This window comes from Schistocerca americana, chromosome 4 (assembly GCF_021461395.2).
Source record: "Schistocerca americana isolate TAMUIC-IGC-003095 chromosome 4, iqSchAmer2.1, whole genome shotgun sequence".
Taxonomy (NCBI): Eukaryota; Metazoa; Arthropoda; class Insecta; order Orthoptera; family Acrididae; genus Schistocerca; species Schistocerca americana.
The window spans coordinates 399869566-400745100 of NC_060122.1; the positions used below are offsets into that span (position 1 = coordinate 399869566).

Here is an 875535-nt window from a genome sequence, read left to right on the forward strand (position 1 = left end):
TTTGACGATTGTGCATGATTATATCATACAACATATTGTATAGTCAAACAAAATTGAGTTCTTTCCCTTGTCCATCTACTATACATTAACTTGCAATAATCTATCATTATTACATTGCCACAATTTGTGCTGCATCCAGAGTGACATAGCAGTTAGCATTGCTGGATGGCATGCTTCGGTTTACCAGTTCAAATCCAACCATTGGCAATTATTTAATGCTCAGTATGTACTATTTCTGGAAGATTTTCGAAATTTCTTGTGTTTGTAATGTTTAAGTACCACACTCCATCCAAGAGTTGAGTACTCTTCTATCTGTATATTGCTGTTCATGATCAACATGCTTTGAGTGCTAAGAGTTATAATTCGTTGATGACCCTTTTGGATTTGCACTTGATTGTGGTTACAATGTAATACAAATCAGGATACAGGGTTCCCAGGGTCTGTATATTCAGGAAACAAGAAGTCAGCTGAACTTAAGGAATCCATCAGTGTTTTCAGGAGATGCTGGTCAGGACCCAATGAAATGGTTGAAAAGATTCAATCAGGTCAGGAAATAAAACAGTTGGGGTGACATTATTTGTTTGGCAAATGAGTACTTTTACTTGGATGACAAAGCTCATCAGTGATTCAAGAATGGCAAATGCATACTTTTACTGCAGGACAATTGCCAGCAGAGATTAGGAACCAACGAAGAGAAGCTCATTAGCTGAGACAAATTTCAGGTAAAACTGATGAAAATGATTGGTGATAGTGAGCAACAAGTCTGTTTAGTGGAAGAAGAATTGAAGAGCAGAGCCCAATGTTGTGGAAAAATGACTGTCTTATATACAAGATGTTTGGGCCCTACGCCATATTGTTAATCTAAATACTGACAGAAGCTGGCAAAATCGCATCCTTGATGGAAGCAGCTGCAGAAGAAACTGCCAAGTTCTTCTGATAAAGGATGTCATAACAACTGAAGAATTCATTGGATGGTAACAGTTCTTCTAGGAAATGCAACAGAAAAGAGTCACACATTGCCCCTCTCATACACCAGATAGTAAGAGAAGAAATAAAGCAGTTTATGGCAGCCAGATGTCAGACCAAGTACACAAGAGATAGTAGCCATGAATGTCAGGAGGTAATATAGAATGTTGAAGTAGTTGTGTATTGACCCACAGCATCACTCACCATCAGCTACACACACCAGGAAGAATGGACTTGGCCAACTCAGACTTATGCCACAGATGTCAAATGACAACCCAGCATCCACCCAACATAGGTGCAATCAAGTATTTGACAAGGACTACGCTGCAAGAAATCAACCATCACATTTAACCTACTCATGCCAGTTAGCTGCAGATGATTAAAGTTGACTTGAGGGACAAAGTTCATTGCTGTATCCTAGACAATATCACTCTTCAACACACCATAGCTATTCTTCATCACTGTGCAGAAGTACCAGCCACTCATTTGCCTAGTCACTGAATTGACGAACACTAGATGAGGTTTGACTGCTGGAGGTGAAAATCCATTGGCCAGCCGGAGTGGCCGAGTGGTTCTAGGCGCTACAGTCTGGAACCGCACAACCGCTACGGTCGCAGGTTCGAATCCTGCCTTGGCCGTGGATGTGTTTGATGTCCTTAGGTTAGTTAGGTTTAAGTAGTTCTAGGTTCTACGGGACTGATGACCACAGCAGTTAAGTCCCATAGTGCTCAGCCATTTGAACCATTTTGAAAATCCTTTGAGCAACAGATACAAAGTTCAGTCAAGCATGAGAACTAAAAGATCCTGAAACTTTGACCATATAGAAGAAATAGGACAGGGCCTAACAACCTAAATCACCATACCTTAAATCACAATTGTCACAAAAGCATGCACACACATAATTATCAAGATGTCAGGAAATTTCACCCATGTCATCATTGATGGCCAAGCCATCTGAGCACTAGTTAGCTCAGGGGCTTCTTTTTTTGAGATGTGAAAAGCTTGTTATTATCAGCTCAGGAAGACTTTTTTTTCTGTGAAACGAAAGCATTTGTGTAGGTCACAAATGGGAAATATACTTGCAATAAATACATGTTCCTAGCTGCTGGATATAATTATCAGTGGCAGTTCGCAGCCTTTCATATGTCATTTTAGCAGAATGTAGTGATAATGTTCTCCTTGGGTGGCACTTCTTGCAATTGTCCCAAGCAGTTATAGCCGGTGGATGGTCAGAGCTGCAGATTGATGAAGCTAGTCCAACAAGCTCATATTAGCAAAGACCACTTTGCATGGTTGTTTGCTGTTGGGGATGTTGTTATCATGTAGTCATCAATGAGAAGAAATCCAGTTGTCAATATAGATGCTCAGTTAAACTATGAAGCTCTTGTCAATTAAAAGGAAAAAAGAACTACTTAGGCTCACAAATAAAATCTATGTCCTAGTGATGATCATAAATAGAAAAAGTGGTCAATGAAAACTTTGGATCACTAATTTTTATCAGGAGCCACAACTTATCCCTAAAGGTATATGCTTAGGAGCTAGTGAACCAGTCCAGGATAGGCAGCTCGGTGCCATCAATGAACACTCTTGCTCCACTGCTGCTACAGACAATGCAATGGAGGAAGCTACTACAGAAATGCTAATAGGGTCTGGCCTGACTGAGGAACAACATTGAGTTTCAGCCATTCTGTGCCAATTTTCAGATGCTTTCAAACTGGAGAGAAGGCAGACCAATGGGTCCATGGTAAAAAACTGCATCAACACTGGAGATCGTCCATGAATCAGTTAGCACCTTTGATGTGTGTCACCAGCTAAGCTACATATAATTCAGGAGGAAGTGGAAATGATGTTGCAGGATGACATCATTGAGAGTCCTTGGTCCTCTTTTGTGGCCCTTGTGAGGAAGAAAGATGGCAGATAACATTTCTATGTCAACTGCCAGTGACTAAACAAAATCCTGAAAAAAGGTGTTTATCCGCTGCTCCGCATTGATGACACCCTAGACTGCTTGAAAGGAGCAAAGTATTTCTTAACTATTGACATGCAGAAAGGCCACTGGCAAATAGAGGTTGATTGGGAAAAAGACTGTGTTCACAACTCCTGATGGCCTCTGATTCAAATTTACGCTTTTTGGCCAATGTAACACTCTAGTTACCTTCAAATGTGTAATGGAGAGTGTCCTTTGATGCCTTAAATGGGTGACATGTCTTTGCTATGTAGACACATTACTGTTCTTTCGAAGACATCCAAGCAGCCTGACAACTGTGCTTAAGTGTGTTCTGACTGCAAGTCTCTGCCGGAATGTGAAAGAGTGCCTCTGCATCGATGACATAAACACACACACACACACACACACACACACACACACACACACACACACACACACACACACACACACGCACGCACACACACACACCATGGAGCATTTAGCATTTAGTTATAGCAATGAAGTTCATTCCAACCCAGAGGAAATTAGAGCAGTCACTGATTGTAGAAGTCCTGGGACATTTGCAATATGTGAAGTTTTCTCATCATGTGCTCATACTACAAGTGATTCATAATACTGTATCAAGGCACTTTTCTTATAAGAACTACTGTAGGGAGATGCAAAATTTTCTTAGAATGAGGTGGAAGAAAGAGCTTTCCTTGTCCTTATTGGGGTACTAACATCATCTACAGTCATAGTATTGTATGACAAGAATGCAGAGACAAAGCTTCACACTAACACTAGTGGTTTGAAATAGATGCAGTTCAGGTACAAATTCAGGAAGAAGTGAAAAAGTAATAGCTTTTGCTCTGGGAGTTCTCTCCATTTCTAAGATGAACTACTGCCCAGCCAAGAAAGAATGCTTTGCAGTTGTCGGGTTCCCAGTTCGAGCTGTATTTATTTGACAAACCATTCACTATTGTGACACACCATCATTCTCTTTGCTGGGCATGAGGCTTCACACTGGTATACAAAGGCAGACACAAACACAAGAACATTCATTGCCATTCCAGGAGTCCTTTGGCACTTGACAGAACATGATAGAATAGACAAAATCTCAGTCATCATTGCTATGTTGCTGCTAAACAGTAGGAAGATCCAGCATTGCTGAAAACCATAGAAACCTTAGAGGAGGAGTAGGAACCAACCAAAGGAGGATTCCAGTCACTAAACGGAATGTTCTTTCAGAGGAACTATGATCTGCTGCTGTGGAAATGACTGCTTGCCATCCTAGCTCATCTATAACAAACAATCCTGAAGTGTTTCCTCAACCCTTCAACATCTTGTCATCTGGGACTTGGGAAGACTCTAGACAGTATCAGATGTAGGTATAACTAGCCAGGTCTCTGGTGACCCATTAGACCCCATGTGGGCTGCTGTAAAGAATGCCAATGACAGAAGCATGTGCTACAGTTACCCCCAAGGCATCTGGTGCCAATTTTACCTCTAACAGTACCATTCCACTGAACTGAAATTGAGGTCTTGGGAAGTTCTTGTCAACAAATGGGTATCAGTGGACAATAGTCGGCACTGAGAAACTAGCAAGACACTACAGGATTTACATTATTATGTCTGTTCTAGCAGGCATATGAGGCCAGAACAACAATGGATACACTGTTTCCATTCAAACTGTTTCAGTGTGATGATACTCAGATTGACCCTGTGAAACATCTCATTGTGAGGATAGAAGCAGCAAGACAGCTGGCTTGCATACAGACCCTGAATACACAGGGATGGACAGAGAGAGCTGTAACACGATACACCAGCCAGTAAGATAAAGCCCGAGAGACTTAGTATGGATAGAAAGACATTCGAAGCAGCTCTGCAACAGTCTTGAGCCACAAATCAATAATGGAGACTTCACATTTGAAGAAACTGAAAACCTGCTTGACAACTGTGAAACTTCAATAGGAGGGGATGATTTGATGCTCTTCATAGTGAAAAGGATGGAAGAGCAAGACCAGAATGTGCTATACAGATGACCATTGACAAGCGCTCTATCAAGGGTGCTGTAGTGGGCTCTGATGAGAACTGCTAAAACAGCAGGTCGCTGTTTCTCCAGGAGATGGAGCAGTGCTGTGACCTGTGCTGTATGCAATGTGGCTTAACAATTACCGTTGGCAGATGGGGTACTACAGGTTGCCATTGAAAACCCAACTACCAGAAATTCTTTGATATTTAGTATCTGTCATTTGCAATTTTTGGAATACTTAATGTTTGAATAAATAGTAGCACACACTGCCCAGGAATTGAATACACTGATATTGGTAATAAATGTACTATAAGTGCATAGTGTTGTACTTCATTTATGGACCTGCTTTTGGATTTGGATGTGATCATTGTCAAGGCATGACAGTATTGTGGTTAGAAATTGCATACTAAGTGCCTGATAAGTATTTTGCTTACCGAATATTTCCACACAGGACAATATACTGGATTCTGCCTGCTAGGAAATATCCAGTCTAATAGCATATTTGTCCAGTGACATGAAGCAATAAGTTTTAATTACTAAGTGACAGTATAGAATCTAGTAAATGTTTTCTGAAAGTCAAAAAACATGGGTGTTTTTATTCAATAGATCCTGACTGTTGTGGCTGGATGGCTGAGTTTCACTCAGTCACAACTAGGAAAATTTCCACTAGTTTGTAGAGTAGTGGTGTTCAGTCTCTCCATGTCGTCATATGTCATCCCCAAACATTTTGAATAAGTGTACAACAATTTTACAATGACTGTCATCCATTTTGTTGAGTGTTCCTAGTATGATGATTTACATTAATAGCATATATATGCATTATTAAGCAAACATTTGTCACTGTACATATTACAAAATTCAGACAAGGGATTTTTTGAGAGAGTCCCATCTAGAAACAATGTGCATTTTTGCAGTATGTCACATTTGATTAGCTTTTAAACTATAGTTATTTTGAATTTCATTATGAAAGGGCTTCATATTTTTAAAAAGAAAATTTGTCTTGTTTCTCAGTTCTGTTCGTTGATCCCCCTTCCCCTGACATTGTGGTGGATCCACTTAACAGAAGGAACAGCCAACCAGAGGGTGAGTCTTGGGAACAGTATATTTCAGAATTCAACAGCAGCTAGTACTGATCATTTAATTCATTCTTGGTCATAACAGACTGAAGTGTGCAGGAAACATTTGTTCAGATTAAAAAATGAACAAATAAGTATAAGTTTTGTTATGGTAAATGCATTCCACACCATAGATATATTACAGAAATTCCTTCCTAAAGCTGCTAAAATATTAACATCAGTTGCTCTTAACAGTCATTCAGAGTGTGCATAATCTAAAAGTAATTTTTGTATTAAATAATGAGAAACCATATTTATGAAGGGTTAATGTGGAAGAAAAGTTGTAACTCTCTGAGGAACAAGGTGGAGACATTAGGTACCCAAGAGACCCAATAAATGTATTTTCCTAACTATTTGAATCCAATTTACTATTGGTTTTCATTTATTTATTAGTTTTCATTTATTTGTCTCATACACCTTGTGTGCTTCACTTGGTATTTGGTCTTAAGTTTCTTATGATTCCATCTTCTCATTTCACATGGCCTGAATTTTCTGAAATTTCTCTTTCATAGTAATGTTTTCACATTCACCTTTCTTGTTTATATTTTACAAAACTGCTTCATCAGTAAATACTCATGTCTTTAAGGAGATAAAATTTGTTTGCAACAATGTAATTAACTGAAATAAAGATTTCATGATATGCTGCCTTCTTCTATGCTGTGAATCTAATTTTTCTTCATATGAACACCTGAAGCTTTATTCCCCAATGTGATACACCTTACTTTTTTCATGCTTGTTTTAGAAGAGGACATTGCTGTCAACACATGATACATTATTTTTGTTTATTATTATTATTATTATTATTATTATTATTATTATTGTTGTTGTTATTTGCATGATATTTGTCTATGTATCTGTCTACCCTCTAAAAAAATGGAAAATCCAGGATGGCTCTTAGCACCCGAATATGTGTGTGTGTGTGTGTGTGTGTGTGTGTGTGTGTGTGTGTGTGTGTGTGTGTGTGTGTGTGTGTGTGTGTTATGCTGGTATGAATGTGTGTGTTTCTTCTACATCTGATGGAGGAGTTGGCCTGATAGCCAAATATATCTAGCATTCATTTCCAGTGTGCCTGTCAGCAACTCAACACCACCAGTACATTGTTATCTGTATCTTCTGACATCAATTAAGTTCTGGGATCATATGCCAGTTCTTGGTAGTCCACTGTGATTTTTAATCAAGAAAATATTGCAATTAACATAAATTACATGGCAGCTAGAAATATTAATAGGAAAAGGATAAAGTGCTACTCATCCTAAACATGACCAGATGAGTTGCAGAGAGGCACAACAGAAAGACTGTTACATATTATAGCTTTCAGCAAAACTTTCCTTCAGCAATGAAAATAAACACACATTCACACAAGCAAGCACATTTCATGCACACATCCGCTACCACTGGGAGTTCGTATCAGAATGGGACTGTCATGTGAATAGCAATCTGGAGTGGGGCTGGGAGGGGGAAGGGATAGCAGGGTCCAGATGAGGGAGAAGAGCACTGTTCCCTACTAGTCACTGTTGGTGCCACTTCCCTATACACCGGCATTGCTCATGCCGATGGTCTTGCTGCAATTGAACACTACTGTTCCTAATGTCCTTCAGACTCCAAACCCTCTACCTCATTTGTCTACCCAACTTTATCCTAACACATAACTACTTCTCCTTTGAAGAAAAGGTACACTGACAAACTTGCAGCATAGCCATGGGCACCCGTGTGGCATCCTCCTATACCAAACTGTTTATGGGGAATCTAGCAGAAACCTTCCTTGCCTTCTAAAACCCCCAAACAACTGGTATGATTCAGGTTCATTGACAGTATCTTCATGATCATTACTCAGGGCCAAGACACCATGCCCTCATTCCTTCATAATCTCAACACCTTCTCTTCCATCCGCTTCATCTTATTCTCCTCCAACCCACATCTCTGTCCACATCAAACCTGCTAACCACCAACAGTACCTACATTTTGACTGCTGCCACCCCTTCCATATCAAAAAAATCCCTCCCATACAGTCTTACCAGATGGAGACAACATATCTGCTGTGAGAACAATTCCCTTTCCCAGTGTGCTAAAGGTATCACTAAGGCCTTCACAGAGAGGCACTACTCCCTGGACCTAGTCCACAAACGGATTTCCTATGCAATTTCCCCCCCCCCCCCCCCAATCCTCCCACCACCCAAGAGCCAGCTACAAAAGGCTGCCCCCCCTTTGTCACCTCAGACTGAAACAACTGAACCATATCCTTTGTCAAGGCTTTGATTATCTATCATCATGACCTGAAATGAGGAACATCCTACCCAAGATCTATACCACCCCTCCAAAGCCCTTCCCACCTCGCCTAAATTGGTGTTCCGTTGCCCACACATCATTGTCCATCCCTATGCCACTCACAATCCCCTGTCACACGAATCATATCCCCGTGAAAGGCTCAGGTGCAAGGCCTGCCCAATCCACCCACCCAGCACTTCCTATTACAGTCTTTTCACAGGCTTACCTTACCCCATCAAAGACTGGGCCATATATGGAAGCAGCTGTGTTGTACACTAGCTCTGCTGCAACCGTTGAACAGTTTTTTATATTGACATGACTACCAACCACCTGTCAACCAGGATGTACGGCCACATCCAAACTGTGGTAAAGAGTGAAGTAGACCACCCTGTGGCACAGCAGTGCAGCTGAACATAAGATGCTTGATTTCAGTGGCTGCTTTACAACACAGGCCATCTTAATCCTCTCCTCCACCACCACCAGATTTACTGAATTACGCAGATGTGAGTCATCCTTACAACTTGTTCTCTGTTCCCAAAATTATCCCAGCCTCAACGTAGTAACTTACTGTCCTCACACCCTCCGTCCAACAGAGAAGAGAAATAGAAGAGAGAAAGTACTATGTAGGTGTGTGGGGAGGGTAGGAAGGCATGTGTAGTACTAGATACTACCCACCCTAGCTAGACTGCTCCTCACATCAGATGCAGATGCAGTTGGGCCTTAGCCTCTGGGGACAGTGGCCAGGTATGTGCAAATTGTTTGTATGTGGATATCTGAGTTTTCTGCTTCTGAAGGAGGGCTTAGTCCAGAAGTTGAAATATTTCAAATATTTCTAGCATTCTTTTTCATTGTGCCTGTCTGTGACTCAGTGTTCCCTCAATCTGGGGAGTAGCACTGTCTCCTTTCTATATTGTTGCTATTCTATCATGGGCTTTCCATTTTTTGTGTAACAAACTAGCAAAACTGAATAGTTTTTTTAGTAAATGATGCATTTTTGGAAACAGAAAAAGCAGTTCTGTAACCATATCTGAATAAAAAAGTTTTTGGAAAAGTAGAGCATTTGTGAAAAAGAGCAGAATGAAGGATTTCAGTGGGCTGTACCAGTTTATTAACAGACAGCTTTCAGTTCATCAAAAATTTCACTTTCTTCTAATTTAAATGTACACTAGATCACTAATAATTCTTCAAATAAAATATTCACAGGTGAACTAATGATACTATTGTCTTCATTAATTGGAAAACTTCATGTGAAGAATAAAGTTTTGTGAACCCCAGTGTGAGAAAGAAATTTAATATTTTGATTAACTACTGTACTATTAACAAAAAGAAAAAGACAAGGAAAAAGTGGTATTAATGTCGGGAGTGATATTCCTTGGTATGTTAATATACATCGTAGCATCCTGCCCCCTGTTCTTGTCAATGTTTGACATGTTCCTCTTCTTTCTCCTTCTGTGGAGAGCATCCACATTATCAGTCCACTAAATTATCAACATTCGTCTTTAGTACCACATCTCAAATGCCTCACTTGTCTTCTTTTCCAGTTTTCTCAAAGTCCATGATTCACTTTCATACAATGCTGTGCTCCAAACATAGATTCTCAGAATTTTCTTTCTCAGATTGAGGATGATGTCAGATATTCGCAGATTTCTTTAGACCATGAATGCTAACTTTTTCTGTGCTAGTCTACTGTTTTTGTTCTCCTTGTTCATGTGTTACGTATTATTTTGCTTCCAAGGCAGCAGCATTCCTTCACTCTGTCTACTTTGTGGCCCTAAATTTTGGTGTTGATCTCATTTCTGCTAGGACTCATTACCTAAGTCTGTCTTCTGTTTAGAGTCAGTCCATAGTGTGTGCTCATTAGATTGTTCATTCCATTGCACGTCCTGCAGTTCTTCCATATGTACATTGAGGCTAGCAGTGTCATCAAGGAATCTTATCATTAATATCCTTTCACTCTGAATTTTAATCTCACTCTTGAACTTTCTTTTATTTCTATTCTTCTTCAATGTATAGATTGAACAGTAGGGTTTAAAAGGCTACATCCCTGTCTTACACCCTTCCTAGTCCAAACACTTCATTCTTGGTGTTCAATTCTTTTTTCCCCTCTTGGTTTTTACCTTTCATTCCCCGCACCTAATGCCTGTTTTTCTGAGAATTTTGAAGATCAGGGATTTTTACATCGGTGAATGCTTTTTCTAGAGTCAGATCCTATAAAGGTGTCTTGCTTTCTTTTCACTCTGCTTTCCATAATAAAACACATCATCAGAACTGCTTCAGTGGAGCCTTTGCCTTTACTAAAGTCAAACTGATCACCACCTAACAGTACTCAATTTCTTTTGCACTCTTCTGTATGTTATTTTCGTGAGAAATTTGGATTCAGAAGCTGTTTAGCTGACAGTGTGATAGTTGTCACACTTATCCACCTTTGCTATCTTCAAAATTATGTGGATGATATTTTTCTGATGTTGGTATGTCCTCTTGAGCATCTAGTTCGACAGCCCACACAGTGGAAATATTTTAGGTCTTGTAGTTACAAACAGGCCTGGCCTTTTGACGACATTTGTATAGAGATATGGTTAGTGACCACGATTTCATCATTAGCAACTTTTATTACTAAAGTTATTAAATCAGTCAAGAAGGCTAGGAGAGTATTTCTGTTAGAAAGAGCAGTAGACAGTGTTAGCATCCCACTTACACAATGAACTGACACCATTTAGTTCCAGTACGATGGATGTAGAGGAATTATGGGCAAAGTTTAAATGGATTGTAAATCCATACTGTGGAGAAGTATGTGCCAAATAAGTGAATTAAAGATGGAATTGATGCGCCATGGTTTAACAACAAAATTTTAAAAAATGCTGAGGAAGCAAGGGCTGTCGCACTCTGAGTTCAAAAAAGGACATGCAAATGATGACAGGCAAACGGTAATAGGAAATTCATGTCTGTAAAAAGATTGATGCACAGAGCTTACAACTACTAGCACAGTCACACCTTAGCAATAAATTTTGCTGAGAACACAAGAAAAATCTGGTCCTACATAAAATTGCTAGGTGGGACTACAGGCTTCTGTCTAGTCACTCGTTGACCAGTCTGGTGTGCCAGAGAAGACAGAAAAAGTAAAGCCAAAGTCATAAATTTTGCATTTAAGAAATTGTTCACACAGGAGAATAATATAAACATACCGCTATTTGACCATCGTATGAAGTCCTGTATGGATGACACAGTAATAAGCATCTCTGGTGTGGAGAAACAATGAAAGAGTTGGAAGCAAATAAGTTGCCAGGTCCTGATGGAATTGCAGTTTGGTTTCACAAAGAGTACTCTACACCATTGGCTCCTCACTTAGCTTGCATTTATCATGAATCTCATGGCCACTGCAAAGTCCCAAGCAGCTGGAAAAAAGTGTAAGTGACTCTTGTACACAAGAAGGGTAAAAGAATAGACCTGCAAAATTTAAGGCCAATATCTTTAACATTGATTTGCTGCAGAATCCTTGAACATACTCACAGTTTAAATATATTAAATTTCCTTGGCATGGCTTTAGAAGGCATTGCCCATGCAAAATTCAGTTTGCCGTTTTCTCACAAGAGATCCTGTGAACTGTGGATGAAGGGAAACAGGCAGATTCCATATTTATAGATTTACGTAAAGCATTTGACATGGTGCCGCACTGCCGACTGTTAATGAACGCACAAGCATACAGAATATATTACCAGGTATGTGAGTGACTCAAAGACTTAAGTAACAGAACTCAGTATGTTGTCCTCTATGGCATGTGTTCATCAAAGACATCATCAGGAATGCTCCAGGCAAGGATGATAGAACTGCTGCTATTTTATTTATATATAAATGACTTGGCAGACTGGGTAAGTACCAGTCGGCACCTTTTGTTGTTGATGCTGTGGTGCATGGCAAGCTGTCATCACTGAGTGACAGTAAGAGGATACAAGATCACTTAGAGAAAATTCCATTTGCTTTGATAAATGGCAACTAGCACTAAATGTAGAAAAATGTAAATTAATTCAGTTGAGTAGAAAAACAAACCCATAATGCTTGAATACAGTATTAGTAGTATGCTGCTTGACACAGTCAAGTCAATTAAATATCTAAGACATAACATTGCAAAGCAATATGAAAGTGAATGTGCATGTAAGGAATGTAGTAGAGGAGGCAAATGATTGACTTGGGTTTATTGGGAAAATTTTAGGAAAGTGTGGTTAATCTGTAAAGGAGATTGCTGATAGGGCACTAATGTGGCCCATTGTTGAATTCTGTTTGAGTATTTGGATCCACACCAGGCTGGATTAAAGGAAGACATCTAAGCAATTCAGAGGTGGGCTGCTAGATTTGTTACCAGTAGGTTTGAACAATACACAGGTATTATGGAGATGCTTCAGGAACTGAAATGGAAATCACTGGAGGGAAGGCGACATTCTTTTCAAGGAGCACTATTGAGAAAATATACAAAACCAACATTTGAGGCTGACTGCAGAGTGATTCTACTGCCACCAACATACATTTCACATAAGGACAATGAAGGTAAGATTAGATAGATTACGGCTCGTACACACACACACACACACACACACACACACACACACACACACACACACACACACACAGTCATTTTTCTCTCACTCTGTATGTGATTGGAACGATATCGGGTACCCTCTACCATGCTCCATACAGTCACTAGTGGAGGATGTATGTAGCTGTAGATGTCTCTCTCTCTCTCTCTCTCTCTCTCTCTCTCTCTCTCTCCAGATCCATAGATTCTACAAACTAACTTGATTCGGAGGAGCCTTAATTGTACTTTTTCCATCTACCTATTCTCTCTGCCTTTGACAGTGGAATTCCCATTGTACTCTTAAAGTTGATGCCTTAAGTTTTAATTTCACAGAAGACTGTTTTGACTTTTCTATATGCTGAATCAGACCTTCTGATAACCATTGTTCAGAGTTTCTGGTCATTTGTTGACACCTTGAGGCATCAGCTATACTGCGGTAGATGAGCATCATTCTTGCACAGTATTTCAGTGAGAGTCTTCATCTTCATCAGGTGCTAGTTGAGACAAGTCATTGAGTGGAACAGGTTCAGTCTTGGGTAGCAACTGAAGACAATGAGTCACATGTTGAAATATTGTGCAAGAATGACACAGGTATTCTGCAGAATAACCAACACCTCAAATTGTCAGTTCTTTTTTGATTTCTTCCCCTTTTTCTGCAGCCATTTTGTTTTGTCATCTCTACAGTTATTATTTATTTCTGAACATTTCTTTCATCAATCACTTGATGTATTTCTTCTGTTACCCAAATTTCTTCACAGTTGCGCTCCTTATACCTAAATTTATCTGTCCAACTTATGTGATTGCCCTTTTTAGAGATGTCCATCCTCTTCAGCTGAACTGTCTATTATGCTATCCGTTATTGCAAAATATATATACCCTTAAAGAACTTTGAACACCCGCCACCACTCCTCAGTACTTCAGTGTCCCACTTCTTTACACATTGATTCTTCTAGACGATTCTCTCAAACCTGTCTACTTGTCACATTACTAAATTGTGATGTGGATTTGCATCTGCTTCTGCATACGCCTTACAATAAAAATCTGATTTCAGAATGTCATGATTTAATTCTTGGTTACTATTTACCTGTGATGGTGATGATTGCACAAATGATTGTGAATTAAACTACTTGAAGGAAGAGGATAACCATCCTCTTTTTTGGGCTTTATTTATTTATGTCAAAATGCATTTTGAATTTGCACCCATCTTCAGTTGGCTTAATGTAGTTTTTATTTATTTGTTTTTTATATGTAATATGATACATATTCCATACATTCATTATTGTGTGATAGCACTTAGATATGAAACAAGTCAAAACATTTAACACATTATGATATTCAGGTCATTAACAGTCACACAGAGAGGTGGAAAATACGAATTCCAGGTGTTACCTAAACACAGAGTTGTATATATAAAATACAAAGACCATTCAGGTAACACAAAAAATGTGAATTATAAGGCTTAATTAATTTTTCAATCAGGAAGTCCTTTAGCTTACTTTTAAATAATCAGCTTTTTCACTTAGGCCATTAATCACTTGGAAGTGAGTTGACAATTTTTGTGCTAGTGTATTTTATACCTTTTTGCACCAGAGGCAAATCTTCTGGTCACATGTATGTCACGTTTCCTCCTGTTATAGTTGTGACTCCTTTGTTTCATACAGAGTAATACTGTGAAGCATGACCGAATGGAGGCACTCTAAAAACTTCTTTTGATAAATGGTGAATTGACCCAAAAGATTATTCCATAACACTTCAGGAAATTAAATCAGGCAGATTTCAAGACACTGATGTCTCCCATTTTGATATTATTCTGGTAGGAAATGTAAGTGAGCTAAGCCTTTTCAAGGTTTGAAGGATGCAATGTTCCCTGTTACACCTATTGTGTAACTGGACGCCTAAGAGTTTTGAACGATGTACCCTCTTATTTGCTGGGTTTTATGTGCAATAACAATCTCCTGCTGGCTTTCTTTATGAGCGTGGAAGTGAATATAATACATTTTTTTGAGTTTTTTTGCTAGAGAATGTACTGTGAACCAGTTCAGAACATCTGCAAGTAACTGGTTACCAATAAATTCTGAAGCCATATTTTATTGTCTGTCACAATGCTTGACATCTGCCAACATTTTGAAGTTGCTTGCTTTGTTGGAGGTCAGAAGTAGGCCATTGGTGTAGGTAAGAAACAGCAGGAGATCAAGGAGAGAATCTCGTGGAACTCCGTAATCCACATCTCCCCAGTCAGACTGTACTTCTCCTACCTGCACGTTGTTTCCTTCTAATGCTATTTTCTGTTGCCTGTCCTGTAGACAGGATTTCAGCAAGTTTCCTAATTATCCTTGGATCCATTAGTGGCAGCCTTTCTCTATACATATTCTATGACTGGCACAGTCAAAAGCCTTAGACAGGTCACAAAATATGCCAACAGGCTGTCTCTTCTTGTCAAAACATTCCAAAACATTATTTGTTAATGAAAATATGGCTTTAGTTGTAGTGGACCATATTCTGAATCCACTTTCATTTTTGCTAGTTATTTCAAATTTTTCAAGGTGATAGGCAATCTTGCCAAAATTTAATTTTTCAGCGACTTTGTAAAATGCAGTCAGAAAGGGGATAAAATTATAATTTGTAGCATCTGTGGCAACATGTCTGTCAAAAAGCACTCTTGTGGAATCGTGCACCAGCTTCTGTGCTGGTTGTGATTCCACACAAAATCCAATATTGTGAATTTTGTAATGCAGAAGTTATTCTCTCTCTCTCTCTCTCTCTCTCTCTCTCTCTCTCTCTCTCTCTCTCTCTCTCTCTCTCTCTCTCTACCAGTGAATGTCTGAAAGTGTTCATCCTGCAGCAGCCAAGAAAAGAATAACAACATGTTTGCCTCATGTGGACACATTTTCGTAATAACATCACTATAATTTTCATTTCCATATTTACTGGATGCATATCAGAAAGACATGAATGCTACACTAATCCCTTGCCTACATGCTGGTGCACTCCCCCTTATAGTAATTATTATTAAATTGTATTCACTATAATGTAGTGTTAATGTTAGGGCCATATGTTGTCTACCTTGAGGGTCTATGAGCTCTCACGGTCCTGTTTTGCTTGTATGTCTCACCTACTTTCTAAGTTTGCCCTAAGCAAAGCTAGCCATATCATAGTTGTGAACACCAAATAATTTTACGGGCATGATTATAATTTCATTACCTTCCTGGGACCTTCAAATTGGCTTATGCACCCAGCTATAGGGGGATTGATAGTTCAGCACAATCTTCTTACTGTTGTGCAATGTGGCATTTTTCAAGGTAACAAATGATTTTTGTAGGTAAAAGAAGTGACAGGTTCAGAGCAATCTATTGCCTCTGTGGTGGAAAACTGCTCCTGAAGGTGAAGAATCAGCAGTGATCAATGGAATGAGGATGCAGATGGTGATAGAAGCCACAGCATTAAAGATGCATAATGCGTATTCACAAGACAAATGGCAAATGGCCTGTAATTGAAAAGTGTGGTGGTGATGTCTCCAGTGGCAAAAGGTTCTGGACTAGATCCCCCATTCTGATCTCCAGAAGGGGGCTGCCAAGGGGGAGGCAAACAGCAGAAAAAGATTGAGTAACCAACAAAAGGATAATGTTCTAAGTATCGGGGCACTGAATGTCAGAAGTTTGAATGTGGTAGGGAAGCTAGAAAATACAAAAAGGAAAATTATAAGGCTCAATCTAAATAAAGTGGGAGCACGTGAAGTGAAGTGGAAAGAAGGCAAGCATTCCGGTCAGATGAATATAGGGTAATATCAACAGCAGCAGAAAATAATGGAAGTAAGATTCGTTGTGAATAGGCAGGTAGAGCAGTGTGTGTGTGTTACTGTAACCAGTTCAGTCATAGGGTTGTTCTTATCAGAATCAACAGCAAACCATCACCTACAACAATGGTTCAGGCATACATGATGATGATGTCACATGCAGCAGATGAAGAGATGAGAAAGTATGTGAGGATATCGAGTGGATAAATCAGTGCATAAAGTGAGATTGAAAATCTAGTAGTCACGGGCGATTGGAGTGCGATTATAGAGGAAAGTGTAAAAGAAAGGGTTAAGGGAGAATATAGGCTTGGTAGCAGGGATGAGGCAGGAGAAAGACTAAGTTCTGAAATAAATTTCAGACAGTAATGGTGAATAATCTGATAAAGAATAATATGAGGTAGAGGTCTACTTGGAAAAGGCCAGGATGCACAGGAAGATTTTATTTAATGCAAAATCAGATATTGGATTGTAGGACACACCCAGGAGCAGATATGGATTTGGATCACAATTTAGTAATGAAGTTTAAGAGACGAGTGAGGAAAAATCAATGCACAAAGAAATGGGATATGGAAATACTGAGGAATAAAGAGATAAACTTGAAGTTTTCTGAGGCTATAGATACAGCAGTAATTAATAATTCAGTAGGCACTGCAGTTGAAGAGGAAAGGACATCTCTAAAAGGGCTTCTCACAGAAGTTGAAAACAAAAGCGTAAGTACAAGGAAGGTAACAGTGAAGGAACCATGGGTAACTGAAAGAAATGCTTCAACTGATTGACTAAACAAGTAAGTACAAAAAGGGTCAAGCGAATTCAAGAATAAAGAAATATGTCACTTAGTAACGAAATAAGTGGGAAGTGCAGGGAAGCTAAGATCAAATGGCTGCATGAAAAATGTGATGAAATTGAGAAATAAAAGATTGTTGGAAGGACTGATTCAGTGTATAAGAAATTAAAGACATCCTCTGGGGCAATTAAAAGCAAGTGTGGTATTATTAAGTGTGTAATGGGAATTCCACTGTTAAATGTTGAGGAGGGAGTGAATAGGTGGAAAGAGTACGTTGCAGGCCTCTATGAGAGGGAGGACTTGCATGATGATATGATATAAGAAGAAGTGGGAGTAAATAGGGAAAAAAAGGGGATCCAGTATTACAATCAAAATGTTAAAGAGCTGTGGAAGAGTTAAGATCAAATGAGACAGAAGGATGGATAACATTCCATTGGAATTTCTAAGATCATTGGGGGAAGTGGTAACAGAACAACTCATCACGTTGACTTATAGAATGTATGACACCTTCAGAAAAACACCATCAACACAGTTCAGAAGATAGCAACAGCCAATAAGATCAAGAATTACTGCACAATCAGCATAACTGCTCATGCATTCAGGTTGCCAACAAAAATAATATACAGGGAATGGAAAATAAAATTGAGTATCTGTTAGGTGGCAATCAGTTTGGCTTTATTAAAGATAAGGCACAATTCTGACATTTTGATTGATAAAGGAAGCTAACTGAAGAAAAATCAAGGCATTTTCTTAGTAATTGTCAACCTGAAATAAGCATTTGACAATGTAAAATGGTGCAAAATGTTAGAAATTCTGAGAAAAATAGGGGCAAGCATGGGGAAAGACAGGTAATATACAATATGTACAAAAACCAAGAGGAAACAATAACAGTGGAAGCCAAGAAAAAAGTGCCCAGACTAAGAAGAGTGCAAGATAGGAATGTAACCTTTTGCTTCCACTGTTCAAGCTATACATCGAAGAAACAATGATGGAAATAAAAGTAAGGTTAAAGAGTTGGATTACCATACAAGGTGAAAGGATATCAGTGGTAAGACTGGCTGATAACATTGCTATCCTCAGTGAAAGTGAAGAATTATTACAGGATTTGTTGAATGGAATGAACATTCTGATGTGTATAGAATATGGTTGATAATAAATCTAAGAAAGATAAAACTAATGAGAAGTAGCATAAATGAGAACTGTGAGAAACTTAACAACAGAATTGGGGATTACAAAATAGATGAAGTTAGGGAATTCTGTTGCCTAGGCAGCAAAATAATGTGGGGTGGATGGAGCAAGGAGGACATAGAAAGCAGACTAGCTCTGGCAAAAAGGGCATTCCTGGCCAAGAGAATTCTTTTGGTATCAAACATAGGTCTTAGTTTGATACGTAAGTTTCAGAGAATGCACATTTGGAGCTTTAGATGACAGGAAAACTGGAAGAAATGAGAAGTATTTGAGATGTGGTGCTACAGAAGAATGCTGAAAATTAAGTGGACTGGTAAGGTAAGGAATGAGGTGGTTATACTCAAAATCAGCAAAGAAAAAAATGTATGGAAAACACTGCCGAGGAGAACGGACGGGGTGATAGGACATCAGGGAATGACTTCCATGGTAGTAGAAGGAACAGTAGAGGGTAAAAACTGTAGAGGACAGAGATTCGAATACATTCAGCAAATAATTGAGGATGTAGGTTGCAAGTGCTACTCTGAGATGAAAAGGTCGGCACAGGAGAGGAATTTGTGGTGGGTGTGGGGCATGTCATACCAGTCGGAAGACAGAGGTCTTAAAAAAACAACACCTGCCTTGTTGCGTATAGCACTCCCTTTCATCCTCAAGATGGTAATAACACATTGTGGTGTTGACTCCTAAACTCCAAAACCATTCTGATGAATGACCTCTTGGCTGCCTAGATACGAGGCATGTTCTTGAAGTAAGTACCGTTTTGAAATTAAAAAAAGAGATGAAAAGATATCTCAAAAATTTTATTTTTACATGAAAGCCTGTACCTTAAACTATGCACTGACACCATTGCAGTCTGATACTTCCTTGTTTACGTTGTGTCCTGAGTGTTTAAGGTGCCTCTGATAATCGTGAGTCCCGTCGACTGAAGTACGGGCTGTTATAAGATTTCTTAGTGCTAACGGTCTAAAAGAGTTCGATATTCATCGTGAGATCTCTGCAGTTTACGGAAAAAACATTGAGTGATGTAATGGTAAGAAAGTGAGTGAGAGCATTTAAAGATGGCCACACAAATGTGCATGATGAACAAGGGAGTGGGCGTCCTTTGGTCATTAATGAAGGTTTGGTGCAGGAAGTGGACAATAAGGTGAGAGAAAACAGACGCTCTATGATTTCCTCCTTGCGAGATGACTTTCCTAATGTTTCTCGTAGTATTTTGTATGGCATTGTGACCGAGCACTTGAATTACCGAAAACTGTCCACACGTTGGTTACCGAAAATGTTGACAGATGTGCACAAAACAAAACGTCTAGACAGTGCATTGACTTTCCTTGAGCGGTACCAAAATGGCGGCGATGATTTCTTAAGCCAAATTGTTACGGGCGATGAAACATGGATGGCCTAAGTCACACTAGAATCAAAGCAATGGTCCATAGTTGAGCAAGGGCATCGTTTTGCTGCGAGACAATGCCCGTCTGCATGTGGCAAATCAGACCAAAGATCTCATTACATCTTTTCGATGGGAAACTCTAGATCATCCTCAATACAGCCCCGATCTTACGCCCAGTGACTACCATCTGTTCCTGCACTTGAAGAAACACATGGAAGGTCAGCGTCTTCAAGACGATGGCGAAGTCAAAACATTGGTGATGCAGTAGTTAACAAGTCAGGCGGCAGACTTCTGTGAGGAGGGTATTCAAAAACTGGCACAACGTTATGACAAGTGTCTCAATATTGATGGAAATTATGCAGAAAAGTAGAATAAGGTACAGGCTTTCTTGTGAAAATAAAATTATTGAGATATCTTACCACGTCTTTTTTAAATTTCAAAACGGTACTTACTTAAAAAACACGCCTCATAAGTGTGGTGATTGGTCAGACACGGGTACAAAGAAAACACATCATGATCAAAGGCACACCAGATGTGTTAAACAGGAATGAAATCAGATACCATATCTGTGGAGTATTTTTCAAACCATTTAGAAATTGGTGAATTATCTTGTTGAAGGTGCAGGTCACCACAGTGTAATGTAAGCAAAACAAATATATTGGGCACTAGATTTCTGTATCACCTGATGGTGAGAAATAATGACAAGCATAGGTGAGATATAATTTCATTCCTAATGAAAATACCTTCTGACTAAACAGTAGTCTATTGGCACATGGAAGACACAATCTCATATTGGTTTTCATTTATTCATACCATGATACTGACATGCACCACAATTCATCAGTCCAGGCATCCTTTTTCTATGCTTTGAGTATCCAGTAGTGGGGTTACTGCGTGAATGTCAATCTGTGCACTGCACATTGTCAAGTGAGAAGAATTAGTGGTGAAGTCTTTATCCCATAGGAAAAAAAAAATTTTCCAGTTGGCATAGCTACTCACCAGTTATCATCAGGCATTGAACTGGTGAGTAGATGTAATCTGACACATATCATTGCTATAACAATCTACAATAGGTATGGTGACCCTCCCCTCCCCTCCCCTCCTGCACACCATTGGTATAGTTGCATGTGAAAACTGCAGTGCCTATGTGAATTCGGAGATAGATTTCCCACAAGTAAGGTACCCTCCATCTGGCCTCAGTCAAATGAACTGATACCCTAGGTGTTGCCCCTTACCACAATAGCCTGTACCAGGTTTGACAACATTCTAGTCACATGATATGATGAACTGTTCCATTCACTGTGCCAACAGGCACACTCTCTAATCCACTTGTTCATCAGCTTGAAATGACAATTGCAATGTGTCAGTTAAAATAAATGACAGTGAAATGTTAAGCTCCAAATAGAGGGAGAAATTTACTTTAGTATAGGCCATGACTTTACAAAAACTGCTTATCTGTACAACATCATCATTATGGGAAACTAACCCAATTCCCATGGTTTTACCCACGTGTATGTTCAACACATATGTTGTACTCATCTCCTCCTCCCCCTCTCTTGGTCCATTTATTTCTCCACCCTCATCTCCTCCTCCCCCTCATCTGTTCCCCCCCCCCTCACAATGACCAACTACTTTCCCCATCTCTCTGTCCATCACTCCCTTCTACCCACTCTGCCCCTATCCTCCTGCGCCCTCTTCCCCTCTCTGTCCATCTCCTCCTGCGCCCTCTTCCCCTCTCTGTCCATCTCCTCCTGCGCCCTCTTCCCCTCTCTGTCCATCTCCTCCTGCGCCCTCTTCCCCTCTCTGTCCATCTCCTCCTGCGCCCTCTTCCCCTCTCTGTCCATCTCCTCCTGCGCCCTCTTCCCCTCTCTGTCCATCTCCTCCTGCGCCCTCTTCCCCTCTCTGTCCATCTCCTCCTGCACGCTCTTCCCCCTCTCTGTCCATCTCCTCCTGCACGCTCTTCCCCCTCTCTGTCCATCTCCTCCTGCACGCTCTTCCCCCTCTCTGTCCATCTCCTCCTGCACGCTCTTCCCCCTCTCTGTCCATCTCCTCCTGCACGCTCTTCCCCCTCTCTGTCCATCTCCTCCTGCACGCTCTTCCCCCTCTCTGTCCATCTCCTCCTGCACGCTCTTCCCCCTCTCTGTCCATCTCCTCCTGCACGCTCTTCCCCCTCTCTGTCCATCTCCTCCTGCACGCTCTTCCCCCTCTCTGTCCATCTCCTCCTGCACGCTCTTCCCCCTCTCTGTCCATCTCCTCCTGCACGCTCTTCCCCCTCTCTGTCCATCTCCTCCTGCACGCTCTTCCCCCTCTCTGTCCATCTCCTCCTGCACGCTCTCCTGTTCATTCCCTCCCCCCTCCACCCTCTCCCCCTCCACCCTCTCCCCCTCCACCCTCTCCCCCTCCACCCTCTCCCCCTCCACCCTCTCCCCCTCCACCCTCTCCCCCTCCACCCTCTCCCCCTCCACCCTCTCCCCCTCCACCCTCTCCCCCTCCACCCTCTCCCCCTCCACCCTCTCCCCCTCCACCCTCTCCCCCTCCACCCTCTCCCCCTCCACCCTCTCCCCCTCCACCCTCTCCCCCTCCACCCTCTCCCCCTCCACCCTCTCCCCCTCCACCCTCTCCCCCTCCACCCTCTCCCCCTCCACCCTCTCCCCCTCCACCCTCTCCCCCTCCACCCTCTCCCCCTCCACCCTCTCCCCCTCCACCCTCTCCCCCTCCACCCTCTCCCCCTCCACCCTCTCCCCCTCCACCCTCTCCCCCTCCACCCTCTCCCCCTCCACCCTCTCCCCCTCCACCCTCTCCCCCTCCACCCTCTCCCCCTCCACCCTCTCCCCCTCCACCCTCTCCCCCTCCACCCTCTCCCCCTCCACCCTCTCCCCCTCCCCCTCTCCCCCTCCACCCTCCACCCTCTCCCCCTCCACCCTCTCCCCCTCCCCCTCCACCCTCTCCCCCTCCCCCTCCACCCTCTCCCCCTCCACCCTCTCCCCCTCCCCCCTCTCCCCCTCCACCCTCTCCCCCTCCCCCTCCACCCTCTCCCCCTCCCCCTCCACCCTCTCCCCCTCCCCCTCCACCCTCTCCCCCTCCCCCTCCCCCTCCACCCTCTCCCCCTCCCCCTCCACCCTCTCCCCCTCCCCCTCCACCCTCTCCCCCTCCCCCTCCACCCTCTCCCCCTCCCCCTCCACCCTCTCCCCCTCCCCCTCCACCCTCTCCCCCTCCACCCTCCACCCTCTCCCCCTCCACCCTCCACCCTCTCCCCCTCCACCCTCCACCCTCTCCCCCTCCACCCTCCACCCTCTCCCCCTCCACCCTCCACCCTCTCCCCCTCCACCCTCTCCCCCTCCCCCTCCACCCTCTCCCCCTCCCCCTCCACCCTCTCCCCCTCCCCCTCCACCCTCTCCCCCTCCCCCTCCACCCTCTCCCCCTCCCCCTCCACCCTCTCCCCCTCCACCCTCTCCCCCTCCACCCTCTCCCCCTCCACCCTCTCCCCCTCCCCCTCCACCCTCTCCCCCTCCCCCTCCACCCTCTCCCCCTCCCCCTCCACCCTCTCCCCCTCCACCCTCTCCCCCCTCCCCCCCAATGTAGAGTTTCCCTTGTAAACATAAATTTCTGCACTCCTTTAATTAAGGGGACCATCAATCCCATAAAAACTCAGTTTAACAAGGAGACTGTGATTCACACAGTCAAATGCCTTAGACAGGTCTCATAAAATTACAACTTACACTATTTTGTTATTCAACAGTTGTAAAATTTGGTTGGATATAATCTGAAGTCCACCACTTCTGAATTAGTCCTGTATGCTAACCAGTTCAACAATTCACTCCCTCTGAAAGTGATCCAGTAATCGCTGCACCACTTCACCCAGTCTGCCATCTCACAAGGACGGTAAATGCTGCTGTGCTCATGGTTTACAGTATTCTTGATATTACTTGCCCCTTTGGGGTGTAGGCTACAAGAAAAGTCAAAGCAATTACTTAGAAACTGTCTTGTATAGATTGAGAAAAACTTCACTACATATACATGTATAAACCACTGTAAAGTGCATGGCAGAAAGTACATCCCATTGTACCACTTATTAGGATTTCTTACTATTCCATTCACATATGTAGAGTGGGAAACGTTTTAGTAGTCTTTCTTGGGATAGTTTACATCTATCTTAAAGGGTCTAAGAGCTCAGTTTCTTCAGCATCTCTGTGACACTCTTCTGTTGGTCAAACAAGTCTGTTAACATGCATTTTATACACTGAAAAGCCAAATAAACTGGTACACCTTGTATGACCCCCAGGAATGTGCAGAAGTGCCGCAAGATGATGTGACATGGACTCGAATAATGTCTGAAGTAGTGCTGCAGGAAATTGACAGCATGAATCCTACAGGTCTGTCCATAAATCTGTAAGAGTACAACAGGGGTGGAGATCTCTTCTGAACAGCACATTGAAAGGCATCCAAAATACACTCAATAATGTTCCTGTCTGGTGAGTTTGGTGGCCAGAGGAAATGTTTCAACTCAGAAGTGTGTTCCTGGAGCCACTCTGTAGCAATGCTGCGCATGTGGAGTGTTACACTCTCCTGCTGGAATTGCCCAAGTCCGTCGGAATGCACAATGGACATGAGTGGATGCAGGTAATCAGACAGAATGCTTACGTACGTGCACCTGTCAGTCATATCTAGATGTATCAGGGGTCCCACATCACTCCAACCGCACATGCCCCACACCATTACAGAGCCCCTGCCAGCTTGAACAGTCCCCTGCTGACATGTGGGTCCATGGATTCACGAGGTTATCTCTATAGCCGTACACGTCCTGCCATTCGATACAATTTGAAACGAGACTCGCCTTACCAGGCAACATGTTTCTAGTCCTCAACAGCCAAATGTCTGGTGTTCACGAGCCCAGGTGAGGTGCAAAGCTTTGTGTTGTGCAGTCAAAGGGTACACGAGTGAGCTTTTGGCTCTGAAATCCCATATCGATGATGTTTCATTGACTGTTTTGTATGCTGACACTTGCTGATGGCCCAGCATTGAAATTTGCAGCAATTTGTGGATGGGTTGCACTTCCATCAATTTGAATGATTTCTTCCATTGTCATTGACCATGTTCTTGCAGGATCTTTCTCTGGCTGCAGCAATGTTGGAGATTTGATGTTTCACTGGAATCCTGATAATCACAGTACACTAGTGAAATGGTCGTATGGGAAAATCCCTACTTCATTGCCACCTCAGAGATGCTGTGTCCCATTGCTCATGTGCCAACTATAGCACCATGTTCACACTCAGTTAAATCCAAATAACCTGCCATTGTATCAACAGTAACTGATCTAACAACTGCGCCAGACACTTGTTGTCTTAATAGGCATTGCCAACTGCAGTGCTGTATTCTGCCTGTCTACATATCTCTAAATTTGAATAAGCATGCCTATACCTGTTTCTTTGGTGCTTCAGTGTATATTCAATAACCAATGTTATTACTATTTGGTACAGAATCCACATACTTGAGCAGTATTCTAGAACGGATTGCATGATTGATTTGTAAGCAATCTCCCTTGTAAACCGATTGCACTTACCCAATATTCTATCAATAAACCGAAATCTACCACCTGCTTTACCCATTACTGGGCCTATGTGATGATTCCATTTCATAATGTTACAGTGTATTACATACAAAGGTTTGTATGAGCTGGCCAATTCCAGCAGTGACTCATTGAAGTTATAGTCCTAGGGTACTATACTTTTTTGTTTCGTGAAGTGTACAATTTTACATTTCTGAACACTTAACACAAGTTGTCAATCCTTGCACTGCTCTGAAATATTCTCAAGGTTTGACTGAACAGTTCTGAATCTTCTTTTAGTCAGTACTTCATTGCAGATAACTGCATCATCTGCAAAAAGTCTGAGGTTACTATTAATATTGTTTGCAAGCTCGTTGACACACATCATGAGCAGCAAGGGTCCCAACACACTTCCCTGGGGCACATCTGAAGTTAATCTACATCTGATGACTGTCTATGCAAGGTAACATGCTACATCCTCCCCACCAAAAAGTCATCAAATTTCACTTGAAATCCCATATGATTGTACTTTAGACAATAAACATAGGTGTCAAACTCTTTCCAGAATTCAAGAAATACTGCAGCTACTTGACTGCCTTGTCTCACATGATTGATATTTCTGGAATCAATGCTGGTTGACATGGAGAAGATCATTATGTTTGAGATAGTTCATTATGTTTGAGCTTAGAATATGTTCGAAGATTCTACAAGAAAACGATGTCAAAGATATGGGATGGTAGTTTGTAAATCACTTCTGTTAACCTTTCCGTAGACCCTGGGCTTTCTTCGAACTGCTGGGCATGAGTTTTTGTTAAATGGATCTATGATACACTATAGTTCAAAGAAGGGATACATCTGCTGCAAATTCAGTATAGAATCTGAAAACAATTCCTTTGTGCACTGGAACTTTCTTCAGTTTCAAAAAAATGCAGCTGTACCTTGACATTACAGAAACCAACATTTATTTCACTCATCTTTTCAGTGGTAGAGGGGTTAAACTGGGGCAATTTTCTTGAGTTTTCCTTTTTAAAAGAACATTTGAAAACAGAGTAAAGCATTTCAGCTTTTGGTTGGAATCGCAGACACTGATTTACTATGAAATAACTTATCCAAAACACTCTTACCACTAACTTATGAAAATATAGTCCCCAAAATATTGACATTCATTACAATAGGTGAAAGTATCATCTGTTCAGTTTATTTTTAAATTAACCATAATGCGGGGAAAAACACACAAATATTGATACAATAGAAATGAGTTCTTCTGAACAGGTATTTGACAGATAGACTACATAAGCCAAATATAGTTTCATTCAGTGACCCCAGCATTCAACATACTAAGCCTAGAGTATCTGATAGGCAATCTGGATCATAAATTTGACAATATTAGAGAAGGAAAGTTGCTACTCACCATATAACGGAGATGGTGAGTCACGATAGGCACAACAAAAAGATTCACACAATTACAGCTTTCGGCCATTACGGCCTTTGTCAGCAACACACCACACACACACACACACACACACACACACACACACACACACACACACACACACACGTCTGCAGTCTCAGACACTGAAACAACACTGCAAGCAGCAGCACCAGTGGATGATGAGAGTGGCGACTGGGTGGTGGTAAGGAGGAGGCTGGGGTGTGGTGGGGGGCAGTGCCTATCACGACTCAGCATCTCCACTATATGGTGAATAGCAACTTTCCTTCTCTAATACTGTTGCATTCCATCCTGGATTTTCCATTGTTGGATCATAAATTTAATTGTTACAGACTAATTTTTTGTATCAATTTTATGTTGGTAATATTTGCCTCTTTTTCAGCTAATGATTGTCTGTCTGACAGGCGGTCAGTATTGGAAGAACAGAAAGCTGGCAGTGATAAACTGTATGTGCCAGAGTGCACTCCTGATGGGCGCTTTCAGAAAATACAATGCTACAATTCAACAGGTTTGCTTATATTCATATTTTTCTCGATGCTTTAAAATGTGGAGATAAGAATTAATTTTGTATAATATTTATTTTCTAATTAAATAAGTCTGCTGAAAAGTCTGTAAATAATAAAGGCATTATTCTTCAGCTTACGTAGGGTATTCCTGTTATTATAAAGTCACTTCAGTACTTTTTTAAACTTCCCTTTAGCCACCAAACAATTATTGTGGGTAAAACTTAATTGTGGCCATCACAGACAACAGACAAAATTAGAAAGGAACAGTTCGTCAGCAAAGACACAAGTTGGAAAACGATGAGGAAATGTACTGCATGATGAGGGCCATTAAAACCTAACAAAGCAACTGGAACATGACATCACAGGAATACAGAACCATTTTCAGGAATAATCATAAATAAAAATAATACAATATTGTATCCTACCCAATATGAATATACATTTGTAGATGGTGAAAATAAAAGTTCTGATTGATAGGTAGTGTTGTATTGTCATATTCAATTAACTATTTCACACAGAATGTGACATCTTTCATGTTGTTAATTATGATACCATACGCAGGTTATTGTTGGTGTGTTCATGAAGACAGCGGCAAGCCAATACCAGGAACACCTGTGAAAGATCAGATACCAAAATGCGATGCAGTTCCTGCTCCAAGAAGGCCAATGAATGGTAATGATGTTAGAGTAAGGCATAAATAGAATAAGTTCAATGTGTTTCACAAGTAATTTTAAAATTGGTGTACGTCGATTTAGGTTGTTCTGAGCCCCGTAAGCAGTTGTTCCTTAAAGAGCTTATGGACATGATGTCAAAGAAAATGATATCTGCAAGGAACAGGACCAGTCAGGAAAGGTAATAAACAACACATCTTATTATATTACCTGACTATGTTCAGCAGTGTGTGTGTGTGTGTGTGTGTGTGTGTGTGTGTGTGTGTGTGTGTGTGTGTTTTTCCTAATGCATCCCCCAGTTTTTTACTCTTTTTGTAAGGGTTAGAAAATTAAATAACAAAGGAAATAATTTGTTGTCCTGTCAGTATATTTTAAATGAAAAATGACCTGTGTAAAGCCTAAGGCAGCCACACTCTAATGATTTATAAAGATTATTTTTGGATCAATTATGAATGTAAGTAGTTATCTGTAGAATCTAGCATTTACAGAAGTTAAAGAGCATTTAAATAACAAAGTAAAGTTAAAGTGTAAGTACCCTTGACTGAAAACTTTAAGTACCATCTCAATTATGTATGTCCTCATAATCAAAGAATAATGAATTGTCTAAAGTTTCCCACTACACAACTGACACAAAGTATTGGAACAAGATAACTGGCGTTCTACGAATTGGGGCATGGAATGTCAGATCCCTTAATCGGGCAGGTAGGTTAGAAAATTTAAAAAGAGAAATGGATAGGTTAATGTTAGATATAGTGGGAATTAGTGAAGTTCGGTGGCAGGAGGAACAAGACTTCTGGTCAGGTGGATACAGGGTTATAAATACAAAATCGAATAGGGGTAATGCAGGAGTAGGTTTAATAATGAATAAAAAATAGGAGTGTGGGTAAGCTACTAAAAACAGCATAGTGAACGCATTATTGCGGCCAAGATAGATACGAAGCCCATGCCTACCACAGTAGTACAAGTTTATATGCCAACTAGCTCCGCAGATGAAGAGATTGATGAAATGTATGATGAGATAAAAGAAATTATTCAGATAGTGAAGGGAGATGAAAAGTTGATAGTCATGTGGGATTGGAATTCGACAGTAGGAAAAGGAAGAGAAGGAAATGTAGTAGGTGAATATGGAATGGGGGGTAAGAAATGAAAGAGGAAGCTGCCTGATAGAATTTTGCACAGAGCACAACTTAATCATAACTAACACTTGGTTCAAGAATCGTGAAAGAAGGTTGTATACATGGAAGAGGCCTGGAGATAATGGAAGTTTTCAGATAGATTATATAATGTTAAGACAGAGATTTAGGAATCAGGTTTTAAATTGTAAGACATTTCCGGGGGCAGATGTGGACTCTGACCTCAATCTACTGGTTATGAACTGTAGATTAGAACTGAAGAAACTGCAAAAAGGTGGGAATTCAAGGAGATGTGACGGGCAAAATACCCTCAGACTTCAAAAAGAATATAATAATTCCAGTCCCAAAGAAAGCAGGTGTTGACAGATGTAAAAATTACCGAACTATCAGTTTAATAAGCCACAGCTGCAAAATACTAATATGAATTCTTTACAGACCAATGGAAAATCTGGTAGAGGCTGACCTCGGGGAAGATCAGTTTGGATTCTGTAGAAATGTTGGAACACATGAGGCAATACTGACCTTATGACTTATCTTAGAAAATAGATCAAGGAAAAGCAAACCTACATTTCTAACATTTGTAGACTTACAGAAAGCTTTTGATAATGTTGACTGGAATACTCTCTTTCAGATTCTAAAGGTGGCAGGGGTAAAATACAGGGAGCAAAAGGCTATCTACAATTAAAGGGAAGCAGTGGTTTGGAAGGGAGTGAGACAGGCTTGTAGCCTATCCCCAATGTTATTCAATCTGTATATTGAACAAGCATTAAAGGAAACAAAAGAAAAATTCAGAATAGGAATTAAAATCCATGGAGAAGAAATAAAAACTTTGAGGTTTGCTGATGACATCGTAATTCTGTCAGAAACAGCAAAGGACTTGGAAGAGCAGTTGAACGGAATGGACAGTGTCTTGAAAGGAGGATATAAGATGAACATCAACAACAGCAAAATGAGGATAATGGGATGTAGTCAAATTAAATCGGGCAATGCTGCAGGAATTAGATTAGGAAATGAGACACTTAAAGTAGTAGATTAGTTTTGCTATTTGTGGAGCAAAATAACTGTTGGTTGAAGTAGAGAGGATGTAAAATGTAGACTGGTAATGGCAAAGAAGGCATTTCTGAAGAAGAGAAATTTGTTAACATAGAGTATAGATTTAAGTGTCAGGAAGTCGTTTCTGAAAGTATTTGTATGGAGTGTAGCCATGTGTGGAAGTGAAATGCAGACGATAAATAGCTTGGACAAGAAGAGAATAGAAGTTTTCAAAATGTGGTGCTACAGAAGAGTGCTGAAGGTTAGACGGGTAGGTCACATAACTAATGAAGAGGTATTAAATAAAATTGGGGAGAAGAGAGGTTTGTGGCACAACTTGACTAGAAGAAGGGATTGGTTGGAAGGACACGTTCTGAGGCATCAAGGGATCACAAATTTAGTATTGGATGCCAGTGTGGAAGTAAAAATTGCAGAGGGAGACCAAGGGATGAATACACTAAGCAGTTTCAGGAGGATGTAGGTTGCAGTAGGTACTGGGAGATGAAGAAGCTTGCACAGGATAGAGTAGCATGGAGAGCTGCATCAAAGCAGTCTCTGGACTGAAGACCACAACAACATCCTCTCAGGTTCAGTAGGTGGAGAGATCTCTCTCATACCCTGTATACCAATGGTCACAACAAATTTAGCCATTCATTTTAAGTGACTTCAGTTCCCAATGAAGGTTTCATTTGTAGTAACAATAAATAAGACTCAAGGTCAGAGGAGGGGGAGGGAGTTTAGGGTAGATATATATCCAATTCCCTTACACACATCCAATTCCCTTACATACATCCAATTCCCGTACACGCTCCCAATTCCCGTACACGCTCCCAATTCCCGTACACGCTCCCAATTCCCGTACACGCTCCCAATTCCCGTACATATTTAGTAATGGCAAAGTATTGCCAGGTTCACTAGTACTTCATATTACAATAATACCATAGTTTAAAAATGTGTCTTACTACAACTTTTAGATACAGAAGGTAGATTGTACTTTTATATGTAAACTATACGTGGAGGGTGTATATGAAAGCCTGTTAGTTACCTAAATGTGTGGAGTAGATGCATGGTTTATATCAAGGCTTATTTACTTACCTAGATGTCTGGAGTCTTATCAGTTTGATATATATATATATGGAAGGAAACATTCCACATGGGAAAAATTATATATAAAAACAAAGATGAGGTGACTTACCGAACAAAAGCGCTGGCAGGTCGATAGACACACAAACATACACACAAAATTCAAGCTTTCGCAACAAACTGTTGCCTCATCAGGAAAGAGGGAAGGAGAGGGGAAGACGAAAGGAAGTGGGTTTTAAAGGAGAGGGTAAGGAGTCATTCCAATCCCGGGAGCGGAAAGACTTACCTTAGGGGGAAAAAAGGACAGGTATACACTCGCACACACACACACACACACATCCATCCACACATGTGGACATGTGTGTGTGTGTGTGTGTGTGTGTGAGTGTATACCTGTCCTTTTTTCCCCCTAAGGTAAGTCTTTCCGCTCCCGGGATTGGAATGACTCCTTACCCTCTCCTTTAAAACCCACTTCCTTTCGTCTTCCCCTCTCCTTCCCTCTTTCCTGATGAGGCAACAGTTTGTTGCGAAAGCTTGAATTTTGTGTGTATGTTTGTGTGTCTATCGACCTGCCAGCGCTTTTGTTCGGTAAGTCACCTCATCTTTGTTTTTATATGAAATATTCGTGAGTATGTGTTCAGAAGGATTTGAGCTGAAACATAATAGTATAAAAGAGAAGATTAGGATTTTAATGTCCCATCAGTGTCAAGTCATAATGTGCAGAGCACATGCTCAGATAGAGGAAGGACAAGAAAAAAAATCTGGTTTTTCCATTTCAAAACAATTATCTTGACATGTGCTTTATTTTGGGAAATCATGGAAGAGCTAAATCTGGGTGGTCATGCAAGAATTTAAACACCGTCTTCGATAATGCAACTTTGGAGTCTTACCATAAAGAATTTGGTAGAACTATTCTTTAATATCTTTCATCAATTAAGGATCTTAGAATTGTGCACTCGATCACAAGTTTATTAATTCAGATGGACAGTTTTGTGAGAATGTTACTTGAAATACAGTGGAAAACATGTTATGCATCATGGAGGATTTCCTTGGAATTCCAAGAGTGCACATTCAAATTTCAGTATTACGCCAAACTTGCTCAGTGAAATAGCCATCAAACCAAGGGTAAAAATGAAACCAAGTGTCAGTATGCAACAATGATATCAAAGGGTGTAATATTAGATGATGTGTAAATTCAAGAGACAATGAACAGTCTCCAAGAAATGAGTACACAAATGCACAAATGTGACCACAAGATGGGATGGCTGCCATCTTATCTACAGGGCTGTACTGACTCTCACAGCTTGATTAAGAATGTTACCTCAACTTGGAATACTGTGATTGGTATTGACCTGTCTGTGCCAACAGTTTGGCAACCTCTGGTGTTGACTTGTTTGATGATGACATGAACTACAAAGCATTGGCTTCTGTTGTCCAGAAGCTATGAAGGCCTCTGACTGCAGTAGGTACTTGAGTACCATCACTAGCACACTGAGTGATGAAATGTAATGTTTTCAGATGAACCCTGTTTTAACCTGCATTACAGCAATCGCTACACACAATTTAAATTCAATAATGGTGATCACAATCTGCCAACATGTAATCTGAACAGCAAGTAATAAATGAGGGAGATTTTAAAGGCCTAGGAAGTTGCACTCCTTCTGGAAACATCATATTCCACATTTCAGCAGAACCATACCCTCCCACATTTCAGCAGAACCATACCCTCCCACATTTTGCAAGGGATATGTCAACCATCTTGAGAGAATGTGTGCCACTACCCGCGGGTCTACACATTCAGTATGATGTGTGCCATACAAAACATGTATGGTGTACGGTTGGTCAGAAAGATATAGCTTGTCATCCAGCAACCACTATTGATGTTTTGTTGGCTTGTAAACAAACCATATAAAAAGAGTGCTCTAAGGACATGTTCATATCCTCTGTGATTCCATTCCATGATGTTTAGAGGCTCTAATTGCAGTAGGTAATGACTTCACACCATACGGAATTAATACCAATCATCAATGCATTGCCATGTACACATCGTGGTACAAAGTTTAATTGCATGGTATTTCAAACACATATTGTGTTACTTCCTTCCATACATATGTCTTTGAATGAGCATGATGGTAAAATTGAGCATTTGACAGGTTTACTGCCAGTCATTTATGGTGATACACTATTTACAAATCAACCAGAAAAGGTTAGGGGTGAGTAGTGGCTTGACTTTGGTACACAATGTATCCTCCATCCACACACTCCAAGGTGTATTACAGTGCATAAATGTAAATAAGGGTTTTCAAAAATGGTGAGTTTGAACTAATAAAGCATGTATAGGTAAACTGGTCCCTTCCTGAAAAATACATCCAAATCATTATTTCCTAGAAACATGAATATGCAGATCTTTAGGAAATGGGGGCTTATAAAGTTCCCTCTTTAAAAACTCCATTGGATTAATCTGAACTTCAAACCTTTACAAACACATTTTAAATTGAGTCACTTAAGACTGGGCTTTCTCACAAATACCCCTGTTTATCTACATATGTCTCATTAACCAATCACTCTGCACCTGCTGTAGATAACTCTTTGAGTTGTAAGCTTACAAGGCATACTGCCTTTTAAAAAAAGTAGGGTATACTTATCCATGAGAGTTAAATAATGTATCAATGTTCTTAAAAGCTTGTAACGGAACATATTAAAGGCTTTACTTTACCGAAGTATGCGATACCCTCCAAATTCAACCAGTTTAACGAGTATTTATGATTATAGAAAAGTTATTGTGTATGTTAACAATGATTGCATAACATGTCTCCATAAACAGTCAACCCATTAAATTATACTGAATAACTGACCCACACAAAAGTTAATATCACTTGATCACTGATACAGCAAATGTCATCATGTAAAAACACTAAGTTCATCTTAAATAATTAATATGAAGTACGAAAAATTGTGGCCAACTTAGGTATTTTGGATCTCCTTAAATAAAAATCACCCAGTGAAACCTATTTGTTCACTAGGAGCGTTTTCACTCAGTATTTACGTAATCAATCCTATTTTAGACGAAAACCAATGTAATTCTTAATAATTCATGTTATTTACTTATTTATGCAAATTAGAGAAGTCAATTGACAAACTTCTAAAAAACGGCCTTTTTGTAACAAAGAATTATTCTGTCAAGTCAAAAAATCTGTCTGTCATTTTAATAACATGTTAAATTATGTCACTTGATGCAAATTAATAACTTTTCTGCACAAATTATGATAACAGATGTACATGTGACTTATAAACTATATCTCTTTTTAGTAGTTCTTTGACAATGTTATAAATACAAGCAGCAATAAGGGTCGGTGCGCAGTCAGAATGTCACTTTGGTAAAGTGTGTTTGTGTGTTATTGTTTGAGGTGGATAAACAATGCCAAGAACATGTAAAGGAAGTACTACTTTGTGTTGTGTCATGGTCTTTGGTGGACAGTGGAATTAAGATGGCCACCAGAGTAATAAATATTTGAAGTTTACATATTTGTTGGTTTCGCTCGTTCTTTATCATCAAAAGCACATAAAAAACACGGGACCTCATCTTTTTACCCCTATACAACCAGATTTAGAGCCAGCATCAACATTGAGACACAGCAGCAATCCAGCAAGCAGCAGCGATTACTACAATGCATTTTAATGGTACCAACCTAACATCAAGTGCTAACAAGCTCCGTAAATGGGAGTGAATAGTGCGATTATAGCAATTAGCAATATCTACGACTAGGCATACATTACAAGCTCCAGAAAGAAATACTTTCTAAATTGTTTCTAGAACAAGCTACCAATTTTACCTTTGATTTTGTGCCTATTATAAATCAGTTTTATACTTTTTATGGCACCTATGACTACTGAGCAATTAAATAGAAAATATTCAAGTAATCAAACCAGAAAAACATCATATGTGGATAACATGGCTCAACTAATAAAGTGGTAGTAAGAGTATAGGGGGATAAAATTTAAGTGGGGTGATAAGTCTGAAGATTTATTTTTGTTCTGCAGCCAATCTCGACCCTTGCTACCATCATCACCAGAAGAGGAAATTGCCGTGTGGAATTTCAACGCACTTGATAAGAATAAAAGCAAGGTATGTATACATTTAAATCATTACAAACTCATAATTCATACATCTGGCTTTTTTTCCCTTTTCCCTTTTCCCTTTTCTCTTACAGGTCAACTAAGAACTAGGTGTAAGCTGCTTATTGAACTTTGTTTCCTCCAATACTAATCTGCCTTCTCTTCTGCTACTCATTTTCTTCTTGTTGGTGTTCTTGATACATTTTCTCTTGAAACCTTCTCACTTCGTAATTATGTTTCTATATTTTGATCTATCTTCAATTTTTGGTTATTTGTTCCACAACGAGCTTTTATCGGCAATTGTTATTTATACCAGTTTGCATCAAATAGTCATGCACTTTGAATGAAAAGGAAAGTATTTCTTAGTCTGGAATAGAGATGAAAACAGTATTAACGAAGTTTATTTTCTATAGTGATGGTACATGTCACACAATAATGTGTGTCATTTTTAGTGCTATCTGCAAAATATTTGGTGTACAGCTTTCCAAAGTACTGTTGTTTGTTTCACTTTAATTGATGAACTAGATATTGTGTAGCATCATAAAATTGTGTCAAACATTTTACTGTCGATGGAAACTTATTAAGCCATTTAAGGTTCATAAGGTGTATAACAGACTAGTGTGTCAAGAACCAAAAGCATATCCAACTGAAAACAGAATAACCAAATATTGCAACACCTGGTATTAACATGTACGAAGAATGGACATTAACAACTTCCCAATCTAGCCTCAGCTTACAAACTGGCAGCAGTAAGAGACAATCCATGAAGGTGGACAGTATGAGACACTTCCATGAAGGTGGAAGAGGCTTAGTGCCTAAACCATGAAATGTAGGTGAAGATCAAGAATAAGTAGTCTGATCCTTCAAACATGATTATCTTGAATGACATTCCAAAACTGCAACCAGAGATGAAAACAGCCAGAAAGTCCACAATATGATCTGGATGGTCAATAATTAAAAATATATGAAATAGCTGACACCATATCAGAAAAGTGTCAACAGACTATGAGGTCATTCTGAGCAAGATAGGCTCTCATTTTGTGTGCTGACCAACGACAAATACTAAGATAAATTACTTGGTACTGTTCCAACATTTTAAAAAGAATCGTAAGTATTTTGTACAGCAATCTGTTACAGTGGGCACCACTTAGGTCCACTGTTGCATTTTAAAATGAAACAGTAATCAAAGCAGTGGGAAGGATTAAGTCTAGCAATGAGGAACATACTAATCAGTCATCCTCAACCCTCTCAAAGTGGCATTCTGGTGCTAACCCAAGGTGTGAAATACACTCTTTTAACTTTCAGCCACACCTACACCCAACCACTTGTAACATGAAAGATCCAGGTACCTCCCCTATGCACTCTCACAGCATGTCGTCCTCCAGACCCATTCAGGAGCAGGGCCTTCAGGGAAAACAATCGTATCATATACCAGCTCTGCTGTAATTTCTGCACAGTCTTGTACATGAGCATGCCCACCAATCAGCTGTTCACCAGGAGGAATGGTCACCAGCAAATTGAGACCAGGAGCAGAGTTGACCATCCATTGGCTGAACATGCTCCTGAACCCAACAGCTCAACTTCAACGGCTGCTTCACAAACTATGCCATCGGTATCCCAAACACTCTCCTCCATATCAGCTTCTCTGAACTACATAAATGGGATTTTCCTTACAACACATACTTCTACCCAGTAATCCTCCTAGCCTCAACCTTTGCCAGCTACCACTCCACACTCATCTCCAACACTGTCCCCATTATACCCACTCACTCATTCTACACTCATATCTTCATTTCTGCTTTCTCATTCTTCCTCTATTCTATCTTCCCTTTCCAGTTCACTCGTTCACGCCATTGTACATCCCACAGAAATCCCTTTGCCTTCACCAGACAAAGCTCACCAGTGCGATATCCCTAGTCAGTGGGATTACTGGTTTCACCTCTCACCAGTTAGCCTTCATTCATTCATTCCTCCATTCATTCATTCATTTCTTTCACCCTCCATAATCATTTCTGCCTCCATTTTCCCTTGCTCAGTCCACTTACTACAAACCTTCACACCAGTCAACCTGCAGTGCCAGTACAATGTTATCAACCTGTACTAGTTATATTTGAAGGAGGACGTTGAATGCTTAACAGTGTTTCCAGTCTTGTGCATTAGTTTATCAACCTCTTAATGCTTCGAGTATATGGTGAGTTGTCACCTTTACTCATTTATTATCTATAGTCTCTCAAAGACTTCCCATTAACAAATTTTTATAATCTTCAATTGGACTTGAATAATGTTCACAGATTTAAGAATGCTGATGCAGAAGTATATTTATCTATAATAATTTGCTGTGAAAATACTAATTATCCAAAGTATACATGTAGATGAAAATTATTTTTCCAGAAGAGGTCAATGCTTAGTGAACAAGCTTCAATCTCGAGTTCACAGTATCTGAATTTTCTAAGTGTCCTTGAAAGGTCACTGGAAGGGATGCCCCCCTCCCCCTCCCCCCCCCCCCCCCCCCTCTCTCTCTCTCTCTCTCTCTCTCTCTCTCTCTCTCTCTATAAAAATTTCTGTAGCACATGGGTCATATTCTTGTAGAGTTCTTAGAAGCAAGACTTTGAAGAAGTATAGAGTTGCCTTTAATGGCCAATTACTTCACATGAATGAATTGAAAATTGGTCAGCATTTCACTTTCTTGTTAAATGGCAGCAATAAGTAGGGTACAAAATAAATTTAAAAGGAGTTAGTAAAATACTCAAGCACACTTATTTACACAGATGTCTTCACCTAAGTAATTACAACATTACTTCAGATAAATTTTTTGGTTTCCTAATGTTGAAGGCTAGATCTAGAAAAAATAAATTTTGAAATGGCATAATTTAATAGTGTTCTTTTTTCCTTTTTAATACAGGTCCTAGAGAGAAAGGAGTGGAAACACTTCCGAACAATGGTAACTGCCAACAAGCTGTTGCGGAAATGTGGTAAAAGATTTCCACGATACTGCGACATCAATCTTGATAGGAAAATCAGTCTGACAGAGTGGCTTAACTGTTTAAGCAGCAGTGAAGAAAGCATTTGTAAGTTATTTCTTCCTTTATAGTATCAATTTTTCAAATCCAACAATCCAGTTCAGTTAAGAGATGGTGAGTCATAAAGTAGCAGTAAATTGGCAACATTACATGATGTGAACAATCAAACATCCCGTGAGGGGATACTACAATGTTAGAGTGTGCATTTACACATCAGCAAACTAAGATGTGGAACAGGATAAAGAGAGACAAAAATTGATATGACATTCATTGATGCACTGCATTCCAGTTTTCCCATTACAGCTCTTTCTGGTATAAATATTGAACACAGTAGCACCACAGTTTTTGAAAATCTGTGTATTTCAGTGGCAACTTGGGCTGGAAAATAGAATGCCAGTATCAGATTTATCCAATCACGGATTCAGATGTTCTCAAGGACCACCAATTGTGTACACAATGGGCATTTAGTGACAGACTCAAGGTCAAGTGTCAAGACATTCATATCCATTTTGGCTCAATATAATCATTCTTGGTATGTATTGTTACTGGTTGTGAAACATGGATCCAGCATCATACTCCAGAAATAGAAAAGTAGTAGTCACAATTTGTTGCATACTTTTTCTACAGTCAAGAGCTAGTTCTACCTGAAATCCGGTGTCAGTAGTATCCTTTTCACTCTTCTGGCATTTGAATGGGCTCATTTTTTTTAACATTATTGGGAGTGGTGTGAATAATCCAATGTAGCTAAAGAAAATAGTTAAAGCCAGACTGCAGTAGAGAATTTCTGTCCTCAAGAGGACTTGATGATTTATGAAAGTTATTGACTGGTTTTGCACAAACAAGATAGCTTTAACTAGCCATGGGCAACCTTTGGTGGCTTGTGGGCTTGATTCACATACTTACATAAGCTAGCAGGCCACTTTGTCATGTGACCCAACAGTGGCACTCCTAGCACATAAAGAAAAAACATTTGTGTCCATGGCTTGGTGCTAAGCTGTCCAGCTTGCCAACACAATAAATTATACTCTGAATACATTTTTTCAAGAGAACAAGAATTTATTATACAAAGAAAATCTCAAACTTTTTATCCAAACTGAAAATTGTTGTTTTAATTTTGTCTTCCCACAGTTGTTTTTTAGGCTGTTTTTGAGCAGTGTGTTTCGTAGAACAATGCCTTTTTATACTATATTCCTTCAAAAGAGATATTCACTACACATCATCTTTGTACATGATAAAGAAATAATGCTCTGTCCATTTCACCTGGAACTGGTGACATTCGGAATCTGTTTTTCTCTTCTTAACTCAAAGTAATTTTGTGAATAAAATCAGTAAAGGTGCGTGGAAAGACTTGTAAAACTAACAAACAAGTAACATAGAACTTTACAAGTGAATTGACAGCAAATAACTAGTTTGTTCGTGAAGTTATGACCCCTTGTTCAAATTGCCATATTTCACAACTACTCAGTAATTTTCATGCCAGCTTTGTCTACAACCAAAGTTTGCAATCTACACTCCTGGAAATTGAAATAAGAACACCGTGAATTCATTGTCCCAGGAAGGGGAAACTTTATTGACACATTCCTGGGGTCAGATACATCACATGATCACACTGACAGAACCACAGGCACATAGACACAGGCAACAGAGCATGCACAATGTCGGCACTAGTACAGTGTATATCCACCTTTCGCAGCAATGCAGGCTGCTATTCTCCCATGGAGACGATCGTAGAGATGCTGGATGTAGTCCTGTGGAACGGCTTGCCATGCCATTTCCACCTGGCGCCTCAGTTGGACCAGCGTTCGTGCTGGACGTGCAGACCGCGTGAGACGACGCTTCATCCAGTCCCAAACATGCTCAATGGGGGACAGATCCGGAGATCTTGCTGGCCAGGGTAGTTGACTTACACCTTCTAGAGCATGTTGGGTGGCATGGGATACATGCGGACGTGCATTGTCCTGTTGGAACAGCAAGTTCCCTTGCCGGTCTAGGAATGGTAGAACGATGGGTTCGATGACGGTTTGGATGTACCGTGCACTATTCAGTGTCCCCTCGACGATCACCAGTGGTGTACGGCCAATGTAGGAGATCGCTCCCCACACCATGATGCCGGGTGTTGGCCCTGTGTGCCTCGGTCATATGCAGTCCTGATTGTGGAGCTCACCTGCACGGCGCCAAACACGCATACGACCATCATTGGCACCAAGGCAGAAGCGACTCTCATCGCTGAAGACGACACGTCTCCATTCGTCCCTCCATTCACGCCTGTCGCGACACCACTGGAGGCGAGCTGCACGATGTTGGGGCGTGAGCGGAAGACGGCCTAACGGTGTGCGGGACCATAGCCCAGCTTCATGGAGACGGTTGCGAATGGTCCTCGCCGATACCCCAGGAGCAACAGTGTCCCTAATTTGCTGGGAAGTGGCGGTGCGGTCCCCTACGGCACTGCATAGTATCCTACGGTCTTGGCGTGCATCCGTGCGTAGCTGCGGTCTGGTCCCAGGTCGACGGGCACATGCACCTTCCGCCGACCACTGGCGACAACATCGATGTACTGTGGAGACCTCACGCCCCACGTGGTGAGCAATTCGGCGGTACGTCCACCCGGCCTCCCGCATGCCCACTATACGCCCTCGCTCAAAGTCCGTCAACTGCACATACGGTTCACGTCCACGCTGTCGCGGCATGCTACCAGTGTTAAAGACTGCGATGGAGCTCCGTATGCCACGGCAAACTGGCTGACACTGATGGCGGCGGTGCACAAATGCTGCGCAGCTAGCACCATTCGACGGCCATCACCGCGGTTCCTGGTGTGTCCGCTGTGCCATGCGTGTGATCATTGCTTGTACAGCCCTCTCGCAGTGTCCGGAGCAAGTATGGTGGGTCTGACACACCGGTGTCAATGTGTTCTTTTTTCCATTTCCAGGAGTGTATCAATGTGTAGTGCAGATGAAGACAGTAATCACTAAATTACACGTGTTTGTTGACGGCATTGACCCAGAGACCAAAATACTTCCCACACCTCTTCAAGGTAGTGAGCTGTTTCTCATAGTCTTCACATGCACATAACTTCGCTCTCTGACTAGGAGCATATTTCTCTTTGCTGTTCAGATGCAGTGGGGGCAAAATGGCATTGCACACAAGAGAGAAACCCAAAATTCATTGGTATGCATCATGAGCTGCTAAATCAAAGAGAGCTGAGTGTCCGCAGCAATATCCAAAAATTCATTCTGGGCGGAGTGCAATATGTGCACCTCTCTCCCTTGCCCACAGATTTCTTCTGCAGGCCCTAATGAAACCAATTGAGGGCCACATCTGGCCTGCCAGTGCTTTAAATTTTAAGAAAACATAGATCATCTAGTTTAGCACAGTGAAAAATATTCCACTACCTGTTAACCTGGTACACTAACAGGAAGTGATGAACAGGGTAGGAAATTCTGAGTTTTGGGTATGCATAAAATCTTGTGGGTTTTTGGGTCACATCATTTCGAATAAAACACTCAAGCTTCCGATGGCTCTCTGTGCCATCGTTGCCAGGAGTAAATGACTTCTGAATGCCAGGCCTGGCACTGTTTCCCACTTATCTAGGCATGATCACAGCAACTGTCATCAACTTAAATCTACATAGATATTCCACAAACCACTGTATGGTGCATAGTGAAGGATACACTGCAACACTACTAAGCATTTCCTTTTCTGTTCCGCTCGCAAATAGAGTGAGGAAAAGAAGACTGTCTGTATGCCTCCACATGAGCCCTAATTTCTCGTATCTTATCTTCATGGTCCTTGCGCACAATTTATGTTTGCGGCAGTAGACTCATTTGGCAGTCAGCTTCAAATGCCAGTTCTCTAAATTTTCTCAAGAGTGTATCTGAAAAAGAACATTACCTTCCCTCTAGGGATTCTTATTTGTGTTCATGAAGCATCTCTGTAACACTTACATGTTGTTCAAACTTACCGGTAACAAATTTAGCAGCCTTGCCTCTGAACTGATTCAAAGTCATCCTTCAGTCCAACCTGGTATGGATCCCAAACATTCGAACAGTACTCAAAAATAGGTCACACCAGTTTCCTATATGCGATCTCCTTTACAGGTGAACCACTCTCACCTAAAATTTTCCCACAAAACTGAAGTCGACCATTTGCCTTCCCTACCAAAGTTCTCACATACTAGTTCTATTCCTTATAGAGAGTGAAAATGATGCATGCACATAAGGCAAGTTGCACAGCTCACAGCAGCTCCAGTCTGTTGCATACATGTTAATGAAAACTTAAAGTAGAAAATCCAAATAGTAGACCAGCTAAAACATTAGGTTTAGCTACTTTAGCTGCAAGAATAATTGTTGACTTTGGGGATACAGGAGTCAGTAAGATCTTTTTATTCACTGATGTCTTGCCAGATAACACCTTGATTAGGCAAAAACTATTCGTTGCACAAAAGAAAGTAATTAGAATTATATGTGGGGTTCACTCACTTAAAATTTGTAGGCATCTCTTTTAACACCATAATGCCCAGCTTAGATCTGTCCAAAAGAACACCCATGGAAGGTCAACTGACCGCTAAGGTTTTTATCACATTTTTAAAAAGCTTTATTTTAGAAAATGTAATGATATTTCATATTTGCCATTAATAATGATTTTACTGTTTTTTCATAAATAATAATAATAATAATGTGGGCAATTCTTACTTGAACTTGATAAATTTTATTTTTATGTTACATAATACAAAAATAAGTGACACCATATAAGAGATACATAGAATTGCTTATATTTTCAATGTTTGTGTTTTACATGATATAACATAGATGTCAAATGTTATCAGAGGATTTCTTAGCTATATACTTTTATCCAGAACAAGTAAGTACTGTTTTACTAAGCTACTCCAGTGTGCTTTTTACACATCTGTTTAATTAGACATGAACCACGTGCTATTTTTTCACACATAAAACACACACATCTAGCTTTTTATGTTGCACAATCCAACCTGGCAAGGTTTTCATTTAGTTTGCTTAGATGTTCCTCTTCCTCCTCCTCCTCCTCCTCCTCCATCAGCTATCAAAGTAGATGAAGTCTAGAGTGAGAATTTCTGTCTTGTACCACTAATTCTTCTACAGCCTTCATTATAAAAGACAATCAAGAGATGATAGAATCTGTTGTCAACTTGTGAAGGGTGTGAGCATTTGTCACAGTGTGATGTACTTCTCGCAAGTGAGAGACTGTTTGTTTACTCTTAGGACAATGTATCTTTGACTTGTTATATTGTATGTTCTGTGATATGTAATAAAGTGTTGTTAGACTGCTAATTGCTGCTCTACTGTGATTCACGACATAAGACTTTGGTGCCGAAACCCGGGATAGACTTTGCCCGAGACAATGCCACGATTGTCGTAGTGAACCGAATTCTGGAAGCACGTCACGCGGCAATACTACGACGGGGTTTACTGCAGCGATTTGTTACACCACGCAAGCTCTTCGACGACAACCGCCATCATACACAGCTAAGTTCAATTGAATTATCACGCAACATGTTTTGTAGTGCCATTTGTAAAGGCAACTGATTACATTATTGCCGCTGTGTACTGCTATTGTAGCTGTTCGATTAGCGCTTTAACGAATTATCAGATCCTACGCTACGTCTGTAGATTGTTTATGACTAGTGCTGCCATCTAGCGACCATCAATTGAACTACTTCGACTAGCGATCCAAAGATAACGTCTTACTAGGACCAGCTGATCGCTAGCCGACACTGCTTTAAACTTTCGAGTAATCGGACGGAATGGATGTGCCAGACCACAAACCAGAAGCGCAATTACACTCTCTAAAGAGAAAACGTATGAGAGAAAGAGCAAACATTACGCGACTCGTGGCGGAAGTTGCAAGGTTGCCCGACGCATCGGAAATCGCGGATTATAAATATTACAATGACAGATTGGGAAGCGTTCTGGACCGCCTCGTTAAATTAGATGAGGATATTCACGAGTTGTTAGACGATGGCGAATACGAAGATGATGTTCCTAAATGCGAAGATTATATAGACACCGCGAAACTCATAATTTCCCGATTGTCTCACGAAATAGAAAAACAGCTTGCGAAATCGGTAGCAGACATAAAGATTCCCGACAATCCGCTGGCACAATCTGTAACAATGAGTGTTCCCACAGCTTCAGTAAAACTTCCGCCGATCAAACTTGAGCCTTTTTCAGGCGATATTGAGACATGGGCGCGATTCTGGGAGCAGTTTGAGCAGTCGATTGACAAAGATCCGACGGTAACTACAATCAATAAACACATTTTTCTTCGCGGCTATCTCTCGGGAGAACCAAAGTATTTAGTGGACGGTATTGCGGTGACGGCCGAGACGTACGCAGAAACAAAGAGGATTCTCCGAGCGCGTTATGGCAACAAGGATCGAATAATTCAAGCCCACTTAGATTATCTCGAAGCCATAAAACCAATTAAGCTGTCCACCCCAGAGGAACTTAATTCAACATTCATTGAAAGCCAGTGACGTATTCAAGCTCTCCGGGCACTTGGGGAAGACGTGAACGGATACGGTTGAGTCCTCGCGCTGAAAATTTTACGCGCTTTTCCGGATGATATATGCCGCCGCTGGATAATTCACGCCAAGCATACAGGAATATCCGAAGGGGACATTTTGTAACTGATGGAGTTTCTGAACGAGGAAGTCGACGGGGCGCTTACCACGCAGAAGATACGTGGTGAATTTTCAAGCACTTCTAGTAACCTTCCCACAGCGTCCACACTTCACGTACACACGAAATCTAAAAGATCGACTCCGAAGGATACCAGCGTAAAGGAACCATTCTGCGTCTTTTGTGAATCTGACAGTCATTGGGCGCAAGACTGTAAGAAGATCGTACGCGTTAATGATCGAATAGATAAATTGAAACTAGCAAACAGATGCTTTCTTGGTCTTCAACGTGGCCACAAAGTGTCAAATTGCAAAAAGAAAGAAAAGGCTCGGTGTGTTAACTGTAAAAGACTGCATCATAAGTCCATTTGTGAGGAACGAAAGGATATTAGGGGTCCTGCGGGTCAGACAAACGTTACTTCCGTGGGAAAGGTATCTGTCGCTCCCCACGGATACACGTACCTTCAGACAGCTCAAGTATGCGTCTCAGGACCTACAGGATTGAGCAGGACAACGCGATGTCTACTGGACGCAGGTAGTCAGTCCAGGTTCATAGCAAAATCGCTGATTGATGATCTCAAACTGCAAACGATAGACCGACAAGAACTGTCTGTTTGTTCCTTTGAATCAAACCCTACATGCCCACGCCACCGCAGGCTTGTTTAGTTTAATATGAAGGGGCTTCGGCTGAATTCTTCAGTGCCACTTACTGCCTTCAAAAGTACTCACGTTATTTCTCACCAGTCTTCCGTTCCACAACACATAAAGAGTTTACCAGATGCCCGTAAGATTACGCTAGCAGATCCGAAAACCGATTCAACAGAAGATCTTCCCGTGGAGATTCTTGTAGGAGGCGATTTTTATTGGAAGATAGTGAAGCACAATTCGCCCATACGCATCTCTGAAACCTTAGTATTAGTTCCTTCTCTGTTTGGCTGGATACTTAGTGGTAACAAGTCACAAGCCTGTGTGCATGCAACCGTGGTAAATTTTGCTCAGACTGACGGATCTCCTCTGCACTCTGACAATGATTTCAGACGCTTTTGGGACTTGGAAACTATAGGGATTAATGCCGATCAGGATCTACCTGTGAACAACAAGGATACGAGACTTCTTGAAGAGTTTAGAGCATCTTTCTCTATAAAGGATCATCGAGCAGTCGTTACACTTCCCAAAATACAACATAAAGTGCTTTCGAGTAACAGACCTATCGCGGGAAAACGATTCAAGGACCTCGGGGAAAGATTTCAACGTCAAGAGACATTTAAGCAAATGTATTTCGATCTTATGCTAGACTACATTACGAAGGGGCAAGTAGAGGTCGCTCCCACCCCACTCTCATCATGCAGTGAGGAAGGAGAAATACGGAACCACTAAGTGGAGAATAGTCTTTGACGCCTCATCTCACGAAAACAATGCACCTTCTCTGAATGAGGTATTAGAAGTAGGACCGAACCTATTACCAGAGATTCAGGAAATTTTACTGCATTTCAGATTATATTCTACGGCTATCGTCGCGGACATCACATAAGCTTTCCTTCAATTAACCTTGAACGAAAAGGACAAAGAGTTGACCAGATTTTTCTGGTTCAAGATTAGCCAGGATCAAACAGGAAATCTTCAAACGATGGACGAACTAACAGAATACCGTTTTAACAGACTCCCATTTGGCCTGACCTGCAGCCCATTTTTACTTTCTGCAACACTAAGAGAACTTGCCGACAAGTGTATGACAGCATTTCCCACCGTAGCACCACTTATAAACAAGACTGCATACATGGACGATTTTGTGATCTCAGTAGAAGGTGATAATTTGGTGATAACTATATACTATGAACTTGTAACCCTAATGAAATTGATCAGTCTCCCCTTATCAAAATGGGCTACCAACTGTGAACAACTCCACACTATCTGGACGGCAGAAGGGCGAGAACTCCACACCCAGACTCAAGTTTTAGGTGTAGACTGGAACACCGCAGGTGACTACTTCTGTATCGATCCTAGAGAAATCATCAGAAGGTCGTCAGAAGAGCCAGCCACCAAACGACTCCTTTTACAATGTATGGCTAAATTCTATGACCCACTCGGACTGTTTTCCCCAGTTTCTCTTGTTGGGAAATTGCTATTCCAGCACACATGGTGCCGAGGAATTGGCTGGGATGAACTTATGCCCTGGGACTTAAGGGCACGATGGCGCACTTGGATATCTAGCTTACCTTCATTGTCACATATACGTGTCCCTAGATGGATAGCTACAGCTCATGGAAGAGACTCTCAGCTGCACGTATTTTGTGACGCCTCGGAAAAGGCATATGGAGCAGCTTTGTACATTCGTACTGTCTTAGATAATGACGTCGCAACCCATTTAGTCTGTAGCAAGAACAGACTTGCTCCTATTAAGAAGGTGACATTGCCTCGACTCGAACTTTTAGCAGCAGTAGTTGGGACCAGACTATTGCGTTACTTTTGCCGCACAACAGACTTTAAAATTGCCCGTGCGATACTGTGGACGGATTCTACAATAACACTAAGTTGGATTCGCTGTGATCCTAACAGATGGAAGACCTTCGTTTGTAATCGTGTAACTGAGGTACAAACACACACGACTCCCACGCAATGGAAACACTCCCCAGGACCAGACAATCCTGCTGACCACCTCTCACGTGGACTCCTCGGCTACCAAATGAATTCTTTGGACATTTGGTGGCATGGGCTGCCTTGGCTTACACGCCCCCCTGAATGCTGGCCAAACAACGATACTCCAACGATGGTACGACTTCCTCCCGAAGAAAAGAGGAAGAAAACGCAGAGCCAAGTTTTGTCGATATCTACGCCAACCAGCCTTTTGAACTTACTTAAATTCAGCTCATACTGGAAGCTCATTCGTATCACAGCATGGACTCTCCGTTTCCTACACAACATTCGTCAGAAGAATAAATCTTCAGGAGAACTTACAGCCACCGAATTATCAGCTGCCAAAATGTATTGGATTCGAGTGGGCCAGAGAGATTCCTTCCCCAATGAACTACATGCAGTTCAGAATAACTTACCACTGCCAAGAGAGTCAAAAATCGCACGATACAATCCTTTCCTAGAAGATGGACTGATACATCTAGGAGGTCGACCGCAGTGCACTAGCCTAAACAGGGCACAAAAACATCCTGTACTCCTTGACGGTTCCCACCACTTCACACAATTGGTTATTCCGCCTTCATCACTTTGGTGTTCGTTCTGTACTATCCGAACTGCGAACCGAATTTTGGATCCTTAGAGCTCGTCAGGCCATCAAAAGAATCCTATACTCATGCCTCACATGCAAGATCTTGAAGAATCCACGAGGGCAACAGATCGAAGCACCGCTGCCACCTGAACAAGTTTCACCTGCCAAACCATTTGCTGTAACCGGAATAGACTTTGCTGGCCCACTGTTCATCAAAGTGGGGACGGAAACGCACAAGTCATATATCACTCTTTTCACATGTGCTACCACACGAGCTGTACACCTCGAACTCTATACAGACTTGTCAACGGACAAGTTTCTTATGGCACTTCAGCGATTCGCCGGAAGACACGGACTACCCCACACGATATATACAGATAACGCGAAAACATTCCACGCCACGAATATGAAACTAGCCCAACTTTGGAAGGCATTAACCACCACAAAATCTTATCAGTTCCTCACCCACCATGGTATTACTTGGAAATTCATTGTCTCCCGTGTGGCTTGGTGGGGAGGATGGTGGAAAAGAATGGTGGGCACTATAAAGCGTTGCCTATGGAACGTACTGGGACTCGCAAAGCTCACTGAGGAACAACTGAACACCACATTGATCAGTATTGAAGTCGCGGTGAACTCCAGGCCCATCACACCAGGAGATAATTGTGATGCACTCTCACCATCCCATTTTATGGCGGGAGAAAAACTTACGACTATTCCGACGGGACCAGAGGCTTCAGCGAGCACGAATTTAACAAGGGAATTCCGACTGAGACAGCAACTCTGTGACAGTTTTTGGAACCGTTGCGTTAAAGAATACCTATTGGAGCTCCGGAACTACCATGAAGTTAAACGCCCATCGGGACGAGTCATCCTCTTTCGCCCTGGCGACATCGTGCTGATCCAAGAGGACCTTCGTCCGCGACATATGTGGAAGAAGGCCAGGATAGAAAAGGTACTACCAGGAAGAGACGGCAGGGTAAGGACGATAATACTCCGGACCTCAGAAGGTCACATCATTAGTCGTCCTGTGCAGCTGGCCGTACCTTTGGAGGTCGACCAGGGTGGGGAGGATGTCACAGAGTGATGTACTTCTCGCAAGTGAGAGACTGTTTGTTTACTCTTAGGACAATGTATCTTTGACTTGTTATATTGTATGTTCTGTGACTATGTAATAAAGTGTTGTTAGACTGCTAATCGCTGCTCTACTGTGATTCACGACATAAGAGCATTAATCATAGCCAGATTCAGAGTGATATAGAAATGTCCTGGCCATCACCTCATCATACCTCTTTATGCTGAATTCAGTGCTATTATACAAACTGACTGACTGTGGAGTGTTTGTTACGCTGGAGTGCACAGAAATAAGAATAACTACATTTTCTAACTCTTTCCTTGGTAAGATATTACAGAAATGTCATCAGCCTTATAAACAACACTTAAATAAAGTACGCCTTGTCCTTTACTCACAGACGGTGGCACTTCCCTTGTACTCTTGTTCAAATTGCCCTCAATGCTTGTAGCCCTCTGTTCCAGACTTTTTACCAGCTTGAGAGAAGTGAGGAAGCTGTCTGTTGTAAAATTTCTCACCTTTCATAAGTAAGGTTCCATGAGATGTAGTGTTCTGTTCTCCCAGGCTAGTATTCACAGGTCTTGCCTTTTCCCAAATAAGGAAAACCATTTAGAACATACTTAACTTTAGTGTCTGTGAGCAACCAATACTTTATGCCATACTTTGCTCCTCATTTATTGAGTGAATGGACATCAGCATTTCATCAAATATAACTGCATCCACAGGTAAGAATTCAGTGGGTTTGTAACATGCAATGCAGTAAACTTCAAACATGTGCTAGATTTCAGATGCCAAACAAAATTTGTCTGCTTCTTTACATTGTTAAAAAACTATTTTGCCGTTGTTTGAGTAAAAACGGCAGGACCCACTCATGGCTCCACAAATTTCTCACACAAAGAACCCATGTACCATACATACCTCGAGCATACAGTATGGCTAATAAATGCTTCCAACTCCTCTGAATTCAAGTTCCACAAATTATCGTTGCGTACAATGCATACTTCTGTTTCAGTGAATTTTTTTCACCATGCACAACATATTTTCAATAATAAATAGATGAAGGGCACTAGCTGAGGTGTCTCCCCTAACAGTATGCTTTGCATACTGTATAGGTCCAGCAATCTCTCGAATAACATTTTGCTGACTGTTCCTTCCTGCAGAGTTTGTAGGAGAAATGCGTGTCTGTGCTGGTCCATCAGTCCCAAACTCTTGTTGACCAATATCGGCCCTCATTCCAATATTTTTTACCGTAGCACTTCTAAAAATTTTAACATTAAGAGATAAAATCAACACATACTCCATCATCATCATCATCATCATCTCAGCCTTTTCCCACACCATGTGGGGTGGATGTTGCTTCGCTGGATCTTGTCTATCCAATGCTTCTTCTGAGCCATCCATTCTCCCGTAGGTCCCCTGCTACCTTGTCCTTCCATCTCAGTTTCGGTCTTCCTTTTCTCCTTGGTCCTTTAATTTCTAGGTCTTCAATTCTTCTCCTTACATAGTACTCCCCTCTTCTCTGTATATGCCCATACCATCTTGGCCTACTTTCTTTGATCTTCTTCCCTGTGGGCCCTACTTTCACTGTTGCCCCGATGTACTCATTCCTTAGTCTATCCTTTTGTGTCACACCACTCCTCCACCTTAACATACTCATTTCTGCCACTTCCATCTTTTTCTTTTGGGCTTTCGTACTTGGCCACATTTCTGCACTATACAGCATCACAGGTCTCACCACAGACTTGTAAAGCTTTCCTTTCATTCTGATGCTAACCTTATCATCACACAGTACTCCCTCTGAAAGAGTACCAATACTTGCATAGAAATGAAGCATCCAGAAGACGTAGTTGGATGTCAATTTTCAGTGTAACATCATTCATGTATGCGCCCTTGGCAAATATGTAAGTGATTAGAGATGTTATCCTCTGTGACAAATATAACAGCCACCAGAGAATGCTACTGTTATCAGGCTTGATGCTATATATAAGGGCCATAAGCGGCATAAGATGCCGAGTGGTCACTGTGAAGGACACAAAGATGCCATGTACATATGTGGGACAGCATTATCAGCATCTGACATTTTGGAAGGGACATCATTGTAAGTCTCCATTTGACCATCTGTTCAAATTGTGTAATATCCAGATTTGTGGGGCATTCAGAAGTGACAGTGGGGCTGTATGGAAAAGGGAAAAGTGAGGGCAGGCATACTCGTTGTGAAGGTTCCCAGCAATCGTGTCTGACCACCACAATGGAGGATCACTTTATTGTGCACCAAGCACATCGTAATTCCTTCACAGCTGTGCCAACCATCTGAAAACAAGCAATGGACTCACTGAAACACTCTGTGTCACCCCACATCATTGATTGGAGACTAGCAACAGTTGTACTAGTGAAATACTGGCTCATGCTGAGGCTGCTGTTAACATCACAAGACAAACAGCTGTATTTGGGCTGGTGTCATGGCTGGGAACCATGGACTGTTGATGAACAATGTCACTTTGTGTTTAGCAAAGAATTACATTTCGATAATAACTCAGGTGACCATCAGCAGGCATGGCACTGATCTGGGGAGAGGTCCAGATATTCAAATGTTTTGGAGACACTGCATTGTTACTTCTGATGTCGTGGTGTGGGGAGCCATCAGGTATGACTTCAGGTCACAGCTGGTAGTGATTAGGGGAACTCAGATGGCACAATGGCACATCAGACTTCCTGTGTCCTATCATTTTACCTTTCACGCAGTTGTATGGTGGTGCCATTTTTCAGGGCAATGCTCATCCACTTTTTCCTGGAATATTTCTTTATTCTGGTAAAGCCTTTGATGTTACTGATTGTGACATTCTGTTGCATAAGTTCAGTAATTATGGAATTGTACTTCAACAATTGTAAAATGCAATGATAGTGAAACACACACAAATTCTAGTTTTTTCAGTAATAACCAAACAATCCAGTATGGACTTCCACAAGATACAATTTTGGGATAACCTCCTACATGGTGTCAGCTAGACTAACTGTGCTAATTCTATTTTTCAGCAGGTGAAATGATTATTGAGGGGGGGGGGGGGGGCTAGTGTTGCATGGGTTGGGTGGAGGGAGATGAGGTGATAGGCAGGGGCCGACACAGGGGATGAGTGGCTAGCAGCTCAGAGAGGTGGCCGGTTTGCTGGCTAGGAATCCGGGAGGGCGGGCTGGCAGATACATGGGCTAGCATGGTTGTAGGAGCTGGTGGTAAGCAGCACATGCTAAAGGTGACATTGGTACAGGTACTAGGAGGAGGTGACAGGATGGAGGAAGTGGAAACTGTTGGGTGGAGGGTGCAGGGACAGTGTGTTACCTTAGATTGAGACCAGAATGATTACAGGAGTGGAGAATGTGTTGCAAGGATAACTCCCATGTGTGTAGTTCAGAGACACTGATGGTGGAGGGAAGGATCCACTTGGCTTGGGTTGTAAAGCAGTCATTGTAATTAAGCATGTTGTACTCAGCTGAATGTGGTGCCACTGGGTTGACATTTTGGTTTTGGCAGCAGTTTGTCTGTCTTGGCAGCAGTTTGGCATTGGCCATTTATCGTGGTGGATGGCTAGTTGGTTGTCATATCAACATAAAAGCCTGTACAGTGTTTGCAGCAGAATTGGTATATGACATGGCTGCTTTCACAGGTGACCTGGCCTCTGATGGGGTACAGTAAGCCTGTGAAAGGAGTGGAGTAGGAAGTCCTGGATGAGTGGATTGGGCAGGTGCCTGTGACAAGGGGGTTGGGAATGGAAATAGGAGTGGCATAGAGATGGACTAGGATGTTGTGTAGGTTGGGAGGGTGATGGAACACCACTTTAGGAAGGTTAGGAAGGATATTGGATAGGATGCTCCTCATTTCAGTGCAAAATGAGACAATCAATGGCAAAGAATATGGTTCAGTGGTACTAGTCCCAGGTGATATTGGATCACAGAGGGCCAATCCTTTCTAGCTGTGATAGGGTTGTGGGAGGAGTCTGAGTATGTAAGGATATGGTACAGGAAATCCATTTTTGGACTAGGTTTGAGTGGCATTGCCTGTTTGGAGGCCTTTGTTAGACCTTCCACATGCTGGGCAAGAGTGTTATCAGCATTGCTAATGCATCATCCACAGGTGGTTAGGCTGTATGGGAAGGATTTTTTGGTGTGGAAGGGATAGCAGCTGTCGAAAAGCAGGTACTGTTGATGGTTAGTGGGTTTAATGTGGGCAGATGTGTGCTCCATCAGAGGAGGAGGTAAACGTTCAGCAAGGTGACTTGTTGGGTGGAGGAAGACAGGGTGAAGCAGATGGGAGAAAAGATGTTCAGGTTGTGAAGGATTGTGGATAGGGTGTCTAGGCCCAGAGTCCAGATCATGAAGATATCATCAATAAACCTGAACCAGACTAGGGGGTTAGGAGTTCTGGAAGGAGTTCTGGAAGGCTAAGGGAGTTTCCTCTAGATGGCCTATAAACAGGTTGGTGGCCATGGCTGTGCCACATATTTGTGTGTAAACCTTCCCTTCTTAGAAAGAATAGATGTGGGTCAGGGTACAGTTGATAAGGTGTATAAAGAATAAGGTGGTGCGTTCGGCATCTGAAGGATATTGGGAGAGGTAGTGTTTGATAGTGGCAAGGCCTTGGGCAGGAGGGATTTTGGTGTATAGGGAGGTGGCATCAACATTATCTCTTTTAATTGTAAAGTACTTACATTCCACAAGAGCTTTGCTACAACATTTAAAAAATGGAATATACTTATGTATGCTATTAGGTTTCTCACTCCAACTACAAATGCTTATCAGTGATGACAGTTTACCATGGCAATATAGATTCACTACTGACATGCAGAATAATTTCTGGGGGAATTCCACAACTAATTAAAATACAGAAAAAGATTATTACAGTGATAAAGAAAGTTAAAGGCAGTGATTCCTGTAGACCCATTTTGATACAAAAGTGAGCATCTTAAACAAAAATCTTTAAACATAACTATGATATACATGCATATGACACTAGGCAGAATCAACCTACACATAAACACAGTACGTACAAACTTAAGCAAAAGAGGAGTGTACCATACTAGAGTTACAAAATATAACCATGTGCCTTAGTACTTAAAATGCTACTGACATTAAATACATTAAACAGTTCTTGTTTGACACTGCTTCTATCATCTCTGAATTTCTGGGCCATCATAATAAGTAAACATCATTTACCAAACATGGTTAATTATATGTTATGTCACTTCATACTATAATTTACTTTGTGTTGATCATGTAGTTTCCTTAAGAACTACTGCTGTCATATGTAGAAGCAATGAAGTATGTCAATTTATATTACCACATGCTTTTGATTGTGTTCACCACATAGTCACAATGACTACTGTAATCATAACTTAATTATGTTTACCCTTGCCCTGTATCATGTGTACAAACAGTGTACTAAAAATGATTCTTGGACCAAATAAATGCATAAATAAAACTGTGAGAGCAGGTTAGATTTGATCAGATTAGATTTACTCTCATTCCAATTGCTCCGTTTTGAGGTGGTCCTCCAGGATGTAGAACATGTCAGAAAAACAACAATACTTGACAAATATTTACAACTAAAACAAATAAGCTAATGTACCATTCCACAGGTCCCAAGTGGAATGATCATCATTTTTCAATGAACACTATATGAAAGTCATTTTACAAATACTAATGCACTGAATTTAAAATAGTTTATTTATAAGGTAATAAATGTGTAATACAACTACTATAATACTTATTTACAGTGAACACATTACTGCACTGAAATGGTGCTGAAGTTTAATCAGTTGGTTTTACTGAGAAATTCATGAATGGAGTAGGAGTTGGCCACCAATAAATCCTTTAGGCTTCTCTTAAACTGAATTTCATTGGTTAAGCTTTTTATGACTGCTGGCAAGTTATTGAAAATGTGTGTTCCTGAATAATGCGCACCTTTTTGTACAAGACTAAGTGACTTTAAATCCTTGTGGAGATTATTCTTATTTCTAGTACTGATTCCATAAATTGAGCTGTTGGTTTGAAAAAGTGATATATTTTTGATGACAAATTTCATTAAGGCATAAATATATTGGGAAGCAGTAGTTAGTATCCCTAGTTTGCTAAACAGGCTTCTGCAGGATGTTCTTGAGTTCACACCACATATAACTCTTACTGCACGTTTTTGTGCCCAGAAAACTTTAGCTTGGCTTGATGAATTACCCCAAAAAATAATCCCAGGTGACATTATGGAATGAAAGTAAGCATAGTATGCCAGCTTTTTCATTTTATATCCCCTATGTCTGACACAATTCACATTGCAAATAGAGATTTGTTAAGACACTTCAGCAGTCCTGTGGTGTGCTGCTCCCAGTTGAATTTATTATCAAGCTGTAATCACAAGAATTTAACACCGTCCACTTCTTCTATCTGCTTGTCATCGTATGTTAGGCATATACTTGTGGGACACCCCTTACAAGTTCTGAACAGCATGTAGTGTCTTTTTTCAAAGTTTAGTGACAAAGAATTGGCTAGGAACCAGTGATTAATGTCTACAAATATTTTATTAGCTGATCTTTCTAAGACTGCACTTAATTTGATATTTATTGCAATATTTGTATCATTGGCAAACAAAACGAGCTTGGCATCTGGTAAGTTTGAGTCATTCTTGGATAGCACAGCCAGTTGAGCACTTGTCCATGAAAAGCAAAGGTTCCAGGTTCAAGTTCTGGTCTGACATAATGTTTTAATTTGCCAGGAAGTTTTAAACTGATACACAATTTGCTGCGGAGCGAAAAAAATTATTTGGGGAATAACAAAGGTTATATAATGATATGACAAATATGTTGGAACTGATTTTCATTATATAGAGAAATTATATACCTTTAGTATTTTGTCTTCTTCTTCATCTCCTCCTCCTCCTCCTGCTCCTCCTGCCTTTTTATGCTGTTTACCACTTGCAACAGCTCGCATGTTTTCCATTTGGTTTTTAATTATTTATTTTTACTGGTACTCTTTCAGGATACATTCTTTGTAGGTGTTTCTTTATCATCTTATTTTCATCTAACTTTTTTATGTTGTATATATTTAGTCCATTACAGATTCTGTTTGTTCTTTTAGATCCATTGGCACTTCTTAGGAATTTTATCTGTATACTCTGTATATGTATTACTTGTTTTCTAATTCAGTAATATACCTTAGAAAAATTCAGTGTGGTGTTACTCTCTAAAACAGTGTCATAAATTAAGATAATGACAGAGAGAAAAATGGATTATACATGTATTAGAGATGCCAGAGATCCACATACAACATTTAACACAATGGAAGTTTGAAAGTTTTTGAATGTGTAAAAGAGCTTTACAAATCTTATGCAAGGAAAACAGAGATAGGACTATGTAAACAACATAGTTGAAAATTGTGTTTCATTTATAACTGAAGAATGGGTGTTGACAATTCCAAGAAAAATACAGTTGCAATATTTTGTAGACTGAAATGTTTGCTTTATTTACTCCAGCTGTACACCACACCCCCATTGTAAGCTGTTACTGTATTCTCATGACCTACCATTAGCATGGCTGTGAAATCAATTAGTTGGCTGCAAGGTGTTTTTTCCATGCCTGCTGCAGTAAAAGGAAGCAAAAGCCAAATCTGTCCATTATTTGCACTGTTACCTTTAAATGATTATTTTGTTATTGATGTTTGTAGCAGGATTATGATTATCTTCATTTTGTTCCATAGATTCTATCATTAATAAGACACTAAAGCTACACATTGTTACACTAAAGCTGAATGAGAGTGCAAATTTAACAACCGAAACATGTAATTCATTATTTTCCACTTCTACTCTCCATTTGCGTTTACACAATTTTTCTTATTTTTTCAGCAAGGACTTCGCAGACATCAAGTTTCAGAAGAGTAAAAGGAGAAAACCCTTTACAGATGTTACTTAAGCAAGAATAATGACCATTAGTGAGAAAAAGGAAATTGCTAATATTGTGTTTAAAATCTGATGCTAACCTGATTATTCGGTTCATCAGGCGTCAGCATCATTTACTAGAGCAGAGAGATGCTCATCAATATGAAAAGACTAAGAACTGCGCAGGAAACACTCAAAAATTGCTGCAACAGTTTGGTGCTCTGACTGTGCAACAGAGACTTGGAGCTCTCTTGCCATATTCCATGATATTTTTTTTTTTTATAATGTGTGTACATAAGACTGTTTAATGTGAAGATTTGAAGAGTGGATGAAAGAAACTCAGGATGCCTGTTTTTTAGCAGTGTATTAAAGTGAGATGTTGATTATTTATTTTCTATGCATTCAGTCTAATATAGACTTATACTTATGAAATATGAACAATGCTGTGATTCTTTGTTTAACAGCAATTATTTATAATAGCTAAATTTCTTTCTTCCATTGTGTACATTAGCTCATCAGATTCTGACATACACTTTCAACATTTGTAAGTGTAATGAAGTATGTATTACATCTGGTGTCTTTAAGTATAATTATGTCCACTCTGTGAAAGATTAGATCTCATTTCTGTATTTTTTCTCCTATTTCCTTCAGATTCACAATGAACCACACAAATATGATCAGCTTTAATATTTTAAGATGTAAATGTGATGTAATATGCAAAAGTTTTAACATATTGTGACAGTTAAGATGATTATGAAGTCATTCATGTAAAAGTGACAAAAACATTATCTGTCCCTACATTTTAGATGTAAATAAATAAAAACTTTTTGATATTTTTAAACAGTACAGATTATAACAAGAATTATTTACTCTGTAATCATGATTCCTTCAATATCCAGAAATCATAAATTTCATAAAAAGGACAGAAAACAGTTTGACTTGACTGGTGTTAACTTCCCCAACCTATAACTCTCTTCTACATGAGGAAGGAACCAATAATTCTGGAAGACAGGATACTGTCATCACTTTCATATGTTTTGTCATCAGTAATGAAATGTGCAGCCTGAATTACCTTCAAGGTAACACTTCTGTCTCAAGGTTTCATTGTTAATGCTGTAGATATTCAATAGACATGAAAAATGTGATCAGTATGCTTATTTTATTCTGCACTTCAATTATTTATTTGCATTAGTTGCAGTGGAATTCTTAGATTCTTAGCCCTTCAGTCCCCCCCCCCCCCCCCCCTCTCTCTCTCTCTCTCTCTCTCTCTCTCTCTCTCTCTCTCTCTCTCTCTCTCTCTCTCTCTCCCCCCCCCCCTTTCCCATGTATGTCATTACTTTGCAAAGAACTGTGAGGCGCATGGCAGAGGCATGTAGTAACTATTCTAATCTTATTGTCACAATCCCCATGTGAGGGGATTGTACTATAATCCTAGAGTCACAATTTCAAGCTGGTTCTTGGAACTTTGTTAATGGACTTCCCTGGAATACTTTACATCTGTCTTTAAGAGTCTTCCAGTTCAGTTCCTTCAATATCTCTGTGACACTCTCCCATGGATTAAACAAACCTGTGACCATTTGTGATGTCCCTTTTCTGTATATGTTCAAAATCCCTTGTTAGTACTATTTGGTACAGGTTTCACATACTTGACCAGTATTCTAGAATTGATTGCTGGAGTGATTTGTAAGCAATCTCCTTTATAGACTGACTGCACTTCTCCAGTATTCTACCAATAAAATGAAGCCTATAACCTGCTTTACCCATGACTGAGCATATGTGATCATTCCATTTCATATCTGTACAGTGTGTTACACCCATGTATTTATGAGTTGGCCGATTCGAACAGTGACTCAATGATGTTACAATCATAGGTAACTATGTTTTTCATTTTGTCAAGTGCCAATTTTATGTTTCTGAACACTAAAAGTAGGTTGCCAATCTTTGCGTCACTGTGAAATCTTATCAAGATCTGACTCAATATTTTTGCAACTTCTTTCAGATAGTACCTCATTATAGAGCTCTGCATCACCTGCAAACAGTCTCAGGTTACAATTGATATTCTCCTCTAGGTCATTAATATATCGGGTGATCAAAAAGTCAGTATAAATCTGAAAACTGAATAAATCGCAGAATAATGTAGATAGAGAGGTACAAATTGACACACATGCTTGGAATGACATGGGGTTTTATTAGAACCAAAAAAAAAAATACAAAAGTTCAAAAAATGTCCGATAGATGGCACTTCATCTGATCAGAATAGCAATAATTAGCATAACAAAGTAAGACAAAGCAAAGATGATGTTCTTTACAGGAAATGCTCAATATCTCCACCATCATTCCTCAACAATAGCTGTAGTCGAGGAATAATGTTGTGAACAGCACCGTAAAGCATGTCCGGAGTTACGGTGAGGCACTGGCGTTGGGTGTTGTCTTTCAGCATCCCTAGAGATGTCGGTCGATCATGATACACTTGCGACTTCAGGTAACCCCAAAGCCAATAATCGCACGGACTGAAGTCTGGGGACCTGGGAGGCCAAGCATGACGAAAGTGGCGGCTGAGCACACGATCATCACCAAACGACGCGCGCAAGAGATCTATCATGCTTCTAGCAATATGGGGTGGAACGCCATCCTGCATAAACATCGTACATTCCAGCAGGTGTTTATCAGCCAGGCTGGGGATGATGTGATTCTGTAACATGTGGCGTACCTCTCACCCGTCACGGTAGCAGTTACAAAACCAGAATCACGTATTTCCTCGAAGAAAAAATGCCCGATAACGGTAGATGAGGTAAATCCAACCCATACCATGACTTTCTCGTTGTGCAATCGAGTTTCCACGACAGTTCTAAGATTTTCAGTAGCCCAAATTCTGCAGTTGTGGGCGTTGACAGACCCTCGGAGCGTGAAATGAGTTTCGTCGCTCCACAACACATTACTCAACCAATCGGCGTCATCTTCCATCTTTTGAAACCCCCACACCGCAAATGCCCTCCACTTCACTAAATCGCCAGGTAACAGTTCATGATGCTGATGGATTTTGTACAGATAGCATCGGAGGGTACGCCTCAGTGCCAACCAAACAGTAGTGTATGGAATGCTGGTGTGAAGTGCGACTGCACGAGCGCCAACTTTGCTGTGCATAGACGAACCCGCTACAGTCTCCATTTCTTCCTGAACTGTCTCATCAGCATTACGCCTTGTGCTCGGTCGGCCACTACGGGCTCTATCGTCTAAACAACTCGAGGCTTTCGAACTTCGAAATCATTCTCACCACAGCTGCATGTGTCAACAGACCTTTACCTGTTCGAATCCCCTTCCTATGGCGATAGGATCTTAACGCTGACCTAGCACATTCCCCATTCTGATAACACAGCTTCACTAAAAGCACCTTTTCAGGTAACGTCAACATGCTGCGACTGCTGGCGCATCTAATTCTCTCTCTCTCATTACAGCTCCTTTTATACAGGATTGTCATGTGCAGTCACTGATGTTTTGCTGTCCAGTGCCATCTGTCGGATATATATATATATATATATATATATATATATATATATATATATATATATATATATATATATATATTGGTTATAATAGAGGGAAACATTCCACGTAGGAAAAATATATCTAAAAACAAAGATGTAGTGACTTACCTAATGAAAGTGCTGGCAGGTCGACAGACACACAAACATACACACAAAATTCAAGCTTTCGCAACAAACTGTTGCCTCAATATGAGGCAACAGTTTGTTGCGAAAGCTTGAATTTTGTGTGTTTGTTTGTGTGTCTGTCGACCTGCCAGCACTTTCATTAGATAAGTCACTACATCTTTGTTTATATATATATATATATATATATATATATATATATATATATATATATATTTTCCTAGTAAAACCCCATGTCATTCCACGCACTGTGTCAATTTTTACATCTCTCTCTACATTATTCCGTGGTTTATTAAGTTTTCAAAATTATACTGACTTTTTGATCACCCAGTACATCATGAACAGCAAGGGTCTGAAGAGCTTCCCCTGGGGTACAACTGAAGTTACATTTACATCTCACGGTGGCTCTCCATCCAAGACAACATGTTGCATCCTCCCTACCAAAAAGTCCTCAATCAGGTCACGGATTTCACTTGATACCCCATATGATCGTACTTTTGACAATAAGTATAGGTGTGATACTAAGTCAAATGCTTTTTGTAACTCAAGAAATACAGCCTATAACTGACTGCCTTGATCCAAGGCTTTCAGTACATCGTGTGCAACAAGTGCAAGTTGGGTTTCATATGACTGGTGTTTTCAGAATCCATGCTGGTTGGCACTTGATAGTGTATGCACAAGTGTCCTGAAAGCATTCACAGTGCAATGCAATTTCCTTAATCACCACTGTGCTTGTTTACAGTAAAATCACTGTATGTTTCCAATAACAGGCACAGGAGGCCAAGTGCTACAATATTGAGGTTGAGTAATACAGATCATGGAAGAAACGTATTGTATCATAGAATCATAAACAATGACATCATAATGGTGTCTAGAGAGAAATTGTGAAAAGAACTCTGGGGAACAAGTCATTAAGCAGATGGTACAGATGGAAATTTCTTCCTTAAACATATTTCTACAGTACTTTGAGTCTTCGTTTTCCTCTAAAACAAACAAGAATAAAATTGAGCAGAACCACAAGGGTAAGAATGGAAAACTAATGGGATTAAAGTATCTTGTGCTAGGGAGAAAGAGCTTTATCTAATGTGGACAACAAGTTGTAAGCAACAGCTGAAACTCTACTGTCATCAGTAATGTAAAATCCTCCAAATTTTTTACTAAAAGGAAATGAAGAGAAGTGAACTGGCAGATACAGCAGCCAAGAGGCATGTTGTTTGCCATTCCACCTGCAAACTATATCACCTCTGCTGAAGAGACGTCATAGATTCACCATGTTTCCTGTAACTTTGCAAGTAGGCTTTCTCAGTATAATTTGCATCTGTCTTCAAGCATCTACAAATTCAGCTTTTCAGCATCTCTGTGACACTCTCCCATGGGTCAGACAAATACATGACCATCTGAGCTGCCCTTTTCTGTATATGTTCTTTATCAACTGTTGGTCTGGTTTGGTATGCGTCCCTTACATTTGAGCAATATTTTATGATGGCTCACACAAGTGTTTGGTAAGCAATCCCATCTGTAAACTCATTGGATTTCCCTAGTATTCTACCAATGAATTTAAGTCTGGAATCTGATTTACGTGAGCCTATGTGATCATTCCATTTCATATCTCTACAAACTGTTACACCCCGGTATTTCTATGTGTTGACCATTTCCACTGTAAAAGTTTCCATTGTTAAGTCATGGGAGAGTCCATTTTCTTTGTTTAATGAATCTCCCAATTTCACATTTCTATTCTATTCTGAACATTAAAAGCAAATGCTAGACTTTCCACCACACTGAAATCCTGTCAAGGCCTGACTGAACAGCTGCACAACTTTTTTCAGATAGTACTTGTAGATAACTGCACCAGCTAAGATAGGCTTGAGGTTACTGTTAATATTGTCTGCAAAGTTGGTAGCATACAACATGAACAAGGAACGTCCCAACATACTTCCCCAGGAGAACACTTGGAGTTATTTCCAAAGTTTTTTGCTGCTAAAAATACAGCTGAACTTTGAGACAACTTGTGGCTGGACTGAAAATTTATTGGTAAGGATGGCACAATGTTATCTTGGATAAAGTGCCATCAACTGATATGCCCCAGGGAAATGTGCTGGGATCCTCATTTCTCATGTTGTCTATTAGACCAATGCTTCTATTCAGTGACAGAATTCTTAAATCATGAGAGTACAACAGACTTGAAGCAAGAATATGCAAAAACTACTACTGCTGCTAAAGCAAGATCAAATATAATGAATTTATCCTCTCAACCTATTTGCACTGGCAATGCTGAAATTGTGTGAAACAATGCAGTACTGTCTGGAATCATTACCTAGCACCAATTCTGACTGGCCTGCCCCAGATATCATTTCCTATGCACAAAATTGACAGTTATATCCAGTACAGAATACATTTCCAGTGCCAGAATTCCTTAAAGGAGGGCCCAATTAAATGTGTATCGAAATTAGGTATGTAGTAGCTTTCAGTAAGAATTAGCTTAGTGACTGATTGTGCACTCATACATTAGGCAGATAAGGAAGTCATTTGGGTTGGCCTTTCAAAACTGCAACATTTCCACTGATGCCTCATTTTGATAGGCTTTTTGAATGGGAATGATCATTCACAGAATCCAGTAGGCAGTGCACTATGTCATGCTCAACATGGTGTAGAAGTTACTGAAAACCGATCCATGATTGATTTTCATTTTTTCCCCTATTGCCTTGATAGTGATATGCCAGTCTTTGACCACAAGGGCTGCCACTTCTTTCGTAATATCCAATTCTTCACAAAGAAATGGTCTGCCACTTCATTTGTCATTCAGTTTTGTTTAATGACACAGTGTGTCTGCACCATTTAAAAACTGTCACACTCTGACATAAGAGCCATGGGATACCTCCTAAAATCATAGCGGACCACCTTTTGCCTGGCATAGTGCAACAACTCGACAGGGCATGGACTCAATAAGTCGTTGGACTCCTCTGCATAAATACTGAAACATGCTGCCTCTATAGCCATTCATAATAGTGAAAATGTTGCTGGTGCAGAATTTCGTACACAAACTGACCTCTCGATTATGTGCCACAAATGTTTGATGGAAATGAGGTTGGGTGATACGGGTGGCCAACTTATTCATTCGAATACTCCAGAAGCTCTTCAAACCAGTCACTAAATACTGTGGGCTGGTGCTATGGTGCACTGTCATCCAAAAAATTCCATGATTCTTTGGGCATATGAAGTCCATGAATGGCTGCAAGTGGTCTCCAAGTAACTGATCATAACCATTTCCAGTCAATGATCAGTTCAGTTGGACAAGAGGATCCAGTCCAATCCATGTATACACAACCCACACCTTTAACACTTTCGCTGCGGCTGACGCTTATAAGTGTCACAACAAGCCATGAGCCAGTGCGGCTGATGCTTAAAAGCGTCCGCGCTCACTATCGGATTACTCAGTCTAGTTGCAGTGTCTAAGCTAGCATCAAAGCGTTTAAACTTTTGTTTTATGTGGTCAATTATTGAACGTATATTATTTGTAATCTTGGCTAACGAACATTTGAATGACGCCTGTGTGACCCCTATAGGTGTCAGACAGCAAACAGACTTCAAAACATGACCACAATACACTCGAAGCTTATTTGAAGTAATGCATCTAAGGTGTCATAATTAAGTCGGTATAGAACATGATCCTATAGATCTTACAAGGTCTTGACGTCATCCTGTAGCTCAGGTGTGCTTAGGAGCATCGGTTACGAGCGGTACATGCCATTTCGGAGAGTTACTGGCCCGCACTCGCATGTTGCCAGGCCGCACTGGAGAGTTGCGCGCCTGCCTCAATGCCACAGTGAAAGTGTTAAGGAGGCACCACCAGCTTCCACAGTACATCGTTGGCAATTTTTGTCCATAAGTTCAAGAGGTCTGTGCAACACTCAAACCCTACCATCAACTCTTACCAACTGAAATCGGGGCTCATTTGACCAGGTCATGGTTTTCCATTTGTGTATGGTCCAACTGATATGATCACTAGCCCAGGAGAGGTGCTGCAGGCCATGTTGTGCAATTAACAAAGGCACTTGTATCAATCCTCTGCTGGCATAGCCCATTAACACCCAATTTTACCACATGGTCCTAATGGATATGTCCGTCGTACATCCCACATTGATTTCTGCAATTATTTCACACAGTGCTGTTTGTCTGTTAATGCTCACAACTCAATGCAAACACCACTGTTCTCGGTCATTAAGGGAGACCATCAGCCACAGAATTGCCCATGGTGAGAGGTAATGCCTAAAATCTGGTATTCTTGGCAGCCTCTCGACACTGCGGATCTTGGAACAGTGAATTCCATAACAATTTCCAAAATGGAATGCTCCATTCATCTAGCTTCAACTATCATTCCATATTCAAAGTCTCCTAATTCCTGTTGTGTGGCCATAATACTACAAATGACAGCTCTGCCAGTGCACTGCCTTTTTACACCTTACGTACACAATACTACTGCCATCTGCATATGTGCTTATCACTAGCCCAAGACTTTTGTCACCTAAGTGTATAATGGAGCATTGTTGCCATACATGTCCATCAACTTTGCATGTTGCAGTTTTGGTCCCATTCAGATATGGAAAATGAATTACTGCACAAAACTCCACTTTTTCACTGCGCTGTGCAGTTTTGTTTTGGATCCTCGGATAGTTAGCTTTGGTACTGTGGTGTGGGGTTTCAATGTATACCAGGTCTGTACACATGTACATAGAAACAAACAAAAAAATTAATTGTGCAATATAATTAAAACTTCATGACAAACCATCATGGCTGGTATTGGGAGTGGGGGCAGGGTGGTCTACAGGCAATATGAATTCTGAAGCAGCAATTTATGTTCAGTATTTTGTGCTCATCCATGTGTTCTACCACAGGGTGGACTGGCCAAGGGATTGCTTGTTATTATGGATAAATTGTCTGCATGTGACTAGACTTCATGTGAAAGACTTTTTAGTGTGATGGGGAGGGCAGCTATCAAAATGGAAATACTGTTAGTGTTTGGTGAATTTGATATGGATGGAGAGTATTATGGAGGAGTTGGAAAGGAGGTGCTATTATATAGGATCATGCGAATCATATGGGAGAGAATGCGTTCAGGCTGTAGAGGAATGAGAATAGTGTGCCTTGATTCTAGAGTAAAGGATGGGTTCTCAAGTGGACATTTGGGACAGTTGCATCACTGAATGAAAACCAGGAAAATCTGGTAAAAACTCTTAGGGCATTTATTCATCACAAGGGAATACAGATGGCACACACAGGGAACCTGTCATCCATTCAGAGGTGGCCATTACAGCCAAAGTTGCAAACGGAAGATAGGAGAACAGGAGAGGAACATGTTAATGGACTGGAAGCCAGCAGCCGAGAGGGTGAGCCATCTCTGCCGTGGCTATCCACAACTGAGACCTCGCATAATAGTTTCCTACCCTTCTATTGGTCAAAGGTTGTAACTCATGCTCTGCCGAGACCTCCATTGGTCAGCACTAACCACAGACGTGAACCATGTTTAGCCCAGCATTAAAATCAAAGTTATAAAGTTACTGGATAATTTTCAGCAGCCTGTAGTCTTATGCATAGTGTTGCTGATCCTCATTCATGCAGCCCCAGGTTTGATTCCTGGCTGGGTCAGGGATTTTCTGCACTCAAAAGTGGGTATATGCATTGTTCTCATCACTGTTTCATCATCATTGATGTCCAAGTTGCTGAAGTGACATCAAATAAGAAAAAAGGCAAGGTGCAAGTAACACTTATACTGAGGGTTCCATACAAATATAATTATGTATAAAGACAGTTCATCCATGAATGGAGAATCTTGACAGTTTTTGTCTGTTATCAACATTGATACTGATGAGACATTTGTCCCAAGAATTTCAAGATTTTTGAGAATGTCTTAATATTAAGTTTCAAGTTGGATAAAAAAAATGACAAAAGAAATATCTTTTGTATGACATAATTCCAAATATAAAAATAACAGGGAGCGAAAGGCTATTTACAATTTGTACAGAAACCAGATGGCAGTTATAAGAGTCGAGGGGCATGAAAGGGAAGCAGCAGTTGGGAAGGTAGTGAGACAGGGTTGTAGCCTGTCCCCGATGTTATTCAATCTGTATATTGAGCAAGCAGTAAAGGAAACAAAAGAAAAATTGGGAGTGGGTATTAAAATCCATGGAGAAGAAATAAAAACTTTGAGGTTCGCCAATTACATTGTAACTCTGTCAGAGACAGCAAAGGACTTGGAAGAGCAGTTGAACGGAATGGACAGTGTATTGAAAGGAGGATATAAGATGAACATCAACAATAGCAAAACGAGGATAATGGAATGTAGTCGAATTAAATCAGGTGATGCTGAGGGAATTAGATTAGGAAATGAGACACTTAAGGTGGTAAAGGAGTTTTGCTATTTGGGGAGCAAAATAACTGATGATGGTCGAAGTAGAGAAGATATAAAATGTAGACTGGAAATGGCAAGGAAAGCGTTTTTGAAGAAGAGAAATTTGTTAACATCGAGTATAGATTTAAGTGTCAGGAAGTCGTTTCTGAAAGTATTTGTATGGAGTGTAGCCATGTATGGAAGTGAAACATGGATGATAAATAGTTTAGACAAGAAGAGAATAAAAGCTTTTGAAATGTGGTGCTACAGAAGAATGCTGAAGATTAGATGGGTAGATCACATAACTAATGAGGAGGTATCGAACAGAACTGGGGATAAGAGGAGTTTGTGGCACAACTTGACAAGAAGAAGAGACCGGTTGTTAGGACATCTTCTGAGGCATCAAGGGATCACAAATTTAGCATTGGAGGGCAGTTTGGAAGGTAAAAATCGTAGATGGAGACCAAGAGATGAATACACCAAGCAGATTCAGAAGGATGTAGGTTGCAGTAAGTACTGGGAGATGAAGAAGCTTGCACAGGATAGAGTAGCATGGAGAGCTGCATCAAACCAGTCTCAGGACTGAAGACAACAACAACAATTCCAAATTTACAATTTTCTGATTTTTTTTTCCTTTACTTGTACTGTGAGACCTTGCTTTGTTCCAAATTTCATGATTCTAGGTCAATACGAAGCATACTACAGCTTTTGATGAGTGAGTTAGCAGGTATCAAAATATGTGACACAAATGGCCTTATCTTTTGGTTCCATTGACATAGAAACTTAACTTTTTTACACCACCAATGGACAACAGACCATAGTATGTGACATAAATACCAACTTGATACATCTGACCGGTGTCTTAACAGGTGGATAGACAGGGAGACAGTCATATAGTCATAGTAGTAATAATAATAGGGATAGTAATAATAATACAGCAGAGATGCTGAGTCACAGATAGGCACAACAAAAAGACTGTTGTATCATAAGCTTTTGACTAACGAAGGCTGAGGCCAGGAGGGTTACATGAACATAGGATATATTAAAGGGATAGTTCCCACCTGCACAATTCAGAAAATCTGGTGGTGGTGGGAAGGATCCATGCTGTGAAGCAGTCATTGAAATGAAGAGCGTTATACTAGGTGGCATGCTCCGCAACAGGGCGGTCCACTTGTTTCTTGGCTACAGTTTGTTGGTGGCAATTCATGCAGACAGACAGCTTGTTGGTTGTCATGCCCACATAGAATGCAGCACAGTGTTTGCAGCTTAGCTTGTAGATCACATGACTGGTTTTACAGGTAGCCCTGCCTTTGATGGGATAGGTGATATTTGTGACCAGATTGGGGAAGGTGGTGATGAGAGGACATATGGAACAGGTCTTTCATTTAGATTTACTACAGAGACATGAGCCATGAGGTAAGGGGTTGGGAGTGGGTCTTGTGTAGGGATGGATGAGTATCTTGCTTAGGTTTGGTGGACCAGTGGAATACCTTTGTGGGACAGGTGGGAAAGATAATGGGCAGGACATTTCTCATTTTAGGGCATGGCGAGAGGTGAAAACCCTGGCGGAGAATGTAATTCAGTTGCTCCAGTCCTGTGTGCTACTGAGCTACGAGAGGAATACTCCTTTGTGGCCAGATGGTGAGTCTTTGGGAGATGGTGGGTGACTGAAAGATAAGGCACAGGAGATTTGTTTTTGTACAAAGTTGGGAGGATAATTATGATCTGTAAAGGCATATTTCGAGAGAGACCACTTGTCACTGCAGATGTGACAGACACGGCTTGCTAGGCTGTATGGAAGGGACTTCTTGGTATGGTATGTGTAGCAGCTGGTGAAATGGAGTTATTGCTGGTGGTTAGTAGGTTTGATATAGACAGAGGTACTGATGTAGCCATCTTTGAAGTGGAGGTCAACATCTAGGGAGATAGCTTGTTGGGTTGAGTAGGACCAGGTGAAGCGAATGGAGGAGAAGCTATTGAGATTTGGAGGAATGTGGATAGGGCGTCCTCATCCTTGATCCAGTTTGCAAAGATGTCATCAGTGAATCTGAATCAGGTGAGAGGTTTAGGATTCTGGGTGTTTAGGAAGGATTCCTCTAGACGGCTCATGAATAGGTTGGCATAGGATGGTGCCATGCATGTGCCCATACCCGTACCCTGGATTTGTTGGTAGTTAATGCTTTCAAAGGAGAAGTAATTGCAGGTGGATATGTAGTTGGTTATGGCGACTAGAAAGGTGGTGGATTGCTTGGAATCCATCAGATGTTGGAAAAGGAAGCGCTCAAAAGTGGTAAGGCCATGGGCATTAGGTATTTTAGTGTAAAGGGAGGTGCCATCAATAGTGACCAGCAGGTCACCGTGCGGTAAAGGAACAGGAATTGTGGAGATTCGGTGGAGGAAATGGTTGGTATCTTTTATATAGTTGGATAGGTTCCGGATTGTTATATTCCAGCCTGGATTTTCCATTGGTTAACAACAACAACAACAACGACGACAACAATAAATTCATGGGATATAATTATGAATTAACAGTTTGATATTTTCTTTACTTGTACTGTTGTACTGTGAACCTTGCTTCTTGCAAGATATCATGACTCTATGCCAACAGGAAGTACTCTAAGATTCTGATGAGTGAGTTTATGAGTTTCAAAATATCTAACTCTTCATCTATACACTGCAAACCACCGTGAGATACATGGCAGAGGGTATGTTCCATTGTACCAGTTATTAGGGTTTCTTCCTGTTCCATTCACATTTGGAGTGCAGGAAAAATAATCATGTGAATGCAACTGCATATGCAGCAATTACTGTAATATTATCCTCAGGACCCATATGTGAGTAATACATAGGGGATTTTACTACATTCCTAGAGTAATCATTTAAAGCTGCTTCTTGAAATTTTGTTAATAGAGTTTCTCAGGATAGTTTACATCTATCTTCAAGAGTTTTCCAGTTCAGTTCCTTCAGAATCTCTGTGACACTTTCTCATGGATTAAACAAACCAGCAAAAAGACTGATTTTAATATTAATATTGTCCTCAAGGTCATTAATATAGAATACAAGCAGCAGGCGTTCCAACACACTTCCCTGGAGCATACCTGAAGTTACTTATACACCTGACGATGACTCTCCAGCCAAGATAACATGCTGTATCCTCCCTACCAAAAAGTCCTCAGACCAGTCACAAATTTCACTTGTTATCCCATATGATCATACTTTTGACAATAAGCGTAGGTGTGGCAGAGTCAAATACTTTTCAGAAATCAAGAAATACTGCCTTGATCCAAAGCTTTCAGTGTGTCATGGGATAATAGTGTGAGTTGGGTTCCACATGATCAATGTGTTTGAAATCTATGCTGGTTGGCCTTGAAGAGCTAATTCTGTTCAAGGTACCTATTATGTTTGAGCTCTGAATATGTTCTAAGATTCTACAACAAATCAATGTCAAGGATATCGGACGGTAGTTTTGTAGATCACTTCTACTACTCTTCTTGTGCCTTTTTCCAAGAACTGGGCATGGTTTTTTGTTCAAGGGATCCATGATAGATTATAGTTAGAAGAGGGCTAACTCAGTCGCAAATTCAGTATAGGGCCTTTGAGCTTTGCTCAGTTTTAACAATTTCAATTGTTTCTCAACACCACTGACACTAATATTTGTTTCATTCATCTTTTCAGTGGTACGAAGATTAAATTGAGGTAATACTCTTGGGTTTTCCTTTGCAACGGAACATTTGAAAATGCAGTTAAAGTCAGATTTTGCTTTGCTATCCTCAGTTTCAGTTCTTGTCTCATTCACTAACGATTGGACACTAACTTTGATGTCACTGACAGCATTTACATATGATCAGAATGCCTTTGAGTTCTGCGAAAGATCACTTGCCAGTATTCTGCTACTGAAGGCATCATGCATTGCTCTCTTGCAGCCAAACACGTTTCATTCAGCACCTCTCTATGTATAGCCCTGCACTTTATTTTACACCTATTATGCAATAATATCTGTTTCTTTAGAAGTTTCTTTACAGTGACTGTATAACATGGAGGCTCCCTCTCATTGTGCACTGTTCTACTGGGTACATAACTATCCAGTGCACGGTCAACTATTCTTTTCAACTTGAACCAAATTCTGCACCTAGGAGATTCCGCTACCTAGATTTCGTAGCACAGTTCACAACTGATGAGTGATATATTAAAGGTGTCAAAATATTGGGGCAGATTATCCTTCCTGTATAGCAACTACACCCAGCTGGACTTTGAGAGGATCGCAACTGCACAAGTGACAAATTCCAATCTCTGCAGTTTGTTTAACAAACTAGACACTGGGCTCCAATCGCAACAATGTACGCTGCCCAGCACCACCAAACAAGCTTGGTGTGACATTTCAAATGGACTGGTCCAACCAGTCATCCCAGAGCTGTATGGCAGGACAATTTTGGCCTTCTCCACAACCTTGCAAATTCGGGCGTGCAACCTACTATACGCCTCATCACAGAATAGTTTGTCTGGTCAAGCATTAAAGAGGATTGTGGCACATGGACCAGGACCTGTATTCTGTGTCAGCAAGCAAAAACTGGCCACCACACACAGCACACCTTTGGTAAATTCCTGATTCCAAAGGGGTTGTTCCAGGACATTCACACTGGCGTAACAGGGCCACTCCCTGAATTCCAAGGTTACTTTTACATCCTGTCAGTGATAGATCCCATGACACGATGGGTGGAGGCCACATCCTTCACTGACATACCAGTAGAGACAGCCATTTCCCGACATATCAGCATAGACAGTAGCAAAAACTTTCATCAACAGTTGGATTGCCAGAATCAGCTGCCTTGCTCTTTTAACATCAGACCAGGGTCGGCATTTTGAATCCTAACTGTTCAATGACTTATGCCACCTATGTTGATGTTACCAGTTCCACACAACCACCGACCACCACCAATCCAAAGGCCTCATGGAATGGTGGTGCCAGATAATGAAAGCTGCTATCATGTGTTGCTCAAAATCGTGGGTGGATCTTCCATGGGTTCTACTGGGCACAGCACATAAAGGTGACCTCAACGCATTGTTTGCCAAAACACTATATGGTGATTCCCTCATTCTATCTGCTGAATTTGTAGTGCATGAAATAGTCCCCTCCGACCACAACTTACCAGACTTAGTCATATGTGTCTGCACGCATTCACAAACATCCACGAGCCACCCGTTCCAATCATGTGTCACAAGGAATTTTTATTCATAGAGACCTGGTCACATGTTCTCCTGTGATCCTACATACAGACACAGTGCAACGCCATTACAATGACCATTTACAGGGCCATACCAAGTGTTGAAATGTGATACAAACACTTTTGATATTGTAATGAATAACAGCGTGGGCTTTAGCAGACTTGCCACAACATACATGCCCCATTCCTCCACCTCCTATGCACCTGTTAGTCAATTTCCAAGTACATGTAAATCTCCACGATTTTCTGCCTGATGACATATCTGTCACATTAGGTGATATCGACTTCATGATTACCACTACCTACATGGACAGGCAGTCGGATGCAAACACTGCCACACATAGTTTCATGCACATCACTCCCATTCCACCAAAAATTGACATGGCAGGACTCACCTTATGTTTTTTGGCAGACGGTACACTTACCATCACTGCTCTGACTTACATGGACCTGTAATGCCTCCTGTGGATGCAAAAATGCAACGCAATGCTGCCAACATATCTCCTTCTTCAAATGCCACTGCTGAGCCAGCAACAACTAAAGACACCATTGAGACTACTTCCTTATCTCCTAACACCGCCAGCAGGAATCCATTAGTTGCACCACCAACATCATGCTTTGGACGTGCCCTGCATCCCCCCAGTGAACATTGCTGACTTCAACTTGTCTTCCATCACATTCACCTTCACACAGTCACCCATATCACTTAAGACAGATGACACCCTGCTGCAGCTTCTCATGTGTCCCACTCTTGAGGGGTGTGGGGGAGGGGGTAGGAGGGAGGTGTGGCAAGCTCTGGGGTGGCAGTGAAATATCACTAACTCTGTAAATGAGGATTGCTGCCCCATGAGGCATTAGGAGTTAGTATGCTCTGTACACTCATAATGCTTATGTCTGTTACATATATGGGCTTACTAATAAATAGTGTGGAAATTGTATTTCTATGCTGTGTCACTATTCTGCTGTCACACTGCTCGTAACTCCATTTCCCACAGCTCCAACAAGGACGAAGTTCATACTGATCTCTCTAAATGTCAGTTAGTACAACAGGTAAATTTTATAGCCATGGTACAAATTATGAGTCAGTGCAACACAGGCATCTCTCACCTACTACACAGAAATCTATTTCCATTTTCAAGTTCAGCATAATGTCATTACTAGGGACATTTGTTCATCTTATGTGCTCAGATTGTATCACCACTTGAGCCACAAATCTATAACAGTTACCTAAAAACCTTAACTTCCTCATGCCTTGAAGCATGATATCTATGGATCTCCCTTCATGATGAATGACGGTAGTACCCCTATCTACTGGGATGACAAACAGCCATTCATTATTACTCAATGGTGTCCTTCTGCATGCAGTCCTTCTGGAGTTGTTGCACTGGTTGCAGCATCTTAGCCTCACATCCCTCAGGTTCAAATGTGAACAAAGTATAAGTCTTATTTGCATGTTCTGGAGCTCTGCTCTACTTTTTTACATTGTAGCTGCTCAATAATTAACTTTGCACACTGCTCTTTCACATCAGTTAGCAGCAGCTCCTTTTTGGGGGAAATATACATAAATAAATGCCTCATTCCACCCTGTTCTGAGGGCAATGGTAATATTCTATACAGGTTGTGCACATTGTCTTCCACTAGTGGGATATTGAACACATAACTTAAGATGTTCCCACCAATAAAAATATCCAGATCAATAATTCTGCTCAATTGGTAACCATTGTCTGTCATAAGGATGATAGGGGACTGCTTGTCCTCGAAGTCATCTTTTATCAGTTCTAAATACTTTAGAATCTGAGTTAGATTGATTATATACTGCTCCAAAATACCCTTCTGGGTACTGACAATTGCTGATATCAACATATTGTATACCTATTCTAACTGACAGAAAATGCCTATGAGTTAGATTTGTTTTTTGTTAACATTGATCAAAATTGCTGCCCTTTACAATCATCAGACTGTGCTGTTCTCATAGTCTCCTATGTGCCAGCTCTAATGTTCCATTCTCTGTGTGATAATCTCTTAATTTTTTGCTATTGAACTTGCTGTTTGATTAAAACTAGTCAAGCTTACTTTAACTATGGTCACTTGTTCCTTCAAAAGCCTGAGTAGCTGTTTCTGTTCTCCTTCTAAGACAGCTATCTTTGGCTCGGAGTATGTGGCACCATCATGTTCCAATAAAATCTTAATGATTCTTTCAGAAAATTTAACATCCCTTGCTCTTTTATATGAATACAAGTCATACCAATTGTCCAATTAGACCCTGCAGTTTTTCAGTTTTACCTACATGCCAATGTCACACAAGTTCTTCACTTATACTGTCTGCTGCAGTCATAATCAATAATGCTGACCTACCTTTACAATATCCAATTGCTCGTCCCACAACCTCAGTGTTGTCAAATTTCTCTTTTAATTCCATCAAATTGAAATAACTCACAGCTCTCAATGTTATACAGTAAATTTTCACTTTTGTATAATACACAGTAAAAGTCATGCATGGTTGTTAAGCATACAGGACAACTTTGACTAGAAAAATTCTTTCAGTCTGTTGGCATGAACCATAAGGTATTTGTTTCTTTTCAGAGTACAACACTCAGCCCTTTGTTCATACTATTGTATATTGACCTCATCACTGTGCAGCAAACTTAACAGTCTGCCTCGTTGTATGCTCTGATCGTACAACAGAACCTTATCCCCATAAAGTAACCGTTTTTGATTCTGTGTTCTATCATAGTATTATTTATTTTATATTGTGCATTCTGTTCTCTTGCACACAGGTAAATTTCTTCCATGTGCTCTTTTGCTATGCCACATAATCATCAGAATTATATCTCAGTCCAGCTGGATCTTTCTGAAATATCCCTGGAATGTTGCATGTTCTTCCAAAGGAAAATTCATCTGGTGTATGCCCTGTTACATTGTGAGGTGTCATATTATACACGAAAACCACAAATGGGACTCAACTTTCCCAGTCTGTTTGTGGTCTGTTTAGATAGTATTGCAACTTCTCTGTTGAATGCAACTTCTCTGATGCTCCGTTTGTTTGAGAGTGGTAGCTGGTAATCTGTGTCTTCTCAATATGCAACAGTTTACACACTATTTTCATGGTTTGACTCATGAAATTACTTCCCATGTCACTTAACAATACTGATGGTATTCCATACCTCAGTATAATTTCCTTAGTTAACATCTGTATTGCTGTGTCGGCATCTTACCATTCAGTACATCAGTGCATCATGAAACGTAAGTATATACTTCTTGCCTTAATCTGTCTGGTTCAACTGACATGCTACATCACTTTTCCTTGTGAGTTTGTTCTATTGGTAGCTCTTACATTTCTGAATTTATTTTTCCATATCCTTCTTCATACATTTCCATACTCAGTATTTTTTATTTAATCATACGTTCTTCCTATATCCTAGTTTCCTCCATCTTATTCAGCATCCTGAAGCCTCAAAACTGCCCCAATAGATGTCTGGCTAGTGCCTGTGGTGATTATGAAGTCCTTTTCAGAATCTGGATACTGCAGTTTCAGTGAGCTGATCAGCTTCTCTTTTAAATACTAAGAAGCATTTTCCTGCTCAACACTCCAGGTGTAAGGCACTCCCTTTTTTTTAATAATTCATGTAGCAGCTTTGTGATTTTGCTGAAGTTACTTATAAAACACCTGGAGTATCCCACAAGACCTAGATATGCTATTAGCTGCTTTGTTGTTTTGGGCTGTGGACAGTCCTTTTTCACTTTGAACTTCTACAGGTCTGGCTTCAAGCCCTTTGCCGACAGGATGTGACTCAAAAACACACCCCATTTTCACAGAAAATTGCAGTTGTCCACCTATAGCTTTAAAGTCTTTCAAATACTTCCATCAGTGTACACTGTGTTTCTCTAAGGAAGAGCCAAATATCACTATGTCATCCAAGTAAATAACAACTTTTCAACTTCGTAACCAATATAATCTGTATAATTCATCTCCTGGCAAATGGTAAATATCACTGTACATGCTGCATAGCTCTATTACTGTTGCTTTATCTTCCACATTCAAATGACTCACCCAGATATTCTCTTTTAGCGTACTTAGTCTCACTTTCAACAGTGATTTGTTTTTACTGGCACAATTCACTCTGAACGATTTCCAAAACAATGCCTGCTCCGGGGATGCTTCTGCTACTAACTGGGGGCATTCTACAGACACACTCTCATCCGTAGTGTTCAGCATACTTGTTAGGGCATTCTCTCAATTCTACCTTTACTAACACCTCAGGTAGATACATGCCCTTGCCCTTGGTGATCTGTTTTGGAACGATAGCCTCTCTCATTCTGTTTGCTTCTGTTTTTATTCAACATAACCATTCATATTGTTAGCCTTATTTTATTTTGTTTGCTTCTCTCCAGCAATCCCTGTTGCTTGCCTCCGCCTTACTTTCACTTGTTTTTCCAAGCATTTCTCACTTCGTGCTTAAGCCTTTCTTAACAAAGCCTTCTCTTTCCTTTGAATGTACTGTGCAGAATTCATCCTCACTCTGTCTGCATTTCTCTATGCACTTTTTGCTCTGCATCTGAGCTTTTCCTGAAAGGGCCTTCTCTTTCCTGTACTTGTGCATCTGTACTAGCAAGCTTCTGACTTCCGATACCTAACTGCACTGTATATAACTCATTCTCTTGCTCTGTCTTCATTTTGACCCATTCCCTTTGGATCCATAGGTGTCTTGTGCCCTAATAAATTACAACTCCATTTTCCTTGAAGAAGTCTTGGCCCACCAGCCTATCAAATGGAAAATCCGTATCTTCCCCAATTACATGGAAGCAGCGCCTCACTTGCATTCTGCTTCCCATTTGTAAGCCCATGGTTACATTTATCCCTGTCCTTGATTTCCCAAAATGGCAAGTGCTCTCTAGGTAGTCCCTCACTTAGTGACTGGTACAGTTACATTTAAAACACATCATTGCCATCATCTGTACATGTAGACCTCTGTGATTTGGCCAGTTACACTGTGAGCATCTCACTAATCACTATGGTCCATTTCCCTATAATTTCCAGCTACAAATGACACTGACCACCTTATTATTTTATCTATGTGACAATGTTGGTCATGTGAACTGGTTTCGCACATGTGAAGCACTTCATGGGCTTCCCTTCATTCTGTGGCACCACACCACCACTTTGGATGATCATCTTTTCTTGATCACGGCTATTATTGTCTCCTCTGTCTGAGTGATCTCTGTCATCACTGCTAATGTTAACTACTCAATGAGTGCACATGCTATGGCCTTTATCCTGTCATCATAAATCTATTGGATGTACACTACCCTGCTTAACTTCTGAATGAGAGCAAGGCTACCTTCTGAGCCTGATTCTTGCTCAGTACCTGTGATGGCTTTCCTGAAGTGGTGCTGCATTGCATTCAACCTTGAGTCCCACTGTTCTATGCTTTCCCCACATTCTTGGTGACTTTCAAACCTCTGAAATGCATAGAAACAAGTATCCTTTTGCTGGCACTGTTTCCAGTTAGTGTGAAGACACATCTCAACAAGTGGTGCTTAGGTCTCTAACAACCTGTATGTGCTGACATAACTATTTTAGTTTTTACAAGTTTTAACAGAGTATATGATACTCTGGTTCAATAACTTCAAAACAGCCATATTTAATGCTTGTCTGAGCAGAAAGTGAATGAAAGACTCAAAGAAATTGTACTATTCTGACTATCAGCATCTCCTGGATGGAGGTACCTGGCTAAGTATGAATGTGAGCAGAGCCAGAGTGAATATTACCCAAGTTCAGGCCCTAGTCCTGACCTATATGGGTGTCCCTCTGGGACTACTGTCTGAACTGGAATTCTGTTTTGAGCACCGCTTCCTCTGCCTTTATACTGTACATAGCTCCTTCCATGTTGGTGTTTCTGGCCACTGCTGTGCAAGGCCTCTTGTGTGACCATATATGGTCTCTGCTAAAGCCTTGTAATGTCTCAAGGCTTCTTCACTTGAGCTCATGTGAGCTATACATTGATTTCCTGCTATGCCCAACTGTGCTCTACTGGTAGTTTTTTCTTTGTACTCTCTAGCAAACTTATTCATTCTGGCTTCTGTTCTTTGCCTTGCGGTGTCCCATTTTCTAAATATGAGACAACTGATTAAATCATTAAGAACAACTTTCTGCATTCTTTTGATAAGATGTGAAATTATGCATTGGTTGTCTACACCATCAGTTACATAAAACCTCAGTTTATCTAGGAGAATATAGTGATCTACACAGTCAAATGTCTTAGATGGGCCACAGAAAATACTGACTGGTGCTGTTTTGTTATTTAGAGCTTGTAAAATTCACTGAATGGATGTGTAAATGGCATTCTCAGTTGAGAATTATTCTGAATTGTGGAGGATATTACTGTAGCCCATATGTCTCCATAGCTCAGTGGTAAGCATGTCTTCCTGCTATGTGGAGAATACAGGTTCAATTCCCAGTACGGTGAAGGATTTTCCATTTGTTGGGAGGATTGGAAGGGCCAAACTTAGCCTCACGATGCCAGTTGAGTAGCTAGTTGAATGGGAAGTAGTGGCTCCAACATCAAGAAAGCTGACAACGGCAGGGAGAGCGGTGTGATGACCTCATGCCCCTCCATGTGACATCAGAGTTATGCCGTTGGCAGAGGCTGACATGTCTGTTGGTCAGTCCTGATTGACCTGTCTGGACCAGAATATGAAGTTAATTGTTGTTCAGGTGGGATATTATTCTAGGATACCTCATGTCATCAAAAATTTTGGAAAATGATGTCAGTAGAGAAAACCAGTCGGTTGTTATTGGCATTTCTCTTACCACCTTTCTTATATAGGGATTTAACAAAGGCATATTTCAATCTCTCTGGAAAAATGCTCTGAGTTAATGATGCATTACATATTTCAGTAAAGACTGTATTTATTATGTGGAAACAAGTCTTTTGTACTCTGTCAGAAACAATGTCAAATCCAGAGAGCTTTTATTTTTGAGAGAATGTATAATTTTCTTAATTTCAGGAGACATGAGTGAGACATCCATATGACTGAATTTTATGCGAGTTGTTTTTTCAGAATTCGGCTTTGATTCTTATATTGAACAGTTTGTCCCTATATTTTATACTTCATTTAATAAAGGATTATTACGCATACCTGCCACTTGTTATTGATCATTTATTGCCCTTCCAGTTGAAGAGTGTCTGCAGATGACAGCTGTTACATTCAAGTGGGATGGTGTTGAGTTCTATGGCAAAAAGTATTGATTGAAAAACATATAAAATGGTAAACATTTAACATAACTGTGTACTTAACTTGGTTAAATGAGTCCACTGAATGTCCTGATAGAAATCCAGATGAAGTATGTACAGGTATTGCTCCTAACAAGAAGTTCTACTTGTACTTTAATCAGTGTCTGATAACAGGCAGATACCTGAGTCTGTTGCACTTGTACTCATAACTTCATGTCAATTAAGCTGACTTTCTGACGTACACCGAAAACTGAAAAGCCTGGGGACTTGAACACTGTAGCCAGAATGCTGGAGCCCAAACACTGGAGACTCCTTGTGGCAACCTTTTATCAGTGTGGTGTGTAGTGTTGGTGGCACCAATCCAAGAGGGCAAGTCCCTCATACAGCCAGCAGTTGGAGAAAGCCATTGGTCATGTCTACCTCTCTGCGCAACCACTACTGCCAAATTCCTGTAGCAGAATGTTGTCCTCTGTGGTATCGATTACTGATGATACCACAGCGACCACTCGGGCACCACTCCGGAGAGTGCAGTTGCACTTGGGAGGACTGAGTGGTGGTGGGAAGGGCCCAGTGGAAATACTGTTGGCAGTAAGGAATGACTTTATGCAACTACAATACACGATTTGTCACGACCCAGAAAGACAAATATGCCTCTTTTTATTGTCCCTGGCTGGCACTACATATGAGCCATGGATGCTGAGCTGGTGCCCTGTGATACTGGTGGCAGGCCAGTGGCAGACCAGCAGCCTCTAGAAGCCATGGTCATCATGTCAGTGGCAACCTATTTCCGTCAGCTGTGCGGAGCCCTGGTGGCCCCTCAGCTCTTCATGCATCACCGCAGCAGTACGTGTAGATGGCTGTGCACGGGATTCGACTCACTGCCCTCTAGCAGGAGCCAGATGGTGGCTGGCACTGAGGCACTGAGCCCCATTAGGAAATCATTGTCGGCACCTATAGGCACGGGTGGCAGGTTAGTGGTGCTGCAGCACCAAGTCCTGTGAAAAACTTAGTGCCGATGGTGGATGGTGCAGCGCAGCCTTGAACCCATGGCTGCTGCTGGTGATGCCCAGTTGTCTCACTGTTTGGCATAGCCCTGGCATTTTGGTAGTGGTGCTGGACTGCAGTGAAAAAAATTACCCCCTTTCTCAAAATTCAGACTGGTTTATATACCTCTGGCATGCATTTGTTTCAATGAAACAGGGTACCTAGTTACATACCCTTAAGAAGGGACTTACCCTGGATTGGTGACATCGACCTGCCCATTAGGGTCAATACTGTTGTGGGGTGCAGTTTTTCGCTGAGTGCAGCTAGCCTCGTCTTGCAATCTCCTTACTTGTATGCTATTCTGACCCACATATTGCTGCCTGCTTGCAGATGCTAATACAATACTTCATAGCAACCTCCTCACTACTTCTCATTATTTTTGCTAAAGACTTTTTACTTTAGATCAAGGACTGGGTAGTGACATTACACTGCACCCCTCTACAGAGAAGACCTGACCCCTGGGTCTTGCTAAGACCTGATTCTCTATTGCAATTACATTTTCACTTACTCTGTAAAACAAGTACATACTACTAAATCGGCTACTTTCTACTGTGCAATTACTATTTTAATCTCCAACTTCATAAATCTGTTTTTCATCCCTTGCTCAGGGAATCCAGTCTATGGGAACTTGAAATACCCCTGAATTGGGTTTCTGCACAGCTCCTTGTTTCAAATACATAAGAGCTTAAAAGCTAGGCAGAGCAAGATTGGAGTCACTATGCACTATGAATTTGTGACACTCAATGTCATTATTATCTGATGTCTACCATCCGATTACTGTTCCACAATTGCTCTGTAGTAATCTACCCCTCCTGTGCTGCTATTGCCTCACTTAGTGAACATTTAAAAAGGGAAATGGATAGGTTAAAGTTAGATATAGTGGGAATTAGTGAAGTTCGGTGGCAGGAGGAACAAGACTTTTGGTCAGGTGAATACAGGGTTATAAATACAAAATCAAATAGAGGTAATGCAGGAGTAGGTTTAATAATGAATAAAAAAAAAAAAAAATAGGCGTGCAGGTAAGCTACTACAAACAGCATAGTGAACGCATTATTGTGGCCAAGGTAGACACGAAGCCCACACTTACTACAGTAGTACAAGTTTATATGCCAACTAGCTCTGTAGATGATGAAGAAATTGATGAAATGTATGATGAGATAAAAGAAATTATTCAGATAGTGAAGGGAGACGAAAATTTAATAGTCATGGGTGACTGGAATTAGAGTGTAGGAAAAGGGAGAGAAGGAAACATAGTAGGTGGGCATGGATTGGGGCTAAGAAATGAAAGAGGAAGCTGTCTGGTAGAATTTTGCACAGAGCACAACTTAATCATAGCTAACACTTGGTTCAAGAATCATAAAAGAAGGTTGTATACATGGAAGGATCCCGGAGATACTAAAAGGTATCAGATAGATTATATAATGGTGAGACAGAGATTTAGGAACCAGGTTTTAAATTTTAAGACATTTCCAGGGGCAGATGTGGACTGTGACCACAATCTATTGGTTATGAACTGCAGGTTAAAACTGAAGAAACTGCAAAAAGGTGGGAATTTAAGGAGATGGGATCTGGATAAACTGACTAAACCAGAGGTTGTACAGAGTTTCAGGAAGAGCTTAAGGGAACAATTGATAGCAGTGGGGGAAAGAAGTACAGTAGAAGAAGAATGGGTAGCTCTGAGGGATGAAGTAGTGAAGGCAGCAGAGGATCAAGTAGGTAAAAAGACGAGGGCTAGTAGAAATCATTGGGTAACAGAAGAAATAATGAATTTAATTGATGAAAAGAGAAAATATAAAAATGCAGTAAATGAAGCAGGCAAAAAGGAATACAAACGTCTCAAAAATGAGATTGACAGGAAGTGCATAATGGCTAAGCAGGGATGGCTAGAGGACAAATGTAAGGATGTAGAGGCTTATCTCACTAGGGGTAAGATAGATACTGCCTACAGGAAAATTAAAGAGACCTTTGGAGAAAAGATAACCACTTGTATGAATATCAAGAGCTCAGATGGAATCCCAGATCTAACCAAAGAAGGGAAAGCAGAAAGATGGAAGGAGTATATAGAGGGTCTATACAAGGGCGATGTACTTGAGGACAATATTATGGAAATGGAAGAGAATGTAGATGAAGATGAAATGGGAGATACGATACTGCGTGAAGAGTTTGACAGAGCACTGAAAGACCTGAGCCGAAACAAGGCCCCCGGAGTAGACAACATTCCATTAGAACTACTGACGGCCGTGGTAGAGCCAGTCCTGACAAAACTCTACCATCTGGTGAGGAAGATGTATGAGACAGGTAAAGTACCCTCAGACTTCAAGAAAAATAAAATAATTCCAATCCCAAAGAAAGCAGGTGTTGACAGATGTGAAAATTACCGAACTATCAGTTTAATAACCCACAGCTGCAAAATACTAACGCGAATTCTTTAAAGACGAATGGAAAAACTGGTAGAAGCTGACATCGGGGAAGATCAGTTTGGATTCCGTAGAAATATTGGAACACGTGAGGCAATACTGACCTTACGATTTATCTTAGAAGAAAGATTAAGGAAAGGCAAATCTACGTTTCTAGCATTTGTAAACTTAGAGAAAGCTTTTGACAATGTTGACTGGAATACTCTCTTTCAAATTCTAAAGGTGGCAGGGGTAAAATACAGGGAGCGAAAGGCTATTTACAATTTGTACAGAAACCAGATGGCAGTTAAAAGAGTCGAGGGGCATGAAAGGGAAGCAGTGGTTGGGAAGGGAGTGAGACAGGGTTGTAGCTTCTCCCCAATGTTATTCAATCTGTATATTGAGCAAGCAGTAAAGGAAACAAAAGAAAAATTCGGAGTAGGTATTAAAATTCATGGAGAGGAAATAAAAACTTTGAGGTTCGCCAATTACACTGTAATGCTGTCAGAGACAGCAAAGGACTTGGAAGAGCAGTTGAACGGAATGGACAGTGTCTTGAAAGGAGGATATAAGATGAACATCAACAATAGCAAAACGAGGATAATGGAATGTAGTCGAATTAAATCGGGTGATGCTGAGGGAATTACATTAGGAAATGAGACACTTAAAGTAGTAAAGGAGTTTCGCTATTTGGGGAGCAAAATAACTGATGATGGTCGAAGTAGAGAAGATATAAAATGTAGACTGGCAATGGCAAGGAAAGCGTTTCTGAAGAAGAGAAATTTGTTAACATTGAGTATAGATTTAAGTGTGAGGAACTTGTTTCTGAAAGTATTTGTATGGAGTGTAGCCATGTATGGAAGTGAAACGTGGACGATAAATAGTTTGGACAGGAAGAGAATAGAAGCTTTTGAAATGTGGTGCTACAGAAGAATGCTGAAGATTAGATGGGTAGATCACATAACTAATGAGGAGGTATTGAACAGAATTGGGGAGAAGAAGAATTTGTGGCACAACTTGACGAGAAGAAGGGACCAGTTGGTAGTACATGTTCTGAGGCATCAAGGGATCACAAATTTGGCATTGGAGGGCAGCATGGAGGGTAAAAATCGTAGAGGGAGACCAAGAGATGAATACACTAAGCAGAGTCAGAAGGATGTAGGTTGCAGTAGGTACTGGGAGATGAAGAAACTTGCACAGTATAGGGTAGCATGGAGAGCTGCATCAAACCAGTCTCAGGAGTGAAGACCACGACCACAACAACAACAACAACAACAACAACAACAAGTGAACATTCCAGGCCTAGTTCCCAGGTGCCATTAAGGAGGGTAAGGCATTGTTTGGACAACACCTCTGGAGGTTTGTCTGTCCAGTACAGGCATGGCTGTGTCAAATTCATCAGAATTCCTCTTGTCACAGTAGCTGGTAAAAGGAAGGTGAGTCCGGTAATATCATACATATGCCCATTAACAGTTCACTACCTCACAACTCTAAATGTCTTGCCCCCATGAGATTCCCTTTCTCATAGTAACTAGCAACTGCTACTATGTTACTGTATGCTGAGTATATCCAATGTAAATCTGCTCTCTGAAAATACTGTTTTTGGCAAGAATGTCCCTCTGTTTTACCTCTGAAAAATTGTATGATGCACATGCTCTCATCTATTGCAGTCTTGAAAGTTGTGGATATAATGACTGACCCACTCGACACTTCTGAAGCTCACCCTCAGTCAGCACCACATGTTGATACCAATCTTATGCCAATAGTAACACACCTTCTTCTCTCACTTACACAAACTTTCCTACTGCTGCTAACTTCACCAGGTAAGTGAGCACCATATAAAATCCAAACACTGCAGGCTTGCTTGCTGCCAATATCCTTACTGATGTGTACAACCGTTCATTATCCATTGTTACACCCACCATAGCACCTTGGTAGTAGAGCAGCACGTTCTGACTGCTCGGTTCCACTACAAACTGTAATTCTGGTGGTAATTCTCCTTGTACCTTTCTTGTTCCTCCTGGATACTGCTCAGGTGACAGCAAGACTGCATTTAACTGTCCATATAATGCTTGACGAACAGCTTCCTGTAAGTTCGTTAACTCCACTCATGTGTCCCAGACACTATCCCCTAATGACTGCAATAGTGTTGTCATCATTAGTCTTGCATCTTGTACTTGCATCCATATTTTTGCTGCTTCCAAATACCAGTTTAGATTGCTAGGCGAGGCTCTGGCACAGTCCATGACTTCCTTAGTACGCTGTTGAAGCATCAGTGTGTTGTTCAAAACACTGCTCACTGGGTCCACAATCTATGTGGAATGCCACCCCTAGTTGCTTTATTTGCCTCTGGCAACCCCTTTATGTCCTTCACTGTTTTGTTCAATTTGCTAACACAGTTTGTGTCTGCTGCCCCGAAGATGGTCTTTAGTATCCTAAGCCCAGCACTTATCCCCCCCTGTTTGTACACTCCTGCACTAGTGTGGCACCACTCCAATCACTTCCTGCATCTGCTCCTTTAATCACAATATGCCCTAAGCAATTTCATGTGCTCCTTTGAGACCTCACTGCCTTCTGCTACTACCTTATACTGGCAGAGAAGGTTGAGAAGACCAGCCTTGCACATGGCGTTTCAACGAAGCTCACAATTTGAACTATTGTTCTCAGAATTGATTGTGGGTCTTTTGTTCTGAGTCGAGTGGAAGGATTAAACCAGGGACTTCAAAAGTTCTGTGACAAGCTAGGCTGCTACTTCCTGGACTTGTGCCATAGGGCTAAAAACTATAGGGTCCCCATAAATAGGTCAGGTGTACACTAACATCAGAGGCAGCTACTCAGGTAGCTGACTGTGTCTGGGGTGCACACAAGGGTTTTTCAGATTAGGCAACTCTCCATCCGATCCAGATAATGGCTGCTGTAGGAAACGCAAAAGCATTGGTGTATGATCGAAAGAAATATCTCCCACAGGTGAGAGTATGGAAATCCTGATGGTAAACTACCTAAGCAACAAATTGCCAGAGTTTGAATGTTCACGAAAAGCAGTGAAGCTCATATAATACTAGGTACAGAAAGCTGGTTGAAACCTGAAATTGATAGTAGTGAGGTTTTAGGGAAAATTTATGTGTGTATTGAAAGGACAGGCAAATGGTAAATGGAAGTGGTGTATTTATTGCAGTAGATAAGAAACTCAAATCCATCAAGATAGGATTGAAGCTGCATGTGAGATTGTTTGGGCAAGAGTCAGTATCTGTGGTGGGTATAAAATGATAATTGGATCCTTTTATCACCCACCAGACCCATCTCCTGATGTAACCAGATATGTTAGACAAAACCTCAGTTCACTTATAAGTAAGTATATACATATGAATATAATTGAGGGAAACATTCCATGTGGGAAAAATATATCTAAAAACAAAGATGATGGAACTTACCAAACGAAAGCATTGGTATGTTGATAGAGACACTAACAAGCACAAATACACACACAAAATTGAAGCTTTCACAACCCTCGGTTGCTTCATCAGGAAAGACTTTAAAAACAGTTATTTGGCATGGTATTAGAAGGTGGAAAGTGTAACACGAGGCTGAAATGACTTTAAAAACAGTTATTTGACATGGTATTATACATGTTTGCTATTCATATATACTATAATTAGTGGTGGAGACTTATCATCCAACAATTAACTGGGAAAATTACAGTTTTGTTAGTGGTGGGTGTGACAAGACATCCTTCAAAACTTTACTAAATAACTTCTCTAAAAACTGCCTAGAATAGATAGTTAGGAACCCTACTCATTATGGAAATATATTGGATCTAATGGCAACAAATAGATCCGACATCTGTGAGGATGTCCACATCAAAACTGGTATCAGTGAGTTAAAATAAGCAGAAAGATACATGTGTTTAGTAAAACCAGATAAAAAATCAGTAGTGTCATATCTCATTGAGGAACCTGAAACTTTCAGCACAGGTAAGAAACACGTAGAGGCACTCTGGCTCAAGTTTAAAAGAATAGTTGACCACACACTGGATAGATAGGTACCCAGTAGAACAATTCATAGTACACAGTCATTGTAAAGAAACTTCTAAAGAAACAGAGATTTTTGCATAACAGATATAAAACAAATTGTAGAGCTACAGATAGAGAGATGTTGAATGAAACACATTTAGCTGTCAAGAGAGCAATGCATGATGGCTTCAGTGACTAAAGTAGTAGAATATTAGCAAGTGATCTTTTGCAGATCCCAAAGAAATTCTGAACATATGTGCAGGCTGTTAGTAGCGCCAGAGTTAGTGTCCAGTTCCTAGCGAATGAAACAGGAACTGAAACTGAGGGTAGCAAACAAAAGCTTAAACGCTTAACTGCATTTTCAAATGTTCTTTTACTAAGGAAAACCAAAGAGAATTACCCCAATTTAATCCTCATACCACTGAAAAGATGAATGAAACAAGTATTAGTGTCAGTGGTGTTGAGAAACAGCTGAAATTGTTAAAATTGAACAAAGGTCCAGGGCCCAAAAGAATCTCTGAGAGATTCTATACTGAATTTGCACCTGAGTTAGCCCCTCATCTGACTATAATCTATCGTAGATCCCTTGAACAAAAAACCATCCTCAGTTCTTGAAATAAGGCATGGTCATGCCCATTTACAAGAAGAGTAGTAGAAGTGATCTACAAAACTACCGTCCAATATCCTTGACATCGATTTGTTGTAGAATCTTAGAACATATTCGGAGCACAAACATAATGAGCTATCTTGGACAGAATGACCTCCTACATGCCAACCAGCATGAATTTCAGAAATATCGATCACATGAAACCCAACTTGCACTTTTCTCACATGACATACTGAAAACTTTGGATCAAGGCAACCAGTCAGATGCAATGTTTTTTTGATTTCCGATAAGCATTCGACTCAGTACCACACCTACATTTACTGTCAAAAGTATGACCATATGTGGTGTCAAGAGAAATTTGTGACTGGATTGAGGACTTCTTGGTAGGGAGAATACAGCATGTTGTCTTGGATGGAGAGTCATCATCAGATGCAGAAGTATTATGGGTGTGGCCCAGGGAAGTGTGTTGGGATCCTTCCTGTTCATGTTGCGTATTAATGACCTTGCAGACAATATTAATAAGAAAATCAGGCTTTTTACAGATGATACAATTACCTGTAATGAAGCGCTGTATGAAAGAAGTTGTGTAAATATTCATTCAGATCTTGATAAGATTTCAATGTGGTGCAGAGATTGGCAACTTGCTCTAAATGTTCAGAAATGTAAAATTTTGAACTTCACAAAACTAAAAAAAAAAAAAACATAGTATCCTATGACTACAATACCAATGAGTCACTGTTGGGATTGGCCAACTCGCACAAGTACCTGGGTGTATCAACAATGTAGGAAAAGACAGATTGCAACTTACTATAAAGAAACATGTCGGGTTGCACACAGGCACAATTAAAAGACACATATGTAAAGCTTTCGGCCACAGCCCTAATCAGTAAAAGAGAAACACACACCATTCACACACAAAAGCAAGCACACCTCATGCACACGACCGCCAACTCCAGCATCTCAGGCCAGAATATGTGTGTGTGTGTGTTTGGGGCTGGTTGGTTGGTTTGGGGGAAGGAGACCAGACAGCGTGGTCATTGGTCTCATCGGATTAGGGAAGGATGGGGAAGGAAGTCGGCCGTGCCCTTTCAGAGGAATCATCCCGGCATTTGCCTGGACTGATTTAGGGAAATCACGGAAAACCTAAATCAGGATTGGTCTCATCGGATTAGGGAAGGATGGGGAAGGAAGTCGGCCGTGCCCTTTCAGAGGAATCATCCCGGCATTTGCCTGGACTGATTTAGGGAAATCATGGAAAACCTAAATCAGGATGGCCGGACAAGGGATTGAACCGTCGTCCTCCCGAATGCGAGTCCAGTGTCTAACAACTGCGCCACATCGCTCGGTGTGTGTGTGTGTGTGTGTGTGTGTGTGTGTGTGTGTGTGTGTGTGTGTGTGTGTCTTTTGCTGATGAAGGCTGTGGCTGAAAGTTTTACATAAGTGTCTTTTAATTGTGCTTGTTGTAATGGATCGTAAATAGTGAAAAACTTTGACTCAGGTGCGGTGAATTATTAATGCCGAGAGTAGTATAAACTGCCTGTGAGAATTGGATGTTCCTTGCTATGGACACATCTCTCTGGAATAAATAACCAAAGGTGTATATTTGAGTACTGAGTGTGAAGCGATTACAGATACCAGACGTGTTTTATGTTAGAGAGATTTTTCTATTGTTGTGCTACATTATTAAGCTCCATTGTGAATGTTTAGTTAGTCCATGGCACAATAAACATTTTCAAGAAAATAATATGCATTCAAGGTGTGTATTTATCAATTTATAAAAGATTTGACAAACATTTTTCAGGTATCACATGACGTAGATCGGTCGGAGGTGCGAGTCTGCATCTTTTCATGGTCAATATTCTTCGAGAGAATATCTCAGAAGCAATAAACTTTTTGTTGATAAAAAAGTTAGACACATCATACAAAATAGCACCTAGTTGTGCTGAATGAACTTCATAGCAAAATAAACATTTTAGAGATTTCAGGTGGAGCAGTTCCAACAAGGAGTATCGTCGAGATCGACGCTGCTGGACACATATCTAGCCCTCCTGTAGTATTTAAAACCAAAGACTTACATTCTTTCGCTTTTAAAAGACTGAAGCTTAATCCTAAATAAAACCACTGGAAATCATAACTAAAAGTACCAAAAATAAATAAGAAGTACAGGATTTGGTACAGAATTTTCTTAAACAAAATTTCTTAAATAAATAAATAAATAAATTAAAATATGATAAACTGTCTATAACTTGATGTGTCTTTGGAGTTTCCATTGTTTGAAATACCTGGGTGTAATACTTTGTAGGGATATGAAATTGAATGATTGAGTTGTGAGTAAAGCAGATGGTGGGCTTTGGTTTATTGGTAAAATAGTGAAGAGTGCAAACAGTCTACAGTAAAATACTGAGGAGTGCAAACAGTCTACAAAAGAGGTTGCTTACAAATCTTTTTAGCAACCAGGTCCAGAATACTGTTAAAGTGTGTGGGGCCCTTACCAGATAGGACTAAAGGGGGATATTGAACATATACAGAGAAGGGCAGCACAAATGATCACAGGTTTGTTTAATATGTGAGAGAGCGTCACAGAGATACTGAAGGAACTGAACTGGCAGACTCTTAAAGACAGATGTAAAGTATTCCAGGAAAGTCTATTACCAAAGTTCCAAGAACTGGCTTTAAATGATGACTCTAGGGATATACTACAGCCCCCTACATATCGCTGACATAGGGATTATGAGGATAAGATTAGAAAATTATTGCATGCATGGAAACATTCAAACAATCATTCTTCCTTTGCTCCATAAGTGAAACCCTAATAACCGTTACAATGGGACGTACCCTCAACATGCACCTCACAGTGGTTTTCAGATCTGCTAATTGTTGTACCTCTGAAAACAGTTTCTCCAGTCTCAAGTTTGTTCTGCAATTCCCACGCATTAAAATTTAATGACCATCTGTGACTGGATAACACTACATCTGGTTGCCTGAAAAAAGAAAACTCCTCCATCAGGTGAGGATCTCGCAGTGCCACCACTCCACTCCTCAGTGAAGAGGTTCAGCACTTCCAAATCTGCTCTATGGTAACCTGAAGACATTGATCAATATCACATCACATCACCTCCCCTCCCTTCAAATGCCTACTGTCTCTGAGCAGCACATCTTAACATACTAATGATAAACCCTATTAACACAAACATACAACCTTATCTTCAACAGCATAAATGCCCTACACTATACACAAATAAAAAATTCTGAAAAATTAGAAAACACAATACATATTACTGTAATTATCCTCTGGTATCAGTGGATACTGAGCACGAGGTGTTTGGACCTCCTCCTCTTCTTGCTCATCCTTCTGCTTCTTCTTCTTTGCCTCCTTCCTTGCTTTCATTAATACCTCTCATGAAACTGCTTCCAGTGCACTCTTGAATGGTCATAGATGCTCAACATGCCCTATTGTGACCTTCTTGGCAGCTGCAGCTTTACATTTTCTGGCGATATGGTTTCATTTACTTGGTACAAGCCCCATACCATGTTACTAACTTCTTCATTTTTCCCTCGCAAATATATGGGCTTGATAACATTGCTCATTGGCCTATTTTATACTGAAGTAATGTTCCCACTCACTTTACTGCCTCTCCCGCTTTCTCCAATGCCTTAGTATTTGCTCACCGGGTCTCCCTGCACACTTTCTTTGATGTTCCTGCAAATTTTCAGACAAGTCTTCATTCCTGCCTCATTTCTGTGTAATCATGTCATATAGCAACAGCATCTTCTCTCCATAACCACCTTGAATGGCAACAACCAACGCTAGTGTGCACTTTAGAAATGTTCGCATCCACTATGAAGGGTAAATATGTGTTCCAATACAAATGGTTTGCATTAACATCATAACTAAGCATTCTTCCAGTCATCCAATGAACTTTCTCGGTCCTTCCATTAGCTGGCAGATGAAGTGGACTAGTTCTCAGTTTTTTTCTGTTTAATAAGTAACATAACTCTTTCATCAGGTCTGATATGAAGTTTGTCCCTTGATCCGTAATTATAGTCTCCATCATTCCAAACTTCAATATTCATCCATTAACCAATGCTTGCATGGCTGTGACTGCCTGCTGGTCTAGCATCAGTGCCATCTCGTTGTAACAAGAAAAATGATATATTATGGTCAGTACAAAATGATTACCTGCTGGGTTTGGTTAAATGGTCCTAGCAAGTCTACCGCAATCAAACTAAATGTTCCCATTGCATCTAGCAATCTCTGCAAAAGTACTGCTTCAGATTCCAATCCACATGCTGTGCACACCCCACACATTTTCTCATTTACTGACAGACAACATCCCCCCCCCCCCCCTTCTGCCAGTACTTATCCACCCCTCTCTGATTCATTGCCCTGCATCCCCCATGATTGCTAAGACATGATAGTACATTTAATGTACTACTTCTTGTTTCAACTCTGTGGCACAAACACACATGGTCCTAATTTCATTTCTCTACACAATAATCCATCATTCACGCTAAACCACTGTTGCCTGCTGTACTGTCTACACTCCTGATCAGTGCTCTGAGCTGTTTACCACTCTCCAAGGTTATGACCTAGTGCTTGTACTACTGTTATTTTTCTGATTTGCCCGTACACATTTCTGTGCTTCTTCCCAGTTTTGTGGTTTACTTCATACTCAGATTCACCGAGTTTTAATGGCCATCTCATCAGTCTACTGGATGAGTACTTCAAACCTAGCAGCTACTTCAGAGAAACATGGTCTGTCACTACCCTGAACTTCCTTCCATCTAGACAACACCGGAAATACATTACTCTGTACAAAAGCCAAGCATTTCCCCCTCCATTGTAGAACAATTCCTCTCTGCTGAGTTAAGCTGTCTTTATGCAAAAGCAAAACAGTCCTCTCGACCATTAGCAAACGCATCCAAGAGCATGATTCAATGCATTACATGACAATACGAACTCCTGAAAGTCTGGAAACACCAACACCAGACTCAACGTTAACACTTTTTTTAATTCAATAAATACTCCTTGATATTCTTATGACCACACAAACTTAACACCCTTCAGCAACTATGTAAGTGGTCATGCTTTATCCACAAATCCTACATGAACTTACTGTAATAATTAGTGAGACCCAGAAAAGATTGCATTTCCTTGGTAGTTCCTTACTGGTAAATCTTTAACTGCTTGCACCAATCTAGGATTAGTTCTTACACCATCCTTACTGATCAAATGACCTAAACAGTTAACTTCTTCTAGTGTGCTTCTCTGTACTTATGGTCAAATGAGCTGCTTGTAACCTCTTGAAACTTCCCTCAGCCATTGCATATGCTCATGCATATACCTTGAAGAAAAGCGAATTATGTCATCAGGATACACCAAACACTGATGCGGTTTTAATCCCTTCAGCACTCCATCCAATAAATACTGGAATGTTGCTGGTGTATTTTTTACACCAAATGACTCTCTTCTACATTAATAGTGTCACCAAGGTGCTGAAACTCCATTTTCAGTCTATCCTCCAGCGCAGCTTCTAATTGATGGTATCCACTCTTCATGTCCACTGTCAAGGCGTACTGGCATTTCCCTACATAATTTATACTCTCTGTGATGTTGGGAATTGGGTGGCATCTGTAGCAGCCTTACTGTGCAAATGGTGGTAATTTCAACAAGAGTGATACTTCTTTGAGCCATCCGTAGTCTTGCTGGGCACGATTACAATTCCCATCCCATTGCACTGAAATACCTGAGTCGAAACAAGGCCCCCGGAGTAGACAACATTCCATTAGAACTACTGACAACCTTGGGAGAGCCAGTCCTGACAAAACTCTACCATTTGGTAAGCAAGATGTACGAGACTGGCGAAATACCCTCAGACGTCAAGAAGAATATAATAATTCCAATCCCAAAGAGAGCAGGCGTTGACAGATGTGAAAATTACCGAACTATGAGTTTAATAAGTCACAGCTGCAAAATACTAACGTGAATTCTTTACAGACGAATGGAAAAACTGATAGAAGCCGACCTCGGGGAAGATCAGTTTGGATTCCACAGAAATGTTGGAACACGTGAGGCAATACTGACCTTACAACTTATCTTAGAAGAAAGATTAAGGAAAGGCAAACCTACGTTTCTAGCATTTGTAGACTTAGAGAAAGCTTTTGACAATTTTGACTGGAATACTCTCTTTCAAATTCTGAAGGTGTCAGGGGTAAAATACAGGGAGCGAAAGGCTATTTACAATTTGTAAAGAAAGCAGATGGCAGTTATAAGTGTCGAGGGGCATGAAAGGGAAGCAGTGGTTGGGAAGGGAGTGAGACAGGGTTGTAGCTTCTCCCCAATGTTATTCAATCTGTATATTGAGCAATCAATAAAGGAAACAAAAGAAAAGATAGGAGCAGGTATTAAAATCCTTGGAGAAGAAATAAAAACTTTGAGGTTCACCGATGACATTGTAATTCTGTCGGAGACAGCAAAGGACTTGGAAGAGCAGTTGAACGGAATGGACAGTGTCTTGAAAGGAGGGTATAAGATGAACATCAACAAAAGCAAAACAAGGATAATGGAATGTAGTCGAATTAAGTCGGGTGACGCTGAGGGAATTAGATTAGGAAATGAGACACTTAAGGTGGTAAAGGAGTTTCGCTATTTGGGGAGCAAAATAACTGATGATGGTCGAAGTAGAGAGGATATAAAATGTAGACTGGCAATGGCAAGGAAAGTGTTTTTGAAGAAGAGAAATTTGTTAACATCGAGTACAGATTTAAGTGTCAGGAAGTCGTTTTTGAAAGTATTTGTATGGAGTTTAGCCATGTATGGAAGTGAAACATGGACGATAAATAGTTCAGACAAGAAGAGAATAAAAGCTTTTGAAATGTGGTGCTGAAGATTAGATGGGTAGATCACATAACTAATGAGGAGGTATTGAACAGAATTGGGAGAAGAGGAATTTGTGGCACAACTTGACAAGAAGAAGGGACTGGTTGTTAGGACATGTTCTGAGACATCGAGGGATCACCAATTTAGTATTGGAGGGCAGCGTGGAGGGTAAAAATCGTAGAGGGAGACTAAGAGATGAATACACTAAGCAGAGTCAGAAGGATGTAGGTTGCAGTAGGTACTGGGAGATGAAGCCTGCACAGGATAGAGTAGCATGGAGAGCTGCATCAAACCAGTCTCAGGACTGAAGACCACCACCACCACCACCACCACCACCACCACAACAACAACAACAACAACAACAACAACAACAACAGGGATTACTAATTTCTTCTATTATCCCATCAACCAATTGTTGATTTATAAATTCCTCTAAAACTAGTTTGCAGTGATCATGGTATTCTGTACAGTCTTCGATACACTGGTTCTTTGTTCCCTGTCGGAGCCCTGTGTTGTGTTGCTGGTGTAGCAGTCAAAGGCCCTTGTGGGGGGAGGGGGGGGGGGAATCCCCTTTACATGCTTCAAATTCTCATGAAATGCAGTCCTAGCTGCATCCTGTGCCTTCTTACAGCCTACACTCCCTGTGTGGCAATCTTTCTCATCTGGAATCTCCGATGTAGCCAACAATGTTCCCTTCAACAACTTCATCTCCTTGGTGCCAAGATTATCCACATTGATGGGTACTACCTCACCTCTGCCCTTCTTTTGTACGTATAAAACACTATGTTTTGCCCAATTGCAAGCTGCATCCAATACCTCATTATCCTCCAGTAGTTCAACTACACAAAACATATAACTTGGTAAGACAGGCCTCACATTCAACTATAGCGACTTTCCGGTGCCACTCAACATAAAATCATGCAAATTAAGACTTAATGTCATTGCTCACAGTCTAGCTGGATTGCTCCTCACGACAGATCAACAGCTTTCTGTAGCCAGAATGTGTTCCCACTAAGCTGCACTATATGCCGCCGAAGGTCAGTTGTGACATAGTGTTGATACAGAAGGTCTAACCCTGGGATCATGCTATAACCTTTGCACACACTACTTGCACAAGTTGTCTAGACTTGCTTGACTCCAATGAAAACTTCAGCAGTACCAGCCCCAATGGCAATATATTATTATCCCCTACTCCATGCAACTTGTAACACGATGGGCTCCAATGCCTCCAGTGCACTAACTCTCATGGGGCCACTGAAAAATGTGCCTCCCTGAACAACAAAACTTTATATTCTCTACCACCTACAACACCCACCATAGCACATTCTGCCTCTGCATTCTTTTTAATGCATTTATTTTTTTGGGAACTCCTTATGGAGGCTCTGCGGTTCCCTGTGGAGTTTAATGGGTATTTCTTACCCCCCCCCCCACCAACCACCTCTCCCTTTACCCCTATATCGCTGCTGTGATTCGTACTACCCCTACCGCTGTTTGCATTAAATCATTGGGAGACCACGTCATACCTGTTACCTTTCTGTGGCTGGTAGCATTGCCTCTGCACTTGGCCCACATGCCCACAATTAAAACATTTTACATTTGATACAAATACACTTCTTCGATCCCTTGACACATCAATTTCCTCATACCCTAGTGTTAATCTAATTGCTGCATGAAGATCTTTAGATGCTTCCCCTAAATATCTCTGGTGCCAGACCTCTCAGAAAAGCCTAAGCCCGTGATGCTCAGCTTCCTGTGACAATACTTTATTCACCTCTACACTCTTTATTATCTCATAAGTATGTACATTCAACTTCCTAATCCTATCCACAAAATTGTCAACTGCTTTATTATATCTTTTGGAAATCACACTCAACTGCCCATGGAAAAACCATGCACTGTTCTGTTTCCTACACTTTAGCTCTAATCCTGGCCTGAGTTGATCAAATGTCTCTGCATTGCGCAGCACCTACTTTGTACCATACACATGACTTTGCTTCTCCTGTTAAACATAACACATTCTCAGGGGACCAACTAGAAATGGTAGAAACAAGGTTAGCAATAGCTGGGTACACTCTTAGACCCTGTGACCTTAACACCTCCATTTCCTCATTTTCCACCACTAGTTTATTGTCTGAAACCATTTCACCGGCCTGAGCTACCTGATTCACCAATGACTGTATAGCCTCCTCACTGGTGACACCTTGTGTCTCTGATTTTTCCAGTGCCTCACTGTTACTTCTCTTCATGAGTCAGAATTAATACACCAAAACAACACATTAATTATAATCCACGAATAACCCAGGTAGAACAGCTACCTTACCTACTTCTTTTGTCTAATCATGAGCCACCTGGACTCTCTACACTATCTAGCCATGTGGCCAAAACAATAACAGGTAAAGCAAACAACTGCTACAGACCTGTGGCAAGGGGCAGAATGCCCAGCAAATTGCACTGTGTGCAATGCACAGGTACTAACCATTCATCTCTAGAGTTCCCCTTAAACCATGATTAGTCAGCTGATTCCTCTGGTTTTACAAAAGTAACCCAACTATCATCATGCCTTTTAATATTTGACCCCATGATTGTCGCCACAAAAGAAGAAAATAGTCTTGCTCTTCCTGAATGACAATACTGTTGGCTGTGGTGTAGATGTCAGGCTGTTGGAGGTGCCACATCCTCTGCTGCTGATTATGGGGACGTCAGCACACCTGACGAGTGCCCAGTGGTGATGAGCACTTGGACACCACTCTGGAGTGTGCAGTTGCATTCAGAGAGGTGCGTGGTGATGGTGATGGGTTGGAGGGCCCAGTGGACACACTGTTGACAGTAAAGAATGACTTCATTTAACTCCAATACATGGTGCGTGAGGTTGCACACATGATGTGTGATATGCACCCATGGTCTAGGGATAGTATCTCTGATTAGTAATCAAAATGTCTTTGGTCCTGGTTTTCAAAACCCACCACTGCTTAAATTTTGATTAATAATCAGCATTGGCGGCAGAAGACTTCTGGCATATGAAGTCACCGTCACGGCCTTATCAAAGAGAGTGGAGGAGTGGGCAGATGTACAGGGCACTCTCTTCTCCTAGGGGTGGGAAACTGCCCCAAAAGGCAGAAGAATCAATGATGATCATTGGCTTGAGAATGCAGAAGGCAATGGAAACCACTGCATTAGAGGTACGTAATGTGTATCCACTGGACATGTGGCATGTAATTGAAAAATGATCTCTCCATTGGCAAAAGATTCTGGAATAGTCCCTCATTCAGATCTCTGGGAGGGGACTGCCAAGCGGTGGACAACCATGAGAAAAAGATTGAATAATCAACAAAAGGATAACGTTCTACGAGTCAGGTTGGGGAATGTCAGAAGCTTGAATGTATTAGCGAAGCTAGAGAATCCGAAAAGGGAAATGCAAAGGCTCAATCTAGATATAGTAGGTGTCAAAGAAGTGAAATGGAAAGAAGACAAGGATTTATGGTCAGATGAGTATAGGGTAGTACCAAAACCAGCAGAAAATGGTATAATGAGAGAAGGATTCGTTATGAATAGGAAGATAGGGCAGAGACTGTGTTACCGTGAACAGTTCAGTGATAGGGTTGTTCTTATCAGAATCAACAGCAGACCAACACTGACAACAACAATTGAGGTATACATGCCGACGTCACAAGCCGAAGATGAAGAGAGAGAAAAAGTACATGACGATATTGAAAGATTAATATAGTATGTAAAGGGAGATGAAAATCTAATAGTTATGGGGGACTGGAATGTAGTTGTAGGGAAAGGAGGAGAAGAAAAGGTTACAGGAGAATATGGGCTTGGGACAAGGAATGAGAGAGGAGAAAGACTAAATGAGTTCTGTAATAAATTTCAGCTAGTAATAGTGAATACTCTTTCAAGAATCACAAGAGGAGGAGGTATACTTAGAAAAGGACAGATGACACACAAAGATTTTAGTTAGATTATATCATGGTCAGACAGAGATTTTGAAATCAGATACTGGATTGTAAGGCATACCCTGGAGCAGATATAGACTCAGATCACAATATAGTAGTGATGAAGAGTAGGCTGAAGTTTAAGACATTAGTCAGGAAGAATCAATATGCCAAGAAGTGGGATACGGAAGTACTAAGGAAAGATAAGATACTCTTAAAGTTCTCTAAGTCTATAGATACGGCAATAAGGAATAGCTCAATAGGCAACAAAGTTGAAGAGGAATGGACATCTCTAAAAAGGGCCATCACATTAGTTAGAAAGAAAAACATAGGTACAAAGAAAGTAACTGCAAAGAAACTATGGGTAACAGGCGAAATATTTCACTTGACTGATAAAAGGAGGAAGTACAAAAATATTCCAGGAAACTTAGGAATACAGATATACAAGTCGCTGAGGAATGATATAAATAGAAAGTGCAAGGAAGCTAAGACAAAATGGCTGCATGGAAAACGTGAAAAACTGAAAGAGAAATATTTGTTAGAAGTACAATGTGAAAAATTGAAACAAAATTGTCAGAAGTACAGACTCGGCATACAGGAAAGTCAAAACAACCAGTGGCTTAAAAGCTAGGGTGGTAACATTAAGAGTGCAATGGGAATTCCACAGTTAAATGCAGAGATGAGAGTGGATACCCTCTACGAGGGGGAAGATCTGTCCGATGTGATAGAAGATGAAACAGGAGTTGATTTAGAAGATATAGGGGATCCAGTATTAAACCAGAGTTTAAAAGAGCTTTGGATGGTTTAAGATCAAATTAGGCAGAAGGGATCAATAACATTCCATCAGAATTTCTAAAATAAATGTATGAATCTGGTGACATACCATCTGACTTTAGGAAAAATATAATCCACACAATTCTGAGAACTGCAAGAGCTGACAAGTGTGAGAATTATCACACAGTCAGTCTAACAGCTCATACATTGAAGTTGTTGACAAGAATAATATACAGAAGAATGGAAAAGAAAATTGAGGATGTGCTAGATGATGATCAGTTTGGTTTTAGAAAAGATAAATGCATGAGTGAGGCAATTCTGATATTGATAATGGAAGCAAGACTAAAGAAAAATCAAGACACATTCAAAGAATTTGTCAATGTGGAAAATGCGTATGACAGTTTCACATGGTGTACGATATTCAAAATTCTTAGGAAAATAGGGGTAAGCTGTAGGGAGAGATGGGTAATATGCAATATGTACAAGAGCCAAGAGGGAATAATAAGAGTGGATGACCAAAAATGAAGTGCACGGATTAATAAGAGTGTAAGACAGGGATGTAGTCTTTCGCCACTACTGTTCAATCTGTACATCAAAGAAGCAACGGTGGAAATAAAAGAAAGGTCCAGGAATGGAATTAAAATTCAAGGTGAAACGATATCAGTGATACGATTTGCTGATGACATTGTTATGCTTAGTGAAAGTGAAGAAGAATTACACGATCTGATGAATGAAATGACCAACCTAATGAGTACAGAATGTGGATTGAGAGTAAATTGAAGAAAGATGGAAGTAATGAGAAGTAGTAGAAATGAGAACAGCAAAAAACTTAACATTAGGATTGATGGCCAAGAAGTAGATGAAGTTGAGGAATTCTGCTACCTAGACGGTAAAATTATCAATGCCAGATGGAGCAAGGAGGACATCAAAAGCAGACTAGCAATGGCAAAAAGGGCATTCCTGGCCAAGAGAAATCTTCTAGTATCAAACATAGACATTAATTTGAGGAAGAAATTTCTGAGAATGTACGTATGGCAGCGTACAGCATTGTTTGGTAGTGAAACATGGACATTGAGAAAACTGGAACAGAAGAGAATCGAAGCATTTGAGAAGTGGTGCTAAAAGAAAGAAAGGAAAAAAAAAAAAAAAAAAAAAAAAAGAAGTATGTGTCATAGGTCAGGAAGGCAAACATGCCTCCCTCCATTGTCCCTGGCCAGCCCTGATATACGAGTGGTGACTTCCACCATGGATGGTGAGCAGGCACCCTGCGGTGCTGATGGTGGGCCCTTTGTAGCTTAGCAGCGTCTGGAGGACACGATCGTTGATGTCAGTGGCATCCTACTTCCCTCGGAGGCATGGAACTGTTGTGGCCCCCTGGTTCCTTATGCATCACTGCAGTGGTGCATGGAGACAGCTGTGAGGAGGACTCAACTCACTGTACTCTGGCAGGAATTGGATGGCGGCTCATGCTGAAGCACCAAATCCCTTTGGCACCAAGTCCTATGAAGAACTTAGCGCTGATGGCAGCTGGCACAGCCCAGTATCGAATCCATGGCTGCTGCTGGCAATACCCAATCGTCTTACTTCTGGTGTAGCCCTGGCGTTGTAGTGCTGTTGCTGCACCTCAGTGATAAGGATTGTACTCTTCCTCAAAATGTAGACTTATTTATATGCCTCTGGCATACATTTGTTTGAGTGAAACTTGGCACCTAGTTACATTGCCCATAACAAGAAACTTGCCCCGGTGTGGTGACATTGACTCAATCGCTACGGTCATAAACGCCGTGCAGCACACTTTTCCGCCGAGTGCAGCTAGCCTCGTCTTGCAGTCTCCTTGTATGTATGTTATTCTGATCCATTACTGTGGCTGCCTTCCTGCGGCTGCTAATGCCATACTTCACAGCAGCCTTCTCACTACTTCTTATTACTTTTGCTAATTACTTTTGCTCAGAGACTGGGTAGCAACATAATACATTTAAATCAATAGTGATGTTATCCTGTTCTGTGGTGTGTTGTTCTGTCTTCATCCATATAGACTTTAGTCTGTTGTCAGAATTATTTATTTCTGACATAATGTGCCCATTCCTTGATTTTTAAGTAACTATTCTTAGCAATTTTGAGAAATTTTTGTAGTTTGCAGCTACTGCGGGATCTTTATTTACTTGTTCTTGCCAACAGATACAGTCCCTTTTCCTTTCACAAAATAATGTAAACCCTCTAATGATCCACATTTCAGCAGTATGATAACTGCTTGAGCATATCCGTATTTTCTCTTCTTCCATAGTCGTATTTAGATTGCGTCCTTCCATGATTTGGGAAAGTGTCATGTATCTCAGGAGGAGGAGGAGGATATTAGTGTTTAACGTCCCGTCAACGAGGTCATTAGAGACGGAGCGCAAGCTCGGGTGAGGGAAGGATGGGGAAGGAAATCGGCCGTGCCCTTTCACAGGAACCATACCGGCATTTGCCTGAAGCGATTTAGGGAAATCACGGAAAACCTAAATCAGGATGGCCGGAGACCATGTATCTCAGGTCAGACTGAATAGTGTGAGAATAATTTCTTCAGTTGCCTAGGTGACACGATTATCTAAGTATAAACTGTTCTGTGTTCCACACAGCTACAGGTTTGTTTAGTGATAGTGATACATTTACAACTGCAAAGTTTGTACCAACAGCATTTCATGCCCTCTATGTGCTAGCAGTCATCCTCAAAATGGTTGCTATGTTAACTACAAGCATTTGCGAGGACTGTATTGCTTTAAGTGTCTTCTTTGCTTCAATTTACAGTACTTGTTGATGGTTGCGTAATATTTATGTCCCAGAGTTATTTATTTGAACACTCCGTGGATCACAATTGTGGCCTCTTGTTACGATGCTGAACGAGTCAGTTTTATAATACAACCTCTGACAATAAAGCACAATGAATGAAGTCGGAACAGTCGATTGGGCAACACTGACGACTCACAATGCTGCACCTGTATAGCGGCCGGTGTTGACAACCTGCCCCCATCGTAGTTCAGTTGAGCATCGTGTGTTCAGTGTTAGACCTGTTGGACAAATAGCTTTTTAGGGCATTGGTTCTAAACTGAGAACAGGACAACGAACGAGCAAAGGATCAATCTGAAGTTTTGTTTAAAGCTTGGCAAGGCACCGAAAGAAACACATGCAATGCTGGTATGTGTTTATGAGGATCAAGCACTATTCATAAAGTGTATGTACAAGTGGTTCGCCCGTTTTCGAGGAGGCCGGGAAAGTGTTTCCAACAATCCCCACAGCAGCAGAGCAGCAACTTCTGTTAGTGACGAAAACATTGAGAATGTGAGGAAATTATTTATGAACAATTGTCGATTAACTGTGCACATGATAGCAGATGAACCATGAATCCGTGCAACAAATCTTTACCCAAGAGTTAGAGAAGAGGGAAACGTGTTGTCATCTTATGCCACATCACGTGACTGACAATCAGAAGCAGGCACATTTAGGGGCTTCACAGGATTTTGTAGAAATGGTGGATGCAACGCCCAATTTATTAAACTGTATTGTCACTGAGGATGAAACCTGGTGTCTCCAGTACGACCCTGAAAGAAACAGCAAAGCATGGAATGGCATTCTCCGTCACCTCGTTGGAAAAAGATCAGAGCCGAAAAATCACACATCAAAACGATGCTCATCATCTTTTTCGATATTCGAGGCATTAACCACAAAGAATTTCTACCTGAGGGAACGACGCTGAACGCTGCATGGTACATTGAAATTTTGACCCATTTCACACAACATCTATGCAGGGTATGACCCCAGTATGCACAACAAGTTCCTCGCTTTTTATTCACAACACCACTTGCTCACACACAGTCAATATCATCAAACAGTTCCTGGAAAAAAAGGGGGTGGTGCAACTTCGACATCCACCATACTCACCATATCTCAATCCTCCAGAATTCTTCCTAATCCCTTCACTAAAACTCACTTTGAAAGGAAAGAGATATGTCAATATTCCTGACATCCAACAAAATGCGATGCGGCTTTTGAAAACCATCCCAAAGGAAGACTTCATGCAAAGTTTCCAGGACATGTATCACAGAGCTCAGCAGTGTATAGTTATGGGAGATGACTATTTCAGAGGACAGTAAGGTAATTGTACTTCATAGTTCATCCACGTTAATGTTACACAACTATTCGCCGAACTTTATTGTCAGAGGTTGTATAGTACACTTTCTCAGTGAAATATGGCAACATGCTGACCATTTACATATTTTCTTAAGTTGTGTACTTTTTTCATGCATACAGTAATTTAGGTTTAACTATGTTCACTCTGTATGTCTCTCCCTCTCTGGATGTAAAGGCAGTCAGTGGCACAAGCTGAAATCCAGACACTCATGGATGACACAGGAGCTTAACATTCATTTGACCCTTCCTAGAATATTGCTCAAATGTATGAGACGCATGCCATATAGGGTCTAACAGATGATACTGAACACACACAAAGCACAACATGAATGGTGATAGGTTTACTTAACTCAAAGGAAAGTGCCATGGATATGCTGAGGAACCTGAACGGGTAGATTCTTGAAGATGGACACCAATAATATTGTGAAAATCTACTTAATAAGTGTCAAGAACCAATATGAAACGATGAGTCTGGAAATACACTATTGCCTTCCATATGTCACTCCTGCAGGAACAACAAATACGCGGTTAGATTAATTACCGCATACAGAGATGCACTGAAGCAATCATTCTTCCAACACCCCATGTTCGAAATGGACAGGAGTCGGCGATGCCAACGAATTTGTAAGAAAAAACGGTTGTGGTGACACACGGATCTGCAGTTGGCCCAAGGTATAGATCAGGTTGCAAGCGAGAAATTTGGTTGTGAGTTGGCGAAGCCAAAGAATGTGATGCTAAAAAACCGTTCGAAAAAAGTCGCCAACAACATCACATTATCCTCGCTAGTCACCATATAGTCTACGGCATTTGTCATATGTATCCTACGTCACTAGACAAAGCCTTATCGAACATTCCGATTATTGCAATAAGGAATCAGCTGCAGACCATATACTACCAGGCAGTATTTGTCTGGAGGATACTCAGTGGCAGATGATAAGTTCCTGGAGGTCATCATCATGCAGAAATATTCCAAATTGCTCTAATACTTTGACTTCGTGCAAGACATCCACCTCTCAATAATCATTAATCAATTCTCTTGTCTTGTTTCATTACCGACCAAAGATTATGATTAATGGCTGAAAGGAGAACTTTTTAAAAATATTTACCACATGAAAATTCCATGCACAGGCATCCATTTAAAACTTCAGTGGAACGTTATTTCTGATGAAACTCATATTTATCGTACAAATACAAAAGAAGCAACAAAACATTGTAACTTTACGCAGTGCTCTGTATTATCATTGACAATAAATTCGACATGCTGCAGCCTACGCTTCTGTACGATATACGAATTAGATGAAACCACATTCTCCAGAAAACTGTGGAACATAAAAAGTTCAGATTGTCCTGGGGCTACTATTGTATTGCGGGGAAGAGTTTAAAATTTCAGTTATGAGGACAGAAAATATTTACAATCATTTGCTCCACGATGAAATCATATCAGGTCTGACTTATTGACACAATATTATTATTTACATTAAATTCTAGGAAACATCTACAGCCATAATCTGTAGCCTGTTAATATGCATTGTTCACCTTTGCTGTTGGACTGCTATTTTGTGAGCGTTTTAGTGATGGCAATTTGATGTTAGCACATTAGAAATTCTATTCCTTTTCGTAGATTGTAGAAAGACATTTGTAAAGATCAGTTGTAAGAATTGATGGCGGTAATAAATCGGTCAGGGACCCATGCTATGGTCGTAAAACACTTTTTGCAGAAGAGATTGAGGCTGATAGAGAACGTTAATAAGTTTTGTGTAGGGTAGAGAAAAGTAAAATTTAAGTTATGTAATCACGCATTGGAAAATTATTATTCCAGTAACATCAGAATTTTGAAGTCGGATAACGCGTAGAGAAGACCAGCAAATAACGAGCAACGTGGGAGGTAGGTAGGTAGGTCTAAATAAACAAGCCACAACTGGGTTAGTGCCGGTGGCAGTGTAATTATTCGTCATTGGTTTATCTACATCAAGGTGGGTTTTGCGGGAAGGATTTGTCACTGTAATGCAACATTATCCAACACTCCCTTTTGTGTTTCTACATTATTTGTGAAGCGCCAGGAGGATTGTGTTGTACCATGTTTTTATATCTTCGTTTTCCGCTGTAATATAGCAGCCGAAGATCTCCATGGCGAGCGTCATATGTTCTGCTAGTGAGGACCAATCAGCGATTGGGTTAGCTGTGGTACGCAGGTTTGGGTAGCGTGCATGGAAGTTTGAAAACGGTTAACTGAACGATAAGTGCAATGTGGATATCTGAGTATTTCAAGAATTCTGTATATCTCCGAATCAGTTCAGATCTAGTAGTACTATGCCGACGAACTTCATAATCATGCTATATAAGGGAGTATTGTGATCGTAGCTGAGGTGAGAAAATGAATTGAGTACGTAGACCGCAGCAAGCAGCAACTGGAGGTAATTTTCGGAATTAAGACCTACTAGTGGTTTAGAAGTAAATTTTTGGTTGTGCATTTTAATTAACTATTGTCTTAGGCAGCGACAAATGTAATGTCAGGCGTTGCTTTGTACGCGCTCGTGTAAACAATTGAGCCGCATTTGCTAAATGCCCTTATAATCAAGCGGTTTTAAATGTATGGAAGTTCACCTTAAAATTGCTCAGATACCAGCGTGCCCGTAGAATTAGGCTCAAAATTACAAACAGATTTTAAGCTTGAAAGTTGTATCGTGCGTCTGACAGCATCTCGCAGCCCGTGAAGTTATTTTGTAGGCGTGTATCACAACAGATGATGATTTGTAAAAATTTCTTTATGTCTGCTTATCAGACTGACTGTTGGACTTCAAAGGTATATTTGAATACCCAGTTTCACACCACAACCAATGAAATTTTTCACTATTTATCCGTGCTTTGCGATATTCTAGTCAGTAGGTATTTTATCGTTGACAACCATTAGCCTACCAAATTTTAAACTACGGAGAAGTAATGTGAAAACCATGATATCCTTAACTAACAGGTTACAGTATGAAAGCTTTTTTAATGTCTCTCTCTCTCTCTCTCTGTGTGTGTGTGTGTGTGTGTGTGTGTGTGTGTGTGTGTGTGAGAGAGAGAGAGAGATAGAGGGGGGGGGGGGAGGAGAAGCTGCAGTGTAGATACTTAACTAATATTAAAGAGAAGCTGCGTTCAGTGCTTCCCATGGCTGTACTGTTGTGGGGTTTTCTTGATTCATTTTGTGTAACTGCTAGAACAATTTCTTCAGCAAGGTCTCGGTGGACTTCCTACAGTCTTCATCAGACAAGTTGTTATGATCTCAGAGTCAAAGTATGAAACAATGGTGTTCTTCCTTCCATTTTATTTAACTAGCACTGTGTTAATGTTCTCATGCTGCAAACCTTATCCAAGTGTCTTGATATATTTTTTGCCATTTCTAGATTTGTTTCCATAATTTATAAGATTTTTGTGGTTACATGTCCTACCTGTCAGTCTTATTACACTATCTGTTCAAAAATATCTGGACACCAATTGGCAGACATTAATGTGGCGTGTGCCCATCCATAACATTTGTGACTGCTTGAACTCTGTCAGGATCACTTTCAATGAGGTATCTGAATGTCTGTGATGAGGAATGGCAACTCATTATTTCTCAAGAGCTGTAACCAGAGAAGGTAGGATGTTTGGGATCTGGAGTGAAGTATGTGTTCAAACTATCCCAAAGCTGTTTCAGTGGGCTCAGCTTGGGAGATTTTATTGTCCTCACAGAAAGTGTTTTATGACAGTGCACTGTTGTGCTGATGCAGTTGTCTCCGAACTGTTCCTCTGCTATAAGCAGTACACAGTGTTGTAATGCTGTAGAAAATGTGTTCTTATCCTCCCACATTGAATGTTTCTTTGACTCCAATAAAGGGACTGCACCCGAACCAAGAAAAACACTTGCATAAAGTAACAACACAGCCTCTGTACTCCACTGCTTGCACTGCATATGATGGCAGGTAACGTTCTCCAGGGATTTGCCAAACCCAAACCCTTGCATCGGATTGACACAGGGTACAGTTAGATTCATCTCACCAAATCATCATTACCATTGTCATTGGTGTTGTTCTGTACGCCACCTTAAGTGTTGCTTACTATTGGCTACAGAAATGTGTGGTTTATGAGGAGCTGCTCGACTGTCGTAACCTACCCCATTCTTTCTAACTCCATACACAGTCATTGTGGTAGAAATGTCTTCACTTACACCCATGGTCTCCTTCAACTGACTGTTTCATTTCAGAACACCTTGTCTGAAAAGATCATGTGTCTGTTTACATGTATGTTTTTGCCCTCTTTAGTCCAGGTGATAAATTCTATTGCTCTCTTCGCATTTATAAGAATTTGGAGTCAAGAGGAATGTTCAGTAGGTCTTCAGCTTTGGTCAGTGATGAATGTTAATGGCAGCTGTCATGTCACCTTTTGGTGTATACGTGTATTCAGTTTTCTCGTTAGTTGGTGAATACAACAAAAGTGAAAGCAGACCTGATTGTGGTGAGAGATTGATCTGTATCATAGCCCGAAGTATATGTTAGGTTTAAGGGTAACAGTTTGGTTGTGAGTTGGCAAATCCAATCAATTGTGTTACTAAAAAAATAGTACTTTTGGTTACAGACTGATCTATAGTTTAGTCCATTTGAAAAAATCGCCAGTAGCATCATGTTATAGTTATTGTTTAGGGCATTAATTGCATGTGTGCTATGTTGCTATTAAAGTTGACACTCATACTGAACATTTCTCTACATCTGAATTATACTGCCTGTACGTACAGTTGCTAAAGATGATTCTCACTGTGGACTTATTTATTTGTTTCTGTTTTGTGAATTGCTTAAGAAAATATTTGTAACGCTTAATCCACATTTATTCTGTGGCCTTTAATTTACTTTATTGAATGTGCCTAGATATGCCTGTAGGTATCTTGTAGAAACCTCATACGGGCAGGAAGGAATTTTAAACTTACAAGTCCGTGGGTATATCTCCTACTGGTATTTGTTGTTAATAACAAGAGTACACTTGGGGTGAAGTAGGCAATTGACTACCACAGTATTACAAGTAGAAATAATTTACAGATTGGTTGTGCATTCCTTTCCCGGGTTCAAAATGGGGTTTTGTATTGTGGCCCAGAAGTCTGTAAACAGGTCGTTAGTGGAAATGAGATCAGGCAGCTTTTTCAGAATGCCCAAATATTTAAAAACAAATTAAAAGAACACCTCATTAGCCACTCCTACTATTTATCAGACTGCTTGGACGTAAGAACAAAAATTCCGCATACATCTGGTATTTGTATAAGATAGAGCCTTACTTTGATAGCTGATACAGGTTTGTGTATAGTTTTATAAATGTTTTGCTTGACTTATTGGATAAAAATAACCAGCTGGATAGTACAGGGTGAGGAGCAGTGGTGTGTTTCAGAGTTGACTTTGGATGTAATTGATGTAACACACAATAATTCACACTGTAAGCAACATAACTAATGTGAAAAAAAATGGGCAAAGATGATCAATGCGCCCAGTTAGTTGATGAATAATTTGCTCACGTTTGTCCTGTAGTCTTCTTGTGGAAACCAATATATTTGCAAAGATCTCACTATGTTAACACAGTTAGTGGATTACTACTTTCGACAACATGTATTACCGTCTTCAGATCTATAAAAAGAAAATGTGCAGAGGTTACAAGCTTACAGACATATAAAAATGTGGTAGGGGATACACAACAGCTAGCGGAAATACGGAAGCGTCCGATCCCACCCGTCTGCTTTGACCCATGACGTCACAAATATGGCGGAAACAAAAACAAACACACACACTTTCCACAAGAAGCCTAATGACACTAACGGGACAAGCGCGGGAAATGGGGTGTTTTGGGTGGGGGGCAAACTAAATATAAACAAATTTGGATGCCTTGCGTAGCTACAACGTGTAAGTGAAAACAGCCATGCGTGAATACCCACCCACCTCCCCAGGGGTCGTAACCCCTGCAACCCATAGAAGATAAAGATGCTTCAGTAGCTGATTAGTGTTTTTTGTCTTTTTAAAAAAAAAAAATCTTACGGGATAGAACGAACAGATCAGAAAGATAAATATAATAAACTAAAACAGAAATTCGAGGAAACAGATAATTAAAATAAGTAATAAGTGTTTTTAAATAAAAAAAAAAAAAAAATCTCACGAGATAGAACGAACAGATCAGAAAAGTAAATAAAATAAGATAAAACAGAACTGGAGACAGCCACACTCAAACCAAACTCCGTGCCGTCATGACGTCACTCATGACAACACCCTTAAGTCACGGGTCAAAGCCGACGCGTGGGATCGGACGCTTCTGTCGACCCCAGCTAGCTAACAAAAATTACATACCCATAAAATCATGTAGAGATAGTTACATCATACAATCCTAACACCACTCTGCACATTAGGCCTGTACAGTATGCTGTAAAATAACAACTCACAAAATCCCAATCCAAAGTCAAAATATAATTATGAATACCACTTCTCTAACGTATATAATGGAAGCTAGTGCTGAGAGGTACTGCCATCTGCACTACATGTCAATTACAACTGATGTAAGAGACACACACATTTGTTTAAACTTAGATTTAGCAGAAGAGATGTATCATCAAAGTGGTATTCACCAAGTAATCATAATGGTAAGGGTTACACAAAAAAGAGATGCACCATACAATTAGATAAAAATGGGAAACATTTTGTAATGTAACAATGACATAACACATAACATAGATTAACAAATTTATGCCGTATAATATATGCAATAGAATTTGCTTTAGGGGAAAGATACATAGTTGACATTTACAGAATTATGAAATAGTATTTGAGCTTATTAGTCCGTTTCGCCACAAGCAGAGGATGACAATTAACAATTATGTTAAAGGGAACTGTAAAACAAGCCCTACATAATGCAGGATACCAAGATAAAATGCAATTCATGTATAAAACATTTTTAATAAAAGTACATATAAAATACTCCTTTTATTTTCTTTTTTATCAATTGTAATCTTTACATCAATGTGCCATCACTGTAGGAGTAGACACCATTTCTGCGAATATATAACTGGACTATTTCTGAAGGAAGTTGACATAAATTACACTAAGACTGCAGTGATACCTTATTTCCACACCCTGATTCATTTGACATCAACAGCAAAATACTTCTTTTAATTATTATTCATTTTTGTATTTGTGATGTACTCATGAGTTTATGAATTATGTGTGTATCATAGTACCCTGCATTGTAAGCATTACATTACTCTTAATTTCATAAGATCTTTGATGCATGCTACGCCTAAGTATATATAAAAGGTTCTTATGTTGTATATGTCATATATCCCCAGGAAAGCGTGGTAGAACCACTATTATTTTCTATATAGAGGGTGAGTCAGGAGGGGTGATAGTATTAGTGATTCTAAACAAAAAAACTTCATATGGACATACGCATTGTTCCGAATGGTTTACAAGACGGAACACGTTTAATATCTCTTTTGTACATTTTTCTTGAATAACTCAAAAACCGCACCCTCCAGTAAAAAGTGTCGCAGTACAAAATTAAATTTACAAAAAAAAGGTGCTATTCATTTTTTTTTCTCTAGAACTAATGGTTTGTGCAAAGAGAGCGCGAGAATGTTGAAAAACTATCTCGCTGCACATGTGCTGTGACATACTTAGTTTTTGTAGGCCAATTTGTGGTAGCATATTGAGGTAGCAAGTTGAGACAAGCAGTTTGATACAGGATACTTGCGGTCTATCAAGTTGGGAAACTACCTCAAATTGGCTTACAAAAACTACGTAAGCTACAGTGCACGTGCGTTGAGTGAGTTTTTCAACATTCTCGTGCTCTCCTCGCAAAAACTATTAGGTCTAGAGAAAAAATGAGTGACCTTTTTTGTAGGAAATTTAATATAGTTTAATTTTGTACTGTGACACATGCGGAAGGTGCAGTTTTTGAGTTATTCAAGAAAAATGTCCAAAAGTGATATTAAATGTGTTCTATCTTGGAAACCACTCGGAATACATCCATATTAAGTTTTTTGTTCAGAATCACTAATACCCCTCAAAGCATGTACCTTTCCTCTTGACTCTCCCTGCATATTGGAACTCGCCACTGTGTGTTCCTCAGAGCACTCCATCACATTCCTGGCTTTGTGACAAGGTGCATTATCTTGTTGAAAAATGCATCTGCCATCAGGAAACATGATTGTTATGAAGTGGTGTGTGTGTCTGCAGCTAGTGTATGATACTCCCTAGCTATTGTGTTGCCTTGTACAAACTCCACTAGACCCATGGATGCCCACGTAAATGTTCCCCAGTGATTGTCCCTGTCCTGCAGTACAGGGATACCCATTTCAGTCATAGTTGCCAATGTTGTTGTGTTAGCATTGGCACATGCATGGGTTGATGGCTGCAGAGGCCCATCATGAAGAATGTTTGGTGCACAGTGTTGTTCAGACACTCTGTACTCTGTCCAGTATTAAAGTCTGGTGTTAGTTCTGCCACAGTTTGCCGCCTGTCCTGTTTTACCAGTCTGCCCAACCTATGACTTCCCACACTCCACATGGACATCACGCTTACTGACATTAAAAGCCCTGTGCATGCGTGTGACTAGCAGTCATTCCTCTCCAGGTGATGCTGCTATTGTCTGGACTGTTTTATGTTGATAATAGGTCGGTGGCCATAGCATTCTGGCTTATCAGTCTACATAATGATTTGGTGGACAGGGTGAGCAGCAATCTGTGGCTGTTTACTGATGATGCTGTAGTGTATGGGGAAGTGTTGTTAGGCGATGTTAGGTGGGTGCAAGATGACTTAGACAAAATTTCTAGTTGTGTGATGAATGGTAACTGACTAAATGAAGAAAAATGTAAGTTAATGCAGATGAGTAGGAAAAACAAACGTGTAATGTTCAAATACATCATTAGTGTGTGCTGCTTGACAGTAATGTCACTTGAACATCTAGGCATATTGTTGCAAAACACACTTGCAAGATATCAGCCCTGGTTGTTAATACTGCTCAAAAATTTTTGCCATAATTTTGATAGTAGGCAGGTATGACCTTTAGAATGTACAGCTTTTAAACCTCGCATATACTTCTATTTCACTCGCTGTGCCTCCGGGCAGCCGCTAAATGCCTGAGTATGAAGTACTGTACAGCATGATGACAACCAGATCAGTCTTATTCACGGGATGTTTATGATGAGGGAAATGCATGGGTGAGAGAGTTACTTCTGCTGAACATGTTTCGAAATCTTGTTAGAGATGGAAAGACTACCTGATATGTCAACCTCATGCACATACATGGCCTGGGATTCCAGCCATTTACACCATTTTTTAAAAGTGTCACTGGCACGTATGTTGTTGATATATCTTCAAGAGCAATAGTACTAAAATGGCCAACCTTAAAGATTTGTTTTTTGTATTTTCTTTAGTTCTATGATAGATTCCAAATTTTGAAATGATGATGGTAGAAAGTGCACATATCCTCCCAAGAAAAAAGTGTGAGCTGAATTATTGAGCAATTTCTTCCTCTTAAACTCCCTAAATTTCATGCTCACTCAAGGATGTTGTTGTAGAATTAGAGCAACTTTGAAACCTAAAGATTACACACGTGAAATTATGTCAGTACTATCAGCCATTCACAACAGCAGCTGTTACGTTTGCTAATGTTTCTTTCGAAATAATTCTGGAAATTGACAACAGAAGGCAGCACCAATCAAGGGGCACATCATGAGATGTTCATATGTTGTTCTCGTATGAAATGAACCCTGTTTCTGGGTGGTGCATTGCAAAAATCTTGACCTGACCTATACACAGGCATGGACCTTTTAACATAAAGTTGTGGCTCAAGCTATGCTCAGGCTTGGTGTTAATAGTGTCAACTTTCCAGTCTAAAGAAAATAATGCACAACAGCGATGTTAATAATTAAATAACTGCGCACTATTTCTGTAATGACACATTCATTCGTTTCACTAATTTACATTGCATTGTGACTCACAACGTGAAAGTGTTCAAAGCAGAGAGATCTCTGGTCCTGACTACAGGTTAGAAATTGCACAGCTTGACACTAGGAGAAAAGCACAGTTCCTTTTTTTCATCGATATTGTGACCACTAACCTCTTACTCATTCCACTGTACAGTACTTCGTGCTTCAGCGTTAGGCGGCTGTGGTGGGGTGGAGGTAGTGCCAAACAGTAGGCATGTGTGATGTTTAAAAGCTGTGCATTCAGAAGGTTATAACTGTGTACTTTCAGAATTATGGCCCAAATTTTTGTACACGATCGATCGTTGGAGCTAATATGTTGCAAGTGCGCTTTCTTTCTCCTTAAAATATGAGACTGGGTTGTTGGCGTTTTCTTGTCGGCCCCATAACATTTCCAAACCAAGAAGTTCTTCCAGCTTGGGTATGGACACAACTAAATCTTTTGTCATACCTTGCATGAAGAATTTCAATCGTTTGTTTTCGTCTCCCTTTTTCTCCCAAGATTTCTGATATCTTTTTGTCTGTGGCACAATTTTATGCCTTTCAAGAACTGTCATTACTACATCTTTCTCATACTCTGTGCCTTTCAATCAACTGTCCCACACCAAAGATTGGGTTGTTCTACCGTGATGAAAGCCATCCTGCTCATCTTTGAACTGAATGTCCACTTTTTCCCTCAGTCTTGTTTCGTGAATCCTCTACATTATTTACATTACTTCGAAAATAATAGCACCAGTCATAAATACAGGGTTTAGGGTGTCCCTGCTTTTGCTGCATGGCAAACATGAAAGTGGTAGTCAAACTTGTTCCACACATGAAGCACGTCTTTTGTTACGGTGTTCACAGCAGCAGCGACGTGATTCAGCAGGTTAACCACAGTTATTGGTAGAGATGGGACATTAACAGCCTCCTTAACAGAGCCTGAGAAGAAATAGTCATAGGATATGAGATCAGGAGATCTTGATGGCCAGAAGTGTAGAGCCAGATCTTGATTTCCCATGTGACCTATCCATTGCTGAGGAACAAATTGATTTAAAAATCTTCTGTCATGATGGTGTCAGTGGGGCAGAGGGCCATCCTGCTGGAAAATCAAATCTTTGAATCTTTGGTAAGTTTAGGAAAAAACATTGTGCCAATGTGTCCAAGTACATTATTCCACTTACAGTGCTGTCTGTGAAAAAGAACAGTCCATAAACTTTTGTCCATGATAAGGCACCAACACTTTTAGCTTTGCTGCGTCTCTCTTTCATGCTGCAATGTTGTGTGGGGATTCTGCTGGCTCCATATTCAAACACTGTGTCTATTCACTTTTCCACTAACAAGGGGAAGGCCTCAGACACGGCCAACCGATTCGGCTCAGATTTGGCAGATCGCTTGTGTACAACCTAAAACGAAGGACTCTTAAGATATTTTGGGTCAACACCCCTGCGTTTTTGAGAAAATCACCCCAAAAGGTTATGATGAACGATCGACTCAAAGTTGGCGGAATCGACAGATAACTGTAAATAGAGCATTTTTCGTCACCAGGTATGGGGTCTTAAAACGTATACTTTTCCAGAAATTGAGGTAAGAAACTTTTTCAACTGCCGCGTCTCTACCCACATGGTTAACGCCTATTGCCGATAGCGCAACGGCCAAGGTAACTGGCTGGGAATCTCGAAGAAACGTAGTGGATGTTATTCTTTTGGTTTGTATTTTTCCATATCTCAATTGATAGGGATAGGAGGTTTAATAAAGTAAGTAAATCAACAAAGAATGATAATAAGGTAGGCAAATAAATTTCTCAAACCTCTTGGGATAGTAAACAACTAAAATGTTACTCCAGATCACTTTACAATGCCTCTTCCAGTCACTGTTACGTGTCCTCACTTTTCTTCGAACAACTAGATGGATAGTACTTGTCATATAAACATTCGAAACAAATGTACTCACGGCACCAAGAGCATCTAATGAATGCAATCTTTCGGAAGCTACACTGTTCCTTCCCTATGATATGACGAAGAGGCAACCGGGACAACATAACTCTCCCCGCGTTCATTCTACCCGTGCCTCACTGTAAACAAGCGTCGCACAGTTGGCTATCTGTGATCCCTCGTGAGGAAGTCACAGCCCTTTTACTCGGAGTTGTTTTCATGTAACAAGGCTTAAAAGTTTAATACTTTCCTAACTCACGGCGTTTGGGAAATTAGTTTGCCTACCTTGTTATTATCATTCCTTATTGATTTACTTACCTTATTAACCCTCCTATCCCTATCAACTGAGATATGGAAAAATACAAACGAGAGGAATAACATTCGCTAGGTATGTAGACTGTTCATGTTCCATTTACGTATTGTGCATTGAAAATTAATTAAATTGGGTCCATCTGTTTGAAAGACCTTGTATAATACTAGGAGGAGAAATGATTTAAATTATCCATCATTCACTACTAATGTAGCCTGCATTATATACATCATAAACCTAAGAATATTTGTGTAGTAGCTAAATTTTTTAGTACATGAAACACAGCATTTCTAAAATGTTTTACTGTTTCAATAGACAAAGTCCAATTAATAAATTTTCATTCCATCTAAGTTCTCTGTCCTGTAAGGAAGGTAAGCCTCTGCTTTTTTTTGGTTATCAGAAAGGGCTCTCCTGTCAGGTAGGAGGAATTGTAACGTTTGCATAGCTCGGCATTTGCCTTCAGGGTCTCAGCATTGATTTACTGGATACAGGCTTGCCGACCCAGGGGTTCCAGAGTTGGGTTCTGGTAAGCACTGCCAGTCCCCTGTGTCTGTAATCTCTGGGCATGCTTCAGCAATCACCGTGCGGAGCGGCGGTGGAATGTTGTGTATCTCAGGGAACAGGGATATTGACTTGACCGTCCACATTGTGAGGACAAGATAACCCTCTGTAAAAATAACCCTTGATCTCAAGGTGTGCTGTGCGCTGATGGGATGCCTGGCTGTTGAGGTGGAACAGTCATTAGTGGGCAATGTCTTGGGAATCTGCCACACCTCTGCGGTGATCGTTGAATCTCCACCACATGGGAACATCAATGTGATGGTTGAGCAGGTGACTATAACAATCGTTTCTGTGACAGAAAAGGTGGTCCCTCACTCTTTAGGGTGGCCCCGGTGAAAGACAGTCCTTCGGTGGTTGCCGGAAGTCGCTGAAGCAATTAAGGAGCGTCGGCGAGCTCTACAGTGGCATAAGCGGTACCCTTCCCTGGACGACCTCATAGTCTTTAAATGGTCTGTGCTTGCGTTTGCCAACATGTCAAACAACGGAAGCAGGAGTGTTTGGAGAGATATGTCTCGTCCATTGGGTGCCAGACATCACCTTCCCAAGTCTGGGCGAATATCAAACGTGTTTTCAGGGTCCAGACTTTGCTGAGCACTATGCTCGAGCCTCTGCGTCGTAGACTTACCTCCCAGCCTTTTGTACTCACACAGCAGCTAGAAGGGAAAATCCTCTCATTTACTACACGCCACAGTGAATCTTGTAACACCCCATTTACAGAGTAGGAGATCTTCAGTGTCCTTGCACGTTACCCTGACACAGCTCCTGGACCAGATCGGATCCACAGCCAGATGATTAAACATCTCTCGTCTGACTACAAGTAACATCTTCTCGTCATCTTCAACCGGATCTGGTGCGATGGCGTCGTTCCATCACAATGGCAGGAGAGCACCATCATTCCGGTACTCAAACCCGGTAAAAACCTACTTGATGTGGATAGCTCTCGGCCCATCAGCCTCACCAACGTTCTTTGTAAGCTGCTGAAATGTGTGGTGTGTCAGCGGTTGGGATGGGTCCTGGAGTCACGTGGCCTACTGGCTCCATGTCAGGGTGGCTTTCACCAGGTGCGCTTTACCACTGATAATCTTGTGCCCCTAGAGTCTGCCATCCAAACAGCCTTTTCCAGATGCCAACACCTAGTTGCCGTCTTTCTTGATTTGCGTAAAGCATATGCCACGACCTGGCGACGTAATATCCTTGCCACATTAGACGAGTAGGGTCTCCGAGGCCCACCGCTGATTTTTATTCAGAATTTCCTGTCACTTCGTACTTTCCATGTCCAAGTTGGTGCCTCCTATACCCAGAAGAATGGGGTCCCACTGGGCTCTGCAGTGAGTGTCTCTGTTTTTAGTGGCCATTAATGGTCTAGCAGCAGCTGTAGGGCCATCCATCTCACCTTCTCTGTATGCAGACGACTTCTGCATTTCATGCTGCTCCACCATTACTGGTGTTGCTGAGCGGCGCCTACAGGGAGCCACACACAAGGCACAGTCATCGACTCCAGCCCACGGTTTCCAGTTTTCTGCTGCAAAGTCGTGTGTTATGCACTTTTGTCGGCACGTACCGTTCATCCAGAACCTGAACTTTACCTTAATGATGATCCACTCACTGTAGTGAGGATTATCGATTCTTAGAACTGGTTTTCGACACCCGATTGACTTGGCTATCTCACCTTTCTCAGCTTAAGGTGAGATCAGACCCCAAATTTAAAAAAAAAAAGCCCAATTTAGTTTTTTTCTGCTATATAAATATTTGGACTTTCCTGGAGATGTTGGAACATAATTTTTTGAAAAAATTGCATTTAAATGTATTTTTAATGTCTTTTAACTTTTAATTGGCACGTGGTGATGTCTACATTGATTTTGTCATCCTCTCACATTTATATTCAAATCTCAGAAATACATGCTGTAGAAGGCTGTGGTTTTCTTCTCTCTCTTTTTCATTGTTTACACCATGGGTTGGCTGTGCTGATTATTTAATATTCCTTGCCCATACACTTGCATATCTTTGAAAACAAGGGAAATGTTTACATGTTCAGTAGTTCGCTGTGTTTATAGTGAAAATGTGAGTAGTTGTTCTTATTAAAATGATAAAACCAAAATGTATCTTCGAGAGATGCCAAAACAAAGGAAATAGGTACTGTAGAACTTCACCAATTGTGGATAATGTGAATTGAATCAAAATAATAGCTGTAAAGGCTAGAAGACTGTTGGCACTCTTCCCAGTGCAGCGTAAAGAAAATTGCAAGCTCAGTGTGAAGGAGATGCATTATCTTTCCACGAATGCAATGGTGTGAATATAATTAGAGATTTGAATATTTTAACAGCAGTGTTGAAAGAGACTTAAGCATGCAAGTTACATGGTGGAGATATAGTGCTTTCAGAAAATGTCATTGCTAGGGACGGAATAGTGTGTAAACTTAAAATTATATGCAAGAATTGTGGTGTTGAACAATCATTTCTAACTTCTGCCGAATTTCAGGAATACAATGGCAAAGCCATAAGAGAAAACCCACATGAAAAGAGCGGTGTGGGCAACATGCTTTCACAGGCTATCCACAGACACTAACCCTGTACATAGCTTGTGCTTGCCTGCACCAGATACATGATGCAAGTATAGAAAAGCAGTGACAGCAGGAAAATTAAATGTATTTAAACATAAACATTCAATACCTGAAGCAGTAATGGAGGCCTTTAAGCCTATATTCAGAGAGTTAGCACATCCAGCCTTGCTAAAGAAATGCCTCCATGGGAAGACACAGAATGCTAATGAGGCATTTAACAATATTGTGTGGACACAGAATCCAAAAAAATGTGTTTATAAGAATAAAAACTTGAAGACTAGGTGTGTGAGATGCAGTTATTTCTTTCAATAATGGGAATTATGGGAGATTGAAAGTCCTGGATCAGCTGGGAATAAGTATAGGGCAGAGTATGGCAACTACATTGGAAGCTATGGACTGATTAGGAGTGCGTAAAGTTGAAATTTCTGCTCAGCAAATGACCAAGAAGGCAAGAAAGAAGAGAAGAATGAAGAATCAGATTATGGAGCAGGCTGCTTTTAGCCTGTTTTTTAAGAAGAAACGTGTGTTTCTATAGTCTTCTTATTTAAACTTTAATTTTATGAAAGCTGTAAATTTTCATGCAAAAGACCCATTTTCTCATGAACCAATTAACATAAAACATAAAATGTATGGGGATTGTTTATATAGAGGAGGTGATTATATGAGTCTCCAATCAGTGTTTTGAGAGTTATATAATTGATGCTGTGTTGTATAAAACACAATAATTTATTCAAATAAAGAGGCATATTTATAAAAAATTGTATCTCTATTTCCACTAAGTGTACTTTTTCCATTCTTATCGGTGAACTAAATACATTCAGATAATCAATTGGTAAAAAATTTGGTGGTCATATCTTCAATAGTTTTAGAAATAATGGGTTAAAAGTTGAAAGAATTTAGCATTGACAGCATAGGGGGTCTGATCTCACATTAAGCGGAAGTGCTGGCAGCACCTCAATACTCTCCACTGCCTGAGCAACACCAACTGGGGGCAGATCGCTCTATGCTGCTGCAGCTCTACAGAGCCCTTGTTCAAACCCGCCTTGACTATGGGCGTCTGGTTTATGGTTCGATGGTGCCCTCAGGGTTGCATTTACTGACCCAGTGCATCACTGTGGTGTTCGCCTAGCGACAGGAGCTTTTAGGATGAGTGTGCCTCCATTGCAGGTTAGGCGTGCACAACAGCTGGCCAGTTACGTAGCACACATTTATAGTTCCTCTTCGCATTTGTAGTTGTCCTCCTGCGTAGGTGGCCTAGGTCAAGGCTTCCAATTGTAGTTCATGTCTGATCCCTTGTTTCTGGGAGTCCTTGCTTTTACCACCTATACTTGAGGTCCATTCATGTACACCTCCGTGTTGTACACCTAGGCCGCAGCTTTGCCTGGACCAAAACCTGCGGCTCTCCGCTGACACTTCCTCTCGATTCTTGACAAGTACCGAGGCCACGGAGTGGTTTACACAGATGGCTCATGCTCATGTCGACTTCGCGTATTTCCATGGAGGACATATTGAACAGCATTCCTTGCCCAATGGCTGCAGTGTTTTCACTGCCGAGCTGGTGGCTATATCTCATGCTCTTGAGCACATCCGTTCATGCCCTGGGGAGGTGTTTCCTCTGTGTACTGACTCTTTGAGCAGCCTACAAGCTCTTGACCAGTGCTACCATCTACATCCTTTGATAGCAACCATCCAGGAGTCCATCTATGCCCTGGAACAGTCTAGTTGTTCAGTGGTGTTTTTCTGGACCCCAGGTCATGCCGGAATACCAGGCAACGAACTTGCCGACAGGCTGGTCAAAAAGGCCACGCGTAAACTACTTATGGAGATCGGCTTCTCTGCAAGTGACCTATGTTCAGTACTAAGCCACAAGGTTTTGCGGCTTTGGGAGACGAAATGGCATAACCTCAGCACGCACATCTGTGTTCCATTAAGGAGACTATGAATGTATGGCAGTCCTCCATGTGGGCCTCTCGCGGGGACTCTGTGGCTCTCTGCCAGCTCCGCATTGGCCACGCTTGGTGACACATGGCTACCTCCTGTGCTGTGATACCCACCTCAGTGTCGGTGCAGTGCCCGGCTGATAGTGGCCCATATCTTGGTGAGCTGTCCTCCTTTGATTGCCCTGCGACGGACTCTTCAGTTACTGGACTTGTTGCCATTAATTTTACCTGACAACGCCTCATCGCCTAATTTAGTTTTACGTTTTATACGCGACGTTGGGTTTTGTTATATTATATAAGTTTTAGCGCATGTCCTTTGTCCATTTGTGTTTTTCACTCTAATGCTTTTAGGGTGATGTTTTAATGTGTCGCAGAGTGACTGGCTTTTCCTTTTTAATCTCGTGGTCGTCCAGCCACGGTCATCAGTTCTCTTGTTTTTACCCCTTGTACCTGTTTCTTGCTTCTCTCTATGGTTTTTTTTCCTGTTTTTGTCTATAGTAGTGTTGGTTGTCCTTCTGTCGTTCTTTTAGTTCTTCCTATCTCTTGTTGTTGTGCTGTACGTCTCCTTTCTTTTCTTCTTTCCGTTGTGTAATTATTTTACTGGGAACAAGGGACCGATGACCTCGCAGTTTGGTGCATCCCGCCCCCCCCCCCCCCCCCGCCCCCCCCCTTTAAACCAACCAACATTTTATGACAGGGTTCCTTTCCAAACCCTATGCGGTGCTATAAATACCAGTGTTTCGGTCATACAACCATGAGTTGTGGAGGTGAAGCGATCTGTGGGAACTGCAGAAAAGCAACTCGTGATGCTGGGACTGGCTGCCCGTCTCCAGTGATCTGCATCAATTGCTCTGGGAACCATCCAGTCTGGAGCTGAGACTGCCCTGTTTCTGCTGAAGAATGCTGAATACAGGAGATAAAGTGACCAAGCGGATCCACTATGCTGAAGCTGTAAAAGAATATATGGTGACGAAATACCCTGTCTTTGCCACCTCGTTTTCTTCCATGGTGCAGAAACCTATTACCGACGCAGACACTTCGACACAGATGACACCGAGTGTTCTTGTATCCACAACAAACACGTGTACTTGCGCATGTACATATCAAGGGAAAAAGATTAAGGACACAGCAGTTTCGGCAGCTGCACCAGGAAAGACCAACATCAGTTCCGCAACGAGCATCCAGAAGATACAAGAAAAGCAGAGTGCCTCTCAATGCCTCCTTTCTCCCTCATCCTCAAAGGGACAGAGTGCAGGGAAAGGCTCACGATTTTTGAGTCAGAAGCTGTCCCAAGCGCCATCAGATGTCATTCTTTACCGTCTGACTGGTGAGGAGGATATCATGGAGTTCGATGCCTTGGATCTAGGCAGCCCCTCCACTCCCCCTCACTCTTCAAGTGCTTTACCTCCGCGGTTCAGAGATAGGGGTAAATTAAACTGCACCGATGACATGGCTTCCATATAACATTGGAACATAAATGGGTTCAGGACTCGTGTGGAGGAACTGAAACTTCTAGCACAGGCATGTCTAATGTGCTTCCGTTTACAAAAAATGCATTTTAAAGATGCAGATGTCCCTGTGCAACAGGGATATATGCTATACCGCAAGGATGATCTATCGGAGGGAAAGGGACAAGGGAGGTGTCGCAGTGTTTGTCACTATTGCGCATCACTCTTCTGCTCTCCTCTTGGCTACTGACCTGCAAGCAGTTACAGTTCAAATTCATGTGTGTCGAAGGATCACTGTTTGTTCACTGTATTTACCTCTGCAAGATGCACTAGGCTCTGAAGCTCTCAGGGATATTATCGCACAACTCCTGCGACCATTCCTTCTCCTGGGAGACTTCAGTGCCCATCACGTCCTGTGGGGCTTGACCAATACTTGTCCTCAGGCTCTGGTTTTGGAGGGCCTCATGATGTTTCACGAGCTGTGCATCCTCAACACAGATACTCGCACACATTTCTCTACTGCTACAGGGTCATTCTAAGCCATCGACCTCTCTTTCTGTTCTGCCCTCACCGACTCTGTTCAGTGGGAGGTCATTGGCGACCTTCATTCCAGTGACCACTTCCCGATCTGCTTTCACCTACCACCTGAGGTTAAGCCCCCAAAATGGATGGTCAGCAGGGTTAACTAGATGCATTTTGGCCAGCTGGCTGTGTTCTAACACTGCGACAGTGTCCAAGGACGGGTTGACCACATCACATGAGAGATCCATTGTGCCGCTGACTTCTCCATCCCACAGTCGTCAGGTCATCTTAGGAGGCGACCAGTACCTTGGTGAACAGATGAGTGCCGTTCCACGATCTGGGAAAGGCGTGCGGCAATTCTACATTTTAAATGCCGACCAACAGCAGACCACCTTTAGGGCCTTTCAAGTCGTGAAGACCAAGGCTCGACCTGTCATTAGGGAGAGTAAGAAAAGGTCATGGCAAGCATTCCTGGACTCTATCAATTTTTATGTAAGTATGGGAAGCCATCCAGAGGATTTCCGGCAAACACAGCTGTTTACTAATAGCAGCAGTGCTGAAACAGGGGTGTCTCCAAACAACACCCAGAGACATTGCTCAGGCACTGGCTGAACATTTTGCACAAACTACTGTCAATGCAAGCCAGGATCCGGCGTTTCGTCGCTATCATGCAACTATAGAGAGGGACATCAGGTCCAACAGTTCTGAGGCCTACAACTCATCTTTCTCCATGTGGGACCTCGAATCAGCACTGACTGAGACTTGTGACACTGCACCCAGTCGCGACCAAATCCGGTACTGCAAGCTTTGACATTTGCCAGCGGCATCAAAGGAAATCCTCCTCGAATGTTTTAATCTAATATGGCACACAGGCAACTTCCCCAACTCATGCAGGGAGGCAATTCTGATCCCTCTCCTCAAACCAGGAAAGGACTGCACATGTCCCAATAGTTATCGGAGTATCACCTTAACGAGCTGTGCAGGAAAGACCCTGGAGCAAATGGTTAACTGTTGTCTGGTCTGGTTGCTAGAGACCAGGCATCTCCTTAGCTGCTCTCAGTGTGGGTTCTGAAGATTTTGGTCCACTGTCGACAGTCTGACCATCCTAGAGGCGGCTATTCATTAGCTTTCCTGCGTAAGCATTACTTTATCGGCATATTCTTAGATATTAGTAAGGCATACAATACTACTTGAAGACATTGTATTCTCACACAACTGCATCAATGGGGGTTTCGTGGCCATCTCCCCACCTTCTTACGGTCTTTCCAGTCCCAGTGGTTTTTTAGGACCCGAGTTAGTTATACGCTGTCCAATCGATTTGATCAGGAGAAGTGTGTTGCTCAGGGCAGTGTTTAAGTGTTACCCTGTTTGCCAACAGTATCACACCTGTGGTAAGTAGTCCTGCACAGTGCGCCTTATTCATAGATGATTTTGCTGTTTTCTGTTCCTCCTCTACTGTTGCAACGCGAGCCGTCAATTGCAACTTACAGTGCGGTGGTTAGAGGAGTGGGCTGCAAAGACAATGGGTTTTCAGTTTTCTGCAGATAAGTGTGTGTGTGTGTGTGTGTGTGTGTGTGTGTGTGTGTGTGTGTGTTCATTTTAATCATTCTTGTCGTCTTTTTAATTTGCCTCCTTGAATATGGGAGGGACACCATCCGACATTTTAGATACACAGTGCGATTTCTGGGCCTCATTTTTGACTCCCGATCGTCATGGTTGCCACACCTGCAAGACAGAACCCTGAAGGCACTGAACATTATCAAGTGCCTCAGCCACAGGTCTCGGGGAGCGGACATGGCTTGTCTCCTTCAGTTTTATAGAGCTTTTTTGTGTTTGCGGCTGGGCTATGGTTGCACTGTGTATGGGTCAGTGAGGTCCTCTTACTTGGTATCATTGACACTGTCCATCATGAGAGGATTCGGCTGGCCACAGGTGCTCATCAGACCAGTCCCATACCTAGCGTCTGTGCTGATGCGGGGGGAACCGCCACTTGCCATCCGGAGCCAGCTCCACGTGGTGCATCAGGCGTGTTAAGTTCCTTGCAGCTCCAACTTCACCCATACACCACACTGTTGCTCATCCATCTCTGGAATGCCTTTTCTCCAACTGTACATGAGCCACGATGCCTTTGGGATCCACATGCAGCATTTGCTGGAGTCACTCGGTGTGGAGCCAGTACGACCCCAAGTCCAGGGTTTTAACCGCCTGCCACCCTGGTTACTGGGGAAGCCCAGAGAGATTTTAGATTTGGTGCGGTACAGAGAGATAGCACTCCTTCTGTTTTTAATGCAATATTCTCTGATATTTCATCTGAGTACCGCGACCATATAGCTGTTTTACAGATGAGGTCCAAGCAGGGGAACTCCGTTGGTTGCTCAGTCTTTTTCCGGGAATTTGTCCTCAAGGTCAGACTGCCTACAGAATTTACCATCTTCGACATAGAATTATATGCGATCTTGTGAGCACTGGAGCAGATGAGACATTCTCCCGATGTTAGATTTCTTGCTGGCTCAGATTCTCTGAGTGCCCTTTCCTCTCTCCAACGTTTGTAGCCAGCGGATACAGTAACCCAGAATATCCAGGATGCCCTCCTACAATTACGACGACTGGGGAAGGAGGTGTCTTTCTGCTGGGTACCTGTACACACTGGAATTGCAGGGAATGAAAGGGCGGATTGAGCAGCCAAGGAAGCATGTCGTGATCCTCTGGTATTTAGATGTACTACCCCTCTGCATGCTATCACCTCACTGTTGAGGTACTAAGTCATAAGTCGATGGAATACGAGTGGCTGGCAGTGACCGATAACAAGCTGTGGAGTACTTCCTTCCAGCCACGTCTGCGGGACGAGGTCCTTCTTAAATCATCTTCACATAGGCCACAGCCCTATGACCAGGATTTTAACTTTGGCGAGAGGACCCTCCAATGTGTGGTGCTTGTAGTGTGCAGATCACAGTGCGCCACATTTTATTGGACTGCATTTTATTCGCCGACCAGCAGACTGTGGTGGATTTGCCAGCGGATCTGTCGTCTATTTTGTGGAATGATCAAACAAATGTAGTTAGGGCTTTAAAGTTTTGTGAATTGTCCAACATTTTTAGCAACATTTTAGGGAGATGTTCTTAATTTGTTGAAGGGTGGCTGGCTCACCCTAAATTTTTGTAAGTGGTCAGCTAGTCACATTTCCCTGTAGTTCTTGTGTGTTTTTTTTTTTTCTCTGTGTTTTAATTTCTTGATTAGCTCTCTTCCCTCCTAATTGGTTTTAATGCATGTGATACAGAGTGATTGTGTGGTCATTTCTAGTGCATGCATGTACAATACTTTTAGTTCCATCTCCACATTCATTTGTTTTTATAAGTGTAAAGGCACTGATGACCTCGCTGTTGGGTGCCCATCAAATCCAAACGCATGCATGCATGCATGCCCACACACACACACACACACACACACACACACACACACACACACACACACACACACACACACACACACAAAGGGTTGTAGTGAGCGTAATATCAGGGGAGTTGCGGAAGGGGAGAGGGAGGCAGGAGAGGTAGCTGGTTTGCCATCTGGGAGAGAGAGTGTGTGTGTGTGTGTGTGTGTGTGTGTGTGTGTGTGTGTGTGTGTGAGAGAGAGAGAGAGAGAGAGAGAGAGAGAGAGAGAGAGAGCAGGGTGGGGGGGTGGTGGTAGGTATAATGGGCTGGCAAGATTGTAGTGGGAAGTGGTACACGAGAAAGGTGATGTGAACGGGGAGGGGGTGACAGGATGGAGGAAGGAGAAATTGTTGGGCGGAGAGTGCGGAGGTAGTGGGTTACCTGAGATTGAGGCCAGGACTATTAAAGGTGCAGAGGATGTGTTGTGAGGAAAGTCCCATCTGCATAGTTAGAGAAGCTGGTGGTGGGCGGAAGGATACAGACTGCTAGAGTTTTGAAGCTGCCATTGAAATAGAGCATGTAGTGCCCAGCTGCATGTTGAGCCACTGGGTATTCAACTTCGTTCTTGACAACAGTTTGACAGTGGTCATTCATTCTGGTGAACAGCTGGTTGGTAGTCATACCAGCCCAAAAGGTTGTGCAGTGTTTGCAGCAGTGTTGGTATATGACATGGCTACTTTCACATGTGGTCCGGGCTCTGATGGAGTAGGATAAGCCTTTGACAGGACTGGAGTAGGAAATGCTGGGTGGGTGGATAGGACAGCTGTTGCACCCTGATGGGTCACAGCGATAAGTCCCCTGTGGCAAGGGGTTGGGAGTGGAATGGTTTAGGGATGGACTGGGATGTTACGTAGGTTGAGTAGGCAATAGAACCACTCCTAGGGTGGCATTCTGTCACCCAGTAAACCTACACAACATCTTAGTCCATCCCTATGCCACTCCCACTCCCATCCACCTGCCACTGGGATCAAATCCCTATGGCAGACCAAGGTGCAAGACCTGCACATTCCACCCACCCAGCACCCCCTACTCCTATCCTGTCGCAGGCTTATCGTATCTCATCAGAGGTCAGGCCACCAGTGAAAGCACCCATGTCATATATCGACTCTACTGCAAACATTGCACAGCCTTTTGATGTTGGAATGACTACCAACCAGCCGTTCACCAGATTGAATGGCCACCATCAAACTGTTGTCAAGAAACAAAGCTGACCACACAGTGGCATAACATGCAGATGAGCACAACATGCTCAGTTTCAGTGGCTGCTTCACACCAAGCCACCTTCCTAACACCAGCTTCTCTGAACTACGCAAATGGCAGTTATCCTTACAACACATCCTCTCCTCTTGTAATCATCTTAGCCTCAATCTCAGGTTACCCACTGTCCCTTCACCCTCCACCCAACAGCTTCCTCTTCCTCCATCCTATCACCTCCCCCCCCCCCCCCCCCCCCCAAATTCATGTTCCTGCACTGGCTTCAGTGTGTGCCACTTCCCACTGGCAGCTACAGTTGTGCTAGCCTGTTATACCTGCCAGCCCACCCTAAATCTACATACTAAGCCACTGTGTGGTTCATAGTGGAGAGTACTTTGTACCATTTAAAGTTGTTTCATTTCCTGTTCCATTTGCAAATAGATGGAGGTAAAAACAACTTTATCGTATCATTCATATATTATTTCCTTGTGTGAGTGGACAATTTTTTCTTCTAAAGAAGCTTGCCTTTCTTGCTGTATTGCATTTGTACTTCACACACAGGTACAACTTTCTCTTGATATGAACAACAGTGCAATGAGATGGTTTGTCTGTGAGTGAGGGAGCATCTTTTGGTGACACTACAAAACAAACATATCCATAACATTACAAAATCAGCACATGTCAAGTCCTTGTGGCACAGAAATTATACAAAACACAGTAATTATATATGCACGTGAAATAATTCATATATTCAAAATTTTAAATGAATGATTTGTCCTTGATCATAACATTCACTCACTAGATTATCTCAGATGTAAAGAAATTGTACAATGTATGGACAGCTGGAGCCAAACCAGTTACCAACAGCAAAGGAAAGAAAGTTCAACATCAAATTGTCGAATAAATAGGTATCCTACTCTGAAAAATGAGAATCATAAATGAAACATCAAGCACAACTTACATACTGCAAGGCTTTGGCTTGAACATGTGATGTTGAAGTTAAATTAATATCAACCTCACAGAAACACTCAGAACATTTTGTGCTATGTACTATTGGTATGCTATATTTTTCAACAATTCCTTGATCCACACCCTCTTCCTTGTGCTGTCCTTCATGAAGTTGCATTTGTAAACATAAAAATTTGAAGCCAGTACTTGCAAACATCGAAATGAATAGTCCGTATCTAAACAAAAAGTATTAGTTCAGCTAAAGAATTTATCCGTAGATGGTCACAACTGACTTTCCACTTCCGTTTATGCAACCATAGACAGCATAAGGCATCATTTTTACACAAATTTGCATTTTTGTCTTGGTGAATAACACTACTGCACAAACACTTCTCTGACAGTGTTTTGACCTCACTACTATGGTGGAATGTAAAAGTCTCTTTGTTTTCTGCCTTAGAGCACCTCCATAGATTCTAACCTCCTTGGTAGTTTCAGCAGATTCTGTTGTTCAGTGAGTAAAATTTTTTATTACAATTAATAAAAAAGCCCTGACACCACTCTGCATTATTGAAACAACTATTTAACTCCTGTCACATCGCGACCACAATTAAGCCCAAGTCTGAAATCAGGGTTATCGGTGAAGTAAGGCAGTTAGCACCAAAAGCATGTTTATCTACATAACAGTGCATGCAGCTCAGCTTATGGCATTGCTCCCTCTCCTTCAGAAATTCTCACTGGAACCATCTACACTATCCAAGGTCTAGATTGTCAGTGGTGCTTTGCATGGCAGCACTTGAGGATCCTCTTGTTAGATTCATGTTGTCACATCCTCTTCTCTGTGATGACCTTTGAAGATAGGTCCCACCACCCCTTTGAAGCTTTGCGGCCATCAAGTGGGTCATTAATTTCCTAGAATAAGAAGCCTCCATTGTCTATCTGTGCCCCAGTACTGCAGTAAGGCTTCATACAGAGGATATGGACAATATCTCCACACTTAATTGTTTTCTTGATGAAGTGTCATAATCCTCAACATTTAATGTGATGACCAGCAAACAATGAAGTATAAGACGCAATCCAAAGTAGCATTTTAGACTATTCCAGTAGTCTCAACTTTTGCGCAGGCATGAAAGTCGTTACTGAGTATCCTGGGTTGTATATCATTCACCGGTACTTGACGTATCAGTGCGCTCAGCTTTTCTCGTGGGTGTCCATATGCAGGCCAGCTGTCTTGCTCTTTGGTCCTAGTGATGCAGTGTTTCACATAGTCATCCTGAGTATCATCTGCTTGAAATGGGAACATTGTATTCATTGTTGTTTCAGCTATGCAACTGCGGTGCAGAAAGACCAGTCTCGAGCATGTAGTGTCTTGCTTTGTTGTCTTACGTGTGTATGTCACCATGGGCCGGCCACTGTGGCTGAGTGGTTCTAGGCGCTTCAGTCCGAAACCACACTGCTGCTACGGTTGCAGGTTCGAATCCTGCCTCGGGCATGAATGTGTGTGATGTCCTTAGGTTAGTTAGATTTAAGTAGTTCTAAGTTTAGGGGACTCATGACCTCATATGTTAAGTCCCATAGTGCTTAGAGCCATTTGAACCATTTGTCACTGTGGATAGTATTGTATCCTACTAATCATTCTGTCCATCATTGAGGAACATCGAGAGCACATCTGCCAACATTTTATTAAAGCTTTCTGTGATACCGTTCACCTGTTGATGATTGGTAGTAGTCATCTTCTGGTTTATGTCATGTGAAATTACCTCTAATTCTGGTCGCCACTGGAAAACTTTTCTGTGATCCGAGATTATCACTCGGGGTGCTCCGTGCTTCAAAATGATGTTTTCTATAAACACCTTGCAGTTTCTGGAAATGGCACAGCTTTGATGAAAGCGTAGCAGATGAGGTGCTCAGTGCTGACTATTATTCATAAAGTCCCATTTGCAGACCTCGGGAACCTGCACAAGATGTTGATTTTACTAGGGTAGAATGAAGCTGCTGAAAGCAGAATTGGTATCGGATGCCATGAAGGTATTTGCTGCATGTGTTTTGCATATGGAAAAGTTGAACAAAGTTGACAAAACAAAATTAATGCTCAAGTAACTGTCAAGTCCTAGCTTTTAATACCTCAGAAAGTAATGGGCAATGCACCTGAAACCTTGCATGTAATATCTTACCAATACAAGGTCTTAGAATATAAAATTTCATTCTCCTACTACTTTCCATTAGTTTATAAATAGAGGGTGAAGTTGACAGTTCTAAAAACTCCAGAAATAGCTATTTTTGGCCCACTTTTACAGAAAATGTTCTGCAAACTCTTTTCAATTGTTTTGTTTAGAAAGACCTTGTTCTAAACCACCGAGAAAACTATATTTGGTTTTGCAATACAAGCACACAAGGCCCTTAAAAAGAACAGGTTAGAGATGCATTGAAAATGGGGCCCATATTCCGCTGATACATTAAATCTGACATCTATTATTATGTCTGCAGTGTTTAGCACTCTCTGTGGAATATATCAGAAGTCCTGATTACTAGAAACTGAGCTTGAATAAAAAAAGCTGCAAGTAAGTAGTAGTATTTTCCTTTTTATATATCTTTACCGCATTCAGCTCTATAAAATCCTTTTTATAAAAAGTGAAGCAGAATAAGGAATCCAATAAAATGAAAGCTTTCCATTACTTGTGGCTCTAATAATCTGAGGTAATCACGTTTGAAAAATGTAATTTTTTGGGTTCAGTCTCGTCAAAATTTTTTCCCAAACAATCCCATCAGTGACATCATCTGGCCAGCAGTATAATTTCTCTCATGGTACTCTACAGAACATTAGTGAAGCCTATAAAAAATTCAGGTAACTTGAATTAAACATAAGCTTAGGATCCTAAAAGAGACCTCTTCTAGCTTTGGCCTCTGACACTTAAAGTGTATCTTCAACTTGTGATCCTGTGTAAAGAAAAACTTAACTGCAAACTTTGCCAACACATCATGCACTGTACGTTAAACCAGAATTGAACTAGCATATCAGTAGCATTGCTTAAGAAAAAGACATACTAATAGTCCTATACAACTTGAATACGTTCCAAAAAAGTCTGGAAAACTGCAATGAACTACACCATAATATACACACGGGGACAATGGTCTTAAACCTGAAGGCCATTTGCCCAATGTGTGCTGCAGCTGTTATGCATCAGTTTTACTAAAATGATCTCCAGTGCCTTGGTAATGCACAGTTAAACTGTGATGTTTATAATTACTTTCGCTCTGTAGTTCTAGCAGAAAAACAGACTGAAATATGTCATGATGAGTCGTACAAGACGTCACCTTTTTGAAGTTTTTCGCATTATTCAGACTTTCGCACTTCCTAGTCATCAAGACTTTTGATATTGCTCTCCTCATAGAGTACTAAACAACTGTAAAATATAATAAAATATGTCAGATTTAATTTAAGTACTATTGGAATATTGGCCCAATTTCAATGTGCCTCCACCTTGTCGTTTTTTAGTCTTATATTATCACAATGCAAAATCAGAGATATACCTGCTGCAGGACTGGGGGTTAGAATAGGCCCAAGGTATTCCTGTCTGCCGTAAGAGGTGACTAAATGGAGTCTCACACCTTTCGGCCTTTATGTGATGGTCCCTTGTAGGGTTTGACCTGCATTTTTCAAAATTTTCCTGAAGAGCGAGCCAATTGGGGAAGGGTGCCTTACATCGTGCATCGTGTCCATCGTGCATTGAGATATTTAGCCCACTTTCTCGTTGTGGCATTGCAGTCCCGCTTATAATCCATCTCTTGGGCGAGGACACCTTCCCAGGTGCGTTTTCCTCCATCCACTATGCAGTGTCATTTTCTGCGCCGACGATGACCGTGGAATTCTTTGCACTTCATATCCAGCACGGTAGCCAGTCCGTTGTGGTGGGGCCACCATGTACCCTGTTGGTTGGAGCCCCCTGACTACACAGGGATCGCTCTACTGATGCCTGTGGCATTAACTCCCCATGTATGCTAAGGAGTAGATGCCCATCATCCTGGGGCATCAGGACTCCCGTCAATGGCCATTCTGCCAGGTGGCCTTTGCTGTGGCTGGGTGGCGCCCGTTGGGAGGGCCGCTGGTCGGAGTGGGTGGCATTAGGGCAGATGACAAGCCATGAAGTGTAGTATGTCATCTCTTGCTGGTGGTCAAACACCAGCAGTCTCTAAATGGTCAAGGTCTTAACTTCAGTGCTAAGAAATACAACCCCCAAATCTTCCCCCTCCCTAGCCACTCCACGGGATGAATGCCAGGCCAAGGATGGCAGCAAAGCTTATTCACCCTGGCACCTCGTATGTATGAGAGTTGATGCAGAATCTTTATTGTCAATGAAACTTCAGTTTTTTGTGAAGCATTAAGAGGACAAGTTTGGGGAAGTGGAGGGCTTGTCCAAAGTGCGGTCAGGGTGAGTCTTGATAAAAACGACATCCTCTGCCCAGTCATGGGCATTACTCACTTGTGACAAGCTGGGGGATGTTTCTGTTACAATCATGCCTCATAAGAGCTTAAATGTGGTCCAGGGTATTACATTCCACAGGGACCTTCTTTTGCAGTCTGACGATGAGCTGCACACCAACTTAGAGCGACGAGGAGTTCATTTCGTCCAGCACGTCCATCAGGGTCCGAGGGACAATCAGGTTCCCACCGGTGCCTTTATCTTGGCCTTCGAGGGTGACACATTACCTGAGAAGATCAAGGTGATGCTCTACTGCTGTGATGTCAAGGATGTATGTGATGTCAGGGATATATATCCCTCCCCCAATGCGGTGTTTTATGTGCTGGAAGTTCGGCCATATGTCTTCCCGCTGTACTTTCAGCATCACATGTCGAGATTGTGGATGTCGATCCCATTGCAGTACTCCATGTGCCCTGCCTCCCATCTGTGTCAACTGCGGAGAGCAATATTCCCCTTGTTCACCAGACTGCAGGATTTTACAGCGAGAAAGGAAAATCGTGGAATACAAGACCCAGGACTGGCTGACCTACACTGAGGTTTCATTGACATTAAAGATTCCTCATCAACTCTCGTACATATGAAGTACCGGGGTGAATAAGGTTCACTGACATCCTTAGCCTGGCGTTCTTCCCATGGCGTGGTAAGGGAGGGGAACAAATTAGGATCATACTTCTTTGCATTGTGCTGAGACTTGGAACGCTTAGAGACTGCTGGCATTTGATCATCAGCAAGTGATGATGTCATACGCTTCATCACGCGTCATCCACCCTGATGCCACCCACTCTGCCAGTCGCTGAAGTGCCCAAAAGCTGCTGGTCGTAGGGCTTCATGATCATCCTCAGTCACAGAGACTGAATCAGTGAATCCCCCCCCCAGCCAGAGAAACCCAAGAATCTGCAAGAGAAATCAAGAACGTAGACCCCCCAAGACAAAGGGGCACCAACACCACCTCTGAGTACAAGCTCTGCGTCTGAGGATGAGGTGAAGATTCTGGCGTCTGCTGAGGACCTAGATCTCGCCGGACCCTCAGACACTATGGATATAGCCTGTTCAGGAAATAAGTGTGTGGCAGCAGGTGACCCTGAGGCGTAGACTGCCTCATTGAGTGTTTCATGACTTCCCAGTCTCACAATCACATCATCCTCCTGTGGAATTGTGGCGGTTTTTTCCGCCACCTGGCTGAGCTACAGCAACTGTTTGTACACATGCTTTCTGCATTGCCTTCCAGGAAACCTGGTTCCCGGCAACGCAGACCTCTGCCCTTTGCGGCTACAGGGGATATTACAAGAACCGTAGCACGTATAATAGTGTGTCAGGTGGAGTTTGCATTTATGTCCTGAACTCGGTATGTAGTGAACCTGTGCCCCTTCGATCTCCTCTTGAAGCTGTGGCTGTCTGCAATGTGTATCTTCCTCCAGATGGTGCAGTACCCCTGAATGTATTGGCTGCACTGATTGGTCAACTCCCTAAACCTTTCCTACTTCTGGGAGATTTTAACACCCATAACCCCTTGTGAGGTAGCACCATGCTTACTCTCCGTGGCAGAGATGTCGAAAATTTACTGTCCCAACTCGACCTCTGCCTCTTAAATACTGGGGCTGCCACACATTTCAGTGTGACTCATGGTAGTTACTCAGCCATTGATTTATCAGTTTCCAGCGGAGGACTTCTCCCACCTATCCACAGGAGAGCACATGATGACCTTTGTTGTAGTGACCACTTCCCCATCTTCCTGTCACTCCTGTGGCACATGCCCACAGACACCTACCCGATGGGCTTTAAACAAGGCAGAATGGGTAGCCTTCACCTCTGCTGTCATCGTTGAATCTCCCCCACGTGGTGCCATTGATGTTGTGATTGAGCAGATCACTACAACGATAATTTATGCGGTGGAAAATGGGATCCCTCGTTATCTAGGATGCCTCTGGCAAAAAAAAAAAAAAAAAAAAAAAAAAAAAAAAAAAAAAAAAAAAACACAAGAAGTCACTTGGTGGTCGCCGGAAGTCGCTGAAGCAATTAAAGAGCATCGGCGAGCTCTACAGTGACATTAGTGGCACCCTTCCCTAGAGCACCTAATAGTCTTTAAGTGGCTCCGTGCCAGTGTTCACCTGCTTATAAAACAACAGAAGCAGGAGTGTTGGGACAGGCATGTGTCGCCCATTGGGTGCCATATGTCACTTTCCTAAGTCTGGATAAAGATCAAAAGATCAGACGTCTTTTTGGGTACCAGACCCCAACAGGTGTCACTGGCGTTAACATCAAATAGCGTGCTCTCTACAGATGCAAGATGCCAACGCGATTGCCGAACACTTTAGTAAGCACTAAGCTCGAGCCTCTGCGTTTGAGAACTACCCCCCCCCCCCCCCCCCCTCAAACGGCGCATGGAGGGGAAAGTCCTTTCGTTCCCTACACGCCACAAATGACCCCTGTAATGCCCCATTTGCAGAGTGGGAGCTCCTCAGCACCCTTGCACATTGCCCAGTCAGATGATTAAACATCTCTCGTCTGACTACAAGCGATATTTCCTCATCGTCTTCAACCGGATCTGGTGCGATGGCATCTTTCCATCACAACGGCAGGAGAACACCATCATTCCAGTGCTAAAACCTGGTAAAAATCCGCTTGATGTGGATAGCTATCGGCCCATCAGCCTCACCAACATCCTCTGTAAGCTGCTGGAACATAGGATATGTTGGCGGTTGGGTTGGGTCGGTTCCTGGAGTCACGTGGCCTGCTGGCTCCGTGTCAGGGCGGCTTCTGCCAGGGGTGTTCTACCACTGATAATCTTGTGTCCTAAGAGTCTGCCATCCAAACAACCTTTCCCAGATGCCACCACTTGGTTGCAATCTTTTTTGACGTAAAGTGTACAACACGACCTGGCGACATCATATCCTTGCCACATTGTATGAGTGAGGTCCCTGGGGCCCGCTCCCGATTTTTATCCAAAACTCCTTGTCGCTCCGTACTTTGTGTCCAAGCTTGTGACTCCCATAGCCCCCCCTCCATATTCAGCAGAATGGCATTCCGCAGGGCTCCGTATTGAGTGTATATTTATTTTTAGTGGCCATTAACGGCCTAGCAGCAACAGAAGGGCCATTGGTCTCCTCCCCTTCTCAGTATGCAAATGACTTCTGCATTTCGAATTGCTCCTCCAGTACTGGAGTTGCTGAGAGGCACCCACAGGGAGCCGTTCACAAGGCCCAGTCATGGGCTCTAGCCCACGGTTTCCAGTTTTCAGTCGCGAAGTCGTGTGTCGTGCACTTCAGTCTGTATTGTACCATTCATTTGGTACCTGAACTTAATCTTAATGACGATCTACTCACTGTAGTGGTGACATATCGATTCTTAGGACTGGTTTCCAATGCCTGATTGACTTGACTCTCTCACGCTCATCAGATTAAGTGGGAGTGCTGGCAGCACCTCAGTGCTCTCCGCTGCCTAAGTAACACTAACTGGGGTGCAGATCGCTCTACGTTGCTGCAGCTCTACAGAGCCCCTGTTCAATCCCGCCTTAACTATGGGAGTCTGGTTTACAGTTCGGCGGAGCCCTCAGGGTTGCGTTTAACATTGCACCACTGTGGCATTCACCTTGCGACAGGAACTTTTAGAATGAGTCCGGTGACCGGTGTTCTGGTGGAGGCCAGAGTCCCTCCCTTGCAGATCTGATGTTGCACACATTTGTAGTTCTCCTGGGCATCTGAATTACCATCTCCTTTTCCCACATGTGGCAGTTCAACTCCCGCATCAGTGGCCCAGGTCAGGGCTCACGATTGTGGTTCGCGTGCGATCCATTCTCTCCTAACTGGAGTCCTTCCCTTTACCACTTCTACTTGAGGTCTATTCACGTACACCTCCATGATGTACACCTTGGCCGAAGCTTTGTCTGGACCTTTTGTATGGCCCTAAGGACTCCGTTAGCCGTGCTGCTCTCCACTGTCACTTCCTCTTGATTGTTGACGTGTTCCAGGGCTCAATGGCTGATGGTAATGTTGGCTTTGCCGAAGTCCACAGAGGCCATATTGCACAGCATTCCTTGCCTGCTGGCTGCAGTGTATTCACTGCAGAGCTTGTGGCCATATCTCGTACATTTCAGTACATCTGTTCCTATTCTGGTGATTCGTTTTTCTGTTCTGTCTCTCTGAGCACCTTACAAACTGTCTACCAGTGCTAGCCTCGCCACCCTTTGGTAGCGAACATCCAGGAGTCCATCTCTGCCCTTGAACGGTCCAGTCGTTCAGTGGTCTTTGTGTGGACTTCAGGACACGTCGGAATCCCAGGCAATGAACTTACTGACAGGCTGGTCAAACAGGCTACGCGGAAACCGCTCCTGGAGATGGGCATCTCTGAAACTGACCTGCGTTCTGTCTTATGCTGCAAGGTTTTTTCGGCTTTGGGAGATGGAGTGGCATAACAGTACGCACAACAAACTGCATGTCTTTAAGGAGATTGTGAATGTGTGGAAGTTTTCTCTGCGGGCTTCTCGCAGGGAATCAGTTGTCCTTTGTCGACTCTGCTTTGCCCACACATGGTTACCTCCTCCGTCGCGAGGAGCCACTTCAGTGTCGCTGTGTCTCCCAACTGACAGTTGTCCACCTTTTGCTAGACTGCCCATTTTAGCTGCTCTGTGGCGGACTTTTAACTTTCCCAACACCCTACCTTTGGCATTGGGTGACAATGCCTAAACAGCAGCTTTAGTTTTACTTTTTAATCGTAAGGGTGGGGTTTATCATTTGATCTGAGTTTAAGTGCATGTCCTTTGTCCCTCTGTGTCCTCCAGCCTAGGGCTTTTAGGGTGGAGGTTTTAATGTGTTGCAGAGTGGCTGGCTTCTCCTTTTTTATTCTCATGGTCAGCCAGCCTTCGTCATCTGCTTTCTTGTTTTTAATCTCTTCTCCCTGTTTCTTGCATCTCTCTGTGGTTTTCTTGTCCTGTTTTGTCCATTGTAGTGTCCTTCTGTCGTTCTTCTGGTTCTTCCATTCTCCTGTTATTGGGCCATACGTCATCTTTTTCTTCTTTCCCTTGGTTAATTGTTCTATACTGGGAACAAGGGACCGATGACCTCACTGTTTGGCCCCCCCCCCCCTCCCCCTCCCCGCCTCTTTAGGTGATTTAGAACATTGTCTTTCTAATGAAAATGTTTTGAGTTTGTGGGAGACAATTTTTTTTTTAAAGTCATCAAAAATAGCCATTTTTGGCATTTTTTAGAAAAATAGTCATCTTTGCCCCCAATTTGTAAACTATTGAAAACAGTGGGAGAATGAAATATTATATGCCAAGACTTTATATTGGTAAGTCATTACATGCAAAGTTTGAACTCTTTATCCCATAATTACTTCAGGATCTACTAATAGCTAAACTGCACTTCTGTTTTAGAATCTATTTTTCTGCTGTCTATGCTTCAAATTATCCATATGTGAACTGCTCAGGAATTTTTTTTGTCATTTCACTCAAGAAAATGCAACAAGCTGTGCAAGATGACGTAGCTTTGTTTCTTTCAAGAAAATATTGCTGAAGGTATTATGTCTCAAAGTTGCCGAAAACCCGCAAGTGCACTGTTGATAGCTGTGCTAAGGGTTCAAACAAATGACTCTATCTCCAGAAGTATTGAATTAATGGTCTTGAAACTTTACTGATATTCATTGGGAACACGTGCGGTGGTTCATACGAAATTTCGTCAAAATTCGTGTAGTCATACAGGAACCTCCAGACCACTTGGCATGGAATGACCCATCATTATAAGTACATTCTGTTAAAACAGCAAATCCGAAGTGCTATATTCTATCATTGATAATTATTCTTAAAATTTGTGTTTGTGTTAACTGTACAAACTTCCCATTCACAAACTTCATTTCAGTTGGTTTTGTATCACTGAAGATATTCTTCTTGAGCCAGCGAGAATAAGCATCTGACATTATAGCAAATGAAGAACAATTTTGTGTGACGGTGATGACATCGAAGATGTTTCCTGACATGTTGGTGATTGTCTTCCAATGAAGATTTTCATTTATGATGACCTCACCTACATATATGGTCATCTCATCATTTAGTTTTCCTGAATTTGACAGCTAGACAAGTGGTTGGTACCTTAGTATAGTGGCAGGGAATGTCTATGACATGTTGGGGAGTGATCTTGTGCAGGTACAGTGATGGACTTTGCCTGGCAGGTTCACTTGATCTGCATTTGATTGGCATGAATGGGACTGTTGTGGTAGATGTCTTGGAGCTCAATAGTAGTCAAACACTTGTCAACTTTCTTTGCAGTAGAAGATAGTGTGCCCAGGGCATCCACAGTGGAAACATACTGGTACATTGTCCTCCATCCTCCGAACGTCTCTCTTTCTGCAGGGCATTGTGCTTGGCAGAGAAGTTGATTGCACCTGCATTGGTTGTTTGCTGGGCTTGTGGCATAATACCGAGATGGCAGAGTCCATTCTCTCTGCTTCGTATATTACCTTCTGACACATGGGGTTGACATTTATGGCTACTATGTCTTGTTTACTTGGTCCAACATTGCAGGCTGCTCTTCTCTTACTACCTTGCATATGAGAGAAGCAAGGTCATGGTGGTCTTCCACAACTGCCATACAGAATATAGTCAGGAGTCGATCATACCTCTTTTAACAGACTCTTTTTCTCTCACATTTCCTTGATGTGCGGGTACCACTTGATGAATTGCTCCTATACTAGACAAGCTAGGTACGTGACTTCTGCGACTCCTTTCATCAAGTACGAGATATTGTTGGTTTCTGTTGTATTTGGATTCTTGATGTGATATAGAGCCAAGACAGTCTGTATGTAAGACAGTGCCTTTCCTTGTTTTTCTGCTCAGTGGCTTTTATGCTGATTGCCACCAAATGATTTCTTCAGTTCAGCTGGAATTTAGCTCCAACTATTGATAGTTCTCAAACCACCACAGGGGCTGTGCTGTCCAAGTGAAAGTACATCTCATGTCAGCCCACCTGTCGTATTTGGGGGACTCATTGGAATTCTTTCAGCAGTTCTGTTGGGGCCAGACCATTGTCTCCAGTAAACACTGATGGCTGTCCAATGTGCAAGTTTTGGAATCTATTAGTCTTCTGAATAAACAGACCTCATTGGGAACAATGCACTGCTTGCGTTCTGGTTCTTGTCCATGTAGGTATGCCTTTTACACTAACTAATTGGAGCCATGGTGATGCAGATGTATTGAACTATCTGGCATCTCCACCAAACAGTATCATGTTATAACCTCAGTAATGTAAATTCCAAAGAAGGATTGGCAGTGAAGTACAACGTAGCACTGAAAATGCATTTGTTGCAGATACAAATGTATAGACGGAACAGAACTGCGCCTAGGAGAGTGTGTGCTGCTATTTACATAAATATAAAATATTACGAAGTATGGAAAGTTACAAACATTAGAAACTGCAAGAATGTTCTAGAAATAACTGCAATATGAAAATGGTAGAATGCTGCTCACCACATAGGGAAGACATTGAGTTGTAGACAGGCACAATGAAACAGACTGGAAAATATTTAAGCCTAGGAACAAAATCCTTCTTCTGTAATAGAAAAACACACAAATTTGCATGGGCACAACTCTCTAGGATCTGAGGCCTGACTGCTGATTTACTGGTGATTGTATCTGAACTGGTGACCCACAGCATGCCAGCCAGTGACACTAACTGCTACTCCACAGAACATCTTTTGTTTTCTAGAAGTTTGTTTCGAAGTTTAACTCTCATGTGGAAAGTAACTTTTTGACACACAGAAATGTTGATTTGGGTAAAATGTAAGTTTCTGATTTGTCTAACGTAGTGATAACGAGTATCACAATTTCTTTTTTGAAAGATACTGCTCTCCCCTGTTATGTTTATTTTAAATTATTGTAGTTTCCTATACTGCTCAACAAAAGTTTGGACTACTATTGTAAAGTATAGTCCATGTTACTAGAGGTGTCATTGACCTGAGCACATTATACATTATCCACTTAGAGTTCATATACTGGATCTTGTTTACTAATGGCATGCTTTGTGCCCATTTCCCAGTCATGTCAACATACCGCTGCCGCAGTGGCACACTGCGAGCAGTCCACTATCAACAACAGCTTCATTCAGTTTCTGTTCAGCACTGCAGTAATTTGCCACGTAGAGCCATACAACACTTTTACAGTCAGGAAAGTGACTTACTTTCAGCAAGTCATACACAGCAAGATGTTCCTGATTGGTTACTTATCACGCACAGTGGTGTGCCTAAGGTTTGGAGAAAGTACAGAGAGAAGGGAAGTGCGAACAGTAGATCTCACAGTGGTCATCCTCGTACGAAAACACCAAAGCAGGATCATTTTCTCCAACTGTGTAGGCTTCAGGCGCCCAACATCAACTGCCAGAAATATAAGAAGTGACTTTTCTCGAACAACAAGGATTCGTATCTCAGCCGAAACATTGCATAGAAGTTTACATGAAGGTGGTCTTCACTTTAGAAGACCTATGAAAAGTTTTGCAGTGACCCAGTGGAACCAATGCAATCAAAGGACGTAGGTTCTTGCACTTTAACATTGGACCACTGCAGAATGGAGTAATGTCATGTTTGCTGCTGATACCAGGATTGGTAGTGTTAGACGACAACAGGAATGCCGATATGTTCAGGAAGACCGACTATTTACAGGGGGAACTGTAATATTCTGGGTGGCAATAATGATGGGATAGCAAACCTCTCTGATTCTTGTGTATGGCAATTTGACTGGTCCCCGATGCCTTCAAGAGATCCTACAAACAATTTTAAGGCCCTACAGATGTGAAGTCGGTGACAAATTCATATTCATCCTATTAGATGTCAATGGAGGGCTGGACAGTGCTCTAGCAGTGTCTCAGTATCTTCAGAGCTGCAACGTCAACTGAATGCATTGGCCAGTACAGTCCCTAGACATGAATGTAATTGAACATGCATGATACCTGTTGAAGATGGTCTTTGCATAGTGTCTCAATCCACAGGACCTCACTGAAGCTGCCATTGAGGAGTGGGACCTCGTCCCCCCAGATAGACTTGGTGGTCTCATCCGGAGCATGGTGTGCAGCGAGGACATACTCACTACTAAAGACTGATAATCATCATCATGAGATAAAAATTTTCACTGTTTTTGTTTTCAAGAAGTACACTTTGGAGAGAGCCTGCTTTGTTCTGTAATGATTTTTTGTAACCAACCCAAATTATTCTTATTTCCAGAAGGAATTATGTTTATTTTGTTAATAAAGTATTCTACAAACCTCAATGGGTGTATTACAAGAACTCATTGTAGTAAACTCTTTTATATTCCAAACATTTGTTGAGGTGTGTAGATACTTCCTACCCACCTCCCCTATGAACTATGTACCTTGCTGAGAAGGGATGGCTAGACTACCACAACAATACAGGTACCTAACATATTTGCACACAATGGAGGGTTATCTGTGAAAAGACCAGAGAAACATGGGGGTCCTGATGAGGGACTGCAGCCTTTTCAGTAGTTGCAGTTGAGTAAAAATCTGTATGATTGCTGGATCTGGCCTTGTGACATTAGCCAACATGGTCTTGTTGTGCTGTGGCTGAATGGCTGAAAGCAAGGGGAAATTTTTCCTGAGGGCTTGGAGCTCTTCTGTGTGGTTAAATGATGGTGGCACCCTGTTGAGTAACGTGTTGTGGAAGTAAAGTAGTCCCCCATTCGGGTCTGCAGTTGGAGACTACTCAGGAGGACATGTCAACAGGAAAAGCAAAACTGGCATTCTGTGGATTGGAGTGTGGAATGTTAGATCCCTAATTGGGTAGAAAGGTTAAAAAATTTTAAAAGGGAAATATGTAGGTTGAAGTTAGATATAGTGGGTATTAGTGGCAGGAGGAATAGAAATTCTGGTCAGATAAATACAGGTTTGTAAATACATAATGAAATCGGTAATGGAGTAGTAGTCTAATAGTAAACAAGGAAGTAGGACTGTGGGAGTGTTACAATGAACTGCATAGTGAATGCTTTGTTGTAGCTAAGATAGACAGTAGTACAAGCTTGAATGCCAACTAGCTCCAGAGATGATGGTTTTGAAAAAATGTGTGACAATGAGATACAAGAAATTATTCATATAGTTAAGAGAGAAAAACATAATATTGATGGGAGACTGGAGTTAAGAAAAGAAAGAGAAGGAAAAATAGGAGACCATGGACTGGTGGAAGAATGGAAGAGGAAGCCACCTGGTAGAATTTTGCACAGAGCATAATTTAATCATTGCTAACCCTTGGTTTAAGAACCACATAAAAAAGTTGTATATGTGGAAGAGACCTGGAAACACTGGAAGGTTTCAGATTGATTATATGATGGTAAGACTGAGCTTTTGAACCAGGTTTAACTGTAACCTACTTTACTAGCAGTTATAGAATTTGACCATCTTTATTGGTTATGAACTGTAAGTTAAAATTAAACAAATTGCAAAAAGGGAGTAAATTAAGGAGCTGGGACCCAGATAAGTTGAAAGAACCAGAGGCTGTTGAGTTTCTTGGGGAGCATTAGACAATATTTGATGCGGGGAAGGGGGAAGGGAATACAGTAGAAGGCAAATGAATAACTGTGAAGAGATGAAATTGGAAAGACAGCAGAGAATCAAGTAGGTAAAAAGACAAGGCCTTGCAGAAATAATTGGATAACATGAGAGTTATTGAATTTAATTGATGAAAGAAGAAAATATAAAAATGCAGCTGGCAAAAGGGAAGTAGATAAAATGGAGATGAGAGATATGGTACTGAAAGACCTAAGTCGAAACAAGACCCATGGAATTAATGACACTCCCTCAGTATTATTGAGATTCTTGGCAGAGCAAGCAGTGACAAAACTATTCCACTTGACGTGCAAGATCTATGCGATGGGCAAAATACCTCCGGGCTACATGTAGAATGTAACAATTCCAGCTCAAAAGAAGGCAGGTGCCAAAGGGAGTTAAAACTACTGAACCATCAGTTCAATAAGGCATTGTTGCAAAATAGTGACACAAATTATTTACAAAAGGGTGGGAAAACTGGTAGAAGCTGACCTTGTGGAAGATGTTTGGATTCCGTAGAAACATGAGAACACGCTAGACAATACTTAATATTGTGACTTATCTTAGGTAAATCAGACTAAGAACAGCCGACCAGTTGCAAAGGATAAAGTAATCTTTACCTAGGTTTCAATAGATATAAATCTATCTTCTTCAGAAGACGGCCTGGGGACAATGAACATCGTAATATATATTAAGGTATGAAACTTGAGTCAAGAATAAAGTTTAACATATGTTAGGAAAATATTGTATTACAAGATGTGAGAAAGATTCTTGGTACTTACAGTATTATAACATGAAGTGATATGTCCTTATCGTTTAGGCAAACATCCGCATAGTTACATTAATCATATAAAATATAGCCCTGAAAACAGGGTTTGTCAAACAAATAAAATAGGTACATAGAAGTTGCAGAGCGCCTAAGCGACTGAGTAAAATCGGCCAGCGTAGTAGCACAGCGGCCACGGCAGGTGGCGCTCATGTCGCGAACTATGTGCCGATAGGCGTACTGAAGTAACATTTGAAACATCAATATTAAATGCGTTCTTAAATAGAGACATATTCCGATAATGTCATTCCTGCTGACTCAACCCATCCAAAAGCTCATAAATTGGCATTTTTTCGTTCCGCCATCCACCGAATGGTAACCACTCCTTTATCACCTGCGGATCAAAAAAAGGAATTGAATGTCATCAAAGCGATTGCGGTTAATAATGGGTATAACCAGAATATGATCGATTACCTGCTCAATAAGAAAATCTCCCAAAAATGTTCGACTTTGAGAAATATTCTCCCCACGGATACCACAGAAACTAAAAAATTTATTTCCATCCCTTTCCTGGGTAACTTATCGTATAGGATTAAACGTCTTCTAAATAAAAAATATAACTGTAACGTCTCCTTTTCTACAGATAACAGTTTAAAAAGAAATCTTGTACAGTCAGTAGAGATTGCCAGGGACTGGTTTTCTAATTCAGGTATTTACAAGCTAACCTGTAATAACTGCCCCTCTTATTATATTGGTCAAACCGGCAGAGCTGTGAAAACACGATATAAAGAACATCTGTTGGGTAAAAAAGGAACGAATATTCGCAACTCTACCTTTGCTGAACACCTCTTGATAACCGGCCATACGCCTAAACAGTTAGAAGACACGGTTATCCTACATAGACAGGTCAAAGGACGGAGACTAGATCTGTGGGAAGAGCTATTTATTTTTAAACATCTAGAGCTCAAAGACGGCAATATTCTGAATGATCAGTTGAACCTTGCCTGTAAACAATTTTTCGAAGGCTTTAAACCCGTACTGTGTAATATATAACATTAATGCTAGTAACCTCAGTAGTCTATTTCCTCAGGAAGCTATAATGCACTTTCAAATCTTCCAGTTTACTACCGTTTATATAATGTGTTCTTTTCACGATGTACGGCTGCTACTACAGCGGCCCTCATGTAATTTTCTCTTATTCTATATTACGTAGTAACTGGATTGTAGACCAGGTCTCGTAATTTTCTTAAAAGCCATTACTGATTGTTCTTGATGTTTTGACTTATATACGTTCTATGGGCTTCACTAATATGGTAATATAACTTTATATTTGGCTATATAGACCACTGCATGTAACTCACGGCGGAAGCGCCACCTGTCTTTTTGATGTATGTATCTACGTTATTGTTCCTATACCTCCCACAATGTCATAACGGGAATGTTAAATGCTTGCCAATTTATTTATTATCTCTATTTAAGAACGCATTTAATATTGATGTTTCAAATGTTACTTCAGTACGCCTATCGGCACATAGTTCGCGACATGAGCGCCACCTGCCGTGGCCGCTGTGCTACTACGCTGGCCGATTTTACTCAGTCGCTTAGGCGCTCTGCAACTTCTATGTACCTATTTTATTTGTTTGACAAACCCTGTTTTCAGGGCTATATTTTATATGATTAATGTAACTATGCGGATGTTTGCCTAAACGATAAGGACATATCACTTCATGTTATAATACTGTAAGTACCAAGAATCTTTCTCACATCTTGTAATACAATATTTTCCTAACATATGTTAAACTTTATTCTTGACTCAAGTTTCATACCTTAATATATATTACGATGTTCATTGTCCCCAGGCCGTCTTCTGAAGAAGATAGATTTATATCTATTGAAACCTAGGTAAAGATTACTTTATCCTTTGCAACTGGTCGGCTGTTCTTAGTCTGATTTACGTGGAACCGTTGCTGTAGCGCAGCTATGTTTAAAGTACTTATCTTAGGTAGGTTGAAGAAAGGTAGACTTACATTTATAGCATTTGTAGTCTGGAAGAAAGCTTTTGACAATGTTAACTGGAATACAATTTTTGAAATTCTGAAGACAGCTGGGGTAAAATGCAGGGAAGAAAAGGTTATATACAGTTTGTACAGAAACCAGGCAACAAATTCAAGAGTTGAAAGAACATGAAAGGGAAGCAGTAGTTAAGAGAGTGAGGCAAGGTGGTATACTATCTCTGTGCTATTCACTCTATACGTTAAGGAAGTAGTAAAGGAAACTGAAGGAAAATTGAGATGTGGATTTAAAGTTCAGAGAGAAGAAGTAAAAAGTTTGAGGTTTGCTGATAACAGTGTAATTATTTCAGAGACAGCAAAGGATTTGGAAGAGCAGTTGAATGTAATGGGCTGCATATTGAAAGGAGAATGTAGCTGTAAGATGAGCAACAGCAGAAGCAAAACAAGGGTAATGGAAAGTAGTTAAATCAGGCTTGCTGTGAGAGAATTAGTAAAGTAGCTGATGCGTTTTGCTATTTGGGCCGTGTGTGCTGAGTGCAGCCTTGTCAGACAAGAACAGAATAGAAGCTTTTGAAATGTCCTGTAGAGAAATGCTGAAGATCAGATGTGTAGATCATGTAATTACTGAGAATGTACTGAACTGAATCAGATAGAAAAGAAATTTATGGCAGAACTTGACTAAAAGAAGAAATTTGTTGACAGGACGTATTCTGAGACATGGAGAAATTGTTGTGATATTTGAAGGAGGTGTGGAGGTAAAATTTGTCAAAGGAGACCAAGGGATAACTATAGTAAGCAGTTTCATATGGCTATAGTTTGCAGTAGTTATTTGGAGAGAGGAGGCTTGCACAGGATAGTCAAGCATGGAGAGCTTCATCAAACCAGTCGTCAGACTGAAGGCAACAACAGTGATGATGACAACATGGAAATTCCATGTGGCTAGGGCCTCCAGTCAGGTAGACTGTTGCCTGGTGCAAGTCTTTAGAGTTGACACCACTTTGGCGACTTGAGTGTCAATGGGGATGAAATGATGATGATGATGATGATGATGATGATAAGGACAACACAACACCCAGTCCCTGAGCCGAGAGAATCTCCGACCATGTTGGGGATCGAACCCGGGCCGTTAGGTATGACATTCCATCACACTGACCACTCAGCTACCAGGGGCGGACATAACAGTGTAGATACATGTTAAATGAGAAATACCAGAGAGCTTAAACAGTAATTTACATGAGTTTGCATCCAGATATGATTCTAACGGCTCATTTTTCTCATTTGAATGTGCTGGTAGCAGCTTTCAGATTTTCTCGAAATATGTCTCCATATTTCAGATTAGAAATATGTCTGCATATTTCAGATCAGAATGAAATTAGTCAAGATTTTCCCCATTGACTTTTTTTTTATTCCCCCCCACCCACCCACCCCCTAAAGTAGGGTGTTATGGAGCAAAGAAGGTAGCAGGTTTTGCTCTAGTTTGCATTTAAATATTTTATAGACATATCTTTATTCCATTTTACTTTGCTTTGCAGCCATAATCGTAAATATTGGTTTCCATGCTGTTGCCAACTGTTTTCTCATTGATATAGATAAATCAGATGTACCTATCCATTTTTCAAACATGGAGAAAATGGTAGTTCCTTCACAAATTTGTTAAGTTCTTAACACCTTGGTAACTTGTGCTTTATGTTGCTGGTATAATTACAGTAATGATGAAACAAGCTTACATTTTTGAATAATGTGGTGAAGATGATTTAGTCTGTATCCCTAACATTACGCTTGTGTCAGCAGTGACTGCACCAGATGGTATACCTATTTGATTATTATATATTGAGTATGCAAAAGAACTGCTAGTCCTGTAGCAACAGTGTCTCATAGTTTGCTGGAGGAACAAAAGTGTTCAAAGTGAGGTGAAAAATACAAATAATCTCTCTCTCTTCTCTCTTTTTTGCTCACAGTCTGGACTGGTGACATCTAACTCTGTAGAATTTTGGAACATGTTTATTCTTGTATGTCATGACAAGCAGATACTGGTGCCCAGGTCACTGCTCTGTTGCATGATTACCGGAAGGTGTTTGACAACATTTTGCAGTGTTACCTAATGAACAAAATATGAGTGAATGATTTGGGTTGAAGTGTATAGAATTAGCATAGAAAAATCTTACGATGCATTAGTAGCTTTAGGCATACCACAAAGGAGTATTTAGGATCATTACAGTCCACACTAATATTCTAATGAAAAATTCCAGAGGCACCATGAGGCTGTTTGCGGATAATGCTATAGTATACAAAGTTATATTGCTAGAAGGTTTAGTGAAATGCAAGAGCAGCAGAGGAGATTAACATTTGGTGCAGTGACTGCCAGCTGACACACACAACAGACAAATATGTAATATGCTGTTCATAAATGGCTGGAAAGTCTTTTTAATTGACCACACAATTGCTGAACAATCACTGGAAACAGTTCAATCCATTAAATACCTGGGAGTGTGGGAATGGAGCAATCAAAGTGGAATAACCACTTAAAACTAATCTTACGAAAGATAGATACCAGAAAAAGGCTCATCAGAAGAATCCCCATGAAATGTAGTCCACTCAGGAAAGAGATAGTTTAGAAAATCGTGAGCTGATTCATATTTGAAAACTGCCCCTCAGACCTTTACTATTTAGAACTGATAGGGAACATAGCGAAGAATGGAAGGAGAGTGATGCATTTCATAACAGGTTCTTTTAGTAAATGTGAAAACCTTACGGGAGTGCTTAGCCAATTCCTATAGCAAGCACTGTAAGAGAGGCATATAGTAATCATAGTGTGAATTACTAAAGTTCCTAAAGTAAACATTCCCAGAAGACTGTGAAGTTAATTTCAGCCAGTGCGTACAGAATATGTAGTGGCTGTAGGCTTATGCTATAAAGTAATCTGAATAGCCCATAAATTTAGCTTGCCCCCCAGGGGGTCCACAACTCTTTCGGGGATACGTGCGTAGCGAGCACGGGACCCCAAGCTAATGTGGCCCTCCTTCCTTTCCGGGCTGCATACCTTCCTTTTCCGCATCCTTCCCTATCCCCGATCTTCGCCCCCCCCCCCCCCCCCCCCTCTCACCTCTGGCTCTTTCCTTCCCTTTCTCCCCCTCTGGGAGTATGGTTTGTGCCTACGTCCGGAGACGGACGCTCATAAATGTAATGCATTCTTCGCCTTCTCTACATCTACATCTATAATACATCTACATTTATACTCCGCAAGCCACCCAACGGTGTGTGGTGGAGGGCACTTCACGTGCCACTGTCATTACCTCCCTTTCCTGTTCCAGCCGCGTATGGTTCGCGGGAAGAACGACTGTCTGAAAGCCTCCATCTCTAATTTTACATTCGTGATCTCCTTGGGAGGTATAAGTAGGGGGAAGCAATATATTCGATACCTCATCCAGAAACGCACCCTCTCGAAACCTGGCGAGCAAGCTACACCGCGATGCAGAGTGCCTCTCTTGCAGAGTCTGCCAGTTGGGTTTGCCAAACATCTCCGTAACGCTATCACGGTTACCAAATAACCCTGTGATGAAACGCGCCACTCTTCTTTGGATCTTCTCTATCTCCTCCGTCAACCCGATCTGGTACGGATCCCACACCGATGAGCAATACTCAAGTACAGGTCGAACGAGTGTTCTGAAAGCCACCTCCTTTGTTGATGGACTACATTTTCTAAGGACTCTCCCAATGAATCTCAACCTGGTACCCGCCTTACCAACAATTAATTTTATATGATCATTCCACTTCAAATCGTTCCGCACACATACTCCCAGATATTTTACAGAAGTAACTGTTACCAGTGTTTGTTCCGCTATCCTATAATCATACAATAAAGGATCCTTCTTTCTATGTATCCGCAATACATTACATTTGTCTATGTTAAGGGTCAGTTGCCACTCCCTGCACCAAGTGCCTATCCGCTGCAGATCTTACTGCATTTCGCTACAATTTTCTAATGCTGCAACGTCTCTGTATACTACAGCATCATCCGCGAAAAGCCGCATGGAACTTCCGACACTATCTACTAGGTCATTCATATATAGTGTGAAAAGCAATGGTCCCATAACACTCCCCTGTGGCACGCCAGAGGTTACTTTAACGTCTGTAGACGTCTCTCCATTGATAACAACATGCTGTGTTCTGTTTGCTAAAAACTCTTCAATCCAGTCACACAGCTGGTCTGACACTCCGTAGGCTCTTACTTTGTTTATCAGGCGACAGTGCAGAACTGTATCGAATGCCTTCCGGAAGTCAAGAAAAATAGCATCTACCTGGGAGCCTGTATCTAATATTTTCTGGGTCTCATGAACAAATAAAGCGAGTTGGGTCTCACACGATCGCTGTTTCCGGAATCCATGTTGATTCCTACATAGTAGATTCTGGGTTTCCAAAAACGACATGATACTTGAGCAAAAAACGTGATCTAAAATTCTACAACAGATCGACGTCAGAGATACAGGTCTGTAGTTTTGCACATCTGCTCGACGACCCTTCTTGAAGACGGGGACTACCTGTGCTCGTTTCCAATCATTTGGAACCTTCCGTTCCTCTAGAGACTTGCGGTACACGGCTGTTAGAAGGGGGGCAAGTTCTTTCGCTTGTATGTCTTCATCCTTCCTTTGTCCTTCTCTTTTCCTTACCTCTTCTCTTTACCCTTTTTCTCCGCTGCGGCGTTTGAGACCTCTCTTCTTTCCTTTCCCTTTCTTTGTTTTTCCCTTTCTCTTTCTTCCTCCCTGTGCGTGTCTGAAGGCCGACCCACGCATTTTCGTGCGTAGCCGGTGATGGGGTAACGTGTAATTCCCCGCCCCAGGTAGACAAGTAGGACACGTACGTACCCCCTGGTAGCGGCCAGGCCCAGGGAGGGGTTATTACCCGAGCTGATACCTTCCGAAAGTGCCGATTGGTCCCTCCGTCCGTTTGTCGGGAGGTGTGACCTGAGGTGTGAACAATCACCTAAGGTGGGAGTGCCCTCAGAGAGGGCCCCCACAAGGGAGGAGCGCGCCATCAGAGACGCCGGTAATCATGGGGATTCTTCCGCAATGGTTTCCTCACCTTCCACTATGTCTGCTCACAAGCGTAATTTCACTGAGTCTCAGCCTCAGACAGTTCTTCCATCGTTGCAACAGTTCCTTGTTGTTTCTCGGTCTGATGAAGGTCACGGCTTCTCCACGGTCAACCCTTTCATTATTCAGAAAGGTGTCGACGCAGTTGCAGGTCCTGTAAAGTCTTGTTCCAGATTACGGAATGGCACTTTGTTGATTGAAACAGTCAGTGCCCTCCAGGCACAAAAATTGCTGCGTACTTCTCTGCTCCACACCTTCCCTGTCCGGGTGGAACCGCACCGTACTTTAAATTCCTCGCATGGAGTCGTTTATACATGCTTCCTCGATCGATTGTCTGACGACGAAATTCAGCACTACCTGTCCGACCAGGGCGTAACGGCTGTTCATAGAGTTATGAAAAGGGTTGACACGAACATCATTCCAACCCGCACTGTCTTCTTGACATTTGACAAAGTTCAACTCCCATCCAAAATCAAAGCAGGCTATGAGATAATTTCCGTTTGCCCTTATGTCCCAAACCCTGCGCGTTGCTATCGGTGTCAGCGGTTCAATCACACCAGCCAGTCCTGTTCCAATCCGGCCAAATATGTTACGCGTGGCAAGGATGCCCATGAGGGTGCTTGTCCACCTCCATCCCCTCGCTGCATCAACTCTATGGGTGACCACGCTGCTTCCTCTCGAAATTGCCCCATTTTTAAATACGAAAAGCTCATCCAGGAAATCAGAGTGAAGGAAAAGGTGTCGACCTTTGCTGCTCAAAAATTATTCGCCAGTCGACAGCCCACCGTGCCTCAGACAGGAAAATACAGCACTGTCCTTGCTTCTCCTCGGCCAACAAAGGAGGCGGCCACGCAGACTTGCGACCTCACCTATAGTGCCACAGTCGTCAGATCGGACAGCACAAAGATCGCCCGTTCAACCTCACCACTTTCGCCTGCCCACTCTACGGCTCACCCTTCATTAGGTTCTGCTAAATCTCGAGCCCAAAAGTCAGACACCAAGACTTCGAAAAAAGACCATACTCGTGAAGATTTTTTACGTACCCCAACTTCACAACCATCGGCTCCTCCTTCATCTAAACATCATATTTCCAAGAAGGCTAATAAGAAACCCAGTTCATCTCCTTCTCCGCCAAGGCGTGTCTCATCTACAGCACAACCTGGCGGAAATCGCCCTCGGCTGTCTTCTGTGTCGCTGAGGCGCACTGCTGGTGGCTGATCGACTGGCCGATTGCTGGTGGCAGGAGCTGCTCCTGAACAACCTATGGATCAGGATCTTCTGCCTTCGGCTGAATGCCATTCCATGCTGTCGGTCGCAAGCTCTGAGCAGTTGTTGAGTTGACGGCAACCTTGGTCACATTCCTCCATTTTCTGTTCACCCTATGTCCATTATCCACTGGAATATCCGCGGCATTCGAGCCGATTGGGATGAATTGTCGATCCTCTTAAGATCCTACTCACCGGTCATCTTCTGTCTTCAGGAAACAAAGCTGCGTCCCCATGACCGCTTTGTTCTCCCCCATTTTCAGTCCGTCCGATTTGATCTCCCCTCTGTTGAAGGCACTCCAGCGCATGGAGGACTCATGATTCTTCTCCATGATACTCTCCATTATCACCCAATCCACTTAAACACTTCCTTCCAAGCTGTCGCTGTCCGTCTTTCCGTTTCTGGATATACCTTTTCTCTTTGTACTGTATACATTCCATCGTCCACACCAATGGCACGAGCTGATCTCCTTCATCTTCTTGGTCAGCTTCCACCCCCCTATTTGCTGGTTGGGGACTTCAATGCCCACCACCCGCTTTGGGGATCTCCACATCCTTGTCCACGTGGCTCACTATTGCTAGACGTCTTCCACCAAGTGGATCTAGTTTGCCTCAACACTGGGGTCCCTACATTTTTGTCTGCCTCCACGACAAATTTCTCTCATTTGGACCTTTCGGTCGGTACTGTTCCGCTAGCTCGGCGCTTTGAATGGTTCGCCCTTGATGATACACGCTCGAGTGATCACTTTCCATGTGTCCTTAGACTGTAGCCTCAACTGCCATATATGCGCCCGCGACGCTGGAAGTTTGCCCAAGCTGATTGGACACTTTTTTCGTCTCTAGCGCCATTCGAAGACAGTCACTTTCCTAGCGTCGACGATGAGGTCACACATATTACCGACGTTATTCTTACAGCTGCGGAACGTTCAATACCACGCACCTCCGAATTGCCCCAGCGCCCCACAGTTCCTTGGTGGAACGAGGCATGCCGTGACGCAATATGTGAGCGCCGACGTGCTCTTCGCGTTTTCCGCCACCATCCTACTTTGGCCAACTGTATCCGCTATAAGCAGTTCCATGCGCGATGCCGTCGCGTCATCCGCGATAACAAGAAGGCAAGCTGGAAATTCTTTATTAGCTCATTTAACACCTTCACTCCCTCCTCGGACGTTTGGAGTCGGATTCGACGGTTATCAGGCGCGCCTAGTTTCTCCCTGGTCTCTGGGCTCACTGTTGCGCATGATACCTTAGTGGACCACGTCGCAATTTCTAACTCCTTGGGTAAACACTTTGCTGAGATTTCGAGCTCTTCAAATTACCCGCCAGCGTTTCTCCCGAAGAAACGTGCAGCGGAATTGCAACCTCTTGCTTTCTTCTCTCAAAATCGCGAAAGCTATAATACTGTTTTCTCCATGCGGGAACTCCAACATGCACTCTATTCTTCTCGCTCCTCTGCCCCAGGACCGGATGGTATCCACATCCAAATGTTGCTGCATTTATCAACCCATAGTCTGCGTTACTTCCTTCGCATTTATAATCGAATTTGGACTGACAGTACTTTTCCCAGACTATGGCGGGAAGCTATCGTCGTTCCTATTCCGAAACCTGGAAAGGACAAACATCTCCCCTCTAGCTATCGCCCCATTTCTCTCACGAGTAGTGTATGTAAGGTTTTGGAGCGTATGGTCAATTGCCGTTTAGCTTGGTGGCTGGAGTCCCGTGGTCTTTTAACACCTGCCCAATGCGGTTTCCGTAAGGATCATTCTGTAGTTGACCATCTTGTTTCTCTCTCCACTTATATCATGAACAACTTTCTCCGGAAACGCCAAACAGTAGCAATATTTTTTGATCTGGAGAGAGCATACGATACCTGTTGGAGGACAGGTATCCTCCGCACACTGTTCTCTTGGGGCTTTCGAGGTCGGCTGCCCCTTTTTCTTCGCGAATTTATGGCAGAGCGCACATTTAGAGTGCGGGTGAAAACTACTCTCTCCCGTACTTTCTCCCAGGAAAATGGGGTACCCCAGGGCTCCGTGCTGAGTGTTGTACTGTTTGCCATTGCCATTAATCCTATTATGGATTGTCTCCTTCCTGATGTCTCGGGCTCCCTCTTTGTGGACGATTTTGCGATCTACTACAGCTCTCAACGGACCAGCCTTCTTGAACGACGTCTTCAGGGATGTCTCGATCGCCTCTATTCTTGGAGCACGGAAACCGGCTTCCGTTTTTCTCCCAGTAAGACCGTTTGTGTTAATTTTTGGTGACGTAAGGAGTTTCTTCCACCCTCCTTACATCAAGGACCTGTCAACCTTCCATTTTCGGACGTCGCTAAATTCTTGGGTCTTATGTTTGACAGAAAACTGTGCTGGTCCTCCCACGTTTCCAATCTTTCGGCTCGCTGTCTGCGATCGTTCAACACCCTCCGTGTCCTGAATGGTACCTCCTGGGGAGCGAACAGAGTGGTCCTTCTCCGCCTCTATCGCGCCTTAGTGCGCTCGAAATTGGACTTTGGAAGCATAGTTTACTCCTCTGCTCGGCCGTCTATTCTTCGTCGTCTCGACTCTATCCACCACCGTGGATTACGTTTAGTGTCTGGAGCTTTTTACACCAGCCCGCTTCCGTTAACTGCTCCATTCTCTTTCCTTCCGCTTTCCTAAAACCTTCATGACAACTTGGGGTACAGCACCGCCTTGGCTCCGTCCCCGGATCTGCCTGCTTCGTGACCTTCGTCAGTTTCCCAAGGATGGTACCCCTTCACTTGTTTATCGTCGGGCATTTGCTGCTCTATGTGCACAAATGAAGGAAGCCACATTTATTTACACTGATGGCTCGAAAACATCGTTAGGTGTAGGGAGTGCCTATATTGTTGGCGACACCCCAAATCAATTTCCGGTTCCCGACCAGTGTTCGGTTTATAATGCGGAGCTTTACACTGTTCTCCAGGCTGTCCACTACATCCGCCACCATCAGCGGATATAGTATGTTATCTGCTCAGATTCTCTCAGCACTGTCCTCAGTCTCCAAGCTCTTTACCCTGTGCACCCTCTGGTCCACCGGATTCAGGACTGTCTGCGCTTGCTCCACCTGGGGGTCGTCTCGGTGGCGTTCCTCTGGCTCCCGGGACACGTTGGTATCTGTGGAAATGAGGCGGCTGATATTGCGACCAAGGCTGCAGTCTCTCTTCTTCAGCCAGCTATTCAATCGATTCCCTTCGCCGATCTACGGAGCATTTTATGTTGTCGTGTTGTTCTTTTATGGCACGCACATTGGTCGACACTTCCCCATAATAAGTTGCGCGACGTGAAAGCTCTTCCTTGTGCTTGGACCTCTTCCTCCCGAACGCGTCGTTGGGAGGAGGTAATTTTAACTAGACTCCGGATAGGGCACTGTCTTTTTAGCCATCGACATCTTTTAAGCGGCGATCCTCCCCCACTCTGTCCCCACTGCTCTCAGCTGTGGACGGTAAGACACCTTTTAATTGAGTGCCCCTGTTTTACTCCGTTACGCGCCTGTCTACAGCTGTCGCCTGATACATCGTCAATTTTAGCAGATGACACGCGCTCGGCCGATCGCGTTCTCGAGTTTATTAGTGCCAGTGAAATGACGTCAGTCATTTGAAGCTTTTTTTTTTTGGGGACAACCAACCCCTTTCTGTAGTGGATTTTTAAGCCTTCCTTCTGCTTTTAGTTTCTCCAATTTTTTGAGTTTCGTTCCCATTGCTGCTGGTTTCCATTTTCGGTTTTTACTGTTTCCTAAGTCACGGACCGGGCGTTAATGACCATTGCAGTTTTTCGCCCTAAAAAAAAAAAAAAATTGGCTTGGTTGATGATGGCATCAATACATCCTATTCGAGGACTAGAATAAGAATTTCAATGAAATGTTGACTCCATGCATGCTTTGACACAGCCATTGACCTAGCAATATTTATGTCATATTGATAATGACCGATACATTTTTAATTGGCATAACCACTGAATTTTGTGATCATTGACTGAAGTAATCTTCATAGCGAGAAAGTAATATGCTCACTGATGTTCTTGGCCAATAACATGGCAAATATGAACAAAATTTGGATAAGACTTTACCAAAATTTTGCTTGCTCTTATACACTCTTGGGGAAACACAATAAAGTTAAAATTAGAGATATTTGGACCTGCATGGCAGCTACCAACAATCATCTTCATGAAACTTCCTGGCAGATTAAACTGTGTGTCGAACCAAGACTCTAACTCGGGACCTTTGCCTTTAGCAGTCAAGAGCTCTACCAATCTCGGTGCAACACACAGTCTTAATCTGCCAGGAAGTTTCATATCGGTGCACACTCCACTGCAGAGTGAAAATCTCATTCTGAAATCATCTTCATGTCCATCATTCGCAACTTGTCATTCTCAGTTAGAGCAGGTAAAGGTGGAGGGGGAAGCAGCTGAGGTGTGGGAATGACTGACACGTGAACTACATTGTGCCAAACACTGAAAGTTGACTTGCAGAGTATAGACGTGGGTGTGAGCAGTCTGCATAGTTGAATAATTGCTACCTTCCATCAATGGTGTGGATGGCAACTATTCAATTATGTATAGTGTTATGAAAACGCAACTCTCACTACTTATGATCTACATTCTTCAATTACTTTCTTGTAATGTATTATACATTCTTCTTCTTATTATTTTTATTGTTGTTATTATTGTTATTGTTGTTATTATTGTTGTTGTTATTATTATTATTATTATTATTTTCTTTCTCAGACGTTATGTCAGGTTAAAAATGGAAAGTGACGTGGACCTTGATAAAGTGCGACTTCGTTTTAACTGTACGGTATATGTTACATTGCATTTAGGAACTTTCGGGTAATTGAACATGTATCAATAATTACAGATTTCTGTAGTTGTATATATAAGTTTGGATGTAGCTGTATTGCGTTGATGTACTGGTGGATATTGTGTGGTATGACTCCTGTAGTTGATAGTATAATTGGTATAATGTCAACTTTATCCTGATGCCACATGTCCTTGACTTCCTCAGCCAGTTGGATGTATTTTTCAATTTTTTCTCCTGTTTTCTTCTGTATATTTGTTGTATTGGGTATGGATATTTCGATTAGTTGTGTTAATTTCTTATTTTTATTGGTGAGTATGATGTCAGGTTTGTTATGTGGTGTTGTTTTATCTGTTATAATTTGTATTCATCATTCTCCAGTACATTTTGTGGTGCATACTTGTATGTGGGAACGTGTTGTTTTATTAGTTTATGTTGTATGGGAAGTTGTTGATGTATTATTTTTGCTACATTGTCATGTCTTCTGAGGTATTCTGTATTTGCTAGTATTGTACATCCGCTTGTGATGTGATCTACTGTTTCTATTTGTTGTTTGCAAAGTCTACATTTATCTGTTGTGGTATTGGGATCTTTAATAATATGCTTGCTGTAATATCTGGTGTTTATTGTTTGATCTTGTATTGCAATCATGAATCCTTCCGGCTCACTGTATATATTGCCTCTTCTTAGCCATGTGTTGGATGCGTCTTGATCGATGTGTGGCTGTGTTAGATGATACGGGTGCTTGCCATGTAGTGTTTTCTTTTTCCAATTTACTTTCTTCGTATCTGTTGATGTTATGTGATCTAAAGGGTTGTAGAAATGGTTATGAAATTGCAGTGGTGTAGCAGATGTATTTATATGAGTGATTGCTTTGTGTATTTTGCTAGGTTCTGCTCGTTCTATAAAGAATTTTCTCAAATTGTCTACCTGTCCATAATGTAGGTTTTTTGTATGTCAATAAATCCCCTTCCTCCTTCCTTTCTGCTTAATGTGAATCTTTCTGTTGCTGAATGTATGTGATGTATTATATTTGTGGCATTGTGATCGTGTAAATGTATTGAGTGCTTCTAGGTCTGTGTTACTCCATTTCACTACTCCAAATGAGTAGGTCAATATTGGTATAGCATAGGTATTTATAGCTTTTGTCTTGTTTCTTGCTGTCAATTCTGTTTTCAGTATTTTTGTTAGTCTTTGTCTATATTTTTATTTTAGTTCTTCTTTAATATTTGTATTATCTATCCCTATTTTTTGTCTGTATCCTAGATATTTATAGACATCTGTTTTTTCCATCGCTTCTATGCAGTCGCTGTGGTTATCCAACATATAATCTTCTTGTTTAGTGTGTTTTCCCTTGACTATGCTATTTTTCTTACATTTGTCTGTTCCAAAAGCCATATTTATATCATTGCTGAATACCTCTGTTATCTTTAGTAATTGGTTGAGTTGTTGATTTGTTGCTTCCAGTAATTTTAGATCATCCATGTATAGCAGATGTGTGATTTTGTGTGGATATGTTCCAGTAATATTATAGCCATAATTTGTAGTATTTAGCATGTTGGAATAGTGGGTTCAGAGCAAGGCAGAACCAGAAAGGACTTAATGAGTCTCCTTGGTATATTCCATGCTTAATCTGTATTGCCTGTGATGTGATATTATTTGAATTTGTTTGGATATTGAGTGTGGTTTTCCAATTTTTCATTACTATGTTTAGGAACTGTATCAACTTAGGATCTACTTTGTATATTTCCAATATTTGTAGTAACCATGAGTGCGGTACACTATCCAAAGCTTTTTGGTAATCAATGTATGCGTAGTGTAGTGACCTTCGTTTGGTTTTAGCTTGATATGTCAACTCTGCATCTATTATCAGTTGCTCTTTACATCCTCGTGCCCCTTTGCAACAGCCTTTTTGTTCTTCATTTATAATTTTGTTGTGTGTTGTATGTGTCATTAATTTCTGTGTAATGACTGAAGTTAATATTATGTATATTGTTGGTAGGCATGTTATGGGGCGATATTTAGCTGGGTTTGCTGTGTCTGCTTGATCTTTAGGTTTCAGATAAGTTATTCCATGTGTAAGTGTATCAGGGAATGTGTATGGGTCTGCAGTGGAACTGTTAAATAATTTAGTTAGATGTGAATGTGTAGAGGTGAACTTCTTTAGCCAGAAATTTGCTATTTTATCTTTTCCAGGGGCTTTCCAATTGTGAGTAGAATTAATTGCTTGGGTGACTTCATGTTGCAAAATTATCACTTCAAGCATTTGTGGTATCATCTTGTATGTGTCTGTTTCTGCTTGTATCCACCGTGCATGCTTGTTATGTTGTACCGGGTTTGACCATATGTTGCTCCAGAAGTGTTCCGTGTCTGTTATGTTTGGTGGATTGTCTATTTTAATGTGTGTGTTATCTATCGTCTGGTAAAATTTCTTTTGGTTTGTATTGAATGTTTGGTTTTGTTTCCTTCTATTTTCACTTTTTTTTGTATCTTCTAAGTCGTTTGGCCAATGCTTGTAATTTCTGCTTCTTTTCATCTAATTGCTCTATCGCTTCTTGTTGTGAAATTTTACCTAACCTTTTTCGTTTTTTGTCTGATATTTCATTTCTTATGAATTGTGTTAGCTGTCCGATGTCTTTTCTCAGTTTTTCTATTCTGATCTGTAGCCTGTGTTGCCATGCTGGTTTTGTGGGTTTCTTCTGTGTGTTGGTTGGTTCTGATCTCTGCCTAGTGTGTATATTTAGTGTAGTGAGTGCTCCTATATAAATCAGTAGTTGTAACTCTTCCATAGTTGTATATTCATTTATTTTGTTGTGTATGATTGCGTTGATAGTTGTTATTGTGGTTTCGACTTGTGGGTTATTTGGTGGCCTATGCAAGAATGGTCTAACGTCTGTATTTGTGTTTTTTGTATTCTATATATGTCAGCTGAAATTTTTCTTCTATATCTAACATGTGTGTCACTTCGTGTTCTATTTGTGCTTGTTCTGGTGGCTGTCTTAAGATTTCGTTTTCCTCTGATTGTTTAATTGATGCGTGTTGTTCTTTGTTTGTTTGCTCTGGGATGTGTGAGTCCATTACTGTATTTTCTTCTTCTTCTTCTTCTTCTGATTGCACATTATTTTGTTCTAGTATTTGTTGTACTTGTTGTTTGATGTTTTCTAATTCTGACTGGGGTATCCTGTTAGTTTTTATTATTACACGGATCTGATCAGCTAGTCGTTGTTCTGTTAAAAATTTTAATTCTGGGTATCTGGTAATAAATGTTGTGTATACTTGTTATCTGTATCCAGTTGTGTTGGTTCCTAGGTTTGTTGCTTGGTAATAACAGAACATGAGGTGTCAATTAACTTCATCTGACCATCTCATCCTCTGTCTTTGTTTTCCTTCTAGAGTGGTTGCAGGAAGCATATCCTGCAAAACACCTCTATTTGGATTTAAATCATTTTCCGTGTGGCTAGCAGTGTCGTTACCATTGTGGACGGGCATAGGGTTCAAGCGTCTTCCCCGACCATGACAGCGCTTGTCCGAGGATTCACTAGTTCTGTCCTGAACCAACTAATCACACTAAAAGGGGGGTTAGCCCTATTAGTGGTTTGTTCTTTTCATCGCCTTTTACGACTGGCAGAACATTTCTTTTCCCGGGCCTCCACGGGGTTATTATTATTATTATTATTATTATTATTACTTCCAATTTAGCACTGTATAATTTCACGTTTTATTACTCAATCTTTGTCATCTCTTTCAATAATTTGTATTTTAAGACATTGTCATTTACATAACATCCAGGAACAAAAATATTGTTATCTTATAATAAAGAATAATGGTATTTCTTTCAGAACAGCAATGGACCATTCTGATATTAAGCTGGTGGAGAAATTAAGAAGGGAATATCCAGAACAGTTTTATACACTAGTGAGGATGCATCTGTCATTCATTCTGGATCTTAATACAGATGAGTAAGTTTTCATTAAAATAAAATGTGTTATACCAACTACAACAGTAACATCATTTGAGTGGGATTGTTGAAATCAGGTATATTTATGATATGATGCCATCACATATTGACCACTGACTTGTGCACATTTCACAGTTGTTGTTGCCCCCCCCCCCCCCCCCCCCTTATTGTTGAACTTGAGATATTTCACTATGTTTTAGACCTTCTATGTTGTAGATCATGACCAATAAAGAATTTGTAATAGGTTAAAAATTGGTTGCTTTTATTGGTTTCATGCAGGAACACAGTTTCTAGCTACTGATTTACTTTAGTAGTATCAGCCATCCGTAATTAATAAATGTGCTTGTCTGCCTTCATACATTTTTGCTTTTACCTAAAACGTGTCCTGTAGGAGCAAAACTTTTGAAATGTCTCCTTTTCTGTTCTAGTAATTTGACAGCACAGTTTTCATCCATTTTCTTTGTGGTTAGTAATGGAATGCTTTGATGGAACACTGTGTTGCTGTAGTGGGCAATATTTACAAATCTGGTTAATGTTGTGCAGATACTGTTCGCAATTTCTGTGGAACATTTGGTCAAAAAAAATACGCTAAGTAAATTGAGTGTAATGACGCTCTTGTGGTAGTCATTCTTTGCAACAAATCGCTGTTGTGGATGAGTGATAGTGTTGCTGTAAGTCCAATGAAATATGTTTGCTAATCTTGACAACAAGTGGATATTCCCAGAATCAGCATGCAGTGAATTCTGAAAGTTCTGCACCTTTGGGCTTGCCTAAAAAATTCCAACTTAAACAAGAACTGAAGCTAAACAATCGTGAAACAAAGAAGACACAACAGTTTCATCAAGAAAATAATGCGTATTGGTGGGGCACTTTTTGTAGAATAGCTTTGTGAACACGCAAAATTGCAGGAATAGGGGCACAGGAAACCCTCAAGTTGTTATGGAGAAACAATTACATCCACACCGTCTGCATCAACAGTGGACAGAAAGTGCTACTGCAATATGTTAAGAGCTTTTGTGGTTTCAACTGGATCATGTGAATGCCGAAGAGGTTTAATTTCAAGAAGATGGTGCAACATGTCACACTTTGATTGCAACAATGGACTTTTTAGAGAGGTTCCCTGGCTGATGATTACTTTCAACGGTGACTTTACCACTCAGATCTTGTGATTTGACACCAAGTGATTTCTTCCTGCAGAGGTACTTGAAATCTAGTGTATACATACACCAACATACCACGATCACTTGCAGAGCTCAAGGCCAACATTTAGCGTGTGATTTCAGAATCGAGGTGCAGGTATGCTAGAAAGATGTGGGCAATTTCATCGAAAGTAGTAGTTGTGCGTGCAGAATCGTGAAGGGCATTTGAATAATACCATATTTAATACATAATTACAGATAACATACACTGAAGTAATTTACATATTATTCAGTTCGATCAAGTAACTTGCATGTTATTATGCACTGAAAAGTTGGCACTCTTTATGGGACACCCTTTTCTTTAAATATTTTATTCCTAACTTTCTTTAGTTCAGCAACTTCTGTAGTGTAACATTTAAGTTAGGTGTTGGGAGGTACAAGAAAGCAACAATCACTCTCACACACTTTGACGATCAGGTACAGGTCTGATCTTGATTAAGGGATGGAAATAAGAATCTTTTTAAGTGTAAGTTACAATATTACAAAATTAAAGTAACACTAATCTGATAAATGTTCAGATACTAGCTCCATGCTGCAGTATCACCCACTGATAACCCAGTATGTATTTTTATAAATCTTCCATTAGTCCACCACCTCCAGCCTCCTTTCTCTTCCCATTCCTTCCCCCCATTGCTCTTTCCACCTCCTTTCCCCCTGCGGGTCCGGGGTAAGAATAGGCCCGAGGTATTCCTGCCTGTCGTAAGAGGCGACTAAAAGGAGTTTCAACCGTTTCGGCCTTCAATGTGATGGTCCCCCTTGGGGTTTGACCTCCATTTTTCAAAATTCTACAGAAGTACGAGCCTTTTGGGGAAGGACACCTTACATGGTGTACCACTGGTCCACAGTGCACTAAGACCTTGGCACTCAGCATTGCACCGGCGTTGTAACCATACCCATTATTCCTCAAATTGGGCCTAAACGCCTGATGGGTTGTCCAAGTTACGCCCATAGTGCATCTCCATCTGCACCAGCGATCATGATGGGCTTTCCATGGCACCAGAAATCCAGCACGGTAGCCAGCCCGTTGTGGTGGGGTCGTCATGTACCCTCTAGGTTGTAGCCCCCTGACAACACAGGGATCGTACTGCCGATACCTGAGCTGCACCCTCCCCACGTTGGCCAAGGAGTAGATGCCCGTCTCCTTGGGGCATCAGGACTCCCGGCAATGGTCATCCTGCCAGGTGGCCCTTGCTGCGGCTGGGTGGCGCCCATGGGGAGAGCCCCTGGTCGGAGTGGGTGGTATCGGGGCGGACGTTTCGCAGATGAAACGTCAACACGTATCAGGTCGCTCTGCGGCCGAGTCTTTCAAAAGAAAAGGTACCGTTTCTAGTTCTGGTTCTCCTGCCCTTTCCCCCTTGGCCACTCCATGGGAGGAGGGACAGGCCCGCCGGCTTGGGGCGAAGTACTTCCCCCGCTATTTGGTCTGTTCTCGAACCGATGGGGGGACGTTCGCCACCTCCAAGCCCATGTTCTTTGTTCAGCACATTGAGGACGTCTTCGGGGAAATCGAGGCTCTCAGCAAGATGCGATCAGGGTCCGTTCTTATCAAGACCACCTCTGCCACACAGTCGGCGGCACTCCAGGCGTGCGACCGCCTAGGGGACATCCCAGTATCCATTGTCCCACATCCGGCACTAAATAGGACGCAGGGGGTTATTTTTCATCGTGACCTCCTGCTACAATCTGATGAGGAGCTCAGGGCCAACCTGGAGCGCCGCGGCGTGCATTTCGTCCGGCGAGTCCAGCGCGGCCCCAAAGACCGTCGCATCGACACCGGGGCCTTTATCCTCGCCTTCGAGGGGGACGTTCTCCCAGAGAAGGTAAAGGTGATGTGCTACCGGTGCGACGTGCGACCTTACGTCCCGCCTCCTATGCGCTGTTTTAGGTGTTTGCGCTTTGGGCACATGTCGTCCCGGTGTGAGGCTGAGCCCCTTTGTGGCGATTGTGGACGTCCTCTTCGTGAGGAACATACTTGCACCCCACCACCTCGGTGCATTAATTGTCCTGGCGTCCACTCGCCTAGATCCTCAGACTGCCCCGCCTATCAGAAGGAGAAAAAGATACAAGAAATCAAAACTTTGGATCGGCTCTCTTATTCTGAGGCCAGGAAGAAGTATGACCGCCTTCATCCCGTGTCACTGACCAGTTCGTTTGACTCAGTTGTGTCCACTCCTTCCGCGGTATCCTCACCCCTATCCTGTCCCCCCTCCACCTCCTCTGCCCATCAGGGGGCTCTGCCTCCGCCTCCCAAATCCCTCCCTTCCAAATCCTCCTCCCCCGTGGCCCCCACCCCCTCTGCCCCAGGGGCCACCCTTCCTCCTCCTCCTCCTCCCCCCACGCCACCTGAGAAGCGATCCTCTTCTCAGGCGTCCATTGGGGAAACGTTCCGGACCCCAGCTTCCGAGGTCCGGCGTTCCAAAACGGACCCCGCGCGTGAGGACCTTCTTCGGGTCCAGCCCACCATCCCTGTGCCTCCTCGGCCTTCCAAGAAGGCCTCCAAGAAAAAGTCTCTATCCCCCTCTCCACCCCGGCGCATTTCGTCTGACGCTTCATCCGTGAGTCGCTGCTCCCGGCCGTCCTCAGTTTCGCCGGGACGCTCTGCTGCCAGGCGCTCCGCCGGACTTTTGTCGGCAAATGATGCGCCCCCTCCTATACAATCAGGGACAGCGGCCGCAGCTGGCGACGAGTCGATGGAACCGGATTCGCCTCCCGTCGGTTGTAGCGTTGTTCCCTCGCAACCTGGCCCTCCGCGGCCATCGAGGTGACCAGCTCTTCCCCGTCTCGTTCCCCCGACTTTTTGACTAGCAATGGCGGTGTTTCATTGGAACATAAGAGGTATTCGATCTAATCGGGAGGAATTACAACTGCTCCTCCGCCTGCACTGTCCGCTCGTCCTTGGTCTCCAGGAAACCAAGTTGCGCCCGACTGACCGTATTGCCTTTACCCACTATACCTCGGAGCGGTATGACCTCACCCCTGTGGACGGTATCCCAGCTCATGGTGGGGTCATGTTGCTCGTTCGGGACGATGTCTATTACCATCCCATCCAATTGACCACCCCACTCCAAGCAATAGCTATCCGCATTACTCTTTCTGCTTTTACTTTTTCAGTTTGTACCATCTACACTCCACCGTCATCTGCTGTTAGTCGGGCTGACATGATGCACCTGATCGATCAGCTTCCCCCGCCGTTCTTATTGTTTGGCGACTTCAATGCCCATCATCCCCTTTGGGGCTCTCCTGCATCCTGTCAAAGAGGCTCACTCTTGGCGGATGTCTTCAACCATCTCAATCTTGTCTGCCTCAATACCGGCGCCCCGACTTTCCTCTCGGACTCTACTCATACCTACTCCCACTTGGACCTCTCGATCTGTTCTACCACTCTTGCCCGTCGGTTCGAGTGGTATGTCCTTTCTGACACCTATTCGAGCGACCACTTCCCCTGTGTCGTTCGTCTCCTGCACCACACCCCATCCCCACGTCCTTCGAGCTGGAACATACTGAAAGCTGACTGGGGACTTTACTCCTCCCTGGCGACCTTTCCGGACCACGATTTTCCCAGTTGTGACAGTCAGGTCGAATACCTCACGGCTGTTATTATCAATGCTGCCGAACGTTCCATACCTCGTACTACTTCTTCTTCACGTTGCGTTTCCGTGCTCGACGAAGTGCTTTACGCACCTTTCGCCGCCATCCTACGTTGGCGAATTGTATTGAATACAAACGACTCCGAGCGCAATGCCGTAGAGTCATCAAAGACAGCAAAAAAGCTTCTTGGGCCTCTTTCACGAGCTCCTTTACCAGTTTTACTCCCTCTTCTGTCGTTTGGGGTAGCCTGCGCCGGCTGTCGGGCATTAAAGCCCACTCCTCAGTACCTGGCCTGACCTCAGGTAATGAGGTCCTTGTTGATCCTGTGGCTGTCTCCAACGCCTTTGGCCGCTTTTTCGCGGAGGTTTCAAGCTCCGCCCATTACCATCCTGCCTTCCTTCCCAGGAAAGAGGCAGACGAGGCTCGGCGACCTTCCTTCCACTCGCTGAATCTGGAAACTTACAATGCCCCCTTTACTATGCGGGAACTCGAACGTGCGCTTGCACTGTCCCGGTCCTCTGCTCCGGGGCCAGATGCCATTCACGTTCAGATGCTGGCACACCTTTCTCCGGCGGGCAAAAGCTTCCTTCTTCGTACCTACAATCGCGTCTGGACCGAAGGTCAAGTCCCCATGCGTTGGCGTGACGCCGTTGTTGTTCCTATACCCAAACCCGGGAAGGATAGACACCTTCCTTCTAGTTACCGCCCCATTTCTCTTACAAGCTGTGTCTGTAAGGTGATGGAGCGCATGGTTAATGCTCGGTTAGTTTGGATTCTTGAATCTCGACGACTACTTACTAATGTCCAATGCGGCTTTCGTCGCCGCCGCTCCGCTGTTGACCACCTTGTGACCTTGTCGACATTCATCATGAACAACTTTTTGCGAAGGCGCCAAACGGTAGCCGTGTTCTTCGACTTGGAGAAGGCTTATGATACCTGTTGGAGAGGAGGTATCCTCCGCACTATGCACAAGTGGGGCCTACGCGGTCGTCTGCCCCTTTTTATTGATTCCTTTTTAACGGATCGAAAGTTTAGGGTACGTGTGGGTTCCGTATTGTCCGACGTCTTCCTCCAGGAGAACGGAGTGCCTCAGGGCTCCGTCTTGAGCGTAGCCCTTTTTGCCATCGCGATCAATCCAATTATGGATTGCATTCCACCTAATGTCTCAGGCTCTCTCTTTGTCGATGACTTCGCGATCTACTGCAGTGCCCAGAGAACATGCCTCCTGGAGCGCTGCCTTCAGCGTTGTCTAGACAGCCTCTACTCATGGAGCGTGGCAAATGGCTTCCGGTTCTCTTAAGAGAAGACGGTTTGTATCAACTTTTGGCGATATAAAGCGTTCCTTCCGCCATCCTTACATCTCGGTCCCGTTGTTCTCCCATTCGTGGACACAACTAAGTTTCTAGGGCTCATGTTGGACCGGAAACTGTGTTGGTCTCCACATGTCTCTTATTTGGCGGCCCGTTGTACACGTTCCCTTAATGTCCTCAGAGTTCTTAGCGGTTCATCTTGGGGAGCGGATCGCACTGTCCTGCTTCGCTTGTATTGGTCCATAGTCCGATCGAAGCTGGATTATGGGAGCTTCGTCTACTCGTCCGCTCGGCCATCCCTTTTACGCCGGCTCAACTCCATCCACCATCGGGGGATACGTCTTGCGACCGGAGCCTTCTACACTAGTCCTGTCGAGAGTCTTTATGCTGAAGCTGCCGAGTTACCATTGACCTACCAGCGCGACATACTGCTGTGTCGGTATGCCTGCCGGCTGTTGTCTATGCCCGAACACCCCTCTTACAAGTCCTTCTTCACCGATTCTCTCGACCGTCAGTACGGGTTGTATGTGTCTGCCCTGCTGCCCCCCGGAGTCCGCTTCCGTCGCCTGCTTCGACAATTGGATTTTGCCCTCCCTACCACCTTCAGAGAGGGTGAGAGCCCGACACCACCTTGGCTCCAGGCTCCGGTTCGTATTTATCTCGACCTCAGCTCACTCCCGAAGGAGGATACTCCGGCTGCAGTGTATTGCTCACGGTTTGTCGAACTTCGTGCTCGACTTGCCGGTCACACCTTTATTTACACCGATGGCTCCAAAACTGACGATGGTGTCGGCTGTGCATTTGTCGTCGGGACCGCTACCTTTAAATACCAGCTCCTTGACCAATGTTCCAGCTTTACGGCCGAGCTTTTGGCTCTCCTTCAGGCCATTCAGTATGCCCGCCGCCACCGCCATTCATCGTATGTACTCTGCTCTGACTCACTCAGTGCTCTTCAGAGCCTTGGAGCTCCCTATCCGGTCCATCCCTTGATTCAACGGATACAGCAGTCCCTCCATTCTTTCGCTGATAATGGCGTTTCTGTCAGCTTTCTGTGGGTTCCCGGACATGTAGGAGTGCCTGGGAATGAGGCTGCGGATGCTGCAGCCAAGGCTGCAGTCCTCCAGCCTCGGCCAGCCTCCCATTGTGTCCCGTCATCTGACGTTCGTGGGGATGTATGTAAGAGGCTTGTGTCCTTGTGGTGGGATGCTTGGTCATCCCTCCCAGGAAACAAGCTCCGGGCAGTAAAACCGCTCCCAACTGCTTGGACAACTTCCTCCCGACCATCTTGGTGCGAGGAGGTCCTTCTGACCAGGTTGCGGATTGGGCATTGCCGGTTTAGCCACCGCTACCTGCTCTCCGGTGACCCAGCCCCGCAGTGCCCTTGTGGTCAGGCATTAACGGTGCGCCATGTTTTATTGTCGTGTCCCCGTTTTAGTCAATTTCATGTTGTCCTGTCCCTGCCATCTACCTTACCGGATGTTTTAGCTGATGACGCTCGAGCAGCTGCTCGTATTCTGCGTTTTATAACTTTAACTGGCTTGACCAAAGACATTTAACGTTTTTACTTATTTAATCTGCATCTTTGTCAGGTCCTTCTGATGTCCCCCCATCCCCTTGAGTTTTAGCAGATTCCTTGTGCTCTAACACCAGTGACTGGGCGCTAATGACCTCAGCAGTTGAGCGCCCTTAAACCCTACCAAAAAAAAAATATTCCACCTCCTTCTCCCCCTACCTGCGTCCATCGCCTCCTCCCCCCTTGCCTGTCCATATTATTACCCTCACTCCAGTAGGGGGCTGGTGGTTCTTACACCCACAATATGTCTTTCCAGATCATAATTAATGTGTGTACCAGATTTGGTTGAAATAGATATAGGGGTGTGGGATGAGCTTTCTATCTGTATTCCTATTGTACCTGTATCTCTAGTGAATTCCACCCTGCAGTTTAGTTTCCACACAGCTCGATGATGATGATGATGATGATGATGATGATGATGATGATGATGATGTCATATGACATAATTTTGCTGGCGCATCCTGCGGTATATGTGAATACTGTGTGCAGAATGTCGTGAATACAGCCACTAGTGAAGAAGTAATGAATTAGAACGTGCATCTGCGATAGTTTTACTGTGTGAACAGCGAAATACAGTCAGTTATAAACTTTTTTTTCTTGTCATCAATTTGTGGGGGTTGAAGAGAGAAAACGTTTCTTAAATGTTTGGTTTGTATGTAGAGTTTGTTGAAAGTCAAAAAGTGTCGTCAGTCTTAAATACTGGGTGAATAAAGTAAGATTATTGGTGTGTTGTGGGCTGCACTTATTTTTTACCCCCAGGTAGGGGTTTAAAAGATTGCCTGTGTGCTAGTTCAGAGTGTAAGCTATCTCCATTCCAGATCTCATCCAAATCTGCCAAAGCGTTACAGTATGAATCAAAATACTCTCACGTATGTTGGGTCCCCTGCATCACCCATCAGAACATGTTGACCACTTAGCTGAGCAGGCAGATTAGAGAAATGATAATTCTGTAAAAATACAGTCAGATTGGGTTGCTACCCAGTGCTTGCCTACAGAAGACAAAATACTGCTGTTGTCGCAAAGTATATTATTTTAAAACAGAAATAATTATTCCTAGCTTTTGGAACTGTTGCTCCTTCCACAAGGAGGAAAGTGAGGTGGGTTAGAAAGGATGATGAAGGAGGGCCAAGTGATACAGACTCTAGGTTGAGGAGGACCTACTGTATAGCCGTTTGTACTTTTTGTATTAAATGTCCTGAGATGTCCTTTTTTTCAGATCTGAAGTTGCTCATGAAAAGAACAAGTTCAAGCCGTCAAAATGGGTGTCTGTTGCTTTCTCCAGAAAAGCAAAGTGTCCATCAAAAGGTGTCATGGAAGGTGCTCCTTTAACACAAGAAGGAATTTGTCAAGTGTATCAGCTTATTGAATTTCTAGGAAAAGAACAGAGTAAGTTATATGTAAAACCAATAGTTAAACCTTGATTCTTTAAACGTCGAGAAATGGAATGAGGAAATTTAGAAAGCAGCAGTTATAATTAAGGAGTACATGTAACATTGTTGCTTGCTCTTGTTGTTATATTATTGGAAACTGTCAGTAGAAGTAAGTAAATAAAAAATAGGGGCTCAAACCATGATTCTGGTAGTAATAATGTAAACTGCAGTTATGCAAAAGGAAATGGTTGGCAGCCTAATTAGCAAAGTTGTGCTGAGTAATAGAGAAAGTTAACAATTGGTATCTACTTTACTTGATACTGAAATACTATTTTTGCTTACAGAACATGAGACAGTAGTACACTTAAGCAAGCAGTATACCAATGGTTTGTTATGAATAACACAGGAGTATTAAAACTGGCTTTCAGTTACACTTAGTATCTGTACATTAAATCAGAAAGCTAAAGATCATTACAGGTAATTGATTATTAATGTTAGAGCACTAGTAATTGGGACTTGAGGATCTTTTTATCAGTTTAATTATTGGGAAATACTGTCATTGAAATAGTATCCAAATCTTTATTTATGCAGGTTATTGTTTGTTTTGTCTGTGTGCTAAATAAAGCTAACATAAGACATGTGGTTCCTGAATCTGTAGTTGTTTGATGAGTGGTAGCCAATTATTTATTATAGCAAGCAAATGTTATAAAATTGGTAGCTGCACTTAATTAGTATAGTAACTGTAGTTTGGAAAGCAAAAGTGACTCAAGAGTTCATGTGGGAGGAGTCAGAAACGTATCTATCAGTGACTAAGTTCAAGGCTGATTAGTTTCATTAAAAAAAAGTACGAAAAACACTATTAATTGCAAACACATGAAATATATACATAATTACAAACCTAAACATTAATTATTCCTTAAGCCTATTTTTCAAGTTTACTAGACAGTAACTACTCTCATTGCAGTTGTAGGCAAGTAACTTTGTACTGTACTGATATTTCAATAAGAATGACATTTAATAAAGCACTTTAGATCTTTTGTTGGCAGTTACACTTTAGTGAAACTTTATCTTTCTATAAAAAAAAACATGAGGAGTCCTTCAGAAACAAGACTCACTGATGGTAAAGAAATCTACTACTCTACGAAAGTTATTAAATGTTGTTGTAGAAATATTTTACTTTTCAGTTCAGTAAAATAAGATACTTGGGAATATCACAGCACTTAGAATGGGACCCTGTCTAGGTAAATGACTAAGGATAAAATATGGGTCTTCACTACAAAGTTTAAATGAAACAGCATTATTATTTGAATAAGAAATCAAATAACTGGTGCATGAAATTTTGCAGTACTCAACTGGTTATTAGAGAAAAGGTGGTGGCTGTGGTGATCACTGGTGGCTACTAAGAAAGGCGGCAAAAGTATGCATGTCTCTTGCTATGTCACAAGCTCTGAAAATACTCTTCTTAACATCAGATTTTCGTAATACAGAGATAACCAATGTATGCTATGAATAATGCGTGAAATTTCTTCAACAGCAGAGGATATATTAAATAATTTTGCTGCTCTTCCTACCGTGTTCAGCACATGAGGTGCTAACATTTTGCATGCTGGCCATCAACTAAGTCTTAAAGGAGCTTTGTAGTTCAACTGTAAAATCCATCAACTAACTCTGAAAGGAGCTTTGCAGTTCAACTGCCAAATCCACTTTTTTTTTATTCCCACCATGTGGGTTTTGTTGCAGAGGGTCTTTGCTCCACGTTTTACATAATTACAAACCTAAATACCCTATGCATGAACCATTGTTACTAGTAAAGTTGTACATTTTCATTCTTTTGCAGAACATTACTTTTAAGATTACATCCATAGATTAATTATGTTGACATGAATAAAACATTTACATAGATGTTACATCAGAGTATGGTCGCATTAAGTAAAAGCTGATGAAGTTTTATGAGCTAAGTATAGATAGTATTGATATTGGTCTTGCAAATGGTAGTCCTAGTTAAACAGTGGTGTTAGAAAGTTCCATTGAAATCAGAGAGAACTTCAGTACTGATTTAAGTGAATGCAAAGCCTAATTGATAATATCGAAATGAAGCCAACGGAGTGCGAGGAGAGCAATGCAATAAACATTTAATGAATTCAGGAGTAAAATTTTGCCAACAATCTGACTTATGCACACTGTATTTACTGGAATCTAAGCCGCACTTTTTTCCCGGTTTTTGTAATCCAAAAAACCGCCTGCGGCTTAGAATCGAGTGCAAAGTAAGTGGAAGTTCTGAAAAATGTTGGTAGGTGGCACCACAACTAACTTCTGCCGTCGAATATATGTAGCGCTACACAGGCATGCTTTGCAGGCACAAAGATAAATACTGGTGCAAAAACCAAGGCGAGCTCTTTTTTCTCCGCCCCGAGTTTCGACCACTGCATTTTAATACATTATCCAACGAAGTAAATACAAATTCTGTATTGTTCATCTTCGAATGTAGCAGCATTTCAATGTACTACGAAAATCCGACTGGCAAGACTGTTTGGGATTTGTGTCAATATGGCCAACTCTTGTGTTCTGAATTTTTTCCTACCTGCGAGAAGAGATGGTTGCTAATAGGAACTTTTATGAATTGTGAATCACATGCAGTATTCTCTTCACCATAAGGATAATACAAATATAAACATTTTGCCATGTATTCTTTCATGTTTGCTGCTATCTCATTTAAATCCTGTCTGCCTAATAAACTACGAAACTAGAGTGAGACAACAGCAAACACGGAAGAATATACATATCATGTCATGTTTATATTCATATTATTCTTATGCCTAATAGTGATACAGTCAGAAATGAAGCACGGCAGTTGACTAGATTTTTAAATCTAAGGTGACTCTAATTTCTGTGCAGAATGTAATGTACTAAAGAGGTGTCTGCAAAGATTTTCAAATGGAGAAAAATTTTCGCTGAACTCTCATTCAGAACATCTTCTATCATACGCAGTATAGTATTTGGCTCTTGTTGATCATTATCAAAGAAAGCAGCAGTATAAGTAACAACAAATAGCAGTCTCTTGCCATTGTTTCGCTTATGAGGCAAGCCATGCCGCGAGCGGTGACAGTCGCAAACGCTCATCAGAATGCCACAAACAATGCATGACACAGTACAGTAATGCATTTTCAGCTTAGAGTGGCGTAAACATCTAAAACAAAGAGAAAAGCACTTATCAGATCAAAGAAAAATAAGCAATCAATTCAAACTAGACGAAGCACGTGAAAAAGGAAGGGTACCTGTATAAATACAGACAGAGCGCCTGACGCGTAGCAATGGCTACCTGGTAAAGCTTAACTGCTAGGCTTACGACTCGAACCAAACTACTGTAGCTGTATCATCATTCATTTGACCTAAATTGTGTCTCATATTACAGTGGACCAACGTTGTTTCCATTTGGAGGTGCGGCCTAAAACTTTTCTCTCCCCTTGAATTTCGAGTCTCAAATTTCAGGTGTGGCTTAGATTCAGGAAAAATTTTTATTCCTTGATTTCGAGTCTCATTTTTCATGTGCGGCTTAGATTCAAGTGTGGCTTAGATTTGAGTAAATACGGTAGTCAGTAAATGGTTCAAAATCATCTATCAGTCGCCCAGTGACCATACTAGGGGCTCTAATCTTAAGGGACATATGTGGACATGGCACAGAAAAACTTTTTGCTGATCGACTGTGGAGAGTGAAGCCCAAGGGTTCACTTGTCATTGCAGGTAACAGCTTCTTCGAGTTGGTCAGCATTTCTCTCTCATGTTATCCAATTCTAAAATTTACAGTCTTGGTATGCATGAGTAGCAGATCTAAGCTGCAGATGTGTGTGCCAATTTCTCTCCCACACATTATAATTTGTCATTAACTATAATGATAGTGAGAAACTCTTTCTGGGCAATGTCTTGACATTTGTGGAAAGTACTGCATTTGATTTAATGTCTGCACTTTTAAATGGTCGCTTCTGTTAGCGATCGACAAATTCCTCTGGCCCCACACAGGAAACCGCCGCCACGTATCAAGTTGCAACGACTTGACAATGCTTTGCATGTCATGCAAAAATTGGGCAAATATTAATGAATGAATTCTTAAAAAACATAGAAAATCCAACTTTATCTTAGAGTGAAAGTAACATTTCTGTATTAGAGATAGTGTGAATATTATTTCAGGACATTCCTATGTTTTGGAGTGTTACACTCATCTGTATGATGCAAACAACACAAATAAGAGGATACCAGAAAACACAGAGGCAAACACAAACAGTCTGATGTAAGTTAGCTCTGCATCATTATTAGGCACTTAACAAAAGTCATGACATGCCAGATTTTTAATAGCCATGTGCAGTTATTATAATAAACATTCTCATAAAGATTGTCGCTTAGCAAGTGTTTCCAGTAGTAAGTGAAGCAGTAAGTGTACAACGAATGTTGAACATGACTGGAAAAAACTCAGTCTTTGGCACAAGCCCACATCCAGACCATTGGCCTGAATGCAGACTTAAAGTACACTTTGTTGAGATTGCAAGTTTTCCATAATGAATTCATGTATTTTAGGCAGTAGCTTAGCAATTCTGGCATTGCAGCAACTGAACAATATTCGGCAATTGTTGCCCTTCCTCACTCTTCTAAACATTAAATCATCACAAGCATTCTTTGATAAAAATTAATTTATATACAGTGTTTATATCAGGAACAACACACACATCTAGGCTCCTGAATTTATTAAGATTCAAAAGTATATTATTCAAATGGTTTCAGCATACAAGCAAGTTTTCCAAATACTGAAGATCATGTCATGCTCGGAACTCTTTTTAGCAAACTACACACTCCTTGAAAACCTTTGGTAGTGGCAGCAGACGCATAACGAAGTGGAATGTCTTGCTTCTTTCACACAGTAGTCTGAATAGTTCCAATTGACCAGAGGAATTTGCTTTTAAGATGCTCAAGACATTTCATGTAATTACTCTAAAAAAAAAAGTATAAGCAATCACAAGGTTTATATGTACTTATACTAAAATAGGATTTTTCCCCCTTGTAACAGGCTACAAGCTGTTAATAGATAGTTTTGCACCATGGGTGGAGACACTGGAAAAGGCAGCTCAGAGTGCAAATATGCGCCTTATTTGTGTTGTGACATGATTTATTCTGTGTATTGTAAATGTTGGACATTATTAGATATGGTTTATTGTTTTTACATACAATTTTTAGAATAATTCCAAATTGAATCAGTTCTTTGTAATTTTTATGACTTAACAAAAACTATGAAATTTCAGATATTATTCAAGAAGGTATATTTCGCCGAAGTGGAAAAATGACTCGTCAGAATGAGCTGAAGATGTTGATGAACCAGGGAGTGCCTCTAAAGTTGGGAGAAGGGAACTTCTCTGTGCATGACTGTGCTTCAGTATTGAAGAACTTCCTGGCAGAATTACCAGAGCCATTGTTAACTGATGCACATTTTCCAGCGTACTACCAAATATCAGGTACAGTCAGCTAAAATATGATTTGTTTAGTAGTTGTTCACTGTTTGAAAATTGGCCTTGCTACTATCTTTGGACACTTCCTCTCTCTGAAAGCTTATGTTACTTATATTTGTTGTTACTAATGATTAATAATACCATGAAGAGTAAATCTTTGAATTAATCTATGTGTACTTCATTTTTGTAGTACGCAACCTGTGTGATATAATTTTTATCTGAGTTTGCCAGAAATTGTTGAGAATAGATTTTTCTTGCTGACTGAAATTATGAAATAATCAAAAATTCACTTTGCATGTTAATCACATGTAATATATTTTTCTTAATTGTGTTGCGTTGAGTATCTAAGTCCTTTATTTTGAAATAAATAGATTTTGTGATGCATCATCCAACAGTGATACAGAAGTTGACTCTCACAGCAACTGTTGCAGATGTTAAAAGGGTTACATGCTTTTTCAAGGCACCACCAGTTTTATACCGACCATAAAGCGTGAGTTATGGATGATTCCCATACTTTTACAATGAAAGAGCTGAGACACCACTATTATGGTTGTACTGAAGAAAAATTGAACAAACATATACATGTAGTATTTTTAGTTGTACAAAATATTTTCTTACATTAGTATAATGTGTATTACAATGAAGGGAGGAGTAAAATTAACCACTTACCATATAGTTAAGCTGTTAAGCAGTCTCACAGACAAGATTGAAATTTTTGCAGAGCTTTCAGACAGATGCCTTTCCTCGAAACTAACTAACTTACAAATGTACACGCACACTGCTGGTGGATGATAAAGTTAATGACCACCATGTCTCAGACATGTTCGAGGTACATTATATTAGAAGACGGAGCAAATTCGGGATGCGGTGACGCCAAAGCCAGCTTTGCACATTCATCGTCCAGTGTAACTGAACATTCTGTTGCTGAAATAAGACATTTGGAGTTGCGTAAAGGAGAAGCAGTGCATCAGACTCTGGAGACTTCCCTGGTGCTACATATGCTGTTGAGATGTGACCACTGTATTGGAGTAAACATCACACAGTTTAGTTAAAGTCCTCCTAAAATGTCTCACTTCACATTTGTCCACTACGCCTAGCAGTAATACGGGCTACTATATAGCAATCAACACATGTTAGTGTCGTAACATACATGCATAGCTACAGGAAGGCAGTTGAAGCAACATTTGACTGCAGGCATTCTGTTTTGTCACTAAGAATGCCAGTAATAACATACAAGGTCTGTTCAAAAAACTCCAGAACATTCATAATTTCATACTAACAGTGTGTTGGAGCAAAATGATGTTGGCATCCCTACACACACCTGTATTTAATGTATAGCTGCCAGAAGTTTCATTGTTGTATGTCTGTTAATTACTATTCAGTGCTGTATTGCATAGAATGTTGTCACACACAGTTTGCAAGTTTTGAGATGGCAGAGTTAGATGAACAATGTGTGTGCATTAAATTTTGCATGAAACTCAAGAAAACTCTACAGACACACATCAAATGATGCGAGAAACCTACTGTGATGAGGATGCGAGAAACCTACTGTGATGAGTGCTTCAGCCACACTTGGAGCTATGAATGAATGGTTCACGTGGTTTAAAAATGGCCAGGTGAAAGTTAAAGATGACCCTTGTTCAGGACACCCTTTGATGTCTGCCGACAATGCTCATGTCAGCAACGTCAACGAAATTGTGTGTACCAATCGAAGACTGACTGTCCGAGAGATTGCTGAAGAACGTAACACTTCAGTTAGATAAAGTCATGAAATTCTAACACAGCAAGTTCATCCCATGGCTCATCAATTAAGAGCATGTGGATCGCACAAATGAGAATGAGATGTTCCCTAAGGGAATCGAAACTGGTGATGAGATGTGGGTCGATGGTTATGATCTCGAGACCAAAGTTCAATTTTCAAACTGGGTCGGGAAAGGTTCTTAAGCACCAAAAAAACCTCATTAGGTCAGTGAAATGGCAAAACCATACTGATAGTTTTCTTTGACTTGGAACAATTAGTTCATCAAGAATTCGTGCCACGGGGATAAACCGTTAATCAATGGTACTTTCAGGATGTGTTGAGACGCTTGGGAGAAAATGTGAAAAGGAAACGGCCAGAAATGTGGTGACACAATTCACGGCTCTTGCATCACAATAATGCACCCATTCATCCCTGTTGGTGCGTAATTATTGCACAGAAAATGAAATCACTGTGCTCCCTCATCCTCCGTACTCTGCAGACCTGGCCACTGAGGACCTTTTTTGTTAATTTCCAAAGATGAAAAACCTGTTGAAAGGATGAAGATTTGCAGTGGTAGACGAGATGAAAGAAAATTCGCTGAGTGCGCTTCACACGATCCAGCAAAAGGCGTACCAAGACCACTTCCAGAAGTGGTATCAGTGTTGGGAGCGGTGTATGAGTTGTGGAGGAGAGTACAGAGGAGACCATGCCCAATAAGTAAAAGGTAAGCATGGAAAAATTTTGTGGACAAAGTTCTGGAACTTTATGAACAGACTCATACATGTGTTCATTTCAGTGTGAAGAATTTGGTACACATAGACAATGTAAGTTGCCACAAGTGTACTGCAGATCTTTCCTGCATCTGTTGGCATATATTGGTCCACAACTGCAGCAGTGTCAAGCCAACAGTGTTGACGAATCTGCATATTCAAATATGGTCATGCAGACAATATGAGGGATGTACCATGCAGTGGTCACATTGTCAGGACAGTTGCGCATGAACGCGCGCGCAAGCCCACACACACCCACTCCAAAAATCGTCACATAGCAGGATGCATTGTACGCTGTGAATCTCTGTATTACAAACCATGTTTCCTCGAGACTGGCTGTGAGTGATTTTTCTGCGCATTTCGGTCATTGACATGCTGATATGGTACACATTGATGTCAGTGAGGTGTACTGGTACTTTATTATGTTTCCTCATTGGTTCTGCTGCACTGACATACTTTGGCAATCAGTGACTTTTTCTGATCATTCAAATTAATGCATCAATGGGCCTAAAACAGTGCCATCTCTGGTAGTCTTAGTCAGTTACTATTGCTACACAGTCCTACTCATCCTTTGAGTTTTGACTCATTCACAGAATCCCTTCTGAGATGTTGTAATTTTCACAAACATTTCCGTGATTGATCTGTGTGTTCCTCCCAAGGAAATTGCTGCATTTTATGACAAACTACATGTTTGTTTCAAGCAAATTATTTTTTGCAGCAAAAGAACTCTTTTGTTCATGCCATTTACTCAACATAATTATGCAATGATCCTATATGTGAGTAAGTATTTGCGCAGCCAAAAATCTAACTTGCTTGAAACAAAGTTGAAGGTAAATGTTGTAGGATAGTTCTTGTAGAATGTAAATACTTTATGATTAAAGGAGACCATTCACTGAAAAGAAAGAGCATTGAGTTATTGATAGGTACATAGGAAAGAAGGAAAACTTGCTAGCTTTTGGAAACATCCTTTGATGAACTAGAGTAAAACACACACATGCATACGCATGCGTGTGTGCCCTCCTCTGCCCCTATATCGTGGCAGCTACACTGACAGTGTCAATGCTATTTACGGCAGGTGGACAGGTTATGGTGAGAGTAGTGCTGGGTGGGGTGGGCGGAGGGAGAGGGAAACAGGAGGCAGGGAGAGGGACCATGAGTGGTTGGCTAGCACCTAGTAGGAAGGCCGCTGGTTTGCCGGCTATGAATGTGGAAGGAAGGGGTGGCCGGTGTATTTGGTGGCAAGTTTGTAGCAGCCAGTGGGAAGTGGCACACACTGAAGGTGATGTGGGGACATTAATTGGGAGGTAGGAGAAACTGTTGGGTGGAGGTTGCAGGGACAGTGGGTTACCTGAGATTGAGGCCAGGAGATGTATGGGAGCGTAGGATGTGTTGTAAGGATAACTCCCATCTGTGTAGTCCAGAGAAGCTGGTGTTAGAGGGAAGGATCCAGATGACTCAGATTGTGAAGGAGCCACTGAAATTGAGCATGTTGTGCTCAGCTGCATGTTGTGCATGGCACCATCAGCTTCTCTGAACTCCACAGATGGAAGTTATCCTTACAACTCGTCGTCTGCTCCCATCGTCCTGGCCTCAATCTCCGATAACCCTCTGTCCCCACACCCACCACCTGTCAATTTCCCCTTCCTCCATCCTGTCACCCCCTTGTAATTCATGTCCCTACATTGACTTCGGCGTGTATCATTTCCCACTGGCCGCAATTGTGCCAGTCCATATACTTGCCACCCCTCCCTCTCGCATTCGCAGCCAACAGACTTCATTTATAGTTAATAATGCATTCTGCCAATTGTGACAGTGCACATTGTTTTCGTATTTATCATATTTAACAGACTGCAAGGTGCACCTTAATTTTTAAGTAATTGATTAAAAAATAACGTCGTCGTCGTCATCATTACTGTCCTCTTTATATATCATTTCACACCAGCCTCGTTCATCCAGCCTTTCTTGAAAATGGTCATTGGATTAAGTTTAGTACCATCAGCATGACATGAAAGGAAAACAGTGTAGCACAGTTTGTCCATGTCCATTATTTTTATAGTTTTGGCACCTTTTGTGGCAACAGTTCTGTTACTCGAGACATCAAATGTGGGAGGAGTTTCGTCCATATTAGCTATTTGGCTTAGTTCCACACTGGTTTTCTTTTGATGTTGAATAATAAAGCAATGGAAAGATAATATTTTCTTTTCATACTCCTGTGGCATTTTCAGAGAGATTTTGGTTTTCGTTAGCATGTCAAGTCCATGATGCTTCATAAACCTGTACCACCAACCAATTTCACCCTTAATGTCTGTTAAGTTCTACAGTAGCGCAAGCTATGAGTGTGTACTTGAATCATTTTTGTATTAATTCCAATGCCATTTTGACAGTGTCCTTGAATCCATTTCAGTATGCCATCTAGTTTTGGCCATTTTTCCATTCAGTCCTCTATTTACACAATTAGTCTTTCTCATCTTTTTCAGTTCTTCTTTACTAGCCCGCCAGTCGCGAATGGTTTTCCCTGTTGGTGGAGGGCCGAAATGCTGTTCAGATGCTCTGTTTCCAAGTTCCTCTGCATATGCTATTACTGTCAATTTATAGACTGTCTCATATCTTGTTTTTTGTTTTTATATCTTACAAAATTAGCTACTAACAAAAATATTTTACTGTCACCAGTAACACAAATCTCTTTCAATTCAAGTTAACTGGTACCACAGACTGCAATGTTGCGTCATAGGCATCATAGGCTAGACAGTGTTCTGGGTTTGTGATGGCAGGGTGGGAGGCAAGCTTGTGGATCCCTGGAACACATGTTTGTCATGTCAGGGCACTGCTGCTACCAGTTGAACCCAATGTTGCCAAATAGAGATAGGCTTCCTGCAGCATTGAATATATGGCCATTTTTAAGACTGGTGGGAATATTAAATCAAACACTGGACATTTTTATATTAATTTCAAGTATAAGACACACAAATTTTGGAGGCAATTTTTTGAAGAAAAAAGTGTGTCTTGTAGTCTGTAAAATATGCTATATGACTGTTAATTTTAAGGACAAAGTTTTAAGAATTTCTTACAACCGCAAATTAATTTTAGTGAACAATTACAGCTGTGTTAAATTCTTGCACTCGAACAATAACAATATGGGACATCACCAGCGTGTAATCTGTGCGTAAATGGTAATAAATGACACACTATCTGACTATACACGCTAGGTTATTTAATGTCTAAGTGCCATTAAAGTGTGTGAGCTCACACTGGTATAGAACTCATCATTTGAAATAGCCTTCTTTCAACGACCACAAGCCAGATTTGAAGACGCACTGCTACTGAGGGCACATTTGCACAGATGAAAACAGTATACTACACACTATTAGTCTAGCTGGCACCATGTAGGTGTGTGTGTGTGTGTGTGTGTGTGTGTGTGTGTGTGTGTGTGTGTGTGTGGGGGGGGGGTGCCGCACGCGCGAGCGTGCCTGCATGCGCGCATGTGCGTGTGTGTACTCAACGCTAGTGCCCCCTTTAATCCTAAAGTATTTACAAATTAGATAAGCATTAAATGCTCCATCTTGATCCAGAGAAGTGCACACACTGCCAATTAAATCTCTCTACCCCCCCCTCTCTCCCCCCCTCTCTCTCTCCCCCCTCTCTCTCCCCCTCTCTCTCTCCCCCTCTCTCTCCCACCCCTCTCTCCCTCCCCACCTCTCTCTCCCCCCCTCTCTCTCCTCCCCCCCCTCTCTCTCTCCTCCCCCCCTCTCTCTCTCCTCCGCCCTCTCTCTCTCCTCCCCCCCTCTCTCTCCCCCTCCACCCCCTCTCTCTCCCCCTCCACCCCCTCTCTCTCCCCCTCCACCCCCTCTCTCTCCCCCTCCACCCCCTCTCTCTCCCCCTCCACCCCCTCTCTCTCCCCCTCCACCCCCTCTCTCTCCCCCTCCACCCCCTCTCTCTCCCCCTCCACCCCCTCTCTCTCCCCCTCCACCCCCTCTCTCTCCCCCTCCACCCCCTCTCTCTCCCCCTCCACCCCCTCTCTCTCCCCCTCCACCCCCTCTCTCTCCCCCTCCACCCCCTCTCTCTCCCCCCCCACCCCCTCTCTCTCCCCCCCTACCCCCTCTCTCTCCCCCTCCACCCCCTCTCTCTCCCCCTCCACCCCCTCTCTCTCCCCCTCCACCCCCTCTCTCTCCCCCTCCACCCCCTCTCTCTCCCCCTCCACCCCCTCTCTCTCCCCCTCCACCCCCTCTCTCTCCCCCTCCAGCCCCTCTCTCTCCCCCTCCACCCCCTCTCTCTCCCCCTCCACCCCCTCTCTCCCCCCCTCCATTTTTAACCAGACATCACGTCTGAAAAAAGAAAGATAATAATAATAATACTAATACTATAAATGGGGAATTGTGTTGTTGTTTTGTGGAGCCTGATGGAGCATAGAGGTTTATCTCTCTCCTCTTGACGGTACATGAGATGGCTTGACTCGTAAGAAGACAGTGGTCATTATTGAAGGGAATGCCACCACGCATCATGAGTGCGGTGACAGTAGAATATTCATAACTCAAGTTAAAAATTGCAGTATAACCTACAACAATAGTATCGATACTGGTAACTTCCTGAAGAATAGCAATATACACCCCAGTTCCATAAACAAAGTCCACAAGAGCATGGATCTTATGGCCGCAAGTCGTTTGGTTAATATGATTTTAGTGATGTTATTGGTTTGGCCCTGCTTCAGGTAGTTGTAGCTGCATTATAGCTGAAGATGGCATTCCCATCTCCACTTCTAACCCCCTGGGCAATGTTTCGGGCATCGTGGGTAGGTCTACTTCCATCATTGTAGTTTCAGCAGTGACATTAGGTTTAGATTCCAAAGCTGTTGCAGATCCATTAATGGACGTGACCATTTCCTGTGGAGTAGAATTTATTTGTTCAGCTTTCTTTTGGTCCCTGGAACATGCAGTGCAAATTTTTTCTACTTGGGTTATAGAAATATTTAGTCTCCTTTTCTCTTTGCAATTCATGTCCTTGTTATGCCACTCTTTAGGTTGTGTTTCATCCCTGGAATGTCGAATGGAGCTTCTGGTGGTAAGGACAGTGTTGCCATTATTTACAACTGAAGTTATACTGCGAGTTTTGCCAGAAATTGCATTGAGGGTGCTTTCAGTGGGTCCAGGAGTGTCAACCACTTCTTTCACATCCTCCCTCGCCGTATTTTTTTCTGACCTGTGATTACGGTCTTCAATAGGGCTAAGTCCTCAATAGGGCTAAGTCCAACTGCCAGCACAGGCAGCAGAGCAACAGCAATAGGGTTCGTGTTAGCTGGCACGCAAGTCATGCCAGGTAAAACATGGTGCAAGAATGCAGCAGCATAGCTTTTCATCTGCTGGGGGTAGTGACTGGCCCAGTTACACTGTGGAAGTTATAACTTTTTCGCATAATTCAGAATTTTTCAGTCTAATAAAAAGTGTTAAAATGAAATCCAGTTGGAAACCAATATCATCATCATCATCATCATCATCATCATCATGCGCCATCTTAAGTTCCTCAAGATCCTGTTTTTGAATGTCAGAAGCATGAGAACACTGAGAGATCTGTTCAATGATGCACTGAATACAATCTCTCCAATTTAAGTTCCACATTACTTACAGAACATTGTTAGGGCAGCTTTTGAAATAATGACTCTCATGTTTTGTGTACACATAGCGGCCACGCCACTGGATGAGAAACTGCTGCTGCACATCTGCTCGTTACTATGGTTGCCTGCAGCTGATGGTTTTCAGGTTGGGTTAGATTAGATTAGATTAGTACTTGTTCCATAGATCATGAATACGACGCCTCGTAATGATGTGGAATGTGTCAGGTTAATAAAAGGTGTCCATATAAGATATTACATTACACAAAATATTACATGACACTTAATAATTTTTTTGTGGGCGTTGGGGAAATTAACCCACTTACTATATCCAAAAATTTGACTAATGAGTAGGAGGAGTTGCCATTAAGAAATTCTTTTAATTTTCTTTTAAATGGTATATGGCAATCTGTCAGACTTTTGATGCTATTAGGTAAGTGACCAAAGACTTCTGTGGCAGCCTAATTTACCCATTCTGAGCCAAAGTTAGATTAACAGGTTGCCAAGTAGTGCTAACCTGAAGAAGTTCTAAGAACAAAGCCAAACAAACACAATAAATTAGTAGTAATACAGCTAAAGTGGTTTTCATTAATCGTTAAAATTAGTGTCAACTCAGCTGTAGTGCTAAACATGATCAAGAAGAGTATGGGAGTAATTGACTAATTATCAATGTTATAAGATCTAATGGGAATATTACAGACATTAGGTCATTTTGAGGACTGTGGCAACAATTTTACTGTGTCGTGCATATTTCAGGTGTTACATATTGCAACAGCAAGACAATGGAGCTCAAAATAGACATTTTTTAAACTGTTTGTGATACTACAGATGTTATTATGTCAGCATGTGGTACATATTACAGTAACCTTGATTGAAGTTCATATTTATTATTTCAGTAATTAATGTTTATTTTTATTTTTATAGATTTATGTAAAGAGGTAGCATCAGGACGTGGAAATGAGAAACGTTTACTCAGAGCACTTCAGCTACTTCTTCTTCTGTTACCAGTTGAAAACCGTTTGCTTCTGAGAGATCTGCTGCAGCTACTGCATAAAACAGCTTGTCATGAGGGTAAAAATAAGATGTCGGCAGACAACCTTGCAACACTGTTCACACCACATCTTATCTGCCCAAGAAAGGTTGTGACATGGTGGTGATTTCACTTTACTGAGAGCATGCAACTAATATATGAATGTTAATTAGCAGATGATGTAAGACAAATGAGCCATCTGCTTAATAAACATTAAATTCGAAGTAAAACCATGACTTATATTTATAGTGTTTCTATCTTTTGGTTATATTGTAATATCTCTCTTTAAATATTATCATTGTAAATGCAGATGATGATAGCTTATTGAGATTTGTCACCATTAATATAAAAAAAGTTTTAGTCTGTATATGTAAGATAAGGAGACAACCACTTATCTATAGAGGTCTGGTACGTGGCTTACAGAAACACGTAATAGAAGATAATTAACACTAGCTTTCAAACTCTTGCTCTTCTAGTCAGAGTACACACACATACACAAACACAACCAGCAGCTATTGAGTGTGCTGATTGTGTGTACTCTTACAAGAGAAAGAGCACGAACTTGAAAAGCTAGTGTTAAATGATTTCTATTATGTGTTTCTGTGTGCCACACCACAGACCTCTATAGGTTAGTGGTTCCCTTTGACTTATATTACGTATTTTACCAACCAGGAATTTCCATTATTTTTATTCTGTGTAGATTAGTGTGTGTGTGTGTGTGTGTGTGTGTGTGTGTGTGTGTGTGTGTGTGTGTTTAAATAAGATGACGTGTTGTAAATAGTAATTGTTTATACCCTGTATATTAAAAATCTTTTTGTGTTTAGGAGGGAGGGGAGCTATTATGAGAACTGCAGCCAGGAAGTTTACAGTTATGTTTTTAAGTTTAATTTTGACTGGTAATGTCTAGATGGTTAGGTAATTATAGCACTTAAAATTTTCAGCTGAAAAGAGGAAATTAATACTGCTGCAAGAGTCCTTTTTAGTTAAACATGTTTAAGAAATATTTGTCTTTAAAGTGTATTTGAGTTCTCAAATTCAGTTGTTTGTTGAAGTATGTTATGAAGTAATCGTATATCTGCTGTGGGAAAATTAACGGTGAAGTTTTACATTGAAATGTAAAGAATTGTAGCAACAATAATGTGTAGTTCTCGCTCTAAGTACTATAAATTCCTTTGATGTCTGAAGAAATGCAATAAGCAGTGCTCTCCAAATATACATTTGATGAAGAAGAAGAAGTGGGACATTATCTCTAATGCAGAATTAGTGGGAGAGAGAAAGGAGTGTAAGGAGTGGGGTATTCAGCAATAAAATCTTTTAGACACTTGCTGAAGCCTGTGAAAAATCAAATATATTCTTCTAGCCTGAAGTGCTTCAGTTTGCAGAGGAAAGAACAGCAGAACCTACCTTGTACACAGTAATTAGTATAGTCTTTTCTTAAGTGCTTCTGTGAGGAGGAAGTAAAGACACTATCTATTTATCTGTTGAGCAGCGTTTATTAATTTTTTTATGAGTGTTTGTGTATTAGATGACCTTAAATGTCATTTGAGATGATTAACTGGGGTAGTAGTAGCCAGAGTGTGTAGTGGCAGTACCTAAATGGTATTTTCTATTGCCTGAGTTAGTAATATATTTCATGTACTGTTCACATCTGCATTATTATTTTCCCTTATTCAGACTGTGCTAGCCTCTAAATGATGTTGTGGGCATTAATGGAAATAAACTTTATAGCAACTAAACAGTATTATGAAAAGGATAGTTGCTGCTCATCATTAGCGGAGATGCTAAGTTGGAGATAGGCACAACAGAAAGATTGTCAGAAAGTGAACTTTCGACAACAAGGCCTTGGTTGAAAGTGGACCCCCCCCCCCCCCCCCCCCCCCCACACACACACACACACACACACACACACACACACACACACACACACACACACACACACACACACACAATAACCACAGTATCTGGCAGCTGAAGCAAGACTTAAAATATCTTGTATTGTATAATGGAACACAGGTAAAAGATGGGTACGGGCGTGCCTCTAGTGAAGAGATGCTTGAGGAAGTGAGACCTGTTGGAACCTGCATTGACCATAGCCAACAGGTTTCAGACTGCTGCAGTGGACTGAGGTGGCACTCAAGTACCTGCAACACTAGATGTATCACCTATGATGCCCCTAGTCTTGTCTTCAAAACCTTAATGTCCCTACTCTTTGTGATACAGCTGATATGAGTGGTTCATACTCATCTGCAGGTGAATGGGGAACAATGGCAGGGTCACAGTTTTTGATGAAAGGCAAAAGTGGGTCCCAGCTTCGTGTCTGTCCCTTTATGCCTTAAAATCAGACACAAGGTCTTGCTCGTTGCTAAGACTACATATTTGCCAGTACAGAATCCATGGTCTGTCTGGACTGCAGCTGAACTCCATAAAGGTTCAGACAATCGCATTGAGTCTGTGGTGCTCATTGGGAACTCCAGCGTTAGGTGGTTTATGGAGTCTACTCAGGTTACAAAGAAAGGTCAGTGTCCACTCCATATGCTTGCCACAAAGTCTCGGCCCAGGTGTGGAGGCAGCTCTGCAAGCAGCTCTTAAGTGCACTGGTTGTAGCGAATTGTAAACTGAAAGGAATGATCCCTGCTGCCTACATGTAACCTGTTGATTTGTTGAAGACTGGATTTTTGCAGCAATGTTTCCTGGACCTATTGGAATGCTCTGGTTTCAAGCTAAATGCAAGGATTGCAGTTCCACTCGCAATCACTTTCCCAGAAGAGCAAACTCAATTCCAGTGTGCTAAGTCTTTTGCATTGCTTGCTGAACTATACAGGGGGTGACCATGCACTGTCACTTTCAAGTCCAAATCCTGACACAGCTAAGATTCCTCAAACCTTCTATTAATACAGACAAACTTATAAAAAACAATGAAATATCTAACAAATAGATAATTGAAATGAGAATGGAATATTTAAATCAGATCTTGTAGAATAATTACATTGCCTAAACCAAGTTGTTTAGAACTCGACCAAAGGTTTATTTCAAATAAGTACATAAATGGTAGTCACACATAAAATTCGTAAGTCAGGTGAATAATGTTTAAACTAGTAGTGCAAATACTAGTTATGTAGTGCAAGCAGGGAATTTACAAATGGTAGCCTGTGCAAAATAAGCGCTTAATGTCGTGCATTTGTTACATATTCATACTGTATTTTAAGCACTATAAGACACACATTTTTCTTCAAAAAATTGCCTCCAAAATTCAAGTGCATCTTATCCTCGACATTAATATAAAAAAATCCAGTGTTTGATTTAAGATTCCTGCCAGTCTTAAAAATGGCCATATATTCGATGCCAGGGGGAAACCTGTCTCTATCGGGTAACATTGGATTCAACTGGCAGCAGCTGTGCACTGATACGAAAAATTAGAGTTGCGAGGATCCACAGACTTGCTAACACTGTTTACCTCCTGCTCTGCCATCAAAAACCCATAACACTGTCTAACCTATGATGCATCATTACAGTCTACAGTGCTAGTGAACTTGAATTGAAAGCGATTTATGTTATTGGTGACAGTAAAATATTTCTGTTAGTAGCTAGTTTTGTAATGTATAAAAATAAAAGGTATTCATATTATGTGGGCTATAAACTGAAAGTAATAGCATATGCAAAAGGACATGGAAACAGAGCAGCTGAGCGGCTTTTCAGCCCTCCATCCAACAGAAAAAAACCATTTGCGATTGCGCAGGCTTACTATGAAGAACTGAAAAAGTTGAGGAAGACTAAATATGTAAATATAGTACCGAATGCAAAAATGGCCAAAACTAGAAGATGACATATTGAAATGGAGTCAAGGACACCATAACAATGGCATTGGAGTTAATACAAAAATTATTCAAATGCAGGTTCATGAAGCATCATGGACTTGGCATACGAACGAAAACCAAAATCTCTCAGAAAATGCCACAAGAGTATTCTCTCTTCATACTATCTTTCCATCACTTTATTATTCAACATTGAAAGAAAACCAGTGTGGAACTAAGCGAAATAGCGAACGTGGATGAAACTCCTCCCACATTTGATATGCTGAGTAACAGAACTATTGCCATGAAAGGTGCTAAAACTGTAACTAGAAAAACAAGTGGACATGAAAAAATGCACTACACTGTTTTCCTTTCATGTCATGCTGATGGAACTAAACTTAATCCAATGATCATTTTAAAGTGCTAAACAGTGCCAGAACCTTCTGAAATATACCAAGGTGGTGGTGTTTGCATACATGACAAGTGTTGGATGGATGAAGCTGGTGTGAAATTATGGATTAACAGGGTGGGAGAGAAGGAATGGTGCTTTCTTAAAGAAGAGTTATCTTCTGGTGCTACATCAGCTTAGTACACATTTGAAAAATTCTCTGAAAGAGTAATTGAGACTGGGAAATACAGATTTTGCCGTTATTCCGAGAGGACTTAACTTCACAATTGCAGCCTCTTGATGTCTCGATAAATAAACCGTTTAAAGTGTATGTGAGGGAGTAATGGAACAAATGGATCATGGATGAAGCCCAACATGAATTCACCCCAAACGGAGCTTTTAAACAACCTGCACTCAAACAAGTGTCAATGGATAAGAGTCATAGTCTAGGGTGAGGTAAGACGTTATTGTTAAGTTTTTCGAAAATTGCGGCATAAGTAACGCTGTAGATTCCAGTGAAAAACATCTTATATATAAAGAGGACAGTGATGAAGAAGAAGAAGAAGAAGAAGTTCAGATGATGATTTTCAAGAATTTTAAACATCAATTAGGTTTTGTAAACTAAGAATTTTTTTAGCCTGGCTGTGCAAACTAATAATAAAAATGGTAAAAGTGTTCTTTTTTTAAAAATTGCCTAAAAATGAAGGTGCAGTTCACAGTTTGTAGTGTCTAATAAGCTGTAAAGTACGGTACATCATTTGAACAGTTGTCTTATCGAAATGATCAGTAGTGAGTTGATTCATAGGATATGTGTATGTGATTAATGTTAATGAACACATTATTTTTTAGTCCCACCCATGTAACTACACTTAAAAACAACTAGTTTTCAGATAAAAATTTGTCCATTGAGTCGTATACAGGTTCCAGAGTCCATGGGCCTCATTACAGAGTTATAGCATTTTCTTTGGTCTCGTGCCCCAATTATATTTGTTTCCGTATTTCACTGAAAATGGTGCACAACAGTGCAGATGTTGACAGTATGTGCGTCTAGTTTGTATTCGCTCACAGTACGTGCTATTGTCAACAGTAGTATACATTTTACTCTCTGCTTTCAAGCTTGCTTTAAGTACTGCTCTTTTCTCTCGTGGGTTTGTTTTCATGGCAATATTAGTTGTAAATTAACAGTGTTACACAGCTCTATGGATAGGTTTACTGATGAAAAGTTGGTTGTTAATTACTTTGTGTATGGTTTCATGTAATGTTACGGAAGAACAGCACAACAACAGTATTCTGAGCTTTTCTTGCAGTGATGGCAACCCCGTTCACAGTACAATAGACATGAAGCACCCAACATAAGTGCAAAGAGGAACTAGTCCATTATGGCCAATAGGAGACGCTAATTCCAGTCATGTGATTTCCATTCCGGTCATGGGAAGACGTTCCCATGCTGAGCAGCTGTTAGCATTAGTTTGTCATAATAATATTGCGTAGGGCTAATACAGGGCTATTACAAATGATTGAAGCGATTTCATAAATTCACTGTAGCTCCATTCATTGACATATGGTCACGACACACTACAGATACGTAGAAAAACTCATAAAGTTTTGTTCGGCTGAAGCCGCACTTCAGGTTTCTGCCACCAGAGCGCTCGAGAGCGCAGTGAGACAAAATGGCGACGGGAGCCGAGAAAGCGTATGTCGTGCTTGAAATGCACTCACATCAGTCAGTCATAACAGTGCAACGACACTTCAGGACGAAGTTCAACAAAGATCCACCAACTGCTAACTCCATTCGGCGATGGTATGCGCAGTTTAAAGCTTCTGGATGCCTCTGTAAGGGGAAATCAACAGGTCGGCCTGCAGTGAGCGAAGAAACGGTTGAACGCGTGCGGGCAAGTTTCACGCGTAGCCCGCGGAAGTCGACGAATAAAGCAAGCAGGGAGCTGTTTTCATCTTTCAACAGGATGATGCTCCACCGCACTTCCATCATGATGTTCGGCACTTCTTAAACAGGAGATTGGAAAACCGATGGATCGGTCGTGGTGGAGATCATGATCAGCAATTCATTTCATGGCCTCCACGCTCTCCCGACTTAACCCCATGCGGTTTCTTTCTGTGGGGTTATGTGAAAGATTCAGTGTTTAAACCTCCTCTACCAAGAAACGTGCCAGAACTGCGAGCTCGCATCAACGATGCTTTTGAACTCATTGATGGGGACATGCTGCGCCGAGTGTGGGAGGAACTTGATTATCGGCTTGATGTCTGCCGAATCACTAAAGGGGCACATATCGAACATTTGTGAATGCCTAAAAAAACTTTTTGAGTTTTTGTATGTGTGTGCAAAGCATTGTGAAAATATCTCAAATAATAAAGTTATTGTAGAGCTGTGAAATCGCTTCAATCATTTGTAATAACCCTGTATTAATAATTATTACTATGAGTACACAGTTACTTACCTGCTGGCTAAGTTTTCATTAAAGAAACTTCTATAAGAAAGGCCAACAAATGTAATACAAGAGGAATATAAAGAGGTGTACTAGTAGGTCGGTGAAGTAAGAAACCATGATAAAGATTGGAGAGTGATAAGACGTGACATCTCGATCTGAAGGCCTGTAAAATTTAGATCGTGTAAGTTAAATTAAACAAATTTTCATGTACAAGTACAAAGCTGTGGGAAACAATCATATTGACATGGAGGCAGCTGCATTCTGCAGGTCACAGCAAGATGTAAATGATGCAAAACAATTGATGAATAAAACAGTGGAAAATCCAAGATTGAATGTAACGTTGTTGTGAAAAGGATAATTGCTACTCACCATATAATGGAGATGCTGAGTTGCAGATAGGCACAAGAAGAAGACTGTCATAAAATGAGCTTTTGGCCAACAGAGCCTTTGTCACACACACACACACACACACACACACACACACACACACACACACACACACAGAGACAGACAGTGAGTGAGTGAGTGAGTGAGTGAGTGTATTTTTGGCGAAGGCCTTGTTGGCCTAAAGCTCACTTTCAGACAGTCTTTATTTGTTGTGCCTATTTGTGACTCGACACCTCCGCTGTTTGGTGAGTAGCAACTATCCTTTTCATATTCATTGTGAATAAGTATTCATAGTTTAAATAATAAATCATCTAGAATGCTGGTGTTCTTGTTTGCTTCTTGTACAGAATTATAGAACTGCTGTTCATTCTCCTGGCTCAGTGCAGTTTCTGTTTCATAACTAATTTATCTATGATTTTTACAGAAATATGGCTCAGTGGGTTACGTTCCAGGCTACAAAACTAAAAGTTTGGGGTTCAATCCCCTGTTGGTCCTACAATTTTATCTGTTACTTATCACTTCTTCCATCCCTAACAATGACATAAATTCCAATTCAAGTTGCACTATGTTTCGGAGTGCATGATGAAATGTAGGTCCGACTCCAGCTGGCTATATTAGTCAGTTCATACGTGGGAGAACATAAAGGGCACACCACTATGCCTAGTAGAGCACTACAGTGTTAAGGTCAACCTTCAGGCTGAGCTTTACTTGCTTTACAAGTGCAACATGAAAATATTAATGGGCGGATGACCTTAGCAGTTACATTACTTACAGAGTCCAATTCAACTGTCTCTGCACCTGTTGGTACCTTCTCCCTTCCTCTACTAATGTGCATGAATACGCTAATTAAGGCCCCAAAGGTGAGTATGCAGCTGACAAAAACTCTTAATCTGCAGCATCTTCCTTAGGTTGTTAATACTATTGGTTGTGGGTGTCTGCTTGATATGATTATGTAATTCGTTCATGTTTATGATGCTACAAAATGAGCAAACCAAGCAAGAACTTGGTGTTTACTAATGACTAGCATTGACAAACATTTAATGTAAAGTCTCCTTATACTTTTGTGGAATGCTGCTGAACATCCTGGGTTATTCGAAAATATTTTAGGATTAACTCTGAGTAAGCTTTCCTTTAGAATAGGAACAGTTTTTTGGTCCACTATGTGTTCATAATATTGCAGCACACTGGCAATGTTTCTGATTGAGAAAGTGCCAAGAGACAGTGGAAATACTTTTTCCAACTATCTACACAAACTGCAGTAATTGCTTATCATCCATGATTTAAAAATAAATAGTTCACCTGCATTGCTACCTGTGACCAAGGGAGGCCTACGACAGACCACATACATATAAAAAAAAAAAAAAAGAATTAGGCCACTAGTTTCAAATGATGATGCATCATAAAAAGATAATTTTATTTTAAACTTGTTGTGCATGGAGGAGCTAAGATTGAATTACAACTAATTTTGCAAAAAGATTACAGCAGAATTGATGATTTCTCAGTTTTTGATGAAGGTATTGTGATTTGAAAGTCTTGTACCGCTGTCCTGAAATAAAGAAAATTTCAGGAAATGTATCATACTGATATCCTCTTTACATGAGTAAAACATATTTTCTGTAGTGCGTCGTAATGACAAATCTTTGAAAATGAAATAAACTTTCTGGTGAGATGTTTGAAAAAGAGAGTTGTTTTGAAAACTCATTTAAAAGCAACATAAAGTACATCTAATAAATGGCAAAGAATTGGAACAATAAATCTCATTTGATTTCAAATTTATTTAATTTTCACAATGTTTTACATTCACAGATGGCATGTAAGTGAATAATGTTTTCAGTAAATATTTTTATTCGTTATTCGTGAGTAACAAATATTGATTTTGAACCTGTATGTGTCATTCATCATTTGAAGAAATGTTGTCCAACTCTGGTGGTGAACAAAATGCATTGCACACTGCAAATGCATGGCCGATGTGGAAGTTACTGTGAGCCCGTGGTATTCACGTGGTTGTGGAGAAGTGTGTGACATCCGCATGGCTGCATCCAAATGCTCACTCGCTTATGTTGTTAGGCAAGGAAGCATCAGTCATATTCGTCAAGTTCCGCCAACATTCTCGAAGTGTATTTGTGCTCTCTCAAACAGCAGGCATGTGCAGACCATGTGGATAAACCACATGTTTGCAGGGCTCTATTTCCTTGACTTGTGGAAAGCACTCAATACAGGTTTACTCTGTAACCCGATGAGCCAAATGCAGGTGTACAGGATATCAGACTAGCTTTGTAGTTGGATTGAAGAGTTTGTTGCAAACAGAACACAGTACGCCATTCTTAACTGATAGAAATCTTCAGATACAAAAATGGGAAAGACAGAGGCCAGACAGATTCATTGCAGGAATCCTCAATAAGTATAGTCCACCTGTGAGAGAACTTACAAAACTCATTCAACTGACACTTGAATATTGTTTCTGAGTACGTTGCCCTTACCAGGTAAAATTAATAGAGAGAATAAAGAAGCTTTATTCAAATAGAGCATTGCTTTTCATTTCTGGTTTGCTTAGTAAGTCCAGTGCCAGTTGCGACAAGAGAGGTGTCGTACATTGTGGAGAAGTTTGTCACAATTCCGAGAGTGCACATTCCTGAAAGAGTTGCCCAGTCTTTTGCTTTCTCCCACAAAAAGATTATGAGGATAAAATACAGGAGATTGAAGCTCATGCTGAGGATTAACAAAAGTCATTCTTTCTGCATGCTACTCATGCCTGGTGTTGGAACTGAGGAAGTGACGATGGTACATGATGACTTTCTCTACATTCCATAAGATGCTTTGGAGAATATCGATGCGTATGTAGATACTCCAAGGAATAATTTTTGAAAATGTAATGTGTGTGTGTGTGTGTGTGTGTGTGTGTGTGTGTGTGTTATTGAACATACTTGTTTATAAATCACTGTACACAAAACTCAAAATAATAATAATAATAATAATAATAATAATAATGGATTAGGGTTAATGTAAGACAATCATGTAAATGATCAGCCTGTTGTCATTGTGAAAATATCTAACTCCATGTTGTTTGTTGTTATAGCTGACACCAGAAGCTTTGCATGACAATTCTCAGAAAATGTGTGGTGTAATTGCTTTCATGATCAAGCAGGAAAAGAACTTGTTCAATATTCCACCAAAATTGGCTACAGATGTTCGTGCTTTCTGGATTGAGCATAATAAATCAAGAATAACACCGAAGGTTCGACAAATATCATTTTCCTTAATCTTTTTTCACAGTTGTATCAAAGTGCTCCAATGTCTGAATGAACAAATTTTGTACATAATTTATCAAAAACTTTTATTATTACTGTTTCAGTTTTATTATTTTAGTAAATATGTACTAAAGAAGAGAACTCAAGACCGGCCGGAGTGGCCGAGCGGTTCTAGGCACTACAGTCTGGAACCGCGCGACCCCTACGGTCGCAGGTTCAAATCCTGCCTCGGGCATGGATGTGTGTGATGTCCATAGGTTAGTTAGGTTTAAGTAGTTCTAAGTTGTAGGGAACTGATGACCTCAGAAGTTAAGTCCCATAGTGCTCAGAGCCATTTGAACCATTTTTCGAGAACTCAAGGCTCTCAACTTTTGGGAGTTATGTACATTATTTCTGTTGGCTTATTAAGTACAGTAGAGAATTGATTGTCTAAATAGGGTTAGCTGGAATTGTGGTTAAGTGAAAATGTTCCAGTCAGCAAATTCAAATCTGTGCACATCCTTTTTTGAAGTTCCATTGATGCAGCATTTATTGATTTCTGGAAAGCATTTGACTCAGTACCACACCTACACTTTTGAATGTTGGGCTCCATAAGGTTCCCTTTCTGTGCAGCGGCCGTGGAATATAAAATTATAAAGAATGTAGCGACCAGTCGCGGAAACGTAATTTATCTATCTTGTTGCAAGTATATTTCGACTGATATCAGCCATCATTGGTACATTATTCTAAATGATACATGCCATAAGTAGAAGTACTGTCCTTGGCTTAATGATAGAAATCTTCCAAGGATAGTACTTCTACTTATGGCATGTATCGGTTAGAAAAATGCACTGATGATGACTGATATCAGTCAAAATTGATTTGTAACAAGATAAATAAATTATGTTTCTGCGACTGGTTGCTATATTCTTTATAATTTTACACCTACACTTGTAAAAATTTTGATCATATGGTGTATCAACTGAAATCTGTGACTGGATTGACTACTTTATGGCAGAGAAGTCACAGTGTGTTACCTTGGATGGAGAGTCATCATTAGATGTAAAAGTAACTTCAGGTGTGCCCCAGGGAAGCGTGTTGGGACTCTTGTTCATGTTCTATATTAATGACTTTGCAGATAATATTAATAGTAACCTCAGACTGTTTGCAGATGATGCAGTTGTCTGTAATGAAGTGCTGAATCAATGAGACTGCATAAATATTCAGTCAGATCTTTATAAGATTTCAAAGTGGTGCAGAGATTGGCAACTTGCTCTAAATGTTTAGAAATGTAAAATTGTGCATGTCGCAAAAAAATATTCTATGACTATAATATCAGTGAGTCAGTTGGAATCAGCCAACTTGTACAAATATCTGGATGTAACCCTTTGTAGGGAGATGAAACGGAATAACAACATAGGCTTGGTCATGGGTAAGGCAGGTGGTAGCCTTGGTTGATTACTAGAATATTGAGGAAGTGCACTCAATCTCCAAAGGAATTTACTTAAAAATCAGTTGTGCATCTCATTCTAGAATATCACTCAAGTGTGTGAGACCTGTACCAAATAGGACTAACAGGGGATATTGAACATATACAGAAAAGGGCAGCACGAATGGTGACAGGCTTGTCTGACACATGGGAGAGTGTTGCAGTGATGCTGAATAAACTGAACTGGTAGTCTCTTGAAAATACACGTAAACTCTCCTGAGAAAGTCTGCTAATGCAGTTTCAAGGAGCAGTTTTAAATGTTGGCTCCATGAACCTACAACAACCTCATACATATCATGAGAACAATATTAGAATACCTACAGCATACACAGAGGCATTCAATCAATCATTCTTCCTTTGTGCCATATACAAACAGAACGAGAAGAAACCATAATGACTGGTACTATGGGATGTACCCTCTGCCGTGCACTTCACGGTTATTTGCAGTGTTAATATAGATGCAGTTGTTGGCAAAAGACTGGACAATTTGGCAGTTTCTGCCTATCGACCTATAGCAACCTGTAGTGACTGGTGGAGGTGAAGTGCTGGCTGCTGCAGAAGCTGCATACGAAGCATGGTCAGCAGCAGACGGAAAAGGGAAAGCATGCTTGAATTTTATCCATCAGTCCCATTGAGCTGAAGCAAGTAGGGAACTGCGTATCACATCAGGTGTGGCTTAAATCTAGGAGTCCAAAGGACTTGCTTGCGAAGCAACACCGCTCAAATGCCTCACTCTTTACAAAATGCAACATAGCTATGATGTGACACAATATAGCACTGAATTCTTCAGTGTTCTTGACAAGTTACAAGCAAAGGGTGATCAGTTGTCAATAATTCTGCACTACAATCTTCAAGATGTCTACACCTTTTGAAGCCCATGACAGTCTACCAGATGTCGAGATTTTAAAAGTAAAAATGTTGGAAGAAAAACGCAAAAATTCAGAAAGGCAGTGAAAATGAGTGTGCCATAATGTTTATTAAATTGGATCAATGTTTCATGAACAAGTCAAGAAGTGCTATGAGTGACAGTGAGACATTGGAACAAAAATCAAAACTAAAACAAGAAAGGAAAAAATCATCATACAAATGCAGCTTTTGTAATAAGAGGGGACACAAAGAAGATAAGAGTTTTTCAAGAAGAAACTAAGTGTGCAAGTTGCAAAGACTCAACAAACTCAGTGTTGTTCCTCTGTGAATGAGCCCTCTCTCTAGTTTGGTGGTTTCAATATTAGTTAGTGCATAGTCAGTGGTTGCACATCACACATGTGCAATTAACGAAAATTCACACAACAGAAACGCATGCGAATTTAATGCTTGCAGACAAATGCCACGCTAGTAATAGCTAAAGGTAACATATGTATCATAAGCGAAGGTAGCGGCACCAACTGCATAATGCTGAAAAACTCTTTATATGTGCCAGAACTCGGAACCAATCACATTTCATTGGCAAAGATTGTGGACGACAGTCGCACCACGACATTTGAAAAACAGCACTTGCAGTTACACAAGATACTAACGGTAAAACCAAAGTGACTGCAAACAGAGTTGAAACTTGTTTTATTTACAAGAAAATGGGCCAAGGAAGTGTGTCGTTGCCAAGCTGAAAGTTACAAAAATATGATATGTTAACGTGGCATGGTTGATTAGGCCCCTTGAACTTGCACGATATGATCAAAATGACCAAAAAAAGAGAATATGGCAGGTTTGAAAATCAGTGATGTCAATCTCTATAGATCACTAAGGGTCTTGAAGGAAAAAGTGTGTCCATTCCTGTTACCAAACGAGAAGGTAACTCAAACTTCTGGAGTTTATCTACTCTGATGTCTGTGGGTCAAGGAGACAGACACTTCAAGGTGGCACAACATTTTTTTGTGATTTTTATAGATGACCACTCTAGATGGTGTCAAGTCTATTTCCTTCAACATAATGAGGGAAGTTCTCAACAGATTTGTTGATTTCAAAAACCTATCTGAAAATCAGAGTAGTCATAATATTAAATTCTTTGAGTCAGACAAAGGAGTACTGCAATAAAAGACTGGACTCCTTCCCCAGGATGGCAGGAATACACTAACAGTTCCATACACCATTAAAATGGCGTTGCTGAAGAAAAGGGCTGCTCATTGGTCAAAGCAGCCCATTATATGCTGCTTGAGTCAGGGTCGAAACCACCAACACAACTAACTACATCCAAAATTGTTGCTTTACATCTACATCTACACCCATACTCTACAAACCACTATGAAATGCATGGCAAGGGTATGTCTGATTGTACCTGTTATTAGGGCTTCTTCCTGAACCATTCACATACAGGGTGGGAAAGAATGATGGTTAGAGAGACTCTGTGAATGCTGTAATTGTTCTAATCTTGTTCTCAAGATCCCTATGCGAACAAAACATAAGGGGTTGTAGCATATTCGTAGAATCGTCATTTGAACCTGGTTCTTAAAACTTTGTTAGTAGACATTTTCGGGATAGTTAATGTCTATCTTCAAGAGTCTGCCAGTCCATTTTATTCAGCGTCGCTTTAACAGTTTCCCATGGGCCAAACAAACCTAAGGCCATTCATGCCGCCCCCCTCTGTATATGTTCGTATTCTAAAATGGGTTGTACAAGTGATTCTTAAGCAATCTTCCTTGTAGACTGATTGCACTTCCCCAGTATTTTACCAGTCAACCAAAGTCTACCATCTGCTTTACCCACAACTGCGCCTAGTGATCGTTTCATTTCATATCCCTACAAAGTGCTATATCCAGGCATTTGTATGAGTTGGCTGATTCTCACCGTGACTCATTGATATTATAGTCATGAAATACTAGATTTTTCATTTTGTTACGTATACAATTTTACATTTCTGAACATTTAAAGCAAGTTGCCAGTCTCTGCACCATGTTGAAATCTTATTAAAATCTGACTGAATATTTGTACAGACTCTTTCAGACAGTACTTCATTGTAGATAACTGCATCATCTGCAAACTGTCTGTCCACAGAGTCACTGATACACAACATGAACAGCAAGGGTCTTAACACACCTGGGCCACACCAAAAGTTACTTCATCTAATGCTGACTCTCCATCCAAGATAACATGCTGTGTCCTCCCTACCAAAAAGTCTTCCATCCAGTCACTAATTTCACGTGATACCCGATATGATCAAATTTTTGTCAACAAATGAAGGTGTGGTACCGAGTCAAATGCTTTTCAGAAATCAAGAAATACTGCATCTACCTGATTGCCTTGCTCCAAAGCTTTCAGCATGTCATGTGATAAAAGTGAGAGTTGTTTCACATTGCCAACATTTTTGGAATCCATGCTGGTTGGTGTGGACGTGGTTATCTGTTCATTATGTTAGAGCTCAGAATATGTTCTAAGATTCAACGGAAAATTGATTGTCAAGGATATTGGAAGTAGTTTTGTGGATCACTTCTACTAGCCATCTTGTAGACTGTTGTGACCTGTGCTTTCTTCCAACTACTGGGCACAGTTTTCTGTACGAGCAATCTATGATAGATTATAGACTGAAGAGGGGCTATCTCAGCTGAAATACTGGTTTAGAATATATAGAGTTTTGATCGGGTCTTGGAGCTTTGTTTAGATTTAACGATTTCATCTGGTTTTCAACACTGCTGTCACTAATACTGATTTCAGTCATCTTTTCAATGGTAGGAGGATGAAACTGGGGCAGTTCTCCTGGGTTTCCCTTTGTAAAGGAGCATTTGAAAATGGAGTTAAGTATTTCAGCATTTGCTTTACTACCCTCAATTTCAGTTCCTGTCTCATTTGCGACATACTGGACACTAACTTTGGTGCCAATAACAGTCTGTACACATGACCAGAATTTCTTTATTTCTTTGGCCTTTGGGGGAGATCATTTGACAATATTGTGCTACAGTAGTCATTAAAGGGTTCACCATTGCTCTCTTTACAGGGAAATGTGTTTCATTCAACATCTCTCTCTCTCTATAGCCATATGCATTATTTTTATGTCAAATATGCAGTTATCACTGTTTCTTGAGAACTGTCTTTAAAGTGACTGTATACTATTGAAGTTCCCTCCCTTTATGAACTGCTCTACTGGGCTTATCTATCCACTGCATGGTCAACTGTCCTCTTAAACTGGAGCCATAATTCCTCCACATGCTCCTGCAATGTGCTAAAGGTTTCATGTTCCTCATTCAGATACGATGCTACTGATTTTTTATATAGTTCACTGAAAATATTTATCTTTGTGCTTGTTTTAGTTGCTTGTTGTACTTCGGTAATCATTGTTGTTACAACCACATCATGGTCACTTAGTACCAATTTCACTGTGGACATCCTCAAAGAGATCAGGTCTGTCATTAGATCTAATATATTTCCATCATGAATGGGGTTCTGAACTATCTGTTCCAGATAGTTTCCAGAGAAGACATTTAGTACTGTTTCATAGCATATCTTATCATGCCCAGCACTAACAAAAATGTAATTTTCTCAATTAATTGGATGATTAAATTCTTCATCTATGATTACAAAACAATTGGAGAACTTGCGTACAAGTGAATTGAGATTCTCTCTCTAAGTTTTTGATTACATCAGGATATGAGTCTGGTGTACAGTAGAAGGATCTAATTACCAATTTATGCCCACCCTTGATACTGTGGATACAAAGATTGTCTGATGGATTTCCATCATTCTGATTCATACATTTGGTCAAAAGGACGTTGTACTGGGGAAAAAAAGGTGTGATTGGTGCTGAAGGGATTTTTGTTGGCTATTCATACTGTGCATAGGTATCAAGAGATAACAGGATTCACATGTTGAAATGTGATGTCCTTCGATCAGTTTCTAGCCCAAACAAGCTGATGAGAAATTTAATGAAGCTGAATGACATCACCACCAAAGACAAGGCATCAGCGTGAATTCCATTGGAGGAGATTTCAATAATGATACAAACGCTGAATCAGAGACATCATCAGGCAATGAACCTCTGAAGGAGACTGACTTCCAATCAATACAGGCCAAGAATTCAGTCCCTACAATGACTTGTTAAATTGTGAAGACAATCATTCTTCAAGCATCACACCTGCTCAAGAGTTTGTGCCAAAGACTTATCTGATATTTCCATCATGATACTGACTTTATTGCAAATGCGACAAAGGTCAGTGACAGTGATGCATTGTGTGGACCAGATCATCGAGAGTGTTATGAAGCTATATATGATTATATCAGGTCGTTATTGAAAAGTGATATCTGGGGCCATTGTAGACAAATCAACAAATTAAAGGGTAATTGACTGTAGGACTGTTTTGAGGAATAAATTCAGAAGTGATATATCTTCACTGAAAAGATAACCGAGAATGGTTGCATGAGGATTCAATCATTGGCCTGGAGTTGACTTTGTGGAAATATTTGCAATAATTGACAAATCATTTAGGCTACCCAAGGCTCTGTTAGTCAAATCTGAATTGCTTGTCTTGCAGCTGGAAATCACCACTGCATTTCACAGTGGTGTAATTAACACAGTAAAAATTCACTGGTCATATTCTTGGTCTAAGGATGAAAGATGAAGAGAAAGATAATCATATAGTCAAGAAGGCAAATGACATGCTCCAAACACCGAAATTCTGTGATAAAGTTCACAAACTTAGAAGAGCCATTTTAAGTTGAATGCAACCTTAAAATCAATTATATTGCAGTCTACAGATTCAAATCTGTGTGTTTATAAACAATGTAAGAAACTTCCAGTTTTCCTACTCATTTATGTAGATGACACTACAATTGCTTCAGCAGACAAAGAAAGGACAAAACAAATCAAGAATGGTTTATCGATGAGATCTCGCATCGAGGCTCATGGTGCTGTAAGATGTTATCTGGCCATTGAATTAAATCAATCTATTGACGTAATTACATTATATCAGAGTGGTTATATCAGAGAAGTTTTTACATGACTGAATGCAAGCCAGTAAGGACTCCATTGCCAGTTCGGAGCAAGTTGCATACAACAGCTATGAACACACAAGGTGGTATTCATTGTTCAGTCTGAGAACTTATTGTATTATTGATGTACATTGTTTTCAGTACTTGACCTGTCATACACTGTACAGTCAACAAGCTAAGCCACTACAATAACAGTCATAATTCTGTTCACTGGCAAGAGGCTAAGACAAGAAACTGACAAACTTCAAGGAGAAGGAAGGACATCGTCTCAAAAGGTGGTTACATTACATTTTATCGGAAAGTTGAGTGCAGCTGTGTGTTTATGCATCAGTTGTTGTGAGAAGCTCATATTTGTTGAGTTGTTACAGAAACAGGGGAGTTTGCATTAAAACAAAAATTTACATTGTCGAGTGTTACATAAAAACACATTGTCGAGAGTTACATAAAGACACACTTCATCAAGAAATGTAAAGAAATGTTTCAAGCAAAGTCTCCTGCTAGGAAATTCCCCGTGACCAACACTATTTGAGATCTGTAAAAGAAATGGACGCTGTGATAAGATGCGTTGTCCATTTCAAGAATGCTGGAGGGCTCTAATTTGGACAGAACATCTCTAAACTACTTAAGAAGTACTTCACCATTAATTTCTTTGTGATAGTCTCCTGTTTTCTTAAATTCAAAAATTAAATCACCACCTTCCACAAAACCACAGTTGTTACCTATATGCATAATAATTCCTTTTCCCGTCGGGTTTTTTATCATTTGTAACAGACCTGCAACAAAAGATTACCTCTTATCAGTAACTGTTTCCAGCCCATACTTTTTGTCTGACATGTCCCACATTAACCCAAGTCTCATCAAGGTGATAAATATTATGTTTCTCACATCTGAATTCATGAATCTCATGAAGATAATGCCTCCTCCACAAAGAAATATCATCTCTGTCTGGTACTATACTAATTTTTTTTCAAACTGGGAACCAATGACTCGCATTAGTTTTTAAAAAGTTGTCCTTTTAAAACTGGGCAAGTCATAATTGTCATTTACCAGTTTAAGTGCTTTATCTATTGTGGGTGCTTCGTGCCTAGTTTCTGAGGAAAAATGCGTGCACCTTTGATTGCACAGCACTTTTCACAAAATCATCACTCTTTTGCAAGACATATGATTGATGTTTCCACATCTTCCCTGGTGTGGAAAGTTTGCCGGTATTCTGTTTTTCTTTCCACACGCTCAGAACACTTGACATAGAGATACCAGTAAATTCAGAAGTCACTTCTGCAATCTGCCATATCACTAGCGACAGATACTTTTCTGTAAACTTGTTAAAAACATTCAGAACAATCTGTTTCTCACCACTTTTTAATCGTGTTCCATGCATGTTTCACGACGGAGGCAGAAGCAGCCTTGGTCATTTTCACACTATGTATTAACAGCACGACAATCAGTGCACGTCAGTACACACACTGCGACTGTACACGATTTTGGAAATACAAAATACATAGCTAGTGCATGACTAAGAAAAACGTAGATGATTGTTAATACAGTAGATGATGATAAATTATCTTTTACAGTAACACAGCAGTAAGATATATATAATAAGGACCTACTTTCAGGAGCGTAACAACACTGGTGTATGTGTGCTACGGCTGCTGACCAATCACCGCATTTTTGTTTGTTTACATCAGGTTTATCTTTGTGATGAACGGAGTGTAGAGGTGATTAACCAGTACATGAGGTGTACCAGTTTTACTTGGGACATCCTCTATATCTGGTCTGATGCTAAACTTCCTTTTTTAAATTTATTCCTTACTGTTTGATCCATGACACAAAGCATTAGAGTAGTCAATAACGCGTGGGGTAAAAAAGGAAACATCCAAGATACGATGTATTCTTTTGTAGAAGTTCGATTTTTAGTGGAGTTCTTACTGTCAAGAATAGATTGCCAGTGGGATAGTGATAATCATATTCCATATTTAAACTGGGAACAATTTGCGTTAAATCACATACTGTGTTCAGAAATGGGCACATGCATGACATTTCCCAGTTGTGCGAAGGTATACTGACTGTGCTTTGTGTGTTTTCACAAAACCTGTACAGTTACATTGTGCCGGCTGTTGTGACTGACAATTCGCAATGTTTCACAAACACTTTTATTGATGTAAGTTCACAGCTGTTGTGACTGAACATACAAACGAAAGGTAACAATAATGAAAAAACTTTACTAATTGAGGCAAACAAAAGTTCACTTCTAAGTTTCCACAAAGGTTCTTGGTAACACACTCACACACGAGTAACAGTCCAATTCAGAGACGAAGACATAATCTTCAGTGGTCGCAGTACACGAGGTCGGCATCCGGCGTAAGCTGAACTTCGGGCCTGGTTCTAGCCCCTAAATAGCTGTCTCCAGCCAATGAGATTTTGGCGTAGTGATACTTCCTGCAGGCCATGGCTCGAGCTCCCCCTGCAGGAAGTAGTGCTTGGCATGTCTTTTTCCATTATCTTGTATGTAAATAGCCGGTGTTTACCATGGTGCTTTTGGGTACGCCTTGGGTATAGACAACCTCGTCCTCTGTGGTATTATATAGGTTATCGGCCCTCAGGGGCTACCTTGGCTCCAGTATAACACTGTCTGAATGTACAATGCTGGGACTGCAGTTCTCCAGCTTGAATGGGGTCAGGTTTTGACTGGTAGAATGGAAGAGGGGAAGAAAGGTGGTGTGGAGGGTAAGGGTGGGAAGGTTGAGGAAAGTGTCACTAATGGCTTGAAAGGAGGAAACAGGTGCACAGAATAGGAATACAACAGGCACCGGCACCAGTAAATTCGTAGTGTGTCCAGTCATGAGAGTGATATGGGGGCGATGATTGGGATGGGATGCCAGAACACAGGAAGGGTAGACGTGAGGAACATGGTGTGAGTGCAAGATGAGTTAAGTAGATGTGCGTGGGACAGGGGACAGGAGTTGTTTGTTAATAAAAATAGAAGATTCACTTTGAGCTGTAGCTATGCACATAACTGACAGGGGTAAATGCAAAAGGTTATTTCCTTCATTAAGATCATGCCTTAGAAAGTTCTGTGCTGTTAAAACCAAAAATTGGTGGTTCTGACACAACTTGTTTTCTCTTGTTACACACCACAAGCTAAAAATCTAATACATCACACACTATTTAAAAAGTTAAATGAGACGTTCCACGTATCCTGTGTGTTCTTAGGTCATCATCTCATTTATCTTGACTGAAAAGTAAGGTTCCTTAAATAGTTATCTTTATCTATTTACAGGTATGTAGAGTAAGCACTGATGGTTTAACAGCAAGTACAGTGTTCTCATTTGTTGATCGTGAACGCTCGGCAGAAGTTCATAAACAGGTGGGAGATCCTACTGAGGTAGCTCTGGCCCAACTCTATGCCCACATTCAGACACTGCCAGAGTCTCAACACAAACGACGTCTTGTGAAACAGTTTAATCGAGAAAATGGTCATGGTACACCGTTACGTTTCAAACCACACGGCCGAAGCCGTAGTTTGGGTGATTCTATTAAGGTATGTCATTTTTAATCAAATTGGTTTTGTTGTAACAGTAACTCTGAGATCATATTTTTGCACATAAATTGTTCTCTCTCTCTCTCTCTCTCTCTCTCTCTCTCTCTCTCTCTCTCTCTCTCTCTCCCCCCTCCCCCCCTTCCTCCCCTCTTGACATCCTGCATTCCATGTTTACTTTTGTGATGATTACCCAATAATGATTGGTGGTACCCCAAGTGCTTCACTGTTGTATGTTGTATAAATAGACTGCTGTTCATTACTACATTTTTGTCATTATTTGAAGGCTAACACTAAATACCTAGCAGTAACATTTCCACTGTTTTAACAAGTTTTGGCAAATATTGAAACAAAATGTCCTCTTGAGAAGCTTAAACAGGCATTGCCACTGTTGGGATAAGTGTGTTGTGTTTATCCTCGTGAGACCTGCTGAGTTTCTAATAGAATAGACAGGGTGCTTCTGTGATTAAATGCCTATGTGGTGACATTGTAATAGGGGTGATGGTGATGTGATGCTATGCATATACGACAGTTGGCAGCAACAGCAGCTTGTCATTTTTACAAGAAGAATTTTGTATTTAGCCATTTTTGTTGACCACCTTTAGCTGAATGCTTAGTGTCCCTGTCTTCAGCATGGAAGAACCTGGGTATGATTGCCAGTACCTCTTCAGACTTTTCCTGAGGTAGTGAGGTCTGGTATGGGGACATCTCAGCCCTTGTGGTACCAAATGAGGAGCTGCATAGATAAGAAGTGGCATAATCAGGACTTATCTGGTGGCAATAATGGCTGGAGGGGTTGACAAGATGCTGATTACAAGTCCCACGATTGTAGATCGCATCTCACTCTGCCCTGTAAGGCAGCAGCCAGCCAGCCAGAGCAGGCCTAAGACCTAATCTGTGAGTGGTGTTTACTTTTCTTGCTTTGCCATATTATTTAGATTAATAGAGGCATTTTTCAGTAGCGTTCTGATCAAAACATGTCAGTCTGTGTTGAAGGATGTTCACCAATAGAAGTCCAGGGTATGTTCTAGGGAATCTTTCTCCATGCTGTTTGAGTAAGAGTGCCTAGAATATTGACATTGCTTGCTGGAGAATTGCAAGAACCAAACAAGTTGCTAACCAACACTATCATAAACATGTTTGATGGTGAAGATGATGATCGAATGTGAAAGCACTGTAAGAGAGGGCTTGGTTACTCTTCAAGAGGATTATATTTATCATCATACATGATTGTGCAGTGTCCTGCTAAGGAATGACATGTGAACTTATCTGAAGGAAGTTAAACACCTAGTGCTCTAACTGCCCTCCCTTCCCCTCCCCTTTTCCAATTGCAACGTGCGTCCTGTTCAGAGTCTTTCCTGTATGTGGAAGTGAAGATTTTATGTTTGCATTCATTGGTGACAATGAATTGGCATTTGTGCTCTGTATCACTCAACAGTAGAGTGACATTGTAATGTGTATAAGGGCAGTGCTGTAGGGGAGGATAACTAACTAAAACCTGCAAACTTCCAATCAGCACATGAATTTTTTTCATGTAGACGGTGCAATCTAAGATATTTGCGGTTTCTGGGTAAAGGGAGCCAATGCAATATCATAGATGCTTCAGTCCATTCCAGTACGTAGTGACAAAATTGTGCCAGCATATTGTGACAAACTGTGGACACAGGCACATTCATACCTATTGTAGTGCTACAGCTCTGGCCAACACTCACTGCTGATAACTTTGTTACGGCTATATGTACAAAGTGGCAGTCATTTTATCCTGTGGTCACATAATGGGTTATATGAATAAACCTAAGAATATACTTCATACTCAAAAGTTTGGAGAAAGTTCTCTGGTTTGCATGAGTAAAGTGAGTCTGAGAATATACTTCACCCAAGTATGTTCTCAACGTGAATTGAAGGATGGGGGAAGTTGCTCAAAACAAAGAATATTCTCTGATTTCATACAAATAAAACCAGAGAAGTTTCTCACAAGGGGAGAACATTCTCTGTTTCTGTGAGTTAGCTCCGTAGCATACGTTGAGCTGTGTTGTGGTAAAGTGTTACCGAGTGTTTTTAGTGAAAATGGCAGGATTTATGGTTCTCCAAAGGCAAAAAAGATATATGTAGTATGAAGGAACATAGAAGAAATAAACTGTAGAAGTTTATATAGATTTAACAGTGGAAACATTATTTGGCGGGTGGATCACGTTCTTCCCGAAAAATTGCAAAAGAAAAGGAGGCACCCTTTCCAACGAATGAAATTAAAGTAAGGCTTGCCCAATCAAAAGCCTACCGTGTGATAACTGTTTGTGTTTTGTTTTGCACAATGTGGCAAAAGATACAGGGGATGAGGATTTTGAGGCACCTAGTGACGATGACAACAATCTTCCATTATTGGGAGAAGAGGAAGCAGCAAACGTGTATGTGCAACATATAGAAGACGGGAAATTATTAATGTAATACGCAAACTGTAGTGTAAGGGAGTCTGTCAAAACATTACATAATGAAACCTAATTCATGTATTTTTTGTAATTAAAATAATTTCTTCTTCAGGTACAACGAAATAATATTTTGAAGAATATAAAAAAAAGTGCTCTGATGTCACACAATAAAATACAGTTTAGTGTTTTTCTTCCTTCTCTCTCATTGATTGTAGTTTCATCAAAAATTGTTTAACAATTGTTTAACAATTCAATCTGGAACAGAATTTTCGAATACTCAAGAAAATAAGTGCACAAACTGTCTAACCTGTAACATTTACAATAGAAACAAGTTACTGTTTTTGTTCCATTTTCCCAAAAATTGTTAAAAGGATGTGATGAAGGTATTTGCCTGACAATACAGTAAATAAGTGCACACATTTATTAACATTCCAAATTGGATTATGTTACTCTTATTGTTGCACTGAAAAGAAATTTTTACTGAATTATTTCTTTAAGAGGATATGGAATTTGGTAAATGAAGAATTAAACGAACTTTCACTTAAAAAACGTGTTTTTATTAATAAAAAATGGTGTTGTACTGTGACATTATACAATTCATTCTATTGCTTTTCTTGTTCTTGACGCATAAATTTCTGCTGCTTCCTCTTCAGGGTATATCTAATTGGTACAATAACGCTAGTCGTTGCAGCTCTGAATAAGACAAATTCATCGTCTCATCCATTCCCACACTTAGTCTGCGTCGTTTCGGCACACTCTCAGTTCCCAAAACAGGCGATTGTGAAGGTATAACTATTTCTGGACCCATCAGATCTGTAGTGTCTGCTGTGACACTTTGCAGTGGCTGCAAAACTGATTTTGGTTCTGATATTGTGTGTCATGATTCAGTTTCTAGTTAGTCCATATAGCAGCAGGTTTATGCAGAACTGTGGGGTGAGTTTGTCCGATTTCATGCATAGTACATTGTGATAATTTTACAGAAAAGTGCTCAAATATCAGATGAATTTCACCAAATATTGTTTCATTTTCACATGTTAAAAATAAATATTTTGCTGATTCACAATTTCAAAGCATTAAGCCCATAATAAAAAGATATGAAAAGAATAGGACTTACCAGGGATTCTGTTGATAGTTGGGTTGTAATCATCTCCGTCTAAAAACTTCAGAAACATTTGTTTCCAGTTTTTAGTGAGATCTTAATATTGCTTATCTTATTTGCATCCATCGTAGACTTGATGCGTGACTTCATATTGTGCAGTTTTTTCATAATCTGCCCAACTGAAATGTCTTTTCCTAAACTAGCCCTGTAATGATGTTGTATTTCCTTTATACTCTCTGCCTTCTCCTTTCTTGCGGCCAGAGTTTGTAATTTGCTGATAATAGCAGGATAATCTTTTATAATTATCATCCAGGTTAATTCAAAATCTTCCATTTCAGCACAGAAATAACGTAAGAAAAACTTTTGGTAAAACACACACACAAATGAAAACATACTGAGAATCAAAGTTGTTGGATTTTAATCCTGACAGCTTACTCAATAAGGGGGAGGGGGGGGGGCGTAGTGAGAAATTACTCCCAGATCGTAGGTTATGGTTCGTAGTTTTCATTCATACAGAAATTGTGAACTTTCTGTGAGAATGTGCTTTTGCTCAGAGTATATACTCTGGAGAATGTTCTTATTTTTATTTATACGACTCAATGTGGTCCAGCAGCCAGTCAGTATAGCTAAGTGTTACGGAGGACAAATGCCATTTCATGACCACGAAGAATGCAATATAATATTTATTTCTACAGACAGAAATCACTCATGCACACTGCCATCAGAAGGGGGGAGGGGGGGGGGGGGTGAGAGCACTAGGTACTAAAAGCTGCAAGTCATGTTTCAGCAGGACGTTATCCAGCCACTTCTTCATGATTCCGTTCTGTTCATTAGTTCCTTCTGTCTCCTATTGACCTTGCTGTCAGTGGGACATTAAAACTTAACGTCCTTCCTTTTTGTTCATACGTTCCATTCCTGTATCACTCATGTTCACTACTTTGTTCCTGAATTTGGTTTTTGTGGCTGTATATTTTGTCATAAATTTGTGTGCCTTGCTGACCTTGTCACTCCTACAGTGGTTTTGCGCTTACTCTCCTGATTTATGTTTTCATTATTTGTGGTTGATGTGGTTGTTAATACATCATCACACGTCATATCAATGAGGGTTATTGGGGTTGATCGTTCATCACACAGCACATCTTTGGGAATTGGTAGTGATACCCCTATTTCGTCACAAGTCACATCTTCAGGGATTGGTGGAGGTTTCCCTCGTTCTCACATGCCACGTTATTGGGATTAAAGGTGGTATCCATTCACAATCATTCACTACGTTTTTCTTTTCTTACCCAATACACTATTGTTATTGATCTGTTTTGTGGGCATTGCTATGGGTGGATGCGAAGGCCTCTCATTGATAGCAAAAGGGGTTTCCCCTGGGTTGTAGTATCCTCCTGAGATAAACTTAACAGCTTTTATCTATTGTTTACAGTTTGTTGTGTCATATCTATCTGCATATTCAGGATTTGTTTGAGATATAATTGATACTTTTATGTTTTATATAAAAACAAAGATGAGGTGACTTACCGAACAAAAGCGCTGGCAGGTCGATAGACACACAAACAAACACAAACATACACACAAAATTCAAGCTTTCGCAACAAACTGTTGCCTCATCAGGATGATGAGGCAACAGTTTGTTGCGAAAGCTTGAATTTTGTGTGTATGTTTGTGTTTGTTTGTGTGTCTATCGACCTGCCAGCGCTTTTGTTCGGTAAGTCACCTCATCTTTGTTTTTATATATAATTTTTCCCACGTGGAATGTTTCCTTCCATTATATTGATGTCATACTTTTATGTTTTGTAGATGTCGTTGTGAGATGCATTTTGACACCCTCTATTTTGTGACTGAACTGCGTATGTGTAACGTTTTGAGCCTCTTTCAATTAGTTCATGTTCCAGTTCTTCCACCATTAAAATCAATGCAGTCTGAAACATAGTCCATTGCAAGAGTTCAGGTTTTACTGTATGTGTAACTATTGGACCTACCTTACCTACAGCACGCATTTTGTCCAGATAATCTGTATTATCGATATATGTGTCTTGGGTGGCTTACATGAATATTACCGACTCTTTTAAAAAATATTAGATAAAAAAAATCTACTCACCAAGCAGCAGCAGAACACACACATAATACTGTTGTATTTGGCAAGATGTCGGAGTTAGTCGCTCCTCCTTCAGGTATGAGGGTTGAAGGGGAAGGAAGAAGGATGAAAGAAAAGAACTGTAGAGGTCTAGGAAAAGGGGTAAATCTTGGGAAAGTCTCACAGAACCGTGGGTTAGGGGAGACGTACCTTAGGAAAGACTGATTGTTGGGGACTGCATCAGACGAGATTTGAAAACCTGAGAGCTGGAAGGTGGAAGACAGGGTGATATGCAAGACAGAGATTACTACTAAAACATCATGCACTGACTGGTTTGATGTGGCCCTCCACAAATTCCTCTCCTGTGCCAACCTCTTCATCTGAGAGTAACACCTGCAACCTATGTCTTCACTTATTTCCAGGATGTATTCCAATCTGTCTTCAGTCTTCCTCTACATTTTTTACCCTCTACAGCTCCCTCTAGTGCCATGGCTGTTACTTCCTGAGGCCTCAACCCATGTCCTATAATCCTGTCCCTTCACATTGTCAGTGTTTCCCACATATTCCTTTCATCCACGATTTTGCGCAAAACCACCTCATTTCTTACCATATCAGTCCACGTAATTTTCAAAATTCGTCTGTAATACCACATCTCAAATGCTTTGTTACTCTTCTGTTTCAGCTTCCCAGTGTCCATGTTTCATTAACATACGATGATGTCCTCCAAACGTATATTCTCGTGGCCAGGAATGCCCCTTTTGCCAGCACTAGCCTGCTTTTGATGTCATCCTTGCTGTGTCTTGTCATTGGTTATTTTGCTTTCTCTGATTTACTCTCAAACCATACTGTGTACTCATTAGACTGTTCATTCCATTCAGCAGATCATGTAATTCTTCACTTTCAGTCAGCATAGCAATGTCATCAGTGAATTATATCACTGATATTCTTTCACTTTGAATTTTAATTCCACTCCTAAACCTTTCTTTTATTTCCATCATTGCTTTTTCATTGTACAGATTGAACAGTGGGGGTGAAAGACATCGTCTCTGTCCTACACCCTTTTTAATCTGTTCACTTCATTCTTAGTTGTCCACTCTTATTATTCCCTCTTGGCTCTTGTGTATTACCCATCTCTCCTGGTATCTTACTCCTATTTTTCTCAGAATTTTGAGCATCTGACACCATTGTACATTGTCGAATGCTTTTTCCAGGTTAACAAATCCTATGAATGTATCTTGATTTTTCTTTAGTCGTGCTTCCATTATCAACTGCAATGGCAGAATTGCCTCTCTTATGCCTTTACCTTTCTTAAAGCCAAACTGATCGTAATCCAATGCATCCTCAATTTTCTTTTCCATTCTTCTGTGTATTATTCTTGTAAGGAACTTGGATGCAGTAGCTGTTAAGCTGACTATGTGATAATTCTCACACTTATCAGCTCTTGCAGTTCTTGGAATTGCGTGGATGATATTTTTCTGAAAGTCAGATGATATGTCACCAGACTTGTAAATTTTGCATAACAATGTGAATAGACGTTTTGTTGCCACTTCCCCCAATAATTTTAGAAATTCTGATGGAATGTTACCTAGCCCTACTGCCGTATTTGCCCTTAATCTTACAAAGCTCTTTTAAATTCTGATTCTAATACTGGATCCCCTAAATCTTCTAAATCGACTCCTGTTTCTTTTTCTATCACATCAGACAGATCTTCCCCCTATTAGAGGCCTTCAGTGTACTCTTCCCACCTATCCGCTCTTTCTTCTGCATTTCACAGTGGATTCCTGTTGAATTCTTAATGTTACCACCCTTGTTTTTTTATTTCACTGAAAGTTGTTTTGACTTTCTACATGGTGAGTCAGAATCAGTCCTTCTGCCAATCCTTTCTTTTTCAATTTCTTGACATTTTCCAAGCTGCCATTTTGTTTTAGCTTTCATGGACTTCCTATTTATGTCATTCCTCAGCGACTTGTATTTCTGTATTCCCAAATTTACCCGCGTATTTTTGTACTTCGTTCTTTCATCGATCAACTGAAGTATTTCTTCTGTTACTCATGGTTTCTTGACAGTTACCTTCTTTGTCCTTATATTTTTCTTTCCATCTTCTCTGATTGCCCTTTTTTGAGTTGTTCATTCCTCTTCAATTGTACTGCCTACTGAGCTATTCCGTATTGCTGTCTCTATAGCCTTAGAGAACTTAAAGTGTGTCTCGTCATTCCTTAGTACTTTCGTGTCCCATTTCCTGACTAATCTCTTAGTTCAGCCTACTCTTCGTCACTACTACATTGTGATCTGAGTTGTATCTGCTCCTGGTTGTGCCTTACAATCCAGTATCTTATTCCGGAATCTTCCTGCATCAGCCCGCATTTTCCAAGTATACCACCTCCTCTTGTGGTTCTTGAACAGAGTATTCACTATTACTAGCTAAAATTTATCACAGAATTCAGTTAGTCTTTCTCCTCTCTCATTCCTTGTCCCAACCCCATATTCTCCTGTAACCTTTTCTTAACTCCTTCCCCTAGACGACATTCCAGTCCCCCATGACTATTAGATTTTCGTCTCCCTTTATGTACTGTATTACACTTCCAATATCCTCACATATTTTTTCTCTCTGTTCATCTTCAGCTTGCGATGTTGACATGTATACCTGAACTACCATTGTCAGTGTTGGTTTGCTGTCAATTCTGATAAGAACAACTCACTCTCTACCCTACCTTCCTATTCATAACAAATCCTACTCCCGTTACTCCATTTTCTGCTGCTGTTGATGTTACCCTATACTCACCTGACCAGAAATCCTTGTCTTCTTCACTTCACTCACCCTTCTATATCTAAATTGAGCCTTTGCATTTCCCTTTTCAGATTTTCTAGCTTCCCTGTCATATATTCAAGCTTTTGACATTCCATGCCCCAACTTGTAGAACATTATCCTTTTGTTGGCTATTCAGTCTTTTTCCTCATGGTGGTTTCCATTGCCTTCTGCATCCTTATGCCCTTGATAATTGCTAATACCCTCCCCCCCATGAACCATGGACCTTGCCGTTGGTGGGGAGACTTGTGTGCCTCAGCGATACAGATAGCCGTACCGTAGGTGCAACCACAACGGAGGGGTATCTGTTGAAAGGCCAGACAAACGTGTGGTTCCTGAAGAGGGGCAGCAGCCTTCTCAGTAGTTGCAAGGGCAACAGTCTGGATGATTGACTGATCTGGCCTTGTAACAATAACCAAAACGGCCTTGCTGTGCTGGTACTGCGAACGGCTGAAAGCAAGGGGAAACTACAGCCGTAATTTTTCCCGAGGGCATGCAGCTTTACTGTATGGTTAAATGATGATGGCGTCCTGTTGGGTAAAATATTCCGGAGGTAAAATAGTCCCCCATTCGGATCTCCGGGCGGGGACTACTCAAGAGGATGTCGTTAGCAGGAGAAAGAAAACTGGCGTTCTACAGATCGGAGCGTGGAATGTCAGATCCCTTAATCGGGCAGGTAGGTTAGAAAATTTAAAAAGGGAAATGGATAGGTTGAAGTTAGATATAGTGGGAATTAGTGAAGTTCGGTGGCAGGAGGAACAAGACTTTTGGTCAGGTGACTACAGGGTTATAAACACAAAATCAAATAGGGGTAATGCAGGAGTAGGTTTAATAATGAATAGGAAAATAGGAATGCAGGTAAGCTACTACAAACAGCACAGTGAACGCATTATTGTGGCCAAGATAGATACGAAGCCCACACCTACTACAGTAGTACAAGTTTATATGCCAACTAGCTCTGCAGATGACGAAGAAATTGAAGAAATGTATGATGAAATAAAAGAAATTATTCAGATAGTGAAGGGAGACGAAAATTTAATTGTCATGGGTGACTGGAATTCGACAGTAGGAATACGAAGAGAAGGAAACGTAGCAGGTGAATATGGATTGGGGGTAAGAAATGAGAGAGGAAGCTGCCTGGTAGAATTTTGCACAGAGCACAACTTAATCATAGCTAACACTTCGTTCAAGAATCATAAAAGGAGACTGTATACATGGAAGAAGCCTGGAGATACTGAAAGGTATCAGATAGATTATATAATGGTGAGACAGAGATTTAGGAACCAGGTTTTAAATTGTAAGACATTTCCAGGGGCAGATGTGGACTCGGACCACAATCTATTGGTTATGACCTGTAGATTAAAACTGAAGAAACTGCAAAAAGGTGGGAATTTAAGGAGATGGGACCTGGAAAAACTGAAAGAACCAGAGGTTGTACAGAGTTTCAGGGAGAGCATAAGGGAGCAATTGACGGGAATGGGGGAAAGAAATACAGTAGAAGAAGAATGGGTAGCTTTGAGGGATGAAGTAGTGAAGGCAGCAGAGGATCAAGTAGGTAAAAAGACGAGGGTTAGTAGAAATCCTTGGGTAACAGAAGAAATATTGAATTTAATTGATGAAAGGAGAAAATATAAAAATGCAGTAAATGAAGCAGGCAAAAAGGAATACAAACGTCTCAAAAATGAGATCGAAAGGAAGTGCAAAATGGCTAAGCAGGGATGGCTAGAGGACAAATGTAAGGATGTAGAGGCTTATCTCACTAGGGGTAAGATAGATACTGCCTACAGGAAAATTAAAGAGACCTTTGGAGAGAAGAGAACCACTTGTATGACTATCAAGAGCTCAGATGGAAACCCAGTTCTAAGCAAAGAAGGGAAAGCAGAAAGGTGGAAGGAGTATATAGAGGGTCTATACAAGGGCGATGTGCTTGAGGACAATATTATGGAAATGGAAGAGGATGCAGATGAAGATGAAATGGGAGATACGATACTGCGTGAAGAGTTTGACAGAGCACTGAAAGACCTGAGTCGAAACAAGGCCCCTGGAGTAGACAACATTCCATTGGAACTACGGACGGCCTTGGGAGAGCCAGTCCTGACAAAACTCTACCATCTGCTGAGCAAGATGTATGAAACAGGCGAAATACCCTCAGACTTCAAGAAGAATATAATAATTCCAATCCCAAAGAAAGCAGGTGTTGACAGATGTGAAAATTACCGAACTATCAGTTTAATAAGTCACAGCTGCAAAATACTAACACGAATTCTTTACAGACGAATGGAAAAACTAGTAGAAACCAACCTCGGGGAAGATCAGTTTGGATTCCGTAGAAACACTGGAACACGTGAGGCAATACTGACCTTACGACTTATCTTAGAAGAAAGATTAAGGAAAGGCAAACCCACGTTTCTAGCATTTGTAGACTTAGAGAAAGCTTTTGACAATGTTGACTGGAATACTCTCTTTCAAATTCTAAAGGTGGCAGGGGTAAAGTACAGGGAGCGAAAGGCTATTTACAATTTGTACAGAAACCAGATGGCAGTTATAGGAGTCGAGGGACATGAAAGGGAAGCAGTGGTTGGGAAGGGAGTAAGACAGGGTTGTAGCCTCTCCCCGATGTTGTTCAATCTGTATATTGAGCAAGGAGTAAAGGAAACAAAAGAAAAATTCAGTGTAGGAATTAAAATCCATGGAGAAGAAATAAAAACTTTGAGGTTCGCCGATAACCTTGTAATTCTGTCAGAGACAGCATAGGACTTGGAAGAGCAGTTGAACGCAATGGACAGTGTATTGAAAGGAGGGTATAAGATGAACATCAACAATAGCAAAACAAGGGTAATGGAATGTAGTTGAATTAAGTCGGGTGATGTTGAGGGAATTAGATTAGGAAATGAGACACTTAAAGTAGTAAAGGAGTTTTGCTATTTGGGGAGCAAAATAACTGATGTTGGTCGAAGTAGAGAGGATATAAAATGTAGACTGGCAATGGCAAGGAAAGCTTTTCTGAAGAAGAAAAATTTGTTAACATCGAGTATAGATTTAAGTGTCAGGAAGTCATTTCTGAAAGCATTTGTATGGAGTGTAGCCATGTATGGAAGTGAAACATGGACGATAAATAGTTTGGACAAGAAGAGAATAGAAGCATTTGAAATGTGGTGCTACAGAAGAATGCTGAAGATTAGATGGGTAGATCACATAACTAATGAGGAAGTACTGAATAGGATTGGGGAGAAGAGAAGTTTGTGGCACAACTTGACCAGAAGACGGGATCGGTTGGTAGGACATGTTCTGAGGCATCAAGGGATCACCAATTTAGTAGTGGAGGGTAAAATCGTAGAGGGAGACCAAGAGAGGAATACACTAAGCAGATTCAGAAGGATGTAGATTGCAGTAGGTACTGGGAGATGATGAAGCTTGCACAGGATAGAGTAGCATGGAGAGCTGCATCAAACCAGTCTCAGGACTGAAGACCACAACAACAACAACAACAACAACAATTGCTAATACTTCCATCTTTAGGGGCAGTTTCCCACCCCAAGGACAAGAGAGTGCACTGAACCTCCGTCCGTTCCTCCGCCATATTTCACAAGGCTTTTATGCCAGAAGTCTTCGGTCACCTTTCGAACCTGCAACTGGTATCTTTTTGATTACTAGAGTGGGCGTCACGTATCATGGCGGGTGGTGGGGGAGTTTTGTGCAGCCAGCAGTTAATGGTGGGGGGAGCCAGCTGCCAGCCGTGGCAGTCAGTGTAGCCACACTATGTGTTTCTGCTCCATTCGAATGTCGGCTACTGACCGCCGCGCATTGCAGTACGCGCACTTGCAGGAAAGGAGACGAGCGCAGTAATACCTACTGTATACGTCTTCGTGAGAAAGACGTTGTCATCGAATCGTCTGCCTTTAAAATATGGAGTTGTATAAAATGTGGGGGGGGAGCTATGAACATTGGCAAGAATAATAGACAAACTTGCATTGTTTATTGTGTCGGTTTATCAACACAAGAATACCATGCTGAGTAACTGGGAAAACTGCTGCACATTTATTTATCTTTCCTACTCTAACTCAGAAAATACAATCTTCTTGTGCTGCCTTGAAAAATAAAATTTGAAAAGTAGAAGAAACCTCGTGAAAAAATGATTTTTATTGATACTCAAACGATTTTTATAATACACATAAAATGTTTTGCAATACGTATGAGTACTGGGAAAAATCATGGCACATACAGGGGTATTTCTGTCTCCCTTTCAAACCCAGAGAATATGTTCATTCTGTGATGGCTTACCATCTGTAATCAAAATTATTTATTTGGATTGCAGGTGAAATATTTGCACATGTGAAATTTTTACATACCAGTTTTTTAAGTGACCTGAGCAAACGTCTGAGCAGTCTACATGCAGAGCATCTTTTCGGCACATAGCTGAAAGAATCATATTTCAGAAAATATAAAAAGAGCCTGTCATACATTAAAAATCGTTATTAAGTTGTTGTTATTAAAAGAACCAAAGGCACTTCCTGTTTCTAGACACCTCACTTACAACAAATAATCTATAGTTGTTGATGTTGTCTCTATTGTACACAGTTATTGTCATACACAATATAAAACAAGTTTCCACGTGCTGTTTGTTGGGACTAATTTTCGGGAAAGCAAGAACAATTACTTTTTCAGAAATGAACACAGCAGTCCGACTAGCATAAACACAAATGAAATTTTGCATATTTTGACGGATAATTCAGTAAGGAAATCAAAGAGTGTAATCACTGAAGACAAGCTTTAAACAAAGTCCACAACGAAATTGTGTAAGAAACTAAAATATTTTTATAATTACTTTACCAGCCAGGCAAACCTAGACTCAAGTTATATAATATAGGCTTGTGATTTACAATATATGTTTAAATCCTTACTGCATCATTGCAATACTGTCACAGGTATCCCAAAACATAGTGAAGATTAATTATGAAGGGCTCCATCACCGAGTCTCTGTCAATTTCCTTTTTAAAATCTTCTTCCTGTAGTGTTTCCGAATGTCTGACACAGTTTGCCCATGCAAATATGCTTACGTTGTCCACTGCTTCATGTGTGAGTCTTTCCACGTCAACAATTCGGAACGTGCTGTTTCTTTCTGAGATATGGGCTTTAACTTACGCCCATACCAGCTCAATAGGATTGTAGTGGCAGTGATATGGTGGCAACCTGATCACTCGGTGACTATGCTGTCTTGCCAGTTCATCTATCTCCAAAGTGCGGTATTTAGGCTTGTATGCATTTACGAGCGTGAGTAACTCTGCCCTGGTCTGTGACACTGAGTGAGGAATTCCATTAGACGACAACCATGAAATAATTTCATCCTTCTTGGTATTTGAAGTAGGAGCCTTATTCACTTGTACAGAGTGCACGCTTGCGTTGTCCATGACAATAACAGAATTCTCTGCCATGTACGGAAGTAGCTGTTGCACAAACCACCGCTTGAAGGCAGCATAGGTCATTTCAGAGTTATAGTCATCCGATTCCTTCATCTTTGATGCTTTAAATATTAATTTACTCTCTGGTATGAAGCCTGTCTCTGCAGAACCAGCGTGAAGCACAATAAGGCGTCTCCCTTTTCCCACAGGAACCTTCAGTCCACCAACATCGTCACTTGTCTTCCAGCACATTGGTCTTCAATGGTTCTGGTGAACGTAATGTTTCATCGAGATAATAAATACGTGCTTTTCCTGCTTGTTTTATCTCGTGCATTTCTCTCAAGAACACAGTTCTTGCTGCTACAATGTCACTTCTCTCTAAGAGCAGTTTTCTTCCATCATTGCTCTTTCTGCATTTAAATCTCATCTCCCTTAATATTCTGAGCATGGTAGATTTGCTGCCGTTGAATCTTTCAGCTTCTTTCATGTAGGAACATAATTTAGCTGCTGTAGGATATTCACCTTGGCTATACATGTTGAATATTTTGATCCGTAACACATTCTTGCTGAAATCGTTGAGCTCACTTACGAATTTCTTTAGATTTCGGCACTTACCAGGTGACTTAAAAATAGGTGATCCGTTCTCTTCAGTAGATGCTTTGGCTTCACTGGTGATCCGTTTTACAGTTCTCAAACCGATACCACACAACTCAGCTGTTCATTCTTGGCACTTGGCAAGACTGGGCGACACTTTTTTGTCAGCTGTGGCTGCCGCTTCCAGCTCCCGTCTGAAGAACTGATCCATGCGAAATATTATTTCTCTCGCCTGCCTGTGTAATACTGGGTGAGATTTGCTGTTGCCACTCATATTACCACAATACCTTGCAATAACTTCCGAAAAAGCACGACACACAATGCTAAAACCAGCTGTAAACTTGCTACGCACAGAATGACATTAAATCGGGCGCTCACTACGGCTGACTGACTCCTATTGGTCGGCAGGTCACGTGACTTCCGTGCTACTGTGCATCCAGTCCTCACCCGCCAAGTTATATGACGCCCGCTCTAATCAAAGACGCTGCCCCTAGACCATGGGCATGATGTCATTTCATTTTTACTGTTTAATGTGTCCTACTGCAGTAAACATGCTGCCATCGCCATGCCACAGTGTGGCTCCGGCTTCTGCTTCTTGTGTATGTAGATCGTTTTTTCATCTTTTGTAAAATTGTCCGATTCTGGATTTAGAACTACTGTGTATGGAGGCTGGAATTCGTATTCCAGTTAGAGGCTATAGTCAGTCTTCTCAATTTGTCTGTTGTACAAGAGTTTGTAAGTTAAGACGCTCAGTTTTTCTGCCCTTGGTGCAGGTCTTGCCTCATTTCTTACAGGCATTGGATCCTATTTTATGCTCCAGTCGTAGACATTTAGCTTTTTTGTGCCCTTCTTCACCGCATGTGCCAGAAATTATTTGAGGGGCTCTGCAACCCTTCAGTGTCTCCCAGATCACAAAACTTGAAACATTTTGCGCCTGGAAACCTTAATCTTGTGGCCTGGATTTAAATCTGTTTCACTTCATTTGTAAATTCCTCTCTGGATATGTGTTCTGATAAATTTAATTTGCATAGTTCATCCAGAAACTAATCTTCCTAGTAAGTTGTTGGCACCTGATAATTACCACTAGCAGTCTTCTCTCTCTCTCTCTCTCTCTCTCTCTCTCTCTCTCTCTCTCTCTCTCTCTGTCTCTCTCTCTATTCACACAACATTTCTGAAATGCTAAGACTTTTCTCCAAAAATCTTTCACAGTCTTCATGTGTCTGTGTTTCCACAATAACAACAGATTGTGTATTCCTGATTGATCTTATCCTCAGCATTTCTTTTCTTGGATCTGTGCATGTCATCAGTTTATTTAATACTTTATTTGTGTCTCTGTTTTTGGATAATTTAATGAAGACAGTTGTATTCTATTTTGCTTTGGTCTCTTCTGCTTTTAACACTAAAACTTGCCTTCTCTGTTGCAATGGCTACAACTGCAGCATAAATCAGGGGTGGTAGTTTATTCCCCCCTATCTTTTTCGGATGTTCATTTTCTAACCTCAACCTAATGTTCTCTTCTTGCAGCTTCTCTATCTTTTCCCTCGCACTGAGGGTATTATTAACTTCTAGAACTGTGATCTGGTCCTTAAGTTTGGTGTTTCTGTTTCTAGGATGTCCATATGTCCCTGTAGATTTTCTCGACTTAATGCATCCAAAGGACTGTACCTCCTGTTGTGCTCTGCCCCAATGTGTACCTCTAAAAGTGCACGCAGTCCGGCATTCTCATTATTTAGTGCCTGGACTTTCCCTTCCAGTTGTGACTGGGTGAGAGTGAATGTGATTAATCTGCATTTCAGTTTTTGCACACAGGCCAGGGGCAGTTTCTTAGCCCCAATTCCTGGGCAAGTTCATTGACTATATTATCTGTTGCAGGTAGTTTAACCTCTGGGGTAGCAACCTCTGTGCTTAGAAATTGCTCCCCCTCCATTTCCTGAGCAGCTTTTTGTGATGCAGAGCATGTACATCTTGCTACTTCCCTCAGTGGTTGTGTTGATGGTAGTACAGTTGCAGACTCTTTACAAAGGCCAAACTGAGAGGTGATTAATGAGTTCTGCTTAGTTACACGAGTCAGTATTCTATTGTAGGCCACTTTCTCAAACACTTTCAAAAAGATTGGAAAGAATGATGTAGGTATGTAATTGGAAGTGGCTTGCTTATCTCAAATTTTGTAGTATTGTATTACTACAACATATTGATATCCAAAGTCATTGATTTATTACAAAAATAGCTTAAGCATAACCCTACCAATTCAGCACAAGATTTTAATAATCTGCTAGAAACAGTCATGGCCAGCAGAATGACTCTTTAGTGCCCTGATGGGGAGAGAGAGAGAGAGAGAGAGAGAGAGAGAGAGAGAGAGAGAGAGAGAGAGAGAGTGAGTGTTTCTCTTTGGTCTTCATTGTAGCTTTAATGAAGAATATCTAAATGTAGCATTGAACCCTAACCCATCTCTATTTTAAGATCACTCACATTTTCTGTGAAAATTTACAGTATCCAGTATCCATCATTATTGATTGATTTGATTTTAACAGGAGAGCTAAAACGCCTTAGGTCTTACCCGCCACTGCCCACACCGAAACTAGGTTCATTTTGCGGTATCACTCCCTGTATATCTACTAAAGCCAACCAGTGCCCTTATATAGTGCAAGGAGTCCCTCAACCGGTTTTTTGTTAGGCACAATTTCTTCAGGTCTGGTTGTCCGGAAGATTCTGTATCTTTTCCTCTCCAATGCCATGCATTCGAAGATTAGGTGTGATGCAGTTTCTTCACCCTCATCACAGATCCTACATTTAGGGTCCTCTTCCGTTACACCCATTGTGTGTAGGTGTTTTTTGAAGTTCCCATGGCCGGTCATCAGTCCAGTTATGAGTTTGATCTCTTTCCTGTTCAATCCCAGGATTACAGAGCTTCTTTTAAAACATGGCTTGGGCATCATTACCTTACCATGTTTTTGTTTATGGACCTTGGTCCAATATCCTACGTGCTGTTTCCTAAGCCAGTTCTGTAGTTCTAATTTGATCATAGCCTTGGTGATTGTCAAGACAGGTTCCCGTCCAATAAATGGGGTTGTTGCCCCCATCCTAGCCAATCTATCGACTTGTTCATTGCCACAGATCTCCAAGTGGCCAGGGACCCACACTAGGTTCACCCTATTGCTTCCCCCCAGCTCCACCAGAGCCCTGTGGCAATCTGCAACAATCTTAGATCTTGTTGCCGGAGCTGCCAATGATTTCAGGGCTGTCTGAATAGATGTAGATGCTATGGTCATTGTAGCACCTATGCATATTCTCCTCCACACATGCCCTAATTGCAGTAATTTCGGCTTAGAATGCAGAGGTCAGTTTCCCTAGAGAGATGATGCTCTCCAGTCTTGGCTGAACCCCATACAGCCCTGTCCCAACGCCTTGGTCTGTTTTTGATTCATCAGTGAACCAAATGATGTCCCCCGTATGATGTTGAACTGTTTTCTCCCACTGCTCCCTGCTTCCAATTATTATGTTGTAAGGCTTGTCGAAGCAGTTGGGAGTTGTTATATAGTCGGCAGGCATTTCCCCAGCCATACCTATATTTACCACTCTCACTATGTTAGTGTGTGATTCTGGATATCCAAATGAGACGCAGTTTTGGCCAGTTTTAAGTCTGTATACCCCAGCTACTGCCTCCATCTTAACCCAAAGGTGAAGTGGAGGCATATCCAGCATGGCTTCCATTCCAGCAGTTGGTGTGCTGCTAATTCTGTCCGTTATGGCTAAACAGGCCAATCTGTGCACCTTAGCAAGCTCTTTAGCAGCAACCCGCTGTACTACCTTCTTCCACCACACTATGGCCCCATAGGAAATCCTAGGTCTAACCACTGTGGTGTATATCCAGTGCATACCCCTGGGGCTTAGGGCCCAGTTTTTGCCACAATCCCCCCCCCAGTACTCACTAAAGTACTTTTTGCCTTGGAGCAGATACTCTTAATATGAGGGGTCCAAGTTAGCTTCTCATCCAAGGTTACCCCTAAATATTTCACTGTCCCCTTCACAGGTAGAGTTTCATCGAAGAGCTTTAGATTTCAACTTGCATGCTGAATATGTCTCTTCGTAAATGGCACCACAACAGTCTTCTTAGAATTAACTCTCAGATCCTGTTTAATGCACCATTTTTGCACAATATCCAACCCTCCTTGTGCCATATTCCTGACTGTGTCAGTGAATATGCCAAGTATTACTATGACAAGGTCATCTGCATATCCTTGGCAGAAGCATTGTCTGGAATTTAGTTCCTCAATGAGTTCGTTAACCACTAGATTCCACAATAGAGGAGACAAAACTCCTCCTTGTGGGCAGCCTCTAGTGGTCTTAATTACCATCTTTTTATTCATCATGATACCTCCTACCTTCCTTCTACTAAGCATGGCCCTGGTCCACCTACATATAGTGGTCCCTAGGTCATGCACCTCTGCTGCCCTTGCCACGGAATCGAAGGTCGTGTTACTGAAGGCCCCCTCGATATCCAGGAAGATTCAGAGGGCTATTTCTTGGAAGTGAAGTGCTTTTTCCACCTTCCCAACGAGTGGGTGGAGAGCTGTCTCACATGACTTACCTGGTTGGTATGCGTGTTGGTTCAGGTGTAGAGCGACTCTCCTTAACCCCCTCTCCCCAACGTAAACATTAACCAGTTTTCCAATGTTTTGAGAATGGAGGAGAACAGACTGATTGGTCTCATATCATTGGCCTTGGTATGATCAATTCTCCCTGGCTTTGGGATGAAGACAACCTTCACTGTCCTCCAAGCATTGGGAATGATTCCTACTGCTAAACTAACCCTGAATAGCCTGCATAGGACTCTTATAAGCTTTCCTCCTGCCTGTTGCAGGAGAGCTGGAAAAATTCCACCTGGGCCAGGTGACTTGAATGGTTGGAATGTTCCCACCGCCCACTAGATTTTTTTGAAGTTCACACACTCCTTGTCCGATTCCCAGTCCTCTCTTTGAGTGCCTGAGAACCGTTGTCTTTCTGGGGTCACATACTGGTCTGTGTTATTCGGCAGAGCATATTGAGGAAACTGAGTTTTGAGGAGCAATTCCACAGTCTCATGTACTGTCTTTGTAAATTCCCCATCCTCCTTCCTCAACGTACCTCCTGGATTGGTTGGTACTCTAGTGAGAATCTTGTGAAGTCTTGCTTGTGCGGCCGTGCCCTCCACTTCCTCACAGAATGCCTTCCAGGATGCTACCTTTGCTTGTCTTATTGCAAGATTGTAATTGACAAGGGCCTCACGATATTTAGCCCATTGTCCTTTACGTCTCGCAATGTTAAACAGTCTCTGTACCCGTTTTCTTTGCGTTTCCAGTTTGTTATTCCGCCAAGGAACACTCCTATTTGTGCACTTTCTGGTGATTGTGCAGTTGTCCTGATATGAGGTCACTATGGCAGAGGTAACAGCCTCTGCTACTTCCTCAAATTCTACTGGCTTCCTTATCGTGGTTTTAATTTCTGATAAACCTAAGTCAAGGTCCCTCCTATATGTCTCCCAGTCTGTTTTCCTGGGATTCCTGTAAGTCATGGTCTGTCTAATTCCCATTTCAATCTTGAATTTAATGTACATGTGGTCTGATGAGGATGGCTCCAACACCACATGCCATTGTTTGACATACTTACCCATCGTCATGGAACCAAGTGTTATGTCAATTACTTCTTCCCTTCTGCTATTCCTGAATGTAGGTTCATTGCCCCTATTGAGGACCTCTAAGTTGTTAGCTAAGAGAAATTCAAGAAGGTACTCACCTCTACTGTTGGTATCCTTGCTTCTCCACACTAGGTTGTGGGCATTGGCATCGCATCCCACCAGCAGTTGGTCACCTTGCCGATGGCAAATTTCTACCAGCCTCCTCACCTCCAAGGGAGGGGGAGAACTGTCTTCATAAGGAAGGTATGCTGAGGCCAAAATAATTTCCTTCTTGATACCTTCCTCACATTGCTGCATTTTGATGGTCGCTAAGTCCCTAGAGCAGAAATCCATCATTAGCATGAAAGAAATGCCATTTCTAACATATATGCATGTTCTTGAGAGTTTCTTAGATTCCTAGTGTAGATCAGCTTACCTCCAGTGCCTCTGAGGCCCGATACACCCTCTTTGTATAAATAGGGTTCTTGTATCAAGTCCATGTCCATTTCCTGTCTCCCCAGGCAGCAGCTCAGGGCAGCAGAGGCCCCTTTACTGTGCTGCAGATTAATCTGTAGCACCTACAGGCTCCGTCTTAACTGCCATTTTTGAGTTCTTTGAGAATCCTGATGGTGACCTGCGAGAACCCTAAAAACAGTTCAGGTCCTGCTCCTGCATCGCTTTCATGGACTTCTCACCAACCTCCACCACCAGGGTTCGTCCTTCCAGAGCAACCTTCTGGTTAATCACTCTCCAGTCTTCTGTCGGGACTTTTGGGTTCTGGGCCCCTATTTTCCTGAACAGAGTCCTGGGAGAGACTTCCTCAAGGATCTTCGGTACCCATAATGATATCTTTGCGGTCTTAAGAAGCTCCGCTACCGTCTTGACCAGCAGCTTCTCATCTTCCCACGGGGATACCATGGGCACCTTGTCCTTGAGCCATTCTACTGTGTGCACCCCCTCACAGACAAAAATGAGTGCACCACGATCTAGGTAGACCCTGCTGAAGTTGGGACCTGGGCCAGCATCCCCACCAATCTTTTCAAAGTGGGCCATCTGTACTAGTTCCTCCAGCTGTGAGGTGATGGCCACCAGTGGATAACCTTCCTGGATAACTGCCATCCTAAAAACTGAGACTGCAGTACTATAGGTCTGTTTCCCTATTTCTTGCCTCGGTTTTTTCTGGACTCGCTTATCCAGGGAGAAGGGAGTCTTTGATTCCTCCCTTATCCGCTCACTACCTGTCTTTGACGTTGTTGGGGTCTGTGTGTCCCCTTCAACCTGAGACAGTTTTTTCCTGGGGATTTCGGGTTCTAGTACCTTTACTTCCCTCCACTTGTTTTTAGGAAGCGATTCTTTTCCTTCCTTTTTCCTCTGTTCCTTGAGTAGCTTCCTCCTCTGGGCCCCAGACAAGCCTTTGATCTTAATCTGGTCTAGCTTCTCGGTTACAGTTCCCAGGTCTAGACCCTGATTCAGTAGTGGAAATGCCTTTCATCGGCCCTGTCTCTGATGTTTGAGTATCTGAGGTCTCAATTTGCCCCTCAGTTTCTTTTTCTTTATTTTCTATAGTCATGCCCATGTTGGTCCCACAAGATTTGGGGATCTAGAAGGTCCACACCACAAATACCCTGCGCGGTGTAAAGCTAATTACTCAGGGAGGTCGCCCACTATCCCTGAGGCTCCGTTTGTGACACATCTTCCCATGTGCCACGCACTCCTCAGCACGGATCACATCACACCTTGGGTTAGGTCAGGGAATAGGGTAGGACTAGGAGTGGATAGGGAAGATGGGATGTTGTGGGACACTATTAGTCTGATCCATTGGCTGAGGCCTTCCCGGCAGTAGGTCCTCTACCTTCGGCATAGCCCTCAGCTTCCCGCAGATATGCAAGCCTCTCCACCCGCACGGACAGTGCTTCGTCAAGGTGGTGTCCTCCGGAGAGGATCCATCATTATTAGTTGATATCAGATACATCTACTTGTGTTTCTAATTGGTGCTGCAATTGCTGAATGCAATCATTGCATGATAGACTTACGTATATCGTATGATTATTTGCTTTATTATGAAAGTATTCAGTGGAGTGATTTCATTGCAATAATGGTGTAACCTTATATAAGAAAACTAGCTACAAATAGTGCTCCGCAGAAATAGGTAAGTTCTAGGTAATGTAGAGAAAACAGTTACTGTACATCTGTTGAGTTTGATTATTAGCATGTGGTTGATTGATTGACACTTGTATGTTTTTACATACTATTTAGACCACAGTTGCACAGTCTTGACTGTACTACAACTTTGTATAATGTCAAATATATTTAAATGGTGTACATAATTTGTAGCAGTTAATTTAGGATGTAAAGAGAAAATCACAGTTATAATGTCTCATTACAAAATGTAGACATAGAAAAACTGCAAGAATTTACAGAGGAGAAACAACATTGAGGAAAGGACTGCATGGGGCACATGTAAAAATTTCTTGGACTAGTTACCTAAATGTAATAGAGATTTACTGTAAAATTAACAAAGTTGGAAATAATTAGAGAAATGAGTGAAATAAGTATAGTACAGATTGAAAGCTTGATAAAACCACTTGACTGTTGGTACACAAGTGTCATCATTTATACTTCTTGGCTGCGCTGTTAGGGGTGCCATGTCACAGATTGCTCGGGCCTTCCCGTCGGAGGTTTGAGTCATCCTTTGGGCATGGGTGTGCATAAGTTAGTTTAAGTAGTGTGTAAGTCTAGGGACTGATGACCTCAGCAGTTTGGTCCCTTAGGATGTCACACACATTTGAACATTTTTTTTATACTTCTTGCAGTAATTAAGAATATTTTCCCAGTAATCGCACACCCATTCAATAAGTGTGCATATTAATTGTTTTCAGAGACATATTTTCAAAGGTGGAACAAAGATGGACAAGTGTGAGGATTCTTTGGGGCGGCGGTGCAGTGTGGTTAGGTCTTTGAGTCAAGAAGACATAAGTGTAAGTAATTATTTTAATACATTTACTCATTGCATAACAAGAAGTTACATAATTTTCCTATTGTATTCCACAGTTTATATTTACAATCTGTTGCTGTTGCCACACTTTGTTTCGGATTCCTTTGCTCCACAGCATTATCATTTTATCATACCCTGTTGTGTTGATATATTTTATCTACCATCTTTGAGCGAGTCTGATTTGCAATTAGAAAGTGCTTTGAAATTTGAATTCCACTATTTTTGTGCTACGTAAGCCTTAAAAATAATTGTACTGCAAACTGACTAGGTTGCTCTGTTCTAATTTATAGTTTTCGTTAGTTTGGCAAATTTAGTGCAAAGGTTGAGAAGAGGCTATCCATACATTTGTCATTGGTACTTGTAAGCTTGTTAATTTGTTTTTGATCAATGGTATCATGTTTCACAGTGTGTGAACGTAATTGATATTCCTTTGTCAGAATCTCTCAGTAAGGCTATGGCCCTTTATTTAAAAGAAAAGATAGTATAGCAGTGATTGCTAGGTACTTGTTTCTTACGTCAATACTCCAGTAGCTACACAACTGCTGGTCACTTATCTTAACCAGTTAGTTTCTGTACTGGTGTCATTGAAGCAGATACTTAGTTAACATTGTAATTTAAGGAATTGAAAGTAATTGCAACTTGGCAGAATATCAGTATTATGAGAGCATGTTTTTTTCTGTTTGATAATCAGTGATCATATTTTTTGCCCTTTTACTATATCTTCAGATAAACACTAATGTGAGAAGAAAGTCTTGTACATGTGGTGCTGTGCCCCTTCCAGATATTGAAAATATTAATATTGTTGACATAATCTTCCCAGTAGAGTTTCATTTTATTTCATTGCTGAACTGGTGTTAGGCACATGCCAGTCAGCCGCAGCATGTTATATACAATGTTTTTTCAGAACATACCAAAGAAATTTGCTAGTAACATTCCTGTAATTATTCAATTATATGACTGGTATGGTAATTAGCATACAAATTCTGATGATTTGCAGGACAGGGACATTTGCTTAGTTGCTTGTTTCATAACCTTTGAAAAGTACTGTATTTCTCCGCAGACTTTTCAACACTGTAAAGGGTCATAGGCAGAAGTAAGAACCTGCATGGTATATGAAATAAATTACATGCAAATGATCATATCACATATGTTACTTATGTGACACAAATTTCTTAATTGTTTGAACTTGAACCTTGTGCATCATTTTTTGCACTGTCTTCACTTCATGAGCATGACTTTTAGTTGCATCTGCTTCTGTCAATTTGCTCATTTGATTCTGATATACATTTAATTTCCGTGTTTATTCCAGCAATTGCCCCCCCCCCCCCCCCCCCAACCCCCTCCATGCTTATCTCTTACACAGTTAAACCTACTATTCATGTATCTGCTCATCCAATCAAAGTGTTACCTTCTAGATTTAATTATTCATGGACAGAACAATAACAGTATTTCAGTTTGTGATATCAAGCATACATGCTGTAGCTTGAAAATTGAAACGTTTCAATTTTACCTGTAGATATTGTTTTATTGTGGAATACTATCCAAGGTGCAAATCATTATGTAAAGCTATTATCAGGCAATGAATCTGAGGAGGAGAGGCCAGACTCAGACACTGTGACCCACAGATTTTGATGAGTTTCAGCATAGTAATTATCAGCCACTCAGAAGTAATTCCTGTGAAAGAGTGGCACATGTCGTAACACTTCTCCAAATTCAAAACTGTGTACATGGGTTCATATTACACTTTTTGCAGTATCTCTTACTGTTTTATTCTTCATTGTGATAATGCAGAGTGTCGTACTCCTTATTTACAATGTATTAGCTGATGGAGAGGAACACTGGATTAATGTCTCATTGCCCATATTCACTTGGTCTGTTGGCTAACAACTCTGACATCAAAGTAAAAATTCACGGACTCCTATTTTCATCACTTCAATAAGCCTTTCAGTCCTTCTAAAACCATGTTTTTGAGATACCAACATCAAAATGGAGGGGAAAAATATTTCTGGATTGATGCAAAGGTGTATAAAAGTTAATTAATTGCAAAGGCAAATGTGTGAGAAACAATAAAATGTTTCATCTCAAAACATGTTTTTATTTATTTTTGTTTGTAAAAAAGGCAACCCTGTATATAGATTTCACATAAACTTGCATTCTCTGTGAAAGAGTAAAAAATATTGCAAAAAGTAAGATTCAATCACGTCTACCCAGTGTTGAATGCAGGCCTTATTTTTCTTCATGACATTCACATTTGACCAGGACTTTCCTTCTGACATATATCTCCAACTAATCAAAATCAAATATTTTTAAATTTCTTGGAAACTATTAGTATGCAGGCCTGATAAGTAGTAATAAGATTTCCTTGGTTTTGAGTGGTCTGATGAATCCACCAGTTCTGGAATTGACCTATCATGACATTTGACATTGTTTCCCCCCCTCCCCCCCCCCCCCCCCCCCCCCCCCCCCCCCAGTCGTATGTGTAAATCAGTTGGTTTCAGTGTCTGGTCATACTTCATAAGGCTCAATGAAATAGTTATTTTTGAATTTTCAGTTGTTTCATTTTGGTCTCTGCCTAGAGCATTCAGTTTCAAGGTAAGAAGAGCTGAATTTAGCGAACTTCCTAATTTTAATAATTTCTGCATACAAAGGGGCCACCTAAAACATGTAGTCCCTCTTCCTTTTATAGTTTGTGAACAAAAAATTAACCTCTTTGTGTCTCCTGTATGAAAGTAGTCTTAAAAATGTAGAAAACAGGAAATGAATCTTTCCATTTGTATGTCTAGATTCGAATTTACTTCCAGTTGTTTATGTGTAAAATGAAGTATTTACCATAACAATATACACACTTTGAAGAAAAAAAAAGGGATTTGACTAACTTAATATTGTTCTTGTTAGTACGTGATTAACACTTTGAGTTGGGTCCCACAGAATGGACTTATTTGGACACTTCTTTCGTCCTTTTTCTTTCTGTATGTGTGTTTTTTCTGTCTTTTCAATTTCTGTGGCTATTTGGAATTTCCTTCATTTTCAGACACCAACAAGAACAGGCGATCGTATTAAATTATTCCAGGAACATGGGAGTGGTGGATTCACTCCCCTCTGTGAATTCCCTACTTTGAGAAAATCATTGTGTGACTCTAATTCAACCGTAGTACGCCTAAGATACTCAAGGAAAACTGCCAAACCACTGTTGTTGAGACGGCGGCTGATTTGTGTTGATTCTGAGAATAGCATGTGTGAAGAAAACAGTGTTATGCTGAAGTCACTTAGGCATAATAACTGTGACTCTAGTAGTGGATCCCATTCCAGCAAATGGGATGGCTTACATAAAAATTCAGTGAGCAATAAGTCTCAAATGAATATTGCTTTTAGTTCAGTGCAGTGCCAACAATCTACTGTTGATACTCATAATGAATTATTAGTAAATGATTACTGTGACAGACATCTTATAAGTGGTAACATTCCCCTTACAGTTAGAAATATGAAATTAATTGGTGTACCTGAAAGCCTGAGTAATGGGAGATTGTTTCATGCAAAGTCTGTGACTTTTGAAGCAGAAGGTGATCACAGTAATTCCCCTGCCTTCCATGTCAACCTTCATTCAGCCTATCCAGTGGCAACACCTTTACATAACTCAAGTGATAGAAATTGCAGTGTATGGTTAAGTGAATTGGACACAGAACGTACACAAGCTTTACAAAGAGACCAGTCTCCTTCTGTTCTTCCATCTACCCCAATCTGGGCTGCAAGTACACCTGCCCTGCAGGTCATCAGCTTAAACCAAAGCAGCTCCATATCACCCATCACCCGGTCTACTCAGAAAATGCCTAAAGCTATGCAGGTAAGCAATAAATCTTAAATGCGTAGACTCGTCCTTGCATGGAGGGCATAGGGTTGATGAGCATTATGGACTGACTAGCAAGCACTGGTGAACTGGTTAAGTTTTATGATTGGTGCAAATATTAAGTTCTCTTATGTGTAGCTTCAGTTTTGCACATTGTGTGCAACTGAATAGTTGAAGAAGTAGAATTGAAATATTTAAGTGCACAGTGTTTTGTTTCAACAACAAAGATTATTGTGTCTTCAAATAAGACAGTACATCTGGGTATATATAACACAGATAACTATCAATTATTGCACTCATTTTAGTGGGAAGCTTTCTTGGTGACTGGTTGCTGCAATTAGTCAGTTTGTGTGAATTTTTAGTAAAATAATGATACATTTCTTGACACACACATCTGAAATATACTCTCCTCACAGTTTGTTGAGCACTGCAGATAATTTTTAGCTCTTCACACATATTGCAACCTGGACAGTGTGTATTGCTTTTGTTATTTGTCATAAATTTTTGCAACACTTTGCAGACTCAGTTCAAGAACATTAGATCTTGGTATTGTATGAGGTTAGTCATTAAGTGGCAGTTGGTGGTACTAAGTTGCAGTTTGATTTCACATGTCATATAATATGCATGTATCTTGATCAGAATGGAGAAGTGCAGCATGTTGCGGATGGGGGGGGGGGGGGGGGGCTACAAAGTTGAAGCATGGCTCATTGTTTGGGTCTTAAATTAACTTGAGAATTGTTCCTTTGGCATCTAATGCAAAAAATAGTAAAACATTTCTTTAAGGATTTCCAATTCACACCAAGGCATTCAGGATAATTGTTGGGCTGGGATGGTGAAATTACCACAATTTTGACTTAAAATAAGTCATTTTTATTGAAATAACTCATTCAAGTAGTATCGAAGCTCAGTATTTGCACAATACAAATAGAATTGTATCGAAAATTGACTACTAAACAGTGGCCATTGAAGAGAGCCTAGCATATGGTACTAGATGCTGTAGTCAGACTAATTTTGCCAGTAGTTACAGCCACAAGTTGCTGTGTTTGTGAATTGTTCAAAATACTGGCATATTCAGTGACAACCTGAAATTACATGAGTGTGAAACAGTTTTTGCTCAGTGAAGTATAGTTTGCGCAATATTTGGACAATAAAATTAAATTCTCTGTTATTCATTTAGTGTAGAAAATATAACATTTCTAAAACATAGCATTTGACTTGTTTTTTTAAATATAGTCGAGGTGGCAATGACAAAATAATATGTTACGCGTCCAAGTATGGACAAGCACCATCCTGATCAGACTTGGGCCCTACTGCTTATTCTAGTCCCATAATTTTATTGTTCGCACTATACTGCTATTAAGTTAAACAGTGGTTACCAATCCTCATTCAGTCTTTGCCTGTGTAGTGTTCTAGACTCTTCCTTTATATTGCAGCATACCAAAATTTTGGTAGTTGCCAAAGATGAAAGTGAACTTCACGAACCGTTTAAGTGAATGCAGTGTGTCACTTTGAGTTTAAGCTCTCATCTCCACAAGTGATCAATTCTTTATACCTCTTTGAGAAATGTAGATCAGATTTGGAATGACATAATTATTTGCCTTAAGATGAAAGCATTATACCTTTAAAGCCCTTACTCTAGACTAGAGAGGAAGCTTCCCATTCTTGAAATGGGAAGACAGGATGTTACATAGGTAGACCTACTTTTGTTCCATTCAGATTATTAAGAATTATTTTGTAAATTGTTTTTTTAGTGTACTGACGAAGTACACCAAACCTAAGATAGAAGTATTTGTTGTATCTGTTGTGTTTTCCAAAATGAATCACTTCTGGCCCTTTGTCATCTTTCCTTTTCTGTTATTTTGGAGTATTTCATTCTTAACGTATATATAAGCTAAAATTCTAATGTTGTATTTAGTAAATGTTGCAGTGCAACATAGGTCATTTTTGTTGTATCAGCAGATTACAATGAAATGAAAATAATAGCTTTCCATGATAAATGTACATGCACGTATGGGCAGTGTGGGTGGAATGTAGTTATTCATTAGTGAACATCAGTACATGTGTGTGTATTTTTAAATCGGTAGTAGTTGTGAATTATGTTTTGATTTTTGTTATGAATATTGTTTTTTAGTGTTTTTGTGTTTTTGTTTTCAGTCTTCCAGAACTATTTTGTTGTTTTAGTGATAGTATTTTCTATGTGGGAGCTACATGATTACTTGTAAGTACTTACAGTACATTTAAAACATTTGAGTAACGTTTTGAACTGCGGTTTGCTCTTCTGAGAGTATTCAGTGATCTGTATAATTACGTTGTACCGCGTTGACAAAAATATACAAATAATAGTTCTCTCAGTGCTCTGAAATTAATCCATTTCTGCAGTCAGTAGTGGAGTAAACAGCAAAACAATAATAAAAATTGGGCACTAATGAGCACACTGCTACATGCCTTGTCACATAGAGAATGGTGAAAATATTGGAATAGTAAATTTGAAACAACCAGAGAATATGTATATCACCCCCCCCCCCCCCCCCTCCCAATTCTTTAAAAGCCACAAGCTAGATACTGACTGGAAACAAATGTGCCCAGAACCATTTGTGAAATGTCAAAAGTATTTCTCCATTGACTGTGAAATTAATAAGTTTCCTCCACTCTTCCAGAGCTCATATCCTGGGTATGCTCTTGCACCTCAGGTGCAGGTGAAATGCTGTGCCACATCTAGAGCATCCCTGTATGTGAGTGTGTGTGTGTGTGTGTGTGTGTGTGTGTGTGTGTGTGTGTGTGTGTGTGTGTGAGAGAGAGAGAGAGAGAGAGAGAGAGAGAGAGAGAGAGAGAGAGAGAGAGATGATAACTAATTACTTATATAACATATAGGCAGATAAGAGACAGAGCCTGGGTGGGTAGCAAGTAACATTTGTAAACATGAAAAGTTATTTTGTTTTGTAAATGAACACCGTTTTGCAGAGATGAGGGACATTTAATATTACATTCATTGAAAATCAAGCGTATGATTTAGAAGTGTACATTGCTAAACTGAAAAGTGTAGAAGTGGATTTGGATTTGGGGAAGAGCAGTGTGGAGGAAAAGTTTAAACTTTATCTATTGCGTAAGTAATAACAAGTGTCACTTTAACTTCACTCAGTTAAAAGGTGTACAGCTTTGCTTCCGCCGTTTGCTGATAGGTGGCGACAACAGTAAGTAGCGGTCGAAAGAAACAGATCGCAGATGTCAGGCAGTTAGTTTGGACATCGGTCAGCATAACCTCATTCAAACATTAGTCATTTTGTGTCTGCATCATAAAGTTGTTCTTGATTGAAGATGTCAATTTACGAGCCTAATTCTCGTCTTTTGCGGGAAGTGTTACTGTTTTGTTTCAGTATGAAGGAAACAGTGGCTGAGTCTCATCAAATGCTCTCAAGTACGTTTGGTAAGGATGCTATTAGTGAAAGAATGTGTCACGAGTGGTTTCAATGCTTCGAGAACGGTGATTTTAACGTCGTAGACTGGCTTGGTGGTGGAAGAGAGAAAGTTTTCGAAGGTGCAGAATTGGAGACATTGCTGAGTGAAGACTCAAGTGAAACTTGAGAAGAATTGGCACAATTAGTGGGAGCAAGCCATTTCAAAACATCTCAAGGCTATGGGCATGATTCAAAAGAAGGAACTTGGATCCCATGTGAGCTGAAACCAAGAGACGTTGAACGGCGTTTGTGTGTTTGTGAACAGTTGCTTCAGAGGCAAAAACTGAAGGGATTTCTGCATAGCATTGTGACTGGGGACAAAAAATGGATTCATTACAATAACCCTAAGCGCAGAAAATCATGGGGATATCCCGGCCATGCTTCCACGTCAATAGCCAAACTGAATATTCACAGCTCCAAGATAATGCTCTGCATTTGGTGGGACCAGCTCGTCGTGTACTATAAGGTGTTAAAACCAAGTGAAACAATCGCAGGTGCTGCTTATTGAATGCAATTAATGTGTTTGAGCAAAGCATTAAAAGACAATGGCCGCAATACATGAGAGGCATGATAAGATGGTTTTGCAGCACAACGCTTGGCCCCACGTTGCAAAAGAGGTCAAAACGTACTTGGAAACGTTAAAATGGGAAGTACTATCCCACCCGCCGTATTCTCCAGACATTGCTCCCTCTGACTATTACCTGTTTAGATCACTGGCACTTGGCCTGGCTGACCAACACTTCCGATCTCATGAAGAAGTCACAAATTGGATCGATTTGTGGATCACTTCAAAAGATGAACAATTTTTGCGACGCGGGATTCATACACTGCCCAAAAGATGGGAGAAAGTAGTGGCCAGCAATGGAAAAGACTTTGAATGATACATGTGTAACCACTTTGTTACATTAAAGCCTCAAATGTTGGGGGGAAAAGGCGAAAGCGAAGTTGTACACCCTGTAGTACACAGGTTACTTCATTTCTCCAAAAGAAGAAGAAAAAAAGAAGTTATATACTATAACTTTCCAAAGATTGCAACTGCTGTTACAGCTAATAAACTACTTGATGAGGCGTGTTATAGTGGTGTGCACATAAAAAGGTAGTTGGTGGACATGCATGTGGCAAGGAGCAGTATACCATGTAATGCTCCAGCCAGTAGCTTCATTCTGCCATGTCTGCCTGCAGCAAGCAAGCGCTTTGGGGGATGCATAGATCATTTTGCCTTGATTTTCATGTTACTTTAGATATGATGAGGTTACTTAGCCACTTTAGTGTTCATTGCACTGGTCAACAACAACAGTACAATTCAGCATGAAATTTTCACTCTGCAGCGAAGTGTGCGCTGATATGAAACTTCCTGGCTGATTAAAACTGTGTGCCCGACCGAGACTCGAACTCGGGACCTTTGCCTTTCACGGGCAAGTGCTCTACCACCTGAGCTACCGAAGCACGACTCACACCCGGTCCTCACAGCTTTACTTCTGCCAGTATCATATCGGTGCACACTCCGCTGCAGAGTGAAAATTTCATTCTGGAAACAATCCCCAGGCTGTGGCTAAGCCATGTCTCCGCAGTATCCTTTCTTTCAGGAGTGCTAGTTCTGCAAAGTTCGCAGGAGAGCTTCTGTATAGTTTGGAAGGTAGGAGACGAGATACTGGCAGAAGTAAAGCTGTGAGGACCGGGCGTGAGTCGTGCTTCGGTAGCTCAAATGGTAGAGCACTGGCCCGCGAAAGGCAAAGGTCCCGAGTTCGAGTCTCGGTCGGGCACACAGTTTTAATCTGCCAGGAAGTTTCAGTACAATTCAGGTTCAGAGAGAAAATGTGGTGGATGTAACTAATTTGAACCTGCTGATCTGAAAATGAAGTTGCTGTTAGGTTTTTGTCATCAGTCTGCAGTTTGATGTTATTGAAGTTTTAAAATACCAGTGTCTAAAAACAGAGGCTGCAGTGGTCTGTGTATCTACTACATTAAATTTGTGCAATTATAACATAGTTTGTCATAAAATTAAGTTACTCTGCTGCCCTAGGCCTAATGTAGATTTTTACAGTCAAACATGCAACATTCATATCCTGGATGATTATGATGATGATGATGATGATGATTGGTTGAATCCTCTTGTTGATAACTTCCTTCTGTGGGATGTAGATCCTTTATATTTTAGAAACCAACGGTAATCACCTTCAGGCCTGTACTTGTCTCCGTCTGCAATTTGTCCTGATGGAACCTTCCCCCATGCTCGTTACTGTTGCCAAATAGGCAAGAAAGAAATTAAATGAAGGAAGAGCATTTTTAGAGACATTCGGCATCCAAAGTTTTTATAGTTCTCTACAAGATTCCTATTAACATGTCACTGTTTTCTGCTCTGTTAGGAAACTGACATTTTAAAATAAAACCAGGCTGCAAGCTCTGATTGAATTAATTTTTCTTCAAAGTTCTTACAGCATATTTATTAACTTTCTAATCTTTGGCTCTATAAAAATCCCTTCTTTCAGTTTCACATAACTTAACTGAGAGATCACTCCTACATGAAACCGTTACCACTTTTGTCTGTCCGCTTCACCAAATTCTTGACATATGGCAGGTGAATGAAACAGTTTGAGAATCCACCAAAGGATTCACATTTTCTTTCCATGGAGCGAATTCCTTTTGCGGTGTCCACAGTATAATTGTATAATGTTTCTGTTGCATGGCTGCCCCAAAGACAAAAAAAACAACAGTACTTTGTAAAACCATTCTGGAGACCAGTTAATAAACCAGTTATCTTCAGATTGCCACATATTTTCAGATTTCTTTTGTATAGTTAATATCTTCAGTTAGCTCTGACAAATTTATGTAATTCTCTTTCATCACTCAACACCCTACAGGTACAGGTGGAAAAGTATTGCAATTATGTAATAGTTCAGCCTTCAGGCTTGTCTATAAACAAGTGCCACTCAGTAGCATGGTACAGTGTGTTTAGGTATTTTATTAAACCTACTGCATAAATAGAAGCACAAATGTTGTCCACCATGCAGTAATATGACATCAGACATTTGTTATGTTGTCCAAAGTGTATAATTTTTGTTTCTTCATGAAGTTAGTTCCATTCCTTTGGATGTGAAGACAAAAATTCTGCAAACTTCTTGGATAAGCATAATTCACGAACAAAACTATTCAGGTCTACTTGGGTTATTAAATGTGGCCTTTGTTCTGGAAAGTGACACTGTGCTTCCACTGAGTTTGTAGATGCATGGTCAGGATCAGGAACATTTTCCCATAAGGATGAAGGAGCTGGTGCTGTTAAGTCTTCACCATGGGGGACAAGTCTCCAAGTGTAGCTTAGGATACTCAGTTTACTTCTTATTCTTCGATGGAAAGTTTGTTATATTTGTCAAGCATGAGTAGCAATTGGCATGGTTTCAAGGTACGTGTCAGATAATTGATATGCCAAATGGTAAGTGCTCTTTTTTTTACATTTTAGCCAATGTGTTAGTTTAGAATTACATCTTGAGCGTGTTATGTGAGGTGCCCAATTTTTATCTGGATCATCCAATTGCCATTTGAAATGCAAATGATACAGTGCCATCAGTGAGCTAGAAATTAGTCATCTTTATTTCCTAGTTATGAATTCATCATATGTAACAAAAGGTTTCTGGGTGGTTTTTACAAGCAAGTTTTGATTCCTTCAAGGTATGTTCTATGCATACAAACCAATTGTCACTATTACTAAATTGCATGACAACCAAATTAATTCTCAAAAAACAAAACAAAAGTTATTAGACTGCAGGTAATAAATTAAGTAAATGAACATATAATACTTCTTGGCTGATGTGAACAAGTACATGATAGGGAGTACAGAAGTGGTATACGTTACATTCAGATCCATGCAGGGGGCTCGCCACTCTTTGGCGGGTTGGTGCTTGGCTACCACTGTGCCCCAGCCTTTGCAGCATTTTTTCCCTTCCATGCTGCATGTCTGTCCAACTGCTATTCTTTTTCCCCTCCCTTAGGGAACATATCTGGGGTATTATTGGAAATGTTCTGCATTCTGTCGCTGACATAACAGTCTCACCTTTGTTTTTTGCTCCCTTTTCCTTCCTTTCTTTGTTTCCCTTCTCCTCTCATTCCTCCGCTTCGGTGTTTGAGGATCCTCTTTTTGTCTTCTTCCTCTCTGTGCGCACCTGAAGGCCGGCACATGCGTCTGATGTGTAACGGGTGACTGGCTAACGCGTAATTCCCAGCCCCGGGTCGACAGGTAGGGTTCACACATATCTCTGGTACGGGTCAGGCCCAGGGAGGGGTGATTGCCTGAGCTGCAACCTTCCCAAATTGCCGATTGGTCCCTCTGTCATATGTTCTCCCTCTGTACCATATATGTATCTCCATCATTCGCTGTCACCAGGGCAGACTTCCTTCAACTTATTGGGCAGCTACTTGCCCCCTTTTTGCTACTCGCTGACTTTAATGCACATCATCCCCTTTGGGGTTCTCCCAGGATCTGTCAGAGAGGTGCCTTCTTGTCTGACATTCTTAACCAACTTAACCTCCTCTACCTTAACACTGGGGCACCCACTTTCCCTTCAGACTCCTCACACACGTACTCACATCTGGACCTATCCTTCTGCACCACCCATTGTCTTGAGTGGTCCGTTTTTTATGACACCTACTCGAGCAACCATTTCCCCTGTGCTATCCGTTTTCCGACTCCTGCCCCATCTGCATGCACGCCTAAATGGCAGCTTCCTAAGGCTGGCTGTCAGCTTTACTCCTCCCTGATGACCTTTGAAGAAAGAGATTTCCCAGTTCTGATGATCAGGTGGAATATCTCACAAACTTTATCCTTACTGCTGCAGAATGTTCCCTCTCCCGCATTATCTCTTTATCACGTTGAGTCCCAGTCCCTTGGTGGACTGAGGCGTGCCGCGGCGTGATTCGCGCTCGGAGACATGCTCTCCACGGTTTTAACTGCCACCCTACACAAGCAAACTGCATTCGTTATAAACAGATGCATACACCTTCCTCTGTCATGTGGGTCAACCTCCGACAGCTCTCTGGAACCAAGATCAATTCCCCAATTTCCGGCCTGACAGTAGCTGACAATGTCAGTGTGGGGCCTATTGCTATTTCCAACACTTGGGGCCACCATTTTGCATAAGTTTCGAGCTCTTCCCACTATCACCCTGCCTTCCTCCATCGGAAACGAGCGGAGGAGGCTCAGGCGATACCCTTCTCTTCTCAGAATTGGGATTGCTACAATGCTGCCTTTACTATGAGGGAGCTAGAGCATGCTCTCAGTTCATCCCGATCTTCCGTCCCAGGGCCAGATGCCATCCATATTCAGATGTTGCAGCACCTTTTTCTTGTGTCAAGTGCTTTCTGCTTAACACGTACAACTGCATCTAGGCAGAGGACACACGTCCTGGACGCTGGCATGAAGCCACCGTCATACACATACCTAAGCCTGGTAAGGGCAAAAACTTTCCTTCTAGCTGCCACCCAATCTCTCTTATCAGCTGCGTCTTCAAGGTGATGGAACGTATGATTCATGCCCGGCTGGTGTGGTGGCTCGAGTCTTGCCATTTACTAACTAATCTAACCAATGCACAGTGTGGATTTAGAGCGCGGTTTTCTGCAGTTGACCATCTCGTTACTTTGTCCACCCGTGTCATGAATGGTTTTCTGCGGAAATCCCAGACTGTTGCTGTGTTTTTTGATTTGGAGAAGGCCTACGACACCTGCTGGAGAACTGGTACCCTCTGTACTCTATATACGTGGGGCTTCCAATGGAGCCTGCCCTGTTTTCTTCGGGCATTTTTACATGACTGAGTTTTTGAGGTGCATGTGGGTCCTGCTTTGTTGGACACCTCTATCCAGGAAAATTGTGCGCCTCAGGGTTCTGTCCTGAGCATCGACCTCTCTGCTATCGCCATTAACCCTATAATGGCCTGTCTCCCACTGGGCGTCTCCGGCTCTCTTTTTGTTGACAATTTTTACATTTATTGCAGTTCTCCATGGACCTGTCTCACTGAGCGGCGGCTTCACCGATGTCTTGCTTTCACTTTTCCACTAAGAAAACCATCTGTATGAATTTCTGGTGGTGCAAATGGTTTCTCCCACCATCTTTACATCTTGGGCCTGTTGCCTTTCTGTTTCTTGAAACTGCAAAATTTCTGGGGCTCATGCTTGATAGGCAACGCTCTTGGTCCTCCCATGTGTCTTACCTGGCAGCCCGCTCAATGCGGTCCCTCAATGTCCTACGTTCCGTTTGTACCGGTCTTTTGTCGGTTCGAAAATTGACTATGGTTGCTTTATTTATGCGTCTGCACGTCCATACCTCTTACACTGTCTCAACACTATCCACGGGTGCCTTTTACACTAACCTGGTTGAGAGTCTGTATGCTGAAGCTGCTGAACTACCACTGTCCTATTGCCGTAACTTTCTCCTCAGCAAGTATGCATCCCATTTGTCTGCCATGTGGGGCCACCCTTCCTATGCCTCCTTCTTTGATGATTCCTTTGATCATGAGTACGGGGCTTGTCCCTCTTCTCTGTTACCTCCTGGAGTCCACTCTTGGCACTTCTTATTGTGGCTTAACTTCAAACTACCTGCAACTTTCCTGGTGGGTGGGGAACCCTTCACCACCTGTGTTAATTTTGGCCTTCATTCGCTTCCTAAAGAGACTACTCCAGCCTCGGTCTATCGTCTTCAGTTTCACAACCTTCGCATGGAACTTTGCGATAGTACTTTTGTATACACTGATGGCTCTTGGACTGAGTGGGGCCGGGTTTGCGTTTGTCATTGGCACCCGTGCCTTTTAATATTGGCTTCCGGCACACTCCTCAGTATTTACAGCCTAGCTCTTCACCCTGTATCAGGCCACAGCGTACATCCAGCGGCACAGGCTTTTCAATAGTGTCCTCTGCTCAGACTCGCTCATTGCCCTTCAAAGTCTATGTGCGCTGTACACTGTCCATCCCGTAGTGCAGCAGGTCCAGGAGAACTGTCACTTGCTCACTCTCGGTGGAGCCAGTGTCATGTTTATGTGGGTTCCCGTTCATGTTGGTCTGCCAGGAAACAAGACTGATGACACTGCTGCCAAGGCTGCAGTCCTCGTACTTCAGCCCTCGAGTACCTGTATTCCCTCCGATGATCTCTGCGTTGCCGTCTGCCAGGAGGTGGTGTCCCTTTGGCATTGCCAATGGTCCTCCCTTCAAGGGAATAAGCTTCGGCTTACTAAGCCTTTCCCAGTGCCGAGGACGACCTCCTCTTGGCCCTCCCACCGGGAGGAGATTGTTTTAACTCGGCTGCGTATTGGGCACTGCCTTTTTAGCCATCGTCATTTGCTAAGTGGTGCTACCCCACCACTTTGTACATATTGCGCCCAAATTTTAACTGTGCACCAGTTCCTGATGGACTGTCCTTTTTTTAACCATTTATGTTCCAGCTTGGGTTTGCCGTCTGATTTTATCAGGCATTTTAGCAAATGATGCTTGGGCTGTCGACCACGTTTTACTTTTTATCCGCTGAATCAATATGGCGAAGGCCGTTTAATTTTTAGTTTCAGACCTCCATTTCTGTATGGTGTCTTTTTTTAGCCCCTTTACGGCATGCCTGCTTTTAGCTATCTTCTCTTCTGTCAGTTGGGAATGACGTATAGTTGCTTAACTCCTCTCTGTGTTCATGTTCTATAGTTCTGACTTGGGCGCATATACCCCAGTTGTTTTTTGCATCCTAAAGCACAACAAAACAATGTTACATTCAAACAATAATTCACAGTAAAGTTAATAACAGAAAAGTCACTGTCCTTATTCTTTCTGTACTGCTTTCGAACAAAAATCACTTAAAAATTACACAGTAAATCTCTCAACTATTACCACTTAGAGCTCCTAACTTTTAAACCTGACATGATGTACACTTTCTGATTTCACGTTTCATGTCACATTATGATATAGAATTAAGTTTAATATGTACTTTTTGTACCAAAATCCCTGTTGACCAGAGTGACAGATGGCATAAAGCAAACATGATAAGTTTTACCTTAAGAACTGACAGTAATAGTTTTCTGAACATGAAAATTCTGCTAGAGAGATTCAGAAGAAGCTGAACCAGTGGTCTGGTGTAGCAGTCACCTCATCATTGCCAGTTACCAGGGTAGGAAGTGGCTGGAGGGTGAGGTGTGGGACAGACACAGAGCACACTGGTGATGCTGCAAAGTATTCTCTTTCTCTAGGTGCACAAAACACATTGTACTGCCACCTGCTTACACGCACACTGCTGTAGTACGTAGCTAATTTCAACCTTGGAAATGTGTCCTTATGCTGAAGCAAGTATTATCTCTCTCTGTCAACTCAGACTGAACATTTTACTACACATGTATTCTTGTGCTCTACCAGAAGGCAAAAGTTCCTGCACAGCATTATAGAAAATTATGTATAGAAATATTTTTAGCAGTTGAAGGACAAAAATTAAATGTTTGTGATCTCAAATGGTTTGTGTTCACCCATATCTAATTCAACATATTTGGTAAGTACACAATGTTTTTTGATGGAGTGCATGTGTATGCCTGTTGCAAACTGTTTGTCCACTGCCACTGAGTTGATTGATTGTGGCAGAACTTCTCGTAGCAAATAAAAACTCTTTCAAAGTTGACAGATAGTACCTTAGCACTACAATAAGCCTTGTTTTATTTTATGTCAAGATAGTATGCTGCTTTTGCAGGCAGTACCTTTCACTTGTTTGCTTGGCAACTGTAAAGTAACTAGGTATTGAAAAAGGCAAATAAATTCTACATTTACAATGCTAATTTATTGAAATTAATGTCATGCATACGTTGTTGTAAAAGAATGTGGATGCATACTTTAAAATTCACTGTAGGTGCCAATGACATCCACTTATCTCAAATGGCTGGGTATCAGCCCCACAGTCCTCTGGAGGAAGTCGCATGCGATGTTGCTGATAATGTCCTGAATATGTACTTCCAGTGTGCGAGGTTTTGTCCTTTACACCTCGTATTTTTCCCATCCCCATAAAAAGTCACATGGTATCTGGTATAGACTTCTTGAAGGCCACTCATGTGGTCTGTGTTTTCGTAGCCAGTGTCCTGGAAACTTCTCATCCAATCACACAGACATAACATTTACAAAGTGAGGTGGTGCACCATCTTGCATAAAAGACTCGTCACTATTATCCCATGCAGATACTGTGGGCCAGACATAATTTTGAGCCTCCATAGGTAGCTTTCTGCGTTCATTGTGTTGCACAGGATAAATGGAGTGATAAAATTTGTGGCTGACATTCCATACCGCACAGTATCTTTTGAGTGAGCCAACATCATCTTCATTGTAATACCAGGCTCCTATTCTGCCCAATAATTGTAACTGTGCCAATTGATAAAACATCCCACATGGAATACAGGTTCATCACTCTAGAGGATGTTATTGAACAATTGAGGCCAATCATCATGCCAACCAAACATGGGCTCCCCACATTCTATGATCATGGTCTCCTGGTGATGGGGTTTCCACATTCAAGAATTCGATTCCTTATGCTGATTTGACATACCACATACCTTGTGAGCCCACTTTCATGTGCTGCCATATGTGTTGATTTCGAAGGGCTGAATACAAAAATTTCCTGCACAGTCACCACTTTTATCAACAGATCAAGACATGGATGGACGGCCAGTTTGTCTTGCATCTTTTACTGAGCCTGTGGCCATTAACTGTTTGTTACAATTATTTATTGTTTCGGGACAAATTGTGGAATTCACTCCACTCACAATATGCTACAGTCTCTGCACCAGGATGATGGAATTCCACACCTCATAATCTGTGCTCACTGTTGAATAGTCAGGCAATCAGCCATCTTTTCAGTTATTGTATGCATCATCATTCATGGCCACCATATTTACTTAAGAAAACAAGCTCTCACCACGGGGAGTGGCAGGGGGTGGGGGGGAAGTGTTGTGTACGAGGAAGATGGAACAAACGCAGAATGTGGAACACAAGTCTGGCATGGGAGCCATATGTTTGCAACTGTATCAGTGCCAATATAGATTAAGATTCCATTAATATCAAAACTTGTACAGCCATTTTATACCTAGTTACTTTCCAGAAACCCTGTGTATCACTATGTGTTTCTTGTCTAGTCTTGCTATGTACTTAAAGAAAGCTTAACTTATTTTATCATCATAGGAAACAATGATGACTCCAAGAAGCAGAAAACCAGTTGTTGTTCTATCTGGATCTAATCTCTGCCATCTTACAAGTATTAATAATATGGACACTCCAGATGATGCTAATAGGATGCCTTCACCCATTGGTGGGAGCCGTGCCATTAAAGCATTTGTGAACGGTGACTGTGTGGGCACAGAAATACACACACCTATAAAACCTGCTGGTGCTTTTTGCACTATAAGTGATTGTGATAAAGAAAATAGCTGTTCAAGAAAAATAGTCCTGGAAAATGAAAACAGTATTTTCAACATGTACACCGATGGCCATGAAGCTGATAGTTGCAATGGCGGTTCCCTGAGCAGCCCGTTTAAATCATATCTGTCAAGTCGTAGTGTCCTTACTGCTTCTCCAATTGACTTGAGTTTTATAAGCCGTGGGAGTGATTTGGACTCTTCTGTAGAAGAACATAGGATTCTGCAAAGTGTTGAGAACAATCTGAGTGAATCATTATTGTTTTGCCTAAATGGAGGTCAACCATCTTCTCTTGATGATGATAGTGTGGAAAATAGCAGGTTTGCAGCAGACAAACTGTGTGCTGTTCAAGTAGCTACCTCTGTACCTGTTAAAGATGTGGGGACTGAGTCTTCTACATTTTGCAAGAACTTTCTGCAAGAAACATCATTATGATGTTGATCAGGTATTTTTACGTAATCATCATAAATACGTACTGAGGCCAGTATTGACATAATGTTGATAGTTCAACATTAACTGTATTTGTCCTAAATGTGATATGGAATACCAAAAACCTGTAACAATAGTATTTACAACCAAGTACAAGAACTAACTTGTAATGTTTCTATGACACTGTAGAAAAAGTTCGCTGGAATCAGGCCAAAGTAAGACTGTTACTTCAAAAGTTGTCAAACAGAAGCTTCAAACTGTCTTGCAGCTTTCATAGTGACATTAAATATTTAAGCATTCTTAGATGTTTTCATATACCTTCTAAATGTCACATTATTTCAAATGTTTGGAAAAAACTTACTTTTCTTAGGTTCTTTAAAGAACTTTGTGCTTATCAAAAATTAAGATTGTAAATTTTAAAACAGATGTAAACATATTGTAATATAGATTCTCACGTTAATTTATATTTCATTCAAACTGAAATGTTCATCTAGTTATAATGAGTTAATGCTCCTTTCTGTTTTGTTTATTGCATTCTACTTTCATGATGTATAGTACAAGAAACTGTAAGTGCCATGTACAAAAAGAAATATATTAACTTTCACCTATTTTGGTGCTGTTACGGCTTACATAATTAAATTATTTTGAACAAAATATTGTGAGTACATTACTGTTTTTGTATAACTCCAGTTTATATTGCCTTCTATATACATTATGTTGTGCACTTGTGTGGTAATAATTTTGTATGCATTTTGACCGTCCTGTGATATCCAGCAGCAATATGTTACTGCAGCGATAGGCATTCAACTTCAATTATTTCAGTTTCATTCTTTAGAATGAAATTGCACCTGGCGGCCTATGAATCTTGTTGTGAATTTAAGCATGCATAATTCCAGCTGAAATACATGCAGTTGCTAAATATACAGAAGCCAGCAAACGTGGACATTGCCACTAAATAGTGCAGAAGCCAGTGTACATAGCGTTTGAAAGACACATGAACTTCCACAATGCAAGGGAAACTTGTGATGACTCTTCCGTCATTGTCATTTAACATATCAGTACTCAACATAAATTTCATTTTGCCATTTGAATTGGCAGTATGTATTTGGACAGACTTGTATTTACCAAGATTATTTTGGGAACAGTATGGGTCACAATTGACAGTTCAGAAATGAGTCAGTGTCAGTGGAATATATGCATTGTTGGGTAATAGCAATACCTTGAATAATTTGTAGAGAATAACTACTCAAAAGCAGGAATTAGTGCATTAAATACTTTGGGGAATGTTTATGTTTGTGAAATGGGAAGATGGTCTTTTGAGAAATTACCACACTATGGGATTCAAAAAGTTTTGTCGAGTGCCAGGAGGATGTGGATGCCATCAAAAAAGTATATTGCAATTAGGATATTTTCAGTGGAGCAACCTTTGCAGATTGCAAATTAGCTGCTGTCTACACAGTTATATGTGAGCTTCAGAATGTCCTGAATCCCTTTCAGGAAGCTGCCTGGAAGGTAAAAGAATTGTATGAAGTAGTAAGTTCAGCAGATGTTAAGAGTACAATGAAGTAGTTAAATGGTAAATTGGAAAAAAGTCTGGCTTTATACTTGTATTGTGTGCCCTACCTGTTGCCAGAAGTGAAGTCTTGTACTCACAGTCCAGTAAGGTACTTTAACCAGGTATTAGCAGCACACAGCTGAAACTGCCATCCCAACAGGCCGATAGAGGGAAAAGTAGTGCAAAGCCAAATGGAAAGTGAGCTACTGTACCCAATTAGAGGAAATGGACAACCAGAAACCAAGCCACACTTCATTCATATCTATTGTGCCAGAAGGTTACTCACTGAGAATGTGTAAATTTCTCTCTTCCTCTCATTGCCGTTTGGGGGGAGGGGGGGGGGGGGGATGTGAGTGTGCACGCAGTTTCTCCAGTATGTTTCCGTAAATGCACCTGATGAAGGAACTATTCAAAAATAATCAAGGCATGAAAGATGACAATAATTCCCAAGGTGGCCTATTGGTGATGAATAAAAAGTGGATTGATGTGAAATAAAAGTAACCAAAATGCACATGTATGAGGCATGTTCAGAAAGTAAGTGTATTAGGCTTTTATTTTATTTTTAGATACAATTGTTGACTTTTTTCCTCACATAATCGCCATCCTGTTCAGTACATTGGAGAGCTGAGACACAAGCTTCTTTATGTCCTCCTCAAAGATCTCTCTCCAGCTCCTTCCCCCACTTCAGAATCTCCTTCTGCACCTACTCATTAGTTGAAAATTTAATTCCACTTGGGTGCCTTCGAGGAGTTCAAAAGATCATCTGAAGACACCAAATGAGGGAATACTGGGGGGGGGGGGTTGAAACATCTGAAACATCTGAGCCAAATTAATCCAAGAGCACATTGGCCAAGGCTGGGAGAGAACGGGCAGTGTCAAGCAACTATCACACTCCTCTTGTCAACATTCGCATCCTTTTCTTTTGAATGCTCGTTTTGAGTTTTTCTAGTCTCACAATATCATTGTGCATTGATGATATCCCTCTGAGGCAGAAATTTGATGAAAATGATGCCTTTTCAGTCCCAGAACGTTCAGGCCATGATTTCTGATTCTGAAATTGTGATTTTGAATTCAGATGGGGGAATTGGTGTGACAACTGTCTTTTTGTTCCAGACTCGTTGTGAATCACCCACGTTTCTGCTCTAGTCACAGTAGAGCTCAGAAAATCCTCACCTTCTAATTCAAGTCAGTCATGAAACTTGGAGGTGCCGTTGACCTGATTTTTCTTATGCTTCTCTGTTGGCTGTGGTGGAACCCATCCTTTGCACAATTTCTGGTGTCCCAGTGTTTCTGTGTGTGTCCCATGTAAGAGAGTTCTGGAGAGTTGTAGAAAAACTGCAAAAATTTCATCCACTGTCAATAGATGGTCTTCACAAAGGTTCTTGCATTTTTTTGCAGCAACTCATCAGTCAAATTGGAAGGACTACCACTACTCTGTTTGTCATGAACATTCGTTCTGCCTCCACTAAACTCCCTTCACCAATTAAATGTACTTGTTCTGTTCATGAAACCTTCACCGTAAACCATTGTGATTAATGAAAAATTTCGGTAAGTGTTATTCTTATCACAAGTAGGAAGTGGATCACAGCATGTAGCTCACTTCTGACGGAATTTTGTACCTAAATCTTTCATGCTACTGAACACTACAATTTGAGTTTACATGCTGTGACGCTCACTCTGTTCTGGGAGTCCCCCTCTACCACTCAATGTTGCCAGCCCTCAAAAGAAAACACAGCTCATTAGGGTTCCAAAACATGTAGTTTTGAACATGCCTCATATTAGTGCTAAAAGGCCAAAAATATGTGCTAAAATATATTGATCACTTAGTGTAACTTACACACTATTAGCAATTTGTAACATCAGCAATAACAGTTTCACCTTGGTGATGTCTGTTACAACATAGATCTGAAAAGTTACCAAAATCTCTGAAACAAATACCTATCTGTCAAATTATTTAGCAAATTTAAAAAAACCGATAATAGTGGGCAGAAGTTATTGCAGCGATGTCACTAGGACAGTGGTCCTAAAATTTCTTCGCTGGTTCTGAGCCGACATCATGAATAAAACATGGAACTCCAGCTTTCTTATTTTAACAGAAATTGACTCCAACATCACAACACTGGTATCAGATACACACATCTTTGAAGCAGACAGCAAAGGAAGTTCTACTCCCTCCAGATGTTAGCTGATACCAGGATGCTGAAAGGTATACAAGTGGGCCCAGAGTTCTTGCTCCACGATGCACGTTAAAGCAACCTTGGTGCTGTATGTTTCCTTGGCTCGGGTCAAGTAAAAAATATAAAACTATGAATTATTTAAAGGAATAAACATATCAACTTGTCATGTAATTGAAGCCTGAGTTGTCAATAAGCACGTAAATGAGATGACCGAGAACGGTACTAGGCCTACGGTGCTGGGCCTATAGTTCAACTGAAGTGAAGTGTGCAGCATAGCAGGTGAGGTGAGGATTAGGGAAGTGTGGCTTGTATCTGGGAGAGAGAGGCAGCAGTTGTATAGGATGGGAGTGTACCTCCAGTGAGCTCATTCTGGCTACAGGCCAGGGAGAGCTGTGTGCAGTGCACAATGAAGTGGAGTGGATTGGGAGGAGGAGAGAACCAAAGAGGAAGATGTGACTGCAGGTTGGCTGAAGGTAGGATACTTGGACATTGGTAGAGGTGATTTTGAATGGGGGCTAGTGAAGATAGACGTCAGCAGGATTATGAGAGTGAAGGATCTAGTGTAAGAACAACTCTCAGCTATGTAAGTTGGAGAAACGATGTTAAGGAGGAGGATCCAGATGGCACAGGATGTGAAGCAGCAATTAAAAGTTGAGAGAGAGAGAGAGAGAGAGAGAGAGAGAGAGAGAGAGTGTGTGTGAGAGAGTGTGTGTGTGTGTGTGTGTGTGTGTGTGTGTGTGTGTGTGTGTGTGTGTGTGTGTACGCGCGCGCAACATGTTCTGTCACAGTGTGTTCACCTGCAGTCTTGGTCACAGTTTGGCGGTGGCCATTCAGTTGGGTGTAAACCTTGTCGGTGTTCATGCACAGATCATTTTCCCAATGTCATGGACAGGTAGTCATAAGGACAAAAGGAGTTTTAGCAGAGCTGGCATATGAAATGAATGTTTTCATGGGTGGCTCTGCCTATTGGCCCTTTCATAGATAAACTCAAAATGGTAGCCCTGTATGACCAAGGTGCGTGTCTCCTTGTGTCAGATGTGAGTGCAAAAGCCCCTCTGTGATAAAGTGGACAAACTAATGATCGAGGGAGGATACTAGAGGACTCAGTACAGGAACTGGACTTCATCATTTAAAATTAGGGAGCAAATGTCGTCGAAGGGGCAAGTGGCAACAATAGAGAGAGAAAAGCAGAGGAAATCATGATTGGGTTAGATTTTAAGAAAATGGATTTGGATGGTTTAACTGCCTACCTTGCAGCATTTCCAACTGACTTGCTTCCAGTACATGTAGACCTAGGTTTGCAGCTATTAACTGAGCTGCTGCGAAGATCACAGGACACTTTTATCCCTATGAAAAAGATAAATAGCCATGGTGCAGTCCTGCAGAGCACAGAACATTCCATGTTGAGCCAAAGGGTAAGATTAAAAAGAGCAGCTTACGAACACGCTAAAGGTCAATCAGAGCACACTGCGAGGCTCCATGAATACAGACCAATTAAGATGTACAAAACATTGCTTCAGGAAACTAAAAGAATACACTGGCAGAAATTTCTTCTAAGGCAACTGGAATCTGACATATGAGGAAAAGAAGTTGTTGACTGAAAAAGTTAAGAACCTACTGCTGTGCCACAATTCATGGAGAGATGGCTTAGTGACAGCTGGATGGAGGGACTCAGCAGAATATCTTTCCTGATGGTGACTCAAACACAGGTACTGAAATAATTCACATCCTTTAAGCAAATTAGATAACGAACATGACAATCAGATGTTTGTGTTACGTTTAGCTCGAGATGAAGTTGCTATTGCAATTTGTAAACTCAAAATATGAAAGGAACTAGGTCCAGATGGCATCCACTCTGAGACTGTGCAGATGTTAGGTACATTGATAATGCCATGTTAGACAGTATTAGTAAAGAAGGGATTGTGAATAGGTAGGATACTAGTGAATTGGAAAACATTGAGGGTAGTAGAAAGAATGAAGACATGGCATCTCAAAAAGCACATATCCATTTCCTTTATCAAATGTTTAGGTCAAGGTTCAGGAGAGACTGCTTTGTGATTGGTTACGGGCAGGCAGGGAGCAATTGGAACTGAGCCAATGCCAGTAACTCTGAATTCAGAAAAGGAAAATCAAATCTGTAGATGATGCGGTTTATAGGGCTCTTCAGAATGGAGCAAATATGACTCCAAAGTATCATTTGCACTTGTGATTGACATTGCATGTGGATTCAGTACTCTTTGGTGGCCTGCGATGCCCAAAAGCCTCCAAGATCCTGAATTCTCCAAATGTACTTGATGTATGGAGCCTGTATTAACAGGTTCTTATCCTAAACACATACATCAAGTTGAATGTAGGAGCACACCAATCTATGAAGGTTGAGAGGAAGGTTCCACTGATCATTTTGTTTTCAGTTGTTCCTGTTTTTAGGTAGGCAGAGAACACAAATGATTAGGTTGCCATCTGCAAATAATTGTAAGTGACTGAAAGTTATGGACAACGGTTAATATGATTGCACATCAAATATCTAAAATTTAACTGCTCAATTTTTGGTCTTTAAGGTTAAGTGGCCACCCAGAATATCAAAATTATGATAACAGATGAGGTGAACAAAATAGTAGACTAACAAGAAGTGTTTCCCACATAATAGGGAATGTTAGGCACAAATAAAATGTAACTAAGAGAAACTGTAAAAAATTAAAATAAATAAAATATGCAGTGGCCACCCATATGGACTTGAGGAATTTGAGACATGCTCATACCAGTGGGGGCAATGTAGAACAATGCAGTCACAGTAAGTATACTTATAGTCAGTTGGCAGGAACACACATTTTCAGTAAATTGCCAGCAACCATTAAAAACTGGTTTTAGATTAAGCTCAGCTTAAACAGAGTTTGAAAGACTTTTTGATAAGCAACTCCTCCTCTGTAGATGAATATCTTAACAGGGACTGTTGGACGAACTTAAATAAAAATGTGTATTAGATTTCAGTTGTGGCAGCACTTGGTCACAACAGAGATTATTAAAAGTGCATAACTGTGCTTCATTTTGACAGTGTATTAATTCTGTAAATAAGTTCCAGTTCACTGTATTCACATATTTTGACAGACTCCTGATAAACAATCAGGGTAATGAATTTTATATTCAAATTTTTTTATGTTATACTTTCTGACTTGTTCCACACCCAAGAGAATCATCTCATTTTTGGGTCTGTGGAACAAAAACTGAATCCAACCCAATCTAATCTAAACTAATCATCCAAATCTTAAGAGGCTGCCAGTAGCAGATCTAGAAATGTAATCTGGAACTTGTTCACGTAGAACTTTAATTAAGTTCATTTTATTTATGTTTTTTTTTTAATTTATTTATTTTTTATTTGGCTGGATTTTCAACATTGTTTTATTCCTGGGTGAGTGATGGATTTTTCACTTTAGGAGGGATAGGAAGGATTGTGGGTAGCACATTTCTATATAAGTTGTTATGGGTACTGAGTATGTATGACATATTTAGAGTTTGGATGGAAACAAACTGAATTGCCTCTGATAGTATAGGATAAGATAAGCCTATAAGGGACTGGAGTAGGATGTGCTGGATGGGTGTATCAGACAGGTCTTGCACCTGTGTCTTCCACAGCTGTATGGCTCGTGTTCGAAGCCCTGATGAAGGGTATGGCTAAGTTATTCCAGTTCAGGATGATACAATACTGGTGATGAGGATGGTGCTCTTTGCAGTTGGTTCCTGGAGATAGTCAGAGGATTAGGAGTGTGTGTGGATAAGGCATGTGAAATCTGTGAGCTAAGTTTGGGGTGTACCGTGTGTCTGAAGATCTTAGTAAGATTTTCAGCATTCTGTGGGCTCAGGATAAATTGGTACATGGCGGCTGGTACATTCACTTTAGTTATCACATATGGATCATTATTTTAGCTTAACTGTTACTGTTTACCTGTAGTTCACACAGTGTGTAAAAATATATACTGATGATTTTAAGGATTTGTAGAGGATGTCTTCAGGATTGGAACCTGTGCTCGAAAATATCACCCAAGGATGCTACAGAGCTTTGAAGTTAGGGGTTAAAGCACTTGCTGCTAGGCGAATGTGAGGTGTAATGCTGATGCCTATGCATAGTGCCTTGTAATAATATTTTGATAGGTATGGATGTGTCATTTACCATTTTATGCCCTGATTTCTGTCAAGTCCGTTGTAAGTAGCTTGGGCAGCCAAGTAGCAGGCATTTTCCTCTGTAACTTTGGCAGTCTTTATTGTCAATGGATGTTATTTGCAGACATGGATTCCTATCCTCATCATGTTTCTCAAGGCATTCTCTACAACCTTCAAAAGGTTTTTCCGTATATTTTTGTCACACACTGAATATTTACACCCAGAGGCTTCTGATTGTCATATGATGCAGCCTTATGGACTAGTGTTCCTAGCAAGTTGGTAATTACTTCTGGAAATTGTATTTGCAGCTGTGCTCCACCAAGCAGCCATTGATTTGTGACAGAGGGTATGTGATGACCAGAATAATTTTCTCCCTAGCTGGTTCTATTTGCAGGTGGTATGTGGGAAGAAAGATTGATAGTCCCATCTGTATAAACCCATACTTCTCTTAAATTTACCCCTGTGACCATTAAATGAGACTTAAGGAGGTTGTACACTGGTTAAGAATCTGGACTAAAATTCAGGTGGACTGGTGTTTTAATTCTCTATCCAGACTTCAGATCTTTCCTTAAATTGCTTAACATGAAAGTCAGAATGTTTATTTGAATTTGGACATGACCAGTTGCCTTCCCACTTGTTTCCCAATACGAGTAATTGACATTGATAGGACAGTCAACTGTAATGTTCCCTTATTATTTGAAGGGTATGTTTAAAAAGAAAGCAAACCTCACAATCAGGCCCTGAAGACCATACAATAGTCAACTGACTGCCGTATCATCATCAGCCATTCACCATCGGATGCAGTATGGAAGAGCATGGGCTCAGGTTGTTCTTGTTTGGACCCTCTCAGTTAGATAGCTCCTCAGTTGGCTTGGCATTACAAGTGCATCCCAGTCCAGTCCTCTCACAAAGAAAAATCCCTGGCAGTACTGGGAATCAAATCCGGTCTCCCCCCCCCCTCCCCCACCTGCCTCTCTCGTGGGGTCTGTCACATGACCACGCAGTTATGGAGGCAGAAGAGGACAAGCCCCCCCCCCCCCCTCCCCTTACACACACACACACACACACACACACACACACACACACACACACACACTAATATCCCAGACTGCTCAAAAATACTGTGTAGGTGGTTAATGGTGTTTTTATTATTGCTCTTCTTTGTAGGTGAATTACATTTGCTTAGGAATGTCTACCCAGCATGTACCTTGTTCACAGCTATATGGTCATTTCACCTTTAGTTGCTCAGGAGAGATAATGTTAGATGCAGCTTGTCCATGATAAGTTGACGATTCGCGGCACAGTTGTAGTGAATGGCAGAAGGTGTCCCTTGCCCCTTCATTAGGACTGTTGGAAGGGAGAGGAGTGATGAGGGCAATGAGATGCTGCAGTGCTGGCACCATTACTCGTAACAATGTATAAGGAAGTACTTATCTGATTTTCGCAGCTCCAATAAAATCATCAAGTTATTGTGGACAAGCCATACTTGATAATTGCCTAATTTGAATACTGTCACCAATTATGCTGTCAAACAATATCAGTATTTTTCCTCTATTTAGACAACATAAGTGATATACGAGGGCAGTTCAATAAGTAATGCAACACATTTTTTTCTGAAACAGGGGTTGTTTTATTCAGCATTGAAATACACCAGGTTATTCCCCAATCTTTTAGCTACACAACACTATTTTTCAAAGTAATCTCCATTCAATGCTACGGCCTTACGCCACCTTGAAATGAGGGCCTGTATGCCTGGACGGTACCATTCCACTGGTCGATGTCGGGGCCAACGTCGTACTGCATCAATAGCTTCTTCATCATCTGCGTAGTGCCTCCCACGGATTGCGTCCTTCATTGGGCCAAACATATGGAAATCCGACGGTGCGAGATCGGGGCTCTAGGGTGCATGAGGAAGAACAGTCCACTGAAGTTTTGTGAGCTGCTCTCGGGTGCGAAGACTTGTGTGAGGTCTTGCGTTGTCATGAAGAAGGAGAAGTTCGTTCAGATTTTTGTGCCTACGAACACGCTGAAGTCGTTTCTTCAATTTCTGAAGAGTTGCACAATACACTTCAGAGTTGATCGTTTGACCATGGGGAAGGACATCGAACAGAATAACCCCTTCAGCGTCCCAGAAGACTGTAACCATGACTTTACCGGCTGAGGGTGTGGCTTTAAAATTTTCTTGGTAGGGGAGTGGGTGTGGCACCACTCCATTGATTGCCGTTTTGTTTCAGGTTCGAAGTGATGAACCCATGTTTCATCGCCTGTAACAATCTTTGACAAGAAATTGTCACCCTCAGCCACATGACGAGCAAGCAATTCCGCACAGATGGTTCTCCTTTGCTCTTTATGGTGTTCGGTTAGACAACGAGGGACCCAGCGGGAACAAACCTTTGAATATCCCAACTGGTGAACAATTGTGACAGCACTACCAACAGAGATGTCAAGTTGAGCACTGAGTTGTTTGATGGTGATCCGTCGATCATCTCGAACGAGTGTGTTCGCATGCTCCGCCATTGCAGGAGTCACAGCTGTGCACGGCCGGCCCGCACTCGGGAGATCAGACAGTCTTGCTTGACCTTGCGGCGATGATGACACACGCTTTGCCCAACGACTCACCGTGCTTTTGTCCACTGCCAGATCACCGTAGACATTCTGCAAGCGCCTATGAATATCTGAGATGCCCTGGTTTTCCGCCAAAAGAAACTCGATCACTGCCCGTTGTTTGCAACGCACATCCGTTACAGACGCCATTTTAACAGCTCCGTACAGCGCTGCCACCTGTCGGAAGTCAATGAAACTATACGAGACGAAGCGGGAATGTTTGAAAATATTCCACAAGAAATTTCCGGTTTTTTCAACCAAAATTGGCCGAGAAAAAAAATGTGTTGCATTACTTATTGAACTGCCCTCGTAGATATTATTGTCACTGAGAAACAGCTGTGCTTATTCAGATCAAACAAGGGCCCAGTGTAATCAACAATAATGTATTGTACATGCCTCGAACAAAATACTGTACCTAGTAGCTGGAAGAAAGCATGGGTCACACTGTTCTGCAAGAAAGATGACAGAAGTGATTTACAAAACTAGCAACGAATACCATTGTCATCAGTCTGTTGTAGAATCTTAGGACGTATTTCGATCTCAAACGTAATGAGGCGAGAAGCGTCCTGGCGAATTAAAATTGTGTACAGGACTGGGACTCGAACTGGGAACATCTGCCGTCATTGGCAAGTGCTCCACTGATATGTATCTAGGCGCAACTCTCAATTGCTGTTACAGCTTTACTACTACTGAGCCTGCAAGGTATGCAGGAGAACTGTGAAGTATGGAAAGTGGGCAGAAGTACTGGTCCAAGTAAAACTGTAAGTTGTGTCTGGGCAGCTAAGTCAGTACTGTTTTCTCACAAAAGGCAAAGGTTCCAGATTGGAGTACCAGTTCAGGAAACAGTTTTAGCCTGCCGCAAAGTTTCAAATTCGTGCGCACTCTTTCTGTAAAGTAAAAATTCATTCACATAATGAAGCTTCTCAAACTTTAAAATACCTTCCATGCCAACCAGCATGGGTTCTGAAACCATCAGCTCTGTGCAAACCAAGTTGCGCTTTTGTTGTATAACCTACTGGAAGCTGTTCTTCTAGGCAGTCTGGTGGACGCAGTATTTACTGTCTTCCGACAAACAGTAGACTCAGTACCACCTCAATGTTGAATAATGAAAATATGATCATATGGGATATCATTTGTGACTGGACTGAGGATTTCTTTGTGTGGAGGACACAGTAGACTCTCTTGAATCTAGGGTCCTTGACAGAGGTGTAACTAACTTCAAATGATCGCCATGGAAAGGTACTGAGATCATTACTTCTCCTCTTGTTTTTTAATGACATGGCAGACAATATTAATAGTAAACTCTGAGTCTTGTTTTTCCCCAGATGATAAAGTTGCTTGCAATAAAGTGGCCAACTATTCTCAAAAAGACGACATAAACATCAAGTGAAATTTTAACCAGATCTGAAAGTACGAAGACATGTCCGAAAGAACAGATGCCATCTTCATATCATTAAGGCTAACCATCTGATGACCTCCAGTGCGGATGCACACGAATTGCCTGAACTCTTACGGGACCTGGTGGATTGTCTGCCTTGAGTAATGGGTGTAATGGCAGGGGCACTACGAACATAGTGTGTAGACTATTCAGTCAAGAATGTGGGTCTCACAGGGAGTGTGCCGGTGATAAGTCCCTGCAGTCGCACTATCCTCTGTGTCTTCGGTGGCTCAGATGGATAGAGTGTCTGCCATGTAAGCAGGAGATCTCGGGTTCGAATCCCGGTCGTGGCACAGATTTTCAACTGTTCCCATTGATGTATTTCAAAGCCTGTCAGCAGCTAATGGTATTGATTTAATTGTAAGTTCAGATCTGAAAGTGGTGCAAAGATTGGTAACTTGTTTTAAATGTTCAGGAATTAAGTACTTCATAAAACACAAAATCAGAGTATCTCATGACTATAATATCAAAATTAGGGTCAGTCAACTAATACAAAATCTGGGTGTAGCAATTTGTGGGGAAATGAAAGTTCCATATTTGTGTGGTGCTGAGACCGTGTGTTGAATGTATCAACTGTTTTGAGCCAACAGGCTCATTGTTTGGCACCTAATGCTTGAGATATCGCGTGATAATTTCAGTTGTGCACTGTGTACCTTGTTTTTTGGCGATTTTATGGATTTTTTTCCTGGTTGTAACAGTTAAGCTCAGTAAAGATAATTGCTTTCTTCTTTATGTTGTTAGCGAGGAATATGTAGATTTGCGCACTTATTTACAGATATCACACTTTTAAATTAATTTGATAGATTTGCCTTGTGTCCAGTGTGTGTAGAGAATTTGTGTTCATACCTTTTGTTCATATTTGTGGCTTAATTTTTACATTTATATATTTTATTCAGAGCTGTAATCTTATCTTGTGTTATTTCCCTTCATTTAATATCAAACAGAAATCTCCGCAAACTCCTAGTTTGTTTTTTGTGATGAATGCTTGCCTTTCCCTTCTCGTTATGTTCCACCCAGTTGGAAGCTGTGTTACAAGAACAAGGTGCAAAGAACATTTTCTTCCATTATTTCTGTTTATTGTTGCAACAGCCAAAAGAAACTAAAAAAGATTATTCTACCATTTGAGTGACCTGCTGCAACTCTTTCTCTCTGCCTGTCAAATCAGTGTACAGCCCCCATTGCATCTGTGTGCTCTGTGTGGATGCAGGCAGGGAGGTAGCTGAGGATGTCCCGTATTTATTTTTCTCTTGTGACAAATCATTTCTGTCGGGTGGTGAGGAGTTGACTAAACTGTAACTGGCTTATTATCTTGGCATTTTACTGCAGATACACACTGTTATGTACAGGTGAGGTGTACTTATATGCAGCTGGGAAATATTTTCCAGCAAGGAACACAAGGTGGTGATGCAGTTCATCAGTAGCATGCTGGAAAAGTGCAGCCTACAAATGACACTGCTTACAAAACACTTTTGTGTCTCGTTGGGAAGAACACTCTTGTCATGCACTTCACAATGTTTGCAGCGTATGAATGAAGATACGACTGTAGAATTGGTCAATGGAAGCAGAGATTAAGGTGAGGAGATGGAGACATTAGTTGGAGAAACTTCATAAACGTGACATCCAGGGATGTCAAATTAATATCATGAAACACCACCTCTACCCTTGATAATTATTGACATAAATTTGACAAGGAAGGGTCCCCACAGCTTGCTTCAGATCAATATTCAGATGAAGCCACTCATCACTGATTGTTGTTGTTGTTGTTATTGTCTTCAGTCCGGAGACTGGTTTGATGCAGCTCTCCATGCTACTCTATCCTGTGCAAGCTTCTTCATCTCCCAGTACCTACTGCAGCCTACATCCTTCTGAATCTGATTAGTGTATTCATCTCTTGGTCTCCCTCTACGTGTTTTACCCTCCATGCTGCCCTCCAGTACTAAATTGGTGATCCCTTGATTTCTCAGAACATGTCCTACCAACCGATCCCTTCTTCTAGTCAAGTTGTGCCACAAACTCCTCTTCTCCCCAATTCTATTCAATACCTCCTCATTAGTTATGTGATCTACCCATCTAATTTTCAGCATTCTTCTGTAGCACCACATTTCGAAAGCTTCTATTCTCTTCTTGTCCAAACTATTTATCGTCCAGGTTTCACTTCCATACATGGCTACACTGCATACAAATACTTTCAGATACGACTTCCTGACACTACTCGATGTTAACAAATTTCTCTTCTTCAGAAACGCTTTCCTCACCATTGCCAGTCTACATTTTATATCCCCTCTACTTCGACCATCATCAGTTATTTTGCTCCCCAAATAGCAATACCCCTTTATTACTTTAAGTGTCTCATTTCCTAATCTAATTCCCTCAGCATCACCCGACTTAATTTGACTACATTCCATTATCCTCGTTTTGCTTTTGTTGATGTTCATCTTATACCCTCCTTTCAAGACACTGTCCATTCTGTTCAACTGCTCTTCCAAGTCCTTTGCTGTCTCTGACAGAATTACAATGTGATCGGCAAACCTCAAAGTTTTTATTTCTTCCCCATGGATTTTAATAGCTACTCCAAACTTTTCTTTTGTTTCCTTTAGTGCTTGCTCAATATACAGATTGAATAACAACAGGAATAGGCTATAACGCTGTCTCACTCCCTTCCCAACCGCTGCTTCCCTTTCATTTCCCTCAACTCTTATAACTGCCATCTGGTTTCTGTACAAATTGTAAATAGCCTTTCGCTCCCTGTATTTTACCCCTGCCACCTTCAGAATTTGAAAGAGAGTATTCCAGTCAACATGGTCAAAAGCTTTCTCTAAGTCTACAAATGCTAGAAATGTAGGTTTGCCTTTCCTTAACCTTTATTCTAAGATAAGTCATATGGTCAGTATCACCTCACGTGTTCAACATTTCCACGGAATCCAAACTGATCTTCCCCGAGGTCGGCTTCTACCAGTGTTTCCATTCATCTGTAAAGAATTCGCATTAGTATTTTGCAGCTGTGACTTATTAGACTGATAGTTCGGTAATTTTCACATCTGTCTAGACCTGCTTTCTTTGGGATTGGAATTATTATATTCTTCTTGAAGTCTGAGGGAATTTCGTCTGTCTCATACGTTTTGCTCACCAGATGGTAGAGTTTTGTCGGGACTGACTCTCCCAAGGCCGTCTGTAGTTCTAATGGAATGTTGTCCACTCCCGGGGCCTTGTTTCGACTTAGGTCTTTCAGTGCCCTGTCAAACTCTTCACGCAGTATCATATCTCCCATTTCATCTTCATCTACATCCTCTTCCATTTCCGTAATATTGTCCTCAAGAATATCGCCCCTGTATAGACCCTCTATATACTCCTTCCATCTTTCTGCTTTCCCTTCTTTGCTTAAAACTGCGTTTCCATCTGAGCTCTTGATATTCATGCAAGTGGTTCTCTTTTCTCCAAAGATCTCTTTAATTTTCCTGTAGACAGTATTTATCTTACCCCTCGTGAGATAAGCCTCTACATCCTTACATTTGTCCTCTAGCCATCCCTGCTTAGCCATTTTGCACTTCCTGTCGATCTCATTTTTGAGACGTTTGTATTCCTTTTTGCCTGCTTCACTTACTACATTTTTGTTTTGGCTCCTTTCATCAATTAAATTCCTTATCTCTTCTGTTACCCAAGGATTTCTACTAGCCCTTGTCTTTTTACCTACTTGATCCTCTGCTGCCTTCACTATTTCATCCCTCAAAGCTACCCATTCTTCTTCTACTGTATTTCTTTCCCCCATTCCTGTCAATTGTTCCTTATGCTCTCCCTAAAACTCTGTATAACCTCTGGTTCTTTCAGTTTATCCAGATCCCATCTCCTTAAATTCCCACCTTTTTGCAGTTTCTTCAGTTTTAATCTACAATTCATAACCAATAGATTGTGGTCAGAGTCCTCATCTGGCCCTGGAAATGTCTTACAATTTAAAACCTGGTTCCTAAATCTTTGTCTTACCATTATATAATCTATCTGACACCTTCCAGTATCTCCAGGCTTCTTCCATGTATACAGTCTCCTTTTATGATTCTTGAACGAAGTGTTAGCTATGATTAAGTTGTGCTCTGTGCAAAATTCTACCAGGCAGCTTCCTCTCTCATTTCTTACCCCCAATCCATATTCACCTGCTACGTTTCCTTCTCTTCGTTTTCCTACTGTCGAATTCCAGTCACCCATGACTATTAAATTTTCGTCTCCCTTCACTATCTGAATAATTTCTTTTATTTCATCATCTCATTTCTTCAATTTATTCGTCATCTGCAGAGCTAGTTGGCATATAAACTTGTACTACTGTAGTAGGTGTGGGCTTCATGTCTATCTTGGCCACAATAATGCGTTCATTATGCTGTTTGTAGTAGCTTACCTGCACTCCTATTTTCCTATTCATTATTAAAGCTACTCCTGCATTATCCCTATTTGATTTTGTATTTATAACCTTGTATTCACCTGACCAAAAACCTTGTTCCTCCTGCCACCGAACTTCACTAATTCCCGCTATATCTAACTTTAACCTATCCATTTCCCTTTTTAAATTTTCTAACCTACCTGCCCGATTAATGGATCTGACATTCCATGCTCCAATCCATAGAACGCCAGTTTTCTTTCTCCTGATAACGACGTCCTCTTGATTAGTCCCCGTCCGTAGATCTGAATGGGGGACTATTTTACCCAAGAGGACGCCATCATCATTTAATCGTACAGTAAAGCTGCATGCCCTTGGGAAAAATGACAACTGTAGTTTCCCCTTGCTTTCAGCCACTCGCAGTACCACAACAGCAAGGCCATTTTGGTTAGTGTTACAAGGCCAGATCAGTCAATCATCCAGACTGTTGCCCCTGCAACTACGGAAAAGGCTGCTGCCCCTCTTCAGGAACCACATGTTTGTCTGGCCTCTCAACAGATACCCCTCTGTTGTGGTTGCACCTACGGTACGGCTATCTGTATCGTTGAGGCACACAAGCCTCCCCACCAACGGCAAGGTCAATGGTTCATGGGGGGGCATCGCTGATTAGATGCCCTAAAGCTAACAAATTGCAGTCATGTTGATTGCTGTGTTTCACCTGCTTTTCCATATAGTCTGTCTGTCGCAAACTAATAGAGAATATTTTCAATGATAAATGCTATGTGTAACAATGATTTAACATAATCTGTGCATCATTAGGTTTTTTATATAAATGTAAATGAATTCCATTTATTCTGTACATATGTAAAGTTCTATGTAACTTTGTGTGTAGTTTATATATGAAAAAGAATGCTTTGGTCCAATAGCAGGTATGTAATATGTGCAAACTTTTATTGAGAGGAACGTGATAAAAAAAAAGAAGTGTTGAAGCAGGGATGTGGCATTTTATCAGTGGTAAGGAAGCATTTTTTGTACTAATAGTTCCAATTTAAAAGACTTATAGTGTGGAGACAGTGGAAGCAGTTAGTATGCCCACAGAGGGATGAGATGAAGCAGTAGCCACCAGATTATCATAGCAGCTTTGTTGCAGTAAAATACCAAAATTTAGGAGAAGACCACAATTTTTTTCAAAATTGTAGATGATGCAGCGAAGACGTAAGAGAAAGGAATTGAATGAGACAAGATTCACAAACTAAACATTTAGCAGAAGATGGATACAGAAGATTATCGAGACATCGAAAGTTCATAAAAAAAACAAGTATAGACCTACTCTGTGAGTCCGTGTATGAAATAGGTAAAGGGGTTATTTTGATTAGGAAAAGATGAGAGACTGTGAATTACAGCCAAAGTCCAAGCTCTGTTCACAAAAAGTGACTATTTTATTTCCATGTTTGAGGATGTTGTCTGTGAACAGGATAACTACTGTAAAATTTACTGTGAGGACCAGTGCACGTGTTAAAGCTGACAGTAAAATATTAATAAATAGATGCCTCATTGCTATATCCATTGTCACATGGGTGTCCACTGCTGTGCTTGAAACTGAGTCCATGTATCAACCATATGGATCCCACTCCAATTTCCCTTCTGAAGAGTTTTTAAAAGGTTTTATCAGTGATGTTTACACAATAAGACAGCTCCCTATGGACTGTGGAACATTTGACATACAACAGCTCCTGCAATAGTTAGCTGCTGAGATACATATTAGTTGTTACACTTCTCTGGTGGTAGCCATTATTTCTGACACATTAGTGTATTTACACTGGAAACAAACATTACATAGCAGACTTCATGTAAAGATTGATGAGGGTAAAGAATGTGGAAACTGAAATCAGTTATCTTAGAGCAATTACAAAAACCCAATGTAACCTAGTTTACACTGTAATGCAGAACTTCCTCGAAGTCAACTGTTATGTCCCACTGTTTAATTTGAACAGTGAAACCCTAATTACTTAACAGCAAAATATGAACTAGAATGTTGTTATTTGCTTCAAATTGCATTATTTACATTGTAACTTAAATTTGTTTTATAAAAAGTTGTGTATTACATCAAGTCAAATTATATTAATGGAACTGAACTTGATTGGTACAATTTCATGCACTGTGGTTGTAATTGTCTGATAGTCGTCTACTGGTACACTTTCTGTCCAACCTCCTCTCTTAGGTATAGTTAACTCAATAGATATAATACGTTCAAAACAGTTCATATAGTATTAATTTTATACAAGAAAATCCATTATACTGACATTGGTGCACAACCATTCATTCAAAACAAAGACGTAACAGCTATTTAAATAGTTACGCAAATATTATCATCTTATGGTGTTAATGTGTGTGTGTGTGTGTGTGTGTGTGTGTGTGTGTGGGTGGGTGGGTGCGCGCGGGTGCGCGCACGCGCATGCCACTGATGGGAAAAAATGCAACACCAAAAAAATAATGTTGTGGAGTAATGAAATTTTTGGAATACTTTTGTATCAATAATACATTTAAGTGATGAGCATTGGTAGATCACAGGTTAACGTAAGTGCAAGCTAATCCATTGGAAATGTGAAATGCTGGTACATTAATAATTAGTGTAACTATCAGAATGTTGACTGCAAGCATGCAAATGTGCATGGCTTATGTTGTACAGATGCCGGATGTCAGTTTGTCGGATGGAGTTCCATGCATGTTGCACTTGGTCAGTCAATAAAGGCACAACTCATGCTGTTTGTGGATCACGCTGGAGTTGTCATTCGATGATGTCCCATATGTGCTAAATTGGTGACAGGTCTGCTGATCGAACAGGTGAAGGCAACATTTCGACACGCTGTAGACCATGTTAGGTTGCAGCAGCGGTTTGTTATCCTGTTGGAAAACACATGCTGTTCAATTTTGGTAGAAGAGTAGGTCGAATCTCTGGACTGATGTACAAGTTTGCAGTCAGGGTGCATGAGATAACCATGAGAGTGTTCCTGCTGTCATATGAAACTGCACCCGGACTCTATCTCCATGCATAGGTCCAGTGTGTCTAGCATGCAGACAGTTTGGATGCAGGTCCTCAAGTGGCCTCCTAACCAATAAACGGCCTTGACTGTCACAGAGGCAGAACTAGCTTTCACCAGAAAAAACATCTTGCCCTCCAACGAGCTCTCACTTTACACCACTGAAGTCGCAATGGTGATTGCTTGGGGTCAATGGAGTGTAGTCTACAGGGTATCTGACATTGAGGTGTTCTTGAAGTAACAATTTGTAACAGTTTGTTGTCACTGTGGTTCCAACTGCTGCTCAAATTGCTGCTGCATATGCAGCATGATGTGCCAGAGCCATAAGCCAAACACAATGGAGTTCCCTCTTGGCAGTGCCACATGGTTGTTTGACCTCCGGTCTTCTTGTGTCCGTACATTCTTGTGACCACTGCAGCCAGCAGTCATGTACAGTGGCTACATTCCTGCCAAGTCTCTCTGGAGTACCACACTAGGAACATTCAGCTTCTCAAAGCCCTATTACACAACCTCATTCAAATTCATTGAGGTGTCGATAATGGTGTCTTTGTCACCTTAAAGGCATTTTAGACTAACACCAAGTTACTTCACCCGATCCCAAAACTAAGTCTCACTCACAAACATTAGCGCATGTGTTTAAAGCAAACCTGATTTGCATCCTCCTGTTATGAGACTGACACAAAATTTTAATAGACATAACATTTCAGATGTAGAAATGCATCTACCAACTTTATGTTGCACAACTACTCCGTGGTGGTCCAATATTTTTTTCCATGAGTGTGGGTAGATAGATATTAAGTCACCTGTTGTAGGCGAGAGTAGGTGCAAGATTAGCCATATGTAGGATAAGTGAAAGTATTTATCTAGCACAGTTATTTTGACAAAACAGTAGCAAGCTTGGTGAAAACAGAGACTTCATTGACAGTGGCCTCTGTCCAATGATATCCAGGAAGTCTGTCAGTAGTATTCATGTTATCACAGTCATTTACTTAGATGGACATATTATTATTGTTTTAGTATGATTGTTGTTGTCTTTGAACGGGATAGTGTACACAGCATACTTGCGAAGATGCAGAACAAAGAGAAACTGAGAAATTTGGGGGGAAAAAATCCTGGTTCATGTTCACAGTAACCTGAAAATGTGAGCATAAGTCAAGATATGAAAAACATCCCAAAAATACTGCAAATCACCTGTGGCCTGAACTACGCCCTCCACACAATACGGGTTAAATACTGCACTCAACGAAACTAGTGCGTGCTACACCTAGCATAATTTGAAATGAGGCAAAAATCGCAAATTTGGAGTGTACTACACATCTCCCTCCAATTAGCTTTTGTAAACTGATAGAGATGAACCTACATTCACAGATACCAGTGATTCCTGTAGGGTTTCAAACCAGTTATCATTGACAAAGTGCAACACTAATTTCCAGTTCCTGTCGCGTTAGGATCTGTCTATGATCACTGTTCTTACTCCGCGTTACATGGCTACAGATGGTAGCCATTCCTTGTAGACATGTTCAACAGTCCACACTGAGTGAAAAAAAAAAAAAAAAAAACACGTCATGCAACTTCATTCATGTCCAAACAAAATAGCTCCTTTCTGTCAAGTCGCCCCGTTTGACTATGCTGATACCAAACAACCGACAGACAGAAATCATCATTTCACTGTCAGAGCAAAGGGTTGCATGAGTGCCTAATACCAGTTCTGCACCATCGACAGCACTCCAAAGTGACCTATTTGCTCTTATAACAGAGTGAATAACATCTGGTGAGCCTAGTTGCTCAAGAGAGATTAGCCTAATTGAAAATGGGGACACAATGCGAGAAGTGGATAGAGGAGATTCAATATTCATTTCTGAATTTCAGGAAGTTATGCATAAACTGGGAAGGGTCAGATACTCAGGTATTATTGAAAAACCACTGGAGTTGGAGTGCTTACAGGCATATCAAGAACTATACAATGTCGTAATTGAAATTTGTTGTGAAGGGAATATAATTATAATTTTCCAAAGAAAGCAAGACTGGATATAAGTGAAAATTACTCCACAATCAGTCTAATATTTGGCATGCTTAAAAATATTATGAGAGTGCTATGTAGAAGAATGGAAGGAAAAATCTGAAAGTAGATTTAGGGAGAGCCACTTTGGATTTAGGAGGAGCAGGAGCAGAGTAGTAGAAAAGCAGTTTCAATGCTGCACTTAACAGTGGCGGGAAGATGGAGAAACAACAAATCATACATTGCATTCATATATTTGAAAAATGAACATTTCCATTCTCTTTGTGGGAAGCAGAACTGAAGTAGTCAACACCGATGGAATGGTACGAGAGGCCAAAATCAGAAAAGCTCTAAAACCAAATTGCTCTGTTTCCCCTCTAATAGTAATCTGTTAACCGATTGCTGCAGTGTGCTTACAAAATGAAACTAAGGTGACTGTATGTGCAGCACATGAACATTTGGAATGGCTAAATGTTGGGCAAGAGACTCTCAATGAGCTGGACAAATGCTGCTATTGAGGAAGTAACATGTAAAGAAAGAAGAGGTTCAGAAATAGATTCATGAAATAATTGAGACAGTGCTCTATATTGATGTGAAACATAGACAACACGTGATCTGGGAATTGGAGGGGGCGGGGGGGTGGAGGATGAACAATTAGAAGCAATTTGAACTGTGTCGTTACAAGAGATTGTTTAAGGTCAGACAGTGTGAGACAGTAATGAGAATGGCCTGTGATGAGGAAGAATGCCTAATAAAGAACATGATGCAAGAGAGAGAATGGTAGAGCACATGTTACGACAAGTTGTTGCTGAAAACTGTAGTTGAAGAAATGGTGGGAAGAAAGAATCAGGAGCAGACCTTAAAAAGAGTATTAAACAATGTTGGTGATAAAGAATGCCCCATTTACGCTTAAATAAAGAGCATAGCTAGAAAATGAGAGGAATGTTGAAGAAAACAACTGGTATGTAGAACTGCAACAAAGCAACCTTACTATTGAATAATCAAAAAACACTAAGGAGTTTCATTCACACGTTGTTGGGTGCTTGTGAGGCCACAAGAATATCTAATACACAATTGTGAATATGTGTGTGTGTGTGTGTGTGTGTGTGTGTGTGTGTGTGTGTGTGTGTGTGTGTGTTTGTGGTTGCATCACACTGAAATGACCGTATGGATTTGGATGAAATTTGGAGTGGAAATCGCTTATATTCTGAACAGACACAAAGGCTACCTAATACAAGGATGGAAAAAAGTTCAAAAATTTGTGTGATAGAGTTGGTAAGTGACAGTAGTGTTCCTTGAGGTCCAGAATGTGACTGACAGGTGACAATATTGTGCCACAATGCAGCAGTGTCCATAACAAGATGGCCTCCCCACTGTCAACATGCACCGTGATTGAGCAGCGATCTGTGATGCAATTTTTGTGTAATGAAGGTGTCAGACCAATCGAAATTTATTGCAGAAAGGTGGTATAGTGTGGTGATTCGTGTCTGTCATCTCAGCAAGTGTTCGAATGGTGTAGGAAGTCTGGAGGATGCCCAAAGACCATGGCTGGCTCACCATTTAGTGACTGATGAGAACGTTGCTTTAGTGGAGGGCCTTGTAAAGGAGAATAGTTGTGTAACTCTGAATGAAATAGCCACGTGTTTGAAGGTTAGTATTGGTTCAATGCAGAATATTGATCACAGTATACTTCACTTCACTAAGGTGTCTACAAAAGGGTGCCACATTAGTTGACTGCTGAATTGAAAGACTGTCAGGTTGATGCCTGTGAAGAACTTTTATATCATTTCCACATTGAAGGTGATGCATTCTGGGAAAAACTGTTAAGGCTATGAGACTGGGATCCGTTATCACCAACCAGAAACAAAAAAGGCCAACCGAGGAATGGCGCCACAGCTCATCACTGAAACCAAAAAAATTCTGCACTCAGCTGTCTGCTGGGAAAGTCACGCTCATTCTCTTGTGGGATGCAAATAAGTAATACTGGAGCATTACATGGATAGGGGAAATACAATAACGAGTACTTCTCATTCAGACATGCTAAAAAATCATCTTTTCCATGCAATCAGGAATAAATGACGAGGTCTTCAGACTTCCAGAGTATTGTTACAACATGACAATGCCTAACTGTATAGAGCCCATAAGACAGTTGAGAGTATTTAGGAAATTCAATTTGAATGTATATTACATCCACTTTATTCACCAGACCTCACTCCTAGTGAGTCATTTATTTGGTACACTCAGAGAATCAGTGGGAGGCAGGCAGTTAAGAGGTGAAAACTTGCGGTCTGTTACTGGCTACACATGTGACCAAAGAATTTTTCATTGTGGCATCTATGCACTTCCAAAGTGGCGGAATACAAGCATTCAACTTCAGAGAGACTGCATTGAAAAATGACATGTAAGTTTATTGTTCATTGTTACAATTACAAGTATTGTAGTTCTTTTAAGGTTTTCGTTTGAATCACCCTTGTGTATACAGTAGTGGACATCAGTATCAAAATAGGATTCTTCCAAAATAATAGAACTACAATGTCAAAAGCATATATGTATCAAATTTATTATGTGAGTAGTAGAACGTACACTCCTGGAAATTGAAATAAGAACACCGTGAATTCATTGTCCCAGGAAGGGGAAATTTTATTGACACATTCCTGGGGTCAGATACATCACATGATCACACTGACAGAACCACAGGCACATAGACACAGGCAACAGAGCATGCACAATGTCGGCACTAGTACAGTGTATATCCACCTTTCGCAGCAATGCAGGCTGCTATTCTCCCATGGAGACGATCGTAGAGATGCTGGATGTAGTCCTGTGGAACGGCTTGCCATGCCATTTCCACCTGGCGCCTCAGTTGGACCAGCGTTCGTGCTGGACGTGCAGACCGCGTGAGACGACGCTTCATCCAGTCCCAAACATGCTCAATGGGGGACAGATCCGGAGATCTTGCTGGCCAGGGTAGTTGACTTACACCTTCTAGAGCACGTTGGGTGGCACGGGATACATGCGGACGTGCATTGTCCTGTTGGAACAGCAAGTTCCCTTGCCGGTCTAGGAATGGTAGAACGATGGGTTCGATGACGGTTTGGATGTACCGTGCACTATTCAGTGTCCCCTCGATGATCACCAGTGGTGTACGGCCAGTGTAGGAGATCGCTCCCCACACCATGATGCCGGGTGTTGGCCCTGTGTGGCTCGGTCATATGCAGTCCTGATTGTTGCACTCACCTGCACGGCGCCAAACACGCATACGACCATCATTGGCACCAAGGCAGAAGCGACTCTCATCGCTGAAGACGACACATTCGTCCCTCCATTCACGCCTGTCGCGACACCAGTGGAGGCGGGCTGCACGATGTTGGGGCGTGAGCGGAAGACGGCCTAACGGTGTGCGGGACCGTAGCCCAGCTTCATGGAGACGGTTGCGAATGGTCCTCGCCGATACCCCAGGAGCAACAGTGTCCCTAATTTGCTGGGAAGTGGCGGTGCGGTCCCCTACGGCACTGCGTAGGATCCTACGGTCTTGGCGTGCATCCGTGCGTCGCTGCGGTCCGGTCCCAGGTCGACGGGCACATGCACCTTCCGCAGACCACTGGCGACAACACACGTGTTGAGCAATTCGGCGGTACGTCCACCCGTCCTCCCGCATGCCCACTATAAGCCCTCGCTCAAAGTCCGTCAACTGCACATACGGTTCACGTCCACGCTGTCGCGGCATGCTACCAGTGTTAAAGACTGCGATGGAGCTCCGTATGCCACGGCAAACTGGCTGACACTGACGGCGGCGGTGCACAAATGCTGCGCAGCTAGCGCCATTCGACGGCGAACACCGCGGTTCCTGGTGTGTCCGCTGTGCCGTGCGTGTGATCATTGCTTGTACAGCCCTCTCGCAGTGTCCGGAGCAAGTATGGTGGGTCTGACACACCGGTGTCAATGTGTTCTTTTTTCCATTTCCAGAAGTGTATATAAGACATAAACAATCATGATGGATGTACAGAGTTTCTTTCACAAGATGAGTAACAAAATAAGGTGTTGGCATTTCCTGGGTGGAAATTGGTATATTGGTACTCATTGTTCTGTTGTGTTACTGCATTGTTAGTGTTTTGTTCAACCTCCATTCTTCCTAATTACGTCAAAAATTCTCTTGGCCATTGATTTTGTTTTGAGTTGTAAAAGAACCGTTTCGATGCCTCAGATAATTTTCTACTTTTCCAATATTTTCCATCCTGGCCACATTGTCTGTCCAGTCTAACAAAATATCAATCACTGTACTTGAACGGTTCGCTTCTTGGCGATTTGACGATTAGAGTGTTCATTTTCCTTGTACTCACCAATTTTTACTTTTTCTTCATATAATGACTGTTCGTGTGGCACTGTCACAATCGTGGTTTATGTACACAACACGTACTCTCACTAATTGTACATGTTTCCTATCTGCAGTAAAGGCACATACACACAGTCACAGCTTTTATACAAAGTTCCACCCTCTACCAACTGAATGGTCAGTGTCTTGTAACACACTGTAGAACTGACATCAAATCCGATACCCTTTGACTACATTTGTCGATGTACTGGATCTCATGCTGTTGCGTATCTTGGTGCACAACTATTCGAATCAACAATGTTAATTTTCTTACAAATATCCATGCCTTTACACTGATTTCCACTGCTGTAGCTACATCTATATCTATACTATACAAACCACCGTGAGGCGCATGGCAGCGGGTATGTCCCATATCAAAGGGGTGGAACCGAAAACGAAATGTAGCCTATGATGTGTGAGCACCCATACTTTATTCATCCAGTATTTCAGAATGACAGCACTTAGTGAGTTGCGACAAACTTTATACTAAATATCAAACACGTATGGTACCAAACTTTTTCTCGCTGTCAACCCCCACAAAATGATGAAAGGAAAAAGTTTATTGCTTGCTCCACAGTCCAGTCACCTTAATGTGACCACCACCTACGTTTGACATCAACGTGTAATAACCACTGACAGGTGGCAGTGACAGCACAAGCAGTGGAGGGTATATAAAGCGTACCGTGCAGAAATGCGGAAACAGAACGATTTATCTGATGTCCAAAAGAACATGACCAGTGGCTTTCAGACCAAGGGTGGAAGCATTTCAGAAAGAGCTAAGATTGTATACTGTCTGTATGCTGCCTTGATTAAAGTATGCTGTGCACAGCAAAATGACATTATCCGAAACTGGCGCAGAGCCAACTGTGGTGCACCACAGGCCATAGATGACAGTGGTGAACGACGGCTGTGGAAATGTGTACAGGCAAATAGATGAGCAACTGTTGAGCAGCTTACTGCCCAGATGAACGTAGGGGCTTCCAATAATGTATCCTTAGTGACCGTTTACCAAACATTTCTGCTTGTGGGCCTCTGCAGCAGCCGCCTGGTTCATGCACCCATGCTGACTCCCATTATCAGCGACAAAGGCTGGAATTTCCATACCAATACCGCAACAGGATGTCCATTGAGTGGCCTCTTCAGATGAATCACGTTTTATGCTCCATCGGATAGATGGCCCTTTGAAGTGTATCATATAAAAAAAGTTATTTTTTATTACTTTTATGCAGAAAGCATTAACCTGTAATGAACTCTTATGTCACAAAATGTACATGTAATATCAAGGATTGAAGAACCAATGTTGGTTATGACTCAGACAGTATGCGTAAGGCGTTTTTTAAAGAATGGCGATTTAGGAATCGAAGACTTCCTCTTATGGCTTCAGATCTCCAAGTATTAGGAGTTACGCGCTGTTATCTCTGTACATATCTGATTTATTGAGTAATAATCATTTTATCCATAATTACTGGTGTGTGCAGTAATTGTAGAAATCTTTGTGATTACCATATTAATTTTATTTAAAGTTCTCATATGTTTCAGGTAGACTTACCAGGAAATTGTGTCCACATTGTTTGAGGCACAAAGACTGATTGATTATCACGTAGTGTCGTTTAAGCTTTATATTCTCCACAAGTCGACCTGTAGACCTATTTTTATGAAGTCTGTGTTAATATCTATTAAGGTAAAGGTGCCAAATTTCGTGTCCGTGTCCAATTTCGTCCCCCTAAGGTTCTCAGTTCTGCCGGTAGGGGCGCCATCAGTAATATTTTTCATTAGTTGTGCTCATCGTCACGAGTTAGATGTGAAAGTTTCATGCATTCAGTCCTGTGAGTGGCTGTTTGAGAAAATGTATTCTAATTTGTCAAAAGGTGAGTTGTCGAAATACTATTTGTAAATGCTCTTTTCTAATTATTATATGGTGTTTGTTTAGTTGTGCTTGACATATCTGTTTAGGGTAAGCTATAAAGTGAGTTATCTCAGCATTTCGCAGTGTTTGGTTTACTTCACTTTGTGTAGGAAGCCGCCATATTGGCAAGTAGGATGTTCCTATTTTCGTCCCCCCATCAGTTACTAAATTCATCCAGGGGACGAAATTTAGAACATTTTTTTTCATTTTGTTTCAGATGCCGCTTAGGAAGAAGTGGGACGGAGAGGCGATGAAATCGGCAATAACTGCGGTGAGAAACAAGGAAATACATAAAGCTGTGAGTAAAACATTTAGTGTGCCTAGGGCAACTCTCAAGGATTATATAAAGAAAGGAGAAGGTAAAAGTGCTGACGAGTTAATTGAAAAAGCTACTGGTAGCAAACCAGTTTTTTCACATGAGTTAGAAGATGACATAGTGTCTTATTGCAAGGACATGGATAAAAATTTCTATGGTCTTACACCGAATAATCTTGAGCGAATAGCCTTTCAGCTTGCTATACGCAATAATGTTGCTCACCCATTTTCAGTCAGGCAAAAAACAACTGGACTGAAGTGGTTGCGTCTGTTTCTTCAGAGACGTCCGACATTTTCTACACGAACGCCGCAATCCTTGTCAGTAGCTAGGGTACAAGGTTTCAACGAAGAAAATGTTAAGTTCTTTTTCTCTATTTTGAAGCCCGAGCAGGAGAAAATACAATTTAATCCACTTGAAGTGTCCAACATAGATGAAACCGGCATCACAGTGGTACAACACAAAGTAAGAAAGATTGTTGCTACGAAAGGGAAGAAGTCTGTTCACAAACTGTCGTCTGCAGAGAGAGAGAGGTGCACTAGTGGTTGTTTTGTGCATGTCAGCATCAGGTACATTTGTGCCTCCTCTTATGATTTTTCCCATGATGAAGAATGAACTCATGGATGGAGCTCTACCTGGGTCAATAGGAGCAGCGAATGAGTCTGGTTGGATTACACGTGATTTTTTTGAAAAATGGTTTCGACATTTCATTTCAATTGTAAATCCATCAATGGAAGATCCCATTGTGTTGATATTGGACAGACACTATTCACATTCTCGCAATGTGAATGTTATTAACATTGCTCGTGGTAATGGTGGTGCCATAGTCTGCTTGCCTCCTCACTCCACTTCAAAACTGCAGCCTCTCGATGTGTTGTTCATGTCTGCTTTTAAAACATTTTATGGACAGGCAATAGAACATTGTCTGTCTAACCACCCTGGCAGAATTGTTGGTAACCTTCAGATTGCACAGCTATTCAATGAAGCCTATGAAAAGGCAGCAGTTGTACAAACTGCCGTAAATGGTTTTAGGAAAACTGGGACTCTGCCTTACAATCCAAATGTGTTTAGCTCAGAAAACTTTTCGGCGATTGCTGACGCCTCCCCAGCTGCTGACCCACATGCAAAACGTCAACCCTCAACAAGCACAACTATACAGCCTGCCTTTCCAGCCACTCAACCTTAAAGCAGTACACAGGTGCCACAGTTAACAGCAGTTAGACCAAGAGATATCGTAGGGGTGCCTGTTATCCATTCATCTTCATCTAAGCGACGAGGCAGTGCTTCTCTTATTACAGGCTAACCTTACAAGATGAAACTACAACAGTCTCTACAGAAAGCCAATCGTAATGTGAGAAAGCCGGCCGCTGTGACCGAGCGGATCTAGGCGCTACAGTCTGGAACCGCGCGACCGCTACGGTCGCAGCTTCGAATCCTGCCTCGGGCATGGATGTGTGTGATGTCCTTAGGTTAGTTAGGCTTAAGTAGTTCGAAGTTCTAGGGGATTGATGACCTCAGAAGTTAAGTCCCATAGTGCTCAGAGCCATTTGAACCATTTGTAATGTGAGAAAACGGTTAGATCTAATTCCGAAGACATTGCCAGGAAAGGTAAAAAAACCGCGAAAAAAGAAAACTCTGATGATGGCTGTGATGTCCCATACCAAGATTCTAGTGGAAGCGTTGATAATGAAGATGATGTGGAGTGTCCCATTTGCCTAAAACGTTTTTCTCAAGACAATCATGGGGGAACATGGGTGCATTGCACTCAATATCCCGTGTGGCAACATGAAATGTGCTCAGGAGGGGGAAAAAAAAAATGCGGCTCTTGTTTGGAAGGGTAAAAAATAATGAATATTTTTTGTACCAAAAATGAATGTTTGTAACCTGTATGTAATATAAATAAATATTGCAACATGTCTTTATTATTATTATTATTACCTTGTTTTTAAACTGTTAACACCTCTTTTACAAGATGTATAAGTAGGGGACGAAAATAGGACCAGTTTGGTAAAAGTACATTGTTTCTGAAGTTTTTCCTGTAAAGATAACAAATCGTTTCTGATATATTTTGAGCTAAATACCATGTGTAAGCTTAGTTGGTGGTGTTACATAAATTTTTGGGAATAATTGGTTAAAGATATGGAATTCAGAGGCCAAAAACAGACTGGGGGACGAAATTTGGCGCCTTTACGTTACTACGTTTTATGTGGGAGTCAATATAGTATTTTTAGTCTATGAGCCTTTGAACATTGATGATGTTCAGTAGCCGCCAGGGCCTGATACATCAAGAGATCACAATGCAGGATAGGATAGGTATTTGGATGACGGCGATTCAATCCAGTAGTTTCATTGTATTTCAATCGCGCAATGTTATTAATAACATCGTGGCATTGCGTTTGTAGCGTGTCTTTCACGAGGGTAACATTGAGTAGACATAAGTCATGGGATACCTGCTAATATCGTGTCGGACATCCTTTTTCCTGCCGTAGTGCAGCAGTTCGGCGTGGCATGTACTAAACAAGTCGGAATACTGAGCCATGTCTGTATCCGTCCATAATTGCAAAAGTGTTGCCGGTGCAGAATTTTGTGTGCAAACTGAATTCTCGATTATATTCCATAAATGCTCGATGAGATTCATGTCAAGCGGTCTGTGTGGCCAAATCATTCGCTCGAATGGTCCAGAACGTTCTTCAAACCAACTGCGAACAATTGTGGCTTGATGATATAGCGCTTTGTCTTCCATAAAAATTCCATGAATGGCTGCGAACGGTCTACAACTAGCCGAACACAGTCATTTACAGTCAATGATCGGTTCTAGGACCAGAGGTCACAATCAATTACATGTAAACACAGCCCACATTATGGAACCACCATCAGATTGCACAGGGCCTTGTTGACTACTTGGGTCCATGGCTTCGTGGCGTCTGCGCCGTACTCGAACCCTACCATCAGTCGAAATCGGGACTCATCTGACCAGGCCACGGTTTTCAGTCGTTTAGGGTTCAACCGATATGGTCTTGAGCCCAAGAGAGGCGCTTCAGGCGATGTCGTGCTGCTAGCAATGGTACTCGCGTCGGTTGTCTGCTGGCATAGCCCATTAACGACAAATTTCGCCACACTGTGCGAACGGATACGTTCGTCGTATGTCCCATATTGTTTTCTGCAGTTATTTCACACAGCGTTACTTGTCTGTTAACACTGACACCTCTACGCAAATCACGCTACTTTCGATCGTTACGCGAAGGCCGTAGATCACTCTTTTGTCCGTGGTAAGAGGTAAAGCCTGGAATTCGGTATTCTCGTCTCACTCTTGACACAGTAGATCTCAGAATATTGAATTCCGTCGCGATTTCCGAAATGGAATGTCCCATGTCTGTTAATCCCTGTTGGCGGCCATAATCAAGTCGGAAGCTTTTTCACATGAATCACCTGAGTATAAACGACAACTCCGCCAACCCACCGTCTTTTTATACTTTGTGTACTCGATACTACCGTCATCTGTATACGTGCACATCGCTATCCCACGACTTTTGTCACCTCAGTGTAATGTGGGGAGTAAGAACCACCAGTCTTCTGTTGGAGTGGGGGTGAGAGTGTGGAGAGAGAAAGAGAGGAGGAGGAGATGGACAGACAGAGAGAGAGAAGGAGGAGATGTACAGAGAGAGGGTTAGGGGGTAATAAAGGGAAGAGGAGAAGATGGATAGGGAGTGGAGGAGATCGACAGAGAATCCTAAGAAATTTTGGTCTTATGTCAAAGCGGTAGGTGGATCAAAACAAAATGTCCAGACACTCTGTGACCAAAATGGTACTGAAACAGAGGATGACAGACTAAAGGCCGAAATACTAAATGTCTTTTTCCAAAGCTGTTTCACAAAGGAAGGCTGCACTGTGGTTCCTTCTCTAGATTATTGCACAGATGACAAAATGGTAAATATCGAAATAGACGACAGAGGGATAGATAAACAATTAAAATCGCTCAATAGAGAAAAGGCCGCTGGGCCTGATGAGATACCAGTTCCATTTTACACAGAGTACGCGAAGGAACTTGCCCCCCTTCTTGCAGCGGTGTACCGTAGATCTCTAGATGAGCGTAGCGTTCCAAAGGATTGGAAATGGGCACAGTCATCCCCGTTTTCAAGAAGGGGCCTCGAACAGATGTGCGGAACTATAGACCTAGATCTCTAACGTCGATCAGTTGTAGAATTTTGGAACACGTATTATGTTCAATGGCGTTTCTGGAGACTAGAAATCTACTCTGTAGGAATCAGTATGGGTTTCGAAAACGACGATCGTGTGAAACCCAGCTCGCGCTATTCGTCCACGAGACTCAGAGGGCCAAAGACACGAGTTCCGAGGTAGATGCCGTGTTTCTTGCCTTCCGCAAGGCGTTTGATACAGTTCCCCACAGTCGTTTAATGAACAAAGTAAGAGCATATGGACTATCAGACCGATTGTGTGATTGGATTGAAGAGTTCCTAGATAACAGAGCGCTGCATGTCATTCTCAATGGAGAGAAGTCTTCCGAAGTAAGAGTGATTTCAGGTGTGCCGCAGGGGAGTGTCGTAGGACCGTGGCTATTCACAATATATGTAAATGACCTTGTGGATAACATCGGAAGTTCACTGACGCTTTTTGCGGATGATGCTGTAGTATATCGAGAGGTTGTAATAATGGAAAATTGTACTGAAATGCAGGAGGATGTGCAACGAATTGACGCTTGGTACAGGGAATGGCAATTGAATCTCAATGTAGACAAGTGTAATGTGCTGCGAATACACAGAAAGAAAGATCCTTTATCATTTAGCTACAATATAGCAGGTAAGCAACTGGAAGCAGTTAATTCCATAAATTATCTGGAAGCAGACATTAGGAGTGATTTAAAATGGAATGATCATATAATGCTGGTCGTCGGTAAAGCAGATGCCAGACTGAGATTCATTGGAATAATCCCAAGGAAATGCAATCCGAAAACAAAGGAAGAAGGTTACAGTACACTTGTTCGCCCACTGCTTGAATATTGCTCACCAGTGTGGGATCCGTACCAGATAGGGTTTATAGAAGAGATAGAGAAGATGCAACGGAGAGCAGCGCGCTTAGTTACAGGATCATTTAGTAATCACGAAAGCGTTACGGAGATGATAGATAAACTCCAGTGAAAGACTCTGCAGGAGAGACGCTCAGTATCTCGGTACGGGTTTTTGTTGAAGTTTCGACGATATACCTTCACCGAGGAGTCAAGCAGTATATTGCTCCCTCCTACGTATATCTCGCGAAGAGACCATGAGGATGAAATCAGAGAGATTAGAGCCCACACAGAGGCATACCGACAATCTTTCTTTCCACGAACAATACGAGACTGGAATAGAAGGGAGAACCGATAGAGGTACTCAAAGTACCCTCCGCCACACACCGTCAGGTGGCTTGCGGAGTATGGATATAGATGTAGATGTAGAAAGGAGGGAAGAGGAAATGGGACGAGTGGGGGAGAAGAAGATGGCAGAGAGTGGTGAGTGGAGGTGATGGACAGAGAGGGGGAGGGGGGTGGAGGAGATCGACAAAGAGAAGTAGAAGGAGGAAATGGACTAATAGAAGCTTGGAATAAATGCACACTCGGACTTTTTTTTATAAGTAACTAAATGCGGGGTGCAGCTAATGCTTGTCTATTGTCTTGATAAGGAGGCAAAGGATCAGTTAATAGGAAACATCCTGAGATCTCAAAGACTCACAAGTTTAGTATGGTATGGGAGGGAAAAGTTGGGTGATTAAAATTTTAGAGGGACACATTCAACAGATGTAGGTTGCAGTAGTTATTCGAAGATGATGAGGCTTCCTTAGGATAGAGAGTAACATGGAGGTTAACATCAAACCAACCTTCGTACTGAAGACCACAACAACAAAGGAGGTAATTTATGTATTGAAGATGCAATGACGGAAATACTCTGGAAATTGGTACGGAATTTGGCGTCTCCTAAAGTTCTGCACCCTAAGCGATTGCGGAATTCTCCTGCGCAATAGAACCATTCTGAAACTAATGTTAACTTAAGAATTGAAGAATTAATGATTAGTCAACACACTTCGTAAAATAGAATAACAAAATTACTTATGTAAGAAAGATTAAAGTTTGGAGTCTCATTTTGTATCGTAATCATTAGAGAAAGAGTACAGTCAGTGGAAGAATAAATCTGCTGTGACCCATGTGGAGGCAGCACCCCTGTATTAACGTGGAGTGATTTAGAGGAATTATAGATAAACAACAGGGCTTTGTTAGTGCGCCGTCATAAACAGTGCGACACCTGTCTCGATACTACGATCGCAATTAACAGTCGCTTGCGATAAAACGACCATAGCTCGGAAGTTCACGTGAGCCGTAAGGTGGGTAAAAGATTTAATATTGGAACCAAATTTCACCACAATTCTGCCCAACGCCACCGTCGATGTCTCACGCGACTGGAAGGTCGTCACACGCCTTCTTATCCACATTTCACCCATTCTTTAGACGACCCTGTGGTGAAGATCGGAACCACGACGCCAAACCCTTTCCTCAGAAGTGACCAAGGAAAACACACCACCACGTAGAACTGACAGGAAAATCTCCTAGGGGCGGCATTAAGGCCGTCAATGAAACCACCGGTTTCCTTGGGGCATCGATTGCTACACAGTTCGCGGTCGGAAACGAAAGTTCACAGTGCGAAAAGAAACAGGACGACGTTCTTGACACCTGAGGCACAGGATTTCCCCCAATGCGTCTAATGCTGTGGAGCCTCGGCAATAGTGACTATCTAAGAAGGGGAAACTAAGCTGAAGATGTTAATTGAAGTTTTGGTGGGGAGGGCGTCAGACTTGGGTGGTCCGTGGAGCTATGCTGCGGCGGTGTAATGGCTAGTACTCCTTCCCAGTACGCAAGGAGCCATGGGTTCGAGTCCTGGCTGCAGCAGAAATTTTAATTCATTTTTTTATCAGGTTCCGTCATTATCTTAGATAATGATGAGACTCAAATGTCTTGAGGAAAAATTTAATTAAAAGAGTCTGTAAGGACATTATGGGCTGCAAACCTATTGAATGTGATCGTACCCCTTTGGACTGGGATGCGATCGCTATTTTTTGCTCTGGTGTATATGATGGAAACTGTAGGAAGCATTCAAAACAATTCGACGTAATTTGAACGTGATCCGAATCAACATAGGGTGCTTGTGCTTTCTCATCCCTCCTGTTTCGCGCCGTCCTATGGCGTCATCATGGAGTGTTAGACTTTGACACATGCATGAATAAAATTGGGTTGGGTCCCTCTTAGATGCACGGTTTCACTCGTGCATGTTTGTTGACCACTTTAAAAACACACCTGTACAGAGACAACCCATGACGGAGTCCTGGGCGAATGCAGGATGTCAAACCTTTGTCACACCTCTGATTCCGTATGCTCGCCAGCAGGGGCTACAGCAGCAGCGTAACCTGCCTGCGGGCACTTAGGAGTCCGTCACAGGTTGTCTTTGTGGAGGTACATTTATTAAGAGCTCCACAAAGGTGGGCGTGTGGCACCGAGGGCGTTGCTGAACTAGGTAGCCTTAGAGATATCCTTTGCTGTTTTATTCATGCATGTATCGATGTTGCACTCACTAGTGATCACGCCACATGAGGCTGTGAAATAGGGAGACTGAAGAAGCATAAGCACCCTTTGCTGCTTCGGATCGCTTTCAAATTTCGTCGAATAATTTTAAGCCGTCTCTAGGGGTTCCGCTGTAAATTACGGTAAGATTTAAACAAACAGGTGCGATCATGTTGAATAGGGTTGCCGCCTACAATGTCCTTAGATAATTGCTGAATCGTTCAGAGGGTGTCATCGGTGTCAAGAACGCAGTGCGATATGCCGTTTTCCACCGCAAAATGAGTGGGAATCAACGCCCTAAGGAAAGAGGTGGTGTTATTGAAGGCCTTTATACCACTGCCTGCGGGCTTGTCGTGTGGCGTGTGGCAGTGTTGTTCAGATGTGTGTGAAATCTTATGGGACTTAACTGCTAAGGTCATCAAATGGTTCAAATGGCTCTGAGCACTATGGGACTTAACTTCTGAGGTCATCAGTCCCCTAGAACTCAGAACTACTTAAACCTAACTAACCTAAGGACATCACACACATCCATGCCCGAGGCAGGATTCGAATCTGCGACTGTATCGGTCGCGCGGTTCCAGACTCTAGCGCCTAGAACCGCTCGGCCACCGAGGCCGGCTAAGGTCATCAGTCCCTAAACTTACACACTATTTAACCTAAATTATCCTAAGGACAAACAAACACACACACCCATGCCCGAGGGAGGACTCGAAACTCCGCCAGGACCAGCCGCACAGTCCACTGTGGCAGTGTGTCTGAAACGTTTTCCTGGGCCATCCATAAGAAAACTGCGTTATTTCTATGTTGAGCGTCGTGGTTCTGACCTCCATCGCAGAGACGTCAAAAGAAGGGGTAAAATGTGGGTAAAAATGGGTGCGAGGACCTTCCTGTCCTGTGACACGTCGATGGGGGTGTTGGGCAGAATTGTGGTGAAATCTGGTGCCAATGTGACGTCATTAGCCCATTTTAAAGGTGACATGGACTTCAGAGCTGTGGCCATTGTTGCGCAAGCGTAGACACCTTGCTGTTTAAAGCTTGGTCGAGCCCGAGTGTGACGTAACAGCGAGCCTCGCTTTTGCACCATTGCAGGGGAAGGTTGTAAGCACCTTTGAGCCAAATTTCAAACTTCTACGTTACAATGACAGGCAATTACAGCGTTTCGAATTAGTGACTCTTTAATTGTGTTGCACAGTGTACAAAGCATAATATACACGTCGATTGAGGAGAGGAACCTCGAGCTGCAAGCGCATTACTCGATTATAGCGACGCCAGTACTTAACTCATTTTCTTAGGTTCTGTGTTAGTATTTCTATGCTGACGAGATTCTTTCAACAGTAACCTAACAAGTTGAAAAGTTACAGAAATTCATCTAGATAACTTACAGGATTGTGAATGGTATCATTTCGTAGTAAATCTCTGAAATTCTTTTGTCAAGTAGTCACTTTTGGTACACATGATTACTTTAGAGATCATACCAAGCTGCCAAACGTGTCCAATGCAATGGTTGTCATTCCTGCATATGCAGAGTCCAATAACTAGCCAACAGATCATATTTGAAATTTTTTACTAACGTACGATAGCCTTATCGTAGTCAAGGAGAGCGTAAAGGTGGTCGTCGTCCTCGATTTGTACAATGACAGTACAGTAGAACCCCTCTAATCCGTCACCTTCGGGACAGGGACCATGGTCGGAACGAAAAAAAGATCGGATTATCCGAAAAATCTAATATTTATTGCAAAAAAATAAAAAGACCTTTAGTACAAAAAATTAAACGATTTAAGAACTAAAAGACGTCTACAGTAATATAAAAGATGTTTTTTACACAGTGTTAAACAATATATTAACTAAAAAGCGTCTACACACACTATAATATGTATTGGTTTTAAAAGGAAAAACGAAAAACAAGTTACAGTACTGTACTGCAGTTAATAACGTATAAACGATATATACTGTGAACTAAAAATGTTTATAGCACTGTATATAAAAGAATTTTTTTTACAAAGAAATAAACTACTGTATGTATAAAATAAGGAACGATTATACTGTGTGCATTGTTTTTACAGTAAAAACGAAAGCAAATTACTTGGAAAAAAAGTCAGTAATACATTTTTGTTTCGCAGATGTTATTCGAGATTTAGCTGTAGTATTCCTCCATTTCTTTATCCACAAAACGTCCGTTGAAGTTGAAGTTGGATTCTGCTCGATGTATTGAAGGGCGATGTCGAAAGCGTTTTTTGCATCGACGTGTGAAATCCGGGTTGGGGGTTCGTCTTCGCCGTCCGAGACCTCATTCACAGTTTCCTGGCTAACAGCGGCAACAATCTGATCGTCATTGAGCTCTTCAAAAGTGTCACAGTCTTTGTTACATTTGTTGATCCACTCTTCAGCTTCATTGGCAGGGACGTTCGGCTCCAGAGGTAGTAGATCTTTAACAATTTCCAGTGCGTCGTTGTTTTGCTCATCTTCAGTATGCTCATTTTCAGTCATAACTTGTGGCCAAAGCTTACGTCACGATTTCTGCAGCGTGTCAGGTTTCGGTTCATCCCATGCTGCAGCATCTTTGATGTTCAGGGATTTCATTGCCTCAAATAAGTTATGACCTCCTTCAGAGCTTTCCAAGATTGAGCTGATACACTTTCTGAGATATCGCCATTTTAACCATTCGATAACGCCCTGGTCCATTGCTTGGATGAGTAAGGTCACATTAGGAGGCAGAAAGAGAGCTTTTATGTCCCCTTTCACCAAATCTTCCTTAGAGGGATGTGATGGTGCGTTATCCAACAGCAGTAGAGCACGAACAGGCAGATTTTTTTTGCTTCAAGTCTTTTTCGACCGGTGGCACAACCTCGTAGAAAAGCCATGATTTAAAAAGGTTGCAGTCCATCCAAGCAGATTTTTGATTGCGGTAACAAACCGGCAAGGAAGGTAAGTTTATATTTTTGAATGCCACTGGCTTCTTAAATTTGCCAATGACGAACAAGGGGAGCTTGTGGGTACCATCTGCGTTGCTACGAGAAATGACTGTTATTCCATCTTTTTATACGTTTCGTTCCTACCACAGATTCATTTGAAGCTGCGAGCGTTTTTGTTGGCAACATTTTAAAGTTCAGCCCTGTCTCATCGATGTTATACACTTGGCAGGGTAACAGTTCATTTTCTTCCACAATTTCTTGAAACTTAACAGAAAACTCCTTAGCAGCTGCGGCATCGGCAGATAGTTTTCACCGGAAAAAGAAACAAATCGGACACCATGACGAGTTTCCCAACGTTCAATCCAGCCTTCACTGGCAGCAAATTTAATTTCTGCTTCCAGTTTTTTGTGCAAAACTATCGCTTTTTCTTTGAGAAGTAGCCCGGATATTGGAGTTACTTTCCTTCTTTCTTGACAAAATCACACCCACAATGCGTTACCAACCAGTTTAAGTTTAGGCTTTTCTAATGTTTTGCGATTCTTCAGAGTGTTTTCACCATCAATTGTAACTGTATAGGATTCAATGTTTTTTCCGATTCTTCCTCCAATTCTTAATTGTCGTAACACCTACATTCAGTTCCTTTCCAATTTTTTGGATCGATTCTTCTTCGTCCAGTCTTTGTAGAACTGCTAATTTTTCATTTACTGAAAGAGTTACGTGTTACGTTTGAATCCAGACATGCTGAAAAACAGACAACTATACACACAATGAATCTTCAGTAATAAGTGCTGTAAAGAACACGGAATAAAGCAAACAAAGACGTTTTTTTAGATCCCAACAAAGGATAAAATTGCACAATGACGGACAGATGACCTCAGAAGTTAAGTCCCATTGTGCTCAGAGCCATTTTTTGCACAATAACGTACAGTATAACAATATGCACAGCGATAGACACGCAACAGTGGCCCGACAGGCGTCCAGTCAGTGACAAGTCGGCACAGGCTCGCGAGCCTGAGCATGGTCGGACTAACCGGAGTGACGGACCATCCAAGGTCGGATTAGAGGGGTTCTACTGTAGTTTTGCACCTATTCAGGAACACAGTGCCATCTACCTTTCCGATGGATCAAAGATATTTTCTTGTGGGCTACCGTAAAATTGTTGCAAAAAATGCTCATCGAATTTGCTACCTCAGTGGCCTCTGTATAACTTCCTACTGATATAAAAATGTCCACTGACTGCTGAAGATGATTTACAGGAAGGTATTTTCGTTCGGCACTAGATGCAGTAATTTCGCACATTATTATTATTGTTTTTATTATGAGTGGGGTTCAATAAGTAATGCAACATATTGTTTTCCGGGACAATTTAGGTTGAAAAATAACGGAATTTGATGTGGGGCATAGTGAAATTTCCCGCTTCAGTACCTGTAGTTTCATGGAGCTCCGGTAAGTGGCGGGGCTATATTTAGCCTTCAAAATGGCATCTGTAACGCAGTTGCGTTCCAAGCAGAGAAATGTCATTGTTTTTCTTTTGGCGGAAAACCAGAGCTTAGCAGATACTGATAGTCGCTTGCACATAGAGTATAAATATCTGTGGAGTGAGCATTCGGATGCGCAAAACGAGAATTCTGTCCGCAACATCTCCTGCAGCTCAAGTCACGTGATTTTGGGACGGCACTTTTTAGCCCGTATAGCGCTTAGCGTTATTTTGCTTTTTATTACTTCGTTGCTACAGATAGAAACTTCGTACACACATCTTAAAATTTGATACCAGGAACTGAAGTTGGCTTGAATATTTCAGGAGCAATCGTGTTGTGCTTCTTCGCCACTTGTCATAGCTCAGATTCCACTTCATTTGCATTTTTTTCGGTAACGGGATAAGAAACGACAGCCAACAATATCTTTTACGTTTTCTGTTACACTTATCTGTATTTTCGAATCTCTGCATTAATTAATCATGTTAAAATGACACTGTAGACAGTACTGAAGTGTAATGACAGACCAAAGCAACTGTTACAGTAAATACGGTAAGCTATTTGCACCACTTGCTTATCCATTATTATGCTCACTTTTTCTTTATTTACCCTTCTACTTTTTATAGAAAAGTAATGTATCTATAGCACTTTGTCGGCATCTCATCAGAAAAGTAAAAACATAAACTATGCACAAAAAAATAAAAAATACAAAATCAATCTCGAATTTTGGAGTAATAAAAGAATATAAAGCCGATAATATATACTTTTTTGGTTTTCCGAGGCACTGATTCATATTGTCGAAACTGGTCTAATTAATTAATTACTTTACAGTGACACTGTATAGGAAAATGCCTCCTGCAGAAATACTTAGATATACTCGTACACAAGGGTTTGGGAAACTGCATAAATTGGAGGAAATTAATCAGACTAACATGTATAAATCTTATCAGCATAGGAACTTAGCACCAATATAGGGTAAACATTAATAAAACCGACTGGAGACGGAGGAAAAAAGGTACTATGAACAAGTGTCCGGAAATGCATCACCGCCACAGTAGATGGCGCTGACAGATGGCAGTTCCTCTGACTTTGTGCCGTGTGTTCAAATCAAGTGGCTCCAAGCGCTATGGGACTTAACATCTAAGGTCATCAGTCCCCTAGACTTAGAACTACTTAAACCTAACTAACCTAAGGACATCACACACATCCATGCCCGAGGCAGGATTCGAACCTGCGACCGTAGCATCAGCGCGGTTCCGGACTGAAGCGCCTAGAACCGCTCTGCCATAGCGGCCGGCGCCGTGTGTTCTTTGTGCGTCTCAGGCGCAGCGTACTGTAAGCAGCAGAATGGTCCGATATTCATGTCGGGAACAAGCCGAGATGGTGTTTGTCTACGGCCATGCAGATGGAAACGGCCGAGAGGCAGCATGGCTACACCAAAACACGTACCCTCACAAACATCAACCACATCACACAACATTTCAAGCCCATTTTGGACTTCTGTGTGATGATGGATTCTTTCAGATAGATGAATGTGCATGGAGGCGCGGACTGTGAGTACACCATATTTGGAGAACCAGGTTCTACAGGATATTGAGACGAACACCACCACAAGCTCCAGGTAAATGACTCGCCAACATGGTGTGACCCAAAGTACGATTATGTGTGTGTCCTGCATGACAGACGCTGCTGTCCGTATCACCTGTAGCCCCATGGACGTACTGTCTTCCGGGACGATTTGTTGTCGTTCCACGTACACTGTCCATTTCCGGACACATGTTCTTAGGACCTTTTTTCCTCCATTTCTAGTCAGAAATCTGTTCCTTATGCTTGGCGATTTTATTAATAATGAATTCTTCTCGGGTTAGCAGCCGATTGGTGGCGTCGTCTTGTCGCGTTTCGATGAGTTTCGTACCCATCATCAGCGCAACAAGGTCGCGCAAACCTGTACGATCTCACGCGTGCCGGTCGGTCGCACACAGCTGTGACTCCTGTGTTGGAGTGTGCGGACACACTCGCTGATGTGATCGACGAATCACCATCAAACAACTCGCTGCACAACTGGACGTCTCTGTTGGTAGTGCTGACACAATCGTCCACCAGTTGGAGTACACAAAGGTGTGTGCCCGCTGTCTTCCTCGCCTCCTAAAAGAAGACCGTAAAGAGCAATGAAGGACTACCTGTGCAGAATTGCTTGCACGTTACGAGGGAGGCTACTGATGCAACAACACACTGGCTCCGACGTCGCCCAGTAGAGTGGTACCATGCGGGCATACAGCCCTCCCTGTAACGTGGCATAAGGCCGTCGCATTGAACGAGGGTTAGATTTAAAAATAGGGTATTATAGCCAAAAGAGTGGAGAATAAAACGGTGTACCGAAATCCTGAATAAAACCAACTTGCTTTCAAAAATAAAAAAAATTGTTGCATTATTTATTGAACGCCCCTCGTGTTAGTAGTTTCCAGCGACTTCACATGAGAATGATTACGCTAAGCAAACCAGACTAAAACTTGTATTCTAGGCGAAAACGAAGAATTAATAATTTGATGCAATGATCCCACAGGGAGATGTACACTGTATCTGCTAGCCTTATCAGTACTTATGTTTCATCTCTAATGACCTCGTCGTCGTTGGGACTTTAAACATTGATTTCCACTTTTAATTTTTTGAGTTCTGTAGTGATTCGATTCGGAGGCCACTAGAGCACAAGAATGATAAGGATTTAATGACATTCCAGAAACGAAGGAACAGCCTTGAATCAGGATCGTTAGTCATCTACTAACAAGATTATATTAGGTTGGTACATAAGTTGTAGTTTTTTCCATAAATTTCGTAAACAAGACAGATGCACGCAATAGAGACGTTATTCGTCAATAATACAGTGTGTCAATGAAAGTTTACCCCATTTTCAAGATTAATTATTAATTATATTTATGTTGTAACGTTTGTTTTTTGTTATAGGTCTGCTAGGGAACCCAAGGAGTTTCTGTATATCTGTCTCTGCCACAAGGAGCGCTGTGTGAGCTCTATCGTAAAAATGGCTTCCTTCCAGTAGAAAGCTCAATGTGTTGCGTGGATATTAGAAACCAAATCATCGATTACTGTGCAACGAAAGTTTGTGTCCCGTACTGGGAAGAAAGCATCTGACCTCAAGTTAAACAGAACATGGATGGAACCTTTTTTAGTAAGAGGGTCGACTCAGAAACGGACAAGCAGAGGCAGACCATCTGTTTCCGAAGAGACTGTGCAGGCAGTTTAGACTGCTTTCATGTCACCACAGAAATAGGTTACAGAAGTTTCGAGGGAGCGGCAAGTGCCAAAGTGTACAGTGCGTATTACGTGGTTAGCAAACGTCTTAAATTGTATGCGTACAACGTCCAAATTATTCGGACAATACAATCAGATGATCCCCCAAAACGAGAACAATTTACAATGGACATTATGAACAGATTGAAGGGGACAATGATTTCTTGAAGCGCGTGTGCTTTTCTGGCGAGGCTACATTTCATGTTTGTGGCTCTGTTAAGCGCCATAATGTCCGGATCTGGGGATCAGAAAATCCTCGTGTCGTACGAGAACACATTCGGTACAGTCCAAAAGTTAATGTGTGGTGTGGATTAATGTGTGATGGAGTGATTGTGCCATTTTTCGTCCTTGTAAGCAAAATAAGTGGATATGTTTACCATACATGTTGGTGAATTATGCTATTCTCCAGGTGGTGTGGATTAATGTGTGATAGAGTGATTGTGCCATTTTTCGTCCTTGAAAGTAAAATAAGTGGTTATGTTTACCATACATGTTTGTGAATTATGCTTTTCCCCAGCTATAGGATATGCAAGACAGTATCATCTTTCAGCAAGATGGCATCCACCTCATTGGGCTCTAGAAGTCCACGACTTTCTTAGAGAAACGTTCCCCAACAGGCGGACTAGCAGAGACGAAACATTTCCATGGTCGCCGAGATCACCTGACATTATAGCCTTAGACTTCTTTCTTTGAGGGTATGTGAAAGATACTGTGTACAAAACAGCAGTTCCTGATACTGCGACGTTGCAACGACGTATCAGAGATGCCACTTGCGCGATCACACTAGACATGTTGCAGATTGTGTGGCAAGAGATTGATACCGCCTTGATATTTTGAGTTTTACCAGGGCTGCACATGCTGAAGTGATTTAAATGTTGAAGTGTATTAGCTGTATTAAATGTTTATGCAAAGTTCAAAACTTAATGAGTTAGGCATATGTAGTATAACGCACGTTTCATTTACTGTATCCAAAAGAGTTACATTGCTTCGTTATTAGGGAACACGTTTTTGGACACTCTGTACATTCTCCTTCACTGTTTACAACAGTCTGCCAACGCTTGGGTAACTTTTGGTTCTGCAGTTGTAGAAAGCACGTTGCTTTGAGGCAAAGAACTTGTCGAGCCATATTTCGAGCGCATTTTCATCCGGGAAGGAAATTGCTTGAAAGCTGTTCATTCTCTAGATCCTCGCACAAACGAAAAAATGGCTGACATCGCAATAAGTGTCCAAGGAATAGAAAAGCAAGTGGAATCACTCAACAAAGTCTACTGGACCTGACGGGATACCAATTCGATTCTACACAGAGTACGCGAAAGAACTTGCCCCCCTTCTAACAGCCGTGTACCGCAAGTCTCTAGAGGAACGGAAGGTTCCAAATTATTGGAAAAGAGCACAGGTAGTCCCAGTCTTCAAGAAGGGTCGTCGAGCAGATGCGCAAAACTATAGACCTATATCTCTGACGTCGATCTGTTGTAGAATTTTAGAACATGTTTTTTGCTCGCGTTTCATGTCGGTTCTGGAAACCCAGAATCTACTCTGTAGGAATCAACATGGATTCCGGAAACAGCGATCGTGTGAGACCCAACTCGCTTTATTTGTTCATGAGACCCAGAAAATATTAGATACAGGCTCCCAGGTAGATACTATTTTCCTTGATTTCCGGAAGGCGTTCGATACAGTTCCGCACTGTCGCCTGATAAACAAAGTAAGAGCCTACGGAATATCAGACCAGCTGTGTGGCTGGATTGAAGAGTTGTTAGCAAACAGAACACAGCATGTTGTTCTCAATGGAGAGACGTCTACAGACGTTAAAGTAACCTCTGGCGTGCCACTGGGGAGTGTTATGGGACCATTGCTTTTCACAATATATATAAATGACCTAGTAGATAGCGTCGGAAGTTCCATGCGGCTTTTCGCGGATGATGCTGTAGTATACAGAGAAGTTGCAGCATTAGAAAATTGTAGCGAAATGCAGGAAGATCTGCAGCGGATAGGCACTTGGTGCAGGGAGTGGCAACTGACCCTTAACATAGACAAATGTAATGTATTGCGAATACATAGAAAGGAGGATCCTTTATTGTATGATTATATGATAGCGGAACAAACACTGGTAGCAGTTACTTCTGTAAAATATCTGGGAGCATGCGTACGGAACGATTTGAAGTGGAATGATCATACAAAATTAATTGTTGGTAAGGCGGATGCCAGGTTGAGGTTCATTGGGAGAGTCCTTAGAAAATGTAGTCCATCAACAAAGGAGGTGGCTTACAAAACACTCGTTCGACCTATACTTGAGCATTGCTCATCAGTGTGGGATCCGTACCAGATCGGGTTGACAGAGGAGATAGCGAAGATCCAAAGAAGAGCGGCGCGCTTCGTCACAGGGTTATTTGGTAAGCGTGATAGCGTTACGGAGATGTTTGGCAAACTCAAGTGGCAGACTCTGCAAGACAGGCGCTCTGCATCGCGGTGTAGCTTGCTGTCCAGGTTTCGAGAGGGTGCGTTTCTGGATGAGGTATCGAATATATTGCTTCCCCCTACTTATACCTCCCGAGGAGATCACGAATGTAAAATTAGAGAGATTAGAGCGCGCACGGAGGCTTTCAGACAGTCGTTCTTCCCGCGAACCATACGCGAGTGGAACAGAAAAGTGAGGTAATGACAGTGGCACGTAAAGTGCCCTCCGCCACACATCGTTGGGTGGCTTGCGGAGTATAAATGTAGATGTAGATGTAGAGATCGGAAAAGGTGAAAATATGAGGGCGCAAGATCAGATGAATAAGGCGGGTGCAGAATGAACTCGCAAATCCAACTCCTCTATAGCGTTTTTTGTCAGTCTAGCGGAATGCCACCCCGAATGCCAGCGGGCGTTATCGCGGAGCAGCATCACTTCATGTGCAGTTTTCCTGCTCGTTGTTCTTGGATTGCTTCTGTAAGACGTCTCAGTCGTTGACAATTAATGTCAGTGGTGATAGTTACACCTCGGGGAAGCAATTCGTAGCTCACCACACCGTCGCTGTTCCACATTTCCACGAGATGCGTAACATTATCTTTTATGGATGCGCGCAGGTCTTTGTACTGAGAGTTGCTGCTTTGTTTGAGTTCAGTCATTCCTTTCTTTCTTTTCCTTAAGTTAACACAAAGAATCTATTTCTCGTCACCAGTAACGATACAGGACAGGAATGGTGGGTATTGTTCACGAGCCAGTCGATGACGAGCAAGCAGAGATGCGCAAACGATCACCCGCTGATTTTTGTGATTATAGCTTAGAGCATGCGGCACCAATACATCTGATTTTTGATCGTCCCCCTTTGCATGCAAACGTCGCACGATTGTGGAACGATCACAGTTCATCACATTCGCCAATTGTCCAGTACATTGACCTGGATCATTATGGATTAATACGTTTAAATACTCTTCATCAAAACATGAAGGTCTTCCTGAACGTGGAGAGTCAGTAATGTCAAAACGATCCTCCTTAAAACGAGAAACCATTTTCTTGCCGTGCGCTGTTCAGTGGCATTATCCCCAAACAGGGAGAAAATGTTTCTGGCTGCCTACCCCGGGTGACACCCCTCTATTGAACTGCAACGCAAGCATTTGTCGGAAATATTCCGATTTCTCCACTTAGGACTCAGATCGGATCAAAGGAAGACACCGAAGCAATTCACAGGCGAGCCGCTAGATTTGTTACCGGTAAGTTCGATCAACACACGAGTAATATGGTCATGCTTCGTGATCTCAAATGGCAATTGCTGGAGCGGAAACGACGTTCTTTTCGTAAAACACGACTGAGAAAATTTCGAAAGTCGGCATTTGAAAGTGATTGCAGAACGTTTCTACTGCTGCAAGGACCATGAAGATAAGATAAGAGAAATTAAGGCTGGTACGAAGACATGAATATTTTCCGTTGCTCTGTTTGCGAGTGGACCAGGAAAGAAAATAACTACGAGGGCAGTTCAATAAGTAATGCTACACATTTTTTTTTCTGAAACAGGGGTTGTTTTATTCAGCATTGAAATACACCAGGTTATTCCCCAATCTTTTGGCTACACAACACTATTTTTTAACGTAATCTCCATTCAATGCTACGGCCTTACGCCACCTTGAAATGAGGGCCTGTATGCCTGCACGGTACCATTCCACTGGTCGATGTCGGAGCCAACGTCGTACTGCATCAATAACTTCTTCATCATCCGCGTAGTGCCTCCCACGGATTGCGTCCTTCATTGGGCCAAACATATGGAAATCCGACGGTGCGAGATCGGGGCTGTAGGGTGCATGAGGAAGAACAGTCCACTGAAGTTTTGTGAGCTCCTCTTGGGTGCGAAGACTTGTGTGCGGTCTTGCGTTGTCATGAAGAAGGAGAAGTTCGATCAGATTTTTGTGCCTACGAACACGCTGAAGTCGTTTCTTCAATTTCTGAAGAGTAGCACAATACACTTCAGAGTTGATCGTTTGACCATGGGGAAGGACATCGAACAGAATAACCCCTTCAGCGTCCCAGAAGACTGTAACCATGACTTTACCGGCTGAGGGTATGGCTTCAAACTTTTTCTTGGTAGGGGAGTGGGTGTGGCGCCACTCCATTGATTGCCGTTTTGTTTCAAGTTCGAAGTGATGAACCCATGGTTCATCGCCTGTAACAATCTTTGACAAGAAATTGTCACCCTCAGCCTCATGACGAGCAAGCAATTCCGCACAGATGGTTCTCCTTTGCTCTTTATGGTGTTCGGTTAGACAACGAGGGACCCAGCGGGAACAAACCTTTGAATATCCCAACTGGTGAACAATTGTGACAGCACTACCAACAGAGATGTCAAGTTGAGCACTGAGTTGTTTGACGGTGATCCGTCGATCATCTCGAACGAGTGTGTTCGCACGCTCCGCCATTGCAGGAGTCACAGCTCTGCACGGCCGGCGCGCACGCGGGAGATCAGACAGTCTTGCTTGACCTTGCGGCGATGATGACACACGCTTTGCCCAACGACTCACCGTGCTTTTGTCCACTGCCAGATCACCATAGACATTCTGCAAGCGCCTATGAATATCTGAGATGCCCTGGTTTTCCGCCAAAAGAAACTCGATCACTGCCCGTTGTTTGCAACGCACATCCGTTACAGACGCCATTTTAACAGCTCCGTACAGCGCTGCCACCTGTCGGAAGTCAATGAAACTATACGAGGCGAAGCGGGAATGTTTGAAAATGTTCCACAAGAAATTTCCGGTTTTTTCAACCAAAATTGGCCGAGAAAAAAAATGTGTTGCATTACTTATTGAACTGCCCTCGTAGTAGTGGTACAAGTTATCCTCCGCCATCCACCATACGGTGGCTTGCAAAATATGTATGTAGATGTAGTTTCTAGAACAAAAAGGAATTATCATTACGAGCCAGACACCCTGCGTACTGTTCTCAAAAGCCAACACCTTCTGTGATAATTCAGTTTTGAATCTGTAAGGGATGGGCTTTCAAAATGGTTCAAATGGCTCTGAGCACTATGGGGCTTAACTTCTGAGGTCATCAGTCCCCTAGAACTTAGAACTACTTAAACCTAACCAACCTAAGGACATCACACACATCCATGCCCAAGGCAGGATTCGAACCAGCGACCGTAGCGGTCGCTTGCGGATGGGCTTTCTAACTGGCGATTGTTCTACCAGGATATTAATTAGAGAAATGGCTTCACCCAGAGCAACTGTGGCGCTTGGAACTGCCACAACACTGATGCAGAAATTTGTCTTTTAGACAACAGCTGGCTGTGGACATGAAGAATGCTTCAAGTCACTTATAACAATGAGGTGCTTCCTTTGTCGAGAATCATTAGTGGATGGATTGGTTTTCCCAGCTGACTTACAGACTATCCAGATAAGAATTTCGGGACTGTCCAAATAGCCAGACTGTTTTCGATTATGCCAGTGGAGCTTAAAACGTATGAGAGGTGGCGCCTAACGGAGGTTTATTAGTAGCAGTAGAGACGTCAGAACCGATAAGAGTCCCCATTACTGAGACCATTGTCAGTCAGTGTATAACGGCAGTGCGTATATGGCCAAAATCACAAAAGATTTTGGCTTAGAGCATGTGGTGCCCATACAGCCGATATTTAAGCCTTCCCCAATGCATGCAAATGCCACATGATGGTGGAATAGTCACAGTTCATCACATCTGCCAGTTTTCGAGTACACTGACGTGAATAATTGTGGATTAATGCGTTAAAGTTCTGGAGTTGCTCTGAGCACGAAAATCAGGGAGTGGTTCTTGGACATTTTGGAGGACTGATGGCGTGTTCTTGATGTCCAGAGGCATGTAGAAAAGAAGTAAACATTTTCGGAAGCTTAACAGTTCCCCAATTCGACGGATCCATTGACAATCAGCAATAAGTCCGGGAAACTGCAATGACGTTCCATTTCAAGAGCGCGCAGCTTTATTTGCTGTTATGGTTTTCGAAGAGTGTGTCGTGATTTGAATGATGCACGTGTGACTTCTTAGCGGCAATTTTAGGTTATGTGACAAAGGTAGTAGTTGGATGGAGGAGTGGGTGTCGATAAATCGGACTTGATGAGGTTTGTGAAAGTGGAATTAAACCTTATTGCTTCCACGGAAATTAAAGCGTTTGATACTGCGCGGGTATTTCGAATCTTTTACTTTCAAATTGTTATCTTGAAACCTAATTTGTCGCAGATACCGAGGTATCAGTGGCAGGTACAGCTGAAATTCCGCGAGCTTATGTTCATTGAATTGTCGATCCAGTGATAATGGTAGCGGAAGTGTCCTTTGCCACATACCGTAAGGCGGCTCATGGGATACAGACGTAGGTGAACAGTAGAAGAGCGAACATCTGGCGACCTCATTCTGACCGTTACTTGCGTCCTATCTGCCAAAGTCCGTAAGTCGCTCTTGCATTTCTTCCACAAAATGTTGCCTCGGCGTCAGTCGCACAAGTTGGTTTGTCCAGAGTTTTCTCTCGCACTCACAGCTATCGCCATCCTACTGCAGGAATTGCTGTTGTCTGCTACGTAGGCCTACACTTGACGCAAGCGAGATGCAGCGCCACTAATTTGCTTGTGATAGTTTCGTGCATCGCTATTTCAGTAACAATAAACAATTTCTTTCGTGTCGATCGGTTCATGTTTTTTCGCGTTATTTGCAGTTTTGTGATTTGTCTGTAATTTATGCAAACTACTCAGTCTCTCTCTCTCTCTCTCTCTCTCTCTCTCTCTCTCTCTCTCTCTCTCTCACACACACACACACACACACACACACACGTGAGAGAGAGAGAGAGAGGGGGGGAGGGAGGGAAGATGTTAAACGTCGTGGATAATGCTTGCAACAGATGAATCGTGATAGGGAACGTGTGACAGGTTGTGGAACGGAAAAGATGCATACGTAATGGTAAAATTCTGTAAGTGCACAGTACCCAGCGTAGAACCACTATGGCGATGGCCCAGGCTGCGACGCTTATCATTGAGTGAGATCTTTACAAGGCATAAATAACACAGTGCGCCACTTCACTGCGTATGAATGAGCAAGCTAACGTCACTAACAGAAAATTACTCCTTCTAGGAGAAAGCAAAGAGTGCCGTAGCCACGCCAAAGTTCTCTCTTACACCGTTTCGTTTCAAATATATTAGCTTTGACTTTCCTTCGCTTCTTTGAACAGAATGCTCGATTGCTATAGATTCCAACAGGTTGGAGGCACAAAAGCCATAAAAACAGTGCTGGCCCTGGGGACATTGCAGCCTCTTCGTAATGCACACCAGATCTAGAAGCTAAATTAGAAACGGTGTAACATGTAACGTGAAACTTTCTTACGTTACAATGTTTACAAGTATCCAGAGTGCATTATGGCATATATCTATCATTTTTTTAAAACTGTGGCGTTCTTCTATGAATGCTATAACGTGTGCTCTTGGTATGTGTGTTAATGATAAGTCATAGGGAAATAATATGTATTTTTACTCCCTCATTTGTTTCATTTTTACTTTGTTCAAAGTAAGCCATGTAGAGGCTGTTCAAACAGAGGTGAACAGCTGCTCTGTGAGGAGCACCCAAATTGCTTTCTACGACTTACCCCCCTGTCTATTTCTTCTTCGCGGATGGATCACTTAGGACCACGCGTAATCAACATTTGTTGGCCTTCCTTTTTGCCCAGTACTCCTTCATAAGCAACGAATGGGCTAGCTTTCGTTGCGCAGACCATGTATATCGGTTAGTTTTTCTCTCTTCTTCCTCAAAACCCTGTGTGTTTGTGATTTTTCTGATTTCATTTCTTTCATGTAGATTTGGAGACCCTAATTCTCTCAGGTCTTTTTCCGTCTGTTTGTACCAGTTCGGTCTTGTAGATTTGTTCTTTAAAAATGTATGGATTTTGTGCGTTAACCTGTTTGAGTCCATTCTTTCTAAATGCCCCATGAATTGCATTCTTCTCATGCGCATTGTGTCTGTTATTTTGGAGATATTTTTACATATTTCTGCATTGGGTTTTGGATAATGCACACCATCTTTAGTTCTTGGTCCTAGGATTTCCCTCATTATTTTACGTTCTTTCACTTCTAATTCCCCTTTTAGTGTTCTTTGTTGAAGGTTTAGTGTCTCAGATGCGTAGAGGGCTTCGGGTTTAATTATTGTTGTGTAGTGTCGTGTTTTGCAGTTCCACGAGAGACTCTTTTTGTTGTAAACGTTTTTTGTTAACTGAAACGCCGTCTCCATTTTCTGGACTCTTGATCTGACAGATTTCTTTTCATTGCAATTTTCTGCAATCAGTTCACCTAAATATTTAAATTCTTTTACTCGAGAGATGTAGTTATTACCAATTTTGAGATCAGAAGGTGCATCTTTGATGTCACTCATAATTTTTTTTTTTTTCAAATGAAATTTGTAATCCTATTTTTGGTGCCTGCTCTTGTAATAATTCTAGCAGTTTCTGTGTATCGATAATGTCTTGGGCGATCAGTGCCATGTCGTAAGCAAACGCTAAACAGAGTAATTCTATGCCTTTACCTTTTGGTCCCAGTCTGTTTGCTGGTACACCTGCTTTTCTCCATTCTCGAACAACTTTTGCAAGAGCAAAATTGAAGAGCACTGGGGACAGTACATCCCCTTGCTGTACTCCTGTGTCCCCCCTTTATAGATACCAATAAACGTAATAAATTGTGTAACGATGGTACAAAAATTCGCATATTAAAATCTCCTAGTAATTCCTATAAGTGAGTGCAGCTGAATGAGGCATGCTCCTGTATGATGCCAAATGTTTCGTCGTTGATAATCTACAGTGTGTATCATAATTGATAATGAAACCTGACACAAGTGAAGGTATATGACGACAGAAGCAAAAACTTTCCAATAAACATGTACCCACAAATGGGCCACTTGTGAAATAACTCCAAATGTGTGCTTACGAGTCGCCACCGACTTCAGTATGAAATATTGCCGTAGTTAACAAAAATGTATTTGAAACATAAACTTTTCGATCAAGTTCCCATCTATCTACGCAAAAATTTAATCCATGGCCCATGGTTCAAGAAAGTAGTACATTAATGACAGGGTACCAGTAAGATTTGCTGCTGTCAGTATAACACTTCAATATGGTCCAATATGGATATACCTAGTAGGATCTATACCTTCATCTCAGAGATCATAAGACCTGAAGGCTCTGAATTTTTATGTCTGTGGTCCTCTCAAAAGTGAAATGTATGGCACAGCAACTGGAACAGGGGCAATGAGACAGTGTTACACAAAGTACCTTCTGCCTTTCCATGCAGAGTATAGATACGGATGTAGATGTCTAAGTGCTGTATCCCTTATTAAATTTAGATCATCTGTAACAGTGGTTTCATAATGGAACATGGTGTTAAATATGTGAATGGTTAGATGGAAGAGAAGACCTGATGGAATACATAAAGCAGATTATACATATGTATGTCTGAGATCTCCTCCCAAACCCCTGGATCAATTTCAACCAAATTTGGCATAGAAACAGCAGATGTAATGAGTATCTGCACTGTGGGGTTCATAACCTCCTAGCTCCAATAGGAGCAGAGATACAGGCAACAATGTTTTTTTGCCCCTGGTGTGTAGGCAACTCTGAGCAACAGGCATGTTATATGGGAACAGTATTAGTCCGCCAAATCAACCTGCTTTGCAGGGCAGCCAACACATAAGGGGAAAGAAATGGTTTTCTGAGTCCAAACATGTAGACTGACCTATGTGACAGGTGTGTTGTGTTTGAGCATTATTGGTCTGTTTTATCGACCTGATCTGCATGATGGCCTGTACTACAGGGACAAATAAATGACTTTAAAGCCCCTGACATGTTAGTATGGGATGGACAAGATGATGAGGAGGAGGAAATCGACAGAGGAAGGTAAGCAGAGGGAGCTGCATTAAACAGGTGGAAGGTGTAGAGGAGTAGTGGGCAGGTGAAAAAGGAAGATGGGTAGACAGTGATCGAAAGAAAGAGGGGGAAGACGATAATGTCAGAGGAAGAGAGGAGGAAGATACAGGAAGAGCGAGGGGGATGAAGGAAATAGACAAAGAGAGGATGAGGAGGAGATGAAGAGACAGAGTGGGGAGGAGGAGATAGATAGAAGTGCGAGAATGAGGTGGACAAACAGAAGGAGGAAGAAGTGGGCTCAGAGAGGGTGAGGAGGAGGTGTGTTCAATACATGTGTCAAATGCATGTGGGGGCAAAGCTGTGGGGAAAGGGTAGTCTTGTCAGTATGCATAAATCAATATTTAGAACATAGGATTTATCTCTTTTGAACACTAAAGTGACCTCTTTCTTATATGAAAGTTCATTATTTCATTCTCAAATAAAGAAATATGTCCATTCAGATAGTTAGGAAACAGAATGTTGCAAACCCTGCCAGGCCCGTACAAAAAAGATACACCATAACTTTGCATTTTGTGTGAGCAATTCACCTGTAGCACGTACAGATTGCCGACAGCGAGGTCGACAAGAGGATTATTGAGATGTATGCAGAAAAGTCTTCTGATACTGTCTAATAAGAATAACAAGTCTACGAATGTGTGAAATATTGGTAGTACCTCTGGAATAAATCAAAGCCATGGTGTTCGCATTTTCTGCACAAAGAGCTTCGATCGGTCTCATGTGTCACTTCACCAGTAAATTAACCAGTGGCCTTGCAGAAGACACATAAAATATTATATCGCCTGGTTCAAATCAAGGCTTGATTGTCCACAGAAATTTTGCCAAGAGGGGGCAATATTGTGAAATTATCACTTCTGATACAACTGGTTCGGTGAAGAACTAACTTCAGTAAAAAGAACAGAAAACTTGTTGTCTCTTTAACAATTGAAACCCATTTAGTATTTTCAAGGTAGATTACTTTGATATCCAATCAATGTCCTTAGACCATAATTAACAGTACTTAAAAAGTAAGTTTTTTTGTAATACGAATGTGAATGACATCCTTTTGACTCAACAATCTTGAATTACAACCCACAGTATTTACCGACTTATGAAGTGAATCTAATGATTCACGAAAATATTCATTCATATTACTATGGTGTTAGATTGGACTTGTACATTAAAAATCTGAAATAGAAAGAAAATCAGAACGAGTGAGAAAATCCTGTTGGGTATCGAAAGAAGTAACCAACAAAGTGGAGAAACAGGGGATGAATCTTAATGAGAACTTATTTAACTTAGGTGTCACTTTCAACACTTTGTTGTCTTACACATCTTCACATTGAATGGCGTTGCTGGATTTATTGCATTGTTTTCATTGTCTCTAATTTTGTTCCGTAAGGGAATTGCGGATGATGACCGGGACGTACACTATTGCCATGTTTGTGTTGTGCTGGCAATGCGCGCGTCAGCGTGTCGGATCGGTACCTTTCTGCAACTCGATATGAGCGTCACAAATGCCAGAGAAAAGGCTGAGGACGCCATTTCGGTGTTTTTCTGTAAAGGTTAGGATACATCTTGACTGCAGAACAGTGCCAAAACCGAGGATGCAACAAGGAATCGTCTGATTTCCTGTGAACTGCATGACAACCAGAAAAAAATCCAAGACACACAGTTATACAGATCCTTTCACTCTGTGGCCATGATCCAACAACCGTGCTACATTTTCACTGGGAAAAAAAGCCTAGGTTGCCTCAAAAAGACGAAATGTGTCAATGAAGCTTCTGCTGTCTGCAACCTAGACCGTTTTCTCCTACTAACAAGATATACAGGGTGAACCAGAACTCCACCGACAAATTTTCGGAGGTGGTAGTATGTGCCACAAGAAGAAAAAACTCACGAAAACCCATACCTTAACAGACATGAGCACTTGAACACCTTCGATATTGTGAAACACATCTCCTCTACTGCATGTAATTTGCTTTCCATATTTTGGGAGGTAATAGTATGGACCAAAAGAAGTTCTCTTAGCTCTTAAGATACGCACTTTAGAGCCCATGTTTACTGGAAATTTGTTTCTTGTGTTGGTCCGTACTACCTCCTCTTAAAGTATGGAAGGCAAAAAGCTTTTAGTGGAAGGTGCGACTCATTGTAGCGAAGATGAACAAGTGCTCACAACTCTTAATGTATGCTTTTTAGAACCCATGTTTAGTTTTTGTTTTCGTCCACAGTTTTTTGGTGGGGCTCTGGTTCATCCTGTATAGTGACTGCTACTAAAATTATTTCACCTGGCGATCGGCAATTATAAATATTCGTTTGACAGAGTCGTAGATAATCATTGGTAGACATTAGCGAGAATTCTGCATTTAAAAATTCCTGCAGCGGTATCCAGACACCAGGAGGGAGCCAGTCAGTGCCTCCTCTTGCCTCCCCCCTCCCTCATTTCGGACGCCTGTGCATAAGGAAAATAGGTTCGTTGTTCTAAGAATTCTGTTTACCAATGGAGTAATTTTTACATTTTGTGGAAAGCTGAATGTAAGAAATATTTATTATCGGAGACTTTTGAACTGATCCTTACTTCATTGACGGACGGGTGATTAACAAAATTTCTTACCGGTTGCCGGTTCTTCTAGAGGAAATATATAGTCGAGTAGGATGGGTACCTGGCTCAGTTCACGTTCATGGCTAGGAAAGCGCCCAACCAGCTCTTTCATATTCGTTTGATAGGCTCTAAAAGCCTTACCATCTGGCCTTGTGCGGTCTCCTATTTTTTCGCCACTGGAATTTTTTCTGTGATGTATGCTCAAAGGCGAAATCCATGCTCAAGTTCCGACGATCCGAAAGGATTTAAAACACCTTCCTGTTGGTGCGTCTGCAGATGATACCGAAGGAATCTCTCCAGTATGTTCAGAAGACGTTGCACCATAACTGCAAACGTGTACTGCAGTTGACGTTGAGCATTTCGAACACTTCATTGCAAAAATTGAATTTTATGGAAGTGTTTCTAATCATTTTATTTTATAATTTGATTTTCGTTTCTGTTGCTGATGTTGTGATCTTAAAATACACACTACTTGACAATTGCTACGAACAACTGACGTTTGCTAAGAAACAACTGCCAATTGCTACGGAACAACCGACCAGTAGTAGTAAAAGGAAACTTAGAGGGCGGAGTATATTAACCCCAGCGAAGCCTGTGCACGAACGTCCTGTATGCATTCGACAGTTCATAATTTACGGTCTCTATCGAACATTGTTGTGCAACCGATTAGTGAAACATTGCGAGTGGTACCGCAGTATCTCTGCAAGACATAATTTGAGTGCTTACGATCTTGGATGGGCAGTTGGACGGTTCTAAACCACTCAGAAAGTGGCCACAGTAATGGGTGTGTCCAAAAAGGTCATCACGCGATTTGAAAAGGCCGCTGAAGGTGGGAATGCTTTACGAAAGCACACCTGTAATTGTAGTCGGACCACCACACTGCAAGAGGACCCATACGTAGCCCTATAGGCGAAAAGGAGCTGACAACTCACTTCTAGGCAGATCGCTGCAGAGCTTGCAACGGCTACCGGTATGCCAGAAGAACCATTTCGCGGGGATTAAATCAGGATGGTTGACGTACACGGAAGCCTGTTCACTTTAATCCTTTCATCGACAGGAAAGAATTTGTTGGCGTAGGGAGCACGTTGGTTGGGCTCAACAACAATGGTCCTTAGTGAAGTTCTCCGAGAATCCCGCTTCACTGTGGCAAATGATTCTGGCCACCAGTTAGCGTGGAGATGGAGGGGAACGCGTTGCACACTGTTAATGAACGTCATCGATATAGTGTAGGCGTTATGGCGTGGACATTGCATTTTGCACAATGGCCCAACACCGCTGCGTATCTTTGCGCGAGGTACCGTTACGGCACAGCGGGCCCAGTGTCCACCCGCAGAAGATCGCTGAGGTGTCGAACGCACTGGAAAGTCACTGTTGCACGTACGGCATGGCCTACGTACTCCCCGGCTCTAAATCGCATAGAGCACGCCTGGGATGCTCTTGGCAGCCGTGTTTCTCAACGAAGACGCCCTCCCCGAACCGTGCAAGAACTGAAAATCGCCTTACGAGGGGAGTGGGACAATATCCCTCAAGAACTCCTCAACAGTTTGGTAGCCAGATTGAATGACAGGTGCAAAATAAGCGTTAGTGCCCGAGGAGTGCGTATTCCTAACTGAGAGTCCGATATCGACCTTTATGTTGGGTGCCCGACCTGTGTCAAAAATGATGTCTGTTATCCTGCTATCTCATGTCTAGAAATCTGTCCGTTTTTCGTTCTAAATATACCACCTCATCATGTATGTACTGTGTTTTGGGTCGTCCATCATTGCCTGTAATTATTCTTGTCCAAATATATCTCTGTTCCTTAGCAATTGTCAAGCAGTACGTGTCTTGAGATGAAACTCGTGTTTTCATTATTCATATGAGGACATTTTTTAACAATCGTTATACCTCTTATTTTCTGCTGTACAAATCGTTTCACTCTGTAACATTCATCTTTCCTTCAGTTCTGTCAGAAATAAGTTCAGAACTGTTACCGCAGTTAAATCCCAGTTCGTGCACCAAACTAACCGTATCTGTGAATAGAATGAGTTATAAATTTTACTGTTCTCAGATATTCAGAATTTAATTTTAATTAGACTCTCTCAAATGTGTCAAGTTGCATCGTCCCTACATCGGACGCCACTGTTTCACACGATAACTCGAAAATTTGCATGAGGCAGCAATTGGTTTGATATTGCTAACAATTAGCTCGAAGGATTTCGGAGTGTAAAATGCGGCTGAATCCGGATTGAATCTACGACACTAGCGGCAGAAATTACTGTTGTTCAACTTAAAAAAAGAAAAGCTGATACCGATATTTCTCTGACCAACATAGCATTTTCAAAGGAATATTCGACATTTAGTGAGGGCCTTTTTGCAATTCACCTGGACGAAAATAAAGTTATTATTTCGAACGCTTTTGGAATAATGTTGGACGTGAACTGAATACATATAAGCGGTTTGCTTGCAATTATTTTCCATACTGTTCTATGAAGAGGATCATCAGTTCAATAAAATCTCGTTATGTGTGGTTAAAATGAAATAAAATGTGCACTTCAATGAGTGAACTGTATCAATGATGGAATTCTTGAAATCTGTAACTGTATGTTAAAATTTTTGACTTGGATGATAGGTTCTCGATGCCATGAAGACATCAATGCAGCAGATAGAAAGTAAGAGTAGCAGCTACATGTTAATTTCAATAATAATATTTCGTATATGAAAAGTCCATATATTCTGTTCTGGGATTGTTCGTACGTGAGCTATGGTCTGTCAACGGCAATGCAACAGTCTGATGCGTAAAGTGTAGTCTTTCTTCAGATCTGTGTCTTTACTGTAGTATCAACACGATCGAGACCGGTGGCTCAAAGTTCAGCCTTGAAGTTAGTGCTTCCCTTGGATCACTTCTCTGTCTGTTGTCGACGGAAAGCTTTTAGCGTGAACCAACCAGCTTACCTACGCTTCACAAAAGACATCATACGCGAGACGAAAGAGGCTTCCTGAGAAGATAAACTACAGCTACCCGCAGTTACTTGAGGATAATGCAGGAACTACGGGCTATAATGTTTGCAGCCATGAAGATAAAAACATTACGTCAAGCTGTCTAAAAGATTTTCTTGTTATTCGATAAAACAGATCACCAGGGATGGTGATTTAGCTGTTTGGCAAATGAACCTACAGAGAATTAAAGAGTTCCTCAAATGATGCACTACACGACGAAAGAGGCAGCGTTTGCGATGTGCGATGAAATGATTGCGAGAGTAGGCGAAACTTTTGGATAAAGAATATGTTTATTGGTGGTGATATGGAAAAGAAATTAAGGGTATGTTCTGAACGTACATAAAATTAACACGAAACTCTACGGCTTCATATATGTTTCCGTAACTTTAAACTTTTTTGTCGATAAACTTCGCAGAATGTGATATAAACTCATGGGAAGCCCAAACACGCAAGAAATGAGAACATCACTGTAGTGATCAGGTTCTACATGCTCGGATAGTTCTCTATGTTATATGCTGTTTTTTAGGTGTACTGTTGTGGTATGCTCGTATTTTCAATTAATGAGACTGCAAATTTATAAAGTTTACAAGTTGCCTTTTAGATGTAGCTGAGATCCTTATGTCTGAACAGCAAAATAAATTTGCTGTTTCAACATCCTCCTACTTTCGTTAGCATTTGCCCCGTCTCGGTAGAGGCTCCGCTGTATTAAGTTCTGCCAATTTTTTTTGTTGCCACAGTCATCAGTCACCTAAGAGACAGAAGCCGTGTATGCCACTTGTCTGTGAATTGTGTAAACTTTTCTCCCTGTGTGACCCTGTTTTAACTATTGTGTATCGTATTTTTGACCTGGAAAATGAGGACAGCCACGCATTTGCGTAAACGAGCTCTTAAAAATCACTCTCAGGCTGGCTGGTGCTGCAGCTGTGAGGTGTCAGTCGAGTATTTAGCATATCCCTGAGGTGCCGCGAGAACAGAACCTGGTGACCTACACAGTAAACATATCGCTCCCCACAAGATCACCTGGAATGAAAAAGCGAACTCGCACAATGGATAACTAATTAAATATCTGAAATGAATTGTGGTGACCCAGTTGAACATCAAATATGGGTACCACAACTTGCAAAGGTATACTGATAAAGATTACCATCAAACTACTGAATGAAATGACAGGTCACTATTCTGGTCCGATTTATTGCTAGATGCATCAGCAGTAGGGAGGTGGGGAGGCATGAGAACACTTTTGATATCAAATTGGTATGCAAATTAATTAAATTGATCAATTAGTTCCACCCTCCCACCTGACGATGCCCACCTCCACACCCAACAACGCCCACCCCCCACCTCCGGATGACGTCATGTAATTTTCTCAGCCTGCATGTGGACCCCACACTCCCACTCACCCTCTTCTCCCCCGCATACCCTATTGGCTGGAATTTCGAATTTTGCCTGGAATTTCGAATTTTGGCGAGAATTTCTTTGTCTGAGGGCTGTGCTGACATCCCATCACACCCTCCCCCCCTGTCCAGGAATTAATGGGAAATTAAAATTGGATGAAGTAAAGATATGTCCTAATTACGTAATTAATCATAAAGATTGGGCCTAATTCACAACTATATGCATAGTGCTACACAAGGATGGCTTAAAGTCGCTATACAACTCAAAAACTGACGATGCCATTCAACTGATTCTATCCTGCTGGGAAAAAATATTGCAATACCATTCGAAATTAGCGACAGACACATTCAAACTTTACCCTTCACCTACAAATGGACGGGAAAAAGGCAGGGGTGTAAAGTACTATCTTTATTCTTTTAGGCTGGAAATACGTTCAACTGACGAGATGCTGGTGTTGGACAGAGTGGAGCTTGAAAAGAGTATTGCCTGGAAGCATACAGATGAGGACAGTATCTATTGTTGTTTGACATCAGAATTTGCTACAGGCACCTGCTCAGCCAACACCCTGCAGTTCAGGTGACTGAAGCCAATATATGCTACCACAACCGATGGAAAAAAAGGATCACAGTTCTAAGTCCACTTCAAAATTATCGTGAAAAAACCAGCACTCACAATGTACAGGTCGTAATGCAACACATGTACGGGCGAAAATCGTCGTCCGAAAAGACTGCAGAGGGGGCAGTAGTTGAACGTGCATTCTCCTCAAGAGGTGTCCACAAACTGCCGAAAATCGACGCCCTCTTACGTCCCCTCAGCCATCCCCTCACCCCTCCCTCAATCCATTCACCTACAGGGAGGACACAGGCGTTTTCAAATGGCCAGCTGCTCCACCATGCTTTGCGCTCTACCTCCCTTCTTCCCTTCTGGCATCGCCATGGTCGCTAACCACTCCTTCACCAACACAATAGCATGTATAATCAACTATACAATAGGAGGTAAAAGGACAGACGCCCCAAGTGCAACTTGTTCGTCTAAAATATAGCGACGCGGCCCCCACACTCGGCTCCCTGGTCAGAGTGCCGCTGTGACCAGCAACCACCAACAGTAGACACGCCCCCCCCCCCCCCCCCTCACCACCAGCAGCACAGCTCACCGTTCTGTGATGCAGAGCAATTTATTTATTGTCAACGCAACTCTTTGTTGCAATCTGTTAAATGTATTTCTCGGAAAAACTGGACCCCTCTGGAACAACAGCGAAATTCCGGAGAATGCTCCAAATAGCTTTTTCAAATGGCTAGCTGCTCCGCCAAGTGCTTTTTAAGTGGTCAGTTGTAGTCACTGGTCTCACGAGGCCTTCCGCTACCCTCTGCGGTCACTCGCGCTACGCAGCATGCCTTGAGGCAACGACCCTTCACCAACACAAAAGCGAAAATATAGCAGCACCGCCCCACCCCTTGTCAAATCACAGCTGTGAGCCGTGTCCGGCAACTGCCAGAGTAGACCTCCCCCCCCCCCCCGCCACCCCACCGTCCCGCTGTTCTGCGGTGGAGAACAAATGTATTTGATGTCAATGCATCTCCAATAATAAAGCATCTATTAAAAAAGCAAGACACTATTGCGACGATAATAAATGTCCTCTTCCCACGAAAATAGGCGCAGTCCATTTTCTTTTAGATTTACAAGCAAAATCGGTCTTGATTTTATATTCAACGGCAGGATACATTTCGCATCTTATTATTCTGCGACATCCAGCGATGTGTACCGTCGCCGATTACAGATGATCCGGAGAGACATGTCCGCCCTGCATAAAACCAGAAATTTTTTTTGACTGTTTTACTGCGAAAGATACCAATCATCCCAAGAATTTTATAATTATTTCGAAACCGGCATTGGAGTAAAAAAAGCGAGAATTTAAACTTTGAAGAAAAAGCGTCTGTATTAAGCAATTTCTTTCAGCCTGATGGGCAAATTACACGACCTGAGAGCATCTCTGCATTCAGTGTCTGTAAATAAATTGTCATGGACATATGTATTGCAACCATTCCAGACCTGTGAAATAACATTATAGAACACAATCTTTCACGTCACTGGCTCACATATCGTAAAAAACACAATGATTTTACATTCGACAACAACATGATATAATTCAAGAGGACGTAGCTGTTTCGTACACTTTGGCAGGCGTCAAGAATCATTACGCGGTGCCCTAGCATCTCTTCCACCCATCAGGCGGCACGTTATTGTTAATGAACTGATAGGCTAATTAATTAAATTGATCATGAGCGTCACTTTGCATGGCGAGTAATTTTTTTTTTTTTCACCAGTCGGTTTACACTCACCAGATAGGTCAAATGGAAATCCATGGAGGGAAGACGATGTTATTTTTTAGGATCACTGTTGAGAAACGACATCTGAAGCTCACCAAAGAGGGATTCTACAGCCCACAACATACATTTTGCATAAGGACACTGCTATTATAAACACAATCATAACGACTATGTTACTGTCACCCTGCATAAAAAGTGGTCTTGAGTCTACAGGCACACACGCGCTGTGCATTTCGTGGAGAAACAGAAAGAGCTGAGTTAATGCGACAGGACCGCGTTTTAACCCCTCGGTGGAAATGGGAACGTGTTGTTGTAGTTCTGCCAATCATATACAGAGTGTAAGGCCAGTGGCAAATGAAGCTTTCACCTCCAACAAGAGGTAGTAGAAAAGATAGAACAAGCAGTTACGGTGGTGTTTCTTGTTGGGGAAATTAGGAAGACTCCACATCATACAGGGCGAGGAGAAAGGACGATGATTTAACCACTGCATTGCTATACATCTCCAAACTACACACAGGTACTGCAGTCCGAAGGAGATCTACGTCTCTCAAGGTACAGTACAGTACTATACAGTCCAAATAATGTATCATTCTGTGCTGTACACTGCCGGCCGGTGTGGCCGTGCGATTCTAGGCGCTTCAGTCTGGAACCGCGTGACCGCTACGGTCACAGGTTCGAATCCTGTCTCGGGCATGGATGTGTGTGATGTCCTTAGGTTGGTTAGGTTTAAGTAGTTCTAAGTTCTAGGGGACTGATGACCACAGATTGTTAAGTCCCATAGTGCTCAGAGCCATTTGAGCCAGCCTGTGCTGTACCTAACAGTAATACTCACGAAGGACTGTCGCCATCCATCCAATGGACATCTGGCACACAAAATAGTGGAGTCGGGATGATTATGTTCCATCATCATGGATCCTTAACAGTATAAAAGTAGGCGTGATAGGCGCAGCAGGTTGTCACGGTTTGTTGTTATTACTGGCGAATGTCGGCAATATTCTTACGTAATGTCGGTAGTGTAACATGCATCAAAGATGTTATGCTCTTTAGCAGAATGTTTAAATATGGTTACATCCCCTACAGAACTGCTTTTCGAAGAATTTTTCTCTATTTGCAGGGCTGTAGTACCGTCAAAAATAACGTACAAGCGATTGAAATCGAGACTTGGCGATTAGTAATATGTATGCATTGTCTCTATATGTACGTGAGTAGTGCTGTCGGTGGTTGGCAGTTGCGGTTCGAATGTATAACTTGATAACTGTCCGTCTATAAATTACACTGTTGGGGGTGCGCCCTCTCTAGGTACAGGAAGGGGAAGCTCTCACGGTCCAGGATGCTATATGTAGTCAGCACACTGTTAACTAACGAATAACTTATTACTAGGATAAAAAATGCCTGAAACCTACAGTTTTCAGGTGTCCTGTTGTGGCTGTGGAGGCGTATCAGAGTTGGATGTTGAAAACAAAAGTAGCGGAGCTCATTTGGTAAACAATAAGAGCATTTACTTACGGGGAAAAAGAATATCAGAGCATCGTAGAAATCACCCCTCTATACATATCAACTCTCTGTTGCGGATCCCTACATGGTAGAGTGGAATCAGATGAACGTGTAGAACTGTGTCAGACTTAGTTTCCATCAAGTGCATCAGTTCATGAGACTGCAGACATGCTCTCTGATGTGCCATATCAGTACATGAATTTGTTTGGGCTACGAGTTTCGAATCTGCACTACTCGCTGAATCTCATCGAGGTGTGAGGCGACTGTTACTATCTTTTCTATGACCTTTCTATCCAAAATCCGTTCGCGTAGATCACTGGGAAGACGGGAATTGTTATCAGTTTTTAAAAGGCAGGTGTATAGAACACACATATATCTTCGTATAAAATCAAACAACGTATGGGCATGCCTGTAATATGACCATATACATACGAAAAATATAAAAACATATGAAAAAGACATAAAATCCCCAAAACTCAAAGAAGACCTTGTATAATTACGACAGATTGATGGGAAATACGTAAAATTGTGGGAAATACGACGAAATATGTAAAACTGCGAAAAAAACTTCCAAAACTACTTAAATTGACTGAGAATACATAAAATTAGAGAAAATGACCACGAAATGCCGGGAATTAAGGAGGGTAGGGGGGTACCCTGTCACTCAAGACTGGGAAAAGCTTAAAAATTATGCTCTGGCTCCTTTAACTTTTAACCCTACCCCTCCCCATGTAAATTACGTGGGTTTTCGTAATTCGCACTCCAACATTGGTGACAAATGTATTACACAGAGGCGCCATATTAAACCAGGTAAAACATATGCCTCCCGATCCAAACTGTGCTCTCACACATGCGGTCGAATATATAAATATATTTCCGAATTACGGCTGGTTCTCACAAACAGTGTTATTCCTTAAGTATTAAAGAGAATAATCATTACGTTTATCAGACTTAAGTCGTTCTTTAAGTGTTCTGTAGGGAAGTAGATAGATGTCATATGTATCACCTTTAATAGTGTGATGGGGGTGTACTCGAGGGATGACGTGTTAGGATGAAACTGCTATATTAGCCTGCACATGATCAAAACTATCTTACACGAGACCAGGACTTCTTTGTGCGAGATAAATGCTACCACAGCTGTGGTGATGCTACTGTAAACAGCAATAAGACTGTTACATCTCCTTTGTCTACTGATCATGGCGCTAACTCCCTTGTAAGAAGCCGGCCGCTGTGACCGAGCGACTCCAGGCGCTTCAGTCCGGGACCGCGCTGCTACTACGGACGCAGGCTCGAATCCTGCCTCGGGCATGGTTGTGTGTGATGTCCTTAGGTTAGTTAGGTTTAATTAGTTCTAAGTCTAGGGCAGGCTCGTCCAAACTGTGCCCCTGGGGCGCTAGCGCCCGCGATCGCCCGCGGCCAGCGCCCCGGGTGAATTCGTATGTTGCTGCAGTGGCCGAGTCGTGTCGCTTAGCTGGCCCTGCAGACCGCCCGCCGAGCCTCGCCATGCCGCTGTACGCAAATATTGCAATAGATAAAAATTTATTTTGCGACCACACATCGCTGTACTTTTCAGCGGAACTGGGGGAAAACGCATCTAAAACCAATATTTTTTGTTAGTTTTTTATTTGAGTTTCACTGCTTGCAACAATTACTTGTTAAAGTGATAAAGGTGTTTTAAAAACAGAATTGTACAAAGTTAATTGTATGTTCTTGTTTGGCATGGTACGAGCAGGAAACAGGTGGGCATAGTGTGTGCGCAGGTTACAAATGATCGCTGAGAATTGGGAAAGCAGGCGCTCAGTCCGGAACCGCGCGACTGCTACGGTCGCAGGTTCGAATCCTGCCTCGGGCATGGATGTGTGTGATGTCCTTAGGTTAGTTAGGTTTAAGTAGTTCTAAGTTATAGGGGACTGATGACCACAGATGTTAAGTCCCATAGTGCTCAGAGCCATTTGAACCACTTTTTGAATTGGGAAAGCAGGGAAACCCTTTTCTGCTGGGAATCTCATCAAGGATTGCCTGGTCGACTCGGCGGCTTGTATTTGTCCACCGGACCTCACGGAAAAATTTGAAAAAATAGCTCTTTCGCCTCAAACTGTTGCTCACAGAGTCGAAGATATGGTCTCAGATATGGAGCAGCAATTAATGGAGAGAGCGGCAAACTTCATTTCACTTTCTATCGCTCTTGGAGAGACCGCGGCCGTTGCGGACATACCTCAGCTCGTCATGTTCATTCGAGGTGTCGACGACAATTTGCGTGTCACCGAAGAATTTCTCGATCTTATACCGTTAAAAGACACAACCACAGGTTTGGATATTTTTCTAGCCGTGGAAAACGTGTTTGAGTCAATGGGTTTAAAATGGGAACGCCTGACCAGTGTAACAAGGGATGGAGCCCCTGCGCTACGAGGGATACGCACTGGATTTCTGAGTTACGTGAGGTCAAAAATGGCTGAAGTTGGCTGTTCCTTATTCGCGTCAGTCCATTGTCTGATACACCAGGAGGGGCACTTTGTTCGAAGATTGTCAACATAAAAAATGTTATGGACACAGTTCTTCGAATGGTTAATTATCTTCGCTCGCATGGAATCACACAACGCCAATTTAAAGAATTTCTGGCTGATATCGAAGCGGAATACCCGGACATCCCCTACCACACCGAAGTAAGATGGCTAAGCAGAGGAAAGGTGCTTCATCGGTTTTTCTCCTTGAGGGGCGAAATAAATATCTTTTTGGAAGTGAAAGGACGTCCAGAAGAATTACTTTGTGATCCTAAGTGGGTGGTGAATTTGGCTTTTTTGAGTGGCCTTACTTGTCATTTAAATACTTTGAACATTTCACTCCAACGCGAAAATCACTATGTCGTTGATTTAGTGCAGACGATTCAAGCATTCAAAAAAAAAAAATTATTTTGTGGGAAAAACAATTGCGCAAGAAGAATTGTGCACACTTTCCTGCACTAGACAGCGTTAAAGAAGACATGGATTTTTCAGATTATGTTGCAATTACGAGGTGCATTCAAGTTCTAAGGCCTCCGATTTTTTTTCTCCGGACTGGAAAGAGATAGAAACATGCGCATTGTTTTAAAATGAGGCCGTGTTCATTGTCAATATGTCCCAGAGATGGCAGCACCGTATGGCAGATGGAATTTTACCGCCAGCGGTGAGAATGAGAACTGTTTTAAATACTTAAAATGGCGACGTTTTCCTTACTTGAACAGCGTGCAATCATCCGTTTTCTGAATTTGCATGATGTGAAACCAATTGAAATTCATCGACAGTTGAAGGAGACATGTGGTGATGGAGTTATGGATGGTTCAAATGGTTCAAATGGCTCTGAGCGCTATGGGACTTAACATCTATGGTCATCAGTCCCCTAGAACTTAGAACTACTTAAACCTAACTAACCTAAGGACAGCACACAACACCCAGCCATCACGAGGCAGAGAAAATCCCTGACCCCGCCGGGAATCGAACCCGGGAGCCCGGGCGTGGGAAGCGAGAACGCTACCGCACGACCAGTTATGGATGTGTCGAAAGTGTGTTCGTGGGTGCGACAGTTTAATGAATGCAGAACATCGTGTGACAACAAACCGAAACAACTTCGGGCTCGCACAAGCCGGTCTGACGACATGATCGAGAAAGTGGGGAGAATTGTTTTGGGGGATCGCCGAATGACTGTTGAACAGATCGCCTCCAGAGTTGGCATTTCTGTGAGTTCTGTGCACACAATCCTGCATGACGACCTGAAAATGCGAAAAGTGTCATCCAGGTGGGTGCCACGAATGCTGACGGACGACCACATGGCTGCCCGTGTGGCATCTTGCCAAGCAATGTTGACGTGCAACGACAGCATGAATGGGACTTTCTTTTCGTCGGTTGTGACAATGGATGAGACATGGATGCCATTTTTCAATCCAGAAAGAAAGCGCCAGTCAGCTGAATGGAAGCACACAGATTCACCGCCACCAAAAAAATTTCGGGTAACCGCCAGTGCTGAAAAAATGATGGTCTCCATGTTCTGGGACAGCGAGGGCGTAATCCTTACCCATTGCGTTCCAAAGGGCATTACGGTAACAGGTGCATCCTACGAAAATGTTTTGAAGAACAAATTCCTTCCTGCACTGCAACAAAAACGTCCGGGAAGGGCTGCGCGTGTGCTGTTTCACCAAGACAACGCACCCGCACATCGAGCTAACGTTACGCAACAGTTTCTTCGTGATAACAACTTTGAAGTGATTCCTCATGCTCCCTACTCACCTGACCTGGCTCCTAGTGACTTTTGGCTTTTTCCAACAATGAAAGACACTCTCCGTGGCCGCACATTCACCAGCCGTGCTGCTATTGCCTCAGCGATTTTCCAGTGGTCAAAACAGACTCCTAAAGAAGCCTTCGCCGCTGCCATGGAATCATGGCGTCAGCATTGTGAAAAATGTGTACGTCTGCAGGGCGATTACGTCGAGAAGTAACGCCAGTTTCATCGATTTCGGGTGAGTAGTTAATTAGAAAAAAAATCGGAGGCCTTAGAACTTGAATGCACCTCGTATTTGCAATTATTTTTGGAGATAAGTGAGCTTCAATCGGCCTTAGATATATTTGTTCGCCCGTTTTCCCTTCGGCAGAGGACGTCTCACAAGTGCTTCAACTAGAGCTGATTGACCTGCAGTGCGATATCCGCCTGAAGGACCGCTTTCTCATGTGTAAAACTTTGGGTGACTTTTACAGCTGTCTTCCAGAAGAGAAATATCCTCTTTTGCACAAGCAAGCGGCCTAAGTTCTCTCAATGTTTGGTTCCACGTATATCTGTGAGCTCTTTTTCTCTCTTTTAAAACTTGCTAAAACTAAGAACCGTTCATTACTTGGCGATAAAAATTTGACTAATTCTTTCAGGTTATCAGTTTCAGGGAATATTGTACCAAACATTGACGAAACCGTTTCCTCGAAAAAGAAAAAAAGTGTAAAATGTTAATTGTCTTCTTTAACAATGTTGACTGTAAGAATTAAAGAGCTTTATAACCTTAATTCAATTTTTTTAATAAGCTTTCAAACTTGGTCGGTTAAAATTATTACGTACAAAACAGCAAACTAAGGATTCGATTTCTAAACTCTGAAAATGGATACAAAGAGATGTAGCCCGAAGTATAACAAAAAAATGTTTACTTGTAACTGCTAACAGTAAGAATGAGACTCTATATCCCTTACATAAAGGTATTTCTAAAATAGAATATTTATGACTCTAGTTCATTTAAGAAACTGAAATATTTTTCAGAAGACTCCTATTGTACATATGACGAGTGTACATGTGCAGTGCTAAAGGAATGAACCTGTGAGTCAGTAAACAACTAAGATGTTCTTCGATTCTTGTTTTGGTTATTGTTGTCTAAAGCTTTACGTAGTAATTCTGCCACATGAACTCTAGTTGTTACCTAAACGGTAAATGGTTTGCTTGTTTTACCGCTCATCGGCCTCTTTTACAGAGGTGCACTTCCTCTGTTCTTTTATTTGCGTTGGATCTGACTGCGGGACAGTCCATCGCAGAGCAGTGCTGTGCGGTCTCACTCGCTCCGCAGCTCTCTCTCTCTCTCTCTCTCTCTCTCGCTCCTATGGCGACACTAGCGACACACGGTCGCGGACGGGGCGCTGAACTACACTGCCTGGTGCCCGTGGGCGCGGGCGCGCCCGCCAGGCGCAATTCTTGGATGAGCCTGGTCTAGGGGACTGATGACCTAAGATGTTAAGTCCCATAGTGCTTAGAGCCATTTGAACCATTTTTTGAACCTTTTAAGAAGTTGCTGCGTCTTCATGTGCATTTTCTTACAGCAGTGTGTGTGTGGTATCTCCATGTATCAGCAATCTAAAATATTCAAGTCGGTTTTTCTTCGCTCTATTTCCTACTGGGACATAGCCACATCCATCAAAACCTATACTACTACCACTATTACTAATGATATACACGACTGACATGGGAAGTGTGATTGAGGGTACGTCGATTTCCGATTTAAAAACATGTATAAAATCAATTAATTCCCAAAGAAAGAGAAAAATAGTCTTCACACTTCGTTCTAGTTGGTTTTTAAGCAGCTTGAGCTGTGGATACACGCTGATGATGCCTTCCCAGGATACGGGAATGGTGTAGAAGGAAGTAGTTTTATCATTTTAAAATTTGTCACCGTAGTGAATAATGGGGTAGCATACTTGCGGAGTGGTTGTATGCCTCATGTTGGACAAATACCGGTATATCCTCCATTAGAGTATTAAGAGTGGCTCTGAGCACTATGGGACTTAACAGCTGTGGTCATCAGTCCCCTAGAACTTAGAACTACTTAAACCTAACTAACCTAAGGACATCACACACATCCATGCCCGAGGCAGGATTCGAACCTGCGACCGTAGCAGTGGCACGGTTCCGGACTGCGCACCTAGAACCGCGAGACCACCGCGGCCGGCAGAGTATTAAGAGTATTGCATTCCGCACGACTAATACTTCAGAAACCATACGGCTTTAACAGTATTGCATTTCTAGGTGCAGAACCGTGTAATCATCGTAGTGTGTGTTTATCCTCTACGCTCATTTCTCTCAAGCCGGTACCTTCCTGGTACTTGACTGCGGACACTGGAATAATGCTTCAGAATTAATTGCATGGTTGATTTACGTCAAATGTTTCAAACTCCTTACGTTTGAACCTCCTTCATGTATAAACTATCTGTTATAGCAAAGCAAGACTTTCATGTCTGCTCGACACGCACGCATCAGGGGAAATCTTGTACTTCTGGACAGGTGCCGTGGGTAAGGTTAGTGCTGCAGGAAGGATTGGTCAAGGACAATGTGGGAGAGATCCACACAGGGAAAAATGGTCAGTCCTAATCGTAACTTCTGCACTATGATCGATGTACTGGAAATATGTAGGTAACCTCTTTGCATTGATATAGGACGCTGTCTGGTATACTTTGGTGTATACGGTAGACTGGATGTTCTGCACAGTCATCTAGCAGCATTCGCAATCTAATAAAGTCTTGCTTTTTCTGTACTCTGATGACAGTTTCGAAATAATGAGGAAATTCCGCAGTGATTGGTGTTGTTTTAGCAGCAGAAGAGACGGAAGTTTTTTTTTCCTGATTTTACGAAGGGTGGACATGTCTCTGCTGATAATCTGTAATTGGCGACGGTACGCTTCAGTGGATGTCACAAAATAATGAAATGTGAATTGTATCATGCAGTTGAACGTAAAAGCTATACCGGATTTGCTCATAAATCTAAAAGGAAATATACTGCGCCTATTTTCGTGCAAAGAGGACATTTATTATCGTCGCAATAGTGTTTTCCTTTTTTAATAGATGCTTGATTATAGGAGATCCATTGACGTCAAATACAATTCTTCTCCGCCGCAGAACAGTGGGTGCAGGGGGATGAGTCTACTGTGGGTGGTTGCCAGACACAGCTGTGATTTGACGAGTGATGGGGCGGTGCTGCTATATTTCCCTTTTGTGTTGGTGAAGGGTCGTTGCCTTAAGGTTGGCCGCGGACGACCGTAGAGGATAGTGGAGGGCCTGGTGAGAATAGTGACCACAGAGAGGTAGCAGTGGGCCGCAGAAAAAGTGCTTGGCAGAGCAGCTAGCCTCTTTGAAAAAGCTGTATGGGATATTTTCCGGAATTTTGTTGTTGTACCAGAGGGTTCCAGTCTTTCTGAGAAATACATTTAACAAATTGCTTGAAAGAGTTGCATTGATGATAAATACAACTGTTCTCCATCGCAGAACGGCAGGCTGCAGGTGGCGGAGGGGTCATGTCTACTGTGGGGTTCACCGGACACATCCGCACTCTATACAGAGGGCAGTGTCTGGGGGCTGTGTCATTACATTTCAGACGAACAAGTTGCACTTGGGACGCCTGTCCATTCATCTCCTATTGTTTAGTTAACTATACATTCTATTGAGTTGGTGAAGGAGCGTTGCCTCTCAGTGGTTAGCGACCACGGCGATGGCGGAAAGCCACTAGAGTGCAAAACACAGCAAAACAACTGGTCATTGGAAAAACCTGTGTCCTCCCCATAGGTGGGTGGATGGAGGGAAGGGAAAGGGGAGGGATGAGGGGAGGTAAAAGGGCCTTGATTTTTGGCAGTTTGTGGACGCCTTTTGAGGAGAATGCGCATCCAACAAATGCCCCGTGTGTAGTCTTTTGGGACGACGATTTTCGGCAGTACAATTGTTGCATCATGACCTGTTCATTATGAGTGCTGGTTTATTCATGACAATTTTGAAGTTTACTTAGAACTGTGATCCATTTTTTTCATCGGTTGTGGTAGCGTGTATTGGTTTCAGTTACCTCGGCTGCAGGGTGTTTACTGAGCAGGCTTCTGTAGTAAACTCTGATATCAAACACAATAGATACTGTCCTCAGCTGTACGCTTCCAGGTAATACGCTTTTTAAGCTCATTTATGTCCAGCACCAGCATCTTGTAAGTTGCACATATTTATAGCCTAAAAGAATAAAGGTAGTACCTTACACCCCTGCCTTTCTCCTGCCAACTTGTAGGTGAATGGCAAAATTTGAGTGTGTCTGTCACTAATTTCGAATGGTATTGCGAAATTTTTTCCTAGTAGAGTAACTCCAGTTGTATGATATCATCAGTTTTTGAGCTGTATTGCGATTTGAGGCCATCCATCTGTAACGCTAGGTGTATAGTTGTGTAATAAGGCCCAATCTTTATGATTAATTATGTAATTAGGATCTATCTTTATGTCATTTTCCCGACCAAAATAAATCAAATACGCTAACCTAACCTTCCTCTTGGGCATCTGTGGAGTTTCCTTTTTTTTTTTGAATTCGAAATTCCAGCGGATAGGGTACGATGGGGAGGGGAGGGGGAGGGTGGGAAAGGGGCTACGGCCAACTTTCTGGCTGAGCAAAAACACATCACATGATGTTGGGCGTGACGTGGGCTGGGTGTGGTGGTAGGAATTATCGGGGGTGAAACTAATTGATCAGTTTTATTAATTTGCTTATCAATTTGATATCAAAAGTGTCCTCATGCCCCATCTCCCTACTACATGTATCAATGTGATTATGACAACTGAAAGAACAACATAAATAATTGCAAAAGGGTACAAGGGCGCAAAAACTGGTACAAAACATTTTGTCACAGTTGGGCAGATATGAAGTAGGAATGATACGAAAGCTATGTCCAAGAAATCGCCGATTATCGGTGAATAAATTGAAGCGTACAGAAAAGACCCAGAAAATTGGGTACAAGTACCAGTTCTCTCACCTAATTTCACATTTAATGCAGGCAGATGACTGTTGGAATAATGCAGAAAACGAAACTTTGGCGTGAAGCAAATAACTTTGCAGTCCCTTAGTCAAGACGCATATACAAATGAGATCCGTGCTTACCACTCTCCTGATATTCAGGGGCAGGGGATGGCTGCAGTAGAGGCTGAGAATTCTAAGTTCAGTCCTGGCATCTGTGATCAGATCTAAAGCGAAGACATCTCCCTCTGCAGTACTAAAATATTCTCTGTCTGCAGTCACAAGGTGAAGTCTTTTTCCCTATGGAGATATGAGATGAAGTGTGTATCATGCAAGAGACAAAGTGTCTTTCCTCTCTTCTCCATAAAGACTATCTGGTTCTTCTAGCTCCAGAATCTCGGTAGGCAATAGCAGAATACTTCCCTTGTTCCGACTACTGAAAAGTGTATGTCAATAGGACGAATTTCCGTTTTCCTAACGAAACTGGCGTTTTAGCCAATATAGGTCCGTTCTCTCTTTAGGCGGGGCAGATGACAGAAATTCTCTCCTACTATATGTGCGTTTTTGAGTTTCGTCCACAGAAATGGCTGCACGTCTGCACTCCCAAGTCTCTACCACCACTACGATATTAATTGTCCTAACAAAATTTAAACATCTACGCGTGCAGCTTTCTTCGGCCCCCAATGTCTATGTCTGACATTGAGTGCACCATGCTTTCCTTCTCCCTCTGCAGGTCTATCTTGTCTACAGCGGATTCCTTATATTCTTCAATCACTGAAATTTTGCAATGTGATGGGCACTCTTGCTTTGCTGTCCTCATGGCGAACATCTGAGATTTTGCATCTGTCGAAAAACTATGCTCGGTTCCCAATGCTTACCTGACTGAGGGCTTTCAACAGAAACATTTTTATTGTCTGCACGCTGTCCTTCCCCTCATATCTCTTGTTCATTTTCATAATTGGCTAGCCATTCCAAGTTGTCGAGAAACATTACATGGACCTGTCACCATACAGAATTAAAGGAAACAGTACTACTCCAATTAGCAATGTTTGTATAAGATTTAATTGTATGCATAGTTTCAATCAGCATTAATAGTTTAAATGGATCAGGTATCCTCATGTGAATGACGATTTATTAATAAGCTTATGGAGTAGTCTTTGCAAAACTTTCCCCTTAACACAGCCACTGCCTTTAATCCGCTGTACAGATTCGATGCTGGTCTGTTTTATGTTCCTGTGTCACAAGCTAGCAAGCTGAGTATTATGGTAGACGAGTAGGCAAATGAAGAGTAAACACCATCGATGACTTACCACAGATAGCTGTCTGAGCACATATTTTTGGACAAGGAGCCTCACATATGGTGCAGTATTTGAATGGGCAAGTGTTGGATTACAAATTTAAAGTTCTAGAGTTTCATCCTCAATTGGTCCAAGGACTTTTATCTTGCGCTTACCTTTCACCTCTAGCAATGATTTGTGAATGTAGAAAATTCCGGGTTGCACATTTATGGATAAATAGCCTGGTGCAAACTGTAATGCTGTGCAGTATGGGTTAGCCTGCTGCATTGTGATGAGGAGTTAAGCCGTGGCTGTTCACGTAATTACTGTTGATCGCCTTGTATTGGGTGACAGTAGCATGGTCTTACATGGTTGAGTTGCCTTTTCTGGCCTCTGATTGGTCATAATTAAGGGACAGAGGCTCCACTGCAGCCTGCCAAGTTCGGTAGCGTCTGTTGCTGAGAGCGGTCGTTAGACATAGGTCATGGAGTGAGGAAGTTCATGGGCGAAGCAGAAGTGTAATTTTGAGCCGGCCAGAGTGGCCGAGCGGTTCTAGGCGCTACAGTCTGGAACCGCGCGACCGCTACGGTCGCAGGTTCGAATCCTGCCTCGGGCATGGATGTGTGTGATGTCCTTGGGTTAGTTAGGTTTAAGTAGTTCTAAGTTCTAGATGAGTGATGATCTCAGAAGTTAAGTCCCATAGCCCTCAGAGCCATTTGAACCATTTTGTAATTTTAATACAATGTCATTCAACTGTAAACGCATTGCTGGAATATTCTGCTGGAAGAGTGTAGCGGAACATAATTGTGATTGTAACAGCAACTGTGATAAGTATTGTGTCCGAGAGTTGCAACCGTGGAATAAATTCCTGGCATCCCTTAATCCCTTATAAATTACGTACTCATTACTGGGAGATGACCTGCACATTCCTATAACAGATTCACAGAGCCAAATTAACGGAACCGTGACGGTGCGTGATCTTCTGCGAGAGGAACGCAACTTTGGAAAACGCCAGGTGAGGAATCAGAGCTGTGGTGACGTGTGCGTCATGTGTACATATCCAGCTGCAGCTCCCATGTGAACTTTGAGGTTGTTACAACCAGCGACATCTCTATATCCATTGAGATATCATACACCATGGTTTGCAGATCAGGTTAAACTATGGTCTTTCTATAACTGGTTGGGTAATTCCGCTTGATGGTAGAAGGAAGGGTAGAGAATAGCACCTCTAATAGACTTATGGGCAGATAAAACACTATGATGTTCAAACCAACCTCTTGAGAGGGGAAGTTTTACCCTAAATTCCTTGTTTGAGCCAATGGACGGACAATGAATGAGACAACTTTTCTGTTGGTGGTACACCACGTTTATTAATTCAGAAACAAAGATACAGTTCGTAGCAAAAACACAAGTTCAGTCGTTATGTTCAGAGCAGGTTATGATTCTGGCCAATTAGGTACTGGCCATTGAGAAAGTCAAAGTCTGCAACCAATAAGAAATAAGAACAAGCGCCATCATGACTGTGCAACATATGGGCGACATCACAAGCAGATTGGAGACTGTCCGAAGCACAATATCTGGGAGAAATAGTGAAGAACCTAGAAGACATGATTGGATGACAATGTAACTTTGTATACACAGGTACTATCGGTCGGTGTGTAAATGTTTAGAACTGAAATTCTCTGTGCGAAATAGAGTGGCCACCAGAGTTTATTAGTGGTTTATGTGTTTAGTATTGTAGGTCTGGTAAGGTCTATAAGAAGCATCAACAGCCTCAGTTGTTGAGTGATCGCCGTGAAGGACATGGAGACCTCACATACTCATGTGACACAGTGTTATCAACAACCGAAAGAGGTAGTAAGCGGCCTCATTGTGGGCCTCCACTCGGCCAGCTGGTCGAATTGTGAAATATACGTATTTGTGGGGCATTTAGATGTACAGAGGACCAACGATGGGCTGTGTTGGTACCTAAAGATAGGCGTACTCTTCATCAGTGTTCCAGTAGATCAAGTCTGGCCACCACAAGGAAGGATTGCCATGTTTTACACCAAGCGCAGTGGAATTCCTTCACACCTGCACCTGCCATCTGTGAACAAGTAATTCCCTACAACATTCTGTGTCATCCTGTATCATAGGTTGGAGACAAGCAGCACCTGGGCTAAGAAAGTACCATCCCATGCTTAGGTTGCCGTTAAAGCAACAACATAAATGGCTGCATTTGGACTGGTGCTGTAACCAAGAAGCATGGACTGCTGATAAATGACGTCGCAATTTGTTCGGCGCTAAGTCGTGATTCTGCACTACTCCAAATGACCGTCATCGGCGAGTATGGTGGCGACCCCGGAGAGAGGTCCCATTCTTCTAAAGTTTTAGAGAGGCACATCGATGTTACTCCCAGCATCACGGTGGGGGGAGCCATCGAGTAGAACTTCAGAAAGGGATTGAGGTAACTATGGCGGCACAACAGTACACCATCGATATCCTGTGTCCTCATGTGTTACATCTAATGTGACAATATTGTGGAGTCATTCTTCAACAGGACAATGCTTGTCCTCGCGTGGCAAGTGTCTATAAACTGTCTGCATAGTGTTGAGGAACTGCTGTGGTCAGCTGTATCTCCAACTGTGTCCACATTAGGACAAGTGTGGCACCAGCTTGGGCGTAAATTCTGTCCCAGTGCCAGTACCCAAGATATCAAGGACCAGTTCCAACAGCTGTCGACCAGCAAGCCTTACGAGGGTATACAACAGCTTTATGACACCCTTCCCAACTGAATCAGAATCCGAATCGTCTGACGTCCAAAAGGGCATGAACATTGGCTCTCGGGTTGGGGTGGAAGCATTTCTGTAATGCTTAAGTCTGTAAATTGTATGCGCCCTAGCATGGTTAAAGTATACTGTGCATGGAAAAATGGCGCTATTCACAATCAGCGCCGATGCAACAGTTTTGCTGTACGGGCCATAGGTGACATGGGTTAACGAAAGCTGTGGAAATGTGTACGTGAATTTGTTGAGAAACTGACCGCCCAGATGGAACCAAGTGTCTCAACAACTGTACAGTGAATGTTGCTCAATATGGGCTTCTGCATCAGGCGCCTGGTTCATGCACCCATGTTGACAACAGTGCATTGGCGACGAAGGCTGAAATTTTCATGCCAGTATCGCAACTGTATTTCTACTGAGTGGCGACAGGTGACCTTTTCAGGTGAATCACATATTAAGCTCCATCGGACAGTTGGCCATTGACTTGTATGGCATGAAACGTCTAAAAGCAAATACCTCTCAATGAGGTCTACTGTCATTTCTTGTTAACAACATTATCTTACTCCCAAGAACTAGCAGCCTTCACTCAGTTAATACTCGGCATGAAATTCAATCTGCATATGGATTGCACTTCCTTAACTCTTGTGCAGAAAGGTGTTATTACTTTTATTTTGTAATTTCATCTACTGACACGTTTCATGACCTTTAAGATTTGCTCCGCAGTTTGGTCCTAAGGAACTAGAAGCGTAAAATAACAAAAAAAAGGAGCTTTACGGTCTGGGGAATTTTGTGGCATTCCTTGTGTGATCTTGTCATTCTGGAAGGCTCAGTGGATCAACACAAGTATGTATCTATCATTGGGAACCATGTCCACCCCTGAATGCAGTCTGTTTTTTCTGGACATGGTGGCATTTACTGGCAGGACAATGCGACGTGTCACATAGGTCACAGTTTATCAACGTGGTTCACAGAGCACCAGGATGAGGTTACTGTACTCCCTGGATTTACATTCAGTTGGTCTGTTCGCTCCATGGAGCATTAACTGAGCAACCTAGCGCAGCTGGCCACGGCAGTGGAGTCAGCAAGGCTCCTTATTCCTGTCGGTACCATCCAGATCCTCATTGACTCTCTCCTCCGCGTCCCGCGCTGCAAACTCATGCTTCTGACCAGTGGTTACATTAATGTGTCTTGACAGTGTAGTTCTACTATGAAATTCGTCGTCAGTAGAGTGGGAGATATTGACCAGAAATGAAATTCCTTAGACTCAGTTTAAACTGAACCTTATTGGCAGCTAGCCATCTTGTCGGTGCCGGAAAGTTATTTAAAAAGTGTTCCAGTGAGTAATAGGTTACTTTCTGGACCAAAGTTACTGACTTTAAATCTTTATGTAGGTTATTCTAATTCCTAGTATTGATCACACGAAAAGAGGTATCGTTTTTAAAATGAGCTATATTAGTTAGGTTAGTGTTGTTTTAACGTCCCGTCGACAACGAGGTCATTAGAGACGGAGCGCAAGCTCGGGTTAGGGAAGGATGGGGAAGGAAATCGGCCGTGCCCTTTCAAAGGAACCATCCCGGAATTTGCCTGAAACGATTTAGGGAAATCACGGAAAACCTAAATCAGGATGGCTGGAGACGGGATTGAACCGTCGTCCTCCCGAATGCGAGTCCAGTGTGCTAACCACTGCGCCACCTCGCTCGGTTATTAGTTATGAGAAATTTTGTTAAGGAATAAATATATTCGAAAGAAGTAGTTAATATCGTAGTTCCTTGATCAAGCTTTTGCAGGACATTCCTGAGTTCATACCACAAATAACTCGTATGAAACGCTTTCAGATTTGGGAAACTATTGCTTTGTTTCATGAGTTACATCCTATAAATGATTCGCTATGGCATTACTAAATGAAAGTAAGCGAAGTTTATACCAACATTTTTGTTTTACTTGGGGCGTTTGAAAAGTCCGTGCAAAAGTAAGAACTACTTACGTGTTTGGGGTAAACCGTTTTCATTTACCGACGTAGTCTCCTTTTAGACTTATACACTTCGTCCAATGCTGTTCTAATTTGTTAGGCCTTCCGAATAATAGGAATTGTCCAAGTCTGCAAAACAGCTGTTAGTTGCTGCAATCGCCTTCTCGTTTGAATAAAATATTTGTCCCGCCAGCCATTTCTTCAAACTGGGGAACAAACAGTAGTCTGAGGGAGCAAAGTCTGGAGAATAGTGGGGATGTGAAACGAGTTGTAATCCTATTTCCATTAATTTTGCTACCACAACTGCTGAGATGTGTGCTGGTGCGTTGTCGTGATGGAAAAGGACTTCTTTGCTGTCCAATCGTCGACGTTTTTCTTGCGGCTTGGTTTTCAAACGGTCCAGTAACGATGAATAATATTCACCTGTAATAGTTTTACCCTTTTCCAGATAGTCGATGAGCATTATCGCTTGCGAATCCCAAAAGACAGTCGCCATGACCTGTCTGGCCGAAGGAATGGTCCTCGTCTTTTGGTGCAGATTCTTCCTTCGTAACCCATTGTTTGGATTGTTGATTGGTCTCAGGAGTATAGTAATGTATCCATGTTTCATCCACAGTGACCAAACGACGCGGATTCTTCATGAACAACTGCAAACCATCCTTGCAAGACTACACACGATTCCGTTTCCCGTCAAGCGTGAGCAATCACGGAACCCGTCTTGCGGATAGCTTTCTCATGTCCAAATGTTTATCCAAAATATTATGCATCCGTTCATTCAAGATGCCCACAGCACTAGCAATCTCACACACCTTAACTCTTCTGTCATCCATCACCATATCATGGATTTTATCAATGATTTCTGGAGTCGTAACCTCCACAGGGCGTCCAGAACGTTCAGCATCACTTGTGCCCATATAGCCACTCCGAAAATTTTGAAACCACTTATAAACTGTTCTAATCGAAGGTGCAGAGTCACTGTAATGCTGATCAAGCTTCTCTTTAGTCTCCCGAGGCGTTTTGCCTTTCTCAAAGTATTGTTTAATCACCACAAGAAATTCTTTTTCGTCTATTTTTTGGCAATCACTCGACTTCCTTGATTCACACGAATGCCAAACACATAGGCCAATATGGCTGAAACTTGGTATGTGTTCTTCCCAAAGATGCTACTAACTAAACATGACCTCGATAGGCGCTAGTGGTGCCATCTCTCGGACTTTGCACAGACTTTTCAAACGCCCCTCGTAAGATCACCTGTGCTTGACAACATCCACATGCCGTTATGCGAAGTCTGCATCATTCCGATTGATTAGCATCTCGGCTGCATTGTAAAACACATCATCTCCCCATGTACATACAACAGAATGAGAAGTAACATTATCGAAACGTTCACACGACGCGAAGTTATGAGCGTCAATAATAAAACCTGCAGCGAGATACTTTTACTGCCTCACGCAAGTAACAGTAGTTACTGGAGAAAACATTGTCTATTGGTGTAAGGCCATTCATTCAACAGTAAAACTGTTTTATGGCTTTTCTCACAATTCGATTAACAGGGTTTCCAGGGATGATTACTTTGCTGTTTCCCAATGACTTTTCCCAAGTGTCCGAGTAGAGAAGCTTGTCGGACAGAATCAATTAGCGAAGGTCGCGTGGCCAGCAGACAAATGGTCACTCTTGTCTGGACACTCTGTTCTCCTACTTATCGCTGAGTGGACGTTATAACACGACATTTTTCTTTGCTTAAAAAATTATAAACATGTGTGGAGTACTCACCATGTACTACTCCGTTTCGTAATGTCAAGAAATTGTACTGCAGAGATTAGGTTCCGCGTTCTAAGATGTTGTTTCATACCTTTGCCATTTATCATTTAGAACAAAAGAAAAACACTACTGTGCGTCTTCTGTCACCGACAAGATCGGTGTTACTTGATTCCCTATTTTGGATGGTAGTATTTGTAAGGGTCGCTTAGGTAAAAACATTGTTTGAATAATTAATTCACTGTGTAGAGGTGTTTTATTTAGTAGACATATTTGAAGCACACATTTTTATATATCTTCAGCTAATCAAACCCGTAGGCTATTATTTCACTGGAGGCCGGTTTCAACAGGATTGCAGTCGTCATTGTCCAATATCGAAACGATAAGAGCTTCATGTTGGCTCTTCCTAAAACATTTTGCATTAAAGAAAGAACCTATCTTTGTAGAAACTAAGTTCCATAATTTAATTTTCTTTCTTTTCATAAATTTTCGCGGTGTGGGAATTTTATCAAAATCTCACGGTCAAAAAGACAATGAACAATGACGGAAGCCATCCACAAAGCGTTGGCCTGGACACCCAGCGGTGAAAGAAAAAGAATGCAGATATTTAAGACCTCAATAATTATAAAGAGAATCAATCCCATTGCTGTTGGAATGAGCTTTCGTGAAACGGCAAAATGTGCATGCAAAACTTTCGAAATATTCGCATTGTTAAATGTTGCCTAAATGGAGGATTTTTGCTTTTGTGCAGTTTACAATAACTTGAAGACAAATTTCAACGGGCTGATCTGTTTAGTATAAACGCTTTGTAGTGTAATAATGAAGTGAGCATACTGAATTAGGGTCAGATTTTTTAAAGCTTACTTTATTAAATCGGAACTGTACAATTTCCCAACAGTATACATACATATTCACATAAACTAACATATAAAAATGATTTTTTTTATTCAGCACACGAAAAACGTGTCAGGTCATTTTCCTCAAGTTCGTCTTGTATCTATGGCGTGGTTGGTGCCTCAAACGCTGCACTGCATTTACGTGATTTTACATTTCGATCTTTTTCAGATTATAAAACAACTTTATATTTCTTTACGAGAGATACTTTGCAGTCATGTTCAATGTGGGCAATTTTAAGTCTTCGTTTGATTTGACAACTGCGTTAGAACATGTCGGAATCAACAACCAATTTTTATTCAGTCATGCTTGCTTCAAGCTGTTTTTCTCGTTTCTCTTCAGGCTCTTTTAGGCGGTAATGCTAATATTTGGCGATATTCTTTGTGTATTGTATGTGGATGGTCGTGTAAGACACATGTCCATTAAATGGGATTTCTGTGTGAAACATTTGTGAACAACGTATTAAGTGTGTATATAAACCGGCATTCTTACAACTTATTTTTCACTTCTCTGATCTTTATTGAGGTTAACGTTTCACGTATTCCATGTCTCTGCATGTGTTCACTTAAGCCTTTCAAACCTTCTGACTACAATTGTGTACATTAACGTTTATCGTGTCTTCGCTGCACAGAATATTTTTTCCGAATGGAAACCTGAGGTATCCATTTGTGAATGTTCTACCTTTTCATTATGTACAAATGCTGCCAACTGTCTGTCATCGCTATGAAAATATCAGCAAGTCAATGAGCGGTGCGCAGCAGAACGTGACCACCAGAATACACGAATGTGGTTGGTTCGCTATATTCCACTGTCTAATTGACTATTGTTATTGCTATTTTGCTTGATAATTATTCAATGATCATTTTACTATTTATTACCGTAGAGAATATTCCGTAATTAGTTATTTTAGCCCATAAAATGAAGCCAAGTGAGCGAAGTATGTTTTGGAAATGGGTACATATTTTTGTATAAATCTTGCATTTACAATCATTAAAAAATCACCTAAGAGCATTAACATATAGATAAAAAATTTTTTCATCCAAAAAAATTCAAGTCCGAAAAGGTTAGGAACTATGTTCTCGAACGTTCTACGTTCGCTTTAACTATAATTAAAGGCGCAAGGGAAGAAACTGCCTTCAGTAGTGATGATATTTTTATTTTAAACGATATTTTCAGTTTTGTAGGTAAGTGCGTTTTTCTGTGGAATTTCAAGACATGTGCTTGTGCAGAAGGAGACGTCGAGATAATATTCTACTATCAAACTAGCTCACATCTTTTCCATTTACTAGGTGATGTATGATAAAGGGTGCAAACACATTCGCGTCGCACAATTTACATCTATTAAGATGTAATTTATACACGCATATAGCGACTAGCTTCATGAGATTTGTTCTAAGGATTACTGTTTCAGTTTTTTCTTAGTTTACTTCTATTAAATCCCTCTTTAATTATTCCGTTTACTCCATGAAATTTAAGAACACATACGAGTCAGTTTCTACATTAAGGGGTAATATTTCAGGGCATTAGGAACGGTGGTTGTACTCCCTAATGAAGTCACAGTTTAAAGTATAAAATAATGCAACGCTTTCAAAAACAACTTGAAACAGTACCACACACGCTACGAAAGTGGAAATGGAAACGCAGGATCAGCGAAAACATGGCAACCAGAGGCGATGTCACTGACTACACTCTGCCGATATAGGCGCTCTATTTGTGACAGAGTTGAGGGAACCTTTTATTCACGTGAGTTACGGATACCGCCGTCTGGACACCTGGAGAGAGTGGTAGACACAACGGGCACGATGGTCACACTCTCCAAATGATGTAAGTTTCCATGTTTTCCTTCGAGCTATTCAAAATTTTTATTTTTGCCTGGTATTCCAAGAGAATGGTTCTGGAATCGTGGCTTCCAACTGAATCTACAGGGTGAAAAGTATTTAAACCGACAAACTCTGAGACGTCGTAGGAGACATCAAAACAAATATTTTCCCCTAATGTCATTTTTTCCTATGAGGAGTATTTAAACCGGTAGAGGAAGATTTCTCTGGCGGCAAATTAATTAAACCAACAAACACTTTTCCATTTTTCTATGACCAAGAGACGACACATTAACACAACACAATTTCAATTACAGTAGACTTTCAAAAATGCTTCCATTGACACGTAAACAAAGGTTACACCGTCGGATCATGTCCTGTCTGACACGGGCAAAAACCCCAGTAGTATCTTGAATTGTTCCTGCTGCTGCTGCTACTATCTGGGCAACCAGATACTCTTCTGATGCAACAGGAGCTGCGTAAACTTGCGCGTCTCTCCACACACAAAAAAAATGTCCAGAGGGGACATATCCGGGGATCGAGCAGGCCATGGTACAGGACCACCTCTGCCAATCCACGTTTATGGGAACCGTCGGTCCAGGAATCGACGCACACGACGACTGAAATGTGCCGGCGCCCCGTCATGTTGGAACCACATGCGTTGTCTTGTAGGGAACGGGACGTCTTCCAGCAATTCTGGCAATGCTCTGGCGAGAAAATTGTAATAGTGCCTGGCATTTAACGGCCTAGGTAGCAGATACGGCCCAATTAAACAGTTCCCAACAACACCGACCCACACATTAACGAAGAACCGCACTTGATGAGCGCTAGTAACTGTGGCATGTGGGTTATCCTCACTCCAAAGATGCGAATTGTGCATGTTGAAGACACCATCACTCCCTAACGTTGCTTCATCGGTAAACAACACAGAGGATGGAAATTTAGGATGCATTTCACACTGTTCCAGGTACCACTGCGAAAACTGTGCTCTGGGTGGATAATCAACTGGTTCCAGGTTGTGAACACGCAGTAAGTGTAATGGACGTAACAATTGCTCTGGAAGGGCTGTTCTTACATTCGTCTGATTCATCCCCATGTTACATGCAATTGCACGAGTGCTGATTGAAGGATCCCGCTCCACATGCTGCGAGACAGCTTCCTCAAATTGCAGCATTCTTACCGTGCGACAGCGTCCCTGTCCAGGTAATCTGCTAAATGACCCGGTCTCACGCAGACGTTGGTACACAGCAGCAAAGGTCGTATGCTGCGGGATAGGGCGATTACGATATTGTTGTTGATAAACCCGCTTGGCAGCTCGTCCACTGTGGTGCACTACATAGTACGCACCAACCATTTCAGTGTACTCACTCCAGGTGTGTCGCTCCATTAGTAAACAGAGACAATGCACTACTACACTGGTGGACAGCAGTTGCCTACAACTGAAGAGCGTAATAGGCCTCTAACAACTGAAGAGCGTAATACGGTCTCCACCGGTGTAAATAATCCTCATAGGAAAAAAATGACATTAGGGAAAAATATTTGTTTTGATATCCCCTGAAACCTCCCAGAGCTTGTCGGTTTAAATACTTTTCACCCTGTATACTCACATTGTTATTGAAGTTAATTGATTAGGAATATGCTGTAACAACTGAAAGTTTGTGCCGGGCCAGGACTGAAACCCACACCTCCTGCTTCTTTTCTAGCAGCCACACTAATCACTGCGCTGCCTGAGCGAGCCTCTGGGCCCGATTCACAATTTCTTTCATTGCGCTGATGTTCACTTCTTTTAAATGGAAGTTTGAGTCAGGCCTGCTAAGAGCGTTGGTTTACCATTCAGGATTGTGATCATCAGGGAAACGGATATGGTGAAGGACAGTGAATCACCAACACACATGGGATATTTACCAAGTGGAATGAATTCACTAAAATGAATCGCTGATTATGAACTGAAGAGCAATACGCTTAGAAAATATTCTGGCGTAGCCACAAGCGGCGGAACGAAGATGAAGAACGCAAGAGAAGAGAAGACGGTGAGACAACGTCAGCCTATAGCGCACTGACCAGGGCGTCACCAAGATAGGAGCGTCATATAGCCGAAGTGAACACAAGCGCCGCTCCTGCCACTGTTGGACGGACGTTTGTGAACAGCATTCGCAGAGTATCAGCACGGCCTAGCAGAGTGCTGCGATAGCAGTTATTAGTGATCCACAAACTGTGTGTCAAACTTGTATGAACATTATCTGTAGCAAAGGGCTCGGATTTATGTTGCGTGTCACCCATCGCTTGCGACATCATTGTTATTTCAAAGTATTATCAATCTGCTTTATTGAAATGAAACTACTATGTTATTTGCTTGAATTGTTGTTTAGCATTCCGTGAACGCAGCATCCCTTAGGCACCCTATACGACATGAGTGGACAAGACCCCAAAGGATGGGGTCGAGACGAGGGGGTCGAGACGAGGATGGGATCGCCCGTCAACTTGACGCTAGCACGTATCTTCTTTCGGGTCCAGATGGCTTGCAGCGCCGCCATCAAAATCAACTTCGTCTCTGTCTTGTGCACGATGATCTTTCACTGTCTCTTTCCCCAGATTCACGGATCCAGAGGACAGCGCGGCCACAGCAGCAGCCGGAGGGTGTCCTCACGTCACCGCGGGACGACCCCATGGAGATGGAGCCTTCGTCTCCTCCGCCTCCTCTCGTCATACCGATGGAGCTGGACTTGCCCACACCGCAGCAGTCGCCGCCTTCTTCATGTGGTTTTGTCAGCAGGAGGTGGATGCGTGCCCTTCTGGTCGTTTTCCGGGGGACGTTTCCGCCAATCCAGTAGTCGAGTGCATGTGTCCCACTTAGTTATTCTTTTTCGTATGGAGCCTCCTTTTCCACCTATCAACACTGCCTTTCACTCGTTGCAACCGCCTTCTTCGGCGTTAGTCTAAACTAAAGGAATATTCTTCTCTACAAACGCTTCCTATTGATCGATAATGCTGATGAAATCCCCTCGCGTTAAGGATTTTCTTGAAGATTAAATGCTTGAAAAACTAATTTGTTTTTGAGTAACAGAAACACCTCTGTAAAAATAAAGTCTTCTCTAAAGTTAAGGAAATCATAGTGCTATCTACTTTGATGACGAAAGAAATGTAGACACGAAAATCTTTAGTACTGCTGGAAACAACGGAGTAATAAATATGACAAAATTTAACAGAACAACGATTGTGGATTTCACTGAACTAAGATAAAGAAATAAAAGAAGTTAACTTCTTTCTTGCCTATGTTAATCATACGTAGAATTCCCAGGAGATATGCTCACTGAATGTTGCTTCTCCCCAAAGGAGAGATACCATTTCACACGAATGAAGCAAATGTCGATATCAGGGTTTTTCGTAGCTTTCCTGTATTCTAAGTATGTAGCCCAATATATCATCAAGCGTCTCCGCTGCTTATATAAAGACTATGTGGCTTTCGATTGGTCTGCAGAATACCTTTTACATCTTTCTAAGATTGAATTATTCTAGTGAATCCGGCACAAAATGTTGTTTTAGGGCCAATAAAATCTAATAAATGTGATATCGATGGTCTATTGACATCGTCAAGAAAAAAATGTACAGATGCACTCAGACCACAGCTCCCACGTCTCTACCCTTACGAAGGATGCTGCAACACAGCCATAACGTCGACACATTCTAATTTTGGAATTACTTTATAAGCTTACGCACCAATATAACGAGAAAGCTTTTGATGGGATTAACACCAGCCATGAAAGCCTACACACATTTATGAATAGACTCTGACCTTCCTTTTTGACATACCTCTTATTTCCGTAAAGGGATCCATTGCCCGGTGGAACCTCTGATGACAAGCATTTTCACACTCTGAGGTTGCCCAGACCTTTTAGAAATACATTGCGCTGGCTTAGATGTACTTACAGCAGTGGGTAATACCTCTTACCTGTTTTTGAGGCTTAAGGGGACAGACATGTGGTCAACTCTGATGTTCACCTTCACAAGGCATGACAGTCGTCTGCGGGCCCTGTCGGATAGCATTTTTTTACGACTACTGTTCTTATACAGTGTTACATGGGTGAGAGAGGGACACGGTGCGTGTTGATACTCCAACAAATCGGGCAACTTCATTCATGGGCACATCCGAAAAAGATAACTCCTTTCTTGCATGCCGAAAATGCTTGGAAAATACGTATATGTCGCTTTATCCACGAGTATCTTCATTTGAAACGTGCTGTGGCGAACGTTTAGTTATTTAGTTTCTATGTTCTCTGTCGCACTATCTTATTTACTGTTAACCCCTTGGGATTTTCTGGTACATACTAATTTACAAACAAGTTTTTTATCCTCAGTGTCTTCTCGCTACCTGCTCTCTATTGAGATCTTGTAAGGACTGTGTGCGTGGGATGTTTTGTTCACGGAGGAGCGGTATCCTCTCGATAGACAAACAAGGTGATTTTATTGCTATCGGAATTCCCTGATTGGCTCAGAAAATGTAATTTTTCCTTCCTCTTCTGAAGTTTCTTCCACCGGTGGTTCGCATTTTTCTGTACCATTGCGGAAACAGACCGCATGGAAGTCTGGAGCGCATTTTTTGTTTCATCCACCAGTCGCGATTTTCCGCTCAGTGGATTATCGCTTTCCTGCAGGAAGATTCTCAAAGGTGCTCCTGCATGACCGTACAGCGAGGAGATGTCATATGAAGGTGGTTACTTTGTTCCGATATTATTTGTACAGAATTTGGAGAGCCCATTAGCGTTTGCATATTATATTCTGTCTGACCACTTATGTACCTGGTGCATCAACGCTACCTGTCGGACGGTGTGGCCGAGCGGTTCTAGGTACTTCAGTCTGGAACTTCGCGACCGCTACGGTCGCAGGTTCGAATCCTGCCTCGGGCATAGATGTGTGTGATGTCCTTAGGTTAATTAGGTTTAAGTAGTTCTAAGTTCTAGAGGACTAATGACCTCAGACGTTAAGTCCCATAGTGCACAGAGCCATTTGAACCAATCAACGCTATCTGTGGACACTGGACTTGCAGATGTGCCGTTTGTCCACAAATCGCGCGTATGAGCATCGTATAGACTCTGAGGGGAAAAAAAGAATGACACGCTATGAAGGAAATTCCTGAACAGACCGGTTATCGGTAGATGTTATGCACAAGCAAATTATTAAATTATTACGGTTTCAGAAAAATTGGATGATTTATTTAAAAAAACCAGCTTCACAAATGGGGCAAGTCAATAACGCGTTGGTCCGTCTCTGCCACATATGCAAGCAGTTATTCGACTTGGAACCGATTGATAGAGTTGTTGGATCACCACCTAAGGGATATGGTGTCAAATTCTGTCCAACTGGAGCATTAGATAGCCAAAATACCGAGCTGGTTGAAGGGTCCTGCCCGCAATGCTCCAAACGTTCTCAGTTGGGGAGAAATGCCGCTACGTCGCTGGCCAAGATAGGGTTTGGCAAGCACGAAGACAACCCGCCGAAACTCTAGCACTGTGCTGGTGGGCGTTATCTTGCTGAAATGTAGGCCCAGAATGGCTGACCACGAAGGGAAACAAAAGAGGCATAGAATACCGTTGACTTACCGCTGTGCCGTAAGGGTGTCGCGAATGACAACCTGGTACGTAATGAAATTGCATCCCAGACCATTACTCCAGATTTTTAGGCCGTATGGCGGACGACAGTCGAGCTCGTATCCGGCCACTGTCTGGGGCGTCTCCAGACATGTCTTCGCTGGTCATTGGGGCTCAATTCGCAGCGGGACTCATCACTGAAGACAAATCTACTCCAGACAATGAGATTCCATTCTGAATGTGCCCGATAGCCCTGCAAACGGGCTTGTTGTTGTGCAGAAGTCAATGGTTATCGGCGAAAGGGGCGTCGTGAACTCAGTCCCTTTTCTGTGAGCCTCCTATCAACGGTCCTTGTTGTCACTGAAGCGCCAGTTACATCGGGTCAATGATAAGGATGAGTCTGGGGCAATGAGTGCCTCTCTTACTATAGTTCGGTCCTCACGTTCTGCCTTTTCTTAGGTCGATCGCTTTTTTCTTGATGCTGTGTTCGACCATGGTTCACTCATTCCTGCCAACCTCGTCGAATAGGGGCACCGCTCCTATACAAATGTCGAGCTATTCCCCGATTACTCCTGCCGGCTCCTTACAGTCCACCTACACCTCCTCTCTTAAACGCTGACGTATGCGTATATTGTTCATGCGTCTGTCTGCGAGGCATGGTTACTGTCCAACTGAGTACACGGAATAAAATTCGCAAAGATTTTATGCGCTGGTATTGACATGTCACCTGTTCCCTATACTTGGCAGCCGCGCGGTGAAGTTGCGCTGCAACGTGACACGTTCATCCATCGCGCCCCGGATGTCCAAATATATGAAGTAATGTGCTTGTATATATCCATACGAATTACGCACACACCATTGTCTACGTTAAAGTATCTGTGTTTGCTATATGCGACAATAATGCTTGAATAAAACCGTTATTTATCTCAAATGGGAAATTATGTACACGCACATAACGCTACGCTAGATCCTCTCGGGAAACTGAAACTTTGTTGGTATCTCTGGAGGTGGTTTTAAAATCTGCAACACCGTTGCGTTCTGTGACAAGAGGCTGTCGTATTTCTTCAGATGCTATTTTGAAGCAAACTACATTGGCTAGGAAAATATATTGAACGTCGATCACCTCATTACAAGCGTTCGGCGTCACTTTTTTTTTTCCTTTGGTCGTCAGTCTTCTGACTGGTTTGATGCGGCCCGCCACGAATTCCTGTCCTTTGCTAACCTCTTCATCTCAGAGTAGCACTTGAAACCTACGTCCTCAATTATTTGCTTCACGTATTCCAATCTCTGTCTCCCTTTACCGTTTTTTCCCTCTACAGCTCCCTCTAGTACCGTGGAAGTCATTCCCTCAAGTCTTAACAGATGGTCTATCATCATGTCCCTTCTCCTTATCAGTGTTTTCCGCATATTCCTTTCCTCTCCGATTCTGCGCAGAACATCCTCATTCCTTACCTTATCAGTCCACCTAATATTCAACATTCGTTTGTAGCACCACATCTCAAATGCTTCGATTCTGTTCTGTTCCGGTTTTCCCACAGTCCATGTTCCGCTACCATAAATGCTGTACTCCAGACGTACATTCTCAAAAATTTCTTCCTCAAATTAAGGCCGATATTTGATATTAGAAGACTTCTCTTGGCCAGGAATGCCCTTTTTTCCAGTGCTAGTCTGCTTTTGATGTCCTCCTTGCTCCGTCCGTCATTGGTTATTTTACTGCCTATGAAGCAGAATTCCGTAACTTCATCTACTTCGTGACCACCAATCCTGATGTTGAGTTTCTCGCTGTTCTCATATCTGCTACTTCTCATTACCTTCGTCTTTCTTCTATTTACTCTCAATCCATACTCTCAGTAGACTGTTCATTCCGTTCAGCAGATCATGTAATTCCTCTTCACTTTCACTGAGGATAGCAATGTCATCAGCAAATCGTATCATTGATATCCTTTCACCTTGTATTTTAATTCCACTCCTGAACCTTTCTTTTATTTCCATCATTGCTTCCTCGATATAAAGATTGAACAGTAGGAGCGAAAGGCTACATCTTTGCCTCACACCTTTTTTAACACGAACACTTCGTTCTTGGTCGTCCACTCTTATTATTCCCTCTTGGCTCTTGTACATATTGTATGTGACCCGTCTCTCCCAATAGCTTACCCCTACTTTTTTCAGAATTTAGAACATCTTGCACCATTTTACACTGTCGAACGCTTTTTCCAGGTCGACATATCCTATGTACGCGTCTTGAGTTTTCTTTAGTCTTGCTTCCATTATTCGCCTCAACTTCAGAATTGCCTCTCTCGTGCCTTTAACTTTCCTAAAGCCAAACTGATCGTCTGTATATTATTCTTGTAAGCAACTTGGATGCATGAGCTTTGAAGCTGATGGTGCGGTAATTCTCGCACTTATTAGCTCATGCCGTCTCCGGAATTGTGTAGGTGACGCTTTTCCGAAAGTCGGATAGTATGTCACCAGATTCAAACATTCTACACACCAACGTGAACAGTCGTTTTGTTGCCACTTCCCCCACTTGTTTTAGAAATTCTGATGGAATGTTATCTATCCCTTCTGCCTTATTTGATCTTTAATCCTCCATAGTTCTTTTAAATTCTGATTCTAATACTGGATCCCCTATCTCTTCTAAATCGACTCGTGTTTCTTCTTCTGTCCCATCAAACAAATCTTCCCCCTCATAGAGGCTTTCAATGTATTCTTTCCACCCATCCGCTCTCTCCTCTGCATTTAACAGTGGAATTCCCGTTGCACTCTTAATGTTATCACTCTTGCTTTTAATGTCACTGACTTTCCTGTATGCCGAGTCTGTCCTTCCTACAATCATTTCTTTTTCGATGTCCTCACATTTTTCTGCTGCCATTTCGTCTTATCTTCCCTTAACTTCCATTTTATTTAATTCCTCAGCGACTTGTATTTCTCTATTCCTGAGTTTACCGGAACATTTTTGTACTTCCTCCTTTCATCGATCAATTGAAGTATTTCTTCCGTTACCCATGGTTTCTTCGCAGTTACCTTCTTTGTACCTATGTTTTCCTTCCTAACTTCAGTGATGGCCCTTTTTAGAGATGTCCATTCCTCTTCAACTGTACTGCCTACTGAGCTATTTCTTATTGCTGTATCTATAGCCTCAGAGAATTTCAACCGTATCTCGTCGTTCCTTAGTACTTCCGTATCCCACTTCTTGGCGTTTTGATTCTTCCCAGCTAATGTCTTAAACTTCAGCCTACTCTTCATAACTACTGTAGTGTGATCTGAGTCTATTTCTGCTCCTGGCACGCCTTACGGTCTGGTATCTGATTTCGGAATCTCTGTCTGACCATGATGTAATCTAACTGAAATCTTCCCGTATCACTCGGCCTTTACCAAATATACCTCCTCCTCTTGTGATTCTTGAAAAGAGTATTAGCTATTATTAGCTGAAACTTGTTACAGAACTCAATTAGTCTTTCTCCTCTCTCATTCCTTGTCCGAAACTTGTTACAGAACTCAATTAGTCTTTCTCCTCTCTCATTCCTTGTCCCAAGCCCATATTCTCCTTAACCTTTTCTTCTAGTCCTTCCCCTACAACTGCATTCCAGTCTCCCATGACTATTAGATTGTATTACCCTTTCAATACCCAAACATTTTCTGTATCTCTTCATCTTCAGCTTGCGATGTCGGCATGTATACCTGAAGTATCGTTGTCGGTGTTGGTTTGCTTATAAAAGCCTTTAAATAATAAAATGTACTGACGTATCATGGGAAACCCAGTGGGCAAGAAGATCTGGTTTGGAAAGGAATGTGCAGATGCCCTGGAAAGGAGAAAGGAAGCCAGGAGCAAGTGGCTGAAGGGGACAAATCTGGCACAGGGCAAAGCACAAATTGAGGAGGTCCGAAAGACTACACAAGTAATCCTGAGAAGAGCAAAGAGGAAATATATAAGGGATATCATCATTGAAGCAGAAACAGACTTCAGAGGACAAAAGACTAGGGAAATGTTTCTGAAGATGAAGTACCTCTGCAAAGGTCACCAGGCCAAGCAGAAATTTGTCAGAGATTCCCATGATAAGATCCTGACGAACGATATGGACATAGCTGCTAGATGGAAAGAGTACTTTCGACAGCTGCTAAATTGTGATGAACCCGAACTGCAGTTTGATTTCCAGTACCCAATTACAGCCGATGCAGACTATCCTCCACCTACCCTGGATGAGATAAAAACCAGAATCAGACACCTTAAACAGAATAAGAGTCCAGGTGAAGATTGAATACAGGTTGAAATGATCCTGGCAGGAGGAGAGAAACTTTCAAAAAAAAATACACCGACTGATACAGGCAATATGGACCAAAGAAGAACTACCAGGAGAATGGAAAATACCTCTGATTTGTCCAATACATAAGAAGGGCGACAAACTGAAATGTGGCAACTATCGAGGAATCGCCCTGCTTAACGTCTGCTATAAGATCCTGTACAATTGCCTCATACATAGAATTCAGCCAGTGGCAGAATCGGTGACTGGGGAGTACTAGGGAGGTTTCCAGCCAGGACGGTCAACAGTAGATCACATCTTCAGCCTCCGACAGCTCACTGAGAAACTGGGTGAATATGGTATGTTGTTGTTGTGGTCTTCAGTCCTGAGACTGGTTTGATGCAGCTCTCCATGCTACTCTATCCTGTGCAAGCTTCTTCATCTCCCAGTACCTACTGCAACCTACATGCTTCTGAATCTGCTTAGTGTATTCATCTCTTGGTCTCCCCCTACGATTTTTACCCTCCACGCTGCCCTCCAATACTAAATTGGTGATCCCTTGATGCCTCAGAACATGTCCTACCAACCGATCCCTTCTTCTGGTCAACTTGTCCCACAAACTTCTCTTCTCCCCAATCCTATTTTCTAATCTAATACCCTCAGCATCACCTGACTTATTTTACCCCTGCCACCTTTAGAATTTGAAATAGAGTATTCCAGTCAACATTGTCAAAAGCTTTCTCTAAGTCTACAAATGCTAGAAACGTAGATTTGCCTTTCCTTAATTTTTCTTCTAAGATAAGTCGTAAGGTCAGTATTGCCTCACGTGTTCCAGTATTTCTACGGAATCCAAACTGATCTTCCCCGAGCTCGGCTTCTACTAGTTTTTCCATTCGTCTGTAAAGAATTCGTGTTAGTATTTTGCAGCTGTGGCTTATTAAACTGATAGTTCGGTAATTTTCACATCTGTCAACACCTGCTTTCTTTGGGATTGGAATTATTATATTCTTCTTGAAGTCTGAGGGTATTTCGCCTGTTTCATACATCTTGCTCACCAGATGATAGAGTTTTGTCAGGACTGGCTCTCCCACGGCCGTCAGTAGTTCCAATGGAATGTTGTCTACTCCAGGGGCCTTGTTTCGACTCAGGTCTTTCAGTGCTCTGTCAAACTCTTCACGCAGTATCATATCTCCCATTTTATCTTCATCTACATCCTCTTCCATTTCCATAATATTGTCCTCAAGTACATCGCCCTTGTATAGACCCTCTATATACTCCTTCCACCTTTCTGCTTTCCCTTCTTTGCTTAGAACTGGGTTTCCATCTGAGCTCTTGATGTTCATAAATGTGGTTCTCTTATCTCCAAAGGTCTCTTTAATTTTCCTGTATGCAGTATCTATCTTACCCCTAGTGAGATAAGCCTCTACATCCTTACATTTGTCCTCTAGCCATCCCTGCTTAGCCATTTTGCACTTCCTGTCGATCTCATTTTTGAGACGTTTGTATTCCTTTTTGCCTGCTTCATTTACTGCATTTTTATATTTTCTCCTTTCATCAGTTAAATTCAATATTTCTTCTGTTACCCAAAGATTTCTGCTAGCCCTCGTCTTTTTACCTACTTGATCCTCTGCTGCCTTCACTACTTCATCCCTCAAAGCTACCCATTCTTCTTCTACTGTATTTCTTTCCCCCATTCCTGTCAATTGTTCCCTTATGCTCTCCCTGAAACTCTGTACAACCTCTGGTTTAGTCAGTTTATCCAGGTCCCATCTCCTTAAATTCCCACCTTTTTGCAGTTTCTTCAGTTTTAATCTACAGGTCATAACTAATAGATTGTGGTCAGAGTCCACATCTGCCCCTGGAAATGTCTTACAATTTAAAACCTGGTTCCTAAATCTCTGTCTTACCATTATATAATCTATCTGGTACCTTTTAGTATCTCCAGGGTTCTTCCATGTATACAACCTTCTATCATGATTCTTAAACCAAGTGTTAGCTATGATTAAGTTGTGCTCTGTGCAAAATTCTACCAGGCGGCTTCCTCTTTCATTTCTTAGCTCCAATCCATATTCACCTACTACGTTTCCTTCTCTCCCTTTTCCTACACTCGAATTCCGGTCACCCATGACTATTAAATTTTCGTCTCCCTTCACTATCTGAATAATTTCTTTTATTTCATCATACATTTCTTCAATTTCTTCGTCATCTGCAGAGCTAGTTGGCATATAAACTTGTACTACTGTGGTAGGTGTGGGCTTCGTATCTATCTTGGTCACAATAATGCGTTCACTATGCTGTGTGTAGTAGCTTACCCGCATTCCTATTTTATACGTTGATTTTAAGAAGGCCTATAATTGCATACATCGCAAGAGCCTGCTCAACTGTTTAAGGGAGTTTGGCATAGCAGAGAAACTCATCCATCTGATAAAGATCTGTCTGAACGAAACACGTGCAATGGTGAAGATGGGAAATCGCGTACGAAACATGTGCAAAGGTGAAGATGGGAAATCGCGTAACTGAGGAGTTTGAAATTGTGACAGGACTCAGGTAAGGAGATGGGTTGTCCCCTATCCTGTTCAACTTTGGCCTCGAGAAGATCGTACGCCAGACCTTCCAAGAGAACGAAGGGATTGAAATCAAAGGAAAGAGACTGGCATACTTAGCCTATGCAGACAACATCTGTTTACTCTCTAGGTCGGAAGAGGAGCTGGAGCAAATGACCAAAGCATTGAAGGAGACTGCCAGCAAATTTGGGCTAAACATAAATGAAGCCAAGGCAGAGTACCTCGTTATGACGTGTGGTCATTGTCAGACTTCTGATCATCTACAATCACTGCACGTTGGGGACCAGTCCTACAAGAGAGTGCAAGAAATCAAATACCTAGGGACACTTTTCACTGAGAACTCGTCATGTGAAGCAGGAAACCGATCATACCACAGCCTAGCACAATTGCTTCGGTCCAGATATCTCTTCAGACAGTTCAAGATTCGACTGTACAAAACCCTGATCCAGCCTGTTGTTCTATAGGGCTGTGAGACATGGAGTATCCGGAAACAGGACTTCCATAAGCTCCTTGTTTTTGAGAGAAAAGTGCTTCGGAGGATCTTCGGTTCAGTTCTGGATGCATATACAGGGGAATGGAGTATCAGATACAACCAAGAGCTTGAGAAACTATACCAGCAGCCCAACATAGCAGGAATTGTCAAAGCCAAACGAATGCAGTGGGCCGGCCATATGGCCCGGATGGAGGATCACAGATGGCCTCGGAAGCTCCTGGTTTTCACACCTACAGGAAAGAGACCGCCAGGGAGACCCAAGAAGCGTTTGGAGGGACGGACTCCATGAAGATTTAAACCAAGTGTCAATAGATGTGAACGGATGGCGGATAGCAGCAATGAACAGAATACAGTGGAGGAGGAAACGTGTAGATGCGTGCGGTCCACTGGGCCTGATCACGTAGTAGTAGTAGTAGTGCTGACGTATCAGCTGTAACGCAACGGCCTTCCATAGGGTAGAGAGAGGAAGGTCGTTGCAGGTCGTACGAAACGTCTATACGTTTTAGTATTTGAAGTATTTTATAACACAGCACTCCGTCTTCAGGCCACAAGTGGCCCATCGGGACCATCCGACCGCCGTGTCAGCCTCAGTTGAGGATTCGGATAGGAGGGGCGTGTGGTCAGCACACCGCTCTCCCGATGGTTTTCTTTGACCGGAGCCGCTACTATTCGGTCGAGTAGCTCCTCAGTTGGCATCACGAGACTGAGTGCACCCCGAAAAATGGCAACAGCGCATGGCGGCTGGATGGTCACCCATCCAAGTGCCAGCCACGGCCGACAGCGCTTAACTTCGGTGATCCCTGCGGCAAGGCCGTTGCCCCATTTTATAACATGATGTGGCAATAAACCCAGAACGGTTGTAATAAGACTGACAATGGCCGCGGAAGCTTACGCCTTTATACCGCTCACTTCGTTTTCCGCTACACACTGACATCTCTACTTCTAAAATTATGTGCTGAAAGGGCACTTCTGGTACCATAATCATTTCCAGTCGCGAATAGTGGGTGGGAAGGCGTGAACATCCGTATGAGGCCTAACTTCTCTGAATTCCTAATTGTGGTCATTTGCGTGAGACATAAGGAAGAATTAGTAATATACTCTTGAACTCGCTTTGGAAAGTACGCTTTGTGAATTTAACCAAGATTTTATTGATTATAGTGCCATCTACAACGAATGGAAAATAAGAGTTTTGGTAAACAGTACTATTTTTTTGGTGTAGACTCTAAATATGCAATAAAAATAGGGGATTCCCATTTGAAATCACAAAGTTGACCCCACCTAACAGAAGGGTTAGTTGGGTGCTGGCAGTTGTAACACAGACAGATGTCCCCTTTACTAATACTAACTTTTCACTTAGAACAATTTTTTTCCCGTATGATATGACATTATCAAGATCTTAGTTATCTCAAGTTAAAAACAACACCTTGTGTTCAAATGGTTCAAATGGCTCTGAGCACTATGGGACTTAACTTCTGAGGTCATCAGTCCCCTAGAACTTAGAACTACTTAAACCTAACAAACCTAAGGACATCACACACATCCATGCCCGAACCAGGATTCGAACCTACGACCGTAGCGGTCGCGCGGTTCCAGACTGTAGCGCCTAGAACCGGTCGGCCACCCCAGCCGACGTGACCTTGTGTATTTTAAGCAATAATGTCCTATAACACTGCCTTCATGTTGTGAATTCAGTAACTGAATTGTACTATTAATGCATCCCAAACATCCACACTAGCAGAAAACTGTTTTCCTGCTAACAGTCATGAATGGAGGCTGATTTGTATGCTTGAAAATAAATATTAGTGTGCTAGGATGACACTATAACAGAGATGTAGAACCATAATCAGAAATAACAAACGCCCTTTGTTAAGAATATGTTACAAAATGATACTTAACTTTGGTACAGTTTGATATGTGGCACTCGATGTCCTAAACATATATTGTCACTATAACTGTAATTGTACAGACTCTCTGGGCTGGTTCAAATTCTTCGTAAACAGCGACTGCTAGGTCGGAAGGTAGTCTTCAAAGTACCGCACTGAGCTGTACACAGGCGCTGAACGGTACTGTATGATTGTCAGAACAGAACTGTGTCCAAGGGGTGTCGTGTTTTGATGCATGGCGACGGAAGAATGTTCCTCTTCCCCAGTATGAGCAAGCAAAGTAGTCCGTGGTTGTCACTTTCCTTACTGGCTGTCCAAACTATCAGCGGAAGTGCTCTGGCCTTCTCCACCAGACATCTCGCCTCCTAGAGTATCAGCAACCAAACTGACGGCCTGCAGCCGCGGGTTGCCCACCTCGCAGGCACACTGAAGCACTACACAACCGACAGGCAATATTGATGAACGTCCACAGCAACAACCACAACAACAACACCACAGCAAGACACCAGCGGCCACCGGAGGCCACTACCGGCCCACATAAACATAGGGAAGAGGTCGCTGCGGATCCCGGAACTATTTTCACACGTCAAACCACGTGATGGAAAATAGTTCCGAGGTACTGATCCGCCGAAGCGCTATAAAGGCCGGCGCTCGGTCGTACATCGGCAGTTCATCGACCGCTAGAAGACGTGGATAGCTGCCGCCCCGGCAGCCCGGCTTGGATCTTCTCGCTGATCTCTGGATTAGGCTTGGTATATCGGAGAAGTCTCTGGCGGAGACTGGTAGGAAATTATTTCAGTTGTTTTCTATATTATTCTTGTATGTAGTTGTGATTCGAAGACAGATCACTGTTTTGTGTTGGTGTTATACTAGGAATTTTTTTTTTTTTTTATTGAACAGTCCAATAAATTGTTTTCGGACTTTGATCGTTAGTTTCTTCTGCTTACGCAGACATATCAGTGGCGACGAGTTGGTTCGTAGTTTAGTTGCTTGTTCTCCTCCATGGCAGAGGATATTCCGGGAATCGATCAGCACCTCCGGCATTCGCCCCACACTAAAATACACTCCTGGAAATGGAAAAAAGAACACATTGACACCGGTGTGCCAGACCCACCATACTTGCTCCTGACACTGCGAGAGGGCTGTACAAGCAATGATCACACGCACGGCACAGCGGACACACCAGGAACCGCGGTGTTGGCCGTCGAATGGCGCTAGCTGCGCAGCATTTGTGCACCGCCGCCGTCAGTGTCAGCCAGTTTGCCGTGGCATACGGAGCTCCATCGCAGTCTTGAACACTGGTAGCATGCCGCGACAGCGTGGACGTGAACCGTATGTGCAGTTGACGGACTTTGAGCGAGGGCGTATAGTGGGCATGCGGGAGGCCGGGTGGACGTACCGCCGAATTGCTCAACACGTGGGGCGTGAGGTCTCCACAGTACATCGATGTTGTCGCCAGTGGTCGGCGGAAGGTGCACGTGCCCGTCGACCTGGGACCGGACCGCAGCGACGCACGGATGCACGCCAAGACCGTAGGATCCTACGCAGTGCCGTAGGGGACCGCACCGCCACTTCCCAGCAAATTAGGGACACTGTTGCTCCTGGGGTATCGGCGAGGACCATTCGCAACCGTCTCCATGAAGCTGGGCTACGGTCCCGCACACCGTTAGGCCGTCTTCCGCTCACGCCCCAACATCGTGCAGCCCGCCTCCAGTGGTGTCGCGACAGGCGTGAATGGAGGGACGAATGGAGACGTGTCGTCTTCAGCGATGAGAGTCGCTTCTGCCTTGGTGCCAATGATGGTCGTATGCGTGTTTGGCGCCATGCAGGTGAGCGCCACAATCAGAACTGCATACGACCGAGGCACACAGGGCCAACACCCGGCATCATGGTGTGGGGAGCGATCTCCTACACTGGCCGTACACCACTGGTGATCGTCGAGGGGACACTGAATAGTGCACGGTACATCCAAACCGTCATCGAATCCATCGTTCTACCATTCCTAGACCGGCAAGGGAACTTGCTGTTCCAACAGGACAATGCACGTCCGCATGTGTCCCGTGCCACCCAACGTGCTCTAGAAGGTGTAAGTCAACTACCCTGGCCAGCAAGATCTCCGGATCTGTCCCCCATTGAGCATGTTTGGGACTGGATGAAGCGTCGTCTCACGCGGTCTGCACGTCCAGCACGAACGCTGGTCCAACTGAGGCGCCAGGTGGAAATGGCATGGCAAGCCGTTCCACAGGACTACATCCAGCATCTCTACGATCGTCTCCATGGGAGAATAGCAGCCTGCATTGCTGCGAAAGGTGGATATACACTGTACTAGTGCCGACATTGTGCATGCTCTGTTGCCTGTGTCTATGTGCCTGTGGTTCTGTCAGTGTGATCATGTGATGTATCTGACCCCAGGAATGTGTCAATAAAGTTTCCCCTTCCTGGGACAATGAATTCACGGTGTTCTTATTTCAATTTCCAGGAGTGTATATCGAGGCCATCCAAAAGCCGCCGCCGCGGGACGTCTCCCAGCTCAAGTCCGTCTTGGGCCAGCTTAACTACTACCGCCATTTTATTCCGCACGCCGCGGCCTTGGCGGAACCTCTCCACCGTCTCCTTCGGAAGAACGTTGTCTGAGACTGGTCTCCGGCTTGTGATATGGCGTTTCGCCGTCTGAAGGAGGCTCTCCTGACGCCGGCTGCCTGATTCCGTACGATCTCGCATTGCCTCTCACATTGGCTGCTGATGCGTCTGATTACGGCATCGGGGCGGTGCTTTCTTACATCATCTACGGGCTGGAGCGCTTAGTGGCTTTCATCTCGAAGGCGCTCTCTCTGGTTCAGCGGAACTACAGCCAGATCGAGGAGGAAGCGTTGGCGATCATATTTGGCTTCAAGAAGTTCCACGATTTCATATATGGTCGTCGGTTCACCTTGTACACCGACCAGCTCGTTGTTCAGCTCTACGTCCGCCCTCCCCACCCGGTACACGATGCGCTGGAGGAAGTGGCACGGAACCAGGATGAGTGGCACGGAACCAGGATGAGGTCCGGGTTTGTGACCACCATCTGGAGGCTGCTGCACGGACCTGAAAGACGCGAGGTGAGTGGTTGGACCTGTGTTGTGGCGGCCTCTCGCTGTAATTGTTGCGAGCCTCTTGCTTGGTACACAGAATTTTACATTTGTCGATTCCATTCCACTGAGAACAACATGTTTAGTTCTACCTGCTACAAATCCTGAATCGAGTCACAGATGTGGTCTGGTGATAAGCGAGCTTCTATTTTGTTCACTAAACTGTATCGACTGCCTTCCTCAAGTGAAGAAACATTGCATCAACGTGGGTGCCATTTCTTCTCCAAAAAATTTCATCGCAGTGGCCATAAAATATGTCCTTTAAAACTACAGCAGATTGACAACAGTGATGACCTATAATTAGGTACATTATACGGCGACCTTCTTGAAAACGAGAATGGTCTTCGGTTTCTTACAACCGCTTGGTACCCTTTGTTTATCCTACGACAAGCTCTCAAAAATTCTCGACAAAATCGACTTTGAGATTTTCCGAGCGTCTTGAATACCGTAAAGCGAATTCATTTTTCCGTCAGGTGACATGATTCTGCCACTGGTGTGGCCCAGATTCGATTCCCAGTTACAGTGAACTTTTAAACGGAGGTGCATATTCCATATGTATTTCGTGAAGTGGGGAAATGTGTAAGGCTAAAAAATTAATTTTTAATGTTTTTTCAAGTTTAAACATTTATTTTTTTATAAAAGATCGGTAACTAAAAATTTATATTCCCGATGAAAACGGAATTTTTTGTGCAATTTGTAATTAGAAATAAGATGAGCATTTTTCACAAAAACGAGTTCTATTTGTAAGGTATTCTTTTTATTATTTTTGACTCAATCACTTCTTTAGGTCACAATCTCAATCGTATTCGGCCATAAAAAGCCCTCTTTAAATGCTATGGACGGCGTAGCATCTGAAGATGGACTCTGAAGAACGAAACCGAATGTGATTGGAAAATAAAGTGACTGAGTAAAAAAATAAAAAAATATTAACTTACCGTAAGTCAATCACCGTCTCTGCTAGCGGAATGTTGTTTTTTCCAAAATTACATATGTGTTAATTAGCATATATTTAATGAATTTGCATTTAAATGATGTCGCTATCCAAACCGAACGAAAATTAAAAAAAAGAAATAATGACCGAAACGTAACTGGGAACAGCAATACAGCCTCGAGCGCTACTGACTTTTCCATCTTTATGTAGTTTACGCTTCACTGAAATGTTCGTAGAATATGCATCTTTATTTAAAAATTTGCATCGATCAGGAACCGAACACAAACACCTACGTGGATCTTGAGCGGTGTACCACAGACATATTACATGTCGAAAAAATTGACGTTGGTTTAGGATATTAAAGAGGGTCGGAAAATTTCAGAGTCGATTAGCTCTAAAAGTTTTGACAGCTGCATCGAACTGCTTTGCAGTTTGATATTTGAGTTCCGAACTTCACGAACTATAAACGTAAAAAGTTTCAGAAATTCAACTGCCGTGTGTTTTCCATGTAAGTGACGGAGCAGAATCAGTGCTGGCTCTAGGAATATGGCCGGCCCGTGTCGAATTTGAAGTGCTGTGCCTCCCCCTCACTCCACCCCACCCTCCCCGCTTCCCTCTCCCTGAATTTTCAAAACCGCCTTTTTCACCACGTCATTCATTCATGAAGTATTACTCTCACATACCGCAGTTACTCATACACATTTTTGACGTGAGTACGTGTTTAAAGCCAGGAGCCAGGTATGAGCCAACGGTCAGTGAAATAGAAGTGAAACGTTTATAGTGTACCGGTAACACGGTAACACATTTTGAGTTACTACTCCGAAGTTAATTATGCAAGCAAAATAAAGATATGTCACTGGCAGAGTATATAACTAAAATCTGTTCTCTTTTTCTCGTTCCCTAACCAGAGCAAAGCGTGTAGTGCGAGGCCTGTAGCCATCAGCACAGCTGAGTACAACGTTGTCGGCGCTTCGTCGTCGCTTCTGCTGTACCAAGTTGAAGATCACAGGACAGCGAGTGACCTACATATAAATGCTCTATTCATTGAAAAATAACTGTATAAATCGGCAGTACCTATTTACCGGTAATGTGTCTGTAGTACATAACAGACCAACAGCTATGGTTGAATATCGAGAAGACTTTTCCGACATTCCACGACCATGACTTATGGCTCGAAACAAGCGCTTTTGAGCGCACTTTCATTCATTCTAGCGAAAAGTAACAGTTATTTCATAAATGAAGTTGTTCGAACGCAAATAGTTTGAAACAGGACGAAACTGGATAAACAGTTCGTGCAACGCATTTTAGTTGCTTCATTAAATATTTAATATACAGGGTGTAAATTTTAAGTTGACAAATCAGAATAATTCGAAAAATAAGCTTCACACGAAAAATATGTAGAATCCAAAGTTGATTATTTTCGAGGGGACATCTGTTGGTGCTAAAATTAGCCCGCCACCCCTGGAGGTGGGGCGGGAACCCCAATTTTTTATTTCAGAATCAGTTTTTTTATGTAGAATCGATGTACATTTTGCCTTAAACATTTGTTTTGATTCTTGGTAGTTGGCGATGTAATTCAAGAGAACCTATGTTCTCATTTTTGAGTGGAAAATGGTTACGGATAAATAAAAAATACTTATTTACTTCGTAAGTTTTGATTCACTAAAACTAGTTGGTTAGCTAGTCAGATAATTTGTTTGATAATTAAAAGTTGTGTGGCTTCATGACCACGAAACAAACAAAACTTATCCGAAAAAATTAGTATTTGGGTCAACATTTGTAAAACTCTAATTCCTCTCTCTCAAACCCCACCCTATGGGGTGAGAGGGAGAGTTTTAGTTTATGATGCACCCAGTGGATTCAACCGCCACCCCACACTGTCAATATTGGCTCCTGAGCAAGAAGTTTTGACGACCACTGCCTTGGGCCTATAAAACAGATTGCAGGGATTGCCTGCTGCTTGAAGTATTACTGTTTCAGCAAATATTTTTGTTTCTTATTGAGCAGGAAAGCTAAACTACACTCTTCAGAAGCTCTTAATGTTAGTTGACGTTTCTCTGTGCCACAACAATGGAAATACTATCGACGACAGCGCTGCCAAAGCAGAGTTACTAAACACAGCCTTCCGAAATTCCTTCACCGAAGAAGACGAAGTAAATATTGAAGAACACCTGCCAACATGAGTAACGTAGAAACAGATATCCTCGGAGTAGCGAAGCAACTTAAATCACTTAACAAAATCAAGTCTTCCGGTCCAAACTGTGTAACAGTTAGGTTCATTTCAGAGTATGCTGATACAATAGCTCCGTACTTAACAATCATATACAGCCGTTCGCTCGACGAAAGATCCGTAACCAAAGAATGGAAAGTTGCACAGGTCACACCAGTATTCAACAAAGGTAGTAGGAATAATACGCTAAATTACACGCCCGTATCATTAGCGTCGATATGAAGCAGTATTTTAGAACACATATTGTATTCGAACATTATGCATTGCTTTTAGAGAACGGTCTACTGACACACTGTCAGCACGGGTTTAGGAAACATCGTTATTGCGAAACGCAACTAGTTCTTTATTCACACGAAGTCTTGAGTGCTATTGACGATGGATTTCAAATTGATTCCGCATTTCTAGGGCTTTTGACACTGTACCACACAAGCGGCTTGAAGTGAAATTGCATTGTTATGGAATATAGTCTGTTATGCGACTGGATTCGTAATTTCCTGTCAGGGAGGTCACAGCTCGTAGTAACTGACAGAAAGTCATCAAGTAAAACAGATGTGATTTCTGACGTTTCCCAAGGTTGTGTTAAAGGCCTTTGCTGTTCCTTACCTACAGGGGGAGTCACTAACTATTGCCACCTAGAATAACTCCGAAAGTAGGGTTGTAGCTGAAATGTTTGTGGGACAAATGTTGCATGGGACAACGCGGGCCATAATATGACGTTGGTTTTTTGTTGCTAGGTGGGGTCACGTCAGAAATACGAAGGCCAACTTTGTTTTTTAAATGGGATGCTATAGTTTGGTACTTATTTTTTGATAGCGGCTATCGAGACGGATCCAATGATGGGTAACAGTAAGGTCTTTGAAGGTCAATGAAGGTCAAAAAGGTGGCATGAACCTCCATTTACAGAAGATGTTCGAAGTGATGACCATTGGTATCAATGCAGTGCTGCAATCTTCTTATCATGGATTGAGTGGTATTCCTTATCACTTCGTCACTTATCGAAGCACATGCTCTGATAATTCTCTCTCGTCTATCGTGCAAACAGTAAATATTCGCCGAATACGGCGTATCCATCTAACGTGCCATTGACATGTAAACTCCATCCGAGAGTTTTGTAGTACAACACTAATAGGAATGGTAAGACCAGTATCGTCGAATCAAGCGATTGTGAATGATGTATTTCTTCGACGAACAAGTCGATATGCTTCTCATTTACGGAGAATGCAACGAAATTCAGTGAGAGCTGGAGACTTATATGCTGAAAGATATCCACAACGTACTCGTCCTACAAGTCGTACGTTTAAATTTGTGTATGATAAATTGAGAACAACTGGATCTTTAAGGCATCGGAAACGTATCCAGCAAAGGAAAGTTACTAAGGAGGAAACGGAAATTGGTACTCTTGCCACTGTGCTTCGAGGTCCTTGTGTTAGTTCGCTTGGCATCGCAAGGGAATCTGGCATGAGCCAGAGTAGTGTTGCTCGTGTTCTGCATCGCTATAAACATCATCCTTACCCTATCAGTCTCCACCAAGAATTAACTGGTACGGATTGTACGCGTCGCATTGAATTCTGCCGATGGGCTCAACTTCAGATTCAGAGGTATGACACATTTATTAATCTGATTTTATTTACTGACGAAGCTACATTCACGAACCATGGAAATGTTAATTTGCATAACATGCATTATTCGGTAACTGAAAATCCATGTTTGCTGAGGCAAGTTGTACATCAAAAACCGTGGTCGGTGAATGCATGGTGTGGGATTCTCAGTCTTCAGGCCACGAGTGGCCAACCGGGACCATCCGACCGCCGTGTCATCCCCAGTGGAGGATGCGGATAGGAGCAGCGTGGGGTCAGCACACGGCTCTCCAGGACGTTATTATGGTATATGGTGTGGGATTCTGGAGGACAGAATTATAAGCCCCTGTTTCATCGAAGAAAATCTTAACGGTAGGAAGTACACCACATTCATGCAAGAAACATTAGGTCTCTTACTGAATTAAATACCTTTAGGAACAAGAAACAGAATGCAGTATCAACACGATGGGTATCGGGCACATTTTTCGCTGATGGCTAGGAATGAGTTGCAGAGACAATTCCCAAATCGTTGGATTGGACGTGGAGGAGATACGTCGTGGTTGGCTCGTTCGCCAGACTTGACGCCTCCGGATTGTTTCTTGTGGGGATTCGTAAATGACATTGTTTATAAAGACGTTCCAACTACACCTGAAGCTATGCGAGAGAGTATAGCCTGAGCATGTCCTTCGATAAGTACCGATGTGATAAGAAATACCACTCAGTCCATGATACCAATGGTCATCACTTCTACCACCTTCTGTAAATGGGTGTTCATGCCACCTATGTGACCTTCGTTGACCTTCAATGACCTTACTGTTACACACCATCGGATTCATCTCAATAGCCGCTATCAGAAAAAAAAAAAAAAATGTTGACCTTCATATCATTGAAGCGACCCCACCTAGCAACAAAAGACCAACATCATGTTATGGTCCCCGTTGTCCCATGCAACGTTTGTCCCACAAACTTTTCAGCTCCTATCATACTTTCGGACATATTCTTGGTGGCAATAATTAGTGACTCACAATGTATATAAACTATTTTGGAGGCAATCTCAACAGCCGTCTTTCGTTGTTTGCAGATGATGCTGTCGTTTGTCGACTAGAAAATCATGAGAAGATCAAAATAAATTGCAAAACGATTTAGAAGAGATATCTGTATGTGCACAAATTGGCAATTGACCCTAAATAACGAAAAATTTGAGGTCATCCACATGACTGCTAAAAGGAATCCATTAAACTTCGATTACACGATAAATCAGTCAAATCTAATGGTAGTAAATTTAACAAAATACCTCAGAATTACAATTACGAACTACTTAAATTGGAAAGAACACACAGAAAATGTTGTGGGGAAGGCCAAACAAAAACTGCGTTTTAATAGCAGGGCACTGAGAATAGGAAACAGATCTACTAAAGAGGCTGCCGTCACTACGGTTGTCCGCACTCTTTTAGAATACTGCTGTGCGGTGTGAGATCCTTACCAGATAGGACTGACGGAGTACATCGAAGAAGCTCAAAGAATGGCAGCACGTTTTGTGTTATCACGAAATAGGGGAGAGAGTGCCACTGAAATGATACAGGATTTGGGGTGGACATTGTTGAAACAAAGGAATATTTCGCTGTAGCCGAATCTTCTCGCGAAATTTCAACCATCAACTGTCTCGTGCGAATGGGAAAATATTTTGTTGACGCCGACCTACATAGGGAAAAACGATTATCAAAATAAAATAAGGGAAATCAGAGCTCGCACGGGAAATATGATTTGCAGAGTATCCATGTAGATGTAGATGGATTCGGCTGTTAATTGCTAGATGCATATTAAACTTCCTGGCAGATTAAAATCGTGTGCCGGACCGAGACTCGAACTCGGGACATTTGCCTTTTGCGGACAATTGCTCTACCAGGCTTTGACTAAGCCATGTCTCCGCAATATCCTTTCTTTAAGGAGTGCTAGTTCTGCAATGTTCGCAGCATAGCTTCTGTAAAGTTTGGAAGGTAGGAGACGAGATACTGGCAGAAGTAAAGCTGTGAGAGCGGGGTGTGAGTCGTGCTTGGGTAGCTCAGATGGTAGAACACTTGCCCGAAAACGGCAAAGGCCCCAAGTTCGAGTCTTGGTCCGGCACACAGTTTTAATCTGCCAGGATGTTTCATATCAGCGCACATTCCGCTGCAGGGTGAAAATCCCATTCTAGATGCATATTATCTTAAAATACGATTGATAATCGCCCGTCTGCACGACTACTTGATTATGGCCAATTGCGGGTCGCGGTTTGAGGACCACTGCTGTATAGGAACTGTAATACGCAGACATTTACCTCTACTACTTTATTATAAGGTTTTTCGCTTCTTTACGGGATTTCGAGCTGACGTAGATACATTTCAAGTATTATGTAGGCGCGTGGTAGAAACAGAGCTGCCAACGCTGCCAGTAGGCATCTTTGCTATTTTGAAAGATGCAACCAAGGTGAACGACTCCAGCGCTTCCGTTGTCATCTGTTTCCCAATACAGTGGACAATTTCCAGAAAGTCACTAAATTTTACGATTGGTTTTTGTATTTCCAACTTATTCTCACAGTTGTCCACTTGTGTAAAACTTTCATTGGCTCCTTTAATTCGTGCTTTTGGAATCATATTGAAATTGAAGATTTTGCTACCTCCCAAAAACCTGCCGCCCTGGGCCGTGGCATAGTTCGCCCGCTTGTCCTCCCGCTCCCGACCCCCCCCCCCCCCCCCTACCCAATCCCTAGAGCCTAGAGCCAGATCTTTCCACCATTATCATCATATCATCAAGTTCTTTGCAGACGAAGAAAAGGTGTTTTAGGCCATTACGGACACTTGAGGCAGAGTTACGCTGTCTTAGCGACATGTGTCCTGGGGGTGTGCGGTCCCGGTACTCCGCTAATTCAGCAAAACAAGAAAACGAACTGGTGTAGACATTCGGAGGTCGAGCAATTTTCTCTCGGTCCTGCATCTGGCCTTCGCGTGACGGAAGCGGTTCGAGAACCAGAAATTCAGCAGCGTTGGTCCCGGTGATGACTGCGCAGTCGGACCCGCCGTGGAGGCGGCACGCAAATACCGGCCGCGAGTACCGTTGGAGGAGTCGCAGGGCACGCAAAGGGAGCCTAGAGGTCCGCGCGCCCCCTCCGCTGGTGCAGAGAGTCCCCACTACGGCGCCCGCTGGAAGCGCGGCGAGGTGCCGGTCAGCCAGTCAGCCGAAGGCGCTCTGCCGCGACGCACAGTAGTTCTCCACCTACCAGCGCCGCTGCGAGGACGACACCGGCCGACCCACAAGTACGTACCGGCGCTCCGCACCTCCCCTGGCGAAGGGACCGCTGCTGTCGCCTCTCGCGCCGCCTCACCCAGCTGGGGGACGTACACCATCCCGCCGTGACTTCTACATCTACACGGATACTCTGCAAATCACATTTAAGTGCCTGGCAGAGGGTTCATCGAACCACCTTCACAATTCTCTATTATTCCAATTTCGTGTAGCGCCCGGAAAGAATGAACACCTATACAGGGTGTTACAAAAAGGTACGGCCAAACTTTCAGGAAACATTCCTCACACACAAATAAAGAAAAGATGTTATGTGGACATGTGTCCGGAAACGCTTTATTTCCATGTTGGAGCTCATTTTAGTTTCGTCAGTATGTACTGTACTTCCTCGATTCACCGCCAGTTGGCCCAATTGAAGGAAGGTTATGTTCACTTCGGTGCTTGTGTTGACATGCGACTCATTGCTCTACAGTACTAGCATCAAGCACATCAGTACGTAGCATCAATAGGTTTGTGTTCATCACGAACCTGGTTTTGCAGTCAGTGCCATGTTTAGCACGGGGCAATAGCCGTGACGCGGTACGTTTGTATCGAGACAGATTTCCAGAACGAAGGTGTCCCGACAGGAAGACGATCGAAGCAATTGATTGGGGTCTTAGGGAGCACGGATCATTCCAGCCTATGACTCGCGACTGGGGAAGACCTAGAACGACGAGGACACCTGCAATGGACGAGGCAATTCTTCGTGCAGTTCACGATAACCCTAATGTCGGCGTCAGAGAAGTTGCTGCTGTACAAGGTAACGTTGACCATGTCACTGTATCGAGAGTGCTACGGGAGAACCAGTTGTTTCCGTACCATGTACAGCGTGTGCAGGCACTATCAGCAGCTGATTGGCCTCCACGGGTACACTTCTGCGAATGTTTCATCCGACAATGTGTCAATCCTCATTTCAGTGCAAATATTCTCTTTACGGATGAAGCTTCATTCCAACGTGATCAAATTGTAATTTTTCACAATCAACATGTGTGGGCTGACGAGAATCCGCACACAATTGTGCAATCACGTCATCAACACAGATTTTCTGTGAACGTTTGGGCAGGCATTGTTGGTGATGTCTTGATTGGGCCCCATGTTCTTCCACCTACGCTCAATGGAGCACGTTATCATGATTTCATACGGGATACTCTACCTGTGCTGCTAGAACATGTGCCTTTACAAGTATGACACAACATGTGGTTCATGCACGATGGAACTCCTGCACATTTCAGTCGAAGTGTTCGTACGCTTCTCAACAACAGATTCGGTGACCGATGCATTGGTAGAGGCGGACCAATTCTGTGGTCTCCACGCTCTCCTGACCGGTCCGCAGCTCGTGGTCGTGCGGTAGCGTTCTCGCTTCCCGCGCCCGGATTCCCGGGTTCCCGGGTTCGATTCCCGGCGGGGCCATGGATTTTCTCTGCCTCGTGGTGACTGGGTGTTGTGTGATGTCCTTAGGTTAGTTAGACTTAAGTAGTTCTAAGTTCTAGGGGACTGATGACCATAGATGTTAAGTCCCATAGTGCTCAGAGCCAGCCTCTCCTGACCTCAACAACACATGTTGTGTCGTACTTGTAAAGGCACATGTTCTAGCAGCACAGGTAGTGATACAATACGCCATTCTCCAGGGCTGCATCAGCGCATCAGGGATTCCATGCGACGGAGGGTGGATGCGTGTATCCTCGCTAACGGAGGACATTTTGAACATTTCCTGTAACAAAGTGTTTGAAGTCACGCTGGTACGTTCTGTTGCTGTGTGTTTCCATTCCATGATTAATGTGATTTGAAGAGAAGTAATAAAATGAGCTCTAACATGGAAAGTAAGCGTTTCCGGACACATGTCCACATAACACATTTTCTTCCTTTGTGTGTGAGGAATGTTTCCTGAAATTTTGGTTGTACCTTTTTGTAACATCCTGTATCTTTCCGTACGAGCTCTTATTTCCCTTATTTTATCGTGGTGATCGTTCCGCCCTATGTAGGTCGGTGTCAACAAAATATTTTCGCATTCGGAGGAGAAAGTTGGTGATTGGAATTCCGTGAGAAGAATCCGTCGCAACGAAAAACGCCTTTCTTTTAATGATTTCCAGCCCAAATACTGTATCATTTCTGTGACACTCTGTCCCATATTTCGCAATAATACAAAACGTGCTGCCTTTCTTTGAACTTTTTCGATGTACTCCGTCAGTCCTACCTGGTAAGGATCCCACACCGCGCAGCAGTATTCTAAAAGAGGACGGACAAGCGTAGTGTAGACAGTCTCCTTAGTAGGTCTGTTGCATTTTCTAAGTGTCCTGCCAATAAAACGCAGCCTTTGGTTAGCCTTCCCCACAACATTTTCTGTGTGTTCTTTCCAATTTAAGTTGTTCGTAATTGTAATACCTAGGTATTTAGCTCAATTTACGGCTTTTAGATTAGACTGATTTATCGTGTAACCGAAGTTTATCGAGTTCCTTTTCGCACTCATGTGGATGACCTCACACATTTCGTTATTTAGGGTCAAATGCCTCTTTTTCGCACCATTCAGATATTTTTTCTAAATCGTTTTGCAGTTTGCTTTGATCTTCTGATGACTTTATTAGTCGATAAACGACAGCGTCATCTGCAAACAACAGAAGACGGCTGCTCAGATTGTCTCCCAAATCGTTTATGTAGATAAGTAACAGCAAAGGGCCTATAACACTACCTTGGGGAACGCCAGAAATCACATCTGTTTTACTCGATGACTTTCCGTCAATTACTACGAACTGTGACCTCTCTGACAGGAAATCGCAAATCCAGTCACATAACTGAGCACGCAATTTTACTGCGAGCCGCTTGTGTGGTACACTGTCAAAAGACTTCCGGAAATCCATAAATACGGAATCGATCTGAAATCCCTTGTCAATATCACTCAGTACTTCATGTGAATAAAAAGAGCTAGTTGTGTTTCACAGGAACGATGTTTTCTAAACCGATGTTGACTGTGTGTCAATAGACAGTTTCCTTCGAGGTAATTCATAATGTTCGAACACAATATATGTTCTAAAATCCTGCTGCATATCGACGATAACGATATGGGCCTGTAATTTAGTGGATTACGCCTACTACCTTTCTTGAATATTGGTGTGTCCTGTGGAACTTTCCAGTCTTTTGGTACTGATCTTTCGTCGAGCGAACGGTTGTATATGATTGTTAAGTATGGAGCTAACGCATCAGCATACTCCGAAAGGAAACTTTTGCGTTTCACTAGTGGCACCGATCGCCTATTCAAAATCGGCCAAAGTTTATGCACCTCAGTGAGAGCGTTGGAACGGTGTAGTCCGTAAGGTATTTGCGTCTGGGAGTCTAGTGAAAAGTGGTGGAGGACCAATCAGCATTGTGATTTCCTTGTAGTTTACGAATTGATCCCGTCAGTCCATAAAGTTTCAAGGATGGATTAATAAGAAGGAGCCCTAAAAAAATAAAATTAAGTTCACAATCAATCCTTTGGCTCGTGCAGCCGGCTCACAGTTGGCAGCAGGTCTCAAGTGCGATTTATAATTGCCAGCAGTGGAATGGACCGAGCAGCTATAGCTTCACCTTAGTGTTTCTTCATCCCTGTTAATAGACGGCATGACTTGTTGTATACAATTAGAAATCTGAGAAATCGATTTGTTTAGCGGTGTGTAACACACTTGTATAACTTACTATATTTTGATATTTTGCGAATTATAAGCAATCGTTTTCAGATCTTGTTAGGTTTATCCCCCCACCCTCCCAGTTCAATCCAGAAAACACCCTCCAGAAACAGCGTAGTGTGAAAAGCGAGGAAGAAGGAAAGTGATACACGATATGAGTGTGTGACATGTCTAGCGGCGTCGCACGTACCTGTATTTTTTCGGGTCTACCAAGCCAACAAAAACTTCTGAAACAATATTATCTTAGCTTCTCATCACTTCAATAAATAGTAATGATAGATTTATAAGGAATTCATATCAAAAAAATTACATAAGTTTGAGAAAAGTGTGTAAGACAAAATATGCTGATTTTCAGAAATTTGAATAGTATATATAGGGTCGACTATGGGGAAAAATATTAGTAAATCGATGGGTTAGTTAAATTCGGAGAAGTGCGATTACGACTTGCACTCTGTCGGTTCCATACAAACTTTGATTATGTACAGAGTGGCAATAATTAAACTTTTTTAAAAGAAATTTTCACCATTTGATTGTTAATTGCTCATTTATTTTACACAGTAAAGTTTTCGACTTTATAGCCATGCTCAAGTGCATGTTCAAATGCTAAAATATGTGACCACTCTGCAACATGTCATCGTCGAAAGAAAAATATTTATAGTCAACTGAGATAGTTGATGAAGAAGCGTGAAAAATGCAGGGCACAGAGGTATTTTAGCTGTTAAATACGAGTTATTGTGTGTTAATGGTTTTTCACTGTTCACAGTGTCAGCCATATTATGGCTTTTCGACATATACTCGTATCCTGTAATACGACAATTGATGTATAAGACGATGACATGCCACAGACAGGTCATACATTACCCACTGTGTTTATTAACTTTGTGTACTTTTTTTAACTGTTCCACATGAAAGACTCCATGTACGTCTACATTTTACCTCCCTGTGTCACCCCTAACTATGTTCTCATGCCCCCCTTTAACGCCTTTTACATGTCCCGTTTTCTTCTCTTTTCCTTTTAATATATCACTCGGATGAAGAGCGGTGGATTGTGCCACTGTCAGCACTCCGCTGTCCATATGGGGCAGGCGAATGAAACCAGAAGGGGGAAAAAAGGCCAGGTCAGACATATTTTAACATTTGAACATGCACTTGAGAATGACTTTAAAGCCGAAATAATGATTGTGTAAAACAAATGAACAATTAACATTAAAATGGCGGAAAAAAACTTCTATAAGACTGTGGTTCCCCACGCAGGAAAGATAAACTTCCGCTACCTGAGCCAGCATAGATGGAAAACTGTTTACCGTGTGAGCACCCAACTTTTTGGAATGATGCTCAGACTGGGCGCTGGAGGACTTGCTTTTTAGTAGTGTTACTTTTATGACGTACCGTTAGGCGCCCGTACTGGTACAACGACGTAGGGTTAAAACCAAGCATCGGTGTACGTTACAGTTGCAGACAGTCAGCATGGGTCCGGGAAAAGTGAGCGAGGCCCCGCTTTACTCGTAAAGTTGTTTTGTCAAAACAACAGCAGTAATGAAACATGCTGGCGGAGTGAAAATTTCCTCCTGGAAACATCCGCCAGGCTGTGGCTTAGCCATGTCTCCAAAGTATCGTTCTCCCAGGTAGTTTGTATGCAGTCTCGATGGAGAATTTCTGTGAAGTTCGGAAAGTAGGAGACGAGGTACTGGCGGAAGCGGAGTTGTGAGAACGGGTTATGAGTCGTGTTTGGTTAGCTTAGTTGGTACAGCACTTTCCCACGAAAGGGAAAGTCCAGAGTTCGAGCCTCGGTACGGTACACAGTTTTAATCCGCGAGGACGTTTCATACCAGCGCACCCTCCACTGCAGCACTAGTGCTGCTGCTCTTCGCAAGTATCGACGCATTAAAGGAATACGGAGAGGTCCTCTTTCCGCAACGGGCTGAAGAACATGATTCGGAAGTCCGAACTAAACTGGCGACAATTGCGTCTCACATTGTTGAGGTAGTTACTGTTACCACGGCTGAGAATACTGGACGCAATGCGCGACCTTCAAGCAGTGCAGGAGGTGTGTCACACAGCTGAATATTCTGTCGGCCACCGTTCGACAAGTGCTGCGAACAAGTCTGAAATGCCATCCTTACAAACTTCCAGGCAGTCGTGGATGTAGATGGTCCTTACACTGAGTAACGTTTGCGTACCTTGTTTCTGCTCCAGATTACAATGAACAATGTTACCCGCTCATGTAGAAATTAAAGTGTGTGGGTTTCAATGGTTTATTCGTTATTTCTCTTCCACATGTCCTTAAAAAATGTTTCCACAAAGTTTCATTGTCCTACAATCACTCATTTTTCGTGGGGAGCATCACAAGTAGCGAAAGTTTGATCAAAACCATCCTGTATGTAGATAGCTCATCTACAGTGAGTTTGCGCGTGTCAAAATATGTGACATAATGGCCGCATCTTTTGATTGCATTGACTTGTTTATAGCGCCAAGGGACTGTAAACCTTAGTATCCGACACGAATTTCAACTTCATACCTCTACCCGTTGCTGAGAAAAAGTGATCTTAACAGACGAACAACAAGTGGCAAAGAAAAAGTATGCAGTATAACTACAAATTAACATTTTTCGGGTTTTCTCCTTTATTTGTACTGTGAAAACTTGCTTCTTGCCAAATTTTATAATTCCTGGTCAAAGAGAAGTACCTCATAGATTTCGATGAGTGATTTTGCGGGGCCGGCCGGTGTGACCGAGCGGTTCTAGGCGCTTCAGTCCAGAACCGCGATGCTGCTACTGTCGCAGGTTCGAATCCTGCCTCGGGCATGGATGTGTGTGGTGTCCTTAATTTAGTTAGGTTTAAGTAGTTCTAAGTCTAAGGGACTGATGACCTTGGATGTTAAGTTCCATAGTGCTTAGAGCCATTTTTTGACTTTGCGGGCATGTGGCATAAATGGCCTTATCTCTTGATTACATTGACTTAGGAACTTAAATTTTTTACACAAACGGTCCATAGACCTTAATATTTTACATATATTTCAATTCGATACCTCCACCCGTTCCTGAGAATAAGTGCACTTAACAGACGGACACCAAAGTAATACTATAAAAGATCCGGTTTTACGAATTGAGGTAGGGAACCATAAAAATGGGGAAAAGTTCAGAGGTCGTTTTAATACTTCAGGTATCCAACATAGTCTCTCCCACTAGAGGACAACGCACAGATCGTTCATACCACCCTTTGAAACTGTCAGAAAAATCCTTCTGTGGGATGTTGTTCAACTTGGCGAACCATCAGAGACCCATTCTGCAGTTTGTCGTGTTGTGGTAGGTTCGTTTTGATAATCCCACGTTTCTTCATCCATGATTGTTTTTTGCAGTAAAGAATTGTCTGCTTCAATCTAGTCGCGGCAGGCATCCACACGCGTTGTTTTTATTAGGATGTCAAGATACGCGTGACAAACTGTGCACACTCTTTTCCTTTCTTCAAGACGCTCTGGAGAATGTCCTGCACACTTTATGTAGAGGTTCAGCTCGTTTCTCAGTTGAGATTTTCGACACATCAACATAGACACACTACGGCTGCACGTCCACTGCTTAGCATTGCATGCTCATAATACAAAAATCGTAGGATTACCGGTAGTATTGGCAGTAGTTGCAGGGAAAGAAACATAAATGAATGTGTAAGAGAGAAACTTGGAGCCGACGATTTCACTCTCTTTTTTTTTTTTCTTTTTTGCATGTAGTGAGAATCACACATCATTCAGTGTTAGTCCATTGTGTATTTTATATCCTTACAGCGTATAAGTTGCGTTTTACAAATAATACAAATTAGTTGATCACGTAAGTTCTGTACTTTTATATAAGCAAAGCAATTACTTTTGATGCAAGTACAGTTTACATGCACAAACATAAAGTAACATATATAATTATTGTTGTTACTTTGTACTCAGTAGAATGTTCTTCATCAAGACCAAAGGCAAGAATTTCCTGTTATTATAGACAAATCCGGAAATTGTTTATAAATGACAGAAATACGTTTTAAATAAGTTCGATGAAGTGCTGAAGTGATGTTTGATATATTTTTATTTTGCGGTTCCTCTTTATTTGACCTTCTTGTTAAGGAAATTGCGTTTTCTAGGATATATGATAAATCTCTATTGTTTCTTTATTTTTACTACAACATCCCTCTGTTTGACAACACAGATCAACAATTTTCGAACAAACCCTGAAACAAATATTGACAAGTTCAGTTTTGCTACTAATGCTGTGTATTTTTAAGTAATAGATGGGATGATAACTAAGTAGAACAAAAATGTTGCATTGGTTTACCAACCATTTATTTATCTTCACTCAGTTTGTAGACAATATACCACTTCTAGTTCTTAGGGGAGGTCGCGTATGTAAGGAAAGGAATCGTTATGAGGTAACGCCCGATAAGTATGCAACACACCTAACACACAGGTAATGCAGCACATCTTAACTGACCAAAGCTACTAGGAAAACTACCGTACTCTACTTTTACTTATGGCAATTTACAGTACCCTATGGTAATTTTACAACTCTACTCACAAGAAACTGGTCGAATGCACACCTGTTGTTTGCAGTTGCTAGTTCAAACTGCCACAGTAGTTACTGCACTGATGTCACTTATCTGCCTGGAACATGATGAACCTAGGAGCTTTTTGGATGGATGGTGTGTAGATGGATCTAGCTTATTCCAGGCGCTGAATATGTCTCGAGACCTTTATGAAAAGCGTGTATCTTGCATTTGTGCTACCTTAGTCAATTTGCCACTGCAGCTCTTGCATCTTGCAAGCGGCTTTGACGTTGCCAAATCTAAACATCTAAAGTTAACGCATCTCACAGATAGCAGTTAATTTTGTAGCGCGGAAGCTATTTTGGTCAGGGTCTGTATCACAGATCACCCCACACTGTGTTTCCCATGCAGTTTGGATATGCACACTGGTGTGCATTAAAATGACAACAACAAGGAGGATAGCAAATAACGAAATTTTACTTATTGTGCATGTACTGTATAGCAGGATGGATACTTAATTTAAGCTGCAGGTGATATAGAGGTTTAGTAGGTACAAAATTTATCAAAGCAATCTACCACCTCCAGCAGAAACAATGGCTCTAACACAGCTGGGCATCACGTTGAACTGAGCTTGAATGACAGATATGGGTATGTCATTTGATGCTGCTTCAGTTCCATGCCTGCTTTCATCAATAATAGTGTCTGGAGAGTTGTGAAGTGCCAGTCTCTTGGCAACATGAATAAATGTTTGCAGTGGCTCGGAGATTTCCAGAAGGAGTGCTCACCTGGCAACAGCCGAACACCTACGTCAAAGTAGGTCAGGATGGTCTTGCCAAATCTTGTTGGAAGATAATATCACAGAGTCGAAAAATAGGCACAGCAGCTGGCCTTAACACACGAGAAAAGTAAGAGCTGTTGTCCAAATTACCAACAGTGCAAACTGGAGATGATCGTGTCGTGTCGTGTGTCAGATGGCACCTAATACCATCACACCTGGTGCTGTGCTTGTATGATGATGACGAGTGGAATCTCTCAAAGCTCGCTCTCCTCGGTGTCTCCCCATGGCTACGTGCATTACGATGCTTTGCTTAGAAGGGGCATTGTAAGGACGACCTGACGTCCCTCCAGTAGTGTAGTTGGGCTCACCATTGTCAGTGCGCCCTTCTCTGTACACTCGTGAAGCGAAACCGCCTTAGTGCTGACACTCCATGTTGCTCGAGAAGCTATCGCACTGCTCGTCTTGCTGTAAACAGTCCTACCCACATTCTGCAGTTTTGCTAGAATGCAAACCATTTGCATATCCAAGTGTACCAATCTGACGTTTGTTGCATTCCGTATCCACGGTGCTTCGACGTGTGTTCAGTAAGTAATGAAACAGTTTTTTCTCAGCCAATTTCAGTTCGAAAATGCAGAATTTGTTGTGGGACATCGCTGAATATTTGACTCAGCCCCTGTGGTTTCACGAAGCTCCGATAGGTGGCGGTGCTATACGTAGCCCTCAAAACGGCGTCTACAATGGAGGTGCATTCCAAGCAGAGAGCTGTCATTCAGTTGCTTTTGGCGGAAAACCAAAGCCCCGCAGATATTCATAGGCGCTTGCAGAATATCTACAGGGACCTGGCAGTCAACAAAAGCACGGTGAGTCGTTGGGCGAGGCATCTGTCATAATCGCAACAAGGTCGCACAAACCTGTTCGATTTCCAGCGTGCCGGCTGGCTGGATACAGCTGCGACTCCTGCAGTGTTAGAAAGTGCGGACACTCTCATTCGAGGTGATCGATGGATCACAATCAAACACCTCAGTGCTCCACTAGACATCTCTGGCGGTACAGCAGACACACTTGTCTATCATTTGGGATACTCAAATGTGTGTACCCGCTGGGTTCCTCACTTCCTAACAGAAGACTTAGAGGATTTGTTTGGCTCTTTTATCTGTTAGGCCTGTTAGGTCTTAGCAGTTATTGTATATTGCCCCCCACTGATGTGTCGAAGGAATAACAGTATTGTCTGGATGATAACGCCGAGTCAATGGAATACTCGGCTCTAACGGGACTCAAGTGGGTCACGCGACTAGCTACATCCACATTCCAGTCCAGAGTGATGTTTGTTGTATAGTTGCCTCGCAGGAATAACATATAAAGTGATCGTATGACAGTCAGTTACATGTTCGAAAATTTTTGAACGATTTTTTATCGAAATAATAAGGAACGAATCAGTTTTCAGGATACGTATACATGATAAAAGTTAAAATTTGCGAACATATTATTTTTTAATCATACTCCTATAACTACACTTAAAACTAGTTTTTTTACAGGCTACCAGACTTTAAATACAAATTCATCTATGGAATAGGAGGAGTTGTTCAGGATTAATTATTTTGGATTAGATTTAAAATTTGCTCTGCTCCTCTCAGACATTTTATGTTATTGCGAAAATGATCAAAAAGTTTTGTTGCTGTATATTGAATTGGTTTCTGAACCACCGACAGCTTTAATAGTGGGCAATAAAGGTCATTTTCTCCTCTTGTGTTGTAGGTACAGGTATCACATTACTGCCAGCCGTTGTGGTGAAGCGGTTCTAGGCGCTTCAGTCCGGAACCACGCGACTGTTACGGTCACAGGTTCGAATCCTGCCTCGGGCATGGATGTGTGTGATGTCCTTAGGTTAGTTTGGTTTAATTAGTTCTAAGTTCTAGGGGACTGATGACCTCATATGTTAAGTCCCATAGTGCTCAGAGCCATTTGAATCATTTTTTGTATCACATTATTATTAATTTCACAGAACCTTTTGAGGATGAGAAGAATAAGAGATCTTCTGAGACTGAATATTCATACGAAACGTTGAAGTTCAGATCAATAACGGAATGACGGACACAACGGTGAGGGGAATGAAAGCTGAATTTCTACTCGAAGTAAGGAGAAGCAACGCGCTCACTTGTGACGCTTTCTGTGACACTGTGAAGTATAGATGATGGTAACAAAACAGTTTTTGTCGGTTGGAACCTAATTGAAGGTTAGCGAAGAAATTGTCATGAAAAATTTTCTGTATTTAGGAATAGATTTTAAAATGTTCTGGATTCAGCAGTTTTAAGACATGCATCAACAGCAAACTACAGATTCTAAGAGAATTGAACAGGGAAAAAATGTAGCATTAGATTAAAACGACCATTAACTTTTAGAGGTGAAGTAGTTCCATATACAGGGTTATTACAAATGATTGAAGCGATTTTACAGCTCTACAATAACTTTATTATTTGAGATATTTTCGCAATGCTTTGCACATACATACAAAAACTCAAAACGTTTTTTTAGGCATTCACAAATGTTCGATATGTGCCCCTTTAATGATTCGGCAGACATCAAGCCGATAATCAAGTTCCTCCCGCACTCGGCGCAGCATGTCCCCATCAATGAGTTCGAAAGCATCGTTGATGCGAGCTCGCAGTTCTGGCACGTTTCTTGGTAGAGGAGGTTCAAACACTGAATCTTTCACATAACCCCACAGAAAGAAATCGCATGGGGTTAAGTCGGGAGAGCGTGGAGGCCATGACATGATTTGCTGATCATGATCTCCACCACGACCGATCCACCGGTTTTCCAATCTCCTGTTTAAGAAATGCCGAACATCATGATGGAAGTGCGGTGGAGCACCATCCTGTTGAAAGATGAAATCGGCGCTGTCGGTCTCCAGTTGTGGCACGAGCTAATTTTCCAGCATGTCCAGATACACATGTCCTGTAACGTTTTTTTCGCAGAAGAAAAAGGGGCCGTAAACTTTAAACCGTGAGATTGCACAAAACACGTTAACTTCCGGTGAATTGCGAATTTGCTGCACGAATGCGTGAGGATTCTCTACCGCCCAGATTCGCTCATTGTGTCTGTTCACTTCACCATTAAGAAAAAATGTTGCTTCATCACTGAAAACAAGTTTCGCACTGAACGCATCCTCTTCCATGAGCTGTTGCAACCGCGCCGAAAATACAAAGCGTTTGATTTTGTCATCGGGTGTCAGGGCTTGTAGCAATTGTAAACGGTAAGGCTTCTGCTTTAGCCTTTTCCGTAAGATTTTCCAAACCGTCGGCTGTGGTACGTTTAGCTCACTGCTTGCTTTATTCGTCGACTTTCGCGGGCTGCGCGTGAAACTTGCTCTCACGCGTTCAACCGTTTCTTCGCTCACTGCAGGCCGACCCGTTGATTTCCCCTTACAGAGGCATCCCGAAGCTTTAAATGCGCATACCATCGCCGAATGGAGTTGGCTGTTGGTGGATCTTTGTTGAACTTCGTCCTGAAGTGTCGTTGCACTGTTATGACTGACTGATGTGAGTGCATTTCAAGCACGACATACGCTTTCTCGGCTCCTGTCACCATTTTGTCTAACTGCGCTCTCGAGCGCTCTGGCGGCAGAAACCTGAAGTGCGGCTTCAGCCGAACAAAACTTTATGAGTTTTTCTACGTATGTGTAGTGTGTCGTGACCATATGTCAATGAATGGAGCTACAGCGAATTTATGAAATCGCTTCAATCGTTTGTAAAAGCCCTGTATTTTATACTGAGAATAACTACTGGACAACTGACAGTGTGCGAGGAGTGATGTCGATCAAAAGACACGATCAACGTTCAGCTATTACTGAGCGCTTAGCGCCTGACAGTGCTCTACTTGAAACAGTACCGAAATACACTTTCTCTGTCTCTCTACACGTTAACAGAACGATACTGCAACTCTTACAAAGGGCTTTAGTTCACCTTTTCCAAGCAATTGAACATGATATTATGTCTGTGTGTCGTGGATGAGATAAAGAGAGGCCGAAACACGGAACACACAGTCTAAACCCGTCAAACCCCACAAGTGAAGTTGGTTAGTGATAAATACTGGACTAACCTTCAGGAGGGCATTGGTTCAAATCCTCATCAAGAGATTCGTACTAAAGTTTTCCTTGATTTCCCTAAATTACTTAAGGTAAGTACTGGGATGTTTCCTTCCAAACTGTTTGGCTGGTTTCTTTACTATCTTCATACAGGGTACCCTCCGCCACGCATCGTAAATAGTAGGGCAAAGAGAGAATCAGAACAATTTGTTAGTGCAGTTTGCCTACATCAAGGGTAAGTTTGCACTCAGGGGTATACCTATTGTTTCTTTTGACTGACAGGAATATAAGATGCTAAGATGATTAAGACCCCTTGAGGATAATCCTTCCTTTTCATTAACAGGATCTTAACTTATTGTTCCCGAACCCATCCCCCTCCCCTTCACAACCTCTCAGGAAACCTCCAACCCTCCCCGCTTCCCTCGTTGCTACAGGCACACTTTCAGGCCTGAGTTATTCTAATAGCCCCCTCTCACTCTAACAATTGTCTGCCCCTGGTGGCTGGGTGGTCAGCGCGACGGAATGTCATACCTAACGGTCCGGGTTCGATTCCCAATAGGGTCGGAGATTTTCTCCGCTCAGGGTCTGGGTGTTGTTGTTATCATCATCATTTCATCCCCATCGACACGCAAGTCGCCGAAGTGGCGTCAACTCGAAAGACTTGCACCAGGTGAATGGTCTACCCAACGTCTACCCAACGGGAGGCCCTAGCCACACGGCATTTACAATTCGATTGATGGCTTAATTAAAATGCTCAATTAATTAACCCCTCCCTCTCTGGTAAATCCCCCAACCCCCCACCTTTCACCACTACCCCCTATGTGGAAACTGGCAGCTCTGTGCTGGAGAGGAAAGGTCTAACAACAGAAAGTTGAATGACATAGCAGAAGGTATATTGTTTATTTATTAAAAAATTCAGTTTGCAGCGATTGGATCTCTCTTGCTCATCATTCTATAATGTTTGGGAAGATGCAGGTCTTGTAAAATAAATCGAAAAGAAGTAATCAAATCAATCGCTTTTTTTTATCCCGTTACGCAAGGGATACCGTCATGAAACAGCCACACACGTAATTACACTGTTAAAAAATCTTTCGATCGCGAAGCATGCAATGTCCGCCATGCTGTCATGCCACAGCACAGGCAGCTCGCTCGGGATCCTGCAAAGCGACGCGTCCTTCAACAGCTGTGCCAAGTGCCATTGTCTATGAGGTGTCCCCTTGGGCCTGAGACTGACAGACTGGACGCTAATCCTCGGGCAAAAACACCTGAGAAATTCCTGCCGAAACGCGTGCTCGCTCTCTACATTGGCCACATCCTGTCATAGCCACTGCTGGGCCCGCACACACTGTCGGTCATGATTGGATCGAACCGTAAACTAAGCACTTCAAAATGGTTCAAATGGCTCTGAGCACTATGGGACTTAACTGCTGTGGTCATCAGTCCCCCTAGAACTTAGAACTACTTAAACCTAATTAACCTAAGGATATCACACACACCCATGCCCGAGGCAGGATTCGAACCTGCGACCGTAGCGGTCACGCGGTTCCAGACTGTAGCGCCGAGAACCGCACGGCCACTCCGGCCGGCAACTAAGCAGTGTTTCCCCAGTAAACCCCTGTGCAATGGCGACGCACATCAGAACTCCTTCCAAGGCACGGACTCTACGCTGCCCCTGCCTCCCTGGTGCATTTTCTTGTGTTGCATTCCATGAATTGCTTCGGGAGTTATTACACCTGGTGTTGCGGAATATTGCCACATACATAACTTAAAGATGTCGCAGGAACTAAATGTCCCACTGCATAAAGAGAGAGCTCTCCAGATGATGCGAGAATATTTAAACAATCCTGCGGAATGCCCCTACTGGTACACTTCAACACATACCCTAAAGAAAAGATCGCGACACTCATGTGAAACCATCCCTGAAACACTTCGTGACCTTTTGTGGAAAATACCCTTGTCTTTGGGTACAGGCTGCCTCAGGAGTTACTAAATCCAATTGAATATGCCTCTAAACACACTTCCAAAAAGATCGCTGTACAGTAGATTACCCCAATTTTGCGATGTATACCACTTCTGACTCTGAAACAAGATTTTAGCACATTTGTGAAACCTCTGTCTTCCTCCACTTCTCTGAAATATTTCTGTGCATAAACAAATTAGGTAAAGTGTTTAACGCTCCAATACATTTGCAAATTTGCTTCACAAAATTCAAATCAAAGTTAATAATTGATACATATTTTTTATTTAATCAATTTGCGGGAGATGGAGTTCTCCCATTTGGGTAGACATCATGACAGCACGCCTCACCTCTGCACCACATGGCACAATAATGGAATGTAGTGCGGTGTAGCTGCCTCTATTTGGGGTCTTCCAAGTATGTGTCTGTCGTCAGGGCGCCGCCACGAAGGTCAAAACAGCCCATTGTCCTAGTTACAGGTCGCGTTACTAAATACCACCAACCACAACCCGGATATCGGCCTCCTTTAATCTAGCGGTCCCCAAACAAAGCACAAAATGTCGGCATTCTGTTCATTGGCAACCCAGTCTCGCTTCCTGTCTCTGTCGCTCTCAAGAGGCCACTTCCTGCTTGCCTGTGTGAACCAACGTCTCCAAACATGAAGATGGAGGTTTTCATCTTTTCCCAGAATACTGTGTTCCTATTGGCTAATGCTGGAGACAAAGGGAAAGCTGTTGCAATTTCGATATGAAAAATAGAGTGAAGTAACTCATTTACACTACCCTGTCCAATTAATTGTCTTACGAGAATACATCTTCATAATAAAACAACGTTTGAGTATCATACACAAACATTATGCGAATCAAGCAATGAAATTACCGTCACAAATAGATCATAGCGCTAAATGTATCCGAGCTCTTGTACGCGCCCTCCTGCACCACAAGGTTTCTACTGTACATATTTGGTGCGCACCCGTACCGAACGCATCAGGCACGCAATACAACTATCGGAAACAATAAACTGATCAGTCAGGAATCCGCGTCGCTATTGGATTTTTAAAAGAACTATATTCCTAAATTCGTTCTCTCCGCTACATTCCGACGGAGGGAGGATGGTTCCACTGCGTCATAAAATAGAGACAAGAGCAAATACCACTGCAAAACAGAGTCCACTGCAATGTCTTGAGAAGCACTAAACACGACTCACTTAAACCACGATCCGGCCCTTAGCAATAAGCTGTCTTGGCTAGATGTCAGAGACAGCTTAAAACACTCGCACATCCCAGGTGCTCATGTTCCGAGGTCCACATGCAGCGAGGCCAGCCCCTCGTACACCGCTAGCGCCGACGTAGAGAGGTCAGTGAAAGAGGACATCTGGGGATGACTGGAGTGGTAGGAATTCGGATGTGTTATCAATACGTCCAGCGCGAACGTCCATCATTTCGAATCTTCTCTGACACAACACACACTTCCACTTCTGGCGCGCTCACCCAGACCACTGTCACTTCGACAGCCCTCGCTGCCGAGGGCAAGATCAGACAGGTAGGAGCATTCTTTGTACACGATTCAGGTTGAGCTAATCCGTTACTTCTGGTTGCCGACTCCTCGTATCCGCCCTTTCAGGCAGCCGCGGTGCACTGCAAAACAAGCGTCTTCAGCTTGGACGTATACCGTAGTTCTAAACAATTCTACCGCGTCATAGACCCATCAGTTTAAAAAGTCTACTTTACCCAATTCCAGGCAACGATGTTGTTTACCATATGAAATGTAAATTCCTCCCGTTTATACGAGTTACTTTGAAGATAGAAGAAATCGGACAATTCACGTGTTTTCCCGTCGCTGAAGTATCGTTACTTGTGAAAATCCTGTACAGAACTATGGCATAGGCTATAGTCACTCTAAGTATTCTTTTATCAGATAGAAAAATATCTTTCCTTATCTGTCACATAATGCATCACAAGCTAGAATATTAAATTCATTTTTGGCTCATGACGGAGTGTTAAGATCTATCACAGTCAAAGGACGCCTCCTCGCTTTCGGACTCTCTCTTAAGGTAACCTACCTTCTCGCCACATTTAAGAGAAAGAGCATCACAAATTGAGCAAGTCAATAACACAATGGTCTACCTATGGTCCTTAAGCAAACAGTTGTACTGCCTGATTTTGATTGATGGAGTTGTTGTATGTCCTCCTGAGTCATATTGTGCCAAATACTGTCCAACTCGCGGGTTAGTTCATCAAACTCTTTGGAGGGCCCTGTCCATAATGCTCCAAACGTTCACACTTGGGGAGTGATCCAGCGACTTTCCTGGCCAAGGTAGGGTTTGGCAGGCACAAAGCCAAAAATTGAAACTCTCGCCATGTGCGGGCCCGTATTAACTTGCTGAAAAGTAAGCCCAGGATGGTTCGCTATGAAGGGCAACAATACGGGGCGTAGAATATCGTCGACATAGCGCTGTGCTGCAAGGGTGCGGCGGACGACAACCAAAGGGGTCCTTCTATGAAAAGAAACGGCATCCAAGATCACCACTATATAGAGATGGGGCCCCTCCACGCCCGCGCCAACGTGGTGACCAAACCAAAAGTTCTACTGTCACCTCCGTCAACATGTTAGTTATCTAGTAAGTGGATCACAGGATGCTGGGCTGTGATGTTATCCGTGCGTCTGGGTAAGACTACGCATTAACACGGTCCATCAGGTGATAGATAGTGGACGAAACGCGAGTGAGGGTAGCGATTTGAAGAGCAGAGGGAAAAAAGTGCCAAGGCTCGTGCCGTGGGAAAAAAATCTCTACGACAGTGGGATGGGTAGTAAGAGCAGTAGTGGCTTACTAGCTGCGATAGATCACCACTCCTGGTTGTCAGCCGTACGGGGAGTGACAGTGAGGTTGGCCTCCCACTGCCGTGCCAGGCATCTGCAGACAGTTCTTCGCTCAATTCTAAGCGGGGCTCGCCACTGAAGACAATTCTACTCCAGTCAATGAGATTCCAGGCCGAAGACGTGTCTGGAGACGCCCTGCACAGTGGTGGAAGGCCAGCCGGACTGTCACCCGTCATTTCATAGCAGAGCACCCTTGGTTGTCATCAACAGCACCTTTACAGGACAGCGGTACGTCGACGATGTTCTACGCCCCCTGTTGCTGCCATTCGTGGGGAGTCATCCTGGGCTTACATTTCAGCAATATAAAGCCCACCCGCACCCGCCGTGAGTTTTTACTGCTCGTCTTCGTGCTTGCCAAATCTTACCTTGGCCAACATGGTCGCCTAATCTCTCCTCAATTGTGGCCGGGGACCTCCAAAACCAGCTTAGGATCTTTGACGATCTAACGCGCCAATTGGACAGGATTTGGCACGATATCCCTCAGGAGGACACCCGGCAACTTTATCAATCAATGCTAACTCGAATAACAGCTTAGTTAAGGGGCAGAGATGGACCAACGCGGTACTGACTTGCTCAATTTGTGAATCCAATTTTTCTGAAATTGTAATCATTGGTCCATCTGTACATGTACATTGCATCTACCAATTTCTGTCCCATTCAGATAATTCCTTGGTGTTGTGTTGTTTTTTTTTTTTTTTTTTTTTTGTCTTAAAGTGTATTTTAGTTAGATAAAATACGTGACGCTTTAAATAGTGAACCATATGACAAATTACAACAACGGTTCTGAACGAGGGATAACCTGAACAGTATATAGTAAACTTGGGTGACATGTTCCAAGGAAGGTGACTGAAGAAGATAATCTTGTCCTTTAAAGTCCAATATTGCAAATAGGTGCAATATTGCAAATGGAACTGCAGAGATAGTGAGTACGAGGGCTAATTTGCAAAGCGGTCTGGAGTAGATTATTATGAATATCTGTTGTTAGAGGTAGTGAGTAAGGGAACTTTAATCATTCAATACCAAGCTTGGACGACTGGTCACATGTTTAGTAATTTACGTTTCCTTCCTTAGTGGACATTAGCACTCAGACTTCAGGCCACAAGTGGCCGATTGGGACCATCCGACCGCCGTGTCATCCTCAGCTAAGGATGTGGATAGGAGGGGCGTGTGGTCAGCACACCGCTCTCCCGGTCGTTACGATGGTTTTCTTTGACCGGAGCCGCTACTGTTCGGTCGAGTAGCTCCTCAATTGGCATCACGAGGCTGAGTGCACCCCGAAAAATGGCAACAGCGCATGGAGGCCCGGATGGTTACCCATCTAAGTGCCGGCCACGTTCGACAGCGCTTAACTTTGGTGATCTGACGGGGACTGGTGTCTCCACTGCGGCAAGGCCGTTGCCTTTGTGGTCATTACGCAAGACTTATACTGCATCTTGTTACTGTCGCCTTCTTTAAGCATGTGCTCTGCAAAAATATAGTCGCCTTTTCTAACGCTCCAACTTCTATGTTGTTCCTTCAAGTGGGTTGATATTGCCTCGTTTGCTAATCTAAAGTGGTATCTTTAACACTGGACAAAAATTCTCCATTATTGTTGTGCACTTCAAATGAAATTCTATAGTTCCTGGATTTCAGCTTTCAGGGAGACTTTTTGTTAATATGGAACAGTGCAAAAGTTATTGGTACACTCGATAATGCATAAAAAAAAGTCCTGGCCACCTCTCTACTGTACCCGTGCTCAACCCACCACCTGAAGACGTTAATAAATCACTCATTTCCAGTCATTCGTTATCCAGTTGAATCACAATGTACACCACCTCAAATATCGCTTATCACTGAGTACAGAAATTTGTGGTTTATGAGGAGCTGCTTCACCACTGTACCCCAGTTTTTAACTCCCTACGCCCAGTCACTGAGCTAGCTGGACTATTGGTAACGACTTAGAACTTACGAATGATAGCTTCCACTGATTTCATCCGATTTTTTATGACGACCCTCCGCAGTGCTCGATGATCCCTGTCCGTCAATACTTGAGGTCTGCCTGGTCATAGTTTAGGTGTTGCTGTTCCTTCGCGATTTCACTTCACATTCACATCACCAGTAATCGACATGGGGGGGGGGGGGGGGTTAGATGTTGAAATCTGCCTGATAGGTTTGTTACTCAGGTGAGATCCAGTGACTAACCCACGTTCGAAGTCACTGAACTCTCTTGACAAAACCATTCTCTTGTTACTGCTTCTCTACTAACAACTGACAACAAAATACCCCCCGCGTCCTTTTATACTTGTGGGTCCTCCTCTAGTGACATCTGGTGTTTAATACCATCACCATTTTACCTTAACACCTGTATTTAAGCCGAGCGGTTCTAGGCACTTCAGTCCGGAACCGCGCTGCTGCTACGGTCGCAGGTTCGAATCCTGCCTCGGGTATGGATGTGTGTGATGTCTTTAGGTTAGTTAGCTTTAAGTAGTTCTAAGTTCTAGGGGACTGATGACCTCAGAAGTAAAGTCCCATAGTGCTCAGAGCCATTTGAACCTGTATTTAAAAACCTCGACAACATGAGGTGTGTGTGTGTGTGTGGGGGGGGGGGGGGGGGGGAGGGGAGGGGGGAACTAGTTCTAGAATGAGATTTTCACTCTGCAGTGGAGTGTGCGTTGATATGAAACTTCCTGGCAGATTAAAACTGTGTGCCGGACCGAGACTCGAACCCGGGACCTTTACCTTTTGCGGGCAAATGCTCTCAAACTAGTTCTATTTATTTATCGGGTTCCGCAGCCTCATGCTAGCTGAAATTGCACATTACGGGGAAATGTTCTTAATTACTGTTACAGAACTCTAGCACAGAAGTAGTGTACCACAACACAGATTTGAAGATTTGGGGTTTCAGTTTTTTCAAGTCTGCTGGAATGCTAGTAAAAATGAAACTTTGTGAATAGCGCTCACCTCTCTGCACAATGCTTAAGGAAGTGTTATCCAAGGTACAAACTGTTTGCCCGCATCTCGTGGTCGCGCGGTAGCGTTCTCGCTTCCCACACCCGGGTTCCCGGGTTCGATTCCCGGCGGGGTCAGTGACTTTCTCTGCCTCGTGATGGCTGGGTGTTGTGTGCTGTCCTTAGGTTAGTTAGGTTTAAGTAGTTCTAAGTTCTAGGGGACTGATGACCATAGATGTTAAGTCCCATAGTGCTCAGAGCCATTTGAACCATTTTTGAACAAACTGTTTTGTCGCCTAGTATTCGCTCTGTGATTATTGAACCTTCATTTCTATGACTCAATATGGTGAACAAAAAATCTTACGATGGAATATAAGTGCAGGGATTCCGAGACACCTGAGAAACTGTCTACACAAAGTTCGCAAACTGACACCCCAGGTCTGTTTGAGCGCCCTTCTCTGAGTTAAGAATATTCCTGATGAGTTCACTATAGAAGATAACAGAACGTTATGCCTATTCCTCACTCATGACAAACACGAGTATTACGAAAATTCAGTGATCTATTTGTCATACGATGTCGATGGCCTGCGATACTAGTTTGTAGATCCGTGAGGTTAAGCCCTTCAAATAACATTTTGATTGTGCTTTTCCAATTTACAGCCACGAGCTCACAAACAAGCTAGTGGATCAAAAAATATGTGAAAAATATGTTATTCGTAAATATGATCACACTGAATTATGCGGGACATTTCCCTTAGAAACAGCTTGAAAGAGTTCGAGCAAAGCCTATTAACTAAAAAGAAAAACAGATTTAAAAATATCTAGTGGACTGGTACGTCTTTCACTGTTGTATTATCTGCGTAAGGCAGCTTTTGGCTGCGCCGTATGCACGTCACCATATTAACTGCAAAATAAATGAGTTTTCCTTGTCTGTGCACTTTTCAGGTTCCATTTACTTAAATTATTTCAATATGTTCGAAATTTAAAAATTCCTCCACGTTATCCATTTCATGGTGGGCAAAGACAATTTATTCATGTTTAAATGATCAGTATACCAACACGTGATGAAACATTGCAAATAAACTGCCCATTTGAAGATGAACGAGACCTTTAAACCAACAACGGATTAATAATTAGAAATGGGTAACGTAACGGCCTGGAGTTATTCCATGGAAGAAATGATTTTTCTTCATATGTTACTCTTTACATTTGTCATTAATTATGACTTATAGGTAATGTGTGTTTGCATATCTTCGAGAGCGTTAGTGGTGGGAGAATATTTGTGACTTCGCTTGCAATTGATAGATCCATATGAGATGCTTCGTACATTGTTTGAGTGCACATTCACAGTTTATGATCTATCTGACCTCGTTGAGAAAGCGGAATGTAATGACAAGAGTTAAGCCTCACGTTAGTATTTTCTACCTCTAGTATTTTTCGCACACGTATAGGAAGAGCCAATCGCGTTTTTCCAAAGTTCTGTTTGCAAAACGTTAGCATATTGATCCACATCTGCAACACAAAACAGCAGAGCTCCTTCGTGGGGGACTGATGACCTTAGCTGTTTAGTCCCCCTTAAACATCCCAACAACCACCACCACCACCACCACCACCACCACCACCACCACCAGCTCCATCGTGGTATGGATTCGAAAAGTCTTTGGTAGGTTTCCGGAGGTATGCCTCACCAGACTTCTATACACGGGCCACACAATTCCCGTAAATTACGGGTAAGTGGTTGTGGGCACAGAGCTAGCGAACGATAGCGTCCCAGAAGTGTTCCAAGGGTTTCAGATCAGATGAATTTCATGGCAAAGATACCAACGTGAGTTCACTATCATGGTGCCAAGAGTCACTTTAGCTCTGTTCTGGCCTTGTGACAAGTACATTTATCGTGCTAGAAGATGCAATCGCCGTCAGCGAACACATCAAACACGAAGGCATGATTTTCACATTGTCCATAACTAGCTGTCACGGTGCCTTCGATATCTACCACAGATCCCTTGGAATCGCTGGTGATGTTCCCCATAGCATATTGCTTCCCCTGCCCCCTATCCACTGGCCCTTGTTCGGGGTGTAGTGCATATTTCGAGCAGCTGTTTGCCTACGTGACGGCGTATCTGGACATGGCCATCGACCTGGCGTAACTTGATTCATCCTACCAGGCAACATGTTCCCATACATCCAGGGTCCAATCCCAATTAAAGATGTCGTTGGATCAGCGTTGGTGCACGGTGGTGTCGTCTGCCGCAGGGTCTGATATTCAACAATATGTGCTGAATGGTGTGTTTCTAAACACGAATGGTTTCTCTGTCGTAGATCTGCTACGACTTGCCACCTGTCCTTCCTTATAGAGTGGGCAAGCCTCCGAACTCCACGCGAACAGTCGACCAGCTTCAGCATTTCCGAGACGATTGTTGCAGGAGGCGGGTTCTAAAAATCTGGTCTTTTTCGAAGTCGCTTACGTCAGTGGACTTCCCCATTCCCGGCGCGTATCGTTGTTAGAACGATTCATCACTTGTCTCTGCGCGCGACTGCTACGGTCGCAGGTTCGAATCCTGCCTCGGGCATGGATGTGTGTGATGTCCTTAGGTTAGTTAGGTTTAAGTAGTTCTAAGTTCTAGTGGACTGATGACCACAGATGCTAAGTCCCATAGTGCTCAGAGCCATTTGTACCATTTGAACCAACTTGTCTCTGCGCCACTTATAGATGTTGATTCAGCTGCCCCTACCGATGTCGTTTTATGCAAGCCGCACTACGTCTGTATCAGGAACGGTATCCAGACAGGCGACAGCCACATAGTCGATTATCAGTCCCCTCTTTAGACGACTGTTAGCAAACGGAAAAATATGAGTGACACGATATTTTTGGACAATGGTAAACCTAATTTATGCTACACTTATCCAAGTGTCTCCAATCTTTCTTTATGTAATTAACGGTATAGTGATGCAGGTTATGGCTATCTCTATAAGTTTATTCCGAAAGATTAATATACACTGCGCTTTCCTTACAGCGTAGCATGCCTGCAACAACGTCTGGCGGCATTCACTACAGCTTTGGGCAGTGGTCATAATGTTGTGGCTAATCAGTGTAAAATCCACTGATTTGTGTCAAACATAACATTTAACTTTTAATTGGTCAGTTACTGCACAGCATATTTTCCAGTAAAAAAGTTCTTTATAAAATTATGGAACCTATCGATAACTCTCCAAGCCAATTGAACTGCCAAAGTCTAAACCAAGTCCTTTCAGTGATTTGCTCGTGCGAGCTGGGTTGTGCTCATGACTCGGCCGGCTCAGAATGGTTTGTTCAGAATGTGACCATCTTCAGAACATTTATACCACACCAGGAGTTGACATTCGTGGAGTCCCAACACCTGCTCTGTTCATCTCCACCACCTACCATCATGATATAAATGGTATGAAGGTGTTCACTTACTGGCCGGAACTGGTCAACATCTGAAATAAATATTTTAATGTAATCAAGACAGTTTTTTGTCCATTTTTGAACTGCTGCATTGATGAGAAATGGCAGTGAAATGAAACTTCTCTTTTAATTGCTGAGGCAAAGAACGTGGGGTGGCTACTATTAACTATGATATTCGTTTCGATTGATGCAGCCTTAAGATGAATGTCGTTCCGGGCAACTTTTAAACTGATATCAACATTTATTTCGTGACTATTTTATTCACAAGTTAAACTTAGAAACACTGCAGGTCAAAGAATACTACTTATTTTGCTTTCCACTAAAGCATTATTGTCTGGTATCAGTTTCTGAGCACCGCTAATTCGAAGATAAGTTTTTAAATTGAAATACGTCAGTAAGGTTCTCTGAGTAGATTTCGCTCTCATCACTGCGGAAAAAAGATGCTCGCGCAAATACGTAGATCCAAACATCGACATAATCGTAGCTGTAAAATTGTGGAGTTGTGGAAATTTATGTTGCAGAGAATTTTTATACGTACCTAAGACGTATTTTGTTACGAAACTTATCACTCAACTGGCTGACACACTGCTAGTCTATGAGCTGTAACTACAGCTAGGAATCCTGCTCTGTCATATAAATTGATATTGCTGTGTCTGAACTTTGCTTTAAAGATCCTAATCCGGCCATAATGCTACATTTTTATAGGTTTTAAAAGAGCTACTCACTACTTCAAGCACTGCGCCATTAAGTACATACGTTTGCGTTTAAAACTATGGTGAATTTAACGCATGGTCATTCCTCTGAAGACAGCACACAACTTGCACTTCCCCTGCGCTGCGCAATGACGTCAGGCAGCCGTGTTTTACTGAGAGCGCTCACTACTCAGACGGAGAGCGAGCGTGAGCGATCGTGCTCACCTAGCCGTCTGCCGAGCAGGACTGATCCAACTTATATACGTGAAACTGTGACAATATGAGCAGTTACTAAACAATTTAAAGATGAGAAACAACAGAGGAGAAAACAACATAGGATGTAGCTCGGGATTACGAATAGTAAGAAAACTGCTGTGTCTCACGGTCACAAACACTTCAACCAGAGCGTGCTAACAACTAGTGACTTCGCGCTTGCTAATTTCGCTTCATTTTCCATATAGAACGAAACTCTCCGCTAAAAGCGGAAAAGGCAGAATTCTAGACTAGCTAATGAGCTGTGGGGAGTGTCAGAGTACACGTTTCCTTACCGCTAAGTTATTAGTGCAGTAATTACCGGCTGGTAGGTGTGTCGAACGTGTGACCTTGTTGTAAGGGGGACTTCAAAGAGTGTCTGAACAACGTAATGCTTCGGATTTATTTTTACTACGGAGTATGTTCTAATCTGTAGTAATGCTCCCTACTTTGTGACAGTCGATGCGCACTCAGCCAGTATTTCTATCACCAGTATGTGACAGGCAAGGTGAGATCAGCTGGTAGAGGAAAGTTTTTTTGTCACCAGATATTGTGCCAGTGCTCTGGGCTAAATCCCAAATCTCGTGGAGTGAGTGTTTGTAACAAAGTTGATGGGTAGCTATCTGTTAATCTCGCCGCCCCTGATGCTACAAGAGGGAAATGACCTATGTTCCTCTCCCTTCCTGTCACTTCGATACTGATCCACAGCAGCGCAAATTGAACATTGCAATACAGAAGCGCTTGTCACAGTCATCCACACGATACACACACATAGCTATCACTCCATAACACGATCGGAAAAGGTCAACGGTGAGCCACGTTCACGAGGACCTTGCCCAGGACAGAAGTGCACAGTTCCCACATTGTTCTGAACGCTCGTTGCATGAATATGAAGTATAACATATCATATAAAGAGAGAGTTCACATCGAATATAAAAAATAAGCTAGTAATCTTATAAACTGTTCGAAACCATCATGGAGCACTTGGAAAGGTGCGACAGCCGATGCACATTTTGAAGCAAGAAGAGGACATTTCGACGTTTATTATGAGCTCCACTCACCTAAATTGAAAACTTTAATTAATAACTAAAAAATGAAAGATTTTCAGACATATGTTTACATGACCTCTTTCCTTGTTTAATCGTAAGCAACCTACCCCAAAGTTTGTAAAATTATTTTTTAATCACCCTGTATGTATACCATACAGTATATCGCACACTGTTGGAAAAAATTAGTACACTCTTTTAAAGGTTTCCAAACCATTCAAGATTTATTATTGCAACAATGAATATGGAGTTCATGAAATGATTACATTTACAGACCAATAGAACAAGTGATTCAGACGTACCAGGAATCGACCCATGCTGAAACACCGATGCTAGTGCATAGTGGAGCCTCCACGGGCGCCAAGGCAGACGCTGACTCTGGCATCCAGGCGTTCGTACAGATGGCAAATACTGTCCTGGGATACGTTATTCCACGCCTGCTCGAGCTGTTAACGTAGTTATGCAAGAATTGTTGATTGACAAGTTGCACTGGTCACTTCTCATTCCATCGTATCCCAAGCGTGCTTGACTGGAGACAAATCCAGAGATCGTGCTGACCAAGGAAGTCGCTGCAACTCTTGAAGAGCACGTTGAGTCTCACGGGCAGTGTGTGGGCTTCTTCCACTTCTTCAGGCTGAGGACAGCTATTGAATGAAGGGTCTACCGTTAGGCATTTTCTTCCTCTTAAGAATTGAGGGGGGGGGGGGATTTGTTATTCTTTATTTTTTTGTGTAATACGGGGCAGTGTGTGGGACGATTTTAGGGTCTTAATTTATTTGGGTTTCTTGTTTCTCCAGTGCATTGCCTTCTTAAGGTTGCGTGCTTTAACGGTCAAGCAGCGCAACGGTCATCGGTGACGTTCTCGAGGGCGATGTGGTGTTCCCAGGTTCCGGATGAGGAGGTTGGTGGACGCGCGTGTCTTCTCGTAGAAGCGTCGTGCTATCTTCTGGTGTCGTTGGAGAACTTCCAGTTCTTCACCCGCGGCATGGAGGTATTCATGCGGAACTGGCAGTGGACATGATATACCCGGCGTAGAATTTTATTTTGGAGCGACTGCAGGCGCTGAATATGTGTCTTCGCAGCTACTCCCCACACTTCGCAAGCATAATCGAAGAGTGGGCGAAGGTACATACGATAGATAAGAAGACCATTTGCGATGGACAGTTCTGACCGCTCGTTGAGGATAGGATACAGGGCTCCCAGTCGTTGATGAATCTTCTTGCGAACGTCGGCGATGTGCTGGTTCCAGGTGAGCTTTTTGTCCATAAGGACTCCCAGGTATCGAACAGATGATAGCCAAGGGAGCTGCACTCCATAAAGGAGCAGCTGACGTGGCGTGGTACGCTTTCAAGTGGAGACAATGGTCTGCGCTTTGGTGGGATTGAAACCGATTCTCCAGCGGGCTGCCCAGTCTTCCAGTCGATTAAGGGGCAGTGTGTGGGCGAGCATTATCCTCTTTGGAACAACACGTCACCTTCCTGTTGCAAGTTCGGCAAAAGGGCGGGTCTAACAACATTCTGCATGTACCAATCGCTGGTTGGTGTCCCCTCCAAAACTACGACAGGTGGAGGAGAGTTGTAGGTTATCACTCCTCAGACCATAAGTCCTGGGACAGGGCCAGTGTGTCATGGACGAATGCACTCTACGAGACAGAGCTCACAAGGTTTACGCTGTACGCGCAAACGACCATTTCTTGCGTTCATGCAGAATCCGCTTTCATCGCTGAAGACCACGGCCTGCCATTCCATCTTTCAACTGATCCTCTGAGGGCAGTAGCTCGGTCTTGCACATCGATGCTGTGACTGAGTGGAAGACGAGCTAGAGGTGTGCGTGTCGCTATTATAAAAACCAGTTGGCAACAGTTTGCGTTGACAGGGCTCACAAGTCGTCTTGCCGGTGCTGCGGTAGCTGTACGATCTGCCACTGCTGCCCTTACAGTACTACGGTCCTAGCGGGCGTCTGTGCTTTGTGGACGTCTACTTCTACATCTACATTCATACTCCGCAAGCCACCTGACGGTGTGTGGCGGAGGGTACCCTGAGTACCTCTATCGGTCTCGTATTGTTCGCGGAAAGAAGGATTGTCGGTATGCTTCTGTGTGCGCTCTGATCTCTCTGATCCTCATGGTCTCTTCGCGAGATATACGTAGGAGGGAGCAATATACTGCTTGACTCTTCGGAGAAGGTATGTTCTCGAAACTTTAACAAAAGCCCGTACCGAGCTACTGAGCGTCTCTCCTGCAGAGTCTTCCACTGGAGTTTATCTATCATCTGCGTAACGCTTTCGCGATTACTAAACGGTCCTGTAACGAAGCGCGCTGCTCTCCGTTGGATCTTCTCTATCTCTTCTATCAACCCTATCTGGTACGGATCCCACACTGCTGAGCAGTATTCAAGCAGTGGGCGAACAAGCTTACTGTAACCTACTTCCTTTGTTTTCGGATTGCATTTCCTTAGGATTCTTCCAATGAATCTCAGTCTGGCATCTGCTTTACCGACGATCAGCTTTATATGATCATTCCATTTTAAATCACTCCTAATGCGTACTCCCAGATAATTTATGGAATTAACTGCTTCCATTTGCTGACCTGCTATTTTGTAGCTAAATGATAAGGGATCTATCTTTCTATGTATTCGCAGCACATTACACTTGTCTACATAGAGATTCAATTGCCATTCCCTGCACCATGCATCAATTCGCTGCAGATCCCCCTGCATTTCAGTACAATTTTCCATTGTTACAACCTCTCGATACACCACAGTATCTTCTGCAAAAAGCCTCAGTGAACTTCCGATGTCATCCACCAGGTCATTTATGTATATTGTGAATAGCAACGGTCCTATGACACTCCCCTGCGGCACACCTGAAATCACTCTTACTTCGGAAGACTTCTCTCCATTGAGAATGACATGCTGCGTTCTGTTATCTAGGAACTCCTCAATCCAATCACACAATTGGTCTGATAGTCCATACGCTCTTACTTTGTTCATTAAACGACTGTGGGGAACTGTATCGAACGCCTTGCGGAAGTCAAGAAACACAGCATCTACCTGTGAACCCGTGTCTATGGCCCTCTGAGTCTCGTGGACGAATAGCGCGAGCTGGGTTTCACACGTCCTACAGAGTAGATTTCTAGTCTCCAGAAAAGTCATTATACTCGAACATAATACGTGTTCCAAAATTCTACAACTGATCGACGTTAGAGATATAGGTCTATAGTTCTGCACATCTGTTCGACGTCCCTTCTTGAAATTGAGGATGACTGTGCCCTTTTCCAATCCTTTGGAACGCTACGCTCATCTAGAGACCTACGGTACACCGCTGCAAGAAGGGGGGCAAGTTCCTTCGCGTTCCTCTCGAACCTTGTCTGCAAATGTGAGACATTCACGCGACCACTGATACCAGCAACGTTGTTCAACTGACGCAGCACATCCAACGTATGTGTAAATTCTCCGAAAGTACCATCCCGCCACTCAACAGGCCTCAATTTGACCCCTTCAATACTCGCTCAGTTGGCTGTAGAAAGCAAGAGTGCGTCTCCGTGGCGTGGTTTCCTGCTTGCTTCACACGTCTGCACCACACTGACAATGAGCCTTCTGGCTGTGAGCATTCCCTATTAAAGGGTAGACAAAGACGGTGTTCTGGTAGCTATGTCACTACGCTGTCTGTTGGTGGGCGACGTTGATATCATAATCAGAATATCTGCTACCCGCAGGTGGCGTATGCCATCATCGGATGAAAATAGACGCCGTCTTTCCAAGTTTACTATTTTTCCCCGGCAGCGTATTTAATGACAAAATGCGGCGCAGATGGAAGTATATGACAGTGGAAGCAAAAGCCTTACGATGAAAATGGGCTGACAAATGAGCCGTTTGCGAGATAACTGCGAATGTGTGGTTACGAGCCGCCGCTTACTTTAGTGTGACATATTGCCCTAGTTCGTATAAATGTATTCGAATTGTAAATTTTTTCCGTTAAGTACTTATCCGGCTGGGATCAAACGTCACCCACGCCTACCGTTTGAGCGACATTGAGAAGTGTTGTAGATGCATCATGAGACACCGACACATTGTGCTACTGATGACATCTGACGAGCCAGTGTGGTACAAGAAGGATAGGTCCAACACAGCCTGCATCCTGGCCTCCAAGGTCACCCGACCTTAGTACTCTGGAAGTGGAAATCAGGAAGTCTTTGTAGAAGTCTGCGACTCATACAAAACATTTTTCTGTCTAGGTCGCACTTTGTGTTCTAATTACGTGTTTCGGCAGACTGCCATCATCAGACCAATAACTCAAAGAATCAATACGGCGTATTACTTTTAACAGTGCATGATCGTACTGAGTGTTGTTGTTGTTGTTGTGGTCTTCAGTCCGGAGACTGGTTTGATGCAGCTCTCCATGCTACTCTATCCTGCGCAAGCTTCTTCATCTCCCAATACCTACTGCAACCTACATCCTTCTGTATCTGTTTAGTGTATTCATCTCTATACTGAGTATAAGCGCATAATTTTTTTAAATATGCGATTTTACTCAGCACGATAATTTACTATTTGAAATAATATTTGTATTGGTTCTTTAGCCTTAGCTTGTATGTATATTGCTTAATCTCATTCATGCTCCAAGCTTTCACTGTTGCAGCACTGTCGCTAAAAAATGGTTCAAATGGTTCAAATGGCTATGAGCACTATCGGACTTAACATCTGAGGTCATCAGTCCCCTAGAAGGCACAATCTAGATATAGTAGGGGTCAGTGAAGTGAAATGGAAGGAAGACAAGGATTTATGGTCAGATGAGTATCGGGTAATATCAACAGCAGCAGAAAATGGTATAACAGGTGTAGGATTCGTTATGAATAGGAAGGTAGGGCAGAGGGTGTGTTACTGTGAACAGTTCAGTGACCGGGTTGTTCTAATCAGAATCGACAGCAGACCAACACCGACAACGATAGTTCAGGTATACATGCCGACGTCGCAAGCTGAAGATGAACAGATAGAGAAAGTGTATGAGGATATTGAAAGGGTAATGCAGTATGTAAAGGGGGACGAAAATCTAATAGTCATGGGAGACTGGAATGCAGTTGTAGGGGAAGGATTAGAAGAAAAGGTTACAGGAGAATATGGGCTTGGAACAAGGAATGAAAGAGGAGAAAGACTAATTGAGTTCTGTAACAAGTTTCAGCTAGTAATAGCGAATACCCTGTTCACGAATCACAAGAGGAGGAGGTATACTTGGAAAAGACCGGGAGATACGGGAAGATTTCAATTAGATTACATCATGGTCAGACAGAGATTCCGAAATCAGATACTGGATTGTAAGGCGTACCCAGGAGGAGATATAGACTCAGATCACAATATAGTAGCGATGAAGAGTAGGCTGAAGTTCAAGACATTAGTCAGGATGAATCAATACGCAAAGAAGTGGGATACGGAAGTACTAAGGAATGACGAGATACGTTTGAAGTTCTCTAACGCTATAGATACAGCAATAAGGAATAACGCAGTAGGCAGTACAGTTGAGGAGGAATGGACATCTCTAAAAAGGGCCATCACAGACGTTGGGAAGGAAAACATAGGTACAAAGAAGGTAGCTGCGAAGAAACCATGGGTAACAGAAGAAATACTTCAGTTGATTGATGAAAGGAGGAAGTACAAACATGTTCCGGGAAAATCAGGAATACAGAAATACAAGTCGCTGAGGAATGAAATAAATAGGAAGTGCAGGGAAGCTAAGACGAAATGGCTGCAGGAAAAATGTGAAGACATCGAAAAAGATACGATTGTCAGAAGGACAGACTCAGCATACAGGAAAGTCAAAACAACCTTTGGTGACATTAAAAGCAACGGTGGTAACATTAAGAGTGCAACGGGAATTCCACTGTTAAATGCAGAGGAGAGAGCGGATGGGTGGAAAGAATACATTGAAAGCCTCTATGAGGGTGAAGATTTGTCTGATGTGATAGAAGAAGAAACAGGAGTCGATTTAGAAGAGATAGGGGATCCAGTATTAGAATCGGAATTTAAAAGAGCTTTGGAGGACTTACGGTCAAATAAGGCAGAAGGGATAGATAACATTCCATCAGAATTTCTAAAATCATTGGGGAAAGTGGCAACAAAACGACTATTCACGTTGGTGTGTAGAATATATGAGTCTGGCGATATACCATCTGACTTTCGGAAAAGCATCATCCACACAATTCCGAAGACGGCAAGAGCTGACAAGTGCGAGAATTATCGCACAATCAGCTTAACAGCTCATGCATCGAAGCTGCTTACAAGAATAATATACAGAAGAATGGAAAAGAAAGTTGAGAATGCGCTAGGTGACGATCAGTTTGGCTTTAGGAAAAGTAAAGGGACGAGAGGGGCAATTCTGACGTTACGGCTAATAATGGAAGCAAGGCTAAAGAAAAATCAAAACACTTTCATAGGATTTGTCGTCCTGGAAAAAGCGTTCGACAATATAAAATGGTGCAAGCTGTTCGAGATTCTGTAAAAAGTAGGGGTAAGCTATAGGGAGAGACGGGTCATATACAATATGTACAACAACCAAGAGGGAATAATCAGAGTGGACGATCAAGAACGAAGTGCTCGTATTAAGAAGGGTGTAAGACAAGGCTGTAGCCTTTCGCCCCTACTCTTCAATCTGTACATCGAGGAAGCAATGAAGGAAATAAAAGAAAGGTTCAGGAGTGGAATTAAAATACAAGGTGAAAGGATATCAATGATAAGATTCGCTGATGACATTGCTATCCTGAGTGAAAGTGAAGAAGAATTAAATGATCTGCTGAACGGAATGAACAGTTTAATGAGTACACAATATGGTTTGAGAGTAAATCGGAGAAAGACGAAGGTAATGAGAAGTAGTAGAAATGAGAACAGCGAGAAACTTAACATCAGGATTGATGGTCACGAAGTCAATGGCGTTGAGGAATTCTGCTACCTAGGCAGTAAAATAACCAATGACGGACGGAGCAAGGAGGACATCAAAAGCAGACTCGCTATGGCAAAGAAGACATTTCTGGCCAAGAGAAGTCTACTAATATCAAATACCGGCCTTAAATTGAGGAAGAAATTTCTGAGGATGTACGTCTGGAGTACAGCATTGTATGGTAGTGAAACATGGACTGTGGGAAAACCGGAACAGAGGAGAATCGAAGCATTTGAGATGTGGTGCTATAGACGAATGTTGTAAATTAGGTGGACTGATAAGGTAAGGAATGAGGAGGTTCTACGCAGAATCGGAGAGGAGAGGAATATGTGGAAAACACTGATAAGGAGAAGGGATAGGATGACAGGACATCTGCTAAGACATGAGGGAATGACTTCCATGGTACTAGAGGGATCTGTAGAGGGCAAAAACTGTAGAGGAAGACAGAGATTGGAATACGTCAAGCAAATAATTAAGGACGTAGGTTGCAAGTGCTACTCTGAGATGGAGGTTAGCACAGGAAAGGAATTCGTGGCGGGCTGCATCAAACCAGTCAGTAGACTGATGACCAAAAAAAAAGAACTTAGAACTACTTAAACCTAACTAACCTAAGGACATCACACACATCCATGCCCGAGGCAGGATTCGAACCTGCGACCGTAGCGGTCGCACGGTTCCAGACTGAAGCGCCTAGAACCTTTCGGCCACACCGGCCGGCACTGTCGCTAAAATTACGGGTAGTAGCCTATGATCTGGACGATCAACAACAATTAAATAAGCACCAACGTGAAACACTGCAGCAATCTGCAGAGATTTTTCGAATAGCTGACACCATTCACGAGATGATGACAGTACGCTCTTAACGCCGTATCGCATATTTTCGATAATTACCACTGGTATCTGACACCCTTGGGACAAATGCACTACAACGCGTTGACTGTCGTAAACATTCAGCTTGTGCACTGTAACAACCAGCAGCAACGCATTAGTTGTCTTGCACTTACACCAAACAATTGGTTTGAACCTAACACCTCCGCAAGCTTAATACTTTCAACTCAACAGCAATGTTTGTGGTGGTCAGGTTTGTGTTTACAGATATTTAAATCAGTTATTTGTATAATAATCGAAATAAGCATGTTGAGGACTCGAACCAGCTACTGTGAGATACGTGCTTCCCATAACCTTCTGGGTGTAGGGTGCACATTACCGTACCTCAAGTAAAATCTTGTTTTTAAAGCGTCTAACGTGTGTAAGTGCAGGTGTTTTAATATGTGGTACCCTAACAAGTACGCACACTAGCGTGCTGGTTGCTTTTTCTGTGCGTGGATCAGTCTTCCCACAATTACGCCACAAACTTTGACCTGATGTTTTCTGCAGAGTCGCAACGGCACCACCATGTGGACTGTGCCTCTCAGTGCAGGCTAACCATTTTGCGGCCATACGTCCGCACTTCAGCACGTGACTTGCTGCCCAGGGGAAGATAAGCATTAATGGCTTGCTTGGAGGTATTAGCTAACGTAGAAAAAGTGACTTGTAATCTATAACCAGTTCTTGTTTTGCAAAAGAAGAGGTTCCGGTACGGTGACCTTCTGGGAGATGTTTTTTTGTAATTTGGTCGTCTTGAAACGTTATTGTAACGCCTTTTTTTCGTCAGAGGTACCGGTATGACGTACCGTCGCGTTTCTCACGCTCCGACATGGCTGCTTTACACACTGCCATGCTACACGCTACAATTTGGAGCCCTAAAGTGGCAGAGGGCTCCAGATATGGAGGCATGAAGAATGCAGATGTAGAATGTTAATAACATTTGTTTTATTTAAGCCGGCCGGTGTCACCGAGCGGTTCTAGGCGCCTCAGTCTGGAACCGCGCGACCGCTACGGTCGCAGGTTCGAATCCTGCCTTGGGCATGAATGTGTGTGATGTCCTTAGGTCAGTTAGGTTTCAGTAGTTCTAAGTTCTAGGGGACTGATGACCACCGATGTTAAGTCCCATAGTGCTCGCAGCCATTTGAATTTCTTTTTTTTTTTTTTAATTTAAAAGGCTGTAAGAGAGTTTTCACATAAGAAATTAGGAGGCTTTACTTTTCAGCACTACCTCATATACATAATTTTAATTCTACTCCACAAATTATACATACAGGGTGTTTCACCTAACTCTGCCACCTCAGATATCTCTGGAACAGCAATAGATATTCAAAAACTGTTTTCACCAGCGTGAACGTACGACAGGGGCTTAGGAAACCAAATACTATGCGAAATTTTAAAACGTAAAAGATAATACTATTTGCAACACAAACTTGTGTATTTTTAAATGGATACCCCATATTATTTCGTATGCAATCAATAGCATGAAAATTCACAAAAATAATGGCATTGGTTTCATCACAATACGTCAATTACACCCCCAAAATTGCGAAGCGAAGTTGACGCTTAAAATAAATGAAGCGCACAGCTAGCGCACGTCCTGAGACTCAAGTGTTCACCTCACGCTGCCGGTAATCGTGATGCGATTGACGTACTACGTCAGTAGCGTGTGAATGTATGGTATGGTATTGTGTGACAACACATCATTGGCCCATATTTCATTGATGGCACTCCTAAAGGGGTATGGTTTAGCCCCTTCTTGAGCTGTACCTTACTTGAAACGGTCCACCTCTTATAATGTGTCAAATAATGCCGTATCAGAATGATGGATGTCTTGCGCATAATGCTTATTGTTGTGAAATGACAACCAGAGGTATAATCAGTGGTAACACACTTGGTTTCAAGTTTCTGAACCTCATAATTTCTGAAATATGTGGCATGTAAATGATAGCAACGGCGTCACAGTTTCTGACGTAATGCATCGTATGTAGTACTGTGCTCAGAGCAGGTGTTGCCTGCACTGGCGCGTGAAGCCAGTGCAGGCATACCGATATCACCACGGCACGCTCTACCTTCAGTGTACAAGTGTCTCCTAATCTGGTCTGCTGAACTGCTCTGATACTGTAACGTAATTAACATACGTTGCCACATTAAAACCTGTTTTCTTGTGGCTTGTTACATTTGCCGTCATCTAGTCGATATGCCGGCATTCAGTAATGAAGAAAAACTAGATATTATTTTAATTTATGGCGAATGTCACAGAAATGCAGTCGCAGTTGTGACAGTGTATGCTGAACGCTTCCCAGATCGGTGGTGTCCGTCACGTCGAACCATTGGCAACATCTGCAAGACACTTACGGAAACAGGAAGGTGGGCTCCCACAAAACGTCGACGTACAACTCCAGCGATTGCCAATGGAAACGAAATTGCTGTTCTGGCTGCTGTAGCGCACAGTCCTCAGGTGGCTGTACGAGAAATTGCACGAGGTGTAGGAATAAGCCACTGTAGTGGGTGCACAATCTTGCATCGGCATCGGTTTCATCCATTGCATGTCTCACTGCACCAAAAACTGTACGGGAATGACTTTGAATCCCCCATTGGATTCTGTCGTTTTGCACTTCAGCAGTTGCAAGGTAATCCAGTATTCCTAAGAAATACGTTGCTTACGGACGAGGCTTCATTTACAAATGATGGTAATGTGAATCTGCGGAACATGCACTAGTGGTCCGTGCAAAATCCCTACTGCATTCGCCAAGTTGCTCATCAACGACAGTGCAGTGTCAATGTTTGGTGCGGTCTCATTGCGAACTGCATTGTAGGTCCCTGTTTTTACCGTGGAACACTGGGGGTCGAATCGCACAATAACCCTGGATTCGGTGTGGGGCGGCGGTGGGGTGATTGCTGTAACCTGTTGTGGGGTTCTGTACCACTGAGGGCTACGGCGGGGACGAAGCCTCTCCGTCATCTCTAGGTGCCTAGTTCAATCATGCACAGCCTGTAAATTGCATCGAGCACCCTTGAAACACGCAAACTTCCGTTTTTGTAACAAGCGCGCCTTGTCGACCCTTGAATATCCGTGGTTTTTATTATTTTCATATGTTCAGCACGTATCGTCATATCTGTACTCATGTACATTGCCCGGGCAGTCGAGCGTATACGACACCACACATTCCACTGACTGTTCCTTCAGAAACGACAATATTTCATCTGCCACTTCGTTCTCACTCTGCGAGATTCCTTAGGTTCCTTTCTGACGGCAACTGTTATTGTAGATATAATGCAATGTTTGCTTTCTTTATTGTTGCCATTGCTCTGCTTTGTATGAACAGCATTTGCGCTGCTGTGTTATTAGTCGACCAAGCCGTTCAGCTACTATCCGTGGCCTCATGCTTTGCTCACCATCGGATACCTCCATTTCGGCCCCATGTTGCCGTTAACAGCGAATATTGTGGTTGCATGGTAGATAATATGTGGGGCGTCGAACGCCGTAAGCATCATTGGCTTTTGCGACCTCACACTCTAGGAATTTCCTTGTGAGTGACCGTACGAGTCTCGAGTCTTCCCTCCAAATAAAAATCCCTGGGATTACCGGGAATCGCAACAGGGTCCTCCGCATGGTAGTCATCTATGCTTGCCACTCATCCACGGAAAGGGTGGCAGACACTTCACTTAGGTGAATAATACACCAGTGTCTTGGGGCCGTTAGAACATTACGAGTATTTACAATAAGAAAAAAATTCTCATTTTCCGAAAATCTTGCCGAAAACCTTGATACCGTTGAAAATAATACTGTCGTTTTTTTTACATTGGACCAGCTGTACGAGCACCGATTATTTATCGTCTTGAATGCGTAGGCTACTTTTCTTAAGCAACTCTAAGGGCATAATATCACGTATTGCGTGTGCAGCACTGATGTAAACCAACGCAGAACTGACAAGCGTTCCGAAAACAAAGATTGTGTGAAACCCAGGTCGCTCTCTTCGCTTAGGAGACCCAGAAAGCTGCAGATACAGGAACCCATGTAGATGCGGTATTCCTTAACTTCCGCGAGGCATCGGATACCACGTCCGCTTTGCTGCCTAATGAACAAAAAGCGAGCGTATGGAATATCAGACCAAGTGTGTGAGTGGATCAAAGATTTTCTGGCAAAGAAAACACAGCATATCATTATGAACAAAGGGAAGTCTTCAGACGTAACAGTAACTTCGATTATGCCCCATAGGAGTGTTGGAGGTCTATTATTTATCGCAATATATATATAAATGACCTAGTTCATAACGTTGGAAGTTCCATGGATGAGCTATTGTTTACTGAGAAGTCGCGGCGCTAAAAAATTAAAGGGAAATACTAGAAGGCCTGTAGAGGATCGACGATTGGTGCAGGGCGTGGCAACATAAACTAATGTAATGTATTGTGAATACATATACAGAAAGACCCTTTATTGTATGATTACACAATTGAAAGACAATCACTGGATGCAAGTACTTCCATAAAACATCTAGGAGTATACCTACGGAACCATTTGAAATGGAACGACCACATAAAATTAATCGCGAGACAGATGTCATTCAGATTCATTGGAAGAATTTTCAGAAAATGCAGTACGTCATTTAAGGAAGTAGTTTACAAAACACTCGTTCGACCAATACTATAATGTAGTTCGTTGGTATGGGAGACCAGGGCACGTTTACGCACGGTGCTAGTTTACGCAGAGCACTTTTGTCGGGAAACACTCTTCCCAAAGCGCTACCGATCTACTGAGGGTTCCCACGCACTTCGCGGCACCATTTGAGCGAACGTCTTAGCGCGAAGAAAGTATTTATTTTCGCGCAAGGTGTGTAAAGTTTGATACTCAAATGGTGACGCGCCTATGGAGCATGCCTTTTAAAATAGAGAATAGGTAAATATACGCTCGTTTACAGGAGATTATTCTACTTTACAACGTTGGTTTGTATTATTCGGAAGTCCGAAAGTTACTACTGTAATTTCGAAGTTAATTCAAACATGCTGATGGGGCACGTTTACGCAGTTCTGTTGGGACACGTTTACGCAGTAAATTCCATTACCATACTAAGTGATAACCCAGCCAAGGAAATATTTAGGAACGTCAGCTACAATAGCAATCTAAAAAAATGAAAGCACAGCAGAATAAAATGTAGAAATTGTTAATTGCAAAACGTACAAATTGTAAAATTCTTAATGAGTCTCAAGCAGAAAGAAACAGTTGTATGAGAGCAAGGATAGATAAGGGCAAGAAATTGCCGAAAGCAAGAACGAGGATAAACCAGATATGTTCACTTCTGATGTCACCATTATTGTTCTGACCGAACGCAGGTTTTCACATGGTAACAATCCATGCTCTCCTGTCTCCTGCCGTCTTCTTCAGGTCTGCGTTATTTCCGTTTCCCTTTATGTCGTCATCATCTCGTGTCTCCTCCTTACTCTCAATCTCCTCTCGCAAACTAGTCCTTCCAAATGTTTGCTAGTAAGCACTCCTGTCTCAAAGAATGTCCAGTCCACTTCTTCTTCCTTCTCTTATAACCTGCAGCATTCTGATGCAGAGGATAGAAATTGCCTTTGTGTTTGCTGCTTGAAACGATACAACCAATCAAAAAGAAATCAAGAATGCATCTATTGCCTTAGATGAAAAATATAGGCTCACGATGATTGTGCGTCCACAGTTTACTTTATTTTTTATGTACATAAATTCCAATCGGACAATGATGATAAACATGCCTTTAATTAACATTCAAATTTCTATGAAGGCCATATAATGCTAACAGGTGGAAGTTCGCAAAAAAATGTATTTGCTGTCAGTAAAATTGTTGTGTATTTATGATGTTATTGGTGTAAGTAATACTGTAATTTTGTTTACTGCCGGCAAAAAATGGTTCAAATGGCTCTGAGCACTATGGGACTTAACATCTTAGGTCATCAGTCCCCTAGAACTTAGAACTACTTAAGCCTAACGAACCTAAGGACATCACACACATCCATGCCCGAGGCAGGATTCGAACCTGCAACTGTAGCAGTCCCGCGGTTCCGGACTGCAGCGCCTAGAACCGCATGACCACCACGGTACTGCCGGCAAAAGATATTTTGAAAAGATTAGTAGTGTGCCTTGTTTACTCATTGTTGTGTTCTGTGATATGCGTAAAAGTGCCTCCAAGCTGCGTAAACCTTCTCCATACCCAGGCCATACCCATTTTCACAACCGACTGGAGCCTGTGCAAAATTATTTTGCACTGTTAAACGAAATGAAGCGTGTATACCATGTTATACCTTAATAACCATGTTATAAGACTAAACTATTTTAAATACGACTCGTCGTAGCAAAACAATTTAAAAATTCCGAATCAGAGATACAGAGAAGAGTAGCGCTTTTCGTGAAAAGTTCAGTTAGTAAACATGAAAGCGTCACCGGAATGATCAACCAGTTCCAGTGGCAGACGCCGCAAGAGATGCGCTCTGCGTCACAGTATGGTTTATTGTTAAAGTTTCCAGGGCATACGTTCCTGAAGGAGTCAACAAATATATTGCTTCCTCCTACATATGTCTCGCGAAAAACTCATGAAGATAAAATTAGACACATTCGAGCCCATGCCCAGGATTACCGTCAATCGTTCTTCCGGCAAAGTATTCGCGACTGGAACAGAAAAAGGGGGGGAAGTGCCATTGGTAAACAAAGTACCCTCCACCACGCTGCAAGGTGGCTTGCAGGGTAAAGATGTACAGAGTTTTCAAAAATGAACGGTATATTTGAAACGGCAATAAAAACTAAACGAGCAGCGATAGAAATACACCGTTTGTTGCAATATGCTTGGGACAACAGTACATTTTCAGGCGGACAAACTTTCGAAATTACAGTAGTTACAATTTTCAACAACAGATGGCGCTGCAAGTGATGTGAAAGATATAGAAGACAACGCAGTCTGTGGGTGCGCCATTCTGTACGTCGTCTCTCTGCTGTACGCGTTTCTCTGCCTCGTGATGGCTGGGTGTTGTGTGCTGTCCTTAGGTTAGTTAGGTTTAAGTAGTTTTAAGTTCTAGGGGACTTATGACCACAGCAGTTGAGTCCCATAGTGCTCAGAGCCATTTGAACCATTTTTTTGCTGTAAGCGTGTGCTGTTCACAACGTGCAAGTGTGCTGTAGACAACATGGTTTATTCCTTAGAACAGAGGATTTTTCTGGTGTTGGAATTCCACCACCTAGAACACAGTGTTGTTGCAACAAGACGACGTTTTCAACGGGGGTTTAATGTAACCAAAGGACCGAAAAGCGATACAATAAAGGATCAGTTTGAAAAATTTCAACGGACTGGGAATGTGACGGATGAATGTGCTGGAAAGGTAGGGCGACCGCGTATGGCAACCACAGAGGGCAACGCGCAGCTAGTGCAGCAGGTGATCCAACAGCGGCCTCGGGTTTCCGTTCGCCGTGTTGCAGCTGCGGTCCAAATGACGCCAACGTCCACGTATCGTCTCATGCGCCAGAGTTTACACCTCTATCCATACAAAATTCAAACGCGCCAACCCCTCAGCGCCGCTACCATTGCTGCACGAGAGACATTCGCTAACGATATAGTGCACAGGATTGATGACGGCGATATGCATGTGGGCAGCATTTGGTTTACTGACGAAGCTTATTTTTACCTGGACGGCTTCGTCAATAAACAGAACTGGCGCATATGGGGAACCGAAAAGCCCCATGTTGCAGTCCCATCGTCCCTGCGTCTTCAAAAAGTACTGGTCTGGGCCGCCATTTCTTCCAAAGGAATCATTGGCCCATTTTTCAGATCCGAAACGATTACTGCATCACGCTATCTGGACGTTCTTCGTGAATTTGTGGCGGTAGAAACTGCCTTAGACGACACTGCGAACACCTCGTGGTTTATGCAAGATGGTGCCCGGCCACATCGCACGGCCGACGTCTTTAATTTCCCGAATGAATATTTCGATGATCGTGTGATTGCTTTGGGCTACCCGAAACATACAGGAGGCGGCGTGGATTGGCCTCCCTATTCGCCAGACATGAACCCCTGTGACTTCTTCCTGTAGGGACACTTGAAAGACCAGGTGTACCGCCAGGATCCAGAAACAATTGAACAGCTGAAGCAGTACATCTCATCTGCATGTGAAGCCATTCCGCCAGACACGTTGTCAAAGGTTTCGGGTAATTTCATTCAGAGACTACGCCATATTATTGCTACGCATGGTGGATATGTGGAAAATATCGTACTATAGAGTTTCCCAGACCGCAGCGCCATCTGTTGTTGACAATTGTAACTACTGTAATTTCGAAAGTTTGTCTGCCTGAAAATGTACTGTTGTCCCAAGCATATTGCAACAAATGGTGTATTTCTATCGCTGCTCGTCTAGTTTTTATTGCCGTTTCAAATATACCAGTCTTTTTTAAACACCCTGTAGATATAGACTGCACTTTCTGTGTCTCAGGCCTCACTTTATTGCGAATGCCCTCGGCATTTGCGGAGGCGTTGAATACTCTCACAGTGAATGATATTCGCCAGCATGAGGAAACTAACGCCATAAGTGAGGTAGACAAGTGTCATTTTCCTGTGTCATAGTAATTATCCAACAACTCACAATTAGATAAAAGTATCCCTGGTGATCCGCTGCATCCATTTCCTGTCCTCACCCCCTAGCCCCCTGGACCGCTGCCCCTCCCCCCTCACCCTCACCATCACCCACCTCACCTTCCCTCATCCACCCCCTCACCTCCCATCACCCCCTACCCTCGCCCCCCCTCATCCACCCTTGCACACCTTGCCCACCTCCCAACCCCTCCCCCCTTGCTCCCCTGGCCCCCCTGCCCTGCCCCACTCCCCCTCGACTACCTCAACCCCCCCGCTCCTCCTCGCACCACACTCGCCCCCTCCCCCCCCTCCCGCCCCCATCCATCCCCCACTCCTGCGTGGTAAGGTTTTCCCTTAAAGCAAAACTCCAAGGCAGAGAGATTTCACTAGCTCACAGCCCTATCTACTATTTAAGCAACTGTCTGCTTGCTGGTGTCACATCACATGCCAGATCTGGCTGTGTTATACGCAGTTTGTTTAGTTTCGAGGGTAAGAGTGGTGCTGTACGTTATTTATACAGATTTATTCATACCTATCTCCAAGGGTTTCAAAAGATTAGTGCACGAGAAGTACAAGACATACAAAAAAATGACACATTTCAACGACTAGAGCATCTGATTTGTAAATGCGCCATGGCGCAGTTGCAGGGCGCATCGCTGGTGGGCAGGGGTGTCAGAACATGGCTTATACTAGAGTGATTTGTGCCCTTGACTTTGCTAAATCTGTGACGGTTCAGCGATGATTCCCTACAAAAGCTTTAGGAACAAAACAATCCGATGGTGATACGACACTGGCTGGTTATGAGATGCTAAGAAATCATGCCGACCGGGATCGTCAGCAAAGAAGGTGGAGAGTGTGGGGGCTATAAATTGAGAGGCTGTAATTGTACAGACTACTTTGGCACGTACAACCTGAACCCATCATCTCCAAGGAATATTTTTTGTGTGAGCATGGTTACTCTATGACACATAATCTTCTGCATTTGATGGCGAAAGCTTTTGATCCAACAGAGTACCGGGTATTCCTCAGAGCTGTCTCCGTGGGCCGGCCGAAGTGGCCGAGCGGTTCTAGGCGCTACAGTCTGGAACCGCGCGACCGCTACGGTCTCAGGTTCTAATCCTGCCTCAGGCATGGATGTGGGCGATGTCCTTAGGTTAGTTAGGTTTAAGTAGTTCTAAGTTCTAGGGGGGCTGATGACCTATGAAGTTAAGTCCCGTAGTGCTCAGAGCCATTTGAACCATTTTGTCTTCGTGGACACAGTCGGTGTTTTCCTTTGGAATATGATATATAGGTCTCCTCCTCAGACTTTTTAATCAGGTGGCCCCTTTGTCACATGAATATCTCCTCTGAACATATCTCCGTGGAATAACGTTCCATGTCCAGTGTGGAATATCTTCGGATCGCAATTCCAATGCTGACCACAAGGGTCTTATAAAAGTTTTGCATCAAACATGTCGACTACAGACCGCATGCAGCTACTTCTACATGCAGACAACACAGCAGTCTATTGACAGAGTACAAGTGCCTGGTACATTTATCGACATCTTCAAGATGCGACTGATCTAAACCACATGGGTTTGAAGTTTCATTGCAGACAAAAGTCAAGGAAGTGAGCACAATCAATCATCCAAAAGTTCTGGTTAACCTGAAACCTGTCCTTCTTCATGGAAACCACAATTTATTGAAGAAGAACTGGATGTTACCTCAGTGTAACGTTGGACATAAGGTCAACGTGGCGCCAGATTGCCTCAAGCACCCATACCTGCGGCTGACCTCTACATCAACGTTATTGGGACACCTCTGTTTCATCCTATACAAGTCGCTGCTACGACTGGTCCTGAAGTAGAGCGCTGTACAGGTTTGGGGGGGGGGGGGGGGGGGGGGGGAAGGAAGGCAGGGGATTCACATATCTAGTGAATACAGGGCATCCAGTATTTTCCACTGCGAAAGCCATACCACTTGCCAAAGGACTTCCCCACAGCACGACTGCAGCAAGTCAGGTGTACTCCTTTCTCGTCGTAGCTACCACATGGCTCTCCAAGGACAACACGATCGCCAGCAGAATTTGCAAATTACACCTTTTATGAGATGCAGGCTATCCCCTTAAAGGTTACTGTTCTTCCCAACAGGAAATGTGAACCGTTGACGCAACACACACACACACACACACACACACACACACACACACACACACACATACACACACCAAGGTGGGAGGGGGGAGGGAGGTAGAGAGAGAGAGAGAGAGAGAGAGAGAGTGAGTTTCTGCAGTCCTTAAGGCTGTCTGCCCGCTGGTCTCCGCAGGCTGTACTGTTCTCTTTGCATGACAGTCGTGTCATAAAGAAGAATATTCATCTCCAGAACGAAAGCGAAACTTGGGCCTTTGCCTTTCACGGGCAACTGCTTTACCTACTGAGCATCTAAATACGACTTGCGATTCTCCCATATAGCTTCACTTCACTCAGTAAGCGAAACCCATGCCCACAAAAGACAGGTCCCAGGTTCGAGGCCCAGTCCGTCACACATTGTTAAATTGCCAGGAAGTTTTAAATTTTTCTCTGTGTCGCTTGTAGCTTTCGACTCAGTCTTTTTCCGGACGTGGGTTCTTCATTTCCCCTTGGTCTCATCCCTGAAATTTCGTATTATCATCAAGGTAACATAATGTGAAATCTGTAGCACTTAGCCTTGTACCATTCTATATAACTATAAGCTCTCTTAAAATGAAGTTTTTATTTACTTGTCAGTCATGCTGCTATCATTTCTTTACGTAATACGCTAAGGATGACGAGTTAGTAGGCTTCTTTACCCCCCAATATTAAATAACTGCGAAAATAAAATTCAATGTGTCGGTTTCTTTGATTGGCTGTGTATTCTTCTAGTTAACTATTTATCTATCAATATTTCGTCCGTAGAGGAAGGGCCATAAAGGACGGCATTTTGAGGACTGTGACTGTAGCTTAATAAAGTCAGTCACATAATTATTTTTGCCACTACGTGTGTCGATGATTCGCACTATCGCGTCTACTTGAAAATAATGGTGTGCACCATCGAAACGAGTAAATATATAAGTGACTGAACTGAAGACTATTTTATGGGTAATTATTATTTTGGTTGTACCGTATAAGGTTTTGTTTGGTGTTTAGTTATGGTTACAGATGATTTCGATTGAACCTGAGCCCATAGTTGTTATAAGTTTTCTGAATAATTTCATGCTGTCCGCAGTTATTAATTTTTAATTCATTTTCGGACTGTTGGAGAATTTCGATCTTAGGCCATTTTCAAGCTAAAAAAAATTACTCTTGAAGACAGAATAATTAAAAAACATTGTTACTGGCTTGTGAACAAACGGAGAGAAGCGGCAACGCCATCATATTTTTCGGGGTCGGAACACTATTAGGACAGCTTACTTTTGTGCCCCCTAGCAGCAATTTTTCGTTACAGCGTAACTGCCTGTGAAATGAGTACAGGGTGTTTCTTAATTAGTTACACAAAAGTAAACTTTAAATGTGAAAATAGTAAATAAATTACAGAATTGTTTTATACAGCAATCTTCAAGTATCGTTCCCGCCCAACGCTGTTAGTTCCCGACGTTCCCGCCAGGTGGCATGCGCGAATGAGTTATTCCAAGAGTTCCTTGGAGTCGCATAAAGGTACTGAACGTGTGCAATGTTTATTTATCCATATCCGCTAGTACAGTTCAGATGGAATTCAAGACTAAATGTCACAGGCTACCGCCTTAGTGACAAACTGATGTTAATAGGTACAATTATCTAAGTTCGGTGTGTATCAAATAGGACGCCGGGTCAGGGTCAGTCAACAGCATCTGAACAATGTCAGCAATCTTACATTCGAATCCGGATAAATCAACGAGAAGGGCCAGCTCAGAATCGAATATTCTTAGTGTTACAGTGTGGAAGGTATTACGGGAGCGCCTGTCATTCAAACCCCTCAAACTGGAACTGTTGCAGCCTTTAAGAGAAAGTGACAAAGAGAAACGAGCTTAGTTTTGAGTAGAAATGTTTAACAAAATGCAGATCGAGGATGATTTTCTTAATAAAATTACGTTCAGCGACGAAACAATTTTTCATACCTGCGGTAAAGTGAATCGTGATAATGTTCAGATATGTGGTGAGCAGAAAACGCGTCACGTAATCGAAAATGTACGGGACTCTCCTGAGGTAAAGTTTTGCGCTGTCAACTGTAACAAGATTTACCGCCGTTTCTTCTTCGCCGAGTCAACTGTAACCAATATATCGTACCTGGACATGCTTCAGCATTATCTAATGACTGAATTACAACAAGATATGGACAAAATTTATTTTACAGCCAGATGCCGCGCCACTGCGTTATCATCGTAAAGGTTTTGCATATCTCCGTTCCGTGGAAATGTACCAGCTTGGATTCGACATGGTGGAACAACATCCTGGTCACTTGTTTATCCGCAATGGACTTTTGTGTAGGGGCTTCATTAAAGACACAGTGTTTGTACCTCCGCTTCCGGGAAACGCTGACAAGCTGCGACAACGGACAACACAAGCAGTTGCCACCACACATCAACACTTGCTTCATAGGATTCGGCAGGAAAATGATTACAGGTGGGACATTTGTCATGTTTAAAAGGTAGCCACAATAACATTTTGAGATATACTGCATTCAGTGCTGTATCAGACATTTCTGTAAGTTATTTACCCTTTTCAGAATCACATTTACTTTTATGTAACTAATTTGTAAACACCTTACATATTGCTACATATTCTCCGGAAAGGCATTTCACTGCAATAAACAAATCGTTTTTGAGGCAAAACAATAAAAGAATCCCATTGTACAGAATGACGTCAGACCATCAAGTATTCATTCGATAAGAGCCAGGGTTCAGAGTTTCGAGTCTCCGTTTGGCAGACTGTCCTGCCAGGAAGTTCAGAGACAAAGCACACTCCGCTGCAGAGTGGAACATATATCCTGAAAACAGCCCCCCAGGCGATGGCTGAATCTTTTCGCCATTACGCCTTGTAAGCGAACTGTTCGATCTTCCTTTCATTAGTGCTTCACCTGTTGGGTTTTCATGATAGGTTCTGTGAACTTTGGAAAGTAGTAGAGAGATGCTGGCAGATCTAAAGCTGCAAGTGCTAGTCGAGAGTCGTGCTTGGATAACTCGGTGCGTCGCCTGCACGGTAGCTGAGCCTGTTCGGTCAGAGGGTTACCCTCTGTATGCTCTGTACCAAAAAACTGAGTGAACAGATCAACGAAGAACCTAAATAGCTGTCAGCGGACGTCCGCCCCGAACAAATTCAATGAACAATATAGAACAGAATGAGATAAAAAAAACAGTTGGTGAGAACATTTCCCGAAAAAGGCAAAGTTCTGGGTTCGAGTGCCAGTCAAACGTACATTTTTAAATTGTCAGGAAGCGTCAGAATCAGCCCACATTCCGCTGCAGACTGAAGTATTTTCTTTTTCTTTTTCTAAGCGGTTCTCCATCGAACAGTGTGTTAGGTGTTAGTTTCACAGACCCATATACAAATACAAGACGACAAAAATTATCTACTAGTTTCAATGATTGTGTTGGTACGGCGATGGTGATAACTACAAGAACTGATTTCCTTTCTTAGAAAAACTAATTTGTGTATTCCTGTAGTTTATTCGTGTAGCTCGTTATTTCACAATCACTGTTCAGTTTTGCAATATCAACGCGCAATTATACTGGCGACACACTGGGGAATTCCTGCCTCCTCTGCTCTCTGCGGTTTTCACCTCACATTATACGAGAAACCCGCAAGATTGTGGGACCTTCCAGAAAAAGGTAGCTCTCAGTTTGTTGCTTCAGTAGATACGCAATACATATAACCGATGTTATTTTCTCTCCATCCGTGAGCATCAAAGAGCTCCTCGTAACATCTATGTTGTATGGTCAGTTAGCCTCTGGATGTGAAACTGGCAATACGTAACTCCTAAACAGCATTAGCTACGCCTAAAATGCCTCAAGGGGCAATAATTATTGTGTGGACGTTACTTAGATGAAAGAGATAAAATTAACTACTTCCAAAAACTCAGTTTTTTGGAAGGTGTGTTCTGAGAAAACCAGCCATTTGAGATCATTTCAGTTTCTGTTTCAAGTCAGGAAGTGTGTCAAAAAGTATGCCCAGTTTTAAAACAACATCAACGGAGTATTTTCGACCTAATATTGTTCAATGAGACACAGAAACGAAAACTGAAAAACAAAATTCTGTTATTCATCGTTGGTTTATCTTGAAAAGTAGAAATGGAGATTGAGAGGCACGCCGAAATCAATAACAATTTCTAAGCAGGGAACTTAAAATATAGTTGAATGAGAAAATGTGCTTTCGTATTACTTCATTCTATCGGTATAATAACAGCTTTTAAACACTTTTAGATTTCGAGACAGCTTGCGAGAACGTACATTAAATGTAGAGAATGCTTTGTCAGTATTTACTGGAATACACTCTTTGATGCTCCGAAGGTCGCAAGATAAAATACAGGGAGTGAAATGTTGCCTACAACTTGAGAAACCAGACTGCAGTCACCAGAGTTAAAGTACGTGAAAGGTAAGCCTAAAAAAGAAGGGAGTGGGACAAGGTTGTCATTCAGTCTGTACTTTGAGCAAACAGTAAAGGAAGACAAGGAGAAAATAGGAAATGGCAATTAAAGTTCAACTTCAGGGAGCTGAAATGAAAACTTCATAATTTGCCGGTGACATTGTAATTCTGTCAGAGACGGCAAATGACTTGGAAGGTTAGCTGAACGTGTCTTGAAAGGAGGTCACGAGATGAATGTTAACAAAGTGTAACAAGGGTAACACAAAGCAGTTGAATTGAACGAGACGATGTCGAGGGAATTCGCTAAGGAAATGAGACACTAGAAGTAGTAATTGAATTTTGCGATTTGGGCAGTAGAATAGCTGACCATGGCCGAAATGGAGAGGATATAAAATGCAGATTGCCAACAGCAAGGAAATCAAAGAGAAATGTATTGAGAGGGCATTTATATCGAAGTGCTAGAAAGCATTCCCTATGGGTAATTATCTAGAGTATAACTTTATATGGAAGTGAAAAATGGACGATAAACAATTTAGACAAGAAAAGAATAGAACATTTTGAAATATGGTGATACTGCAGACCGTTGAAATGTCAAACAATCGACAACTTGGTAAATCTTAGAACACGTATGACTACAGCATGCAGGTTCAAATGACTGTATATCCCAGGAATTACGCAGAAACTAATCTTCGGACTGAAGACCACAACAACGACGACAGCAGCAACAGAAATACAAGTCATTAACTTTCCAGAGCGTTTGTATCAAACTCCACCATAGCAATTTTCGTAGAACTGCAGAGTCGCACAGATTGCATGAACAGGCTTTGATCTTAAATTGCGCACTTCAGTACATTTTACTTGTTTCTTCACTTCGATGCAACTTTTGATGGAATGCCACGAACACAGATTTCATGCCGTAACTAAACAGAGCGGCGAGTCCCGCCTTGAACGAATCAGCGCTTTGCCTATTTACGCATTCCTTAAACGGCGCAACAAAGCGCACGATAAAGCGAATGGAAAAAGTAGTTTGTAGTTAGCCGCGTCACAAAGCCATGTCACTACTGCACGCATAGGGAGCAAACTATCGTGGCATCGAGTGTGAAAAGGAAATAAGGAGTTGTTTCTTTCGAGTCACTCTATTATAATCCGTGGCAGTGGAACAACATGAGAAAAAGAAAACGGTAATTATAAGTGAGAAATGAGATGAGATGAGGGGGGGTGGGGGGGGGGGGGGGGTGAAGGGGAAAATTGAGACTTTTTCGAAAGTAACTTCTTTTAGAAGTCGGAGACTGGTTTCGAAATTGAGGATGAGAGAGTATAATACACTCCTGGAAATTGAAATAAGAACACCGTGAATTCATTGTCCCAGGAAGGGGAAACTTTATTGACACATTCCTGGGGTCAGATACATCACATGATCACACTGACAGAACCACAGGCACATAGACACAGGCAACAGAGCATGCACAATGTCGGCACTAGTACAGTGTATATCCACCTTTCGCAGCAATGCAGGCTGCTATTCTCCCATGGAGACGATCGTAGAGATGCTGGATGTAGTCCTGTGGAACGGCTTGCCATGCCATTTCCACATGGCGCCTCAGTTGGACCAGCGTTCGTGCTGGACGTGCAGACCACGTGAGACGACGCTTCATCCAGTCCCAAACATGCTCAATGGGGGACAGATCCGGAGATTTTGCTGGCCAGGGTAGTTGACTTACACCTTCTAGAGCACGTTGGGTGGCACGGGATACATGCGGACGTGCATTGTCCTGTTGGAACAGCAAGTTCCCTTGCCGGTCTAGGAATGGTAGAACGATGGGTTCGATGACGGTTTGGATGTACCGTGCACTATTCAGTGTCCCCTCGACGATCACCAGTGGTGTACGGCCAGTGTAGGAGATCGCTCCCCACACCATGATGCCGGGTGTTGGCCCTGTGTGCCGCGGTCGTATGGAGTCCTGATTGTGGCGCTCACCTGCACGGCGCCAAACACGCATGCGACCATCATTGGCACCAAGGCAGAAGCGACTCTCATCGCTGAAGACGACACGTCTCCATTCGTCCCTCCATTCACGCCTGTCGCGACACCACTGGAGGCGGGCTGCACGATGTTGGGGCGTGAGCGGAAGACGGCCTAACGGTGTGCGGGACCGTAGCCCAGCTTCATGGAGACGGTTGCGAATGGTCCTCGGCGATACCCCAGGAGCAACAGTGTCCCTAATTTGCTGGGAAGTGGCGGTGCGGTCCCCTACGGCACTGCGTAGGATCCTACGGTCTTGGCGTGCATCCGTGCGTCGCTGCGGTCCGGTCCCAGGTCGACGGGCACGTGCACCTTCCGCCGACCACTGGCGACAACATCGATGTACTGTGGAGACCTCACGCCCCACGTGTTGAGCAATTCGGCGGTACGTCCACCCGGCCTCCCGCATGCCCACTATACGCCCTCGCTCAAAGTCCGTCAACTGCACATACGGTTCACGTCCACGCTGTCGCGGCATGCTACCAGTGTTAAAGACTGCGATGGAGCTCCGTATGCCACGGCAAACTGGCTGACACTGACGGCGGCGGTGCACAAATGCTGCGCAGCTAGCGCCATTCGACGGCCAACACCGCGGTTCCTGGTGTGTCCGCTGTGCCGTGCGTATGATCATTGCTTGTACAGCCCTCTCGCAGTGTCCGGAGCAAGTATGGTGGGTCTGACACACCGGTGTCAATGTGTTCTTTTTTCCATTTCCAGGAGTGTATTACCAATTCATACTGGAAGTTGCGCAACAGAAATTAACGCAGCAGCACGCTGTGAAGAGAAACGCAATAACTTTTTCCGTGAAGTATCGGCTACTCTAAGAATCCACTTCACTGGTGAACCAAAGTTTGTCAAAAAAAAAAAAAAAAAGAAACTGTAGTTTTGATACATATACGTCCTCACCGCCAGCAACACTTCTCTTCCAGGTCTCAACGACCTGTCTTTCTCGGCAGTGCCGTGACCGTAGATTTCCTGTTTTCTTTTCAATTCCGTCCACTGTCTCACACCCTATTTCGTTTAATACTGTATCACATTTAATCCTGCTGTGACAAGTTTTACTTAGAATGTCAAAATACACGATTTCATTTTCTACTGTCAAAAAGTCATATCCTACCACCATCCCTTTTCGAAACCACTTTGTCAGAGGGCCGCTAGAGCTATGAAGCGTGCAGCTGCAGACGTCTTCGTCGCTCGAAGGCACACCCCCCTCGGGGGCTAAACCTTTATACGCAGCCACGAGTCCGTAGATGGTGACATAGGAGCTCCACACTTAAACTGAGCTTTCCCTTCACCTGAGATTGCAAGGGGAACATAACCAGTTCTTGGATTAATTTTCGAAACGACGCATAAGACGTACTGTGTGTTCTGTGTAAGGCTCTTTCCGATGTCGTCCCTTGCAGCAAATAAAGTTGCGCTTCTGGAAACGTTATACTTGTGTGGCTATAGTTGGATGCACGGATAGCAAAACTACGTTAAACAGTAGTTCGTGATGTCACTGCAGTGCGATTATTGATAAGTACCGTAAAAAAATACACAATCACTCACATAATTCCTTATAATATTGAAAACCGAGAGTGCGACTGACACGAAATCCAAACCACGAGTACGTTCTTACGCCAACTGACTTTCTTGGCGCCCAGCGAGAATCACTGGCAGAGTTCATAAGACATCGGAAGGATTCGTACTTCGTCTGTACCATCTTCACGGTCATTTGTTTCAATTCTAGTCAGTTTACTGCATGGCTTCTTGGCTTCACTGGCGGATTGGCCGCCGTTGGATCCCCACACTGTGCGTTGCAATACTACTGCTCACGATAGAAACTTATGTCGCTTACATGTAGCTTTCATATATAATGCAAAAAAGAGAAGTGAATGAGCTCGTAACGAGAGGAACCTCACAACATACGTGCGTAAATGTTTTGGCTTGTATCGGCAGCATTCATTTTACATCGAATGCGCATTCATGTACGGATGTAGAACTTCTCTTCGGTTACGTACATTCAGCAACGAGGCTGGGGTAGTGAATTTAGGCAACCTGCACAACTCCGCGAACTCTTGCAGGCAAAAAGGCCTTGTACGCAGACACTTATCTCAGTCTAAAATGTACTATTAGATCACCCGAGGGGACTCCAGCATTCACGAAAGTCCCCGGTTTTCTAGGGTCACCCATCACGGCTATTGAACATCAATGTTTAAATATGTTGCGCTTTTAGCTACACTAAAACATATCATTTGTTCGTATTTTCTTTAGCTCAGGACCCCTTACTATTGTCTGTGTAGCGGGAAATATTAGGCCGAAATATGTACGTTCTTGTGTTGCCTACATTTGCGATGAACTAGCGAGATGGTGATTGTTGAACGTTGCCTCTAGACAGCGACAGTAGATGAGGTCGCTAACACACGCCTGTACGTTAGTGCTTGACTCGACGGTAAGCTGGTTCGAATCCTGTTGGTGGATGAAATTTTCACTGCTCTTATTGGGCCGGGAAGGGAAAGAGAGTTGGTAGCGTAAAGTTTCTGATCACCAGTCTTAGCGCCAGAGTCCTGGAGTAAATTCCAGACCTCTTCGCAGTGTCTCATGAAGCGAGGGCATACGAAACTGTTGATGGCGATCCGTCCGCGGGTTAGGGACGTTAAGCTCGGCGACTCCATTTGTGCTACTGGACAGGAGTAGGCTGTGTGCGGGCACCGTGTTTGACCCTCTCCCTTCCCTTCATCCACAACAACACAAACCCAACACTACACTGTACAAGCAATCGTCACAATCACCCACACGACACAGATAAACACTTGACACTTCATAACCGATCACAGGAACGCAACGGCAAAGCATCTCCACTAGGACTTTGTCATGAGTGGCGGTGCAGGACTGCTGTATCTGCTCCCGCAAGGCGATTTCCGTGAACACGGGACTGTTTATTATTATTAGGCAATGCCGAGGGAATTCGATTAGGAAATGACACTAGAAGTTTGCTGGCCATGGCCGAAATGGAGAGTATACGAGGGTCACTCCAAAAGAAATGCACACTATTTTTTAAAAATTCATCTTTTATTCTACATGTTTGAAAGTTTTGCAGTGTATAGATACATCCTTTAGGAACAATATTTTCATTTCTCCACATAATTTCCATCCCTCTCAACTGGCTTACGCCATCTTGGAACCAGCGCCTGTATACCCGCACGGTAAAATTCTGGACCAACCAGTTGGGGCCTCTGTTTGGCAGCGTGAACAAGGGAGTCATCATCTTCAAACCTTGATCCACTAAGAGAGTCTTTCAGTTTCCCAAAGAAATGATAGTCACATGGAGCCAGATCATGACTGTAAGGCGGGTGTTTTAGTGTTGTCCATTCGAGTTTTGTGATCGCTTCCATGGTTTTTTGACTGACATGTGGCCGTGCATTGTCGTGCAACAGCAAAACATCCTGCTTTTGCCGATGTGGTCGAACACGACTCAGTCGAGCTTTAAGTTTCTTCAGTGTCGTCACATATGCATCAAAATTTATGGTGGTTCCACTTGGCATGATATCCACAACCAAGAGTCCATCGGAATCGAAAAACACCGTAGCCATAAATTTTCCAGCAGAAGGTGTGGTTTTGAATTTTTTTCTTGGGTGAATTTGTATGATGCCACTCCATTGATTGCCTCTTCGTCTCTGGTGAAAAATGATGGAGTCATGTTTCATCACCTGTCACAGTTCTTCCAAGAAATTCATCTCCACCATTCTCGTACTGTTCCAAAAGTTCGCTGCATACCATTTTTCTTGTTTCTTTGTGAGCCACTGTCAACATCCTGGGAACCCACCTGGCACAAACCTTTTTTAACGCCAACACTTTCAGTATTCTGCAAACACTTCCTTCCCCTATCCCAACTTAGCGTTACAATTCGTTCACTGTGATGCATCTGTCAGCAGTCACCAATTCGTTAACACTCTGCACATTGCCTGGAGTGTGTGTAGTACGAGGCCTGCTGCTCCGAGGACAATCCTCAATATTGCCGTGTCCGCTTTTATCACGTAACCTGCTTGCCCACCGACTAACTGTACTGCGATCGACAGCAGCATCTCCATACACCTTTTTCAACCTCTTTTGGATGTTTCCCACTGTCTGATTTTCACAGCACAGGTATTCTATGACAGCACTTTGCTTCTGACGAACGTCAAGTGTAGCAGCCATCTTAAAGATATGCTGTGACGGCGCCACTCACGGGAACAGGTTGAACTAAGTTTGAAAACAAGCGGGAAGGGTGTATCTACACACTGTAAAACTTTCACACATGCACAATGAAAACTGTATTTTTACAAAAATAGTGTGCATTTCTTTTGGAGTGACCCTTGTATAAAATGCAAACCGCTAACTGCAAGAATAGCGTTTTCGAGAAAGATAAATTTATTTACAGCGAATTTATACCGAAGTGTTAGAAAGTATTTTCTGTAGGCGATTATCTAGAATATAATTTTGTATGGAAGTGAAAAGCGGACAATAAACACTTCAGATAAGAAGAGCATAGAAGATTTTCTAAGTTGGTGATACTGAAAAGCGTCGAAAATATCAAACAATCGTCAATTGAGTAAATCTTGGTACACATCTGACTATAGCGTGCAGGTTCAAATAACTATAGGTCCCAGGAATTATGCAGAAATGATGGCGGTTGCACAGGATAGACTAATGTGGGAAGTTGCATCAAACAGACCACAGCAACAACAACATTGACAACAGCAGTAACAGAAAAAGAAGTCAGTGAGTTTCTAGAGCATTTGAGTCTAACTCCACCATAGTATTTGAAATTTACCGATAACATTCAAATGATCGTAATATTTGCTGGCGACTTTTAAAGTGATTACTCCGAACGAAGACACAAAGAATTTCAATTGGCGCTTACTTTGTCCCTGTCTCCTCCCCACAGTCCTCCAGCTGAAGCAGGCTAGTGATTCTTCTGCTTCCCGCATCTACTGACAGGGTTGAATAAAGTGTGAGTGAGGATTAAGGTGACTGGGGTGTGTGCATCTTATGATAAAGGGTATTAGCCCCTGTTACCTTACTGGTTTGCTCCAACTAGGGAAGGCTACCCAAGAAACACTTACCGAAATGCGATGCATTCATTACTAAACGGCTCAAGGTGGTGGGTAAATGGTAAAGAAATACAATTTATGGATATTAAAACGATAACTGGAACTATTCTCTTATACCTCACAAGTCACCTCCGGATGGGTATTTCACCTAACTATCACTTGTCGCACTATCGTCTCCACAGTGAGATTTGTCAACGAAAGCATTGCGATCCTTGCTTCTGTTTATTATCGTTGTTTGCTGGAAGGATAAATGCCGAAAGCTCTTACACAGTACCAGAACTTCAACGTGGAAGCGTCTAACCCCGACGCTCTTCATTTTCATCGCCAGTGTCACTGCTTATAAAGAGAAGTCCATTATTAGCATTAGTGACGATTGAAACAAATGATGCACTCGTAATTCGGAGCTCAAGGTAGCTAGACCTTTCCGGAATCAGTTACAGCGAATGTCATAAACCAGAACCGACCTTCTTAAGACGATTGTAAAATGGACCCACATATTGAATGAGTAATGGGAACAAATAGCTGTTGCTAACGACCACTAACTACTTGACCACAAACTGCTGGCAAGACTTCTGAAATAAGCAGTCCACGAAAGCAGAGTAGGTCAGGCCACATCATTTAAATGTTTTTTGTCGTCAGTCTTCTGACTTGTTTGCAGCCCGTCACGACATCCTCTCTTCATCGCAGAGTAACACTTGCATCTTAGATCCTCAATTATTTGATGGGTATATTGCAATCTCTGTCTTCCTCTAGGGTTTTGCCCTCTACAGCTCTCTCTTTCCTTATTTTTAAGACGTGCCCTGTCTTTCTCTCTTCTTATTGTCAGTTTTTTCCATAGATTCCTTTCCACATCGATTCAGAGAAGAAGCTCCTCACTCTAATCAGTCTACCTAACCTAGAGCATCCTTATGTAGCATTACGTACCAAACGCTTCGGTCCTCTTCGTTTTTGGTCTTCCCACAGTCCACGTTTCAGTTCTATTGAATGCTCTACTCCAAATCTACATACTTAGAAATTTGTTACTCAAATTAAGGTATATGTATGACACTAGCCCTTTTGGCCGGGAATGCCTTCTTTGTATATGCTAGTCACTTTTCATGTCTTTCTTGCTTCATCCGTCTAAAATTGTATTGCTTCCAAGATAGCAGAATTTCTTAACTTTACCTACATCGTGGTCTCAAGTTTCGATATTATCACTAATTGCATTTCCGCTACTTCTCAATACTTTCGTCTTTTTTCGGTATACTGTCAATCCATATTCTGTGCTCAATAGGTTACATTCCGTTCAATATGTCCTGTAATACTTCCTCGGTTTCACTGAGGATAGCACTGTGATCGGTGAATCTTATCACTGATACTCCTTCACTCTAGAATGTAATCTGACCCTTGAACTTATTTATTTCCGTCATTACGTGTTCATTGCACAGATTCAACTATAGGGGAGAAAGACTGGCATCCCTGTGTTACATCGCTTCCTAATCCGAGCACTTTGCCCTTGTTCTTACATCTTATTTTTCCCTCTTGTGTCTTGTGCATATTGAATATTACCTGTTTTCCCTTTAGCTTACGAATGTTTCAATGACAATTTCGAAAATCTTTCAACACTTTACAATTTTACGAACGCTTTTTCTAGGTCGAAAAATCGTACGAACGTATCTTGATTTTTCTCAAATCAGCCCAACGTTAGAAATGCCTCTTTGGAGTCTTTACTTTCCGAAAGTCGAACCGATCGTCACGCTAGAGATTCTTAATTTTCTTTGCCGGTGTTCTGCTCAAGATCAACACACACAAAATTTGTCACTCCCAAGAAATCGATACAAGCATAATTTAATACCGTGTAATTCCGCCCCTGCACTTACTGTCTGGGATCGGTTAGGAAGTGAGTCCAGAAGGATGTGCAGGTACGTCACATCCAGGTTAAACCAGGATGATTTGATCGCACAAGTCCACCAAATTGCGGGGATGCTGAAGTCAGGTTTTGTCCGCTGTACCAAAGTTCCAATATCCCGCCCCCCCCCCCCCCCCCCCTCCTCCCCACTGATTTTCTGTGGGTTTCAAGGTAAGAAATTTTGCAGATCAGTCGAGATGTAATAGTGTCCAGAAAACCAGTCACATATTCTTCCAGAGTGATGCTGTCGGTTTTATGTGCATGTGTGAGCAATACCCTCTTGCGAGGTGACAGACTCAAAATGTTTATTGCAAGCAGTTCCCGTCGCAATGTTCTCTCGTTTACAGTGGGGATGGATCTTCTTTCATTGCCTACAGCATTCCTGTCGGTTTGGAAGCGATTTTGATCCACAAGCCACGAAACGCGTCTCCGGTCCATATCAGTCAGAATCTTTTTCCGACCACAACTCTGACGTCGTGTTTCGTGATCACATGTGCTACACCACTTACTGTAGACACTTTGAACAGTCAGATGTGAAACACCAGTGAATCCGGCAACGTCACATACCATGTGGCAATGGGCACTGAAAATTTTATTGTTATATTTCTAAAGTCGTGTTTGTAAGTGTCACGTTGATATCTGAGAAATGTCTAAAACTTATTTTGATATCTAAATGTGTAAATCTCGGTGCACAGCCACAGAAATTTGTGAAAATTTAATTCTGAACGGCAACAATTTGGAGATCACGCTACACAATGCGAAATCCAGACTAGATGGTATACAAGTAATTCGCCTGTGAAAAAGCAGTCCATTTTCTATGAAATTCACACATGCTACCTGACTGCAAAACAAATAACTCAGATTAAAATGTTCGCCTTGTATAACGCTAATCTATAACTTTAGCCTTGCAAACAATCACTGTATCAGAACAATTACTGCATTTACACAGCAAACGAACATAAAGATTCAGCGCATCTATGTCATAAAACTGCTTGAAAATTTAAAAGATAGCGCTCTACTGAAATCTTCTATTGGTATTAAGCCTGAGAACTGATACTGATATTTTCGCAAAAACACTCTGACAATAGCTGTGCCTTAAGATGGACATAAACTTTGACGCTAATTAAATTTGTTAGTATACCTGTGCGCACGGAACGCTTGTTTGCTCTGCAACTTTTCACTATTAGGATTATTGATCTGACTGTCCAAAATCAAATTTCATTTGTCGTACTTGCGATGTGCAGTGCGAGATGATATCATATCAATTTACATAAAAATGCTTCTCAGTACGCAACTCGCAATGTGCATTGCGTGTATGCAAACACACTCATGAAAGTAAATGAAAACAGGGAACTAATCTTGACGACTGATAAATGAGAACAAGACTCCAAATTTCACTATGCTTCATTAAGTCATGACAACAATACATCTTTTTCATGAAGTTCCCACACCTATACAAGTTAGCATTAATTTCATAATGACTTTCTCGTGTACAATTAAATTTCCTTGGCGTTTGTTTCAACTATAAGACAAAACCATATGTTGCATTATAAGATTTCTAGAGCAAACTTTAACCATACACAATGTTCTAACAATAAGAAACTACACAGTTACAAATATATATAAAAGTCTGGATTACCTTAATAGTTGGTTTTATCATTCTTCCACTAATATAAATTCATCAATGTCTTTCATCAAAATATACCATTACAAAACCCCTTTTTAAATAATTCTGCCTCCACTACACGGCAGGCCAGCTTCTATCTTTTCAAATCAAGTACATAGCCAGACTGACTAACACACACTGCTATTACTCTCGAGATGAAGTATCATCTCTGACCAACATCTCTGGTCTCTTGCAAAGAACATAATACAAAAGAGGTTGAGTACATTATGAAATTCGCAACTTCATTCACATTTATGGTCAAAACCATCTGTAAATTGTCATGGTAAACTTGACAGTCCCCTTTCAGCTTCACTTGAATTTGAAACATGAAAAAGGATAACCTTACAGGAAAACAGATCCGATCTGTACGAATACGATACTATTGCGCTCACGGTAGTTGAACGTATCCGTACAAAATGGCGTATGTTTTAGGGAGCATCGTAGCATTCATTCGAGTTAGGAAAATACATTGGAAACCTAAATCAGGATGGTCAGACAGAAAACTGAGTCCCCTTCATTTCATTTTATTCGATAGCAATTTCCGCTGGGGGCCGTTTATAACAGAATGAGACGACTAAGCCAGATAGGCACATCTCACCACTCTGCTCAATCAGCACGTCTGCAAGAAAGAATATTGTGGGGAACTGGCTCAGCCACAGCTTAAGGTTTCTTTTCTAGAACGAATCTTCACTCTGCAACAGGATGTGGACTGTTACTGGTTTCGAATCCCTGTCCGGCGCACGGATTTAATTAGCCAGGAAGCTCCAAAACTATGCTCACTTCGCTGCAGAATGACAGACTCATTCCGGAAGCTATCCTCGGTTGGGCAACCGGCGGTCCGTGACTGGTTTCAACCCGACCCGCGAAAGACATTCCTAGTGCAGAGAGCCAGGCGCCGCAGAATTTTGCAGCGGAAGTTTTTTAGACAGCTGCTGCAAAACGTCATAGATATACAAACAATGTTCACGACTCGTAAAAAAGTAAACATTTGAAGATGGAGTGGACAAAAATTGATTGTACTTTCAAAAACGCGTGTTTTGAGGTATAATTTGTTGGCAGGGTGCGTCGAGAAATGTATGCCAGTGTAAGAAGTGTGTCAAAATTGTCCACTACTTTGATTAAATATTACATTGAGTATCGAAAATAATATAGCCAACTTAGGGCTATTCTTTGCATTGTGCGATTCTGTGTGGAAATAAATAAGCACTCAGATATCGATAGTAACAATCTGAGAATGAAACATGGGAGCGCGATTCTGAGCATTGTTGTGAGACGAGGTCTGTCTGCGAGAGAAAAATGTCAGTGGAGTTGGTCGAGAGCTCGGAGGCAGAAGATGTGTCACACAGCCCTCACGTCGTTGATGGCAGATGTTATCTCACTCAAGGCCTGATTTCATTTATAAGACCAGGAGAGATTTAGATGGCTTAACTATGCTTGAAGATGAATTTCAAGGTAAAATTCGCAAGCATAACGTAAAGGGCAATTGCAGGGTTAGGCTCGTGATTGTTAGTTCGAGTTTGCAATAATCCCATGTTTTGCTTGTCAATTAAAGAAGCCTCCTTATCGTCCAAATAAAAAAAAATATTCGCCACATTGATTCATAAATATGCTGTGGTTATTGAAATTGAAATAATATTTTAATCTGGCACTCAGCCATTATTGATACTTATAAGGTCATTGTCAGGCATTTCGCCATTATTAATACTAGTCAAACTATTATTGGTCATGATGATTTCTGAAATTTTTAAATAGACTTAATTTGTGAAGTCCCTTCTTACAAGTTATTTAGTAGGACCCAAGCAAACTCCTTTTTATTAAATTCATTCTTAGTAACAATAAGCTTTAGCCGCTGTTGCTGCATGCTGCTGCGAATTTCTGTAAACCACTTGTAAAAAGGCAGTCATATAAAGAGGAGAGTGAAAAACGTGGGCCAAAACGGAGACACTGACTCACCACAACACGTCATGTACTCTAATCCAGTAAATTCCGTTGCAGAAGCAAGATGCTTTATCACTTGTAAATTCTTATTCAAATACGCAGTCAGATTGCTTATCCAAATGTTAGTTTTAAGTTCTTTTTATTTAACCATCTGTTGAGGACTTAAATGGCAATGAAACTAGCACTCGTACAACAAGTACGCAGTTTTATTCAGGTTAGATTCCGATTATTGATAGCTGAGATTGCTTATCGAGTCCAGTTCCACAGACAAAAATAGACTTTATTTGTTGTAACTACGTTACACCAATCGCATCAGTGTAAGACGTTATGGTCGAATTTGACTTTAACAATGATTTACTAATAAAACCCACAATTTCGCATTCAGCCGCGTAGTCATTTTGAAGTGTTACGGAACTTGTGCGCCGGCCGGAGGGGCCGAGCGGTTCTAGGCGCTTCAGTCTGGAACCGCGCGACGGCTACGGTCGCAGGTTCGAATCCTGCCTCGGGCATGGATGTGTGTGATGTCCTTAGGTTAATTAGGTTTAATTAGTTTAAAGTTCTAGGCGACTGATGACCTGAGAAGTTAAGTCGCATAGTGCTCAGCGCCATATGAACCATTTTTGTTAAGTCCCATAGTGCTCAGAGCCATATGAACCATTTGAAACTTGTGCTTCAGCACAAAACTTTTAAAAATATCTGACATATATGTACAATGCCCGACAAAAAAATAGTGCACCTAGAAGGGAAAGAAGAAACGAAATTAAACCTTAGTAATGAGAAGGTACGTGATGTTACTGCAGTGATTACAAACTCGTGTCAAACTTACAAAGGACCCGGTATTAGAAGGCCACTTGTATTGTATTGTATGTTAACCGGGGACCTAGAAACGACGAAGAGGCTCCGGCTCCGTCTCCGCCGCAGCCGCAGTGGTCCACAACCCCACGACGACTACCACAGTCCACTTCACCCCACCGCCGCCCCACTCCGAACCCAGGGTTATTGTGCGGTTTGGCCCCCGCTGCCCCCCCCCCCCCCCCGGGGAACGTCTCACACCAGACGAGTGTAACCCCTATGTTTGCGTGGTAGAGTAATGGTGGTGTACGCGTACTTTGAGAACTTGTTTGCACAGCAATCGTCGACATAGTGTAACTGAGGCGGAATAAGGGGAACCAGCCCGCATTCGCCGAGGCAGATGGAAAACCGCCTAAAAACCATCCACAGACTGGCCTGTTCACCGGACCTCGACACAAATCCGCCGGGCGGATTCGTGCCGGGGACCAGGCGCTCCTTCCCGCCCGGAAAGCCATGCATTAGACCGCACGGACAACCGGGCGGAGAAGGCCACTTAGCAGTACGACGTTGCAATTCCTCTGCACTAGAACCATGCAGTGATTCGGTTGGGAATGGTGTCATAAAGCCATTCTGTCCTCTCCTGACGCAAACTGTTGTTACTGTGCTGCGTATCCTAGATAATGAGACTGAGTTGACGTCTGAACCGGTTCCACCCATGTCCTATGGGGAAAGATCCGGGATCTTGCAGGCCACGGAAGAACCTCAAAGTTGAACAGATACTTCATGGAGAATCGTACCATGTGTGGAAAAAGATTGTTCCATTGAAAAACGGCTGCGCGATACTGTCGCTTGAGTGGCGGCTCATGTGGACGCACGATGTCTGTGACGTACCGTTGTGCCATCAGACTCCCCTCAACCACAACCAGCCGTGACCTGAAGCCGCTCCCAACACTGTGGCGCCAGAAGAACAACCGCTGCGCCTCTCCAAACCCCTGGAAGAATGGGGCCTCTAACCATATCACCGCCATACTCACCGATGATGGTCATCTAATGTAGTGCAGAACCGCGATTCACCTCTGAATACAATGCGACGCTCTTCGTCAGCAGCCCACGCTCCCCGGCCGCGGCACCGGTCGAAAGACAGCCGTTTGTGTTGTGGTGTTAACGGCAGCCTGCGCATGTGGTGTTAATATCCTAGTCCAGCTGCTGCTAGGGTCCGACCAATGGTGTGAGATGACACAGAATATTGTAGGGAGGTCATTACTTGGTCTCGGATGGAACACAAATGAGAAGGGGTTACGATGTGCCTGGCGCACAATACGGCGATTCTCCCTTGTAGTGGTCAGCTTGTCCTCATGTTCCCATATAGTCTAAAATGATATGTGAATGCCATACAAGTCCGAATTCTGCGTGATTCGATCACCGGCCAAATGTATATCTGCGATGGGGTCCCTTTCAAACTCTGTCAAGCGCTGATTACGGTCTCATTCATCTGACGCTATTCACGCCTCTTATATACCCTACCAGGCCTGGTAACGACACTAAACATGGACAACAATAATGCACTCTGGTGGTCGTCCGCTTCTCACAGACAACTGCGACTCAAATCATTTACATACCCTCCGATGCTGTGTATTATTGACACTGACATCTTGTCAGGCAATGCATGTCATCATCACGTCCATAAGCTAAATGATTAACATAGTTGTCGTCTTTTACGTAAGTAATATTAAACCATTCGTTAATGTCTACACTGCCGAAATTGCAGTAGTGAATTCTATGTGTAAATAGGTTTTTATCCTGTGATGGGTGACCATGTCTTTTAAAAAAAGGAAGTTCCGGATCTGGCACCGAAAGTTTCAAAAACGTCCACACTCCGCTCAAAATACGCTGACGGGGAAGAACATCACAACATCATGAAGGAGCTGTGCGGCATGAACAAAAGGTCGTGGGCCTGTTTCTACATCTGGAAGGATGATGTCTATTAAGATATCGCGTTTCTCGCCTAAGAGTGGCGCTAATAGCGCCACTATGAGGATGCAAATTAGGTTTGCTTCAAATACACACTGTAACGGTCGTGAGTGTTAGTTAACTTTGAGATTGGACGTGGAGAGCTGACGTTAGTCAAGAACGCCTTCAGGGCGACAAAGACGTCGTTACCAACACCACACTGCGTCTTAACTAGGTCATGTAATAGGGTCACGTGAAGATGGATGTTCCTTCAGCGATACTCCAATAAGACTTGGCAGGAAAACTCCCACTGTACGTGGTACGTGGTTACTGGCAGCAGTGGCCACGAGAACGCACACTCGCAAGAAGACCGGGCTCCGGACGGCCACGTGGCATTACTGAGAGGGAAGACCACTGTGTTCGATGTATATTTCTGGCGCATCGTGTTACGTCTGCAGCAGCAATTTGAGCAGCAGTTGGCATCACAGTGACTCAACAAACTGTTACCAATCGGTTACTTCGGACAGCTCCGAGCCGGATGCTCTGTAGCTTGCATTCTACTACCGCCATCTGTTACTTCAGTGGTATCAAGCGAGAGCTCTTTGGAGGGCAGAGTGGAGGTCTGTTCTGTTTTCTGATGAAAGCAGGTTCTGCATCGGTACCAATGATGGCCGTGCGTTGATTAGAACGAGGCTAGTTAAGGGCCTGCAACCAAACTACCTGCGTGCTAGACACACTGGTTCAAATGGCTTTGAGCACTATGGGACTTAACATCGGAGATTATCAGTCCCCTAGAACTTAGAACTATTTATACCTAACTAACCTAAGGACATCACACACATCCATGCCCGAGGCAGGATTCGAACCTGCGACAGTAGCGGTCGCGCGGCGTAGACACACTGGACCTGCACTTGGTGACATGGTGCGGGGTGCAATTTTATGTGACAGCAGAAGCCCTCTCGTAGTTATCCCACACAGCCTCACTGTAAATTTGTGCATTAGCCTGGTGATTCGACCTGTGGTGCTGCCATTTATGAGTAGCGTTCCGGCGGGTATTTTCGAACAGGATAACGCTCGTTCACATACCGCTGTCGTAACCCAACATGCTCTACAGACTGTCCATGTCTATCCTTGGCCTGCTCGATCACCAGACCTGTTTCAAGTGAGCACATGTGGGATAATGTCGGACAATGACTCCAGTGTCATCCACAAATAGCATTCACCGTCCCTGTACTGACCGACCAAGTGCAACAGGCATGGAACTCCATCCCACAAACTGACGTCCGGTACCTGTACAACAAAATGCATGCACTTTTACATGCTTACATTCAACATTCTGGCAGTTACATCCCCGATTAATGTACCATTTGAAAAATGGCTAATCTGGCGGTTACATTAACCTGTGATCTTGCATTGTTAATCACTTGCATATGTTACCTTGACAAATGTACTGAAGAAATATAGCTACTCTAATTATTTTTTGGCAACGGCCTTACCGCAGTGGATACATCGGTTCCCGTCAAATCACCGAAGTTAAGCGCTGTCGGGCGTGGCCGGCACTTGGATGGGTGACCCTCCGGGCCGCCATGCGCTGTTGCTATTTTTCGGGGTGCACTCAGCCTCGTGATGCCAACTGAGGAGCTACTCGACCGAATAGTAGCGGCTCCGGTCAAATAAAACCATCATAACGACCGGGAGTGCGGTGTGCTGACCACACGCCCCTCTATCCGCATCCTCAGTGAGGATGACACGGCGGTCGGACGGTCCTGATGGGCCACTTGTAGCCTGAAGACGGAGTGCTTTAATTATTTTTTGATGTTGTGAGTTGTTTTCGTAAGTATATGATGTAAGTCATTTTTCATTTCAGATGTTCAGTATGTCAAGTTTCTCTACGTCACAACTTGACGCAAATGGAAATGGTTCCAATAAATCTGATATGTATTGTCCAAGGAAGCACTACCGATCACTCAACGATGTTATTTTGATACTGTGTCAGCTGCGGGAGATATCAGAAAAGAACTATTGAACTGATGAAAAATGTAGCGTTTGCACTGCAGTAGTCACGAAATGCGTAACTGCCAGCAGTCCATAGGTCGTGGGTGGAAGACTGGAAGCACGCGTAGAGGGAGCCGTGGCCAGGGCAGGGCGGCAGCGGCGTTTTTTCCCACGACAAGGACGTTTACTGCGACAATAGCGGCCGCAGCGGCGATTCCATCGTCTAAAAGCGCGCCCACCAGATTGCCGCGCACACAATGGACACAGGATGTGAACAGCGCGGCACGAGGCCGGCTCGCACGCTCACTGCGGGTCTGCGGGATGCCGGCAGAGGCCAGCGGCCCCGCAGGGAGGAACACGGAAGAGGCTCGGGCCTCGCTAAAGCCCGTCTCACACGGAGCAAGATTCGCTGGAAGTTTCCTTGCTGGCTCGCGCGGCGGCTACCTTGCGGGCTCCGTCGTCTGGTAGCGGGCTACCTTGCTGGGAACCTTGTAAGATTTCCAGGATAGGTCCAGTGCTATTTTTCTTGCAAGGTTCCCTGCGTGCTACCTGCGTTGGCCAATCATGAGGCGTTTCGTTTGTGACGTCAGACGCGGAAAGCTTGGGCGGGAAGCCTTTGTTGATAGTTGCTTTTCTGCTGTTGTGAGGTGCGGTAGGAAGTTCTTATAATTATTAAATAATGGCACCGCAGTGGTCCAAGGAAGCGATTGAAACACTGATATGTACTTATAGGGAAGAACAGTGTCTGTACGTCGTGAAAAGCGCAAACTATTATAATAAACACTTGCGTGCAGAGACACGCGAAAGAGTTGCAAATACTAATACATCCATTCGTATGAAATTTGCAAAGGATGTACGATCTTCTATCCTATAAAATAAAGTCGTATATAACAGTCATTATTGGTATATTTATAAAATTAAACAGTAATGAAATGGTGATACTTTTCAAACAAAAGTAGGTGTTATGTGAATTAACCTCAACTCTTTATGAAGCGTGGAGAGCACACCTATTTCCAGCGTTTCTCCTCTTAATACAGTTTTTCGTCCATTCTTTCTTTCTTCTTCTCTCATTAGCATGCATTTCTGCATCGTTTAGCACCAAAGCAGCTAATAACGCCAGTTTGCTCTGAACATCTGTACCCGAAGCAGCCATCTTCGTTCGATACAACATGCAGCCGATCACAACACAACTAGCTGCCGATCTTGCACCATGGGAGAGCTTCGGCATGGAAGATAGCCGGATCCTTCCCTGCAAGCCGGCAGGCATGCACGCCATCTCGCCAACTTGCGGCGAACCTTGCTCCGTGTGAGACGGGCTTAAGAACTGGAGGCTGTGCACCGAGAGCTGTCTTGCCGGAGAAAACCTCGGGTTCCCTGTCGATCTGGTCCCTACTACCTGCAGGACTAGAGATGTGCAGCCACACACACATTCTGAGCGTCATGAAAAGTTCTATTACACTTTAATGTAGAGAAACGACGCACCACGAAGGAATTACCCGAGTGGGACAGAAATCGGACATGACGTACATGTGCAGACAAACTGTTACAGCTTCAGGAAATCTGGATGATTTATTCAAGAGAAAGAGCTTCACAAATTTGAGCAAATCAATAACGCGATTGTCTACTTCTGGTCCTTACGCAAGCAGTTATTCAGCTTGCCACTGATTTATAAAGTTGTTGGAAGTCCTCCTGAGCGATAACGTGCAAAATTCTGTCCAACTGGGGCATCAGGTCAGACATAGGAGATACAAATATAAAAAAACTGGCATATTTTGCTTATTCCCATTCCATTATGTCATATGGTATATTTTGGGGTAACTCCACAAACCGAGAAAATTTTTTTGGAGTACAGAAGCGTATAATAAGAGTAATGTGTAGTGTAAATCCAAATCATGTCGATACCTATTCAAAGAATTGGGCATACTAACCACAGATTCTCAGTATATTTATCCTGAATGAAGTTTGTTGTAAATAATACCTCTCTTTTTGCAACTAACTGCTTAGTACACAGTGTCAATACTAGGAATAAGAACAATATACATAAAGATTTAAAATCACTTACTCTTTGCCCAGAAAGGAGTCCTGTATTCAGCAACACATACTTTCAATAAGTTACCAACAACCATTAAGAGTTTAGTTTCAGAAAAGGCACAATTTAAACATAATTTAAAAGAATTTTTGGTGGCCAACTCCTTCTATTCCATCGCATTTCTCAACAAGTGCAGTAGACCATTTTAATGAAAATTTGGTATACACTACTGGCCATTAAAATTGCTACACCAAGAAGAAATGCAGATGATAAACGGGTGTTCATTGGACAAATATATTATACTGGAACTGACATGTGACTACATTTTCACGAAATTTGGGTGCATAGATCCTGAGAAATCAGTACCCAGGACAACCACCTCTCGCCGTAATAAGGCCTTATACGCATGAGCATTAAGTCAAACAGAGCTTGGATGGCGCGTACAGGTACAGCTGCCCACGCAGCTTCAACACGATACCACAGTTCATCAAGAGTAGTGACTGGTGTATTGTTACGAGCCAGTAGCTCGGCCACCATTGACCAGACGTTTTCAGTTGGTGAGAGATCTGGAGAATGTGCTGGCCAGGGCTGCAGTCGAACGTTTTCTGTATCCAGGAAGGCCTGTACAGGACCTGCAACATGCGGTCGTGCATTATCCTCCTGAAATGTAGGGTTTCGCAGGGATCGAATGAAGGGTAGAGCCACGGGTCGTAACACACATGAAATGTAACGTCCACTGTTCAAAACACCGTCAATGTGAACAAGAGGTGACCGAGACGCGTAACCAATGGCACCCCATACCATCACGCCGGCTGATACGCCAGTATGGCGATGACGAATACACGCTTCCAATGTGCGTTCACCGCGATGTCGCCAAACACGGATGCGACCATCATGATGCTGTAAACAGAACTTGGATTCATCCGAAACATGACGTTTTGCCATTCGTGCACCCAGGTTCGTCGTGGAGTACACCTTCGCAGGCGCTCCTGTCTGTGATGCAGCGTCAAGAGTAATCGCAACCATGGTCTCCGAGCTGATAGTCCATGCTGCTGCAAACGTCGTCAAACTGTTCGTGCAGATGGTTGTTGTCTTGCAAACGTCCCGATCTATTGACTCTGGGATCGAGACGTGGCTGCACGATCCGTTACAGCCATGCGGATAAGGTGCCTGTCATCTCGACTGCTAGTGATACGATGCCGTTGGGATCCAGCACGGCGTTCCGTATTACCCTCCTGAACCCACCGATTCCATATTCTGCTAACAGTCATTGGATCTCGACCAACGCGAGCAGCAATGTCGCGATGCGATAAACCGCAATCCCGATAGGCTATAATCCGACATGTATCAAAGTCGGAAACATGATAGTAAGCATTTGTCCTCCTTACACGAGGCATCAAGCAACGTTTCACCAGGTAACCCCGGTCAACTGCTGTTTGTGTATGCTCTGAATGCTCTGGAAAGCTAATCATTTGCATATCACAGCATCTTCTTCCTGCCGGTTAAATTTCGCTTCTGTAGCACGTCATCTTCGTGGTGTAGGAATTTTAATGGCCAGTAGTGTACTTTAATTTTTGACAATACTTGGTTGTAACAGCCTAGTAACTACCTACTGTGTGAATGATGGATTTTAGTCTGTAAATAGTGGAAGTTTAATTTTAAATCTTGTAAATAATTTGACTTTTCCCAACTGAGGATCACTGAAATGAATAATTTACTTTAATTTTTGACAATACTTTGTTGTAATAGCCAAGTAACTAGCTACTGTGTGAATGATGGCTTTAATGAGAGCAGATGTAAGTATTAAACCTGTATATGTTAGAAGTTTAATTTTGATTCATGCACATAGTTTTACTGTTTATTGACTGAGGATCATTAATATTAATGAAACTCAGGTTTTTCTAATTACATTTTTGTAATGTGTTTATCTGACATGTTCCACATCCAGGAGGGTCCCATCTTTTGTGGGTCTATGGAATGAATAATTAATCTAATCTAATCTAAAAATCCCGAGCTCGTTGGATATTCCTGACTATAATGCTCCAAACGTTCTCAGTTGGGGAGGGATGCGGTGACCTTACTGGCCAAAATAGTTTTTGGCAAGCAGGAAGACAAACAGTAGAAACTCTTGCCGTGTGTGGGAAGGCATTATTTTGCTGAAATGTAAGCCCAGGATGACTTGCCATGATGGGCGTAGAATATCGTCGGCTACCATTGTGCTGTAAGGACGCTGCCGATTATAACCAAAGAGATTCTGCTATGAAATGACCATAACTCCTGGTTGTCGGGACACATGGCTGGCGAAAGTCAGGTTGGTATCCCACCGCCATCTGGGGCGTCTCCAGACATGTCATCGCTGCTCATCGAGGCTAAATTCGAAGCGGGACTCATCACTGGAGACAATTCTACTTCATGCAACGAGATTCCAGGCCGAAGACGTGTCTGAAGACGCTTCGGACACAGGTGGATACCAACCCGACGTTTGTCCGCCATACGGCCCGACAACTAGGAATAACTAATGTTTTGGAGTGCCATATCATTTTATACCTGTACTCCTTTGGTCGTCATCCGGTGCATCGGTGATATTCTAGGCCCCATTTTGTTGCCCTTCATGGACAAGTTATGACAAGCTTACCTCTCAGCAAGATAATTCCCGGCCGCATACGGCAAGATTTTTTACAGCTTGTCTTCGTGCTTGTCAAACGCTACCTTGTCCTGCAAGGTCGGCGAATCTCTCCCCATCTAGAAGGTTTGGAGCATTATGGGCAGGCCCCTCCGACCATCTTGGGATTTTGACGATGTAACGCGCCAGTTAGACAGAATTTGGCATGACATCCCTCAGGAGGACATTTAAAACCTGTATCAAGCAATGCCAAGCCTAATAATTACTTGCATGAAGGCAAGAGGTGGCCCACTGCGTTATTGACTTGTTCAATTTGTAAAGCTCTTTCTCTTGAATAAATCATCAATTTTTTTCTGAAATGGTGATCATTTGTTTGCCTGTACATACAAATCATAACAACCGATTTCCGTCCCGTTAGGATAATTCCTTTATGGTGCGTAGTCCTCTTGTCTTAGCGTTTATTAGCTGGACACATACAAGGGGATTTTAGCGACGGGCCACGAATCTTTCCGACGGCTTCTGCAAAATCCACAGGCAAATTGCTAATACGTCCCCTGCAGACACGCATATGTCTGAAGGACATTACGCGGTACTATGCAGACACTGTAAAATACACACATTGAAAAACTGTATTACGTGCCTAGACAGGCTGCAGCAACGCTAGTAAATTCTCTCCCGGTGCGGGAATCGCAGAAAATATGGAGGTTTGGATTAGTCCTGGAGGCGTGAGCGGATAGCCGAAGTCGTTAAGGCGAGCGCTCACGTTAAGCGGGAAATCCAGGTTCGAGTCCCGGGGCGACAGAAATTTTCATGTGTCACCAATACACTGTGCAACAGAGTTAAAGAGTCACTTTTTCGAAACCCACTAATTGCCTCGCGTCGCGACGCTCAAGCCTGAAACGTGGCTTCCTATGTAATGGGCAAAAACTTGGTGCCCTCCGACGTCACTCTCTTTTGTGTGTCCATCCTTTTAGCAGGAGGTCTCTGGGACGACGGCCGTTTGCTATCGTGACAAAAAATAAAAACACCTACAGCCGTCCTTATGATTTTATTTTATTTTGTCGCTACCAGTTGGCAGTTGATGGTTGGAGTGCTGACACATTACCTGCGTATTCAGTAATGCTGGCATAGTGATGGGCTATGCATGGGGATCATATCACCCCGTATCGCATCAAAACAGCCTGAAAATGACGCAATGAAGCGTTGAAACTGGTAGCGACAAAATGAAATAAAATCAAATCATAAGCGCGGCTATAGGTGTTTTTATTTTTTGTCACGACGTCACTCTCGGCTCCGCGACGCTAAAAACAGCAAGTTGTGGACACATGCATAAAGAAAAGGCCACAGCCTAGAAGTTGACGTGAGATGGAGGGTGCGTTAGTGATGTCACATTGACACCAAATTTCACCGCAGTAGTGTTGAATGCCAGTGTGGCATTCTTTTGGCGTCTCTGCGATGGATGTCAGAACTGCGACATTCAGCGTTGAAAGTACGCGGCTTTCTTATGGGCGACCGAGAAAAACATTTCAAACAGATCGACGCTCGGAAGCGACAAGAAAAGGCCTCAGGGGGTATCATAAATAGTGTCACTCAAACCATCCCTTACCTAGGGGCGTAGGTTCCGACACATTTCTAGGTCGAAAACGACAGTTCACACTGCGTTAATTAACAGGAAGATGTACTTGACAACCTTTGATACTGCCGACAGTCTTGGACGTTTCAACCCGTCTCTAAGACCATTATAGGACTGCATCACGATTGAACGTGATCGCACCTCTCTGGAGTGCAGCGAGACCGCAAATTTTGCTCCCACGCACAGGTTGTAATCATTAGGGACCGTTTCAAAACAATTCGACGGAATTTGAAGATGATCCGAAGTATCAAAGGACACTTATACTTTTTTCAACGCTTCACGTTCAATGTGGATGTAGCCCTAGAGTGTACTTAGAGAAGGGTTGAAATGTCCGAGGGTGTCAGCTGTGTCAAAGGTTGTCAAGAACATCTTTCTGTTGCTCATCGCGTAGCGGATTGTCGTTTTCGACCGCGAAATGTGTGGGAATCAACGCCCAAAGGGAATATGTCGTTTGATTGACGCCCTTAATGCCACCAGCTGCAGCCTTTCCGTGTAAATTCTGGGCATTACCCTGTCTGAATTGGTTTCTTCGGCCACCCATAGAGAACCCGCGATTTCAGTGCTGGCTGTCACGGCTCTAACCTCCATTGCAGGGACGTCAAAAGACGGATTTAAATGTGGGTAAGACCTTCTCATCGTGCTACACGTCCACGGTGGCTTTGGGCAGAACTGTGTTGAAATTTGGTACCCATCATCACTGGCCCATCATACTTCTCACATAAACTCTGAGCTGTGGCCTTTTTTTCGCATATGTCCACACTTTGTAGTTTGAAACGTCGCCGAACCAAAGGGTGGCGTCGCCGGGCGCCACGCTTTCGTGTCATTAAAGATGAAGCCAAATTTTAAACTTATGCGTCGCAAAAGGAGACAATCGCGGGGCATAGAAAAAGTGATCCTTTAATTTTGTTGCGCAGTGTAAATTGTACAGATGATGTCTTATCGTATTCGCAAATTGCGAGTACATTTCTTCTATTTCAAACAGCCCTAGATAGTTTGCAGTGTCTGCATGGTACTATACAGACACTGAAAAATACAGACATTGCGAGACTGTAAAATAAATCTGGCCCAGAAACAATTTCATGAACCTTAAGATACGCAACCCAACTTACATTATCCATACGCAGGTTAGGTGACGTAAGTTAGGTTGCCTGTCTTAAAGTTCATACTTTCTGGAACTAGTTTCTCAATTCCGTATATGGACGATAAACAGTACAGACAAGAAGAGAACTGAAACTTTCGAAGTGTGGTTCCACAGAAGAATGCTGAAGATTCGCTGGGTAGATCGAATACTTAAAGAATTTATGGCACAACTGAAAGAAAGGATCAGTTGATGGGACACAGCTGGGGGTCAAGGAATAGTTTATTTCGTTAAGGAGGAAGTGTGTGGGTAAAAAATTGTAGAGGGAAATGAAGACTTGATAGCAGCAAACAGGTTCGAAAACACATACGTTGCAAAGGAGATGAAGGGTCTTACACAGGATCAAATGGTTCAAATGGCTCTGGGCGCTATGGGACTTAACATCTGAGGTCATCAGTCCCCTAGACCTAGACCTACTTAAACCTAACTAACCTAAGGACATCACACACATCCATGCCCGAGGCAGGATTCGAACCTGAGACTGTAGCAGCAGCTCGGTTCCGGACTGAAGCGCCTAGAACCGCTCGGCCACAACGGCCGGCCCTTGCATAGGAAAGATTGTTGTGGATAGGTGCGTAAATCAAGTCTTCAGACTCAAGAGAATGACAAAAACATTCTGATATCAGTCGACATTTGTTTTTGAAGAAAGCTTTCTTCGTCTGTTCTATTCTACTTCTCATATCTTCCTTTGTTCCGCCGTATTGCGTGATCTTGCCTCCTAGATAGAACTGTTTCATTTTGTTTTAGAGTGACGTTTTCATTACTTCCGTCTTTGCTTTGTTGAAGAGGAATGGACATATCTCAAAAGGACAATCACAGAAGTTGGAAAGAAAAACACAGGTATGAAAAAGGTAACTGCGAAGAAACCATAGGCAACAGAAGAAATACTTCAGTTGATCCATGAAAGAAGGAAGCACACAAATGTTCAGGGAAATTCAGGAGTACAAAAAATGGCTCTGAGCACTATGGGACTTAACATCTGAGGTCGTAAGTCCCCTAGAAATTAGAACTACTTAAACCTATCTAACCTACGGACATCACACACATCCACGCCCCAGGCAGGATTCTAACCTGCGACCGTAGCGGTCGCGCGGTTCCGGACTGAAACGCCTAGAACCGCTGGGCAACAACGGCCGGCTCGGGAAACAGAAATACAAGTAACTGAGGAATGAAAAAAATGGAAGTGCAGGAAAGCTAAGACGAAATATCTGCATGAAAAAGTGAAGAAATCGAAAAAGAAATGATTGCCGGAAGGACTGACTCAGCTTGTAGGAAAGTCAATACAACCTTCGGTGAAATTAAAAGCAAGGGTGGTAACATGAAGGGTGCAACGGGAATCTCACTTTTAAATGCAGAGCAGACAGCGGATAGGTGGAAAGAGAACACTGAAGGCCACTATGAAGGGGAAGCTTTGTCTGACGTGATAGAAGAAGAAACAGTAGTCGATTTCGAAGAGATGGGGGATCCAGTATCAGAACAAGAATTTAAAAGAGCTTTGGAGGACTTAAGATCAAATAAGGCAGAATGGATCGGTAACATTCCAACAGAATTTCTAAAATCGTAAGGGGAAGTGGTAACAAAACGACTATCCACGTTGGTGTGTAGAATGTATGAGTCTGGCAATATACCTGAGTTTAGGAAAAATATCATCCACACAACTCCGAAGACTGGAAGAGCTGAAAAGTGCGATAATTATCGTGCAATCAGCTTAACAGCTCATGCATCCGACTTGATGACAAGAATGATATGCAGAAGAATGGAAAAGAAAACTGAGGATGTGTTGGATGACGATAAGTTTGGCTTTAGGAAAGGTAAAGGCACCAGAGAGGCAATTCTGACGTTGCGGTTGGTAATGGAAGCAAGACTAAAGAAAATTCAAGACACGTTCATAGTTTTTGTCAACCTGTAAAAAGAGTTCGACAATGTAAAACGATGCGAGATGTTCGGAATTCTGAGAAAATTAGGGGTAACCTATAGGGAGAGACGGGTAATATAAAGTATGTACAAGAGCTAAGAAGGAATAATAAGAGCGGAAGACCAAGAACCAAGAGCTCGGATTAAAAAGGGTATGAGGCAGTAATGTAGTCTTTCGCCCCTGTTCAATCCGTATTTCGAAGAAGCACTGATGGAAATAAAAGAAAGATTCTGGAGTGGTAAAATCCAAGATGAAAGGATGTCATCCCCGACCACATTGCTACCCTGAGTGAAAGTGAAGAGGAATTACAGGATCTGCTGAAAGGAATGAACAGTCTAACGAGTACAGAATATGCATTGAGAGTAAATCGAAGAAAGACAAAGTAACGAGAAGTAGCAAAAATGAGAAGAGCGAGAAACATAACATCAGGATTGATGGTAACGCAGTAGATGAAATTGAGGAATTCTGCTACCTAGGCAGCAAAATAACTAATGACGAACGGAGCAAGGAGGACATCGAAAGCAGACTATCCCTGGCAAAAAGGGCATTCCCGGTCAAGTTAAGTCTACCAGTATCAAACATAGGCCATGATTTGAGGACGAAATTTCTGAAAATGTACGTTTGGAGCACAGCACTGTATGGTAGTGAGACATGGGCTATGGGGAAACCGGCAGACAAGAGAGTCGAAGCATTTGAGATTTAGTGTTACAGACGAATGTTGAAAATTAGGTGGACTAATAAGGTAAGGGATGAGGAGGTTCTGCGCAGAATCAGAGAGAAAGGAATACGTTTAGAACACTGACAAGAAGAAGGGACAGTATGATAGGACATCTGTCAAGACATCATTGTACTGGAGGGAACTGTATAGGGTCAAAACTCTACAGGAAGACAGAGAAATACATCCAGAAAATAACTGAGGACGTAGGTTGCAAGTGTTACTCTGAGATGAAGAGGTTAGCACAGAGAGGAATTCGTGGCGGGCCGCATCAAACAAAAAGACTGATGACTAAATTAAGTAAAATTTAAACAAAACTGAACTCTGTGGAATGTGTGCAGGCCATTTCTTTCAACGGGTCGTGTAAGTGCACCTTACCCCAGGCCACATGGGTTATGTCACCTGCGGACCTCAGTATCCTGGAACTTGGTCGGTGTGGCGTTCGACGCCACTGCCGCGGCTGTTACTGGGAACCTTGAAGTCACGTCTGTAGCGGACCATATCACAGTAGACTGATAACACATACTCAGTCCGGGAGTTTTTGTACTAATACAGGGTGTTTCAAAAATGACCGGTATATTTGAAACGGCAATAAAAACTAAACGAGCAGCGATAGAAAAACACCGTTTGTTGCAATAGGCTTGGGACAACAGTACATTTTCAGGCGGACAAGCTTTCGAAATTACAGTAGTTACAATTTTCAACAACAGATGGCGCTGCAAGTGATGTGAAAGATATAGAAGACAACACAGTCTGTGGGTGCGCCATTCTATACGTCGTCTTTCTGCTGTAAGCGTGTGCTGTTCACAACGTGCAAGTGTGCTGTAGACAATATGGTTTATTCCTTAGAACAGAGGATTTTTCTGGTGTTGGAATTCCACCGCCTAGAACACAGTGTTGTTGCAACAAGACGAAGTTTTCGATGGAGGGTTAATGTAACCAAAGGACCGAAAAGCGATACAATAAAGGATCTGTTTGAAAAATTTCAACGGACTGGGAATGTGACGGATGAACGTGCTGGAAAGGTAGGGCGACCGCGTACGGCAACCACAGAGGGCAACGCGCAGCTAGTGCAGCAGGTGATCCAACAGCGGCCTCGGGTTTCCGTTCGCCGTGTTGCAGCTGCGGTCCAAATGACGCCAACGTCCACGAATCGTCTCATGCGCCAGAGTTTAGACCTCTATCCATACAAAATTCAAACGCGGCAACCCCTCAGCGCCGCTACCATTGCTGCACGAGAGACATTCGCTAACGATATAGTGCACAGGATTGATGACGGCGATATGCATGTGGGCAGCATTTGGTTTACTGACGAAGCTTATTTATACCTGGACGGCTTCGTCAATAAACAGAACTGGGGCATATGGGGAACCGAAAAGCCCCATGTTGCAGTCCCATCGTCCCTGCATCTTCAAAAAGTACTGGTCTGGGCCGCCATTTCTTCCAAAGGAATCATTGGCCCATTTTTCAGATCCGAAACGATTACTGCATCACGCTATCTGGACATTCTTCGTGAATTTGTGGCGGTACAAACTGCCTTAGACGACACTGCGAACACCTCGTGGTTTATGCAAGATGGTGCCCGGCCACATCGCACGGCCGACGTCTTTAATTTCCTGAATGAATATTTCGATGATCGTGTGATTGCTTTGGGCTATCCGAAACATACAGGAGGCGGCGTGGATTGGCCTCCCTATTTGCCAGACATGAACCCCTGTGACTTCTTTCTGTGGGGACACTTGAAAGACCAGGTGTACCACCAGAATCCAGAAACAATTGAACAGCTGAAGCAGTACATCTCATCTGCATGTGAAGCCATTCCGCCAGACACGTTGTCAAAGGTTTCGGGTAATTTCATTCAGAGACTACGCTATATTATTGCTACGCATGGTGGATATGTGGAAAATATCGTACTATAGAGTTTCCCAGACCGCAGCGCCATCTGTTGTTGACAATTGTAACTACTGTAATTTCGAAAGTTTGTCTGCCTGAAAATGTACTGTTGTCCCAAGCATATTGCAACAAACGGTGTATTTCTATCGCTGCTCGTTTAGTTTGTATTGCCGTTTCAAATATACCGGTCATTTTTGAAACACCCTGTACTATGTGTTTAAACACAAATGAATATCGGGGTTTTAAGGCATTGTAGCATTTATTACATTCATCTCACAATTACAAATAACTCATCGAATGAAAGAGCAACTTAAATAGTTTTGTATATGTATCTGTACTAATGCGTTTGCGCTGTTTCCTGTGTCTTCGGTTAGAAAGCGCTAATATACACTTTTCAAACGAAATGTTGTTGCATAGTGATGAAGATTTTCTGGATCGTGTCATCTTTAGTGATGAATCGACATACCAAAGTGGAAATGTGAGCACAGATAACGCGCGCATGTGGAGGTCAGCAAAACCCCACAAGACGGCACAGCTGGGACGAGATTTCCCTGAATTGAATGTTTTGTGGTGTAATATCCAGACTGAAGATTTATGGAACTTTCTTTTTCGGTGAAGCAACAGTAGCGGTGTTCTTTACCTTGATGTGCTATAACTGTGGCACTGTTTAATGTTGGAAGAAGCTGAACTAGAGAACTTTATTTGGCAGCAAGATGGTGCGTCGCTTCACTGGCATAACTCAGTACGCGATTGGTTGTACCCGACCGCTGGACTGGCCACAAGGGACCTGATGGTAGAGTTTGTTTCGCGTGGCCTCCACGTTCATCCTACCTGAAGCTAAGGGATTTTTACCTTTGGGGTTCATAAAGTATCATGTGAATGTGCATCTCCTACCATCTGATACACCCGACTTAAGAAATAGGATTGAAGCAGTTGTTGCGATAATTACTCCAGGCATACTGACCAAGGTTCGGTAAAAAGTCGTCTTTCGACACTGTGTGTGCAGAGTGACGAACGGCGCTCACATTGAACGCTTGTAAGAAAAACTGTTTGAGTTGCTTTGCTATTTCATTTGATGCATTATTTGTAATTGTAAGCCGGCCGCGGTGGCCGTGCGGCTCTAGGCGCTCCAGTCTGGAGCCGCGCTGCTGCTACGGTCGCAGGTTCGAATCCTGCCTCGGGCATGGGTGTGTGTGATGTCCTTGGGTTGGTTAGGTTTAAGTAGTTCTAGGGGACTGATGACCACAGCAGTTGAGTCCCATAGTGCTCAGAGCCATTTGAACCATTTGTAATTGTAAGATGAATCTAATAAATGCTACAAAGCCTTAAAACCCCATATTCCATATTAATTTTGAGAAACCCGATATTTCCGATGATGCAGCTCGTCTGATGACCCACTACCGGATATTCTATAGTAATTAACTATCCTAGCTGTGTATGGTATGTAAGGGAGGAAGAAAATGAGGTCATTCTCAAAGAGCGGTAAGCATGGTCTGCATGTAATGCAAGACTTGGTATGGCGCACCAGAACTGTTACTTATTACAGAGTTACTATTTGCTGCAGACTAAGGCTGCCCGATTAGGTCCACGGTGAGTAACGGATTACTGCTGGTTACAAGTGGTACACATGTACGCTGATAACTCAACAATACTTCTAAACTAGGTGTGCCTGCAGACTTCTCTACTACAAAGATCGCGCTGTACGTGCGTCAACTAAAGAGAGTAAGATTAATGTTTCATGTCAGGTCATCAACTAGGTCTTCATATTGATCGCATGCTAGACTTAGGTAAGCATATTGTAGGAAACCCTGTCGTGGTCTGTTGAAAGAATCTTTTCCAGTGTTCAGCTGAACTGCTTTAAGAAAATCACAGTGCTGTCCTGCTGCTTCTATCATAAACTATTGCGTCCTACATGGTCAACGATCTGCCTAGTGTACTGATATCCATGAATACCCCTAAGATTCTTTTCTTCCACAATTTTTCAGAGAAGACTTGCAATATGTACCTAGCCAGTCTATCTCTTCGATTCAATATGATTAATATAGATTTTTTTCTCACTGTAGGACGCGTTAATTCCTTAACCAATAATGCATTTGATATCCCAGTCTCACACAAAAACAGTTTTCAAAGGCTTCAAACCGTTTCACATCTGCTGCGCTGGAGAATTATGTTTCCATAAAGAGCGGTGCTTCGACCATGGCTTCTCATGGTATACAGTTTCTTTTACAGTGAAGTGTCAAAAAAACTGGTATAGTCATGCATATTCAAATGCAGATATATGTAAACAGGCAGAATACGGAACTGCGGTCCGCAACGTCTATATAAGACAAGTGTCTGGCGCAGTTGTTAAATCAGTTACTGCTGCTAAAATGGCAGGTTATCAAGATTTAAGTGAGTTTGAACGCGATGTTATAGTCGGGGCACGAGGAATGGGACACAGCATCTCCGAGGTAGCGATGAAGTGGGGACTTTCCCGTACGACCATTTCACGAGTGAACCGCGACAAACAGGAATCCGCTAAAACATAAAATCTCCGACATCGCTGGGCTTGGAAGAGATCCCCCAATAACGGGACCAACAACGCGACAACTGAGGAGAACCGTTAAAAGTGACAGAAGTACAGCCCTTTCGCAAATTGCTGCAGATTTCAATGCTAGACCATCAACAAGTGTCAGCGTGCGAACCATTCAACGAAACATCACCAATATGGGTTTAGGCAGCCGAAGGCCCACTCGTGTACCCTCGATGACTGCACGACACAAAGCTTGACGCCTCGCCTGGGCTCGTCAACATCGACATTGAACTGTTAATAAGCATGTTGCTTGGTCGGACTGGTCTCGTTTCAAATTGTATACGGGTGTGGAGACAACCTCATGAATCCACGGACCCCGCATGTCAGCAATGGACTCTTCAGGCTAGTGGATTCTCTGTAAAAGAGTGGGGCGTGTGGAGCTGGAGTGATATGGGAGCCCTGATAGTCTAGATACGACTCTGATAGGTGGCACGTACGTAAGCATCCTGTCTGATCACCCGCATCCATTCATGTCCATTGTGCATTGTGCAGTGATATGGGACCCTTATACGTCTAGATACGACTGTGATATGTGACCTGTACGTAAGCATCCTGTCTGATCACCCGCATCCATTCATGTCCACTGTACATTACGACGGACTTGGGTAGTTCCAGCAGGACAATGCGACAACCCATACGTCCAGAATTGCTCCAGAGTTGCTCCAGGAACACTCTTCTGTGTTTAAACAATTCCACTGGCCACCATTTTCCCCGGACATGAACATTATTGAGTATATCTGGGATGCCTTACAACGTGCAGTTCACAAAGGATCTCCACCCCTTCGCACTTTATGGACAGCTCTTCAAAATTCAAGGTGTCAGTTCCCTCCAGCACTAATTCATATATTAGTTTAATCCATGCCTCGTCATGTTGCTGCACTTCTGCGTGCTCGTGCTCTACACGATATTAGGCAGGTGTACTAGTTTTTTTGGCTCTTCAGTGTAGAAAGCCCTTCTGCATTGTACAATCCTTGCTATAATGTCTTTCTCACCTCTTTCTTCATTATCTACTTCCGAGATAGTAAAATTCATCTACCTCTACAAAACGCTTGCCTCTTTTTTTATCAGTCATTGCCCGTCTATGTAATATGAACAGTACGAGATTCGATCTGTTGTAAGGCTCGGTTCTTTTCATCAATACACCAGGCGAAGTGGCACTATGACAGAAGGGAGCCCAGTACGTCATAATTGGGCGGGAATTTCCAGTTCCAGAATTTGCCTTGCGATCAAAAGCAACCTCTCACAAAACTGGGAGACTGCCGCTATTTTTATTTTTATTCTAAATCGTTGTGTTAGAGATAAGAGACTAAAGGATGTAGGTTTAGTGAGAATGGTGTGGAAGGATTCCCAGTTGGAAATATTTGGAAGAGGGTGGGAAATATATGGGAGAGAATTTCTAGTTCTGTCATTTGTGTTAGGATCAAAGAAACCTTAACCGGAGCTTGTGAATTGGAGCTGTTCTTGCGATATCAACTCCTAGACACAATTATGAACGTTCGATGTATGTAGGCAATGTCTGAGACCTGTCCAACTTGTATAGTATCAAGAGTTTCTTCTATACTTTCCGTCCTCTACTCTAATGTGGCTGTTTGAGATCCGATAGAGGTTCTTTTCAGCCAATTACCAGGAAAATTGGTAGCGGGGCAGATGTGTTCCCATTTGGGACAGATGGGAGGATAACCAGTTCCCTTTAGCACAGAGCCATCCAGATTGGCCACTTGCAGGTTAAGCGTCTTAATCATTGCCTTAGCTCGATATCAGTGTTCATCAGGTGTGTTACACTAAGTGATGCAGACTGAAGCGAAATTTTAATTCTGCAGTGACGTTGAGATGCCGGATGACGTCAGGGGTTTTAACAGTGATCTACGTTTCCGCAGAGCGGCCCTCAAATAGTATCCTTGACCTGAACGTCCAGGAACTGGGCCTCGCTTGTCCAGGTCAGCGACCCCACACCTGTGTTGCGTTGCCCAACTTCCTGCGCCGCAGCGGCAGCCCAACCGAACGACACAGCAGACTATCCTAGTCGGCTGATGCAGACGCTGCAGCAATGTTTATCAGTTTATCTGATTCACTTATCACAAAGATCTTCGAACGTCGTTGGATTTTGCACAGTATGTTTGTCAGGACAGCAATTTTTTTCAGATCGTCTAAGCGAAAAGTGCAGCTGGAGAGAAACTGGTGCAGTTTTGGCAAGCCCACTTGTTGCCAAGATTCTTCGACTACGATGACGAACTTTCACTGGGAAGCCCTAACACATCCTTCTTATAGTCCCGATCTTTCCCCGTGCGATTATCATATTTTTGGATCCCTAAAGAAAGACATTCTTGGCCCTTGATTCACTTGCTTTTTTCTATGTGTCTTGTTTTCATTTTACTGTCCCTTACGCGATGAGTCGCATCTGACGACTCAGTATGTGGCAAACAGGATTGCAATTTGTCTTAGCAGACGTTCCGTTACGTTCCGTGGGATATGCTAGAACCTGTCACTGCTCTGTGACCGCCAGTAACCCGGAACCAGCAAACAGCACGATAATGAACTAGCAACATCGACTACCTTGTTCTCCTTGAGACAGCAACTGATCATTCTACGACCGTCACTAATTAGCGGTAAGTCACGCATTTATCTGCAACACTGTAGCACTACTATGCAACAGAAAATTCGCAGCTATACTAAACAGAAACATTCATATTAGTTTATTTTCTCTGGTATTCCCTTTACGACATATTTCAGTATGAACGGTATGTTGTTTAGAAACTTCGCAGTTCCGTTATTAATGTACTAAGAAGCTGCAAACTTTATTTCGGGCTCGTCGGTCGTGATAAAGTTTTTTTTCTCTGTTGTTTCTTTGAACTGCACCGGCCTGCTTTGCTATGGTTTCTCTCAATCGTTTTTTGTCCTGAGTAGAAGAAAAAGTTTTGCCTCTGAGATCCAGACACGGTAATTTAGACTTTTAACGTGACCATTGGTTGCTCTAAATTACTGGCCAACAACTAGCGGTCTGCAGACCACAGCTGGTCCGAAAGAGCTAAAATATGACCGGCGAAAATCTTAAAATTTCAACCTTTAATTCGTTGTACGAACTCAGAGGAGAGGTTGAGTAGTTTCCAGGTGAATAAAAATAAACGAGTTACTAGAGCAGTTTTCTGGTCTGACATCTAATAAACATTTGGCTTATCTTGTGGATATTAAGTTGCACTTACAGCTGCCATGTTTACAGACGTTTAGAAAGTGCTGCAAATACATTTATCTTTGAAGATAAGCCGCATGCCTTCATTTGCAAACTTCAGTTATGGATAGGTAAAACTGGCGAAAATAATTATTCTGCATTTGCTTCATTAAAAGCATTTGGTGATAAAAAGTATGACACGATTAGATCTAACACACAAGGAAACATCACGAGTCATCTGTAAAAGTTGGGTGACGAATTCAATCATTACTATCCGGAAAATAACAAAACAGAAGCGAAAGATGACCAAAATCTGATTTGCGACCCTTTTAGCACTAATGCGTGAGAATTAACGAAGAAATCCAGGAAGAGTTCATTGAATTCAAAATGATAGAAACTGTAAGGACACATTTGACTCTGATTGTTTTGGGCAGTTTTGATGTAAAAAAGCAGTTTCATACATCAAAATACGAAAAATCGCCTTGTGCTGTCTTCTGCTTCTCTCCAAAACTTATTCGCAAACAAGGGTTTTCTGGTTTGCTGGTAATTAAAAACAAGTCCAGTACTCTGTTGGAAATTACTGATCATATAAGTGTATCTTTGAACAGTAATACCTGTATTAGCCCCAGGATTATCAAACTTGTAAACAAGATGCGACTTCAAGAATCACATCAATGCAAACAGAATTTTATTTTCTACTAAAATGTTGTGTTTTCTGTTATAATAGTACTGTTGATGCATGTTAGTTTTGAGTTTAATGCTTATGTTAAAAGTTTTGATTAAAGTTTATTTTTAAGTTGGCACAGTTTATTTCTTGAACCTTGTGGTCCCTGCTAACAATAAATAAACCAAAGTGGTCCCTATTCAAAAAAAGGTTGGGAATCACTGCTCTAAATAGCCAGTTTGAAACTTATCATTTCGTGACTGGACGTGTGTACCCGTCCTGTAGCTACTGTGCAAGCCAGGACTCGATTTCCGGGATCCGGGAAAAGGAAGCTGTTGGCCTGGCTATAGAGAATGGGCCGGTCTTCTCCCCTTAATCCTTCTAAATGGTTGGCGGCCTGTGGAAAATAAAAGGAAAAAGCTTTGGCAGGAAGCAGCTCTTTGACGAGTTCTGTTAGCGAGAACTGGAAACGGCCAGTTGAATTTCGTTCCTGAGGCTGATTGATCCAAAGGCCTGAATGTTAAAATACTTTCGTGCAGAGGTTTTGGAGATCGCGAATTCGGAAGTCGGCCGGCACACCTCTCTTGGTACAGGATGGCAGGTTTTTTGCCCTCTGGGGCGGAGGTGGTGTTGCAGGCTACGTGGACATTCTGAGCCCTATTTTAGGTTTCTCAGATACCCGTGGTACTTGCGAGCAACCAGTTTTGCGCAGTGGTTTTTTCGACTACAGCCTCCCGCGCTTCTGATTTACGCCGGTCGTTTGTCAGCAGCGGTTTTGTCACCATCAGTCAGGCAGTACGCTCGACGACAGCTTTCGTTTCCCTATTGTTTCGTACTCTCTGAGTAACTGAAATAACGACTGAAACGAGAAAGAAGCAGCAGTCTTGCCCACCAAAAGAAACATATGTGCAGATTAAAAAACGAATGCATTAACAGCAGATCCCGTAACGAAATGCGCCGCTCTTCGTTGGATCTTCTCTATCAGTCCTACCTAATAGGGATCCCAGATAGATGAACAATACTCAAGAATCGGGCAAAAAAGCGCATTATAAGCCACTTCCTTCATGGACATCTTACGTTTCTTTAAGATTCTTCCGATGAATCTGAGTCTGGTGCCTGCTTTTCTCACTATCTGTTTTCTGTGGTCACTTCACTTAAGGTCGCTCTAGATAGTTACGCCTAGATATTTTACGGCAGACGCTGTCTCCAGCTGTTTGTCACCAATAGTGTAGCTGTACAGTAGTGGATTTCTTTTCATATGTATGCGCCATATGTTACATTTATTTACCTTCAGGGTCAACTGCCAGAGCCTGCTGGTTCAAATGGCTCTGAGCACTATGGGACTTAACTGCTGAGGTCATCAGTCCCCTAGAACTTAGAACTACTTAAACCTAACTAACCTAAGGACAACACACACATCCATGCCCGAGGCAGGATTCGAACCTGCGACCGTAGCGGTCGCGCGGTTCCAGACTGTAGCGCCTAGAACCGCTCGGCCACTCCGGCCGGCAGAGCCTGCACCATTCATCAATTCTCTGCAGATCGTTCTACAAATTCTTACTATCTTCTGGCGTTGCCACTTTCGTATAGACAACTGAAGGCAAATAGCCTTAAAGAACATCCGACACTTTCTATTAGATCATTTATATACATTGCAAACAGCAACTCTCCTATCACACTTCCCTGTGGTACACCGGATATTACCTTTACATCTGTCAATTTTGTTCCATAGAGCGATGTGTTGAGTTCCATCTGCAAGAAAGTCTTGAATCCAATCGGAAGTCAGCTCCGATACTCAGTAAGCTCGTATTTTTCTCATTAAATGGCAATGCGGTACACAACTTCGTCCTCATCACCAAATATTTGATACTGACTGCTGAAATATTCTGAAATTTGTATCCTGTTACCATTGCTGAGCAAATATATCTTCCTACCTTTCTTAACATCCCTCTTCGGGCCCGATTCATTGATGCATTCACAGCCTTATGATCACTGATGCCTTCCTCTGATTCGATAAGTTCAGGTCTGTTTGTTGCCAGGAGGTCTAAGAGGTTACACTTACGAGTTGGTTCTCTACCTGTTCAAGGTAATTTTCCTACAAGACATTCAGAAAAATGCCACACGAATCCCTGTATCTGGCACCAGTTTTGATGGCATAACACTCCCAATCTATACCTGACAAGTTGAAGTCAACCCCTATTACAACGGTATGATCAGGAAAATTACTAATGATATTCTGCAAGTTCTGTCTGAAGAGCTCTACAACTACAGATCCTGACCCAGGTGGTCTATGAAAGCATCCGATCACTTTTTACCCTTCTTTGATACTCAATTTCATCCAGATTAATTCACATTCGGAATCCGGGATAATCTCGCTATATTTTATCGAATTTTTTGCTGCAATCTACACGCCGCCAACATTGGCGACTAACGTATCCTTACGGTAAACGTTCCAATCTGAACTTAGGATTTCGTTATCATTGTATGTTTTCAACCAGCTTTCTGTTCCCCAATACTATCTGTGCATTATAACCTTCAGTAAGCGATACTAATTCTGAGACCTCTCCTTGGATGCTCCTGCAGTTTACTAAAATCATATTAATCTTTTCTGGCTCTGATCTGCGAGGACCAAGATTCTCTGAGGTCACTTTGGCTGATTTAAAAGGCAAATCGTCTTTGATCCCAAGGGCGGGGTTCTCAAACCCGAAAAAGCCCCATGTGCACACCATACGTACTCCGCTAGTACATATATATACACTTCTACTAAAATGCTTTTGATGATGTCATGACGCCCATGACCCCCTCCGCTGGATCCGCCCATGAGCAAAAATTGTCTCTGGTGTCGCTCTTCGCGAAGTCTGCGTGGATTGTTGCTGTACCGTTAGTGGGTTTTTGCCAGATGTTACGATAGCTCCGTGGAAGGGTTTCTACAGCAAGGATGATCTGCGTACTGATCGCTAATACAAGCTACTCTGGTATGAAACTAGCTCGATTATACAGGCTGGTCCATTGATCGTGACCGGGCATAATATCTCACGAAATAAGCGTCAAACGAAAAAACTGCAAAGAACGAAACTTGTCTAGCTTGAAGGGGGAAACCAGATGGCGCTATTGTTGGCCCGCTAGATGGCGCTGCCATAGGTCAAACGGATATCAACTGCGTTTTTTAAAATAGGAGCTCTCATATTTTATTACATATTCGTGTAGTACGTAAAGAAATATGAATGTTTTAGTTGGACCACTTTTTTCGCTTTGTGATAGATAGCGCTGTAGTAGTCACAAACGTATGGGTGACAATTTTAGACGAACAGTTGGTAACAGTTAGGTTTTTAAAATGTAAATACAGAACGTAGGTACGTTTGAACATTTTATTTCTGTTGTTCCAATGTGATACATGAACCTTTGTGAACTTATCATTTCTGAGAACGCATGCTGTTACAGCACCTGTAAATACCACATTAATGCAATAAATGTTCAAAATGATGTCCGTCAACCTCAATGCATTTGGCAATACGTGTAAAGACATTCCTGTCAACAGCGAGTAGTTCACCTTCCGTAATGTTCGCACATGCACTGACAATGCGCTGACGCATGTTGTCAGCTTTGTCGGTGGATCACGATAGCAAATATCCTTCAACATTCCCCACAGAAAGAAATCCGGGGACGTCGGATCCGGTAAACGTGCGGGCCATGGTATGGTGCTTCGATGACCAATCTACCTGTCATGAAACATGCTATTCAATACCGCTTCAACCGCACGCGAGTTATGTGCCGGATATCCATCACGTTGGAAGTACATCGCCATTCTGTCATGCAGTGAAATATTTTGTAGTAACATCTGTAAAACATTACGTAGGAAATCAGCATACATTGCACCATTTAGATTGCCATCGATAAAATGGGGGCCAATTATCCTTCCTCCCATATTGCCGCACCATACATTAACCCGCCAAGGTCGCTGATGTTCCACTTGTCGCAACCATCGCGGATTTTCCGTTGCCCAATAGTGCATAATAGGCCGGTTTACGTTCCCGCTGTTGGTGAATCACCCTTCTTCGCTAAACAGAACGCGTTCAAAAAATCTGTCATCGCCCCGTAATTTCTCTTGTGCCCAGTGGCAGAACTGTAGACGACGTTCAAAGTCGTCGCCATGCAATTCCTGGTGCATAGAAATATGGTACGGGTGCAATCGATGTTGATGTAGCACTTTCGACGCCGACATTTTTGAGATTCCCGATTCTTGCGCAATTTTTTTGCTACTGATGTGCGGATTAGTTGCGGCAGCAGCTAAAACATGTACTTGAGCATCATCATTTGTTGCAGGTCGTTGTTGACGTTTCACATGTGGCTGAACACTTCCTGTTTCCTTAAATAACGTAACTATCCGGCGAACGGTGCGGACACTTGGATGATGTCGTCCAGGATACCGAGCCATTTTGATCACAATAGCCATGCATCAACACGATATCGACCTTCTCCGCAATTGTTAAACTGTCCATTTTAACACAGGTAATGTATCACGAAGCAAATACCGTCCGCACTGGCAGCATGTTACGTGATACCACGTACTTATACGTTTGGTTCAAATGGCTCTGAGCACTATGGGACTCAACATCTTAGGTCATAAGTCCCCTAGAACTTAGAACTACTTAAACCTAACTAACCTAAGGACATCACACACACCCATGCCCGAGGCAGGATTCGAACCTGCGACCGCAGCAACCTCGCGGTTCCGGACTGCAGCGCCAGAACCGCACGGCCACCGCGGCCGGCCTTATACGTTTGTGACTATTACAGCGCCATCTATCACAAAGCGAAAAAAGTAGTCCAACTAAACCATTCATATTTCTTTACGTGCTACACGAATATGTAATAAAAAATGGGTATTCCTACTTTAAAAAACGCAGTTGATATCCGTTTGACCTATGGCAGCGCCATCTAGCGGGCCAACCATAGCGCCATCTGGTTTCCCCCTTCAAGTTAGACAAGTTTCGTTCTTTGTAGTTTCTTCGTTTGACGCTTATTTCGTGAGATATTTGGCGCGGTCACGATCAATGGACCACCCTGAATAAGTTGTGGCCGTGGGAATATTGCTCTCCTTGCCACTGCAGCTGCCAAACAGCAAACGCGGAATTTGAGCGGCGGCTGCAGGTTGCCACTGAGAGGCTTTGTTGCGGACGCCGTGTTGCGAGGTGCGGGGCGTGGACGCCCTGAAACCAGATCCCAGTGCGTGCGGCGTCAGCAAGGTCGACGCTCGACCCTGATCGCCATGTGGCACGCCGCTTCCGTCCAGAACACGACCCCGGCGACGCAGCCGGTCGACTGCACCTTTGGCTGCGCTCACATTCCTGATATGTGATTTTAACCGAAACGGTACGGTCAGCGAGCTTACTTGAGATAGTTACTTACAAAGAAACTGACCGGTTTTGGCACATACAGCAGACCATCTTCAGACTGATACAAGGTTCGCTGGAACTGGCGACGTGCCGAGCAGCTGCGTGTTGTCAAGACGACGCCAGCTTCAGCAAATGGTGCAATCAGTCTGTAGACGGCCTCCTACATGTGCCGAAACCTGTCATTTTAAATAAACGATATTTTGCGATCGTGACTGTTTCTTCATAAGTAATAGCCTGATAAGGACTACCACAGGGCAGATGTTGGAGCACCAGAGCGTTTAAATATCCACTCTAGTTTTTCATTACAGTAGGGCCGGTTTAGGCACAAGCGACACAAAGCCGCCGCTTGTGGCGCCAAGTTGACAGGGGCGCCAGAGGCACAACAACTGTGACATTACTACGCAGTACGTGCCACAGTTAAAAGCGGCTTCTTGTAACGCCACAGTGAGAGAGGCACGAGAGTGTGAAGTTTGTACACAGAGCTTTACACAATTAGTAGCGAAGACTATCACGGCTGAAAGTGTACGTGGGAAAATGAGGGAGGCGGAAGGCGTCAAATACACTACTGGCCATTAAAATTGCTACACCAAGAAGAAATGCAGATGATAAACGGGTATTCATTGGACAAATATATTATACTAGAACTGACATGTGATTACATTTTCACGAAATTTGGGTGCAAAGGTCCTGAGAAATCAGTACCCAGAACAACCACCTCTGGCCGTAATAACGGCCTTGATACGCCTGGGCATTGAGTCAAACAGAGCTTGGATGGCATGTACAGGTACAGCTGCCCATGCAGCTTCAACACGATACCACAGTTCATCAAGAGTAGTGACTGGCCTATTGTGACGAACCAGTTGCTCGGCCGCCATTGACCAGACGTTTTCAGTTGGTGAGAGATCTGGAGAATGTGCTGGCCAGGGCAGCAGTCGTACATTTTCTGTATTCAGAAAGGCCCGTACAGGACCTGCAACATGCGGTCGTGCATTATCCTGCTGAAATGTAGGGTTTCACAGGGATCGAATGAAGGATACAGCCACGGGTCGTAACACACCTGAAATGTAACGTCCACTGTTCAAAGTGCCGTCACTGCGAACAAGAGGTGACCGAGACGTGTAACCAATGGCACCCCATACCATCACGCCAGGTGATACGCCAGTACGGCGATGACGAATACACGCTTCCAATGTGCGTTCACTGCGATGTCGCCAAACAAAGATGCGACCATCATGAAGCTGTAAACAGAACCTGCATTCATCCAAAAAAATGACGTTTTGCCATTCGTGCACCCAGGTTCGTCGTTGAGTACACCATCGAAGGCGCTCCTGTCTGTGATGCAGCGTCAAGGGTAACCGCAGCTATGGTCTCCGAGCTGAGAGTCCATGCTGCTGCAAACGTCGTCGAACTGTTCGTGCAGATGGTTGTTGTCTTGCAAACGTCCCGATCTGTTGACTCAGGGATCGAGACGTGGCTGCACGATCCGTTACAGCCATGCGGATAAGATGCCTGTCATCTCGACTGCTAGTGATACGAGGCCGTTGGGATCCAGTACGGGGTTCCTTATTACCCTCCTCAATCCGCCGATTCCATATTCTACTAACAGTCATTGGATCTCGACCAACGCGAGCAGCAGTGTCGCGATACGATGAACCGCAATCGCGATAGGCTACAATCCGACCTTTATCAAAGTCGGAAACGTGATGGTACGCATTTCTCCTCCTTACACGAGGCATCACAACAACGTTTCACCAGGTAACGCCGGTCAACTGCTTTTTGTGTTTGAGAAATCGGCTGGAAACTTTCCTCATGTCAGCACGTTGTAGGCGTCGCCACCGGCGCCAACCTTGTGTGAATGCTCTGAGAAGCTAATCATTTGTATATCACAGCATCTTCTTCCTGTCGGTTAAATTTCGCGACTGTAGCACGTCATCTTCGTGGTGTAGCAGTTTTAATGGCCAGTAGTGTAATAAGTCGCTTGTGTGGAAAAAAATTCTCAAAACTGGCTTTGCATTAAGGCCACGTTACCACGTATGGTGCTAGAGTAAAACATCGAGTGTATGTCAACAGTTGTACATAGTGATCTGTGTCGTATTCTGTTACAGTGGCGTTCGACCCGAAACTAGCCTGTACTGACTGTAGTGATTCATTAAATTTTAATTTTCTAGCAACCGGGGAAGAGATGGTAATTCATAGTTTCCTGATTGATCACTCGACGGTGTGCTAATGTCTTGGGTTAAGCGCCGTGGTGATGGTTATTCGCCCACGAATGGATACATCACATTCAGTTGACCCTTCGGGGTTAAAAGAGAGTAGTAAGTTAGACAGTGGCATCAAATTTCATTCCCTCGCTTTCCTTCTTTTCCACATTCTCCTGTACACTGCATAAGTTGTTATTGTGGTCACCTGTAGAATGCAGCTAAAAGTGTGACTGAGTCTAAAGCGACTGTGTTTCTTTGTTTTGGTATGCACAATGAAAAATCCAAGAAAATGAGTCTCATGTGATCTCAGTGAAAACGATAAACAAAGGTTATAAAAGCACTCCGTCTTCAGGCCACGAGTGGCCTACCGGGACCATCCGACCGCCGTGTCATCCTCAGTGGAGGATGCGGATAGGAGGGGCATGGGGTCAGCACACCGCTCTCCTGGTCGTTATGATGGTATTCTTGACCGAAGCCGCTACTAATCGGTCGAGTAGCTCCTCAGCTGGCATCACGAGGCTGAGTGCACCCAGAAAAATGGCAACAGAGCATGGCGGCCTGGATGGTCACCCATCCAAGTGCCGACCACGTCAGACAGCGCTTAACTTCGGTGATCTGACGGGAACCGGTGTATCTACTGCGGCAAGGCCGTTGCCACACAAAGGTTATAAGAATTCTTTTTTTAATACGTATTAAGTTTGTTGTACCTTGTGTAGACAGTAGCTTACGACTATTTTCAAATGTAGTTCCATCAACATATACCGCGGATCACTGCAAATGTTACGGATGAAGATAACCTTCATTTTACCATGCATTATGGTTCATGCCCTTGCCCTCTCCGCACAAATTACCCTTAGGAAGCAATTTTCTTCGAATATCTGCCAATTTAGAATTTTCAGCATGTCTTAATCTCCTCTGAACCAGACAGTCTTTTAATCTTTTGTACTGCTTTTCGCTAAAGCAGTATACCAGTATTTGCTGCACAGATGTAATGTCTTTCGATTAGCTAGATACACGTTCCATAGATCCTTGGAACGATATTTTATTGGAATAACTTGTAACGAGTCAATTTATACTTTACAAGCTGTGTATGCATAACACAGAACTATAAATTCATATTTCGAAATTTTTCCTTGACCTTTTTAGTGATTCTGATGTTTTTTGATATGCTAAGTTCACATGTACTGTTTCTTAACATATTAGACTCCTGTTAGCTCTATTCCATCAAATTTTTTGCCACGTCAGGCTTTGGACTAACTTTCCTTGTTATATGTGCTGTAGGTGACTATTTAATAGATGAAATCTAGATATGTTGTTATAAAACGACGGATTTCACGATCGGCCGCTGTTCTTTTCTCCATTGTCCAACCAATTAATAATTCTTTGAAAAATATCATTAACAATTTTCTCTGTTGCTCTCTCTCTAATGAGAGTTATTATAATACTAGAATAGTATGTAAAAAGTACCAATTCAGGCTGCTGAATGTTACGTGGAAGGTCATTCACATATATAAGTAAGAGGAATGAATCCAAAATTGAATCATCTGTGGGACTCCCTTTATGATTTCTCCGCAGTCACTAAAATTTTCTACGTTTCCAAAATTGTGTGAATTATTAAGCCCAATTTTTGAGATCTTTTGTTAAGTGTGATTCGTGCTAGCTGTGTGTAAAAATCAACATTTCCATAAAACTTAAGTTTTTCTAAGAGCGTAACATGATCAACAGAATGAAACGCCTTGGAAATATCACGAAAAATACTAGCTGGCGATATTTCACTATTTAAGGATTGTAATATTTCGTGGATGAATGTACAAATAGCATCTCAATGGAAAAACCATTCTGGAATCAAAACTGTGATATGCTAAGTAAATTGTTCCTACTTAAAAGTGAGACTATCCTTAAGTACACTGCTTCTTCGCATGTTGGAAACAGATGTCAGTAAGGAGACTAGATGACAATCAAGTCTTTCTTGTCACATTTCTTGTAAAGAGGCTCCACAATTGAGTATTTTAACCTGTCTGATGAAATTTCCTGTGCCGGTGATGCGTTACATAACATATCACTGAAAATATTAATCATTAAGTTAGAACATGTTTCAAATTCCATCAACACAATGAGCTTTCATTTTTTACAATTTTTACGTTTCTATCAATTTCAGTGAAGGATGTTGGTGCTAATTCTAGCTGCTTAATGTTTTGTGGAATGCCTTTTTTAGAATATTCTGTTACTTCAACAACATAATTAATCCATTTTTTGCTGCTGTATTTAGAAACTGATTGTTAAAATCACTCGTAACTTATGAATTGTCAGTCATAACATTGTCATTTAGTTTAATTACTTACTCTTAAAACATTATATCCTGTTCTCATTAACTAGTGTCACCGCTTTGTATGAATCCGCCACAGGGCTATAAAGTGCTATATGGTTTATTTCCGTTATTTATGCATCATCATCATCATCATCATCATCATCAGATAGTCAATTTACGATTGGGTGCATGTGAACTGTTTCAGTCTGAGCAGTGTCTTTGAAAATGTTATCAATGAGGGCTCTACCATGATGCCTCACATGAGTTGGAAAATCAACTACTGAAATTAAATTGAAACGGCCAAATAATGATTGTGGTTCATTATTTCCTGTCGTATCGTTTAAGAAATCTACTATGAAATCTCCACAGTTTCTTCTTGTCTGACAAGCAGTTCAGTAACACATCCAGATTTCTCATGAACAGCTGAAAGAGGTAATCTGTGGACTGTTATAATTACCAGAGAAATATTCGGAAGCGACAACCCACAAGGACGTGCTATTAGGTTCTGGCCTGCACAAAAACTATTGATTTCAAAATTTTCGACTTCGTGCTCAACTTTTACAGATGCTGCAATTTCTCCTTTTTCCATGGTAACTACACGAAAGTGACGCTAATATATAATCTCTGATACTTAACTCCTGCACCCCTGGTGTTCAGAGAGGCACAGAACGTCTATCATTTCAAAATTTTCCACATCTTCTAAACATACAAGAAGTTCATCTGTCTAATGTTTGAGCCCCTTAATGTTGTGACGAAAAAAATAAATTATAGTCCAGTTCGTCTCTAATTTATTTCAAGACTGTCTGTTTGTAACCTGACTGTAATCGAAAAAAATGTGTCCCTTTGACTCCAGTAATCACACAGATTTTGCCTTGTGTGTACGTGGCCCTCATTATACTTTCTAGAGAATGCTCAGCTAATCTGTTATTCTGTGTCCTATTCAGGCGCAGGTTATGTTTTAAAGTTATCATTATTCTACTAAGGAAGTGCAGAACGATGCTTGCTTTCCTCACGGCAGATAATTTGTTTAATATCATCGCGCATTGTTATACCCAGGCAATTACTCTCATGACTGACCGCAACTGTGTCTCACGTGTGCAGTTTTCAAAAGAGGCTATATTTTTCTCGTTCAGGCAAATAACTTTTAGAATCAGTTACAAATAATTGCGAAAGTTTCAACTGATAATGCCTCTTTTATTCACAAATGTCTCGATCGCATTTTTAGATTTATGAAAGTTAATCGGTTTTGACACAAATAAGTTATAAGAAATAACTTGTCAAATTGTCGTCTGTACTGTGTTCTTCTTAAGAAGAGACCTCATGTAAACATTTCACTATATGTTCTTCCAAACTTGCTGGATCCTCAGCTGATTTCGTTTCACGTGGAGTGGAAGCCAAGCTGTGTCGAGTACAGTCAAGAACGATAAATGGGACACATTTTATGACGCGCGTTATGCGCACATCAACTGAACTATAATACGGAACAAAAGGTTAAGCGACGCACTTAACTCGGCAGCACAGGCCAGGCATCTGATCCAACTAACCTGCAGCGATGTGAATAGTTGCAGCTAATACGTAAAAAGAGATTAGCAGAGCAACAATACCGCTTCGAATTTCTCTTTATTTTCAGACAGAGTGAAATACTATTGGGCAAAATTCCAGCAACACCGCACGCTTCTCAGGGGACCACACTGAAACCATAACACGCTTTCGCTCTTACCTAAAATAGTATTGCAATTAAAAACAAGAGTAATGAAAATTCCTAACTTAAACACAGAGTATTTTTTTCTGCGGGAGCTGAGTGTAACTCAAAAGTGTACTGCAGGGATTTCACCGTATAGTTTACTGAAGCTATTGAAGGCGTTATCCATAGTCAGTCGTCTGATGATTCTGAACTCCTTCCATATCCGAATCCGGTACTGGAACTGACATCTGCTACATTGATAACGAGTCGAGCAACAAAAAGAAGGTTCAAATGGCTCTGAGCACCACGGGACTTAACATCTGTGGTCATCAGTCCCCTAGAACTTAGAACTACTTAAACCTAACTAACCTAAGGACATCACACACATCCATGCCCGAGGCAGGAATCGAACCTGCGACTGTAGCGAGTCGAGCAACAACAGTATCCACAAAGCCACCCAAGCGCCACAATTTCTCCTTTGCTTTTATTACGTGGAGCAGACGTGTGACAAGGCTTCGTATAATAGTTTCAGTACATCTGGCAGCTTAAATTTCTTGTTATTTCTCGTCACAAAGCCCTTAACTTGCCTCCAGAGCAGTTCTGTTGGGTTTATGTTGCAATGATACGGTGGCAATTGTAAAAATGCACCATTCGTATGGTGAGCTCGATGCTTTGTTTTCCACGTTTCTACAACGATTATGACTTTGGCTCAGGTGAGGCCACGTCTATGTTATAAAACGATGGATCTAGTGTAAATAAAATCTGATGTCTCATTTTTGTCCTAAAAATTTAATTTATTATGTTTTCTTAATTTAAACAATATTGGATAATCAAAAATTTATACTTGCATTGGAAACTGAATATTTGAGTGCAATATGTAATTATAAACGGGAATATGTGCATTTTTCGTAAAAATGATAATTAGACAAGTGTTAATTATCGTATATTTGGTGAACTTTATATTTAAAAAATGGGGATATTCCACAGTGAACGAAAAAACCGAAAACCAAACTGAGAGTTGAACCAGTGATTCACAGACTATCCCATATTATCATTCTACTACACCACCTATTTTTTTTCATCTATCCATCCACTTTACTAAAACGGCAAAAATTTCATGAATAAAGTCCTCGGAAAAATTCAGTGCAGATTTTTCGTGTGAACTTGTGAAAAACTTTAAGAACGATCCGTTACTCGCCACTTTTAAACGGTGCTCCACGCGTGTGTTTCACTACAGGGCAAGAAGCAGCTTGAGCCATTTCACCGACTGAGAAACACTTTGATTGCTGTTAATACATTAGAACATCTTAAAGTTTTATTTACTGTAACATTGTAACAAATATCAAATACATAAAAAGGACCTACTCCAAGAGCGTAACAACACCAGTGTACGTGTGCTATGGCTGTTGACTAGTCATTTTGTTTGTGTTTGTTCAGATCAGGTTTATTCTTATGATGAACAAAGTATAGTGCTCATCGTGTGCTCCAGTTTGAAAAGACGATTTTTATTTCAGTGTTAAAAATATTAGAGTGCGTCTGCATGGACTTTTCCGGATAATATTCTACTATATAAGGCCAACGGCCTTGCCAAAGTGGTACATCTACATCTACATCTAAATGTATACTCCGCAAGCCACCCGACGGTGTGTGGCGGAGGGCACTTTACGTGCCACTGTCCTTACCTCCCTTTCCTGTTCCACTCGCGTATGGTTTGCGGGAAGAACGACTGCCGGAAAGCCTCCGTGCGCGTTCGGATCGCTCTAATTTTACATTCGTAATCTCCTCGGGAGGTATAAGTAGGGGGAAGCAATATATTCGATACCTCATCCAGAAACGCACCCTCCCGAAACCTGGACAGCAAGCTACACTGCGATGCAGAGCGCCTCTCTTGCAGAGTCTGCTACTTGAGTTTGCTAAACATCTCCGTAACGGTTATCACGCTTACCAAATAACCCTGTGACGAAACGCGCCGCTCCTCTTTGGATCTTCTCTATCTCCTCTGTCAACCCGACCTGTTGCGGATCCCACACTGATGAGCAATACTCAAGTATAGGTCGAACGAGTGTTTTGCAAGCCACTTCCTTTGTTGATGGACTACATTTTTTAAGGACTCTCCCAATGAGTCTCAACCTGGAACCCGCCTTACCAACAATTAATTTTATATGATCATTCCACTTCAAATCGTTCCGCACGCATACTACCAGATATTTTACAGAAGTAACTGTTACCAGTGTTTGTTCCGCTATCCTATAATCATACAATAAAGGATCCTTCTTTCTATGTATCCGCAATACATTACATTTGTCTATGTTAAGGGCCAGTTGCCACTCCCTGCACCAAGTGCCTATCCGCTGCAGATCTTCCTGCATTTTGCTGCAATTTTCTAGTGCTCCAACTTCTCTGTATACTACAGCATCATCCGCGAAAAGCCACTTGGAACATCCGACACTATCTACTAGATCATTTACATATATTGTGAAAAGCAATGGTCCCATAACACTCCCCTGTGGCACGCCAGAGGTTACTTTAACGTCTGTAGACGTCTCTCCATTGAGAACAACATGCTGTGTTCTGTTTGCTAAAAACTCCTCAATCCAGCCACACAGCTGGTCTGATATTCCGTAGGCTCTTACTTTGTTTATCAGGCGACAGTGCGGAACTGTATCGAACGCCTTCCGGAAGTCAAGGAAAATGGCATCTACCTGGTAGCCTGTATCTAATATTTTCTGGGTCTCATGAACAAATAAAGTGAGTTGGGTCTTACACGATCGCTGTTTCCGGAATCCATGTAATACCAGACCCCGTCAGATAACCGAAGTTAAGCGCTGTTGGGATTAACTAGCACTTGGATGGGTCACCGTCCGGGTATGCCGAATGCCGTTGGCAAGTGGAGTGCACTCAGCCCTTGTGAGGCAAATTGAGGAGCTACTTGATTGCGTAGCGACATCGGTCACATAAGCTGACAATGTCCGGGAGAGTGGTGTGCTGACCACATGCCCCTCTGTATCCGTATTTGGTGACGCCAAAGGGCAAAGGATGACACGGCGGCCGGTCGGTACTCTTGGGCGTTCAAGGCCTGTTCGGACGGTATTTGTTTTCGTTCCACTATTTCACAGACGACGACATCATCTGCAAAATTTTGGGACTGGAATTCATCTTATCTAGCAAGATATTAATACAGCGTGAACCATAGCACGAGGGGTGTTTTTTAAGTAAGTACCGTTTTGAAATTTAAAACAAAAAGACGTGCTAAGATATCTCAATAATCTTTACATGAAAGCTTGTACCTTAAAATGCGCACTGACGCCATTACAGGCTGATTCTTCCTTGTTTACGTTGTGTACTGAGTGTTTAAGATGCCTCCGATAATCGTGAGTCCCGCCGACTGTGAAGCACGGTCTGTTATAAGATTTCTTAGTTCTAAAAGCCTAAAAGCGATCGATATTCATCGTGGGATCTGTACAGTTTACGGAGAAAACATTATGAGTGATGGAATGGTAAGAAAGTGGGTGAGAGCATTTAAAGATAGTCGCACAAATGTGCATAATGAGCAACCGAGTGGGCGTCCTTCGGTCGTCAATGAAAGTTTGGTGCAGGAAGTGGACAATAGGTGAAAGAAAACAGACGCTTTACGATTTCCTCCTTGCGGGTTGACTTTTCTAATGTTTCTCGTAGTGTTTTGTATGGCATTGTGATCGAGCACTTGAATTACCGAAACTTGTGCGCACGTTAGGTACCGAAAATGTTGATGGATGTGCACAAAACCAAACGTTTGGACAGTGTATTGATTTTCCTTGAGCGGTACGACGGAGATGATTTCTTAAGCCAAATTGTTACGGGCGATGAAACGTTGGTGGCATACGTCACACGAGAATCAAAGCAACAGTCCACGGAAGTTGAGCAAGGGCATCGTTTTGCTGCAAGACAAGGCCCGTCCGCATGTGGCGAATCAGACCAATGATTTCATCACATCTTTACGATGGGAAACTCTAGATCATCGTCCGTACAGCCCCGATCTTGCGCCCAGTGACTACCATCTGTTCCTGCACTTGAAGAAACACCTGGGCGTCAGCGTCTTCAAGACGATGACGAAGTCAAAACAGTGGTAATGCAGTGGTTAACAAGTCAGGCGGCACACTTCTATGAGGAGGGTTCAAAATGGTTCAAATGGCTCTGAGCACTATGGGACTCAACTGCTGTGGTCATCAGTCCCCTAGAACTTAGAACTACTTAAACCTAACTAACCTAAGGACATCACACACATCCATGCCCGAGGCAGGATTCGAACCTGCGACCGTAGCAGTCGCACGGTTCCGGACTGCGCGCCTAGAACCGCGAGACCACCGCGGCCGGCTATGAGGAGGGTATTCAAAAAATTGGTACAACGTCATGACAAGTGCCTCAGTATTGACGGAAATTATGTAGAAAATTAGATTAAGGTACAGGGTTTCATGCAAAAATAAATTATTGAGATGCCTTAGCACGTCTTTTTTTAATATCAAAACGTTACTTACTTAAAAAACACGCCTCGTAATTACGTCAGACTGAGACACAAACGATTATTAAAAAAAACACGCTTCGTAATTACGTCAGACTGAGGCACATACGATTATTCTTCCATGGCTCGTTTGGTGTTACGAGCTGGATTTTCGTGTTAATTTTCCTTTAATAACTCATTTCTAGGTAGCTTATGCTATCTGAACTTAGAATATTTTTCAATTCTCCAGCTAGCGATTTCAGAAGTATGACAACAGAAGCCTCCCAACGTCCTGCGGGCGAATACGCATTTTCAATCTACGTTGCACCACTTGCTGCATATTCGTCAGCGTCGCTTTGAAAATGGCTGAAACGGCACCATGCGTGTTGGGCCACTGTGTTCCATCGATCTGCCTACAGGCATCCCCGGGCCAGTGTTGTGGCGGGAACGGCGGGTTTTTCGGAGGGGGGAAGACCCGCAGTCTCACTGGAACCGGAACCACAGTGCAGTCCGTGTCTCGTTCGTCAAAGGCGCGACCGCTGCGGTGAAGGTATTTTGAAAACTCAGCAGCGCCAGTAGTTTATGTGTCAACCCTCACCCTTCTTAATAATCACCTTGCCAATGACTCTATAAGGTGTTCTCGCAGATTTTTAACGCTTTTCGTTACTTCTCGTCTTGCACATCAAACTTCAATTACGTGAAGCTTCTCTGTGTCAACGGTCCCGACCTCAAGCGCCAGGTTACAAGAAGATGGCAAATGTACAGCAGAAGGAAAGGCAACTGGTTTGTAGCGTCACATCCGCGCCGTGTTCATACAAACAAGAATGGGGCTGAAGAATCTACTGTAGCTTTATTGAAACAACGATCCCAACATTTGCCTGCAATTGTTCAAGGGAACTGAAGATAAGATACATCAGGATAGCTGAACTCTGTATTCCAGAATAAAAATGCTACACTACGTACCTCGGCGTCCATAAAGTTGATTATTATTAAAGTAATTGGTGACATTTATAGGAGGTTCGATGATGGATATAAGACGGGAATTGATACAGTTGCAGTGTAAAAGTGTGTCCATGGGTCAGCAGCTCCATCTGAGTGACTATGCTAGGTTTGATGTTTAAAACCTTCCCGGGGTATAGACTGGTCTGTGAAATTTCAGGAGAACTGCACGGTATCAGTAACTTCATGACACGATATTTCGCGAATGTATACCGAGCCCCTCTATTTAAGACCGCGCCGGTGTATGCGCATTACTTTTTATTAATGTAGCTGCCAGGGGATGTAATGTCTCTTTCTGCTATAACTTATATGAGGATTCTATTAAGTTCGTGAAGTTAAAGTTCGTAAAGCTATCTTTCATAAAACCTCGTAAGAAACAATTACAAATAAGCAATATTATATTTGCAGGTTGCCAAATTTAACTTTAAATTCTGATTGAAAACGAGCGCCAGGCTCCCTACAAATAATATCAGATGCGTTAGCGTAATAAAATTTATGCAAAGACGCACCTGACCTATAATAAATTGTATCACTGAAAAGAGTCACTTTATGATAAAATAATCTTGTGATTTGATGCTTATTAATTTTGATAGTATTTTTAAATAAGTTCTTCTGCTCCGGCTTCGTTGTATTTCCTGTGGAAATAAAAAGTTTAAAAGCGCCGCTTAACGGCGGCCAACTTTCTCAGTCAAAGATGATAGCAACTAGCTCCGCAGCAGCTGCAAAAAATGCTACACAAACTCTTGCGTTAAAACTAATATGGGGTGGGCTCCTTAAATGATTACTCTGCACTCCAGATTAGCTTATTATATTTTCGTAACTCTTTTACACATCAATTATGTTCTAGTAATTAAATGAGAGCAAGACAAAAGCTATCGCAATACAAACGTACCTTCTCACTCAAACAATAGCTAAGACACAAGAAAACATCAGAAGGCGACTAAGTTGATTGTCTTCCAGTCCTTTTATAATATAACAAACATTATGGTGTTCAGTTCTTTAGTTTACACATATGATCTTATATCACGGAGAATAATGTGTTTTTTTACCGAGCGAGGTGGCGCAGTGGTTAGACACTGGACTCGCATTCGGAAGGACGACGGTTCAATCCCGCGTCCGGCCATCCTGATTTAGGTTTTCCGTGATTTCCCTAAATCACTCCAGGCAAATGCCGGGATGGTTCCTCTGAAAGGGCACGGCCGCCTTCCTTCCCCATCCTTCCCTAATCCGATGAGACCGATGACCACGCTGTCTGGTCTCCTTCCCCAAACCAACCAAACCAATAATGTGTTTTTTCTATCGATAAATTGTCTTTAAAGTGATTTCGTCACTTTGTCTGTATCACAATTAGGCATTGAAGTTCACACAACATTACGCATGTATAGTTCTTTTGTCGTTATTTATATTGTTCATGTCAAATATATGGAAAGGGGCACTATAGGGAGAAGGTTGCAGGAGACATCACTTTCTCTCGTGGATGTCAAATAACAATCTGGCGTATGAACGGTAATGAAGGATCGAATACGTAAGCTTCCGCGGCTGGTGTCAATCTTATTAAAATCCTTCTGGGTACAGGCCTTCTTAAAATAGTAAAATAAACCATAATAAAATAAACTCACGTTTCGCGTGTGTTGGGTCGGCCTTCCTCAGGGCCGCTCCAACACGACCGAAACATGGGTTTATTTTAGTATTTTAAGTATCTTATTTGAAATCGCAGCAGTACGCCCAAAAGGATTTTAATGAGGTGATGAAGGTTATCCTTCGTGAGTGTGGTGTGTCATATCGTGAAATTGAAGTCAGTTTGTGGCATGGGCTCTTGGTAGTCTTACAGTGACGCTAGTGTGGAGATGGATAGATCAGTGGGCTACGAAATTTGACACCTCGTTCAGTGATCGTCACTATCTCGAAACTTTTGATACGATGTACAGGAAATAGTGTGTCATTATGTCACCACAGTTCTGCTACATCTGTAAGCCCCGGGCCACCATGCGCTGCGGTTGGAGGGTAGATAGTACATCACAAATATTTCTCCCATTGTTTTTCCATCCCTGGACAGTACGTGGCAAGAAAGATTCTCATCACTTCTCTGAAAATGTTTAATTACCCCAGCTTTTGCGACGTAATCGTTACCTGGGGGTGTATAATGAAGAAACTTGTTTCTGAACTTGTTATATCACTACGAGGCGTGTTCAATAAGTAACGCAACACATCTTTTTTTCTGGGAACGGGTCAGTTCGTGTTATGATTCCAATACACCATATTATCCCAACTCTTTGGGTACAAAGCTGTGTTTTTCAACATAACCTCCCTTCACTGCAACGGCCCTACGCCGCCTTACTGTGAGACCCTATATGTCTCTAATGGTCGACGTCGGAGCCAAAGTATTGCCGCATCAATAATTTCCCCATGATCCTGCTGAGTGAATCCTTCAATGGGCGGATCAAACAGATGGGAAGTGCGAAATCCTAGTTGTAGGATGGATCAGAAGAACAGTCCAACGAAGTTTTGTGAGCTCCTGCCGGGTGCGCAGACTTGCGCCAAGGCCTTACGTTGTCATGGAGAAGGAGAAGTTGGTTTGCATTTTTTGGCGACAAACACGCTGAAGTAGTTTCTCCCACACTACTGGCCATTAAAATTGCTACACCACGAAGATGTGCTACAGACGCGAAATTTAACCGACAGGAAGAAGATGCTGTGATATGCAAATGATTAGCTTTTCAGAGCATTCACACAAGGTTGGCACCGGTGGCGACACCTACATCATGCTGACATGAGGAAACTTTGCAACCGATTTCTCATACACAAACAGCAGTTGACCGGCGTTGCCTGGTGAAACGTTGTTGTGATGCCTCGTGTAAGGAGGAGACATGCGTACCATCACGTTTGCGACTTTGATAAAGGTCGGATTATAGCCTATCGCGATTGCTGTTTATCGTATCGCGACATTGCTGCTCGCGTTGGTCGAGATCCAATGACTGTTAGCAGAATATGGAATCGATGGGTTCAGGAGGGTAATACGGAACGCCGTGCTGGATCCCAACGGCCTCGTATCACTAGCAGTCGAGATGACAGGCGTCTTATCCGCATGGCTGTAACGGATCGTGCAGCCACGTCTCGATCCCTGAGTCAACAGATGGGGCCGCAAGACAACAACCATCGGCACCAACAGTTCGACGACGTTTGCAGCACCATGGACTATCTGCTCGGAGACCGTGGCTGCGGTTACCTTGACGCTGCATCACAGACAGGAGCGCCTGCGAAGGTGTACTCAACGCCGAACCTGGGTGCAACGACGAACCTGGGTGCACGAATGGCAAAACGTCATTTTTTTCGGATGAATCCAGGTTCTGTTTACAGCATCATGATGGTCGCATCCGTGTTTGGTGACATCGCGGTGAACGCACAATGGAAGCGTGTATTCGTCACCTGGCGTGATGGTATGGGTTGCAATTGGTTACACGTCTCGGTCACCTCTAGTTGGGATTGACGGCACTTTGAACAGTGGACGTTACATTTAAGATGTGTTGCGACCTGTGGCTCTACCCTTCATTCGATCCCTGCGAAACCCTACATTTCAGCAGGATAATGCACGACCGCATGTTGCAGGTCCTGTACGGGCCTTTCTGGATACAGAAGCCGTCCGACTGCTGCCCTGGCCAGCACATTCTCCAGATCTCTCACCAACTGAAAACGTCTGGACAATGGTGGCCGAGCAACTGGCTCGTCACAATACGCCAGTTACTACTCTTGATGAACTGTGGTATCCTGCTGAAGCTGCATGGGCAGCTGTACCTGTACACGCCATCCAAGCTCTGTTTGACTCAATGCCCAGGCGTATCAAAAAATGGCTCAAATGGCTCTGAGCACTATGGGACTTAACTTCTGTGGTCATCAGTCCCCTAGAACTTAGAACTACTTAAACCTAACTAACCTAAGGACATCACACACATCCATACCCATACCCATAGCAGTCGCGCAGTTCCAGACTGTAGCGCCTAGCCACTCCGGCCGGCCAGGCGTATCAAGGCCGTTATTACGGCCAGCGGTGGTTGTTCTTGGTACTGATTTCTCAGGATCTATGCACCCACATTACGTGAAAATGTAATCACATGTCATTTCTAGTATAATATACATATTTGTCCAATGAATACCCGTTTATCATCTGCATTTCTTCTTGGTGTAGCAATTTTAATAGCCAGTAGTGTATTTCCTGAGGGTAGCACAATACACTTTAGAGATGACTGCTGCAGCATGGAGGAGGACATAAAGCATAATAACCACTTAAGAGTCCCAGAAGACCGTCGCCAGTACTTTACCGGCTGAGGGTGCGGCTTTTATCTTTTTCTTCAAAGGCGAGGTGTTGTGGCGCCCCTCCATGAATTGCCATTCTATTTCCTGCACGAAGTGGTGAACGCTTGTTTCATCACGTGTAGTGATTTCGGTAAAAAATTATCATAATCAGTCTCGTGAAGCTCAAGCTATTCCGCATAATGGTCCTTCGTTGATCTTGACGGTCTTCCGTTAGCGGCGGGGAAGACAGCGGGCACACACTTTTGAGTGCACCAACTGGTGGACGAGTGTATTAGCACTGCCAACAGAGAGGCAGCGCGGTGTTTGATATTGATCTGTCGATCACCTCGAATGAGTGTGTCCGCACGTTGCAACATAGCAAGAGTCACAGTTGTGTGCGGCCGGCCGGCATGCGGGATATCGGCCAGATTTGCGCGACTGTGTTGTGATGATGATAGACGCCTCCTCCAACGACTCAAAGTGCGTTTGTTCACTGCCAAGTCTCTGTAGGCCTTCTGGAAGCACCTACAAATATCTGTGATGCTCTTGTTTTCCGCCAAAACGAAACTCAATGACAGCTTTCTGCTTGGGACGTACCTCCGTTACCGATGCCATTTTGAAGGCTTCGTATAAGGCTAAAAGGTTACGTACAATGCTGCCACCTACTGAAACTTCATGAAAGTATAGAGACTGAGGCAGGAATATTCCAAGACGTCCCACAGCCAATTCCGCATTTTTCCAAGCGGAAATGGCCGATAGAAATATGTGTTGCATTACTTACCGAACGCCCCCGATAGGTCTCTCGGCTATTATGAGCGAGGCTCTTCGTGATGACAACGCCTTTGTTACAACGTCCCGCACTGCAGTTTATTGGGAATTTCTGGGGCATTTTCACATTGACCAAACAAATTTGTGTCGTAGGCACAGCTCTTCTTTGATTATCTCTTCTGCTATTTATGCTTCGGAAGAGTCCCAGACAGTCGAACAGAGTTCAGGTAATGGCCTAACGACGCTTCTGTTAAGGACAGCTTTCGTGTTAGAGTTTTACTTCCTTAGAATTCTTCCTATAACTTCAGCCTGGCATCTGCATTCTCCATTGCTAGATTTATGCGGCCGTTTCACCTTGCATGCTCGGAAGTTACTCTTAGTTACTTCTAGAAACTGATTGGCATCCATGTGGTCAAACGATATTGATTCTTTTCTTCTACTTACGTGCATTGTTTTACCTTTGTGTATCAGGGTAATCAGAAAGTTTCCATTCGAAGGTCACACCTAACCCTTGCGTACACGTCGGTGCTTATAAACAAAAAAATGCTTCAAATGGCTCTGAGCACTATGGGACTCAACTTCTGAGGTCATTAGTCCCCTAGAACTTAGAACTAGTTAAACCTAACTAACCTAAGGACATCACACACATCCATGCCCGAGGCAGGATTCGAACCTGCGACCGTAGCGGTCTCGCGGTTCCAGACTGCAGCGCCTAGAACCGCAGCTTATAAACAGTGTAACGGGTACAAGTGCAGATATTTTTATATATGGTACCGCAATATGTACACACATCAATGTTTTGATTGTTTTTTCTCTATACTGAAGGTCACATAATTTGCTACCTCACGATCTGCATGGTCGCAACTGCACCGCTAAGTGTATTACCGCTAAGTGTCAGTATAGGCCAACAGTTTTGCGTCCATACATCCGTACTTCAACACGTGACCTGCTGCCCAGGAGAAAATAAGCATTAGTGGCTTCCTCTTGCCACACGTACTTGCAGTTACTTGGTCTGCAGATAAAGCAAATACTGATGTAATGTTGTTCAGTACACTGTTCTCCGTCGACAATAAAAATATCTGCACTTATATCTTTACACACTCTATACCCACATCGGAGTCGCGCTGGGTTCCACATACGCTGCAGTAACACCCTCAAACGGAAACTCTTTGATCGCCCCTTATATCTTGACGATAAGCTGTCAATCTTTGCATCAGGTATCTGCGTTTCATAATAATGTTGTCCTCTCACTGTACTAAACTGCGTCTTCTGGCGAAGCTAGTCAGCTGTTCGCATAGTACTTTCATGAGTATCTGCCCAAAAATAGTTGAAGGGCGGTAAAACTATCTGTGGGCGACAGGTATTGGGGTCCACTTCTCATAACAAAACGTGGCTTGCCCGCTCTGTACAGCAAGATAGGCGGCAGTAATCTGTGGCAGATAGGACAACAAAGTACAGCGATGGTGCAAGGACAAGTGTTTCGGGGCACACCGTTCAGCGCACATTGTTGAACATGTCACTTTGTAGCCGACGATACCTGCGTGTTCCCACGTTGACCCAACGACATCAGTTACAATTGGCATGCGATCGTCAGATTAAGACCAGGGGTTCCCAGGTGGTGGTACACGTACCACTGGCGGTGTGCAAGGACATTTCAGCCGGCCGTTGTGGCCGAGCAGTTCTAGGCGCTTCAGTCCGGAACCGCGCTGCTGCTACGGTCGCAAGTTCGAATCCTGCCTCAGTCATGGATGTGTGTGTTGTCCTTAGGTTAGTTAGGTTTAAATAGTTCTAAGTCTAGGGGACTGATGGCCTCAGATGTTAAGTCCCATGGTGCTCAGAACCATTTAAACATATTTATTTATTTTTTTTTTTTTTTTTTTGCAAGGACATTTCAGATGGTACACATGCAAGTAAACAAAAGTTTCTTCGGCATGGCTAGTGACAGTTCAGTGGAAGATGCCTTCAAAACGAACACTGCTTTCTTTCTTTATGGGAATAAAAACAGATTACCCTTCTCTTTACAAACAAGGATTCCGATTTTTGGTCCCGTTTGTTACTACTTACACCTGTGAAAGTGGCTTTTCTGAGTTGTACGTTCAAAATAAATACCGAAACAGACATAGTGTTGAAGAAGTCTTAAGTTGAGCTCAGTTGAACCAGGCTTTGAATCTCTGGTTAAAGATAAACAGCATCATGCTTCCAACTGAAACATATAGATGTTCTTTCATCAGAATCTAAATTTGAAAACTGACTAATTGTTGATTTTGAAGTGTGATTTACCATCAAAACTTGATTTTATTCTGATTTTTTTTTTTTTTTTGCTTTTTGGACTCTAATTTATTATACTCAATGTTTAGTTTATTATTCTCTTGCACAATTGGTTTATATTATTTTTGATGTAAAATATTAATAAATACGAGGGTTGGAACGTAAGTAGTGGCAACTACTTATTCACAACCGATACAAAAGAGTTACATGTTTGCAACTGTTTCTGTCCTTCAAAGTAGTCACCAGCGTTGTGTAGAACCCGTTGCCAGCGATGTGGAAGGCGTAGCTGCTATAGCACAGCCTGTTCTGTTGATGGTGTGAATGGAGCAGTCAAAAGTTACGGTGATTCTCGTGTACGACTGTGATGGTGTTATCCTAACGCATTACGTTCCTCCACGGTAGACCGCCAATGCACAGTATTACTGTTCGTTTTTCCAGCATCACCTGCGACCAGCTTTGCGAAAGAAGCGGCTACTCATCATTTTGCACGACAATACGCGGGCGCATACAGCGCAAGCTGTGGCTGCTCTGTTCGGTCGATGGTACTGGGAAGTACTGTACCATCCACCATACTCCCCCGACTTAAGTCCTTGTGACTTTGATTTGATTCAGAAGATGAAGGAACCACCCCGTGGCATTCTCTTCAGAACTGTTCCAGAGATTCGACAGGCAGTAGACCGCTCCATTCGCACCTTCAACAGAACAGGCTCTGCTAACGGTACACTACGCATTCCACATCGCTGGCAACGGGTTCTACACAACGCTGGTGACTACTGTGAAGGACAGTAACAGGTGCAAACATGTAACTCTTTTGTATCGGTTGTGAACAAATAATTGCCACTATTCAAGTTCCAACCTTCGTATTTTAAATGTCGCTCCTGTCTTACTCATTGAAATGGCTTCATTTAATTCGATATTGTTTACTACAAGAAAGTACTCCTTGTGAACATAAACGTCTCTGTAAAATACTGCTCCCACGAAACCTTATTACTTATGCGTTGCGTGTCCTATTACTACCAGTATAGTAGTTGATCGGCACGACGCAAAAACTACATCTGTGTTGTCAGCACTGAGGAAGATGGCGGAAGTTTTTCTTCCCCCACACCTCCCAGGTTCCGTTGATTACTCATACGGCAGTTGTCGCTCAACTTTTCGCACCCCCACTTCCTCCCATTCTAAAAGTGAGCAAGCTATGATGGTACAGCCAATTTCTAAAATTGTCAAATGGTACGCAGTGACAAACAGTCTGGGGACACGTGGATTAGGCGATCAATGGGAGCATGTCACCCGATCAGATGAATTACGTTTCTTCTTACACAGGGTCAATGGTAGTGTTCGGGTACCCCCTTACGGCTCGAAACGTGTACCGCGCTACCGATGCGAGCCGGTGGTGGCAGTTTTATGGTATGGTGTACATTCATCTCGGATTCCATGGGAACTATGATCGTAATCGAAGGTTGTGGCCAACGTGATCACTATTGCGGACCACCTTCATGTTTGTTGTCGTACCCGAAGGCGATGGCATCTTTAGGCAGGATAACTGTCACAAGGCCAGAATCGTGCTACATTTGTGTAAAGAGCATTTTAGTGAGTTTATGTCGAAGTCTTGGTTACCAGTGCGCCTGATCTGAAGCCGATGGAGCACATGCGGGTTGCTATCGGGCGCCGGGTCCGCGCTCATAAACCACCGACCCGTAGTTTAAGGGAATAGAGTGACCCGTGCGTAGACATTTGATACCACGTAGCTCTGGCAACCTACCAAAGACTCTTCCGTCCCATGCCATGCAGAACAGCTACTATAATGCGTTCTAAAGGGGGGCCTAGTACCTTATTCCGTGCTTGGTGACAACGTTTTGGCTTGTCAGTGAGTGTCGTGTCAGTGAGTTTCCCGGTTTCACGACCTTGAGGTACAGAGCGCGCTAATTTCACTTCTCATGATGTCTTCACATAATGAACGACGGACTTGCTTTGCTCGCAAATCTGATCCGACATATTTTATTTCCTAGGCGACAATGTGGCCGGCCGAAGTGGCCGTGCGGTTAAAGGCGCTGCAATCTGGAACCGCAAGACCGCTACGGTCGCAGGTTCGAATCCTGCCTCGGCCATGGATGTTTGTGATGTCCTTAGGTTAGTTAGGTTTAACTAGTTCTAAGTTCTAGGGGACTAATGACCTCAGCAGTTGAGTCCCATAGTGTTCAGAGCCATTTCGACAATGTGGAAATATACCAAACGATTTTTGGAAGTCAAGAAACAGGGCTTCAACCAGTGATCTATCTACTGCTTTCTGGACCGCAGAAGTCTGCTACGCTGTGTACTAAGTGCGTCTATTCCCTCATGAAGAACACTCCTAATGTGAAACGATCCATCCAGTTCGGACGACCATCGCTTTGTTGAGAACTGTAACGATGGACTAAATACTACTATGACTCTCTCAGAGAGCATACGGAAATTATTTCGTTAGAGCTCGGAGCGCTGCTGTATTCATGTGTGGCCCCAGGTACTATTAAAATGAGTATATTTCAAAGTTATGCCAAATACGGGTACTCTAACTTGCACTGTGGTCGTTGCATTATTGCAAGTGTTAATCTTCTTTCTGTGTGTCCCAGGAGCTGCAGTCAAATATGGTAAGGAATGTACGAATGTCTGAAATAAGCGACATTTTTCCACATGAGCTATATTGTTTCTTTCGTGTCACGTCACTTCCGGAAATCTCGCACATTGATTTCTTCTGTCATCTCGTCGTGTGCCAGTTTCTGGTGAATCATACTACAACACACCACTTATTTAGTAAACAGTGCTTTTGGCAAGATGTGGTGGAAACGACAATCTTGCAGGATTGATTTTACTGTCTTATTTATTCATGACTCGCATTTCGCGTAATGCAGGGCATCTTCAGATTGACCATAGTGGTACTGGTAAGTGAGTTTTGGGTGTACCATACCGTAGAACGAAGAATGTGCCTCCGGCGTATTAGCACGTGAGGGACTACCCACAGACCTGATCCTGCCTTATATCCACTGGTCTATGACGCAAAGAGCTCAAAGGTTATCGGGTGTTACGCCTTTAATATATGACGTGAGCACTTACTTGCTTCGATTTATTTTACCATATATGCTAATGCCTTAATCGTGGCACCTAAAACCCACTTACCACACTATATTAGTCACGCTGAGGATGCACTGTGTTAGGCGAAACGCGCATCGTGAATAAATAAAACAGTAAAATCAGTTAGTTCTGCATACTGGTTACTGTACTAACATGCTATGAAGTGGAAATTTTTTCGGCAAATAATATTGTTTTGTCGCTGCGAATATTATTTGAATACTAGAAGTTTCCACGATTGCATTATTTCGAACAATTTCTTCGTAGTGTTGCATTTCTCACTAAGAGTTATGTGGAAGAATGAATCTTCCACTGCACTGTTTTTAGAATCCCTCGTAAGTTAAAACTCTTTGTCGTACCGAACGTCAAATCAAAAAGCTTACCGATCTTGGGCAGTACTCCATATAAATATCCAGGCTCTCGCGGACGTGGGCACTGACGATAAAATCTTCAGTTTTGCTATACTGCGTCATACTCGTCTTAGAATTTCTTCATTGTTCGACGTTTCGATCAGTGTGTTGGGATCTTTTTCAGGATTCCAATGGTGTCCCTGGGTGGCTGAGCAGTCATAACGTACGTGCCTGAAGCACGAAACATCCACACGAGATTGTGGATCACATTCACGATTCACCTAAAATTAACGTCTCTTGTGCCATGTCCTCTTCAAAAGTTTCTAGCCCGTTTTTCTTTGCGGGACAAACTGTGGGTGGTTTCGTGCATTGGGACATGCCGCAACAACGGGTTTTGCTACAATTACAAGACGGTAAAGACTTCATTTCGCTACAAGAAGGCGATCCACCACACTTTCTTTCAGACGTTCGTGAGTATCTCAATGCCGAACTGCCACTGCGTTCGTCTGGACGCTCTACTTCATCAAGACTCCCATCTTCTCAGTGGACGGTCAACTGCCTTAACTCCATATGATTTCTTCTTACGGGATTATGTGAAAGACTGTGTGTCACTGCCTCCGTTGCTATTTATTTTGGAAGACTCACAAGGAAGGATAATAACTGCTTATCGGTGATGACATACTGGGACTTGTATGGCAAAAGTCTAACTATCATATTGATGTTTGCCGCATCACAGACGGTGCTCATCTGGAGCTCCTCTAGAGTGAGTTAGAAACTTAGAGAGAAGCTCTATGAAATGAAGTGTGCCGTATTTATGTATGTCTTGCAGTTTTCGCCCAGTCCTCTCTTGGAACGGCAGAAGTAGTTATGAATAATTTCGTATTTCTGTTTTTTTCTTTGAGTAATCAGTCTTCCGACTGGCAGCGCACCACAAGTTCCTCTCCTGTGCCAACCTCTTCATCTCAAAGTAGCACTTGTTGCAACCCAAGTCCTCAATTAGTTGCTGGATGTATTCTAATCTCTGTCTTCCTCTAAAGTTTTACCCTCTACAGTTCCTTCCAGTTCTATGGAAGTTATTCCTTGTTGTCTTATCAGAAGACCTGTCATTAAGTCCCTTCTTCTGTCAGTGTTTCCCATTTATTCCTTTTGTCGCTGATTCTGCGGAGAACCTCCTCATTTCTTACTTTATCAGTCCAACTGATTTCCACCATTCTTCTGTAGCACCACATCTGAAGTGCTTCGACTCTCTTCTGTTCTGTATTATTTCTTTAGCTGCCGCTTTCTATGCCTAACGAAATTACATGCGATGGGAACAGAGTTTTTGTATCAATAAAACATGCTAATAACACAGAAGCGGATCAGTTTTTCAGAACGATATGTTGAGATTATCAGTGTTGTGATTTCTAACTACTTCATCAGTTACAGTTGTCTTCTTCGTCCACTGTTTGGGATCCTTTTTTCTCTAGCGTCCAGAACATGATACAAGTAGCTGGCGCGTAGGACAGAGCTCCTTGTATCGCTGTACAGACTCTGACATAATTTCTTCATGATTCACCACACGCAAGTAGCAGATCTATGGCCCGATTAAAGACACTTTGACGTTTCAGTGAGTCGAGTGGTAGGAGCCAGCCGCCAGCCAATCACTTCTTCTGGAGCGCTAAGTCATCGGTGTGTGGCCTGTTCTGAAGGTACGCACCGAGCACTGTCTAGCGTGGCTGACCGCACGTCGGCAACCGTCGCCCGCAGATCTACAGTCTCTCAGTAATTTTAATCGAACTTCCCCTCCTAGCTTTACTCGTGCGCATGCAGGAAATAATGTCTCTCAAAAAAAGCTGTTGTTTGGTAGTTATGCACCCCGTACGTGTAATATGCCCTATTAGCATCACAGGTAGGAGAATGAAACTGCTGAATTCTCCACTTCGGTGTCAATGAAAGCTACTGCTTGTCAATACGAGGACATACAAAGATTAACTCCCAAAACGCTAATTTTTGGAAATTTGTGGTAAGGTCTTATGGGACCAAACTGCTGAGGTCATCGGTCCCTAAGCTTACGCACTACTTAATCTAACTTAAACTAACTTACCCTATGGACAACATAAACACCTACGCCCGAGGGGTTACCCGAACGTATGACGCGGGGAACCGCGCGGCAAAACGCTAATTGATACGAGCATATAATTCCCCTATATGTGCCAGATCTGGCCTTGTACTCAGATCAGTGCCTTTGGCGAGCATTGCTTTTATGGACTGAGTTATACAGGTATGACCTATGATCCAACTTTCTTTCTGCTCGGGGGGTAGGACATCAAAATTTAAAAAAATCGATTTTTCAAATATATGCTTATTTTGTAGTGTACGTCTTCCTGAATAATTTGATGTATAAAATATATATATTTGAGGAGTTACAAGGTACGTAATTTGGTCTTAAGTGTATGAAGGTGCAGCGCCACGCCCCTCTGCACAGCATTCTTCTGTCATACCTAAGTGTATTTCGCTCTGTAGAATTCGAATGTAATATTTGTGCCAAAGATAGTCATACGTGAAACAAAGGACTATCGATATCGATACTTTCTCTGCTGCTATCGACATGCATTGTTTTGATCGCTGGTTTTGTTTCTTCTATGTTCTGAAAGGCGTGCAGTGTGGTGCTGTGATCTTCGACACAATTTTCATTTTGCTGTGTTGTTTTGTGTTCGTTTGTGGCATTCTATCGCACAGGATGCCTAGAATTCGTTGCTTCAACCGTAAACAACGTCACCACGGCAACTGATACACAGTAAATGGTGTTACAACAAATGTTACACCAGTGGCCCAAGACTGCAACCTGTCAGAGCCACTAAACAATTCACCACCGAGTGCTTCTAGAAGGAAACTTGTTTTTGGTGCTAATGAAAATGGGGGCTGTGAATTTGAAGGTTCATGTAATATTATCGTTGATGTTAACATACTATCACAATTAGTATTGGACAATGTTATGTGCAAGCATTGCTTTGGTGTTGAGTGTGTTTCTTTGGTGGGACATAAGAGTGCCAGGAAAGGCCTAGCTACGAGCTTATCTGTGATATGCTGCAAATGCAACGCTGGTGCGTCTTGCATGACATCTAAAATCGCAAAGAAAGGTTATGATGTGAATTTGAGGGTAGCATATGGCATGCACTGTATTGGTAGGGGACAGAAGGCAGCAAGAACACTTTGTGCAGTGATGAATTTTCCTCCTCCTCTAGCAAAGTTTGAGAGGTATTATGGCTTACTGATTGAGGCTGTAAAAGAAGTTGCAGAATCTTCAATGAAAAGTGCTGCAGAAGAATCTATTGTCGAAAATGATGGTGACAGGGACATAATGGCTGCTTTTGATGGCACGTGGCGAAAAAGAGGGCACACTTCATTGAATGATTTTGTAACAGCAACATCTGTTGACACTGGTAAGGTACTAGATGTTGAAGTGCTGAGTAAATTTTGTCATAGTTGTGTGAAAGGGATTGCAGATCATGTATGTAATATGAACTATAAAGGCTCAAGTGGAGGTATAGAAGTGCAGGGAGTTGTTAGCTTGTTTACCAGATTTGTTGCCTCCCGTGGCCTGCGTTACGTGAAGTACCTTGGTGATGGTGACAGTAAAGCTTTCCTTGAGGTTCAAAAGTGTGCACCATATGGAGCTGAGACTATTGTGGAGAAGTTAGAATGTGTGGGACATGTACAGAAAAGACTTGGCACTAGACTAGGCTGAGATAAGATTTGTCAGGAAAAAAATTATCTGATGGGAAGGGAATAAAAGGGACAGGGCGACTGACAGATGCAGAAATTGACAAACTACAGTCATATTATGGTTTGGCAATAAGAAGGACCACAGGGGACTTGAAAATATGAAGCAAGCAGTTTGGGCCTTGTACTTCCACAAAATGTCCACAGACAATAACCCTATCCACAACTTATGCCCAAAAGGAAGTGAATCATGGTGTGGCTACCTAAGGTCAATTGCTGGTGGTGAAGAATATCATCATAGGAATTCTCTACCAACTGCTGTAATGGAAGCCATCAAACCTATATTCAGGGACCCTGCAAATGAAAACTTACTGAAGAAATACCTTCATGATGGTGCCCAAACCCAAATGAAAGTTTTAACAAATGTGTATGGGAAAAATTGCCAAAAACCGTTTTTGTGGTAAGAAATGCACTTGCTAGGGTGTTTATAATGCAGTTTCATGTTTTAATGACGGTGTGCAAAGCATGAAATATGTATTAGAGAAAATGGGAATTAAGCCCGGAGTGAACTGTATCAAAGCTTTGTGTGCGATAGACAGAGAGCGTGTAGTGAAAGCAGATAAATCATTTTTGGAGGTCATAAAATCAAGAAGAGTGCATCATAGGAATGTGAAGAGGAAGGAAACTGATATTGAAAACGAAAAAGAACCTGCTTATGGTGCTGGACAGTTCTAAATTTATGCCAAATACAAGTAGAAACTTTAACGGCCACTTTCCGCAAAACACAATTTTCTGTACTTAGGTACATGTAGCATCCAAAATAAATATACTGTTACTATCAAACTTGGTATGCTTATTAAACACAAACTCCATAACGCAAAACTCTAGAATTTTCTAAATATATTAAAAATTGTGGTAAAAATTGGGATAATTAACTATAAAATTTGAGTTTTTCTAAACATGAAGTTTAAAATGTAGTAACTCAGTCATTTTTTCATAAATTAAATAAATTCTAGAGTTTCATACTCCTTTAAGTATGATTTGTATGCTGTGGAAAATTCATTGAAGAATCTCTCTTACTTATGAAGAAAAGTGTACCTAATGCAATTAATGCAGCCAATGGTAACGGCAAAAATGGTCGAATTTCACATATAAAACAAATTGCTTTTGTTATGTTTTTCAACGTCCAGTGCATCCTGAATACTTCTTGGTCATGCTGACAAATTTTTATGAATTTATTTGTAAAAGTATAGACAGTGGAAATTAAAATGTCCTGTGGTGCCTCTCCTGCTATAAGTCGGCCCGTTTGACGTCCTACTTTTCTCCCACTCTGCAAACTTCATAGTGGCCCTTTTGCATACGTTGTTGGACTGGGACTCCTTTTGTCATTCCAACAAGGAATGCAGTAGGGCTTCGTAATGTTTGGGACTGGCAGAACTGAAGCTGCGAGGACGGATCGTGCACCGTGTCTTGATAGCTTGTCTTGATAGCTGTCGATTAGAACATTAGCCACGATACATACTATTCCCGGCCGAGTCACGGTGCGGCACACAATTCTAAGCTGCTAGGAGATCTTACTTTTAAACTGTCACAAAATGCCATTAGAGTGCACATTCCTCTGCAGAGAGAAAGATTCCTTCAGTTCCGGTTACTACCAAATCTTCAGTTCTCAACATTTTCGAGTAGCAGTTCAGTAAATATCGACTACTGTACTACTCGTGTCTGGCAAGAAATAATTTCAGTTTAAGTCAACCGTATTATATAAAGGGAAGTCACAAAAGGTTCCGTTCGAAGGCCGTACAATGCAGTGCCGTGAACAGTGACGCAATCGTTGCACCGACATACCAGGTTGAAGAAACCTGTTTGGTAATACATTGAATCCCGCTGCGTGAAGAAGTCCTTAATTGTCTGCTGCACATTCTCGTTAGACGGAATCGTCGACCCTTCAACGGTTTTTTTTTTTTTTTTTTTTTTTTTTTTTTTTTTTTTTTTTTTTTTTTAACGGACCGAAGGCGTGATAATCGTATGGGGAGAGATAAGAACTACCGGGTGGGTGCTCGAGTGTCTTGAGTTGGCGTAATTTCTACGTTATGACTTTTGCGACATGGTGATGTACGTTTTCATGAAGTAGCAACAACCCCTGGCGCAGAACCGTGGTTGTCGACAGCTGTACTGCCCCATACATATTCTTCGTTCTCCAATGGATGTCTGCCGGTGTTTGTCCTTCGGGAGCCAAGAAAAGAATAACAGCACTTTGTTCCTGTTTGGACGCATTTGGTGGTAACGTCGCCATAGTTCAGGGTTCCGCACTTACCGATCGCACGTCGGAAAGACATGAATGCCACGCTGATGCCTTGCCTACATGTCGATGCTTACATACCCGCATCGGAGTCGCGCTACGTTGCACATTCGCTGCAGCAACGCCCTCAAACAGAAACTTTTTTATTACCCTTATAATTCCATATGTTGTTGTTATTGTGGTCTTCAGTCCTGAGACTGGTTTGATGCAGCTCCCCATGCTACTCTATCCTGTGCAAGCTTCTTCATCTCCCAGTACTTACTGCAGCCTACATCCTTCTGAATCTGCTTAGTGTATTCATCTCTTGGTCTCCCTCTACGATTTTTACCCTCCACGCTGCCCTACAATGCTAAATTTGTGATCCCTTGATGCCACAAAACATGTCCTACCAACCGATCCCTTCTTCTAGTCAAGTTGTGCCACAAACTTCTCTTCTCCCCAATCCTATTCAATACCTCCTCATTAGTTACGTGATCTACCCACCCTATCTGCAGCATTCTTCTGTAGCACCACATTTCGAAAGCTTCTATTCTCTTCTTGTCGAAATTAGTTATCGTCCATGTTTCACTTCCATACATGGCTACACTCCATACAAATACTTTCAGAAACGACTTCCTGACGCTTAAATCTATACTCGATATTAACAAATTTCTCTTCTTCAGAAACGATTTCCTTGCCATTGCCAGTCTACATTTTATATCCTCTCTACTTCGACCATCATCAGTTATTTTACTCCATAAATAGCAAAACTCCTTTACTACTTTAAGTGTCTCATTTCCTAATCTAATTCCCTCAGCATCACCCGACTTAATTTGACTACATTCCATTATCCTCGTTTTGCTTTTGTTGATGTTCATCTTATATCCTCCTTTCAAGACACTGTCCATTCCGTTCAACTGCTCTTCCAAGTCCTTTGCTGTCTCTGACAGAATTACAATGTCATCGTCGAACCTCAAAGTTTTTACTTCTTCTCCATGGATTTTAATACCTACTCCGAATTTTTCTTTTGTTTCCTTTACTGCTTGCTCAATATACAGATTGAATAACATCGGGGAGAGGCTACAACCCTGTCTCACTCCTTTACCAACCACTGCTTCCCTTTCACGCCCCTCGACTCTTATAACTGCCATCTGATTTCTGTACAAATTGTAAATAGCCTTTCGATCCCTGTATTTTATACCTGCCACCTTCAGAATTTGAAAGAGAGTATTCCAGTTAACATTGTCAAAAGCTTTCTCTAAGTCTACAAATGCTAGAAACGTATGTTTGCCTTTTCTTCATCTGTCTTCTAAGATAAGTCGTAAGGTTAGTATTGCCTCACGTGTTCCAACATTTCTACGAAATCCAAACTGATCTTCCCCGAGGTCCGCTTCTACCAGCTTAGCCATTCGTCTGTAAAGAATTCGCGTTAGTATTTTGCAGCTGTGACTTATTAAACTGATAGTTCGGTAATTTTCACATCTGTTAACACCTGCTTTCTTCGGGATTGGAATTATTATACTCTTATTGAAGTCTGAGGGTATTTCGCCTGTCTCATACATCTTGCTCACCAGATGGTGGAGTTTTGTCATGACTAGCTCTCCCAAGGCCATCAGTAGTTCTAATGGAATGTTGTCTACTCCCGGGGACTTGTTTCGACTCAGGTCTTTCAGTGCTCTGTCAAACTCTTCACGCAGTATCTTATCTCCCATTTCGTCTTCATCTACATCCTCTTCCATTTCCATAATATTGTCCTCAAGTACATCGCCCTTGTATAAACCCTCTATATACTCCTTCCACCTTTCTGCCTTCCCTTCTTTGCTTAGAACTGGGTTGCCATCTGAGCTCTTGATATTCATACAAGTCGTTCTCTTATCTCCAAAGGTCTCTTTAATTTTCCTGTAGGCAGTATCTATCTTACCCCTAGTGAGACAAGCCTCTACATCCTTACATTTGTCCTCTAGCCATCCCTGCTTAGCCATTTTGCACTTCCTGTCGAACTCATTTTTGAGATGTTTGTATTCCTTTTTGCCTGCTTCATTTACTGCATTTTTATATTTTCTCCTTTCATCAATTAAATTCAATATTTCTTCTGTTACCCAAGGATTTCTATTAGCCCTCGTCTTTTTACCTACTTGATCGTCTGCTTCCTTCACTACTTCATCTCTCAGAGCTACCCATTCTTCTTCTACTGTATTTCTTTCCCCCATTCCTGTCAATTGTTCCCTTATGCTCACCCTGAAACTCTCTACAACCTCTGGTTCTTTCAGTTTATCCAGGTCCCATCTCCTTAGATCCCACCTTTTTGCAGTTTCTTCAGTTTCAATCTGCAGTTCATAACCAATAGATTGTGGTCAGAATCCACATCTTCCCCTGGAAATTTCTTACAATTTAAAACCTGGTTCCTAAATCTCTGTCTTACCATTACATAATATATCTGATACCTTTTAGTATCTCCAGGATTCTTCCAGGTATACAACCTTCTTTTATGATTCTTGAACCAAGTGTTAGCTATGATTAAGTTATGCTCTGTGCAAAATTCTACAAGGCGGCTTCCTCTTTCATTTCTTCCCCCCAACCCATATTCACCTACTATGTTTCCTTCTCTCCCTTTTTCTGCTGACGAATTCCAGTCACCAATGACTATTAAATTTTCGTCTCCCTTCACTACCTGAATAATTTCTTTTATCTCGTCATACATTTCATCTATTTCTTCATCATCTGCAGAGATATTTGGCATATAAACTTGTACTACTGTAGTAGGCATGGGCTTTGTGTCTATCTTGGCCACAATAATGCGTTCACTATGCTGTTTGTAGTAGCTAACCCGCACTCCTACTTTTTTATTCATTATTAAACCTACTCCTGCATTACCCCTATTTGATTTTGTATTTATAACCCTGTAATCATCTGACCAAAAGTCTTGTTCCTCCTTCCACCGAACTTCACTAATTCCCACTATATCTAACTTTAATTTATCCATTTCCCTTTTTAAATTTTCTAACCTACCTGCCCGATTAAGGGATCTGACATTCCACGCTCCGATCCGTAGAACGCCAGTTTTCTTTCTCCTGATAACGACGTCCTCTTGAGTAGTCCCCGCCCGGAGATCCGAATGGGGGACTATTTTACCTCCGGAATATTTTACCCAAGAGGACGCCATCATCATTTAATCATACAGTAAAGCTGCATGTCCTCGGTAAAAATTACGGCTGTAGTTTCCCCTTGCTTTCAGCCGTTCGCAGTACCAGCACAGCAAGGCCGTTTTGGTTAATGTTACAAGGCCAGATCAGTCAATCATCCAGACTGTTGCCCCTGCAACTACCGAAAAGGCTGCTGCCCCTCTTCAGGAACCACATGTTTGTCTGGCCTCTCAACAGATACCCCTCCGTTGTGGTTGCACCTACGGTACGGCCATCTGTATCGCTGAGGCACGCAAGCCTCCCCACCAACGGCATGGTCCATGGTTCATTGGGGGATTTCCATATAAGGTAATGTTTTCTTCACTGACGATATTTTTTGCTAAAAAAAAGAGGGACAAAGGTCGCTATTATCGGTTACTGAACAACTTTTTATCGATTTTCAAGCGCACGAGTTCTTATTGAAAACGACTCAATTAATACTGTTTCAAGAGCTATAGGACTTCATTACCTTTATTGGTAGCAGTTTCCTTTAAAATTCAATTACTGTTCATAGCAGCTTAAGGATCTTCTTACTTATGTCGCCCTAATGGGTCGTATTTGATCTTTATGATGCGAAGCAGTCGTTGTGAGCCGATGAGAAGTCTGCAAGTTAGCTAGCTGTTTTCCTCGTTGTTATCTTCCCTTCGTGCCGTACGCCAGCGTTGCAGTCTTACGTGACAAGCAGATCCCATTGTTCGGCATTCTATGCCACTACATAGCTTCGTAGCTTTCAAGAACAGCAGCCAGCCAGCGAGGTCACTGAAACGAGCAGTTTTGGTGCTGAGTGTTTCGTTGTTTCGTAATCGGATGAACTAGTCTGGTGTAGTTATTCATTTAGGGGTAGATCACGTTGTGTTAGTATACGTGGTAGGGGTCTTGAGAGATTATTGTTTAAAAAAACAGTTATGTGAATTAGTAACAAATAACTCTTAAATTACACTCCAAAACAACAAAAGGAAAAACGGAAAACAAAAAATGAAGCACCACGAGGATTTAGCGGAATGGAACGGAAATCGGTAGATGTGATGTACATGTACAGACAAACAGTTGATTATAATTTCAGAGTAATTGTGTTCAAATGTGTGTGAAATCGTATGGGACTTAACTGCTAAGATCATCAGTCCCTAAGCTTACACACTACTTAACCTAAATTACTCTAAGGACAAACACACACACCCATGTCCGAGGGAGGACTCGAACCTCCGCCGGGACCAGCCGAACAGTTCAGAGTAATTCAGTGATGGTCCACCTCTGATCCTTATGCAAGCAATTATTCAGCTTGGCAACGATTGACAGAGTTGTGGGGTGTCCTCCTGAGTGATATCGTGCCGCATTCTGTCCATATAACACGTTAGATCGTCGAAATCCCGAGATGGTTGGAGGGCACTGCCCATAATGCCCCAAACATTCTCGATTGGGGAGGGATCCGGCGACCTTGTTGGCCAAGTTAGAATTTGGCATGCACGAAGACGTACAGTAAAAATTCTGGCCCTTTTTGGGCAGGCTTTATCTTGCTGAAATGTAAGCGCAGGATGGCTTGCCGTGAAGGAAAACAAAACACGACGCAGAATATCGTCGACGTACCGCTGTACTTTTAGTGCGCTGTGGATGACAACCACAAGTGGTCCAGCTGTGAAATGGAATGGCACCCCAGACCATCTCTCCTAGTTGTCCGGCTGTATGGCTGGTGATAGTCAGGTTGGGATCCCACCGTTGTCAGGAGTGTCTCCAGACACGTTTTCGGCCTGGAATGTCATTGACTGGAGTAGAGTTGTCTTCAGTGATGAGCCGCGCTTTGAAATGATTCCCGATTACCAGCGAAGACGTGTCTGGGGACTCCATGGACAGCGTTGGATACCAACCACACTACCGCCAGCCATACGGCCCGACAACCAGGAGATATGGTCTGGGTTGCCTTTTTATAACAGGACCCCCAGCACAGCAGTATGTCGATGATATTCTACGCCCCCATTTAGTTGGGCCCTTGCCAAACCCTACCTTGGCCAGCAAGGTCGCCGGATTTCACCCCAGCTGAGAACGTCTGGAGCATTATGGGCGGGGGACTCCAACCAGTTGGGGATTTTTACGATCTAAAGCACCAATTGGACAGAATTTGGCACATCTCTCAGACGACATCCAACAATGCTATCAGCCAGTGTCAAACCGAACAAATGCTCGCTCGGTTTGTGCGACCCTTTCTTTGGAATAAATCACCCAGTTTTCTGAAATTTTAATCATTTATTTGTCTGTGCATGAACATCACAGCTACCAGTTTCCCTCCCATTCGGACAGTTCCTTTGTGGTGCGTCGTTTCTTTCTTCTTAGAGTGTATTTGGCACTGGATATCAGGGTGTATTTCGCCATTTAAAATCAGTTCAGAAAGGGAGAGTACGATTTATTGATACCAAACACCATCGCGTCCACACTTTAGCCTGCGTAGAAGAGCAATTTTGATATTCGACTCATCAGTGAAGGACGGGCGAAATGATCTGCAGTTGTCAAAATTAAGAAACCGTACGGAAATTCGCCTCTTGCGATTGAAGTAAATATCGGAAAACTTAAATTAGGACGACGGTACAGGGATCTGAACTGGTCACCTCCCGAAGGCGAGTCTCGTTAAAAGGCTTCTACTGTATCTAATTTTTAGCTATTTCTTGTAGTGTAGGAAGAGACCTTTGCACCAAAGCTCGGCCGAAATGCATGCATATATGTCTTGAGAATGAAAGCATGCCCAGGTATGCTGTATTATTTTTTTATTATCAATGAGATTGGCCCATTTCGACCTTTGCTCATTTTCAGGCAGTATCTTAAGCTATCAGCTTCAGTTTATATTATAATGTATCGCTGGTAGATGTGGACAGGAATACATCTTACGTTATGTTATGTTATGTTAACTGGGGACCTAGAAACGACAGAGAGGCTCCGTCCCCGCCGCAGCCACAGTGGTACGCAACCCCACGACGACTACCGCAGTCCACTTCACCCCTCCGCCGCCCGACACCGAACCCTGTGAACGTCTCACACCAGACGAGTGTAACCCCTATGTCTGCGTGGTAGAGTAATGGTGGTGTACGCGTACGTGGAGAACTTGGTTGCGCCGACATAGTGTAGTTGAGGCGGAATAAGGCGAACCAGCCCGCATTTGCCGAGGCAAATGGAAAACCGCCTAAAAACCATCCACAGACTGGCCGGCTCACCGGACCTCGACAGCAATCCGCCGGGCGGATTCGTGCCGGGGACCAGGCGCTCCTTCCCGCCTGGAAAGCCGTGCGTTAGACCGCACGGCCAACCGGCCGGGCGGAATACATCTTACTTCTCTGTATATGGCACAAAAACAATATACTATCGCACATGGTTACGTCTATTAGCCAACACCTGTACCAATGATATATTACACTGAAGCGCCAAAGAAACTAGTACAGGCATGCGTATTCAAATCAGAGATACGTAAACAGTCAGAATACGGCGCTGCGGTCGGCAACGCCTACGTAAAACACAAAGTGTCTGGTGCAGTTGTTAGATCGGTTGCTGCTGCTACAATGGCAAGTTATCAAGATTTAATTGAGCTTTAACGTGGTATTATAATCTGCGAACGAGCGATGGGACACAGCATCTCCGACGTAGCGATGAAGTGGGGATCTTGCCCTACGACCATTTCACGAGGGTACCGTGAATATGAGGAATCCGGTAAAACATCAAGGAGCCATATGGGGTCCGCGATACGTCTAGATACGACTCTGGCAGGTGACACGTTCGTAAGCATCCTGCCTGATCACTTGCATCCGTGCATGTCTATTGTGCATTCCAACGGACTTTGGCAATTCCACCAGCACAATGCGACACCCCATACGTCCAGAATTACCATAGAGTGGCTCCAGAAACACTCACCTGAGTTTAAACACTTCCGCTGGCCACCAAACTCCCCACACATGAACATTATTGAGCATATCTGGGATGCTTTGCAAGGTGCTGTTCAGAAGAGATCTCCACTGCATCGTATTCGTATGGATTTATGGACAGCCCTGCAAGATTCACCGTGTCATTTCCCTCTAGTATAAATTCAGACATTAGTCGAGTTCATGCCACGTCGTGCTGCGGCACTTCTGCGAGCTCGCGGGAGCCGTACACGATATTAGACAGGTGTATCAGTTTCTTTGGCCCTTCAGCGTATAATGTAAAATGAATCTGGAGGTTTAAGATACGTGCTTGAAAATGATTGAACGTTGAAATTGACTAATCAGTTAGATAACAAAAAAATAATACAGCCTACCTGGACCATGTTTTCATTCTCAAAACACGTTGAGGCTGTGGACCCCACAACAATAAAATTTTAACAAGCATATATAGCTAGAGTTATATTGCACTAGATATGTCACTTGGAAGTGATGGGTAGTTGGGTAAGGAAGCCCCCCCCCCCCCCCCCCCCCACACACACACAAGGTATTGGACAGTCTTTGAACCACCGTTATATTTGTGAGCAGTCCTCTGAGAAGCTTCTGACACAAGTCTGGTGTGCTACGTGACGCTACGATTTTTTGGAGCTATTTCTAAACCAGTTCTACGGCTTTGGCTAAAACCGATACGTTTCCTACGAGAGTCCGAGGTACAGGCAAGAGCGTCAGCGACAATTGAAACCTCCATCCCCCGATACCGTTTACCCCATAACGCCGGAGACAGCACTTACTTCATACTTATAACACCCCGCGTATTTCTCAATTACAAGAACAGTGTCATTTCTTATGTGTACAAGTAGTAGGTATACAAGAGAAATATTTATAACATTTTCTCTTAAGATCTGTTGCCGCAGAGTGTGATAATGTCACGAAAGAACAGAGCACATTCGCCTTGAGTTTGATCTCTCGCTGCCCACTTGTTGCTCCCTCTCTGCGCATTGCTCCGCCTTTCATTCATCTCGGAGGGTTGCGCAACGATGCGTAACAGCGGGAGCTACGGTTTAGGATTACCCAGTCAAGCAAGTTAGCGCGGAGACGTGCCGTTCTGCCGGATGCTGCTGTGGCGTGACGTATTTTCCGGAACTGTCACCTGTCAAAGGCCAAGGTGGCTTTCGGTGTAGAGGCGGCGTCGCGTGACCCACGCAGCTTTGAAGGTGACCCGCGCACGCGCCCGCGGTGCTTAATTGCCGTAGTAACGGCGAGCGAGCTACCTCTTACACGATAATATGGCTCCATGTCGCGTTGAAATTAATTTTGTCTGAAGCGAAGACATACTTCACCGTCCAGTGACATTAATGACCACCTGTCAAAAGCCAGAATAAACACCTTTTGCAGTGTGGGTGGATCGCTGCGATACGTGCAGAATTACGTTCTGGAATTTACCGACAGGAATATGGAGCCATATTCCTGCCATAGGCTGCGCTAGGTCTCTCGGTTGAGGATCCATAGCGCGAACAGCCGGTCGAGATGGTCCCACAGATTCTCGATTGGGTTCTAATACGGAGAGTTTGGTGGCCGGGGAAATACGGTAGGCTCATCCTTGTACTCATACACGCACACTGCGGGCTGTGTGACACTTTGCATTATCCTGCTGGTAGGTGCTATCTTGGTAAGGGAAAACAAACTGCGTATGGGCTTCAATATGGTCCCCAAGGATAGATACATACTTGTGTTGATCCATTGTGCCTTCCAGAATGACGAGGTCACCCAAGGAATACCACGAAAACATTCCCCAAACTATAACATTCCCTCCATGTTTGCTTTCAGACGTTTCACGCAACACACGCCAACGACCACCTGTCCGATGGAGCATAAAACTTTATAAAAAGTTATTCTGTTAACAACTTAAAAACTGATCAAGTGCGAGTGGAACTCGCTGAGGGTTCCGTACAAACTGAATTATGTACACAGACAGTTCATCCATTCCGTGAATCGAGAATCTCGACGATTCTTGCCAGTTTCCCGAGGACATGCAGCTTTACTGTATGATTAAATTATGATGGCGTCCTCTTGGGTAAAATATTCCGGAGGTAAAATAGTCCCCCATTCGGATCTCCGGGCGGGGACTACTCAAGAGGACGTCGTTATCAGGAGAAAGAAAACTGGCGTTCTACGGATCGGAGCGTGGAATGTCAGATCCCTTAATCGGGCAGGCAGGCTAGAAAATTTAAAAAGGGAAATGGATAAATTAAAGTTAGATATAGTGGGAATTAGTGAAGTTCGGTGGAAGGAGGAACAAGACTTTTGGTCAGATGATTACAGGGTTATAAATACAAAATCAAATAGGGGTAATGCAGGAGTAAGTTTAATAATGAATAAAAAAGTAGGAGTGCGGGTTAGCTACTACAAACAGCATAGTGAACGCATTATTGTGGCCAAGATAGACACAAAGCCCATGCCTACTACAGTAGTACAAGTTTATATGCCAACTATCTCTGCAGATGATGAAGAAATAGATGAAATGTATGACGAGATAAAAGAAATTATTCAGGTAGTGAAGGGAGACGAAAATTTAATAGTCATGGGTGACTGGAATTCGTCAGTAGGAAAAGGGAGAGAAGGAAACATAGTAGGTGAATATGGAATGGGGGGAAGAAATGAAAGAGGAAGCCGCCTTGTAGAATTTTGCACAGAGTATAACTTAATCATAGCTAACACTTGGTTCAAGAATCTTAAAAGAAGGTTGTATACCTGGAAGAATCCTGGAGATACTAAAAGGTATCAGATATATTATGTAATGGTAAGACAGAGATTTAGGAACCAGGTTTAAAATTGTAAGAAATTTCCAGGGGCAGATGTGGATTCTGACCACAATCTATTGGTTATGAACTGCAGATTGAAACTGAAGAAACTGCAAAAAGGTGGGAATTTAAGGAGATGGGACCTGGATAAACTGAAAGAACTAGAGGTTGTAGAGAGTTTCAGGGTGAGCATAAGGGAACAATTGACAGGAATGGGGAAAAGAAATACAGTAGAAGAAGAATGGGTAGCTCTGAGGGATGAAGTAGTGAAGGCAGCAGACGATCAAGTAGGTAAAAAGACGAGGGCTAATAGAAATCCTTGGGTAACAGAAGAAATATTGAATTTAATTGATGAAAGGAGAAAATATAAAAATGCAGTAAATGAAGTAGGCAAAAAGGAATAAAAACGTCTCAAAAATGATATCGACAGGAAGTGCAAAATGGCTAAGCAGGGATGGCTAGAGGACAAATGTAAGGATGTAGAGGCTTGTCTCACTAGGGGTAAGATAGATACTGCCAACAGGAAAATTAAAGAGACCTTTGGAGAGAAGAGAACCACTTTTATGAATATCAAGAGCTCAGATGGCAACCCAGTTCTAAGCAAAGAAGGGAAGGCAGAAAGGTGGAAGGAGTATATAGAGGATTTATACAAGGGTGATGTACTTGAGGACAATATTATGGAAATGGAAGAGGATGTAGATGAAGACGAAATGGGAGATAAGATACTGCGTGAAGAGTTTGACAGAGCACTGAAAGACCTTAGTCGAAACAAGGCCCCGAGAGTAGACAACATTCCATTAGAACTACTGATGGCCTTGGGAGAGCTAGTCATGACAGAACTCTACCATCTGGTGAGCAAGATGTATGAGACAGGCGAAATACCCTCAGACTTCAAGAAGAATATAATAATTCCAATCCCAAAGAAAGCAGGTGTTGACAGATGTGAAAATTACCGAACTATCAGTTTAATAAGTCACAGCTGCAAAATACTAACGCGAATTCTTTACAGACGAATGGAAAAGCTGGTAGAAGCGGACCTCGGGGAAGATCAGTTTGGATTTCGTAGAAATGTTGGAACACGTGAGGCAATACTAACCTTACGACTTATCTTAGAAGAAAGATTAAGAAAAGGCAAACGTACGTTTCTAGCATTTGTAGATTTAGAGAAAAGCTTTTGACTATGATAACTGGAATACTCTCTTTCAAATTCTAAAGGTGGCAGGTATAAAATACAGGGATCGAAAGGCTATTTACAATTTGTACAGAAATCAGATGGCAGTTATAAGAGTCGAGGGGCATGAAAGGGAAGCAGTGGTTGGGAAAGGAGTGAGACAGGGTTGTAGCCTCTCCCCGATGTTATTCAATCTGTATATTGAGCAAGCAGTAAAGGAAACAAAAGAAAAATTCGGAGTAGGTATTAAAATTCATGGAGAAGAAGTAAAAACTTTGAGGTTCGCCGATGACATTGTAATTCTGTCAGAGACAGCAAAGGACTTGGAAGAGCAGTTGAACGGAATGGACAGTGTCTTGAAAGGAGGATACAAGATGAACATCAACAAAAGCAAAACGAGGATAATGGAATGTAGTCAAATTAAATCGGGTGATGCTGAGGGAATTAGATTAGGAAATGAGACACTTAAAGTAGTAAAGGAGTTTCGCTATTTAGGGAGTAAAATAACTGATGATGGTCGAAGTAGAGAGAATATAAAATGTAGACTGGCAATCGCAAGGAAAGTGTTTCTGAAGAAGAGAAATTTGTTAACATCGAGTATAGATTTAAGTGTCAGGAAGTCGTTTCTGAAAGTATTTGTATGGAGTGTAGCCATGTATGGAAGTGAAACATGGACGATAACTAGTTTGGACAAGAAGAGAATAGAAGCTTTCGAAATGTGGTGCTGCAGAAGAATGCTGAAGATAGGGTGGGTAGATCACGTAACTAATGAGGAGGTATTGAATAGGATTGGGGAGAAGAGAAGTTTGTGGCACAACTTGACTAGAAGAAGGGATCGTTTGGTAGGATATGTTCTGAGGCATCAAGGGATCACCAACTTAGTATTGGAGGGCAGCGTGGAGGGCAAAAATCGTAGAGGGAGACCGAGAGATGAATACACTAAACAGATTCAGAAAGATGTAGGTTGCAGTAAGTACTGGGAGATGAAGAAGCTTGCACAGGATAGAGTAGCATGGAGAGCTGCATCAAACCAGTCTCAGGACTGAAGACCACAACAACAACAACATCGACCGGCAAGATATCGGTCCTGGGATTTAAAAGACTTTAGAGAACGTTTTGCTTTCAATTTTGAAGCAGGATAACAAATGACTGAAGGAACTTTTTTCGAGTGATATAACTATCGATTAACAATTTTCTGATTTTTTTCTCTTTACTTATACTGTGAAACCTTGCTTCTTGCCGAACTTCATAGTTCTGGGTAAATGGGCAGCACCCTATAGGTCCTAATGAGAGAGTTTGCGAGTATCAATATATGTGACATAAATGGTCAGATGTTTCGATTTCATGGACTTAGAACACCAACGGACCTCAGACCTAAAGATGTGACAAAAATTTCAACTTTAATCGTAAACGTGTACTCGTTTTAATACGCTGATAGACAATCAGATAACAAACGATAAAAATTTTTCCTTTGTGTGATATAATTACAAATAACAGTTATAGGAATTTTCCCTTTAGTTGAACTTTGAAATCTTGCTTCTTGCCCAATTTCATTATTCTAGGCCGACTAGAAGTTCACGGGTATTAACACTTTGCCATCCAGCCGTTGCCGCCGAGCCGTTCTTTCCCAGTCTAGGGGATTGATGACCTCAGATATTAAGTCCCATAATGCTCAGAGCCATTTGAACCATTTTTTAACACTTTGCCGTCCGGCGACACCACAGAGGTGTCGTGCGCGAAATAGCGGTCAACGGCCGGCGACACAACAGTGGTGTTTGCATAGTATCGCTTAGTGGCCATAGTGGTGTCGTGAGCATAGTATCGTGCAATGGCCGGTGACAGCACTTTAGTATCTTTTTCATTCTGTTAGATAACAATAAGTTACACACGTCAACAAGTTCTTTGTTTTTATAAGTACTTGTGCACTTTCATCATGGCAGACGAAAGAGACGATACGATTATTTACGATGAATGTGCGGACGTCTTGTCTGACGTTCCAGACGCCTTGGCCGATTGGGAAAAAGAAAGTGGATGCAAAAAAAAAAAAAAAGTGAAGCAGAATCGACGTAAGATAGTGAAATACGTCCACGAAGAATTCGGCGAACGCTACGGTGGCCAACTGATTTGGATGAATCAGGCGAAGAAGACAGACTATGATTTACTGAGGACCAATAATAAATTTGAAGGATCTCCGGGTCCAAACATATTTCCCAAAGATACACAGAGAGTCTTGGATATCGTAGAATTATATATTGGGAACGATCTATTTGAATATATTAGCAACGAAAACGAAACCACCAAGTATTACAGTCAACATTGCAATAGAAGGAAAATTGATTTAAAAAAATGTCCGGCCGGTGTGGCCGAGCTGTTCTAGGCGCTTCAGTCTGGAACCGTGCGACCGCTACGGTCGCAGGTTCGAATCCTGCCTCGGGCATGGATGTGTGTGATGTCCTTAGGTTAGTTAGGTTTAATTAGTTCTAAGTTCTGGGCGACTGATGACCTCAGAAGTTAAGTCGCATAGTGCTCAGAACCATTTGAGCCTTTTTTTTTATGAGTTCGACTGAATTTATCATAGCATAGTAATACGCTACTATATCATCAATCTCCTTCCTTTTCTGCCGCGATAGTCTGTCTTTGCAAGTAGAATATGTGTGTAAGCCCAGGCCTACGGCGCTGGAACAGATGCTATTTGATGTCCTAGAAAAAGAATCTTGTTGAGCCTTTGTGATGATACAGCATCAATTATCGCAGCAACGATATATGACAATTAACGGCCTGAAATTATTCGTGGTCTAGCGGTCCTAGGCGCTCAGTCCGGAACCGCGCGACTGCTACGGTCGCAGGTTCGAATCCTGCCTCGGGCATGGATGTGTGTGATGTCCTTAGGTTAGTTAGGTTTAGGTAGTTCTAAGTTCTAGGGGACTGATGACCACAGATGTTAAGTCCCATAGTGCTCAGAGCCATTTGAACCAACCATTATTCATGTTAAGTATAGTGTAACACAGACAATGGTGTTACAAATTATACTAATTTCCGTTTCGAAACCTGCAAATTACGTGTCTGTTGTTACTTACACTTCATGAACGGCCCAGCAGCCAAGCAGCGACGAAAGGAATCTTCCACCTAGGCCGGAATCGCCGGACTCAGACGCCACAGAGCTGACGGCCGTGCGCAGGAAGATGGCGGAAGCTTCCCTTAGACGCTGTGGCCTATGTTTTTAACAACGACATGTTTCATAAACGAAAATGTAATGTTGCAACTTCAGTTCTATGTCAGAGTTAGATGTTAGCTGTTATGAAAGAGCCACACTTGAAGGGAAAATGTACACTGAAATAATTATGTAGCAGTCATCTGTGTGTGGTTTTACTAAGTAAAACGTTTCACGTCTTCTAAAAAGAAAAGTGTTAAAGAACTGATTATTTTGGAAATTGGTGACAACAGTTTATTTATACTGAGATATGTGTGAAGGTCAGATAGAGCGGTGATTTTTACTGAATGTAAATTTATATGCGTTATGACGCCGAAAGAGAGTGATGTTTAATCTCTGACTTATCGAGTTTTATTACCATAGAGTAAATATCTCTGGAGTGAGCATTCACATGCGCAGAACAGATTTTGTGTTGTCAACATACATTGCCCGCCTGGTCACGTGATCTCGGGACTTCGTGTGTTTGTCCTTATAGCGCCCTGTATATTTAGAATGTCACTACATCCCTAGTACAGACGGATTCTTTTCGTAAGTGTCGTGGATTATTTATAAATGTTGCGCAGACATTTTAACAGTACCCATTTGATACTGGGAATAAACCAGCTACGTAACTTTTAAGGGCAAGTGATATTACACCCTGCTTCTTTGCGATAGGTGTCACAGTTCAGATGTGCTTGATTTTTGGAAGTTTTCGGTATGATACGGCACTTTATAGTATTACAGAGCCTGACGCACATTTTTGCAGCGATAGTCTTGCAAAGCGACTTGACAGTACGCCAGTACTTTTGCAAGTGTCCGAAAAACACCGAATTTGCCACACATTATATCCCTGCTAATTCGTCCTTTTCTCTGCTATTTCTGCGTATTTATTTTCTCGTTTTTGCGACCTAAAGCACAATTTTTCTTACCTGTGACACTTTTCAGTATTTATTTAACGCAGTTTACGTACTTGCTCCCAGTTTATTAAATAAAGAGTAGATTGAGTAATCTATATCCATAATCGACAAGTCACTGATAAATGCATGGAGGATAGTATTTGCTGAAACAACTAACCATTCCCTTTCCTGTTCCACTAGCAAATTTACGAGAGGAAGCGATTGTTTGTAAGCTTTTGTACGAGCCGTAATATCTATTATACAGTCATAAAATTATATAGTCATAAAATCGTGGAAAAATAGGTCTACAGAATCAAGCCTTAATTATAATGCGTCTCGAAATTTTTGAACATATACAGTGTCTCTTACTAATATGATAACTATAATTGGAGCTACATCGTATGTACCCACGAAAAATTACTATCCCTCCATTCACATATTTTTCTTCGCATCCGTAGCAACAACAGTAATTCACCATCGCTATTACACTATCAACAAACGGTGAAACACGACAAAAACTCTTGATATTATAAACTTCAAACGCTGTAGAAAGCACACACGCAGAGCGAAGTCCCGAAAACAAGTGACAGTCCTGGTTTAATGTTGACAACACAATGCTCACTCCAGAGATATTTACCCTATGGTTTTAACTCACATAATTACGCTAAAAGATAATTTTTCTGAAGCGTTTATTTTATTCAGTGACCACAATTCCACCGCTAAAGCGAAGTGAACCTGTCTAAATACTCGTAATAATTTTACGTATCTTCGGAAGTATAGAGATGCGGTTAGGCGCGATCTCTGTGAAGAAGATAGTGGAACTTACTTTGCCTATGAACTACGTAAGGTACTCTCAGCCAGAAGAGTCTATAAGCTTCTGATTACTAATATATCTGTATGGAGATTGAACTTGATCCATCCTGAGATAGTAATATCTCACCGTTCGATACATTTTCCGTTTCCATAGTAATTTCGCTTACTGACACAGCCGTACACCTGAGATTTGTGTTGTGTTGTGCAGGCTTCTCAGAACACTCCCGTCTGGAAAGTGAAACCAGTTCCACAGACGTTTTTGCTACTGTCACTGGCAGGATTTCTCCAGTTCGGTCTTTGTCGTCTTCCCACCACGGCCGGTGGCGTTTGACATGCAAAATGCTTAAACGCAATAGCAAACGACAGGAACTTGACAGGAATTTCTAACCACGGCCTTGTAATAACCACGTTAAAAACCGGCTACAAGTAACGTAATATGATGCTTGTCGGATGTCACAAATATTTGAACCCGTCGGTATCCGTGAGCTCGAGGTCAGGGCATTGCCAGTTAAAGGGAAAAGTCTACTGTTGCTCTGCGGGTTCTTTATAATTGAGACGGGCCTAGCGACAAAAAATATGGTAATACTTTGAATATAAGAAAACAGGGCGATATAATGTACAAATAGACACAAATAAATAATTGCATTTTCAGAAAAAAATGGATGATTTATTCAAGGAGAAGTGCTTCACAAATTGTACAAGTCAATTGCACGTTGGTCCACCTCTGGCCCTTATGCAAGCAGATATTCCGGTTGGCATTAATTGAGAGAGTTGTTGGATGTCCTCCTGAGGGAAATCGTGCCAAATCTGTCCAATTAATGTATTAGATCGTCAAAATAATGACCTGGTTGGAGTACCCTACCATAATGATCCAAAATTTCTCAGTTGGGGAGACCCGGCGGCTTTGTTGTCCAAAACAGGGTTTTGAAAGCAGGAAGACAAGTAGCAGAAACTCTAGCCGTGGGTGAGCAGGCATTATCTTACTGAAATGTAAGCCCAGAATGGCTTGCCTTGAAGGGCAATAAAACAGGGCGTAGAATATCGTTGGCGTACCGATGGGCTGTAAGGGTCCCCTGAATGAAAACCAAAGGGGTCCTGCTATGAAAAAAAAACGGCAGCCCACACCATCACTCCTGGTTGTTGAGCCGGTAGTCAGCATGGTGTCCCACCGCTCTCCACTCGGAGAAGCCCCAGATGGCGATGGGATGCCAACGTCACTGTCACCAGCCATAAGGCAGGACAACCAAGAGTGATGGTCTTTGGGTCCCATTTGTTTTCATAGCAGAAACCCTCTGGTTGCCATCCACAGCACAGTGGTACGTCGACGATATTCTACACCATGGAGCATTATGGGAAGGCCCCTCCAACAAGCTCTGGATTTGGATGATCAAACGTGACACCTGGACAGAATTTGGCGAGATATCCCTCAGGAGAACATCCAATAGCTCTATCAATTAATGCCAAGCAGAATAACTGCTTGCATAAGGCCAGAGGTGGAGTAATACGTTACTGACTTTCTCAGTTTGTGAAGCTCTTTCTATTCAATAAATCATCCAGTTTTTCTGAAACTGTAAGCATTTGCTTGTTTGTATATGCGTATTTTCTATGGGGTCGACGTCTGACGATTTAGCTGGTTAATCAAAGCGCAACAAGATACCTCAGTGTTTGTGAAACCAAAAAGCATGCCTACAGTCAACAAAACTATTTTTATTTTGGGAGTGTCTATAGCATGTTCATCACGAAGAAGTAGAAGAAATGGCAAAATTAATTTCCGCCAATGCTGAAATAAACATCGTGGTTCACGTTAGCGATTACATGAAGGAATGGGCACAAGCTGCGGTACGAGAAACATTCAAATGGTTCAAATGGCTCTAAGCACTATGGGACTTAACATCTGAGGTCATCAGTTAAACCTAAGTAACCTAAGGACATCACACACATCCATGCCCGTGGCAGGATTCGAACCTGATACCGTAGCAGCAGCGCGGTTCCGGACTGAAGCGCCTAGAACTGCTCGGGCACAGTAGCCGGCGAGAAACATTCCGAAAACATCACAGAACCAACTACGGCGTGAACGAAACCTTCAACGTACTGCGGGTTAAACGACACCTTACCTTGTTCAGATGTTGGAAAGCCCACGTTGATGCGCGAACCAATTGGACAACGTAATTCAGGTGTGCTTATGGATACACCGAACACAATAGCTCCTTTCTGTCATTCTGTTACTCCTCCACGACCTTCGATCTTACAGCACTGGTTCTGTAAAACGGACTGGCGCGCACCTACCCACCCACCCACACACACACACACACACACACACACACACATAACTTCACTTCCATTATTTACGTCAGTGGTGGAGGGCCACATGAGCCTGAAACTATTTACTCTGCTTGGGACGTTAGTAAAAGAACATTAATCCTAAATAGATGATATGGTGATCCTATGCGTTCTTAGCTTACAGAGAGCCATTCTCTTCGAGGGAGGGACCTGAAGGGAGCGTGGGGAAAGTTCTATTGGGCAAAAACGACAACCGAGGTAATCGTACATGTGCTTAGTTCGACAACAGTTCATAGTGTTGAGGTGTAGGGTCATTAAAAACAATGTAGCAATTACAAAATCGTATTATTCAAAATAATAAAAACATACGAACACGATTTTTTGTTTGATACTCATCATGGAACAAAGTTTTGTATCCACTTCTGTGCGCAAAGTATGCGCACCGATAGTTGCTCTTCAGACTTGAAAACGGTATTAAGTTTCAGCACATGTCTTGTGCAGAATCTCCTCAGTTACAGATTTAATGGCAGATGTGTTTCATGTCTTAATAGGATGATATTGGCAATGCTTTCCTGTTTCCCGTCCTCTTAATACAGCCTCGGAAGAAGTGCTTTGCCGGCCGAATTTGCTACCCTTCCAGATTATTTTGAACTATTTCAGATATGGTTCCGAAGACTTAACCGAGAGACTTTCTTTTTGGGGAGGGGAAAGGGGCTGTACCACTGCTACTGTTGATTTCGTTCTGTGTATAACACGACAAATTGCGTCCTTTGTTGCAGGATCCACAGTTGTCGAAGCTACAATCCAGACTGAACCTGCAGTGAGGAAACTGGATCTTTGCTATTCGACTTGTACTTCCAACGGCACCTACTGAAAGGTGAGTAAAAGTACGCTTCATAACTCAAAAGATTTTTTTTCCGTTAATTTAAGATAGTGGATTGTTTGTCGATAACCCTGGATTAGTAAGCTTTGTTCACTTTCCTTCAGCAACTGATGGCCAATAATAGCAGTCAGTGTCTTGCTAGAAAATACTCCCCACAGGGAAAACAAATACTGCGCACATCCTTACAAAATGTCTGCAGATGATCCTGCACCAACTCCAGCTCTTATATCAACAATATAACAAGCGCTGACGTTCCCTCTTTCAATCGTAAGACACTGAAAACGCCTACTACCGAGTATAACCTTCAGACTTAAAACCGGTATGAGCTCCAAACGACACAAACTGAACGCATAATTTCAAACTAAACGCCCGTTCTATATAACAAAAAAGAAAAAAAAACTGTATTTTCTACTGGACTGCAGGCGTGTTCCAACACTTCTTCAGACTGTCACTCGCTTTTCTCCTATACAAGATGATGTCCCGAACTCCCCTCCCCCCCCCCCCCTCTCCTACCTTCTGTGTATTTACTCCAATATGCTAAAGACACCATTTTCCTCGCCGTCAGTGCCATCCTCAATTCATCCAAGCGATCCATTTATACCGTCAACACTGTAAAAATCCAGACAATAATTGCAGCTCATACCACACGAGCTATCGACCTCCGTGGTCTAAGTGCCCACAACGGCACTAAAACACCACAATAAACGTAGGACTAACACTCGAAGAGAAAATGGCTTAAAATCATCGCCTACTACTAATCAAAAAGAAGTCGCAAAGCAGATATAACTGCTGAATGATAGAATCCCACGACCATTTTCTACACACATACACGTACAAGACTTTCCCCCATCTAACCTTCACCGCTGGAAAAGTTGCTGGAACCTTCTTAAACGACGTGCAATTTGTTTCGCATTCCGTATTCGATAGTTTCCGTCCACATCCTGTATCAGTCCGTGAAGTTCCCATACCATTTCAGACACGCAGAACACTCTACCGGCCTCATACCTCCCCTAATCGTTACAAACACTGGCCTGCTGCCGCCCGCGTACAAAGACATCCCACCTTTTCTTCATCTCCTTTTCCAGTGTAATTTTAGTTGCCTTCCCTGAAATTTATCCATCCCATCAACCGTAATCTACCCTACATGACCATTTGATTATGAAGACTCCAGTCATCTGCCTCTTGCCTAATTAGAATCGTATACATCTTCCGACAACCATGTCTCATCTGTTAGATCCCGTCTGTCTAACATATTTCCTGGAGTCGTTTGGTGTAAAACAGCAAAGAATCAGACGCACAGGGTATCCAGGGAGCAAATGTCAATATTTAGGGATATGACAGGAACGATCATTCTAAGCAAAAAGTCTAATAAACATTGGCTACAAAATACATACCTTAAGAGATATGGGCATTTATTCAGAAGAAGAGATGTGATTCGCAGTAGCGGAGATGAACAAGTGCTCAGCGCTCTTAAGGTGTGTACTTTAGAGCCGATGATAACTGGACTTTATTTTTCTTGTTTTGGTCCGTACTGCCACCTCTAGAAATGTGAAAAGTAGAAAGCTTGCAGCAGAAGAGTTGTGTTTCATAGTATCGAAGATGAAGAAGTGCTCATAGCTCTTAACGTACGCATTTTAGAGCCCATATTTATTAGACATTTTTTGCTTCGAATGATCATTCCTGTCGTATCCCTGAATACATGGTATTTATAATTTCTCCTGGGACAGACTGTACATGTGTAGGATGCAGGGTATCCCGAGACTTTTGGTTCAAATTAGTACAGGAGGTACAGAAAATAAAAACAAATACGTTTAGATAAGAAACATACGATCTCTGAAGTCAACTTGCAATGTTGGGGAACATTTTGTTAGTGGTGCTGACCTAAGCTGTTGTGTGCGTGTCGCTGACTGTGAATGCGTGCTGATATTCAAAACGGCTGTGTGAACGGATGACTGGCTGTACTTGTTGGATTTACCCCTGAGTGCTACACAAAGGACGTACTTCCAGCGCAATGGGACACCAACCCATTTGCAGCATTGAACATCTGAGAGCCACCTTATCTCATCGATGGATTTGGATTGATCGAGGTGGCCCTGTAAACTTGACCACCCAGGTCATCTGAACTAACCTGTCTGGATTTCTTCCTCTGGGGGCATGTAAAGCATCTGGTGTATGAAACCGCTTTGGAAATAGAAGTCTTAGTCGCTGGAATAGCCGTCGCTGCTGTTACCATTGCGGACATTCCTGGGATCTTCGAACGGGCACAACAATCAATGGTTCGACGTTGTACTGCGAGCACACAAAAATGGTTCAAATGGCTCTGAGCACTATGGGACTTAACTGCTAAGGTCATCAGTCCCCTAGAACTTAGAACTACTTAAACCTAACTAAGGACGTCACACACATCCATGCCCGAGGCAGGATTCGAACCTGCGACAGTAGCAGTCGCGCGGTTCCAGACTGTAGCGCCTAGAACCGCTCGGTCACCCCGGCCGGCCGAGCACTCAGGACAATGGGCGCGCGTTCGAGCAGTTCCTGTGAATACCGCTGCTGTATCTGTGTAAATCGTCCCTAGCATCAGAAATTGCATTTAGGGACCATACGAACCACATTTAAATATATTTGGTTTGATGTTCTCTACCTCCTGTATTAATTTGAACGAATAGTTTCGGAACATTCTGTATACGTTGTTACACGTGTACGCCAGTGAAGCTACGGGTGAATAGCTAGCAGCCAATAAACTTCTTGAAGCCGAAGTTTTAGTTTCGAAACCTTACACGCAGCAGGACTCGCCGAATCTCTGGTTTATTTGGAGCGAGAACTGATCCGCTACAGTTTGGACCTACGCTCTTCGTGGACTAAGTTTACTCCCAATCTGTTATTGTACATGGTGGTGTACTGTTTCTTCGAGGGTAAATTGTCCACTTACTTTGCACTTTCAACACAGTGTGTGATCAGTTTATTGCATTGTAGCTGCCTTGCCGTGAAAAATATTAAGTAATTTCTTTTTGCAGTTAGCTTTAATATGACAGTTTCATCTACGAGTGCCATCAGTAACATGTGGAAGAGGCCTAAGAGACACACACCACGCAAGCTAGATACTCATGATGTAATTCTTAAGCTACCAACTTCCGATGGCAAATTTAGGAGATGACCATTATACTGTGACTCTGTTGAGCACATAGCTTGCAGCGGAAGGTCATAAAATGGCAGCGGAAGACAGCAACTTGTCACACTACATCGTTACGGACGATACGCCTAATAGCGGCTGGCATTTGTTCTGAACTACTACCTTGTGGTTACAGATAACTCATTCCGCAAAACTCGGGTAATTTCTGACAATCCATTCCCGGGTGGTAAGTGTTGGCTAATGGCAAATTGCCGTGGTTATCCCAGCTCTTCGACAAGAGAGAACAAACACGCACTACTACCGCGAACCGCAACACGTGCGGGTATGCAGTGCAGAGGAACGCCGACCTCGGACACGCGATCATATGTCCTACTTTGCTGCAACATGGAATTTTCCGTAAAGAGAAACATCTGTTTTAACAAGAGGCTGAATTTCGCCTAGTTATTTCCATTCTTTAGTGTATAACTGGTGTGAAATATTTTAAAAAATACACTCCTGGAAATTGAAATAAGAACACCGTGAATTCATTGTCCCAGGAAGGGGAAACTTTATTGACACATTCCTGGGGTCAGATACATCACATGATCACACTGACAGAACCACAGGCACATAGACACAGGCAACAGAGTATGCACAATGTCGGCACTAGTACAGTGTATATCCACCTTTCGCAGCAATGCAGGCTGCTATTCTCCCATGGAGACGATCGTAGAGATGCTGGATGTAGTCCTGTGGAACGGCTTGCCATGCCATTTCCACCTGGCGCCTCAGTTGGACCAGCGTTCGTGCTGGACGTGCAGACCGCGTGAGACGACGCTTCATCCAGTCCCAAACATGTTCAATGGGGGACAGATCCGGAGATCTTGCTGGCCAGGGTAGTTGACTTACACCTTCTAGAGCACGTTGGGTGGCACGGGCTACATGCGGACGTGCATTGTCCTGTTGGAACAGCAAGTTCCCTTGCCGGTCTAGGAATGGTAGAACGATGGGTTCGATGACGGTTTGGATGTACCGTGCACTATTCAGTGTCCCCTCGACGATCACCAGTGGTGTACGGCCAGTGTAGGAGATCGCTCCCCACACCATGATGCCGGGTGTTGGCCCTGTGTGCCTCGGTCGTATGCAGTCCTGATTGTGGCGCTCACCTGCACGGCGCCAAACACGCCTACGACCATCATTGGCACCAAGGCAGAAGCGACTCTCATCGCGGAAGACGACACGTCTCCATTCGTCCCTCCATTCACGCCTGTCGCGACACCACTGGAGGCGGGCTGCACGATGTTGGGGCGTGAGCGGAAGACGGCCTAACGGTGTGCGGGACCGTAGCCCAGCTTCATGGAGACGGTTGCGAATGGTCCTCGCCGATACCCCAGGAGCAACAGTGTCCCTAATTTGCTGGGAAGTGGCGGTGCGGTCCCCTACGGCACTGCGTAGGATCCTACGGTCTTGGCGTGCATCCGTGCGTCGCTGCGGCCTGGTCCCAGGTCGACGGGCACGTGCACCTTCCGCCGACCACTGGCGACAACATCGATGTACTGTGGAGACCTCACGCCCCACGTGTTGAGCAATTCGGCGGTACGTCCACCCGGCCTCCCGCATGCCCACTATACGCCCTCGCTCAGAGTCCGTCAACTGCACATACGGTTCACGTCCACGCTGTCGCGGCATGCTACCAGTGTTAAAGACTGCGATGGAGTTCCGTATGCCACGGCAAACTGGCTGACACTGACGGCAGCGGTGCACAAATGCTGCGCAGCTAGCGCCATTCAACGGCCAACACCGCGGTTCCTGGTGTGTCCGCTGTGCCGTGCGTGTGATCATTGCTTGTACAGCCCTCTCGCAGTGTCCGGAGCAAGTATGGTGGGTCTGACACACCGGTGTCAATGTGTTCTTTTTTCCATTTCCAGGAGTGTATATATTTTGTGATATTTCGGCAACCTAACTAGTTACCATCTTTAGTAGTGTTGTTTGTCGGATAATAGACACGCAAAAGAAAACTTTGTCAGTTGGAGGGCACAAAATTTATCGCTTATTTGTTTCTATTAGCTAGGGTCGACTGTGAAGTCATTATCAAGCATATACAAAAACATACAAATGATAGCAGAGAATCTAAAATATTAAAAACGTAATAGCCCGCCGGGTGGCTGTGCGGTTCTAGGCGCTACAGTCTGAAACCGCGTGACCGTTACGGTCGCAGGTTCGAATCCTGCCTCGGGGGTAGATGTGTGTGATGTCTTTAGGTTAGTTAGGTTTAAGTAGTTCTAAGTTCTAGGGGACTGATGACCACAGATGTTAAGTCCCATAGTGCTCAGACCCATTTGAACCTTTTTTTTTTAACGTAATAAATGACAGTGACGCAGATTCGACGCAAGGAACCTTCCAGCACACTGGTACATAGTATCACTCTGCATGATGTCGCACGAGATGTGACACGTAAATCAATTTACCAGTCCACATGTGGAACCACATATCAGCACTGGCATGTGTGTCGAATATAATACATGGAAGAATCACATACAAGATAGATTGAGGACAAACTTAAGAACCGTGCACGGAAGAAACATTTTATCATAAGTGAAGGTCAAAGTGTATACTCATTACACCAACATGCAGACTTAAGTTCAATCAGCTGTTTTAATTTAATCCAAAGATACACTCAAAGATATTATACATCTAAATCGTTGCTGAATGTCCATGCATGATACATAGTTCATTATGTGATAGTTAAATATTACATTTCTAAAATATACTGACCGTAACGTTAGTTACATCTTCAAAGCAATATAAACTAATAACAGGAGTGTAAACTATATCAACTTAGAGTGAGGAAATTGCAATTTAAGTATAAATCTTTTAAACAACGTAATATTGGACAGTTCCAAGAAGGACATATGTTGTAAACTACGAATCCACACTAAATTAGCCAAGGAGAAGATGGTAATAAGATGAATTAGTTTAGATGTTTTACAATCCATGAAACAATCCCTGAGTTACAATCCACGAAATATTAATTATAAAGTTATAGCTAAATAAGACAATAATATAAAAGTCTAATACAGAACTCGCGTTGTGTAATAATACCAATTACACAAGACATACACAACGGAGCACTCACAATCGAGTATGTTCAGCTTACTTTCAAAATTAATTTATAAGGAATACAACATATTTGAGAAAGCTTTTCTGAATATATATAAATGTAGTGAATGTTGTGAGCTATAACTGTACTGGAGTGAACTGATTTCCTATCTTTGTGTCTGTGCTGTAATGTTGAACAATGCAAGTGATGTGCTTATGGAAACGCTATCTGGCAGAAATGAGTCGCCAAAACTACCTGCAATTATATGGCTGTATTTGAAGGAAACATTTACCAAAATAATCAGAAAACGGAAAGCTGTATAGTAAGGAAACTGTCCTGCGAAACTGTGTGTTGTGCAGTGCAATGAACAGTGCTACAATGCGTGACGTCACAGTACTTGACTTGCTGTTTCAATACACAAAGCTAACACAATAAAATGCTTCCAAAAATAACAAAACGAATTCTGAAAGAAAAAATAACCCAAAACGTTTCTCCAAAAATTATCTGTGAGTCTACGTAAGTAGCTGACTAAATGAAATTGTGAACACTGTTATACATAAGAGAATGTAACACTACTCTGTAAGGAAGAGACTGTCTGACAAGAAATGTTATTAAAACTCAATTTTACCTTAGCTGAACCTTATATTAATTTTGAAATGCAACACCTAACTGTGAATGGTGTTACTGTCTTGACCATAATGCAACTACCCCTTACAAATTTTCATGGCTTACCTGTGGCAACGGTAACTTGGTACTGCTCGAAGTGATGAACATAAAAAATGCAGCGCAGCAGCAAACTAACTAAAAGGAATGTTAGCCTTACGCAATGTAATGCAAGGACGTGTACCTGTTCCAAGCAGATCGTGCTTCAGTTTTAACCTGTGTGTTCCGCGAAGTGCAATGCGGCGACACAAATATTTACAAAATCATATTTTCGTGAGGAGGCAGTGCGTCTACTAAATGATGGAAAAGAGACTAGCGTTGAATCACTATACTGTCGACAATGAAACTCATTCTTTGACTATTACAATCATCTTTACAAAAATTACTTCTTACTAAAAATATGCACTGCCATGAATTTAGTCATTGAAACAGTAAAGGAGTGTTAAATCTATAGTGTCTGAGAGCAAGCCATGTGAAGAGAGGATTTTACTTACGTCAGAACAATAAAGCTAACTAATGAAGAAAAATGCCACTCAGACTTTCTGTTTTTCAAACACATTCTAAATTACGTGCAGGTAAGAAATGCATTAACAACATTACCTGTAAATCTTCACGCTTCTCAAATTAATCTTCACCAAATTATATGTCCAAAATTCAACGTCCTTTGTAGCTTTATGTTCTGGAAGTTATTTCCACCTGACTCATTCACTTCCTTCTCACAGTATGCTACTGCAACGGCCATGCTACTGTGAACCAATGAGTACAGTGGATGTGCTCAGAACCTCTGTGCCGTAACATACGGATTATTGAAGAGTACTGTTTGAAAAATGTGCAGAGTACGGATATGAAGTATGACGCATCGAATGAAAATATAGAGCTCACGTCACATTCCTTGAACACCAAAAATAAACTAGAAACCTTAAATGATTCAGATTTTCAGAAGACATCTATAACATTCGGATTACAAGTATTTAGTAACAGTTTCTATTAACACCGAGCGAAATAACAAAAAAAGTATTCTCGACGTTCAACATGATAAATTATGAATTTAGATTTTTGAATCACTAAAATGGCTATGGAAATACCTGAAACCGGTAAGGATACTAAAATCGGTACAACTTAATCCATTAAGATGAAAGCCATGAGAGTAATGATGTAATATTGTTCCCAACAACAGATCGAAAACAATTTGGCGTGTTCTTTAAAAATGTTACGTTCATAACTGCCTACTACGTGAAATAGGACCAGCGACAGAACAGGTCGCAGTTTCGTGGTATTTTCCTCCTGCCACAGCAAGACTTACAGTCTATGATTATGATGACATTTTAAGTGACGATGTCTCCTTATAGAAATGTCTTGATATCCTAGTTCGCACTGTGTGATCTGTTCTTTTGCGTTTTGACACACACACACACACACACACACACACACACACACACACACACACACACACACACATGCAGATGAAATTCGTCTCTTTAATTTTTCTTATTCATTATTCTGATTTTAGAGTGGAGTATAATGTAGGGCTTTCCTCATCCGTCATCTCCGTTGAACGAAGTGCAGCATTCTTTAAGGCAACGAACTTACAGACTGGAGGACTGATATCCTATGATCTTCTCCATTATTTTATTTGTGGTTTCTTAACTGATAAAGTAAATTTTCTAAGAAAGGCAGTTCGTTTGGTTTTTCTATTTTAGTTATTTAGCCATTATTTACGACTCGTTTCTCGAGTCGCATCCCTTTTGTCAAGGCTCTTAGTATGGCACAGTTTTCATGATCTTCCCCATTACTTTCGAAGGAGAATTTATTTCCTAAATCACTTGAGGCGTAATAACGGAACTGTTTCTTACACAAGGCCAATGCCGATTCGTTCTCCTGTTCTTGTTCAACTCAACAGGTGCTCCGTCTTTAATGACTGAGTCCACAGCGCCAATTACATTCCTTGTAGGCATCGTCAACGACGGATATCAGTGCCGAACTTCAGGATAAGTGGTACATAATGCCTCTCGATACAAGTTTTATATTTCTTCACGAACTGAAACGTTGTGGTGAGGGCTCAAGGCCTGTTCAAATGGCTCTGATCACTATGGGACTTAACTTCTGAGGTCATCAGTCCCCTAGAACTTAGAACTACTTAAACCTAACTAACCTAAGGACATCACACACATCCATGCCCGAAGCAGGATTCGAACCTGCGACCGTAGCGGTCGCGTGGTTCCAGCTCAAGGCCTGTTCCAACCTTTCGAGATACACAATATTGGTGACATGGGTGTCTGGTGTGTTGATTGTAAATGTGTAGTTATGTTACTGGAAAGAGGTTCGTGCAACTGTTTAGTACAGATGACCGTAGACTTAGTGTAATGTATCTATTTAGTTTAGCTGCAGCTGTCCAGTGTACGAGTCTGGGATGATAGTGGGTAGAATTGAGAAATAGCCTCTCCAATTGCTTTATTGTAGTCCACGACCGGTTTAGGCTATTATATTGAAGTGATTTTATAGTGGATCTGAAACTGACATTGGAAATACATGTTATATTGAATATTTAAATGTTTACATTACAGAATACGAAAAGCTTTAAGTTTAAGAAGAAGAAAACAGAGGAATATACAGTTTGCGGTACTTAATAAACTGGTTACAAAAGTAAATGTTAGATAGATTACAGACGATGTGTCCAACAATATAGTAGGAAAAATGAGCTTATCGTAATTATAAAACTGGCATTTTAATATATTAAAAGTATTTGCTTGCTTTAGGTTTAAAAGGAATTATATTTTGATATGTTAGAAAATTTGAAATGCATTCTTTACCAATGAAAAGCTGAAGGTAATTTTTTAGATTTGATGAAAATCTTACATAGTTGCAATGGACGGTAGTCCAGGTCAAGCGTAAAGTTACGTCCTGTAGTTTGAACGAGTAGAAGTAAGAGCACAGGGAATTGTAGAGGGTGCTAGCCTGTCTGACGCAACGTGGACTGTTTGCAAGATACGGGCATGTTTGCAACACTTGAATGGATTTCTGAAATTGCGGAGTGTCTTCAAAGGAAGCTTCCAGCAACGGGGCGGCATATGTCCGGGTTATTTAGGGTGCACTACTAGTTGACCGTTTTTCCCTAGATTTTTTCAGGTGGGCACAAACTTCTGTTTTTTCTGTATGTCCCTAACATGTCCCTTCTTCATTGTATGCAGAATTACGAGGCTGATTTAGATCCATGGAAGGTGTGACTATTTTGTATGAGATGAGTTGCAAAGATGGATATAGTACCTATGTTTTTCCGTTATAATTCAGTGTGTTACTTGTGTGACAATCTAAGATTTCCAACAGTTTTCCGATGTAACTAGCCTTACAGTCAGAGCAGGAAATGCTGTACATGCCACCGCTTTGGTATAAATCTTGCTTGTGCTAATGTTACGTATTAAAATGATGTAGCAGTGACGGTTGCGATTTATACGTAATGTGTACGTTATTTGGAAAAAAAATTATTGCTGAGTTTATATGAGACATGACCATACAAAGGAATTAGTACCCTGTTGCAGAACAGCAGCCCTCTCTGAACGTGGAGAAAGTAATAAGTGGATAAAGTGCATGGAAGGTGTTTAATGTAGGTGACCACAACTACAGTGGGTAGAGTGTAGTGAGGCTGTTTAATGCAGTTGACCGTGATGAGTGACCGTGATGACAGTGGGTAGAGTGTAGTATAGCTGTTTAATGTGTATGACTGTGATGACAGTGGGCAGAGTATACTGAAGTGTGTAGTGTAGTGTGTGTGACATTGATGACAGTGGATAGAGTGTATTAAAGCTATTTAATGCAGGTGGCTGTGACGGCAGTGGGTAAGGTGTAGTGTAGCAGTTTAATGTGGATGACTGTGATGACATTGGGTAGAGTGTAGCTAAGCTGTTTAATATATGTTGTTGATGATGATGATGATGATGATGATGATGATGAGAGTGCGTAGCTTGCATGTGGCTCTTATATGTTAAGTGACTGATGATTGTATGGTGTAGCTGTTTAGTGTAGGTGACTATTCTGACTATGGATGGATTTTAGTGTAGCTGTTTAGTGCACGTGTCTGTAAATCTTATATGTAGAGTGTCATTGGTGGTGATGAGAGAGGATGGATGGGGGCGAAACTCGGCGCCAGCTCCCTAACAGCATTAGGGAGTGTAACGTCCACAATTGACAATCAGGTAGCCATCGACAGTGGTGCTCTCATGCGTAAGACGCTATGAAGAACTTAGAAATGTATTCTAGGAACTTACGTGGGAATAGTTGGAAGAAAGAAAGCCTAGTTCTTGTGAAACAGCATTGATAAATGTAGAGAACCTGTATTCGAAGACTGTACGACCATTAACCTGCCACCGGCATATGTCGCTTCAGAAATAATGAGAACATCAGAGATTATCGCTGATGCAGACGCATATTTGTACGTCGCTCATTACGTGAAACGGACAGGAACGAAAATCGATAATACTGGTATGATGCAACCTGCACTGTAAAGCGGCTTGCCGACTGTATAGCCAATTCCTATTACAAGCCTCTAGGAGTTAGGAGTTGTAGAGGGGAGTTCGAAGATGAAATTTTGATACGGAACTAATGGATTGTGGGAAAACCGGAACAGAAGAAAATAGAAGCATTTGAGATGTAGCGCTACAGAAGAATGCTGATAATCAGCGGGACTGACAAGGTAAGGAATGAGGAGGTTCAGCGCAGAATCGGCGAAGGGAGGGTCATATGGGAAACACTGACAAGAGAAAGTGATAGGCTGACAGGACATCTGTTAAGACATTGTCTGTGACGATGTCCGGTAGAAAATTGTCGAGAATATCCTCGTAACGCACAAGCAATCCCGCGCAAGTGGTCCTTCGTTGCTCTTTACGGTCTTGAATTAGGCGACGAGGAATCCAGCCATACCTTTGAATACCGCAAATAGTGCGTAAGTCTGTCAGCGTTACCAACAGAGACTTCCAGTTGGGCAGCGATGTGTCTGATTCTGATCCATCGACCACCTCGACTGAGAGTGTCCGCACGTTCCAGCATTGCAGGAGTCAGAGCTGTGTGGGGTCGGCCAATATGCGGCAGATCGGACAGGTTTGCGTGACCTTGTTGCGATGATGACAGACGCCTCGCCCAACGGCTCACTGTGACTTTTGTTCACTACTAGATCTCCCTATGACATCCTGCAACCACCTACGAATATCTGTGATGCTCTGGTTTCCCGCCGAAAGAAACTCAATGACATCACGTCCTAATAGGAGCTGTAGAGCGTAAAAACTGAAGGGGAAGAAAGGGATTGGAATACAAGCAGCAAATAATTGAGGAAATAGGTTGCAATTGCTACTCTAAGATGAAAAAGTTGGCACAGGAGAGGAATACGTGGCGGACCCCATCAAACCAATCAGACGACTGTTGAAGGGGAGGGGGGAAGGGAAAACTAATGTCTGAAAATTGCCTGTTTGGATGTACAATAGGTTTCAAGATCGGATCGCATTCAAATCTCCCGCTTCACGTACACAGCGCAGACAATGAGCTCTGACCTGTGTGCTCTACGCTAGTTCTTCCAGCTTGCGGTTCTAGGCGCTTCAGTTTGCAACCGTGTGACCGCTACGGTCGCAGGTTCGAATCCTGCCTCGGGCATGAATGTGTGTGATGTCCTTAGGTTAGTTAGGTTTAAGTAGTTCTAAGTTCTAGGGGACTGATGACCACAGATGTTAAGTCCCATAGTGCTCAGAGCCATTTTGTTCCAGTTGGCTCCCGTTCTGTTGATTGCACAAGGTGTATATGCGACGCATTCTTTCATATAAATGGTCCAAAAATCTTGGTGTGCGTCCGCGGAACCCCACAACTAGCCCTCCTAGTTGAGAACGTACCGAATTTTCGCAGCTGTTGTTGTAGTCGGACGAAAATGGTGTGTGATGGACTTAAGCGATTGGCAAAACTATTTCGATGTATGCGTTGTGCAGCTCTAGCATGGCTCGACGAACTGTGAAGCGGAAGGTTTTAAAGTGATCCTATTTTGGAAATTATTTTCCATCCAAACGTTTCATTTCCGGACATGGGTTCCATGTTGTTTATGTACAAAATCTCCGCTACAACCCCTCGAAACCTGTAATAGGAATTTGGAAACAACCTGTATATATACACTATCCTGTCAAAAGTATCCGAACACTAGTTGACGGACATTACTGTGGGTTGTAACCAAACTTCACCTTTCTGACGGATTGAGCTCTCCGGGGGACACTTTCAGTGATGCGTCTGTACGTCTGTGGGGGAATGGGAGCTCATTATTCCTCAAGAGCCGAACCAGACAAGGTGGACACTGCGGTCTGTGGCGAAGGCGACGTTGTAACTAATCCCAGGTGTGGTCCACTGGGTTCAGATTGGTACTCTGAGTTGGTCAGCCCATTGCAGGAATGTAGCTGTCCACAAACTATTGGCTCGTAGATGCTGCTTTTTGACTGGCTGCATTATCATGCTGATACAGTGATTGTCTACAAAATGTTCCCCCACTTTAGACATTACACAATGCTGTAAAAGATTTGTATCAAACCACATTTAGAGATTCCTCAAGCACACTAAGGGGCCCACACACTAACCACGAAAATCACCCCTACAAAATAACGGTACCTCCTCCGTACTTCACTTTTGACGCTACACATGATACCAGGTAAACATTCTGCAGGCTTTCGACAGACGGAAATACTTTCTTTTTGGAAGGAATACACAGCCATTTGACTTTATATTTCTGCATATTTCCTGTGTACAATCTAGATTTCGGATTTCTCGCCATTATCAAGAACAACGATCTAGCCCAGGGGTTCCCAACAAAATTGTCTCGAGGACCCCCTCATCGAGCATGATTGGTACCTTGTCATATCACAGTATCAAGTACCTAAAAAAGCCAAATGAAGTCTTTTTATGCGTTTTCTATTTTTGGTGCTTAGAAAAAACGTTGACATATTCATTATTGAAAAAATATTGAGCTTAAAACTTTTTCAATTTAGCCATCATTGGTTTTGTTACATTTTTGATAGAGTCTATCTAATTCTAGTTTTGCGCTAGAATGTGCTAATGTCAGTTGGCTCTAGGAAGACGCTAGACGCAGAAGTTAGCGTTCCCTAAAGCTCTGCTCATGCAGGAAGCGGCCAAAACAAAAAATCTGTACGCAATATATTTAAAATATTTTTTATTCTAATAGCATCTTGAGGACCTCTGGCATAGCTCGCGGACCCCTGGGGTCCGCGGACCACCTGCTGGGAACCACTGATCTAGACCATTGCCGTACTTGTTGTGTACTGTGCAGGATGACATATACACAGCACACAGTATTACTCGATAATGGCGCGAAAAAAAAAATTTGATCCTTCACAGTACACAACAAAATATGTTAATGACCTATATCATTGTACTCCATAATGGCGTGAAAGCCGAAATCTAGACTGTACACAGGAAATCTACAGAAACACACAAATGACGGTGCATTCCTTCAAAAAATACTGTAGAACTGTCGCTCAGCACCGAAAACTTTTTACGAAACCCTTTCATCGGATTGGCACAGGCTGTATCGTGATTCATCACCAAGTCACTCGTTTCTAGGATCGTCACTCTTTGTACCACCCCAAGCGCCGCTTAGTGCTGACTACAGAAACCTCTGGCTTATGAGGAATTGCTCTACAACTCTACACGCAATTAGATCGCGAGTGTGGACCTTCATGTTCTTAGTTTTGAAACCTGAGCACAGCACCTTACAAAGAACAATTCGTGTGTCAGTTTACAGCTGATCGCACACAGAAAATTATTTCTTCTAGAACTCGAGAAGGTACGTAAATAATTATTATGCCTAAGTATTAGATTGAGAATCTGTGTTCTTTACTTAAGGTTCGCTAGCTATTCTAGATATTTATATGGATATGGTGTCTGTTCTTTCGGACATGGCCGAAATAACAGACACCATGACGACCTACAGCCGTCTAGAATAGAAATTAGAGTTATATATTAATACCTTCAGCCGCTGACGGCGTTGATATATATCAACGGTGACAGGTGAAAATGTGTGCCGCGACAGGGACTAGAACCCTCGATCTCATGCTTACATGGCAGACGCTCTGTCCATCTGAGCCACCGAGGGCACAAAGGATTGTGCGACTGCAGGGACTATCTCGCGCACGCCTCCCGCGAGACCCACATTCTCATCTTATATGTCCACACACTACATTCGCCGGCCGATGTGGCCGTGCGGTTAAAGGCGCTTCAGTCTGGAACCGCGTGACCGCTACGGTCGCAGGTTCGAATCCTGCCTCGGGCATGGATGTGTGTGATGTCCTTAGGTTAGTTAGGTTTAATTAGTTCTAAGTTCTAGGCGACTGATGACCTCAGAAGTTAAGTCGCATAGTGCTCAGAGCCATTTGAACCACACTACATTCGTAGTGTCCCTACCCAACACACTCATTACTCGTGGAAGACATTCTTACCAAGTCCCGTAAGAGTTCGGGTAATATGAGTGCATCCGCACAGAAGAAGAAAGTCGAAGTTCTGGCAGTACCGGCCATGGCCTTCTTCTTCTGTGCGGATGCACTCATATTACCCGAACTCTTACGGGACTTGGTAAGAATTTCTTCCACGAGTAATGAGTGTGTTGGATAGGGACACTACGAATGTAGTGTGTGGACATATAAGGTGAGAATGTGAGTCTCGCGGGAGATAGTCCCTGCAGTCGCACTATCCTCTGTGCCCTCGCTGGCTGAGATGCATAGAGCGTCTGCCATGTAAGCAGGAGATCCCGGGTTCAAGTCCCGGTCGGCGCATACATTTTCACCTGTCCCCGTTGATATATATCAACGCCCGTCAGCAGCTGAAGGTATTAATAAATAATTATAATTTAGCTAATCTAGATGTTGGGAATTAGTTCAGATTTGTATCAGTTTTGTTCGTTACTACAATACGACCCATTTTCTGAGTTTCTTCGTAAGTGGACCTCAGGTCGTAATGCATTTTTACTAATTTCAATGTGATCTTCGGTAATGGAATGCTGAAATAACAGTTATTTCTACAATCTGCAGCAACGAATGAAAATTAACTGATGAGCAATTAGCAGCTCTTCTCAGTGACAATAATGAGGAATTATCCGATTGGGAAGATGACGAAGCCATGGACCAAATTTATCAACAAGGTACTATGCAAGCCGGTGGTAGCTCCATAATGGTGTGCGCTATGTTCACCTCGAATGGACTGCGTCCTTTGGTCCAACTGAGTCCATCATTGATTGGCGTCGGTTATGATCGGCTGCTTGGAGACCATCTACAGCCATTTACGGGCTTCATGTCTCCAAACAACGATGTAAATTTTCATGGATGACAATGCACCATGTCAGAGTGCCACAAGTGTTCCCAATTGGTTTGAAGAACAATCTGTACAGTTTGAGCGGATGGTTTGGCCACGCAGATCGCCCGAATACCATCGAACATTTACAGGACATAATCGAAAGGCCATTTCGTGCACAAAATTCTGCCCCAGTAACACTTTTGCAATTATGGATGGCTACAGAGGCAGCAGGGCTCAGTATTCCTGCAGGGAACTTCGAACGAATTCTTGAGTCCCTGCCACGTCGAGTTGGCGCACGACACAGGGCAAAAGGACGCCCGACAGATGTTAGAAGGTATCCCATGGCATACGTCACCTCAGTATATGTATTGCTGAAAAAAAAAATTCTTAATGAAGAAAGGTGAAATAAAATACAAAGAAAAGAATAGTACATTTTCACGATGAGACTGGAAGTCCACATACGTGGAACTCCATTTAAGCCTTAGTGAACCACCAAAAAAATTCATTTGCATTTGTGTCATGCTTGTTTATTAGTTTGCTGAAAAATATAAAAAGAAAGATTTCCTGCGCATTTTTTATACCAAAAGTGAAGAGGTTATACTGGCGGATCCGCCTCTCTCGACCTTTAATGATAAATTCAGCATTTCACGGGGGCGTGTCCAGATACTTTTGACCAGACAGCGTACATTCGAACCGATTTCGTACGACTCGAGCACCTCCGCACAAGTGAAGCTAATAGCCTCAGGTATAGAGGTCGTTTTTTTACCCTGTCCCTCCTCATGTCAGTATCCTCATATATTCCTTTTATCACCGATTCTCCTCATTCCTTATCGGTTCACCTAGTTTTTAACGTTCTTTTGTAGCAGCACATCTCAAACGCTTCGATTTTCTTCTATTCCAATTTTCCCACAGTCCATGTTTCACAACCACACAATGCAGATCTCCAAACGTACATTCTCAGAAATTTCTTTCTCAAATTAAGGCCTATTTTTTATACGAGTAGCCTTCTCTTGACCAGGAATGGCCTTTTTGCCAGTGCACGTCTGCTTTTTACGTCCTCCTTGCTCCATCCGTCATGGAAAATTTTGGTACCTAGGTAGCAGAATTCCTTAATTTCAAATCTGTATCGTGATCTCCAATTCTGGTGTCAAGTTTCTCGCAGTCCTCATTTCTGCTACTTCCCATTACTTTCGTCTTTCTTCGATTTACCCTTACACACTTTTTAATTCGAGCACTTTGTTCTTGGTCTTCCACTCTTATTGTTCCCTCTTGTCTCTTGTACATATTGTATATTACGCATCTTTCTTTATATACACTGAAGAAGCAAAGAAACTGGTATAGACATGCGTATTCAAATACAGAGATATGTAAACAGGTAGAATACGGTGCTGCGGTCGGCAACGCCTATATAAGACAACAAGTGTCTGGCGCGGTTGTCCCCGGTTACTGCTGCTACAACGGCAGGTTATCAAGACGTGAGTTTGAACGTGGTGTTATAGTCGGCGCACGAGCGATGGGACACAGCATCTCCGAGGTAGCGACAAAGTGGGGATTTTCCCGCATGATCATTTCAAGAGAGGACCGTGAATATCTAGAATCCGGCAAAGCATAAAATCTCCGACATCTTTGCTGCCGGAAAAAGGTCCTGCAAAAAGGGCGCTAACAACGACTGAAGAGAATTGTTCAGCGTCACAGAACTGCAACCCTTCCCCAAGTCGCTGCAGATTTCAGTACTGGGCCATCAACAAGTGTCAGCGTGCAAACCATTCAACGAAACTCCATCAACATGGGCTTTCGGAGCCCAAGACCCACTCGTGTACCCTTGATGACTGCATGACAGGAAGCTTTACGCCTCCTCGCCTGAGCCCGTCAACACCAACATTGGCCGGCCGAAGTGGCCGAGCGGTCAAAGGCGCTACAGTCCGGAACCGCACGACCGCTACGGTCGCAGGTTCGAATCCTGCCTCGGGCATGGATGTGTGTGATGTTCTTAGGTTAGTTAGGTTTAAGTAGTTCTAAGTTCTAGGGGACTTATGACCACAGCAGTTGAGTCCCATAGTGCTCAGAGCCATATGAACACCAACATTGGGTCTTGATGACTGTAAACATTTTGCAAAAACAGACATAATGTCTGATGGGATAACCGCAATGACTGGTTTTTCCAATGTTATTTATAAGCCGTCTTGATTGCAAAAAATGTTTATTCACATGACCGGTCTCGGTTCCTCTAGAACCATCTTCAGATCTGCAATTTCGATTACAGGAGTAACCCGTCCATACACAACAACCTTAACATACGTGATGTGACGCAACATGTGAAGGTTGCTGTGTATGGACGGGTTACTCCTGTAACCGATATTGCAGATCTGAAGATTGTTCTAGAGGAACCAAAACCGGTCATGTGAATAAACATTTTTTGCAGTCAAGACGGATTATAAATAACATTGGACTGTAAACATGTTGCCTGGTCGGACGAGTCTCGTTTGAAATTGTATCGAGCGGATGGACGTGTATGGGTATGGAGACAACCTCATGAATGCATAAACCTTGCATGTCAGCAGGCGACTGTTAAAGCTGGTGGAGGCTCTGTAATGATGTGGGTCGTGTGCAGTCGGAGTGATATGGGACCCCTGATACGTCTAAATACGACTCTGACAGGTGACAGGTACGTAAGCATCCTGTCTGATCAGCAGCAACCATTCATGTCCATTGTGAATTCCGGCGGACTTGGGCAGTTTCACCAGGACAATGCGGCACCCTACACGTCCAGAATTGCTACGGAGTGGCTCCATGAACACTCTCCTGAGTTCAAACTCTTCCGCTGGCCACCAAACTGTCCAGACATGAACGCTATTGAGCATATCTGGGATGCCTTGCAACGTGCTGTTCATAAGAGGTCTCAACTACCTCGTACCCTTACGGGCTTATGGACAGCCTTGCAGAATTCATGGTGTCAGTTCTTTCCAGCACTGCTTTAGACATTGGTGTAGTCCATGCCATGTCGTGTTGCGGCATTTCTGCGTGCTCGCGAGGGCCCTACACGATATTAGGCAAGTGTACCAATTTCTTTGGTGCTTCAGTGTAGATTCGTTGTATGAAGCTAAAGGTGATGCGACCTATCTTGTTCTGTGAAGGCAGAGCGGGGTAGCAGCGCGGTCACGGGGGCCTTGTCACGGCCCGAGCGGCTCCCCCAGTCAGAGGTTCGACTCCTCCCTCGGTCATGGGTGTGTGTGTGTTGTTGTTTTTGTTGTTGTGGACTTCAGTCCTGAGACTGGTTTGATGCAGCTCTACATGCTACTCTATCCTGTGCAAGCTTCTTCATCTCCCTGTACCTACTGCAGCCTACATCCTTCTGAATCTGCTTAGTGTATTCATCTTTTGGTCTCCCTCTACGTTTTTTACCCTCCACACTGCCCTCCAATACTAAATTGGTGATCCGTCGATGTCTCGGAACATGTCCTACCAACCGATCCCTTCTTCTAGTCAAGTTGTGCCACAAACTCCTCTTCTCCCCAATTCTATTCAGTACCTCCTCATTAGTTATGTGATTTACCCATATAATCTTCAGCATTCTTCTGTAGCACCACATTTCGAAAGCTTCTATTCTCTTTTTGTCTAAACTATTTATCGTCCACGTTTCACTTCCATACATGGCTACGCTCCATATAAATACTTTCAGAAATGACTTCCTGACATTTAAATCTATACTCGATGTTAACAAATTTCTCTTCTTCAGAAACGCTTTCCTTGCCATTGCCAGTCTACATTTTATATCCTCTCTACTTCGACCATCATCAGTTATTTTGCTCGCCAAATAGCAAAACTCCTTAACTACTTCAAGTGTCTCATTTCCTAATCTAATTCCCTCAGCATCACCCGACTTAATTCAACTACATTCCATTACCCTCGTTTTGCTATTGTTGATGTTCATCTTATACCCTCCTTTCAAGACACTGTCCATTCCGTTCAACTGCTCTTGCAAGTCCTTTGCTGTCTCTGACATAATTACAATGTCATCGGCGAACCTCGAAGTTTTTATTTCTTCTCCATGGATTTTAATACCTACTCCGAACTTTTCTTTTGTTTCCTTTATTGCTCGCTCAATATACAGATTGAATAACATCGGGGATAGGCTACAACCCTGTCTCACTCCCTTCCCAACCACTGCTTCGCTTTCATACCCCTAGACTCTAATAACTGCCATCTGCTTTCTGTACAAATTGTAAATAGCCTTTCGCTCCAGGTATTTTACCACTGCCACCTTCAGAATTTGAAAAAGAGTATTCCAGTCAACATTGTCAAAAGCTTTATCTACGTCTACAAATGCTAGAAACGTAGGTTTGCCTTTCCTTAATCTTTCTTATAAGATAAGTCGTAGGGTCAGTATTGCCTCACGTGTTCCAACATTTTTACGGAATCCAAACTGATCTTCCCCGAGGTCGACTTCTACCAGTTTTTCCATTCGTCTGTAAAGAATTCGCGTTAGTATTTTGCAGCTGTGACTTATTAAACTGATAGTTCGGTAATTTTCACATCTGTCAACGCCTGCTTTCTTTGGGATTGGAATTATTATATTCTTCTTGAAGTCTGAGGGTATTTCGCCTGTTTCATAAATCTTGCTCACCAGATGGTAGAGTTTTGTCAGGACTGGCTCTCACAAGGCCGTCAGTAGTTCCAATGGAATGTTGTCTACTCCGGGGGCCTTGTTTCGACTCAGGTCCTTCAGTGCTCTGTCAAACTCTTCACGCCGGTGTTTGTGTTGTCAAAAAAAATGGTTCAAATGGCTCTGAGCACTATGGGACTTAACGTCTAAGCTCATCAGCCCCCTAGAACTTAGAACTACTTAAACCTAACTAACTTAAGGACATCACACACATCCATGCCCGAGGCAGGATTCGAACCTGCGAACGTAGCGGTCGCGCGGTTCCAGACTGTTTCGCGTTTTTTATTATCGCATATACGAAAAGAGCCGCGAAATATCTGTTAATAATGCTGTGCTTTGCTTTTCTTTATCATCATTACCCTTTAGCGGAATAAAATGTATATATGGAAGTCTTATTGTTCTGTATCTGGCCTACAATTTAAGGAACGATTTTTCGTAACTGCAACTCATGCTAAGAATCAATATATCTTCCCTACTTCATAGTGATTAAAAGTTGAAATTACTTTGTTATGAGCACTGATGTTACAGTCCACGTGATCGTTCAAAAACACAAGTTCGCAGTGGATTTTATTTCTCGTTAAAATGCTATTTCATACCACGACTAGCCCAAGAACATGAGACTCTCATTAAAAAATACGTTGTCACTATAAAGTTTGCCAGATCAGAACGGAGCACAGCAAGATTCCTATCAGATTCTGAAGGTACATTAAATTATTTGCACTGTAAATTATATCCTACCAGCAGCCCGCGTCAATCTGCAACACATCATAAAATCTGCTGATCTTCACTGCCAGTCTGGGAGCTAAAAGAAATAATATTATTTTACTATTATTTTACCGCTTCCTTGCGGTATGCTCGACTATATTGTAAGTCGTTTAAATACGCCGCGGCAGCGGCTCTTCGTTCTCCACGCAGCTCAGCACCACAGATAATATTTATATAACTGAAAAATGTCTCAACAGGATGGGATAATATGCAAGCAAGCTTAACAATAAATAATACAAGTTTTCATTTAAACAACTCTATTAAAACCTTTAAATATCTCAGTGATTACAGACCTTTGTGAATTCACACGTAATGGCGTACATTGCTTAGTCTCGACAAAAGAATGCTACACTAGCGTTCGTTACTACGACACAGGATATCTTACTCGTTCGACTCCCAGATGAAGAAGACAAAGAAATTGCTATTCGTCACGTATTATATACTAGTTACTTATTTTAATCTTTGTTCGACATTTATCGTCTGTGGCGGTTTCATTACTCGCCGACGCAGATATTCTCAAAAATAAATAATAAAAAAAATACATAATTTTATACAATAACACAATATGATACATATAATTTTCTCGTTATTACATAATATGTTGTTTTTGTTTCTTACTAGACGTTACAACTGTAGCGCCTAGAACCACTCGGCCACCCGGCCGGAGTATGTGTTGTCGTTAGTTTGTGTTAGATTAAGTAGTGCACAAGCTTAGGGACCGATGACCTCAGCAGTTTGGTCCCGTAAGACCTTACTACAAATTAAAAAATCAATTCTGTGAAGTGTGCAAGGCTGTACACAGAGGAGAGCTGTCGTTGCGTGTCTGCAACTCCAGCGACGGGGGCTCTTTGCACAAGCAGTTGGCGGCAGGTGTCGGGCGCAGTGGCTGCTTTCTCCCTTGTCAGTAACTCCCCCGCCTCGGGCTGCTTTCTCTGAACGGTGTCCCGTGCCACCGGCAGCGGCAGTGTCGGCGGCGGCAAACTCGCGAATCGACGGCGCCATGCGGATGCGAACGAGGCCGCCTCTCACCGCCAGACAGCGAGCGGCTCGTACCTACTGCAGAGCCAGCACCGCCCCGGAAGCTTGGCGCAGCACAGCAACTGGGTCACTCAGAGGCGTTTGCCGACACTCGTCGTTTTCACGGTACATTTAACCCGCAGTGACTGACCCGAGAGGAAGTGCGGCCTGAAAGTCAATTGCTGGTTGAAGGTAACGGCGTTCAGGTGTTGTGCCAACTGACTGTAGACTGACACCGGTGAAACAGACTGCATGGAACTCTCTCTGCACGGCGGAGAACGTGCTCCGATGAACTTCCTGGCACGTTGTTAATGAGCGTCGGATCCGTAATTCGGCCTAGCCGGCAGAGTCCAGCCAATGTACGAGGCCTGTTCAAAAAATTCCGAATGACCAGTAATTTCGCGCCAACTGTGTGTCGGAGCGAAATGCGGTTGGCATCCCTGCACACACCTGTTTTTAACGTGTTGCTGTCTGAAGTTTCATTTTTGTTCAAATCAAATGGTTCAAATGGCTCTGAGCACTATGGGACTTGACTTCTGAGGTCATCAGTCCCCTAGAACTTAGAACTACTTTAACGTAACTAACGTAAGAACATCACACACATCCATGCCGGAGGCAGGATTCGAACCTGCAACCGTAGCAGTCGCGCGGTTCCAGACTGTAGCGCCTAAAACCGCTCGGCCACATCGACCGGCTTTCATTGTTGTATTACTGTTAGTTTTTGTTCAGTGCTGTATTGAGTAGAACGTAGCGTTGCACAGATTGCGAATTTCGAGATGGTAGAGTTAGAGGAGCGACGCGTCTGCACTAAATTTTGCCGGAAACTGAAGAAAATCTTTACAGAGACACACCAAATGGTGCAGGAAGCCTATGGTGATGAGTGCTTAAACCGTACTCGGTGTTTCGGATGTTTTAGACGGTTTAAAACTGGCCTGACGGAAGTTAAAGTTGACCCCCGTTCAGGACGCGCTTCGACGTCTGCAGAAGACGCTTTATGTCAGAAAGGTCAAGGAAACTGTGAGTGCCAATCGAAGGCTGACTGTCCCAGAGATTGCAGATGAACGTAAAATTTCAGTTGGATCATGTGATGAAATCCTGTCACAGCATTTTGGGATGCATAGTGTTGCCGCCAAGTTCGTCTCACGGCTCGTGAGGCAAGACCACAAAGACATTCGCCTCGCAATCTGTGAAGAGCTTTTGGATAGCGCAAAAGAGAACGAGATGTTTCTTAAGAGAATCATAACTGTGATGAGACTTGGATCTAGGTTTTGATGTTGAGACCAAGGTTCAGTCTCACGATGCGTTGGGAAAGATACCCCAAGACCATAAAAGCTCGTCAGGTCAGGTAAAATGTCAAAGCCATGCTGTTAGTTACTTTGAAGGATTAGTTCATCATGAATTCGTGCCACAGGAACAAACTGTTAATCAATGGTACTACTGGGACTTGTTACGACAGCGAGAAAATGCGAAATGGAAACGGCTTGAAACGTGGCGAGACAATTCGTTGCTTATCCGTCACGATAACACACCCGCACATTCTTCCCTCTTGGTGCGTGACTATTGCACAAAAACGAAATCGTCGGAACCGCGTGACTGCTACGATCGCAGGTTCGAATCCTGCCTCGGGCATGGATGTGTGTGATGTCCTTAGGTTAGTTAGGTTTAAGTAGTTGTAAGTCTAGGGGACTGATGACCTCAGATGTTAAGTCTCATAGTACTCAGAGCCATTTGAACCAAAAAATGAAATCACAGAGCTGCGTCATCCTCCGTACTCTCCAGGCCTGCCCCTGAACACTTTTTATTATTTTCAAAGTTAAAAACTCCGTCGAAAGAAAGAAAATTTGAAACTATTGACGAGAGAAAAGAAAATTTGCAGACGGCCCTTCGTGCGATCCACCAGATGCGTACCAAGCCTGCTTCCGGAATTGGAAACGGCATTGGGAGCAGTGTATAACTTGTGGAGGAGAGTATTTCAAAGGAGACCATCCACAATATGTGAAGGGTAGGCGTAGAAAAATTTTGTGGGCAAAGTTTCGGAATTTTTGAACAGCCCTCGTATGGCAGTCTTTTTCAGTCTGATTTTGCAAAAGACGTAAGGTCAATGGATAACGTATTTGTTGGGACCACACATAACTACAGTGTAGCCACAACTGGGGTTCTTCGAGTGCTGCGATAGGTAGTTTATTTCTAGCTACAGCAGATGAAATATTAGTTCACTTTATTACATAAATGAATAAACGATTTACTTAACTGTGACACACTTATTTGCCATAGATGTACTGGATAATTTACAACTGGCACTGACTAACAAAACATGCAATAATTAACAAATTGTTCTCTTGAAGTACAATGTTGAACCCTGACAATAGTAAACATCCATCCGAAACTCAAGAACACCATCCCGCTCGATGTCGTTGACTGCTGAGACTCAGGGCACGAACTGAGGCTGAACTCACGCATGTTCGCCACTATATTGAGCTCAGCATGAGGGCGCTGCTGTTGTTGAGAGGGAGGCGTGTGTCTCTGGCGTGCCTCCCATACGACTTTGCAATGAGCTCTCGTTCATGTCTGCGATATCAATTTTCGTTGCCGACCTTGGTGTGACCCCGCAATCTCTGGATTCTACCACAATATTATCTACTCATTAAAGACAGAGCACAATCTCGGTTGAAGGATCGAAAAAGAATGAGACCGAATCATCGTTAAACAACCATTCCATTTACAGATCACAGCATGTAATTCTCAACGACAGAAATCTCCAGACGTAGAAGTGACTTCGGGCGTAGCCCAGTGGAGTATTATAGGACCACTGCTTTTCACGATTCGCGCAACACGTTAAAAAAGTGTCGGATGTTTTGAGAGATGGTAGTATCCCGTCTAATAAACACGAGTTCGAAAATGTATACTTTTGCGATCTGTACACTTCTTCATAGCAGAGGTTCAACCTGACGTACATCCATGACACTTGTAGGAGGCGCGTGACGCCCATGGCAATCCATCCTTCTGCCCTAGGGGTAAGGAATCACGCATTATCTGAAGTGTACCTGGGTTTTTTAAGTGCTATCATGCATTGAAGACGCTATCCTGTAGTGTGTGGACGTCGTTGACTGGGGTGCTGCAGACTAATACCTTGAAGTGTCCTCGTAATCAAAAAATTACGGTATTTAATTGTTCGGAACGGGGAGGACAAGGTGTGGGGCCTCCCCGACTAATCCAGAGTCTCTGAAACGCCAGTGTCAGATATTCACACACATTACTGAGGAAATTTGCTGGTGCACCATCGTGCATAAACCACATCTGTACTCTTTGCTGAAATGCCACGTCCTCCAACAAGTTAGGCAATACGCTAGCAAGAAATCGATGATAAAAGGCCCCATTGTGGAAGAATGTGACCCTAGTAATCTATCACCACGAACGCCTGCCCATGCGCTGATGAAGAAACTATTTTGAAGCCCTCTTCCTGCAACTGCACAGAAATTTTCATCAGGCCACACACGCGGTTTATGAAAGTTCGAAAAATTCAAATGGCTCTGAGTACTACGGGACTCAACATCTGAGGTCATCAGTCCCCTAGAACTTAGAACTACTTAAACCTAACTAACCTAAGGACATCACACACATCCATGCCCGAGGCAGGATTCTAACCTCCGACCGTAGCGGTCGCATGGTTCCAGACTGAAGCGCCTAGAACGCTCGGCCATAGAAGGCCGGCTATGAAAGTTCGCTACGCCATCTCATGTGTAACACGCCTGTAGGTAAATAAAATCTTCGACGAAGACGGAAGATCTGCAGCACATTTCTGAGCCATTGATACGGTGGTTTTCTGGCCTTATTGCCCGGACCCGCTGAAGATGGTATGAATACAGAAACTGTTCATGTACTACCATCTAGACAAGAGCATGACTCACGCATTCTGCTGCTGCCAATCGCCGCACACAGGTTCCAGATCTTTAGTCCAGTAAATGTAACACATGTTCCATCTGAGCTCTGCGGACTGACGCAGGCCGTCCACTGTTCACATTGTGGGGTGCTAGATAACCTTTATCCTTAAGACACTGAAAGATATATGTTGTTACTCTGCGACGACGATATTTTTCCCGTAGCAGTAAATCATATCCACCGTGTCACTTGTGGTAAAAGATTATCACTGTTAAGATTCGCTGATGACCCTGATATCCTCAATAAAAACGAAGAATAATTATAGGATGTGAATAGAATGAACAGTCTAATGAGTAAAAAACATGGATTTTGACTATGTCTAAGAAAGACGTTAGCAATAAGAAATATCAGAAATGAGAATAGCGAAAAACTTCAGGATTGATGGTCATGACGGATTGAGCAAGGAGGACGTAAAAAGTACGTCAATTCGTGCAAAAAGGAGATTCCTGGCCAAGAGGAGTCTGCTAGTGTCAAACAAAGGTCGCAAACTGAAGAAGAAATTTGTGAGAATGGACGTGTGGAGCACAGAATTATATGGTAGTGAAACATGTATTGGAGGAGAATCGAACCATTTTGAGATGTGGTGCTACAGAAGAATGTTGAAAATTAGGTGGAGTGATAAGATATGGAATGATACTCCGTGGAATCGTCGAGGAAAGGAATATATGGAAAAAGCTGACAAGAAGAAAGGACAGGCTGATAAGACATCCGTTAAGACATCAGAGAATAACGTAGATAGTAGTAGAGGGAGGTGTAGAGGGTAAAAATTGTAGAGGAAGACAGGACGTACATTACAAGTGCTGCTCTGAGACGAAGAGGTTGGCGCAGGAGAGAAATTCGTCGTGGCTGCATCAAACCACTCAGAAGACTGATCACACACAAAAAAAGACATGGTTAGTAGAATGACGCGGAAGAGAAAAGAAAATGTACTGAACTATTCGTGTACACGACAGGACAAACATCACAATAGAAGTAAGTATAACAATACGACACTATTTTTCCGTAGTATGTATTTGACCGGCCGCTGTGCCGTATCCACGATGGATCAACAGAGACTCACGCATCTGGTGTGACACTCGTTAAGTTCGTATTTTGTTCACTAAACGACAGAGTGGAACTGTATCGAATGTGTTCCTCAAGTCAAGAAACACGGCATCAACCTACCTGGGGCGCTCTAAACCTCGTGGATAAACAGAGCGAGTCGAGTTTTGCAAGATATCTGTTCATGCTGAAAACAGGACGGATTCCATACTTTTCCAACAGGCTGACGCAATGATATAAGCCTGTGTTTATCTTCATCTGTCCGACGAACCTGTCTGTAAACGTGAATGACTTGCGCTTTCATTAAATCACTTGACAACCCTCGTTTCTCTAGCGTCTTACGACAAATTGCTACTCGAAGGGGAGCAAGTTCATTCGCGTAATGTCCGTAGGCTCTTACAGGTATTTCATACGGTCAGACACCTCTCCAGCGTTAAGCGATTTAAGTTGATTTTCTATTCCGCGATCACTTATCTCAAAGTCTACCGCTTCGGCGTTCTTCTGATGATTGAAGGAAGAACTGTATTACAAACTCCTGTAGTGAAACAATTTCGTAAGACCGAATTCGGTATTTCGTCGTTCTTACTGTCACCTACAGTGCCTGTGCCAGAATATTCACTGAGCGACTGTACACGTGGTTTTGATGCACGTACTGAGTTTATGTAATACCAATAATCTTTAGGATTCTTAGATCCTTTGGCAAAATTTACTTACGAATTAAGTGAACGCTTCTAGCATCGCGGTCATTTTCGTCTCCTTCAGCTTTTTATTGTCAACTAGACCTTGCTTAAATCAGTGATGAAGCTCTCTTCCGCTTGTTAGCATCTTTCTAACACGGTGGTCCTTCCCCGTCCCTCTTAATCATTCTCGGCACATATTGACCTGAGGCGTACTACAGAAAGCTTTTGAATTGTATCTGTTTGTGCTCCACGTCTTCGTCTTAAGAGCCGAAGAATACTCAAACATTTTGCAATTTAACTCGACCTCTCGTTTCCTCCTCTAGCTATGTGCAGCTCAGAAGTACTGTCTACTGTCTTTTGGATTAACACTACCCAAACAAAAGATGTCCTAGAGTTGTTTCATTTCGTAATTATTGTACACAATTGTTTTACATAACTAAAATGAGCCATACACTGTAACTTTCCATATTTGTATTTAAACTCACACGTCTTGATTTCGAATGCAGACTGCAGTAATTAATGTCAACGTATCGTGATATGTCATGCCTTGGATTCCAATTAGACAAAACACAAATTGGAACGTGATGTGTCGTATTTTCCAACCAAGCCCTGCAGGAGAGTTGTTAAGCAGGTTTTCAGTACTGAAATATGACAGTCAATACCGTTTAAAATTACTGGAAGTATCAGTGAAGAGCCATTCGGAATTGGTCTTAGAGGCATCTAGTTAGTAAGCAAATGACCATTGCTTAGAGTCCCAGTATGACCGGTAAGAAAATTTTAAATTCTATATAATTCGTCGTTTCGATAACCTGCTTTATCTCAGGAAGCTTCATTATACAATACTAACCACATTATCCTTCAGATCATAGGACCGTGTAGTCTGGTGGTACCTCGCGTGCCTGAAAACCGAAAAGTGACGGTATTGAATACCGAATTTTTCAGTCTGCATTTTAATGTAGCCTTCACCTCTCAACGATGGGAGCGGTCGTTAGAAACACATGTTTTGGATTCCACGTTAGGTTCGCTTTGCCCGGTTGGATAATGAGGATAGGTTAGGAACATGCGAGTCGCCGAAGTGGCGTCCAAATGAAAGACTCGAACACGAAATTGAAATTAATATTATTGTTATTATCATACACGCAAACATTTATGTCAGTGATTGGTTTAGTACGGGAAAGTGTAGGACAAAAGTAGCGGCCGCGGTGGCCGAGCGGTTCTAGGCGCTTCAGTCCGGAACCGACCGACTGCTACGGTCGCAGGTTCGAATCCTGCCTCGGGCATGGATGTGTCTGATGTCCTTAGGTTGGTTAGGTTTAAGTAGTTCTCAGTTCTAGGGAACTGATGACCTCAATGTTAAGTCCCATAGTGCTCAGAGCCATTCTTTTAAAGACAAAAGTATTTATTTATACTGGATTATAGAAAATTTCCGTTACAAAAGTTCTGGGGCTTTTGGAGGGTATAAGTACATAATATCCTGAACAGCAACCCATGTGCGAAAACGTACCGTTTCAGTTCTACGACAGTTTTAATTCAGATGTTTAACTTACCCACTTCTGCTTGAGGAACTGAATCAGTCGTGACGCAGTACCATTATTAGAAATTGAAATACTTGCACCAGGCCTTTGAGCCACACGGAATTGAAACTCATTATTATTATTATTATTATTATTATTATTATTATTATTATTATCATACAGGCCAGTATTTATGTCAATGCTTTGTCTCGTATGGGTAAATGTAACAACAACAACAAAAAAATGGTTCTAATGGCTCTGAGCACTATGGGACTTAACATCTGAGGTCATCAGTCCCCTAGAACTTAGAACTACTTAAACCTAACTAACCTAAGGACTTCACACACCCATCGATGCCCGAGGCAGGATTCGAACCTGCGACCGTGGCGGTCGTGCGGTTCCAGACTGAAGCGCCTAGAACCGCTCGGCCACATGGGCCGGCTAAGTGTAACACAAAAGTATTAATTTATACAGGGTATTAGGAAATTATCGTTACAGACTTCTAGGACTTTTAGATGGGTTGTTGTTGTGGTCTTCAGTCCTGAGACTGGTTTGATGCAGCTCTCCATGCTACTCTATCTTCACCTCCCAATACGTACTGCAGCCTACATCCTTCTGTATCTGTTTAGTGTATTCATCTCTTGGTCTCCCTCTACGATTTTTACCCTCCACGCTGCCCTCCAATACTAAACTGGTGATCCATTGATGCCTCAGAACATGTCCTACCAACCGATCCCTTCTTCTTTTCAAATTGTGCCACAAACTCCTCTTCTCCCCAATCCTATTCAATACCTCCTCATTAGTTATGTGATCTACCCATCTAATCTTCAGCATTCTTCTGTAGCACCACATTTCGAAAGCTTCTATTCTCTTCTTGTCCCAACTATTTATCGTCCACGTCTCACTTCCATACATGGTTACACTCCATACAAATACTTTCAGAAACGACTTCCTGACACTTAAATCTATACTCGATGTTAACAAATTTCTCTTCTTCAGAAACGCTTTCCTTGCCATTGCCAGTCTACATTTTATATCCTCTCTACTTCGACCATCATCAGTTATTTTGCTCCCCAAATAGCAAAACTCCTTTACTCCTTCAAGTGTCTCATTTCCTAATCTAATTCCCTCAGCATCACCCGACTTAATTCAACTACATTCCATTACCCTCGTTTTGCTTTTGTTGATGTTCATCTTATACCCTCCTTTCAAGACACTGCCCATTCCGTTCAACTGCTCTTGCAAGTCCTTTGCTGTCTCTGACAGAATTACAATGTCATCGGCGAACCTCAAAGTTTTTATTTCTTCTCCATGGATTTTAATTCCTACACTGAATTTTTCTTTCTTTTCCTTTACTGCTTGCTCAATATACAGATTGAATAACATCGGGGATAGGCTACAACCCTGTCTCACTCCCTTCCAAACCACTGCTTCCCTTTCATGTCCCTCGACTCTTTTAACTGCCATCTGGTTCGTGTACAAGTTGTAAATAGCCTTTCGCTCCCTGTATTTTAGCCTTGCCACCTTCAGAATTTGAAAAAGAGTATTCCAGTCAACATTGTCAAAAGCTTTCTCCAATTTTACAAATGCTAGAAAAGTAGGTTTGCCTTTTCTTAATCTAGCTTCTAAGATAAGTCGTAGGGTCAGTATTGCCTCCCGTGTTCCCATATTTCTACGGAATTCAAACTGATCTTCCCCGAGGTCGGCTTCTACCAGTTTTTCCATTCGTCCGTAAAAAATTCGCGTTAGTATTTTGCAGCCGTGACTTATTAAACTGATAGTTCGGTAATTTTCACATCTGTCAACGCCTGCTTTCTTTGGGTTTGGGTGGGTATGAGTACATAATATTTGACAGGAACCCATATCCAGAAATGTGCCGTTTGCATTCTACGACGATTTCAATTCAGATTTTTAACTCATCCAACGGAAACAGAACGGTACGTTTACGGATATGGTTCCTATCAAAATATTTTGTGTTATTATTATGTATTATTAAGTAACAGTTCGAAAAGTAACATAATAAAACATCTATTTATCCTGTGAGCACATTTATTTGTATTATCCATTAGGTAACAATTAGGTAAGGCCTAATTCAATTCCTAAGGCAGAAGTGGTTGAGTTGAACATTTGAATCGAAACCGTCATAGAACGGAAACGATACTTTTCCGGACATGGGTTCCTGTTCAAAATATTACGCACTCGCTCCCCTCTACAAGTCCTAGAAGTTTTAGCGGAAATTTCTAAACGTCCTATATATCCCAGGACGCATAATACATCACGTGAGACTATCCACACTAAAATAAAGAACGTATAAAAAGGACATACAAATAATACCGAATAAAGGCATATCAGATTTAAGGTCTATAACTCGCGATCACCTTTTGTGCTCGTTTGTTGCGAAAATACTCAATACGGTTATTCCAGGAAGTGTTGTTACGGAATTCTGTTCTTCTAAGAAACGTTGTATAATTTATACGAACTAAGGCCGTGAGAACGTTCCCTGTATTCGAGCAGCTGTTTGATTTCTACGTCCTTGCGGCAGTTTCTACCGCTGCAACTGCTGTAATAAGAAATCAAACGGCGTGGCGAAACCTGTTGAGAAGTTGAGGATTGTGGGTCGACATGTAGCTGCGTTACAGAAACCAGTTCTCTGCCGGCCACGTTCGGGACCTTCGCGCCTGTCCCTCCTTTCTGGATGGAATCTCGCCTATGAGCTCACAAGAATTCGCGACTGCTCTAGCAATCTACAGATTTTACTAACTGACACGACATCTGAGGAAATACACGCCAGACAGAGAAAGAGAAGCACCAGGAAGACATCGTCGGATGTCAGCGTAACTTACTACACTATCGGCGCGTATGTAAATGATTAAGTAGCAATATTCTATGAGAGGTAGAACTGCTATCAAAATGTGTTAACGTTGTTTGTATTTAGCGTTGTTACCACACCTCAGAAGTTGAGCTATCAAGGTGCCATCCAGCAGAGTTTGAATGGGGGCCTCACTGTTGAAAGCGGCTACTTAGTTTTTGTTTTATGGTGATGTATAGTTATATATACTGGTATTTTGATGTTCCGTTAAATTTGAGAACTGTGCTGTTAGCAATAATATAAGGAAACTGACTGCTAGAAAAATATGAAGTATAAGTACTACCAAAAATGCCTGTTTGAAAAGTATTTCACTGCTAAAATTTTAATTGTATCACACATAAATTATAAATGACCTACCTGTTTGGCAGTGAGTAAATGCTGCGACTGCTACTGCTATGTTAGCTAAAAAAAAATAAAAGTTAAACTAGTAGCAATGCAATGTGCAGTGCATGCTTTAAACTATAGAGACATCCACAAAACTCATTGGTGGAATTATCATTACTAATTAAATTTCTGTTACTGAAAAACTCGGGAAAGCAAAATTGAAACTTGAAATAAAGAGACGAATGCTGGTTAATGGAAAAAGAATAACGTCCCGTATTAACAAAACTTTACATCACTAAGACAAAATATTTTAACACTTGAAATATTAAAAATTCACTTTACATTAATAGTGGAAAAACCGGAACAAATTCTCTTTACTTTCATACAAACACGTAAACTGCCCATTTTTGAAGAAAAATCTGTAAATCACACATTGTTACGTTATCATAAAAATCTCCAATTCTAAATCCCTGACAAAATTAGTTACTACGCTTGAATGTCTCGGCAATTGTGCTATTACAATACCTCTTGACGTCTTGTGAATGAATTTACAAGATATCTCTCCATAAATGACAAATAATATAAGAAAATTATATGCACATAGCACAGCCTAAACACAGCTTACTCAATCACAAGATACAAGTACTCCCCTCCCCTCCCCCCTCTCTCCCTCTCCACCGTCATCTCCCCCTTCCCCCCCCCCCCCCCCCCCCCACACACACACACACCCAACGACTGCACTCCTCTCACAAGCTTCTACTAGCAGTCTCTCACAGTGCAACCTCTTTGGCAGAGATGTTGCCCGCTATTACTCAGATGCCATTGAAACTTTACCTTTCCACTTGGCGTCCAAAATAAAGACATCAAAAAGTTTTTCATTACCCTGGTTCCCAGAACTCATGAAGATAGACGTTGACTGTGCATGTTGTATCACAGACACAGTCCTTTTGACTGTTCAGAGATGTCACTAAACCCGCCCAACGATGTAAACAACCATGCTTGAGCAGCACCCATTAGACGGAAGGGGTCTGACAAACGATCAGTTCCAGTCATTTCACCAGGAAGGAGATACACAGCTCGTGTTTCTGTAGTTCAACCATGCCTAGACGGTTAATACCGACGTTCGATGACGTCCGCACTGTTACATTGTCCCAGAGAGGGCTCTCAGTAATGGAAGTGTCCAGGCGTTTGGGAGTGAACCAAAGCGATGTTGGTCGGACATGGAGGAGATAGAGAGCGACAGGAACTGTCGATGCCATGCCTCACTCAGGCCGCCTAATGACTACTACTGCAGTGGATGACCGCTACCTATGGATCATAGCTCGGAGGAACCCTGACAGCAACGGTCCCATGTTCAATAATGCTTTTCGCGCACCCACAAGACGTCGTGTTACGACTCAAACTGTGCGCATTAGACTTCATGATGCGCAACTTCACTCCCGACGTCCATGGCGAGGTCCATCTTTGCAACTACGACACCATGCAGTGCGGTAGAAATGGGCCCAACAATATGCCAAATGGACAGCTCAGGGTTGACGTAATGAGTGCCGCATATGCCTTTAATTAATGAAAGGAGAAAATATAAAAATGCAGTAAATGAAGCAGGCAAAAAGGAATACAAACGTCTCAAAAATGAGATCGACAGGAAGTGCAAAATGGCTAAGCAGGGATGGCTAGAGGACAAATGTAAGGATGTAGGGGCTTATCTCATTAGGGGTAAGACAGATACTGCCTACAGGAAAATTAGAGAGACCTTTGGAGAAAAGAGAGCCACTTGTATGAATATGAAGAGCTCAGATGGAAAACCAGTCCTAAGCAAAGAAGGGAAAGCAGAAAGGTGGAAGGAGTATGCAGAGGGTCTATACAAGGGCGATGTACTTGGGGACAACATTATGGAAATGGAAGAGTATGTAGATGAAGATGAAATGGGAGGTACGATACTGCGTGAAGAGTTTGACAGGGCACTGAAAGACCTGAGTCGAAACAAGGCCCCCGGAGTAGACAACATTCCATTAGAACTACTGACAGCCTTGTGAGAGCCAGTCCTTACAAAACTCTACCATCTGGTGAGCAAGATGTATGAGACAGGCGAAATACCATCAGACTTCAAGAAGAATATAATAATTCCAATCCCAAAGAAAGCAGGTGTTGACAGATGTGAAAATTACCGAACTATCAGTTTAATAAGTCACAGCTGCAAAATACTAACGCAAATTCTTTACAGACGAATGGAAAAAATGGTAGAAGCCGACCTCGGGGAAGATCAGTTTGGATTCCATAGAAATGTTGGAACACCTGAGGCAATACTGACCTTACGACTTATCTTAGAAGAAAGATTAAGGAAAGGCAAACCTACATTTCTAGCGTTTGTAGACAAAGCTTTTGACAATGTTGACTGGAATACTCTCTTTCAAATTCTAAAGCTGTCAGGGGGTAAACTACTGGGAGCGAAAAGCTATTTACAATTTGTACGGGAACCAGATGGCAGTTATTAGAGTCGAGGGGCATGAAAGGGAAGCAGTGGTTGGGAAGGGAATGAGACAGGGTTGTAGCCTCTCCCCGATGTTATTCAATCTGTATATTGAGCAAGCAGTAAAGGAAAAGAAAGAAAAATTCAGTGTAGGAATTAAAATCCATGGAGAAGAAATAAAAACGTTGAGGTTCGCCGATGGCATTGTAATTCTGTCAGAGACAGCAAAGGACTTGAAAGAGCAGATGAACGGAATGGACAGTGTCTTGAAAGGAGGATATAAGATGAACATCAACAAAAGCAAAACGAGGATAATGGAATGTAGTCGAATTAAGTCGGGTAATGCCGAGGGAATTAGATTAGGAAATGAGACACTTGAAGTAGTTAAGGAGTTTTACTATTTGGGGAGCAAAATAACTGATGATGGTCGAAGTAAAGAGGATATAAAACGTGGACTGGCAATGGCAAGGAATGTGTTTCTGAGGAAGAGAAATTTGTTAACATCAAGTATAGATTTAAGTGTCAGGAAGTTGTTTCTGAAAGTATTTGTATGGAGTGTAACCATGTATGGAAGTGAAACGTGGACGATAAATAGTTGGGACAAGAAGAGAATAGAAGCTTTCGAAATGTGGTGCTACAGAAGAATGCTGAAGATTAGATGGGTAGATCACATAACTAATGAGGAAGTACTGAATAGGAGAGAAGAGGAGTTTGTGGCACAACTTGACAAGAAGAAGGGACTGGTTGGTAGGACTTGTTCTGAGGCATCAAGGGATCACCAGTATAGTATTGGAGGGCAGCGTGGAGGGTAAAAATCGTAGAGGGAGACCAAGAGATGAATACACTAAACAGATTCAGAAGCATGTAGGCTGCAGTAAGTACTGGGAGATGAAGAAGCTTGCACAGGATAGAGTAGCATGGAGAGCTGCATCAAACCAGTCTCAGGACCGAAGACCACAACAACAACAACAACAACAACATATGCCATCAACCAGACATTCGTCGGAGACGTGTTTGGAGGCAACCCAGTCGGGCTGAACACATTAGACACATTGTCTAGCGAGTGCAGCCAGGCGGAGATTCCCTGCTTAGGGTGGACGTACGCCGCTGGTGGTCATGGATGGCGCCGTAACGGCTGTACGACACGTGAATGTCTTCCTCCGATCGATATGGCAACCATATTGGCAGCATATTAGTGAGGCATTTGCCTTCATGGACGACAATTCGCATCCCCATCGTGCACATCTTGGAAATGACTTCCTTCAGGATAACGACATTGCTCGACTAGAGTGGCCAACATGTTCTCCAGACATAAACCCTTTCGAACATGCCTGGGATAGATCGAAAAGGGCTGTTTATGTACGACATGACCCACCAACCACTCTGAGGGAACTACGCCGAATCGCCATTGTGGAGCGGGACAACCAACAGAGCCTTATTGAACTTGTGGATAGTATGCAACGACGAATACAGGCATGCATCAATGGAAGAGGACTTACTACTGCATATAAGAGGTACCGGTGTCTGCAGCAATGTGGACCACCACCTCTGAAGGTATCGCTGTATTTTGGTACAACATGCAATGTGTGGTTTTCATGGGCAATAAAAAGGGCGGGAATGATGTTTCTGTTGATCTCTGTTCCAATTTTCTGAACAGGTTCCGCAACTCTCGGAACCGAGATGACGCAAAACTTTTTTTGATGTGTGTATTACCTCAATTTTTCTGTATAAAACGAACCTCTAGCACTGTGCTTTCGAACTTGGTTGGTTGTCATGCCGAGATTTGTAGGGAGTTCAGATGTGACAGAGGCCTGTTCTTGGACCACATGGGAACGTGAGGGCAGACATACTCAAGTGAGGATTGTCATAATGGGCACCAATCTCATCGTAACCTCTTCACATCTGCGCCTCCCATCTGGGAACAAGAAATGGACACCCAGCTACATTCTGTGTTATCCAGCATCATCGTCAAAGACTAACGGCAGTCAGACTAGGGAACTATCATCCCGTGCTAGGCTGCTATCAATGCAGCAGCACAAACGGCTGCGTTTGGAGTGTGCCGTAAACTAGAAGCGTGGACAGCTAATGAATAGTGTCTCACATGTTCAGCAGCGAAACGCAATTCTGCACTACCCTGGACGGTCGTCGTCAGAGAGTTTGGCGGTGACCTAAGGAGAAGTCCCAATCTTCCAAAGTTTTGGGGAGTCACAGCGGTGTTACTTCTTGGATTACGGCGTGGGGAACCATCAGGTATGACTGCAGCTTGCGGCTAGTAGTGATGAGGGAACTGACGGCACAGCCATATGTCACGTCTCAGACGACAGTATCATGATGCGATTTTTAACAGGGCAACGTTCATGCACACACAGCATGGGACTGTACCAAGGTATGCGTGATGCTGAAGTACTACTGTGGCCTGCAAGATCCACAGATCTCTCCCAGATAGAACTTGTGTGGGACCAGCTCAGATGTCAAGTTGTCAACTCCATCACTATGCCAGTATCCACTACATCAAGGATCACTCTGACACTCCACTCCTTTTCACATTCATCAGACACCAGCAAAAACACACTGTGAGTGCATTGGCGTCATTAGAATAAATTACTAGGGTTAGGAGTGGACCCTTATTCTATAACAGAGCACATTGGTGTTTAGCTGTAAAATTTCTTTAGTTTCTCTGTTGTTGTCAAGGAAGTGCAGGGGTTTACATAGACTGTGACATGACAATTTCAGAACTGTTGTCAAGATAACGTATTATGTCGTGTTTAGCAGAAATAACGATGAACACAACAATATCAGATTTAAAGAGAAGGTTCTCTTCAAGATTTCTCTTAATTCTAGAACGTGAAGCCTAGTCTGTGTTGGTCAATATTACGACAAATCATCCGGTTCCGGTTCCAAGTTCGGTACTATTTAGGATGACAATCAAGTCTATGGCGGATGATTGGTTTTTGTGACAAGATGAGCAAAAGATTACTCAAGGTTGCTCATTGCCACAGTGAACGCAAGTTGATAATCCAACAATTTTATGCCTGTGCCAGCGGCTACCTTTAGCTGCGACGTCCTGTCGGCTGCATGGCTGCTCTCACCCTCTGAAAATCCTATAAAAAGCTAATCAAAATCTTTACTGATTTTATCAACAGAAACTGTCCTATGTTCTCGTTAGGCGAGAAAACGTACACTCTTCCCAGACTGGAAAGTATGGCGATATACACGTGCGTACATGGAGCAGCTGTATACTTCAACGCCCTCTCAGTTCTCACAAGAACAGTTAACTACATGGCTGTTTCGTTTCTCCACTATCAGAGCTCAACGGCTCTTCAGCTAATTTCTAGCTGAATGTCAGCCAATGCAAACTCAGAGTTCACACAAAAATTCCTCTTTTGGCGTCATACAGAGCGTGATGCGCCCTGTTCTACACTGGACGCTGGTTCAGAGGAGAGTCCCCGAAGTTTTCGGTATTGTGTCTTTCGTAACAAACTATCACCCACGTGTGTCCTTTCATGCTTCATGTCACGGCTTTTTCAGACCAATGGGAGCGTTCCTTTCATCTTGTGGAAACTACTCCGCCAATCGGAAAGGGCCTACCTTTAAACTGCTTCGAAATATTGCCACTTGTACTCCTTGTGAGTTTATTTCAGCCAATCGGACAATTTTTTGCCCGATCCTGACGCGTCTCTGGTCTGTTTGTATCCATCTGGAAATTCCCCAATGCAGTTTTCTAAAGAATTTCTCCGTCGCTAGCAACACTTGGCCGCTACCTGCCCCCCTCAACATATCGCCCGGCGCGTTCGTTGTCCCCATCGCCGCTGGTCACCAACACCTGTTAGAAGCCTTTCATTGTATGTGGGCTATGACGGTGCAACTCATGTCCATCCTCAAACTAAAACGTTATTCCAGCAGCTTTTTTCATCTTTTGCTCATGGACGTGCAGGATTTGGGTTCGGTGTGTTAATACTGTCTAATCGAGTGTCATCCCTTTGCATTACGTACTGTATGTTTTGATAGGCTCACTACCGCCGAAGTATGTCAGGTGACATATTCGTCTACTTGTTACGACATATAAAATCTCATGTAAGGTGCGAAATTAACATTCATTCAAGCTGACACCTTACATCGCGTACAAAATTTGTTGGCCAGCTTGACTCAGGAGAGGATAGAATGGCTTTATGATACCCTTGCAAACCGGATCAGCTTCCAGCCAAAGGGGGTACTACGTCATTATGGTAAGTGGGATTGTACTGCCAAGTATGCAAATTTGACTCGATTTTGTTATCACTTAAATAAATCACTTACCCTCTCAGCTCATGAAGTTTCGTTTCATCCCTCCCACCCTTCCCACTTCTGAGTGTTTGACTTCTTTTGTCATGCAGCTTATACTACACGAGCCATTGCTGAAAACTGATGTTGAATTGATAGTGGAGAGAAAGAATAGTAAAGAAGATCGACATTGGTGTGGGGTGCGGCAGTTACAGAGAACAGCATCACACCTGTCCCAAGGTTTATGAACGAAACAACAACAAAAAACCAACAACTGCGAAAATAATTTACAAATTAGCTGACAACAGCTCTGAATTTAATTAGAAACGAAAGCAAGTTACAAGTATCGTTTGAAAGAGCAGATTGCAAAAGGAAATGCTAAGAATAAAAATGCTAGGTAGGTGGGGCAGCAGTTAAGAAATTCGACTCGTTTGCAGGACGAGAGAGTTAAAATCTCCAACAGTCCTATGTTGCCAAAGTACAGAGGGAACGTACCCCCAGAAGCTCGTCTAAGGTGGAGTCCGAACCCTGAAAATTCTAACCATTGGAGCGGCGGCTGCTTATGGAAAATACTGGAAGCCATGAGGTTGTATTGGAAGTATATATGAACAGTTCTGGTGATGGACTGGCTGTACAGTTCTGTTCTGCTCCACTTATACCGTGGGATAAAATAGTTGCTAGTTGGCCATGGCCGTAATTCTCCGTTTTGTTAATACGCAGTTAGGGAATGTAATTTTAAGAGTTTCAGTGAGTATAAACTGCCAGATTTTTAGATTTTGATGAAGCTTTTGAGTTCGTTTCAATGAAAACCATACTGCCAGCCCTAGCAAAACCGGGGAACAATTAAATAGGGCAAAATACTGGCTAAATATCTTGTTGTCCTCTCCTGTAACTCCCATGGCATTTTCTAAGCCATGTGTGTAGGATTGCTCCTAAATACAGTTTAAAGTGGGCTGTGACAGCCCACATCCCTGTCGCAGATCCTTATTAACCTTGAATTCTTCTGTTCAACTACTCCCAATTCTTACTCTCGCTGGGTTATTTTCATATAATTTCATAACAACCTTCAGCAGTCTTCGATCTAACTACATCTTTCAATTTTTCGCGCAGTTTGTTGCTGCGTACATTATCGTATGCCCTCTGTAGGTCAATCAATGCAACATGCGTCTCCAGGCCAACCTTTGTGCGTTTTTCACATATTGGTTTCATTGTGAAGATGTTGTCCAATAGCGATCTTCCAGGTCGGGATCCTACTTGCTCTTCCCGCTGCTTGTGGCTTGTTTCTTTTTCTGCCAGATCTTTCAGTTCCTTCGAACAGATTATTCCAATGAAAGGGATCACTGCCAATCCCCTATAATTGTTTGGATAATTACGTGACCCTTTCTCATGCACCGGTCTTATGTAACATGTTTCCATCCCGAAGGAACATCTACTCTATTTGATACTGTTTCAAACAGCTTCCTTAAATCTCTAACGATTTCGATGGCCTAAACTCTACCAGCTCTGATTATATTGATCCGTATGCTGGTGGTTTCTTCATCTTACAGTTTCTCAGGCCCTGTTGAACTTTTGCATCTAAACGCCACAATTCCTCCTGTTGGATCCTAACCTCACATTTATATGAAAATTCAGGCCTGGAAAAATCATGTAACGAAATACGAGACAAGTATAGGGGCGCAAACGCCACGTTGCTGAGACTCCGTTTAAGGACTCCATAGCAATAAGTATGTCGGATAATGTGGTGAAAACAAGTTTTGGTTGCAGGATTGATTTTATTGCTTTATTTATTCATGACACGCGATTCGCGTGATACAAGGCATTTTCAGACTGACCAGTGTAGTGTTGGTAAGCATGTGCAGTATAGCATATAAAACGGGAGAACGAGAAACAGTCCGCCAGCGTATTTACCACGTGAGGGACTTCCCACAGGCCTGATGCTGCCTTGTATCCACTGGTTTGTGCTACAGAAATCGGCAATGTTATTGGATATTACGCCTTTAACATAAGTGAGTAAATACTTGCTTCGAATTATTTTACTTGTATAATGAGAATACTCTATTGTTGCCGAATCCCTAATCGTTGCACCTAAAACCTTAAAAACTTCAAACCTTCTTAGCAACACACTACTGGGCAGTCCGCCTGCTTATCTGGGTGGTAAAGCGCTTGCCTCCCATGCAAGCGGGCCCGGGTTCGATTTCCGGCCGGGTTGGAGATTTTCTCCACTCGTGGACTGGCTGTCGTGTTGTCCTCCTCATTATTTCATCCTCATAACCGGCGCGCAAGTCGCCCAATGGGGCGTCGAATGAAATAAGACTTGCACTTGGCGGCCGAACTTCCCCCAATGAGGCCTCCAGGCCAACGATGCTATACGCTCACTTCATTTCATTTCTACTGGGCAGCCTGAAAATGCCTTGGGGCTAGGCGAAAAGCTCGTCACGAGTAAATAAAGCAATGTAATCAACTTCGCAACAAATACAACTGCAATGTTGCCTTCTCTACTAATAGTAATCTAAAGATAAATTTCATTCATAATTTGAAATCCATTCGCTCCCCTACAGAAAGTTCTGGCGTTTATAAGATCATCTGCGATACCTGCTCCTCCTATTATATAGGGCAACCGGACGTGCTTTCACCGTCAGATATAAAGAACATCTTTTGAGAAAGAACGGCATCCTTTGCCGATCATCTCTTAATTACTGGACACGTGCCTAAAGCCATAGGCAATAACAATATTCTGCATACCGAAAAGAAGGGGCGTAGCTTTGATGTCTTAGAGGAATTGGAGATTTTCAAACATCTCACTCGTCATGATGGCCTCATTCTCAACGAACAGCTGCAGCTGCGCCGGCCGAAGTGGCCGTGCGGTTAAAGGCGCTGCAGTCTGGAACCGCAAGACCGCTACGGTCGCAGGTTCGAATCCTGCCTCGGGCATGGATGTTTGTGATGTCCTTAGGTTAGTTAGGTTTAACTAGTTCTAAGTTCTAGGGGACTAATGACCTCAGCAGTTGAGTCCCATAGTGCTCAGAGCCAGTGTGTGCCAGCTGCAGCTGCGAATTAAAAACTTTTTTGACTGTATAAAGCCATTGCTTGATCTTTGATTCAGATTTCCTCATGCAGTTTACCGAAATGTTGTTTTCCTGTCACATCTTTGCTGTTTTCTTGTATGTCATAACTAACGTTTTTACGTTACAAAATGTATCTCTATTTAAAACAGATAAATATGTAACTTCATCCTGTTATTATTCATGCTTACGTTATGCCTGAATCAGCTGCATCACAATTTCATGTGTCTAATTTTGAATGTACAGTAGCCTAGTTGTTTCTGCGGCTACTAGATGACGCTCGTAGCAACACCATGTTTACTTGCCCACACTTTCTAAAGTGGGCACCTTAGTCTTGTTGCAACCCTTGTCCACAGAACGAGCAGCCCTTAGCGGCTCGCCATCTGTCAAGTGTTCATGACGTCGCCTTTCCGGCTGAGATCTTTTTTAATATGTGACTTGTAAGTACTGCATCTTTTCGAGTCAGTACAAACTTTAATTTTATTAATGTACTATATACCTAATGTTTTAGTACAGTTAGTCTAATTCTGAAGACGACGCTCATAGTAGCGTCGATATCAGGTCAATTTTTGACTTAATATTTGTGACCGAGGGCTTATTTGTTACAACAATATAATCAAGTCTGCAGTCAAGACTTTTTCACTGCATTCTGCATACTGGTTCCTGTACCGACGCGCCATGACGTGGAAATCCTTTTAAGATGTCTTATAACGTTGTCAACAGGGATGAAGTTTTCAGTTTCAGTAAGTCTTGGGATCCGGCACTCAATTTATTAAGATCTCGCCGGCCGTTATATCCAACAAAACTGGCAAAATGGGGGAGAAAGTGCGTTAGACGGAATATCAGCGCCTGTTACGAAAAACAAAAGGGTGTAGTGTACGTCGTCGGTTGAACTCAACTACAAATAGCGGCGCAATAGTTACACAGCCTGGTTGGAGTCCACCCAACGAGTACGCATTGCAGTACAACTCGCAGCACCTGAAGGAGACGCATGGGTCCGTCGTCCAAGTATCGTCCATAAAAATGGAAACAACTGGGCTGGACATCAAGAAGCGTATTGTTTGAGTCTACTGCAGGTAGACAGTATTAATGGAAGAAGTGGAGCAAGTGTGGTAGTAGAAAATCAATTATAGTGAGACAAAAATAATGTACAATCATCTCACGGTAAATAAAATAGTACAAATTAACAATAAAGTCATAGAACCGGTTGATGAGTTTTAATATTTAGGGTAGTTGAGGTCAATGAATGAGTGGGTAGAAAAAAAAAGGCAAAAGAGAATGGCCAGGAGGTTTTCTATACAATGGATAGAGTTTACACAAATTAAGATCCTTATGTAATTATCTGAAACGGAATCTTTACAATCATTGATAGGTATGGAAGCATGGAAAAGCTGCAAGAGGGATTTATCCAGCACAGATAGTTAATCGTCTGATGATGGTGACGTAGATGAATAAAGATGATTTTCTGAACTCAGTGTTTTGAGGGTGTCTTACTGTAATATGAGCCGATTGCCGGCCTCCAATCAAGGCGTGGGTCTCCTCTTAGTACGGGTGCCCCACCGGATATAGGGTGCCCTGTGGTTTTTCCACTTCGCATCACTTTCATGCTAAGACAGATGTTCAAAAAGCACACGGCCGCGTCATTTCACCCATCTCTGTCAATACAGAAATGTGTCTCATGGATGCGACGGGTACGAGAGGCTAAACTCGATCCGTGAAGAGTAAGTTACCATTTTGCGAAAAACCATTCTCCAGCTGATCCTAGGTACGCCAAAATTTGCGGAGCTTTCGTCACGGTAGAGAACGTACATAGTCTGCAATCATACGCAACAACTAAGGTACGAACGATATTAACCTATAGTTTCTCTGCGTCTATCGAGGTTTCATACGAATAATCGCACTGATCTGACAAAAGAATTAAGGCTACACCTTCGCACTTCGACGCGCATTTTACACGAGACATCCAGCTTCAGCATACCAGTAATATGAAGAAACAGACAGATTGAGTGATATTTTACCTGTAGTCCCAGTAAATTCTTATTCTGTACTGTTATTAGTGTTGATGTTATTGTTCTCAGTCCCACGATTTATTTTTCTGTTTTGTTTTATTCTAACGTGAATTTCTGTCACTGAACCGATATCTAATTGAATAAACGTAAAATGAATAAAAAGTAAATAAATTTTCCGATTGTTTTATAGTTTTCGGAATGAAATTTTCACTCTGAAGCGGATTAAAACTATTCCGAGTCGTCGCTCAGTAAGCACCATTGTCTTTCGTTCTGCAGTAATGCATAACTGGCAACAAAATGACCTCGACTTGCACGCAAACAAGATAACGTCCGCACTTCCTTCAATGAAGATAAAATAATTGACGTTTTCAGTGATACGTTCGAAATTTGCTGTCACAGTTCTGTTAAATTTTTTGCGATAGCAGCTTGTTAAACAATAGAATGGTGTTAAGAGTGACGACTACTGCTAATTACATAAATAGTTATACAGAGCTTATTGTCTGAAGCTCCCAAATTAGTTAATTTATTTTTCTGCTCGCTTTGCTAATGAGAGAGGTGTAAGATTTTCTTTTTCCTGTCGAGCAATTACAGAATGGCTAAAATACACCTTCTCTGAGTACAGTTTAGATAAAGGATTATTTATTATCCGACGAGACGGCTATTTTCTCGCCTCTTTACTTCTCCTGCGAAGAAATGTCCGTATGTTGTAAAAGGAGTTTCACTGTGGGTAACTTTTCAAGTATCGGCCTCCTGTTTTAAGAGCAGGTACTTCTATTTTAGATAAGAAGCTAAAGAAATATTTACTTACTTTTTCGGTGTTGACCTTCCTTACGGTGAGATCTAAAATGTGAAAATAAATTTGTCTGTCAATGGGAATTACATTACATTCGTTCGACCACACCAGGAGTATTGCTGAAGTGGGTTGGTGAGGAGGGGAGGGGAGGGGAGGAAGAGTAAGATAAAATTTCCGTAAATTATATTTGGCATAAGACAGGTTTATTTCTCCAAATCTTGATAGATTATATGAATTTCACATTTAACTGGATAAGCGGAGAGCCAGTGTTACAGACCACTCTTAATAATTCTTGAGTTCACTCACCTGTTCAGGGAACGGCTACTGCCTTGTCGGTGTTATATCTACTCCATCCATGCTGCTGCTCACATCATCGTACAAAAAGAAGACGAACTGCGTTGCGAAACACTGCAAGGAGATAATTAAACACAATAGGGGCCTACAGACAAGATGTGAACTGTTAATCAGCTCTCAATACGCCTGACACGTTATTAACATCGGCTGGGGCAATCTTCTGCGCCCGCTTTCTTCTGCAGTGTTCCGTTACATCAATTTGGCATTATTACTGCTCTGGTTTTGGGAAGCTGTCATTCTAATGAGTCGTAACAAGCTATCTTTTCGTATAACAGCGTCGAGATAGAAGAAGCGATATGCTGACGTAAGCACTAACGCTAACGTCCGAATTTATTTAGTGGACCACGGAAAATATTTATATCATCCCGGTGTTTTGTCTTAGGCGCAACGTCTATATTCTAAACGAGAGCCCGCCATTTAAACTCCCGTCGACATCGGTATAGAGGCGGAAACTTAGCTCAGTTTGATAAATGGAAGAGGCAACCGAACATCTCATAATTCGTCTAATGTGGTTTATAGAAACATCGGAAATGAGAACTTCAATCTCACTCCTCACAGGATTCGTGAGCCACCTCGCTCGATTAATATTCGAGAATTAGCGTACCGAATAGCGCTACGAACTCACTTTTATTCCTTAGAAACCGCTTACATATTTATTCAATGTATTTGAAAGACAGTTACATATCTGCACAAATAAACACATGAAACAAACGTAAGAGAAAAAAAAGGTTTTCAGCTAAAGGAGGAACTTAAAATGATTAGAAGAATTTGGATAGGAAAACAAAGGTGCAAGCCAGCTAATGTATAGGCAGAAGGGGAGCCAGAAACCCCAGACAAATCAAAAATAAACAGCATCGTAGTGCGTAGCGGGTAGCCGACTAGTAAAACCACTTTAGAAGGGCTGAGACGTACACTGATCAGACAGGACATTACGACCACCTATCTAATAGCCGGTACGTCAACTTTTGGCACAGATAAGAGCGGCGATGCGTCGCGGCATGGAAGCAATTAGGCCTAGGTAGGTTGCTGGAGGAAGCTGGCACACATCTGCACACAAAAGTCACATAATTCCCGTAAATTCTGCGGAGGAAGCGATGAGCTCTGACGCCGCGTTCAACCACATCTTAATGTGTTCGATCGGGTTCATATCTGCCAAGTTAGGGGGCCAGCACATCAATACGAACTCGCCACTGTGTTCCTCGAACCGCTCCATCACACTCATGGCCTTGTGACATGGCGTACTATCTTGCTGAAAAATATCAGTGCTGTCGGGAAAGATGATCGCTATGAAGGGACGTTTCTTAGCCGTCATTGTCCCTTGCACGAGCTCCATTGTGCCCATGGATATCCACGTGAATGTTCCCCAGAGCATAATGGAGCCGCCGCAAGTCTGCCTCCGTCCCGCAGTACGGGTGTCAAGAAGCTGTTCCCCTGGAAGACGACGGATTCGCGCCCTCGCATCGGCATGGTGAAGAAGGTGTCGGGATTCAACAGACCGTGCAACGCTCTGGCACTGCGGTAACCTCCAGTGCCGATGGACACGTGCCATTTTCAGTCGTAGTTGCCGATATCGCCGTATTAACATTGGAACACGCATGTGCCGTCGGCTGTGTTCGATGCACGGTGTGTTTAGACAAACTTGTAGCCTGCCCAGCATTAAAATCTGATGTTATTTCCGCAGCAGTTGGCTGCCTGTCCTGTTTTACCGGTCTGCCCAGCCTACGGCGTCCATCTGTAGTGAGGGGTGGCCGCCCAAGCGCACGACGCCTGGACGTGGTCTAACCTTAGTTTCGCCACGTGTTGAAGACACTCACCACAACACTCCTCGAACACCTGACAAGTCGTGACGTTTCCGAACTGCTCGTGCCCTAGCCTCCGAGCCATCGCAATCTGCCCTCGGTCAGATTCAGGCAGACCGCGCGCCTTTTCCATTCTATACGCACAGTACGCTCACTGATACTACGTGCACCTTGCGTGTGCCTGACTAGCAGTCGTTCCTCGCCAGGTCACGCTGCTATCACCTGGGCGAGATTATATCGATAGTAGGTCGATTATCGTAATGTTCTGGTTGATTAAAACAAAACAATAGAAAAAACAACTAGAAGAAAGGTACAGATATAATTTTGAAAAAGGGAGAATACATCAAGATCGTCAGAGACGGAGCTAGCTCAAATACATCAGATAAGAAAATCAACTGCAGAGGAACCAGCATGGCATTCATATGAAATGATTTATGGGAACTACAAATAAACCTGACGACACATGTTTCTTTTTAGTTCTGTTGTTTAGATTATGAACATATACAGAATAAAGTACTTTCCTAAGACGTATTATCTCCGTTGTCTCCCGCGTGAGACAACATGATTGTGTGGGTCAACACGATTGAAGTGGGAGTGAGTGAATAGGTGTCATTTTGTAGGTTTCCTCGTAGCTGTGTGACAACAATGTAAGCCATTTTATCGACATTCGTTTCTTTTAATGCGTGTAAGGGTGCCGATAAATTCGCCGTTGAGTGCCCTTAAGCTCCACACACACACACACACACACACACACACACACACACACACACGCACACACACGCACTTAGGCTTATCACCCAATTACGACTGGCTGCAATCGAAAATGGTCTAAGAAGGGCAGCTCGTTTTGTATTCTCGCGGAATAGGGGGGAGAGTGTCACGGATATGATGCGCGAGTTGGTGTGGCAGCCATTAAAACAAAGGTGTTTTCGTTGCGGCGAAATATTCACGAAATTTCAATCACCTACTTTATCCTCCCCTTCCCAAAGTGTTTTGTTGACTTCCACCAACAGAGAGGGAAGTGACTATCGTAGTAAAAAGAAAGAAACCCGAGATCAGATGTAAAGATATTCTTGTTAATCTTTCCTGTACGCTGTTCGAGAGTGGAACGGTCGAGTAATATTCTGAATGTGGTCCTATGAACCCTCTGCAAAAGCTCTTAAAAGTTAATTGCAGAAAAGTCATGTGGATGTAGTTCGTTCTTCAGTACCTCGCAAAGTTGAAATCGTAGGTTCGATTTTAGTCCCGGACAAGAGTGTGAATCTTAAATGTGTCGTTACTGAATTTATACTTCATATATGCAAGATTGGAATGTATGCGTGAGGACTATTTACAATATGACACACAAAACACGTGAGAACAATTCAAATTAATGTTTAGGGGACACTTTCAGAAAATGGTCGAAACTTCTATATCATCCATGTTTCCAAATGTCGATTAGGAAACAATGAAAAGGAAAAAACCTCGTGCTATTATCATTCCACAACATATTTTTCTTTATTATTTTTCTCGCTGCACTGCTGCAAAATCGTGACTGCGCTTCTATAGCAGACATTGTAACCAAGTAGTTTACTGATAACTTGTACACATAACCGATACTGTCTGTTCGTGCTCCTTAATTGCTCATAACTATCTGGAAATAAGGTGCTTAAGACGCCGTTTACATTTGTTCTAGAAGCTGCTAATGCTAATCGATATCGTAACATCACCTGAAGGTTAAACAAAGAGTAACTGCGACCTTCAGGAAACAATGGTAGCGTAAATGCTGCGTCAAACGCATTGCTGAATGATCCTATGAGAGTGAACAAATGCAAATACGAAAATTCTAGCTGGGAACATGAATGTGGCACGTGAGGTTTAGAATAATGTTGTTTATTAATAGTTTGTATTACGGCGCTCTACATCAGAGCCATGAACATAAAAATCGAGGCAAGGGTGATTAGAAATTCAATATAAAATATAATCACATAAGACAACACACTTTTTTGCTTCTGTTTCACATCAAGGCTTCAAGTTCCAAGACAAAATTTCACTGTCGTGTGAAATTGCAGAAAAGTCATGTGGATGTAGTTCGTCTTTCAGTACCTCGCAAAACTGAAAACGTAGGTTCGATTTTAGTCTCGGACGAGGGTGTGAATCTTAAATGTGTCGTTACTGAATTTACACTTCTCATATGCAAGATTCTAATGTATGCGTGAGGACTATTTATAATAAAGATACACAAAACACATTAGGCAGGCAAGGCAGGCAAAATATCTCCGTGTTTCGGCAGATATTTGCAGTTTAGTTTTTGCCAAGTGTATCTGGAGTCAGCTCAGACAATACTGCTCGTCACGACTTTTGGTGCGGCGCCAGTTATTGTCGAGAAGTTTGGGTTTGTTTCCTGTAACGGAAAATGATTTTCAAAGCGGAATTTTAAGTTGCCCTTTCGATAGAGCGGTCCCAAATTAGTCTAGTGCGATATTCGGTTTATCGTTAACAATTAACAGGAACGGTAATACACGAAGAATAGCCAGTACTCTAGTAGCGACTGAATAGCGCTGCTGCATGGTGGTAGCAGTCACAGTAGGCCAGGGAGGACGCGAGTCGCACTAATTTTTGTGTGTGCGTGTGCACGTGTGAGCGTCTGCGAGTGCGCGTAGTATATGTGTGTAATATATAAAGTTTAAACGTTATTGCCAAAAATCCAAAGACGTTCTTGACCAATTTACTTCATATTTTTACACGTTACTGTAAAATATGTATGCATACAAGTAGGCTATATATTTGTAATAGATACAATATACCCATATATATAGGGTGTCTCACCTATCTCTGCTACCTCAAATATCTCTGGAACAACAATAGATATTCAAAAACGGTTATCACTAGCATGAACGTACGGCAGGGGCTTAGGAAACCAAATACTATGCGAAATTTTAAAACGTAAACAAATACTATTTTCAACACAAACCTGTTTATTTTTAGATGGACACCCCCTGTTATTTCGTATGCAATCAATAGTATGAAAAATAACAAAAACAATGGCGTTGACTGCATCGTAATACGTCGATTACATCCCGATAAATTGCGAAGTGAAGTTGACGCTTGAAATAAATGAAATGCACAGCTAGCGCACGTCTTGAGACTCAAGTGTGCACCTCACGCTGCCTGTGTCAGGAGCTCACACAATGGGAGGGTATGAACAATCCACAAAAATAAACAAGTAACACGTCCAATGAAAATTTACGTTTTTCAAATTGTAAATCTATGTTTATTCTAGCGAAATGTCAACTAGAGCTACAATCAGAGATAACACACTTAAATTCCCTTTGCTAAACACATTTACTAGTGCCCTGTCGCCCACAGAAGCTGTATTGTTGTGTATTACATCCAGCATAGAAAATACATACACATCTTAACCATTGAAGCTGTGTCACGTCAACATATGTTCGAAATGCCCTCAGTTTGCATCAATACACGTTTGAAGACGGGTAACGAGAGAGTGTTGCGCAGATTGTATAGTTTCTACAGAAATATGAGGTGGCAGAGTTAGGTGAGACACATATATGACAAATGTGGAACGACGGAGATAGAAAGCGGAAAGGAAGTGATGGACAGACAGGGGGGCAGCATGTTGTGGACAGAGAGAGGAGTAAGGAGGATAAGATTAACAAAGAGAGGGAAAGGAAGTGGAGAGGAAAGGGGAGGAGATTAGTCTTTAACGTCCCAGAGCAACTTCCTTACAATAAAACATACATATCAATCAGGATCACGAAGAGTTAACAGCATCAAAACGGCTCTTGTCTTTAGAGAAAACATTCTCACGCCCAGCGAGCCATCACACAACATTCAAAACACATTATAACCACTGACTTTCTGTGTGCATGATATTACTAGTTAACCAATACGTTCCATGCGCTACTTGTGCTCTGCACTTTACACTACATTGGGTCACATAATCACTGAGATGCAGCCTTTGACAACTAAAGCACGTAGGTGAAATGCAGAAGCCACTTTCTCCACCTCCACTGGAATTGCTGTCCTGTGGCCCGAGGAAAGTAAACAACCACCACATCAGGTTGTTTGTGTCCACCCTGCGCTGACCACTAGCGACGTCCCATAGACAGCTCGCTGGAGTACCAGCTTGGAGAATGCTTCCCGCTCTTGGCGGTGCAACAACTGACCGTCACTAGTCCGTCAACTTAGCAGCTGCATCTGCGGCCACTGCAACAGTTTCGGCCTGCTACGCCCGAACAGCGGCCCAGTAGCTCACCATGACTCGTCGGCTGCAGGAAACACGGCTCCCGGCGGCAGCCTGTATTGTTGCCGCCGGCACTTCTGCCCCAATGTCCACACTAGGGCTGTTGATAAAATATCGATGGACCGACGTATCGATACTTTTTCAAATAATCGAAACACTTCGCAGAATTATTTTCTCCTGATATATCGATATCTAAATTGCAATATCGAGTGCCGATAATTTTAGTTTATATTTTTTTTTCGCAATTTTCGGTAAATATTTGAAACTGTAGTAAAACATATTTTATTTTCACTCTGTGAAGGAGTCCTATTACCTTTTGAGCTTTCATCGTATGGTGTCACCGCCAGACACCACACTTGCTAGGTGGTAGCCTTTAAATCGGCCGCGGTCCGTTAGTATACGTCGGACCCGCGTGTCGCCACTATCAGTGATTGTAGACCGAGCGCCGCCACACGGCAGGTCTAGAGAGACTTCCTAGCACTCGCCCCAGTTGTACAACCGACTTTGCTAGCGATGGTTCACTGACAAAATACGCTCTCATTTGCCGAGACGATAGTTACTATTGATATTTTGAATAATGTACCGTCAAGAGCGACGTTCACAATTTTTGGATTAAAGTTAAGTATTCCACCAGCTACGTCCGTTTTTCTAAATTCTAATTTCCTTGTCCTGTTCCAGACCTCACGCCAGCCTGCGTGAGCTAAAACGCGTGCCTTTCGGCTTCCTCTAGTAACCCGGTGTTGGCTCTCCTGCCAATCCACAACATTGGCGACGAGGATGGGATCTTGTGAGCCGAATAGCTAGTTAGCTATGTCATTTGCTACAACCTAGCAAGGCGCCATGTTCAGTTACTATTGATATTATGAATAATGTACCGTCAAGAGCGACGTTCACCATTTATGGATTAAAGTTAAGTATTCCACCAGCTACGTCCGTTTTTTCTAAAGTCCAATTTCCTTGTCCTGTTCCAGACCTCACGCCAGCCTGCGTAAGCTAAAACGCGTGCCTTTCGGCTTCCTCTAGTAACCCGGTGTTGGCTCTCCTGCCAACCCACAACACATCAAGTCCAGTCTTCCTCTCTGACTGTGTGAAGCAAGTAGGTGGCACGAAGAATTCCAGTTGCCCTAACGAATACCGGCCGCGGTGGCCGAGCGGTTCTAGGCGCTACAGTCCGGAACCGCGGGACTGCTACGGTCGCAGTTTCGAATCCTGCCTCGGGCATGGATGTGTGTGATGTCCTTAGGTTAGTTAGGTGTAAGTAGTTCTAAGTTCTAGGGCACTGATGACCTCCGAAGTTAAGTCCCATAGTGCTCAGAGCCATTTGAACCATTTTTTGTACTAACGAATGGCGGTGTAAATGGAATAACAAGACTCCCGATGTGAAGAAATAGCACACCAGCTGCGTTAATTGTAACGCAACTAATGTGCTATTTATTCACACTGACATTCTTCAAATGTTCAAATGTGTGTGAACACTAAGGGACCAAACTGCTGAGGTCATCTGTCCGCAGACTTCCACACTACTTAAACTAACTTATACTAAGAACAACACACACACACACACACACACACACACACACACACACACACACACACACACACACACATGCCCGGGGGAGGAGTCGAACCTCCGGCGGGATGGGCCGCGCAATCCGTGACATGGCGCCTCAAAACACGCGGCCACTCCGCGAGGCGACATTCTTCAAAAATAGTTGCTGCAAATGATGAACACAAATCTAAGTGACAAGATTGGTCTTTGCAGTTGGTGGAGACGTGTGAGGGCTACTAACAGAAACTGCAGCATTTAACTTCACGAAATTTTGACACTACAACTGCTAGGTTGTTGACATTTCCAGACGTGCAAAACAGGGAAGTCGACACGAAGTGTTTCAGAAAAATCCGATATGTGACGAAACCGAATGACTGACCCATCAGACACCTTTCATTGTGCCACTTACATGCAATTACCATTATCAGCAAAGTGGCTATTGCCAAAGGTGATCGTGCATCTTTATCCTTTCAGTTCTTGCTCTTAGGGGGATGAACAGGCTGCTACCTTGTTGATGAACAGAATATCTACCAATACTTTAATATACAGCTCTAAAACCGGTAGTGTATTTACAATTGCAGCCGATATTTTTTATAGGACAGTTAGTCGATATTTCCCCATCGATATATCGTTGCTTTGCTAAATTTTTCGATATATCGACGGCCTCTAGTGTGTTTTTCTCAGATATCGATATATCGGATACCCGATAGTTTTAAAACTATCAACAGTTCTAGTGACTGAGGATAGTTGGTCTGACATACAATTATTTTCCAACCTTTGCTTATTCCAACAAAAATTTCATTAAAAAAACAATCGTCAGAACCGACGTCAGTTTGGAACACCTCCTTGGAGTGAGGTGGGCACAAGATGTGAAACCCGCCTATCTCGAACAGCGCGGCTGCTGAGAGTGCAGGACGAACGGGAAACGGAGAGCAAGCAACTTTATCTTACTCGACGGAACCATTTTAACTACCATAGGGAACGTGTGAACGTGTCTGTCCCGACATGACACGAAAAAAAAAACGTTTTCAATGTGACACACACATCATCAATATCATGCATTTGATAATGGCCAAACCCAAAACTGGCCAGTAATTTAATTTATGTGCATGGTGCATTAAAGGAGTAATACTGACAGCCTATGATGGGTAGGCTGTGGACCCGTACGTGAAAAAATTATCTCACCTCACGCAACACTACCACTGGTTGACGACACTTAAAATCACATTAAAACATTCAGTTGAGAGTGGTCCTAGCATTTAATAAGAATTGCTTTCAGTAAACATTAAACGTGATAGTAATGTGCACAACGGTTAAAAAACTACAATTCACAATCAAGGAGTTTCTTCCATGTGCCCGCTCAGTAAGGAAAGTTACTAGATGTTACAAGACAGCAGTGGCCGTTCTGTAACCTTCACCCACAGGTACTTAGACTAAAGCACTCACTTATTAACTTTACTGAGTTTAAAGTCACTTAAAACTATTGCTGTAGATACTTACGGTAAAACGTGACTGAAGCAATCGGTAAGAGCAGCAGTTTAAACTAGGTTCTCCGTTTAGAGACCGAGCGAGGTGGCGCAGTGGTTAGCACACTGGACTCGCATTCGGGAGGACGGCGGTTCGATCCCGCGTCCGTCCATCCTGATTTAGGTTTTCAGTGATTTCCCTAAAACGCTCCAGGCAAATGCCGGGATGGTTCCTTTGAAAGGGCACGGCCGACTTACTTCCCCGTCCTTTCCTAAAGACCGATGACCTCGCATTTTGGTCTCTTCCCCCAAAACAACTCAACACAGTTTAGAAATGAACTGAGTGTGAGAAATCTTATGAGACTTAACTGCTAAGGTTATCAGTCCCTAAGCTTTCACACTACTTAACCTAAATTATCCTAAGGACAAACACACACACCCATGCCCGAGGGAAGACTCGAACCTCCGCCGAGACCAGCCGCACAGTCCATAACTGCAGCGCCTCAGGCCGCTCGGCTAATCCCCCGCGGCAACCCACTTTAGAGCGGGGATTTAAGTCCTAGGCATTAGGACAGAAAGATGGTCAGCATCGTTCATAATATCACCTATCTTTATTATTGCACTGCAGATCTAGATTTCAACTGGCAGTTCAGCTATTATCAGTACTATATAAGTAGTCGTGTAGACTGAACGTAATTATAACGACACACGACTAATGCTTGTACAAGCCTGAGAGAGTGGAATGTACGTCGCTATAATTACGTTCGGTTTACATGACTGCTTATAACGTACTGATGATAGCTGCACTGTCAGTTGAGATCTAGATCTGCAATGAAATAAAGAAGACAGATGGGACCGGTGCTGACCTTATTTCTGTCCTGGATTACATCACGGTCGTGGGGCCCAGCCATTCCCGCGGAATCAAACAGGATGAAAACAGGCGCTAGCCTGAGCAACACTAACGGTAAATCCCAGCAGGCGGCAGTAGCTTTAGTAGTAAGCAGCGTCCTAGATTAATTTATCACTAAAGAATTAGACCAGTTCTCGCTCTAGGAGGACTACAAAAAAGTGAACGACCACGACGACAAATACACGTCGTTCCTAAAGCAACACAAGAGCACAGCCTAATAAATATGCACGCGCCCGTAAAATATGCGGCTTGGACAAGTGCGTCAAATGTTCTCAAAGTACAACCAACAAGGAACTCGTTACTTAGAACCAGCTGGAACACACGACGGAATCCACAAGTCACCGTCTGATCAGGACACGTCGACGACCTACATAAATGCGTGAACGTGTGTTCACCGGCCAGTGTGGCCGCGCGGCTCTAGGCGCTTCAGTCTGGAACCTCGCGACCGCTACGGTCGAAGGTTCGAATCCTGCCTCGGGCATGGATGTGTGTGACGTCCTTAGGTTAGTTAGGTTTAAGTAGTTCTAAGTTCTAGGGGACTGATGACCTCAGATGTTAAGTCCCATAGTGCTCAGAGCCATTTGAACCACATCCATGCCCTAGGCAGGATTCGAACCTGCGACCGCAGCAGTCGCGCGGTTCCAGACTGAAGCGCCTAGACCCGCTCGGCCATCGGGGCTGGCTGGACCATTTGAACAACCGCCTAAGGTGGCCCATTGTATTGTATTGAACTTGGGACCTAGAAACGACGGAGAGGCTTCGTCCCCGCAGTACCCCACAGTGGTACACAACACCACAACCGGCTACAGATGTCTGCTCACCCACAACGAACCCAGAGTTATTGTGCGGTACGGAAGGCGGCCCATACTGCTAGCTAGTTCCCCGCTGCTCCAAATCACTCCAGAGAAGACCCGGTCTATGGCCGCCACCGAAGGGTAGGATCACACGGCACACACATATGTCAGCAACCATTGTTTATTTCAAACGCAAAGAAATAGAGTGAAATATACTGTCTCATAAAAAGTATCCGGACACGTCTATGTAATGCGGAATGAACCAAAAGAGGTGATGAGGGCAGATCCAACAGAATATAGGCGAGGAGTATTGTGTTGTTAGCAGAGAAGCAGTAACAGCAGAATGGATCGGTGACTTGGAACGTGGAGTAGCCACTGGATATCACCTGAGTAGCAGATACATCAGGGGTAGTTCAACCCCCGTAAAGCTGTCCAAGTCGACTGCTGACCATGTGACTGTGAAGGGGAAACGCGAAGAACAACCGCAACACCAGACAGACCTCATGTACTGGCGAACAGGGACCGTCGATCTTTGCGGAGGGTTCTTCTAAAAATTGCATGAGAGCAGCGGAAGGATTTACTTTTTTGTATCAGCATGATAATGCACTCCATTATAATGCAAGAACTGTGAGATAATGGTTGAGGACAGTAACACCCTGAAATGGACTGGCCTATCTAGATTCCCTATCCGACCCCAATGAAACACCTTTGGCATGATTTAGAACGCTGACTTCGCTCCAGATCACGGAGTCCAAACCTTCTCTAGTTTCGGCTTTTGAGTAAGAATGGTCTGCCATAGACATTGGGACACCTCACTGAAGCTATCCACAACGGAGGTCAAGCCGCAATAAAGGCGAACTGTGGACACACTCCATATTAAGGCTCACTAATGGGAGTCCGTGTATTTTTGATCAGTTTATGTCACAAGGATAAGACAAGATAAGGCGAGAGACGTATGGTTTGAAGCGCGTGGAAAGTTGTTTGCGGGTTTTTCTGCGAAACCAGGCCAGAAGAGAAATGGTATGGAGAAGTATCGTTGTTGTCTTCTGTTTGCTTTTTAGTGGTGGCGTTTTTGCTCAAATGTGGCCATTCAAAACTTGCAGAAGCTCAAACCAGCAAATGTTTTGCTCCCCGCCTAGAGCCCTTTTCATATGACTGTACAAATTGTTAGTCAATAATAATCTTTTAAAATATATTCAGTTATTTAAGCGGGTTCAGCGTAATTACTACTTTGTCTGTTATTCAATCTGTATATTGAGCAAGCAGTAAAGGAAACAAAAGGAAAATTCGGAGTAGGAATTAAAATCCATGGAGAAGAAATTAAAACTTTGAGGTTCGCCGATGACATTGTAATTCTGTCAGAGACAGCAAAGGACCTGGAAGAGCAGCTTGAACGGAATGGACAGTGTCTTGAAAGGAGGATATAAGATGAACGTCAACAGAAGCAAAACGAGGATAGTGGAATGTAGTCGAATTAAATCGGGTGATGCTGAGGGAATTAGATTAAAAAATGAGATGCTTAAAGTAGTAAATAACTCACGATGGTCGAAGTAGAGAGGATATAAAATGTTGACTGGCACTGGCAAGCAAAGCGTTTCTGAAGAAGAGAAATTTGTTGACATCGAGTATAGATTTAAGAGTCAGGAAGTCTTTTCTGAAGGTATTTGTATGGAGTGTAGTCATGTATGGAAGTGAAACGTGGACGATAAATAGTTTAGGCAAGAAGAGTATAGAAGCTTTCGAAATGTGGTGCTACAGAAGAATGCTGAAGATTAGATGGGTAGATTACATAACTAATGAGGAGGTATTGAACAGAATTGGGAGAAGAGAAATTTGTGGCACAACTTGACTAGAAGAAGGGATCGGTTGGTAGGACATATTCTGAGGCATCAAGGGATCACCAATTTAGTATTGGAGGGTAGAGTGGAGGGCAAAAATCCTAGACGGAGACAAAGAGATGAATACACTAAATAGATACAGAAGGATGTAGGTTGCAGTAGGTACTGGGAGTTGAAGAAGCTTGCACAGGATAGAGTAGCATGGAGAGCTGCGTCAAACCAGTCTCTGGACTGAAGTCCACAACAACAACAAGTCCGTACCGGTTGCCTTACAGTCTCGTATTGCTGCGGGCCATAGCTGTGATATCGCAGTGTGTGTGCACTGAAATGATTTCTGACATCACGATCTCGCCGCTAACAGACGCATCTGTTATTCGCATGTGTAGACCGCGTGATGGCGCTGTGGCGACTGCACCCTCAGTCTGCTGAGCGGCATAACGGACAAACGCTCTGCGTGGCGATTTAGGGCGTCATTGGATACAACGTGCGTTTCGACGTGTATTGAGGATAATTTGAACTGAGTCGCTTGTAAAAATCACTGAATCTCTGCTGCAAAGGAGAGCGTTCTATGTCACACCGGAGGGCAGAAAGAGCCGGTGGTAACGGCTGAAGAATGGGCTCGCCCAACGGGTTGCGTCCTTGCCCTGCTCCTATTCAACCTGTAAACCAACCAACACTAAATTACGCGACCCACTTCCTGTACGCCGACGATCTGGCCATCACAGCTCAAGGAAAGAAGTTTGGGAAACTAGAGCAAAACGTGGAACGCGATCTAAGTACAATATAAGAATATTGTTGTTGTTGCTCTGGCCTTCAGTCAGAGGACTGGTTTGATACATATCTCCATGCTATTCTATCCAGTGAAAGCCTCATCTCCGAATAATTACTGCAACTTACATGCTTCTGAACCTGCCTGTATTCATCTCCTGGTCTCCCTCTACGATTTTTACCCCTCCCCCCCCCCCCCACACACACACAAACACTCACACTTCCCTCCAGTACCGAACTGGGGTCTCGGAACGTCTCAGAATGTGTCCTATCAATTGATACCTTCTTTTACTCAAGTTGTGCCACACATGTCTTGTCTCCTCAGGATTTACGGACCCCAGCTCCCGAACAGCTAGTCACAAACACACTGAGAAGCTTAAGCATATCTTCGGTGAACGCCACTTCTTATTTCAAGCTTCCTGTGGACCTCGGTGACTTCAGTCCCGCAAGAGATTTTTGAACAAAGAGCCGATCGAAGCTCCAAACGGCTACCTTCCACTACGGGAGACGCCCAGCGGCGCAACCAGCGACGGATGGTTTGGAGGAGCCTGAAGCACATTATAACGGGTGTAGTACTAGTGAACGCAAACCTGATGAAGTGGGGCCTTGTAGATGAATATGACGTTAGATGTTAGTGTGGCGAATTACGTGATATGGAGCATCTCGGTTTCGTAGTTTAAAATGCATCATCCGTGCCTCCCTGAATACAAATAAGAAAAAGACCGTAAACGACATTAGGCAAAGAACATATCACAGTGATGAAAAGTGTCCGCAAGACTGAATACTTACATTACAGTGGTCAAGCCACTTCTACAGTGCGATACCAACCCTTTCTTTGAAATTTGGTAAATTTCGAAAAAAATCGATAATCATCAATTAAAAGGTGGCATTGAAATTGGAACCTATGAACAAATAGAACGAGAGAAAAAAAGATAGCACCGGAAAGAGGGAGGGGGGTGAGGGCGGGAAAAGGTGAAGTGTAGAGTAAACAGTACTTCAGCTGGTGCCGCTCCTGGACGGAGCGATGCGACTGCCGTACACAGTTGATAAAACATCAAAGCATAGACCGCGAGGGAAGCGGCGTATGCGCGGAAGCGTAAATACTTGGATAAATCTTAAGGAGGTGATTGGGAACCGGACGTACAAAACTAAACATATTAATAAAGATCTCCATGCCTTAAGTAAACTTTCGTATTAAACACTTAATTCTCAAACTGAATTAAGACACAAAGCCGTTTTAGATAACTTTGATTACTTAAATGAATAGCATGATTCATTCGCACTGTCTTCCTTACTTCCTCTTCCGTGGTGCCTTTAAGATTTTATAAAAATTGTAAGAATTTTTAAGAGTTTTAAATTTTAAAAGTTATGTTTATAAATGCCCCCCCCCCCCCCCCCCCACCACCACCACCACAGATTCTAGGCTGTCATCCCTAAGTTTTTCAATGATTCGTTTGACATTTGATATCTTTATTAATAAGTTTATACTTTTACGCCCCGTTTCCAACCGTTTCCTTACTGTTCGTCAGATGTTACCGACGCTTCCGGACATGCGCACATTCCCAAGGGGCCTATGTTTTAATATCCTGTCAGTTCGAGTATGGCAGTCGCAGCTTCGTCCCGGTGCAGCCTCATGTGAGGTACTGTTTACTCTACACTCCATCTTTTTTTCCCCTCTCGCCCCCCCCCCCCCCCCCCCCCTCCTCCTCCTGTTTCCGGTGCAGTTTATAATCTTTTTTCTCTCGTTCCATTCGTTCATAGGTTCCAGTTACATTACCGTGTTTGAATCGACGGTTATCGTCTTTTGCGAAATTTCCCAAATTTTAAAGAAGGGTTTGGGATCAGACTGTAGAGTTGACTTGACCACTATAATTCAAGTTTTCACTTTTGCGGACGCTTTTTTCACTGTGACATGCTCTTTTGCGAGATATTGTTTACGGTCTCATTCTTCTTTATATTAAGAATTGCATCTGAAGATGTATTTTAAATTACAAAATGTTGCTGTAGCTTTTATTCATTGCTGTGCACAATAGCAGACTCATGGGCTACACTCGTCACACTTAGGCCTTCTTCCTGTTTCTCGATGGTTCTTCCCAGCGTGAGGTCATTCAGATGTGGTCTCCGGTCATGTTGTAATGAAGTTTACCACCACAGTGCATCCTAACTCCTCGTTGATCGACATACCGCCTTTTCCCGTTCCTTAAACTATGTCGCATTGCTATGCCACCACCATTTGGCCCTATATTCACGCTGACCACACACTACGTGACCTACAGCTTTCTGTGCACGACTGGGAGACTCTGGCAACATGCTCCGTATTTTCATTCCTTTCCACAGAGTAGTTAATATGTTATGTTTCTTTATATAGCTCTTCCTTAAGTTTTGTAGAGCGTTGTAATAACGAAGTATCACTTTGCCACGGAGATTTCTCAAAGAATTCACAGATGTTCTGTAACGAGTTTATGCTGTATTACATTGCATGTTACTTACATGTGTTTGCGTACTGAAACTGATAACGCATGCTAGCTTCCCTACACCAGTCGCAAATAAACTTTAATGTGCAAGTGAAACTGTACTAAGTAGTATAGTTGTTCCGTGGCATTATAGCAAAAATTACCAAAAAGTGAAGGTCTGGAGTTCGATTCTCACTCGGTCCTAGGACTTTCTCTCTCTCACTCATCGCTTTCTTTGCTTCTGGTAATGAAGAATACCGTGTTGCAGCGGGGTTTGGAGTCTACTTTAAACTGAAGAACATCCGTCTTCTCCTCCCCCCCCCCCCCTCTCCACAACTGGATGGGTAAGTCAGTTACCTCTCTTACAATTGGTCAGATAAGTTAGTTAAAAGTCAATGAAGTTAAAAATGACTTTCCTTTGAAACACTGCAGTGTTCCGACTAACCTTCGTGTTGGGGACAGCTTCAGAGTTTAAAATGATTTTAGTTATAGTATCCTTCTTAGCGACGTCGGATATTAGTGAAGACGTAGACAGCAGCCATTCGAGCAGTTCCTATCGCTTACGAATTTATCTGTCTTGGGAAACCTTATATGGCGTCTAATAATAGCTTAGAGTGCTGCAGTGCATAATTGTTACTCATTGATGAGAAAAGTGTTTCACACGTTCAGAAAAAATAATTCAATTATTTCCCTATTTTAGAAGGGTCTCAATGACTTGACCCAAAGACAGGATGGAAGCTAAGTCCTACAGCCAGTTATCTGAGTTACAATCTCCGGAGAATACTGGTAGTGAGGTAATACCATGACAAGTTCTTTGAGAGCCTGTTTCTTTTTTTTCCTAGCAGCCACGTGGTGGAATGTAAATTGGCCACGCTTTCATCTTTTTTGTGATTTGTAGCTCAACTGCGACTTGCAATTAGATTGTAAGGACAATGGAAGTTGCGTAATAAACTTAATTAATGTGTGCAACCATTCACCGTTCGCTCTTTCATCAACTACGTCGTCCTTCCTTGGGGGCAGACGCTTCTCTGCAATGGACACCAAACATCGAGGAGATGCAGATGTCTCTATTATGAACAACTACGAAACAAGATCTTCCCTGTATTAGTAGTTGTAATTCTTTCATATGTATCCTGAACCTATTAATGTTCTGCTGGATCATGGAAATCATTATCACTACATTCTTCTTTTTCTTCATTAAAAGATTTCTTCGAGTGACAGAAATATCAGTAGCCCAGCGGAGCTGGCTGTTATTGCCATTCTTTGCTAAGAGCCACGACATCATATTCATTACATTGCGGGCTCAGCATTTATAACTCGTTTCGGTTTATACTGTTTCATGACAGTCCGTCTTCATTGATTCCATCCTCATAATCTATTTATTTCCTTCCAACGAATTTAAAATCTTCGTACTGACCAACCAGGATCACGTCACAGTTTCCGTTCCTCTTCATTCTTCTTTGTAGCTTCCTATTTTTTCAGATATCCTTCATCTTTTCCTCATATTGCGTTTTCCTTTCTCCTGTCCATGTTGTTCCCGATTTCTTATTCCTTCTGTCTTGAAAGTATTCTAAATTTAGTATTTCATTCTTAAAAAGGCTTCTTTATGAAATTTCCGGCTGTTTCCTCGTGTTTCCTTCTAGTTCTTTTCTTATTTCCGTAATCCATTACACTGTTAGTTTCTTTTTTCAGAAACAGAGGAGTAGGTGTCTTGCTAGCCTCTTCTCATACATTCGGGAGAGCTGTCCAAAGATCACTTTGCCATAAATTCTGACGTTTTCTGTATATTTTCGTAGATCATGTTACTACTCATTTCCTAACCACCTGCAGTCTATGTTGGCCCATTATTTTTCTAAAAATCCGTCTTTCAACTCAAGTCTGTTTGCATGATATATTTGTTCACGTGTCTCAAGTATTCCTACAGCTAATAGTTCATCTTTAAAAATTCACATGCAGGTAAACATTCTGGTCTTCCTACTGCAGAACAGTATGTTAGTTTTGTTTTTATAGATATTCATTTCTAGTTGTAGATACACTCCAAGACTAAAAAAACGACGCACCACGGAGGAATTATCCGGTGGGACGGTAAAAGATAAACGTGGTATATTTCGTTGCTGCAGAAGTTCGTAGCGTTTTTGTTCAGCATGTAGGTATTCCGATTGCTATGGGTTTATTTATCGATTGTCATCTTTTACTTGTAGTTTATTATTGCTATTTGTGATTGCATATTATCATTTTGTCATTTGGAAATAGTGGGTGGAGCTGTGGACGGTAGAAAATTGAGTACCATATGGAGAAATCGGAACATTTCCGGCATATTCTTCTGTTTGAGTTCAATAGGGGGTTGACAGTAGCGCAGGCAGCCAGAAACATTTGCACCGGGCATGAGGATAATGCCACTGGAAGAGCACGGTAAGAAAATGATTTCCTCGTTTTAAGGAGTATCGTTTTGATATTAGTGACTCTTCACGTACAGGAAGACCTTCGGGGTTTGATGAAGATTGTTTAAACTCATTAGTCCACAACGATCCACTTCGCTGTACTCGAGAACTGGCAAATGTGATGAACTGTGATCATTCCACCACCGTGCGACATTTGCATGCAATGGGAAAGGTTCAAAAACTGGGTGTATGGGTACCGCATGCTCTAAGCAAAAATCTCAAAAATCTGCGGGCGACCATTTGCGCATCTCTGCTTGCTCGTCATCAGTTGTCTCGTGAACAACGCCCACTGTTCCTATCCCGTACCTAATGACGACAGATGGTGTCTTTATGCTTGTATAAGGATAGGAATGGATTGCTTGAGCCCAAACAAAGTAGAAATTCATCCTACAAAGACCTGCGCGCATCCACGAAGGGTTGTGTTATGCATCTGGTCGAACAACGACGGTGTGTTGTACTACGATTTGCTTCCCCGAGGTGTAACCATCACTGCTGACGTTTATTGCCAACAACTGAGGTGTCTTGCTGACGCAATCCAAGAACAACAACCTGTAAGTCTGCATGAAGTGATGCTACTCCACGATAACTGCTAGTCTGACAAAAAGCGCTATACGTGAGTTGGGTTGAGAAGTCGTTCAGTACCATCCTTATTCACCTGACCTTGCGCCCTGAGGCTTACACCTTTGCCAATCTCTATGGAACAACCGTCAAGGAATTTCAAAAAATGGTTCAAATGGCTCTGAGCACTGTGGGACTTAACTTCTAAGGTCATCAGTCCCTAGTACTTAGAACTACTTAAACCTAACTAACCTATGGACATCACACACATCCATGCCCGAAGCAGGATTCGAACCTGCGACTGTAGCGGTCGCGCGGTTCCAGACTGTAGCGCCTAGAACCGCTCGGCCACCCCGGCCGGCCAAGGAACTTCCTTTTCGGCTGAAAATACGCTCCGTACATGACAAGTTCTTAGCCTCAAAATCTCTCGATTTCTACCGTTGCAGGATCAAAAAGTTACCACAGCTTTGGCAGTGTGTTGTAAATAGTGAAGGAGAATACATTATTGAAGACTTAAGTCTCAGTAAAGTTTATCATTTGTGTTTATTAAACTTATGGAAAAACGCTACGAATTATGTACCAATCAAATAGAAGTAAAGACAAACAAATCATTACAACTGGAGAAAAATTGGATGACTTCTTCAAGAGAAAGAGCTTCACAAATTGAGGAAATCAGAACGTGTTGGTCCACCTCTAGCTCATATGCTAACAGTTATTCGAAGTGTCATTGAATGACAGATTTGTTGGATGTCCACCTGATGAATATTGTGCGGATTTCTGTTCAAATGACGCTTTAGATCGAAAAAATCCTAAGCTAGTAGGAGGATCCTGCCCACAATGCTCCAAACGATCTCAATTGGGGAGAGACCTTGCTGGCCAAGGTAGTAGCTGGCTAGCATGAAGGAAAGGGGTAGAAACTCTCACCATGTGGGGGCGGGCATTATCTTGCTGCAATGTAAGCCCCGAATGGCTTCGGCCGGAGTGGCCGAGCGGTTAAAGGCGCTACAGTGGGGAACCGCACGACCGCTACGGTCGCAGGTTCGAATCCTACCTCGGGCATGGATGTGTGTGATGTCCTTAGGTTAGTTAGGTTTAAGTAGTTCTAAGTTCTAGGGGACTTATGACCACAGCAGTTGAGTCCCATAGTGCTCAGAGCCATTTGAACCATTTTTTGAATGGCTTCCTGCGAAAGGAAACAAAACTGGAGGTAGAATATCGTCGACATACCGCTACGGTGCAAGGGAGCAACGAATGACAACCCCAACAGTGTCCTGTTATTAAAAGAATGGCACCCCAGACCAACAGTCCTGGTGTCTCGAGTGGTGTGGCGGGTGACAGTCAAGTTAGTATCCCACCACTGTCACGGGCATCTCCTGGAATCCCATTGATTGTACTAGCACTGTCTTCACGAATGGGTACTGTTTGGAACTGGGCCCCGATGGCCAGCGAATATGTGTCTGGAGATGCCCAGACAGCAGTGGGATACCAAGCTGGATGTCGCCCGCCATACGACCGACAGCCAGGAGTGATGCTCCAGGCTACCATTTTATTGCATAGCAGGACCCTTTGGTTTTCATCCACAGCACCCTTACAGCACACTGGTACATCGACCATATTCTACACCCCGTTTTGTTACGCATCACGGCAGGCGATCCTGTGCTTACATTTCTGCAAGATAATACCCGCCTGCAAACTGCGAGAGTCCTAATGCTTCCCAAACCCTACCTTGGCTATTAAGGCCTCCGATTCTCTCCCCTGTTGAAAACATTTAGAGTATTATTGCAGGGCTCTCCGATCAGCTTGCGATTTTGACGATCTAACGCACCAACTGGACAGAATACTAGCACGATATCCCTCAGGAAAACATCCAAAACTCTATCAATCAGTGCCAACGCATATAACTGCTTGCATAAGAGCCAGAGGTGGCCCAATGCAAAGCTGAGTCTGTTGTAGCTTTTTCTCTAGAATAAATCAACCAATTTTTCAGAAACTGACGTCATTTGTTTGTCTGTACACGTACACTACATCTACAGATTTGCATCTCATTCAGGTAATTCCTTCGTGGTGTGTCGTCTTTTTTTGTCTTAAAGTGTATTTTTTGTCGAACATGCGCACTTACCGTTTTATTATCTCTTAAATCTAGTGCCAGTTTTTCTTGTCCATTCTGCTCTATAGCTTCTGCAAGAATTTAAGTTCACTGACACACATTATTCTGTCTATTTGAGTTTCTATGTATTTTGGTGCATTTTTTCAACTACATTAGGAGACCAGTTCTATGCACCATTCATTCCGGAAGATCTGAATAACTATTTCCCTCAAATTTTGTGAAAGTGTTTGCAAAATCCTGGCAGTTTCAATTTGATTACTTTCCAAAAACTGTTAGTTAAATTTTGTGATGTTTTGCCTACAAATTCCAGATACACACATTTTTTTTCGAAAACCTGTTAAGCTAATAAGCCGTTTGATAGGCTAACACCAGTTTTTATTTCGGTTTGTATAGATACCTAACAAATTACGCTTAGATATCGTATTTGTTAGAGTTTCACGAATTATATTGGCTAGTTTTGCTTTAACATCTAATTCTCTAACGCTTTTATCTATTTTTCTCTACCTAAGAATCAAATGCTTTCTTGGAAATCGTAACTGTTGTAGGTATGCCCATTCACATTCCAATCCCGCGTCCGGCCATCCTGATTTAGGTTTCCCGTCATTTCCCTAAATCGGCCCAGGCTAATGCCGGGATGGTTCCTTTGAAAGGGCACGGCCGACTTCCTTCCCCATCTTTCCCTAATCCTATGAGACCGATAACCGCGCTGTTTGGTCTCTTCCCCCAAACAACCAACCAACCACATTCCAATGTGAATGACTGATTTTAAGGTAAAAGTCTGTTACGTGCAGAACATGTCCTTTCGAAAACCACCGTGATATTCTCCCAGTTGTTTGTCTAATGCTTCTTCAATTCTATTCACGAGAATTTTCGATAATATTTTGTATGTTACTGGCAAAAGTGAGACTCCTCTGTAACTGTTCAGTTTTTGTTTGTCTTCCCTTTTATGTAGCAGGTGGGTTAATGTTATTTTCCAGGCTTCTGGAATCTTTCCTGCTTTCCTAATTTTCACCACCAACTCCCTCCCCCCAGTGGTGCAATTCTCGCTTATTCCTTGGAATTACGCGGGAACAGTTCAGTGTAGCGGTATTGTGCCGCTCTTCCAATGCGTTCAATGAACTCACTGCAAGTCTTCATCAGTAAGCATTTCTAAACTGCTGTGTATCAGTATTAGTGGACAACAACACCAGAAAAACAAACCCGAGACAGAATCGACCAGTACTGCATGCTTGAGAGTGAGGAGTGATGTGGGCATTAGTTGTCAACAGCAAACTTGAACACAGGTTCAGTGCTAACTGGGCAGATGTGCTAACCACCCAATGCGCCCCCCCCCCCCCCCCCCAAAAACACAAAACTCGATTCATGCCTTCAGCTCATCTTCCGCTTTATGAGCGGTTGGATAAATGTTATTTTCCACTCTTTTCGAATCTTTTCTGTTTTCCATATCTTCTCCACCGACTGAAGTTTGTGTTAGGGATTTAGTGGTTAGCACAACTGCCTACTAACCAGGAGATCAAGCTTTAACTCCGTGCCTTGGTGAACAGAGTTGCAATTTTGAAGTCGTGTGTTCTGTAATTACTCACTATCTATATGTGTACACCATGTGTTAGCTGCGAAGGGAATAGAAGCTTCTATACTTGTCGAAGAAATTGTGATTCCACCAGATCAACAGAAATGCAGTTACTCTTAGTGGGCTACTGGATGCAATGGATCCCTCATACCAAAATATTCAGAAAATATCCCCAAACAATCCTTGAAATTTTGTTAGCAGAGTTCATGTTTTCTTGTAAACAAGAGCGTTTCTTAAAATTATGTGGTGGAGGGAGAATCAGCCTACAGTTATGTCTGATCGTAAGTGATGCCTGCTCTAAATCCCCTCAGGAAAATAGCAGCGTGGTTCCTTAAACGTGGCCATAATCTGTTCCCTCCCAACCGTTGGAACATCTCAACGAGTGCTCTATCCGTAATGACTAGGAATCGACGAACTTTAAATTTTTTCGACATTTTCATTTGAGACTTTAAAGCACAATGACATACTTATTCGCACACGGCAGGCGCCGGATCACTTCTGTTTCCCAAAGAAGCTGACTTGTTGATGGGCGTCTGGTTTTCGAAAACGCACGTCCTTGCCGCGCCCTGTCGGTACCGCAACGGTTGCCGGTTTCGTTTGTTTGTTTCCTTTTGTGTTGTCCTCGTCAGCTGGCTATAGCTGTGGGAGTTTACTCAGCCGCCGTGTTAACTAACAACAGCATGCAGTCGCGTAGCCCGATACCTGTTGCTGCTTGCGCGTGTTACCCACCAGTCAGTCTTTGCATCAGTTCCATTACTGGTAGAGCAACTTCTTACGATTGTGCTTGTATCTAAGGCAGTTGCAATGACATCAGCAGCTGTAGTTCCCGAATTGCTGGTGAGTATCTGATGGAGAACAGAGCTGCACTTTCGAAGTCAAGTGTTTTGTAATTACTATCTATATGTGTGCGGCATGTGTTAGCTGCGGAGGGAATAGAATCTTCTCTGAAAGTTACATCGCGATTTTGTTTTAGTTTGCGTTCGTATTCGCATAAGTCAATACTTCAATAAGTCACACTCCTTAGCTTTGTTCGTAACTCTTGATTGAATCAGTTTATTCGAGGACTGAATTGTTGAGACCTATAAGTGCAACATAATAGTAAACTAGGAAATTTATGCTGCGAAATGGACTGTAAGCGGGAATTGGTGCTCGATGTCAGCTGTCATGATCTCGGCACATACAACATTTTTCATACATTTTGACAACTCCAGTTCTACTGATATCCTATATGATTATTATTTGCGAGTACTAGCTATGGGGTATTTTGCCAACGGCTTTACCACAGTGGTAACACCGGTTCCCGTCAGATCACCGAAGTTAAGCGCTGTTGGGTTGGGCTAGCACTTGAATAGATGACCATCCGGTCTGTCGAGCGCTGTTGGGAAGCGGGGTGCACTCAGCCCCTGTGAGGCAAACTGAGGAGCTACTTGACTGAGTAGTGGCGGCTCCGGTCTCGAAAACTGACATACGGCTGGGAGAACGGTGTGCTGACTACATGCACCGCCATATCCGCTTCCAGTGACGCCTGTGGGTGAGGAAGACACGGCGGCCGGTCGGTACCGTTGGGCCATCATGGCCTGTCCGGGTGGGATAGCTACAAGTATTTTGTTAGTAACTAGCTATTACACGACGCTGCGCTCGCATATTAGCAAAATGAAATGAAATGTGCTAATGGCTTTGTTAGACAGGACGACCCGTTCTGGATGTTCGGCCGCTTGGTTCAAGTCTTGGTTTGACGCCACTTCGGCGACTTGCGGGTCGATGACGATAAAATGATGATAAGGACAACACATACGCTCAGTCCAGAGCGGAGAAAATTTGACCCGCCCGGGAATCAAACCGTGAACTCGGTGATCAATGGTCAGCAACGCTAACCAAAAAACCGCTACCTGTTGAAGCTTAACACTACTTTTGTCATGATGAGTGATGGTAGCGTTACTGAAATAAAATACGGACTTTCTAAATTTGTTAAACAGCGTTAAATTGACGAAGAAAGAAAACAAATAATTTGCAGATGGGTGCATCGCAAATTTTGTAACATTTGTACGTGTATTAATGTCAGATGCCCTCACGTTTCTGTCTGTTACCCGCTGCTGCGCTCGCATATCCTAATCAAACGCAGCCTCAGCTCACTAAAAGTCTCCCACGTTCTAAACTTAAAGGCACGACGTCTCTTTGTTTGTCATACACCTCTTAAAGTCGTCGTTGTTGCGAGTCTTCAAGCGTCTCTGAAGCTATAACAGACGCGTGACGTTAAGCAGCTAAAATGCGACTGGCTTGTGACTGATAATACTATAGAACTATGTATTAAACACGTTGAGGATTGTACAAGTTATGTTTTCATTACGTTGTCTCGTATTATATAGATACATCAAGCAATAAAATTATACTCACAAACAATAAAAGTTCAGAAGTCAGAGTAAATAGCTTTTTAAAGAGTAATTATTGTTCCTTATTTTGCGTTACATTCTTCAAATTAATATATATGTTGTACTAAACATTTTCCGAAGTAGCCTATGTTCTTCCTCAGCGTTAAATCTATCTCCACAACATATTTCATCAAAATCGGTTCAGAGGTTTAGTCGTGGATGCGTAGCAGAAAGACTTATTTTCGCATTTACAATTTTCGTATGGATTGCTTCGGAGGATGAACTGCTTCGATACTGTGCCCCGACAGTGAACTTAACTATGATAATTACTAACAATACTGATGTTCGTAATCCGTGCTGCAGACGTTTTTGACTTTTGAAAAATGTTAGTACTTGAAAATATTAACATATGACATCAGCCAACATAAAAGTCTGTCATATGAACAGATAACATCAGCCAATATAAAAGTCTGTGACTGTAGAGTGACTGGTAAATACAATTATTGTGAAGTAATAATTCACCTACGGAATTTTGCCTAGAACCTTGATAACTAATTGTAAATATTACTTCTGTTGAAAACACAGTATTCTGTTCTTTGTTTACACTCTGTCCTTAGTCTGTATCGAAAGATTTCGTAAGTCTCTCGCGGTCACTGCTGAAAAGCGCAACATAATACGAAACCCATCTGTCTCCACGTGTACCATAGTCAAAAGTCCCAAACAACCAGAAGATATTCGTGTACGATACTTACAATTTAATGACAAACCACTTACGAATTTAGAAAGAAATGTGCAGTTCTCCAGTACTGTAAACGAAATTTTCTGTTCCAAAATGTTTTTGAGTTCTGTTGCATTTCGGATAAGGTGACCTCCATGATCGTCATCGACCGCTGCCATGGTCTGTGGAGAAAACTACAGCAGTTCACACACCCCAGAGAGGGCACTGAAGATACCTTCTGTCTGATACTTACATATACTGAGGTGACAATGGTCACAAGATAGCGATATGCACATATACAGATGGCGTTATTATTGAGTACATAAACTATAAAAGAGCAGTGGTTTGGCGGAGTTGTCATTCGTAACCAGGTGATTCACGTGAAAAGGTCTTCGTCGTGATTGTCGCCGCACGACGGGAATTAACAGTCTGTGAAGGAGGAATGGCAGTTCGAGCCACATCCATGGGACATTCAATTTCGGATTTCGTTTGGGAATTCGATATTCCGAGACTCACAGTGTCAAGACGTGTCGAGAATACCACATTTCAGGCTAACCTCTCACCACGGACAAAGTTGTGGCCAACGGCCTTCACTGAACGACCGATAGCAGAGGCGTTTGCGTGAAACAACTGCAGAAATCAATGTGAGATGTACGACAAACGTATCCGTTAGGAGAGTGCGGCGAAATTTGGCGTAAATGCACTATGGCAGCAGACGACTGACGCGAGTGTCGTTGCCAACAACACGACGTCGCCTGCAGTGCCTGTCCTGGGATCGTGACGATACAGGTTGGACCCTAGATGACTGGCCTCGTCAAATGAGTCCCGATTTCATTTGATAAGAGCTGATGGTTGGTATTGATTGTGACGTAGACGCCACGAGACCGTAGACCCAAGTGTTCAACACGGCACTGTGCAAGCTGGTGGTGGCTCCGTAATGGTGTGGGCTGTGTTTACGTGGAACAGAGCACGCGAAGGAACTTGCCCCCCTTCTTGCAGCGGTGTACCGTAGGTCTCTAGAAGAGCGTAGCGTTCCAAAAGATTGGAAAAGGGCACAGGTCATCCCCGTTTTCAAGAAGGGACGTCGAATAGATGGGCAGAACTATAGACCTATATCTCTAACGTCGATCAGTTGTAGAATTTTGGAACACGTATTATGTTCGAGTATAATGACTTTTCTGGAGACTAGAAGTCTACTCTGCATGAATCAGCATGGGTTTAAGAAAAGACGATCGTGTGAAACCGAGCTTGCGTTATTCGTCCACGAGACTCAGAGGGCCATAGACACGGGTTCCGTGTTTCTTGACTTCCGCAAGGCGTTTGATACAGTTCCCCACAGTCGTTTAATGAACAAAGTAAGAGCATATGGACTATCAGACCAATTGTGTGATTGGATTGAAGAGTTCCTGGATAACAGAACGCAGCATGTCATTCTCAATGGAGAGAAGTCTTCCGAAGTAAGAGTGATTTCAGGTCTGCCGCAGGGGAGTGTCGTAGGGCCGTTGCTATTCACAATATATATAAATGACCGTGTGGATAACATCGGAAGTTCACTGAGGCTTTTTGCGGATGATACGGTAGTATACCGAGAGGTTGTAACAATGTAAAACTGTAATGAAATGCAGGAGGATCTGCAACGAATTGACGTATGGTGCAGGGAATTACAAGTGTAATGTGCTGCGAATACACAGAAAGAAATATCTTTTATAATTTAGCCACAATATAGCAGGTCAGCAACTGGAAGCAGCTAATTCCATAAATTATCTGGGCGTAAGCATTAGGAGTTATTTAAAATGGAATGACCATATAAAAATAATCGTCGGTAAAGCAGATGCCAGACTGAGATTCATGGGAAGAATCCTAAGTAAATGCAGTCCAAAAACAAAGGAAGTAGGTACAGTACACTTGTTCGCCCACTGCTTGAATACTGCTCACCGGTGTGGGATCCGTATCAGATGGAGTTGACAGAAGAGATAGAGAAGGTCCAACGGAGAGCAGCGCGCTTCGTTACAGGATCATTTAGTAATCGCGAAAGCGTTACTGAGATGATAAATAAACTCCAGTGGAAGACTCTGCAAGAGAGACGCTCAGTACCTCGGTACGGGCTTTTGTTGAAGTTTCGAGAATATACCTTCACCGAGGAGTCAAGCAGTATATTGCTCCCTCCTATGTATATCACACGAAGAGACCATGAGGATAAAATCAGAGAGAAATGATAATTAAATGGACACCCTAGCTGCAAACAGTCGTTGATATACTTCATTGGGGACATGTCGAAAATGTGTGGCCCGACCGGGACTCGAACGTGGGATCTCCCGCTTACATGGCAGACGTTCTATCCATCTGAGCCACCGAGGGCACAGAGGATAGTGCGCCTGCAGGGACTTATCCCTTGCACGCTCCCCGTGAGACCCACATCCACAATATGTCCACACCACTACATTCGTAGTGCGCCTAATAGATGTTTGCCCATCATACTCATTACTCGTGGCAGATTAATCTACCAAGTCCTGTACAAGTTCGGGCATAGCGTGTGCGTTCACACAAGAATGTCAATGGCCGGAGAACCAATAGAGGTACTCAAGGTGCCCTCCGCGACACACCGTCAGGTGGCTTGCGGAGTATGGATGTAGATGTAGAATGGATTGGGTTCTCCGGTCTAACTGAACCGATCATGGACTGGAAATGAAAACGTTCAGCTATCTGGAGACCATTTGCGATGGAATTTTTATGGATGACAACGCGCCATGTTACCGGGCCACAATTGTTTGCAATTGGGTTGAAGAACATTCTGGACAGTAAGAGTGAATAAAATGGCCACCCATATCGCCCGACATGAATTTCATGGAGCATTTATGGGACGTATTCTAGAGGTCAGTTCGTACACAAAACGCTGCACCGGCAATACTTTCACAATTATGGATATTTATAAAGGCAGCATGTCTCAATATCTCTGCAGTGGACATCCAACGACTTGTTGAGTTCATGCCACGTCGAGTTACTGCACTACGTCGGGCAGGAGGAGGCCCGACACGATATTAGAGGGTATCGCATTACTTTAGCCACCTCAGTGTATGTCACGTTTTTGCAGGGCGGGCAAAATAAAACACCAGAAAATATATCACGAACCTTAAGATAGGCAACCCAACTTACATCATCTTCCCCTGTGGGAGATGATGTAAAATCATATCTTAAGGTTCATGGAAATAATTTCCGGGTCAGTATGTTGTTATTTGGCGCTTATAGGGAGAACCGTTTTATTTTCGCTTAATAAATGCTGAATAATGCCAAAAGAACACTCATTGACTTACCCCTTTCTTTAGTCTGTTGCACAGTTCTGTTGTGAATGTGACTCAGTTCCATTCTCTGAAGCAACAAAATGGTTCAAATGGCTCTGAGCACTATGGGACTTAACATCTAGGGTCATCAGTCCCCTAGAACTTAGAACTACTTAAACCTAACTAACCTAAGGACAGCACACAACACCCAGTCATCACGAGGCAGAGAAAATCCCTGACCCCGCCGGGAATCGACCCCGGAAACCCGGGCGTGGGAAGCGAAAACGCTACCGCACGACCACGAGCTGCGGACTCTCTGAAGCAAACTGCTGAGATTGAGGCTTGGCTGATTTCATGTTGAGCTTAATCACTATTTCTAAACTGAATTTTGAGATCCATGTGATACTTTGAAATACTGAAGTAGGCCGTCTGTTCCTTCGTCATCACATGTGACGAGAACGGATGTGTAGTACGTGGATGTTCCTAATTTTTTTATCTTTAAAAATTTAGATTTGATTAATCGGCCAGGCAGTCAATGCGTCAGTATTCAAAGCTCGGTCATTGTTAGGTGTGCACACTACCATACATTGTATTTTCTTATCGTAATTGTTATGCTTATTTCAATCTGTATTCTAGATGTTACGTGAAACTCGAAGCCATCATAGAGTGTGATACATATTCTAATATGTTTACAAGGCATACTCAGTAACGGCACATTTAAAGAACAGACGGATGTCTGAAGTGGGTCACGAACACATGACATCCGCTATAAGAGGAAGCAGAGCCGATGGCATGGCAGAGTGATAGGTTCTCGTACAGAGCAGTGTAACATTTGTGTTGTAATGGGCGACTATGGATCTGAAAGATAGGAAGAGGGGAAAGCGCTATGGCGGCACGTAACTTTTCTTTTTAAAACCATCGAGCTTGTGACTGATATGATGGTCCCTTCATCTTTTCCTATCTCGTGCTAACCTTTTCACCTCTACGTTACTATTACCGCGAACTCCCCCTCTTATCCATTTTCCCAAGCTGTAGTCATCGTATATCTCTACAACGTTCTTCACACACTGCGACTTCAAGTTCCATAGCACACGACCCGCTAAACTGTTTCTTCTTCTGGCGAGGATTTACCACAGACTGCTTTTCTCGACTATTCTGTTCACCAACCGTTTAATTGGCACGTATCCGTGAGACTGAGTTTTCACTTTCAGCGGCACGACATTTCAAATTTTACTACTTTGCTTTGTCCTTATTTTCCATGGACTACGTTTTAAATCCATTCACTGTTCTGTATCAGACGTATATTTCCAGAAAGCTGGATACGAGATCCCCCGATTGGACGACATTCTCTCACAATTTCTGAGATCCTCAGAAGAGCCAGCCACGACAAAAATATTCCACCTAGTGTGAAACGTCCCCTTTTGATCATTTATACATGACTGTGCTTAACCTGACACACAATATTTTTAGCGCAACGCAATCTGACTTTCAAAATTCCCTACAAAAGAATGGCCCTGACTAACATTAAACTATACCTTTCACAAATCACTTACCTCACAAAAATCTTCGCTGCTCAAGCTACTGCAATACAGCGAGTGCCACTACTGCCAGCTAAATAAAAGATTCAAACTACGGAAGGCACTAACTACTGATAGGGATAGTTAGCAAATGAAAGATATTAATAGAGAACAAACAATGTATTTACCTTGATATCATCATATATAAATATAGCAGTTCATGACAAATTTCAAAACTCCGCCATCTCTCTCCCCACATCCACCACTGCTGGCGGCTCACCTCCAACTGCGTAACGCTACGCGCTGTTAACATCCAGCTGCCGCTGCCCAACACTACAATGGCAGACAACAATTGAAACTACCCACAGACTACACACAGCACAGCCAGTGATTTTTCATACAGAGGTGGCGTTACCAATAAAAAAAAACCTAAACAGCCTACTTACATAGCCCCCATGCTCCCCACAAAAAATTTTACAAATTGGATTGGGCAGTGGCCAATACAGATTTGAAAAAAAATTTTTCATAATTACAATAACAAAGAAATCAAATGCACACACTTACTGATACAATGTTGGTCAAAAGCTAAAATTTTCTCACAGTCTATAAAGACAGTCCTGATTCATCACAGTAAAATTACAGTGTTTTTCCTTTTTTTTCAAAGTCTGAACAGTAAAAGAGAATGCACACAGAAGTAGTGGATTTCCATGCAGTCTTGAAGAAGTAGTGTCCTTCCATCAGAAAGACAGTGCTGACTCTTGACATGCTGACAGGTAATGGGCCAAAACATAGCAAACCCACAGCAGAGTCATTCGACGTTTTGAAGAACATTGGTAGGTAGGTCATCACAGAGTAGACCTACTGCAGTCCTGGTAGAGATTACGGTATAGGTGGGCCACCAGAGGTGCAGACCCACTGCAGTCCTTGTAGAAATAATGGTATTGATGGATCATCAAAGATGTAGACCCACTGTAGTCCTTGTAGAGATGGCCAGCAGCCATCTGTTGCGATTGTGCAGGTGCACATTCACCATCGAAGAGTCTTGCGGAGAATATAGCAAGTCCATAAACCACCACTTGTGCACTCACAAAGTTTTTGGAATTGTCCTTAGAACCAGCAATGCTGTTATCCAGTCCCTTGCTGAATTAGTAACACACGTGCAAACACTAACAGTCCCAACTTCTCACATATTGTCCATATACTATGACCAACAGAAATGTGTGCAGTGAAATGTAACTAACAAGTTAATAATATCATGAACTGGTGACAATTACAATTTTATAACATAAGAATACAATAACAAAGGTACAAAATACATCATTAAAGAACATAACAATACAGATAACATTTGTAGTAAAACAGGCATTACAAAAGAATAGAAATAGACATATACGTCAGTGTTACAGGAATTATGACATGAGCACATACATAAAAGATCAGAATAACTTTCGAAACATCAACTTCACACATGAGCATTAACACAAAACAGAATAAATAATGTCTAAACATCTTTACAAAGTAAATAACACATTATTAATGCCAATTGTATTTGAGGATAACAGTATTCCTCATCATAGTGAATGTAACTTAGTATTAGAAGAGAAAAAGTTCTATGAAACAGTACACAGAGACAGGAAGAAAACAAATACACAAGGGTACACAAACATATAGTGGGATAACACAAAAGGGAAAGGACAGGGTTTGTTTTACTGCAGTATTTTGCATGGACATCTCCCTTTGTTCATCATTATTCCCAAAAAGTCCTAGCTAAGCCTGCCTTCTGTATTTTGTTCACATCCTCTGTCAAAAATAGTTTTTCTCTCTGCTTTCTGTATTCTGTTCACATCCTCTGTCAATAATAGTTTTTCTCCACTGTACAGTATCCTTTTTATTTTGCCAGACCGTTTTCTGATAGCTTCTCAATGCATTTCTTATAAATTTATAATAGTTAGTTTCTTATATAGTCTACTCCTCTTAAGCTAACTTAAATCTACTGAGCTCAGATGCTAAACTAAGGGACGAGGCAATGCAGCAGCACAAAACAATTAACACAAACAGCAATGACAATAAAATGGAAAATTGCAAAGCAAGCTACAGTAAATCTAAATTACCAAGCAATTCAACATTACAACTAATATGAGGCAATGCGCAGCAAACAAAAAAATAAATCTGGCTTAGCAGAGTAACACAAATTAAAGTTCAGTAGCACTATGCCTGGCAAACAGCAGCTTATATCTAAACATGACATAGCTCAAGCAGAAAAAATAGTACACTAAAGATAACAATGCAGATAAGGGAAATGTATAATCACATCTTAATGTCTAAGTAATTAAAGTGGTGCACCACAACAACTTATTATAAAAGAAATATTACCATGTACTTGAAAAGAATATTATGTATGCAGTTACTGTTACTAGTCCCTTCTTATTGTTATTTCCTTTCCAAGTGCTCCTTTTTTTTTTTTTTAAAGAATGTGGATTACAAAATTATCATTTAATAGATCTGTTGACAGAAAGTGTTCACATTAGCAAATGCATTTAATTTTATTTTATGAAACCAATGCTGCAATACAGCTGGAAAACAGGTATCAAATGAAATAAGCAATTACGCAAACCAAAGCATACAAATATCATTCAATAGTCATGTGACATTTCATAAGTTAGTAGCTCTCAACTCTCGTAGAAAGACACTTGTCATAATCAGGTGTGCAGATGTACGAATATTTCCAATCAATTCATAAGCATTTCAGTAATTAGCACAAAGTACGAGTAACCATATGTTTTCAGGTAATGAGCGTGTAATATTTGCGATGCTTTCTACAAAGGAACGTCAATAGCCAGGATAATGGCCTCCCTTTTTTTTTTCCACCTGTGCCGCTGAAAGGCTAATGGCTTTTTTTCGGGCGGCTGTCGCCCAGGTGGGTGCCCGCGACGCATTACGTGCAGGTGGTCACTTAACTTTCTTACGGAAATATTTACGACAGCAGTTTCCGCTACAGTGACAGTCTCACATAAAAATATTTCACAGGTCAAGAATTAGCGTTGCAAATCTGTAGAAAGAAAATCCCATAAATATAAGTGTCCAAATAAAATATTCGTCAGCATTGTGATACAGTCACGCATTTACGCACATTTCATAACTCTTAAAGTACGATTCTTGGTTTCCAACATACTTCTTATTCCTCATATACGGTAGCATCATCTTATTGATCATAAACATATCTCAACAGCATAGTACACATCGTCGTCGTAATAATATCATAACATCTCAGTCAATTCTCAAAATCGTCGTAGCTTCCTCCAATAATTAAAAAAATTCTCTGCTCATGTCAAAAGTGTCATCTGCCTCAAACGTACTTTAAAAATCATGAATCCATACCAAATATATGATTCAAAGCTCTCATAGTATCACAATGGTTCCGAAAAAATATGAAGAGTTCACACAGTACAGACAAAATACAATTTCGTAAGTGTGAAGTTATCCAACGGTGTAATTGCGTAAACATGTGTCACTGATGTAGTAAAAAAATGTTTATCTCTCAGTTAAATGATCAGATAGCTGTGTAATTTGTGTGTTAGAGAAATATGGTACCGATGTGTAAAGTTGTATAAGCAAATACCATATTAGCTAGGGTTCCTTGTGGTTGCCACACGCATGGTACACAAAGTAAGCGTGTACCCCCCTGAGGATTAATGTAATTATACCCTCAGGTGTTACAGATTACAGCAATGGAATGAAATGTATCACGGAAAACTTTCTTCGTAATTCAAAAAATCTTTAAAAATAAATGTTTTAAGTACAAAATTAATCACTCAAATACGTGTACTGTAGCGCTAAATGTGCGTCTTGTTGCAACATAATCTGTGTGGAAGTGTCGTAGTTATCGTCCTCCGAAAGCTAAGTTCTGCAGAAGTCAATGTACTTACCTCATAATACACAAAAGTGAAATGCTTTGCGTATAAATATCGTAGTTATTACGCTTATTGCCGTGATGAAGAAAGTACTGTACTGTAACGTATTGTTGTGCTACGGAAAAGGCAGTCTCATTGTAGCTATACCACAAAAATTACTATTAAAACATGTTTTACTTTCCAGAATAATACAGAAAAACTGTGCAGATATAAAACAGATACTCCGTAAGAGCAACAATGTAAATTGTCACACATTAGTTACGTCGTGATATAGTCGTGTAGCTGTCAAATAAACTAACCACTGTGTCACCTGGTATCTCACAGAAAGTACTTTAAATCCAGAATATATTTTCAAGTAAACCAAAATGTTGCATTAAAATCTCATTAGCAGTACTGGTAAATGTTCTAAGTATGTGAGCCTTATAGTCGTTACGTAATCGTGCAACTAACAAGCAAGAATGTACACACACAATAACACTGTGACGTCTGTTCACTATAACAATGCATTCGTCATTTCTGTTTCAATAAGTTCTCTTGGTTCTTTACTGGATATTTAACTTCAAACATTGTTGCATGTTAACAGTTTCTTAAGTCTGACAAAGCATACTAGAAATGTGAAGTGAAAAGTTTTATGGCAAAGAAGAAGTTAAAAAGCAGATTATCTCTCAATAAATGGTTTTACATGTGAAATGTGGTGTAAACCTTTACTCTTCCTAGTACTCAGAGTTTGAACTTGAATGCAATTGTCATTTGGTATACGTCGGTAAAGAATACTGAAATTTTTTTCTCAAGGTTAGCGTCTATGTTATTTTTCCCTGAGCCAGCCGGCGCTGGTGGCTGCCTGCGGTGCGAGTCATTGTCTGTTTCTTTGTTGGCGCGCGCCGTTATTGGGATTTGGAGACCTAACTTCTACAAATTCACCTTGCCGAGAGGGCCCAGCCCTGTTTAAATCCCGCCAGTTCTGATGCAATTCAGGTCTGTCGTTATGAATATATCGTCTGTCGTCATGTCGGTAGTTCCTGTAGTTTCTTTCTTGTCGGTTAAGTGGTGGAGAATTTCTCCCTGAATCGTAACTGCGCGCTGGACCGTTGCATCTGAAGTTATTCTGTCTCCCTTGATAATAATTATTTTGGTTCCCATATTACCTGTTTCTCTGATAGTCTCTGTGATAGTCATTACCGCAGAGAGGTGATCTTTCCCTGTAATTATTACTGCTCTGCCAACGGTAGTCATACGGGTGGTGTCTGTTTTGGTCACGATTTACGTTGTAAGAATAGGCTTGTCGGGTCCAGTTATTATTTCTGTCGTCACGGAATTGTGACGGATGTGACCTGTAGTGATTGTTTTCCTGTTTTTGCTTCCCGCGACTGTCTGTGTCAATTTCTAATTCTTGTAACAGTCCCTGAAAAGCTTCAATGTCGTCCTTGCAACGTTCTGCTAAAATAATATGTCGTAAATGTTCAGGCAGTTTGATTAAGCAAATGCGGATGAGTTCTGAGGGGCTGTATGGGTTTGAAAGATATTGATTCTTGTGCAACATGTCTTCAAAATATTTCACAAGACTGGAAACCTCAGATTGTTCGAAATGTTTCATCATTATGATGCCATGTTTTACTTGGTCTTGTGTGGCTTGAGACCAATATGCTGAGAGGAAGGCATGGTAAAACTCTCCTTCACTGTGGCAATCGTGAATTACCGATCGCATTCTTACAGCTGGTTCATTCTCCAAGTAGCCACACATAAATTCTAATCTGTGTTCTAACGACCAGTTGGGAGGAAAACAATGCGAGAATTGATGGAGCCATGCTTGTGGATGAATGTCGTTGCCAGAATTCTTAAATGTTTTGAATTTACGTGTAGTAATGAACAGCTTATAGACAAAATCGTCATGTCGGCGAGTCGCATGTCGGTCATTGTTACTTCGTTTCGGCGGTTCCATCTCAAAATCCAATGCGCATTGCCAATTTCTTTCATAATTTCCGAAGTGTCCTGTGTTATTATTTTGTGGTTGTTCCGTATTTCTATGTCCCTCTTCCCGTATTGGAGCGCGAGTGTCCTCTGAAATACGTAATTCTTGTATTACCTGCGTCAACTGATCTTGTACTTCCCGGATTTCTCTTTTGTACTGTGTATTGATTTGATTTTGATTTTGTTTGAATTTTCTTATTTGTTCATACTCTTCTGTGTCAGTGAAGGCTACGGGTCTTGTGTCATTCAGATCATCATCTACCTTTGTAGATAAGTTAGTGACCTGATCCGAAAGTTCGGCTACTTTCTCCGATAGTGTACTTATTTCCTCCATGTGTCTTTCTGAACCAATTTTCAGGGTATCTACTGTGTCCTTTAAGTTTTCCTGAGTTCTTGCAAGTTGCGTAACCGAATCAGTAGATGCAACTGAGTCAATTTTAGCTTGCAAAGTCTCATGATTTTCATGAACAATAGTTTGCAGTTCTTTTATGGCTGCTTCGTGATTCTGTAATACATTTTCATGACGCGAAAAAATAGGTTGGAAATGCTCACAAATTTGTGTTTTTACGTCATTACAGACCTTTTGACATTTCGATTCGATGTTATGTAACTCAGTGGTTAAATCTTCACGTGTTTGTTCAAGTGTAGTGTCTAACTTTTGAAGATTTTGTTCCATTGTGTCTAACGTTTTGAGATTTTGTTCCACTGTGTCTAACTTTTTGAGATTTTGTTCCACTGTGTCTAACTTTTTAAGATTTTGTCCCATTTGTCTCTGATTTTGTTCCATTTGTTGCATTAATTGCAATAATAATGTATTAGTGTCTGGAATCTGTTTCTCTACGTTTTTCGGCAGTGCATTTGCACCGGCAACATTCACATTTTGACAAGCAGAAAATGCGTCTTGACTTATTTGAGAAAACGGTGATAACCCAAAACCTGAATCTACAGTATTTGCGAAATTGTGTCCTGTCATTTCGGATTCCTGAGGCGAGCTGTTGCCGACCGATCGATCGATAATGCTTCCCTGTTCACTACCTGTTTCACTGTCTACACCATTGTTTGCAGCCCGCTCCATTTCCCTATGCACAATTACCAAATTACTACTTTGAACATCAGTTAATTCATTACTCGGTGGCGCTAACACACTGCTTTCATTTTCACTGTCATTTCTCAGTTTACTTTGGAGCCTAGTATTACGTTTTTCACACGCCATTATTGTCACAATATTTCACACGACAACACAGAAAAGCACAATTTGAAGAGCAAAAATAAGAGAACACATTAACATAACACTGAAAATAATATCTAGTTAATTGCAGCTGCGAAATACATGGTGCAAATCTACATGCATGCCACAACTGTTTTACTGTACAACAATGAAAGACTGCAACTGCAAAGAAGATTTTCTCTACAATTACGCGCTAGCAATAAACAATAGCTACACTAATTACACAAACTACAAGAGAAAAAAAAAATCAGAAGATTCCAGTGAGGTATCCTAGGCTAAGGGTCGACATATGAAACGTCCCCTTTTGATCATTTATACATGACTGTGCTTAACCTGACACACAATATTTTTAGCGCAACGCAATCTGACTTTCAAAATTCCCTACAAAAGAATGGCCCTGACTAACATTAAACTATACCTTTCACAAATCACTTACCTCACAAAAATCTTCGCTGCTCAAGCTACTGCAATACAGCGAGTGCCACTACTGCCAGCTAAATAAAAGATTCAAACTACGGAAGGCACTAACTACTGATAGGGATAGTTAGCAAATGAAAGATATTAATAGAGAACAAACAATGTATTTACCTTGATATCATCATATATAAATATAGCAGTTCATGACAAATTTCAAAACTCCGCCATCTCTCTCCCCACATCCACCACTGCTGGCGGCTCACCTCCAACTGCGTAACGCTACGCGCTGTTAACATCCAGCTGCCGCTGCCCAACACTACAATGGCAGACAACAATTGAAACTACCCACAGACTGCACACAGCACAGCCAGTGATTTTTCATACAGAGGTGGCGTTACCAATTAAAAAAAAAACCTAAACAGCCTACTTACAAGTGTACAAGATACATCAAACAGACGAAATACGCTAGAATTCAAGGCAAATGTAATTATTCCAGTTTCAAAAAATCAGGTGCTGACAGGTGTGAAAACTAATGAATTATCTATTCAATAAGTCTTGGTTCCAAAATATTGACGCTAATTATAAATATAGGAACGGAAAAACTGGTAGAAACAGACACTGGGGAAGATCAGTTTGCGTTCCAGAGAAATGTAGGGACACATAAGGCAGAAGTGACCCTACAACTTTCCAGGGAACATAAGTTCAAGAAAGGCAAGCCTATTGTTACAGCAGTCGTAGATTTAGAGAAAGCTTTTGACAATACTGGCTCGACTATATTATTTAAATCTGTGATGGGAGCTGGAGTAAAATACAGAGAGCGGAAGGTTATACACTCTTTAAAGCTGTGAACGTAGCAGATATAAGATACAGGAAGTGGAAGGTTATCTACAACTTGTAGAGAAACCAGATTGCAGCTGCAAGAGTCGAAGGACATGAAAGGGAAGCAGAGGTTGAGAAGGGAATGAGACAGGGTTGTAGCCAGTCCCCAATGCTTTTTTTTGTTTTTCACTCTGTTCGTTGAGGAAGCAGTATAAGATCCAAGAAGCAATTTGGAAAAAGGGAATTAAAGTTCAGGTAGAATAAATAATAACTTTCAGATAGTGCTGACGACACTGAAATTCTGTCGGAGGCGGCAAAGCACTTGGAAAAGCAGTTGAACGAAATGAATAGTGTCTCCAAAAGAGATTATACGGTGAACATTAACAAAAAGTGAAACAAGAATACTGGAACGTAATCGAATTAAATGAGGCAATGCTGGGGACTTACATTAAGAAATGTGCCACTAAAAGTAATCGATGAGTTGTGCTTTTTGGACTCGTGTAGAGAGGATATAAAATGCAGACTAGCAACAGCAAGAAAAGTATTTTTGAAAAAGAGGAGTTTGTTAACATCTTATATAAATTATAGCGTTAGCTTTTTCTGCAGGTGTTTGTCAGGAGTGTAGCCCTTTACGGAAGTGAAACGTGGATAATAAACAGTTCAGGCAAGAAGAGAATAGAGACTTTTGATATGTGATGCTATAGAAGAATACTGAAGATTACATGAGTAGATCGCATGACTAACGAGAGGTACTGAACCGAATTGGCTAAAAAAAGAAATTTATGGCGCAACTTGATTAGATTCAGGATTTCCTAGAAGAAAGAACACAACATGTCATTCTTAACGGTTCAAAATCTGCAGATGTAGAGGTAATTTCGGGAGTACCGCAGGGAAGCGTGGTAGGACCTTTATTGTTTACAATATACATAAATGACTTAGTTGACAACATCGGTAGCTCCGTGAGGCTATTTGCAGATGACACGGTTGTCTACAAGAAAGTAGCAACATCAGAAGACTCGTACGTACTCCAGGAGGACCTGCAGAGGATTAATGCATGGTGCGACAGCTGGCAGCTTTCCCTAAACGTAGATAAATGTAATATAATGCGCATACATAGGGGCAGAAATCCATTCCAGTACGATTATGCCATAGGTGGTAAATCATTGGAAGCGGTAACGACCGTAAAATACTTAGGAGTTACTATCCGGAGCGATCTGAAGTGGAATGATCACATAAAACAAATAGTGGGAAAAGCAGGCTCCAGGTTGAGATTCATAGGAAGAATTCTAAGAAAATGTGACTCATCGACGAAAGAAGTAGCTTACAAAACGCTTGTTCGTCCGATTCTTGAGTATTGCTCATCAGTATGGGACCCTTACCAGGTTGGATTAATAGAAGAGATAGACATGATCCAGCGAAAAGCAGCGCGATTCGTCATGGGGACATTTAGTCAGCGCGAGAGCGTTACGGAGATGCTGAACAAGCTCCAGTGGCGGACACTTCAAGAAAGGCGTTACGCAATACGGAGAGGTTTATTATCGAAATTACGAGAGAGCACATTCCGGGAAGAGATGGGCAACATATTACTACCGCCCACATATATCTCGCGTAATGATCACAACGAAAAGATCCGAGAAATTAGAGCAAATACGGAGACTTACAAGCAGTCGTTCTTCCCACGCACAATTCGTGAATGGAACAGGGAAGGGGGGATCAGATAGTGGTACAATAAGTACCCTCCGCCACACACCGTAAGGTGGCTTGCGGAGTATAGATGTAGATGTAGATGTAGAAGTAGAGACCTATTGATAGGACGCACCCTGAGACGTTGAGGGAAAGTTCGAAGATGAAGAGGCTTGCACGGGGGAGACAGCATGAAGAGCTGCATCGAAGTCTTCTGGCTGAAGACCACAAGAAAAGCAACAGTTATAGTTCATCAGTTCCTTCTACTGCTGTACTTTTCCAAATTTCTCTTCTTCGGAGAGAATGTTCTGCCTTCTACAACTGAACATCACCTTCGTGTATTGCTAGGATAGACTGGGATATATCAGGAGACTGGCTGTGATGGAAAACTTAACTATAGCCGTCAATTAAATTAATGGATTAAGGAAACTCATTGCTGAATCCATACGAAAAGTCTGGGAAGATACCCTAATGGAACGTAGGTGGAATACATCTGAAAATACTCAGGAACAATATGCATGTGTATAGATCGGAACCGTAATGCACTGTAAAGTCTAGAGTAGGTAGAGGAGGTCTTATCCAGCGTTAGATATGAAGTAGCTGATGATAGTGATCATGATGACGATGCAGCTGAAAAACTTTGTGGTTGTTTGGCTTGCCTTATGTATAAGCACAAACTATTCTGCTACGATCCCCATGAACGAAAATTTCCCTGTTTACTTGCCGCGATCAAGTTCGACACAACTTCCAACTGTCTATAAAGGCCGTAATAATCTTCATAAAAAATACAAGTGACTGAAATGGATGTAGAGGTATCTCCTTTGAAGTTAGAAGTCCTTATTAAACGCTAGACGACATCACGACAACACAAGGTAGAAAGCGAGAATCGAGAGGTCTGCATGCCAGAGAGGCACCCTCAGCGATCAGCGGCGGATGCTACAGCGCCCGTGGCTCTACCGAGAATGCTTCTGTGTAGTCTCCATGTGTCATCTTTCGTATAGTCCTCCCTTTCGCCTGTGTGTCTTTGCCTTGTTTCAGCGAGTGAAGTTCTCGTAGCTAATACAGCGAATATACACTCGTCTCCCTCCAAACCGGCTATTCCTTGCACAACTGGGTCCGGATTAGCGGAAGCGCCAGATTATTGAGAGTTTCTGAAATTTAGTTTAAACACGTAGGGAGGACTATGTTTCATGAATTCCAAAGCTACATTCATTTTCATACGAAACTTAGTTCTTCAGTGCGTACATACTCCCCGAATTTTTAGTTATCGCAATGATGAGCTGCAGCGCTATCACGTAATCGCGTTACAACCATCACATCAGTACTGCATGTATCTGGTTGTTGCGTAATGTACTCCAAGAGGGTTGCCTGCGACTTCAGAGGAATCTCCGCGCTCTCTCTCTTATGTCGACTCTTCCAACACTTTCGTCATTATTTTTCTGTACGCTTTTGATTAGAGCTTCATGAGGTCAATATCACAGTTTCCTTCGTTCAGCCACTTAGAAATATTTATTCATTAATTTGTTCTCCTTCTGGAATGTACAACATTGTATAAGAATGTAATTAATTGAGAACATTATTGTCCCCGATAGTTCATTGTTATGCGCGTCATTTGTGCTTGATCGACTAGCGTCCAAATGTGGGTCCGTTTGTTGAGAGGCCGGACTACCGAGGGCCGCATTAGCGAGAGTTTAGTAAATTTATAGATGTGGCACAGTAAACGCAGCTATCAACGTAGTGAGTCGTCGCGAAGAAAGGAGTGGAGCATGGCGAGTGGTGCAAGATAGCTTGAAGATAAATAAAATGGATGGCATTGGATAACTTACCTATTAATGTAAGAGCGTAACCTTACACGGCCATAGTGGTCTCTCGGCAACACAGTTTCTCCTCCGTTGGTAGACTCGCAGCCACCGTGGTTTAACAACAGTTTTATCCATTTAGGGACAATTATTGTACAACATATCGCAGCTCCACAACATACAACTTTTGTGATAAGTCACACTCGCAGTTATTTTAGAAAGTGTCTCAGAAAACAGTCTTCCTGAATCGCAGGAAATATCTTTCTCCTTTCTCCCATAACGCCACATTGTAATTGCTTCAGGTTTCTATGTATCCGGATTTCCAATGCTCAGAGTAATTTGAAATACTCAAACGGCCGCGTTACACTAGCGTAGTTTCCTCCTCAAGGGTAATACTGATTAGAGTTTTAACAACACGGAGAACGTTTAACGGCAGTGCCTACTGTACCTCAGCTGCGTCGGCGCAGCAGGCGAATTGGTTCAGGAGTTCAACGTCGAACATAAACTTTTAAGCAGCTATGAACACAGAATAGGAATGTAATTCTTGGCGATAACCTGCGGCGGCTCTTAATCATGTGATTAGTATGGCACGCAGACAGTGACGAGAAGGAGAGAAAACTCAGCTGCCGTCGTCCAAGGGCAGTGCCGCTTTTAAAGTTCCTGGAAACTGCTGCGTTCCTTCAGTCATCTCGGTACCATATAAGTTACCTCGTTATAACTTTGCGTAAGCCATTACTTATTGGTTTCCCAACCTGGACTTTGTGATGTCTGGAATGGTCTTGAGAAATTTCCATCATGTTCAGCTACTTGTAGCAGGTGAGTAGAAAATGGGCGACATTCAGAACGGACTGTAAGCGGTAAGCAGTATAACTATCCCACCATATTTAACTCTTCATAATGACTGAAGAATATTAAATCCGAGGATTATCTGCATGAGCCCGCATCTCGTGGTCGTGCGGTAGCGTTCTCGCTTCCCACGCCCGGGTTCCCGAGTTCGATTCCCGGCGGGGTCAGGGATTTTCTCTGCCTCGTGATGGCTGGGTGTTGTGTGCTGTCCTTAGGTTAGTTAGGTTTAAGTAGTTCTAAGTTCTAGGGGACTGATGACCATAGATGTTAAGTCCCATAGTGCTCAGAGCCATTTGAACCATTATCTGCATGTGTGACTAGCCAACCTCGAGTGTACAACAGAACCTTATTTTGCGGCACGATAGAGCAGACTCTGTAGCTGAGATGCCAAGAGCATCATCTGCGGCGGCATTCTTTCTGTGGGATTTCTCCTGAAGGCCATCTGAGCATTAATACAATCACTGCCATAGCAGAATATATTTACTATTACAATGGGATTACAAAACAGATCAACGTTAGAGGGCGCCGGCCGCTGTGGCCGACCGGTTCTAGGTGCTTCAGTCCGGAACCATGCGGCTGCTACGATGGCAGGTACGAATCCTGCCTCGGGCATGGATGAGTGTTATGTCCTTAGGTTAGTTATTTTAGGTAGTTCTAAGTCTAGGGGACTGATGACCTCAGATGGTAAGTCCCATAGTGCTCAGAGCCATTTGAATCATTTGAACCAAATTGTAAGTACAAAAACAACTTGTTCATTATGGGACTTAAATGTTTACAAAACATGAAAATTATCCATTTCCTTGCTTATTGTAAATTGCTTAAGATTATTTACAAAAGCTGTTCGCTACAGCTGCACTCCCATATCGATAGCTTTGTTATGGTGCGTGGTGGTGGGTAAGTAGGCAATGACATCAGCTGCCCTCACGCGTCTGCCTATCCGGACAAGCGTAGCCCGTGAGTGTGGCCCACTCTCTCTCCTCCCAAACTGTCCCAACGCACGCTGCGTCGGCACCTTCGGCACTGCTGCCAAGCAATGCGTACAGAGCGGCATGGTAGGAGCGCGTTATGCATCGTGCTATTGAAGTAGCTATACGTTATACTATGTGTATGTATTACCACAAATAACATGGAAGTATGGACTGAAGACATATAAAATTGTATAAGCATTGTATTCGTTACTATCAACCAATAAAAGCATTTCCACTAATATGATGAAGATCAAAATTCAAAGAATAAATAGCGTTTTCGAAGAGTGCATATTTTCCCAAAATTTGCTAAATATTCTTCAAATCAGTAAGTATCTGATGCTCCATACTTTCTTCGCGAGGTTCACTTCAACCCAATACCAAATTTCATAGAAATCAGTTCAGTGGGCCAGTAGTGGAAACATAACAGAGTTACTTTCGCATTTACAATATTAGTATGCATAAAACTATCAGTTACGGTGTCTTTTTCTTCGTGATCCGATTTTGATTAACTGTAGCCTCCACGGAGCCCCAATTCATGCTCAAGTTACCTGCGAAAACATCATGAAAATCCGACTAGTAGTTTCGCAGAACCCTGTGAAAGCCACAGGTATATTATTAGTATAGAACAGCTTCTGAAAGTAGTAATAAACCACTCACATGGTAGTGAAGAGAACACATCACTGATGTGGTAGTGTAGGATAGTAGTCTTGAGCTTACAGAGGTCAATAGCATTAAAATCGTTCATTATCTGTGACGTTTCTTCTGCATGAATGAGTCAAAGCATGTCAGATTGTCGCAGCAAGACATAACTCACTCATGTGAATGCACAAGAAACCTCTTGTGTGCATTGTTTAACGTTCCATGTGAGCTACCTCTTTAGTACGATGTGTGTATGTAACTATGTCAGCATTGCCATCGATCAGAGATAGAATGAGACAGAAAAAAGAAATAAAAGGAAAATCTACTGCCAGTCACTGAGAAGAAAACATCACCAACTCGACGACATATTTTCAGGGAAGGGAAAAACACGATATTAGTCCCAGCAGTCAAACCCAAGCAAAAATTTGGGCCATAATTCTGATAGCAAGCACTTGACGTTCCAAATATACAGCTTTCAAATATCGCTCGCAACATTTGTCTCTCGCTCCCACCCACTGCAGCTGCCTGAGCGCGAAGTACTGTACATCGGAGGGAGTAAGAGGTTTGCGACATGGTGACATGCTTTTTGCATTATGTCAAAGCTCGCGGTTTCTAACATGTAGCTTATGCCAGAGATGTCTTTGATCATTTTTACGTTGCGATTCGAAATGCAGTGTAAATGAATGAAACGAATCAGTGTGTCATTAAAGAAGCAGCGGAGCGCTATTTCATCATTGGCACCGCTGCTGAGCCTTCTTTTCTTTATATTTTATAACTGACAATACTGAAGGAAGTACATAACCAGGAGATGCGTTATTCTTCAGCGTGATTTGGTGTAATTAAACTGTAAAACGAGAATAATTAACTCCATTTTATAATAATTCTTCAGATGCTTTGGTTTACTCATTTTGCTTTTGTGGCATGTGTTCTAGAACAGGATTTCATAACACGTTTGGCAGATGTGCCACAACTCTCCACCCCTCTTCCCTCGCCTTCAACAACCCGCAAATAGTAGTGTCCATTGTAAAAAGCAAGGTCGTGCTGAAAAGTAATGCCTCCAATTTTATTTGTAAACACTTAAAGCTTTTTAAACAAAACAAACGTTATTAACGTTCTAAATCTTTATTATTTATGTCTACAAATTTATTTCTCAAAATAACCACTCTGGCGGCGAATACATTTCTTCTTTGTTGATACCGTCACTGTAGAATGTTAAACTTTGGTGACGGTGTCGAAACATCACCTCTGCTTACACCGCCTCGTCACCATCAAAGTGAAGGTGGTGTTTAAGTTTCGGAAACAGATGAAAGTCGGATGGGGCCAAAGGGGCTGTGTGGAGGATGCTGGGTGGCAGTGAACCCAAGGCGTTGGATTGTTGCAGATATCGCGGCGCTTGTGTGTGGTCTGGCATTCTAATGCTCAAGGAGAACGTGCTCCATATCTGGATGAACTCTTCGATTTCTAAACTCAATTACAGCATGCTGTTTCTCACGCACCGATACAGTTATGTTACGCAGCGCTATATTTCTTCTCATAAAAAATTCGAAGGCCTTACTTTTCAGCACGCCTTCGTATTTCGCGCCCGGGCGTTAAGGCGACTGCAGTGGGCTGGAGCGAGTGACAATAACCTGTGCGCGCCAAATTTAAAAACTGTACAGTCAGAAATTCACAAGTGCGTAGTTTCAGACATCAGAATTACGGCCCAAAATTTCGAGCGTGCTCGATTGCAGGGACATATATATTGCAGGTGGACTTTATTCTTCTTAAAATATGAGATCGAATTGGTGATTTTTCCATGTGAAACTCGCTAATAATACATTAACAACACGTAATACTGCGCTAAGAAACACATTGCTTCTAAAATAAACTGTGAGTGTGGTTAATATTACGATAGAAGTGGAGAACGAAAGAACTGCTTGTTTGTCCAAATGCAGATTGGTCAACTCAAAATTTAAAACATCCAGCTTTAGTGTCAGACAGTGCGACATTTATGCCCAGTAGGCGCTGGACTTGCCTCCTTGCTCCCTTGTACAGTCAATAATTTTGTTTCTAACCTCTTCCTGCCACAGAGAATTGGTCGGTGTAATACGCTGCACGAACGGATAATAAAATAATTTCGATAAAAAAGTCGACTTACCACGTTTCTCCTCCTCTGATCTTCACATACACTTAAGAGCCATTGAATTAGAGATATATGATGTGTTGGAGAGATACCACTACGGCCGCCGGGGTTAATGTGATAGTGCAGCTTGCACGTGACCGGGATGTTAACAGACTTTGCACTGATCGTTGGTGTGACAGTCGGATACAGGACGAGCATCTGATGCGGTATGTCCACTTACAATCATGGCCCAATCGGGGGTGCCTGACGCAGGGGATACTCAATGAAGAGTGCAAAAAATTACAGCCAGAAGGGTAACAACCGAGTCCTAACTGCCTAACTGGAAGGTGAATGCATAACAGAACTGCAACAGCGCTGAAACAGACTGTAGAATCCGCAAACTTTTCCCGAGCATTCTCCGAATCCTTGGTCATGTAAACTTCATTCAAGGCCAGAATTAAATTTTCACTCTGCAGCGGAGTGTGCGCTGATATGGAAACTCCTGACAGAGTAAAACTGTGTGCCGGGCAGAGACCCGAACTCAAGACTTTTGCCTTTCGCTGGGAAGTGCTCTACCGAAGTAGCTACCAAAGCACGTCCTCGCAGCTTTACTTCCGCCAGTACCTCGTCTCCTACTTCACAATTCACAGAAGCTTTCCTACGAAACTTGCAGCACTAGCACTCCTGGAAGAAAGGGTATTGCGGAGCCATGGCTTAGCCGCAACCTGGGGCACGTTTCCAAAATGAAATTTTCACTTTGCAGCGGAGTGTACGCTGATATGAAATTTCTTGGCAAATTATAACTATGTGCCAGACCGCGACTAGAACTCGTAGCCTTTTCCTTTCGCGGGCGAGTGATCTACCGACTGAAAGGCAAAGGTCCCGAGTACAAGTCTCGGTCCGATACACAGTTTTAATGAGCCAAGAATTTTCAATCAGGGCATGGTACATTACTTAACGCTACACGTTCTATATCCAGTTTACCTGTACAGTTTCACCAGGAAAGGCAATGATATCTGTCAGTGTGAACATACTGGAACACCAGAGCACATAATCATTAACTGTGACCTCTATAATAGAATTAGAGAACCAATGGTGACGAACATCTGTAGGTTTAGCGATTTCTTAATGGCGGATGACAATAGCCAATGTCATATCATTTTCCAGCATAAAAAAAATGCCAGGTTAGGACCATTACAAAACTTCTCTCATCCAGCACAGCATCATCACTGTGGCGTGAATGTGAATAACGACGTGTTAGGGAGTGTGTCTGGCGTTATGGAAGATGTGGATGTGAGTGTTGTGTTGGAAAATGTCCCTCACAATCAAGGTCATAGCGGCACAGCAGGCAGAACCGGCAATATCACATCAGCCCAACTACGATGCAACATCGATTTCGTCGGACGCTTTGCTGCTGCGAGGATGTGCATAAAACCCTATCGATATCGAGTGTTTTCAGTATTGTAAAACGTACCAGAACGTCAACATTGCAGGTATCGAATGGTGTGGGAGAAAATAACGTGTCACACTATGTAGTATCTATCCAGTATACAGGAAAGATAAGCGCAGCAGTAAAACTGTTTATCATTCGCAATCTGTTATTAACATATCACACTCAAGCAACATTTACCTTTAATATTACATAAGTGTCCATTACGTTTATCATTCGCAGTCTGTTATTAACATATCAGACTCTTGCAACATTTACCTTTAATATTACATACGTGTCCATTACACAGGAAAAGTGGTTTGCGGATTCAGATGAATGTGAACTAAATGTACTTGTGAGTAACGGCAGCAGCTGTATGTTTCATGAATATTTTCCTGCTATGAGTTGGTGAAGGACTGGGAATTTGGGGACCCCTTTCTGTGTACAGTATTGTCCACTACCGGGCATACAGCAACGCAGCTGGAGGGATGTCTCACACTATTACGCGTTTCCCGTAAGCTGACGACCCGAGGTACAGACTGGACTGAACATATTGAACCAGGCAAAGATCTGAACCACCGTCTTTCCGAATACGAGTTCGGTGTCACAACCACTGGGACACCTCGATCTCAGGTACACTGTAGGTTGTGGGCATCTATTATAAGATGGCAGCAGTAGTACCGGATGGTTATAAGTAAAGAGCAGCTACTCTTAAAAGTCCAGTGTGGGCTGTAATTACTTTATGACAGCAAAACTTGGTAGATATGCTAATGCGTCAATGCGGAAATGGCTTACGCTGGAAAATCTGACGCTGAGCAAACTGTGTAAGTTGCAGTCAACAATAAAATAAACATTATGACTTTCTCAATTGTTTGGCCTTTTCTACCCTTGTCCCGTACCTAATCCATTACATATGGAAACATATCTAAACGTCTTTCTTGCATTCAAAGTGCCACGTTTGCTCCTGGTGGCCAAAATTGGAACCATTTTTTTCCAACGTAAATCGGTTCCACAGTTGTTGTTGTTGTTGTTGTGGTCTTCAGTCCTGAGACTGGTTTGATGCAGCTCTCCATGCTACTCTATCCTGTGCAAGCTTCTTCATCTCCCAGTACCTACAACAGCCTACATCCTTCTGAATCTGCTTAGTGTATTCATCTCTTGATCTTCCACTACGATTTTTACCCTCCACACTGCCCTCCAATACTAAATTGGTGATTCCTCGATGTCTCAGAACATGTCCTACCAACCGATCCCTTCTTCTAGTCAAGTTGTGCCACAAGCTCCTCTTCTCCCCAGTCCTATTCAATACCTCCTCATTAATTATGTGATCTACCCATCTAATCTTCAGCATTCTTCTGTAGCACCACATTTCGAAAGCATCTATTCTCTTCTTGTCTAAACTATTTATCGTCTACGTTTCACTTCCACACATGGCTACACTCCATACAAATACTTTCAGAAACAACTTCCTGACATTTAAATCTATACTCGATGTTAACAAATTTTTCTTCTTCAGAAACGCTTTCCTTGCCATTGCCAGTCTACATTTTATATCCTCTCTACTTCGATCATCGTCAGTTATTTTGCTCCCCAAACAGCAAAACTCCTTTACTAGTTTAAGCGTCCCATTTCCTAATCTAATTCCCTCAGCATCACCCGACTTAATTCGACTACATTCCATTATCCTCGTTTTGCTTTTGTTGATGTTCATCTTATACCCTCCTTTCAAGACACTGTCCATTCCGTTCAACTGCTCTTCCAAGTCCTTTGCTGTCTCTGACAGAATTACAATGTGATCGGCAAACCTCAAAGTTTTTATTTCTTCTCCATGGATTTTAATACCTACTCTCCACAGTAACGCATTAAAATATCTACCAAGCTTCGTTGCCATACGATAATTGCACACCAAACTGGACCACTGTGAGTAGCTGCACTTAAATTATAAATTATAACCACCCTGTATGTTTGGAGATACAGAAAAAGAGTTTTCCAATAGTTTTGGGTTTTATTTTGTAATAAATTGTGCGTCGTAACTGCATCCCTCCAACTTTCACGAAACTAAAATGAATCATGCCCCTCTCCGTGCTCCGTGCCCCCTCCCCCACCGACAAGAGCTTAGATCATGAGTGCGTTCTTGTCCGCAGACGTGGTGTTTCATTGTCGCGACAGTCGGTTCGATTCCACTACGAGCCTACTGTATCTTTTGAAGAAGTCCGCTTTTTAATTGATGCTGGGGGAAGGACAGGTCTTTGATCGCTTGACGGCAGACCGTTGGCGAGGGGAAGAACTGTGGTGTGGCAACACCACTTACCCATTTCGTTATTCCAGGATACGGAGAAAGTCTGGAAGGGGAATAACCTGCGTAACGCGAGCCGAGCGGTGTGGTGCAACTACCGAACACGACACCTCGGCCTCATCAGGGGATGTGTTCCGGCTTGTGGACAGGCTGGCTACACGGAGACCACAGGCTCACACCGCCATTCGACTTTTCCTCTTCCTTCGTGTAATAACAAAACCGCTCGGTATGATAGTATTCAGTCTCGTTTCACGCGTTTATTAGTCACCTTTTCAAGCTAATATCTGTTTAACGACGTATTCCATTTACTATGCTCGTTTATACAAATTTTTAATAGACGACTCATTACAACTGGGAAGGACTATCTCTAAAGCTATATAGACTTCAGTCACTCGGTATTGTCCAATTGACACGTCACGTTTCGGCAGTATGCTGTCGTCTTCGGGCACAGTTATCTATTTCTGTCATTCTTTAGATTACTAAACGCTAATGCACAGCCTCACAGCCTACGCACTACGGGAAACGATAATATCGCAGCAACAATCTTCAATGCCAAGAAGTAAGAACGGTACTGCCAAGTCCTCTTACGATTTCCCACACCTTTGAGTATAGGAAGAGCATTTACTGTTAAATAGGGCAGATTATAAGATTTTATCGACTCTGCTCTAAAGTAAGAAGACAATGTACGGAGTCTGTAGGGCTTGTAAATGTACCGGTGATATCCGTAGTATACATCTGTAGATGCTTTTGTAAGACGATAGTGGACGAACGTCAAAGATACAGATGATGTGTGGAGGACCACAAGTAGTAGCATGAGTTTCCTTCACTAGCTCATTATTCATATTGCGCCGCGAGTGTTGCTTCTGCGTAAATAAGACGCAACCTGTAGCACAGGTTCGTGGGGGGGGGGGGGGGGGGGGGAGCGAGCTATAGAGGGGGAGACTTTCGAATCCTGCCTCGGGAATGGATGTGTGTGATATCCTTAGGTTAGTTAGGTTTAAGTAGTTCTAAGTTCTAGGGGACTGATGACCTCAGATGCTAAGTCCCATAGTGCTCAGAGCCATTTGAACCAATCTACATTCTCAATTACCTGCTGGAATACTCCAGTCTCTGTCTTCCCCTACAGCTTTTATACTCTACAGCTCCCTCTAGAGCAAGGAAGTTATTCCCTGGTATCTTAACAGGTGTCCTAGCATCCTATCCCTTCTTCTCGTCAGTGTTATCCTTATATTCCTTTCCTCGCCGATTTTGAGGAGAAGATATATATGGCTATTTCGAAGATTCATTCGAGTGCTTTCGCCTGAATGAAAAGATGTTTCCGTACTTTCTCTTACCATGAGACTTCTTCTTAGATTCACTGTAACGGAGAAAAAGTTTTGCCGAGAAAATGTCGTTAATACCAGAGCAATTTTGTTTTTGTTGAACTGTCAGATGCAGAACAATACTGCAAATCAAGTCTGAAATTGATCTACGGTTCAGTTTACTTTACAAAAAAAGAAATGGAAATGAGCGTTTGGCGTCATTGGCCAAGAGGCCCCTTGCCGGGCAGGTCCGGCCGCCTTGGTGTAGGTCTTATTACATTCGACGCCACATTGGAGAACGTGCGCGCCGGAGGCGGATGAAATGATGATGAAGACAGCACAACACCCAGTCCCTGAAGTCCCTGAGCGGAGAAAGTCCAGACCCAGTAGGGAATCGAACCCGGGCCCGTAGGACGGCAATCCGTCACGCTAACCACTTTTTTTTTCGTTGATCTTATTTTGTTCTATTTTGTTCGTTGAATTTGTTCGTGGCGGACGTCCGCGGACACTCGTGTTCAGGTTGTTCGTTGATCCGTTCACTCAGTTTTTTTTTTATTACTGAGGGTAGCTAAACCCTCTGGCCGAACACGCTGAGCTACCGTGCCGGCATACCACTCAGCTATCGGGGCGGATTTTACTTTACATTTCTACCTTAATACAATCGTGTTGCCCGTGTTTTGTGCAAAGGGAGAGCAAGGAATACGGCATCACAGAAAATATTATTTTGCCCCATTTATCCCCAAAATAAATTCATACACGGTCGGTGAGAGTATGTAAGAATCTTGCTCATCTTTTTTTAGCAGAAAGAGGTAGAGCGCGCCCAAACGCCTTTTTAAGATGATCCCTGTGAGAGATGTGCCAAAACTGCAAGCACAGATGAAACATCAAGAAGGTCTGTAACATGATACTGGACGGTCGGCTGTTACAGGTGTGTGTTTTAGTTAACGCTATAGATGTATTATAATATAACGGATGGATTGTTTTAGGTATACGAAGGGACTTCAGAAAGTAAGTTACACATGACGTCTCACACTAAGACCACTGGGCAACAAGAGCAGCGCATTGTCACAATAGAGTATACGTTCCGGGTTTCGTGTACGGACAGTTCTGCAGCGGTGCGTATAACTGTGTTGATAAATAGTGTCATGTATCTGTGTCACTTTGAACTGTAGCACAGCTTTCAAGAAAATCTGCTTGATCTGCAGTGATAATGGGTAACTTACATTTTGAAGTCCCTTCGTACAATTAACTAGGAAATAGTTTTGTGCAGGATGGGGACTGTCTTTTTGATAGCTGAGCAAAAGCAAATGTGAAACCGAAATTCTTCGCAACATTTGAACAATTCTGTAAAGAAGCTAATTTTGTGCTCTTGAGTGATAAGGAAGAGTGTTGCAGCGAGAGGAAAGTGTATCTAGGAATAAATATATGATGTTTCCTGGCAGGTGTTTCAGTCTAGAGAGTAATTTTAGAATGACATGAACGAAGGCATACTAGAGACCCCCATAAGCAGTCTCCGGCACTTTCTACTGTTTTTGTTGTCATTCGGTGCAGCATTTATAAATGTTACATATTATATAACGCCTGAGGGTTATGCAACTCCTTCGACACCACTGAGTGCGTTTTGCCTACCTTCAGGCCCTAGAGCAGCCGACAGACTGAATTGGTGTCGACGTTTCTGACAGATATAGTTCTAACGTGCTCAACAAAGTTGTGTGGGTGGCACCGCGTGTGTTGCCAGACTGCGGGATCTTAAACGGACTCTTTGTCGTTTTATTGACTCACACGTTAGTGTTGCACTCTCACGTGATCATGACACAGGAAGGCGAAAAACAGAAGGGCTGAAAAAGCATAAGTACCCTCTACTGCCTCGGATCACTTTAAAATTCGTCGAATAGTTTTGAACGGTCCCTAGTGGTTCTAACCTGCACACGAAGACAAAATCTGCGGTCTTGCTGCACTCCGAAGGCTTGCGACCAAGTTCAATGACGATACAGTCCTACAATTTCCTAAAAGAACTGTTAAAATGGCCGATGGTGTCAGCAGTGTTAAGAAAATCTTCCCGTTGCTCATCGCTCTACGAACTAGCGTTTTCGACCGCGAAATGTGATCAAAGGCTCAGGAAAGGGGTGGGTTCACGGACCCGTGTCGTGTCGATTCTGAGCGGCGGTGAGTCTCAAATGTTTTCTTTGCAGCCCCGCTTCGCCTCCCCCTCCCTCCTTAATAAATCATGTGATTTCAACGGTGGATGTCGTTGTTCTGACCTCTTTAGCAGAGACTTCAAAAGAAGGGGGTAAATTTGGTCTCTTAGGGACTATGGCGACTCAACTCATTCTGTGACGCGTCCACGGTGGCGTTGGCAAAATTGTATTTGGTGCCGATGCAACCCACATTGCAGTTTACATGAACTTCTGAGCTGTGACCTTTCTGTCACAAGTGCCGACACACTGCTGTTTGAAGCGTCGCTAAGCCAGAGGGTGACGTCGCAAGGCGCCACGGTTTTGCAGCGTTACAGAGGAAGATTGTAGGTACCTTTGAGCGAAATTTCAACTTACACATCGCAGCAATGGGAGACAATTATGGGGTGATCCTTTAGTTCTGTTCTGCATTGTAGTTACATAACGTGTGGACGATTAATCCTTACTTCGTCAGTCGAACACTATCTTGTGCTTTGACGCGGAAGGTCTTCTAACATGGAACACAAGATATTTGCACAAATGAACTGAGTTGCTCTAACTCTTTAACATTTTCCGCCGGCCGCTGTGGCCGAGCGGTTCTAGGTGCTTCACTCCGGAACCGCGCTGTTGCTACGGTCGCAGGTTCGAATCCTTCCTCGGGCATGGATGTGTATGATGTCCTTAGGTTAGTTAGGTTTAAGTAGTTCTAAGTCTAGAGAACTGATGAGCTCCGATGTTAAGTCCCATAGTGCTTACAGCCATTCGAACCATTTGAACAATTTTCCGTTTTTTGGAAATTTGTGTCAGTTACCAGTAGTTTCTATTTCGAAACGTTTTTAACCCGTAACTGGTGTTTCATCACACGTCTTAATTTGATTTCCCTTTTTGATTATTGGTGTGAAGTAGAGTAATGATGTAACATTTATACTATTGAATACATTACTGTCAATAATGTCGAGATTGAGATAGAGTAATGGTGTAACATATAGACTATTAAATACAGTACTGTCAAGATTTTCTCGATTGCAACACTTCTAAATTTGAATAGAATATTTGTTCCTAGGTACATGACCCTGTTGTATCTTGGAACAGTTTCTTATATTTGTAAAAATCTTGCTTTTCCAGAGAATTTTTTTGGAACTTCAGAAAAAGAATGCACCACGTTTAAAGGGGTGCTATCATTTCAAAACTGTAAGAAAATATGTTACACGGTTCCCTAAATGCGAAAATCTGGGAAGTATCCGAGGATATTCTCCACTACTGTAGATACGACATTTGTTGATTTCAACGTGAAAGAAAGCAACGACGTGAGTGGAAACTAGTGGGCCTGCACGAATTATGCAGAAGTAATTCCCTCTGGCGAAAAGGTCAAGCCCAAAGTTTTCAGGTTTTGCAAATGGAGCTGTTCTTATTTTAAAGGGTGACACAATGAGTGTCGAATACTGTGTAATTCTTCTGGAGCAAAGAAGAAGAAGGGAAAAATTTATTTAAGAATGGAAAAATTAAGGGATTTGAAGCATGAATTTTCACCAAATCTGGCACCTTCTGCTTGTCACCCGTTTCTACTTCTAAATAATATTGTGACTGGTAAATTTCGGTTCAGTGAAGAGGCTGTAACAGTGGAAGATGGGTATTTCGCACATCTTTCCACACTTCAGCGGTGAAGAGACTGCAACGTTTTTGGGAAAAGTGTATTGACCTAAAGCGGGTTGCGTTATAAAACACTGTTTTACGCAGCTATATTAGCAAATTTTCAACCTTCTCACGTATGTTTCACTACTTTTGATAGTGTGCTCATCAGATACGTACCATAATACTTTACAGCAACACAGAATAGTTCCACTCGAGTCTGAAGGACTATCAGCGGACGCAGCTGTGACTGTACTTTTACCTGCTTACATATCCGATGCGCATCACGTGCACTTCTTTCCTTCCAACGCACCGTGTATCCGCATGCTGAACGCTATCCAATGTCTCAAACCACTAATGAGGGATTTGTTCTTTGCAGAAACAGATGAAACCAGACATGTGAAGAGTTTCCACTCATCCGCCATTGTGGTTCAAATTCTGCTGACGAAAGCCTCCAAAGATGCCACCAGAAATGGAACCTTCCGTGCTTAACGGGTAAGTGAGAGCCTGCCTTAAGCCTTCACGGACCGCGAGAATAAATCGTCTACGGGATCTTGTACTGCACATGATCTCAAAATTTAGTACTCGGTGCAGCTCTGAGGACACCGAGGATAATGCTGCTTAACTGCATGTTGTGTAAATTTATGACCAGACTAAATATGCAACGCAGCTTTCGATTGCAAATGTGTTTAGCTTCAAAGGCATTTTTAAAAGAATCCTCCAGCTGAGGCTGGAACACTTACTGATGGACTAAAGCAGCATTGTTATACCGGGTGTCCTCCTTTAAGATTCGTCAGAAGCATTTTCTCTGGTGTTTCGGCAGAGATTTGCAATTTAGTTCTTGCACTGTGTAGCTGGATTCAGCCTAGACAACCACGGCTCGCCACGTCTTTCACGTAACGCATGGTGTAAACAAAAAGCGTCGGTTTTTTTTCATTTACAATCAAAATTATTTTAAATCGGACTTTAACATGCTCATAAGGCGCTCCTAAATTAGTGTAGGTAGATATTCGTTTCATCGATGTGTATTAACTGGAAGTGTAAAACGACAATCCAGCAGTGTGTCAAGTAGCTCTATATGCTTGACAGTAGCAGTTAGCCCGGGCCAAGACACTGCTGTCCCTGCTGAACTAAAGGTTATTCTTCGAGTTTTACTATCCCTGTTAATATACAGGGTGTTACAGAAAGGTACGGCCAAACTTTCAGGAAAAATTCCTCACACACAAATGAAGAAAAGATGTTATGTGGACATGTGTCCGGAAACGCTTAATTTCCATGTTAGAGCTCATTTTAGTTTGTTCTTCCACCTACGCTCAATGGAGCACGTTATCATGATTTCATACGGGATACTCTACCTGTGGTGCTAGAACATGTGCCTTTACAAGTACGGCACAACATGTGGTTTATGCACGATGGAGCTCCTGCACATTTCAGTCAAAGTGTTCGTACGCTTCTCAACAACAGATTCGGTGAACGATGGATTGGTAGATGCGGACCAATTCCATGGCCTCCACGCTCTCCTGGCCTCAACCCTCTTGACTTTCATCTATGGGGGCATTTGAAAGCTCTTGTCTACGCAACCCCGGTACCAAATATAGAGACTCTTCGTGCTCGTATTGTGGACGGCTATGATACAGTACGCCATTCTCCAGGGCTGCATCAGCACATCAGGGATCCATGCGACGGAGGGTGGACGCATGTATCCTCGCTAACGGAGGACTTTTGAACATTTCCTGTAACAAAGTGTTTGAAGTCACGCTGGTACGTTCTGTTGCTGTGTGTTTCCATTCCATGATTAATGTGATTTGAAGAGAAGTAATAAAATGAGCTCTAACATGGAAAGTAAGCTTCTCCGGACACATGTCCACATAACATATTTTCTTTCTTTGTGTGTGAGAAATGTTTCCTGAAAGTTTGGCCGTACCTTTTTGTAACACCCTGTATATCTATAAAAGAAATGTCGCACTAGACTAATCTGGGACCGCTCTATGGAATGGGCACTTAAAACTCCGCTTTAAAAATAATTTTGTTTGTAACGGGATTCAAATCGACGCCTTCCGTCGATACCAGGCGTCTCGTGGAAAACGTGATGAACAATATTTGTTTGAGTTGCCTCCAGCTACATATTGTGAAAACGAAGTTGCAAATATCTGATGGAACAGCAGAGAAAATGCGTGTGACAATTCTTGGGAGAGACATCATTTATTGGCACCCTACGAAAGAACGAAAATCAAATGGTTCAAATGGCTCTGAGCACTATGGTTAGTTAGGTTTAAGTAGTTCTAAGTTCTGGAGGACTGATGACCTCAGATGTTAAGTCCCATAGTGCTCAGAGCCATTTGAACCATTGAAATTGAGCCCTGATGCCCAGCGAAGACGAAGACAACAAGGAGTGATGCGGCAATGTTACAGCTCACCGTAGGTCGACGATATTCTACACCCTGTTTTGTTGACCTTCATGGCAAACCATCCTGGGCTTACATTTCACCAAGGTAGTGCCGGGCAGCAGAAGACGAGAGTTTTTATTGCATGTCTTCGTGTTTGCCCCACCCTACCTTTGCCATCAAGGTCGCCAGATCTTCCCCCCCCCCTCCCCTCCTCCCCTCCCCCCTCCCCCCCCCCCCCCCCTCCAGTGGAGACCATCCGGAGCATTATGGGCTGGGTCCGCCTGCCATCTTGTGATTTTGACCATCTAATGCCCAAATTGGACAGAATTTGGCACGATATTCCTCAGGATGACATTAAACAACTTCGTCAATCAAAGCGGAGTAACTGCCTAAGTGCCAGAGGTGGACCAACGCGTTATTGACTTGCGCAATTTTTGAAGCTCTTTCTTTTGAATAAATCATTCAAGTTCTCTGAAATTGTAATTATTTGTTTGTCTGTACACGTCCATCATATCTACCGATTTCCGTCCTATTCGGATAATTCCTTCGTGGTGCGTCATTGCTTTTCTTCTCTTAGAGTGTATTAAAACTGGCCGTTCTTCTTCAGTTTAGTATGTGTGTTTAACATCGCCACATTGATAGGTTTTTTAGTTATTTCTCTCTTATAACAGATAATTTATTTTTGCTTGGTTATTACTCTTCGTGAATGTTCCTGATACGTCTGTCCAATAATTATTTACAACGTCAAAAAACTGTGGTTGTAATACATATTGCGTTTACTAAAAGCCAGCCGCGGTGGTCTACCGGTTCTAGGCGCGCAGTCCGGAACCGCGCGACTGCTACGGTCGCAGGTTCGAATCCTGCCTCGGGCATGGATGTGTGTGATGTCCTTAGGTTAGTTAGGTTTAAGTAGTTCTAAGTTCTAGGAGACTGATGACCACAGATGTTAAGTCCCATAGTGCTCAGAACCATTTGAACCATTTTTTGTTTACTAAAAAGCGTTTGTTGCAGACTACTGGACATATCAAAATTAGGAAACAAAAAAGTTATACCTAGGCTTTGAATGCAACTCTCCAACTGAAATCTTCTAGCGCAAAACTCTACCCAGTGCAGCAAATTAAACAGCACTGAATGAAGATACTCGTCCTACGTCTAATTACAGCGTTGCCTAATTACCTTTCTTTGTGTCCGTTCCCTACCGAAGATATGTGCGGGACGAAGGTGTGCTACAGACATTTTTTCTACTGCTAATATGCAAGAAATCGCGCCTTGTGCGTCCGAGAGCGTGAATTTTGCTTCACACATTATATACCAATGGGCAAAAGATGTTGAGGGAGGCGCATTATACGCCGGTTGGGTTTTCCAACTGTAAATGACCAATTCGAATAAATAGTTAGTTAATTTTACCGCTCAGCCCTTGAATATTCTGACAGAATAATTTCCGAGTGTTGACGAAAATTTTCAACAAATGTAGTTTGTATGGATGCAGAACTTTAGAATTATGTTGGTCTTCACTAGAAATATTGTAACAAAAATTATATCCAGTTTCTTTCTCAGGCTGAATGTTTTCTTCAGTTCTAACCTCTCTTAAAACTTTGTTTCTCTTTGTTGTCCTCCCCTAGAAAAGGTGCTGCATTGACGTTTGTACATTTGTATATTGAGCTAAGACGGGCTATTGAGCTGTAGCCTATAGAGTACCTATGACACAGTATGGAGACACGGTCTCACATGCACAAAAACAGTCCACTTTATTAATAGTATGCTTGCTGGAAGGTCATTTCGGGTATAAATAGGATAAACACTTCAGAGATGCTAAATTATGGACTACCTCAGACATCGGGCTTCACCCCACTCCTGTTTAATTTATACATGTCCGATACGCCTGAAACTAGATCTCTTAAGTTTCGATACGCCGATGACTGAGTGCTGGCAATGGGACATCGAAATTTTGAAGAAACGGAAGCAATCTTAACATTTGATCTGGCGATAATGGGAACATACTTTCGGAGATGGAGAATGAAATCAAACCACCGCAAGGCAGAGATGGCTTGCTTTTATTTGTGCAATAGAGCGACGAACAGACAGCTCTAGGCCTATTTTGGTGACAGATTGCTACACGACAATCAGCAGCCAAAATACCTAGGGATTACATTGGACCGGACACTGTCCTACAAGAAGCATCTAGGGACAACCTGAAACTAAGCGCATTTCGTCACTTGGGCTAGTCTACTCTAGCGCAGAATATGATACTTCTCTAGGGCTCAATACTGCACACACACACACACACACTCGCGACACGCACAGCTGAATAACACGACGAAAATTTCAGTAGTACACTAAGATCAATCCCCGTCGAATGGCTATCCATACTGAGGCACATTCCACCTCCTGGACTGCGATGAAAAGCAGCTCTACTCGTTCAGTTTAAACGCATACGAGGGAATCATCAAATAACAGTCTTGCCAATATGTAGCAGCCATTAACAAAATACTGTACGAGTACGATAGTTATAATATTGAACTTACAGCACTTTTTCCATGTTATATTGGTTTATATACATGTACATTGTTAAGAACAGCAATTCAATATATTGGTTTTACTGTTCTTATAATTAAAAATCTGTTTGAAGTGGCACAGAGATCGCACCCTCTACATCCGTTACGGAATGGCGAATCACACGAACTATCTGTCATGCTGGCATCTGGCCCCATCTATGAACTATTCAGTAAGTAAGAGGACCATATACCTCGCCGCGATGATTAAATAAAGAGAAAAATAGTACTAAAGATAGAATATTTAAATCTAATCAGCCGGCCGGAGTGTCCGTGCGGTTCTAGGTGCTATATTCCGGAACCGCGAGACCGCTACGGTCGCAGGTTCGGATCCTGCATCGGGCATGGATGTGTGTGATGTCCTTAGGTTAGTTAGGTTTAAGTAGTTCTAAGTTCCCAACGCCTTCTCCAATCCCATCTTGACCGGTTCACCGCTTGGTGCAACCAGTGGTTGCTCAAGGTCAATCCCTCAAAAACCCAGGCGATCATTGTAGGCAAAACCACCCCTTCCTTCCGCCTCCTTGATTTCTATCTCACCGTCTATGGCCGTCTTATCGCCCTCACTCCCACCCTTAAGTACCTTGGCGTCACCCTCGACCGTCGCCTCTCCTGGACTCCCCATCTCCAGACGATCCAAGCCAAGGCACGTTCCCGACTCCTTCTCCTCAAGCTCCTTTCCGGCCGCACGTGGGGTCTGGACCCCTCCACAATCCTCCACACCTATAAATCCCTCATCCGCCCTATCCTTTGTTACGCCCATCCAGCCTGGATCTCCGCCCCCCCTACCTTCTATAAATCCCTCCAAATCCTTGAACGCCATGCTCTCCGCCTTGCCTATCGCATCCGTCTCCCCTCCCCCACGCGGATCCTGTATGATCTCATCCCCTTCCCCCACCTCCTCCTTTTCCTTGAAAGGATACGGATCCTGTACACCTCCCGTAAACTTGATCCTCCTCACCCGCTCGTGTCCCCGATCCTCTCCCACCCCCGCCCGCTGCCGCACCTGTATTCCCACGTCCCACCCGGTCTCCATCTCTCCACCCTCCTTACCCTCTCCCAAGGTGGCTTCCGCCAGCTCCCCCTCCCTGATGATGTCCTCATCCCCTCCATCTACCCCTCTTATCAACTTTGATCCTCCCCCCCACCTCCTGTGTCCTCTCCTTTAGGCACCCTCCCTCCCTCCGTTCCCTTCCCTCCTCTTTCCTTTCCCCCCTCCCTCCTCCCCTCTCCACCGGGCTTCCTCTCCCCCTTCCTCCCTCACCCTCTCTCCTTTGCCCGTGGCATCTCTGCTCCCCCCTCTCCCATTCCCCTTCCCATTCCTCCTCCTCCACCTCCTCTCTTGGCAGGTCCCCGGACTCGTACACGCTCAGTGAACATTCGCGCGCCGGAGATCATCGCCGTCAGTGTTTCGTGTGTGTGCCTTCGTTTGTGTGTAGTGTTGTTCGCCGTCACGCCCCCACCGTTCACGTTCCGTCGCCATCATCCATGTTCTGTGCATCGTGTCGCCCAGTGTTCGTGATGTTTCTCGTCCAGCGTGAACGGCTACATGTTTTTTCGATTTTTAGTGTCTACATTTTTTTGCCCACCGTTTTTACTGTCTACTCTGTGCCACCTTTATGTACTACTTGTTGTAACACTCAAGGCTGAAGAGCGGCGTATTGTGCTGCTGCCAGCCCGCCTTTGTATAAGGTGTTAAAATCACAATAAAGAAAGGAAAAAAAAAGTTCTAAGTTCTAGGGGACTGATGACCTCAGAAATTGAGTCCCATAGTGCTCAGAGCCATTTCAACCATTTGAAATCCAATCAGTTCTAATAGTCGCAGCATTTATCACATGCCTGCTAGTGTTTAGTAAATATTTTTTTTAAACTTTTTTTACCGATCTGACGTTATCTATGTGTTTCAAAGAAAAACAAAATAATTGGCTCACAAGGAGGGAATCTAGTATTTATTACTTCTACTAATGTTTACCATTAAATGTGGCAGTAAGTCAGACAGCAACGTAAATAATTTTAGTCGAATTTTAGTTTGTGTTATTCATATGCAAATTCTAAGTTTTTTAGTAGAGACCATAACTGCTTTACAGTGAATGTTACCTATTACGTAGTTCATAAAGAGCACGACATACACCTTACCGACTTGTTCTTCGCGAAGGCTACCTTCATTATACAGTAATCTTGAGTGAACTATAATAGGAGCCCGAACAACAGGGAACTGATGTGCTAGGACATGTATTAAAACTCTGAGATACTGGTATCTATTGTATAAGGGATATGGGTTACGCCACGAATTGTAAAATTTTCATACTATCGCCTAACTATATACTTCCTGTATTTTTAGCACTGGTAATGGCTAGTTACTAGACGAAATCTAGATTTGCTTTAATAAAGTCTGAAAGGAAAGGACGACTGATTGCTGTGCTCCATCATTTTGAAAGTCATATCACCGTCGTTGAGTGCATTCCACATTCCTAAGGGAAGGTAAGTTGAATTCCTTATCCATCAAGATGCGGTTGTTCTAGAAAGAAACCGGTTTCGATCAAGAAAACCATCGCGAAACCGCCATGGAACTGCATATACCTCAGTTCGACCTAACAGACTCTTATGAAACAGGCTGGACACAGGCTTACCCTCCACACTGCCAGAAATTGCTCTGCGTAAGGAAGAAACCCCCTGCCTTTGACCAATCGCGCAGTACCTACTCCCCCCGAGCAGGCATCGGAAGACCGATCGCCATGTCATCCTCAGACGGTAAGCGTCACTGGATGTAGATACGAAGGAGCATGTTGTCATCTTTCGCTGCTGGAGCCTCTACTTCTGAATCAAGTAGCTCCTGAAGCTCAGAGCAGCTCGCTTCCCAGCAGCACTCGGCAGACCCAAACAGTCGGCTAGCCAAGCCCGATAGCGCTTAACTTCGGTGATCTAAAGGGAACCGTTACTACCACAGGGGCAAAGCAGAACGTGGACGTAGTTTAACAGAATACGCAGCAATCATGACAGAAGCACGGACTCTCTTCATATATGGGGTAACGCTCCATCTCTAAATTGCAACTGTGGAGGAGCCAGGCAAATCGTTCCTACTTAATTGCAGAACGTCCCAACACGGCCTATGGTGGTACTTGCGACGTTTTCCTGGCGGCAACGAATGACGCGCAATTGATTATAATAAAACTTTAGATGTCAATCTATAAATTATATGTATTATTGTCTTTATTATACACTACTCGCCATTAAAATTGCTACATCAAGAAGAAATGTAGATGATAAACGGGTATTCATTGGACTAATATATTATACTAGAACTGACATGTGATTACATCTTCACGTAATTTGGGTGCATAGATCCTGAGAAATCAGTACCCAGAACAACCACCTCTGGCCGTAATAACTGCCTTGATACGCCTGGGCATTGAGTCAAACAGAGCTTGGATGGCGTGTACAGGTACAGCTGTCCATGCAGCTTCAACACAATACCACAGTTCATCAAGAATAGTGACTGGCGTATTGTGACGAGCCAGTTGCTCGGCCACCATTGACCAGACGTTTCCAATCGGTGATAGATCTGGAGAATGTGCTGGCCAGGGCAGCAGTCGAACATTTTCTGTATCCAGAAAGGCCAGTACAGGACCTGCAACTTGCGGTCGTGCATTATCCTGCTAAAATGTAGGGTTTCGCAGGGATCGAATGAAGGGTAGAGCCACGGGTCGTAACACATCTGAAATGTAACGTCCACTGCTCAAAGTGCCGTCAATGTGAACAAGAGGTGACCGAGACCTGTAACCAATGGCACCCCATTCTATCAGTCCGGGTGATACGCCAGTATGGCAATTACGAATACACGCTTCCAATGTGCGTTCACCGCGATGTCGCCAAGGACGGATGCGACCATCATGATGCTGTAAACAAAACCTGCATTCATCCGAAAAAATTACGTTTTGCCATTCGTGCACCCAGGTTCGTCCTTGAGTACATCATCGCAGGCGCTCCTATCTATGACGCAGCGTCAAGGGTAACTGCAGCCATGGTCTCCGAGCTGATAGTCCATGCTGCTGCAAACGTCGTCGAACTGTTGGTGCAGATGGTTGTTGTCTTGCAAACATCCCCATCTGTTGACTCAGGGATCGAGACGTGGCTGCACGATCCGTTAGAGCCATGCGGATATGATGTCTGTCATCTCGACTGCTAGTGATACGAGGCCGTTGGGATCCAGCACTGCGTTCCGTATTACCCTCCTGAACCCATCGATTCCACATTCTGCTAACAGTCATTGGATCTCGACCAACGCGAGCAGCAATGTCGCGATACGATAAACCGCAATAGCGATAGGCTACAATCCGACCTTTATCAAAGTCGGGAACGTGATGGTACGCATTTCTCCTCCTTAGACGAGGCATCACAAGTACGTTTCACCAGGCAATGGCGGTCAACTGCTGTTTGTGTATGAGAAGTCGGTTGGAAACTTTCCTCATGTCAGCACGTTATAAGTGTCGCCACCGGCGCCAACCTTGTGTGAATGCTCTGAAAAGCTAATCATTTGTATATCACAGCATCTTCTTCCTGTCGGTTAAATTTCGCGTCTGTAGCACGTCATCTTTGTGGTTTAGCAATTTTAATGGCTAGTAATGTATTTGCTATACATGCAATAAACATGCAATAGATAAAATATATCTGGCATTTTCAGCCACTGGTGTTTACTAACCGTCACAATCCCCCCCCCCCCTTCCCCCTTGTAGGTTTTCTGTGATTAGGCAAGCTAGTTTACCGTTCCCTCCGCTCTTCAGATGAAGACTATAGTTAGTACTTTCTCATCTATCGATAGAATCAACAGCAACTACATTAGTGTGTGAACCTGCACCTTACATAAGCAGCCTTTTCAATTCCAAAGAAAAGTTCAAATAAGATAGACAACGGTGTCCCAGAACAGACTCATGACTAGTATATCTCGCTGCTTACGGTTTCTTTCTTTAGTTGAGGCCTGATGTACGAGTACGTGACTCACAGAACATGCGTCATTATATATCAGAGAATCCTCGTTACTACGTTGAACAACTGTTGCATAACGTTGGCGCTCAGTTTGTTTTATTTCGGCCATCCTGTGTTTGACCTCTTCCAGAGTAAGAATTAAAAGTAAATGAGGAGGAAAGACGCTCTCATCCCACTGTACCTGCAGCTGCACTTCTGTCCTTGTAGGCACATTTTTCGCTTGGTGAGACTGTGCGAACCACCGTTCACTTCGGATGCCAGTGAAGGTCGCTGCGCCGTAAGTGAAAGTTGCGACCGTTTTGCTGTTGACATGAAAACCTTCGGAAGTCCGCGTTTATTGCGAGCTTTAAAAGGCTTTTCGACTATTCACATGTAATTCTTTTGTACTCATTACAGATCTGTTTGTGCTAGGCAACAGCGGTAACAACTCTCATTTCAGTCTGTCTCTAAGTTTTAAACGCTGAACACCTATACAGTTAATATCAGCTATTGACCATGACAGTTGGAACTACAGCTGAAACAATTTGTATCTCTGCAGTTAACTCGTAGCGATACGTTTTTATGGTCACTCTCGAATGTGCACCGTAAGTCATATAAGAATTACATAACCTCCCTACGTTTTTCAACAGCCCTACGTAGGTGTAATGTGACACGGACGCATCCTCAGTGCCTTATTAAGTCTTCCTGAGAAGTAACTAAGGCCTAGTTTAGATGACGACACTGGGTTGCACGCAACTGCGCTACCGGCGACTCCGCATGCGCGATGCGCCTTTGCGCAACTCCTTGGCGAAACTAAACATTTTAGGCTTGTTCCAACTTTAGCGACACCAGCTGCGTGTGTACTGAGGTTAGGTGTGTCCGTAGAGAGTAAACGAACTGAAATATTAAGTGGGGAACGGAGGAAGTTGTTCGCTTTCTGGGTGTCAATGCTACGCAAAGGTATTTGTAGGGTTTTAATGACTTTGACTACAAAAACAAGCAGCTAGTTGTTGCTGCACCTGAGATTGTCATATACGATCTGAACATAAATTTGTAGACAATACCCGAGTGCAGAGCAAAATCATTTGAAATCATAGGCGTACATACACAAATGAATTAAGAAACATAGAGGCAAGCAGAACATCTAGCTGCGGAATAGCCCGCGTCTACAAGGTTAAAATTCCAGGGTTCGAGTTGGCAGATTCTTTTATAAGGATAGTAGTTGACAGAAGAAAATGCTACAGAGATCTGGGAGGCTGAATTCTTTATTCAATATTAATATATTTAAAACGTCCCATAAGTGCTTCCCATTCACAGATTGTAGTACAAATGATTAAAATAACTTATGGTTTTTCAGTACAATTTCCTTCAGCAAGGTCGGTGAACAACCAGGCAGACGTCTTTTCTTCATGCAGTCACAAACCCAAAGATGTTTCTTACTTTTTTTATCTTTTGTCTCGTGCAGTAATTTCATGCAAACAAGATTAGCTCCGCCACAACTCGTAAAGCTTTTTTCCGACGTTTCATTCTCCTCTCTGAGGAGCGGACTGTTGTAAGGCGTGTTATATGCCCTCTTCAGCCACTGGGTTCTAGGGAGTCTTATTTGGTTATTTATTTATTCATTATTTCTTGCAAAAGGGGGGAGGGCTTATTTCTCCCATTTGGGTACAATCTGCCGAGGCGCGCGAGCTCCACACGTCCGTCCTCTCTGCTCTCCTAGACAGAACTGCCAAAACTTTCATTTTAGCACAACTACGGCACTCACGAACCTAACTGAAGTGTACACTGGCGGCACCGTGTCTACACACACATACGAAAGTACCTGCGTGAAACTAGTTGCACGCAACGAGTGGCGCAAGCCAGTGTGATCCTGTAAACTAGGCTTAAGGCTGAAGCATCACCGTAAATTACGGGTAGTATATGCTTTAAGAAAATGATATGCTGATTCCAAAGTTACTTTTCAATCGTTGTGCATATTTCTACCATGTTCCATTAGTGTCTTCTTGCCATTATCTCCTTGTGGAGTCGCAGAAACGAAAGTACGATGAGATATTTAAACTAATAATAGTGTCTATCTGATCATCTTAGAAAACACGAAAATTTTTTTTGCAATTGAACTTTCAGCTACACGACCATATAATTAATTAATTAAAAGGTACAGAGTTTTGTGTGTCTATGAACAGCGCTCATAAACGACTGAATAGAGATACCTACCTACACTACCGGCCATTAAAATTGCTACACCAAGACGAAATGTAGATGATAAACAAGTATTCATTGGACAAATATATCACACATGTGATTACGTTTTCACGCAATTTGGGTGCATAGATCCTGAGAAATCAGTACCCAGAACAACAACCTCTGGCCGTAATAACGGCCTTGATACGCCTGGGTATTGAGTCAAACAGAGCTCGGATGGCGTGTACAGGTACAGCTGCCCATGCAGCTTCAACACGTTACCACACTTCATCAAGAGTAGTGACTGGCGTATTGTTACGAGCCAGTTGCTCGGTCACCATTAACCAAACGTTTTCAGTTGGTGAGGGATCTGGAGAATGTGGTGGTCAGGGCAGCAGTCGAACATTTCCTGTATCCAGAAAGGCCCGTACAGGACCTGCAACATGCGGTCGTGCATTATCCTACTGAAATGTAGGGTTTCGCAGGGATCGAATGAAGGGTAGAGCCACGGGTCGTAACACATCTGAAATGTAACGTCCACTGTTCAAAGTCCCGTCAATGCGAACAAGAGGTGACCGAGACGTGTAACCAATGACAACCCATACCATCACGCCGGCTGATACGCCAGTATGGCGATGACGAATACACGCTTCCAATGTGCGTTCACCGCAAGAATAGCCCGACGGATGCGACCATCATGATTCTGTAAACAGAAATTCGTGCAGCCAGGTTCGTCGTTGAGTACACCATCGCAGGCGCTCATGTCTGTGATGCAGCGTCAAGGGTAATCGCAGCCATGGTCTCCGAGCTGATAGTTCATGCTGCTGCAAACGTCGTCGAACTGTTCGTGTAGATGGCTGTTGTCTTGCAAACGTCCCCATCTGTTGACAGGGATCGACACGAGGCTGCACGATCCGTGGCCGTTGGGATCCAGCACTGCGTTCCGTGTTACCCTCCTGAACTCACCGATTCCATATTCTGCTAACAGCCATTGGATCTCGACCAACGCGAGCAGCAATGTCGGATACGATAAACCACAATAGCGATGGGCTACACACCGACCTTTATGAAAGTGGGAAACGTGATGGTACGCATTTCTCCTCCTTACACGAGGCATTACAACAACTTTTCACCAGGCAACGCCGGTCAACTGCTGTTTGCGTTTGAGAAATCGGTTGGAAACTTTCCTCATGTCAGCACATTGTAGGTGTCGCCACGGGCGCCAACATTGTGTGAATGTTCCGAAAAGCTAATCATTTGCATATCACAGCATCTTCTTTCTGTCGGTTAAATTTCCCGTCTGTAGCACGTCATCTTCGTGATACAGCAATTTTAATGGCCAGTAGTGTAGCAACATGTAAATTCCCTTTGCACTGTAACGGAAACGGCGACACTCATCTACACTCCTGGAAATTGAAATAAGAACACCGTGAATTCATTGTCCCAGGAAGGGGAAACTTTATTGGCACATTCCTGGGGTCAGATACATCACATGATCACACTGACAGAACCACAGACATATAGACACAGGCAACAGAGCATGCACAATGTCGGCACTAGTACAGTGTATATCCACCTTTCGCAGCAATGCAGGCTGCTATTCTCCCATGGAGACGATCGTAGAGATGCTGGATGTAGTCCTGTGGAACGGCTTGCCATGCCATTTCCACCTGGCGCCTCAGTTGGACCAGCGTTCGTGCTGGACGTGCAGACCGCGTGAGACGACGCTTCATCCAGTCCCAAACATGCTCAATGGGGGACAGATCCGGAGATCTTGCTGGCCAGGGTAGTTGACTTACACCTTCTAGAGCACGTTGGGTGGCACGGGATACATGCGGACGTGCATTGTCCTGTTGGAACAGCAAGTTCCCTTGCCGGTCTAGGAATGGTAGAACGATGGGTTCGATGACGGTTTCGATGTACCGTGCACTATTCAGTGTCCCCTCGACGATCACCAGTGGTGTACGGCCAGTGTAGGAGATCGCTCCCCACACCATGATGCCGGGTGTTGGCCCTGTGTGCCTCGGTCGTATGCAGTCCTGATTGTGGCGCTCACCTGCACGGCGCCAAACACGCATACGACCATCATTGGCACCAAGGCAGAAGCGACTCTCATCGCTGAAGACGACACGTCTCCATTCGTCCCTCCATTCACGCCTGTCGCGACACCACTGGAGGCGGGCTGCACGATGTTGGGGCGTGAGCGGAAGACGGCCTAACGGTGTGCGGGACCGTAGCCCAGCTTCATGGAGACGGTTGCGAATGGTCCTCGCCGATACCCCAGGAGCAACAGTGTCCCTAATTTGCTGGGAAGTGGCGGTGCGGTCCCCTACGGCACTGCGTAGGATCCTACGGTCTTGGCGTGCATCCGTGCGTCGCTGCGGTCCGGTCCCAGGTCGACGGGCACGTGCACCTTCCGCCGACCACTGGCGACAACATCGATGTACTGTGGCGACCTCACGCCCCACGTGTTGAGCAATTCGGCGGTACGTCGGCCTCCCGCATGCCCACTATACGCTCAAAGTCCGTCAACTGCACATACGGTTCACGTCCACGCTGTCGCGGGATGCTACCAGTGTTAAAGACTGCGATGGAGCTCCGTATGCCACGGCAAACTGGCTGACACTGACGGCGGCGGTGCACAAATGCTGCGCAGCTAGCGCCATTCGACGGCCAACACCGCGGTTCCTGGTGTGTCCGCTGTGCCGTGCGTGTGATCATTGCTTGTACAGCCCTCTCGCAGTGTCCGGAGCAAGTATGGTGGGTCTGACACACCGGTGTCAATGTGTTCTTTTTTCCATTTCCAGTAGTGTATTGTCGTCCATCGACTCTTTGGCTAGCAATTTCGGGGACATACCTCTTAATACTGTGTACGACAAACACTGTGTCCAGAAGCATAAACCGAAAAACCAGTGGACACACACAGAATGTAGGGGAGATAAAAATAAGTGCGCAGTGTATATACATTGCTACTAACTAATGAACATTATGAATAAAATCAAAAGTACCGGTGTGAAATTTTACATAGGTATACAAAACAAAACAAAATATTTATTTTAAGCAAATAATTACTGTAACTATAATTTGCTTTGTAGGTCACTAAAGATGACAATCAATCAGGTGAAAATGGTTCAAATGGCTCTGAGCACTATGGGACTCAACTGCTGAGGTCATTAGTCCCCAAGAACTTAGAACTAGTTAAACCTAACTAACCTAAGGACATCACAAACATCCATGCCCGAGGCAGGATTCGAACCTGCGACCGTAGCGGTCTTGCGGTTCCAGACTGCAGCGCCTTTAACCGCACGGCCACTTCGGCCGGCCTCAATCAGGTGAAACATGTATGATTAATAAAATAGTGTTGGTAGATTACGAAATGTATTCACAAATTGCGAATACAATATTACACCAGCTACATGGTTTACTACAGACACATGAAAATTTGTGCCGGACCGGGACTCGAACTCAAATTTCCCCCTTATGGCGAGTGGTCGTCTTAACAACTTCGGCTATCCGTACACGCTTCCTGGACTGAGCCATACTTTCTTATGTGATAGTGTTTACGTCCTGCAATGCTTAAACACCGTTCGTGTGATCCCCGTGTAGCGAGAGACAATGTTTTCTCGTCAGTTTTTTTTTTTTTTTTTTTTTTTTTGACATGAAATGAAATACAGTCATTGAGGGTATGTGTTTGACAGACAAGTAGAATACAAACTTGGATAGGATAAGGATTTGAAAGGAAATCCGTCGTTTCCTTTCCAAGGCAAGCGTGCTGGTATCCATCTTAAGTTATATAGTGTAACTACTCCAGTATGTATCCCTTGTCCTAACAGGCGTCGTTTGATACAAGCGCTCTGAGGTTCACCTTCCCTATCCATTGGACCCAATCTGAAGACCTTATTGTTTACATAATGTACCACTATAGCAAAGAAAAATTGCCAACACACGGAGAAAAAGAATGATGCGTATACCTCGTGGTAAAATGGGTATCTACTACTATACGCAAAAGATGATTGAAGTACCTAGGGTTGTATCTGTACTTATTATACAGGAGCTGGCGAGAACGGCTTTGGATTTTTTCGGTGGTGGTGAATCTATACACACCTATCTGTGTTACCAACGTCTGAGCCAACCTCGTCTGTCTGGTTTTCGTTTGACCGTACCTCATACACTGAAGTCACAAAAGTCATGGGATAGCGATATGCACATGCAGAGATCGCCGTAGTATCGCGTACGCAAGGTATAAAAGGGTTGTGCGTTGGCGGTGCTGTCATCTGTACTCAAGCGACTCACGTGAGAAGGTTTCCAACGTGATTATGGTCGCACAACGGGAATCAACAGACTTTGAAGGAGGAATGGCAGTTGGAGCTAGACGCATGGGACATTTCATTTCGGAAATTGTTAGAGAATTCCATATTCCGAGATTCACAGTGTCAAGAGTATTCCGAGAGTACCAAATTTCAGGCATTACCTCTCACCATGAACAACGCAGAGGCCGACGGCTTTCACTCAACGAGCGAGAGCAACGGCTTTCGCGTAGAGTTGTCAGTCCTAACAAACAAGCAGCACTGCATGAAATAACCGCAGAAATCACCGTGGCATGTACGACGAACGTATCTATTAGGACAGGGTGGCGAAATTTGGCGTTAATGGGCTACAGCAGTAGATGACCGATGCGACTACCTCTGCTAACAGCGTGACATCGCCTGCAGCGCCTCTCCTGGGCTCGTCACCATACTGGTTGGACCTTAGATGACTGGAAAACCGTGGTCTGTTCAGATGAGTCCCGTCGATAAGAGACCCCACGAAGTTATGGACCCAAGTTGTCAACAAGGCACTGTGCAAGCTGGTAGTGGCTCCATAATGGAGTGGGATATGTTCACATGGACTGTACTGGGTTCTCTGGTCCAACTGAACTGATCATTGACTGAAAATGGTTATGTTCGGCTACTTGGAGACCATTTGAAGCAATTCATGGCCTTTTACGTACCGAAACAACGATGGAATGTGTGAGGATGACAATGCGGCATGCCTCCGAACCAAGATTGTTCGTGATTGTTTTGAAGAACATTCTGGACAGATCGAGCGAATGGTTTGGCCGCCCAGTTCGCCCGACATGAATCCCATCGAACATTTGTGGGACATAATCAAGAGGTCAGCTTGTGTACGAAATACTGCACTGGTAACATTTCCGCAATTATGGGCTGCTATAGAGGCAGTATGTCTCTGCAATTCTGCAGGGAACTTTCAAAGACTTGTTGAATTCATGCTGCATCAAGTTGTACTACGCCGGGTAGAAGGAAGTCCGACACGATATTAGGAGCTATCCCATGACTTTTGTCACCTCAGGCTCTACAGTTGAGATTTAGGGAGGGGCAGCTAATTTTGAACAGGGAAAACCCAAACGAATTGTGCCTAGGGCCCCAGAGAAGGAAGAAGAGTAAGATTTTGCTAGAATGCAGTCACGTCGCCAGTCCCTTGTCATGCAGGATTCTACTTTCATCTGGAGCACTAGCCCAATTTAACCACTTCGCCCCCGCACTCGGTAAGCTCAAATGGCTCTGAGCACTATGGGACTAAACATCTGAGGTCATCAGTCCCCTAGAACTTAGAACTACTTATACCTAACTAACCTAAGGACATCACAGACATCCATGCTCTTGGCAGAATTCGAACCTGCGACCGTAGCAGTCGCGCGGTTCCAGACTGAAGCGCATAGAACCGCTCGACCACGGCGGCCGGCCACTCGGTAAGGTAGATTACAGAAACCCTGAGCAAGTCTGGGTCCCGACAGTTTCGACTACACGCATGTGCAGGCGACCTTGGACAGTAGCCGGAACACCCAGCGAGAACTGTTGGGCGCGGCGTTTCCAGCGAGGTGACCTCGGCAAGGCTGAGGCTCTTCCAGGCAGCGCCACAGCGCAGCCCGGTCGCTGCCTGACGTCACACATTCCGCGCACCAACGGTCAATTAGCGCATGCTGTTTGTATCACGTCTGAGCACCGCAAATATCAGTTCCACCTCATTTCAGAGAATCGTATACTTCCCCAGCAGGCGAAGTCGTTAACGGAGACCCGACCCTGTGGTGGCCCTCGAATCAAAGCTAGCCGCTTAGAATCTTGTCAGTGAAATAAATTTTAACCACAAGTATTTAAACTTACTGGCGGATTAAAACGGTGTGCCGGACTGAGACTCTAACTCGGGACCTCGTCGTGTAATATTCCTGATCACCAGACTTTCCACCAATGTTGTTGTTATTGTGGTCTTCAGTCCAGAGACTGGCTTGATGCAGCTCTCCATGCTACTCCATCCTGTCAAAGCTTCTTCATCTCCCAGTACTTACTGCAACCTACATCCTTCTGAATCTGTTTAGCGTATTCATTTCTTGGTCTCCCTCTATGATTTTTACCCTCCACGCTGCCCTCCAATACTAAATTGGTAATCCCTTGATGCCTCAGAATATGCCCTGCCAACCGATCCTTTCTTCTAGCCAAGTTGTGCCACAAATTTCTCTTCTCTCCAATTCTTTTCAATACCTCCTCATTAGTTATATGATCTACCCATCTAATCTTCAGCATTATTCTGTAGCATCACATTTCGAAAGCTTCTATTCTCTTCTTGTCCAAACTATTTATCGTTCACGTTTCACTTCCATACATGGCTACACTCCATACAAATACTTTCAGAAACGACTTCCTGACACTTAAATCTATACTCGATGTTAACAAATTTCTCTTCTTCAGAAAGGCTTTCCTTGCCATTGCCCGTCACATTATGAAACGTCCCCTTTGAACAATTTATACAAGAATTTGATATCTTTGTTATTGCAATTATGAAAAAAAATTTTTCAAATCATTTTTGGCCACTGCCCAAAATAATTTGTAAATTTTTTTGTGGGGAGCATGGGGGCTATGTAAGTAGGCTGTTTAGGTTTTTTTATTGGTAACGCCACCTCTGTATGAAAATCACTGGCTGTGCTGTGGGCAGTCTGTGTCTGCTTTGCATTGTTGTAATACTCGCCATTGTAGTGTTAGGCAGCTGGCTGTGAACAGTGCGTAGCATTGCGCAGTTGGAGGTGAGCCGCCAGCAGTGGTGGATGTGGGGAGAGAGATGGCGGAGATTTGTAATTTGTCATGAACTGCTATATTTATATATGATGATATCAAGGTAAATACATTGTTTGTTCTCTACTAATATCTTTCATTTGCTAACTATCCCTATCAGTAGTTAGTGCCTTCCATAGTTTGAATCTTTTATTTAGCTGGCAGTAGTGGCGCTCGCTGTATTGCAGTAGCTTGAGTAGCGAAGATATTTGTGAGGTAAGTGATTTGTGAAAGGTATAGTTTAATCTTAGTCAGGGCCATTCTTTTGTAGGATTTTTGAAAGTCAGATTGCGTTGCGCTAAAAAAAAAAAAAAAATTGTGTATCAGTTTAAGCACAGTCTTGTATAAATTGTTCAAAGGGGACGTTTCAACATTTTATATCCTCTCTACTTCGACAGTCATCAGTTATTTTGCTCTTTCGGCCAATGTCCTGCAATATATCCAAATCCTCCCATTAGTGTCTCATGTACTGAGGGCATGTGGCACTGTTGGTGGTGAGCCTTGCGTTGGATGAAGACCTGAAGCTCTTCGGTTCCCTTGTCGCTGTTCGAAAGCAGCAGGCTGTGCACCGGCAACGGTTGCACTCTCTTCCTTCTCTCTTTATCATACAACACAAACATGACGCCACATTTTACGCAACAATGCAGATATGGGCAGATAATATACCTTCGCATATCTAAGTTATAGAGAGAGAGAAAAATAAAACTGTCCCAGGAAACATCTTATGCATCTTAGGACCCAAATTACATCATTTGCTCTGGCCACAGATAACGGAAGTTGGGCTGTCCACCTCAAGGTACATGGATGAATGTGTGACGGTGCAGCACGATGTCACCGTGCATCTGGCAGCGGTAGTAAAGAGGGTACGTGCCGATACCAGGGCATAAATTCTTTACGAATTTCGTTCCGTGTACTCAGTTGGACAGTAACTATGCCTCACAGTCAAGCGTATGAACAATATACGCAGATGTCAACATGTAAGTAGGCTGTTTATGTTTTCTCTATGTAAGTAGGCTGTTTATGTTTTCTTATTGGCAACGTTACGTAGCGCTCAATATGAAAATCACTGGCTGTGCTGTGTGCAGTCTGTGGCTGCTTTGCATTGTTGTAATTCTCGCCATTGTAGTGTTAGGCAGCTGGCTGTGAACAGCGCGTAGCGTTGCGCTAACAAAATATTGTGTGTCAGGTTAAATACAGTCATGTATAATTGTTCAAAGGGGACGTTTCATAAACATTTGAGTGAGGACGTGTGGTTGGGCTCAAAGAAAGTAATCGCCGAATCACTCGATATTTGAATTGGAGTTATGCTACTACTCTACGGTGTCGGCAAGAATGGGTGAACCATGGCCACACACAGCGTCAAGAAATAAGCAGTCGAACTAGAGAGACGACAGAACATGAACACCGAGCACTCGTCAGAGAGGAACTCAGAGCCCGATTTTCAGTCGTTATCATCGATCCGACGTGCAGCTGATGCTTCACTGACCACAAGGACCATTAATACAAAAAAGGGCTGAACTCACGGTGCCCCTTGACCTCTGTACACCAACAAGCCCGCTTAAGTGGTGTCTGGCACATTCGGCCTGGAATCTCCTTGACTAGAGTAGAATTGTCTTCAGTAATAAGTCCCACTTCGAACTGAGCACCGATATCCAGCGAAGACTTATCTTGAGACGCGCCAGACAGTAGTAGGATACAAACCTGACTGTTGCCCGCTATACAGACAGACAGCCAGGAATAATGGTCTTGGGTGGTATTTCATGTCATAGCAGGATCCCTTCGGTTGTCATCCACGGCACGTCAACGTGGTACGTCAACGACGTTCTTCGTACCGTTTTGTTGGCCTTCATGGCAAGGCATCCTGGGTTTACTTTTCAGCAAGATAAAGTCCGCCCGCAGAGTTTCTACTACTTGTGCTTGTCAAATCCTCCCTTGGCCAGCAAGCTCTCCTCTCCCCAAACGAGAACTTTTGGAGCATTGTGGCCACGGCCTCCCAACCAGTTCGGGGTTTTGACGATGTGACGCGCCAATTGTACACGATATGCATCAGGAGGACATGCAACAACTCTCTCTGTCAATATGAAGCGGAATAACTTTTTGTACAAAGGCTATAGGAAGGCCGACGCGTTATGGACTTGCTCAGTTTGTGAAGTTCTTACTCTTGAATAAATCTTCCCACTTTTCTGAAACTGTAACAGTTTTTTTGTCTGTACGTCACATCTACAGGTTTCCATCCCTATCAAATAGTTCCTTCGAGGTGCGTCTTCCTTTCTCTCTCTCTCTCTTTTTTTTATGACAGTGGATGTACTGAGCCAGGTTTTACCCAAGACAATGTCTACAGTGTCCAAAGTAATAATTACTTTTGTTTAGAAGTTAAAGGTGCGGCAATATTATCATTCGATTTTTGATCGTTATAAGAATTGTGTTTTAGTGACCAGTGAATCTGCTTACATGAAGCAATGTTTGTTACTGGGAGAAACGTAGCACGTTCACATGATTCAAATTACGGCGAATTAATTGACATATGACAAGTGAACAACATGATAAAAATTTAAATGATATTCGACACGCGACACTGTACTCCACGACTTCATTTGATTTCCCAATGTTGCAAATCATCCTCGAAAAATTTCCCTAAACCGTTTCAATGATTATGACACAGTGTTATAACTTGTAAAAGGTATCGAGAATAAGAGAAGCATATTACCGTATGTTGAAATTCGATGACTACGATTCTATCCCCAGTGAAAGTGAGAAAGAATTTCTGGACCTGTTGATGGGAATGGTCTAATTATCACACATTATGCAATGAGAGTAAACCGAAGAAACACGAAAGTAATCAAGAGTAGCAGAAAGGATACTAGCGATTAACTTAACTCGAAAATTGGTCACCACGAAGTAGCGAAAGTGAAGTAATTCTGCCACCGTGGAAGCAAAATAACGCGTGACGGACGAAGCATGGAGAACATAAAAAGCAGACTAGCACAGGCAAAGAGGACACTCTGGGCAAAAATATCTGCTAATATCAGGCATCCACCATAATGCAGTGTGAAAATCTCATTCTTGAAACAACCCCTAGGCTGTGGTTAAACCATGTCTCCATTATATTCTTTCTTGCAGGAGTGCTAGTTCTGCAAGGTTCGCAGAAGAGCTTTTGTGGAGTTTGAAAGGTAGGAGACGAGGTACTGGCAGAACTAAAGCTGTGAGGACGGGTCGTAAGTCGTGCTTGGGTAGCTCAGTTGGTAGAGCACTTTCCAGAGAAAGGCAAAGGTCCCGAGTTCGAGTCTCGGTTCGGCACACAGTTTTAGTCTGTCAGGAAGTTTCACCCGCCTTAATGTTAGGAAGAAATTTGTGGAGGATAGCATTGTATGGTAGTGAATCATTGACGGTGGGAAAATCTGAAAAGAAAAGAATCGATGTATTTATGACATGGTGCTATGGAAAGAAGTTGAAAATTAGGCAGGCTCCGTAATATTAGCGAAGAAAGGAACACATGGAAACACTGCAAGAAGCTGATAGGACATATGTAACTCCCATGGTACTTGAGAGAGATGCAGGAGGTATGAACTGTAGGGAAAGACAGAGAATGGAATACATCCAAAAAATAACTGCTACTAGAGATGAACTCGGCACAGAAGAAGAACTGATATCGGACGGCACCAAACCAGCCAGAACACTGACGACCCAGTTAAAGGTATATAAAAATGTGGTCACGATCGGCCTCTTCATTCCCACTCTATGAAATATAAATAATGTGGTCACAAGTTGAAGATCTGACTTTTTCAAGAAATTGCGAGAACATGTGAAAGTTCATTTTTCAACAGTAGGTAGTAGCGTATATTGACAAGGAGCTGCCTTAATGATGGATCGGCCATAAAGTGCATACGGATCTGACATTGCACCATTGACCTCCAAGGTGCGTGAAAATTGTTTTGTGATATTTCTGAAGGACTCCGTCTATCCGCCTACCCTTCCAGCAGCTATGGGTGAACTCTGACGCTGCATATCAGCAGCAGTGAAAGAAGTACAACATGCGTAAAATAACTTGGCACCTGCACAGAAACGTATTCTGCCTCTCAGCACTGGACGAGTCACCCTCCTTCTGCTAAAGGGGCGGCCGCCTTAGTTTATTGTCGCCTAAACTGTTCTCTTCGAAGGTTAGTAGCGGCAGTCTCAATTGCTTATACGATAGGTAACTTATTTAGAGACCTTTACCTTGTCGAATTATTGGTCATATTGGCGTAACCCATTAATACGATAGTCTGCAGAGTCGCTATCTGTAGTTTACAAGTTCTACTCGCGAATAAGCTTCAGCTGTTGAATTGAACCTAACCTAACATCCCCTACTCCGCTGTGGCCGCAACCAACGAATCCCCCACCACTACCGTTATTCCCTCACCTGCCGTGACATCTGTACAGATATGGACGAAGCTGTTATCAGCCCTCTGTAACTCCAACGTTGCTCACAAAGGTACGGGACAAGTTTGACTCTCGTCTGGATGTTTGTCGTGCATCTTGTCGAGACTATATTGAACACTTGTGAAAGACAAATGAAATCTTTGATGCTCAATACTCTTGTTATAAGTACCTCAAGGTTGCATATTCGTCCGTATAAAAGATATACCCTCGCAAAATCTAATGCCTCTTTTGAAAATACAAGCTTTATAGCCCTATGTGTAAAGTTAACACTAATACAGTCTACAGGGCTTGTATCGCCCCAACACTGGTAGGCCTGTCACACATTGGGATGCGCACATGTGTGTTTGCAAAACAACGGGAAAAAAAGCAAAGTGAAGTCGTATGACATGAATGGCTGTAAGACCCTGAAGGGCAGTTCAGCCACCTAAATGGAAAGGTTTTCCTTACCCTCCGCGCCCACAGGCACCTTTCCTTCGCGGAGTATGAGTGTTGTGTGGGTAAGTAAGTGTGTCTGTTAAGTGTAGATGACTGTAATGTGTGTGTGTGTGTGTGTGTGTGTGTGTGTGTGTGTGTCTGGAGTTGAGTGTAATGTTCCCTACTCCTTGTGAATAGCACCAAGGGGTCTGCCGATCTTGATGTAACTTTCTGACAGACGGATCACCACCAACAATGTCATATGCCCTCAATCCTTGAGACGCTGTAGAAAGCTCTGGAATTTAATCGAGGACACTGGCACGAAGACTGGTAATCAGAAACATTACGCCGTCACCTCTCGTCCCCTTGCCGGGCCAAATACTGGCAGTGAAAATTTCATCCACCATCTGGGTTTGATCTCGCTTACCACCGGATCGAGCATCACCACACATCCGTGAGTTGTCTACGTCGACTACGGATGCAGGTAACAGAGAAAGAAACCACAGATAATTAAAAATCAATACGTAACACTGCAGATTCTGGACTCAGTTTTAACGACTAACTCACTGGTGAACTTGTTAACACGTTACCAGTTTTATTCCAAAGTTCCCCAGCATTAAATGTAAAATTACCCCTGATTAAAAACTCAGAGAGAAGAAACGCCTTAACAGATTTCTGACATAATGAGGAAGAGCGTGCCAGAATCTGTATTCCGATGCGATCATTTTGAGAAGATTCGATTCTTTACTCAAGATGATGGCAACCACTGAATTCAGTCAAAAACTCAGAGAGCTTCTTCCTAGAGGAGGTGAAATGACACAAAAATCACTGTGTTCGATGGTTGACGTCAAGGAAGGACAGGAAACGTCGGAGTCTGTTCCCTCAGTCTGAGCAGGCAGTCCTTGACCACGGCCCCTCCCAACACTTAGTACTAGTTCTATTTTTTGAGGTCTGAAGCGACCAGTGTGCGGACGTTCATAAGCCCAAACTTCAGAATGCAGGCGCCCCATTCTCAGTTTTCCAGCTTCTGTTCGGACCAACGGTTGCAGCAAGACCGCTCTGACCAAGAAGCCCACTAGAAAGCAAGTGGAGGGGCCGCCCCCCCCCTCACCCCTTTACCTAGCTCTCAGGGAACGGAAAAATATAGCGAAGTGTTTTTCTTTTAAGAGAATGAATAAAAAGTCGGCACTGCGCACGTTTCTTACAGTGTCAGCACTGGAACCTTTTTAGGGGTACTTATAAGTCACCATTCGTCTTCCAGAATATTAAAAATACTCCAATTCCTAGGCCTAATTCTCCCCGCCCCCTTCCATATACAAACTAACGTATGGGCGCCCTTGACTCTGACACGTACGCGATATATTCTCGGCACTTGCCGCCTTGAATCAGAGTAATGTCTACTTGCTCGTTACCTTGAGTAGAACGCAGGAATGTCGATCGCATACAGGTGCCCCCATTTACGATCGGCGAGCTTGACTAACTATGTCGCGCTTTTGCAGTGAGACGACATACCGCGCCAGGTGGTAAGTCATCCCTTTTTGTCACCTCGATCGCGGCCTCACGGTTTCAGCTCTCTCCTGCATACACTCCAGACGAGTTCTTCTGATAATTACGTATGTTGATTCCTGCTTTCGTTGATTACTATCTTTATACAGTATGTCAGTAGTTTATCTAGTCAGCGATGGCTGCACTCGGCTATATGTTTGTAAATTCTGGAAGAGTATATCCTATTGTTTAATGTTCATCAGATTTTATTGGACTTGTTCGTCCTGGGCACTTTTCCCACTCTCGTAATTAATGGGGATCGCCTGTAAGTAGGAACGATGTTGACAGCCTCCCACGATCGGGACTGCATTACAGCTTCATTAAAATTCCTGGCACTTTGCATACGTCCGCCCAGCTTCGGCCTGATAACTCAGTGACAAGCCATTTACGGCTGGCCACCTGGTGGCACATAAGGACACAGCATGGAGGGGGGGGACAGGCAGTATCGTTGCGAAACTTGAAAATGCATTAAATAACCTTTTCGTTTTCCAGCGAAAAGCCTTAAGGAGGAATGAAGGTTCCGACATAATTGTGAGCTGGATGAGATCTACAACACCCCAAAATACCGAGTGATCAAAAAGTCAGTATAAATTTGAAAACTGAATAAATCACAGACTAATGTAGATAGAGAGGTAAAAATTGACACACATGCTTGGAATGACATGGGGTTTTATTAGAACCAAAAAAAACGAAGTTCACAAAATGTCCAACAGATCGCGCTGGACAGCAAAACTACTACCGTGACGAGTGAGAGGTACGCCGATATGTTACAGTATCGCATCACCCCCAGCCTGGCTGATAAACACCTGCTGGAAAGTACGATGTTTATGCAGAATGACGGTCCACCTCATATTGCTAGACGCGTGAAAGAGCTCTTGCGCCCGTCGTTTGGTGATGATCGTGTGGTCAGCCGCCACTTTCGTCATGCTTGGCCTCCCAGGTCCCCAGACCTCAGTCCGTGAGATTATTGGCTTTAGGGTTACCTGAAGTAGTAAGTGTATCGTGATCGACCGACATCTCTAGGGATGCTGAAAGACAACATCCGACGCCAATGCCTCACCATGACTCCGGACATGCTTAAGAGTGTTGTTCACAACATTATTCCTCGACTGCAGCTATTGTTGAGGAATGATGGTGGACATATTGAGCATTTCCTGTAAAGAACAACATCTTTGATTTGTCTTACTTTGTTATGCTAATTATTGCTATTCTGATCAGATGAAGCGCCATTGTCGGTCATTTTTTGAACTTTTGTATTTTTTTGGTTCTAATAAAACCCCATGTCATTCCAAGCATGTGTGTCAATTTGTACCTCTCTATCTACATTATTCTGTGATTTATTCAGATTTCAAATTTATACTGACTTTTTGATCACCCTGTATTTTAGATCTCATGAGGACCAGATGGCCTGTATGGGAAGGTCATGTCGCTCGCATGAATAAACGTCGATGGTCTTTGAAATCCATGGATTTTACTCCCCGCAAAAGGACACAAAGTGGACTATAGGAATGGGGGCGGATGGAATGAACGAGGACTTGAATAGAGAGTGGTTGGCGACAGAAGGGAAGAAAGAGAGTATAGTAGAAGAGGTGCCTTGCAATTGCGCGCAGTCCTCTTCAACAGCTACATCTTCATCTACGTCTACATTTCACACTAAAGTCCCTGGCAGAGGCTCTACCATTGAACACTCTGACAGCGCGCGGGGAGAAAAGAGCGCTTATAAAATCCTTCCGTGCGAGCTCTGATTTCTCTTATTTTATTACGATGATCGTTTCTCCCTTTATAGGTGGGCATCAACAAAATATTTTCGTATTCCTTGGAGAAAGATGCAGTCTGAAATTCCATGAAAAAAAAGAAAAAAAAGCCTTTGTTTTAATAATTGCTACGTCAAGTCGCTCATCATATCAGTGACATTCTCCCCTGTTTTGCGATAATACAAAACGAGCTGTGCTCCTTTAAGCATATTCGATGTCCTCCGTATGTCCTATCTTTTAAGACTCCCAAGTCGCGCAGTAGTTACTCGTGTACAGAACGGGCAAACGTAGTGTAGGCAGTCTCTTCAGTGGACTTGTTATATCTTTTAAGTGCTCGGCCAATAAATCGCAGTCTTTGGTGCGCCTTCCCCACAACAATGTCTACGTGATCGTTCCAGTTTAAATCGTTCGTGATCCTGTATGTAGCTGAACTGACAGCCTTTATGTTTGTTTGGTTTATCGTGTGGATGAGCTCATACTTTTCGCTATTTAGAGTGAATTGCCACTTTACGCGCCATACGTATGACTTGTCTAAATCATTTTTGAGTTGTTTTTGATCTTCTGATGACTTTGCTAGACGACAAATGACAGCATCGTCTGCAAACAACCAAAGAGAGCTACTCAGATTGTCTCCTAAATCATTTATATAGAATAGGAACAGTAGCGGGCCTATAGCACTTCCTTGGGACGCCAGATATCACTTCTGTTTTAGTCGATGACTTTACGTCAATTACTACGAACTGTGACAATTTCTGACACGAAATTACTAATCCAGTTGCACAACTAAGACGATAATCCGTATGCACGTAATTTGATTATAGTCGCTTATGAAGAACGGTGTCGACAGTCTTCTGGAAATCTAGAAACATGGAATCAATTTGAGATCCTCTATCGTAGCACTCGTTGCTTCGTGAGAATAAAGAGATAGTTGTTTCACATGAACGATATTTTCTGAATTAGTGCTGGCTGTTTTTCAATAAATCGTTTTCTTCGCGGTAATCCATAATGTTCGAACGCAGAATTTGTTCCAAAAGCCTACTGCAAATAGACGTCAATGTTATGAGTCTGTAACTGAGCGGATTACCCCAATTTCCTTTCTTGAGTACTGGTGTCACCACGTTACTCTGCAATCTCTTGTTAACGATCTTTCCTCTACCAAGCAGTCATATATGATTGTTAATATGGAGCTATTGTATCAGCATACTATGAAGGGAACCTACTTCGTATGCAATCTGGACAGGAAGACTTGCCTTTATTAAGTAATTTGAGTTGGTTCGCTACAGAAAGAGTATCTAGTTTTAAGTTACTCGCGTTTTCTGCAGTTGGATTCGAATTCTGGAATATTTACTTCGTCCTCTTTCGTGAAGGAAGCTCGGAATGCCGTATATAGTAACTCCGCTTTAGTGGCATTGTCATCGGTAACATTACCATCGGTATCATGCATTGGAAGTTACTGGTTGTGACCTGCCGCTGGTGTGTTTCATATAAAACCAGAATCTCGTTGGATTTTTCTGCCAGATTTCAAGAAAGAGTTCCATTACGGAGACTATTAAAAGCATCTCGCATGGACGTGTGCGCTAATTTTCGAGCTGATAAAAAGCGCCTCCGATCTTGGCGATTTTGCGTTCTTTTAAATTAGGCGTCATTTTCTTGTCGCTTCTGCAACAGTGGGCCCGCCGCAGTGTCCAAGCGGTTCTAGGCGCTTCAGTGTGGAACCACGCGACCGCTACGGTCGCAGCTTCGAATCCTGCTTCGGGCATGGATTTGTGTGATGTCCTTAGGTTAGTTATGTTTAATTAGTTCTAAGTTCTAGGGGACTGATGACCTCAGATGTTAAGTCCCATAGTGCTCAAAGCCATTTGAACCAATTTTTGCAACAGTGGTCGACTTGATTAGCGTGCCATGGGGGATCAGTTCTGTGTTTTATTAATTTATTTGGTGAACATTTCAGAATTGCTGACGGCACCATTTCTTTGAATTTATGCCACATCAGGTGTTCGGAAGGAAGGAATGGAGGTTGTCGCTTAGGAAGCCGTCAAGGAATTTATATCTCCTTTTTCAAAAATATATTTTGCGTTTATTTTTAGCGAGTTTAGATGTTATGATATTCAGTCTCGTTAAACCACCTTGTCGTCGCTAGTCCCTGTGTTCGTCATGGTTTTCACTTTGCTCTGGATTATTTCTTGCTAAGAAATAAAATACGTTTTCGCAACCTTTTACGCTTCGAGTGGGCTCGTGAACTAATGTTCTAAATAATTATCGGAGACAGCAATTAATACAATATCTGACGATGTTTTGTACTACCACTAGCTCTCGACATCTATTTTCGCCAACACATCGAGGGTAGATCAAAGTCACCACTAAGTATAATTGAATGAATGTGGGTACCTGTTTCAAACGACACTCAAATCTTCTTAGAGTTGTTCAGCAACTGTATCATCTGAGAAGGGAAGTCGCTAAAAGGAAGCAATTATTAATTTATTCCATTTGAGAAGTATACCTTTCACCCATACTACCTCACGGAAAAAATCTCCAATTTCGGCAAAGTAGACTACTTCGAACAGCAACACCCACACGCTGCCATCAAATGCATTTAATCTGTCCTTTCTCAACACCGTTAGCTACTTTGCATAAATTTCGGTTGAATTTATCTCCAGCATTAGTCAGCTTCTTCCTATAACGCTGTAAGCTTCATTGCTTTATATTAAAGCTTGGAGCTCTGGTTCTTTACCAAGAAAGCTTCGACAGTTTACTACTATAGTACCTATGGTTCGTACGTCAGCCCTTGTCCTGTGCTTTATACTCCCTTTGAGACTAAAACCCTTTTTGTTCTTTCCCGAGACACTCTATCCTCAACAAACCGCCCAATCCCCTCCACACAGTCCTCGCTACCCGTGTAGACGCCTCCTGTCTATAGCGGAACTGCTGACCTATTACGCAGGACCCGATACCGCACCAACCTATGGCACAAATCGAATGCATGAAGTCATGTTAAGTAAGTATGTACGCGATAAGGTAAATTTTACCTCAAGTCTCGAATTTCATTCATGTAGAAGATGTAGTCTTTCGAAACCGGATGAATCTTTTCGAGACAAGGTTGCATTTTTTTTTCAACGCTCCATTTAGACAACTACGGCCCACCATCTGATAAATTTTTTGTGGGCATTAGCGCTCCAGTCAGACCGCTTAGCCGGTGCCCTGGGACCCCACCGCGCAAAGAAATTTCACTATGCAGCTGAGGCCGCGGGCACCGTTGCCCATGCAGCACCACGTGGAGGTAGGCCTGTGTGTAGGTCTTTTGCCCTTTTATGTTTAAGATACAGCTGTGATACCTTCTTGAAATTACAGTACAAATATTAGAAAATTGTAAAATATTAATTTTTGAGAAGCGAAGAAAAAAAGAACATAGGAAAGATTAGTGTTGAAGAAAGTTGTCCCTTCACCAGCGATGCTCAGGAATGTGGTCTCGGAATGTGCCGTTGATCCCGATTTTCCTGGGCAGCGCATTCCATTCTCAGCTTTTTACACGGAATAATTCACGCCTCGGATGTCACGTGTCATCTCTCGCGTAGCTGTTCTAATATCTACGTCTTGTTAGTGTTTTTATAATGTATGTGTGTTGATTATCTAAACTAATTGTGATACAATTTAGTAATGTAGTCTAATTACAGATTTAATGTTGAACCTAGTATAATAATCGGCCACTATCTACCCTATTTATTCAATTGACAGGTTTCTGTTCTACTTTATCGTGTGTTACTGTTTCTACGTTTGGTGTAGTTTGTTACATGTGTTGAGAGTTGTTTTTGTCTCATTATATGTGTGTTAATTAGTTAGATTACTTGTGTTATGGTTTTTCTGTCTTAATTTAGTTAGTTTAATGTTCTACATAACACGTGGTACAGTAGCCGGCCACCAGCTATCTTATTTAATAGATTATCAGGTTTTTATTCTAATTTCTCTGTGTATTACTATTTCATCATCTAGTGTCGTGTATGTATCAAGTACATGTTATTGTTCATTTGTCTCGTGGTTGGTGTTAACGTCGGAGGAATCAGTTGTACTGGAGTTCGTCTGGGCTAACCCATTCGTCTCGCTGTCGTCTAGATCATTGTCGATATAGACTCATTTCTTTATATAGCGTGTTTAATTTTGGAGATTAGACGTGTGTGTTTGTTTAATAGTTCCCGTTTGTTAACGTCCATAAGAGTGCTTGCAGCGTCACTGCGATAATTCCTGCTATGTTTCTATACAGGGTGTTCGGAAATACACGTCACAAATTTCTAGGATTTGTAGAAGGGAGTGAGTATACAGTATTTTGAACAAGAACCCATGTCCAGAAACCTACTATTTCCGTTCTGTGGCGGTTTCAATTCAGATATTTAATGCATCCACATCTGTTTGAAGAATTGCATTAGATGTGACGCAGTACACTTCTTAGGTAACAATTCGAAAGGAAACATAACGAGACATCCATTTATCATTTAAACACATTTGTTTGTATTAACGTTTCCACATTATGTGTTTTTTTTAATTCTTTATTAAGATAGCCATCATAATTAATACAAATTAACCCACTTCCTTAGCTCATTAGTGGGTCCTAATAGTTATACATTTTTTATTAAACTGTGCAGCTAGTTTTTTAGTTTTATAGTGAGCTACAGTTACTAACAACAATGGGCATTAATATCTACATCTACTGTTTATACCTAAATCCTATAACTACTTGAATTTACATATATTCTGCAGCGTCACATGTGTGCCAGCTAGAATATAAACCTACTATATTTGCCTTGTTCTTCGAGCTAACCCCGAAGAACATGCCCCTGGCACTGGGCAGGCCTCGACGTTATAATTCGCTGCAGTACCTATTCTAGTTTCCTATATCTAAGTCCTACAAACTAACTTATCCTACATTATATGTTTACATTATTCCAAAACAAAAAAAAAGAATCCACAATAAAGTACGTACAGAACAGTACTGATGCATTAAAACAGCGGATCGATATGGCGATCACCAACATTGGTACAGACATTGGACCTACGAAGCATGTTCTGGTACACACTCTCCATCCCACCTGGTGTCTCTTCAATTTCTTGCACAGCTGTCAGCACTAATGCCAGAAGATCATTCTCTTTCTGTACCGCAGTCTCGTAAATTAACATGCGAACCCAAAAGAAGCAGTTCACATGAGTTAAATCTGGCGATAGCGGCAGCCAAGTTATTGGACCACCTCGGCCTACCCAGCTTTCACCGTATCGTCTGTTGATATGTCTACGAAACGCACGTGAAAAGTGAGGTGATGCTTCATCACGCTGAAATCACGTTTCTGATGGACATTCAGTGGCACAGCTTCCAATACCGAGTCCAAAACGATTCGTAGCAACTCTTAAGACTTTTTCTGCGTTACACATCTGAATTGAAACCGTCGGTCATGGGTTCCTATTCAAAATATTATGTACTCACTTCCGTCTACAAGTCCTAGAAGTTTGTAACGGGAATTTTCGAATACTCTGTATGAGTGGATGTACCGCTCACAATACAGAACTAAATGTTACGGAGGTCTGCATTCCCCATATTCCCGGTCGCCGATGCCAGCAAGTCAAACGCGCTCCAAATGCGCTGGATAACGGCCGTAGCCGGCCGGTGTGGCCGAGCGGTTCTAGGCGCTTCAGTCTGGAACAGCGCGACCGCTACGACCGCAGGTCCGAATCCTACCTCGGGCATGGATGTGTGTGATGTCCTTAGGTTAGTTAGGTTTAAGTAGTTCTAAGTTCTAGGGGACTGATGACCTCAGATGTTAAGTCCCATAGTGCTCAGAACCATTTGAACCATTTGATAAGGGCCGTGTCCAGTTAGGAAGTGAACCACGCCGCGGCTCGGATTGACATGTTTCATTTGTAACCGCTCCCTCAAGTTGGGGAAAGAGGTGTACTGTCGACGACCCTTATCACTGTGGTCCCACTCTCGTTCCCAGATGTCAAGCCGCTAGGAGTTTAGCTGCCGTTTCTGCTCGACATTTTCTCCCGTAATTTCTCTGACCTTGTCGGATCTTCCCTTCCTCAGCCAGTAGGATGCAGGTCGACCTTTGATGATTATATCCATTGGAATGATAGCCTCTACTGAGATGGTGCCGAATGCCCTAACAGTCTCAAGAGCACATTCTTCTGTCCGTGCCTCACGGTTATCTCGTTTGTAGCAGACACCTTGTACTCCTCGGAGCACGTACTGTTCGGCCTGGAGCACTTACCGCTGGCAACTGCGTTACTCGATGTCAAGAGCGTGAAACCGCAGCCGCTGCTGCCTCGAGTAAGGCGGCCGTGCACGGGGCAACACCGTGCTGCGAGCGACCCTCTGCCGCTACGCTGCGCGAGTCGCGAGAAGCGAGCCGTGGCTGGCCTTTGCAGGGCGACGTGAGGCAGGTCGCCGGAGCAGACCTTGGCACACTGGCTGCTGGCTGCGCCTGCCGAGCGGAAAGCGCGCAGCCGCCCGCTTCCCCGGCCGCGTCTCCTAACCGTCACACTCGTATAGGCCTTCCTACATTGGAGAGCCAAAACAACTGGTACACCTGCCTAATATCGTACAGGGCCTCCACGAGTACGAAGTAGTGACGCAACACGACGTGGCACGAACTCGACTAATGTCTGAAGTTCGGAGGGAAGTGACACCATCAATCCCGCAGGGCTGTCCATAAATCCGTAAGAGTACGAGGGGGTGGAGGCCTCTGCTGAACAGCACCTTGCAAGACATCCCAGATATGTTCAGTAATGTTCCTGTCTGTGGAGTTTAGTAGCCGGTGTAAGTCTTTAAACTCAAAGGAGTGGTCCTGGAGCCACTCTGTAGCAATCCTGGACGAGTGTGGTGTCGCGTAATCCTGCTGGAATTGCCCAACTCCGTCGGAATTCACAATAGACATAAATGGATGCAGGTGATCAGACAGGATGCTTACGTACGTGCCACCTGTCAGAGTCGTATCTAGACGTATCAGGCGTCCCATATCACTCCAACTACCCACGCCCCCATACCATTACACAGCCTCTACCAGCTTGAACAGTCCCCTGCTGACATGCAGGGTCCATGGATTCATGAGGCTGACTCCATACCCGTACACGTCCATCCGCTCGATACAATTTGAAACGAGACTCGTCGACCAGGCAACATGTTTCCAGTCATCAACAGTCCAATGTTGGTGTTGACTGGCCCAGGCGAGGCGTAAAGCTTTCTGTCGTACAGTCATCAAGGGCACACAAGTGTGCGCTTAGCACGCTGACACTTGTTGATGGCCCAACATTGAAATCTGAAGCAACATGCGGACAGGATCGTTTTCCGGCCACAGCGATTCCGGAAATTTCGTGTTTTACCCGATTCTCGATATTCACGACACACTCGTGGAATAGTCGTGCGGGAGATCCCCACTCCATCGCTACCTCGGAGGTGTCCCATCGCTCGTGTGCCGACTATAACACGACGTTCAAACTCAATTAAATCTTGATAACCTGCCGCTGTAACAGTAGTAACCGATCTAAAAACTGCCCCAGACACTTGTTGTCTTATACAGGCGTTGCCAACCACAGTGCCGTTCAAAAATGGTTCAAATGGCTCTGAGCACTATGGGACTTAACATCTATGGTCATCAGTCCCCTAGAACTTAGAACTACTTAAACCTAACTAACCTAAGGACATCACACAACACCCAGCCATCACGAGGCAGAGAAAATCCCTGACCCCGCCGGGAATCGAACCCGGGAACCCGGGCGTGGGAAGCGAGAACGCTACCGCACGACCACGAGATGCGGGCCACAGTGCCGTACTCTGCCTGTTTACATATCTCTGTATTTGAATACGCATGCCTATACCAGTGACAAAAGTCATGGGACAGCGATTTGCATATATACAGATGGAAGTAGTATCGGTTACAAGGTATAAAAGGGCAGTTCACTGGCAGTGCTCTCATTAATACTCAGGTGATTCATGTGAAAAGGTTTCCAACGTTATTATGGCCTCACGACGGGAATTAAGAGACTTTGAAAGATGATTGGTACTCGGAGGTAGGTGCATGGGACACTGTTAGGGAATTCAGTATTCCGAGATCCACACTGTTAAGAGTGTGCCGAGAATGTTACATTTCCGGCATGACCTCTCACCACGGACAAAGCAAACAACGTTTGACAGCAGCGTCGTATGCCTAGAATTATCAGTGCTAACAGACAAGCAACACGACGTGAAATGATCGCAGAAATCGATGTGGGACGTACGATGAACGTATACGTTAGGGCAGAGCGGCGATATTTGGCGTTGATGGGCTATGGCAGCAGACGACCCATGCGAGTGCCTTTGTTAACAACACGACGTCGTTTGCAGCGCCTCTTCTGGGCTCGTGACCATATCGGTTGGACCCTAGACGACTGTAAAATCGTGGCCTGGTCAGGTGAGTCCCAATTTCAGATGGTAAGAGCAGATGGCAGTGTACTAGTGTCGCGTAGATCCCACGGAGCCATGGACCCAAGTCGTCAACAAGGCATTGTGCAAGTTGGTGGTGGGTTCATAATGGTGTGGGGAGTCTTTACATGGAATGGACTGGATCCTCTGGATGTTCGTCTACTTGGAGACCATTTGCAGCCATTCAAGGTCATGTTCCCAAACAACGATGGAATTTTTACAGATGACAAGGCGCCATGTTACAAGGCCACTGTTGCTCGTAATTGGTTTGAAGAAGGTTCTGGACAATTGGAACGAATGGTTTGGCCACCCAGATACGAATTCCATCGAACATTTATGGAACTGTTCAGGTGAGTACCAATTTCAAATGGTAAGAGCTGATGGTAGTGTTCCTGCACCAAATCCTGGACCAGCAACACTTTCGCAATTATAGACAGCTATAGAGGCAGCGTGACTCAATATTTCTGTAGGGGACTTCCAACAACTTCTGGAATCCATGTCACGTCAAGTTTCTGCACTATGCAAGGCAAATGGAGGTTCGACACGATATTAGGAGTATCCCATGACTTTTGTTACTTCAATGCATACAAGGCGCTAGGGTTACACTTACAGATATTGTGATCAATGCTACCTTAATATGTACCCACTTCAACATGCTAGTTGTTTTATCTCTGTGTCTAACAGATTTACTAGTTGGTGTTTTCTGCAAGGTCGTAACTGCACTACGAAGTGAACATCGCCTATCAGTATAGACTAACCGTTTTGATTCCATGTGCCCACACATCAGTACTTGACCTGTGGCGCAGTGCAAAATAAACGTGAATGATTACTTGTGACTGAGTACTTGGACGTAATAACCAACCTAAAAACGTAGTACTCTTAATAGCTATAATTATTAGTCTACAAATGAAGTAAATACTGATGCAATATTGTGCAGTACTATTTCATCAGTCATTAATAAAAATATCTCCACTTATATCCCTAAAACCCTGAATACATGCCTTGTTTTTAAACATATTATTTTAAAAATATGTTATTTCTCCTCTTTGAATTAGTTGTATCCAATGATGTTTTGTTCAGTTTTATGTTTACAACACAAGAATATGTGTTCATTCTTTTCGCACTGACTACCACTGGGATCAATATGATCTCAATCTATCTTTTTTTTTTTAATTCAACATTATGAAAATAGAATGATGACTCTTACGTTGCACTTGCGTTTTACGAAACAAGTGATACAATGAAAATAAAATTTACTGCTAATTTTTGTATCCACTGTAATGGTTTCTTGTCTCAGCTGTTGTCTGTAGCATAGCATTTGACTCAGTACCAATCAGTGCCTAATACTGAAAGCGCGACCATATCGTAGCAAGTGAAATTTGTGACTGGCTGAGAATTTCTCACTAGGCAGAACACTGCGGTGGAGAGTCATCGACACTGTATAAGTACATGCAGGGGTGGCACATGAAAAATGCTGCTCATGTTGTAGATACGTAACTTGTCAGACAGTATTAGTACTAGCGTGACACTTTTTGCGGTTGACACAGTTATGTTGATGATGTAAAAAATGAAACCCTCATCAATACAAAGGTTCGCTGGAACACAACAGTACCTTAACCAAGCATGTTTTTGTTGGAGACGGTACGCAGTGTCTGTGTCTTCTTCCGACTTTTGAAGTAGCTTACACAACCACTTACAGGTGTACCTACAGGTTAACGTGCACTCTGAAGCACATTGCATCTCGACATTTTTCACATCAAAAAACATTTGTAAGGGTGAATTAAATGGTATATGGCAGATGAAAATCTTAGGTCTGACGGGTAATCGAACACGAGGCCCTTACACCCCATCCTCGCACTTGATCACTGAACCACCAAGCCACTTACTCTATCTCTCATGTACTATACTCATGTACTATATAAAATAAACTGTCGAGTATTAAGTCAGATGTTAATAGGATTTCAAAATGATGCAAAGACTGGCAGACCGTTTAAATGTTCAGAAATATATGCTGTGCATTTCACGAAACTCAGATCGTAGTATCCTATGTCGACAAATAACCTAGTTGTAACAACCTGTGGCGATGCGAAATGATCACAAAGATTGCTTACAAAACACTCGGTAGATCCGGTCGAGAATTATTGGTCAAGTGAATAGGACTAACAGGGAATATTGGACGTATACACAAATGGCAGCACGAATAATCACAGATTTGGTTGACTCACTATTTCGTTAAAGCCTACTAAAAAAGTTTCAAGAATCAGTAGTGAGGTATTAGCATACTACGTGCCGTTCCCGTAGAAACCGAAAGCGATCACAGCGACCACATAGGCATTACAGCAGTCATTCCTCCCGCACTCCATACGTGAATGGAACGAGAAGAAACCGAGAACGTTGGACATTGGGAAGTATCCTCTTCCGTGGATGTGTGACGCCCATTTCAACGTTATACATCTGTGGGGCTCCAGCATATTTTCCAGTGGCATGTACCCATTTCCGTCATGCCGTCTTCTAGGTATTTTATAATCTCTTGAAATCCAGCAAAGACCGTCCTTGTTCCTCTTGCCACACATTAGCCTGGCTACATGTCCCCTCCCTCTGCCCTACATCATTTTCATTGCAGTCACAACTACGTCTTCTATTCCAGTTTGTTACGTAATCTAATTTCATTGTTTTCCTGGCTGTCCTATGATTTCCCAATATGCATCTCTCCATCGCTCGCTCAACACCTCTCAGTTTCTGAAAGGTTTTCGTATCAAAAGTTTATGTTTCACTGGCATACATGAAAACTGGCAGCCTACTGACTAAACTTTCTGTTTAAGACAAATTTAATGCTCATTTTAGATAATTCTAGTTAGTTTATCAAAGGAATTCTAGATTTGTTTTATTTTCTGTATATGTCTTTTGCCAGCCACTGTCTTCAACGACGTTAAATAAACACGCTCACCTACTTCTTCCAAGACGTAATTGTTGATTTTTCTGAGGTGTTGAGTGTGCCTTATTTTAGTCTTATTGTTATTAACTTTCAAGTCTACTTATTAGCTTGCTCTATTAATTTATATACAGGTGGTTTTACTAAACTGGGACAAACTACAGGAAACGATCCTTGAGAGTACTGGGTGAAAAAAAGTCATACGGTCATATGGCCAGTACGTTCCAGAATCACTTGGTGGGAATAAAAGATCTTTGACAGTGGCCCCGGTATCAACACCAGGCACGAGGCCCCCAGCCTTGGGCAAGCCAGACGACAGTGTTGAACATTTTTTCTTCACGACAGCTGCCGCTATCCGTACCATTTGTAACGAGTACCTACAAATTTGCCTTCGCGGCGACTGTTTCGTCACTGATTGGTCGCACAGGCCACCACGGTGGTGTAATTTTTGTAATGCATCCTGTTCACAGGTGAGGCAACCTTTACGACGGACGGTATCGTCAACCTTCACAACACCCACCTGTGGGCTACGGAGAATACCCATCAGCGAATCATTGCCCACGCTTTGACCTTAATGTTTGGGCGGGGATTATTGGCGACTGCATCTTGGGACCAGTCTTATTGTTATCAATTTTGAGATCTACTTACTAACTTGCTCTTTTAATTTACCTTGTGCTCCCGTTTCAGTGACCTTGACATTCACAGCCGTTGTACTGTGCAAGAGAATACACACCTTTTGCCACTTTGTTGTGAAGATGTTAGGGCTGTCATGGAAACTGTGCAGTCGCGTGCTACTTTTTGGAAACTTGTAACCTGATGGCACAGGCAGGCTGGAGACAAGTCTCCGGTTCGAATGAAGCCGCGGGACACAAGGTCCTTGACACGACTTTCACTTTTATGGAAGCTCCTCCTGCGAGCACAACTTGCACCACGGTTCATAGGTCACGCTGTGGGTCGCGGATGCTTGGGCTGCAAGAAGCCAGCTGGGATGCAAGATACAGGCAGACCCGGGTTGTGGTGCTAATCGCATTTGGTCCCTACAGAAGTGCATTCTTTAATTTACTTTTGCAACATGTAGCGTTATTTCAGTTTGCGTCATTCCATTTAAAATTCTAATGTAGGATCCGTAATACATAATTTGTAATACTCTTACCAAATGCTACGGAAGACACTAGTCCAATAAAACAAGATGTCGGTTCTTCTTCCCTTGCAAGTTTCTTTTTCACAGTCAATAAAAGCTATGTAAGTAGGTGTAATAAATTCTCGATGTTTTGTATTAACTGTGTTTTGGTGAAAACACGATCTGTGAACGATCTGCCTTTGCGGAAACCGTTGTGTGCACCATTTATAATTGTTTCTGCTATTACGCCAACTCTTCTTTACACTATCTAACCCACGGAGTTACACAAGTATGACCTACCCTCTTTCGGGTTGGTGACGATGTCACAAATAAATGGCAAAAATTATTACAAAAAAACTAACATTACTGGAGACACATGCTTTTTGGAGACAATCAGACCATTTCAGCTTTTACGAAATCCTATCCACAACGTGAACAGTATCTGGTTGTGAAAGTAGCGTATGAAAATTATTTAAATTGCTCCACATAAAAAATAAAAGTTATGGCATACAGAGGATGTGAATCAGTTAAGACAAAATTTATCATAAATAACGACGCAATCCCCCCCATGAACCATGGACCTTGCCGTTGGTGGGGAGGCTTGCGTGCCTCAGCGATACAGATAGCCGTACCGTAGGTGCAACCACAACGGAGGGGTATCTGTTGAGAGGCCGGACAAACGTGTGGTTGCCGGAAGAGGGGCAGCAGCCTTTTCAGTAGTTGCAAGGGCAACAGTCTGGATGATTGACTGATCTGGCCTTGTAACAATAACCAAAACGGCCTTGCTGTGCTGGTACTGCGAACGGCTGAAAGCAAGGGGAAACTACAGCCGTAATTTTTCCCGAGGGCATGCAGCTTTACTGTATGATTACATGATGATGGCGTCCTCTTGGGTAAAATATTCCGGAGGTAAAATAGTCCCCCATTCGGATCTCCGGGCGGGGACTACTCAAGAGGATGTCGTTATCAGGAGAAAGAAAACTGGCGTTCTACGGATCGGAGCGTGGAATGTCAGATCCCTTAATCGGGCAGGTAGGTTAGAAAATTTAAAAAGGGAAATGGATAGGTTGAAGTTAGATATAGTGGGAATTAGTGAAGTTCGGTGGCAGGAGGAACAAGACTTCTGGTCAGGTGACTACAGGGTTATAAACACAAAATCAAATAGGGGGAATGCAGGAGTAGGTTTAATAATGAATAGGAAAATAGGAATGCGGGTAAGCTACTACAAACAGCATAGTGAACGCATTATTGTGGCCAAGATAGATACGAAGCCCACACCTACTACAGTAGTACAAGTTTATATGCCAACTAGCTCTGCAGATGACGAAGAAATTGAAGAAATGTATGATGAAATAAAAGAAATTATTCAGATTGTGAAGGGAGACGAAAATTTAATAGTCATGGGTGACTGGAATTCGAGTGTAGGAAAAGGGAGAGAAGGAAACATAGTAGGTGAATATGGATTGGGGGACAGAAATGAAAGAGGAAGCCGCCTGGTAGAATTTTGCACAGAGCACAACATAATCATAACTAACACTTGGTTTAAGAATCATGAAAGAAGGTTGTATACATGGAAGAACCCTGGAGATACTAAAAGGTATCAGATAGATTATATAATGGTAAGACAGAGATTTAGGAACCAGGTTTTAAATTGTAAGACATTTCCAGGGGCAGATGTGGACTCTGACCACAATCTATTGGTTATGACCTGTAGATTAAAACTGAAGAAACTGCAAAAAGATGGGAATTTAAGGAGATGGGACCTGGATAAACTGAAAGAACCAGAGGTTGTACAGAGATTCAGGGAGAGCATAAGGGAGCAATTGACAGGAATGGGGGAAATAAATACAGTAGAAGAAGAATGGGTAGCTTTGAGGGACGAAGTAGTGAAGGCAGCAGAGGATCAAGTAGGTAAAAAGACGAGGGCTAGTAGAAATCCTTGGGTAACAGAAGAAATATTGAATTTAATTGATGAAAGGAGAAAATATAAAAATGCAGTAAGTGAAACAGGCAAAAAGGAATACAAACGTCTCAAAAATGAGATCGACAGGAAGTGCAAAATGGCTAAGCAGGAATGGATGGAGGACAAATGTAAGGATGTAGAGGCCTATCTCACTAGGGGTAAGATAGATACCGCCTACAGGAAATTAAAGAGACCTTTGGAGATAAGAGAACGACTGGTATGAATATCAAGAGCTCAGATGGAAACCCAGTTCTAAGCAAAGAAGGGAAAGCAGAAAGGTGGAAGGAGTATATAGAGGGTCTATACAAGGGCGATGTACTTGAGGACAATATTATGGAAATGGAAGAGGATGTAGATGAAGATGAAATGGGAGATACGATACTGCGTGAAGAGTTTGACAGAGCACTGAAAGACCTGAGTCGAAACAAGGCCCCCGGAGTAGACAATATTCCATTGGAACTACTGACAACCGTGGGAGAGCCAGTCCTGACAAAACTCTACCATCTGGTGAGCAAGATGTATGAAACAGGCGAAATACCCTCAGACTTCAAGAAGAATATAATAATTCCAATCCCAAAGAAAGCAGGTGTTGACAGATGTGAAAATTACCGAACTATCAGCTTAATAAGTCACAGCTGCAAAATATTAACACGAATTCTTTACAAACGAATGGAAAAACTGGTAGAAGCCAACCTCGGGGAAGATCAGTTTGGATTCCGTAGAAACACTGGAACACGTGAGGCAATACTGACCTTACGACTTATCTTAGAAGAAAGATTAAGGAAAGGCAAACCTACGTTTCTAGCATTTCTAGACTTAGAGAAAGCTTTTGACAATGTTGACTGGAATACTCTCTTTCAAATTCTGAAGGTGGCAGGGGTAAAATACAGGGAGCGAAAGACTATTTACAATTTGTACAGAAACCAGGTGGCAGTTATAAGAGTCGAGGGACATGAAAGGGAAGCAGTGGTTGGGAAGGGAGTAAGATAGGGTTGTAGCCTCTCCCCGATGTTGTTCAATCTGTATATTGAGCAAGCAGTAAAGGAAACAAAAGAAAAATTCGGAGTAGGTATTAAAATTCATGGAGAGGAAATAAAAACCTTGAGGTTCGCCGATGACATTGTAATTCTGTCAGAGACAGCAAAGGACTTGGAAGAGCAATTGAATGGAATGGACAGTGTCTTGAAAGGAGGATATAAGATGAACATCAACAAAAGCAAAACAAGGATAATGGAATGTAGTCTAATTAAGTCGGGTGATGCTGAGGGAATTAGATTAGGAAATGAGGCACTTAAAGTAGTAAAGGAGTTTTGCTATTTGGGGAGCAAAATAACTGATGATGGTAGAAGTAGAGAGGATATAAAATGTAGGCTGGCAATGGCAAGGAAAGCGTTTCTGAAGAAGAGAAATTTGTTAACATCCAGTATTGATTTAAGTGTCAGGAAGTCATTTCTGAAAGTATTCGTATGGAGTGTAGCCATGTATGGAAGTGAAACATGGACGATAAATAGTTTGGACAAGAAGAGAATAGAAGCTTTCGAAATGTGGTGCTACAGAAGAATGCTGAAGATTAGATGGGTAGATCACATAACTAATGAGGAAGTATTGAATAGGATTGGGGAGAAGAGAAGTTTGTGGCACAACTTGACCAGAAGAAGGGATCGGTTGGTAGGACATGTTCTGAGGCATCAAGGGATCACCAATTTAGTATTGGAGGGCAGCGTGGAGGGTAAAAATCGTAGAGGGAGACCAAGAGATGAATACACTAAGCAGATTCAGAAGGATGTAGGTTGCAGTAGGTACTGGGAGATGAAAAAGCTTGCACAGGATAGAGTGGCATGGAGAGCTGCATCAAACCAGTCTCAGGACTGAAGACCACAACAACAACAACAACAACGACGCAATACGGCAAGTTAGCAATTCGTTTACCTTGGATGTGACATTACTTACATATTAAATGATAAAGTGAGTAAAATCTATAGAAATTCCTGTATCTATATGACACGACCAAAAGGCATTTTAAAAGTAGCATAAGATATGTACTGCATAAACTATATAAAGCAACGACAGAAGCAAAGATGTTGTATGGATGTGAATGCTGAGGAGTTCCTAAACGACAGATCAAGATGACAGAAAGTGCAGAGATGAGCTATCTGAGAACTGTAACTGGCTCACATTACTTGATAAGAAGAGACCTGATTATACCGGGAAAAGAATGAAGCGTATTTCGTGTGCTTACGCGCAGGGAACAAACCAAAGGTGATGTTTCTGATGATGAACTTGCAGTGCAGAGGCTTAAGCTGGCCATTTCTAACAATAAAGTTCTTCAACTTCGGACAGTCTGAAGATGTAGCGTAATGCGTTGCGTGATTAACATTTTCCATGTCCACTCATTGAAAAGGGAAAGAGACTGAAAAGGGAAAAAGTATGAGCTATTAGTACCGCCGATGGAACGTTGAAACCTAACGTTCCTTAATTGTTGCAACCTTTTTTTCTCAGAGTGTGGCACAAAACTTGGAAGTTCAGTGTTAGCGTTTGTGTCACAGGTGCTATTGTAGTCAGCAATTTGGACAGCTGTGTGTTTTTTCCTCACACTCTTCTGCTGCTGCACCTTAAGGCGCACTGTTTACCAGACAAGTACGTCAAATTGCAAGTCATTTAAAATTTGATGACCACTACCGTCAAATTTCCTGTGATGGAAGGTACAAGCCGTACATTTGCAAGTGCATCAGGGTAGAATTCTCCAATTATTGGCGATATTTAAATGCGAGATAACTCCGTGGCAATAGCTTGTTACGGAAGTCTTATCATTTCAAAATAAATGTCAATAACTTGTGATACTGTGGCTCCACACAACTCTTTTTACTTTACGTAGCATTTAATGCTAATTTCCTCAAATTAGGCATCCCATTAAAGAGCAGCACACTGCCCATCTTGTAGTTAAATTCTTTTATTTTCTTTCCCAGCCTCAGCACACACAAATATTCAATAATGCTAAATCTAATTATTTATAGGCTGTTTCAATTTTTTATCCATTCTGGTTGGAAAGCATTCTTAAATAAGTGGTTGATACAATGGATGAATACTGTTTTAAGAGTATTCCTAGCACGTGCCACCACCCCTTATCCCATGCTCTAGAAGTAAGTTCGACATTGCTTGAATAGATATCGTAAGAGCGATATTCTTTCAAAGCTAGACATTTCAATTAGCAAGCATTCAAAGGGAAAGATTTTCTAGCGAATATTACGTTGTAGAGAACTACATAGCAGTTACTGATAATGACTAATTCTGTGAATTTATCCACACGTAAGATAAATGTTAGAAGGTTCCATCTCTGAAGTTTAAAATTATTAATTCTTATCTCAGGATTATATGTCTGATATGGACTGGCGGCCGTATTTATATCTGGCCACAAATAATTAAGAATTCCTGTTTAAGTACTGCTTTCGATCCATACTTTCCTGTATAAAATAATCTTTTGTTTTAGTGATTGGACTAGTAGTCCAGTTGCTTAAAATCCATTATTTACACGATCACAGTCACGAATGCTGCGAAAGGGCAACACTAACTTGCTATTTCAGTACTATAGTTCAAGGGTATTACACTTCGCTATCTTGCGTTGTTGAGTTTCCGACTGTAACAGAAAAAGAAAGACCATTCATACCCAAGGATACATCACCCATCTTTTGTCCCATAGTGTTGAATTTGTCCTATTGTTCCATTTCAGTACTTCCACTTAGACTGTTATTTACATTAGTTGGATTCTAACGTGTAAGGCCCAAAGCTGTGACACAGTCCCAACAAACTTAGCGAGGTAGCGTAGTGGTTAGCAAAATGGACTCACCTTCGGGAGGATCGTGGTTCAAATCCGCGTTTACCCATCAAGATTTCCCTCAATTGCTCCGGGAAATACTGGTATAGTTTCTTTGCAGCGGGCACGGCCGCTTTTCTTCCCCATCCTTTCGTAATCTGAGCTCGTGCACCATTTCTGATGAACTCGATGTCGACGGGACGTAAAACCCCAAACTTCCATCCTCCGTTCCTTCCTTTCGTCACAACATACCTGTCTGCAGGCAGTCGTCACCGTGCTCCCCTCTCTGCAGCGATAGGAAATCGCTTTAAATTAGCTATCTCTACAAATATCATTTCTGTTTCTCATCAGATCCTTGACTGGCCGGCCGCTCTGGTGGAGCTGTTCTAGGCGCTTCAGTCTGGAACCGCGCGACCGCTACGGTCGCAGGTTGGAATCCTGCTTCGGGCATGGATGTGTGTGATGTCCGTTAGTTAGTTAGGTTTAAGTAGTTCTAAGTTGTAGGGCACTGATGACCTCAGATGTTAAGTACCATAGTGGTGAGAGCCATTTGAACCAGACCCTTGACTGGCTTAATGCGGCCTGCGACGAATTTCTCTCCTGCGCCAACTTGCACCCTACGTGCTCAATTATTTGTTGGAGGGATTCCTATCTCCGTCTCCCCCTACTGTTTTTACCCTCTAGTGCCCTGGACATAATTGCCTGATGTTTTAACGCACCATTCAGTCCCTTATTTTTGTCAGTTTTTTCCATGTGTTCCTTTCTTCACCGACTCTGCGGAGAATCTCATCATTTCTTGTCTCATCAGTCCACCTATATTTCTACATTCTTCTGTCGAACCGTAACTCAAACGCTTCGATTCTTTTCTGTACCGGTTTTCCCATTGTCCGTAATAATAATGAGCGTATGGCATTTGTGGCCGGGAGACCCCTCGCGGGGCGGTTCGGCCGCTGCTCCACAAGTTCTTTAACGCCACTACGGCGACTTGCAAGTGAATGAGGATGAAATGATGATGAAAGACAATACTGTGCTGCAAAGTTTCAATTTTTTTCCCTCAAACCTTTCTACATCTCGAGGTAGAGAAAATCTGACCCCGTCGGGAATCGAACCCGGGACCCCGTGAGCGGGAAGTGAGAACACTACCGCAATACCACGAGCCGCGGACCCCATTGTCCGTGATTCACTACCGTACAATACTGTGCTGCAAAGGTACAGTCTCAATTTTTTTCCCTCAAACCTTTCTACATCTACATCTGCATCTGCATGATTACTCTGCTATTCACAATGAAGTGCCTGGTAGAGCGTTCAATGAACCACCTTCAAACTGTCTCTCTACCGTTCCGATCTCGAACGGCGCGCGGGAAAAACGAGCACTTAAATTTTCTTTCCGATCCCTGATTTCTCTTATTTTATCGTGATGATCATTTCTCCCTATGTAGGTGGGTGCCGACAGAATGTTTTCGCAATCGGAGGAGAAAACTGGTGATTGAAATTTCATTAGAAGATCCCGTCGCAACGAAAAACGCCTTTGTTTTAATAATTGCCACACCAATTCACGTATCTCCCCTATTCCGCGATAATACAAAACGAGCTGCCCTTCTTTGTACCTTTTCGATGTCATCCGTTAGTCCCACCTTACGCAGATCCCACACCGCACAGCAATACTCCAGAATAGGGCGGACAAGCCAATACACTTCTATTGCTCAGAAATGCCCTCTTTGCCTGATTTTTAATTCATCATGGCTTCGTCTGCCATGGGTTATTTTGCTTCCAATGTTGCAGAATTCCTTAACTTCGCCTGCTTCGGGACAACCAATTTCGATGTTAAGTTTCCCACTATTTTAATTTCCGTTATTTCTCGTTACTTTTGTCTTTTTCCGGTTTACTCTGAGTACATATTCTGTTCAACACATCCTGTAATTCTTCTTCACTTCCTTCTTGGACAGCAGTGACATAAGTGAATCCATCACTGACAGCCTTTCACCGTGAATTTTAATCCCATTCTTGAACCATTCTTTTATTTCCATCATTGATTCTCCGATGCATAGGTTGAGCAGTAAGGGCGAAGGGCTGTATACACCCTTTTTAATCCTAGCATTTTCTTCTTGGTCTTCTAGTCAAATAAAAAAATGAAATTAACGAACTGAGTATATCTATAGCGTCTCCCATATGCCCCTCATTCGATCGCTTACATCGCACATCGTAATGATCGCGCAGCTAACCGTCACACGAGTTTTCTATCGCAACGGTTCGTTGAGAATTGGCAGTCGTAGTGCTTTGCGCAGCGGTAGTGGCGACACAGTGGGAGCCGACAGTGCCATGCTCACATTGGTGAACCGATGGTGGGAGCAGTCAACGCATTAGCTGTCTGGGACCGATGACCTCTGCAGTTTGGTCCCTTTAATCCTTAAACCAACCAACCAACCATTAGCTGTCATATGCAAACCTGGATGAATGCGGCCTCCAACATTACAACGATACTTGGTGCAGCGTTTAAGCGCAGTGACTGGTAAGCGGGCTGAGCGTATGCAGCAGGACGCAGTACGGCCTGGAAGCGCCGGTGCGGCGACGGCGGGGGACGTGTCACCTGGAGCCATTGTCGGTCAGTGGGGCAGCCCAGGAACGCCAGACGGCCGGAGAAAGTGGCCGCTCACAAGCACATCATACTGTACAAGCTACGCCAATCCCGCCATACTAGGACGCTCACAAGCGCGCCCTTCCCCCTTGCAGTCTTTCCAAAATGCACTGATGGAAATGGAAAGCATTTCATCACGAAGCACCAGTTCGATAACTGTTAAACTACGAGGCTCACTCCAAAATAAATGCACACTATTTTTGTAAAAATACAGTTTTCATTCTGTATGTGTGAAAGTTTTACAGTGCACAGATACATCCTTCCCGCTTGTTTTCAAACTTAGTTCAACCTATTCCCGTGAGTGGCGCCGTCACAGCATGTCTTCAAGATGGCTGCTACACGTGACATTCGTCAGAAACAACGTGCTGTCATAGAATTCCTGTGCTTTGAAAACGAGACAGTGGGAAACATCCACAAGAGGTTGAAAAAGGTGTATGGAGATGCTGCAGTCGATCGCAGTACAGTTAGTCGTAACTGGAGACATTCATCACGTAATGCATATTAAATTTTTAATCCACCCGAAAAGTATGTTAATAATCCACATCAGTACGAGGTGTAATCCACATAGGCACGAATACAGTCATGTATTCGTTGCGACTTGGTAGCAAGTAGCCCTCTACTGCCATCTTGAAGAATTTCTAGCCATACCTGGAACACGCGCCGTGACGCTTCACGAAGACCACTGGCTGGAAGCTGGTGTGAAAGTACCCATGACATCGCAGAAATGCTATGCGAGTGATAAATATCACGGACTGGACAGATCAGCCATAGATCCATATAACCATTCTGTGAAATAAAGTGTGTGGTATTGTATTATCCTCCTGGAATATGGCATTTGGTGCCTGCTCATGACGGGTGTGACGACAGGGTTTACCATTATTGCCACATACTGGTCAGTATTCAGCATATAACAATTACGAAAACAATCCAATAGAGTCCCACACCGTGATCCAATGAGTTGTATGGATACTAAGAATCGCTGTTTGCCGTTACCTGTCACCGAATCGTCTAAGGAGACGTTGGCACCGATCTGACCGCCACAAACAGAAGCGAGCCTCATCGCTCAGCTAAATTTTCCAGTTGACTCTGGCTCGACACCACGTAACTGTCTGTGGGGTGGTGTGAGCGGTAAACGGCGCATGGCAGCTTGATATCTCAGCACAGCTTCAGTAATCTGTTCGCGACAGTTGATAGTCACACTGATAGTAATGAAAAATAGTACACCATGAACATCCCAATCTAACGCTATCAAACTGATACTCCAATATAATTCTACGCCTGTGACAAATGTTGATCATGTTTTATGTATATGGAAGTTTATTTCCATTATACCCATCACAGAAAATGCTATTCTTGTAGATAAAGAACGGTGTGAGTATGTGATGATTAGTGAGTGTGTTTGTATATTACTGTCACGAGAAGGTTGAACCAGACTGCAATATGTAGGCGAAGATAGTGTTGCTAAATTTTACTGCTCAGTCTGTAATGCATTTTACTATTGACAAGAATGGCAGCTAGACTTGGTAGATGTGCTATGCGCTAATGCGGAACCGACATGCAACGCAAAAATTTAGTTCTAATTGTGGCCACCAGAGAAGTACACTGTCATGCGGAGAATAAAAGGCCTTGCCATACGAAAACGTAAGTAAAAAGTAATATAGGCGCGAAAACATCGCGACAAACCAAATTACATTCTAGATGATAGGTTAACTCCTAGCAAAACTTTCTCATCAACATTGTTTGGTTGCATATGACAAGGTACCTGTAGTAAATAATACAAAAGTGATCCGAAAAATTCATGCACAACAAGCGTAAAGGTATTCAAATGGCTCTGAGCATTATGGGACTTAACATCTGTGGTCATCAGTCCCCTAGAACTTAGAACTACTTAAACCTAACTAACCTAAGGACATCACACACATCCATGGCCGAGGCAGGATTCGAACCTGCGACCGTAGCGGTCACGCGGTTCCAGACTGTAGCGCCTAGAACTGCACGGCCACACAGGCCGGCTGTAAAGGTATTAACAAAAAGAAACGAACTATTGTTTGAACTAAACATCCACATAATTTTGTAATCATAAATAAAACGGAAACCCACTGATCATGGTACAGTGGTGCTGAAACATGTTTGGGTACTGAGAAAAAACGGTGTTTTGCATAAATGGCGGACCTCACATCCTACAATTTTAACTGCAAACACAGTCAACCCAAGGAACTGCAAATCCAAATGATGATTATAGCGTTTGCATTACTTAACGTAGTCGTTTTCGGATTTATGATATAACGAAACAGCCGGCCGAAGTGGCCGTGCGGTTATAGGCGCTGCAGTCTGGAACCGCGAGACCTCTACGGTCGCAGGTTCGAATCCTGCCTCGGGCATGGATGTGTGTGATGTCCTTAGGTTAGTTAGGTTTAACTAGTTCTGAGTTATAGGGGACTAATGACCTCAGCAGTTGAGTCCCATAGTGCTCAGAGCCATTTGAATCATATAACGAAACATAGTTTAGATAATTTCTGAAATGGGACAGTCATTCAACCCTTAAAACATTTCAGCAGGAGACACACAGTCGTTTTCAGCATGGTGCGTAGGTTTGGAGACTGTCAGCAGGATACCATCATAGCTGCAGTATCCCACTGCTGTGTTGCTAAACCCAGTACTGTCTCATCTGGCAACCATTGCTTCCTTTGTATCGTGGAGTCCATTCTGTTATTTTAAACGCAGCGATCTTATTGCCGTAGTCTTCAGTTCGAAGGCTGATAACATGCAGCTCCCTCGTTAGTCTACTTTGTGCCCGAGTAACTAACGCTATGTATACTGAGCTGACAAAAGTCATGGGATACTAATATGCACATACACAGATGACGGTAGTATCGCGTATGCAAGGTATTGGCACTGGCATTTGCTCGCAGATAATTCATGTGAAAATGTTTCCGGCGTGATTACGGCCGCACGACAGGAATTAATATATTTTAAATACTGAATGGTGGTTGGAAGTAGTAGACGCATGGGACATTCTGTTCCGGAAATCGTTAGGGAATTCAATAATCCGCGATCCACAGTGTCAAGAGCGTCCCGAGAATAACACATTACCTCTCACCACGCACATGCAGTGGCCGACAGCCGTCACTTAACGACCGAGAGCGGCGGCGTTTGCGTAGAGTTGTCAGTGCTAACAGACAAGCATCATCGTGTGAAAAAAAAAAACATAGAAATTAATGTGGGACGTACGACGAACGTAACTGCTAGGAGAGTGCTGCGAAATTTGGCGTTAATGGGCCACTTACGCTCGATCGATATTCATCTTATAAGCTCTTTCAAAATGCATTCTTTTCCCTGAACTTAACTGTTCTTCGAATCTTAAAAGTGCGGTGTTGTTTCAGTACAAGTTGCAGATTATCTTTCTCCATCGGTATTTTATACCTGCTATCTTCAGAATTTCAAAGAAAGTACTCCAGGCAACAAAAGCTTTCTGTAAATCCACTGTCTATGTTATGATCGACTGAGTTGGTTCATGGTTCGTGGAGGATGGTTCAAGGTGAAAGTATTACATTGCCTTTTTAACACTTTTCTGAAACTTTAAACATAATTTCAACTGTTTATGAAAATTTTTCTCGCAGACGTTTACTACATTTTCGCTGTTCTTGCAGCAACACTTCTGCATTAGGCATGCCATTTTAATATTACTTCTTCATTACTAACTCTATTCGCAACACATTTTCAGACGGTATCCACGTATATCAGTATCCACATATATCACTGGATGTGCCTGCAAAATTATGTCGTTGTACGACACATAGTGTAGGAGATACAACATCGTAACACTAGCGGTTGTTTAAAATGGAGCGCAAATTACACAGACTATATTCATCCAGTGTTTCATAATGACAGGACTCAGAGAAATCCATCGAATTTTAAACATAATTTCAGACATTTCCTAAACGTTTCTGGGGTTTATTCTTAACGTCGAATATTCAACGCATTAACTCATTAAGCAGTCTGGCACTTGAAGCTGTGTTATACATATGAGTTCGTTTCTTTAAAGACTCTGGGGTTCACATAAACTCACTCTATATTCTTCCTTAAGGGAGTCGTAGGTCAGTGTTGCCTGTTTTTCCGGAACCCATTCTGATCTCCCCCGAGGTGGGCAGTCACACCTGACAGCAACTGCCTTTTTGGAGCAGGAATTATTATTACATTCGTCTTGAAATCTGGGGATATTTCGCCTGCCTCACACATTTCGCACACAAAGCGGAATAGCTTTGTCGTGGCTCATTCTCCCAAGTAGCTCAAAAATTCTGAGGGAATGTCATCTACTCCAACTCCCTTGTTTCGATATGGTACTTTCAGTGCTCACAGTATTGTATCTCCCATCTCATCTTAACCTACTTCATCTTGTCTTTTCATTATATTGTCTATGTTTATTTTGTATACCGGCGATACCAACAGAGACTTCTCGGAAGCCACATTCTTGTCAAACAGGTTTTGATCTACCTGACGTCAGTCAAAGCATGCAGCCACGCTGAGCTTTCAGCTATTCGCTCGCACTGTTCGACTACCGTTCGCTGGATGTTTGTATGTCTGTCACATCCAGCGGATTGTGTCAGCTTCTATATGTCCGCCGACGCAAGACGTGACGCAACAGCTTTTGCTGTCGTTCCTGCAACGTGCACAGTTCATGTGCACACGTACAGAATGCAGCTACGGTGAGTGAGGGTTTAATGTATGTATATGGCTCAGCTTTTAAGGTACTTAATTGATATTTCCTGGCTAGTACCGCGTCTGAGGATTTCAATATATCAGAAGCGTGAATTTGTACGTTGAATTCTTGTCCGTCATTTTCATATTAAAAGTACGCCTTAAGCTACCTTTGGTCCTTTATGATTTGTTTCTACAATGGAAGAAAATTCGCTTACAAAGCCATAAATCTAATGCAGGAGTGCATGAAATAGGGTACAACCAGAGGAATTGAAAAATACCGAAAATCCGCGTGGACTTAGATTTAAAAATTGCCGTCATAAGTGTTGCTGATGTCAGATATTAAGACGGGGGAGGGGGGGGGGGGGGGGAGGGCGCGCGAATATACATAAAAGTAGCTTCTAAAGTGTTACTTTGGATACCAGACTGTGAGCACGTTTCCTGGCAAATAACTGCCAGTTTTTCTTCCTGATATCAATAATAGATGTTTGTGATTTCACTCGGCCACGAACGGCCGCTCAGGAGCAAGTCCTCTGCAATAGTGCAACATACTTGTACAAGCGTTGCCAGTGGCGGGAGTCACGCGTTTTATTGAATAAAAACGTTACCATTTGTCGCGGTCAGCAAGAAGCTCATGATTTGAATAACACATCAACTTCACTAGTTATGTCGTCTCGTTAAGATGACAACGTGTTTCGAGCAATAGGCACCGTTTTCAAGTGTTCTAGGATTTTAAATGATTTCTTAATTCGATATCTGCTTTTGTATATTAATGTATCTTTTTCTATAATCGTTTTTCCACGTCAATGTGTGTGTGTCTTTTGTATGTGTGTGCGAAGAGTGCGTGCGTGCGTGCGTGCGTGTGCGTGTGCGTGTGTGTGTGCGTGTGCATGTGCGTGTGTGTGTGCGTGTGTGTGTGTGTGTGTGAAGAGAGAGAGAGAGAGAGAGAGAGATTACGTAGTAGCGGCAGCTGGTTGTTTTCTGCTCTGTCAGTACCAGCCCTATTATCAGGTTAGCGCCACCATTCCATTCCATTACCCACGGTTTGCTACATACACTAGGTCGTGCTGAAAAGTAATGCCTCCGAATTTTCTATTCTCTTCTCAGTATCGGTTGAGGTATCACCCGTCATGCGCATTACTCACAGGGAAACTCCCCATCGCACCCCCACTATCTCCCACTCAGATTTAGTGATAAGATAGCCCAGTGGATAGTCCGTCAAAAACTGAACGCAGACCAAGCATGAAAAGAGAGGAAGGTGTACTGTACTGTGAAAAAAGAAGCAAAATGGAAACAGTGAACCGTCCAAGCTCAAGGTGTGCAGCATCAAGCGAGTTGCAAGAACTACGCTGCGGTGATCTTGTTGTCACTGTGTTGGACTGCAACTGGCAAGAGCCGTGCTCAAATCTCCTTCGTGCCTTTTTTTTTTCACGAAATTGTGAACTGTCTGTCCTGCCATTGAAGTCTCTGTTCGCTGTATTCAAATTTGTTTCTGTGTCGTGGTGTAACGTCCGTTTGCAACAGCGAGGTGTAAGGAAGGAACCTCCATACGTACGTACCTCTACACAAGTACCACATGTTATGTCTTGCGTTCTGTTGTGGAAGTTTCGCCTCTTGAATTCATTTGCTGTAACACAGTTCACATCTGTTTAAATGTTGTTTTCATTTCTGTGAGAGGTCTAAGCGGCATGTCACATGCTCTGACGACTCATAACAGTTACTTGCAACGGTTATACTGTATATTATTACCACAGAAGGAAAACAGATATGTCAGTGACCGGACGGGTAATCCCCAATTTTGTAAAAAAAGGAAAGGGGTGCGAAGGAGGTTTGAACTCAGATTTCCCGTGACCACACAACGACGACGCCGTCGGTTTTGCAGTTCACTCGCTGCTGCAGATCCTGAGCATAGACCGTTCATTGTTTCTATTTTGCCTTTTTCTCACAATTCAGTATACCTTCTTCCCGTTTTCGTGCTTGATCTGTGTTCAGTTTTTGGCGGACTATCCACTGGGCCATTTTGCTACCAAGTCTGAGGGGTTGCGATGGGGAGTTTCCCTAGCAGTCGTTTTCCCGCATTCCTGACGCCTGCCTCTAGAGGGATCCGAATTGTTGCGTGTAACATGGCGGTGTGTGAGAAACAGCGTGCTGTAATCGAGATTCTAACCTCGTAACAGTTGGTCCACATATAGAGCACCCTCTCCTTCTGCAAGATAATACTACACATGAGCACTGAGACATCTGCAACACTCCGACGCCTTGGGTTCGCCGCCGTCGATCATTCTCCATGTAGTCCCCACTTGGCCCCATTCGGGTTTCATCTGTTTCCAGGACTGATGGAACTCCTCTGAGGCCTTCACGTTGATAGTGATGAAGCGGTGTAAGCAGAGGTGAGGTTATGGATCCGTCAAGAAAGTCAAATATTCTATAGTGACGGTGTGAGCAAACAGTTCTATCATTAGCAGAAATGTGTTCGTCAGCAAAGTGACTACGTTGATAAATAAAGAAGTGGACATAAAGAACAAATACGTAGAATGTTAATAAAGTTTGTTTTATCTAAAAATCTGCAAGGGTCTTCACATAAAAAAATTCGGAGGCATTACTTTTCAGCACGCCCTCGTAAATAAAGCCTTGTTGTATATCAACTGATGGCTCTGGAATATGAATGAATTAGATATTGCATACAGGATCACCAGCAGGTTTTTACTGCTAGTAAAAAAAGAAGTAAATGGTGCTGCTTTTCAAGTCACAGCATCCAATTAAAATTCCTAGCAACATATATTAACAACAAACTTACTGGCAAGTCACAATGATTCTTTCATACCATGAGGCACACTAAACATTCATTGATATTTAATCTAGATAAATTTACTACTACGTATTGACAAAAACATCCTAAAAGTATTATCAAACATGTAAATAAACGTCAGCAAACTATCTACACATACACTGATGAGCCAAAACATTGCAATTGTTTCTCCGTCTTTGGAACGAAATACATCACTGATTCAGCCTATGAAGTATCCGACAGTTTTTTGGTAGGTTTGTGGAGGTATGTGGCATTAGATTTCTACCCACAGGTCAAGTAATTCGCGTAAATAACGGGCCACTGACTTGCGTAAGCGATGATGGCAGCCGATAGCGACCCACAAGGGTTCCATAGGATTTACAGCAAACGAATTTGGTCGCCGAGATATCAAAGTCAGTTCACTACTCTGCTCCTCAAACCACTGTAGCGCAGTTCTGGCTCCGTGACATGGACAATTACAGTGCTGAAAGATGACATTGCCGTCGGGGAAGACATCAAGCATGAAGGGACGCAGGTGGTTCGCAGCAGGTCCCATGCAAGCGCAGGAGAGTGTCTCCCATAGCATAATACCCGTACTGCTCCCACCAGCCTGCGTCCGTGGCGCGCTGCACGCTTCGAACCGTCGTTCACTTCGATGACGGCGTTTGTGGAGACGACCATCAACCTAGAGGAGCGGAAATGTGTTTCACCGAAGAGCCTACACGTTTCCATTGATCGACGGTCGAATCTCGATGTCCCGTGCCCACTGAAATCGTAATTGACGATCTCCTTGGGTCAACATGTGAGGACATGGGAGTGGTCTGTTGCGGAACTCCACGTTCAACAATGTACTGTGAACGGTGCACTCCGAAACAGCATTGTGCTGTTTCCGCAGAGATGCCACAGATCATCATCTAGCCTACTTTACAGAGCACACAAGCCTCTAAGCCCCACGTTCTGCGAAGAGTCGTGGGCGTCCAAACATTTAGCATCTAGCGGTAGTTTCGCTCTCTTTCTGTCTCTTTCCGTAGTTGCTCTCGACAGTAGTACGTGGACATTCGGCCGCTTCTCCGTTTTCGAGATACTCCTTCACAGTCTCCTTGTGATAATAATCTGCCTTTTGTCAAATTACCTTATGTCAACGGATTTCCCCATTTGCAGCCCATATCTTCGCTACGGTGCTCCACTTACACACTTTTGTTAACCGCGACACGCGCCCGCATCCAACGTCGCGGCGGCCACTGGTCATAATGTTTTGTTTTATCAGTCTATCTACGCTTAGCTATTTATCATGTGTGCAACCACACTTCCACGGAATTATTACTGATTCTCGGCTGTACTCAGATAGTCTCATGGAACACCCAGGTCTCATCCTTCATTCATTACAGGGTTGTTACAAATGATCGAAGCGATTTCACAGCTCTACAATAACTTTATTATTTGAGATATTTTCACAATGCCTTGCACACACATGCAAAAACTCAAAAAGTTTTTTTAGGCATTCACAAATGTTCGATATGTACCCCCTTAGTGATTCGGCAGACATCAAGCCGATAATCAAGTTCCTCCCACACTCGGCGCAGCATGTCCCCATCAATGAGTTCGAAAGCATTGTTGGTGCGAGTTCGCAGTTCTGGCATGTTTCTTGGTAGAGGAGGTTTAAACACTTCACCATTAAGAAAAAATGTAGCTTCATCACTGAAAACAAGTTTCGCACTGAACGCATCCTCTTCCATGAGCTATTGCAACCGCGCCGAAAATTCAAAGCGTTTGACTTTGTCATCGGGTGTCAGGGCTTGTAGCAATTGTAAACGGTAAGGCTTCTGCTTTAGCCTTTTCCGTAAGATTTTCCAAGCCGTCGGCTGTGGTACGTTTAGCTCCCTGCTTGCTTTATTCGTCGACTTCCGCGGGCTACGCGTGAAACTTGCCCTCACGCGTTCAACCGTTTCTTCGCTCACTGCAGGCCGACCCGTTGATTTCCCCTTACAGAGGCATCCAGAAGCTTTAAACTGCGCATACCATCGCCGAATGTAGTTAGCAGTTGGTGGATCTTTGTTGAACTTCGTCCTGAAGTGTCGTTGCACTGTTATGACTGACTGATGTGAGTGCATTTCAGGCACGACATACGCTTTCTCGGCTCCTGTCGCCATTTCGTCTCACTACACTCTCGAGCACTCTGGCAGCAGAAACCTGAAGTACGGCTTCAGCCGAACAAAACTTTATGAGTTTTTCTACGTATCTGTAGTGTGTCGTGACCATATGTCAATGAATGGAGCTACAGTGAATTTATGAAATCGCTTCAATCATTTGTAATAGCCCTGTACATTGCAACCAAGAGTGAGCGCCCGCCCAAAGCTTCAGCGGGCTGGCGTATTATTGCACTCTACAGCGCAAATCGAAGATCGCAAGATTCCCCACCACAAGTAACGCCATCTCCCCTTAATGCAAAGTACCAACATCATAAAGCATTCATACAGTATACATCTCCCATTAACTGGAATCTGTTTTATGAAAGTTCTTATTACTTCACGTCACTCACTGCGCTAATAATTAATAAATTAGAACTCGCTATTTCACATCATAGTCTCTTTCCGTGGTTTCCCTGTTATTCCTTCTTTCAGCGATATGGGGAAGAGTTATGCCCGTTCTGTAAAAGCCTTTTTTGTCGTCTGACTGGTTTGATGCTGCCCGCCACGAATTCCTCTCCTGAGCCAACCTCTGCATCTCAGAATAGCACTTGCAACCTATGTCCTCAATTATTTGCTTGACGTATTCCAATCTTTGTCTTCCTCTACAGTTTTTGCCCTCTACAGCTCCCTCTAGTACCATGGAAGTCATTCCCTCATGTCTTAGCAGATGTCCTATCATCCTGTCCCTTCTCCTTATCAGTGTTTTCCACATATTCCTTTCCTCTCCGACTCTGTGCAGAACCTCCTCATTTCTTACCTTATCAGTCCACCTAATATTCAACATTCGTCTGTAGCACCACATCTCAAATGCTTCGATTCTCTTCTGTTCCGGTTTTCCACAGTCCATGCTGTACCCCAGACGTACATTCTCAGAAATTTCTTCCTTAAATTAAGGCCTATGTTTGACACTAGAAGACTTCTCTTGGCCATGAATGCCCTTTTTGCCATTGCTAGTCTGCTTTTGATGTCCTTCTTTCTCCGTCCGTCATTGATTGTTTTACTGCCTAGGCAGCTAAAACCTTAACTTCATCTGCTAAGTGACAAAGCCCGATGTTAAGTTTCTCGCTGTTCTCATTTCTACTATTTCTCATTACCTTCGTCTTTCTCCGTTTTACTCTCAAACCACACTGTGTACTCAATAGACTGTTCATTCCGTTCAGCAGATCATTTCTTCTTCACTTTCACTCAGGATAGCAATGTCATCAGCGAATCGTATCATTGATATCGTTTCACCTTGAACTTTAATTCCACTCCTGAACCTTTCTTTTATTTCCACCATTGCTTCTTCGATGTACAGTTTGAACAGTAGGACGGGGGGGGGGGGGGGGTGGCGAAGACTACATCCCTGTCTTACACCCTTTTTAATCCGGGCACTTCGTTCTTGGTCGTCCACACTTATTATTCCCTCTTGGCTCTTATACATATTGTATATTACCCGTCTCACCCTATAGCTTACCCCTATTTTTCTCAGAATTTCGAACATTTTCCACCATTTTATACTGTCTAAGGCTTTTTGCAGATCGACAAATCCTGTGAACGTGTCTTTATTTTTGTTTAGTCTTGCTTCCATTATCAACCGCAATGTCAGAATTGCCGCTCTCATGCGTTTACCTTTTCTAAAGCCAACCTGATGGTCGTCTAGCACATCCTCAGTTTTCTTTTCCGTTCTTCTGTATATTATTCTTGTCAGCAACGTGGATGCATGAGCTGTTAAGCTGATTGTGTGATAATTCTCGCACTTGTCAACTCTTGCAGTCTTCAGAATTGTGTCGATGATATTTTTCCGAAAGTCAGATGGAATGTCACCAGACTGATTCATTCTAAACAATAACGTGAATAGTCGTTTTGTTGAAACTTCTCCAATGATTTTTAGAAATTCTGAGGAAATTTTACCTATCCCTTCTGCTTTATTTGCTCTTAAGTCCTCCAAAGCTCTTTTAAATTCTGATTCTAATACTCGGTGTCCTATCTCTTCTAAATCAACTCCTGTTCCCTCTTCCATCACATCAGACAAATCTTCCCCCTCATAGAGGCTTTCAATGTATCCTTTACACCTATCCGCTCTCTCCTTTGCATTTAACAGTGGAATTCCCATTGCACTCTCAATGTTACCACATTTGCTTTTAATGTCACCGAAGGTTGTTTTGACTTACCTGTGTGCTGAGTCTGTCCTTCCGACAGTCATTTCTTTTTCGATTTCTTCACATTTTTGCCGCAGTCATTTAATCTTAGCTTCCATGCACTTCGTATTTATTTCATTCCTCAGCGACTTGTATTTCTGTATTCCTGAGTTTCGCGGAAGGTTTTGTACTTCCTCATCGATCAAATGAAATATTTCTTCTATTACCCATGGTTTCTTCGCGGTTACCTTCTTTGTGCCTATGTTTTTCTTTCCAGTTTCTGTGGCGGCCGTTTTTAGAGATGTCCATTTCTCTTCAACTGTATCCTCCTACTGAGCTATTCCTTATTGCTGTGTCTATAGCCTTAGAGAACTTCAAGAGTATCTCGTCAATCCTTAGTACTTCTGTATCCCACTTCTTTGCATATTGATTCTTCCTGATTAATGTCTTAAACTTCAGCCTACTCTTCATCACTACTATATTGTGATCTGAGTCTATATCTAATCCTTGATACACCTTACAATCCAGTACCTGATTTCGGATCTCTGTCTGACCATGATGTAATCTAACTGAAATCTTCCAGTGTCACGTGGCCTTTTCCAAGTATACTTCCTTCTCTTGTGATTCTTGAACAGAGTATTCGCTGTTACTAGCTGAAACTTGTTAGAAAACTCAATTAGTCATTTTCCTCTCTCATTCCTTGTCCCAAGCCCATATTTTCCTGTAACCTTTTCTTCTTCTCCCTCCCCTACAACTGCATTCCGGTCGCCCATGACTATTAGATTTTCTTCTGCCACTACGTACTACATTACTGTATTACTCATATACTTTATCTCTTCATCTTCAGTTTGCGAAGTTGGCATGTATACTTGAACTATCGGTGTTGCTGTTGGTTTGCTGTCGGTTCTGATAAGAACAACCCTATCACTGAACTGTTCGCAGTAACAAACTCTCTGTCTACCTTCCTATTCATAACGAATCCTACTCCCGTTATACCATTTTCTGCTGCTGTTGGTATTACCCTATACTCATCCGACCAGAAATCGTTGTCTGCTTTCCATTTGACTCCACTGACCTCCATTATATCTAGACTCAACTTTTGCATTTCCCTTTTCATATTTTCTAGTTTCCCTAGCACGTTCAAGCTTCTGACATTCCACACCCCGATTCTCAGAACGTTAACCTTTCGTTGATTATTCAATCTTTTTTCTCGTGGTCACCTTCTCCTTGGCAGTCCCCACCCGGAGATCCGAATATGGGACTACTCCGCAATATTTCTCCGATGGAGAGATCATCATGGCACTTTTTCAGTTACAGGCCAAATGCCTTGTGGATACACGTTACGTGTCTTTAATGCAGTGGTTTCCATTGCCTTCTGCATCCTCATACCGTTGAGCACTGCTGATTCTTTCACCATTAGGGTCAGTTTCCCACCCCTAAGACAAGAGAGTGCCCTGAACCTCTTTCAGCTCTTCCGCCCTTTTTGAAAATGTCGTTGACAGAACGAGGGTGATATCTTAGGCCGGAATCTTCATCCGCCAATGCTGATTCATAATCAAAAGTTAAGCAGTAGTGGGATTCGAACCCATGCCCGAGGACGTTTTGATTACTAATTAAAGACCGTATCCCTAGACCACGGCAACACCGTAAAAAAAAAATTATCTTCGAGGGAAGGTTCTTCAAGGAAAAAGCCGACCGTAGCTTGAATGTGCTGAACTGTTGGTTCAGCTTCTCTGGCCGGACAGACGGTCCTCCAGCGCCAGACGCCATGACTGGCTTTGTTCGCTCATTGAACAGCCTGAGGTTGTAGTTTCCTTGCAGACTGTAGCCATCTATTTACTTTACAACACACACACACACACACACACACACACACACACACACACTGCATAATTTTAAATACTATGTTGATAAATGACGTATTTATACACCGTTCGCCCAATCGGTTGCGAGACTAATTGTATTGACGTCAGAGCAATAACTACAGTGTCAGCTTTAACTGACAACCATTTTCAACAGATGTGCATTCGACCAGTTACAGCAGGAAGTGTTAAGTTGTGGGCACGACCGCAGTGAGTCAACGTTGTTGTGTCGCAAATCGCAGTGGAAAGTCTTTGAATGAAGTGTACAAGACCTACTCCAGAAAAATTTGAAGAAGAGAAAAGTGCCTTCGCAAAGTTTGACCCGCACACCTTGATTCTCAAACAAAAATAACAACCCATCAACCACTGCCGCATCTTGACTTTTCTAGAAAAGTCATTGCGGGTGACGAGACTTGGTGTGATCAAAGCGAACCTACTACAAAACGACAAAGTGCAGAAATTCACATGAAGGTTCAGCGCTTGGACAACATCACCGACGTTCAAGCCAATGTGAGGTACGACGTGAACAACATCCCGAAGGAGGATTTTTCTAATGGTTTCACATTTTTGTGTGGACGTTCTGTGCGATTTACCCATGGGTGGGGAGTGGAGGGAAGGGGGGGGGGGGGACTGTGTAGAGGATCTGCAGCATTAGAACCACACCCTTTACGTTTTTGTGTTTTTCATTAATAAAAAAAATGGTTCAAATGGCTCTGAGCACTATGGGACTTAACTTCTGAGGTCATCAGTCGCCTAGAACTTAGAACTAATTAAACCTAACTAACCTAAGGACATCACACACATCCATGCCCGAGGCAGGATTCGAACCTGCGACCGCAGCGGTCGCTCGGTTCCAGACTGTAGCGCCTAGAACTGCACGGCCCACCCGGCCAGCCTTTCATTAATCGAGTCTCCGAACGTTTTGACTGACTACATACAGACAAGACTAGTTATCATTTTGCTGCTTATTATTTCGCCTTCATCGAATTTAAGTACATCTTTATGAAGATTTTACTTTAAATTTTTAGCCGGTTTTGAACAGGCGCTCGATGTATTATTTATGATGCAGCGTACTTCACAATACCAGAGATGTATTTTATTGTCAAACGTATCGGTGCATGCGTTTGCTTTTTCTCTTTAATATATAGTGATTTGGGTACGTGTATAATCTTAGCATTTAATTACTTTGTTTGTATCGTTTATTAAATATCTATACAACTATATAAAGACAAGCTGTAGTTTAAAGTTGTTATCAAAAATCTCGAAAAGGTCTTAACCGATTTACTTCAGATTTTTACACGATTCTTTTATAAAAGTTTGGACAGACGTAGGTTATTATTTTTTAGTGTGTAACATTATAAATATGTATAAAAACTGTACTTCTCAATGTTACCAAAAATCTCGGGAAGTTCTTCACCGATTTACTTCAAATATTTACACCATACTCTAATAAGCGTTGGGACATAGGCTTCACTTTTAAAAAAAATTTATATATCGTGTAGAAGTGTATACAGAGGGGTTCAAAAAATGTAGGCACTCTTTGATCGTTACTATTTTTGGAACGAACTGGCATATCGTTGCAATTTTGCACGGTAGTGCAGTCCACTGTTTTCTCAACAGATCTTGGCGCGCGTTTTCCAGCAGACGACAGTGCACCAATGAATGAAGTTAAGATTGCCGTTTGAGCACCGCAAGGGCGTACTGAAGTGGTACTGGAAGTACGAGTACAAAAACATTATGGAGGTACAACGGCATTGGCGTAATGTGTACGTATCTCAGCCACCAACACGTACAATTTATCGTGTTCGGAGCGAATCTGAAGCTGATCATACTGTTCAGCATGTGCATAAGGAGAGGTCTGTCCGATCAAGCACATCAACAAGTCCAGCTTCCAGCACTGCTGTGTTGCAACATTTTAGTAGGTCACCTCAGAAATCCGTGAAGCAGGGTGCACGTGAAAGTGGGGTAAACCAGTCAAGCGCGCCGACGAATTCTGAAGGCTGCATAGCGGAAAGTGTACATTCCAAGATCGCTGCAAGCTATGAATGAGAACGATCAGGATCGAAGGATGGAGTACTGGGAGTGGTTTGAAGGTACGCTTCGCAGGGATGAACGGTTTGCAGGGATAGTTATCTGGTCTGACGAAGAACAGTTTAAACTGAACGGCACTGTAAACCACCACAACTGCGTGAGCTGGGCTCCTGGAAATCCTCACGTTCACCTGGACCAACGTGTTAATCTACCGGCTGTTAATGTGCGGTGTGATCTGTCATCGCACGGTTTGATTGGCCCATTCTTCTTTTAAGGTACCGTAACTGGTGAGGTGTACCTTCGTATGCTGCAAACATCGATTTTACCTGACATCCGAGAGGTGTGTGGAAAAGAAAGATTTTACCTACAACAAGATGGCGCTCCGTCTCACTACCACAGTCAGAACCTACTTGGACGAAAATCTTCCTGGATAGCTCGAAGAGGAACTGTTGAGTACCCACCACGGTCCACAGACCTCACGCCTCTTGACTCCTGGCTATGAGGGGTCTTGAAAAATGAGTTCACCAACAGAAGCCAGCAACACTGAACGAGTTATGAGAAACCATAGAGGCGCCCTGTGCAGCTGTCACACGGGCAACACTGATAGCCGTAGATCGGTTAACAGTTTAGCGGCATCGACGTTTTTTGGCTGCTGAAGGTGGTCACTTTGACACTTAAAATAACGGTCCCCTGTGTAAGAATTGTAACAGTATCTCATTTAGGTCTGTTCATATTGACTATCGAAGAATGTCTACATTTTTCTGGACTCCTCTGTATACACTGTATACATGGGAAACGTTGTTGACAAAATTCTCGAAAAGTTCTTGAGCTATTTATTTCCCATTTTTCACAATACTCTAATAGGCTACATATTTTAAATACGAGGGTTGACTGAAAAGTAATGTCTCCACCTTTGTAGCTCTTCAAAAGTTGGCAGCATTGGTATATGGCAGGTACTGGCTTGTTCCGTAGCCTCTTCTCTACAGCTCCAGTTGGCGGGAAACCTTAGCAGTGAACGGTTGTGTTGCTTCAGTGAAGAGTATGGAACCCTTGGCAGACGGTCGGTCAATGCGATTTAAGCAACGTGCAGTCATTGAATTCTTGACAGCAGAAGGTGTCAACCGTAAAGGAGATTCATCAGAGAATGAAAGCAGTGATTGTGTTGATGTGAGTACTGTGCGTCGTTGGGCGAGCAAGTTTAAAGATGTTGAGGTGGGAACATCTGACCTGTGTGACAAACAAAGAGTTGGAGGTCCTGTGACAGCAACAACCGAGTTGACAGATTGATTCAGGGCGATGGTCGAGAGAAATTAAGCACAATCGGCATTTCACAAGAACGTGTGGGTAATACTATTGCATGACAATGCCAAACCACACTTTTGACGTGCCACCACAGCAGAACTTCAGAGACTGATTCTCACCACTGTGTGGCATCCTCCATACAGTCCAGATTTAGCACCGTCTGATCTCCATCTGTTTCCGATAATGAAAGACGATCTGCGGGGACATCATTATGCTTCTCATGAAGACGTTGAGAGAGCTGTGAGACTGTGGTTGCGCAAAGAGTGTCGACTTCTTCCGTGAAAACTTGTTCATCTTTGGCAGAAATGTACCCAATTGGCTGGTGATTATGTGGAAAAGTGAATATCAGTAATTAAGGGTAGTCGGATGGTAGTTTGGTTCAAAGTTTTTTATTTTTATTTTTTGCACTTTTTTTGTTGCACATATATTTGGGTTTAAATTGATACCAAATTTATTAGTTTATGTGGAGTGGTTTCCGTTTTACAAGCGTTTTAGTAAAACCCTGTAATGCACACTTTTACTCACTGGTGACTGCTTGTTATAGTACAGCTGTTGTTTCTGATATTCGTATTTCAGTGTTTAGATCTCAGCAAATAAGTATATATTATGTAAAAATGCCACGATTACAAACCAAGAAAAGAAAACGTGAGTTCAGTGGGGGGCGGGGGGGATGTAACCAGAAACAGTTTTTACATCCTGGTAAATCTGAAATAGAAGTTCGTTTTGAAGGTGAGCCTAGACCTAGCACTAGTACTGAAGGTGCTTGTGCTTCTAAAACAAGTTCTTCTTCTAAGAAGCTTACCCATAACTTGGCTAAATATGAGATATATGGAAAAGAAGAAGGTTGCTACGATATCGTTAATATCAACAGTTTAGGTAGCCTAGTTAGCCAAATTGCGGGTTGTGTAAAATGTAAAGGATATCTTACCGTCTCTACTGCAACCAGGCTAGGCTTACAAGTACCGATAGTAATAAAGTGCAGTGATTGTTCTTTTGAAGTGTCCACTACTAATTCTCCATTCTTACCACACTCTAAACAATCAGAAGTGAATGTTCTATTAGCCTACGCATTCCGATGTATTGGAAAAGGTGAAGAAGGTGCAAAAACTTTCTGCGGTGTAATGAACTTGCCGACTCCGCCATCTTTCGAGTATTACAATAAGATGCTTTGAGATGCTGCAAAAGAGGTCTGTGAAGAGAGTATGAAGGCTGCTGTTGAAGAAATTGTCGGTGAAAATGATGGTAATAGCCACTTAACAGCAATATTTGACGGATCGTAGCAACGTAGGGGCCACGCTTCACTCAGTGGAATTGTAACTGCAATAGCAGAAAATACAGGCAAGGTAATTGATGTTAAAATTTTATCCAAGTATTGCAGATGCAAAAATAGAATGACCAACAATCATGATGCTGATTGCCTAGCTAACTACTCCGGAGTAAGTGGAGGAATGGAGGTAAAAGGAGTTGTGGAAATGTTCGAAGAATCGCTGACGAAATACGGAGTGCGATTCAAGTATTATTTAGGAGACGGGGATAGTGCTTCTTACCTTAAGGTTTGTGAGGCCAAACCATATGGTCCCGACTTCTCAATTGAGAAATTGGAATGTTGCGGTCATGTCCAGAAGCGGGTGGTTATTCGCCTCAGGAAATTGAAACAGAAACTTGGGAAAACAAAACTTTCCTACAGCAAAACCATCGGGGGTCGTGGCCGCCGTACTGGTGACGCTATAAATCAAATACAACTATATTATGGCCTAGCTATAAGAAGGAATGCTACAAAAATTCTAAAGGACACGAAGGCAGCGGTTTGGGTAGAATTTTTTCATTTGACGGCTACCAACGAAGATACATCTGGAGACGGACTATGCCCGAAAGGTGAGACAAGCTGGTGCAAATTCCGAAAAGCCCAGGAGAAAAATGAGCCTTATGACCACAATGACCACACTCATCTTCCTTTCGCTGCCATGGAACAAATACAACCTATATTTAGAGACTTGGCCCATCCTGACCTCTTGTGTAAGTGCCTACATGGTGGAACGCAAAATCCGTCAGAGTCGTTCAACAATGTTGTATGGTCGGGACTACCAAAAGCAACTTTTATTTTGATGACTACGTTTCAGTTGGGAGTGTACGAAGCTATTACAAGTTTCAATGGCGGAAATTTAGCAAAGTGTAAAATTTTGAGTCATCCAGGCATATCTCCAGGCAAGAACTGTGTCACGTTTTTGAAAAAGGACGACGAACTTCGCATTAAAAAAGCGGACAAAGCTGTCATAGAAATTGGGAAAAAGTGTCCGCATGCCACACAGCAAGCAAGAAGAAAGATTGAGGACCAGTTTGTAGAACTAGAAGATCCAGGTAGACCTTCATATGAAGCTGGAATGTACTAAAGTAAGAATAAAATCATTGTTTAATAGTCTTATCTTTATTTGCGCGGTCGCAGGTCCGAATCCTGCCTCGGGCATGGATGTGTGTGATGTCCTTAGGTTAGTTAGGTTTAATTAGTTCTAAGTTCTAGGCGACTGATGACCTCAGAAGTTAAGTCGCATAGTGCTCAGAGCCATTTGAACCATTTCTATTTGCGGTTTTCCGACAACTGTGTTTTTCAATGGTTTGGAACAATTTTCTTGGCTACTATTAATGTTGTCAACATGATTTTTTACAAATTGTTCCTTAGTTGTTGATTTAAACTAAGGAAATACGTATATCTTTTAAAGAACTATGGTACAAATTTACTTAAAGTAAAAAATTGCAGTTTTTATGGATACTTTAAAAAAATATATTTTTTAAATGTAAGTTTTTATTATTTTTAAGACTTATCAGTTTAAAATGAAGATAAAGATATAAGCAACACAACAACAAAAAATCATGATAATATGTAAATTGGTTAGGGAGAAAAATGTTCCTAAAGTCATATAATTTAACAAGGCCGAGATAGAACCATCCGATTCCACTTAAAGATCACGTCCTAAGGATCATTTCTGCGTTTGATTTATTAAAATGTTCCCATCCAAACCCAATTAATGAAGGTGGAGGAATTGCTTTTCATTCAACCCTCGTATGTATGGTAAATGAATATATGTGTAATACACAAAGAGGAAACGTTGTTAGCAAATATCCAGAAAAGTCTTTGACCATTCTGCTTAAAATTGTTACACGATATTCTACTAACAAGCAGACGAACGTTAGCCTATATACAGGGTGATTCAAAAAGAATACCACAACTTTAAAAATGTGTATTTAATGAAAGAAACATAATATAACCTTCTGTTATACATCATTACAAAGAGTATTTAAAAAGGTTTTTTTTCACTCAAAAACAAGTTCAGAGATGTTCAATATGGCCCCCTCCAGACACTCGAGCAATATCAACCCGATACTCCAACTCGTTCCACACTCTCTGTAGCATATCAGGCGTAACAGTTTGGATAGCTGCTGTTATTTCTCGTTTCAAATCATCAATGGTGGCTGGGAGAGGTGGCCGAAACACCATATCCTTAAAGAACTATGGTACAAATTTACTTAAAGTAAAAAATTGCAGTTTTTATGGATACTTTAAAAAAATATATTTTTTAAATGTAAGTTTTTATTATTTTTAAGACACAGAAAAAATCGCAGGGGGTAAGATCAGGGCTTCTTGGAGGCCAGTGATGAAGTGCTCTGTCACGGGCTGCCTGGCGGCCGATCCATCGCCTCGGGCAGTTGACGTTCAGATAGTTACGACAGATAAGTGCCAATGTGGTGGCGCCAGTTGGTTGTGGAATTTGCAGCTCTCTGCCAGCTCTGCGAGTCGATTTTCCTGGGCTGCGAACAAATGCTTGCTGGATGCGTGCTACATTTTCATCACTCGTTCTCGGCCGTCCAGAACTTTTCCCTTTGCACAAACACCCATTCTCTGTAAACTGTTTATATCAACGTTTAATACACCACCTATCAGGAGGTTTAACACCATACTTCCTTCGAAATGCACGCTGAACAACTGTCGTCGATTCACTTCTGCCGTACTCAATAACACAAAAAGCTTTCTGTTGAGCAGTCGCCATCTTAGCATCAACTGACGCTGACGCCTAGTCAACAGCGCCTCAAGCGAACAAATGTACAACTAAATGAAACTTTATAGCTCCCTTAATTCGCCGACGGATAGTGCTTATCTCAGCCTTTTGTCGTTGCAGAGTTTTAAATGCCTAAAGTTGTGGTATTCTTTTTGAATCACCCTGTATTTCTCTAAAAAACACAGTACAGATTCTATGTTAAAACCGACTGCAAGAAAGAAAGTGCTTTGATGTGGAAATACACCATTTCGTGTTCTTTCTAACTTTGGTATCAGGACATTTAAACCATTGGAGAAATTGTTTCTTCCACATATATTCTTTCTCCTTATATACAATTTTAAACAAAAATTGTATACACAGCAGTGTGCTGTTTTGTTTTCTTCATCGAGGTCAATTTTAAGAGGGAAAGTGGGACGTTACATTTACGGCTTATCGACTTTTGATTAGAATACTACTATACTCGTAGAATATCATGCAATTCTACCCATTCACAAATTAAAACTATACTATCATTGAAACTTCTAACATCACAGATACAGCAGCTGGAGAGACCTCTCCTGTACCTCTTATGTTAATAAAACCAACAGATTTACCCATAAATTTTAAGTGACTTCATTTCCCAATAGAAATTTCATTTTCAGTAATAATAAATAAGGGTCAGATTCAGAGAGGGGAGGAGGAGATGGACAGAGAAGGGGTGGGGAAAAATGGACCGAGAGAGAGTGAAAGAGAGAGGGGTGACAAGATGGGCCGGCCAGAGTGGCCGTGCGGTTCTAGGCGTTACAGTCTGGAGCCGACCGACCGCTGCGGTCGCAGGTTCGAATCCTGCCTCGGGCATGGGTGTGTATGATGTCCTTAGTTTAGTTAGGTTTAATTAGTTCTAAGTTCTAGGCGACTGATGACCTCAGAAGTTAGTCCGCAGCTCCTGGTCGTGCGGTAGCGTTCTCGCTTCCCGCGCCCGGCTGCCCGGGTTCGATTCCCGGTGGGGTCAGGGATTTTCTCTGCCTCGTGATGACTGGGTGTTGTGTGATGTCCGTAGGTTAGTTAGGTTTAAGTAGTTCTAAATTCTAGGGGACTGATGACCATAGATGTTAAGTCCCATAGTGCTCAGAGCCATTTTTGAACCTCAGAAGTTAAGTCGCATAGTGCTCAGAGCCATTTTGATAAGATGGAGAGAGATTGTTGGGGAGGATGAGGGCGACAGTGAGGGTAAGGAGATGGACAAAGAGAGGGGTAAGAGGAGGAGATGGACAAAGAGAAGAGAAGGGAAGAAGGAGATGGCCAGAGGTAAGGAGCAGAAGGGGATTACGACCTGTACCCAATTCTCATACATATTTAGCATTGCCGGGTTCGTTTGTAAATACATAAGGCCTTTTTAATGTAAAAGTAAATTGTATTAAGCAAAAAAAATCGTTTTGACGTGAATCACCTGAGTACAAATGACAGCTTCGCCAATGCGCTGCCCTTCTATGGCTTGTGTGCGCGATATTACCGCCATCTGTATATGTGCACATCGCAACCCTATAACTTTTGTCACCTCAGTGTACGTATCTACGACATAGCTATTCTTCTCCAAAACAGTAGTTTTCTTCATTCACAAGATATACTTTTCCCCTTTGTTGCAATGGTAGTGATACTGTGACACTCCCAAGGCCAACCAGTTATCCTTCACCAATCAAAATCACTCTTATGATCAAAATAGCCATCACTGTGCGGTAGTATCGCATTGACACTGATTAATTCCGCCTTCGGCAGTATCTATTGCTCGAAGCCTTCACACTTAATGCAAAAAATGTTCTCTGAGAGGTGAGTTCTTGGTTTTCTTGCCACATCAAATTAAAAACTCGAGCATGCATCGATTATCTTTCTCACCTTCAGTAGTTTCCTTGAACGGTAGTGGACGATCATCTCTGTGGGACTGCAGAGAAATTCGATGAGCTGTTGACGATAGAAGTGATGCAACTAGCACCTCTCCATTCCAGTCTTCGATATGATTTCTGGCATTATGACGTCACGATGCCGTAGGTTACCCAGTCATGGGACGACTACTTTTTACAGCAAGTCTCCACAGCAGCAGCAAGACGTACAGCTGGTCGTAGTGAAGGCAGTCAACAAAACTTTGAGTTTTTACTCTAATCTGAAGTGGCAAGAGGACGGTAGTGACGTTGCTAGGTGTTTTGCCGCCATAGGCGAGAACTGAAAATGACTCCCCCTCTGTTTTACTACCATCTGTCTCCCCAGTATCCTCCGCCTCCCCCTCGCTCCAGCACCATCAACATCCAGCGGCAAACAATGCAGATCGCCTTTTATACTTTTAGTCATTAAACGTAGATGACTAAACGTCCTCATTTTCTGGTGACAGTTTTAAATTTTCATCGACGACAACTAATGCAGTCAGTTTCTTATTTTTTGTCCTCAGTTTCTGAAATTCCCCAAACAACTCAAATAGGAAGAATGTGTTGAACATTTTAAACTAGAAAACAGACAGACATCAACTCATTTTTATGTATGGGTATGATGAACTGCAGTTACCTTTTACTCCTATTAGATATGTTGTAAGAGAAGTACAGAACGTAGCTTGTGAATACCTGATCGATTATCCGCAGCAAATAATAGTAGAATTAAAAACATCAACCGAACCACTGAATACAGCTGACGCTTGACAAACGATCTGCAGAGACAAACAACAATAAAGAGGGTCTGAGGGAGGTGTGGTATCATGTCGCAACATGATTGCAAGCTAGTGCACGTGCCTCGCTCCAGCGCTCAGCGCTCAGCGATCCAGGTGACGTTTGTTTCCTCTTCCAACTCAGTAGCGATTACTTTAGTTTCGAAGTAGGTAAAGGCAATGTGTTTATTTATGCATACAGGTGGGGAAAGTGAGCTGCTAAATAATCGCAGCGATTTATGGCGAAAACCTTTAGCTGTCTTATTTTGCACAGTACTAATAGTTTCGGTCTCAGACCAGCAGTCATAGATGGCAGCAATGTTGTATATTTATGTGAATGATTACCAGTTACTGTTGCAAGCCAACCGTAGTCAATAAAATTGCTTACTAATGAACTAACTGCTGTCTACTACGGTTGGCCTTCAACAACAAGTTGTAATCGTTTGCTCATGGTATAACATTCCTCCCATTTATGCCTGTTAAGCATGAAAATGGCCTACGACCGAATCTAGTAGCATTGTGCAAAATAAGACAGCTGAAGGTTTTCACGATTAATTTGATCAATGTGTCAAAGTTAGTAAAGACTTGTTAAAGTAACTGTGCCATAAGCTTTTAAAAACAATTCGCTCTTTTGATTTTTCCTCTTTTTAATTTTTCTCCTCACTTGATCAACGTTTTCGTTGTCTGAGTTGAAATTAATTTTTCTCGCTATTTGCCGACCTTAAAATTTTGCCGCTCTAGGCGTCCGCCTACATTTCAAAAAATGGTTCAAATGGCTCTGAGCACTATGGGACTCAAATGCTGAGGTCATTAGTCCCCTAGAACTTAGAACTAGTTAAACCTAACTAACCTAAGGACATCACAAACATCCATGCCCGAGGCAGGATTCTAACTGCGACCGTAGCGGTCTTGCGGTTCCAGACTGCAGCGCCTTTAACCGCACGGCCACTTCGGCCCGCCTACATTTGCCTTAGAAAGAAACGGCCCTGGAGGACGGAGATCCAAGTATTTTCGACAGGTGCTGTAGTGAGATTCGCAAGTACAGATTGCTTCAAAATGTTCTCTACCAATAACGTCATGCGCTTGCTTCGCTGCAGTGTAGCGTCAAGTGTGCAAATCTCGTTGTTCCTTCACAGTTGCCAGTTTCACGACTTAGATATGGACTAGATTTTTGAGGTACAGATCAACACCGACGACACTGAGAGCACTCCTCTCAACTGTTCTCTTGCAAGAAAGGCCTGGCCTCACTTCTGTCTTCAGAGCAATGTTGGCGGCCGTTGGTGAAAAAAAAAAAAAAAAATGCTGATACGCAAATTCTGCGACGCTTGAGTCAGTTTGCTAGGCGTGTCCCGTACCTGCTGCCAGACGGATCAGCTGTTTATTTTTGTTTCTCTGAGGCAACGCCGCGTGCCGACAGGGAGCCGTCCTTGGGTTAGCGGAGTCCCAGCGACAGGACGACGTAACAGCAGCTGTAGTACGCTCGCTGGTTACACCGTAACACTACGAGCAACGCATATCAACGCTTACGTAAATTCGTCGCAATGTACTCGCCCTATTGCATCCTTATGCAACTTACTGCTGGTAGCAAAGTGCTCGTAACAACATTCTGCTTCATAATGCCGAATACATCCCCTCCTGCGAGATGTATGCGTATCGTGCTGCTGTTACAGCTGTAGGCCGTTTGGAACAAATAGCCAGCTACTCCAATTCTTGAATTCAGTCTTGCACCAGACATTACTGAACTGAATGAAGTGTTAGTCTGTATTAAATGGTGTAAGGCCAAGAAGTTGGCCGGCAGCGGTGGCCGAACGGTTCTAGGCGCTTCAGTCCGGAACCGCGCGACCGCTACGGTCGCAGGTTCGAATCAGCCTCGCGCATGGATTTGTGTGACGTCCTTAGGTTAGTTAGGTTTAAATAGTTCTAAGTTCTAGGGGACTGATGACCCCAGATGTTAAGTCCCATAGTGCTCAGAGCCATTTGAACTATTTGAAGCCAAGCAGTTTTACAAACAGAAAATGAGAATTAAAGGGCCGATACGAGAACTCGCACTGCCGTTATTTGTGGAGGATTAATAGATGTGGCCTGCTGATACCTCCTCCATGTTATGAAACGTCATGTGTGTATCTCCGTCGTGTGGATGACCGATTAAAATTTGTATGGTATAGTATTGTTATGGAAGAGAGGAGGGGAGAGCGTAAAACTCAGTATCGACACAGAGCCTACTTATAATAGAATCAAGTGAACCAATGAGCTTGTCCTAAAGTGTCCGTGTTCTTCACTTCATGAGACACGGCGGGGAGGACTGGAATTCTGCCCAACATTTTGGCGCCAAATACCAACGATGAAATTTTGTTGCATTGCTAGGAGTCGACTCTCGCCACCTCCGAGGTGGGCACACGTGCGTCAGTTAGTGACATCCGCTACAGAAGAGCTGTACTGACATAAAGTCCAACACTCTGTCGAAGTTATATGTCTGAAATGGTAAAAAAAACATATTAAACTACTCAAAGTGGAAGCTTTAGCTGAAAAAATAATTTTTTACAACTAACCACCGCAATTCCCGAAGATCCCAGTCCGCCCGTACATAAGACCTGCCTGGTCGGTTTTAGCTGCAGTTGTTCCTTCGCGATTCTACTCACACCACTAACAGTCGACTTGAGCGGCTTTAAAAGGGTTAAAGTTTGTTACTAAAGTGACATCAGTGGCTCACGTTCGTAGTCATCGAGCTCTCCTGACGGACTTATTCTGCTGTTGCTGCATCTCTTCTGACAACACAGTATTCCGCCGCCTCCTTTTATACTGGCGGTTCCGGCTTTCGTGACATATAGTGGACAACCCTGCATTACATAGAGACGTCCTGATACTTTTGATCAGATTTTGCAAGAGTTAACGCGTTTGAATTTTTTCATACATCACAATTTAACTTGCTTTCTATGTACTGGTACCTGGCACGTGCTAGAGTTAATTCATAGAAAACAATATCCACTAGAATAAATATACTGCGATAGATATTGTTGCCTTCTGCGATACAGATGCAGCTGATTTGTACAAGACATACACACCCACTGAGCATGCTACTTCGAGATATAGCAATAAATCGATGGCCGGCCGGTGTGGCCGAGCGGTTCTAGGCGCTTCAGTCTGGAACAGCGCGACCGCTACGGTCGCAGGTTCGAATCCTGCCTCGGGCATGGATGTGTTCGATGTCGTTGGGTTAGTTAGGTTTAAGTAGTTCTAAGTTCTATGGGACTGATCACCTCAGATCTTAAGTCCCATAGTGCTCAGAGCCATTTGAACCATTTGAAGAAATCGATCATTGATCAAACAGGTGATCAGACTTCACTGACGGAAAAACTAGTAACATCAAAAAATAATTAAAGTAGAATAAAGAAATTTCAGGTATGCATTTTTCTGGATAACATATTTCAATTATCAACATTGCAAGATCACATGTTAATGTAAGCGGGAGATAAGCCATTGCAAATGTGAACAGCTTGTACATTAATAACCTGTGTAGCCGCCACAACGCTGAATGCAAGCATGCAGGCGTGCATGCATTGTGTTGTAGAGCTGCTGGATGTCAGATTGAGGGATGGAGTTCCACGCCTGTTGCACTGGTCGGTCAGTACAAGGACGATTAATGCTGTTTGCAGATGGCGCTGGAGTTGTCGTCCGATGCTGTCCCATATGTGCTCTATTGGAGACAGGTCTGGTGATCGAGCAGGCCAAGGCAATATATTGACACTCTTCATGAATGGCAACACAGCAGGCCGAATCACCAGACTGAAATAAAGTTTTTGCTGTGATGGTGCGTAGAATAACTCCTAGAATACTTGTCGCACCCCAAACCATAACTCTAGATGTAAGACCAGTGTGTGTAGCACGCATACAGGTTGGTTGCAGGCCCTCAACTAGCCTCCTTCTAACCAACACACGGCCATCACTGGCACCGAGGCAGAACCAGCTTTCATCAGAGAATTAAAACAGATCTCCACCCTCCCCCCTTGACGGCTACTTCCCGCTTAATACCACTGAATTCGCAAATTGCGGTGGTTTGGGGTCAGTGGAATGCACGCTACAAGGTATCTGGCTTGGAGATGTCCTGGATGTAACCGATTTCTGACAGTTCGTTGTGTCACTGCGGTGCCAACAGGCCGCTCAAATCGCTGTTGCGGATGCAGTACGATGTGCCAGAGCTATACGCCGAACACGATGGTCTTCCATCTCGGTGGTGCCATGTGGCCATCAGTAGCCCAATGTTCTTCCAACTGTACATTCTCCTGACCACCGCTGTCAGCAGTCATCTATAGTCGCCACATCATTGACACGTTTTTCTGAAATATCCAACTTCTCGTTTCCCTACGACAGGACCTCGTTCAAACTCAGTGAGGTGTTGATATTGGCGTCTTTGTCGCCTTAAACGCATTCTTGAGTGACATCAATTCACCACGTCCAATCTCAAAGATAAATAACGTTCACGACCGTTACAGGGTGTTTTTAAAGCAAACCTGATTTAGTGGCGCTACCAGCGAAATCTGAACAGACATCATATTTCAGATGTAGAAACACGCCTACCGACTTTTTTACGTCGCACAGCTCCTTCTTGGTGTTGCGATTTTTTTTGTTTTAGTGTATTAGTGTTATGACGCTTCGGCTCGTTGAAACCGTGCAAGCCGGCCGAAGTGGCCGTGCGGTTAAAGGCGCTGCAGTCTGGAACCGCAAGACCGCTACGGTCGCAGGTTCGAATCCTGCCTCGGGCATGGATGTTTGTGATGTCCTTAGGTTAGTTAGGTTTAACTAGTTCTAAGTTCTAGGGGACTAATGACCACAGCAGTTGAGTCCCATAGTGCTCAGAGCCATTTGAACCATTTTTGAAACCATGCACTCCGTTCCAATTGGACGGGATGAGGGCCAAGCATGAGTCAATGATGAGTTGAAGCCCACCTAAGTTCCGGTTGGTTTCTATGAGAGCAACAATATTTTGACCAATGGAAACAGCATGAATAGCTTCATCATATTGTAGGCGGTAGTGCGTCAGTGACTCACATTTCTGACGAATCCGAAGTAGACCTCTGAAAGCGTTAGACAGGTGAGTGCCGTGTCTTACTGGACAAGGCCAACATGTGTTGAGAACTCGCTGCCGGTGTTTACCTTAAACATCGGAAAGGAGTCGCAGGTATTTGTGAAGGTAATGCCTCTAGACAGCCGAAACTGCACACTTGAAACTGATTCACAGAATCTTCAGTAACCAAATCGTAGATTTCATTTTCAGCCTTCAGTAGATTTCAGCAGCTGGCACCAACAGTACTGTACTCTTAGCGAACTTTTTGAACAGGTATCTCATTTGTAAGAGGGTTGGAACTTTAATAGTGGCAACTATTTATTTATAGCTCGTACAAAATACATACCTGTTTCAAAGTTTTACTGACCTTCAGAGTAGTCATCAGCATTGTGTGTAACCCGTTGCCAGCGATGTGGAATTCGTAGGATACTCTTAGCAGTGCTAGTTGTGTTGACAGTTCGAGCGGCGCGGTCTATTGCCCGACGAATTTGTAGCAGTTCTGAATCGAATGCCGTGAAGTGTTTCCTTCAGTTCAGAAATCGAGTTGAATTCACGAGGGCTTAAGCCAGGGGAGTGCAGTAGGTGGTATAGCACTTAGCAGCTCCATCAGTCAAACAAATCAGTAACAGCTTGGACTGTACGTGCTTGAGTATTGTCCTGCAAAATTATGGTCAGGTCCTGCAGAAAGTGTCATCACTTCTGTCTCTATGCTGTTTACTTTTGGAACACAACCTACGACCAGCTTAAAAGTGCTGACACTTTTTGCAGAACCTGACCATCATTTTAATTCCATGGGTGTTCCGTTTTGGTCCATTATTAAGACAAGGTAATAATACTAGTTATCTGTTCACATACTTCGTTGTGGTCTTGTCTCCGGGACAGAAAAGCAATCCGTAACTTGTAAGAGTCCTGCCGCGTTGCCTCACCTCGTTAATAATTACCCTTCCCCCTGTAGTATTATTTAATGACCGATTGGGTAAATACCTACACTAAGCCCAACGGACTGTGCTTCTGCTATTGGTTTATCTCCTTTACCAAAAGCATTACGGAAGCACACTAATAAAATCATGCCACCGGATTCGAGTAAAACTTCAGTCGTGGGAATTCTCTATATACCGTTTGTCTTTTAATGTTCTGACGACCCACAACCGCAAATTTTAGGATACTGCTAGACTTCACTCGACCGAGAGTTCGTTTCTGAATACGTGTGAGTACTCCACATTAATGTCTGCCGCGCTAGCGCGCGATGTATGACAGCCGCCGTAAAATTCATTGTTGATCGCAGAGTTGCTTAACCGCGCGTTCCCGCACCTCCCAGAGGTTGTTTTGTTCTCGTGTCGACTGAGATACAGCAACGGTAGTCTCACAACGTGGGTCAAATCCGTGGGCCACATAAATTTGTTTCAGACGATTTTGCACACGCAATTAGTCAAATATCGAGAATCATACCCATAACCACAACATCAGAATTTAGACAGTTTACGAAGAGACAACGTACATTAATCTCTTTCGCATCTTAAGGAAAAGAAGAAAGTGGCGACGGAACGACATGCGGTAACATAGAGCAATAATACATGAAATGTATTTCCAGTTGCGACCATCAACTGTATAATGGATAATGAAAATTTTTGCTGCTACGGGACTCGAACACTGATATCCGCTTTACGCGAGCAATACCCTACATCACTTTAGGTATCCCAGCACGCCTCAAGGCCAGACCCAAATTTCCGTATGTCGGCAACTCTGTGTCTGCAACCTCCATTCGTACATCCGTGATGTATTTTTTTTTTTTAATTGAAAATGAAACTCCTCCAGCTGTACGTAAGGTTTTGTATTTATTTGGCTACTAGTTTCGGCGTTGCTTCAACGCCATCTTCAGGCCCGTACACTTTGACGAAATCAGTTGTGTGTGACTGTGTACTAGAAGTCCGCGGTGAGTCCACTACGTGCTCCACTTCTAGTACTCAGCCACACACAACTGATTTCGTCAAAGTGTACGGGCCATAAGATGGCGCTGAAGCAACGTCGAAAGTAGTAGCCAAATAAATATAAAATCTTACGTACAGCTGGAAGAGTTTCATTTTCAATAAAAATTATACGAGCTGTGACCCATCATCGTCCAACTTAAATATGGACGTACGAAGTGATGCATATTCTCGTACGGGTGAGGCATCTTTTAATTGATAGTCGCTTGGCCGGTGTCGGAAAAAATACGATATTGCAATACCTGTGTTGTTCAAAATTATTGTATCTAGGACAGTTGAGTTCCCTTCATGTGCAGGTCGCAAAGACAAGAATAATTCCAGGAAAGAGAAAATAGCGCATCTATTGTTATTGTTGTGGTCTTCAGTCCTGAGACTGGTTTGATGCAGCTCTACATGCTACTCTATCCTGTGCAAGCTTCTTCCTCTCCCAGTACCTACTGCAACCTACATCCTTCTGAATATGCTTAGTGTATTCATCTCTTGGTCTCCCTCTTCGATTTTTACCCTCCATAGTGCCCTCCAATACTAAATTGGTGATCCCTTGATGCCTCAGAACATGTCCTACCAACCGATCCCTTCTTCTAGTCAAGATGTGCCACAAGCTCCTCTTCTCCCCAATCCAATTCAATACCTCCTCATTAGTTATGTGATCTACCCATCTAATCTTCAGCATTCTTCTGTAGCACCACATTTCGAATGCTTCTATTCTCTTCTTGTCCAAACTATTTATCGTCCATGTTTCACTTCCATACATGGCTACACTCCATACAAAAACTTTCAGAAACGACTTCCTGACACTTAGATCTATACTCGATGTTAACAAACTTCTCTTCTTCAGAAACGATTTCCTTGCCATTGCCAGTCTACATTTTATATCCTCTCTACTTCGGCCATCATCAGTTATTTTGCTCCCCAAATAGCAAATCTCCTTTACTACTTTAAGTGTCTCATTTCCTAATCTAATTCCCTCAGCATCACCCGATTTAATTCGACTACATTCCATTATCCTCGTTTTGCTTTTGTTGATGTTCATCTTATATCCTCCTTTCAAGACACTGTCCATTCCGATCAACTGCTCTTCCAAGTCCTTTGCTGTCTCTGACAGAATTACAATGTCATCGGCGAACGTCAAAGTTTTTATTTCTGTTCCATGGATTTTAATGCCTACTCCGAACTTTTCTTTTGTTTCCTTTACTGCTTGCTCTATATACAGATTGAATAACATCGGCGATAGGCTATAACCCTGTCTCACTCCCTTCCCAACCACTGCTTCCCTTTCATGCCCCTTGACTCTTATAACTGCCATCTGGTTTCTGTAGAAATTGTAAATAGCCTTTCGCTCCCTGTATTTTACCCCTGCCACCTTCAGAATTTGAAAGAGAGTATTCCAGTCAACATTGTCAAAAGCGCATCTAAACAGTATGGATTTGTTATAAAACCGATTACTACTTTCAGAATAATAAAACTAGGGGAATAATGACGATTTGTTAAGAACGCAGCAAAGATCAACACTAGAAATTTGGAAATTCCGTAATGGAAAGAAGTAATTGTCTCCGGGAAAAGTGTATGATTCTTGACCTTACAGATATGAGCACAGTGTCGACACCGCAACGCGCATGTTGTGGGCAGTACTAACGCGCTGAAGCGGTCCGGTAGTTCCGCAGTGATCGCCACTTCTGCGAAGGTTATCTGGGTCACGGCAGTGTTGCTCCACGTGCTGCTGTTGACGGATGTAAAGCTCTGCTGAAGCGGCGCGTTGCATCATGGGACTCCACAGGTATCACTCCATCCGCAAAGGGCAAACCGTGCGCCTTAAAACTTTTTCCGTGGTGGCTGTTCCAGGAATGATAAATCCGTTGCTTCCTCGTTGCAGAATGACTCAGCTTGTGACATTCGTACAAAGTGTGCGCGATTCGTCGCAACACTGCAGGATTTGTCAGTTTCGCGCTCTTACGTAAAGAATGGGGTATTATTTATTCTGTTATTTATAAGCACTCACCATCAACAAATACAAAAATTAAAAACAATAATACCAAAAATTGAGTCTGCCTTGATGCAAAACGCCTTGTTGTTTGTTTACTTGTTTATTTTCCCAAACTAGCTTCGGCGACAAATATCACCATCATCAGTGGGTCTTTTAATCTAAAACTTGCCAAAAATAGCCTAGTTACACAAACACAATGATACATTATTACATTTGTACTGTTCGTTTTCTGAAACGTAGTTTTCTGTGGATACTTTCGTACTGCCTTATTTATTGTTATGTTATAGCATGTTTTTGATAATTATTGTCGCTCTTTGCGATATATTTTCTGTGTTTTTTTTCTGTTGCCGTTTTTTCTCATCGAACATCATGTCATCTGCAACTGTGTGAGCGGCTGTTAGTAAACAAAATACTAGTGGGTTAATTTCGTATGTCATAAATATACACGTGGGGTTGCTGTAGTGTTGTGGGATCCAGTTATGCCGGCCGGAATGGCCGTGCGGTTCTAGGCGCTGCAGTCTGGGATCGAGCGACCGCTACGGTCAGGTGCGAATCCTGCCTCAGGCATGGATGTGTGTGATGTCCTTAGGTTAGTTAGGTTTAATTAGTTCTAAGTTATAGGCGACTGATCTACATCTACATCTACATTGATACTCCGCAAGCCACCCAACGGTGTGTGGCGGAGGGCACTTTACGTGCCACTGTCATTATCTCCCTTTCCTGTTCCAGTCGCGTATGGTTCGCGGGAAGAACGACTGTCTGAAAGCCTCCGTGCGCGCTCTAATCTCTCTAATTTTACATTCGTGATCTCCTCGGGAGGTATAAGTAGGGGGAAGCAATATATTCGATACCTCATCCAGAAACGCACCCTCTCGAAACCTGGACAGCAAGCTACACCGCGATGCAGAGCGCCTCTCTTGCAGAGTCTGCCACTTGAGTTTTTTAAACATCTCCGTAACGCTATCACGGTTACCAAATAACCCGGTGACGAAACGCGCCGCTCTTCTTTGGATCTTTTCTATCTCCTCCGTCAACCCGACCTGGTACGGATCCCACACTGATGAGCAATACTCAAGTATAGGTCGAACGAGTGTTTTGTAAGCCACCTCCTTTGTTGATGGACTACATTTTCTAAGCACTCTCCCAATGAATCTCAACCTGGTACCCGCCTTACCAACAATTAATTTTATATGATCATTCCACTTCAAATCGTTCCGTACGCATACTCCCAGATATTTTACAGAAGTAACTGCTACCAGTGTTTGTTCCGCTATCATATAATCATACAATAAAGGATCCTTCTTTCTATGTATTCGCAATACATTACATTTGTCTATGTTAAGGGTCAGTTGCCACTCCCTGCACCAAGTGCCTATCCGCTGCAGATCTTCCTGTATTTCGCTACAATTTTCTAATGCAGCAACTTCTCTGTATACTACAGCATCATCCGCGAAAAGCCGCATGGAACTTCCGACACTATCTACTAAGTCATTTATATATATTGTGAAAAGCAATGGTCCCATAACACTCCCCTGTGGCACGCCAGAGGTTACTTTAACGCCTGTAGACGTCTCTCCATTGATAACAACATGCTGTGTTCTGTTTGCTAAAAACTCTTCAATCCAGCCACACAGCTGGTCTGATATTCCGTAGGTTCTTACTTTGTTTATCAGGCGACAGTGCGGAACTGTATCGAACGCCTTCCGGAACTCAAGAAAAATAGCATCTACCTGGGAGCCTGTATCTAATATTTTCTGGGTCTCATGAACAAATAAAGCGAGTTGGGTCTCACACGATCGCTGTTTCCGGAATCCATGTTGATTCCTACATAGTAGATTCTGGGTTTCCAAAAACGACATGATACTCGAGCAAAAAACATGTTCTAAAATTCTACAACAGATCGACGTCAGAGATATAGGTCTATAGTTTTGCGCATCTGCTCGACGACCCTTCTTGAAGACTGGGACTATCTGTGCTCTTTTCCAATCATTTGGAACCCTCCGTTCCTCTAGAGACTTGCGGTACACGGCTGTTAGAAGGGGGGCAAGTTCTTTCGCGTACTCTGTGTAGAATCGAATTGGTATCCCGTCAGGTCCAGTGGACTTTCCTCTATTGAGTGATTCCAGTTGCTTTTCTATTCCTTGGACACTTATTTCGATGTCAGCCATTTTTTCGTTTGTGCGAGGATTTAGAGAAGGAACTGCAGTGCGGTCTTCCTCTGTGAAACAGCTTTGGAAAAAGGTGTTTAGTATTTCAGCTTTACGCGTGTCATCCTCTGTTTCAATGCCATCATCATCCCGTAGTGTCTGGGTATGCTGTTTCGAGCCACTTACTGATTTAACGTAAGACCAGAAATTCCTAGGATTTTCTGTCAAGTCGGTACATAGAATTTTACTTTCGCATTCACTGAACGCTTCACGCATAGCCCTGCTTGCGCTAACTTTGACATCGTTTAGCTTCTGTTTGTCTGAGAGGTTTTGGCTGCGTTTAAACTTGGAGTGGAGCTCTCTTTGCTTTCGCAGTAGTTTCCTAACTTTGTTGTTTTACCACGGTGGGTTTTTCCCGTCCCTCACAGTTTTACTCAGCACGTACCTGTCTATAACGCATTTTACGATTGCCTTGAACTTTTTCCATAAACACTCAACATTGTCAGTGTCGGAACAGAAATTTTCGTTTTGATCTGTTAGGTAGTCTGAAATCTGCCTTCTATTACTCTTGCTAAACAGATAAACCTTCCTCCCTTTTTTTATATTCCTATTAACTTCCATATTCAGGGATGTTGCAACGGCCTTATGATCACTGATTCCCTGTTCTGTACATACAGAGTCGAAAAGTTCGGGTCTGTTTGTTATCAGTAGGTCCAAAATGTTATCTCCACGAGTCGGTTCTCTGTTTAATTGCTCGAGGTAATTTTCGGATAGTGCACTCAGTATAATGTCACTCGATGCTCTGTCCCTACCACCCGTCCTAAACATCTGAGTGTCCCAGTCTATATCTGATAAATTGAAATCTCCACCTAAGACTATAACATGCTGAGAAAATTTATGTGAAATGTATTCCAAATTTTCTCTCAGTTGTTCTGCCACTAATGCTGCTGAGTCGGGAGGTCGGTAAAAGGAGCCAATTATTAACCTAGTTCGGTTGTTTAGTGTAACCTCCACCCATAATAATTCACAGGAACTATCCACTTCTACTTCACTACAGGATAAACTACTACTAACAGCGACGAACACTCCACCACCGGTTGCATGCAATCTATCCTTTCTAAACACCGTCTGTACCTTTGTAAAAATTTCGGCAGAATTTATCTCTGGCTTAAGCCAGCTTTCTGTACCTATAACGATTTCAGCTTCGGTGCTTTCTATCAGCGCTTGAAGTTCCGGTACTTTACCAACGCAGCTTCGACAGTTGACAATTACAATACCGATTGCTGCTTGGTCCCCGCATGTCCTGACTTTGCCCCACACCCGTTGAGGTTGTTGCCCTTTCTGTACTTGCCCAAGGCCATCTAACCTAAAAAACCGCCCAGCCCACGCCACACAACCCCTGCTACCCGTGTAGCCGCTTGTTGCGTGTAGTGGACTCCTGACCTATCCAGCGGAACCCGAAACCCCACCACCCTATGGCGCAAGTCGAGGAATCTGCAGCCCACACGGTCGCAGAACCGTCTCAGCCTCTGATTCAGACCCTCCACTCGGCTCTGTACCAAAGGTCCGCAGTCAGTCCTGTCGACGATGCTGCAGATGGTGAGCTCTGCTTTCATCCCACTAGCGAGACTGGCAGTCTTCACCAAATCAGATAGCCGCCGGAAGCCAGAGAGGATTTCCTCCGATCCATAGCGACACACATCATTGGTGCCGACATGAGCGACCACCTGCAGATGGGTGCACCCTGTACCCTCCATGGCATCCGGAAGGACCCTTTCCACATCTGGAATGACTCCCCCCGGTATGCACACGGAGTGCACATTGGTTTTCTTCCCCTCTCTTGCTGCCATTTCCCTAAGGGGCCCCATTACGCGCCTAACGTTGGAGCTCCCAACTACCAGTAAGCCCACCCTCTGCGACTGCCCGGATCTTGCAGACTGAGGGGCAACCTCTGGAACAGGACAAGCAGCCACGTCAGGCCGAAGATCAGTATCAGCCTGAGACAGAGCCTGAAACCGGTTCGTCAGACAAACTGGAGAGGCTTTCCGTTCAGCCCTCCGGAATGTCTTTCGCCCCCTGCCACACCTTGAAACGACCTCCCACTCTACCACAGGTGAGGGATCAGCCTCAATGCGGGCAGTATCCCGGGCAACCACAGTCTTAGTCCGATCAGGGGATGCGTGGGACGAGCTGGCCGTCCCCGACAAACCCCCATCCGGACCCCCACAGTGATGCCCATTGGCAACAGCCTCAAGCTGTGTGACCGAATCCAACACTGCCTGAAGCTGGGAGCGAAGGGATGCCAACTCAGCCTGCATCCGAACACAGCAGTTGCAGTCCCTATCCATGCTAAAAACTGTTTTGCAAAGAACGTCTGAACTAATCTACAGAGAGCGCAAACAAATCGACAAAATTTAAACGGTTATTAAAATACAAGATTGCCTAGTAAATGCAGTAATGCTGCTACTTGCGCACTGCTGACACTGTTCTGCGGCGGAAGGAGACTAAGCGAAATTACACTATTCAGGTACTAAAACACGATGCTACACTCTCAAATACTATAATACGCCCGAAATTTATGAATTAAACAATGCAAGTACCAAAAACACGCAAAGAAATTAAGAATTAAACTATGTAGCAAATGAGTGAGCTAGGAGTATACGACTTGCTGCTGCAGCTGCTTATCCAACGGCGGCAGGGAGCACACTGACTGCGACCAACCGACACTGGCCGTTCAAAACAAAAACAGTAGACAAACGACTACGCGAATTTACACTATTCAGGTACTAAAACGCGATGCTACAACTCTCAAATACTATAATACGCCCGAAATTTATGAATTAAACAATGCAAGTACCAAAAACACGCAAAGAAATTAAGAATTAAACTATGTAACAAATGAGTGAGCTAGGAGTATACGACTTGCTGCTGCAGCTGCTTATCCAACGGCGGCAGGGATGACCTCAGACGTTAAGTCGCATAGTGCTCAGAGCCATTTGAACCATTTTTTTGATCCAGTTATTTGGTGTGTACTGCGCTGTTACTTAGTTCTTCGTGTACTCACGTTCGTTGTGTGGTATGTAGCTGATTCTATACACAGAAAAACAGAACTTTCGCACTATGTTTATGATTAAGAATATTATACCCTCTTGCTGTTCGCGTGTGTCGCGAGAGGTGTATGTTGCGAGAAGGCTATAAAAACTGTAGCGCGAATTACGACGACTTCTGTTCCTTATTTATGTCTCTGTGTGTGATGGGGAAGTGATTCTTTTGCGTGTGTGTCCTTTCTGTTCTGTGTTCTTGGTCAGTAAACAAGTAAACAAACAACAAGGTGTTTTGCATCAAGGCAGACTCAATTTCTGATATTGTTTTTCTATGCAAACACGGACCAAATAGAAGAGTTCCAAGATTAAGTTATTGTTACAAAAATTAAAAACTGATGTACGGAAGAAATGTTTGGTCGATAAGAAACGGCTAATTTTCCTCGTGGTCTTTGAATTCGTCTTATTTATACTCTAATGTTCAGTACCAATGCTCTTTTGGGGAACATTAGTTTGCTAGCTTGCAATGAGAGATAACCACGATTGTGAGTACTATGTATAACCATATCATAGCATAATTTAAGTTTCTACGATATTAATGATTTGTGTTTAAATTTCAGTTCCCATTGAATAGATAAATAGTTACAAGCGCAGCAGGTGATCATACAAAAAAAGTGTGTTTTGCATATTTTGCCCCGCGGAGTGGCCGCGCAGTTTGAGGCGTCATGTAACGGACTGCGCGGCCACTCCTGCCAGAGGTTCGAGTCCTCCCTCGGGCATGGGTGTGTGTGTGTGTTGTTCTTAGCATAAGTTAGTTTAAGTAGTGTGTAAGTCTAGGGACTGCAGGCCGGAGTGGCCGAGCGGTTCTAGGCGCTACAGTCTGGAACCGCGCGACCGCTACGGTCGCAGGTTCGAATCCTGCCTCGGGCATGGATGTGTGTGATGTCCTCAGGTTAGTTAGGTTTAAGTAGTTCTAAGTTCTAGGGGACTGATGACCTTAGAAGTTAAGTCCCATAATGCTCAGAGCCATTTGAACCATCTAGGGACCGATGACCTAAGCAGTTTGGTCCCTTAGGAATTCACACACATTTGAACATTTTCTTGCATACTTTCAAAGCCCATAGCAGTTGCTCATTATACGCGACTATTCGAGCCAAGTTCTGCTTGACTATAGAATGTCTGTCTTCCTAGTGCATGCAACCGGAGCTTCAGTGATTACAAGTACTACTCATACGCGGCTCACAGAAAGTGGAGCTGAACTCACGTCACCCCTTGCACCGACTACCACTGACATTTGTCCACCAACTGCGCTTGTTGGTGTTAGTGATGTGAAGCATATTCGGCATGAAATGTCACTTCCTATTGTAGAATTGTCTTCAGTGACGAGGCCCGCTTCGATGTCAGCCCCGATGACCAGCAAAGACGTGTACGTAGACGCCCTGGACAAAGGCTGGATACCAACCTGACAGTTTCGGATGGCGTTTCTTTTCATATCATAGTCCGTTTACACATATTCCGTGTCGAACTGATGTATTTCGTGCTGAAAAAGTTTAAGGGGGTGGTGGGCGGTGGGGGGGAGGGGGGGGGGGGGTTAGGACGTCAAACAGGCCGACTTGGAGCAGAAGAGTCACCACAGGACATTTTAATTTCCACTTTTACAAATAAGTTCACAAAACTTTGTCAGCGTGACCAGGAAGGATTCAGGATTCACACTCATACCAGTGAAAGTTCAAAGACGTAACAAAATAAGTTTTTTAAATGTGAAATTTCATCATATTTTCACTTACTATTGGCTGCATTTGTTGCTATAGGTTCACTTTTCTTCATAAGTAAAAGAGATTCTTCGATGAATTTTGCACTCCTTAATGCAAAACTCTAGAATTTTCCAAATCTATTGGAAACTGTGGTAAAAATTGGGATAATTAACTATAAAATTTGAGATTTTTCTAAACATTAAGTTTGAAATGTAACAGCTCATTCATTTTTTCATAAATTAAATAATTTCTAGAATTTCATACATATGTAAGTATGGTTTGCATGCTATGTAAAATTCATCGAAGAATCTCTCTTACTTATGAAGAAAAGCGTACTTATAACAACAAATGCAGCCAAAAGCAAGTGAGAAAAATGATGAAATTTCACGTGCACAAAAAAAGTTATTTTTTATGTTTTTGAACTTCCACTTCTATGAGCGTGAATCCTGAATCCTTCCTGATCATGCTGACTACGTTTTATGAATTTATTTGTAAAAGTGTAGACTGTGGAAATTAAAACGTCCTGTGGTGATTCTCCTGCTCGAAGTCGGCCCGTCTGACGTCATACACCCCGTTGATTCTGGCAGACTACTGCTTGAAAACACAGGCTTTATATTCGATATCAGATAGCGAATGTTTCGGGTGCATTTCATTATTTATTGATCACTCTATTGCCGGCCGCGTTGGTCTCGCGGTTCTAGGCGCGCAGTCTGGAACCGTGCGACTGCTACGGTCGCAGGTTCGAATCCTGCCTCGGGCATGGATGTTTGTGATGTCCTTAGGTTAGTTTGGTTTAAGTAGTTCTAAGTTCTAGGGGACTAATGACCACAGCAGTTGAGTCCCATAGTGCTCAGAGCCATTTGAACCATTTTTGATCACTCTATTAGCGATAAATCAATGGAGACAGTAACGACGCCGAAATTTCCACGCGTTGTAGCAGATCCCAAACTTAGATTGACTGGAAAGGTCCTAAGGAAATGTGATTCACTCGTGTTAAAAGTCTTACAAAACATTCGTTCGAAAGAAACTTCAGTATTGCTCGCCATTTTGGAACTCTTACCACGTAGTGTTACTAGAGGAGCGGAAAAGATCTAAAGGAGGGCAGCGCTTTTCCTCATGGGTTCGTTTAGCAAGTGCCAAAGTGCCACGGAGATGCTCGTCCAATTCCAGTAACGGACGCTACAGGACCACACCGTGATGCGGAACGCCTCTCTAGCAGTATCTGCCACTGTAGATGGACGAGCATTTTCGTGACGCTTTGGCGCTTGCTAAACCAACCCAGTAGAAAACGCTCTGCTTTTCCTTGGATCATCTCGCTTTCCGCTGTCAGTACGTACTGGTATATGTCCGAGACTGAAGAGCTATATCAAAGTAAACGCGAACGAGCGTTTTGTAACCTTCGTGTTGAGTTAGACGTCCTGAGAATTCTTCCAACGAATCTCAGACTTGCATCTGCCAATCCTCCTCCCCTCACTCCCCCCCCCCTCCCCCCCCCCCCCCGTCTAGTTGTATGTGGTCTTTCCACCTTACAACGTCCCATACGCAAATATTCAGTGGATATGACTACCTCCAGTAACTGTTCTGCATTAGTTTGGTGTCTTTTCCCCTGTTTACGCGACAAATAATACATTTGGGGTTCAATTGACAATTCCTGAAGAAGAGTCGATCGTCTGCAGGTCTTCCTGCATTCTTCTAAAAGCCCGCATCTCGTGGTCGTGCGGTAGCGTTCTCGCTTCCCACGCCCGGGTTCCCGGGTTCGATTCCCGGCGGGGTCAGGGATTTTCTCTACCTGGTGATGGCTGGGTGTTGTGTGCTGTCCTTAGGTTCTAAGTTCTAGGGGACTGATGACCATAGATGTTTAGTCCCATAGCGCTCAGAGCCATTTGAACCATTCCTCTAAAATTTTCTACATCATCTTTCGTGTACAGCTTGAAGGAGCTTCTGACGTTACCCGACAGTTATGCTGTAAAAATTAATGGTCCTATGAAACCCCCTTGGGATACGCCCGAAGATTACTTTTACTTCTTAAGCTTTCCACCTCCTTTAAAAATTACCTGCCCCTTTGTGCTTTGCAGGAGCTCGTCATTCCATCACAAAGTTTGACTGATATTCCCGCTACGGTCGCAGGTTCGAATCCTCCTTCAGGCATGGATGTGTGTGATGTCCTTAGGTTAGTTTGGTTTAAGTAGTTCTGAGTTCTAGTGGACTGATGACCTCAGAGTTAAGTCCCATAGTGCTCAGAGACATTTGAACCATTTTTTTTTTTTTTTTGTCTGATATTCCACACGCTCACATTTCGTTCATTTGGCGTCAGTGCGATATTGTATCCAACGCCTTCCGGAAGTCAGGGAACAAGGTATCAGTTTAGGCATCGGTGCCTCCTAGATGGACGACAGACAGTGCGAAGGTAACTGCCTAATAAACTCATACAAAACATTAGGTCGGGCCCTTCCTGCTCATACTTTCCATTCTGGAAAATGTGGATCCGTCTGTTCGTGTATAAAATTAGTAACACAAATGGAGTTGTGAAAGTCGTTTTCGGTAAGTCATGAGAATAGCGTATAGATGGCTGAATGTTTAAATCTGCCGTAGGAAATCAGAGACATGGGGCTCACTTCGTCGGAGCACACACCTTTAGTCCGTTACACGCTTTTTACAGTACCACACTTGCCTATGACTATCGGTGCTAAGTTGTGAGTGTTGTGCTCTGGTCAACCCTTACTACTCGGTTACACTCTGGCGTACTTTCCTGGTGGAACTCGGTCTTTACTCCGACGTTACTGACTTATCCAATTATTGCAGTAAGAGAAATTTACCACTACCTCCAAACGTACTGTACTTCAAGTCACGTTTCGCGAATAATAGCTTTCTAGACGGAAACAGCAGTTCCCTCTGTTAGATAGTTAATACTTTCATGAACAGCAGACCCATACAATTATAAAACAACTTCTCATCCAAATATGCCGTGAAATCTCACCAGTGTTCCTTGCTGAATTTTACTGTCTATACTAACAGCCAGTGATTATCAATAGCATGTCTGTTCTACTTCTATTGCGCACCCTTTACTTCTCAGCAAACACAAGCTGTGTTACCGGAATACTCAACTGCTTTGCCTGGCGTCCAGTCAGCAGAAGACAATAATCGATAAATTCGAGCAGCTACCTACAAAATGATGGGAAGTACTTTAGGTATCAGAAATATGTCGCGTGAAAACTACGCCTGCCGTAAGATTTCAGTAAAATTATGAATTTGATACTAATTTTATGCACAAATAGACAGATCCACAATCCTAGAATGAAAAGCCTCAGCAGACTAAACTAATGTTTACTATAGCTTGATGCAGTAGTGTAAATAACTGCTCTTGATGCACCAAGATTTACTTTTTCATATCTTCGATATACGTAATAAATTTTCCTGGCTGAAATCAAGTTGCCAGATTTGGAGAGTCTTAAAATAGCTAGTGGGTCCATGTCAAGAGAGTCATGTAGTATAGCTAATGGTTCAGTCTATTCCTTGGGAAGAATCCTACCTTCAACCAAATTGCCGCCACGTGCCACTTAACGGAGATTAGGTGAGTGATTTCGCTGAAGGACAATTTAGTTAGACCGTGTATGGAAGTTTAAATCGGTAAATGGACGAACTCCGCAGCACAATGGTACTAACTGGAATCTACTCCAAGGAGGGAGTCCATGTCATTCCTCTTGTTGTTGCCATCTGTCAGATTTGCAGGGTCAAAATGCATACATTTATGATTTATTGCCATATGGACTCTATGAATCTGTGTATCATCCTACAATAAGGTGAGACAAAACTGTTCTAACTCACATGTGGCGACACTGTGAGGTTTTGAATGTTCCCTTAAGGCATTCCCTATTGAAATGAAATCCTAGTCTTTCGTGCCCCGCGGAACACATTTATTTCTTGGCGGAATAACACAGATGTCTGCATAACAAGCCTGTTTATTTTGTAGACAATAATAATCGTTACTTCTCTCTTCAAGTGAAATCAAAGAAAATTAAATTATAAAATCCAGTTAACAGTTTTTATTCTGCACAGTATTCATGAAGATAATTTGCCATTGCCTTTCTCCGAACCGTACACGATATGTTAGATACATAGCAGTATATTATTGATTGTTAAAAAGTCTGTCCTTATGCAGGCTTGTCTGAAGGAACTACTCGGTTAGTCTGCGTTGTAACGTGACCGCTCGCGATAAGAGGAAAATCCGGCTTTGAATTCAGGCCAGGCACAAATTTTCATTTTCATGTGTCGCAAAGAGCTGACGTCAATCTGGAGTCGCAAAACGCGCGTCGATTTCGTAATATGTAACGGTATGATATGGTGAGTGCTAATGCAGTATTTCGAATGCAGATTCTTATTTTGGTAAACAGTCTATAAGTGCCATTTACGCTTCGGTAACCTTAGACTCCGTCTAAAGCAAACCCCCTAAAATTTCAGTAACTTAGCGATGTTTATTAAGTTAAATTGACGTTATGAATGTATCAGCATCTGCTGTGAGCATATGCTCTTAGAATTTTCTGACGGGGACAAAACTCTCGTTAATAAAGGTAAAAGCGAGGAAAAAATCAGTGGAAGCTATTTTTGCCTCTTGCAGTTGCAGTTTCAGGTAGTTTCCTAGTATTCGTTTCTTGTTGCATTATTGAACAAAGATGGGAGTCAAGAGAACAGAAAGTATTAAAGAGAAAAATTTAGCTGATCAGCTCTCTGGAAAGACCCATGCCAATTTTTAGTATGTTGCAGTGGTTCAAATGGTTCAAATGGCTCTGAGCACTATGGGACTCAACTGCTGAGGTCATTAGTCCCCTAGAACTTAGAACTAGTTAAACCTAACTAACCTAAGGACATCACAAACATCCATGCCAGAGGCAGGATTCGAACCTGCGACCGTAGCGGTCTTGCGGTTCCAGACTGCAGCGCCTTTAACCGTACGGACACTTCGGCCGGCTATGTTGCAGTGGAGCAAGCAGTCTAACACGTAGACTATTTTCGTAATATACGATTCAAGATATTGCTAGCTTGCGTTATGAAATCTAGGTGTCTCATTGGCTTTCCTGTGACACTACTGTATAGTTACGGAACGAAAAATATCAATTATCTACGCGTACGCGTGTGGTGCTCGCGTCAGTGGAACTGTGCAGAGTAATTTTCCTTTGCTGATAGCAATTACAGTTAATTTCTGTTCTCGGCCGGCTAATCCCAAAATACCTGTTATTAGTGTAGACATTCATTCGTTCATACACGAGTAACTTCGAGTTTGCTTCACAGACGGAAGTCGTAAACTCCCTGATAATAAAACAGTACCTCTAATTGCCCTTTGGATACAAATGAAATAGATCATGGGGATATTCGTTCGTATCTTCGTTGTACACTGAAGATAATATTGTGTGTACCCGCCTCTGTACCCATGGTTGTTAAAGGATACTACTGCGATGGTGTTCGACGTTGAGGTAGCTGATCCGAATGCAGGCGATAGTACAAATGTTTTTCGGCAGTATTCGGCCGGAAAGAGGAGAGATAGTGGATACGGCTGTTTATTGTGAAACTGTATGGTAAAGTTCTCTGTTAAATAACACACCCGTCAATAGAGTCTTACGAAATGAGGACTCGTAAGGCTGAAACTTCCTGGCAGATTAAAACTGTATGCCAAACCGAAAGCTGACTCGGGATCTTTGCCTTTCGCAGGCGTGTTCTACCGACTGAACTACCCAAGCACCACTCACGAGACAGCTTTACTTCTATTAGTACCTCGTCTCCTACCTTTGAAACTGACGGATCGTGAGTCGTAATCGGGTAGCTAAGTCGGTAGAGAACTTGCCCCCGGAAAGCAAAGGTCGCGAGTTCGAGTCTCGGTCCGGCACACATAGTTCTTAATCTACCATCCAGTTTCACATCAGCGCATACTCCACTGCGGAGTGAAAATTTCATTCTGGAAACATGTAAGACATGGGTATCCCCTTCTATCTCTTCGAGACGAGTAGGTTATGAATTTACACCAAATTTCGCTCTCATATCAATAACAAGCAGTTCTCTCTGGTAGATCAGTTAACACTTTGATGAAAAGCATACCTATACGATTTTAAAAAGACTTCTTTTCCATACTTGCAGTAGAATGTCAGTAGTCTTTGCTGAATACTACTCTCTATACGAACACTCAACCAGATACCTACACTAAACAGTTGCTCTTATAGTACCTAAAAAACAAGCCGGTGAATTGTTAACGAGAAAGGCTTGTATCACCCTACGATATGCAGATCGTAAACACCAAAGTGCACATATCACTTTCCAATTATAATTTTTCCGGTCAATAAGTTACTCCATCCACATTTAGCCACAATTATTAAACGGACCATGTGTTCAGAGCAGAGCTAGGCACACCACATGCCGCTGTTTAAATAAACTTAGTGCTCGGTAACATGTGTGTTGAACAGGGACTTTTTGATTTCACTTTTTAGCCTTTCTTTTGACTAACATCTACATGTACATCTATACTTCGCAAGCCACCTTCTGGTCTGCGGCGGAGGGTACTTCGTGTACAGCTGTCAGTTTCATGCTTTCCTGTTCCAGTCGCTAATGATGTATGGGATAGAGACAGGTCATTTCCCTTCGACTGGTTTCACGCGGCAGGACACGAATTCCTTTCCTGTATCAACCTCTTCATTTCATACTAGCACTTGCACCCTACACCCTCAATTATTTGTTGCATTAATCCAATTTCTGTCTTCCCCTACAGTTTTTATCCTCTATTCCCACGGAAGTTATTCCCTGATGTCTTCATAAATGTCCTATCAACCTGTCCCTTCTTCTTGTCAGTGTTTTGCAAATACTCTTCTCTTTGCCGATTCTGCGTCGAACCTCTTCCTTTCTTATCCTGTCAGCAAACTTAATTTTTTACAGTGAATTCCAATTACACTTTTAATGTTGACGCCCTTGCTTTTAATTTCACCAGAGACTGTTATGACTTTTCTGAATGCTGAATCGGTCGCTATGGCGACCACTCCTTTTACAATTTTCATCCTGCAGCCATTTCGCCTTCTTTCCATCCACTTTCTATTTATTTCATTTTCAAGTTATTAATATTTCTGTATTCCTGAATTTCTCTGAACATTTTTAACTTCCTTCTTTCGTCAGTCAACTGAAGAATTTCTTCTATTATCCAAGGTTTCTTCGGAATTACTTCCTCTTAACTAGATTTGTCTATCCAGTATTTGTGAGTGCCCTTTTTAGAGATATTCATTCCTCTTCAACTGAACTACCTACTGCGGTATTCGCTGTTACAGTATCTATATTCTCAGAGAACTTGAAACGCATCTCATCATTCCTCAGTGATTCAGTATCTCACTTCTTTCCACACTGATTATTCCAGACGAGTATCTTGAACATCAGCCTACTCTTCATCATTACTAAATTGTGAACGGAGACTCTATCTGCTCCTGGATACGATTTACAATCCATTATCGTACTCCAGAATGTCTGTCTCACCATGTCGTTATCCATCTGGGATCTTCCCTTATCTGCAGATCTTTTTCCAAGTATACCTCGCTTCAATGTGAATTTTGAACAGTGTATTCGCTATGATTAGCTGCAATTTATGCATAACTCAGTTATTCCTTATCCTTTCTCAGTTCTAATACCAAGCCTATAAGCTCCAGTAGTTTTGTCTTCTATTCCTTCCCCTACAACTGCGTTTCAATTCCCATGATCATTAGATTATCATCTCCTTTTACATACTGAATTATGCGATCTTATACTGGTACACTTTCCCTGTCCTTCCATCTTCTGCTTGTGTCTTCCGCATGCATACCTGAACTACTGTTAATTGCTTTGATTTCCTGTCGATTGTGATGAAAACAACTTGTCAGTGAAGTGTTCACAGCAACTTACTCTCTGCCCTACTTTCCTATTCATAACGGATCCTACTTCTACTACGTGCCATTTCCTGCTGTTGTTGTTATTAGATTATATTTCTCTGATCAGAAACCCTTATTTTCTTTCTATTTCACTTCACTGATCGCCACTGTATCTGAGCCTCTTCATTTTCCTTTCGAGATTTTATACCTTTCCTAACACCTGAAAACTACTGACATTCCAAGCTCCTACTCGTAATATGTTAGTTTTTCGTTGGTTATTTAGTGTTTTTCTTATGGTTTCCTTCCACCCCTCTCCCTCACTCCCTCGCTCAGTCCCCTCCCGGAGATTCGAATCCGGGACTAAGCTGGAATCTTTTGATAATCGAGTGATCTTCATGACTCATCTTTTTCAAATACAGGACACATGTTCTCTGGATACACATTATGTGTCTTTAACTAAGTGTTGTCCATTACCTTCTGCATCCTCATGTCGTTGATCATTGCTGATTCTTCTACGTTTTATGGATAGTTTCCCATCCCAAGGGTACAAAAATGTTCAAATGTGTGTGAAATCTTAAGGGACCAAACTGCTGAGGTCATCGGACCCTAGACTCACACATTACTTAAGCTGACTTATGCGAAGAACAACACACATACTCATGCCCGAGGGAGGAGTCGAACCTCTAGCGGGTGGGGCCGCGCAGTCCGTGTCAAGGCGCCTCAAACCGAGCGGCCACTCCGCGCAGCAACCCCAAGGGTAAGAGGCTGTTTCGAAATACTGTCCACTCCTCCACCACCTTTGAAAAGGCTATTGGAAACACGAGATGACTCCTTACGAAGGTGACTTCTTATGCCGGGAGTCTTCGGCCACCATCGTTGATTAATGGAATAGCCGGGTATTTGCAGACACATTGTGAAATTGGCTCTCATTTTGCGCAATGTGGTGTTCTGAACAAGGAACAACGTTTTCAGTTGCCACAGTATCGGCCCTTGTCACTCAGTGCTTTTGCACCACCATGGCTTCAATAAACACAGTTGTCTAGGATCGAAGCGAGGTGTGTCAGCCACGGATGGCACACCGTTTACGAACTTCTTACTTCATCTTACACCTGCTGCTGTGACAAAACGTATCGTTGTAATATACCCACATTTCGCAAAGAGTTCAGTGGCTTTTAACACCTTCACTAAGCAACCTGGAAACACTAGTGTAAGTTGCTAGGGGAGGGGTCTTCATTATCACACTCCTGTGAGACGTCTACATCTTTGCGACGCTGTTACTTGGTGATGAACCAGTATGCCATTAAGAATATGCTTATCATCTTACAGGCTACAGATTTCAGTTTTCATCTGCGTCACCTTCATATTTACATTTCAGTGACAGTCAGTTTCTTTACTTTCTTTTGCTTGTGCTGTGTTTCCGCAATGGCGCAGGGTCGGCATGGTTAATCAGATTTGGCGAGGTTAATTTAAGGGGTGGCCGGATGCCCTTCCTGTCGCCACCCCGTAGCCCCCAGGACGGAAGTAGTGTACTCCAACTGTCTGTGGCTGGTGTAATCCATGGAATAGTGCGAATGTGTTCAGATGTCTGCGAGCCGTGAAACTGAGGCAGGACGTGGGGACCAGCCCAGTATTCATCTAGTGTGATGTGGAAAACCGCCTAAAAACCACATCCAGCTGGCTGGCACACCGGCCTCCGTCGTTAAGCCGCCGGGCGGATTCGATCTGAGGTTGAGCGCCTACCCGAGTCCAGGAAGCAACGCATTAGTGCTCTCGGCTAACCTGGCGGGGTTTTAGTGACAGTCAGTATTCGATCCTAAATATTATCTGTTGGGCCACATCATTCTTCAGATTTTTTACACCTCAGTGTTTCGGTTTCTCCTGATATGTTCTTCCAATAAGAACGGTTATCATGAAGTAGACCCCAGCATCAGTCGCACAACTTCAGGTGGAGAAAATCTGAAGAATTTCTTTTCCTGGCAGTTCAAGAATTGTAGGACGAATGTTGTTCATACAAGCTAATTCTAGATGCGACGCCCTATCATTTTACTAGTTTCAACCAGCCATGCTGCATACCGTACAGGACGATGCTACATGTTTCTAGTATCACGGATATTTGCGCTGGTGGTTGTGCGTACTACCTGTTTCGTTTGGAACCACAGCATCAATAATACAGTCAAAAGGAGAATACCACCAGTTTACTAATGTATGTTTTGTGAATGTGTGAATGTTTGGGCAGTAGCGTTTGCTTGAGTTCCATTAGGAGCACTGAACTGAAAGTACAAAGCTTTTCCCTCCGCAGAACATGCCGTGGCTGCACTTGATGGAAAACGATGCATCACAGCTACCAGAAATGACAACCCACAGTGATCGGTGAAAATTGTCGGTGTATCATTTCTAAAACGCTTCCATAGCTGTGAGCCTAAATCTACTTTACTGCGGCGGTACACGCGCGGGAAGTAAACATCTCAGAATTCTAATTCTCCAATTCCCGTGACATACTTCTTTATGGAAATTATGGGTAATTCATACTCGAATCCAAGCTGGAAGATTACTTGTGGCACGTTCGTCTTATTGTGGACAGAAGTTCGTCGCAGTTTCGCTGTAATTTTTTACTCATTTGTGCGCCGACCGTTGTGGCTGTGGCCGAGCGGTTCTAGGCACTTCATTCTGGAACCGCGCGATCGCTACGGTCGCAGGTTCGAATCCTGCCTCGGGAATGGATGTGTGTGATGTCCTTAGGTTAGTTAGGTTTAAGTAGTTCTAATTTCTAGGGGACTGATGACCTCAGATGTTAAGTCCTATAGTGCTCAGAGCCATTTTGAACCAACTCATTTTGCTTACTATCGCAATTTTTAAAGTCATTATCAAGTAGTGACTCAGTCTTCTAAACGAAAGCTTTGGCTCATAGGGTCTCAACCCGAGAACAGTAAATATACAAATAGAATCGTAAACTGGAAGAAATTTTTCACTAGTATTTGATTGGCAACAAGAAGAGAAATAGCGGCTGATTTTCAGACAGAGCAACAATCTACAGATTTAAACTTCCAATCTCTCTGCAGAGCCTTATGGAGTGAGGGTACAACGATTCTTCTGCAAAGTAGTATCGCTATTCTTACTCCTCCCCAAATAAATGAACGCTCCGCAATGAGCTGGATAATCTCCACCGCCCCTTCATTGACAATATATCACAACAGACTGACTCCGCGACGTGGCTCTAAAATTTTTCATTCCGAAATTCTAGATAATGTGTCAGTACCTGAGGCAGATATGTGGCTTCCTATTACAGTCGGTTCTTTATTGCTCTGTTCAGATATTAGTCGTATTATCGGAATAAAAATTTTCCACGTCTACAGCGCATATCGGATCACAACGAAGTCACTGGACTCGCATTCGGGAGGTCATCCAGATTTCGGATTCCCGTGATTTCCGTAAATCGCTCCAGACCAATGCCGTCATAATTCCTTTCAAGTGGCACGGCCGATTCCTTTTCTCATCCTTGCAACAATCTGAGCTTGTCCTCCGTCTCTTAATGACCTCGACGTCGACGGAACGTTAAACCCTAATCTTCCTTCCTTCCTCCTTTCACAACGAAGCATGTACTACGCACGCAGGCAGCACTAAAACAGCTTCTCTATAGCCCATTGTTTGCGCTCAGCGATATACTTTTCTTATTCGTTTAGTAGTTGAGTGTTGTTTGATCTGCTATCGCCTACCTGCCCACGATAGCTAGCCAGACTTCCTACGAAAGAATGAGAAATATAAATATAATAAAATCGAACAGTTTACGTGTAAAGGAATATGGCCTTCACAAGGGCATGGGACATAATCTGTCAGTTGGATAGATCATTAAACTACTTGCACCTTTGTTCTAATCGAGGGGAGTAGCCCGTGTGTCGGCCTTTGATTTCCACAATCAAATAAATCAAGACTGTACGGGGACTCGCGTCGCCACCCACGGCAGCAAGGCATAAGAAAGCAAAGGTAAACTTCCTCCTCTATGTCCTTCTCAAAAGCGTATTACTGTCAGCAAGCTCAAAAGTTGGAAAACTGATGTCATGTCGACGGCGAACTCTTGGGAGGAGAAACATTAGCTCAAGCTGGATAAGGACGCAGAAAGGAATTGGCCATGTCCTCACTGAAGGAACCATACTGGCATTCGTTTCGAGATACTTAGGGAAACCGCGGAAGAGCTGAAATAGGATGGCTGGATGGCGATTTTTATGCTGTGTCTCACGAATAGGAGCACAGTGTCCTAACCAACAAGCCAGAGGGTTCAGACTCAGCAGTTCAGTTCTCAGATTCAAAAGACTGCACTGAATTAAACATGCAGTTCAGGATAGACGTCAGACTGAAGCAGTAGGGCTCACTCGTCTTGATCTGGAGATGCGCTACTTATAAAATCGTAAAGAGACATCTACGTTTCGTATAAATCTCTTTAAGAAAAAGTGTGGCAAGACAACCACGTCTTTTGCCCTTTCGAAAGTACTCTGCCCTCTCAGACCTTCATTATCCTCCAGCTATCATGCTCTCTCACTGACAAAAACGAAGATAAAAGTTTTATGGAGAATCATATTTTCAAATTTATCTCCATTGCACACAGAAGACACGAAATGTAGGAGGCAGAGGAAGGCTAGCTTTCAAGGCGTACACACTCATCGAAGGTCGAGAGGCAGAGGCAGTATTAACTTCCACAGCCATCTCGAGAATGAGGCAAACCAGTTACGGACACGAAGTGCAGGAGCCATCCATCCCAAGAGGCCTCCAGTGAGTACACAAGCCTTGCCGAGTGCGCGTAAGATCCAAAACACAAATGCATACACACACACACACATACACATACACACACACACACACACACACACACACACACACACACACAGGAAGCTCATGTAGTGACAAAAGTTCCCGTCTGTCCACAATGAACTCATCGTCCCAATCTTCCTTCCTTCTTTTGAAGGTTGTCATTCATTCATTCATTGACAGTTTGCGTGAAGAAATATGAATATGCAATGTGTGTAAGCAATTGCAAATAATACCAGCCTCTCCTATCAATGATTTCTCACGATAACAGCATAGTTTTCACACTTTTGGTATTGTTGACACGTTTTCAAACCTTGCAGCTATTATGCAAATGTCTCCCTCATGTTGTTACAAATGGTTGGCTGTAAACTTTAATAAAAGCAGATTGATTAAAACTTAGGCTAGAAAACATGCATCGAACTGGTCCAGCAGATACCATCTGTGAGAGCAGATTATAAAAAAAAGATACATCTTATTGCCCACATATCGATAGATGCTCCTCAAGTATCAACAAAAGTACAATAAAACATTATCACGTGCCATCACACTGAACTAAGTAAAGATCCTTCTCTTTCAATCAAAACGTTTGAATTTGTTAACCAAATTCTTGGTTGCTAACCTTGTGAGGGACCTGGATTTCTTAATTTACGGGTCAAATCCTCCCACATCTGTTCCTTTGTCATCCCACGTCAACTAGCACAAAGGATAGCGGTTGTTTCTTCTATTGTGAGCAACAAATATGGTTTTACTTACATATTAGAAACATACACAGACACTATTTTCACCCCGTGTGGTACGTGACAGATGAACGATCACTCATTTCAGTTGCAGACAATAACGCTGGGAACTCGTTTTGAAGTAGCAAAACGAAAAGATTAGAAAAGGTGATAAAGCGTATAACCACGAATAAACTGATTGGGCAAGAACCATACAAATACAAGTTTCGAAAAAGCACACAGTCAGTGCGGATAACTAGTGAGGTTGAACAAACATTCGTAAAAGTCATGAATTACTTACTTTTTTTCTTTTCTTTTTTTTGCAATTTTATGTTTTTTTAACAAATGACAAAAGTTTATATTTAGCCAAAACTGTATTTTGGTTTCCAGAAATATTAAAACAGTCTCTTTGAAAATTTAGATAAATTCAACACATTTGGCTACCAATAAAAAGGTAATGCTTATCTTTTACTATCCGCAACGTCATTTGGGTGCGAAAATACACGAGTTGGGTGGACTTTCTTGGAAAAAAAACACAAACTGAAAAAAAATGAAGAAGGATCAGATTCCAGATTCAACAATTGGAGCAAATCCACTGCAGTGAGCAGAAGCTTCTTCTTTCCACTCTGTGTGGTTAGGTGGCGATCTTTACGGTAGAATGTGCAAGTCATTCTATCACTGAATGAGTGGTTCAATAGCTGTTTTCTGAATATGTCGAGTTGAAGTGCATCTGTAATTAGAGATATGCATTTCAAACCCAAAATCTTCGATACCGCGAATCAACTTCTCGCTCCTTGCCAGCAAACCGAACAATAAGTCTTTACCGTGCGATAAAGCTGTCTGCCACACAGATTTATACGGCCCAGTCACGTTAATGTGCCCACCACCTATGTTCGACGTCAAACTGTAACAACCACTCGCAGACACTTTCTGTATAGCCTCGCAATTGCACTGCCCTTGGAAGCCCATCTAATACCTACATCTATATAACAAAAATGTTAACAAAACACATCATCTTGGTACTTGCCGTCAAGGATATCTTATTCCTTCATGATTCGTAGATTACGGATTTGTACAGGCGGTCCAACTAATGCCAGTTACCAGAACGCTTTACCATCCAGAGAGAGGCTACAAGAGATTCGGTCGCTTGTGTGCACTTACTAACAGCCAAACAACTCTGCCTCATCACATGGAGCAAAAGCTGCACCTTGACACCCTGGTGCTTTCTATGAAAACGGCTGTCTACGATCTCTTCGTGAATTCTTTGGCATTTTGGTCTTGAAGCAATTCATCTTGAGCTGAACATTCTTCTTATTGGAATTGCTGTTTATCGGCAGCTATATAAAACCGAACAAATATGAGGAATATGTTTCCACCCTCAGACTCCCAATAGGAAGGGACATTAGATTTTAGCTTCCCGTCTTCGACGCGGTAATTGAAGATGAAGCATAATTTCACGTTTTACATTGTAGGAAGTCGGTCTTGTCCTTTAGAAGGATCCATCTCGGCACTGGCCTCAAGTCGTGGAATGACAGCACAAAAAACGTAATTCGGCATAAAAATAGCACATATTTTTAGCGATGGCAAACCTTTTATAATGTGCTATTTTATCCACTTGACATCTTGTGCGTAAGGTCAGCGTAAAATGAACATGCTTTACGACAAAAAGATTTTAAGACTTGAAGATGACAGCATTGTCTGTTGAAACCGGATGTCTTAAATTTAAAAAAAAATACTTATGCGATCTTAGCTGTCGAAAGGTGTTTGACGTTTTGGAGGTCTGAATTAAAATTTTGTCAGCATATTTCGCATTCCTGGAAGTCACAGATAGCTTCCTCAGTTTTCATGATCTCTTGCCCAAGGATGTGGTTTTCTGTAAGAAAAGCAGAAGGTTGCTACGCTTTCCAAATTTCAACTTGGTTTGAGTAAAAGTGTGTGGATCGTGAGAGGCAGAGTGCAGACAGACAGAGCAAGTAGGCTGTCCAGGATGTCTGACAACTGGCACCTTGGGGCGGGACGGTCTAGCCGGCACATCAGCGGAGCTATCAAACAATTAGGTTGCCTCGTGGCCATTTAGCAATTGGGCCTTCATCTGGACACGTTCCAACTGACAGCTTCGGCCAAGAGCAGCTACTTGCCGCGGCAGCAACGATACGCTCTCGGATGTTCACGCACTCATTCATTCACGCTGCACTATTCGTCAGCGTATCGTTTCCTGCGAAAGAAATTCCTCGAGTGATTTCTATTACCAGAAGATCGGAAAAGAGGTATGTAATACGAAATGGTAGCCAATGGTGCCTGGATATGTTATTTAACTCTCGAGTCTTTAAAGAATAGAATTCCCATGTCTGAAACAGTTTCAAACGTATGCGTACTTTACAACTGAGTTAATGTGTTAAATATTTTTGACGTTAGTCACGCAAACGCGAAAAACTTTAGCAGAGGCGTGAAATTACGCTTAAAGTCTGCCGGAAGTCGCTAATTATGAATCCTGGATAAGTGTAGTCTGGGTAATTTGAGTCCCATTGTAAACAAAGCTGGTTTTTCACGTATCTCAATATAAACAACGTCATATCTCCTGAACTATATGTCGTACAATGATACAGTTTTTCAGGTACATTTAGTGGTATACGTGTATGCCGTCTGCAAACATATTTAGTAGTAAAGAAGTAATAAATTAAAACGTCCTTTATGCTGAAGTTATACTGCAAGAACAGTTAAAATGTAGTAAGAGATGAGCTTTTGTCATTTCATCATTTTGTGGGGTTTTCAGTGAGAAAAAGTTTCATGAAAATTTTAAATTACGTTTGAAGTTCATTGGAACTCCACTAGCGTTCAAATTCTGGATAAGTGTAGCCGGGGTAATTTGCGGGTAGTGAGCTATGCTGCCTCAACATGGGTACATAGAGTCCATAAGTAATTCTTGATTTGCTGTGGTAAACTTTCACCATAAGATTATACGTCTTAATGAGTAGATGTTGGCCCCATATTGTATTTTTAAATTCGGCCACTAATTATATGAAACATCGAATATCAATTTCCTGTTACCCCTGGAAGCCGTTAGATAGGCAACCCTCAAGTGGGACTGTGTACCAAGAACCACGAATCGGTTAGTAACACGGATGATGCCTTGCCTAAATCTTATTCTGCGCCATAACTAGCTAGCCCTCCAGGGAGCGAATACATCGATTCCAAAGTTTTACACATTTTTGAAGTGCATGCTAAAGTGTTTCGATTTTAGGGTGTTTTGTACCCTCTGCGATTCCTCTTGAATCTCCTCTACTGTATCAAAACTTCGCCCCACGAACTTGATTTTCATCTCGTGGAAGAGGAGGAAGACACGCGGAGCTAAGTCAGGCGAGTGCTGCAGGCGGGGAACCACTATCTCATGTTCAGTCAAAAATTCCTGAATAATATAAACTGCAGACCGTTGTGCATTGTCATGTTGGAGTACCCAGTCGTTTTTATGACGCTTCTGTGGACATTTTCTCGCTCTAACGTCTTACAACATTACGATGGATCTATTTATTAATTCTCTGTCCAGAAGGGACGATCTCTTCATGAATGATTCCGTTAACATAAAAAAAGCAGGCCACCATAGACTTAACGTTGCTCTTGAGAGTTGTCGAATCTTTTTTTCGGTCGAGGCCAACAATGATTCTTCCATCGCGAAGATTGCTGCTTAACTTCAGAGACACAGCCATAAAACCAGCTTTCGTCACGAGTGACAACCTTTGAAAAAAAAGTTTGGATCGCTTCGAGGCAGCTGTTTACGTCCCCTGCAGACCTCATGCGACGTTGATCCTGATTATTACGAAGCAGATATTGCGCGAACTTAGCCGCAGTCCTTCCTCTCATGTTCAATTCTTCTGACAGCATGCATTCATATGTACCAGAACTGACTGCCAAGGTGTTGAAGGATTTACGATGGTCTGTCTGCGATCTCGCAGAATCTGATCCGTCATTTTCCGAACATTTTCTGGTGTGATATCAGTTGACAGCCAACTGGAACGGACATCATCATCAGTCGGTGTCCGTCAGTTTTCGATATGCTCGTACGGGACCCAAGTCTGTACTTGACGTTAAGAATTGTCTCCAAAACGTTGCTCATACATTTAGGGCGTTTCTGCAGCGGTTTTCCCAAATTTAAATTAAGTTCTTACACACATTGTTCTTTGAGTGTAGCCATGAAAAAACCAATAATTCATGGAAACACGGCAATCGCTTATGGTTACCGACAACTAACCAAATAATTGTGCTTACAGCCACTTACCACAGTAATTCAAAATGTCTGTACGTGCATACACCTAGCGGTATTGTAGCGTACTCGTAACCGTTTGCGGGCATATTTTAAATTTCGGGAACTTTCATATTAAAGCTCGACATGGAAATTTCATTCATATGATTCACAAAGCGATCACTATGTGCGAAATGCCGAGTGTAGTACGGCAAGGAATAAGATACTACAATCGCATTCTCGAAAGGCAGGGTCCAAATAGAGCAACCAAATAGATTTTTTAATCTAACGCTTTCAAGTTTTATTCGTACTGATGGTGTTTGTCAGTGACCGAATAAAGTAAAATAGTAACAGTAAAGTTCTAATTTTAGGATTTTTTTTTACTCCATACACATCCTCTTAATAACTTAACAAGCACCTTTTGTATTACTTAAATCATTTCAAATGAAGCACCACGATCTCCCAGCATCTTTCATTTTTTCATATGAAATACTGTTGGAAGGACAGACTTCGAGACTGAAGGGCACTCTGACTATTTCAGAGAGAAGTCCTCGTTCCAAATGCAGGACTCAATCTAGTTTTTTTTTTTTTTAACTGGTGTTCTTCGAGGGAGTGGAAGGTACAACGAAAATACTGCATGCCCCAACCCGCTCGGAGGGAATATAAACAAACCTTATGCAACTATTAAAATATGTTTGCTCATCACTCTTTTCATTTTATTCTCTAAAGTCATACCCCTGCTGCTGTTTGTTTGATATATGCACCGCTATAGTTCTCTCACACGTTTATGTCCACGAGTAAATAGACACACACAGTACCGAAACAAATAAATAAATGCGTACACTAACTTCGGACACGATGGCCAGACAAATAAAGAACGGATTTTGAAAGACTGTTACATGCTGCCTTATTGCAGTTCTCAACAGACTTCTTGAGAAACTATGTATTCAAGAATAAATAAAGGAATTGTTCTCCAACCAAATGGTTTTTCGCACCACAAACACTACGTAATTTCCCATCGTACAACATATAACTCCGATAATTCTTTGCTTATCCCTTCGTATACAGAGTTGTTACGCCACAGGAACCGATAGCATTCTGGACGGTAAGCCATTAAATTCGACGTTATTGTCTTGTGGGAGTCCCCAACAACTATGCTTCACATAAAGCGAGACTCTCATCATAGTTGAGTATCACTAGAGACCTGGACGGAAATTTACTCATTTCGCAAGAATTTTTACGCCCCGTCCGGTCTTCACAAAGCGCCTTTGTCAAACACGGCAGTTTACCTTGTCGCTTCTTTGTCAAACGTCCTTTGAATGCATCAACAGAAAAGAAACGCTGGCATCTTGTTCCCCCTTCTCTTTCCCATGGCCCTGATCCAACTGGTATCACATTGCGTAACTTTTCTTACAGCTCCTGTTCAGTGTCCACTTATCTTTTAAATATGACAGAATCGCCGTAGTTTTTCTTACACTAACAAAATCAACAAATGTTAAATTTCTATTGATACTACATGCAGAAACTTGTAACTTCGTTGTTACTTTTAATTTCTTCTCTGTAGTCCGGCCAGGCAGAAAGTATCTTCGCAAAAAAAGAGAGAGAGAGAGAATAAGTCCGTGATGTGTTCCAGAGTTAGCGGAGTGGGTCTTATCATGTAACCTAGGTAAATCAAAAGCGTAGAAGTCTAGCGTCTTACGGTAGATATTATTTACCTCTTAGGAGGAAGAATAAAAGTAATGGTAATCAGCAACGTCAAGGGAATACTGGGATTCAAATAGTCCCAAATTGCACCATTGTCGTTCCAGACATTTATAGATAAACTGCATCGCTCTATCGAGTGAGCACAGTGGTTTATCTTCCTGTGAGGCGACCCATTCTTTACCAGGGTGACGAAATGAATGGAAACCAAGAAAATGTTACACGTCTAAACACTAGAGAAGCCGTAACAGGCAAAGCATGTATCTTGCAAAGAGGGCAGCAGGATTTTCTGTGGCACACCGGACCGGAAGAATGGAAATACAACTATTAGTTTACACGGGACAAGTGAAATGTGGAACGACACATGCGACCTTTTGGTGACCGTATTGTAGAAATGTAAAATGAATAGATAGGGGTAAGTTGTATTGATACCAACACAGGACGTTGTTTTACTTGTTCCAAGTTTTGATCTGATGATTGAAGTAGCCGAATGTACGTTATAGATAAAAAAATCTGGATGATTCTATTCACAAATATCCATAATGATCGCAGATTTATTCATGAAATTTAGTTTCTTTATTAATAACACAATGAGGCAAACAAACAGCCTAAGATCAAGACACTTCAAATTGTTCCAGAATGCACGGCTCTCCATGTCACATATTCCGCTCGGTCAAGCTACTCATGTATCAAAATAATTCAGTACAGTAACAGTTATGGAGTATTCCGTCGCTGCTTGGAGGTACTTCGACTTATTAAAACTATATCACCAATACTTTGATTTCTGTCTTTAATCAGTTTATCAGGTTTATTTGAGCAAATCTGACATTGTGCTTCATAACGGTAGAGAGATTAATGAAAAATTAGAATAGCTTTCTGGCAGTGGAATACTAAGAGAAAGCGACTGTAAGGTTAAACAAGATGTTTGCAGCCCTTACAAATTGGGGCTAAATAACAGAGTCAGACGAATAATCATCATCCACCAAAGAAAAAAATAAGAAATATTCGTATTAACTGGGGGTCCACTATTTGATCAAAAACATCCGGACACCTATTTGTGGACGTTAATGTCTTTATGATGGTTCGAAATCTACTGGGGACACTTTCAACGACGTTTCTATATGTCTGTGGAGGAATGGCAGCCCATTTCTTCCTCAACAGCCGGAATCACAGAGGTAGTTGCACGCTGGTGTTCCATGGATTTTCGGGTAGGAACTCTGGGTAAGCCGGCCGCTGTGCCCGAGCGGTTCTGGGCACTTCAGTCCGGAACCGCGCTGCTGCTACGGTCGCAGATTCGAATCCTGCCTCGGGCATGAATGTGTGTGATGTTCTTAGGTTAGTTGGATTTAAGTAGTTCTAAGTATAGGGGACTGATCACCTCAGATGTTAAGTCCCATAGTGCTTAGAGCCATCTGAACCATTTTTTTTTAACTCTGGGCATCCAGTCAGTTTTAGGAATCTTGTTGTCAAATGGTTCAAATGGCTCTCAGCACTATGGGACTTAAATCTGTGGTCATCAGTCCCCTAGAACTTAGAACTACTTAAACCTAACTAACCTAAGGACATCACACACATCCATGCCAGAGGAAGGATTCGAACCTGCGATCGTAGCAGTCGCGCGGTTCCGGACTGAAGCGGCTGGAACCGCTCGGCCACCGAAATCTTGTTGTCACAAAACATTGCCTCACAGATGCTGCTTTATGACATGGTAAATTGTCGGTGGGTGGAGCTGCTCCATCGTTGTACCCCATTTTTTTTAACTCCCTAGGCACAGTCATTGTGCTCGCCCTACTCCTCAGCACTTTGGAACTCAGGAGTGATTCCTTCTCCTGATTCCATGCGATTTTTTACAATCGCCCTCTGAAAAGCTGAGCTGTCCCTGCCTGTCAATTCACGAGGACTGTCTGGTCTTAGTTTAGCTGTGGTTGTTTCTTTACATTTCCATTTCACTGTCAGATTATCAACCAAATGAAACTAGAAGGTTACAGAGACCTTTTCAAGTCTCAAACATCTATAATGTACCGGGTGATCAAAAAGTCAGTATAAATTTGAAAACTTAATAAACCACGGAATAATGTAGATAGAGAGGTACAAATTGACACACATGCTTGGAATGAGATGAGGTATTATTAGAACCTAAAAACAAAGTTCACAAAATGTCCGACGGATGGCGCTGGACAGCAAAACGTCAGTGACTGCGCATGACAACCGTGTATAAAAGGAGCTGTAATGAGAGAGAGAATCCTCCTCTTCAAGCTCCAAACCTTTGCCCTTCCCATTAACTACGTCCGTCTGATCGGTTCCTTTCTCTCCCGCCGTCCTTCCTATGTCACCATCCATAACACCGATTCCTACACCTTTTTCCCCTCCGCCGGTGTGCCCCAAGGCTCCGTCCTCTCCCCCCTTCTGTACCTTTTGTACACGGCGGACATGCCGCCGCCGTCGCCCCCCGTCCACCTCCTCCAGTTTGCCGATGACACCGCCTTCCTCGCCCTTGCCCCCACCCTGCAACGCTCCCAACGCCTTCTCCAATCCCATCTTGACCGGTTCACCGCTTGGTGCAACCAGTGGTTGCTCAAGGTCAATCCCTCCAAAACCCAGGCGCTCATTGTAGGCAAAACCACCCCTTCCTTCCGCCTCCTTGATTTCTATCTCACCGTCTATGGCCGTCCTATCGCCCTCACTCCCACCCTTAAGTACCTTGGCGTCACCCTCAACCGTCGCCTCTCCTGGACTCCCCATCTCCAGACAATCCAAGCCAAGGCACGTTCCCGACTCCGTCTCCTCAAGCTCCTTTCCGGCCGCACGTGGGGTCTGGACCCCTCCACAATCCTCCACACCTATAAATCCCTCATCCGCCCTATCCTTTGTTACGCCCATCCAGCCTGGATCTCCGCCCCCCCCTACCTTCTATAAATCCCTCCAAATCCTTGAACGCCATGCTCTCCGCCTTGCCTATCGCATCCGTCTCCCCTCCCCCACGCGGATCCTGTATGATCTCATCCCCTTCCCCCACCTCCTCCTTTTCCTTGAAAGGATACGTATCCTGTACACCTCACGTAAACTTGATCCTCCTCACCCACTCATTTCCCCGATCCTCTCCCACCCCCGCCCGCTGCCGCGCCTGTATTCCCACGTCCCACCCGGTCTCCATCTCTCCACCCTCCATACCCTCTCCCAAGGTGGCTTCCGCCAGCTCCCTCTCCCTGATGATGTCCTCGTCCCCTCCATCTACCCCTCCTATCAACTTTGACCCTGCCCCGCCCCCCACTTCCCGTGTCCTTTCCTTTCGGCACCCTCCCTCCCTTCTCTTCTCTTCCCTTCTTTTTCCATCTCCCTGTCCCCTCCCTTCCCCCTCTTCCCCCGGGCTTCCTCTCCCCCTTCCTCCCTCCCCCCTACCTCCCCTGCCCGTGGCATCTCTGCTCTCCCCTCTCGCTCTCCCACTCCCCTTCCTCCTCCTCCTCTCTTGGCAGGTCCCCGGACTCGCACACGTATAGTGAACATTCGCGCGCCGGAGATCGTCGCCTTTTGTGTCTCGTGTATGTGACGTCGTATAGTGTTTTTGGTGTCCGCCGTCCCACTCCTACGTTCACTTGTGCCGTCGGACTCATCAGTGTTTTGTGCGCCGTGCCAACGTGTTTTCAGTGTTGTTCTCGTCACATGTGAACGACTCCGTGTTTTTTATGTCTCTGTGACCTCTCTCTTTTGCCCGTCACTTTGTTCATTGTCATTCACCGTGTTTTATACTCTTGTAAAACGCTATGGCTGAAGAGCGGCGTAGTGTGCCGCTGCCAGCCTACCTGAGTTGTACAGGTTTCAAATAACAATAAAGTAAAAAAAAAAAAAAAAAAAGAGAGAGAATCAGATGCGCAAGCAGTCGCAGCATGTTGACGTTACCTGAAACGCCGCTTTTAGTGAATCTGTATTATCAGAATGAGGAATGTGCTAGTTCAGCGCTATGATCCTATGGCCATAGGAAGGGGATTTGAACGGGTAAAGGTCCGTTGACAAATGCAGCTGTGGCGAGAATGATTTCGAAGTTCGAAGCCATGGGTTGTTTAGACGATAGACCCCGTTGTGGCTGACCGACCACAAGGGGTAATGCTGCTGAGACAGTTCAGGAAGAAATGGAGACTGTAGCGGGTTCGTCTATGCACGGGGAAGTCAGCGCTCGTGCAGTCGCACGTCGCAACGGCATTCCATACGCTACTGTTTGGTTGGCACTTTGGCGTACCCTCCGATGCTATCCGTACAAAATCCATTGGCATCATGAACTGTTACCTGGCGATTTAGTGAAGCGGAGGGCATTTGCGGTGTGGGCGTTTCAAAAGATGGCGAAAGATGACGATTGGTTGAGTAACGTGTTGTGGACCGACGAAGCTCATTTCACGCTCCGAGGGTCTGTCAACGCCCACACTGCAACCTACATCCTTCTGAATCTGCTTAGTGTATTCATCTCTTGGTCTCCCTCTACGATTTTTACCCTCCTCACTGCCCTCCAGTACTAAATTGGTGATCCCTTGATGCCTCAGGACATGTCCTACCAACCGATCCCTTTTTCTAGTCAAGTTGTGCCACAAACTTCTCTTCTCCCCAACATTATTCGACTAAATTTCTTCACTATCAGCCGCTTGTGAGTGTGGGACCTTTATCAAATTAAATTAAGGAGAAACCAAAAACATTCGCACGGATTTGTTTAGCCAACATGAGAGTTTCGCGGAAACGCTCAACAGACTGCTGTGCAGGACGATACTAGAGATACCACGTGAATCATGGAGAGCTTTACTCAGGAAATTCAGAGCACGGACTTTCCAAAATGAGTCAAATAAACATATTGTTTTTCCCGAGATCTCGCGAGTACCATTGTCATAGGGTCAGCACTTTACTAGTCAACAGGCGGTCTCAGTACTCTCCGGAAAAAGCAGCTTCGAATCGTTGAACTGATTAACGTTCATCAATGCCCCAATACAGATATAGCGTTTTTATGTCGGATAAATACATTGACGGGAAAAAATCTCAACACAAAAATAATTTATGCAGATTAATGAAATTTCGGGAATACTTTTGTCTAGGTAACATTCACTGATCAGTCAGAACATTATGACCGTCCACCTCATAGCCGGTATGTCCACCTTTGTCACGGATAACAACAGCGATGCTTCAAGGCTTGGATGCGATGAGGTCTTGGTAGGTCGCTGGAAGGAGGTGGTACCTCATCTGCACACACAAGCTACCTAATTCCCGTAAATTCCACGGAGCGGGCGACGAGCTCTGGCACCACGTTCAATCACGTTCCAGATGTGTTCGATCGGGTTAAGGTCTGGCGAGTTGGGGGCCAGCACATCGATTGGAACTCACCACTGTGTTCCTAAAAACCACTCCGTCACACCCCTCTCCTTGTAACATGTACTATCTTATTGAAAAATGCCACTACCGTCGCGAGGCATGATCGTCATGAAGGGGTGTACATGGTCTGGAAACCAGTGTACGATACTCCTTGGCTGTCATGGTGCCTTGCACGAGATCCACTGGACCCATGAATGCCCACGGGAATGTTCCTCAGAGCATAATGGAGCAGCCACTGGCTTGTCACCACTCCGCAGCACAGGTGTCAAGGAGCTGTTCGCCTGGAAGCCGACGAATTCGCGCCCTACCATCGCCATGATGAAGAAGGCATCAGGATTCATCAGACAATGAACGCTCTGCCGCTGTGCCAACGTCCAGTGCCGATGGTCAAGTGTTCATTTCAGTCGTAGTTGCCGATATCGTGGGATTAATATTGGCACACGCATGGGTCGTCGGCTGTGGAGGCCCATCGTTGGGAGTGTTCGGTGCACTGTGTGTTCGGACACACTTGTACTCTGCCTAGCATTAATGTCTGATGATAATTCCGCCACAGTTTCCCGCCTGTCCTATTTTGTCAGTCTGCCCAGTCTACGACTTCTGACATCTGTAGTGAGGGGTGGCCGCTAACCCCACGACGTCTGAGCGTTGTTGCATCTCTGATTCGCCACGTGTTGAAGACACTCACCACAGCATTCCTCGAACAACTAAGTCGTGCATTTTCCGAAACGCTTGTGACGAGCCTCCGAACCATTACAATCTGCCCTCGGTCGAAGTCAGGTAGATCGCATGCGATCCCCGTTCTACGCAGGGACAGCACGTTCACTGATATTACATGCACCTTGCGTGTGTCTGACTAGCAGTCATTGCTCACCAGGTGACGCTGCTATCGCCTAGAAGGGTTTATATCGATATTGGGTCGGTGGTCATAATGGTCTCTCTGATCAGTGTATTTAAGTGATTAGCACTGGAAGAGCACACGTTAATGTAAGCGCGAGATAAGCCATTGAAAATGTGAAATGCTGGTAAGTAAATGACACGTGCAACCCCAGAATTTTTTAATGTAAGCTTGCAAACGTGTATGCATTGTGTTTTACAGATGCCGGATGTCAGTTTGTGGGATGGAGACATATGCTTGTTTCGCTTGTTCGCTCAATACAGGGGCACTTAATTCTGTTTGTGAATAACGCTGGAGTTGTCGTCCATGTGCTCCATATGGGACAGATCTGGTGATCTACCAGGCCAAGGCAACATGTCGACACTCAGGAGAGCATTTTGAGTTACTGCAGCGATATGTGGGCGAGAGTTATCCTGTTGGAAAACACCCCCTGGAATGCTGTTCATGAATGGCAGCACAACAGGTCGAATCACCAGGCTGCGTAGAGTATCCACGGACGTCCTCCTGCTATCATACCTCAAACCTTAACTGCAGATCTAAGTCCAGAGTGCCTAGCACTCGTACAGGTTGGTTGTAGTTCCTCAAGTACCTTCTTTCTAACCAACATGCGGCCATCATTGGCACAGAGGCAGAACCAGCTTTCATCAGAGAGCATATTAGACCTCCACCCTCCCCTCCAACGAATTCTTGCTTGACACCACTGAAACTGCAAACGGCGGTAGTGTGGGGTCAGTGGAATGCACGGTACAGGGCGTCTGATTCGTGCTGTTCTTGAAGAACCAATTTCTACCAGTTCGCTGTGTCACTGTTGTGCCAACTACTGCTCAAATTACTGCTACAGATACAGTACGATGCGAAAGAGCCATACGCCAACATAATGATCTGCCCCTCGGCAGTGCTACGTAGTAGTTCGAATCTTGGTCTTCATGCGACTGGATATTCTCGTGATCACCACTGCCAGCAATCCTGTAAAGTTGCTACATTCCTGCCAAGTCTTTGTGCAGCATCGCAGAAGAAGAACCAGCATCTCGTACCTCTATTACATGATCTGTCCGAACTCAGTGAGGTGTTGATAAACCGACTTTGTTGCCTGAATGGCATTCTTGAATAACATCGACTCGCCACGTCCAGTTTCAAAGCTAACTAATGCTCACGGCCGTTGGAGCGTGTATTTAAAGCAAACCTGACTTGCATCCTCATAGTGGCGCTACTAGAGAGACTCATGCGACTGGCGCGAAATTTTGATACATATCATCTTTCAGATGTACAAACACGCCTACCAACTTTCGTTTATGTTGCACAACTCCTTCTTGGTGTTGCAGTTTTTCTTCCATTATTGTGGACGTGTTCATCCATCCGTCTTTCGCGAGTGTACATGTAAATTAACTGTTATTAAATCAGAGAGTGAAACAGCTGCAGAATACCTCTATGTCATATATTTCTCCACCACCGTAAACAAACTAAACCACATTAAAGATCGCTTCACAGGCGTCTATTGTGTTAGCACTGTCCGTAATGTCATCAACTTGCTGTTAACAAATTGGAGACTGGCCTCAGTCTCCCTGAATGATGCAAATCAACTGCTGTTTTAAAACACGGGGGATCTTTTTTATCAACCTCCGATCCGTCGTTAACGAAAACCACAGTGAAAATCTAAAATGTTTTATTTGCGACCTTTAGGTACACCTTCTAGCTATTTCTGTTCACCGCCGCGCGAACTTAGACATTTGCTATAAGATGGTACCAACTTCCACATACCCTCATCATAGAAGACAGCCACCTGTGCTTTCCGTCAGTTCTCTACTCTGGTCTGCAGGACGTTGTCTGTCTAAAAATGCTGTCCCCATAGCCATCGGTTCATGTGAGTGAAGAGGTGAAAATTAGAGAGAGCCAAGTTCACACTGTATGGCGGGTGGTCAACGCTTCCCATCGAAAACGCCGAGGGAGTGTCGTTGTTGCAGCTACAGTGTTCAAATGGTTCAAATGGCTCAGAGCACTATGGGACTTAACATCTGTGGTCATCAGCCCCCTAGAACTTAGAACTACTTAAACCTAACTAACCTAAGGACATCACACACATCCATGCCCGAGGCAGGATTCGAACCTGCGACCGTAGCGGTCACGCGGTTCCAAACTGAAGCGCCTAGAACCGCACGTCCACACCGGCCGGCAGCAACAGTATGCGGTTGAGAATTGTCATGAAGAAGGAAACGCATGACAGTTATGCTATATGGGCTGCATGAAATCAGGCGAAATCCCTCGGCACAACCTTCACACGTGACTTATCTACTAGCTAACTGTGGACTCAGAGCTGAAAAGTGCGATGTGAAGTGATAGATGGGCATACCAAAGACGCTGTGCAACACATGTGCACAAAACATTACCAGATTTTCACTGTCGTTTTAACGTCGCAACCGACTGAAAGTTGAAAACAAGTAGCCCTCTTATGTTTCGAGAACAATTACTTTGTGACTGTAGATGCAATAAACGTGTAAGATGTTTCACTTGAAGTGATGAAACTTGGTTTATCTAATCGTAAAAATCTTTCTATGAAATGTTAAATTTAGCAGAGATAAGACATGTTTTACTGTATCATGTTTGCCTCCACAGCTGAGTGGTCAGTGGTGCAGAATGCCCTGCGAGGGGCCCCGGGCTCAATTCCTGACTGGGTCGGAGATATGCTCCCCTCAGGGTTTGGTTGTTGTATTGTCTTCATCATCATTTCATCCTCATTAACACGCAAGTCGCCGAAGCGGTGGCAACTGAAAAAGACTTGCACTGTGCGACCAGTCTAGCCGACAGGTGGCCCTCGCCACATGTCATTTCACTTCACTGAAGCATGTTCTTTTCTGAAGTGTGGTATGTTTTAATATATTTAGGCATACAAAGAGGTACATCACAATTCTGACACGACCAGAATGTTTCTTTCCGGCATGTTTTTCCCTTCTGGCTCTTACTGACATTGGAACACACTTTGCAGACACATGTTGGATGCGGTTTCTTTTATGGAGCTGTTTTGGAAAAGTTCATTTAATCAATAACAATATTTCAAACACTTCGTTATATTGTTTTCTTTTATATGTTACTTGCCTGGGCATCCAGTCAAACAGAAATCGGGATCAATATCAGAATCATCTACTTCCCTTTCTGAACAGGAGTCTCTGATTTTTTTTTATTCCAGGGCATTTAAACCATGGCTATCATCGAAATTCCTAAAGCCAAAACTATGTAGAACTCGAGTAGAGTGTCAGCAAAGATGCAGGTAGCAGGCGCAAGCAGTAAGGGACTAAACTCAAAACAGAAACATAGAGAGCTTTTTTTTGGAGTACAGATAGTTCAGAATCATTCAAGATCCAACTTAAGAAGTCTTAGGGTGGGTCATTAAAAATACAACAAATAAAGAGCTACGTGGTAGGACAATGCTGAGACCCTTCCTCCCCAGTCCACATGACTACCAAGAAAGGGCAGGAGGTGCAATGTTGACTACGAATTTTTACTCACAGCACGAGCAAGACACTGGCGCCGTCCGCCTGACTTAAAGTGCCGCTGCTCGAGTCGTACTCGGGTTCTGTCCAGACTTTGCTAATAGGGATCCAAAAACTAGCCCCAAAAGTCAGCCAAAACTATTTGTTTTCTGACAAAAAGGGTTAAAGTTTTAAAAAAATCTTTTTTTACGAGGTTACCGGTTTCGGTCTAACCTAACACTGATATATGTACATACGCCGGACGGAGTGGACGAGCGGCTCTAGTCGCTACAGTCTGGAACCTCTCGACCGCTGCGGTCGCTGGTTCAAATCCTGCCTTGGAAATGGATGTGTGTGATGTCCTTAGGTTAGTTAGGTTTAAGTAGTTCTAAGTTCTAGGGGACTGATGACCTCAGAAGTTAAGTCCCACAGTGCTCAGAGCCATTTGAACCATTTGTACATACAATAGAATTCTATTGTACGTATATATTTCAGTGTGAAGTCTGCAGATGGTTTAAAACAGACCGAAATCGGTGACCTCAAAAAAAAAAGTTGATTGCTATTGTGACTGTTCATGTTCATTTTTAAGTAATAAAAAGACATTGTTCTCCAAGAGAAACGTTCTCAAAAATTAAAGTTTTTAATTCTCATCTCCTTTGCAGGTCGTCGACGCCGAATTATGCTGAGAAGCGGGAACAGCAGAACGGTGGACCGCGGCCGAAGGAAGACCTCAGGAAGAGGATCCGAGCAGCCTTGCCTCAGGTAAGCCACAATGAGGTGGCTGTTGAAGTGCTTCAAAGTGAATTAGACTGTAATCTACTTGATGATAATGTGGCCATACGCCTGCATTCGTCATATTCACTGTCAGGGGTTAGACGTTACTCCCGTTTCGCCTTCGTGGGTCAGCTTTATTCATGGCATCGCCTTCTGTTTCTTCCAGGACTTCTTTTTGCATCTGGTACATACTCCACTGCTGCTGCTCTAATGTCCTTTCACATGATCCTTCCAGTTATCTCTTTGTTCATCTATTTGATGGTTTATTGGTTCAGATTTGAACTTTCCTTATATAAAATTTTTTACATCCTTATACGGCTGTTAGGAGCCTCATTTCAGACGCTTGAATCTTATTTCTCTGTCGTTTGATAAGCGTCTAGGTCTCACTGCCGGAGAGAACAGGAACTGTCGTCGTAGTTTTATAAAATGTATTTTTTTTCTTTCTGGCATCATTGTTTGAAGTTGTACTTACAATGACACAAATATACAGGAATTTTACCAGTTTTTTGATCGTATAGAAACTTATTTTATTCGCAAGATAGATAAAACTTGTTACTCCTTCGATTATTTTCTCATAAATAACAACTCAATGCCGCTATTATTATCGGTAGATATATTCATTTTATATTTTTGGGGCAGTAAGCTCAGCTTTTATGTAGCGGTTAGCAGTTTTCATCACCATATACAATTAACTCTTCATAATCGATTAGCATTTCTTTCGTAGTGTACTTTTAAACAAAGGTGAACTTAAATTCCACGTGTTTAAGAATGCGGCAATGTACCTATCAAGAAGTGCAGGCGATTGACTACATCCCTTTGTAACCCGTTGATTAACTTGTATTTCATCCGCCATTCTTAAGTCTGTTTGCACATGCGTGTTGCGAAGGAATGTTGATTAGATACTATGTATCCATTTGGACAAGTTTTCACTGTGTCATAGTTATGACGTCAACCATTTACCTTTGATAATGACATAATGTCAAAACGCCTAAGATGTACTGATACAATAAAATTGCGGTCAAGACATCTCAAAGTGTTGAAGCGAATGTACATTTGCTCACTACATAGGATTCGGAGATTTGTGTAGACGCGAGAATATTGCCGTACTATACTCAAAGCATGGATAAAGGTCACCTAGACTTTTTAGTACTATTCATATCATAATGCGGAAGAGTGCTGTGACATTATTATTGTCACCTAGACCGTTGTGTCGTGGTAAATGTTGGTGCACGATACGGTAGGATATGAGTACACTGGGAATCATATGTGGCAATGCCCACAAGTTCACCAACAGGACGTCGTTCACTCATACTGTGGAGATATTATCAGGCAGGGCATGTTTTCACAATACGAAACGAGGTCTGTCATACACCTTTCCACTTCTCTCACCGACAAAAGCAGTGAATCCGTTGTTCCCTCTACAGAACCATTCAGGCAATCTGTAATCACGCTAAAATATTTTGAGGCACTTATGGGTCTGCTGGTGTGACCCTGTGAAAGTGTGGAAAAAAAGCGGGAGAGGTTTCTGTGCACATTAAATTAATTTATACGTGCCACAGGTACTCGACGCAAAAATTTGTATTTAAAAAACAAAAAAAAAAGAAGAAGAAGGAATTTATTGATAAATTTGTAAACTAGATTAACGATAGGACCTTCACCACATGGCTCCGGATGCCATTTCAGGCGTGTGTGTTCTGAAGTAACCTTCCCTGACTGTTATCTTACACAGGCCACGAGCAAGCACCTTCGACAGCTGGCAAAACGTAGCCCCATGGTGCAAAAAAGCGGCCGACGCACGCTGCTTGCAGTGTCCCTTCCACCACACTGTCGGCAATCTCAGTGTTCCTACATCTAACTGCCCAAATTGGCGCCCATTTTCTCACACCAAGGCTTGCAAATCAGCAACCTGTACTTTTGTGCAAAATTAATTTTAATTTGAATAAATCTGTAATCAGTGTGTAACTTTATGTGATGAAAGTAAAAGTAGGGAACAATTTAAAGAACTGACTAGCTATCAGCTCATTAACTGTGTGGGTGACACATGGTGAATATCTTCGAGCGACGGAATGTAATAGAATGGCTTATTATTCTACTGTCGAGCTTTAATTGGTGAAGCGAACACAAATGTTACAAATTGCGAGGACTAGCTGTTCTCGTAATTTATAATATTCGTGTTGAGTTGGCGTATTAAAGTGATTTTATTACATTTCGTCACTCAAAGGGATACATCATGTCCCACCCACTCTAGGTGGCAATTTGCTACTGATTTCAGTATTCCAGTTCTTGCGTATTAAGAGTGGAGAGGAGCTTCAGTTTTGGAAACGAAGTGCTGCAACCACTGACGTCACCTAACCTCAATCCTATTGACTTCATTTGAGACACTATCGAATGAGACATTTGGACTCCGGACTCAGCTTCAACGACGTTTGAGAGTTATGGACTGCTTTTGAGCGATCATCTGTAATGATGATTCCCTGCCATTTTGGAGTTTTGAGGAGTCCGTGGCACGAGTCATTACCTCATTCTCCAAGGCAACAGATCGTACTATCTCGGGCTAATTCAGCTGTTCGTGAGTAGAGAGTTGCGCCTTCATCATCACATTAAACGAGTAACCGTGTTGACCCCACGACGACTGCGGCGAAATCTAACAAGTTTTGCACTGAGGCTACCTGTCACGGCCTTACAAAGCATTGAGTGAATAAGTGGAAACGAATAATGGTCCTACTTTCAGCTGCTCCTCGCACCGCATCATAATGCATCCAAAGTCTGGTGGTACAGTGAAATAGGGATGATTTCAGTATGCTCTCGCCTCTAATGTTATACAGAAAAATGGGTGAATTCAACGTGCACCATACCTATGGTGGCGTAACGAAAGACACAACTAGAGAGGAGAATAACGCAAAACTGTGTTGATTGATGAGCGCAGATACCACCCACGTCGTCTGCCAGTACAGTGACGACTAGGCGAGTGGCAACGTAGCGTGAGGCAACAACTAACAGGAGCAAGTCCGGATATCACAGTAAGAGGAGACATAGACTACAACTGCATGACTGTAGTGTTTGTTGAAGGAGCAATGGCTATTGGAAGATGTACGAAGTGTGTTCAAGACGTAACGGGCATTTTACAATTTCACGTGTTGTATCAGAATCGTGCGATTTTTTCGTTGTTATATGGGTTAACGTGTCTGAAAAGTATCTGTACTATGTTAGCAATATGAATCTGCTGTCAGCCGTCAAAAAATGTTTTACGCAAATGGATCAGAGAATTTGTATTTAGGTTTGCTGTAAGAACTGTATAAAGAAGAGCAAAATTTTAGAAATGTTAAATATTGTCTTCGATGAGTCTACTTTGCGCAAAACAAGGGCTTGCGAGTGTTACAAGCGTTTGTAAGAAAACTTTGAAGACGTCGAAGATGACGAGAGCCCTGGACGCCGGAGCACATCATCAGACGATGAAATCGTGGAAAAAGTTATAGAAATGGTTATGAACGATCGCTGAATCGCGATCAGAGAAGCTGCTGGTGATGTTGGCGTGTCATCTGGCTCGTGTAATGATATTTCTTCGGAAGTTCTGATTGTGAAACATGTGAGGTCAAAATTCATTGCAAAGCTGTCGAATTTTGAAGAAAAACAGCGGCGAATGCAAGTTGCTTGGGAGTCACAAGATGAAATCAGCAACAAGACTTGTCATAACAGATGATGAAACATATGCTTACCGATATGACGTCGACACTGAGGCTCAACTGCCCAGTGAAAGCCTTATGGGCAGCCAACTCCGAAAATACCTCCGCAAGTGCTTTCAATTGTGAATCTCTTCCTAAAATTAAAGTAAGCTTAAAGAACTGTCGTTTTACACGCACAGATGAGACTGAAACGTATCGCTGAGGGAGCTAAAAGCTATTGGAAAGTGGAGTTACAAAAGTTTTTAGGGGGACTCAAAAAAAGCAGTGGCTAAAGTATATACGAGGAGTGTTCAGTAAGTAATGCAACACATTTTTTCTGAAAGCAAGTTAACGTTATTTAAGATTCCATTCCATACTCTTTTGACTTCCCAAACCTGTTTCTCAACATAATCTCCGTTCAATGCGGCGGCCTTACGCCCCCTATAGGGGGCGACGTTGAAGGCAACGTCTTGCTGCATTAATAACCTTCCCATCATCCAAGCATTGCATCCATGTAGTGCATCCTTCATTGAGCCAAACAGATGAGAGTCGGAAGGTGTAAATCCGGGCTGCAGCGAAGATGAGGAAGAATAGTCCAACGAAGTTTTGCGAGCTGCTCTCAGGTAAGCAGACTCTTGTGAGGTCTTGCTTTGTCATGGAGGCGAAGTTCATGTACATTTTTGTGGCGACGAACACGTTGAAGTCGTTTCTTCAGTACACTTCAGAGTTGATCATTGCACCATGAAGGAGGGAGGGAGGGCATCAAACAAAATAGCCCCTTCAGAGTTCCAGAAGACCATCGCCCTGACTTTGCCGACTCAAGGTGAGGCGTTGAACTTATTATTCAGAGGAGAGTGGAGTGGCGCCACTCCATTGATTGTAGTTTTTAAACTTCCTGGCAGATTAAAACTGTGTGCTGGACCGAGACTCGAACTCGGGACCTTTGCCTTTCGCGGACAAGTGCTCTACCAACTGAGGTACCCAAGCACGACTCACGGCCCGTCCTCATAGCTTTACTTCTGCCAGTATCTCGTCTCCTACCTTCCAAACTTTACAGAAGCTCTCCTGCGAACCTTGCAGAACTAGCACTCCTGAAAGAAAGGATACTGCGGAGACATGGCTTAGCCAAGGCCTGGGGGATGTTTCCAGAATGAGATTTCCACTCTGCAGCGGAGTGTGCGCTGATATGAAACTTCTTGGCAGATTAAAACTGTGTGCCAGACCGAGACTCGAACTCGGGACCATTGCCCGCGAAAGGCAAAGGTCCCGAGCTTTTTGTGTTCAATACCTGTACGAAAATGTCAATGTCGCAAAGACATATAGACCGAAACAAATGCATTGTTGGAATTCCTAAACATATATGTTTCCCAATGCAAGGACGTTTAACGAATTTACCGATTACTTTGTTTCACCAGAATAGAAAGTAGAATAATAAATAGGCCAAGAATAATAAATAGGCCAAAACTGAAGAGTAATTAAAAGGTCATCTCTTGGTGATAGAGCTTGCGGCATTTTTGTATCCTGTTTTCGAATCAGCGACTGCACAGTTGAAAAGAGATGCATACCACATTCTCAAACAGTTTTTTTATCAGAGTTAAGTCCTCTGTTTCATTGAATAGTGCTTTTTGATAACTAAAATATGTGCTTTTCTGTATCCACTCACTTCATCCAAACATTTCGTTTTTTTCTTAATTGCGATTTTCTTAACGAATTTTCTTCAATAATAATAATAATAATAATAATAATAATAATAATGCAACAACGGAGGAGGCCACTCTGTTTTTTAAACCACAAAACAGTAATCTTCCATTTGCCCATGTCACGACGCACCTCTTGTGGTAACACTACTGCAAGCACCTGGAGAAGCGACTTGCAGAAATAAACTTGCACAAGTTTTTGTTCTGATGTGAGTACTTCATGCGAGCTACAAAGGAAGTTATGCGGCTAGACGCACGGGGGATGCGTAGCACGTTTACACCCAATCCCACGAGGCCTGTAACCGCAGCAGCTACCGAAGTTCCCAAACTTTCATCAACATCACTACAATACTTGCCACTTGCACTAAATTTCACACATCTTTCCTGTGGGATCGTCCATTGCAGGTAGAGATTTTTTGCATACATATACAGGGTGGTCCACTGATAGTGGCCGGGCCAAATATCTCACGAAATAAGCATCAAACGAAAAAACTACGAAGAACGAAACTTGTCTAGCTTGAAGAGGGAAACCAGATGTCGCTATGGTTGGCCCGCTAGATGGCGCTGCCATAGATCAAACGGATATCAACTGCGTTTTTTTTTTTAAATAGGAACCCCCATTTTTTATTACATATTCGTGTAGAACGTAAAGGAATATAAATGTTTTAGTTGGACCACTTTTTTGTTTTGTGATAGATGGCTCTGTAATAGTCACAAACGTATAATTACGTGGTATCACGTAACATTCCGCCAGCGCGGACGGTATTTGCTTCGTGATCATTACCCGTGTTAAAATGGACCTTTTACCAATTGCGGAAAAGGTCGATATCGCGTTGATGTATGGCTATTGTGCTCAAAATGTCCAACGGGCTCGGTATCCTGGACGACATCATCCAAGCGTCCGGACCATTCGCCGGATAGTTACGTTATTTAAGGAAACAGGAAGTGTTTAGCCACATGTGAAACGTCAACCACGACCTGCAATAAATGATGATGCCCAAGTAGGTGTTTTAGCTGCCGTCGCGGCTAATCTGCACATCATTAGCAGACAAATTGCGTGAGAATTGGGTATCTCAAAAACGTCGGTGTTGAGAATGGTACATCAACATCGATTGTACCCGTACCATATTTCTATGCACCAGGAATTGCATGGCGACGACTTTGAAAGTCGTCTACACTTCTGCCACTGGGCACAAGAGAAATTACGGGACGATGACAGATTTTTTGCACGCGTTCTATTTAGCGACGAAGCGTCATTCACCAACAGCGGTAACGTAAACCGGCATAATATGCACTATTGGGCAACGGAAAATCCACGATGGCTGCGACAAGTGGAACATCAGCGACCTTGGCGGGTTAATGTATGGTGCGGCATTATGGGAGGAAGGATAATTGGCCCCCATTTTATCGATGGCAATCTAAATGGTGCAATGTATGCTGATTTCCTACGTAATGTTCTACCGATGTTACTACAAGATGTTTCACTGTATGACAGAATGGCGATGTACTTCCAACATGATGGATGTCCGGCACATAGCTCGCGTGCGGTTGAGGCGGTATTGAAAAGCATATTTAATGACAGGTGGATTGGTCGTCTAAGCACCATGCCATGGCCCGCACGTTCACCGGATCTGACGTCCCCGGATTTCTTTCTGTAGGCAAAGTTGAAGTATATTTGCTATCGTGATCCACCGACAACGCATGGCAACATGCACCAGCGCATTGTCAATGCATGTGCGAACATCACGGAAGGCGAACTACTCGCTGTTGAGAGGCATGTCATTATACGCGTTGCCAAATGCATTGAGGTTGACGGACATCATTTTGAGCATTTATTGCATTAATGTGGTATTTACAGGAAATATCACGCTGTAACATCATGCGTTCTTAGAAATAATAAATTCACAAAGGTACACGTATCACACTGGAACAACCGGAATGAAATATTCAAACGTACCTACGTTCTGTATTTTAATTTAAAAAACGTACCTGTTACCAATTGCTCGTCTAAAATTGTGAGCCATATGTTTGTGACTATTACAGCGCCATCTATCACAAAGCGAAAAAAGTGGTCCAACTAAAACATTCATATTTCTTTACGTACTACACGAATATTAATAAAAAATGGGGGTTCCCATTTAAAAATACGCAATTGACATCCGTCTGACCTATGGTAGCGCCATCTAGCAGAAAAACCATATATATAACATTTTATCTGTTAGTACTGTAGTATTATTTGTCGTGTGTTGTGTGGTACTGAGCAACGTCAGTAGAAAGTTCGTTTATGTAAAAGTTCGATGTCGCTTTCTTGGCCAGGGGTTTACCGTACGAGGTCAGTCGAGAGAAACGCTCTGCCCGTTTCAACAATTGTTCTTGATAACGCTCCTAAACATTATGTTGTTATTGACTAGGCATCGACCACGGAGAAGCGAAAGTGGTGATGAAATTGATTGGCTTCAGCGTCATAATGTCGATCGAAGCAAGCAATAATCCTAAAAATGTGGAAGTTATGGATCTAATATCTCTCCACAAACTACCGTTTCCCCGACATGAAATAGACGACATTGCAAAAATATATGTGCATACTGACGTAAGGTTGCCGCGTTATCGCTGCCATTTAAACCAACATAACTGAGATGTGCAAAAATTATAAAAGTTACGCTGACAGCAATAATAACAAATTTATTCTGTTTGCTGTCGCAGCGCTCATCAACGAAAGTCACCTTGGTAGACTGAAGTTGGAAGACTGTCAGTCATACGCAATCTTGGAAAAAGCATGACAGAATGAAGTTATTTTAGACAATTTGGAAAAATGAGTAATGAACACACTACTGTCTTGTAAATTATTTATTCACAATCCATTTCTGTCATAGACCATCTTCACAGTCGAAAGATGTCTTTTATAAAGGCAACATCACATCACACTCATACTTTTGGACATATGATGAAGCCCATTGATGACTTGAAAAACATCAATGTTCTTCATTTCATGTCTAAAGGCATTAATTTCATGTGATGTTGCCTATGTAACAGATATTGTTCCGCTATGAAGATGGCCTGTGATCGAAATAATCTGTGGGTAAATAATTTAAAAGACAGCACTGTGTTCATCATGTACAGTTGAGGAAATGATCAAGTGATTGATTAAACAACAGTCACAGTTACGAGACTAATAACAGTAGTATTCTTTAGTTATCGCCATAAAAACGATTTACAGCAGGCAAAATCATATCAGAAAGCTATTATCGGGAAATGTGTCCAAACGAAGTTCATCTGTGGAATTCAGTCTTTATCGTACAAAAAAGTCTCTCTCACTGCAATTTTATTGCTGCTAACAGTGAGGTGGTATAAATCTCTCTCACTGCAATATAATTGCTGCTACATTGAGGCAATGTATTTTGCATTGGAATTCCTGCTAAACCGATACTGTTTCCCCCTTCAACATGCAAAAATATTTCTTTTGTCGTAGAAATCAGTAGTCAGCCTAACCAGAAAAAAAAAAAAAGTAGCGACGCGTTCCTCGTAACGAAAACAAACAGATGAATGCTTAGCATTCGACATGGGAGCGGAGCATAATGCATCTCATGTAACTCACATTCTCTCGTATTAGAAATTACTGACAGAGTTTCGGATGAGAAGATGAAAACTTCGAGTATTTTAACCTTGATTTAATAACAAAAAAGCTCCCCACACGTCGAAAATTCGGTAACGGCGTCAGAAAACGCATCTTCGTAAAGTGTCCATAAATCTTCTTAATAATTTGTTGTCGTAAATAAAACTACTTGGAAAAGTCCGGGAGGTGTGTGTGTGAAATCTTATGGGACTTAACTGCTGACCGATGACCACGCTGTCTGGTCTCCTTCCCCAAACCAACCAACCAACTTAACTGCTGGCCGGGAGGTATGGAAAGGTTTCAGTTAGATTACATCATGGTCAGGCAGAGATTCCGAAATCGGATACTGGATTCTGAGTTTCAGCCAGAAGTAAATATAGACTCAGATCACGAATTAGCAGTGATTAAGAGAAGGCTGAAGTTTAAGAGAGTAGTCAGGAAGAATCAATGCGCAAGGAAGTAGGGTGCTAAGGAATTAACGGCAGCGCTTGAAATACTCTGTGGCTATAGATAGTACGATAACCAGTAATTGTATGAACAGCTCAACTGAAGAGGGATGGACATCTCTAACAAGGGCGATCACAGACGTTGGAAAGAATGCCATAGGTACAAACAAGGTAACTGCGTAGAAACCATGGATAACAGAAGTAATACTTCTGTTGATCAATGAAAGAAGGATGTACAAATATTCAGGGAAATCCAGGAATACAGAAATACAAGTCACCTCGGAAGTGCAGAGAAGCTAAGGCAAAATGGCTGAACAAAAATTGTGAAGAAACTGAAAAAGAAATGATGGCTGTAAGGACGGATTCAGCGTGTAATAAAGTCAAAACAACCGTCGGTGAAAGTAAAAACAAGGGCTGTCCCATTAAGAGTGCTATGGGAATTCCACTGATAAATGCAGAGGAGAGATCGGTTACGTGAAAAAGAGTACATCAAAGGCCTGTACGAAGCGGAAGATTTGTGTGATGGCGTGAGAGAAGAAGAAACAGGAGTCGACAGGGAAGGGATATGGGATCCAGTACTGGAATTATAATTTAAAAGAGCTTTGGGCGACGTAAGATCAAATAAGACCTAAAGCATATATAACAATCCATCAGGATTTCTAAAATCATAGGTAGAAGAGGCAACAAAACGACTAGAATGTAGAATGATAAGACTGGCGACTTAGCATCAGACATTTGGAAAAACATCATCCACACAATTCATAAGATTTCAAGAAACGACAATTGCGATAATTATTGCACAGCTAGTTTAACATGTATGCATCCAAGTTGCTGACAAGAATAATATACAGAAGAATGGAAAAGAAAATTGAGGATGTGTTGGATGACGATCAGTTTGGCTTTAGGAAAGGTAAACGTACCAGAGAGACAGTTCTGACGTTGCGGTTGACAATGGAAGCAAGACTAAAGAAAAGACACATTATTTGTCGACCTGGAAAAAGCGTTCGACAGTGTAAAATGTTGCAAAATGTTCGAAACTCTGAGAAAAATAGGGGTAAGCTATAGGGGAGGTGGGAGGATATACAATGTGTACAAGAACCAAGAGGTAATAATAAGAGTGGATGACCAAGAATGAAACGCTCGGATTAAAAAGGGTGTAAGGAAGGGATGTAGTCTTTCGCCCCTACTGTTCAATCTGTATATCGAAGAAGCAATGATGGAATTTTTAAAAAAAAGGTGCAGAAGTGGAATTAAAATTCAAGGTGAAAGGATAGCTATGATACCATTCGCTGATGATACTGCTATTCCGAGTGAAAGTGAAGAAAATTACATGATCTGCTGGATGGAATGAACAGTCTAATGAGTACAAAAATGTGGACTGAGACTAAATCGAAGAAAGACGAAAGTAATTAGAAGAAGCAAAAATGATAATAGAGGGAAACCTAACAGCAGAATTGTGGATCATGAACTAGATGAAGTTAAGGAATTCTGTTACGTAGGAAGCAAAGTAACCCATGATGGACGGGTCGAGGAGGACATAAAAATCAGACTAGCACTGGCAAAAAAGGGATTCCTAAGTCTGCTATTATGAGATATAGGTCGTAATGTGAAGAAGAAATTTCTGAGAATGTACGTTTGGAGCACGACATTGCATGGTAGTGAGACACGGACTGTAAGAAAACCGGAACGGAAGAGAATCGAGGCATTTAAGACGTGGCGCTATAGAAGAATGTTGAAAATTGGGTCGACTGATAAGGTAAGGAATGAGGAGGTTACGCGCAGAATCGGTGACGAAAGTAATATATGGAAAACACTAACGAGAAGAAGAGAGAGGATGTTAGAACATCTGTTACGAGATCACGGAGTAACTTTCAGGGTACTAGAGGGAGCTGTAGAGGGTAAAAACTGTAGGGAAACAGAGATTAGAATGCGTCCAACAAATAATTGAGAGCCGGCCGTGGTGGCCGTGCGGTTCTAGGCACTTCCGAGTGACTGCTCCGGTCGCAGGTTCGAATCCTGCCTCGGGCATGGATGTGTGTGATGTCTTTAGGTTAGTGAGGTTTAAGTAGTTCTAAGTTCTAGGGGACTGATGACCTCAGATGTTGAGTCCCATCGTGCTCAGAGCCATTTGAACATTTGAAATAATTGAGCATGTAGAGTGCAAGTGCTACTCTGAGCTTAAAAGGTTGACACGGGAGAGAAATTCGTGGTGGGCCGCATCAAACCAGTCAGAATACAAAAATAAATAAATAAATAAGAGAGAGAAAGGACATAGTGCACACCTTCCAGAGCACACTGATGCCAGTTCCATCTTCGTGCACTGAACAGTTTGCGAGTGTGAATGAGATGAATGAAGTGTAATATGGAGGTTTGTATTCTGTGCGGGACGTAGCAATTCTGCTCCATACATCCACGTGCCCTCGCCGAAGTGAACAAAGTGTAGCGGCATTTTGTTGTACGTGTAACCATTTGCAGTCTCATGCAAGAGTACAGTAGTGGCGGGTGGTGTGTTGTGTGCTGAAGGTGCTGGCGACGTCGGCGAAGAACGTGCTGCTGCTGGGCTACGGCATGACGCTGGGCTTCCCCACGATCGTCATCCCGGCGGTCAGCAGGCGGCCGCTGGTAGCCGGCGACGCGGGCAACGCGACGCTGGGGGCGGCGGAGGAGCCCGGCCACCTCACGCTCACCGACGCCGAGCTTTCCTGGTTCAGTGAGTACGCCTCACATCAGCCAATTAAACGAGCCCCATTACGAGGGCACCATTGAAATTGCCAAAATCAAACACTGCTTACTTTTACAAAAATTTAAAATGATTTTGCACGAGATTTGGCATCTAGGACATCCGCAACTGCGAGGCCTGATAATTAATTACTTAAGACGCATCCCCTCCTCCCCATGAACCATGGACCTTGCCGTTGGTGGGAAGGCTTGCGTGCCTCAACGATACAGATAGCAGTACCATAGGTGCAACCACAACGGAGGGGTATCTGTTGAGAGGCCAGACAAACATGTGGTTCCTGAAGAGGGGCAGCAGTCTTTTCAGTAGTTGCAGGGGCAACAGTCTGGATGATGGACTGATCTGGCCCTGTAACACTAACCAAAACGGCCTTGCTGTTGTGGTACTGCGAACGGCTGAAAGCAAGGGGAAACTACAGCCGTAATTTTTCCCGAGGGCATGCAGCTTTACTGTATGATTAAATGATGATGGCGTCCTCTTGGGTAAAATATTCCGGAGGTAAAATAGTCCCCCATTCGGATCTCCGGGCGGGGACTACTCAAGAGGACGTCATTATCAAGAGAAAGAAAACTGGCGTTCTACGGATCGGAGCGTGGAATGTCAGATTCCTTAATCGGGCAGGTAGGTTAGAAAATTTAAAAAGGCAAATGGATAAGTTAAAGTTAGATATAGTGGGAATTAGTGAAGTTCGGTGGCAGGAGGAACAAGACTTTTGGTCAGGTGAATACAGGGTTATAAATACAAAATCAAATAGGGGTAATGCAGGAGTTGGTTTAATAATGAATAAAAAATAGGAGTGCGGGTAAGCTACTACAAACAGCATAGTGAACGCATTATTGTGGCCAAGATAGACACGAAGCCCATGCCTACTACAGTAGTACAAGTTTATATGCCAACTAGCTCTGCAGATGATGAAGAAATTGATGAAATGTATGATGAGATAAAAGAAATTATTCAGGTAGTGAAGGGAGACGAAAATTTAATAGTCACGGGTGACTGGAATTCGACAGTAGGAAAAGGAAGAGAAGGAAACGTAGTAGATGAATATGGATTGGGGCTAAGAAATGAAAGAGGAAGCCGCCTGGTAGAATTTTGTACAACAACAACAAGACATATCCGCTTCAGCTGCAGTAATTATTTATTCAAAGCACGAACGGTTTCGGTATTTTAAAATCCCGTGTTCAGGTGTCTGAAATTATTGTATCTGGTAAGACATAACATGCGAATGGGTCACTCAGTGCAAGAGCTCCAGTCACTGTCCAGTACAAAATATCTGTTGTAAGGATTATGGTTTCAGTTTTCTCTTTGTTTAGCTAATGTTAATGCCCCTTTAATTATTCCCTTGTGCTTTTTGTAAATTTCCTGTAACTACTAAGACAAACAGATTGCATTTCCTCCACCTAGAGGTCAGTTTTCATATCAAAAGGGATGTTTCAGAGTACTGAAAACCGGAGTCATAGTCACTTATGAAGTCACAGGTTTAAGTATAAAGAAATAACAGGCCATGACTTTGGTGTTTTAGTCTGTTACCTCTAATTTAACACCCACTCAGCTCTACGTGGCATAGTGCCACCGGCGATTACTGCTGTACACATTTTTATTTATTTATTTATTTACACGTCAAGTTCCGTAGGACGAAATTGAGGAGCAAACCTTTAAGTTCATGGAACGTGTCAGTACATGAACTTACAACATAAAAGTAATAACAGATAAAAATAAATGTTCGTGAACCTGAAAAAAGTCAGTCCATACGTTTAAGTAAACGCTATCAGCAATACAATAAGAACCAGCTTAATTTTTCAAGGAAAGGGAGTGACCCGTGAGGAAACTCTTCAGTTTCGATTTGAAAGCGCGTGGATTACTGCTAAGATTTTTGAATGCGAGTAGCAGCTTATTGAAAATGGATGCAGCAGTATACTGCACATCTTTTTGCACAAGAGTTAAGGAAGTCCGATCCAAATGGAGGTTTGATTTCTGCCGAGTATTAACCGAGTGAAAGCTGCTTATTCTTGGGAATAAACTAATATTGGTAACAAGAAACGACAATAAGGAATATACATATAGAGAGGCCAATGTCAAAATACCCAGACTCGTGAACAGAGGTCGACAAGAGGTTCGTGAACTCACACCACTTCTTGCCCGAACCGCCCGTTTCTGAGCCAAAAATATCCTTCTAGAATGGGTAGAGTTACCCCAAAACATAATACCTTACGACATAAGTGAATGAAAACAAGCAAAGTAGACTAATTTACATGTCGAAGTATCACTCACTTTTGATACCGTTGGAATAGTAAAAATGGCAGCATTAAGTCTTTGAACAAGATCCTGAACGTGGGCTTTCCATGACAGCTTACTATCTATCTGAACACCTAGAAATTTGAACTTTTCAGTTTCACAAGTCATATGCCCGTTCTGTGTGATTATAACGTCAGGGATTGTTGAATTGTGTGTTTATTTTCTACAAGCCATGAACTGAGGTCATGTACTGCACTATTTGAAACCGAGTCAATGTTGTACACAACATCCTTTACTACCAAGCTAGTGTCATCAGCAAACAGAAATATTTTAGAGTTACCCATAATACTAGAGGGCATATCATTTATATAAATAAGGAACAGGAGCGGCCCCAACACTGATCCCTGGGGCACCCCCTACTTGACAGTACCCCACTCAGATCCTACATCACAGCCGTTATCAACATTATGAATAATGACCTTCTGCTGCCTGTTGCTACAGTAAGAGGTGAACCAATTGTGAGCTACTCCCCTTATTCCTTATATGGTCGAATTTGTGGAGAAATATTGTGAGATCAACACAGTCAAATGCCTTAGTTAAATCAAAAAATATGCCAAGCGTTCGAAACTTTTTGTTTAGCCCATCCAGTACCTCACAGAGAAAAGAGAATATAGCATTTTCAGTTGTCAAACGACTTCTAAAGCCGAACTGTACATTTGATAGCAAATCGTGTGATATAAAATGATCAATTAACCTTACATACACAGCATTTACCATAACTTTTGCAAACACTGTTGTCATAGAAATAGGTCTAAAATTATCTACATTATCCCTTTCACCCTTTTTATAAAGCGGCTTTACTACTGAGTACTTTAATCGCTCAGAAAACTGACCATTCCTAAAGGAAAAATTACAAATATGGCTAAATACAGGGCTAACACGTGCAGCACAGTACTTTAATATTCTGCTAGACACTCCATCATAACCACGAGAGTCCTTAGTCTTCAGTGATTTAATTATTGACTCAATCTCCCTCTTGTCTGTATCACAGAGGAGTATTTCACACATCAATCTCGGAAAGGCATTTGCTAAGAAATTTGTATGATTTCCTGTAGAAACTAATTTTTTATTTAATTCACCAGCAATGCTCAGAAAATGATTGTTAAATACCGTACATATATCTAATTTATCAATAACAGAAATATTATTACTGCGAACTGACTTTATATCATCGACCTTGTGCTGCTGACCAGACACTTCCTTCACAACTGACCATATGGCTTTAATTTTATCCTGTGAATTAGCTATTTTATTTTCTGCACGTAGCCCCTAATGACACTGCACCAGTCGAGTGTCTGAGCCGCAGCTTGTGACTTGTGTGCCGGCAGGCAGCATCAACCTGATCTGCGTGCCGCTGGGCTGCCTGCTGTCGGGTCCGCTGTCGACGCCGATCGGGCGCCGGCCGGCCATGATGCTGGTCAACCTGCCGCTGGCCGCCGCCTGGCTGCTCTTCCACTTTGCGCAGTCGGTCGGCATGCTGTACGCCGGGCTCGCGCTCGCGGGGGCGTCCGGGGGTCTGCTCGAGGCGCCGGTGAGTCTCCTCCCACCAGCCGGCTCGCCGGCCGCTCTACTGCGCTACTGCGTATTCTCTCACCGGTACATTCCTGGTTGCTGCAACTTACCGCGACAAATAAACGCTTTTACAGTTACTATATTTACTGGCCTTCAAACAACACTACTACTACTTAAATCGCCGGATCCTATTGCCCGCAAAAAATTGAAGACCACAGATTAGAATGAACTGTCACATGGATTTCCAGAAGTTCATCGTCTATCGTTCGATAATGACGTGAGCAGGTCCAGCCTGTGCTACAGGAGGTAGAGCACGATAGCATAGATATCCAGCAGAAATACACTTCCCGATAAAAAAAAAAAAAATGTAGCACCCAGAAGGGGACGAGGAAACGAAACGAATGTTCTCGGTATGAGAGGATATCTGATGTTATTTCATTCATTACAAAATCGAGTCAAATTTACAAAGAACTTGGCAGTATGAGCACACTTATCAGTAAAACGTTCCACCCCCTCTGGCCTGAACGCATCCACCGGTTGGACTGAGAATGCTGCCATAAAGGCATTGCATCCTCTCCCGAGACAAGTTGTACCACAGCTAGTGTATCTGGCCCTTGATCACCTGGATACTCGCAATGGATAGCGTAGACGACCCAGCTGCTGCCGTACATGTTCTATCAGGGAAAGAGCTGTGGATCTTATTGGCCACAAGAGTATCTCGACATTACGCACGGTTCATAAAGACGCATGCTATGTATGGACGAGCATTTTCCGCTGAAAAATAACACCACGATACTGCTGCATGAGAGACAACATTTAAGGATGCAGACCACGATACTGCTGCATGACCGAGCGAGGTGGCGCAGCGGTTAGCACATTGGACTCGCATTCTGGAGGACGACGGTTCAAACTCGCGTTCGGCCATCCTGATTTAGGTTTTTCGTTATTTCCCTAAATCACCTCAGGCAAATGCCAGGATGGTTCTTTTGCAAGGACACGGCCTACTTCCTTCTCCATTCTTCCCTAAATCGATGGAACTGATGACCTCGCTGTTTGGTCCCCTCCCCAAATCAACCAACTGCTGCATGAGAGACAACATATAAAGATGCAGGATGTCTGTGATATATCGAGAAGGAGGGCACTGCTGTTTCTGGCAATAACTACTGATGTCAGCACATTTTTGAGGTCAGTATTCCAGTGACTCGCTATGTCAGCATATTCTGGTGCCAGCTATTCCAGTTCTGAGGTAATTTTCCTCGTTATATTCAAGGCCACTGACCTCCCTCCCCCATTTTGCTCCCAGGCAATTGCAAAGAGTGAACATCATCATGCTCCCAGCCAATTTCGCCACTGTTTTCGGGCAACATGCTCTCCATTCTAGATACATGCTCTGTAGAGAGACAGCCATAACCAATTTAGCTAAGTAACGTGTTGTTTTGTAGGGCGGGCAACCACAGCCAAACTTCGACATTTTTCCAAAGAAAATTACGCACTGGCTGTATGAATGATTTTTATTAAATCTGCGATCGGTTTCGCACCACTCCATTGCATCCTCAGGAAATATACGCGATTTATAACATGGTAATGTTGAATATTGCCCTGTAGCCACTCCCCACCATTCACGTCCAATATACCGCCATCTGGTGAAAGCGGTAGTTAAAATATAAAAATCATTTTTAAAATATTTTTTTTAATGGCGGCAGTGACCGTGCAAGGTGAGAGGAGCCGCACGGCAGCGGACACCACCTGACTCTCTGGAAAAAATTAGCTAAGTGTTGGACCCTATCTGCAAATTGGTAAAATTGGCAAATTGGCCACAAAAATTAAGAAGAAACTGCCAAAATGGTAGGATGCGTAATCCATAAATTAGCTAAATAATTGGCAGATTGGTAAGACAGGTCGTAGAATTGGATGTAAAACTGGAAAAGTGGCACAACAGCCTGTTAAATTGGTAGGTCAGATCAAAATGGATATATGCCAGTCATAAACAAAGAAAAAAAAACTGAACGCTTCATTCAGATGTCTATCTGCCTGCTGTGTTCATTCTTACAGAAAAAGACGTCTGCAATGCTTATGTAGCTGCACATTGTAAACAATTAGCTGCTTGGCATCAAGTGTGTGTGGGTGCTCACCCCACACTTTTGAGCAACAGCCAACCACATTGTAATCTGTACTCAAAATTATCTGGACAATGTGAATTATTTGTCAATCATGCATTGTTACTCTCAGCCAAGGGCTCTCACTGCAATCAGACAATTTGCTCTCCATTGAAGGTCTGTGCCCACAACTGCTGTAACCAGCCCTTGATACCCCTGATACTGACGCTGGGACAGAATTGACATTTGAGCTGATTCCACACGTTCTGTTAGAGACACATCTGGTGATCTTACTGGCCACATGAGCACCTCATTATCATGCAGACAGTTCATAGAGATATATGCCATGTTTGGACAAGCATCATTCAGCTGCAAAATGGCGCCGTGATACGGTTACATGAGAGATAACACATGAAGACGCAGAATGTCCGTGATGTACCATTATGCCAGCAGAGTCCCCTCAGTCATTACTATCCGTGACCTTATGTCTTACCTGATGGCTCCTGACACCATGATGCCAGGCATAACACCACTGTGCCTCTCCAAAACATTGGGACAATGGGACCTCTTCTAGGTCACCGGCCTATTCACGGCAACAGTCATCAGGGGTAGCTCTTAATCGCGATTCATTCCTAAACACAGTGCAAAGCTATTCCTCAGCAGTTCATGTGTTTCAATCAAGACACCTTCCAAATGCAGTCATTTTTGTTGTGGTGTGTGCATGGGATGGTAAACTGTAGTCTGACTGCTGCTAGTCTCTGACCAATGCTGTGAAATGGCTCACAATGTGACAGAGTTTCCATTACTTGTTCTTGGTTGGCAGGATCAGATGTGAACGGATTACTATGTGCAGAATAAGGTGATCCTCCCTTGTGGTGGCCAGGGGTGGTCGACCAGAACTTCGAAGACGTTCACATGCAGTTCAGCACCGGACCTCTGTCACATCTAAAGGCCTCATAAATGTGGTTATTCACACAATCTGATCAGCCTGCTAAATGGAGACTTTCTAATGAGACCCCTTTCAAACTCCATCAAATGGTGACAACGCCATCTTGCTCGAATACACAGCATCCCCATGCCCTTCAGACTGATGACTCAACATCTGACGCTGCTCACATCCCTTATTTACCCTACCAGGCTTGTGGACACATGAGATAGACTTAAGACCGTCCGACTGCAGTACCAGGTTGAAGTCAGCTACCATTATCAGGAGACGGGTGTGAGCTACCATCGACTTCCTAAATGACCTATGATGCAGGAGTTATCAGATACTAAGCTGCTAAGAGCAGATGTTTTGGTATGGAGTTATTGTTTAAGGAGAACAATGGGAAATGCGGGGAAAGGTGACACAGAAAATGTAGCTCACCCCAGCTGGCGATGGAGTCAGGTGGGCAACAAGTGGCTGAAGCTCGCGCTGAACTACTTTGCGGTCAGGCAGCTCGTACCGTAGTAACGCTGCAGTTCAGGAGCAGACATGTTGTCGCAGCTCAGGTGGAACTGGAGCTTCAGTCACGCGGTCTGGGCAGCACGATAGCTCACAGCTTCTTTCATTACCAAGAGATGTCAATCCAATTGCCAATTAAATATGGGCCAGACAAGATTCGTGCATCCTGAGAATTGTCCTGGCGTATGCTGTTTAAATCGTTTGAGTTAGATGAAAGTTATGCTATTCATTTACCTAACGTTCTCCGAATTTTAATGATAGCTATATGCAGTGACCTGTAAACAAAATTACCATTATCTCACACAAGTCGTATGGCTGTATATACTTAGTGCTTCATGTGCGCAACCAGAGTCTTTGCTACTAATTAATAAGATGTTATACTTGCTTCCACAGTTCTAGATTCACTTGCCGGTGCGAAAGTAACGAGCTGATTCGAAATCTTGTGAAATATTTATAGTAAAAAAATTAACGAATTATCCAGGAAGAGAAAGTTTGCTTTTAGGAAGAAAACACTTTTCATCAAGTAATGAACCAAGATAAAAGACAGCACGACACAGCCTTATATCGTTTGTTGTTTGACAAATTAATTGTTGTAAACATCAATTAATTAGGTTCTAACGACGTGGCATGAGAGTAACAATTCATTTAGCTGCTGTCATAAGTAGTATTTTCACAGCTAATGGCATATTGAGAAACGAGAGAAATAAAAGATATAGTATCAGAACACAATGGGATTACAAACATGAGCTGTCAGTGGACATTGATTTATGTCAATGGGAAGGGATCATTGTCCGTCAACGTCTTAATTATACATGTGATGTCGGTTCTTTCAGACATGTCCGAATATATATATATATATATATATATATATATATATATATATATATATATATGTGTGTGTGTGTGTGTGTGTGTGTGTGTGTGTGTGTGTGGTGTCAGCTCTTTTGCTTTTTCGGACATGTCTGAAAGAACCGACATCACATGTATAATTAAGACGTTGACGGACAATGATCCCTTCTCTTTGACATAAATATGTGTGTGTGTGTGTGTGTGTGTGTGTGTGTGTGTGTGTGTGGTGTCTGCTCTTATATATATAAGGTTTGGAAGGTAGGAGACGAAGTACTGGCAGAAGTAAAGATGTGAGGACGGGGCGTGAGTCGTGCTTGGGTAGCTCAGTTGGTAGAGCACTTGCCCGCGAAAGACAAAGGTCCCGAGTTCGAGTCTCGGTCCGGCACACAGCTTTAATCTGCCAGGAAGTTTCACATCAGCGCACAATCCACTGTAGAGTGAAAATTTCATTCTAGAAACATCCCGCAGGCTGTGGCTAAGCCATGTCTCCGCAATATCCTTTCTTTCAGGAGTGCTAGTTCTGCAAGGTTCGCAGGAGAGCTTCTGTAAAGTTTGGAAGGTAGGAGACGAGGTACTGGCAGAAGTAAAGCTATGAGGACGGGCCGTGAGTCGTGCTTGGGTAGCTCAGTTGGTAGAGCACTTGCCCGCGAAAGACAAAGGTCCCGAGTTCGAGTCTCGGTCCGGCACACAGTTTTAATCTGCCAGGAAGTTTCACATCAGCGCACGCTCCGCTGTAGAGTGAAAATTTCATTCTAGAAACATCCCGCAGGCTGTGGCTAAGCCATGTCTCCGCAATATCCTTTCTTTCAGGAGTGCTAGTTCTGCAAGGTTTGCAGGAGAGCTTCTGTAAAGTTTGGAAGGTAGGAGACGAGGTACTGGCAGAAGTAAAGCTGTGAGAACGGGGCGTGAGTCGTGCTTGGGTAGCTCAGTTGGTAGAGCACTTGTCCGCGAAAGGCAAAGCTCCCGAGTTCGAGTCTCGGTCCGGCACACAGTTTTAATCTGCCAGGAAGTTTCATATCAGCGAACACTCCGCTGTAGAGTGAAAATTTCATTCTAGTTAGAAAGGTGCTGTACGTATTTTCAGTTTTGTTACAATTCTAATTTATGAATGGCTCCTGCCTAGACTTAACTGCTGTTTCAGAATCCACTTTCTACCAAGGGTGTTTGTTTCGAAGCGAAACTAAATTTTGTGTTGTTTTGATGAACTTTTCTTTTAGGCTTTGCCAGTCGTTGGATTGTTTTTTGTCAAGTTCGCTTGTTAGATTTGGGGTTATTTTAGCAGTGTCAAATTTTGGAATATTATTTTTTGGTTTGAATATTTTTTGAGGTTGAAGTTTTACTTTTATTCGCATTAAATAATGCTCAGAATCTATATCAGCCCCTTTCCTAATTTGGACATTTAAAATTTCTTTATAGTTAGGGCATGAAATTGCGACATGATCGATTTGAAATCCCCCAATAAATGTACTGGGTGCTCGCCAAGTTTTTTGTTTAGAGGATTTCTTTTTAAAATGTGTTGACATGATTTAAGGTTAAATGTTTTGCACGTTTCAAGAAGTCTTTGGCAATTTTGGTTTGTCTATTTATGCGCAGGAAATCCATCCACCTTATATTTTTTCTCTTTACCAATTTGAGCATTAAAATCACCCACTAAAATTTTAACATGGCTTGAGGGAATGTTCAAGATGATGCTTTCTAACTTTTCGCAAGCATCATTAACTTCTTCAGGTTTTTGTTGCGGTTATCCTCATTGACTGGCATGTGGGCATTAATTAAAGTGTATATCTGATTTGCGCATGCAAGAGAAATTGTCATTAGTCTATTATTAACGGTTTTTATCTCCGTTATTGAATTTAAAATATTTTTGGAGACCGGAAAAGCAACACCAAGATGTGGTGCATTATTAAGTACTCTTTTATCAGTTTTACTTTTAAAAAGACTATAATTGCCGAAATCCATGATTGTCCGTCATTCGTGTTTCGTGAAGTTCCAAAATTTGAATCTTCTTTTCTTTTAATGTATCTCCCAATATATGAAGTTTACCTGGTTGCAAAAGTGTTCATATGTTAAGTGTTGCAAAAAAAATGTGACTGTTGTGGTTTTAAGTTGGCCAGAGGATTCCGACTTCCTCTGTTGAATCACACTGCATTTTAACCTGGTCGCTCCAGAAACCGAAATACCAATTTTGCCAGTAATGCCGGAAGTGGATTGACCACCTGGGGTAATATTGTGATTATCAATATGCTCCATGATGATTGTACCTGGAATCAGGTGGGGTTGAGTAGACTCACTGAATAAACTCAAAGTGTTAAGACTGGAAGGGTTACTCCAGAATATAAATTTCAGCCGCACCACTGGTGAACAGACACTGACCTCTTTGCCGCTTGCTACAAGACAGACGCAAAGTGGATTTGGTTTTATTTTGCCTTGGTGCAGGACTGCTTATTCTGTATTTGCAACTGTCCACCATATCTGGTGGAACGTTCACTATCCGCCAACTGTGACCCGTCTGCCTAGGGTTAGGCAAGGTCGACTTCTTAGACTTTTAGTTACAAAGTCTCGAAGCCTGATAGCAGGCCTTAGTCGCTTAATCAGACCGTAGCAGCAGCTGAACATAGAAGGAAGATAAGGGTTTGAAGTTGTCTATTTTCGAAGATATAAGAGATGGAGCAGAAAATCCAGTTGTGGAACAATGGAGAAGAATATTGACCGTGCCCTGCTCAGAGGGACCATCCTGGTATTCAGTTATGCACAGCACAGAATATCAGAATATGGATTGCAAGACGAGTATTTAATTTAACTCTAAGGACATGGCATAGAAATTCCATATTTGCATGGATCCCAAGATTCAAATTCCCACGGTGTATAGAGAGTAGAAACCACAAATTGATCATCAGTAGTCTGCGCCAGAAACGAAACTATCTGATTTTCTGACGAGCACCGGTAGTCTCGTTACAGTAGCGTCCCACTGTAGATGTGCCAGTATGTCGAAGACCCAGTTAACTGAATTTCATGTAGATCTTAATGAGAGCTTTTGGGAGAGAGGCTGTACGTTTCTCGCCAGAGTTACCGAAAGCATTAGACGATCTGTCAATTGTGTATCAGAATGGTTCCTTTGGCCCTAGAACCGTGTACTTGTTCCGAAAGACAGCAGACTATGGGCTCGCGCCTAGGTCGTCACATCAGGCGAGAAGTAGAGATTAGTGTCTATATTGCTCCCAGTGCGTTAGTCAAGATCATCAGGAACGGTTTGTTGAGAGCTGAGCTACTGGCAAGGGTATCGCTCGACAATTTTCCTCCCGTATTTCATCGCGGTGAAACATGACTCGTGTAGCGTAATGAAAATATTGGGTGACGCGCGAATTTCTGCTGTGTGATAAGAGAAAACTCTATCATGATGACTGTGATTACCTTGTAGTTTTTATATTGAGAAAACAGAAGGAGCGATCCATACATAATTTGAAAAAAAAATTTATTGTCAAGATCGCATTAATTAATATGTATCATTAAAAGTAGACATCCTCGGCAGGGGTGGTGGCAAGAGGGGGGGGGGCTATGCGGACTATAGCCCCCTCCAATGGAATATCATATTACACTGGATAAAATGACTTTAGAAATCAGCGAATATATTACTCCAACGGATTCAATCATTTTTTATATAATTGTGTAGAAATATAGATTTCAATGTAGTTCAAGCACATTTTAACAAAAGAATAAGAACGGCAAATAGCTTACCATCCAAACAAATAAATATCATTTAACTTAAAATGGGCGTCTTATTATTTATTATAACACATTTTTTACCCTGAACTCCAAAACAGTTACCAAAAACTACTTGAAACAAAACCAAATTTTACCAATTTTGCGGTGGAGGACCCCAACTCTTCTTTTATTAAGCGATATTCCATTCCCTCAAACCCCCCCCCCCCCCCCCACCATTAGCCCTTGACCGACTTCTAGAATCGCCCCTGATCCTCGGTGTAGTGATGCAGCTTAGAATATCTAAGAACCGCAAGGCCTCCGGTCCAGTTTGTATACCACTCAGATACCTTTCAGAGTATGCTGGTACAACCGCTCCATATCTCACAATGATATACCCAAAAACTGGAAAGTTGCGGTGGAGGACCCCAACTCTTCTTTTGTTAAGCGATATTCCATTCCCTCAAACCCCCTCCCCCCCCCCCCCCCCCCACCATTAGCCCTTGACCGACTTCTAGAATCGCCCCTGACCCTCGGTGTAGCGATGCAGCTTAGAATATCTAAGAACCGCAAGGCCTCCGATCCAGTTTGTATACCACTCAGATACCTTTCAGAGTATGCTGATACAACCGCTCCATATCTCACAATGATATACTCAAAAACTGGAAAGTTACACAGGTCTCGTCAATATTCAAGAAATAAAACGGGAGTAATCCGTTGAATTACAGACCATACCACTAACGTCGATTTGCAGTAGGATTTTGGAACATATACCGGCTCGAACATTATGAATTATCTCGAAGAAAGCGAGTCTTTACAAATAGCCAACATGGATTCAGAAAACATCTTTATTGTGAAACAGAACTAGATCTTTATTCTCATGAAGTAATGATTGATATCGACGGGGAACATCAAAGTGATTCCATACTTTTAGACTTCCAGAAGACTCTTGAAAGGATTGCTCACAAGGACTTCTAACTAAATTGCTTGCCTATGGAGTATCTTCTCAGTTGTGGGACTGGATTCGTGATTTCCTGTCAGAAAGATCACAGATCATGACTAACGGAAAGTCATCACATAAGAGAAGTGATGGCCGGCGTTTCCCAAGGAAGTGTTATTGGTTCTCTGTTGTTCCTGGCCGGCCAGTGTGGCTGAGCGGTTCTAGGCGCTTCAGTCTGGAACCGCGCGACCGCTCCGGTCGCAGGTTCGAATCCTGCCTCGGGCATGGATGTGTGTGCTGTCCTTATGTTAGTTAGGTTTAAGTAGTTCTAAGTTCTAGGGGACTGATGACCTCAGATGTTAAGTCCCATAGTGCTCAGAGCCATTTGAACCATTCCCGGGTTCGATTCCCGGCGGGGTCAGGGATTTTCTCTGCCTCGTGATGGCTGGGTGTTGTGTGCTGTCCTTAGGTTAGTTAGGTTTAAGTAGTTCTAAGTTCTAGGGGACTTATGACCACAGCAGTTGAGTCCCATAGTGCTCAGAGCCATTTGATTTGAACCATTTGAACCATTTGTTGTTCCTGATCTACACACATGATTTAAGAGACAAGCTGAGCAGGCCTCTCAGATTGTTTGCAGGTGATACTGTCATTTACCGTCTTCTTAAGACATCAGAAGATCAAAACCAATTGCATAATTATTAAGATAAAATATCTATATACTGCAAAAAGTTGCAACTGAATCTTAATAACGTAAAACGTGAGCTCATCTATATGGGTGCTGAAAGAAAACTGTCAAATTTTAGGTTACACGTTAAATCACACAAACGTAAAGGCTGTGAATTCAATTACATACCTGAGGATAAGAATACGGGTAACTTAAAACGGAACGATTACATAGGTAATGCTGTGGGGGAAACCAAACCAAAGACTGCGATTTATTGGCAGAAAACTTAGAAAATGTAACAGATCTGTTAAAGAAACTGCTTACTCTACGCTTGTCACCGTCTTCTGGAGTACTGGTGTGCGATGTGGGATCCACATCAGATAGGATTGACGGAGGACATCGAAAAAGTTCAAAGATGTGCAGCTCGTTTTGTACTATCGTGAAATGAGGGAGAGAGTACATGATACACGAATTGAGGTGGCAGTCATTAAAACAAAGTTATTTTTCGCAGCGGCAGGAAATTCTCATGAAATTTCAAGCACCAACTTTCACCTCAGAGTGTGAAAATATTTTTTTGGAGCCTACCTACAGAGGGAGAAATGATCATTATTATTTTATCCATTTTGGTTGGAGAACGCCACAGCATTTTTCGTAAATTACACTGTAGGAAATGCTGCAACCAACCGCAAGTTCTCTTGAAATGATTTTGTTATACCATTACTAGTTTCGGGCCCGAGCCCTTCTTTGTCTACAGGGCGTCGAGTACACAAATGTAAAACTTGCGAGGATTCAACGCTACCATCTGATGAGGGGCTCAGGCCTGAAACTAGCAATGGTATAATACAATCATTTCAAGAAATCTTGTGGCTGGTTACAGTATTCCCTACAGTGTAATTAGTGAAATGATCGTCATAATAAGATAAGAGAAATCAAAGCTCGCACGGAAAGATCTAAGAGTTCGACTTTCTCGAGCGCTTTTCGAGAGTGGAACGGCAGAGGAGTAGCTTAAAGGCGGTTAAAGTGAACCCATCGCCAGACACTTAACTGTGAATTACAGAGTAATCATGTAGATGTAGACGACGGTTTCGGCAGTTTAACCTCTCATCCTCGATCTTCGGAAATTTTTGATTATAAATCGTGTTTATCACTAATGCCATGTCGTCATTATGACGGGCAATAAGCAGCACATTATACACAAGTCTGTCAAAAGTAGAACCAGATGCTGATAAAAAGCACCTTGTGCAAATGAACTAGGTGATAGATAATTCGTGATACGTAATGAAGAAATAAGAAGAAATGAAACAAACATGTCACAGTAAGGTCGCCCAGACAGTCGCATCAACGCACAGTGTGCCTCCCTCTGGCAGCAGCGCATACGTGTATTCTCGCACGCAAACGATCATGAAGGTGCCGAATGGCATCCTGCGATAGAGAGTCCCAAGCATCTTAAGACTGTTGTTCCAGTTCGGCAATGGTACTTGCACGCCCTGAAGAACGAGTAAATTCCCGCTTCCCACACGTGTTCAATTAGCGAGAGATCTGGTGATCTTGCCGGCCAGGGCAGTTGTAAATCGTGAAGAGCACGTTGCGTTTCAGCAGCCGTTTGTGGACGTGCATTGTCCTGCTGAAAACGCACACTACTTTCCTGACGAGGGAATAGCAGTAGCACGGGGATACAAGCCTGTTTAATGTAGCAGGCACTAGTTACTTTACTTTGCAGAAATGCCAAATGTGAGCGCGAGTTGTAACTGACGGCACCCACGTTCTAGAGTTTGCTCTGGCACCTGTGTGTCATGGGCAAATGCAGCTCGCCAGGTCTGCACCACACACGTATAGGTCTTTTAGTCGCATACAGACAGAACCCACTCTTAGCCGGCCGGTGTGGCCGAGCGGTTCTAGGCGCTACAGTCTGGAACCGCGCGACCGTTACGGTTGCAGGTTCGAATCCTGCCTCGGGCATGGATCTGTGTGATGTCCTTAGGTTAGTTAGGTTTAAGTAATTCTAAGTTCTAGGGGACTGATGACCTCAGATGTTACGTTCCATAGTGCTCAGAGCCATTTTTGAACCACTCTTATCGCTGAAGACAACAGAGCTCCATTCCTTTCTCCAGTCAACTCTTTCACGACGCTTTCACAAAGCCAGAGTAGCCGTGCTTGCTAGTGTCGTGGTCTCAGTGGTAGCCTACCCAGAGGCACAAGCGTTCTTTATCCTGCTGCAAGCAGAATGTTCCCAATAGTCCTTAATCGCCCAGGAGGTTTAACATGTGCCCGGATTCCGTCCCTGTACCATGTGCAGTCGGCCACCGCTGCTCGCACTGTGAGTCGATCTTCACGTCTGTCTGCACTATGCGGATGTCCAGAACCTGTTCTGTAGGTGTGGGAATGTTCCACAGACCACAGCTGAAAGCAGCGACACCCATCTATACATTGCGCCCACTATGTACGGCAGTCCTTCGATAAGTCCATCGAACTTCCGAGGGCCGCTGGAAATGGCTTAACTGCTAAACTACAGTACGTACTCGTCGTTGGGGCATGATTGTACCCTAGAATGAATGTTGCAAACACTATTTACCTCTAAACACAGCACAGTTACTGCCTCTGAGCGCCACCTGATCACCGTTGATTGTGACGAAAGAATCACTAAAACTACAGTCTCTCAGTATGCACGTATATCACGGCATCACTAAACATGGTTTTTGAGGGTGTGCCATTATTTTCGGAAATATATTGTTAATTCCCTGAGTCATTTCAGGAAACATACATGTAAGACTGCACGAGATGTGATCTTACATTCTCTAAAAATGTTACTGCATAATTTCTTTTTGAGGGTGTGCCATTATTTTCGGAAATATATTGTTAATTCCCTGAGTCATTTCAGGAAACATACATGTAAGACTGCACGAGATGTGATCTTACATTCTCTAAAAATGTTACTGCATAATTTCTTTTGGCCTCTAGTTTTGCGTGACTGTTTTGCTAAATTCGTATAAATCCTGAACAGTTCACCATACGCTAAGGGACAGTCCATGTATGAATGGCAAGAAAATAACACTATTTAGATAGTATATTAATCTTTAACCATTATTAAAACTTTATATTTTATGAACCGCAGACTGTAAGATTATTGTATAAGTAGCATGCAATGCCACGTAGATACACTAGTACAGCATATGTCTTCAAACGATGTCGTTTATCCGATTAAATCTTGCAAACATATATATATATATATATATATATATATATATATATATATATATATATATTCAGAATTATTACGCGATGGTAAATTTAGTTTTGGTCTCATCGGGGAAGTCGTCGTACAGTATGAACCGCAGAGTTAATTCTTCGACGCCCCGCAGGAAGTTTTATTGCCTGATTTCCGTGATGGTTTGACATCCATACCTGACTGCATCGTAAACTAGCTTAAGGAAATAGCTAACTTCACGGTCGACTGCAGCCTGTCGCACGTTATGGCGGGTAAAGTATCGCCTGCAGCAAAAGGCAGTTAAACCTGCACGTGACTTACAGTAGACGGACTGATGTATTCATGCCGCACAAGTCTTATCGAACACGACGCACACTTAAACTGCTCATAATTCCCTTATGATTTTCCTTAGCAACTTTAAGATTATGCCACCTTCAGTTGTTTAAGACATTTTTTTACTTGAAAGTCCCCTTGTATCATCATTCACTTATGCTCTGTCAGCTGACTTCGACGAATGGCCATTGCCAAGTGCTTCAAAATCAAAGCTCCCTCTACACAATCATTCAAATCCATCTCCACAGTAATATTGCAAATGTGAAAGTGACACTGTCAGTTTTACGTCTAAACCGCTGAAACGATTCCGATTAAATTTGCTATGGAGACAGCTTCAAATGGTTCAAATGGCTCTGAGCACTATGGGACTTATCATCCGAGGTCATCAGTCCCCTAGAACTTAGAACTACTTAAACCTAACTAACCTAAGGTCATCACACACATCCATGCCCGAGGCAGGATTCGAAATTGCGACCGTAGCGGTCGCGCGGTTCCAGACTGAAGCGCCTAGGAGACAGCTTCAAATATGAGGAAGTACATAGGCTCTTTTAGAAAGTGGGTAGTGCAAGATATTTATTGATTTGAATAAAATTACGCGAATTAGGGAAACATTTATCCTTTGAAAAAACTATTTGCTCTTGTTATTTTGAACTTTATTATATTTGTAAAAATGCTTTTATTTGTTGATATGTTCTATGTAATAGAACTAAACCTAATGAACACAGTGCTTATACAATCCTCAACGAGTTTAATCCATATCCCCATACCAGTATCATTAAATGCGAAAATAGCTTAGTCTGTTACGTTTTCGCAACTAAACCATTGAACCGATTTCGATGAAATTTGTTATGGAGATAGCCTGAATCCTGAGGGAGACCACAGTCTACTTTCAAAAGTAAAAAAAAAGTAAAAAAACGTCAACCCCTAGGAGGGTGGAGTAAAGGCATGGAGCATATCTTTTTCACAACTTTGAACATAAACCATGATAAAGAATATTACATTTGTTGCATAAGGTTCACGTTGTACAATTTACAGCTACTTCAGTAACACAATACATGGATGCGTGCTTCTGCCCATGCACCTACATACACACTGCTCTGTAGCGATGCTGCGCGTGCCGCTGCGTCCTTCGTAGGGGCAGTTGGTTGGGAGCTGAGGGGGAGGGGGTGCGAACACCACAAGCTATGAAACTTTCTGGCAGATTACAACTGTGTGCCGGACCGAGACTCAAACTCGGGACCTTTGTCTTTCGCGGGCAAGTGCTCTACCATCTGAGCTACCCAAGCACGGCTCACAACTCGTCCTCACTTCCGCCAGTACCTCGCATCCTACCTTCCAAACTGCCACCAAGCTATGCTTAGCCGGGCAGGCAGACATGTGAGGGTAGCTGACGTTACCACACATACAACCGCCTACCTACCATCACTCATCGCAACAAAACTACTGATACATGTGTGCAGCCATGGAAAGAGCTAGGAATTAAGAAATCTCTCACCCACTGTATATATTGAGCCAATATCAGAATGACTACAAGGACAAAGTGTGGCAACTGAGAATCATGACAGAGTCACATGCAGAAAATTAGCGATACAGTAAATATTTGCCTGAAAAAACAACTTTCAAAATGCTGATCGTCAGTTCAACTGATTTTTGCTTAAAGAATTTGTAATAGTAAGGCAAGAGAGCCATATTCCAGATACCATTTGCAGTTTTATAAAATTTGGTGACAATAATGTTTCACAGAAAATGAAAATTCGTTCTTGAACACTCTGTTCTATATCCTGCGTTCAAAATTCATGTATTCTCAAAACATTATGAACTAATTTAATGGAATTAAAAGAAGTGCCTTTTACAACATTGGAGAAAGGGTTCCCAATTTCGGGTATTAGTGTCCCTAATTTCGGATGGTTAAATTTAATGAAAATATATGTATTTTTGGGATATAAAAAGAAACATCTTTATCTGAATAGCATTAACTGTCACCTTACATTATTTAGTGGAACATACACCACATATTTATGTTTTCCAATTATATTTTTCCTTTCCAGCACACAATTTGTGAGCCCACTGGAGACATTTTATGCATTTAATCCGCTTCTCGCCGTGTTGGCTATTTTTTAGGGCTCAGAGCAGTAGAGACATTCCTCATATATACTATCTTTCTCATCTGTAGTAACCAAGGCTGGTTCAGAGGAAGAGTCATCAAAGTCGATATCACTTTTATTCTTCTTTTCAGACGATTGGAAAGACTGTTTCACTATTGGGTGTCTTTTCTTTAAAGTTCTTTCGAACATGTATAGGAGGTGTTCAGCTTCCTTCTTCTTTCTTCAGACCTCTACAATGAAGCTTGACGTTGCAATTTGTTAGGAAAAGTCACAATCGCAGGACTTTTACCTCCTCTGCTGGAATTTGAACGTCTGGAGAGAGCAGGTGGGGGACTTATGTCGAGAGGAGAAACACATTTGGAGTTTCCATTTGGTGAAGGGTTAGCAGAAAACGATGGAGCTGGTGGTTCTGGCACGGGAATCTGCGGTTGGACAGAAGATGCAGGCATTTCAACTGCACTGGCATCTGAAGAAAGTTGTGTTTCTTGCAGGAAGTTGGATCAAAATATTTCAGAGTTGAAACGGGATATGCCACTTTATCTGAACCCATTCAAGGCGATCAATTGTTGCGGCTCAGATCAGTGCAAGACACCATACAGATGGTCCTGCAAAATTATATAATGTAAAATCACAGTGAGAAGCAAAACGAACAAAACCTTCCTTTGGGCCTCACTATGTTAGATCGGTTACAACCAAAAATATGTTAACTTTTTACAGTTTTCAATAAACAAAACTCACTGCTTTTAGCACAGCGGTGCCGAAATATTTTGGGTAAAAAGAGAAAAACAGTGTTTCTGCATAAAGGCAGAACCAATATCGTATAATTTAACTGAAAATACAGCTGCAGAACCAAAAGATGAATATTGGACGCTTTTTAATACTGCCATCCTTTGTGGGCGTTTCCCAATCATGTAAAAATACCGCTGCCGTTGCGGCACACCGCGAGCCGTACAGTATTAACAACAGCTTCGCTGCAATAACATGCCACGTAGAGGCATACAACACTTTGATAGCCAGGATAGTGGCTTCACTTTCAGCAGGTCATACATAGAAGACGTTGCAGATCGCTTGCGTGTCACTCAAAAATGTGTCTAAGTGTGGTGCGCCGCACGGCGTAGCCACGCCTTCTTGAGCACCTTGCCACGGTTCGCGCGGCTCCCATCGTCCGAGGTTCGAGTCCACTCTCGGACATTGTGTGTGTGTGTGTGTGTGTGTGTGTGTGTGTGTGTGTGTGTGTGTATGTGTATGTGTGTGTTTTGTCCTTAGCGTAAGTTAATTTAAATAGTGTGTAAGCCTCGGGACCGATGACCTCAGCAGTTTGGTCCCATAGGAACTTACCACAAATTTCCAAATTTAAGGTGTGGAGCAAGTACGGGGAAACGGCAAATGTGAACGATAGGTCTCGCAGCGGTCGTCTTTGTTGTGACAACACCAATGCAGGATCATTTCCTCCAACTGCCAGCCCGCAGGCGCCCAACATTAACTCCCTGTTGCCCGGGAGAAGTCAGTTCCAATATTTAGGAAATATTGGAACTGACTTCGTCCGGGCAACGGGGATTCATATCTCAGCCCAAACAGTGCGTAGAAGATTGCATCAGGGTGGCTTTCATTTCAGAAGACCAATGAAAAGGTTTGCAGTGAACCAACGCAAACGACCCAGTTGAAGGACCTAGGCTATGGCACATAGATAAAAATTTAAAATCCAGAGTATACTCGGTCAACTTAAGAACAGACTTTTGAAAAATAAGATCTCGCGCATACGTTTCAGCGCTAATAGTTAAGTATTCGGCGACTAAAGAGCGTCAGCCCTACATTTACAGCCCGGTTGTCGTGGTTCGGCTGATGTGGTTGCCGCTAGATATCTCCTTACTTCGAGCAGCTTTGGATACTCGACAACAAAACACGCGACTGCAGCCTCTGTTCTGCATTGTCGTTTATGCAGTGCTTCCAGCCGGCCGGTGTGGCGTGCGGCTCTAAGCGCGTCAGTTTGGAACCGCGTGACCGCTACGGTCGCAGGTTCGAATCCTGCCTCGGGCGTGGATGTGTGTGATGTCCTTACGTTAGTTAGGTTTAAGTAGTTCTAAGTTCTAGGTGACTGATGACCTCAGTAGTTAAGTCCCATAGTGCTCAGAGCCATTTGAACCATTTTTTGCAGTGCTTCCAAAAGTGGATGACTATAGTGATCCTGACTTTAACACTTAATTTAGAGGCTCAAAAAGTGAATAAGAATATTATGTTACTTCACTGGAGAGTGAATATGACGTCATGTCGTCAGATGATTGGCAAATGCTCGTCAGCGGTACAAGATAAATACGTCTGTGCTCCAACCAGCTCCTCCGTGATACCCGTTCACAGGAAACCAAGGATAAAAAGAACATGTGGGTACATCTGGTCGAGCATCTACTCATAAGTATCAGGTTTTTGTAGTTAATGCTAAACGACGCTTGAATTAGTGTAAAGATGAACGCCACTTGACAGTAGATGACTGTAAACGAGTGATTTGGAGTGACAACTAACACTGTAGCCTGTGACTATTCATTGGTAGAGTTTGGGTTTGGCGAATGCCTGGAGAACTTTACCCGTCATTGTGTGTAATGCCAACAGTGAAGTACGGAGGCGATGTTATGGTACTGTTGTACTTCTTATGGTTAGGGTGTAGTTCCCTTATTGCGCTTAATTAAACGAAAAATCTGGAAGATTACGAACATATTTTACAGCATTGTGTGCTGCACACAGTAAAGCAGCAGTTCAGAGAAGATTATTGTATCAGCATAACAACGCACTGTCATAAAGCAGCGTCTGTGAGGCAGTAGTTTCTGCATAACCCAATGGAACACCTTGGGATGATTTACAAGGACGTTTATTTTTGGACCCCAGCATCCAACATCACTACCTTCCTTAACTGTGGCTACGGTAGAATGGGCGGCCGTTCCATCGAAGACATTCAGACACGTCAGTGGAAGTGTCTCAAGCAGAGTTCATGCCAACATGAAGATGAGTCCATCAAAAGCTTCAAAAATGGTTCAAATGGCTCTGAGCACTATGGGACTTAACATCTGAGGTCATCAGTTCCCTAGAAATAGAACTACTTAAACCTAACCTAAGGACATCACACACATCCATGCCCGAGGCAGGGTTCGAACCTGCGACCGTAGCGGTCATGCAGTTCCAGACTGTAGCGCCTAGAACCGCACGGCCACACCGGCTGGCATTAAAAGGTCTCTGGATACTTTTGATCAGACAGTGTATAATCTTGCTATTTATTGTGACAGTGGGCGAGATACAGGACACGTTTTTCAGTGCTAAGCAGAAGAGAGCCGAAAAGAAGTTTGCTCAGAGCCTGGGGTGTGACGTCGCTGTGGCGCTGCCGGCAGGTGCTGACGTACGTGGCGGAGATCACGGAGCCGCGCTTCCGCGGCGCGCTGTCGGCCACCAGCTCGACGTCGGTGATCGTGGGCGTGTTCACGCAGTTCCTGCTGGGCAACCTGCTGCCCTGGCGCACAGTGGCCCTCGTCAACCTCGTCTGCCCCGTCGCCGCTGTCATCGCGCTCTGCTTCGTGCCAGAGAGTCCACACTGGCTCGTCGGTGAGTACCCAATATGGACAACTTTTAATCAAAGAGGATCCCTAATTTTAGTAGTAGAACTGACAGTGAGTATAAATGGTGGCATTAAGATTTTGTTTGAATAGTTAGTGTCTGAATATTCATTTGTACAGGTTCGTCCTGATCACGTAAATTCTACATTTCACAACTACCTTTTGCGGCCATTACCATCTTCAGATCATACAGTATATGATGTAAGTATCAACGTGAAAGTCTGTATATCAAAGTACATAGTGAGCACTCACTATGTCAGTCGAAAGGTGTAATTCTTGAATTAAACGATGATGTTTCGGTTTTCGTTATTATGGGGTTGATGGAATAGTTCTATAGGAAAATTTTCGCAAAAAGTCATCCAATACTATTCAATACCTGTTCGTCGTATATGATCATCGCATCTCCCGCATGGCAGCCGGCTGTACACAGCTGTGTAACGTTGGAACGTGCGGACACTCTCATTCGATGTGATCAACGGATCACAGTGAACCACCTCGCTCCTCAACTGGGCGTCTCTGTTCGTAGTGCTGACACACTCGTCCACTATTTGGAGCACTCAAAGGTTTATGCCCTTTGAGTTCCTCGCCGATTAACAAAAGACCTTAAAGAGCAACAGGTTTGGTCCAAAGAAGAATTCACACCATTGGAAGCAGTATTTGGACGATGACGAAGTTTTTGTTGCAGCAAGACGGTGGATCCGACGTCGACCAGTAGAATGGTACTATGAAGCCATACAGGTTCTCCCAGTAAGGTGACGTAAGGTCGTCCCACTGAACAGGGATTATGTTGAAAAAAAAAAGTTTTGTAGTCAAAACAGTGGGGAATAATATTGTGTATTGGAATCCTGAATGAAACCAACCAACCTGCTTTCGGATAAAAATGAGTTGCGTTACTTATTCAACGCCCCTCGTATAATCTTTAGTATTTTTCTGTACCACGACTTTTCAAAAGCTTCTGTTCTCTTCTTGTATGAACTGTCCATGTTTCCTTTCAGTGCAAGGCTATAAAATACGCTGGCGGAAACGGAAGGTATTAGATCATGAAGCACCATTTCGATACTTATCAATCCTTGTGAATATTTTCATCGTGTAACGAATATTAAATGATTAAACTTTCATTGTAATCTGAACTGATCCCTGTCAACAGCGATGCGATGTGTGACCCTCACACTTTTGTGTTCGTTGTAGCATGGAAAAAAGAACCTTCAAATATCATCTTGAAGAATTTTTTGACATAGCTGAAAAACAAGTTGTGTCAGTATGTTGTGATTACTGGCTGGAGGCTCGTATGAAAGAATATGTCCTTCTATCGCATCGTGGGCACGCTTTCTGCGAGACAAGACAAACGTCCGTACATTTCTCAAGGCGTTTGCGCTGTGAACTGCATTGTGGGGTCTTTCATTATCCTGCTTGAGTGTGCCATTTAGTACCCTGGTCATGAAGCATATGACAACAGGGTTTACCAGTCTAAAAACATACTGGCGAGCATTCACCTCCTCTTCAACAGTTACCAAATTACTTCCATTACCATAAATAATTCCGCAAACCATGGTTCTAGAATCGTTGCGTCCTGTTACCTTCCAACAGATCATCTACAGATAAGGTAGCATTAATCTAGCCGCCACAAACAGGAAAGAGACTCATCGCTGAAGACTTCAGAACGCTACTTGATGCCGCAGTTGACTCTATACCACGCAAGTCTCTGTTGTTCATGATAAGGTAAAAGAACGGACCGGCAAAATTACAGACCAATATCCTTAACATCAGTTCGCTGCAGAATTCTAGAACATATTCTGAGTTAGAATATAATAAATTTTCTAGAGACCAAAAAACTTATGTCCACGAATGAGCACGGTTTTAGGAAGCGCCGCTCGTGTAAAACTCAGCATGCCCTTTTCTCACATAATATATTGTAAATTATGGATGAAGGGCAACAGGTTGATTCCATATTCCTAGATTTCCGGAAAGCGTTTGGCTCTGTGCCCCATTTCAGGCTGTTAATGAAAGTACCAGCATATGTAAGAGGTCCCTAGATATGTGAGTGGCTCTGAGACCTCTTAAGTAATAGAACCCAGTAAGTAGTCTTCGATGGCGAATGTTCGTCAGAGACAAAGAACGTGAGATAGGGCTGCTATTATTTTCTATGTACATAAATGATCTGGCAGACAGGATGGGCAGCAATCTGTGGTCGTTTGCTGATGATGCTGTGGTGTACAGGAAGATGTCACGTTGAATGACTTTAGAAGAATACAACATAACTCAGACAAAATTTCTGGTTGGTGTGATGGAATGGCAGCTAACTCGAATTGTACAAAAATGTAAGTTAATGCGGTGAGTAGGAGCAACTAATCCTTAATGTTTGGATACATTATTAGTAGTTCCATGCTTGACACAGTCATGTCGTTTAAATATCTGGGCTGAAAGTTACGGAGCGATGTGAAATGGAACGAGCGTGGGAGAATTGTGGTAGGGAAGAGAAATGACCGACTTCAGTTTGTAGGGAGAATTTTAGGAAAATGCGGTTGATCTGTAAAGGAGACCGTATATAGGACGCTAGTGCTACCTGTTCTTGAGTACTGCTCGAGTGTTTGGGATATGCATCAGGTCGGATTAAAGCAAGACATCGAAGGAATTCAGAAGTGGGCTGCTTTATTTGTTACTGGCAGGTTCGAACAACTTACAAGTGTTATGGAGATGCTTCAGGAACATAAATCGGAAAGCCTCCTTTCGAGGAACACTATTGAGAAAATTTAGCGAAACGGCATTTGAAGCTGACTGCTCAACGATTCTAGTGCTACCAACACACATTTAGAGTAAGGACCGCGAAGATAAGACATCATAAATTAGGGCTCATCTGGAGGCATACATGCAGTTGGTTGTCCCTCGCTTTATCTGCGAGTGGAGCAGGAAAGGAAGTGACTAGTAGCGGTACAGGATGCCCCGTGCCACGTATCATATGGTGGCATGCGGAGTATGTATGTAGAGATAGATGTAGATGTAAATGCAGATGTCAGTGGTTAACAATGCATGGCAACTCGAGACGTTCTGAAAACCTACATTAACGTTAGACACATTCGACACTCAGCATGAACTGACAGCATCCTTAAGTTGTAGTAGTGACTTTCTGCCGGCCGGTGTAGCCGAGCGGTTCTAGGCGCTTCAGTCTGGAACCGCGCGACCGCTACGGTCGCAGGTTCGTATCCTGCCTCGGGCATGGATGTGTGTGGTCTCCTTAGGTTAGTTAGGTTTAATTAGTTCTAAGTTCTAGACGACTGATGACCTCAGAAGTTAAGGCGCATAGTGCTCAGAGCCATTTGAACCAGTGACATTCTCCTGTACTGAAAAAAATTATCGTCAGGATGAAATTTTGATCAACAAAGGTACATAAATACTGGAGTATCCATTTGGCAGGATATGATCAAGACGTTTATGGAGTAATATTTCCATTTCTGTCAGTGTACCTTATAACCTGCTAAATGTTGTACAGAATTGAGCACTGCCCACAAACTTCGAGTTTTCCTACTTTGTTCCAGGCTACTCTCACATTTCACTGCAAATTTGTTTCTTTGCATCTTTTGAACCATATTTTGCATCTTATAGGGGTCAGGACCCAGACTCCTCCAGTGGTCAGGAGAGGGCCGGGAAGGATGCACTTGTGAGGTCCTAGTTACGCTCAAGAGCGCAAAGAAAACATCATTGACAATAACATTTATTTGGCAGTAACACAGGATTGACTTCCAACGCACGATGACACAAGCAGCCCAGTGGAACTGTGCCTTGTCGGAGGAGGAAAGCCAGTGTGCAATGGACCAGAAGCAGTACGGCCAGTGCAGTGCAGTGAAGAGATAGGTAGTCGATGCTATCGAGGGGCGGCTGTCGACCGCGGAATCTGGCGGCCTCCAACTCTACATGTCGATCACCCAAGTGCTTTCGTGATCACTCAGGAGTTATGCCCCAGGTCCATATGAAGTACTCGCTGACACGCAGGGGTCGGCTTTCAGCCCCTATTTAGGAAACAGGGCCAGCAGCATCAGCGTCTGCCATAGGAATGGGATGAGCAGCAGCATTGGGTACTGGAAGGTGGATGACAGACGGTGTCCAGGTCTCACAAGTCAAGTCTCCAGGCGCCATCAGCATGGCCTCGAAGTTGGCAGAGCAGCTGGCAGCAGCAGCGTCCTTCCAGTTGGACGCATGGACCCATAGACGATGGGAGACAACTAGGCGCGCTGAGAGTCAACTTCCATAGCCTCCCCTCTAACTGGGCAGCTGAAACTTGCACAAAGGTTGAGACTACCCACTGGGCAATTGGCAATCAACACTCGCCAATCAAATATTTGTTAAGAAGGGTGGGTATTCACGTATGTGCTTCTCGTGCACTCTGCGGCGACGGTGATGATATCTATGACATCATGTATCCCGGTTTTTATTTCGCTATCAGCTCTGCTAGTGACTTCTGACTCTTGCAGCTTCACCTTTCAGAGGCTCTTTTCTGCTAGCTCGACACCTGAATACTTATTGTTGCGTTATTCTTTGCCATCTTTAAGAAACTCTGCTTTGTCACTTTATCTCTAGACTTCCATGACTGCATCATATTTTACTTGTAGACCTGGGAGCGCGGTTATTCCCCTACACTGCGATAACTTCCGTGTTTGCCGCAACTCGCTCAGCGTTTCCCCCTATCTGGCAATCTGCTGATCATTGACACATGCAGTTTGGCTTCAAGGAGCTGCCAATGTAGAACTTGGACGATTTTTTAGTGTCCACTGGAGATGCTATCCTGGGGTGTAAGATCTCCCCCTTCCATAAGAAAATTAGTTGTCGAATTTTTCAGTTTGGCATATCCATCATAACCTCATCCTACATATTTTGCTCCATTAGTTACCCCTAATACGAATTTAGTTATTGTTCCGTTACCATTCCACTAATTTACATGATTTTCAACAGTTGATATATCGTTGGGGCAGAGTCCTTGGAGAATTCATTTCTTAGATGCTAACGGAGATATTCCTACATTTAAAGGTTCATCCATTAGTTTATACGTAATTCCGTTACTACGTCTTTCATTCACAAACTAATCAACGGGTATCTGATGCACAGATAAGTTTGAGTGGTGCACTGACTTCCGTTTAAAACAGAAACAGATTGCGCAAATCGCAATCAGAACCACTACAGAGCGGGTAGGTGTCATGCGTATATAATTATACTATGATGTTGTTCGACTGTAATTCTCCCTTTTTGCATTACTTCAAATGGTTCAAATGGCTCTGAGCACTATGGGACTCAACTTCTGAGGTCATTAGTCCCCTAGAACTTAGAACTAGTTAAACCTAACTAACCTAAGGACATCACAAACATCCATGCCCGAGGCAGGATTCGAACCTGCGACCGTAGCGGTCTTGCGGTTCCAGACTGCAGCGCCTTTTGCATTACTACTAGTTCGTCTAGTGTACATAGAATATCTGGATTCAGGGTATTATTTAGCAAGAGTTTTGGGTAGGCAGCACCTCTGGCCGCTTCTCGGGCCGGAATAAAATAGGTTGTTCCCACTTGAGTGTGGTCGTATCAGTGATCGTAGGTGGTAGACGAAATGTCATGTTTGCTAAGTACCGTTTACTATTATTCCGCTATCCCGTGATTCGACTCTGTTCACACCTGTTGTTTTCCCATCTTCGTAACAGTTTACTGTGGTTACGTCTGATGAAAAAGCTGAGGAGACCCAGTGGGTGCTAACTCTTGGAAATGTGGATACAGCGTTAACACTTCCCTTTGATATTCACTTGCTTCGGTTTTTAACCAGGAGTACCTAGACTTTGCATGCCCGTACGCCAGTCTGTATCGTCCTACTTGGGAAGATCCTAACACTTTCCCTCTGGCATCTTCGCTCTGAAATTGTTACTATTTCTTTCGTTCATACCCGTACCCATTTCGGTAAGTGAGCTGAGAGAAGGAATCTTCGTCATTATCTCCCCCTCCCTTCAGAAGGCGAGAATACCCAAGTAAAACCATATCCTCATATACAGAAACAACGTTGGTTAATCCCTCCAGGAAAAATTAAAAAAGACACTTTAAAACATACTATAAATAGAACGAAATAAAACTGGATGACTTTCTAATAATCTATACGTGAACAAATGAAGTGCAGTATAGGCAGACAACAGTCTCAAATCTTATCTATAGATGTGGCCTAAGGGCGTAAGTCTGCAGTATAGGCAGACAACAGTCTCAAATCTTATCTATAGATGTGGCCTAAGGGCGTAAGTCATTTTAGGTGTACTGGGGTTGTCAATCGTCTGTTTCTGTTTCATTCTAAGAAGCTTCGCATTTTCTGCTGCGGATGCTGCTGATACATGCGGCAATACATCGACAACTCCCTTAAGAGGCTTAATACGTCTCACGTAAATAATCGAAGTCTCCGTTGGCATCTGCATTTTAACACTGACAGGTGACGTCATTTCCCCTACTTGGTATGTTCGATGGTATTGGGTCACGAATTTCTTTGTTTTGCCGTTTACTGTATATGGGTTTGTTACTAATACTCAGAGGGCAATCGTGCATTGCCATAACATCCCTACGTGTCGTCTATCTCCTCTTGTCGTTCTAAGGCTCCCGTATAAGCGCGTTTTACTTGTTACCAAATGTCTCATAATTTCTTAGCAAACGTTCCGATCCAAGCTTTGGCTTAATCACTTCGAAAGGTGCTGGTATTTTTCTCCCATATAGTACGTCTTATGGCGAAAGACCTGTAGCCATATGTGCTTCAGAATTCTGTGCAGTGGTTACAAAATTGAAAGAAGTCCCAATTTGCATGATTACTGCTTAATAGCTCAGTATATTCGAAACTGTGCGATGCTCTCTCTCTCTGTTCTCCCATTGGCTCGAAGGTAGAAGGGATTTGTTTGCAGCTTGTGATCGGAGCAATTGGACAATTGCTTCACAATATCGGGCATGAAATACATACTCTGGTCTGTAATTAATGTGTCCAGAATGCCAAATGTGACCAACCAATTATTTACTAGCGCTTGAGCAGTTGTACTCGCTTTTTTGTCAGGAATTCCAACCATTACTGTACAAAGCGAGAAATCATCAATTATAGTCAATATGTATTTATTTTTGGCGGTTTTTAATGGGCCTAAAATGTCCAATTAGAGCGTTTCAGATGGTTTAGATACTTCCAGGAGACAATTTGACGGAATCGGTCGGTGCCTAAGATCAGCTCGTTGTGCGCAAGGTACGCAGCTGCTGAATTACTGGTCGACTTCTCGTTTGCTAGTCCTCCAGGAAAATTTTTCGACAATACGTCTATCATTTATAAATTATAGAGCACAGCAATCAGTCGTCCTTTTTCGTCGGTTTTATTTGGTAAATCCAGATTTCGGCTAGAGCCTAGCCAACATCAATGCACTATTTTCTAGTCTCAGTGCATGTCAGTTCCCTGTTGCTCGGGCGTCAGTCACAGAGAAGTGACATGCATTGAGACTAGAATAATAGTGCATTGAAAGTGGCTAGGCACTAGCCGAAAACTGTATTTACCAAAGAAAACCTGCAAAAAAGGACGACTGATTGCTGCGCTCTGTAATTTATAAATCAGATCACAGTCGCTGAGTGCACCCACGTTCCTAATGGAAGGTGACTTGAATACGTATTTCAGTTGCTCTTCCCCCACCATGGCCTGACAACATATAGTCATGCGCTTGTGCCAAGACTTCGATCTGGAAAGTTGCACCTACTACCACTCGTAATCTGCATTTTGTTGTTCTGCAAAGCAAGCCATTGTGTGTCATGAACTGAGGTCGCAACTTGAACTGTTGACAGTCAGCATCAGCAATTTGAGCCTTTCGCCATTCTGACCAGTATTTGCAGAAAATTTTCTGCTCAAACTGTCGGCGTTTGCATGGCTACGAAGTGCTGGTGTAGCCTTTGAACACAACCGATAGCATTCTTACTATTCATGTGAAACATAGAAGTGGACTGATATGTAAATCGTATACTCTTGACGATATTCGCTAGAAACTGTACAGAGTGTCTAAAGGTATGACTCAATGATTTTATCTTGGAACTCTTCCATTTGGTCGGTGTTTGCATAGAAAATAGTAATATCAGAAATTGAGCCCGCCTTGATGTTCGCTAAGTAAAAAACGGCAACAGAAAAAAAACGCACAGAAAATATGTCGCAAACAGCGACAATAATTGCTTAAAACATGCTGTAACATACAGTAAATAAGGTAGTATGAAAGTATCCATGGTAAACTATATTTAAAAAAAACGAATAGTAAAGAAATGTAATAAAGTGCTACTGGGTGTGTATAACCATGCTATTTTCTGCATGTTTTAGATTTAAAAAAACCCACTGATGATGGAGATATTTGTCCCCGAAACTAGTTTGGGAGAATAAAGAAATAAACGAATAACAAGGTGTTTTGCAGCAAGGTCGACTCAATTTCTGATATTACTGTAGTATGAATCTACTGACAAAATCATGCACTCAGCCTTATTAAAAAACAATCTAATTCAAAAAGTAAAGAGAGATCTTATGAAGGATGGTGCGTTATCTCTCCTACCCAAGAGCTATGCTCAGAAACGCGGACGCGCGCAATGTCTGTTGTATATTAACTTTATAGACCGTAAATTCCACGCACAAAAATGTTATGAGGCGTAAATCTGTTCACTTAATGACGGGTGTAGCTACCACACGACTACATTTCTGACCTCCAGTTCTTCACTGAACATTTGTTGGGGATTTAGCCTCTCTTTGTAAGAATAGTAGGTGGAGAAAATACTTCTCCATTTGCCATTCCGTAAGATAGTAGTTCAATTTGTTTCTGGAGAGGGCCCACCTTCAGAAAAACATAATTTTTTGTTTTTATTTTTATTCATCAGACATGTTTCGCAGAAGTTTCAGCGTCATCAGTGGTTTTTTTATTATCTTTTTTTGTTACCACATGCTATGCGTTTCATGAATTTTTATGTTATTTAATGCAGTTGTTTTGTTTCATAATTGCTTTAAATAATATAAAAATCCAGGGAGTACAAAACATGTGGTAACAAGAAAGATAATAAAAAAACCACTGATGATGCTGAAACTTCAGCGAAACATGTCTGGAAAATAAAAATAAAAATTGTGTTTTGCTTAAGGCGGACCCTCTCCAAGAACAGATCTACTTGTAAGCAAACACAGAGAGAGAAGAGCTTCAATCTCAAGATGATTAGAAAGTTCGAGTTACGAAACTAAGGAAAGATTACGAACTGCATTCGATTTGGTATACTACATAACAAGAGAAAAATTATCACTGGGACATGAGACAGGTCTAACAAAAAACGAGGAGCTATTCGTGATTACAACAAACTTATAATCACACAGACTAGTTGTGTTTTTTTTCGTGCTAATGTACCGTGATCGTCGCTATTTTCAATGAAAATTAATATCATGAGCAACAAACCTCAGAGGTTTTCTAGTAGTGCTGGACACGCAATCTCAATACTTTATATTCTATAAGCGTAATCTCCTACGAAACGATTATCGTGTGAAGATTCAGTAGATCAACTGTAAACCTGATGTGAGACGCTAAATGAAACGAAAACGATGAGAAATTAGTTTCTGCTTTTGTTCGGTTGATATTGTATTTGCTAAATTCTAATAAGATAAGGGGACAATATCGCGTTGCATTGTAGAAAGAAAAGTGGACCTTCCTTTTCGTTTTTTTGTCTCATTCACTTCTCCCCGAAGGTTTTCCTGTCACATTGGTTGCTAAGTTTAACATAGTTGCGTAACACCAAAAACAGTGATTAATATTAACATCATTCGTGCCAATTTAACTGGAAAAATAAAAATAAAATAGATACCTCCCCTCTAATAACGTGATATCCACGGACAAGTAATGATAACAGCTGCAATTCCAAATGGCATAGGCTCTGCATGATTCTGGACGAGGAAAAGAATCACAGATCCATTAGTGTCGCGAAAACCAGCGCACGTCGATCAATTTGTCTGGGTATCGCCCATAAAGCTTAATGCATAATTGCAGGCTATCCGACAAATTCTGAATGGTATACAAATCCGAATAATTCGTGAACATTCAAGGTGTATGTGCCTCCTTGAACGGTCCTCAGTTTACGCAGCCACATTTTTAGAGTTGTTGAATTGAATGTTGTCCTCTTCGGAACAGCTGATAATGTTACTGAATAGCTTAAAATGATGGGGAAAAGGTACAACTTTATTTTCAGTGAAATGGATTAAACGTACATCTCACCTCTATCGCAGTCCCTATCACATAGTTTAAATCGTCCATGGAATATCACACGGCCTTGGTTGGACCTTGCATACCGTCCGGTCGGAGGGCTTCCTGAGACTGAAGACATGAAACAGCACCTCACTCACACAGAGCAATTCCATTTCTCTGAACAGACGGCATTCTCCGTTTAGTGATTGTACACTGTTCGCGGCTCTTCAGTCACTGTAATCGGGTAACTTTGTGAGCAAGGATTTCATGCACGTAATTCTGCTTCAAATATCCGCAGTATTCTTTCAGTAACTAATCGGAAAGACCACGTCCCGCAATAATTCTTACTTACTATAGGTGAGTCGGCGTAAGAAGTTCCCTGAGAGTTGCAGTGAGCTCGGCAGTGCAACTTTCCGCACCTACCTCAGCCAGTCACGTAACTCGATTTTGTAAACGTTCTAATCGAAACTTCTAAGTGTTGTCACAGTTGTGTAGCCGCCTACTGTTTTCGATTGCAGCCATCTGCGCTTCACAATTGAAAAATGGCAACGGTGCTGCTGAATGTCGGAGATCTACTTATCCCGACTCGACTACACGAGGTGTCCCGGAAACGCTGCGACAGACTTCGAGGGGCTGCAGAGAGTGTCTTGAGAAGCAAGTTGAGGACAGGAACCTGTGTCCAGAAACGTCATGCAACGACGCTATAGAGCGTCGAAGGTATCGGCGCCGACGCCTACCACTGAGTGACCCCTTTCAACAGCATTACTCTGCAATTCACACTTGAGTACCTGGCAGAGGGTTCATCGACCATTTTCATACTACTTCTCTATCATTCCACTCTCGAATAGCCCGTGGAAAAAAAGAACATCTAAATCTTTCCGTTTAAGCTCTGATTTCTCTTATTTTATTATGATAATCATTTCTCCCTACGTAGGTGGGTTTCAACAAAATATTTTCACATTCGGAAGAGAAAGTTGGTAATTCAAATTTCGTAAATAGATCTCGCCACAAAGAACACCGCCTTTGTTTCAGTGACTGCCACCCCAACTCGCGTATCGTATCAGTGACACTCTCAAACCTATTGCGCGATAACACGAAATGAGCTGCCCTTCTTTGCATTTTTTCGATGTCCTCCGTCAATCCTACGTAGTAAGGATCCCACGCCGCACAGTAATATTCCAGCAGAGGACGAACAAGTGTAATGTAGGCTGTCTCTTTAGTGGATTTGTCGCATCCTCTAAGTGTTCTGCCAACAAAGCGCAGTCTTTGTTTCGCCTTCCCCACAATATCATATATGTGGTCTTTCCAATTTAAGTCGCTCGTAATTGTAATTCCTAGGTATTCAGTCGAATTGACTGCCCTTAGATTTGTGCGATTTATCGTATACCCAAAATTTATCGGATTTCTTTTAGTACCTATGTGGATGACCTCGCCTTTTCTTTGTTTAGTGCCAGTTGCCACTTTTCGCACCATTGTATTGTATTGTATGTTAACCGGGGACCTAGAGGCGACGGAGAGGCTCCGTCCCCGCCGCAGCCGCAGTGGTCCACAACCGCACGACGACTATCGCAGTCCACTTCACCCCTCCGCCGCCCCACACCGAACCCAGGGTTATTGTGCGGTTCGGCCCCCGGTGGACCCCCCAGGGAACGTCTCACACCAGACGAGTGTAACCCCTATGTTTGCGTGGTAGAGTAATGGTGGTTCACGCGTACGTGGAGAACTTGTTTGCGCAACAGTCGCCAACGTAGTGTAACTGAGGTGGAATAAAAGGAACCAGCCCGCATTCGCCGAGGCAGATGGAAAGCCGCCTAAAAACCATCCGCAGACTGGCCGGTTCACCGGACCTCGACACCAATCCGCCGGGCGGATTCGTGCCGGGGACCAGGCGCTCTCTCCCGCCCAAAAAGTCGTGCGTTAGACCGCACGGCCAACCCGGCGGGCTTCCGCACCATACAGAAATTCTCTCTACATCATTTTGTAATTGGAGTAGATCGTCTGTTGATTTTACTAGACGGTAAATTACTGCGTCATCTACAAACAATCTAAGGGGGCTGCTCACATTATCACCTAGATCATTTGTGTAAATCAGGAAAAGCAGAGGGCCTATGACACTACCTTGCGGAACGCCAGATATCACTTCTGTTCTACTCGATGGTTTACCGTCTATCACTACGAACTGTGACCTCTCTGAGAGGAAATCACGAATCCAGTCACACAACTGAGACGTTACTCCATATGCACGCAATTTGATTAATAGTCGCTTGTGAAGAACGGTATCAAAAGCCTTCTGGAAACCTAGGAATATAGAATCGACAGCACTCATTACTTCATGGGAATAAAGAGCTAGCTGCGTTGCACAAGAACGATATTTTCTGAATCCGTGTTGGTTATGTATCAATAAGTCATTTCCTTCAAGGTGATTCATAATGTTAGGGTACAGTATATGCTCCAAAATCCTTCTGCAAACCGAGGTCAGTGATATGGGTCTGTAATTCAATGGGTTACTCCTATTTCCTTTCTTGAATATTGGTGTGACCTGTGCTACTTTCCAGGCTTTAGAAACAGACCTCTCGTCAAGTGAGCGGTTGTATATGATTGCTAAGAAAGGCGCTATTGTGTCTGCATACTCTGAAAGGAACCTGATTGGTATACCATCTGGACCGGAAGACTTGCCTTTCTTAAGTGATTTGAGTTGTTTCGCAACACTTAAGATATCTACTTTTATGTCACTCATGCTAACAGCTGTTCTGGTTTCGAATTCTGGAATATTTACTTCGTCTTCTTTAGTGAAGGAATTGCGGAAAACTGTATTTAGTAACTCCGCTTTAGTGGCACCATCATCGGTAACATTTCCATCGCTATCGCGCAGTGTTTGCCACTGTTTTTTGCCACTAGTGTACTTTACATACGACCAGAATCTCTTTGAATGACTTTGTACGATGAGAGAACTGTAGGCGGAACATCTCGCAATGTTATTTGTTATTCAGTGACAGTTACTGATTACCACGATAGCTAGCTGCTGCGAAGAAAGGCCTTGTCTCCTATGAATATGACGCTGCGTTGCCCCTGTGAATGATGGTTCCGGACACACGTTTCCATCCACAATTTATTTTTTCCCCTGGAATTCTTTAAAATCTCAGTGTTTTTCGGTGTACAGGAGAAGTAAAATAAACTGTATGTGGAAACCCGTACCTGAATCCACAGTCCACCAAGGCGACAGAGCAATGCATTCGTAGAAGATAAGGTTTTCTTCGCAGGAGCTATCTGCATCTTCTCCACTGTGATTATGGCAATCAGTCGCGATCACTGAAAAGCAAACATTTCAGATGCTCCATCTACGTCCGTCAGCATGCAAAATCACGATTGCCGCCAAAGGGGTGTCCTAGCTGCAGGAACCGGAACCTATATCGTCGACACTCAGCGGCACCGTTGTGTGACGTTTATGGATACTGATTCAAACCTTGAGGACATACTTTACAACCCCTTGAAGTCTGTCGCAATATTTCTGGGAGACCCTGTAGAGAATGAGCTTTTGGATACAAGCCGTGACATTTCGTGGCGTTTTCCTTTCAAGACATATAAATGATGTAGTGGGTAATTTCGGAAGCTACATGAGGCTGTTCAATGATATAGAACGTCGCAACTCTAGAAAATCCTAGTAACGAAATGTTGGAAGCTCTGCTGAGGGTCGACACTTGATGCACAGATTTGCAGTTGAACCCCAGAAAGAAAGGGCGTAACGTATTGCCCATAAGTAGGCGGAAATAACAATTATTGTTTAATTGCATGTTTTTTCGAACAGTCACTGGACATAGTCACTTCCACTAGATACTAGGAATTCCATGTCAACAAGCGATAAACACATCAGTAGAGAAGTTAGACATCTCTTGAAAGCAAAGACGCAGTTGGCGCCACAAACATCTGAGTTTTCCACCGCATTGCTATTGGAAGAAACCATAGAAGTAGGCGTTGATGCTAACTGCTGCTTTCAAATGGCTGAACAACTTCTTTTCAAATATCTTAGAGTCACGTCATCTGCCACCTTTCCTCAAGAAAATTAAGATAATTGAGTTACCAAAGCTAACCAAAGATACGTCCAAAGCCGAAAACTATCGCTCCATTTCTCTCCTAGTATCACATTCGAGCTCCTATAGAGCTCCAAGAGAATCTGCTCAGCAGTTAACAAACACATCCCAAGAGAGAAAGCTGGGTTCAGACCAGGAAGAGCTTGTGAGGAACAGGTGCTAGTAATAGCATCTCATATCGAAAACAGATTTGAGAGGCAGAACATAAACATGGGCGTCTTCTTACAAGGGGAAGGCCTCAGACACGGCCAACCGATTCGGCGCAAATTTGGCAGATCGCTTGTGTACAACCTGAAACGAAAGAATCTGAGACATTTTGGGTCAACACCCCCGCGTTTTTGAGAAAATCACCCCTAAAGGTTATGACGAGCAGTCGACTAAAAATTGGGGGATCGATACATAATTGTAAATAGAGCAATTTTCTTCATCAGGTATGAGGTCCAAAAACGCATATTTTTCCAGAAGTCGAGGTAAGAAACTTTTACAACTGCCACTTCTGTACCCGCATGGTAAACGCTTTTCGTCAACAGTACCGATAGAGCAACGGCCAAGGTAACTGGTTGGGAATCGGAGAATCCGGGTTCGAATCTCGAAGAAACTTTATTTCCGGGCTTCAGAATTGCATTGTGCTTCTGGAAACCCAGCGGGAATTGCACAACCGCACGGATGCAATAACTATTCACAGCATAATTCATAACAAACTTTCAGCACCGATTTTTCAGGCGATGATATCGTATGCGTGGTGCGCATCAAAATTAATTCCCGAAAAAGACATATTTTAAAACGTAAACCAAGTTTGTTTTCCGCCGACTCTTCGGTATGAACAATGTAGTTGTCGAAAGATTGCATTCATTAGATGTTCTTGGTGCCGTGAGTATATTTGTCTCGAATGTTTATATGACAAGTACCATCCATCTAGTTGTTCGAAGAAAAGTGAGGACACGTAACAGTGACCGGAAGAACCATTGTAAAGTGACCTGGAGTAACATTTTAGTTGTTTACTATCCCAAGAGGTTTGAGAAATTTATTTGCCTACCTTATTATTATCATTCCTTATTGATTTACTTCTCTTATTAACCCTCTATCCCTATCATTTGATATATGGAAAAATACAAACGAAAAGAATAACATCCGCTAGGGTTCTCCGATTCCCAGCGAGTTTCATGGAAAAATACAAACGAAAAGAATAACATCCGCTAGTGTTCTCTGATTCCCAGCGAGATACCTTAACCGTTGCGCTGTCGGTGAAAAGCGTTTACCATGTGGGTACAGATGCTGCAGTTGTAAAATTTTCTTTCCTCGATTTCTGGAAAAGTATGAGTTTGTGGACCCCATACATGACGATGAAAATTGCTCTATTTACAATTATCTGTCAATCCCTCCAATTTTTAGTCGATTGCTCGTCATAACCTTTAGGGATGATTTTCTCAAAATAGCGGGGGTGTTGACCCAAAATATCTTAGATTAGTTCGTTTTAGGTTTTACACAAGCGACCTGCCAAATCTGAGCCGAATCGGTTGGCCTTGTCTCAGGCCTTCCCCTTGTTAGATCTAACAACAGCCTACGATACCGTCTGGCGCGACAGACTCCCGCTCAAATTCATCACTTTCATTCCGTGTTCGAAACTAACCGATCTAATTGGCAACATGCTGAACAGTATATACATCCAGATGTCATCAGAGAACTCTAAAAGCAGAGTTCACAAAAAAATAGGGTATCCCACAAGGTTCTGTTTTGACACCACTCCCTCTTAATTTGTATACATACGATCTTACAGAACCAAAGTCCAGGAAATTTATTTACGCTAATGATACTGCTCTGATCGCTCAGGATCAAAGCTTTAGGGAAGCTGAGCAACACTAACATCAGACCTGAAGTCGTTGGATGAATGCTTCAAACATAATTCTCTCCGACGGAATAAACAAGCAAACCATAAGTCTAACATCGCATTTAGAGATCAGAGTCTCTAATATTGCAGCACTCTGAAGTACCTAAGGGTGTGTAGACAGGTCTCTGACATACAAAATCCATCTCCGGAAAGTGACTGCTAAAATCAAAACTTGGAGCAATATACCACGGAAGTTAGCAGGAACTGCCTGGGGTGCCACTGTAGCAGTCCTCAAAGCATCAGCCCTAGTCCTTTTACACTCAATGGTGGAATACTGCTGTTCCACTTGGCTAAAAAGTGGTCATACTAAAATAATTGGCGCAAAGCCCAATTAACCAATCCCCCTCATCACAGGGTGTATTCGTCTCACAAACACGCACTGGCTGCCGGTACTTCGTAATATCCCACCACCACCAATAAGATGATCACACTCACTGCTGAACGTGTGGACAGGAATTTAAAAAAAAAAATCATTCAGGAAATCCGCTATCAGAACCCCAGAGACTGAGATATAGAAAACCATCGTGGCGCAATGCAGTCAACCTGCAAGACGGTAACTTCACCATGCAAGAAGCCAGGAACCATCAGTCAATGTTGCATGAAGCATCACCAACTAATCAAATCTCCCTGGGAGCGACCCCAACGACACTGGTGCTTACTGAATCGGAGCAAAACTAACCGGGACAGATGTGAATCACTTCTGCACCAACGGGGACAGAAGTTCTCCCTTGAATGTGACTGAGGTAAGAAGCAGCAAACTGTACATCATACATCATTTGAATGCTCCCTCAGAGCATTCAAAAGAACAGTGGAAGACCTTAACAATTTGTCTGAAGGAGCTCCTGACTGGATTCCCAAGCTGGCCTTAAAGCTAAGGACCCATTACGAACTTGAGATTGCGTGTATCTGTATAGAAATTCATATATTTGTTGTAAATAGTTGTCTATATTTCTCTGTCATTATACAATAAGCAAATAAATATTTGGCAGTATAGGGATGAAACGATTTCAAGTTGAAAGATCATTTAAAACTAATCGTAGGTAACGCAGGTGACAGATTGAGATTCATTGAAAGAAAACTTTGGTGCTGTCCACGCTTAAATGATGGTTATAAGACTATCCTTCGAGTAATATTTGCCTATTGATCCTCAATCTGGCACCCTTGACAGGTGGGATTGATAGAGGAAATGGAAAGAAATAAAAATGAAGTGCAGCGTATAATGTTAAGGATTCGTTTAGTAAGTGAGAAATACACACAACTCAAGTGACAGATATTACGAGAGGGGCGTTTTGCATCACAGTGTGGTCGCGAGAGTGTGCGTTCTTGCATACGTATGTTACGAAACGACCGCATTGCTAAAATTAGTTTCTAGCTCACACGGTTCTTACCAATATTCGTTCTTCCCGCACATCATTCCCGACTGTGACAGAAAAGGGGGAACTGACAATAGTATGCGGGCGTGTTGAAAAGTAATGCCTCTGAATTTTTAATTTGAAAAAACGCAAAGGTTTTTCAATAAAAGGAACGTCATTAAAATCCTACATCTTTATTCTTAGTGATTACATATTTATTTCTCAATATAGTTACCCTGGTGACGAACCCATTTCTCCCAACGAGAGACCAGTTTGTTGATACCGTCACTGTGAAATCATCGGAGGTGTTCTTTATGTAAACAAATTAAAATCGGACGAGGCCAAGTCGGGGCTGTTTTGAGGATGATAGATGACAGTGAACAAAAGACATCGAATTGCTGTAGATGTCGCAGCGCTGCTGTGTGGTGCTGGAAGGGAGGATTCTCCATGTTTAGACGAACTCTTCAAATTCGAAACTCGATTACAGCACGCTGTTTCTCATTCGTCGACATAGTTACGTTGTACATAGCCAAGTTACACGCTACAGTTCTGAGCCCTCTATCGGTAGAGGGCTGCAAATAAGTAGACGTGATGAATAAAGATGTAGAATGTTAATAACTTTTGTTTCATTTAAGAAGCTTTAGGAGTTTCCACATAAAAAACTCGGAGGCATTAGTTTTCAGCACGCCCTCGGACATGATGTATCCCGCTCCACACACATTGTGTGGATGTTTTCGGGGTATAGATGTAGAGGTAGTGCGTCGGCCTCTATTCGGAAAGTAATTCCTCGAAGACCAGGATATATACAACCACCAGAAAGCCAGAAGTACTGAACACGACAATACAGTTGTGAAATGCGTCATGTCTATCAGATAACTTGGTACGTCCGATGTCAGTCACCCCGTTTTGCACCATTTTTTGCGTTTTTGTAGTCTCTTGGTACACCAACACAGCCAGTTCCAACTTACAAGGCTGACTTTCCACAAATTACTGAGTAACTTGCAACAAACATAATTGATATTTTTGACTTCTACATCTACGTACATACTCTGCAAACCACTGTGAAGTATACGGAACAAGGTACTTCCCACTGTACCATTTATCTGGGCACGTTCCTGTTCCGTTCACGTCTGGAGCGTGGCAAGAATAACTGTTCAAATGACTCTGTGAGTGCTATAGTCTAATCTTGTTCTCACTATAGCAACGGGAGCCATACATAGAGCAGGGTAGTATATTCCCAGAGTCATCATTTGAAGTAGACTCTTGAAACTTTGTAGGTGGGCATTCTCAGGATACTAATATGTGAGCGATGATGGCTCTACCTGCACATTTGCGACCGAACGAACTGGCACAGTAGTCACGGCACTGGATTTGCAGTCGTCATGATCGGAGTTAAAATCTACATCTACATCTACATAGATACTCCGCAAGCCACCGTAAGGTGCGTGGTGAAGGGTACCCTGTACCACTACTTGTCATTTCCCCTTCTGTTCCACTCGCAAATAGAGCGAGGGAAAAACGACTGCCTGTACGCCTCCGTATGAGCCCTAGATTCTCGTATCTTATCTTCGTGATCCTTACGCACGATGGATGTTGGCGGGAGCAGAATCGTTCGGCAGTCAGCTTCAAATGCCAGTTCTCTAAATTTTCCAACAGTGCTTCCCGAAAAGAACGCCACCTTTCCTCCAGGGATTCCCATTTGAGTTCCCGAGGCATCTCCGTAACACTTAAGTTTTCTTCGACCCTACCGGTAACAAATCTAGCTGGCCTTCTCTGAATTGCTTCGGTGTCTTCCTTCAATGGTTCTCCGTCGGACCATTCAGAATTAGCTTTCCGTGGTTTCCGTAGAATGGTTAAACCGATTAAGGCTAAGCAGGCATGGTTCCTTTGAAAAGGACATCGGGGATTTTCTTCTCCATCCTTGTCCAATCGACGAGAAGTTGAAACTTAACTTTCTTTCCTTTCTACGGTTGTCATGTGCTCCACCTTGTCGCTTGCCTATGCAGATATCTAAATGGAGTTTCCATATTCCACGATATTATTTTTCTACATTACATTTGTTATTGATCTTTTATTTTTAGCCATTAATCTTCTGGCTAGTTCGACACGGCCCGCCACGAATTCCTCTCTTATAACAACCTCTTCATCTCAGAGCACCATTTGCACACAACTTCGTCAATTATTTGTTGGGTGTGTACTAATCTCTGTCTTCCGTTACAGTTTTTACAATAGTTTATACAACTCCCTGTACTGCCACGGAAGATGTCTAAACACGTGTCCTATTATTCCGCCCATTCTTCTTGGTAGTGTTTACCATACGTTCCTTTCATTGCCGATCCTGCAAATAACTTGCTCATTCCTTTCCTGATAAGAACACCTTATTTTCAACATCCACAGAGTCTTTGATTACTTCCGTACAATGATCTATTCCATATGAACTATCTGAAAAATTTCTTCCTCAGATTAAGGTCGATGTTTGATACTAGCATACTTCTCTTGTCCAGGAATGCCCTTTCCTACTACGCAAATACGCTTTTTATCTACTCTTTTTTTTCGTCCATCGTGTGTTATTTTGCTTCCAACGTGGCAGATTCCCTAATTTCGTCCGTGGTCCCCAATTCTGATATAAAGCTTACCCCTAATCTCATTTCTGTTACTCCTCATTACTTTCGGCTTTCTTAGTATTACTGTCAACCCAAAACCTGTACTCAGTATGCAACACTGTTGCAGCAGACAGGGAATGAATGATCGAAATATCGTCTGCCACAATACGCACACAGGGATGCGCAGTGATGCAACGTGTGATTTACATGAAAGAGCAGAGCGTCTGCCCCCTCCCCCCCCCCCCCTCTTGTCGTAACTGAATTATAGTCAACTTCCTTACCTCGCGTCTCGTACACGTTGCCCCAAGTGGTTTCTTCTCCGTCGTCGCGACCTCTAACGCTTGTGCGATAAACAGTACATAATAATATGGCAAGTGGATAGTATTTAAATGCTAAGCATATATTCAATCATAAAATGTTAGGATGTCAACTAATTTTGTTTTGTTTGTCCAATCGCAAAATTAGTAAAACAATTTCTGAAGCCAGTGTATCGCTTACATTCATAACAAGATTCTCGGTCATTAATCATTAGCTCCCAAGTACCGCAAAAGTCACAAAATGCTTCACCCGATCTTAGAGTCCACATGAGATCGCACAAATATATTTTCCGAGGCAGTTTTAACAATTAATTCTAACTTTATACGAAGCTGCAATTCACACACTAGTTCGCCTATTGCCACCTCCAAAACAGATCGCAAACTTCCTCGGATGAACACAACATTGCAGAAATACGAAATCCGAGGCAGTTATTCAACAAACTGTTCCGTCTTTACATGAGAACAGATTTTATACACGGATTCATGTATTACCTCCCCGTAAACCGATCGTAGACTAGTAGTGAGCTATCGCAGGAGTTTGGCACTTGCCCTCTCAGGGCGCACTTGTGAGTGGTCCATCCTTTCCACCAATAAGTACTGACAGTAATTAAAATTTGTAATTACCATTTCCTGATGAATTGAGTCATACCGAAATTGTTATTAACAAGTTAGCAGTGCAATTAACGTCATCTGCACGGTTGGAGCTGTATATTAACACCCAGACAGTAAATATGAATAGTAAAAGATTCACTTCTTGGCGTCCAGTGTTGCAGGCGAATCCCGTCTCTCTCTCTGTTCCAGTACAATACGGCTCTTGCTCGCCCGGCCGTTTTCACGGAATGAGATGCTCTGGTGCGTCGTTTGATGAGTCTGCCTTGTCATCCTGTCCACTTGCTAGTCTCCCGTAACAAAATCTTCCTTTATTGTGCATTGAAACGCAGCAACAAAAATGAAATAAATGTGGGCAGGGATGTGGCACAAACGCCACAATTAGATTATTGATTTCATTCAACAGGTCCTGCAATTCTTACTGGTTCAGATGGTTCAAATGGCTCTGAGCACTATGCGACTTAACTTCTGTGGTCATCAGTCGCCTAGAACTTAGAACTAACTAAACCTAACTAACCTAAGGACATCACACACATCCATGCCCAAGGCAGGAATCGAACCTGCGACCGTAGCGGTCGCTCGGATACAGACTGTAGCAATTCTTACTCCCTTTCACTGAGGATAGCGTGCCATCAATGCATCTTACCATTTATATCCTTTCATCCTGAAATTTAATCGCACTCTAGAACTTTTCTTTTATTCCCGCCATTGCTTCTTCGATGTACAGATTGGACAGTAGGCGCGAAAGTCTACATCCCTATCTTATATTCTTTTTAATCCGAGCGCTTTGTTCTTGGTCGTAACAGAGAGTAAATGAGAAGGTCTCTCAACATCAGTGTATCAAATATTTAAAAAAAGGTATGTTCAAGAAACTCCGCTTAGGACAGGACGTATGTGCTATTTGTTTGAATTTCTTTCAGACCTCTGATATTGTTTCACCCCCTGTGTTCGCAGGGTTTGCTTTGAAATGCCATCTGAAAACAGGTTTTAAATGGCGTTACGAACAGTTTGATGACCCCTGGTGATGGTACGTTGCCTGCATGAATAACCGTTGTACACTGAGGAGATGCTTCGCAGTTGTGCATCGATCGTAGGAAGAGAATAATTTCTAACACTTGGGGTACCTAAGGCGAGATGTACAGCTCTTACACTTCCATACTGAGCTAAGTAAAATGACTATCTTTATGCCTCAGTACGCCGTTCCAGCATGTTATCAGTGTTTATTATCTCAGTTTAACCTGCTCGAAGCATCAGTCCACTCTTTATTTATTAGATATTTATCGTCTGTTCCTCGTGTGTATCAAGATTACCCGTTTTCCCAGGTACTTTCGTATTAGGTAATGATATTCCTCCTCTTCAGCATTGGCAGCACATTGAACTATCCTCGTTCCATTAGCATTAGGCACTGGCCCTGAAATATTACCACTTTCTCCGTGGCCAAATCTACTGAAGGTGAACAATGTTTCCCACTACCAGCGTATAATTCAAGAGGAATCGTTGGGGATCATTTTAAGTAAGTGATTGATTAATATAAACTTGGTGAGAGGCTGTGATTGCCTCTTGTATTGCTCTTACTGCTTCAGGTTCCACTCAGCATCCTAGCAAGCGAGATCCACACGGTAGATTAGTCGTGGACGTGACGTGCCGAAGGTTATGGCACGTTCCACAGTTAACTTTCACTTCCTACTCATTGTGAGTCTCAGGGACGAGACGCGGATATTTCCAGAAGAGACGCTAAGGATATTTTCTCATTGTTGTATGTGCATCTGAGTAAGTGAACAGCAGAGCCGGTTTATGGGCAGAAAAGAGTATTTCACGTTTTGAGAACGTTGCAACGCTTGACGTATCGATATCAGAGATCTCTGAGAATGGGATCTTGGTGGTATACAGATTCACGAAAAAGAAGGGTTTAATAATTGTTATACTATCTTGCTCTGTAAACCGTACAACATGCAGTCTTTTTGTTTCTGTCTTCTACTTGTGGAAAAACGAAATTTTTATTGCTACAGTTCGGAAACTTCGGAAGTTGGCAGCACTATTATGTTAATATACCTGAAGTTCTTAGCTGTCAGTAAGAGTTTACTAAGGAAATAATTAGCATAGTTTCTTTTGTGATAAGTTTATTTTACGGTCAACTTGGCGATTCATCTGTGACTTGTGCACTGAGACTGTCACTTGTCAATATCAGCGTTTCCTGAAGAGATGTCTTACATGTCGTCCAAGAAACATTAGACATAGTTGATAACTGTTGTTACTTCTACACATAAGTTTTACTTTTATGTTACACTAATAGGTTAGTATAAAGAAGAACACAGTTATAAGCAAACTATTCCACTCATATAGCCAAATAATTGCTTACAAGTGTATGTCTGAAAGGGCTTCCACTTTGTGTTCGATTTATATACACAAGGTGTTCCAAGATCTGTGCGAAAAAAACGTCAAGGGATCATAGATCACGTCATGAGAAACAACTTGTGTTAGAAACCCAATGTTTGCTGATGTTTCTCACTGACGCTAGGCATCTTTCAAAATTCACCAGTCCTGGCACGACGAGATTTCATCAATCTACCAGAGTCCGCTAAACAGGTGCGCAACATGTTACCTATCCCAGTACACTATAAGGGAACATTCTCAAAACGTGAACGTGAAATATTCATTCTTGCCTATAGACTGGCTCTGCTTTTCACTTACTGTAAAGGTATTCTAGAAGTAAAAGCTTTAAGTTTGCATGGCCTACCATCTTTTACACGGAGATGATGACTAGTTGATAGGCAACACATATTGCATACGAATGGCGCAGAGTGTAGAGATGGGGGATCCGCTCCTGAACTGATTCATAGAGTTGAATCTTTCAAAGGAGTGAACAATCAGTGATTCAGAAAAAAAGAACGGTAGCTCCAAACGTTTCACACAGCAGAGAGAGAGAGAGAGAGAGAGAGAGAGAGAGAGAGAGAGAGAGAGCACACTGCACACCACACACCACAGCCAGCGTGGGCCTCTGCCCTGCTTCTGCCTTGGCTGCCTGCATTGTGCAGTGCCCCATTGGATTTTGTGTTTCACATATGCCAGTGCCGGCTCTGTTCTTCCTCTACCGCGTGCAGTGTCTGGAGCAGCTTAATTTAGCATCGCACTCCGTCGGCGATCGTTTCAGTCGCACGTCCTGCCCTCTGGGCAGTTGATGCGAGCCACAGGACAGAGAGCCTCCTAGCGGAGAACATAAGAACTACTTGCAACAACCTGCTCGCAAGAGCACGGACGATTTGTCTCGGAGCGGGTGACTGGTGGCCGTTCACCGCTCCCCCCAGCCTCGGAACTCGCCCGCTCAACGCTCACCTCACCGTTCTCGACTCTAGCCAGAGCGTTGAGCAAAGCAACTCAGGTATCACTCTCATCTCTGCGGTCTTAGCTCACGCAGTAATACACCTCGCGGCTCGACCTGCTTGACTCAGCGCCTCTGCATCGGAGTTCGTCTCTACTGGATATTGTTCTTCGTAGTAATACCGCTATGTATATTACATTATTATGTTATGTATATATCATTTGTTTTTATTTTATTTTTATTTGTTTAAACTGATCAGATTAGGTTCCTGATGACTCCTCTTACTATAGGATTTTTATTACGGACACTCGAATTTACGCTTTAACTACGAGCGAACCGATAAACGTATAGCAAAATGTGATACACCAATATTTTCCTTGTTTTATTCTGCGTAAGGCTATATGTAGCACTTTAGTCTTACAGTCAAATTTATATTTTTTTTTCTTATTCTGGTATGGATTTTGCGATTTTAGCCGTCTTCGGAAGGAAACGTTCACTTTAAAAATATATGGCTTATGATGTATTTGTATGAGGTTAATGAAATTGTAATACATTATAGCCAAATACATTGCTAATGTAAATCTCAAGTTGCAACATTTTCTGACCACCCAAAAAACCACGATAGTGCAAAATAAATCGATAATCAAAAACTTTGTCATATAGTGGAAATTTCAATAAACAATACAAAATTCTTACTCATTATCTGTGTTACTTCAAAATAGGATCAAATAAGATCAAAATACAGGTATAGTACTGGAATAAACCATTTTTAAAGGGCAATGTGCCTTCCATTTATTTTCTATTGTGAATGAGTGGTGAGTCGTGAAAAAGAGCTAGTTCATTTCAGGGAGTGAACAGTTCTGATCCAATCTCTGAAAAGAACAGTTTTGCCCATCTCTAGCAGAGTGCCTACGCCCTGCATCTCTGTGGCATAAAAGTCTTAACACTTTGACTGCCATCGGGACGTATGTTGTGACAGTTATTGAACAATATGAAATAAAAATCATCGTCACTTCTAAATGGTTGGCGTTAGGATGTTCAAGCTGCATGGTTGAACGCGGGGCATGGTGGAACTTCTATCGTTTGGTTTAGCGACAAAGACCACTTTCATTTGGATGGGTTCGTCAATAAGCAAAATTGGCGCATTTGGGGAACTGATAATCCGCATTTCGCGATTGAGAAGTGTCTTCACCCTCAACAGGTGACTGTGTAGTGTGCAATGTCCAGTCACGAAATAATCGAAGCGATATTCCTTGCGCCGGCCGAAGTGGCCGTGCGGTTAAAGGCGCTGCAGTCTGGAACCGCTACGGTCGCAGGTTCGAATCCTGCCTTGGACATGGCTGTTTGTGATGTCCTTAGGTTAGTTAGGTTTAACTAGTTCTAAGTTCTAGGGGACTAATGACCTCAGCAGTTGAGTCCCATAGTGCTCAGAGCCATTTGAACCATTTGGTATTCCTTGATGGCACGGTGATTACCGAATGGTACGTGAAGGGTTTGAAGATGACTTCATCCCGATTATCCAGAGTGACCCTGATTTCGACAAGATTTGTTTCATGCAAGATGAGCCTCGACTCCATCGAAGCAGGAGACTGATGTCCTGGAGGAGCACTTTAGGGACCGCATTCTGGCTCTGGCGTACCCAGAGGCCGCTGGCATGGGCCTGGATTCGCCTCCATATTCTCCGGATCTGAACACATGCGACTCCTTTCGTGGGGCTATATTAAAGACGAGGTGTACAGCGATAACTCCAAAATCATTGCTGAGCTGAAAACAGCCATTAAGGAGATCATCGACATCGTCGATTTTGACACTTGAGCGAGTCATGCAGAATTTCGGTATTCGCCTGCGCCACATCATCGCCAATGATGTCAAGCGTATCGAACAAGTCGTAACCTAAATCCGAATATCTGCAGTGACGTTTACATGTTGAATAAAGTGTAGATTGTAACTAACTTACTTTTTTTCATAAAGTTCGATAATTGCCACCCTGTATGTGTCCCGCGATAGGTTATCAGAGAACTACTGACCGTGTTATTGCTATGTGTCAGTGTCCCTCTAGTAAAGGGAAGTCTACTAATAGTGAGTAGAATTCTTATAATTACAGACTGCAACTGTCCTCAAGTTTCATGGTTAACCCTCGCCTCCATTCCGTCACATCGAACTAGTTCGCATCTGCAGATAGGCAACTCAGGATTCCAGATTCACAAAGCGGGTGTCTTCGCACCTTCGCAGACACATCGTGTCAATTACCTGCATCTACGAATTGACATTTTCCACATCACAAACAAACCCCATATTGAACACCTGTAGTGTGAGTTCCAAACTTGGAAAGGTGCTCTGTCCTCCGATGTGTGTCTGTTTTCAGTATGTCTTGTAGTTTTTGCGCAGTCGTCTTTTGAAACCCTTGAGGTACTTATGTATGTGCTACCTCTTTCCCTCTCCCAACCACTTTGGAAAACGAAACGGCGGGAAACATTCTTTTCATATTCTTACCTCTGACTAAGACATTAATTAAAATAATCGTATTTCAATATTTTTGAAATAACATTGGTAGTCGAAGCGTTAAAAGTCTAGCGTCACTGGGAAACTTCATCGAATATATTGTCTCTGACCAAAGTTGTTTACTCTCAAGTGATCTATCACATCATCGCGGGGTATATAAATGACTGGAGCTGCAATTTTCCGTGTCAGGTAGAAAGGTCACCAGAATGCGTGAGTGGTGTTCGTGTTTAGGGGTGCTACCAAGCCCTGTAGAATATATAAGCTGAACAGCGTAGGGTGTTGAATGATCAGTATGAGACACAAAGATCCCACGTATTCGCAAGGCTGCGTTACCATCATTTTATAGGCTTTGAAACGTGCCTCATCGTGAGTCTCCTTTACTCCAGCTGGTCGAGTCGTCCAATGTCCAGATTTGTGGAGCGTTCAAACGTGACAGTAGCTTGATGATGGACTGCATGGGAACGTGAGGGCAGGCATACTCATCCACAAGGTTCCGGTGGACCACGTCTGGCCGCGACAAGGGAGTATTGTGCACGAAGCACATCGCAATCCCTTCAAATCTGCACCTGCTATTCCCGAACAAGTAATGGACTCCCTACAACATTCTGTGTCATCCCGCACCATAGGTCGGAGACTAGGAGCAGCCGGACTAGCGAATTACTGCATCATGCCTAGATTTCCGTTAACACCACAACACAAGCGGCAGCGTTTGGAGTGGTGCCGGACCGGGAAACTAGGACTGTTGATGGATTGCGTCACGTTGTCTTCAGCGATGGATCGCAGTTCTGCACTACTCCAGTGACCATTGGTGAAGAGTATGGCGGAGACCAGGGGAGAGGCCCCATTTTTCCAGTGTTTTGGAGAGGCACAGCGGTGCTACTCTTGCTATTATGGTGTTGGGTCAGTGCTCGTCACAACAGAATACGTACCTCTATGAACTACCTATTTGAGGTACTCCCACGGCGTCGCCAGATCTGTCCCCAGTAGAACATGTGTGGGACAACCTCAGTCGTCAACTCCGACACAGTACCATTATCCAGTATATCAAGGTCCAGCTACAACATTTGTTTACCAGCTTGTCTCAGGAGAAGATGAAACGACTTCGTGACACCTTTCCAACCGTGCAGGTGCACGTACTCAGCCAGAGTAAGAAAAACGAAAAACCCAGAAGGGGAGGAGAAAACAAATTGAAACATCATGGTTTACAAGAGTATCCTGACTCCTATTGGAGGACATTAATATTGGTTGTGTCCAACTCGCCTTTATGGCGTCTTGAACTCCGGTGGAGACACTTTTAATGATGAGTCTGAATGTCTGTGGAGGAATGGCAGTCCATTCTTCCTCAAGTCCCTAACAAGAGGTCCTGGGTTCAGGTCTTCCCTCGAGTGACATCTTTACTTTATTTATTTTCGCAAAGTTATCATCTGCCCGTTCGTTCATTGACGTCTCTGTTCACAGTAATAAGCTTAGTGTCTGTGTTTTGCGACCGCACCGCAAAACCGTGCGATTAGTGGAGGAAAGGACGTGCCTCTCCAATGGGAACCGAAAACATTTGATCGCAAGGTCATAGGTCAACCGATTCCTCCACAGGAAAACACGTCTGATATATTCTATACGACACTGGTGACGGCATGTCCGTCACATGACAGGAATATGTTGTCGAATGGCGAATGGGTAAAAAGATTCTTCTACCTTGCCCGATTTAGGATTTCTTGTGGATGTGATAATCACTCCCAAAAAAGTGATGAAAACATAACGGACGGACAGATAATAATTGTCTGAAAGTAAAAAATTGAAATTTTTTCACTCGAGGGCGGCCTTGAACCGAGGACCTCTGGCTCCACAGCTCCTCGCGCTAACCACGGGGCCGCGGCTCTCCTGAGCTCACACCCTCCTTGATGTTGCATATGTTGCACATGGACTACTCAGTTTGTATATTTTGCATATTTTTTCATAGTTCTACACAACTTCTTCCTGTTTTCTTGATTGATATGTGTTCAGCTTTTCAAGGCCTATCCACTGTGCAACTTATAACTAAATGTGAGGGGGGTGCGATGGGGAGGTTCCCTTGTTAGTAATGTTGGACGCTGGGGTCTTGATCGAAGTCGATATTATAGCTCATCTCAAAGGTGTCCGATTGCTTTCAGGTCGGGACTGTGGGCTGGCCAGTCCATTTCAAGGTTGTTATTGTCCGCAAACCATTGCCTCAGAGGTACTGCTTTATGACAGGGAGCATTGTCATGCGTATACAAATAACCATCATCTCCTAACTGATCCTCTACTGTATACAGTACACAAAGCTATAAATGTGTTCATATTCTTCCACATTTACCATTTTCTTGAGCTCAATAATGGACCACACGCTAACCACAGGAAACACCCTCCATAACTGTAACACTCCCTCCTCCGTACATCACTGTTGGTAGTGTTCTCTAGGCATCTTCCAAACACAAACAGTACCATCGTATTGCCACAGGGTATAGCGTGATTAATGACTCCAAATCATTCATTTCTAGTCGTCTACTACGAGATGGCGTCGCTCTTAACACCACCTCAAGCGTCTCTTAGCGCTGATTACAGAAATGTGTGATATATGAGCAGCCGCTCTACCACTGTACCTCACACTTCTTAACTCCCTACGCACAGTCACTGAGCTAAGTGAACGTCTGGTAGGACTTTGTAATCAACGAATGGTTACTTCCGTTAATTTCATGAAAAAATTTTATGGTCACTCTCGGCAATGCTCGACGGTCCCTGACCGTCATTACGCGAAGTCTGCCTGATCTTGATTTAGTTCTGTTTGTTCCTTTGCGTTTCCAGTTCACAGTATAGTCACAAATAGTCGACTTAGGCAGCTTTATAAGTGTTGAAATGTTCCTGTAGAATTTGTTACTAAGCTGAGTTCTCTTGGCAAAACCGTTCTGCTGTTACTGCTGTACTGGCAACACCATATTCCCCGACTCCTTTTATTCTGACAGCTCTGCCTCTCGTGGCATGTAGTGATCATGTCTGCGTTACGCACGGGTGTCCGGATATTTTTCTACTAACAAAGGATGTGGGTGATCATGAACTGAAATGTGCTGAGACTATAAATTGCTCATCCCAAAAACTGTGATACGAGACATTCGGAAGCAAATCTACGCGTCTTACCACGATAGACATTTGAATGATCAACTATTCAATGTCTAAGAGAGGAACTCTGGTAACGCGAAATACCGGAATATCCACATAACCGTACCAAATACACAGGTAGTCCAATTTCGTAGCTTTTTGCTATATTTCCGTCTGTTCAAAATAATTATTCTGCCCTGAGAGCTTTGAACAGCTACTCAGTCTTCACAGTGTTGTTGTGGGGTTTCATTGCAGTTATTTATTTATGTCAGTCAGAAAAAAACAATACATAGTAATTACCGTTACAAACAAATGAAACAAGCTACACTACTCTTCTCCAAAATCTGTCCACTTAAGCTGCACCCAGTTAGCAAACACAAGATCTTATCCTGTTCAAGATGAAGAGCTGACACTCCAGATGGCTTTCCACGGTCTGTGGCTCTCCGCAGTCACAGTTGGTGGTATCCACAGAGAACTGCCATTTGTGGAGGTTACTCCTACATCTTTCAACTCCAGAACGTGACAGCTGAGTAATCTACACAAGATTCAGTTCTGTCCATGCCCAGGTCGAAGGTTTTACGGTAGGAAAGACGAGGTAGAATTATTCTCAAGTCGAGAGATCCACGATTGTTCTCGTACTGTAGCCGCTGTTGTTTGCAAGGCTAAAATGCCCTTAAGGAAACTTCTTCTGTATCTCAACCTTGTGATTGCTGCAAGGTGTCCATGTAGTTGATGGTTTTCCTGATGAGCCTGATTTGTTCTCTCTGCGTTGGCAGCTGCTTCACGGCGAATATCTGGTGGCGTTATGCAAGCGAGTTGGTATATTTTTGCAGGTGGCGTAGATTTCAAACAATTTGTAATAAACCTACACATTTTGTTTAGCATGTTCACTATGAAGTGTCAAAGTAAAGTGGAACAGAACAATACACACCGTAGTCTTACAAACACCGTTGTCTTACAAAATCAATGACGCTTCTCGTCTAGAGTTTATATTGCCTGAAGAAGAACACATCAAGGAGTTGGAAATATTTCATTGTCTTCAGTGGCAGTATCTTGAACGTAACGTCCTCGTTCCGAAGGCTCATCCTTGTTTGGAAAATGTACTTCTAAAAGAGTACGAACAATATGGCCTGACTGGAAATCACACAGGAATAGGCTCTAGCAGACAATAGGCGCCAGCAGACAACAGCTGCGTTTTGCATGCGAATGGCTCATACCACTAGTTTTCGTACCGTTTGAGCGTTCGACGTAACGTGCTTCCCTTTCAGTAGCTGTGAAAGAGCCCTTAATTGCATTTTATAAGGATTAAGGTAAAGCAGATGAGGAACTACGTCGATGGATGAGGGAGGGGATAAATACGGATGAACTACTCACAAATCAGCTTGGCAGACAGCGCGATAAGCTAGTCTTTTCAGTATTCATGATTAGAATCCTTTACAAGTCACCAAAGACTCCCTAACCGGTGAATAATATTGTCTTCAAACCTGAGGACTCTGCTGGCACGTGATCAGCACGCTAACTGGTCGTGTTGATACCAGAATCTCGAACTTTAAATCCCTCGAGTCTGGTCTGAGAGTACAGTGAGCCAATGTTTGTCGTGGTTGATCACTGTTCTCGTATTTTGCTAAAATATTAAGGGCCCTGCACCAGTAAGGTTGTCGGAAGCGTTGTCGGCATGTGCGTGTGCCTAGATCGTCGGTTTTTGCGGAGCAGATGAGAGAATATTGGGAGTAGCGGACTGAGGGAAATAAGGCAATGCTTGTAGGCCTTAGTACAGGTCCTGCTACTCCTGCGGCACACCTTGCTACACAGACTTTGGCTAAATAAACAACAATATGCAAGCTGGAGACCCAGTTATTTCCATTGTTTTTTTATAAATTCTCAATAAATAGGTGAACTTTATGATGCGAAGATAAGTTAGTGAAGTTGAAGGAGGAATTAAATGAGGTCAAGTGGCGGTGAGGAAACGGAGATATAGAATGAATATCTAACCACGTGTTCCATTACATAAGGATATTCAGTTGAAGGCCATACTGTTACAAGAGACTGAAGAATGGTATTACAGGCATTGAAGGAATCGCGTACGGAATAGCAAGACTTGTTTAAAAAAAAGAAAAACAGCGAGAGATATTCCATGAAAATCATTCAAGTCTATGCACCAACGTGCTCACCTTCTGAAAAGGAAATAGAACAGTTATACGAAAAAGTTACGGCAACTGGCTAAGAGCAGCAAATCGCACTAGAAGATTGGAGTATTTAACAGCACCAAAATTTACAGTGGAAAACTTTGAACGGTACTCGGAACGACAAATGACATACATTAGTGGAATATACCGAGAAGAACAACTTTTTTATCCTTAAAAAGTAGAAAATGGACGTCTGCGAGCCATATAGGGCTTATCAAAGAATGAAGAAACTGTGCAAGATGAAACGAAAACGTACATTGTAAGTGTTTGTTTAAGAACAGAAACTTATTACATGAAATAATAAGTTCAACTTCTTAGATAATGAATATTATGCGGACGTAGACCAAAGATATAATTACTTAACAAATCACTTCTTGTACTTGACAACAGGAACACAATAGAATATGCAGAAACAAACATTGCCACTCAGTAACGTCTTAAAGAATGTTTAACTTGGTAAAATTAAAATTGGTAACAGAAATAGGTGAAAACAAAAGTGAATGACGAAGACTAAAGGAAACATACGTTCAGCAGACAGCACATTACACCAGCTAATATAACCATCAACAAAACGAAAATTTTACAATCTTTAAATATTAGAATGATTTAAGAGAGCAATCAGAAATACAGATAGTTAAAATAACGACATCCTAAAAGTAATGTCAGATGAAATATGAAAAAAACAAACTGCAGATGAAAACAAAGAGAGGACCAGAAGATGATGGAAAGTCAATAGATATGACTGAAGCAGGGCTAAATGTAATGCAAAATGAACTTGCAAAATTCTTTACAGAATTCCTACGACAGAAAAAAGTTTCTCAAAACTGAAACTGCTCTGCTTCGGAAGAAAGATGACTAAAAATAAATAAAAAAGCTTTAGTTACACCATCTTCCTATCCGTAATGCACGAAGTACTCGCTAAAATTATTACAAATTGTAAAATAAAGTTATTGAATTTCAATCAAAAAAGGGAGCCATTTGTGCCTTAGAGAATCCAATGAATTTGATGTAATCTTAGTTGTGTTAAACGTAAATTTCAATGAGTGATCACTGTCTGCCAGTTTGACGACATCCAAGACTTCGCTACATATTAAGCTGACACCACAACCTACATCTCTAAAAACAATTTTCAAGCAAAGTAAATATATTTAGTATTGCTTGAGTGTGAACTATTGTCACGCATCACAACATGTTTAGGTCACTGGTTGAAGTCAACGTTCACTGTCGTTAGTTTCGATCAAGTCAACAAGCGGTATCGGCAAGTTCAATATTACTAAAATAAAGGAAAAGTAAAAGATGGATACCGTAACAACAGTAATTCTCTATTGCAAGAAGTGAAGAAGATGAAGAAAACAATATGGTACATCCCGCGGAGTTTTTTTAACGTTTTAATATTTTCTCTACTGCGTTTCCAATATGGCAGAGCCTAACTGCATTTCTCCACTTGAGACATAACTTACGAAATACCCATTAATACGAGTATGTCAGAATTTGGCGTCAAGCTATTCACTTAATATGGTCTTAAGACGAACAGATGAAGAAGGCAGAGAGCAAAGTGAGACCACAGCCGCTGACCCTTCGTAAACAGAAACTTCCTGTGGAAAGATGATTCTGGTCTCGTATTCAGAATAAACCTTGTCTGGTTTGGTAGGCAGCCAAGTGACACCAGAACTTCTCTCAAGGTTCTCAGAAATCCATCTGCGATCTAATATCGCATTTACATACGTGTCTTGCTGGACAAGTAATACTTCCCGCGTATGAACTGGTAGTGTAACTGTTCCCTACGAGACCTCTTTTTTTTTCGTCCAGCGGTTTTTCGCGTACTCCTAACATAGTATTCTCGAAAGAGAGTGGGCAAAAGTGGAAGATAGCCTGGTTATCTAATCGCGAAATATGTGAAGCTCTGTAAAATCGACTAAATTTCAACTATAAAGATGGCAAAATCATACTGTCTCCAGAAAAACGAAGACGAGAAGGGATGGAACGATAAAAGAGAACGACACACGCCGTTGCGAGCGCTAGAAACTTCAAAATGTAGCTTCGCGTGTCCCTAACTCTTACTTCCTGAAGAAAGAGGTGAAAGCTATAAGGAATAGATAGTAAAGAGTTAACAAGGTCTCAACGTGCGTCGTATGTACACTGCGGAGACGTTGCGTCGGCTGCAGGCATCACTTTCATATAGGAGAGAGTAAGGGCGGTAGCGACAGAAATCACCAAGCAAGTGGTACTTCGTATTCTGCGCAATTAGTGCTAGTCGTAAACTTGTGTATGCGCGCTTGCGCTCACGCCTGTGTGTGTGTGTGTGTGTGTGTGTGTGTGTGTGTGTGTGTGTGTGTGTACGGACGCATTCATATGTGCACGTATGTGGATAAGAGACCACGCATGTGGACTGTTTTTGAAAAAAATTAGAGAAAGAAAGTAAGAAGTGAAGATACGATTCAGAGGTAGTAACTTCAGACGTGCCCCAAGTAGTGTGTTGGGACCTTTACTCATGTTTTATATTAGTGACCAGGTAGACAATATTAACACCAATATCAGACTTTTCTCGGATGATACAGTTATTTTTAATGAACTAACATCAGAAAAACTTGTAGAAGTATCCAAACAGATCTTGATAAGATTTCAGAATATAGCAAAAGATTGGTAGCTTGATTTCAGTGTACAGAAATGTAAACTTACGCACTTACAGAAATGTAAACTTACGCACTTCACAAAACAAAGGGAGTAGTACCTTGTGGCTACAGTATCAGTTGTTGGAAGTTGTAAACAATCCACTCATACAGATATCTGGGAGTAACAATTTCTAGGGATATGGAACGGAATCATCACATAGACTCAGTCGTATGTACAGCAGACGGCAGACTTCAGTTCATTGGCAAGACACTGGGAAAGTTCAGTTAGTCAACAAAGGGTAATACTTACAGATCATTTATGCGTCGCATTATAGCATATTGTTCAAGTGTATGCGACCTGTACCATATCGAATTAAGGGGGGATTTTGAACGTATAGGAAGAAGGACATCTCGAATGGTCACAGGTTTGTTTCATTCACTGAAGCGCGTCACGGAAATGTCGAAAAACTGGAAATGAAGGAAAGTTATCCCGTGAAAGACTACTCACATAATTTCAAGAACCAGTGTTAAGAGAAGAATCTTGAAATATTTTACACTCCGCTTCGTAGTGTTTCCTTACGGCCCAAGAAGATCAAATTAAACTAATTGCAGCACGTACAGAGGCAATTAAATGCTCATTTTCCCCGTCTCTTTACGTGTTTGATAGGAATGAACTCTAACATGTGGAACCGTGCAAATATCCTCTGCCGTGTGGATTATAAAACATGTATGTAGATGTAGATGTAGAAGAGAAGGAGAAACGTTAGCCGGCCGGTGTGGCCGAGCGGTTTTAGGCGCTACAGTCTGGAACCGCGCGACCGCTACGGTCGCAGGTTCGAATCCTGCCTCGGGCATGGATGTTTGTGCTGTCCTTAGGTTAGTTAGGTTTAAGTAGTTCTAAGTTCTAGGGGACTGATGACCTCAGATGTTAAGTCCCATAGTGCTCAGAGCCATCTGAACCATTTTTGAGAAAGGTTATTTGGGATAGATACTAATCAGTCGTATGAACCCAGTATAAATGGACAAACATGTCCGGGGACTGGGTGTTTGTGTTGTCCTCATCATTTCATCATCATTCGTGAAAGTGGCTCGATTGGACTATGTAACGATTGGGACTTCGTACGGGAGCTGATGGCCGCGCAGTTGAGCGCCCCACATACCAAACATCATCATCACAACATATCCGTCATTTTCTTGATAGTAAGGCGGTTTATCTTCCATTTTTGTTTTCAAATAAAGTACTCAGTCGCAAGCGTAATCGATACCCTAGAATACTTATCAGTACGCCATGTACCATTAAAATTTTTGCTGAAGCATAAAACATGGACAGCTGACCTCTACTCTTTTATAAATTTCCTCCCCATCTGTTCATTCGTTTCGACGCAGAGAGTAGAGTGTCTTGGACACGAACTATCCAACTCTGTGACAGACGCATTATCGATCCCCCCCTTGATGGACGGACAGTTACAATACTTCGGCATTCGATTCATGACGCACGTCCAACAGATACCTGAAGACGAGGCGATATCGTCTTTGACTTCAATAGTACATATCTGAGATTTACATAAAAGTAGTGTACAGAATATAACTGCAAGAAGACTGACTTTCATGAGAATAACTGGAAAATAATAATAGCAAAGATTAAGAGGAACCATAATATTAATTAGTTTAGCACTTTTGAAGCCGTGTTTAATATCATCAGAAATGAAAGGGCAAAGACAGAGAAGAAGAATAACTCAACAGAGATAGTAACTGTTAAGAAATCTCATACTGTTCCGTAGAGAAATTTGTACACAAGAGTGTGGCGGGGAGGGGGGAGGATTTGCTGTGTTATGAACTGGTATAGAGAGCTTCTGCTTTGCTGAAGACGAGTATTTCTGCTGTGCTGCTCAGAGAGTAGTGTTGGAGTTGAAGATTCAAAAAAAGTGCGCAATGATTTAGCAGACGGCAGAGTAACCAGAAGGTGTGATAGTCTGTACTTTTACCTGCACGCAGCCTTGAGAATTATTCATAGACTGGAGTTATATGGTCGAAAAAACGAAAGTCACAGATAAAGCTCATACAAGCGTTTCTCGCCATTTGCATTTGGCATGAGCTCCCATATGAAAGTCCTTGAAAAAAAGTATCACCATAATCAAGAACTAGATGTCCCGACGATTGTCCGAGTTATTTATCCAGCTCGATCTAAAATACTACTTTATATTTCTGAATTGAAAGACGCCGACACATTCTTACAGATCACTAAGAAATGGTCCAGAACTATCCCAAGTTCTTAGCAGAAGAAGAAAAAGCTGATTCTGTACAGTTCAGGTGTGGAGGTGTAAGTAATCATCTGAAATGAGGCATTATAAGCCTTTAACAACTGAAACTGCTTTTGTTTTAGATGGATTACTTTTCAAGTCTACATTCTTTGTTTACTGTAAAAAGGCAAGTAAGTCAGCGTTTACATACTGGGTGGTTGGTGCACAGGATTGCTGGAATTGCTCTTAGATTTAATTCAAAGTCGTCGGTGTACAAGATCAACATTAATAAAACTTACAAACTGCAGGGACGGATTCCTGACCGGAAATGGAGGAAAAAAGGTCCTATGAACATGCGTCAGGAAATGAAGCGTTGCCACGGTAGTTGGCGCTGACGAATGAAAGTTCCTCTGACCACGTGTCGTGTGTTCCTTGTGTGCTGCAGGCTGTGTGATTGACGCAGCGTACTGTAGGCACCAGAATCTCGGGAACAAGTCGAGATGGTGTTTGTGTACAGCCAAGCAGATGGAAACGTTCGAGAGTCAGCACAGCTATACCAAAACAAATACCCTCACACGCACACTGACCACATCATACAACATTTAACGGCTGTTTTGGGCTTTTGTATGATCATGGATCCTTTCAGCAGAAGTGGCGGACTGTGTGTATTCCAGATTTGGAGGACCAGGTTGCACGGGAGATTGAAACGAACCGTAGCACAATCTCCAGGCAAGTGGCTGCCAGCATGGCGCACACCAAAGTACGATTATGTATATTGTGACAACTGCGTGCATTGCTTCCGACGGAGGCCACTTTGAACATCTGTTGTGACCTGGATTCGGTGCAGGTCTATACTGTGTTACGGGACTATTTGTTGTTGCACGCACACCATCCATTTCCAAACACATGTTCATAGGATCCTTGACTTGATAATCTCTAGATGCTCATGTCCGCAGCTCGTGGTATAGTGTTGCCGAAGCGGTAGCTCAGCGTGTTCGGTCAGAGAGCTGGCTGGCCTCTGTAATAAAGAAAACTGTGTGAAAGGATTAACAACGAACTTCAACAGATATCATGTGACGTCCACTACGACCAAATATTACAAATTCCAAAAAAATAAGTGGCTAGCGGTACAGCCTCTGGTCACGGGGTCTCGGGTTCGATTCCCGACCGGGTTGGGGACTTTCTCTGCCCGGGGACAGGGTGTCTTTGTTGTCCCCATTACTTCATCATCATCATCACCATTCGTGACAGTGGTTAGATTGGACTGTGTACAAAAATTGGGCAGTGTAAAGATTGGGAATTTGTACGGGCGCTGATGACCGCGCAGTTGAGCGCCCCACATACCAAACATCTGTAGATGCTCATTCTAAGTCTTTTTTTTTTTTTTTTTTTTTTTTTTGTTCATTCAATTTTTCTTTCACGCTCCAGATTTTCAACTCCTTTCCGATATTTTCATTTCGTATTTCAACTATTATTTTACATACCTGCCCAGCTGTACAAAAATCTCTCTGTATTCGCTGTAATTGCATTCCTTTTATTTTATTCAGTATCCACGACCCACTTTCATAGAACAGGCTTGGCAACTCAACTGTTTTATAACATTTCAGTCACGCTTCTTTCCTTGTTTTATGCTTTTTAAAGTTTTGTTGATTGTTCCACAGATACTTCCAAAGCCATTGTACTTAATCCCCTTTTGTTCTTCGTATTTATGCGATATTTTACATCCAAGATAGTTAAAATATTTCACCTGTTCAATTGTTTTCTCATTAACTATGTATCTTAGTTTTCACTGAATATTTGCCATAAAATGCCGTTAACTTACGTTTACTAGAAGATATTTTCATATTACACTGAAGAGTCTAAGAAACTGGTACACCTGCCTAATATCGTGTATTGCCCCGCGAGCCCGCAGAAGTGCAGCAACACGAAGTGGCATGGACTCAACTAATGTCTGAAGTAGTGGAGGGAAGTGACACCATGAATCCTGCAGGGCTGTACAGAAATTCGTAATAGTACGAGGGGGTAAAAATCTCTTCTGAACAGTACGTTGCAAGGCATCCCAGACATGCTCAATAACGTTAATGTCTAGGGAGTCTGATGACCAGCGGACATGTTTAAACTCAGAAGAGTGTTCCTGGAGCCACTCTGTGGAAATTCTGGACGTGTGGGGTGTCGCATTCTCCTGCTGGAATTGCCCGTCGGAATGCACAACGGGCATGAATGGATGCAGGTGGTCAGACAGGATTCTCACGTACCTCTAGATACGTCGTATCTAGACGTATCAGCGGTCCCAAACCACTCAACTGCACACACCCCACACCATTACACAGCCTACACCAGCTTGAACAGTCCCCTTCTGACATGCAGAGTCCATGGATTCATGACGAAGTCTCCATACCCGTACATGTCCATCCGATACAATTTGAGACGAGACTAGGCCGACCAGGCAACATGTTTCCAGTCATCAATAGTCCAATGTCAGTTTGACGGGTCCAGGCGAGGGGTAAAGCTTTGTGTCGTGCAGTCATCAAGGGTCCACGAATGGGCCTTCGGCTCCGAAAGCCCACATCGATTATGTTTCATTCAATGGTTCGTACGCTGACACTTGTTGATGGCTCAGCAATGAAATCTGCAGCAATTTGCGGAAGGGTTCCACGTCTGTAACGTTGAACAATTCTCATCAGTCGTCGTTGGTCCCGTCCTTGCAGGATCTTTATCTGACCGCAGCGATATCGGAGATGTGATGTTCACGGTACTCGTGAAATCTCCACTTCATCGCTACCTCAGAGATGCTGTGACCCATCGCTCGTGCGCCGACTGTAACACCACATTCAAACTCACTTAAATCTTGATAACCTACCACTGTAGCAGCTGTAACCGTTCTAAGACCTGCGTCAGACACTTATTGTCCTATATAAATGTCCTGCCGCCGTACTCTGCCTGTTTACATATCTGTGTATATGAATACGCATGCCTACACCAGTTTCTTTGATGCTTCGTTGTACATTCTATACATATTTTATTTAGTTCATAGTTTCCTTTTTGTAGATCATCTACTCTTGAAAACATCACTGCCAAGTCATCACCATATAGGAATCTTTAACGAAGCTTTAACGAATTTTTCTAATTTTACCCCACCGTTTGTTCTAGAATTCCGCCTGCGAACTGCACCGTCAATTTATATATTGAACAGGTCAGGGGATAATCTACAGACTTATCTCACCCCTTTATTTATTTGTATCGGTACTGTATACAAGCATTTCATATCTAAGATTGCCGATATTTTTTTGTATACAGAACTTTGGTAGCTGATATGAGCTGTAAAGGTTAACTTCAATGCTCTATTATTTTCCTTAATCTTTCCTGGACCACATTATCGAGAGCCTTCTCAAAATCTGTACAAGCAATAGGAGTCACTTTGTTAAACTCTCACTGCTTTTTAATAACCTGTCATAAAATAAAAACTGCATCACTTGTTGATCGTACCTTTCTAAATCCGACCTGTTCTTCCACTAGTAAACATTCGGCTATTGTTTCCATTCTCGTGTGTAAAATTCTTGCATAACGTTTATATGCCGTGCTAAGTAAGTTCATACTGCCATAATTTTCACATGTATGTTTTTCTCCTTCCTTATATATTGACACCTCTTTTGCTTTCTTCTAATTTCGTGGTAGCTCTTTTTGCCTCCAGCGTATGTTAAACAAATATAACAATTTAAGATGTAATGATAATCCTCCATATTTAATAAAGTTTGCGTTAATTTCTTCTAAACTTATTGCTTTACGGTTTTTTATCCACATACATTAATATATTGGTCGAACCTTAATAAAACCGAAAAACTGTAGAGACGGATGCCCGACTAGAAATGGAGGAAACAAGGTCGTATAAACATGTGTACGGAAATGTGCAGTGTGCGTGCAACGACAAGAAACCGTCCCGGAACACAGTTCAAAGCTGCATCGCATCCACGTCACAGCAGATGAAAAAGTGTCCTCCATGGCATGCAATGCACGCGTTTACACGTCGCATCATGGATTGCCGCACTCTTTCGCACTTTTCGCCTCTCTCTAAATAGCGCCCCAGGTGTCGTGAACACGCTGTGGAAGCGTATGCACGTCAGGAACTGGTTCAGCATCCACAACGCCTTTCAGATGGCCCCAGAGGTAAAAATCCAGAAGGGTTAAGTCCGCACGCCTAGAAGGTTATGCTACAGGGCCTCCACGTTTTATCCAATGTCTGAGGTGTCTTCGAACTGTAATGCGGAAGTGGGGCAGTGCTCCGTCATGCAGAAACCACATAACCTGTCGCACTGCCGAAGGCACATTCTCAAGCAGCCCTGGTAGAGTATTCCGCAGAAAGTCCAGGTCGTTCCTTTGTCGAGGGGCTGTGTAATAATAACCGTTCGAGCGTGTGATCACCAAGAATCCCCGCCCACAAACTGATGGTGAATCTATGCTGATGAGACGCCTCAACCATTCCCCGAGGACTGTCTGTAGCCCACAGATGAAGATTATTAAAATTGATAATGACAGTTCTGGTAAACGTTGCTTCGTCGGTATAGAGGGCTGATAACAGAAACCCCATAATTGTGATGGTCTGTTGTAAAAACCATCGACAAAATCCTTCCCTTAGAGGAAAATTCGCTGCTGATAGCTTGCACTCGTTGCAAGGATAGCTGCGGCTGTCATGCAGAATACACATAATCGTGCTTTGGCTTACAGCTTATTGGCGGACAACTTACCTCGAGCTTGTACTTGGGTTCGTCTCAATATCCTGTAGAACCCGGTCCTCCAAATCTGGTGTACACACAGCCCGCCACTTCCCTCACGTTCGCATGTCTGAAAGGACCCACGATCACACGAACGTCCAAGAAAGGGTTTGCTTCAAATGGTTCAAATGGCTCTGAGTACTATGGGACTTAACATCTGTGGTCATCAGTCCCCTAGAACTTAGAACTACTTAAACCTAACCAACCTAAGGACATCACACACACCCATGCCCGAGGCAGGATTCGAACCTGCGACCGTAGCAGTCCCGCGGTACCGGACTGAGCGCCTAGAGGGTTTGAAATGTTGTGTGATGTGGTTAGTGTGCGTGTGAGGGTTCTTGTTTTGGTATAGCCGTGATCCCTCTCGACTACTTCCAACTGCTTGGCTGTACACAACACCGTCTCAGCTTGTTCCCCACATGAATACCGAACCATTCTGCTGCTTACAGTACGCTGCGTCAATCACACAGCCACTAACACAACGAACACACGACACGAGGTCAGGAGAACATTCATTTGTCAGTGCTATCTGCCGTGGCTACGATGCATTTCCGGACACATGTTCCTCCATTTCCTACCGAGCGAGGTTGCGCAGTGGTTAGCCCATTGGACTCGCATTCGGGAGGACGACGGTTCAAATCTGCATCCAGCCATCCTGGTTTAAGTACTCCGTGATTTCCCTAAATCACTTCAGGCAAATTACTGGATGATTCCTCTGAAAGGGCACGACCGATTTCCTTTCCCATCCTTTCCTAATCCGAACTTGTGCTCCGTCTCTAAAGACCTCGCTGTCGGCGGGACGTTAAACATTAATCTCCTCCTCCATTTGCCGCCGGAGTGGCCGAGCGGTTCTAGGCGCTACAATCAGGAACCGCGCGACCGCTACAGTCGCAGGTTCGAATCCTGCTTCGGGCATGGGTGTATGTGATGTCCTTAGGGTAGTTAGGTTTAAGTAGTTCTAAGTTCTAGGGGACTGATGACCTCAGAAGTTAAGTCCCATAGTGCTCAGAGCCGTTTGAACCATTTTTGTCCTCCATCTCCAGTCAGGAATCCGTCCATGCAGTTTTTCGGTTTTTATTAATGTTCGCCCTGGGTAGTAAGATAAGAATGGACCCAGTACTGATCCTTGATACCTGTTCATCATAACTGTGCGGCCTTGGGAAATGTGGCAATAATGGAATGGCTTCCTGTCGCAGGGAAGGGTCGGCTGGCCGCCGCCGAGAAGGCACTGTGCTGGCTGCGAGGCTGGGTGCAGCCGGAAGACATCCGGCAGGAGCTGAACGAGCTAGTGGTCACCATCGGAGGGGCGGGCTCCGCCGACAAGGCTGGCGCGTCCGGGGCGACGCAGCAACAGCGCCAGCAGCCAGCGTGGCGCAACTACCTCAAGAGGACCTTCGTCAGGGTACCGTCTCACTGTGCTTCTTGTAGTTTACGTACATCATTTTTTTCTGCGTGGGCGCCACAGCCTCAGAAAATTTGTGAAACGATAGTTTTCCAACAGACCGTGTGTAATTTATTTTATTTTCACACTACCAGTTTCACGTGGCGGCAATTCTTAAGAGACACATTCGATAACGGCCAATGCCTGAAACCGCTAGTGTGAAAAATACACTACTCGCCATTATAATTGCTGCACCACGAAGATGACGTGCTACAGACGCGAAATTTAACCGACAGGAAGAAGACGCTGTGACATGCAAAGATTAGCTTTTCAGAGCATTCAGACAAGGTTGGCGCCGGTGGCGACACCTACAACGTGCTGACATGAGGAAAGCTTTCAACCGATTTCTCTTACACAAACAGCAGTTGACCGGCGTTGCCTGGTGAAACGTTGTTGTGATGCCTCGTGTAAGGAGGAGAAATGCATACCATCACGTTTCCGACTTTGATAGAGGTCGGATTGTAGCCTAACGCGATTGCGGTTTATCATATCGCGACATTGCTGCTCGCGTTGGTCGAGATCCAATGACTGTTAGAAGAATATGGAATCGATGGGTTCAGGAGGGTAATACGGAACGCCGTGCTGGATCCCAGCGGCCTCGTATCACTAGCAGTCGAGATGACAGGCATCTTATCCTCATGGCTGTAACGGATCGTGTAGCCCCGTCTCGATTCCTGAGTCAACAGATGGGGACGTTTGCAAGACAACAGCCATCTGCACGAACACACGAACAGTTCGACGACGTTTGCAGCAGCATGGACGATCAGCTCGGAGACCATGACTGCGGTTACCCTTGACGCTCCATCACAGACAGAAGCGCCTTCGATGGTCTACTCAACGACGAACCTGGGTGCACGAATGGCAAAACGTCATTTTTTCGGATGAATCCAGGTTCTGTTTACAGCATCGTGATACCTGAGTTTCTCCTGGCGTATACAACTTTCAAATAACTTCCGGGAATTCAGCCAGGTAACACTTTCAGCAACCGCCGATATTTCGGCGGGAGAACACCCCGCCATTTTCAAGGCAAACTGCAACGGACAGGCGACGTACATGCAAATTTAATACCTCGGTTCTCGGACCCAAGCAGGAAAGATAACACACACACACTGACACTAGTGCCACCAAAGATGGCCAAAGTCAGAGCTATCGATAGTGAGACTATGAATTCGCAGGTGAGGTAGCATTGAGTCTGTCCCTCTGTTTCTTGACAAGGGAGAGAGCCGGATTCCAAACAGAGTTTAAACAGAAACCTCCATCCCTGTTAACAAGGTTGCTCGCTAATTTAATCTCAACTGCCTCCCGAATCACACTGTCCCAATAGCTGGACGTGCATGCCAATATCTCGGTGTTATTATATAACATGGAGTGACCAGTATCCAAGCAATGTTCGGCAATAGCAGATCTATTTGGCTGCTGTAATCGTGTGTGCCGTTTATGCTCAGTACATCTGTCCTCCACGGTCCTGATAGTTTGACCAATATATGCCATGCCGCAGCTACAAGGGACACGATATACACCCGCCTTACGCAGTCCAAGATCATCCTTAACGGAACTCAAAAGTGCTCTAATTTTAGATGGAGGTCGGAAAACACATTTCACATCGTATTTCCGTAAAATACGACCGATCTTATTGGACGTGTTTCCTACGTAAGGCAAGAAGGCAGTAGACTTAGGTGTTGACTCAGAATTATCATCAATCACCTGATGTACAGTTGGTCGATAGCGCAACGCACGTTCAATCTGTCTATCACTGTAACCATTTTGACGAAATGTAACTTCAAGATGGGACAGCTCAGCTGGCAAAGTCTCAGCGTCAGAAACGATATGTGCCCTGTGTACCAAGGTACGAAGTACCCCTTCACGCTGAGCCGAATGGTGACAACTATTAGCTTGTAAGTACAAGTCGGTGTGAGTACGTTTCCTGTAGACTGCATGTCCCAATGATCCATCATCCTTCCTCCTAACCAACACGTCGAGAAAGGGAAGGCAACCATCCTTTTCCACCTCCATCGTAAAACGAATGTTCGGGTGGATCGAGTTCAGATGTTCTAGAAAGACATTCAAATTCTCCCTACCGTGAGGCCAAACAACGAAGGTATCGTCAACGTATCTATAGAAACAGGCGGGTTTTAAAGGCGCCGACTCCAATGCACGTTCCTCGAAGTCTTCCATAAACAAATTTGCGATCACAGGAGACAACGGACTACCCATCGCAACTCCATCTGTCTGCTCGTAATACTGGTCATTAAATAAAAAGTAAGTGGATGTCAACACATGCCTAAAGAGATTAGTTAAATCAGCACCAAACCTGGCTTCAATTAACCGCAACGAATCAGACAGAGGAACACGAGTGAAGAGAGAGACCACATCGAAACTCACTAAAATATCAGAGTCATTCAGCCTCAGTCCCTCCAAACGACGTAAAAAATCAGCTGAGTTCCTGATATGATGTTCACACCGTCCTACTTGTGGACTCAACAGAGATGCAAGATGCTTAGAAACACGATATGTCGGGGCGCCGATGTTACTCACTATAGGACGGAAAGGAACCCCTTCCTTATGAACCTTTGGAAGGCCATATAACCTAGGGGGAACCGCACTATAGGTGTTAAGCCTCTTGATTGTGTCCTGCGACAAACCACTTTTCTTCAGGAGGCTGTTGGTCTTTCTCTCAACACTTTTCGTGGGGTCAGCATCGATTCTGCGATACGTTGAATCAGATAGTAAACGTTGCATCTTTTGTACATAATCATGTTTATTTAAAACAACGGTGGCATTGCCCTTGTCAGCAGGTAAAATAACAATACTGGGATCAACCTTGAGAGAGCGTAAAGCAGCCCTCTCTGCTGCTGTTACATTACTCTTGGGTGGACGAGCCCTAGTCAAAACACGGCATGCCTCCCTCCTAACTTCCTCTGCAGCGTCAGGAGGTAGTTTGCAAACTGCCTGTTCAATTGAACTAATAAAATCAACTACCGGCAAATTCTTCGGAGTGGGTGCAAAATTTAATCCTTTCCCTAGCACGGATAAGGTTGCGTCGTCAAAAGATTTCTCTGTGAGATTTATCACAGAACGTCGAGATATAACATCCGACTCCGCGCGATGAAAACGTTCAAACTTTGCCAAATGCCGGGCAGTAACGGAGTTGTACTCCCAGTCAGCTTGGGTCCATGAGGCACCGTCCAACCAATCCCAAGTGAAATCAGACACTTCAGATGCAACCATTAAATGAAAACGATACAATTCTTTGGAAACAGAATCCAAACGTCGACGAGTAAAACGAATCCTTTCGCGAACAAGAGCCAAGCCAGCACGTTGCTTAATTCGGTTGGCGGCAGGAGAATTAATATGGTGCACAACCTTAGCAAATGTTGGGACATGATTTTCATCACGACACCTCAATAAAAACGACAAAGCACATTGCAGTCTAACTCGACAGCTACGAAGTTTATCCAACTTACGTAAACACCGATACATTTCCTCCCCGTAGAGGTAAACAATGTGAGTGAAAGTGTTACCTGGCTGAATTCCCGGAAGTTATTTGAAAGCATCGTGATGGTCGCATCCGTGTTTGGCGACATCGCGGTGAACGCGCATTGGAAGCGTGTATTCGTCATCGCCATACTGGCGTATCACCCGGCGTGATGGTATGAGGTGCCATTGGTTACACGTCTCGGTCACCTCTTGTTCGCATTGACGGCACTTGGAGCAGTGGACGTTACATTTCAAATTTGTTACGATCCGTGGCTCTACCCTTCATTCAATCCCTGCGAAATCCTACATTTCAGCAGGATAATGCACGACCACATGTTGCAGGTCCTGTATGGGCATTTCTGAATACAGAAAACGTTCGACTGCTGCCCTGGCCAGCTCATTCTCCATATCTCTCACCAATTGAAAACGTCTGGTCAATGGTGGCCGAGCAACTGGTTCGTCACAATATGCCAGTCACTACTCTTGATGAACTGTGGTATCGTGTTGAAGCTGCATTGGCAGCTGTACCTGTACACGCCATCCAAGCTCTGTTTGACTCAATGCGCAGGCGTATCAAGGCCGTTATTACGGCCAGAGGTGGTTGTTCTGTGTACTGATTTCTCAGGATCTATGCACCCAAATTGCGTGAAAATGTAATCACATGTCAGTTCTAGTATAATATATTTTTCCAATGAATAACCGTTTATCATCTGAATTTCTTCTTGGTGTAGCAACTTTAATGGTCAGTAGTGTAAAACCAAATTTATACACAGTCTGGCGGAAAAATTTCGTTCTTCAAGTCTACTTAGACAGGGTGAGCACAAAGTCTTGCCCTGATTAGAAAAATTCATAACACAATAAACGTTTAACATGATAAGTTACATTTGACGCCGTTACATGGGTTAGTGTTACTAGTTGTGACCAATAGATGGCGCTAGTGCTCCACAACACCGACGCAGTCTGTTAGGCGACGTTAGTTGTTGGCGAAATGGCGTCGAAGCAGGAGAAAGCGCAATGTGTGCTTTGGTTTCACGAAACAAAATCGCCCGTCACTGTTCAGCGTAAATTTCGGGCTTGTTATGGACGCAGCCCTACTGACGTTAAATCTATAAAGCGATGGTATGTAAAGTTTAACTAAACAAGCAGCATTGAAGATCATCCTCGAAGTGGCAGGCCTCGTGTGAGTGACGCAACTGTTGATCGTGTTCGGCAATCGTTTCAGCGGCGTCCGTCTAAATCAACTCGTCAAGCATCACGTGAACTTCAAATACCGCAAGCAAGTGTGGCGAAGATTCTCCACGAAAGGCTTAGGTTGCATCCTTACAAAGTGCAAATCGTGCAGGCGTTGCAACCGAATGATTTGCTGACACGTGCTGAATTTGCAACTGAGATTCTCAACAGGATTGATGGTGCTAACGATTATTTAAATCGCATATGCTTCGCCGATGAATCCACCTTTCATGCCAGTGGAATGGTAAATAGGCATAAAGCCCATATATGGGGTTCAGAGTCTCCACATGATACTGCACAGTTACAGCGAGACAGCGAAAAAGCGAATGTTTGGTGCGGCCTCATACATAACAAGGTTTTTGGACTGTTTTTCTTCGCGGAAAAAAACATTAGCGCTAACATTTACTTAGACGTTTTGCAACAGTTCATTGCCCTATAGTCAGAAGAATATCAACCATGGATACTTTTCCAGCTGATGGAGCACTCCCCCCTCCGGGCTTTGATAGTGCGTGATTTCCTGGATGAAACATTTCCCGATCGGTGGATTGGAAGGGTCGGTCCAACACCCTGGCCACCCCACTCTCCAGACATAACGCCCCTTGACTTATTTTTCTGGGGCTATATCAAGGACAGAGCTTCGTCACGCCAGCTGCTGACGTCAACGAACTGAAGGCTAGGATACAAGCTGCTGTGAGTACTGTGACAGAACTGTGAACAACTGGTGGAAAATGGAATACTGCCTCGACATTCTCCGAGCTACCAAGGGAGCACACGTTGAGGTTTACTACCGTAAGTGGTCTTTAAAAAAACTAGTAACACTAACCTATGTAATGGCATCAAATGTAAATTAATATGTCAAACGGTTATTCTGTAATACATTGTTATAATCAGGGCAAGACTTCGTGCTCACCCTGTATATTAGCAACTTTTTATCCTTGGCCACCAGAGACAAATCTCTTGTTGCCATAGTAGTTCTCAATCACGATTTTACTGCACTGCATAAGCACTATAAGAAATAGAGGCTTAAAACTAGTCTACCTAAAACTGAGATCTCGGCGTTCCATCTAAATAATAAACTGCCAAATATAATAGTAAGTGTTTCCCTGCTGAAACTCTCCGCGTCTCATTACTTGCTCTTGTATTCTCCGTGGCCGAATATTGTGCCTCCGAATGGATCAGTGTTTCTTATTATTAGCTTGTTGATAGGTCAACAAATGATAATGAACTCTGAACCAACAAATCCGCAACTGCACTGTGGCATACTGTGTTGGGTAATTTGTTACGTTTGGAGATGCTGCTACGTGCTGGGTTTCAGTGCATACAGATAAAACTGCAGTCATGTAACGTGGAAGTAATAACACGTTTATTCGGGATACAGCTACAGGAAGAAATAAGGCTATCAAGCATCATGTAGCGTTTAAGTGGGCCACAGGAAGACATAGCACATAGCAGGTAATTACTTACAGAGTTGCTAGAGAAGGTACCACCAGGCTGGTCTTCTGCTGATGGAGACCTAACAGTGAGGTGCAGTGCGAGACCTAGGTCTGCGACTCAGTCCGCCAGGGGCTGTTCGGGAGTTACTCCGAGTGAGAAACCGCAGAGCAGTTGGCACAACTGCCCAGCCTCACTACTCCCGACGATGACTGGCCCTGGGAGACCATGCGCCAGCCTAACAAAGAACCCCTTGAGTGCGAGGTCGCTAGTTCATTCTTGTAAGGCTCATTTGAAAGTGTTGGGTCAACAGTTACGAGAGGAAAAATATTAGATGCTAATGACTCACCGTGTGCATCAAGCGGGGGCCACAGAAAGTGACCTCGTGATGACTGGGTGTTGTGTGATGTCCTTAGGTTAGTTAGGTTTAAGTAGTTCTAAGTTCTAGGGGACTGATGACCATAGATGTTAAGTCCCATAGTGCTCAGAGCCATTTGAACCATTTGAACAGAAAGTGAGTGTCCGGTAGGTGCAGAGATCAACCATCTATGGGATGCATGTATTACACGTCACAAAATAGACATCGTCGACATTCAAGAAGTGTTCAAAACAAACCATTAACTTACACCATGAACATTGAATGAAAAATGCTGCTCCACAGTGATCACAAAGGTTCGCACCACCAAGATCGAAAGCGAACTCCTCGGGAATTGCAAACCGTCCAAGACGTTTAGCTAGGTACCCACTCTTAGGGAATGCATATTGGATCATATTGGTGTAACGGAGTGATGAGAAATGATGGAATGTGATGGCAAGCAACCGAACGCGTGGAGCTTATCGTGAAACTAACTATTACTTAAGGCATAGCTGCAGATAGTGTGATAATATGTTTGATAGGCACGGAAAAAACAAACATCCAGAGGTTGACTTTGTCCATTGGTTCCATGTGGTGTGAATAGTTATGTCACACACTTTTCAGGAGAGTTATTTGCCCTAAAGGGGTATTATTTTTATACGTAGGCAATCAAGCAAAAGAAGTTATTTTGAGCAGCTATTGGCCAAAAGCAGTGCTCATACCATAGTTGCTTGCTGTGACGTAAATATTCCCTACTGCACTTCCAAGGTCAGTCACAGAGGAAGAATCGTAGAGTAAATAACACCTCAAACTTCTCGCAGCACAATAAATAACTTTCCAGCCAGTTTATCACCCAGATTGTGTATAAATACGTAAAGGCATTGAGTTAGTTGATCTTCATACAATTCTCTTGGTTTCTCTAACTCCCAGGGTTCCTTTCATACGCATTTCCTCTTCAAACCCCGATTGGTCAGAACTGAAAACAAATCCCTTACTGACCCGCCCGCATCTCGTGATCGTGCGGTAGCGTTCTCGCTTCCCACGCCCGGGTTCCCGGGTTCGATTCCCGGCGGTGTCAGGGATTTTCTCTGCCTCGTGATGGCTGGGTGTTGTGTGCTGTCCTTAGTTAGGTTTAAGTAGTTCTAAGTTCTAGGGGACTGATGACCATAGATGTTAAGTCCCATAGTGCTCAGAGCCATTTTTTGAACCTTACTGACCCATAGGATAAGTTAATTTCATCTACAAAATTTCGGGCAAATTCTCAGTTTGCTGTGCATCGTCCAACTGACGCTTTGTTTTAAATTTCATTATTGTACGTCTTCCAAATCTGTAACACTGTTATGCAACCATCTACTCTTTTCCCTTGAAATCACTGTAATCTATGCCACGAGCAATTTGATGTGCATAACGCAGTAGGTCAGTATCATGCATATCCTATAAATTCTACAGATTATCCTTGAAACCAGCAAACAACAGTTTTTGTAACAAGTGGGCCTTGCCCACCCTTGAATACCCGTAGTTTTTCTTACTCACTACACGGTCATACTGCTGAGGACGTATTCGAAATATGTTCATAATTGTTTTGCTACTGCACTGCGGAGTATCTTCCATACACGTAAATACACTCCTGGAAATGGAAAAACGAACACATTGACACCGGTGTGTCAGACCCACCATACTTGCTCCGGACACTGCGAGAGGGCTGTACAAGCAATGATCACACGCACGGCACAGCGGACACACCAGGAACCGCGGTGTTGGCCGTCGAATGGCGCTAGCTGCGCAGCATTTGTGCACAGCCGCCGTCAGTGTCAGCCAGTTTGCCGTGGCATACGGAGCTCCATCGCAGTCTTTAACACTGGTAGCATGCCGCAACAGCGTGGACGTGAACCGTATGTGCAGTTGACGGACTTTGAGCGAGGGCGTATAGTGGGCATGCGGGAGGCCGGGTGGACGTACCGCCGAATTGCTCAACACGTGGGGCGTGAGGTCTCCACAGTACATCGATGTTGTCGCCAGTGGTCGGCGGAAGGTGCACGTGCCCGTCGACCTGGGACCGGACCGCAGCGACGCACGGATGCACGCCAAGACCGTAGGATCCTACGCAGTGCCGTAGGGGACCGCACCGCCACTTCCCAGCAAATTAGCGACACTGTTGCTCCTGGGGTATCGGCGAGGACCATTCGCAACCGTCTCCATGAAGCTGGGCTACGGTCCCGCACACCGTTAGGCCGTCTTCCGCTCACGCCCCAACATCGTGCAGCCCGCCTCCAGTGGTGTCGCGACAGGCGTGAATGGAGGGACGAATGGAGACGTGTCGTCTTCAGCGATGAGAGTCGCTTCTGCCTTGGTGCCAATGATGGTCGTATGCGTGTTTGGCGCCGTGCAGGTGAGCGCCACAATCAGGACTGCATACGACCGAGGCACACAGGGCCAACACCCGGCATCATGGTGTGGGGAGCGATCTCCTACACTGGCCGTACACCACTGGTGATCGTCGAGGGGACACTGAATAGTGCACGGTACATCCAAACCGTCATCGAACCCATCGTTCTACCATTCGTAGACCGGCAAGGGAACTTGCTGTTCCAACAGGACAATGCACGTCCGCATGTATCCCGTGCCACCCAACGTGCTCTAGAAGGTGTAAGTCAACTACCCTGGCCAGCAAGATCTCCGGATCTGTCCCCCATTGAGCATGTTTGGGACTGGATGAAGCGTCGTCTCACGCGGTCTGCACGTCCAGCACGAACGCTGGTCCAACTGAGGCGCCAGGTGGAAATGGCATGGCAAGCCGTTCCACAGGACTACATCCAGCATCTCTACGATCGTCTCCATGGGAGAATAGCAGCCTGCATTGCTGCGAAAGGTGGATATACACTGTACTAGTGCCGACATTGTGCATGCTCTGTTGCCGGTGTCTATGTGCCTGTGGTTCTGTCAGTGTGATCATGTGATGTATCTGACCCCAGGAATGTGTCAATAAAGTTTCCCCTTCCTGGGACAATGAATTCACGGTGTTCTTATTTCAATTTCTAGGGGTGTATGTTTATTACCCGCTGCTTGGACAACGATTGTGCTTTACTACATTTCACTGGGAACGGCAATTGTGGCGCCCCCTGTCAGACAAGGATGATGAAATAGAGGTTCGACCTGTTTCAATATCACTTTCACTCGTTAAGCACGTATCATCATTATTGCCCTCGTCATGTACACTGTCCTCTCAGTCGAGTGTATATGACACCACACATTCCACTGAATCATCTTGCAGAAATGCTAATATTTAATCTGCAACTTTTTTCTCACTCTGCGAAATTCCTTGGGTTCTTTCCTAACGAAATGTTAACATCCGCAATTGTTCTAGGTTTAATGCAATGTTTGCTTTGTTTATCGTTGCCATAGCTCCGCTATGTATCAACACCACTAGCACTGTAGCACTATTGTGAGTTACTGTTCAGCTATGCTCCGTAGCCTCATGCTGTGATCACCATTTGATACCTTTAGTCCAGCTCCTTGCCGCCTTTAGCAGACAACATTGTGGTTGCATGGTAAACAATATGTGGGACGTCGAATGCCTCAAACATCGTTGGGCTTTTGCGACCTCACACTCAAAGGGTTCCTTGTAAGTATGAAGCTACACAGTCAGTCTATTTTCAGGCGCATGACTTGCGGAGGGAAATAATCCGGCGCTGGCTGTGCCTTCTGTCGTCGACTGGAATGTCACCACACGGTGACAGTAATGCGTTCAATGGCGGGGTCCTGAGTTTCCGGTGATAATAAGCTACGTTGTACTAGTTGTTGCTCTGACTTGCTACCCGGAACTGTTACCATCTAACTGGATTGCAACCCCCTGTGCAGGAAACGGACGACGCCTAAAATTTAGGCCACCCAAGGGGCGACGATGTGTGCCGTTGTAGCTCACTCGGAGTGTTAGTGAGGGTATTGTATTCCTTCTTCATGGAGCAGAAGATGGCTAATAGCAAAAGATCCTGCATCTTCTCTCCTTTGGGAAAGAGATGGCAAAGCCATCAAGTAGTTGTTGTGGAGCCTGTACCCCCTCCCTCCTGCGAGGAGAGACGACGGTGCCCGCCAAGTGCAGGAAGGAGCAGTGTCAATGAGTGTTCATAACGTGAACGGTGCTTCGCCCAGGTGACGTAAATATCCAAATCCAGCCGGGGAATCATTGGTGGCCGCAGCCCAGACCCTGGAACTGGTATCTCAGGTTGAGAGGCGACGCCATGCGGACATTGTGGACGACCTGGGCGCGAACAGCAGAGTGGACGAAATTGGGCGCAACTGCAAACCCCCTCCCGCCGGAAGTTCGAATCCTCCCTCGGGCATGGATGTGTGTGTTGTCCTTAGCGTTAAGTTAGTTTAAGTCTTACGTTAAATCAGTAAGTGGCTCGAAACAGCATATCCAGACACTCCGGGATGATGATGGCATTGAAACAGAGGATGACACGCGTAAAGCTGAAATACTAAACACCTTTTTCCAAAGCTGTTTCACAGAGGAAGACCGTACTGCAGTTCCTTCTCTAAATCCTCGCACAAACGAAAAAATGGCTGACATCGAAATAAGTGTCCAAGGAAAAGAAAAGCAACTGGAATCACTCAATAGAGGAAAGTCCACTGGACCTGACGGGATACCAATTCGATTCTACACAGAGTACGCGAAAGAACTTGCCCCCCTTCTAACAGCCGTGTACCGCAAGTCTCTAGAGGAACGGAGGGTTCCAAATGATTGGAAAAGAGCACAGATAGTCCCAGTCTTCAAGAAGGGTCGTCGAGCAGATGCGCAAAACTATAGACCTATATCTCTGACGTCGATCTGTTGTAGGGTTTTAGAACATGTTTTTTGCTCGAGTATCATGTCGTTTTTGGAAACCCAGAATCTACTATGTAGGAATCAACATGGATTCCGGAAACAGCGATCGTGTGAGACCCAACTCGCTTTATTTGTTCATGAGACCCAGAAAATATTAGATACAGGCTCCCAGGTAGATGCTATTTTTCTTGACTTCCGGAAGGCGATCGATACAGTTCCGCACTGTCGCCTGATAAACAAAGTAAGAGCCTACGGAATATCAGACCAGCTGTGTGGCTGGATTGAAGAGTTTTTAGCAAACAGAACACAGCATGTTGTTATCAATGGAGAGACGTCTACAGACGTTAAAGTAACCGCTGGCGTGCCACAGGGGAGTGTTATGAGACCATTGCTTTTCACAATATATATAAATGACCTAGTAGATAGTGTCGGAAGTTCCATGCGGCTTTTCGCGGATGATCCTGTAGTATACAGAGAAGTTGCAGCATTAGAAAATTGTAGCGAAATGCAGGAGGATCTGCAGCGGATAGGCACTTGGTGCAGGGAATGGCAACTGACCCTTAACATAGACAAATGTAATGTATTGCGAATACATAGAAAGAAGGATCCTTTATTGTATGATTATATGATAGCGGAACAAACACTGGTAGCAGTTACTTCTGTAAAATATCTGGGAGTATGCGTGCGGAACGATTTGAAGTGGAATGATCATATAAAATTAATTGTTGGTAAGGCGGGTACCAGGTTGAGATTCATTGGGAGAGTGCTTAGAAAATGTAGTTCATCAACAAAGGAGGTGGCTTACAAAACACTCGTTCGACCTATACTTGAGTATTGCTCATCAGTGTGGGATCCGTACCAGATCGGTCTGACGGAGGAGATAGAGAAGATCCAAAGAAGAGCGGCGCGTTTCGTCACAGGGTTATTTGGTAACCGTGATAGTGTTACGGAGATGTTTAATAAACTCAAGTGGCAGACTCTGCAAGAGAGGCGCTCTGCATCGCGGTGTAGCTTGCTCGCCAGGTTTCGAGAGGGTGCGTTTCTGGATGAGGTATCGAATATATTGCTTCCCCCTATTTATACCTCCCGAGGAGATCACGTATGTAAAATTAGAGAGATTAGAGCGCGCACGGAGGCTTTCAGACAGTCGTTCTTCCCGCGAACCATACGCGACTGGAACAGGAAAGAGAGGTAATGACAGTGGCACGTAAAGTGCCCTCCGCCACACACCGTTGGGTGGCTTGCGGAGTATAAATGTAGATGTGGATGTAGACCGATGTCCTCAGCAGTTTGGTCCCTTAGAAGTTCACACACATTTGAACATTTTTCTTCGAACTGAAAACCAAACAGACTAACATTAGGACGTCACAGAAGGACCGATGGCATAGCGGGACCTGGAAGGAATGCAGTAAGGAAAAGGGTGGAACACCATACGCGTCCAGGAGTGCAAAACCGCCAGAGTAGCCGACATAGAGAGAGAACACGGCAGGAAAAGTGGGAACCCCCGGAAAAGTGGTCTATTGAGAAGCCGCATCCAGAGCGTGCGTAAGAGCATGGAAAAGAAAAGAAGCGCAGTGCCGGTAGAAGTGGTCTGTAGAGTGTTCATTGCCAGACATGTGTGAAAGCACAGAAATAAAAAGGGTGGAGAGCCATAGAAGTGGTCCATTAAGCACTCATCGCTATGGCGTTCGTAAGGGTACAGAGAAGGAAGAAGGAGATCTTGGGTAAGGAATGAGGACTGGGCGGTCCGGTGAGCAGAGAAGGCGGGTAAAAGAGGTTGGCGCACCGGAAGATTCCACTCAGTGCGGAGCTGTTGTGGGCCAGCAGAGCCTTGCAGGTAGTTGATAGAGTCATGGAGACCAGATAACCCTGGAGGCCGGATGACCCTCGAGGCCGGATGACCGAGGTGTGCCACTTTTGGACGGGCGTGCCATGGCTGCAGCCTGCAGAGGCAACAGGAAGCAGCATCAGGCACGGCAAGAGGAGCGCGGAACCAGAGTCAAGCAGAGAGAGCCTAGTGCGAAGGCAGGGCTCCAGCCGAAAATGGCGGTCGAGCAGACCTAGATGGCAGCGAAAACCCTCACTGAGCATGACCGAGAGAGAAAATGTGGTATCTCATCGCCGAATCTGGTACGAGGCGACACAGTGAAAAATGGCACTGGAGCCAGAGGAAATGTGTGATCTAGTTGCCGTTTCCTATATCCGAAGCAGTATCTCCCACAAGCAGGGGTAAAAACCATTAAACAGCTTAAATCGCATAAAATATTCCTTTATATAAGACGACCGGTTTAGACATATTTTGCTGTTTTCTTCAGGTCTTAAAAATTTTGGATTGTGAAACGTGTTCACTTTACTTCGAACTTCATGCCAAGTTGTCAAGGGGATAAAAATCAGCACATTATAAAAGATCTGTCTTTACCAACGTATTTAAAAACATAAAGCATCTCGTGTAAACGGCCATGTCCATATATACAGGGTGTTTTCGTAAGAATGTGCAAAAATTTAACAGGACGTAGAGGATGCTCCACTGAACAGTTTAAGGGGATACGGAATCACCTATCCCCGCAATGTTAATATATGCCTACTATAGGGAACATTTTCTCACAAACTACTGGAGACAGAGAGGCAAAAATTTTACTGTATGTGCATTCATATGTTACAACAATACTGAAACAACAGTTTATTGTCAAAGTATTTTCTTACAGAGATATTGTACATTTATTTTTAAGTAAATTTTTTCCATCGCTTTTTACTAGACTATCACCCCTAAGTCTTTTGTGAATCAAGTAATTAAAAAATCGTTGTTTCAGTATGTAATAGGGACCTATGTCACTACGTCATAAAAATTTCAGACTTCTAGGTTGACCAGTACCTGAGATAATGTTCCTAGATGAAGTAAAAAGTAAACTTACGGGAAACGGAGAAAGAAGATTAAAACATTCCTGATCCGTAGCTAATACCCCCTTCACAGTCTTCATAATCATCTTCAAGTCTTCTTTTGACACCCCTCTGCACCTGTCTTGCTTTTTTCACTAATGTCTTGATTATATTATCAGCATGCCTTAGTCTGTGCTGATCTAAAAAGAACATAGCACGTACCGTACGGGAACCAACACACATACCCAACTTTTGAAGGACCTGGCATTTAGTTATATTTCCAAGATTGAAGGTTGCCACAGCATCATACACACCAAAATGTAGTGTATTAATTCCGACAAACACTGTTTTTGGGAGACGATGCCATATCACACTATTCAAGCACTCGTTGGGGTTCTGCGTTTTTCCGTGAAGACATTTCATCAGAAGACTTCTGTCAGCCAGATCTCTGAAAATGGGCTTTATTTCTGCCATGATGGCTGATGGTAGACTGTGGTGGTGAATGTATTTCTCTCCTGTTGTTAGTCCCCTATTGTATTTACACCAGCTGTTTTCACCTTTGGGGCACAAACCATGTTGTGGATGCTCATCCGTGGATGCGGTGTGGAAATATAAAGCCCATATAGCTCTCCTCATTTCTTCAAGATTGCCTGTATTTTGCCTGATTGCAAGGCCATAGCAGTTCTGAATGTGGTCTATTATGGAATCAGTCAATCTTCCTCTGCCATCCAAGGTTTTCCCATCATCTAGTTTTTTCCCTTTCATAACTGATTTTAACCTTCTCAGCCTGGCACCCATTCTCTTCTGCACATGTCCTATACATTCAAGTTTGCTTATATTTACACTGTTCCCATATGGTTTGCTTTCCAAAACTTCTTTGAATGCTTTAGAGTCACCATCTCCCAGATATTTGACATAGCGAACATTATACCACTGTGAAGAGCGATGAAAAATTTTCTTCACCCCAGCAACCTCCATGCCACCACTACTACCATAATAATTAGCAATACAGTCATCACTGTGTTCATTTTTCAGCCTGCCTGTGCACCTACAGTATTTAGACATTATTGCAACATCAATAACCTTGCCAGTATCAACACTAGTTGCTGTTACAACACCATTGTTGGAGGTGTGGCCCCTTTTCTGCCACGTGCCATCAAACGCCACTGTGAGGTCACGACTGCCGTCATTTTCTTCCACTGCTTCTTCCACAGCAACCTGCATTGACTTCTGTGCTACATCTTCAACTGCAGATCCTAGTACATAATTGTAAGCTTCAAACTTTGAAGGTGCACTTGGAAGATTTAGAACACCACATAGCATATCACCAGCTGCTTTGCCCTTACCAATTGCTCGCAATCCATAAACTAACCTAATATTTACACTATAAAGTTCAGTTTTCTTGTATCCATTATTTACAGTTACTGAAACCGAACTTGGAAACTTACAGCTGTATTTACAAACACTGCATATTAAATTAAACTGGGCAGCCAGGCCAACATGTGATTCTACTTTCAGAGAAACGTTTCCATGACATTTTTTGCAGCACAAACTGTTTTCAAGAGCTTCACACAATATATTCGTATCAATGAGTTCAAAAACTTCATTCCCTCTATCAAGTAAATTATATTTCTCTTCCAAATCTCTTAGTTTTTTATGAGAAGCACTGTTTTCATTTGGTGTAAGTTCGTTCGGCAAATCAGTAATAAGTGGATTCACATTTTCCAACAGTGATGATGATGAACTGCTTTGCTTTGCTAATGAATCATTATTTCTTTTCTTTTGCCAGTTCACACGCTTTTTAAATACTTTTGCTTTAGCTCTAGGCATTTTCACTGCGAAAAATGAAGCACTAAATACGAAATAACTCAACAACAACTACTTTCTTATATCACACTGTTTACAAAACAGTCCCGCCACAAAGTCAAAGAGTAACTTGAGGAAACCAGAGAGAAACATTTTCGGGCAACTAGTGTATAAATAGTCGCTGGAAACCGGGATATTTGAATTCATGTCACTTTAAAGGTACTGCCAAAAAGTTCATGGTCAGCCACGAGAGACGTGTATAACTAAAGCGCAATACCCGATCTCACAAATATATAAAAATAAAATAGTTATAATTGTAGTAGAGCTATGTATGATACGTCATTTTAAAGAGGAAACATGGCAGAATATCATACGCCAATAAAAAAAATTCGATTTTTTAACCCAAAATCCGATTCCGTATCCCCTTAACGTAGGTAACCTGGGGTCGGAGAAGCCATCTTAAGGAAATAATAGGAATAAAATCACATTACTGTGTATTTTTTTAATTACACTAGTATAGTTAACTGCAAATACCATTATCGAGACAATGAACGTACCATTTATACTGTATCTTACAAAATGCGCTTAAACTGACGGCCAACAACCTCAATGCAAGCATGACATCGGCGAACAAGATTCTGAGGCACCCTGACAAATATCCCTGGTGTATTTCGAATCACATCACCGGCAGCTACAACTCTGGCAACTAATTCCATATCCGTATCCACTGGGTTCTCATACACAACTGACTTTAGATATTCCCTTAGGAAATAATCAAGGGAATTCAGGTCAAGTGACCTCGCAGGCCATGGAATAGAAGCTCCCCTTCCAATACTGCGACCAGGAAATACAGCATTGAGGTGGTTGCTAATATTCTCACTGAAGTGAGGCGATGCACAGTCATGGTGTACTAAAATGTAGACTTTCACGGCAGGACTGTAGCGAGCCAGTGGGTGTGTTGGACCTTCCATTGAGCTACGGACCCCCTTGAAGATGTCTCCCGCATTCGGAGACGAAACGTTGGGAATCGACACAGAATTCATCAACCGACCACGGCATAACAGCCCGGATAATTATAATGGACAGTCATGCTGTATCCAAATCCCCTGACGAACAGCCAGTGGTACGTCCTCCAACAACTCAGGTGGAACTCTCTGCGCGAACCTCAAGTACAGATGGTGATTCAGACGGTCAGGTAAACTTGCTAGTTATCAGGCTGGTCCTCCTTGTTTCCTTCCAGGAAATAAAGAATGTACATGTAAATAAACGGCACAGTATATATAAACTTGTACGCAAGTTAGTTGTAAATAAGCTGGAAAACAGTAACGCTAGAAAAAGTGGTAGACAAGTTTACTTCTATAGCTCGTTAAGCTGGCTTCTCCGACTCCCGGTTCCCTACCTCAAATTGTTCAGTGGAGCATTCTCTAAGTCCTGTTACATTTTTGCACGCCCTTACGAAAATACCCTGTTATCGTTCACAGATGTTTATGGCATCACAAAAACACAGTACACAGTAGCACGTCTGTTTACGTAAGCTGGACATATTCTGAACAGTCTTAAATAAATATTTTATGAGATCTTGGCTGTAGAACGAAGTAAAACAGATCGCTCCTTCAGTACTCTCAAAATAAGAAAGTTCAGTGCAAGAAGAGGACCTACCACGGCTGCAACGTACTCACGCAACAGGAAGCAGCACCAGGCCGTGGGAGAGGCGGTGGTTGCCGGAAACAGTGCCACCCTCGAGCAGAGGATCTGCCGTGGCTGCAACATGCGGGTGCGCCAAGAAGCAGCATCGGGCGGCTAGAGGGGACAATAGATAGGTGGCAGATGAAACTGGGAAAGCTGTGATCGCCGCCCATTCAGGTACTGGGACGAGAACGGGACGAGGAAAATTGACTGCTTCCGGCGCCAACGATTAAAATGGACACATCAACGTGGAAACTGCAAAAAAGACGTTGCCAAGAATAGTTTTATCCTCGTCGAGACGCATCTGTTCACGCAGGATTACTAAAGTTTGTTTTTAAGCAGAAATAGAAATTAATCACAGGAAAGAAAACTGTTAAAATTAACTGGAGCTGACGGCCATTGTTGATGGTGGATGCATTTTTGTTAGTGGCCAAACTGACTTTTAGAAAAATACTGTAAAAGTTAGAGATGGTTACGTCTTTTAATACCACCATCAGCTTTGCGGGGCCGGTATCTGTTATCGTAGCTTATAGGCTGTGCCCAGATCATTTAAGGTTCCGTGCTTGCATTCAAGTTTGCAAAAAGTTTCGTGATGATCAGCAATTAATCTCAGGGACGCAGTAGTAAGCTGCAAATGAATGAATGGCAGAATACTAATTGTAATCGGCCATTGCGTCTCCAAGCCACGATCTGTTAAGCTCGTGTTGGTCATTGGTTGTAACAATAATATATTTCATGGATCTTATATCTATTAGGAGAACTGTCAAAATGAGAACTCATGAGACGTAACTACTTTACATTAATTTAACTGCAAATGGTTCTAAAGCAAATACATGACAAAAGGATTTGTCTACACAAAATAAAGATTAAATAATGATACGCAAGGAACGCAACTATAGCGCTTCCTGTCAGTCTAAAGGCTAACAGACAAGACAAAGAGATACTAGCAGGAACGCTCTTCACTTACTTTCTAAAATAAAAAAAGGTATTATAATCGATCGCAATCGGCCACAGGCTGTCTGCCGCTATATCTCTGAAATATTATTTACGAAGCCGGCCGTTGTGGCCGTTCTGGGCGCTTCAGTCCAGAACCGCGCTGCTGCTACGGTCGCATGTTCGAATCCTGCCTCCGGCATAGATGTGTGTGATGTCCTGAGGTTAGTTAGGTTTAAGTAGTCTGTCTAGGAGACTGATGACCTCAGAAGTTAAGTCCCATAGTACTCAGAGCCATTTTGAACGTTTATTTATGAAGTAATAATTACATTTCACAAAATTAATTGTCATAAGTTATTTAGATTTGAAGTTATTTCATACATAAGTGCACGTTTTTGTGCTTTCCGTGGTCCTTGAGACGTTAAATTTACAAAAAAATTGCGTCAGTCTGTCCACGTAATGCTTCAGTTGCCAATACGTGACGGCGCGCGAGGCTCTTCGAAACTTCACCCTCATCACCAACGGCGGAGCAACAGGAAGCAGGCAGCATCGGGCAGAGCTTGGGGGGCGGGGGGGGGGGGGGGGGGGGTTGCAGCGACCGGATGACGGACAAGAGTAGAATGCGATATTGCAGTGCCGATGTTACTCTGATGACGATGCACTGCGGTGACCACAGTCGTTACTAGACACATCAGATGAATTCGCAATGACTACCATCAGATGTAGAATGAAATGACGGCAATGAAAATCTGTGCCGGACCGGGACTCTAACCCAGATTTCCCGCTTATCGCGAGCGGTTGCCTTACCATTTGGTTATCCGTTCACGACTCACGGCCACACCCAAACTTCCATATGTCGTCAACCATACGTCTACGAAAGTTTGGAAGATAGGAGACGAGGTACTGCCAGAACCAAAGCTGTGAGGACGGGGCGTGAGTCGCACTTGGGTAATACAAACTAAAACATATTAGGGAGTATTATCTTGGACTGAGCTATCTCAGCAAAAAGCTTTTAAACTCCAAAAACTTTACAGAAAAAGCAATTTTAGCTGAAAGACGAAAACATGAAAGGAAAAATAATATAGAAACTACATATGCTGGAATAGCATGGAATGTGATCTGGAAAAACATCAGTAGTGTTGTTCTTTCGTCTGATGTGAGAACAGCGTGGTACAAGGTAGTCAATAACATTATCAGCATTAATGAGTGTCTCTTTTCCTTCGGTTTAAGTGACACTAACCTCTGCAGCAAATGCAACCTCGTTGATAGTGTGCCTCATAGTTGCGCGTGTGGATATCGGATTATTAACTGGAGGAGGACCACGGAGAAAATTGCTCAAATAACAAGAACTTCAGCAAACAATGTACCGACTAACATAAGGAAAGTTACTAGCCTCAGGCAAAAAATAACGCAGTGATTTGGTTAATGGGTAAATACACAAGTTACATTTTTAACAATATTGGGAGCGATGAAAATATTGAATACAAGATGTATATGGAAAATGAATTCGAGAAAATGCTGAAGTATCAGATTCACAATAAGAAATATGGTAAGGTGCTCCGAATTGTCTTCAGCACAATGGGTATAGGTTAGGAACAGGTGGATTCCTCGTGAAGAGGGGATGGGTTGTGTGACGTTCCCAACCTTAGCCTCACTGCAAGTCACACATGAAAAATAAATCAATAGTAAAGCAGATACAAGAATATGACGGCAAACATCTGGTATCTGTTATAAAGGAAGATCTTGAACTGCCTAAGGATGGGTTTAGAAGGCTGGAACTGACAAAAATAACAAGGCAGTGAAGAACTTTACGGCGTCGCTGTTCGCGACTGCTCTTCTGTCCACGTAGTTTACCTTGGAAGGAACACACATAAAGGATTTACGGAATGATTAATTTGAGTCTGGGAAATGATGATGAGGAACCTCAGGCTTCAGAAGAGGAAAATGTGCATGCTGAACTGCCACCAGTTGAAGGTGACAGTGAAGATGCTAAATGTGTGCTACTGCTAAAGACTGAATATCATTCCTCATTCTATGAATGCTGTAATTAATGACTGCAATATCCGCCCCGATAGCTGAATGGTCAGCCTGACGGACTGCCGTCCTAAGGGACCCGGGTTCGATTCCCGGCTGGGTCGGGGATTTTCTCCGGTCAGGGACGGGGTTTTGTGTTGTCTTCATTATTATTTCATCCCCAATCGACGCGCAGATCGCCCAATGTGGCGTCGAATGTAGTAAGACCGGCACCTAGGCGGCCGGACTTGCCCAGTAAGGGGCCTCCCGGCCAATGACGCAAAACGCTCATTTCCAATGACTGCAATTATCTGTCACCATATTTATGTCATATCATTGTAAGCTAGCCATTTTTTCTACTGTTTTGTGGAACTAAAAAAAAAAAAAAAAAAAAAAAAAGACGGTAGAGCACTTGCCTGCGAAAGGCAAAGGTCCAGAGTTCGAGTCTCGGTCCGGCATACAGTTTTAATCTGCTAGGAAGTTCCATATCAGCGCACACTCCGCTGCAGAGTGAAAATCTTACTCTCCATAAGTCTAAGATCTGTACGCACATCCACTATGTGTACTCCTGTATAGATCAGACGTTGTGTTTCAAAGTCGCATACCCGGTATCGGCAGATAAATACGATATTGGAGTACCGGTGTTACACTGACGACAACGCACTGCGGCGACCATAGTCGTTACTAAACAAATCAGATGAATTCGCAACTGCGAATAATGACTGCCATCAGCTGTAGAATGGACTGACGACAATGAAAATTTGTGCACGACCGGGACTCAACGACATATGGAATTTTGGGTCGGGCCGCGAGTCGCGCACGGATAGCCAAATGGTAAGGCGACCGCTAGCGATAAGTGGGAAATCTGGGTTCGAGCCCCGGTCGGGCACAAATTTTCACTGTCGTCATTCCATTCTGCAGCTGATGGCAGTCATTACTCGCAATTGCGAATTCATCTGGTGTGATACGAGAATGCTGTGAGGCTACAACTATATTCGGTGCTAGGACCACAATTAACGCTGACATGTACTGTGAGACTCTGAAAAAACTCAAACGGGCAATTCAGATCCGGAGAAGAGGAATATTGAGCAAGGGCGTACACTTTCTCCATGACAACGCTTGCCCACACATCGCTCGGCAAACCGTTGCTCTCCTGCAACAGTTTCAGTGCGACATCGTCACCCACCCACCCTACAGTCCTGATTTGGCGCCCAGTGACTATCACCTGTTCCCTAGGTTAACAGAACATTTGGCCGGAAAGCGATTTAGCCCCGACGACGAGGTGGTATGGCATGGGCATACAAAAACTGTCATGTCTCCAAAAATGCTAAGACAGAAATGGCGATTACGTCAAAAAATAGCTAAATGTTCAAGCAGTAAACTGATGTGAACCATTGTAGAAATAAACAGGTCTATGTACTTACAATAAAATAGGAGACCTTACTTTTAGGATTACCCTCGTAGAACAGCTGTCCAGCAGATTGGAAGTAATAGCATTTCTATTCGGAATACAAGTACAGGAAGAAATAACACTACCAAACTGTGTCGTGTAGATGGGCTACAAGAAGACATTGCACTCGGCAAGTAACCGCCCAGCGAGATACGAGGGGCGATGTCTGCAGGCGGGTAGCTTTGTTGAGGGCAGCGCGGCGTCGCCGAGAGAAGGTTTCGTCAGATCGGTGGAGGTCGGCGCTGGTTGGGAGACACTCCGAACGACAAATGGCGGAGCGGTAGGCGCGATGCCCAGCGTAACTAACAATGACGACTGGCCCTTGGAAATCATGCGCCGGCCTAAAAACTGCTGAGGTAGAGGTATACATCATGAACTATTTTCAGCCACGTGACTTGCGGAGAGAAATAATCCGATGCCGGCTGCGCCCCCTGTCTTCGACTGGAATGCAGCCAAATGGCAAGAGTAGCGCCAGCAGTGATGGCACCCTGAGTTTTGAGTAACAAGAAATCACATATTTTTTGTTGTGCTCGCTTGCTATCCAGAACTGTTATCATCGAGCTGGCTTGCAGACGCCTGTGCAGGAAGCGGACAACGCCTGAACCTTAGACCACCCGTGGGACACGGGTGCGTGTGCAGTTGTAGGCAGGTCGAAGTGTAGGTGCGGATCTACAGATGTGTAAAAGAGGCTCTCCTATGTGTTCGTAGAGAAATTGTTGAAAACGTAGGCCTGCAAGTCCATGAAGGACTCTCACTACCAAACGGCAGATTAATGGACGTATGACTGAAATAAAGAGAAACACGAAATGCTGGAACTGCGGTTCCAGAACTACAGCCTCAACACTTCGGGAACTAAATTAAACTGAAGACAGTGAACTGCACTGGAGCGGGTGTGCACAGGGCAAGGCAAGTGAGTAGATTCACTACACAACTGGGGGAAAATAACATCTCCGGACTGTGACTGCTGTGCATCGAGACAGGTTATCGAGTACCTTGGCAGCCAATGCTTTTTGTGTTCTTGTAAAGGAAACTGGACTTCGTGGAGGCATCTGCATCACCGCTAGAATGGGTTGAACATCTTCACATTGATATATAATCTCTATATATGTGTATACATTCTTTGTGGAAGTTGTTAATTCATTACTGCTATTGTGTAATTTCTGCCTCTTAAGTCTCTGTCCCTATTTACATGTAAATAGCAAAAACACGTTAGGTTTATCAAAGAAATACTAATACGTATGTAAACGTTATGCTTGAGAGTGTGAATCACAAATAAATTCACCGGACAAAATAGCAACGTCCCCCCTAACCCTGTGACTACAGCCGGCCGCGGTGGCCGTGCGGTTCTAGGCACTTCAGTTCGGAACCGCGTGACTGCTACGGTCGCAGGTTCGAATCCTGCCTCGGGCATGGATGTGTGTGATGTCCTTAGGTTAGTTAGGTTTAAGTAGTTCTAAGCTCTAGGGGACTGATGACCTCAGATGTTGAGTCTCATAGTGCTCAGAGCCATTTGAACCATTTGAACCTGTGACTACCAGTTTTATAGTTTTATTTCAAAAACATTAATGTATGGCTATTTTAGTGAATGTCTTAGTCAGAAGTTTCGGGGTGCACTCAGCCTCGTGATGCCAGTTGAGGACCTACTCGACTGAACAGTAGCGGCTCCGGTCAAAGAAAACCATCATAACGACCCGGAGAGCAGTGTGCTGACCACGCGACCGTCCTATCCGCATCCTCAGCTGAGGACGACACGACGGTCGGATGGTCCCGATAAGCCACTTGAGGCCTGAAGACGGAGTGCTATAGTGAGAAGTAACAATATGAAAAGAATGTGTCCCGCCGTTTTGTTCTCCAAGCGGGTTGGGGGCGGGGAGGGGGAGGGGGAGTGTAGTAGGACATACAGCATTATTCATAAGTTCTTCCACGGTTTCAGAACACGACTGCGCAAAAACTACAAGACGTACTAAAAAGAGACACACATCAGTAAACAAAGCATCTCTCCAAGTTTGTAACTCACACTACAGGTGCACCATATGTGCTTCGTTTGTGATGTGGCAAGCGTTAATTCGTAGGTGCAAGTCTTTGACACGATTTGTACAGGAAGGCGCGAAGGCAGCCAGCTTTGTGAATCTGGCAATTGTATTGCCTGTCTGCAGATGCAAACTAATTCCGTATGACAACACGGAAACGACGGTCAACAATGAAACTTGAAGAAAGCACAACCTGTAATTATTAGAACTCTGTTAACCATTAGTAGGCTTCCCGGTATCAGTGGGAACTGACACACATCAGTAACATGCAACGAATTCCAGCCGGCTGGAGTGACCGAGTGGTTCTAGGCGCTACAGTTCGGAACCGCGTGACTGCTACGGTCGCAGGTTCGAATCCTGCCTCGGGCATGGATGTGTGTGATGTCCTTAGGTTAGTTAGGTTTAAGTAGTTCTAAGTTGTAGTGGACTGATGACCTCAGAAGTTAATTCCCATAGTGCGCAGAGCCATTTGAACCATTTGGCCAACGAATTGCAATTAGTTCTCTGATAACCTATTGTGGGACACAGACGTCCCAATAGTATTCAGAGAGTTAAAGAAACCCCTGGTCGATGTGGAGCACTATACATGACATACAGTTGGTAGCAGCAGGTTATCTGGCCCATTACCGCTAACATAAATCATGCTAGTGACGTCGTCCGTATGTGCCAGTTAGTTGTATGGAATCGGCCCAGTAAGATAGATCAATGTGGAGACGTGACGGAATGGCAGGTAGTGGCTATCGTGTTTGGAGGTTTCCACTTCCACAACATGAGTGGTGTTCCTATTTGATGCCGTATCAAAGCAGGTTTTGCAACTTCTCTGTAGAGAATGGTGTATCGCTTGCAGCCATGTAACACGGTGTAAGAAGTGTGGTCGTAAAAAGATCATAACCGACGGGGACTGGGAAGAAATATCGTACCTTATCAATAACGATTGATTCCAAACAAGACAGGCTTGCTGGTGTCAATGACTCCTGGTCAGCTATTAGATTCCGACTGCGCATTGTCAAGGCAACTGTACACCATGGGCACTGGAGTGCAGGACTCCGCAACACGCCATTGTTCATAGCGGCACGAAAAGTATCCCTTCTTCAATCGGCCAAACAACGCAAAAACTAGACAGTAGCTGACTGGAGGTGCGTAGTACAGTGCAAAGAGTCGCGATTTTGCCTATTTTCAAATAAACCATGTCGTCGAGTGAACCGATGGACCAGAGTTTTGTCTGACCAGCAGCCTATGCAGGATGTAGTTCAGTCCGGATGTGGTTCTTTGACGTTTTAGGGTTGTTTTCACTCCGTGACCAGGACTCACTCATTCAGGTTACTGTGAATATGAATCGGTATATTAGCTGCTGGTCGGTCTTCTGGACTGTACGTTCTTGGTCCATGAAACGTTTCCGTTCCTAACGTTTCGTACAGAACTGCACTGGACATCTTGAGAGGTGCTCGTGGTTCACTGTGTCTAGTGCCATAAAAAGTACTTAACACGTGCCCGATCATCCAGTCCTTTCTTCTTAGTGTTCTCCTTAGGTCAGTCGGCAAGGCTGAGCAGAACCACGACTAGCTCTGAAGATGGCCAGCGCAGCTCTGGAGTGAACTGTAGGAACGGAAAAGTTTCGTGGAAGATTTACCTGCAGCTAAAATATCCGCTCGCATAGAACGTGTCGACAGCACGATCATTAGAGAGGGAGCGCCAGCTGTCATTACGAAAGGCTGGGGAAAGAACTTCTTAAAGGAACCATCCCAGCACTTACCTGGAGCGAATTAAGTAAATCACCGGCCGCTGTGGCCGATCGGTTCTAGGCGCTTCAGTCTGGTACCGCGCGGCTACTACGATTGTAGGTTAGAATCCTGCCTCGGGCATGGATGTTTCTGATGTCCTTAGGTTAGTTAGGTTTAAGTAGTTCTAAGTCTAGGGGACTGATGACCTCAGATGTTAAGTCTCATAGTGCTTGGAGCCATTTGAATTTTAGGTAAATCACGGGAAACCTAAATCTGGGTGGCAGAACGGGAATTTGAACCATCGTCCTCCTGAATGTGATTCCAGTGTGTTGATCGCTACCGCACCTCGCTCGCTAATGAAACCCTTCATTGTACAGCTGGGATATTCATTTCAACATCCTCGGTGACGAGGTTTTGTTCTTTTCTCTATATCTTCATGATGATTATGCTATGGCAAGTCTCCTCTTGAAAGATAACAACAACGAAGCTCACAAGACCGCACGAATACGTTCGTGGTTTAACGCATACTCAGGCACTCTATTTCAACTGTATTAGCACGATAAATCACCCGATATCAATCCCACAGAAACATCTGGGACTATTTGTAACAGCGTAGCTTTCAATATCCCAGCAATTTTGTAGCGCTCCAGGATGATCAGTAGGTGGCTTCAGCTGGGTATGGCAGAGCCGATTATCTTTCCGAATCCCTCACTCGCCGAATTGATGTTATGATCAAGGCCAAAGGCGGTGTCACACGTTATTAGCTTGATGTCTCCTGGCGGTGACTAATTTTTTGTCCAGTGCGGTTATGTTACATTGGTACAGCCACAAAATTTAGCGAAAACGAATTAGCGGTTTTTAGCGAAACCGCCGATTTTTATGAGATGTCGCAAAATTAAGAGTATTGGCATATAAAAATGTTACAGATCTCAGGACTGCAGAGAACTAATATTCGTACTGATACTTATACAATGCGGAAACTGCACTTTGACTTCTAATTTCCTCGAGGCTGAGATTCGTGTATGGTATTAAAATGGCAGCTCGTACCCCTTGTAAGGACCTTTGACGTGACGTCGGAAATACCACAGAATATGAAACAAACACCAAATTTGGCAAAAACCACGACATTTGTCAAAAAATTACACAGAACTTGGCAAGAAACCAGACATTTGACCGAAGAAGCACCAATTTAGGGAAAAATAACAAGGAATTGGAAAAAAACAAAGAAAAATTTGGCAATAATAACGCCAAATTTTGCAAATGTAACACCAAATTCGGGAAAAATACACTTAATTTGGCAAAACGTAACAACAAATTTGGCAAAAAAAACACAGACTTTGGCAGAAAACCAAGAAATTTTACCAAAATTGGCATAACAAATAACCAACTATGACAAAAATGAATAATGAATTTGGCAAACAATAATACTGACTTAGGAAGAAATGACACTGAATCTGTCAAAAATTAACAGAATTTGGCAAAAAATTATAATGGGTTTTGGAAAAGTAACACCAAATTTGGCAAACACTAATACAATATTTGAAGAAAATCACACCAAAAGTGTCAAAAGTCACACGGAATTTATCCATAAATAACACCGAATTTGCCATAAAAATAAAACCGAATGCGCGAAAGAAACAGCACCAAACCTGACGAGAAACACACCGCATTTGGCCAAACGCACGAAATTTGTCCCAAAATTACCAATTTTGGCAAAAAAGGTAACGAATGTGGCAAAAAATAACATCGAATTTGAAACTTCCTGGCAGATTAAAACTGTGTGCCGGACCGAGACTCGAACTCGGGACCTTTGCCTTTCGCGGGCAAGTGCTCTACCAGCTGAGCTACCCAAGCACGACTCACGACCCGTCCTCACAGCTTCAATTCTGCCAGTACCTCGTCTCCTACCTTCCAAACTTTACAGAAGCTCTCCTGCGAACCTTGCAGAACTAGCGCTCCTGGAAACATCCCCCAGGCTGTGGCTAAGCTATGTCTCCGCAATATCCTTTCTTCCAGGAGTGCTAGTTCTGCAAGGTTCGCTGGAGAGCTTCTGTCAGAATTGAAGCTGTGAAGACGTGTCGCGAGTCGTGCTTGGGTAGCTCAAATGGTAGAGCACTTGCCCGCAAAAGGCAAAGGTCCCGAGTTCGAGTCTCGGTCCGGCACACAGTTTTAATCTGCCAGGAAGTTTCATATCAGCGCACACCTCACTGCAGAGCGAAAATCTCACTCTCATAACGTCGTATTTGTCAAAAACTACTCTGAATTAGGCAAAAAAAGAACAATAAATTTGGCAAAAAACATCTAATTTGGAAGAAATAGCAAGGAATTTGGTAAAAAAACATCGAATGTGGCAAAAAACATCGAATTTGGCAGGAAAAACGCCTTATTTGGCGAGAAGTAACACCGAATTCGGTGAAATAATGACATCGAACTTGGCAAAAAGTAGCACCGAATTTGACCATAACATGTAGCGATCTTTTCCTGCCCCTACCCATTGGTGAGTAACGGTTTGAGTAATGGCTTGGGTGTGTTGCAGCCGTACCTGCTGGTGAGCGCGTCGTTCGCGATCGGCCACTTCTGCGGCATGACGACGGTGCAGACGTACGCGGTGGTGGTGTTCTCGCAGCTGGGCGCGCCGGCCGGCCGCTACACGGCGACGCTGCTGCTGGGCGTGGCGCAGCTGCTGGGAGCCCTCACCGGCGTCTGCAGCGTCCACCGCTTCGGCAAGCGGCCGCTCGCGCTCCTCTCCGCCGCCGGCAACGGCGCCTGCTTCGTCGTCGTCGCCATCCTCGCCGCCCACAGTGAGTAGCTACCTGATGTCACGTGGGCCTCTGGTGGTCCATCGAGGACAGTGGGGCAGCAGCCGAACGTAAAGTACACGAATGATGATAACTGAAACCTAAAACTGTATTGTAATCCAACCTCGTTTATTCAAAACACGCTACTTGTTTCGACGCGAAAGAGCGTCATCTTCCGGCCCCAAGCGTAATCTGCCATCAACGTACGAAGCGCAATGACAAAGACCAATGGAGTCTTAAAATGGGAACAGTGCAACTTATTAAGCATGTTACACCAGCATGTGCAACCGACAACTATATGCTGGCGCTAATATGCTTGATAAGTTGCATTGTTTCCATTTGAAGGCTCCGTTTGGTCTTTGCCATTGTGGTTCGTGCGTTGATGACAGATTACACACGGAGCCTGAAAATGACGCTTTTTCGCATCGAAACTGGTGCCATATTTTGAATAAATGGCCTTGGATTACAATACAGCAGTTGGTTTCAGTTATCATTGTTCGAGTAGAATGTATGGCCGTCAGGGGATGCTCATAAGAAAAACATTGGATTTAAGAGCTAAAGCCGGCCGATGTGGCCGTGCGGTTCTAGGCGCTTCAGTCTGGAACCACGTAACCGCTACGGTCGCAGATTCGAATCCTGCCTCGGGTATGGATGTGTGTGATGTCCTTAGGTTAGTTAGGTTTAAGTAGTTCTAATTTCTAGGGGACTGATGACCACAGATGTTAAGTCCCATAGTGCTCAGAGCCATTTGAGCCAAGCCATTTAAGAGCTAAAAACACGGTATATTTTGAAATCACGGGTTATCATGGCCGATGAGTGGTGGACCAGTCATAGAGGCCAATGAACCAGAGTCCGAAAATCGCTAGCAGGGGGGAGAGAGGATAGCACGTTACATCTTCAATCATCTGTTGCATGTGTTCCAATTTCTGTCTCCCTCTACAGTCTTTCTCCGCCACTACAACTACCTCAGGTGCCACGGAAGTTTTTCCCTTGTGTCCCAACTCCCTATCGTGCCATACCGAGAGGTGCAGAGAGGCAGATACCTCCTCGTTCGAAGCTCTGCTCGCTTCCTCAAATCCGGCAGGTACTACCTCCTCCACTCATATCAGTAGGTGCCATAGACACCTGTCAACACACTCAAGAAGCATTAACCGCTTTTACGCTAAAATGATGGTTGAATCTGACACGTATGCTACAGGAGAAAGTCTCCAACTACTGCCTGTTAAAAAAAATCCGAATTATTAATAAATTATTCCGGATATCCCCTGCACTAGTGGTGGCTTCCATAGCGCTGTTGTCTATGAATGTATCGACTTTTTTCTGGTGTTTTTCCTTTCAATCTTCCATCTTCTGATTGATCTGATCCGACCCGCCACGAATTCCACTCCTGTGTCAGCCTCTTTATCTCACAAAACACGACAAGTGCCATAACTACATTTCCCAAAAGCTCCGGTCAGTGTGAAACCCCTTTGAAAAATTATACATGACTGTGTTTAAACTGACACACAATATTTTTAGCGCAACGCAATCTGACTTTCAAAAATCCCTACAAAAGAATGGCCCTGACTAACATTAACCTATACCTTTCACAAATCACTTATCTCACAAAAATCTTCGTTACTCGAACTACTGCAATACAGCGAGCGCCACTACTGCCAGCTAAATAAAAGATTCAAACTACGGAAGGCACTAACTACTGATAGGCATAGTCAGCAAATGAAAGATTTTAATAGAGAACAAACAATGTATTTACCTTAATAGTCATCAAAAGTCATAATATATATAGCAGTTCATGACATCCAGTCTTACAAATTTCAAAACTCCGCCATTTCTCTCCCCACATCCACCACTGCTGGCGGCTCACCTCCAACTGCGCAACGCTACGCGCTGTTCACATCCAGCTGCCCAACACTACAATGGCAGACAACAATGCAAACTAGCCACAGACTGCACACAGCACAGCCAGTGATTTTCATACAGAGCGCTACGTAACGTTGCCAATAAGAAAACATAAACAGCCTACTTACATTGCCCCCATGCTCCCCACAAAAAATTTTACAAATTGTTTTGGGCAGTGGCCAAAAATGATTTGATAAAATTTTTCATAATTACAATAACAAAGATATCAAATGCACACACTTATTGATACAATGTTGGTCAAAAGCTAAAATTTTCTCACAGTCCATAAAGACAGTCCTGATCATTCATCACAGTAAAACTGCAGTTTTTTTTTCTCAAAGTCTGAGCAGTAAAAGAAAATGCACACGGAAGTAGTGGATTTCCATGCAGTCTTGAAGAAGTAGTGTTGTCCTTCCAACGGAAAGACAGTGCTGACTCTCGACCTGCAGACAGGTATTGGTCCACAACAGAGCAAACCCACAGCAGAGTCAGTCGAAATTTTGAAAAGTATTGGTAGGTATGTCATCACAGAGCAGACCCACTGTAGTCCTGGTAGAGATTACGGTATTGGTGGGCCACCAGAGGTGCAGACCCACTGCAGTCCTTGTAGAAATAATGGTACTGGTGAGTCAGCAAAGGTGTAGACCCACTGTAGTCCTTGTAGAAACAATGGTATTGGTGGGTCATCATAGATGCAGACCCACTGTAGTCCTTGTAGAGATGGACAGCAGCCATCTGTTGTGACTGTGCAGGTGCACAATCACCATTGAAGAGTCTTGCAGATAATATAGCAAGTCCATATCCACCACTTGTGCACTCACAAAGTTTTTGGAATTGTCCTTAGAACCAGCAATGCTGTTATCCAGTCCCTTGCTGAATTATTAACACACGTGCAAACATTAACAGTCCCTACTTCTTACATATTGTCCATATACTATGACCAACAGAAACGTGTGCAGTGAAATGAAACTTACAAGTTAATAATATGATGAACTGGTGTCAATTACAATTTTATAACATAAGAATACAATTACAAAGGTACAAAATACATCATTAAAGAACATAACAATACAGATAACATTTGTAGTACAGGCTTTACAAAAGAATCGAAATAACATATACATCAGTGTTACAGGAATTATGGCACGAGTACATACATAAAAGATCAGAATAAGTTTCGAAACATCAACTTCACAGATGAGCATTAAAACATAACAGAATAAATAATGTCTAAACATCTTTACAAAGAAAATAACATATTATCAGAAAAATTCTACAACATAACACATTAAGACAGGAAAAACACAAATTCACATAGTGTAATAACACAAAAATACAGGACAGGGTTTGTTTTCAGTGTGACATTTGGTACTGCAGTCCACCCCAAAACTTCATTCCATATATCTTTCCTCTTATTTCAACATTTGTTTCCACCAAAAAAATTCTATCCAAGCATGCTTTCTGTATTTATATGTTCACACATTCCTTACCTCATTATTTATTTTCCATTATCTTACCTCATCATTTATTTCCAAGAAAATCCTACCTAAACCTGTTGTCCCTAAACCCTACTTTTTTTGGTTCATATCCTCTTTCAAAATACTTTTTTGGCCAAACCATTTTCTTATAGCTTCTCAATGCATTTCTTCCAATTCATCACAACTTGTTCTCTTACATGGCCTACCCCATCTTAAGCTAACTTAAATCTACTGAGCTCAGATGCTAAACTAAGGGACGAGGCAATGCAGCAGCACAAAACGATTAACACAAACAGCAATGACAAAAAAATGCAAATTGGCAAAGCAAGCAGCAATATTACAACTAATATAAGGCAATGAGCAGCAAACAAGAAAAATAAATCAGTAGTAAAACTGGCTTAACAGAGTAATATAAAGTGAAATTTAGTAGCACTATGCCTGGCAAACAGCAGCAGCAGATGCAATAACTTATATCTAAACATGACATAGTTCAAGCAGAAAAAATTTTACAGTAAAAATGGCCGTTTTTAATACCTATGTCGCATCTTAACACTAGAGTGATGCATCACAAAAACTTACTCTGCAAGAAAGTTACCAAGTCATTAAAAAATTATTTGTGCAATTCCTATGAACGGAAATGTCTATTTGTGCTCTCTTTTCTAAGAAAGTATATCATAAACGTATTCTTTACGGGGTCTGTAGATAGAAAATAGTGATATTAGTACATCTATTAAATTTTATAATAACCAGTGCTGCAGTGCAGCTAGAAACTAGATATTAAAGAAAATGAGCAAATATGTACAAAGGAAGGCATGAAACATCATTCATTAGCCATATGGCATTTCATAAGGTAGTAAAAAAATCTCTCAACTAGAAAGACAGTAATCATAATCAGGTGTATAGACATAAAAATATTTCTCGTCATTTCATTAGGCATTTCAATAAATATCATAAATTAAGAGCTCCACAGTGTTACCATATGTTTTCAAGTTTGAGCGTGTCGTATTTGCGATGCTTTCTACAAAGGAATGTCAATAGCGAGGATAATGGCCCCTTTTATTTCTCCACCTGTGCCTCTGAAAGGCACACACTAATGGCTTTTTTCCAGGCAACTGTCGTGCAGCTGGGTGCCCACGACTCATTACGTGAAGGTGGTCACTTAACTTTCTTACTGAAATATTTATGACACCAGTTTGCATTACAGTGACAGTCTCATATAAAAAATTTCACAGGTCGAGAATTTGCGTTACAAATGTGTAGAAACAAAATCCTATGAATATAACAGTGTTCAAAAAGTTTTCGTCGGCATTCTGATACATTCGCGCATTTACACACATTTCATAACTCTTAAAGTACGATTCTTAGTTTCCAACATCCTTTTCCACAAATCAGAGTCCCTAACCACTACTCATTATTCATATACGTATTCGTTGACACTTCTTCAATATTTCATCAAAATAAATACATAGCATAATCAAATTCGTCATTTACGGTAGCATCATCTTATTGATCATAAACATACCTCAACAGCATAATACACATCGTCGTCGTAAAAATAACATCATAACACCTCAGTCAAATCTCAAAAACGTCATAGCTTTCTGCAATAATGTCAAAACCTAAAAAAAATTCTCTGCTCATTTCAATAGTGTCATCTACCTCAAACGTACTTTACAATCATGCTCCCTTACCAAATACATCATTCAAAGCTCTCATAGTATCACAATGGTTCCAAAAAAATATGAACAGTTCACAAAGTACAGACAAAATACAATTTCATAAGTGTGAAGTTACCCAACTGTGTAATTGCGTAAACATGTGTCACTGATGTAGTAAAAAAATGTTTATCTCTCAGTTAAATGATCAGATAGCTGTGTAATTTGTGTGTTAGAGAAATATGGTACCGATGTGTAAAGTTGTATAAGCAAATACCATATTAGCTAGGGCTCCTTGTGCTTGCCAAACACATGGTACACAAAGTAAGCGTGTACCCCCCTGAGGATTAATGTAATTATACCCTCAGGTGTTACAGATTACAGCAATTGAATGAAATGTATCACAGAAAACCTTTGTATCATTGTACTTCAAATATCTTTAAAAATAAATGATTTAAGTGCAAAATTAATCACTCAAATACATGTCCTGTAGCGCTAAATGTGCGTCTTGCTGTAAGATAATCTCTGTGGAAGTATCGTAGTTATTGTCCTCTGAAAGCTAAGTTCTGCAGAAGCCAATGTACTTACCTCATGATAAACAAAAGTGAAATGCTTTGCGTATAGATATCTTAGTTATTACCCTTATTGCCGTGATGAAGAAAGTACTGTGCTGTAACGTATTGTTGTGCTACTGAAAAGGCAGTCTCATTGTAGCTATACCACAAAAGTTACTACTAAAACATGTTTTACTTTCCAGAATAATACAGAAAAACTGTGCAGATATAAAACAGAAACACCGCAAAAGCAACATTGTAAATTGTCACTCATTAGTAGCGTCGTGATAAAATCGTGTAGCTGTCACATAAGCTAACCACTGTCTCATCTGGAATCTCACAGAAAGTACTTTAAATCCAGAATGTATTTTCAAGTAAACCAAAATGTTGCACTAAAATCTCATTAGCAGTACCAGTATATGTTCTAAGTATGTAAGCCTTATAGTCGTTACATTATGTGCAACTAACAAGCAAGAATGTACACACACAATAACACTGTGACGTCTGTTCACTATAACAATGCATTCGTAATTTCTGTTTAAATAAGTTCTCTTGGTTCTTGATTGGATATTTAACTTCAAACATTGCTGCATGGTAACAGTTTCTAAGTCTGACAATGCATACTAGAAATGTGAAGTGAAAAGTTTTATGGCAAAGACTAAGTTAAAAAGCAGATTATCTTTCAATAAACGGTTTTACATGTGAAATGTGGTGTAAACCTTTACTCTTCCTAGTACGCAGAGTTTCAACTTCAACGCAATTATCATGTGGTATACGTCAGATTCTGTAAGGTCCATTGTAAACTAGAAAGAATTTGTGACTCAAGTGTTTCTTCGTATGTGACAATGAATGAGCTTTAATGAGAACTTTCTGACCAATATATAATTTCTTTGCATTTGCTTTACCGTGTAGTTTTCTCCTTTTGTCTGCTGCAGATTTTATATTTTTAAGAGCCAAATCAATTATGTCTTTGTGTCGAAGTTTACGTGTATTCGGGAAAGGTACAAGCTCTCTGATTCTGTTCGGTGGTTCTACATTCTTCAGTACAAGAGTAGGTGGTAAAGCAGTGGAATCATGAGGCATTTCATTCAGCACATTTTGAAATAAGTGTAAATATCTGTCCCAATGCTGATGCTTTCTGTGACAATAAAGTCTGCAAAGCTTATTGATTTCTTTCATAATCCGTTCAGGCGGGTTTCAATGTGGTGAGTACAACGAAATAAAAACAACTTTGATTTTATGATTCCGAAGCATGCGTGACCAAACAGCAGATCTGAGTTGCGGTCCGTTATCTGAAATGACTTTAACAACGTGGCCAACTTCACGTAAGAAATTTTTAACAAAGGCGTTGGATACAGACCGTCCAGTGGCTTTACGTAACGGTGTGAAAGAAACAAATTTAGAAGTAAGTTCAACAGCGACTAGAACGTACGAAAATCCATTAGATGTTCTGACAAGCGGTCCCAAGAGATCAACAGCAGCAAATTCTTTTAATTTAGAAGGAATAATAGGAAACAACGGAGCACGTTGTGAGATAGTAGATGGTTTCGCCTTTTGACAAAGTTTACAAATAGACAAGACTCTTCGAATTCTCTTTTCTATATTGTTAAAATAATAAGTGGTTCGAAGAATATGATAACATTTTCGTGGACCAAAATGTGCGTAGCTGAAATGAATGCACCAAATGAGCTTAGTAACAAAATCGTCAGGAATGCAAAGTACCATAGCTTGTCATCAATAGTGCAGCGTTTGAAGAGTATGTTGTTTCTAACCAGGTAATAATGCCGAATCTGAGTGTGTGTCTTTTCATGCCATTTACTTTTGATGTCTTTCCAAATCGGATTTTTATCTTGTTCATGAGCAATGTCCTTTAAAGATGTGGTGATGATGTTTTCAAAGGCGACTTTCTGAATGTAAAGAATACTGAAATTTTTCTCGAGGTTGCCTTCTGTGCTACTTTTCGCAAGCCCAGCCGGTGCGCGTGACAGTGCGTCCGCAACAATGTTCTCCTTGCCGGGAATGTAGACTATTGTGAAGTGGAATTCTTGCAGAAACAATGCCCAGCGTTTTAACCTGTCATGATTTAATTTTGAAGACATAAGAAATTGTAATGCACGATGATCACTGTATACTTTTACGTGCTTGCCAAAAAGAAAGAAACGGAATTTGTTAAATGCCCAAACGATAGCTAAAGTTTCTAATTCAGTAACGGAATAATTTTTTTCTGATTTTGTTAGCACTCTGCTAGCAAAAGCAATGGTTTTCTGAACAGTAGTGTCATTTTCTGTGGTTTCTTGAAATAAATGGGCACCAAGACCGACTTTCGAAGAATCCGTGCTAAGGCAGAATTCTTGTGACAGATCTGGATGAGCTAGTATTGGCGCGTTAAGTAGCGATTCTTTCAAAGAATTGAATTCCAACTGTGCTTGTTCGTCCCAGTTCCAAATAGTATTTTTTCCAGTGAGAGAACAAAGTTTTGGTGTAACAAGAATTTGCATATTCAGAAAACGACGGTAAAAATTTACGAGACCTAGAAAACTGCGGACTTGTTTTTTTTGTGGATGGAACTGGAATGGCTCTGATTGCTTCTAACTTTTCAGGATCCGGCTGAATGCCTTCAGAAGAAATAATATGTCCCAAAAACTTCACCTTTGACCTACCGAATTCAGACTTTTCCAAATAACTGTAATTCCAGATTCTGCGAAAATATGTAACACGCTGTTGAGGATGCGATTGTGTTGTTCCCATGAGGCTTCTGTTATTAGAATATCGTCCACATATAAGGTGATGTGACGTTTTAAGAACTCAGGTAATATGGAGTTTAGCCCGCAAATGAATGCTACCGAAGAAATGTTCAAACCAAAAGGAAGTTTCCGAAACTGATAACAAACGCCGAAACAAAGGAAAGCTGCGTATTTTCTACATTCTGGATGAAGTTCGATCTGATAAAAGTTGGATCTGAGATCAATGGAAGACAACACTTTTACACCATTAAAATTTTGTAGAAGTTCTTCCAACGTTTGCGGCCTGTCTGTTTCAGGAATGATGATCGTATTGATTTCTCTCCAATCTAAGACAAGCCTGATCGATCCATTTTTCTTCTCAACAACATGTAATGGATTGTTGTATGAGCTTACTGCAGGCTCAATAATGCCCTCGTCAAGCATAGATTGTATTTCCGTTCTAACACGGTCCCTATAATGTGCCGGAATTACGTATGGTCTAACACAAAATTTAGTACGCTCAAGAACACGAAATTGGTATTAAAATCCCTTGATTGTTCCTGTTTTTGGAGTAAAAACTGTGGAATGTGCTTGTAAAATCTCAAAAAGGTCTTGCCTATCAGCGTCATTACACTTCTCAATTGTTTGAATTTTATTCTGAATTAACTCATTAGTATCAAATGCGCCGTCGATATCATCCCTGTCAGTACTTGCAGAGTGATTGTTAGTGTCAAGTTCCGTCGAAAATTCCGAACTGTTGTCTAACAGGAGGTAAAGCCGATTAATATCCTCGTCATGGTTTGAGAGCTAATCTTCAAATTTCAAAGCTATTGACCTACCTTCTTTCTCTAAACTTACTTCAGCATCGTGAAAGTTTAAGATTACTTTGTATTCATTAAAAAAGTCTACTCCCAATATAATTTCCGTCGACAATAATGGAACAATAAGAAAGTTCATAGAGAAGCTGTGGCTTTGACAAAAGAATTCTAAGTTGGTTTGTTGGCATACATCTACACTTTTTCCAAAGATTGCACCTTGTAATTTAATCTTAACGTAACGGAAGTGTGGGACAATCGTTCGATTTGTTGCATTTGCTAAAAGCTGTTTCACTAATTACTGAAATGGGACTGCCAGAGTCAAGTACTGCCGTAAATTTGACGTCATTTACAGTAATGTGAATCACAGGATATGCAATGTTGTTATGTTTTACATCGTGCTCCTGGAGTAAGAGGTCCCTAATGTCTTCCATTTTTACGTAATTACTAGCTACGACAGCTGCGTCGTCAGTTTCATAAGTACGTTTTGTGGCTGCCAGCGGTATGAGTCATTGCCTATTGTGTCTTTGTTGGCGCGTGTCGTTATTGGGATTTGGAGACCTAACTTCTACAAATTCGCCTTGTCGAGCGGGCCCTGCTCTGTTTGAATCCCGCCAGTTCTGATGCAGTTCAGGTCTGTCGTTACGATCATATCGTCTGTCGTCATGTCGGTCACGTGGTGGAGAATTTCTTCCTGAATCGTAACTGCACGCTGGACCGTTGCGTCTAAAGTTATCTGCCTCCCTTGATAATAATTATTTTGGTTCCCAAATTGTCTGTTTCTCTGATTGTCTCTGTGACAGTTACTACCGCAGAGAGGTGATCTTTCCCTGTAATTATTACTACTCTGCCAACGGTTGTCATACGGGTGGTGTCTGTTTTGGTCACGATTTGTGTTGTGAGAATAGCCTTGTCGTGTCCAGTTATTACTTCTTTCATCGCGGAATTGCGACGGATGTGACCTGTAATTTTCGTGTTCCTGTTTTCGCGTTCCGCGATTGTCAGTGTCAATTTCTAATTCTTGTAAGAGTCCCTGAAAAGCTTCAATGTCGTCTTTGCAACGTCCTGCCAAAATAATATGTCGTAAATGTTCAGGTAATTTGATTAAGCAAATGCGGATGAGTTCTGAGGGACTGTATGGGTTTGACAGGTACTGATTCTTGTGCAACATGTCTTCAAAATATTTCACAAGACTGGAAAATTCAGATTGTTCGAAATGTTTCATCATTATGATGCTATGTTTTACTCGGTCTTGTGTAGCTTGAGACCAATATGCTGAGAGGAAGGCATGGTAAAATTCTCCTTCACTGTGACAATCGTGAATGACCAATCGCATTCTTACAGCTGGTTCATTCTCTAAATAGCCAAATATAAATTCTAATCTGTGCTCTAATGACCAGTTGGGAGGAAAACAATGAGAGAATTGATGGAGCCACGCTTGTGGATGAATGTCGTTGCCAGAATTCTTAAATGTTTTAAATTTACATGTAGTAATGAACAGCTTATAGTCAAAATCATCAAGTCGGCGACTCGCATATCGGTCATTGTTACGTCGTTTCGGCGGTTCCATTACAAAATTCGGTGCACCTTGCCAATTTTTTTCATAATTTCCGAAATGCCCTGTGTTATTATTTTGTGGTTGTTCCGTATTTCTATGTCCCTCATCCCGTACTGGAGTGCGAGTGTCCTCTGAAATATGTAATTCTTGTATTACTTGTGCTAACTGATCTTGTACTTCCCGGATTTCTCTTTTGTACTGTGTATTGATTTGATTTTAATTTTGTTTGACTTTTCTAATTTGTTCATACTCTTCAGAGTCCGTGAAGGCTACAGGTCTTGTGTCATTCAGATCATCATCTACCTTTGTAGATAAGTTAGTGAACTGATCTGAAAGTTCGGCTACTTTATCCGATAGTGAAATTATTTCCTCTGTGTGTTTTTCTGAACCAGGTTTCAGAGTGTCCATTTGTGTTGAAATCGTATCTACTGTGTCCTTTAAGTTTTCCTGAGTTTTTGCAAGTTGCGTAACCGAATATGTAGATGCAACTGAGTCAATTTTAGCTTGCAAGGTGTCGTGATTTTCATGAACAATAGTTTGTAGTTCTTTTATGGCTGCTTCGTGATTCTGTAATGCATTTTCATGACGCGAAAAAATAGGTTGGAAATGCTCACAAATTTGTGTTTTTAAGTCATTACAGACTTTTTGACATTTCGATTCAATGTTGTGAAACTCAGTAGTTAAATCTTCACGTGTTTGTTCAAGTGTGGTGTCTAACTTCCGAAGATTTTGTTCCATTGTGTCTAACTTTTGAAGCTTTTGCTGTGTTTGTCCCATTTGTTGTATTAATTGTAATAACAATGCACTGGTGTCTGAAACATCTTCCTCAGTGCTTTTCGGCAGTGAATTTGCACCGGAAACATTCACATTTTGACAAGCATAAAATGTGTCTTGACTTATTTGAGAAAACGGTGAGGACCCAAAACCTGAATCTACAGTGTTTGCGAGATTGTGTCCTGTCATTTCGGATTCCTGAGGCGAGCTCTTGCCGACCGATCGATCGATAATGCTTCCCTGTTCACTAATTGTTTCACTGTCTACGCCATTATTTGCTGCCTGCTCCATTTCCCTATGCACAATTACCAAATCACTAGTTTTAACATTAGTTAATTCATTACACGGTGGCGCTAACACGCAGCTTTCGTCTTCACTGTCATTTCTCAGTTTACTTTGGAGCCTAGTATTACGTTTTTCACACGCCATTATTGTCACAATATTTCACACGACAACACAGACAAGCACAATTTGAAGAGCAAAATAAGAAAACACATTAACATAGCACTGAAAATAATATCTAGTTAATTGCAAGCGCAGCTGCGAAATACTTGGTGCAAATCGACATGCATGCCACAACAACAATGAAAGACTGCAACTACAAAGGAGATTCTCTCTACAATTACGCGCTAGCAATAAACAGTAGCTACACTAATTACACAAACTACAAGAAAAAAATCAGAAGATTCCAGTGAGGTATCCTCGGCTAAGGGTCGACATATGAAACGTCCCCTTAGAAAAATTATACTTATACACGACTGTGTTTAAACTGACACATAATATTTTTAGCGCAACGCAATCTGACTTTCAAAAATCCCTACAAAAGAATGGCCCTGACTAACATTAACCTATACCTTTCACAAATCACTTACCTCACAAAAATCTTCGTTACTCGAACTACTGCAATACAGCGAGCGCCACTACTGCCAGCTAAATAAAAGATTCAAACTACGGAAGGCACTAACTACTGATAGGCATAGTTAGCAAATGAAAGATTTTAATAGAGAACAAACAATGTATTTACCTTAATAGTCATCAAAAGTCATAATATATATAGCAGTTCATGACATCCATTCTTACAAATTTCAAAACTCCGCCATTTCTCTCCCCACATCCACCACTGCTGGCGGCTCACCTCCAACTGCGCAACACTATGCGCTGTTCACATCCAGCTGCCCAACACTACAATGGCAGACAACAATGCAAACTAGCCACAGACTGCACACAGCACAGCCAGTGATTTTCATACAGAGCGCTATGTAACGTTGCCAATAAGAAAACATAAACAGCCTACTTACAAGTGAAGAGGAGTCAAAATAAGCGAACACATGTCTCGGCTTATTCGTAGATATACCACCGTTTCTCAGAAAACGACTCTCAAATTTTCGACGTAATTTAGACGTTTTTAGCGCCCAATGAGCTCAGGCTAACTTGTGGCACAATGGCTAGGGACACACCTTCTCACATTGTGCGTCCTATGCTGGAAACCCGAATTATTGTTTATTTTTTTCGTTTATCTACCCACGTGCATAGAACGTTACTACATGAATGTTTATTATCAACTTAGGAGATAAAAAGCCGTTATATTAATTGTAAAATAACAATTACTGTTTATTTTTTTCATTTATCTACCCACATGCATAGAACTTTACTACACGAATGTTTCTTATCAACTTAGGAGATAAAAAGCCGTTATATCAATTGTAAAATAACAACTGGGTTTCGCCATAAATGTCAAACATTACTTATATAATATACGTTTCATGGTTTACAGTCTTTTTAAACTCTAATATTCTTATATTTCGTTCTTATATCACCTCTTAATTCATATTTTTTAGTCTCATGTTTACTTTTCAGGAAGATTTGATACATTCCCTTGTATGATGTATCAATATACACTGTAGGAATTTCACAGAAAACAATTTCAAATTATTTTTCCATTCAGTTATTGCTTTTTTTCATTCGCATACATACAATTACTAGACGAATAAGGATAACGTTATTTCAACATACATTGGAAAACATTCTTGTAGTAATTTTCTACGGTCATGTATAGATAAATGAAAAAAAGTAAAAATAATAAACGGCTTTCGAACACGGGGCGCAAAAAAAGGGAAGCCGTGACGCTGGACATTCTGCCACAGCTTGGTTTGAGCTGTTCACTCCCTAAAAGGCACAAAAACTCCCTTGAAAACTCTGACTGTCGTTTTCTCAGAAACGGTCGAGTATCTACGGATAAGCCGAGAGTCGTTCTCACTTATTTTGACTCCTCTTTCACTTAGCGAAGTTGCCAGAAAATCGGATTATGGCACTTGCCGTGTTCTCCTCGTCTGAGTAGCACTTACATCCCACGTTCTCAATTATCTGATGGATGTATACTAGTCTCTGTCTTCCTCTACAGTTTTTGCCCTCTACAGCCCCCTCTAGTACCATGGAAGTCATTCCCTGATGTCTTAACAGAAGTCCTATCATCCTGTCCCTTCTTGTTGTCAGTGTTTTTCGAACATTTATTTCCTCGGCGATTCTGTGGAAGATTTCCTTGTTCTTTGTCTTATTAGCCCACCTAATTTTCAACATCTTTGTAGCATCGCATCTCAGACGCTTCGATTCTCATCTTTCCGGTTTTTCCAAAGACCATGTTTCACTACTATACAATGCTGTGATCCGAACATGCTTTATGCTTTCCTAGAAATTTCAGACCTTTGTTTGACACTACCCGACATAGTTTGGCCTGTAATGCCCTCTATGTCTGTATAAGTCTGCTTCTTATATCTTCCATGCTCCAATCGTCATGTGGTTTTTGCTTCCAAGGACGCAGATTTCCTTAACTATGGCTACTTCGTGACCATCAATGTTGATGTTACGTTGATCATTATTCTGATATCCGCAACTCCTCGTTATTTTCGCCTTTCTTCTGTTGGCCCTCAACCCATATTCTGTACTTATTAAACTGTACATTCCATTCAAAATGTCCTGTAGGTCTTCACTTCCACTGAAGATAAAAATTTCATCAGCAAATCTTGTCACTGATATCCTTTCAGTCCGAATTTTAATCCCACACTTGGACCTTTCTTTCATTTCCGTCGTTGCTTTCTCTTTGTGCAGATTGGACAGTAGAACGAAAGACTGTATCCCTGTCTTCACCCTTTTTAGTTCTTGGACTTCCAATCTTGAAATCCCCTCTTGATTCTTGTGGATGCTGAATATTACTCGTCTTTCACTATAGCTTATTCCTATTTTTCTCAGAATTTCGAACATCGTCAACCACTTTGCATCGTCGAACGGTTGTTAAGGTCAGCAAATCCTATGAAGGTATCTTTAATTTTCTTAAGTCTTTGTTCCATTATCAATCGCAACGTCAGAACTGCCTTTATCTCACTTTTACCTTCCTTACCGCGAAATCTAAAAGATCCTCAATTTTCTTTTCCTTTCTTCTATATATTATTGTTATCGGCAACTTGGATGCGTGAGCTGTTAAGCTGATTGCTCGATAGTTCTCGCACTTATCTGCTCTTGTTATCTTTGGAATAGTGTGGATACATTTTTACGGATGTCTGATGGTACATTGCGAGTTTCATATGTTTTAGACACCAACTTCAACAGCCTTTTGGTTGCCGTTTCCCCCAATTAGTTTAGAAATGATATCTGTGCCTTCTCTTATGCTGGACCTCCGAAGGTCGTTTTCACTTACCTGTATTCTGGATCAGTCCTTCTGACGACTATAAGTTTTACGATTTCTCCGCATTTTTCCTTCGTTAATTGTGCCTTAATTTCCTTGCACTTCCTATTTAATTCTTTCCTAAGTCACTTAATCCCTTCAGTATTCCTATTCCCATTTTTTAATTACTTCCTTCTTTCGTCGATGAATTGAAAAATTTCTTCTGTTACCCAACGTTTCTTAGAAGTTATCCTCCTTGTACCTATGTTTGTCGGTCCAACTTATATCACCTCCCTTTTTAGAGATGTTGTTGTTGTTGTTGTGGTCTTCAGTCCTGAGACTGGTTTGATGCAGCTCTCCATGCTACTCTATCATGTGCAAGCTTCTTCATCTCACAGTACCTACTGCAACCTATATCCTTCTGAATCTGCTTGGTGTATTCATCTCTTGGTCTCCCTCTACGATTTTTACCCTCCACGCTGCCCTCCAATGCTAAATTTGTGATCCCTTGATGCTTCAGAACATGTCCTACCAACCGGTCCCTTCTTCTAGTCAAGTTGTGCCACAAACTTCTCTTCTCCCCAATCCTCTTCAACACCTCCTCATTAGTTATGTGATCTATTCATTCATTATCACAGTATCTACAGGCCGAGAGAATTTCAAAGTCATCTCATCATTCTTCATTACTTCACTATTACTACGGATTCTACTTCTTTTCATGCTGATTCTTCCGGACGATTCTCTCAGCCGTCCGCCTTCTTTTCAGCATTACTACATTGTGATCTGAGTCTGTATCTTCTTCTGCCTACGCCCTACAAACCAATATCTGATTTCGAAAGAAAGCTTTCCATGACTCCAGGCCTCTTCAATGTACAGCTTTTACCCTTGTGGTTCTTGAACAATGTATTCGCTATTACTAGGTGAAATTTATTGCTGTAATCCGGTGGTTTTTCTCTTCTTTCATTCAGGCGAAGTCACCTGTACACCAGGGGTGGCGCCTCTGAACAGAGTCACATGAGTGCTAGGAGTAGTGTCTTTGACTCGTAAGCGAAATGCCTTCGATCACAGGTTCGATCGAAGCCACTACTTAAATTCCGAATAAAAACATCAGCAGTGGCGGACGAAGACTTCCGTTATAAGGAGTCACCCTTGTTCTGCCAACAGACTCCTCAAAGAGGGCGGAGAAGATTAAGAGGTAGAAAATGCATATAAGGATATTAAACGGGTACTTTAGTGTGTAAAAGGAGATAATATTTAATAGTCATGGGTGATTGGGACGCTACAGTATAGAACGGGAGAAAGAGTTACGGGAGAATATGGTCTACTTGGCAGCAATGAAAGAGGAGGAAGTTTCACTGCAACCTCTTGCCCTTGGGGTGGAAAACTGTCCCAAAAAGGCGGCGGAATCAATTGCATGAAGTTGAAGAGGACGAGGGAAACCACTGTATTAGACACGTTATATGTACCCACAGGACACGTGGCCTGTAACTCGATAAGTGGCAAAAGATACCGAATTAGTTCCGCATTAGGATCTCGTGAACTACCAAAAGGGCTACCATGAGAAAAATAATCAGCAATACAGTACGAGTGGGAGCACGTAATGCCAGAAGTTTGAATGTGGTAGAGAAGATAGAAAATCTGAAAAGTAAAATGCAAAGGCTTCATCTACGTGAAGTGAAATGAATGGAAAGAAGATAAGAGTTTCCGACCAGAGGAATATAGGGTAATACCACAGCGGCAGAAAAATGTGTAACAGGAGTCTTATTAGTTATAAGCAGGAAGGTAGGACAGGAAGTGAGTTACTGTGAACAGTTCAGTAATTGGGTTGTTACTATTAGATTCGACAGTGAATCAACACTAACAACAACAGTTACACACGCCGACCTCACAAGGAGAAGATAAAGAGGTAGAGAAAGTGTATGAGGATATTGATCGGGTACTTCAGTAGCTAAAGGGAGATGATATTTAATATTAATTAAACAACGGAAGAATGAGTTATGAGAGAATATGGCCTACCAGTTAACATATGTTACTAAGTATGACAATTGCTATATTTTGAACACCTTAACCTCTTAAACTGAATAAAGGCTCGAAACTGTAATTTTGGAAATTATAGTAAATAGTGCAGCCCATGGTGAAAATGTTGTCGTTTAATAAATTCGAAGAAACAAGGAACGCAAGACAAATAAAATTTGTCCATAGCCGACTATTCATCAAGGACTGCGGTTGATTAGATAATACATTAAAACATCCTGGTTCAGACAGTTCTACAGGATGGCCCTTAGGTTTGGAACCACATTTCTAACACAAAAATAAGCTGATGAACAGAAATTTAAAGTCAAGTGGTATGAGACAAGAGAAAGAGAAAACCTCTGAGAGTATGTAACCAACATGGCGGCCAATTTCGAAGCCTCCCTCTTTTAAGCAAATTGTAATTTTGAAATAGAAAGGAAGCCATGAGGCATATCAAACAGATAGGGAATATGCAAGGAACCGTTTTGCACAGAATGAACGAGTAGAAGTTTCTGAACGATATTCATTTAACAACTAGAGATTTTAGCCATTGGTAGGTCTTGTATCTCGTCAGAACTGCTACGTCGATTCCACCGAGGAAAATATCGACGTCATCGAGGCAAACTCACGACTGGCAGTACCCCCGGCGAGTTACGAGGACACGCAACCTATAGCCCAAACTGCCTTGATAAGCAGCGGTCGGGAGCTCCGTAATCGCATCGTTTGTCGAGACGCACTATTGGACCCTAGCTCCCTGCTATTTATGCACTCTTCGGATTACTGTATGGAGGGCACTGCAACTTTTGGTGACCCACAGGCCCGATCCACATACTTAAGCTCGCGGACCACCTCGTCACTTGACCTAAGAGCAGAGCTCTTAGCTCATCAAGCCAAAACTATAATGTCCGCAACGTCAACGTCTATTGGGTAGCGCGCCAATATGAATGTCATCCCTTTTCCGACAAGCTACGCGAATACTTTATGTCTCAAAACAACACGTTCTTGAGAGCACGAGTATATTCATTTTATTTTCGACCCATCTTCAGGTGTTTACATCTATTTATGTGTTGTGAACATCGTTTATTTACTTACAACTTTTACAGTGGCCGTGTTAAACACTTCTGTTGCAAAGCTCTGCAGCTCCTCGCTCTCTCTGAAGAATTTCTTCCTCTGGCCGGACCCTTACTCGAAGGCCTGTTCGTTGCTGTTCTGATTACGACTTTGCGGCGACTTACGGACTTTTTGGCATTACTCTGTCACGGTCAAGTTTGCTCTCTCACGCCAACCCAGCTCGTTCATGTTTTTATACGAGTCGTAAATTGATCTGCGGCTTACATGCGATTTCAGTCTTTCTCGGCGTATTCCACTGATGAATTCTTCTCGGGTTATCAGCCGAGCGGTGGCGTCGTCTTGTCGCAACGTTTCAATGAGTTTTGTTCCCATCACCTTTGCCAGCAAATGTTGTCGTTTAATAAATTCGAAAAAACAAGGAACCCAAGACAAATACAATTCGTCCATAACCGACTATTTATCAAGGACTGCGATTGATTAGATAATACATTTAAAGAATCCTGGTTCAGACAGTTCTACAGGATGTACCTTAGGTTTCGAACCCCATTTCTAAAACAAAAATAAGCTGCTGAACAGAAATTTAAAGTCAAGTGGTATGAGACAAGAGAAAGGGAAAACCTCTGAGAGTATGTAACCAACATGGCGGCCAAATTGGAAGCCTCCATATTTTATGCAAATTGTAATTTTGAAATAGAAAGGGGGCCATGAGGGACATCAACCAAATAGGGAATATGCAAGAAACCATTTTGTACAGAATGAATGAGTAGAAGTATCTGAACGATATAAGTTTAACAACTAGAAATTTTAGCCATTGTTATGTCTTGTATTACGTCAGAATTGCTACGTCGATTCCACCGAGGATAATATCGACGCCACAGAGGCAAACGCATCTCCGCCAGAAGATGATGGGTACGAAACTCATTGAAACGTTGCGACAAGACGACGCCACCGCTCGGCTGAGAACCCGAGAAGAATTCATCAGTGTTCTGCGGCTGTTTCACTGTGTATTAATGAATGCTGTGAAACTTGCTAGTAGAAACTGAATCAAGAATGTAGAAGACAAAATGGTAGTTCTCGGCATTAACCATAAAATAAAAGGTGATTGTCGTGGTATGTGTTGCAGGTGGCCCCGCGAGCGAAGACTCCAACACGTGGACGCCGTCGCTGATCCTGGTGGCGGCGTCCTTCATGTCTCACGTCGGGCTGCGCATGCTGCCCTGGATCCTCATCGGGGAGGTGTACCCTGCAGAGGTGCGGGGCACCGCCAGCGGGGCTTCCGGCTCCATGGGTAAGTACCAGCTTCGGAACCTGCCGATGCGGCTTGGTAATGCTGTGTACACTACTGGCCATTAAAATTGCTACACTTCGAAGATGACGTGCTACAGACGCGAAATTTAAACGACAGGAAAAGATGCTGTGATATGCAAATGATCAGCTTTTCAGAGCATTCACACAAGGTTGGCACCGGTGGCGACACCTACAACGTGCTGACACGAGGAAAGTTTCCAACCGATTTCTCACACACAAACAGCAGTTGACCGACGTTGCCTGGTGAAAAGTTGTTGTGATGCCTCGTGTAAGGAGGAGAAATGCGTACCATCACGTTTCCGACTTTGAAGGTCGGATTGTAGCCTATAGCGATTACGGTTTATCGTATCGCGACACTGCTGCCCGCGTTGGTCGAGATCCAATGACTGTCAGCAGAATATGGAATCAGTGGGTTCAGGAGGGTAATACGGAACGCCGTGCTGGATCCCAACGGCCTCGTGTCACTAGCAGTCGAGATGACAGGCATCTTATCCGCATGGCTGTAACGGATCGTGCAGCCACGTCTCGATCCCTGAGTCAACAGATGGGGACGTTTGCAAGACGACAACCATCTGCACGAACAGTTCGACGACGTTTCCAGCAGTATGGACTATCAGCTCGAAGACCATGGCTGCGGTTACCCTTGACGCTGCATCACAGACAGGAGCGACTGCGATGGTGTAATCGACGACGAACCTGGGTGCACGAATGGTAAAACGTCATTTTTTCGGATGAATCCAGCTTCTGTTTACAACAACATGATGGTCGCATCCGTGTTTGGCGACATCGCGGTGAACGCGCATTGGAAGCGTGTATTCGTCATCGCCATACTGGCGTTTCACCCGGCGTGAGGGTATGGAGTGCCATTGGTTACACGTCTCGGTTACCTCTTCTTCGCATTGACGGCACTTTGAACAGTGGACGTTACATTTCGGATGTGTTACGACCCGTGGCTCTACCCATCATTCGATCCCTGCGAAACCCTACATTTCAGCAGGATAATGCACGACCGCATGTTGCAGGTCCTGTACGGGCTTTTCTGGATACAGAAAATGTTCGACTGCTGACCTGCCCAGCACATTCTCCAGATCTCTCACCAATTCAAAACGTCTGGGCAATGGTGGCCGAGCAACTGGCTCGTCACAATACGCCAGTCACTATTCTTGATGAACTGTGATATCATGTTGAAGCTGCATGGGCAGTTGTACCTGTACACGCCATCCAAGCTCTGTTTGACTCAATGCGCAGGCGTATCAAGGCCGTTATTAGGGCCAGAGGTGGTTGTTCTGGGTACTGATTTCTCTGGATCTATGCACCCAAATTGCGTGAAAATGTAATCACATGTCAGTTCTAGTATAATATATTTGTCCAATGAATACCCGTTTATCATCTTCATTTCTTCTTGGTGTAGCAATTTTAATGGCCAGTATTGTATATACAGGATGTTTGTTTTAATTTAAAACAACTGAATATCTCAAAAATGACGCATTTTTCGAAAAAAATGTTCTAGATTAAAATTTAATATTAGCAAGGGGGACATCACGTAATTACCAATCCCGCTTGGGTCAACTTCCTATTAAGAAACGATGCATTTGATTCTACATTTCATTTACGATGTAAATATAAACTTTTGTGTTCTAACAGTTGGTATTTATGTTTGAAATTTACTATAGTGTTGGAAATTTGATTTTACAGTGCAATATTTAACCGTTTTGCTGTCTAGTTAGAAACTGCGTTTAGCGTGATCCAGGAACAACGACGTGGATGCAGTAGTTTTCTGTCCCCGCCGGGATTCTTGGTATCGGTGAGTCCTCTTCCTCTCACCATTGTGATGCTTTGTTTCGATGAATATCCATGGCAGCTGCGGCTGTCACTATCATTTCATTGGCATTCTGCGTTATTACAACGGTTGTGGTTTACATTTTGCTGACAGTCGCGTAGCGGTCAGCGCAACAGTTACGGCTGTTGGATGGAAACACACACGGAAACGCGGCACGCTGATGGCAGGTTTCGAGGGCGGCCACCGAAATATGGCATTCTTATAGTTTGGGGCTCACCACAATCAACCCCATTATATACCTTACCATACACGTAGCTTATTTGCTAGAAATTTCAACGCTTAGCCATATTACTTGTACTGTACAATCATATTTGCAACACTCAAGTAACGTTTGAACTCCAGTAACAACCGCTAAACATAAAGGTTAACATTTACATCATAAATGAAATGTAGAATAAAATGCGTTGGTTCTTAATTGCAAAAACAGGCATACCTGATGTCTGTCTATTACAGCATCATCTACCACGAATGGTTTGAGTAAACCGTGCGTAGTTTTTGATGTAGAATCCGAAAGTGCAATAAAAATGGGGGTTCCCATTTGAAAATACAGAGACAGCCCTGCCCACACAGGAGGGGTTATTAGGAGGTGGCCTGATGTAGTACAGCAGATGTACTCTCTCACTCCGTCTTCAGGCCACGAGGGGCCTACCGGGACCATCAGACCGCCGTGTCATCCTCAAGGAGGATGCGGATAGGAGGGGCGTGGGGTCAGCACACCGCTCTCCCGGCCGCTATGATGGTATTCTAGACCGGAGCCGCTACTATTCGGTCGAGTAGCTCCTCAATTGGCATCACGAGCCTGAGTGCACCCCGAAAAATTGCAACAGCGCATGGCGGCCTGGATGGTCACCCATCCAAGTGCCGGCCACGCCTGGCAGCGCTTAACTTCGGTGATCTCACGGGAACCGGTGTATCCACTGCGGGAAAGGCCGTTGCCGTACAGCAAATGTCCCCTTTACTAAAATCAAGTTTTCACCTGGAACATTTTTCCATACAATGCGTCAAGTTAAAACGAACACCCAGCTTACAGGGTGTCCCAGAAACGTTGCGACAAACTTCGAAGGGCTGTAGAGGGTGTCCCGAGAAACTCGTGTCCTAAAACGTCATCCAATGACGCTGTTATAGGCGCCACATTCCGCAACAAACTAGACTTTTTACGTCGACAGACCATAGTGGGAACGTCCCGCAGTGTTGTTTGTCATTCAGTGATCGCGAGTGCTTGCCACGGTCGTCAGTGGAGAAGACGGAGCTAGCTACTGCGTAGACTGGCCTTGTCTCGTATGAATGCGATGTTCTGTTGCATTGATGGACGACGGTTTCGAACACAGGTGTCCATCGGAAGTTTATTTTTCTCTTGTATACTAAAGAACATTGGTGATTTTAGAGGATTGCAGGAGAAAAATAAATTGCAGTATGAAAGCCGTGTCCGAAACCGCCATCTTCCGAGGCAACAGAGCACTGCATTCATCATAGAAACAAAGCCTTTCACTGAATAACAAACAACAGTGCGAGACATTCCGCCTACAGTTCGTTAGCTAACCAAACCATGTTTGCTGCCTAGCGGCAGATGCCGGCGCCTATGGTTTGCCTGTGATGTTGCACCACCAGTCCAGTAAGGTGGCGCAGTAGTTAACACTACACAAGATAGGCGTGATGCCCGTCCGCTAATCCTGTTCTACATCATTCCACATGACAGCCGCTATGGCTCCTTGCAGGAGGTTACGGCCGATTTCTTCCCCTACCATTGCTGATATCCATATTTATCCACATCACTTCACTTCAAGTTACAATACCTTATGGTACGGGAAATACTTGCTGCACCGCCATTATTCTCCCACCCCTCCCCCCTTTTCCTGTTCCATAGACGGATGGCGCCAAGAAAAACAGCTATCGGGTGATGTCCATATGAACTCCAGTTCCTATGATTTTTCCCTCCGAGAATATTCTAAGAGGCGTGTGTGGAAAGACGTGGTTTGTTCCCTGGCTGTTATTGGAACGAACGTTCACGGAACTGCAATAGTAAAGCTCTCCGTAATGCACAACGTCTCTTTTGTAAATTGATGGTAAGTTCCTACGGGACCAAACTGCTGAGGTCATCGGTCCTTCTCTTTCGTAGCGTCTGCAACGGGAGTTGGAAGAGCCCTACCATGACGTTCGTTCACTAACTAAAAGAACTTGTGAAGAAACATGCTGCTCTTCTCTGGGTCTTCTCTTTCTCTCCCGGTAATCCTATCTGGTAAGGACCCTAGAGTTATGAGCTATAGCCAAGTGTTGGTTGGACGCTACCTCTTTCGCTGGCGAATTATATTTCCTAAGCTTCTTCCAAAAGGTCTCAGTCTGCTTGTCCTACTACTGCAGTGTAATAATCGCCATGTCCAGTGGGTACATATGCAATGCCGCGAGTCCTCGGTTGTACATTCATGTTTAGAAAAAAACAAAGCACCTTAAACGACTAGAGATAAGACGTTCATATTGACAGGGCATGTACATCAGTATGTTCCGCAGAAATGATTAGCATTTCAGTCACCTCGATTCAGCATGTGTCCTGTTGCCTAGTAGGCACAGGATCGGCCATGGGCCCTCATAACTTGTTCCATGTATGAAGGCATCGACGCGTATAGGGCGTGAAGGGCATCGTATGATATAGCCATCCATACTGCATTCACCTGGTTCCAAAGTTCATCTGTGGTGGTTGGCATTGGGTCACAGTGCTGGACCTGTCGTTTTGCCATACCCCACACATTTTCGATTGATGACAAGTCTGTTGATCTGGCGGCTCAGGGCAAAAGGCTGACATCTTGTGACACCAGGAAAGTATATGTTCCTGCAGCAACATGTGGTCGTGCATTGTCTTACTGCAAAATTGCGTCTGGGCCGGCCGGAGTGGCCGTGCGGTTCTAGGCGCTACAGTCTGGTACCGCGAGACCGCTACGGTCGCAGGTTCGAATCCTGCCTCGGGCATGGATGTGTGTTATGTCCTTAGGTTAGTTAGGTTTAAGTAGTTCTAAGTTCTAGGGGACTGATGACCTGAGCAGTTAAGTCCCATAGGGCTCAGAGCCATTTGAACCCATTTGAATTGCGTCTGGTGTGTTGTGCAGAAAGGGCATGGCTACAGGACGCAGGATGTTACACTGGTCACAGTGCTCTCGGCATACATCTACTGTGATTTGTGGTTGTTCTCTGTAGCACTCCACAAACCCTTGAGTTAGCGCTGTATGTCTTGTGTTAGTGCAGTCACTGTGATGCCACTCCCCCTGTCTGAAACGAACCAAAATGCGGCCATCATTTTCAGACAAACAAAACCCTATCTGATGCCATTCCTGCCACCAGTGACGTCGTTCCATACACCATTGCCGTCTAGCATGTTACTGCACATTCATCAAAGGTAGGCGGAGAATTGGGCGACGCGCACGCATCCCATGCCATGATGGCGACCGACTGTCACTCCTGATAGTTTACGATGTGTTATACTGTTCCACTGTTGCGCCAGAGCCGAGGAGGACGCAGATCTGTCCTGCAATGGTATCTGGATAAGTGTCGATCGGCTCAGGGGCTGATCTGGAGGGAGCGACCTGACCCATCTCATCGTGTTCTACAGCCTTCCGTGAACCATTATGCAAACAGCCGTTGAACGGCGTAAAACTCTTTGTCGCACACGAGCAGCAGTTTCCCAGACGGATGCATCAGTTTCCTCACGCCAGTAATGTGCCTTCTTTCAAAGTCACTGATTTGACGGTACGGTTCGCGCGTACGTCTGGGAGGCATCCCGCAGGGCTGCTCAAGTCACAACGATCCATTACCTTCGGTTTATAGCGACAGCGAGAACCTCAAGCATATTTTACCCGTAGGTGGTGCTGCGCCACGATATCTATGTTGGCCTTGAACCCACGGGCCGACGTGGTTCAAATGTTAACCATTTCTGCAGAACATTCTAATGTACATGTCCTGCGAATATGAACGTACTATCTCTAGTCGTCCAAGGTTTTCTGTTTTTTTTTCTGAACATGAGTGTACTTCTAAACTCGTGCACTTGTTCCCCGTTCTACCGTTGCACAGTTCTCTCGTCTCCGGAAATACACTACTGGCCATTAAAATTGCTACACCAAGAAGAAATGCAGATGATAAACGACTATTAATTGGACAAATATATTATACTAGAACTGACATGTGATTACATTTTCAAGCAATTTGGGAAATCAGTACCCAGAACAACCACCTCTGGCCTTAATAACGACCTTGGTACGCCTGGGCATTGAGTCAAATAGAGCTTGGATGGCGCGTACAGGTACAGCTGCCTATGCAGCTTCAACACGGTACCACAGTTCGTCAAGAATAGTGACTGGCGTATTGTGACGAGCCAGTTGCTCGGCCACCATTGACCAGACGTTTTGAATTGGTGAGAGATCTGGAGAATGTGCTGGCCAGGTCAGCAGTCGAACATTTTCTGTATCCAGGAAGGCCCGTACAGGACCTGCAACATGCGGTCGTGCATTATCCTGCTGAAATGTAGGGTTTCGCAGGGATCGAATGAAGGGTAGAGCCACGGGTCGTAACACATCCGAAATGTAACGTCCAGTGTTCAAAGTGCCGTCAATGCGAAGAAGAGGTAACCGAGACGTGTAACGAATGGCACCCCATACCATCACGCCGGGTGATACGCTAGTATGGCGATGACGTATACACGCGTTCACCGCGATGTCGCCAAAATAGGATGCGACCATGACGAAGCTGTAAACGGAACCTGGATTCATCCGAAAAAATGACGTTTTACCATTCGTGCACCCAGGTTCGTCGTTGAGTACACCATCGCAGGCGCTCCTGTCTGTGATGCAGCGTCAAGGTTAACCGCAGCCATGGTCTCCGAGCTGATAGTCCATGCTGCTGGAAACGTCGTCGGACTGTTCGTGCAGATGTTTGTTGTCTTGCAAACGGCCCCATCTGTTGACTCAGGGATCGAGACGTGGCTGCACGATCCGTTAAAGCCATGCGGATAAGATGCCTGTCATCTCGACTGCTAGTGATACGAGGCGTTGGGATCCAGCACGGCGTTCCGTATTACCCTCCTGAACCCACCGATTCCATATTCTGCTAACATTCATTGGATCTCGACCAACGCGAGCAGCAATGTCGCGATACGACAAACCGCAATCGCTATAGGCTACAATCCGACCTTTATCAAAGTCGGAAACGTGATGGTACGCATTTCTCCTCGTTACACAAGGCATCGCAGGCAACGCCGGTCAACTGCTGTTTGTGTATGAGAAATCGGTTGGAAACATTCCTCGTGTCAGCACGTTGTAGGTGTGGCCACCGGCGCCAACCTCGTATGAATGCTCTGCATGGCTATTCATTTGCATATCACAGCATCTTCTTCCTGTCGGTTAAATTTCGCGTCTGTAGCACGTCATCTTCGAGGTGTAGCAATTTTAATGGCCAGTACTGTAGACCCAAGTGACGAGTTTTTGTTTATATGGGCAACGGTGAAGACTGGTGAGTGGCTCTGAGGTCGTAGGAGCTGCTGGCAAGCTGAGAGGGGGTGTACAGAGCTCATTTGTAATCTCTAGTGTCCAACGCTTTCGATGCGCGTGTCCGCAGGCTACATCCTGGGCTTCGCGGCGAACAAGTCGTTCCTGTCGCTGGTGCACACGGTGTCGCTGGCGGGCACCCTGATGCTGTACGGCTGCGTCAGCCTGCTGGGCTGCGTGCTGCTGTTCTTCGTGCTGCCCGAGACGGAGGGCCACTCGCTGCACGAGATCGAGGCGCACTTCGCGCGCTCCGACGGCCGCTGCTGCCAGCCCGGCGGCGGGCTCACGAGGCGCGGCCGCCACCGCAAGCAGCGCGCCGGCCAGACCGACCCGCGCTGGGCCGCCGCCAACCCCGCTCTCGAGCTCGACGAGACGCACATCTAGCGGCGCTGCGGACAGCCGGCCGAGCTGCGGGGCGCCGCCGGCGCGCGGGAGACAGCTCTGGCACTTCCCTCCCCACTACATTCCAGACGGAGACGAGTTCTACCTTGTGACTTGAAACTGTTGCGGGGGCACCCCTCGACTGTAGCGTACAGACGCGAACTGCTGTTGAGAGCCCAGTTGTGACTTGGGCATTGGTAGTGAGAACTGCTTGCTCCAAGGAACAAGTGATTTTGAATCTCAGCCTCTACTATTCAAAGTCGTGCGCTCGTACTCATCTGATTTCAAGAACGTTTTAAAACGTAACAAGGTGTTCTGTCATGTCCACTGTCAGATCTTTATTCATTAGTCGCGAATAATTATCACAAAATTTAGCAGTGACTTGTGTTGTAGTTTCTTTTCTAATGACATCACTAGCGCTGGTTGGTACAAGACGCAGGTGGTATCATTTGCACTGCCTGTTATAACTACATCTTGTTTACGCTCCTGTTGGAAACACAGAAATAAGACAATTGAAAGAAAAACAGCCCTCGGTAACTATATTTAAACGAATTAACCGGGTTTCAACACTGACGCTGACGCTATACATACGGGCTTAGTCCTTGGCCCGAGGTCTGGAGTCTAAGCTGTGGGTAGCTGTTCCTCCAAGACCCTTACGGGTTGGAATAGTGTTGCCTCTCGTTGTGGATGGTCCTTGTGTGTTATTGGTGATAAATCCTGGTTGGCAGCATGCAAGCATGCTGGCGATGACGTTGGCTGCTGATGTTGTCCTAGTTCTTCTTCCCCTCGCGCGCGATGTTGTTCAGTGCAGACTCCAGCTCGGGTGAGAGCTTCCTCTCTCCATCTCGGACTTCTTTCTTCAGCCGCGCGACCGCATCCTCCAAGATGAAGCCCAAATCGCGTGGCGTGAAGACTGGGTTCGAGTTGATGGTGTGGAGGTCCTTCTTCGTGACGAATTCGAGCATAATTGCCCGACATCCGCCACGAAGCTCGAACGGCCGGTGTGGAAGTGGTGGCTTCCGTTTCCCTTCCGCTTGCGCGAAAAGGTAGGGTTTTCTTTGGACGTCGTACCGCCCATCTCGCACCATGGTTGCGATCTTCTTGAGTATCGCTGGCAGGATCATGACATCCGTGAGCGGTATGACTTCAGAGTACATACCTCCTCCCTCTTGATCTTGTTTGTCCTGCTGCGTCTTCTTCTCCACATCCGGCGGTGGCGGCGGCGGCGGTACAGGCTGCGGTTTCAACACTGCTAGGAGTGTCCTCTTCAGAATTTAAATCAAAGAATGGTCTATATTCTATAACATGGTCGCAGAATTATGACTAAAAACGTATGGTAGAGTATAAGTGCGGAATTATCGTACTTATATGTCATTTATAAAATAATAAATATGCCAAAAGGGCATTAGTCACAAAGACATTTAAGAAAAAGAAAACTGTGACGGCTGCTCGTTACTTGCGTGGTGCAGGTTGCAACCTGCACCGTGCAAGTAACGAGCAGCCCTTAGTGGCTCACCATCAAAGTTTTCCTTATCTTAAATATCTTTGTGACTAATGCCCTTTTGGCATATTTATTATTTTATAAATGACATATAAGTACGATAATTCCGCACTTATACTCTACCATACGTTTTTAGTCATAATTCTGCGACCATGTTATAGAATATAGACCATTCTTTGATTTAAATTTTGAGGAAGACACTCCTAGCGGTGTTCAAACCTGGTTAATTCGTTTAAATATAGTGACCGAGGGCTGTTTTTCTTTCAATTGTAACTATTCACGGTCTCTGAACGTGCAGCCATGTACAAAATTTTACAGGAATAAGAGCACGGTTATGCCTTCTCCTACACTGATGTGGGACGTCAAACTGTCTCCAGACCGACAATTTTTGCAAATACATAACGTGTTCTGAAATTCGCGGCCAAGCTTTTTACTGTGCGACGTGGCGCTTAAAAATATAGTGGAGTGGAGGAAGTAGACACCAACAAATTGCTACAGAATAAGGTCCTTGAAGCCGGGAAACAATCTTAAAGTGGCCTATAAAAGCCACGTAAGCTACAGAGCATGTTCACCACGAGATTTTCAGCATCCTATCGTTATCTTATGCCACCAGCTTAGTAGGCTATTTCGCTCACATTGTCAATTTCATCTTTCCTCTGAGGGTAACAAAACAAAAAAAGACTTTCGTAAATGTTGTGGAAAAAATAATTACGTTTATATTTCGATCTGAACGTAACCATCACAAGACAAGGGAACAAAACGATTTAATTGTTACTTTTGTGCTGTTGAAATTCACAACATTTTGATCTAAAATTTACACAAATGTCAGTTTTACATTTTTGTAAGTGCAAAAACAACTAGTTTTTAATATATAAGCAGGATTTTAGTCAAAATCTCTCACGATGCACGTGTGCTGTAGCTTAGGTGGCTTTTATAGGGTAATTTGAGGCTATTTTCCGGTCTGGCAGATTACAAGTGTCCCATTTCAGTTTGTTCATCCAACTTCACCTACACCACTGTGCTACTCTGTAAAGAGTTATCACTTACATCCCGTACACTTACATGTATGTTTGCGTCAAAGGCTAACTACGAAACGTTTACTGCGGATCAGTATCCGTTTTCCACACATTATTAAAACCTACACTATTAAAACCACTGGGAAATAAGGGTCACCAAGCTCTCTTCACCCACGAGGCAGAGCTAAAATCGTCGCTACTACTACAGCATTAATACATGCCTTTTAGCGAACTGGATATTTTCAATAAGATCCGGCCAGTGGACAGGAAAACGTAAACCACCCAGTTCATATATTGACGCCTAGCAACTTGCACAGAAAAGTTAAACACTTCCACTCCAGACAGCACATAATTGGCTTCTTGCACCTATGAGAACTGTTGACTAACCTATCGATTTCGCCTACTCCAAATTGCTCTACAAACTTGTTTTAGCATCAGGTCTTTCAGTCAATCATTGCAGGCACTTTTATTGGCCACTGCCTGCTCCCACTATACAGCACTCATGTCCAAAAAGGTACTTCCTGCCCAATCCTTCAGAAGTTTATTTCCAACTGCTGCTGAGAAGCACCTGCTACCCAAACAAAGTTACTTGCCCTCAAGCCAGCCTATTAGTTACAGATCACAAACCGCTTTAGATGGATTACAGGAAGACCGAGCTATCAGCTCCTGCCTGGACAAAGCACTCTTCCACTGGATACTGGTTCTGTCACCACTTCTGCGAAGAGGACAGACCTATGAAGGCAGGCAGAAATGATACGTTGCAGTTGGGCGATCCACATTTTGCGAGAAAAACGCTGATAAAATTCACTATGTTGTAGTGCAGTAACATACAGAGCCAAGTACAGCAAAGATGAAGTATGAAATGATTAAAGTGCGTCTTGAACTCTATTACTGTACTGTATTTTTGTGTCACGAAATAGAGAGTGATGAGTAGTAAGCTAAATTTCAATCTCAAAATCAACTCATATGTACATGTAAGTAAATACACAACGGTAAACATTTAAAAAAAGATATTGAAATTGGGTTCAAACTCAAAAGATTTTGTATTCTGTATTATAACTTTATTAGTCAATTACGACTGCAAGCCATCTATCTTACATTCTAGGCTGCAGTCACCCTCGTGACGCTGCAGCATTGCCATGTTGTGAACGTTATGAGAGATGCTCTCGCAAACTATGGATCGGACAACATTTGAAGAAAGAGTATTTTTGTTTTAAAATTCCCTGTCAAATCGCATGGTGAAGAACCTGTTTGCAAATTCAGGGATATTCGATCTGTAGTTCAAGATATCCTATTTCTTTCCTATATTCTGCTTATCCTTTGACCTTTCCACACCCGCTACATCCAAACTTCTCCACAGATTATTTTACACATTCTAATCTTTGATGCCATTGCAATCTTTCCCTTACACTGTTGCTATCAGATTCAACCCTACAATTCTTGGATACTATAACAAAAGTCTCACTAACCCTTCTGTTCTTTTGGCTAGGAATTTCTATAGACTAAATCTCTTCGCCTATTCTTCTCAATGTGTCTTCGTCTTTTACTGTTAAAAATTAACAACATTCTATAATATCACTTTACAGAGCTTCTTCTCCAGTTTTACAGTGGTCCATAGCTCACTACCACACAATGTTATGCTTCAGACTCCAAATTCCAGTAGTTGTTGTCTCAGTTATCTGTTATTGTGTTATGCCAATAAAGTTATTTTGCTGACAGTCTACATCTGGTATCTTAAGTACCTGTGGCATAATGTGTAACAAACATTACAGCTTCAGTAGGAAACTGATTTAAATAATTCTACTATGTTGCCAATTTTCATGTTTGCAAATCGTTATCCTCATTCTTATAGGGATAAACAATTTTGTCTCCATTTTTTATTTGTCTTTAATTTCAGTGCTTTGCTAATAGCCTATTCAACCCATTCAAAATTTCTTCTAAATTGTTTTTGTATTCTGCGAGAATGTCTGTTATTGGTATCTACCACTGTAAAAGAAAGCATTATGAACATTTCATTATGCGCAAATGTAAATTTGAAATGCCCATATTACTGGAGAATTTTAGTTTATACCCAGGAAAAATTCATCCCTTCAGTTCTGTGTCCATTGCATTTGATAACTCCCCTTGTATCCGTCCTCTTGGAGCAGAAAAGAAAAAAAATTGTTTGTGCTGACAAAGTCAACCCTACTAAGTTCTAATAGGGAATAATTTAACTCGTCTACCCGTTGTTTTCAAGCCTGAAATCACCTCAGTAGGTTGACGGATGTTCTGAACTAGTTCTCGCCTAATCGTAGGTAGATGACAACTGCTAGAAGCCAGGTAAATCCTGTCGAAGCCAGTATCCCGAATCGTTCTCAGACACCAGTCCACTAATGACTATGGTCCCCCAGGCCTCAGTGTATTACCTCCCGGTTTCTGTCATCGACTCTCCTACCTCGCAATCCAAGGAACACTGTGTGAAATCTGTAATATTTCTCTCTGTTCTTTCATCTCTACCTCCTCAAGCCTATGATTTCACCAAGTTCTGACCTGTCACCGCTATTACCAGATAAGGTTCAAATCAGCATCATTTGCCGAATCCATCTAAATTTACTGTCACCTCTCATATTTCCTGTTGCCGCTATAAGATCACAATGACACATAGCTAAAACACTGCATTTGTTTTGTAGCACTCCGCAGAATCCGCTGTCTGCTACGACAGTCTTATACAGTTGTCGGATATGTGGCGACAAAGTGGCTATGATGAACAGTTACGCAACTACATGTTATTGTGGATTCTGTCATCGGGAATGCAGGCATGAAACACTTAGGCCTTTGGTGTCAAATTTAAATAACGAAAATATCGGAAAGCTTAAACAGCAAGACAGGCCCCTACATCCTAAATTATTCGATGTTGTGTGGGAACTGAGCATGTAAAGCAAACAGTTACATTACACATTGTCGAATTTCGTTACGAAACGCATTTATGATACCAGTTTTAATATTATAAACTTTTTTTTTACAAATCAGCAGTAGCTGAATACTGGAGCGATGCTTGTGACACAACTTTTACCAATCGATTTTTTGTAGCCACGAGTTTTGTCGCTCTCGGTCGGATAGACTGAGACCTGCATTGGATGTCCCTTCTGGAACAGTGGACGACAGCATCTGAAGTGTAAAAGTGCATACATGTACAGACAACCGCAGTTTGGAGTGAAGTTTATAAAATAAAATAGGGTGAAAGAGAAATTGAGAGAGAGAGAGAGAGAGAGACATAAAGAGGAACTAGCGTAAAAAGTTACGAACATGTCAATACATTTTGTAAATAAGTTTGCTGTTTGCTACCTACTCAAGGTAGTTGATTATGTTATTATAATTTTTGTTCCTGAAAAATGATTTTAGTATGAACGGAAAACCGTGATTTGCTCTGCACTGTAAACTGTCTTTAAGGTGGATTGTACAGCTTGAGAGTGAAAGAGTGACTTCCATAAACATAAATCGAAAAACTATGAATTCTGATTTCTGTGTATGAAAGAGCGTGTATGAAAATCCATGTTCCATTACAGATCAACAGTCGATTAATATCAAGCATTTGTTTGATTCAAATTGTGAAGACATTCCAGTAGAGCACAAATTTATTCTGTAACGCCGTATTTCACTGGCAAATAAAAATCATGTCATCAAAATATATCAGCTGGAAAATTAAGAAACCTATAGTAAACCTGCTGTTTATAATTATAGTTAATGTTCTGATATAAAACAAGAGCTTCATATTATGTGAACTAAGCTCTGCTGTCAGTACCCAAAGGAAATGAGTTTCCATTAGTAAGAGCACTAAGTGTCCTTTAATATGGGGTTATTGTGAAAATAAAATTCAGACAATTAAATTTAGGAAATAACTGTATACTGATGGGTTACTCGACAGTAAATATTATAGAAACATTTATAGCCTCGGTGATTGTCTTCAACTCGAACAAATGTACAATGACTAAAATGACTCCATCACAATCAAAACAGAGCATGTCACGAGGATTTCTAAATGTCTTTAGATCGTAGTGATTAATGTTGGTGAGAGCATAAGCGTATTTCTCTGCGTAAGACAGATACTGGGATCAGTGTGACAGCTGTTGTTACAGAGAGGCAAAGAATGTACAGAGTCTTCCTTTCACTAAGCTCATTGTGAGAAGGCAGTACCACACTGGCCATAAATCCTGCCAAATGTATGATTCGCTGTTATTTCATGCAGAGCCTAATAAAAGAATGGTGTACTGCCAGTTATTCAGTATTTACTTGTTTGCTCTCTTACCTGCTCGCTGTTGGTACCATTCATTACCAGAAGACATTTGAAAAGAGCGCATTTTTTGTGTGGTACTTTTACTATTTTTTCGTATTTGCTTCATATCGCCGAATATCTTTATAATAGAGCTGCTAAAACGTCTGCGACATACTCATCTTACTTGGTGGTGAGTCAAAAATGGGAAACAAGTGTATCGATAACGGAATAAATGTATTAACTCTCATAAAGGTTTCCTAATTATACAGTAGATGACTAGACTCTCATTATTTATGATCTTACTACTGCCTCTGAAACATTCTACTTGGTAATTTGAGTAAAAAGAATGCACAGTCCTATGAGGTAAAAATATACATTTAAGAATTTATTGACAATTCACCTACTTAATCAGCTCCCTTGTTCTGAATCGGTAGAGGTCGGTAGAAATCGAAAGACTTCGGGTAATAGTCACTTGTTTCTTTATTATAGCCAGCGCTATATAGCTGACAGAACTTTGCGAGGTTGCCATTGTTGTCTGTTGTGGTAGTGTTTCGCATTCAGTCTGCTTCTTGCTGCTCAGTTTCATTTTGTAAGTGTACATTGTAACTACCAGGATCAGAAAATGACATGGAAGAACTAGGCCACTTTAACTAACATCATTTATTCTTAGATAACAACGTTATACACAACTGGCCATTAAAATTGCTACACTTCGAAGATGACGTGCTACAGACGCGAAATTTAACAGACAGGAAGAAGATGCTGTGATATGCAAATGATTAGTTTTTTAGAGCATTCACACAAGGTTGGCGACGCTGGCGACACCTACAACGTGCTGACATGAGGAAAGTTTCCAACCGATTTCTCATACACAAAGAGCAGTTGGCCGGCGTTGCCTGGTGAAACGTTGTTGTGATGCCTCGTGTAAGGAGGAGAAATGCGTACCATCGCCTTTCCGACTTTGATAAAGGTCGGATTGTAGCCTATCGCGATTGCGGTTTATCGTATCGCGACATTGCTGCTCGCGTTGCTCGAGATCCAATGACTGATAGCAGAATATGGAATCAGTGGGTTCAGGAGGGTAATACGGAACGCCGTGTTGGATCCCAACGGCCTCGTATCACTAGCAGTCGAGATGACAGGCATCTTATCCGCATGGCTATAACGGATCGTGCAGCCACGTCTCGATCCCTGAGTCAACAGATGAGGACGTTTGCAAGACAACAACCATCTGCACGAACAGTTCGACGATGTTTCCAGCAGCATGGACTATCAGTTCGGAGATCATGACTGCAGTTACCCTTGACGCTGCATCACAGACAGGAGCGCCAGCGATGGTGTACTCAACGACGAACCTGGGTGCACGAATGGCAAAACATAATTTTTTCGGATGAATCCAGGTTTTGTTTACAGCATCATGCTGGCCGCATCCGTGTTTGGCGACATCGCGGTGAACGCGCATTGGAAGCGTGTATTCGTCATCGCCATACTGGCGTATCACCTGGCGTGATGGTATGGGGTGCCATTGGTTACACGTCTCGGTCACCTCTTGTTCGCATTGACGGCACTTTGAACAGTGGACGTTACATTTCAGATATGTTACGACCCGTGGCTCTGCCCTTCATTCGATCCCTGCGAAACCCTACATTTCAGCAGAATAATGGCTAACCGCATGTTGCAGGTCGTGTACGGGCGTTTCTGGATACACAAAATGTTAGACTGCTGCCCTGGCCAGCACATTCCCCAGATCTCTCACCAATTGAAAACGTCTGGTCAATGGTGGCCGAGCAACTGGCTCGTCACAATACGCCAGTCACTACGCTTGATGAACTGTGGTATCGTGTTGAAGCTGCATGGGCAGCTGTACCTGTACACACCATCCAAGCTCTGTTTGACTCAATGCGCAGGCATATCAAGGCTGTTATTACGGCCACAGGTGGTTGTTCTGGGTACTGATTTCTCAGGATCTATGCACCCAAACTGCATGAAAATGTAATCACATAGTCCAGTGAAACTGTCAGAAAAAAATCCTGTTCCTTGCAAAATGTGGGGTAGAAGATTTTATTTTTTTAACTCGTTCATATTGTTGCCAACAAAATTTCTCTTGGGAAAACTTTCTGCAGTCAAAAAACTTCGAAAATTTCGGACTTTTTTCAGTTTTTTCAAAATATCTAAGTTTCATTTGCTCCTATCGCTTTGACGTCTATTTTCTTTTTTAAAGAGCACAAAACTCTCTACAAATTTGATTCTTACCATTTTTTTCTACTCCCAGTATCTAAGGCGTTACAGCACATCAAAGAATACCATTTTTTTCAAATTTCGAGCAAAGTCTCAAATTACCTAATTTTTGAACACTGTTATTTCAGTTTCTATTTGTGTAGTACAAACATATTACTCATCATGTTATTCATTGGAATTTACCATCTCACTCTGCTGCAGGGCCAGGACAAACAGCATCATATTCAGTAACTACGAACACATTCACGTCGGATTGCGTGAAGTTTATTTGTGTTACAACATGTAATACGATTGCATGCAGGTGCTGTACACTTTCTACAGTTGATTGACGTTCATGATCAGTTATAAGAAAAAGTATGTATGAATTGTTCTTTAGCGGACAAAAGCGTATTTATTCTTTGGCCTTCGTTCCAGTGGAAGATGTGAAGTCAGGTGGACCGAGTAAATTTTTTGTCTTTGATGGAGGGTACCTTATCGATAAAGTGAGACTCGAAATGTTTGCTTCAAGTCAATAGCCCAAATCTATGTTCCTTACCTGCAACGTCATTTTGGATCTCAATTTGCTCTTGTATTTGATGGGTATCCATGTGAAGGAGACAAATGTAGCACAAAGAATGCTGAGAGGATTCGTAGGTCCAAACAACATTCTTCGGTTGATGTTGTGGTTGAATCAGAGATGGTGAACCAGGTCCCTCAGGACAAATTCTTGTACAACGAACAAAACAAGATGCGTTTGATCACACTTCTTAAAATGGAATTTCTGGAGTGTAGCATTGAAGTGCACCAGGCACAAGAAGATGCTGACGTTATAATTGTAACATCTGCCATTTCAAGAACCAAAGATTTTGGAAGTGTTGTCATTGTAGGAGCAGATGTTGACCTGCTTGTGCTCATGACCAGTTTGGGGCAAGGCATTGAAAACTTATTTTTCTTTAAGCCAGGAAGAGGAAATGCAGAAGACAAGTGGTTTTCCACTGCATCTTACAAGTTTGATAGTGAATATATTCTGTTCACTCACGCCTTTAGCGGATGTGATACAACATCTGCTTTTTTGGTCAAGGAAAAATTTAGTGCTGCAATATTGTTGCGGAAAATGAACACCTAACCTCAGCGCTTTGCACGTTCAATAAACCACATGCTACCCGTGAAGAAATAATAACTGCAGGAGAACAGGTTACTATCGCATTGTATAGTGGAGGTGTCAGCAGTTCCCACACACTAAACCATTTGCGGTACCAGCTATTCGCCAAGTTTGCCACAAAAAGCAAACTGAATCTTGCACGATTGCCACCTACACAAGATGCTGCACAACATCATTCGTTGCGGACTTACCAACAAGTCCGAAGTTGGATGGGAAACTGGGAACCTCCTGAGAAATGGGGCTGGAATCACAGTGACCACGGTCCAATACCCGCTATAATGAGCCAAGATCTAGCACCTGAAGCACTTCTTCACGTTGTTTCATGCTCATGCAAGCTGAACTGTGGCGGAGCGTGCTCCTGCAGAAAAGTGGGTTTGAAATGTTCTTCAATTTGCAAGAAATGTATTGGGGTCAACTGTGAAAACGTGCCAAAATTTTTATATGAAGACAGTGAAGAAGATGTTATGGAGGATGTTGAGGAAACCGCTGACGAAACCAACGAACTTGCAGAGGCTGACTCGCTGTTTAAAGAAGAGGTCAATCTGGGATCAACTCTATGTACAGACCCTGAATCCGTAACTCAAGATATTTCTGGTGACGCTGAGGAACCTGGCCCATCAAAACGTTGGAAGTGATGCTAATATCTGTCTCAAGTGTGCTTAAGTGCAATATTACAAGTATTACACACCCAGAACTGTCAACATTTTTTAGTAGCTGACAATGCATTTTAATTGCAATAAAGCTACTTATTTTTAATGTCAACGGTGTGACTTTTATACACAAGAATAATGACCTACCTAATTAGGTAGCTAATAATAGTTCAGTTTCCTGAGACAATTTATTTTGTGTGCGTGTGCGTGTGTGAGTGTGTGTGTGTGTGTGTGTGTGTGTGTGTGTGTGTGTGTGTGTGTGTATGCGTTTATGTCTCTTACTGATGTACTTTTATATTTATAGTTTTACAAGTACCAGGGCTGAGGTGGCCCATAGTGAACTTCAGGTAGTGATGTAAGAATCACAGTAGTTGGGTGCCCAGCAATCCTCATGTTGCATACAGAGAAATTGAATACCTGAAAGTGAGGTGGTAAATTCCAACTTATAACATGATGTATAATGTATTTATACTACACAAACAGAAACTGAAAAAATAGTGTTCAAAAATAAGGTATCTAGCCACTATGTTCAAAATTTGAAAAATTGGTATTTTTTGAGGCACTGTAGCGCCTTAGATATTGGGAGTAGAAAAAAATGGCAAGAATCAAATTTGTAGATAATTTTGTGCTCTTTAAAAAAGAAAATAGACGTTAAAGCGATAGGAGCAAATGAAACTGAGATATTTTGAAAAAACTGAAAAAGTCCAAAATTTTCGAAGTTTTTTGACTGCAGAAAGTTTTCCCAAGCGAAACTTTGTTGGCAAAACTCGGTTTTCTCATCTTTCCAGCCATATGAACGAGTTGAAAAAATAAACTCTTCTACCCTACCTTTTGCAAGGTATATCTACTATTTGACTGGACTACCATGTCAGTTCTAGTATAATATATTTGTCCAATGAATACCCGTTTATAATCTGCATTTCTTCTTGGTGTAGCAATTTTAATGGCCATTAGTGTATATGTAAATATATACTTTTTCCATAACAACAGATTCCCTTTGAAATACAGGCAGAAAAAGTTAAGGTTAATTTGTCAGTACGGGCGTTCAAAATGGTGAATGAGACTGTCGTTAAATTGCAATTATAATAAAGTCAAACAAATTCAGGAAGTCAGACTTTAACAATATTAACCTGTTAAAAATTTGAAATTAAACAATATTTAAAAACCAGCTAATTACAACAATTAAAACAGTTGTAGATAAATTTCTTCATTTAAATCCAAGTCCAAGATATTAGGTGGACCACCAAAAGATGAATATTAACTAAGGTAACACAGGTATTACCCAAAAAATGCACAGAAAAAGTTTACAATAAAACTTAGAACAAGAATAGAATGTGTATCAAACACTAAATAGAAAATTTCCTGTATGAAGCCAGTTAATCAGAAGCCTCTTGGCTGTGAGCGGAGTGCAAGTCAGAAAAACGTAAGATACTCAACTTGAGCACAGACAGCCAGGACGCGCGATTGCTAAAGTTAGCAAGCCGCACTAGGAAATGCTCGAGAGCCGTGCACACAGCTGCAAACTAGTAAGCCGCCAACACTGAACACTCTCCCAGCAACTTAGTAAGTGCTGTTAACAAACAAGAAAGATAAGTATGACTGGATTACACCACATGTAAAACTATGGTTTAACCATAATAGCCTTTCCAATAAGTTCATACGCCCTAGGAAATGTGCTTCGCTAACAGAGAACTACAGAAAGGGAGCTGCAATTTCTTCCAGGAAGGAATATAATAAACAAGTAACTAGAGTCTTGCCATTAGTCGGAGCTCACAACACACTTAAAAGGACTGGACAGAAGTAATGCCAGAGAGCCCGCCAGCTTATAAAACATCGTAAAAACAAATACTAAAACTTAGAACAGTTGCTCCTCTTGCATACGATTATAGATACGCATGACAACTGGGCACATTACATAACGATAACAACATTAACCATGGCAAGTTTTTTGAGAGAGTACGCTGGCCAGCAGATTAAGACAAGTTACTTCAAAATTAGACAGAGCGGACAGGGCAATACACTATTCCTAAAATCACTGAGCCAAGTAACAAGACGCGCATGACGACTCAATGAACGAAAACACGAACATCTGTTCAGTGGGGGATCAGGGCACAGAGCTGAACAACTAGTTGCGCACAACGTAAACGAACCGGACCTTTGCCTTCTGCCCAGTCCTGGCGCAGAAGAGTGAACGACGACCCGAAAAAGACGTGCCGATCCGCACCCAGCGTGTGTTGCTCCAGGCACTGCTGTTGTCCCCGCATCCACACTGCGAAAACCACCGTCAGCTGCCCGCACCGCGCTCTTCGGAGGCCTCTCTCTCCGTAGATGCAACTCTAGCGACCACTTTTGAAGACTGGACGAGGCAGCGATAAGCGCACAAGGAAGTAAGCGCCCCTTGGTGAGACGCCAGCTAAAAGTTATCGATAGTAAAATGAGCAGCCGAAGCTCATACATAATTGTTGCAGTTAGGATCTTTATTAAACATTTCAATAAGTAAGATGATTGCAGTTGCGTTTACGAACAAAATTTGAGTGTTTTTTACTTCCATGCATAGGTTTTCCTTTCTCGAAGGATTGAAATACAGATTAACGTGCTTGTGGGCGGCGGCCTGTGTGGAGGCCGAGCTTGCTTCCTCTGCTCCGCACAAACCCTTCCAGCAATAAGCCAGCTTGCAGTTACCATACTACATACGCCTCTTCTACGTTGCTATTCCGCACGTTGTGCATTTCACTTCTAATAATATTCATTTCTAGAAACTGTATATGACCATTCTTTTATATTTTCTTGTGAAAAATATTGCTTCCACAAACAAAAAAATCTCCAGCATTGGCTCAGTAGATACTTCTACTGCTCAGGTTTATGCATAGTAAATAATAACTACAGGTGATGATTACTAAAGATAGAAAAATGCAGTTAAGATTTCAACAAGGACGTACAATAATGTGGCTGCCTACTATGTTTACGTTTGTGACCTATTCCAGCACCCTTGACTTCGGATCTGGTGCACTTATTTACATTTGACCTTTTTATCATGTCACCATAGGGAATTCCCAGAATTTCTTATCTGATTCTGAATACTTACTAGTAGTTTCGGGAATTTGCAGTAAATTTAACACACACACACACACACACACACACACACACACAGGGAATTCGCTAGTTTATTTTTATATCAGTTCCAGTCTTCCTGCTGAATCAGAAAGTGCTGGGGAGGAAATTCCCCAGAATATTTTGTCCTGTTTCGAATACTTACAAGTAGTTCCGAGTCTTCCTGATGAATCTCTTTTTTTCATGCTGTCATCAAGAACTGAAGGTGGTAAATTTGAAAAATGGGTGGGAAATTTAAAAAAAGAAATTAAAGATGGGTGGTGAGAGGCGAATTGAAACACACACGCACATACATTGCATAATGCACCTCCCTCACGTCTCCTCCAATCAGAGACTAGTATATCAACCACCATTAAAATGAAAGAGTCAGTTACATTGTAGCCCAGTCATCACCAAGAGAGGGTGTCCTTCGTAGTTCGATCTGAGTACCACGCTTGGTTTAAGGCACGACAGGGACTCAAATTATCTATTTTCCACATCTGCGATTCTTTTCAAGTGTCGCGATGTTCTTTCCAGTCTAAAATATCTACAAAAATACATCAGCAACACAAAAACTGCAATGTTTACATCAAGGAAAGGGAACTTATTTTCCAGAAACACACATATTCGACAAACTAAAATTAAAGCAATAACAGCACTCGGTCACAAAAAAGAAGTCTTTTCACCTAGGTTTCGGCACTACTATGAGTGCCTTCATCAGAGCTAAAACACTCAAACTGGCCTATAACATAAGAACAAAACTATAGGAAAAAAAATTTTAAATGCAAGTTCTGACTAGCAGTACAAAAAAGAAACAGTACTTCCATGTGACGTATAAAATAAAAATCAAGCGATAAAGCTTAAGTCACAAAATTTTTGAAACAGATTACATAGAAGGCAAGCCACTATGGGCTGCTCACGCATGTCGAGCCACGGTAGCATCAGACTAAGGACCCGGGGTTAGCAATTGCGGACAGGTGAACATTACACCAAGAGTGCTGTCTAGTAGCCGCAAATACAAACAGGCTACTTAACATTCAAAATATAGACAGACGAATATTATGATGAACATAGCACATGAATATTTTCTCTGACAGTAGCAGACATGGTAACAATTTGTCTACAAAAGATCTTATAAGTACAGTTTAAAGGCTGAAAACGCCGTTATAAAATTACATAGGGAGCTGAATAACTCAGCGAGTAGAAAAACCGTATAACATGAAATGTAGTTAATATAAACCATTTAATAAACAAAAAATTATGAGTCGACTTAGATAGAAGAAACACTTCGGTAACTGCACGAGAGAACACGAAATCAAATATCAAGTAACGGCTTTATACCGATGAAGAAGCTTTTCTACTTAATCGCAGCAGCTCATTAAGAATGAGGTCCTCATTTCGAGAAAGATGTTTAAAAATTTCCAATTCTTCGAGAACATATAATCTACGGCCTTTCTTCTCAGTGCGCAAAATGTTGATATCGTGAACAGCTTTATGTGCGTGGCCTGTAATCAGAAGGTGGTCAGCAAAAGACGAATTTTAGATGCTAGTGCCATTTTTTCTTAAAAGATGTTCTTCGTATCTTACTGCAAAGACACGCCCTCTTTGCTCTGTATAGTAAGACGAGCAAGGATCGCAAATATCAAGCGATAAAGCTTAAGTCACAAAATTTTTGAAACAGATTACATAGAAGGCCAGCCACTATGGGCTGCTCACGCATGTCGAGCTACGGTAGCATCAGAGTAAGGAGCCGGGGTTAGCAATTGCGGACAGGTGAACATTACACCATTACCCCTTTTTCAAAGGGGAATGGGCCGATTTTAAATTACGAATAAGTTTTTTTTCAAACTATTATTGGTTGAAAAGGCGACATTGCAGTAGCAGTTATTACGAAGAAGGCGTTGAATCTGATAGGAAATGGGCCCCAAGAATGGTTTACAAAAATTTCTTCTTTAGGCTGGACTCAGTGATAGAGGTGCCGAGCGTAGTAAATCTTTTGACAGTTCTCTTTTCAAGGATTTCATTCAATATGGCAGGTCCGTATTCGTTATTAACTGCTATCGTTTTGATTAAATTAATTTCTACCTTGAATTTTTCTTTCGAGAGTAGAATAGAAGTATTTCTGTGAACAGAAGAGTGAAAGAAAGCGTTTTTATGAGATTGTTGGTGCATGGAAGACGCAGGTATGATCTGATCGGTATACGTTCCTTTACGAAAAACATTAAATGAGTGTTATTTTCTTCTACCGTAAGCGTCAAGTCAAGAAAGTTCAATTGACGGGCCTCGTTTTCGAGATCACTGGTGAAGGATATTTTCTCATGAAGTTCATTAAAGAGATTGAAATTTTAGTCATCTACAACGGACCTGTTGATGGCACTGAACATATCCGAAACAGGAGAAAATGCCTAGCGCTGTAGCAGAACTTTTCTTCTAGAGAGTTACTGAAATGTCAGCAAGGATACCAGCTAATGGATCTCCCATAGCGTGACTGTCGGATTTATGATACAATTGTTCATTACAATCAAAATAGTTATATTTGACTACGACTCTAATTAGATTCGTAAGTCAGTGATTTGTTCATCTGAAAGTTCTGAAATGACGTAAATTTTTTGTAGGACCCGTAAGTGTTTCTTGTGTTTCTTGTGTCTAGTGAAAACAACTTGATATTTGGGCTGCATTCTAAATCTTTTATTTCATGGATTAAGGCATGACTATTGGGGATGGAATAATTGTTCTCGAAGACGAATGATTTTTTCAGAGTTTCATCCTGAAATTTGGCTAAATTATGGTACGCTAGTAGGGTAGCCGCCCCATGAACCATGGACCTTGCCGTTGCTGGGGAGGCAACGACACAGATAGCCGTACCGTAGATGCAACCACAACGGAGGGGTATCTGTTGAGAGGCCAGACAAACGTGTGGTTCCTGAAGAGGGGCAGCAGCCTTTTCAGTAGTTGCAGGGGCAACAGTCTGGACGATTGACTGATCTGGCCCTGTAACACTGACCAAAACGGCCTTGCTGTTCTGGTACTGCGAACGGCTGAAAGCAAGGAGAAACGACAGCCGTAATTTTTCCCGAGGGCATGCAGCTTTACTGTATGATTAATTGATGATGGCGTCTTCTTGGGTAAAATATTCCGGAGGTAAAATAGTCCCCCCTTCGGATCTACGGGCGCGGACTACTCAAGAGGACGTCGTTATCAGGAGAAAGAAAACTGGCGTTCTACGGATCGGAGCGTGGAATGTCAGATTCCTTAATGGGGCAGGTAAGTTAGGAAATTTAAAAAGGGAAATGGCTAGGTTAAAGTTAGATATAGTGGGAATTAGTGAAGTTCGGTGGCAGGAGGAACAAGGCTTTTGGTCAGGTGAATACAGGGTTATAAATACAAAATCAAATAGGGGTAAAGCAGGTGTAGGTTTAATAATGAATTAAAAAATAGGAGTACGGGTAAGCTACTACAAACAAGATAGACACGAAGCCCGCGCCTACTACAGTAGTACAAGTTTATATGCCAACTAGCTCTGCAGATGACGAAGAAATTGATGAAACGTATGATGAGATAAAAGAAATTATTCAGGTAGTGAAGGGAGACGAAAATTTAATAGTCATGGGTGACTGGAATTCCTCAGTAGGAAAAGGAAGAGAAGGCAACATAGTAGGTGAATATGGATTGGGGCTAAGAAATGAAAGAGGGAGCCGCCTGGTAGAATTTTGCACAGAGCATAACTTAATCATAGCCAATACTTGGTTCAAGAATCATGAAAGAAGGTTGTATACATGGAAGAACCCTGGAGATACTAAAAGGTATCAGATAGATTATATAATGGTAAGACAGAGATTTGGACCAGGTTTTAAATTGTAGGACATATCCAGGGGCAGATGTGGACTCTGACCACAATCTATTGGTTATGAACTGTAGATTAAAACTGAAGAAACTGCAAAAAGGTGGAAATGTATGGAGATGGGACCTGGATAAATTGAAAGAACCAGAGGTTGTACAGAGTTTCAGGGAGAGCATAAGGGAACAATTGACAGGACTGGGGGAAAGGAATACAGTGGAAGATGAATGGATAGCTCTGAGGGATGAAGTAGTGAAGGCAGCAGAGGATCAAGTAGGTAAAAAGACGAGGGCTAGTAGAGACCCTTGGGTAACAGAAGAAATATTGAATTTAATTGATGAAAGCAGAAAATATAAAAATGCAGTAAATGAAGCAGGCAAAAAGGAATACAAACGTCTCAAAAATGAGATCGACAGGAAGTGCAAAATGGCTAAGCAAGGATGACTAGAAGACAAATGTAAGGATGTAGAGGCTTATCTCACTAGAGGTAAGATAGATACTGCTTACAGGAAAATTAAAGAGACCTTTGGAGAAAGGAGAACCACTTGCATGAATATCAAGAGCTTTGATGGAAATCCAATTCTAAGCAAAGAAGGGAAAGCAGAAAGGTGGAAGGAGTATATAGAGGGTCTATACAAGGGCGACTTACTTGAAGACAATATTATGGAAATGGAAGACGAGGTAGATGAAGATGAAATGGGAGATATGATACCGCGTGAAGAGTTTGACAGAGCACTGAAAGACCTGAGTCGAAACAAGGCCGCCGGAGTAGACAACATTCCATCAGAACTACTGACAGCCTTGGGAGAGCCAGTCCTGACAAAACTCTACCATCTGGTGAGTAAGATGTATGAGACAGGCGAAATAACCTCGGACTTCAAGAAGAATATAATAATTCCAATCCCAAAGAAAGCAGGTGTTGACAGATGTGAAAATTACCGAACTATCAGTTTAATAAGGCACAGCTGCAAAATACTAACGCGAATTCCTTGCAGACGAATGGAAAAACTGATAGAAACCGAACTCGGGGTAGATCAGTTTGGATGCCTTAGAAATGTTGGAACACGTGAGGCAATACTGACCTTACGACTTATCTTAGAAGAAAGATTAAGGAAAGGCAAACCTACGTTGCTAGCACTTGTAGACTTGGAGAAAGCTTTTGACAATGTTGATTGGGATACTCTCTTTCAAATTCTGAAGGTGGCAGGGGTAAAATACAGGGAGCGAAAGGCTATTTACAATTTGTACAGAAAACAGATGGCAGTTATAAGAGTCGAGGGGTATGAAAGGGAAGCAGTGGTTGGGAAGGGAGTGAGACAGGGTTGTAGCCTCTCCCTGATGTTATTCAGTCTGTATATTGAGCAAGCAATAAAGGAAACAAAAGAAAAGTTCGGAGTAGGTATTAAAATCCATGGAGAAGAAATAAAAACTTTGAGGTTCGCCGATGACATTGTAATTCTGTCAGAGACAGCAAAGGACTTGGAAGAGCAGTTGAACGGAATGGACAGTGTCTTGAAAGGAAGATATAAGATGAACATCAACAAAAGCAAAACGAGGATAGTGTAATGTAGTCGAATTATGTCGGGTGATGCTGAGGGAATTAGATTAGGAAATGAGGCACTTAAAGTAGTAAAGGAGTTTTGCTATTTGGGGAGCAAAATAACTGATGATGGTCGAAGTAGAGAGGATATAAAATGTAGGTTGGTAATGGCAAGGAAAGCGTTTCTGAGGAAGAGAAATTTGTTAACATCGAGTATAGATTTGAATGTCAGGAAGTCGTTTCTGAAAGTATTTGTATGGAGTGTAGCCATGTATGGAAGTGAAAAGTGGACAATAAATAGTTTAGACAAGAAGAGAATAGAAGCTTTTGAAATGTGGTGCTACAGAAGAATGCTGAAGATTAGATGGGTAGATCAAATAACTAATGAGGATTTATTGAATAGAATTGGGGAGAAGAGGAGCTTGTGGCACAACCTGACTAGAAGAAGGGATCGGTTGGTAGGACATGTTCTGAGACATCGAGGGATCACCAATTTAGTATTGGAGGGCAGCGCGGAGGGTAAATTTCGTAGAGGGGAGCCAAGAGATGAATACACTAAGCAGATTCAGAAGGATGTAGGTTGCAGTAAGTACTGGGAGATGAAGAAGCTTGCACAGGATAGAGTAGCATGGAGAGCTGCATAAAACCAGTCTCAGGACTGAAGACCACAACAACAAGTAGGGTACAAGACTTTATTGTTACTAATAATATTATGAAATTGAATAGAGATCCAACCAACATATTTAACGTTTTGATCAGGAAGACTTTAAAAAAAAAAGAGTAATTTCATCCTGAAAGAGAAGGAGGTCAATAAATATTTGGTCGTGAACCCATGAACGCCACACTCCACACTCAACCTAAGGTACATAACACTGGATTTCCCATATGTACTGTAGTGAATTAATTTGGTAGTCCTGCATACTTAATTTGTAAGAAACTTACCACTCTAATAAATAATACTACACTTTTGAAAAAGACTATGTAGTTAAAAGTGTCATTGCTTTAGCTACACAGATTAAATACATACCCATACCTACAGAAGGAAAATTTACCTCTTTTGATATAGTAACTCTGTTCACTAACGTGCCAATAGTAGAAACCATTGACTTTATGAAAAACAACCTCTTCAGACATAGAAAATTTCTTTTAGCTGAAACTGAGGAAATTATTGAGTTGCTAGAGTTGATCAAATCTTTCAGTTCTTTTAAATTCTGAGATAAACTCATAACCAGATGGTGTTTCAATGGGTATTTGTATTGCGAGCAAACTGGCAGAGATTTTCATAAATCATATAGAGAGACAATTCTTTGAAAAATTTAGTGGAATAACTAGATTTTATATTACAAGAGGAATGAAGTGTGCATCTAAAAATCGTTTTTATTGTGGAACTAGAAAAACAACAGTCCATTAGTATTTTAGATTTGATGATAAAGAATGACCGAGGTGCCCATAAATTCGTAATATTTAGGAAGCCAACCTGCACTAACAGCATAATACACAACATTTCATGTCACCCACAAATGCATAAGAAAGTCTTTTTTCACTGCATGACCTACAGAATCATTAAGCTCCAATTAGGGCAGACAGAATTACCGAAGAGCTGTGCATACTGAAACATGTACCAGCAAATAACGACCAGAATGCTGATAAGGTAGACTGAATGTGTATTACCATATTATGTAATAAAAGCAACAATACAGATAAAGGAAGGCGTTAGATAAAGTTCCGCACTGTCGCCTGATAAAGTAAGAGCCTACCTAATATCAGACCAGTTGTGTGGCTGGATTGAAGAGTTTTTAGCAAACAGAACACAGCATGTTGTTCTCAATGGAGAGACATCTACAGACGTTAAAGTAACCTATGGCGTGCCACAGGGGAGTGTTATGGGACCATTGCTTTTCACAATGTATATAAATGACCTATTAGATAGTGTCGGAAGTTCCATGCGGCTTTTCGCGGATGATGCTGTAGTATACAGAGAAGTTGCAGCATTAGAAAATTGTAGCGAAATGCAGGAAGACCTGCAGGGGATAGGCACTTGGTGCAGGGAGTGGCAACTGACCCTTAACATAGACAAATGTAATGTATTGCGAATACATAGTAAGAAGGATCCTTTATTGTATGACTATATGATAGCGGAACAAACACTGGTAGCAGTTACTTCTGTAAAATATCTGGGAGTATGCGTATGGAACGATTGGAAGTGGAATGATCACATAAAATTTGTTGTTGGTAAGGCAGGTGCCAGGTTGAGATTCATTGGGAGAGTCCTTAGAAAATGTAGTCCATCAACAAAGGAGGTGACTTGCAAGACACTCGTTCGATCTATTGCTCATCAGTGTGGTATCCGTACCAGGTCAAGTTGACAGAAGAGATAGAGAAGATCCAAAGAAGCACGGCGCGTTTCGTCACAGGGTTATTTGGTAACCGTGATAGCGTTACGGAGATGTTTAGCAAACTCAAGTGGTAGACTCTGCATGAGAGGCGCTCTGCATCGCGGTGTAACTTGCTGTCCAGGTTTCTAGAGGGTGAGTTTCTGGATGAGGTATCGAATATATTGCTTCCCCCCTACTTATACCTCCAGAGGAGATCACGAATGTAAAATTAGAGAGATTCGAGTGCGCACGGAGGCTTTCCGGCAGTCGTTCTTGTCGCGAAACATACGCGACTGGAACAGGAAAGGGAGATAATGATAGTGGCACGTAAAGTGCCATCCGCCACACACCTTTGGGTGGCTTGCGGAGTATAAATGTAGATGTAGATGTAGAAATAACATTAACAAGGGAATCAGAAACAGGAAAAAAGAAATGCATTGCTTTAGCTTATTAGGCAATATATGACAGAGAACAGCCGATAATTTTCGTAAAACTAATGTACGAATCAGGTTCTACACAAAGTAGGGACAATAATCAGACATCCAATCAGGGACACAAAACCATTTACACAATCAGGAATTTATAAAATCGAATATGGTAGCGTGAAAATTTCTGTGTGAGTCAAAGAGGTAGATGATGTTTATCCGCCAGATTCAGAGAAAACACAAACGTAAACGAGAACTGTAAATCTCCATTTAGTGCACATCTACGAAACTGTGATCATAACACCAACACCATCAATGATTCTTTAAAGGTACTATACAGAGGGGTAGAGAAAGGCATATTAATGGACGCTCTAAAAGAAATTCCAATTTGCAACGCCTTCAAAGTACAACCACAACAGGTACTCAGTGCACAAACAGATCTCAGAAATAAAAATTTTCTCAAATGTTTCACACATTTGCTCTAATGTATTGTAAGTGCACTCATGTAGTTGTGTTATATATACAATCCACTCAAAATTGCTGCACATGAAATGGAATGTTGATTAATTCCGCTGAATAGTTGTTTTGTGACGTGCAATTGTCTATAAATTGTTCTCATTACATTGTATTCTGTTTTTAAGTTGCAAAAAAATAGTTTAATGCTGAAATTGCAATCTAAAAATAAAATTGTAACAGCTGAAATCAATATGAAGTCGTTTAAAAAATTTATAGAAACTGTGGACCCAGACTACAAGAAAATAATTGGCCACATTAGGTGTCTAATGAATATGGTATTACAAGACTGGAAGCTACAATATACAACTACAGAATGGATCATACGTCTGACCACGTGGAAGACCATGAAAGCATGTTACATAGCAACAGATGTATTTAAAATGTGCTGCTCTGTATTCTGTGACAATCTCTTCTATGTGGTATTATGTAACAAACAATGTACAGGACTGCTGCTGTGTTGTGTTTAACAGGGTTTTACAATTTATCTACTAAGGCGATAAGAATACCTTCAATTTGACTGTTGTTCAAGTTAACATTCCAGACAACTGAGACCAAGAAAAGATTATAATGTATGTTCTGTCTGCCTGTAGTTTTAATTATTTATCTGTAAGATACATGGAAACTGTTAACTAAGACTCCAACAAAGATGACAAAATATTTTACAGAAGTGCTGTGTTAAAGCTGGAGAAATATATTTTTCTCAATGGAGGTCATTGTTCTCCACAATACCGTCATGTAGAGATATTGCTGAATTAGGACTGGTTCTGACAAATAGTGTTTGAATGAATAGATCTTAATAAAAACAACAACTATATCACACAAACTTAAACCATTCCCTATTAAAGAAAGTATTCCTTGAAAAGTGGTTAATGTGTTACTTGTATGCAAAAGAAAATTGGAAATGGAAGATACTGAAGTAAAAAAAAAAAACTGGAGTATCTGCCAAACATAATTGCCATAACAAAAGGATATAAATTTCTGCTGTAAAAACGAGAAGCCATTGCAGATGAGCAAACAAGACTTGCATATTACTTTATACACAGTACATAGAGAAATTTGGATATGACTGGGAAATGCAAGATATCAGCATTTACTGTGAGCAGTATTGGAAAGTGGCCTTAGAATGGATTACATGCAGGAATCAATGGATTCAAGGACGTTTACTGTATTAGACTATATATGAAAAATTTGTTTATAAACATCAATTCACATTTTGATCTGACTGGAAAGGATGGCTATAGTCTATCAGCTTCTAGTGGACTGGACTTTGTACATCTAGCAACAGAAAATCCATTCCAGAGCTTAAAACTGAGAGAATAACTGCATTTAATGACTATTCATTGGTAAAAATTGTGAACTTAAAGTTTTATACACAAAATCGTACATCTAGCAACAGAAAATCCATTCCAGAGCTTAAAACTGAGAGAATAACTGCATTTAATGACTATTCATTGGTAAAAATTGTGAACTTAAAGTTTTATACACAAAATCCGGAAGAATGTGGAGGAGAAGAGTTGCCATCTTAGAACCAATTGGATTACTATGCAGCAAATAAAAGATAAAATTTAAGTTTATGAAGTACATTAGTTAGAAAAGATGGGAGAAGAAACATAGCTAACTGTAAAGGCCATACAAAAGGTAGTTTATAGGGAAAAGTTAGATATGTATTAGAATGCAAGAAAATACCTTGTGAAAGTTCTGACTGGAAAAAGAATTAGGTGATCTGGATGTAGATTTAAATTATAAGCTCAAAATTAAGCTGGGTATTATTAAAACTAAACAAAACAAAAATAAAGAAAGAGTTTATTCTCTGTCTGAATACATGTGTATGAAGCAATAACGATTTTGTACAAGAATATTTGTTTTGTTAACTTTTGCCCTACAAAAACCAAAAAAATTAATCTTCTATTTATTATAATCTAAATATACCTTTTGGATAGTGATCTAGAAAAGTAACCAAAAGTAGGTAGTTGGGTAACATTGAAAAATAGTTAAAACTAGGAAGCTAAAATCACAGCATCCTTCATTCTAACCCATATGATGCATTTTATACCTCCTAAAATTATGCTTAAAAACAATTTAGATGTAGAAATATTTAATTTGGCGGTGTATTGTAACCTATTCCAAGAGTAGACAGAATTAATTATATTCTTGCAGTAAATCAGAATGTCTGTTTACTTTTGTGCTTGCATGTGTAGTGTTGTATTTTCGTTAACATGTATTGTCTGCAGTTATAAGCTTGGTGAGGTTACTTTTAGCATTGGAGTACTTTATAGTTCGTAATCATGATTTAGGCACTAATTTGTCTAATATGTCACAATGCGCTGTCTCTGTATAATGGGCACTTCACGCCTATACAGGTTGTCTCGGCAGTGAAATTATTCGATGATGACACCTGCCAGAGTAAGCACCAGACAAAAAATTATTTTTCCCGCGAAATTCTTTGTACTTGCAACATTGCAATAAACAAAAGCTTAAGTGTAGTCTTAGAAAGATCGGCTAGTAAAATATTTGTGGACAGTAATCACTGGTTCCTAGCCACTTCTTTGTCACTAAACTTTGAAAAAGCACACTACATGCACTTCAGAACTTCTAAGGGGTGTCCCACGAGTATATACCTAACATATGATGACAAGCAGATAGAAGAGGTGGACAGTGTTAAATTCTTGGGATTACAGCTTGATAATAAATTCAAATGGAAGGAGTGCACCACAGAAATGCTGAAGTGTCTAAACAAATCTCTATTTGCTATGAGAATTCTGTCAGACATAGACGATATAAAAACGAAAAAGCTGGCATACTTTGCTTACTTTCACTCCATAATGTCGTATGGGATTATTTTTTTGGGTAATTCCCAAGCCAAGCTAAAGTGTTCTGCGCACAAAAACGTGCAATAAGAGTTATATGTGGTGTGAACTGAAGAACATCCTGCAGAGGCGTTTTTAGGGAACTAAGTATAGTAACTACTGCTTTCCAATATATTTATTCATTAAATAAGTATTGTAGTAGTTCTATTATATGTTTATTACCTTATAAATAAATAAAACATTTTTTTATTGTAAATTCAGTGCATTAATGCGATTTTAGTAAATGAGTGTTGTAAAATGATCCTTTCATATAGTGTTCATTAAAACAAATGACGATCATTCCACTGTGGAAGAGACATTAGTTTGTTTTAATTGTAAATATTTGTCATGTATTATTGTTTTCTGCCACGTTCTACATCCTGGAGGACCACCTCACTACAGATCAATTGGAATGAAAGTAAATATTATCTAATCTAAAGCAAACACCGCATTTTTTCGTTTATTGTAGGTGTAGTCTAATAAGTTCGGCATTTCTACGTAAAGTAGTGATAAGTGAAGTTGCGTTGGATAATGGTCCTGCATTCACGTGAACCTAGAGGAAGCATTTATTTTGGGATGTGGTCACTTTACGCTGCACATTTGCAGTATCGCTTTAAAACCTGTCGTTTTTATTCCTCAGACGACAGTTTTCTTTTTTTTAAAGATAGGATTCAAATTTTTGGATTCGAATGAAACTAAAGGCGATTTCCGTTTGGATGGGAAGAACAACTATTCTACATTCTTTGTTAACCTTGTATTTTGTGTACTTACTTGTTGTTTACGTGTGTGAAAGTGTATATACTTATCGAAGTATATCAATAAATCAGAACTTTACTGACCTGTAAAATTCGTTTTACATATGCGGTGCACCCCGCTGTAGCAGGGCAAAGAGGGGAACCAGCAAAAAAATATTCCTGTCGGACCACAAAATAGGCGAATATGTTTCTCCTTAAAAGATTCTGACAGAAATGTCGGGAACCAGCTGCCTCAATCCTTTCTCACAAAAAGTTTTGGCACGCGAACACATTCGCCCTTTTTCGTGGTGAAAGAGAGTAGCAGAGGGACAGCGATCCTGGAAGAGAGAGACGAGACAGTGGCAGAGAGGAGATAGTATAGGCGCGAGAGAGAAAGTGGCAATGAAAGAGAACGAAAGATGGATGTAGACAGCAGCAATGGAAGCCAAAGAGAGAGGAGATAGTGATGATTAGCAAGAGAAAGTAACGGTTAAAGGGAATACTCACGTGTTAACATTTCCCAGTCTAGAAGTCAAAACCCTGAGCTAACCATCTCCAAGGACGTATGTGGAGAAGAGACAGTTGTGGCTGAAGAATAAGGCAGCAGACTGTAAGTGAGAAAGAAAGCGAGAAAAAGAATGTGAAAAGACAATGGCAGTGGGACAGAGAAACAGTGAAAGTGGTAGAGAAGCGTACAGTGGTAACAAAGAGCGAGAGAAAGGAATGAAGACATTGATAGTGGGAGAGACAGACAGAAGAAAATGCCAATGAGAGAAAAAGGA

The 875535-nt window shown here is 42.6% G+C and overlaps 3 protein-coding genes and 1 pseudogene across 11 annotated transcripts in view; all 4 read left to right on the forward strand.

Moving 5' to 3' along the window:
* LOC124612651 (SPARC-related modular calcium-binding protein 2) overlaps positions 1 to 58274 on the forward strand; it is a 776165-nt gene extending 717891 nt beyond the window's left edge. For 3 of the 4 annotated variants that reach the window (XM_047140958.1, XM_047140959.1, XM_047140961.1), the window contains 7 exons: positions 5937 to 6008; positions 27399 to 27524; positions 28084 to 28194; positions 28278 to 28374; positions 35483 to 35567; positions 38460 to 38625; positions 57401 to 58274. In XM_047140958.1, the coding sequence (XP_046996914.1) occupies positions 5937 to 6008; positions 27399 to 27524; positions 28084 to 28194; positions 28278 to 28374; positions 35483 to 35567; positions 38460 to 38625; positions 57401 to 57477 (734 nt within the window). In that variant the 3' untranslated portion in view covers positions 57478 to 58274. The remainder of the gene's footprint in view (positions 1 to 5936; positions 6009 to 27398; positions 27525 to 28083; positions 28195 to 28277; positions 28375 to 35482; positions 35568 to 38459; positions 38626 to 57400) is intronic. The other variant, XM_047140962.1, reaches the window with a different exon arrangement.
* A 47395-nt stretch (positions 58275 to 105669) lies between these two features.
* LOC124612962 (rho GTPase-activating protein 19) lies at positions 105670 to 248125 on the forward strand. Of its 5 annotated transcripts, none has more exons than XM_047141487.1 (10): positions 105670 to 105729; positions 161351 to 161470; positions 170356 to 170525; positions 175798 to 176007; positions 185039 to 185253; positions 195234 to 195392; positions 206064 to 206324; positions 229258 to 229356; positions 232405 to 233214; positions 246843 to 248125. In XM_047141487.1, exons 2-10 carry the CDS (start codon positions 161358 to 161360, stop codon positions 247509 to 247511), a joined length of 2706 nt encoding a protein of 901 aa, XP_046997443.1. In that variant the 5' UTR covers positions 105670 to 105729; positions 161351 to 161357; the 3' UTR covers positions 247512 to 248125. The 5 variants fall into 5 exon arrangements, with proteins under 5 accessions (XP_046997443.1, XP_046997442.1, XP_046997444.1 ...); XM_047141486.1 differs by lacking the exon at positions 105670 to 105729 and adding an exon at positions 105937 to 106170; XM_047141488.1 differs by lacking the exon at positions 105670 to 105729 and adding an exon at positions 105937 to 106170 and having other exon boundaries at positions 185123 to 185253.
* A 109330-nt stretch (positions 248126 to 357455) lies between these two features.
* Positions 357456 to 849924, forward strand: LOC124612616 (facilitated trehalose transporter Tret1-like). 2 transcript variants are annotated; one of them, XM_047140910.1, is made up of 11 exons: positions 357456 to 357536; positions 495219 to 495316; positions 597241 to 597356; positions 714449 to 714548; positions 726502 to 726688; positions 730339 to 730541; positions 749232 to 749442; positions 792463 to 792668; positions 821078 to 821342; positions 840661 to 840825; positions 848281 to 849924. In XM_047140910.1, the coding sequence occupies exons 3-11, from the start codon at positions 597322 to 597324 to the stop codon at positions 848592 to 848594; spliced, it is 1686 nt and encodes a 561-aa protein (XP_046996866.1). In that variant the 5' UTR covers positions 357456 to 357536; positions 495219 to 495316; positions 597241 to 597321; the 3' UTR covers positions 848595 to 849924. The 2 variants fall into 2 exon arrangements, with proteins under 2 accessions (XP_046996866.1, XP_046996867.1); XM_047140911.1 differs by lacking the exons at positions 357456 to 357536; positions 495219 to 495316 and adding an exon at positions 564523 to 564608.
* On the forward strand, positions 423530 to 423647 carry LOC124614422 (annotated as a pseudogene).
* Positions 849925 to 875535: the final 25611 nt, after the last annotated feature.

What these genes read in the sequence shown, in the direction of transcription:
- LOC124612616 (XM_047140910.1), top strand. Translation starts at nt 597,322, where the DNA reads ATGCCACCAGAAATGGAACCTTCCGTGCTTAACGG. An exon ending in TCCGAGCAGCCTTGCCTCAG is followed by an intron (nt 714,549 to 726,501) that starts GTAAGCCACAAT and finishes TGTGTGCTGAAG; the next exon opens with GTGCTGGCGACGTCGGCGAA. An exon ending in TCAAGAGGACCTTCGTCAGG is followed by an intron (nt 792,669 to 821,077) that starts GTACCGTCTCAC and finishes GGTGTGTTGCAG; the next exon opens with CCGTACCTGCTGGTGAGCGC.
- LOC124612962 (XM_047141487.1), top strand. Translation starts at nt 161,358, where the DNA reads ATGGACCATTCTGATATTAAGCTGGTGGAGAAATTAAGAAGGGAATAT. An exon ending in AGCGTACTACCAAATATCAG is followed by an intron (nt 176,008 to 185,038) that starts GTACAGTCAGCT and finishes TTATTTTTATAG; the next exon opens with ATTTATGTAAAGAGGTAGCA. An exon ending in TGAGTCAAGAAGACATAAGT is followed by an intron (nt 229,357 to 232,404) that starts GTAAGTAATTAT and finishes CTTCATTTTCAG; the next exon opens with ACACCAACAAGAACAGGCGA.